The 1,153,433-nt window shown below is 36.9% G+C and overlaps 26 protein-coding genes, 3 long non-coding RNA genes and 1 pseudogene across 44 annotated transcripts; 15 read left to right on the forward strand and 15 right to left on the reverse strand.

Moving 5' to 3' along the window:
* The first annotated feature begins 41,468 nt into the window (after positions 1-41,468).
* LOC119767771 lies at positions 41,469-43,578 on the forward strand. Of its 2 annotated transcripts, none has more exons than XR_005277696.1 (4): positions 41,469-41,535; positions 41,611-41,857; positions 41,929-42,152; positions 42,224-42,350. XR_005277696.1 is itself a non-coding variant. In XM_038257228.1 (4 exons), exons 1-4 carry the CDS (start codon positions 41,509-41,511, stop codon positions 43,563-43,565), a joined length of 504 nt encoding a protein of 167 aa, XP_038113156.1. In that variant the 5' UTR covers positions 41,469-41,508; the 3' UTR covers positions 43,566-43,578. The 2 variants fall into 2 exon arrangements, 1 of the variants encoding a protein (XP_038113156.1); XM_038257228.1 differs by lacking the exon at positions 42,224-42,350 and adding an exon at positions 43,506-43,578 and having other exon boundaries at positions 41,929-42,098.
* Positions 43,579-94,466: 50,888 nt separating this feature from the next.
* Positions 94,467-139,226, reverse strand: LOC6042242 (activating transcription factor of chaperone). Of its 2 annotated transcripts, XM_038250090.1 has the most exons (4): positions 139,068-139,226; positions 134,912-135,193; positions 134,722-134,844; positions 94,467-96,445 (listed from the first exon to the last, which is right to left on the reverse strand). In XM_038250090.1, the coding sequence occupies exons 2-4, from the start codon at positions 135,030-135,032 to the stop codon at positions 95,502-95,504; spliced, it is 1,188 nt and encodes a 395-aa protein (XP_038106018.1). In that variant the 5' UTR covers positions 135,033-135,193; positions 139,068-139,226; the 3' UTR covers positions 94,467-95,501. The 2 variants fall into 2 exon arrangements, with proteins under 2 accessions (XP_038106018.1, XP_001851381.2); XM_001851329.2 differs by lacking the exons at positions 134,722-134,844; positions 134,912-135,193; positions 139,068-139,226 and adding an exon at positions 117,089-118,215.
* Positions 139,227-145,106: 5,880 nt separating this feature from the next.
* On the forward strand, positions 145,107-150,668 carry LOC6042241 (60S ribosomal protein L7). The gene is made up of 3 exons (XM_001851327.2): positions 145,107-145,213; positions 145,283-145,623; positions 150,081-150,668. The coding sequence occupies exons 2-3, from the start codon at positions 145,283-145,285 to the stop codon at positions 150,538-150,540; spliced, it is 801 nt and encodes a 266-aa protein (XP_001851379.1). The 5' UTR covers positions 145,107-145,213; the 3' UTR covers positions 150,541-150,668.
* Positions 150,669-150,747: 79 nt separating this feature from the next.
* Positions 150,748-152,767, reverse strand: LOC6042240 (SET and MYND domain-containing protein 4). Its single transcript, XM_001851326.2, has 2 exons — positions 152,295-152,767; positions 150,748-152,233 (listed from the first exon to the last, which is right to left on the reverse strand). The coding sequence occupies exons 1-2, from the start codon at positions 152,639-152,641 to the stop codon at positions 150,856-150,858; spliced, it is 1,725 nt and encodes a 574-aa protein (XP_001851378.2). The 5' UTR covers positions 152,642-152,767; the 3' UTR covers positions 150,748-150,855.
* A 3,015-nt stretch (positions 152,768-155,782) lies between these two features.
* LOC6042239 (DNA topoisomerase 2) lies at positions 155,783-164,925 on the reverse strand. Its single transcript, XM_038252127.1, has 5 exons — positions 164,553-164,925; positions 157,368-161,375; positions 157,174-157,296; positions 156,761-157,111; positions 155,783-156,686 (listed from the first exon to the last, which is right to left on the reverse strand). Exons 1-5 carry the CDS (start codon positions 164,565-164,567, stop codon positions 156,609-156,611), a joined length of 4,575 nt encoding a protein of 1,524 aa, XP_038108055.1. The 5' UTR covers positions 164,568-164,925; the 3' UTR covers positions 155,783-156,608.
* Positions 164,926-171,104: 6,179 nt separating this feature from the next.
* LOC119766316 lies at positions 171,105-171,930 on the reverse strand (annotated as a pseudogene).
* A 2,800-nt stretch (positions 171,931-174,730) lies between these two features.
* Positions 174,731-180,857, forward strand: LOC6042238 (probable serine/threonine-protein kinase DDB_G0281745). Its single transcript, XM_001851324.2, has 3 exons — positions 174,731-175,070; positions 175,279-175,510; positions 179,957-180,857. The coding sequence occupies exons 1-3, from the start codon at positions 175,054-175,056 to the stop codon at positions 180,098-180,100; spliced, it is 393 nt and encodes a 130-aa protein (XP_001851376.2). The 5' UTR covers positions 174,731-175,053; the 3' UTR covers positions 180,101-180,857.
* Positions 180,858-184,875: 4,018 nt separating this feature from the next.
* Positions 184,876-226,294, reverse strand: LOC6042236 (E3 ubiquitin-protein ligase CHIP). 4 transcript variants are annotated; one of them, XM_038252161.1, is made up of 6 exons: positions 226,182-226,292; positions 225,454-226,048; positions 192,858-193,198; positions 192,682-192,787; positions 192,568-192,624; positions 184,876-185,704 (listed from the first exon to the last, which is right to left on the reverse strand). In XM_038252161.1, the coding sequence occupies exons 2-6, from the start codon at positions 225,571-225,573 to the stop codon at positions 185,462-185,464; spliced, it is 867 nt and encodes a 288-aa protein (XP_038108089.1). In that variant the 5' UTR covers positions 225,574-226,048; positions 226,182-226,292; the 3' UTR covers positions 184,876-185,461. The 4 variants fall into 4 exon arrangements, with proteins under 4 accessions (XP_038108089.1, XP_038108090.1, XP_001851375.1 ...); XM_038252162.1 differs by having other exon boundaries at positions 225,454-225,741; positions 225,799-226,289; XM_001851323.2 differs by having other exon boundaries at positions 225,454-226,289.
* A 1,871-nt stretch (positions 226,295-228,165) lies between these two features.
* LOC6042230 lies at positions 228,166-236,680 on the forward strand. The gene is made up of 3 exons (XM_038252164.1): positions 228,166-229,535; positions 235,242-236,479; positions 236,542-236,680. The coding sequence occupies exons 1-3, from the start codon at positions 228,279-228,281 to the stop codon at positions 236,567-236,569; spliced, it is 2,523 nt and encodes an 840-aa protein (XP_038108092.1). The 5' UTR covers positions 228,166-228,278; the 3' UTR covers positions 236,570-236,680.
* Positions 236,681-242,103: 5,423 nt separating this feature from the next.
* On the reverse strand, positions 242,104-714,135 carry LOC6042229. Of its 4 annotated transcripts, none has more exons than XM_038252028.1 (10): positions 714,068-714,135; positions 700,562-701,744; positions 650,405-650,446; positions 626,520-627,597; positions 386,725-390,058; positions 250,636-250,734; positions 247,249-247,447; positions 247,000-247,178; positions 246,773-246,938; positions 242,104-246,706 (listed from the first exon to the last, which is right to left on the reverse strand). In XM_038252028.1, the coding sequence occupies exons 5-10, from the start codon at positions 387,721-387,723 to the stop codon at positions 245,787-245,789; spliced, it is 2,562 nt and encodes an 853-aa protein (XP_038107956.1). In that variant the 5' UTR covers positions 387,724-390,058; positions 626,520-627,597; positions 650,405-650,446; positions 700,562-701,744; positions 714,068-714,135; the 3' UTR covers positions 242,104-245,786. The 4 variants fall into 4 exon arrangements, with proteins under 4 accessions (XP_038107956.1, XP_038107954.1, XP_038107957.1 ...); XM_038252026.1 differs by having other exon boundaries at positions 700,562-701,747; positions 714,068-714,128; XM_038252029.1 differs by lacking the exon at positions 714,068-714,135 and adding an exon at positions 708,198-708,396.
* LOC119766702 lies at positions 312,369-322,136 on the reverse strand. Its single transcript, XR_005277070.1, has 2 exons — positions 319,120-322,136; positions 312,369-312,842 (listed from the first exon to the last, which is right to left on the reverse strand). It is a non-coding gene; the product is annotated as an uncharacterized LOC119766702 (long non-coding RNA).
* A 13,110-nt stretch (positions 714,136-727,245) lies between the features above and the next one.
* LOC119766317 (vitelline membrane protein 15a-1-like) lies at positions 727,246-727,677 on the reverse strand. The gene has a single exon (XM_038250793.1). It carries the CDS (start codon positions 727,675-727,677, stop codon positions 727,246-727,248), a length of 432 nt encoding a protein of 143 aa, XP_038106721.1.
* Positions 727,678-730,240: 2,563 nt separating this feature from the next.
* Positions 730,241-735,769, forward strand: LOC119767206 (proline-rich extensin-like protein EPR1). Its single transcript, XM_038255252.1, has 2 exons — positions 730,241-731,056; positions 734,866-735,769. The coding sequence occupies exons 1-2, from the start codon at positions 730,511-730,513 to the stop codon at positions 735,691-735,693; spliced, it is 1,374 nt and encodes a 457-aa protein (XP_038111180.1). The 5' UTR covers positions 730,241-730,510; the 3' UTR covers positions 735,694-735,769.
* A 4,955-nt stretch (positions 735,770-740,724) lies between these two features.
* On the forward strand, positions 740,725-744,403 carry LOC6031390. Its single transcript, XM_001842148.2, has 4 exons — positions 740,725-741,128; positions 743,491-743,579; positions 743,641-743,847; positions 743,909-744,403. The coding sequence occupies exons 1-4, from the start codon at positions 741,070-741,072 to the stop codon at positions 744,289-744,291; spliced, it is 738 nt and encodes a 245-aa protein (XP_001842200.2). The 5' UTR covers positions 740,725-741,069; the 3' UTR covers positions 744,292-744,403.
* On the reverse strand, positions 741,152-742,727 carry LOC6031389. Its single transcript, XM_001842147.2, has 3 exons — positions 741,764-742,727; positions 741,572-741,708; positions 741,152-741,511 (listed from the first exon to the last, which is right to left on the reverse strand). The coding sequence occupies exons 1-3, from the start codon at positions 742,512-742,514 to the stop codon at positions 741,212-741,214; spliced, it is 1,188 nt and encodes a 395-aa protein (XP_001842199.2). The 5' UTR covers positions 742,515-742,727; the 3' UTR covers positions 741,152-741,211.
* Positions 744,404-744,807: 404 nt separating the features above from the next.
* LOC6031391 lies at positions 744,808-745,323 on the forward strand. The gene is made up of 2 exons (XR_005277453.1): positions 744,808-745,044; positions 745,104-745,323. It is a non-coding gene; the product is annotated as an uncharacterized LOC6031391 (long non-coding RNA).
* Positions 745,324-757,363: 12,040 nt separating this feature from the next.
* On the reverse strand, positions 757,364-758,470 carry LOC6031392. Its single transcript, XM_038257879.1, has 2 exons — positions 758,179-758,470; positions 757,364-758,114 (listed from the first exon to the last, which is right to left on the reverse strand). Coding segments are annotated over exons 1-2 (555 nt in total). The 5' UTR covers positions 758,181-758,470; the 3' UTR covers positions 757,364-757,561.
* Positions 758,471-760,982: 2,512 nt separating this feature from the next.
* On the reverse strand, positions 760,983-761,926 carry LOC6031393. The gene is made up of 4 exons (XM_038257496.1): positions 761,659-761,926; positions 761,470-761,598; positions 761,279-761,407; positions 760,983-761,214 (listed from the first exon to the last, which is right to left on the reverse strand). Exons 1-4 carry the CDS (start codon positions 761,776-761,778, stop codon positions 761,110-761,112), a joined length of 483 nt encoding a protein of 160 aa, XP_038113424.1. The 5' UTR covers positions 761,779-761,926; the 3' UTR covers positions 760,983-761,109.
* Positions 761,927-771,158: 9,232 nt separating this feature from the next.
* On the forward strand, positions 771,159-771,656 carry LOC6031395. The gene is made up of 2 exons (XR_005277839.1): positions 771,159-771,436; positions 771,501-771,656. It is a non-coding gene; the product is annotated as an uncharacterized LOC6031395 (long non-coding RNA).
* Positions 771,657-791,572: 19,916 nt separating this feature from the next.
* LOC6031399 (septin-interacting protein 1) lies at positions 791,573-796,070 on the reverse strand. The gene is made up of 2 exons (XM_001842156.2): positions 794,838-796,070; positions 791,573-792,980 (listed from the first exon to the last, which is right to left on the reverse strand). The coding sequence occupies exons 1-2, from the start codon at positions 795,955-795,957 to the stop codon at positions 791,623-791,625; spliced, it is 2,478 nt and encodes an 825-aa protein (XP_001842208.2). The 5' UTR covers positions 795,958-796,070; the 3' UTR covers positions 791,573-791,622.
* Positions 796,071-807,999: 11,929 nt separating this feature from the next.
* Positions 808,000-883,188, forward strand: LOC6031402 (neuroguidin). The gene is made up of 4 exons (XM_038255250.1): positions 808,000-808,707; positions 870,596-870,824; positions 875,408-876,052; positions 881,814-883,188. The coding sequence occupies exons 1-4, from the start codon at positions 808,699-808,701 to the stop codon at positions 881,984-881,986; spliced, it is 1,056 nt and encodes a 351-aa protein (XP_038111178.1). The 5' UTR covers positions 808,000-808,698; the 3' UTR covers positions 881,987-883,188.
* Positions 883,189-923,298: 40,110 nt separating this feature from the next.
* LOC6031403 (odorant receptor 46a) lies at positions 923,299-924,868 on the forward strand. 2 transcript variants are annotated; one of them, XM_038256362.1, is made up of 6 exons: positions 923,299-923,619; positions 923,682-923,895; positions 923,957-924,205; positions 924,261-924,360; positions 924,425-924,523; positions 924,579-924,868. In XM_038256362.1, the coding sequence occupies exons 1-6, from the start codon at positions 923,313-923,315 to the stop codon at positions 924,783-924,785; spliced, it is 1,176 nt and encodes a 391-aa protein (XP_038112290.1). In that variant the 5' UTR covers positions 923,299-923,312; the 3' UTR covers positions 924,786-924,868. The 2 variants fall into 2 exon arrangements, with proteins under 2 accessions (XP_038112290.1, XP_001842211.2); XM_001842159.2 differs by having other exon boundaries at positions 924,425-924,520.
* Positions 924,869-930,146: 5,278 nt separating this feature from the next.
* LOC6031404 (odorant receptor 4) lies at positions 930,147-931,625 on the forward strand. Its single transcript, XM_038258456.1, has 6 exons — positions 930,147-930,453; positions 930,515-930,728; positions 930,786-931,034; positions 931,088-931,187; positions 931,243-931,341; positions 931,398-931,625. The coding sequence occupies exons 1-6, from the start codon at positions 930,147-930,149 to the stop codon at positions 931,602-931,604; spliced, it is 1,176 nt and encodes a 391-aa protein (XP_038114384.1). The 3' UTR covers positions 931,605-931,625.
* Positions 931,626-931,729: 104 nt separating this feature from the next.
* Positions 931,730-933,242, forward strand: LOC6031405. The gene is made up of 6 exons (XM_038258457.1): positions 931,730-932,055; positions 932,114-932,327; positions 932,383-932,631; positions 932,685-932,784; positions 932,843-932,941; positions 933,004-933,242. The coding sequence occupies exons 1-6, from the start codon at positions 931,752-931,754 to the stop codon at positions 933,208-933,210; spliced, it is 1,173 nt and encodes a 390-aa protein (XP_038114385.1). The 5' UTR covers positions 931,730-931,751; the 3' UTR covers positions 933,211-933,242.
* Positions 933,243-947,709: 14,467 nt separating this feature from the next.
* LOC6031406 (odorant receptor 4) lies at positions 947,710-949,235 on the reverse strand. Its single transcript, XM_001842162.2, has 6 exons — positions 948,929-949,235; positions 948,661-948,874; positions 948,349-948,597; positions 948,195-948,294; positions 948,032-948,130; positions 947,710-947,973 (listed from the first exon to the last, which is right to left on the reverse strand). Exons 1-6 carry the CDS (start codon positions 949,233-949,235, stop codon positions 947,767-947,769), a joined length of 1,176 nt encoding a protein of 391 aa, XP_001842214.2. The 3' UTR covers positions 947,710-947,766.
* Positions 949,236-950,020: 785 nt separating this feature from the next.
* Positions 950,021-951,580, forward strand: LOC6031407. The gene is made up of 5 exons (XM_001842163.2): positions 950,021-950,538; positions 950,598-950,846; positions 950,902-951,001; positions 951,060-951,158; positions 951,220-951,580. Exons 1-5 carry the CDS (start codon positions 950,021-950,023, stop codon positions 951,433-951,435), a joined length of 1,182 nt encoding a protein of 393 aa, XP_001842215.2. The 3' UTR covers positions 951,436-951,580.
* A 226-nt stretch (positions 951,581-951,806) lies between these two features.
* On the forward strand, positions 951,807-959,905 carry LOC6031408 (odorant receptor 49b). 2 transcript variants are annotated; one of them, XM_038255499.1, is made up of 6 exons: positions 951,807-952,129; positions 952,181-952,391; positions 958,879-959,130; positions 959,188-959,287; positions 959,342-959,440; positions 959,499-959,905. In XM_038255499.1, exons 1-6 carry the CDS (start codon positions 951,817-951,819, stop codon positions 959,715-959,717), a joined length of 1,194 nt encoding a protein of 397 aa, XP_038111427.1. In that variant the 5' UTR covers positions 951,807-951,816; the 3' UTR covers positions 959,718-959,905. The 2 variants fall into 2 exon arrangements, with proteins under 2 accessions (XP_038111427.1, XP_038111428.1); XM_038255500.1 differs by lacking the exons at positions 951,807-952,129; positions 952,181-952,391 and adding exons at positions 958,148-958,498; positions 958,555-958,765.
* A 13,588-nt stretch (positions 959,906-973,493) lies between these two features.
* On the reverse strand, positions 973,494-977,672 carry LOC119766318 (uncharacterized protein K02A2.6-like). The gene is given in 6 exon segments (XM_038250794.1): positions 973,494-974,013; positions 974,057-975,151; positions 975,208-975,817; positions 975,820-976,219; positions 976,264-976,764; positions 976,854-977,672. Coding segments are annotated over 6 exon segments (3,945 nt in total).
* Positions 977,673-1,007,112: 29,440 nt separating this feature from the next.
* Positions 1,007,113-1,017,230, reverse strand: LOC119768071. Of its 6 annotated transcripts, none has more exons than XM_038258427.1 (4): positions 1,016,936-1,017,230; positions 1,016,371-1,016,509; positions 1,008,167-1,008,419; positions 1,007,113-1,007,617 (listed from the first exon to the last, which is right to left on the reverse strand). In XM_038258427.1, the coding sequence occupies exons 2-3, from the start codon at positions 1,016,476-1,016,478 to the stop codon at positions 1,008,210-1,008,212; spliced, it is 318 nt and encodes a 105-aa protein (XP_038114355.1). In that variant the 5' UTR covers positions 1,016,479-1,016,509; positions 1,016,936-1,017,230; the 3' UTR covers positions 1,007,113-1,007,617; positions 1,008,167-1,008,209. The 6 variants fall into 6 exon arrangements, with proteins under 6 accessions (XP_038114355.1, XP_038114353.1, XP_038114354.1 ...); XM_038258425.1 differs by lacking the exon at positions 1,007,113-1,007,617 and adding an exon at positions 1,007,680-1,008,083 and having other exon boundaries at positions 1,008,163-1,008,419; XM_038258426.1 differs by lacking the exon at positions 1,007,113-1,007,617 and adding an exon at positions 1,007,680-1,008,083 and having other exon boundaries at positions 1,016,932-1,017,229.
* A 115,196-nt stretch (positions 1,017,231-1,132,426) lies between these two features.
* On the forward strand, positions 1,132,427-1,135,863 carry LOC6031413. The gene is made up of 5 exons (XM_038258513.1): positions 1,132,427-1,132,719; positions 1,132,777-1,134,298; positions 1,134,355-1,135,375; positions 1,135,430-1,135,562; positions 1,135,625-1,135,863. The coding sequence occupies exons 1-5, from the start codon at positions 1,132,639-1,132,641 to the stop codon at positions 1,135,790-1,135,792; spliced, it is 2,925 nt and encodes a 974-aa protein (XP_038114441.1). The 5' UTR covers positions 1,132,427-1,132,638; the 3' UTR covers positions 1,135,793-1,135,863.
* Positions 1,135,864-1,153,433: the final 17,570 nt, after the last annotated feature.

Raw genomic sequence — 1,153,433 nt, forward strand, 5'->3', positions numbered from 1 at the left:
CTAATGTGACATGTGGCAAAACATTCTATGTCTAAATTTCCTTTGGTCATTTGTCGCACTTGCAGGGTGCAAAAAGATAGCACAATCAGAATGCAACTTCTTTTCTATGTAGAGAAACAACATGGCACGGGTTTTTGCGGAATGAAATCGAATTTTGCAAAACTCGATTTGATCAAAACTGTAACTTTTGCAATCAAAAACATAATTCCAACGATTGATTGAATTATGACCTAGAGTCAGCGAGATAGACAAAGAGTCTATCCAACTTGCTCTAGAGACTGTTCAAGTTTGGTAAGAATGAGATTGGCTGCTTGTTTACAGCCAAGGTTTATCGAACATCTCAAATAAAAAGCATGTTCTGTGAGATCGACGATACAAATTAGCATCATTTTAAAAATTCCCGCATTATGAATTCTCAAGAAAAAAAAATCGATTTAAATTGTTAAAAAAAAGCATTTAAAAACATTGATTTTTTCCTCTAATTCCATGCCACCAGTTCTATCTCCGGCGCTCGCTGGTGCTTACCTTGGCAGGTCACAAATCACTCACGAGCACACACACGGCTGATGTTTTGTTACCTTCAGTGTTGCCACTCTATCCTATTTTCTTTATGTATGCATGCAAAATGTACAGCTTTCAGCTGGCAACAATAGTGCCGCTCTCTCACTCTCCAACATTCTTTTGTTTCGCGGCATCTAATTTTGGCCTGCTGCGGTTAGGTTTGAAGTGTCAAAGTCATTTTTTTAAGTTTAGATGCTGCCCTTGCTATAGAGGAAAAAATCGTGACGTCAGAAATGAACTCAAATCACTCAAAGTTCATTTTGTGAGTGACTTAAACATTTTGGCCTAGTTTGACAGCTACCTCGTTCCCAGGTTTTCTGTGGGAGAGAAAAGGAGGCGAATACTTTATGAAAATCATACCTGTCAAAATTCCTAGCCTCAAAATTTTGTCGCGAGTTGCTTTTCTCCTCTATACTGAAGCAATTGTGGAACTTTTTGCTGTAGTGAGTAGTTAACAGACACTTTAAAGAAGATTTTGCTGGAAGCTGACTTTAATTTATTGTTCAATTGAGCACAGGAGACCGAGTCAAACCTGATAAGAAAATTGACGTTTTCGTTAGTGCAACTGAGCCGCCCGGCGTGCGTCGTTAGAAATCAATCAAGGTGAACAAAAATCGTCGCGATTTTTTTTTAACTTTTTCTTATCATTGCTTTAATGTACAAGTATTCCCTCAGAAAATGCTTTAATCAGTGTGCTTACTAAAGATTTTACACTTGGTGATAAGTTTGTAGTCGGAAAAACTATATTGGAGCTGTAATCTGCCGCTCTAATCCAGTCCGTCCCATATGTATTTTTTTGTCAAAAATGAGATAAACTTAACATAAGTTTTAATTTTACCTATTGAATAAAAAAGTAGTGTTTGCTCTAAAAAATTCTAAATAAATATGACTTTCGTGCTGTCCCATATGCAAAATAAAGGCAAGTCAGTTTCTCATTTAGAAATGTCTCGCAAATCGTTTAAATGAATACGATTTTTTTTTTAAATCAACAGAATATATCTTTAAGAGTACATATAACTTGAAAATATCATTAATTGTTCATTTCAGGTGAAATATTTGAAAATTTAAAAACAACTCTCCAAACATTTAGTGACTTTTTTCTTTTGAAATGTAAAACCACGGTAAGAAAAAATAAAATACATAGCGTTATGGCTAATATCTAAACCATAAAATCAGTAATATTTCTTGAATAAATAAGCTTGATCCTGGATCCGTGAGAGACTCGTTTGTGGAGCGTAGTTTTTTTTTTAAATTAGGCAAGGGCTTAGCAGATGAGATTTCTATTTGCCTCTGTAATATATTAACAATTTTCGGTGCCGTTGCAGATAATAACTGTATAAATAATAATATAGAAATAATAAGTTTAGAATGGTAAAAATGACGAAACTTTATTTTGGGCTTCTCACAGCGTTATCTCAGCACTCACTTTTTACATATGGGACGGACTAGATTAGAGCGTCAGTAATTTAACGTCACAGTGCTGATAAGGCAACATTAGAGGCACGCTGGAATTAGATGCTGTTCCTCTATGTGTGTGTGTGTGCAACCAACCAAACGGGACCACGCGGCCACTTCTTACAAATTGAGTTGTTTCCATGTATATTTTAGATCTACATTCTATACATGCAAATAACTCGCATAGGCATTTGGAAGGTGTTAGCTCTGCCGAGCTTCGGTGACCCATTTCTACGCTGGCTAGCCGAGCGCGAGGTACTTCAGCTTTATCGACAAGCCCCGCCCTGAAGAACGTTTACACCAATCGGGTTCAAACGTTATTTAGAACTTCCGAACCCTTGTAAAAATGGACAAGGACCCAGCGCGTATATAGTTTGATAGTAACAGTATTCCTAATTCCAGTCATCGCTCACCAAGCCGTGATGGCGTAGTGGTTAGCATTTTTGCTTACCAATTCATAGGACGAGGGATCGAACCCCGAGTTTCAAGATTAATATTTCCTATACTTTCTCGTTGGAAGCAGATGGGAATCGAACCCAGAACCATTCGCTTATAAAGCGAAGACCGTAACCAGTCAGCCACGGCCGCTCCTTAATTTGATGCTGTTCCTCTATTTGTTGAAATTCTCTCGTTAAATTTAATTTTGTATTAAAAAAGATTCTTCTCCCACCGTGAGGAACGACCTTGATTTCTTAGCGCTCGAATAACATAAACTTTCACATATCACATTAGAATATTCTTACACACTTATCGGTCTATGAAAATTATATTTGGTAAACATAATATTTTTGTTTACGACAATGCACAAACCATGTGGATTTCTTTCATTCAAATCTCTATTAATGAAAATTAAAACTTGTGAAAAGATGGTGTACTTCCGCTAAGAATCGGTCGACTGTACTTGACTTGTCCGAAGCGCTGAAAACCCCACCATACACATTTCTATGCCTTTGTGCTCTCTTGTACTAAACTTGCTGATTTTCCCATCTAGTTAGCATAGGAAAGCACAGAGGCATCGACTTGTTGCTACTTCCACCAACCGGTCGTTACTTACTTACTCAGTCACACTCCAGTTCACTCAGAATGCTCACTTCTATCCCGGAAAACTTCATGTCCAAACTAATCGCAACAGGTTGTCATTCCCTGCTTCATCACACCATCCCATTCCTGCCCGTATCCAAAGGATGCCGTCTTTCGAAGGGACTGCATGCTGAAGGTTCCTGCTGATGTAACGGCTCTAATTTTAATGCCATTTTCCTGTTCTCAGCCTGTGTGATTCTGATTTTCCTTTTCCTTTTTTTTCTTGTGTAGTTTACTCATTTTATCGTTTTTGGTTCCCTTGACGTAGTGTGAGAGTGAATTAGAATCAATACTACTAAACTTTAAAAAATGTTAGTTTGTCTAATATAACAGAAATGCCTCAAGTTTTTTTGCTACTGATTTCAACAAATTCACAGTGTTGTAAAATTTTTATAAAGTTTAATGAACTTTTCAAATAGGACAAGCATGTGCTCATTTTCAAAGCTGTAAAAAAAGGCAGAAAAGACGAGTCTTTGTACGCATAAAATCTCCTACAAACGACAGTAAATATGCCAGGAACAGGATGGAAGTTGCTTTGAGTGCATCTCCAGCGCTGGGTGCAAACATCGAAGCAAAGCTAATTTGCACCCGACGTCAACCCCATCGCGGTACCTGTCGCGGTAGCAAATTTGCTCTCAGTTCTTCGGGATTTCACTTTGCTACCCGGTATTCAGTCTGTTTGCTACCGCTTCAAATGGAATTATGTACGGAAAAATCGAATCAAGCACGGAAAAAAAATAAAAAATTAAAAAAAAATCAAAAAATTTCAAAAAAATTCAAAAAATTTCAAAAAAATTTCAAAAATTTCAAAAATTTCAAAAATTTCAAAAATTTCAAAAATTTCAAAAATTTCAAAAATTTCAAAAATTTCAAAAATTTCAAAAATTTCAAAAAATTCAAAAAATTCAAAAATTTCAAAAATTTCAAAAAATTCAAAATTCAAAATTCAAAATTCAAAAATTCAAAATTCAAAATTCAAAATTCAAAATTCAAAATTCAAAATTCAAAAATTCAAAATTCAAAATTCAAAATTCAAAATTCAAAATTCAAAATTCAAAATTCAAAAATTCAAAAATTCAAAAATTCAAAATTCAAAATTCAAAATTCAAAATTCAAAATTCAAAATTCAAAATTCATTCAAATTCAAAATTTAAAAATTCAAAAATTTAAAAATTCAAAATTCAAAATTCAAAATTCAAAAATTCAAAATTCAAAATTCAGGTTTAAAATTCAAAATTCAAAATTCAAAATTCAAAATTCAAAAATTCAGAATTCAAAAATTCAAAAATTCAAGAATTCTAAAATTCTAAAATTCTAAAATTCTAAAATTCTAAAATTCTAAAATTCTAAAATTCTAAAATTCTAAAATTCTAAAATTCTAAAATTCTAAAATTCTAAAATTCTAAAATTCTAAAATTCTAAAATTCTAAAATTCTAAAATTCTAAAATTCAAAATTCAAAATTCAAAATTCAAAATTCAAAATTCAAAATTCAAAATTCAAAATTCAAAATTCAAAATTCAAAATTCAAAAATTCAAAAATTCAAAAATTTAAAAATTTAAAAATTCAAAAATTTAAAAATTCAAAAATTCAAAAATTCAAAAATTCAAAAATTCAAAAATTCAAAAATTCAGAATTTAAAAATTCAAAAATTCAAAAATTCAAAAATTCAGAATTCAAAAATTCAAAAATTCAAGAATTCTAAAATTCTAAAATTCTAAAATTCTAAAATTCTAAAATTCTAAAATTCTAAAATTCTAAAATTCTAAAATTCTAAAATTCTAAAATTCTAAAATTCTAAAATTCTAAAATTCTAAAATTCTAAAATTCTAAAATTCTAAAATTCTAAAATTCTAAAATTCTAAAATTCTAAAATTCTAAAATTCTAAAATTCTAAAATTCTAAAATTCTAAAATTCTAAAATTCAAAAATTCAAAAATTCAAAAATTCAAAAATTCAAAAATTCAAAAATTCAAAAATTCAAAAATTCAAAAATTCAAAATTCAAAATTCAAAATTCAAAATTCAAAATTCAAAATTCAAAATTCAAAATTTAAAAATTTAAAAAATTCAAAATTCAAAATTTCAAAATTTCAAAAATTCAAAATTCAAAATTCAAAAAAATTCAAATTCAAAATTCAAAATTTTGAAATTTAAAATTTTAATTTTGTTTGAATTTTTAAATTTTGAATTTTGAATTTTGAATTTTGAATTTTGAATTTTGAATTTGAATTTTGAATTTTTTTTGAATTTTGAATTTTAATTTTGAATTTTAATTTTGAATTTTAATTTTGAATTTTAATTTTTTGAATTTTAATTTTAAAATTTTGAATTTTAATTTTGAATTTTTGAATTTTGAATTTTGAATTTTGAATTTTGAATTTTGAATTTTAATTTTAATTTTAGAATAATTTAAGATTTTAGAATTTTAAATTTAAATTTTAATTTTAGAATTTTGAATTTTAATTCTGAATTTTGAATTTTGAATTTTGAATTTTAAATTTAAATTTTGAATTTTTGAATTTTGAATTTTGAATTTTAATTTTAATTTTAATTTTAATTTTTGAATTTTTTTTTGTTTGTTTTGATTTTTGATTTTTTTGAATTTTTGAATCATACATCATACATATCATAAAGAGAGCAGACATATAAAAGCATTCAAAACTTTGCCCCCGGCTTGCCGGTACTTGTCGGGTATCAGAAAATGAGTACCCGACAGGTACCGACACATATTTTCTTCTACAGATGAACTTGAGATCAAATTTGATACCTGCTTTGCTACGCGCGGTGGGAGACTCGGGGCAAACTCGAGAGCAAATTTGGTGGGAATCAAATCGGGTAGCAAATAGTTAAACTTTCGACATTTTCGAAAAATGAAATTCTTTGAAATTTTCAATAGGATTAAAAAGTTTAATAAACTTTTAGCATTTCTAGGCATGAATCAACACATAATTATTGATTTTGAAGGTAAACGAGAGCAAAAAATGATAAAAACCCATATTTGCCCCCCGCGGTGGGCTTGTTTCGGTGGCAAATTTGCTACCCTAGCGGTGGGAATGACGGAGTTTTTTCAAGGTGGCAAATTTGATCTCGGTATTCATGAGCCGGGTGCAAATTTGATTTGCACCCCAGCGCTGGAGATGCCCTGAGGGGTGACGCTTTGGGTGCATCGGTGCGTAATTCCCTCCTCAATGTTCGAATAATCGATTTTAGTCTCAACTTTAGATTCGCACCAGCGTGCACTGTGGTAGCCAGGAATGAAGGCATATTCGACGACGGGGTGTTTCACGTGCGTTTTTTTATAAAAGATTAAAAGTATTAGTTTTGCAATTGTATTGAAATATTTTTAAACACAACTTACACAGAGTTGCTAATAAGCTGTTTCTAAACTATCGCAAAAATCTCGGAGCAACACCCCGTGTTTGATGGTAGCTTGTTTTCAATTTCTTGGTCCACGGCTAAAATCCGGAAGAAAGTAAACTCCCCAAAGAGGCGTCAAGCCTGAAGATGGCGAGCGAGCCTGCCTCGGCATCAAGCCAGCAAGCTACAAGCCAGCACCACACGACCCGACCACCGGAAGGAGCGTTCTTATTCTCTTATCGAATCCCCGCTGACTTGTCCTGCTTTTTTTCGTCGTCGTCGTCGTATCAGTATCCAAATAGACCACCCCCTGACCTGCCCCCCTCCTCTTTTAGCACATGAGTTCACCCATACAGCACACACGAGTTCAGTTGTTCACCCCCCCACCCTTAGCTCCGCCAGGGAGAGAACTTCGATTAGATTTTATTACATTCTCGTGTCACATTATCATCATTATGCTTGTGGGTCTGCCTCCCCCCCTACACCCATGCTTCATCCTCCCCCTCACCCTCAGGGTGTAGTTCTTGGAGTTGTGCACTATACGGACCAGATTGCGACTTGGAAAATTCTCCTTGCTTGTCCAGCACTGAATGTGTGTGACTGGTCGTGCTCAAGCCCAAGCTCGCGAGACTCGTATCGTTTTTCTTCGTTTTCCACCAGCAAGCCACACTCTCCCTTATGCGTTCCCACGTGATGTTATGTTGTCTACATTTTGGGTTGTTATGGTGTGATTTTATGTGTTTTGTTTTTATTAGCCAAAATTTCGATTTTTTCATTCATTTTTTTGTCGTTGGTCTCAGACTCTTTGTTGAAATCGCTCACTATCCTGAAATAAATTTCATTACAAAATTAGATCATTTTGGTATATTTGGGTAATTTGTTTTGCAAAAAGTTTTACGGATCGATCTGAACATTTGTTGGATAGCCCAAATTACAAAAATAGTCAAAACATAGCCTTAGTAAAAAAAAAATCAACCAAATTTGTGCAAAATAACGGATTTTCTAACAAAATACTTGTAAATAATACGGCCTTATTGACAAAATACTTGTAAAATATATCACAGTTTATTAGACTCGTATTTTTTGTTTAACGATTAAAGTGGTAAAAAAAATTACGATTTTAGCGACTTTCGCATAAACCACATTAAAAAAATATCGTCTGCGGAACGGCTGAACCAATTTAAGCTCGCTACATTTCAAACAAAGGTGAGTAGTTTGGCTTTTGATTAAAAATACTTTTTTTACATTTTAAAAACATAGCTGAATACACATACAGATCATACGAAAAATTGTTTTGCTGATTTTACATAACGTATCCAAAATGGTATATTTTTATTAACAGGATTCTGAGATAAGATTTTCAGAAAAAAAAATTGAGTTCGGTATATCAATCGATCCCAAAGTACCATGCTTCTCCATCGAAATGAGTTTCCTGTACATATTTGGAGCACTTTTGATCTGCATCCTGCTTGTTTGACGTGGAATCGCAGTTTTTATCTATTTTAATGTTGCAACTTTTCTAGAATGCAATGGAATTGCAATAAGAATTGTGATTTTATGTAAAAGGTATGCCACTTTCATTTGAAAATTTCAAAGCTCTAGTTAAAGTCACCAGTGGTTTATCGATGCAACAGGTGACTGAATGCTCATGCAACAGTGACCCACCGTCAACCACCAGTTGAGTCAAATGAATGAATGAAATATCTCAATGACTGAATATGTTTCTAAATGATGCAGTCCTGCACAGTCATTGATGGGGGAGAGAACCTACGATGACGGTGGTGGTGCCATACATAATTTGCATTCAAATCGTCCCGAAATACCCTCTCCAACATCCAATCGGAAAGCATCCCAAAGTCATTCATGTTCGTTGCGGCAATTCCAACCCCGAAGAGAGTGTGAACGACTTCGTGTTTCTTCACAGAACCGACAACTTTTACGCTTTTGGAGGGGAAATCTGCGCTGTACTAGCATCTAATGTGCGTCCGTCATCATCTAGTACGGCAAACTTTCAACTGTTGAATGTGTAACGGCAAACTGTTGCTTTCCAATTTTTGCAATCAGCACGAACAAATGCGCGAAAAAAAAAAACTGTTTTGCTATCGTGAAAACACTTGTGGTAGCACAGGAGAGTAAAAACCAGCAAAGTTGGCACGCAAATATCGATTAAATCGTGGTACATGTGTGTTTATCTAGCGTGGCCTCGGACATGTAAAAAGGAACAACATATCAGTGACGCTGTACTAACTAATCAATCAACAGACATTAATCGTTGCAAACAACGTTTTTTTTTTCTTTTTGCTCTAACAGCACGTACGTCAAACATTTACAACCGTCCGGTAAACGAATGCAATGAAAATATAAGGAAAAAAGATGTAACTAGTTTTGAGAAATCTACCTACTGGTTAAGTTATTTGGGAATTCATAAAGGTATGTTGATCTTTTGATTGAAATTCAAAAAAACGGAGTCAAATTAATGCAACAAGATATGATGTCACGTGAAGGTAAAAATATATAAAAGTTTTATTTATCAAAAAATATGTACAATCCAGACTCGACCGTCGAATGCTCATGAGCAGTTCTCTAGGATTTCGGTTATTCGATTTTTTTTGTATTTTTTAATCCAGCTGAAACTTTTTTGGTGCCTTCGGTATGCCCAAAGAAGCCATTTTGCATCATTAGTATGTCCATATAATTTTCCATACAAATTTGGCAGCTGTCCATACAAAAATGATGTATGAAAATTCAAAAATCTGTATCCTTTGAAGGAACTTTTTGATCGATTTGGTGTCTTCGGCAAAGTTTTAGGTATGGATACGGACTACACTGGAAAAAAATGATACATGGTCAAAAAAAATGGTGATTTTTTTTTAACTTTTTATCACTAAAACTTGATTTGCAAAAAAACACTATTTTTAATTTTTTTTTATTTTTAAGATATGTTTTAGAGGACATAAAATGCCATCTTTTCAGAAATTTCCAGGTTGTGCAAACAATCATTGACCGAGTTATGATTTTTTTAATCAATACTGATTTTTTCAAAAAATCGAAATTTTGGTCGCAAAAATTTTTCAACTTTATTTTTCGATGTAAAATTGAATTTGCAATCAAAAAGTACTTTGGTGAAATTTTGGTAAAGTGCACCGTTTTCAAGTTAAATCCATATTTATGTAACTTTTTTCAAAATAGTCGCAGTTTTTCATTTTTTTAAACTAGTGTACATGTTTGCCCAATTTTTATAGGAGCGGCCGTGGCTGACTGGTTACGGTGTTCGCTTTGTAAGCGAATGGTTCTGGGTTCGATTCCCATCTGCTCCCAACGAGAAAGTTTAGAACACATAAATTTGAAATGATGAATATGAACGAAAAATCAAAGTCGCTCAAGGCGGGGTTCGATCCTCCGTCCTTTGGATTGGTAAGCAAAAATGCTAACCACTAGGCCATGACGACTTAGTTAGCATGGACTGGAATTAGGAATACTATTACAGAGAGCGAGTTCTGGCGTTATAACCACGGCAAATAGTGTCCAGGGCATTCGTGGAAATACAATGTCCCATCCCAGAGGATCCCGGAGTACCAATCCTTCTTAGCATGGTGCTCCCAACGAATACAACCAAATCTCGGAGCGTATGGTGGTGTGTCCCCACGCTTCTTCCTCCCCTGTCGATTCAGAATTGTGTTGTTGTTCGAACACTCAGTGCTCAAACTCAACCCAATTACGAGTCATCTCTGCGATACGGCTTTACGCAGTAGGCCTGGCCGCTTTAACGCTTGTGATGTTTCAATGCATTCCGATGCAATGGCGCACTACAAATGTTAATAAATGACAAGAAGAGTGCTAGGCGTAATCTAACCTAAGGCACTCTCCAGGATCCCTTCGATAGATTGGCTGCGCTAGGGTCTGATTAGATTAGATTAGATTAGATAGTGTACATGTTTGCCCAATTTTGAAAAAAATATTTTTGAAAAGCTGAGAAAATTCTCTATATTTTTCATTATTGAACATTGTTGATACGACCCTTAGTTGTTGAGATATTGCCATGCAAAGGTTAAAAAACATGAAAATTGACGTTTTCAAAGTCTCACCCAAACAACCCACCATTTTCTAATGTCGATATCTCAGCAACTAATGGTCCAATTTTCAATGTCAATACATGAAACATTTGTGAAATTTTCCGATCTTTTCAAAAACAATATTTTCCAAATTTTCAAATCAAGACTAACATTTCAGAAGGGCCAAACATTCAATATTACGCCCTTTTAAAATGTTAGTCTTGATTTGAAAATTTTGAAAATATTGTTTTCGAAAAGATCGGAAAATTTCACAAATGATTCATATTTTGACATTGTAAATCGGACGATTAGTTGCTGAGATATCGACATTGAAAAATGGTGGGCTGTTTGGGTGAGACTTAGAAAACATCAATTTTCCTGTTTTAAACCTTTGCATTGCAATATCTCAGCAACTAAAGGTCGTATCAACAAAGTCTGAAGAAGCAAAATATAGAGAATTTTCTCAGCTTTTCAAAAATATTTTTCTCAAAAGTGGGCAAACATGTGCACTAATTAAAAAAAAGAAAAACTGCGACTATTTTGGAAAAAGTTACATAAAAATGGCTATAACTTGAAAACGGTGCACTTTATCAAAATTTCACCAGAGTACTTTATGATTGCAAATTCAATTTTACATCGAAAAATAAAGTTGAAAAATTTTTGCGACCAAAATTTCGATTTTTTGAAAAAATCAGTATTGATTAAAAAATTCATAACTCGGTCAATGTTTTTTTGCACAATCTGAAAATTTCTGAAAAGTTGGCATTTTATGTCCTCTAAAACATATCAAAAAGTAAAAAAAATAAAAATAGTATTTTTTTGCAAATCAAGTTTTTGTGATAAAAAGTGAAATTAAAAATCACCAAATTTTTTTTACCGTGTATCATTTTTTTTTCCAGTGTAGTCCGTATCCATGCCTACAATTTTGCCGAAGACACCAAATCGATCAAAAAATTCCTTCAAAAGATACAGAATTTTGAATTTTCATACATCATTTTTGTATGGACAGCTGCCAAATTTGTAGGGGAGCTGGGGGTAAGACGGCCAGGCGGGGTAAGACGGCCACCCCACTGTTTTAATAATTATACTAATGAATATTCCTAAAATGTTCAGCAATACTGTTCCTCATGCTAAATAATGCATATGGAGTCACCTTTGCCAGAAATATTGTTTGAAATAGTATAAAAATAGCTCAAAATAAACAAATAATTTTTGAACTTGAAACTGGATGTAATTTGCATGAATTACAACTTAGGCATTTTTGTCAAATAACAATATGTTTTTCTGTCTTCAAATATTTTTTCATGTTAAATTGAAGTTTTCCCTAGATTATGTCCCTCGAAAAAGTTCAAAAAATGCGATGAACTGTTTACAAAAAATGTTTAAAAAAATAATTTATTTGGGGGCAAGACGGCCACTTCCTCCGGGGGTTAGACGGCCACCCGTAATTTGTAGATTTTATTTGACATAGGTTATATTTTTGACGGTTTTTGACTATTAAGACATATTTGTAGATAAAGGAAAAGCATTTTCAATAAAACTATCCATTTTTAATCAAAATGCTGTTAACTACCGTTTCGACAACACTCCTTACTGTGATATAGCAAAACTCATTGAATAGTATGAAATCCTATCAAACTTTTCATAAAAATCGCTAATTTAATATTGTTTACATAATTTTGATTTACTTATTCTAATCGAAATACACAAACTAATTTTTTTTGTATCAAATTGTGTTTGTTTTGTAGTAAAAAATCAAAGTTTTTCATAAAATGTGGTCGCAATAATATGAAATTCACTGAGCCAAAATATGAAATTTTTAAACAACATTTTTCTTCACATTTGAAACCTGATTTTTTTCAACCGAAATAGTTATGATGTTCAGAGAAGTCTGTTGAACCAACCATGTAGATGTTTGGGTGGATTTAGCAAAGTTATTGAGTTAATTTATAGCATTGGCCGTCTTACCCCGCGTAATTCATATATATACGATTTCAATTATTTTTTTAAAATTGCTGAAAAGTATTGAAAATTGGTCTTTAGACCAACTAATTTATGTCATTTCTATAATGGACTAGTAGTAGAACAATATGTACGTAATTTGAGATCAAAATAATCTGTTGTGTAAATTTTATTAGACTTTTCCCTTAGGGTGGCCGTCTTACCCCCATCTCCCCTATGGAAAATTATATGGACAAACTAATGATGCAAAATGGCTTCTTTGGGCATACCGAAGACACCAAAAAAGTTTCAGTCGGATTAAAAAATAAAAAATGAAAATTGAAGAAAAAACACCGATTTTGTAGAGAATTGCTCTCATAAAATCGTGATAGTAAAACAATAATATGTTTACGAATTATAATATAGTTCAAAAGCATAGTTTGTCTACAACTGACTTAATGGTCATTGAATTGAGTAGTGCGGTGCTTGTGGGACGCGCAGTCCTGTTTTTTCGTGTTATTTTCCATCTCTTTTGTGTCGCTATTTGTGTACATGGGGTGATTGGATTTCTTCTGATTCGTGTTGTTTTCATCTCTTTTGTGTCGCTGTTTGTGTGCATGGGGTGATTGGTCTTCTTCTTCTTCTTTTTTCTTTATTTTTAGTTCGCGCGTTCGTTGGCCAATGAGTTTTTTTGTTCTCTTTACATAGTTTTCGATAGAAACGATCCGAATTCTTTTTTTTCGAGACAAGCAAGTCGTATTGCTGGATTAAGTCCTTTCTATATCATCGATGATCGGAAGGCACGCCGACGAATATGTTTTAAGGCTTATGATATAAAATCATTTTAATGAATAAAGCCCTTCTTACATCACCGTTGATCGGAAGGCACGCCGACGAAGAATTTCTGGAGGATCGCGGTCGAATTAATACTATATTTAAAATTCTAGACAGCTATCTTTCGGATTCGATTGTGAGTAGCGGGACTTCGCGGTTACTATGCAACGTATTTTTTTGGAGTCTTTTTATATTTTAAATTTATAAGTCCTTCTTTTATCATCGTTGATAGGAAGGCACGCCACCGGTTAAGTTCGTTTAAGTTATTGTTTTAATTTCATTACAATCGGTTACGTGGTGTCCTGTTTTTTTTTCGTTTATATTCGTTGATCGTAATAATTTATTCCAACTGGCAGCTTTAGTATTAAATCATCTACTATTTTTGACATTTGCTCGCGTTATCTTAATTGTACCAACAGTAAAAATATACTGATAAGTCCAGCCCATAGCGCTACCGCTCGGTTGGCACGCGTTCGATTAAAACAAACTTTTTAAATAATCAATTACTTATCTTTCCGCAGCCGGCTGCCTAAGATTTAAAATTTCAACCGATAAACAAAATGCTCATGGTCACATCACTGCCACTCGTGAATCCTGACCTCATACCCATCTACTAACCCCTCAAAACTCATGTGATACTTTGTCGGAGAAGCAGTCGATTGGGCGGTCTCTATCACTCAAGTATCGGACTAACATTCCCATCCACTTCCCGTGACCCTACCACTGGTCGTGGCCGGCGCCGGTATTGATCAGCATGATAGGGGCCTTTGAGAAGTTGCGAAGCGAGGAAAGATAGCACCCACTTATCTTCCACGGCTCGTGGATGTAACTTCTGGAGGTCCTGGTCAATAACGGAGTAGCAACTGCGGGTGGGCACCTATGCTTATGCTTATGCTTATGCTTAACTGACTTAATGGTCATTGAATTCAAAACTTTACCAATTAACAACGCAGATTTAGCCGCGGTAACCTTCACGAGTGAGGTTCCGAACGGTTACACCCATTAAAAAACAGACCAATTCAATAACACCCAGCTGCCAAACAAGTACTGTACTACTTGGATGCACTTCAGCTTGCAGAAGCAATCAACCACCCTGATGATTACCACATGTCGTTGACTTCGTTAGAAGAATTGGAGTCTCATCTAATCTAATCTAATCTAATCTATTTAGACCCTAGCGCAGCCAATCTTACGAGGGGATCCTGGAGAGTGCCTTAGGTTAGATGACGCCTAGCACTCTTCTTGTCTTTTATTAACATTTGTAGTGCGCCATTGCATCGGAATGCATTGAAACATCACAAGCGTTAAAGCGGCCAGGCCTACTGCGTAAAGCCGTATCGCAGAGATGACTCGTAATTGGGTTGAGCTTGAGCACTGAGTGTTCGAACAACAACACAATTCTGAATCGACAGGGGAGGAAGAAGCGTGGGGACACACCACCATACGCTCCGAGATTTGGTTGTATTCGTTGGGAGCACCATGCTAAGAAGGATTGGTACTCCGGGACCCTCTGGGATGGGACATTGTATTTCCACGAATGCCCTGGACACTATTTGCCGTGGTTATAGCGCCACAACTCGCTCTCTGTAACAGTATTACTAATTCCAGTTCATGTTCACCAAGTCGTCATGGCCTAGTGGTTAGCATTTCTGCTTACCAATCCAAAGGACGGGGGATCGATCCTCGCCTCGAGCGACTTTGATTATTCGTTCATATTCATCATTTCAAATTTATGTGTTCTTAACTTTCTCGTTGGGAGCAGATAGGCATCGAACCCAGAACCATTCGCTTACAAAGCGAACACCTCAACCAGTCAGCCACGGCCGCTCCCGTTAGAAGAATGGGAGTATCATTTGCATTTAGTGTGCAGATAAAAGGCTTTTCTGTTTTGTTGGTTTATTTTCTGTGGGTGAAAAATTTGTTGTAATTTATTTTAATATTTTGAAATAATGTTCTTTGAAATTTTGTTTATATTAGATTTACTTAGTTTAATTCTTAACTTGAAATCCAATAACATGATCATCTGGTCAGAATTTCTAATTTCCAAAGTGAACTTTTGAAAATCACCCTTTCCCTAATTCAATTACCGAAAAGAGGTTTACCATCAATCCTATTTACCATACACAGCACCTTGAGCCCACTCCCTCCACTCGAAAACAACATAAGAAAACATCTGTAATCGCTACGCAAATTCTTGAAACAACCCCCAACAAGTTTTTGCCTTTTCTGTGCAACATTTTCCCTGCTCGAAAACCAAAACGAATCCACTCACTTATTTGGAAGCAAGAAAACTTTTTGGAAAATTAGATTTTCAGCTTTCCCTGCTTACCGAGTGAGTGTCCTGGCCCCCTTTCGGAAAGAAAACGAAACCCTCTGGGTATTGTTGTTGTCGCCACTGGTTCGATGAAAATCCGACTAACCAAATTCGCCGAGAGTTCGACTTTTTTTTCCCTCCGGGAGGAGTTGTGAAATCGTTTAAACTACCTTCACAGTATACCACCCACTTTGAACGCCCTGGTCAAATTTGGCCCCTCGCCACCTCGGGGAAAAGGGCCAGTTCTGGGGAGCTTGGGAAAATTGTGTTACGCCACACAGCTTCTTGGAGCCCCTTCTATCCCAGTCGTACTGACACCAGCCATGGTTAATTTTGTGTTAAGCAAATTGTGATTCTCCTCAACGGTAGACGAACATTTGCGCGCTCTAGATAATCGCAAGGTTAGTGCAGGGGAAGGTAGGAGTGGAATCCTATTATAATCAATTTAGCAAATGAAATCCGAGTCATAATTTCGTTATCGCACCTCTCTCGACCGTCCTGAACCAAACCCAAAGTGGCCACTTCGCCCCAAGTGATAATGGAACATCTTGGTGTTTTCGATGCTGGCGCCTCCCCCAGATATTGAAAATGAAATGCTTTTAGCCTTTCAGAATATCTTAGAAGGCTCAACTTGGACTACACACAGTGCCACGTAAAACCTTTATCGCCTCTTAATTGTTTACGGTGTCATTAGATCAACGCATTTATTGTTTTCCGCTCCATTCAAATTCAGTGCCACGTTTAAGCCTCAATTAAATCTACCATTCATAATTGCTTCTGTTGAGCAGTGCCCTTAACACTCAAGTGTTGTCAATTGAAAAATATGTACTCGCCATTACTTTTTAAACAATCCATTTGTTTTAACTATAATCAGAATATGGTTGCTGTCAATTTGCCAGTTTATAAACGGCGACCCTTTTGCAATGAAATGCAAAACACTATTCCTAAATGTGTCCACGTGGCAGAACCCCTGCTGAAGAGAACCACGTGTCGATGGTTCTCGTTACCGTGAGGTCATACTGTACGCAGTAGCGTGCATTAATACTAAAATATTATGAGGAACACATGCAAGAAAAATGATTCGTTTTTATTGTTATGGATTTTTAATCTATCAAATTAGAAGAACTTTGAAATCGATAATTTTAATGACTGAAAAAGAAACACAAAAGAAGAAGTATGAGAAAATATCTTCAAAATAAATCATGGAATAAATACTGCGTAATTACCTACCTTCTTGATTTGTATTTTAATCTAAAAAAAAACCCTTGCGCGAAGCCAATCTTTCGACGAGATTCAGGAGAAAGCCGATTACTCCTAGCCTTCTTCTCTTGCTTCTTCTGGTCATTTATCATCTTTTGCTTAAAATGCTTTGAAACATTACAAATGTTAAAGCGGCCAGGCCTATTGCATAAAGTATGCCGCAGTTGAATTGTGTTGAGGAGTACGGTGTGTTATAATTCGGTGAATGAATGAATGAATGAAGAATTCTAATACCCGCCGGCAGCTTGGTCCAGTTCACAGGTGATCGCTTGATCAAACATTTCGTGATCTTATGTTCAGTAATCTGTACACACACGTACATTTTTGTATGAAAAACATTTTGTTCATCAACTTTAGGCTCGAGTATTAATGCGTTAATCTTAATCAGTTTCGCTCAAAATTTACAATGATGCCTCAAATAACCCAAAAATCCGGATTTTGTTATCCGAGCATTCGTTGGTGAAGGTTGTCTGAATCAACATGACTCGTCGCGTCCCGGCGCAAAACGCCGGCAATATTGCCCTACCTGCGGCTCAAGCAGGCAAAAAAGTGGGAATTTCCAAAAGGAAGGTTGAGGCCTCAACTGATGGCCAAAAACCGGGGATTTCCAAAAGGAAGGTGCTTTTGGAAGTGACATCGAACAGCAAAAAGACGAAAAAGAGCGACGGTACTGTACCGATGGATGAGGAGGAGGAGAACTCTTCGTCGCACGAGGAGCAGCTATTGAAGAACAACAAGTTTGCTGGACTGCCTGACGAGGACCAGGTAGCGGAAGCAAAGGAGAATGAAGTGAAACAGCGAAAGGAGAAACTGCCTCCTTTTTATGTGCGGCAATCAGCAGCAACGATCGACTTTCGAGCGGGGCTGGTTGAACTCATCAAGTCTGGGAAAGTCCTAGGCAACATTCGTCTGTGTCAGGACGGATTTAAGGTGCTGGTGCAATCCAGGCAGCACTATCAACTGGTCAAGGATTACTTGACCGAAAACGAGGCGGAGTACTTTACCCATGATGTCGCCATGGATAAGCCGTACAAAATCGTCGTCAGAGGTCTGTACGACATGCCAGTGGAGGAATTAGCTGCCGAGCTAAAAGTTTTGAAACTGGATGTGTTGGCCGTGCACAAAATGAGCCGACGCAACAAAGACATCAAGTACCGTGACCAGCTCTACCTGCTGCATTTGGCTAAGGATCGACGACGCTTCCTGAGCTGAAGGCAATTCGAGCGGTTTTCAACATTATCGTGTCGTGGGAGCGATACCGACCAGTGCATCGTGACGTCACACAATGCTTCAACTGCCTGGGTTTCGGGCACGGAGGTAAGAACTGCCACCTGAAGCGTCGTTGCGCCAAATGTGGTACCGATGCGCACATCACATCCCAGTGCATCCAAGATTCGCTGGTGAAGTGCCTCAACTGCAACGGTGAGCACTCGTCAACCGACCGAAAGTGCCCCAAGAGAGCTGAGTTCGTGAAAATTCGGCAGCAAGCATCGACGAAGAATCAGCCTCAGCGTCGTAGAACTCCTCCAGCCCTGGTGGAGGAAAATTTTCCACCTCTTCAACCGCGACGCCAGGTCCCAAACTTGGCACCGTTGCCGTTGGATCCCAGGAAGAGAGCTGAGATGAATCATCCACGGCCGGGTTCCAGCCAGGAGCCGAGACCGCCACCACCGGGCTTCAGCCAGGAGCCAAGACCAACCCAAGAACCAGCAGTTGAGGAAAATGGTAATGATCTTTACACCTCAACCGAACTCCTCAATATTTTCAAACAGATGTCCGCTGCACTGCGTGGATGCAAAACCAAGACCCAGCAGATTGAAGTGCTGACCTCGTTCGTCATCCAGTATGGATCGTAGGTCCCTCAAGCTGCTGAATTGGAACGCTTGCTCCATTAGGAGGAAGAATTTAGAGCTGGTGGATTTTCTTCGCGAGAAGGAGATCGACGTAGCTGCCATCACGGAAACTCATCTGAAGCCCGGTGAAAAAGTTTATCTGCAAAACTACAAGATCGCGACGCAGCTCGATAGGACCACCTCTGGAGGAGGAGGTGTGCTTGTCGCTGTTCATCGTGATCTCAAGCCACGCCGGCTGCCACACTTTAAGCTGGACATCATCGAGGCCGTTGGGGTGGAAATTCCCACTTCGGTTGGCCCAGTACTCTTCATTGCTGCATACTGCCCACGTCAGGTGAATGCCAGAGATGGTTCAGCAGCAAAACTGAAGAGCGATATCCAGAAGCTGACACGGCGGAGCGCAAAGTACATCATCGCTGGTGACCTCAACGCGAAGCATGAAGTTTGGGGCAACAGCAGGAGGAATCGGAACGGAGTGATTCTGCACAACGATCTGCAAAACGGATACTACAACGTTGTGAGTCCGGATCGTCCAACGAGGGTGGCTCGGTCTGGGAATCACTCAATCATCGACTTCTTCATTACCAATATGGCTGAGAACGTGGCTCATCCTGAGGTGTTTGAAGAGTTGAGTTCTGATCACTATCCGGTGGTTGTGGAGGTTGGAGCTTCCGTTACTCCGCAGCGGCAACCAACCCGGAAAGATTACCACAACGTTGACTGGCAGCAGTTTCAGCAAGTGGTAGACAGCAACATCGACTATGATCAACACCCGGAAACTTCTGCTGATATTGATCGTTCGCTGGAGGTGATCCAGCAGGCTATCAACCAAGCAGAGGCTGCCAACGTTCGGGAGGTTCCTGTTAATTTTAAGGTAACTGATATTGACGTAGATACTAAACACTTGATTAGACTTAGGAATGTTTATAGGAGACAATATCAACGGACTGGGGACTATGACAAAAGATTTCAGTGAACAATTTGAACAAAATCATACAAGACCGACTTGACAATATCAGAAATCAAGAATTTTCAAAACATGTAAGCCAGCTTGGGAATTATTCAAAACCATTTTGGAAACTTTCAAAAGTTCTTAAAAACAAACCAAAGCCTATTCCTCCTCTTATTGTTGAGGATTCTCCTTTGATTACATCCGAGGAAAAGGCAAATGCACTTGGGCTTCATTTTGTTAGTTCACATAATCTTGGCGCTTCCATGACCAGCCGTAAAGAAACATCAGTTGCCAATAGTATTTCAACAATCAATGACTCTACCTTTGAATTTCCTGCAGATTCCCATGTTTCTGGTGAGGAAGTCAAAGTTGCAGTTAAACAAATGAAAAATATGAAAGCTCCAGGCTTTGATAACATTTTAATCTGGTGTTGAAAAAACAGAGTGATCAGTTCTTTCAACATCTAGCCAATATTTTCAATAAATGTTTGCAACTTGGTTACTTCCCCACCAATTGGAAGCTGGGCAAAGTCATACCAATTTTGAAGCCTCAAAAAGATCCAACATCGCCAACAAGTTATCGTCCCATTAGTCTTTTGAGTAGTCTGTCCAAACTCTTTGAGAAGGTCATCTATTCAAGGCTTTTGGATTTTACCAACGATAATAATATAATTTTGAACGAGCAGTTTGGCTTCCGAAAGGGACATAATACTGCTCATCAGCTTACGAGAGTAACTAAAATCATCAAGCAGAACAAGCTTGAGTCTAAATCAACTGCTATGGCTTTGTTGGATGTTGAGAAGGCTTTTGACAATGTTTGGCATGATGGTTTGATACATAAACTGTATTTATACGGTTTTCCAATGTATCTTATCAAAATTATCCAGCACTATCTTTCGGAGAGATCGTTCAAGGTTTTTCTGAATGGGATTGCTTCTGGATTATTCAACATTGATGCTGGGGTTCCCAAGGAAGTATTCTTGGCCCACTTCTGTACAATATTTTTACATCTGATTTGCCTACTCTTCCTGGTAATGGTGTGTTGTCACTTTTTGCTGATGACACTGCCGTTATTTATAAGGGTAAAATAACCAGATATTTAGTTGGCCGTCTTCAGAAGGGTCTTGACGTTCTTTCCGAATACTTTGGCGACTGGAAAATTCGCATAAATGCAGCCAAAACTCAAACCATCATTTTCCCACTTTCCAAATCGGCCAGATTTGTCCCAAAGGATGATGTTTTGATTAAAATGAATGATGTTTCGATACCCTGGTCAAAGGAAGTTGTCTATTTAGGTCTCATACTTGACTCGAAACTTTTGTTTCGGCAACATGTAGATAAAATATTGAACAAGTGCAGCATTCTCATCAGGTGTTTGTATCCTTTAATTAACAGAAAATCAAAGCTATCTTTGAAAAATAAGTTAGCAGTTTACAAACAAATAATTTACCCCGTTATTGAGTATGCAGTACCTGTTTGGGAGTGTTGCGCTAGAACTCATAAATTGAAGCTCCAGCGTGTCCAAAACAAGGTACTCAAAATGGTTTTGAATGTTCCTGGCTGGACAAGATCAAGTGAGGTTCATGAATTAGCAGAAGTTAAAATGTTGGATCAGAAGATTCAAGAAAAATGTTTGAAATTCAGGGAAAAATGTGCTATATCTGAATACCCCTTGATTCAAGGATTGGTTTAGTTTATGGTAAGATTAAGTTAGTTTTAGGTTAGGTTATGTTTTCTTAACATTTTTTTTTTTCCTCATTGTACCTAGTGTTACAAAAATGATAAATCATATACTTTTAAAGTTATAAAAATGAACAGTGTTTAAATCACGAAAAGCAAACTAAAGCTGAAGAGCCACAGCTGACCACTTATTATGTAAACCAAATGTAATTATTATAAGAAAGATTCAATAAAGTATATTTAAAAAAAAAAAAAAAAAAAAAAAAACCCAAAAATCCGTTTTCCGCTTGTGGAACAGGGGGTCATTTTTTCTTGGCACTCTAACGTACATTTTTTTTTTTGTACGAATTTTGTTGTTACAAAAACCAGTGCATAAAACAGTGTGTGTTTGTTTTTTTATAGTTCGGTGTGGCTATAATTCGGGCATCCAAAAGAAAACCCCAAATATTTTAAAGAGCGTTAAATTTTCCATAAGAATCATTTTTGGGTTAATGATTTTTTGGTTACATTTCTGTTCTACGAGCGAATATGTTACCATGGTGAAAAAATCTATTTTTTTTAATATTTTATTCAAAAGCCTGTGGTTTTGCTCAGCTCATCAACATGAATTAGACTTTTTCTTTATCGTACTTTTAATCTATCAAATTAGAAGAACTCCGCTATAAAATATTTAATCAAATCTTATCAAATCAAATCGAAATTATATTTTTATAAGGTCCTATATGCATAGAAAACACAGAAATCAAAACTTATCTAATCTAATCTAATCTAATCTAATCTAATCTAATCTAATCTAATCTAATTTAATCTAATCTAATCTAATCTAATCTAATCTAATCTAATCTAATCTAATCTAATCTAATCTAATCTAATCTAATCTAATCTAATCTAATCTAATCTAATCTAATCTAATCTAATCTAATCTAATCTAATCTAATCTAATCTAATCTAATCTAATCTAATCTAATCTAATCTAATCTAATCTAATCTAATCTAATCTAATCTAATCTAATCCAATCTTATCTAACTTAATCAAATCTGATCAAATCTTATCAAAACTTATCTATCGTAATCAAATCTGATCAAATCTAATCAAATCTTATATAAACCCACCGGCAGCTTGGTCCAGTTCACAGGTGATCGCTTGATCGAACATTTCGTCATTTTATGTTCAGTAATCTGAACACACACGATATATATTTTTTGTACGAATATTGTTGTTACAAATACCAGTGCTTAAATCAGTGTTATATAACTCGGTGTTGCTACAATTCGGACTTTTAAAAGAAACCCAATAATATTTTTTCCAAATTTTTGAAAGAACGTTAAATTTTCCATAAGAATCAATTTTGGGACCCGCGGTATAGGGGTAAGCGGGGTTGTCTCTCACCCAGTCGGCCTGGGTTCGATCCCAGAAGGTCCCGGTGGCAAATTTTGAGTCGGACGGGTAAGTAAATGTAGGCCCCGGTCTTACCCAGAGGTTAGGTCATTAGCTCAATCCAGGTGTAGGAGTTGTCTCCCTGGGTCCTCGACTTCGCTGGTAGGTAGTTGGACTCACAATCCAAAGGTCGTCAGTTCGAATCCCGGGGTGGATGGAGGCTAAGATGTAAAAAGAGGTTTGCAATTGCCTCAACAATCAAGCCTTCGGACACCTTGTTTCGAGTAGGAATCTCGCAATCGAGAACGGAAAAGCTGTAGAGCGAATAGCTTATATTTTTTTAGATTTTTTAGTTTCATTTCTGTTCTACGAGTGAATAAGTAGCCCTACATTACCATGGTGAAGAATTCTTTTTTTTATATATATTTTATTGCAAAGGCTGTGGTTCTGCTCAGCTAATCAACAAAATTAGACTTTTTCTTTATCGTAAAATTGACTGCTGAATAGAATGCCGCTATTGGTTTTTTAAAGCTGTTTTTTGCATCAGTTTTACTTTTCGAGACGTTACAACGCTGACTTTAAAATAGCGTAGTTTCGTCGCGTTGTAACGTCACGGAAATTTGCAATGCTATATCATTGCAAAAAAAACAAAAATGACCAATTCCGATCAAGTCAGTTGCATCCGACGGAAAGTTAATTCTATTTTAAGGATGTGATAAGTTCAGAAAAAATGGTTCCTGACCACCAGAGATATTTCGGGTTCCCAGGGGTGGTTTGCTAGTTGAGGTGCTTTAAAACACAAAAAGCTAATACTTACTCCAGTCAAAAGTTATGTTTATAAATCTTTTAAGGGTGGTAAAAGTTGGTTTTAGAAGCCTGAAACTATGTAAAATCCATTGAATTAAATTAATTTTAAAATATAGCCGAGTCGAAACAGCGTTTATGGATGAAAGGCTCGTTAATAAAGACAACTAACTAAGTTTAAAATTTTCCTACTGGTATAATAACACATTCACGTTGAAAATCCCCCTTTAACACGGCACCACTGAACCGAGTTTGCACACGCAGACACGATCTTAATCGAAGCATAAATTACCTCGAAATGAATGTGACACGGTGGCGCCTGATTTTCACACCACCCTTCTTGCAGCAACCCATCGTACATCAGGATCATCGAGCAAATGCTACAGGGCAGTAAAACAACAGAGTCCTTCATTGTTATCCGAGCATTCGTTGGTGAAGGTTGTCTGAATCAACATGACTCGTCGCGTCCCGGCGCAAAACGCCGGCAATATTGCCCTACCTGCGGCTCAAGCAGGCAAAAAAGTGGGAATTTCCAAAAGGAAGGTTGAGGCCTCAACTGATGGCCAAAAACGGGAATTTCCAAAAGGAAGGTGCTTTTGGAAGTGACATCGAACAGCAAAAAGACGAAAAAGAGCGACGGTACTGTACCGATGGATGAGGAGGAGGAGAACTCTTCGTCGCACGAGGAGCAGCTATTGAAGAACAACAAGTTTGCTGGACTGCCTGACGAGGACCAGGTAGCGGAAGCAAAGGAGAATGAAGTGAAACAGCGAAAGGAGAAACTGCCTCCTTTTTATGTGCGGCAATCAGCAGCTACGAACGACTTTCGAGCGGGGCTGGTTGAACTCATCAAGTCTGGGAAAGTCCAAGGCAACATTCGTCTGTGTCAGGACGGATTTAAGGTGCTGGTGCAATCCAGGCAGCACTATCAACAAGGATTACTTGACCGAAAACGAGGCGGAGTACTTTACCCATGATGTCGTCATGGATAAGCCGTACAAAATCGTCGTCAGAGGTCTGTACGACATGCCAGTGGAGGAATTAGCTGCCGAGCTAAAAGTTTTGAAACTGGATGTGTTGGCCGTGCACAAAATGAGCCGACGCAACAAAGACATCAAGTACCGTGACCAGCTCTACCTGCTGCATTTGGCTAAGGGATCGACGACGCTTCCTGAGCTGAAGGCGATTCGAGCGGTTTTCAACATTATCGTGTCGTGGGAGCGATACCGACCAGTGCATCGTGACGTCACACAATGCTTCAACTGCCTGGGTTTCGGGCACGGAGGTAAGAACTGCCACCTGAAGCGTCGTTGCGCCAAATGTGGTACCGATGCGCACATCACATCCCAGTGCATCCAAGATTCGCTGGTGAAGTGCCTCAACTGCAACGGTGAGCACTCGTCAACCGACCGAAAGTGCCCCAAGAGAGCTGAGTTCGTGAAAATTCGGCAGCAAGCATCGACGAAGAATCAGCCTCAGCGTCGTAGAACTCCTCCAGCCCTGGTGGAGCAAAATTTCCACCTCTTCAACCGCGACGCCAGGTCCCGAACTTGGCACCGTTGCCGTTGGATCCCAGGAAGAGAGCTGAGATGAATCATCCACGGCCGGGTTCCAGCCAGGAGCCGAGACCGCCACCACCGGGCTTCAGCCAGGAGCCAAGACCAACCCAAGAACCAGCAGTTGAGGAAAATGGTAATGATCTTTACACCTCAACCGAACTCCTCAATATTTTCAAACAGATGTCCGCTGCACTGCGTGGATGCAAAACCAAGACCCAGCAGATTGAAGTGCTGACCTCGTTCGTCATCCAGTATGGATCGTAGGTCCCTCAAGCTGCTGAATTGGAACGCTTGCTCCATTAGGAGGAAGAATTTAGAGCTGGTGGATTTTCTTCGCGAGAAGGAGATCGACGTAGCTGCCATCACGGAAACTCATCTGAAGCCCGGTGAAAAAGTTTATCTGCAAAACTACAAGATCGCGACGCAGCTCGATAGGACCACCTCTGGAGGAGGAGGTGTGCTTGTCGCTGTTCATCGTGATCTCAAGCCACGCCGGCTGCCACACTTCAAGCTGGACATCATCGAGGCCGTTGGGGTGGAAATTCCCACTTCGGTTGGCCCAGTACTCTTCATTGCTGCATACTGCCCACGTCAGGTGAATTCCAGAGATGGTTCAGCAGCAAAACTGAAGAGCGATATCCAGAAGCTGACACGGCGGAGCGCAAAGTACATCAAGTTTGGGGCAACAGCAGGAGGAATCGGAACGGAGTGATTCTGCACAACGATCTGCAAAACGGATACTACAACGTTGTGAGTCCGGATCGTCCAACGAGGGTGGCTCGGTCTGGGAATCACTCAATCATCGACTTCTTCATAACCAATATGGCTGAGAACGTGGCTCATCCTGAGGTGTTTGAAGAGTTGAGTTCTGATCACTATCCGGTGGTTGTGGAGGTTGGAGCTTCCGTTACTCCGCAGCGGCAACCAACCCGGAAAGATTACCACAACGTTGACTGGCAGCAGTTTCAGCAAGTGGTAGACAGCAACATCGACTATGATCAACACCCGGAAACTTCTGCTGATATTGATCGTTCGCTGGAGGTGATCCAGCAGGCTATCAACCAAGCAGAGGCTGCCAACGTTCGGGAGGTTCCTGTTAATTTTAAGGTAACTGATATTGACGTAGATACTAAACACTTGATTAGACTTAGGAATGTTTATAGGAGACAATATCAACGGACTGGGGACTATGACAAAAGATTTCAGTGAACAATTTGAACAAAATCATACAAGACCGACTTGACAATATCAGAAATCAAGAATTTTCAAAACATGTAAGCCAGCTTGGGAATTATTCAAAACCATTTTGGAAACTTTCAAAAGTTCTTAAAAACAAACCAAAGCCTATTCCTCCTCTTATTGTTGAGGATTCTCCTTTGATTACATCCGAGGAAAAGGCAAATGCACTTGGGCTTCATTTTGTTAGTTCACATAATCTTGGCGCTTCCATGACCAGCCGTAAAGAAACATCAGTTGCCAATAGTATTTCAACAATCAATGACTCTACCTTTGAATTTCCTGCAGATTCCCATGTTTCTGGTGAGGAAGTCAAAGTTGCAGTTAAACAAATGAAAAATATGAAAGCTCCAGGCTTTGATAACATTTTAATCTAGTGTTGAAAAAACAGAGTGATCAGTTCTTTCAACATCTAGCCAATATTTTCAATAAATGTTTGCAACTTGGTTACTTCCCCACCAATTGGAAACTGGGCAAAGTCATACCAATTTTGAAGCCTCAAAAGATCCAACATCGCCAACAAGTTATCGTCCCATTAGTCTTTTGAGTAGTCTGTCCAAACTCTTTGAGAAGGTCATCTATTCAAGGCTTTTGGATTTTACCAACGATAATAATATAATTTTGAACGAGCAGTTTGGCTTCCGAAAGGGACATAATACTGCTCATCAGCTTACGAGAGTAACTAAAATCATCAAGCAGAACAAGCTTGAGTCTAAATCAACTGCTATGGCTTTGTTGGATGTTGAGAAGGCTTTTGACAATGTTTGGCATGATGGTTTGATACATAAACTGTATTTATACGGTTTTCCAATGTATCTTATCAAAATTATCCAGCACTATCTTTCGGAGAGATCGTTCAGGGTTTTTCTGAATGGGATTGCTTCTGGATTATTCAACATTGATGCTGGGGTTCCCCAAGGAAGTATTCTTGGCCCACTTCTGTACAATATTTTTACATCTGATTTGCCTACTCTTCCTGGTAATGGTGTGTTGTCACTTTTTGCTGATGACACTGCCGTTATTTATAAGGGTAAAATAACCAGATATTTAGTTGGCCGTCTTCAGAAGGGTCTTGACGTTCTTTCCGAATACTTTGGCGACTGGAAAATTCGCATAAATGCAGCCAAAACTCAAACCATCATTTTTCCACTTTCCAAATCGGCCCGATTTGTCCCAAAGGATGATGTTTTGATTAAAATGAATGATGTTTCAATACCCTGGTCAAAGGAAGTTGTCTATTTAGGTCTCATACTTGACTCGAAACTATTGTTTCGGCAGCATGTAGATAAAATATTGAACAAGTGCAGCATTCTCATCAGGTGTTTGTATCCTTTAATTAACAGAAAATCAAAGCTATCTTTGAAAAATAAGCTAGCAGTTTACAAACAAATAATTTACCCCGTTATTGAGTATGCAGTACCTGTTTGGGAGTGTTGCGCTAGAACTCATAAATTGAAGCTCCAGCGTGTCCAAAACAAGGTACTCAAAATGGTTTTGAATGTTCCTGGCTGGACAAGATCAAGTGAGGTTCATGAATTAGCAGAAGTAAAAATGTTGGATCAGAAGATTCAAGAAAAATGTTTGAAATTCAGGGAAAAATGTGCTATATCTGAATACCCCTTGATTCAAGGATTGGTTTAGTTTATGGTAAGATTAAGTTAGTTTTAGGTTAGGTTATGTTTTCTTAAATTTTTTTCCTCATTGTACCTAGTGTTACAAAAATGATAAATCATATACTTTTAAAGTTAAGAAAATGAACAGTGTTTAAATCACGAAAAGCAAACTAAAGCTGAAGAGCCACAGCTGACCACTTATTATGTAAACCAAATGTAATTATTATAAGAAAGATTCAATAAAGTATATTTAATTCAAAAAAAAAAAAAAACAGCGTCCTTCGCTCGCAGGAGCTCATGTGTCATGCATATCGGGATCGGTTCTCCCAACCTTATCCGTTAAAATCAATTCACTATTGCACATTTGACCAAAAGTTCATCAAAACAACACAGTGAGACAGTAATCTTTTAATCATTTTATTTAAATTTACTATCGGTTAAGGAAACGTAAAAATACAAAAAGTTTCGTAACTGTCCCACTGTGCTCTCAGGATGGTCTTAGGTACATTCGAACGAGAGAGATTTATAAATAAACACACACGGCTCCGGCTCCAGCCAGTATCCCATTCCATCTTCATCTGGCGCGTGGGAGGAAGCGTGCAATTTTATTAAGCGATTTGATTTAATTCCATGAACCGAAGTCGTGTGTGTGTCTCTCACTCGAGTGATGGAAAGGATATTAGGGCAAGTGATGGCTCCGAAAAGTCCTGCGTACAGTAATTATTACCATTCAGAACGACAAGACTGGCAAACGAGGGGTTGGCCGATTTTGGCAAAAAATGGGTTTTCTCAAGTTTGAATATTTTGCCTATTTGTATCACACGATATAGAGTTGTCAGATATTCAAAGCTTTAAATTTTTTGGAAAGGTTTTTTAACTACTTATCCAACATATATTCCGTGTAAATAAGAAAGAATTGGCATTGAAAAATAAAAAAAAATACCACGTAAGTCATCATTACGTCAAACAGGATTGCCAGATCTTCAAACATTTAGATTGGACACGTCTTTCATATACGTATTCAATATGCTGTCCCAAAAAATTGAAAAGTTGTCAAACCTTTGGTGCTCACCCCTAGAATGATAGATTAGGATGTCAGGAACAATGTTTTCATACATAAAAAAAAATCCCAAAAATGGCTTACAAATGCGCGTAACAATCATACTTTAGTCATTCAAATTTGGTCGCCTTGGGCTTCAAGTTATAGTTTAATGACCCCTGAACAAATTCCTGTACAGACATAGTCCATTAAAGCTTGTGTTTGGGCATGGCAGGGCGTTTTAGGGGAAAAACATTTTTCAGCTAAAAAAATTCAAAAATCACTCCCCAAAACGAGCCAACAATTTGCAGCCAAAACTAATGCATACAGCTTATAGGAAATTTTATGGAGATGATTTAGCTTTTTTAACATTTAATTCATGTCCATGTGAGAAAACCTCATGTTTTTCATGAAATGTTATTAAAAAATATCGGTTTTGGGTGCGCAAAAAAAATATCCGAAATATATGCTTTTTTGTTTACTAAGAATTTTGAAAATTGGTTAATTTTTTTTTCACTAAAATGCAAATATCTCGGCTTTGCGTGAACGTAAATTGAATGTTAAGAAAAGCAAAATCATTTCCGTAAAATTTCCTATAAGCTGAATGCATTAGTTTTGGCTGCAAAATTTTATGGGTCTTTTTGGAGAGTGATTTTTGGACTTTTTTAGCTAGCGACCTGCCATGCCCAAATACAAGCTTTAATGGACTATGTATGTACAGGAATTTGTTCAGGGGACATTAAACTATAACTTGAATGTATAATATGGTGATATTTAAGTTGATTTCTAGACATTTATTTTGAACATATCTTTTGTTAGTTTGCAGTACATCGCAACAGCCATTAGGACCTCCGACACTTATTTGATTTTTTTTTTACAATTTAAAGTTTTTTTAAAGCAGATAATTCGTAAATTTGATGAAAAACGATCAAAAAGCTGCTTATAAAATGTAGCTTTAAACCTTTTGAAAACTGAACCGAGATTTATGCATTTATGCGAGATTATGGGGATGCAGATATGCAATTTTTGGAGAATCCTAAGCATTAAATGTTTTGAACCCCTTGGTTAACTCAAAAAACACACCAAACATCTAATAATGATTTGCATTCCTGTAACGCAACCCTTTCTCTGAATGAACAACAATGGATATCAATGGTCATAATGTATGCGACACCATGCGTCTCCATTGTTTGTATGAGTTGCTGTTAGGACTCCCAGAACTCCACAGAAACACACTGACGCAAGGATTCCAATAAATGAGCGGACAATGATGAATGAAACTGCGTGGCTGGATGCGACGGCCGAAGATATTCGTCTTAATGTGTCTGCCTGCGATATAGCGATGTTATAACAAGTTGATATAGTCAAATCACGTTCTGCGAACCGTATTGCCGCTGCATCACCACGTGAGCAAGTGTGTGTGTGTGGGTCCTTTTGTCTTCGCTGTTGTTATTGTTGACGACAGGTAATTACGAGGGTATTTGGGTTGAAGAATGCCATCATTAGTCAAAGTCACAAACGCCATTGTAATACGCGGAGTTCGCAAAGGTGTCATGAATTTGAAATGCAATAGTTTGCTTCAGGTTTTTGCAAACGAAAATATTTGTACACGCATTCAAATTTCCACTGCAGATTTATTAACACGATTGACAACTTCACCTACACTGCGCACTAAAAAGATGTAAAATTGTTTACAAAGATTTGAGTCCATCTGATGGGGAGGAAATATTCCGGTCACGTTTTATCTTTGACGTTGTTTCCCCACCGTCCTTTCAATCAGTTGCGATAAACGCGATTCCGTGCGCTCCGTGTCCTCCCCGTTCAGTAATAAGTGATGTAACAAGTGCGCTTCCCATCATGAAGTCGATGGAAAATCAAATTACAGCGCGCATCACGGCGAACGTCAAATTATGGTCTGAGGGCAGAAAATGAAAATACTTGCTGTCGATTCTCATTTTCAGCGAAGGACCAACAACTGGAAGTGGAGGTTCCATAATAATAATAATAGAGATCTTTGTTGAATGGAACTGCCCACGCTAAATCTCCAACTATTTGAACGCATTTTTTCCTGTCAATGTTGGAACAGACCTTAATTCTATTTAATTGTAGCATCTCATAGCTGATCTACTGTAAACTGTCAAAAAGAAGTGTTTTCATATATATTTTTTACATTTTTAAATATTCCACATCATATTGATTACTCTTTTTTTGATATAGTAAATAATAATATTTGCTTTACAAAAAAACAAAAGTATTTAACAGTCAAAAAAGGGGATCGATCGCCCATAATTAATAATACATTGCACCGTACAGAAACATAACCCCCAATTTAAAAAATAAAGTAAAATATCAACAATTGACTGATAATAAAACAAAAAGTTTTTAATTTTGAATTATAAATTTTAAGGCGAATGTTTTTTTTTGTCGCTTTGCTAAAGATGTTTAATCAATAAAAGAATCTTTAACCACAAAAATATCTACCTGGTTTTTAGTAACCTTGTGGTGGCTCAATATCAAGCCAAACTATTGTACAGTCTGATTTCATGTTGTAAAATGCCGGTTTATTTCTATGAAGGCTATCACCCGTAACTGAGACAAGGCATATCCGCACAATCCTAGATACAAATGATATTTTCCCATCAGTCACTCACACAGTCAACTCTCACCGTCTCTTTCATGAGCGCAGAGCTTTCTCTACGAAATCGGTCTTTTTTCTTTAATTTTAATTTTTGTATTTTTTAATACGGCTGAAACTTTTTTGGTACCTTCGGTATGCCCAAAAAAACCATTTTGCATCATTGGTTTGTCCATATAATTTTCCATACAAATTTGGCAGCTGTCCATACACAAATGACGTATGAAAATTCAAAAATCTGTAGGAATTTTTTGATCGATTTGGTGTCTTCAGCAAAGTTGTAGGTATGGATACGGACTACACTGGAAAAAACGATACACGTTAAAAAACTGGTGATTCTTTATTTAACTTTTTGTCACTAAAACATGATTTGCAAAAAACACTTTTTTTATTTATTTTTTATTTTTTGATATGTTTTAGAGGACAGGATGCCAACTTTTCAGGAATTTTCAATTTGTGCAAAAAATCTTTAAGCGAGTTATGAATATTTGAAACAATACTGATTTTTTTCAAAAAATCGAAATATTGGTAGCAAAAATTTTTCAACTTCATTTTTCGATGTAAAGTCAAATTTGCAATCAAAAAGTACTTTAGTGAAATTTTCATAAAGTGCACCGTTTTCATGTTAAATTCAGTTTTAGGTGACTTTTTTGAAAATAGTCGAAGTTTTTCATTTTAAAAAATGTATGCATATGTTTTCCCACTTTTGAAAAAAATATTTTTGAAAAGCTGAGAAAATTCTCTTTATTTTGCTTTTTTGAACTTTGTTGATATGACCCTTAGTTGCTGAGATATTGCCATGCAATGGTTTAAAAACAGGAAAATTGATGTTTTCTAAGTCTCACCTAAACAACCCACCATTTTCTAATGTCGATATCTCAGCAACTAATGGTCCGATTTCAATGTTAAAATTTGAAACATTTGTGGAATTTTCCGATCTTTCGGAAAAAAATATTTAAAAAAAATTAAATCAAGACTAACATTTCAAAAAAGCGTAAGATTGAATGTTTGTTCCTTGTGAAATGTTGATCTTGATTCAAAAAAATTGAAAACATTTTTTTCGAAAAGATCGGAAAATTTCACGAATGTTTCATATTTTAACATCTTAAGTCGAACCATTAGTTGCTGAGATATCGACATTAGAAAATGGTGGGTTGTTTGGGTGAGACTTAGAAAACATCAATTTTCCTGTTTTTAAACATTTGCATGGCAATATCTCAGCAACTAAAAATTTGTATGGAAAATTATATGGACAAACTAATGGTGCAAAATGGCTTCTTTGGGCATACCAAAGGCACCAAAAAAGTTTCAGTAGGATTAAAAAATACAAAAAAAATCGAATTACTGAAATCTGAGAGAACTGCTCCATTATAATTTTTGATTCTAACTTTCTAAATTATTATAAATAATAATCGTCACTTGAACTGGAATAGAAACCACTTTCGCGATGCTCAGTTCTTACGTACATAATTGAGATATTGAGCGAAAGAGTGGTACTGACGTTTTCGATTATTGGCAAGTTTGCTAAAAGAGTGACTGTTGCACTCTGCGTCTGCATGAAACACACAAAAAAAACCCGTAGGGTAAGCAAACAGGCAAAGACTTACGCAAAGAGTATTAATAAAATGGTACACCCAGCATGTGCCTAGAAAGAGCTGCATTGTTTGCAAATTGTTCAAGTATTTGACCTCCCTCTCATTTTTTTTTGTTTTTATCTCCAAGTTGAAGTATAATTCCCTCCATTTCCTTCCCGATCAGATCGATTGAGTTCTGTCGCATGACAAAAGGTGGGTGGCCGCGTTCCTGAGAAGACAATTATTAGTCTTGTCAACTTTTCATGAGCATCCACCCGCCCACCACCAATAAAAAAAACAAGCTGAAAACAATGTAAGCCAATGATGGGGCAAACAAAAAGAGGAACAACTCTGATTGCCTCCTCTCGATCTGCTTGTCTAATAATCGTCATTATCTGGAAAATGCCTGCACGCAGCGCCATGCGAAACGAGGAAAAACTTTTCCCATTCTTTACCAGAGTGATTCCCGCCCCATTATTACGTGGTATTATTCGCACATAATCAAAGCTCGCTCCTAGAGACCAGAAGTCCCATCATCATTAGCCCCGGTGGAGCGATGATCCTGATGGGAACAATTTATTTAAAAAAAAATGAATAATCACTTTAACATATTTATTTACGCCTTCCATCGGATGAGGAAGAAAAACGTCGATCCCGACCTTAGTTGTTGTTAGGCCGGTAAGTCATTCCAGATGTAGGAGTCGTCTCCCTGTTATAAATACAAACAACCCACCAATCCAATCCACCAATCCAACCCACTCCCATGGAGTCGCTTGTCGGCGGTTGGACTCGCAATCTAAAGGTCATCAGTTCGAATCCGGGAGTGAAAGGTTCCTTGGAGTAGAAAGAGGTTGAGATGCTCTCCTCATTCAAGCCTTTGAACTCCAAGGTTCGAGCAGAAACATGAATTAGAGACCACAAAAGAGGGTCGTTAAATTGGATGGTGGTTTGTTGTACATATTTTATACCGACTTTAACTGCATTTTCTTCTTATTTTGCATAATTTTTTCGTCCGTACAATTTTGACAGCTCTGTCCATGCAATAATTTGTATCTCGAGAAGTAAAGTTATGATCGACATGGAGCCTTCAGCAAAGTTATAGTTGGTGATTTAGAAAAAGGTTAGTTTCGAAAAAGCGTATTTTGCATTTTGTTATTTATTCTAAAGTAAACTTTCAAAACAACCTATGAGTCATGGGTTTCCTATGCAGATAGGACCTTTTGAAAATTTATTCTAGAATTGATATGTTTATGGTACAAAAAATGCAACTTATGAGTCACAGAGAAGTGTGGATTTTTTTAGTTTGTAGCACTTTGTAATAGTGGTCGTGATGTTGAAATGTGAAAATGTGTTCATTACATTGAAAAAAGACAAATCCCGAAATCGTGAATTGTGTATGAATTTCATTCACGTTTAATGTGGAAATGTACCATACTCATGAATAAGTTTTATCGTGTTTCTCAAATTCATGAATTCATTCATGAATTGTTGAAAGATGGGAAATTTTACAAGATTGCTTCAACATAAAAATAAAAAGGTACAGGTGGTTATGTCTCTACATGATCAATAAGACAAAGAACTTTGTACAAAACTCTGAAAAATTATTCTATTTTTATTTATAATTTTTTAATCCCGAATAATTAATTCTAATTTATTGTTTTCAATTATTGGCACCTCTGTAGAAATAAATTGCCAACACACGAAAATATTGCCAAAACAAGTATGGTTCGGAAAATGTGAAATTTTTTTTCTGTAGAATTGAGGTTGCTTATTATCGTAGGGGCTTTGTTTGTTTTCAAAATGTCAATGACAGATTTTTATTTTTAAGGTGTTTGCTGCGATGGAAAAAAATGCATTTTTCATTTTCATAACGCCTGAAAACAGTAAAGCTAAGAACAAGATTGTCCGTTCGACGCAGTGGTGAACGCAGAACGCTGTGCCAGTTCGATTTTTCCATCAACTGTCAGTCGAACAATCTGCAGGGGTTGCTTTGTTCAATGGTCGATGACTGGCAGGCTATGATGACAGGCGCAAAATTTTGCGTTTGCGTTCAGGCCTGACGGACAATCTTGTTCTTACCTTAACGCCTCATCGAAGGTGTTACGGTTGTTGTTCGGGCCTAAAGCTGTCAGCCCGAAGAAAATTTTACAAGTGAGCAGTGTCCAACCCCACGGCTACTGCGATCGACGACAAAGCTGGCAACCACGCGCCGTTGACGACGGTGCGTGAGCGAGAGAGAGACAACGACGAAACGACAACGATCGAAAGGAGAGATTTTGGCGCGCGAACAGCACGAACGAGAATTTTCTGCGCGTCGAGTCGAGGACCAAACAAGTCTATCGCAAGCAGCCGAAGTGATCGGACGGAAGTCGCCGCCGCGGATCGCGAGTTTTTCGGAACAAACAATTAACATTAAAATTAGCTGCTAAATAGAAGTTAAGGAGAGAAAAATGTGTTTTCTTTTGTGCTCACGATAATCCGACCCTCCCAAGTGGTTCCCCAAGTCCGCCGGAATAGTGCAAAAAATACAGTCCACAAATCGAACTTGAAATCGGACATGGTCCAAACGAGCCGGATCTGGTGAACCGAAAGCGCGGGGACAGTGCCAAGGACAAAGGCGGAGGGTCGTTTTATCGCGGCAAGTGGGCGAAAAGCGTACAAAGCGCCCAAAAAGTTGGAAAACGAGAACACGCCGCAAACAAGTGAAAAAAAAGCCGCCATCTTGGCGAAAAGTGAACGAGGACGCCATCTTTGTGAAAAAGTGCAAAGTGTGAGAAGCGATGCGTCCAGAAAGTTCTTGAGTGGAAAAGGTTCTTGAAGAGGAACAAGTGGCAGGTTCCAGAAGCGGGACCAGAAGAGAAGTGACGATTCGGATTAGAGGACACAATTTCCCCCCAAGCATCGCGATTTCGGACTTGGCCGATTTCCGTGTTTGGTTCGGGCACAAGGCTCGATTGTTGGTGTTCCTCTAATGCCGAAAAGTGCTTCAAAAGCTCCTGCAACATCCCCGGAAGCAGCGCTGAATTTGGAGATTCAGCCACAACGTCGACGCCAGTAGTGAAGAAGGAGAAGAAGAAGCGGAAGTTGCAGGACAAGATCAAGATGGAGATCGAGACGCTCGTCCACCGCCGAGGCCTGGCCAAAGGTAAGGTCACAAAATCTTGAAAACTATTCGCCCTACGGAGACTGCGGAAGTCCGCCAGCTAAGCGAGCCGCAAGTCCACGTCTACCTCAAGAAGTTGGAAACTGCTCAAAAGGAGTACATGTCCAACCACGAAAGCATCCTGGCCATGGTCGACATGGAGGGTCGTAAGCAAGCTGACAAGCACTACGAAGAATTTGACGACCTCCATGACAAAGTAGCCCTCATGCTCGAAGAGCAGTTGCTCGGGTTCAATGCCACAAGGGCAAACGGAACGCTGAACGCAACTGCACCCCGCAAGCCCTCAACCCCTGTCATTGTTCACCAGCCCTTGAGAATGCCAATCCCTCGTTCGACGGCCGCTACGAGAGTTGGCCGAAGTTCAAGGTTCTGTTCAAGGAAGTGGTCGACAAGGCGCCCGATCCGCCAGCGGTGAAGCTCTACCATCTGGAACACGCGCTGGTGGGGGGTGCAGTTGGGTCGATCGACGCGAAGACCATCAGCGAGGGCAACTACGCTCATGCCTGGGAGATTCTGGAGGAAAAGTACGGCAACAAGCGTCACACGATCGACCGGCACATCCACGGTTTGCTGAACCTGTCGAAGATGACCAACGAGGACCACGTCGAGCTGAGAGGCCTGGTGGATGAGTGCACAAGGCACGTCGAGAGTTTGAAGTTCCTGGGACAAGAGTTCACGGGAGTATCGGAGCTGATCATGGTCCATCTGCTCGGCGCAGCGCTGGACAAGGACACACGGAGACTCTGGGAGTCAGAAGTCAAGAACTGTGACCTGCCCAAGTACGACAAGATGCTGCAGTTCCTGAAGGCCCAGTGCTTCGTCTTGGAACGCTGCGAAGACCTGAACCAGAAGCAGCCAACGGTCCAGCCTAAGCCGGTCGTCAAGTCGACCCAGAAGTCGTACGCCATGTCAACGTCAGAGTTCGAGATCACATCGGAAGACAGGTGCGACATCTGTGGCAATGGCCACAAGAACCACGCTTGCCCAGTGTTCAAGGAACTTCCGATGCCGCAGAAGCTGGTCAAGGTTCGGGAGCACAACCTGTGCTTCAACTGTCTCAAGAGGGGACACCCCAGCAAGAAGTGCACTTCACCTGGAACCTGCTCGAAGTGCAAACTACGCCACCACAGTCTGCTCCACTCGGAAGGAAGTCCAAGGCCGGAACGGAAGGTAATTTCTCAAGTGCCCCCGGAACAAGCTCCGGAGGTCCAACCAGAAGAAGCAGCTCAACTGACAACCGCCAGTTGCCACAACGTGACGCCAACCCAACAAGTGCTGCTTCTCACGGCTGTGGTGGACATAATGGACAGAAACAACAAGACCCACCCCTGCAGAGTTTTATTGGACAGTGCGTCACAAGCCAACCTGATCTCGAAGTCCATGGTGGAGTCGCTGGGCTTGAAGCAGTTTCCGTCCAACGTCACCGTGGCAGGCATCGACAACACGAAAACCCACGCTTCAACTGGCAGCGTGGTCCAACTACGTTCGAGGTACTCCAGCTTCAGCGCCAACGTCAAGTGCTTGGTAACGGAGAGGGTCACGGCCGACCTTCCCACATCCGCAGTGAACGTCCGCAACTGGGAACTGCCGCCTGGAGTACAACTTGCTGACCCGTCTTTCCATCAGCCAGGAAAGGTGGATCTACTGCTGGGTAATCAGTTGTTCCTGAAGCTGCTGTTGCCCGGAGAGGTCCAGTTGTCGGAGCATCTGCCAATGCTACGCGAGACTCAGTTAGGCTGGGTCGTCGGTGGCGTGTGCGATGAAGAAGAAGAAACAGCAGCAGTGGTTCACTCGCACATGGCCATACTGGAAAACTTGAACCTGGAAGCAAGCGAAAGTGTTGTGAAGGTGTGTAACGAACAACGTGAGTGTGAGTTACATCTCGAAGAAGCAGCCAAGATCATCGAAGAGGATTTGAAAGTCGACAACGTAGTGTTCGCCTCCCACGGCATCTCGCAAACGATCAAAGAATCGCAGCTAATCCAACTGTGCAAGACAGGTGGATTCGAGTTGCACAAGTGGTCGTCGGAATGTTCGGAACTCTTGGAGACCATTCCGGAAGCCAATCGCGAGGAACTGGTCTGCGTTGAAGGAACTGGAACCAAGGAGGTAATCAAGGCTCTGGGTCTGCTGTGGAACCCCACAGCGGACGAACTACTTTTCGCGACGTTGCCACCTGTACGAAGCGGGCGTCAAACGAAATCGAAGGTGCTCTCGCTCGTCTCAAGCATCTCGGACCCGGCGAGATTGACTGCGCCGGTGTTCATCAGCGAAAGGTTGGTGAGGAAGCTTGTCTGGAAAAAGGAGATTGGATGGATTCAAGAGATACCAGAAGAGGTGGTGAAGGAAGACTTCTTGGATGCGATTCGGGACCTCGACAAGATTCGAGTGCCGCGTAGGGTGGTGACTGCGAACGCCGCTGCTGACGAGCTGCACAAGTACGCCGCCGCGTTGAAGCACACATACGGAGCGTGCAGGTACGTAAAATCAGTCATCCCAGGGAGCTCCGCAGAACTGAATTTGAAGCTGGTGCCAAAGACGGTCAACACGATTGCACGGAGTGAGCTGCTAGCCGCTCGCTTTTCACACATGCTGGTCAAGAACGTCTTGGTGTCTTCCCGAGAACTGCTGTGCATCTACGCCTCCGTCGTACGGTTCGGCCTCACCTGCAAGAAGAAAGTCAAGAAAGGGCGGGCAGAGCAACACTGGAGGCTTGCCGCCAAGGTGGCCAGCAGGAGACTTGAGATAATAACGCACACTAACCTGGATCTGGGCAACATAGTCCGAGTCGTTGACTTGCGGACACGTCGCGATGTTTTGAAGCGGCCGATCCTGTACAACGCCGCTTCCGGTGGGGAGGATGTTCGGGCCTAAAGCTGTCAGCCCGAAGAAAATTTTACAAGTGAGCAGTGTCCAACCCCACGGCTACTGCGATCGACGACAAAGCTGGCAACCACGCGCCGTTGACGACGGTGCGTGAGCGAGAGAGGAGACAACGACGAAACGACAACGATCGAAAGGAGAGATTTTGGCGCGCGAACAGCACGAACGAGAATTTTCTGCGCGTCGAGTCGAGGACCAAACAAGTCTATCGCAAGCAGCCGAAGTGATCGGACGGAAGTCGCCGCCGCGGATCGCGAGTTTTTCGGAACAAACAATTAACATTAAAATTAGCTGCTAAATAGAAGTTAAGGAGAGAAAAATGTGTTTTCTTTTGTGCTCACGATAATCCGACCCTCCCAAGTGGTTCCCCAAGTCCGCCGGAATAGTGCAAAAAATACAGTCCACAAATCGAACTTGAAATCGGACAGTTGTATCTTTGGTTGGTACCATGAATTTGATGAATATTCGCTCCAAGTCCGCGCTCTATTTTCAATACTTTTTGCTCAAATCATTCTGGTTTTCCGGTGACTGTCCTAACCAGGGATGCCACATGATTTTTTAAAATGTCTGTGAAAAGTCTGTGTATGTCTGTGCAATTGTCTTACATTCAAATATATCAATTTACAGTCATAGAAATCCATCAAAAATTGTGTTTTTAAGCATTTGAAGACTAACGAAATAAGTTTCGATTTGTATTTTTACAAAATATTAATTTAATGAAGTTTTTAAAAAGTCTGTGCACAACAAGCTCAAATGTCTGTGAAACACAGACAAATGCCGAGCTACTAACAGTTGACAAATTGTACAATGTACATATTTATACAAAATAGAACAAAATGCCTACCATGTTTCTCTTCCCGGTAAACCAGTATAAACTTCTTATAATTTATTTAAACTTTTTTATGATCTTTATTTTAACCAATTAATAATAAATTAAGTTGTCTGATTGATTAAAAAATATATTTTTTCAAAGCAATACTTCCACAAAACCCCACGTCAGTCTGTGGTAATGTCCGCTTTATATGCAGTGTCGTTTGCAGTGTGTGATATGAGCAACTTTTTAACAACTTCATTGAGGCTTTCCAAGTTCCTTCGGCGAGCACGGTGGGGCAGTGCCATCCGGAGAAGTTTAGCAAGGGATCGAACCAAATATGAAATGCATTGGTGCGCTTCATACGAGGTTTGCCGGATTTGCATGTAAGTTTGCAATCGTCGAAACTTTTCCTGTTATGAGTTAACCTCATTCGAGTGAGTTGGTTTGTTTGAAGTAATATTTAAATTTCAGGAAAAAAATAAAACAAGAACAAGTCATAAAATTGTTGAGTTTACCCAAACATTTTAATCGCTCTCTATTCAGACATCTACAAATTCTCACAAATAGCGGCTGGTAGAAACCAATAAAAAAAATATTAATGCATAAAATTATAAACTTTTTCCCGCTGCCTCAACTCCCAACAAGTTCGATGGCGTCCATCGCCACGCGAGATATAGCACGTACGTGGATGACGTTCTTTGAACTGGCCACCTTCAGATGTAGTCTGCACCACGGCGAAGGCCGTCGGAACATTTCTTGCCGTGAATCTTGCGTTTTTTGTATAAAACTGCTTCCCAATATAGCACGTGGCCCGTGCCCAAAGCCCGGTGACCGTAAAATCGATATTCTTCCGATGCAATGATTATCTTTGAAAGTTACGTTTATTAGATTCCGCTGGGCGTCAGCGAAAGTGGTCCGGAAAAGGGGGCTGGGGAAAGAGTGTTGGCATATTGATAATGTATTTGATAAGGCTTTGGCAGTGAGGGAACTTCAAAGAGGGCTGGTCGTTCTAAGCGAGTGGTGCAGTTTGTAGAATGTTTATTACATTTTTTGAGTTTTCTTCTCTTGTAAGTTTAAAATGAATCCCACACAGAAAAAAAAGTGTAAATTTACCCGACACTTAAATCATGTTTAAAATGTAAATGTGCTCAATGTAAATTTGAAATCCAATTTAAACTGTTGTATCGCATTTAAAGACCCGACATGTAAAATTAGATTCAACGTAATGAATAAATCTCATTTAAATAGACTTTATTTTTCTAAGAAAACATAAATTTGAAAAAATAAAAGCATGTAAATGTACTTTTGATGTAAAAATTGTGAATGTAAACTCAAAAAGCATATAAATTTAGTTTTGCGAATGACAGCTCAAGTGAAAAACGAAAACAAATCAGTTCAAAGTTTGGTGCGCAGAGGAATGGAAGCGGAAATGTTTTGAAGTTTGCTTTAAATGCAAACATTTGTCGAACTATGTTAAATTGTGAAATCAAAACTCAGGTAATGTAAACAAATATGAATTTGTTAGTGATACGTTCGTAAATCAGGTGGAATAAATTGTTGTTTACATTACAGCTGGACTCATCGAAATTGTCACCAAGACGTTCTGTAAGGTGGAGCTGCGAGCTCATCAGGGAGAAGGTGGAATTATCTTTGTTGTTTTGCTGGTCACCTTTTGAGCGGCTAACGACGTCTGGGTGGAAGCAGTGGTTTATGCTATCACTTACCAAATCACAATCAATTTACGCTGCAGCAAGCAGCCACTGGCGATCGATGCTGTCTATTCCGATGGTCCGATTTGCCCAGATCCCGTGGTGTTTGGGTAAGTTTGCGGTTAACAGATTTGACCGTCGTCGAAATGTTTAAGGATCTGTCCAAATTCTTATTTATCAGCTGGAGCCGGCCTTCCTCTGCATTCCATATGCGATACTTGGACTGTGTGTAGCGTTTCCGTCCATCAAGCCGAAGCGAAGCGATGCGTTTTCTCTCCGTGGTCGGCAGATGCGGATTTGTTCCGGCGGTGCAAACAAGGGAATTCTCATGCGAAGATTGAACTTGATGAGGTAACACCGGTAACACTCACCGGCTTTCGATTTCTTGCAAGTTCTCAGTAATTTGTATGTTTTTTTGTTGTTTTTTTAGGAACTTTAAAAAATTTAAATGTTTTTTTTTCCTTTGGGGGGGTTAGGCAACATTGAACTGTTTTGACAAAATACGTTTGACAGTTGGGACGTCCGAGAAAGCAGTCACCAGCTTTGAAAGGTGTCGGAGTTAACACGTTTAGTTTGGCCCACCAAGAATTTTGATTTTTTCGAACTCCGACAGAATTGTGACGATAATTTTTTTTTTTTTTTCAATTCAATTCATTTTATTTACCGAAATAACAATTTTACAATTTGTGTGAATAACTGGTTCATAGAGATTTGGTGTTCCTTGCAACTATTTCCTTTTCAATAACCGTTTGGTAACAGAAGGTTCTTCAAATGCAATTAAACAGAAACTAGGGAAAATTTGGCCAAAAAACCTAGTGAGATCGAAACTTGGGGGTGACGATAATTTTTATACAAAAGTAGGTACACTCAACCCCCGGTGGTTGGTCTTTTCTTCGTTTGACACTTTTTTAGTTTGTACCCCGTTGGTTGGTCAAAGGCAAACTAAAAAGTGACGAACTGTCACTTTTTACACGGCGCTCACGCACACTATCAAAACAAACATTTGGTAGTGTGTGTGAACTCCATGTAAAAGGGGTGTCCAACTAAAAAGTGACCCCGATCGTCTGACAACAAATGGTGTCAAACCATCGGGGTTTGAGTGTACACTAAAATTGAGCGAGAACATAGCTCGTGAGATTACAGTAAAATAAAGCATTATTAGACAAATTTTTGTAGAAAAGTGGATTTCTTCAAAATGTTTGTACATTATTATATTAAATATGTAGCTTTATTTATTTTATTTAGTATAGGGTAGAGGACCCAGTTTCCACCCTGCTCCAGTTTTGGCCATCTTATTGGATCTGATCAAGACTGTATTTTACCAACTTAAACCAATTAAAAAAAATACGTAGGGATTTAAATCAATCATTTCTTACACTATAATAAAAAATTCTAATAAATTTTTAAGCTAATAACATTTTTTGTAAAATTTATAGAAGCATTACCACCATTTTTTTTTTCAAATCCAACTGCAATGGAAAATAATGGAAATGTGGGAAAATAATACAGGATTAACAGGACCCCATGATAGATGATTTTGTTTCAGGCACGGAGTCCAGACTGTTAATCCAATATTCGATATAAACGTACCCGCAATCGTGAGGGGAGAGTGTCTTAAATAAATTTCCAGTAAAAAAAATCTCGAGCCAACATCGATGTTGGCTCAAGCTTGAGCTATGATGATTCTCACAGGATTTTGGAGGACGATTTTAGTAGCCTTTTCAAACTTTTTTTTAAATTTCTTTATCGTTGTTATAGTATTGGTTCAAGAGGCATCTCAGTACACTTTTCCCTCGTTCTTCGCTGCATTCGTTTTAAAAATGGATAAATAGAGGTGAGTACAAAATTATTGAGCATTTTCCAAAAAAATACTCCAGATTTTATCTTTGCTTTGCCATTATTAAATAGTTTCATGTTAAAATGCCATGTCGTTATATAATCATATGATAGCAGATCGTTTTTGACTATATTGTAAAATACAATATTTAACATTAACTCATGAATACCCTAAATTGGGTAAATTGAACTCCGACAAAAATCAACTTTTATTCCCGGTCTATCTACGATGCAATTTCATTGATTGCAAAACGTCAGTTTTTTTTGTTTATAAACATTTTAGCGCCTACTGCGATCGTTCCGAAGTTTCTTGTTCGTTTGGCGGTCAATTTTCGTCGCAGTTTTTCTTTGGCCCCAAGGCTCGTCTCAGCTGACAGCTGCTTGGTTTGACGGAGTTCCACGAAATAAGTTCCGATGCCCAGGAAAACCATTGTGCTGCAACTTTTGCGAGTGCTAAGTCTGGTGCAATTTTTTTGATGAGTTGTGTTTGATAGCCCAATGCAAATGTCAAAATAACGCATTTAATTCTCTCTTCCTCTCGTTGCCATCCTCTAAAACCAAGATCTTACCGCTTGAACAAGTCAAATACCGACCCAAGCAGGAGCAGCAGCAGATGCCATTTATATATCCGTTCCGGCCAACACGACGGGCAAGCCCATGAAGGAGGTGGTGGCTCTACTGGCAAAAAAAGCGAAGAAGAAAAAAAGTCGAGCCGACTCCACCCGCAGAAGCTGTGCCCGTTCTTCCATTAACACCTTTGATCGTTTCCACGATGTCAACAACAGATTGGCCTCTCTGGCGGAATGCACTTCCATTGTTCTGGCACATCCGGCGAGTCGTTGCGCCAGTGGTGGAAACGGTAGCTACTTTGGCACTGGGAACGGAGTTTTCTCCCGGGGTGCACGTGTCGTGGACGGAGCAACTTTTCAGATGATCGTTGATGACAATTTGACTGGCCAGATGATCCTTGTGCAGATTTTCGACGGGCCGGAACAGTCCAAAGCTGCAGGTTGAGGTGGCCGGCGTTAAGGATAGGAACAGCAAATGCAACTTCAACTGCAGCATTACCATATCGAGAGCGTCGACTAGTGACATCGTGTCGGCTGATGACAACGTAGTAAGTTTGGCATTTTTTACTTTAATTATAGTTTGTTAAGCCAGGTCCGGTGGTGTGGTTGGTGTGGTCGCCTCTCACCACAGTTGGTCTTTTTTTTTTTTTTTTTTTTTTCAATAAATGGTTTTTATTAACGTATTTCAAGCATTACAAGATACAGGAAAATTTCAGCTAGCAAATGTTCAAATAATTACCAAAAATCTTCTCAAACAACATTTTATAATTCCATCTTAACTGTCTAATATGTTCCTGAAATTTCGCTACTGTTCCACTCTTCAAATTGCTCAAATTAAAACGCATTGCCTCTGCCACTAACCATAAACAAGCCTTGTGTCTTTGCGATGTTACAATACTCATTTCTAAGATGTCTTCTGGATCTTCTAAATTTAACTTCAAACGTTTTGATACTACTTCTACTACCCACTTCCATACTAGCTTTGACTGATTACAATATTTAATTCTATGTTCTGTTGAATCCACAGTTTTGCAAACTTCACAAAGGTTGTCGCTTACACCTTTTATCTTCAGCCTGAACATTTTGGATCTGTTTGGGATTATGTTGTTGTACACCAAAAAAAGCGTTTCTTTGGTATGAGAACTAATAAAGTTCTTACAAATATTTTCCCAAATGTGCTCCCACAAAAGCTCCGGGTTTTCATACTCTACTTTAGGTACAATTTTCTTTTTTTGAAGCAAATATTCATAAATGATTTTGCAACTATTCAAATGGACTAAATTTAATATATCCGCCGCGAGGTTCAGCCATTCTCGTGCATTTCTTGTGAGTGTTTTACTATGAGACTGTGCTAACATAAAACGATCTGCTGTGTCCGGTTTGTTTAAATCCGCGAAAATTATATTTTTAATAAATAGCGCTTGCATTTTTGTTTCGGGATCCACAAGAGAAAGACCTCCCTTCTCAATAGGAAGATACAACTGGTCACGATTAACTTTAAAAATAGAATTCCAAATAAACCACCCACAACTTTTTTTTCAGTTCTGCTATATGCTTATTCGTTGGGGGGAAAACCTGAGCCAAATACCAAATTTTTGATAGTATAAAGGTATTAACAATTGAAACTTTTTTGAAAAATATTAAGCTTTCGTCTGGTGTGCAAAGAGAGGGTGTTTTTAACGTTTCTAATAACAAAGTCATAATTTGTATCTACTGTTTCAGAAAATTTCTGATAAAAGTTTACTCCAAGGATTCGCAAAAACCTCTTTTCCTCTAACATGTGAGGACCGGAGCGACAGGCGTTAAACCTCATATATTGAGATTTCCCGACATTTAACCTTATTTTAGAATAAATACTAAAATAGTTTATGAGCTCCAGCACAGTATCGAACTCGTGATCGTTGAGGATGAAAATATTCAGGTCGTCTGCGTAAGCGATTACTTTTACAAAAGTATTCGCTACGAAACAGCCTTGAACACTGTCATAAATCAATCTGATCAATGGTTCAACATATATTACAAAAAGTGCCATGCTAAGAGGACATCCCTGACGAACAGAATTTAGAATTCGAATGGAATCGGTAAGAAATCCATTAAATAAAACTTTTGACGATGCATTCTTATATAAATTTTTCAAACAATTAATAAACTTTACGTGAAATCCATACTTTTCCAATACCAACCATAGAAAATTATGATTGACATTATCAAATGCCTTCTCTAAATCTAAACTTAGAAGAAGTCCTTTGAAGCGTTTAGTCTGCTCTGCTCGTAAACAAATATTCCTAAGTAATTGAAGATTATACAAACACGATTTTTCAGGGTGGCAAGCGGTTTGGCCAGGTCCAATGATTTTTTGCAAGAGAGGATGTAAGCGATTGGCTAAAACTTTAGTGAACAATTTATAATCACAATTAAGCATACTTATTGGCCTTTTGTTAGATATATCTTCTTGATCGCCTTTTTTGGGAACAAGTGTAATTATACCTTCTGAAAAACTTTTGTCTGGACAAATATTATCAATTAAATAACTATTAAAAAGGATAAGTAAATCATCTGAAATTTGTTCAAAAAAGTGTTCATAAAATTCGTATGTAAAACCGTCTGGTCCAGGACTTTTCTTTTTTGCTGATTGTTTGACTACTAAACGTAGTTCTTCTTTTTCTATTGGTCTTATAAGCGCCTCTGAGTCTTCTCGACTCAACGGCGAACGGATGTTATTTAAAATTGTGATGTTTTGATTAAGATGGTCTGAGGGTTGGTTTTGGGAAAATAAAGTTGAAAAATAATCTTTAATAAATGGCTTTAAAATGAGATAATTTGATGTTATTCCTTCTGGAGTTCGAAGCTGCAATTGACTTGAAGAGTACTGTTTCGTAATACTGGATGATATTTGAAATAAGGAAATTGTTTCATCGGATGATATAGATGCTGGTGAAACTTTAAGTGAATAATTTTTTAATCGTTCATGTTCAATTTCTAGTAGTTTTGATTTTATAAGAGTCATTTGATCATAAATATTGTTACCTTTTGCTTGTTCTTGGATGATTTCTTTAAGACACGTGTAATAGAAGTTCTTTTCGCGATGGATTTGCTGATTGATGTTGAAGCTTTCATATTTGTATATTTGCTTGATTTTGGTTTTGGCTACAAGGTTCCACCACTTGTCAAAACTTTGCGAATATGCTTGACGTTTGCGTAAATCTTGGAAAATTGAAATAATTTTGCTAGTAATGCCATCATTGTTAATAAGAAGCGGATTAATTTTCCAAAACCCCCTGCCTCGAATAGCCACTGGAGTGCCAGCAGGGGCTTCATATTTGACCAGCACAGCATGGTGATCAGAAAAGGAACAGCCAGAGTTAATACTGTTTGTACCTTGTCTGAAAAATCTTTGGGAGCGTAAAATCTATCCAGACGAGATTTAGAAATTCCTCTTACGAAAGTAAAGTTCACATTATGGTTTTTTTCATTTTCAATATCGAGCAATTTAAGAGATTTAACAAGCGATTCTAATCCCTTACTAAAATTTTTAATATTACTATTCGAATCTGATTCGAGCAAAATACAGTTAAAATCACCCGCTACGATGTTGATATGATTGGTTGACAAATGAGGTACAATATCTGAAGAGAAGAGAATGTCTCTCTCCTGTTTCCGATTTGATCCCGAAGCTGCGTATACATTTATAATATTAAAATTATCAACACACACAGAGGTGATACGTCCACACGGGCTGAGCAAAACTTCACTGAACGGGATACCCCGTCTGACGAGAACGGCTGTACCAACACCATTTACATTCGAATTCACGATAGCAATGTGAGAGTACAAAAACCCGAAACTTTCGAAGGCCACTTCCTGTAGTAGTATTATGTCGACATCTGTGTTGAGTATAAAATCTTTTAAAAGAGACTTTTTGGCAGTGCAACTAATAGCGTTGATGTTGATGGAACAAATACGTCTAACAAAAACCATTTCTTCACTCAAACAACTAAACTACTCTGCTACTTCAAAACTGTCCTTACGTATCCCAACCCAACCCCAGCCCAAACCCCAGCCCGAACCCAAACCCGAACCCAAGCCCATGCCCGATCCCACGTGGTTTGAAAAAAGTAAGGTTATGTTGCTTTCACACGCTGCCCTTGGCGGTAGCGCGTGTTTCGATGGTACTCAACGGCGTCTTCTTTTTTGACTTTTTTGATCGCTTACCTTTCGGGATCACCGGCTTGAAGCCGTCTTCCCCGCCGTTCTCTTCACCATCCGTTGACGAATTTGCTGATCTCTTGACCGCTAGCTTAGGGTTGCTGGTGTCCATCGATTCCTCTGCTTCTTGGGCCATGCGTTGCAGCACAGCCATAATCTCCGCCGGAGACTTGCTTGGCCCAGCTGGCACGTCATCCTTTGCGGGGCTGGCCGGCGGAAGGGCCGTCGGAATGGCCGTTGGAGGGGCCACCGGACATCCAGGTGGAGGGGCCACCGGACTTGCCAGTGGAGGGGCCACCGGAATGGCCGCTGGAACTACCACCGGATCGGTGATCGTCGCTTCCGCTTCCACTGTTTCCTTGACGTTGTTGCTGTCTGTAGCTTGCTTCTTGTTGAGAACCTGCATCTCTGGACGAAACTCCGGAACCAGCAGAACCGGCGATGGAGCGGGAGTCCCACGGGCGGTCACGGAACTGTAGGTTCGTGAACCGCCGCTTCCCGACGAGCCTGTTGCCAGTTTGGGACAGCTCGATTTCAAGTGCCCCTCTTCCTTACAATGGAAGCACCGATTTTTCAGGCCATCGTAGTAAATACGAGCTCTGAAATGGCCGACAAAGAGGTTCGCAGGAATTTCCTTTGAGACCTCCATGTGTACGCCCCGTACACCGCTGAACACGCTGAACTTGTAATCCAGCGGGTACCTTTCCCGCACGTGTTGGCGTATTGTTCCGTATTGGCGGAGAGCGCTGGCGATCGCTTGATCTTCAATTTCCGGAGGAAGATTGAAAATCCGTACGTACCGGAAGATCCTGCTTGCTGGAACCAGTTGCACAAAAGACTCCGCACCGTCGTTGTGCCGGAAACGGTAGTGTTCGTCGAGCTCGTTGACGAATCTGGCGAAAATCACCTCGTCCATAAACTTCAGATAGAAGTTCCCGTCGTTCTCGTCCTTATACACCGAGTGCAAATCTGCTGCACTCAGCTTCAGGAGTCCACAATAAACTTCAGTACTTCCAGGTGGGCTGGGTTCCTTGTTCCGGCTTCGAAGCACAGTTTCATGGTGTTCTTTCGAACTCCGGTTTCCATTTTTACTCTACTCTGACCTTGAATAGATTCCGCGAAAACAATAGTTTGGTGGCTTTGCAGCCAAACAATAGGAAAAAAAAAACTCTCTAGCCCGGGAGCAACTGTTCGGATCGACTGCTCGCGAAGACGTCCACTCCGAGAATGGTCCAGGCTTAACTGAGAGGTTCGTCAGTTGGACTCACGAAACCAAGTTCGCCAGTTCGAATCCCGGGTCGATGGGAGCAAGCTTTCGGACATCAGATTTTCAGTACAAATCTTGCAACAGGCCATTGGCCATTGGGGCCGAGGCCATTGGGATTTCCTTTCCCTTGATTATATTGATATTCTTACGCTCTGTTGGATTTGGTTTTCGATGTTGTTTTCAACCTTTATTTTATTTTTATACTGCATTGAATGCTTTTCATTGAAATGATTTTTTGCTTATTATTTAATCGAAAAAGCATTTTATGAATTAGCATTTCAGTACAGCATAAAAAACTAAAATCATGAAAATTACATCGGATTCCAAATTCAGCGGAGCAAAAAAAAATTTCTGGCTTGGGTAAATTTACGTAGATTTCATCGGAAATTTACATGTTTTCATGACGTTTTTGTTCAGCACGATCACAGCGGAAGGCATTTAAATTTACAATGAAGTTGATGTAAATTCGCATCATTAATGACGTGCACTTTTGGTACATCATAAATGATGTAAATTTACCGGATTTTTTTTTTCTGTGCAAATCCGGGTGAATCTGGTCGCATGGATAAAAAAGGATACCGTTAAAGCTCTGAAAGGCATCATTCCCAATCGGCCTTTTGGCAACCATGTTTGTTTTAGAAAAACATTCAAATCTTGTTTCAAAATGCATCTATCTATATATATAAAAAATTTCGACGGTTTTGTTCGAACGCGAATCAATTCAACACGGAACGTCGGATCGAGGTGCTCTTTGTTGCGTTGGGTTCGTATAAGTCTAAGGAAGGTTTATACGCTAACAAATTGACACTTTGGCCACTCTGGAACCGATTCCGGAAAATCTGCAGATTGTATGGGAAAAGTTACGTAAAATAAAATTTTGATCACAGGAGGCTGAAGAAGCCAAACGCAAGAAACGTCAACAAACGAAAAAAAGGGCAGGACGAAGTTTGCCGGGTAAGGCTTGTTTTACATAAAGTGATTATTTTTTCATTTCAATTTACTATTTCTGGACCCTGAATTCAGAACCATAATTGACAGTCATTGCACCAAAAGTGATACACCGAATAATCAAGATGATAATTTTTTTAGATTCCTTTTACCGATCTTTCGTGCGCGAGAGAGGAGAGCTATGCTCCTGTGATGATTACTCCATCGCTGCAGTAGACCACACACGGACGCCAAACTAATGGGAAACAAGGCAAATGGATGCTGAAAAGTACTTTTCAGTATTGAAAATTATGCAGTTCCACGACGGTTTTTGGACGATAAAAGCAAGCTATTTCGGGCAGGATAAATGAGTTATTTCACAACGAAAGTGCAAAAAAATATCTTCAAAACCATGTTGAAAATGATTAATCAATATTTTTTTCCACAAGTCAAGAAACAAACAAAACCTCTTCAACCAAGCTCTTGATTTCAATTTCGCACCCCGGCAGAGTTGATCGAATTCATCAAACAGTTTCGATTTCGTTTTAATCTGCCAGCTCTGTATTCAATTTCATTGTAGTGCACGTATTTATGGTTTTAATTAACATCACCACCGTCAACAGGCACTTGAACTCTCACCCCTTCACCAAAAATGGTTAGGGAAGTGGCGAGCGGGATTGGAATGCCATCCAACAACCAATTAGCAGTGGTATGGTCAAATTAACCCTGTTGCATCTAATTTATTTTAAAAAAATGTGTTCAGGATTTTTTATGATCCTATTTTTTTACGGAATTTATATGGCCAATTTTAGCTTTTTCGAAACACAACATAAGGCGTAAATAAATACATTTATCAATTTAGAGGAAACGCTCGGTGTTTGTTCGTTATGGATTCACAAAAACTTGCGTTGTAGTTTTATGTGACAAATAAGAAGCGAGGAAGAAATGTTTCACTTCAAATTTTGTAATTTAGGAAATAATACTTGCGATCTAGTAATTTCGGATGAAAGTAATAATTTTGATGTCAGGTAAACAAATTTCTAATAGAAAGCTATTCTGGTTGTTGGAGGGTTAGTTGGCAACCCTTGAACAACTCAATTTATCCTGTCATGGGAATGTATTTAAGCTCCCACAGCAATCCCCACCCACCCCCATCAGATTTACGGTGGTGATGGAAAGTGAAAAGCCATTCGAATGTAATTATCAATCTCAACTCGCCGATTGTGAATCGCTACACAGAGTCTGATGTAGCAGCCAATTATCGGCTCATTAATTTTCCACTGAACAACACACTTTCTCTCTCGCGAACCAGAAGCCGCCATCTGAAGAGCCGATTGTTTGTGATACTTAACGTCGGTTGATCAGATTGCTCCAAATTAGCGAATCGCTTTCAAAACCGTCAACCCCAAAATGAGACGACTGACTCGATGGAGACTGTGCTGGAGGACATCCAAGACGCGAGAGGACTTCTTAACAACAGAGTGAAACGACCACTTCCTTTAGTAATTAAGCCCTTTATGGCTTCTTTTGTTGACGACTTGTGTCAATAACTTGTTTGTCTTCTCGAGAAACACCCCCAACCGTCGGTCGTTGGGACGGAATTCAGAGAACAGAAATTGTTATTTTAAGCGTTTTAAGTTATTGTTTGGTTCTGAAAATCGTTGCTAATTGATACACAAAACGAAAATGCTTCCACACTTTACAATGAAGGTTGCGTTAAGTTGTTGCCTAATTGGATTCATTCAAATTATAAAGCAAAGCAATCACCCATTAATTGCCCCTCAGATATTCAATTTGCTCACAAAACACCTGATACTCTTGCTACAACCCCTCATCTGAACCATCAATCAGTTGAGGGTGCATGGAAATCGTGTCAGTGGTGGTCGTTTTTTCCATCATCATCTGTTGTGTGCGATACACATTTTCCGAATGCAATTGCCAACAATCAGTGCGGTTGATGCAGTTCCCAGCTGCGCAGTGCTCGGATGCAATTTCCATCCATCCCCTGTTAACATGATCGACATGTTCTTCTGCTCTCTTGTCCTAAGTCACTTTTTGATGTTTCGAGAAAAAACGCAAGTTAATGTCTGTGAAAGATTACACTAACAAACAACATTTTTGCGCAGGCTCAACTCGAGGTCGCTACTCCTACATATTGCATGCAATTTTTGCTTGTATGCAACAGAGACAAACTGCCCTAAATCTCCATACAAATTCTGTAGAACAACCATTCGGCCCTATCTAAATATTTTTGAAACATTCAAAGTGCACGTGTTTCTAGGGTCCCTAAACTTCATGCTTCCCCTTGAGTTGAGCCTTCGCAGTATTTTTTGTATTTTTTTTTTTTGGTTAGTGTTATAAACACTTTATTATCATGAGTTAGTTGATTAGTTAGTTGTCTCCAGTTAATGTAAGGTATGCACTTCGGAAGAAACCGGTCAAAAAAATTTCAAATGGGCAGCAGCGGTAGCGAAAGCAAGCCAGAGAGGGTGAAGAAAAGCCCCAAGAAAAAAAAACGTCCCTCTCTTTTGTTTTGCCGTTCGTAAAGCTGTTTCTTGACCCCCTTTCTTTTGAAGAGCATACCGGCCCTAAATCTAAAATGTCAACAGTAGACGTGCATGCTAGGGACCTGGAACCCTGAGAGTGACATTTCGCCTCTCCATATAGGCTCTCTAGTGCATGCAGGAGTGATAAAACGGTATCTGGCTAACATAATTGTGGGAAGTTGACGATCGAAATTACATTTCATGTAAATAGTGTCAACATTGTACGGAGCTTTTTTGGGTTTTGTTGGATATCTCATCGGTGCAATTGAGTTTATGTGATCAACGAAGGTTGTACGATGAGACATTGAAAGCTGCACAAAATAGCGGCTTCTACTCAATTTGGCTCCAAATGCACATGTGAAAAGATAGCACCATAACGCAGAGATGAAAGTGATTCCCGTGTGACATCTTCTATCTGGGTGTTTCCACGGTATGTTACGTTTGGGGATTGGCATTACAAGTCTGTTTACAATGTTATATTTTTTCAGCGGTACCAATTGTAAACAACAGTATGTAACCGTAAACATGTATTAATTCAAATGAATTAGGAACAGAAAAAATCACTCATTTGATTTTTCATCAAGAGGTGTTTTTATCTTGGTTTTTATTCACTTTAAAATAACACAATTCTCTGGTTTGTTCTGATTATGTTCATAAGTTACCGTAAAAAAGAGAAAATTTAAGAACTCCAATAATCTTAATCAAGCAACATTATCCAAAAACCTCAGATTTGAGTAAGAATATGTTGAAGCTAAAAAAATCTATTAATTAAAAAAAAAAATAAAAACAGAAATGGCCGACCAAACCATGTTGCTATGTGGTGAGGAATCTGCCTATTAAGCGGTAAATCTTTCACAAATCTGTCTTACTCTGGCTAGTACACATTTTATTTATTTTATTGACTGCTCTGGTTGAGATCGAGGGAGAGGGCGAAACTAATAAAATTTCAAATTAAAAGAATTATTGTCAAAAAATCAGGCATAAAGTATCACATTATGCTTTACGTATTATTACAGTTATGCTACTGTCAAAAATTATTCATGTTGGCGCTAGAAAATTAATTATAGTAAAAATTTGGCTTTAAAAGCAAATCATCAATTTAAGATTTCATGAGCAGAAGAATTGACTATATTTAATTGAAATATCATAGAAAGTGAAAGCAGCAAATTCCGCGAGATGTTTGAAATGGATGCAACGACAAATCAGGTAGAATGAAGGAAGGACGGAAACCAGTAGAACGCAGTTGCATCAGATAAGAAAAGGTCCCACATTTAGGGTTCCTTATGCGCGGTACACGCACGCGTGGGTGCGTGGTCAGATTATATAATTGCTAGTTTAGAGAAACACTATTTGTCCCTTTCTATCTTTAAGGAAGGATAGAACTAAACAGTACAAATGTTTTGAAATGCATTAGGAACTCTTTAGGACCCACAGAAAAACTGTGTTTAGAGCTAGATCTGAGAAAACGAAAACGATGGAACCGAAAGAGTTACAGGAAGCAGGGAATTCACACCCTGACAAGGCCACATCAAATCTCATCCAAATTCAGGAGAAAAAAATCATTTACGACGGGACTAGATAGGTTAGATTTTCGGTTTAGAAATTATGTAACGCTAGGAGAACTTGTAAAATTATTTTCAATAAAGCAAGTTCGGAGGTCATCTCAAACCTGTGTATTAATCATACTCAGTATTGAACTCCTGTCTTCGATTTTTGGGAAACCTACGGTTTCGACTCATCCAACCTTGGTAGTGGCTTCATCGAGATCATCGCCTAGGACTGCAGCAGTGTTCGACGTAAGTTTCCAGTTATAAGAACGTTTCGATTTTTCGACGTTTTTACAATTCATAAAAAAAAAATCTGATCCTAGAACTTTGCAGAACTCACTTTGATCAAATCTGTAATTTCTGCGATCGAAAACATAGTTCCAACGTTTTTTTCCGAGTGTAAAAAAAATCCTCAAAAATTCCGCGGAGGTAGTTGTTTTCTAAAATTTAGAATAATGTTTTCGGTCGCAGAAATTACAGATTTGTTCAAATCAAGTTCTGTTAGGAAAATGCTAAATGTTAGGATCATCTGGACATTCTTACAAATTACTGGAAACAAGAATCGTCTCGACTGGTTGAGTTATGCCCGAGAACTAGCGAGTTGAAGTTACCGTTCCAACTTTTTTGGGAGCCTTGGGCGCCGAGTAAGTTGGACATGCGTTGGGCGTTCCAGTGTTAAATAGCATTTATTCGATTATAAAGGAAACAACTTTATACAATGTATCTGAAATAATGTACAATCAATTACAAAAAAAAACTATTTTTACTGTATTTTTTGCCCCCTGATTATTCATGGAATTTTTGAAAGGGACCATTCACAAACAACGTGGACACTTTTTTTTTGAAATCTCAACCCCTCTCGTGGACAATCGCTATACCCCCTCCCCTAAAGTGTCCACGTGGTTTATGGATGGTCCCAAAGCAGTGGAAGACAGAAACTTGAAATAAAATTTGGTTTGCCTAAAATATTGTAACCTTCCTCGAAACCTGCAATTTTAATAAAAAAAACTAACTTAATCCACCTATGTGGTTGGAGCCTTCCTCACTCATTACCAACTTTACACAAATTTTTATCAATTTTTTAGGTCAGGAATAAAAAAGTACATAAATATCACTTAAGTGGCCATATCTCGAGACAGGGTTGCCAGATTTTCAATGTGTTGGACTCGTGGGAAAGGTCTTTTGATAATCTAACCAACGATGGGTCGGATGGTTGATCCGGACTTAGTTTACATACGGCGGGGCGGGCACTTAGTTTACATACTGTAACGGCTCAGAGGTCTACCCAAGAGAATCCTCTCCAGCTCAACTCGCCGCTACGTCTGGAACATTGGACAGTTTGCTCAAATCGGACAGTCTCTTCGCGCAGGCTGCGTGATGCAGTACTCACTGCTAACCTTTTCTAATAAATAAACCTAAATTGAATTGCTAAAAGAAGCTACGTGTTTAAATTTGCCAAGGAAAGCTACCCCAAATCCCGGTTGACCGTTACAACTTGGGGGCTCAACCGGGATCCCTACATTGAGCCAATAAAACAAAGTGCTACTAAAAATATTTGGACAATAAAAACTGCAATCTTGAAAAAGTGAAAATGTTTAGTTATAGTGCTAGTTATAATTATGATTATTATCCTGCGCAATACTACATAAACGCGCACAATGAACAAATGAACAGTGCGTGCTATTGGCAGTACTCTGCACCGGTTTATGTAGAACCAGATACATCTTGGGCAGCTGAAATCAAAGCCAATTTACGCACCATGAGGTTCGATATAGCACAACTACAACAACATCACAGAGATCGGAAAGGTGTTATCTGTGGTGATTCTCTTGTCGAATCTTCTGCTGATCTACACACAGATGCTGATACTGAATCTATCGCCGCGCTAGAAGCTGTTGTGGTGGTTGAAAAGGTCACAAACTACGGTGATCAACAACAAGTACATCTCGTAGATTGGGAGCCCGAACACAATGAAGAACGGGATGAGCCATGCGGAGTCGACAACGTGCCTACGATGCGTGAAAAGGACGAGCCAAGGTTGTCCAGAGTGCGCGGGATGTGGAGTTGTTCTTTACCCTTACTACCACTCCCGACAAGTACACTGACAATCAAACAGCGGTCACCGCCGACTATTCGCATAAGTATTGGCACCACCACATTTAAGGAAGAGCAGTACCTAACACGCTGGCTTGGTTTAGGACCGCTGCGACTGTTCTACACTGTGGAGAAATTGTACTTCGTGCAATGTGGTTTGCTTTGGATTTTCGCCGTTCTTGAAAATTACGCTTCGTTCTCGAACACATTCGGTATTCTCGTCGAAGCTGCCGGGGGAGATGTAACGGCTCAGAGGTCTACCCAAGAGAATCCTCTCCAGCTCAACTCGCCGCTACGTCTGGAACATTGGACAGTTTGCTCAAATCGGACAGTCTCTTCGCGCAGGCTGCGTGATGCAGTACTCACTGCTAACCTTTTCTAATAAATAAACCTAAATTGAATTGCTAAAAGAAGCTACGTGTTTAAATTTGCCAAGGAAAGCTACCCCAAATCCCGGTTGACCGTTACAATACGAAAGGGCGGGCTTTTCATTGTTCTATCAACTTGACTTATTATTCATACCATCAGATTGGGTAGGCAGATCTTAATATTTCCGGACACTTATGTGCTTACAACTTATGATAGGGTAGGTCTTTTGATTACCTATCCAACGACAGGTCGCATGATAGATCCGGACAACGTTTGCATATTTGCAACAATTTGCATATCCTCATGTTGACGTCAGATGGCCGTCGACTTCTCCCGCGAGAACACGTCTTGTTTTATTTATGTTTGTTATTGTCAGAATAAATGTAGTTTTAATTCGTTGCGTGTTAATCCTGTGTTTTATTACCCCTCCGAAAGGGCTAATTACCGGGATCCAACAATAGGGTTGTCAGATCTTCAATGTTTTGGTCGCGTTGGAAAGGTCTTTCAAATACCTTTCTAAAAATGTTTAACATGACGGGTTTTCTTACAAAAACCACGCTTTTTACAATCTTTCAAACTTTAGTCATAATCGTTTTTTAGCATGACTTTTAAAGTACTTAACTAAACTGCATAATATTTAATAGCGACTTATGGGACCCCAAGACGGATCGAATGAGGTCAAAACGGACAAAATCGGTTCAGCCAATGTCGAGATAATCGAGTGATAATTTTTTGATCAACACACACACACAGACATTTTCTCAATTAATCGACTAGACGCTTAAAGCTGTTTCAATCTGAAGAAGTACAAATTAATAATTATTACCGTCGGGGTGTCGAGGTCGGTGGTGTAGTGGTAAGCCTGATTGCCTCTCACCCTAGTTGGGCAGGGTTCAATCTCAGTCGACTTCGTTTGAAATTTTGTCAAGGCGCGGTACAAAAGAGGCACCAGATAAACACTGCTTCGGATGATTCGATGGTCGGCGAACGATTTAATTTTTTGTATTATTACCGCCAGCTGGAGTGACATTAGGTCTGGGTGGTATTAGGTCATACATTTTTTTTGCATATTTGTATGAGTTATGACCCAATTTCAGCCACTAGAGAAATTGTCACCCCGGTATTGAAATACATTGGATTTGTTGACATCCTCAAGAACAATATTTGATAAACTCAACGAAATACTCAAAACAAATATCCTTTATTCGAAAACCAGAATGAACTCTTACCCCTTCCAAACCCAAGGTTGCAACAAGTTGATTTTTCTCCCCCGTCGGTCCGAGATCCGTACCGGAATTTTCCCGTACATAACGTTCGCTCCGTTACGCAAGATCTAAAACATCAACACCGTATTATTTTTATAGAGGGGCGAAATAGAGTGCGACCGAGCGGCCATAGTTGTTGCCGCCAGCCGAGTGCCGCTTACAAATTATAATTCAACATCATCGGAGATAATGAACCGACAGTTTGGCGCCACTCGGGTGCTCGAGGTGGTCTACAACAGCCAGCATCCGGCCCGACCATTCCACCCTTCGATGACGTCGGTCGCGGACACCCTAACGCGGAAGGATGTAGGAGGTTTTCAACACTTGCCTTTTGCTACTCTCGATTATTTTCCAAACTAGGGTGTGGCTTATGCGGGGTTAAATTTATTTGAAAACTAAATATTAAAATAAAAAATATATTTTTGAAGTGATTTTTTCTAAAAATATGTGAGATTAACAAAATTTATATTAATGTCCAATAAATCAATGCTTTGGAGTCAAAACCGGACTCAGTTTGAGGAAAACCCGGTGTTTTTGAGAGCTGAAGATGGAGTCGATGAATTTTGTTTGGATTAACGTGCCCAAATCTTCCGAACCCGAGTTGGAGTCGAACTCAGCTAATGTAAACATTTTTATTTGGCAGAATTTAAAAATAAAGCCTTCTTAGTGGAAGAATCTCCTATTATCATCACCCTAATGAACCACTTTGATCCTGTTGCTTTTCACCATGGTCTAGCACCGACGACACACTCAAACCCCCAGCACATGTTGTTCCGAACAAGAGTAAAAAGTGTGTGGCCGTTGTATGATTCTGTGAAGGAACGAGTGTAAGGTTATAAAGTGACAAAAACGACACCTCCACCTCTCCATCCTTTGGCACCCCCCGCTGCTCAAATTGTGGGAAGGTCCTGGAAAAACACAAGAGTGTGTGTGGTTTAGCTTTTACGGAGAAAAATGAGGAATTTGTTATGGTTCACGGAATATGTTGAATCAAAAATTCAAAGGAGTTTAAATTAGATATTATAGGCGTTTTTTTAATAATTGGGTGCGAATTATTTTTGTTAAAAATATGTTAATGTGAGCCAGTCATACAAATAAGAAAAACATATCTTAGCTTATGTTCAACGTATATACTTCATATGAGAATAGAATTCTGGATTTAAAAAAAGTCCAATAAACCAAATCTCGGATTAGTTTCCAAAAAGCCGTAAGAGCCATTGGTAAACAAAGTCTTATTTGCATCGTTATTCGACCTACTTACGAAAAACCAATATCAGAAATGCTCGAGATTGTTCATCTACACGTCCTTCAAGTGCCCCAAACTTAAAAAAAATAAAATGCTGTCTCATTTTTGACAAAAACTTACATTAGTGTCAGAGGTCACGGTGGCTCCTACGGCTTTTTGAAAACTAACCCGAGAAATTTCCATTTTTTGCTTTTTGGGTGTTTTTGAAACCGCCTCAAGCAGGGATATTAAAATAACACCCAAAAAGCAAACACTGAAAATTTGGTTTATTAGACCTTTTCAAAAAAAACTGTAGTTATTTTTTTAACCCGAGATAAAAAATTCCACATGAAGCTACAAAAATCTAAGTTGCACTATACCTTAAGCAAAAAAGTTCTGATCTCAGTTCTGCAAGGTCAGTTCAACTAAATCAAACAGTGATCAGATTTTGGCAAATGTTCACGTAGACACGTACCACGATGTAATCAAATGGCAGTAAACAAGGCACAGGTTGAAATTGATTCGGTGTCCATCACGAATTTTGAGTTTTTTTTTTTGTTATGTGCACGATACGATTCACATTTTTTGTTCTTCTGTGTAACAGTATAACTGATTTGTCGAATATCATTAAACAAAGACTGCATTTTCAGAAACCAATTGAAATTATTGTGATCAAACAGTTCTCCTTTAATTTTTTTCAGTTTCCAGAAAGACCTCGATTGCAACAGCGCTGTTCAGGGCAATGTGCACTTTTCATCGATCCATAATAAAGTCAGTCGTTGCACTGGGTCTCTTTTATCAGGAAATAGAAGCCAAATATTTTGTCACGTTTATCAAAGCAAATATATGTCTTTGCACCAGGGAACAGAGTCTTGGATAGAAGATAGTCGTCTTTTGTGGTTCAGACTAGAACGGAACTAATGGATCAATAAGCTGAATGTGTTGTTGAAATATTGTTTAAAGTTTAAAAACTATTTATAATGTACTAAAAGCTCTTTCCAATCTTGACTATTTTGTACTCTTTTGTACAAAGGTAAATGTTTGTTTTGACGTACAACTTTTAAAGTCTTTCCGAGGCACCAATTCTGGTCCCTTATAAATTCAATGGAAAATATAAAAACAAATCATAAATTGTGGTTATTGTTATGCAACTTGAACATATTACAATGTTCTATAGGTTAAAAATTGCATTTTCAGAAAAAAATTGTCTTCATCACGCCTGATACTAAATAAAAATTTAAAACAGAGAATCGTCACAAAATTTAATCACGATATGCATTTAAGAATTACCAGCTTCTGACTCATGGTTATAATGGAAATCGTAACCTTATTCGATGTATTTTTAAACAAATTATGCGTAGAGAAGAGTGGGGAGACTTGATCCCCTTTTTTGTATCGCACATAACTCTGTCAATTTCTCACATAAACTATGAACATTCAACTATGTTTGACTGATAATTTCATCAGATGAACTCTTCAAATCATGGCAAGTGTTTAAAAAAAATGTTTTAAACCGGCATTTTCAAAATGTTAGGGGTAACTTGATCCCCCCTTTCAACATTTTGAAGAAATCTTAAGCAAAATGTTTCAATGTGACAGCAATTTCACATAAAACCTGTACGTTTTTGTTCAAAATATGACAAGTTTAGTATGTAAAATATTTAAAAACAATAAAATATTCTTTTTTAGACCCCAATTTGATCATTAGCATTAGCATTAGCATTAGCATTTGGAGGACGCCCCACCACCGGAAGGCTCCACAACGCTTATCCCACTGTTTGGTCTGGTTGTGTTAGACCCTCATCCGGAACAATAATCCAACACGGGAGATACCATGTCTTCATCTTTTGATGAGTGTGTAATACAGCCCAGGGCATAAGGGGTCCACGCCGGGTCCAAGCTATCCTCAGGGATTGGAAGGATCGTTAGTAAACACCTATCTAAAGTGCGCAGGGACCCCTACGTCACCTTAGTGGTATAGATGTTTGTAGGGTGGTTTTGGACTCAATGTTAGTAGGAGAGGTAGAACCCTAGGATATACCCCGAAAGGTATTACGGGCGAATCAAGTTGAGTTAGTTTGTTTTTATTATTAAACATATACTTGTGACTGTATAGTGTAAAAGATGCGTGATTTATGTTTTTTATATTTAAATCCACGGCAGATACAACGCGACGAAGCCGTGCATGATTAAATTGAGTGTAGTACTACTAAACTAACCTTTCTCTCATGTAAAGGCAATGCTGATTAAACACAGTTTTAACATGTCTGCTGTTAAGCTCAAGCTACCGACTGTAAGAGTAAAGAGAAGTTTATATTTTCCTTTAAATTATTGAGTGTTGAGGTTTTAAATGATTTAACGCATAATTGGATTCTTTATTTTAAACTCTTACAGCGATGCGGAGAGAACATTAATTATTTATTTGTTATATTAAAATATAGGAGTTAGAAATTAAATTAAAACGACCGATTTGAAAAGCATAATTAGTTAATATTTCTACTTTTTTGTGTAATGGGATTAATCAGCATATTTAATATTTTCAAAAGTCAGCATATTTAATAAGTTTGGAAAGTCGTCACTAAGTTTTAAGCGTCGGCATCTGTGAGAATCGGCTAGTGTAAAATCAGGGTGGCCACCAGATTTCGATTTTCAATTTCCCGGTTTTTTCCCGGTTTTCTCCCGGGACCAGAAGGAATTTTCCGGAATGTTTTTAAACCAAATTACAATGTTTTTTAGGCTAACGTTAATATCATCATACTTTTTGAACGCATACATTTGGTTCAAAGTTTGAATTCCTCAAGAAAGCTTTCAAATCTTGAGTAAAAAGTAAGTATGTTGTAAACGAAGCCGTTTTTATCTGTTATCAATCAAACCTCTAACTTTCAAATTATTGGGTTTTTTCATCAAAAGTCGTTTTTATTTTTTTAAATAAGATAAATTATAAAAAAAAATTATGAATTTTGTAAAATAGATTTCCAAAAATACATTGCTATCAACATTGATGTAAATGCTCGTTAATTTTCTTTGAAAAAAGGTTTTGTGAATTCAAAAAGAACAATTCTTCCAAGAATTATCAATTTCTGTGATTTTTTTTTGCTAAAATTATGTGAGTACTTTCTTTTTAACCAAAAAAGTCTTTTTGCATCATTAGTCTAAACAAAAATGTAAACACTTTGGCAGCAGCGCAGGAAAAGTGCCATACAAATGTAAAAAAATCGATACTTTGAAACTTTCTTTTTAGAATAATTTTAATAAAAAAATACTTTCTAAAAAACCCAAAACACATAATGGTAAAAACAAATAAAAAAATATCTTGCTGTGATTTTTTCAACAACACATAAGGCAGGTACACATTTTATTTAAAGTTTTTGTTGCCCCGAAAAATCAGGGGACAAAAAATTATTTATTTTTTTCATAAAGCATCAAAATTTTAATGGAAATTTAAGTGCAATCAGCTGAAATCAATTTAAAATGCATTCCCTTGCGTCTAGAATCATTTTTAAGCATGTTTGGGTTGATTTAATGATCTTTTGAATTTTTGAAAATTTTCGATCTTTATTTTTTATTCGTTCTTTTTTTTTTTTTGTTTTCGTCAAATCTTACATTTTTTGAAGACTTATGATTGCAAAACAACTGAACTAGCGTAAAATGCATTTTTAACACTTTTTGCATTCAAATGTTGAGACTATGGCTTGTTCTTTGAATTTTTATATTTTTTTTTTTCAGATTTAAACATACTACACATACTTTTTTGAAGTTGTAGCTATTTTCAATTAAAAAATAATTCTATTTTATCTCTAAAAAATCAAATGGTTGAGAAAATTTTTTCAGCATTCTTTTTTGAACATTTTTGATCCATTCTTTTGTTGCTGAGATACAGGCCAAGAAAAATATTTAAAAAAAGTGTATTTAGTGTGACAATTTGAAGGAAAAATCTTGATCTTTAAATTTAGAGAGATATTTACTGTAATGTTGTTTTCGTACCATGATAACCATATCTTCCACTTACAAAAAAATCATAATTTTAATTTTATGCAAAACTAATATTTTAGCAAAGATGGGGTAAATATCCGCCATTACGGGGTTTGTCTTCCGGATCCCCTGAGACCGCTCGTGGTACCCCCAGGGGTACATGTACCCCAGGTTGAGAACCGCTGGTAGAGCAAACATTTTGCTTTATTAAAAAAAACAAATTCGTCTGGTAAAAGTATCATAGGATATAACAGAAAAAAAAATCCGTAGCCAAGAAGCATGAGTCTATCACATAAATTCAAACATAGATTTCGCGAATAGAATAACAGGAATAATATTCTTATTGAGAAAAGAACATATTGAATACATTAAAGAGGCTTTTGTCAAATTTTAACGAAACTTAAAATATTTTCCCGGTTTGTCGGTCGAATTCCCGAGTTTTCCCGGTTTTCTCCCGGTGGATAAAAATCCCGGTTTTTTCCCGGTTTTCCCGGTTTTTTCCCGAGGTGGCCACCCTGGTAAAATGTAACAGTTGGGAAAATTTCTGTTTAGGTATTAAAATATTGTTGATTGAATACAATAATAATGGAAAGTCGTCACTAAGTTTTAAGCGTCGGCATCTGTGAGAATCGGCTAGTGTAAAATGTAACAGTTGGGAAAATTTCTGTCTAGGTATTAAAATATTGTTGATTCGATACAGTCTTTGACAGCCGGCTGTGGAAAGACTGAATCACAATTGAAACTTGTGTGAAAATAATTTTGGTTGGTCTCATTTTAATTTCAAAATTCGCGTTAAGTCAGGCTAATTTCTGTCATTTGATACCAAACTAAACTAATAAAATAAATAAACAAACTACGTTACGTCAAGAATATCCAATCAACAATAAAATAACTAAAATAAACCGAAAAAGTTCATGTTTCCGTTCCTATTGTGAGCAGGAAGGTGCTGTGTCCTATCCCTAGCCTAGACCAGACCAAAATCCATGATAAAACTGACAGACCAAATCTGTCAGACCAAGACTGTCAGACCAAAGAGCAAAAAGTAAACAATCTTGGTCTTCGACTTAGGTGCAAACAAATCAAGAAAAGAAAATTTTAAAAAGAATTTTATTTTTCCAATTCAATGACTGGGTTTGGACTGCAAAGTTGAATGTACGTCAGAAAATGATTAAATAGTGCGGCGTCCTGTACACCGACAATTAAATAAGCAGTTAAAAGCCTTATTCTTCCATTTTAATTTTAGATCGCGTTTTCGGTTTACACCTGAAGAATCTTGAAATTATTTATACGGATTTGTGATTCCTCTCTTTCCATCATTCCCTTGATTGTGAGTCGAACATGCAGCATATGGAGCGTTCTTTTATTACGTAACGCAAAAAAATCGTTGTATGGAGCGTAACAAGATCTCAGACCCCCTTTCCCCTAACTGCGTTACGTAATATAAGAGCACTCCCATAATCTTCTCTCTTTCTACTGTGTGCTCAACATGGAGCGAACTCACCGCGCACTCCAACAGCAAGCTGCACCAACACACCGACAGCCTACACGCGCTGTTTGTGCTGATGATGATGATGATGACGACGAAGCACACAGCAGCATCAATAGAGTTATCTAAGCCCGAGCTCACGCACACTAGCACCCCATTTGTTTTGCTGGTGGGTACAAAATTTAACCTCAATCTTTTTCGTGTACGTACACGCAATACATGCGCACGTAGATAACTCTATGGCACCTCTCTCTCCCTCCAAACCTTCACGCGAAAACTCCGGCCGCGCGATCGCACAGGCACGCACACGTACACAGGTCATCCGCGACCAAAGCCCTGATCTGAGGGACAACACACAGAAGAGCAAAGTCGTCGCTCACTCTCTCGCTCTCCTGCCCTCCGCGCGCAGACACTCAGCCAACCGGCTTTGCTTGTGCCGACAATCATCATCCAACCGCGTTCACACACACTGAAAACTGCGGCACTTTTTCCTGCCAACACCAACACTATTGCACCAACGACGCCGATCAAATTGCACCAACGGAACCGAAAAATCCGGATTTTTACGGCGGAGGCCAATACTGAACCGATAGATCTCCCGGCTCCCCGTGAGAAACAGAACCGACAAAACTAAAGCACTTATCAAAACACCGAAAAATCCCTTCGAAATTTACAAAACAAAACGGACGCGGGGGACACCGAACCGAACGCGGCGAAAGCTCACACGCTTCCTTTTTTAGACCCCAATTTGATCATGTTACCAAAAGCTGGTAACTTTTGAAAAATTGTTAAAACTGCAGTAAGTTATGTCCAACTATTATAATGAAAACTATGTAAAAAAACCAGCCCAATTAATTAAGCTTGAGGCTGATTTCAGTGTCTGTAAAAATGCAAGGATCAAGTCTCTCTAATGGCAATGTTTTTAAACAATTGGTTGTAAAAATAGTATGACGATAAATTTTACGTCAAATGCGTAAAGATACACAATTGGTGTATAAAAAAAAATTCTTAAATTTTGAGTGCTTTCTATTCATAAAAAAAGGTTTTTTGGAGTTTTTTTGCAGCACTTTTTAGAAAAATGTGTGTAACTCAATCTAAACATTGTTTAATTTTTTCTCTGTTTTTACAATGAGTTTTAGTCAATTTCGCACATTTTTTTAGAAAAATACAACTAATTTTTCAACCCAATTGCTGACGAGATACAGTATTGGGATCAAAAGTTCCCGGGGATCAAGTGTCCCCACCTTCCTCTACAGCAATTCAATTTGAAAAGGGCACAAACCAAAGAGAAAATCTCCGATCGAGCTCAAAATTTGTGTGGGGTTCCTTGGCCAAAATAATTAGAACTGTATTTTTAGTTGGCCATTAGGGTGACCTACACCGTGCTAGGGTGGTCGCAAAAATGGCGATTTACGTCATTTTTAGCAAAAACTTTTTTTTTTCAAAAAATCATAACTCCACGCCAATTCAACCGATTTTAGTTGTCTTGGATGCAAATGAGTCGGTCGGCTTGGGTTCGATCCCAGACGGTCCCGGTGGCATTTTTCGAGACGAGATTTGTCTGACCACGCCTTCCGTCGGCGTTAGCGTCGTTAGCTCAATCCAGGTGTAGGAGTCGTCTCCCTGGGTCCTGTCTCGGTGGAGTCGCTTGTAGGCAATTGGACTAACAATCCAAACTTCGTCAGTTGAGTGTCTTGCGAACCTTCGTGGTGAACGGACACTAGAGCTGCGGTATTTTTTACTACCTAAGCTCAGAGTTATTTCAAAACAAAATTCACAGTCTTTTTAAAGACTACCTAAGTTATTTTCCAAAATTCTAAACAGTCTTTTCAAGACTAACCCCACCTGAAATTTTGTTGTATTTTACAAACGAAGCCATCTTTTTAAGAGAACTTTGCTTGCAAAATGCGTCAAAACAAAGGTAAACGCAAATCTTCTGAAGATTTGGTCGTTACGTCGGTGAAGCGTTTGAACGCTAAACCGGCTAACGGAAACAGAAAAAGAAAACAGCCTCTTCTGAGGTCTGATTCTGATTCTGAATGTGAGGTCAATCCTCCAATTCCATTGACAAACAGTTTCGGTGTTTTATCCGAAACTGATGACAAGGAACCTTCTCCTCGTACTGAGCCTTCTGCCGTCGAGAAACGAATAAAGGCTCCGCCAATTGTTGTGACTTCCGTCTCCGATTTGGCCAGCTTTCGAACGCAACTGAAGAATTGCAAGGAAACTTGCAATTTGAAGGTTTCGTTCCAGCTTGGTCGAAGAGGAGAATGTCGCTTGTTGACGGAATCTTTACAAGATCACCAAACTTTTGTTGGTTATTTGAAAAACCACAAACACAATTTCTACACGTATGAGACCAAGAATGCTCGGCCATTCAAGGCGGTCTTGAAAGGTCTCTCCAACGACTTGTCGGTGGATGAGATCAAAAACGAACTTAAGGTGTTGCTTGGCTTTGCCCCATCCCAAGTAATACCAATGAAGAAAAATCAAACGGGAATATTTCTCGCTTTGGTTTGACTTCACAATTTTATCTGATTCATTTCAACAGAAATGAAATCAACAATTTGAAACTTTTGGACAAAGTTCAGTTTTTGTTCCATGTACGGGTAAAGTGGGAGCATTTTAAGAAACATGGCGGTAATGGCCAGAATCTGACCCAGTGCCGGCGTTGCCAGGCATTCGGTCACGGTACTGATCATTGCGCCATGGTTCCAAAATGCATGGTTTGCGGGGATTCTTCTCATGACAAGGACAATTGTCCCGTGAAAGAAGTCACCCAATTTAAATGTGCAAATTGTGGTGGAAATCACAAATCAAATTTCTGGGATTGCCCCATCAGAAAAAAGGTTTTGGATTCTCGTGCTAAGCATCAGCCGAAATCCAAACCGAAATTTTCTCAAAGTCAGGTTGTACCTGCATCTTTAAGGGCGCAAGGTAGCCGAAAATGGCTCCCAAATTATTTTTTCACTAACATGCTAATTTCTCGAAAACTACAACACCTATCAATCTAATTTATAGTTTGTTCTCTTGGGGGATGTCTAACGAAGAATTTCCGCCACGATTGAGATTGATAAGTTGAATATGGTGTTCTCATATGTTACCAAAACTTAGCACTTTATAAAATTTTGTGGATTTGACGAACTTCTGGTAAAGCGTGGAGGCACAATGCCATACCGAGAGCCCAAATCAAGTACAAGCAAGCTTCGCAAGTCAATTCCCTCTGGAACGGCGTTTAGTTTCATTAGATTTGAGGCTTAGTATGGTAATTAGAAGCAATTTTCTAAATAAATATTTTCAATATTTTCAAACCATTCGACATCATGCAACACGCGTGCAACACGCGCGTGGCATACATACGTTGTACGCTACAACAACAACAAAGCAAGCACGCAGCAAGCAAGCAGCCGTGCAGACAGCAATAGGGTATTCACTGTAACCAATTTATGAATGGTAACTTTTACAAACATCTTATTCATTTTACTAAATATTTTTTTTTCGTTTTTTTAGTTTTATGAAATTTGTGTACAATCGATTACGATTTTATATTTCATTTTTCGTTGAAATCTGCTCAATTCATCATCGATTCTTTCCCAAATTTGATTAGATTTTATTGCTGTGCGTATAAAACAAAAAAGTTCAATATTGTATTTCAATAAAGCTTCAGAACTCAAATCAATATTTTGTAAAAGAAGTCATGTGTTTGAGTATTACTCTATTTCCTTTCTGCGGGGCGTCTACCACGTTTGATTTTGCTGCGCATGATAGTAGTTGTGCTGGGCCAAACGGGCATGAAGCGTGGTGGTAGTGAAGTGTGCTTGCTTGCTGTGTTGCAAACGGATGCGGGATGATGCATGCATTTCATAACTTTTAAGATTCTCAAAACATTAAATATGTTTAGAAAACCAGTTGAAGTCTTTAGTATACGGAAATGACCTTTACATAAACTATTTGCTTCTCGTACAAAAAAATATTAAGAGTTATCTTGAAAATGTTTGCAATAAGTTTTGCAATAATTTGTTTTATAGAACAATTTTTTTATATACATAAAATTTTCCAAGAAATTAGGATATATCTACAGAACAAATTGTCTGATCGATGAGTTGTCTAGGGACAAAATGAAGATGCCTAAATCAAGAAATTTTATAAAAGTGTATTAGGCTGATGTAAATATTACTTAGAAGTTTATGTCCCTCGACACAAGTAAAGATCGCAAAGGGGCCCAGTCACGAAATTCTAGCAGAGTTCTAGCATAGTTCTCACAGAGCTGGAAATTCTTACAGCATTCAAGCATAAATGTTCCACGATTCTAGCATGATTCTGGTAGAACCAGCTTTACTAAAATATTTCGTGACTGGGGAGAGGGAAGTAGAATAAAAGTAATATTTCAAGCCACGATTTTAAAATATAAAAGAAAAAAATAATAATAATTCGCTGGCCCCTAATTTTTTTAAAACATTTTTAAAGGAAAGCGTAATAAACTCTGAAAAAAATGCTTCAGACCTATTTGATTTCATATTGTTATTGGCTGGTTTGATGATAATTTCGAGCATCCCCCCCCCCCAAACATTATACCTCTGTACAAAATCGACATCCAAAATCTTTTGAGTAAAAGTTGTTTTGATGTATTTTTCAAAATAAAAAAAATAATAAAATTAAGAAAAACAGAATGTTTCAAGAAACCTACTTTCAGACAAGAAGTTGATTTATTGATTGAAAAATGATATATTTTTTAATGCATTCATAATTTTTCAGCGGGATTTTTTTACTAAATGTTGTTTCGCGCTATGGACGTTTTGATGAAGTTTATTCGATTTCATCGAATGATAAAAAATACAGAAGACTAATTGGGAAAATTGCATCATCGATTAAATTTATCAAAAATAATTTAAAAATGTATTTCTGTCAGCGTTAGAATATTTTCAAACATAAGCAGTTAAAAACAATTTGGATTTTTTTTCGCTTTTCCTTTCCATTTATTTTTAACAAAAGCAAGTCTTTATTTGTTTAAAAATTTAGTTTATGAGCGGTTCCCTACGATTTCGCAAATCGACTTTTCTTTTTTTTATTTGGATGAAACCCTATGTCAAAAGAAGCAATTTTGCTTCATTCATTTTTCATGCCAATCTCCATACAATTTTGGGGGCTGGTCACACAAAAGGGTATTTAAATGTAAGAAATTCTGTATCTTGAGAAGGGATTTTCTGATCGATTTGGTGTCTTCGGCAAAGTTGTAGGTTATGATTAGGACTTTTCAGAAAAATCGATTTTTTGTTTATTCAATTTTTTATCACGAAAAGTAAAATTCCCAAAATACGTATTTTTTTAAATATTTTTTAAAAGTTTTAGGGGACTAAAAAAAACAATTTCTAAGCCATAGTGCGTGATGGTGCAAAAATCTGGTTTTGAAGATATATTTTTTTTTAAATATCGAAAACCTGGACAAAATAATTATAAAAAAATCATTTTTAAAGCAAAATAAAATTGGCAATCCAAAAGTACTTTAGGGTAAAGTAGTCATCAATGAGACATTCATTGAGAATTGAAAAGTACTTTTCGGTTGCAAATTTGATAATTCAATAATTAATTAATTATAAATATTTTTTTCCATAACATGTTTTGCACCATCACGCACTATGGCTCAGAAGATCTCTTTTAAAGTCCCCGAAAACTTATAAAAAAAAATCGAAAATTAAAAAATACGTATTTTGGAAATTTTACTTTTAGTCATAATCATAACCTACAACTTTCCCGAAGACAACAAATCGATAAAAACTCCTTCTCAAGATATACATTTACACACCCATTTTGTATGACCAGCTCCCAAAACTGTATGGAGACTTGTATGGAAAATCAAATGATGCATGGATAAAGTTTCATCTAAATAAAAAAACTGAGGATTCGTAGAGAACTACTCTTATACATATTTTTGAGTTCATGCATTTTTGAACGGTGAGAAACTCGTGAAATATAGCAAAAGTATATCTAAAAAAATCATGTGAGTTTTTGCAAACGAGCAGCCTTCGCATAAATGTCCCCTATTCAAAAACAGCAAGCTGAGAAAAAGGCAAGGCAACTTTGTCCCACACAAAAGGCTACGTGTTAAGTTTTCGCGAAAAAACTGGTTTTCCTCCGGTTTTCTAGAACACTGCATGTTTTAGTTTCTTTTTGACGAAGAACTTCGTCTTAGGGCTCTATACAGGGTAGTAATCCAAAATTTCGCGAAGCGAAATGAAACGCTTTGGTTTCACCTTCCCCTCTCGACAAATTTCTCCTCTTCTTAGCGCACGCTGGTTGGTTGAACAAATGTTTCCCAATCAGTCAATCGAGAGACGTGAGATTGATGTATCTAAAATCACCCCCACTCTACCTCATAATTTTCGGATCGTCGACGGGGCAACAAAACTAAACCTAAACCAACAAAACTCGGCTCGGTTGATCCCGAAAATTCATTCTGTTGCTGGACGTCGACGAGTCAACATCAGGAGGAGATGGCCTGGAGGCCCGGTAGTAGACGGCTTGGAGGTCCGGGAGCAGATGGCTTGGAGACCCTAGAGCAGATGGCCTGGAGGCATGGACACGCCAAGACATGCCAGCCGGCATTAGCGGGAGTTGATTATTGGAACTGGCAACCACCTGGAGTGATACTGGACATGTAGTGGCCACCATCTGAAGTGGCCGGAGGCCCCAGGGATGTTCCGATAAGGGGACATTTGGCGGAACCATAAGAGTTGGGGCAATATGGGTATCAAACTTTAGGGATTTTGATACTGGACATGAAATTTGACATTTTGGCAGTAGTGGCCACCACCTGGAGTGGCCGGAGGCCCCGGGGATGTTCCGATAAGGGGACATTTGCGGAACCATAAGAGTTGGGGCAATATGGGTATCAAACTTTAGGGATTTTGATACTGGACATGAAATTTGACATTCTGACAGAAGTGGCCACCACTTGGAGTGGCCAGAGGCCCCAGGGATGTTCCGATAAGGGGAAATTTGCAGAACCATAAGAGTTGGGGCAATATGGGTATCAAACTTTAGGGATTTTGATACTGGACATGAAATTTGACATTTTGGCAGTAATGGCCACCACCTGAAGTGGCCGGAGGCCCCGGGGTTGTTCCGATAAGGGGACATTTGGCGGTTGGGGCAATATGGGTATATATCTCTAGGGTTTGTGTGTTGTGTCTTTAACACATGGTTCAGAATGACTCTTTGTAATAAATTTTATTGCTTGCAAAATATTTTTTGAAAATTGTTCAATGCCGAAAGTTTAACACAAAATTGATGAAATGATTTCATATAAACTGGCTCGAAAATTTTGCTATTACGATTAGCTGAAGAAGCGTTTGAAAATTTTAATTGTTATCAAACGTCAAAATACCACGAGACCATCTTTGAGCAAAAATAAATAGAACTTACGAAATAACTATTTCTTGATTGATTTTGAGGCCAAGAAACGCAAATATTATGCCTGTAGGATTACCACTGCACCTTTTTTATTTTTAAACAAGCTGCATCAATAACGCAAAATTGATGAAAATGCATATGGGACAATTATGTGTTTATCAATTTGAAAAAATCTATGAAGTTTTGCATTTTTTTCAAAAAACAGAGCAATAGTAGCTATGCAGCTACGTGTTTTAAGCTTGGGGATTAAAAAAATAAACGATTAATATTTAAAAGTTTATACAATATTACCTACTTGACCAAGATGCCTAGCTCATATTGACGTTCTTCCTCCCCATTCTTCGACAGTCTGATAGCCGTGTGGGCTAAGGCGCAGTCCTCTTTTTGTGTGCTGTGTGGTTTGAATCCTGTCGGTTGTATTTTGACTCCATTTAACTATTGTTGAGTATTTGACTATCTTCCAGACATCATTTTAAATTGAGTGATTTGGAAACCTTTCAAGTAAGACCAATTGATAACTTCTCGAGAGAAGGTATATATTTATAGTATTAAATTTGGCATGTTAAGCTCTTTTTGAGGGAAATGAGATTCAAAAAAAAAAATTGGTGAGTGTTTTACACTTTTCTGATTTTGAAGCGTATGGACAAAACAATACAAGTGTTTGATTATTTTAACTAAATGATTTTAACAGTTATTAACAATATTATTCTTTGCTGCTCACGAAACCAAGAGATTAATATATAAATATATTTATTTGCTTCAAAATTTAAAGAGCCTAAGCCAAAAATATTTGGAATATCGTTTTTTAAAGTTTTCAAGTTATTCAAATTTGATTAAAAAGAGGGAAAATGATCTGAACACCTTTTTTAAAATCCCATGTACAATTTTTTTTAAATGAAACCAACTACTTAACTAATAAATTAACTTTTCTGCTCGAAAAGAATCAATTATTGAGCAATTCTCTGAGATTACGGTCATTCGATTTTTTTTTTGTATTTTTTAATCCGGCTGAAACTTTTTTGGTGCCTTCGGATGCCCAAAAAAGCCATTTTGCATCATTAGTTTGTCCATATTATTTTCCATACAAATTTGGCAGCTGTCCATACAAAAATAATAGCTGAAAGTTCAAAAATCTGTATCTTTTGAGGGATTTTTTTGATCGATTTGGTGTCTTCGGAAAAGTTTTAGGTATGGATATGGACTATACTGAAAAAATATGATACACGGTAAACAAAATTATGGTGATTTTTAATTTCACTTTTTGTCACTAAAACTTGATTTGCAAAAAAACACTATTTTTTATTTTTTTATTTTCTAATACGTTTTAGGGGACATCAAATGCCAACTTTTCAGAAATTTCCAGGTTGTGCAAAAAATCTTTGACCGATTTATGGATTTTTGAATCAATACTGATTTAAAAAAAAATCGAAATATTGGTCGCAAAAATGTTTAACTCCCTTTTTTGATGTAAAATCAAATTTGCAATCAAAAAGTACTCCAGTGAAATTTTGATAAAGTGCACCGTTTTTAAGTTATAGTAATTTTTATGTAACTTTTTTGAAGATCTTTTTTTTTAAATTAGTGCACATGTTTGCCCACTTTTGAAAAAAAAATCGAAAAGCTGAGAAAATTCTCAATATTTTGCTTTTTTGAACTTTGTTGAAACGATCTTTAGTTGCTGAGATATTGCCATACAAAGATTTAAAAACAAGAAAATTGATGTTTTCTAAGTCTCACCCAAACAATCCACAATTTTCTAATGTCTATATCTCAGCAACTAATGCTCCAATTTTCAATGTTAAAATGTGAAACATTCGTGAAATTTTCCGATCTTTTCGAAAATATTGTTTTAATTTTTTTTTCAAATCAAGACTATTATTTTAAATGAGCCAAACATACAATATTACGCCCTTTTGAAATGTTAGTCTTGATTTGAAAAAAAAATAAAAATTTAGTTTTTGAAAAGATCGGAAAATTTCACGAATGTTTCCCATTTTAACATTGAAAATCGGAGTATTAGTTGCTGAGATGTCGACACTAGAAAATGGTGGGTCACTCAAACAGAGGGAGACTTAGAAAACATCAATTTTCCTGTTTTTAAATTTTGTATGGCAACATCTCAACAACTAAGAGTCGTATCAAAAAAGTTCAAATAATCAAAAAATTCGTAACTCGGTCTTAGATTTTTTGCCCATTCTGGAAATTTTCTGAAAAGTTGGCATTTGATGTACTCTAAAACATATCAGAAAATAAAAAAAAAATTAAAATATTGTTTTTTGCAACCCAAATTTTAGTGAAAAAAAGTGAAACTAAAAATCAGCAAAAAAAAATTACCGTGCATCATTTTTTTCAGTGTAGTCCTTATCCATACCTAAAACATTGCCGAAGACACCAAATCGATTAAAAACATTCCGTCAAAAGATACAGATTTTTGAACTTTCAGCTATCATTTTTGTATGAACAGCTGCCAAATTTGTATGGAAAATATAATGGGCAAATTAATGATGCAAAATGGCTTCTTTGGGCATACCGAACCAACCAAAAATTTTTCAGCCAACAACTGAACAATACATTTGTTATAGCTGAAATCTGTGAATATAAAAAAATAACAAAAACAAAATGGAAACAATCAAAATTCATTTTTCTGTGTTGATTTTTTGGTTTTAGCTTATTTCAACATATTTTGAATATAAGTGAAATTACAAAGTGCAAAATGCATGTTGCATGTTTCTTAGATTTTTTAAAGTAAAGTTTTAATCCCTAGATATTACAGAGTTACAGAGCATTTTACAAATCTCATTGATTTACATTTTTTTAATCGCGGCTTGAAATTCAAATTCTTATTATTATTTTGCCATCCCTAATTCGGATCTTTGCTAAACAGGAAAATATATTTTACCTCCACATGAACAAAACAATATTATTTTCTTTCAAATTTATCGAGGAGCATAAACTTTTGGTATAATAGGGGACCTCATACAACACTGTGAGCCTCAAGAAACAAGCATTTTCGATCATTACCCTCTGAACGGCGATCTTTTCACATGATTGGAAACCTAGCATAACGATTAGATGTATTAAAACAATAATATTAGTCAATGTTTTCAAATCACCCAGCATTTTGTAGCATGCGCGTATGCTCAAAGTTCGTGTTGGTTTGTGCAACAAAACACATTGTTGTGTGTGTTTTGATGCACGCAGCAGCACAAACAAACTATAGCAAGGATCCACGTCGAGAGCGATAGGGTAATGTTACTTATGTTTCTCATATAACAAACATTCATTTTCTAAGAGTTTGTTTTTCATTTAATGGGCTTTAAAATTTGCTGGAATAAACAAAAACAATTTTACATTATGCTTGATGTAAAATCATATAATACAAGATATTGAACAATATATTTCGAGATTTTTTGCTATACAAATTTTAGCCTAATATTTTACAATTACTTTCCCAACAATAACAAATATGTTGTAAATATATATCTTCTTGTTGAAATAAAATAAATAAACTCTACATAGTTCACTTATATAACAATTACCCTATGAATCTCTTTGTGGCATCAACAAGCGTGCTGTCGCTGCTGTGCTGCGCAGCGTATGATAGTATTTGTGTTGTATCAAGCGAGCATGATAGTATACCTCCGGTAGTTGGTCACTATTTTGTTTGACACTTTTTAGTTTGTACCCCGTTGGTTGGACTAAATCAAACAAAACTAAAAAGTAACGAACTGTCACTTTTTACACGGAACTCACCATTATTATCAAACCATACTTTTTTTCAGTTAAAAAGAGTGTCAAACTAAAAAGTGTCAATTTAAGTGACAAAAAATGTTGTCAAACCGTCGTAATTTGAGTGTAGTTATTTGTATTTGCTTGTTTTATTGCAACCGTTTACCGAATTGCGATCTTGCATAATAAACAACGTTAGTTTTTATTTGATTTCAAATATTTATCGATATGCGAACATTTACTACTGATCCACGGAGTAAAAAGAGTTCCCAAAATCGTGAAAAAGCGTTCATGAAATTCGAACAAAGTGTTCAAATCACATGGTACGATTTTGAAAAACGTACCGTGAAATTTGAACACTTTGTTCGTGGTTCCCATTTTCATGAACGCTTGTTCACGATTTTGGGAACTCTTTTTTCTCCGTATGGAGATTAGAAGATATCCAAGACTAGAAATTAAAAAATCAACTAAAACAGAAACTGAATTAGTTCATTAGTTTATCAGTTGATTAGGGAGCGTTCTTTTATTACGTAACGCATTTATTTTGCTTTTTTTCCCTCTTTATGTGAAACATTCTCATCACACTTATTTTCATTAGATTTTTTCCATGTTTAAATCATCAAGAAATTACTTTATCCAAAATTTCCTTATGGATAATTCTCCGCCAACTCACAAACTTTGTCCTAAGGGGTCCCTCCGCCACGAGATATCGAAAAATGTAGCTCTTATTCGTGATCAGGAACAAAAATTATCCCTTAGATCAAAGTTTCACGCAAATCGAAGAGGGGTCGATTCAACTTTTCCGATTTCGTGTGAGTTGACGAAAAATTACCCCTATACAAGTGTCTTTTCTGGCTGGCCATGATGCAGACTTCCAAAATTATTTCAAAAATATCAAATAAATAAATAAATTGTTCGCTCTACAGCATGGTCTTAGAATTCTTTTTTTGCCAGATTCCTAATTGAAACTGGGTGTCCGAAGGCTTGAATCTGTGAGTCGATCCAAACGACTTCTAAACCTGGACCCCTGGGTTATGCCGCGACCTACATTTACTCCCCATCCGACGGAAGGCGTGATCAGACAAATCTCGTCTCGAAAAATGCAACTGAGCCGACTAGGATCAAACCCAGGCTATCTGGGTGAGAAGCAACCACGCTTACCACTACACCACCGAACTCGAAATCGTTGTCAGAATTTCACTTTGCAGAATCGAATCAATTTGGTTTATCTGATTATTGGTAATCTGAAATGTTGGCCAATATGGCATTTGTAGAATATTGAGAATTTATAATTAGTTACCAATAAGCTGAACTCAAACCAAATAACCTAAATGTCGAGTAATAAAGTACGGGCTGTTTTTGAAAATGTCTGGTGAAATTATTTGAAAAAAAAAGTATTCAAATTTTGATCTCATTATCTTACTGATTGTATTGATAATTAGTAACAAATGTAATAAGCATTTTTGTATAATGAAAATTGTTTTCAATCATTGTAGGAAACAATTTTAGCTAAAAGCATGGGAAATGTGAATGTGCTGTTTATGTATTCGTAACATCATTACGTCAATCAAAATGTTGCGCAACATGTTCAAAAATGTAGCACGGAAGAAGAACAACACAACTTCCCGGCCTACCTTGGGTCCTTAAATCAAACGTTCGTGCTGTCTCACTCGAACAATTCTAGAAATACCCCTACCGTGGAAAAGTTAGGTAACAACAATGGCATTTCTTATGCTAACGTCGTTTCGGGTTCGGGTTCATCCACGAATTTTAAATCCTCTACCAATCTTTCTGAAATTGGGCAGGTACCTCAAATCTCATTTGAAAATTTTTCTGCTGGCAACGCTTTGGGATCTTCTGATCTCGGCGATGTTACGTTTGAAAAAATGACTTTTTTGCAAAACTCACTGTTTGGTTTGATCCAAACAATGAGTAATGCTACATCCATGATGGAAGCTATCCAGATTGGATTAAAATTTGCGAATGATGTTGTTCTTACCCTGAAGTTTAATCATGGATCTAAGTAATTCCATCAATATTATGAATTTTAATGCTCGCTCTTTAAAAGCGAAAGAAAATGAATTTTTCAACTTTTTACGAGTTCATAACGTGCATGTTGCTGTTATAACCGAAACATTTTTAAAAACTGGCACTTATTTGAAAAGTGATCCAGATTATAAAGTTATAACTAATAACCGAATGAATCGAAATGGTGGTGGAGTTGCAATAGTTATCCACCGTAGTATGACTTATAGCACGTTACGTGACTTTAAGTTAAAAGTTATTGAAAGTTAGGGCATTGAACTTGAAACTTCTTTTGGGAAAATTATGATTGCAGCTGCATATTTGCCTTTCCAATGCACTGGAGAAAATAAAAATTATTTCAGAGGGGATTTGAATAAACTTACTCGGCATAGATCTCGATTTTTGATCATCGGTGATTTTAATGCCAAACACCAATCTTGGAATAATTCAAAAGTAAATTCCAATGGTAAAATTCTGTTCAGAGATTGCACTTCTGGTCTTTATTCGGTTTTATACCCGAATGGGCCAACTTGCTTTTCTTCTGTTAGAAATCCATCAACAATTGATTTGGTTTTGACAAATCAAAGTCAGTATTGTGGTCCTTTAGTGACTCATGCTGATTTTGATTCTGATCACCTTCCAGTAACTTTTTCACTTTCTCATGAAGCAGTTACCAGACCCAATAGTTCTGTGTTTAATTACCACAAAGCTAATTGGGACAGGTATCAGCATCATATTGAGAATAATTTAAATCATGATTTTGTTTTAGAAACCAAAGCTGATATTGATTCAGCCTTGGAATCTTTAACTAATACAATTTTGGATGCTAGGAATATTGCTATTCCTAAAGTCCAAGTCAAATTTGATTCTCCCATTATTGATGACGATCTTCAGCTTCTGATTCGTCTGAAAAATGTTCGCCGAAGACAGTATCAACGTTCTCGTGATCCTGCATTGAAGCGAATTCAAAAAGATTTGCAAAAGGTTATTGACCACAGATTCACTCTCCTGCGAAATGAAGAGTTTGCAAGAGATGTCGAACAAATTAAACCTTATTCCAAACCTTTTTGGAAACTTTCAAAGGTTCTTAAGAAACCTCAAAAACCAATCCCTTCTTTGAAAGATGGTGATAATATTCTATTAACTAATGGGGAAAAGCTCAAAAACTTGCTCAGCAGTTTGAGAGTGCTCATAATTTCAACTTGAATGTTTTGAGTCCTATTGAAAATCAAATTTCAATAGAATTTCAGAATATTGTTGAACAAGAATTTTCATCAGATGAAGTTTTTAATACGGATCTGAATGAAATAAAATCTATTATCAAAAATTTAAAAATATGAAAGCCCCTGGTGAGGATGGCATTTTTACATTTTAATTAAAAATTACCAGAAGCAACTTTAAGTAGCTTGGTCAAAATTTTCAACAAATGTTTTGATTTGGCATATTTTCCCAGTAGTTGGAAAAATGCCAAAGTAATTCCGATTTTGAAACCGGATAAAAATCCTGCTGAAGCCTCAAGCTATCGGCCCATTAGTTTGCTATCATCTATTAGTAAATTATTCGAAAGAATAATTCTTAATAGAATGATGACACACATTAATGAAAATTCAATTTTCGCTAATGAGCAGTTTGGATTTCGCCTTGGGCATTCAACTACTCATCAGTTGTTGAGAGTTTCAAATTTAATTCGAAGCAACAAATCTGAGGGCTATTCTACTGGCGCTGCTCTTCTAGACATAGAAAAAGCATTTGACAGTGTTTGGCATAAAGGTTTGATTGCGAAATTGAAAAGGTTTAATTTTCCGATTTATATCGTGAAAATTATTCAAAATTATTTGACGGATCGTACTCTGCAGGTATGTTATCAGAATAGCAAATCTGATCAACTACCTGTACGTGCTGGCGTCCCCAAGGAAGCATTTTGGGTCCAATTTTATACAATATTTTTACTTCTGACTTGCCTGATTTGCCCCCAGGATGTCAGAAATCACTTTTGCTGATGACACAAGCATCTCCGCCAAAGGCAGAAGCCTTCGTGTCATCACAAGAAGATTACAAAAGCTTGGATATTTTCAATTCTTATTTGAAAGAATGGAAAATTACTCCAAATGCTGCAAAACTCAACTTATTATTTTCCCTCACAAACCAAGGGCTGATTTTCTTAAACCAAAAAGTCATCACATTATAAAGATGAATGAGGTAAATTTAAAGTGGGAGGATCAAGTGAAATATCTTGGACTTGCTTTTGACAAAAACCTTACTTACAAGGATCACATTGAAAGTATCCAGGTTAAATGTAACACATATATTAAATGTTTGTATCCACTTATAAACAGGAATTCTAGACTTTGTCTCAAGAATAAACTGTTAATTTATAAACAAATTTTCAGACCTGCCATGCTTTATGCTGTGCCGATCTGGACAAGCTGTTGCTTAACCAGGAAGAAAAAACTTCAGAGGATTCAGAACAAAATTCTGAAAATGATTCTGAAACTTCCTCCCTGGTTCAGCACCAGTGAACTTCATCAATTAGCCGAAGTTGACACTTTGGATGTTATGTCCAATAAGATAATTGATGCATTTCGACAAAAATCATTGCAGTCTTCAGCTGCATTGATCCGCTCTTTATATAGTTTATAAGTTAGTTTTAAGGTATCCCTTTTCCCTTTTGTACATGTAGGACTTCCTACATTTGAAATCACTGAATAGCGAAAGCTACAATATTTCATGAATAAATGAAAGTTGCTAGTATTTAAAATTGAGGTGAAAAGTCATCGTTTGTGATTGGACACTCAATAATATTTTAACTGAATGAATGTACATGGAAAAGAAATTTGAATAAATATAAATTAAAAAAAAAAAAAAAAAAAAAAAAATCGTCAGTTGGAATCCCGGGGTGGATGGAAGCCTAGGTGTAAAAAGAGGTTTGAATTTTAATAAATCTCCCAAAATTATTTGATAAATATTTTCAAACACAATTTTTGGTTTCGGATAGCAAATACTGTCCCCCCATTTGAAGATAATAGTAGATTCAGAACAAGTTGCAATAATAGTCGTACATTTATCCAACGAGGTTCACCGAGCAGATATAAGCAGTATTACTAGTATTGCTTTTCGATACAAGTGTTAACTTTTCAGAACTTGTATCAAAAAGTATTACTTTTATTACTTTGAAGCCATAGAGAAGCATGGTAAAAAATTTGGCAAAATAAAATACATTTCCGGTTTTGGTAGAGAATTTCGCAACAGAGTTACATAAAAGTCAAAACATTGCTGTATACAGACATGATAATATGTATTAATACCACTTTTAAAAATTATCTTAAAATTTAATTTTAAAACAACCTCTCACTTAACCTACACATGATTTCCATTTATATCACCATTTTGTGTTCTAATTATATCCACTGCAGTGGGCTTCCAAGCAGCTGCTCCAGTTCAGCGTTTCTGGGTATGACGAATGTGAACCGCGGCCACAATGATGACGGTTCCTGGCCCTGGTAGCTCACTTGTAGCGAATGTGCCCGATGCAAATGTGGACCCGCAGTCCCAGCCAGCCAGCCAGCCAGCATGCGGTTTCGATGTCTCCCAAATGACGTCAACGCACGAGGCGCGTAATTCGAAACAGTTTAGCCGTACTTAGTTCCAACGCTTCCCGTCTTTTTTTTGCAGATGATAGGGTATATGGCCCTATTTTGGACCTACTATGCAAAGCGTCAACATATTTAGCATAGTTCTCAGGAACGGTCTAACTAATTTGGCTCGTTTCAAGATTGTTTTGTGCCTTAATTTATGCTTAACAAAGTGTACTATTGAAAATTTAAAATAATTTAACCATTCCATTGTAATAAGCATTTCAAGTAAAACATTTTTTGGATGCTTTTTGGACTTATTGAATGTATTTTGGAGACATCGCTGAACCTATTTTGGACCCACACTCTGATTGGTTGAAAATTGGACAACTTGAATTGCGGCGTGCGGCGGCAACACGCATACTTACAAAAACTCGGTTTGATAAACCAAAGGGCCTATCCACGATTATAATTTGGAAAATATTTATTTCAGAAATTAAACAATTATGATGAAACAATGGATTTGAATTTGAAAACATGTTTTAATCATATTGAATGGAAACTCACGCATCTTTAGCAGGTCTCTGTCCTATTTACAATTTGCATATTCTTACGACCTAATTGTTCAAGCATTAGAAGATAAAAGACAACCCGTTATTACTCGCAATGAAAACACCTTATCCTAAAATTAAATGAATGACACAGATACATAACAAGTTACAATGAAAAAAGGTTCTAAATTTTACGCAGAGCTTATGTTCAAATATTTTTAAACAATCAAGAAATTTTAAAGGGAGATTATAGCTTGTAACTTGGTGTGAAACTTTCTCATCTGTCATGTTAAACTTTACAGTTGCTTGACAAAAAGTTTAACTACATGTTGCACTTTAAAAACAGTGTAATATTTGAAAAAAATCTTTGTTTGAATACCAGGGTGCCTTTGATAGTCATAGTTTGTCTTGTTAAAAGCAGATTTGTGGTTTTCAAACATTATTTTTACTTCGAACTTACCATCGCTTAGGTTGCTGATATAATTTTTAAGAAAATCATTTATGTCAATACTTAGTTTATTATGTTTATAAGCTTTTTAATATATAACAAAAATTTTAGGTAATATTGTTAAAAATACAGAACATTGCCTGAAATTCGTTGAAACTAGTTTTGTTTATTAAATTATGGATTTATATTACATGTATAACTGAATTTAAAGAATGAATTAAAAGTTTGCACATTTTATATGAAATTTGTTTTAAAGGAAATGCCTTTAAATTATGATATTTTTTTAAATAATGTTTCAAAAACAAATAATATTTAATAATATTTATATTACTTATTTTACCTTTTCCTAGTAGAAGAATGTCCGAAGAATCTGAAAATGCATTCCGTTTTACGATTCAAAATCATGTTCATTGAAAAAAACATGACACGTTGAGAAGATGAAAATAATGCTATTTATCAACATTTTCTTAGTTAAAGTTAACTAGCTTTTTAAACTTTTCAAAATTTCATGAAAAGTTCTTCATGAGGTACTTTGAGCACTTCTCTACCACGGTCAGTATGATTCCATACCATTCCGTACGTATTCAACTTTTTTTTTGAAGATTTTTATTTTTCTAGCTGGTTTAATTGTGTTTCTAACATGATTGACACGGTAAAATTTAAAAGTGTAATTTATTATAAACCAACGCTGCCAATTGTGAAAAAATGCGTTATAGCTGTATTTTTAAAAATTATATATAGATAAACATGCAAAAATCAGATAAAACTTACAAAAAATATATTTTCCATATGTATATTTCTCTGATTAGTTTGCAATAGCCATCACGATCTCCGACACATATTTGATTTTTTTTCTGAACCAAACCAAATTTTGTTTGTTTTCCAGTAAAGAGCATTTAAAAGACGTGCAGATGATAATTCAAAGCATTTTTTATTTATAATTCGTACATTGATCGAGAACTAATCGAAAAATTGATTTGTTTACAACTAGCGCTTAGGATGTTTTTAAAACTAACTCAAGATTTTTTTTTAAATTTAATTCATACGACTTTTTCAAAAACCACTCGTAAGCGATGTTGACAGCTCCTGTCACGGTGACAGCTGACAATTTAATGAACTAGACCCTTTAGGTTTTTCAATCGTTTCCCCTTCAATTCCAACAGGGTAGCCAGTTTGCATTTTTTGAAGCAAAAATTAAAAATATATGCGGCTAAGTTGGTGATAATGATGTTTAAACAAAAATAAATCAACATCAGTTTAAATTTTGAGGTACTTTGTAATCGGTCCTAACAATCATCTAAATCTCTAGCATCAATTTGCATTTTTATCGTTTAAAAAACATATTTTCATTGTTTCTGTTAATCATTTGCTTTTAAAAGCTTGGATTTCATTCAAATAATTACAGTAAAGAAATTCAATTCAAAATATAAAATTAAAAAAAATTTAATCAATTTCAATGAAATATAGAAATAAATTGATAAACAAAACTGGCAACACCTTGTTATGCATGTGTTGGTGATAGCCTTGAACCGACGGCAAAGTAGCTCCAAAAACTGATCCAACGCGGCTGATTTGAAAAAATATTTTGAAATGAGATTTTTTCGATAATAGAATAGTTATTTCAATTGTTTAGTGACGGAAAACAAGAAAGAATTAAATAAACAACAGTTACATTGCTCGGAAACCGGACGAAATTGCTTGGTGTCAGTGCAAAACAGAAAAAATCATCAAGGTGCCGCGAGCCAAATCTGATAAGCAACGAGGCCGGAATTTTTGGACCTAATCGATGTGCTAGGAAAATGAAAGGAAGTTCGAATGGCGTTGGAAAAAGTGGCTGAAAAAGCGGAAATAATCAAAAATGTTAACATTTTTGGAAGAGGTAAGATACAAAACGATCCTGCCTACACTTTCTGTTGGTTGGATTCAGTGAATTCGTACTTCAAAAGCCTGAACTACCTCGATTAATAAAAATAGGTCCAAAATAGGTACTAGGTCCAAAATAGGGTCATATACCCTATTACGAAATGGTCCGAGAGTTCGTTGTCTGCTGCCGACTGAAATTTCAATACCAGCATCGGCAATACGCGGAGGGGGCGATGATTTGTGCGAAAATAGACTGGCAACCCTGCCACTGGTCGGAGGTCGAATTTAGAACGCATTTTGAAACTATTTTAAGGATATCGGATTTTTCTGTCTTCATCGCCATAAATTCCAACACGCCTTCCGGCCAGTTATAATTTCTCTCCCTTGGAGGTCCCCGTCGTCATCATCATCCGGGAGAGTGTTAATTAATTCCCCCCGAGCCATTTCTAATAGGAACCGTTTGGAATGTCCCCCGACGGCTGGCGTGTCCAATTCTTGGAGCTTCGCGTTTCAAATTAGGACAAATTGACTGCTTGCACAGCAGGGGACGTCGAACGAGCTGTCGAATCTTCGAGGGGGCGACAACCGGGGTGGTTTTTATTGCTTCGGTGGCGGCGATGTCGGCGATGATCAATTTGGAAAGGACACGGCTTCAGAGAGTGTCGATTCAGTTGTATACTTTCTTTTGCCGGAAGCAGTTATGATTTATGACTTTTGCAATGTTGAGATATTTCATAGATATACTTTTTTTTTATTTTTAAGATAAACAATCATCAGGGGTGACATTGGGTCTGAGGGTGAAGTCATACAAATTTCAGCTTTTTTATATGACCCAATCTCACCCCCCAGACCCAATATCACCCTGATGACGGTAGTAAATAAGATGTGGATTTCTATGGACCGTCAGTGGGAGTGACAGTGAGATTGGGTCGAAGTGATTTTTTACGGATTTGACAAGTTCTAAGGTTCTTCTCAATTAAATTTAAAAAAAAAAAAGTTGTGTAGGGGACATCTCAAAATGACTCAGCTGAAAAAAATCTCGTTCATACAACAAATCCTGTCATTTTGGCAGCTGTCTAAAGTTAAGGTACGTTTTTGGCCAAAAATTTCGTTCCAAAAAATCAACTTTTTGATATTTTTGCTGGAATTGCTCGAAAAGTACAGTCATCCCTCATATTCGGAACAGTTTACAGATCGACCAATGTTCAACAAATCATAGAAAATCGATTAACCTTCATGTGAAAGCTTTTCTTGCGATCTTTCAATTGATGTATAGACCGGCTGTACATTTTTACGTTTTATATCAAGTTTTCAAAGAAAAACATTTTCCCTTAAAATCCACAAATTAAGAACACTTTTTTCTTACGATGTAAACGAAATTTTGAAAAAATGTTAGTAAACTATCTAAGAATATTTTTTTTAACAGATTGATTTTATTTAAATTGTTTATTAGGAAATTATGAGTGTTGTATCGTTTTTTGACACATAGTCACCCCCACTGACGGGATATCTTTTTTTTGTGCATTTTTAATTAATGTTGCTAAACAAAAAATAATATTTCTGGAACAAACTGGTCCCATCAACTGCGACGAATCGGACCAACAGTCTGAAAACGGACAACCGTTTTAAAGAAACTAAATGCTATAAATTTGATAATCGATACAGCAATTTAGTTATTCTGTATCTCTTCTTGACGACACCACACACAGGCTTGCCACAAATACAGATTTTTTTGGCACATACCAAACACTCAATCGAGTATAACTTTAAAGAATAATATTCTAACCAAAAACTGAACATGCCAAAAGATGCTTAAAATGTTTATCTTTTTGGCCAATTTAACAAAAACTGCTCAAATTTATTTTAACTGTAAAAAAAATTCGTTTGTGTTTCGGGCCTGTGCTGAAAAATCTGTATTTGTGGCAAGCCTGACCACACAAAAATTCCCGATTCGTCCAAATGACGGTATTACGGGTTTCTATAATTGTATTGGGTCGGTGGTGTAGTGTTAAGACTGGATGTCTATCTCCCCTGCTAGCCTGTGTCCAATCACAGTCGATCCCGGTTGCATTTCTTGAGTTTTTATCATGCTTCAAAGAGTTTTATTGCAAACTCTTTTGTCTTTTTGGCTAGAAATAAAAAAACTAAAAAAAGGTGGATCAATCTTTAAAATAATATGTTATACAATACTGGGAAACCTCTTTTTACGCGGTGGCGTTACGCTTTTTATTTCATCGAATTCTCTAGAACGACGCAACATTTTTGCAATCTTTTAAAAGCAGTTTGTAGGTTTTGTTCAGAATTACAAAACGCATTTCGAACCATACAAAAATATTGTACGGTTCAAGAGAAATCGAAGAAATTAAAAGCGTAACGCCACCGTGTAAAAAGAGGTTTCACTGTAACAGATTTTGAGACGTCGTAGAATGTTCGAATTTGGCATAAGCCCAAGTAACCGCGAAGCACTAAATAGCAGCATTAAATCAGCATAATATTGGCATTTAATACCAGCAAATAATGCTTCAAAACATTTAATCAGCACTTTTCCCTTGAGAAATATTTCAAGTGGCGCACAGTGATGCCGATTTAATGCTTCGCTGAAAGCTCGAACAAAAACAAACTGCTTTATCGACGTCAAGGCTGGGGAAAAAAAAAGAACAGCTGCGCCACTCACTCACAACACTTGGTGGTGGGCCTCCTTTGTTTTTTTTTCTCCTGTTGCGTATCATGTGTGAGTGTGACACTTTGATGTTTTTCTTACATTTTTCTCGTCAATCTCCAGGATGCGCGCCAGCCAACTGATGTATTCGGAATTGAGTGTTTGTTTTGAAAGTTTTAATCGATGTGGTTGATGCATCGAACATTAATTAAGACTTTCTTTCTGCTGTTTTGAGTTTCCGTTGTGATTTCGTTGGACGGAAATTATCGATTATCACTCAGCAAATTGCGGCCAGCCAGTCAAGTGCAGAACCATTAATTACGGGTTAAAAGGGACAAGCACTGGCTAACGGCTGACGGGAACTGCTTTTCCGAGGAGTGCTTGGTCCACACGGTTGGCAAAATTTCACAAAGTGTATAAGACTTCCGGAAAGCAGCTTTGTGCTGTGTTACCAGAGAACTTTTGATAATGTCCTGTGTGCTATGGGAATATGTTTAGAAAAATTTGACTTTATTACAGGCTGCGGTTTTGTACATAAAAAAAAACAAAAAAAACACTTCAATCAGCGGGAATTGAACCCAGTTCACGCAAAAATAAAACTGATGCACACTGGGGGAACTACGCCTTAGCCCGCACGCTTATTGGAACGGTATGACGGGAGAAGGATTAAAGTCAATAAGAGCGTGCCTGGTTGAAATGTTTCCCGTATCGATGGGTTACTTTGTTGATAAACATCAAATGCTTTGAAGCACATTTTCAAGGTCGTAAATGGTGATTTAATGCCAGTTGTAATGCTGCAAAGTTTTGGTACTTTGAAGCATTCGCAAAGCTTATTTACTACTTCAAAACATTCCAGTGCTGATATAGTACTGAATTAATACTTCAATTTAGTGCTTGTGGTTACTTGGGAGTTCATCTCATGTATAGACAAACAAACGCTGAAATCGGAGCACCTCAATACGACCTGTGTCACCCTCGTGACAAAACTCACTCTTACATAATTTTAATATAGTATACGAAACTTATTTCATAATTTTGACAAAGAGTATTTCCCTTCTCTCAGGTTTTGATATTTTCACCCCCTTAAATGTATCCATTGATGTAGGCTGTCTTTTTTAAAACATTGATTAGATTTTGAGATATTGCCACAAATATACAACATCACGTTGGCAAATCTCACCCTAATGTTCAATGTCACCTCTACCCTACTGACGGCCCCAAAAAATGTTTGCTCAAGGTTTTTTATAATGAATATAACTTGTTTAAAATGTTTAAAACTGAATTTGTTAAAACTCAAATACTTTCACCAGAAAAAAAATCAAGTTATAAGGCAAGTTGGGCTTTGCAAATAACATCTTTATTTTCATAATTTTATTACATAAAAAGAGTGGAAAGAGTAATACTATACAATTAACAAATAACAAGCTAAACAGAACTTTCAAATGATTTTCATCAAACACTATCCATGTTTAAAATAGGCAAATACTGGTAACTCAGCGCGGGATTCAATCTTCCTCTCGCATGCATGGAAGATGCCCTTGTCTTTTTCAAGCCATTGACACGCCGTTACGTCCACTGCCTTCAGTTTGATCGCCCTAGCCAGGAACGACTGCAAATTTCCAACATTTAACGAGTAGCAATAGCTCACATCGAGCTGCTCCATCCGCTGACAGTCGTTCCACCGCTCTAGAAACTCCCCGTGGAGTTCAGCGTTGCCCGGTATAGCGAGAGTATGCAACATCGACGCCTTGGCGATAAACGGTCCAAATGTTTCATCCCGCAGAGCACACCGGCCCAAGTCCAGCCCTGTCAGGTGCGACAGCAACGCGGTCAGTGCTACAAGATGTTCCTCGCGTAGCTCAACATAGTTGATTGTCAGATGTTGCAGGGTGCCACAGGTCAAGGCGACTCCATCAACTATGCCCCGTTTTAGATCTTCGTTCATGATGAAACCGCCGGAGAACTTGAACGACTCGAGATTCGATCCAACATTGGCGAAGATATCTCGCAGTCGTGACTGTCGCTGCTCTTCACTCACATCTTTGCTCGCTATCGCACGGTAGTCCAGCTCAAAGTGTCGAATCTTGCGCAGACATCTCCTGGAGAGCTGCAAGAACCGGGTGCATACTCGTGACATCAGCAGAAGCTCGTCGAAGCTAAAGTAGCCAAACACCTCCAGCAGGGAGTCTTCATCGAGTTGGTCCAGCGAAGGCTCGTCACATTCCATGAAACTACCGCAGCCATCATCGTGGGTCATAATTTAAAGGTCAAAAACACTAAAACACTGACTGAAAAACACAAAACGAAACTTAACTGCGACTAAACATCGAACGAAACTTCTTGTTTGTTTATTGGTTTATTACTATCTGATGTCATTCTGGTGTGCAGTATACCCTACTGCAAAGTACGACCTGAGAATGTGTGCTGTATAGAAAGGAGAGGCAAAGATAGATACAGAGTATCAGTCAGTCTAACAACCGGTAACTGCGAATCGGTCACCAGCTGCGCGATGTTTCAACGGAGAACGCGAGCTGTAGCACGACATTATAGTTTGAGTTTTCTAGGGGAGAGTGGATGTACTAGTATAATCATGAATATTTCACAATATTTTTAAAATAGCGGCTTGCTAGTGAATTAGAAGGTTTTTGAAAATTCATTGCTTCCATACTTATGGAGACGAAAGGTGATAATCTTTAAAAAAAGGATAAAAAAGAATTTTTAAAACCCGATTTAATCCCACCTGGGTTGAGACAGAGCCTTTATTACCTTTAAAACGCCTACTGGAATTTACTAAACTGACATTTAGGCGTTAGGCAAAATTGTGAGCTTTTAATAAGTAAGCCAAAAAATTATGTACAGTCGACTGGTTGTCAATATCCAAGGGACCGTCGAGGAAGAGAATCATCAGTTTACAGAACGATGCAAAATTAAGACTCGATTGAAAATATTTTTTTCTTGATACCCAGCTATGGGAGAGAATCGGGAGAGAATCATGGCAACGTCCATCAAACAAAAACAAACTAATGTCAAACACCCTTCAAAGTTTCGTTTCGCCAAGAAAAATGTATATGCAAGCCATGAGAAAGTGAAATTATTGACAACCGGAAGAGATTTTTAAAGCAAACAGAATCCAAGGGAACGTCGAGGAAGAGATACTTCAAGCAAGGTAAAATATCGAGGAATGAAGATAATTGAAGTATGCAGATTGAAGGGACTGAAGAATTCATCGATAGATGGAGAATTATTGATAAGATCGACAACCAGAGAGTTGTCTGTAGTATGCATTAAGGCGTTTTTGGGATTGGGAAGCATACTGCGACTGAGTACTCGGTGAGACTTCACTACGACAAACGCTGGGTTCATTGCAACAAGCCGACGCGTGTCTTGGTGCGCTGGTACGATGACCCAAATTACTAACACACAAATAGGCTCGTACCAAAGATAGAAAACCAAACCCGCGATGTGCGTTGTCACTGGAGCATGGGAAGCTTGGACGCTCACTAGAAATTCGTTCGCTCAGAGATCGATCAGAGAATGAGCAAGAAAAAAACAGAAAGGCAAAAGAATGAGCATGGGGCTTCAGAACGGATAGCTGCTTGCGACTTGTTTGCGATCACTGAAGCTTAGCATAGATAATCATGATAGGCGATGTGTGATGAACCAGCAATTGATATGACAACTTGTACAAAAATGGGGTAATCTAGTATCAAAACTCTATACGCGCCAGCATTACTCGCGTCTTCATGTGAAGCTCAACTTGACAACTTGTCGACAAGGCGACGAAAATCGATCGCCCATGTTTTTTTGTAGATTTTTCGAATGAATATTTCTCGAGAAATTATTGGATTACGAAGCTTGATTTGGAGTCGGAGCCAAAAGCAAACCTAATACCGTAATCTGGGGTGAATCGGGACTATAGTCTGAATAGGGACAGCAGTTTTTAGAGCACTTCAAAAATCAAATCAAATTATTCGCTCTACAGCATTGCCTTGGCGTTCTCGATTGCGAGATTCCTACTCGAAACTAGGTGTCCGAAGGCTTGATTGTTGAGGCAATTGCAAACCTCTTTTTACACCTTAGCTTCCATCCACCCCGGGATTCAAACTGACGACCTTTGGATTGTGAGTCCAACTGTCTACCAGCGACTCCACCGAGGTAGGACCCAGGGAGACGACTCCTACACCTGGACTGAGCTAACGACCTAACCCTATAGGTTAGACCGGGGCCAACATTTACTTCCCCATCCGACGGAAGGCGTGGTCAGACAAATCTCGTCTCGAAAAATGCCACCGGGACCGTCTGGGATCGAACCCAAGCCGACTGGGTGAGAGGCAACCACGCTTACCCCTACACCACGGTCCCGGATGTCGAGTTAAATTTGGTGCAAAAATTAAATACACCTCAAAGGTACTCCGATTTGACTCATTTTTTGCGAACGTTTTTCGACGATTTCTACAAAAACGACATTTAAAAAAAATCATATCTTCGGAAACAGCTGAACTATAACCGGCTCCGTGGCTTAACGGTTACGGCTTCTGCCTCGAAAGCAGAAGGTTCAGGGATCAAATCCTGGTCGGTTCCATTGGAATTAGGAATAGAACTTTTAATATGAACAAAAAACCTATAAGAATCAGGTGAGATTCGAACTCACACCGTTGGATTGATGGTCTGGGACGCTAACCAGTCTGCCATCATGGAATTAATGCTTTTTAGAACTGATTTTATCCCCCCCCCCTCCCCCTCCCCTCTTCTACATTGTCCACATGCTTTATGGATGGTCCTTTAACAGATAAAGAAATTATTCAACAATTTCCCACGAAAACAATACGACTCGAAAAAACAGCCCTTTCCCAAAATTGGAGTGAGGGTTCCTTGGCTTTAGATCAAACATTTTCATCAAAAACTTGGCTAAAATTTGCAGTCGGTCGATACAGCATTCTAAAGATCGCAAAAATAAGCCGAAAACAAATAAGACAGTGGTCAAACAAACAAAAGTTAATAATGATATGGATTTGGAAAAATCATTGTTTGTTTAAAAATTCACATTTGTTCAATTACATTGTATTGCTTGATACGTACAAACAGTTTAATTTATTGAGAAATTATGTTTAATTATTTTTTTTATAATCTGGAGAATTTTTTCAAAAGGTCCAATAACCCAATTTATTCAAATCTAAATAAGCGGTTTTCAAAAACACCAAAGAGCAAAATATTAAAATTTGGGTTATTGTACCTTTAAAACCCAGAAGTAAGCTAAGCCGTAGCTAAGTAAGATCAGCCGATTCCAATCACTTAACGATTTATTAAACAGAATGGTTTTTTTAATTGTAGCCAAGATGGTAGCTCATTCTGACCCGCACTCTGGAAAGGTAATCTAAAAACTGTTAAGGTACATAAAACAGTTTAATACATAATATTGAATCGAACTTACCAAAGCATAAATTTTTTGAATTGCTTTGTAATTTTTTTCTAAGGTTTTTAGGCCCTTTTGTTTAGGCGCCCATACCCCTCCCCCAGCACCTGTCTCTGCCAACCGTCCCCTAACATGAAAGTTTTAGTGAGTTGCGCATATCCACCGCCAGATGGCAAGTGGGCCTCGTTGGAGTACGCCCATCAAATACGCAACTCAAAATATGCATAGGAAACTTTTTTTCGTGACGGCTTTTGTGGCACGCTCACTTCAACAGTTCTAGACTAATATTTGAACGTGGCGTATCTCTAAACAAGTTTTTAAAGAAAATGATTCTATAATGCTTATTTTGTCGTTTTAAACCAAAACAAGGCAAAAACTATATTTAATTAAACTATTCGCCATTTTCAAAAATTTGGCTAGATAATATCGAAGGCCGCCATCTTAGGCCCACTGGGCCCACAAAACGGGGTACGCTCAGTTTGTATGGGAGCTGTCAACATGCTCCCGGGCTGGTCTCTGCTTACCTTATTTTTTATTAATATAAGGCCTATAAATTTGAAAAAAAAATTTCAACTCTGAGTGTACTGCCGTTCTACGCATAGTTGTCCCATGTTCAAAAAAGTGCAACTGAGAAAAACGCGATTGAAATTTTTCTACCGATTTCTGTGTTTCTACGCATAATTGTCCCGTGGGTTCCTATTCGCCCTATGTGTCCCTAATCGCCCCAGTTAGCAGTTTATCACCCTTAATTGTGATTCTGTAGCTATACAACAGATAAAAAAGACATAATGGTTAGTAAAACTAATGATTCCGTGAAAGAAAATACATGGTGGGACAATTATGCGTAGAAGTTTAACGATGGGACAAACAGACTTGGTGTTGTTTTCAATGAGTTTCCGAACAAAGTACCAGATTTTATGTGTTTTTCTTAAAGTACACAACAAACTAAAAATGTCATAACCAGGCTTGCCACAAATACAGATTTTTTTGGCACATACCAAACACTCAATCGAGTATAACTTTAAAGAATAATATTCTTACCAAAAACTGAACATGCCAAAAGATGCTAACAATGTTTATTTTTTGGCCAATTTAACAAAAACTGCTCAAATTTATTTTAACTGTGAAAAAAATTCGTTTGTGTTTCGGGCCTGTGCTGAAAAATCTGTATTTGTGGCAAGCCTGGTCATAACGTCAAAATCGTCCAAAACTGACATGGGACAATTATGCGTAGAACGGCAGCTGTAGGTCTTCAAAATAATTTGACCCTTTCGAATCCAATCTTTTGTTCAAAAACAACGTTAATGAAAATAAGCTATTCCAATTACTATATCAAAAAATAGTTCACTAAGTAATGTTTCCACTGTCCTGCTGCTACTTAGCAAAAAAAAATTAAAACGATTAGCGATTTTTCCAAATGAGCGCTCCGTGAGCAAAATATGAGCGCGAGCGCGAACGCTGAGCAAACGCGAGCTGAAAAAATCGGAGCAAACGTAAGCGCGGTCAAACGTGAGCTAGCTCGCGTAGCGCTCCTCCTCACTAATGAGCGAAAAATGAGCGCTTGAGGATTGCAACACTGATTTTTTCTAAGGAATCGAATCAGAAGGGTATCCCTGAGGTATTTTTTTTATTGTAACATACTGCATTACTGTAATCTGGGAAATATTTAGGCGGATACAGTTACCGGCGAAAACGTTAACGAATTTATCTTAATTTCGGATATCAAATAAGACACACGCATAAAGTCCTTCTTAACCCTTTATTAATCGTCAAAACTCATAGATATAATTGATTTAAAAAACGTTCGAATGGCGTCCCATCGCGCAAACGACAGTGATCGTTGTCCTATTTCCTGCACTATTCAAACATTTCTTCCCTTAATCCATGGTCTCGTTACACGATATAACTCTAGCAAGTTTAGTTGATCGTAACGCTGTTGATGTTCAATTTTCTTATCCAATTTAAATGTTCTTCTTCTTTACTTTGCAACCCTAGGCCCGTTCGAATCGTGTCCGATTCCCCGTGCTGTTTTAATCCATTGCGCGTCAGAGTGAAGCACCTTCGACAGAAAGTCCGATTGTGTGGAATTGTTGTTCACAAAGGCATTAAGAAGATTTTTGTGGTTTTCTAAAAAGCTGGGCGATGATTTTCCGGGTGGGAAAATCATACGCACAGTCACAAAAACGAGACGGAATCGATTTTGAAGTTTATTTTCCATTATGCATTCCACAGCACAGGTTCACCCGAGGGCCCGACCGACAGCGAACGCAACTGCAGAGCTTCGGTCACGCGGTCAGGCGAACGTCATACACAGTGGTCCAGATGTGCGGTCGATCTCTCGTGTGGCGAATCGCGGGACGCGTAGAGTTGCAGTGGCTCTTATATTTGATGTTATTATTATAAAAGAGTGCAATCATCATCATCATCTTTGTTGGAATTAATAAATGTGTGCGATTGAATCAATTCATTGTTAACTACAGTTTTCTGCAATGTTGAACGCTCCTTTCGCTAGATGTTAAGTGTTTACTGTAACATTGATGGTCTTATGTACTAGATAAAATGTGTTATTAGGGTTTTATAAACTAGTCAGATTCCTAAACACACAGCGATTGGTGTGTAGAATGAAGAATCCAAAGAGAAAATCCTTACCGACTACGGTTGTCACTTACAGATCTAGGCATTTACCATTATGTGTAACAAGTAAATAAATGTAGACATTTCAAATAAAAAAGAAGGTACTCTAAGTATCGTGACGCACTCTCTCTGAATGATGAATTAAATCAATCCTTTTGCTTTGTAAACTTCGCGCATCAGGCTCTTGAGATAACGAATTTCGCGGCCGATGTCGGCGGATTTGCTCTTTAGTTCTTCATTTATATCTCTAAGCTGGTTTTCTTCAATAAGGATCTCTTCGATCTCGGCCTTCTTCTTCTGACGGTAGCGTGTGGCAGCGTTCTTGTTCTGCTCCTTCTTGCGCGACTTTTTGTCCTCGACGCCGCGTCCGTAGGGTCGGGTACGCTTTTTGCTGACGCCACCGCTGGAAGTTTTGCTGGTCCTCCTGTTTCCGCTGCTGCTGCTGGTCGGACTCCATTCGTCATCCTGGTCGCGTGAGTACGCAGAACCACAGTACGAAGACGACGAGCTGGAATCGCTTTGCGGAGACGAGCTGTCGGCCTCGGAGTAGGAGCACGAATCGTCGTCTTCGTTGCAGTCGGGCAGATCTTTGGAACGGGACCGGACAATCTCCTCGACCAGTTCCAAGTTGCGAGCGATATTTTCCTCGTCCACCGGCTGGAATCCGAAGCTGTTGGCCAGCTGGAACTCGCCAGGAACTTGCTGCGCCTGCTGAACAATGGTCTGAATCGAGTTGACCAGCAGGCCGTTCAACGGGGCACCAAATCCGTAGTACTCATCGATGACGGTCGGAACCTGTTGCTGTTCCGGCTGGACGGCAAGAAACACCGGCGCCGACTGCTGCTGCTCGACCTGGCCACCGACGAAGCTCACCTCCTGCGGTGGAGTCTGGGGCGGGGTCAGGTGGGTCAGCTCGACGTTCTCGTACACGCAGTCAAACTCCATCAGCAGCTCCTCGGTATTCTGCACCTTGGCCGGCTGCGGCTGGAAGGGGCCAATCTCGGGAGCGATGAGAGGGACGACGGCTGACTGGACGTAGCTGCCGGCCAGCTGGGGCATCTTGAGTTTTTGTCCAAGCCATTGATCTGAAATGGGAAAGATGAAACATTTGTGTAAGAAATTGTAGGTCTGCTAACACATTTTATGTTTTATGATTTAACCCTCTACTGCCCAAATTATTTTAAAGAATATTTTTTATTTTTCCCGTGTTCAGGAGGTCATTTTGAGCAACTTTTGTTCTACGAAAAACTTTTCATCTCTTGTTTAATGTTTTTCTTGTTTTATTTTTAGTATTTTGGTTTGCATTTACCTTGTTTAGTTTATGTTTATTTTTAGTAGTATTTGGCATATTCTACCACCTAATATAATTACATTTTTGCAATTCCGTCGTGAAACTCCTCACTTTTCCTGTCATTCTTGAACAACGAAATAGCCTACTTTTCTGTACCAAAAATAACAGAATCGAATAGTAACACTTTTCAAAATAAATGCTGAAAAGTTCTACTTTTTAGTGTTGAGATAACAACCACTGCCCCCCTCTTTTTGCTGCGCTACTGCGCCAGACCTGAGTGACGTGCTCCTCTAGCTGTCACTGTCTGTTTATAATAATAAATGTCTTTTTCAACCGCTTTGACTGTACGCACGCGTTTTCGTCGTTCCTCCTGTAAGCCATCCGAAACCTCTTGAGGTTATGGGCCCAGGTCGTTTCTAGTCCGGGTATTTTTCGCAAGTTAAGTTTTCGCGATGTCGGAGGGAGCAGTTGTCCGTGAAGATCGGTACCATGTCGCATTGTTCGACGGTACAAATTACGCGTCCTGGAAGCTGAGAGTTCGGGTACTCCTGGAGGAGTATGAACTCTGGGACTGCGTGGAGCGTGACGTGGGCGAGATTCCGGAGATCGTCGTGAAGCCGGAAGATGCCCCGGCGGCCCAGACGGCGAAGCAGAATCGACGGGAGCTGGAGCTCAAGCGGCGGCGGAAGTGCAGGCGACTCCTGATCGAGCGGATCCACGACTCGCATCTGGAATATGTGCACGACAAGGTCTCGCCGAAGCAAATCTGGTGCACGCTGCAGGATGTGTTCCAGCGAAAGAGCATCGCCACTCGCATGCACCTGAAACGCCAAATTGTGGGCATGCGGTTCGAAAGTGGACGGCTGGCGGATCATTTTCTGCGTTTCGACCGGCTGGTCCGGGAGTTCCGTGGAACCGGTGCTGTGATGGAGGAGCTGGATGCAGTTTGCCATCTGCTGCTGAGCTTGGGGTCGGCGTTTCCGGCGGTTGTGACCTCCATCGAAACCATGGCGGAGGATAACCTCACAATGGAGTTCGTGAAATGCCGGCTGCTGGACGAGGAAACAAAGCAGCAAGGCATGGGTGAACGAGAGAGCGAGATGGCTGCATTTTACGGCGCGAAACAGCAAAAGAAGTTGCGCTGTTTTTCGTGCAAGAAGGAAGGTCACAAAAGTGTCGACTGCCCAGCGAAGAAGAAACAACACAGTGAGTGCGCGAATGTTGCTGGCTCGAGCGAGCGCAACAGTGTTTGTTTTGTTGGTGTGCGCGGTGCTGAGCCGCAGAAAAAGCAGCGGCAAGTGAAGTGGTTCCTGGACTCGGGAGCGTCCGATCACCTGGCGCGGGATAAACAGCTGTTTACGGACCTGCGCCGACTGTCGGAGCCGATCGAGATCGCCGTGGCCAAGAATGGCCAGTCTGTGGTTGCGGAGTACTGTGGCACAGTGAAGATGACGGCTGCTGTGAATGGCCGATCGATTGAATGCACAGTGAAGAACGTTTTGTTTACACCGCACCTGCGGCACAATTTGCTATCTGTTGTGCGGATCGAAAAGGCCGGAATGCGAGTTGTTTTTGACAGCGGAAAAGCTCAGGTTTACCGTGGAAACGAGCTGATCGTGTGTGGTGCTCGTCGGAACAGTCTGTACGAAATGGATTTTCGTACTGTCGATCGTGGAAAGTTGTTGTGCGATCGTGCACAAACAGAGCATAATTTGATTGCTCTCGCTGAATGTTACATGGTGTCAACCCCGAAGCAGATCGTTGGCAGAAAGTGCAAGAAAACGATCGTTTGCGACACGTGCGGTGCAGGTAAACAAACACCGTGTGGAACTTGGGTTGTACCCAGTCGGATAGATGTCGGGTACGAAGCCGATGAACGGGTTGAAATCGGGCTGGAAAGAAAGCAGCAGAATTTGGTGCGTCCGATTGCTGCCGATGCTGATGAACCTGGTGGTGATCCCGCTGAAGAAGAATTCGGCCGTTGGGACGAAGAACCTGAAACTGAGCCGAATGATCGAGAAGAAGAAGAATCCGGAACAGCTGGTGCGGATGCAGAACCGGGCCGTGGACGCGGATTCGCCTTGTTTGCTACGAGTTACATCGACAACATCACGCAAACGATTGCTGAGAGGACGAAACCGGACGAGGTGATTGATTCGTTGGGGTGCAATAAAAATTGTTCTTTGACGATGCTCCCCATTGGTCGCACACCGGTCACCTGCAAGTGGAATCGTTTGAAGCGAGGTGACGGAGTTGTGGCTGACAAGTACGAGGTGAACCAGAACGTTCCGGCTGGTGTTTTCGTTGGATCATCAAGAAGAAGAAGAAGAAGAACGCGCAGCCAGATGGACTTCAGCAGGGGAACGCCCCTAGGTGTTGGCTGCGTCGATTGCTGTGTGAGAGTGTAGACGGGATGCTTCGGATTGTCCGGAGAGTTGGAACTACTGTTTTGTAGTTGAGATGGTGCTGTGGTTGAGCAGGGGTGTTGAGATAACAACCACTGCCCCCCTCTTTTTGCTGCGCTACTGCGCCAGACCTGAGTGACGTGCTCATCTAGCTGTCACTGTCTGTTTATAATAATAAATGTCTTTTTCAACCGCTTTGACTGTACGCACGCGTTTTCGTCGTTCCTCCTGTAAGCCATCCGAAACCTCTTGATTTAGTACTTGTTTCGAAAAGTAACAATTTTCATTTTTTTAAGATTTAAACGATTTATTGACAAAATACATGAAAATTTTACTTAAAATTTCACTCAGTGTGTGTTTTTTGGAATTGCAAAAAATGTTGTATGGAACTCTTTGCAAAACTAGATTTTTTCAGCACTCTTCGTATTTATCCAACTCGGTGAACCTCGTTGGATAAATGTACGACTCGTGCTGAAAAAATCCTCTTTTTGCAACTTGTTGCATAAACTACTATTAGTCTATCTAATTTTTTCACGTTTTACAGCCACTTTTTAAATTTTTGCTTGTTTTTCATGTTTTTGTTTGTATTATGAGTGGAAGTCAAATCATATGTTTTGAAAATTAATGATTGCATATCAATTGTACTGGCGTATAATGCATTTTCCAATATTTTTTCATTGAAGCGTTGAAATTCTAGCTTGTAATTTCAATTAGGGGCAGGGGGCAGAACGGCCCGCCTAAGTAAAATGCGCCAAAAACCATAGAAAAACATACAAATTTATGAATTCAGTGTAGTAGGCTTATGCTTTGGGATGTTCCCTTCAATGTTGTACACTTGGTTGATGAAAACTTTTAGCTTAAATTCTTTTTTTTGAGGCACTTTAAAAAAATGTTTTTTTGGCTTCTTTACCTGGGTGCGGGGCAGAATGGGCCACTTTAGAAAACAAGATAAAACGTTGAAGGGAGATAATAAATGATTAAAGGGACCTTTCTAACACCACTTTTATGAAAATAGTCACTTACCAAAACAAACATTTTTGAAAATAGTTTTAATATGTTGAAACAAGACACTATTTTTACTAATAAGCAACAAAACAAGTAACAAATCAACTAATGTTGCATTAAACGTGATATGTGAAGCTACCAGGAGTGAAATAATCCATTTAGCTCAAATTTCGTAACTTTTGATTGTTTTTATAAGGCAGGAAAAGGGTGGTCCATCCTGCCCCCAAGTGGATTTTAATTTAACACTTGCACCACCAAGCCTCTAAATGATTTCAAGGTTCCGTTGTTGTTTGATTACCTTCGTAATAGCTCCTGGTGACATTATAAATATTGAACAAACTTTTTCAAACAATCTAACTTTCGAGAAAGCTTATTTAAGAATCTCGAAATAAACAGCATTTGCGTGGTTTGTCAACAAATTTACATTTTTGCTCATAATTCGAAAAATACAATGAATTCAGACGTCGTTTTCGGTGTGGTGATGTTATTTGACGTCATTTATAAGACCCTTGCCTTACAGTTGGTCTAAATCCATGCTAAAGCCCAAAACCAAGGGTGGCCCATTCTGCCCCGCCTGCCCCTATACACAGCTAAAAAAATAGTAATCCAGTTGCGTGTAAAATGCCTGGGTGTAAAATATTTTTTGCATTATTTTATGAAATTCTGTGTAATATTACACCCTGAAATATGTAGCCCATCAGTATGGGAAACCTACTTGACCGAAATGTCAAGCTCATATATACGTTTATCCTCTCCATTATACATCGGTCTGATGGCCGAGCGGGCTAAGGCGCCAGTCCTCACTGATGGTGCTGGGTTTGAATCCCGTCGGTTGTAATTTTTTTTTGTGTTTGCAAAAATTGTACATGCAGCGTGTAATATTAAGTGTTTATCTTGACGAAGGTGATGTGCATGCTTTTGCATGCGATTTTACCATCGGATTTTTTGCTGTGTACACTTTTTTATTTTTTTTTTTGTCACCCCTCGACCTCGGCCAGAGTCGAAGGACAATCAATTTGAAAAAAAAATTGTATCGGTCTAATTATATATATATAAACAATTTATCATTCGAATCTGTAATGTTTTTTATGTTTTGGAATGCTTAAAAGAATGTGCAATAAAATAAATAAATATAGGGTAAAGTGCAATGCGGGCTTAGATAAGAGAATTTCATTTTCAAATACTTATTTTCATCAACAGTCAAAAACGTGTTACATAAATAGGTCAACGATGCCATCGAATGTGCAAGTTACAACGCATCATCTCTTTTAAATCACCTAAACCGACGACGATGGCTCATAATTTACCATTTATCGCGTCTCGACAACATAATTACGCTCTCGACCCAACTCAGAGAGCTCCGAATGTCCAAAAATTAACAATTTACGCAACCATTGGGCTTCGTTTTACGATCACCAAACTGGATTTGATAAAGTTGACAAACACACAACTTTCACTACGATTTCCTGCCGGGACCGAGAAAAAAAACAGGCAACCTTCATAATGTATTCATATTGAAGATCTGAAGGGCAGAAGCGGACTACCTGAAACGTCACACATTTCCGCTGGTCACGTTAAGGGTCAGGCTTTTCCGCTGCTGGCGCGACTGGGCACGCGAATAGTTTCGCTTCTCCTCCTGCTGCTGACTCCTACGGCTCCTCTTGGGCAATCCACCGGTTCGTCGTATCTTCATTGACACCAATATCTTGTTTGGGGTGGGGTGGTTAGGGTTACCAGGATATGACGGATGTTTTTTTTTTTTACAAATTTCACTCGTTGCCACACCACTGTCCACTAAACTGGTCGATCGTTTCTGCATTACTAATGTTCCGAACCTGGTGCCGGCCAATGTTCTCTCTCTACGCGGACAAATCAGCGCAAAAGTCGCCACTAGCGATAAGCCATGCGCGGTCTTGAACCTTTGCGCGGTGAAACATGAAAAGTCCTTCAAGTTGGCTGAACTCGCGTTCATGTTGGCGCGTTCGTCTATCGCCTTATCAGTGCGATTCGTGGCCGCGATTGAACCGCGCAGCGCGCAAATCCCACCGTGCCTGCATCAATGATCTTTTCGCTGACCTGCCGGCCATCTGTTGGACGGCTTACCTTGGACCGGGGGATCATGTGCATCTCTCGTGCAGCCTCGGCAGCAATAGCTGCGATAATGAAGTGGGTTCAACTTGGTCCGCAAAAATAGGAAGAACCTTGGGGAGTCCAACTCGCGGGTTCTAGACTCGTTTTGAGAGAACCTTGGACTAAGCAGCGCTGCAGATTTGAGCAACTTTTTTGTTTGCAACGCGTGATGGCAGTTCAGATCGTGATTTCATCACGCTCAATTTGGTCAAGATTGATTGCAGCCTTGTTCCACTTCTTTGATAACGATCCATTTATTTTTTCTTCGCAGAAATGACTGCATTCTACTAACAACGCCAACTCTCATTCCAATCGATCACAGCAGCAGTAAATGCGTTATCAGTACGTTTCTAAAATCAAAGTGTTGTTTTTAGCGGCTCTCAAAAGTGGGTCAGCCTTGTCTCAATTGCTGAGATCGGTTCAGAATTATGTGTGCTAGACAGCGTTTAGAAGAACGTATCATGCGTTCCGAATGCCCTCGATGTCGATGGTTCTAATCAGAGCGCATCGCGCAATTGCATTGGTGCTTGGGGAAAACAAACTCATTATTATGATAATTAAATTCGTGTTTCACTAACAACAAAGTCTATTTTTTGAAATAGTTATCTAATCGTTCAATTGTAGCATAGCATTGGTGTCTACCCGTACACGGAGAAAAATGAGTTCCCAAAATCGTGAACAAGCTTTCATGAAAATGGGAAAAAAGTGTTCAAATCCCATGGAAATCGTACCATGGGATTTGAACACTTTGTTTCGTGGTTCCCATTTTCATGAACGCTAGTTCACGATTTTGATAAATCTTTTTTCTCCGTGTAGTTGCTACTCTGTTATTGACCAGACCTCCAAAAATTGCTCCGTGGACCACAGATAAAGAGTAGGAACCAATCATCACCACTTCGCAACTTTCAAATGTCCCTATCATGCTAGTCAATCACAGCGCCGGCCACGACCAGTGGTAAGACGCGGGAAAGTGGATGGGAATTTGTGTGGCCGGTCTAAGTTATTTATAGTCCTTAATTCTTCGTAAGTTCTTAGATTTATCTTGAAAGCTTTCCAATTCGGTTCACCAAACTCTTTATGGTGAATTAAGGTCGTGTTGAAAGTTTATTATTCGCCTAACGAGTATGCAACCGAGTAAGTTCTTGAATTCAACTTTGCAATCAATATTTTTTTTTATATATTCCATTGTCGTCATGTTCTTATAGCATTCTTAATCCTTCTGGTCAACTAAACCTCGATGGTCTGGTGGTTAGCATTTTTGTCTGATGACACAAAGGACGGATTCATGTGTTCAGAATTCCTTCTTTCCATAATTTCTCCATAGGAGCAGATGGGAATCGAACCCAGAACCTTTCGCTTACAAAGCGAATAGCCATTCAGCCACGCCTACTCCTTGAGGGGTTACATACATGTAAATCGGCAAACATGTCAGAGGTTGGTATGAGCACACACTTACATTTTTTTGTAAATCTGTTTTCAGGGCATTAAAATATACATTTTCAACTTTTAATAAAACAAGTTTGATGACATTTGGTTGTATCTTTGCCGAGATACAGCTATTTGAAGTAAACAGTTTCAAAAAACGGGTGCCACGATATCTCAACACTGTATTGGCCAAATCGGCTCAAAATTTTGGTGAGGACTAGTTAAACCGTTTCCGTGTGCATGACGAAGGCCGATTTTCAAAAAGTTTATTTTAAAAAAAGATAAAAATATTTTCAAGTTTTTCATATTAAAAATCGTCAGTTTTTGATTTTTGTATTTTTTAAAAAGAAAAAAATGGAAATCGGGCTTCGTCATGCACACAGAATATGTCTTGAGAGTCTGCATCCCAAATTTCAGCTAATTTGGTCCATCCCATCTCGAGATATCGTGGCACCCGTAAATCAACTCTGTGTTTATAGAAAAACGCTCACAAAGTTTGACAGTTTGCTTTGCGCATGGCAAACTTAAATCGTCTGTTACTCACTTGAATCATGAAATATCTTCATGAAACTTTCAAAAGTGATTGGAATTCATCTTTTTAGTGGAATTAACAATTTTGCCGTAATATGAAATTTTGAGATTTTCTACATGTATGTAACCCCTTATGTGAATCTGATGAAAATTACTCATCGTTCAATTGTTAAGACAAAATTCTTCTCAAAACTTTATGCTCAACGTTATATATTTCAACCCTTTGCCCCCTTGTATTGAACAATGTCACAAACAGGTGTATTAAATGTCAGAAAAACATGATTGGGAAGCCCGCGGTTTTCCCGAAACCCTCCTTCCAGCAATTCTTCCCTTCCTGGCAACTTCCATCCTGGCACCGTCTTACGTGTACCATCTCTGAAACCGAAGACGACGTCGAGACGTCACCTGCCTTAACCCTGTTTCCCCCTCGCAACGGCAAGATTTTCCCGAAAGCGCATCTGTGTCCAATCCTCCGCGGGTGGAGCAAATCACGCTTTCACGAAACGTGACGCAGTTTTGTTCTCAATTCAAAAGGTTCGTCAGAAACATCTGCAGATTGTGCGCCAGCTTCTCCCGATGTCTGGATTGAACCGGTTTTAATCATTCCCCGAGCAAATACCTTTGAGAGGTAGATAGTCTTTATCAAAATCAGCAGATCTGTTCGAGTCTTGTGATTGATTATTACGGTGGTGTGAGGCGTGAAGGCGTTACGTCAGTCACGGCACTTTACAAGGGGTGTACCCCATTTGGCATAATGGACATTTGGCATAACGGGTTTTCAAGATGGACGTTTGGCATAATGGACGTTTGGCATAATTGGTCCAAGACATCAGGGACGTTTGGCATAATGGACATTTGGCATAATGGACGTTTGGCATAATTCGTTCAAAAACCATCAAGGACGTTTGGCATAATGGACGTTTGGCATAATGGACGTTTGGCATAATGGACATGATTATTACTAGCTTGTTTTTTTTTGTTAATTATTTGTCATTTTCACGAATGAAAATGAATATTTTTTACCTTTTTTATATTACTTTAAGAGATTAACATTTTTTTCTATAAAAAATTAGGTATCTCTATATTTTTTCCCAATAGTAAATTCTTTCCATTTTGAATAATTCACAATAAATCTTTTCAATGAAATTTTAATATTTTTATTAAATAATTAACATAGGGGAACTATACCCTTTCTCAGCCTATTTCTATTATCGGCCTATCAGCACTTAGATAATGAATTACAGCTTTCATAAAGTGTTTTTGACTGTTTTAAAGTTATAAATAGCTCAAACAAAAGTGAGCAAGCAACTCTCAATTGTTGATACATCTGAAAATGTTGATTTCATAGTGGAAAAAGGCAAAAGTGATGAGAATTGGTTGAACGGCTTAGAGTGATTAAAATGGGCATATTTCCCCTATCTCTTGTAAGCTTAAGATTTTTCCCCTTTCAATATAATTAGGAGTAATTTTTTAAATGAAATTTTCCCTTCTTTTATATGAAATTCATGATGAGAAAAACCTCTTCAAATCTTCGACAATTGAGCTTTTATAATGCAATTTTCCCTTCTTTTGATCAAAATTTTACTTGAAGAAGGAAATTTCTAAATAAATTCACATTTTTCCCTTCTTTTTCGAATATAATCTAAAGAAACCCTAGAACTGGGCAGCACTCATCCGACACGAGACTAGCGGAAAGATTCACTGACACAGAGAACACAGTTCTACATGACCGAGAGAATTATGCCCTCGAGTCCATTTTCAAGAAAAAGTTCATCCTTCAAAACAAAAAGTGTTCTCTACGGGAACTGAACCAGAGACCTTTAATAGACTAACTCAATGACTAAACTGCCTTGGCCACAGCAGCTTGGTGACACAAGAGTAGTCAGATTTCGATGTATGACTCTTGTTGCAGATTTACTGTTTCAATTAATTAATTAAATTAATTGTTTTGCAGGTGTGAGTTGGTACCATTTTTCTATCGAGTTTAGCATTGAGCTCTCTATAAATTTTGATGGAATTATACTCTCGATCCTGTATTTTGGGTGAATGGATGTCGATGTTGCTTTTCTTTAAATATTTTGCAATTAAGTTTTTAATTCAATTTTCCCATCATTTTTATATTTAACTTGAAGAAGGGAAACTCTCTTATAGATGTTGTCTTTAAACATTTATATAATTTCTGCACATTTTTTCTCTGTTGGTTTAATTTTTGCAATAAAGTTGTTTATGGAATTTTCCCTTCTTTTATTTATTCAATACTAATCTTAAAGAAGGGACAACTGCCTAAAAAATGCTGATTAAATGTTATTTTTAAGAGAGGTAGGTGAAAAACATAAAAATATTGCGATAGTCAAACATTTAAAGAGTGTCAAAATGTGAATCTTTAAATTTACTTTTCCTTCCATAAGTTGAATTTTATATAAATAAATATAAATTTTATAAAAAAATTCATAATCGAAGTTTATTGTCAAATATTCGAAAAGTATTGTTTTTAGAGATTTTCCCTTCTAAAAGTTGAATTTAAAATAAAAGAAGGGAAAATTTCAAAACTCATTTGTCAAATATTCAAAGAAAGAAAACATGTACATCCCTTATTAAGGATGAATATTAAAGAAGAAAAAATTGCATAAAACAATGATTGCAAAATTTTGAAAAAAAAACAAACTGCACATATTTTGAGAGATTTTACCTTATTTGAGCTTTAAAATAAAAGAAGAGCAAATTGCTTTAAAAAATTTAAATGCATTTCGTTAAATAAGAGCAAAATGTACATACATTCTTTAGGTTGAATTTGAAAAAGGAGGGGAAAGGGTAAACAGTATAAATTTTTTATTGCTAAATTTCAAAGACTGGCAAAACTTACATCACTTTGTTAGGTTGAATTTAAAATAAAAGAAAGAATAATTGAATACAAAAAAATAGCTGCAAAATATTTCAAATGAAGACAAATCTCAATATTATATATTTATGAAAAAAAATGCATTTTATATTTATGAAAAATTGCATTTTAAAGATTTATTAAGAATCAAGAAGCGCAACCCTGCTGCATACACAGCCCCCTCTCTCTAGTGCCGTTTTTGGGCGTCTGCACCCCATGTTAGGGGCGGCCCAAACGGACTAGGTGGTCGATTCCTTCTACCCGTGAGCGGCTGTTCCCCACGTTAGGGGCGGCTCGAAAGAAGTGGCCGACATCCCCCTCCCCACCCTTCTTTGAGCGTCTGTTCCCCAGGTTAGGGGCGGCTCAAAGAAACCGGTGTCCTGCTCTATCGTCGAGGTAAGCGTCTGTTCTCCAGGTTAGGGGCGGCTTACAGCAGATAGAGTTCGACCCCCACCCCCCCCATCGAGCGTCTGTTCCCCAGGTTAGGGGCGGCTCGAAACAGCGTCTGTACCCCAGGTTAGGGGCGGCTGAGTAAAAGTCCTTGTGTCGGCGTGGGACTGTAAACAGTACCGGCACGATGGTCCTCCGGCGAGACAGGGGGTTGGTGCAGGCCACACGAACCCGCCGTAAAACACCAGTGCAGGAAGCACACGATGCGAGCCGGACCAATCGGCACGGAACTGGACATCATATGAGGTCCCACGATTGGAAGCTCGGGACGTGGAATTGCAGGTCTCTCAAATTTGACGGGAGTATCCGCATACTTTCCGACATGTTGAGGGTCCGCAAGTTCAGCATCGTAGCGCTGCAGGAGGTTGGCTGGATAGGCGCGGAAGAGGTACAAGCGTACCCAAGGATTGGCTGTACAATCTACCAGAGCCGCGGCGAAAACAAGAGGCTGGGAACAGCCTTTATAGTGCTGGGCGAAATGCGCGATCGCGTGATTGGGTGGACCCCGCTCACCGACCGAATGTGCGTGCTGAGGATTAAAGGCCGTTTCTTCAACATTAGCATCATAAACGTGCACAGCCCGCACTCAGGAAGCGAAGATGACGACAAGGACGCATTTTACGAGCAGCTGAACTGGACGTACAACAGCTGCCCAAAACATGACGTCAAAATCGTCATCGGAGATTTTAACGCTCAGGTTGGCCAGGAGGAGGAATTCAGACCGGTGATAGGAAAGTTCAGCGCCCACGTACGCACGAACGAAAACGGCCTGCGACTGATCGACTTCGCCACCTCCAAAAACATGGCCGTACGAAGTACCTGCTTCCAGCACAACCTCCGAGACAAGTACACCTGGAGATCACCGCAAGGAACGGAATCACAAATCGACCACGTCGTAATCGACGGTAGACACTTTTCCGACATCATCGACGTCAGGACCTATCGCGGCGCCAACGTCGACTCGGACCACTATCTGGTGATGGTGAAAATGCGCCAACGACTTTCCCTGGCGAAAAGCGTTCGGTACCGCCGCCCTCCGCGGTTGGATCTGGAGCGGCTTAAGTTACCGGAAGTCGCATCCCGGTACGCGCATTCGCTGGAGGCTGCGTTGCCAGGGAGGGTGAGCTGTTGGGAGCTCCCTCGAGGACTGCTGGAGGAGCGTCAAGGCAGCCATCACCAACGCAGCAGAAAGCACCATCGGATTTGTGGAACGAGGACGACGGAACGATTGGTTCGACGAGGAGTGTCGAGCGATTTTGGAGGAGAAGAATGCAGCACGGAGGGCAATGCTGCAGTACAATCTCCGTGATTACGAGGAGGCGTATGGACAGAAGCGAAGGCAGCAGCACCAGCTCTTCCGAGCAAAAGTGCGCCACCAGGAAGAGTTGGAGTTTGAGGACATGGAGCAGCTGCATCGCTCAAACGAAACGCGCAAGTTCTATAAGAAGCTCAACGGATCCCGAAACGGCTTCACGCCGCGAGTCGAAATGTGCCGGGATAAAAATGGAGCTATCTTGACGAACGAGCGTGAGGTGATTGACAGGTGGAAGCAGCACTTCGATGAACACCTGAATAGCGCAGAAGCAGAGGCAGGGGTCCAAGGCGGCAGGAGAGAGGACTTCATCGGTACAGCGGGAGAAGGAGAGGAGCCAGTTCCCACGATGAGGGAAGTTAAGGATGCCATCAAGAAGCTGAAGAACAACAAAGCAGCGGGTAAGGATGGTATCGGTGCTGAACTCATCAAGATGGGCCCGGAGAAGCTGGCGTCCTGTCTGCACCGACTGATAGTCAGGGTCTGGGAGTCAGAACAGCTACCGGAGGAGTGGAAAGAGGGAGTAATATGCCCGATCTACAAGAAGGGGGACAAGTTAGATTGTGAGAACTACCGTGCCATCACAATCCTCAACGCGGCCTACAAAGTGTTCTCCCAGATCCTCTTCAGCCGCCTATCGCCAATAGCGGAAGGTTTTGTTGGAAGTTATCAAGCCGGATTCGTCATGGGGAGATCAACAACCGACCAAATCTTCACTGTGCGACAAATCCTCCAAAAGTGTCGCGAGTACCAAGTCCCCACGCACCACCTTTCATCGACTTCAAAGCCGCGTACGACTCAGTCGATCGCGAAGAGCTATGGAAAATTATGGACGAGAACGGTTTTCCCGGGAAGCTGATCAGACTGATCAAGATGACGATGGATGGGGCTAGGTGTTGTGTGAAGATATCGGGTGCGGAATCGGACTCGTTTACTTCACTTGGGGGGCTTCGGCAAGGCGATGGGATCTCTTGTCTTTGTTTCAATGTCGTGCTAGAAGGTGTTATGAGACGAGCGGGCTTCAATATGCGGGGCACGATCTTCAGCAAGTCCAACCAGTTCATCTGCTTCGCCGACGACATGGACATTGTTGGCAGAACGTTCAAGGCGGTTGCGGAAGCGTACACCGACTTGAAGCGGGAAGCAGAGAAGGTTGGGCTAAGGGTGAATGTGGCGAAGACAAAGTACCTGCTGGCAGGAGGAACCGAGTCCCTTAGGGCTCGCATTGGACCAAGCGTTACAATCGACGGGGACGAATTCGAGGTAGTGGAGGAGTTTGTATACCTCGGATCGTTGGTAACGTCGGACAACAGCTGCAGCAGGGAAATTCGGAGGCGCATCATCGCTGGAAGTCGTGCCTATTTCGGTCTTCACAAGAGCCTAAGGTCCCGGAAATTCTCCTACATACGAAGTGTTCCATCTACAAGTCGCTGATAAGACCGGTCGTCCTCTACGGGCACGAGACGTGGACAATGCTCGAAGAGGACTTACGAGCGCTAAACGTCTTCGAACGTCGAGTGCTAAGGACCATCTTTGGCGGCGTATATGAGAACGACGGATGGCGGCGGAGAATGAACCACGAACTTGCACAACTCTACAACGAACCAAGCATCCGGAAAGTCGCGAAGGCTGGACGGTTGCAGTGGGCGGGTCATGTTGCAAGGATGCCGGAACGAGCCGACCACTTGAGCCAACGGAACCAGAAGATCAATCCTGCGAAGTTGGTGTTTGTGTCGGAGCCGGTAGGAACAAGACGTAGGGGGGTGCAACGTGCGAGGTGGGTGGACCAAGTGGAGAGCGATTTAGAAAGTGTGGGTGCGCCGCGAAATTGGAGAAATGCAGCCATGGACCGAGCTTGTTGGCGGAGAATCGTGCAGCAGGCCAAGCTAATGGTGTAGCGCCAATAAAAGTAAAGTAAAAGTAAAGTAAGTATTAAGAAAAAACAGGAAAAAAAATTACATCTATTGGGAGAAAATGACAAAGATACTAGATTTCTTGAAAACAAAAATCATTTTTAAAGTAAAGTTATCTGCTTAGAAAAAAGAAAAAAAAACCTATAAATTATTATTCTTTACAAAAAATAAATACTTATTGATCAAAAAAAAAGCTAGCAAAAATTATGCCAAACGTCCATTATGCCAAACGTCCTTGATGGGTTTTGAACGAATTATGCCAAACGTCCATTATGCCAAATGTCCATTATGCCAAACGTCCCTGATGTCTTGGACCAATTATGCCAAACGTCCATCTTGAAAACCCGTTATGCCAAATGTCCATTATGCCAAATGGGGTACACCCCTTTACAAGCGCTGCAATTATCAGACAGACTGTTTGACTCTGCAATTATAAAGCGTTGGAAATCGAAAAATCAATGTAGAAATCTAATAAGTTAACAAACTCTGATGGATTCTTCTCTCTACGACCGAGAGTGAAAAGGCCTAAAATTTATCTGAGAGGATAATGGTATTCGAAACATGATAATGCGTCACTATCTTTTTACTCTCAACCTGAGAGCTTTTTCCTCTCAAGTGGGTGCGGCGCTGCTTTGGGTGCAGACAAATCGTTCTCTTTTGTTCGCGCAAAGCTCCAACTTCTCGTCATTATCAACGACTGCAAGCTCGATTCCGGAGCGCTATAACTGCTCCGACCCTTGCGCAAAGCTGTTGCAATACCGGTACCGCCATCATTTTCATAAATCCCGGCCGTGTGAGGCACACACTGATAAGAGCTGGGCTGTATCTCCGTCCGTCCGAGTCGCTTCAGCGCCCAAATTGAGGACGGGTCAGAAGTGTTTGCACTCTGCGTTGTCAGTTTACTGATACTGCACGCCACCAGCTTCTAGGAGTTTCCCCTGGCAGACCATCGCTAAGCTTGTTCTATCAACCAGCTTTTTTTTTTTGCTTTTCTCAGCCAGATAGTCTAATTTAAATGTTTCGATCAGCTATCCAGCAAAATCCAGATTTCTCACCTGGAATGCCTTTGACGCAGTTGATTCATAAATTTACAACTCCACACCACAGACGCGAGACGTATTTATATAACCAATTTGCAAAGCAAAGCAGCAATGCGTTGGTCAAACAAATCACTCAAACTAGATCATGTTACAAAGACAAACAAACAGCCACGCTTATCCACGTGTCAGCAATTGAACCAGGCCGGGGCAGATGGTGCTGAATGCGGGGTGTGAAAATGCGCAAATTCTCCTACCAATCGGGCGAGATGAAACCGCTTAAATGTTTAGACTAATTAGGCATTTAGCACATAATAGCGCGTATATAGTTTAGTTTAGAGCAATGAATCAATCAATTAACGGCATTTGACGTTAATAGAAATGACTCAAAATGCATTGTTGTTTGCACACTAGAGATAGCCATCTTAATCGTGATTGCCTTTTAAACTGGTTAGGGAGGGACTAACACTTGCATTGGCGTAGGGTTATAGTTGAGTCAAGTCGTGTTAATAATTTATTCAAAAAATACAACCCAACTAACACAAACGCCCTGGAGTAGGTTCACTCGGACTGTCAGCGTTGTGCTAAAGTGCAAATATGTCCATATAAGTTATGTTACTTTGGAAGCAGGAATTCACAGCTGGGCTGATATACCAATGATTTACTACCAAGCATTCCTGAGGGAGATATTCCTACTATGAGCAACGAAACTCAGCTTAAACAATAATGTAATAATGAAGAATTTGAAAAGAAGATACTTTCAGCGCTCTTAAGAGTGCTCAAAGAAGGCCGTTTCGTTAAAAATCGTTTTCCACAACGGAATCAGTAAACTTTCGATACTAATCATAAAATGTCGCTTAGCGACTAATAAAACAACGAACAATTATATTCAAAAAACGTTACCGTAAACTGGGGTCAATCAGGACACATGGGGCGAATTGGGACAGCAGTTTTAACCATGTTGGAGCACAATATTTTGATTTTTCTGGTTGGTTTCGGTTCGAACAGACTCAGACCAACCGAATGTGTACATCCATTTCCAAATTTAAAAGCTTTAAGTGCTCAAAAACTGCTGTCCCGATTCACCCCAGATTACGGTACTTAATCCACCCTAAAGCAGTTGAAGCCTTCCTCACATTGATAAAGTTATATTTCTTATTTGACAGGCTTGTTAGATCTTCATCCTATTGGGCGTGTTGGAAGGGTCTTTCGATTACCTATCTAACGATGGGTCGCATGGTAGATCCGAACAACGTTTTTATCAAAATATTCGAGATCCAGCCTATAAAAAGTTTAAAAACAGCACCTAAGTGCTAATAGCTTTTGATAGGGTTGTCAGATCTTCAATGTTTAGGACTCGTTAGAAAGGTCTTTTAAATACATTTCTAAAGTCTCTTACAAAAACGATCCTTAATACCATCTTCCGGACTTTGGTTAAAATCATATTTTTAGCCTAACTTTTCAAGTACTTTACAAAACTTCATGATATTAAGTAGGGTCTTGTGGGACTCCAAGACGGATCGAATGAGACCAGAACGATCCAAATCGGTTCAACCAATCTGGAGATAATCGAGTGCATATTTTTCGGTGCACGGACTTACAGACATACACACGCACAGACATTTGCTCCGAATTTGATTCTGAGTCGGTGGGTCTAGGAGGTAATTTTTCGAGTGATTTTATAGCCTTTGCTCACTAAGGTGAGGAAGGCAAAACATTTAAAATAAATAATCCAAAAACCGTCGTTTTGAACACGATTACTACGGTTAATGAATTTTCAGGATTTTGCGGAAAGCGTGACAGCGTTTCCGTGAAATCCCGTGAAATTTACCAATTTTCTCAAATAAATTCTTTGAAAAAACAAAATTGACAAAAATAATGTCAAATATTACTTCTTTTTAAATGTCCTTTTCCTAAATTTATGTGGAACATGCAAAATTGCACATAAAATGTGGAAATTTACACATTCATTTCGTGTATTTATGTTACTTACACAGTAAAAAAATGGTGTAGATTTGGAAAGTTTAATATTAGATCTTTTAGACTGGAAAAGTGATATTACACCATAAAACTGGTAAAATTACACATTTTCAGAGGTAAAATTACAATTTTTCTGACATAAAAGATGTACTCCTTCCCAGATGTAATATTAGCATGATTTTTGTGTGTGATTAAATACACGATAGAAACATGTATGTAACTAACGTTTCATCTACAAAGTTTATTGTAGCTTCAACTCATCGTTGTCGTGCTATCTTGTCGCACGTGCATTTTAGGTAAAATTGAGTTAAGAAAGCCATATTGTGCAGCTCTCAATGCATTATTTTTTTTATACAATAAAACTCGAAAAACACTGTGCATTTTTGTCACTCTTCACATAAAAGAAGTTTCAATCTTTTCGTGGTATCTGGCAAGAATTTATCGTAAGTGCGACAATTGCCCAACGGGATTTTAGTCGGAACGCGTTTGTCACACGTACATGTCCGTCTACTGTGACAATTTTTAATTACAACCAAACTTCGTGAAAATGCACAGAATGGCCAGCTAAACAAGACTTTTTCAGTGTTTATATTTAGTGAACTTTTATAAGTTTTTAAAAAAAATCTATATAAATTATATGTGAAATTGTTAAAGAGTCAGAATTTTGCCTGAAATTCGTTTAAAACTAGTTTTGTTTATAAAATTATGGATTTATATTACATTTTAAATTGAGTTCGAAGCACGAACCAAAATTTCTCACATTTTATATGGAATTTGTTCAACTGAAAATGCCAATAAATTTGAAGAATTTTTTTAGTTATGTTTCAAAAACACATGATATTTAACTTATTTTACCTTCTCCTAGTGGAAAATTGTCCAAAGAATCCGTTTTCCGAATCAGAATCATGTTCATTGAGAAAATCATTACGCTTTAAGAAGATAAAAATAATGCTATTCATCAACATTCTCTTAATTATATTTAACTAACTGTTTAAACTTTTATGAAAAGTTCTTCTTGAGGTACTTCTCTACCACGGTCAGTATGATTCTATACCATTCCTTATGCGTTTAATTTGTACTCTTCATTTTGCGGAAAAATCTCAAACCTATCAAAGTCACCCCGTTTTACGGTGCTCAATTTCAAATTTGGCATCCACTCTGAAACACAAATCCCAAAGAAATGCTTTGGAAATAGTTTAAGTTAGGAGTAGAGCGTCCAATTTCCGGTCCCGGGATTTTTTTTTTTTTTTTTGGGAGGGTGATCCAGCCGCACATCGTTGATGTCGAAACCTCTAAACTGGGCCCTCGTCCTGTCACGTCCGTCAGTAGTCTTGTCGTACATTACAACTAGAATCAGATCTGCCAATGAATTAGTACACTTCGACCAAATAAACACTGACGCTGTATGGATCTGACTCTAGAAGTCCAAAATGTTCAATTATTCATATAAGTCCAAATATTCATTTGCGGATAACTACCTAACTTGAATTGAATACAAGATTTAAAGCAACCTATCCGAAAGCTACTCTTATCTCAAATCCCCGACATTTTAATTATTAACCAAAAAAAAACGTTTCTTTTAAAACCTGTCTGGCTTCTTTTAAAAAAACAAAAAAAAACAGTTGATATTTTACAAGTCGTGAATTGAAAAAGAGACGACCATTTGTTCGTCAGAATTCCAGTAGATCCTCGATTCGCAACAATGGTCGATACAATCATAATCCGACAACCGTTAGTTCAACAGATCAACGAATTTAGTCCGATATCATTTCACTATTGATTGATCGAGACTCTATGGAAATTTTGACAAATCAGAATGGTTTTTATGCTACTTGAATGAAAATCACCGATTCTGATAGAATTACTAAATTCACTGTTACTAATTTTGTCCCTAAATAACTAAAGGCAAAGTATAAAAAGTTGATATTTATAGTTAAAATCCTAAATTCTACAAACACTATTTTTAAACCCGCATCCTAACGTGACACCCACATTAAGATAGGGAAAAATCACATATGTAGCGGTTCATTGTACAAATGTGATATTTCCACTATCAGAGAACCTCCTTGTCTCGATGACAGCTTACCGGCCATCGATTAAGCCCTGAGACTACGCCAAAGTGGGTTCTCGCAGCATGGGTGTCCATGTGTAAAAATGGAAGTTTCAGCAATATACTGAACACTTCGATTTTAATTCCACATCGAATCAAATCATACTCTTTGCCAAACAAGCATCAAACCTATGACACTCATTATGACAAAGCCCAGGGAATTTCTGGTCCCGGGAATTTTCGGGGTTTTAAAATATTTCCCGTGTTCAGGGAAATATTGTAAATGTTTTAAATAGTTTATTAGTTACTGCATGTTTTTTTTATTATTTCTTCAATTAAAGATGACCGTCTAGAAATTGGGTTTACATTAACATCGATCATTTGAAATTTATTTAAAGCCCTTCGAATAAAATTATATTTTCAGATAATCGAGTCTGGACTGTATTTACATACTCTTGAATACCACCAATAAAAAAAATCACACCCGATAAAAAAAATTAAATTTATTAAATAATCAATATCTTACAAGATCTCTGGTAAGATCTACAAACCCAACAACTCATTTTGAATGCTGCTCAAAAAACTATCTGATCAAATGATTCTGAACAGTAAAAAAATGTGAATTTGAAATGTGTAATTATGGAAAGTTGAATATTACCACTTTTATTATGTACTTTTACCTCAATTAAGACTGACAAAGTGACATTACAAAAGAAAAATAGTAAAACTACACATTTCAGAGGCAAAATTACACTTTTTTTCTGACATGAATGATCCCTTCCCAGATGTAATATTACAATGTTTTTTTTTTACTGTGCAGGTATCGAGATAACTTTCTTGTAGGCGTTAAATTCCTTTAAGAATGGATCTCCTACAACAGTTATGAAATGTATTTGAAATTTTATTTTTGTTCAACAAACATTTTTGGAAAGACTTTCATTTTTTCCACGTTGTTTTCCGTTCTAAGCGCATATTAAGTTTGCAAAAGTGGAGTCACCATGTAAATACCTGTTAAAACTTCCGAGACAACTAATAAATATGTATCAACAAACATGCTCGTCATGCTTGAACCAAGTCGTCGTCTACAGTCCATCGCGCGTCTGTATTGGTGTACTCGTCTAGTACCTCTCTAGAACGATACATAAACTCAAGCTATCCTTGAGCAACGTTCCGTCAATGATCTGTCTGTCTGTCCGGTGGACCCTTAACCAATTGGGCTTCGGGTTTTCCCCGGACAGCCAACCCCGGACCCGCGATCTCTTATCAGAACGAAAACCCGCTGTTGCGTATGCCCCCCTCTCAATTTCTAGAAGATACTAACCGTAGTCATTCATTTTGCCTGTCCGCTGCCGACTTGCCTTTTTTTTCGCTAGTGCTGGGAGTATTTTCTGTACCTCGTTTTTTTTCTGCTGCGTAGTGGGTTTCTTCGCACACCAAGTTGTTTGTTCTGACGGCTTCTTGGCTCAGATTTTTTAATCGCTTTTGTACTGGAGTTTAGTTCTGGTTTTTGCTTTGATTCTTCTTGTCGACGGGGGTTTCTTTTTCTTCGTTAAGGTGCTTATATTAAGGACTACGACTATGGGGATTTCGCGTAAATATGGCGTGTGTAAACTTTCAGTTTACGATAAGGATAGATAGGTCTGACATTAGGCGAATGGTTACTCTCGTGTAGCGATGTAATTGTAACGGGGAAATTGTTTATAGAATTTTACTTGATACGGCGAATAGACGAATAGAGAGAGTTTGTGTTGAGGGGGGAAACATAAGTTCAAATGGCTATTTCGAGTGTGCTTGCTTCTTTTTTTTTCTTTTCTAAACGTTAATTAATTCAACTGAACAACAAATTTTCCATGGTACAATACTAAACACAGCAATTTTTAGATCACAGATATAACTTCACTTCTCGTCGTCGTTTCAGATCCCTGCCAGTGGTGCCAAAACAAAATTCGAGGTCGCTTCTCACACGCACAATCTCGCACACGTTCTTCCTCTCAATCTCTCTTTCTGCTTTCGGTTTCTGCGGTATTCGCCCTTACAGCACAATCCTTTTTCCGGCTGCGCTCCAGATATCCAGGGTATCCTGTCCGTAGGTCAGAAAATATCCCAGCACAGCACCTCAGGCGGCAAGTTTCGGCCGTCTCTTAACCAGCTTTTGGGAGTTGAAGACGATCTCGCGATTCCAGGTGTACCGATACGCAAACGCGACGACGTACATGCTCACGGGTAGCAAACGGTCCAAGTTACGTCCAAATTACATCAACGGTCCTTTTCCTCACGCGAGGAACAACACATCACACACGTTGCCGGGTGCTTCACCGAATCTTTCTTCCTTGTTCTCAGTTCGCTCCGACTAGCTTCGAATGATGAAGTACACCTCGAGGAAGTTAAGTAAAATGCGCTTAAGTCGCTCCGCGCGCGAAACGATTGCCACGACACAAAGTAACAGACTGAGCGAGCCTGCCGAGGTGAACCTCGATTTGGCGGTGAGGCTCACACCAAGACAGGCTCAACCGTACGTGTGTCCGTAACGCCTCGTAGTCCCCGTCACTAATTTATAAATTATTAATATCAGTAGCAGCGGCGACTGATCGCGTATACGCAAACCAGAACAATTAGGCGGCGGCCACGAACGTCGTCACAGCAGCGCGACCTCCTCGTCAAGTAGGGTTGTTCAAACTGTCACCCGGGCGAGGTCCGACTTAAGCAGAACCAGATGTGCAGCACGCACCTTCGAAACCGGTGTTGCAGGTTGATCGTACGATGTCGGGGCTGACCAAAACAATGATCAAGTCAAATCGGATGGCTTGTTGGGCAAGTTGGTGGGAGGGAGGGAGGTAACTACTTGTTGCAGTTTGGAGTAGAGAGCATTTTCAGGTAGATTTCGTGCTCCCGATAAAAGTGAAGGTGGTAGACCTTGCCTGGAGGTAATCAGCACGAGCGTTGGCGTATTCGATGTGAAATTGGGATGTGGTCGCGAAATTGTCTCGGGGTGGTTAATTGTTAAGCTTGTATGTAGCAGCTCCAAAAGATATTTGATCTTTTGGATTTAGCACTTGTCATTTTTAACTGTAGTAATCTGTAGGAGTCTGCACTCAACCCCCGGTGGTTGGTCACTTTTTGGTTTGACACTTTTTTAGTTTGTACCCCGTTGGTTGGTCAAAGTCAAGCTCAAAAGTGACAAACTGTCACTTTTTACACGGCGCTCACGCACACTATCAAAACAAACGTTTGGTAGTGTGTGTAACTCCGTGTAAAAGGGGTGTCAAACTAAAATGTGACCCCGTTGGTTTGGCACCAAATGTTGTCATATATACTTCAGTCAAAAGCCAATGATCCGCTGAACTCCAAAGTGTAACAACAGACGTACAGATCTTTTTTCGAATGTATCGAGAGTAATTTTCCGGCCAATTTAAGTGTAAGGAGTTCAAGTTTTTTCCACGACTTTTGATCCGAAACCCTTACTTACACAAAAATTAAACAACGTTGAACGTTCTTCAATTGTAAACAAACAAAATCATTAAATATTCGTTTTGTTTTATTGAGAGAAAATGTAAATAATTGGTAAAAACCAAAATGGCGGACAAAATTTATTTTCAATTTTATTTTTCAGTTAATTAAAAAATCAAACAATTCGCTCTACAGCATTGCGTTTTCGATTGCGAGATTCCTACTCGAAACTAGGTATCCGATAGCTTGATTGTTGAGGCAATTGTAAACCAATTCTTACACTTTAGCTTCCATCCACCCCGGAATTCGAACTGACGACCTTTGGATTGTTAGTCCAGCAACTCCACCACAGAGTGACTCTACCGTGACTGGACCCGGGGAGACGACTCCTACACCTAGAATGAGCCGTTAGGTTAGACTGGGGCCAACATATACTTCCCCGTCCGACGGAAGACGTGATCAGACAAATCTCGTCTCGAAACATGCCACCGGCCCCGTCTGAAATCGAACCCAGGCCGACTGGGTGAGAGGCAACCACGCTTGCCCCTACACCACGGGTTCGGGCTTCAACAATTTAACAATTAAACCTGTTTTTTGTGAGAATGAAACAGGGATTTGGAGCATTTCTTCAGCTGTGTGTAATCATTTTATCTCGGTGAATACAATGAAACCCAAAATATTTTTGTGCGTTTCATTTTAAAAAATTTCAAAAATAAACTAGGTGTGAGGGCGAAAGAAATATTTCTATCCTTCTTTATATTTCAAGCAGATTCCTTAACAACTATTACAAAAAAATCTTCAAAAATCCATAAGGCTGGTACAAATATTTTTAAAAGTTTTTGTCACCCCCACCCCACCCCCCCCCCCTTCAAAATTGTCCCGAAAATCAGGGAGCAAAAAAAATATTTTTACAATAAACTTCAAAATTTCAATGAACATTCAAGTGCAACCAACTGAAATCAAATTAAAATACATTCTCCTGCGTTTAAAATCATTTTTAGCATGTTTGGGTTTATTAAAAAATCTTAATATTTTTTGAAAATTTTCGATGCAAAATCTTTTTTTTCGATACAATTTTTTTTTTTGTCAGATCTTAGATTTTTTGAAACCTAATGATTGCAAAACAACTGAACTAGTGTAAAATGCATTTTAAAACACTTTTTTCATTTAAATGTGAAGACTACACAGCAAATAAAGTAGTAATCCAGCTGCGTGTAAAAGACCTGGGTGTAAAATAAATTCTGTGTAATATTACATACTGAAATATGTAGCCCATCAGTATGGGAAACCTACTTTACCGAAATGTCAAGCCTATATATGCGTTTATCCATTCCATTCTTCATCGGTCCGATGGCCAAGCGGGCTAAGGCGCCAGTACTTACTTAATCCCGTCGGTTGCAACTTTTTTTTTGTGTTTGCAAAAAATGTACATGCAGTGTGTAATATTAAGTGTTTATTTTGACGAAGGTGATGTGCATGCTTTTGCATGCGATTTTACCATCGCATTTTTTGCTGTGTATGGCTTGTTATTTAAATTTTTATATTTTTTTTATTTTTTTGCACCCCCCCCCCCCCCCTTGACCTCGGCTTTTTCTGGTCCGCGGCTTTAAATTTAAAAAAATAATCAAGCGCTCAGAACCCTAATTATATTGAAAAATGGAAAAATAAACGTTTCGAAGTATTTATTATAAATTCAAAATATTGTTTTTAACGGAGCACATCAAGATTTTTGTTGCAGACATTTTTGTATCTTCAAAACTACGGGAACTTTCCATATAACTTTTGATTCATCCCCTAAAGCATTGTCTTCAACACAATTTGCAACAAAGTTTAACTATTTTTCAATTGCGGTTTTTTTATATGCCGATGTATATTTATTGATTTTCAAAACCTGATTTATTGAGATTTTCAACAACTACGTGCAATTTTGCCACTCGTAATACTAAATGTTGTTCCGATCAGATATGCTATGTTACCACAGTCGGCGAATTGTGACAAAAGTTATACTAGTCAACTATTAAGTGCTCTACTAAATTTTTAATTCAAATTTTTCAACCAAGGGGGAGTCATTCGTCACCAACTACCTACTGTTTTACTTAGGGTGTTTTCTTATACCATTTCAAATCCAATTTGGCTCAACTCAGTAAATGGTAAGGAAATCGTTAAAAACATTGATTTACTAAAGCAATAGTGCACTAAAACGTATGTTTAGTACACCAAAGACCGACGCGGTTTGCAATCTTAAAAAGAAGACGAAGAGTGAACACAAATCCAGTGGTAATCCTTGAACTTGAACGAAGCTAGAGCAGAGTGTTACTCATTGATCAATGCTAAACAACATTGCGCAGCCTTCAAAACTATTGACATGACTTGCCAAATATTCATGGTCTATTTTGAGAAACTCTGACCACAGAGGCAGCTTTTTATACCCTTATTACTATCTTAAACATGGAACCCGTTTATATTTCTTCCAGGACTGGTTTTCAACTGTATCATTTATTTTCGCTTCATGCCGTGATCACGTGAAGCTTCGTTTAGCTTGAGAACAATCGAAGTGCTTTTTTCTGTGATTGATGACCACCGCGCGTATGGTCTCATTGCGGCAAGCAGTTTTTGATTAAACTTGAAGAAAAGTACAATATTTTTGCACGGAAACAACTTTCGCCCCGTGATTACGTGCCCGAAAGGCACAAATGTCCCACCACTTCGCCCTATCAGCAAGTTGGGGCCATATCCGTCGGTGCCTCGCAGGTATTATCTCTCGGAGCGAAATAAACCGCAACAAAAGGTGTCAGAAACTGGTAGCGTGCAAAAAAAAAGGAAACAAGAAACAGATTGAAATAGCACTGAATTTCGAATCTGGTTTGAACTGGTTATTGCGGACTGGTTGAATTAATTATCGCTCTAAAGAGTTGATTATCATTTTCGATTGGACTTTGGCAATACTCAAGGAGACATATACTTTATGTGGCAAAAAAAGAAGTTCAACGTTTTATACGGTTCGATGATTTCTCTACAAGGAAAAAACTGCAGGAAGAACATTCATATCATATTAGTTGGTGTTTTAAAATATTTCCTGTTCATGTTCTTACACTCGTCAGTTTATTGTACACAATTGCCAACTTTTGACATTTTGTTGATTTATTTCTGCAATGTTGATTTTTTTCTTCTAAAATGTGTTTTTTAATTCTGATTCCAAAACATTTAATTCTGATTCCTGTGAATAACAAAGAAATTCTGCATCATATTGATTTGTCCTTATAAATATCCATACAATTTTGCCAACTGTTCATACAAAATATGGGTAATTCTCCGTCAACTCACACAGCAGTTGCCCCGACCCTTCTTCGATTTGCGTGAAACTTTGTCCTAAGGGGTAACTTTTGTCCCTGATCACGAATCCGAGGTCCGTTTTTTGATATCTCGTCACGGAGGGGTGGTACGACCCCTTTCATTTTTGAGCATGCGAAAAAAGAGGTGTTTTTCAATAATTTGCAGCCTAAAACGGTGATGAGATATACATTTGGTGTCAAAGAGACTTTTATGTAAAATTAGACGCCCGATTTGATGGCGTACTCAGAATTCCAAAAAAACATCACGAGTTATCGCGATTTCACGAAAAAAAAGTTTTGAAAAAGTTGGTCGTCGTCGATCATGACCGTTCATGGTCACCCGCGACAGACACGGACGACGAAACAGAGAAAAACGCAAAAAGTTACTTTTTTTGCAATTCCATCGTCAAACTACTTACTTTTCCTGTCATTCTTGAACGACGAAATAGCCTACTTTTCTGTACCAAAAATAACAGAATCGAATAGCAACACTTTTCAAAATAAATTCTGAATAGTTCTACTTTTCAGCACTCAAATGGGTGCTGAAAAGTTGAATTTTTCAGCCCTTGTTTCGAAAAGTAACACTTTTCAACATTTTTTTGATTTAAACGATTTATTGACAAAATACATGAAAATTTGACATAAAATTTCACTCAGTGTGTGTTTTTTGGAATTGCAAAAAATGTTGTATGGAACTCGTTGCAAAACTTGATTTTTTCAGCACTCTTCGTATTTATCCAACTCGGTGAACCTCGTTGGATAAATCAGGGTTGCCACCAGATTTCGATTTTCAATTTCCCGGTTTTTTCCCGGTTTTCTCCCGGGACCAGAAGGAATTTTCCGGAATGTTTTTAAACCAAATTACAATGTTTTTTAGGCTAACGTTAATATCATCATACTTTTTGAACGCATACATTTGGTTCAAAGTTTGAATTCCTCAAGAAAGCTTTCAAATCTTGAGTAAAAAGTAAGTAAGTTGTAAACGAAGCCGTTTTTATCTGTTATCAATCAAACCTCTAATTTTCAAATTATTGGGTTTTTCATCAAAAGTCGTTTTTTTTAAATAAGATAAATTATAAAAGAATTTATGAATTTTGTAAAATAGATTTACAAAAATACGTTGCTATCAACATTGATGTAAATGCTCGTTAATTTTCTTTGAAAAAGGTTTTGTGAATTCAAAAGAACAATTCTTCCAAGAACTATCAATTTCTGTGAATTTTTTTGCTAAAATTATGTGAGTACTTTTTTAACCAAAAAGTCTTTTTGCATCATTAGTCTAAACAAAAATGTATACACTTTGACAGCAGCGCAGGAAAAGTGCCATACAAATGTAAAAATCGATACCTTGAAACTTTCTTTTAGAATAATTTTAATAAAAAATACTTTCTAAAAAACCCAAAACACATAATGGTAAAAACACTTAAAAAATTATCGTGCTGTGAGTTTTTCAAAAACACATAAGGCGGGTACACATTTTATTTAAAGTTTTTGTTGCCCCGAAAAATCAGGGGACAAAAAATTATTTTTTTTCATAAAGCATCAAAATGTTAATGGAAATTTAAGTGCAATCAGCTGAAATCAATTTAAAATGCATTCCGTTGCGTCTAGAATAATTTTAAGCATGTTTGGGTTGATTTAATAATCTTTTGAATTTTTGAAAATTTTCGATCTTTATTTTTTATTCGTTCTTTTTTTTGGTTTCGTCAAATCTTGCATTTTTTGAAGACTTATGATTGCAAAACAACTGAACTAGCGTAAAATGCATTTTTAACACTTTTTGCATTCAAATGTTGTGACTATGGCTTGTTTTTTGAATTTTTATATTTTTTCAGATTTAAACAAACTACACATACTTTTTTGAAGTTGTAGCTATTTTTAATTAAAAAATAATTCTATTTTATCTCTAAAAAATAAAATGATTGAGAAAATTCTTTACAGCATTCTTTTTTGAACATTTTTGATCCATTCTTTTGTTGCTGAGATACAGGCCAAGAAAAATATTTTAAAAGAGTGTATTTTGTGTGACAATTTGAAGGAAAAGTCTTGATCTTTAAATTTAGAGAGATATTTACTGTAATGTTGTTTTCGTACCATGATATCCATATTTTCCACTTACAAAAAAATCCTAATTTTAATTTTATGCAAAACTAATTTTTTAGCAAAGATGGGGTAAATATCGCCATTACAGGGTTTGTCTTCCGGACCCCCTGAGACCGCTCGTGGTATCCCCAGGGGTACATGTACCCCAGGTTGAGAACCGCTGGTAGAGCAAACATTTTGCTTTATTAAAAAAAAAACAAATTCGTCTGGTAAAATTATCATAGGATACAACAGAAAAAAAATCCATAGCCAAGAAGCATGAGTCTATCACATAAATTCAAACATAGATTTCGCGAATTCTTCATTTAGAATAACAGGAATAATATTCTTATTGAGAAAAGAACATATTGAATACATTAAAGATTCTTTTGTCAAATTTTAACGAAACTTAAAATATTTTCCCGGTTTGTCGGTCGAATTCCCGAGTTCTTCCCGGTTTTCTCCCGGTGGATAAAAATCCCCGTTTTTTTCCCGGTTTTCCCGGTTTTTTCCCGAGGTGGCCACCCTGGGATAAATGTACGACTCGTGCTGAAAAAATCCTTTTTTTGCAACTTGTTGCATAAACTACTATTTCAAAACTTTTTTTCGTAAAATCGCGATAACTCGTGATGTTTATAAGCAAACCACTTATGCCTACATATCAAAATTTTTGTGATTGTCTGCTCTACTTTGTTGAACATTGTTACACTCTAAAAAATAACCCTGCAAAGTTAGAAAAAACACGAAATTTTAAAATTAAAAATTTTTGTTCTAAATGAAAAAAATGAGTTTTATAGATTTGAAAAGTACACTAAAATTCCCTTAAAATTACATGTTCAAAAAAAAATTACAGTCGTGTAACGGAAAATGGCAGAGCTTTTTAAACTTTTTAAAGTGTTTTTCTCGATGAAAAACACTTTTTTTTCGGAATTCTGAGTACGCCATCAAATCGGGCGTCTTATTTTATATAAAAGTCTCTTTGACACCAAATTTCTATCTCATCACCGTTTCAGGCTGCAAATTATTGAAAAACACCTCTTTTTTCGCATGATAAAAAAGAAGGGGTCGTACCACCCCTCCGTCACGAGATATCAAAAAAAAACAGACCTCGGATTCGTGATCAGGGACAAAAGTTACCCCTTAGGACAAAGTTTCACGCAAATCAAAGAGGGGTCGGAGCAACTTTTCCCGATTTCGTGTGAGTTGGTAGAGAATTACCCATATGTAATTATTCGAAAATCTGAATCTCGGCAAAGAAGTTTCCCATTGATTTGGTGTTTTCGGCAAAGTTGTAAGTGTTGACTAGGAGTATTCCGATCAAATGATACTCTAGAAAATACCCATTTTACTCTAAATTCTCCTACGCAGGTGAAATGCACGCAAATTGAGTGAAAAGGAAAGGTTTGGTTTGTAATTGATTAAAATAGCTTCATCTTTCCAAAAAAAAAAAAAAAAACACTGTTAAAAATGTTTGGTTCGGTTTTCTTAATTTAAAAAATTGTAAATTATGTCTTTAAAAAATATTCTTTCAAATAAGTTTCAGGTAAGTCTTGATTTTAAAACCAATAATATTCAAAATGGTTGTAAAAAGATAGTGTCAAAGAATAAATCAGTGACAACCCTACCCAGCACGACATCAAACTATCAGGAACTGAGCGGGTTGCTCCGGATTTGCATTCTAAAATAAATCAAGCAGAACTATAAGTGTGATTTCCGCGAGACTGGGCAGTCCGGTCGCCTTTCAATCGAACCAAAACAGAGCAAAATCCCCCGATTGATAGTGGAGTGTACAGTGAATGGAAACTCCAGAAAACTGGCACAGTGAAAAAAACACATGAGCAGAATGGGAGGTAGTTTCGGCAAGATATCGTTGTTTTTTACTAAGAGTGTACCGCAACGAATTAAATCCAACCAATGTTGATTGTTGATTGATTCTTTTACACACACAAACACAAGAATCCACTATCAAATCGGTGTGTGTTTGCTGTACCCATGACCCGCCCTCGTTTCTGTAAACTGTTTTTTTTTAATAAAAAAATTAAACATGGTTGATGAACTGGACGTTAATCAGAGAGCACTCGCGATTACTCACAGCTCTCTGTACAAAAAACTAGGGGCAATGCAACTTTTAATATTTTATGTTCCGTTGAAAAATTGAAACAATTAACAAGAAGCCTAATTATACATATCAAAAAAAGACAGGTAAAAAAGGAAAGATTCTGAATATTTGACCAAAAAATGTGTAACACTAGTTTATATTCAAGTTTATTGAACTTCGTTTCAAATATAAACCATATTAATTCTAACTTTGAAACTCCCATTGATGATCGCCGTTGATTGAACCGAGTAGTTCCATCTTTTATTCTACCGCAACGCGACCACTCGACGGCGGCTTAAGTTTCCTCTCTTATGTAAACAAGTCGTTTTATATGTGTTTTTGCGTCGCTTTCAATAAATTCGCACGATATAGGCATGAACGATGGCGCTTTAGTTCGAAGGATGTTGAGTCTTAAACTGGACAATTTATTCATTTTTTCCTCAAACCACCTGCGCCTTTTTGGTAGCGAATGTTTCGTTCGTCATGGAAAGTTTAAGTTACATTTTAGGAGAGATTGGCGTGCCTGTCGATGGATTTATTGGAAGGTTATCACGCCACGCGTCCGTGCCCTAGATATAAACGCAATTGCTGGTACTTGTGGCGCTGCGCTTATCGCTGGATGTCTAATCGCGATGGTAAAAGATACCGCCTTTTAATCCAGGTCGTGGTACAGTTTTGAGTTTGCGAATGCGAACGGATATGCAAGATTATTTTTGGGTCCATTTTCGGAACACTTATCAACAATTGTCATTATTTGAACGCTTAAATATTTAGCATAGAATTATTTTTGTTAAGATTCCTAAGCAACAACTCGACAGCAGGCTTGATCAAATGGTTACGCTGTCCGCTCTGTAAGATCATGGATTCGATTCGTATCTGCTCCAACCCTTCATCGGATGAGAAAGTAAAACGTCGGTCCCGGCCATGGTTGTTGTAAGGCCGTTATGTCGTTCCAGACATGGGAGTAACGTCATGATTCGAAATCCGGACACTTAGTAGCATATCATTTTTGTTATAGCTGGCAAAAAATCATGTAATAAGTTGGACATATAGAAATATCATCAGGATGTAGTATAAACAGTCAGTTTCAAGAAAATGCATGCAAAATATGTCTATTCTAACAATTTTTCATCATAATTTTAAGATTAAAATGACTTGTTTTGCTTCGAATCCCGGACACTGATACAAGCTGATTCGAAATCCGGACACTTTTGCTTCGAATTCCGGACACTCGATTTTACTTATGAATCGCACAAATTTGGACTGAAATGTTAGTGAATGGCATTCTTTAGGTCTCAAATAAGCTGTTAACATCAAAACAATCGATAGTTTATATAAAAAATTGCTAGAATTTAAGGAAATCGAAACCATAAATTTCTGCTTTGCCTTCCCGGTGCTTCGAACGCCTATGAAATATTTCAAGTGAAATGTTTCGCATTTTTGTAAACTTATAATTTTATTGTATTTAATTGTTTTGGCATTAACTACAGCGTTCAAACAAACTTTAAATGAAAGTTGATGTAGGAATTCATCAAATAACACAGTTTTGACATTCATAATGCGAACTTATATCCAAATAATTGATGAAAAAAGATGAAGTGTCCGGGTTTCGAAGCGTCCGGGAATTCGAATCATGACGTTAGTCTCCCTGCTAAAAATACAAACAAACCAACTCTCTCATTCAAGCCTTTCCCAAGTAACATTTTTAAACCAACTAGCCACCACCAAGTTTTATTAAAGGTTTATTGTAGCATCTTGATTGCCTAATAGTTTTATTCGGGCATTCACCGCAACCAACAAGCAAGAGCTAATTAATAGGTTCTAACAGGGTTTTATGCCTCGGACATAAAACCGGGTGGAAATAAAAGCCGATTGGCTTTCAATAAGGTTTTATGAAAGTTTTAATAGAGGCTTGAAAACCAGATGGCAATGCCATGCCTAACGGTTTTATCGCATGCTTTGTTAAAACTTAGGGTGTTGTAGCTGTCAAGTGCCAGTAGGCATGTAAAAAGCTCACTTAAAACCAAAGCATTTATCGCGGCCAAATAGCAGTGCATAAATATGGCACTAAACGCGTGCTCTGATTGAATATGATTGACCGCCATCTTGATTGAAAAAATAGAAAACTGAAAAATTTGATTAAAATTTGATGGAAACACACATTTATGCTGAATTTCTGGTATGATTTATATAGCGATAGATGTTTGAAAATATTTTGAACATTTTTTTCAAAGAATTGCAATAAAATATTTTTTAACATTAAACACTGTGATTACAAAATATTGATTTTTGATGAAGCGAGTTGTATTTTTTGGCTCTATCTCCCCTACATTTATCAATAAAATTTCAACCGCAGCTGAATTTGAGCCATCAATTGTGAGAAATAAGCTTTCAAATTATTTGGATTACCTCTAATATCTATTATTTATCATCGCCATTTTTGACAACCGTCTCCATAATTTCATTTGGCAAGACGAAGACTTATTTTTGCCAAAGAAAACCTATTTGGCATAAGACGTTTGAAGACGTATGAAATGTCATTTTTCCATAACTCCTGACTAGGTTTTAACAAAGGTTTTATCAAGGCTTTGAGGATGTTGTTAGGATTCAGTTGTAAATCCTTGAACTCCTATGTAGGTTTTATAAATAGGCCGTAACAACTTTTTGCGGAGGTCCTTTTGGGTTTTAAGTGGGGTTTATCAAGGTTCTGGGGAGTTTGTTACGACTAGGGGGTTTTAATGTTGGTTTTGGCTGATAGGTTTTATAGCGGTTGTGACAGCTTTGATAAAGCCTAAAATGTTACTTGGGTTGTACTCCTAGGTTCGAGCAGAAACTTGCAATAGAAACCAAAAAAGAGTCGTTAAAGTGGATGGATTGATTTTTTGAAGTAACAACTTATCTACCCCTATTACTGAATGGGAGAACCTTGAAGAGTAACGGAGCCGGCTTAACCAATGTTAACATGTATAATGTTGAATTGTTGATGTTAGAACTAGGCTACATAGCTCGGTTATGGTTCGATTGCATAAATGAATCGAGTTGTGTTTGAATCTTGTAGAGGACCATAAACCACGTGGACCCAAAAATCTATTGATACGATCGAATAAACAGAAAATCTATGTACAGATCCGGGTTCAACACAACATGTCGCTGCACTCAGATTGATAAGTTTGCAAAACCATCACTTCGGTAGTGTCAGATAAGACGCCGTGAAAGGAGAATGTGCAAATTTGTATGGATTCTGGTCCAAGAATGTTTTCTCTAAAGATTTCGCCGAGACATGAAAAAAATCTTCTGGACAAACAGTTGAAGTTTGAGAATTTTGGGAGAAAATGTACAATTTTTTTTTGCATTTTCTAAAATCACTCATAAAATCAATATTGTATTATGGATTTCGAACATCTTGATTTCATTCAATGCGTATCAGCAAAAACTATCAGTTATGATATGTCTTATCATGATTGAAACATGACTTCATTGGTTTTAAACTGTTTGAACCGTTTATGCAAGAAGCTTACCACAGAAACAAGTCGAAACTTAAAGATTTTGAAAACGGATCCATACTGCTTCAGTGAGTATAGAAGGGTACAGTACATCATTATTACAACTTATTAAGATGTTTTGGGTCATCCACGAACTTCTTGGAGTTAAGACCGATGATTCTACACTCAAACCCCGGAGGTTGGTCACTTTTTCGTTTGACACTTTTTTAGTTAGCACCCCGTTAGTTGATCAAAGTCAAACTAAAAAGTGAAAAACTATCAAAACAAACGTTTGAAAGTGTGTGTGTACCCCGTGTAAAAGGAGTGTCAAACTAAAAAGTAACCCCGTTCGTTTGACAACAGTTGGTACCGCCGTAACAAGCATGATATCAGTGATTTTAAAAAAATGTAAAAATACGATTTTTATATATTTTCTCCCAAAAATGCTGAAACTTCAACTGTTTGTAACTTTTGAGCCCCGGAGTTTAGAGAGTTGGTCAAGAAGACTTTTTTTCATGTCTCGGCGAGATCTTTCGAAAAAAAATGGCCTCCTTCACGTTCCTTTATTTCCGAAATCACAATACTGGGAACCGCAAAGTACATGCTTTCCCTCAAATTGTGCCTGCGCAATAGGGTGACAACAACAAAATATCGACCTCAGGGATACCCCCTGATTAAAATCCTCAGGCAAAGATAAGTAACTGTGAAAATTTTAAGCGAAATCGGTTAAGGTCGCTGTAGATCAATAAAGATGGTGAAAAAATACCTTTTCAAACAAAAACGTTAATAACTCGCCAGGGTTAACTAGGATCGTTTTGCGGTCTTCGGCAAAGTTGTTTGCCATACAATTTTACTTAAGAATCTTACACTTGGCAACGACCCAATAAACTTAACGCCACCTTTTGGTAAAATTTTAAATTTGTTTGTTTTCCTCTTGCATTTTTGCATACAAATTTCAACGGTAAAAAGCGACCCGATTTAGCCCAAAATTCGAAAAGTTACTTATGTTTACCTAAAGAATTGAACCGGCTTTAAGCTTACTCTATTTGTATGGGAATTTTGCGCTCACTAATGACACGTAGTACATTTTTTTTACTTTCAAACACACTTGAGCTAGAGAGCCTGGATCTTATTAGAGAACGGTCATCTTAAATCAAAAGTACCAATCGAAGCACGAGAACTGTCAAACGGAGGTACCAATCGAGCATAAGACAAAGGATTTTGCTCGATTGGTACCTCCGTTTGACAGTTCTCGTGCTTCGATTGGTACTTTTGGTTTGAAATTACCGTTCTCTAATAAGATCCAGGCTCTCTAACTTGAGCAGTTCTCTACGGAATCGGTCTTTTTTCTTTAATTTTAATTTTTTTATTTTTTAATCCGGCTAAATCTTTTTTGGTGCCTTCGGTATGCCCAAAGAAGCCATTTTGCATCATTAGTTCGTTCATATAATTTTCCATACAAATTTGGCAGCTGTCCATTCAAAAATGATATGTGAAAATTCAAAAATCTGTATCTTTTGAATGAATTTTTTGATCGATTTGGTGTCTTCGGCAAAGTTATAGGAATGGATATGGACTACACTGAAAAAAAAATAATACACAGTAAAAAAAAATGGTGATTTTTAATTTCACTTTTTGTCACTAAAACTTGATTTGCAAAAAAACACTTTTTTTATTTTTTTTTATATATGTTTTAGAGAACTTTTCTGAAATTTTCAGAATGGGCAAAAAAACTTTGACCGAGTTATAATTTTTTGAATCAATACAGATTTTTTCAAAAAATCGAAATATTGAAAAAATTTCAACTTGAGTTTTCGATGTAAAATCGAATTTACAATCAAAAAGTTCTTAAGTTATTTTGAATAAAAAGCACCGTTTTCATGTTAAATCCATTTTAAGGTAACTTTTTTGAAAATAATCGCAGTTTTTCATTTTTAAAATTAGTGCTCATGTTTGAAAAGCTGAGAAAATTCTCTATATTTTGCTTTATTGAACTTTGTTGAACTAAGGGTCGTAGTTGCTGAGATATTGCCATGCAAAGGTTAAAAAAACAGGAAAATTGACGGGCCAAACATTCAATATTACGCCCTTTTGAAATGTTAGTCTTGATCTACATTTTTTGAAAATATTGTTTTCGAAAAGATCGGAAAATTTCACGAATGTTTCATATTTTAACATTGAAAATTGGACCATTAGTTGCTGAGATATCGACATTAGAAAATGGTGTGTTGTTTGAGTGGGACTTAGAAAACATCAATTTTCCTGTTTTTAAACCTTGGCATGGCAATATCTCAGCAATTTTAGTTCGCTTGAGGCAGTGCAAGACACCCGAGGAACAGATTGATGTGATCGCACACTTGCTGACACATGGCACGAGAAAATGATCATCTAAGACGATTTTTTTATTATTATTTTTATTATTTTTTGTGCTTTTGATCCTCGGTCCTAACCTGGTCACAGCACCTAAAAGGACCTAATAAAAATAAGCAATGAAAAAAAAATTCAGCAACTAAGGGTCGCATCAACAAAGTTCAATAAAACAAAATATAGAGAATTTTCTCAGCTTTTCAAAAATATTTTTTTCAAGGGTGGGGTGTTAAAATAAATAAAAACTGCGATTATTTTCAAAAAAAATCACCTAAAAATGGATTTAACTTGAAAACGGTGCACTTTATCAAAATTTCACTGAAGTACTTTTTGATTGCAAATTCGATTTTACATCAAAAAACGATTTGATTGTCCTCTAAAACATATCAAAAATAAAAATAGTGTTTTTTGCAAATCAATTTTCAGTGACAAAAACCACATTTTTTTACTGTGTATCATTTTTTTCAGTGTAGTCCATATCCATACCTACAACTTTGCCCAAGGCACCAAATCAATCAAAAAAATCCTTCAAAAGATACAGATTTTTTAATTTTCACATATCATTTTTGTATGGACAGCTGCCAAATTTGTATGGAAAATTATACGAACGAACTAATGATGCAAAATGGCTTCTTTGGGCATACCAAAGGCACTAAAAAAGTTTCAGCCGGATTAAAAAATACAAAAAAAAATCGAATGACCGAAATCTCAGAGAATTGGTCACTTGTGACATGTGCTTTTAAGATTGTTGTACACATTATTTAATATAGGTATCTTTCAAATGGTGTAACCAAATTTATTGAAACTTTGAGCGTTTGTTTAGTGAGGTAGCTTTTAAATGTTTGACTCCATCATTTATATCTTTAAAAATATTTACGATCAAACTTAAAAAAAATGCCTTTCTAAGTATCTACGACATTGTCATTGTCACACACAAGCGACGATTTGTAGAATGCACCTTACCCTGGTTGACGCAATGTTTATAATAAATGTCGACTGTCAGTACCTGCTGATCGCATTGTCACTTTGGCAGTATCGAATTTCAAATCAGTTACCCGAAAGTAAAAATGTGCGTAAAATGTAGAGCGATTAAAGAAAAATGTTGATGACTGGTTTAATAAATTGGGTGAAAGGGAGTTTTTGATGCTCATGAAAGAACAGACACCAGAGTTGGCTAAGACGGAAACCAACAAGCTTCTCAAATTAGAACGGGTTGCTAGCACTAAATTGAAGATTGCTAACTTCACGGTGAGTCGAAACTCAGTGCGGAATAACTGCAAGTGACATTAGTTTTGCCCCAAAGGGAACCCGTGGACATGAGAAGGATTTTGATAAAAGTTGCCGAAAAACCAAGCTTAACCGTTTGCGTGAATTTCCCGAGGAATAATTGGCGGAACAACACGGTCTAGCGATCGCTGCAAAGGTTGTGATAATAAAAACGAAATTCCCTGATTACGCTGAGTACGCAAAAAGGGAACAAGATTAATGGACCAAAACACATCAAGCTCTCAGAATGTCTTCAAAACATACCTGGTTGCAGATGCAGTGGAATGTTGCATATAATCAAGATAACCCAAATGTCGAAACTTGTTTTAGGTACTTGACATTCTCGTCTGTGTTAGGGAAGCTTAGTTCAACAATGTTTGAAAGTCAATCTGTTTCAACTTAAGTAGTTCTGGAGAACCATCCGATTTAATACACTAAATAATAACTATGTAGGGAACAAGTAATGTTAATGTAACCGTGTTCAGCACGTGTCTTGTCTATGTTTTCGAGACGGATGGATGCGTGAACGTGACTCAACCACGAGCCTAACCATTTTACTTACAAAACAAACGGCAAAACAGACAATCTGCACTTTTTGATTGACTTGAAGCTAAATTTTCAACTGCACTCATCGCTGCCAAAAAAAATGATCGCGCTCACTTGAAGAAACTCACTAGTAAGACTGATGAGAGCACAGAAAGGGCGCGAATCGAGTGATCCTGCAAGTCATGCCCACTGTGCAGTTTCCAGATTTTAGTGCAAAGTGTTAATTTGATGGTTTCTGCTGATAGTAGGCAGAGGATCGCTTCATACGACCTTCGCTGAAGTTTACGACTTTGTTCGACGCGAATCTTTAATAAACGAGTCATTTTCGACTTACCTTTTGCTACTTTCTCCAGAGGTGGTAATTCGATGAGCATGGGAGAATCTTGCATAAGTTCCGACTTGATGATCGGTTTGTCCTCGATGATGACATCGAAGAGAGCGTTATTGAATAGGTCATCTAAAATTGGTCAAACAAGGAAAATTTTAGTTATAAGTTTAAAAGCTAGATCGAACTCTATAAGTACCATTGCAGAAAGTGTAATCAAGAATGATATCCTCAGCAGCGAATGCCGAGTCCTGGGAGGACGGAGACGAAGGCTCCTGCTTGCCCTCCCAGTCGAAGTCCAGAGAGTGAAATGACTCCATCGCAATTCTTGGTCAGTTCGTCGGACTCAAGGGATGATGGTTCAAATTGTTGGGATGTTGATGATAGTTCAAATGATGGTTGTGGTAGTTGTTGTTGTTTTTGGAAACTGCTTCCTGTCGCTTGGGACGCCATTTTGCTTGTGAAAGATGCCATGACGGCTCTGGAATGAGAACAATGAAAATTTACATGAATTTTATGTTGTTTTTTTAACCTTCCAAAAGAGCAGGGCAAATTTACTGGTTTTGCCAACATTTACAATTAAAAAGAAAATATCTTGCATGGAAAATAAGCATCTAATTTGAAAATTAAATTAAATTCCAATGAATCGAAACACGCGGCTAACCAAGCCTTGCTATTTACACTATTTACTCATGGTCTGTGATTGCTTATCAGTAAATCGAATACGTTTCATGCATTTTCTACTCACAATATCAAATTGACGATTTCTGTTTACAAAACGTTGCAAATCAGCGTAAATACTTAATACCTCAACGCAAACTTAGCCCCAAATCGATCGTGGAGACATTCCCCCCATCCCCTGCATTTGTCTATACACTAGACAAAACACATATTGCAAGGCACAGTATTTTAATTCGCTATTTACAGCGAAGCCATGAATATGTGTGTGAGTTGTACAGCGAACGACAGGTGCCGTATGGGGGATCGAATAGTTGTAGAGCAACTTTCGCTCTTGCTTGAGCTTTAAAACTAGCCGTTAGGAGTAAAGCGATAATGTAGGTCAAAAAGCGTGTATAAACATAATAAAAACTGCAGATTGACTAAGTAGAAACCAGTCGATAACCTTCTTAAAGTTAAAAAAAATCATATCAACAAACAAAATTTTCTCTATTAGGTTTTACGCCGACTCGATTTGGAGGTTAGAAAGGAGTGCACTGTTTACATGTACTTAGCACAGTTCGATGCGGTCGTCGATTTTGTTCGGGGAAATTCGTCGACAATCGACGAAGATCATGTTAACAGTGCACATGAGCTGTCAAATGACGTCACGGTGTAAAATATCCAATGGTACATTCGTTTGAGGGCTAGTTCCGCACTGAGTGCCGCACTCAGAGCTGTCAAAGTGTTTGTTTGGAGAAACTCGCGCTAGTTCCGCACGAGTTTCGCCGCCATCTTCGAACTGAAACTCTAGTGCCGCACTCGATATTTTTTCAGTTTCATGCGAGTTCCATGCACACTGAAAAAGAATGTTCGTTTGAACCAAAACTGGCACCGACGAGTGTGGCACTCAGTGCCGCACTGGCTGTTCAAACGAACGTACCACAAGATATCCAAGTGTGAGAGTGTGTTAGTTTTTAACAAAATTTACACGCAGACATAGGCAAATCGAGTAGAATAGAGCTTTCTAAGCCCAATCTCACACACACTAGCACACCATTTGTTTTGCTGGCTGGTACAAAATTTAACCTCACTTTTTTCGTGTACGTACACGCAATACATGCGCACGTAGATAACTCTATGATTCGTCTGTCAAAATCAGCTGTGTCTTTTGTTATAAGGCTTTCTAGTCAGAAATTTACCAACACATTCAAAGTATATTTACATGACAGCTGGACGTTTGTTTGCATCAGGTTTCCTATCTCTTTCTAGCAAAAGTTTTTTTGTCAGGCGACTTCTAGCTAGTTTTTTTGACTGACTGCCCGATATGTCAGCCAACATACTTCACAGGGCTGTGACAGCTACAGTTCGATCATTGTTTGCATCAGGACACTGTGACGAGGAGTTCGTCATTTTTGAGTTAAATTATATTTTTTTCACTGGGCCTAGAAAGACTCATACCACGAGCACGTGGTAAACAGCTGGTTTCTACAGGCGAATTTGTCTACTCGGTTTGCCTATGTCTGCGTAAAAATAGTGTAAACAAAATCAGCTGCTTGTAATTCAGCCAATCACAATCGTTCAAAACCAAAACAATATTTCAAATACAAATAATAACACAGAATTATGGAAAGAACCGTGGAAATCTCTACTCCCTTACCAAAAATCATGATTATTTGAGTTCCAAACCCCACTTTTCATACGATTTTTTGAGTTCAGGTACTACAACCATAAAAATATATAACCATTTTTGAACTGAAAAATTCGTATGAAAAGTGGGATTTGGAACTCAAAAAATCATGATTTTTGGTAAGGGTGTATAGCATTGCCTTGACGTTCTCGATTGCGAGAATTCTATTCCAAACTCTTTTTGCACCTAAAGGCCCATCCGCCTCGGGATTCGAACTGAAGATCTTTGGATTGTAGTCCAAGCGGGTTATTTTCCCAGGGACTCTTACCACTGGACTAAGCTAGCGACCCTCTATGTAAGACCGGGCCAAAATTTACAGCCCCATCCGACGGAAGGCGGGATCAGACAAATCTCGCCTGGAAAAAGCGCTGCCGGGGCCGACTGGGACCGAACTCTGGCCAACTAGGGTGAGAGGCAAACACGCTCAGGGACCATCCATAAACCACGTGGACAGCCATTGGTCGGAGTTATGAATTTCTGAATTGATTTTTTTGGCATTTTAAAATTTCAGACTTGTAGAAGTTTTGTTTTATTTTTTGCTAAAATATTTTCCTTGTGTTCGGTGATAAGAGACTGCCCATAAACCACGTGGACACTTTTTAGAAAATCTCAACCCCCTCCCCCCCAACCCCTCCTCCCATTAAGGAAAATTACCATACAAATAAAATCTTCCTGCGCCCCTAAGGTGTCCACGTGGTTTATGGGTAGTCCCTTACCACCGAACATAAGGAAAATATGTTAGCAAAAAATTAAACAAAACTTCTACAAGTCTGAAATTTTAAAATGCCATAAAAAATCAATTCAGAAATTCATAACTCCGACCAATGGCTGCGCAGAAGGGTGACAGTGAAAAAATCGACATTCGGGATACCCCCTGATTCGATTCCGTAGACAAAAATAAGTAATTTTTACTGCAATATCCATTAAAATTTGACTGAAATGGGGTCGCCAAATTCTAATGTTGTGATAAAATTAAGAAAAAAGAGACATACAAATCATCGGATAATAGAGGCTTCGGATAATCGAGTCTGGACAGTAATTATTTATGATTTTTGATGGTCTTATTTTATGTTAGTCCTTAAAGGCCTGAATTATCAAAAATATTTCTTGTCTAATGATGGGAAAATGATTTAAGGTCCATACGAAAATTATAGGCTAGTTTTCAAAATGTTGATGTTTGGGTCATATATAACCCATCAGGTTTGAAGGGAAAAATCTTATTTTAAGCAAGATTCTAAGTTTTTTATTCATATGATTTGAAAGTACACATCCAGTTTTTTTTTTTTTAAAGGTCCTATAAACCAAATTTTCAATTTTTGCTTTTTGGGTGTTTTTAGAACCTCCTTGAGTCAGGGGTATTGAAAAACACCCAAAAAATAAAAAACTGAAAATTTGGTTTATTGGACTTTTACCAAAAAAAAAACTCCAGATACCTTTAAAAAAAACTAGAAATTTCGTTGTAAATGCGGCCTAAAACAACAGTCAGTTTTGTTTACGTCGACAACTACGTCGCATCACGCTACGACCACCGCCCCCTTTCACCCACCGAACCCCCCACAAACAAACATTTTCAGCCCACAATACAACCACGTGCAACATTTACCCTCCTCCTCAAACCATGTTTTGCTGACGTGCAACACTTTTTTGCCTTTTGTTTGTCTCTTACAACGCGGCGCGAGACAAACCGCTTGGTGAAATTACGTCATTTTTTCGGGGAATTTTTACATTCCTTTCCGCCGACAGAACCGGTGCCATCCGGTTCGCCGTGCCCTTCCGGATTTCTCCAAACTAAATATAGCGCGATACAAAGCAGATTTCGGGATGAAAAAGCCTTTTTATACATGTTCCAATTGAGGGACAAGTGCGGTGAGGGGTGAGGTGCTACGCAATGATCAGCATAAAAATACACCACGCAACATGGCGACCAGGTAAGATTTTTTTATCCAGCATAATTTCGCAGTTTTGCGTAAAAGCCTGCTACGATTTGTTGACGAAAGTGAGTACTTACATCGTATCAATCCTAATATTTGTTTGGGTGTAACTTGGGGCACCGAGGTGCGCTGCTAGCTGCGGCAACTAGTAATCCATTTTCACCTTTTTATAAGCACAAGAAAAATTTTCGACACACTTCTTTGAGGCAACATTAGGAAATGAGAGAGGCCAGTGAATCATGCGAAAGCGAAACCCCCCTTTCGACTTCATTGATGTGGTGGTGGTAGAAGTACTCGTTTTGAATGTATATGTTTTACAATATAAAATTTAAAAAAGGAAAATAGCCTACAAAAAAAGCAGAGCAAAATAACAAAATAAAGAGAAACACATTCCTGGAAAAAATAAACAGCATCAGCCATTTCCAAACGTTTGACCAGATCTAAAATCATTCGCAAACAAAAAAAATATACGTCAAGCAACGTGCGCGTGGCGGTGGGTGAATGTTTTGGTATAGAGTTATCTACGTGCGCATGTATTGCGTGTACGTACACGAAAAAAAGTGAGGTTAAATTTTGTACCGACCAGCAAATCAAATGGTGTGCTAGTGTGCGTGAGAGCGGGCTTAGATAACTCTATAGAGTTATCTAAGCCCGATCTCACGCACACTAGCTTACCATTTGTTTTTGCTGGCCGGTACAAAATTTAACCTCAATCTTTTTCGTGTACTTACACGCAACACATGCGCACGTAGATAACTCTATTGCTTTGATGGTGTGGTGGTGCATGTTTGACGTTTCACCAACCTCCCACCAGCTGAAAACTCTACACAGATTTGACAGCTGGACTCTAGGTTGAGAACTGCAATTTTGTTGCCTCATCGACCAAACTCATGTAATCTGTAACTTCCGGTTTGAAGAATTCAAATTTAGTTTTAAACTTTCGTTAAATCAAAACTTTGAAACGAAAAAAAGAGATGACCTTTATAGTTGCATGAGGCGACTTCCCCGCCATAGTGGCTCCAAACTGTTTAGGTCGGCACGGGGCACTGGATACCCATTTTTACACTTAGAATTTCGACCATCGGCCGCGGGAGAAAAACCGGCGACCTCTGGATTGTGAGTCCAGTGCATGGTCCGATTGATTCACACAGGCGGGACAAAAACATTGTAACTTATTCGTATAAAAAATAGAAAGATTCGCAAATAGAGATATCCACGCGCGAGAGTGTGTTAGTTTACACACAGACATAGGCAAATCGAGTAGATTAATTCGTCTGTCAAAATCAGCTGTGTCCTTTGTTATACCACGAGCACGTGGTAAACAGCTGGTTTTTACAGACGATTGGTCTACTCGATTTGCCTATGTCTGCGTAAAAATAGTGTAAACAAAATCAGCTGCTTGACATTCAGCCAATCACAATCGATCAAAACCAAAACAAAACTTTAAATACAAATACTAACACAGAATCGTGGTGTGCGTGAGAGAAACCGTGGAGATCTCTATTGAATCCTCGCCAATTGCTTCTTACTTACTTACTTACTTTTACTTTTATTGGCGCTACACCATTAGCTTGGCCTGCTGCACGATTCTCCGCCAACAAGCTCGGTCCATGGCTGCATTTCTCCAATTTCGCGGCGCACCCACACTTTCTAAATCGCTCTCTACTTGGTCCACCCACCTCGCACGTTGCACCCCCCTACGTCTTGTTCCTACCGGCTCCGACACAAACACCAACTTCGCAGGATTGATCTTCTGGTTCCGTTGGCTCAAGTGGTCGGCTCGTTCCGGCATCCTTGCAACATGACCCGCCCACTGCAACCGTCCAGCCTTCGCGACTTTCCGGATGCTTGGTTCGTTGTGCGTTATGCGGGGCACGATCTTCAGCAAGTCGCCAATTGCTTCAAGAATCAGAATTACAGAGAGTAGTCTGAGGTCCATATTTCGCCCTTGCAGGAGCATTCTGGCCCGAAATCATGAAATAAACTCAAGAATAAACAAACTGCATAACGGGATGTAAGCAAACAGCTTTCTCTGAGAACTTTTATACGAAAATTTGGCGTAAAATATCAAAACCTGCGCTTGACGTTTCATTATCAAAAGTTACGTAAAATGCGAACTTGGTAAGGAACTGATCAAAGAAAAATTAAACAATTACATAGCGATCAAACGTCAAAATTACACCCCACCAGGGAGCGCTAAAACTCGGGGTGATGTTTGCATTATATCCTTCAGAGAGCAATTGGGTACTAAAGCCCTATGTCAATTTTTATGTACAACGGTAAAAAACACGATTAAAAACCATTTCTGATCACTTTTTTTCATTTTAATGCAAAAAAAAAAATTGACAAGACAACATTTTTTCGATGGATCAACTATGTTCCCCTTGGAACGAGCTGTCAAGTAGGAGCTTTTCTGTCAAGAAGGACCGCGAGGTTAATTTTTCTAAATTGATTTAAAAATTCATTTAAAACTCTTTGTGGTCGTACAAAGGGTCATTGTACTCAGAAAAATAAGCTTTATCGCTGTAAACAATAATATCAGCAATCTAAGCTTCATTTTAGGACCCAATTTGGTTTGAAATTTGAAATTGGTTTATTTTATCGCATAATCCACATTTATAATAAATTTATCCATTTTCAGGTAAGAAATGAAGAGCTTAAATCAAGGGTGCCAAATTTTTCTAAAGCATTGGCGGGCCGGAACTAATATTTGATAAATGTTAAAAAAGTAAACAGATTTATTCCAATTGTATTTATGATTGATTCTTTTAAAGTAAATAAATAAAAAAAACTTGTGTTGCAAAAAAGATTCATATATCTTGATTTTAAGAATGGAAAACAAAGATAACTTTAAAAAATGTGTTTATTTGACTTATTTAACATTTTGTTTGTTTAAAATTGCATAGTTATTGTTTTTGACGATTGCAATTAAATACCTTGATATACTTTTTAACAAAAAACATTCCAATTTCAATGGTCGTTGCAATTTTTTTAACTTCAATTTTCTCAACACTACAATATAAAGAATCAATGAGACATGATAAAATTTATTCAAACGAAATTTGCATTCGAATATCCTTTACAAAAAAACTTTTTGGGTTGTTTATTGCACACTTTGCACCAAATTCTCCACCCTTGCAAATCATAACTGCACACCAAATATTTGCACACTTGAAATCCTACCCCTTCTCCCCCCCGCTCGCCTAGAGTGGTACGTGTCTCGACTGAGCTTTGTTGCTTTCGACACACTTTAGATCAGTTTCAAACTAGGGTGTGTGTCTTAGATAGTTTTTTTCTGCTGTAGTTTGAGGTGTGCACTTTGTTGCAGAGCTTTTCACAACATGCACGATAGTCTAAAAATCTCTGAAATCCGCCATACACTCAAACCCCGATGGTTTGACACCAACTGTTGTCAAACGAACGGGGTCACTTTTTAATTTGACACCCCTTTTACACGGAGTTCACAAACACTACCAAACGATTGTTTTGATAGTGTGCGTGAGCGCCGTGTAAAAAGTGACAGTTCGTCACTTTTTAGTTTGACTTTGACCAACCAACGGGGTACAAACTAAAAAAGTGTCAAACGAAAAAGTGACCAACCACCGGGGGTTGAGTGTATTTCAAAACGATTTTAAACACACACAAAATTTGAAAAGTGTAAAAAGTTTTCTAAATATTTGCAACGATCTTTTTTCAGTATGAATAATTTGCTTTTTAAAGCTTTTTATCAAAAAAAACTTTTTCACTGAAAAGTTGTTGTGGAAAAACACATAAATTTTTGCTTACTTGGAGCCTAACATTTCAAAAGGGCACATAACTTTTGTAAACAATAGTGTATCCCTTTTACTCAAATAACAGTTTACATAAGGTGTGAAGGGACACACTCTTGGTTAAAAAAGTTATGTGCCCTATTGAAATGGCAAGGACGACTTATTTATTTAAAAACAACTTCATTTTGAAGTAAATACAGTTAAAACTGAAAGAAATTTAAATTTAGTGTCTTTTTGTACATTTTAAGACAACAATCTAAGTTTTTCATAGATTTTTAAATTTTACGAAATGGAAAATTTTGTTTTCTGGCACCATTTTCATTTAGAAAATATAAGAATTAAATTCAAACATGAAGAATATTGTCATGATGTGTTAAAAATTGATCTGAAGCTAATTTTTTAATTCAGGCAATCAATTTATTTATTTAATATTTCATGAACAGCCTTACGGGCCGGTCATAGAACTATTTTGAAAAGCCGTCGCGGGCCGGATCCGGCCCGCAGGCCGGACGTTGGGCAGGCCTGGCTTAAATTATATGAACGAGCAATTTTTTTTCAATGGCCGAGTTAACTCGTTTTTTATCTCATTCAAAATTTCGTTATACCTTTCGATCAACCAAAACCTTATGAATTAAGTAAAAAGTAGATTTTTCAAGTGGACTAATGTATTTTAAACTCGCTTTGAACATTAAAGCAAAATTTGACTCGAAAATTTTAAATTGCAATAATTTTCAAAAATAGAAATCTAACCCCACTCTCGCGTTTTCAATCCGGTTCATATGAAAACTCATGAAGTGGCATACCAATCGATAAAACTTTTGATTCTTTACCTCTTAGTGACTTTCCTTTTACCGAAATTGATAAATAATCATTTTAAAATTCTAAAAATGTTTTCGCTTTCCATAGCAATCATTGTGCAAAAACGTTAACGTAACCTTCAGCCATTGTTGAATTGTTGAATTTGAATTTTGAATTTATTTACTTTTTTTAAGGCAGGAAAAACCACCAAAGTAGTGGAGCCTAAAGCAATGTAAAAACAACTAATGGTATGTTCAATTTAGAGCTAGATTTGCACTGAGCGCCACACTCAGAGCTGTCAAAGTGATTTTTTAAAATAAAGTCGTGGTACGCGACTATAGTTCCGCGGTGGACCAGCCAGAACTACATTTAAATTGAAATCAGCCGTTATATTGCTGATTGATGGAATTAAAAAGAGATTGACGTCTGTGGATAAGGTATGTGAAACCTAAAAATTCTTCAAGAATATACTGAACAGCAGCTGCGGGAGTGAATAAAAAAATTGCAATTTTGCAACAAAAATATATCAAAATATGCAAAAAGTCATTCTCAAATAAAATTTTGTGATCTTTCCGATACAAATATTTTCAGATTTTTAAAATCTGACCTTACTCAAATGTCCAAAAGTGCTTTTATAGCAGAGTGGGAGTTCAATGGGCTCTAGATGATTTTTGCGGTGCAATTAGTTATTTATACTGGAATCCTTGGAATTTTTCACATAACACGCAGAAAAATAAGGCATATTTGAATCAACAAAACGTTTTGTTGATTTGAAAATCATTATTTTTGTTGAATCAACGCTAAACGTCAAAGCAGCTTTTTCGTAACAACAAAAGATTTTTGTGGAATTGAGAAAATCGAGGTTTGTTTCAACGCAAAATCGGCGTTGATTATATTCAACAAAACTTTTGTTGATTCAAACCTCATACAGGCTGATTCTACAAAACATTTTTCTGTGTGAAGTTATGTGCATTTTGGATGACTGCATAAAGTCTCATTTCTAAATACAGGGCGATTGTCAAGAAAAATGGTTTAAAAATGGCTTATTGAGGCAAAATGGACCCTTTGCCTTTTCGTGCGGTGGATGAAACCATCACCAATCGATTCCCCAGATTATTTTACATGAGAGATACTAGTTTTCAAACTTGGGAACAAGCCGCGTTTAATTAAGTTGGATTTTCGGCGATTTTCGGTATAATTTCGCCCACTGTGGAGCGTAGTATTGAATGGAATAGTGGAATAAATCCGAATGTTGACGTTTTGATGCGGTAGCCCCTCAGAACCAGCCGCGCAAAAATGTTCATTTTCGAAAACTAATAAGGGGAATTAGAGGGAGGGGTTCCCGTGGTCAGAATGAGCTCAAATTTTAAATTTAGCCTGTTGATTGGCCAATCCTTGATTTTAGGAGGTAGCCTTGAGGAAGCCCGGATTTGGACTCTACTCGATATGTTAAACTTTAAAACATTTCTGTCCAACGGCTATTTCAAAATCCCACTGTTTTGAAATGTCTCCGCTGTGGAGACTTTCTACCGCGGTGAATGAGTTCTCAACGAGTTCCCACCGAGGGCGCGCTGTCAAAACGCATTGCTGCCAACTCATGACAACTTCCTTCTTTTTCGGTCTTTTCGACGTGAAACGTGCAGAACACCAGAGAGGTGCTTTGTTTTTCTCGACCAAAATCGCTGAATTTTGTGGCTAATTGTGTCTTAATTCCCCGCTTCCAGATGCCTGCTGCAGCAAAGACTGCTCCGGCCGCCAAGGCGCCGGCTGACAAGAAGGCCAAGGTGGCCAAAAAGGAGAAAAAACTGCCGGCGGTGCCGGAATCCAAGCTGAAGGCGACCAAGGCTAAGGTGATCGCCCGCCCGGGAAGTCTGCGAAGGCGCCGCCAGCTGCAGGCCGTCAAGCTGCTCCGCCGCAGACAGAACCTGCTGCGCGCGGCCAAGTACACCAAGAAGTACGCCCGCATGGAGCGTGAGGTGGTGGAGAAGGCGCGCGAGGCCAAGAAGGCCGGAAACATCTACATTCCGGCCGAGCCGAAGGTTGCCTTCGTCATGCGTATCCGTGGGTGAGTGTGTCCGTTCTTTGACGCTGCTTGAGCATTGGGGAAGTGAACTATGGTTTGTGGTGTGGTGAAAATGTGCCTGGAAAGTGTGCCGAAAAACAGGTTGTTTTCATGCCGGGATTTGTGGCTTGGTTAGGCGAAAACGATGTCAACAACACTGCTGCTTCGAGTACCGTTGCATGGCGGTAGAGTGGATTGTAAACTTTTTGGAGACATTTGTTTTGTGAAGAAATATTCAAGTCCTTAAGAAGTTTTCCGTTTTGAACCAACTGCTGTTTCAGTCAGTAAAAAAATGTTATTGCCTCCAGAACGTTGTGATTAATTGTTGATGTTGATATACCACCACGTTCGCGGTTTCGAATGTACCTAATGAAAAATTATTGCGTATTAATGAAGTTTATATTTCATATGATTTCATTACCTTCGCTCAGTGAGGAATGCTTATTTTACTCACTGACGTCTTTCTTTTCGCCGCCTGTTGCCTCAAACGGATGAACTGGGTGCGTTTCGGGCAGCTTCTTAGGCTTTAGAGCACCGCTTCAGAAGCTTCCTGGACTCGGGCTTGGTTGGACAATTCCTGGCTACATATCCCAGATGCAAGCAGCTCCTGAACTACTGAGTCACGGTGGATCTAAATTCCAAACGAAGTCAGCTTGTAACGTGGCGTGAACCTTAACGTTTTCTGGCATTAATTTTATAGAATAAATAATAGGATGTAACAAAATATAAGGGCATATTCCCCTCCCCTGCCCTGAGCCCGAATCCCAAATATGAGCTTGATTGATTGCGACAGGACCTGGCGCTTTGACTTTAATGTAAGGTATGCACTTCGAAGAGAGGGTGAAGAAAAGCCCCAAGAAAACGTTCCCTCTCTTTTGTTCTGCCGTTCGTAAAGCTGTTTCTTGATCCCCTTTATTTTGATTAGCATACCAGGATACCAGCCATAAAGTTTAAATGGGATTTTAACTCGTAAAATCGGTGGGTTTCCAGTTTTGAGCCAATTAATTTTTTAACACCTCACGATCTTACAGTTCATGTTCCAGGGAACAACTTTGCCGAAGAGTGCGAAAAAAATCGTCAAACATAAGAATGTTACAGAATTCATAACACCGTCGCTGAAAACTTTTTCTTCAAGCTCTTCTGGCAACCATCAGTTTGCTTGGTTGCATGAGCGTCGCGACGCCTACCCTGAATCTTTTCTGCCATAGCAGCAAGTGCTGCCAGAAGAGAGTGAAGAAAAAGTTGAAGCTTTCAGCTCGCAATATGGAATAACCCTCTAACGTGTAGCAATGTAGCAGGCCAAGGATTGATACCTAAGAGCATGCAATTGCACTGACCTTGTTGCGTGCTCTTCGGTTGACGTCCACGTAAGGAACATCCTGGAAGGAGCGTAACTAACTACATCCGTAGTTCTGTTAGATCATCCGAATTATCTTGATCAGAACAGTATAGCTCTGGTTCCTTGCGAGTGTCCTATTTTCTTACCTCCACGTTGGCTTGGTTTTCATGATGACCTTGCTGGTGGCCTGTGGAAACGGATCGTAAACCTTTGACCACCGCGGGTCAGAGTCGAGACGGCTAAAAGAAAGGGGCGCGACAATGTGGGAAAGGGAAGTAATTTGTGATTGTAGACGGTATTGTTTTGATTCGCAGTATGTTGAGTCAACTGCTGTGGATGTACCTGAAACATCGCACAACGGGGTTTCTCTTCTCTTCATTCTCAGCTACCACCTATCTCCTATTTTTATTTTGCTCTTCTGATTCCCAATTCTTCACTGATTCTTCTATTTAATATCCAACATTTGATTTTAATTTTACTAACTTTTGATTCTCTTATCTCTCAAAGCTTTTCCACTCTTTTCTATCAATTGATACTGCTGTAACAAACTTTGTTTTATTTTTTGTTTCCTTGAAAATATACTTTTCCTTAATGTACTAGTAATATCAAGTCTGTTTATCATTCGCCTAATCTTTTTTGATTTTGTTGCGAATTTATTTATTTGAAAATTTTTTTATCTGTCCTATAAATTATGATTACTATAATCTAAGCTTGTTTTGTATCTCTATTTATTAACTATTGTCTAATTTTACATCTAATACATCTAGCTTCTCATTTTTATTCTTCAAAATACGCTCATCATTCTCTTACTATTGATACTTGATTTTTATAAAACAAATTCTCTTTTACTGTCAATTGTTTTCAATCTTCACCCTTTTTCAAACAAGTGAGGTTTGAGCCCTTACTCAATTTATGGAATGGTTAAAGGATTAACACAAATAATACTATTGTATTTTGGTAAACTTTTAAAACATGCTTAGGACCAAAAATTGTAACAAAACACCGCGACAAAAGAAATAGCAACAGATAAACACGACTCAACAATAGGGAAGATTTCAGGAGAAAACAATATACAGTAAAATAACAACTAGTTTTTAAATTCAAACTAAAAATAAAACAGTTTTTGCTTTAATGAAAGTTGATAGGCCCACTATAAATGGTTAGGCGCTTATCTTTACATCAAACCCTACGTAATGTACCACCCCCGGCCGAGTTAAAATGCGTAACCGGAAAAGAAGGTGTGCATGCCTGGCACGAACACTCAAAGCGTGTTCTAGCGTGCTGCTCCTACTGACTCAGAGCAAGGGTGAGATGTAGGTGTAAGGGCAGTGCGTGTTCGTTGGGAACCTGGTGCATAAGATCGGTCAAGGCCCGTTCTAACACTGAAAATTACGAATTGTGATTGTCAGCAGGAGCATTCTCTTTCTATCACTCTTTCTTTTGCCTTCGTTTATGCACACTCGCCGAAGATTCTTTTGTTTTCTCAGATAACATGGGGAATGATCATAAAAGTGAGGATGAAAGAGTAAGAACAGGGAATGTCACACAGGATTGTGAAAGAGACCGTCAACTTTTGGAGCTGAGAATCTCGCGACGGAAAGAAGGGCAGTGAATGTTGAGAGATGGAATTTAGGGCATGATAATTGAAGTCGCTAAGAACTGAAAGTTTGATATTTTTTTAAAACCCTGCTCTAGACTGGGTTTGGCAACCGTGTGTTGTATGGTTGAAGCAAGTTTCATGAATCGATTTCAGATAATTTTTGTTCACAAACACAGGTGGCGCCACAATCCTTATGAATCTTTTTGTTAAAACCTGTATTAGAAACTCACACCGGCTACAATATTCTAACAGGATGCCATATCTCCATCTTTGGATCAGTGTGTAGGTGAAATATACCATTTCCAATCAAACACCTATCTTCGTCATATGGAGAGTTTGATGCTCGATTAAAGCTCCAAAAATACTTTTCAGGCTATAAACTTACCAGCAACAGAACCGCCTCGAGGAGAACGCAAATTTATGCCACTTACTGGCCAAAAAGATCAAATTTAATGCACTTTTGATCATAATTTCTATTTTGCGAGACCATTTTTCATCGTTTTGGTGGCACACACATCCACACGCAAGATCAGAGGTTAACTGCTTAACGAAAGTTGCCATCAATATCTTTTCACTTACGCTAACGATTTCAAAGCGCTTAAGATATAAAATTGCTTTCAACTACCTGCAACATGTTCTTTTGACTATTACTTAGTCACTCACTTGAAAAATAATCCCGAAAAATGTAAATAATTAGCAAGCACAAACAAAAAAACAAACGCGCTAAGTCTTTTGACGTTTCAATTTTGACTACCCATTCCAATCGAAGGCTGAAGAAAACCGAGCGAGGAGCAAAGGCAAATAAAGAACAAAGGGTGGCCACCAACATGCTGGAGCTAGTGCTGCCAGAAAACTTTCGCTTTAAATGCTACTTTTCGTGAGTGTTCGCTTAAAATTTCATCAAATTTGGCAGCACTAAGCAGGCCCAAAAGAGCGCTGGAAGAAAAAAAAAAGAACTAAGCTGAAAATAGGAAAATGGGCGTGGAACAATGCACTCGACTGATTAGAATGCATTTTGGAAATATTTTTTTTCAAATGCTTGCAAAAGGAATAGAACAACTTTTAGTAAAAGTGAAAATAAACAGAAATGTCCCCTAATAGTACCCTGGGCATGAGGGGGTCCTTAGGAGTAGTCGGGTCCAAGCTGAGGAGAGGAAGGATCGTTAGTAAATACCTAGCTCAAATGTGCAAATATCCATAAGACACCTTTTTAATAAAATTGTTTTAATAAGGTCCTTTTCGGTACTGGGACCTGGTTAGGACCAAGTTAGCTTTTGGGCTTTTGTAATTACAGTTTTATTAAAGCTAAGAGTACTTACAGAGAATCTTTAGTGTAAAATGTTGGTGGGAGGGGAGCCGGTTAACCACGGCTTACTCGGGGTTAGTAGGGGAAAAGAAATAATTTTAAAAGAAAAGACGTGGGTAAGAGGGGGAAATTGCGTTTGGGTTTTGGTTGACTTTGCAAAACTGCATGCAGCACTCTGACTAATTTCCCATTTTCCCCCCCTTCCTCCTTTTCAGTATCAACAAGGTCGCCCCGAAGGTCCGCAAGGTGCTGCAGCTGTTCCGTCTGCGCCAGATCAACAACGCCACCTTCGTCAAGCTGAACAAGGCCACCAAGAACATGCTGCGCATCGCCGACCCGTACATCACCTACGGCTACCCCTCGCTCAAGTCGATCCGCAGCCTGGTCTACAAGCGTGGCTTCGTCAAGCACCGACACAGCCGCATCCCGATCACCGACAACTTTGTGATCGAGCGCAAGCTGCGTGCCGCGTACAAGCTGCAGTGCGTCGAGGACCTGGTGTACCAGATCTACACGGCCGGTCCGCTGTTCCGCAAGGTCAACAACTTCCTGTGGCCGTTCAAGCTCAACACCCCGACCGGTGGCTGGCGCAAGAAGAACAACCACTACGTCGAGGGCGGAGACTTTGGTAACCGCGAGGAGAAGATCAACGAGCTGATCAAGCGTATGGTTTAAGATGTGCGATGCGATGAGAGTGTTGAATAAAACAAAACCATGAAAAAAAAACTGAATTAAGTGTAAGAAAATCCTGTATGTTTAGTACTTCACTTATGCAGCAATCGCGTGTAAGTTGAACACACACACATGACTTGTTGTTACCTTTCAAGCGTCCGAAGGTCCTTATTTGGTGGGAGAGGGAGGTTGCAAAAGTAACTTTTGAGAAGATTAAGTAACGTTTTATTCGATCAAACATTTAAATGAGAGGAATTCAATTCATGTGATCATAGGATCCAATCATAGTCAAAACTGTAAGAAAACAAACTTAAATAGTCAATCCACAACGTCGATCGCTGCACCGGCCAGACGCGCCGCAATCTTTGCTCGTCGCTGAGCCTCGTCCTCCTGTCTCAGCAACCGGAACAGCAACGTCCAGTGCAGCGACAACAGTTTCATAAACTCCTCCATTGCTTGGACAAAGCGGCCATTCCGTTCGATGTAGGTCTGAATCAAGGCCAGGTCGGCCACATCGTCCGAATCGGAACCGCACACTTGCAGACCCACAACCACGAGGTCCGCCTTGGCCGCCAGAGTCAGTTCGCGCTTGCTGGCCAGCCAGGCGATCTTTTTGCTCGGATCGCAGACGACACACTTGCACACAAACACCATCGGAAACGGTTCCTGGCACATCGGAGTGTCCCACCAGCGATGGCCGTAGGAGAAGCAGATTTGCTCGTTGGGGCGAATCGGTCGGAAAACGACCAGCTTGACATGGCCGGAGAGGATCACAATCAGCACGTTGGGATCGCAGGAATGGTTGAACAGCGACTGGATCGGGAAAAGTGGCGAGGTCAGATGCCAACGGTAGTAGCTGGCCGCCCGGGTAAAGTCCAGCACGCACTGCCGCATGAAAGCTTTCTGCTCGTCGCTGATCACGATGGTCTTGAGCAGAGGACTTTCCAGGTACATCAGGCAGCGAATCGTGGCGAAGAACCGGTAACTGGATTCGTTCGTCGGAGTCGTGGTGGCACTCAGGTTGTACAGCTCTTTAAACTCCTCCAACGGATCGTACCGCGTGTAGTCCAGGTTGAGCGGATTTCCACCGGTTTTGGTACGATTGCAGTAGCGCATCATTTCATCGAGGTCGTCATCGAACAAACTTAGGCCGTAGAGAAACAGCCTCGATCCCAGGTTGACGAACCCGTACGACAGGTGCTGAACCTTCTCAGCGATGGGGCACTCAAAGCGATGCACCAAACGAAAGTCCCGCTCCAAGCACTCCTGGCTGCAGTACATGACCGTGGCACAATTCGGACACGGAATCAAGCTGAGCCCTTCTTCGGCCGAACACAGGTTGCAGTTCTGAAATTGCAACTTCAGATCGATGCTGGCCAGAATGCTCTTCTCGTGCAGAATAACGTCTCCCGTTTTGAACCGCTTAGTCGCGATCATGCTTCGGCCAAAATCCTCCAACCTGGCCATCTTTATTCCACTTGCCAAAAATGGAATCTTCGAGTTGACCGGTACATTCAAATCGAACCGTCGCAGCGGAACCGTACCCTTAGACTTTCCTTCAGCCAGCTTCACCCGACACTGTTGTTCCCGCTCGAGAAGCTTCGGCATCAACCGTTCCGGATAGTTGTGCTCCTTGGCCAGCGCAATATTCGCCAGTGCATATTCGAACTCGTCCTGCTCGAAATAGATCGCCGACCTAAAACAAAAAAAAAACCCAATAAATCCTCGAATCTCAAACATCCCACCAAACCACTCACCTGTTAGCATACCCCATCCCCAAATGTTCCGAGCCCGTTTCCGCCAGGCAAATACTCTCGTTGTACTTCCCCAACGCCTTCTCGTACTCCTTGGCCAGGTACAGCCGGTTTGCCTCAGCGCGTACCTTGACCGCCTTCCGCGAGCACTTTCCGCCCGTTCCGGACGTCGTCGCCGGAAGTTGCTCCATCAGTCGGCACTGCTCGATGGCGCGCGTATAATTGGCCAAGCTGGCGTCCGGCGCCAGATTTGGGCACAGCCGCTGCAGCTGGCCCTTCAGCTTCATCATTGGCCGCTCGTGCATCAACTCCTGGGAGGCGGCCGTCATCGATTCCGGAGCGTTGATCATCGCGAGACCGTGGGGTTGAGCGGGTTTACGGAACGGAACACAAGAATCAAATGGCGCTAGCGAGAAAACGAATTTGAAAAAGAAAAACTTCCGCTAGATGGCGGCTTGCATCTCTGCCGTTAAATGTGGCTGTCAAACTGATCGACATTGCCACACGCTCAACTGATTTTACTCATTTTGCCTTCCTCACTCACGCAGAAAAATATTTTGTAGAATCAGCCTGTACGAGGGTTGATTCAACAAAATATTTTGTTGAATATAATCAACAAAATGTTTGCATTGAATCAACCCCCGAATTTTGTTGCTTCAAATCGGGAAAATTTGTTGTTTCAAACCGGATTTTTCGTTAAATGTACTCTCATTTTAGTTGATTAAAATTTGACAGACGCACTGATCAAATCATTTTTTTGTTGAATCAACGTGATTTTTGTTGTTGAAATAACCCGATATTTTTTTTAAATTTAAGACTAGACACTAGGGGCAGGACAACTTGGTCGATAGACTAATAATAGTTCGTTGATATATTTATATTTCGTCAATACTTTAACGCAACCTTTCCTGGTTTTGTGATTCCTTGAACTACTGCCAAATAGTAATGTCAAACCGAACATAAACACAAAACATTTTGACGGTGAGAAGGCTCATGGAAATTCCAGTGGGACATTTATAAGTGGCAGGAATTGGACATTCCTTCAGAGCGGATAGTCCGGACAATGCTCCGTCGACCAAGAATGGTCAGGTCTTGTTACTTCTCAAAACGCTTAAGAAGAAAATACAGTGGAGCGGATTCCTGATTCCGATCCGTCCCCCCACGTTGAAGGACTGTCCCGAAACGTCTGGTTCAACTAAATAAGCCTCCACCTCCTCCACCGGTGGCAAAAGTAACCAAGTTCCGGTGGCTATATCCTGTCCCGTTTCTTCCTCCAGCATTTAAGAATCAAAAATGAACCCTCGATAAAAAATAGAATACGGACAAAGTGTCTCCTTTTCTAAGGACCCTGGCTGAATTCTGGCTGAGGACGGATAACATAACCTGACACTAAAAGCGCTAAGCAAAAACTCTTTGGCACCGGTGACTTTCCGGAATAATGTGACATCCTTTAAGTGGCGGAAGTGGAACATCTTTCCCTTTAAAACCGCAGTATAGTATGTCTCATCTCCATCCTAAACCTACGTGGACCGTGGTTCATGTTTCAAATCCGATCACAAAATGTGGCCAACTGAAACCAGGCAGCGGAAAGGGAGGAAACAATCGGCAACGAGACAGGTTGCCTCCTTTTTCCACCAGGCAAGAGGAAACTATTTGGACATCATCAAGGTCATGGCTGCTAGCAGAACGGTTCGTTTATCCTGTCCATTTTTTTTTTTATTGAAGAGAAACCCGGAAAATCACAGATGATACCGTTGATATTGCCTCCTCCTCCTCGAACCAAATCTTCTGCTTTCGCCTACTTTCAGGGCACCTCCTACTGTTTGATTTCCGTCAAACCCGGTCGAAACGCCAAATGCTCCATTCCAGTGGAAGCCCTCACTTTCTGTGACCGAATTTGGCCAATCTGGGACTGAACAAGGTCTTTTTCTGTTAAAAATGCCGAACTGTATAGTTTATTTCTGTTTATTTTATTCGCCAAAATTATTTTTGTTTCCTTCTGTCAAATGTCAAACCAAGATGTACAATGTAGGTCATAACGATTTTCGTTAATCTATTGACCAGTATATCAATAACAACGTCAATATATTGACGAACGTTAATTTTTTTAACTCTGTACCCCCCCTAGACTAGACATTTCATTAAATCAACAAAACATTGAACTGAGATAATTATCATCTTTTTTTAGTTTTCAAATAAATTTTATTTTTTGAAAATTGGTTGGCAATTGGTAATTTTAATCTGCTACTCCAAGGTCACCCGCACGTCCAGTCCGTGTATAGTTCTGCTGCTCTTGGACAGCACCTGGACTTCCGATAAACTGGTGCCACCAGGATACACTGCTCTTACATCCTTCCGATGGTGGCATCAATGCAATCTGCAAAGATGGTGAAAGAGATTAGTAGTGGAGTCATTTTCAGTTGAGTTTCAATGCACTTACTAAATTTGTACCGATGGATGCCATCCTGCTGGAAAGTTGTGTGAAATTGTCAAATCCCGAATGATTTTGCGCCGCGGTGGACATTCCGGGTTGCTTCATAATGCTGACGCAAGTTACACCTTGTTGTAATTGGTTAAATTAGCAAAATATCGCGAAGAGTTTCCGAAGGGGGACGCAAAACTTTATCACAAGCCGACTGAAGAAAAATAACTTTTGACAGATGCCAGCCACGTGCCAACAACAATTTATTTTTATTTGAATCAAAAAACACTGTAACGTTGATTCAAAGTAGATTCAAGTAGAATCTACGCAGTAATTTTGTTGATTTTTTCAAAAGGTTTTGACAAATTACAGTGAGTTGATTCAACGCAAAATTTTGAGTTGCTTCAATTGGTTTTGAGGGTTCCTTCAACAAAAAATCGGTTAGTTGAAACAACAAAAACTTTTTTTGATTCAAGCCCAATCGATTTTTCTGCGTTAATGTATAGCATGATGGGTTTTCTTACAAAAACCACCCTTTTTACAATCTTCCGGACTTTATTAAAATCGTTTTTTTTAGCATAACTTTTGAAATACTTCACTAAATTTCATGATATTAACTAGGGTCTTGTGGAACCCCAAGACGGATCGAATGAGACCAAAACGGTCGAAATCGGTTCTGCCAATCCGGAGATAATCGTGTGCATATTTTTCGGTGCACGGACTCACATCCAGACACACGCTCTTCTAATTTCTCGACACACAGATATTTTATTTTGCAATTAACAAACAACGAGTCTTATTCCACACAAATTAACCACAAAACTGATTTGACAATCTTCATTCTCTCTTTCGTCGGCCGCGATGTTCGTTGTTTTCTCGCTCGTTGTACTCTCTCGCAGCTCGCTAGCGCGCTCTCGCACTCAATCCACAATCCGTCAGCAAGGCAATATTCATGAAGGTGCGCACTTTTGGTTGCGCTCTTATTACATATTCAAACCTGCAACCCATAATCCCTACAGTTTCAATAAAATTTACTGGATGTGATAAACAATTTCAGCAAAGTTTGTTGTTGTTGTTGATAATATCTACAGTTTTTATTACAAGTAATGATCCAAATACATGTTCGCAAAAAGTGAAATGTAGCCAAGGTACAATATATTAACGTACGCGCACTCACGCATCTACAGACACACATAAACACCGCGCTGAGGTGGCATCCACAAAAGGAAGATACTTTCTTTCCTTTCGTTTTTTTTCTTGTTCTTACGCGAATATCATTTTAGGAACAAACTAATTTCTTCGGCGGCAACCCGATCGATGATATTGTTTTCTTCTCTTTACTTTTTCATACAAATAACCAATCTTTGTACAGAAAAATATCCTCCTTTTTGAACACCTGATCCCTCGAAAGATACACATACACACACGCGCGCGCGCGCTGTCACTGATTACTTTCATTCGCGAGTCAAAATTGATGGGATCAAAATAAGTGTGTGCTAGTATAAATTAACCTCTTAGTACAACTACTTTATGTGTGTGTGTGTGTGCGGTTGGGTATGGTTTGGAAACGAAAACACTAAATTCTACTGGTCATTTTCACACTACACTAACTTTCTTCTAACTCTGTCTTCACAAATAAAACTGGTGCTCGCAAAACAAGAAAAAAATGAATAAATGGTTATAAAAAGTGGTTAAAAAGTAGCTTCTGTTTGATTTGTGTTTTGTTATAAACTGCGCGTGAGAGAGTGTGTCGGTACGATTAGGTTGTTGTTCTTTGCCTCAAACAAACACACATTATGTTGTCCTTAAACGCTATAATACACCGATTAGTGAGAGGGGCGGGACGAAACGAATCTTCCACAAGAAGATTCTCGCAGGGACCGACGTGGTGGCGTTTACTCAAAGTCCGAATCATCGTCGTAGTTTGGTTCGCTCTCTTCCGACTCGCTGTCGACGATCTTCTTCTTGGACTTCTGCGGATGGGAGAGATGAATGATTTAGTTTTAAAAAATCTCGGAACAATCTTGACGCTCGTGACTCAACTCACCTTCTTGGGCTTGTCGTCGTCGCTGCTGCCGGCGCTGCCCTTCTTGCGAGGACGCTTCGGAGCTGCCTTGGCGCCTGCACCATCGTCCGTCTTGGGGCCCAGTTTCCGCTTGGCGGCGGCCGGTTTCTTGGCCGGTGCCTTCACCGGGGAATCGTCGCCACTGTCGAGCGAAATGGCCTCGGCCGGAGCGCCACCCGTCTCCTCGATGTCACTGTCGTCGTCGATCAAGCCCTGCGCCACACGGCCACCCGAGCTCTGCCGACCCTCCGGGTTGTTCTCAAACAGCTCGTCGTCCGACTTGTTGAAGTTGTCGTCCTCTTCCTCCTCGTCGTTGAACGAGTAGTTGATTTTCTGGCAAAATAAAACGCTAATTGTTAAGAGATGCCCCACAAGTTATGCATTAATGCTCTCACCTTGGACGCCGCTCGCCGTCCGGACTTTTCGCGAACTGGAACGGCCACTTCTACGCCAAAGTCATCGCCGCTGGCTTCAGAGTTGAAGTTGTCCTCCTCGTCGGACGAGCCTGTCTTCTTCTTCTGTAAGTACAAAAAAAAAACGTCAAATTCAAACCTTCCCGCATCACCCCGTCGTCCCTTCTTCAACTTACCCGTCCCTTCCCGGCGGCGGCCTTGCCAAAGTTCAGCTTGGTCTGCTTGGTGCCGTCCTTTTCCTTTTTCTCCTTCTTGACCTTCGGTTCCTTTGGTTCTTTCTTCACCTTGGCGGCCGCCGGTTTCTTGCCCTCGACCAAGGCGTCAAACTCATCCGCGCCGCCCTCCGCGCCACCCTCGCCCGGTTCCTTCTTCTCCTTCTTGACCCGCGGATTGGCCGGACCGGCGGCGAGTTTCTCGTACTTTTTGAGCAGTTCCTCGGTCACCTTGAACTTGACCTCCTCACCCAGCGCGCTCGGCTTCGTTTCGTCGATGGCGTTCTTCTTGCCCAGCGTTTTGACACGGCCGGCACCGCCCTTGGCCGCAGCGCCCTTCAGCTTCTTCTCCGTGCTGATGGCATCGAGCCGTTCCTTCTCTTCGACCTCGTCCAGCTTCTTGGCCAGCGCGTCCAGATCGTCGGTCCACAGCACTTCCGACGTTTTGGCCTTGATAGCGGACAGCTCGGACAGTTTATTGTCGCGTTGCTTCAACAGCTCGTTCTTGCGTTCGTCCGTCAGCATCCACATGGACATACCGAGCAGGTAGTCGAACTTTTTGACGTCGGTCAACCGCTGGAATGCCTTCTCCGGATCGACCGGCTTCTTGGCCGCCGATTTGCCTGGCTTGGTGTCTTCCTCTTCAGCGCCTTCTTCCTCTGGCTCTTCGGCCTCCTCATCTTCCTCCAGGGCGACCTTACGCTTCCACTCCTTAACCGGATCCGGTCGGTAGCCGCGCTTGATCAGCTCGTCGATCATGACCTTGCGCTTCTTGTTCTCAACCACCAGCGTGCGGTCGCACTTCTCCATGATGAACCGAGCCTGGTCGGTCAGCCGGTCCGCTTCAGCCTGCAGCATTCCCTCCAGGTAGGCCTTACGCTTGTGGTAGAAGTCGAGACGAATCTTGTAGTACTCCTGGAAGATGTCGTTGGCATGTTCGTAACGGCGCAGGTAGTTCTTGTCGTCGAAAGCGTGCATGCACGTAGTCGAGATCGAGCTGGTCAGTTTGAACACCCGGTGGAAGCCACCATCTTCGGCGTACAGCTTGTCAAACTCACCCGGCAGGAACGACACCACAAACCGCACCGTAGTATCCGTGTTGTACTCTTTGTAGTCCGAAATGACTGCCTTCTGCTTCTCCGAACCGTGCAGCAATGGCTCGAGCGTGTTTTCCTTGTAGACCTGCGTCCAGGTCCCGATGGGCAGTTCGGAGATTTCGATCTTCTGGTTCTCCAACAGTGACAGATTACCCACAGTCAGATATTTCTGGGGGCCGACAACTTCAACCGATCCACGGAAGTTCTTGTACCACGGGTGCAACACCTTGGGCTCCTCTCCGTTCAACATCCGGCGCAGGTTGGCGATAATGTCCCGCGGGTTGTGCAGTGGTATCTTCGTACTCCAGCCCGTTCCAATACCTTCCGAGCCGTTGACCAGCACCATCGGGATGATGGGCAGATACCACAGCGGTTCAATCTTCTGGTTGTCGTCGTACTGGTATTCCAGCAGCGGATCGTCCAACGGGTGGAAAATCAACCGGGTCAGCGCGGACATCATCGTGAAAATGTAACGCGGACTAGCGCTGTCCTTACCACCGGCCAAACGCGTACCGAACTGACCACCCGGGTACAGCAGGTTGATGTTGTTGCTGCCGACAAAGTTCTGCGCCAAGTTGACGATGGTCGAGCAAAGCGACTGCTCACCGTGATGGTACGCGGACATTTCCGCAACGGACCCGGCCAGCTGTGCGACCTTTACCTCCCGCTTGTCGTTACGCTTGAAACAGGTGAACATGACCTTCCGTTGACCCGGCTTCAACCCATCCAGCACGCACGGAATCGAACGAACGTTGTCCGAGTTGGAGAACAGAACCAACTCCAGGTTGATAAACTCCTTGTAAGAGATCGCCCGGGTGGTCTTCGTGTACAGGTACCGTTCCGGCAAACCGACCAGCTTGCGGTGACGATTCTCCTCCATGTGAGCCGTCAACCATTCCTTACGCTGATCGACACACTTCTTCGCAAAGGCCATCGTAATGGCGTCGTCGTCGGTGCTGGTGTCGTACGTGAACAGGATTCGGTGACGTTCCATGTTCTGGAAGTACTCCTTCGCCTCCTTGGAGGTCGAAGTACCCAAACCCTTATAGTACTTGATGTTGTAGGTGTGCGAGTTGGCCGTTTCGGTCTTCCACTCTTCAAACTCTGGCAGCGAGAAGAACGACAGCTCTTCGCCGTTCTTCTTGGTCGCCTTCACAATCGGAGTAATGAACTCTTCCAGGAACGGCAAACGCAGCAGTTCCGGCCAGTTGGTGTGGATGAAGTTGATCAGCAGACCCTTGATGTGAGAACCGTCCTGATCCTGATCAGTCATGATCATTACCTTGCCGTAGCGAAGTGTTTTCAAATCATCGATCGTAAGATACTTCTTCTTGTACTGCAGACCAAGAATCTTGATCAGATTGTTGATTTCGGCGTTCTCCAAGATTTGTTTGTGGGTGGCTTCACGCACGTTCAACAGCTTACCACGCAGCGGGAACACGCCGTACGTGTCACGACCCACAACGCCCAAACCGGACACGGCCAACGTCTTGGCGGAGTCTCCCTCCGTCAGAATCAGCGTACAGTTGAGCGAGTTCTTCGTACCGGCATCGTTGGCATCCTCCAGCTTGGGAACGCCCTTGATCTTGGACTTTTTCGAACCGGAAGCCTTGTTCAACTCTGTTTGGGCCTTGAACTTGGCCCACTGCAGAACCGATTCGACGATGCCACTCTTGGACACGGCCGTGATGAACTTCTCCGACAGGGCGCACTTCGAGCCGAAGCTCTTGGCCTGCAGCGTCATGTTCTCCTTGGTTTGCGAATCGAACGTCGGGTTGACGATCAAACAGTTGATAAACACCCACATGTGGTTTTTGACCTGGAACGGCTTGATGTTGATGCCGCCCTTGTTCTTCTTCTTCAACACCTCGATCAGCTGCTTCACGATCATGTCCGTGACGTAGTCCACGTGGCGACCTCCCTTGGTCGTAGCGATCGAGTTGACGAACGAAACCTGCTGGAAGCCCTTCTCCGAGATGGCCACCGCAACTTCCCAGCGCTCGTTGGCGTTCTCGTAGCAGACCTTGATCGGCGCACTAACATCTTCCTGCTGCTCCTTGACGTACAGATCGATGTAGTCCTTGAAGTTCTTGATCGGCAGTTTCTTGCCGTTCAAGTACACGGCGACTCCGCGCGTCGAAGCGGCCACATCGAACGCACGACGCGACATCAGGCCCACGATATCATCGTCGAGTTTCTCCATCTTGAACTTTGTCAAGTCCGGCGAGAAGGTGATTTTGGTGTAATCTTCACCGCTGGCACCCTCCTTGATCTTCGGCTCGGACGCCTTGCTCATGTTGTCGCCCCAGGTTTGCTTGAACGCCTTCTTGTACTGCTTCGAAGCGGTCTCGACCGTAAACTTGGTACTGAAGATGTTACACAGCTTGGCACCGTACCCGTTACGGCCGCCGGTAACCTTCTGCTCCTCGTCGTTGTAGTTGGACGAGGTAAGCAAATGGCCGAAGATCATCGTCGGCACGTACATCTTCTCCTCCTTGTGCATGACCACCGGAATGCCCTGGCCGTTGTTCCAGATCGAGATCGTGTTCGTCTCCTGGTTGATGTCGATCTTGATCGCCGTCATCTTCGCGTCCCGCTGCTTGTTGTCGGCGGCGTTCACGAGGATTTCGTCGAAGATCTTGTACAGCCCGGGCACGAACGTAATCTCCTTCTGGATCATCTTGTTCGCCTCCGTGTCGTAGATCCACTGCGTCTCCTTGAGCTGCTCCACCGAACCGATGTACGTGTCCGGACGCAGCAGGATATGCTCCAGCTGGGACTTTTTCTGGTAGATCTTCTCGATCGACTTGCCGCCGACCTTGGGGCTGGCGGTCGCCCCAGCGCCACTGCCATTCTGGTTCGCAGCGAAGGCTGCCTGTGGGTGATGGAGATGGAGCGGGGGGGGAGAAGACAAAGATTAGTGATTTATCAAAAATTGAGCCACGTTTATAGCGATGCGCCGAGTGGAGTTAGTAGTTGGCTGTTGGTTTTTCATATTGATCTTTCCACTGTAACTTGGATTTGGCCCGCACTTTTGACAAGAATTTGAAATAGGGGCAAGGGGGCAGAATGGACCACCCAAGTAACAGGCACCAAAAACCACAGAAAAACAAACAAATTTATGAATTCATTGTACACTTGGTTGATGAAATTTTTTAACTTAAAACTATTTTTGATGCACTTTTAAAAAAATGTGTTTTTCGACTACTTTTCCAGGGTGCGGGGCAGAATGGGCCACCTTAGAAAATGAGCCATTTTGTGTTGAAGGGAGATAAGAAGTGACTTATGGGACCTTTCCCACATAGTTTCCATAAAGTTGGACCACTTATATCACTTAACAAAACAATCATTTTGCAAATATTGTAAATATGTTGAAATAAGACACTTTTTTACAAATAAGCATCAAAACAAGTTAAAAACCAACTAATGTTGCATTAAACGTGATATGTGAAGCTACCAGGAGTGAAAAAAATTATTTAATTCAAATTTAATAAATTTTGATTGTTTTGTAAGGCAAGAAAAGGGTGGCCCATTCTGCTCCCAAGTGTTTTTCTTAAATTTTTGTTACGTTGCATTTAAATTTCGGATTTTTAAAATTTTCAATCTGAGTCCCCTCTAAATAAGCATTTATAAACCTTGTGTCTAGGTCTAGGAGATTAAGTTACAAAATTAAGTTTTCGAGCGAGATGATAGCCTATCCTCATTGTGGTGAGTAAGGCGCATAAAGCTAGCTATTTGCTTTAGCTTACCGGAAATGACAAAAATAATGGTCAAATTTTGAAAAGTAACCGAAATTAACGTTTTTTCATGCACGCTGATGTTGATCTAATCAACTTGCAAAACATTCGCAATTCGCAATTCGCAATTCGCAATTTTCAGTGTAAGAACGGGCCTTGACCGATCTTATGCACTAGGTTCCCGACGAACACGCACTGCCCTTACACCTACATCTCACCCTTGCTCTGAGTCAGTACGAGCAGCACGCTAGAACACGCTTTGAGTGTTCATGCCAGGCATGCACACCTTCTTTTCCGGTTACGCATTTTAACTCGGCCGGGGGTGGTACATTACGTAGGGATTGATGTAAGTATAAGCGCCTAACCATCTGTAATGTGCCTATCAACTTTCATTAAAGCAAAAACTGTTTTATTTTTAGTTTGAATTCAAAAACTAGTTGTTATTTTACTGTGTATTGTTTTCTCCTGAAATCTTTTCTAGTGTTGAGTCGTGTTTATATGTTGCTATTTCTTTTGTCGCGGTGTTTTGTTACAATTTTTGGTCCTAAGCATGTTATAAAAGTTTACCAAAAATACAATAGTAATATTTGTGTTAATCCTTTAACCATTCCATAAATTGAGTAAGGACTCAAACCTCACTTGTTTGAAAAAAGGGTGTAGATTGAAAACAATTGACAGTAAGAGAGAATTTCTTTTATAAAAGTCAAGTATCAATAGTAAGAGATTTATGAGCGTATTTTGAAGAATAAAATTGAGAAGCTAGATGTATTAGATGTAAAATTAGACAATAGTTAATAAATAGAGATACAAAACAAGCTTAGATTATAGTAATGATAATTTATAGGACAGATATAGAATTATTCAAATAAATAAATTCGCAATGAAATCAAAAAAGATTAGGCGAATGATCAATAGACTTGATATTACTAGTACTTAAGGAAAAGTATATTTTAAGGGAAAAAAAAAAAAAACAAAACAAAGTTTGTTACAGCAGTATCAATTGATAGAAAAGAGTGGAAAAGCTTTGAGAGATAAGATAATCAAAAGTTAGTAAAATTAAAATCAAATGTTGGATATTAAATAGAAGAATCAGTGAAGAATTGGGAATCAGAAGAGCAAAATAAAAATAGGAGATAGATGGTAGCTGAGAAAGAGAAACCCCGTTGTGCGATGTTTCAGGTACATCCACAGCAGTTGACTCAACATACTGCGAATCAAAACAATACCGTCTACAATCACAAATGACTTCCCTTTCCCACATTGTCGCGCCCCTTTCTTTTAGCCGTCTCGACTCTGACCCGCGGTGGTCAAAGGTTTACGATCCGTTTCCACAGGCCACCAGCTAGGTCATCATGAAAACCAAGCCAACGTGGAGGTAAGAAAATAGGACACTCGCAAGGAACCAGAGCTATACTGTTCTGATCAAGATAATTCGGATGATCTAACAGAACTACGGATGTAGTTAGTTACGCTCCTTCCAGGATGTTCCTTAAGTGGACGTCAACCGAAGAGCACGCAACAAGGTCAGTGCCATTGCATGCTTTTAGGTATCAATCCTTGGCCTGCCTAATCAACTTGCAAAACATTAAAAGCAAATCCAACAGCAGAACAACGCGCTGAGTTTATTACCTGGGCAATGTTTGGCATCAAAGCAAGCTTTTGCCTTGCCAAGAGCCAACGATTCTCTCTTTGCAAATGGAACGACTGGGGACATGGATTGTTTCGATCAGCAGGTCAGGGTTTGTGCTGAACTGAGAGTGGGATGAACGGGAAGAGGGCAAGTAAAAGTGAGCAAAAAAAAAAACAGAAAAGGTGAGACGCCGCCGCGGGAACAACGACACAGCCAAGCGCACAAACACACACAGCCTGTGCTAAGCTCACAGCAGATGGGAACAACAAAAATGGCGGCATTTGAAAAATTCCGCCGCAGACGGCGGCGGCGGCTGTTTTCCGAGGAAAAATCTGATGAATCAATTTGAAATGACGCGGAAATATTAGTTTTTTACTGATGTTATTGATTGCTATCAAATTTACAACTTTAATGATATTTTCAAGCGTTTTCACGATTTCATTAATGTCGCCAACAAAATTTCCAAGGGCAAACAATAAAAAAACGGGCAAAACCGGTCTGGAAAATGGACGAGCTGCAATTTTCATCCCTTTGTTGGTGGACCTGCCGGCGTCGACCCCCTTCTCCCCTAACCACCGGCTGCCGGCTCCTTCCCCTCTCACCCAAATTAGCACCATCCCCTAAATTTTAGAACGAGCTTTTTCTTGCAAAAATCCGCAGTTTTCCACCAAAATTCTCCACTTACCCTAATGTCCGTCATTTTGGGGTCCAAGTAGGCGCTGCTGGTTGCCGAGAAATGCGCAAAAACGGTCCTTTTTTCTTCCTCAACCCACAGAAACGTCCGACGCCTTGCTTCCTCCTCTCTTCCAAAACCTCCTGCCCCGAGATCCGGATCAAACGCGCACAAACACACACAAGCCGGAACACCGGGAAATTCGCCGAGGGCACCTTTTTTCTGCAACCGGTCGCGGGGACGCCTCTTTCAGAGGGCAACGGGATGGTGGCGAAAAAAAAAAGTGTCAGAGCTTGCTATGCGGCGGCGGCGACCCAAGTGCACTTCTCTTCGGCTTCTGGCTTGACAGCGACTGTGCTGTGTGCGAAAAGAAAACGACTGTTGCTGCTGTGAAAAATTCAAAAGGCGGCTAACGGACTGACAAGTGACAGAAGTGTTGACAGTTGCGGCGGCGGCGGCTGCATTTGCGCGCGCGCGTTATTTTACAAGCCGCCGGGGCCCATGAAGCAAAAATAGGGGTTTGCAACAAAAGAGGTTTGATTTTTAGCAGCCCGCATAATCAAATACCAAAGGTGAAATTGTCGAAATCATAAGCAAATTATTTCTGGTATGGTTACCATTTGTGATATTGTTGATATAATGTAACAATCATATAACAAAATTAAAATGGTACTATTTCTCGAATAGTTACACTTATCATCATCATCAGCACCCTATTTGGTGTATTATCAAGATCATTTAGGAAAAATCATTCGACAAATGGTGACCGTATGGTTGTTGACTATGCGGGAGGATCTTTCGGCGAGAATAGTCATTATTTATTGATAATAGCATTTTTTTTTATTTTATCGGAAAGAAAACAATTCAATCTGGTCCTCCAAGTGTTGCACCTTGTTCGGTCTGAGTGCCGTTTCGCTGCTTTTGAACCTCCTGATGAACCAACAAGTTTGTTAAGTTGCCTCCCTCGTTGAATGGACCATGTTGCCATTGACGTTCCGGTGAACCGTGGTTACGTTGTTTTCCGCAGAGGTCTGCAAAAATGGAAAAGCATTAAAAAAGGTCATTCGAAGTGAAATGCTAGAGCACTAACCAAGCATGTTCCGTCGAGGGGTTGGGAAATTTCGTGCAATCCGCAAAACTTGGTTTGTTCCGCCTTTAACCCCTAGAGATGATAGGTGGTGTCCTAGCTGATGGAGGTGAAATCGGCCCAAATAGCGCACTAACTTCTCGCATTGTATCACACTTCGCTTACCGCAAGCGACGGGATCGGGATCAAATACACGAACGGAATTATCGCACGGGACGGAAACTTGTTCACTGGCCACTCTGATCAAAACCAAGAAAAACTTAACATTTTGACATATAGCCGGCACGTGTGAACAGCAATTAATTTAATTAAAATCAAAAAACATAGTTAAGTTGATTCCACGTCGATCATGGTAGAATCAACGCAATAATTTTGTTGATACTTCCAGAAAGATTTGACAAAATACACAGAGTAAAATCAACTCAAAATTCTGAGTTGTTTCAGTTGGTTTTGAGATCTGTTCACGCAAAAAATCAGACCTGTTTGAAACAAAAAACAATTTTGTTGTTTTGACTTTACGATTTTTTGTTGAAATAACTCTAAAAAACAATCTAAACAACTCAAAATTTTGCGTTGAATTGACTCGTTGTGTTTTGTCAAACCCTTGTATAAAATAACAACAAAATTATTGCGTTGATTCTACCTAAAAAACGGCATTGATTCAACTAAGCTGTGTAGATTGATTTAAATAAAAATAATTGTTGTTTACACGTGCCTGCCATCTGTCAAAATTATTATTTTTTGATAGTTTGTCAGTTTTTCTTTTAAGTTTTTAAGCCTGTTTTCGCTTTTTGTGTCCGTTCTGTTCGCGTAATGTACCTGATCCCAGACCTGTCGATCGATGGCGAAATTTATTAAAATTTAATAATTTTGGGCGTGATATTCGTAGCGATTCTGCCATAAGTGCGAACCAAATATTCCATTGATCAGAGAAGCCAAATCACTAGCAGTGAACATCTCGCTAGATCTAGCAGGCCTACCCAAAAGCGGATGCAGCAAACGCCAGAAGTTCACCGCCTGTTACTCCCGGAATGGACAACCATTCCGGTTCTGTCCCAACTCTGGACGGAACACGCTTGGTAAAAGCCATAGCATTCTATAAAGAAATCTTAAATTACCCTATTTCTAAAGCTTTTTCGTACTTTGCAGACCGCTGCTGAAAACAACCCTCAAATCCTGGCACAAGTGGCAACATGATCAATTTGACCCTCGGCTATAGCTCATCATTGATCCCCCCGGGGGCACTTACGGCAACATGTGCGGTTCAAGGGCAACGAAACTAGGTGCTTTAGCTGGAGGCGTAGATGGAAATATTTCGTTTCTTGGAATAAATAAAATAAAATGCAAAATTCCAACATAAATAAGCATTGTAATTTCAGCTCAATGTATTTTTGATACAAATAAATTTCTGACCTTAATTTGAAAAAATGTATGTGTTGTTTCAACAAAAACTAGACGTTGTCTTAACAAAAATCCGATTTGAACGCACTTTCTGTCAAATTTTAATCAGCAAAAATGAGGGTAGGACGAGGAAAAAACTGCTTTGAATCGACAAAAAAACTTGATTTGAAATAACAAAACTTGAGTGTTGATTCGACGCAAAATTTTGTTGATTATATTCAACAAAATATTTTGTTGAATCAACCCTCGTACAGGCTGATTCTACAAAACATTTTTCTGCGTGTTTCAACAAAAAATCGTCAAGTGAAAACAACAAAATATTTTGTTGATTCAAACAAGCCTGATTTTTTGCGTGGAGTGATGTAGAAATTGTTGCATTTGGCTGAAGTTGGGAATTTTTTAACTAATCTCTTGCTTAATTTCAAAATTAAACACGGAACTTCGCACGGAACCTAGTTGGAAACTAAAAATAATCAAAGTATGTACGGCGAAAACAAAAACATTTGATGTATAATCTTGATCAAAATCGCGATAAAAGCGGTTGAAAATGATTTTATAATGATATATAATAAAATTAAATAATATTTAATTTATTCTATATTACATTATTTGTTACATATTATGTACTATTTATACTTGGAGAAGTTGACTACATCATCATCCAAACTTATGTAAGGTATGCACTTCGGAAGAAACCGGTCAAGAAAAAATTCAAATGGGCAGCAGCGGTAGTCAAAGCAAGCCAGAGAGGGTGAAGAAAAGCCCCAAGAAAACGTTCCCTCTCTTTTGTCCTGCCGTTCGTAAAGCTGTTTCTTGACCCCTTTCCTTCCGATCTGCAGACTAGCCTTTACGACTGCAACAGGCAAGGACTGGAACTATTTAGTTTGACAGAAAATTCGGAGAGAAAAAGTGCGGCAAGAGTGGAAATTGCTTTGTACGATTTGGTGCCAGAGCGACAAAACGTTTCCTGAGTGACGTTTAACCACGGAAGAACGGACACGACACGGGGTTTCAAAAAGTGAAGCCGGTTTCCTTTTATTTCTTCTTGGCGCAAACCTACGAAATCATCGCGTCACGTGGTTTCAAACGTAAACAAAGCTAGCTGATGCTGCAAATTCATGGGCATATGAATTTATAATTGCAATACAATTTTTATCATTTTTTTTTTTTGGCAATTTGAGTAAAAAGGATGAATTGGGTACTAAAGTCAATTTTATGTACAACGGTAAAAAACACGATTAAAAACCATTTCTAATCACTTTTTTTATTTTAATGCAAAGAAATTGACAAGACAACATTTTTTCGCTGAAAACAATAATATCAGCAATCTAAGCTTCATTTTAGGACCTAATTACCTATACAATCATAAAGAACGGGGTCACTTTTTAGTTTGACACCCCTTTTACACGGAGTTCACACACACTATCAAACGTTTGTTTCGATAGTGTGCGTAAGCGCCGTGTAAAAAGTGACAGTTCGTCACTTTTTAGTTTGACTTTGACCAATACATATATTATTACATATGGGAATAAAGCTTTTACACAGATTCTGTGTATTCCCGGTTTTGGGCCATCTGTGTCAAATTCTACACAGATCTGTGTTATGCGGATTTTGCGTGTTCTACTTCAAGGAACTTTCCACGCAATGGTACGTAAGGGCTAGTTCCGCACTGAGTGCCGCACTCAGAGCTGTCAAAGTGTTTGTTTGAAGAAACTAGCGCGAGCAAGGGGTAGGACAGTGAGTAATTTTGAGAAATTATGAGTAGAATTGAGTAACATTGAGCCACTCAGAATTTCTGAATCTTCACAACCGACGTAACGAATTTTGACAGTGACATTTGAGAAAATGACAAATCACTCAAAACAAAAAGACAACGTTATGCAGCACTTTTGCATGAAATTAAATGATCAGCAGAGCAGGTTATATTTCATGTTTTCCGGTTCGGAATTTATTTAAAAATATTGGCCGACGTTGTCCGTCTGGCCAAGAAGCCGGCCATCATCTTCAACGAAATTGACGTCATTTCCACAAAACGTTTCTAGCAGTGCTGAAACCACCTCGTGGGAAGTGGAGAATGACCGTGTCTGTAGCGCAACAGAACCGGTGGCCTGCCGGTTGGAAGTGGTGGCGTGGGCTCAACTAGAACTCGTCCAGTTCGTCATAACCGCGGAAAGAGCTTGAAGTTTGCGAGGTCCAACGAGCTGGATCAACACCACGAACTACAAAACCAGATGGACAGATTCGATCAGACAACAGACCGCCTCCGCCTAGGGGTTGGACAGAATTAATGTTTTTATTATTCGTTAAACTATTAACGGGGGTTTTGATATTTTTATCAATAGACTGACGAATAGTTGAGCTAGCGTTCCCACCATGTATTATAAATCTCGGTTGAATTTGACAGCTGATAAACAATAACATGTACCCGCGATTTTTTTTGGTTTAGAAAAAAGGGAAAAAAGAAAGTTGAAAACGGATCTGATCCGGAATCAACGGAATCTATGTGTGCCATTTTAACCTGAGCCGTCGGAGGAAGAACTATCTTTACAAAAGACGTGGACGGGGAAATGGTGGTGGCCGCTGGAGAAGACTTTTCTACCAAGAAACGAGGACGGGGACGGTTGAAGCATCCGGAACGGTCATCAGTTATGCTGTTTGGATCGTGCAGTGCCAGAAGACGTACATTAGGGCCGGAACCAGCGGCACCTTCGTATACCACTTCTGCGTGAGCCGTCTACGGTCAAAAACATCTTTCAGATGCCTTTCTGTTGGAGCCCATCAAGCTGACCATGGAGCAAAAGGAAAACTAGTATGTTTATTTCGTTCCCCCACAATTTCCTCCCCTTTTTTCCAGCATCCCCAGCTGGACTTTTGCTGTGGCTTCTGAGGAACTGTCTTCAGAACCCCGAGCGCTCAGAACTACCCATCAACATGTGTAATCTGAAGAATACTGCCAGGAAGAACAGGCAGTCATGGGAAGTTCCCTCATCACGACTTCCGGTGTAGCTTAGGCTAAGTTGCAGTTTATCCGCTGGCCAAGAAACCATCATCGCTAGCTTTCTTGCCAAGGTGTTCAAGGCCTGTTACAGGATGCACATGGAAACATACCCCTCCTCACCCCTTTTTTTATTAGCTAATTAATAAAAAGCGGAAACATTAGTTTATTTATGAATAAAACTGATTAAATTATCCGTATCTGTGTTTTTTTTAAGTTTTCGTTTGGCTTTTTTCTTCACCTGCTATTCAGTGAACAATTTGATCACCGCGATCTCGATAGATGTTTCGTTGGAAAGTATCTCGATAACCGGTCGGTTTCAGTTCTGGTTGAAAAAGTGCAGCCTGAACGTTCCGTTGGCGTTCTGCACCATCCGCGGGTCCTCCAGCAGTCCCGCCTGCTTCGAGGCCAAACTACTCGTACTCGAGATCAACTCCGCGACCGACAAGTTCGCCACCGAGGACAGTTTGAGCTCTTCGATCATAAGACGTTTCTCCTCGTCGGTTGGCAGTTCCAGTATCGTGATGGTCATGTCGTTGATGGTTGGATTGATTGATCACCTTCTGGTTGAGCTTGAGTTACCGGATGAAGCGAACGTCTGGAACGTGGTACGCGGCGAACATTGCAGTGCAGTACTTGATCGAACTGGGGTTGTACTTGGATTTGGTCATGTTGTGGTCGCATCGGCGGCACCGGAGGGATCGCTCGATCTAGGGCAGCTTGTGCTACGGGTAGGGTTTGCTGCCGAGTCTTAATGTTCTTCAGCTGAATCGGCTTCGTTAGCAAATCCTCCAGAAGTTCATCAACGGCTTCACTCGTCCCAGATCGGTCCAACCCATCTGCCGACGGATCATCGACACCGCCAACTCGTTTTGATCCGTCAACCTCAGAAACTTGCCCGTTTTCTGCGTCTTTCGACGCCACCTGCTTCTGCTTTTCATGCAACACCACCGACTGGTACTGCAGCAGCACTCCAAACCGAGTCGCATACGCGTACTCCGGCTCCGGCCACTACCCTGTCGCCACTGGTTGCCGGCCGTAGGCTGTTCCTCCTTCCTCTCCTCACCAGCAGTAGCGGCTACTACAGCATGTCGACCATCTACAGCACCACGGTGATGGGCCAGTTTCCGCCCAGATTGCTTAGCGTGTTGAGCAGTGTCATGTACGTTTCGCCGACGGCCGGGTCGCTAATTCGCGCAAAGAACGCCATCACCGCAACAAACATAGAGTGCGATCTGATCATGGTGGTCATAGATCATGGCCGGGGTGAACCAGACGACGGCCGCGGCGAGCAGCGTTAGGGCGATTTGGTAGGGCCATTCCTGCGTCTATGTTTTGAGATTGACTTCCATGGGACTTGGGCCGGTTGTGTACTTGCTGAAGACGAGCGGGAGGATGATCTGGAGCGGATTGAAGGGAACGACGAGCAGGGCTATCAACATGGTCGTCACCAGAAACACCAATCCCCAGAACCACAGGAAACCTGGAACGTCACCAGGCCTTCATCCACCGGTTCCGGGCGAAGATAACTGTTGCAAAACTCGGCTGATTCCAGCGCCATGAACGCAACGTAGCCCAAGAAGTATCTTGCCGTTTGGCCAACGCTGTTGCAAGTGGACGCGTGACCTATATTGCATCGCTTCAGCATCGTCAGCGCCCACGGCAATGTCCTACGTGGCGGCGAGGAAGTTCAGCGCGATAAAGATCACCATCAGGATGGGAATGTTGGGCGCGACGTGGGACGCCACATTATCACCCTCGGAGTTTTCCAGCCAGCGGTTCACGCGCAACCTGAGAATCAGCATAAACAACCCGATCAGGTATTTCGTCGGGATGAGCCAGGACTTGCGCAGGTTAAAGCGCGACCAGTACAGCGAGTCGACAATCGGCGCCCACAGCAGCTTCATATTTACTGCTGAACTCGGCCTGAAATGTTTAACAATTGTTATTGCCTCCAACTCATCTAATATCAACCCCATCGAGATAAGACGCATCACCGGCCCAACCTCCAACACGGACCTGTTGTTTGTAGCTGTCGCCGCGATTCTGCAACATCATCGGATGGCCTCCGCCAGCCCGATTGGAATGCCCTGCAGCAGGTACAGAAAGAACAGGATGGCAATGTTGCAATAGTCGCTCTGCTCGTGTTTGTCCTCTTCATGGACAACGCCATCAACGGTTCCTTTGGCCACAAGCAGCTGCTCTTTCTCAACGGGCCGTTTTCAAACACCCATCGCTGGTTCTGTTTGTTGCTGGTGTTGGTCCCGTAACAATCATTGGCGGGTTTGTTATTCCCGGAATCTTCCGGCCGGCGCTGACCGTGGCTAGGTTGGGATTGTCGTCCAGGGCCCTCCAGAAGCGTCCCTGCACCACTTCTACTTCGGGAGCATCTTAGCTTACAACACCTAGCGTAACATAACCTGAAAATTTAGAAAAAATTAACTACGTCAAATAAAATTCCACCAGATCTTGAAGACGAAATTTTAGTATCAATTTAGAAGTATTGAGTAATTGCACTACTTTTTATCGCAGCATTCTGCACGAAAAAAAGTGGATTGCGGTTGGTTCTGTGACGAGAATGGCAGCCGAGATGGCAGCGGTTCGACTTGACAGCATTTTCTCCGGCTAGGCCGTTTCCGACACTTACTGTCATGAATATATTTTTTTTCCTTGCTGGCACACAAATTTACTTACCGTTTCAGGGGAATCATCAAACTCAAACTCCATATTTTAAGAAAAAAACACTAAACATTTTTACAAAACTTCCTTACTGTCCGTGCGCAACAACAACATTGAAACAAAAATGGCGTCCCACACGCATCTATTTTTTCTCACACGCTCAAAGAATTAGGGTGGGAACCAAGGTTTTTCAAAACGGTGAAAATAAAAAGGTGAGTTCGCGTCAATAAATTAACGAAATATCAATACTTTAACTATCTATTTTAATGTGTTAATGATCTATTAACCTATATGTCCACCCCCTAGGCCTCCGCTTACATCAACGCCGAGCAACTACAGGATACGATCCGGAAGAGGATGAACTGCTTGAGTCAAATTTTGCAGACCCTGCAGCCAGACATGAACCTGTTGTCCGCGGAGGGCGACGGAACCAGTCTGTATCGATCCGAATCTGGAGGAGGGACGGATGATAACCAACCGTAAGAGGAAAACGCATGTTCAATCACAACTGGCCATCAAATGAAATGTGGTTAGATTTGCTCTGCCCAAGCAACCGTCGAGCCTGAGTTTCACGATGTGCGTTCCCATTCCCTGCCGGAGTTGGCGGCCCCAAGGGAAGTTAACGTTGAGAAGTACGACGGTTCAATAAGAGCCGGAACTACACCCGAGGTGAAACCAGAACAGATTACATCAAGCCCCCAATCGAGTAATTCCTCAAGAGCAAGCAATTCCTCAACTCGTTGTAGCGCAGGGCAACGTTGCCCCTCACTGGAAGATGTCGGCCTGTGACAACAGAGTTGTGCCTAATTTCAGCAAGGTGAGCTCAGAGGACATCGGCGCCTTGTAGGAGTGTCCGCGCAAGCCGATTTTCCGGCCGACAGAACGGAACAGACCAAGAGCAGCTTTCTTTGCCCGCCTGGTTTGATCAACCGGTGCGTGGTTCCATAATTATCAATCGATTTAAAAACGACCGCGTTTTGTTTTAACAATTAAATAAGAAAAAATAAATTCAAAAAAACCTGAGCGAACATGGTATGCACTTTTAAACTGTTTAAAGCCGTGGTTTTAGATAAATAAAATTCGAGAAATTGAGACAAGTAACTGCTTCGGAGTGATGACGTGTTCCGGCAGATTGCCGATTCATTTTACGGAACCGCGCAAAGCTGTTAAGATTAGCAAATTCTAGATACTTTCAATGCAGAAACCGGCCTTGGATAATCAGTTGTCTCTCCTCCAACTGTTTCAACATTCCGGAGATGTGCAGATAAATCTCCCAGTAAAGCGGTGAAATGAGGTCAACAGCTTCAACGAGCATGAAGCCGGTACACCAAATCTAGAACCGCCACGTTGTCGTAGTGAACACGTACAATAACTGAGGTTTTCTCTCTTGCAGCACCCTCCGTAACAGAATCCGGAACAGTAGGAATGGTCTCTTCCTTTTTCTGATGGACGATGGCCAAATGTGGGAACTTTCCCAGCATCGCAGCGTGAAAAAAATTCTTATTTGTTTGTAAACACGTTCGTCTGTCAAAGCATATTCAAAAATTCGGTAACTTAGCGAGACAAGAAAATCAAGAGGAGCATTGAGTAACTTTGAGCCACATTGAGTAACTTTGAGAAATTGAGTCACTTAGTTTCTCTCTGTCCTACCCCTTGAGCGCGAGTGTCGCACGAGTTTCGCCGCCATCTTGGAACTGAAAGTGCGAGTGACGCACTCGATTTATTTCTAGTTTTGTGCGAAGTTCAAACTGGCGACCTGGATTGCGATTCCAAACGAAGCAGGATTGGTGTGGTGTGTTGTTGTTTTTTATTGGTCCTTTAAAAAACTCTTGATTTTGACCATAACTTTTTCTCACTGTGCTCTTTTAAGCCCCTGCAGTCGCTTTGACAGCTGATCCCTCCCTTGCAGCACAACAAAAACAAGACCCTCAATGTGTGTGTGTGTGCGTGTGCGGCTGTTTTGTTTCTCCCTGTCTACCTCCCGCGCGACTTGCACCCGTGCGCGCCTCACCCAGGCAGAGTGAAAGGGAACGAGCGAGTTTCAATCAGTCGTCGCAAGCCATCAAACCCAAGAGGGCCGTCGTCGTTTTTATTTTCATTTTCTGCGCTCCGTGAAAAAGTGCAAAAACACGGTTCCCTCCCGCCTGCTCGAGGACGAAGGACGACTCTCCCTGCGTATCGAAGCGCTGGCCGATTCAAGGGACTCGGAGGAAACGAGAGAGGGGGTTTATTAAGTGGCCAGATTTTCCGGAAGGAACCAGTTTCGATTTCGATATCCAGCAGGTTCCCTCGTTTGGTGCGTGGACAAACCTTTCCCCCCCACTCCCGGAAGAGAGCAGTAGAAAACAAAGATGGAGCGAAGCATTGGGTAAGTGGTTCCCCACCTGGTTGTTTTGGTTTGCGACACGAAGGAACAACCTGCCGTGGCTGAAAGGGGAGGGTAGGAGGACGATTCCAAAATGGTCCTTTGTTTTGATTGATTTGAGCGCATCCATTTTGCTGTTTTCACTACGCACCCCGATTGCTGCGATTTTGTTTATCATTTTAAGACGTTTTTTTTTTTCCTTCAAATACAGACGACAGGGACCGATGATGTCTCCGGGGATGGGCCGACGGCCGGGTGGGATGCCACCACGGGACAGCTACCAGCCACATTCGTACCATCAGCAGCAGCAGCAGTCCAGTTCACATCAGGTGAACAATATTCAGCAACAGCAGCAGCAGCAACAACAACAACAACAACCAAGTCAATTCCAGCACTCCCAGCATGACGAGCTGATACGATACATTCACGAGGCTTGGAACTCCGTAAGTAATCCGGGAAGGTCACCACCCTCTCCCTTCGGGGGGGTGGATAAGCTAGAAACAATATTGTAAAAATAGTTGGGAGGGAGGGAAGGCAACACTTTTGTGCAATCGAAAATTGCTCAACAGCTTTCACTTTTTTGCCCGTCGTCGTCGTCGCTCGATTCTCCACCGCAGCTGACGATTTAAAGCAGCAGCCATCAGAGCAGAGCTCTATTGTGGAGAGTGACGACGAGTTGGACGAACAGAGGTGTAACAAACAAAATTGCAGCGAACGGCCCAAAAGTGGGGGGAGATTCCGCGCGCGCTCGTGGTAAATTGTTCGCGGTGTTGTGGAAGGATAGATTATGTGGCACACACGTTAGTTAATGGATTGCCATTATAGACGGCGACATTCAGAAGAAGGGTGGGGATAGATTGTTTCTAGGACAGGATGAGTAGCAATGATAGATGGGTGCGCTTTTTTGGGGACATTTTAATCAGATCTGTTACTCGCGACATTTTTGGAGAATTTGGCGTAGTAAAGAGAAAGCTTGGGTCTGAGCAAAGTCCGTTGGCCGGACTCAGCATTAGCATTAGCATTAGCATTTGGAGGACGCCCCACCACCGGAAGGCTCCACAACGCTTATCCCACTGTTTGGTCTGGTTGTGTTAGACCCTCATCCGGAACAATAATCCAACACGGGAGATACCATGTCTTCATCTTTTGATGAGTGTGTAATACAGCCCAGGGCATAAGGGGGTCCACGCCGGGTCCAAGCTATCCTCGGGGAAATGAAGGAATGTTAGTAAACACCTATCTAAAGTGCGCAGGGACCCCTACGTCACCTTAGTGGTATAGATGTTTGTAGGGAGGTTTTGGACTCAATGTTAGTAGGAGAGGTAGAACCCTAGGATATACCCCGAAAGGTATTGCGGGCAAATCAAGTAGAGTTAGTTTTTATTATTAAACTTATACTTGTGATTGTATAGTGTTAAAGATGCATGATTTATATTTTTATATTTTAAACCACGGCAGAAACAACGCGACGAAGCCGTGCATGATTAAATTGACTGTCGTATTACTAAACCAACCATTTTCTCAGGTAAAAGCAATGCTGATTAATCACAGTTTTAACATGTTTGTTGTTAAACTCATTCTATCAACTGTAAGAGTAGAGAGAAGTTTAAATTGTCATTTAAATTATAGTATATTTAAGCGAAATTCGAGGTTGTAAATAATTTAACTCATAATTGATATTTTGATTTTAAACTCTTACAGCGATAAGGAGTAAACATTCATTATTTACCCATTTGTTTTATTTTGAATGTAGGATTTAGATGTTTCATTAAAACGACCGATTCAAAAAGCATACTTAGTTATCATTTATTTTTAGTGTAATGGGATTAATCAGCATATTTAAAATATTTTCTTCAAATAATTAAAATAATTAAATTATTATTAGCTGAAAAATATACAGACAAAACACAATCACTCACTCACCCACACACACATTGATGCTTCCTCGATTTGAAGATCAGCAACATTCAGTTTTTATGCTAATGCTATAACGGGTTTAAAAATTTGGGAAAAGCCTAGATAACAAAAAAAAAGCAAAAACCCCGAAACTAATTGAAATCCATACTACTTATAGAAAAGTTATTTAAAACCGTACATATAACCGTGCGTGATCAAATGTGACTAACTGCAACCTTTAGCATTCTTTAAAACACACATTTCTGTTAAATTCTAAAAAGTCTGCAGCCGGGTTGCATTTTCACCATATGGCAACACTTCTGTGGAACGTTTAGGATCCACATGATCCACAAATGTCAAACACTGCCGAAGCTTCTTCCGTTCATTCCAATCTCACTCACACAGTACCACTCACTAAACAAACAACATGAAACGAACTCACCAAGTTCAGCTTCGGTTTTATTCCGGTGAGATGCTGGCGTGGATGCTGGCCTCCTCGTTGGAATCAGCCAACAAGCAGGAAAACAAATCCAGCCCTCCGGCTTTCCAAAAAACGAAACTATTGGCACTACGCCCCCCGGGGCATGGCCTTCCTCTAACGTGGGATTTCTGCTCCAGCGCCTCTGACGAGACAGGAGACAGCGCCTCCGGCTTTCCAGTGACATCTAAATCACTTCCGCACTACTCCCAGTCCACGCATGAAAGCTCTGGCCCACGGGGCCCTACGCACACGCACACATGTCATCTTTAAGCCAAAGCTTTGAGAACAACACAGAACAACACACAGAAGCGAAAGTTGTCGTTCACATTCTTGCTCTCCCGTTTCCGATCAAAAAACAACTCAATCATAAACAATTTTTCACTAAACAACCACTGAAGCATTATTTTTTTCCTATCCTCCTTATTCTTGTTATTTATTTCCAATGCTGCTTTCTTCGCTTCTCCGTGCTCTGGTCAAAACGCCACATATCACCAACACCACTAAACAGCCCCTCGCTCACTGCTTGCCGGAGGGCGCAGCGCTAGCCGAGACGCTAAATTCCTGCCATCTTCGATGTAAACAAAAGGATATCAAATCGTGGGAATAAACATTTTTACAAGGTTTCCTTTAAAAAACCAAGGTTTTTCAATGCACTGTCCGACAGCAAATTGCTTCTGCAATCAGTTTTCATCAAAAGGGCAGAATTTCACACACAAAATTCGCGAACAAAATCGAGTCTGGAGAACGAAGCAAAATCACGTGCACTCGCGTTGAAGGCCGGGTTGCCAATCAGTCCGTTGGCCGGACTCAGCAGAGCACAAAATGCCTACCAGGCGAACACGCTCAACGTGCCAACCAGGTACTGGGAGTAGGCTTCCTATTGAACCCAAATGCACGTTCATTACATAGAAGCCAATAAACGAGCGGATAATCGTGGCGGGTCAGAAACCTGACCTTCATTCAAGTTTACGCGCCGACGGATGCTGCCCGAAGTACGCAGGGCGTCGGCGAGCTCCAACCCGAGCCTTGGAGGTTTCGGACAGCAATGTTGAAGAGGAGTGGCAGTTCATCAAGGAAGCCTTCGCTGTTACCGGCGAGAACACTCTGGGAATGCTGCGAACTCAGAGGAAGGAGTGCATTTCGGATGCCACCTGGGTTAAGATAGAGGAGAGGAAGCATGCTATGGCTGCCATTGTTAGCGCAAGGACGAGAGCGACGAAGGCACGTACCCGCCGAACGTACGCCGAACTGGAAAAGGCTGTAAAGCGCACTTGCATGCGGGACAAGAGAACCTGGACGGATTCCCTTGCCGACGAGGGAGAGAAAGCTGCTAACAATAGCGACAAGCACCTCCTCTATGACATTTCGCGACGTTTGTGTGGTGCTAGGACGAATAAACGCATTTCGGTGAACTTAAACGATGGTTCCAGCATTTCGAGCAGCTGCTACAAATCTCGCATCCACGTCCAAGCCCTCAGTACCATCCGCAAAATGTTAAGCGGATCAACCGGGTGAACTCCAGTCCACCTACGCTGAGGGAGATTTAGGAAGCCGTGAAATGTATTAGTAAGTCTGGAAAAGCGCCAGGAATAGATCGTATCTCCGCAGAAACGCTTAAATCTGACGCTCATTTGTCAGCTCGGATGCTGCATCGGCTTTCCAGCGAAATCTTTGCCTAGGACTTTCAGGGCATTTTGGTGAAGTTTCCCAAAAAGGGTGACCTCACCAACTGCGACAACTGGCGTGGCCCTGAAAGTCCTGTGCAAAGCGATCTTGTGCAGGATCAAATCGAAGATCGACGAGTCTCTTCGAGGGCAGCAAGCAGGGTTCCGCAGTGGGCGATCATGCGAGGATCACATAGTGACACTCCAACAGTTCAACGAATTCCAGGATTCTCTCGATCTGGCCGTTTGCTGTGCTGTGCATAACGAAGTCTTGTCGGACTCAATCCGGGTGGCAGCTGGGGTGAGGCAAGGATGCATTCTGTCGCCAGTTGGAGCGTTGGACCGTGTGCAAAACCGTGGGCTGCTTTGGCAGCCGATTAGGATAGAGCACCTTACCGACCTCAACTTAGCGGATGACAGTGTGATGTTCTCGCAGAGAGGAAACGACATGCAGAACAAGCTGCACGACCTAGGTGCTTGCTCCTCGGCGGCGGGTCTGAAAGTCAATGCTACTTGCGTATGCCACCGACATTGACAAAGCTGCTAGAGCTCTCTCTCGAGAGAGAAACTTTGAGACGGTGATAAAGGTTTCGTCTCCCTGGGTCCTGCATCGGTGGAGTCGCCTGTAGGCAGTTGGACTCACAATCCAAAGGTCGGCAGTTCGAATCCCGAGGTGGATGGAACCTAAGGTTTAAAAAGAGGTTTGCAATTGCCTCAACAATTCAAGCCCACCTAGTTTCGAGTAGGAATCTCGCAATCGAGAATGCCAAGGCAATGCTGTAGAGCGAATAATTTGATTTTTGAACAATAACTATTCTTACTCTCTCTCTCTCTCTCAAACTTTCCAGATTACGCAAGACAAAAGTCAAGCTCCGCCAGTATTCTACAAGAGCGTACCTGAGCCGAGGCTCGCCGGTTTTACCCCGTTCGATCTGGAAGGCTGGTGGGACCGGCGGCTTGTCCACAACATCTCAACCCACGGCCACCAGTGAGCGACTGCTGCGGCGTGCTGCGGATTGGCACTGTCGGGACAAAACAAACACAAATACACACATACACATACACTGACACAAAAACCAGGATGCATATTGAAGGAGAATCGGGGTAAAATGGGACAGGGGCATGCAAAGTTAAATTATGGCGACACAAACATTTTTACACTCTCACACAGACAAGAACAAACACCACACACACACGAAACACACACTGAGACAAACAGGACAGACAGCAGTAGATTCATTCTATTTCATTCGATTACTGATTTGGAGCAACAGCAGAAAAAAAAAGAAAAGAAATCTTTCGTCTATCGTCGGGCATTGGCTAGGCTTTATATTTTTTATTAGAGATTCTACGTAATGCAACAAATTTATTTTTAACACCTTGAAAATCAGTAATGGAGAGAAGTCTCCAACAAAACACACACAAAATTGTAACGATTATGTCAGCAAAAACATACCATGTCCTTTTACAACAAATTGATCAAAAAGTTTAAACGAGAAGTAATTGTGAATACTGCAAAAACAAAACAAAGTGAAAACAATAAAAACAGATGGTTTTTCGTTTTTTACTCGCTCTTTTTTGTTTTCTCCTTCTTTTTTCTTTGTCTCCTTCTATTTGAGGTTCATCTTTCTGTGAAGAAGAAAAAAACATAAATGAAAGTATGAAAAAGAACTACACAGCGAAAGAATTGAGCATGTAATAAATAGAATGAGCAAACATTGTTCGTTTCCTAACTATAGCATGGCACGGTTCGGTTTGGTTGTTTGAGTCTTCTTTGATGGAATTGGAAGAAAGGTTCCTTGCTAATGATTAAAATCTTCAACGCTTGCCTGGCAGCCCTGTTTATTACACTGTGAAATTATCCATGGCAAAATCAAGGTACCAATAGTTATAAAATGGCACCATCATCAATTTAATTGTAAAAAAAAAAAATCGTAGAGACATAGTCGCACCACTTAGATCTAACCCTGGCCAAGACCGATCTAATCTTATCCTGAAAAGCCTGGATTGGGGATCACCGTTAGAATTCTTTGTTTTCACTTGCTGCCTTGCACGTGCTCGTCAGGGGGGTGACATCTATATCTCACTACAGACAGCTCACCCGCAGCCAACACAAGCTGTCAACTTCGGCACTAGAACAAAAGGGAGCTGTCAATTACGGCGCCAGCACAAAAGAACAGCTGTTCGTTAGGGCATCTCCACCGCAGAGATCTAATTGCGTGGCAAACCTATCGGTTGGATCTCCATTTTTAGCTTTGCTTTGTAGTTAATACACGTTTTCGCACCGCTGGGAGCTAATTTGGCTACCGAATCAAGCCCACCGCGGGGATCTAATTTATTTATTTTCAAATTCTAGCCGTTTTGTTGATCGAAATCAATAAACTACATTCTAGCATGATAGAACATGCTTCCAATTGCATTATAGGGGAAATTCTCGTATCTTTGGCAGGTTAAGCTCTCGCTCCTAACTCCATCCAATTTGCTGATTTTCACTATTTAAACAACTAATTTTGCAAAACTTTTGGTAGAAACTTGCTTGCTCACTTCTTATTGAGCTATTTATCACTCGATTTCAGTTGAAAACGCTTTTATTTAGCTTTAATTGCATGTCAAAGTTCTGACCTGCCAACATTAGAGGCACGCTGGAATTAGATGCTGTTCCCCTATGTCCTAATTGTTTACTTACATCAATAAAATATCATTTTAAAATTTTTAAGAGAGTTCATCCGATTTGTTCTCGACATGTTTGCACCCCAACTTTCGCACCGCGGGTAGCAAAGCTAAAGCTAAATTAGCCTTCGAGTTCATTCAGCGAAGAAAAAGTTCATCGGGGATCCGTCGAGTAGCCAAGATAGGTGCTCGAGAAGTCCCCGAAATGCGAGTGACTAATTTTTTTGATTTGTATTTGTTTTGGTTGAAGACGCATTTATTTTGATTATCAAATTTGAATGAATATTATAGAAATCAGTAATTTGGTTCAAAACGACTTTATTAAATTGAAAAATTTTGTTTTTCATCATTATTAAGTATTTTTAAAATAAAAAATAATCAACCACCTTTTTTTGATATAAGCAAATAATCACAGAAAATTCAAACATTTTCGAATTATGTATTAAAATTCAAATATATATCAAGAATTTTCCTTTTTGTATGCGACTGAAACTCACAAACGTTTTAATAATATTGTATTCGATATAACAATATTGAAAAACCCCGCCGAATCTCATACAGAATTTTGAAATTAAATGGACAGATATAGTTTATTGGTCGAAATGAGTAAAAACAGAAGTTGTCTTTATGGCTGTCGGCCACTATTTCTAGTACCAACCAGCAATCTCTGGATTGTGAGCCCAGTGCGCTGTCCAAATGATCCACACGGATCGAAATGAAGTAAACCAGAGTGAAAATAAACTTGACAGTTATCATACAAATATCTATTAACTGACTGAAAAACTCAATAGTAAAAAAAATTAAATTTGGAAATTCTAAATAAAAAGTATGCAGAATTGAATATTAATTTTAACATTAAAGTATTTATTTTATTCATAAATTACATGTCGAAATTACAAATGCTTAAAAATCTGAAATTTAGAAATTCGAGAATGAAAATTTACGGAAAACCCGAAATTCTAACATTCAAAAACACTATTTTTATCAAAAATTGAATTCAAAATCAGGAATTTAAAATTTTAAGAATTTAAATTCGAATTTAAGAATCTAAGAATTTAAGAATTTAAGAATCTAACAATTTAAGAATTCAAGAATTTAAGAATTAAGAATTTAAGAATTTAAGAATTTAAGAATTTAAGAATTGAAGAATTGAAGAATTTAAGAATTTAAGAATTTAAGAATTGAAGAATTTAAGAATTTAAGAATTTAAGAATTCAAGAATTTAAGAATTTAAGAATTTAAGAATTTAAGAATTTCAGAATTTAAGAATTTCAGAATTTAAGAATTTAAAAATTTAAGAATTTAAGAATTGGGTACTAAAGCCCTATGTCATTTTTTATGTACAACGTTAAAAAACACGATTAAAAACCATTTCTGATCACTTTTTTTCATTTTAATGCAATTTTTTTTGACAAGACAACATTTTTTCGATGGAATAACTATGGTCCCCTTGTAACGAGCTGTCAAGTAGGAGCTTTTCTGTCAAGAAGGACCGCGAGGTTAATTTTTCAAAATTGATTTAAAAATCCATTTTAAACTCTTTGTGGCCGTACAAAGGGTCATTGTACTCAGAAAAATAAGCTTTATCGCTATAAACAATAATATCAGCAATCTAAGCTTCATTTTAGGACCCAATTTAAGAATTCAAGAATTTAAGAATTCAAGATTTCAAGAAATTAAGATCAGGATTGCTGGGATTGATTGTTTTCAAATCCGTATTGGCTTATTTAAAATGTTATGCTTGAATTTTGCTTTTTACTCAAAACAAATGACTTGTCTCTTGCATGTCCGGTAGTAGATCGACAATGCGTTGACCAAAATTAAACAAACACAGCCCCAATCTGACCTAAAAAACTAAACTGCATCACCCCAGATTACCAAAAGTCATTTTTCATGCGTAAACTTGCAGCACGGAAGGGAAAATATCTCCAAACTCGAATAATTGAAATCGAAAAATCAATCATCACTCCTAATGCAAACATTTACCGACGTGAGCAGGATAAACTCTATGTTTACAAACTCACATTGGCCCAATTACATTGTTTTGCTTGAAAAAACAATCCGTCAGACGATTTGCTCCCGGTAGATCCCGGAGCTAACCTGAGTTTTGTTTAGATTCGGATGAACACGGATGAACTCGAACCTAAATTAGCTCTCGCACAAGTACCGCGGTGGGCTTGACGCGGGTGCCAAATTAGCTTTGCAACGCAATTAGATCCCTGCGGTGGAGATGCCCTTACGGAACCAAAACCAAGCTACTGCGCACTGTAAAAATAAGTACAAAAACTGCAGGCAAAACATGAAAATAAAGTAATTATTTTTTTATGTAAAATTTTACCCTAATGTACGTTTAAAAGTTAGTTTATGTTTTTGAGGTGATTTTTATCAATTTATTTGCAAGATAAACTTCTAAAGTTGGGATATTAAGCACACATTGGGCCGATGTCCTCATTTAAAGTTGAACTTTTATCACATGAAACGTTTGACTTAACTACTGTGTAATTTGATTTTTACTACAGTAACTCTTATAACAAATATTGAATTATTATTAAAATAATATTTTTGTTTTCACTGTGCACAGTTTGCGCGCGTTATCAATCTCACCCTTACCAAAAATCATGACTTTTTGAGTTTCAAATCTCACTTTTCATACGATTTTTTCAGTTCAACCCATATAACCATTTTTATGGTTGTACTACCTGAACTCAAAAAATCGTATGAAAAGTGGGATTAGGAACTCAAAAAATCATGATTTTTGATAAGGGTGCTCAATCACCCAAGATGACGGCCTTTAGCATCCCCCTGGTGCTCGCGTTCAACTTTACAACAACAACAAAAATACATCACACACACTCAGGAAAGACGTCACGACAGCAGCGCCACTAGCGCCTGGTAAGCGGATGCCGAAACAAAACTGCATTTGAAAACTCCGCTTAGGAGGACGATGGTGCGGCATTTGAGTGCCACGTCTGCTTGTCTGTGGCAATTGTATAAGTCCTTTCCTTATCAGTGCAGCTTGGAAACGACTATCGCTATTATTATGGAAAACTATGAGGGAATAATGGATTTTCGGATCGCAAAATGACTCACATTGTGCTTTTTCCTAACTTATTTCGTATCCAATCGAAAAGATAATTAATTTTTTATTTTAAATCTATAATCACGCTATGCATTGTAACTGGATCATACACTTTTATTTGTTGTTGTTGCAGCTATCATTGTTGTTTTGTTTTCTTCTTACATATTTCAATAATACCACCTACCTGGACAAGAGCACACAAAAATCCGGAAGGAAACGGGGCGAAATCGGTAATGCGGTTTTGCTAAACTTTTTTCTGCTTAAAACAATCCGATACACCACATTTAGTTTTGCGTGTTTATTTTTATTTGTCGAAGATATGGTTTCTTTTGCTACATGACACAGATTATTCAATATAGGAATCATATTCTCCACGGACAAATGGTGAGCGAGTAATCAAGATGTGTGAGTTCAAACATTTTAAGAGGTAACAATTTTTTGTTTGGAATAACAAGTTTAGCCGAAAAAGGAACTTAATTTAAGGTATTGTGTTTGTATGTAAATGTGTGTTCTTTTCAAAAATGTAGTGTGTTTTCTCACCACCGAATTGAAGAGTCCTTTTGTTGGGGAATCACGCGCGTGCTTCATCACACTCTTGCTCGCCTTAATAATCTAGGGCCCACTCGTTCTCGGACAGGAAGGCATCGACGACCTCTTTCATGGAATAGTTGGAGATGAGCTGGTCCTGGGTCAGCTTGACCCGGGTCACCGGATCGAAGTGTCCGACCCGCTGCAGGTGCTCTTCGATGTCCTTGCGTTCGTACGTCATGCCGGACGGCGTAATGACCGGATCCACCAGCAGCTCGAAGCTGATCTTGCCGCACAGGTAGTCAGGTACTTCGCGTTTCTGGGAGGAATGGGAAAACAATTGAAGTATTATGATATAATTTTTTGTTAAAGTTTTAAATAAAAATCTTCGTTGTACAAATATCTCTTTGTTTGATAATTTCAAGAAATTTTTTCGTTCGGCATCATCAAAATGTTGGTCTCTGTCCTAAATTTTGACTCCAAAAATGGGTTCACAAAGATCTGATGAATATCCATCAGGTTCACATTTTTACACATTTTTTAAGTAATATTACATAAAAAAGAGGTAATATTCAACCAACCAAATTTTCAACCTTCCAAAATTCAACATTTTTTTTCTGTGGTAAATATTTGAATAACAGGCAACCAAAAGGTCAAGTTCAACTTATTTGGGTCGCTGAACTTAATTTCAATTTAAAAATAAAAAAAAGTCAGATAATTATGTCAGAATTTTTACTTTCAGCTGCCTTGGTTTGGTTTTCAAATTACAGTACTTGATCGTGCGGTAGCTAGGCTGTAGCCCAGTTAAAAGCAGACAAACGTTATCGTTTCGTTTTCGTTTTACGGAGCAAGGTGGGGGACGCGGCCTCAAGTCAGTCCAAGTCCGGTTTCTTGTGGAAAAAAGGGTAGTGGCCGAACTAGTATTGCATACAAAATGAACACCACCGGAAGATATAGGGGATCGGGAGGGGGAAGGTGAAAGAAAATTAGTGTAGGTGTGAGTAGTAAGAACTTGGATGACTTGAGCAGTTACGTTAATCTAACTTTAAAACTGAATAAAGGAAATCTGAAATTATGATTTAATCTAAAACTAATTTGAGATTTATACAAAGGGAACCTATGATGTATTTCAAATTTAAAGGAAATCAAATCAATTTACTGGAAAATTAAAGATGAAAACTAACTTGTCAAGGGCACATAAATCTTGAGGCCTTTTTCCTGGAAAACTAACTAACTTGAATCAACCTCAACTAAACTGTCTGAAAGTAACATGAATCTCAACTCCCCGAAATTTTAATTTCAAAACCAAACATTTCTTTACCTAAACTAGGTAAAGAAATAAGCCTGTCTGGCTGCTTCCAAAAACTATACACATTAATGAAACGTTCATATTTTACAAGTTGAACAGTCGTTGTTAAGACGACTATTTCGCGCCTTCTATTTCATTAGGGCACACAAGCTTTGCAAACAAGAGTGTATCCCTATCACACCTTATGTAAACTATCATTTGAGTGAAAGAGACGCAATCCTGTTCACACCTGTATGTCCTCTTGAAATGTTAGGCTCTATTTAGAGCCTAACATTTCAAAAGGGCACACAACAATAGTATATCCCTTTCACTAAAATGACAGTCCACACAAGGCGTGAAAGGGACACACTCCTGTTTAAAAAAGTTATGTGCCCCAATGAAATGGCAAGCACGATTTGATTGTCAAAACTCCAGTAGATCCTCGATTCGCAACAATGGTCGATACAACCATAATTCGAAAACCGTTAGTTCAACAGATTAACGAATTTTGTCCGATATCATTTCATTATTGATTGATCGAGACTCTATGGATTTTTTGACAATTCAGAATGGTTAGTATACCACATATCAAATGCAATCAGAGATTCTGATAGCATTCCTAAACTGGCTTACACATAACTGGACTCTGGAATAATAATTATTAGTATTAAACAATCTAGAAAAAGTTACAAAAAAACTAACTATTCCTCCCCATTATTAAACAGATTTAAACCTGTTCCTAACAGACTTTACGAACAAGAATATAAGCATAAGCATAAGCATAGGTGCCCACCCGCAGTTGCTACTCCGTTATTGACCAGGACCTCCAGAAGTTACATCCACGAGCCGTGGAAGATGAGTGGGTGCTATCTTTCCTCAGACTTTACGAACAAGAATATTGATATTGAAATAAAATAATCAATATCTTGCAATTTTACATATTATAAAAGCTGTGATTTCTATCAACACAAGTATATAAATATGTATAAAATAAATGTGTGATATATATCAACATCGGAAACCATCTTTGCAAATAGCCCTGAAACGACGGCAACGTGTGGCTCCATCTCCAGGGATCTGGTTGTGTGTAATCTAGGGGAAATCTACCCTTTCCAATCAAACACCTATCTTCGTCATATGGAGAGTTTGATGCTAGATTAAAGCTCCAAAAATACTATTTGGGCTATAAACTTACCAGCAACAGCACCGCCTCGAGTAAGCACGCAAATGTATGCCACTTACTGGCCAAAAAGATCACATTTAATGCACTTTTGATCATAATTTGTATTTTGCGAGACCACTTCTCATCATTTTGTTGGCACACACAGTGACACACACGAGAATCCCTCAAACGCTTAATGAATATCGCCAAAATTAACTTTTCACTTTCGCTTACTTTTTCACGGCGCTTAAGATGTGAAATTGCTTCCAACTACCGGCAACATGTTCTTTTGATCATTAGTAAGGCACTCACTTGAAGAATAATCCCGAAAAATGTAATAAATTAGCAAGCGCCATCAAAAAAAACAAACGCGCCAAGTCGTTTGACGTTTCAATTTTCACTTTGCATTCCACTCGAAGGCTGATGGCCTATCTACAATCACTTAGCTTAGAAAATTTCACTTAGCTTAGGAATTTGAATCAATGGAAATGAATCTGAGTTTCTACAATGGAAAAGTAATCAAATTAGAAACTGACGTTTGGTTTGGAAAATTTCAAAATCTACGGTAAGTTGACGTTTCCATATCAAAGGTAAACAAACAACTGCATAGCAACGTATATCAGCCCAGCAAGTTTTCTAAGTTGATTGTGGATGACGAACGTAAGTTGCAGACTTTCTTAAGTAACTACTTTACTTAGATGTTCTAAGCTAAGTGATTGTAGATAGGCCATGAAGAAAACCGAGCGAGAGACGAAGGCAAAAAAGAACAAAGGCTGGCCGTCAACACCACCAGCAGCACAGCCAGCGATGCCAGGAAACTTTCCCTATAAATGCCACTTTTCGTGAGTGTTCGTTTGAACTGTCAGCGCAAATGGCAACACTCGACAGAGTGTTGGAAGAAAAAAGAACTAAGCCGATATTAGAAAAATGGGCGTGGCCCAATGCATTCGCCTCGATTAGAATACCCTTGGGAATTTTTTTGTTAAATGCTTGGTAAAGAAATAGAATAACTTTTAGTGAAAGTGAAAATAAACAGAAATGTTCACAAAAACTTGCTCTACTCGTTGGTGTACTTGGTTTTAGTAAAATTCAAGGGAGACTCTAGATTATCCAGCATCATTCATACACGACCGCTTATTAGGATTAAAATGGGTAGATTTCCCCTACTTTAACATTTTAGTTTGTTATTACTATAACAGAAATTATGATTCATCAGGAAATGATGACAGATTTTGTGGCAAAAAAAAAAATGATGAATTTTCATCAGTTTTTGATGAATATCCATCAGGTTCACATTTTTACACATTTTTTAAGTAATATTACACAAAAAAGAGGTAATATTCAACAAACAAAATTTTCAACCTTCCAAAATTCAACTTTTTTTTCTGTGATAGGTATTTGAATATCAGGCAACCAAAAGGTCAAGTTCAACTTATTTGGGTCGCTGAACTAAATTTCAATTGAAAAATAAAAAAAGTCAGATAATTCTGTCAGAATTTTTACTTTCAGCTGCCTTGTTTAGTTTTATTTTTTATTTATGAATGAATAAGTTTTTATTTTAGTATAAAATATTTGATTTAAAAATATTTGCATATGTTTTTGGAAATATTTGTGTTTTAAAATTTTATTATTGATTCAGTCGCCAGCCAGCGACAAGTTAAGACGTGTTCTGCTCGTGTTGTCATCTCGCGTGCTTGGAAGTTTTTGACAGATGGAGGTGGAGGAATCCTCCGAGGAGGAAGATTTTCGTTCCGTCCGCGGGAATCGGAAGCGGAAGAAGTCCAGCGAGGTCACTGGAATCGGCATCGAAGGAGAAAAAGTTGAGAAGACTCTGCTCAACAACAACAAGTTCAGCCGCTAGCGGATAACAAAAACAACAACAATGCCAGCCCAGCAGGAGGAGGGGACGCTCCGGCGGTTCCACCACCCGGCCAGTCGGCAGGTAAACAAAAGCAACCACTTTTGGTGGTGAAGAACACCACGGATTTTTACAAGCTCGTGGCGATAGTGGAAAGTTGTAAATATGGTTTCAAACCGATTTACAAACTAACCCGATTTGGAACCAAGGTGACCTGCTTCTCTGTCAAAGATTTTGACAAGTTACAAGAGCTACTCAAGAAGAAGAAAGTGGATTTCTACACCCACGATCGATGGAGCGAACGAAATCATCGGGTGGTTCTTCGTGGTTTTCCTGATGAACTGAAACCGGACGAGGTCAAGTACCTTCTGAAGAGGGATCTCAAGCTAGACGCGCTGGAGGTGCATATCATCAAGCGGAAGGAAAAGTCCACCGTGGACGAAACTCCGTACATTGTGGTCTTCCTCGAGGGCAATGCAATGAAAGTTGTGGCAAGCACTATCATCCGGTGGGAGGCTTACCGGAACAAGCGGCCGAACGTGACCCAATGCAGGAACTGCCACCTCAAGGGGAGGTGCAACAACTGTGGGGTTCCCCACAAGACGGACGAGTGCAAAGTCCAAGAAGCCGAGCCGAAGCGGTGTGCCAACTGCTCTGGAGCCCACGAAGCCACGGACCGCAGCTGCCCTAAGCGTGCGGACTTCATTCGGAGGCGCCAGCTGGCGTCGAAACCGAAACCGCCGGCAAGGAAGGCGGAGAAGCAGAGTCCAGCAGTTCCGGCGTTCACACCGGCGGAGTTCCCTCCGTTGCCGGGTGCAGTCCCGGAACGACGAAATAGCCTACTTTTCTGTACCAAAAATAACAGAATCGAATAGCAACACTTTTCCAAATAAATGCTCCAAAAGTTCTACTTTTCAGCACTCAAATGGGTGCTGAAAAGTTGAACTTTTCAGAACTTGTTTCGAAAAGTAACACTTTTCAACATTTTTTTGATTTAAACGATTTATTGACAAAAAACATGAAAATTTGACATAAAATTTCACTCAGTGTGTGTTTTTTGGAATTGCAAAAAATGTAGTATGGATCTTTTTCTCGCACGCGCTTCTCGGAAAATACAAAGAGTGATAGAATGAGAATGCTCTTGCTGACAATCACGAAAGAAAAGAAAAAAACTCGGTGCGGAAATCATTAAACGATAGTTTTTTCTATCACACAATTACAACAATGATGAGTTTATAAACATTTGAATTTTGAAATAATGATTTGGAAATTTGGTGTCAAAGGGACTTTTATGTGAAATTGGACGCCCGGTTTTATGGCGTTTTCTAGATTCCAAAAAACCTATTTTCGTCGAAAAAAATACAAAAATAGTTTGTTTTTGTCATTTTGTAGGAAATTTAATGTACATTTCAAATCTGAAATAACCCAGAAGGTTTTTTTTTATTTAAAACATTTTTTTTCATTTTAAAATTTCGTGTTTCTTAACTTTTTTTTTTTTGCGGATCGAGGTGGGATAGCCAGGATCAAGTCAGTCCAAGTCCGGTTGTTTAAAGGAACGGTAATGGTCGTGTCAATCACATGCGGATCGCTCACACTCCATGGGAGCGGGGATTGAGGACATGATTGGGTAGGTTAAAATGAGATTGTGTTTGTGAGAGTATGTAATCGTGTAATGATGTAAATAAGCTAAATCGAAACTTCGTGCTCAATCGCCGCCCCCAATGTTCATTAAAAACCCCATTCGCACAAGCTTCCCAAAATCAGAACTGTAGGTTTTAACTGTCGAGACTGTTAAAACCTACAGAACTGACCCCAAGGAACTCGAGCGAACGGGGTACACTATCCACACACCAACGGACTTTTACTATGTGACCCTTAACTGTTCCAACAAAGGCCAAATTATTAAAATGAATTCATATGTTGAGGTTTAAACTCAATCAGCAAAGGTAATTATTTAACAAATGTAAAGAAACACACGTCGGGCAAAATTTTCCCACATAAAAAAGTCGGAACTTGTATAAAATGTTTTACAGTCCCCTGTCCTGTCACGTTCGTCAAAAGTCTTGTCAATTTTGCTGAAATTTAAAGTGGTTAGAGTTGCAGTTAATCGTATTCAACATGACCAGAAAAGGCAGGCCTGTAATACGATTATCATGCATGAGTACTTAGCTTTAAAGAGGACGACTCCGCAACCGCCGTCAGATGTCCTCGATCACCTTCGCAAGCATAAGTCGCAATTGGCCAGTAACGAGTTTGTCCTGCTTGTCCTTTGACCAGCTCCGCCGTGGGTACCATCATATCGAAATCGGAGTTCCATTACGCTACACAACCCGGCCGCTAGGTACGCTCCAGTTGCTCCGAATTTTCCGACGACAGGAAGCATTCGATCATTCGGTTCCGTCTGGATTTATTCTTCAAAACTGTGGCACTGTAAATATTCTTCAAATAACTAATAAAGAACTATTAATATTTCCAGACACCACTCGGCAAAGATCAATGTGTAACATCTTTGACTGGCGCTAGTATGGGGAACAAATGCTCCCCAGCTCTTTCCGTATTGGTAAAGTGCATTACAAGCCCTCCGACCGTCCCATGCTTTCCATGGGGGCAAGATCCCAGCCGTGCGGAGGGAAATTTCGCGTTTCTTAACTTTGCAGGGGTATGTTTTAGATTGTGCTGAGTATGGCTAAGGGAGCGTTCTTTTGTTTTTGCGTTAGGTAACAAAAGATTTTTTTTACCCCCTCTTTCCCTTAGGAATCAAATTTTCTTACAAACTTAACAAAAATTTTATGAAGCACGAATCCAATGATGAGCGGTAATTTAAATATTTTTAAATCACCGCAATTTTAAGTTTAGTACACATGTTAAACTTACCCTTCGCTTCTCATCCACCTTGGCGAATATGTTGTTCAGTTCGATGGTGTGATTTTCCTGGACGTAGAACAAACAAATTAGAACAAGATAATTCTAGAAATCAGCTTTGCTTACGCATTCGCTCTCAATTTCCTGCGACTTATCTTTGAAGGCATCCTCGTTCAGTGTGTCGTCCAGCTTGAGCTTTGCTATTCTGTTTTCCATGTCTTCGTTGATGAGTCTGAGAGAAAAAAAATAGAACGAGATTTATTTTAGTTCGAGACGAAACCTATCCGTTGAGCTCCACCAACCGGTTCAGATAGCTTTGCAGTTCGATCTCCTGGCAGATGCGCTTCTCCTCCTGGATGTTCCAGCGTTTTTTCCGCGCCAACCGCAGCTGGGACGCGATGTCGTCGCCAAAGTTGAGCTTCTGCTCCTTGGCCAGGTCGTGGGCCCGCATCAGGTGTTTGATCGCTTCGTCGAACGAATCCAGCTCCATCAGGCTGAGCCCCAGGAAGAAGTGCCCCTTGACCAGGTTCGGGTCCATGTCGAGGGCGCGCCGGCAGTCCGTGCAGGACGAGTCCCAGCGTTTCATCTTGATGTGGCACAGGGCGCGGTTTGTGAAGTATGTGGCGTTGGTGGGGTTTTTGATCTGGAAGAGAAATAGAATGGAATAACAAAAAATATATGGTTGTTATATTTATTCAAAAACATGAAAATCACTCTACTTTAATTGAGGCAACTTCAGTAGAGAAAATTCCTAGCATTTCAATCGAATTTTGTCTTGCTGAAAAAAAAAAAAAACAAATAATATTCTCACATTTCTCATCGGGCATTGATGGGCACGGATATCAACGTTCAAGTACGCGCCCACAACATTTGGTACCATAACCAGTATAGAAAAAAACCCAACACCCTTATTCTATTGCAACTGACTAATAGTATAATATACTGTAGCTGTTTGCATGACTACCATAATTATTATGGCAAACAGTAGTGGAACCACCACAATATTGACCATATGACGCGCAAAGGCCCGGTAATAATAGCATTAAAGTTTGTTTACCATTGCGTTTGCAGCTATGATTTGGTGTGAACTGGGGATAAAATACAAAGTGTTGAAGTGAAAAAGGTCGATCATGTTTAATTTTATATGTAACCCCTTAATTACATACATGTAAATCGGCAAAAATGTCTGAAGTTGATATGAGCACACACTTGAACTTTTTTTTTAAATCTGTTTTCAGGGCATTGAAATATACATGTTCATCTTTTAACAAAACAATTTTGAAAACGTTGGGTAGTATCATTGCCGAGCGATAGCTATTCGAAGTTAGCAGTTTCAAAAAACGGGTGCCACGATATCTCAAAACTGTTTTGGCCAAATCGGCTCAAAATTTTGGTGAAGACTCGTTAAACCGATCCCGTGTGCATGACGAAGGCCGATTTTCAAAGAGTTTATTTAAAAAAACTGACTTAATCCACCTATGTGGTTGGAGCCTTCCTCACTTATTACCAACAATGGCTGTACACAAAATTTCATCTATTTTTTGATCCGGAATAAAAAAGTACATAAATATCACTAAAGTGGTCATATCTCGAGACAGGGTTACCAGATCATCAATGTTTTGGACTCGTTGGAAAGGTCTTTTGATAACCTAACCAACGATGGGTCGGATGGTGGATCCGGACATAGCTTACATACATTTAAGGGAGATCCGGCTTCCAAAAAGTACATCAATATCACTTAAGTGGCCATATCTCGAGAAAGGGTTGCCAGATCATCAATGTTCTGGACTCGTTGGAAAGGTCTTTTGATAACCTAACCAATGATAGGTCGGATGGTGGATCCGGACATAGTTTGCATATATTTAAGTGAAATCCAACTTTAAAAAAGTACATCAATATCACTCAAGGGGCCATATCTCGAGACAGGGTTGCCAGATCTTCAATGTTTTGGGCTCGTTGGAAATGTCTTTTGATAACCTAACCAACAATATGTCGAATAGTGGATCCGAACATATTTTACATACATTTAAGTGAGATCCGGCTTCCAAAAAGTACATCAATATCACTTAGGTGGCCATATCTCGAGACAGGGTTGCCAGATCATCAATGTTCTGGACTCGTTGGAAAGGTCTTTTGATAACCTAACCAACGATAGGTCGAATAATGGATCCGGACATAGTTTACATACATTTAAGTGAGATCCGGCTTCCAAAAAGTACATCAATATCACTTAAGAGCAGTTCTCTAGGATTTCGGTCATTCGATTTTTTTTGTATTTTTTAATCCGACTGAAACTTTTTTGGTGCCTTCGGTATGCCCAAAGAAGCCATTTTGCATCATTAGTTTGTCCATATAATTTTCCATACAAATTTGGCAGCTGTCCATACAAAAATGATGTATGAAAATTCAAAAATCTGTATCTTTTGAAGGAATTTTTGATCGATTTGGTGTCTTCGGCAAAGTTGTAGGTATGGATACGGACTACACTAGAAAAAATAATACACGGTAAAAAAATTTGGTGATTTTTTATTTAACTTTGTCACTAAAACTTGATTTACAAAAAACACTATTTTTAATTTTTTTATTTTTGATATGTTTTAGAGGACATAAAATGCCAACTTTTCAGAAATTTCCAGGTTGTGCAAAAAATCATTGACCGAGTTATGAATTTTTTAATCAATACTGATTTTTTCAAAAAATCGAAATTTTGGTCGTAAAAATTTTTCAACTTCATTTTTCGATGTAAAATTAAATTTGCAATCAAAAAGTACTTTAGTGAAATTTTGATAAACTGCACCGTTTTCAAGTTATAGCCATATTTAAGTGACTTTTTTGAAAATAGTCGCAGTTTTTCATTTTTTAAAATTAGTGCACATGTTTGCCCAGTTTTGAAAAAAATATTTTTGAAAAGCTGAGAAAATTCTCTATATTTTGCTTATTCGGACTTTGTTGATACGACCTTTAGTTGCTGAGATATTGCAATGCAAAAGTTTAAAAACAGGAAAATTGATGATTTCTAAGTCTCACCCAAACAACCCACCATTTTCTATCGTCAATATCTTAGCAACTAATGGTCCGATTTTCAATGTTAATATATGAAACATTTGTGAAATTTTCCGATCTTTTCGAAAAAAATATTTTCAAAATTTTCAAATCAAGACTAACATTTTAAAAGGCCAAACATTCAATATTACGCCCTTTTAAAATGTTAGTCTTGATTTGAAAATTTTGAAAATATTTTTTCGAAAAGATCGGAAAATTTCACAATTGTTTCATATATTAACATTGAAAATCGGACCATTAGTTGCTGAGATATTGACGATAGAAAATGGTGGGTTGTTTGGGTGAAACTTAGAAAACATCAATTTTCCTGTTTTTAAACCTTTGCATTGCAATATCTCAGCAACTAAAGGTCGTATCAACAAAGTCCGAATAAGCAAAATATAGAGAATTTTCTCAGCTTTTCAAAAATAAAAACTGGGCAAACATGTGCACTAATTTTAAAAATAAAAACTGCGACTATTTTCAAAAAGGCACTTAAATATGGCTATAACTTGAAAACGGTGCACTTTATCAAAATTTCACTAAAGTACTTTTTGATTGCAAATTTGATTTTACATCGAAAATGAAGTTGAAAATTTTACGACCAAAATTTCGATTTTTGAAAAATCAGTATTGATTAAAAATTCATAACTCGGTCAATGATTTTTGCACAACCTGAAAAAAGTTGGCATTTTATGTCCTCTAAAACATATCAAAAATAAAAAAATTAAAAATAGTGTTTTTAAATCAAGTTTTAGTGATAAAAGTTAAATAAAAAATCACCAAATTTTACCGTGTATTATTTTTTCCAGTGTAGTCCGTATCCATACCTACAACTTTGCCGAAACACCAAATCGATCAAAAATTCCTTCAAAAGATACAGATTTTTGAATTTTCATACATCATTTTTGTATGGACAGCTGCCAAATTTGTATGGAAAATTATATGGACAAACTAATGATGCAAAATGGCTTCTTTGGGCATACCGAAGGCACCAAAAAAGTTTCAGTCGGATTAAAAAATACAAAAATTAAAATTGAAGAAAAAAGACCGATTTCGTAGAGAATTGCTCTTAAGTGGCCATATCTCGAGACAGGGTTGCCAGATCTTCAAGGTTCTGGACTCGTTGGAAAGGTCTTTTGATAACCTAACCAACGATGGGTCGGATGGTGGATCCGGACATAGCTTACATACATTTAAGTGAGATCCGGCCAGTGTTACCACATGCTCGTCTGTATCAGAGGGTCCAAAAATCTGTCTTATCTGCACCAAGCATGGCGAATATCTGTACCATTATCTGTACGGTATATTTTTTGTAAAAAACTTTTTTTTAACATGCATTTTGAACAATCTTATGACAACACTAAACGTTGATATGCAGCTTGGAAGGAACGCAAAACTCCATATAAAAAACACCCAAGAAACGGCCAAGGAAAGCCGTGTCTTCGCGTGACGTTCCTTCGCGCGATGTTTGTTTGCAAAAGTTCTAGTGAAAAAACTTAAATATTCAGAATTTGTTTATTTTATTGCAACTGAAAGTCATAAATGTATCAATAATTTTGTAATCGATATTATAAAATTGAAAATTCCGAATTGCCTCTTGATGCCGAATCTCAAAAAGCAGAATCTTGAAATTAAAAGGAAGGATTTTGTATTTTGCTTGAAAAGAAGTAAACCAAAGAGAAAATCCATAAACACACAGATTCAAAAATACAAATATTAAAACTGAAAAAATCTAAGGTTAAGAAAATAAAAAGAAATATACATACAAAACAAAATTTAAAAATAACAAATTCAAAGCTTTCAAATTCTAATAATTAAAAATTAATTAAATTAAAATAATATAATTTAATAATTCATACATTCAAAATCCTTCAAATTCAAAATTATAATCCAAAAAATTTAAAATTCTAAATAAAAATCTAGAATTTCAAATCATACCCAGATTTAAAATTTTAAAAATATCAAAGAATTCAAGAATTAAAGCATTTATGAATTTAAGAATTTAAGAGAATTTAAGAATTTAAGAATTTAAGAATTTTAGAATTTAAGAATTTAAGAATTTAAGAATTCAAGAATTTAAGAATTTAAGAATTTAAGAATTTAAGAATTTAAGAATTTAACAATTTAACAATTTAACAATTTAACAATTTAACAATTTAAGAATTTAAGAATTTAAGAATTTAAGAATTTAAGAATTTAAGAATTTAAGAATTTAAGAATTTAAGAATTTAAGAATTTAAGAATTTAAGAATTTAAGAATTTAAGAATTTAAGAATTTAAGAATTTAAGAATTTAAGAATTTAAGAATTTAAGAATTTAAGAATTTAAGAATTTAAGAATTTAAGAATTTAAGAATTTAAGAATTTAAGAATTTAAGAATTTAAGAATTTAAGAATTTAAGAATTTAAGAATTTAAGAATTTAAATTTAAGAATTTAAGAATTTAAGAATTTAAGAATTTAAGAATTTAAGAATTTAAGAATTTAAGAATTTAAGAATTTAAGAATTTAAGAATTTAAGAATTTAAGAATTTAAGAATTTAAGAATTTAAGAATTTAAGAATTTAAGATTTAAGAATTTAAGAATTTAAGAATTTAAGATTTAAGAATTTAAGAATTTAAGAATTTAAGAATTTAAGAATTTAAGAATTTAAGAATTTAAGAATTTAAGAATTTAAGATTTAAGAATTTAAGAATTTAAGAATTTAAGAATTTAAGAATTTAAGAATTTAAATTTAAGAATTTAAGAATTTAAGAATTTAAGAATTTAAGAATTTAAGAATTTAAGAATTTAAGAATTTAAGAATTTAAGAATTTAAGAATTTAAGAATTTAAGAATTTAAGAATTTAAGAATTTAAGAATTTAAGAATTTAAGAATTTAAGAATTTAAGAATTTAAGAATTTAAGAATTTAAGAATTTAAGAATTTAAGAATTTAAGAATTTAAGAATTTAAGAATTTATTAAGAAATTAAGAATTTAAGAATTTAAGAATTTAAGAATTTAAGAATTTAAGAATTTAAGAATTTAAGAATTTAAGAATTTAAGAATTTAAGAATTTAAGAATTTAAGAATTTAAGAATTTAAGAATTTAAGAATTGAAGAATTTAAGAATTTAAGAATTTAAGAATTTAAGAATTCAAGAATTTAAAAATTCAAGAATTTAAAAATTTAAAAATTTAAAAATTTAAGAATTTAAGAATTTAAGAAATTCAGAATTTCAGAATTTAAGAATTCAGGAATTTAAGAATTTAAGAATTCAGGAATTTAAGAATCAAATAATTTAAGTTAGACTGTAATCCATATTCATACGGACTGCAGTCCCGATTGATCCAGTTGACGGTACAAAACATGATTTATCGAAAACTTTCAATAAAATTTACTTTGACCATATTCCATTTATTAAATAGTTTAATGTGACATAATGGTGTTACCTTTCAAGAAACAAATAATAATGTTTTGAAAAACGAGGATTAAATTTTGTAATATTCAGGCAACTACAAGGCGGTTGTAAATATGTTTCAAATTTAGTGCATGTAAAGTATGGAATGCTAAAAAGATAATTTTTATTATCAAACTTTTTTTTTTGCAAAAAATGCTTTAAATGCAATAAGCAAGATTATGAATATGAAAAAATCATGTTGTTTTCATATAATTTAAAAATATACTCAAATTAATAAAAAAAAATACAATAAACTTTATGACACATTATTTTCTGTATGATTCAGTACAACTTTTATTAAATTTTTGAAGTATTTTAGATTTTATTTTACCTGTGTTCTCCTTCATTTCAAAATCATTTTTGAGAAGAATGGGAAATGCTGTAAATTATGTTATAACTTTATTAGAACGAAATGCTATAAATTATTTTTATTAGGTCCTTGTCGGTACTGAAACCTGGTTAGCAATGAGTCTGCTTTTGTAAATGCAGTTTTCTTAAACCTAAGAAAATCCTAAAACTACAGAGGATCTTGTGTGTAAATGTTAGTGGGAGGGAGCCAATTACCCGCGGCGTACTGGGGGTTAGTATTTTAAGAGAGACTCCTAGTTCAAAATATTCTAGCATAAATGGATCTAAGATCGTTAAAAAATATAAGCATGATCCATTTCTAAATGTTTCAAAAATTAAACTAGATTTAATCAATGAAAAGTTCTTAAATGTTGAGATAATTGCAATAACTTAACTATTCAATAATATCATTTTGAGTAAAAATCTGTTTTATCTGAAAATCTGTAAAAATCAGTACGGTGACCCAAATATCTGTCATCTGTACGTACAGATTCTGTACTCAGATCTTTGCTGAAAATCTGTACCATGACAGATAAATCTGTACATGGGGCAACGCTGGATCCGGCTTCCAAAAAGTACATCAATATCACTTAAGTGGCCATATCTCGAGAAAGGGTTGCCAGATCATCAATGTTCTGGACTCGTTGGAAAGGTCTTTTGATAACCTAACCAACGATGGGTCGGATGGTGGACCCGGACTTAGTTTACATACATTTAAGTGAGATCCGGATATATGTGAAAACACATTTTTATACATAACTTTTGAACTACTTATCGAAACTTCAATCTGTATAAAACTCGATCTATGGGACCCCAAACCAAGTCGAATGCAACAGGTTCGGGTCAAATCGGTTCAGCCAGTGTCGAGAAACATGAGCTAGTTTGTTGGTCACATACATACATACACACACACATACACACACACATACACACACACATACACACAGACATTTGTTCAGTTATCGATTCTGAGTCGATATGTATACATGAAGGTGGGTCTACGACGTTTTTATACAAAGTTCATTTTTAGAGCAGGATTATAACCTTACCTCAGTGAGGAAGGCAAAAAAATATTCATATAAAAAATCGACAGTTTTCGATTTTTGTAATTTTTTAAAAAGCTAAATTTCAAAATCGAACCTCGTCATGCACACGGAATATGTCTTGAGAGTCTTCACCACAAATTTCAGCCAATTTGGTTCAACCCATCTCGAGATAAAAGAGAAAAAGCGCTCACAAAGTTTGACAGTTCGCTTTGCGCATGGCAAAATTTTGAACTTAAATCGTCTCTTACTCAGTTAAATCATGAAATATGTTCATGAAACTTTCAGGAGTAACTGAAAATCATCTTTTTGGTGGATTAAATAAATTTTCTGTACACTCAAACCCCGATGGTTTGACACCAACTGTTGTCAAACGAACGGGGTCACTTTTTAGTTTGACACCCCTATAACACGGAGTTCACACACACTACCAAACGTTTGTTTTGATAGTGTGCGTGAGCGCCGTGTAAAAAGTGAGAGTTAATCACTTTTTAGTTTGACTTTGACCGTGGTACAAACTAAAAAAGTGTCAAACGAAAAAGTGACCAACCACCGGGGGTTGAGTGTACTATGAAATTTTGTGTTTTTCTACATGTATGTAACCCCTTAAGTTAATCTCTAAATCTTTTAGCGTTTTGCCTTCCTTACCGAGGAAAGGCTTTAAAATAAACCGAAAATATACTTTTTAATTAGACCCCCTAAATAAAAAATAGCACTTGATTTTTTTCGGATTTGGTTCAACATATATAGAGTGTTTTTTATAAAGTCTTATAAACATATGAAAGACAATAGCTTATGGGACCTGACTGACTGTTAAAAAAAACTCTAGATATTTTTTCCTGATTTGTTCCAATTTCAGTTTCGTGTCCTTTAGCTTGGTATTGAAAATAGAATAGTGCGCCGGCAGTGGGGACGCGCAGTCTTGTTTTTTCATGTTCATTTTCATTTCTTTTGTGTCGCTGTTCGTGTGCATGAGGTGAGGGCAACAATGCCGGATTATTTTATGGGAGATCTGTATTTTCCTATAAAAAAATCTGTATTTCATCTGTATCTTCATGCCTTATTCAGAGCCATACAAGAAATTTTTAAATTTTTTACAGAAGATTTATGCTGTTTAATCATGTTAAAGCATAATTCAATTACTAAGTTGTTGAAATTCAACTGTCCGGTGGAGGACAAATATGGTCCATTTTTACCGGAGATATGCATGAAATGATGCAAAACTTAAAGGAATAATCCTTACATTGGCTTTGATCGTCCAGTTTTCATAGCGGCGAGTTGGCCGTGCTGGTTGGGGCGCGGACTTAGTAAGCTAGATATAACTATTGCCGGTTTGATATTTTTTTAGGATTAGGGAGCGTTCTTTTATTACGTAACGCAGTAGGGGGGGAGGGGGGGGTTTGTTACGAGGGGGGGGAGGGGGTCTAAAAGTTCGATTTTTCGCGTTACGTAATAAAAGAACACTCCCTTACAGATATTTTTTCCTAGCGTTTTCCAGATGTAAATTTACACATTATTAGAGGTAAAATTTAAGCTTTTTTTCTGACATAAAAGATGTACCCCTTTTTAGGTGTAATTTTACCATGTTTTTTACCGTGTATATCAACTCAGAATCAAGTTCTGAGCTAATGTCTGTGTGAGTGTGTGTAGGTATGTGGACAAAAAAGTGTCCCTCGATTATTTCCGGACTGACCGAACGGATTTTGTTCGTTTTGGTCCCATTATATCCGTCTTGGGTCCTCATGAGTCTCTATTTAAAATCAGCAAGTTTAGTTAAGTACTTTAAAAGTCATGTTTAAAAACAATTTTGACTAAGTTCCGGAGGATTGTAAAAAGGGTGGCTTTTGTAGAAAAAAACTCGCCTTGTTATAAATTTTTAGAAAAGTATGGTCTTTACAACGCCTCCAAAAAATTGAAGTTCTCACCACCTTATCAAAAGTTATGGCCACTTAAGTGTTAATTTGAAGCTGGATCTCATATATTTTGATGAAAATGAAGGTTTCGATCGATGCTTCTGTGTTACCGGTCGTCAAGAAGAAGGTTTACATTCTTGATTAGGGTGACAAGAAGAAAATTATTTTTTCAGATGATCTCAAGAGATACCCCCTGGCTAGATTCTTTAGGCAACAATAAGAAGAGACCTGTGCCATATGTCGGATAAATTCTGAAACGATGTTTTTCCTCATACATTTTTGAGAAATTTTCCATACAAACTTCAACGATCAAAAATGTTACTCAATCCACCATTAGATGGTTGGTGCCTTCCTCACATTTAGAGTGTAATGCTAGGTAATATCTGAGATCCGGCCTCTTAAAAGTTCATAAAAAAACACTTAAGTGCGTATAACTTTTGATAGGGTCGTCAAATCTTCAATCTACTGAACTCGTTGGAAAGGTCTTTTGATTTTTTTCCAACGACAGATTGCAAGATAGATCCGGCCAACGTTTTCATCGAAATATATGAGATCCGGCCTCTAAAAAGTTCATAAATAACACTTAAGTGCTTATAACTTTTGATAGGGTTGTAAGATCTTCAATCTTCTGAACTCGTTGAAAAGGTCTTCTGAAAAACTTTCTAAAAATGGATATCATGACGAGGTTTCTCACAAAAACCACCCTTTTTACAATCTTCCGGACTTTTGTTAAAATCGTTTTTTAGCATAACTTTTGAAGTACTTAACTAAACTTTATCATTTTCAATAGCGACTTATGGGACTTATGGGACGGATCAAATGAGACCAAAACGGTCCAAATCGGGTCAGCCAGTGCCGAGATAATCTAGTGCAAATTTTTTTGATCAACATCCCACCACACACACAGACATTTGCTCATAATTCGATTCTGAGTCGATATGTATACATTAGGGTGGTCCAAATCCGGACTTTTTTGGGGCTACCCCCTGAAATCAAAGATTGACCCATCACTAGGCTAAATTCCAAATTTGAGCTCATTCTGACCACGGGAACCCCTCCCTCCAATCGCTTAAAGTTTGTATGGGAAAAATCATCAAAATGTATGGAGAAAAGCAACTGTTTTACTTTTTACCTGTGGAAGGCGCCATAATTATCCGATTCTTACCATTTCTCAAATGTAGAACCTTCATTAAATTTAGAACAACTTTCCCGAAGACACAATATTTTTTGGATTTTTTCCCGCGAAGTTATTAGCGCCCAAAACTGACCATTTTTGCGCGGCCAGCTGTAAGGGGCTACCTAACAACGATGTTTATTTCCAATTCGTACACGCACGTGCTCTCTCTCAGGTTCACTCTCTCACGAGCTGCTCGCCTGCCTGCCTGCCTGCCTGTTTACTTACAAGCACGCGCGCAGTTTCTCTGCTTGAACTTTTGTCGTCGTCGTCGTTTTCGTTTGCCGTCCGCTGCGCTGCGTTCCTGGCATGTTTATTATAATTTTCAACAAAAATAGTCGGTTTGTATTGAGATATAAAATCAAATGTAATATGTGAACAACAAAACGAAAAAAAACACAGCAATAGATATCATATTATAAGAGCGTGTGAGAGAGAATACAAATTTGATGAATTAGTTCATCCATGAATCGTCATCTGTTCTGATCCAAACCTAATTGCAAACGTTTTGGATTTTAATTTATCTGCTTTTGTTACAAGAAATACCATGAATTATTTTTTAGATAAAAAAGGAAGGAATTTTCTTTAGATTTTTTTAAAAACTGAATCCAAAAGAGTATCTTAAAGGAAGGCCGCAACTGCAAGATCTGAAGGTTGTTAACGATTGTGCAGAAAGAGATGTTTCCTGAAACGAAAATTTACAGGTAAACTGACAAAAATGATAAACAGTTGCAATATTTGTTGCAGGTGATCTAGGAACACAGAAAGAAATTTCCAGAAAGTATAAAAAAATAATTTTAGAGAGTATGAATGAAAATTTGCAGCAATAATTGTAAAATTGCCTTGATTTGTTCTGATTTGTAATAAAGTATATTTTTGTTAAAGCAAACTACCTAAAGGAACAACATTTGTATTACCTGAAGATTTTTTTCAAATAATTGAATCATTATCATGTTTCTTTAGCATATACGAAAAACTGCGTGTAGTGCTTGGAAAAACAAACAAACCCTGTTCTCATGACATTTGCTGTATTTTTTTAATTGAGCCTAAGCTGTCTTTTCTTTAAACTATTTTTTTCAGCGCAGTTTTTTTTATTTTTGACATAATTTAAGAAATTATATGCTAAATGTATCTTAAAACAATCCTGCTATTTTAGTTGAAAATTATAATAAAAATGCCAGAAACGCAGCGCAGCGGATAGCAAACGAAAACGACGACGACGACAAAAGTCCAAGCAGAGAAACAGCGCGCGCTTGTAGGTAAACAGGCAGGCAGGCAGGCGAGCAAGCTAGTGAGAGAGTTTGAACCTGAGAGAGAGCACGTGCGTGTAAGAATTGGAAATAAACATCGTTGTTAGGTAGCCCCTTACAGCTGGCCTCGCAAAAATGGCCAGTTTTGGGCGCTAATAACTTCGCGGGAAAAAATCCTAAAAATATTGTGTCTTCGGGAAAGTTGTTCTAAATTTAATGAAGGTTCTACATTTGAGAAATGGTAAGAATCGGATAATTATGGCGCCTTCCACAGGTAAAAAAGTAAAACAGTTGCTTTTCTCCATACATTTTGACGATTTTTCCCATACAAACTTTAAGCGATTAGAGGGAGGGGTTCCCGTGGTCAGAATGAGCTCAAATTTGGAATTTAGCCTAGTGATGGGTCAATCTTTGATTTCAGGGGGTAGCCCCAAAAAAGTCCGGATTTGGACCACCCTAGTATACATGAAGGTGGGTCTAGAAGGTCAAATTAATAATTTCGTTTTTCGAGTGATTTTATAGCCTTTCCTCAGTAATGTGAGGAAGGCAAAACGACCCTTCAACCGTAACCGAATTTGCTCAAAATTGGCACAGATACTTATTTTTGCCTTAAGAAATCGAGTCAGGGGATATTCCTAATGTCGATTTATTTTATTGTCACCCTACACCCAAAGTTAAAGAACGAAGGGATAGTCCTCACGAAAAGAAACGTGAGGAAAGTGCTATTTTGCGAGAGTATAGTCCTTTCGCGTGTTCATTCGTTCATTGGAACAGTTCATCCTATTGAGTGGCTTATATGGACAAATGACCGCCATATAGTCACCGAACCATGGTGGCTCATACGGCAAAGGCAAGGTTCAATGTGCCGATGGTTTTGGGTTCGAGTCTCGGTAACGGTACTTTTTTTTGATAGATGAACTTTTTTTGAAGATGATTTCATGAGTAAAGTACTTTCGCTAATTTCGGGATTTATTCTCTCAGTCGGCACACAGTACCATTTTACTACCGAATCGTGCTCTTTATCCTCTCGTATACCGATGTCCAGTTCTGGGTGTACTCTTGATCCGTAGTCATGAACCATGTTATTTTTACCTGCTGGCCAGAAACAAAATTATGGAAAAGTCTAATTTGCATGCTTAGCCCCAGATATCAGGTGATGACAGCCCTCGCACTGCTTCTAATTTCATTCCACCTATTTCACCCATTTTCATACAAAACCTTTTAATTTCTTATAAAGAATATATAATTTGGCAAAAAATTCGCCAGTTTTTGCACAATTCATAACGGCAAAAGACAATGAATTTCATTTCATTTATTGTGGCGCCAATCTACCCATGAACCCTTAATGCACGTCAGCTGGGACGTCGTCGTCGTCATCAGTCTAAAGACCGATAAAACCAGCCTGAACTCAATCCTGCTGATATGCAGGTAACGATTGTCTGGCTGGCTGGCTGCCTGCAACCAACGTGATTTCATTCATGCTGTTGATTTACCAACCAAAGAAAGAAGATTCAAATCGGTGCTAATTCCATTCCCACACAACCGGGTTAGCGGGCCCAGCACTTTTTTTTCCTAACGGAACCGTTAAAAAATTGAAATTAAATATGTCTTTATTGAACTTTCTTATAATAATTACATTTCATTTACATTCTAAGTGGTATGGCTACATGCTCTTCATCTTTGTTATATTTTTCGTTTTCTTATTAACTGTTCACATTCATTTATTTACTTCAAATTGTTTTACATTTTTGCATTGAATCGAATACATTTGGGTAAAAAAGAAAAAAAAATCACTTTAACAACTAATCCTAACTTAAAACTAAAAAAGTAAATTCATTGAAATATTCAAAATCACTAGAACGAGTAAACTACGAACTGTATTTTAAGATGAATGCTCCAAGAGTTCTTACTTGTTCTTGGCGAGTTTTGCAACCACGCAGTGTTGTTGTCATCTCGATGAAAATGTTTAGAAGTTCTTGTGGTGAAAACAGGTCACTACTGCCTTCATCCGTTGATGCTGGTTGGTTTTCCCTCGGTTGCTGACTGAAGCCAGGAGGTGTTGTATTCTCTGCAACTTTTTGCCGCTGATTCAACGGCAATGGCTGCAGATTTGGAACCACTCGAACAGATCCCGCTCCAGGTGACGCCAAAGCAGGGAAATCCACGTCCGTGTAAGTTGGTGGTGTTTTGCGACGATTTGGTTGGTGCCTCGTCGTCGCTTGCTGCCGAATTTTTACAAACTCAGCTCGTTTTGGGCAGCTTCGATTCTTGGTCGAATGGTCGCCGCCGCAATTGAAGCATTTCACTTCGATGTTCTCGTTGATTGTTTCGCAAGCTTGAGTTTTGTGCTCACCTCCACAGGTTGCACAACGACTCTTGATGAAACAGTTCCTTCCACCATGTCCAAACTGCAAACAGTTCGAACACTGTGTCACGTCACGGTGCACTGGACGATAACGTTCCCAAGTCACGATGATGTTGAAAATTGCCCGAACTGATTTCAGCTCAGACGGCGTTGTCGATCCTTTCTCGAGATGAACCAGGTACAGTTGATCACGATACTTGATGTCCTTGTTGTGTCTCGTCATCTTGAAGACTTCGATCACGTTCAACTTAAGAGTTTTGAGCTCTTCTTTCAGCACACTCACATCCATGTCGTACAGGCCTCGGAGGACCTGTTTCATGGGGCGTTTACCTGGATCGTCATGGCTGTAGTATTCAATCTTTGTGTTGTTCAGGAAATCCCGAACGTAGTTGTAATCCTTTCTGGTAGGTAGCAGAATTTTGAGTCCATCAGCACACAAGCGAATGGAAGCTCGTAAAGCACCAGATTTGATAAATCCGGTCAGCCACTTTCGCACCGAATCCGATGACGATGTTTTCACAAAAATGGGTGGCAACTTTTCCCGTCGTTCAAATTCTTCCTTCTCGCTCACGTCCACAGGGAGGGTAGCGAACTGGTTTCCAGACGAATTTTGAGCGTCCTTGCTCAAACTGCCTGGCTTTGCAGGTAGCGCTTCGGCATTTTTTAGCTTCTTCAAATCTGCCGATCCTGCTGGTGAGGACCGCCTCTTTTTCTTGCCGTGAGGCATTTTTGCACTTTTTAAGCACTTTTTTGGTTTGTGAGGGACGCACGTCTGACTCGCTTCTCTGCTGATCGCAGACTTACGGAACCGTTAAGGATTATCGAACCTGACCAAGGTTCTGCATGACCTACCCTAAGATAAAAGTTGTTATAACCAAAAGAAAGCTGAGATATTTTTGTTTATGTTGAAATCAGAAGGCAGATAGAGCCGTTTTGAAAAAAGTATCATAGAAATTTCCACAAACAGAAACTTTGACCTTTTCTCGTTTTAAAGCAATATCACTTGACCTTTTTTTGCGTTGCTCTGAATTAAGTGCAATCAATCTACGGTAGTGCAATCGTGCGCCACAAAGTGAATGTCGATGCGGTTGGACGTTTAAGCTTTGCCGTGACTATAATAGATATACAAGGTACACACACAGAATTTAAGCTAATTGAATTATCGATGTGTACAAAGACTGCCGACCGACGTACGATGACGACGGCCCGGCGACGGGATGGACTTCTTGATAGCGTTTCACTTCGCGGTTAGGAGCTTTACTTCCTACATTGGAACGCAATCGGCAATGGTATAAAGTGATTTTGTGTTTCTTGAGTTGTTTTGTTCATTTTCCAGCTGATTAAACAACAAAAAATATATATTTATATTCACAGCGCTCCAGAAGACGAAGATTAACACCTAAATACCAACCGCAAAAAAAAACTATTTTTTTCATAAAAATACAGAAGAAGTGAACAAGAAATATCAAATAGCAAAAATTATGTTCAGTACATTCTTGTAAAGCTGGTGCAAAATTTGGTTCCGGGGAACGATTTTTTTTGTATTTCTTGATAGAAAAGCACCCCTGAAAACAATATTTTCAAAGCTAAAAAATGAATTTTTTGTGGAATTTTCCGATCTTTTCAGTGAAAATTCTTTCAAAATTTTACAATCACAGGTAACAGGTTTACAAATAGATAATTTTCCTCATTTAATATTTTACACCAAATTTTATAATTTCTCATTCTCTACGAAATCGGTCTATTTATTAATTTAATTTTTATATTTTTTAATCCGGCTGAAACTTTATAGGTGCCTTCGGTATGTCCAAAGAAGCCATTTTGCATCATTAGTTTGTCCATATAATTTCCATACAAATTTGGCAGCTGTTCATACAAAAAAGATATATAAAAAATAAAAAAATCTGTATCTTTTGAAGGAATTTTCATCAATTCCTCACCTTACTGAGGAAAGACTATAAACACTCGAAAAATGAACTTTTTAATTTGACCTCGTAGACCCACCTTCACGTATACATATCGACTCAGAATCATGTCCTGAGCAAATGTCTGTGTGGATGTGTGTAGGTGGGTGGACAAAAAAAATGTCACTCGATTATCTCCGGCTTGGATTAAGGGATTTTGACTGTATTAGTCTCATTCGATCCGTCTTGGGGTCCCATAGGTCTCTATTTAAAATCAGCAAGTTTAGTTATGCACTTCAAAAGTTATGCTAAAAAACGATTTTGACGTATGTTCGGAAGATTGAAAAAAGGGTGGTTTTTTGTTATACATTTTCAGAAAGGTATTAAAAAGACTTTTCCAATGAGCCCAAAACATCGTAGATCTGACAACCCTATCAAAAGTTATTAACTCTTAATTGTTATCTATACACTTTTTGGAGGCTGGATCTCAGATATTTCAATGAAGATGGTGTCCGGGTCCATCACGCGACCTGTCGTTTGTTAGAAATCGAAAGACCTTTCAAATGAGCCCAGAACATCAAGGATCTGACCACCCTATCATAAGTTATCAGCACTTAAGTTTTATTTATACACTTTTTGGAGTCCGGATCTCAGAAATTTCAATGAAAATGATGTCCGAATCTCTTTTGCAACCCGTTATTAATTAGATAATTGAAATACCTTCCAAATGAGTTTAAAACATCAAAGATCTGACAACCCTATCAAAAGTTATCAGCACTTAAGTGTTATTTATACACTTTTTGGAGGCTGGATCTCAGATATTTCAATAAAAATGATTTTCGGGTCCATCATGCGACCCATCGTTAGTTAGATAATCGAAAGACCTTTCAAATGAGCCTAAAACATCGAAGATCTGACAACCAAATCAAAAGTTATTAGCACTTATGTGTTATTCATACACATTTTGGAGGCCGGATTTCAGATATTGTGATAGAAATATTGTATGAATCTTCCATGTGAACTATCGTTGAATAGTTTTTTATCAGATCTTGCCGATGAGCCAAAAATTTTGAAGGTCAGCGAACCCTATCAAAAGAAATGAGTGATAAAGTTGGTTTGTTAGACATGTTAAGAGGGAATAATGCTATTTTTACTGAATGAATTGACTTTATGAATGTGAGGAAGGCATCAACCACCTAAAGGTGGATTAAGTAACGTTTTATCACTAAAACTAGATTACTAAGTCTCACCCAAACAACACGCCATTTTCTAATGTCGATATCTCAGCAACATTAGTTGCGATAGCCCGATTTTCAATGTTAAAATATGAAACATTCGTGAAATTTTCCGATCTTTTCGAAAACAATATTTTCATATTTTTTAAAATCAAGACTAACACCGGGACTCGTGGTATAGGGATAAGCGTGGTTTTCCTCACCCAGTCGGCCTGGGTTCGATCCCAGAAGGTCCCGGTGGCATTTTGCGATACGAGATTTGTCTGATCACGCCTTCCTTCGGACGGGGAAGTAAATGTTAGGCCCCGGTCTAACCTAGAGGTTAGGTCGATAGCTCAGCCCAGGTGTAGGTATTTGGGCTCACAATCCAAAGGTCGCCAGTTCGAATACCGGGGTGGATGGAAGCTTAGGTGTAAAAAGAGGTTTGTAATTGCCTCAACAATCAAGCCTTCGGACACTTAGTTTCGAGTAGGAATCTCGCTATCGAGAACGCCAAGGCAATGCTGTAGAGCGAATAATTTGATTTTGATTAACATTTCAAAAGAGCGTAATATTTAATGTTTTACCCTTTTAAAATGTTAGTTTTGACAAAAAAGAATATATTGTTTTTGAAAAGATCGGAAAATTTAAGAAAGTTTCATATTTTAACACTGAAAATCGAACCATTATTTGCTGAGATATCGACATTAGAAAATGGCGGGTTGTTTGGGTGAGACTTAGTAGGGTAGGGTAGTCATCAATGAGACACTTTTGGTTTTTAAACTTCAAAGATTTTTGTATTTTTTTCATTTGCATATTTTAAAGAACTTTTTGTTGCATTTTATTTTTTTTAGTTTGTTCTAACATTGACCAAAATATGAGATCGATCTGACGTCTACAGTCAGAGTTATTCAACTGTCTCATTGTAGACGCACTTGGCAGGAACAATGAGACAGCTGGGGAACAATGAGACACTCTACAAAAATCAATACTTTTCTAGTAAAACATCATGCTTTTATATTGTTCCATTGCAGGTGACTTGCTTTCAATATTTTCAAGCAATTTTGTCAACATGAAACTTCAATTTACAAAAGTTATACTAAAAAGTATTTAAATTTTGTAAAATCCATATATTTTATCAAATAACTTTATATTTTTGGTTAAATGAAGTTCAAACTCAATAAATATGCCAAAAATCACTTCCAATTCATGTTTTGAAAGATTTCCACAGATTTTGAAAAGTTTAATGAAGAAAAATCAAAGTGTCTCATTGTTACCCATGGGTAGAAAAGAGTGGGGAACAATGAGACAGCCCTGGATTCTGGGTATATTCTAAATTTTGGTCAAACCCAATAAAAGGACATTGTAGCCCAACTCATGCCCTGTAAAATGACGAAAGAAATTTGGAGAAATATTAGTTTTTGTGTTAATGGCAGCCTATGAGCGAAAATGTAATTTTTAGTCATAATTTACTTTTACACCCCAGAATCAAACATGTATGAATAACTTTACAAGGGAGCATCCATAACCAAAGCCACAATTATAGCAGACATGTATCTAGTAGACACACCTTTCCCCCAAATATGAGCTTGATTGATTGAAACTACGTCTTGTGAGAGCCATTTTATCATTGTTCCCCGTGTCTCATTGATGACTACTCTACCCTAAGCTTAAATTTTCCTGTTTTAAAATCTTTGCATGGAAATTTCTCAGCAGCTAAAGGTCGTATCAACAATGTTCAAAAAAGCAAAATATAAAGAATTTTCTCAGCTTTTCAAAAAAAAAAAAATCAAAGGTGGGCAAACATAGGCATTAATTTAATAAAATGAATAAGTGCGACTATTTTCAAAAAAGTTACCTAAAAATGCCTTTAACTTGAAAACGGTTCAGTTTATCAAAATTTCACTACAGTGTTGTTTGATTGTTAATTCGATTTTACATCGAAAAATTCTTGTGACCAATATTTCGATTTTTTAAAAAATCTGTATTGATTTAAAAAAAACATAACTCGGTGAAAGATTTTTAGCCCGGAATTTTCTGAAAAGTTGGCATTTGATGTCATCTAAAACATATCAGAAAATAAAAAAAATAAAAATAGTGTTTTTTGCAAATCAAGTTTAAGTGACAAAATGTGAAATTAAAAATCACCAAACAAAATTTTACCGTGTATCATTTTTTTTCAGTGTAGTCCTTATCCATACCTACAACTTTGTCGAAGACTCGATCAAAAAATTCCTTCAAAAGATACAGATTTTTGAATTTTTATATATCATTTTTGTTTGGACAGCTGCTAAATTTGTATGGAAAATTATATGGACAAACTGATGATGCAAAATAGCTTCCTTGGGCATAAAAAATACAAAAACATCGAATGACCGAAATCTCAGAGAATTGCTCTATTGATAATAATCACAAAATTTCTCAAAAGAATATTTTTTATCATTGAAAATTGAACCAGTAGTTTTAGAGACATTTAGTTTTTGACAGTGCTTTCGACATTTAAAAAAGCCTTATTTTTTACAAAAAATAGACATATTTCCGTAACCAGATTTTGCACCATCATGTCTATTTTTGTCCCCTAACCTAAAACATAAAAAAATCGAATATTAAAAAATACCTATTTTACGAATTCAGCTTTCAGTGATAAAAAGTTAAATAAAAAAGGTGTAGGTGGTTATATTACACATGACCAATATGACCAAGAACTGTTTGCAGAGCCTCTGTCAAATTTATCAGAGATTTTCGCCGCCCTTGTTTGGGTGTACCGTCAGTGGGGGTGACATTGGGTCTGGGGGGTGAGATTGGGTCAAAGTGATTTTTTACGGATTTTACCATTTCTCAGATTCTTTTCAATGAAACTGAATTCTGTTAAAAGGGTTGTGTAGGGGACATCTTAAGATGACTTCGCTGAAAAAAAATCGTTCCTAGAACATATCCTGTTATTTTGGCAGATGTCTAAAGTTGGGGTACGTTTTTGGCCAAAAATGACCTCTCGAAAAATCATTTTTCTAATATTTTTGTTAGAATTGCTCGAAAACTACCCAAGTGTTTGAAAATCTCCACTTCAAACATTGTAGCGTGTCAATACGATACCCTCGAACAAAAAACGCTGTTGGATGACATGTTTTTACCATATCTTTGTATTTCAGCATCATTTTAGTTTCATTTGACCCAATGTCACCCCCTCTAAGGGGTGAGATTGGGTCAATTTTCAAACAATTGGCATTTAAGGTAGTGTTCATCAAAATCGACCATATTTTGGGAAAATGTTAGTAAACTATCTAAGAACAAATCTACGTTAAAAGATTTTCGATGTTATTTAAATTGTTTTTGTTATTAAGAAATTTCGAGAGGTGTTTCGTTTTTTGACCCATAGTCACCCCCACTGACGGTAGTTAAAAACAAATTTAATAACAAATCACAAATCAACGACAGAGTCGTTGCTTTCCAATGCAATGCAATAGAGTCTTCCTAATACCTTTCGCCGTCACCCACAATCGCAATTTCCCACACAACCCAAAGCCGTGGAAGCATTTCCCAGCAGTTGTGTTGTTACGTTACCGCACACCCGAGGCGACGATGGTGGGCCAAGGTGTGATTCAAGTGAACGTGAAAAACGTGACCGGTGACATTTGTGTGGCATGGAAATTTGCACCCTGGCAAAGGGACACTGACGCTATCGAATGAAGTCGGGTGCGTATTTTGCTTGTTTTTTTTTCGTTTTTCGCTTTTCTTTCGTGGGCGGTTATTTGCATTATTGTACAAGTATAGAACGACCAACAAAACGGAATTGGGTGCCTAAAAATAGCACAACAGTAAACGAATGGAGCCGCTCGTTATTTTGGCCAAACACTCACTAACGAGGGGGTGGTCTGCTGTGTTATTATCCTGCGAGATATTTATTGGAATTAACTTGTTTACACAAACGGTGCGCTGCGAAGTATTGCGAAATCAACTGTTGAATCGAGAGCCAGAAAAAAACTGATTGGGGTTAAATATGTAAAACAAATTAAACTTAATTAATATTTGATCTTCAAAAAACGTTGGAGAAAACATTTTTTTGACATGAATTGTTTTAAGTGTCTTGTCATTGTTTTGGTTCTATCCCATTCTCCAGAATGAGCAGTTTCCCATAAATGTTTATTGCTGTTGTTTTGCTTAAAAAAAGGATTTTTTACGAGAATTGTGTAATTTATAGAGATTCACCCATAATTTTTATAAGATTTGAAGATAACAAATAGAAGGATAAATCGATATATGGGTAATTCTCCGCCAACTCACACAGCAGTTGCCCCGACCCCTCTTCGATTTGCGTGAAACTTTGTCCTAAGGGGTAACTTTTGTCCCTGATCACGAATCCGAGGTCCGTTTTTTGATATCTCGTGACGGAGGGGCGGTACGACCCCTTCCATTTTTGAACATGCGAAAAAAGAGGTGTTTTTCAATAATTTGCAGCCTGAAACGGTGATGAGATAGAAATTTGGTGTCAAAGGGACTTTTATGTAAAATTAGACGCCCGATTTGATGGCGTACTCAGAATTCCGAAAAAACGTATTTTTCATCGAAAAAAACACTAAAAAAGTTTTAAAAATTCTCCCATTTTTCGTTACTCGACTGTAAAAAATTTTGGAACATATCATTTTATGGGAAATTTAATGTACTTTTCGAATCTACATTGTCCCAGAAGGGTCATTTTTTCATTTAGAACAAAATTTTTCATTTTAAAATTTCGTGTTTTTCTAACTTTGCAGGGTTATTTTTAGAGTGTAACAATGTTCTACAAAGTTGTAGAACAGACAATTACAAAAATTTTGATATATAGACATAAGGGGTTTGCTTATAAACATCACGAGTTATCGCGATTTTACGAAAAAAGTTTTGAAAAAGTTGGTCGTCATCGATCATGGCCGTTCATGGTCACCCGCGACAGACACGGACGACGAAACAAAGAGAAACGCAAAAGTAACTTTTTCAAAACTTTTTTCGTAAAATCGCGATAACTCGTGATGTTTATAAGCAAACCCCATGTCTATATATCAAAATTTTTGTAATTGTCTGCTCTACAACTTTGTAGAACATTGTTACACTCTAAAAAATAACCCTGTAAAGTTAGAAAAAACACGAAATTTTAAAATGAAAAATTTTGTTCTACATGAAAAAATGACCCTTCTGGGACAATGTAGATTCGAAAAGTACATTAAATTTCCCATAAAATGACATGTTCCAAAATTTTTACAGTCGAGTAACGAAAAATGGGAGAATTTTAAAACTTTTAGTGTTTTTCGATGAAAATACGTTTTCGGAATTCTGAGTACGCCATCAAATCGGGCGTCTAATTTTACATAAAAGTCCCTTTGACACCAAATTTCTATTTCACCGTTTCAGGCTGCAAATTATTGAAAAACACCTCTTTTCGCATGTTCAAAATGGAAGGTCGTACCGCCCTCCGTCACGAGATATCAAAAACGGACCTCGGATTCGTGATCAGGGACAAAAGTTACCCCTTAGGACAAAGTTTCACGCAAATCGAAGAGGGGTCGGGGCAACTTTTCCCGATTTCGTGTGAGTTGGTAGAGAATTACCCATATGAGTTTCATCATTGTTATACAAATGACTCTTTTCTAGTAATTCAAGAACAAAGGTTTGTACAGGGCATTGCCCAAAGAGCGCCTGTCATGATCGCCATAACAAAGCGATCGTCAGTGAACTCACACAATAGAGTTATATACGTGCGCATGTATTGCGTGTACGTACACGCAAAAAAGTGAGGTTAAATTTTGTACCGGCCAGCAAAACAAATGGTGTGCTAGTGTGTGTGAGATCGGGCTTAGATAGCTCTATGTTGCGTCGAACGAATGTCGAGCTCGACTCAGGCAGTCTCGCGACACGAAGATACACGCTTTTTCTCTTTCTTTGTTTTGCTCTCTGTGCGGTGCTGCGTGGTGACAGCAATCATTTGAATGCAGTCATAGGAAAGGTGACCGGATTTTCGTCAGAGACGTATCGAGTTCGGTGGTGTAGTTGTAAACGTGGTTGTTGGATTCATAATCTTAAGGTCATCGGTTGAAATCGTAAGGTAGAAAGAAGATTTGTGTAAGAAAGGATTGGGTTGTTTTTCCAACACAGCAAAAAAAAAATAATTTTGGAATGTTGAAAATTTGGTAGGTTGAACATTACCTCTTTTTTGAGTAATATTACCTAAAAAATGTGTAAAAATGTGAACCTGATGAACCAGAAACTGATGAAACTGTGAACATCCTAATGGTTAAAGTCGTCCCGGTTACCTTCGAAAAGCGCCGAGTTCAAGGTTACGCTGTTACATCGATGGCGTCGTGTGTGTGGCCACTATGACGACAGGCCAGTCTGCCTGGCGGTAAAGGTTTTTGTTTAGATGAAGACGAACCCCCCATTCGACCCATAAAACAAACTTGAAAGACCTTCGTAGTTGCGGGGAACGACCTACACAACACAACCTGGTATCGACAAATTGGAGCCAGAATGGGAACGGCGTTTTTGGCACAATTTTCGTGAAATTGGCACTCTCGCGGAATAAATTATGGGAGCATTCTGGCTTGGATAATGTTTGGAGCAAAACTCTAAAGAAAAAAGTGACGAGTAATAAAAGTTTAGGTGAGTAAATCCTAATAGAATTTGTGCTGGAAGTGTTACTTGCAAGAAGACTTCGGATCTTCATGTTCACGCGTTAATATATATTCAGAACAATTGTACCATTAGCTGCTCAACTCAAAAAGGCGGCCTCGCATTCCGTTTTCCTTCCATGAGTTTTACCTTTTTTCAAGTGAAATATACGAATAAAACTTCTGCTTCTTTTCCCACTTTTAGTAGAGTTGAACGCTCCTCGAAGCGCGCGCGATAGCATCTTACAAATCGATTAACTATTCATTTGGGTTTACAATGTCAACGAAAGATTCCGAAGGTTGCTGCTGGGAGGGGTTTGGTACGACGAGGTCGATAATTTTGTGTTTTACCTTATATTACACCAACCAGGAATAAGCCTTCAGGAATCTACTTAGTAGAGGGTAGATTTATTTTCTAAGACACCAAACTAACGCATCGTTATTTTTAAAAGTAAGATTTGTGTATATAATGTATAATATATATAGCCCTTAACGTGAAGACTTCCATCATTGTCGTGATTTTTCGTTCAAATACAACGTCATGATTCGAAATCCGAACACTTAGTAACATATCATTTTTGTTATAGCTGGCAAAAAATCATGTAATAAGTTGGAAATGTAGAAATATCATCAGGATGTAGTATAAACAGTCAGTTTCAAGAAAAAGCATGCAAAATGTGTCTTTTATAACATTTTTTTTATCAGAATTTTAAAATTAAAATGACTTGTTGTGCTTCGAATCCCGGACACTGATAAAAGCTGATTCGATTTCCGGACACTCGATTTTACTTATGAATCGCACAAATTTGGACTGAAATGTTAGTGAATGGCATTCTTTAGGTCTCAAATAAGCTGTTAACATCAAAACAATCGATAGTTTATATAAAAATTTGCTAGAATTTAAGGAAATCGAAACCATAAATTTCTACTTTGCCTTCCCGGTGCTTCGGACGCCTATGAAATATGTCAAGTGAAATGTTTCGCATTTTTGGTAAACTTATAATTTTATTGTATTAAATTGTTTTGGCATTAACTACAGCGTTCAAAAAAACTTTAAATGAATGTTCATGTTGGAACAGTTTTGACATTCATAATGCGAACTTATATCCTAAAAATGATAAAACAAGATGAAGTGTCCGGGTTTCGAAGCGTCCGGGAATTCGAATCATGACGTTATAAATTTTGCGTCGCTTCCAATATTTTGAAAAAATTCCTTTAACAAGTTGTTTAGAATAGTGCCCTACACATGCTGATTCCTTTTGGTAACTATTATCCTATTCCTTGTAAAGTTATGGAAATCGTCATTAATCAATTATTTCCAAATAGGACGTCAATGACTGTGCCACAAAATTATATAAATTTTGCGCACATTTGATATAGATCAAAAATTCTTTCACTGGCTTCTAGAAGGCAACAACCGGCACATGCTGATTCCTTTTGGTGCTGAAATTCATTAAATTGAATTTAATTCAGAAAATTTTATAGTGATGATCAATGTTCATCGAAAATGATCAACGGCTTCACCTTAAGCTAAGAACAAGATTGTCCGTTCGACGCAGTGGTGAACGCAGAACGCTGTGCCAGTTCGATTTTTCCATCAGCTGTCAGTCGAACAATCTGCAGGGGTTGCTTTGTTCAATGGTCGATGACTGGCAGGCTGTGATGACAGGCGCCGAATTTTGCGTTTGCGTCCAGGTCTGACGGACAATCTTGTTCACATGCTTTTTTTTTTAAATTTATATTTATTCAGATTTTCTCTTCCATGTACTTTCATTCAGTTAAAATATTATTGAGTGTCCAATCACAAACGATGACTTTTCACCTCAATTTTAAATACTAGCAACTTTCATTTATTCATGAAAAATTGTAGCTTTCGCTATTCAGTGATTTTAAATGTAGGCGGTCCTACATGTACAAAAGGAAAAAGGGATCCCTTAAAACTAACTTATAAACTATATAAAGAGCGGATCAATGCAGCTGAAGACTGCAATGATTTTTGTCGAAATGCATCAATTATCTTATTGGACATAACATCCAAAGTGTCAACTTCGGCTAATTGATGAAGTTCACTGGTGCTGAACCAGGGAGGAAGTTTCAGAATCATTTTCAGAATTTTGTTCTGAATCCTCTGAAGTTTTTCTTCCTGGTTAAGCAACAGCTTGTCCAGATCGGCACAGCATAAAGCATGGCAGGTCTGAAAATTTGTTTATAAATTAACAGTTTATTCTTGAGACAAAGTCTAGAATTCCTGTTTATAAGTGGATACAAACATTTAATATATTTGTTACATTTAACCTGGATACTTTCAATGTGATCCTTGTAAGTAGCTTACACATGCTTGTCACATGCTAGCAGTGAGTTACCTAAAAATGGCTATAACTTAAAAACGGTGCACTTTATCATCACTTTATGTTGAAAATTTAATAGGTTGAATATTACCTCTTTTTTGAGTAATATTGTGTGTGTGTGTGTGTGTGTGTGTGTGTGTGTGTGTGTGCAACCAACCAAACGGGACCACGCGGTCGCTTCTTACAAATTGAGTTGTTTCCATCTTGGGTTAGTTTTCAAAAGGTCGTAAGCGCCAGTTGTTCAAAATTTAGTTTTTAGTACGGTTGCACTCTTCTAACGCACTACTACTCGAGCAGAATTTCCAAAAAAAAAAAATAATTTGAACAAAAATATCGCCCGCATATAAAAGGTCGAATGTGCTTTTCATACGGAGAAGTCACATACGTCCTTGGTGATGCAAGATCGTAAGTACTGGTAATTTCAAAAAAGTACTTACGCTCATAGGAAAAGGACGTATGTTCCATAATAATTACTTAATTATTATAAGCACATGAGTTTTTACGAAAAAGATGAATATTAGTTATCCCGTTAAATACATTGCGCTGATTATATGACCTAAATGATGCGCGAAGAATATTTTCCAAATTGCCAGCCAGCAAAACGAAGTTTCAGTCGTTTATTCCGGCAGAGGCGGCTAGCTTCCCCCAAAATTGTGTGATGCGGAATCTGTGCAGGAACGAGCGATAATGACCGCATCCATCTTATCAGGCATAAACGCCCTCTGAAAACTCCAGGAACCCGAGTTCTCCAAGGTCCCATGGACCACTGAAGAAAAGATAAACAAATCAGTGGTAATTCGTCGTTTTGTTCGTGCTCTCAGCCGGCGTATGAACCAACGCGAGAGAGAGAGAATAAAATCTGTCAGTTCGAGCCTAACATTTCATTAGGGCACAAAACCAAAAAGTTAACATTCGGGATTATTCCACTATTCCACTCCATAGTACACTCCCTACATGCCCTCCAAGAATCAGATTGATAGCAAACAATTTCCTATTGAAAAAATCAAAAAAACAAAAGGGCACATAACAATGTTCACTCCAAACCAGAAAAAGTTCAATTGTGCCCTTTTCTTTTCGTTAGTTTTTCGTGGTTAAGGAACTTTCTATGTTATAAAGTGAACTTTTCATACATTCTTAACACTAATTCTCTTCAAAACAAAGTTTGGTTAACGTTTCACCAAGGGTTTCTGCAGAAAAAAAACTTCGTCGAAATACAATATTGAATACGGCCCGCGGCTGCTGTTCAGTACACTTTTGAAGAATTTTAATGTTTCACATACCTTATCTGCTCCATTCGATCATAAAACTTCACCAATTATCAAAATTTCCACTGAATTCCTCATTATTTCTAACTAAACAAAAGGGCCCATAAACATCATTCAAAACAACAATCCGGTGACAGCGCTTTAGTGCCCTTTTAGTTCTCTTCGAAATTGCATTTAGAAAGGGCCCATTATGAACAGCAGTTGGAAAGCTAAAAGGGCCTAATAACGAGATTTTTAAAATTATGAGTTTTATTGCGAAAATCAACATAAATTAAGAAGCAGTAAAGCAGAGTTGAGGATAATGGTGTGTTTTATCGAATCATCAGTAAAAATACCATCAGTCATGCTTATTTTTTAAATAGGAATTGAAACAAGTTGTCCATTTTTAGCAAGCGATTTTCTCGAATCGCGGTTTTTGCTTTTGTGCCCTAATGAAATGTTTGGCTCGAGTTGGACTTTTCTCCTCTGCGATGTTTTCTCCCAATCAACACAAAACATCGACTGCTCTTTTGCGGGGGATGTTGAAACGATGTTTTAAATAAGAATGTTTGATATAAATTTGTTTTAATCACAAAACAAATAAATTTTGCCAATGATCGTATTGTCATTCTTTCTCAAAAAAAGTCCCAAGTACAGGGACGTATGAAACAATTTGCTCATGTAAATGGTCGAATCAACCTGGTGTTATAAAACAAGGCTAAAACACACATAAATTCGCAATTTTCAGTGTAAGAACGGGCCTTGACCGATCTTATGCACTAGGTTCCCGACGAACACGCACTGCCCTTACACCTACATCTCACCCTTGCTCTGAGTCAGTACGAGCAGCACGCTAGAACACGCTTTGAGTGTTCGTGCCAGGCATGCACACCTTCTTTTCCGGTTACGCATTTTAACTCGGCCGGGGGTGGTACATTACGTAGGGTTTGATGTAAGTATAAGCGCCTAACCATTTATAGTGTGCCTATCAATTTTCATTAAAGCAAGTACTGTTTTATTTTTAGTTTGAATTCAAAAACTTATTGTTATTTACTGTGTATTGTTTTCTCCTGAAATCTTCCCTATTGTTGAGTCTGTTTATTTGTTGCTATTTCTTTTGTCGCGGTGTTTTGTTACAATTGTTGGTCCTAAGCATGTTATAAAAGTTTACCAAAAATACAATAGTAATACTTGTGTTAATTCTTTGATCATTCCAAAAATTGAGTAAGGGCTCAAACCTCACTTGTTTTAAAGAAAAGGGTAAGATTGAAAACAATAGACAGTGAAAGAAATATATTATTGAAGAATCAATAGCAAAAGAAAGATAGTAATTAATGAAGTAGATAAAGAAATTAACAATAGTTGATAAATAGAGGCAACAAACAAGCTTAGATTGTATAAGGGCAATTTATAGGGCAGATGAAAAATTATTCAAATAGATAAATAAAGATAAACAAAATTGACATCGCTACCAAATTAAGGGAAAACAGACAGTTTGTTACAGCAGCATCAATTAGTAAATAGAGTGGAAAAGCGTTGAGAAATAAGAGAATCAAGAAAATAAAATCGAAAACAAATGGACGATAATAAACAGAAGGCGTGTTAGAGAATCAGTGAAACAAAATAAACAGAATATAGATGGTAGATAGAGAGCCTGGAGCCTATTAGAGGACGGACACCTCAAACCAAAAGCACCAATCGAAGCACGAGAACTCTCAAACGGAGGTACCAATCGAGCAAAAGACAAAGGATTTTGCTCGATAGGCACCTCCGCTTGACAGCTTCCGCGCCTCGATTGGCATTTCAGGCCTGAGACGTTCGTTCTCTAACAAGCTCCAGGCTCTCTAATGGTAGATAAAAACGGAAAGAAGAGAAACCCCGTTGTGCGATGTTTCAGGTACATCCACAGCAGTTGACTCAACATACTGCGAATCAAAACAATACCGTCTACAATCACAAATTACTTCCCTTTCCCACATTGTCGCGCCCCTTTCTTTTAGCCGTCTCGACTCTGACCCGCGGTGGTCAAAGGTTTACGATCCGTTTCCACAGGCCACCAGCTAGGTCATCATGAAAACCAAGCCAACGTGGAGGTAAGAAAATAGGACACTCGCAAGGAACCAGAGCTATACTGTTCTGATCAAGATAATTCGGATGATCTAACAGAACTACGGATGTAGTTAGTTACGCTCCTTCCAGGATGTTCCTTACGTGGACGTCAACCGAAGAGCACGCAACAAGGTCAGTGCCATTGCATGCTCTTAGGTATCAATCCTTGGCCTGCAAGGCTAAAACACACATAAATTGCTAATTTTTTTCATTCACTTCATATGGCTACCATAGTCAAAGCAATCATTTTGACTAAAAATATGCCTTTGAAACTCTCTTACATATTAATAAGAATTAAAATAATGGTCAAAAACTTGTTCATCGTTTTCCTCCATTTGAGGGATTTGGCTCTAAGGACGTTTTGAAAACTAACCCGAGCCATGTATTTTTAGATTATACATGCATAAGGCTACCAACTGTACGGATTTTTTCGTTACCATTCGGATTTTCGAACCTCTTCGCGGATTTTTAACAGGCCGGAATTTTTGTAGGGAATTTTACGCATAATACGGATTTGTACGGAATTTTAACAACTTTTTTTATCATTGAATTGCTTTTTGATTTGGTCGATGCTTTTGTTGACTAGAAATTTTTATTTTTTAGTGAGTTTGATTTAAAAAGGAAGAGTTTTCCGGGGTTTCCTCAATTCAATCATGATTATCAATAATTCTCGAGTTTTTGAACTATTGTCTTTCATATGTTGATAGGACCTTAAAAAAACTTTAGAATTGTTCTTTTAGAAATTCCTAACTAAATATATTATTCATTTTCAAAGGCTTTCTAAAACTTGTGAAAACATGCGCCTTGAGTCAGGGGTATTTAAAACACCCAAAAAGCAAAAACTGAAAATTTTGTTTATTGGACCTTTAAAAAAAACTAAAGATTTGAACATTTGAATTAACAAATCTAGAGTTTTTTTTAAGGTCCTATAAACTGTTGTGTTTCGAGGTGGATCGAAGTAGCCATGGGCGAGTTTGGACGTAAATTTTTTTCGGTGTCGTAAATTTGACGTTTTCTCCGGTTTTTTTTTCAAGTTGTTTCTCGCATCTGTTGGCCAATTTTCAAAAAAAATCCACGACGGTTTCGGATTTGTTCTTCGGATGACTTTATTCTGCAAGAGAATCTTTATGTGGCTGAAGACAAAAGTGAAGCTCTCCGTGAACTTTTTCGTATGGCGGAACGGTGAAGATTCCCTTCCGGCAAAGCCAGAAGCTGTTTGCATCCTGCAGAGCCTTTCCCTTCACTTAAACAGCCCCTAAATGGAAGCAGATTCTAGTCGATTTGGTTCGTCGACGGAAAACTATCAAGAACCTAGAGGAGGTGACGATCGTCACGCCGTCAGGCTGTGTCCAATTCCGGTTGCAGGAAAATGAAGATTGAAGCTGCTTATTTAAAATATCCAGATTTTGGTGAGATCTTTCCATAATTTTTTGCTGATATTTTTTACATACTTACCATACCAATATAAATCAACTACTATTGAATCAATGAAATATCCTTCCTACCCCTTCTCCATGTTCCATTTTCCCAATCCCCATTTCTCCATTTCCACGAACCCCCCTTTAAATATAATTATTTGCCAAATTTACACTTACACACCCAACTACAACTGATTCGGAGCGTTTGGTACGGTATGTCCACGCAATCTTCCTTCCCTGTAGATTCTGTGAAATGTGATCCGTTCACAGAATCCTCTTTGCGGTAAACACAACGCAGTAGGGCTTGCCGCTTTAATTTTTGCAATTCATTTTCGGCTGTTCTCGGATGTACTGCAATTATTAATGATGACAAGATAAGTGCTTGGGGCGTAATCAAATCACAAGAGTCCAACATGCTTTCATCGGACTGGCTGCGTTTGTGTTAGATTAGATTAGATTAGATTTTTTGATCTGTTGGCCCAAAATTAGTCCAAAAATGCTCTAAAAATACAAAAATAAACGTTATAAAATGTGACCTGATAAACAGTGTAAACTAGCAAGTTGTCGTATCCAATAAACCAACAAATTACATTTTTTTTTAAATAGTTAAACATGAATTGAACAAGTTTTGTCAATGAAAATTTAATTTCGAGTAATATTTTTTGGAGTAATGTTTTTAAAGAAAATTTTGAAAGGGGAGGGAGGCTTCACAATTTTGATGCATTTTGCTGTGATTGGTACATAATCATATATAGCATGTTTGGGTTTGTTGAAAATTGTTTTGATTTTTAATAAAAGCCTATTTCATTCAAATGTTGAAACCATGGCTTGTAATTTTAGTGCTTTGCTTATTTTTTAAATCTTTACAAGTGAGTGCTACTCTCTACGTCACAGTGAGCTTCATATATTTTTTTAAAATTATTTTTTCTAACAAAAATGTTGGATAGTATCACTTTAAATCTGATAACTTCGAGTTAACAGTTTGGTATATTCATGTTTAACCACGGTCCAAATTATACCGGAAATGGTGAATGAGAGCAAGCAGCGGTAGGTGTAAAGTGATTTGTTTTAATTTACTGATTCACAGCGACAAAAAGTGCAATTCAACACTCTCTTAAATCGTTTGTGAGCAATCGTGAAAATCACCTCCGCCCGCATACATGGTTACGATTGGCAAAATTTAAAAGGCGTTTCCTTCGCACAAAGAAAATTAGCCTTGCCAGAGTAGAATAACAACTCTTCCTCGCTGGAACGGTTCATTGTCCGGAGGTCATAGATTTTCTCGCGATCGCATTCACTAGAAACATTTGAAGTAAAAAGGTCGAAAGAAGGTTCAGGGCGGAGGAAATAATTTTCACCTCCCACATCGTTTTGGTTTATCCCACGGGAACAAAACCTTAAAGGGATTTTAAAAGAAAAACAAAGCATTACGTTTGGACCACTTACGATTGCTTTCGTGTACAGGTTGATGGCATCCTCGTACTTCCGCGCGGAGAACATCCGATTGCCCTGGTCCTTGAGCTCGACATCGGTCAGGTTGGCCGTCGAGTACATATGCTTGCTCATGGTGCTGGTGCTGCTGGTCCCCGAAGGGGAAGAAAATCACGAATCTGGGCTAAATTTCAGAGCACTTCAATTCTGAACAACCTTGAATTTGCTTTGCGAGAGTCGCAATAGCCCAGCTCTTTTGGTTGTTCTCCTCTTCCACTTGATAAAGGGGCTCTTCTCGATAGCCTGGGAATATTTTTTTATTTATGTTATTGCTCTTATCAACGGCGCGCACAAACCCACACACTCAAAAACACTGCTTCAAAAATTGTTGCCTAATCAGCAGAGGCAGCAGCAGCTCAAAAACCAAAGTGCAAATCACAATTTCACTTTCTCGCCTCCGCGGCTGATTTTTCCTTCCTTCGATTTTTTCTCGCTACGCTTTGTGACCACTCTCGGGCGGACGGACGGAACCCTTGGCCACACAACGTACGGCAAGCGGGAGGGGCCTTTCTCTTTCGTGTGCGGGGCCTTGCGCAACGATAACAACAATCTGCAGAAAAAAATATTTCAAAATTCACTTCCCCACTCTTCACAACACAACTGTGCGCGACGACTGTCAAATCGAAACTGACTGGACCGCGACGGGCGAGGAAATTTGCACCTTGGTTTTCCCCACTTTTCACCTGTTTCACGGGAGTTTTTCCCCGAGGGAGGAGCGCGCAGCGAAAACAATAGAAAGATGAGCGCGGAAATAAAGAGCACCCAGACAGAAACAAAAACAAAAGACGGACTTGGCAAGTTTTGTGTGGCACCCTGTGTCGAAAGTGACAGTGACGACGAGGGGCTCGCTAAAGCTGCGAGGGAGGTTACAGAATTTTTACACTGAAGGAAAGGCACATAGAGATCTCCACGGCCGTGTTACGCTCCATACACTGTAACTGAAAATCGCACTTTGCTGAGTTCGTTTTCGCACTTTTTCATACGATTTTTTCAGTTCAACTGCGATTACACAAAAAAGTGTAATCGTAGTTGAACTGAAAAATCGTTTGAAAAAGTGCGAAAACGAACTCAGCAAAGTGCGATTTTCAGTTACAGTGTACAAAATTTTTAAAATTTGTATGAAATTTTTTTTACGAGCAGGAGGGGGGGGGGAGGTCTAAAAATCCGATTTTTCATTACGTAATAAAAGAACGCACCCAAAGAAAAGCCAACTAATTAGATGTTTGAAAATTTCGGTTTTGTTCGGCACCTTCCAGATTGTCCGGAAAATGGAAAGCAAAGTAAACACTTCCTCCTCCAGCAAATGTTGTCCGGTCCACCCGAAAGACCTAAACGGGTCCGCAAGATGTTCAATCCGTTGGAGGAGGAAGGATTTGATTTGCATTCGAATCTTCCGGACAATCCGAACTGTCCAAAGAAACACCTTTTTAGCTTACCTGTAATAAACTGAACTAAGCTGCAAATGATTTGAAGACTGTACGAGAAACGAAAACATCATAAAAACACAAGTTCAATTGGGTCCTAAAATGAAGCTTAGATTGCTGATATTATTGTTTACAGCTATAAACACGGCGATAAAGCTTATTTTTCTGAGTACAATGACCCTTTGTACGACCACAAAGAGTTTAAAATCGATTTTTAAAACAATTTTGAAAAATTAACCTTGCGGTCCTTCTTGACAGAAAAGCTCCTATAGTTGATCCATCGAAAAAATGTTGTCTTGTCAAACAAAATTTTTTGCATTAAAATGAAAAAAAAAACGTTGCTTAATCCACCTTTAGGTGGTTGGTGCCTTCCTCACATTCATCAAGTCAATACATTCAGTAAAAATAGCAACATTCCCCCTGAACATGTTTGACAAATCAACTTTATTACTCATTTCTTTTGATAGGGTTCGCAGACCTTCAATATTTCTGGCTCATCGGCAAGGTCTGATAAATAACCTATCCAACGGTAGTTCGCATGGAAGATTCAGACAATGTTTCTATCACAATATCTGAAATCCGGCCTCCAAAAAGTGTATAAATAACAGTTAAGTGCTAATAACTTTTGATAGGGTTGTCAGATTCTCGATGTTTTAGGATAATTTGAAAGGTCTTTCGATTATCTAACTAACGATGGGTCGTATGATGCACCCGGACATCTACGAGGTCAAATTAATAAGTTCATTTTTCGAGTGATTTTATAGCCTTTCCTCAGTAAAGGCTAGTACGCAGACCGGAAGGAAAGGGGTCAAGAAACAGCTTTACGAACGGCAGAACAAAAGAGAGGGAATGTTTTCTTGGGGCTTTTCTTCACCCTCTCTGACATGCTTTCGCTACCGCTGCTGCCCATTTGAAATTTTTCTTGACCGATTACTTCCGAAGTGCGTACCTTACATAAGGTGAGGAAGGCAAAAGTTATCAGAAATGGTTTTTAATCATGTTTTTTACCATTGTACATAAAAATTGACATAGGGCTTTAGTGCCAAATTTACTCAAACGCCATTACAGCTTTTGATCTGCCGTTTGAGTGAAAAAATCCACTCAAAATCAAATACAGTAAACCACTCATTTTCCAGTTCGAGATCCGAACTTGATTTTGAGTAACTCCAGGTGACCGTGCAGAACATCCATTTCAGTTCTCTTCCAAGGTTACAGGTTACAAGTGAAAATAAACAAACCAATTTTCCATCCCCTCGTAATTTGCGCCGCGAAACTTCAATCAATCGTGAGAAATTTTCAACGGAAATCACGGTGAAGTTTTTGATTTTTTGCCCGACTAATTGCTTGCCCGGTGCGATGGCGCCGGCAAAAAAGGCGAAGAAATCGCCGCCGGGCGTGTTCAGGAAACCCGTGGAGCCACAGATGAGTACAAAGGTGACCGCATTGCAGGAAAACATCCGGCTGATAGCGAAGGAGGTGCGTGGACCGATAAAAACAGGAAAGCCTGGGCCGAAATCGAGCAAAGTGGTTCCGCCGGCGGAGACCATCGCGGAACCGGTAAAGAAGAAGCAGAAGAAGGACCGTGCGCCGTGGGAGAATCCGTACGCGCGGGAGATTTTTTTCTGTAAGACGAATATTCGCGAGATCGCCCGCCAAGAGGTCATCGAGCAGAGGAAATACACTGACCCGGCCGCGATCGAGGCGGACGCAAAGGCTTACCGGTACAAGCTGTTCCAGGCTTACGTTGAAACGCCAGAGTTCCGCATCCGGGTACCGCTGTACAAGCTCAGGTTCGAGAGTGAGTACTACGAGTACCGGCTGCATCTGGCCCTGGCCATGAGGATGCGCAGCGACGAAGATTACCAGGATTATAAGGTGCAGCTGGATGCCGCCGGAATCAGTGAGAGCTGGGTCTGCATGCGGAAGGACAATTTGCTGTTGCAGCACGAGGATAAGGTGTTGGAGAAGGTTCGAACAGGTTTCAAACATTGGGGCTCGAAGCTGGTGAAGCTGCCGGAGTACCTGATGAACGCCCAGCGCAATTACGAATCCAAGCAAGCAGGGGCGGCAGCAGCGACACTTCCGCTGGAACCACAACCACAAATGGATCCGCTTCTGGACGCGCTGACAAACCGGTCAAACGCCCGCGAACGAATCGATGTCAAAGAGGTTTACGCTTTGCTCGCCGGCAACCCGCCCCGCTCCCTTTATCGATCGCTCCGGTGGCTCGTTTTCGAGGACGACGCGCTTAACCAACGGTTTGGCCTGCAAGCGTATGCGAGCGATGATGACGAATCTGAGAGCGAGACGATGATCGGGATTACGCCGCTGGACGTCAGCTCGGTTGCGGACGAATCGACGCACTCCGAAGGCTCGGAGTTTGCGCAGATGCGGTCAGAGATGGCCATGACGCAGCCCCATGAAATGAGACCGGTTCCGGATGTTGGGCCGTTTTATCAGAGCACGTCAGAGGTCATCACGGCGCTGGAACCGACCCAACAGGTGGAGTCGTTTGCGTTGGTGCAGGTGGAGTCGTTGGTTCCGCCGGTAGATCCGTTGGTTTCGTCGGAGGACGCTTTGGTTGCACCTGCAGATCCGCTGGTGGAAGCACGGGTGAGTGATTGATTAAAAATATAATTTCTATATTTATATTTCAAACTGAAAAATGGTGCAAGAAAACAAATTATCTATTCGTAACATTGTGAATATCATGAAAAAACTTGGATTTTTGTCAAAAAATGTACAAAATTATACTAAATTTATTTTCTTATACAGTTTTAACTATATTTACGCAGCTATTTTCTATTACTATTAAAATGTGTTTTAAAAAACTAACTTAATCCACCTATGTGGTTGATGCCTTCCTCACTTTTTACCAACAATGGGTAATATGCGTGGTTTGGACAAATATTTCAGCTATTTTTTTAGATCTAGAAAAATACTGGACTCGTTGGAAAGGACTTTCAATTACCTAGCCAACGATGGGTCGGATGTTGGATCCAGACATCGTTTACATACATTTAAGTGAGATCCGGCTTCAAAAAAGTACATAAATATCACATAAGTGGTCTTAACTCGAGACAGGGTTGCCAGATATTCAAAGTTGTGGACTCGTTTGAAAGGTCTTCTAATAACCTAATCAACGATGGGTCAGACGATGGATCCAAACATCGTTTACATACATTTAAGTGAGATCTGGTTTCAAAAAAGTACATAAATATCTCTTAAGTGGTCATAACTCAAGACAGGGTTGCCAGATCTTCAATGTTGTGGACTCGTTGGAAAGGTCTTTCAATTAACTAACCAAAGATGGGTTGGATGATGGATCCGGACATCGTTTACATACATTTAAGTGAGATCCGGCTTCAAAAAAGTACATAAATATCACTTAAGTGGTCATAACTCGAGACAGTGTTGCCAGATCTTCAATGTTGTGGACTCGTTGGAAAGGTCTTTCAATTTCCTAACCAACGATGGGTCGGATGATGGATCCGGACATCGTTTACATACATTTAAATGAGATCCGGCTTCAAAAAAGTACATAAATGTCACTTAAGTGGTCATAACTGGAGAAAGGGTTGCCAGATCTTCAATGTTGTGGACTCGTTGGAAAGGACTTTCAATTACCTAACCAACGATGGGTTGGATGTTGGATCCAGACATCGTTTACATACATTTAAGTGAGATCCGGCTTCAAAAAAGTACATAAATATCACTTAAGTGGTCATAACTCGAGACAGGGTTGCCAGATCTTCAATGTTGTGGACTCGTTGGAAAGGTCTTTCAATTACCTAACCAACGATGGGTCGGATAATGGATCCGGACATCGTTTACATGCATTAAAATGAGATCCGGATATATGTGAAAACACATTTTTATACATAACTTTTGAACTAGTTATCGAAACTTCAAACAATTCAATAGCGATGTATGGGACCCTAAACCAAGTCGATTGCAACTGGTTTGATCAAAATCGGTTCAGCCAGTGCTGAGAAAACTCAGTGAGAATTTTAGTCACATACATACATACACACACATACACACACACATACACACACACAGACATTTGTTCAGTTTTCGATTCTGAGTCGATATGTATACATGAAGGTGGGTCTTTGAGCTTTTAATAAAAAGTTCATTTTTAGAGCAGGATTATAGCCTTACCTCAGTGAGGAAGGCAAAATAATCTCAAATGGCCGCCATGAGGGATAGCATTTTCTTCAAAGGCAGTGTCTGGAAAAGTAGACGAAATTATTCTAGAAATTAGTGGAAGGCACCAGCCACCTAAAAGTGTATTAAGTAACGTTTTTCCTTCAATTCAGACCTGAAAGGGTTACAAAAATGCTTGAAGACTTTGGCAAAAAAAATAGAAAAGGTACATCAAAGCTGTTTTTTTTAGAATTATATTTCAGAGAAAATCAACAAACCTAGAACCTATTTTAGCGTACAAGCATGCATCTTCAACCTAAAGTTCCTCACAGCTCCGTTACCGGAAACCGTCCCGAGCCCTCAGTCTCTTCATCGCGTCGTTTCTCGGACTTTTTCGACGATTTCCGATGAAACACTCGTGCCACCGCTTTGGACATCCTCCTCCGCACAGCACGAAACTTTTGCCCACGTTTGGGTTTCGCTTGTCCATTGTCCAAATCAGTGATGGTTTCTTGCCGATCAACGTCGATAGCGTGTGCTTCCTTATGATCATTGGACCGGATCCTAATAGCTAGCAGTTCCTGCTGAAGAAGCGCTACTTCCTTCCGCTCGAGCTGGGATCTCAGCAGAGCCATGGCCAACGGTGAAATGCCGGTTGTGGATCGGCGGGTTGTGCGCTTGGACGAGCCTATCGAACGACGCTGGGTGGTCGTACGGCGGAGTGGTGATTGACAAGAATCCATGGTACTAGTTAAAGAAGTGGTGGAATCTACCAGTTGTGTCCGTTGAGTGATATTTAAGTGTGAGATACAATGAGCTTATATAGTAACATAACTTACCTACAATTAAAACAGGTACCAATAGTTAATTACCTGCACAAGCGTAGGTTCCAGCTCCTGCATTTGACTCTGTTTAATACCTTGTGGATAGTTATCACAAATTTTTAATACAAAAAGTGATAAAACAATCTTTTTCAAAATTTTATTTCAAGAAGTTGTTGTTTTCTTATCTATTGTTGTCTTCTTATACCAAAATTGTTGAACTTTCTGACCCAATCCTGAAATAAATTGATTATAAAAATTAGCATATTGGGTTGTAAATCCATTTGGAGATCTTAACATAGGGAAATGTATTGACAGTTCCCGCAGTTTCAAAGATACAATAGGCTCCCAAAACCAAAGCTAAAAACTCTATTCGCCACCTACATTCGAGTAGGAGAACTTTGGTGCAAGGTTACGTTTACATTTTTGCGCGATAAGTGCAAAGGGAAGTGAAAACTATTCTAAGGTTTTTTAAAAGAAAATTGATCTTTTGGAATAAAATAAAGTTAACAGGAGGTAAGAAATAAAAAGTTCTATCGACTGACTTCTTGATTTTTTAGCTAAGTTGCCTTTTTCATTGAAAATTCTGAGATCCGGATTGAAAACGCGAGAATGAGGTTAGATTGCTAATATTGAAAATCAATCCAATTATCATTTTTCAAGCCGATCTTTGCTTTTATGGTAGAAGTGACTTTAAAAAATATTTGTCCACTTGAATAATCTACATTCTAAATTGATTAGTTAGGTTTTGGTTGATTAAAACATTCCCTTATTTTGAATCAGATAATGAACAGGTTAAATCGGCCATCACAAAAATATTTTCGTTTATATCAATTAAGCTATTTATTTCTTACCTGAAAATGGTATAATTTGCTATTAATGTCGATTTTATGATGAAATAAAACAATTTCAAATTTCAAACCAATTTACTCGCTGTAGGTTATAATGAAAACATCACCACAAGTTTGAGCGCCCTCTAGTGGGGGGTAATTTTGACGTTTGATTGCCTATAGATTTGAACAAACACTATGAAAAAGATGTTTGTAGAGCGTCCAATTTTCCGGGGTTACCAATTTTCCGGGAAACGAGAAATTTTCAAACAATTTCCCGGGAATACCCGGAAAATTTAAAATTTATTGAAAATTGTTCTAATTTTGGCTCAGATTAATAATTTGCATCACAAATATAGGACATTAGAGTGGAATCGAGTTATATGAGAAAAATGAAAATGATAAAAATCCAATCAGCAACACTGGCAACACTTTTTTGGGTCTCTTTTAGGGTCCCAAACAACCTTCGAAAATTTGGGAGCGATTGGTTAAGCCCACGATTGGTGCAAAGCGAACAAAATTTGTATGGAAATTACTGTGAGAAAACTTGCATTTTCACATTTTTTAGTTTACTAAAATCATGTTTTATTATTTTATGAAACTAACACCGTAGAAGTATAGAGCAATTCCAGCCCAAAACAGGATTTTTTTAGGTACTCGACCCTCTCCGATTTCAATGAAACTTTGTAGATATGTTATTCTAGGCATATATAAGCCATTTTTGTGTATATGGAGTCAGTTACACTCGATAATGACATTTGAGAAGGGCGTAAGTGTTTTAAATATTTTTGTACTTCATAATTTAAATATTGCTGTATCTCGAAGCCGTTGCATCGTCTCAAAAAGTGGTCAAAGACAAACTTGTAGGAAATTTGACGGGCTTTCCGAAGAAAATACACTGAAAGAAAAAAACACTCCACTTTTATGAGATTTTTTGATTTTTAAGTTTAAAAGTCAAATTTGAAGGTGAGCCCACGATTTTTTTTCGTTCAAATTTTTAGTGAAAATAGCCTAAGATGTTACAAAAAGACTCACGAAAAATGCAGGATGGAGCAACTCACCTAAAAAAAAAATACAAAAATCATTTACTGAAACTGTTTTTTTGAAAAGTGCTCTAAACGTCAAAATTTTCAAAAACCGAACACGGGAATCGATTCTCCAGACAATTTTACACAAAAGTCTCCATATTGACCATTGTCCTAAGTCCAATCCTTGTGAAGTTACAGCGGTTTTAAAAAATAGAAATGTTGAAAAAATAGGTTTTTTGATGGTTTTTGGCAATTTTTATATGACCGACTTGATTTTTCAGTCTCGAAAATATTTTTACCGGAAAGCTCGTCCAATTTCCCATAAGTTTGTCTTTGACCACATTTCAATTGGATGTATGGTCTTACAGATATAAGCTAATTACATTGCTCATAACTGAAAACATAATATTTTTTCAGTGTAGTATAGTAACCTGGATAGTAAATTCGCTTATATCTGTAAGACCATACATCCAATTGAAATGTGGTCATAGACAAACTTATGGGAAATTGGACGAGACTGAAAAATCAAGTCGGTCATATAAAAATTGCCAAAAACCATCAAAAAACCTGTTTTTTCAACATTTTTATTTCAAAACCGCTGTAACTTCACATGGATATGGAGACTTTTATGTAAAATTGTCCGGAGAATCGATTCCCGTATTCGGTTTTTGAAAATTTCGAGGTTTAGAGCACTTTTGAAAAAAAAACGGTTTCAGTAAATGATTTTTGTATTTTTTTAGGTGAGTTGCTCCAAAAAAATTGAGCGAAAAAAAATCGTTGGCTCACCTTCAAATTTGACTTTTAAACTTAAAAATCGAAAATCTCATAAAAGTGGAGTGTTTTTTTCTTTCAGTGTATTTCGGAAAGCCCGTCAAATTTCCTACAAGTTTGTTTTTGATCACTTTTTCATACGATGCAACGGCTTCGAGTTACAGCAATATTTAAATTACGAAATACAACAATATTTAAACCGCTTACGCCCTTCTCAAATGTCATTAACGATTGTAACTGGCTCCAAATATACGTCACAGAGCTTTATTTAATTATTGTTTGATTTTGATTATAATTGTCAAAACCAATGTCACTTCGGTTTACGGTGAATCGAGACTGCATTCTGAAAAGGGTAGTTTTTAGAGCACTTAAAAGCTTGAAATTTCATTTTTGTGTTTGTGATTGTAGAAGGTATTGTTTTGATTCGCAGCATGTTGCGTGAAGTGTGTCGGATGCGAAAAATCGCAAAACGGGATTTCTCTTCTATGCTTTTCCAACTGTTTTTTTTGAATGTTATTTTTGCATTTTTTTCCTTTTCTGTCAAATTCGTTCTCTTTAGTACCAGTAAACTCTCTCGCCATATTTCGAACAAATCAGATGTTGAAAGGTAGTCCATATCTCAGCTCAGGTTAACATCTGCACCAATGTAATTGTTAAAGCAACCTAATAAAAATGAAATGTTTTATTTTGTTTAACTGATATTCTGATCTAATTTTTCAGGATGCTATCCAACCTGACGAACCGGTGCCACAGCAGCCGGAAGCGTCCGTCAACGCCGTCGCCGATATTCCCGAGGGTCATCAATCTGACGGTTCGGAATTATCCCTGTTGACGCCAGGACAACAGGAAGTAATTTCCATTTCCGACGACGACGACGACGATGACCAGCATCAGCAAGCACACCGCTCTCCAAAGACCGCACCGCTGAGCAAAGATGTGAAGCCGGAGGAGTGCTTCTGGGCCGATCTGGACAACGTGAGACGCTACACGAATCTGGACGAGTACATCACGAATGGCCTGAAGGAGCGTTACAAGAACGACCAGAAAAAAATCGAGCGAGTCTTGGCAGATTTGGACAAAATTGTAAGGTTTTATTTCGCGGAAAATATTGATCACTTCCGGCGAAACGAGCTTCCGGAGGGAGTGACTAAACTGACGCGGCGAGCTCGTCGGGAACGCGAAGCCCTTTCTCAACCCGCTGGACCCCAGGTGTCATTGCAAACTCCGGCTCCGCAAGCAGCACAAACGCGACCTGCTCCAGTACCTGCCACGTTGCCGACGCAGACTCCGCCGACGGTCTCCACGCTTGAACCGCTTTTCAACGGTGCTTTGGTATCGGAGACGCAATTCGAAACGCCGCGGCAACCATTGCGCACCAAACTTCGCCAGATCGCCTACGAGGAAAGTCCGCCGTTGCTGCCAGCGACGCCCGACACGATGCCGATGCCCGATTCGGAAAACTTCCAGCCGGAAGCTCACTCGACGCAGAACACGTTCGGCGGACCGATGATTGGCGCCGCCCCCGGAACGCCGCGGCCGTCACCACAGCGGCCAACCCCACCACGGCGTCCTCCCCCGCAAGTGCGGCCATCCGTTGACAGCCGATGTTCCACGCCCGGATTCGCCGACGAAAATAATGTGACCGTCCAGGATCTCTCGCCTCGGAAGCGGCCCTCTCCGCGGGTTAAAATAGAGCGGGACAATTCCGGTTACGCGGACGATGTCGAGGAAGTGCCCATGGACAACAGGCCCATCGTGCTGGAAGACACCATCGACCAAAGCCAGATCGATGGGATGGAACTCATCGATCGGGGTGAGCATGCCGCCATTCCGCTTGAAATGCGAAATCGCATGAATGGGTTGTTCCGGGAGGAGCCGCAGCCGGACGTAACGCAGCTGTCGCAAACGTCGGAAAAAAGTGGCGACGGCCAGCGGCTGTCGATGGGGTTTCGCAACAGGTAGGTGTTCATTCGTTTTATCCTCATTCTCTAAACTAAAATAACTTAACTCTTCTCTACAGTCAATCGCCCCGTGTCCGTTCAGACTAGTGGCGCCACCATTCAAACCACAACCCAGCCCGTACCACTTTCTAACCCGGCTCGAAATCGTCACCGTCCAGTTCTACCGCAATCCGGCACTGCACCAGCGCACGCACCATCTGCAGGTCACGCTGAGCCACAAACGGAACGGCCTCTCCCGGTTGGCCGTAACGGACCACGAGGTGCGCCCACTGCTGGGCCTGTCCGGTGGAGAACGCGGCTGGCGGGCACTGACCGGGGCGCTCAACCGTGCCGGCCGGTTCGAGTACGATAGCTTCAGGCCGCGGCCCGACCGCTACCAGTGGTACCGGATGAGCTTTACCGAGCGGGTGTTGTATCTGTGGTTCAGCACGGCGTCGCGGTGTTCCGCCGGGTGGATGTTTCGGGTGCGGAACGGAGCCAGTGGGGACGGGTTCGCCGAGGAGGAGGTGCAGTTGGAGGAGTTTAACTGTTATTTGCATTGCGGAGGAGGGGGAGCATCGGACTTTGGTGACCTGAGCGAAGGAGTGGATGAGATTGTGCGAGAGAGAATGAGAAAACTGAGGGAGAAGCTTGCTTGAGTTTGGATATATTTAAATTATTGGAGGAAGTATTAGAATGTTATTTTTTTTTTAATATGTGTTACTACATTGTACAAAAACCCTCAATGTTCTGATTGCTATTTATTAATCATCAGTACTTGAATTCCAGTGAGCTGTAAAAAGCTTAATAAATTACAAATTTAATTACGAAGCATATTTTTTATTTTGCCCAGAATCCGAAAATGCAATCCTCATTGACCTCACATTCGCGTGTTGCCATTCCCTGAAACTACATAATTTAAGGTATGGTAAGTAACAAAGCTTCTTATTCTGAAATAACAAGATTTATTGTATATTCGGACAACTCCACTAAGAGCATGAATAGTCGGATCAATAGCTGCAAAATTATCTTCAATAGAAAGTTTCCTTCCTACATGCAGAAAAATAAGGCATATTTGAATCAACAAAACGTTTTGTTGATTTGAAAATCAAGATTTTTGTTGAATCAACGCTAAACATCAAAGCAACTTTTTCAAAACAACAAAAGATTTTTGTGGAATTAAGAAAATCAAGGTTTGTTTCAACAAAAATTTTGTTGAATCAAACCTCGTACAGGCTGATTCTACAAAATATTTTTCTGCGTGTTACTCAAATTACCTCAACTCGGTGAACCTCGTTGGATAAATGTGCGATTCGTGCTGAAAAAATCCTCTTTTTGCAACTTGTTGCATAAACTACTATTTCAGCACTTATTTTGAAATGCCTCTTTTAAAAACTCTAGAGTATCTTTTTTCAGAAGCAAGATAGGACCATACTTTCTTCGGCAAAATTTTAGAGGACATTCAGGACTATACTTCTACGGTGTTAGTTTTTAAATTCAGTGAAAAATGAAAATGATAAAAATTAAAAAGTAAAAAGAGGGTTTTCCCATACAAATTTCTATACAAATTTGAATCGCTTTGCGGATAGCCGAGTCAAACCCAATCGCTCCCAAATTTTGGGGGGTTGTTTGGGGGCCCAAATGGGACCGGAAAATGTCTGTTCTGAAAAATCGATCATGTCGATCCACCCTAATGAACATTGTACACTATTTTAAAAAAGGTGCAGGTGGTTATGTTACACATGACCAGTATGACAAAGAACTTTGCAAGATGATTGTTGAAATTTTCGATTAGAATGTCCGGTCCAAATTCCCCCCTTATAATAACCGTCCTATCGAACTACGCTGAAAGCTGAAATAGAAATCGAAGTGAAATCAGTTTACTTTCCTTCACCACTCGAAAGTTACCAAGATGCGGGAATGTTTTTGCAAGGCTGTTGCAAGCAATCGGCGGCAGTAAAGGAAATTTGAACATTAAAAACTACCCTTTACAGGGCTCTTAATGATTACGAGATAGTTATTCTAAATTTCCAGAAACAGATTTTCACAGTGGCACAAAAAATGTGCATTGCAGTAGTCTATTTATTACTTCCTGCCTAATAAGCAATATATTTTAACTGCTTAGCATTAGCATATTTTAACTGCTTAATTTCAGATAATGGCCAAATGCAACTTTTTATGTCCAGTATCAAAAATCATTAAGTTTGATACCCATATTGCCCCAACTCTTACGGTCCGGCAAATGTCCCCTCATCGGAACATCCCCGGGGCCTCCGGCCACTTCGGATTGTGGCCACTACTGCCAAAATGTCAAATTTCATGTCCGGTATCAAAAACCATTAGGTTTGATACCCATATTGCCCCAACTCTTACGGTCCAGCAAATGTCCCCCCATCGGAACATCCGCGGGGCCTCCGGCCACTCCGGATTGTGGCCACTACTGCCGAAATGTCAAATTTCATGTCCAGTATCAAAATCCTTAAAGTTTGATATCCATATTGCCCCAACTCTTACGGTCCAGAAAATGTCCCCCCATCGGAACATCTGCCGGGCCCTCCGGACACTCCGGATTGTGGCCACTACTGCCGAAATGTCAAATTTCATGTTCAGTATCAAATACCATAAAGTTTGATACCCATATTGCCCCAACTCTTACGGTCCGGCAAATGTCCCCCCATCGGAACATCCCCGGGGCCTCCGGACACTCCAGGTGGTGGCCACTACTGCCAAAATGTCAAATTTCATGTCCAGTATCAAAATCCCTAAAGTTTGATACCCATATTGCCCCAACTCTTACGGTCCGGCAAATGTCCCCCCATCGGAACATCCCCGGGACCTCCGGACACTCCAGGTGGTGGCCACTACTGCCAAAATGTCAAATTTCATGTCCAGTATCAAAATCCCTAAAGTTTGATACCCATATTGCCCCAACTCTTATGGTTCCGCAAATGTCCCCTTATCGGAACATCCCCGGGCCTCCGGCCACTCCGGATTGTGGTCACTACTGCCGAAATGTCAAATTTCATGTCCGGTATCAAAAACCATAAAGTTTGATACCCATATTGCCCCAACTCTTACGGTCCGGCAAATTTCCCCCCATCGGAACATCCGCGGGGCCTCCGGCCACTCCGGATTGTGGCCACTACTGCCGAAATGTCAGATTTCATGTCTGGTATCAAAAACCATAAAGTTTGATACCCATATTGCCCCAACTCTTACGGTCCGGCAAATGTCCCCCCATCGGAACATCCCCGGGGCCTCCGGACACTCCAGGTGATGGCCACTACTGCCAAAATGTCAAATTTCATGTCCAGTATCAAAATCCCTAAAGTTTGATACCCATATTGCCCCAACTCTTACGGTTCGGCAAATGTCCCCCCATCGGAACATCCCCGGGGCCTCCGGACACTCCAGGTGGTGGCCACTACTGCCAAAATGTCAAATTTCATGTCCAGTATCAAAATCCCTAAAGTTTGATACCCATATTGACCCAACTCTTACGGTTCGGCAAATGCCCCCCCATCGGAACATCCCCGGGGCCTCCGGCCACTCCGGATTGTGGTCACTACTGCCGAAACATCAAATTTCATGTCCAGTATCAAAATCCCTAAAGTTTGATACCCATATTGCCCCAACTCTTATGGTTCCTCCAAATGTCCCCTTATCGGAACATCCCCGGGGCCTCCGGCCACTCCAGGTGGTGGCCACTACTGCCGAAATGTCAGATTTCATGTCTGGTATCAAAAACCATAAAGTTTGATACCCATATTGCCCCAACTCTTATGGTTCCTCCAAATGTCCCCTTATCGGAACATCCCCGGGGCCTCCGGCCACTCCAGGTGATGGCCACTACTGCCAAAATGTCAAATTTCATGTCCAGTATCAAAATCCCTAAAGTTTGATACCCATATTGCCCCAACTCTTACGGTTCGGCAAATGTCCCCCCATCGGAACATCCCCGGGGCCTCCGGACACTCCAGGTGGTGGCCACTACTGCCAAAATGTCAAATTTCATGTCCAGTATCAAAATCCCTAAAGTTTGATACCCATATTGCCCCAACTCTTACGGTCCGGCAAATGTCCCCCCATCGGAACATCCGCGGGGCCTCCGGCCACTCCGGATTGTGGCCACTACTGCCAAAATGTCAAATTTCATGTCCGGTATCAAAAACCATAAAGTTTGATACCCATATTGCCACAACTCTTACGGTCCGGAAAATGTCCCCCCATCGGAACATCCGCGGGGCCTCCGGCCACTCCAGGTGGTGGCCAGTTCCAATGATCGACTCACGCGACCGGCATGTCTTAGTTGGTCCTTGCCTCCAAGCCATCTGCTCCCGGTCCTCCAGGCCGTCTGCTACCGAGCCACCAGGCCATCTGCTTCTGATGTGTCCTCGTCGTCGTCCAGCAATAGAATGAATTTTCGGGACCGACCGAGCCGAGTTTTTTTGGCTCGTCGACGATCCGAAAATTATGAGGTGGAGTGGGGGAGATTTTAGATACATCAATCTCACGTCTCTCGATTGACTGATTGGGAAACGTTCGTTCATCCAACCAGCGTGCACCAAAAAGAGGGGAAATTTGCCGAGAGGGGAATTCGTCACGTAACGTTTTCGCTTCGCGAAAATTTTGGATTGACACCACGTATAGAAACCTTAGGACAAAGTTCTTTGTCAAAATCGAAAAGAACGGGAATTTTTCAGTAAAATAACTCAAACTAGAGTTTGAGTTAAATTAAAAATAACAAAAAATAAAAATGGTCGCAATCGTGAGATTTTGTAGAGAATTGTCCTACTTCCCAGCTCGTTCCAAGGGGACCATAGTTGATCCATCAAAAAAAAAGTTGTCTTGGCAATTTTTTTTGCATTATAAAATGAAAAAAAAAAAAAAAGTGATCAGAAATGGTTTTAGATCGTGTTTTTTACCGTTGTAGGTAAAAATTGACATAGGGCTTTAGTACCCATACAAAAAGAAATCTTTATTGTATGGAGCGTGGACAAATGCTGAACCTCCCCCTAAAGAGTCCACTTGGTTTATGGATGGCCCTTTCAAGTATTTTTGACTTTTTTTTTTAATTTTGAGTGAGTTTATCGATGAATAGTAATTATAATTTCACTAATGTGAAACTCAATTTTACTCTTTACAACCTAACCTCGCCTCTAAATATGCTTCGAGCTCAATATTCACCAAAAATACGCGAAAAAATCGACCATTTTTAATCTTTCAAAAGCAGTGAAAATAAGAACTATTGGTAAAGAAAATATTGGTAGTTTGGCTTGTTTTACCGTGACTTTGTCAATGTTCAAAAATTAAAATAAGTCAATAAGCAAAAATTAAAAAAAGTGACTGTAAAAATACATAACTAGGAGACGGTAGAATAAGTCATGTACTATTGTAATTAAAATACTAAAAATGAAACAGGAAACCCATGAAGCAAGAGAAGCAATTTTCGTAAAACAAAAGCTGCTTAAAATGAAATATAACAAAATTCGAAAAAACAAATGTTTGGATGTTATAGAGCTAATCAAAGTTCAAAAACTTTTATGTAGAGTAGCTATTTAAATATATTTATTATATAGTATTTTTTATTTACATCGGATTTACATTTTGGGAATTTCTCAATCAATTTAGCAGCCGTTTGGTTTATCAATAATTTTTACCATTTTTCGTTTATTTTCTTTTTCGTTTTGGTTTTCTCTCTGCTCTCACATGATCTTCAGTACAGTTTTTGTTGGTTTGTGTGTGTGCATTTTTGTTTTGTTTTTCTTGTATAATTTCCCACGCGTTTTTCCATTTCATCACTGGCATTCTTGTGTTGGTTTGTTGTGTGAATGTTTTCTTGATCGTATTTCTTCGTCCTCTCGTCGTCTTCGTAGTTTCCCCATATTTGTTTGGTTTGTTTTTGTTTTACACTTTGTCCATTTAACACGTTTCTTTTGCCATTTACATAAAACGGTTACGGTAAGCTACTAGTACCATCGATACATGCTTGTGGGTTTACACAGGTTTGCTGGTTTTGTTGTTTGCGCTTGATTTTAAGTTTGTTCTTTTTTGTTTGTCTCCATGATTAAACAACTTACACTCACACATGGTTTCACTTATTGTATGCTTCGTATTGTTTTGCTCTGCTGAAACATAGCTTCTTTTGTTTTTGCTGGGTTTTGTTTTGGGTTTCTCATTCGCTTTGATACATGAATAAACACACAGTTTTACAAAAAAAAGCGCTTCTGGCGTGTGTTTGTTTGTTTTGCTTTAAATATTTTCTCTCTTTCTTCCATTGGTTTCGGGTTTTTCGTTTGTTTCACTTTTGTTTTAGTAGTTGTTGATGTTGTGTATTGTTGTGTGTCTTGTGATTGATTATATTTTTTTCTGTCTTTCTCCGTACGTGTGTGTGTTTGTTAGATTGACTGCTTTCTTTTGCGATCTCTGATATATCATTTCTTTCTGTTCCTTTGTGTAACAATTGATAGAAAACAATGTAACAAATCGAACTAAATTTTACTCATAACTGCATATATATTTTTAAATAATTTATTTTGATTTCTCTGGAAGCGATGCTCTATGTACATACTTTTGTTAAAGATCTCTCGTAATACCATTGTGTTTTATCACTGAACTTGTTTGTTTTCACATATGCACGAATTTATTAAATGATATATACTTTGCATAACTTTTTTTCGTTATCTGTTTGGCCTAATAAATATATAGTGTCTATTTAATATTGCGCCTCTTATTGGACATTCTTATTATCTCGTTCCACAGTGTTTTTGCAGCGTGTATTTGTTTTGTTTATTAGTTTTTTGTTGTTGCTAGACTCCATCAAAATAGAAACAAACTTAACTAGAAAAATCGATATGATATTAAATACATTTTGCAGCATTTGGGAGGGGATTTAGGGAGAGTTTGTGCAACGATACTATTATAGATGCCTCTCACAGTGTTTTTTGTTTGTGTGTGTATTTGAGTAACATTTTGCCTTGATAACAGGTTGACGAATGCGACTTTACCATAAAATTAACATTATTTTATTTTCGTCTCACAGCAGCTTATAACTTAGGTAACAGTTTGCTAAAGTAATTTGTTGTTGCAGTTTTGGGACACTTAAAATATATATAGTTTGAACGGTTCAACTAACAAAGTTTTGCATAATTTGACTTATTCGTGTGTGACGTTTCAAGTTGATTTCTTGCGTTTTATTCTTTTTCTTCTTTTTAATTTTACTTTCATTCACATTATTTGTTGCGCTGATAAATAATTACATAATCTTTGTTGTGCCTTTTCTGATGGTATTTCCTTTTTTTGGTTAATTTTCTGTTCGACAGCACGTGTTAAGTAGACTTTTTGGAAGTTTTCGTGTTTTTTTTCTGTTTAAATTGTCTGATTCCGGTATTATCAATTGAGCTTTTTCCTGGCAGATGCATAATTAACCTAACTTTGTAACTCAAACATCCTGTGATTTTACAAACTTATGTTATTTTCTGAGTATTGAGTTTCTTATAAAGAATTGTTTGAAAAATTAGGTTGTAATTTAGTCTTGGAAATTAAAATTGCTTGAAAACATTTTTTTTTCTACATCTGCCCACGAAAGTTTGCTCGTGCGTCTCGAGAATTTTGTCAAATTTTCAATAAGTTTTAGCTAGAGTGATCGGCCTCAAATTCAGGAAATTGGTTCTTCTCCGACCTTCTCGTTTTTTTATTATTCTTTGTTCCTATTACTTTTGTATATAAATATATAATGTGCCTGTGTCTGGAGCACCTGCTGTGGGTGCCAGAAGTGTTTCATTTTCTTCACCTGCTCAATTAGAAAAGACTTGCTCTGATTTCTGAGAGGAGGTGTTCATTTCCGGCGTTACTTCAATTCGCAATGCTGAGCTGGTGTGCTGGCCTTCTGTATGTTTGAGTAAATCTTTTGTAAGGTTGGAACATTGATTTTGATATTTTTCATCCATCAGAAAGTTATTTTAAATTATTAGCTTAATTTAAGAATGCAAAAATGTAAGTGATTTTTTTTGAATTATAACTTTTTTTTATTAAAATGAAATGTTTGAAAAATAATTTATCAAAAATTTAAATAAAAACTCTGAATAAAAAACCCAAAATAAATCTATTTGTTTCCGTTGCTCATGAACAGGATATCGCCAATTTTTCAGTAAAAAACTAATAAATGTTGTAAGAGCAGCGTTAGTAAAACCAACAAATTCTGAAATTTTCCATCATTCTCAATTGATTTTTTATTTCTCCAACAACTCACGAAAGGGAGAAGAGAGATTTGCTCATTTTCGATTCTTGCTCTCGGTAGAAGATTTGTTATACACATTGTTTTTCTATACACGTTAGATTACTCTTTCAGTAGCACGAGAGGAGCGCTTCAGTTGATCACCTCTTTTCATGCGGGATCCAGAAATAGTAAATTGAACAAACAACTCAAAAAAATGTTTTGGTTGATGCATTCTGAATTAAAACTTAAATATTTTTTTAAAACAAGCATGGCCACCAAATGGCCGACTGGCAATGATACCTTTCCGAGGGTCAATTTCAATTCAATGAGCACTGATTAATTACTCTGTGCCGACCGAACCATTGAAATCTTCGACTAAGAACGGATCGTGAGTGAATGTGAGTGATCCCAACGCAGTCAGCGATTAGACTGCTCACTAAATCCGTCATGAATAAACTACTCCGCTTTTCGGCGACACTCACATAAGAGCAAAGCCACTCAAGCTATTCTCGATTTCGTTGGTAGATTTAAAAGCGTGAACTCACATGATTGATGAACTCAAATGCATGCAAAAACACACGAAGAAACACAAAAGTATTCTCGATTTCATTGGTATGTTTTCAAACGAGCACTTACAATGAACTCACTTTCATGAGCGATGAACTCCAATGCATGTAAAAAGTCACAAACAGGAATAAGGGAGCAGGAAATGGTCATTTTTCTCTCAATTCTCTCAAACAAACAATTAATGCTTTGATCGAACGATGATCATTTTGCTTCGTGCGTGTTTTAAAAGATCTCAGTGAAAAAGATAATAGTGATTGATGTTTTACGTAGCGTCTGATCTGTGCTCGCGAGTGAAGGTGAGACAATTGAATCACTGCTAATGAAATTTTGGGTATTTCGGGTAATTAAATTCCGTAAGGTTGAAATGGAAGATTTAAAATCAATGTTCCGCCATTGAGATTGGTAACAGCTCCAGCTATTCAAACACTCGCCGTTGCCCGTTTTGCCCCAGTTCCTGCTGCAATTGCCTTCCCTCTGTGTGTTGCGTCTGCATTGTTTTAGGAAAAAATCTCTCTTTCTATATATGTGTATAGTTTTTACCTACTGTCCTAGTTTCGCTGGACTTAACACTAGTTCCGGTTCGGTCTTGGTAGTGGTCACGGCTGATGATGATGATTGTAGCGATGATGAGGCCGCCGTCGTCGTGATGGCGTTGATGGCATGCGGATCTTGATGATGGTGGTGGTGGTGTTGATGGTGATGATGTGGCTGCGGCTTGGGTCCAGTCAGGACGGGACTGGTCGCGGAAGATCCGCCGCCGGACATGGGCGGTGGTGACAGGAGATAGTTGCTACTGCTACTGCTGCTGCTGGCGTGATGAATAGCCGGTGGCGACAGCGGGGAATGGTGGTGGGGGTGGGGAAGGTACGAGGTCGATGGCACCGGTGACAGGGACCCGGGCAGCAACGAGGGTGCCGTCCCGTTGTTGTGTATGCTGGGAGCAACGGATGTCGCTCCGAAGGCGGACTTGGACGACGGGGTCAGCCCGCCAGGCAGGGAACTCGTGGCCGCATTTCCCATGGGGACCGTGAGGGTACTTGATTGTTGCGGCGGTTTGGTCGGCGAGCTGACCGGCGTGGCCCCGATGATCATCAACGAAGTCTCCATCAGCAGACCCGGACTGGCTGGGCCACCGGGAGACAGCGACGACGAAGAAGAGTCCGTCGTTCCGTTCGGCTTCTGGGACTGATTCAACGAGGTCCGCTGCCGCCGCAGTTTGCTGTCCTTCCGCTGGTGGTGCGACCCCGCGGAATGTGATTGTTCGTCTTCACCTGTAAGATCTATCACCTGAGTGTCGGAATACGGCTGCGTCTGCTGCTGATGAGGACGGTGCCGGTGGCTGCGTGCGTCGTCTCCATCGTCATCATCGTCGTCCTCACCGTCGGATATACTAACGATGTCTATCACACTAAGCGTATCAGCCTTGAGGGGGTCGATCTTCTTGAGCTCTAAAGGTGGTTCTATGGAGGGAGAAACAAACAACGTTACAAAACAGTTTCAAAACCATCGCGTGATCTCCTACTCACCCTCTACTTTTTCCGGCTCCTTGATGATGGGCACGATGCGATTCGATGAAACTTTCTGCTCGTTCTGAAGAAACAGCGAAGTGGTGGCAATCTGCCGGAGTGCTTCCACGCCTTCGTACGTTTTGGTTTTCACTATCGACTTGGGGTAGATTTGCGGTTGTTTAGTCTAATAGATCAAGTAAGGCATCAGTATCTCTTTGTAACATAATTATCTAAGAACCTCTTACCGGTATGTGAGGTCCGCGTGCTATCGATACTCGTTTGCTGTCGCCGCGCAACAGGGAAGTCCGGTGATCGGCGTCTATCTTGGCGTTTTTCTTGTTCCGCGCTCTACGACTAGATGATACACAGTGTGACGGACATATACAAAACAGGATACGCAATATACAACAAAATAAGCCGAGACCTGCAAACAAAGAAAAAAAATACTTGTTCTAAGCCACGATCAGCCAGCCAGATTTGCCCCACAAACTCACCGATTAACGACGGTCCGATTAGTCTTAGTTCAACTGTTTTGAATCCTTTCTCGCCGGTACCGACGAACGCTATTACTAATCCAATTGCTATCGTACCTAAACCTACGTAAAGGAAGGCATTGGCGAATGAACTGGGGCCTCGCAGCACACCGAGTAAGTCTTCATCGTCCGAGGAGCCACCCAACGATGAGTCTTGTATCTGGGAATATGGAAAAAATGCTTTGAGTTACACTGCAGTTTCAATCAATTTGAGGTTAAATCTATGGACTTTCAACGCATTTTTTAAACAATAGGAAAAAAATATGAGTTTTTCAGGTAATATTGCAATTACAACATTTATATGATTGAAACCAGAAATTCGAAAAGAATCTTACAATCGAATGGCAATGATTCACCTTTTGGGGAGTGACCCTCACAGATCCCCAAAATTAGATTTTAATCCTGAGATATTCGATAAAAACCGGAAAAATCTTCCTTTTACTTTTCAAATGAAAGGAGTTCTTGTCGTGCTATCTTGAAACACCCTGACAATTGATGAAAGTGCGACAACTCGCCAAAGGGATTTCATATCAGAACGCGTTTGACACACGTGTATGCCCGATTACTGCAAACATTTTTAATTATAATTCGGGACTCCGGCAACCAAATTCAACCAAACTTCGGGACAATGCACAGAATGGTCAACCAAACAAAACGTGTTTGTTGTTGTTTACATTGCGTGCTGTATTTATTGTTTATTCTTAGGTCAAACATTAAAACGCGAGCTTCTAATAAAATTTTAGTGAAAAATATAACTGGAGCTTAATTCAACGATGCGCAACCGTTTGATTGTTTTTATCATTTTGTATTTTGTTATGTGTTCCCTCACGAGTCTCGACCTTGTCCTGGGCTGAAGAACAAATCTTGACTTCAGAAATGTAATGGCCTCAATGAATTAAATTAAAGAAGCCATCTATAAACCACGTGGACACCTTTTTGGAAATTACAGTCCTCCGTCCCTCTTGTGGACAATTGTCTAGACAAAAATAATTGTGGAGTGGGGAAATTTCATAAAAAATTTAATATTCATTTATTCATTTTCTATAGTGGACCCGATTTCATAATCCGATTGTGGGCCCGGGTCCACTTTAGGATAACTGTTATTTTTATATTAAATTTAAACGATAGTTAATGTTTTGATGTATGGTGTGGGTCTGATGATAGATATGAAGATTAAAAGAGGGCATTTGCTAACTTTTCATTGTAAATTTTGTTATATGGCTTAAAACTTAAACACATTTATGCCCGAAAAATATCAAAGAAAACGTGTCAAAACCCACTGTAAACATAAACATGATCAAACAAAGTAATTTTGATGCATTTTTTTCCATATTAATTACTTAAATAGCTGACCAAAACAAAACAATAGATTTGTTTTCAGTTGCTGATAAAACCGTGCATGTCTATCGAACTAAAGTGTCGAAACGAAAGTGACGAAAAATCGAAACAAAAAGTGCAAAACGAGAAGTGCGAAGAGATCCAGCTTCGAGCAAAAGTGAACCACATCGACCATTAGACTCATTTTAAATCTCTGATTGTCATTAATTTATTTTCATGAAATATCATTTCAAACTTCAATTATGATGCTTCATTTAAGTACAGTTAGCTAAAGTTTTGATTAATTATAAATAGTTTCAGCAACTTTGGTACTTTGAACATGAAAACCGGTAGGGGAGAGTGGGGAGACTTGATCCCCGAGGACACTTGATCCCAAGCCTGTATCTCGTCAGCATGTGGGTAAAACAATTAGCTTAGTTCTAGAAAGTTGTGCGAAATTGAGTCAAACTCATTGTAGAAAACGAAGAAAAAAATTAAAAAATGTTTAGATTGAGTTACACACATTTTTCTAAAAAGTGCTGCAAAAAACTTCCAAGAGATCTTTTCTCTTTGTTTTTATAAGTATAGCAAACACTTAAAAATTATTCAAAAAAATATTTTTTATACATCAATTGTTTGATAAACATATGAACTCCAAAACCCTTACGCATTTGACGTTAAATTTATCGTCATACTATTTTTACAATCAATTGTTTAAAAAAGTGCGTTTAGGGAGACTTGATCCCTGCATTTTTACAGTCACTGGAATCAGCCTCAAGATTAAATAATTGGGCTGGGTTTTCGTACATAGTTTCATTTAGTATAGTTGTACATAACTTACTGCAGTTTGAACCATTTGTAAAGTTTTGTAAACAAAAATTACCAGCTTTTGTAAACATGCCCAATTTTTGTCTAAAAAAGAAAATTTCAAGTTTTTAAATATTTTGCATGGTAATCTTGTTATATTTTGAACCCAAACGTACATCTTTAATGTGAAATTGCTGTAACTTATAGAAAATTAAACGTTTGGATGAATAAGAATCATTTTGCTTAAGATTTCTTCAAAATGTTGAAAGGGGGATCAAATTACCCCCAACATTTTGAAAATGCCGGTTTAAAATATTTTTTTAAAACGCTGGGCATGAATCGAAGAGTTTTTCTGATGAAATACCCTTATCAGCCAAACATAGTTGAATGTTTAAGCTTTCAATTCATGCAAAAAGTTCATAGTTTTGTGAGAAATTGACAGAGTTATGTGCGATACAAAAAAAAGGGGATCAAGTCTCCCCACTCTCCCCTATATTTATACTCGTGATTGAAATATATATACAATTAGTTTGATTACAAATAATTTTCCTCAAATACACAGTTTTCTTCACTTTTGTAAGTTAAATTAACAGGGGTCCACCTTTGGAAATGTTAGGATTATCGTTGTCCTTTATTGGACCCCCTTAGTTTTGCTCAAAAATGAGCAGTTCTTCGTTTTATTTAAGTAAAGTTCCCTAAACTTACATTATTTTGACTTGCTGAAGTGAAATAATCAGTCAAAAAAAGATTGAATAGTTAATTCAATAAAAAAAATGTTGTTTTGTTTTGAAAATGCCTTGGTGATTTCAGATGTCGAGCTCAAAACACTTATTTCGGCAAAAAGGACACTTCAATGTCAGCATTGTTTTAAATTCTGCTGAACTTGCCAAATGAAAGATTTATAGATAAAAACACGCTTGAAATTGTGATTTTATTGATTTTTCATTAAAAAAGGGGTCCACTAATGGATAACGTAGCCTGTATTCATTTATATTTTTAGTATTTTTGAAAAAAAATAATTTTTTCAAACATGACATTAATTCTCATTGTTCAGTCCCATTTATCTCTTAATCTCTTTAAAGAATTTTCGTATTTTTTATTGTCTTACTTTTTACAAAAAAAACAAGTTCTGGGACCTTGTTTTAGACATAAAAAAAAGATTATTTGAAGCGATTTTTTGGAGGATCTTGGATAACCGAGCCTGATAGTATTGTGCGATCTTACCCGATTTCGTTTGACCCATCGTCGATGGCAGGAGGCGGGTGTTTCTTGCACGCTGCATCGTCTACCGCGTTCCAGCCATGCGGCACGACCCTGGGCACACTGTTGGGTGGATTAGTTTTTTTTTTGTGGGAGGGGAAACAGAGTAAAAGAAAAAAAAACGAGACAAAATGGGAGAAAAGGGAAAAATACAAGAAAAAGGAGGGTAAGATTAGTATGGTTAGAGTATTCGAGCGGTTGGTGCGTTTTGACTTATGAGTCTATTGCCAATTAGGGGTACAACTGTTGCCAAGGTTCATTTAACATCGATTCACTGATAGATCACATGACACATTGATATATACTTTTGACAAATAGGATAGTGAAACTATAGAATTTTGCCTATTGTTTAGTAATGTTTTCATTCATCACACCGCTCTGACAATACATCGACTGTTACACAATTTTGGGTTTATGAAGCTGCCTTAATCCTAGTGAAAATACGTTGTTTTCGATACATAGTTTAGTCGTTTCAATTTCTTAACAGTCAAGTTAATTTTTTTTTGGAAACTTAAAAATATAACAATAGAATAGTTAAATGAAAACAAAATGCACTTCTTCTAATATAACTACTTTAAAGGGGAATATGATAAATAACGTTATAAATAGGTGGTTAGTAGAATAGTATAAGCTTACCCATAGCAGAAGAATACTGTGCAGTTGTGAGACTTGTCAAAGATTTGCGCGCATTTTTTGAGGATACTTTTAGAGATACAGGCGACAGAGTGCTTCGCAGTTTAGAGGTTAGAGAGGAGCTTAGTAAAAACCCACGGATTCCTAATGGCTATATTGAGGATAAGAGTATATGCTAGTAAAAAAAATCACTACTTGAAGCGAATACGTACGTTGTGTTTCTGACTATGGTTTTATTTGAGAGTGTATTTTTTGTAATGGTCATTTTTGTTGTGTGTTTCTTTTCAGAATATGTAAGCTATTTCACGCATATAATAGTTTGGATGAATTATTGTAAATATACATACAGTTGATTTTTAGGGATTTTTTAAAACTATTTACAAGTAAAACCACTAAATTTGTATATATCATCTGTTATACTGTTCGAGAATGATACCCAGTAGAAACGAATTAAAACGATTCAATCTTTTTTAAGAGCCAAGAAATCGCAGAATGTGATTTGAAACTCAATAGTAAATAGGTATGACAGTATGAAAGGAAAGTCGAATAAGTAAGGAAATTAAAAAGTAATGAAAGTGATGTTGTAGGTAATACAGAAAAATTTAAGGCTTATCCGTCAGTCGAATTATGAGGTTTTTGCTCCGTTATTCTTAATTTAAAGTTCCCAACTTAACTTGTTATAAAACTCAAATCTTTCTCGACTCTACACAACTCAATATCTGCTTCCGCAAAGATTATTCTAAACAAAATCCGGAACTTCCTCTCTTCTCCTCCTTAGTACAAATCTTTGCTACCTCCTCGGCACGATAAGCTTTGCTAACTGGGAAGTCACTTAGACGCACATTTAGATAGCAGCAAGGGAGGTCATAAAAGACCAACCATCGCCGTCGTCATGAACTCGAAGCAGACACCATCGAGCCAGCTATCCGGCCAACCGAGAACACGTGGAATCGGTTGTCTGAGGGCTTGTGATTACCGGCACCAGCCAGCCAGCCAGCCACCAAAATGCAAGATTTTGGATAGAATCAGTGAACGAACAAGGTGGGACTTATTATTAAATTCAAACAATTAAATCTGTTGTTTTAAGGGTTTGATAATATTTCAATTTCATGACTATCCTTTTAAATTTCCTTAAACAATTTTCAAAAGTAAAGTAAAACTAATTTTAGAAAATCTAATTTAACCACACTATGCTATGCTTTCGTTCCTCCAAGTTTCAAGTCTGAAGAACGGTAAAGGCGAAGCTTGCGCGTAATAAACTAAGCATCTTCTTCAACTTATCTTTGCTCGTACTGAGTACTAAAAATGGTGCTCAAGCATCATAAAACTCAACAGCATTCGCTTCGAAAAAAGGGGTAATGTTCTCAATTATCGCCCTGAAGTTTTATTTAGCAAAAAATGATTTAATATCAAATCACGCATAAAAGTTGTGATTTCAATAAGTTTGATACAATTGAAAAAAAGCTCAACTTTCCCTTACTTATCAAAACCACCTCAAAAGTATCGTTACACTGTTTTGCTCTCACGTCGTTACGGTTGTTTAGTCTGGCGTGGGAGCGTTTCTTTCGAGAAGGCTTCCTGGGTCTAGAACCGTGACGGCAACGGTGTTATTAAGTGTGACAACATGACATTTTACTGAAAAATCTTAATGCGGTTCGTTCGCCTTCCTCCTTTCTCGTTCGAGATCGTGATGATAATCATGTCCTCCCCGATGTTGGCACACGATGATGATGATTTTATGGCGATGGTTTTGGGGAACGCAACATTAAGGCTTTTGGGGGAAATCACTGTCAAAATATGTTACGGGTGACATCTGTGTTGAATGTGTAAGTACGTAAATGTTTAATGCTTTCGAGTGCAGTGTACTGTAACTTTAGATAGGTATTTAAAAAGAATGTTATGATCAGGGATTTGATAATAATTAATTTATGGATAAGCTCCTAAAAATGAGGGGGTAAAACAAATTTTGACTTACATTGAAATCTCAATTGAAAATAAACTTACATTTCTTTACCAACACCAGAAACAGATTTAATCTGTATTTTTTTATTTGGCTCGAACTTCGTAGAGGTCTTTTCTGTGACCAATAAAGCCAGTGTTTCTTTTGGAATATTTTTTTAATCGAAATGGTGTCACCGACAAAATTTTAGGTGTTAAGATGACAAGAGGTACACGGAATAATACTTTTCTGATTTTTTTACTTTTTTTAATCAATTTCGTAATTTTTGTATATTTTACAATTTCTTTTAGACAAAATTTCACACATTTTTGACCATATTTTATGCTGTACAATCAAATTATCAATTTAAAAGTAATTTACAGAAATTTTTATGAAGTGTGACGTTTTCAAGATAAAGCCATTTTATGGTTGATTTTTACTAACAAATATCAGTTTTTTCGATATTTTTAAAGTAGTGTCCATGTCCATGAGTGTTCATTGCCAAAAAATGTATTTCTTGATTTTTTGTTAAATTGTCTAAACATTATTGAAGGTTTGAGTTCTCGTTGTGTGAGATACAGCGGATAAATAAAAACGGAAACAGAATTTGATTTGATTTGATAACCAATCCAAATTTCAATGCTAAAAAGGAAACATTTGTGAAATTTTATGATATATTTGATAAAAAGTGTATGAAAATTTCAAAACAAGGCTAAAATTTCTAAAGGGCGTAATATTTAAGTTTGAGAGTAATTCTAGCCGAGAAAAAAACTATCAAAAGCAACAACTCCATGCAAACATTGAAGAAAAACCATTCAGACCGGTCTAAGTATTTTTGAAAATTTTAAAGTAAACGTGTTTCTGGAGACCCCAATCTTTATGTTTCCCCTCGAATAGAGCGCAGTCATTTTTGTCAATATTTGTAGGTGAGTATAATCAATCGATTTCTTCATTTTTTAAAACTTTTTTCACAACCTTCATAACCTTGCGGCTGAAAACAACAACAAAGGCTAGCAAAGGCAACAAAATTCCCTACACAATCCCCCTTCCCTTCCCACACAAGATCCTCTGTAATGGAATACCCGATTCGAGTGGTAGTTTGACAGTTCGCTCCATAAGAAATACATTGCTTACTACCAATCGCGTCGGGTACTCCATTACCAGCCGGGCCCTAAGCTGACAGTTTTCGTAAGTTGCGCGTATTCACCGACAGATGGCTAGTGGGCCTCGTCGGAGTCCGACTATTAAATACGCAACTCAAAATTAGCATGGGAAACATTTTTTTCGTGACGGCTTTCGCGGCACGCTCACTTCAACTATTCTAGACTGATATTTGAACGCGGCGTATTCATAAACAAGTTTTTGATGAAAATGATTCCAGACTGCTTATTTTGTCATTTTAAACCGGAACAAGCCAAAAACTATATTTATTTAAACTATTCGCCTTTTTCAAAAGTATGGCTAGATAATATCAAAGGCGGCCATCTTAGGCCCACTGGGCTTACAAAAAGGGGTACGCTCAGTTTGCATGGGAGCTGTCAACATGCTCCCGGGCTGGTAATTACTCATAGTCCTAAGAAAAATGTAATTACAAATGCCGACAGCACCGAAAAGGACCCAATACAAATAATATTATGAAATAAATCTTCTGTATAATCAGCCCTGAGAAGACATTTTCTGATCAATTTTGTGTTCGAGGATAAAATAATGGAACAAAATTTCCCGATCATTTTTTTTTATTTTTATTTTTTATTTTTTAAAAATAATATTCTGTTTGTTGCAACTGAAAAATTAATAATTGAAGGAAAATCACACCTGCACAGAATATTTGCACAAGCCTGAGAAAATTTCTTACATGTTTTTTACTTTATTGATCGGGCTACTTGTTGCTGACAGCTGATTGAATTTTTTACCCCAACTGCACAAAAAATAGTACAAATTCAAAATCTACTTTTTCTGATCTTTCTAAAATTAGGCAAAGCAGTTTATACTATCAAAACATGAAAGAATCCCGGCACCGTCCCAAAGTTTCGTCAATTTTTTAAAAGCCTTTGTTTTCAATTGGTCATATCGTCAGTTGTGTGCTATCTTGTGACAACAACCATTGAGTACTTTTCAAGAAAATCGATTTTTAATGTTTGTTGGTAAATAACTGGGTGCAGAATAGTTGTCCGCAAAGCGGCCTCAATTTAGAACTGTCAAAGCGGAACCAATTTACTGTTCGCAAATTAATACCAAGAAGTGGCAAGTATTGTGATCGATCATATAATTTATTTTGTCAGGAATATAAAAAGTCGATGGCGTCGAGCTATTAAGGTATTCGAAGTCAAAACATCTTAAGAAGAGGGTTGAAATCGAGATTGGCATGATTCGTTGCTAACATTTCAAAATTGCTATGTCTCACGCAAAACCTATGTTTATGACGCTTGTTGAAATGTTAGCAACGAATTATCAATAATTATGAATGGTACCTGCCTAATAATATTGGATAATCTTACTCCGATATTATCACTGCACATCAAAGATACATAATCTCGGAACTTCCATTCGGTTGCTCTTCTGATTCATGAAATTCCACCCACTTTTCACACAATTTTCCATCACGTGGAAAACAAAAAAAGGCTCTTTTGGCCGCCCATCGTTTAGAAGAAAAAAGTGGGATGCACTTATTTTTTCATCGAAAACATCAACATCAACAGATCCAAAAAGTTTCAAAAAATTCACTTCAGCAGCAAAAAATATGTCACGCTCGAGCTTGAACATAGCCTTCTACTTTGTTTATGTTTACAGCTGTAGTGCTATTGTATTAGTGGGGAGCAGTGGGGAGCTTTCGAAAATCACGTTACGCATTCTGTCTTTTCAGCACCCAGGTAAATAATTTCAAAACTATGAATGGTAGAGCCAAACTTTTTTAAGCAATCGGTTCGTATACTATCGCTTAACAAACGCTCTAAGTTTCAACTAATTTGGTTACACTAGTTAAAAGATGCAGTAATATGCACCCCCGGGGCAAAATGCACCCCTGCTTTTCTTGGTTTTTGGAAGAATTTTCCGGGGTAAAAATCAAAGAAATTGGAAGCTTAACATTGCTAAACCATGCTGGAAAAATTTGAGCATCGCAGTATCAAAACAGCTCAAGTTATTTGCAAAACTTTAAAATGTTGTGTTTTCATCTAATTTTCATTGAACTTTCATTATGATTTTTGGACAATATAAAAAGCATTTATTGATATTGTGAGTGCTGAGGTATATAGTTTTTGCCATAATCTTCCTTATTCTGTAGATAGATGAGTCCAAAAACATCAAAAAATGCATTTTTAATTTAATTTTCTGCAAAAAGCGTGGTCGGGGCAACCCAGTCACGACGTTCTAGCAGGATTCTAACAGAGTTCTTACAGAGCTGGATATTCTTACAGCATTCTAGCAGAAGTGTTCCACCGTTCTAGCAAGATTCTGACAGAACCAGCTCTGCTAGAATATTTCGTGACTGGGAAAATGCACCGCTGTGAAGCTCCTTTGTAAAAACAGCGGTGTCATCTAGTGGTGACTAGTGAAAACTGCTTTTACCCGCTGCATTTTGCCCCATGTTGCGGTGCATTTTGTCCCGTTGTTGTAGTGCATTTTACCCCAATGTTGCGGTGCATATTGCCCCGCATGGTTGTTTGAAATGAATCAAAAATGTTTTTAGAAATTTGATATTTTCGAACAATTTTGAGGTTTTTTAAGACTTTTTTCACATGGATGACGAAGAATAATAGTTGTTTTAGAACATCGAACAAAATTATTCCACAGTAATGCTGTAATGGTTGAGAAATCACAGTTTTCCCTTAGGGGGTGCATATTACCCCCTCTCCCCCTACTATGTGTCACACTGAATTCCCATACAAACTAAAATAGGCTGAAATCAATGGTTTAATCGACTTAATCAGTATATTTTTATAAACAAAAGGTTGCATTGCCTTTAGAAAGTATGTGTGTACATAAACTTGTGAAAAACAAGATAAAATTTCCACATTTTCCAACAACATGTATGACGTGGCACAAGTGTGCACAATCATTTTGATGATAAATTGGTCTATGTCACAAGTGTGTATTGCGATATCTGGGAAACGGAAGCGAGTTTCCAAAATCGGGTTAAAGCATATTGTAGTGTTTGTTAAGTATAGCAAAACGTCATCATTAACTCATTTTCGACCAAAACGGTCTATGTCACAAGATAGCACACAGCTGACGATATCTTGGAAACAACAGAAGGGAAAGAACAAAACTCGACCACTTTTTTTAAAAGCAAATTGAACGTCGTCTGATCGACGTTCTACGACTCGTGGCTGCCAAGATATCATAGCTTGAAAATCTAGGTTTTGCTCAATTGCTACGAAAAAGGGGTAAGGTTTGGCCAAAATAAAGGAAGCTCCGATTTGGATGAAAATCGGGATTTTTACTTGTTGTCAGATTAAAATGCTACACCCAAAACTGGCAGCGCTAGTCCGAGAGAATGATGGTCTCGAGTCGAGAGAATAGTGGTACCATTCACGGACGCAGAGAACACAGCTCGAGATGGGCGATAGAACTATTCTCTCGAGGTTCATTTGCAAAAAAAGTTCATCCGTCAAACAAAAAACCAAAAGTGTCGACAACGGGAATCGAACCAGAGACCTTTGACAAACCAATCCAATGAATTAGCTGCCTTGGCCACCACAGCTTGGTGACCATGGAGAAGTCAGAAGTCGATGTATGACACTTGTTGGAGATTTATTGATTCAACTAACGAATGAACTCATTTGTTATGATGGTGTGAGTTGGTACCATTATTCTATCGATTTTGGCACTTAGCCTTCAATAAATTTTGGGAGAACGATTATCTCGATTCTGAATTTTGGGTGTAGAGAGTACTGATAAGTTTGAGATGGAATGTCAGGTGATTGCTTAAATTTTATCAAAAATAATAAATACACCTAGTTGACTAACAATGAACATTACTGCCGAAATCTGAAAATCAATTTTCAGCAAAATTTAACACGAAGGATTAGAATTGTATAACAATGGAACATGAGGAACTTGTCAAAAAGCATTGAATTTTAATAGATGCTTTATTATGTAATATTGAATCCAGCCACTGGACCCATCAACATATTTCCAATTATACGGTCACAAAAGAAACAATTTCACCCGTGTAGCAATAAAAACTCCACATAATGAAGTAAACGAAAAACTTTTACCCACCAATTACTTGCCCTATCTTCTTGGGTGAGCTTTCTCTCCCACCAGCCTTTCTGGTAATCTGGTTTGTTCTCCGGGCACACAATTAGTGCCAAGTTTGGGGTGGTTGAAATTATCTATTTATTAAAAGTCTGACTTATTCAACAGGTCCATTAAAACCCCGCTCTTCGTTGGCACTGCCGGGACAAGTGCGCTCGGGGCACTAAAAAGTTCACCTATTAATAGCATCGGATGCTCCTCGGTTGTCTCTTCTTGGGGCAAAAAATAACGACCTCTGGCAACAGAACAACGCAACAAAACCGGAGTGGCATTATCCTCGGAACAATCTGGTCGGGCTCTGTGCGGTCGCCTTTTGAAAGTGGGTTTTGTTCTTTTGGTAAAGTTGATACAACTCGGATATGGTTCAAGGGGGTTCGGGCTCGGGCAAATAGCTTGAAGAGTGGCCTTTTCATCGGCACCAACAAGAATAAGCCAGTAGTCGAGCCTGGTTGCCCCTCCACAGAGCCCAACCATTTGTGCTGTGAGAATTTTTGGTGTGTTTTTAGAGAATGTAATGGGCAGTAAGACTTTCCAGAAAAAGAATAAACTTAAAGATAAATTCTTATCAAAATACTCAAAATGCGAGAAATAAAACAGATTACAAAGCAATTAATGTTTTTTTTCAGAGAACAAAACTTGCTCAAAATAGCATGCTGAACTGTAACGGGAAATTTTTAGTCAGTTCAGTCAGTCAATTTTATAGTTTTATTACGTTTGCTTATACCAGACTAAACTCTTCACAATGATCAGTTTTCAAAACGACGACGACAGTGCATTGTCTGCCGCAATCTGTGTCAAATAACTTTTAGATAATCCCTTTATAACCAAACAATGCAACTTCAAAAGGTGTTGCCTCTTCAGGAAATTGACTACCTTTGAGGTGGATCAACGCAAAGTAAGCCACTTCCGCCACGCATTAACCGCAACCCATCCCAACCGTAATCAAAAACAGCTTAATTCCCAGCCGGAGCCACCACCACACACTTTAATGAGAAACCACTTCCAAAACGCACCCCAAACCGCGCGGGGGGTTGGGCAAAATCTGCACCCAAGGTAGGGCCCCCTTCCGGTGACCGTCTATTCATTAAACTTAACTCCAACAACCCCATCGCCATCGTCGTCGTCATCATTATCATCATCAGTTTCAGTTTCTGCACCCAGGGAGGGGTTGTTTTTCAACTTCTTTAATTTAATACTTGTGATGGTGTGATGGTGTGGTGTGGGTCTCGTGGCGCAGGGGTAGCGGCTTCGGCTGCCGATCCCGATGATGCTATGAGACGCGGGTTCGATTCCCGCCTTATCCACTGAGCTTCTATCGGATGGTGAAGTAAAACGTCGGTCCCGGTTTCTCCTGTCTCGTCAGAGGCGCTGGAGCAGAAATCCCACGTTAGAGGAAGGCCATGCCCCGGGGGGCGTAGTGCCAATAGTTTCGTTTACTTGTGATGGTTGGCCCAAATGGTGGCCCGGCCTCAACATGGTTGTGAAATTTACCCCAAACGATGAATAAAGTACGCGAACAGTTTTCCTTCATTACTGAAGTATCAAGCTGCGCCGTGGCTATGAATAATAATAACTGATGGAGGACACTTGAGTACACGAGCCGCTGGGAACACTGTACGGTTGAGTTGGACCTCCCAGTCACGACGTTCTAGCAGGATTCTAGCAGAGTTCTCACAGAGCTGGATATTCTTACAGCATTCTAGCAGAAATGTTCCATCGTTCTAGCAGGATTCTGGCAGAACCAGCTCTGCTAGAATATTTCGTGACTGGGCTTGAGGTGGTTACGAGTTGGTCATGCTTGAAATATTATTTGGTTATTTTATTTGAGTGTTGACCATTGTACTGATTTTTTTTGATTAAAAAAACCCGATTTAATTCCACCTGGGGTGAGAAAGAGCCTTTCTTACTAAAGAATATAACAATGGTAGAACTTCTTTCAATTAATAACATCGACTTTGTTTATTTGAGCAATTCTCTACCAAAACTGGAAATGGATTTTATTTGTATTTTTTGATTTGACTCAAACTTTGTGGGGGCCTTCCCTATGACCAAATATGCTATTTTGTGTCATTGGTTCACCCATACAAGTCTCCATACAATTTTGGCAGCTGTCCATACAAAAATGGTATGTAAATATTCAAACAGCTGTAACTTTTGAGTGAATTTTCTGATCAATTTGGTGTCTTCGGTAAAGTTGTAGGTATTGTTGAGGACTTTTGAGAAAAAAATAGGTACATGGTACACGGAAAAAAATTGCAGATTTTTTTATCAACTTTTTTTTCACTAAAACTCAATTTCCCAAAATACATATTTTTTGATTTTCGAGATTTTTTGATATGTTTTAGGGGACAAAAATCCGCAACTTTTGAGCCATAGAGAAACATGGTCAAAAAATCTGCCGCCGAGTTATGAATTTTTGAAAAAATAGTGATTTTTGGAAAAAATCGAAGTTTCATGCAAAAACAAATTTGACATTATTTTTTAATGCAAAATTGAATTTGCAATCGAAAAGTACTTTACAGATTTTTTGATTAAGGGCTCCGTTTTCAAGATATAGCCACCGAAACATTTGAAAAGGGCCAAATATTGAATATTACGCCCATTTAAAATGCTAGTCTAGATTTAAAAATTTTCAAAATATTTTTTTCGAAAAGATCGGAAAATTTCACGAATGTTTCATGTATTAACATTGAAAATCGGACCATTAATTGCTGAGATATCGTCATTAGAAAATGGTGGGCTGTTTGGGTAAGACTTAGAAAACTTCAATTTTCGTGTTTCTTTTTCTTTAAGCCGCTGTATCTCAGCAACCAGAGGTCCAATCTTCAATGTCTCTTAGACAATTTTATAGCAAATTTTCTGAACTTTTCAAAAAAAAATATTTTTAGAAATGGTCACTCATGGTCACTATTTTTAAAAATTGAAAAACTGCAAATATTTCGCTAAAATCAAACTTTCGGTGGCTATATCTTGAAAACGGAGCCCTTAATCAAAAAATCTGTAAAGTACTTTTCGATTGCAAATTCAATTTTGCATTAAAAAATAATGTCAAATTTGTTTTGGCAAGAAACTTCGATTTTTTCCAAAAATCACTATTTTTTCAAAAATTCATAACTCGGCGGCAGATTTTTTGACCATGTTTCTCTATGGCTCAAAAGTTGCGGATTTTTGTCCCCTAAAACATATCAAAAAATCTCGAAAATCAAAAATATGTATTTTGGGAAATTGAGTTTTAGTGAAAAAAGTTGATAAAAATCTGCAAATTTTTTTCCGTGTACCTATTTTTTCTCAAAGTCCTCAACAATACCTACAACTTTGCCGAAGACACCAAATTGATCAAAAAATTCACTCAAAAGTTACAGCTGTTTGAATATTTACATACCATTTTTGTATGGACAGCTGCCAAAATTGTATGGAGACTTGTATGGATGAACCAATGACGCAAAATAGCTTATTTGGTCATAGTTCCCTATGACCAAACAAAGTTTGAGTCAAATAAAAAAATACAAAAAATAAAAATGGTCGAAATCGGCCGATTTCGTAGAGAGTTGCTCATTTATAACGTCAGCACAAAAGAAAGTCTTATGATTAAAGCAATGTATTATGATGATATTATGAGTATTATGAATGATATGATTTCCAAAAGAAATAAAAAAAACGCAATTTTCACCAAAAGAATATGTTAAATCGTACAATATGTTCGTACGTTTCTAATCAAACAAGCGTTTATGACAAACGCGATCATAGCAAGCTTCCCAACAACGCACACCGCGGTTTTGGTTTTCTAGTTTCGGTACGAGCCCTTTTGTGTGACTGTGTTGGTGTTTTGGTTCATCGTACCAGCGCACCAAGACAAGCAAAACCGAGGTACAAGTGAACCGCGTGTGCCGCACGGTGCAGGGAAGCTAGCCATTCAGCTTCTACGAGAGTGACAGAGTCAGATATAGCTATTTTTAACAACCGCACCACTACACACTCAATCGCGAGAACCTTAGGAAGAAAGCCATTGGAATTGCCAGCATTGAACACTTTGAAAACGATATAAACGATGAAAAGCTTAGAAAGCTCCTATTATCCTATCCAATGAACCCTGTTAAATAAACTTACGAAATCACGAAAAAATGAAGTCTACATTTAGGCGGTTTTAGGAGCGCACGGGAAACAAAATGATTGTAGCCGGATGAATGCCCTATGTCACAAAGGTTTTTGCATAAACATTGGACAGTTATGCAAAAACGGACAGGGCAAAAGAAACCGAAAAGCTACGATATCTTACATATTGAAGGAAACATCGATAGACAAGCTACTACAAAATGAGTATAAGTCGAGCCACAAAATATATGCGCCAGCATTCTCGCGCCAGTATTCGAAGCTCAACTTGACAACTTGGCGACGAAGCGTCAAAAATCGATTCAGTGTGATTTTTTGTCGATTTTTCCGATTAAAATTCATGCTGTATCGTCTTATTTACGAAGATGAAAATGACGTCCAGCCATAAAGTAAAACCTATACCTTTCTTTAGTAAGAAAGGCAAAAAGTAAATCGTTGTAAAAATTGATCGGGATTGCCGATCGATGTCGAATTTGTTTCAGATGCTCACTCATGGTCTGTCCTATGAATGTAGCAAGAAATTTCGAATAAAATCAGAAATGAAAAATGTTGGCGAAGGTCACCAGGTGGGCTTTTACCTTTTTCTTAGGGATTTTTTTTCTCATGGTAGGTCAATCAAACGGCTCTAACTCCAGAACCATATTATGAATCTGGATGAAAATTTGGGAGGTTGTAGGGCTCGAAAAATGCAATTTTTGAGATAAATAAAAGATATGAAAATGAAAAAATTTGACCATATTTTTATTTGAAAACTGTGTATTTCGTTGAAAAGTCTGGCCGCATCCGAAAACAGATGGATATTTCGAAATTTGCGCGGCAACTCGCCCAGGTTCAGCACACTAGCTTTCATCTGCATTTAGAAGAATCGAAATCGGATATATGGGAGCTGAGAACGGCGCGACACAAAATTTTGCAAAATTTTATTACATACGAACATCACTCGACCTCCACGGAATTTATTTTCTCAAAATTCGAGGGTTGGAGATAGACGAGCTCTGTCAATGTGAATCGATAGAGCGTCAAAAATCGATGCAGTGTGATTTTTGTCGATTTTTCCTATTAAAATTCATGCTGAATCGACATATTTACGAAGATGGAAATGACGTCCTGCCTTAAAGTAAAACCTATACCTTTCTTTAGTAAGAAAGGCAAAACTGTAACTTTCTACAAATCTATAAAGATTTGAATGCATTTAAGACTGTTTAGATATGTTTACTTAGATTGCATATTTTATATTTTTTCAAAGGTTTTCAGATGAATTTATCCAAATTCCAAGCAAATTTCCTACATGTTAAGTATTTTTCGACAGAATTGACTCAGAATCGAAAAGGGGTAATTTTCTGCCAACGAACACAGCAGTTGCCCCGACCCCTTTTCGATTTGCGTGAATCTTTGTCCCTGATCACGAATCCGAGGTTCGTTTTTTTGATATTTCGTGACGGAGCGGAATTTCGAGTACGCTATCAAATCGGGTGTCCAATTTTACATAAAAGTTGCTTTGACACCGAATTTCATGTCATCACCATTTCAGGCTGCAAATTATTGAAAACATGTATTTTATCGCATGTTCAAAAATTGAAGGCGTAGGAGCGGCTGTGGCTGAATGGTTACGGTGTTCGCTTTGTAAGCGAATGGTTCTGGGTTCGATTCCCATCTGCTCCTATCGAGAAAGTTAAGGACATAGAAAAACTTGAAAATGCTGAATATGAACGAAAATCAAAGTCGCTTGTGGCGGGGTTCGAACCCCGTCCTTTGGATTGGTAAGCAAAAATGCTAACCACTAGGCCATGGCGACTTGGTGAGCCTAAACTGGAATTAGGAATACTGTTACAACCAACCCGCAACGCCTTTCGAGGTGTATCCTAGGGTTTTACCTCTCCTACTAACATTGAGTCCAAAACCTCCCTACAAACATCTATACCACTAAGGTGACGTAGGGGTCCTTGCGCACTTTAGATAGGTGTTTACTAACGATCCTCCCTTCCCTGAGGATAGCTTGGACCCGGCCTGGACCCCCTTATGCCCTGGGCTGTATTACACACTCATCAAAAGATGAAGACATGGTATCTCCCGTGTTGGATTATTATTCCGGATGAGGGTCTAACACAACCAGACCAATCAGTGGGATAAGCGTTGTGGAGCCTTCCGGTGGTGGGGCGTCCTCCAAATGCTAATGCTAATGCTAATGCTAATGTTCAAAAATTGAAGGCGTCGTCCCGCCCCTCCGTCACGAGAAATCAAAACACGGACCTCGGATTCGTGATCAGGGACAAAAGTTGCTGTGTGAGTTGGCAGAGAATGGCCCTTATTATATTTAATTGATTATATAACAACGGGACCATCCACAAATCACGTGGACACTTTTTCGGGAATCTCAATCCCCCCCCCCTCGTGGACAATTGTCCATACAAAAAAAAAACTTTTTTGTATGGAGCGTGGACAGACGCCAACACCGCGTTTATGGATGGTCCCTTCTGTGAAATATGATCCGTTCTCGGAATCCTCTCTGCGGTAAACGCAACGCAGTTGGGCTGGCTTTTATTTTTGCAGTACTTTTTCGGGTGTTCTCGGATGCACTGCAACTATTAATACAGCAATTCCCCACGAAAACAGCATGATTCGAAAAAGAAGTTCTCCGATCGGGCTCAAAATTTTTCTGGGGGTTTCTTGGCCAAAATAATTAGACCCGTATTTTTTGTTTGGCCATTAGGGGTGACCTACGCCGTGTTAGGGTGGTCCGAAAAATGGCAACCTTCAAAGTAGCATTTTAAGATTTCATACGACCTTTTCAAATGTTAAGCTAGATTTTTGAAACTTCATACTATTTTTTTCAAATAGCCAAACTAATCACCTTTTTTTGCGTCTAAGACAGTTAAAATCGGATTAAATTGTGTGGAGATATGATTTTTTTTGAAAAAAGTGGTTTTTGCGAAAATCGACGAAAATGGCCATTTTTCGGACCACCCTAAGACGGCGTGGTCACCCTAACGGCCAAACAAAAAAATACGGGTCTAATTATTTTGGCCAAGAAACCCCTAGAAAAATTTTGAGCCCGATCGGAGAACTTCTTTTTCGAATCATGCTGTTTTCGTGGGGAATTGTTGAATAATAACAAGAAAAGTGCTTTGGGCGTAATCTTATCACAAGACTTTCCAGCATGCTTTCATTGGACTGGCTGCGTTTGTATTAGGTAGATAAGATTAGATCAAAATAGTGTCTCAGAGCACCATTGGGAACAGAAGATCAAAAATTCTCGAAAAGCTTGGTGACAAAGAGGCTTGAAATAATCAGAACTAAAAATCAAGTTGATAAAGTAGTTATAATATCATTTTCTATATATTTAAGTTATTTGCCGATGGGCCAAAAATTAGTAAGATGGTAAACATTACCCGATTGTTATTCGGAGTGAGCTTTTATGCGGGCAAAATCGATAAAATATAAGAAAAAACTCATATAAATACGATGTTGTCTGCGGGTGGTTCTATTAAAAAGCTCTCAATAGTGTGATTTCCATTGGAAAATTGTTCTTTTTCTTTTTTACAAAATTTGTAAAAGATGCTTAAATTAACTTAAACTAACTGTTTTTAAATCTAGCAAGCAAAACACGATAGGTCAATGAAACATACTCAAGGTGAATAAAATGCGGTAGGGTAGGGTAGTCATCAATGAGACACTTTTGGTTTTCAACTTTCAACGATTTTTGTATTTTTTTCATCAGCATGTTTTAATGAGCTTGTCATTGCATTTTCTTTCTTTTAATGTGTTCTAACATTGACCAAAATATGAGATCGATCTGACGTCTACAGCCAGAGTTATTCAACTGTCTCATTGTAGACGCATTTGGCAGGAACAATGAGACACTCTTCAAAAATCAATACTTTTTTAGTAAAACATCATGTTTTTATATTGTTCCATAGCAGGAGACTTGCTTTGAACATTTTCAAACAATTTTGTCAACATGAAACTTTAATTAACAAAAGTTATACTAAAAAGTATTTAAATTTTGTAAAATCCATATATTTTACGAAATAACTTTATATTTTTAGTTAAATGAAGTTCAAACTCAATAAATATGCCAAAAATCACTTCCAATTCATGTTTTGAAAGATTTCCATAGATTTTGAAAAGTTTATTGAAGGAAAATCAAAGTGTCTCATTGTTAACCATGGGCCGAAAAGAGTGGGGAACAATGAGACAGCCCTGGATTCTGGGTATATTCTAATTTTTGGTCAAACCTAATAAAAAGACATTGTAGCCCAACATGTATGAATAACTTTGCAAGGGAGCGTCCATAACCAAAGTCACTTTTAAGGCAGACGTGTATCTAGTAGACACGCCTTTCCCCCAAATATGAGCCAGATTGGTTGAAACTAAGTCTTGTGAGAGCCATTTTATCATTGTTCCCCGTGTCTCATTGATGACTACTCTACCCTACATATTTTTAAAGGCCAATCAAAAATAATTGTTTTCAAGGAATATCTTATAGATATTGACATCAAAAGACTGACTGAACTGACTGGTACAAACATAAACGTCAGGCAAAGCCGATTGTACGAGTCTGTTCCAATTACCTATTTCGTTATTCTATGCCCTGCTCCTGGCTAGTCTGTCCACAGAGACGGCAAGCAAACGCACCAATTGAAGTTGCACAATAAGTTGTCAGAACGGTTTATAGTTCAATTGATTTCAAATCAGATTAAATCAGCACACACACTCGTCTATCTCCTACAAATTCAGTCTTCTCTATCTATGTGCTCAAATGGAGATATTTTTTTCCATTGGAAAGCTCCCTCTATCGTGGTCTCTAGTGTTCTCTAATCTCAAATGAAATACATTTGAAATTATGCTCCAACTTGTACACAGCAAAACGTTCGCCCACACACACATACAATCACGAATAGGTACATGTACGTACATATTTAATTCGCATTATACAACGAGATGTTTGTGGGAGTAGTTGCATTTGCATCAAAGCGAAACAGGAAATTTCCATGCTTTCAAGGTCTTTGGGAGGAAAACTTTGGCGGAACCGGAAGAACCGGACGGCAGTGTGGGTGTGTGTGGGTGTGCGTGTGTCGGTTGAGCCAACAGTTTCTCGCATTAGCACATGGAGGGAAGAGATTTTCAAGATTATAATTTTTGCTTGGGCTGTGTACACCAGGTTGTCAGCTGGGGCTGGCTTTGTGTTTGGATGGTAAATTTAAGCAGGTGCTGTCTAAAGCTAGCAATAACGAAGACATTAACGGAAGCTGTTGCAGTTGGATTTATTTTAGTGCAGATTTTCTTAAAGTTCTTAAAGAATTTTGTAATTTAAATAAATTCAAAATGTTTCATTCAGAGCAAAAAAAAATTTTGGAGAATTTGTCATCTTTTAAATAGCTTGTAAAGAAATGAGATATGACGACAAGTTCAAATTGATATCGACAGATGATAGTTACTTTAATTGCACTTTTCAGTCTGCGTCCATGTCGTTGCAAATATCTTCAAACTTTCACCAACAGCAACCGATATCTATAACTTGTTACTTTCGGAAAGTTAGGCTCCACGATTCACTATCCGTAGACTCACAGCCTCCCCCACCCAGAAGAAATCCGTTATCGCCCGTAGAAGACTGCCAAAAGCATCGTTATCAGCAGTTCCATTACTTTATTTCCGCTTCATCAGCTTTCACGAACTTTGCACTTTTGTACCAAGGAGAGAGGTGAGGAAGGACGGTGAATCCGTGGCTGGAATGAATCTTCAGCGAAAAGCTCCCACAATTTGCGCTGCACGTAGCCTTTCCTTGTATATGGCTGAAGGGAAAAAGCCTCGATGCAAAATGCACCCATATTTTCCTGGCGGATCTCGCCGGTTCCCGGAACGAGATAGATGCTGGGGAAGGTTTTTTTTGTCCTGGTTGAATTTGTTCCAGGATAAGAGTGGGGTGGCTGGTATCGAATGGTAGAGATTTTTTGTTTTTTTCAGAGGAGTTGCTACTACATGATACCAGAAAGATTTTTTGTTCTAAAAAAAATGTGTTTCAAAAAAGGAATATTTTTAAGTTAAAAAACAAAATGGGGAAATATCACAAAAAAAAGCTTTCAATTTAGAAGGCACATGATAATCACCCGCAATTTGAAGTGACAACGCCGAGAATGATGACAACGACGTTGAGTAGAGCACAGAACGAAACTGAAAGCTTGCACAACGTTCCAAACACGAATAGTACGAACTATGGACGGGCTATCGGAGGGGAAATCGTCCATTCCGCTGAGTGCGCCGTATTTTACACTGTTGTTGGCCCGCCAAACTTAGTTACGTCCCGTTTGTAGCCGAACGGGATTTCTGGTGGTTTGTCTCAGCAATATGAAGAGTATTAGATTTTACCAATAACTGAAATATTTTTTAGTTTAAATAGTATTTATCACAATTCCTGGGAGCGGATTTGAGCCGCATCAAGGTGAAATGGGAAGGCAGCGCCATATTGAAAAAAAAAACGACTCGAGTTTTTGGAAGCACCTTTGAGGAAAACGACAAAACTTAACACTGGAACGCCCAACGCATGTGCAACTTACACGAACGCCCAAGCCTCCCAAAAAAGGTGGAACAACAACTTCAACTCGCTGGTTCTAGGGCATAACTCAACCAATCGGGACGATTCTTGTTTCCAGTGATTTGTAAGAATGTCTAGATGATCCTAAATTTTTGCAGAACTTGATTTGAACAAATATCATCGTTCCACCTTTTTTAAAACGACTGCCCCCGCGGAATTTTCGGCGAATTATTTTTTACACGCGAAAAAAAAAGTTGGAACGATGTTTTTGATCGCTAAAATTACAGGTTTGATCAAATTAAGTTCTGCAAAGTTCTTGAATCATCTAGACATCCTAACAAATCACTGGAAAAAAGAATCATCTTGATTTGTTGAGTTATGCCCGAGAACCATTGAGTTGAACTTACCGTTCCAACTTTTTTGGAGCCTTGGGCGTTGGAATGTTAAACAAGTTCTGGCTGTTGCAGACGATTGATATAAAAATAGCAAACCATCTGTTGAGTTCAGAAATTTATTTCAGAAGTTGTCTTAGAACTGGCGTCCCGATTTACCTTAACAATGCGGATTCATTTATTTTTTTCTTTTATATTTTGAGTACACTTTGAAAAGTCTCAGAGACACCGATTGTGGATTTCACTCGAAGGATTCATAATAGTCAATGTTGACTAAAATCATACCGACCAAAAAAAATTCTGCGCAGACTCAACTCGAGAGGAAGCATGGGCGTAATATTGAATGTTTGGCCCTTTTGAAATGTTAGTCTACGTTTACAAATTTTCGAAAAAAATTTTTTCGAAAGGTCGGAAAATTTCACAAATGTTTTATATTTTAACATTGAAAATAGGACCATAAGTTGCTGAGATATCGACATTAGAAAATGGTGTGTTGTTTAGGAGGGACTTAGAAAACATAAATTTTCCTGTTTTTAAACCTTTGCTTGGCAATATCTCAGCAACTAAAGGTCGTATCAACAAAGTTCAAAAGTGCAAAATATAGAGAATTGTCTCAGCTTTTCATAAATTTTTTTTTCAAAGGTGGGCAAACATGTTCACTAATTTAAAGAAATGAAAAACTGCGACTATTTTCAAAAAAAGTCACCTAAAAATGGATTTAACTTGAAAACGGTGCACTTTATCAAAATTTCACTAAAGTACTTTTAGATTGAAAATTTAACTTTACATCGAAAAATAAAGTTGAAAAATTTTTGCGACCAATTTTTCGATTTTTTGAAAAAATCAGAATGGATTCAAAAATTCATAACTCGCTCAAAGATTTTTTGCACAACCTGGAAATTTCTGAAAAGTTGGCATTTGATGTCCTCTGAAACATATAAAAAATGGTGTTTTTTTTGCAAATCAAGTTTTAGTAACAAAAAGTTAAATAAAAAATCACCATATGTAGTGTAGTCCATATCCATACCTACAACTTTGCCGAAGACATCAAATCGATCAAAAAATTCCTTCAAAAGATACAGATTTTCGATATTTCATACATCATTTTTGTATGGCCAGCTGCCAAATTTGTATGGAAAATTATATGGACAAACTTATGATGCAAAATGGCTTCTTTGGGCATACCGAAGGCACCAAAAAAGTTTCCGTCGGATTAAAATATACAAAAAAAAAAAAAACGAATGACCGAAATCTGAGAGAACTGCACGTCGAAAATTGACCTGTCACATTTTGTAGATGGGCAATGTGTGTAAACAAAGTGAAAATAATAATTTTAAGTGGTGCTGACAAGGAAATTCATAAAAAATCATGTGCAGATTGATTTTCTGAGAGAAGCGATTTTCTTTTGCGTGATTTGCCTCCTCTCTCTTTCGCGCTCAACATTTTGGTGAAGACTCATGAAACCGGTCCTGTGTGCATGACGAAGGCCGATTTTCAGAAACTTCATTTTTAAAAATTGATAAAAATATTTTTATGTTTTTCATATAAACAAATTTCAGTTTTAGATTTTTGTATTTTTTTAAAAAGCAAAATTTCAAAATCGGGCTTCGTCATGCACACGGGATATGTCTTGGGAGTCTTCACCCCAAATTTCAGCCAATTTGGTCCCTCCCATCTCGAGATATCGTGGCACCCGTAAATCAACTCCATGATTAGAGAAAAACGTTCACAAAGTTTAACTGTTCGCTTTGCGCATGACAAAATTGTGACCTTAAATCGTCTCTTACTCAGTTCATTCATGAAGTATCTTCGTGAAACTTTCAGGAGTGATTGAAAATCATCTTTTTAGTAAATTTAGTGAATTTTCAGTAATATGAGATTTTGTTATTTTCTACCTGTATGTAACCCCTTAAAAGACGCAACTTAAAATGCCATTTTAAGTTTTCGTATTTTTCAAATGTTTGGCTAGTTTTTTCGGTCTTTAAATTATGTTTACTTTAAGACCAACTAACCACCTTTAATTTTCATCTAATACAGCTGAAATCGGTTGAAATGGAGTGGAGTTATGATTTTTTTTTGCAATAAATTTTCGCACATGGGATGGTGAAGGGCCTTCTTCAATAGTGTCCCAAAATATCAAGTTTTTGGCATCTTAAGAAAAATGAAAACTTTTAGCACAAATCGCAGAAATTCTAAATATTTAACAAGCGAAATTCTGAGTTTCATAGATTTTTTTCATGAGCATAACCATAGTTTTGAAAGCAGAACTAGAAAGTTCGATTTTTGCTAGTTAAATATTCTGATATATGTAACGAGAACATAAAACAAAATTTTATCGAAAAAAATAGTAAAACACTGCAACCAAATCCCGATCCCGTCAGTTGTTGTCCTCTACTTTACGACCGCCACTCAGATATGCAGCGCCGCGCAACGATGGACTCTTCGCGAGTCCCAAAAAAAAAGGGCGGGATTCCAAGTCCATGCATAGAAAGCGTTCCATTCCACGGTCCCCTTTCAGCCCTGCCCTCAAGCCCAGATTGGGCTCTGGGTCAGCCCTGGACAGAGGCCACAACACCGACACCAGCACTCTCGAGTGAAATGTAATACAATTTAAGCTGCGACTATACGCTTTACGATTATTGCAGCCGGTTATTGTTATTATTATGGGTCTAAACGAGGGACGGATGGTGTCCAATGGTGACTGGGTTGTGGGTTTTCGAGGATTTGGCAGGGGTGCTTATGGCCATTGAATATTTTTCTAGTGAAGTGAAACTCAGTTTGACTTAACAAGAGATTGTTTAAAAATCGAATTTCAAAGCAAGTTAAGTGAGAATAAGTAACGAATAAGTAAAATATCGTCATGTGAACTATGGCTATTGCCTGAAAAAGAACAGCGGTTTTGAGAGCAGCAAAAATGTTTAAATTCGGAAATCGATGTAATTATTTTGTAGTACTGTGTCTGTTTTCAGCGAAACTAATACGAAATATCAAAATACTTTTCAAAACAGCTGGCTTAATTCGCTTTAGATGACGATGATCGTAAATGCCATCATGATGCATTTGGCAACCCTGGTTTAGATTCTACTCTGGTATCCAGTTCAGCATGAATCGCGTAGCAGTCGCATGCCCGTCCAAAATTGAAGTGCAGCGGTTTTCACGATTTTGTAAATAGATACCGTGGAAATTTTTGCTAAAATAATATTTTTTCAAATTCAATTTTTCATTTAAAGCTTACTTCGTCAACTCTTTTTTTCAAAATTATGATCCTGTTTAATTCAATTCTTTCCGTGTCCCTTTCTGGAAGGGTCAAAAAAAATCTGGAAGCTCCAACTGGTTAGCCGGCGTGAAAATGGAATATGATGATGAAGTTTTACAAGTTGTGGTGTTATTTGGGCACGTTCCTCTATCGGGAACAGGAACTGGGACATAATGACTTTCCTGCTACTGCTGATGGTGATGACCTGGTCGTTTTGCTATGAGCCAAGAGTGACGTGACCGTGTGACACTCACTTGAGTAGCCGGATTAGCCGGCCAAGGCCGGGTGAGTGGAATGGCTTGTCCGGCTCGAGTGATTAGGAAGTAATTAAAATGTGAACGAACAGTTTTTGCTTTGGTCGGTGGAATGGGTGTGAAGAGTTGTTCCAGGGAAGTCTCGGGGATTTTGTAAAGCACAACAACGGTTCCATTTGTATGGCGGGTGGTTATTTTTAGTCGAGTGATGTAATTGTTATGGATGAGAAACTTTTCAAACGGCTTATATACAATAATTTGTTTCCGTAACACGAAGTTGTGGTCAATGTAGAGTTTAAACTAGTTTCAATAAATTTTAAAAAGTGATTCGAAGAATTCAGGTAAAATCAATAACCGCCACACTTCAATCAATGAATTGGCTGGCGTAAATCCCATTATTGTATATCTTTAAAACAAACGCCACTTTATTGCTACTTGAAAAGTATCAACATCTATGCCACGAAGATAACACGCTTGTGATAGGTATAAATACAATCACAACTCATCAAATGCAATTCATTTCCAATTGAGCTTCCAAATAGTGCAAATTTGATGCATCGTTCATCTAATAAATTCAAACTAAAATGACTGCTAGAAACGTTACACTTTTTTTGCTGATCACGGTTGTGATTGCTGCTAATTTTGCAAGTGCTAAACCAGTCGATGAGGTTGGACGACCAGACTTGACCTCTTCCGAGGATGGAGTGCAGCAGGCAAGATTTTCAAAAATGTTATTAACAATAAGTTCTAATTATTTGTGACTTGCAGAGCAACATCATTGATGGGCCAGTGGTGTGCCCCGAGGGGCAAAAACCGGATCACAATGGAAAGTGCCGAGAAGTTTGGGGTAGGAAGTCTGCATGGAAGATATAGTTGAGATTACTAGACAGAAATAAATTGTTTGTGTTACTATACATTTTTATTTTGATCTACCTGATCCAATGTTTCTGTGTTTTTTTTTATTTCAATTTTTTACGTAATAGTTTTCACCTGAAGAAACGAATTTTCAAACGTTTGATACATAAATTATTAAATCGAAACGATACTATTTAATAAATATATTAAAAGGTTTATTGTAGAATCTTTAAATATTTATCATTTTAGTGATTTTATATGATTTTTGGCAGTATAGTTTTTAAGCATGTATTTTATATCGAACAACATTTCCAACATTTTCAGTATTATGCTAAAAAAGTTCTGAAAATTCCACTGATGTTTTAAAATACATCCTGTTAGTGTTTCCCGATCATTTATCTTATTTGTGAACAGATAAGTTTTATTTTCAATGCACATGTTGAATTTAACAGAAGTGCATTTAAAAGTGTTGTTATTTGCAATCAAGTGCTTATATAATTTAACAGTGTTGCCAGATTATCTGCCCCTTATTTTGTTGAATATTTTTGTTATAATTGTACAACTCGATTGGTTTTCATGCACTTATAATTTTTTGCTCTTTTCTATAGAAAAATGTTCCACCATTTCTAGGGTCCATGTTTCGTGTTTTGGGATTTTTCTACGATATGAAAAAACATATTTCAAAGGTTTTCGAATATTCCCGGAAAATCGCTTTTTATATGAAAATTCAGCAAACAAACTCTGTTCCGTACAAAATTGTTCGGTAAAATGCGTTTATTTAACAGTTCAAAACAAATGCTAAATGATATCATAGTTACCTGGATTTACACAGTAAACTTGTTTTGCCAAGATCAGACTTATCGCTGCTGGGTAATTCTCCGCCAACTCACACGAAAATGAAAAAAGTTGCCCCGACCCCTCTTTGTTTTGCGTGATACTTTGTCCTAAGGTGTAACTTTTGTTCCTGATCGCCTGATTTTTGAAAATTTCTAAAAAATACGTGTTTTTCCTATAATTTGCTGCCTAAATTAGTTTGGTGTTAAAGGGACTTTTATGTAAAATTGGACGCCAGATCTGCAAAAAACCCAGATGGGTTTTTTTTTCATTTTTTTTCCAGTTTAACGTTTCGTGTTTTTTTATTTTCAGAGTTATATTTAGAGTGTATCATTGCTGTACAAAGTTATAGAGCAGATAATGGTAGACATTTTGATATAAAAATATAAGGGGTTTGCTTGTAACCATCACGAGTTATCGCGATTTTACGAAAATAAGTTTTGAAAAAGTTTGTTGATCATGGTCGTTCAAAGGTCACCCGCGACAGAAACGAACGACGGAACAAAGAAAAAAAATGTTAAAGTGGGGGTGACATTGAGTCTGGGGGTGAGATTGGGTTAAAGTGATTTTTTACGGATTTTACAATTTCTCAGGTTCTTCTCAATGAAACTAAATTCTGTTAAAAGGTTTGTGTAGGGGACATCTTAAGATGAATTCGCTTTAAAAATCTCGTTCCTAGAACAAATCCTGATATTTTGGCAGCTGTCTAAAGTAGAGGTGCGTTATTGGCCAAAAATGACTCCTCGAAAAATCATGTTTTTAATACTTTTGTTGGATTTACTCGAAAACTACCGAAATGTTTGAAAATCTCCACTTCAAACATTGTAGCATGTCAATACGATTCCCTCGAACAAGAAACACTGTTGGATGACTTGTTTTTACCATATCGTTGTATATGAGCATCATTTTAGTTTCATTTGACCCAATGTCACCCCCTCTAAGGGGTGAGATTGGGTCAATTTTCAAACTATTGGCATTTAAGGTTCATCATATTCATCAAAATCCCCTATATTTTGGGAAAATGTTAGTAAACTATCTTAGAACAAATCTACGTTGAAAGATTTTCGATGTTATTTAAATTGTTTTTGTTATTAAGAAACTACGAGATGTGTATGGGGAACGGCCGTGGCTGACTGGTTACGGTGTTCGCTTTGTAAGTGAATGGTCCTGATTTCGATGCCCATCTGCTCCCAACGAGAAAGTTTAGAACATAAAAATTAGAAATGATGAATATGAACGAATAATCAAAGTCGCTTGAGGCCGGGTTCGAATCCCCGTCCTTTGGATTGGTAAGCAAATATGCTAACCACTAGGCCATAACGACTTGGTGAACTTGGAATGGAATTAGGAATACTGTTACAGTGTCCAGGGCATTCGTGGAAATACAATGTCCCATCCCAGAGGGTCCCGGAGTACCAAAACTTCTTAGCATGGTGCTCCCAACGAATACAACCAAATCACGGAGCGTATGGTGGTGTGTCCCCAAGCTTCTGCCTCCCCTGTCGATTCAGAATTGTGGTGTTGTTCGAACACTCTGTGCTCAAACTCAACCCAATTACGGATCATCTCTGCGATACGGCTTTACGCAGTAGGCCTGGCCGCTTTAACGCTTGTGATGTTTCAATGCATTCCGATGCAATGGCGCACTACAAATGTTAATAAATGACAAGAAGAGTGCTAGGCGTAATCTAACCTAAGGCACTCTCCAGGATCCCTTCGAAAGATTGGCTGCGCTAAGGTCTGATTAGATTAGATTAAGAAATTACGAAATGTATATCGTTTTTTACCCATAGTCACCCCCACTGACGGTAATTTAAAAAAAAATGTCGTAAAATCGTGATAACTCGTAATGGTTTGCGTGAAACAAAGTCAAGTGGGTTCAGGGCAACTTTCCCCGATTTCGTGTGAGTTGGCCGACAATAACCCAATTGTTATGGAAGAGAAACTTTTCATGAAGTGTAGCTATGACTAACTGAAATTAGTTTGTTTCCGTAGCTAGTAGTTATGGCTCATTAAAATTTGAAACAGTTTCATTTGTTTGAAATGAAATAAAAAAGGTTCATAACAAGTGATTCGATACCTCATTTCAAATCAATATCTGCCACACTTTCATCAATGAATTGGCTGGCGTAAATCATATAAATTGCATATCTTTGAATAAAACGCCACTTTATGACTGCTTGAACACGATGTAATAGGTATAAATGAGTTTCACAATTCATTGAATGACTTTCATTTCCAACCAAGCTTTCAGATAGTGCACATTAAATTCTAAAATCATAATGAGTGCTAAAAACGCTATGCTATTACTGCTGATTACGGTTGTGATTGCTGCTCATTTCGCAAGTGAGCAGTTCTCTAGGATTTCGGTCATTCGTTTTTTTTGTATTTTTTAATCCGACTGAAACTTTTTTGGTGCCTTCGGTATGCCCAAAGAAGCCATTTTGCATCATTAGTTTGTCCATATAATTTTCCATACAAATTCGGCAGCTGTCCATACAAAAATGATGTATGAAAATTCAAAATCTGTATCTTTTGAAGGAATTTTTGATCGATTTGGTGTCTTCGGCAAAGTTGTAGGTATGGATACGGACTACACTGGAAAAAATAATACACGGTAAAAAAATTTGGTGATTTTTTATTTAACTTTTATCACTAAAACTTGATTTACAAAAACACTATTTTTAATTTTTTATTTTGATATGTTTTAGAAGGCATAAAATGCCAACTTTTCAGAAATTTCAGGTTGTGCAAAAATCACTGACCGAGTTATGAATTTTTAATCAATACTGATTTTTCAAAAATCGAAATTTTGGTCGTAAAATTTTCAACTTCATTTTCGATGTAAAATCAAATTTGCAATCAAAAAGTACTTTACTGAAATTTTGATAAAGTGCACCGTTTTCAAGTTATAGCCATATTTAAGTGACTTTTTGAAAATAGTCGCAGTTTTCATTTTTAAATTAGTGCACATGTTTGCCCAGTTTTGAAAAATATTTTTGAAAAGCTGAGAAAATTCTCTATATTTTGCTTATTCGGACTATGTTGATACGACCTTTAGTTGCTGAGATATTGCAATGCAAAGGTTTAAAAACAGGAAAATTGATGTTTTCTAAGTTTCACCCAAACAACCCACCATTTTCTATCGTCAATATCTCAGCAACTAATGGTCCGATTTTCAATGTTAATATATGAAACATTTGTGAAATTTTCCGATCTCTTCGAAAAAATATTTTGGAATTTTCAAATCAAGACTAACATTTCACAAAGGCCAAACATTCAATATTACGCCCTTTTAAAATGTTTGTCTTGATTTGAAAATTCCAAAATATTTTTTCGAAAAGATCGGAAAATTTCACAATTGTTTCATATATTAACATTGAAAATCGGACCATTAGTTGCTGAGATATTGACGATAGAAAATGGTGGGTTGTTTGGGTGAAACTTAGAAAACATCAATTTTCCTGTTTTTAAACCTTTGCATTGCAATATCTCAGCAACTAAAGGTCGTATCAACATAGTCCGAATAAGCAAAATATAGAGAATTTTCTCAGCTTTTCAAAAATATTTTTTCAAAACTGGGCAAACATGTGCACTAATTTAAAAATGAAAACTGCGACTATTTTCAAAAAGTCACTTAATTATGGCTATAACTTGAAAACGGTGCACTTTATCAAAATTTTAGTAAAGTACTTTTGATTGCAAATTTGATTTTACATCGAAAAATGAAGTTGAAAAATTTTTACGACCAAAATTTCGATTTTTTGAAAAAATCAGTATTGATTAAAAAATTCATAACTCGGTCAGTGATTTTTTGCACAACCTGGAAATTTCTGAAAAGTTGGCATTTTATGTCTTCTAAAACATATCAAAAAATAAAAAAAATTAAAAATAGTGTTTTTTTGTAAATCAAGTTTTAGTGATAAAAAGTTAAATAAAAAAATCACCAAATTTTTTTTTACCGTGTATTATTTTTTCCAGTGTAGTCCGTATCCATACCTACAACTTTGCCGAAGACACCAATCGATCAAAAAATTCCTTCAAAAGATACAGATTTTTGAATTTTCATACATCATTTTTGTATGGACAGCTGCCGAATTTGTATGGAAAATTATATGGACAAACTAATGATGCAAAATGGCTTCTTTGGGCATACCGAAGGCACCAAAAAAGTTTCAGCCGGATTAAAAAATACAAAAATTAAAATTGAAGAAAAAAGACCGATTTCGTAGAGAATTGCTCAAGTGCTAAACCATTTGATGACGTTGGACAATAAATTGCAATAAAAAGTTCTAGGAAATAAATTATTTTTTACTTGCAGAGCGATATATTTGACGGGCCAGTGGTTTGTCCCCCGGGAAAGAAACCGGATCACAATCGGAAGTGCCGAGAGGTTTGGGGTAGGAAGTCATCGTGAAAGTTATAACTTATAATACATAACTAATCTCAGCAATATATTGCTGAAATTACCAAAATAAAAAAAATATGTTGCAGGGTGGTGAGAAGTTTGTCCGACCAAATTCTCAATTAACAAAGAAACAACCTGAGTTTCGTAGAAACCTTGCTCAAATTCGACATTACTGCGCAGATGACTGGAAACACTACTGTTTGACCGGCTGTTTGCTGAACCTTTCGTAATGGGTTGGGAAAAGGGGAACTCCCCCCCCCCTCCCCATCAACCCCATGACCATCAATGGCTGCTCAAATTTGCACATCGAAACGACAAATAATAATCAGCGCTGGAAAAGCAAACAAAATGAATAATTCATTTGCTTGTTTGGTCACTGCTTTCGTTCCCAGTCGCGGTGAATTAAAAAAAAATATCTGTAAAAAAATCTCGGTATCATCATCGCCCAGCAGTGTTTGGTTCTGGCCGTGGCCAAAAGCCAGAAGGCCAACGCCAACCTGGACATGGAGGGAGGAATCTTTGCCAAATGACGTTGCAAAATTCAGTGTAAACTTCGCGAACGTCACCGTCCACGGCTTCTGTTCTTTTTGGAAACTGTTTGGTTTTTTAAATTTGCTTTTCAGTTTTGCATTTTCCTTGTTGGTTGGTTCACCTACCAGAGTTCAATTCTTCCCGTTGGGAGGGTGGGTGAGAAATCGAACTTTCGTCAGTGGTTTCTCGGGGTGACTTTACAAATTTTGGCTGGAGCCAAGTTATTTTTTTCGTTGAAAAGTTGCTGCCTTGCAAACAAATGTAGTATTTCATTTTCAGTATGATGATGCTTTTTTTGTTGGTCCTTGACTGGTGTTCTGGAATATGGTTCCGCGAGAAGGAAATTAAGGCGATCAAATCTGATCATTACTTTGTTGTGTCCGTTATGATTTAGCAGTGATTTTGTTATTTGAATTTGAACATATAAATATGCTGTTTTAAAAGTCTAATTTTAATCTTGTTTAACATTTTAACCGTTAGTATAGTTTTAATAATCAAGAAATTAAAAATTTCCTGAGAATATTAAATATGTTCACTTGTTTTTTCATCACTCCACTTGGCAGTCTCAAAAGCTACCACTTAAACCTCAGTAAATCAGAGACCAAATCGCTCCTAAAGAATTTACTCCATTCGATACCCATCGTAGTCCCATATAGATAGGTCAACCTCCCCCGCTTAACCACCAGAACATTGTGTGCTGTGGTCAGCGCGGTGATATTTCCCATTTCCTCCCCTGTGGAATGGACTCCGGTCTGACATAAAATGAATACTGCCAGCGCAATTTCCAGGAACCATTTCTTGGGTCACCATTCAGTAGCGAGGGAGCGAAGAGTAAAGATATCATCCACTTCTGGGACCACCAACGCCCAGGACGGTGGACGAGAACTCGAAATCGACAAACAAACAAATCATCGCGCATATACACACATATCAGGACTAACACACATACATACTCTCAGAGTCGAGCTGATGTTCTGTGGGTTTAGCTGCTGGGTTTAGTTTTTGAAGGGTGGCGATCGCCCTTTCAGCAGTTAAAATGGGGTCTTTACATGGAAAAGCAAGTGGTTATTCGAAAAGATAAGAATTAGATTTTGTATTTTTTTATTTGAAAGAAACTTTGTCCATTAATTCTTTATTATGACAAAGGAGCCATTTTTGATCAATGCATTGATTGATTTCACTGACCATCAAAAAATGACAAAAATGACTGCGCAGGCTCAACTCAAGGGAAAGCATAAACTTGGAGGTCCTCAGAAACACGCGCACTTTGATTCTTTCAAAAATATTTAGGCAAGGCCGAATGGTTTTCTTTTTTTTTTAGTAAATGTTAGGATGTCTAGATGATCCTAGAACTTTGAAGAACTTTAGTTGATCAAATCTGTAATTATTGCGATCAAATACAGCGTACCAACTTTTTTTTAATTGGTCAAATCAAGTTCTTTAAAGTTACAAATCACTGCATAGAATCGTCCCGATTGGTTGAGATATGCTCGAGAACCAGCGAGTTGAAGTTATTGTTCTAGCTTTTTTTAGGCTTGGTCATCCATGTAAGTTGGACAAGCGTTGGGCGTTCCAGTGTTGAAAAACACGCTAAGAAAACACAAATGATTATAAAGCAGTTTTTCAAAATTTCACATTTTTTTTATGAAACATTATCCATCGATTCCTTAGGTCCAAAAAAAACATTTTTCTTAAGTTCCTTCATACAAGTCTTCCTAAAATTTGATGGCTGTCCATAGATGCAATGATATGAAAATACTCGGAAATCTGTATCTTGAGAAAAGATCTCCTGAACAATTTGGTGTCTTCGGCGTAGTTGTAGGTAAAGATTATAACTGTTTTGAAAAAAAAAAAAACATTTTTTCTTTTTTGTAAGTTTTAGTGGCCAAAAAGTGACAACTTTCGAGCTTTTAGGGTGTGAGCGTCTTTTTTGCCGGGGTACGAACTTTTGTTTATTGAAAAGTATTAAAAATTTCCCCGAATGAAATTACAATTACCATTTTTGGATGTAGAATTGAACATTGATTTAAAAAAAATATTGTGATTTTTCGATAAAATGCACAGTTTTCGATTAAAAACCATTTTAGGTTAAAATTTTCATGAAAAATGATATTTTTGAAGTATTAATTCATGTCGATCTTTGAAAAATACATTTCATCGCTGTCGTGCTAACTTGTCGTTCGTGCATTTTGGGCCAAATTGAGTTAAGAACGCCATTTAGTACAACTCACAAAGCATCAACTTTTGACCTTTACAGATCCACAAAGTGCGATTTCAATCCTGAGATATTCAATTAAAACCGAAAAAACTCCATGCTTTTTTGTCACTTTTTATATGAAAGAAGTTTCAATCTTGTCGTGCTATCCTGGGTGATGAATAAAGAGAATGCGCAACGTGATTTTCGAATGATCCCACTTTGTTTACATCTACAATGTAGGAGGATGTTCAAGCACAAGCATGACTTCTTTCTTACTGGTAAATGAGCTGTTTTATAATCAGTAGTATGTGTTTTATTTTGTCTAGTTTTTGACATTTTTTGCTGGAAAATTGTCGCGTTTCGATCGGTTAGAAGAGATTTTTCTTTTTTACGGGCGACGAAGAACTGCGGCGAGAGTGTAATTCTGCGATGTCGCAGATAAATTCCCTGGCTGATTTTGGAATCCTGCAGCTCTTCCTGATCCAGCGAAAAAACTTCGCTAATTCTAGCGAAGCTGATCCAACAAACAGAAAGGATTTTCACTAAACCAGGTTTTCAAACGTAATCTAACAGTAAAGACAGCTTCTGGATGGAGACAACCGCATCGACTCCATAAACAACTTCTATTCATAATTATAAAAAAATACGATCTCGCCTTCAACTTGCTTAAAGTTTATTGACTTCAACCCCAGGTCCTCAAAAGCCACACATTTTTCATTCTTGCAAAAAAAAATACCTATACAATTTTTAATGATCGATCACAATACTCTCTACTTTTGGCGAACAGTAAATTGGTTCCACTTTGACAGTTTAAAATTGAGGCCGTTTTGCGAACCACTATTCAGCACCCAGGTGCTATCTTGACACCGCCTGAAAATTGATGCAAGTGCGACAACTGGCCTAATCGGCAGTGCGTGGCCGAATGGTTACGCTGTCCGCTTTGTAAGCGGATGATTCTGGGTTCGATTCCCATCTGCTGCAACCTTCCATCGGATGAGGAAGTAAAATGTCGGTCCCGGCCTTGGTTGTTAGGCCGTTAAGTCATTCCAGGTGTAGGAGTCGTTTCTATGCCATAAGTACAAACAACACACCAAACCAAGCCTACTCCGGTGGAATCGCTGGCGGCGATTGGACTCGCAATCCAAAGGTCGTCAGTTCAAACACTGGGGTGGAAGGTTCCTTGGAGTAAAAGAGGTTTGGGTGCTCTCCCCATTCAAGCCTTCGGACTCCTAGGTTCGAGCAGAAACTTGAAATAGAGACCACAAAAGACCCGCGGGTCGTTAATGTGGATGGTTTGATTTTTTTTTGCGACAACTGGCCAAAGGGTTCTAATGCCAGAACGCGTTTGACGCACGTACAAGTTAGACTACCGTAAACATTTTTAATTATAACTCGGGACTCTAGCAACCAAATTCTGCCAAACTTCATGACAATGCACAGAATGATCAACCAAACAAAACGTGTTTGTTATTGTTTACAATACGTGCTTTTATTTTTCTCGGAACGTCAAAAAACGACGTGCGACAAATTAGCACTACAGCGATGAAATGTCGATTGGAAAAGCTGAGAATATTTTCTACAATTTTCGTTTTTCGACTATGTTGATCCCACCATTCGTTGCTGATATATGACTTTGCAAAGAATTAGATATTCCGAAAAATCAGTTTTTTTTCAAGTGCTCATTAGGCCCTTCCCAAGTAGCAAGAAAAACATCGCTTTTTTATATTTTTGTTGAACAATTGCTACACAAGCGTTTCTGTACGTTAATTATTGAACAAGTGTCATAAAATTTGGTCAATTGTTCTCATTTTGATCAAAAAACCATTGTTCAACATGGTTGTGTAACACAAATGTCAAATCTAGCAACGGATTACAAATAGTTCATTTTGAAGTTCATTCTGACTCAAATGGAACATGCTTGTAGAACTCGAAATGCAAAATGACATTTGCAGACATGATGTTCCATTTCAGTTTGCTAAACATGATAAAAGAGTAGAATTGACCTCTGGGATTTCACGTAAACAAGTTGTTTATGTGTAGTTCGCGTTCGTGTTTTTAAAAACCGAGTAAAAACATGATGACAAAACAAGCACAGATTTTTCTAAAAATAGAAACAGCTTATGTTCGAAAGAAGTTTTGGAAAACTGTTAGTGAACTTGTTAAAACCTAGATGACCGCAGACTTCTTATTGACGTTTAGGCCTGCTCATTCAACATAACCCCTCGTGGAAAGAAGCAGACGCGCGCCCGGACTTGACATTTGGAGTGATCTTGGGTTCGATACTTGCCCTGAGCATTCTTCATCAAAATGGAAAACTGACAATTCAGCACCGGGAACCAGCAGCAGTAGTAGAGTAGTAGTAGCAAGCGATGTTAAGTAGCACTCAAACATAATTAAAAACAAATCCCCAAAGGCATAATTAGGAAATTGAATGATTTTTTATGGTTGATATTTTTTATTATTATCCATCATTCATATCATTACCATTCTTAAATAGCGTATCCTTGTCCAAACTAATAAATTACAAAAAAACTAGTGGTTAAAATATCGTAAAGTGACATTACATACAAATAAAAGATTAAATTAAGAAAAAAAACTTTTGAGCGAACACCTTGAACGTATTTTATGAAAAGCCTGTTTAACATTTTTGTCTGCCACGATATGTTATTGAACGGTTATAAAAACGTTTGCCTATCTTAAAGGCCGAATGTTGCTAAACGGTTCTAACGACGTTATCCAATCCGGTTCAGAATCTGATAGTCAAGAGTTCTTATGACATGTTCAACAAACGTTCTCTATGCAAGTAGGACGTGCGCTGGTGAAACTTAATTAAACCACGCACATTTCTAACAGGTTAATAGATGTTCAACAACAGATAAACGTGCGCTTTTTCCAGCGTTCAAGAGTTCTCAGGGACGTTGGGAAAACATAGTAAATAAGTTCAACAACAAGTTCGGAAATCTTTTGGCGAACAAAGTGTGCTACTTGGGTTACTTTTTCAATTGAAGATTTCTTGGAAACTATTGATTCGATTTTGAATGTGGGTAATTCTCCGCCAACTCACACAGCAGTTGCCCCGACCCCTCTTCGATTTGCATGAAACTTTGTCCTAAGGGGTAACTTTTGTCCCTGATCACGAATCCGAGGTCCGTTTTTTGATATCTCGTGACGGAGGGGCGGTACGACCCTTCCATTTTAAACATGCGAAAAGAGGTGTTTTCAATAATTTGCAGCCTGAAACGGTGATGAGATAGAAATTTGGTGTCAAAGGGACTTTTATGTAAAATTAGACGCCCGATTTGATGGCGTACTCAGAATTCCGAAAACGTATTTTCATCGAAAAAACACTAAAAAGTTTTAAAATTTCCCATTTTCCGTTACTCGACTGTAAAATTTTGGAACATGTCATTTTATGGGAAATTTAATGTACTTTTCGAATCTACATTGTCCCAGAAGGGTCATTTTTCATTTAGAACAAAATTTTTCATTTTAAAATTTCGTGTTTTTTCTAACTTTGCAGGGTTATTTTTTAGAGTGTAACAATGTTCTACAAAATTGTAGAGCAGACAATTACAAAAATTTTGATATATAAACATAAGGGGTTTGCTTATAAACATCACGAGTTATCGCGATTTTACGAAAAAAAGTTTTGAAAAAGTTGGTCGTCATCGATCATGGCCGTTCATGGTCACCCGCGACAGACACGGACGACGAAACAAAGAGAAACGCAAAAGTAACTTTTTCAAAACTTTTTTCGTAAAATCGCGATAACTTGTGATGTTTATAAGCAACCCCATATGTCTATATATCAAAATTTTGTAATTGTCTGCTCTACAACTTTGTAGAACATTGTTACACTCTAAAAATAACCCTGCAAAGTTAGAAAAACACGAAATTTTAAAATGAAAAATTTTGTTCTAAATGAAAAATGACCCTTCTGGGACAATGTAGATTCGAAAAGTACATTAAATTTCCCATAAAATGACATGTTCCAAAATTTTTACAGTCGAGTAACGGAAAATGGGAGAATTTTTAAAACTTTTTAGTGTTTTTCGATGAAAATACGTTTTTCGGAATTCTGAGTACGCCATCAAATCGGGCGTCTAATTTTACATAAAAGTCCCTTTGACACCAAATTTCTATCTCATCACCGTTTCAGGCTGCAAATTATTGAAAAACACCTCTTTTTCGCATGTTCAAAATGGAAGGGGTCGTACCGCCCCTCCGTCACGAGATATCAAAAAACGGACCTCGGATTCGTGATCAGGGACAAAAGTTACCCCTTAGGACAAAGTTTCACGCAAATCGAAGAGGGGTCGGGGCAACTTTTCCCGATTTCGTGTGAGTTGGTAGAGAATTACCCATGTTAAAAATTGAAACTTGTGTAAAATTGTCTCAACCTTTTGAAAAGGATATTTTCATATTTTTGTTAATCAGAACTTACATTTCTAAAGGACATAATAAATATTTTTATCAAAAATTCATAATTTGGTGAAAAACTGAATGTCCGTCATACTCAGAAGCTTTTTTTTGTTTTTCTTTGTGGGTTTTAAGAACCATCGTTAAACCTGTAAGTTTAAAAGTATTATTAGGGTCCCAATCATAACCTACAACAACGTTGCCAAAGACACCACATCGATCAGAAAATCCCTTCTTAGAGAACTGCTCTAAAATCAATCATTATATCGTCAGCTGTGTGCTATCTTGTGACATAGACCATTTTGGTCGAAAATGAGTTAATGATGACGTTTTGCTATACTTAACAAACACTACAAGATGCTTTAACCCATTTTTAGGAACTCACTTCCGTTTCCGGAAATATCGCAATACACACTTGTGACATAGACCAAGTTATCATCAAAATGACTGTGCACACTTGTGACACGTCATACATGTTGTTGGAAAATGTGGAAAAAATTTCTTGTTTTTCACAAATTTATGTTGATACACATTTTCTGAAAGCAATGCAATCTTTTGCTTTTGAAAATATACTGATTAAGTCGGTTAAACTATTGATTTAAGCCTATTTTAGTTTGTATGGGAATTCTGTGCACACTTGTGACACGTAGTTCAATTTTACTTTCGAAACACACTTGTGACACGTGCTTTTCAGATTTTTGATTACATAATTTACTGTATCTTTTAACTGGTGTAACCAAATTAGTTGAAAATTGGAGCGTTTGTTAAGCGATAGTATACAGACCGATTGCTTCAAAAAGTTTGGCTCTACCATTCATAGTTTTGAAAATATATATCATCAAACTTTAAAAATCGATTTTCTCGAAAAGTACTAAATGGTCGTTGTCACAAGATAGCACACAGCTGACGATATAGCTCAAATCGACATGGAATCAATGCTTGAAAAGGAATCTATCACTGAATGGGACTGCTCGATATTCGATAGAACTTTCTGTCAGCGATCATTTCCCAAAGCGATATTTGATCGCTGACACACTACGCCTATCATGATTTTCGTTGATTGGCGGTCGGTGAACGTAAACACGAAAACGAAACGAATGAAAAATTTGCACCACTCAAGCAGCCGCTCGAACGAGACAACGTGCTCTTTCTCTTTCTTTCGTTTTTGTCTCTCTCTTCCTTGTGTATGTTACGTGGTGACAGAAGTCATATGATTGCTATCATTGGAGAGATGATCGGAATCTCGGTTTAATGTCAAACGACCGCTCTCTAAGTGATTTTGTGGAGGGAAGTCAATGATTGTGTGAGTGACTTTCGTAGCACTCATTCCTTTGTGTTAGGCAGCGAATGACAAACATGTTAAAGCTGCCTGAAATAAATCAACTACCACCACCATTCCTTTGTGTGTGAAACGAATGAAAGTAGAATGTAAAAGTCGAAATTTTGCAAGCACTGCATGGAATCTATATTTTTCATTTAAAAATCAATTAGTCTTGGTTTTGTTAAAATGTAATAAGGCCGTTGCAAATATTTTTTGAGGGCAAAAAATATATAAAAGTATGAAAAATTTAAATTACCAGCCATGGTTTCAAAAATTAAATGAAAAAATGCTTTAAATGCATTCTACACCTGTCCTGTTTTTTATTTTGTATTTTTGTATTTTTAATTTTAGTTTTTTTGGCGTCTGACATAAACTTTAAAAAATATTTGCAACGGCCTAATCAAAAAGTCAAAAATGTTGAAATTTGGTTTATCTTGTTAGAACCCCATTGGTGCTGTTGCAGTCAGTAGTCAGCGACTATTCTCGTTTGGAAACCGCCGCGGCTCTGGTCACATAACCTCACTTTCTGCGGTCGTGTTGTCCTGGCCCAAGGCATCAACTCACTGCTGCGGCCCGTATCGGGCTGATTCATTCGACTTTGGGAACGATCCACGATCCGCGATGGTTGGTGGTAGGAAAAGGGCTGATGGCCGTGTTTGTTGTTCGGTAGGCACCGTCGTCGTTTGATTGGGGTTGTTTTTCCAAGATTTCATTTGGAAATCAAATCGAGTGGGGAGGTTCGATTGAGCAACAAAGTAAGGACGCGGAGGTTCAAAAGAGCAATTTATTAATGGAAATTTTAAATTTTTAAAGACATTAGTGACAAATGTAGAAGAATTCGATTATCATTCGATTTCTAAAAGTTTTATTTTTCTCAACATAAATTCAGTTATTCAACTTCCGCGTCATACACACAGAGATTGCACTATAGAAAAAACCAATAAAGTTAGCATTTCTCAACAACTTGTGCTATCTTCGAAGAACATCTCCAAAGCGGCTCCAATTGAATGTCCCCAGGTAGTTGCGTCCCAAAATGGGAACCCCATATGGACACTGACCAACTCTCTTCCCTCCCAAGGTCCAATAGGGAAATTGCGTAACCGAATTGAGTACACACAGAGTTTTGTTTTCGTGTTTGTGTGGTCGAAATTACCATCGCACATTTGCTCTTGGGCAAGTTTTATGCTCCAGCTACGAGGTAAAAGGAAGGGGGCTTTTCCAGAGCTTGGGAAAACTGTTTCCCAGCACATCAAGGAGGAAAATCGATTCCTGGATGGTTGGTTGGACGAGGGGTGTTTAAAGTTTCAATAATTGATTAACTTTGTTTTGCAACATTGGTGTGTGCGGTGGGGCGTTCGATGCGGTCTACAAGCTTTGATGTATAGTAGGGGTGGTGGGTGGTAATAAAAGTGCTATTTTTGGACTTGTTGGGGAAGATTAACAGATATAAGGAATATTGCACGGCGGAGAAAGACTAGTTTTGCTCTGAATTGTTAAACAGAGGATCAATAAATTGGTTTGGAAAAGTTAGGATTGGAATTGGAAATGCAATTTTGAGTACGGCCAACTCGAACGCCGTTTCCGCAACTTAGAACTTGGATTGTATGTGAAAAAACACTACACCCAAATCAATGACTGCTGCGCGAAGCGATGTAACAAATAAAAATCTGTAATATTTATAATTTTATAAAAAATGAACCACAGAATGCTTCCACGGTCCCAAAGTTTCACTTGATTCCCTGCCTCGCGACTCTCGTTACCAGCGATGTCTTGTTTCTGGTAGTTGTCGTATTCATTTTGCATAATTACATACATTTTAACGACCATTGCGAGAGTGTTGCCAACCTGCCGGGGCAGTATCTGACAAAAAAGAGCAAACGAAAACTGTAGCAGCTCGTTATGTTTCTGTCTTGTTTTAAGGGCTGTGATTTTTTTTGCTTTGCTGGGATACCACGTCCCTTGCCCTTCATGCCACCGGCTGGCTGGCTGGCTCCAGTTATATTTGGTTAAAAGGGCTTTATCTACATACTTGGATAAGACTTTTCATGAAGCTTTAAAATTTAAGGAAATTTTTCGGTCAAATTGTTCTCAAGTTTAGCTACAAACGGATTTTTCTTCAAAAAATTGCTTAAAAATTTGATGAGAAACCTTTTTTTAAAATTTTCTGTGTGAAAGATAAACAGTAAAATTTAACCAGCAAAACCCACACGACCCCGGGCAGGGATTTAAAACGAGCAAATTCAGCGAACAAATGGCCACCGCGAGTGTCGCGTAAAAATCTGCAACGTCGCGCGCGACACCGGAATGGCAAAAGTTGTAATTATTGCAAATGTTTCCACTGGGAGTGCTGCCAGCTAGCTCTGCAAATCTGGAAACACCCCTGCACAGAGGAGGGAACAACGCCGCGGTATGTGGTCACTAATTCGACAAGTGATTTTGCATTTTTGATGCGACATTATTGTGGACCAGGTCCCGGGCCGTTTTACAGCTCGACTACGAGGTTGCTGTTTTGTATTATTCGTTTACGGTGACAATAAACATGGTGTCCAAATCTTGGTTTAGGCCTTACAAACGGTAGAGTTAAAAAAAACTAACGGTAGTGTTCGTACAAAATTTAAAGAAAAAAATGTCACATACAGCTTGTCGTGTTTTTATGAATCAATTATATTTTTAAATAAAATTTCAAGTTAAATTTTCGAAATTTTATAATAAAAAGAATGCAAAAGAAAAGGTAGCATTTTTTAATAATACTTTATGATAAATCTACAAGTGCTGAAAAGTTAAACTTTTCAGCTCTCAAATATGATCAATTTTTCAGCATTGTTGTTTCGGTGATTATAATTAGGTCATATTAGCACAATGAAATGGCAGGAAAAGTGGAATGGTATTTTTGAAAAATGGCACCGTTTCCAAATTAAAACACACTGACAATCAAAATTCGAAACGGCAACATTACTTTACCGATGCTTTCAATAAAGTAGCCACCATGTACAGTTGAGTTGTCTGAACATCCTTTCCAGGAGGATTCCCACGATAAACCTCCCAGGAGTCCACTATGTTGTTTCAGTTGCCGGTCACACGCGGGCACCGGACACAGGATTCTCCGGGCAGGCCGCAAGCTGCGAAATAATTGGATTATTTGTGGGCCATAAAGGGACACACAGCTCTATGTAGCTCGATGAATAATGAGCGACCGGGTTGGACGTTCGGCTGATGTGATTGGTGGTGGATAATTAATTTTTACCGCAATCATTTCGATGTGATCTGGCTTTGAAAGGGACTCGAATGAAATGGCAATTATTGAGTGTGGGTGGGTGGGTGATGGGAGGGTTTGGTGTGCGATGCTGTGGTTTGTTTTCACTAATTGACATAACCGGGAGCGTTTTTTTAAATAGAATATTGATGGACTTTGAATGACTGCTGCAAACAATGTTTGCTCCCCAGAGGGGGTGCCGGGTTGAAATTTGAGTTAAGCCCGGTAAATTGAATCATTTTGTCAGTGCGATGATTGAGTGTTGGAAAGTGATTTTTAAACGATTCCGTTGAATTGAAATTAAAGTAAGCGTAGATTTATTTCTTTGTATGCAATGGGATCGATTTTTTTGTTAAATAAATATAAATTAAAAGAACACTGTTTTCTCAAATTGACTAACCTTCACATAACCTTCCGAAAAATAACAGCTCATATATAACACCGGGGAAGACTCTCTGTGTAACGACCAACGCTGTCAATCTTCCAAAATCCTGGTTTGTCCTCGTGACTTCATCAATTTGGAGGCTCAAAACAACAACCACAGACTGTGACCTGAAGCCAACCCGAGAGCCACCGTAGTCAAAGTCGGGAAAACCCATTTGTCTCAGCTGTCGCACCAGTTGGTCGTCACCTGAGGTCTTGTTCAAAAGATTTTCTTTCTAGGGGACGGTGAATTGGTCTTGGGTTAAATTCTCGGATTTTCAAAAAGCCGTAAGAGCCACCGTGACCTAATATTCGCATTTCTCCAAATTTTAACAAAATTTCATTCATTTTTACTTTGGTACACTTGAAAGACGTGTACATGAACAATCTTAAGAATTTTTGAAATTGGTTTTTCGTAAGTAGTTCGAATACCGAGGAAAAAAAGGCTTCGTTTACAATTGGCTCTTAAGGCTTTTTGAAAACTAATCCGAAAATTGTAGATTGAAGTTGTGACTTTCCATAGAAAACTCTTCTTAAAAATAAAAAAATCTTAATTTAACTTTTTTTTACTTAAGGTTGGATTTCCAAAATAAAATTTTATAATTTTCCATTTTTTATATTGTTTATGGGCAGTGTTGAAAGTCCGACGACTATGATTAATTTGGCGATTAATCGCTGCCTGTTACACCTCACGAATAAGACTGCTGAGAATAATCTTTATTCTCAAATTGCCACGACTAGCTGTCATTCGTCAAGAGTGCAGACGATGATTGTAACAACCCATGACTGCTGGTGTTAAATGGGGAAAATTATTATTATTTATTATTTATTATTATAAATTATGGGACTCAAAATGACATCTATTGAGCCATAGAGTAAAGTCGGACAAAGGTACGCACCTAATGACAATAACCAATAACCATAGAATATTTAAGCGATTCTCTACGAAATCGGCCACTTTCGACCTTTTTTTTAATTTTTGTATTTTTCATATGGCTCAAAGTTTGTGGGGCCTTCCCTATGACCACAGAGGCCATTTTGTGTCATGGATTCACTTATACAATTCTCCATACAATTTTGGCAGCTGTCTGTCCAAAAGTAGTATGGAATTTTTGTAACTTTTAAAGGAATTTTCCGATCGATTTGGTTTCTTCGGTAAAGTTGTAGGTGTTGACGACTATTTAAAAAAATGGTACATGGTTTCTTTTATCGATAGTGAAATTAAATAATTTTATTCACAAAACAATATTTTCCAATAACCCACATTTTTCATATTTCAATGTAAATATTTCCATTTTTTTGGTAAGTTTTTAAGGACAATATCCGAAAATACCGAAAAAAATTTACATTTGTGAAATTTTATGATCTTTCTGAAAAAAACTTAAAATTTTGAAATCAAGGCTAATATTTCAAATAGCGTAATATTGAATGTTTGTTTTTTTGTAAATGATAGTCTTCATTCAAACAATTTTAAAAACAAAATTTCGAAGGGATCATAAAATTTCACAACTGTTTCATTTTTTAACATTGAAAATTGGACCATTAGTTACTGAGATATTGGCAATAGAAAAGTGGAAATGTTAAAAAACTTCAATTTTCTTTTTTTTCTGTATATCAGCAACCTGAGGCTCAATCTTTAAATTCTCTTAGGCAATTCTATTGGTAATTTTCTGAACTTTTCGAAAAAAAATATTTTGAAGATCGGACAATCAGAAACACTATTAAAAAAATATGAAAAACTAACTTAATCCACCTATGTGGTTGTTGCCTTCCTCACGTTTTACTAACATTTGGTGATATGATGGGTTTGGACACAAATATATATATACAATACAAAATTTCGACGGTTTTGTTGGAACGCGAATCAATTCAACACGGAACGTCCGATCGAGATGCTCTTTGTTGCGTTGGGTTCGTATGGTAAGTTCGTGAGTCCAAGGAAGGTTCTTACGCCAAAAAGTTACAACTTTGGCCACTCTGGAACCGATTCCGGAAAATTTGCCGATTGTATGGGAATGGATTAAATCAAGTTTTGATCACAGGAGGCTGAATAAGCAAAAAAGTCAAAAACGTCAACAAACGAATAAAGGCAGAACGAAGTTTGTCAGGAAAGGCTTGTTTCTCAATAAAGAAATACACAAATGTCAACGATGGGTTGGATGATGGATCCGGATATAGTTTACATACATTTAAGTGAGATCCGGCATCAAAAAAAGTACATAAATATCACTTAAATGGTCATAACTTGAGACAGGGTTGCCAGATCTTCAATGTTTTGGACTCATTGGAAAGGTCTTTCGATTACCTATCCAACGATGGGTTGGATGATGGATCCGGATATAGTTTACATACATTTAAGTGAGATCCGGCATCAAAAAAGTACATAAATATCACTTAAGTGGTCATAACTTGAGACAGGGTTGCCAGATCTTCAATGTATTGGACTCATTAGAAAGGTCTTTTGATTACCTATGCAACGATGGGTTGAATGATGAATTCGGACATAGTTTACATGCATTTATGTGAGATCCGATTCGCAACTCTGACACTTTTTTATACGTAACTTTTGAACTACTTATCGGATCTTCAAACAATTCAATAGTGCAGTATGGGGCACCAAACCGGATCGAATGCAACTAATTTGACTCAAATCGGATCAGCCAGTGCCGAGAAAACTTGGCAAGAATTTTGAGCACCAAGGAGAATACGCACACACATACACACACACACACACAGACATTTGTTCAGTTTTCGATTCTGAGTCGATAGGTATACATGAATATAGGTCTACGAGCTGTTTTTCAAAAGTTCATTTTTCGAGCAGGATTATAGCCTTACCTCAGTGAGGAAGGCAAAATGGAATTTTGTCAGTTTAAATTAAACTTTTAGAGGCTATATCTTGAAAAATCTAACAAAACATCTGTGAAGTACTTTTTGATTGTAAATTTGATTTCACATAAAAAAGTGAAGTCGAAAATGTTTTGACTAAAATTTAATTTTTTCCAACCTTTCTTTCAATGAATCATAACTCGGCGGCTAAATTTTCTGCCAAAAATGTCGGGTTTGCCCCTAAAACATTTCGAAAATAACCAAAAATATGAATTTCGGGAAATGGAATTTTTGTAAAAAAATTCAATTCTTTTCCTTCAAAAGTTACAGATTGTCGAATATTTACGTACATGTTTCAAAAATATGTTTGATAAACATGAATCGTTCGTTTCCAACGATGAGTTGCAAAGCTTTAGCCAAATCAAATAAAACTAATAAAATCAATTTTCGGTTAAGCTGGAAAACTGCTCAATTGTAGTTTATGCAACAAATCGCAAAAACAAGATTTTTTCAAAGTATCAAGTTTTGTAACGAGTTCCATAGAACATTTTTTGCAATTCCGAAAAACACCCTTTGAGTGGAATCATAAGTCAAATGTTTATTTACCTATTTTGTCAATTAACCATTTAAATCAAAATAATGTTGAAAAGTATAAGTTTTCGAAACAAGTGCTGAAAAGTTCAACTTTTCAGCATCGATTTCAGTGCTGAAAAGTAGGACTTTTCAGAATTTATTTTGAAAGTGTTTTTATTTGCTACTGTTATTTATGGTTCAGACAAGTATTCGATGATCAAGAATGACAGGAAAAGTAAGTAGTTTCACGATGGAATTACAGAAAAATATATATTTTGAAATTTTCATTATGAGACAAGACGGTAACAAATTCATGCAGCTGTGCTGATTTTCTTTTTGTAAATTGCAATTGAATAAAACTTTAAAATAAGGTCGTAAAAATGTAAAGCTGCACAAAATTACGTCTAAAACTTAATATAGCTCAAAAATTATTTGAAAAGCATATTATTGGAATGCAATATAAAATTTTTTTTCCCCAGAGGACTTTTTCAATTACACTACATACACTCTACTGAAATGGAACTGAAAGTTTACCCTAGTTAGACAATTAGACATCCATTTCGTAGCAAATCTAGATGACTTCAACTAGCGCAAATCACATCTGTAGACGACGAATAGTACATTCAGTTTCAAATTCATATGAGGCGAGGCACAAACACTCACACATCACATATACGTGTTAGTGGAGCATGAAATTGCAATTATCCTGGTGCAGCGACGGATAGTGCCACTGCTGCTCTAATCCACGTGGAAAATGGAGCATAATTTGCGCGAGCAGAATTAGTTAGAAATGTGCCAAGCTCTTTGAAGTTGATTGCACTAATTGCTTGCTTATTTTCTGAATTACTTTTAATTTACTTCGTCTGCTTTTAGCTTGTTTCTAGTCGAAAAAAACATGAAAAAACGAGCTGTAGAGTACGGTGCACTTAAATAATATTTTAACGGCTCATTTCAGAAAAGACCGTCCAACCATGAATGATCACTCCTCATAATCTGCACTCAAATCCCTCTCAAATGATCCGCATAAACACTGATAACGATCGGCGGGCCACCCTAAGGAAGCTCCAAATACCGACCGCAGTAATTTTCTATTCCGCGGTGCATACTTATCGTAATTTATACGTCCACGTGCCTCCAAATCGAGATAACCTCAAACAGTGAGGAAACAACTTGTGGGCTTTCCGTAAGAAGTTTACCCTCCCCACCACCAAACCTGAACCCCCAAAAGGTCAACAGGCAGGAGTTGGCTGACCTTCTTGGGGCCGGTTTTGAATTTCATATGCTTGAAGAAAGCAATTTTCAACCAAAAAAGAAATTCCGAAGCCGCTATTTCCGCGCACAACAACAAATTCTTTTCTCGACTCGATTAAATCAGGACGTGCCAAGTGTTTCACCATGCATTTTGACCAAGTTTTTTTTTAGGAGTTTGTTTTGTAGGGTGATCCTTTCGAGTGAATTTTAAAGTAGATCAAAATCGTAAGACAAGACAAAAAACCTTACTTACTAACATGATATTATAAATCACATAATCCTCAAAAAAGTGATCCACCCTAACACGTGCTCACGTGGAAAATAATGGGGCTCTCAAACTTTCAGAGGCATGATGACGCCCCACGGACGGACTGCGATATCGGGTCTAAATTACTGCCAGTTATGCGCGGTGCTGAACGTCCGTAGGTGGATTGCACTTTGCATATAAGTTGATTTGCATGAGGACGACGAGGACGCGGAGGAGGAGGTGAGTTCGTCATGTGAATCCGTCCTGATATGGGGGGTTAGAAAGGTCACGCTAACTACGGTGCGGCATGTTTAAGGAGTAATTTGTGACGCTGGAAAGGCTATGTGACTGTGTGAGTATCTAGCGACAAAAAAGCAATTCTAAATGACCCCAAATGTTGGTCCATGGTTACGAATCCGAGGTTCATTTTTCGATATCTCGGGCCTTTAATTTTTTAGATTTTTACTAAGACACGTTTTTCAGGGATTTGTAGCTTGAAACCTTGAAGAGATAGAAATGTTGTGTCTTCTTATCATTTATACAGTGGTTTCTTCCAATCCATATAAAAATGCAGACTTTTTGTCAAGAAAATACAACACCGTCTTTGAAGAAAATGGCAACCTTCTACACGGTCTTCTCTTGGCGATCAAACCCTGCCAGTTGAGGTTATGTTGAAAATCACCCTTTTCGTAGTCATATAATTAGTTCAACTATATGTCCAACTATAAACTTGTCATATAATATGCCAAAAATCGATTTTTTGACACTTTGCCTTTATTTGAAGGGCGGATTCGGATTCAGCGGGCAAAATTACATGGATAAACAAATAGTTGGACAATTATAGAATTTCGTTAGGGTGGTCCCATACACTTTCCCTTGAAAATTCGACATTTTCAAATGAAGATACCTTGAGTTTAAAAAAACACCCCTAGATTTTTGTCAAAAATAAAAATGTTCGTTTTTCAAAGCTCTAAAAGTGCCTCGAACATCAGTTTCCTCTAAAACTTAACCCTGAATTACTACGTTGAATAAACTGATACTTTCTCTAAATTTGGTTATAGGAGGCGAGGATTGCGAGATAAAAGTTTGCTGTCTTTGACAAAGTTGCTTGGATTTCAAGCCCAACAACATTCTAGAAGACAAAAAAAAACCCAAAAATATTCCTGAAAAGTTAGATTTTAAAAACCACCCTAATCGTGAACCACCCTAATTTTCAACCAAACTAAAAGTTGTCCCTTTCCATTTGCAACTCTTCTGAAGACACATACTTCACCAATTTTCAGAAAATCCATTTTCCAGTTAATTTTGCGATTTGGACCACTGTGAAAACTACCGAGAAAATCAAGTCGACGTCGTCGTGCTATCTTGTCGCACCCGCCATTTCGACATTCCGAGAAAAACGCGTTTTAATGTTTGACCTTGAATAAACAAAAACGAAAGCACGCAATGTAAACAATAGCAAACATGTTTTGTTTGGCTGACCATTATGTGCTTTGTCCCGAAGTTTGGTTGAAGTTTGTTGCTAGAGTCCCGAGTTATAATTACAAGTGTTTACGGTACACAGTAGAAAAAATCATGGTAATATTACATCTGAGAAGGGTTACATTTTATATGTCACAAAAATGTGTAATTTTACCTCTGAAAATCTACAATTTTTTGGATTTCGTTGAATATCTCAGGATTGAAATCGAATTTTGGGGATCTGTGAAGGTCAAAAGATGAGGCATTGTGAGCTGCACAACATGGCGTTCTTAACCCAATTTGGCTCAAAATGCACGTACGACAAGTTAGCACCACGGCGATGAAGTGCATTTTTGATGGACATTCTCACACACACATTATCACATTGCTCAGAATTTGATTTTGAACCGATAAGTAAAAATAAAGGTGGGTCTAGGAGGTCAAATTGAAATGTTAATTTTCGAGTGATTTTAAAACCTTTCCTTAGTGAGGATGGCAAAATCCCTACACAGTAAAATAAATCATGGTAATATTACATCTAGAATCTTTTATGTAAGAAAAAAATGTGTAATTTTACCTCTGAAAATGAATCATTATACCACTTTTCTGGTGTAATGTCACTTTTTCAGTTTAAATTGAGGTAAAATGTCATCATCACCTCCGTGTACGCACGAGAGCAAGAAGCAGTGAAGTGCTCAGTGCTCTATCGTTTTTTCGCATTTTTGCGCCGTAATTGATTGTGATTACCCGAGAGTTTACTTCTCCAGCATGCCAAAGGCCGGCCGTGGCCGTGGCAGTTCGAGTGCGGCCGCAAAAAACCCGCGAAGTTCGTCTACCGGCCGTGTGCAAAAAGGTAAACAAACCAACGCCGTGTCGGCCGCCATCGCGCAGGGGAGCGTGAGCGCAGACGGAATCGACAAAAAGCATCTACATCCCGGGTATGTTCCGAGATCACCAGTGCGAACCCCTTCAGGTACTTCCGGTGCCACAACCAGTGGCACATCAACATCCGCCAACATCCTGATCAAGAACGAGTTCCAGATGCTGAGCAACGACGAAGAAAACAACAACACCGACGGTAGCAGCACTACCGACGAAGACGACGACGACGATGGTCGTGCACGGAAGAAAGTGTCGACGTCAAAAAAGAACAATTCTCCAAAGGAACGTAGACCACCTCCAATTTTTGGTTTTGGACACGTTGGCGGACGATGTTGACGAGTTGCTTCAAGGCCTCGGATATTGTCTAAAAATCGGTAAGTCGTCAGTGCAAATTTACACATTTCACGAAAAGAACTTCGACCTGGTTGTGGAGAAATTGAAGCGTCAAAACTTCAAGTTTTACACATTGGATCCAGTGCAGAAGACAGCCGTTAAGGTCGTCTTGCAGGGGTACCAAGACCGCCCGATCTCCGACCTCAAGAAGGACCTCTCGGGTGCTGGAATAACGCCGCGTGACATAAAAGTCCTCTCGCGGAAGACTACAGTCACAGGTACACACACACTGTACCTTTTGTACTTCGACCGCGGCACCGTCAAAATTCAAGACCTGCGGCGAACTAAGGCGTTGGACGGGTTTTGGGTAAACTGGCGGTTCTACTCAAAGAACCCGTCCGACGCAGCACAATGCCACCGTTGCCAGAAATTCGGCCACGGCTCGCGGAACTGCAACCTCCCGCCCCGCTGTGTGAAGTGCGGTGAATTACACCTCTCTGAGGCGTGTGCACTGCCGTGCAAAGCGGACTTGGGGGACAAGGCAGAGCAAACGAAGGCATCAAGTGCGCCAACTGTGGAGGTAACCATACCAGCAACTACCGTGGATGCAGCGCACGGAAAAACTACCTCGAGGAGCAGGAAAAGAGGAAGAAGAAAGCAGCAGGGTCTCACCCTCCTCAGCGAAGTACGAGCGTAACCGTGCCGGCAGCTGGTCATCATACAGTTCCAGCGGACAATTCAGCGTTCCCTCCTGGATGGGGGCGATCGTTCGCCAGCGTGGTCGCTGCCGGCAGTGACAATACGGCCCAGCAAGAAGTTACCGGGAAGATCTTTTTACCCTGCCAGAGTTCTTTGCTCTCGTAGGGGAGATGATGACACGGTTTCGGACCTGCCGTAACAAAGCACAGCAATTCCAGGCCCTTGGGGAGCTGATGATCAAGTACATCTATAAAGGATAAAAATCTGTTATCTAGTTCTAAGCTTTCTCTTTTTCTATCCCCTTTCCCTTGTAATCTTAGTAAATTTATTTTTAATTTTTTTTACTCTTGGTGACACCCTCGGTGATACCTTTATTTACAAGCAATAACTGTTCCAAAAGAGATTATGATGTAACACACAGCTGAAAGGATCTCCAAAACTCTGTTATGTACCTCAAAAGCACTTATTGTATCTTGATTATTCACGAATAAAACCGAATCGAAAAATTGAAAAAAATAAAATCATTAAAGAGGTTTTATTCAACTTTCCATTATTACAACTTCCCAATTTACACATTTTTTTACTGTGTAGCAAATTAAAAAGGATTTATATTCTTTTGTCACAGTTTTAAGTTATTTTACTTTTCTAACAAAGCATTTAAAAATAACTACCAGAATGCTGCCTTTAATTTTTTTTCAATCGGATCAATATCATTTGATGAAATACATGACGATGTTTAAATTTCCTTATTTTTATAGTAGTAAAAAACAATTCTTCGTTGACTTTATTTCTTGAAATATAAAGGAAACGGCAATAAGTTAATTAATTTTATTTTTTCTATGATCTAAAAAATGCATGGAAAAATTCATTTTTAATTCAATTTGGTGGGTGTGTTCTATCTGACGACTTATTTTTATGTAAAGTTTTTTTTACCAAAATAAATTAAATTATTTAAATAATAGCATCGTTGAACGGATGTAAAAATATAACTAGTAGCCTCCCAACTTTTTGCGTCAATTTGGCTAAAAACATGCCCACTTTCTGAATGCTCTTTTACGAAACGCCAAGAGATTGCCCAAATTAACTATTTAAAGACATTCTATTAACTCCCGGCACTTTTTAATCCACACCCAAGCATATTCCACAAGTGATCCCTTGCCATTTGTCACTACTTCGTCTAATCTGCCACCAGTGTTCTGTCATCAGCTTCAATTAGATATAAAGCACACATCCCACACAAAGCCATCCTCCGGTGAGGAACATCACCAGCGTTAGTAGCTGCGATTTGTCACTTTTGCCTTCTAATGCTAATTCACAGCTCTGCGGTGGGAAGAGACACTCCGCTTCCTCCGTCCTCCCTAGCCAGCCCCCCCGGGGATGAATTAATCACCGTGGATAATTTAATTTGGTGTGGCTGCTTAGTTATGTTGGGTTGCTGTGTGCGCCGAGCTTTTCTGTACACCAACAAGTAATCATGGCGACATGCTGCCAAACGCCATTTGTTATCCTGAGCTGTCATGGTTTGGGGATTGAATTCGAGTGAGGGCAGGGTCCAGGGGAGGGGAGGTTATGTAATTTATGAGCATAATTGAACTTTTAATTAGATTGTTAAAAATAATTAAAGCAGTTAATGCATTGTTCGGTGGGAATTTCGGAATGCAATAGGGATGCTCACATTGTTTTTTTTGTTGTGAAAATTATATTATCGATTATATCAAAACGGGCAAAGTTCAACTTGGCTTAACCCGAATAAAAAAATCATTCAGTTCAATCAGAAGGCATCCCTACAACACGTTTGCTACCTGATCTGACAGCTTCATCGCTGACCGTTGAGGGCATAATAGTGCGTGAGTTGGCTTTTCAATGGCACACCATTACTTGCCAGTTATGTTATGTTTTCCCATATTCCTGGGAGAGGAATGGAAGCCCATTTCCGGGCAAATGGAGCGATAATTGATGTGCCACTGTTAATTAAAATCGTATTATTTTCAACGGTAAATTTCAGTGCACGCTAATATGTTTGCATTGTTGCACGTTAAATACTACCATCGAGCGCACAAATTTAAGTAAAGTGAGACCAATCGTGTGTAAATAGCTTCCGTTTGTTTTCCAGCTGCATTAATTAGTAATATGTACGTGAGTTAATTTTAATTTTAAACGCATGGAAATATGGATAATTATCAGTGCGTCCTTTCTTTGCATATAGAATCGCAATGTTTACAATATTGCCAGTGTAGTCATTGTTATTTGTTTTATAGTCAAAATTCAACGAATGTGGACAACGATTTTTTTATTTGGATGAAACTTACTTTTTCTATGACCAAAAAAGTCAATATCCATTATTAGTTCGTCCATACAACTTTTGATACAATTTCGGCAGATGTTCATACAAATAGGAAATAGTTACAGTCTAAAAAACTCCCAGTTTTGGTACTTTAGATGATTAAAAATGTCATTATTTGAGTTATAGCACAAGTTGGTCGAAATTCATTTTATAGTGTTGCCAATTTTTCAAAAAAACATGATATTTGAAAAATGTCAAAAAATTGAATATGCCCAAATCAACCCTAACATTGCAAAATGTCCAAACACGTGTATGTTCGACTGTATCAAATGTTAGGATTAATTTTAAAAACAAAATCAAATTGATTTTTATTCAATTTATCTGAAATTTTCATGATACCTAAATTTTTTGGCACGGAAAATTGGACGCATATGTGATAAGTAAGGCTGATACTCTATTTATACATTATTACAGTTATGCTTCTTTCTATAATTTGCAGAATATCAAGATTTTTTTCTTAAACTTATTCAAAATTTGACAAAAGATTAAAAACTCTTTATTTGATTACAAATACACAAATAAGCATTATGCAATGTATTCTTAATAGTGTATACTATCGATTTTTCAGTGAAAATGTCAACATTCGTCAATTATTCTTATTTGCCACCTGTTTTTGGGAAATGCCGTTCAATAACACAAACACTTGAAATAAATTTTACAATGGCTTTATCACTAGCATTATTAACACTTGAAAACATGTAAATCTGTAACTTTTGAACGAATTTTCTGATCAATTTGGTGTTTTCGGAAAAGTTGTAGGCATAGGTGATGACTATTCAGAAAAAAACGGTTCACTGATTTTTTTCGCATTTTAATTATCTTTTTTTTCAACAAAATAATTTGTCAACATCCGTTTTTTTTTTTAATTTCTAGATTTTTTGATATGTTTAAAAGGACCAAAACCCCCAAGTTTAGGAAAAAATATTGATTTGAGCATGAGCATGGTTGACTGCCAATGAGCTGCTACTCCGTTATTGACAGATCAGCTGAAGTTAAACAATGAATCAAAAATGATCAGTGGGAGCCAACCATCCGTTCACTGTTTAACCCCTGAAGACCCCGACTTTATTAGTCAATACCGGCGCCCTCCCAAGAAGCCTGCAGTTCAACAAAAGGTAGGAATGTTAGTCCGATAGTTGAAGTTGCAGACTCATCAAGCACACAGTTTTTCGCTATATACTTGTTGATACCGCTTGAGACCGTTGAATCCACAGCATCTCCTTCAAGCATCACGTGATTATTTTTTTTTTTTGGGTTAGTAGGATAAGGTATTGGCTTTTCGATGCCTCCCGAGCTACGATGCTATGGGGAGGACTTTCATAACAAACCCGTCGGCGAGCCTTCCGAGCAACGATGCTATGGGAAGGTCTTTCTAATTAGCACACCAAAACACTCGCGCACAGGTATTTAAATACTGAATAAATGTAATTTTTCATCACGATTACCCAGACGACATTGATGATAAAGGAAGGACTTTTCTACAGTCATTTACAGTAATACTTAAACTTATTTTAATGCAACAATTCACACGACGTCGTGCCTCCCGATCAACGATGATGTAGGAAGGACTTGAGCAAGCCAATCAGGATGAAACACGAAATAAAATTCTTTTCTTTTCACACACAATGCCACATAATTGACCGCGCGTCACCACCCAACTAATTGAACTCCGTTTAGGAAAAAATATTGATTTTTGGAAAAAATCGAAATTTTATACATAATTTTTTTGACCTCTTTTTTATGTAAATTAGCATTTGCAATTGAAAGGAAGGGGAACTAAACCCTTTTTCAGTCTTTTTTTACTATCGGCCTATCAGCACTTTGATCATGAATTACAGCTTTCATTAACTGTTTTTGACTGTTCCAAAGGAATAAATAGCTCAAATAAAAGTGAGCAAGCAACTCTCTATTGTTGATACATCTGAAAATGTTGATTTAATAGCGGAAAACGGCAAAAGTGATGAAAATTGTTCGAACGGCTTAGAGTGATTAAAATGGGTATATTTCCCCTACTTTAAAGATTTTTTGATAAAGTGCCTCGTTTTCAAGACATAGCCACCGAATGTTTGATTTCAGCGAAATATTAGTAGTTTTCGATGTTTTTTTTTAAATAGTGACTCCAAAATATGTTTTTTTAAGTTTTCAGATAATTTGCTAATATCGTCTAAGAGACATCGAAGATTGGAATTCTGGTTGCTGAGATACAGCGGCTAAGAGTAGTTAATGGGTTGTATTTAAACTCGTCCATCAAAAATAAAACAACGAAAATAAAATTCGTGATTCGATTATTATCTGAAGATTCGAAGTGATTTTTTTCCGAAGCCTTCGATTAATCGAGTCTGGACTGTTTTACAAATCTAGAGTTTTTTTTAAAAAAGGTCCTATCAACATATGACGTATTCAAAACAAAACTCTAGAAATAACGATTAGTTTTAATCAGTCGAATACGTTGGTAATCTTGTTTAAATGTCATCAAACGATTTTAAACTGCAAACAACAACGTTGATTCTTTAAAAATAAGTTTATTCTTAAACCTAGCTGCCACTCAAACCTTCAAATCGTCAACTTGATTTCCATTTCATTTACCACCATGACATTCAATTCAGTAACTGACACGACCGTGATTCCCTCTCGGTTGCCACACCTGACAATCACTTCGAGAGGAGTAGGTCGTCCCGAGGGTTGAACACAAAATCCACACCTTGCGGCCCTGTCCTTGAGCTTCTATTCACTTTCTCCGCACGTGACACGGAATTGACATGAATTTTCCCGCGCCAACCCTAATCATGTTTGAAATTAATTTTTTAACCACTGCTGCCGGCACCCCCTCCCTTCCCGCTGGGGGTGCGCCTAAAGATATGCAGTCACGAAACATGACCTTTCCGATGGGAAATGTTATGCGAAACCTAACCTAGAATCCTCCAAACGGAAAACAGAAAAAAAAGTTATGATGCCATGCCGGTGGGGCATAAACTTTCAACCCCCGGCAGCGGTTCCGTTTACCGTGGAGTGAAAAATTGAACTCAAATGAAGAGATAATACCGTTGGAAGGCAAGTGGCCGGATGTAGGTCAATAGACCACCACCTCCAAATAGTCTCAAGAGCACCGCCTGGTATTGTAATCGATTGGCTTCCGTAACGCCAACTTGAACCCACCGGGTCTGATTAAAATCGAAATCGCACCGGAAGTGGCAATAAACGCCATACCTGAATTGGTGGTTTCCGGAGCCAAGATAAGAGAGTCGGTGGTAGAAAAATGACACCCGCAGGCAGATAGTGCAATCCGTGAACTAATAACCGTCATTAGGAGTGACACGCCAGTAATTGCACGCCGCCGTCGTCGTCCTTCGTGATTGGATGTGACCTGCAGTGCTGCAACCACCAGTGCCACCAATTCAATATGGGAGAATCTCCACGTTTAATGACTGCACTTTGTGTGCCCTTGATGGCCCACCCTCCGGTAATGGCCAACGGTAATGGTCTTTGGAGGAGCGTAAAAAAATCACGCTGTATTTCCATCGATAACGGGCAACCTGTTTGAATCATGATGGCTGTTCCCTTGAAACATACATATTATAAAAATATACTTTGTAACCGAAGAGTGTGCGTTTTTCGAAAAAAAATAAAGTGTCTTAAAATTGAAATTGTGAGCCATGGGTTTAAAATTTTAATGAAAATAGTGTTTTAAAATGCATTACATATTTGTCTGGTACATCACTAGTTTCCAAAATATCTAAGTAAGGGAAATTCTCGTATGTTTGGCAGGTTAAACACTCGCTCCTAACTCCATCCAATTTGCTGATTTTCACTGTCTAAACAACTAATATTGAAAAACTTTAGATAGAAACTTGCTTGCTCACTTCTTATTGAACAATTTATCACTCGAGCTCAGTTGAAAACGCTTTTAATGAGCTTTAATAGTCAAAGTGCTGATATGGCAATATTTGAGGCACGCTGGAATTAGATGCTGTTCCCCTATTAACGAAAATTTTATTTTTGCGAAAAATATTTTTTTGCTGTGCTCTACATTGGAATTTAAAAAAATAAAAAAAGCAAAACATTTTCAAACAAGCCCAAACATGCTAAATATGATAATCAATGCAGAAAAATGCATTATAGATTGTTTTTGGTTGATAAGACTTCTTTTTTCATGGAAATTTTGAAGTTTTTTGGAAAAAAAATTTCTGCCCCCTGATTTTTAGACCAGTTTGAAGTTGCATGTACTTTAAAAAAATTGCAAAGGCCTTATTTAAAAAAATGTATTTAGTATTTTAAATATTGCTTTTTCTCGAAGTCGTAACATCGTATCAAAATGTCGTCAAAGACAATCTTGAAGGAAATTTGAAGGGCTTTATAAAAAAAAATAAAAAAATACACTGAAAAAAACACGCCAATTCAATGATTTTGTTCAAATACAAATTTGAAGGTGAGTCCACGATTTTTTTCACTCAAAGTTTTTGTGGAAATAGCCTAAGATGCAAGATAGAGCAAATTTCTGTTGTATATTTTTATTTTTCATGTTAGTTTTAAGATATTCAGCCTGTGCGACCAACGTTCTATTTTATTTTATCTCAACAATCATTTGAAAGCAGCCTTAACCATGACATGTTGGCAGGACGATTAAGACTTTGTGGCTTCATTTCTACATTTTCCGCTTTCAAAACCAATCCAGGTTCAGCAGACAGTTTCAAGCAGACCACAATCAACTTCATGATGCGCTCATTCCCGTAGCTTCAATCTACGTTTAAAGCATCACTAAGCTTGGCCTGACTATAGTCCCGCTGCATAAGCCATACACGCCCCCTTGGCTCTCTAATCCTTTACGACCAATTTCACCGCGAGACCAATTTCTCAAGTGCGCCTTCAACGGGCTGCAGCCGCAGCTGCAACCTCATTAATTCTGAATAATTGGATGCGCGTTGTTCACGCAAGCATCACCATCATCATTGTTGCACAAAACGTTGCAGGAGTGTGTGTGGGCGGCAAGTTCTAAGGCCACTTCCATCAGGTCATGCTCTTCAAAGCTCTTCGGAAAGGCAGAACCAGGTCAGCCACGATTAGAACGGCCGGATGGTCACGTGGTGGCGCGGTAGTCCTCGCCACTTTGCGGAATCGTCGGAGCCGATGGAAATTATCCACACGGTGGAGTTCAGCCGACTGTGCTTGGCCGTGATAGCAGCAGCCGCAGCCTTTGAAACGTCCTCGACGTGGTTAGAAAAGCAGTTGTTTGGTAGAGCTGGAGTAGATCCCAGGGAGAACCTGCCACCACCCAACCAATCCACCTACCAACCGTGGTCATCATAATTAATCATCATTACTCGTTGATAGTGGAGGCGGGTGCGTAGTATACAAAGGTTAGACTAAATCCCAAACGGGACTGTGGTTGGTGTGCGTTTAGTAATCGGCAACATTACGAGCAAATCACGTGTATCAGCCGTCGTTGGAATGAGCAGCAGGAGCTTTTCGCCGGAACAGGCAGGTTGAGCACATTAGTTTTCTCACCTCCCACACAGGAGTGCCTTACCTCGGTGGCTGGCTAGTCACGTTCTTCCCCGTTGTCGTTTATGGTGTCGTCGGCTCCCAGGAGGGAGGGTTATATGGAAACGGGAATCTGAGTTCCGATTTAATATTCACTGCACACGAAGCAAGCCAATTTATCATACCAGAGGGGCTTCTTCTTGGGAGTAGGGTAGTCTCCATAAAGACGGAGTTAATGACAAATATTAATTAGAACTAGTTGAATTCATTCATAAAATGATATTTTATTGTAATCTTGTAATACGATCACTCCAATCATGACATCAAACTTATGAAAAAATATAATTCAATGAGAAACTTTGAAATGACAAACTTTTCGTCACAGTGTCCTGATGCAAACTATGATCGAGCTCGAGCTGTCACAGTCCTGCGCAATATGTTGGCTGACATACCGGGCAATCAGTAAAAAAAAACAACTAGAAGTCGCCTGACAACAAACTTTTGCTAGAAAGAGATAGAAAATCTGATGCAAACAAACACCGCAGCTGCCATGTGAACATACTTTGAATGTGTTCGTAAATTTCTGACTAGATAGCCTGATTTCAACACCTTTGTGGGGTCCAAAACAACCTCTTGGGAGCGATTGGATTGCACATTGATTTTAACAAAGCAAATGAAATGTCAAAAAAAGGTTCTGGTTTTTGCGAAAGTCGATGAAAATTGCCATTTTTTGGACCACCCTAAACCGGCGTTAGTCACCCTAAGGACCAAACAAAAACTACAAGCGTAATTATTTCGGCCAAATTTTGAGCCCGATTGCCGGGACCCGTGGTGTAGGGGTAAGCGTGGTTGCCTCTCACCCAGTCGGCCTGGGTTCAATCCCAGAAGGTCCCGGAGGCATTTTTCGAGACGAGATTTGTCTGATCACGCCTTCCGTCGGACGGGGAAGTAAATAGGGGGATGGCGTCGCTATTTTTAGACCACGTTTTCCACTTTTTCTCATCGAAACCGACTACTTTATCGACTTCATTTTGCTGGGCGAGATAGGACGCCGTCTATTTTTAGACGATGACTCAGCACTTTTCCAAGAGGTTTCCAAAAAGGTTTCAATTGCCTCAACAATCAAGCCTTCGGACACTTAGTTTCGAGTAGGAATCTCTCAATCGAGAACGCCAAGGCAATGCTGTAGAGCAGGGGTGCTCAAAGTTTTTGGATGCCGGGCCAAATTTGAAGCTCAAATGAGCTTGCGGGCCATATGTACAAAATTTGTTTTTATATAGTAAAAAAAACGATTTATAAATATAAAAGACTAAAAAATACATTTATTCTTAAAATTTCCCTTTTTAACATTTTCGTAATTGAGAAATAATAGAAAACGGAAAATGACAGTTTTCCTTCAGTTTTGTTGATATTATTATTGTTTTCGGTATTTCAAAAAAGGTATTTAGTTGTATGTACTTCTGTATTTTGAAAATGGAAACATCAAGTTGGAACAATTTATATTAAAGCATAATTTTATCTTTAAATTGACTGTAACAAATGAAAAGTTGTTGGAACATTTAAAAAGAGATTTTGTTCCTCAAGTCTGGCCATGGTCGAGGAGAGGCAAAAAAATAAAAGAAATACATAAAATTGATTGATGCCAGGATATTCAATATTTCAATGAAAAAAATGTTGAAAAATGATAATAAAACATATTTTGATTTGCAACCATAATTTTTAAAATATGTAAGATTCGACGAAAAAAAAAACATTTTAGCGAAAAACACTTTTTGTTGTTCATTCAGAGTTCACTAAAATTCAGAGCTTTTTTCAATAAACCCTAAGCATGTCCAAAATTATTAAAAAAACGCAGAGGAATGTATTTAAAATGGAATTCAGCTGATTGCACTTAAATAACAAAAGCTTTCAACTATATTTGCAACCGCTTTATTCCTCCGATTTCAAAATTTAGTCTGTCTGAATGAGATGGTAGTCAATCAGATTCGTTATCCAACTGTCATGAGTTCGAATCCCAAGGTGGAATGTTTCTAAGTGCAAAGTGAGTTTGAGGCCCAGTTTATTGGTCATAATAACTTTTAAATTAATATGGAATACTTATATTTTTGCTTTTATTACAGTTTCATACCTTAGTCAAATTTGAAAGTTTCATAATCATTTCCAAAATGTTTGAGCATTTTGACAATATTTACTAGTTTCACTCACATTGAAACGTGTGAAAATGTTTCAATTAGAGGATTTTTGAACAACATATTTGTATCGTAAAATAAGAACAAAAAAAGAATAAATTAAAATTTTTATATTAACAAAAACAAACAATAAAGCTTAGCATTAAAAGTTTCATTAAAAAAAATAAAATCATTTTACAAATGGTCAACGGGCCATTTAACTTGATCATTCAAAATGAGTCCGCGGGCCACAAAATATCACCTCGCGGGCCACGTTTGGCCCGCGGGCCATACTTTGGTCACCCCTGCTGTAGAGCGAATAGGGGAAATCTCGTATGGCTTCATCCATAAAGTACGTCACGTTAAAATCAGCCAAAATTTACCCCTCCCCCTTTGTCACGCTTTTCCTATACTTATAACACGCAATGTCACGCTTGCTCAGACCCCTCCTCCCCCCCTGGAGCGTGACTTACTTTATGGATGACACCTAAGTTTGGCAGGTTCCTATTGAGTTATTTTACTCTCGATTTCAGTTGAAAACGCTTTTTATGAGCTGTAATTGAACGTCAAAGTGTTGATATGGCAACATGAGAGACACGATGGAATTAGATGCTTTTCCCCTAATTTGATTTTTTTGACATCTTTTTTCGAATCATGCTGTTTTCGTGGGGAAATACTGAAAAGTGTTATCGATAATTTATTTGTTTTTGAAGTTTCAGTGTTTTTCTGCAATTTGATTTTTTTTTGATAATTATCCAAACATAATAATAATCATTTTTACAGTACAACAAGGTTATGCCTCTTTGATCAATGTATCATCGCTTGTATGCTATTTTGTGACACGTCTGCTGTAAAAAAATAGGATGTGCCACAAGATAGCACACAAGCAACGGTAGTTTACCGGGGTTGCACGGATAAATCCAACTATTTAATTTTATATTATCATAATATAAAATTACCTACAAATTTTGTATGAGGAAATAGCTGTTTAAAAAAAACTTTTCACAAAATTGCAATGGAACCTGTTATTAAATTACTTTTGAAAGTGCTATTTTTCAAAACAATACTTAATGTCTTCCATGCCAGCAACACAGCAAAAAATCCGATGGTAAAATCGCATGCAAAAGCATGCACATCACCTTCGTCAAAATAGACACTTAATATTACACACTGCATGTACGATTTTTGCAAACACAAAAAAAAGTTGCAACCAACGGGATTCAAACCCAGCACCAACAGTAAGGATTGGCGCCTTAGCCCACTCGGCCATCAGACCGATGAAAAGCTTAAAGGATAAACGCATATATCGGCTTGACATTTCGGTCAAGTTGGTTTCTCATACTGATGGGCTACACATTTCGGGGTGTAAAATTACATGAAATTGTAAAAATAATGCAATATTTATTTGACACCCAGGCCTTTTACACGCAGCCGGGTTACTACTTTTTTAGCTGTGAACTTGAAAGACCGTAGCCTAAAAATTGAGATTATTTTAAAGATTTACTGGGCTCGTTTATTTCTATTAAATCATAAACACTTTTTCTACTATTTTTCGTTTGATTTGTCGTTATCTTGCTTACCACATTTTTTCATCACTTTTTAAGAACAAATAATAGAGAAATATGTGACAAATATTTATAAAATGAAATCATAATGATTAAACTGGATTTACAAATTTAAGACCACCAGCAATCTGTTTTTCGGGGAAGACTGAATTCACTATGCTGTGCTGAGCTTCATTAGTGGTGGAAAAATGAGTTGCCATAAATAAGCGACATGAGCTGTTAATTACAGAGGATGATTTTGATTTTGTTGACCATTAAGATGTTACCAGTTTAATTTGCAGCATTCCCAATAATTTCTCGGTGTGGTGGAGACGCACGATACTTCAAGTTTTTCAACGTACCATGCGTCTTCTTGAACGCACCGTCAAAATGTTCAAAATCGTAATTTACGTAAATTCATCCAAACTGTTATACTTGTGATAGTGTTGTCAGTGTTTTTGTGTGTTTTGATTGTTTTCGGATTTTGGCTGTCTCGGTGTGTGTTCGTGTAGTCATCAATTGGCACTCATATACTCACTCGTTTTTGTTTAAAATGGTAGATTTTTTTTTCGAATCTCAGGTGATTGCAGATTTTTGCAATTGTTTTGGGTCGCATTTTATCATTCATATATAATATCATAAGTAACTCGTAACTCAACAGGAAACCAACAATACTTGAAACTCGCTAACTATTTCTGCTAATCTAATGAACGTTTTGTAACTTGTTAACATAACCAACGGAATGATTCGAAAACAGAAAAACCAATTATGGATGAGTTCAACTTTGGGTAGATGCGGTGAAAATTAATTGTTTTTTTTTGGGGATTTCATGAATCGAACTCTAACTACTCGATTAATGTTATTGGTTGTACTTTTGCATGATTTCAATTTCTTTATTTATTTTTTTGGGTGGGAGATTTCGTTTCGCTACGCTTGTTCCTTCACTCAACTGTGGCCAATTAGTTTCCCGAATCGGAATGAATGCTTTCGATCGTTCGCACAAGCAACTTGTTTGTGGAACGAGATGAAATACTTAACTGGTTTGGTTTTACGTTAAATGGTGAGTATTGAAAAGGAAGAGTAAATACGAGAAGGAATTGAACAAACATCAACTACCATATTTACCCGTTTTGGTGGAACTTCGATCAATAATCCTGCTTTGAGCACTCACTTTATGCGCTTGTAAGTGGGCAATTTGGTTTAACGCATTTTAGGATACCTAGTGAAACGCTTATTTTTTATTCTTACTTCACAAATCATGACTGATTTTCATTTTTTTCATTTTATTTATTCGGCAAAAGTCTTTCGGTTTAAAAGAGGAACACGAACCTTTTGAGGTTAACTTTTCGTTTCAGTGCACTTGTTTGATATCCCTAACCTAGCATGTATTTTCTACGCTGTCGACTTTCGCTTTACTTCATTCGGCTGAGGTTTCAGGCTTTGGCAGGTTTTGATATTAATTTATTGCATTTTTTCAGTAAATAATTAAAAACACCAGAAATGCACACTTCAATTGAGTAAGATCAACAACAACGTGTCGGCGAATTCGTAGTAGTTGGTGGTGGTTGTAGTAGAGGTAGTTGGTCGTAGTAGTGTGTGAAACTTATGTGTTGATTTGACTTGACTTTATGGTTTATTTCCGTTGAACGATTTGAGAACGAGTTGAGTTGAGTTGAGAGTTATGAGGTCGATGCGATTCCACCCCGGTGACAACCGCTGTTGACGACGCGTAGGTATATTTGTGTGCTGTTGATTTTGGTTGTTGTTGTTTAGGTTGAGATAGATTGCGATAGATCACAGGAATTTGTGCCTCTTGCGTACAACAAATTCTACTTGAACTGGTCTACGGAGGAAATCAGCGATAAGGGTCCGTTTTTCCGTTGGAGATAACTTTGAAGGTTTGTTAATATTCTTAAAAATCGTTTTTTCAATTCAATTTTGAAACCTACTATTTCTGTCATTATATAGTGACTGAATGGTCTACTGATCATCACCATAAATATCAGTGTGAGAAGTTGAGCTTTTTGGCACTTCTATCGAAAAGTAGTACTTTTCGGCACTGTTTTGGTTTTTTAGGGACAGGGAAGCCAAACTGACTGAAGAAACAAACGTTTCACTGAAACTTACTAAAACTTAGTTTTGTAGGAATTGATAAAATAAGATTTGCAACTTTCAAACAGGTTTTAATAATTCGGAATCCTCGTTTATAAATACTTTAAAATGGCGACAAAAAACAATAACATAATTTCAAGGGAAAATTTCCGCTGTTTTTGGAAAAATCTACAGTGACAAGATACCGCCAAATAACTAAAATAAAAATGAAGAGTTTGCAAAACTCCTTATGAAATTACACTGTTATCACTTCATTTGCATTACTGTATCAGCTAACGGGATTATATTTTTGTTCCAATCCTTTTACATAGTTTTAGCATATAAACTGACATGTGAAATTTATGATTTTTATCATGGCGTGTTTTCTAGAACAACATTATCAAGAAAAAATAGTCATCGCTACTTTCAAATGTGTCTTATAGGAAATTTTCTCAGCTTTCCAATGCTTCTAAGAGCGAAATATTTGATCGGGAAATTTCTGAGATATCTCTATTTTATGTTTTTTGGTTTTAAATTTCTTTATTATTGTTGGAATTTTTATACTAACTGTTCAGAAAACTTATGAAATGATGTGTTTCATGTGTCATTTACTCATCAAAATGTGCAAAATAAGACAAGAAACAACTTTGTAGAAGGTTGCAAATCGCTAAACATTTTGCAAATGAAGTTTTAACCATTTTTTTTAAATATATGAAATTTATTCAGAAATTTAAATCATAAAACAATGTAAAAATATATTTTTATTAGATTATTACATATATTTTTTGCGTGCAAATATCACGAGTCTGCTCTGATTCAGCTTGTTCAACCAAAACTTTGGCAGGTTTTTGTGATTGTTAATAGTATTATTGAATTTTAATGAATAAATTTGATATTTTCTTAAGCAAACATTAACCAGGAACATAAATACAAATATGATTTAAAATCGAAATGTACTAAATATTACTGTTGGAAGCTTCAAAAGTCATTTTTTCATGAGAATAAAATAAATATAAAATTTTATAAAATTTTTACTGTTGAAAATGCACTTAAAAGTAGCAATAAAATTTGAGTCTTCCAATTCAGAATGCTGAAAACACCGTCACAAACTTTTTTTTTGTTTGAACAATATTATTTATTATTTTAACAAAAAAAAAAAAACAAAAAAAAAGTCTTTCCAAACTATTTGAACAAGAATCAAGAAATAAAACATTGTTTTATAAAAGATGAGATTAAAGATGAGAGTCTTAAAACGAAACTATTGGCACTACGCCCCCCGGGGCATGGCCTTCCTCTAACGTGGGATTTATGCTCCAGCGCCTCTGACGAGACAGGAGAAACCGGGACCGACGTTTTACTTCACCATCCGATAGAAGCTCAGTGGATAAGGCGGGAATCGAACCCGCGTCTCATAGCATCATCGGGATCGGCAGCCGAAGCCGCTACCCCTGCGCCACGAGACCCACAGAGTCTTATAAACTTCTAAAATATTGCTTTTTCCTTGATCATTTAGTACAAAAAAAAACTAAAACAATCATTTCATACTAATGGAAGGTATTTCTCCTAAAGCTTGCAACAGTAATTTGCAGTTCAATTTCGAGTATTAAACATGTTTTGTATTCATCCAACTGGTTAATGTTTGATTAAGAAAATATGTTATTTGTTTATAAAAATCTTGTATTTAATACCCTATCAATCTCAAACCTGTAAAAATTTCGGTTGTATCAGCTAATTCCAAGCTGAATCAGAGTAGACCGGTATAACACCGGTACACAACAATTATGTAATAATCTATTTATTCTTGTAAAAATAATATTTTAATGCGGTTTTATGATTTTAATTTCTGAATAAATCCCACATATTCAAAAATTCGGTTAAAACAAAATTTTCAAAATGTTTAGCGGTTTGCAACCTTCAACAAAGTTGTTTCTTGTATTATTTTGCACTTTTTGATGAGTAAATGACACATGAAACACATCATTTGACAAGTTTTCTGGACTGTTATTTAAAAGTTTCCAATAAATGATTAAGGATTTTAAAACAAAGAACTTAAAATATAGATATCTCAGAAATTTCCCGATGAAACATTTCGCTCTTAGCAGCATTGGAAAGCTGAGAAAATTTCCTATCAGATACTTTTGAAAGTAGCGATGACTATTTTTTTTCCTTAAGGTTCCCCAGAAAACACGCCGTTTTTTATTTATGAAACAGTGTGACTTAAGTGCCACTAAAAGGATATTTAGCAAAAATATACCAAATTATTGTTGGTCGATAATTCAATAAATAAATTAAAATTCAAAAGTTTCGGATCAAAAAAAAAAAACAGTTTTTGATACAGTGAAACAAATAATAAAATCGGGGTTTCATAAGAAATTTTGTTTGTTTGACAAATTTATTAGAAAGCAAAGTGGTTGTTTTTTTTTTTAAAAACCCGATGAGCTTATAGTTCTTGTTCCAGGGAATAACTTCGCCGAAGAGTGTGAAGAGATTTGTTCACTCTTAAGAAATAATTAAAGTTTTCTTCAATCATTTCAAGTAATTATCTGGAATATGAGTCATTACATTGATAAAAAAAAACAAATAAACCTTTTAAGTAACTACTTACACGACAACATTTGTTTTATGGATTATAAATTCCATTTAAGCAAGCCAATGCGTTCAATTCAGTTTATTTACTTTTGCTGATTTAGTGATTCTTTACGAGATGAATGGTTAAAATGGTCAGTTTCTAGTAAATCTAATTAAATTATTTATGAAATTTTTATATTCAACAAATTTGTCGGTATTTGGGTAATGATCTTCAATCACATTCAAAATTCAAAATTTTGTTAACGAAAATGAAAACATTGAGATAAAAGTAAGTACAGTAGTGTGGTTCACGGATATATGAAAAAGACAAAAGTGATTAAATTCGACCGTATCAACCTGAATTTTCAAGCACTATAGTTCCAGAAGCTAGCGTGGAAATTTGTGTTTATTTGGTTAATGTTTAGTTGCTCCTGTTTTGATCTTAAGTAAGAATGGAATTTCAAACAATTTATTTGATTTATTTTTAACTTTTCTTCTAGTTTATCTAGTTTCTTCGAGTTTTCCTCAACCCGATACAATTTTATCGTCTTAGAGATTTCTTACAGGACCAATTCCTAGCGCTTTGCGATGTTCTTCAAAGTTATTCCCCGGATCAAAACCTATAAGAAACTTAAGAATAAGAAAATTTGATACGGTTTTGGAAACGTTCTTTAAGAAGATGTAAACAGTAACAATTCTCCAAAGCAAATTGATTTATGTTCCATATTAATTTCAGATCAAAACCGGAGCAACTAAACCTTAACTAAATAAGCTAAAATTTTCAGGCTAGCTTCTGGGGTCATAGTACTTTGAAATTCCGGTTGTTACGTTCGAAATTAAACACTTTTGTCTTTTCCTTATATCCGTGAACCACGCTAATCAACAGCCCCATCAAATTTGAGCTTGGTCAGAAAACTTTGATTTTAATATTGAGCAATTCTCTACCAAAACCGGAAATGGATTTTATTTGTATTTTTTTATTTGGCTCAAACTTTGTGGGGGCCTTCCCTATGACCAAATAAGCTATTTTGTGTCATTGGTTCACTTATACAAGTCTCCATACAATTTTGGCAGCTGTCCATACAAAAATGGTATGTAAATATTCAAACAACTGTAACTTTTGAGTGAATTTTCTGATCAATTTGGTGTCTTCGGCAAAGTTGTGGGTATTGTTGAGAACTTTTGAGAAAAAAATAGGAACACGGAAAAAAAATTGCAGATTTTTTAACCAACTTTTTTGTCACTAAAACTCAATTTCCCAAAATACATATTTTTTGATTTTCGTGATTTTTTGATATGTTTTAGGGGATAAAAATCCTCAACTTTTGAGCTATAGAGAAACATGGGCGTAATATTCAATGTTTGGCCCTTTTAAAATGTTAGTCTTGATTTTAAAATTTTCAAAAAAATTTTTCGAAAAGATCGAAAAATTTCACGAATGTTTCATGTATTGACATTGAAAATCGAACCATTGGTTGCTGAGATATCGGCATTAGAAAATGGTGGGTTGTTTTGGTGAGACTTAGAAAACTTCAATTTTCGTGTTTCTTTTTCTTAAAGTGGCTCTATCTCAGCAACCCGAGGTCCAATCTTCAATGTCTCTTAGACAATTTTATAGTCACTATTTTTAAAAATTTAAAAACTGCAAAAAATCGCTAAAATCAAACTTTCGGTGGCTATATCTTGAAAACGTAGCCCTTTATCAAAAAATTGGTAAAGAACTTTTCGATTGCAAATTCAATTTTGCATTAAAAAATAATGTCAAACTTGTTTTTGCATGAAACTTCGATTTTTTTCCAAAAATCGCTATTTTTTTAAAGTTCATAACTCAGCGGCAGATTTTTTGACCATGTTTCTCTATAGCTCAAAAGTTGCGGATTTTTGTCCCCTAAAACATATCAAAAAATCTCGAAAATCAAAAAATACGTATTTTGGGAAATTGAGTTTTAGTTAAAAAATGTTGATTAAAAAATCTGCAATTTTTTTTCCGTGTACCTATTTGTTTCTCAAAAGTCCTCAACAATACCTACAACTTTGCCGAAGACACCAAATTGATCAGAAAATTCACTCAAAAGTTACAGCTGTTTGAATATTTACATACCATTTTTGTATGGACAGCTGCCAAAATTGTATGGAGACTTGTATGGGTGAACCAATGACACAAAATAGCTAATTTGGTCATAGGGAAGGCCCCCACAAAGTTTGAGCCAAATCAAAAAATACAAAAAAAAAAAAATGGTCGAAATCGGCCGATTTCGTAGAGAGTTGCTCTATTGCACTTTTTCCTGTACGATTGAAGTGGAATGACCCAGTAGGGTGTAATATTGCTATTTTTGTTATTGCATTAATTAAAGCTGTTTAAATGTTGTGAGCAGATCAATTTTACAATTTATTTTTCGGTCCTAAACTGCCCATGTTCGCATAAATGTCCCATATGCAAAAACAGTAAGCAGCGAAAAACGAATTTGGAGTTTGTCCCACACATAAGGCTACGTGTTAATTTTTCGTGAAAAAACAGGATTTCCTCATGATTTCTAGAAAAAAGTACTAGATGTTATAGGCTTTTCTGAAAGAGCACACGAATTTGAACCAAACTGCATCATTAACTCAAAACCGATAAAAATGCATATGGGACATTTATGCGATCATGGGCAGTAAACAATTAATATTTGAAAAATCCTTTGAAAAATCCTCCGGAAGAAAGTTTTGTGCTAAAAAAGAAACAGCTTGATCAAAACTAGTGTAAAACATGTTTTTTCCTTGAAAATCACGGTGTAGACTAGTTTTGAGGACGCTTTATCTTATTGTAGCATCTTGTAGTTAGCACCATACTCTCTTCGGAAAAGTGAAATCTGATTTTTAAAATAAAAAAAATGGGTTTTCTCATACAAAATTGAACCGCTTTACATTAATTGTTCTCAAACTTTTGGGAGTTGCTTAGGTCCCCAAAACGAAATTTTGCTGTGATGGAAAATCGATTTTGTTATTGCACCCTAATGATCCAATCACATTGAACGATCCTCAACCACCAGGCGTCTCCATGAATGCTTTTTCTTCTCATCACTTCCATGGAGACGCACGGTACTTTAGTTAGAGCATCCCACTTTTTCTGTGGCTTCAAAGCCGCAACATGTTTCAAAGCTATCCCCAACGGAACCACGGTGGGGCAGGTCAGGGTTCGCGGAAGAACCGGTTCCGAGGACATCTGGGTTCGATTTCCCAACTACCGTAGACCATCGACTGTGATCAACGCGTTTGCATTTTGTGAGTTTTGTTGTTCGGTGAGATTCGATCCGCTGATTGGAAACATCGTCAGATCAAACCATCACCCCTGTGAGTGCTTCGTGAAGGTCGCTCGTATCACCTCTCGCGCTCTCTTCCGAAGGTCATCCAAATGGGCTTCTATTGTTACGGGTTGTTGGAGTGGTGTGATGGTGGATGTTTTTTTTGGCCCGAAGATTAATGTGTTTTCTCTTCACACGCGCGCTCATTCTTGCTCGCCCTCTCTTTTTTTTTGATTTGGTTTGTTCTTGTTTCGGTACTTTTCTTTCTTGATGTTGTTCTTGATGATGGAATTAGCATATACGTAATGGACTCGCGCGACTGTATACTCTGGGAGAACTCTGAGGGGGGTTGTGATGGTGTTGGTAGGTGGTGGTGGTGTGTGTGGGTGTGTGTTGTGCTACAATTAATTAAACGACACGTTTTAGGCCACCTGGGGAGCGGGAATCCCAGCCGAAACGTTCTAGAGACGTCTAAGAGGTTATAACAAGTCAGACTGACTTGCTAATTGGGGCTTTGTTTTGTATTTAGTTGGTTTGTAGGCTGTTGTTTAGCCTTGATTTATAAATGGCTGTTGGCCTATCTGTGAACTCTAGTTGATTGTGTGAGTGTGTGTTTGGTGGATTAATTGTGAGTGTCACTCTCCAGCGGGTTGTGATCTAGTGTTTTATTTCCGAGTGAATGTATATTCTTTTGATATGTTTGTGTTTGTTCTCTACCAAAACTCTACAGAACAGTTGTACATATTTTCAGTAAAACTCGAACGACTCGATATACTTTTTATTCTATATCTAGGGCGTTATGTTGTATGTAAACTAGTTTGTAACACTAATGAAGCTTTTGTTTGGGGGAACATTTAGTTGATGTTGTATAGCAAAACCATTAATTACAGAACTGATCTATTCTACACTCTCGTCAAACTCTACCTGTCCTAGTGAACACTTTTGCAAACTGGCTTAGAACATACTTTACTTCAAGGTTGATGGTTCCGTTTGATGTAACAGACAAGCTCAATATACGAATGCGGTTTGGCAAAGTAACGAGTGGATATTTTTTTTTTATGTGTGTGTAAATGTGTTGACGTTTTACTTTTATCACTGAATGTCAGTACGGTTTTTATATTGTATGATGTAGCGTTAGTAGTAGTAGTTTGGTTGAAACAAAATCGTAAAAAAATCGTTTGAAAAAAATCGGACGTAAAAATGACAAAAAACTGCAACAATGTTGGCTAGAGTAGAGCGACATTTCTATGGGAACGATAATAGTAAAAGGAGCTTGTAGCAAGTAACAAATACAAAATGGATTTTATAGGAGGGAACTTTTAACGACTTTTTGAAATGATTTTAAAACAAGTTTAAAACGACAGGCTCGAACGCGTTCAGTTTAACTGCACAGTGGCAACCATTCCAATATGTTGGGTAATTAAAAAAGGGATTGCAAAATGAAAATGAATAAAAAAATGGCTGCATGCTTCGACTGATATTACTCTGTTTATGGTCGGCGAGGGACGCAAACAGATGATTGAAAGCAATTAAAATTTAACGATCGGAGTTAATCGGATTATTTAATATATTTGAGTATAATGGCAAAGTTATTTATCACGAAATAACTACATTCAATAATAACTCAATGAAATCAAGCGTACTTTATCAAAAGATCCTATGCACCCTGGGTGTCATATATTGATAAGATCTTATGAAAAAGCAAGCTAGAAATATGGTTTATGAAACATTCTTTTATTGATAAAAATGGTTATATATTTATTATTATGTAAAACTTTATTTTATGGATATCTAATATATGTAACAAGAACTATAATGAGAAATTTGATATTAGTAAAGGAAGCAAGAAAAGAAAGTAATAAATCGATTATTGATGCAAACAGGTTTTCGAGTGATTGTGAGGAGCTTGTGATTTCTAGGATAAATAATTTTGATAAGAATATAATTTTAAATGTTAAATACAGTGTTTTTTAGATAATGTTGTTGATTTCTTCAGGTTCATATGTTTCTGCAACTTTTATTAAAAAAATAATGATGGATTTATCTCGGAAAAATATATCACAGCCAATGAAAGTAAATAATTTTAAATTAAATTGTTAAAAACTTTATTTGACATAGTAAGTTTTTGGATATTCAGATGATAGTAGAGATTTTTATGAGCGATGCATAGCAAATATATAAATAGTTTGTTTGTTTTGACTTTTTATGTCCGCAAAAAAATGATCATTAATTTTTTTTTTAGAAGATTTCATAATTGTTTCATTTTTTTCAAAATAAAAAACCTGGAAAGATTTATTTTTTGAACATTGAACATTTCTTTTCATCCTGTTTTCTTAACACAATTCCTAGAATGTAATGATCTTCAATAAGTGCGCACTTCAACCATTCTAAAATACCATCCAGCACTCCCGAGTAAAATTTATTTCCATGGTAAATCCTCAAACGGAATCGCCGGTGTATCCCGCTTCCGGCTCGGTTGGCAGCAGTACATGTTTTCCAACCCGGGAAAATGGTACATGAAAACAATAGCATTTCCCGCAGGAAACTAACGCCGAGATCTGTTTGTTTTAATATCCACCCAGACGGCGGTTGGTCGGTGGGGAGTTGGCTGAATTTACATTTTCTTTGCATTTGAAATTAAGGCTGGGTGAAGAAAAAAACGGACGACCACACTGGAAATCTACTTGCTAAAACAAGACGAGCTTTCGGCAAAAAAGGGGAAATGGCACGAAAAAGCTGTAATTGAGCTTTGAACGTCAGGGGAGGGGAGAGAAAAGGATTAATCTGATTCAGGATTTTCCTCTAAATAGCAATAAACGTTATTTATGGACATTTGTACACTTTTGGAGCCCCAGCGGGGGGATTTTTAAGGGAGGCAGCGAGTGACTGGGGGAAATACTTGTTGGTTCACGTCGAGTTGCTGGCCGGGACAGCTAGGTTGGCCACAAGCTAGGAGGAAAATTAATTTATTACCCTCGCGTGGAGGGCTTGGAGTGCGAAGAGTGGTGCGGGAAATGAGCCTAGATTTTGACTATGGGGAATATTATTTATTTTACGGGTTTAACGTACTTAGTAGAATGAACAATGGTTGATCTTAAACGGGAGCATGAATTAAAGGCAATTGTGACATGTTATTTCATTTTTTTTCTTAAATATTATGAAAGATTCGCACAAAAAATATTTCCGAATGTTACATCATTTATGGTGTAACACTTTTGCACGTCATTAAACATTTAAATTTAAATGCAATTTGATGTAAATTTGCAACAAATTATGCGTAAAAACATCATTTTACGAGTGATTCAACCGTTTACGTCGAATCTCAAGTTTACATCAACTGAGTTTACATGTGATTCATTTTTCCGTGTCGAGTAAATTTACATATTTATTTTCTGTGTAGATTTATACTTGAATTATATTTTTTAAACTTGAACTGGTTCACGGGTCCAGAGATGCAAATGATCATTTTTAGTCATATGGGTGCCCATCTTTGTAGCGCACTCCAGTTACATGTTTAAGATTTTTTTAAATTAATTTAACTCAAAATAATTTTTTAGCATGAATCAAAAAAGGTCAATATTTAAAAAACGTGGGCTTTATAGAAAACCTAGATGTATGGGTATCAAAAGATCGGAAAAAATCTATTCTAGAGATACAAAGACCCCCAAAACGGTGTAACATCCACCCAAAATGTTTATTTTGCAAATCTATGGTAATATATTGACATTTAGTTTGCAAAATTAAATATAGATAAGTTTTATATAGAATTTCCAGAGTTATAGAGCAATTCCAGCTCAAATCAGGATTTTTTCTGGTACTTTTGTACCCGACCCTCTCCGATTTCAATGAAACTTTGTAGACATGTTATCCTAGGCCTATATAAGTCATTTTTGTGTATATGGAGCCAATAGTACTCGAGAATAACATTTGAGAAGGGCGAAAGGTATTTAAATATTTTAGTATTTTGCAATTTGAAAATTACTGTATCTCGAAGCCGTTGCATCGTATCAAAAAGTGGTCAAAGACAAACTTGTAGGAAATTGGAGGGCTTTCTGAAAAAAATACACTGAAACAAAAATACACGCCACTTTTGTGTCATTTTTCAATTTTTAAGTTTAAAAGTTAAATTTGAAGGTGACGTCACGATTTTTTTTCGCTCAAAATTTTTGAGGAAATACCCTAAGATGTTACCAAAAGACTGATGAAAAATGCAGGATGGTATGTCTCTCCTAAAAAAATACAAAAATCATTTACTAAAACTGTCTAAACGTCAAAATTTTTGAAAACCGGTAGTGGGAATCGATTCCCCAGATAATTTTACATAAAAGTCTCCATATTGACCATTGTCCTATGTCCAATCCTTGGGAAGATACAGCGGTTTTAAAAATAAAAATGTTGAAAAAACGGGATTTTTAGTGGTTTTTGGCATTTTCTATGTGACAGACTTGGTTTTTCAGTCTCGTAAATATTTTTACCGGAAAGCTCGTCCAATTTCCCATAAGTTTGCCTTTGACAGCTTTTTGATTTATATCGTTTTTATATTTACGTAATCAAATTTACTATCCTGGTTTCTACCACACTGAAAAAATATTCTATTTTCAGTTATAAGCAATGTAATTAAGCTTATATCTGTAAGCCCTTACATCCAATTGAAATGCTGTCAAAGGCAAACTTATGGGAAATTGGACGAGCTTTCCGTTAAAAATATTTACGAGACTGAAAAACCAAGTCTGTCATATAGAAATTGTCAAAAACCACCAAAAATCCCATTTTTATTTTTAAAACCGCTGTATCTTCCCAAGGATTGGACATAGGAAAATGGTCAATGCGGAGTTTTTTATGTAAAATTGTCTGGAAAATTGATTCCTACTACCGATTTTTAAAAATTTTGACGTTAAGACCACTTTTCAAAAAAACAGTTTTAGTAAATGATTTTTGTATTTTTTTAGGAGAGACATACCATCCTGCATTTTTCGTCAGTCTTTTAGTAACATTTTAGGCTATTTCCTCCAAAATTTTGAACGAAAAAAAATCGTGACATCACCTTCAAATTTAATTTTTAGACTTAAAAATCAAAAAATCTCATAGATGTGGCGTGTATTTTTGTTTCAGTGTATTTTTTCAGAAAGCCCGTCCAATTTCCTACAAGTTTGTCTTTGACCACTCTTTGATACGACGCAACGGCTTCGAGATACAGTAATTTTTAAATTACAGAATACAAAAATATTTAATGCCTTACGCCCTTCTCAAATGTTATTCTCGAGTACTATTTGCTCCATATGCACAAAAATGACTTATATAGGCCTAGGATAACATGTCTACAAAGTTTCATTGAAATCGGAGAGGGTCGGGTACAAAAGTATCAGAAAAATTCCTGATTTGAGCTGGAATTGCTCTATATAAACTTTTATACTAAGTATTTAGTAAACTTAATATTCAATCCAAATTATTTTTTTAATCAGTCGAGGATACCTATTTGGAGTTGGGAGACTGGATTTATGGTGATTTGTCAACAAATAACTTTATTTATGTTAATTTTTTTGGAAGGTGTACAAACTTTTTTTGCACCTGTTTTGATTTCTATAATAGTATTTGTTATATAACTTTTTATAGAAATCATCTTTTCATGAGCTTTTTGTAGCAAAAAGTTTGGCATGAGTTTTTAAACAAAACTTAGTACTACACAGAAAAAAATATGAGAATTTACTCGACACGGAAAAAATGAATCACATGTAAACTCAGTTGATGTAAACTTGAGATTCGACGTAAACGGTTGAATCACACGTAAAATCATGTTTTTACGTATAATTTGTTGCAAATTTACATCAAATTACATTTAAATTTAAATGTTTTTTGACGTGCAAAAGTGTTACATCATAAATGATGTAACATTCAGAAATATTTGTTTGTGTGTAGGTTTCTGTCAAACCTTACATTGTTTCATCACAAAATTTTGTGTAGCAGAATTTGAAAAATATGCAAAATTTGGGTCCAGGTTATAAAAGCGATCATTTAAATAATTGTAGTTTTTTTTTGTGTGTAAGGAAATGTATTAGAGAATCCTAATTTAAGTTGAGATATTTGTTAAATGTTAAATCATAGGTTTATAAAAAATTTCTGAATGTTCCTGCCACTAAGAAGCAATTTTTGATCTTAAGTTCTTTTGCCTAATTTTGCATGGGTTATTGGTTATTTCTGTTGAAATATAAACAGTTGCAAAAAACACCTACTTAAAGTCAATTACACATGATATAAAATTGTTTATCTGCAGAAATAATTTATGTACTTTAGGAGATATAATCAAATGAGACAATACTCGACGTTATCGTGATATCTTGCCGCACGTCACTTTTTGACGATCCGAGTAATTCGTGATTTAATGTTTGACCTTGAATATACAATCACGTTTTGTTTGGCTGATCGTTTCGAGCGCATTGTTCCGAAGTTTGGTTGAAGTTGATTGCCAGAGTCCCGAGTAATAATTAAAAATGTTTACAGTAGTCGGGCACGTACGTGTGTCACACTGCTTCTGACTAAAATCCCTTTGGCCAGCTGTTGTACTTGCAACATTTTGCAGGGTGTGTCAAGCACGAGCAGATCAAAACTTCTTTTATATGAAGAGTGACAACAATGCACGGAGTTTTTCTGGTTTTTGTTGAATATCTCAGGATTGAAATCGAATGTTGGGGATCTGTGAAGGTGAAGCATTGCGATCTGCACAAAATAACGTCCTTAACTCAATTCAGCTCAAAATCGACGTGCGACAAGATATTACAATCACGACGAAATGTAGCCTTATAAGTGAAATTATTTTAGTATCGCATAATCAACAATCATATTTTCATAGATTTTCATTTGAGTTTCTTAATTTTCCTTCCAAGCCCATTAGCTTTCGTCTCAAAATGAATTAAAGCTAGCACGTGTGCGTTAAGGGGGTCGCACAAAATAATCCAGATTTATGTTCTTTTGATACCTCCACGTGCCAGCCTCCCCCCACCCTCACGTTTCCAGAGAACCAGCCCAAGAGTAACGACCCTGTCGCTGACGTGCCCAATTCGAGCAACAAAAAATAAAGCTTCAGCCTCTGAGAGCTTACAACAGCAACAACGACAACGCCATACGAGACTCCTCTTCCGCTTAACGAATTGCCAATAAAACGGTTCGATTGGTTGTAAATTGGCAAATTGGATTTACATGCAGGGCAGAAACATGACTTTTTTTTACTTGGGGAGTCACCAATCGATGATGATATGAATATTTTACGAGGGATTTTTTTTTGTTGGTTAAATGTCCTAACGTGGTGAACATTGAGGCTTTTTGGGCTTTTCCGGAGATTGGCTATAACTTTTTTGTGAGATTTTTAAACATGATTTCCATGAAAAAATCGATACATTAATTAAATGTAAAACGAACAGGCACGACCGGGAATGTCGTGAGATTCCTGCCCGGCCGGAGAAGGTCATCATAAATTTTGATGAAAGTAAGCACAATCAAAACAGCCGGTACAACATTTGCGTGGCACACCTGGCGTTTCATGAGCGATTGCCATTAGCCCGTTGAGCGCCAATGGCGAGAGCCACGGTGAAACACCGTGAGGCGCAAAATTGTATAGATTTTATCGGGCGGGAGTCGTCACGCATCGGGTTTCCATTAGGAATCGACGACGACGGTGATGATTACACCGATCTGCAACAACACCTGAACTCGCCATTGTTGGCAAGACTTCAATGAGCTCTTTAAATTGAAGCGATTTAATCATTAGTTGGTCAAATTGTTTTCAAAATACTTGTAAATTTTACTTTACAAAACATTTTGAAATATTTTTACTACAAACAATACGAAATATTCTACCAACCAGTGTTGCCAGCCTTAACCAAAGAAGGTCACGCTAATTGCCCCGCGGCTCTTGTCACTGTCACGTGAGAGGTTGCGTTGAAATGTCACACTTGCGTGACCGTGACAGGCGGACAGGCTGGCAAAAATACGTACGTGATTAGAGCTTAGGAACTAATTATACGGGCGCGCCAAATGATGATCCAGAAGTGAATGTCGGGCATTCTCAGGGAAAATGGATCAACGGTATGATTAAGGGATTGAAACTGCTATTTATGCAGTGTACTCCAATTGTAAGATAGATTTTTTGCGGAAATTATTACTGGAAGATAGATTTAGGAAGACAATTTGTCGCACTAAATGACACGGACAAAAAAAATTATAGAGATTTAAAAGGACTCAAAGTAGAGCGTCCAATTTCCCGTCCCGGGAAAAAAATTCCCGGGAATTCCCGGGATTTCCCGGAAAAAAATATTTCCCGTTTCCCGGGAAATTTGTGAATTTCCCGGGAATTCCCGAAATACAATCAGAAGTATACATTTTTCTATCTTTTTGGAATAAATGTTTTGAAATTTTACAAAAAATAATAATTGGAGAACTTGATTTGATTTTATTTATATCAATCTACTGTTCATATTAAACTAATCAGCTTGTCTGTAAATTTCATGTCAAGGTTTAATTTAGATGATATTTATTTCTGAAGCATTCACCACTAGGAATATTGTTTGCTTATATGTTTGACAACAAAAATTACGCTGTTATGGAATGAACGTTTTTTTTTGTAATATCATTTGAAACATTTGAGTTAAATATGAAAAAAATATCATTTAATTTCATCCACTTTTAAATACTCAAACTTATTTTAATCTTGTTAATTTATTAGGCTAAATACCATATAACTAAAATCATATCATAAAACCATGAAAGACCATTAAAAAATAACTTCGTAACATAATAAATTTACCCAAAGAATGCAACTATATTTCAAAAATACGCTCCAAATATTTGAAAACTTTGGGTTGTTATTTCATGAAATAGCGTTTCATGTTAAAAAGTGCTAGAAATTAGATTTTTAAGGTTAATTCAATGATTAATTATTTATTCACAAGTTGAAAATACTTGTTCTGAGATAAGTTATTTGCCATGACAAACAAAATTTCTGCATGATTTTTTTTTCATTTTAACTTTATGGTCACTGAGAAAAATTACAAAGCAATTTTAAGCATTGATCTGAAAAAAAGACGGCATGTAAATTAGAAAGTTTATATATTTTCTCAAAGTTGCATGATTTTTCACAAGTAGTCAAGCCATTAATTGATCCTCACACTCATTTTGACCATTATAGTTGCTGTTCTATACAATTTTATTTCAAAAGATTGATCAGAAACACTATCAAAATAATTTTCGATAAATTGAAATTTTCCCGGGAATTCCCGGGATTTCCCGGGAAATTTGTTGAAAATTTCCCGTTTCCCGGGAATTTAGTAACCCCGGGAAATTGGACGCTCTAACTCAAAGAGATTCAAAAAGACTAAAATAGATTAGAGAGATTCAAAGATAAACAAGATATTCAAAGAGATTCAAAGAGATTCAAAGAGATTCAAAGAGATTCAAAGAGATTCAAAGAGATTCAAAGAGATTCAAAGAGATTCAAAGAGATTCAAAGAGATTCAAAGAGATTCAAAGAGATCCAAAGAGATTCAAAGATATTCAAAGAGATTCAAAGTGATTAAAAGAAAAAAATCAAAGAGATTTAATAAGTGACTCAAATCTAGTAAGCCTCTAATTCGCACTGCTCAACTGAGGGATATCTACAGATCAGAACACGACAAATTCATTCAAACAGCTTCCGTTTGAGCATATTGATTCTGGAACAACTTCAGCCAGCCTTCTGCTTCTGTTCAGCTAACTAACGAAGAAAAAAGCTAGTCAGAAGAACAAAGCTTCTTGGAACGATAAAAGCCCATCCTGCCGTTCCATACAGAGACTCTGCCCAAGAAGACAAAAAAATAAAGTTCAAACTTGCAACTCATTTCGTATTCAAATTGCGGTATCGCTTCTCATTCGCTCTGAATGGAGCAATCGGACCGGGTCTGCCTGTTGGAAAAACAAAGAACTTCTTCCTCCAAGTGCAGCCATTCGTTTTTTTCCTGTCCAAAACGTGGGGCGCGTATAAAAACCAAAGGATTTCGTTCGTGAGCTTTCTTTTTTCGCGCAAAAAAAATACATAAGAAAATCAGAAGAAATAGTTTTCAATTTCTCGCGTGTCTAACCGTGTCTATTTGTCACTTTGGGACAGACGGCTTGGCTGGGGTCTGGGCCTCTTCCTCCCCGTATGACCCCCGTGAGACAGCTGACGGACGAGCTTAACGAGCATCCGGAGACAAATCGAGGGAGTGGAAAACCACACGAAAAGAAAAAGTTTGGTCTCGCCATTTTTACTAGTTTTCTTTGTTAGTGCGAATCCAAACAGAAGCTTTCGTTCCGGGACTTTGTGGGAGGCTCTCTCTGTTTTATGCACAAACCGACGAAAGAGAGAAAATTTTCTTATACGATTCAAGTTCGGTTAGAGGTTCAGGGTTAGGACAAGTTGATTCCCTGAAAATGAGTTTCTTACGGTTTTTCTAGTTGGAAAAAGTTTGGATAGACTTTTCAGGAACTTCGATTGATTCAGCAGGAATTGGTAAAGAAATCGGTTCAAACACCAAAGATAAAAAAGAAGCTGTCAAATCATTTGGAAGAAATCTGGTCAAAAATTACCACGACGTATAGGGTACTACTCTTAACAACTTGTAGAAGAAATTTTGTCAAAATATTTACTTTTAAAAATATTTGTATCAGCCTAAAACATTTCGGAATGTTCCGAAAAATTAAAAAACAAATTCAAAGAAATTCAATGAAATATAAAAAAGATTCAAAAATATATTCAAGGAGATTCAAAGATATTTAAAAAAATCAAAGATATTCATACATATTCAGAGAGATTTACTGAGATTAAAATTTATTGTAGAATATAGCTATTCAATAAAAATAGTTCATATGATCAGGTTTTCAAAAATATATCATTAAACTAATGATATTTATTTAAAGATAGATTCCCAATGATTGAATTATACTAAAATAGATCTTTATGTTTTGGACAAATTATTTGTGGTGAAAATAGAATAGATTTTCATGCCTTCATTGAATTGTTGATACATGTTTTGCTCTTTAAACTTGCCTTATAACAAATGGGTCTACTCTCTAAACCCAACCAAGGCTATTCTCACGTGTTCATAAATTTTGAACCATTTTTTGTTGTTGCTACAATTGCACAACATACATCGCGCAACCCTTCTTTATCGACCTTGCTGTTCGTAACCCGCCCATGTCTACCTCCCGCGGTAGATGTCGTTCTAAAATTCAATTCAATTTCGTAATGGCACTCCGCAGTTGGCCCCGCGCCCTTGCGTCATGTGTACGTGTGTAACCCCCAGGCCACCGCCACCACACCGGAACCAGGTAAACGTATCGACAGGGATAATCAGCCAAAATGGTAGGCCACAGTTCAACCAAAACCCTGGCCCTGGTCGGAGCTAGGCCATCAGCGATTGCAGTGGTGCTCAACCGCTTGGAATATTTTGGTTAGTACCTTGATAAAAAAATCTAATAATTCGGGAATCGAACTCTCATCATCGTCGCTCCCAATCGAAAGCCAAGCTTTGACAACCACTGGCCGTTCAACTGACAACGCCGGTGCTGCAGCGAAATCTACACCGGAAGTGTAGCCGAACAAAAATAACTGCCACCCACACATCGAACCGCATAACGGCAACACTGCTGCTGCAAATATCATATTTTTGCTGCTGCACAATATATTAGGTTCCTGTTTACAGCTTTCGGTGCTAGTTTTGATACTGCTACTGCTGCTGTGGCTTCCGGTGTTGTGTGGTTGTCGTGGCATACGCAGCATCGACCCACAACAACAACACTGGCCACTGGTGGCCGCCGGAATCCCAGACCCAGCACAAATCGAATTCTGGGTGCTATTTTTGGGACGGTCGGTTTTTGAATATTTGAGTGAAAAAACATCGGGTTCCACTGTAGTGCTGGAATCTAAATGAGGTTCCGAGGCAAAGCCGAATCGAGTGCTAATTTTCGAGAACAACATCAAATTACACATTCGAGGGAGTTGGAAATGGGTGGCCTTTGCGTTCTGTAGATGGGTATCGACTGTCAGATTATTTGGTCCTGATGGGATAATTTGGAACCAGCTCATATATGGTGAGATTGAATGAGCAGAATTTTTTACCAAATCAATGTGATGTTATCCTTGATGGAATTGGCTTTTTAAATGACCTTTGCGAATATAGTACGGATGTACATCATTTTGCGAAGCACCTCTGGGTTAATAAAGTCCGCAGTTTTTATTTTGAAAAAAAAAAAATGGGTTTTGAGAGGTAGTGGAAAAAATTGAATGTGGGTTCAGTTAATCAAAAACGGATTCAAATAGACTTTACTTAACAAATAACTATAATAAAATTATTCGCTCTACAGCATTGCCTTGGCGTTCTCGATTGCGAGATTCCTACTCGAAACTAGGTGTCCGAAGGATTGATTGTTGAGTCAATTGCAAACCTCTTTTTACACCTTAGCTTCCATCCACCCCGGGATTCGAACTGACGACCTTTGGATTGTTAGTCCAACAGGCATGACCCAGAGAGACGACTCCTACACCTGGACTGAGCTAACGACCTAACCCTAACCTAACTTGGTAAGACCGGGGCCAACATTTACTTCCCCATCCGACGGAAGGCGTGGTCAGACAAATCTCGTCTCGAAAAATGCCACCGAGACCGTCTGAGATCGAACCCAAGCCGACTGGGTGAGAGGCAACCACGCTTACCCCTACACCACGGTTCCAAATAACTATAATGCCAAATTCAATTTTTAATTTCAAAGAAAGATATTAAAATTATCCTGATGGAACCTCCAACTCTGTAATTAAGGGGTTACATACATGTAGAAAATCACAAAATTTCATATTTCAGAAAATTTATTAAATAAACTTAAAAGATGATTTCAATCACTCCTGAAAGTTTCATGAAGATATTTTATGATTTGAGTAAGTTACATACGATTTAAGCTAAAAAATTTGCCATGCGCAAAGCGAACTGTCAAATTTTGAGAGCGTTTTTCTCTGAACACAGAGTTGATTTACGGGTGCCACGATATCTCGAGATGAGATGGACCAAATTGGCTGAAATTTGGGGTGAAGACTCGCAAGACATATCTCGTGTGCATGACGAAGCCCGATTTTGAAATTTTGCATTTTAAAAAAATACAAAAATCTAAAACTTTCGATTTTTTATATGGACAACATAAAATATTTTTATCTTTTTTCAAAATAAATTTTTTGAAAAACGGCCTTCGTCATTTTTGGCATTTTTATACTTTTGATAAACATTTTGAATAAGAAGTATTACATGCATGATCAATTTGATGTTTTTTTTTCATATTTGATTAAAGTCGTGACACAAACCATAAACAAAATAAGATTAAGCTGATGAATTCACGTTGAAAATCTTTCTTTCATATAAATCGTAAGAATCAGCTGTATAATGAGAGAATTTGCGTTTTGATTAATTATAATGACTATTTCACCATTCACTGATTCACAAATAGATGTAGAATGTTACCATTGTTAAAAATCATGAATGACTGCTGTTGGATTATTTTACTTTAAAATTTTTCTAAATTGTTTTACTGAATCTTGTGTTGGTGGATTGCTTGATAAATTTTAAATATTAAAAAAAAACAAAATTTCTCTGTTGACTCTCATTCTTAAATTATACAGTTTTAAAAGAAATGCCTCATGATGGTAATGATTCGACAAACTAGCCTGAATCCACGTTTTGTTTTAAAAGTTTTGCAAAAAAAAAAAATATCACGGTGCAAAAATATATCAGTTCAATGTTCTATACGTGTCATCTCCCTTAACTTCAACATGGAACGTTCCATTCGTGCGTATCTGAGCATAGATTCAAATTCAAGTAGATTTTAACAAAATAGGTAAAATAAGGGAGAGTTTAAAAACTGAAGCAAGTTTGTATGACTTTTCAATATTTTAGAATGTTTCTTTAATTACCCAATTTGGATTTATTTAAATAGAATTTATGATGTTATTTTAAATGTGTAGTTAAATTTGTTACACTCACCTATTTAAGCTTAATAGCATCTAATTTAACTTATTAGAAGCTCATTAGCCGTAATTATGTGTGCTCAGACGGATGCTTTCAAAGTACAACAATCCAAATGTATTGTATACTTACGCTGGCGAAAACTAAATGAGTTTATTTTTTTCAAACATGAGGATAGAGATAATAAACGTGAGAGAAGTGACACCTTTATGAGGGAAAACCATAAAAGAGCGAGAGGCAGAGACAGAAAGACAGTCACACAAAAGTGATGGCACGGTGAGAAAGAAGAGGGTGGGTGCTTTTGAAAACGTTTAAACGGCGTGTGCTTTTCCGGAAGTGGCAACTCAAGCTTTTTTCCTGAAGGAAAAAAAGGTCTGCTTTTATGATTTTGGTTTTGGCCGCCCGGGAGGGGTTAGTAAACGGAACGGAACTCGGAGATTTTAATGAGCTCTCCCTTTGGCGGTTTTCTCAGAGGTCTATGTACAGTCGCACTCATACTCGAGGGCACACATTCACCGATACATACAGACATTTTCACTTAGAATTGGGCGAGTGAGAGAGAGTGAGAAAAATCAGGTTTTAATTAAAGAAAATTGTTAATATATGCAAATAGTTGTACAGACAACACACTCACACACAATAGAAATCTAAAGTGATTAAGAGTTAGAAAATAGTCAGTGACGAACAGACTTAGAAAAGTGGGGATGTTGATTTGTGAAACTGTTGCAGTGTGTGTGTGCGAGAAGTGAGTGGATCTGTATAAAATAGATTGATAGCATTGGGGTTGGCCCAGATGAGTTCATACAGTCGGTTCAGAAAACGGAAGAAGCCTTTATAGACAGCGGGTCGTAGTGGATTTTCAATTGAATTTTCATTTCTAAAAGCAAATTGGGTTTCGAGTTGGCCGTCATTCTAATTTTATTTTAATGTTTCTGTTATACTAGAATACCAATTAACATGGTTTCTATTTATGATTTGATTTCATCATTTATAGTTTTGAGTCCTTTTCAAAAGTAAGACTTGGGGTCGATTGGTCAGAATATTGCTTCTCAAGATATTTTTGTTAACAATACATAACATTTTTGATGACAAACCCCCAAATTTGATGGATGAATGTAAAAAATGTGTTCTTTGGACTTACCTACCAATAATAATAATTTTTCTTTTTATTTTCACTGTGCAGTGACAATATGGGTGACTTATCATCACTAAAAACAACAGTTTTAAACATTCATTTTGGAAAGATTTTTTTGAAATTAATTTATTTCGATACAGTTTATGGATGCAAAATTTAATAATAGGGGATACAAACATTTCACTGAACAAATTCAAAAAAAAATATTATTTTGAAAAGTTTAAAAAGTTAGTTAACTATAGTTAAGAAAATGTTGATTAAAGTCATTATTTTAAACTTCTCGAAGTGTTATGATTTTCTCAATGATCATGATTTTGAATCGGGAAACGGAATTCATTTTCCACTAGGAGAAGGTTAAATAAGTTGGGTAATTCTCTACCAACTCACACGAAATCGGGAAAAGTTGCCCCGACCCCTCTTCGATTTGCGTGAAACTTTGTCCTAAAAGGTTACTTTTGTCCCTGATCACGAATCCGAGGTCCGTTTTTTGATATCTCGTGACGGAGGGGCGGTACGACCCCTTCCATTTTTGAACATGCGAAAAAAGAGGTGTTTTTCAATAATTTGCAGCCTGAAACGGCGATGAGATAGAAATTTGGTGTCAAAGGGACTTTTATGTAAAATTATACGCCCGATTGATGGCGTACTCAAAATTCTGAAAAAACTTATTTTTCATCGAAAAAAAACACTAAAAAAGTTTTAAAAATTCTCCCATTTTCCGTTACTTGACTGTAAAAAAAATTGGATCATGTCATTATATGGGAAATTTAATGTACTTTTCGAATCTACATTGACCCAGGAGGGTCATTTTTTCATTTAGAACAAATTTTTTCATTTTAAAATTTCGTGTTTTTTCTAACTTTGCAGGGTTATTTTTTAGAGTGTAACAATGTTCTACAAAGTTGTAGAACAGACAATTACAAAAATTTTGATATATAGACATAAGGGGTTTGCTTATAAACATCACGAGTTATCGCGATTTTACGAAAAAAAGTTTTGAAAAAGTTACTTTTTGCGTTTCTCTTTGTTTCGTCGTCCGTGCTGTCGCGGGTGACCATTAACGGCCATGATCGATGACGACCAACTTTTTCAAAACTTTTTTTCGTAAAATCGCGATAACTCGTGATGTTGATAAGCAAACCCCTTATGTTTATACATCAAAATTTTTGTAATTGTCTGTTCTACAACTTTGTAGAACATTGTTACACTCTAAAAAATAACCCTGCAAAGTTAGAAAAAACACGAAATTTTAAAATGAAAAATTTTGTTCTAAATGAAAAAAATGACCCTTCTGGGTCAATGTAGATTCGAAAAGTACATTAAATTTCCCATAAAATGATATGTTCCAAAAATTTTTACAGTCGAGTAACGGAAAATTGGAGAATTTTTTAATACTTTTTAAGTGTTTTTTTCGATGAAAAATACGTTTTTTCGGAATTCTGAGTACGCCATCAAATCGGGCGTATAATTTTACATAAAAGTCCCTTTAACACCAAATTTCTATCTCATCACCGTTTCAGGCGGCAAATTATTGAAAAACACCTCTTTTTTCGCATGTTCAAAAATGGAAGGGGTCGTACCGCCCCTCCGTCACGAGATATCAAAAAATTGACCTCAGATTCGTGATCAGGGACAAAAGTTACCCCTTAGGACAAAGTTTCACGCAAATCGAAGAGGGGTCGGGGCAACTGCTGTGTGAGTTGGCGGAGAATTACCCAGTTTGTAAATAATAAATAATATGTGTTTTTTGAAACACAACTAAAAAAACTCCAAATGTACAGGCAATTTCTGTTGAACGAATTTTATGTAAAATGTGAAAACTTGTGATTTGTGCTTTGAATTTAGTATGAAATGCAATATAAATCGATAATTTTATAAACAAAACTAGTTTTAACAAATTTCAAGCAAAATTCCGACTTTTGAAACAAAAATTCCTAAAATTTATATGTATTTTGTTAAAAAGCTTATAAACATTGTTAACTAAATATCTCGGGTGACTTTTCAAAAAGCCGTAAGAGCCCCCGTGATCCCGACACTAATATTCGTTTTTCTCCAAATTGTAACAAAATTTCATTTATTTTTAGTTTACGGCACTTAAAAAACGTTTAGATGGACAATCTTAAGCACTTTGAAATTGTTTTTTCGCAAGTAGGTCGAAAACCGATGCAAAAAAGGTTTTGTTTACCATTGGCTCTTACGTCTTTTTGAAAACTAATCCGAGATATAAACATTGATTTTTTTTTTAAACTAGTTCAGCTACTTTAGTGATGGCACATTTAATGTACAAATAAAGTTTGAACATATTAAATATGATTTAAACAAGAAAAACTTTGACTATCAGAGTCCCCCCGGAATGTAAACTAAGAGTTTTTAACGTAACTAATTTTCTATTAGTCATATTGAAAAAAAGCCTTTTTCCAAAAAAGGGCACTTTGACTTTGTATGGCCTACCCCAGTGCATGTTTTAAAAATAATAATCTTGAGAAAAATCTTACCTATGGGAAAATATTCTAAAAACAATTTGAAATCCTATCAAAGCCACCCCGGTTTACGGTACATTGATTAAAGCAAAAAAAAAAAACAAATTGATTATTGAGGCAATTGCAAACCTCTTTTTACACCTTAGCTTCCATCCACCCCGGGATTCGAACTGACGACCTTTGGATTGTGAGTCCAACTCACTATGGTACATTGGGTGGCCAAGTTTCAAAAAAGTGACCTTCTCCAAATATTTTTTGGTATTTTTTTCTCGAAAGTAAACATTCTAACTAAGAAAAATCCAAATTTTCAAAGCTCTAAGTTTGTTCATTACGGAGATACGCAAGCTGAAAGTCAAAAAATGGAGTAAAAAACTAACGTTTTTCGTAAAAAAGGCTGATTGTTTAATTTTAACATAACTCAGCCATTTTAAATGTTTTATTAGGACAAATATACATCGTTGGAAAGGTAATGAGATATGCTTTGAAACTATTAATAGATAAAATAATATTTCCAAACCAAAAACTGAAGTTTTCATCGAATAACTGGAGCATTTTTTGACAAATCATATTTTTTTGTGTTTGTTAATCGAGTACTTTTTTTGCTAACCGATGCTAAACATGAAACTAAGATCACTTGAAAGATTGGATTATAATCTAACATTGCTGAAATTTCCAGCCGGCGATTTTTTGCGTTTTCGGAGATATGCCATTTTGAACATTTACGTTTTATCAAAATTTGCTGCAATCTACATATGCGCCCGTTTATTTCACTTGCTTTGCTACCTACTTCGTGGGCATCGTCGCTTCAAAAATCAATACCTGGTTTCAAGAAGTTCGAAATGACTTTATTGGAATTTTCTGTTGCCTACATTTAAAATTGAGTACCTTAGTCAAAATAAGGTATTCGTACCGAAGTTTCTCAAGCGAAACTGGAGAATCTCAGTTTGATACCGAAAAAAGTGTTCATCAAAATGTTGACTTAGCATGATGAATTTCTGCGATCAATCCATGAAACTGATCCACATTTAAGTTCTATGTTGGTTAGTACAAAACATAATAAAAAGTACCTTTAACATATCCTGAAGCTGTCACAAACTCTATAATCAAATGAATTTTAAGAATATGGTTTGTATTTTATCGTTTTACTTCATAATTAATATTTTGAATAAAATTATTTTTCTGTTATTAGATTTAACAATTAAAATTTTCGCAATTTATGCCCGTAAGGGGGTCTCAAGTTATATGGCATGGACTCACAAAAGAAACACACAGCAGTAAATAATAAATATTTGACTTAAAATGATTTTATTACGCTTAACAAAATTTTGTTGGAGGGAAGGAGGAGAGGGGGGGGGGGTGAAAGAAAGAGGAGGGAGGGGTTGTGTCCTTAAAGTGGGGATGTATTAGATTATCCATAATTTAATAATATAAACTTGCAATACAATATATATGCAATTCTGTTGCACTTGCAAATGTATGAAAAGACTATTTATTATAAACAATCAACTATTGAAAAACATGAAAAGTCATAAAAATCGACGTATATCATTTCAATACCATACAATTACCCAAATTTGCATGAAAAAACATTTAAAAAGCAAAAAAATAATTTGGCCGCCTGTTTGTATGGAGATGGCCCATAGTGCAACTGCCTACAAGCGACTACACCGAGAGACGACTCCTACACCTGGACTGAGCTATCGACCTAACCCTTTAGGTTAGACTGGGGCCAACATTTGCTTCCCCATTCGACGGAAGGAGTGGTCAGACAAATCTCGTCTCGAAAAATGCCACCGGGACCGTCTGGGATCAAATCCAAGCCGACTGGGTGAGAGGAAGCCACGCTTACCCCTACACCACCACGGTTCCGGTGATTGATAGAAGCATTTGATTATATTTTGAAACATTTTGAAATAGTTTTTGATTTCAAATTAAAAAAAAAATAGCCTAGCTTTTGATGAATGGCTTATTTTGGATGTTCTTTCTTGACCAAGTATCTAAAAATTACTTAAATAGAAAAATAAATGTTTTCTAAATAAAACTGGATACAAGTTCTTCGAAAGTATCAATAAAACTATCAAAAGACTCGTAAATCAAAGAGAGTGTGTTAAAATACCAGAGAAAGTCATTATTACGCATTTTCTCTGTTATTTACGCCTACTCCGGATGGCATCTTCTGAGTCAAACTATAGAATTGCACAGAAAATGGAAAAAATAGAATAAAAAACATCTGAAAACATTAGGATTTCTTTTGTAAAATGAAATGAATATCAATTGAAAAATATGTAAATATTTTTATTCAATATATTAATTGAAAATAAATTGTTATATTATGAATAAACGAAGTCAACAGCCATTTTTTACATTTATTCACAACTAGACATCTCGATTAAATTATACATTCATAAATCTGCAGTGAAGAGCTCTAAAGCACCGGAAGTGACAGATCCTAGCAGAGTGCGAACGCTGCGGAAGTCGGGGAAAACTATGGAGGTGAAAGCACCTGAGGGATTCCCACTGCACCGTTTGAAAAAGCTTTTTTTCCGTTGGCAATGAAAAACGCTAGTTGCAATTTATGCTGCGCCATACGCACCTGTGTCTGTGCGGTGGCCTATACAGTTTGAGAGATAAATACGCGATGCTCGGCAGTAATTTGTGTCAGTGAATGACGGTACCGTGAATCCCCGGTCGTTTGAATTTGTCAAACCAAGTGTCAAACTAACGGAGTTTAATTTATTTACGTGCACTACAAACACTACTTGGTAGTGTTTGTGAGTGCAGTATTAAAAACCTTTCTGAGTGCCACCCGACTCAAAATCAGGGTTGTACTGTAGTGGGTGGGATAACAACAATGGGCCATGGGTCACAATTATATTCAGTAACGAGAAGGTGGCAGAGGAAGCTCTGGAACCGGAAGTGTGCGCATAGAAAGAGAGAAGGGCAAAGTAGGAAATTGCAGTGTCGAGATATGCCCGCGGACTGGATTGACGTTCTGCTAAATAGAGTTGGAACTTTGCTCACACGTGTGTGTCCTGATAGTAGCGGGTGGTGGGCCTGCCTCACCGGAAGCGATTGAAGAGAGAGAGAGTGGGACAGGAAGAGGTGTTTCAATCTAGCGCAAAGGGGCTCGTTTTCCCACGGTCGTCGACGGCGTCGTTGGTTGTTTGGCAGTGAAGGCGCTCGTTGTGGCGCTTTTCCAAGAGAGTTATCTACGTGCGCATGTAATGCGTGTACGTACACGATGGATTTTTAGGTTAAAATTTGTGGTCGCCAGCAAAAACAAATGGTAAGCTAGTGTGCGTGAGATCGAGCTTAGATAGCTCTAGTGGTGGATGTGTGTGTGAGTGAGTGTGTGAAACCCGACTGACATTTTTGACAGGTTGTTTCGGTTATCGCAGAAGACGTTTCGATAAAGTCGTTTCGGAATCCTAGAGGGGGTCTCGATCTTGATTGGCTGTTTGAAATGTGTTTGGAAAACATTGTTGGAACTTGATATTTCTTTTAATCTGGGGGAAAAGAATGTATCCCCCAGCCAGTAAAGCCAGATATTCAGCAAGTTGTTTTTACAGATTGTTCAACCAAGGAACTCCAAAATATGTTTCTTCAATTGTTTATAGTTTGGTATCTAGTTCCGAACGATCTGTTTTAAATATTGAAATTTTTTATTTTAGTATCTTCGATATAGGCATTGGAAAAAGAGCTTTTTAGGTAGCACTAAGAATACATAAAGTTTACGTTTTCTTTATCTTCAGTAAATGAATCTCAAGATCGAGAAGAACAATCTTCAATGTATCCTGAATGAAACTATAAGAATATATTTTAATACTGTTGGTTTTTTTTAAAGAATGGCTTCTTTTGTCGTGGTTTTTGCCACAAAAATATCAAGTTTTTAGAATCTCCTTATATCACCCGATTTCGTTGAGAAAATGTATTGTTTATTAATTTGTATCTCCATCGATTAGTTTTTTTGGTAATCAAGTTGATAATAATAAAAAAACATTTGGTTATTCAAAGACTTTTCGCGAAACGAACTAATTTTGTAAAATGGTTCTACTGTCATATTTCAAAGAGGCAGATTGTTAGAAGTTTTGCAGTTCAAGCAGTGCAGCCATTTAGAGAAATTATTTTTTTACATAGAAATAAGCACAGGAAGGGTAACAATCTACGCTAGAGGGCACTAAAAAGTGTTGCACAACTTGCATGCAAGTCTAACTACGTGTGTTTTCACTGTAATGAAGATAGAAAGTGAAAGTATTATGCGAATGAAGCGAAAGTTGATGCTAGCGTTAGGGTATAATTTGCGTTATTTTTAGGTCAGAATTATTGACGAAAACAGAAACAAGAGCATGGCGAGCATTCCAGAACGTATCATACACACATTCACGCGCAGTTTGGTGGCGACAGGCGGCGGGTAGTGAGACGCAAGAGGCGTAACATTTGGTAAGGGTTCAGGCGTCACAGTGTTGGAGTGCGAAACCTGTGACACTGAAGTCCTTACCGCATGCTGTGGTTTAGATGTGATGTGTTTTTGTGAGGTTTTTTTTTGTAGTAACACTTTTTTTCAAAAATTCTTAACATCAATACCTTGAAGAATTGCACTTTCCGGTGCCTTGAATCTAAATGTAATTCAATTTTCAGACTGAGGTATTGCAATGTTGAGAATTTTTCAGAAAACATTAACGAAATATTGAGATTATTTTTTCTAATTTGATAACAATTTTTAATTGCTTTACAAACGAAGCTCAATATTTCGCTGCTTGATTGTGATGGTAGCGTGAGCGAGAGAGCAGAACAATGGAAGAATATCGTGTGTGTGTGGGTGACGGGATTCGCACAGCACTTAATAAGCACGTGACAGAAAGAGGAGATACCGGTTAACAGGCTTGTACAGTAGCAAAACCAGAAAAAGTACAGGTTCATTGTCTATGTATAGAAAGAAGATCTATAGAAAAGGACAGTTTCGTGTTCTGCCAGAAGCTTGTTTAGCGTGGCGTAGCGCTGGTGTGATATTCGCTACACATTCACAGAGAAAGAAAGAGAAGGTGGAAAAAGTGACAGCTCGGAGGAAGATTGATGGAACAAATAAACTGTACACGGTTTTGATGAAATTTTTGACAGAACGGAAGAAAGAAACACAAAGATTGATGGAAAACAGAAGAAAACCTGAAAGGTACATGATAGTACATTTACAAGCACATTTATATACTTGTGACCACTCGTACACAGTTACAGAGATATACACACATTTACGGGTTGTTTTTGTTTCGTTCACAATATAAATAGCTTATAATACAGTTTTGATCATCTAACCTGAATTTGAAACTCGCAAACGGAAGGAAATGTCTAAGTTTTCTTGACATTTTTGCATTCTGTACAATTGCACTAACATAGGCTTGAATCCTTGTGGAGAGCGCGCGCACACACACACAACTATTGGAGCGTGACAGAGAGCTTACTATTCACAGCGCGTTTGCTTGAGAGAGATAGAAAAAAGTGTGTGTGTGTGTGAGTAAACCTGTGAGTGTGAGTTTTTTGTGAGAGTTTTTCCTTCATAGCTATTCATACTCTAACAGTATTGCGGTGCAAAGTAGCGGAAAATGGAAAGTTTTTAGTAGATTTTTAGTTTTTTTCCTTTTCTTTCATTCTGTACAAGAGTTCTCTTCTTGGAATCGGATTGTTTGTTTTTTCCTTACACGTGTGTGTCAAACAGTTTGTTTACGTTTTGTTTTGTGTCATCGCGCGCTTCAAGGGCAAGGCAGTTGAAACTCATGTTTTAAAACCTTCGTGTGTGTTAGAGTTAAAGACTAGCAAAGTTGTAGGAAGATTTTAAAATTTTTGTTTTGTTTCTAGCAAACAGGTGGTGTGTGTTTTTATTTTATGTTAAAAAGTAGTGAAGTTGTGGTAGAAGAATTACATTATCTATTATATAGTTTGGCTGTAATCGAGAGAAAAAGCACAGGAAATTAAGGGAGAAGAAAAGAAAAAAGATGGAAAAAATGACGATTAATTAAGTTAAATTTAGCCGTTTGCTAACTGTTTTGTTTTATTCTAATTCGTGGCTAGCATTTGGTTGGGGGTGAAGGGCTCTGGGAGGGAGGAGGAAAACGATAAGGGAACTGATGGAAATGAGTGTTGTTGGGTATGGTTTGGATGACGTGTTTTCTTTGTACAGGTAATGCAAAACTCAGGTTTGGTAAGAATTCCCCGTGAATACACTTAGAACAGTTGATTTGTGATTATCTGACATGTCAAAAATAGCTTAAATTGTTAGACCGCTGCAAATTTTTTTCATAGATTTTGTTTTACATCATATTTGAAGTAAGACGCAAAAATAGTTTTAAATTAGTGATATGTCATTTCTATTAAAGAATTTAAATAGCTGTGATAAGGTTCACAATCCAATATCCAACATTGTTGCACGGACTCTTTTTAAATGATCCCTACGTCAATTCACAACCTGCTTAAGTAAAGCCCAACCTATAATAAATGAGCTCTATTATTTTCTAAACGCGATCCATTGCCCATCAAGTACCTTCCTCCAAAAACAAATGCCACGTGGCAACTTCCCAGAACTATAGTGTAACCCCCCGGGCTGGTCGATGTAACATCACGAAATCATCAATGACCAGTCGACCAGACCAGTAACAGTCGTCAAACGTCACCCTCTATCGATCGGGTGGTCACGTGAACCCCCTCCTAACCCCCTTCGGAAACATTGTATTTGTGCGGGGGAGGCGGACCATGAATGAAAATGTAAGGGGGCCTTGGTCAGGAGGTGGCACTTGAAACGCCCCCAAAGTTGCCACCCACCAAAACAACCGACCATCGCGTGAGGAGCTCTCCCCCACCCGTTGGCAGCTGGGACCTTCATTATCGAGTCAATAATAAATATTAACCATTTTGGCCCACCCCCACCAAGCGGGGAAGGTTTACGAGTGAGGTAAAAGTAGGGGGACATTAGCATGAATGAAAAATGGCTTTGCTTGAAATCCGTTGACATTCGCGCGAGCGCAGGTCAAATCGTCACCTGGTAGTTGCGATCCAAAGTTGTAAGTTAGACTTTAACTCAGAACAACATTTAGACAAAGAACTAATACATTTAATTGAAAACATCAATAAACCTTCTCCAAAACATTCCTCTACATGAATTCGATTTTCTAGAATGAATTGTTCTTTTTTTTTTACTTTCGTACTTAACTTCAAATCCTAAGATTCGACTAAATTCGGAATTTCATCGCTCTTCAAACTGTTCCAATGAATTGAATGCGTCTTAATTTCCGACAAGGTGAGCCCCCACTACCTCCTGGTCAAAACAAGGATGTCGTGAGGGTGACGTTGACGGATTCCGAAAACGAAGAAAGGTGCGATAATAACCTGTTATAAAACTTTCGGTCAAAGGGCATAGGTCAATAAAACTTTGGGCAGCTTTTTGGGGTTAGTACCGTGCGATTGATGGTGGGGAAGCAATCGTTCTACCGCGTAGTGATTGCACAATACAGTCCAGACTTGATTATCCTACCCTACCGAATTGTACCTTCGGATAATCTAAACTTCGGATAATCGAGTCTGGACTGTAGTCCTATAAGATTTTTCGACTTATTTGTGTTTTTTTATTTGGATAAAACTTTGCATGTATACAGTAAAAAAAGTTGGGTTTGGGATGATTGAAAATTTGGTTAGTTGAATTATGCTTCTATTTTGACATTTGCAGCAGGTCCTGATGTAAAGTTTGACATTTTTGACACAAAATCTGTCACCATTCCCTGATGTAATATTTTCATATTTTTTTCTGTGTACAAAAAGGTAATTAAGATATTCAAATATTTGTTTCATGAGAACGTATTCTCTGATCGATTTAGTGTCTTCAGCAAAGTTGTAGGTATTGCTTAGGACTTTTTCAGAGAAAAAGTAACACTCTAAAATATTTACACATTTTTCAGTTTGACATTTCACACCAAAAAATGGATTACAAAAATGGAAAAATTGACAACACTGCCAAATTTATTTTGACTGCCAGCTGCCATAGCTCAAAGGATCTCAAAGGTTTCGTCAATTCTTAGGCTGGTACAAATTTTATTTAAAGTTTTTGTCTCCCCACCCCCCTTCAATGTTGGCCCAAAAAAGGGCAAAAAAAAAAACATTTTTTCAAAAAACTCTTCAATTTTTTTTTATTGAAATATGAATACAATCAGCTGAAATAAATTAAAAATGCGTTGAGATTCACTTTAAGCGTGTTTGAGTTGATTTGAAAATCCTTTGAATTTTATTGAAAATGTTCTACGTTTAAGATTTTTTTTCGCTAAAACTTTTGTTTTCGCAAAATTTTTCATTTTTTGAAAATTAGTGATTGTAAAGGGCAGCGAATGGCCAAGAAGGTTAAAGCTGACAGAAATTAATTGATTAACAACAAAAATGATTGCAAAACAACTGAACTAATGTAAAATGCATTTTGAAACACTGTTTCCATGCAAATGCTGAAACTATGGCTTGTTATTTCAATATTTACATTTTTCATTTATTTTTTTATTTTTTTGCCCCCAATATTTCCAATACAAGCAGGAACTTTTGATAATTCAATCTCGATTTATTTATTGATTTTTCAACATTGTACAATGGTCCAGATATGAAAAAAATTAAAAATTTCAGATGTTGCGTATGGGAAGAAGAAACTTTTTTCTCGGTTGAAAATACATATTGGTTGATCGTGATTTGGGAGGTTTAGAAAATCTAACTTTTAAAGCAATGTTTTTGAGATGTTTGTCTCTTCAATCTCTTGTAGAAAGTGGTTTGGCTTGCCAATTTAAGCATCTTTTGCGAAGACACTACACCCAGAACTGGACATCGGCATACGAGAGGATATGTACGGACTGAGAGGATAAATACCGAAATTACCGAGAGTACTTTACTCATGGGTTCATCTTCAAAAAAAGTTCATCTTTCAAAAAAAAGTACCGTTACCGAGACTCGAACCCAAGACCTTCGGCATATTGAACCGTGCCTTTGCCGCATAGGCCACCATGGTTCGGTGACTAAGTGGCGGTCCATATAAGTTACACAATAGGATGAACTGTTCCAATGAACGAATGAACACGCGAGAGGACTATACTCTCGCAAAATAGCACTTTCCTCACGTTTCTTTTCGTGAGGACTATCCCCTCGTTCTTAAACTTTGGGTGTAACATTTTATCTCGCAATTCATTCCTTCTACGGCTAATTTTGTCAAAAGCATCAGAGCAAACCCAAAAAAAAAACATTTTTTTCAATTCCGACGTGAAACTATAAATAGTTTCACGTCGGAATTGCAAAAACTGTTATTTCGTCGTTCAAGAATGACAGGAAAAGTAAATTTACTTTTCCTGTCATTCTTGAACGACGAAATAGCCTACTTTTCTGTAACAAAAATTACAGAATCGAATAACAACACTTTTCAAAATAAATGCTGAAAAGTTCTACTTTTCAGCACTCAAATGGTTGCTGAAAAGTTGAACTTTTCAGCACTTGTTTCGAAAAGTAACACTTTTCAACATTTTTTGATTTAAACGATTTATTGACAAAATACAGGAAAATTTGATATAAAATTTCACTCAGTGTGTGTTTTTTGGAATTGCAAAAAATGTTGTATGGAACTCGTTGCAAAACTTGATTTTTTCAGCAATCTTCGTATTTATCTAACTCGGTGAACCTCGTTGGATAAATGTACGACTCGTGCTGAAAAAAGTTACAGTTACAGTCATTTTAAAAGTACGTCAAGCCAAATTTATGATTTCTGAGGGTTTTCTCTGATAATGTTGATATTATTAGTCACAGAAGATGTAGATTGCGAGATAAAATTTTGGAGTATTGAACAAAGTTGCTTGAATTAGCATGCCAAAGAACTTTCTTAGATAGAAAAAAAAAATCCAAAAAGTATTCCTGGAAAGTTACATTCTTTAAAACACCCTGATCGTGTATCACCCAAATTTTTAACCAAGCCTAAACTTGAAAAATAGCTTCTTTGGACAACCCAGATGTGTATACCAAGTTTGAGGCAAAACATAAAACAATATTTTTCATTCAACGAAGTAACATCTTGATTTAATAAAACTCTTTTTATTAGACTTTCAGAAAAACCAGGTTTAATACATTGAAGAATTGATCAATTTTTGATTGAGAAGTATCTCGCATTGAAAAAATTAAGATCGTCAAAGTGACAAATACAACCGTACATATTTCGTCTACTACTTGCAGACTTCATCAGTGTTCTGGTATCGTCTAATATGTATTTATTTTTTTTGTTGGTGCCACTGAAGTATATTCATGAACATGTAAAATTAAAAAATAGATAAAATTATAATTGAAATTACTGTTACTGTTACTTACCCGCCCGTGTGGATCAATCGGACCGCGCACTGGACTCACAATCCAGAGGTCGCCGGTTCGAATCCCGCGACGGGCGCTCTAAAATTCTTTGTGTAAATATGGGTATTCGGCGCCGTCGCTCCGTGCCATACTTTCATACACTTAGGAGCCCAGGGCGGCGAAGTCCTTGTAGATAAAAGGAAGACACTAGTGGTTGGTACTAGCAATGGTGGCCGACAGCTATAAAGTCAACTTCGTTTTTTTTCGTTACTCAACAAACGGAGCAATACACAAAAATAAAAAAATCTTTTAGTTTGGAAGTCCGTTTAACAAAGAAAAATAAAGTCAATCATCATTTCAAAAACATAATTTCACGTGGTAAAATTATGTTTGAAATGTTAGGCTTGGTTTAATAGTTTTACAAGATTGTATCACGCAGAAAAATAAAGCATATTTGAATCAACAAAACATTTTGTTGATTTGAAAATCAAGATTTTTGTTGAATCAACGCTAAACGTCAAAGCAACTTTTTCAAAACAACAAAATATTTTTGTGGAATTGAGAAAATCAAGGTTTGTTTCAACGCAAAATCGGCGTTGATTATATTCAACAAAAATTTTGTTGAAACAAACCTCTTACAGGCTGATTCTACAAAACATTTTTCTGCTTGATTGTATATCAGTTTCATTTGTTCATTTTTACAATATTTGCTGCGTTATACCATTTTGTATTTGTATTTTAATATTTGTCTCATCATAAATCTTGGATAGAGACTTTGATAGAAATGTTGTGATCTTTACAAAAACATATCAAACGACAAATTTGGAAAAAAGTGGCATGTTCAGGGTGGTTAAATCTTCGCGATTTTCGCGAATTTTGCGGATTTCGCGGAAATCTAAATTGCTCTCACCGAGCAGGATTTAGATAAATTTGCGTTCTTTCTTCTGGAAATACTAGATTTAGACAAACATTTTCACTAGCCATCGAAATCTACGTTGTATTCTTGAAGATAGACCCACAGGAACATTCAACAGAAATCCGCGAAATCCGCGCCGCGAAAATCGCGAAATCCGCGAAGATTTTTAACCACCCTGCATGTTTTGATAAATTTCAAATTAATGAATCGGATATTTGAAAACTGAATTTTTAAACAATAATTTCCATAAAAAATGGCAAACAAATCTGTGAATTGAAAAATACTTCTTTGAATATGCATGTTTTTTTCTAATTCGATATGATTCTGTTTTTTACAAACCGTTCCTTTTTAAGTTACAAAATGGAATTGAATAAATTTTCTGGTATTCCCTCTATGATCAATCATCATTTTAAAATAATGAAAAAAGTTAAATTACCTTTTAAATTCAACATCAAAATCATTACCAAGTTTCATCAAATTTCCAAATTTCAGTGGCTGTTTGAAAATTTGTGTTGCTTTAATCATTTTTACAGTAAATCACAAATCAACTGTTATTTATTTGGGTAATTCTCTACCAACTCACACGAAATCGGGAAAAGTTGCCCCGACCCCTCTTCGATTTGCGTGAAACTTTGTCCTAAGGGGTAACTTTTGTCCCTGATCACGAATCCGAGGTCCGTTTTTGATATCTCGTGACGGAGGGCGGTACGACCCTTCCATTTTTGAACATGCGAAAAAGAGGTGTTTTTCAATAATTTGCAGCCTGAAACGGTGATGAGATAGAAATTTGGCATCAAAGGGACTTTTATGTAAAATTAGACGCCCGATTTGATGGCGTACTCAGAATTCGAAAAACGTATTTTCATCGAAAAAACAATAAAAAGTTTTAAAAATTCTCCCATTTTCCGTTACTTGACTGTAAAAATTTTGGAACATGTCATTTTATGGGAAATTTAATGTACTTTTCGAATCTACATTGTCCCAGAAGGGTCATTTTTCATTTAGAACAAAATTTTTCATTTTAAAATTTCGTGTTTTCTAACTTTGCAGGGTTATTTTTTAGAGTGTAACAATGTTCTACAAAGTTGTAGAGCAGACAATTACAAAAATTTTGATATATAGACATAAGGGTTTGCTTAAAAACATCACAAGTTATCGCGATTTTACGAAAAAAGTTTTGAAAAAGTTACTTTTGCGTTTCTCTTTGTTTCGTCGTCCGTGTCTGTCGCGGGTGACCATGAACGGCCATGATCGATGACGACCAACTTTTTAAAACTTTTTTCGTAAAATCGTGATAACTTGTGATGTTTATAAGCAAACCCCTATGTATATATATCAAAATTTTGTAATTGTCTGCTCTACAACTTTGTAGAACATTGTTACAAAAAATAACCCTGCAAAGTTAGAAAAACACGAAATTTTAAAATGAAAAATTTTGTTCTAAATGAAAAATGACCCTTCTGGGACAATGTAGATTCGAAAAGTACATTAAATTTCCCATAAAATGACATGTTCCAAAATTTTACAGTCGAGTAACGGAAAATGGGAGAATTTTAAAACTTTTAGTGTTTTTCGATGAAAATACGTTTTCGGAATTCTGATTACGCCATCAAATCGGGCGTCTAATTTTACATAAAAGTCCCTTTGACACCAAATTTCTATCTCATCACCGTTTCAGGCTGCAAATTATTGAAAAACACCTCTTTCGCATGTGTGGAAGGGTCGTACCGCCCCTCCGTCACGAGATATCAAAAAACGGACCTCGGATTCGTGATCAGGGACAAAGGTACCCCTTAGGACAAAGTTTCACGCAAATCGAAGAGGGGTCGGGGCAACTGCTGTGTGAGTTGGCGGAGAATTACCCATTTATTGTTTGACAATTATCACAAAAAAAAAACAACAAAAACTAACATAGGTCAGTGAAAATAAACTACCCACATGACCCCTCATTGCACCCCCTAGAAACGTACCCTACTCTACCCCCTGCATGAAAACCCTCATTTCGCGCACATTTCCTCCCCCTTCGTTGAAATGCAAATGCTTCCGTTAGGTGGAAACCAATTTTTCTAACCTTATTTTCGAGGCACATGCGGGAACTAACACACAACAACAATTTGTTTCCATTGCGGCGGTGGTTGAAAAATTTACGTTTATTTTCCACCCCAACAGGAAGATTAATCACGTGTGTGGTGAGCAAATAACAAATGAGCTTTTCGTTGCTTATTTGATTGTTGTTTTTTTTTGCGCGTGGTGCTGCAAATTGCAATTTTTCTCAGTTAGTCGGTTTTCGGAAGCGTTTGCTTTTCATCGGGGGTTGTTTTTTGTTCTAACAAGGTGGTGCACTTTTTAGGTTAGAGAGAGAATAAATCTAGGGAGAAAATCTGACAAGTGTGTGATCTAAATCAAACATGGTGTGACTGCGAGAGAGAGAGAGAGAGAGAGAAAGTGTTTTGGTTGCGTGAGGAAAGATGATAGAGAAAAGGTGAAAAGGTTAAGGTGGTAATTGTTTGACAAAAAAATAGCTAACAATTTCGCTTAATGTACAGCTTTTTTTTTTTTTGAAAGAAGGCCAATCACACTAGTTAATTGGAGAGGGGAGGGGCTAGGAAATCATAAAAGAACATAAAACCTAGAACAGGCCACTATCGGTCGTTGACACACTAGAGAGATTGAGGTAGAGTGGTAACGTGGGGCAAAACGGTGAGAGCAAAACTAATAAAAACGACAATGAAGAACTGATCGACGCAACACTAGGTTCGATTCTTGGAGAGATCACTAGGTTTTTTTTGAGGGTTGGGAATTAAGTGTTTTTTTTTATTTGAGGGGGGTCGATAGTTGTAATTGTAGTTTTTTTTCATTTGATTTGCGGATTTATATTCATTTGAGCTCTATAATATCGAGAAATAAGCGAATAAGAAATAAAATGAAACTCATACCCAAGACACTGGTGGGAATGGTGGATACGGTGGAATTTCTTTTGTGGCGACATTGCTCGGTATCTCACCCTTTCCTTTCTTCAAACGTGATACACGTGTTTTTGATCTTAGCATCAAAGCCGCCTGCATTTTGATTTTTTTTTGCTTTTCGTTTTCCTCTTTAAGAAATTATTAACGTGCGAAGGATTTCCTCTCTTCGCGCTCGCCGAATCCTCTTTTCTTCTTCGTTTTCTCTTTTTACTTGTTTTCCTCTCTTGTTTTACTTGTTTCTGGTTGTTTTGTTCAACTTTTGCTTGTTTTCCCTTTTGTCAACCTTTTTGCTCCAACCGACTTTGCTTCTTCGGTATAAAAATATAGCTCTCCATTGTTTGGTTGGGCTTTCTTTCTTCCTTTCACTATTTGGTCGACGAAAAACACTTGGTCACTCTATTTCCCGCGTGCTGTTGCTCAAATCCCCACATTTTCCGACCAGTCATGGCGTGTTTTTCTTCTTGTTTTTCCTAGGTTTTCCTCGTTTTTCCTCTGTAGATGTCGTTTGGTTGAATTTGTTACTGTTTTGCTTAGCTGTTGTTACTATTTCTTCTTCTTCGATTAGCTATTTATTTGCTAGGAGAGAGCGCGCGGGCACTACTTTCTTCTCGTGACTAAGATTAATTGGTACCAGAAGAATGTGGTCGTAAGCACTAGATATCACTTGGTGTGTAGCCTTATGCATGTATAGAAAAAAGATTGCTATCACTAGAGAAATTTTCTCTTTGTTATCGCGCACCACACTATCACACTATTTACAAAAATTTACAACTTTTTTTTTGTTGGATTTGAACCTAAGCTTAGGGGGGGATGTCTTTCGCGCACTTCACAGCACTTGCTCAGTATTCATATTTTTCCTCATTTTCTTTCGGTTTAGTTTTCGCTACCTTCTCCGGGGGTTCCCAAACCACGTCACTGCCTCGAACCGGGGTCTCTGCGGTGGCCAGGGTGGCCACAAATGTCCCCACGTGTGCATGCTTGACCTTAACTTCCTGCGCTGACCCCCGGATTGCTTCGTGGTTACCGCTTAAAACGCACAATTTCTCAAAAAATCAACTCACGTTTCTTTCCAAAAAAAAAAATCGACAAAAACACTAAAATTTACGTCAAATCAATGCAAACAAAAAGCTACAATAAAATCACACCGAAACCAACGCACTATCGATCGATCGAGTATCCTTGTACTTTTCCACCGACGCCGAGACTAGTCCTTTTTCCGCATGTTGATCGTGTTGTGGGGGAAGTCGTACAGCAGGGAGCACTTCCGGGCGTCCTTCACCGCGAGCATTGTTGCCTGCTCCGCCGGGATCCACTCTGGAAGGCAATTTCTTCAAGTGCAGCAACCTTTGCTGCCGATCCTGTCGGGGATAAAAATCATCTAAATTAAACACCTTTGAACCTCTTCGAGGTCCACAAAGTCCTCAAAAACTTTCGCACTACCACCTTTTGAAAAAGAAATACCAGGCTGAATGTGATTGTCGACGCGACGTGACCGTTTTAAGACCCCCCCGGAAAAAAAAATAAAACTGTTATACAAGTGGACGAACGCCCACGCGGAGCCAACACACGAACACGCACACACAAACGGACGCAAACACACACGCGCACAGCTGGAACCGACCAAGACGAGCCGTCGACCGACGTTGTTGTGGGTGGGCGGGCGAAAGGATTCTGCCGGCATCAACAAAAATATTGTGCTGGCTTGGCGAAGAGAGAAGAGAGAAACGAGCTTTTCGGAGCGGGATGAAAAGTGTAAAGTTGGGAAAAACTTTGAGCGAGAGAAGCGGAAAAGGACGAGAGTGGACCAAATTTGGCTGAGAAAAGCTTTCCCGGAAGCGATAGTTGTTGGTTTGAGAGTTAGAAAGGTGAGTTCGATGGATATATCAGCTGGTGGGGGATTATGGGAAAAGAAAGTTGTTTTTGTTTTGCAAAATATCTGAGTTTAACAAAATGTTTTTTTTTCTTGTATTTGGCACGATTTCTTCCCACGATCTTCCTTCACTTTTTTTTAAATCATAGCTTGTACTTTGTAGATTCCAGACTATTCCAAAAGTATTTTCAATCATGAAAAGTGGTTTGAATTTAATTCAGGTGTTTCATATCATAACACAGTTTTGATGAAACGCTATAAAAGAATTTGAAATCATAATTTGACCTATGAGAAGTTCTTTACGAAATCGGCCGATTTCATGAGTTTCTGTTTTTTTATTTGCATTATTGGTTTGTCCATACTAGTCTCCAAGTTGGACAGTTGTTCATTAGAGTGTGACAAAAATGACTTTTTGGCAGGCATTCAGGGGTTTGTTCCGGTGGGCATACTGAGCCCAAATCCGAGATATGAGCTTAATTGGACGTAACAGGAATTTGATTTTTTTTTTCAAAAATGACAATTTTTAATGCATTTTGGCCACTGAATCGTGTTGTCGCACCTCGCGACACCCGAGACGCCATTTGATTTTGCTTGGTCTGATTTTTTGAAAAAATGTCAAACTTTGAAGGTCTGTGCCGAGCTCCAGGGTGCTCCAAACTTCAATGTTATATGTACCAAAAGATGCGCAAAGATCTGACCTACACACCAGTAATTTTGGAAATAAACGCTGCAGTGGCCAAAATGCCTCAAAAATTGTCATTTTTGACAAAATCTTTTTTAACGGGTTAAATCCCATTTAAAATTGAAATGCAAAGCGCGTCCAATCAAGCTCATATTTGGGATTTGGGCTCAGTATGCCCACCGGAACAAACCCCTGAATGCCCGCCAAAAAGTCATTTTTGTTACATCCTATAGTGCATACAAAGATGGTAGTAAATACTCGAAAGTATTTATCCCGGGGAGGCCTTTTCTATTCGATTTGGTATCTCCGGTAAAATAGCAGTTTTTTAATTTAAATATCCAGATAAAAAATCACGCTTTTTAAACAATTCCAAATTTTTCGAACCGTATTCATGGATTTTCTAAGTTTGTTTAGCCAACTTTTTCAATTTGAATGAACTAAAAATATTGGAAAACCATTTGTCATGTAAAATTTTCAAACATTTTCACATTGAATAATTTTAAATATGTTTTAATTTCTTCACGTTCTTAAATCAAGAAAAACTTAATTTATCTTCGATCTTGATAATTTTTACAAACAGTTCTTGGACAACTTCTGTTCAACTTAAATTAATTTTTGAAGTCGACAGAGTGCTTGGTGTCGACCTATTTATCGTCGGCAAAATCAGAACTTCAGAAGCTCCTGTATTTTCTTTAAAATTGCGTTTATTTACTCGGATTGTGATGTGTTTGTTCTAACTTCTATTCATTTTAATTCAATTTCTGAACTAGACAGTTTGCTTGCTATCGTTATATTTATCATCTGCAATATACAACATTTGTTTAAACGTACGGTATTTCTCTTAAAACTGCGTTTAAAAATTTGAATCACGATGTGTCAATATGGCGCTATTTCCCGTTCCTTGTAAAAAAAATGATTTCCAGCTTGTAGTTTTATTTAAAATTTAGTTTTTTCTATCTGAACTTCACTTTGAAGTATATTAGAAATAGCTTTATTAAAAATTTCACTAACGACTAACTTTTTTAAAACTTTTTTTTGTTAAATCGGGATAACTCGCGATAATTATAAGCAAACCCCTTATGTTTACATATCAAATGGTTTGTAATCTTCTGCTCTACAACTTTGTAGAATATTATTACACTTTAAAAAATAATCCTGCAAAGTTAGAAAAAACACGAAATTTTAAAATGAAAAAAATTGTTTTAAATGAAAAAATGACCCTTCTGGGTTAATGTACACAGAAAAAAAAAATCATGGTAATATTACATCTTTTATGTCAGAAAAAAGGTGTAATTTTACCTCTGGAAATGTGTAATTTTACCACTTTTCTGGTGTAATGTCACTTTTTCAGTCTAAATTGAGGTAAAATTACATCTTAAAAGAGGTAATATTCAACCTTCCAAAATTGCAGCTTCCAAATTTACATTATTTTTTTCTGTGTAGATTCAAAAAGTACATTAAATTTCCCTTAAAATGACATGTTCCAAAAATTTTTACAGTCGGGTAACGGAAAATGGGAGAATTGTAAAAAACTTTTTTAATCTTTTTTTTCGATGAAAAATACGTTTTTTCGGAAATCTGAGTACGCCATCAAATCGGGCATCTAATTTTACATAAAAGTCCCTTTGACACCAAATTTCTATCTCATCACCGTTACAGGCTGCAAATCATTGAAAAACACCTCTTTTTCGCATGTTAAAAAATGAAAGGGGCCGTACCGCCCCTCCGTCAAGAGATATTAAAAAACGGACCTCGGATTCGTGATCAGGGACAAAAGTTACCCCTCAGAACAAAGTTTCACGCAAATCGAAGAGGGGTCGGGGCAACTTTTCCCGATTTCGTGTGAGTTGGTAGAGAATATTACCCTATTGTCTTTCATATGTTTATATGACCTATTAAATAAAAAAAACTCTTGATATCGCGACGCTGTCGTGCACGTATTTTGACGTTCCGAGAAAACGTTTGACCGTGAAGACACAAAAAATAGAGCACGCAATGTAAACAATAACAAACACGTTTTGTTTTTTTGAATTTGGTTGCCGGAATCACGAGTTATACAAATGTTTACGGTACTCGGTCTTGTACCTGTGTCAAACGCGTTCTGACCTGAAATACTTTTGGCCAGTTGTCTCACTTACATCAATTATCAGAGTGTGTCAAGATAACACGACAAGATTGATACTTTTTTCTAAGAAGAGCGACAACAATGCACTGAGCTTTTTTCAGTTTTAATTGAAAATCTCAAGATTGGAATCGGCTTTTGCTGATCTGTGAACTCAGAAAAAAAAATCATGGTAATATTACATCTGGGAAGGGGTACATCTTTTATGTCACAAAAAAGGTGTAATTTTACCTCTGGAAATGTGTAATTTTACCACTTTTCTGGTGTAATGTCACTTTTTCAGTCTAAACTGAGGTAAAATTACATCATAAAAGAGGTAATATTCAACCTTCCAAAATTACAGCGTCCAAATTTACATATTTTTTTCTGTGAAGATCAAAAGGTGAGGCATTGTGAGCTGCACAAAATGGTGTTCTTAACATAATTTGGCCCAAAATCGACGTGCGACAAGATAGCACGACAGTGATGATCTGTCAGTTGAACCTTTTTTTAAGGTTTTGGAGGTTTAAGGTAGGTATTAAGGAGTCACCATGGGCTGTTAAAATGGCATCTTTCTGTCAATCACTGCTCCCATTCAAATTTCTCCTTTCACTTAACGAAACATATGTTGCTTGCCGTTAAGTTGCCCTGTGTGGGTGCGGTGCAACAAAAGTGCAACCCCATGACGCTCTCACTTTTTTCTCCCTCTCGATTTCAAAGAAAGTTTTTTTGATTCGTCTCAGGAGAGCGCACCCAAAACCACCCACTCTACCACCTCTAACCAAACTACCACCCAACTAGTTTAGAGCGATGGCGACTCTCTCTCTCACGCTAACCGCGACCAAACACGGAGCTTTTGGAGCCAGCGAGACTGCGCATAAACTTTCGACTTTCGTTTTCCCGATTCGATTCTGGATTCAGCCTGAAAAAGGATTCCCACCACCCACACCCACAGCAGGATCATATCATTATGCACTTTTCTCGGCATGTTTTCCCCAACTTGAACCGGGTGGCTTTTTTGCTTCTGCTTTTTTCTTCTTCTCGTGCTGCACTTTAAGGACAAGTAGAGAAATTTGTAAGTATGCCAAACAGGACGATTCTGCTGGGAATATCGTTGGTTACACAACACCGGTTCTTCGCAGAGCTGGGAATGTCGTCGAAGGAGGGATGGATTGGTCAGGGAAGGTCGGAAAAGTGAGACGTTGCTTGAAATTCTTTTGTACTTTGGTGATGATTTTTTACTGCTTGTGCTACCTTGCCAGGTTTGGATCCATCATCTAGATCAGTGGTTCTGAACGTTTTCTTGGAAATATAAACCATAAAGTATCATCAAATATTTTGAACAAAAGCTTATACATTAAGTCTCTCAGACCCACCTTCACGTTTACACATCAAAAACAAAACCTGAGCTAATGTCTTCGTGTGCTTTTGTGAAATTGTGATATTCAGCAGTTCTTCGAATAATGAGTACAAACTGAGGAAACTCGGTCGCAAGTATATGGCAAATCTGTTCTACTCGGTTTTCTTTTTTTGTAATCCAGTATTACACTTCTTCTGAGGAGCTTTGAGCGAGTTGTGGCGCTATAACCACGGCAAATAGTGTCCAGGGCATTCGTGGAAATACAATGTCCCATCCCAGAGCTTCCCGGAGTACCAAACCTTCTAAGCATGGTGCTCCCAACGAATACAACCAAATCTCGGAGCGTATGGTGGTGTGTCCCCACGCTTCTTCCTCCCCTGTCGATTCAGAATTGTGTTGTTGTTCGAACACTCAGTGCTCAAACTCAACCCAATTACGAGTCATCTCTGCGATACGGCTTTACGCAGTAGGCCTGGCCGCTTTAACGCTTATGATGTTTCAATGCATTCCGATGCAATGGCACACTACAAATGTTAATAATTGACAAGAAGAGTGCTAGGCGTCATCTAACCTAAGGTACTAGAGTGGGGCGCTAGGGTCTGATTAGATTAGATTAGATTAATAAACCACCTTTTTCCATTTCACACTCACACTTAACGTTCCATAAGAATTTAAAGTTGTGTTCTACAAGACGATGTGAACTCAAACTAGTCAGAAAAGTTCATCGTATTGAGAGAGTCGAAACTGAGAACCGCTGTCCGTCTACTGGACCAACCTTCACGAAAGGAATAACTGGGTTAGTTCGTCCCGTTTGGCAGCAAACAGGTACTCGACTGTACACAGCTCTACCGTACTCTTGGTGATGTCCTTTGGTGGAAATGAAATTTTCCTCCGATTTTTCCACGACACGGCTTACGCTCGGTTGGTCTGTCCGGGATCCAGGATTACCGATGCTTGCCAGGTGGGGACGGAGAAATGGTGCACTTGAAACTCCTCCGGGAGCTAACTACCTGTCACTGGTTGGTTGGTGTATGTGTAGAAAGATAGTGTGCAGCAGTTTTGGGGACGACGATCTGCGCTTGAGGAGTCCATTTCCTAGAATCGTTCTTCGTCTGCGAGTCTCGGTTAGTGGCTGTTTATAAATATATAAACAGACCAATAGAGTTGATAGACGGTCGGTGTGGAGGAAAAACGTTTCTAGTGAATATCGGTAGAGAAAGGTGTGAAGATTGGCACGTGTTGCCTTTCGGTAGGTCTTTCGTGCAAATCACGGTCGGACGAAAGACTGAAGTGGTCTGATTTGGACGTGCTTGTGACAGTCGATTTGGGTGCGATTGTGGAGATGTGAGCAAACGACAGCAACTTTGTGCTAAGATCGTGGATAATAACGTGCTGCCACAGCTTTATTGGGCCAACAAACGATGATTAGAGGTGTGGGACCGAGAAATCAATTGCACCTTTCTTAGATAATTGTTTATATGCAATGATTTTTCAAGTCTGATTGAAACTGACAAGTTATCATATATGCATCATACTTCTCTACCTCTCTAAAATTTGAATGCAGACTGATGCACCTTCCTAGCAGTTTGATGTATCACCATGAGCACATCATCATTCATCCAAACACTTTCCGGGCGAATCCAGGAAATGAAAGATGAAATGTCATTAGTGAGATTGCTTTCCGGCTGCACCGGAATCAGTTGCAAAAAAAAGCTCCCCAGCGAAGCTCGCTGTCAACTTTTGAAATGCCAAAGGCTGAGTCCAGGTGTTTTTTTGTCGAAAAAAAAAACTTTAATTGGTTTCCGAGAAGAGATGAGAAGTGAAAACACTTTTGAGGATGTAAAACTTTGCGAAACAACCTGACGATTAGCTGGGATCGTTAGGGGCAAAATTGGCTCCACTGGCTATTAAGTATAATAAACTCACCCCTTGGGCAACGAGGCACCCCCTTAATAAGCTATTTCACCCTCATGAAGCAACTTTCGGGATGCTACCACACAACCTTTGACCGTGACCCCTGCGGTTAGAAGACACAACGCAAGTTTTACGATAACGTCTCATCATTTCTTTATTACCTGCCCAGTGGCAGCCGCTTTCTGGCTCATTTCATTTTCTTAGGCTTGAAACAATTTTTCGAGGAGTGCCGACCTTTTTGAAGGGATAAGAATTTGTAACGGCCCAAGGTGTTTCGTCTCAAGTCTTAATTAAATTCGGCCGGATTTTTATTACGAGAGCCGAGCTCTCGCCCCATACTAATTATCTAGAAAGTGAAATAATCGCAAATTATACGTCTCATTTATTGCACCCAGGCATTATGAGCTATCGTTGTTTTATGTTATTTGCCTCATTTGAGCCAATCCATATTTTTTAGATTTTAAATGATGGAAAATTAAAAATCGAATTGAATTCTGTGACTGAAAAGCCTCTTTAAGGGGTAACACACATGTAAATCGACAAAAAAATCAGAGGTTGTTGTGAGTACACACTTAATTTTATATAAAATCTGTTTTCAGGGCATTAAAAAATACATTTTCATCTATTACCAAAACAAATTTGAAGAAATTTGGTTGTATCATTGCCGAGATATAGCTATTTGAAGTTAAAAAAAACGGGTGCCACGATATCTCAACACTGCGTTGACCAAATCATGTAAAATTTTGACGAAGACTCGTTGAACCGGTCCCGTGTGCATGACGAAGGCCGATTTTCAAAAAGTTTATTTAAAAAAAAGATAAAAATATTTTTATGTTTTTCATATAAAAAATCGTAAGTTTTTTATTTTTGTATTTTTTCAAAAAGCAAAATTTCAAAATCGGGCTTCGTCATGCACACAAGATATGTCTTGCCAATCTTCACCTCAAATTTCAGCCAATTTGGTCCATCCCATTTCGAGATATCGTGGCACTGGTAAATCAACTCTGTGTTTAGAGAAAAACTCTCACACATTTTGACAATTCGCTTTGCGCATGGTAAAATTTTGAGCATAAATCGTCTTTTACTCAGTTTAATCATGAAATTTCTTCATGAAACTTTCATGAGTGATTGAAAATTATGTTTTAAATGAATTAAATATTTTTTTCTGTAATATGAAATTTTGCGATTTTCTACATGTATGTAACCCCTTAAATGAATTTCACTGAGCGCTCACTGAGAGAAATACAGAAAACTTACGTGATACGCATTGTAACTTCTTTCCAAAAATGCATAACACAAAAGTTCCAGAACTAATTTTTATCTGATTATGAGGGCTATGGAAACCAAGTGCACAGGAAACCCGGCGTTTGATGAGAGTTGAAGATTCGGCCCTAGAAAAAATGCCCTTTGTCGCACTTACATCAATTTTCAGGGAGTGAAATCGAATTTGGGGGATTGTAAAGGTTAAAAGGTGAAGAATTGGGTATCATTTTCGCCCAAAATGATCGGGCAATCATATTTAATTTTGGATCTGAGTAACTTTTATGATTTTTAAAATTCGCATCAAAATTCTTATCGATGTGCCTTAAAAGACAACATATTTTGGAAATATTTGAAAACCATCAAAAGTTTCCTAACCTTAATATCCCAGTTTAATTACTAAAGTAAAGTATTTTAAAGTGATGATCAATTTTCTTCGAAAATGATCAACGGCTTCACCTTAACCGAGGTGAATTTGATAGCTGGAGTGACATTGATAAGTTTAGGACTTTTTTTCTGCGGAATGAAAGTTTTGGAATTATTCTTAGCATGTTAGGGAATTGTTTAAATAACATCAAGAAGTAGTTTTCATAAAATTTAAAAAAATCTTATAGTTAGTTAACTATAATGACGGAAAAATGGTTAAATTCAATTATTTTAATAATAAAAAATATAAATCTTGAGACATGTCGAAATTTTTCTGATTAAATTTCAATTCATTTCAAAAATTGAAGACAGGAATTTTTTCAGTTTGAATCAAACTTTAAGTGGCTATATCTTGAAAATTTTGCATTTTATCAATCAATCTGTAAAGTACTATTCGATTGCAAGTTCGATTTAACGTGAGAAAATTGAAGTAAAAATTTTTATTTTTGGTTCAAAATTTCTATTCTTTCCAAAAATCACAATTTATTCGAAGAGCTTTTTTTGTTGATTTTTCCGTATGGCTTAAAAGTTATGATTTTTGTCCTCTTAAATATATAAAATATGTCAAAAAAATGTGTGCGTGCGAGCAGGTGAAGTGTCGTGCTCCGATCGGTCCGTCAAATTTTTCGCGAAAATCGTAGTACACCGGTGCATCGCGGCGTGAAATTCCGTCGAGATACTCCGGAACCTGCAGTGAATCGGTGGCCACTAAAAACCGTGCGCGACGATCGTGAGATTGGCCAAAATCGTTGCAAATTTATTGGTCGACTCGCAGATCAAATCGGGCCATAACAAAGAACCAAAAAAGTCCCCGCGTGGCAAGTACAATACCGTCGTCGTCGTCGTCTTCGTTCTTTTGCACGGCGTTTGTGTTGTGTGCGGGTATCGTCGTCGTCGTCAACGTGCTGGGTGTAGTGCTGCTTGGGAGTGTATACAGAAGAAATTCTCGATAGTGCACAGTGGGTCGGAGTGGAAGATTTAGTGCGAGGAAAAACAACAACAAAAAGTTTTTGAAAATTAAAAAGAAAAATAATTTCAAACGAGAGTGCATTCAAAAACCTAAATCGTGCGTGCGCCCCCCCCCCCACCCCTCCCTCCATCAACCGTTTTTGGGCGGCTGTACCCCAGGTTAGGGGCGGCCCAAAACAACCTGGTGTTCGATTCCTTCTACTTGTGAGCGGCTGTTCCCCACGTTAGGGGCGGCTCCAAAGAAGAGGTTGACCCCCCCCCCTCTTTGAGCGTCTGTTCTCCAGGTTAGGGGCGGCTCAAAGAAACCGGTGTCCTGCTCCATCGTCGAGGTAAGCGTCTGTTCTCCATGTTAGGGGCGGCTTACTGCAGGTAGAGTTAGGACCCCCGAGCGTCTGTTCCCCAGGTTAGGGGCGGCTCGAATCAGCGTCTGTATCCCAGGTTAGGGGCGGCTGACTAACAGTCCCAGTGCCAGGGTGGGACTCTAAACAGTCCTGGTACGACGGTCCTCCGGCGAGACAGGGGGTTGGTGATGGCTACACGCACCCGCCGTAAAACTCAAGTGCAGAGAGCTCCAGATGCGAGCCGATCCAATCGCCGACCCGATTTTCGGGGATCCAGGGATTGGAAACTCGGGACGTGGAACTGCAGGTCTCTCAACTTCGATGGGAGCGACCGCATTCTTCACAATGAATTGCGGGTCCGCGGTCTCGAAGTCGTGGCGCTGCAGGAGGTGTGCTGGACGGGGAAGGACCACCGAGAATTCGGTGGGTATACTATGTATTGGAGCGGCGGCGATACACACGAGCTGGGGACAGCTTTTATCGTGCTGGGTGAAATGGCGAAGCGCGTGATTGGGTGGTGGCCAGTCAACGACAGAATGTGCCGGTTGAGAATCAAGGGCCGATTCTTCAACCTGAGCATCATCAACGTGCACAGCCCGCACATGGGAAGCGACGCCGATGACAAGGACGCTTTCTACGAGCTTCTTGACCGCGAGTACAGGAAGTGTCCAAAACACGACGTCAAGATTGTCATCGGCGACTTGAACGCTCAAGTTGGCCAGGAGGAGGAGTTTAGACCGGTTATTGGGAGGTTCAGCGCTCACCAGCAGACGAACGAGAACGGCCTACGACTCATCGATTTCGCTACCTCCCGAAACATGGCCATACGTAGTACCTTCTTCCAGCACACCTCCTATACAAGTACACCTGGAGATCACCAAACGACACGGAGACGCAAATCGACCATGTTCTCATCGATGGTCGGCACTTCTCGGACATAATCGACGTCAGAACCTACCGTGGCGCGGACATCGACTCGGACCACTACCTGGTGGTGGCCAAGCTGCGCCAACGCCTGTCTGAGGTCAACAAGATCCGGTACCGTCGCCCGCAGCGGTATAATCTGGAGCGGCTCAAGGATCCTGAGGTCGCTACCCAGTACGCGCGGGAACTCGAAGCTGCGTTGCCTGACGAGGGTGAGCTTGCCGAAGCCCCTCTGGAGGCCTGCTGGAGCCATATGGAAGCAGCCATCAACGCAGCGGCATCGAGCGCCATCGGGTACGTGGACCGAGTTCGACGGAACGGCTGGTTTGACGAGGAATGTCAGGCGATTTGGGACGAGAAGAAAGCAGCGCGGGACAAGTGGCTGCTGCGCAACACCCGTGGGAACAAGGAGTCGTACAAACAGTTGCGAAGACAGCAAACCCATCTCTTTCGGGACAAGAAGCGCCGCCTGGAAGAGTTGGAGTTCCAGGATATGGAGCAGCTGTATCGCTCCAACGAAACGCGTAAGTTCTACAAGAAACTCAGTCAATCCCGGACTGGCTTCATGCCGTACCAGGGACTGTACCAGGGCGACGGGAGAAACGACGTCAGCGGTATGGTGGACGGCGAAGACGAGCCAGCACCCACGATGAGGGAAGTTAAGGATGCCATCAAGAAGCTGAAGAACAACAAAGCAGCGGGTAAGGATGGTATCGGTGCTGAACTCATCAAGATGGGCCCGGACAAGCTGGCGGTCTGCCTACACCGGCTGATTGTCAAGGTCTGGGACACAGAACAGCTACCGGAGGAGTGGAAAGAGGGAGTAATATGCCCGATCTACAAGAAGGGGACAAGTTGGAATGTGAGAACTATCGAGCCATCACTATTCTCAACGCGGCCTACAAAGTGCTGTCTCAGATCATCTTCTGTCGTCTGTCGGAGCGAGCAAAGGATTTCGTTGGGCCGTACCAAGCCGGTTTTGTGGAGGAAATCGACGACGGACCAAATCTTTTGCTACGCCAAATCCTCCAAAATGTCGCGAGTACCAGATCCCGACGCACCACCTGTTCATCGATTTCAAAGCCGCGTACGACTCGGTCGATCGCGAAGAGCTATGGAAGATCATGTACGAGAACGGCTTTCCCGGGAAGCTGATCAGACTGGTGAAATCAACGATGGACGGGGCACGGTGCAGCGTGAAGATTTCGGGGGCGATGTCCGACCCGATCGAATCGCGCAAGGGACTGCGACAAGGCGACGGTATCTCCGGCCATTGGGCTTGAAGGTGTAATGAGGCGGGCGGGCTTCAACATGCGGGGCACGATTATCAACCGATCCAGCCAGTTCATCTGCTATGCCGACGACATGGACATTGTCGGCAGGACGTTCGAGGAGGTGGCCAGGAGGTACACCGAATTGAAGCCGGAAACAGAGAAGGTTGGATTGAAGGTGAATGTGGCGAAGACGAAATATCTGCTGGCAGGAGGAACCGAGTCCCTTAGGGCTCGCATAGGACCGAACGTGACGATCGACGGCGACGAGTTCGAGGTCGTGGAGGAGTTTGTGTACCTCGGATCGTTGGTGACGTCGGACAACAACTGCAGCAGAGAAATTCGGAGGCGCATCATCACCGGTAGTCGTGCCTACTATGGACTCCACAAGACCCTACGGTCTGGTCATCTTTCCCGGCGTACAAAGTGCACCATGTACGAAACGCTGATAAGACCGGTCGTTCTCTACGGGCACGAGACGTGGACGATGCTCGAGGAGGACCTGCAAGCGCTTGAAGTTTTCGAACGGCGAGTGCTTAGGACGATCTTTGGCGGCGTGCGTGAGAACACGGTATGGAGGAGAAGGATGAACCACGAGCTGGCGCAACTCTACGGCAAGCCAAACATTCGGAAAGTCGCCAAAGCTGGCCGAATCAGGTGGGCCGGACACGTCGCGAGAATGCCGGACGCGCTGGATGCGCGCCAACCGAACCAGACTATCAATCCGGTGAAGTTGGTGTTTAATTCGGAGCCGTCTGGAACGCGGCGGAGGGGGGCGCAACGTGCAAGGTGGTTAGACCAAGTGGAGGAAGATCTTCGAAGTGTGGGAGTCCCGAGTCGGAATTGGAGAGTAGCAGCCCAAGACCGAGTTCAGTGGCAGCGCATCTGGAGACAGCTCATGACCCGGGGGTTGTCTGAGCAGTAAAAGTAAGTAAAGTAAGTCAAAAAAAAAGATTTTTGGTTTCATGCAATAGTTTCAAAACTATTTGCAATAATCTAAAAACATATAAATAAACATCAATTCCGGTGTTGGTGGAGATTTGCACACTTTTGAATCTTTCTACAAATTTAGAATCCACACCAAAACTTCGTTCACACGGGATCTTTATTTCCTATTATGTGTAAACATCTTCAAAAAAATTTCTTTCAAAATTGTATTAGCTTAAAACTTGTCTGAATACTCATTTTTTTGCACATTCCCAGAGCATTTTTGGCATGTATGTGAGTTCAATTATTCAAAATTAGACAACATTTTTATAATCTGAAGGTTTGATTTGTCGATTCTAAACTGTTTTTTCTTTTTAGTGAGATATTTTTGCATTCCTAAAAAATGTAGCATAACATATAATTTTAGTTTAAAAATTCATTGATTTCAATGAAAAAAGTATCCCTTCTGTAAGTATTACCCAGTGACACTGGCATTCAAACGTAAATCATACTAAATTTATGTGGATGAAGTAAAATAATCATTAAACAATACATTTTATAAATCGTACCTATTTATCACGTGGAAAGGTTACGCTTAATTCTACATTTCTTTAACAGATCAATTGGGTTAATATTGCTAATTTTGGATTCAATTCGTCTGGAAAAGAAGTTTAAAAGCAAGGCATCAAATTCAATATTGTGTTAAGGTTGTCATTTTGTTTTATGCAATGCTCATTAAATTGAATAGAAGCAAACAAAGTTAGTAGCATCACCTCTCTTTTTCTGCGAACCCTCTCAAACAAAAAAGAAAAGCACACACTCTCCCCTTAATTCCACTGTTAACCCTTCTCAAGTTTCACTTTCGTCAATTTCACAGCTCGCTTTTGTTCTCATCCCCCTCCATATAATGATATGAAACCCATAGAGTAAACCCCCTTTGCCAGTTCTGCTGTCAAAAGGTGTGTGCGGTGCCAACTTCCGCCCACTTGTCTGAAACCCCTATAAAACTCGTACAAAAATGAGCATATAATCGGCTTGACTTGGGTTGTGCTGAAAGCCTAACCTCCCTCAACCTAACTGGGGGGAAAGGAAATGGAATTTGAACCTGCTGCTGCAAAAAAGGGTCAAGTTGCAATTGCGAAGCTTTTGTGAGTGTGCGGTGTCGTCCCTGAAGGACACTTGTGGCGAGCTTTTAATGGGGTTGTGTTCTGGCAGGACAGTTGGGTTTTGCTCTTGGTTATGGAGTTGACTTGAAAGTTGGAAGGACTTTTTTGTGCTGGTGAATAATTGAATGAATGTGTGTGCACATAAAATAACACTATTCATAAATATAAAAAAAGGGGCAACATTTATTCTAAATATGGCATAAAGGTTGTCAGAATGAGTCTTGAAATTGATTTCAATGAGAATTATTCCACCAAAGAAACTAAATGTCACTCTCTCGAACAGCTGCGAATAATATTGTCTCAGAATATGGCACGAAATCTCACTTGTGTCACAAAAACACACTCTCACACATGATTTTCCCCAATTTTCCATTGTTGAAGACGAACCGCTACGGAAAGACAGAGCCAACGTGTGAACATGTGCATTCATAAAAGTCACATCAAATCGCGTTTTCCTTCGTCCAACCCCACTTTGAAGAAAAGAAGCAAAAAAAAAAAAAACGCCTCGTCATGCACTGTTTTCCTCGCGCTTTTTTTTTTGTCAGCAAGCTTTTTGTGAATGAAACCGCACATTTGCATATATGCAAAGTGTGTGGTTTTACATCCCAACAACATATTCAGCAGCACCATCATCATCATCATCGTGTCTCTCTTTGTGGTGGTGGCTGTTGGTCGTCGAGGCTGAACAAAACAGAACAGAACAGAGGCGCAAAACAATCAGTCTTCAGGATATGCAGCAGCAGCCTCATCCGAACTCGTCGTCGTCGCTGTATAAATGTATGAGGAACATCCGCGTGCTTATCCTTGCTCTATGGGTCGTGGGATGAAGGGGTGGGAAAGAGCCACCCTACCTTAACAGCTAGGTGTCCTCCTGACAGTGTCACATTGTGGGAATGGTACACCCAAAGTTAAAGAACGAGAGGATAGTCCTCACGAAAAGAAACGTGAGGAAAGTTCTATTTTGCGACAGTAAAGTCCTCTCGCGTGTTCATTCGTTCATTGGAACAGTTCATCCTATTGAGTGGCTTATATGGACACATGACCGCCACTTTGTCACCGAACCGCGGTGGCCCTTACGGCAAAGGCACGGTTCAATATGCCAAAGGTCTTGGGTTCGAGTCTCGGTACCGGTACTTTTTTTTTGATAGATGAACTTTTTTTGAAGATGAACCCATGAGTAAAGTACTCTCGGTAATTTCGGGCTTTATCCTCTCAGTCCGCACACAGTACCATTTTACTACCGAATCGTGCTCTTTATTCTCTCGTATGCCGATGCCCAGTTCTGGGTGTAGGGTGACTTGAGTGACTTAACTAAATCTAGAAACCGGAATGGTTTGATAAAACACCACAAGGCAGCTTAACAATTACGAAGTGTATCCATTATTTTCAGATGGTCAACATTTTCAAAAATCACGTCAAGGCCAGGTCAAAATTTCTGAATCTCCGAATAATACGGCATAATACAATTCATGCATACCACGAAAATGGCTCTACTACCCACAACTCCTAATCCCCCAAAAACGTTGGAACGGTAACTTCTGCTCACTGGTTTTCGGGCATAACTCAATCAATAAGGACGATTCTTTTTTAAGTGATTTGTCTAGATGATTCTAGATTTTTGCAGAAATCAATTAGATCAAATTTGTAATTTTCAAATCAAAAACATCGTTCTGACGTGCATAAAAAAGGCCCACAATTCCGTGGAGGCAATCAGGGCGGTCCCTTCAATATCAATAGGGTGTAACAAAATGGTTCAATTTTGCGGGCATTTCAGGGCATGATTCCCTAAGTATACTGAGCTTGAATCCCAAATATGAGATTGATTGCGATAAGACCTGGTGCATTGACTTTAAAGTTTAAATGGGATTTAATCCGTAAAATCGGTGCGTTTTGGTTTTTGCCAGTTTTGAGCCCCTTAGCGATTTTTGTATTGTTCAAAAACCACATGAGCTCATAGTTCGTGTTCCAATGAACAACTTTGCCGAAGAGTGCGAAAAGATTCCTCAACTATAAAGAATGTTGCAGAATTTTTAACACCGCCGCTTTACTTTAACCCTCTACAACCCAACCACGTCTTTAGATGGGCTTCAATTTAAAAAAATCGCCAAAAATCCATTTTCAGCCAATTTTTGACTTTTAAAAAGCATTGGAAAGAAGAACTCTTAAAATTTTAGAAAATTTATGGGTTGGAAGTTTTACTTGTTTTATGTGACTTTACCAATGTTTAAAAAAATGTATTTTTTAGGGGTCGACTTTGGTTGTGTTTTGCCTTCCCAAGCATGGGTAAATAACAAGGGAAATGCGTAATAATACCTTTCTCTGGTATCAGTACCAAATTTTGGTATTCCTGGACCCTTTAAAATTTGTCTTGAGGATTATGCAAGAGCAAAATGTGCTATCATACCAATTTAAGGTATTGTTTTGATATTGGGCGTCATCCATAAAGTATGTCACGCTAAAATCGGCCAAAATCAACCCCCCCCCTCCCCCCTATGTCACACTTTGTCAGCGACATTACACCAGAAAAGATGTAAAATTACACATTTTTAGAGGTAAAATTACACATTTTTTCTGACATAAAAAATGACCACTTCCCAGATGTAATATTACCATGATTTTTTTTCTGTGTATAAATAGGGTTATTGATAAATTCGGAGTTCAATCGAGAAAGTTTTTAATTTTACAGGTTGTGTTTAGATTTTTATTTTTATTTTGTTGAACGTGTAGTGATAGAAATCACCATCAACAGTTTTTTGAAAATCTAATGATTTAAGCATATTAAATCTATCATCGAAAACTCTGTTTTTTAAAGCCTTGTGTTGTGTTTAAATTATGACTAAATTTTATTTAAAAAAACTTTGTTTAGACATATTCTTTGACTGAATTTTCAGTATTCAGGAAAAAGTCTAGCGTGACGTCACGGTCTCACGGACCCCCCCTCTCCCCTTGTCACACTTTGTCACGCTTGCGACCACCCCCCCTCCCCCCCTAGAGCGTGACGTACTTTATGGATGACGCCTTGCAAAATTGCCGAATTTGTCAATGGTTGGACACCACATTTTGGTATTCTTTTGGTATTACAGTGTTTTTTTTTCAAATTCCTCTGAAACAATGGGAAAGTTTTGACCAATTTTGACAATTTAATTAATTTTGCGCTAAAATGATGTCTCAAAGCAAATGCTTTCATTGAAAAATTTCAAACTTGGTTTCAAACATTTTTGATATACCCCCTAAAGAAATGACATGAAATTGTGGAAAATTTTCAAAGTCAGGATAGCACATTTTGGTATTAATTTGGTATTAAAGTGTTTCATCAAATTCCTCTGAAACTATGGATTTTTTTTTTATGAATTTTGATGAGATAATTAATTTTGCGCTAAAATGACTTGAAACCCAAAAATGTTAAAGCTGATTTTCATTTTTTTATATATACCCACCAAGATTTTTGTTAACAAAACGTTGAAATTTCTCTAAGTTGGGTAAACCAAATACTTTGAAAAATGAGTTAATCGACAGATTATTGAATTTTGGTGAATTTCAATCCAGTTTCATTTTAATAACACTTATTTTTCAATCTTTTTATTTTTTAGAATCTTCAAGAACTTCAAACACAGGCTGTTCATCAATGACAAATGTATTCGATGTAGTTACTTGGTATTGAAATGGTTTTATTTTGTGGTATTTATTTACCCTTGGATTAACATGGTTTGGTATTGTTGTGCCCTTCGATATACAAGATTTTGGTATGATTTCATGGTATTTTACCTTCTATTACTGGGCAACCAAGAGCACATTTTGGTCCCTGTTATTTGCCCAAGTAATACCAAAATTTGGTATTCCCGTGTTATTTACCCCTGCTCGGGAAAACGCTAGGTTATCTGTTGTCAGATATTTTTAGCAGATATTGCACTGACGCAGCTGCTGGTTTAGTGAATGTTTTGGCAGATCAAACCAGGAAACTAATTCTGTTGATTCGGCGATGGATCCCCTTTCCGTGTATGAATTTTTTTAAATAATTTAAGTAAAACAAAAGTGATTTAACTTTGGTAACCCTAAACGTATCGGTCTTGCTTTGTGTTCCACTCTCAACCGAAAACTCGCAGCACCCTAGCGCAAGGACTCACGCGGGCTTACTCGCGGACGATGAAGGATGAGTTGTCAGATCGCGTTAGTGGTTCGTACACGTTTCGTTTCGTTTACCATACAATTGTATTAGCTCCTCACCCAGCCCAAGCAGATTCACTTCAGTATGGAGTTGAAGTTGGGTCAATTGTGGAAACGGTTCTTCGCCGACACCTGCCACCACGTCCGGGGGGGTTGAACACTGAAATTAATGTGGTTTTTGTGGTGAAATAATCGGTTGTCGTCGTCGGCTTGGTTTGATATTCACTTCGTGGGGTCACTTTGGGCATTCAGTGAGTGTCACAGGGTTGAGGTTTCTCCGGAAGAAGGGTCACTTGTAGGTTATCTACAGGATGTGGTACGGCTCACACGGATTCACGTGTAGAAATGGTGTAGCTCGTGTGAATCTATTACATCGAGCGGATGTTCTACATTCGGATGCAGTGTGGCAACTGGGTCATCTTTACGACCTTTTCGGTGATAACATTATTTGAGAATTGTTTGTTTGATGTTAATTGAAGTTAAATTAAATTTGAAAAATTATGTTTGAATAAATTGTTTCGACGTGAACATCATCAACAGCCTTCTCAACATTTCCTCGGAACATTCAATTGGGGAACATTATCGTTCATATACTTCCGGTGGGTGGCATGGCAATCGATCATAAGCTATGACCTCGATTTGTGCCATATGTTCACAATGTGGAGTGTAAACATGACGCATACAATGAAGGTAGGTAATCGACGTAGGTCAACGAGGCATAGTCGTTGAGCTAACGCATGGAAATTTCACATTTTCCGAAGTGAATTTCCTAATGAAATGCCAACAAAAATCTACGAAATCAAAATAAAAATATACATAAAAAGTAAAAAAAAAAAATCAATCAATGTACCTATTCAGCGAAGCAAATAAAAAAATAAAAATCTCCTGATTGCAACAACTCCCTTCTGATGGGGTCTAACAGCAGGGCAGCATCTTCAACCATTTTGGGGCTGTCAAAATGCTGGCTGCATCTCAAAACTCGAGCCCGGAGTGAATCGAGACGTACATATTTTATGGGGACGTACAAGACCAAAAAACGAGCCCAGAACATCCTTCCGTCTCTCTGCAGTTTGCTGATGATTTCCAAGCAAGGCAGCAGGCAGGTTCGATGTTCTCGTTCACCACGTCGTTCGACATCGATTCTCTTCTCTTCGGGAAAAAGCTTCGATACTTTATTACGTGCCACACATATAACGCTTCCATGCGAGCATAAATACATTCAATTACGTGCTTTCATTTCTCGACTTGTCTTATATTGGGTGCTCGAGGGGGTCTTTGGACTTCAAGTTCGATGGGCCCATCGTTGGTTCGGTTAGTACAGAAGGTTCTAAAGTGCAGACATATGCTCTTTGAGGAACTCAGCAATGGGTAGTTTTGGGGGGAAAAAGTTTCCCTCTTTTCGAAGCTAGAGATGCTCAAATTGGCAAAATTGGCCAAATTTCCAGGCACATTGTTGATATCAAGCGCCAATTTCACCTTAATTACGAAATAAATCCAATAAAACATCTCTAATTGGCGCTGTCACAAGTCGACAAAGAACAACCCCAAACAACAGGGACAGAAACTCTCCGGGCAAAAACTAAAACGTTGGCAAAAAACGGAAGGAAGCTGCTTGATTTACAGCCCGGTTATGGCTCCGAATTCGTATATCAGTATAAGAAAACCAAGAAAAAAACTCACCGAGGAAACCCGGCGGGAAAACTGAGTGAAAATGACGCTACCGATTGCGATAAAGATAGGGCTCGATCACACACTCTGGCACATACGTTTTGGGTGTTCTTAGGAGAGAAGAAGAAGATTTGTGGTATGGTAGTGTTTTTGCAAGAGGGGAGCTTTTAAAAATCTTAAATTAATGAAGTTGGATTCAACAGAGCATGACTTCATTTGAACATTGGACTGACTTAGAGTTTAGAGGCTTATCTGTTTTTTTAAATGATCAAAACTACAAAATTAAAACTACTTTCAGGTAAACTTTTGATCCTAATTAAAAAACTGCATAAAAAATTAACAAGTTTGACAATTTTCGTCTTTTTTTGGTATGTTGTTAGATTCTTTCCTCTCTGAACGTATTCGTGTGTGACTCGGGTCAACGGACGGAGTAGGCAAAGAAATTCATGAAGTATTTGTGTCGCTGGGAGAAGCGATTGAGCAAGTCGCTGGCAGCCTGAGTGTAGTGTTCACTTGCGAGCTCCAGTCGGCAAAGATTCACTCGGCGATGAGTGAGTGAATTCTGATCTTTGAACCGAAAATCAGGACCCTTGCTCATAAGTGATATTTCAGTTTGACAGATATGCAGTTACTGAATTTTCAGCAATGTTATTGTTCACTGCCGAATTTCAGCAATGGCGATGATTACTGAATCGCATTTAATTATTTATTTGACTGAAAAGGCAATCCATAATTTGCTGTGTCTAGATTTATGAAAGTGTTCCATGTCTTCAAAGGTATGCATTAATATTTAAGTAATGCTCAAGAAAAGCATCTCAATCACCTCTAAACTAATATTTCTTCTCAAAGCATTCTCGTTCTCTCTAACTACACTTGAAAGTTTTTCGTCGCATAAATACTTTCCCCTACATCATAAAGCTCATCCCTTTTCGGTCGCACCGCAACTGCAGCCGAGAATCTTCCTTTTAAATATGAATGAAATTCTGCGCCCTTTCTCGAAGCCCAACTTTGCAGGGGTGTGGTGAAACTAGACCTAGTGCCGCCATTTCAGGGGAGGGGGTCGAGGGTCCCAAATGTGCCCTAGAATAATGGCCTGCCTGCCTGTGCGAAGAGCAATAGTCGTGGTCTGAGTTTTGTTTCGAAGAAAAGTCATCAGTCATGTTTCCGTTCTGACAGCTGCTGTTGCTGCAAGCTGGTCCAGGTCAGGGGAGGTCCCAAAGCAATAAATTTTAAACACCCTCCGGGATGACGAGACTTTCGAGAGTTCTCTCCGCAAAAACAGCTGCTGTTGCGTCTTAAGAGCGACTTTGGGCGAGAATTGAACAGTTGCAAGGAAGATGCTGACCTGGTGAAATTTGGGCTTGCAAGGAAGAGTCTTGTCTAATTCAACAGAAGCTTGGTTGAGAGTAAATTTGGGGAATAAACACATAAATTAACACAAAGTATAGCTTGAAATGTTGGGTTTTAGAGTCAGGACAGATTAGCAACGGACGAAAACTTAGTGTAAACAATAACACCCTTCATTTTACAAATAAAAAAACTGTAACTGCCACGGATTGGCCAACTTCTGACTTCATATTATCTCATGTCTAGAGATCCCGTGTGTAATCCTTGGGTGTAATCACGTCTCCCAAAGTTAACTCACCACACCGTAGTAGTTGTACTGTCAACGTGCAGGAATCCCCCGGCCGTGATTATGTGAAGGTAAGCAAAAAAGCTCACATAAGCACCAAGTACACAAACACCCAACCCAGTAGAAGGTATCACTGATCCCAGAGACAACAACAACCACACGTGTCGTGAGCGTGAAAAATAAAAAAAAACGAAAAAAGGATAAAAAATCCTCATTCCTAGAACTGGACCAAAGTGATATTAAAAAAGTTTAATTAAATTCTGCAAACTGTAATCAGATTAAGAGCCACGATTAAGTGAGTTTTCTGCCGCCTTGTTGACTGTATGTGTGTGTGTGAGTGGTTTGTTGATACTCAGAGCGCGCAAAGAGCAAGGAGTTTCGTCGAAAGTAAGATGTAACAAAACACTCGGGCACATACATCGGAGCACACCCACATGGGCACGGTTGCTTTTTATGTGACTTTGGTACCATTTCTGGTGGTGTTTGTGAGCAGGAAAAGCTCTCTTGGCACGGGGGATTTTGTGTGGGTAGCTTAAGGATTACAGAAAGGTGGAGTGACTTGGGGTTATCTTTCAAATTGTGACTTTTTTTGAAAAATAGGTACACCGATTAATCAGTTTTTTTTTTTACTTTTTATCACTAAAAGTTGACTTCCCAAAATACTTGGTCACAAAAGTAAAATGGGGAAAGTCATCTTTTTGACGACCTTTTCAAAAGGTATGCATGATTTTACAATTTTATAATTACAATTTCATGAAAATTTTCACAAAACTACGTATTTTTCCTGTATTTTGACAATGCAATATTGCTCGAAAAAATAATCAAAATTATTGTTTTGCAATATGAGTATTAAATAATTGTTTTTATTTCATAAATTTCGAATGCAAAATCATTTTTTTTAAAACACTCAAAATTTTCACAAAACTACGTAATTTCGAAAAAAAAGTACCTACTCAAAATTTCAGTGTTTACAATATGGGTATCAAACGATCAGGATTTTTTCATACATTTTGAATGTAATAACAACATTTTTGAAAATTCTCAAAATTTTCACAAAGTTACGTATTTTTGAAAAAATACTCAAAATTTCAGTTTTTACAACATGGGTATTAAACGATCGGGATTTTTTCATACATTTTGAATGTAATAACAACATTTATTGAAAACTCTAAAGTTTTTCACAGAACGACGTATTTTCGAAAAAATACTCAAAATTTCAGTTTTTACAATATGGGTATCAAATGATCAGGATTTTTTCATACATTTCGAATGTCATAACAACATTTTTGAAAATACTCAAAATTTTCACAAAACAACGTATTTTCGAAAAAAAGTCTCAATCGTCAGTCGGGTTAGTTTTGAAGGTTTTGATTGCTTTTCTTGACATGAGAAATGGTTTTCTATGGGTTCTATTGGATTGACATGGAGAACTATTAAGTTTTTTTTTTTAGGTTTTCTAGATAAAAATACTTTCAAAAATAAACACTCAAAAAACAATTGATGACTTTTTATCAAAAATCGATCTGTCATAACTTGAAAATGTTGCACTTTTTGAAATATTTTAAGTGTACGATTACAAATTTGTTTTGATATGAAATAAAGTGTTTGCTTTCTGTTTTCAAAAAATCAATATTTTTCCAAAAATTCCTAACTCAGAAAAAAAAACCAAAAAGCGAAAAAATGTTCGAAAGCAATTTCGTTTGCGGTAGTTTATATTACACAAAAACGATTTCACAAAGGAATCTAAAATCTGAATCTTGGCCAAAACAAATATTTCCAAATAAGATTAGCAGAACAAGAAAATGTAATTGAAATAGTTTTTAGATGATTGGACTTCAATTTTCAACAAAATGTTTATGTTCAAAAAAAAAGTGTTTTGCTCCCTGATTTTTCGGGAAGATTTTGAAGAGAATTAGGGCGAAATAAACTTTGAGAAATGCAACGTTCTAATTTAAACAAACAGTATATTTTTAAAGAGAGTAACATTCTTTTCTGAACAGTTCTAACCAACTTTGCCGAAGACTCCGCATCGATTAGAAAATTTCTTTCTAAGTTACAGATTAACAGATCAAATATTAACATTCAATTTTTGACACGTGCCATAATTGTATGTATACTTGTATGGGCATCCCAATGATACAAAATAGCTTCTTTAGTAATAAGGAATCCTTGGGAGAAGGTGTGGCAGAAATTAAAATGCCTTGCAAGATTTACGCCGCAACATTCAATAACAAAATTCGCATTAGAAAACACGTGGATCCTTTTTTTTTTTGAATCTGTTACCCCCCTCGTGGAAAATTGGCCATACAAAAAAAAAAAATAATGAATCGTGGACAATCACCATACCCCCCCCCCCCTTAAGTATCCACGTGGTTTATGGATGGTCCCTTGAATCTAATCAGTAGGATTCATGATTCAGAAAGTGGAGAAAAAAGTTGAATTTTGGAAGGTTGATAATTTGGTTTCATGAATATTATCTAATTTTTGAGTAATTTTACTTAAATAATGTGTAAAAAATTAAAATCAACAGGTACTTATTTTTTGACACAAAACCTGTAACCATCACCAGATTAATATAACCACAACTTTTATATTGTGTTGCTTAATTCAGTTTAACTTTAGATGTCACAAGACACAAAGTGAAAAATTAAAGAAGATGGATTTCAAATACAAGCTGCAAAATTTTAGTCGAAGTTTTCAAACAGCAACATTCTAGCAGCTCAAAGTCACCTCCTGCAACGGCACTCCGGTTCTTGAAAAGAAGGAAGTTGTTTGTTGCCAAGTCGCAAGCGCAAGAAGGCACTTGCCAAACGATAACCAGCTTAGTTTCGGTCGTAGAGAGTTAGTTCGCTGCTCGTGTGCTCCTCTTTCTTCCCATGAAAAGTGCCAGATGAGTTCTAATTGCATTTAATTATTCAAGAAAATGATGGAAACTTCGAGCAATTGCATTCCCAGCAGGAGCTGCTGCTCTTGGGAGTGGAGGCGGCAGGCGCAAGGTTTAATTGCTTTCGAGGATTAGTTTGCATAGTTTGCCAAAACTAGAACGGGTAGGATGTGTTTGTTGTTTTTCGGGGAAAAGTATTTTAGATTGCGACGATGATTTCGAAAACAAACTCCGGCTCCATTTCAGCGCTGCCCGGCCTGAAACATCCAGATATCGCTATCCTGGATGTGGCACAAGCAGCGTAGAAAAAGTCACGTGAAAACCCCGTGCCAGGAGATGGAATGGCTACAAAAAAGAACTCAGTTACTATCCATCAAGGTAAAAGGAACGCCCCACCGGCGCGTTCTCGGGATTCCGTTTTTCACCGCTGCAGTTTGAAAGCGAATCGATGGCAGGTGTGGAATGAAGCAGGATTTACAGCATGCGATTTTTTTTCTTCTTTTGTCGGAAATCTGTGTAATTTTGTAACAAAAACGTAAGATGTTCTGACACAAAAGTCACAATAATTCAACAAGCAACTCAAAAATAAACCTGCAGATCCTTTTCTTCAATTACCAAGAAAAGTTACTTCCTTCTGGGTGGATTCACTAAAAAGACCAATTTTTCCACTCTCTTTCGTAGGCCCGATGTGTTTTAATTCGAGTAATGTAAACGTCTATCTGAAACACAATTACAAACCTTGCCACACTTTCCCAATCCCCCTCAGCTTTCCGGATGAATGGATCGCTGGGAAATTCCAACCGGTCGAGTTGGTTGTCTACAAAAAAAAAGAATGCATAAAAAGCTCTGAAAAACTGGGACTACCATTCAAGTGCTGATTTTTTCGTTTTTTCACCATTCATTCGAGACTGCGGCGCGTTGAGTACGGCAATAGACAGTTCTGCGGGAATCCGGAACTTTTGGGATATTCCGACCACCATTCCGCAGCAATAGTATCGCCTCGTCATCGCTTCAGGGAACCAACACTGGTAACATGACGATAAGTGTGTCAATGGCAGACGACGACGACGACGTTTTTTTTTTTTTTTTTTAAATTTATATTTATTCAAATTTCTTTTCCATGTACATTCATTCAGTTAAAATATTATTGAGTGTCCAATCACAAACGATGACTTTTCACCTCAATTTTAAATACTAGCAACTTTCATTTATTCATGAAATATTGTAGCTATCGCTATTCAGTGATTTCAAATGTAGGAGGTCCTACATGTACAAAAGGGAAAAGGGATACCTTAAAACTAACTTATAAACTATATAAAGAGCGGATCAATGCAGCTGAAGACTGCAATGATTTTTGTCGAAATGCATCAATTATCTTATTGGACATAACATCCAAAGTGTCAACTTCGGCTAATTGATGAAGTTCACTGGTGCTGAACCAGGGAGGAAGTTTCAGAATCATTTTCAGAATTTTGTTCTGAATCCTCTGAAGTTTTTCTTCCTGGTTAAGCAACAGCTTGTCCAGATCGGCACAGCATAAAGCATGGCAGGTCTGAAAATTTGTTTATAAATTAACAGTTTATTCTTGAGACAAAGTCTAGAATTCCTGTTTATAAGTGGATACAAACATTTAATATATTTGTTACATTTAACCTGGATACTTTCAATGTGATCCTTGTAAGTAAGGTTTTTGTCAAAAGCAAGTCCAAGATATTTCACTTGATCCTCCCACTTTAAATTTACCTCATTCATCTTTATAATGTGATGACTTTTTGGTTTAAGAAAATCAGCCCTTGGTTTGTGAGGGAAAATAATAAGTTGAGTTTTGCAGCATTTGGAGTAATTTTCCATTCTTTCAAATAAGAATTGAAAATATCCAAGCTTTTTGTAATCTTCTTGTGATGACACGAAGGCTTCTGCCTTTGGCGGAGATGCTTGTGTCATCAGCAAAAAGTGATTTCTGACATCCTGGGGGCAAATCAGGCAAGTCAGAAGTAAAAATATTGTATAAAATTGGACCCAAAATGCTTCCTTGAGGGACGCCAGCACGTACAGGTAGTTGATCAGATTTGCTATTCTGATAACATACCTGCAGAGTACGATCCGTCAAATAATTTTGAATAATTTTCACGATATAAATCGGAAAATTAAAACTTTTCATTTTCGCAATCAAACCTTTATGCCAAACACTGTCAAATGCTTTTTCTATGTCTAGAAGAGCAGCGCCAGTAGAATAGCCCTCAGATTTGTTGCTTCGAATTAAATTTGAAACCAGAGTTCCCAAATGAACCGGTTAGGCTAGGTTCACCTATAAACTTGGTTCGGCTTAAGCCTCCCTTTGTGGTTCAATCCTGGTTCAGTGAACCATGAACCATGGCTTAAGCCAGGCTAACCAGGCTAATAAAAACCATAGGAATAATGCACTGTGTAACAAATCTTATATTGTAGCAATGTTACAATGTAACATTTATTACACCGTAACATTCGTTACACCGCATCATTCGCTACACCGTAACATTCGTTACACCGTAACATTGTTACACCGTATTATGATTAAACCGTAACATTGTTGCACCACAAAATTCGTTACACCGTAACATTGTTACACCGTAACATTGTTACACCGTAACATTGTTACACCGTAACATTGTTACACCGTAACATTGTTACACCGTAACATTGTTACACCGTAACATTGTTACACCGTAACATTGTTACACCGTAACATTGTTACACCGTAACATTGTTACATCGTAACATTGTTACACCGTAACATTGTTACATCGTAAAATTGTTACACCGTAACATTGTTACACCGTAACATTGTTACACCGTAACATTGTTACACCGTAACATTGTTACACCGTAACATTGTTACACCGTAACATTCATTACACCGTAACATTGTCACACCGTAACATGGTTACACCACAACATTCGTTGCATCGTAGCTATCATTACACCGTGACATTCCTTACACCGTAATAATGTTACGGTGTAATACTGTTACGGTTTAACAAAGTTACGGTGTAACAATGTTACGGTGTAACAATGTTACGGTGTAACAATGTTACGGTTTAAGAATGTTACGGTTTGAGCATACTACGGTGTAACAAAGCTTGCCGTTTAGCCTAACATTCTTTGATCAGGTTCAAGCCAGGTTCAAGCCAATGGTTCATTTTGGCTAGCCTCGCCTGGTTTGAACCAAATGAACCATGGCTCATGGCACTCAGTGAGCCTGAGCCGACGATGCTTGCCGACGTGTGGTGTGAACCTGAACCAGAAAAATGAACCTAGCCTAGCCGATGGCTTAGGCTCGTGGGAACACTGTTTGAAACTCTCAACAACTGATGAGTAGTTGAATGCCCAAGGCGAAATCCAAACTGCTCATCAGCGAAAATTGAATTTTCATTAATGTGCGTCATCATTCTATTAAGAATTATTCTTTCGAATAATTTACTAATAGATGAAAGCAAACTAATGGGCCGATAGCTTGAGGCTTCAGCAGGATTTTTATCCGGTTTCAAAATCGGAATTACTTTGGCATTTTTCCAACTACTGGGAAAATATGCCAAATCAAAACATTTGTTGAAAATTTTGACCAAGCAACTTAAAGTTGCTTCTGGTAATTTTTTAATTACAATGTAAAAAATGCCATCCTCACCAGGGGCTTTCATATTTATAAATTTTTTGATAATAGATTTTATTTCATTCAGATCCGTATTAAAAACTTCATCTGATGAAAATTCTTGTTCAACAATATTCTGAAATTCTATTGAAATTTGATTTTCAATAGGACTCAAAACATTCAAGTTGAAATTATGAGCACTCTCAAACTGCTGAGCAAGTTTTGAGCTTTTTCCCCATTAGTTAATAGAATATTATCACCATCTTTTAAAGAAGGGATGGGTTTTGAGGTTTCTTAAGAACCTTTGAAAGTTTCCAAAAGGTTTGGAATAAGGTTTAATTTGTTCGACATCTCTTGCGAACTTTTCATTTCGCAGGAGAGTGAATCTGTGGTCAATAACCTTTTGCAAATCTTTTTGAATTCGCTTCAGTGCAGGATCACGAGAACGTTGATACTGTCTTCGGCGAACATTTTTCAGACGAATCAGAAGCTGAAGATCGTCATCAATAATGGGAGAATCAAATTTGACTTGGGCTTTTGGAATAGCAATATTCCTAGCATCCAAAATTGCATAAGTTAAAGATTCCAAGGCTGAATCAATATCAGCTTTGGTTTCTAAAACAAAATCATGATTTAAATTATTCTCAATATGCTGCTGATACCTGTCCCAATTAGCTTTGTGGTAATTAAACACAGAACTATTGGGTCTGGTAACTGCTTCATGAGAAAGTGAAAAAGTTACTGGAAGATGATCAGAATCAGCATGAGTCACTAAAGGACCACAATACTGACTTTGATTTGTCGACACCAAATCAATTGTTGATGGATTTCTAACAGGAGAAAAGCAAGTTGGCCCATTCGGGTATAAAACCGAATAAAGACCAGAAGTGCAATCTCTGAACAGAATTTTACCATTGGAATTTACTTTTGAATTATTCCAAGATTGGTGTTTGGCATTAAAATCACCGATGATCAAAAATCGAGATCTATGCCGAGTAAGTTTATTCAAATCCCCTTTGAAATAATTTTTATTTTCCCCAGTGCATTGGAATGGCAAATATGCAGCTGCAATCATAATTTTCCCAAAAGAAGTTTCAATTTCAATGCCCAAACTTTCAATAACTTTTAACTTAAAGTCACGTAACGTGCTATAAGTCATACTACGGTGGATAACTATTGCAACTCCACCGCCATTTCGATTCATTCGGTTATTAGTTATAACTTTATATGCTGGATCACTTTTCAAATAAGTGCCAGTTTTTAAAAATGTTTCGGTTATAACAGCAACATGCACGTTATGAACTCGTAAAAAGTTGAAAAATTCATTTTCTTTCGCTTTTAAAGAGCGAGCATTAAAATTCATAATATTGATGGAATTACTTAGGTCCATGATTAAACTTCAGGGTAAGAACAACATCATTCGCAAATTTTAATCCAATCTGGATTGCTTCCATCATGGATGTAGCATTACTCATTGTTTGAATCAAACCAAACAGTGAGTTTTGCAAAAAGTCATTTTTCAAACGTAACATCGCCGAGATCAGAAGATCCCAAAGCGTTGCCAGCAGAAAAATTTTCAAATGAGATTTGAGGTACCTGCCCAATTTCAGAAAGATTGGTAGAGGATTTAAAATTCGTGGATGAACCCGAAACGACGTTAGCATACGAAATGCCATTGTTGTTACCTAACTTTTCCACGGTAGGGGTATTTCTAGAATTGTTCGAGTGAGACAGCACGAACGTTTGATTTAAAGATGCAGGTACAACCTGACTTTGAGAAAATTTCGGTTTGGATTTCGGCTGATGCTTAGCACGAGAATCCAAAACCTTTTTCTGATGGGGCAATCCCAGAAATTTGATTTGTGATTTCCACCACAATTTGCACATTTAAATTGGGTGACTTCTTTCACGGGACAATTGTCCTTGTCGTGAGAAGAATCCCCGCAAACCATGCATTTTGGAACCATGGCGCAATGATCAGTACCGTGACCGAATGCCTGGCAACGCCGGCACTGGGTCAGATTCTGGCCATTACCGCCATGTTTCTTAAAATGCTCCCACTTTACCCGTACATGGAACAAAAACTGAACTTTGTCCAAAAGTTTCAAATTGTTGATTTCATTTCTGTTGAAATGAATCAGATAAAATTGTGAAGTCAAACCAAAGCGAGAAATATTCCCGTTTGATTTTTTCTTCATTGGTATTACTTGGGATGGGGCAAAGCCAAGCAACACCTTAAGTTCGTTTTTGATCTCATCCACCGACAAGTCGTTGGAAAGACCTTTCAAGACCGCCTTGAATGGCCGAGCATTCTTGGTCTCATACGTGTAGAAATTGTGTTTGTGGTTTTTCAAATAACCAACAAAAGTTTGGTGATCTTGTAAAGATTCCGTCAACAAGCGACATTCTCCTCTTCGACCAAGCTGGAACGAAACTTTCAAATTGCAAGTTTCCTTGCAATTCTTCAGTTGCGTTCGAAAGCTGGCCAAATCGGAGACGGAAGTCACTACAATTGGCGGAGCCTTTACTTGTTTCTCGACGGCAGAAGGCTCAGTACGAGGAGAAGGTTCCTTGTCATCAGTTTCGGATAAAACACCGAAACTGTTTGTCAATGGAATTGGAGGATTGACCTCACATTCAGAATCAGAATCAGACCTTAGAAGAGGCTGTTTTCTTTTTCTGTTTCCGTTAGCCGGTTTAGCGTTCAAACGCTTCTCCGACGTAACGACCAAATCTTCAGAAGATTTGCGTTTACCTTTGTTTTGACGCATTTTGCAAGCAAAGTTCTCTTAAAAAGATGGCTTCGTTTGTAAAATACAACAAAATTTCAGGCGGGGTTAGTCTTGAAAAGACTGTTTAGAATTTTGGAAAATAACTCAGGTAGTCTTTAAAAAGACTGTGAATTTTGTTTTGAAATAACTCTGAGCTTAGGTAGTAAAAAATACCGCAGCTCTAGTGTCCGTTCACCACGAAGGTTCGCAAGACACTGACGACGACGACGTTGGTTTCGCATTTAATCGCCCAAGAGTCGTGCAGGTGTATTCATGCAGACGGTCGTCGGCAGTCGGTCGTTTGTTTGCGGGGAAAAGTTTTCAAGGACGAGCTTGATTTGATGGATGAATGGGATGAGATCTTCTCTTGAAGGAGTCGTTACAGTTGATGAGACAATGATGAAACACTATGCGGCTCCATTAAACAGAGTTGCTTGAATTAAAGTCATGGAGAGGCCAAGAACATTAAAATTATTGTCACTATTATGTTTGCCCGGAGAAAAGTCTCAAACAGTCTTCTTTCAAAATGAATGACAAGTTTGTTCGGCAAACAACAAGACGGTGACCGTTCCTTTGAATTATTTTGTTTTAAAACAACAGGTAAAACAAGGCTTCTTGTCTCGGAGCAACACGATGCCACCACCATCTGTTTGTTTAGCTAATTTCTTTCGGATGTTTGCTTTTGTGCGCGCGGCTGAGAGTTATGAAAGTAAACAACAGGTTTGATCTGGGAAGTGGCTTTAAACCCAAGTAACATTTTTTTCCAGGAGTTTTACAAGAGCTCTTCAAGATAGCTACAGCATAGCAGATTGGACCGCGGTAGGATAAAATTCTCTTCAAAACTTCTTCAGGAGTTTGGAAGAGTACTTGAAGAGAGTTTTATCCTACCGCGGTCCAAACTGCTATGCTGTAGCTATCTTGAAGAGCTCTTGTAGAACTCCTGGAAAAAAATGTTACTTGGGAACTGTAGTGTTTAAACTTTTTTTTGATGAAGGTTGACCTAGATCAGCGTGGACCCGTGGTATAGGGGCAAGCGTGGTTTTCTCTCACCCAGTCGGCCTGGGTTCGATCCTAGATGGTCCCGGTGGCATTTTCCAAGACGAGATTTGTCTGATCACGCCTTCTGTCGGACGGGAAAGTAAATGTTGGCCCCGGTCTAATCTAAAGGTTAGGTCTTTAGCTCAGTCCAGGTGTAGGAGTCGTCTCCCTGGATGCTGTCTCGGTGGAGTCACTGGTAGGCAGATGGACTAACAATCCAAAGGTCGTCAGTTCGAATCCCGAGGTGGATGGAAGCTAAGGTGTAAAAGAGGTTTGCAATTGCCTCGACATTAAGCCTTCGGACACTTAGTTTCGAGTAGGATTTTTTTTAATCGTTATCTTGATTATTATCTTGATACGCTTGATGCTTGAACTTATTTGAATGTTAAAAAAACAGTTCAAAAATAAAAATAATTATTCATAATTTCTCTTGATTGTTTGAAATACGTCGTAGGAGCAATCCCGACCTCCGACATCTATTTGAGTTTTTTTTTAAACAATTCCATTTTTCATTGTTTTCCTGCAAAGAGTATGAATAGGACGTACAGATGAACAGTTCAAAACATTTATGAATTTGACACTTCGTTACTTGATTGCGAACTGATCGGAAAACGACTTTGTTTATATCTGGCACTTAGAACCTTTTGAAAACTAGCCCAAGATTTCGATTTTTTTTTTCATTTCACAGTGGTCCAAATCGTAAAATAAGTGGAACATTGATTTTCCGAAATATTGTGCAATCTTTAGCATTGGTTTCTCCAGGAATGTTGTTGCAAATAGGTAGGTAAAATCCTAACATCCTAACATCCTAACATCCTAGTTGTTGAGCATGTTGTTTGAATCCAAGCAATTTTGTCGAAGTCACTAAAATTTTATTTCGCAATCTACATCTTCTAACGAGTGATAAATAACTCAATAAGAAGTGAGCAAGCAAGTTTCTATGACAAGTTTTATATAGATTTTTCAGAGTTATATAAACTTTCAAACTAAGTAGTTTGTAAACTTTATATTCAATCCAAAGTATTTTTTTAATCAGTCAAGGATGCCTATTTGGAGTTGGGAGACTGGATTTATGGTGATTTGTCAACAAATAACTTTATTTATGTTAATTTTTCGAAAGGTGTACAAACTTTTTTTGCACCTTTTTTTGTTTTTGTAAAAGTATTTGTTATAGAACTTTTTATAGAAATCTTCTTTTCATGAGTACGTACAACTAGGTTTCTGCCTAACTTTAAATTGTTTACATGTTTTATCACAAAATGTGCATAGTGCCCAAAGGGTGTAAATACTTTTTTTTAGTTTAGTTTCAATTCTTTATGTTCAAAACTACAATTTTTAATTGTTTTGTTGTTACCTAACAATAGGACTGACCATAAAAGTAGCAATCAAATTTTTTCTCAGTGACCAAAATTATGCTCGTTCCTTCATTTGTGCCTGTGATGTGGATCATTTCTGGTGCTGCGGTCAGCCAAATCCTTGAGCCGTCTATCAAAACAACTCCGAGCAAACAACCGAACAAACAAAACTGGCCGCTCACTGCTGAACAGATTATGGATCATAGGCTGACGACGACTTGCCGACTTGAACTGTCATCGTCAGACAATAAAGCCTCCACTAGCGGCTGCCATCCGCTTTTCCGAGCGAATCATAAATTAAGCCGACGACCGGAAGTGGCTTTTTCCCCCACAGGGAGTTGGGCAGCACATGTTTCGGATTTGGGCGGCCACAACTTGACGAGCGACTGACTGACTGACTGACTTCATGGGAAGTGTGCCACTGTGATACGTGCGGAAAGTCAGTCAGTGCGTTTGAAGGGATGAGTAAGTGCAGCACAGCTTGGAACCTGGTGAGCCGTAATCGTTCTGACTTTGATGAACACAGAGTTTCGTGATGTGTGTGTGTCTGTGCAAATCATGTTTCAAGGTGGTTTAGTACCGCACTTAACTGTTCACCAGCATTACACACCCATCTCCACCACAACCTGCAGGTTGAGCTGTAATGAACTCAAATATTTGCAGATGTGTTCCGCAAAGTCACGCTGCTTGGATGGATGGTTGGGAGGAAATCTTTTTCAAAAAGCTAAACGTATAACCAAGCTCCCACCCATCACTGCTGTGGGTTGCAATAAGTTGCTTGACGTCGTTTGCAAAACGTCAGTCCCCGTTGGCATATATGCAGGAAGGTGTGGCACACGGGGGGAGAACCGGTGCAGAAATATGGATGAGTTGCATAATTCAACGTGGAAATGTGGTTTTAATTTTGTACTTTATGAACCAGCGCGTTAGTGGGTTTGTCAGGAGCCGTAGCACACCACAAAGCAGTTGTCGGCTTAGAGAGCGGCAGAGATTTCAGGATTATAAGGGTTTGTTCAGTGGCTGGTGAGGGGCGTACATGGTTTGATGTGCTTTGATTAAATTGGATTAAATTTGAATTATATAGCGAAGAGAGTTTGGTTAAGTTTGTGTAACCGAAAAATACCAGGCGTTTCATGGAATGTTCATGTTTCAGGAGCTGCATGGTATTTGACGATTGCCCTACACGTCTATAGCAACAACTTTATGAATGATCTATAATTGCAAAAGCACCAACTTCCCCGATTAGAGCATTTTGTCATCATAATGCTTTTCATCAACATTACCTTGATTGATGCCCGCCGACCTTACCCTGTCGACATCGCTACGCAACCTGATTACCTTACATTAGCATGATTACAGTGTCGTTTCATTTTCGGACATGCCGTTCTTCAAGGCAGCTTCATAAACCTTCATTGGATGAATTATGCGCAAGGAAACAGTGCCCAGTTACAACAGACACACACACGTGCTCAGAGTGTTACGTTACCTCGGAGTGATCACAGGTACAGACCCCCAGCTGTCGGTGCTCGGCGTCGCAGCAGTAGTACTCGGTGTCCCACTTGCACACGTACCCCTGCTGCTGCTGTCCGTCCGTTCCGTTTGGGAACCCGGGCCCAAAGTACACATCGTCCGGATGTTGGTTCTGGGCCTGGTGGTTGTTTATTGTCGTGTAGTTGGCGTAGCAGCGTTCGTCGCAGACGTCGTCCAGCTTGCGGTTCCGGTAGACGCTGCACTTGCGCTCGAGCAGTCCCGGGGACGGCGTTAGGGGTCGACCCAGGCCACCGTCAGCGTCGGCGGTCGTGTGCTGCAGCGGCAGGCTAAGCTTGCCGGGGGGTGTGGCTTGCGGGGTGGCTGGAGTGATGATGATCGGATCGTTGGGGATTTGCAGGTGCAAGGGTTGTGAGAATTGCTGCTGGGGTTGTTGTTGTTGCTGCTGCTGCAGCTGTTGGTGGTGATGGTGGTGGTGGTGATGTTCCGGGCAGAAAAAGGTAGGCGTTTGCGGCGGTGACCCATCGTGGGCATGCGAGGCCAGCGGCAGGGTAGCGGTAGCGGATCGCGTCAGCTGTTGACGCCTTACCAGTTTGTCGTACTCGCGGAAGCCGGTCGGCTTGTAGGTCGGATGTGCATTGGGAGCCTGGCCGGGGGTGTGACCCGAGATGGGATGATGCGGATGGTGGTGGTGATGGCCATGGCCGGACGACGACGACTGCTCGCTGATCGGGAGGAGCGACTTTTGGTGCTGGTCGTAGCCGGGCACGGTCGTGTAGCCGGCGCTCAGCTTCCGGTGGTGTTGGTGGGGTGCCTTCAGGTACGACGCCGGCAGCTGGTGGAACTGTTTGCTCTTGGTCGGTGTGGTGGCAGCCTTGGCCGCGAGCTTCTCCCGCAGGATCTGCTGGTTGGAGGCTTTGTTCTTGTTGTTCTGGGCCGCCTGCTTCTTGCGGGCCTGCCGGGAAGCCAGCGAGGCACCGCCGGCTGCTGCATACATCTTGGCGCTTGCGTTGGTGGTGGTGGTGGTAGATTGTGCTTGTCGCGCTTAGTCTTTTTGGTATGTGTGTGTGTGTGTGAGTTTGAGTCGATTAAGTCAGTTCGAAGAAAGAGAGAGACTGATGTTGTTGTTGTTGCTGTTGTTTCGCCAGTAGATTCCTTAGTTTAGATTAGTGCTACGTAACATCTAGTTGTTGTTGTTCGATCAAGCCACAGTTATGCGAAGGATGTACTCGTGGTTAAGAGGGGAGGGAGGGGACTCAGGGATTCATTCGTAGGCGCGCACATAAAGGTCGAACATTGTTCTTCTCCTACTAAACAGCTTGTAGACAGTTATCAAAAGGGCGCTTAGTGTACACAGTTCTTCTAGTTAGATAATAACGATAGAGTCTAGCGTTTTTTTGTTTTGGTTAGTTTCTCCTAAAAATTAAGATCTTCCGTTTTCGTGTGGGTTTGTTGCAGTACTTGATAAATGTGTTAGTATCGGTATCAACGTGTGTTTGTGTGTAAGTGTGTGTGTGATTTCTTTCCTAACAGTAGTAGTTACAGACATTTAAAGCTCCCTAGAAAAGTAACACCTTCAAGCGTGAAACGCCACTTTCGCCTAACATTCATGCAGCATTATGTTCTGCTTCTCTCTAGTGAATATAAATTTTGGTATTTCGGTAGCTGCGCCAGTGTATAAAACGTTACAAAATCGCAGAAAAATCGAATGCAATTCCAGCGTTCTCTCGTTCAATAAACTCCTAGGGACTCTCGATTCGGTATGTAAACAAATACAAAAACTACTCGTCGTTCAATAATGCTCTCTGGGTGTTTCGTGAAACGTTTCTTTGTTGCTTTTAACAAGTTCCTTTGCTGGTTGGACAGATTTAACAGCTGATCGTTGATTACCGAGCATAAACAGAGCAAAAAACTCAAAATCGTTAACTCTCGTTTCGTATCAAAACCTTAACTGAGAAAACAGGTATACAATGTGTACTTTTGCAACGGATCGATACATCTCATCAACGTAAACAAAACTGATTCAATTCCAGCTGGCCACTAGCTCATCTAGTCGAGGATTACGTGCCCCCAACTGGTTCTGGGACACTGGTGTTAAGCGCTGGAAGATAAAAATATTTCCAAAAAGTTTGCTCAAGTCTAACTTTGTATACGGCAGGATCACCAGAGAGTGCGGGGACCAACACTAAGCTAACTAATTTCTAGTCTCCCTCCAGGGAACGGGGCGGTAACCCATCAGCTCTGGCAAATCTCATTAGTTCTAGCGTTGCTGGACCGGATCTCATCAGCCTTTGTCGGAACACTCATCCTATTAGAGCCTGGGCCAAGCTTCGAGCAACGAAAAATCAATAACTCGTTAACAAGCTGGTCTCGTGCCGTCTCACTCTCGCACACACCCACACCCACACTAATACTAACAACTAGCAACTAGTTGCACTCTAACTTATTCATGAGTATTGTCTGATTACTATGGTTGTTGTTGTTGCTGTTTTGCTCATTCTCCAGCAGGGAGCCTCTTTATGAATGACAAAATGAGCCCGATGAATTTTTAAATTCAAGTCACGAACCTAACCTACACGATTCCTAACCTCTCTCTCTCTCTCACACACACACACACTCTATTGATTATCAACGTCACTTTTGTTTGAATTGTGCGGGGGGCAAAAACTGTCTGTGTGTGTGTAACTTACTTAAGACACTTATGGGATTATATTGCGCGTACGGTCAACTAACACATACAGAGAGAGATACAAATACAGAGGGATGAGACTCTAACAATAATACTTGTGTGTTTGCGTATCTCCTGCTACAATCACAACGATTAAACGGTACAAAAATATTCACTTTTGTTTCTGGACTAACCTCCTGGACGCAACGCCGCCAGGGCTCTTAAAATATCTCTCACAAATACAACCTTATATAAAATGTAACGTAATTCGTTAACCCTCCTTACAAAAATAACCGAATACCCACACTAGTTTAAGCGTATGCGTTTCCTATTGATTTCTCTCTGCGATTGTTTGTTTTGTTTGTCTGTGACTGTATGAACCTCTGGCGTGTCCCACGTGTGTGTGATCTTGGTGATAGTGGCTTACATGGTCACGTGACCCGCGTCAATCGATTTGGCGCGGTGACGCGCTCTTCCTGCGTCGATTTCCGGCGTGAGAAGAAAAATGTTCGCGGGTTGTGCGGATCATGGCGTTCTTGGTAAGGAATCTCGGGACGACTAGGAGTGTGAGGACTGGAGTGGGACGGTTGGGGAATGGGGGTTTTGCGGATGTTCCGGGGACGATGGCTGCGGCATGGTTGGTGGCTCGATGTGGCGACGAAGGCTGGAAAAAAGATGGCGGAAATTTTTGATAGAAGTTTTGTCTGATGAAATATTGATTTTTTTGTGCCGGTGCGTAGCTATATTGACTTCAAACGGAAAAGATTATTTTGAAAAACAATAATTATGATAAAACAACCCAAACCAACCTAGAAAAGGGAGCGTTCTTTTATTATGCAACGCAAAAAAAATGGTTTCAGACTCCTAGTCCTTCAGTAGTTACTCCAACCCGTTTTCGAAAGATTTAGTTAGTCCGACTTCGACTTCAGCTCTCCAAAAAACAACCGACTCCACCGACTCCTGCTCTGGTTCGAAGAACAAAAGCCCATACAAAATTATAGAAAAATTTGTCGTCTCCGACTCCGAGTTGTAAAAAGTGTCAACTTTATTGACTCTGAAGAATTGAACTTGCCTTTACATCTGTTGGTTCCCAAAACGTTTACAAAAAAAAAAACGAATTTGATTACACATTGACACTAGTGTTGCCAGTTTTTTTTTCTTTTTATCTACTTTTATCAAAGTTTCAACAGTTTTCACGTTGCCCCCAAAATAACTCATGAATCACCCCCCGGTAACCTCAATCTACGGCTTAAACGATCGAATTAGTTGTAGATCTTGATTAATAAATATCCAATTGTTATTTATGGCCTTCGATTGGTTGGCAATCGGTGGTTCAGGGGTGGAAATTGCTCCACACACCAGCCAGCCAGACGTTCTGAAGCCCCAGACGGAGGAGGTGAAGCAGGAGTACGAGTAGGATATATCGAACAGAAGTAATAAATCTGATCCGTTCTCGGGTAACGTTTGGCTTGGCGTTTCATCGGCCGTGTTGTTACCCAGATAGACCAGACACAGACAGACGGAGTTGGGACCAAAAGGGATTGTTGAGGTAGGGCCGGGGGACGTTTGGGCTGGCTTTGTCTCCGAAGGACCGGTATTTTGGTATCGGCAACCGTTCGGTTTATCTAATGGATGGTAGTTTTTCATTGTTGAATTTTATCTTTGAAATGGTTGGATGCCTTCGGAATGGAATGATGCTTTGTCGTTCTGGGGTTTAGCTCGACGATTTTTGCTTGTGCTGGGGGAAAATTGAAATGGTTCGATAAAGCTGAAGATGTGACAACGTGATAACTTTTAATTTTAAAGTTGAAATAAATGAAACAGGTCATAAACGGATTTCAACTTTGATCACATTAATAAAAAATGTTAAAGTTTACCGTGGAGCATTGGGAGTTTAAGAGGACTTAGACTGGTATACAGTCCAGACTCGATTATCCGATGCCTCGATTATCCGGAGATTTGATTATCCGAAGGTTTTTATTTTCTTACATTTCACATCAAATTCTAGTTCTGCGACCCCATATTAGTTAATCTAATCTAATCTAATCTAACACAAACGCAGCCAGTCCGATGAAAGCATGCTGGAAAGTCTTGTGATTAGATTACGCCCCAAGCACTTTTCTTGTCAATATTAATAATTGCAATACATCCGAGATCACCCAAAAATGTAATACAAAAATTAAAGCGGCCAGCCCTACTGCGTTGTGTTTACCGCAGAGAGGATTCTGTGAACGGATCACATTCCACAGAATCTACAGGAGAGAAAGGATGCGTGGACATACCGTACCAAACGCTCCGGATCAGTTAGGTGTGGTTTGTTAATGTAAATTTGGCAGATAATTATATTTTTAGGGGGAAGTGGATTTGGGCAAAATGGGATTTAGGAATGGGAAAGTGAGGAAGGGGTAGGAGGGCTATTGAGTTTATAGTATAATAATATAAGGGAAAATAATCATTTAGCAAACAATGATGGAAAGCTCTCACCAAGAATCAGCAAATCTTAAAATCTTCCCAACCTGCAGCTCCTTAGTTCTTAGGAGCCGCCAATCCAGCCGCATCAAATCAGCCTCGTCATCTGCGCGATTGAGGCTCTATCCCAGGTCAGCGACGTCTTCCCGGACATGCAGCAACGCAACGCGAATCCCGGATATCTCCACCATCTCCACCTTGTCCACTGCCACTCACAAGTTCGTCTAGAACTAGCCGATAAGAATTTGACGGAAATCCTCAGACGAAAAAAACACGGAGCGAAAAATCAAACAAACCGGACGCGACCATAGCTTACTGCGATCTCTAGTTCTGCGACCCCATTTTAGTTAAATTTAAATAGTATAAATATAACGAATTAAAATTCAAAATGCTATTTTTCAATATTTCATCACTGCCATTTTGGCAGCCATCTTGGTTTGAAAAATTCTGAATCACTTTGGAGTAGTTAGGGGTCATACTTAAGCTCAACATTCAAAAATAAGACAACAATCATCCGAAGTTTCTATTATGTGAAGTGAAATTTTGCCAAGGCCTTTGGATAATCGAATGTGGACTGTAGTTGAATCTAAGAAATGGACGAAGTTTGAATGCAAGTTGAATTCTAGAACTTATTCTCCACCAAATTACACAGCGGTTTCCCCGACCCCTCGTCGATTTCCGTGAAATTTTGCTCTTAGGAGTTATTATTGTCCCAGATCACGAATCTGAGGTCCGTTTTTTGATATCTCTTGACGGAGGGGTGGTACGACCCCTTTAATTTTTTAGAATTTTTATCAAGACACGTTTTTCAGCGATTTGTAGCTCGAAACCGTGAAGAGATATAAATTTGGTGTCAAAGGGACTTTTTTGTAATGGCGTACTCAAAATTACAAAAAAAACGTATTTTTCATCAAAAAAACTAAAAAAATAGTTTTAAAACGCTGCCATTTCCCGTTACTCAACTGTCAAAAATCGTGAGACTTGTAAGTTTATGGGAAATTTAATGTACTTTTTGAATCTGCAAACTCAGAAAGGTCATTTTTAATTTAGTACAAATAAAATAAATTGACGTTTTTTTTGTAACTTTGCAGGGTTATATTTTTGAGTATATCAATGTTCTACAAAGTTGTAGAACAGGCATTAAAAAAAGATATGATATATAAACATAAAGATTTTGCATCATTCTCCACGAGTTATGCTGCTGCAAATTTTATTTTGAGTTTTTGTCTCCCCCTCTTCAAAGTTGGCCTGAAAAATTAGGGGCCAATAAAATATTTTTTTCAAAATACTTCAAAATTTCAATGAAAATTTAAGTACAATCAGCTGAAATCAATTCAAAATCCGTTTCGATTTTCGATGTTTGATTTTTTTTGCTAAAATTTTTGTTTTCGTCAAATCATTCATTTTTTTAAACATAAGGGTAATTTTCTACCAACTCACACTAAATCGGGACAAGTTGCCTCGACCCCTCTTCAATTTGCGTGAAAATTTGTCCTAAGGGGTAACTTTTGTCCCTGATCACGAATCCGAGGTCCGTTTTTTGATATCTCGTGACGGAGGAGCAGTACGACCCATTCCATTTTTTTAACATGCGAAAAAGAGGTGTATTTCAATAATTTGCAGCCTGAAACGGTGATGAGATAGAAATTTGGTGTCAAAGGAACTTTCATGTAAAATTAGACGCCCGATTTGATGGCGTACTCAGAATTTCGAAAATACGTATTTTTCATCGAAAAAAACACTGTTTTTTTTAAATTCTCCCATAACCCTGCAAAGTTAGAAAAAAACACGAAATTTTAAAATGAAAAATTTTGTTCTAAATGAAAAAATGATCCTTCTGGGTCAATATAGATTCAAAAAGTACATTAAATTTCCCATAAAATGACATGTTCCAAAAATTTTGAACAGTCAAGTAACGAAAATGGGAGAGTTTTTAAAACTTTTTTAGTGTTTTTTTTTTTCGATGAAAAATACGTTTTTTCGGAATTCTGAGTACGCCATCAAATCGGGCGTCTAATTTTACATAAAAGTCCCTTTGACACCAAATTTCTATCTCATCACCATTTCAGGCTGCAAATTATTGAAAAACACCTCTTTTTTCGCATGTTCAAAATGGAAGGGGTCGTACCGCCCCTTCGTCACGAGATATCAAAAAACGGACCTCGGATTCGTGATCAGGGACAAAAGTTACCCCTTAGGACAAAGTTTCACGCAAATCGAAGAGGGGTCGGGGCAACTGCTGTGTGAGTTGGTGAAGAATTACCCATTAATGATTGCAAAACAACTGAACTAGTGTAAAATGCATTTTAAAACACCTTTTCCATGCAAATGCTGAAACTACACAGTAAAAAATAATGTTAATTTGGATGCAGTAATTTTGGAAGGTTGAATATTACATCTTTTATGTTGTAATTTTACCTCAATTAAGACTGAAAAAGTGACATTACACCAGAAAAGAGGTAAAATTACACCTTTTTTCTGACAGGGACACAAACTTTGAAAAATATTTGCATCGGCCTTATCAGAATTTAACGAAAATGATTTTTGAAAAAGTGAAAATTTCGACCATTTTTGATCAGTTTTTCGAAATTTTTACACCTTATACTCAATCGTGTGCTCTTGTAAATATTTTTTTTTTCGAAGGGTTCCTCACTGCCTACCGCGGGTATTTGATAGAATTGTATTAATTTTAAAAATAGATTTCAAGTGCCTCATTTTTCCAGTCAACGCTTTTCTTTTCAGTTCAAATTAGATGTAATTATAAGTTTGTTCACATAAATCACTTGATATTGGTAATTTCACGACTTAAGACCAACTCACTTTCATTCAAAAGTGATATACATCAACTTGGATCTCTCATTTCGCAACCATTATTATGATAATAATAGCACACATTAAACCCCCACATATGCTATCATTTCACCATCCTCCTCGTACAAAGAACATGACTATGTGTAGCCAGAACTAACCGTTGGTGGGGACGCAACAGTTGACTTGTCCGCAGTGGTCGTCGCTTTCCCCACCCAAAGCTCCCCTCCTGCCCAAGTTAGTCGCAGCGATGATGTCTGGAGTTGATAAATTGTCCTCGCAGTCGTCTTTTTAACTTGCGTGTGAGTATCCTGCCCGGTTGCCCTCGCCTCGATTCTCGGACCACAATGTGTGTGTGTGTTTGTTTGTGGTGAGGTCGATTTTCCCAACCCAAGCACAATAACAAAAAAAAAAAAAAATGAAGAGAAAGAGCTTTTCCAAGCTCAGCATGATACTGTGGGACCTGTTGAACTTTTAAAGTAAACATTTGGTGACATTTCAACCAACGGAGGGAGGTGCTCTCGTGTGACAACACGCAACACACCCCAAATCTGTGCCAGTTTTTGGCTCTCATGATCAGCATCGAGAAGGTTGAATTTTTATTCCACTCTCGAGTGTGTGTGTGTGGTGTGTGGTTTGGCTGTGAGTGGAATGTGAATTGCCTTTTTCCATTTTCCGACAAGCGCGAAAAGATTCGGGCAGAGCCAAACCCCGGAAAGGAAGCTATCAAAAATGATAGCAATTGGGTGTTGAGAGGGGCAGCAGTGTTGGAATGTGGCCAAAATTATACCTCTATTAAGATTTACTGGACAAGATTTAATCGAATGATGTGAGCGAGTGAGCGGAGTGGCGACGGAAAATTGAGAAAATTTTGCAGCGGAAGAAGAGCTGAGAAAACATTGGTTCGATTTTCCTTAAACGATATGGATCGGTTCGGAAATTGAAATAAAAATTTATTCGATACTTTGGTGGACATTTGTCTTGATTGCAATTTTGAAGATGAAGATCTTGAAGAGGGTAAATATTTGATGAAATCGTTAACTTCAATTGGAGTTGATCTTGACCTTACTACACACCACAGTTTTAAATTAAATTGAACTCTTCTTGTGAAAATAGTCGTAATCGCATCTCACCAGAATGCAACATCGTCAAATCCATTTATAAATATGTTTACAATTTTCGAACAACTCTTGCTAGATCCATGTACCTCCCGCGCTTTGCTCGGGGGCAAAAACTTGTTTCCACGAACTTCTCGTCACAAATTTCGCCGGCCCTTTGAATGATTTGTTTTCAACTTTGGGTCCCGGGAAGAAGTTTCATTCTGAGACTAGGACAAAACTACCTCATCCCATCAGCCTCGTACCCCATCCCCTTCAAAACCTCAAGACGGGACTGCGGATGTCACCAAAGAGCGACCCTCTGAACGAACTACCTACCTCGAATGCCGCAGAGTTTGAGGCCTACTTTTGAGCTATGTCTGTCGAGCGACGAAATAAATAAGTGTGCAGTATAGTCTATACTTTTCAACCCAAGTGGGAAAGGGAAATGCGGAAATTTTTGAGGAGGTCAGATAAGGCCAGGCAAAGAGCGGGGTGGAAGTCACTGGCAAGCAAAACAAACATCCCGAACAGCCAGTAGTGCCATCAGCCGGCTCTATGGGAAGTGAAATATTTTAATATCGATTTTCACGGAACGCTTCTGGAGGGCGAGAAAGGAAAGTGAAGTTCAGTGGGGGTGGAGAACAGGTGAACGAGAGGACCTTTCCGTACCACGACTTTATAAAATATAATTCGCTGTTGCGCGCTGTGTTGTTAGGGTAGGAGACATGTTTTGATCTTGACATAAATTCTTGTTTGGGTAAATAAAGTTGAACTTTTGAACTTGGATGGAATGAATTTCGAACTGAACTTTACTGATTTAGTGCTAAAAGTGCAAGTATTTATCAGTATTAAACAAAATTGCTGATTAGACCTGTGATGCTTAAATATTTTTTCATATGATGATTTTAGTGTTGAAAAAAAAAATGTTTTTATTTTGATGCATTAATTCACAAAAAATCCTTAATCAAGGATTAATATTTTTAAATCAAAACAATCGAGTCAATCATGTTTTTAAATTTAATTCGTGCTTTCCTCAATTAAACATGTTTGAATTTATTTAAATATTTTTCAATTATATAATACAACAACATTTCAATATACAATACCGAAAACATAAATTAAAGCCTACAATGTTTTTTTAAAGCTTAGAAAGAAACTGGACTTCTGTACCGTAAAACGGGGTGACTTTGATAGCCGGGGTGACTTAGATAGATTTGCGATTTTTCCGCAAAATGAAGAGTACAATTAAAATACGTACGGAATTGTTTAGAATCATACTGACCATGGTAGAGAAGTGTTCAAAGTACCTCAAAAAGAAGTTTTCATAAAATTTTGAAAAGTTTAAAAAGTTAGTTTACTAACTATCGTTAGGAAAATGTTGATGAAGGTCATTATTTTAAACTTCTTAAAGTGTCATGATTTTCTCAATGAAAATGAATTTGAATCAGAAAACGGAATTCATTTTCGGATTCTTTGGACAATTTTCGGCTAGGAGAAGGGTAAATAAGTTTTCAAATAATAAATAATATGTGCCTATAAATTTGGAGATTATTTTTAATTGTGTTTCAAACTTTAAACAAATCTCCAAATTTATAGCCAATTTCTTGTATTTTGCAATTTTTATGTATTTTGTTAAAAAGCTTATAAACTTAGTTAACTAAATATAAATATTGATTTTTTTCTTTAAAATTATATCAGCTACTTTAGTGATGGTACATTTAACGTACAAATAAAGTTTGTTCATCTTAAATGTGATTTCAACAAGAAAAACTATAACTATCAAAGTCATCCCGGAATTTAAACTAAGAAATTTAAACGTAACTATGTTTCTAAGCACTATTGAAAAACTTTTTTTTTTCCAAAATAGTGCATGAACTTTGAGTGGCTTACTCCAGTACATGTTTTAAAAATAATAATCTTGAGGTAAGGTTTTTACCTGTTGGAAAATATTCCAAAAACAAATTAATATCCTATCAAAATCACCCCGGTTTACGGTACGAATAATGCATTTAAAAACACATGATGAAACAATGGTTTTTAATTTTTTTATTCATCCATTCAAAAATTGATAGTAAATTTCCGAAAATCTGTATTTTGAGAAAAAAAATTCTTCAGCAAAGTTGTATATTAGAAGTTAAAATTTTTTATATTAACTTTTTATCACAAATAGTTGAATTCTCAAAAGCTATATTATTAGATCTTCGATTTTTTTTGTATTGTTTAAGGATATTGTTATCTGGGGCGAATCTAAACATATGGGACGAATTGGTGCAACTATTCTAACCTTGTTATTGCACAATGTTGGGATTTTTGTTGGTTTCGTAAATAAAATACACCGAATAGCAAAACATAGTTAATCGATTTCCCAATTTTAATCTTTTTAGTGCGCTAAAACCTACTGTCTTATTTCATACGCACAAGTGTAGACAGCGAAGTGTAGATAAACAAATTCCGTTGGGTTATACATTTTTGAAGAAATGCTGATATTTTTAAATAATCGAATTTTTCAAGCAAAAATATAGTTTAAAATATTTTTTGTTGTTGAATCGAATTTGCAATTGAAGAGTGCTACACAAAATTCCTGCACCATTTTCGAGTTGTAACTACTTTAAATTTAATTTTGAGAAAAAAAATCATCATTTTTTCAGTATAAATGGTGCCTATGATTGCTCATTTCTGCTTTTTTTTCTAAAAGCTGAGATTTTTTTTTATGAGTGAGATATTTTTTTTTATTAGTGCGATAACTCGTGATGTTTATAAGCAAACCTCTTATGATTATACATAAAAAAATTGTAATTGTCTGCTTTACAACTTGGAAGAACATTGTTACACTCTAAAAAATAACCCGGAATTCTGAGTACGCCATCAAATCGGGCGTCCATAAATGTCCCTTTGACACCAAATTTCTATCTCATCACCTTTTCAGACTGCAAATTATTGAAAAACTAACTTAATCCACCTATGTGGTTGGAGCCTTCCTCACAACAATAGCTGTACACAAGTTTCATCTATTTTTTAGATCCGGCTTCCAATAATACATCGATATCACTTAAGTAGCCATATCTCGAGACAGGGTTGCCAGATCTTCAATGTTTTGGACTCGTTGTAAAGGTCTTTTGATAACCTAACCAACAATAGGTCGGATGGTGGATCCGGACATAGTTTACATACATTTAAGTGAGATCCGACTTCAAAAAAGTACATCAATATCACTTAAGTGGCCATAACTCGAGACAGGGTTGCCAGATTTTCAATGTTTTGGACTCGTTGGAAAGGTCTTTTGATAACCTAACCAACAATATGTCGGATGATGGACCCGAACATAGTTTACATACATTTAAGTGAGATCCGGCTTCAAAAAAGTACATCAATATCACTTAAGAGGCCATATCTCGAGACAGGGTTGCCAGATCTTCAATGTTTTGGACTCGTTGGAAAGGTCTTTTGATAACCTAACCAACAATAGGTCGGATGGTGGATCCGGACATAGTTTACATACATTTAAGTGAGATCCGGCTTCAAAAAAGTACATCAATATCACTTAAAAGGCCATATCTCGAGACAGGGTTGCCAGATCTTCAATGTTTTGGACGCGTTGGAAAGGTCTTTTGATAACCTAACCAACAATGGGTCGGATGGTGGATCCGGACATAGTTTACATACTTTTAAGTGAGATCCGGCTTCAAAAAAGTACATCAATATCACTTAAGTGGCCATATCTCGAGACAGGGTTGCCAGATCTTCAATGTTTTGGACTCGTTGAAAAGGTCTTTTGATAACCTAACCAACGATGGGTCGGATGATGGACCCGAACATAGTTTACATACATTTAAGTGAGATTCGGCTTCAAAAAAGTACATCAATATCACTTAAGGGGCCATATCTCGAGACAGGGTTGCCAGATCTTCAATGTTTTGGACTCGTTGAAAAGGTCTTTTGATAACCTAACCAACGATGGGTCGGATGATGGACCCGGACATAGTTTACATACATTTAAGTGAGATCCGGCTTCAAAAAAGTACATCAATATCACTTAAAAGGCCATATCTCAAGACAGGGTTGCCAGATCTTCAATGTTTTGGACGCGTTGGAAAGGTCTTTTGATAACCTAACCAACAATGGGTCGGATGGTGGATCCGGACATAGTTTACATACTTTTAAGTGAGATCCGGCTTCCAATAATACATCGATATCACTTAAGTAGCCATATCTCGAGACAGGGTTGCCAGATCTTCAATGTTTTGGACTCGTTGTAAAGGTCTTTTGATAACCTAACCAACAATAGGTCGGATGGTGGATCCGGACATAGTTTACATACATTTAAGTGAGATCCGACTTCAAAAAAGTACATCAATATCTCTTAAGTGGCCATAACTCGAGACAGGGTTGCCAGATTTTCAATGTTTTGGACTCGTTGTAAAGGTCTTTTGATAACCTAACCAACAATAGGTCGGATGGTGGATCCGGACATAGTTTACATACATTTAAGTGAGATCCGGCTTCAAAAAAGTACATCAATATCACTTAAGAGGCCATATCTCGAGACAGGGTTGCCAGATCTTCAATGTTTTGGACTCGTTGGAAAGGTCTTTTGATAACCTAATCAACAATGGGTCGGGTGGTGGATCCGGACATAGTTTACATACATTTAAGTGAGATCCGGCTTCAAAAAAGTACATCAATATCACTTAAAAGGCCATATCTCGAGACAGGGTTGCCAGATCTTCAATGTTTTGGACTCGTTGTAAAGGTCTTTTGATAACCTAACCAACAATAGGTCGGATGGTGGATCCGGACATAGTTTACATACATTTAAGTGAGATCCGACTTCAAAAAAGTACATCAATATCACTTAAGTGGCCATAACTCGAGACAGGGTTGCCAGATCTTCAATGTTTTGGACTCGTTGAAAAGGTCTTTTGATAACCTAACCAACGATGGGTCGGATGATGGACCCGGACATAGTTTACATACATTTAAGTGAGATCCGGCTTCAAAAAAGTACATCAATATCACTTAAAAGGCCATATCTCGAGACAGGGTTGCCAGATCTTCAATGTTTTGGACTCGTTGTAAAGGTCTTTTGATAACCTAACCAACAATGGGTCGGATGGTGGATCCGGACATAGTTTACATACTTTTAAGTGAGATCCGGCTTCAAAAAAGTACATCAATATCACTTAAGTGGCCATATCTCGAGACAGGGTTGCCAGATCTTCAATGTTTTGGACTCGTTGAAAAGGTCTTTTGATAACCTAACCAACGATGGGTCGGATGATGGACCCGGACATAGTTTACATACATTTAAGTGAGATCCGGCTTCAAAAAAGTACATCAATATCACTTAAGGGGCCATATCTCGAGACAGGGTTGCCATATCTTCAATGTTTTGGACTCATTGGAAAGGTCTTTTGATAACCTAACCAACAATGGGTCGGATGGTGGATCCGGACATAGTTTACATACATTTAAGTGAGATCCGGCTTCAAAAAAGTACATCAATATCACTTAAGAGGCCATATCTCGAGACAGGGTTGCCAGATTTTCAATGTTTTGGACTCGTTGTAAAGGTCTTTTGATAACCTAACCAACAATAGGTCGGATGGTGGATCCGGACATAGTTTACATACATTTAAGTAAGATCCGGCTTCAAAAAAGTATATCAATATCACTTAAGTGGCCATATCTCGAGACAGAGTTGCCAGATCTTCAATGTTTTGGACTCGTTGGAAAGGTCTTTTGATAACCTAACCAACGATGGGTCGGATGATGGACCCGGACATAGTTTACGTACAGTTAAGTGAGATCCAAATATATGTGAAAACACATTTTTATACATAACTTTTGAAATACTTATCGAAACTTCAATGTGTATAAAACTCGATCTATGGGACCCTAAACCACGTCGAATGCAACAAGTTCGGGTCAAATCGGTTCAGCCAGTGCCGAGAAACATGAGCTAGTTTGTTGGTCACATACATACATACACACACACATACACACACACATACACACACACATACACACAGACATTTGTTCAGTTTTCGATTCTGAGTCGATATGTATACATGAAGGTGGGTCTACGACGTTTTTATACGAAGTTCATTTTTAGAGCAGGATTATAGCCTTACCTCAGTGAGGAAGGCAAAACACCTCTTTTTTCGCATGTTCAAAAATGGAAGGGGTCGTACCGCCCCTCCTTCACGAGATATCAAAAAACGGATTCGTGATCAGGGACAAAAGTTACCCCTAAGGACAAAGTTTCACGCAAATCGAAGAGGGGTCGGGGCAACTTTTCCCGATTTCGTGTGAGTTGGTAGAGAATTGCCCTATCCAGGTTTTTAAGCGAAGATGGCGTTCGATTGGTGAACGTCCGAACTGTCAAAATCACGCAGTAGCACCAACATTAGAAAAAAAATGTGGCCGTCATGCCATGGCACACTTTTTTCTCAATGTTGGTACCACTGCGTTATTTTGACATTTTGGGCGTTCACCATTCGAACGCCATTTTCGCTTAAAAATCTGGATAAAGAAATAATAAAAATACAGATTTCAAATATTCACCCAAACAGCACTCAATAGCAATTATTGCTGATATCTCAGCAAATTACGGTCGGATATCCAATGTCAACAAATGAATCTTTCATACATTTTTCTAATCCCTTCGAGCAAAATATATTTAAAATTTAAAAATTTATACTACCATTTTTAAAGGGCCTAAAGCGATCTTTTTCATGTAATGTCTTTATTTGATAAAAAAACAACATTAACTAAAAAACATTTTATTTCACTTTTCTTCTTCACTAAGTTCACTGCAATGATTTTATACCAGTTTAAAAAATATATATTAAATTCTTGACATGTTAACGCATGCCTTCAAAGTTTAGTGATTAAAATTAAGTTAGGGAAGAAAAAAATAAAAAAATAGTATTTTTCTAACAATTGTTGTGCATCGAATCCCGTACACTGATAAAAGTTGATTCGAAATCTGGACACTTTTGATTTGAATTACGGGCACTCGATTTTGTTTATGAATTGCACAAATTATTACTGAAATTTTAGTGGATGGCATTCTTTAGGCTTCAAAAAAGTTTTCAACATCAAAATCGATATTTTGTATAAAAACGTTACATAATCCACTTTAACGGAATGCCAGATTTTTCATGTGTCAGCCAGAATATAGATTCATCCTTATCAGTGTCAGGTTTTGCCAGAATTTTCGCTACATGCCGATTTTGAACAACTTTTTGATTCAAATGAACGAATTCAATTGAAAATAAAACAAAAACTAAATTAGTTTTTCTTAGAGGGAATGTTTATTAAACATTTTTGAGGTTATAAAATCAGTTAAACCATCTGAATTCTACAAATTTTATGAATAATTCATATCCTGCCTCTTCTTCATCATTGAGAATGGTTAGATTTCGTCAGCCAGATTTTCCGGATTTTGAAATTTGATCGCTCACACTTAGCGCCTATCACGATCGTCATTGCCTGGCGACGGTCGGTGAACATAAACACAAAGACGAAACGAACGAAAAATGAGCACCACTCAAGTAGCCACCCGAAGGATACCCGAACAACGTGCTCATTCTCTTTCTCTCGGTTTTCGTCTCTCTCTTCCTTATGTTTGCTACGTGGTGACTGAAGTCATTTGAATGCGATCATGGGAGAGATGATCGGAATCTCGGTAGAATGTCAAACGACCGTTCGCTGGGCGAATGTTTTACTACTGTGTAAGTGACTTTGCGTAGCACTTCGACGTCGTCGTGCTATCTTGTCGCACCCGCCATTTTGACGTTCCGTGAAAAACGCGTTTTAATGTTTGACCTTGAATATTCAAAAACGAGAGCAGCAATGTAAACAATAACAAACACGTTTTGTTTGGCTGACCATTCTGTGCATTGTCCCAAAGTTTGGTTGAAGTTGGTTGTTGGAGTCCCGAGTTATAATTACAAATATTTACGGTAGTCTAGCTTGTACGTGCGACAAACGCATCCTGACTTTCCTGGCCTGAAATCCCTTTGGCGTTTTGTCGCACTTACATCAATTTTCATGGAGTGACAAGATAGCACGACAAGATTGAAACTACTTTCATATATAAAGTGACAAAAATGCACGGAGTTTTTTCGGTTTTTGTTGAATATCTCAGGATTGAAATCGAATTTTGGGGATCTGTGAAGGTCAAAAGGTGAGGCATTGTGAGCTGCACAAAATGGCGTTCTTAACTCAATTTGGCCCAAAATGCACGTACGACAAGTTAGCACGATGGCGACGACTTGTTTGTCGCGGTGAAGATGATTGGAGTGTTCTGTCACCTGCCTCAAAAAAGTCGAATTTTTTTAAGAGTGTTTATTACAACTTGGTAAAAAGCACTCTAAATTCCAACTTCAGACGAAGGTAAGAGCAGATTTTCTCAATAGAAAAAATATTGAATTTTAGTATGATTTAATTTGTAAACAATGAATACAATAATTCCAAACAAGATCCTCCTTACCCTACTCACACAAAACAGTGTTCTGTTCTGTGCAGCGGAAAAGCGGAAACAGCTCAACCATGCTTTTACTGCACCTGCCATCACCGGGGGAGCAGGTGTGTGAGTGTGTGACTAGAGTTGCACATTTTGGCTGTGTAGTTGTAGCCGAACTAAAGTGCACATCACCAGTCGCGTGTTTTGCATATTTTTTTTTTCGTTCGTATGAGTGTGTGATCACGTATGTATGTACGAATTTCCCCCCTCACACAATGAGCCGTTGCTTTCGACGACAAGGCTTGAGACTCCATAAAAATCCGATTTACAAATTGCAGTAACGCTTTGCTGCACATTTTTCATGGGAAAAACATTCCGGTGGGAACGATTAGTTTTAGCGCTTTTTTTACGAGTCCTGGACAAGAGTGGGGCTGGCGCAGGAAAGTAAGGTGCAATATTAGCACTCACACAGCACACACATCAGCTGATTCTCAGGTGTTGGGTTTTAATGAGTTGACGACGGGGGAACAATTTGTTTTAGGAAAGGATTTATGGGTTCTTAATCATGCTATTTACTTTCTTAACATATGTTTGCGAGTTGTTTTATGCATGAGAAGTTCTTAAAAAAATGTAACTACTACAAATTAGAGCTGTGATTAATTTTGAATGGTTTTGTCTCAACCCATTTGGAAATGTCTTCAACGGAACAAGAGCGTGTTGCAAACATACGAGTTTGAAACATGCTTTATTTAGGAACAAAAATTGTCAACGAAAATGACTGATAAAATAAAAAAAAAATAGAATGAGAAAAAGTTAAACCAATCCTGGATGTCTACTGCTCATTTTGAAGTGCTTCAAAAGACCTTTCGAATGCATCTAAGAGAGTTGGAATTGATGATGTTTTAGACAAACGCGAGCAATTTTAAGATTTTTCATGTATTTTGGACCTCAAACTTCAAAGCCCGTTTTAACCCACATCCCTTTGTCGTAGAGGGCTCATATTTGGCATGAGTTCATCTCATGTATAGACAAACAAACGCTGAAAGTTTCATCCAAATCGAAGCACTTCGATACGACCTGTTACACATTGGTGAAAAACTCGCTCTTAATCTGAAATCAAAAATAAATTAGATGTGATCAAGCAAATTTACAAAATGTTTTCAAAAAAAAGTGTTTTTTTTTAGCAGAAAATTGTAGCTTTGGTAAAATAACACAACATTTTGTTTATTTGTTCTTTTTTTGAATAAAAACTTGAAAATAAGTCACTCACTTACTTACTTATTTTTTTATTTTTTTTTTTTCGAACTTTTCAATACCCATATAAATGCTATAATAAACTTTTTGCAATTCCGTCGTGAAACTACTTACTTTTCCTGTCATTCTTGAACGACGAAATAGCCTACTTTTCTGTACCAAAAATAACAGAATCGAATAGCAACACTTTTCAAAATAAATGCTGAAAAGTTCTACTTTTCAGCACTGAAATGGGTGCTGAAAAGTTGAACTTTTCAGCACTTGTTTCGAAAAGTAACACTTTTCAACATTTTTTTGATTTAAACGATTTATTGACAAATTACATGAAAATTCGACTTAAAATTTCACTCAATGGGTGTTTTTCGATATTGCAAAAAATGTTGTATGGAACTCGTTGCAAAACTTGTTTTTTTTCAGCACTCGTCGTATTTATCCAACTCGGTGAACCTCGTTGGATAAATGTACGACTCGTGCTGAAAAAATCCTCTTTTTGCAACTTGTTGCATAAACTACTATTTCAGCGTTTTAAATTGAAGTATCGGAAACCTCAACTTTTTAGCACTTATAATGAAATGAAATACAGACGTGCCTCGGTTTAGCACCGCATATGGGGGATGCAAAACCGAGGCGTGCATAACCGAGGCACAGAGCTTATGGGATTTTGGCTATATGGGAGACATTGGCTTTAATCGTACGAAAAATCATGCAAACATCAAAAATTATAGTGTTTTGGAATCGGGATGATGTCAGCTATCCATTAAAATTATTATTTCATGAAAGTTTCCACAAAAATACGTATTTTTCCTGTATTTCGAAAATGCATATTTTTTTCCTAAAGAAACCAACAATATATTGTAATTGCAATATGGGTATCAAATGATCAGGGTTTTTTCATACATTTTGGATGTAACAATAACATTTTTAGAAAATACTCAAAATTTTCACAAAACTACGTATTTTCGAAAAAAATACTCAAAATTTCAATTTTTACAATATGGGTATCAAACGATCGGAATTTTTATACATTTCGAATGTAATAACAACATTTTTAGAAAATACTGAAAATTTTCACAAAACTACGGATTTTCGAAAAATACTCAAAATTTCCATTTTTACAATATGGGTATCAAACGATCGGAATTTTTTCATACATTTCAAATGTAATAACAACATTTTTAGAAAATACTCAAAATTTTCACAAAACTACGTATTTTTAAAAAAAAAATACTCAAACTTCAATTTTTACAGTATGGGTATCAAACGATCGGGATTTTTTCATACATTTCGAATGTAATAACAACATTTTTAGAAAATACTCAAAATTTTCACAAAACTACGTATTTTCGAAAAAATACTCAAAATTTCGATGTTTGCAATAATGGGTATCAAACGATCGGGATTTTTTCATACGTTTCGAATGTAATAACAACATTTTTAGAAAATACTAAAAATTTTCACAAAACTACGAATTTTTGAAAAAAAGTACTCAAAATTTCCGGTTTTACAATGTGGGTATCAAACAATCGGGATTTTTTCATACATTTCGAATGTAATAACAACATTTTTAGAAAATACTAAAAAATTTCACAAAACTACGTATTTTCGAAAAAATACTTAAAATTTCCGTTGAAGATACAAAGAAACAATTAATGAAAAAATCTCAACCATGTTATACTCATATTGTAAAAAAACTGAAATTTGGGGTATTTTTTTTAAAAACGTAGTTTTGTGAAAATTTGGATATTTTCACAAATTTGTGTTAAAACTTTTGAAATGTATAAAAAAATCCCGAACATTTGATACCTCTTGTGAAAACCGGAAATTTTGAGTATTTTTTTCAAAAATATGTAGTTTTGTGAAAACTTTGAGTATTTTAATTTTTACTTTCGAAATGTATGAAAAATCCCGATTGTTTGATACCCATATTGCAAATATTGAAATTTCGAGTACCTTTTTTTGAAAATACGTAGTTTTGTGAAAATTTTGAGTATTTTCTAAAAATGTTGTTAATACATTCGAAATGTATGAAAAAATCCCGATCGTTTGATACCCATATTGTAAATATTGAAATTTTTAGTATTTTTTTTTGAAAATACGTAGTTTTGTGAAAATTATGAGTATTTAAAAAAATGCTGTTATTACATTCGAATTGTATGAAAAAATCAAGATCGTTTGATACCCACATTGTAAAAACGGAAATTTTGAGTACCTTTTTTCAAAAATTCGTAGTTTTGTGAAAATTTTGAGTATTTTCTAAAAATGTTGTTAATACATTCGAAATGTATGAAAAAATCCCGATCGTTTGATACCCATATTGTAAAAATTAAAATTTTGAGTATTTTTTCGAAAATACGTAGTTTTGTGATAATTTTCAGTATTTTCTAAAAATGTTGCTATTACATTCGAAATGTATGAAAAAATCTCGATCGTTTGATACCCATATTTTAAAAATTGAAATTTTGAGTATTTTTTTCGAAAATACGTAGTTTTGTGAAAGTTTTGAGTATTATTTAAAAATGTTATTGTTACATCCAAAATGTTTGAAAAAAAACCTGATCATTTGATACCCATATTGCAATATCAATATATTTTTGGTTTCTTTAGAGAAAAAATATGCATAAAATATAATACAGGAAAAATACGTATTTTTGTAAAAAATTTCATGAAATTATAATTTTAATGGATAGCTGATATCATCCCGATTCCAAAACACTATAATTTTTGATGTTTGCATGAATATTCATAGAATTATAGCCAATGTCTCCCATATAGCCAAATCCCATAAGCTCTGTGCTTCAGTTAAGCACTGGGCCGTGCTTAACCGAGGCAGCTGAACAGTGCAAAACTGGGGCAGTGCAAAACCGAGGCGTGCAAAACCGAGGCATGACTGTACTTTTTGATTTTATTTTGAAGTTTGACACTTATCATCAAAGGAAAATCACATTCAACAAACGTTTGTCTGATTTAACCCAATTCAAATTATGTTTCTGAGATTGAAAAAAATGGGTTAAACTGGTTGCTAAACTAGATTTTTTCGTCATATTTATCTACATCGGTAAACTTTTTTGGAGAAATGTACTTATTGGATGCTGCAATATGGATGAATTCTACTATTTTTTTGTAAAATTCATAAAAGGTGCTAAAACAGGGATTCCATTCCAACGGAAAACTTTCCCCCGTTATCAACGGTCGCGTTGAAGGAAAATTGAGACGGCCCATGAAAAATGACCACGGTCCAAGAAAAACTTCTTCCTCCACCAATAAAAAACCAGCTCATTCCTCGATGGACGACGAGACCTTGCCAACAGCAACAGCTCCAGCGCCGGGCCAAAGTTTTCCGAAATCGATACCCAAGGATTCGGTGCGGTGCCAAGATGTTCTCTCGTGAGTATGTATGTGTGTTTGGTGCGCGGGAGAGTCTGGACCGGTTCGTGCCAACGCAATTGCTCTGTAGGACATCTTCAACGTCGTCGGTTGGTGCCAAGTCTCCTCCGAGAAAAACCGAGACCTCCGACCTCGAACCTTCCAAAAACCGGCTCCTTCAAGACTTGCCTCTCCGCTGCTGCCACCACTGCTTTATTAGTTGAATTATTTTTCCTGTTTTTCTTCGCGCAGTTTGGAACTTTTTCTCTATTTTGTATGTATGTGTGAGTGTGTATGTGTGTGTGTGTGTGTGTGTGTGTGTGTGTGTGTGCCGGGATGCACGTGTTAGTGTGGGAGCTGCAGACCTGCTGGAGACAAAGTTTGGCCTCCCTTTATCGGGAGGGAAAAATAAAACTTCCCCACCCTAGTGCACGAACAGAACAGGAAGTTTTCCTGAGCGATTGGATTTTGTTTTGATTTTATTTTATTTTCACACACTAAATCTAGACTTTTTTTTCACATTTCCAGGAACAGACCCCACCCCTCCCCCGGAGGAGTGATTCGACAACGACCTGGCAAATCGATCTCCCGGGAGTCGCACGGAAGTCGATGAAATCTGCAGCTCTGCAGCTTGCAACGATACAACAATGTACCGCGACCCCCTCCAAAATGTGATTCGTGATAGATTCTTTGCTGTGTACCCTCGCTCGCTCTCCGTGCGCCACCATTATTGGGAACCCCGACAAGCTGACCTTCGGCCAGAATCGATATCATGATTTTCACCTCTTGGTTTTGACATTCAGGCTTTTTTTTCTGTTGGTTGATTTGTGGAACAAGAGTCCCGTGGGGGGAAGTTGATGGAGCGGGGAAGGGGTTGTGCCACCAAGTTGCGACTGCAACCTGAGCTAACGAGAGTGGGCTTGCTATGAATGAGATTTACATCAAATTTTAAGAAATTTCGAAAAAAAAACATTGATAGAATAACAAAAACAGTGCTGAAAAAATATAATAACAAAATAGTAGTTTAAGTAAGAAAAATTTGCATCGAGCTCAATATAAGTTTTTGTCAACCCCACCCCTCCTTCCAAGTCTCTTAAAAATTGTTCCTGGGATAACCATAACAAATTTCCCATATCTAATATAATCTAATCTAATCTAATCGAACACAAGCGCAGCCAGTTCGAAGAAAGCATCCTGGAAGAACTTGCGGTTAGATTACGCCCCAAGTCCTTTCTTGTCAATATTAATAATTGCAGTACATCCGAGTTACCCCCGAAAATGCATAGCAAAAATTAAAGCGGCCAGGCCTACTGCGTTGCATTAACCGCAGAGACAGATTCTGTGAACGGATCACATTTCACAGAATAATCAGGGGAGGAAGGATGCGTGGACATACCGTACCAAACGCTCCGAATCAGTTTGTTGTGGTGTGTAAGTGTAAATTGGTAAATTATTATATTTTTATGGGGGAAGCGGAAATGGGAAAATGTGGGTTGGAAAATCGGGAATGGGGAATGGAAAAGTGGGAAAGGGGAGGATGCTTTATGTAATTTATAATATTATAATATAGAGGAATATAATCAAATAATGATGGAAAGCTCTCACCAAGAAACAGCAAATCTTCAAAAACACAGCAAGGTGGTGTCTCGATAGTCTGACCCCAGAATCTAGACAGGACGCAGGCCGGTCGGATGAAGTGGAAGCGTTCCTTTAGCACCAAATATGGCAACACAACAAATATTTCTGTATGTTTCGCTGGTTCAAATTGCACATCCAGGATGATTGAATAGACTCTACCAAAGTCTCTTAAAAAAGGCATCCGCCATGTCCTCCTATTGATTTGATGGCGATCAGTTCCGCTCAGGTAACAGCCTCCTACAGCTTGGTCGCTTCCACTTGCTTTTCGTGTTCCTGATCCTTGGCAGTTCCGAACGATTTATTGAATTTTCAACGAAATTCACTTCGACAGTGACAATTAGTAACAAAATGTCATATCAGCACAAAAAATCCTTATAAAAAAATGTATACAAACGAAAAAAAAAATGGCAAAAATGACGCGGAGTGAAAAACTTTTCTAACCATAAGAAATTTCCATATGCCATAAAAATTAAGATGGCTTTAAATTATTTCTGGAATAACCATCCGTGGGATCCCAAGCAACACACTTTGTCAGATAAACGTATTTCCTAACTGGTTGTATAACCAATCCGCCTCGTTATCACAAATTGTTCTACAACCCCTGTGAACTGGAAAAAGCGCACTTTTTTTGTTGTATAACTTGCCAGAAAAAGATGGAAGTTATCAGAGTAAATTGTACAAATGTATTTGACAACACTGTGCTATCTAACAAGAGATTCAATGAAAAAAGGGGGCGTGGTTTACGGCTGTGCTGTCAAATCAAAGCGCACACTAGAAAAGAAAGTTAGATAGAAAACAGCTGTCTAACCGTTGACTAACTTACATGTAAACAAACGTTTCCTATTAGACTTTCAATCAACGATAAAGCTAATAAAAAAGAGTACGCTTGTTTTTGCAAGATTTATTTAAAATAATTCGAAATTGAATTAAAAAAAAAAGAAAAACAATCATGGCGCGCATGTGATTAGTGTGAAATTCCCTGCAAGGCGAACTTTTAGATTTTCCTTTTTTGATGAACTTCCTCTTTCCCAAGATTCGATACGACGACTTTGACGACTTGTTGTTATCTTCACGGCAGGTCCAGGCGCTCTTCCGCATTGCTCCACGGGGCTTCATAGTAAATAAGCTGACCTAATCGTCAATAAGAAGGTTGCTGTCTGTTTTGTTAGCTTATGAACGTAGGCTGTCATTGAAATTGAAGTAATATAAGTTTGTTTTAAGTCAGTTTTTATAACTCCATTATATAACTTTGTTATAACAAACCGTTTCAACTGTCATTTCGATTACCGTACCATGGAGTAATATTGAAAATCGGTTTGATTTTGATTTGTTGTTTTCTCTATCATAAACTTTATAAGCTGACAATATTTGTAGCTTTTACCAGCGACATGTTTACAAATTAATCGGTCAACAATCGAAACTATTGTAATCATCAATGAATAAACATTATTGAAACTCTAAATTCCTCATGTACAAATTTACACCACCTAACAACACGCAATGTCAATTTGAATATGTATGTTGAGCATCAGTTATGGGTAACTCTCTACCAACTCACATGAAATCGGGAAAAGTTGCACTGACCCCTCTTCGATTTGCGTGAAACTTTGTCCTAAGGGGTCCCTGATCACGAATCCGAGGCTCATTTTTTGATATCTCGTGACGGAGGGGCGGTACGACCCCTTCCATTTTTGAACATGCGAAAAAAGAGGTGTTTTTCAATAATTTGCAGCCTGAAACGGTGATGAGATAGAAATTTGGTGTCAAAGGGACTTTTATGTAAAATTAGACGCCCGATTTGATGGCGTACTCAGAATTCCGAAAAAAACATATTTTTCATCAAAAAACACTAAAATAGTTTTAAAAATTCTCCCATTTTTCGTTACTCGACTGTAAAAAATTTTGGAACATGTCATTTTATGGGAAATTTAATGTTCTTTTGGAATCTACCTACATTGACCCAGAAGGGTCATTTTTTCATTAAGAACAAAAAAAATTCATTTTAAAATTTCGTGTTTTTTCTAACTTTGCAGGGTTATTTTTTAGAGTGTAACAATGTTCTACAAAGTTGTAGAAAAATTTAATATATAGACATAAGGGGTTTGCTTATAAACATCACGAGTTATTGCGATTTTACGAAAAAAAGTTTTGAAAATGTTGTTCGTCATCGATCATGGCCGTTCATGGTTAAGGGGTTACGTACATGTAAGAAATCATAAAATTTCATAATTCAGAAAATTTATTTAATCCTCTGAAAAGATGATTTTCAATCACTAGCTATATCTCGGCAATGATACACCCAAATGTCTTCAAATTTGTTTTGATAATAGATGAAAATGTATATTTTAATGCAATGAAAACAGATTGAAAATAAAATTAAGTGTGTGCTCACACCAACCTCTGACTTTTTTGTTGATGTACATGTATTTAACCCCTTAATAATCAGCGAAAATATATATATCTCATTCATTAAGGTGAATCAAGAATCGGTGCCTTCCCGTTTCACCTTCAACATGAAACAAATGAAGTTAAAAGCTCAGAATATATCATCTCCATTTCTCGATTAAAATCTATAATAAACCTTAATTGCGTTTTGTTTTTTTTTTAATGGAGGATGATTTTGAATACCTTTATTGTCAGATTTCGAGATAATCTAATGGTAAATTGTAAAAAAAAATAATAGAATCAATTATCTGTTTTGTGCCCAAGCACTGTTTGTGCAGTGTTTTTTTTTTGTTTTGATTTTTAAGATTTAAGTTTCAAATAAAAAAAATTGTTCATAAATACAATTCAAGATCAGCGCGTGTTCAACTGTTCAAGTGTGGCCGTCTGGCCCAAACCCCGGAACAAGGACTATGAATAATGTTTCCTACCGCGCCCCTAACACCCCCACATAATCCACCCCCCCCCCCCTTCAGTGTCGTCTGTCGATAAATCGGAAAAGCGGCCCATTTTTTTCTCCTCCCTCGCTTTTTTATCCATTTTGAGCGCTATCGACGGGTGCCAATAAATTGGTTATCTTTGCTTCTATGTTGTGTGGCCTTCCGGTCGTTGGCGGACCGGGGTGGGTGTGGGTTGTTCATCGTCACCAACGCCGAGCACTTGGCCAGCTGGTTGGCAGGTGGAGCCCATTCAATTGCGAGGGGGGTGGGGTGGAAGTTTATGACACGAACGACCACCGCCACCACGTGGCGAGATCACCTTCAATTTTTCCTTGCCCACAGCAAATCCGGAGCCAACGGCCATTTCAAGTTGGTCAGTTTTGGGTTGACCTAGAGTGGACTTTTATTGAATGGCTTGAATGGTCATTCGTTCGCATTTTGTTGGAATCGTTCCAGAGAGGAAGGCCGATTGATTGGGGGCTGTTAATTTGGTTGAGAAAAGGCATCGATTCAGGTGGCTATTTACGGGAAGCTCAGTGCAAACATACCTGAAAATTGTTTATCCCGTTTGGAAACAAGGGTGTCTGTGGTCAACGACTGTCAGGCCGAAACTAGGTTCGTGACCAATTTAATCGAGCGCATTTGTCGCAATCAGTGTCGATTAACAAAGTTCTAACTCGATAACTAGAAGAAGACAAACAAACGAGCATTGAAGGTGAAGTCTTGTGAATAATGGATTTGATTCACACGAAGACACCGTCGTCGGGGTAGTCTGCTCACTTGATTTTCACTGGATAGCTGCAATCTGATTTGTTCTCCATAATCTGTTGTTCAAACTCCATTATGGTTAGTTTATGGAATACAATTATGTGATTATATGAAAAACTTTTATTTATCTGTATTTTTTCTGTTTTGTAATCAGAGTTCAGATTCAAAGTTCAGAGTAACTTCGGTAACTTTAAACTATAAGCTAAAAACGCAGACGCAAAACTTTGCGCCAGTTAGATTTTTTTAATCTGTCAGTCGAACAATCTACATAGTTGTTAGTACGATTATTTTTTTTCATAATGTCAAAAACTTTTCCAACTTGACTGTAAAAGTAAAGCGTCACTGTAGTGCTAGTGCGTCCATCCCGGGAATTCCCGGGACAAAAATCCCGGGATTCTTACAATACCGGGAATTCCCGAATCCTGGGATTTTTTTAATATTTTGTTCCGGGAATTCCCGAAATTGAAAAAAATACTATTTTTGGTCTGGAAATTCAGATTTGGTTGTGGAAATAGATCAACAGTTGAATAATTAGTAATCGATAAGACAATGTATGACTAAAAACTTGAAAAAGAGTAATAAATTAAAAAAAATATTTAAGTTTCATCAAAAACCGGTATCTGGAGTAAATCAGGGCAAAAGTGAAGTAAATTTCCTCACTTTTTGACCTTTACAGATCCCGAAAATTCGTTTTCAATCCTCAGAGATTCAATAAAACCCGCAAAATCGTGCATCTTTGTCACTTTTCATATGAAAGAAGTTTCAATCTTGTCGTGCAATGTTGACACATCCGGAAAATTTATGTTAGTGTGACAATTTGCCAAAGGGATTTCAGGTCCGAACGCGTTTGACACAAGTACGAGCTCGACTGCCGTAAACATTTGTAATTATAACTCGGAACTCCAGCGTCCAAATTCAACCAAACTTCAGGACAATGAATCCAATTAAAACGCGTTTGTTGTTGTTTGCAATGCGTTTACTCGTTTTTGTTTATTCAATACATATTGTCTCATTTATGTAACTAATTTCCAATATATTTTTAAAACATAAATTTCCGCAAAAATTGTTTACATTACAAGATATACCTTCAGTTTAAGCATTTAGCAGAGCAGCGAGTCAGACGTGTGTCCTTCAAACACCAAATAAGTGCTAAAAAGTGAAAAAATGCCTAAAGACAATCAGAAGAGGCGCAAAGCCAGTAGGATCGGTAGATTTCAAGAAGTTAAAGAATACCGATGTACGTTTGGGATTACTTGAACAAGACAGAGATGGAATACTACAGCCATGAGGATCCAGGTAAACGACCCATAAAACAGGTCCTTCGTGGCTTGTACGACATGGATGTGAGTATGATGAAAGAAGAGCTCAAAACTCTTAAGTTGAACGTAATAGAACATAATCTTCAAGATGGCGAGACATAACAAAGACATCAAGTATCGTGATCAACTGGTTCATCTCGAGAATGGATCGACATCGCCGTGACTTGGGAACGTTATCGTCCAGTGCATCGTGACGTGACGCAGTGTTCGAACTGCTTGCAGTTTGGGCATGGTGGAAGGAACTGTTTCATCAAGAGTCGTTGTGCAACCTGCGGAGGTGAGCACAAAACTCAAGCTTGCAACACAATCAACGAGAACATCGAAGCGAAATGCTTCAACTGTGGTGGTGACCATCCGACGAAGAATCGGAGCTGCCCAACACGAGCTGAGTTTGTGAAAATTCGCCAGCATGCGATGAAGAGGCATGAGGCAAACAGCGATAGATTTTAACTGTCGAGTACTTTTGCCATCTTCAGATTACATAAATTCATTCAACTCATATTTCGCCTTCTCTTCCATCCCCTTAAAAATTCCCAGCTGCTTAATCTTCAGATGTTATCCAAGTGGTAAGCTGCTTGCCCGCGTTGGCACGAACGATTCCGAAATCTCGTTTCATTTTGCAAAACGGTACAACCAAAAACTTTGCCCAAATGCTATGGGCTGCTGGAGGAACGCTCATTAAAAAGTAAAAAGTTCACCCGACCATGGATAACTGATGCCATTCTAAATTTTTCAACCATTCCAAAAAAGGAGATTTCGTCGCTCGAGTTTCTGAAATCAAAAGTTCAAGTGAGAAAAAGGCAGCAAACGGATTTTTTTTCTCCTTCCAAAGTCAGAAACTGTGTTAATTCGGAATGAGCCAGTAAAAGGATTAAATCTGGTGGACGGTGCGAGCTTTGGACACCTTTTTTTTCTTGTTTTTTTTTCTCAACTCTAACCTCGATGTTTCCATGCTAAATTTTTAATCAAGCCCGGTCAGATGCAAATTCGAAGAGGCCCTCTCCCGAAGGATTACTGAGGCTCCTGAAATGGTAATCGGTGTCTTTGCGAGAGATTGGAAAAGGTTCGATTTTCAATTTATTATTGATTCGAGCCCTCTTGGGTGCGATCCTTGTTTCCTCAGGATAGAGCACGGTTTGAACTCACCTACAAATTTCGAAAGACAACAAAATTCAACCAGATGGAACGCAAAATTTAATAACACCTTGGCCGCAGTTTTTCTTTTTCATTTTTGGGAAAATGGACGTCTATCGTGAAGAAAATAGAAACAGCAAAATAAAAATGAATAATTGCGAGAAACACCGTCGAAGAGTAGCGGAAAGCAGTAGCGAAGCAAATTACGGTAATAAAAATGAAACTTTGCTTATTTCTTATCCATGTTCCGTTGTGTAAATTTGTTGGTTGCTAACAGTTCAGTCCAGGTCAGGGATGCCAGATACACAGATTTGTCTGTGTTTCACAGACTTTTGAGCTTGTGTCAGACATTTTTTGAGGTGCACAGACTTTTAAAAAACTTCATTAAATTAATATTTTGTAATATTTTTGTCGAAACTTATTTCGTTAGACTTCAAATGCTTAAAAACACAGTTTCTGATGGATTTCAATGACCGTGAATTGATATATTTGAATTTTAGACAAATGCACAGACATACACAGACTTTTTTACAGACTGAAATGAAAAACTGAATTTTAGAAAACAATTTTATTCATCCAAAAGCTTCTTTATAATTGAAAATTTGAAACAAAAAGCACCGTGTTTTTCACCAGCAAGCATGTGATTTTTTTACTATCGCGACTTTTACCTCCCCAAAGTCGTGCCACCCCCAGCCCAGAAGTCTAATTCATAATGGCAGCTGTTCTCATTCTTTCTCCTTGCTATCTTAAGGGGTTACACAACTTCAAGCATCGAAAACTACGAAATCGGTTTCTTTCCAACATTGGCAGCTGACCCCATTGCAAACCAACAAAGGTTATGCAGAAAATTAGCAATTTTCCGACTTTTCCCCAGCAATGAAATGAAAGAAAAGAAGAAGAAGCAACTACAAAAAACACTCAACAGGAAAATCGAAATTGAAACGTGGCAGGACGACACGCCCGCCGTTACAACTTTTCGCTTTTCACACCTGCCGTCATCGTGGACGAGCGCTGCTGCCAGATCGATGGGGAAATTTTGGTTGAAGCGCGGCTTTGACGTGAGGAAATTTGCAAATTATTTCATTTCCCAGCAGCACAGAACAGCACAAATTTTATCGTTGATTGTAGCGGTGCGATTGTAATACAAGCGGGCGATAAGGGTGACGAAATCGTGATAGGGAAATCGAACCAAGGTTTTGACGATGAAATCGATTATGTTTTAGAAGAAAAACAACCGATTATTATTTTTTTCAAATTTTAAGAACCGTCACCTGGGGTGAATTGAGATTTCAGCTGAATAGAGAAAGCAGTTTTTATAGCACTTAAAAGCTTGAGATTTGGAAAACGCTACACTTTTTTATATGTTCTGTGTCTGTTTGATCCAAAATCATAAAAAAATATTCTAATATTGTGCAAAGCTAAAACAGCTGTCCCAATTCACCCCATGTGTTCAGATTACGGAATGTCTTTTGATTATCAATCTTGTCTAGATGTTATTTTGATATCCAGCATTCAAAACTACATAACTAAATTTAAAGTGACGATATCCTTGACAGGTTTGCCAGATCATTAATGTTAATAAAGGTTTTTCAAATACAGATAAGCAGTAAGGCGGTTTCAATTCAAATATTATTAAAGCTTAGTTTACACATTGCTCTTACGAGAATATGATGAATATTTGGTTATTTAACTTGTATAGCGTATTTCTAATTGATTTGTTGCCTAATTTTTTCAAGTAATTTATAAAACAAATTAGGGCTAGTGAATTTTCACGATTCCAAGGACAGCGTGAAATTCGTGATATTTTCAATTTTTTGTGAAAATCGGCAAAATATGACAATTTATAAATCCAATACATAAAAACAACAAAATTCGACAAACATTTTACCCACAAACCATTTTGCCTTCCTCACTGAGGTAAGGCTATAATCCTGCTCTAAAAATGAACTTTATATAAAAACGTCGTAGACCCACCTTCATGTATACATATCGACTCATAATCGAAAACTGAACAAATGTCTGTGTGTATGTTTGTGTGTATGTATGTGACGAACAAACTAGCACACATTTCTCGGCACTGCACAGTGGTCCAGATTGCAAAATTAAGTGGAAAATGGATTTTCCGAAAAATGGTTAAGTTTTGGAGCTTTGGTGTCTTCAGAAGAGTTGTTGCATATGGAAAGAGGCAACTTTTGGTTTGGTTGAAAATTAGGGTGGTTCACGATTAGGGTGATTTTGGAAATCTAACTTTACAGGAATATTTTTGGGAATTTTTTCGTCTTCTAAAAAGTTGACGGGCTTGCCAATCCAAGCAACTTTGTCGAAGACACCAAAATTTTATCTCGTAATCTACGCCTTCTACGACAAAATATATAGAAAGCATCTGAGCAAACCTTCAAAAATCGTTTTTTTTAACGTGGCAATTCAGGGTTAAGTTTAAGGTCATATTTTGGGTTTAAATGATAATTTTATATGGAAACCCAAAATATGACCAAAAATCGATTTTTCGACACTTTGGATCAATTCTGAGGGCAGATTCAGATTCAGCGGGCAAAATTACATGGAAAAACATATATTTGGACAATTTTCGAAATTCGTTAGGGTGTTCCCATAAGGTTTTTCCTTGAAAATTAGACTTTTTCAAATGAAGATATCTCGAGTTTTAAGGAAAACACCCCTGAGATTTTTTCAGCGTTTGTAGTGCTGGATCTTTTCTTTTAAATGCAGCCTAGTGCTTAAAATTTAGCTTGCGCCTTTTCGAGATATTTAAGTTTTAAATTTGCATCTTTTTTTATCTTACTTTTCTCTAAAACTTAACCCTGAATTGCCACGTTAAAAAAAACTGATTTTTGAAGGTTTGCTCAGATGCTTTCTATATATTTTGTCGTAGAAGGCGTTGATTAAGAGATAAAATTTTGGTGTCTTTGACAAAGTTGCTTGGATTAGCAAGCCCGTCAACTTTTTAGAAGACGAAAAAATTCCCAAAAATATTCCTGTAAAGTTAGATTTCCAAAATCACCCTAATCGTGAACCACCCTAATTTTCAACCAAACCAAAAGTTGCCCCTTTCTATATGCAACAACTCTTCTGAAGACACCAAAGCTCCAAAACTTAACAATTTTTCGGAAAATCCATTTTCCACTTTTTTTTTTTTTTTTTTTTTTTAATTTATATTTATTCAAATTACTTTTCCATGTACATTCATTCAGTTAAAATATTATTGAGTGTCCAATCATAAACGATGACTTTTCACCTCAATTTTAAATACACTCAACCCCCGGTGGTTGGTCACTTTTTCGTTTGACACTTTTTTAGTTTGTACCCCGTTGGTTGGTCAAAGTCAAACTAAAAAGTGACGAACTGTCACTTTTTACACGGCGCTCACGCACACTATCAAAACAAACGTTTGGCAGTGTATGTGAACTCCGTGTAAAAGGGGTGTCAAACTAAAACGTGACCCCGTTCGTTTGACAACAGTTGGTGTCAAACCATCGGGGTTTGAGTGTATTAGCAACATTCATTTATTCATGAAATATTGTAGCTCTCGCTATTCAGTGATTTCAAATGTAGGAGGTCCTACATGTACAAAAGGGAAAAGGGATACCTTAAAACTAACTTATAAACTATATAAAGAGCGGATCAATGCAGCAGAAGACTGCAATGATTTTTGTCGAAATGCATCAATTATCTTATTGGACATAACATCCAAAGTATCAACTTCGGCTAATTGATGAAGTTCACTGGTGCTGAACCAGGGAGGAAGTTTCAGAATCATTTTCAGAATTTTGTTCTGAATCCTCTGAAGTTTTTTCTTCCTGGTTAAGCAACAGCTTGTCCAGATCGGCACAGCATAAAGCATGGCAGGTCTAAAAATTTGTTTATAAATTAACAGTTTATTCTTGAGACAAAGTCTAGAATTCCTGTTTATAAGTGGATACAAACATTTAATATATTTGTTACATTTAACCTGAATACTTTCAATGTGATCCTTGTAAGTAAGGTTTTTGTCAAAACCAAGTCCAAGATATTTCACTTGATCCTCCCACTTTAAATTTACCTCATTCATCTTTATAATGTGATGACTTTTGGTTTAAGAAAATCAGCCCTTGGTTTGTGAGGGAAAATAATAAGTTGAGTTTTGCAGCATTTGGAGTAATTTTCCATTCTTTCAAATAAGAATTGAAAATATCCAAGCTTTTTGTAATCTTCTTGTGATGACACGAAGGCTTCTACCTTTGGCGGAGATGCTTGTGTCATCAGCAAAAAGTGATTTCTGACATCCTGGGGGCAAATCAGGCAAGTCAGAAGTAAAAATATTGTATAAAATTGGACCCAAAATGCTTCCTTGAGGGACGCCAGCACGTACAGGTAGTTGATCAGATTTGCTATTCTGATAACATACCTGCAGAGTACGATCCGTCAAATAATTTTGAATAATTTTCACGATATAAATCGGAAAATTAAACCTTTCAATTTCGCAATCAATCCTTTATGCCAAACACTGTCAAATGCTTTTTCTATATCAAGAAGAGCAGCGCCAGTAGAATAGCCCTCAGATTTGTTGCTTCGAATTAAATTTGAAACTCTCAACAACTGATGAGTAGTTGAATGCCCAAGGCGAAATCCAAACTGCTCATCAGCGAAAATTGAATTTTCATTACCATTTTCCACTTAATTTTGCAATCTGGACCACTGTGCACTGGCTGAACCGATTTGACCCGAACCTGTTGCATTCGACTTGGTTTAGGGTCCCATAGATCGAGATATGGTCACTTAAGTGACATTTATGTACTTTTTTGAAGCCGGATCTCACTTAAATGTGTGTAAACTATGTCTGGATCCACCATCCGACCCATCGTTAGTTAGGTTATCAAAAGACCTTTCCAACGAGTCCAAAACATTGATGATCTGGCAACCCTGTCGAGATATGGCCACTTATGTGATATTTATATACTTTTTTATTCCGGATCTAAAAAATAGATGAAATTTGTGTACAGCTACTTTTGGTAATGAGTGAGTTTTTATGTAAATTAAATTATACTGAAAATTCATTTGAGACATTTCCTCAAATGCTTATAAAATTTTGACTTTAAATTTGAATTGATAATATTATTTTTAATTGAATGTTAGGCCTTTATGAAATATTTCAGCATTTTCATGGTTTGTGTATTTTTCACGAAATATAATGATTTGGTGATGATCCCTGTGGATATTGGAAATTTCAGAGTTTTTACGTTTGGAAGAAATTGCTAAGATTATATTTTTGGTTCTTGATTGCTTCTTGAATCTTTTGGAGAGGGAGAAGAAAACTTAAATAATGTATTATTGGGCTTTAAAAGTCTTTCAGTTAATCGTAGAAAATTAAAGTTGAATTAATGATTTTGGGTAAACTGTGAAATGTGAATTGTAAACAATGTAAACTTGATAAATTAGAGGCGAATCAGAAAATAATTTTTAGCTTCATAAATCGAATATGCTGAAAAAAACTATTACTATCCAACAAAAAAAACAAAGAAATTAAGAAAAAAATAATCTTTTAGTTGATTGAAGAGTAGAATAGAAATAAGTATATAAAGTACTTTCTATAATTTGACATAGGACATTCATGGTAATTAAAAAATATATTTTTATTATATTTCAGGAAATTTGAGTGCAATTTGGTGCTTTGGAATTATGGAGCCCATGAAACATGATTTTTTTTTAGCAGTTTGCGATACAAGCGCTAAAAAGTTGATCATTCCAGCACCTAAATGGATGCTCAACTACTACTCTTAAGTATTTTCATTTCTGGCGATGAAAAGCTTTTTCGTCATTCGAGTAGCAATTATTTTGGTAGAAAATTCAATTTTGTTTTCAACAGGAATACATTTCGTTGGTATTTTCTTTTAATATAACTTGGTCAAAACAATTTTACGTTATTTATTTTTTTGCATTTTTTGGCGTTTTTTAGACACTAAACCGAATAAAAAAATGCATGTGAAATTTCGTGTTGTGAAAAATGTGGTTTTTGCGGAAACCGTTAAAAAAATAATCGAGCTAAAACAATTAACTTGTTAATTCAAAAGATAGAGTTACCAGATCAGGCAGCGATTCTGAACGGGGGTACCGAACCTACACAGAAAAAAAATCATGGTAATATTACATCTGGGAAGGGGTACATCTTTTATGTCAGAAAAAAGGTGTAATTTTACCTCTGGAAATGTGTAATTTTACCACTTTTCTGGTGTAATGTCACTTTTTCAGTCTAAATTGAGGTAAAATTACATCATAAAAGAGGTAATATTCAACCTTCCAAAATTAAAGCTTCCAAATTTACATTATTTTTTCTGTGTACTTGATTACATGACTGGGGGTACCAGCCTTGAAAAAGGTTGAGAAGGTATTGACTCCTTAAAAATGCCAGGTTTGGCATTTATCGGTTATGGCAAATCATCAAAAATCCTGGTCCTGATTCCAAGTACAAATTCTTTACTTGGTTCTGCTAGAAGTCAAATAAAACTCCCGCTTTCTCCACAATTGACAGCAATATTTATTCTAACGGCAAAGTTTCATTCCCCTCGGAGTCAAATTAACGACCCCTTTTCTGTCCGGTGCGGACCTACTTCAAAGTACCCCACAATGTCTCTCGCTCATAAAATGTGTCCGCGGTCAAGTGGTTGACCTTGTCGGTAATAACCTTCTCCCCTTCCTATCCTCTCTTGATTCTTATTCCGTCGGCTCGTGATAAAACCCGCCCTATTAGCTAACCCCAAACTATCATAAATCCTCGTTTAACGAGCAAAGTTGAAAACTTTTTCCCACACTTTATCTTATTTCACTCCGAATCACCATCCCTCCCCAGCCCGGCCGGATATGGTCTGCTGACGTAACACCGCAAACGTCGAGATTTAGTTGGCTGTTTCGGGGCAACACGTGTGTGAGTGTGTGTGTGTTCCGAAGATCCAGGCAGGACGTTCACCTCCTCCTTCGTAATGAATGGACCCCAACGGGATAACCGCTTTTATAACCAAAGTAGTGGGGTTTTTTTTCGGGATAGAAGGTGTTAAAGGGAGGTCGCTGGGGGAATGAGGGAAAGGGGTGTCCTGAGGGAGATAAAAAGAAAACAATGTTGTCCCGTAAAACCACCCCCACACTCAGAAGTGTGCTTTCGCTTTCGGTGATCAATAAATGATGAAGTTCAATTCATGATCCGAACCTGGGCTGGACTTGAGTGTCTCGATGGACAGTTGGGTAATTGTGCAGAATATGTGGATATAATGCTCTTTTGGCTTTAAACAGTTATGGCAAGATGTTTTATTCATGAAAACAAAGGACGTAACAATGCTTGAACAACCAGAGTTGAAGTTGTATTAAAAAGTTACCTGATTTTTTTTTATTTGTGTTAAATCTACAATTAATAGCAAGAGCAAAATAGTCTCGAATTAGATTGAGAGGATTATGATAACATCGAGAGCATTATGCTCCCAAATTTCGGTTCAGCGCTATCAAACCCATAATTTAACTTATTTTGTTTACCAATAATAAAAATACCTGTCTTGTACTCTACAAGAAAATAGTATTTATCCTCTTTGTTCGTACCCTGAACCATTTTGCTATCAGTTTGAGAGCTTTTTCCTCTCACTTGAATGCTGCGCTTCTTTAGGTATATTTTAAGCCAACTTATGTACGGTGACCCCGGTTGTTTACATTCAAAATCTTCTATCAAAGGATCAAGAAGTTGTTCGTAGATTGCCCAGATATTCCCTTTTCCATGCTCTTCAACGGTCACGATGTCCAAAAAGACTACTTTTTCAAGATGAAAAACCCCCAAAAGCACTGAACTCCCCACAGAAGAAGAAAAGAGTTCAGCTCAGTGCACACAGAGCAGTTCCATTCAATTTGGTCCGCGTTGAAGGTTAAGTTCGAAAGTCTCGTATCGCTCGAAGGCATTCTCGCTCGGGCCGTGTTTTATGAGCAGTGTATAGTGCCGGCAATTCTAATTTTTTTTTGCTTCTTGATAGTTTCTACTCTCCTTTCATGCGATGCTCTCCGATGTGCGGTTATGGCTGTCCAATCTGTTCAATGTCCCCCGGGCTTGCGGTCTGGTCTCCAGCTGTAACAAGAACCGCCTCGTCCCTTGGCATCAACCCCTGCTGGCAGCTGGAATGACAGCTGCCCACTAACACGTTGTTGGTGTTGTGCCTTTTGGACACATTTTCAGCAGAGCAATTTTCTCATAAAGGCCGTAGACCTACCTTTACGCATACATATCGATTTACTCAAAATAACTGTATAATGAAAAGGAATTGAAGGTCTCAAAAACCTGCCTACATCAGTGAGTTCTAACATTACATAGTCGGGGTCAATTACTTCTGAAGATCTGGCAAACCTTTCCTAAAGAAGTTCTAAAAAGAGAACCTGAAAATTTCACGTGTGATAAAAGAGCACAACCCCAACAATATGTCCTTCACGTCTGGCCCAACTAGCGTCTGTCATCATATCTCATCACTCGATCGGAAAGGAACCAAAACGTTGCCTGGATGAGCTTTGGACGCTGCTGGTCTCGTTTCGATTCGGAAGATCTGTTTTTCTGATGCAGTACACTGCGTGTGTGTGTGTACGAGCGACTATTTTGATGGCAGATGGCAGAATCGATTCTGGTGGTGCGGAGCTCCCGGGAACGAGACCGAAAATTGGCGACCAAATAGGCTTTAATGTCAGTCACTTTCGGACAGGCAGAGGAAAAAGCGGGGTAAACGACGTCGTCGTAGTCTGCTCACATTAACTGGGCCTTAATGAAATTGTCTGGTTTTGTGTAATTTGTGTTGTGGACAGTTTTTATCACTGGTAGCAGGGAGTTGAGTTTGTGTCTTCTGCGGACAGTTTCAGAAGAGTATTTTTGTTTCGGTTAGGCAGAGTGTTTGTGTGGTTTTGTTTAATTGAATTTTATGGAACACTAATTGGTTTACTGCTATACAGTGTCTATAAATGCATAACTGTCTCTTCAAGTAATGCAGCATATGTATACCAGTAGAAAAAAAAGATTTTAATAAATTTGAAAGACAAGATATCAATTATTTGTGTAATAATTTGAAACTAAACAATGTTTCCCCAACTTTTCCGCAGTATTTGTTGCACTTGGGACTATTTTGTGTTTATAGGCATTGTTTGCTCAAACACAATTGTGAGATTGGGCATGGGTTGTGAATCCAGAGTCCAGATAGCCATAGTATAGTTCTGGATGAATCCAATCATGGGAAATGATGGGTTAATTCCGTTTTCATTTAATTAACCCTTCTTCATTTTTTTTATTTCCAAGAATGTTGCTAGAATCATTCTCTTCGTTTTTGTAAATCAATTTTATTATATCATTTGATTGATACTTCGATCCATGCCATAGGGTAGGGTAGTCATCAATGAGACACTTTTGGTTTTCAACTTTCAACGATTTTTCTATTTTTTTTCATCAGCATGTTTTAATGAGCTTTTTGTTACATTTTCTTTCTTTTAATGTGTTCTAACATTTACCAAAATATGAGATCGATCCGACATCTACAGCCAGAGTTATTCAACTGTCTCATTGTTGACGCACTTGGCAGGAACAATGAGACAGCTGGGGAACAATGAGACACTCTACGAAAATCAATACTTTTCTAGTAAAACATCATGTTTTTGTATTGTTCCATTACAGGTGACTTGCCTTGAACATTTTAGAGCAACTTTGCCAACATGAAACTTTAATTAACAAAAGTTATACTAAAAAGTATTTAAATTTTGTAAAATCCATTTATTTATACCAAATAACTTTATATTTTTGGTTAAATGAAGTTAAAACTCTATAAATATGCCAAAAATCACTTTCAATTCATGTTTTGAAAGATTTACATGGATTTTGAAGTGTTTATTGAAGAAAAATCAAAGTGTCTCATTGTTACCCATGGGCTAAAATGAGTGGGGAACAATGAGACAGCCCTGGATTCTGAGTATATTCTAAATTTTGGTCAAACCTAATGAAAGGACATTGTAGCCCAACTCAATCCCTATGGAACGTCGAAAGAAATTTGAAGAAATATTAGTTTTGGTGTAATTGGCAGCCTACGAGCAAAAAAGTATGTTTTGTCCATAATTTACTTTTACACCCCAGAATCAGACATTTATGAATAACTTTTCAAGGGAGCGTCCATAACCAAAGCCACTATTATAGCAGACGTGTATCCAGTAGATACACCTTTCCCCCAAATATGAGCCTGATTGGTTGAAACTATGACTTGTTAGAGCCATTTTATCATTGTTCCCCGTGTCTCATTGATGACTACTGTACCCTATTTCCAAGCTTTTAAAAAAAATGGTTGCGACTTTGGTCTCTGAAGCAGAAGGTTCAGAGATCAATTCCTGGTCGGCACCCTTACAACTTGAAAATAGAATATAAACAGACAAAAACCGACTCGAACCAGGGAGAATTCGAACTCTCAGCTTATAATTGTTGGTTTGACACGCTAACCCGTTGGCCACCTGAAGTTTTACACTACAACAGTGCTGAAAATGTCAGGGGTCATGACGCGAAAATCGGCGACGCTGACACGAATTTTTCATCTCCATTCACCAAATCACAAAACCGTGACACAAACAAACCCGACTCAGTCGTGAGTGCCCTAGCTCACTGAGCTCACAATTGTTTAAAAATAGTCAAAATAGTGTTCAGAGAGAATTTTACGAGTCAGTGACACGAATTGGAGAGTGTAGCTCATTTTTTCATGTTTATCATTCTCCAGCTGCCGACTGGCACGAGTCAGGCGGCAGTGGTTGAACAAACACAGCAGGCTTACATTCACAAGCTAGCAGTGAACTGAACTACGCTGAGTTGGAAACTTTTTGCAGGCCTTCACTCCAGTAGTAAATTTATCCGTAGTGATGAACTATGTCATCTTGTCACATTGAATACGCGCGATCTTACATGACGAGATTAAAAGAATGACGTAATCCTTGGTCGGTTCCCAATCTCCCTCTCAAACTCTTTCATGCCGATTTTTTGAGAAAACAAAATTATCTTCGGCGAGTGAGCGTGAACAAGGAAACGAGAAGGAGTGATATAAAAAGAGTGCTCTTGCTGGTACACCATATTCTTAATTTAAGTCACCTTTTTTTAAGTCATGACTTAAAACTTGGCATGTTCTAGTGCATACGAAACATTCGGGAATTTTGTGCAGCAGGCTAACCTAAAAAACAAGTCGAAGCATCCAAATGTTGACAACGTATCCTACCCAGACTGCTTCAATGAGTGTGGTAGGCTACAGTGCATTGTTGTAACAACTTATTGGAATGTCCTGGGTCATCTAATGACTCTCTGGAGTTTAAATCTGAGGGTCTATCGCCGTAACAAGCAAAAGGTCGACGGGTTTTGACGCCGGGACATACCCGCATAGCTTCAGTGAGTATGGTAGACTACTTTGCTGATCTTTCAGGATGACCTGGGTCATCCAAGGACTCCCTGGATTTAAGATCTGATGTCCCAGAACATCTCAACTCATCAGCAAATCAGTCTATCATACTCACTGAAGCTATGCGGGTATGTCCCGGGGTCAAAAACCGATGACTTCTGGCTTGTTACGGAAATAGACCCTCACATCTTAACTCCAGGGAGTCCTTGGATAACCCAAGCCATCCCAACTCATCATCAAATTAGTATACCATACTCACTGAAGCTATACGGGTATATTCCGGGGTCAAAAACCGTCGACCTCTTTCTCGTTACGGCGGTAGACCCTCAGATCTTAACTCCAGGGAGTCCTTGGATGACCCAAAACAGCCCAACACATCAGCAAAGTAGTATACCATACTCACTGAAGCTATGCGGATATGTTTCGGGGCCATAATCCGTCGAACTCTGGCTTGTTACGGCGGTAGACACACAGATCTTAACTCCAAGGAGTCCTTGGATGACCCAGATCATCCCAATAAGTTGTTACGACAATGCACTGTAGCCTACTACACTCACTGAAGCAGTCTGGGTAGGATCCGATGTCAAAATTTTGAAGTTTCAACTTGTTTCTTTGGTTAGCCTGCTGCACAAAATTTCCGGAAGTTTGGGTTGGACTAGAACAGGCCTGCCCAACGTCCGACCCGCGGGCCGGATCCGGCCCGTGAAGCCATTTCATCCGGCCCACGACGACTTTTAAAAATAGTTCTATGACCAGCCCCTAAGGCTGATCATGAAATACTAAATAAAAAAATTGAGTGTCTAAATAAAAAAATAACTTGAGATCATTTTTTTGCGATAAAATGTAAGTATTATTTTGAATTGGCTTTGTAATTTTGAAATAATTTTTCTTTCGAATGCATCATGTCATTTCTTTATTGAAAGTTTCAAAATCAACCAATAAACTGTAAAATGGCGCAAGAAAACGAAATTACCCATTTCGTAAAAATGTTAAATGAAAAATAAACTTGTATCGCTGTCTAAAAATGCACAAAAGACATTTAATTTAAAATTTTACAAGTTGTACCATGTTTACTGCAAATTGAAGCTTTTCTTTTTTGAGGAACTTGATTAAATTTGATGTTTTCAATAAGTGAGTAAGCAAAACAAAGTATTTTTAGTAAAACTTTGCAGTGATAAAGTTTTGTTTGAAAAAGCTTACAGACAGCAATTTAATCATACTGAAAATAAAGATTGCTGCAAAAAATTCTAGAATTTTTGAAAAAGTCCAAAATAAGTAAAGAAATCAGCTAGCAAAAATATATTTTTTCATAAGCAATTACACAAACAATTTAAAACAAAAAAAATAACCCAAATAAACATATTTTGGAAATGTATCTTTGTTTATCTTTCTTAATTCAAGGTAATGAACTAACACTAGTTTATTTATTGATAGGACACATAAAAACATTCAAAAAAAAAAAACTCTAGACTTGAAGGAACTTAAATTTAAGAAAGTTTACATTTTCAACTTTTATCAAACTTTTGATTCGGCCCGCCACTGGTTTAGAAAAGTCAGATCTGGCCCACAGGGCAAAAAGGTTGGGCACCCCTGGACTAGAACATCCCAGGTGTTTCAAAACCATGCTGAATGTTTTAATAACATTACCAAACAAAATACAATTGATACATTTTGAATAGTCTCCAACGAATTACGCAATACCAAAGATTCTTAATTTAATTCATATTCTCAATATAAGTCATTTTTTTTCAAACGATTCTCGACTTAAACACCATAATTTCGTTGTGTAAATCAAGAATATGGTGTAATCATATTTTTGCTATGCTTCTCTTTTCTAATTTCTGGAGACGCATGGTGCTTTAGGTTTAATTTATGTACTGAATTCCGATTTTTTTTCCCAGATATCATATCTTAGAATCATTTTTGGGTCAATCAAAATCAAACCATCCACATTAACGCCCACGGGTCTTTTGTGGTCTCTATTGCAAGTTTCTGCTGGAATCTAGGAGTCCGAAGGCTTGAATGAGGAGAGCACCCAAACCTCTTTCTACTCCAAGGAATCTTCCACCCCAGTGTTTGAACTGACGACCTTTGGATTGCGAGTCCAATCGCCGCCAGCGATTCCACCGGAGTAGGCTTGGTTTGGTGTGTTGTTTGTACTTATGGCATGGAGACGACTCTTACACCTGGAATGACTTAACGGCCTAACAACCAAGGCCGGGACCGACATTTTACTTCCTCATCCGATGGAAGGTTGCAGTAGATGGGAATCGAACCCAGAATCATCCGCTTACAAAGCGGACAGCGTAACCATTCGGCCACGCACTGCCACCCTTTTTGGGTATGTTACGTTAAACATTCTGAAAAATTGTGGATTTTTCAGCTTTTAAGCTTTGGTCGCGAGACCTTCAATGCAATTTAATCAAGTTTTTTGTTTAAAAATGTGTTTTTTTGCAAATCTTGTCAACAAACAATTTTTTTGGACCACCCTATTTCCAGTAGGACCCTTATCACCAAGCAAAACAAATCGGGTCTAATCTTGGGTCTAATTATTTTGGCTAAGTAACTTCCATGCCAAATTTGAGCCAATCGGAGCAATTTTGGTTTGGAAACTACAGGTGTCGGTACAACAGTCTGAATAGGCACAGCAATTTGTAGAGCACTTTAATATTTGAATTCGGAAAACGAACTTTTCTAATTTTATCAATGTCATCAACAGTTTGGATCTCATGACAAATTGATTTCTCTATAACTTTAACCGAAGGACCGGAAGTGTTACGAATTGATCATGAAAAATAATTAGCGATGCAAACAGTTTCTTTTGTATAAAAATAATCTTTTCACCAATTTCAACATCAAGTTTTGAGTTTGTCATAGCTCACTTAAATTTGTTACAGAGTCTTGAAATATTCTTTTATTCATCTTTATTTGGATGATTTTCAGTTTTTTTGAATCTTAAATTTAGATTTCAGAACTATTATAAAATAAATATGAATAATGCATGGTATCTGCCCATCTACCAAATTATTGTTTTACGCTCTGAAAAGGTGGAAATCCAGTCCAAATCTTGTTTGTTCCCCAAAAACGACCACGAATGCATTTTCCTTTCCCAAATAGGGAAAGCCCAGATCCCATTCACCACTTCCGCCCTCGACCAAGTAACCGCAATGGAAACAGTCCAACATCGAGAGGAAGGAAAACACAAGTTGTGAAAGAAAAAGCTCTCAAAGCTGCGGTTGTGCAAACAGAACGAACAAAAAAAAGAGTCGGAAAACGAATTCATTGAAGAAAACGAAGAGGTACACAAATCTGCATAAGCTTTATTTACACTGTGTTCGTCTTATGTAAATAAGATGGGCAGACACACTCACACAGACACAGTTTCTACGCTTGTTATCTATAGTGTTTGTGGGATGCAACTTTTGAGGTTTACAGCTTTTTCTCGTTGCAATTTTTTGATGAATTTTTCGGCGGAAGGTTACCAAAACCACAAAAATGGGTCCGGGGGTGGCAAGGAACGAAATCTCAGCTGACTTTTTTCCCCCCTCCCAATGGAAAGCTCCTTCTGCTGTAAAACCAGCCACAGGAAAAGTTGTAACACATTCACGTTATGAAAATCGCTGGAAAAACCTCGTCGCCGAGAGCACACGAAACGGAAGGGTGTTAGTTTTCCAAAGTTGGTGGTCCCCGGCACGACTTTTCAACGTCGCACGTTACATAAAAGCTGTTACTTGCGAGTGAACGGGAGTGCGAGTGGGAAAAAGCACACTGGAATTGCCATCGGGAACGTCGGTCCGGGATCAAGTTTAGGGTTTTTTTGGCTTTACCAGTTTTCGGGTCAGTAGCAAAAGTTTTTGCGCATTTGAGGGTGTCGGCCACCACACTTGAGCAATCGTACGGACTTTGGGACTTTAGACACTTTAAGCTTGCAGGGAGCCGCAGTGGTCAGAGTTGATGCTGAGAAAAAGGGGTGGATTTGTTAAGCGTTTACTTGTGCACATTTGGAGAGTAACATTTCAAAGGGTCACATTAGCTTTGTAAACGTAGAGTGTATCTCATTCCACATAATGTGAGTACAATATCTGGCTTCAAAAATTCCATAAACTGTTTCACTTTGTTAGTTTAAACCTTTGAGCAGTTAATGCGAAATTTATTCAGGGATACCGTAGAGAATTTCCCTTGTCTGTTTAAAATAAAGGTCATCAACCAACCAACTCTTTTTCCAAACCCTCAAAGCGTGGTGGAAGGTCATTGTTTTAAGAACCGATTTAGGTGAAATTGATATCATTCCGAATTATAAATTTATAGCCAATTTGCATTGAAAAATCATCCCGTAAACATGGTGAAATCATGTTTGCATTTTTTTTTTCTTTCTTGAAACTAAATGACTGAGAGCACTTTTACTCATAACCTAGAAAGCCTTCCAAATTAAGTATAAAAGTATCCCTCCCGCCGCCTTGTTACAACGAGCCTTCACAAAGGAATCAGAGACCTTTGATTTGAAGGACGTGAGCAAATTAATCAATAAAATTATCTTAATGAGGGCAAATTTTCCCGCAGGCTTTTCCCACCACCACGACGGTGACTGCTAGAGGAAAAAAAAAAAAACGATGGAGAACCAGCACACAACACAATCTCAATGGGAAATAAAGCGAAAGAAGGGGCCCTCTTAGCGCGCCCAGACAGAGTTTGCGGTGAATTATTCATGTTTTTCGAATTTTTATAACTCGATTTCCTGCCCCCGCGCGCGATCTCGGACCCCAAGAAAAGCAACGCGTAATGGTTTGGTGGACGGACATAAATCAGACATGTTCGGAATTCGACACTCTCTTGGACGGAGTTCGATGTTATCACATTCAGCCTGGCGTTTTCTTGCTGGGAAAACGGGGATTGTAGGTGGTAGTACTCACTGTTTGTTCCGAACAAGGACTTTTGTGGACGATGATTTATTGGGAAGAATTTGAACTTTTGCTGCTTCCACGTGGACAGTTGTGCCAACTGCTGCCGCTGCCGGTTTCTAAATTTCATATTCCAACTCGATGACGCCGGCGAGATTATACACGAAACAGAACATGACGGAGGTATTTCCGAACGCGATGAATTTGGGAATCTTTGACTTTGGGTGGAGATGCTGGGCATGCTCTAGCGACGCGATGATGAATGGGAAAATTTGTTGTTTTCAGTTGGTGGAACTGTAGACAATCAGATGAACTGATGGAACTGATTTACGTAATGTCGAATTTTTCACACAACATGTTTTGATTTTAGTTATAAAAAAATGCTTCATCCAGATTCATTTTTTTTTTTAGATCGTGTCATTATAATAATTTATGAAATGGGGTTTATGAAAACAATCAAATTTAAAATATCAAGCAGTCTAAAAGATAATTCTTCATTTAAACTTATTCGATTTTCGATTAACTTTTATTTTAAATGTAACAAAAATCTACAAAGATTTAGAGCAGACAAACCAAAATTTTAATGGAATGAAAAACACAGTTTAAAAAATAGTTTTGGATAGTTTAAAATGTTTAGGTTAAATAATACCACTTTCTTAACAATCAATTAATCTTTGAAACTAAATTTTGCCCCAATTATAACTAGAACACGGGCATTTTTTTTAAGATCCTTCAAAATTAATATGAACACAGTTAAAATAAAAATAATTTTGAAATGTTGAAAAATGGGCTGGTTGAATATACCTCTTTTTGATTAATTTTACCTAAAATAATGTATTGCAAACGTGAAATTTTAGAAACTGCCGAAATTTCACCAGTTCTTGATGAAATACTATCCCAATGAGCAATTCTCCACCAAAACCGGAAATGGATTTTATTTGTATTTTTTTGATTTGGCTCAAACTTAGTGGGGGCCTTCCCTGTGACCAAATAAGCTATTTTGCGTCATTGGTTCACCCATACAAGTCTCCATACAATTTTGGCTGCTGTCTATACAAAAATGGTATGTAAATATTCAAACAGCTGTAACTTTTGAGTGATTTTTTTTTTATCAATTTCGTGTCTTCGGCAAAGTTGTAGGTATTGTTGAGGACTATTGATAAAAAAAATTGCAGATTTTTCAATAAAAAAACTCATTTTCCCAAAATGAGTAAAATACTTTTTTTTATTTAAATGTTAAATGTTTTAGAGGACAAAAATCCGCAACTTTTGAGCCCTAGAGACATGGTCAAAAAATCTGCCGCCGATTTATGAATTTTTGAAAAAAATAGATTTTTTGTAAAAAAAAAGAAATTTTATGCAAAAACAAATTTGACGATATTCTTCAATGCAAAATTGAATTTTCAATCGAAAACTACTTTACAGATTTTTTGATAAAGGGCTCCGTTTTCAAGATATAGCCACCGAAAGTTTGATTTTTGCGAAATATTTGCAGTTTTTCGATTTTTAAAAACAGTGACCATGTGTGACCATTTCTAAAAAAAATTTTTTTGAATAGTTCAGAAATTTGCTTTAAAATTGTCTAAGAGACATTGAAGATTGTACCTTGGGTTGCGGAGATACAGCCGCTTTAAGAAAAAGAAACACAAAATTGAAGTTTTCTAGGTCTTACGCAAACAGCCCACCATTTTCTAATGTCGTTATCTCAGCAACTAATGGTCCGATTCTCAATGTTAAAACCAGGGCTGTGGAGTCGGAGTCGGAGTCGGAGCCGGAGTCGGTGGAGTCAGGTCTTTTTGGGGACCCGGAGTCGGAGTCGGAGTCGGAGTCGTCAAAAATCGAACAGCTGGAGTTGGAGTCGGAGTCGGAGTCGGCTAAATTTTTTTGAGCTGGAGTCGGAGTCGGAGTCGGAGCCGACAATTTTAGATAACCCGGAGTCGGAGTCGAAGTCGGAGTTATCTTAAAATCAACAAAAATATTATTTTTATTATTGCTCATAATTTGTTACAATGCAGGTTAATTCATAAAACTTCTGATATTTTTAATTGTAGCATGCACTGTGTCGCCTCTTATTTTCATTTTTAAATAGATTAATGAGATGCCATTAAGTTTTTGAAGCATTTTTATTGTGATTGGAATGCTTTAATTGTTTTATTTCACTATGATATCCTTTTAGTCCTCTCTAACCCAAGTATGTAGTATCATAACTTAAAAAAATAATAGAAAATATTGGTTTTGTATTCAGAAATATTCAATTGTTTCTTGACTGCATCCTTTTGCTTATTTGCAAATTTGACCAAATTAATTCCAGTTCATTCTGAAAAAAGTACTTTACCCCGAAAGCAAATATCTTGGAGGTTTCAACTAAATATTTTTTCAGGAAAAAAGTTACGAGGTACATAATAATATTAAAAATAATAAGCACTGTTTTTGGAAATCTGAAAAAAAACTCAATAAGAGTATAACTCTTCCATCAAATAATCAACGATTTTAACAATCTGCTTCTTGGAACTCAGCATGCGTTTTTTTTATAACTAAGTAGTACTTAGTACAAAAGTACAAAAAAATCAAAGCGTCACGTTTAAAATTGTGGTTTGGTTGAGCGTATTAGCAGAATGCATTACGTATTTTTGTATTCATACGTTTAAAATATTTGAAACTTACAAAAATATAAAAAAAAGTTGCAACTAATTTTGAAATCATCATTGAATATGTTAAATATATCGATTATTTCAATGTTTACGATTTCTCTACTAAAATCTGAATGTGTCGATCCTTGGGAAAACTATTTTGATATTATTGCAAATTATCGTTGAACGAATCTCAAGATTTCAGTTCCAAAAATGTTTCATAAAAATGATAGGATTTTAATTTATTTTCCAAATATCATTCAACCAGCAAGATTTTCTTCGTTACGTTCGCGCAAATATGACCAAAATGTACCTAAAAAATCTTCTTGAAAGGTGACTTTAGGGGTCCTTTTGAAATATCTGTGACCTAGAAAATATTTTACCGGAGGCGCGCGATCATTCATAAAGCTTCGTTTTAGGTGAAGATTCAAGAAGTATCGCGCGCCTGCTTTAAAATATATCGAAAATATTAAAATTGAAATACATAAAAAATCCCTAGGTAAAATATTTTTCATGTCGCGGATTTTTGTAAAGGACCCATTAGGAAATTTTCAGGTACATTGATTTGCAATAACAATCTCCTTCAGCCATAGCGTGATGTCCTTGTACGTCTTAAATAAAAATCAATGGAGGTTAAAAGAATTGATTCGTTTAAAATTATATTTTTAAATCCAAAATGGCTTTGAGAGTCACTGCGCTTCTTATAAATATCAGCCTGAAAGTGAGCAAATTGAATTTATATGTTAATCGATCATTAAGGCTAAATAAAAATATAACAATTAAACATTTAAATTTATTCGTTTCTAATAAACTAAATGTAAATTAGAGGTTATGTTAATAAATCCTTATTTAAAAAGCTGGATTAATTTTCATTTCGGTTTTAATAACGTATAAAACTGGTAACCTAGGAACCTTTTTTTTCTGTTTTGTGATTCGAACTTTTTTTCCTAGCGCCTTGACTAGACACTTTTTAAAGTAATAGTTAACTAATTTTTGAAAAAAAAATGTGGAGTCGGAGTCGGAGTCGGAGCCAACATTTTGTTGAAAGCTGGAGTCGGAGTCGGAGTCGGAGTCGGCAAGAGTTGGCAGGCCGGAGTCGGAGTCGGAGTCGGAGTCGGTTGAAGCTGAAAGCCGGAGCCGGAGTCGGAGTCGGAGTCGGCTAAACTCAGAAAGCTGGAGTCGGAGTCGGAGTCGGAGTCGCTTCAAATATGACCCGACTCCGCAGCCCTGGTTAAAACATTAAACATTCGTGAATTTTTACCGATCTTTTCGAAAAAAATATTTAAACAAATAAATCAAGACTAGCATTTTTAATGGGCGTAATATGCAATGTTTGGCCCTTCTAAAATGTTAGTCTTGATTTATAAAATTTCACAATATTTTTTTCGAAATTCCAACCTTTTCGAAAAAAATATTGTGAAATTTTATAAATCAAGACTAACATTTTAGAAGGGCCAAAACATTTCAAAAAATTTCGAAAAAAAAAACAGTCGGATCTCTGGCTGTCGGTCTTCTCGATATCAATATTGCTCCATCTATCGATGAATTCTTCAGCCCCTTCAAACTGCATTCTTCGATTGGCTTTATTCCTCGATATTTTCTCTTGCTTGAAGGATCTCTTCCTCGACGGTCCCTTGGATTCTGTTTGCTTTAAAAATCTCTTCCGGTTGTCAATATTGTCACTATCTCATGGCTTGCATAGACATTTTTCTTTGCGAAACGAAGCTTTGAAGGGTTTTTGACATTAGTTTGTTTTTGTTTGCTGGACGTTGCCATGATTCTCTCCCATAGCTATGGGTACCAAGAAAAACATATTTTCAATCGAGTCTTCATTTTGCATCGTTCTGTAAACTGATGATTCTCTTCCTCGACGATCCCTTGGATATTGACAACCAGAGAGTCGACTGTACGTATTTTGGGAAATTGAGTTTTTGTGATTAAAAATTTATTGAAAAATCTGCAAAAAAAATTTCCGCGGACATAAAAATTTCCGCGGGCAATGATGTAGGTATTGTTGAGGACATATTTCTCACTAGTCCTCAACAATACCTACATCATTGCCGGAGATACCAAATTGATCAGAAAATTCACTCAAAAGTTACAGCTGTTTGAATATTTACATATCATTTTTGTATGGACAGCAGCCAAAATTGTATGGAGACTTGTATGGGTGAACCAATGACGCAAAATAGCTTATTTGGTCATAAGGAAGACCCCCACAAAGTTTGAGCCAAATAAAAAAATACAAAAATAAAAATGGTCGAAATCGGCCGATTTCGTAGAGAGTTGCGCCAATCCCAGATTTTATATTTTTACTGCTTTTTTAGAACAATAATTATTGTAATGTGCATTTTTTAGAATCTCTTTGGTCTGTATTTTACTGATTAAAAATACAGTGAAGGAAACATGAATAAATATGCATTTGAACAGTAAATCATAAAATAATCGAATGAGCAAATAATCCTTGTAGTTTTGATATTAGAATCCATGCTCTTTTAAATTTAAGGGGCCATTGCAAATCTTAGTGTAATTCTTAACGCACATCTGAAAAAATCTTTGTGGGTGATTGGAAATATCCCCTCTGCTAGAGCTTAGGATTTTTTTTCTAAGAAAGAATTATAATAAAAAAATATTTGTACGAAAACTTAGATATTACAGTCGACTCTCTGACTGTTGATTTTCTCGATATCAATATTGCTCCTTCTGATAATAAATGTTTCAGTCCCTTCAAGAGGCATGCTTTGGTTTTTTGTTCTATTATTTTATAACTCCCGCTCTCGATGGTCCCTTCAATATCGATAACAAGAGATTCCACTGTATATCATTTCATTTATGACATTCATTTTAGATTACAAACAATTTGTTTCAAAATTCGTCAAGTTCATTTCGATCAATAATGGAACGAGATATTATTTCATCACAACCAAGATTCCCAAATTCATCTTCCAAAAACTCCTCCCAAAACACCAACATCACGTTCGAAAACCACACACTTTTGAAGCAAAGTTCAAATCCCGTCCCGTAGGGAGTTCCCATCCAAATCTCCCGGATATCCACCTTCCAATCCCGCCGCTCGTCGTCCCGTTCGAAGATTTATTCCAGCTCATATTTCGCATCCGTCGCCAGAGCTCAGGGCTGCCAGTTTACTTCTTTTGCTGCTACTGCTGACACAAGAAAGTGCAATTTTTCCACCCATGCTGTAAGAGATGCACCGTCGTCGCTAGTTTTTTTTCCGTCACCACACAAAACTGCATGATTTATGCTGCGTTTGCTCTCGGTTCGAATCATTATTTTCCTGGTTGTCGGGGTTTTCCGTCAGGGTTTTCACGTTTTTTTTGTTGAGAAAATTGATGTTTTTATTCCACGATTTGTTCCGTCGGCAAAAACTGATTCGATTATTCTTTTGATTCGGGGAAGGTCATAAAGTGACGAACTGAATTTCCATTTTTCCACAAGATTTATCTTATTCCAAACTGGTAAAGAAGTGGCACACGTTTCAGAATCACGTTACCATAATTTGTAACTTTTCAATTCTTCAGAGCGCTTTTATGTAACGCGTTGTTCTTGCTGTCGTATTTTTTTTACTATTGATGTAACTGTTTTGTTTTTCGTAGAATAAAGATTAAAGCACTGGTTCAAAGCACTGGAAACGTTGATTTTGGATTACTTTTTTGGAAACTTTTTTAAGTAACAACCTAGGAACATCCAAATTGGTAGCAGCAAAATATTTTTTTAAACACTACAGCAAGCTTTTTAAGTTGAAATTTCTTAGAAAAAACACACTCACACAGCCAACTGTTTCACTTTTCACAATTTCGAAATAAAATCAGATGATCTTATCAAGGATACCTTCAAGGTAACCAAAATCTGGGAAAACTCATCACCAGGGGGTGACGGTGAGAGGGAGGAGGCGAAAAAACGGTGACGACGACAATGATGGATGAAAACCGAACACACAGACAGACCGCGCGCGTCTTTCATTGGTTGTGTGTGCATCGAGAAAACCACTAACTAAAACTGAAAGCCCCCCAAAAGTGCAACCGACCCCGAACCGCGATCGGGGGCTCAGTTTCGTGAGAAAAACTAAAAAAAAATGTGGGAGTAAGAGAGTGAGCGGGAGAGAACTTTCCACCCCCCACGCAAACACATGTGCGAGAAACTTTCGTCAAGTTTTTCACCCACACGGCTTGCGAGGAGGGGGCGGTTGGAAAAGTTCTCTCTTCTTAGTGGACGAGTTGCTTGCTCTCTTGCGAATTTAAACTTTTGGGAGAGCTGAACTTGACGAAAGTTGCCGTTGGGCTGTTTAAACTTTAGCCACGTGTTGGTATTCCTTTGCTCAGCAAAGCACTGTGGGATTAATCCAATCTACAGGATTTTGCATGGGTTGAAAGCTCAAACATTTTTGGCTGATAATGGTACTTTATCGAAAAAAATCTTTGAGTCAAGCCAACCGTTTGGATAAAATAATTTGTAAAATTTAAATGAAATCTTAAGCAACATTTTTCTTATTCATCCATATTTTTGTTTTCCCTCAAGTTACTGCAAATTCACATTAAACTTGTGCATTCAAAATTTTACAAGTTTTATTAAAAAATAATTCAAAGCTTACAATATTCATACTTCGACCAAAATTGAGCAGGTTTACAAAAGCTGATAATTCATGTTAACAAAAAATGGTTCAAACATTATTTTGTCATCTTCAACTATGCTATAGGAATCCCTGGACGAAAAATTAAACCAAATAGTAGAAATTATGGTTGGTTTCAGTGACTTTTTGAACTTTTTTTTTTTTTTGCATACATACAGCAATTCCATTTGAAAAGAACCTAAACCGAAAAAAAGTTCTCCGATCGGGCTCCAAAATAATAAGACTTGTATTTTTTGTTTGGCTATTAGAGTGAGTTACATCGTGCTAGGGTGGTTTAAAAAATGGCAATTTTCGTAATTTTTCACAAAAAAAACATTTGTCCACAAAATCTTATCTCTCCGATTTTAGCTGTCTTAGACGCAAAAGAAAAGTGATTAGTTTGGCTATTTGAGAAAAATAGTAAGAAGATTCAAAAATCTAGCATAACATTTGAAAAAGTCGTATGAAAACTTAAACTGGCCAAACAAAAAAATACGGGTCTAATTATTTTGGTTAAGGAACCCCCAGAAAAATTTTGAGCCCGATCGGAGAATTTTTTTTTGGGTTTAGGCTCTTTTCAAATGGAATTGCTGCATAAAAAAAATATTGTTTCGAATAAATTTTGATTGTTTTCTACTCAATCTGAACATTTTTTTAAACTTTTCGTGATCTACAGCGTGTTCAGGTGAATTCCGTACAACTTTCTAAAACATAGCATTTTTAACGAAAAACTGTACGCTGCGAGATATAAAACTCCCAAAAATGTTACCGAAACATGAATAAATTGTAATGATTCTCCCATTTTCCGTTGCTTGATAATTTTTTTTTGAAACATGTCATTACAAGGGAAATTTAATGTACTTTTCGAATCAACATTGACCCAGAAGGGTAATTTTTGCATTTCGAACATTTTTTTTTCATTTTATTCGCGTTTTTTCTAACTTTGCAGGGTTATTTTAAGAATGTAGCAATGTTCTACAAAGTTGTAACAATTACAAATTTTTTGATATATAAACATAAGAGGATTGCTTATAAATATCACGAGTTATCGCAATTTCACGAAAAAAAAGTTTGGAACGAGTTACTTTTTGTGTTTCTCTTTGTTTCGTCGTCCGTGTCTGTCACTGGTGACCTTGAACGGCCATGATCAACGAAGACCAACATTTTCAAAAAAAAAAATCGTGAAATCACGATAACTCGTAAAGTTTATAATCAAATCCCATATGTTAAGATATCAAAATTTTTGTAATTGACTGCTCTACAACTTTGTAGAACATTATTTTACTCTAAAAAAATAACCCTGCAAAGTTAGAAACGCGAATAAAATGAAAAATTTTGATCGAAATGCAAAAATGACCCTTTTGGGTCAATGTAGATTCGAAAAGTCCCTTGACACCAAATTTCTATCTCATCACCGTTTCAGGCTGCAAATTATTGAAAAACATCTCTTTTTTCGCATGTTCAAAAATGAAAGGGGTCGTACCGCCCCTCCGTCACTAGATATCTAAAAACGGACCTCGGATTTGTGACCAAGGACAAAAGTTTCCCCTTAGGACAAAGTTTCACGCAAATCGAAGAGGGGTCGGGGCAACTGCTGTGTAAGTTGGCGGAGAATTACCCATATACACAATAAGTGCTTTAAAACTTTTTCATAAAATTAAACTTTAGGAGGCTGTATCTAACTATCCAGTCAAGTCCAGAAAATTGAATGAAATTTCTTCAGCGTTTGGAAAAAAAATTGTAGGGCAGCTCTTTCACGAAATATGTTTAAGTTGAAAAGTTAAAAAATGTTTTGTCTTTTTAGAATACAAATTAGATTTTTGATCTAAAAATGATTCATGAAATTTTGCTTGACAGTTTTTGATTTTTTCCTAAAGTCACAATTTTTTTAAATTATCATATGCAGTCCAGACAGTATCAGGCAGTATCCGAAGGCTTTGGAAAAATTTCACTTCGGGTAATCGTAGCTTCGGATAATCGAATCACAGGAACTTGACAGAATCCGTTTTTTTCTTTGTCTTATTTTTGATTGTTGAGCTCTAGTATGACTCTCTAACTACTTTAAAATGATTTTTGCAATTCCGTCGTGAAACTACTTACTTTTCCTGTCATTCTTGAACGACGAAATATCCTACTTGTCTGTACCAAAAATAACAGAATCGAATAGCAACACATTTCAAAATAAATGCTGAAACCTCGTTGGATAAATGTACTACTCGTGCTGGAAAATCATCTTTTTGCAACTTGTTGCATAAACTACTATTAGAATTTTCAATCTTAGATGGCGGCCAAAATAGCGATATTGAAATATTGAAAAAATGCCTTTTTTAATTTTTCAGGCAATCAATCATTCACATTTACTAAAATGGAGTTGCAGAATTCTAATTTGATGTGAAAAGTAAGAAAATTCAAAATAGGATTTTTTTCGTGCCTGCCACTTCATTAGGGCACATAACTTTTGTAAACAAGAGTGTACCCCCCTCACACCTTATATAAACTGTCATTTGAGTGAAAGGGATACACTCTTGTTTACAAAAGTGTTGTGCCCTTTTGAAATGTTAGGCTCCATATATGATGAGATCTCTGGTACCAGATTATGCTCCAATTTAAACTTTAGCTGAAAGAAAACCTTTTCTAGTTCGCTAAAAGATATCAAACAATAATTCAGCAGAGTCTTACAAAAGAATCAGGAATACAACTTTACCGAAGACACAAAATCAATCAGAAAATCCCTTATCATTTTAACAGCATTTTAATATTTACATTTATATATTGTATGACCACACCGCAAAATTGTATGGAACCTTGCGTGGAATAAATAATTAAGCAAAATGGCTTCTTTTGAGATGAAGAATGCATGGACAAATTTTTAGCTATTCAATTTTGTCTAAAATGGGGTCACAGAGTTTAAATATAAATATAATATAAAGTAAGAAACAAAAACTTCGAACTTCGGATAATCGATAACCTTTACGCCGAAAATAAATAATAAATCGAGATTGGGATGGTAGATTTCAAATGAAATACCTAGTTGTTTTTATTGGCATATTTTGAGTTTATTTTAAAAATATTGAAATTGTATTCTTGATAATCTTTTCACATAATTATTTTTTTAAAATTTCATATTCTGTTAAAAAAATCCACTAAAATCATTCCACCGAGAAACATCAAACAAACTCACCTACAGATTCGTCCTACCGCAACAACAGCTGATTCGACACAGCCAAGTCTGCGAACGTGCCCCTCGGGCAAACACCCTTATCAAAACAGCTCGAACCGTAGATTTCACCCCGTCAGCTGATCTCCAGTGGGTGGTGAAAGCGGTGTGAGTGGGTTGCAAATCACACAACAAAACATAACCGTTTCTCTCTCTCATTTTTGCTGCGCTCTTAAAAGTTCATGGAGAGAGCTTTAAACTCTCTCATTCGGAGCTTTTGCTTTCAAGAGAACTTTGAGTGTTTAGCAAGTGCTGTAAACCTGCTGTTACTACTATTACTAAGTAATCGATACAACTAGCATCGCCCGGCAATAAATCACCCTTCGTCTCCACTTCAAAAAGTGCGAAGTGAGAGAATTAATTGTGACTATCATTCCAGGGCGACAATTTATGGCGTTACAAAGTGCCAACTAATGCCAAACAAATGACAATTTCACACTCTATTGAAGTCGATTGTCACCCACCCCGCACCAGGAATACTGACTGTGTAACAGTGTTGACCAAACTGGCGAGTCCATAAATTATTGGCGGCGGGGAAGCCAACCCCCGCCAAACTACAATTCGCAAACGACACTTCTCCGAGAGCAGGCAATTGAGGTTACAAATCATTCCAATTTAACGCTCCACTTGGCGTTACAGCAGAACTAACGCGCGGAAACTTTCACTCCTGCTGCCAAGCTCGACAGTGGGTTAGTGCTGGATGCTGAGATGTTGTTTCCAGCAGTGATTAATTGCTGCGAATTCGCAATTATTGGGCGCACGACTGTTGCTTTACTTTTGTTGGCAATTGATTTATCATCTTCATCATCGCTACAAATTAGGAATAATATCCGCCACCACCAGCACCACAACCACCAGTCATTACAACCCGGAAGGTTGGGGAATAAAAAAAGGGGGGAGGCTTCCCACTGGGCCCTGGTGATTGATAGAGATTGATGAAGAGTTTGCGTTTGAGTTCGCGATTGACAGCGGTGGCCCCTTTTCGAACATTTACATTTGAAACTTGGGTTTTAAACCCCTTACAGAAGGTGACATTGGTCAAATGAAACTAAAATGATGCTCAAATACAAAGATAGTGTCAAAACAAGTCATTCGACAGTGCTACATATTCGAGGGAATCGTATTGACATGCTACAATGGTGTAACGGTAGATTTTTGAACGTACCTCAAAGTTTAGACAGCCGCCAAAACGACAGGATATGTTCTATGTACGAGATTTTTCAGCAAAGTTGACTTAAGATATCAAAGAAAAAAAAACTTGCGAAATTGCAAAATACGTAAAAAATCATTTTGAGCCCAACTGACGAAACATCAAATTTTCACGGTTAAATTGTATGATATCACACGAATAAAAATCTATGACTGTTTTTCCATGCATGCTGCCGGCCTTTTTTGAATCCACTTAGGCTGGTACAAATATTTTTAAAAGTTTGTGTCACCCCCCCCCTCCCCCCCTTCAAAATTGGCCCGAAAAATCAGGGGGCAAACAAATATTTTTACAATAAACTTCAAAATTTCAATGAAAATTCAAGTACAACCAACTGAAATCAAATTAAAATACATTATCCTGCGATTAAAATCATTTTTAGCATGTTTGGGTTTATTAAAAAAAAATTAAGATTTTTTGAAAATTTTCGATGCAAAATCTATTTTTTCGATACAATTTTTGTTCTTGTCAGATCATAGATTTTTTTAAACTAATGATTGCAAAACAACTGAACTAGTGTAAAATGCATTTTTAAACACTTTTTTCATTTAAATGTGAAGACTATGGTTTGTTATTTAAATTTTTATATTTTTTTATTTTTTTACTGGCAACCCTGTCTCGAGATATGCCCACTTAAGTGATATTGATGTACTTTTTGGATGCCGGATCTCACTTAAATCAATGTAAACTATGTCCGGATCCACCATCCAACCCATCGTTGGTTAGGTTATCAAAAAAAACTTTCCAACGAGTCGAAAACATTGATGATCTTGCAACCTTGTCTCGAGGCCACTTAAGTGATATTCATGTTTTATTCCGGATCTAAAAAATAGATGAAATTTTTGTACAATTCCATCATATCAGCCATTGTTGGTAATTAGTGAGAAAGGTGGATAGGTGGATTAAGTTAGTTTTTTACTTTGATATCGTGTATCTCGGAAACTCCTTCAGCATAGAAATTTTGAATTTTTCTTAGTTAAAATGTTTACTCTCAACTAAAATCGATTAAAAAAATATTCAAAAATGGAATATTTTCTATTTTGATCACATGCTAGCCCATAGTGCTGCCCCTCCTTAAAAACTGAGGGAGCACAAAAATATATAGTTGACTAAAATTCAATTTTACATTGAAAAAAATGTGTTGAATCTATTTTAAACTTTTCAGAATACGTCGTACTTCTTAAAGCATTGTTAAATTTCATTGTTCTTCTTTTATGATTTTTCAATCAAATACAGACTTATCAAGCCTTTTAAAAAAATCAATTTGGGACCACAGATCTGTTGAAGACGTTTAAGCTATAAAATAAAATATTATCATACATTCATTGATATACGAAGCATTTTGTGATACTCTTTGCCTAAATTTTTAAAATCATTCGTTTTGAAATATCATTTTGATACACCTTGTCAAAATTGGTTGAAATATTCCCATATTTCTAGAGGAGTTGGGCAAAATACTGATCATCTAAATTTCATTCTTTCGCATTCGCGTTGAAATGTTATTTTGATTAAAAATTAATGACCTTGTCAAAATTGGTCAACATTTTCCCATAGTGTCAGAGGAAATTGATAACAAACTGTAATAGCACAAAAATACAGCAATTTCCGACGAAAACGGCATGATTCTAAAAAAAGTAGTCCGATCGGGCTCAAAATTGGACTAGGAGTTCGTTGGCTGAAATAATTCGACCCGTATTTTTTTGTTTGGCCCTTAGGGTGCTCTCCGCCGAGGAGGTGTGGTCCAAAAAATGATCATATTTCGACAAAACTAATCGTATTGATATCATAAAAAGGTATTACATTTAGTTTTTCTTGATCCCTGGTCAATCAGAGCCGAGAAAACATTTTAAATAAAATGTCTACCGGATAAGATTATTTTCACAATTGTTGTATGATTGAGTCCGTAAATGCATCATTTTGGAAAAATAAGACCACAACTTCCTCGGTTAATAGGTATGCAGAGAAGGTAAATTAAATTTAAATCGAACATTTTAATATACTTTCAAAACTATCTTTCACGAACATCGAAATGCTGTGTGATGTGCCGTGTTTGACATATTTACGAAACCAATGGTTCTAGATCTAAAAATTGCAACAATGTTCGATTGCGGTTTTGTAAATTGCGTGTCTGGCAATAATGGATAAACTGTCAAAATCGGCGCTGAACAATTCAAATTCCACCACCACCATCTGATGACAGCATCAACCCTTTTTTCATACCGATTCACATTTTATTCACGGTTAAATGCCGACCTTTTGGCACACTCACCGCGTTCCGACCTTCACGTGGGTTTGATTTGGCTTTATTCATGCCAATTGCCGATATTTGCATCAATGTAGAAAAAAAATTAACATACGTTCAGACTCACCCGGGACCAGTGGTGCAATGTCAACATGTGAGCGATTTGCGAACGTGACGGGAAAGTTTAGCGAGATTTTTCACTCGATTAAATGGCGATATAATTGCACTCGCTATTGACATTGGCATGGTGCTGATGGGGGTCGGGGAGGATGATGAATGATGTTTTTAGAGCAATTGAATGTGATTTTATTTCGAAAGAAAAAATAGAAAACATGCTGACTTTTAACAAAAAACTGGGATTTTCATTTTAAAAAATCAATATGATGAAATTTAATTCAGCTTCAGCATAATTGCAAGTTATCACATCCATGTAAGACCCAAAAATCCTTCTAAATTCTTTTTCTTCAACCACATTGAAGTCAACCCTTCCAGAAAAACACCTCCTTTTAATCGTCCAATAATGCACCAATTGCGTTCCCAAAACTGCCTCCAGCAAAAAGAACCCAAAAATTTCATCAAGTCGGAAAATTCCTTCCTAAAGCAGGAGCAAAGTCATCAAGTTGCCAGCAGCAGCAGCAGACGCCACAGTGTAGGTGAAAATAAACCTGATTGAAAGTGATGTTTATTGCCAACAAATCGCTTCCGTTCTCAGGTTTATCCTGCCAGGTTGGCCCGGATTGGCCAGGTCACATATTTACCGACCATTACCGGCCTTTTTGGTTAGGTTTTTAAGCACTAGGGAGAAGCAAGAAGAAAAAGACGGACTGCAGGCCAAACACACCGGAAGTGCCACTTGGGCAGCTTGGGAACACAAAAATCACGAAAAGTTGACGTCCTTTCAATAGTACAAAAATTAAAAATGTTAAAATTTAAAATTCCAACAAAAACTAACATAATAAAAACAAATATACTAAAAATCTAATTTCTCCTCTGCGCTACTTTTATCACAGATTCACCGTCCGTACACCTTCAACCTACTCAATATCACGGTTTAGCACATTTTCGGCCTATACACAAAGTGGTCCCCTTTTCCGCCCTAGATGATCCCCTCGGGGGAACGCAAACGGGGAAGAACCCGGGCGCCTGACCTGACCTCCAGAACAATTGATCCGAGCCACCCCCCGAGCTTGCATCCCTGAGGTGTTCCGGCCTAGTTTCGAAACGATGTCAGAGTCGCTTTGTTTTAAACGTGGACGTTCTTAAAATGCTCTGCCCCCCTCCTGTCCGGCTTGTTTTTTGGCACCTGCTCACCTGGTGGTGGAGGTGGTATTGATTGTTGACCGGGGACATGTTTGTTGATCGTTTGCCAAATTGTAATTCGATGATTAATCATAAATGATGATGGTTTTGGCCGGCGGTTGGCCACACTGGCAAGGATCTAGCTCAACCAACAATGTTGCCACCATATGGAACGTCAAGGTTGCATTTGAGATTCGATGGAGAAAAGAAACAAAAGTGTCACTCAAATGATTGAGTGGGTTAAAATTAGTCCGATTGAAATTTCAATCCAAAAGCTCTCTAAGGTTACCACAATGCATTTGAAGTTATAACCTTGACCATAAAAATGTTAATATTTATATGAGGAGAATCGCCAATGATGATTTATTCAATTGCTCTCAAAACATCATTCATCACCTACCCCCTCCAGCATATGCCAATGCCAATAGCGTGAGCAATTATATCGCAATTTAATCGAGTGAAAAATCTTGCTAAACTTTCCGTCACGTTCGCAAATCGCTCACATGTTGACATTGCAATACTGGTCCCGGGAAGTTTAAACGTATGTTATTTTTTTCTATTTTTTCTGCAAATATCGGCAATCAGAGTGCAATAAATTGTAGGCCAAATCAAACTTTCGTGAATAAAGTCCTCGGTGAGGATGCCAAAAGAGATGATTTCTGCCATAAATTTATGTTTTGTAAGCAGATTATAATTAGACTAGAAATAGACATATATTGCTTTGATAATCGATTTAATGTTATTGTTCAATACATGGGATGAGATGGGATGGTCCAAATTAGCTGAAATTTGGGGTGAAGACCCCCAAAGCATATCCCGTATGCATGACGAAGCCTGTTTTTGAAATTACGATTTAAAAAAAAATACAAAAATCAAAAACTGACGATTTTCTTTATGAAAAACATAATTTTTTTTTTTTAATTAAGTTTTTGAAAATCGGCCTTTGCCATGAACACAGGATCAGTTTAACGAGTCTTCACCAAAATGTTGAGCCAATTTGGTCAAATCAGTGTTGCGATATCGTGGCACCCGTTTTTTGAAACTGCTAACTTAAAATAGTTGTATCTCGGCAATGGTACATCCAAAAATCTTCACAATTATTTTGTAAATTGATGATAATGTACATTAAATGCTCTGCAAAAAGATTAAAAATAATTGTAAGTCATCCTCTGTCATTTTTGCCGATTTACATGTATGTTACCCCTTAAGAAAATGATATACATTTTTTTTATTACGATGCTCAATCATAAGGAATCATGTGGAAGAATGAGATTTTAAGCATCGAGAATCACTTCCGTTAGGTTTTTTTCCCAAAAAAGGAACACTTATTTCCGAGGCATCTTTAGTTGTGAAATAAGGGGTGAAAAAAAAAAGTAATTTAAGCAAAAAGTAGCAAAATTATCGTGAGTTGCCCGTATTCACCGACAGATGGCAAGTGGGCCTCGTCGGAGTCCGCCCATCAAATACACTACTCAAAATTTGCATAGGAAACTTTTTTTTCGTGACGGCACACTCACTTCTACTGTTCTAGACTAATATTTGAACGTGGCGTATCTCTTAACAAGTTTTTAAAGAAAATGATTCCAGAATGCTTATTTTGTCGTTTTAAACCAAAACAAGGCAAAAACTATATTTATTTAAGCTCTTCGCCATTTTCAAAAGTTTGGCTATATAATATCGAAGGCAGCCATCTTAGGCCCACTGGGCCCACAAAACGGGGTACGCTCAGTTTATATGGGAGCTGTCAACATGCTTCCGGGCTGACATACCTACACACAAAAAAATATTTCCGAATGTTACATCATTTATGATGTAACACTTTTGCACGTCATTAAACATTTAAATTTAAATGCAATTTGATGTAAATTTTCAATAAATTGTACGCAAAAACATGATTTTACGTGTGATTCAACCGTTTACGTCGAATCTCACGTTTACATCAACTGAGTTTACATGTAATTCACATATTTTTTTCTGTGTAGGGTCCTGATTGCTTCAAAAATACTTATTCACTTGCGATCACAAATCGAACGCGACGAAAAACTGCTCTGGCTGTTTCCTACCGTTTGTCACTTCCACACCAATCGCTACTGAATACTCTCTCTTTGATCTCTCTCTCACACTTCAATCGGGTAGTACAGTGAATGGCTCAGAGAGGCTGATTGCGCTATGTCACTCAAAGCTGACTCAAAATAGTCTGCGATCGGCTTTGTTTGATCATTCATTAAACTGCTTAAAGACAATGTTATCAAAGATGTTTTGCAATTTTGTTGATAACACAACATCAAAGACACATTTTTGGCAGCAATTTTCACCAGGCAAAATAGAAATTGACTGCAAACTGTGGTAGCACAGGCCAAGTTGTTAGTGTTAGATTCGCGGAGAACGGAGTAGGCAAAGAAATTCACAAAGTATTTCAAGCAAAACAATGTAAATAGGCCAAAGCCGAAGTGTAAACAAAGAGTCTGTCCTGCTCGTTCCTAATGTAAACATTCACTGACGGAAGCAGGACAGACTGTTTGTGTACACTTCGGGTTTGGCCTATTTACATTGTTTTGCTTGATTTGTTTCGCAGTGTGAATCGATTGGACAAGGCAGTGACAGCGGGTCGTGTCGCTCGCCAATTGTTGCGCGCTCCAGTCAGCAAAGATTCGTTTGGTCATTGAGCCGAAAATCAGGACCCTTGGCTACTAAAATCGAATCTTCGGCTTGTCTAATCGCGAATGTTTATCGCTGTCTTATTTTTGATTGCCGTGCTGAACACCTAAACTCCCAAGCTCGAGAAAAAGAGGGAATTTGTATGAAAACTCCCCTTTTTCTTAAGCTTGGGAGTTTAGGTGTTAAAAATGAACCCTAAACTACTCTTGAAAGATTCGAAACCCAAGATGGCGACCAAAGTGGCGCTGATGAAATATTAAGAAATGCATTTGTTAATTTAAAAGCTAATTCAATTCAATTAAGCATATGTTTGGGCTAGAGCGTTCAATTTCCCGGGTTACAGAATTTCCGGGAAACGGGAAATTTTCAATTTTAAATTTATCAGAAATTGTTCTGATCCTAATTTTGATTAATATTTTGCAACAAAATAGTATAAAATAGCAACTATAATGGTCAAAATAAGTAGGGTATAGGACCCAGAAATCGCCCACTCTATAGTGGCAATCTAGGAAATTTGATGAGAATTTGATGACAATTTATGGTTTTTGGTTCTATTTGTCGTAGAACGTTGATAAACTATTTGATTTTGAGTTTCCACAAGGTTTTTATCATTTATGTGTTCATTTTTTATAAAATTTTGCTTTTTAATAAAGTGCTCTGAAGAGCCTATTTTCGCCCCCCTAAATCCAATTTTCGCCCACCCTTGGTACCAGTTTTCGCCCACGACAAAAATCAAGAAATCAAATGAAATTATGACTCAAAACTAAGCAAATATGGTCTCTTATTGATACACAACATGTTCCCAAAGCTAAATTTCATTGATGTGCACATATTTTGTCGTACATATTATAAATTGAGGTTCAAAAAATCCTAGGAGTTTTTTTTTTCAGATATCCTGTTTATTTTGAGATTCTCTGTCTATTATAACTAAAACCAAAACATGTTCTGACTGTCTCTAAAAAAATATGTCTGAATCAAAATTTGTGATAGAACTCATGTGTCCCTGTTCTTCACCCAAGATATGGGCACACAGTTACAATTAGCTCCATGTTGTTGTTGATTTTGTTAGGGGAGCTTTAACCCTATGGGTCATTTGCTCCCGAATTGACTCAATATAAAACATCGAGTACCTCTTAATAAAAATATTAAAGCACATGTGTAACTACTTGGCAGTGCGTGGCCGAATGGTTACGCCGTCCACTTTGTAAGCGGATGATTCTGGGTTCGATTCCCATCTGCTGCAACCTTCCATCGGATGAGGAAGTAAAATGTCGGTCCCGGCCTTGGTTGTTAGGCCGTTAAGTCATTCCAGGTGTAGGAGTCGTCTCCATGCCATAAGTACAAACAACACACCAAACCAAGCCTACTCCGGTGGAATCGCTGGCGGCGGTTGGACTCGCAATCCGAAGGTCGTCAGTTCAAACACTGGGGTGGAAGGTTCCTTGGAATAGAAAGAGGTTTGGGTGCTCTCCCCATTCAAGCCTTCGAACTCCTAGGTTCGAGCAGAAACTTACAATAGAGATCACAAAAGACCCGGGGGTCGTTAATGTGGATGGTTCGATTTTTTTGTGTAACTACTTCTCCATCCTCTGCTTAATTTGTTCTCCTATGTACCAGTAAACTTTTACAACATTTGAACCAAAACCCCTTATGAATGGAAGTAATTAAAATGATTATTGAACCTTTAAAAACAATCTAGAATGTTCCAAATATATTTTCAAGCACATTTCGCTGCGATAAGATTCGTTTTTATGGTAAACGAAAACTGGTTCTAGATAAAATCTGAAAACACAGTACTAGATTTCGCCCTGGGCGAAAATTGGATCTCATGTTTTTTTATGACCCCAGAAATCGCCCACTTTATTTTATTGAAATAACCTTTGGTAAACTTTTGAAACAGGTAAATCACTAGATTTTCATGAAATTCAGACATACAGTGAACTAATGAATTATTCATTTACATTATTTTCGGACAAAATGAGTTGTTTTCCCTCATTAACATTATTACCCGCTGTAGTCTAAACTGACAAAAATATGGCGGCTGCAGTAAGGCTTTTTTTGAAAAGCTTATAAAAACTTAATAAAACAATAGAAATTCATTAAGAAAGTTTCAATTAGTACTAGAAATGAATGAATATGTAAACCTGCATAATAAATTCAACCAAAAAACGGTATGAGTTTGCTAAATACAGATTAAATCCAGTAGGTGGGCGAAAACTGGAGCAGGGCGAAAACTGGGTCCTCTACCCTATAAGGTTCTATTTTTGTTTTGGCTGCTTGTTAAAAAACATACAACTTCAAGAAAATATATAAAATTCAACTTCAAGAAAATAAAATAAAATATCAACAAAATAATGATTAGTAGTTTGTATTGATAAGAAGTAAAGTAAATCTTTCCCAGTTCCTGAGGGGAACACCCTTGAAGAGTATCGGGGCCGGCATTTACAAAGCGGATTCAGTGGCAGTTTCATTCTCAACTTAATGTTAACATGTTAAGGTTAATGTTAACATTCCATAGGTCGCCTCCCTAAGGTGTCGTGATAAGGTCCAGTTTGTTACGCTACACTACCTTCCCTTTACTAAGCAATCGATTCCAGAAGGGAAAAGATCACCAGTTGTGTTGGTCCGAGCCGGGATTTGAACCCCGATCTACCGCTTACGAGGCGGAAGCGTTACCACTGGGCTACGTGGCTCGGTCATTGATAAGAAGTAGCTAGGCATATTTTTTTTAAATCAAAGTTTTTGGAAAGCGAGTAAAATGAATCCTTAAATTGATAATTTAGATATAATGGCAAAACATTGAAATGAAAAAAAAAATATTAAGGAAAATATGTTTTTCATGGCAAATAATTTATTCAGAACAAATCTAACTGGTTTGAATAATCTGATAAATCTAACTGGCATGAATAAATCGATAATCATTGAATTTACTTTAAAAATCTGCTATACACTTGAAATACCATTTTTATACAATCACAACTCAAACTTTTCAAATGTTTGGCGAGTATTTGAAATATGTTTGCATTTTTTGGGTACTTTTTATATAATACGAAGTATTTTTTATAAAATCTTGCGCCCTTAGTAGCTCTAGTGCTCTATAAATTAACAACTTTCAACTGTAATTTCTCAAACACTTTTAAACAAATTAACCGGCAAAAATCCTCTTAGAGACATTTGGGGGAAGAGGTACCTAATTTTCAAGTGATATAACACATTTTAATTGTTTATTTTCATTTCATAATATCGCAATTTTTGTTGCCCAGCAAATAAACAAGATCTATTCCTAGTTGTGAATGCTTCAGAAATCAATATCATCTGAAATCAATCTTGACATGAAATTTTTAGACAAACTCATAAGTTCAATAAGAACAGCAAATTGAATTTGATAAAATAAAATTTAGTGCTTTCAATATGTTTTTTGAAGTTTAAAAAATGTACCAAAAAGTTAAGAAAATGTATACTTCCACATGAATTTCGGGAATTCCCGGGAAATTTGAAAATTTTCCGGGAAACGAGAAAAGTTTTTTTTTCGGGAAATCCCGGGACGGGAAATTGGACGCTCTAGTTTGGGCTGGTTAGGTATTTCATAATTATTAAAAAACAACTGGACTTATAAATAATGCGGTTTACAATAATTTTCGTTCAAATAATTAAAACTTGGCTTTGAATTTCATTTTTTTGCTTTTGATTAGTAATTTGTTCTCGGACATTACACAACCAATCGGGACCGTTCTTGTTTCCAGTGATTTGTAAGAATGTCTAGATGATCCTAAAATTTTGCAGAACTTAATTTGAACAAATCTGTACTTTGTGCGACCGAAAACATCGTTCCACCTTTTTTTAAAAAGACTGCCTCCGCGGAATTTTTGGCGAATTTTTTTACACGCGAAAAAAAAAGTTGGAACGATGTTTTTGATCGCAAAAATTACAGATTTGATCAAATTAAGTTCTGCAAAGTTCTAGAATCATCTAGACATCCTAACAAATCACTGGAAAGAAGAATCATCTTGATTGGTTGAGTTATGCCCGAGAACCAGCGAGTTGAAGTTACCGTTCCAACTTTTTTGGAGCCTTGGGCGTTGGAATGTTAAAAGAAACGCCGTATCTTAGTGGTAAGCAAACAATCTGTCTTGTTTAAAAATTGATTTAAAACGTATAGAAGTTTTTTAATGGCTGACGTCCAGATTTTGTTCTAGATTCAATTTTCATGCAATACTTTTGATTATCGAAATTTCTGATGATCGAGTCTGGACTGTATGTTTAAGCGAATTCTCCTTTTTTTCTATAAAATTGGTTTCATTTATATCAATTAGAATTAAATTGAAATCAAATTATCTGTCATTGAATTGAAGTTTTTTTGTCAATTTTATCGCTAACGTCCAAAAAAAAAATACAAACATCAATATACAAAAAATAGGTTTCCCGTAAATATTTCCTTACAAAATTGTAATGAAATGCGCATAGACTGGACGCACTTATTGGTTCCAAATTCAGAGAGTTGTTAGAGACTCCAAATAACCGATAATAGATTGTTCTTGTTTAATTTGAGCATTTAAAATAATCCATTTAAAAATGGCCCAGTCTATTGTTTATGAAAAAGTTTACCAATAAATTATAGCTGAAATGCGTTAAAATCTTTACGTATATGCAGCAATTCCCCACGATTCGAAAAAAAGTACGGAGTACGGATCGGGCTCAAAAATTTTCTGGGGGTTCTTTGGCCAAAATATTTAGACCAGTATTTTTTTGTTTGGCCATTAGGGTGACTTATGCCGTGTTAGGGTGGTCCGAAAAATGACAATTTTCGTCATTTTTCGCAAAAACCATTTTCCTAGACGCAAAAGAAAGGTGATTAGTTTGGCTATTTGCGAAAAATAGTAAGAAGATGCAAAAAACTAACCTAGCATTTGAAAAGGTCGTATGAAAACTGAAAATGCTGTTTTCAAGGTCTCTGGACCAAAGGGCGTATGACTGAAAATATTTTTATCGGATTCCTCGGAAAATTTCACATAACATATCAAAAAATGGTGAAGTTATGTTTTCATTACTCTGATATACGATTTTTTGAAAATAAAAACTAGGTTTTTTGACGCGCCACGCGCAAGAATGGGAAAATGACGAAAACGGGAAAAACGACTTTTTTCACTTAAACTGCGTTAACTTGCAAATTTCAGCGTTGACCTAAACATGTTAGGGCCCCAAAATTCTTGAAACTTCTTACTATTTTTCCCAAATAGCCAAACTAATCACCTTTCTTTTGCGTATAGGACAGCTAAAATCGGATGAAATGGCGCGGAGATATGATTTTTTGAAAAAAAAGGTTTTTGCGAAAAATGACGAAAATTTTTTCGGACCACCCTAACACTGCGTAGGTCACCCGAATGGCCAAACAAAAAATACGGGTTTAATTATTTCCCCCAGAAAAATGTTGAGCCCGATCGGAAAACTTTTTTTCGAATCATGCTGTTTTCGTGGGGAATTGCTGTATGAAAAGGTTTGGGAGTGAATAATCCATAAGTAAAATTAACAACAATGATAAGATTCAATTTTTAAAAATAGATCTTGATAACTCAAAAATTGTAAAAAATACTAACCGTTTTCGCACAAAAACCAAGTCACCCTACTCCCGAAAAGCTAGTAGTTTCCACCACTTTGCTCCGAGATAGCGCCACCGGCAAGTTGGTCGACCCACACCAAACATTCAACTTCACCGATAAACCGATTCTCAATGTGTGCGGCTCCCCTTTTAGTGGGCCCACCCAATAGTTTCACTCAGCTCGCGATAGTCGACCAAAGCCGAAAAGGATTTTCCTCCCAGACACTCACTTTTCCACGAAGCAAGCGAAAGCTCACGCTCGGAACTCACCAGACACTCCGGTGAGAACCGGAAAGCTCCCTCGCGAGAGTGGCAAAAGCTCCCCTTCGTTTTACGTCGACTTGCGTTCGTCGACTCTGGCTGTTGCACGTGTGTTTTGTTGGTGTTAAAGAGGGTTGGCAGGGAGGGGAGAAGGGTGCCTTTAGGAAAAGCAAAAACGTGGACAGAATTTTGTCGCCGTGAAGGAAAAAAAGATGGAAACAAACAAAACAGGGACGACCGTTTTATGCTCATCTTTTTACGAGCAGAATATTAAAATCAAGGAGCTTTTGGTCGAGAGCTGAAATTAAGTCAGTCAGTAGGTGTGTGTGTGTGCGCGCGCCATTCAAAAGAGTTGAGTTGTCCGACAAAGTCAGAATTAATGACACTTGTCAAAGGGGTTATTGCGGTGGGTGGAAAAAGAACACACAGTGTTTAAAAAGGGGAGGACAAAAAAACCCTGCCATAACCAAACTATGATGGTTTTAAATTTTTAATGAGTGTTCTTTCGCGCAACGATAAATTACCCGAGCGATTCATTAATGTTTCACGGTGGGTTCTTCTTTGGCTCGTTCAGGGATAGGGAGGGAGGAACGGATGGTGGGGTTGCACGTGATTTATTTATAACCGACCTATTGACAACTTGCTGCTGCTGCTGCCCGAGGCCGGATGATGGAAGGACGGTCTGTCGTGGTGCAAATATGATAACGAGCGAGCAGCTTTTTGATGTTTTATGCAGTGATTAAAAATGTTTTGCTTTTGAGTTAACCGCTGAACTTGTTTGATAGAGGGTTGGTAAAAATATTTACAGTAGTAGTATTAATTCTTTCTAAAAACAATTGATGAATCAAATTTATTTTGTGATTTTGTTTGTCTCTATATCCATTTCATTTACGTTTACCATAATATTTTCTTGTATGGAACGTATTTACCAAAGCGATATTTTCTGTTCAAAATATTATTTAATAACGATCAATTTGCTTTACTTTTTTTGAATGAAATCTTAAGCAAAGGGAGATAAGTTATGCTGATATTTTCTGAACAACTTACACCAACACCTAACACTATTTTAAAACTATTTAATCAATATTTATGTGTGTTACATGAATTGAATCTTTTACAAGATGATTTTTTGAATTCCGTTTTAAATGGAGAATAATTATTCACAAAAATTTAAAAATAAGCAAGTTATGATCAATTCAAATGAAAGAAATTTAATTGAATAATTATTTATTCCATATAAAAAATTGAAGACACTAAATTGCATACACTTTTGGAAAATTCCGAAACACCTTTTGAATGGGATTTTTAGGGGTTACATACATGTAAATCGTTAAAATTGTCAAAGGTTGGTATGCGCACACATTAAAACTTTTTTTGAATCTATTTTCAGGGCATTGAAATATACTTTTTCATTTATTACTAAAACAAATTTGAAGCCATTTGGTTGTGTCATTGCCGAGATATAGCTATTTGAAGTTGGCATTTTCAAAAAACGGGTGCCACGATATCTCAACACTGCTTTGACCAAATCGGCTCAAAATTTTGGTCTAGACCGTGTGCATGTCGAAGGCCGATTTTCAAAAAGTTTATTTTAAAAAAGATAAAAATATATTTTATGTTTTTCATATAAAAAATCGTCAGTTTTTGATTTTTTTATTTTTTTTTTAAAGCATGGTTTCAAACTCGGGCTTCGTCATGCACACGGGATATGTCTTAAGAGTCTTCACTCCGAATTTCAGCCAGTTTGGTCCATCCCATCTCGAGATACCGTGGCACCCGTAAATCAACTCGGTGTTAAGAGAAATACGTTCTCAAAGTTTGACAGTCCGCTTTGCGCATGGCAAAATTTTGAACTTAAATCGTCTCTTACTCAGTTTAGTCACGAAATATCTTTATGAAACTTTCAGCAGAGATTGAAAATCATCTTATAAGTAGATTTAATTAATTTCCTGCAATATGAAATTTTGGTATTTTTTACATGTATGTTACCCCTTAAGTGAAACGTCATGTGTTTAGTCAATCCTCTTTTAGGGTCAACAATCGAAACAAGCAGTGCTGAAAAGTATAACTTTTTAGCACTTGCGTTCAAGAGTAATACTTTTTAATTATGTTATTTTTGGTGACAAAGACAAAAAGAAAACAGTTTGTGGAGCACAAGTTTATTTTGTCAGTGCAAGTTGAGTATAAATGAAGTGAATTTTTGAAGAATAAAATTTAAAGTGTGAAAAGAAAGAGTAAAATATCACTGAATATAAGCTTCTCAAATACTTCAATAAGAATGGACGCTTCAATCAAAACACTACTTTTACACATTTTGTGTTAATTTTGTTATACATTTGGACATAAGTCCGTTTCAAACTATTTGATTGTATTTTTAAACCTTAAACTTTATTTTCTTCTTTCAACCAAAGTATCGACAAATATATTCCATCTACTAACAAACTATACACTTTATGCATAAATTATCCGCGACAAGGCAGCTGCTAAACTTTAAAGTCACATAAAGTACTCCACTCTAGGGCATGACTCACAAAAAAAAAGTTGGCCGTTTCGTAATTTGAGAATGACAGGAAAAATAGCCTGTTCAACATTGGATTTGCTATTTTTTCAAAATTTAATTTCATGCATCTAAAAAGTCAAAAAGTTGAGTTAGGCAATTAAGAACTTATTCAAATAATAAGAGTTGAATAAGAAAACTTGCATTGGAAAAAAGTTTGATCTTGTTAAATTATGGTCAATAAATGTAAGACAACTACATTCTCATTAATTGTTTTTTTTGTTTTGTTTTTTAGATATGCGACTTATAAACCCAAATTTTTTTTTTCGATAAGCTTTTTTTGTGTATTTTATTGAATTTCATATCAAAACTAGATTTTAGTCTTGTCTAGCCAATAAAAAATATTTTTGAAAGATTTGAGGGGATATCCCTTTTTAAAAAGACTAAAAAGGTAAATTGAAACAAATGGCAGAAATAATATAATCTGTAACCAAAAAATCAAGATGGAATGAAACTAAAACAAAATGCTAAGCAAATATAAAAAAAACTTTTTTGTTTTTTTTCGGAAATTATAATTTTTTATTGATTTTTACACTGAAAATTTGGAAATTCCTCGAGAACCATTAAACCAAATCATCAAATATCGTGAAATTGAACGGGATTAAGAAAAAACAACAATTAAAATGATAGTTTTATATGTATTTTTTTTTTTAATATTGCAGCGACCTCAAATTTAAATTATTAAATTTGTCCATTTTTCGAACCTCACCACAGTTCTGACCATGCGCGCTTACGCAAGCATAAATAATTTTACCCGTCGACTCGCGTTGCGCGACAAATAATTAAGCTTATGTACAGGTGTGGATCATGAGTCATCCTCACCTGAAAAGCCCTTTATTAAATTTCGCCAATTGTTAGGCAATCAAAAAAATGGTTAAGCTTTCAATTATGAATGTGCGATGTTTTTCCACAGGGGAAATTGAAGGTGTGGCTTAACCAAATTCATTGGCATGTTTGTTCAATGGAGAATTCGACCTTCTCATTATTGACTTACATTTTTGAGAATATTTGAGGAACATAATTTTGATATTCCAATAAAATAATTTAAAGTTTCACGACAATGGTTCGAACCCATGACTTCCGATTTTGAGGTGTACTCACTACACCATACGGAAAGTCATGAAGAATTGCAGAGGTCTGCACAATTTAATTCATGAGGTTCATCGATGCTTCTCATCGGAACGGACAACTTTTAGTAGAACAAAATTTAGTAGAGTTTTCGGGGACTGACTATAAAAACCCCAAAATTCTTGAGGAGGGCAATCAGTTCCAGTTAGTTCCAGGATTAGTTCCAGTCAGTTCCAGCCAGCTCAACTCCAGTCCAGTTCCAGAAGACGCCCCAGACCAGCCGGACCCGCCAGCAGCCACCAGTAGCAGAGGCCCCAGTCCAGCCGGACTTAGCGGTGGAGGCCGCGGTCCGCCGGGACTTAGCTGTTTGAGAAGTCCGCCGGGACTTAGCCGCTATGAAGAGTCCGCCGGGACTTAGCCGCTGTGAAGAGTCCACCCGGGACTTAGGAGTTCGGGTCTGGCATGGCTCGGCGTAGAGGTCTGGAGGACAAGTCTGGCTTCAACATAGAGAACTGGCTCGACGAAAATTTTAATACAAAGTGATGTGATCGTGCGCGTAGAAGTTGAAAGTGTTACCGCAAAAATGTAATCTTCAAAAGTGTAATATACAGATAAGTGATGTTTACTGATCTGTTTTGACTCTACAAGTAAATATCACAAAATCCTGAAAGCCTAAACCGCTCGGGCCGTTCAGGTGGTGACTAGCGGAAAGCAACGCTGTGTGTGTTTGGACACGCCATTATGATTGGACAAAACCGAGAGTTGAAAATGTGACTATGCGTGAAAGTTAATGAACAAAATGATTTCGCGAAGTAACAAACAGTTAAAATAGTGTAAAAAAAAAAACGTTAAATTGAAGAAAATGTTATGTGAGGAGTTCTAAGATGGAAGCAAATGTGCAGCAGTACGAGATGGAATCAAAACGGGCTCGAACAATGGCAGAAGCATCGAAAATTTCAAAACCGGCCAACGATGGACAACACTAGGGATTCAACAATGACGAGATCATCTGGACCAACTGGAGACGAAACTAGGCCGCATCGGACACCCAAGAAGACGACCATGGAATTCTGGCAGTTTAGGGTGAGTAAACAAAAGTTATACCGAAATTTGATGTAAATAGTTAAAAACACGCTTAAAAGGGTGCACAGCAACCAAGGAAGTTGTTGTCTTCTTATGCCAAAATTGACAAACTTACGGACCCAATCCTGCACAAATCTGATTGTAAAAACAGGCAAATTTTGTTGTAAATCACTTAGTAGACAGTACTTTAGTTTCGAAAATACTAAAATATCTGTAACAAAAATCTTGGTGCAAAAGCTCTTGTTGATGTGCACCGTTAAAGATGGCGAATTTGGAGATGACGGATTTAATCCAGCTTATTCCAGAATTTGATGGGTCATTAGACTCACTGGAGCAATTTGTAATATTAATAGATTATTATGCTGATCAAATTCCTGAAGGCGAAGATCAGAGTAAATTTTTAAATATTGTTTTTATGAAACTAAAATTTAAAGCAGCAGCACGTATTAACCGAATTTATGCAAGCACTTGGGAAGAAACCAAGGCAAACTTAATTAGAGAGTTTGGTATCAAAACTACTTTTGGTAGTATAATTGAACAAATTGAAACTCTGAAACAAGGACGGGATGAATCATTTAAATCATATGCAGGAAGAGTTCTTGACATAAAATACGAAATCATAAAAATTGATCAAAGTTACAACGAAAATTCATTTACAGCTTACTGCTTAAAAAGCCACTTTATAGTTGGAATTATAAATAATGAAATCAAAGCAATTGCCACTAATAACCGTCATATGAAGTTGGAAAATTTGCTAGAATTTTTAGAAAATGAACGAATTGACAGAGAGTCTTTAAGAACTCTCGAACAAAGGTTACTTGCTAGTACTGAAAATTCAAACCTTAATTTTGACAGAAAAACAGAAATTTCAGATACAATAAAAATACAAATTTTTATCAAAGAAATAATTATCAAGCTAACAAATTTTATGAATGTTATAAAACGAATACTGCAAAGAACACTTTTAAACGAACTTATACAAATAGTCGACGCAATAAAAATCAAATTCCAAATAATTTTAAAATGCAATTTAACGAATACATTCCACCACATGAAACATTAAAAATCAATTTCAATAATGATTCAATATTTTATGCAAATATTGCTACCTTGGCAAGGCCAACAAAATTTCACAAATTTATAATTGACTCCGCATCATGTAACAATTTTGTAAGATGGGATGTGGTTAGTAATATGCGTTTAACTAACATTGATTTCAACGATAGAATTTCCATTAGAGGAGTTCATGGAATAGCAGAAGATACAGTTGGATCTGTAAATATGATTTTAATTATAGGAAATTCAAAATACGAGGAAAAGTTCTACATTTTGAAGCATTTCGCTGATGATGCAATTCTTGGAGCACATTTTCTAAAGAAATACACCTTATATATTAGTCAAAGTTTCGACAACATAGTTTTACGAACGCCTGATACAAATAATATGCAATATAATAATCATGAAATGACCAATTTATTTAAAATCAATGACATTGAAAATATAAACAAAGTAAATATGGCAGGTATTGAAGCAAATAGCTATGACAATTTTAATACAAATTATGATGAAAATAATGGAAATAATAATTATGATAATGACAATGGCTGCAATGGCAGAATCCAACCGTGCATTGATGAGTATTATGACGATCAAATCGAAATTGATGATGATAACCAAGATTACCCAAAAGAGATGAATTTAGAAAACGATCGGGATTATGATGTGATTGAAAACATGAAGCATGAGAAACTTACAGGCAACGACAGAATGAGAAAAATTTATGAATTGGTTAAAACAGACCACTTGAAAGGTGATATCAATCAAGAAATTAATAATATTTTACATGATTTCAATGAAATATTTTATTTAGAGGGTGACGAGTTGACCTATACCAATTTAACCATGCACGATATAGAGACAACAACTGAAATTCCAATTAACAAAAGACAATATAGATTTCCTGAAGCTACCAAGAAACACGTAGAAGAACAAGTGGAAGAAATGCTAAAATTAGGGATAATACGCCCAAGTAAAAGTCCGTGGAATGCACCGGTATTATGCATCCCAAAGAAAGACTTAGACGCCGAAGGCAACAAACGCTACAGAATTGTAGTGGATTTTCGAGACCTAAATACAATTACTAAACCATTTGTGTATCCTATACCGCTTATTAGCGAAATTTTGGACAGTATTGGAGATGCTCGATATTTCTCAACTATTGACTTGAAATCAGGATTTTATCAAATCCCAATCAACCCAAAGGATGCTGCGAAAACCGCTTTTTCAACATTTCTAGGACATTATGAATTTTTAAGAATGCCAATGGGACTGAAAAATAGTCCATCAACATTTCAAAAATTTACATTCACACTTATTTACGAAATACAACCAGTTAATGCGTTTGTATACTTGGATGATATTATTGTATTCGGTAGAACTATCGAAGAACACAATGAAAATTTATATAAAGTTTTGAATGCATTGCATGAACATAATTTAAAAGTTGAACCATCAAAATGTAAAATTTTACGCAAAGAAGTCAGATATTTGGGTCATATTATTAATGAAGAAGGTATTCGACCAACTAGTGAAAATATAGATACAATCAAAAACATGAAAAGGCCGCAGACGATTAAAAATGTGAGATCATTTTTGGGAACTGTTAATTTTTATGGAAAATTTATTCCAAACATTGCAGATAAACGTAAGCCACTTAATGCATTATTAAAGAAAAATGTGAAATTTATTTGGACAGAAGAATGCGAAAATGCTTTTGAAGAATTAAAAAACTATTTAATTTCAGAACCAGTTTTAGTTAGACCGAACTACAATGACAAATTTGTTTTGACAACTGATGCTAGCGATTATGCTATCGGAGCAGTTCTTACTAATGAGAAGTCAAATGATCACCCCATCGCTTACGCAAGTCGTGCGCTTATCGGGGCTGAAAGAAATTATTTTACTATCGAGAAAGAACTACTAGCTATTGTTTGGGCAGTAGACCACTTCAAACATTTTATTTATAACCAAGATTTTATCGTTTACACAGATCATAGACCGTTGGTAGCTCTATGGCATTTGAAGGAAACTTCACCAACGTTGACAAAACTTCGTTTGAAAATCCAAGGCATTGGATGTGAAATTCGTTACAAGCAAGGAAAGGAAAATGTGGTTGCGGATTTTCTCTCACGTTTAAATAATGATGAAGATCATGCAGATGATAAACAAGCATCAAAATTAGTAGCAATTACAACTCGTCAACAAGCAAAACAAAATAGACAAAATATTTCAGATAATCAAAACTCAACAAATACTCCAAACAGACAGAATTCATCTAGAAACAATACTAATTGGAATAATAATATGAATGGACTTCAACAAATTGACATAAATTTAGATAATGACGATGATAGCAACGATAAAACATTTACCTACAAGGATTTCCAAGATACAGATATCGATTTTAACGTTTTAAAATTTTCTAAAAATATTATACCATTTGAACAAGCCGAAGCTACATTTATGATATTAAACAGTGTTACGATACACAAAGAATTGAGTAAATACATTGACCTTCCACATGGTATTAAGGATTACACCAAAGAAAATATATTTGTATTCCCGCAAAAGAAAATTTGGGGTTTAATTTTGAATGGAACATATCGTTCAGCAGTTAAGAATGAAGAATTTTTCGATGGTTTATTTGAAAGCTTTAAAGATTATCCTGATTTTGCTAAAGATGCATCAGTTATACAAATTATTTCTCATAGAATATTTAAAACAGAGTTGGAACTAAATTTATTACGATTTTTTGCAATGAAACTTTCAAAGTCATTTACACTATATGCAACAGAAAATGAACGAATTTATGTAAAGCCAGAAGACAGAGATCAAGTGCTTAACGATTTTCACGACGCACCGTTGGGTGGTCACGTCGGAGGTAAACGAATGATAAAAAGAATGAGTCCTCTATTTACATGGGAAAATATGCGAAGAGATGTTTTGAATTATGTAAAGCAATGTGATTCTTGTCAAAAGAATAAAATATGGCCAGCAAATAAGATGCCAATGAAAATTACGACAACATCGTATGAACCCTTTGATAAAATTTATATGGATGTGGTTATGTTACCAATTTCTAATAATGGAAACAATTGTGGACTTGTGATACAAGATGATTTAACAAGATTTTTGATTATAGCTCCCATGGAAAACCAAGAAAGTACTACAGTTGCTAGAACTTTTGTCGAAAACTTTGTTTGTAAATTTGGTGCTCCTAAAGAAGTTGTAACCGATCGAGGTACAAACTTTGTAAGCAAATTATTGCAACACACATGCAAAATATTACACATTAAAAAGATTGTTACAAGTGCATATCATCCTCAAGCTAATTTAGTAGAGAGATCAAATAGAGAGTTGAAAGTTTATTTACGAAATTTTATTGGCAAAGATCCACAATGTTGGGATGAATTAATACCATATTTTATGTTTGAATACAACACTACAGAAAATTCATCAACTGGATATTCTCCCTATGAACTTTTGTATGGAAGAAAAGCTACAATACCAAGCACAATTTATAAAATCAATGATTCAGATTTAAATTATGACGACTATATTTGTTCAATGAAAAATATATTCAAGGATGCTCATGAAACTGCTAGAAACAACTTAATATTGTCAAAAGAAAAAAGAAAGGAAATTTATGACAAAAAGACAAATGATTGGGTACCAATGTGGGGAGATAGAGTTTTGGTACAAATGGTACAAACAGGAATTGGTCAAAAGTTACAAAATAAGTGGCGAGGCCCTTACGATATCGTTAAATTTAACAGCGATCAAACGACCACTATTAAAAATGGCAACAAATTTGAAGATGTACATAATAATAGACTTAGAAAATACAATGATTAATATTAGATAAAGTTTTATGTCAAAATTTACCAGTATGATTTTTTTTAACAATATATATTGAAAATACCTTAAAATTAAATACTCCAATACAAGATAAAATATTTTAAAATGACAATTACAGTACAATTAAATGGAGTATAGATAAAAATTATGATGAATAAAAGGAATGGCATAGTACAATAAACGATTAATATCAAAAGACTACAATGAATGAAAATATGTATTTTAAAGACGGGATTATTTATGTATATTGAAAAAAAAATATATGAAAAAAATATATATATATTGAATTGATATGATTGATGAATAAGTAAAAAGAACGATGATTATCAAGAGAATTCAATGAATCAAAATATGTGTTACAGAAACCGGATTTTTTTAAAGATATATAGAAAAATAAACATGAAAAATATATGATTTATAGGTTGATGAATTAGTTGAAAAAAATAAATAAATAAAAAGATTATTATCAAAGAAATGCGCAAACAAGAATGTTATGAATTGGGGATGAAAGATAATTTTTATAAATGATTGAATTGATGGGGTTTAAACAAGAAACAGATTAAGAAAAATACCAGTACTGAGCTAATACATTTTTTTTTTAAAACTCGTGAAGCGATTATGATCAAATATAAAAATAATAACGAAGCAGTAATGAAACACGTTAAAACAATTAAGAAGCTGTTGGGTTGCAATTTTGGGAACATACTTGATTGAGCTAAAATGGGTTAACAGGGTATTAGAAAAACAATGACGCAATTTTTAACTACAAATAAAAACAAATCAAACGGACTGAACAATAACGAAATTTCAACGACAAGCAAATGAAGATGGTGTGATTATTAAATGTTTCAAAACAACATGTATGCAAGTAAGAGTGTGTGTGAGAATAATTGGACAAGGGAAGGCCACCCAGAATGAATGTTGAATGTAAACTTGTGTTTTATAATTTACTTAACAATGGATTAAGAATATATTTTCAGATTTTTATACGCTAATACGAAGGATTTACAGGAAACCATTGGAAGACGATCAAGAAGACAACAATTTCAACAAGGACGAATATGAACTACAGCTCAAGGAAAGGTAAAATTTGTGAGTATATCGTGGGAATCGGAAAGGACGGTAAAAGTTCCGATCTAGGGATACATAAACTGATAAAGCAACGCCAAAGGGATTAAAAAGTAGACAATTGTACTCTATGGGGAGAGTTTTTTTGTCGAATAAAGCTTCAAAACAGTTGTAATCCATGGGGGGATTCAATATGTTAAAAACATTTCAAAACATTTGCACTTTACGGGGATAGTCAAATGATTATTAAAGGGAATGGATAAATAATGCTTCAAGGGAAAATCAAGGGATAAATAATGCTTCAAGGGATTTTCAAGGGATAAAAAAAAATGCTTCAAGGGAAAAACACCTTTTAACTGATAAAATTCAGAGGGATAAAAAAAATCATAATGATTCAGCATTTTATTGCGAATTGCTCAAATAAACAAATTGATTGAATGGATTTGACAAATTTGAAAACACAAAGTGACAGACAAGTTTCATAAAAAGTTGATATAACAGAAAGGATATTCTAACATGCGCAGTATTGCAATGACAAGATGATAGGATGTATAGATCAATTAAAAACTTTATAGAGTAATTTTTTTATTCAAGTATAAAAATAATAGTCAATTAGAACTGATTTTTTTTAGTATTGAAAATAATAGAACTGATTTCATATAAAAATATCAACAAGATTTATAAAATTGTAAGTAAATTTTAAATTCAATTTTGCACATAAATTAAATGATATTCATGCGAAGAGAACAAGTAAGAAATTTGTGTGGGAGAAACAAAACTAAAAAACTGAAGTATGGCAGAGACACAAGGATGATCGACGCGTTCGTATGCTGAGAAGTTCTACGCGTTCGTATGCAGAAGTTTGTGATGGCAAGATGGTGAGTGGCAAAGTCATGCGGGAAGTTGAATAGGTAACGGTGTTGATGTTGTTGTAAAAGGTCATATCAATGAGGATCAAGTCGAATTAAAACGCAAGTTTAGTAACGAAACATTCACGTAAAACAAATTACTAAATCGAAATGTGGAATTAAGCGAAGTAAAGATGATTGAAATGCGAAACATCAATTATGGAACAAAAAAATGCAAGTTGAGATCATACTGCACGTCTGAAACTATTGAAAAGGAGAAGATCATGATAAACAAATGATAACATCATTCGATGTCATTAATTTACAAAAGCAAAAGTTGCAAATAACACGAAAAGACAATTTTGGACTAACAACATGTCCTAAACATTTGATAAAAGAATTACATCAACCGATGTCAATAATTTGAGATTGTCAAAGATGCAAAGCAACTGGAAAAGTCAATTTTGGACAAAAATACTGGATATACGAACAATTCTGCAATACTCGGCAAGTAAGAAGTCAATGCACCCTCAAAACTGACCATAGTCAACTCACAGCTGGGTTATGAAGCATAATTCATGATGGAAACGACAATTGCACTAATCAACGAAATTCAACACCTTAGCCTCGAAAAGGGAGCGTTCTTTTATTACGTAACGCGAAAAATCGGACTTTTAGACCCCCTCCCCCCCCCCCTCGTAACAAAATTTCCATACAAATTTTAAAAAATTTGTATGGAGCGTAACACGGCCTCCGACCCCCCCTCCCCCCCTACTGCGTTACGTAATAAAAGAACGCTCCCAAAACTGACCAATTGACTAAGTCACTGTGGAATGAATAGCCTCACGATAGAGACGATTTTTGAAGGAAGACGACAACGATAACAACCAGCCGATCAACACAGTTCTACAACAGATTTTGCTTACAGTGGGAAAAATGCAATGATTTTTTTAGGATATATAATGAAAATTAATTTCAAATGCAAGTTTATTTAAATCAGTTTCAACGAAAATATTTTTAATAGGGAAGTTCAAAACGGTAATTCAGGTAATTTAACAGGACAGAAGATCAAAATAGTAATGAAAATAATTTTACAGTAGAAAAATCAAAAAAGCAATTATAATTATAAAACAATTTACAAGAAAGCACAAGAAGAACAAATTGTAAACCGCGCGATCACTACACCCGACAATATTCTTTCCATAGATGATCATTTCTTTCAGACGATCATCTAGCTGATAAGTGTGGGGGAGATTAACCAAACCAATTTTTTTAAATCAATTTTTATAGCCATCCATTAAATATTTTTATGATTTTTGCAAAGTAATTTTCACAATTTAAATTATTAACTTTGGGAATATTCTTCCAACCTACAAATAACTTTCGATAGATGTTCTTAATGCTTTTCAAGAATACAAACATCTAGCTGGTAAGTGTGGGGGAATGCAGCGACCTCAAATTTAAATTATTAAATTTGTCCATTTTTCGAACCTCACCACAGTTCTGACCATGCGCGCTTACGCAAGCATAAATAATTTTACCCGTCGACTCGCGTTGCGCGACAAATAATTAAGCTTATGTACAGGTGTGGATCATGAGTCATCCTCACCTGAAAAGCCCTTTATTAAATTTCGCCAATTGTTAGGCAATCAAAAAATGGTTAAGCTTTCAATTATGAATGTGCGATGTTTTTCCACAGGGAAATTGAAGGTGTGGCTTAACCAAATTCATTGGCATGTTTGTTCAATGGAGAATTCGACCTTCTCATTATTGACTTACATTTTTGAGAATATTTGAGGAACATAATTTTGATATTCCAATAAAATAATTTAAAGTTTCACGACAATGGTTCGAACCCATGACTTCCGATTTTGAGGTGTACTCACTACACCATACGGAAAGTCATGAAGAATTGCAGAGGTCTGCACAATTTAATTCATGAGGTTCATCGATGCTTCTCATCGGAACGGACAACTTTTAGTAGAACAAAATTTAGTAGAGTTTTCGGGGACTGACTATAAAAACCCCAAAATTCTTGAGGAGGGCAATCAGTTCCAGTTAGTTCCAGGATTAGTTCCAGTCAGTTCCAGCCAGCTCAACTCCAGTCCAGTTCCAGAAGACGCCCCAGACCAGCCGGACCCGCCAGCAGCCACCAGTAGCAGAGGCCCCAGTCCAGCCGGACTTAGCGGTGGAGGCCGCGGTCCGCCGGGACTTAGCTGTTTGAGAAGTCCGCCGGGACTTAGCCGCTATGAAGAGTCCGCCGGGACTTAGCCGCTGTGAAGAGTCCACCCGGGACTTAGGAGTTCGGGTCTGGCATGGCTCGGCGTAGAGGTCTGGAGGACAAGTCTGGCTTCAACATAGAGAACTGGCTCGACGAAAATTTTAATACAAAGTGATGTGATCGTGCGCGTAGAAGTTGAAAGTGTTACCGCAAAAATGTAATCTTCAAAAAGTGTAATATACAGATAAGTGATGTTTACTGATCTGTTTTGACTCTACAAGTAAATATCACAAAAATCCTGAAAGCCTAAACCGCTCGGGCCGTTCAATATTTTGGTGATTTGTATTTAAAAAGTTCATAACACAATTTAAAACCAATAAAATTTAAATAAAAAGGTTTTTTTTTAAGTTTTAGCATTGATAAGACAAATAATGCAAAATTCCTCGGAATCTCACGGAATAAATCAAAATTTCACGCTGTCCGTGAAATCGTGATAATTCACTAAACCTTTGCGACACTTTTACACTTTTTGCAATTAGAAAAAATCCTTTTCTAGGTTTGTGAATTTGTTTCAAATTTCGCAGAGATGAAGATCGTGACAGTGAGCTTTTGAAATTCTCAGTAATAGGGAGTTTTATTCTTGCATTTCTCGGAAATAATCCAGGAAAAAAATGGTTGAAGGTTGAAGATTGAACGATCGAAGTGATTTAAAGTAAAAAAAATGTGACGCTCCCATGCAAGGGTGGAATATTCCCAAAAAAATCATTTTCGCTTGCGAACATTCTTCACCTGCGAAAGAGAGAGGAGTCAAATCTCGCAAAAGAAAATAACTTCCGAAATTCTCCAAGAAAATCAATCCGCTGATGATTTTTTGTGAATTTTCTTGTCATCACCACTTAAAACAATTGACTCCACTTTGTTTACACACATTGCTCATGTACAAAATGTGATAGGTCATTTTTCGACGTGTGACGTTACACTGGCAAGTGTAGTAGTGAAAAAGATGTTCCGCCGAACAATCAAGACGATGAATTTTTTGGATTCCTTTTACCAAACTTTCGTGCGCGAGAGTGAAGAGCCGATTAAATTTACCACAAAAATGCTGTAACAAATATTTTTTTGAAGCTGTACAATTTAATCCTGAAATGTTATTAGAGATTAAAAGCAGTCATTATTGCATGATATTTTTTTTTCACCAGCTTTAGAATCCGGTAATCTTAACCAAATTTCCTCAAAATTGGCACAGCTGTTTAAAATAAGACAAAAAGAAAACAGTTTATGGAGCACAAGTTTATTTTGTCAGTGCAAGTTAAGTATAAATGAAGTGTATTTTTGAAGAATAAAATTTAAAGTGTGGAAAGAAAGAGTAAAATATCACTGAATATAAGCTTCTCAAATACTTCAATAAGAATGGACGCTTTAATCAAAACACTACTTTTGCACATTTTTGTGTTAATTTTGTTTTACATTTGGACATTAGTCCGTTTCAAACTCTTTGATTGTATTTTTAAACCATAAACTTTATTTTCTTCTTTCAACCAAAGTATCAACAAATATATTCCATCTACTACAATAAAACCCCCGATTACGCTCAGGCGTTACGCTTTGTATTTCGTCGATTTCTCTAAAACGACGCAACATTTTTGCAATCTTTTAAAGCAATTTATACGTCTTGTGCAGATCTACAAATTGATTTCAAAAGATTGTAGAAACATTACACTGTTTTCGAGAAATCAACCTAACAAAAAGCGTAACGCCTGAGCGTAATCGGGGGTTTTAGTGTAACAAACTATGCACTTCATGCATAAATTATCCGCGACAAGGCAGCTGCTAAACTTTAAAGTCACATTAAGTTCTCCACTCTAGGGCATGACTCACAAAAAAAAAAAAACAAAAACAATGAACGTTTTCACTAACGTGGGCCCGTCCTCAAGCCCCGTGGCAACATTATATTATGGCTATTATTTATTCATCATCCCGCCGGAAGCGGCAAATTTTGTCATGAGTCTGTTTCCATAGTGTTGACAACGGTTGAAAATTCAATTGTTTCAATTTGGAACTTTCAATTGAATTTGATTTGTGGTTGGGAAGGGTCGATTCATGAAAGTTATATCAATTTTTATTAAACGTGCGGTATTAATTTTCACTGTGTAACCCTAGAATTTCAGGTGGCAGACAGTAAGCCTTTCCCAACAATTTTCAGCTTAAGAGCAACGCTGCTGCTGCTGAAGCATGGCTTGCATACAAAATGTTTTAAGAGAGAACTCGCCCCAGAAGAAAAGGAAGCAATCTTGTTGTCCCATGGGAGGGAGATGGGGGAGGGGGGAGTGCTTTCGCCAAATAAACTCACACAGTTGGTGCTGCGAGGCTGTTGAGTTTTGGGGTTTTTTTTGGTAGCATGGGATTGCTCTGTTTGTTTTTGGGAAAAGAAAGTTTACTGTTTGCACAACTGTAAAAATACACACTCAGTAAAGGTTCTGGAGAGATCGGTGAAGATAGGCAACTTTCATTCGTGTTAAAACATGAAAGAGTTGCTTGCATTCTTTAAAATGTTCAGTTAAGCTTTCGAAAAAAATCAAACTTTGAATTGAGTATGACTTATGCCAAACAAGAAACAAGAAACAAGAAACAAGAAACAAGAAACAAGAAACAAGAAACAAGAAACAAGAAACAAGAAACAAGAAACAAGAAACAAGAAACAAGAAACAAGAAACAAGAAACAAGAAACAAGAAACAAGAAACAAGAAACAAGAAACAAGAAACAAGAAACAAGAAACAAGAAACAAGAAACAAGAAACAAGAAACAAGAAACAAGAAACAAGAAACAAGAAACAAGAAACAAGAAACAAGAAACAAGAAACAAGAAACAAGAAACAAGAAACAAGAAACAAGAAACAAGAAACAAGAAACAAGAAACAAGAAACAAGAAACAAGAAACAAGAAACAAGAAACAAGAAACAAGAAACAAGAAACAAGAAACAAGAAACAAGAAACAAGAAACAAGAAACAAGAAACAAGAAACAAGAAACAAGAAACAAGAAACAAGAAACAAGAAACAAGAAACAAGAAACAAGAAACAAGAAACAAGAAACAAGAAACAAGAAACAAGAAACAAGAAACAAGAAACAAGAAACAAGAAACAAGAAACAAGAAACAAGAAACAAGAAACAAGAAACAAGAAACAAGAAACAAGAAACAAGAAACAAGAAACAAGAAACAAGAAACAAGAAACAAGAAACAAGAAACAAGAAACAAGAAACAAGAAACAAGAAACAAAAAACAAGAAACAAGAAACAAGAAACAAGAAACAAGAAACAAGAAACAAGAAACAAGAAACAAGAAACAAGAAACACGAAACAAGAAACAAGAAACAAGAAACAAGAAACAAGAAACAAGAAACATTAAAAAATGCACTGCAAACCGACCCGTCCGGAAAATTCGGCATAATTCGCTACAAGTGTTTGTTTATCAAGGGCAGGAAATTGCAGTTTGACCAAAACGAAGGGGAGGGGGTTGGTTAAATTCGACTAACCGGAAGCATGGCTGCAAAAACAACGCTGTGAAACTCACTGATAAGCGAGTGCAACATGCGAAATTTGGTGCACTTTTAATCCTATCCTTTCTCACAACCAGAAGGAGGGGGGGGGGGGATGTTGTATTTTGTTCCTTTCACGATTCATTTGTTTGTTCACGTGGGGTTTGGGGGAAGGGGTCGACGGCGAAAAGCTGGCCACTGGACGTTATCGACATGGTTTTAAGCTGGCAGAAAGTGTGCCAATTTATGCGTTTGCTGAGTGCATTCTAATGGAAATGATTTTGGACTGGGGAGGGGTGGAAAAGTAGGAAATCTGGTGTGGCTGAATTGTTTGGAAAGCTGTACAAACATGTATTGCATTGTTGGTGTGCTGCGGAAAACAAAGAGTGGGGATAAAGGCGAAAAAATGTGGCGTTTGATGCGAAAGAATGAATGACGCAAATATGTTGCTTGTTTTTTATATATCAAATGTTGCATTTTTTATTCTCCTTTTTTCTCTTTTTGAAATCACAATATTTGTAAGCCAAAGTGTGAAAATAACCTAAAATAATGCAAATTCATCGCACGTCTTTAACAACCACAATATCAATATCTGGAAACTCAAATCTTCTAGACTCCAAAACCGACTCATATCTCACGATGAAATCCTCATTTCGTAAACCAATTCTGCTCACTTGCATAAACATGCCCTGCTAACCACTTATCAGTCAGTGGCGGCAGATGGCACATTACTGATTTTAGAATCCCGATAGCGCTGGCTGAATGCTTTGCCTCTCCACAGAACGACCATCTACTACAGCGTCGATATTACATTCTCCACCCAAATGTATATGCTCGGCACCATTTATCACAAGTCCCCACAAGTCTCATTTTGAGGAGCCATGAATATTGAATATCATTGCCCAAAGAGTTCAAGTGTGTCTGTCTCTAGCAGAAACTGGTTGCTTCTTTTCGCCATTCCAGCTTTCGGGATTTTTTGCCTTTCTTGAAGCCATTTTTGCATGAATTTGAATATGTTCATCTATCGTCGTGACTGCGAGAAAAATTTTAAAGTGGCAGAAAGTTCTTGCTTGAAGATTCTCTTCAAGCTGTTTACTGTGCTCTGCGATATTTCGACTCTGGTAGAGTTGGGCAAAGAAAATACATCGATTCATTTAAAGAGAAACTATCGACTAACTTTACCTTCTTCATTACTAGAAACCTACCCTTCACTAAATTCCCCCTCACAAACTGCTTAGAACTGCTAATTTTCGAGGTGATTTACGCGTGCTGTATTGGCCTCCCAAAAAATGAAACAGTACGAAACACGAAATGTGGCTTCATTTTGGAGCCCAACTGTTTTTTGATGGATGTCAAACACGCAACGCTCAGCACCACAGTCTTGTTTTGCGGAAGTGCTTATACTGAATGTGGCGTCGATGGCTCAGTAACGGGGTGAATGAAAACAGTTTTGTAACGTTTTAGTTGACAACCTTGTTTTGGTTTGATTTTTTTTTCATGATGGCGTGATTGTGCTATCTTGTCGTATGACGCGTTTTGACTTTCGGGAATGTTTTGTTAATACAATTTGCTATCAAAAAGAGCACCGTTTTCGAGTCCTAGTTTCACTAGTGATTATTTATGTAAAATCATCAGGAGTGCACATCTCAAAATGTTCAGTTTTCATTTTTTCTATAAATTCGTCTAGGTGTTTCTTCATATTGGTCTATTGGTTCTTAAGATACAGCCACCTAAATAAAAAAACTCAATTTTCAAAACTCAGTATCTCAGAAACATATGGTCTAATTTTCAAGGTAAACCTTTATAACAATAATGCAATAACACTCATCTTGTTTGGTATGGTATGTCCACTAGGGTGCCCAGAATATGGGACTTTTTTCAAAACCTCACTCCACAAGCTGAATATTGTTCCTTGACCTATTTTAGGACTCTGGGCCAAACATGAGCAAAATTGGTCATCATTTACCCATTGATACTCGGAGGTGAAGTTTGCATGGGAAAAATCGAAAAAATGTATGGAAAACCCAAGTTTTTCACGGTATGGTCTGCACGGTGCGCTAATTCCATCAAAATATTCCCAAAAGTGAGATTCTTATTGAAATTTTATTGCTCTACAACTTTGTAGAACATACCAAAACTGTAAAACTCGACCCTGAAAAGTTATTAGCGATTTAAAAAAGTCATTTTTGTATGAAAAACATTTTTTTTCATCAACTTTATGCTTGGGTATCAATGGGATAATCTCATCCAATGTCGTTAAAAATTTACACAGATGCTTAAAATATCCCAAAAAAACAGTTTTCCGCTTGTGGAGCAGGTGGTCATTTTTTTCTGGGCACCCTAATGTCCACGCATCTCTTGTCCCCTGTGAATTCTGTGAAATGTGATCTGTATACAGAATCTTCTCTGCGATAAACAAAACACAGTAGCGCTGAAGTTTTTGAAATACATTTAATTTTTTTTAAGTTTCAGGGGGGAAAAAACGCAATTTTTGAGTCCTAGAAATGTATGGACACAAATTTTGCAGCTGAAATTTATTTTTTTGAATGTGTTTTTTGGAAAAAGTTTTAGTTGACAATTTCTTATAAAATTGCCTAAGAGACATTGTTGATTGGTACTCTGGTGGCTGAACTGCCGTTCTACGCATAATTGTCCCATGTCAGTTTTGGACAATTTTGACTTTATGACATTTTTAAGTTTAGTTTGATGTGTACTTTAAGAAAAATCGGTCGAAAAATTCCAATCGCGTTTTTCACAGTTGCAAGTTTTTGAACATGGGACAATTATGCGTAGAACGGCAGTAAAATACAGAGAAAAAAAACATACAGTTTAAGTCAGCAACAAAAGATAAAATTCTCAATGTTGAGAAATGAAACATTTGAGCAATTCTCCACCAAACCCGGTAATGGATGTTGCTTATATTTTTTTATTTTTCTCAAACTTTGTAGGGGCCTTTCCTATCACCGAAGAAGTAATTTGGTGTCATTGGTTCACCCATAAAAGTCTCCATACAATTTTGGCAGCTGTTCATACAACAATGGTACCGCCAACTGGGGCGAATCGGGGCTACAGTCTGAATAGGCACAGCATATTTTAGAGCACTTGAAAGCTTCAAATTTGGGAATTAATGAACACATTTTGTTGCTCTGAACCTGGTCTAACGGAAACCACTTCAAAAAATCTAAATATTAGGCTGCAACATAGCTAAATATGCTGTCCAAATTCGCCCCATGTGGCCCGATTCACCCAGATGACGGTACGTAAATATTCGGTGTCTTCGGCAAAGTTTTAGGTATTGATGAAGAATATTCAGAAAAAATAAGTACAGTCATCCCTTATATTCGGAACAGTTTACAGATCGGTCAATGTTCAAAAAATCATAGCAAATCGATAATTGAGCTTAATGATTCGCTTTTACCTTCATTAGCAAGCTTTTCTTGCGATGTTTCGAATGCTGTATCAAACATCTGCAAATTTTAACTTTTATATCAAGTTTTTGAAGAAAAACTTTGACCCTTGAAATCCACAAATTCGGAACACTTTTTCCTGGAGGGATCCAGGAGTACATATTTGTAACAAAAAAATGACTTAACACACTGAAACCATTGAAACTCAAGCTTAGTGATGTTTTATCCATGGTCTGATAACTTTTTTTTTGTGAAAATATCAGTTAAATTCAGGTGTTCCACAATTGTGGGAGGCACAATACATCCCACAATTATGGAACAGGCCATTTGGAGGCAGTGTTTTGATGCTATGGATAAAATAGTCTTGAAATTAAGTTTTTTGTTTAAAAAGTACTACTTTTACTCGAGAAATAGCAAGATAATGTCCAAATAAAGGTCCTAAAAATAGTAGGGTCAAGAGATAAGCTGCATTTGGCTTGCTATTGACAAATTATCACAAAAGTGTTCCAAATTTGTGGGTGTTCCGAATATGTGGGATGACTGTACATGGAAAAAAAATTGATTTTCAAATAACTTTTTTTAAATTAAATTTCCCAAAATCTGTATTTTTTATTTTTTATTTTGTTATATATTTTAAAGGACAAAACTCGCATCTTTAAAGCCATTCAGAAGTATAACCCAAAATGTTGTGCTGTGTTATGATTTTTTTCAATAGTTAAAAATTAAATCTTGCACTCAAATTATTTTGACCTTATTTTTTAAATGTAAAATTGAATTTTCAATTGAAAAATACTTTAAATTTTGTTTAATTATAACCATTCAAAGTTAATTTTTTTCCGATAAATTCAGTTTTTTTTCTTTTTCTTACTTTCTTTTAAATAGTGTCCATAATTGTCTATTCATGAAAACTGTTTTTTCAAAAAGTTTTGCCATTTTAATCAGATTTGCAATGTTAAAAATTGAAACTTTTTTAAATAAAATTATTTTCAGATTTTTCTGATTCACGACTTACCAGAAGGGTTTGAAAAACAGAAAACATTTTTTTCAAAGAGTTGAGAAAATTTCACACCAATTCCGAAGATTCATTGATTAAACGACTTGCAGATTTGTCCTGTTGTCGAGTACATATTTTTTTTTTTGAAAATGGTGCAAATAATTTTTTTTATGTGACACCCATGCTCGCAAAAAAGTTGGAAGTTCAACGTTAATCAGCTGTCTCCCGGCTTCCCTTAAACGGATATTCAAAATTCAAAAAGCAAAAGTTGCGGACAGATGTCTACACAAAGTTAGACTTCCGATTTTTTTTGCTTGATTGGTATTGCGCGGGATAATTTTGTTTTAAAACTCTACTAAACATGATTATGAGTTCAGAAAAAAGATGTACTGAATTTTAGAATAGATTTATTGAATAACAAGGAAAAAGATCCTCGATCTACACTAAGAATGCCAATTTCGTCAGACAAATTAGGAATCGACGAGTAGAAGTTAACATAGTTCATTACTACGGATGGATTACCAGATCCACAATTTGAATTTGCGAATTTGAATAAAATCTGATTTTAGTATTTTTTTTGTTTATGTTCTATGTTCAATTCACAATCCCAAAATTATGAAAATTTCAATGACCACATAAATTTGCACATTCAAATTGGGTGACTTCTTTCACGTAACATTTGTATCACATTCAAATAAATATTGCAAAAAGTTAATCAAATATCAACTGAATCAACATGTTTATCGAAGTCGCGTGGTTTTAAAAATTTACTGCGAATAAAGATGTGATTTAAAATAAATAACAATAATTGGCAATAAAATGTGAACAAACAAGCAAATAAAAACAGCACCTTACACTTTCGCATTTTTTTCGGTCGAATAAGTTTGCAGCGTACTTATCCGTACAAACATCGAATATTGTTCCAATTCAAGGGTAAATATTGACATCCTCCTGAGTCTTACGTGGTGTTGAAACAATCTGAGCAAAGTTTGAACAGATTGGTTGATGTTTTTCGGCAAAGCGAAATATGAAATTATTTTGAACTGAGTTTAGGTTAAACTAAGTAATTTAGGAATTATGTCTCTTTAAAACTTTCATGTTGCTTTTCCACTATTCTCAAATATATGGAAACGCAACAGATAGCGCCATTTTAGATTAAATTGAAAAATTAAAAATGCATAGCGTGCTCCGTATCACACCTAAATAACTTGAAAAACCCACCAGCACCCCCACCCAAGGGAGACCGCCACACTGTCACCTGTCAGGACAATTGATTTGTTACACATTTGTTTTCCCCCTTTTGTCACCGTCGTCGTCGTCGTCGTGGGTCCTGACGTGGGTGCCGAACGATGAGTTTCGCTCTGTCAGTTGTAATTTTGATCTGCCCGGGGCGGGCAACAACAGCAAACAAAAAATAAAACTGCAGAAAAAAATGGGAAATAGAACAGCAACAAAAGTGACGCCCGGAGGGGCACAACCGGCACACCGAGTGACACCTTTCGATAGATTTATGTGCCCACCCGACGAAACAAAGGCTTTGCCAACCCTCTTTGGAGGGAAATGGAAAATGGAATAAAAAGTGAAATTTGTTAACCGAGTCTTGAACAATAAGGGTTTTTTTAAAACGCATTTCACGTCTTCACTTTTTCGGGTTATCAAAAAAAAAAAAAATTAAATCCATTTCAAAACTACAAATTCAAATAATCGGAATGAACGACGATAGATAAAAAACTAACTTAATCCACCTATGTGGTTGATGTCTTCCTCACTTTTTACCAAAAATGGGTAGGGGAACAGCATCTAATTCCAGTGTGCCTCTAATGTTGGCAGGTCAGAACTTTGACATTCAATTAAAGCGAATTAAAAGCGTTTTCAACTGAAATCGAGTGATAAATAGCTCAATAAGAAGTGAGCAAGCAAGTTTCTATCAAAAGTTTTGCAAAATTAGTTGTTTAAATAGTGAAAATCAGCAAATTGGATGGAGATAGGAGCGAGAGCTTAACCTGCCAAACATACGAGAATTTCCCCTATATGAGTGGTTTCATCATTTTTTTTAGATCCAGAAAAAAAACACAATGTATAACTTATGTGGTCATAACTCGAGACAGGGTTGCCAGATCTTCAATGTTTTGGACTCATTGGAAAGGCCTTTCAATTACCTAACTAACGATGGGTCGGATGGTGGATCCGGACATAGTTTACATACATTTAAGTGAGATCCGGCTTCAAAAATGTACATGAATACCACTTAAGCGGTCATTACTCGAGACAGAGTTGCCAGATCTTCAATGTTTTGGACTCATTGGAAAGGCCTTTCAATTACCTAACCAACAATGGGTCGGATGAAGGATCCAGACATAGTTTACATACATTTAAGTGAGATCCGGCTTCAAAAAAGTACATAAATATCACAAAAGTGGTCATTGCTCGAGACAGAGTTGCCAGATCTTCAATGTTTTGGACTCATTAGAAAGGCCTTTCAATTACCTAACCAACGATGGGTCGGATGATGGATCCGGTCATAGTTTACATACATTTAAGTGAGATCCGGCTTCAAAAATGTACATGAATACCACTTAAGTGGTCATTACTCGAGACAGGGTTGCCAGATCTTCAATGTTTTGGACTCATTGGAAAGGTCTTTCAATTACCTAACCAACGACGGGTCGGATGATGGATCCGGACATCGTTTACATGCATATAATTGAGATCCGGGTATTTGTGAAAACACATTTTTATACATGACTTTTGAACTACTTATCGAAACTTCAAACAATTCAATAGCAATGTATGGAACCCTAAACCAAGTCGGATGCAACTGGTTCGATCAAAATCGGTTCAGCCAGTGCTGAGGAAACTCAGTGAGAATTTTGGTCACATACATACATACACACACACATACACACACACATACACACACACATACACAAACACATACACACACACAGCCATTTGTTCAGTTTTAGATTCTGAGTAGATATGTATACATGAAGGTGGGTCTAGGAGCTTTTAATAGAAAGTTCATTTTTAGAGCAGGATTATAGCCTTACCTCAGTGAGGAAGGCAAAAAGGCAAAAAACCTGAAAACGGTGCCAAAGACGACGGCAAGGCTGCCAGTCTGACAGGTTAATCAATTACGTAAAAGTTTGCTGTAACGTGCCGTGCGCTCACGTGAACTGGCATCGTTTTACAATTTATTCTTTGCCGACTTTGACTGACTGGCACAGCCGTCACTAGAATTGAATGTGTGTGGGTAGGGTTGATAAAAGGATCGAAGAATGTGCTCACGTGTATCCCAACATGTAATTTCCTTACATTTAAATTTCTTTACTGTTTTGCCTTTTTTGCAAAAGGAAGGAAAATTTAAATCAAATTTCTTCACTTAAATCTAACTCTAACTCTAACTCTAACTCTAACTCTAACTCTAACTCTAACTCTAAATTCTAACTCTAACTCTAACTGTAACTGTAACTGTTACTGTTACTGTAACTGTAACTGTAACTGTAACTGTAACTGTAACTGTAACTGTAACTGTAACTCTAACACTAACTCTAACTTTAACTTTTGCTCTAGCGCTAACTCTACCTCTAACTCTAACTCTTACTTATCATAAATTTTAACTTTACATTATTTAAAAAAATACCAATTTTTGTAGTACAGCAGAGATGTAGGGGAGAGTGGGGAGACTTGATCCCCGGGGACACTTGATCCCAAGCCTGTATCTCGTCAGCATGTGGGTAAAATAATTAGCTTTGTTCTAGAAAGTTGTGCGAAATTGACTAAAACTCATTGTAGAAAACAAAGAAAAAAATTTAAAAATGTTTGGATTGAGTTACACACATTTTACTAAGAAGTGCTACAAAAAACTTCCAAGAGATCTTTTTTCTTTGTTTTGATAAGTATAGAAAACACTCAAAAATTATTCAAAAAAATATTTTTTATACATGCATTGTTTGATAAACATATCAACTCCAAAACCCTTACGCATTTGACGTTAAATTTATCGTCATACTATTTTTACAATCAATTGTTTAAAAAAGCGCGTTAAGGGAGACTTGATCCCTGCATTTTTACAGTCACTGGAATCAGCCTCAAGATTAAATAATTTGGCTGAGTTTTCGTACATAGTTTCCTTTAGTATAGTTGTACATAACTAACTGCAGTTCGAACCATTTTTCAAAAGTTTTGTAAACAAAAATTACCAGCTTTTGTAAACATGCTTAATTTTGGTCTAAAAAAGAAAATTTTAAGTTTTTAAATATTTTACATGCTAAACTTGTTATATTTTGAACACAAACGTACAGATTTAATGTGAAATTGCTGTATCTTATAGAAAATTAAAAGTTTGGATGAATAAAAAACATTTTGCTTAAGATTTCTTCAAAATGTTTAAAGGGGGATCAAATTACCCCCAACATTTTGAAAATGCCGGTTTAAAATATTCTTTTAAAAGGCTTGGCATTATTCGAAGAGTTTATCTGATGAAATACCCTTATCAGCCACACATAGTTGAATGTTTAAGCTTTCAATTCATGCAAAAAGATCATAGTTTTGTGAGAAATTGACAGAGTTATGTGCGATACAAAAAAAGGGGATCAAGTCTCCCCACTCTCCCCTATTGTTCGTTGATATCTAGATTCTGTTGAAAGATTTGATGGAAGTTTTGATTGTGGCTCAACATGTGGGGAATTGTGCTAGACTGTGAATCAGTGCCAAAACAGTTTGGATGACTTTCTAGGAATACCAGCATGCAATGTCAATGTGCTTTTAACATGCACGTATCAATTTTTTTGATCGAGGTCAAGGGTTTTTGGGAATAAAGCTTGATTGAAACAACCTTGAGAGCGAGTCCACGAGCAAAGCATTCCCATCTCGCATCGACCTCACCAATCTGCCTGAAATTTTCAGGGGTTGTTTGTACATATAAAACTAGCATCTGGCCAAAATATGAGCACTCTAGTTCAACGGGAAGTGGGGCAAATCGGGACACAAAGTTCGAAGGTTCAAACCCGTCAAAAATCTTAAAAAGTCTAAATCTAAAGGGAGTTATTGGCATTTAAGTGAAAAAATAGCATAATTTTCAAACTCAAATAAAAAAGTGTTCCATCCAGATTTCAACTCGGTTTGACCTGCAGCTTGTAAGGGACATCTGAGACTGAGAACGCTTTGGGTCTCAGTCTCAGATGGTAGTCCCAGGCAGGGTTGCCAGGTTGCCAGTTAAATCTGGGAATGCCAGATTTTTCAAGTGTCAGCCAGGATAAAGATTTATCCTTATCAGTGCCAGATTTTGACAGATTTTACCAGATTTTGCCAGATTTTTTACTTCCTACCCATTTTGAACAACTTTTTAATTAAAATTAACTAATTTAATTGAAAATAATAAAAATTAGAATGTGTTTTTCTTAGAAGGAATGTTAATGAAACATTGTTGAGGACAATTAAACTACCCGCATTCTACAAATTTTTGAATTAATTCATATCCTCCCTCCCCTTTACCATCGAGAATGGTTAGATTTTCGTCTGCCAGATTTTTCCAGATTTTTTATCGATACTTTGCCAGATTTTTCTAGTTTTGACCTGGTAACCCTGGTCCCAGGTGTCCTCTACAAGCTGCAGGTCGAACCGAGTTGATATCTGGATGGAACACTTTTTTATTTGAGTTTGAAAATTATGCTATTTTTTCACTAAAATGCCAATGACTCCCTTTAGAATTAACCAATTGGGATGCTTCTTCCTGCATTTTGTTGCATTTTTCAAGCTCTTTCAGATGCATTTTGAATTTTGAAAATAAATTGAATTTTGCCTAAGTTATTAAGTCTTTTTAAGATTTTTGACGTTTTTGAACCTTCAAACTTTGTGTCCCGATTTGCCTCACTTCCCGTTGACCTAGAGTGCTCATATTTTGGCCAGATGCTAGTTTTATATGTACAAATAACCCCTGAAAATTTCAGGCAGATTGGTGAGGTCCAAACGACGTTCCATAAAAAGGGGTGTGCCCTGTTCGTGGACTCGCTCTTAATTTTTATTCTGATTTGAACCATTTTGGATTTTGTAAAATTCTAGGCAAATATTGTATATTTATTCCAAATTTCCGATAACGATAACTCAAAAGTCCCTCTCTATTACTGCCGATTACCAACAAAGTGTCCAACCAATCCCTCTTTTAAAATTTATTAAGCTTGTTTCGTTCGCTTCAAAAGTCCCCAAAAGCCTAATATATAAAAGTGAATTACACTGCTCACCTGTGGTGCATCTCGTTTCTGCCTCAAATCGTTTATGACTGTATCACACGTTACACATACACATACATATATACAAAGTCACATGAAATGATGATGAACATTCCTGGACACCGGGTCCGAGTTCCTGGCTTGGACACGACGGGTAATTCAATGGATTTGAGCAGCTCTTCAACGGAGCGAAGCAGTACGTGTTCAACGGTCGTTTATTCTGACTCTGGTGTTACACTCAAAGGAGGGTAGTTTCAAAAAATAGTTTCATCCGAGATTTGAACTCACAACATTAGTTGTTTGGTAGCTGGGCGTTGTTTAACTGGGCTGCTTTTTAACTGGGTGCTCGCTAACTAGGCCGTAGCCCAGTTAAAAAGCAATTAACGTCAAAAACCCAAAACAAACTGAAATGACTGCGGGGTTAATGGGTGTAAAAGTCATGTTCAATAAACAAAATAAACTTTTTTCAATCTTTTATTTAATTTCAAGTCACCATTTAAGAAACATGTAAAGTAAGCACTGTAAACAAGTTTTAGTAACTTTTATTTTTTATATTTCATCTGGAAAATATTCTGCATCGGTGGCCCCCTCGTCATTTTTTGTTCAGCCCAGTTAACCGAGTTAGTTGCAGCTGTTTTGATAACAATCTGTTCAACTAGGTATAAGAAACGTGAGCATCGTGGTCGAACCAGCTATCAATCATTGTAACTGCATCATATTCAAAGTCAGCAATCTCCCATTTGGGTGTTCCTTTTCAGAACCAGAGTACTGACCAACACATCAGTTTAGTGTGACATTGGCTTGCACATCTCCGAGTTTTAAAGTACCTTCGTGGACAACTCTTTTATGTTTCAATGTGTGTGTGTGTGGCTGTGTCTGTGTGCAGGATAAACTATTAGTCGTAAATTGTTACATGTGACCGTGCCACAGCCAGTACCTGACTCTCAGGGGTAGGGACTGTCCATTTTGTTGCTGGCTGGCACTAGATTGTTCTGGATAGGTCCAGCTGATGAGGTCTCCGGCTAAGGGCAGGGACATTAGGGTAATTTAAAGTGGTACCGTGAATCAAAACGGTTTGCTTTATTGCTGTGAATAATGGACGGCACAATTAAGTCGAAGGGACGGTTTTTTTGTGTTGTATCTATCTTTATAAGGTAAATTGTCATTTTACTTAATTTTTTTATGACTTTTCAATTACGATTTCTTAGTGATTTAAAACACTCGCCTGATTTTGCTCCTCCCGGAGTATCTGAATCCTGAGATAATACTTTCTGCTCCATTTCGTATCTTCAGCAATGTTGTAGGTATACAAAAATTCTATTCCAAAAGTCTTATGCTGTTTTTGAGAATTTCAGTGCTTTTAATTTCTTAATGCAGTGGGACAGATTACCCTTTCACTGAATCTATTTTTGCAGTCACGAAAAAAATATTTCCTCTCTCTATCAACGTCTGCCCAATTCGATAACAAGCCGATGAAAAATAGCTCCTCCGGAGTATGACCTAGAATATGCCAAAACCGATTTCTTGGCCCATTCGTCGCTGGCCCATTTCCATTTATAGTTGCTCTCCCGGAAGGGGTTCCTTCCCTTGTTTGGCCCGGGGCCAAAAGCTTTCACCGCTCACGATGACACAACACTTTAAGAGCTTGTTTTCAGCAAGAGCGGAATAGAATTTCCCCCCTCTGAAATTGTTTCAACCTTTGCGAAGCAGCTTTGTTTCACGAAATAAAGTGCCAAACAATTATTTTATTACCTCTAAACGGCACGCGCTCGTCAGGGACAAAACGAAACGATAAACTTTTTAATGGTCGCCAACATTAGAGCTTAAAATTCGGTCGCTTTGTGTTCTGCGGGGTTTCCCGAATGGAAAAATTCCAACATTCTTTTCCCACCACTTTAAAAGTGTCGCCTCAAATCCGGAGACATTGTCTGTGGTTTTGGATTTTAATGGTCTCGAAGATACCCTCAGAGACACTGTCTGGCTGCCAGTCTGAGCAGTGTTTAAAGATTAAAGGTCATAATGATAATGGTACGCTTTATTGCTTAATTTTCCACCAGACGAGAGACTTTTGAGTGCGCGCCCGAAGAAAAGATACACTCTAATGTCCTCGCCTCTTAATGGGCGCATTATGCTGCTACTGTTGGCAGTTTTCAGTGGGTGACAAAGAAAGCATGTTTTTTTTCTACTGAGATTTCAGATTAAGTTGAGAAACAATAGTTACCTAATGGGATGATGTTTATACTTGATAAAATTTTAGGCATTTTTATTCTGGCATTTTTTCACCTTTTTGCTTTTCTTGCAAAAAAAAAAGGTGCAGGTGGTTATGTTACACATGACCAGTATGACAAAGAACTTTGCAAGATGGTTGTTGAAATTTTCGATTACATTGTCTGGTCCAAATTTCCCAAGATTCACTAGATTCATAATTACCATAAAGTTTGATACCCATATTGCCCCTACTCTTATGGTTCGGCAAATGTCCCCCCATCGGAACATCCCCGGGGCCTCCGGCCACTTCGGATTGTGGCCACTGCTGTTGAAATGTCAAATTTGATATCCAGTATCAAAAATCATAAAGTTTAATACCCATATTGCCCCTACTCTTATGGTTCGGCAAATGTCCACCCATCGGAACATCCCCGGGGCCTCCGGCCACTCCGGATTGTGGCCACTACTGCCGAAATGTCAAATTTCATATCCAGTATCAAAAACCATAAAGTTTGATACCCATATTGCCCCAACTCTTACGGTCCGGCAAATGTCCCCCCATCGGAACATCCGTGGGGCCTCCGGCCACTCCGGATTGTGGCCACTACTGCCAAAATGTCAAATTTCATGTCCAGTATCAAATACCATAAAGTTTGATACCCATAAAGTTTGATACCCATATTGTATAACATATATGTATAATTGTGATACCCATAAAATGTATAACATGACGAGTTTTCTTACAAAAACCAGTCCAGACGCGCCAGCGTCTGACAAAACTCCTTCCAGCTGGTTCACATGAAGTCCTCTAATTTGGTCACTCGCAGAGTGCCAATCGAGACCACCCAATACGACAACATCAACTCCATAGTGTGAGAAGCGGGACATGAACCATAAAGGAACAAACAGTCCATTCGGAGAGATTTCCACAACACAAGAAACGGGTCACGGGTGGGGGTGGGCTGGCTGCTCAATTTCGTTTCTGCCCCAGTCAGCTGTGTGTGACCAATCATAAGAAACGACCCTGTTTATGTTGGCAAAAATGAAAGCGAAAAAAAAGGTTTTGACGAGGGAACATGCTGAACACGCGAACTGCGCGCGATGGCTGCGAAATAAATCAACCGATATTTTCCAGAGGACGTGAAGCGAATATCTATTTGTTTTCCATCAGCACGGGGAGGCTGCTTGAAATGGTCTCGTTTCGTGGGATGAAGGTCTTTTGGGGGATGTTGCGAGGGCGAACTCAATGGAGGATGAAAATTTTCGAATAAATGATGGATTTTGCCTAAATTTTGACTGATGGGTTATTTTTAACGCAGATAAATGGTAGACACGGCTGAGTACATCATTAGAATATTCAAATTTTGTTCAGGGACCTTGCATATGTAGGTTTTGATGACGAAGATGAACTGCTCGTTGAAGTTGAACATGTATTTAATCCTTGTAAAAAATCAAAATAATAATAATTTCGTTCCCTATTAATTCACAATTAAGATTATTGAGGATAACAATTTTCTGGAAAGTTTTTCAGGAGCAACAATCACATTTTTTGAACTCTTAACGAAACTTCCAATCCTTCTTCGCCGTTATAAAAATAAGCTCATCAATTTTCATAAAAAGTTTAATACCCTGAATCTATTAATTTTCGTGCATTCTTGTGTACCCTGCCTCCTCCCCCACAAATCAAACTGCCGAAAGGGATTTTCTTGCGGTTATTCATCCCTCATCAAGACAGCAGCAAATTAGGGTGACAAGAAGAAAACGAAGTTTGTTTTGGACTCGAGCTGCTCCAATGATGTTCAATTAATGGAACTGAATGTTTTTTTTTTAATGATTTAAGAATTCAGAGATGTATTTAAAAAAGCTCATTTTGAGCCACCCTATTGTTTCACCCACGTCGAGACAGCTGCTAAGGGGTTACTTCCGATATCCTCTCGACGTTCGACAAGCAGAAAGAAGTCGCTTCCTTCCGTCCTTTGTGCAGGGTTTTAGAGCCTATTGCCAGAATTTCACCAAACTTGGCTTTCGCAAGGAAAGCTCGCGCACGGAAATCCTGCCCACCTCCATAAATGTTATTTTTTTTCTGCCCCTTTTTTACCCTTTTGTTTTAGGATAGTGGAAGGGGAAACAATTTCATTTGAGCGAGTGTTTCGTCATAATGGCACTGAAAGCAACAAATCAAGTTTCCTCCCACAAATATTAAGGTATTCATCAGAGGCACAACAATTTCATCAACTACATTCTTCACAAAAAAAGAGTTATTATTGCAACTTTTTGCACCCGTGCCGACTTCCGTTGCCGCTGATGATGACACTGAAGGCGGTTTTATTAGTTTACGAGATCGTTATTAGTCTAATCAGTGTCCCTTTCCCCTACTTCCCTTCGGGTTTATCCCCTCAATATCGTGACCTTTCCTTTTTCGACATTTTCTGGAACCAGTGGGTGAATTAATGATGATCAGAAACTTCATCCCTACTCTTTGGCTGTGGGAATTGGTTTTTCTTTCCTTCTAATATCGGCTTTGCGAGATCGGAGAAGTTTTTATTTTTTTAAATTTGTTTAGTTTGCACGCTCGCCTCATAAGCGGAAGGTTCAGGGTTCATTTCCCGACCGGTCTCCTTGAAATTTTTCGACTGTAAATGAACTTTATGAACAAAAAACGCATAGAATCAGATGGGATTCGAACTCACACCTTTGGATTGGAAGTCGGATGCTCTAGCCATTCGGCCACCAAGGGATTATTAATCCTTGAATGAATTAATCCGTAGTAGTGAAATAATGTCACAAGGTCATTTACTATATAATACAACAATCCCTTCCCCAACGATTCCCCTACACACCACACACCATTATAATCTATAAATAACTCGAACCGGTTGGTACGGTATGTCCCCGGCTTCTTCTTCTTCCCCTGATGGTTCTATGAAATGTGGGATCCGTTCATAGAATCTGTTTCTTGCGGTTAATGCAACGCAATAGGCCGGGCCGCTTTAGTGAGTGTAATACACTTCGGGGATTCTCGAAAGTATTACAATCATTAATAATGACAAGAAGGAACTTGAGGCGTAATCTAACCATCAGTTCTTCCCGGATGCTTTCTTCGGACTGGCTGCGCTTGTGTTCGATTAGATTAGATTAGATTAGATAAATTTGTTTAGTTTTCACGAAAAATATAACGAAAAGAACACATTGCCGAACAGTACATGAAATTTATATTCGTATGAAAAATTATGCAAACATCAAAAAGAGAGGCAAAAGTGATTTGGATTCGGAATGTGGGAATCATTAAAATTACATTTAAATTTTCACAAAAATGCGTATTTTTCCTGTTTTTTGAACATGCCATTTTATCTCTAAAAAAATATCGCAATAATTGATATTGGAATATGGGTAACAAATGATCGGTTTTTTCATGCATTTCTAATGTAATTCCATCTTTTATTGAAAATACCCTAAATTTCCACAAAACTACACATTTTTGAAAAAAATACTCAAAATTTCAGTTTTTTCACAATATGGGTATAAAATTATCGGATTTTGACATACATTTCGATAGTTATAACACATTTTTTTTGGAAAATACTCAACATTTACACAAAACTACGTATTTTTTACATTATGGGTATCAAATGGTCGGGATTTTGTCATACATTTCGATATTTATAACACTTTTTTTTTAAACACTCAACATTTTACAGAACTACATATTTTCGAAAAAATACTCAAAATTTAAAACTTTTACGATACGGGCATCAGTTTATCGGATTTTTTTCATACACTTCGAATGTATTAACAACATTTTTTGAAGATACTCAAAAAATAACCAAAACAAATTTTCGAATAAAAACTCAAAATTTTAGTTTTTCACAATGTTGGTGTCAAATGATCGTGATTTTTTCAAACATTTCGAATGTAATAACATTACTTTTGAAATATGCTTAAAATTTTCCAAAACAACGTATTTTCGAAAAAAAAAAACTCAAAATTTATTTTTTTTACAATGTTGATATCAAGCCATAGGAATTTTTTCAAACATTTCGAATGTTATAAAAGGGTAATTCTCTACCAACTCACACGAAATCGGGAAAAGTTGCCCGACCCCTCTTCGATTTGCGTGAAACTTTGCCCTAAGGGGTAACTATTGTCCCTGATGACGAATCCGAGGTCCGTTTTTTTATATCTCGTGACGGAGGGGCGGTACGACCCCTTCCATTTTTGAACATGTGAAAAAAGAGGAGTTTTTCAATAATTTGCAGCCTGAAACGGTGATGAGATAGAAATTTGGTGTCGAAGGGACTTTTATGTAAAATTAGACGCCCGATTTGATGGCGTACTCAGAATTCCGAAAAAACGTATTTTTCATCGAAAAAAACACCAAAAAACTTTTAAAAATTCTCCCATTTTCCGTTACTCGACTGTAAAAAAATTTGGAACATGTCATTTTATGGGAAATTTAATGTACTTTTCGAATCTACATTGAGGGTTATTTTTTCATTTAGAACAAAATTTTTCATTTTAAAATTTTGTGTTTTTTCTAACTTTGCAGGGTTATTTTTTAAAGTGTAACAATGTTCTACAATGTTGTAGAGCAGACAATTACAAAAAAATTGATATATAGAAATAAGGGGTTTGATTATCAACATCACGAGTTATCGTGATTTTACGAAAAAAAGTTGTACAAACGGTTCAAACGTATAAAAACAAGAGAAATCATGTTTCAATCATGCTAAGACATATTAGAACTCATAGTTTTTGCTGATACGCGTCGAATGAAGCCAAGATGAGCAAAATCCATAATAAAATGGAGATTTTATAAATGATTTTAGAAATAGCAAAAATACGATTTTTTGTACATTTTTACTCAAAATGCTCAAACTTCAACAACTTGTAACTTTTGAACCTCGGGGTTTAGAGAGTTGGTCCGGAAGATTTTTTTCAATATCTCGGCGAGATCTTTCGAAAAAAGTTGGTCCCGTTCGTGTACATCCTTGGACCAGCTCCCATACAAATTTGCCCATTCTCCTTTGCGTAAATACGTAGTTTTGTGAAAATTTTGGATATTTTCAAAAAATGTTTTTGGGTAATTCTCCGCCAACTCATACAGCAGTTGCCCCGACCCCTCTTCGATTTGCGTGAAACTTTGTCCTAAGGGGTACTCCAGGGAGTCCTAGGATGACCAAAGACATCCCAACACATTATCAAAACAGCCTACCATACTGACTGAAGCTATGCGGGTATGTTCCGGGGTCAAAAACCGTCGACCTCTTGCTTGTTAAGGCTGTAGCTCCACAGATCATAACTCCAGGGAGTCCTTGGATGACCCAGGACATCCTAACACATTAGCAAAGTAGTCTACCACACTCACTGAAGCTATGCGGGTATGATCAGTGGTCAAAAACCGCCGACATCTTGCTTGTTACGATAGACTCACCGGTCTTAACTCCAAAGAGTTCTCGGATGACTCAGACCATCCCAATAAGTTGTTACAACATTGCACTGAAGCCTTTCATACTCACTGAAGCAGTTTGGGTCGGATCCGTTTTCAAAACTTTGAAGTTTCAACTTGTTTCTATGAGATGCCTCTTGCACACACGGTTCAAACGGATAAAAACAAGAGAAATCTTGTTTCAATCATGCTAAGACATATCAGAACTCATAGTTTTTGCTGATACGCGTCGAATGAAGTCAAGAAAATCGAAATCCATAATGAGACAGAGATTTTATAAATGATTTTAGAAATAGCAAAAATCCGATTTTTTGTATATTTTTACTCAAAATGCTCAAACTTCAACAGCATGTAACTTTTGAACCCCGGGGTTTAGAGAGTTGATCCGGAAAACTTTTTTTCATGTCTCGGCGAGATCTTTCGAAAAAAGTTGGTCCCGTTCGTGTACATCCTTGGACCAAATTCGCCCATTCTCCTTTACTTTGGGATACCGTGCAGAATTCCCCGTATCCTATTAAAAAAGTGGAGCTTCCCGTCTTCCAAATCTGATGTGTGGCGGAGATGTGAGCTGCTGGAAATGTATAGCTGTCATGGTGTTCACAATATGGTTCAGGTAGAATTGGTTCGATTAAAAAAAACGTTGATCACTTAAACCAATAAAAACTTGTTATAATTCACAGAAAAATAAAACAATCAAGACAGAACGACGGCTTCGAAATAAGACAATCAAGGCTTTTTCGTATTTCTTCAATGCCATTTAACATTCAAATGGCCTAAACGTGTGCAAATTGTGCCTGGAAATAGTTTCCATGAAATGAAAGGGGGGAAAATTGTTCATTTTCCTTTCCCCTTACACGGAATCAGCCTTGGGGCCATGATTTAGAAAGGAAAAAAAAGGTGAAGCAAATCAAGATGAAGATAACCGCCAAGTCAGCGGAAATGGCCGTGGAAGAAAACCGAAAAGAAACAGGTTTTAAAAAGAGAAGCATGACATATATTATGCGAAATAAATCCCCGAAGAGGCATTAGCCGTCGTTTTCGCCGTAAGTGGTACATAAATCCCGAGAACGATACACACATTCACGTGTGTGTGTGTGGTGTATCGCGTCTGAGTGTGGATTAGACCGGAAGATGGTACACACATGTGCACAAACACACACACACCGTAAGCCCTTTTGCATGTGGGGCGGTTCACCACATTTCGCTCACGGAGGTGAATTGGGAAAATTTCCTTGAATGAAGCTGGGAAAATATGTTGAAAAGGTCTGAAGTGAGAAAGAGGATTTGTAGCGCATTTGGCTCAACATCGCACGTTTATCGAATTTAGGTGAGGACTGTTCAGAGTTTGAGCTGAAGTTACAAAAATCTGTAAAAAATAAATAAGAATGTAATAATGAAATTACAAACAAAAATACAAATTATGGAATCTTCATCTTTATTAGACAAATAGCTGTGTAAATTTTTTTGCAAAAAGGTTACCCACACCAAGGACGGATCAGGACCCCTATTCCCCTTCCAGAGAAGACTTATTTTGTTGCCAGCCAGAAACTGACTGATAATGTAATTCACAGCTTTGCACCCCATCCTGACACACACATGCCCACATGCACACGTACAAACACGTGTACAGGATGAGCAACGCAACTCGGTTGAAAATCATCTTCTGCACACGAAAAAAAAAAGTAACGAAACCTCCGCGCCGGAAACTTTATCTCTGGTGCGAAAAAGGATGCCTCCGAGAGATCCCTTTTCCGTTGAACATCTCACACACATGTGTGCAAGTGTATGTGTGTGTTTCACCGACTCAAGACTGCACACTATCTCAAATGGCAGCAAGGAGAATAATTTATGGTGGAGCTGTACGTCTGAGTATAAGTATAAATGGAGACCCTACTGGCTTCTTCGGGGTGTTGGCCAAATTGAGTTAAGCTAGGTCCCTTATTCTTCATTTGGAGTGAGAGTGAAAATCCGATTGTTGCGTCTGACTTGGTGGCGAGTTTTGTGTGTGGAGTAAAAGGGGGAGGGGAACTTGGCTCAACACTTTTTTTTGAGAAGGTTATTGGCCGTTCTAGGTCATAGCTTGCAAGTAGAGGGTGACGAGCGGGAATTCCCGGGAAAAATTTCCCGGGAAATCGACAATTTTTGGACCTCTCGTTTCCCGGGAAATTTGGTCGAGAGTCCCGGGAAATTGTATACTTATAAATATCGAAGCAAAGTTTTATAAGGCAGGGGGCAAAAAAAATATTTTTACAATAAACTTCAAAATTTCAATGAAAATTCAAGTGCAACCAGCTGAAATCAAATTAAAATACATTCTTCTGCGTTTAAAATCATTTTTAGCATGTTTGGGTTTATTAAAAAATCTTAATTTTTTTTGAAAATTTTCGATGCAAAATCTTTGTTTTCGATACAATTTTTATTTTTGTCAGATCTTAGATTTTTTGAAAACATGAGATTGCAAAACAACTGAACTAGTGTAAAATGCATTTTAAAACACTTTTTTCATTTATATTTGAAGACTATGGCTTGTTATTTAAATTTTTATATTTTTTTTATTTTTTTGCCCCCCCCCCTTGACCTCGGCCAGGGCCGAGGGACAAAAACTTTTTTAAATATTTGCATCGGCCTAAACTAATCAGAAAAACATTCGAAAAATTCGAAATGGTTTAAAACATTGGATGTTAACTTGTCGAATGTTCAAATAACTAAAGAGAAGCCCCAAGAATTTAAACCCTCAATTTTACCTTAAAGCATACTTAGCAGTTACAGCTTTTTTATTATTATTATTTGTAATAGGAATAACCCTTTTCTAAAAGTTTAATTTCCATATCCTCTCTCGAGCATAGCAATTTCATTTTTGATGTCAATAAGTCACAAAAATCTAATAACAAGTTAATGATACAAGCTTGTACAACTTTTGAAAAATCACTCTGTGCGAATCAAGACTCGTAAACATTTTAAACTACAATTTTGAGTCCCAAAAAGCTCAAAAAACGAACTTGTATTTGCAGATTCAGAAAAAAATCTAATGGTTGAATAGTTCCTTGAAATAATGAGACTACTTAAATAAACGTTTCTTTTAATAAGTATGAATGAATTGTTACTGAATTCATTGTAAAGAAACAAATTTATGACCTTTCCCTTTTAAATCGTTAGCACTATTGGCATGCTTGAAAAAAAACTCCCGGGTCCCGGGAATTCCCGGGAAATGGCCAAATTCAACTCTCGTTTCCCGGGAAATTTAAAATCTCGAGAATCGTCACCCTCTACTTGCAAGCAAATTTTGAATCATAGATGGGTAATTCTTCACCAACTCACACGAAATCGGAAAAAGTTGCCCCGACCCCTCTTCGATTTGCGTGAAACTTTGCTTTAAGGGGTAATTTTGGTCCCTGATCACTAGGTTTACTGATTTTTCACGCTCGAAAATTGCAAATTTCACGGGAACCTCAATTTCAAAACACCAAATTTCTCGCAAATTTCGCGGAACGTGAAAAATGTTAAAATAACTCTGAAAATCTTTTGTTTAAATCACAGAAACTGCTTTTTAGGCTTCATTATATATTATTTAAATAAAATAAAACAATTGCAATAAAATTTGAACCTGCCACAAAAAAAAAATCTCCTAATTTTACAAAAAGATTCCATCTGGTTTTTAGATGGGCTCAAAATATATTTTGAAACAAAATGTTAGCATGCATATTCTCATTTATTGAACTATTTTTTTTAAATATTAACTAAAAGCTAAAAAGTTTTCGCTGATTTGCTTCATTTTATTGATTTTCATATCAAAGCAAGAATTAACAATCTTGTCCAGCCAAAATGAGTTAAATAATTTGATTTTTTTGCGACATTTAGCACATTAAATAGTAGTTTATGCAACAAGTTGCAAAAAGAGGATTTTTTCAGCACGAGTCGTACATTTATCCAACGAGGTTCACCGAGTTGGATAAATACGTCGAGTGTTGAAAAAATCAAGTTTTGCAGCGAGTTCCTTACAACATTTTTTGCAATTCCGAAAAACACCCATTGAGAGAAATTTTAAGTAAAATTTTCTTGTATTTTGCCAATAAATCGTTTAAATCAAAAAAATGTTGAAAAGTGTTACTTTTCGAAACAAGTGCTGTAAAGTTCAACTTTTCAGCTACCATTTCAGTGTTGAAAAGTAGAACTTTTCAGCATTTATTTTGAAAAGTGTTGCTTTGCTTTGCTTTTATTTTTGGTACAGAAAAGTAGGCTATTTCGTCGTTCAAGAATGACAGGAAAAGTAAGTAGTTTCACGACGGAATTGCAAAAAATAATTTTAAAGGTTTCATCTCCCTATTCAAATTTAAATTTAAAATCAATATGCAAATATAATATATTTGTAACGAAATCGACATTTTTATTCAAAATGAAATTTTTAGCAAGTTTTTTTTTCAATTTTTCTTGCTCTTGTTAGTGCTTTAGTTATAGAAATAATGGTTCCAAAATGGATTATGATGCAACACACAGCTGGAAGGAACTCCAAAACTCTGTTATGAATTGCAAAAGAACAGATTGTATCATGATTTATCACCAATAAAACCAATTAAATTGAAAAAAAAATCAAAATTAAAACATAAACAAAAAAGTAGTATTTTTTTTTTTACTTTTACGGGAATTATCCAACCAAATAATCAAAAATCGTTAAATTAACAAGACTCAGAAAAATCTGAAATGTTTTTCAAAGTTGATTTCAAAGATAAAAATACCCTTCAAAACAAAGCTTGATTCTTTTAATTACTTATGAAACTGTACCTTTCAAATAAAATAACAGTTAATTTTTATTACAGCGAATGAAAATATTACTAAACTTACCTAAAGTACCCATCACAACGTCCTTCCTTAATCTGATACAAAGTGTTATACTAACAGACTATCGTTTCCAAAAAATTACAAATTACAAAAAAAAAACGATTCTTCAAATGGTTCATATCAAGTTTTTCAATTGTAAAGTGATAAAATTAACTTAAATAGTTATATTAATAAAATATTTATTATGCTGTTTAAAAAAAAAAAATATTTCAGAAAATTGATAAATTTCACGAATTTCACGCCGTCTACGAAATCGTCTAAAATTATTAACCCTATGTAAGTAATTAAACAAGGGTATTCACTCACCTAATTCTACAGTATTCAAGAAAATTATTTTTATTCTTATTTGAGTTTGGTAAATCATTTTGAGAAAAATCGTTACAGTTTCACACAAACAAAAAATTTCACGGGATTTCGCGGAAAAAGACAATTTTCACGGATTTCACGCTGTCCGTGAAATCGTGAAATTTCACTAACCCTACTGATCACGAATCCGAGGTCCATTTTTCGATATCTCGTGACGGTGGGGCGGTACGACCCCTTTCATTTTTCTGGTTTTTTACTAAGACACGTTTTTCAGTGATTTGTAGCTCGCAACCGTAAAGAGATAGAAATTTGGTGTCAAATGGACTTTTGTGTAAAATTAGACGCCCGATTTGATGACGTACTCAAAATTCCGAAAAAACGTATTTTTTTATCAAAAAAGTTTAAAAATAGTTTTAAAAACGCTGCCATTTCCCGTAGCTCAACTGTCAAAAATCGTGAGACATGTCATTTCATGGGAAATTTAATGTACTTTTCGAATTTGAAATAACCCAGAAGGGTTGTTTTTCATTTAGAACAAAAAATTTCATTTTAAAATTACGTGTTTTTCTAACTTTGTAGGGTTACATTTTAGAGTGTAGAGGGTTACATTTTATAGTGTAACAATGTTGTACAAAGTTGTAGAGCAGACAAAAACTAAAATTTTGATACATAGACACATGGAGTTTGCATGTATTCTTAACGAGTTATCAGAATTTTACAAAAAAGTTTTTTGAAAAAGTTATGATTTTGACCATTTTTGACCAGTTTTTTAAATTCTTAACCCCTAAAACTCAATCCTGTGCTTTTGAAAGTATTTTTTTCGGAAAGTTCAGCTATTTTTTCATAAGGATGACCCCTTGGACGATTGTCACTGAAAAACGTGTCTTAGTAAAAAACCAGAAAAATGAAAGGGGTCGTACCGCCCCACCGTCACGAGATATCAAAAAATGGACCTCGGATTCGTGATCAGGAACGTTTCACGCAAATCGAAGAGGGGTCGGGGCAACTGCTGTGTGAGTTGGCGGAGAATGACCCAGCTATAAAACGGAAAACTCTAATCTAAAAAAAATGTATTTATTCTTGAAAAATGTCAAACTTCAACAATTCGAGAAAATGTTCAGCCTCATGGCAGGATAATGAGCAAAAGTGGAACTATCGTTTCTCTTTATTACTCCAATTTAGTCTACTTTCAGATGCAGATTTAAAAATATGCAACAACGAGTTTATACCAACCCATCGATTTTTGACAGATTGAATGTTTAATGTTTAATGTTTAATGTTTAATGTTTAATGTTTAATGTTTAATGTTTAATGTTTAATGTTTAATGTTTAATGTTTAATGTTTAATGTTTAATGTTTAATGTTTAATGTTTAATGTTTAATGTTTAATGTTTAATGTTTAATGTTTAATGTTTAATGTTTAATGTTTAATGTTTAATGTTTAATGTTTAATGTGTAATGTTTAATGTTTAATGTTTAATGTTTAATGTTTAATGTTTAATGTTTAATGTTTAATGTTTAATGTTTAATGTTTAATGTTTAATGTTTAATGTTTAATGTTTAATGTTTAATGTTTAATGTTTAATGTTTAATGTTTAATGTTTAATGTTTAATGTTTAATGTTTAATGTTTAATGTTTAATGTTTAATGTTTAATGTTTAATGTTTAATGTTTAATGTTTAATGTTTAATGTTTAATGTTTAATGTTTAATGTTTAATGTTTAATGTTTAATGTTTAATGTTTAATGTTTAATGTTTAATGTTTAATGTTTAATGTTTAATGTTTAATGTTTAATGTTTAATGTTTAATGTTTAATGTTTAATGTTTAATGTTTAATGTTTAATGTTTAATGTTTAATGTTTAATGTTTAATGTTTAATGTTTAATGTTTAATGTTTAATGTTTAATGTTTAATGTTTAATGTTTAATGTTTAATGTTTAATGTTTAATGTTTAATGTTTAATGTTTAATGTTTAATGTTTAATGTTTAATGTTTAATGTTTAATGTTTAATGTTTAATGTTTAATGTTTAATGTTTAATGTTTAATGTTTAATGTTTAATGTTTAATGTTTAATGTAATGAGCGTTTGGTACGGCATTCCTTCCTCCTCAGTAGATACTGTGAAATGTGACCCATTCTCAGAACCCTCTCTGTGGTAAACACAACGCAGTAGTGCTGGCCGCTTTTATTTTTGTAATACATTTCCGGGTGTGCTCGGATGTTCTGCAATTATTAAAATTGACGAGAAATGTACTTGGGGCGTAATCATACTTTTAGAATTTCCAGCATGTTTTCGTCGGACTAGCTTCATTTGTGATAGATCAGATTAGATCAGGTTGTTTTTTTAAGTATTCCTCAACATTTTTGTTAAATAGTTTCGAAATGCCTCAATTTAAAGCCATTGAAACGATTCCATTTCCATGTGGGCACTTTAAAACGATCGATCTACGTAGCACGACAAACACTTTAAAACCAATAAACCGTTCAATCCACTCAGCACCATTCGCTGATCCGCGGTCGAAAGAAAAAAAAAGTTGAAATAAAATCCAACCAACGTAAAGGACAGCAAAACAAGAATCGATGACGACAGAAAAACCGCCTCCGCCCAACTCGCCCAGTTCCAGTGGGCCGGAAATTACTTTGTCTTCCACAAGCAATTTCCCCGCCAAATCCTTTTGATCGCTTTCCGAAAAGCCCAGTGAATTGATTATGTATGAAGGTGGGTGCTGGCTTGTGGGTGGGGGGATAAAAAGCTAAAGAAAACAAGCGGGGAAAAACTCGGTCATTGTATGGGTAAGCAGGGTAAGTGTGTGTGTGAGTTCGGGTGTGGGAAACATCTTTTTCGGCCCATTTCACGAGTCTATCCCTTTTGCGTGTGATGGTGTTTGAGAAACAATGAATAAATCATTCTGGGAAAATACGGCCCGTTTGGAGCAGGGAAGAGAACGAAGTACTTCATAAGGAAAAGAAATCAAATTTCGATGGAAATTTGGATGGCTCTTTTTACCTATGAAGAGGTTAAGTTGGAGGTTTTTAGTGTTGAGGTTTTTAAAGATGTCATCAAATCACTAAAATTACTACCAATAGAGAGGTAACACAATGGTAATGATCCTGCACATATCTAAACGGTTCCAAACAATATAAATCATAGTTTATTAAAGAAAAAGCAATTGATCCCATGTAACTCTAAATGGAAAGAGATTATCGATGAACGATGATAATACTCTTCGAAATGAATCAATATTTTGAATCGAAAATAAGTTAGTATTGTGAGGATTTTCCACTAACAAATCAAAACGGTATATTTGTAATTCATCTGAATAACATCCTGTGATCCACGTGAATCAACAGACAAGCTCATTATTTGTTCCAGTATTTTTTTCTGTATCCGTTTTTTTCTTGAGATGTTAGCAAACATTCACTTCCGCTGCTAAACCCAACATTTCAAGTATAAAAACACACCCAGAAACCCACGATCTTCAGTTCAACCTGTGATTTCAAAACAGTCCCAACTACCAAGATGAAGTTCGTCCTGATTCTGGCGTGCCTGTTGGCCGTGGCCTATGCCAACGATGCTGCTCCTGCCGAGGACCAGTCCAACAAGGTCAGCGTAGAGAAGGAGCTGGAAAAAGCCCTGGTCGAGGCCGGAGTCGATCCCGAGGTTGCCCACGGTTGGCTCAAGAAGATGGCCAAGAAGGTCGGAGGATTCGTCCAGAAGGCGGTTCCGTACGTGCAAAAGGGACTGGAGATCTATGGTGCCTTGGGAGGATAAGCTGGAATTTTGAGGAATATTATGTATGGAATGATGAAATAAAATGTTATTTTTTGCATGCAAAATCTATTTGTCTTTAAGTTAGTTCACTGGAAATGTTTCTTTGCCTTGAAGCCCTTTTTAATTCACCACTGATTGGATGGCACATCGGCGGGTAAGTTGGTTAAATTTGTTGTATAGCTCGTTCTGAGGCGTCCTCAGAATTCCATCAAATCGGGTGTCCAATGATTCATAAAAGTCCCTTTGACACCAAATTTCCAAACTATCACCTTTCTGGGCTGCAAATGATTGAAAACACGTCTTTCTTCGAATGTTTTTGAACATTGTGGGACAAAAATTACCTCTTAGGACAAAGGACAAACTGCTGTGTGAGTTGGCGGAGAATTACCCCTTAATTATTTCAAATTATCTTGATACCTATAAGTTATTAAGTAAAAAGTAAATTACCGAATTACCAGCCAAAATAAGCTTATCTCAGTCCCGGATATTAGGTTGTGACAGCTCTCGCACTGCTTCCAATGGCAGAGATCCTAGCGGCCCAATTCCAAGGTCATTGGGCATTGTCTGGCCCCGCCTAAACATAGAGCTAGAACCAGACGGGTCCTCGAACTATCTTTAAACTTCCAATCCCATCAGGCAAAACAGGGATTAGCGCGTAAATAATGGTTAATAAATGGCATTTGAACAGTTCATTAAAAGAAAATTCCATCCTCCGACGAAGCTCGCACACAAACTTCAATTTTACAAGACAAACTGCATGTATCTAAAGCCCAAGTATTAGGTATTAGGTATTGAATTGAACTCCTAATATTTGGTTTATGAAGCGATCTTTATTGTAAACAGAGTGATAGACAAAAAACTATCAACTGATGATTCAAGCACCAAAATATCGGAAGTTAAAGCGACCGTCACTATAGCTTGTGAGTTTGCTTCCTTTATTTCGTGATATCAGAAAGAGCATTTTCTATCTATCACTATTTCCCTTTTGTTAGTTTACGCACACTCGCCGAAGATTCTATTGTTTTCTCAAAAAAAACGCAATAATAGATTGTGAGAGGGGGATTGGGATCCAACCACGCCTAACGTCCTGTTAAACTGCGTTGGCATATTTTGTTTGTGTCGGCTTTTGTGGCTACGGCTTCATCCATATAGTCAACTTTTGGTGATAAGAATCTCGCGATGGAAAGAAGGGCAGTAAAAGTTGCGCGATGAAATTTGGGACGTGATAATTGCAGTCGCTGAGAATTTAAAATTTATTTTTTTTAAACCGAGATTATAAAGGAAGGAATTAAAAAGATTTTTTTTCATAAATATATTTATTTGTTTTCTAATTGCATTGTGCATCACACTTCACTCGCTCTCAAACAACTTATGCAGCAGCTGAGGCTTTTGCGGCCTTTGCAGCCTTTTTGGCGGCTTTGGCGGCCTTTCGGGCAGCCTTTTTGGCGGCCTTGGCTTCTCCGGCGGCAGCAGCTCCGGCCGTGGCGGCACCTGCCGTAGCACTAGCACTGGCGGCACGTACACGACCCTGTCCAGCAGCTCCTTTACCGAGTCCTCGACCTTGTCCCTTTCCGAGTCCCTTGCCTTGGCCACCAGCAGCTGCTCCAGTCGAGTCCGGCTTGGCTGCCACGGCAACGGCCACGATCGCTGCGATCACGAGGAAGATCAGGGAGAACTTCATTTTTGGTTGGGTGAGTGTGTTGATGTGGGTTCTTCTGGGTGAGAATTGAACTGTGAAACTGGTTGGGATTTTACTTCGTATTTATAGTTGCAATTCAAGAAGAAATAAGTACAATACACCTAAAAGAACCTGATCAACACAGCAAAGAATGTAGGAGCTAGATATTGTGAACCACCTGATTAAACATCCTGTGTTAAAAGTTTGGAAAACGGATCTTGAAAAATTGGAGATCCCCTAAAAAAATCGCAGTTTGCTGAAATCGGACCATATTTGCTTTAATCTTCAAATCAAAATAAGACTTGTCATCATTATTCGATTATGACCGACCATTTGAATATGATGTCTGAGATTTCATATAAAAGAAACAACCATTTCGACACTCTTCAGTAAGAACTCGAGTTCGAAACCACTCCCAATCAAGATGAAATTTGTCCTGATCCTTGCCTGCCTGTTGGCCGTGGCCTACGCCAGTGCTGCTCCTACTGAGGAAAAACAGCCATCGCTTGATAAGGAGCTGGAGAAGGCTTTGATCGAGGCCGGAGTCGATCCCGAGGTTGCCCACGGTTGGCTCAAGAAGATGGCCAAGAAGGTTGGAGGATTCGTCCAGAAGGCGGTTCCGTACGTGCAGAAGGGACTCGACATCTACAACGCTGTCAATGGAGGATGAACAGATTTCTATCTTGTAGTTGATATGGTTAAGTAATAAAATTATGGGATTGTATGCATCGAACATCCGGTTTTATTTTATTCAGTACTCGTCATTTAATTTTATGAAATCTAAAATAGTATTTTTGAAACGTCGTAAGTTTTTGAATGTCCTGCAGATCTTAACTCCAGAAAATCTATGGATGACCTACAACATACCATCTCGTAAAAACAGAACGCTTACTTACAGCGGTAAACCAACAGGTTTTAACTGAGTTCTTGAATGACCCAAAACATCCCAAGAAGTTAATACAACCTCGATACTCAGTGAAGCAGTTTAGATTGGATCATTGTCAAAATATAGAATTCTAGACAAAAATATAGAGGTATTTAGTTAGTTTGTTTTTTTTTTTATAATACATTTTGAAAAAATTCCGTACAATTATGAAAAACTTCAGATTCTAGATTAATGGCCTATCTACAATCACTTTTCTCATGAAATTGCACTAGAGCAATTTTCCACGAAATCGGTCTTTTTTTTGGAATTTTAATTTTTGTATTTTTTAATCTGGCTGAAACATTTTTGGTGCCATCGGTATGCCCAAAAAAGCAATTTTGCATCATTAGATTCTCCATATAATTTTCCATACAAATTTGGCAGCTTTCCATACAGAAATGATTTATGAAATTTAAAAAATCTGTATCTTTTGAAGGAATTTTTTGATCGATTTGGTGTCTTCGGCAAAGTTGTAGGTATGGATATGGACTACAATTAAAAAAAAATGATACACTGTAAATTTTTTTTTGGTGATTTTTTATTTAACTTTTTGTCACTAAAACTTGATTTGCAAAAACACACTATTTTTATTTTTTTTATTTTTTGATATGTTTCAGAGGACATCAAATGCCAACTTTTCAGAAATTTCCAAGTTGTGCAAAAAATCTTTGACCGAATTATGATTTTTTTAATCAATTCTGATATTTTCAAAAAATCAAAATATTGGTCGTAAAAAAATTTCAACTATATTTTTCGATGCAAAATCAAATTTGCAATCAAAAAGTATTTTAGTAAAATTTTGATAAAGTGCACCGTTTTCAAGTTAAATTCATTATTAGGTGACTTTTTTTTGAAAATAATCGCAGTTTTTCATTTTTTAAAATTAGTGCGCATGTTTGCCAACTTTAAAAAAAATATTTTTGGAAAGCTCTATATTTTGCTTTTTTGAACTTTGTTGATACGACCCTTAGTTGCTGAGATATTGCAATGCAAGTGTTTAACCCTCTAACGCCCAGAGCTGTTTGCTTATCGTAAAAATAGTAAATGGCTTAATTTTGGTACAATAATGCAGGAAATACTTTACTTTGACCCACAAACATCGAATTGGGGCAAAAAAGTAGAATTTGAAGTGGTGCACCAGAGCACCATCAGGAAGATGAGCAACTTTTTTTAAACCACAAAATCTCGTTTTCTTCAAATCTATTGGTTCATTTGTTTGAAAACGCTACGAAATGTGTTAAAAACTACTTATTCTTTGCTGTTAGACCATATTTCTGAAGTATTAACTACAAATTCTTAAATCTCTGCATTTTCAGGTTTCTTTGATTGGCTCATTCAAAACCCACAAACAACCATTTTCATGAAAAATGAGGGAAATAATAAAATTATCGGTCTAATAACAATGTTTTGTCTTGTTTATGAATAGTCAAAACGTTTATAAACTTTTGTTTTGATAAAAATAAGCTTTTTCTGTAATTTAGAAAAAAGAGCTCCTGAATATTTAGTTGCTCATATGCCTAGGTGGTGCTCTGGTGCACCAAATGAAAAAGGTTGAAAAACACTTAAAACCGGTCCAAACTCACAATGTTATTCACAGGGTTCTTGTCCAAGGTTCAAATGATAGCAAAACATTTTTGTTTCATAAAATTTTGTGTTTGGTATTTTTTACGGGCTTTCGAAAACAGGTCTTATTTATTTCCCTAAAATTTGCCCAGTTTTGTTTACATTTCACACTGTAACTTTGCTTGTGCTTAACCAAATTTGATGAAATTTGGGGAGATGTTAGTATACATTCTACATGAACACCTGCAACTTAAAGCATCATGAAAAGTTGTGTCAGTTCCGAGATATTTGAGTTTAAAGTTTTGGTGCTCTGGAGTAACCATGGGCGTGAGAGGGTTAAAAACAGGGAAATTGATGTTTTCTAAGTCTCACCCAAACAACCCACCATTTTCTAATGTCGATATCTCAGCAACTAATAGTCCGATTTACAACGTTAAAATATGAAACAGTCGTGAAATTTTCGGATCTCTTTGAAAAAAAATTTAAATCAAGACTAACATTTTAAAAGGGCCAAAAATTAATTATTCGCCCTTTTGAAATTTTTGTCTTGGTTTAATTTTTTTTTAAATATTTTGACATTGTAAATCGGACCATTAGTTGCTGAGACATCGACATTAGAAAATAGTGGGCTGTTAGGGTGAGACTAAGAAAACATCAATTTTCCTGTTTTTAAACACTTGCATGGCAATATCTCAGCAACTAAGGGTCGTATCAACAAAGTTCAAAAAAGGAAAATATAGAGAATTTTCTCAGCTTTTCAAAAATATTTTTTCAAAAAGTGAGCAAACATGTGCACTAATTTTAAAAAATGAAAAACTGCGACTATTTTCAAAAAAGTCACCTAAAAATGGATTTAACTTGAAAACGGTGCACTTTATCAAAATTTCACTGAAGTACTTTTTGATTGCAAATTTGATTTAACATCGAAAAATGAAGTTGAAAATTTTTTACGAGAATAATTTCGATTTTTTTTAAAAATCAGTATTGATTAAAAAGTTCATAACTCGGTCAAAGATTTTTTTGCACAACCTGGAAATTTCTGAAAAGTTGGCAATTGATGTCCTCTAAAACATATAAAAAAAAAGTGTTTTTTTTTGCAAATCAAGTCTAGTGACAAAAAGTTAAATAAAAAATCACCAATTTTTTTTTACCGTGTATCATTTTTTTTTCAGTGTAGTCCATATCCATACCTACAACTTTGCCGAAGACAATAAATCGATCAAAAAATTCCATCAAAAGATACAGATTTTTGAATTTTCATAAATCATTTTAGTATGGACAGCTGCCAAATTTGTATGGAAAAATGATATAGAGAATTTAATGATGCAAAATGGCTTCGTTGGGCATACTGAAGGTACCAAAAAAGTTTCAGTCGGATTAAAAAATACAAAAAAAATGGAATGACCGAAATCTGAGAGAACTACTCACTAAGCTTAGGAATTTGAAACAAAGGAAATGAATCTGATCTTCTACAATGGACACATTTAACCACGTGGAGATTTTTTTGTATGGAGCGTGGACAATTGCAATCCCCCTCCCCTCCCCCCCCCTAAAGTGTCGATGTGATTTATGGATGGTTCCAATGGAAAACTAATCAAAAAGAAACTTTACGTATGGTTTGTAAAATTTCAAAATCTACGGTAAGTTGACGGTAACTGCATAGCAACGTATATCAGCCCAGCAAGTGTTCTATGTTGATTGTGAATGACTGCCGTAAGTTGCGCACTTATCTTTTTTACTTTACTTAATTATTCTAAGCTAAGTGATTGTAGATAGGCCATTGCTCACATGCATAACGGCTATGTTTAAGGCTACCAACTGTACGGATTTTTTCCTTACCATACGGATTTTCAACCCTCTCCGCGGATTTTTAACAGGCCGGAATTTTGTACAGAATTTTAACAACTTTAAAAAAATTAATTGCCCTTATGATTGGGCCAAAGCTTTTGCCAATTAGACGTTTTAATTCAACTGTCAGTTTGATTTTAAAAGGATAACTTGCATAGTTTCCGGGTTTTCCACGAAATAAAAAAAAATTAATGTACGATGCATATAATCAATAAATTTTATTTCTTAGCCATATCAACAAAAAGTTAGAAATCTGTTCATCCTCCATTGACAGCGTTGTAGATGTCGAGTCCCTTCTGCACGTACGGAACCGCCTTCTGGACGAATCCTCCAACCTTCTTGGCCATCTTCTTGAGCCAACCGTGGGCAACCTCGGGATCGACTCCGGCCTCGATCAAAGCCTTCTCCAGCTCCTTATCAAGCGATGGCTGTTTTTCCTCAGTAGGAGCAGCACTGGCGTAGGCCACGGCCAACAGGCAGGCAAGGATCAGGACAAATTTCATCTTGATTGGGAGTGGTTTCGAACTCGAGTTCTTACTGAAGAGTGTCGAAATGGTTGTTTCTTTTATATGAAATCTCAGACATCATATTCAAATGGTCGGTCATAATCGAATAATGATGACACGTCTTATTTTGATTTGAAGATTAAAGCAAATATGGTCCGATTTCAGCAAACTGCGAGTTTTTTAGGGGATCTCCAATTTTTCAAGATCCGTTTTCCAAACTTTTAACACAGGATGTTTAATCAGGTGGTTCACAATATCTAGCTCCTACATTCTTTACTCTGTTGATCAGGTTCTTTTAGGTGTATTGTACTTATTTCTTCTTGAACTGCAACTATAAATACGAAGTAAAATCCCAACCAGTTTCACAGTTCAATTCTCACCCAGAAGAACCCACATTAACCTACCCTTCCAGCCAAAATGAAGTTCTCCCTGATCTTCCTCGTGATCGCCGCGATCGTGGCCGTTGCCGTGGCAGCCAAGCCGGACTCGACCGGAGCAGCTGCTGGTGGCCAAGGCAAGGGACTCGGAAAGGGACAAGGTCGAGGACTCGGTAAAGGAGCTGCTGGACAGGGTCGTGTACGTGCCGCCAGTGCTGGTGCTACGGCAGGTGCCGCCACGGCCGGAGCTGCTGCCGCCGGAGAAGCCAAGGCCGCCAAAAAGGCTGCCCGAAAGGCCGCCAAAGCCGCCAAAAAGGCTGCAAAGGCCGCAAAAGCCTCAGCTGCTGCATAAGTGACTTGAAAGGGAGTGAAGCTGTTTAAAAATGAATGAAAAATATAAATGTGTCTTATCAATTTAAAAATACATTTGAATTATTTAAATCTTTTGACCGTCTGCCTCGAACCATTTCAGAATTTTACTTCTTAAATCAAAACATACCCTAGGCAGAGCTGAAAATTTCAGGGGTCTTGACGCGAAAATCGGCGACGCTTACATGATTTTTTCAGATCCATTCACTGAACTGCAATACCGTGACATAACCAAACCCGACTCAGTCGTGAATGCCCTAGCTCACTGAGCAGCTGCAATGCGAGGCAGTACACCCTTACCAAAAATCATGATTTTTTGAGTTCCAAATCCCACTTTTCATACGATTTTTTGAGTTCAGGTACTACAACCATAAAAATGGTTATATGGATTGAACTGAAAAAATCGTATGAAAAGTGGGATTTGGAACTCAAAAAATCATGATTTCTGGTAAGGGTGTAGTCGACCAACGCTCATTCGACGTTGCACGCACACACATAAAGAAACAAGTTTTTACACAAAAAGTTGGTATTTATGCGTGGAAATGTAATTTTGAATATAAGTTATGGTTGTTTTAAGTGCTTTGCACAGTCTAAAACCATTCAGTTGTTTAAAAATAGTCAAAATAGTGTTTAGAGAGGATTTTACGAGTCAGTCATACGACACGAATTGAGTGAGTGTAGCTCATTTTTTCACGTCTCTCATTCTCCAGCAGCCGACCGGCACGAGTCAGGCGGCAGTGGTTGAACGGACACAGTAGGCTTAAAGTCAGATGCTAGCAGTGAACTGACATTTTGGTTTGCTTCATGTGTACGCAGGTATGGAAACATTTTGCAGACCTGACCCTAGATACTGCTCCATGATACACATAAAACGGAGTAGTGGTTGTTGTCTTAAAAATTGTTTGTAGGTAAAATCCTTATGATTGTTAAAATAGTCATATTTGTTTTAAATATTTTTTTACAGAATTGAATCAAAAAATTATTAATGATGTATTATTAAACATAAGACTCATTTTTAAAATTTATAAATTTGTTATCATTTTTATAAAAAAAAATCATTGTGACACGTCATGTAGCCCCAAGCTCATAAAAACTATGGACGGTGAGCTTGAAAGTTGAGATGTTAAAAGATGTGTGTCAAAAAAGGATTGCTAATATAGCCACATACACGTCTATATTTTGTATGGTCGGATAATTTTTAGTTTGAAAAAACTGAAATAAATAAAAGCCCAATTGCAAAATTTCTAGAATAAACGAGTTTTGCACAAGATTTGTGCAAAACATCACAAATGTTGGAATAACTACTTTGCCTATCGTCCTTCAGTCCCGAATCGCTGCAGTTGACGATTTACTATAAATATTTTTTTTGTATGCATTTTATTTCATGACATTTATTTTGAATTTCTTTTCCAATTTGTCTTAATATATCATATATTTTTTCAAGATAGACAGACACTTATAAAATGTTATTTAATATAGCTAATCTTCAGTTGTTTCATGTTTTATTATTTATTTATTTTATACGAAGTTTTGCTGATATCTTCTTTATCTAAATTTGGCATCTTTTCATTAAAAAAAAAAATCATAGTGAATAAATGGAATATTATACGACAGTGTAACTCTTGTATGCAACAAAATCATTTTATTTCAACATTTCAAACATCACATTCCTCAAACATTCAACTTATCCTCCCAGGGCGCCGTAGATCTCCAGTCCCTTCTGCACGTACGGGACCGCTTTCTGGACGAATCCTCCGACCTTCTTGGCCATCTTCTTGAGCCAACCGTGGGCAACCTCGGGATCGACTCCGGCCTCGACCAGAGCGTTTTCGAGTTCCTTTTCTACGCTTACCTTATTGGACTGGTCCTCGGCAGGAGCAGCATCGTTGGCATAGGCCACGGCCAACAGGCACGCCAGAATCAGGACGAACTTCATCTTGTTGGGTTGGTTTGGGTTTGTTTCTGAAATGTGTTGCAATTAACGCCTTTTTATATTCAATTGAGGCGCAAATTGAATCTTGGGGTTGGATTCAATTCGTGGGTCATGATGATATGCAAAATTTCAGAATTATTCAGTTTTGGCATTCCGAGTAAATATTGTTCAATTTCTGCTGAGTGCTTGCCATTGAGGGGATTTCCAGTCTCATTGAATGATTTGGATAGAATTTGATAAACATCCTGTGAAGCATTTGAATCAATAAGACAGCTCAGCATTTGTACCTATTTTCAAAATTGTTAGCAAACATCCACTTCCGCTGCTAAACCCAACAATTTACGTATAAAACACACCCAGAAACCCACGATCTTCAGTTCAACCTGTGATTTCAATACAGCCCCAACAACCAAGATGAAGTTCGTCCTGATTCTGGCATGCCTGTTGGCCGTGGCCTATGCCAACGATGCTGCTCCTGCCGAGGACCAGTCCAATAAGGTCAGCGTAGAGAAGGAGCTGGAAAAAGCCCTGGTCGAGGCCGGGGTCGATCCCGAGGTTGCCCACGGTTGGCTCAAGAAGATGGCCAAGAAGGTCGGAGGATTCGTCCAGAAGGCGGTTCCGTACGTGCATAAAGGACTGGAGATCTACGGCGCCCTGGGAGGATAAACTGGATTGTATGTTTTTGTTTGAAAAAAAAAAAATATATAAATAAATAATCATAATAACAATTAAAGTTTGAATTTGAACAGAAGACTGGTGTATCTTTGAACCGTTATGCCTTGAAATCTCAAACATCTAGTTTAGGTAGTCGGTCATAATCAAATCAAGATGACAATTCTAAAATTGCGCTGCAAATTATAGCACGTAGGGGAAATTGAGGCAAGTGTAACATGCTAAGGAATACTCGTTAAATCCCATCCCAACCGACAATAATATTGGTGCAATTATTTTTCTGTAACATAATGTTACCAACCAGTGAGAATTTGAGCTAAACTCTCAAGTCGTTTTAGGCTTGATCAAGAATGCCTAATCTTTTGAATTTAAGCGGTAAATGATGGGTTGCAATATGATTAAAATTAATCAAGAAAAAAACAAATTGGAAGAAAAATAAAAAGTGTGCTCAGTCTTCAATGCTAGCCTACACAGAAAAAAATATGTAAATTTACACAGCACGTAGTTACCGTTTCTTATGTAAACTCACTCAATGTAATGTTGAAATATGATGTAAAGAGTAAAAAATCATGGAAATTACTCCAATGTAAATCTAAATCTAATGTAAATCATGAATCTAATGGAAACGTTGAGCATGGAAACTCAAATCTGATTAATTTCTACCCGTGTTCGGCTTCCTGTAAATTCCTATTTAATGTAAATCATATATCCAATGTTTTTCTGCCAAACGTTGACTTCAAAACTACCCGAACTAAAAATAGTAATATTTGGTTCTCTTTCTATCGCTTTCATACTTCGCTGGCCCACTGCCTGAGCCTCGCCTTGAACAAGTTGATGCTTTAGCCGCTCGTTTATAACATGCGAAGATGACTCAGTCGGCAGCAGTAACTCCGAACATTCTACCCGTCGTCCGTTCGATTCCAGTCCAGCGTTATTCCACTTGGCCGTTGACGAGAAAGCGTCCCCTACCTGTTAAACAACTTTTTAAAATCATAATTTCCTTTTGCTGCCCGTTTCACTCATTTTAAAATAGAACATAGGCCACACCCTTTTCCTACTGCAATCCAAGTCGAGCTTCTCATTCCCATTGGCCAATCAGAATTAGTTGATTTGAACTAATGTAAATTTCAAAACTAATGTAAATTCCAAAACTAATGTAAATTTTCAAAACTAATGTAAATTCCAAAACTAATGTAAATTTTCAAAACTAATGTAAATTTCCAATGAATCTAATGTAAATTTCCAATGAACCTAATGTAAATATACATCATTTATCATGATACCTTTTGGTACATGATAAATAATGTAAATTTACAGAAATATTTTTTTCTGTATTCATGTAACTTAAAATAAAATAAGTATCGATAGTGCACTTTGTCGATCTATTCCAATAAGCAAGTTTAAATGTGCTGGCTTTGAGCTTCGACTTGTCTTTGAGTGAGAACGATAAATTTGATGTTCAGTTTATGATTCTGTATAAACCAAAAATTGAATCAAAAAAAAGTGGAGTATAGCGTTTTTCCAAAAATCAAACCTTCAACCTTTCTTATATAAGAAAGGCAACATAATTGCAAAATTGTTAGAATAACGGTCGTACGGGCGAAGCTTCCTCTTATCCCATGTGGTCGTCTTGCCACACTTTCCCCTACACAGAAAAAATCTGTAAATTTACATTATTTATCATGTACCAAAAGGTATCATGATAAATGATGTATATTTCCATTAGGTCCATTGGAAATTTACATTATATTCATTGGAAATTTACATTAGTTTTGAAAATTTACATTAGTTTTGGAATTTACATTACTTTTGGAATTTACATTAGTTCAAATCAACTAATTCTGATTGGCCAATGAGAATGAGAAGCTCGACTTGGATTGCAGTAGAAAAAGGGTGTGGCCTATGTTCTATTTTAAAATGAGTGAAGCGGGCAGCAAAAGGAAATTCTGATTTTAAAAAGTTGTTTCACAGGTAGGGGATGCTTTCTCGTCGACGGTCAAGTGGAATAATGCTGGACTGGAATCGAACGGACGCCGGGTAGGATGTTCGGTGTTACTGCTGCTACCCGCTGCCGACTGAGCCATCTTCGCATTTTATAAACGAGCGGCTAAAGCATCAACTTGTTCAGGTCGAGGCACAGGCAGTGAGCCAGCGAAGTATGAGAGCGATAGAAAGAGAACCAAACATAACTATTTTTAGTTTGGGTAGTTTTGAAGTCAACGTTTGGCAGAAATACATTGGATATATGATTTACATTAAATAGGAATTTACAGGAAGCCGAACGCGGGTAGAAATTCATCAGATTTGAGTTTCCATGCTCAACGTTTCCATTAGATTCATGATTTACATTAGATTTAGATTTACATCGGAGTAATTTCCATTACTTTTGGCTCTTTACATCATATTTCAACATTACATTGAGTGAGTTTACATAAGAAACAGCAATTACGTGCTGTGTAAATCTACATATTTTTTTCTGTGTATGGTTCGATTTTGGCATGCTGGGTTTCATAGAGGGAATTTTTCCATTTTTCCAAATCCGCTTACTATTCATTAACCATAAGATGTGCAATCAGGTCACGCGTTTTAATGTCTGACCTTGAGTAAACAAAAGTAAAGCACGCAATGTAAACAATAACAATCACGTTTTGTTTGGTTGTCTGTGCATTGTTCCGAAGTTTGGTTGAATTTGGTCGAATCGGGCAGTGTGACGTGTGTCAAACACGTTCCGAAATCCCCTTGGCCAGTTGTCACACTTACATTAATTTTCAGGGTTGTTAAAGAAAGCACAACAAGATTGAAACTTCTTGCATATGAAGAGAGAAAACAATACACGTTTTTCGGTTTTATTTAATATCCGAGGATTGAAATCAAATTTCGGGAATCTTTAATGGTCAAAAGGCATTGATAGCTGCACAAATTGGCTTTCTTGCTTTGTACTGTTTTAACTAAAATAATGCTTAAGAACAAATGAAAATAAGAATAGTTTCCTAATAATTTAAAAACCTTTAAATTTTTTAAATCCTATGACCAAGCTTGTAGCCTTTGGTAACCTTAAGGTGAAATGGGACACCAGTTCTTGAACAATGTCTGTTTATTTTAAATTAATTTCTTAAATCGACATCTTGCTTGCTATTTTTATATTTATATGCTACAAAAGACAGAAAATGTTCGTAGTAACATTTCAATAGGGTGAATCTGCATTTGTAAACAAGCAATACATCCCTTTTTCTCAAGTGACAGTTCACGTCAAGTAAGAGGGGGATAGACTGCTTGTTTACAAACGCATATTCACCCTATTAAACTGTTACTACGGTTGTTTAAGTTACTGAATTTTCCAAAAAGGTGCTCACTTTCTAAAGCAAACTAATCCATGATAAATAATCAAATCGAAAATGTTGTTGCCTTTTTTGTTCAAAATGTTTTCCGATCCTGAATCAAAATTATTGTAAAGATAGACAAATTTTATAACTAAACTCTATTTGACAAACACTGATGCAATATGTTTTCAAATTACTTATCTTCATATGTTTCAAGTTTTATTTCTCCAAGACTCAGATGACTCAAATTTGGTTTGTTTGGCTCTCACAAGTCCAATTATGTTTTCAAATAAATAAAGTAATCAATCAACCAAGTTATTTTTGTATGCAACAACAGCGTTTTATTTAATTATTTTCCATTTCACATTCCTCAAATATCTCCTTATCCTTTCAGGATCTCCCTTCCACTCTGCACGATTTTCTTGGCCAAATCCTTGGCAATCTTCTTGTTCCTACTGAGCCAACCGTGGGCAACCTCGGGATCGACTCCAGCCTCGACCAGAGCCTTCTCGAGCTCTTTCTCAACGCTGGCAGCGGCCTTGTTGGACAGGTCCTCGACAGGAGCAGCATCGTTGGCATAGGCCACCGCGAGCAGACAGGCAAGGATCAGAACGAACTTCATCTTGTTGGGTTGGTGAGGGTTTGTTACTAAAGACTTTCGTAAGCCAAACGCCTTTTGCCTTCCTCACTGAGGTAAGGCTATAATCCTGCTCTAAAAATGAACTTCGTATAAAAACGTCGTAGACCCACCTTCATGTATACATATCGACTCAGAATCGAAAACTGAACAAATGTCTGTGTGTATGTGTGTGTGTATGTGTGTGTGTATGTATGTATGTGACCAACAAACTAGCTCATGTTTCTCGGCACTGGCTGAACCGATTTGACCCGAACTTGTTGCATTCGACTTGGTTTAGGGTCCCATAGATCGAGTTTTATACAGATTGAAGTTTCGATAAGTAGTTCAAAAGTTATGTATAAAAATGTGTTTTCACATATATTTGGATCTCACTTAACTGTATGTAAACTATGTCCGGGTCTATCATCCGACCCATCGTTGGTTAGGTTATCAAAAGACCTTTCCAACGAGTCCAAAACATTAAAGATCTGGCAACCCTGTCTCGAGATATGGCCACTTAAGTGATATTGATGTACTTTTTTGAAGCCGGATCTCACTTAAATGTATGTAAACTATGTCCGAGTCCATCATCCGACCTATCGTTGGTTAGATTATCAAAAGACCTTTCCAACGAGTCTAAAACATTGAAGATCTGGCAACCCTGTCTCGAGATATGGCCCCTTAAGTGATATTGATGTACTTTTTTGAAGCCGGATCTCACTTAAATGTATGTAAACTATGTCCGGATCCACCATCCGAACTATTGCTGGTTAACTTATCAAAAGAACTTTCCAATGAGTCCAAAACATTGAATATCTGGCAACCCTGTCTCGAGATATGGCCACTTAAGTGATATTGACGTACTTTTTTGAAGCCGGATCTCCCTTAAATGTATGTAAACTATGTCCGGATCCTCCATCCGACCCATTGTTGGTTAGATTATTAAAAGACCTTTCCAACGAGTCTAAAACATTGAAGATCTGGCAGCCCTGTCTCGAGATATGGCCACTTATGTGATATTGATGTACTTTTATGAAGCCGGATCTCACTTAAATGTATGTAAACTATGGCCGGCTCCACTATCCGACCAAACGTTAGTTAGGTTATCAAAATACCTTTCCAACGAGTCTAAAACATTAAAGATCTGGCAACCCTGTCTCGAGATATGGCCTCTTAAGTGATATTGATGTACTTTTTGAAGCCGGATCTCACTTAAATGTATGTAAACTATGTCCGGATCCTCTATCCGACCTATTGCTGGTTAGGTTATCAAAAGACCTTTCCAACGAGTCTAAAACATTGAAGATCTGGCAACCCTGTCTCGAGATATGGCCACTTAAGTGATATTGATGTACTTTTTTGAAGCCGGATCTCACTTAAATGTATGTAAACTATGTCCGAGTCCATCATCCGACCCATCGTTGGTTAGATTATCAAAAGACCTTTCCAACGAGTCTAAAACATTGAAGATCTGGCAACCCTGTCTCGAGATATGGCCACTTATGTGATATTGATGTATTTTTTTGAAGCCGGATCTCACTTAAATGTATGTAAACTATATCCGGCTCCACTATCCGACCCAACGTTAGTTAGGTTATCAAAATACCTTTCCAACGAGTCTAAAACATTAAAGATCTGGCAACCCTGTCTCGAGATATGACCTCTTAAGTGATATTGATGTACTTTTTTGAAGCTGGATCTCACTTAAATGTATGTAAACTTTGTCCGGATCCTCTATCCGACCTATTGCTGGTTAGGTTATCAAAAGACCTTTCCAACGAGTCTAAAACATTGAAGATCTGGCAACCCTGTCTCGAGATATGGCCCCTTAAGTGATATTGATGTACTTTTTTGAAGCCGGATCTCACTTAAATGTATGTAAACTATGTACGGATTCACTATCCGACCCATTGTTGGTTAGGTTATCAAAAGACCTTTCCAACGAGTGCAAAACATTGAAGATCTGGCAACCCTGTCTCGAGATATGGCCACTTAAGTGATATTGATGAACTTTTTTGAAGCCGGATCTCACTTAAATGTATGTAAACTATGTCCAGGTCCATCATCCGGTTAGGTTATCAAAAGACCTTTCCAACGAGTGCAAAACATCGAAGATCTGGCAACCCTGTCTCGAGATATGGCCCCTTAAGTGATATTGATGTACTTTTTTGAAGCCGGATCTCACTTAAATGTATGTAAACTATGTACGGATTCACTATCCGACCCATTGTTGGTTAGGTTATCAAAAGACCTTTCCAACGAGTGCAAAACATTGAAGATCTGGCAACCCTGTCTCGAGATATGGCCACTTAAGTGATATTGATGAACTTTTTTGAAGCCGGATCTCACTTAAATGTATGTAAACTATGTCCAGGTCCATCATCCGACCCATTGTTGGTTAGGTTAGGTTATCAAAAGACCTTTCCAACGAGTGCAAAACATCGAAGATCTGGCAACCCTGTCTCGAGATATGGCCACTTAAGTGATATCGATGTACTTTTTGGAAGCCGGATCTAAAAAATTGATGAAACTTGCCATTGTTGTGAGGAAGGCTCCAACCACATAGGTGGATTAAGTTAGTTTTTTTATTCAACTGAGGTGCGATTTGAATCTATGGGAATGATTTAGTATACATTATTGTTGAGTGCTTGACATTGTGGGGAATTTCCACTCTTATTTTCAATGTGAATGATTTGGATATAATTTGACAAACATCCTGTGAAGCATTTGAATCCAGGCCTGCAAAATGTTTCCAACCCAGTGTACACATGAAGCAAACCCAAATGTCAGTTCACTGCTAGCATGTGACTGTAAGCCTACTGTGTCCGTTCAACCACTGCCGCCTGACTCATGCCGGTCGGCTGCTGGAGAATGAGAGACGCGAAAAAATGAGCTACACTCACTCAATTCGTGTCGTATGACTGACTCGTAAAATCCTCTCTAAACACTATTTTGACTATTTTTAAACAATTGAATGGTTCTAGACTGTGCAAAACACTTAAAATAACCATAACTTATATTCAAAATTACATTTCCACGCATAAATACCAACTTTTTGTGTAAAAACTTGTTTCTTTATGTGTGTGCGTGCAACGTCGAATGAGCGTTGGTCGACTACTGCCTCGCATTGCAGCTGCTCAGTGAGCTAGGGCACTCACGACTGAGTCGGGTTTGTTTATGTCACGGTTTTGCGGTTCAGTGAATGGATCTCAAAAATTCGTGTATGCGTCGCCGATTTTCGCGTCAGGACCCCTGACATTTTCAGCTCTGTTTGAATCAATAAGTCAGCTCAGTATTTGAACCTATTTCCGAACGAAACTTTCAAAGTTGTTGGCAAACATCCACTTCCGCTGCTAAACCCAACATTTCAAGTATAAAGAACACATCCACAAAACCACGATCTTTAGTTAAACCTGTGATTTCAAAACAGTCCCAACTACCAAGATGAAGTTCGTCCTAATTCTGGCGTGCCTGTTGGCCCTGGCCTATGCCAACGATGCTAGGAGCAGCAGCCGAGGACCAGTCCAATTAGGTCAGCGTAGAAAAGGAGCTGGAAAAATCACTGGCTGGAGTCGATCCCGAGATTGCCCACGGTTGGCTCAAGAAGGTGGCCATGAAGGTCGGAGGATTCGTCCAGAAGGCGTTTCCGTACGTACAGAAGGGACAGGAGATCTACGGCGCCCTAGGAGGATAAACAGGATTTTGTGATTTTGTTTAAAAAGGTAATTAAGTTAAAATTTAAACAGAAGGTTCGTAGGTGAAAGGTGAACATTTATCTCAACAAATTCTCACGCGAAACTTTCCTGAACCCTTCCATTATGATTTGAGCCCATCAATAATCGAAACGACCTGGCAGGCAGGTTCCGACTGCTTGAGCCCTTGTAACACGAATTTTGCTCTGAAAAAAAAACTTGCTTCGAAAGGGAAAATGATGGAAAACTTGACCGAAAATGGGCCAACACAAAGTGCAGCTAGGGTTGGATCCGTGGAAAATTGCGCTGTATTTGCACCGGAAAATGTTTGTGCATGTGTTCTCGACTGAATGGGTAACGATTAGTAACTGATTGCACATATAATGGAAGTTCGTTAACTATCGTTTGTGTGCACTGGGTCGGGAAACAGTGAACAAAGTGTGATGGCTTTGTTGATGCTATTTGTGTTTGGATTGGTCATCGATATTGGTAAATGTTTTACGAGCAGTTTTAATTGAAGTAGTAACGATTAGTTTCAGTTTAAACAAATGGTTCTATTTTCAAAGCATTTTTTTTTGAATAAAAATATTCAAACGAATGTCTCAATCTAATGCAAACATTTGATAATATTTGCTTAAATGGCGATATTTGATTCACTCACAAAACTGTGGGTTTATGTACTATACCTACCGTTAAAAAATACATTTTTAATGAAAATGGTCACAAAAATTGCTCGAAAGAAAAAATTGTAAAAAAAAACTTTCAACTCGACGATCAATGAACAATTCGATGGCAACAACAATCACTTTCTAGAAGGCTGTCTATAAAGCTTCACCATCGCAACGGCAAAGCCCGCTGAACCATGAACAAAAATGACACACTCTACAGTCTAGCCTGATACAGTTTCAATCATACATGTTTTTCTGCCACTTTGTTTATACACTCCACGATGAAAGTTGGCGTGTGTGTATGCGTAAGTGTGTTTGAAAATATGTTAGTGTCACCAACGAGCAATTCCAGCTCAAATCAGGAATTTGTCTGGTACTTTTGTACCAGACCCTCTCTGATTTCAATGGCCAGTTTTGTGTATATGGAGCCAATAGTATTCGAAAATAACATTTGAGAAGGGCGTAAGGTATTTAAATATTTTTGTATTTTGTAATTTAAAAATTACTGTATCTCGAAGCCGTTGCATCGTATCAAAAAGTGGTCAAAGACAAATTTGTAGGAAATTGGACGGGCTTTCTGAAAAAATACACTGAAACAAAAATACACGCCACTTCTTTGAGATTTTTCAGTTTTTAAGTGTAAAAGTTAAATTTGATGGTGATGTCACGATTTTTTTTCGCGCAAAATTTTTGTAGAAATGGCCTAAAATGTTACAAAAAGACTCACGAAAAATGCAAGATGGCGTGACTTTCCTAAAAAATACAAAAATCATTTACTACAACTTTTTTTTTTTTTAAAAGAGGTCTAAACGTAATTTATTTTCAGAATCGATAGTGGGAATCGATTCCCCAGACAATTTTACATAAAAGTCTCCATATCGACCATTGTCCTAAGTCCAATCCTTGGGAAGATACAGCGGTTTTAAAAATAAATATGTTTTTTTGGTGATTTTTGGCAATTTCTATATGACAGACTTGGTTTTTCTGTCTTGTAAATATTTTTACCGGAAAGCTCGTCCCATTTCCCATAAGTTTGCCTTTGACAGTTATTCAATTTGACTTGTCTTATTTAGGGCAGCGAATGACCAAGAAGGTTAAAGCTGCCAGAAATAAATAAATTAACAACAACAAAAACGGCTTGTCTTATTATTTACGTAAGCTTATTTACTGTCCAGGTTTCTACCAAACTGAAAAAAATATTCTATTTACAGTTTTGCTTATATCTGTACTTATATCTGTAAGCCCATACATTTAATTGAAATGCTGTCAAAGACAAACTTATGGGAAATTGGACGAGCTTTCCGGTAAAAATGTTTACAAGAAAAACCAAGTCTGTCATAAAGAAATTGCCAAAAACCACCAAAAAACCTATTTTTTCAACATTTTTATTTTTAAAACCGCTGTATCTTCCCAAGGATTGGACTTAGGGCATTGGTCAATATGGAGAGTTTTATGTAAAATTGTCTAAGAAATCGATTCCCACTATCGATTCTGAAAAAAATGCCGTTTAGACCAATTAAAAAAAAACAGTTGTATTACATGATTTTTGTATTTTTTTAGGAGAGACATACCATCTTGCATTTTTCGTGAGTCTTTTTGTAACATCTTAGCCTATTTTTCTCAAAAATTTTCAGCGAAAACAAATCGTGACATCACCATCAAATTTAACTTTTAAACTCAAAAACTGAAAAATCTCATAGAAGTAGCGTGTATTTTTGTTTCAGTGTTTTTTTTTTCAGAAAGCCCGTCCATTTTCCTACAAGTTTGATACGATGCAACGGCTTCGAGATTCAGTTATTTTTAAATTGCAAAATACAAATATATTTAAATACCATACGCTCTTCTCAAATGTTATTATCGAGTACTATTGGCCCCATATACACAAAAATGGCTTATATAGGCCTAGGATAACAAGTGATTTGAGTTGGAATTGCTTCAATATGTTAGTGTTTTTATTAAATATCTCAAGGTAGGAATTGAATTTTGGGGATCTGTCAAGGTCAAAAGGTGGCATTGAAAGTTGTACAAAATGGTTTTATTAACTCGATTTGGCACAGACGGCACGTGCATCAAGATAGCACGAAAACGACGATTTTTAAATGTGTCGATGTAGGGGTAAATAAGTTTGGGCATTATGGAAGCAGTTCATGAATTTCGAAATCGAGCGTGACAAGCTGGACGTTTACCTTTCGGAACTATGTTATTTGGGGATATTTGAGACTTGAAAGAATTCGGTTGAAAACACATTAAATTATATTTAATCAAAAAACGTAACTTTTCAAAGTCACATTTTGCCTCTTTATATAGGCTCTCTGCAAACGTTGGTTCAAAGCGTATGATTGAAAGAGTCGCTAATGAAAAGTTTTCGTTATTTCCCATATCGGGCACCGTACGAGCGCTGTTTACTCGTGTAAAATATTCATTCGCCAAAGTTTCACTGTTTATCGAGTGGATCGAGCTTCGTCGTCTCCAAAGAATAGAGGGTGTCGTCGGTGAGCGTTGCTGGTTGCTGCGGTGATGGCTGTCACCGGCGGGGTTTCAACCGTTCGCGTTGATTGACGCTTTGAACGGCGGTGAACATGAAATGTGTGCACCACGACAAGCACATGTATACTCTTGTACATAGCAGTACTTGCATATATGCATGTATACATACGCATCCAAAAATGAGAAGCTTTTTTCACGATTTGTAGAGTTTTTCCGCGTACATAGAACATAAAAAATCTCACTCAATTTGACATCTCTTTATTTAAAACAACATCAACAGCTTATCCTCCCAGGGCACCGTAGATCTTCAGACCAGTCTGCACGTACGGGATCGCCTTCTTGACGATGCCACCGACCTTGCTGGCAAAGTTGGACAACCATCCGCTGGCCACATCGGGATCGACTCCGGCCTCAACCAGCGCCTTGTGCATCTCCTCCTCCACGCTCTGGGCGGGAATGGCGCTGGCGTAGGCCACGGCCAACACGGCGGCGAAGATCAGGACGAATTTCATCTTGAGACTGGCTGGTTGTTTGAAGCTTTCGGATCCAAACTTTCGACTGGTTTAATCATTTTAAGAAATGGGCTTTTATACTTTGGTTTTTGCGATGTTGTTTTCGAGAAGCGAATGAAGCTCATTTTCTAGAACAACAATGTCTAGACAAAACTCAAATAAAGAAGCTGTTCAGCTGAAATATCTCAAATTCTCTGATTTGGTATTAAACGATAGTTGAGCCACGTATTATTTGTCACGATTTTGTTTCATATTCCTTACATCATGGACATTGGGCATGTATTTTGTGGAAAGAATAAATCTACGTTTACACAGTTTTCAGTTAATGAAAACAACAGCAGATCAAATGTAAACAACATTTGGTTAATGTTTGCCTCCTAACATAACACAATCAAATTGAAATTGATCTGGTACAGACAATACATGAAGAGCAACTTAAATTGAACTCGTATAAAAGTCTCACCGTTTTTGGTAGATCTTCAGTAAGAACTCGAGTTCGAAGCACCTCAAATCAACAAGATGAAATTCGTCCTGATCCTTGCCTGCCTGTTGGCTGTGGCGTACGCCTCAGACGCCAGCGTTGATGAGGCGCTGCACAAGGCGCTGGTTGAGGCTGGAGTCGATCCCGATGTGGCCAGCGGATGGTTGTCCAACTTTGCCAGCAAGGTCGGAGGATTCGTCAAGAAGGCCGTGCCGTACGTGCAGAAGGGACTGGACATCTACAACGCCGTCAACGGAGGATAGAATGTTCGTGACTTAGTGATAATCAAATAAATTAACTTATAGTTTAAGGCATCTAAATCCAATAGTTTTTTGACACTGCGAAATCTGAAAGCAAATCCTTCCATCATTTTTACCCTAAATGCACCTGTTATCGATTTACGTGATACTTTCTTCTGAGTGGTAATTTTAGTCCCTGATCACGATTCCGATGTTTATTTTTCGATGCCTTGTGATTTTTGAACATTCGAAAAAAAACTTTATTGTCAACAATTTGCCACTTGAAATTCTGAAGCAACACGAGAAAAAGGGTGCGTAAGAATTTTGACAGTTTGGACAATTTTGCTTTTTTCTCAAGGTCTACAATCGCTTAACCAAGACTTGTTAATTTGTTGTGCAGAAAAAGTAGGGGAAGGTGGGGCAAGACGACCATATGGGGCAAGAGGAACAATCGCTCGTATGGCAGTAATTTTTACAACTTTGATTTTTTCCAGTATGAGGAATTATTACTAGCAATGCATTTAGCTGATTCTACTACCACATAACCGCCAAAACGACGTAAACGCCACTGGGCATAAGATTGAATGAAGTTTTTTTCATAACCTTTGCTTTCTTATAATATTTGGAAAATACAAAATAAGGCTTAGGGTTCGTTTTAAGGCTCATTTTATCAAAATGCTATTTTTCCTAGATCAGTCCCTACCAATGACTTGCACCTATTATAAAATATGATTTATCTTTTGGTTTTTTTTGTTGAGAGCTATTAAAAAATCATGTTTAGGTGGGGCAAGTGTACCATATGAATTTACTTTTCATCATCTAAGAAATATTTTTTTTCGTAGAAGCGATAAAATTTTTAGAAAAATATTTTTTTTTTAATCTAAAAATGAAAGAAACGTTTCAAATACATTCTGATCTGATGTATCTAAGTGATAACAGTCTAATTGTTAGCAAATCAACATTTTGTTTCATGTATTGTTCCTCTTGCCCCAACGGGTTGTTCGTCTTGCCCCACTAGTTGAGTCGAGAGTTGAGTAGAACGTACGGAAAATCAAAAAAAAAAAATAAAATCAATATTTTACATTAAAAACAGGATTTAAAAAAACTTGTTCTATCAAAGTCTCAGTCAAGACCTGGAATAAGATTATTATAAAAAATCCGACAGTTTTTTTGACGTTTTCAATGGGTTATAACGAGCATTTCTTTAGCTTGTTACACTTGCCCCATTTTCCCCTACATAACTTAGTGCGGTTATCTTTAACCAACTTAGAAAACTAGCCGGGCTATTATGCGTTGCTATGAAGTTGTTTGTTTACATTTGACATAGAGACGTCAACTTTACATTGTTTTGAAATATTCAAAATCTTACGTCAAGTTTGTAATTTAATAACTTTTCCATTTTAGAAGATTTAGTTTCATTCCATGAATGCAAATTTTTACGCAAATACATTTAAATAAGTGAAGGTTTGTAGATAGATCATTCTTGCTTCATTTTGAACTGTTTTTCTAATTTTCATGCTAAACTTTTTCAAAAAACTAAAGGTTTGAAACAATAGCTGGCCTCTCAGCTACTTTCCAACACTGCGGGTTTTATTAAGTAGTGACCTGTTGTCTTGGAATTTGCTAAATAGTTCCAGCTGTCATAATTCTTATGCGCTTTTTTCGAATTCTGCTCACCCAATTTAATAGCAAACTCGAAAATTCGTGAGAAAATATTACTTTTCCATCGAAAAAACATTAAAATAATTTGAAAACTTCTGGCATTTTTTGATGCAAAAACTATAAAAATTGTTGGTCATGGAATGGAAATTTAATGTGCTTATTGAATCTCCAATATCTCCATTTTAATATTTCATGTCTTTTGTAACTGTTTTTTTGGTATATTTGTGGGAATTTAGGAGACGATTGTTGGTATTTGGGAGCGGATTTCTCAGATTAAAAAACTACTGAATTAAGATGCCTTACAATTTATACTAATTTATTGGATAATTTAGTCACGAACATTCTATCCTCCGTTGACGGCGTTGTAGATGTCCAGTCCCTTCTGCACGTACGGAACGGCCTTCTTGACGAATCCTCCGACCTTGCTGGCAAAGTTGGACAACCATCCGCTGGCCACATCGGGATCGACTCCGGCCTCAACCAGTGCCTTGTGCAGCGCCTCATCAACGCTGGCGTCTGAGGCATAGGCCACGGCCAACAGGCAGGCAAGGATCAGGACGAATTTCATCTTGTTGATTTGAGGTGCTTCGAACTCGAGTTCTAACTGAAGATTTGCCGTATATTGTGTGACTTTTATACTGAATGATTTAAGATTTGTTTCGTTGTTCAAACATGTTTTGATGAAATGTACGACGAAATTTCCAGCAGAAACATCGCTTCAAAGTACACATGAGAAACAGATATGTTGACACTTGCAGGGCTTACACAACTGATGTGAACACGCTATTTGTTAAACGTATTTTGCAACCTTGGAATAATTTCTTGCCAAAATAATACCAATTGGCTGATTATGCCACGCTGGATGTTTCATCGTGAGTTTGGGGCTTTGTGATGTACTGATTCTGACGAGGTTAAATTTCAAAAACTTGCAGAATTCGTTCCATAGGTTAACCCCGGCAAAACACAACGCTTTCGAGCACCAAAAACCGCACCCAAAAGATATGTAACCTGCCGAGTTCAAGTGACAGTTTTATGCGTTACAACTTAAAACGGGCGGTTTTGTGGTGAAAGAGAGACGTTGCTGCACTGCGACATCGGAGAAGAAATTTGTGCTGAGTGCATCCTTGTTGCAAACTACATCTTCTTGTGGCTTGCTTTCACCAACCGGCGGGAAGTTGGTCGAAAGTTTTGCTGTCTCCAGAAGCTTTCCTGTTAAGTTTTAATTTATTCTGAGAGTCACTCTTTGCTCGATGTTTGTTGTGAACTTGAAATCAGTTTAATTTTGGAAAATAAGCGATTGATTTTATCGATACAATTACAGAAACGTAGAAAATTCCCTGAAACTGATTTTCAATAATCTGCTGTCTGCAATCGACTGGGTACATTTCACGACTCACCGGAGCGTGGTTCCCGATAAAGCATTTTTACATTTTGTTTTCCAATTTTCACTCTGTTGGAAGGAAAATGAATTGAAAAAGTGATTGGAAAATCCATGCCCCCAGCATGGATGTTCCCGGTAGGACTCCACCGGAGTAATTTGCGCTCGTGTGGCGATCGAGAAGTGCTCTCGGGCGTCAAAAAGAGAGATGCTTTGTGAATTGATTGAAGAGGTTGAAACGCTTGAAAATTGGTCAATTGGTGTTTGTTTTTTTTTGTCAGAAGAGCTACTTTTAGAATGAAACCTCAAAACTTACAATGTAAAAATGATGCATTGTGCAGTTCTAAACATCAATCAACTGTCTACCAACTCACACAGCAGTTGCCCCGACCCATCTTCGATTTTTGAGAATTCCATTTATCGATATTTCGTCGCACTATACTCATACTATCTCATACAGATTGACTGGCTTTGAAGAAATGCTTTCTAAAGTTCTCATTTTAGTTCAAAAAGTTAAAATCACGAAAAACTGGTCAAACAAGACGAAATTACGACTTTCTCACAAGACTTTTAGTAAAGTTATGATGAATATTCATGGATGCAAGCAAATCCTTTATGATTACACATAAAAATTTTGTTTAGTTTGTGGGAACATTTATGATAATTTTGCCGACCATTCAATCAAATCAAATAATCTAATGTTACATTTCACTAACAGTTCGAAAACATCTGCAATCCCATTTAAAATATGTGGTCCTACGTCTTTCAGTTCTGACATACCATCTCGAACTTTTTTTTACAATCAAGCTGCACACTATGATTTCTTAACCAAATTCGGTAGTTGAAAAATCGGTAAAGATTAGATCAATAAAAAATTTACCCAAAATCGGTAGTAAGATTAGGGACCCCCCCCCCCTCCTTCGTGGACAATTGTCATACTCTCCACCAGGGATGCCAGATACACAGATTTGTCTGTGTTTCACAGACATTTGAGCTCGTGTCAGACATTTTTTGAGGTGCACAGACTTTTTAAAAACTTCATTAAATTGTTATTTTGTTAAAATATCAATCGAAACTTATTTCGTTAGTCTTCAAATGCTTAAAAACACAATTTTTGATAGATTTCTATGACTGTAAATTGATTTGTTTGAATTTTAGCAAAGACACAGACATACACAGACTTTTTCACAGACATTTTAAAAAATCATGTGGCATCCCTGCTCTCCACTCCCCTAAAGTGTCCAACTAGTTTATTGATGGTCCCTAAACAAATAAAGTTTAACTACCGAATTCCGCTTGTATTGTACCAAATTCGGTACTTTTCAGTTAACCGAACTGTTCAGCAGTTGAACATCGGTAGAAAAATCTAGGTGTGTTGATATATACCATGGACATGTGAATATTCCGAAATCTGCATCTTGAGAAGGGATATTTTTATTAATTTGGTGTCTTCAGCAAAGTTTTAGATTATCTTATTAGGACTTTAAAAAAGGTACGAAAAAAACTTCACATTTTTTAAACAAATTGCACTTTCTTAGAGTTTAAGTTATTGTAAGCTATACTTTTTTTAATGTTCAGATTGTCGCATTTAAAAAAAAAATGGAGAAAGAATAGCTCTCTGAAAGCTGAGATTATTACCTAGATTTTTTTTTATGTTGTTGATCAGACTGCTGGTTGCTGAGATCAAGTCTCAAAAGTTTTTTTTTTAAATAGTTTTTCTCAGTCTCACTAGTACAGGGGTGCTCAAAGTTTTTGTAGACAGGGCCAAATTTGAAGCTCAAATGAGCTTGTGGGCCAAATTTACAAAATTAGATGTTTATAAAAATAAATTTCGTTATTTTATTTTAAAAGACTAGAAAATACTTGAAATACCTCAAGTTTTTTTGAAACTTTTATTTTTTTTTTTCATCATCTTCGGTAATGAAAATTAATATAAAACACAAAACGGCAGTTTTCTACAAGTATTGTTGATTTTATTGTTTAAGGTCTTTGGAAAATGTTTTCAGCTAAATGTACTTTTATTTTACTTTTTTTGTACTTAAAAGTTTTCAATAAAATTGTTTTTTTTTATATTTCAAAAAATGGCCGACCTGTAACCTGCATAATTTATATAACGGCGTAATTTTATCAATGAATTAAGTGTGGCTAGTAAAAAATCGTTGAGAGTCAGAATTTCAACATTTCAACAAAAAAATGTTAAAAAATGTGTTGAACCCGTAAAGTTGGATTGCAATCGTTATTTTCAAAAAACTTTAAAAAAAAAACCTTCTTGCTACAAAAAAAAATGATTCATCGAAAATTCTCTAAAATTCAAATTATTTTTGAATAAACCAGAATATGCCCAGAATGATTGTAAACTTTTTTTCTGTCTTAGCTTGAATTTCCAAAAATATTTCACATTGAAACGGTGTCCTTAAATGAAGATCAACATTTTAATAAATCATTAGTTTTCAATTTCAATTTCAACAAAAAATTTAAAGAGAAAAGCATAAAAAAGTTTAAAATAAAAATTAATTCAAAAAAAGTATAAAATCACTTTACAAGTGAACAACGGGCCATTTTACATAATTATTCAAAATGGATCCGCGGGCCATACTTTGGTCACCCCTGCACTAGTAACTTCTGGTTGATTGCATTTTAGAAAATTAAGCTTTTGTAAAATTTTCTGCTTAAAAAACATTTAAAATTTTCAAAATTATTCTTCTTAAACTGTCCAAAATTATTTTTTTGTCCAATATTTTTATTATAAATTTAATTTGTAGAAAATTTCACCTAAGTTTCTTTTTCAACATTGGAAATCTAGCCTATAGTTTACGATAAATTGCGTGTAGAATGTTGATGGGGACAATTGAAAAAAAAATCGTTATCAGCAATTTTGAGCTAGATTGTTTAAGGTTTTAGGGTTGCTACAGATCGTAAAAGTTTGTGAAAAACTAACTTAATCCACCTATGTGGTTGGAGCCTTCCTCACTTATTACCAACAATGGCTGATATGATGCAATTGTACAAAAATTTTATCTATTTTTTAGATCCGGAATAAAAAGTACATAAATGTCACTTAGCCATATCTCGAGACAGGGTTGCCAGATCTTCAATGTTTTGGATTCTTTGGAAAGGTCTTTTGATAATCTTACCAACGATGGGTTGGATGGTGGATCCGGACATAGTTTACATACATTTAAGTGAGATCCGGCATCCAAAAAGTACATCAATATCCCTTAAGTATACATATCTCGAGACAGAGTTGCCAGATCTTCAATGTTTTAGACTCGTTGGAAAGGTCTTCTAATAACCTAACCAACGATGGGTCGGATGGTGGATCCGGACATAGTTTACATACATTTAACGTGAAGACTTCCATCATTGTCACGATTTTTCGTTCAAAGATATAAATTTTGCGTCGCTTTCAATATTTTGATAAACTTCCTTCTACAAGTTGTTTAGAATAGTGCTCTATACATGCTGATTCCTTTTGGTAACGATTATCCCATTCCTTGCAAAGTTATGGAAATCGTCATTAATCAATGATTGCCAACTATTCCGTCAATGACTGTACCAAAAAATTATATAAATTTTGAAGCACAATTGATTAACATCAAAATTTCATTCAGTGGCTTCAAGAAGGCAACAACCGGCTCATGCTGATTCCTTTTGGTGCTGAAATTCGTTAAATTGAATTTAATACAGAATATTTTATAGTGATGATCAATTTTCTTCGAAAATGATCAACGGCTTCACCTTAAGTGAGATCCGGCTTCCAAAAAGTACATCAATATCACTTAAGTGGGCATATCTCAAGACAGGGTTGCCAGATGATGACCTAACCAACGATGGGTCGGATGATGGACCCGAACATAGTTTACATACATTTAAGTGAGATCCGGATATATGTGAAAACACATTTTTATACATAACTTTTGAACTACTTATCGAAACTTCAATCTGTATAAAACTCGATCTATGGGACCCTAAACCAAGTCGAATGCAACCGGTTCGGGTCAAATCGGTTCAGCCAGTGCCGAGAAACATGAGCTAGTTTGTTGGTCACATACATACATACACACACACATACACACAGACATTTGTTCAGTTTTCGATTCTGAGTCGATATGTATACATGAAGGTGGGTCTACGACGTTTTTATACAAAATTCATTTTAAGAGCAGGATTATAGCCTTACCTCAGTGAGGAAGGCAAAAAATCATTTTGCAATTCTGTCGTGAAACTATTCACTTTTCCTGTCATTCTTGAACGACGAAATAGCCTACTTTTCTGTACCAAAAATAACAGAATCGAATAGCAACACTTTTCAAAATAAATGCTGAAAAGTTCTACTTTTCAGCACTCAAATGGGTGCTGAAAAGTTGAACTTTTCAGCACTTGTTTCGAAAAGGAACACTTTTCAACATTTTTTTGATTTAAACGATTTATTGACAAAATACATGAAAATATGACTTAAAATTTCACTCAGTGTGTGTTTTTTGGAATTGCAAAAAATGTTGTATGGAACTCGTTGCAAAACTTGATTTTTTCAGCACACTTCGTATTTATCCAACTCGGTGAGCCTCGTTGGATAAATGTACGACTCGTGCTGAAAAAATCCTTTTTTTGCAACTTGTTGCATAAACTACTATTTCGGGTTGTTTTGCGGTCTTGGACAACTTTGTTTGTCATGGAATTTTACAAATGAATCTTACATTTTACATTGATCTGACACATTTAACGGCACTTTTTGGTTTGAATTTTTTTTCCTTTCCTCATATAAACGATCAATAGCGATCCTTAAACCTTAACCGATTTGGCTTAAAATGGCACTGTTATTTATTTTTACTTAATGATTTGAACCAGGAATTGTCTCTTAAGATTTTCCAAAATGTTAAATGTTTCTTGTACTCTTAAGTTTTTTATATTGAATTTAAACTTGTTATTTTTTCTACTGTAAATGTAGAAACTTACGCATATCTGGATGTTAAATCATTAGTTTCTAGATTATTTTAAGTAATGGCTGTCCTCATTCTTAACCAACCAATCTTTCCCAGCATGTCCGCGGCAAGCAATTCATTACGAGCGATTCAGCTTTTCCGCTTCCAGTGCCGGTGTGGCGTAGCAATATTATGCTGATATTTGCAAAACTATGTGCTGGTCGCGGACAATGGCCACCACCAACGTGGTGGCACCCTCCACTGACGTCGGTCCGGGGGAAGTATCATTTGCGGCCCATAAATTGTTATCAGGAAGGAATAAACCCGAAAATTTTAATGGCCCCAGGACGGCGCGGATGAATTCCAACTGGCCGTGTTCGACAGTGGCGAAAACATGGAAAGTACAAAAAAAAACTTTTGCGCTGGAATTACTTCACAATCGAGTGACGCTTATCCCGCAGGGAGAAGGTGGAGGAGGGGAAAAACGTGAAAAAATTATTCGACCGTGGAAACTTTGGAATGGCCGGCAGCGTTTAGATGAATTTTGCAATGGAAGATACTGTGAAACCGACATTTGTTGATGACTCCCACGTGGACAGTGGCAAGATAAAGTATTTAGTAATGGGAGTTGTCATTTGGTTAGTGGTATATTCAGTTAAGCTCTTGAAACGATCACCTCACTTGAATTTCATTGCCATGAACTGAACCTACTTTATCGCAAACATTTTTAAAAACTTCAAACCCAACTGACGATGAACTTTAAATGTGAAATGTGCTAAAAAAGCTCGCCGACACCATACATCGCGGTCCCCACCAGGACTGTCCAAACAACAAAAGCCGGCGAAACTTTTCCCGGAGCTGTTTTGTCGAGACTACCGAAGTGAAAAACATCCATTTTCCCATCACAAAAGTTGAGAAACTTTTCTGTTCAAAGCAGCGGCAATAACAACTGCTCTAATTTTGCAGAGTTTTGATCTGTTTTATCACTGCCAGAGTCGCGTCCGTTGTATTTTGGATTTATTTTGTCAGTTTGGGTAGACGATTTTTATTTGGGTGATTTTGTTCGTTTTCTTTTATCTGAGTACTGACTATAAACACCAGTTCAACTTGGTGCAAAGTATTCATTAAAATCTAAAGTTTGCCTTCACTGTTACTAAAAAAGGACCTTACATAAACCCAAATTACCGGCACCCTTAATCCTCTAACAAAAGCACTCTCACCAGATTATCCCATGCATGACAGCATCCATCACCCTTTTTTTCGCTCTACCTCTCTAGGTTCCCCCCTTAATGATCTTCTGGACCCAAACTAATTGGCAGCACCAGCAGAACCGCACATCAGCCATCCAGAACCATCGGAGCGGAAGATATTATCCAGTGCTTAGCCCACCCCATCCATCACGTAATCTGACTGTGCCCTGCCAGGGTGGAGATAATGAAGGAATCCTTTCCTTTCCGGGGCCATTGTCCGGCTTTCAACAATTTAGAAGTTTCATTGTTGGTGAAAATCTACCTCGCAAAAAATGGGTTCCCCGTCATTCGTTAGGCAAATATTTGTCCCCAATCTGAATCCATAATTTTGAAAGAGTTAAGTAAATTTTGAAGGATGTCAAATGAAAGCCTTGTCGATTTGATGCTCTTAAATTAGATTATTTTATTTTTCGCTCAACAATTGCCGTAATTTATCCTCCGAGGGCACCGTAGATCTTCAGACCAGTCTGCACGTACGGGATCGCCTTCTTGACGATGCCACCGACCTTGCTGGCAAAGTTGGACAACCATCCGCTGGCCACATCGGGATCGACGCCGGCCTCAACCAGCGCCTTGTGCATCTCCTCCTCCACGCTCTGGGCAGGAATGGCGCTGGCGTAGGCCACGGCCAACACGGCGGCGAAGATCAGGACGAATTTCATCTTGAGACTGGCTGGTTGTTTGAAGCTTTCGGATCCAAACTTTCGACTGGTTTAATCATTTTAAGAAATGGGCTTTTATACTTTGGTGTTTGCGATGTTGTTTTCGAGAAGCGAACGAAGCTCATTTTCTAGAACAACAATGTCTAGACAAAACTCAAATAAAGAAACTGTTCAGCTGAAATATCTCATATCCTCTGATTTGGTATTAAACGATAGTTGAGCCACGTATTATTTGTGACGATTTTGTTTCATATTCCTTACATCATGGACATTGGGCATGTATTTTGTTGAAAGAATAAATCTACGTTTACACAGTTTTCAGTTAATGAAAACAACAGCAGATCAAATGTAAACAACATTTGGTTCATGTTTGCCTCCTAACATAACACAATCAAATTGAAATTGATCTGGTACAGACAACACATGAAGAGCAACCCAAATTATACTCATATAAAAGTCTCGCCGTTTTTGGTAGATCTTCAGTAAGAACTCGAGTTCGAAGCACCTCAAATCAACAAGATGAAATTCGTCCTGATCCTTGCCTGCCTGTTGGCTGTGGCGTACGCCTCAGACGCCAGCGTTGATGAGGCGCTGCACAAGGCGCTGGTTGAGGCCGGAGTCGATCCCGATGTGGCCAGCGGATGGTTGTCCAACTTTGCCAGCAAGGTCGGAGGATTCGTCAAGAAGGCCGTGCCGTACGTGCAGAAGGGACTGGACATCTACAACGCCGTCAACGGAGGATAAATTAGGACAATTTAAATTGGAAAAATAAAATTATTTAGGTTAAAGCGCATCAAAAACTGTGTATTTATTTTTCAAGTTTGACTGTTTACAAAAGAAAATTCCCTTCACCTTCCAGCTCCAGCCGAGGTTCAATATAAAATCATGATTTTTCTAACAAATTTAAGTCTGACATTTTAAAATTCAAATCAAACTGTTTGCTCTACAGCATGCTCTTTTTTACACCTAAGCACCCATCCAACCCAGGAATGGAACTGAAGACGTTTGGATTGTGAGTCCAACTGCCACCAACCAGCGACCCTACCGAAGCAGGTTTATGCCTTTTCCAGGGAGACGATTCTTACACGGAGTTCAATTAGTTGGGTGGTGACGCGCGGTCGATTATGTGGCATTGTGTGTGAAAAGAAAAGAATTTTATTTCGTGTTTCATCCTGATTGGCTTGCCCACAAGCAGAAGAAAATCAGTTCAATTAGTTGGGTGGTGACGCGCGGTCAATTATGTGGCATTGTGTGTGAAAAGAAAAGAATTTTATTTCGTGTTTCATCCTGATTGGCTTGCCCACAAGCAGAAGAAAATCAGTTCAATTAGTTGGGTGGTGACGCGCGGTCAATTATGTGGCATTGTGTGTGAAAAGAAAAGAATTTTATTTCGTGTTTCATCCTGGTTGGCTTGCCCACAAGCAGAAGAAAATCAGTTCAATTAGTTGGGTGGTGACGCGCGGTCAATTATGTGGCATTGTGTGTGAAAAGAAAAGAATTTTATTTCGTGTTTCATCCTGATTGGCTTGCCCACAAGCAGAAGAAAATCAGTTCAATTAGTTGGGTGGTGACGCGCGGTCGATTATGTGGCATTGTGTGTGAAAAGAAAAGAATTTTATTTCGTGTTTCATCCTGATTGGCTTGCCCACAAGCAGAAGAAAATCAGTTCAATTAGTTGGGTGGTGACGCGCGGTCGATTATGTGGCATTGTGTGTGAAAAGAAAAGAATTTTATTTCGTGTTTCATCCTGATTGGCTTGCCCACAAGCAGAAGAAAATCAGTTCAATTAGTTGGGTGGTGACGCGCGGTCAATTATGTGGCATTGTGTGTGAAAAGAAAAGAATTTTATTTCGTGTTTCATCCTGATTGGCTTGCCCACAAGCAGAAGAAAATCAGTTCAATTAGTTGGGTGGTGACGCGCGGTCAATTATGTGGCATTGTGTGTGAAAAGAAAAGAATTTTATTTCGTGTTTCATCCTGGTTGGCTTGCCCACAAGCAGAAGAAAATCAGTTCAATTAGTTGGGTGGTGACGCGCGGTCAATTATGTGGCATTGTGTGTGAAAAGAAAAGAATTTTATTTCGTGTTTCATCCTGATTGGCTTGCCCACAAGCAGAAGAAAATCAGTTCAATTAGTTGGGTGGTGACGCGCGGTCGATTATGTGGCATTGTGTGTGAAAAGAAAAGAATTTTATTTCGTGTTTCATCCTGATTGGCTTGCCCACAAGCAGAAGAAAATCAGTTCAATTAGTTGGGTGGTGACGCGCGGTCAATTATGTGGCATTGTGTGTGAAAAGAAAAGAATTTTATTTCGTGTTTCATCCTGATTGGCTTGCCCACAAGCAGAAGAAAATCAGTTCAATTAGTTGGGTGGTGACGCGCGGTCAATTATGTGGCATTGTGTGTGAAAAGAAAAGAATTTTATTTCGTGTTTCATCCTGGTTGGCTTGCCCACAAGCAGAAGAAAATCAGTTCAATTAGCTGGGTGGTGACGCGCGGTCAATTATGTGGCATTGTGTGTGAAAAGAAAAGAATTTTATTTCGTGTTTCATCCTGATTGGCTTGCCCACAAGCAGAAGAAAATCAGTTCAATTAGTTGGGTGGTGACGCGCGGTCAATTATGTGGCATTGTGTGTGAAAAGAAAAGAATTTTATTTCGTGTTTCATCCTGATTGGCTTGCCCACAAGCAGAAGAAAATCAATTCAATTAGTTGGGTGGTGACGCGCGGTCGATTATGTGGCATTGTGTGTGAAAAGAAAAGAATTTTATTTCGTGTTTCATCCTGATTGGCTTGCCCACAAGCAGAAGAAAATCAGTTCAATTAGTAGGGTGGTGACGCGCGGTCAATTATGTGGCATTGTGTGTGAAAAGAAAAGAATTTTATTTCGTGTTTCATCCTGGTTGGCTTGCCCACAAGCAGAAGAAAATCAGTTCAATTAGTTGGGTGGTGACGCGCGGTCAATTATGTGGCATTGTGTGTGAAAAGAAAAGAATTTTATTTCGTGTTTCATCCTGATTGGCTTGCTCAAGTCCTTCCTACATCATCGTTGATCGGGAGGCACGACGTCGTGTGAATTGTTGCATTAAAATAAGTTTAAGTATTACTGTAAATGACTGTAGAAAAGTCCTTCCTTTATCATCAATGTCGTCTGGGTAATCGTGATGAAAAATTACATTTATTCAGTATTTAAATACCTGTGCGTGAGTGTTTTGGTGTGCTAATTAGAAAGACCTTCCCATAGCATCGTTGCTCGGAAGGCTCGCCGACGGGTTTGTTATGAAAGTCCTCCCCATAGCATCGTAGCTCGGGAGGCATCGAAAAGCCAATACCTTATCCTACTAACCCAAAAAAAAAAATAATCACGTGATGCTTGAAGGAGATGCTGTGGATTCAACGGTCTCAAGCGGTATCAACAAGTATATAGCGAAAAACTATGTGCTTGATGAGTCTGCAACTTCAACTATCGGACTAACATTCCTCCCTTTTGTTGAACTGCAGGCTTCTTGGGAGGGCGCCGGTATTGACTAATAAAGTCGGGGTCTTCAGGGGTTAAACAGTGAACGGATGGTTGGCTCCCACTGATCATTTTCGATTCATTGTTTAACTTCAGCTGATCTGTCAATAACGGAGTAGCAGCTCATTGGCAGTCAACCATGCTCATGCTCATGCTCCAGGGAGACGATTCTTACACGTGGACCATTAGGACAAATATCGTTTCGAAAAATGTCACCGACTGGAAATGAACCCAGGCCAACTGAGATGAGAGGCACGTACCGCTACACCACAGGACCCAACACATTTTCTTTTACAAAAAATATTTAATTTGTTGAAAGAAACAGTAAATTTTATGAGTATGACATTTTTGGTTCTTTTTACTGTAGAGGTTTTTTTTCGATGGCTGGTTTGATATTTTTTAGTTCAAGTTCCTTTATTAACAATTTTAAGTGGCACTTTTTACCAACTTTATTTTTTTTTTTCAATTTTCAATTTCATTTCATTTTATTTACCGAAATAACAATTTTACATCTTGTGTGATTGGCTGGTTCATAAAAGTATGGTGTTCCTTGCAACTATTTCTTTTTCATTTACTGCTTGGTAACAAAAGGTTCTTTAAACGCAAATAGTCAAAAACTTGGGAAAATTTTGCCAAAAAATCTAGTGAGATCATAACTTGGGGTTCCTTAAAACTAATATCACAGCAGAACTTTATCTTTTGTATTAATTTCCACAAAATTCCTTAAAAGTAAATCTCAAATTTTAATATATCTTGTTCTAGAACCGTTGACTTTTGCACAATGCACAGTGGTCCGAAACCGAAATCTAGCGTGACAAAATTGATAGCGGCCACACGTTAAGATTTAGAGCTTTGGTGTCTTCCGGACAAATGATCAGGGTCAATAGGGGCATCTTTTGGTATGGTGGACATTAGGGTGGTCCAAATTTTAGGGTGGTTCAGGATTTTTATTTTGGCGGGATGATGAGATAGCGCTTTGGTGTCTTTAGAAAAGTTGTAGAGAACATCATTCTGAGCAACTTTGCTGAAGAGCACAAAGCTCTATCTTCAAACGGGAAATTTCTAGAGCCATTTTTGTAGTTTAGGTTGAAGTGTTTATGAAAAAATGAGTTTTTTGAATTTATCAACTCAGGCTTGTGTCGAAGCGCGTTGGTGTCTTCTAGACATTTGTAGAGCTTATCAAAACACACATTTATCTTCCAAGAGAGCAAAAATCGGACCTTTAAAACGAAAGTTATAGCCAAATACGACGAAAAAGACGCCATTTTGAAATGTGAATAACTCGAAAGGTGGTGGAGTTTGACCTCGCTCTTAGAAGCATCTGAAAGTACACATTTTAGAGTACATTTGCTGAAAATATCTCGGAGGTCTTTTTTGTTTAACTTATTTAATCTCAATTTGAAAATGAGCATTTTTTAATCGTTTTTTGCCCATAACTTTTTATAGAATTGACCAAAATTAATTTTTCAAGAATAAAAATGTTAATTTTGACAAGCTCTACAATTGTCTAGAAGGGCTCAAAAATGTACAAAATGATCTAGTGGTTGTAAAAGAAGAAACAAGTTTTGGCTGAAATATTTCAGGAATCAACTAAATAATTAAATTTATTCCTGAAATATTTCAGCTAAAACTTGTTTCTTCTTTTACAACCACTAGATCATTTTGTACATTTTTGAGCCCTTCTAGACAATTGTAGAGCTTGTCAAAATTAACATTTTTATTCTTGAAAAATTAATTTTGGTCAATTCTATCAAAAGTTATGGTTAAAAAACGATTAAAAAATTCTCATTTTCAAATTGAAATTAAATAAGTTAAACAAAAAAGACCTCCGAGATATTTTCAGCAAATGTACTCTAAAATGTGTACTTTTAGATGCTTCTATGAGCGAGGTCAAACTCCACCACCTTTTCGAGTTATTCACATTTCAAAATGGCGTCTTTTTCGTCGTATTTTGGCTTTTTCGTTTTAAAGGTCCGATTTTTGCTCTCTTGGAAGATAAATGTGTGTTTTGATAAGCTCTACAAATGTCTAGAAGACACCAACTCGCTTCGACACAAGCCTGAGTTGATAAATTCAAAAAACTCATTTTTTTCATAAACACTTCAACCTAAACTACAAAAATGGCTCTAGAAATTTCCCGTTTGAAGATAGAGCTTTGTGCTCTTCAGCAAAGTTGCTCAGAATGATGTTCTCTACAACTTTTCTAAAGACACCAAAGCGCTATCTCATCATCCCGCCAAAATAAAAATCCTGAACCACCCTAAAATTTGGACCACCCTAATGTCCACCATACCAAAAGATGCCCCTATTGACCCTGATCATTTGTCCGGAAGACACCAAAGCTCTAAATCTTAACGTGTGGCCGCTATCAATTTTGTCACGCTAGATTTCGGTTTCGGACCACTGTGCAATGTAGAAAAACACAAATTATCGATCGATTCGAGCTATGTCAAGTTTTTTTAACAACCTTGGGTGTTCAAAAAGCTATTAGGGGAAATATACCCATTTTAATCACACTAAGCCGTTCGACCAATTCTCATCAGTTTTGCCGTTTTCCGCTATTAAATCAACATTTTCAGATGTATCAACAATGGAGAGTTGCTTGCTCACTTTTATTTGAGCTATTTATTACTTTGGAATAGTCAAAAACACTTTATGAAAGCTTTAATTCATGTTCAAAGTGCTGATAGGCCGATAATAGAAATAGGCTGAGAAAGGATATAGTTCCCCTATATGACAACATCTGAAAAAGTTCATTTTGTCACAGTAAAAGTAATCGCCTATAAGTATGCAATCAGTACTTATCACCACCCTCTCCGTTTTGCCTTTTCCGCCAATATAGCAAAGTTTAGCAGTGTTTTCTACAAGAAGCCAAATATAGCGTATTTTTCTTCATTCTCCACATTCAAAGATAAAGTCAAAATTATCTGAAACCTTGATTATGCGAAGTTTCAACTACCCGAAGTTCATTTATAAGAAAGTTTCTTAGGAATTTCGGCGAATTGAATCATGGACAAAAATTCCAAAAAATGTCATTTGCTATCGATAGATTGTTAAAAACCGTTGTGGTGTAGTGAATTACGATTTTTCTGACCAAATTTCCTTGGTGATATTTTTAATTTACGAAGATAGAAGTGATGTCCAAACCAAAATCAAATCCGATACCTTTGTTTAGTGAAAATGGCAAAATACTGCATCAAATGTTTTCCTCGGTTTTAACACACGATGTCTAGGGTTTGTTAACCATCAGTGGACACCCTGGTAGAGCCAACTAAAAAAAACGAAACTATTGGCACTACGCCCCCCGGGGCATGGCCTTCCTCTAACGTGGGATTTCTGCTCCAGCGCCTCTGACGAGACAGGAGAAACCGGGACCGACGTTTTACTTCACCATCCGATAGAAGCTCAGTGGATAAGGCGGGAATCGAACACGCGTCTCATAGCATCATCGGGATCGGCAGCGGAAGCCGCTACCCCTGCGCCACGAGACCCACAGGTAGAGCCAACTAGCATTTTTTAAATACATTACAAATATGGACTTCCTTTTCCAATAGTGGACCCGAGTCTATAATACGATAGTGGACCTGGGTCCACTATATTGCCGTTCTAGGCATAATTGTCCCATGTTCAAAAACATGCATAATTGTCCCGTGGGTTCCTATATGTCAATAATCACCCCAGGTAACATTTGATCACCCTTATTCGTAATTCTCTTGCAAGTAAACAGGTAACGTCATGATTCGAAATCCCGGACGCTTCGAAACCCGGACACCTCATCTTGCTTTATTTATTATTATTAGGATATAAGTTCGCATTATAAATGTCGAAAATGGGATATTTGATGAATTCTAACATCAACTTTTATTTAAAGTTTGTTTGAACACTGCAGTTAATGTCAAAACAATTAAATAAAATAAAATTATAAGATTACCAAAAATTGGAAACATTTCACGTGAAATATTTCATAGGCGTTCGAAGCACCGAGAAGGGAAAGCAGAAATTTATGGTTTTGATTTCCTAAAATTCAAGCAAATTTTTATATAAAAATCGATTGTTTTGATGTTAACAGCTTATTTGAGACCTAAAGAATGCCATTGACTAACATTTCAGTCCAAATTTGTGCGATTCATTAGCAAAAACGAGTGTCCAGAATTCGAAGCTAAAGTGTCCGGATTTCGAATAAGCTTTTATCAGTGTCCGGGATTCGAAGCACAACAAGTCATTTTAATTTTCAAATTCTGTTGAAAAATTGTTAGAAAAGACATATTTTGCATTCATTCTCTTAAAACTGACTGTTAATACTACATCTTGATGATGTTTCTTCATTTCCAACTTATTACATGATTTTTTGTCACCCAAAACGAAAATGATATGCTACTAAGTGTCCGGATTTCGAATCATGACGTTAAACACGATAAAATGCTTTGTTAAACTCATGATTTGGTGATTGAAAATATTTGGAAAACAGTTATGCGTAGAAGTTCAACGATGGGACAAACAGACTTGGTGTTGTTTTCAATGATTTTCTTAACTAAGTACTAGATGTTATGGGTTTTTCAGAAAGAATATGTAAAATTAAACTTAAAAATGATAAAAAGTCAGAATCGTCCAAAAATGACATAGGACAATTATGCGTAGAACGGCAGTATAGTAAAACTGATATTTAAAACACAAATTGGAACATGTCATTTTAATGGAAATTTAATGTACTTTTCGAATCTATATTGACCCAGAAGGGTATTTTTTTCATTAAATGATTAAATTCATTAAATTTTAGAACAAAATTTTTCATTCTAAAATTTCGTGTTTTTTCTAACTTTGCAGAGTTATTTTTTAGAGTGTTGTAGTTGTAGAGCAGACAATTACAAAAAGTTTGATATACAGTCGACTCTCTGGTTGTCAATATCCAAGGGACCGTCGAGGAAGAGAATCATCAGTTTATAGAACGATGCAAAATGATGACTCGATTGAAAATATTTTTTTCTTGATAACCAGCTATGGGAGAGAATCATGGCAACGTCCAGCAAACATAAACAAACTAATGTCAAACACCCTTCAAAGCATCGTTTCGCAAAGAAAAATGTCTATGCAAGCCATGAGATAGTGACAATATTGACAACCGGAAGAGATTTTTAAAGCAAACAGATTCCAAGGGACCGTCGAGGAAGAGATCCTTCAAGCAAGGGGAAATATCGAGGAATAAAGTTAATTGAAGTATGCAGATTGAAGGGACTGAAGAATTAATCGATAGATGGAGAATTATTGATATCGAGAAGATCGACAGCCAGAGAGTCGACTGTATAAATGTAAGGGGTTTGCTTAAAAACGTCACGAGTTGTCGCGATTTTGCGACAGAGTTTCTAAAACTTTTTCAGTGTTTTTTTCGGAATTCTGAGTACGCCATCGAATTGGGCGTTCAATTGGGCGTATAATTGAAAAAAATGCATTTAAGATGATCGAAACAAGCATTTTTTGCATGTTTGAGAAAATTTATTGCTCAAATACAAAATTGTCTACATTATTGTAGGTTAAATTATTAGGGGTCCACTTTTGTAAAAGTCAGGATTTTTGCTGTCCTATATTGGACCCCCTTAATTTGCTCAAAATTGAGCAAGTGTAATTTCAATTAAGTTAATTAAATTTACATTATTTCGACTTACTGACGTAAAATAATCAGTCAACAAATGTTTGAATCGTTAGGAAAAGGGTCCACTAATGAATGACGTTCCCTAGAACAAGGTCAGTCTGATCCATAATTTCCTCCAACAAATTTGCAATGCGATCAAAATAACCCCTCTACTGTTCTACTGGAATACTACTTTCACTAATAGCGCTAATATTTATTCCACTAACGAACAGGCACCTACTCCTGACTGGCTCCTTCGGCACTTGAACTCTGTGTAGTAACCATTCATCTTCATGAGTTTGACCTAGAGGGACACCACCACGAAACTGTGAGTGCCGCCTTCCATAAATAGTCAATTCTCACCTCTCCGGACGTGTATTACGGTCCCGCCGTGGTCGTCGTCGTTTTGCATGCCCTGTGGCCATTATCCGTGTAAAAAAAGAAGCAAAACCACGAGATTTGTTCACCGGTGCTCACAAACCAACGACCAGCTCATATTTCATGGACCTCCTCCGCCTCCTCCTCCTCCTCGGCCATCACAATGACTTGGGTCACTCCGATCTGGGCAACCCAGCAGAGTGACCCCCCCCCCCCCATCTGAAACTTCTGGCGAAAACTGCGTCACTTTTGGAGCGTCGTAAAACAAAATCCACCCCACATACCGTCGTATAAACGATTACCTTGCGTTCTTCTACTTTTTATTCGATTTTTTGGAGAGAGGAAGGGTGAGTCAATTGACACCCTTGCTTTCATTTTCTTACACCTGCAAACGTGTTTCAGGGGGTGTGTTTAGCACAACAAACCCCCCCAAAAAGCTGAACCGGTCAATTGGTGACCTTGTGTATGCCTTATCGATTTTACCCATTTTTATGTCCCGGATTGGATTCTTTCTGTTTAGGGGGAGAGGGGGTAATATGCACCCCCTAAGGCAAAACTGTGATTTCTCAACCGTTACAGCATTACTGTGGACGAATTTTGTTCGATGTTCTAAAACAACTATTATTCTTCGTCATCCATGTGAAAAAAGTCTTAAAAAACCTCAAAATTGTTCGAAAATATCAAATTTCTAAAAACATTTTTGATTCATTTCAAACAACCATGCGGGGCAATATGCACCGCAACATTGGGGCAAAATGCACTACAACAACGGGGCAAAATGCACGACAACATGGGGCAAAATGCACCGGGAAAAAACAAGTTTTCACTAGTCACCACTAGATGACACCGCTGTTTTTACAAAGGAGCTTCACAGCGGTGCATTTTGCCCCGACCACGCTTTTTGCAGAAAATTTAATTAAAAATGCATTTTTTGATGTTTTTGGACTCATCTATCTACAGAATAATGAAGATTATGGCAAAACTATATACCTCAACACTTACAATATCTATAAATGCTTTTATATTGTCCAAAAATCATAATGAAAGTTCAATGAAAATTAGATGAAAACACAACATTTTAAAGTTTTGCAAATAACTTAAGCTGTTTTTATAATGCGATGCTCAAATTTTTCCAGCATGGTTTAGCAATGTTAAGCTTCCTATTTCTATGATTTTTCCCCCGAAAATTCTTCCAAATACCGAGAAAAGCAGGCGGTGCATTTTGCCCCGGGGGTGCATATTACCCCCTCTCCCCCTATATTCTTCTTATTAGAAGTAGTCACCAGGAATAAAAAAAGAGTTGTACAAACCTTTTTATGCTGGTGTTGTTTATATATGACTCAACTATGTATGTGTTTGTGTACGTTTCAGTTAAAGTGTGGAAATATTGTGGTTTTTGAAATAAATCGAAATAACAGCGCGAGTGTTTTTCATCTCGCGAAACAATTTTCTGTTGTTTCTTTTCTGAGTGTACCTCAAATGTCACACGCGAAACCAAAACAAAATTTCGCCGCGGCACCAAACTGAAATGTCGCCAGTTGAGCTGCGACAAGACTCGCGCCGCGTCTTACACGGAGCATGGAATCGATCACGAAAATCTACCGGAAATCGTTCTGTGAGCGTGGATTCGATCATCCGGATGGACCATTTCATGATGTCTAGCTTGGAGAGTACAATTACGGCGCTTTTGATTTTCAAATTGGTGGCTGGGTCTTCCCATTTTGACGCTATAGAGCTTATTCAATCGACACCCGCAACACACATTGCAACTCCCGGTGAGAGGACACAACGGACCGGATTGAGGTCCCTCGACAATGAGGCCACTAATTTTTGTTTTATTCAGACGGTAATCGATCCGTAATCAGCAACTAAACCAAGACTTTTTCCCTTTTGCGTCTTTTCCTGGAGCTGGAAACTGACTGAACTTCATAAATTACCCCAAATGAAACAGTTCTAGTGGTAGTAGAACTAAAAACACACTAAAAACCAAGACTTTAAACAATAATTTAATCTAAAGCATTCCATTTCCTTGGCAGACCAGAAAAGATCAGCCACGTTTTTCTCATCATGCAAAGCCGTCAAAACAAAAAAAAAAAGCAAACACACTGATTCAAAATCACTCAAACATGCTTGATAGAAAATCGTCGCGAGAGTTAAACTTGCTCAATTCGGTTTAGTGCCGCGGCGACAATACCTAGAGGAATGAAAACTCGGGCAGCTTGAACAGTGTTGTGCAAAATTAATAAACTAACTTCAATATTTTTTTTCCTTCTCACTCAGGCTATAAAATCACTTGAAAAAATCGCTTTTACAATCTATATTTGTGAGGGAAGAATCACTCATTGAAAAGTAGGTCAAATCGGGATACAAAGTTTAAAAGTTGAAAAACCTAAAAAATCTCAGTGTTTTTCGTGTTTTGTCTTGTTCGCATACTGCATGCATGAATCTAGTGCAAGTAGCAGAGCTGGAAAGTTGTTTTTTGTGGTCTTTTGTGATCTATGTCCGATGGATCCGAACAAAGTTAACATATGTACATTCAAGTGATATCCGGCTTCAAAAAAGAACATAAATATCACTTAAGTGGTCAAAACTCGAGACAGGGTTGCTAGATCTTCGATGTTTTGATCCGGAAATAGTTAACATGAGATTCGGATATAGGGGGACAGGGGGTAGTATGCACCCCCTAAGGGAAAACTATGATTTCTCATCCATAACAGCATTTCTGTGAAAGAATTTCGTTAGATGTTCATAAATAACTATTATTTAACGTCATCCAAGTGAAAAAAGTCTTTGAAAACCTCAAAATTGTTTAAAAATAGCAGATTTCTAAAAATATTTTTGATTCATTTCAAACAACCATGCGGGGCAATATGCACCGCAACATTGGAGCAAAATGCACTAGAACAACGGGGCAATATGCACCACAACATGGGGCAAAATGCACCGGGTAAAAGCAGTTTTCACTAGTCATCACTAGATGACACCGCTGTTTTTACAAAGGAGCTTCACAACGGTGCATTTTGCCCCAACCACGCTTTTTGCAGAAAATTTTATTAAAAATGCATTTTTCGATGTTTTTGGACTCATCTATCTACAGAATAATGAAGATTATGGCATAACAAATATGCCTCAACACTTACAATAACAATAAATTCGTTTTATATCGTTTAAAAATCATAATGAATGTTCAATGAAAATTAGATGAAAACACAACAATTTAAAGTTTTGCAAATAACTTAAGCTGTTTTTAAACCACGATGCTAAATTTTTTCCAGCATGGTTTAGCAGTGTTAAGCTTACAATTTCTAAGATTTTTTCACCGGAAAATTCTTCCAAATACCGAGAAAAGCAGGGGGTGCATTTTGCCCCGGGGGTGCATATTACCCCCTCTCCCCCTACATGCAGCAAAAAAAGTTCTCCGATTGGGTTCAACATTTTTCTAGGCGTTCCTTAGCCGAAATAAAAAGACCCGCATTTATTTGTAAGGTCACGACCTACACCGTGCTATGGTAGTCCCAAAAACGGCGATTTTCGTCAATTTTAGCAAAAAACTCATTTTTCAAAAAAAATCATAACTTCGTACTGTTTCAACCGATTTCGGTTGTCTTCAAAAGGAAAAATATTTGAGTTTAAAAAAACGTTAATTTATTCACCTTAAGGTGGTTGGTGTCTTCCTCACATTCATGTTTTATTTTAAGTTGTATTACAAATTAATTTAAGAGTTTTTTCCATTTAATTTTGTTATAATTATTGTTTTTACCGGAATGGCAATTTTCAATTCTTTTTTACCAACTCTCCAAAATAAAGGAGAAAAGGGGACGCTGTAATTAAATTTAAAAGTGCTGATATGCTAACATTAGGTGCACGATGGAATTGTATGCTGTCCCCCTAGTCTTAGTGAACAATGTCTTATGAGTTGTATATTCAGTAAAAAGTTCGTGTAAATCTTTGTCGAGACAAAATGATGTATTCAGCAACACAATTAATACAGACTTTTTCCAGAAGAGACGCAGACACTGCTTAAGCAATGTGGCAACCGGGCGATACGCATGCTGCGCGACTTTCGCGCGTAAGAAAAAAAGACCCGGCCTTTGAGGTTATGCAAAAATCACCCTTTTTTATAGCTTCAAGAAAATCTTTTCATGGCATAACTTTAAACGTACTTCACTAAACAGAATAAAATTTAATAGGGTCTTGGGGGACCCCACAATGAACAGAATAAGGTGGATCCGGCCAAAATCGGTTCAGCCAGTTCTGAGATAATCGTGTGGAAAAAATCTTGTCTACACACATCCCCACAGACATTTGTTCAGAATTTGATTCTAAGTCGATAGGTATACGTGAAGGTATACCTAAGTGGTGTAGTGGTGTAAGTCGTTTTGACCGTGTCTCGTGTCAAATCATTTTTTATTGAATAAAAAGTTAAATTTAAAAAGTATTGAAAGATATATTTAGAGTGTTACTATTTTTCAATGAATAGCCCTAACAAATACTGATAACTTTGCCCAAGACACCAATTCGATCAGAAAATTGCCACAATTGTAAGGATTGCTGAGACTTGGCAAACCAATTATGCAAAATGGCTTTTTTGTCATAACAGAGGGAGGCCTCTTGAAAAGTTTGAGTTAAATAAAAAAATACGTACCATACCTGGTTTTCATGGAAAATTACTTAGAAAGCTTTGCAAAAGTTTGTAAAATTCTGAAATGTGTGAGTTTTGGAAGAAAACTCTCAGTTTTACGAAAGTTCTCTCAGAAAATTATGGAGTAATGTTATAAAAAATTCCGACAATCTTGTCTTATGTTTTGAGTGCTAATGTGATATTTGTATACCTTTGTGATGCGGGGTCTACGATGTTTTGATAAAAAATATGATCAGATTTATTTTGCGAATTACTTTTATGCAAAGTCTTTAAAAGCATTCTAAAAGATTAAAATCAATATGTTTCAAAAATTCATTACAATAAATGGAATAGTCTTTAAGCCTGAGTTGTTGGAGTACATAGGGGAACAGCATCTAATTCCAGCGTGTCTCTAATGTTGGCAGGTCAGGACTTTGACATTCAATTAAAGCTAATTAAAAGCGTTTTCAACTGAAATCAAGTGATAATTAGCTCAATAAGAAGTGAGCAAGCAAGTTTTTATCAAAAGTTTTGCAAAATTAGTTGTTTAAATAGTGAAAATCACCAAATTGGATGGAGTTAGGAGCGAGTGCTTAACCAGCCAAACATACGAGAATTTCCCCTACAATTTATTGTTCTGTACTGTCGATGTAACCAATAACACAGAATAAGAATGAAGAATTTCAAGGTTTTCTAATATTTTCGCTTATTCTAAACTCCCACTGACATTCCCATCACTGAATACCACACGACACAACAGAGCCACACAATCCTAACCGATAGTTTCCGGCGCGAGAAAATGGAGGTTACCTGCCGCATGTCCTTCGAAACGGTCCCCACAACTGCAACCCACCCAGCCACACACTCCAGCTCCACCCTCAATTTCACGGCTTAACATGTAACACAAAAATTGTCATAATTGATTAATCATTTATTCATCGCGTAATTGGATTAGCTTCCGTGCCACCGGTTCGAGCTGACCGCCAGTGGCCATTTGCGTTTGTCCGAGGCAAATAGCCACATTCAGGGGGAGCAGATCATGCACGGAATGGAAGCGGGTTCATGTCTGGGCTAGCGAGCTTGACTGTTATTACAGGAGTCGCACAAGGCACTCTTGTGCGATTGTGTGCTGGGTAAATTGCACCTAAAACATGCCAAACATAACCTAAACGAAGTGGTGTAGTTCGTGGTTTTTTCTGGGTTTAACTCCATAAGAATCTTGCTGAGAGAATTTGGATAACACCGTGACTACCAAGCTGAACCTTTTTTTGCCTTTTCTACAAACTTTAGAATTTAATCAACTTTTCTTTTTTTAATGATGGAAAAGGAATAATCCAGAAGTATAACAACTGATAGACATAAATATAGATTGCCAGAAATAACACAGTTTTATATGAGCAAAATAATATAGATTTTTCCTCAACAATTCTGTAAAGTAAGCAAATGGGTTAACCGTTTTATCTGCTAATAGTCTATATGTTAAAGAAATTTGTCCCAAGATCATGTCCTCTCGACTATTTCATAACCATCATCACTACATGATGAAATCACTTTTGTAACTGCAGAATCTCACGTTACTACTTCGCACAACAGGAATCAATATCCCGACAGAGAAGTGATCTCCTTGAACGAGAACTTCATGTCCTTGTTCGAGCACCCATCTTTCTCGTCTTTGCAAACGTGAGAACAAGCCAATTTCATCTCCAACACCCAGCAGCCATGGCACAGCTCGCCCCCGCCAGTCATCCCCAACGAGTATCCCTGGGAGATAATATTATTAAGCACTTCACCGTCATAACTAAAGCTTTCGTACGTGTCATTTCCGGGGCAAAGCTTCTTGGCGAGCGAAGAGCAGGACCTTCATCACAAGTTCATCATAAAACGAACAAGAAGGGGGGAGGGGGTAGGGGAGGTAAATTGAAGAAATTTTCTTGAACATAAGAATTCCAGTCAGAACAGCTCCCTTCCAGGTCAGGATTCGTAAAAATGGCACGAATCATAACCTTCTCATCGTAATGCAAGGGAAGTAGAGAAAGAGAAATGGCTTGCTCATTCACGAATGTTCCGGAATAGTGGACGGAATCCACCCAATTGGTTAGCTATATATTTATTTGCCAGAAATAATTAGTTATTAGAAGTTCATTTTTTGTTTAGGTAAAAGCAGCAAATATCTGTACAATTTCAATCAAACCTGGTTGATGTCTTCCTTACATCTTCTAAATATTTAGGTTATCGTAATCTTAGTACGATAATTTAATCGGCGATATGTTTTTGAACATAATTGAAGACTGGTAACGTTTTTCTCAAAATTATTTTTTTTAAACATGTAATGGGGTAGGCTAGAGAAAGTCTATGCACTATGCTTGATAAATTTTTTTTTTTCAAAAACGTTTTAAAGAATAGTTACGTTAAAAAATTAGTTTGGGTTCAAAAACGTTTAAAAGAATAGTTACGTTAAAAAAATTAGTTTGGATTCCGGGTGGCTTTTATAGTCACAAATTTTCTTGTTAAAATCAGATTTAAGGTGTTTAAACATAATTTTTACGTCAAATGTACCATCACTAAGGTTGCTGATAAGGTTTCAAGAAAAAAAAAACAATGTTTATATTTAGTGAACTAAGTTAATGCTTTTTAACAAAAAACACATTAATTTAAGGTAAATTTTTTGAAAGGTCAGAATTTTGCATGAAATTTGATAAAACTAGTTTGTTTATAAAATTATCAATTTATATTTTTAAACTGAATTCGAAATACGAATCAAAAGCAAGGGTTCTGATTTTCAGTTCAAAGATCAGAAATCACTCTCTCATCCCGATTGAATCTTTGCCGAATCGAACGCACTACCATTCGCGAGCGAACACTAGCTGCTCTCTGCCAGTGGCATGGTCAATCGCTTCACTCAGCGAAACAAATTGGGGAAATATACCCTTTCTAATCAAACACCTATCTTCGTCATATGGAGAGTTTGATGCTCGATTAAAGCTCCAAAAATACTATTTAGGCTGTAAACTTACCAGCAGCAGCACCACCTGGAGTAAGCACGCAAATTTATGCCATTTATTGGCAAAAAAGATCAAATTTAATGCACTTTTGATCATAATTTCTATTTTGCGAGACCATTTCTCATCATTTTGGTGGCATACACATCCACACGCAAGATCAGAGGTTAACTGCTTAACGAAAGTCGCCATCAATATCTTTTCACTTGCGCTAACGATTTCAAAGCGCTTAAGATATAAAATTGCTTCCAACTACCGGCTACATGTTCTTTTGACCGTTACTTAGTCACTCACTTGAAAAATAATCCCGAAACATGTAAATAATTAGCAAGCGCCATCAAAAAAACAAACGCGCTAAGTCTTTTGACGTTTCAATTTTGACCATCCATTCTAATCGAAGGCTGAAGAAACCGAGCGAGAAGCGAAGGCAAATAAAGAACAAAGGGTGGCCACCATCACCACCAGCAGCGCTTGTGGTGTTGCCAGGAAACTTTCTCTACTGCTACTTTTCGTGAGTGTTCGCTCAAAATTTCATCTATTTTGGCAGCACGAAGTAGACCCAAACGAGCGTTGGAAGTAAAAAAGGAACTAAGCTGAAAATACAAAAATGGGCGTGGCCCAATGCACACGACTGATTAGAATGCGTTTTTGAAATTTTTTTTTAAAATGCTTGTAAAAGGAATAGCATAACTTTTAATAAAAGTGAAAATAAACAGAAATGTCCACAAAAAGTTGCTCTACTCGTTGGTGTACTTGGTTTTACCGAATTTTAAGGAACACTCCAGATTATCCAGCATCATTCAAACAAGACCGCTTATTAGGCTTAAAATGGGTTTATTTCCCCTACTTCGTGAATTTATTTTTCTACTCAGTCTGTCAACCCGAGTCATACTGAGAGGAGAGAGGAGAGAACCAGAAAAATGCTAGCGCGGTGCTCATTTTGCCTGCATTAACACAGTTTGCCGTCAATTAAAATGTTGTATGGTGGAAATTACTATTAAATTTGGCTATGATATTAAGCAATTCTTAGATGATCAAAGCAAAGCCGATCGCAAACTAGTTATTCTCAGTCAGTTTTGAGCGAGCGAGAGTTCAGTAGCGGTTGGTGTGGAATTGACAAACGCTAGGAATAGGTACATCAGAGCAGTTTTTCGTTACCCTAAATTTGTGCTAGTGAGTGACTGAGTTCTTTTGGAGCAATCAGGACCCTTGCCAAAAGTTTTCAAATTTATATGCAATTTTTTCTACTGGAAATGCCTATACATTTAGAGATATTTTTTAATTATGTTCCAAAATTACATGATATTTATTATCTAAAAAAATATTTTACCTTTTCCTAGTGAAAAATTGTCCGAAGAATCCGAAAATGCATTCCGATTTTCGATTCATAATCATGTTCATTAAGAAAATCATGACACGTTGAGAAAATTACAATAATGCTATTCATCTACATTTCATTAATTATAGTTAACTTACTTTTTAAACTTTTTAAATTTTTTTGAAAAGTTCTTCTTGAGGATAAAAAAAAGATACTGAAAAAAAAAACAAATAAAACGATTTCTGATTGTGGAGCAGGGGGCCATATTTTCTGGGCACCCTAATGTCCACGCATTCTTTGTCCCTATAGATTCTGTTACATCTGATCCGTTCTCAGAATCCTCTCTGCGGCAAACACAACGCAGTGGGCTTGGCTGCTTTTATTGTTGAATTTGTATACATTTTTGATTGTTCCGGGGCCATCAATAATTCACGAAGGCATGTTTTTTAGAAATCTCAATCTCTATCTATTTTTTTACCATTTCCATACAAAAAACTTTTTTGCATGGATCATAGGCATTCGGATATTTCAAATAAAAAATAATGATTTTGATATTTTTCTCTTAAAAATTCAATGTAATTTTGCAAATACTGTTTTTAAATTCAATATTTAGCAAACACAATACCTAACATATTCCAACAAAACTACAACCCGGAAGCTGTAGTGCACCAACAGTGCTCTGAATCGACAGTCAGACAGTCAGCAGCCAGCCGTTTGATTGCAGTTTTATGAAATGATGAAAGCAGCGCACAGCCCTCCTCAAAGTGCTTCATTTTCCGGGTAGGTGGACGGGGATGGTAAGCTGGCCCCAAAATTGCTGACATTGGGAATGTTTTATTTTTCGCCCCTCTCTCTCTCCCTGTTTTTGACCAGATCTCGGTGGAAAACCATTCAACTCGTTCCATCACCATTCCATTCCAAGGGTGAAGGCCTGGCAGTTACAATTGCAATAAAACATTTTGAGGGTCCTGGGAACAAAAAAGGGTTGGAAGGTGAATTCAGGCAAATCCAACAAAAAAAGAACCGCAACCAGTTATTTTTTTTCTGTTGGAGCAGAAAGGATATCTGCGGAAATGTGAAGCATTTTTACGTTTCAATTTTTTGTTTGAAAGCTATGCCGAGTTTATAGGAGCAAAAAGCGGTTGTAGTTCTATTTCGTTGTGCATTTTGGTGGAAAAAGGAAAAGCTTACAGGAGGATGTACCAATCAAATTGTACGAGAGGATCGAAATCCCGTTTTGCTAAATAGTTTTTTCAGGGATTTGTTTTGGTCGGGAGGGGTTTTAGGGGAGCAGATTCAATTTCCATAGGATTTTTTTTTGTGAAAATGGAACTAGCCTTGAAAAAGCAGGTGCTTTTGATCAGTAAAAGATCTTTGTGGCTGATGACATTGAAGTAGAATTCAAACAACATTTATTTCTAAACTGCCTACACTGTGGCTATCACAAATATATATTCTCTATATTCTGAGAAAAATCGAAAAGCGTAAGTAAGGCAGAGAAAAATTTCAATTTCCTGCCTGCTTCCAAGCTACCCCAACCCCAAATTCGTCATGCAAATAAAGCTTCAACAACACACACACACACATAGGTTGTGTGTGCGTACGTGTGTGAAATCGTACCGAAGCCAGTTGTTGCCGTGTCTGTGCGTCGTTTCAAGCTTGTCGTCGCCATCGTGCTAACTTGTCGTACGTGCATTTTGGGCCAAATTGAGTTAAGAACGCCATTTTGTGCAGCTGACAATGCCTCACCTTTTGACCTTCACAGATCCCCAAAATTCGATTTCAATCCTGAGATATTCAACAAAAACCGAAAAAAACTCCGTGCATTTTTGTCACTTTATATATGAAAGTAGTTTCAATCTTGTCGTGCTATCTTGTCACTCCATGAAAATTGATGTAAGTGCGACAAAAGGCCAAAGGGATTTCAGGCCAGGAAAGTCAGGATGCGTTTGTCGCACGTACAAGCTAGACTACCGTAAACATTTGTAATTATAACTCGGGAGTCCAGCAACCAACTTCAACCAAACTTTGGGACAATGCACAGAATGGTGAGCCAAACAAAAGTTGTTTGTTATTGTTTACAATGCGTGCTCTCGTTTTTGAATATTCAAGGTCAAACATTAAAACGCGTTTTTCTCGGAACGTCAAAATGGCGGGTGCGACAAGATAGCACGACGACGTCGTTGTGAGAGTTTCCCGTTTCCCGAAGTGTGTTGGAAGAAGAGGATGAGCGAAAAACCTTCAAACTATACCCAAAGGCACACATTTATGGCGGGGAAATTTTTCAATATTCCATCTCTGTGAAGATTTAAGCCCAGAAGGTGGGTGCTGCCAACGTGGAGAAATAGACTCATGTGTAAATCGAGGTTCACATTATTTGCTCAAAGTTTGTCTGTTTTCCGTTCATTATTGCCTTGTTGAAAAACTATTTTTTCAGAGGAAATTTATAAAAAAAAATCAAATTAACTATGCTTTTCTGTGCAAGACTATGGCCAAAAAACATCAATAACTTATGTCACAATGCACAGTGGTCCAGATCGCAAAATTAGGTGGAAAATGGATTTTCCGTAAAAAGTTGAAGTTTTGAAGCTTTGGTGTCTTCAGAAGAGATGTTGCATATGGAAAGGGGCAACTTTTGGTTTGGTTGTAAATTACGATGGTTCACTATCAGGGTGATTTTGAAAATCGAACTTTTCAGGAATATTTTTGGGAATTTTTTTGTCGTGTAAAAAGTTGTTGGGCTTGCCAATCCAAGCAACTTTGTCGAAGACGTCAAAATTTTATCTCGTAATCTACGCCTTCTACGACCAAATTTATAGAAAGCATCTGAGCAAACCTTCAAAAATCAGTTTTTTGAACGTGGCAATCCAGGGTTAAGTTTTAGAGAAAAGTGGTATTGGGGGCACTTTTAGAGCTCAAAAAACCAAACATTTTTATTTCTTAACAAGTTAATTTGGACTAAAAGTTACAGCGATTTTAAGGAAAAAAAGATGCAAATTTAAAACTTTAATATCTCGAAAAGGCGCAAGCCAAATTTTATGCGCCAGGTTGCATTTCAAAGGGGAGATCCATCACTACAAACGCTGAAAAAATCTCAGGGGTGTTTTTCTTTAAACTCGAGATTTTCAAGGGTAAACCTTATGGGACCACCCTAGCGAATTTCGAAAATTGTCCAAATATATGTTTTTCCATGTAATTTTGGACGCTGAATCTGCATCGGTCCTCAAAATTGACCCAAATTGTCAAAAAATTGGTTTTTGGTCATATTTTGGATTTAAATGATAATTTTACATGGAAACCCAAAGTGTTGTAGATTTTGCTCGGTTTGTTCTAGAGGTCGTATCTAGGTGCTCCGATTTGGATGAAACTTTCAGTGTTTGTTTGTGTATACATTAGTACAGTGGTCACCAAACTGAGGCCCACCGAGATCTAAAATGACTATGTCATCCGGCCCAATTAGTAGTACAAATAAAATAATGAACAAGTTTTCTATATAAAACGATTGAATTACGAGAAATTAAATTAACGAAAAATAAATTTTATTTCATTTTCAAACATAGATATACATCAAGTTGGGCTCTGCGTGGATCTTCCTCGAAAAATCGAAAACAAAATCAAATACATCAAATCATGGCCAAACTTGAGCTCCATAGACCAAGGGGCAAAGTGGCAAAACGTTGCTTAATGCTCTTTATGTGGATATAACCGCATTAAAGATTTTATAATAAAATCATTTTTCTTCTTTTATCAGACAGGAGATATAAATTATATTTATGTTTAGTATAATATTAGCATCATAATTAATTTGTCTCGGAAACGGAAGAAATCAAAATTATTTTTTATTTTTTTTGACGAATTTCCATTTGAAAAATATTATTGCCACTCAGAGATGCAACTAACTGTGTTATTTCCAGTTTTTTTTGTTGAATAAATATGCTTTAAAAGCTGAAAATAATTTAAATGAATTTCATATTCATAATCCGTTTATAAACCAATTTAAAATAAGGTGTATTTTTCAATAAAATTCAACCAAAAATAGCTAAAAAAAATTCAAACAAGTAGTAAACATAAATTAAGACATGGATGATTTGGAAATTATGTATGCTCCTCTGGAGTTGTCTTTAAAATCAGATGGAAGACTTTTTCTATTATTTTCTTTAATTAACTCCTTATGAAATTTTTTCGATTTGTAAAATGACGCTTGACACAATAGTTCTAATAAACATCGATTCAACAAAAACTTAATTAAATGAATATTTCATTTCATGATAAAATGTTATTTTATTTAAATTTCATGATTGTTTTTGTAATAATTTATGAAAAAAAACTGTTCATAAAACGTAGAACTTACTGATATAAAATTCGATCAGTTATCGGTTCAAAAAACTTCTGAACACTTATCCAATTTCTCTGATTGATCAGTCAGAAGTAATAGTTTTTATCACTCACTGCTTGCTTGGTAAAATATAACTGGAATATTCGTATACTGAAATGTACTTTTTTTAGTACTTCAATAATGATTAGAAAAATCTATCAAACATTTTTAACGGAAAACCCCTCTTTAAAAAAAAAAAACAAAATATTGATTTCAAATAAGTGACAACAAAAAAGGTATCCATATGTTTTAAATTCAAGATTAAAATTTGAAAATTTTAGTTTCAAACATAATTTAAAAAGAAAACATATTAAAAAGCTGTAAAATGTTTAGAGCTATTCTAAAACTTTAATCCAAATATATTTGCACAACTTAAACAAAATATGCAAAAAAACAAAATAATGTAATTTGATATGTTTACATAATAATTATAAATTATTTTTTTGTACTGCATATTTTGTATTATGTGATTTATTTTTTTTAATGAGATAATAATTTATTTTATTTAAAAATCTAAGGAAAAGTATCCAGGCAAATTTGAACTTTCAAACTGCTCAAATTCTACAACTTAAAGGAATTTTGAATTTCTACATGCGGCCCACGAATCTGAAGCAAATTGCTAAAATGGCCCGCGAGATTGAGCTTGCTGAGGACCACTGCATTAGATGAACTTATGCCCCCTTCGACATTGGGAAGTAGGGTGAAACGGGCTTTGATGTTTAAGTTTAAAAAATATAAAAAATCTTAAAACTGCTTCGCATTTTCGTAAAACTTCATCAATTCCAACTCTATTAATTATATTCGAAAGGTCGTTTGAAGTTCTTTAAAATGTGCTATATACATCCAGGATTGTTTTGGCTTTTTCTCATAGCTTTTGCAAATTACCGTTAAAAATTGATATTTTTAAAAACTTAAAATCTTTTTGCAACAGCCTAAGTTAGGTTTTTTTTTTCACTATAAGCCTATGAAATTAACTTTTTGGAAAATTGCAGTTTTTCCCAAAATTTTGAGATTTTCCTAATCTAATCTAATCTAATCGAACACAAGCGCAGCCAGTCCGAAGAAAGCATCCGGGAAGAACTTATGGTTAGATTACGCCTTAAGTTCTTTCTTGTTATTATTAATGATTGCAGTACTTACGAGAACCCCCGAAATGTATTACACTCACTAAAGCGGCCCGGCCTACTGCGTTGCATTAACCGCAAGAGACAGATTCTATGAACGGAACCCACATTTCATGGAATCATCAGGGGAAGAAGAAGAAGTGAGGACATACCGTACCAACCACTTCGAGTTATTTATAGAATATGGTGTGTAGTGTGTGTAGGGGAATCGTTGGGGAAGGGATTGTTGTATTATATAGTAAATGACCTTGTGACATTATTTCACCACTACGGATAAATTCACTCAAGGGATGTCAACCCCTCCGTGGCCGAGTGGCTAGAGCATCTGACTACCAATCCAAAGGTGTGAGTTCGAATCCCACCTGATTCCATGCGTTTTTTGTTCATATTCAAAGTTCAATTATAGTCGAATAATTTTAAGGAGACCGGTCGGGAATCGAACCCGGAACCTTCCGCTTATGAGGCAGGAGCCGTAGCCATTAAGCCACGGGCCGGTCTCCAAAATTTTGAGATTTTCCTATGACAGATTTTTTACAACGTTAAATTTTGCCCTGTAGGCCAACAGGACGGCACTTTTTGATCTCAATTTTGACATATTCGGAATTCTCGCAAAAATTCCACGTAAGTTTGAAGTGTTGTAGTTGTGAACCTGATGGTAAAAATAAACTGCCATTCAAAATGAATTATCATATTTTCTAACAATTTGTTGAATAAGGGGTTAAACGAGCATTCGCCATTTGACGTGTTGATCAAAGGGTAAACAAGATTTAACTTATTTTTCAAAAAATATTTTATTTAGTTATTTTTTAATCAAAGTTACAACTTCAACACCTCAAACTAACCAGGAATTTCCCGAGGAAATCGAATATGTCTAAATCGAGACCAAAAAGTGCCGTCTATTTGGCCAACAGGGCAAAATTTAACGTTGTTAAAGTTTGTTATAGGAAAATTTTAAAACTATGGAGAAAATGCGATTGACCAAACAGTTCCGTAGTAACAGTTCAATAGGGCGAATCTACATTTGTAAACAAGCAGTCTTTCCCATTTGCTCAAGTGACAGTTCAAGTCAAGTAAGAGAGGGATAAACTGCTTGTTTACAAACGCAGATTTGCCCTATTGAACTGTTACTACGGAGTTAACAGTTTCGTAGGCTTATATTCCATGCAATTTTCTAGCTTTTAACTTATGGGAGTATGGGTGTTGGAGGCTGTTGCAAAAAGATATTGGGGTATTAAAAATATCAATTTTTAACAGTAATTAGCGAAATCTATGCGAAAAGTCAAACCAGTCTTAGAAGTTTATATAGCACATTTGCAAGTGCTTCAAAAGACCTTTCGAAAGCAGCGGGGATTCTGGTTGGAAATGATGACGTTTTACGGAAATGCGGCCTTCTTGGCCTTTTTGGCCTTCAAACTTTAATGCCCGTGTTACCCTCCCTTCCCTTTGTCATAGAGGGCTCATATTTGGAATTTTTGAAATTATATTTTTAAATGTTATAAAATGTGATCAAATCAACTCGTTATTGGACATATTTCGTTATTCTTTTATTTTATTTCTAGCATGTCCCAAAGCGTCTTCTTTTCAAGTATTCACCCAAGCGTGTCTTGAGGACGCCTCTTCAATTTGCAAACACTTACTGGTAGAGTGCTGAAGATGTTGCTGTCCGCAGTATCCATCGTCATCACCAAAACAGCGAGAGATAGAAAAAAAAGGATCAACCTGCTCGGCAGGACATCACCACCCAATTCATCCCAATCTTGCTCACAGTGGGTGTGGTATCGTAGAAGCAAGCATTTCCTTAAAATTTTTATAAATGTAATAAAATTGATTATTAGTTTTTTTATATGTCTTCTTAATAAGATGTTGTCTACAATTTTAATATTTTTAAAGCCCTTTTTCCCTCCGTGTTTGTTGCCGTTCCCGAAGGTGGGCATTATGATTATTTTTATTAGATCCTCTCGCGCTATTATTATGTGGACTCACGTCCACGCTGCGTGATACATTTCTTTGCAGCCAGCCTCGTCTCCTTAAGCACCGGCAGCTTGAGGCCACGTGGCGGCCCGCCTTCACCTACTAATGAGAGGGACATGCACGTAGCGCGCTTCAATTCAAGTGTTGATGTGCTGCACGTTTTTTTTTTCTTCCAAGCTTTCTCGAACGCCAAGCTTTTGGGTGGGGTGGTTCAAATTTTGTTCGTGTCGCACGTGAGGGTGGTTTCACTCCATATTTTCACCCTCGAATTCGGTACACTGCAAAGTTTCGTGTGCAGTGTGCTTTTTTTATTGTGACATTAAAATCGCATTTTATGCTTTCAAATTAACTTCTAATAAACTTTCCTTTCTCTCAAAAACCCAAACAAAATTAACATACAAATAACATAATTTTAAAAAGTGCAAACAAATAACCTTCACGTGGCTTCCCCTTTTTCAACCCACGTGGGATGGAAAAATCCCGGAAGTTTGCGTGGTGAGCGAAAGTTTTCCCATTTAATTAATGCGCCATCGACACACACGCACGGGCGTTTGGGGAAAAGTGGAAATCGTTGCAACCAATGCAATGCACCTCGGGGAGCGGGAACTCTGGTTGGAACGCGACGCAAATGCAAAAGTTTTGCGCCGATTGGAAATGGAAGGAAAGCTGCACTTGGGAAAACTTTGATCCTGTTGGGAAAGGGTTTTATTTTGCGTTGGAAAAAGGATCAACCGACTTACTGGTGGTAGTTACAGTTCGTATATCTAGGAATGGCAGCTATTCTGGCCAAAGTAAGATTTTAATTGTTACGAAAAATATCATAAAACTCCTTTTTAAAACTACTTATATGAAAGTGAATCAGGTATGAAAAATAAGTTTTTTTTTCTTTTTTTCTTAAAAATCTTATAACTTTTGGTAAAATTGACCAAATTGGATGCTTTAGGTTGCCAAAGATCAGATGAGGTACGAATATGGTCCATTTTTACCGGAGATATTCCGGATTCCGGACGAATTTGGTAAATTCTACAAAATTTAAAAGATTTTTATGAAAAAAGTAGGGGTCAAATGACTACCCGAGCGTTTGAGTGTTAAAAGCTTGATTCCTTCAAATCGGAAATTATCAGAGTAAATTATCAATGGTATAACTGCAGGCGCATTGGTTGATCTTATCTTTGATCGGGCCAAACATTCAATATTACGCCCATTTGAAATGTTAGTCTTGATTTAAATTTTTTGAAAATATTTTTTTCGAAAAGACCGAAAAATTTCACGAATGTTTCATGTTTTAACATTGTAAATCGGACCTATAGTTGCTGAGATATCGACATTAGAAAATGGTGGGTTGTTTGGGTGAGACTTAGAAAACATCTATTTTCCTGTTTTTTTAACCTTTGCATGGCGATATCTCAGCAACTAAGGGTCGTATCAACAAAGTCCGAAAAAGCAAAATATAGAGAATTTTCTCAGCTTTTCAAAAATATTTTTTTCAATGGTGGGCAAACATGGGCACTATTTTAAAAAAATGAAAAATTGCGACTATTTTCAAAAAAGTTACCTAAAAATTGTTATAACTTGGAAACGATGCACTTTATCAAAAATTTACTAAAGTACTTTTTGATTGCAAATTCGATTTTACTTCGAAAAATGAAGTTGCAAAATTTTTGCGGCCTATATATCGATTTTTTGAAAAAAATCTGTATTGATTCAATAAATCATAACTCGGTCAAAGATTTTTTGCCCATTCTGGAAATTTCTGAAAAGTTGGCATTTGATATCCTCTAAAACATATCAAAAAATAAAAAAAAATTAAAAATAGTGTTTTTTTTGCAAATCAAGTTTTAGTGACAAAAAGTTAAATTAAAAATGTAGTCCATATCCATACCTACAACTTTGCCGAAGACATCAAATCGATCAAAAAATTCCTTCAAAAGATACAGATTTTTGAATTTTCACATATCATTTTTGTATGGACAGCTGCCAAATTTGTATGGAAAATTATATGGACAAACTAATGATGCAAAATGGCTTCTTTGGGCATACCGAAGGCACCAAAAAAGTTTCAGCCGGATTAAAAAATACAAAAATTAAAATTAAAGAAAAAAGACCGATTCCGTAGAGAACTGCTCAGATACGTTTTTTGAAAATAAAATCGGGGTTTTCGACGCGCCACCCCTACAAAAATGGGAAAATTACGATAACGGGAAAAATCGACTTTTTTCACTAAAACTGTGATAACTTGAAAAATTCAGCGATGACCTATTCATGTTGGGGTACCAAAAGTTGCGTATTTCAATTACGAAAATTGGCTCGGAGATATGATTATTTGAAAAAAAGTAGTTTTAGCGAAAATAGACAAAAATTGCAATTTTTCGGACCACCCTAACACGGCATAGGTCACCCTGATGGCCGAACAAAAAAAAAAACGGGTCGAATTATTTCAAGGAACCCCCAAAAAAATTTTGAGCCCGATCGGAGAATTTTTTTTTCGAATCATGCTGTTTTCGTGGAGAATTGCTGATAATTAAGATCCAGTGTACATCGGGCAGTTTGAGCGAGTGTGGCCCAACCAATACTTTCATCGCATTTCAAATTTATTTTTTTAGAAAATCGCTTGTTCAAAATTGCATTGGCAGTTCTGCAAAAAAACATTTTTTTGCTTAGGATTATATAAAGAGAAACTTATATTATTTTCTAAAAAACGAAATCCATTTTTTCAAGCTGGTTGCTTAAGAATATTTATTTAATCAACATGTATCAATCCGTTATCCAATTTTGGGAAGTGACGGTGTCAAATGAGAATAGATTTTTCCACAGTTAGTTCCTTTGCATATCGACAAAATCCTCGAATTTTTGGGCACATCCCAAAAACCAGGTTTAGCTCCAACGATGGTCAACACCACGGTGATAATTAAAGAGAACGCCACCAGCTTCATTTTCGCAAAACACGTTGTTGCATTCGGGAACAATCAAATCAAAATTTGGGAATCGAACTCAATACGATGGGTTTTTATATCGCATGTGAAATGCTTTAATTTGGGGGAAAACAATGACTGTTTTTCAAGACGCTTATCAAACTGCAAGCTGAGTTTGTTTGTTTGAACAGATTCAATATTCAGAAATTGTTATTTTTATTTTATTTAGCTGGATGGTTTTGAGAACCTCTCCTACAATCGCTGGCAGTTTCAAGTGTATTTTGGATCACTTTGGAGAAAATAGATGATTTTTATTATTTTTCTTTTCACATTTTTTTATTTTTTTGAAATTAAATATGTCTTTATTGAACTTTCTTATAATAATTACATTTCATTTACATTCTAAGTGGTATGGCTACATGCTCTTCATCTTTGTTATATTTTTCGTTTTCTTATTAACTGTTCACATTTATTTTATTTACTTCAAATTGTTTTACATTATTGCATTCAATCAAATGCATTTGGGTAAAAAGAAAAATCACTTTAACAACTAATCCTAACTAAAACTAAAAAATAAATTCATTGAAATATTCAAAATCACTAGAACGAGTAAACTACGAACTGTATTTTAAGATGAATGCTCCAAGCGTTCTTACTTGTTCCTGGCGAGTTTTGCACCCACGCAGAGTTGTTGTCATCTCGATGAAAATGTTCAGAAGTTCTTGTGGTGAAAACAGGTCACTACTGCCTTCATCCGTTGATGCTGGTTGGTTTTCCCTCGGTTGCTGACTGAAGCCAGGAGGTGTTGTATTCATTTTTTTTATTGTTTTGCCTTCCTCACTGAGAAAAAGGCCTTATAGTATACATATGGACTCAGAATCGAAATCTGAGCAATTGTCTGTGCATGTGTAGACTTCATTAATACATTCAAGGGACCATTGAAGAAGAGAATCAGTTCATAGAACGATGCAAAATTAAGACTCAACTGAATGTATATTTTTCGTTGTACTTTGCTATGGAGGATCATCTTGGCAACGTCCAGCAAACAAAAATAAAACAAGCAACTGTCAAACATACTTTAAAGCTGAGCTTCACAAAGAAAAATGTCTAGATTATTGAATAATGTGAGATTATTGAAAATCGGAAGTGATTTTCAAGTCAAAAATAATCCAAGGAACCGTCGAGGGTGAGATCCTTCAAGCAAGAGAAAATATCGAGGAATAATGAGAATCGAATTATGCGGTTTGAAGGGACTGAAACGTTCATCGATAGATCGCACGAGTTTGAGATCGAAAAAAGCGATCAACTGTGGTGGTGGTTAAAGTTATGTTATGTGTTTTTCGTATCTGGTGACCCAAAAATTAAAATAGGCAAACAATCTTAAAAAGCTTTATTTAAATAAAAATAAAAAAGTAATAGTTAAAATAAGTAATAAATAGTAAAAATCAATTGTACCAATTTATCAACAAAAAAATAAATTTCAGCAATTTTTAGTTTAAGCATGGTTGAAATAAAAACCTCCCATTAAATTGCTCAAAAAATCACTTTTAGTCCTTCTTAAAAAAATACATTCAAAACTTTCAAAAACAAAATAACAAAAAAAAACTGCATTAAAAATTGCCTCTTAAAAATACAAATTCAACCACGTTTTACAAAATATGCTCAGTAAGAAATCTTCATAACTCACCACCAAAATGCCGTGCTAATATCTCTACTTTCACGACTGAAGTTGATTTGTTCAGTTTTTCCTCCGGACGTTCCGCCGGAATCGGTATGTTTGCCACAGTTTTCCGCCGGGGCCATTTTTCTCTCTCGCATTTCAAACCACAACAAAGCGACTCCTGGGTCGGTGGCAGCAACGAGAAAAAAAAGAAGCTCGTTTCAATTTCGCAAATTAAACTAATTTAAACAATTATTCCTTCACCCTTGCTCCAACTCCCCTGCCCGAGAAAACGCTTGGGGGGGACGGGTCTGTTCCAATCTGCTAAAGGGCTTTACGTGGTGTTACCTTCAAGCTTTTGCCGGAACCGCTCAAACAGACACACACACATACACAGTCAGACATTCCAATGAAAGCTTTACCACAGAAATACACCGGCCTAGCCCAACCAGACATCGGTCCCCTTTTTTCATAAGCTTAAAGCATTTGGTTTTGCTGGCAGTCAGTATGAAAGGGTGGTCTTTTCTAACTAAATATTTTTTTTCAAGTTTTTTTTAATAATTATTGACTTCATTATTTATAAAATAAATAACGAATTCAATAAAATTCAGAATAAAGTCAATGTTTTTATTGATATCAATTTAAAATATATTCCACCCTAACACTGTCTCTCCGTTATCGCGATGGTGGTTTCGAGTTTCGGGGAAAACCCTTCATTATGAATTCAAGTTGAAATTTTCATTCTACGGCCCCACACACACCCAACTGCCCCCACCCACACTTGTGTCTTTTCCCCCACTTTATCTAAGCGCCTCGGGGTCCTCAAAACCATCTGCTTACAACCTCGGCGTCGTCGTCGTCATCGTCCATAGAATGAGTATTGCTGGTTTGGAGGCAATTTTACACCGGTATGAGAAAGCTCCACCTCGTCCCTCCCCCATCCGGATGGCGACGAGAGGTTGTCGGAAAAGCGCGATTTTGTGTGTTGTGCCTAGCTGTAGGCTGATTTGGAGACGGGTTGACTTGACGGGTTTAGGGCAGTGGTGAAAAGTTTTTGAAGAGATTATTGTATATTTCCAGATTTATTTTGAAGTTGCAACGTAATTTTAACCAAAATTTAATACAAATATATATAGGACTATATATAACTTTCCGAAAAAAATACTTTCAAAAGCACACGATTGAGTTAAAGAGGTTAAACATTCGAAAAACTAGTCAAATATGGTCAAAATCATAACTTTTTCAAAAAACTTTTTTGAAAAATTCTGATAACTCGTGAAGAATACATGCAAACCCCTTATGTCTACAAATTTTTGTTTCTGTCTGCTCTACAATTTTGTAGAACATTGTTACACTCTAAAATGTGACCCAGCAAAGTTAGAAAAAAACACGTAATTTTAAAATGAAAATTTGTGTTCTATATGAAAAATGACTCTTCTGGGTTATTTCAGATTCGAAAAGTACATTAAATTTCCCATAAAATGACAAGTCTCGCGATTTTTGACAGTTGAGTAATGGGAAATGGCAGCGATTTTAAAACTATTTTTAAACTTTTTTTGATGAAAAAAACGTTTTTTTTTCGGAATTTTGAGTACGCCATCAAATCGGGCGTCTAATTTTACACAAAAGTCCCTTTGACACCAAATTTCTATCTCTTCACGGTTGCGAGCTACAAATCACTGAAAAACGTGTCTTAGTAATAAACCAGAAAAATGAAAGGGGTCGTACCGCCCCATCGTCACGAGATATCGAAAAATGGACCTCGGATTCGTGATCAGGAACCAAAACATCGCCTTAGAGCAAAGTTTCACGAAAATCGAAGAGGGGTCGGGGCAACTTTTTCCGATTTCGTGTGAGTTGGTGGAGAATTACTTGGTCTGCCTGTGTGGATCAATCGGACCGCGCACTGGATTCACAATCCAGAGGTCGCCGGTTCGAATCCCGAGGCGGACGCAAAAATTCTAAGTGTAAATATAGGTTTTCGGTGCCCTCTCCCCGTGCCATACCTTCACACTTAGGAGACCCGGGAGGCGGAGTCTTGTCGCAAAAAGAACGTTACACGCCTGTGGATCCGTTGACGAAACCGCAAGGTTTAAGAGGGCCACATAATAAGGTGTTACGTCGATTCCGTTTTTTTTTTTGGTGGAGAATTACCCTGGTATGAATAATGGGTCAAATCGAAAGAACACTGAAAGGTTCGCCCTTTTGTGTCTATTATAGCATTACTCATTAAATGTGAGGAAGGAGCTAATCACCGAAGGGTGGATTAAGTAATGTTTTTAAATTTGATTTCATAATGGAGCAGTTCTTTACGAAATCGATCTTTTTTTTTTTATTTTGATTTTTGTATTTTTTAATCCGGCAGAAACTAATCTGATTAATTGTATATGAGCCATAAAATAAATTTAATTGAACAAAATCATCTTCATTTATTTTTCTCTGAGCATCTAAAAAAATTGTTCCAAAAAGTATAGAAAATGTGTACTTTTGCTTATATTTCGGAAATTCCCGGGAAATGTGAGTGCATAATTGACAAAGGAAGCGCGTGGTCGTAAAAATATTCGGAGTGAAAAGTGATATTTTTTTGTGTGCCTTTTGTTTCGCATTTTCTCGTGTATTGTGTGCTGCGAGGAGAAGATTGAGTAGTGCGGTGCCTGTGGGGACGCGCAGTCCTGTTTTTTTCGTGTTATTTTCCGTCTCTTTTGTGTCAATGTTCGAGAGCATGGGGTGATTGGTTTGCTTCTTCTTCTTTTTAATTTTGTTTTGTTCGCGCGTTCGTTGGCCGTTGAGTTTTTTTTGTTCTTTTTATATAGTTTTCGATAAAAAACGATCCGATTTTTTTTGAGGCAAGCAAGTCGTATTGCTGGATTAAGTCCTTTCCATATCATCGAGGATCGGAAGGCACGCCTACAGAGAATTTCTGGAGAATCGCGGTCGAATTAATACTATATTTAAATCCCTAGAGAGGTATCTTTCCGCAGCCGGCTGCCTAAGATTTTTAAAATTTCAACCGATAAACAAATTGCTTATGGTCGCATCACCTACCACAGTGAATCCTGACCTCATACCCATCTTACTAACCCCTCAAAACTCACTTTGTAGGAGACGCAGCCGATTTAGCGGTCCCATCACTCAAGTATCGGCTAACATTCCCATCCACTTCCCCGTGTCTTACCTCTGGTCGTGGCCGGCGTCGGTATTGATCAGCATGATAGGGACCTTTTAAAATTGCGAAGGGGTGATGATTGGTTCCTATTTTTCATCTGTGGTCCACGGAGCAATGTTTGGGGGTCCTGGTCAATAACAAAGTAGCAGCTACGGGTAGACACCAATGCTATGCTATGCTATTTCGGAAATTCCCGGAAAATTTTAAAATTTTCCAGGAAACGGGAAATATATTTTTTGGGAAATCCCGGGAATTCCCGAAAAAATATGTTTCCCGTTTCCCGGGAAATTTGTAAATTTTCCCGGGAATTTCCGAAATATAAGCAAAACTACAAATTTTCTATACTTTGTGGAACCATTTTTTTGGTGCTCAGAGAAAAAGAAATGAAGATGGTTGTGTTCAATTTAATTTATTTTATAGCTCATATAAAATTTATGAGACTATCAGACACTTTGATATCAAATAAGCTGTTTCAAGAATATTTGGAGTTATTTCATAAAAAATATATTAAATTGAGATTTTTTACGTTTTTTTTACCATGATCTAATGAGTTGAAATTGGTATCTTAAATTTTGTAAACAGTTTAATGCAAGAAGAATTATTTCAATTTGTTAAATACCTGGTATACAAGTAACACAAGAAATCACAATAATCTAATCTTATCTAATCTAATCGAACACAAGCGCAGCCAGTCCGAAGAAAGCATCCTGGAAGAACTTTTGGTTAGATTACGCCCCAAGTCCTTTCTTGCCAATATTAATGATTGCATTACATCCGAGTAACCCCGAACATGTATTGCAAAAATTAAAGCGGCCAGGCCTACTGCGTTGCATTAACCGCAGAGACAGATTCTGAGAACGGATCACATTTCACAGAATCAACAGGGGAGGAAGGATGCGTGTACATACCGTACCAAACGCTCCGAATGAGTTGTAGTTGGGTGTGTAAGTGTAAATTTGGCAAGTAATTATTATTATTTATGGGGGTTGAATCTGGATAAAGGACATGGTAGATGGGGTGGGGTAGGAAGAACATTGCATTTGATAAATAGAATGTAATATGAATTATCTAGCAAAAAAACGTATGGAAAGATCTCACCAAGGGTCTCCAAAGCATTCGACAAACCGAATATACATCGAATACGATGCTGTTGCTTCACTAGAACATCATTGAATCCAGGCATCTGCAGGTTGTGAACAACTTCTGGTCTTGCCGGAACGGAGCACAAACAAATTCGAAAAAAATAATCAGAAACTTTCTTGGAATTTGACAGTGAAAAATAACTCTAAACCGAAGAAAAACGTCAAATTTTCGGCACCGAACAAATTTCACGTCCGATCTCGCGCTTGACTACTACAAGAACTTACAATATGTAGTAAAAGGAAAATGGAGCACTGGTGTAACAATGGGTGTTAGAAGGTTAAATATCAAAACATGTAAGACTGATTGTGACATGATGTTAATTCCAAATGTTTGAAAACATTGAGTTGTTTGAAGTAAAACAAACAAAAGAAGTTTGATTTTTGCTTTGCCATTTTGTCTATGAACTGAAACCATTATGACTTTTTTTAGAGAAATTATTTGTCATGGAAAACATAATTTCTGCATGTTTTTTTTTTCAACTTTTTGTATCAAACCACGCTCTCTTTTACTGGTCACAGAGGCAAGAAAATAATTTGTATGATTGTGAAGTATGGATTCAGTTTAGGGGAAATTCTCGTAGGTTTCGCAGGTTAAGCACTCGCTCCTAACACCATCCAATTTGCTATTTTTTCTATTTAAACAACTATAATTTTGCAAAACTTTTAAAAGTAACTTGCTTGCTCACTTCTTATTGAGCTATTTATCACTCTATTTCAGTTGAAATCGCCTTCAATTAGTTGTAATTGAAGTTCAAAGTGCTGACCTGCCAACATAAGAGGTACGACGGAATTAGATGCTGTTCCACTACTCACTGTCTAGTTACATTGCGAATAAAAAAATGACATTTTTTTTATTTATTGTACTATTGAAGCTTATAAAATAAGAAAAAAATTACATTTTCTTACAGTTTTATGATTTTTTACATGCAGTTAAGCTTTTAATTGATCTTCACACTTGTTTTAGCCTTTCAGTCGCTGTTCTAAACAACTTAGTTGCAGCAGAACCAAGATCAAAACAATTTTCAATGAATTTAAATTTCCCGGGAAATTGGTTGAAAATTTCGCGTTTCCCGGGAAATTTGAAACCCGGGAAATTGGACGCTCTAGTTTCAACAAGTATAATATATCAATCAATTGTTTCCAATATAAATCATCTGCTTGAATTTTTAACTGTCATTAAATTTGACACATTTTTAAATTCACATTTACACTTCTCTATGGGTCATTCCACCTGAAGTGTGCAAGAAAAAATGCAAATTTGAAAATTACCATCTCTGATTCTGCTCAAATTTGGCAGAGCTGTTGAGACTATCAAAACATGCAATAATCCCGAATTTCATCCAAATCGGACCACCCCCTCCATTTTTGTACCCTCCCAAAAAATCGACATTTTGGCGATTTTTGAGCGAAACCTCTATCTTCAAAAGACGATAACTCAGGAACCACAAATCTTAGAGGGTCGGTCTTAGACTCAATTTTGAAGGAAATTGGACGTAGAATCCATTTCCGTGATCAAAATTTAGATTCAAATATGTTTTCTACCTGTATTGCGCAATTGAAAACTTTAAATAGCCGTATCTCAAAACAGCCTTATTTATTTTTTTAAATTTGACCTCACCATCGTATTCCCCGGCCAATTTTACATAAGAATCACTTATCGACAAAAAGGAATATGTTTCGTTCCAGAGATATCGAATTTTAAAGTTTTAAGTATTTGAGATTACCTAAATTAGCTTTATTCGTCGCATCTGCTAGAAGCACTCGGGCGCGCTGATCAATAACTGCTACCTGGTTATTTATTGAAATAAGATTTCATCCCAAATAATCAATAGCAAATTAGGCAAATATTGAATGTACACCACTGTAGGAAACTGCTGTATAATCTTGAATAAAAAAAATGATTTTGTGTGCTAGCCCACGGGACAGAGCAAGAACGACACGCAATATAGGGCAGAATGGAATTCCCGCAGAGCTAGCAGCACTTAAGAAAAAGTGTACGATACATTATCGTGTTAAAAATTATGAATTAAAATGAATAAAACTCTCGTAAAGCATGATTATGATTAACACCTAAACTCCCCAGCTCGAGAAAAGGATTTTCCATATAAATTCCCCCTTTTTCTCAAGCTTGGGAGTTTAGGTGTTAAGGAGGAGGATTTCTGGAATGTATAAAAGTGAAAAATATAGGAAAATCACAAAGATTAATCTGATTTATTATCTGCTTAAGATCAAATTCAGTTGTGTTGATTTCGACACCGTCCGAACAATAATCTTTTTTTTTTGTTGGTCAATCATTTCGAAATCTTGGAAGACGATACAGCTGCTGTCCACTGTATCATAAGCATATGGTTTTGTTTTTTTAAATTAAATGTAAAAGCAAAGCAATCCACTTTTTTGTACCAGAATTGAAAAAAATCATCAATTATCCAGATGGCTCACAATATAAAAATCGGTTTAATATGATCAATATTTCAAACCGAAAGGCAGATTTTGGGGTTTTTGCTGAATGGCACTATTTCGCTACCGCACATGGCAAAAGCTCTAGAACCCATGAGAATTATTTCATCTATTACAGCCAGCTCTACATTTGTTAATAAAAGAAGAAATAATGTGATAAAGTGGGAAGAAATGAGGAATTAGGAAAAATATGAAAATTGTATTATAAAAACTCTGTAGCATTTGCAAACAAATATAAAAAGTTAAAATTTTACTTAATATGGTTCAATGACACTGAAATGAGGAAAAACAGTGCCTAGAACAGTGCATTAAAAATTACCCAATAAATATTCCTTAAACAAAAAATAGATTGTTCAAGGTATTGATTATCTCAAAATCGTATAAAATAATAAAAAAATATTCATCTTACAGAACACCAGGTAGTAATTATTGATCAGAACGACTGAGTGCTTCTAGCAGATGCGGCTAATTTAGGTAATCACAAATACTTAAAACTTTAAAATTCGATATCTCTGGAACGAAACATATTCCTTTTTGTCGATAAGTGATTCTTATGTAAAATTGGCCGGGGAATACGATGGTGAGGTCAAATTCAAAAAATAAATAGGGCTGTTTTGAGATACGGCCATTTAAAGTTTTCAATTGCGCAATACAGGTAGAAAACATATTTGAATCTAAATTTTGATCACGGAAATGGATTCTACGTCCAATTTCCTTCAAAATTGAGTCTAAGACCTACCCTCTTAGATTTCTGGTTCCTGAGTTATCGTCGTTTGAAGATAGGGGTTTCGCTCAAAAATCGCCAAAATGTCGATTTTTTGGGAGGGTACAAAAATGGAGGGGGTGGTCCGATTTGGATGAAATTCGGGATTATTGCATGTTTTGATAGTCTCAACAGCTCTGCCAAATTTGAGCAGAATCGGAGATGGTAATTTTCAAATGGTGTTCTGCTTCAGATGGAATGACCCATATTTAAAAAAAATCGTTTTTGTTTTAGTTCGTTCGAAATGATTTTTTTTATCTAACTTGAAACAATTTGCTACACACGGAAAAAGAGAGATTAACTGTTTTAAATTGGTTGATATTTGCCAAAATATCTCTGAACCGGCGAAATTTTTCGCTGAAACCAGCAGCTTCGCGATATCAATACCGGCAACTTAGTTCTTCTGGTTTTATTGTCCCAAAAACTGCCAAAATATTTGACAGCTGAAATTTAGCGAAATTTTTCACTGTTTTCAGCGTAGTTCTCTACTACTCTGCTGTAGGGGTTGCTGCAGAAATGTCAGTTATCATTTTCATCTAAAACTTGATTGACGTAACTTTTAAACGGGTTTGAAGCTAAGTAACATCAAGAAGCATTTTCCTGAAACGAATGCCGAGCTTGACACTCAAGCAGCCACGCTACGCGCAGGCGGGCACATGCTCTTTCTCTTCATTTTTTTTCTCTTTCTCGCTAGTGTGTTGTTGCGTGGTGACAGCTATCAATTGAATGCAGTCATCGAGAAGGTGATCGTTTAACTTACAATTCTGATGGGTAATTTGGAAACATTTCATAGCTCAAATTACTGGTACATCAATCATCCAATTTTGGCACAAAACTTTAAAAATTTACGGTGATATGTTGGAAAATTTTGAAAAACAGCACTGCCATTTAAAAACAATTTTTGCGTATTTTTTCGTAGAACTGACGGTTTAAAATTGAGCTTTGATTTATTGAAAATTAAGTTTATGAAAAACATTACAAAAACACGAATGAAAAGCTTATCCCACAGCTCTGCCCTTCGCGCTGCCAGCTTGCCAGCAATATGCTGATGGGGAAATCAGAGAAAGGATCTAACACTTTTCCCCATTGCTATGAACGATTTTTTCCCCTCTCCTTGCCAACTTCCGCCTCAGGACGCTGCCGTCGACGATGATGGCGAAGGTGGTTGGTTGCCAACTGACGTCGTCGTCGACGGTCTAGTTTTCCAGCGAGGGCGTCGTCCTTGGCGTCTCCTTCGAAGGGCGGTGGTGTGGTGCCCACTGAACACAATGTTGCAGTGTGGCTGAGATTGTTGGGGTGGGTTATGCTGCTGGGCTGGTCGTCGAGTGACGTTTCCGGAGTTGGGGATGGTCGGAAATGCTGCTGCTGCAGGATGGCGAGGACGTCGATGATGACGAGTTTTGAATTTGGGCCAGCTGGGTTCCCTTCATTAGCGCGACAGGTGATTGACGGCGGACCCATTGTGGGTGTCTGAGCTGAAGAGCGTCGTAATGTTTGAGATTCAAGATTTGTTGATTCACATGTTCAAAGCAAGTGTCGTTGACATCCCTACCAAATTCGCACAATACCAGCAGTTTTCCTGTTGTCGTCAAGTGTTCCCTGATTAGGCCCAAAGGGCAAAGGGGGAAGTGGCACAACTTTCGCAACAGTTCGCGCGATTTAGGATTTGTGTGCAACGAGCGGAGACTTGAAATTTTCCACCTAATTTCCGTTCTTTTCCCGTTCTGTATAGCAGCAGGAAAAACTTTCCAGTACGCCCCATTGAACTTGTGTAGCCGGCGGGGGTTGTTTCACAGTCACTACACTTTGTTTGTCTAATTAAAATTAGGATTGTGGGAAAAGGGGTTGGGGAAAAGGGGTTTGTGCTTAACAATCGATTATTTACTCGAGATAGGCCGTCTAACAAGGCCATTTTCGTTACGATAAAGAGGTTGAGGTAGGCTTCGGAAGGAAAACTCCCAAGCTCACACAATCACTCACATGTACACACTTTGCAACAACAATTACCCGGCAAAAAGCTTAGCAAACTTTTCCACCACAGGATAATAATGGTAGAGAAAATTAAAATTCGCCTCATACCATGTCGGGTGCCCCTTTTTTGTTCTGAAAAGCCTGTTCAAGCCCCACAAAGGATGTTAGTACTGGGACCCTGACGAGGTTGAAGTGTAGTGTAACTTTTAGTGCAGGCAGCTTCATCGAAAAATCGAGATTTTTTACATTGTAGGAGACTTTTCTTCCTTTCCCCTCCGTCAATGCTTGTATTTTTGGTTGGGTGTCCAGAAACGAGGCCAAAAAGAGGCCTGAAAATGTTATGACAATGGTCTGTTGAGAGCAGTTATGTTAAATAAATGACTAGGCTGACTCTCATGTCATTTTGATGGCATTGAAGAGCTTTGGATTGTTGAAAGAGTCTTTGTTTAATTTATTTTGGATTCTTAACGCAAATTCTATGAATATTTCGTAGAAAAAAAAAACAAACAAATTTTCATTTTCGCTTCAAATTTAAGCAAAAGTGTTGACTTCTGGTTTTAGGGCACATACGAGGTTTGAATAAAACGAGTGTGGAACACAATGTGAATAACAATTCAATATTTCACAAAATAAAAATAATCTCAATGCGAAAAAACCATCAATCGTTTCGACCACCAATAGCATTACTTTACCTGGCCCAGCAGCGTTTTCCATTCTGTTCGACATCCCAGCAAAAGGTACTTACAATTCCACATGAAATTATTCCTTCGTTACATCTCTTACCAAACCCACCCCAACCAACCGAACCATTTCAATCTTTCTCCATCGTACGAGATACGAATTACAGCTCGGTTACGTAACCTTTCCATATCCGGTGCAACCATCCGTCCCGAATGCTCCTCCAGCACTGACAACGCCGAAGCCAGCCAGTACCAACAACAACAAAAACATCAACAACACAGTTGAACCAACATGCGAAATGTGAAAAGTCGATCTGATAACGGTGCGGAAAAAGGAAAAACACATCTCGAGGCAAGTGACCGTCGATTGGGGAGATATTGAACGCTTTATATACAATTAAAATGAACAGAAAAATCGATTATAGCGCAAGTCATATCAATGGAACTTTCAACGATTGTTTGTCTATATATGAGGGGAACGCATGCCAAATATGAGCCTTCTACAACAAAGGGAATGGGTTTTGAAGATTGAGATCCAAAAACAGCAAACATCTTTAAATTGCTCGCATTTTTCGTTAAACTTGATCAATTCCAACTCTCTTAGTTGTATTTGAAAGGTTTTTTGAAGCACTTCAAAATGTGCCATAAACATCCGGGATTGGTTTGACTTTTTCTCATAGCTTTTGCAAAATACTGTTAAAAATTGATATTTTTCCCCGATCTACCGCTTACGAGGCGGAAGTGTTACTACTGGGCTACGTGGCTCTGGCAAAGGTGCGCACTAAAATTTCCATACATTTTTGCATGAAAAAATTTAAACGGGAGTTTGGAAGAGTACTTGAAGAGAGTTTTATCCTACCGCGGTCCAAACTGCTATGCTGTAGCTATCTTGAAGAGCTCTTGTAGAACTCCTGGAAAAAATGTTACTTGGGTAACTTTTGTTTCTGATAAACTTGAGCCAAAATCACAAAAAATAGTTTTTCTGACAAAATTGGACCAAAAAATATAACTTATGCGTAAATAGGAAGGTTTTTAATCCTAAAAATGAAATTTCAGTTATATACACTGAAAAAAAGTACTTAATACCTAAATTCTAGGAATTTTGGCTCCTTTCCTCATTAAGTAATCAAAAAAAAAAAAAAAACAATTACTAAATAAGGAAAAGAGGCAAAATTCCTAGAATAAATTAATTTGGTACTATTTTTTTATTTCAGTGTAATGTACTTAGTTTAAATTAGTAACTACACCATAAAATTACAATAAAATTATCTTAATTTGGGGTAAAAAACAACCCCCAATTGAAAACTTGATGAAAAGTTTACTTTTACATAAAAATTAACTGAAAAATCATAAAAAAGAAAAAACAAAGTAGGAAGTAGTTTGTTTTGGTTTTTCATGTATTATTTTTTTTCGAGATAGTCCTTAACATAACATACATTTGCTAAAGACACATCAGAAGATCAATAAAAAAATGGACTTTAAGGACAAGAAATCGATGTGTAAACACTTGTAGCCCCAATGGGGTCAAAAAGTTGGAAATGCATTTTCACAGGTTCATACAACCATCGGAAAAAAGTTGGAAATGCCTTTTTCATTATAACTTAAGGTAGACGCATCTGTTTTGGATCTACCTTGTTGGAGGTGATTTTTGACATTCTTCCGGATCGAATGCAATAAGAATAATCCAAATCGGTTGAGTTTTCGCCGAGATACAGCCGGATGAAGTTGCATTTCCAACTTTTTTGACCCCCTTGGTGCTTCGCGTAAGTTTTGACCCCGTTGGTGCTACAAGTGTAAATATCATCCATATCAAAATTGGGTAATTCTCTACCAACTCACACGAAATCGGGAAAAGTTGCCCCGACCCCTCTTCGATTTGCGTGAAACTTTGTCCTAAGAGGAAACTTTTGTCCCTGATCACGAAACCGAGGTCCGTTTTTTGATATCTCGTGACGGAGGGGCGGTACGACCCCTTCCATTTTTGAACATGCGAAAAAATAGGTGTTTTTCAACAATTTGCAGCCTGAAACGGAGATGAGAAAGAAATTTGGAGTCAAAGAGACTTTTATGTAAAATTAGACGCCCGATTTGATGGCGTACTCAGAATTCCGAATAAACGTATTTTTCATCGAAAAAAACACTAAAAAAGTTTTAAAAATTCTCCCATTTTCCGTTACTCGACTGTAAAAAATTTTGGAACATGTCATTTTATGGGAAATTTAATGTACTTTTCGAATCTACATTGTCCCAGAAGGGTCATTTTTTCATTTAGAACAAAATTTTTCATTTTAAAATTTCGTGTTTTTTCTAACTTTGCAGGGTTATTTTTTAGAGTGTAACAATGTTCTACAAAGTTGTAGAGCAGACAATTACAAAAATTTTGATATAGAGCAATTCTCTACGAAATCGGTCTTTTTTCTTCAATTTTAATTTTTGTATTTTTTAATCCGACTGAAACTTTTTTGGTGCCTTCGGTATGCCCAAAGAAGCCATTTTGCATCATTAGTTTGTCCATATAATTTTCCATACAAATTTGGCAGCTGTCCATACAAAAATGATGTATGAAAATTCAAAAATCTGTATCTTTTGAAGGAATTTTTGATCGATTTGGTGTCTTCGGCAAAGTTGTAGGTATGGATACGGACTACACTGGAAAAAATAATACACGGTAAAAAAATTTGGTGATTTTTTATTTAACTTTTATCACTAAAACTTGATTTACAAAAAACACTATTTTTAATTTTTTTTTTTTGATATGTTTTAGAGGACATAAAATGCCAACTTTTCAGAAATTTCAGGTTGTGCAAAAATCATTGACCGAGTTATGAATTTTTAATCAATACTGATTTTTCAAAAATCGAAATTTTGGTCGTAAAATTTTTCTTCATTTTCGATGTAAAATCAAATTTGCAATCAAAAGTACATTAGTGAAATTTTGATAAAGTGCACCGTTTTCAAGTTATAGCCATATTTAAGTGACTTTTTGAAAATAGTCGCAGTTTTTATTTTTAAAATTAGTGCACATGTTTGCCCAGTTTTGAAAAAATATTTTTGAAAAGCTGAGAAAATTCTCTATATTTTGCTTATTCGGACTTTGTTGATACGACCTTTAGTTGCTGAGATATTGCAATGCAAAGGTTTAAAAACAGGAAAATTGATGATTTCTAAGTCTCACCCAAACAACCCACCATTTTCTATCGTCAATATCTTAGCAACTAATGGTCCGATTTTCAATGTTAATATATGAAACATTTGTGAAATTTTCCGATCTTTTCGAAAAAAATATTTTCAAAATTTTCAAATCAAGACTAACATTTCAAAAAGGCCAAACATTCAATATTACGCCCTTTTAAAATGTTAGTCTTGATTTGAAAATTTTGAAAATATTTTTTTTCGAAAAGATCGGAAAATTTCACAAATGTTTCATATATTAACATTGAAAATCGGACCATTAGTTGCTAAGATATTGACGATAGAAAATGGTGGGTTGTTTGGGTGAGACTTAGAAATCATCAATTTTCCTGTTTTTAAACCTTTGCATTGCAATATCTCAGCAACTAAAGGTCGTATCAACAAAGTCCGAATAAGCAAAATATAGAGAATTTTCTCAGCTTTTCAAAAATATTTTTTCAAAACTGGGCAAACATGTGCACTAATTTAAAAATGAAAACTGCGACTATTTTCAAAAAGTCACTTAAATATGGCTATAACTTGAAAACGGTGCACTTTATCAAAATTTCACTAAAGTACTTTTGATTGCAAATTTAATTTTACATCGAAAATGAAGTTGAAAATTCTTACGACCAAAATTTCGATTTTTGAAAAATCAGTATTGATTAAAAAATTCATAACTCGGTCAATGATTTTTGCACAACCTGAAATTTCTGAAAAGTTGGCATTTTATGTCCTCTAAAACATATCAAAAATAAAAAAATTAAAAATAGTGTTTTTAAATCAAGTTTTAGTGACAAAAGTTAAATAAAAAATCACCAAATTTTTTTACCGTGTATTATTTTTTCTAGTGTAGTCCGTATCCATACCTACAACTTTGCCGAAGACACCAAATCGATCAAAAATTCCTTCAAAAGATACAGATTTTGAATTTTCATACATCATTTTTGTATGGACAGCTGCCAAATTTGTATGGAAAATTATATGGACAAACTAATGATGCAAAATGGCTTCTTTGGGCATACCGAAGGCACCAAAAAAGTTTCAGTCGGATTAAAAAATACAAAAAAAATCGAATGACCGAAATCCTAGAGAACTGCTCTATATAGACATAAGGAGTTTGCTTATAAACATCACGAGTTATCGCGATTTTACGAAAAAAAGTTTTGAAAAAGTTATTTTTTGCGTTTCTCTTTGTTTCGTCGTCCGTGTCTGTCGCGGGTGACCATGAATGGCCATGATCGATGACGACCAACTTTTTCAAAACATTTTTTCGTAAAATCGCGATAACTCGTGATGTTTATAAGCAAACTCCTTATGTATATATATCAAAATTTTTGTAATTGTCTGCTCTACAACTTTGTAGAACATTGTTACACTCTAAAAAATAATCCTGCAAAGTTAGAAAAAACACGAAATTTTAAAATGAAAAATTTTGTTCTAAATGAAAAAATGACCCTTCTGGGACAATGTAGATTCGAAAAGTATATTAAATTTCCCATAAAATGACATGTTCCAAAATTTTTTACAGTCGAGTAGCGAAAAATGGGAGAATTTTTAAAACTTTTTTAGTGTTTTTTTCGATGAAAAATACGTTTATTCGGAATTCTGAGTACGCCATCAAATCGGGCATCTAATTTTACACAAAAGTCCCTTTGACACCAAATTTCTATCTCATCACCGTTTCAGGCTGCAAATTATTGAAAACACCTCTTTTTTCACATGTTCAAAAATGGAAGGGGTCGTACCGCCCCTCCGTCACGAGATATCAAAAAACGGACCTCGGATTCGTGATCAGGGACAAAAGTTACCCCTTAGGACAAAGTTTCACGCAAATCGAAGAGGGGTCGGGGCAACTGCTGTGTGAGTTGGCGGAGAATTACCCAATTACTTTGAAATATGGATGAGAATACAGCAAAAATATTATTTTTTTTTTTTTAGTTTTCCGAAAATGTACATAACTTTTCATGATAACTTTTGAGACATGCTTAACAATTGTGTGTACTAAACTTATTTTCAAATTATGAATCGCTTAAAGGACCACCTTCGTACGGTAACTTCCGTATGTTACCGAGTGTGAGTTCTGGTAACATTCGAAAGGGGGGGAAAAGTGGGAAGAGATTTCAAATCTGGTAGCTTTCTCAAGCTTGGTTCGTTTTTCAGACTTGTAGCCTACCGGTTCACTGAATCGGAAAGCGAATCAAAAAGCTGATGGGAAGGGGGGGGGGGGCTCTTCTTATTGCTGTAGTGGCAGTCGAAAATATCCATTCAGGCGTGTATCGCTCCCATCAAACCTGATACATATATGTAGGGAAACGGAAAATGTATAGTGGGAACAACTAAATTGTTAGTGAGGAGAGCAAATTTCTTGCAAATGTAAAAAGGCCAACATAATTTATTGCTTAACATTTTCCGATACCAGGCAGGTCATTTCGAACATCGTGTCTTGACTTTCGTTGAGGAAATGACTGCAACGTAAGCAATTTTAACACGTTTGTGGCCATTTCTCAAGGAACTTTTACAGTACACTGACAACGCATGAGTTCATACGGTTGAACGTAACTTGGCACACTCCGGAAATGGCTGGCAAGCTCTGTTAGCAGCAAATCTTCCGCTTTTGCATGCAAATAATGCTGACTTCGTTCGAGACCAACCTTGGTGTCCCATCGGGGTACAAATCTGCACGGAGAGAAGGACTGCTCCGGAGTGTCTTCCCGGAAAGCAATCGGGACGAAGACAACGATGAACGTTCGGCTCGGATATGTTTGTCGATTCCTTCAACCATGGGAAAAGGGAACAAACGTCTCTGGCTGGCGATGGTGAAACTGCAAACTGCGTTTCAAATAATCCGTTCAAACGAAATTGTTATTTCTGGATCAGTGCATGAGTTACGTTCTGGGTTTAATATGTTTGTCCCAGATTTGTGGATAAAGGAAGGAGAGCTCTGCAGATTGAAACCTACCACTGAATGAGTGCTTTATGATGCGATTTGATAGGAATAGAATCAATATTTAGAGTAAGAAAGATATTCTCTCGATAATTTATTTGTTTTGTATCATGTTACACTTTAATATTTTTGCGTGACATTACATGTCAATCCACACGTGTACTCACGCACCTTAACCTAACAAAAAAAAAACTGTTGCACACGTGTCAAGCTCCCATTGTGCCGAAAGAAAACTAGCCTTGTCGATTCTAGTTATTCAGCATGTTTATCTAGCCTGCAGGCATTACACCATTCCCCCAGCCTCTCCGCTAGAGTACGCGTTGAAACAAGGATTTTCACGGTGCTCTGGATGATGGCTGACGACTTTTCGCGTGAGTAGTGCCAGTTATTTTTCCACCCCGCAACAAAAGAGCACACCACTGCACGTGAATAAAATACAGCTCACACTTTGTGTCCAACCGCGCCCGGAACACGAAATGCCCTCGGGACATTGGGCAGAGATTTGCTGGCAGACACTAACTCTGACTGTGGATGGGTACCGTGCTGCCATCTGTGGCCTACATCACGAAACGAAACGGCCACTGTACCAGCAGCAGTAGCAGAACCATTATCCACCGATACTTGGTGGGACACGTGTCATGGACGTAACACGAGAACATGGCCCCGTGGCCACACTTCGTCGCAGGCTCGCCCGACAACTTTGGGGACTCGCTCTTGTTCGGTCAGCAAAGTGGTCACGGTCTGACGATTCGCGCGGATTCCGACAGGCTACATTGTATGTGTGTCGACTCATTTTGCATGTCTTCTCGGGAAAATACCAGATAAGAGTGGTAGGGTTATGGTTTCTGCGGTATTTGGGGACAAGGCGATTAAATTAAGGATTGGACCGGTTTCAATGGATGCTGGTTAGGGTGACAAAAAAAAAATTGAAAATTTGAAAAATCTTGAGTGATACCGGTTAGGGTAGGGTAGTCATCAACGAGACACTTTTAGTTTTCAACTTTCAACGATTTTTCTATTTTTTTCATCAGCATGTTTTAATAAGCTTTTTGTTGCATTGTCTTTCTTTTAATGTGTTTTATCATTGAGCAAAATATGAGATCGATCCGACATGTACAACCAGAGTTATTCAACTGTCTCATTGTAGACGCACTTGGCAGGAACAATGAGACAGCTGGGGAACAATGAGACAGTTTACGAAAATCAATACTTTTCTAGTAAAACATCATGTTTTTGTATTGTGATTTCGTGTTTCATCCTGGTTGGCTTGCCCACAAGCAGAAGAAAATCAGTTCAATTTGTTGGGTGGTGACGCGTGGTCAATTATGTGGCATTGTGTGTGAAAAGAAAAGAATTTTATTTCGTGTTTCACCCTGATTGGCTTGCTCAAGTCCTTCCTACATCATCGTTGATCGGGAGGCACGACGTCGTGTGAATTGTTGCATTAAAATAAGTTTAAGTATTACTGTAAATGACTGTAAAAAAGTCCTTCCTATATCATCAATGTCGTCTGGGTAATCGTGATGAAAAATTACATTTATTCAGTATTTAAATACCTGTGCGCGAGTGTTTTGGTGTGCTAATTAGAAAGACCTTCCCATAGCATCGTTGCTCGGAAGGCTCGCCGACGGGTTTGTTATGAAAGTCCTCCCCATAGCATCGTAGCTCGGGAGACATCGAAAAGCCAATACCTTATCCTACTAACCCAAAAAAAAAAAAAATAATCACGTGATGCTTGAAGGAGATGCTGTGGATTCAACGGTCTCAAGCGGTATCAACAAGTATATAGCGAAAAACTATGTGCTTGATGAGTCTGCAACTTCAACTATCGGACTAACATTCCTCCCTTTTGTTGAACTGCAGGCTTCTTGGGAGGGCGCCGGTATTGACTAATAAAGTCGGGGTCTTCAGGGGTTAAACAGTTAACGGATGGTTGGCTCCCACTGATCATTTTTGATTCATTGTTTAACTTCAGCTGATCTGTCAATAACGGAGTAGCAGCTCATTGGCAGTCAACCATGCTCATGCTCAAAACATCATGTTTTTGTATTGTTCCATTGCAGGTGACTTGCCTTGAACATTTTAGAGCAATTTTGCCAACATGAAAGTTTAATTAACAAAAGTTATACTAAAAAAACCTAATGTAAGGACATTGTAGCCCAACTCAATCCCTATGGAACGTCGAAAGAAATCTAAAGAAATATTAGTTTTGGTGTAAATGGCAGCCTACGAGCAAAACAGTATTTTTGCCTTCCTCACCTCACTGAGGCAAGGCTATAAAATCACTCGAAAAATGAATTTCTTAAATACGACTCCTAGATATACCTTCACGTATACCTATCGACTCAGAATCAAATTCTGAACAAATGTCTGTGGGGATGTGTGTAGACATGATTTTTTTTCCACACGATTATCTCAAAACTGGCTGAACCGATTTTGGCCGGATCCGCCTTATTCTGTTCCTTTTGGGGTCCCCTAAGACCCTATTAAATTTTATTCTGTTTAGTAAAGTATTTAAAAAGTGATGCCAAGAAAAAGATTTTTGTAGATACAAAAAAGGGTGATTTTTGCATAACCTCAAAAGGCCGGGTCTTTTTGTTTACGTGTGAGAGTTGCGCCAGATGCGAAACGCCCCGTTGCCACATTGCTTCAAATGAGAGTCTGCATGTTTTCTGGAAAAGTCTGTATCAGGTATATATTTTTTCATAAACTTATTTTCATTATTACTTTGCAAATGTGAGGAAGGCACCACCCACCTAATGGTGGATTAAGAAACGTTTTTGTCCATAATTTACTTCTACACCCCAGAATCAAACATTTATGAATAAGTTTTCAAGGGAGCTTTCATAACCAAAGCCACTATTATGGCAGATGTGTATCTAGTAGACACACCTTTCTCCAAAATATGAGCAACTTATGTAAACAATCTGGCATATTTGGTTTATGTCATTATCTATGTTGAGACTATATTGTTAAACTTATGCGTTACAGTTCAGTTTATCTTGAAATATTTTATACTTTTCGGCAACACTGCACCATTTTCACTTATTTCACCCTGCAAAACTTCCCAAAATGTTTGGCGCTCATCAGGCAGCTTTCGGTTCACTACGCCACGGAACGCACTCCTCCAGCACGGGACATTACGCGGGCCATCCCGGGAAGACTTGTGAAGTACGCATTTCCCGGATGTAATCATCCGGCATCGACTCTGTGCGCCGCCTGAACCAAATTCCAACTAATGGGTTCGTGGCTTGGGAATAAGCTTTTTTCGCAATGAGTAGAACTCGCTTTGGTGGTGGAGACGGAGCTGACGAATCAGCGATGATGGTTCTATTGGTGCGCCGGGAGTAATCTCTTCCCTCACGGGGACGGGTTGGTTCCAACGCTGGACCGAATTGTGAAAAGTTGGGGATGCTCAGTTTTATTTGATCTTAAGTAATATTTTTTTTAAATTGCACATTTTGTAGGCTTGAAATCAAGGCAAAGATTTGATCGAAAGAATAAATCAAAGAAATCTTCGACTATGTTTTAGAAACAAGGGACCACTATCTACTAAGCCTCTGGTAGCTCCTGTTTGCAGAATGGATTGTCATCACAACTGGCAACGGTTGGCCACACGGCTGGCAGGTTATCATCATTAGCAGCACCATAAGCAGCAGAGTAGCAGGATGTTGTAGAGCAGGAGCATCCCCAAAATTTGCGCTTGAACTCAACAAGAGCGCTGATGATGCGTATAAATCCTGCAAAATTACAATGTTGGTTTTGGGACTAGCAACATTTTGGGGTATTTTAAGTGGGAGACCTGCTTTTGTTTAGCTTTTGAAATTTAAGCTTAAATTTGATGAAAATATTAAAACGTGTGCCACAGTAGTAAAACAGGTTTCTAATGCACCTACTTAGTAATTTTATTAGCGCTTGTCAATTTTTCACGAAAACAATCAAGAATCCTTTGGATCCACTCGTATTTTCTTAACCAGTAGTGGTGTGGTTCTTGAGGCCATGATGGCCCTTGGCATGTCCTTTGGCCAGGTGCTTTCCATAAGTCTTTCCGCTAGCCTGCGGGGCTTGACCAATGGCGGATCCGACCACGGCCAAGACCACGGCGATGACGGCGAAAATCAGCGTGAATTTCATTTTTTATAAAGTGTTTCGAACGGTTTTAAGCTGCAAACTGAGCTGTGATTTTGAGGGGTTAAATCTGCTGCTTTTAAAGTGAAAATTTAGGAAAAGTTGACGTCAAAAAGTTGTTGTCAACTTTTTGTTTTTCGAATATTGATTCAAACGTCTCTTGTTTGGATACTGCACACGTGCGATTTTTTTCTCTCTCTCTTTAAATTGGAACATCTGGCAAAAAGTTCGTTAAACATACATTTCACTTTCCGCCAAAAACAAGAAAGATTGTTCAGCTGTTATTTTGAGTCGAAAACAACATGTCGTCAGCTGTGTGCTATCTTGTGACATAGACCATTTTGGTCGAAAATGAGTTAATGATGACATTTTGCTATACTAAACAAACACTACAAGATGCTTTCACTCGATTTTGGAAACTCGCTTCCGTTTCCCGGATATCGCAATACACACTTGTGACATAGACCAATTTATCATCAAAATGATTGTGCACACTATGTACACACATACATTCTAAAGGTAATGAGCAATTCTCTACGAAATCGGTCTTTTTTCTTCAATTTTAATTTTTGTATTTTTTAATCCGACTGAAACTTTTTTGGTGCCTTCGGTATGCCCAAAGAAGCCATTTTGCATCATTAGTTTGTGCATATAATTTTCCATACAAATTTGGCAGCTATCCATACAAAAATGATGTATGAAAATTCAAAAATCTGTATCTTTTGAAGGAATTTTTTGATCGATTTGGTGTCTTCGGCAAAGTTGTAGGTATGGATACGGACTACACTGGAAAAAAATGATACACGGTAAAAAAATTTGGTGATTTTTTATTTAACTTTTTATCACTTAAATTTAATTTGCAAAAAAACACTATTTTTAATTTTTTTTATTTTTTGATATGTTTTAGAGGACATAAAATGCCAACTTTTCAGAAATTTCCAGGTTGTGCAAAAAATCATTAACCGAGTTATGAATTTTTTAATCAATACTGATTTTTAAAAAAAATCGAAATATTGGTCGCAAAATTTTTTTAACTTCATTTTTCGATGTAAAATCAAATTTGCAATCAAAAAGTACATTAGTAAAATTTTGATAAAGTGCACCGTTTTCAAGTTAAATCCATATTTAGGTGACTTTTTTGAAAATTGTGGCAGTTTTTCATTTTTTTAAATTAGTGCACATGTTTGCACACTTTTGGAAAAAATATTTTTGAAAAGCTGAGAAAATTCTCTCTATTTTGCTTCTTCGGACTTTGTTGATACGACCTTTAGTTGCTGAGATATTGCAATGCAAAGGTTTAAAAACAGGAAAATTGATGTTTTCTAAGTCTCACTCAAACAGCCCACCATTTTTTAATGTCGATATCTCAGCAACTAATGGTCCGATTTTCAATGTTAATGTATGAAACATTTGTGAAATGTTCCGATCTTTTCGAAAACATTATTTTCAAAATTAATAAAAAATATTGTAATATTGAATGTTTGGCCCTTTTGAAATGTTAGTCTTGATTTGAAAAAATCAGTATAAAAATTCAAAACTCGGACAATGATTTTTTGCACAACCTGGAAATTTCTGAAAAGTTGGCATTTTATGTCCTCTAAAACATATCAAAAAATAAAAAAAATAAAAATAGTGTTTTTTTGCAAATCAAATTTTAGTGATAAAAAATTAAATAAAAAAATCACCAATTTTTTTTTACCGTGTATCATTTTTTTCCAGTGTAGTCCGTATCCATACCTACAACTTTGCCAAAGACACCAAATCGATCAAAAAATTCCTTCAAAAGATACAGATTTTTGAATTTTCATACATCATTTTTGTATGGACAGCTGCCAAATTTGTATGGAAAATTATATGGACAAACTAATGATGCAAAATGGCTTCTTTGGGCATACCGAAGGCATCAAAAAAGTTTCAGTCGGATTAAAAAATACAAAAAAAATCAAATGACCTAAATCCTAGAGAACTGCTCAATGCAACCTTCTGTTTATAAAAATAAACTGATTAAGTCGATTAAACCATTGATTTGAGCTTATTTTAGTTTGTATGGGAATTCTGTGCACACTTGTGACACGTAGTACAATTTTACTTTCGAAACACACTTGTGACACGTGCTTTTCAGATTTTTGTTTACATTATTTACTGTATCTTTTAACTGGTGTAACCAAATAAGTTGAAATTTATAGCGTTTGTTGAGCGATAGTATACAAACCGATTGCTTCAAAAGGTTTGGCTCTATCATTCATAGTTTTGAAATTATTTACCAGCAAACTTTAAAAATCGATTTCCTCGAAAAGTACTAAATGGTCGTTGTCACAAGATAGCACACAACTGACGATGTGTCAAGTTAAAAACATAATCTAAACAAAAACATAAAAATGAGCGAACTGTTTAGTCCTTGGAAACTGAAAAAATACGATATTTAGCCAAACCCTATCAGGTTTGTTTTGAAGTTTTTTGTTTTGTTTTGATAAAATCTATTTAAATTTGGCATCACAACACATTTCATAACAATTCCAGAGTTTTTTTTAAAAAGGTCCTATGGTCTATTGTGTTTTATATGTTTATAGAACCATTCAAAAAAACCTTAGAATTCTCTCTTTAGCCTTCTCCCGCCCATGGTCACTCAAGAGTACCAACATTTTGAATTTAAATTTCTTGAAACTGGGACAACCTAACAACAACAAAAAAAGTTGTATTTTTGTACCCTTGTAACAAAGCTTAAATCTACCAGAAGGGACAGAAGGGTAACACAACAGTGAAAACTGTAAACAAACTACGGCCACGAAAAGAAACGGCAGGAAGAGTGTAAGAGTTGAAATTTTGTATTTTTTTTACGTAGGGGAACAGCATCTAATTCCAGCGTGCCTCTAATGTTGACAGGTCAGAACTTTGACATTCAATTAAAGCTAATTAAAAGCGTTTCAACTGAACTCGAGTGATAAATAGCTCAATAAGAAGTTAGCAAGCAAGTTTCTATCAAAAGTTTCGCAAAATTAGTTGTTTAAATAGTGAAAATCAGCAAATTGGATGGAGTTTGGAGCGAGTGCTTAACCTGCCAAACATACGAGAATTTCCCCTATTTTAATAATAAAATTAATTTTTAGTGTTCGCTGAAGATGGTCACAAGCCTGTGACAACAAATAAGCGTTTTCATTTTTTCGCCGAAAACCAATCGATCAAAAACACCAAAACTAAAAATGTGAACCGCAATTTTCAAAACTCATAACTCCGACTATTCCATCCGAATCTATCTCTCTTAAACCCAAATCAAAGTTGATTGATTGGACTTTTCGGAAAAAATAGTTTAAGGTTTCAAAAATCTAGTCTTAAATTTGAAACCAATTAATCGTCTTTGCCGGTGATAGAAGATAAAACCACAATGTTATAGAGAATTTCAAATGCCTGAATCTGTGTTTTTCAAAGGCAAGATATTTTTTTCAGAAAAAAAATCCAGGCCAATTTGAAAACTCATTGACTGACGATCAATCTAATGAACGTTCCATACGCCAGGGCGAGTACAAAAATAACAAATTCAATTAGCTCAGCTTCATTAGGCAAAAGTTCAAATTGATTCTCAAAAGTTCAACTTCATCAGCGGCCAGCACTCAAGTATTCATGCACGCTGGATCCACCTGCTGACCGGTCCGGCCACGTGGCTCACTGGCACACGTGTTCGTCGGCTCCGCCAGTGTAGAACAATATTAATTGAAAAATCGGACAAATTCATGCTCAGAAGCTCACGCGAGAAAACAGAAGAAAAAAGAATCCTACCATTTTCATCAACTGCCATTCAACACTTCAGCACAAATCAACGGCCGTGGAAACTGTTCAGGGGAGGGAGAGAGAGCAAAGAAGGACACTGCGTCCTGAATTGGCTTTTCCACGTCGTTTTACGAATGTGTGTGTGTGCGTATAATGTTAATTAAATTCTGACGTTGATTGAGAAGTTAATAAAGTTCATCCACTCGGCGGGTCGTCGAGAACCCAGGCCAGAAGGACCTGCTAGCTATCCTGGCGAGATACAGCAGCATCAGCAGAAGGAACAGCATTGTGTACAACTTTGATGTTAAAGTACTGAGAAAAAAGCTCACGAGCACACATACCCACAGCAGGAAGTTATGTTTTGGAAGGAAAGGCAATAAGTGATTAGACAGAGACAGGACAAGAGATGTAGCTTGTTGCTGATGGCACTGCGTTACAAGATTGCAAGTTTTTTTTTTTAATATGTAAAAATTATTTTCCCAGCGACCAAAATAATACTTGATGAAACACAATGAAGAAAATCTCAAACAAGCTCTCAAAAAAACTATCAATGAGTAAATGATATTTTCAGGATTCTCTTCCACATTGACGTGATACCTACACATGTGTTAGTGAGGTCACAAATTCTTCCGGTTTTTTGTACAATTCTCAAAAAATGAGTACTTAGTGGTCTTAGCATTACTTAACTTTTGACACAAAACAATATTTAAGACACAGTGTACCTCTACAACTTCTACTAGCAACTCTTGCCAACCCAGCTTAGCTCACCACCAGCACGGAGAGAAAGAAAGAAGAGAAAGGTTAATTGGAACGAACAAAGGCGGAGCAAATTGAGATAAGAGTGGTTAATTGAAATTTGGGATTGGCCTGGAAACAAATGAGTGCGATATAGGAGTTGCGAGTTGTGAGGTCGCTTTCCGGGCAGAGCGGGTAGTGTGAAACAACAATTTGTTACGGATAAGAATGACTTCTGGTTGCTTTGGAGATTTTGGACTGCGCGGGGGAATGTTGATGAAAATCAGTTTCGATAACAAGATTAGGTGACTGCTGATTTACTTGTTCTGTGTAGGAAAACAGACTGTATATTAGGGTGACAAGAAAAATTTAAAATTTTGTAAAATCTGAAGTGATACCCCTCAATCGATTCTTTAGGCAATCATATGTAACTGTGTCAATTTCGAGCCAAATCGGTTAAGGTTAAGGTTAAGGGGTTGCTTTTTATCGTTGAAGGTAATATGAGAAAAATCGCTAATATTTATGGGGAAAAAATCGCTTCAGGATTGTGGCAGCAGGTGGCGCGGGTCTCACCTGAAATTGTCCAAGTGTTAAATTCTTGTAGGAAATTTAATTTACTGCAACTTTGTCGAAGGGTGCAAGAAGATCCGAGTTGATCCTGATAAGTTATTAGCAATGCGATGAAAAGAAATTGGTTTATATACTTGAAAGTATTTAAGAGATATATAGGAAGTATATAAAAAAATTACTAAAAAAATCACAAAAAATCGGGATCAACTCGGATCATTTTGCACCCTTCGAAAAAATTGCAATGTCACCCCCACTGACGGCACTTTTTAAACCATTCCAGTTTTTGACAAAGAACTTTGTCCTAAGGGCTCTATTCTGGCGAGGTGTCAATCCAGAAAAACGAAAAATGTCGCGCGTTAAAAAAATTTTGCATGCTTGGTACTGGGGAAGGAGTCTGCAACGCAAAAAGGCACTGTTGCGTGGAATTTTCCACACAGTTGCAAAAAAAAGCGAATGATGAGGTTTGGGATAACCGACTCAAAGAGGCGGGGCATCCGTCACCATTCTAAGCCAATATAACCCCGCTCGGTCAGCCCAGGGAAATCATTCTATCGTTGGACGCCGAGGAGTAAACAACAACCTGGACCTGGAAGCAGTTGGCCGAAAAGCAGCTGACCTGGAGCTAGGAGCAGACCAACCGGAGGCAGGCCAGCCGGAATTATTGAGAGCCACCGGAATATTCTGGCCACAAGACCCGGAGTGGCCAGATCCCTCCGGAGTGTGCCCATGGAAGGTCATCAGAGACTGGACAAAAATGGGTATTAAACTTCATGGATTTTGATACTGGTGATGAAAATGGCCATTTTGACAGTATTGGCCACAACCTGAAGTGGCCGGTGCCCCCAGGGAGGTTCTCCCAGGAGAACTTTTACCGAACCAAACGGTTTTGGGCAATATTGGTACACAGAAAAAAAAGTTGAATTTTGGAATGTTGAAAATTTGGTAGGTTGAATGTTACCTCTTTATTTGTGTAATATTACATAAAAAATGTGTAAAAATGTGAATGTTAACGCCCAGTTAACCAAATTTGACGATTAGTAGAGAAACTTTCAGACAACACTGTAGATTATGTAATCCAACACACACACAATCTCAGTAGCCCTTCGTGTACCTTTATGTTCAATGTTTGTAGTCGTTTCAGAACACGAAGTGGTTTGTCTTTTGTAAAGTTTGTAGACTTCCCGGTAGCAAAGCACTTGACCAATAGGAACTAGACCAGAACTCATGCCAAGAACACTTCTGACCAGATGGTCGACCGGGACAGTCACCCCTCCTCAGGGGCAAGTTAAGTAGACACAATAAACCGTTGTTCAATCCCTGATTTTGTACCCTTTTGTGCAATAAAGTTGTCCCCAAGTAGATCGCGTTTCACTCACCGGATCACTAAGTTCTCCCCCCGACACACAGGACCACATCCACTACATTATAGGTTAGGTTTTCGGCTTTTCGGTCTTGGCGGGAAAATTCGAAACAACGCTTATTTTCTCGTATCCAACGTTTCAACCCTCTATGGGGTCTTCTTCAGGGAATTAAGAAGGATTGTTTCTCGTCCAGTGTAGTTTTAGTCAAAGTGTAAACTGTCGTTAGTGTCGTTTGTTGTTTCTGATTGGTATTCATCCGGGTAATCTGGATAAAACCAACGGTCAATTTGGACAGTGGAACCCGAGCTTGTTTACGCGGTACTTTTCGTGTTTACGAAAAGTACCGATGTGCGTTAACAGTGAACCTGATGAATATTCATCAAAAACTGATGAAAATTCATCATTTTCTGTGTTAAAATTTATCATTTATTTTGCCACAAAATCTGTCATCATTTCCTGATGAATATTACCATCATTTTTTTTTCTGTGTATCACAACTCATGGTTTTCAATACTGGCCATTTCGAAAATGGTGGCCACAATCTGGATAGGCCGCTACCTCACGATTGTTCCGATTTGAGGACAAACATCGAACCATACAGATATCATGGGTTTTGATACGGAGCATAAAGAGAAATTGAGCGAAAATATAAAACCAATAATGTTTTGATTTTACCTGACGCATAATTCAACAAAATGGCTTAATTTTAAAAGCTTTCTGATAGGTTCTTTGTCGTACTGGTCATGTGTAACATAACCACCTGCACCTTTTTTTAATGATTAGTTTTCTAAATAATGTAACGACGAAAAATTAGTGTTTTTTGTAAAAAAAACCCGATTTAATCCCACCAGGGGTGAGATAGAGCCTTTCTTACTAAAGAATATAACTTCTTTCAATTCACAACATCGACTTGTGTGTGTGTGGTCCAATCCAATACCCGCTAACCGGTAGCGAAATTATGGGAAAGTATAATTTGTATCAGACTGTGTACATGCCGAATGCTGATACAGGTTATCTCAGTCCCGGGTATTAGGTGGTGATAGCCCTCGCGCTGCTTCCAACGACCCGTTTCAGAATGACAGAGCTCCTTGCGGTCCAATTCCGAGGTCGCTGGGCATTGTTCGGCCCCGCCTGAACATAGAAGCAAGCATCTGAAGGAAACTCGATCTATATTTAGACTTCCAATCCCGTCAGGCAAATCAGGGATCAGCGCGTATTTAATAATATGAGAAGAAGAGATAACATGTTTCAACACTACGTATCAATTTACTGCTAGTATATAAACCTTCTGATGGCCGACTGCTTAGCGTCCCAGACCACCACCAATCCAAAGGCGTGAGTTCGAATCCCACCTGATTCATTTTAGTTTTTATTCATGTTCAAATTTCTGATTCCAAATTTCAAAGGTACCGACCGGGATTTGATCCATGAACCTTCTGCTTGGGAGACAGAAGCCGTAACCATTAAGCCACGGAGCCGGTTGTTTCAATTCACAACATTGACTTGATACAAAAAATCTTATGATGAAAGCAAAGTATTATTAATGATGTGTTTTCTAAAAGAAATTGAAAACGCAATTTTCACCAATAGAATATTTTTAATCGCACAAAGTCTTAATCAAACAAGCGTTTATGACAAACGCAAGCATGGCAAGCTTCCCATGCGCCAGTGACGACGCACACGGCGGTTTTGGTTTTCTATTTTTGGTACGAGCCCCAAAAACCGAACAAAGCAGGCGCAAAGCAAATCCGAGTTAACCGGACAGTGGGAAGCTTGCCATTCAGCACCTACGAAAGTGAGAGAGTCAGAGCTAGATATGTTTACAACCGCACCACTACACACTCAATCGCAATACCTTAGGTAGCCATTGGCGTCACGAGCATTGAAAACTTTGAAAACGATATAAAGCTTAGAAGCTTAGAAAGTTCCTATTGGAATCCAATGAACTCTGTTAAAACTTACGAAATCACGACAAAATGAAGCCTACTTAAAGGCGATTTAAGGAGCACACGGGAAACAAATTGTTTGTACCCGGATGAATGTCCTATGTTAAAAAAGTTTTTGCATAAACATTGGACAGTTATGCAGAAACGGACAGAACAAAAGAAACCGAAAAGCTACGATATCTTACATGTTGAAGGAAACATCGGTAGACAAGCTTATACAAACGAGTATAAGTCGAGCCAAAACATATACGCGCCAGCATTTTTGCGCCAGTATTCGAAGCTCAATATTTACGAAGATGGGATTTTTTGACGATTTTTCGGATTAAAATTCATGCTGAATCGACATATTTACGAAGATGGAAATGACGTCCAGCCTTAATGTAAAACCTATACCTTTCTTTAATAAGAAAGGCAAAAAGTAAATCGTTCTGAAACTTGATCGAGATTGCCGATAGATGTCGAATATGGTTCAGATTCTCACTCATGGTCTGTGCTATGAATGTAGTAAGAAATTTCGAATAAAATTAGAAATGAAAAATGTTGGCGAAGGTCACCAGGTGGGTTTTTACCTTTTTTAAGGTTTTTTTTTCTTATGGGTGGGTCTCGTGGCGCAGGGGTAGCGGCTTCGGCTGCCGATCCCGATGATGCTATGAGACGCGGGTTCGATTCCCGCCTTATCCACTGAGCTTCTATCGGATGGTGAAGTAAAACGTCGGTCCCGGTTTCTCCTGTCTCGTCAGAGGCGCTGGAGCAGAAATCCCACGTTAGAGGAAGGCCATGCCCCGGGGGGCGTAGTGCCAATAGTTTCGTTTTTTTTAGGTTAATCAAACGGCTCTTACTCCAGAACCATATTATGAATCTGGATGAAAATTTGGGAGGTTGTAGAGCTCGAAAAGTGCAATTTTTGAGATGAATAAAAGATATGAAAATGAAAAAAATGGACAATGTTTTCATTTGAAAACTGTGTATTTTGTTGAAAAGTCTAGCCGCATCCGAAAACAGATGGATATTTCGAAATTAGCGCGGCAACTCGCCCAAGTTCAGCACACTAGCTTTCATCTGCATTCAGAAGAATCGAAATCGGATTTATGGGAGCTGAGAACGACGCGACACAAGATTTTGCAAAATTTTACCACATACGAACATCACTCGACCTCCACGGAATTTATTTTCTCAAAATTTGAGGGTTGGAGATAGGCGAGTTCTGTCAAGATGAATCGATAGAGCGTCAAAAATCGATGCAGTGTGATTTTTTGACGATTTTTCGGATTAAAATTCATGCTGAATCGACATATTTACGAAGATGGAAATGACGTCCAGCCTTAAAGTAAAACCTATACCTTTCTTTAGTAAGAAAGGCAAAAAAATCTTTTTGCGGTAGTGTACACTAGAATTTAACTAAAATTTTCATACATTTTTATGAAGAAAATTCAATTACACTGGGATACGTGCGATGTACCACAAAGTAGCCAAAAATCAAGTGGCACAGGCGACTCTGTCTTACTCTGTGTCAATACTATCGATTCGATTTAATATCTTTGAAACATAGAACTTCTGTCAAAATCGAACAAAAAATTATAACATACGCAAAAATAGTAAGGTTACCTTGCTTAAGTACTACTTAATTGAAGGTTAGCTAGGTGAAACCTATAGGTGAAACATTAACTTTTGCACATAAAAAAATCATCGATAACATAATGATTTTCCTTAGGTGCGTACCTTTGCCCCGGTCTACTGTTATCCCACATATTCGGAACGGTTTACAGATCGGCCGATGGTCAAAAATCATAGAAAATCGATAGTTGAACATAATGATTTGGTTAAAGACCTTCTTGTGGAAGATTTTCTTGGGATCATTCGATTGATATTTTTAAGTTTCATGTCATTTTTTTAAAGAAAAACATTGACCCATGAAAACCACAAATTCGGAACGCTTTTTTCTTACGGATGTAAACATACTCCCTTCAGGAGTACATATTTTTAACAAAATAATGACTTCACACACTGAAATCAATGAATTTCAAGCTTAGTGATGTTGTAAACATGATCTGATGACTTTTTGTGAAAATTACAGTTAAATTCTGGTGTTGCACAATTGTTGGAGGCACAATAACATCCCACAATCATGGAACAGGCGATTTGAAGGCAGTGTTTTGCTGCTCAGGCTAAAAAAGTCTTGAGATGAAGTTTTTTGTCTAAAACAGTACAACTTTTACTAATGAAATAGCAAGAGAATGTCCAAATAAAGGTCCTTAAAGTAGGAGGGTCGACAAAAAAGCTGCATTGGACCTGCTATTGACAAATTATCACAAAAGTGTTCCAAATATGTAGGATGACTGTACATTACATTTCAAAAGAACTAAAAACACATATTTCTACCGTTTTAAAATGATTTGAACAGCTCCCTCCGTGTACGCACGAGAGCATGCAGCTAGTTCTCAGTGCTCCATCGTTTTTTCGAGTTTTTTCGCCGTAATTGATTGTGGTTACCCGCGAGTTTGCTTCTCCAGCATGCCAAAGGCCGGCCGTGGCCGTGGCAGTTCGAGTGCGGCCTCGAAAAACCCGCGAGGTTCGTCTACCGGCCGTGTGCAAAAAGGTAAACAAACCAACGCCGTGTCGACCGCCATCGCGCAGGGGAGCGTGAACGCAGAAGGCATCGACAAAAAGTTACTACATCCCGGATATGTCCCAAGATCACCAGTTCGAACCCGTTCCGGTACTTCCGGTGCCACGACCAGTGGCACATCAACATCCGCCAACATCTCCATCAGGAACGAGTTCCAGATGCTGAGCGACGACGAAGAAAATAACAACTCTGACGGTAGCAGCACTACCGACGACGACGACGACGACGATGATGGTCGTGCACGGAAAAAAAGTGCCGACGTCAAAAAAAGAACAACTCTCCAGCGGAACGTAGACCACCTCCAATTTTTGTTTTGGACACGTTAGCGGACGATGTTGACGAGTTGCTGGAAGGCCTCGGATATTGTCTGAAAATCGGTAAGTCGGCAGTGCAAGTGATCACACTGACCAAAAAGAATTTCGACCTGGTGTTTGAAGAATTGAAGCGTAACAACTTCAACTTCTACACATTCAACCCCGAGAAGCCCCCTGTTAAGGTCGTCTTGCAGGGTTATCAAGACCGTCCGATCTCCGACCTGAAGGGTCACCTTTCGGACGCCGGAATAAAACCGCGGGGGATTAAAGTGCTCTCGCGCAAGACAACGGTAACAGGTACACACACACTGTACCTGTTGTACTTCGACCGCGGCACCGTTAAGATCCAAGACCTGCGGCGGACTAAAACGTTGGACGGTTTTTGGGTAAACTGGCGGTTTTACACCAAGAACCCGACGCACGTAGCGCAATGCCACCGTTGCCAGAAATTCGGCCACGGCTCGCGGAACTGCAACCTCCGGCCCCGCTGCGTGAAGTGCGGTGAGTCACACCTCTCGGAGCTGGACAGCGTACGGTTCCAGCGGAAAACTCAGCGTTCCCTCCTGGGTGGGGGCGTTCGTTCGCCAGCGTGGTCGCTGCCGGTAGTGGCAGTACGGCCCAGCAAGAAGTCACCGGGGAAGATCTCTCCACCCTGTCGGAGTTCTTTGCTCTCGCGGGGGAGATGATGACGCGGTTTCGGAGCTGCCGGAACAAGGTGGAACAATTCCTGGCCCTTGGGGAACTGATGATCAAACACATCTACAAAGGATAAATTACCTGTGATCTAGATATAAGCTTTCTCTTCCTCTATCCCCTTTCCTTTGCAATTTCTGTAAGTTTTTTTTTATAGTTTTTTCTTACTCTTGCTAGTGCCTTAATTAAAGAAATAATTGTTCCTAAATGGATTACGATGCAACACACAGCTGTAAGGAACTCCAAAACTCTGTTATGCACTTCAAAATAACTCATTGTATCTTGATTATTCACCAATAAAACCGAATTGAATTGAATTGAAAATGATTTGAAGTTTTGAACATATTTTTATTTGTAAGTTTGGTGATTTATTGATTTTCGAGAAGTTTTATCATTTTTTATCAATAATGTTTACACTTTGACGTTTTGAAATCAATCTACATCCCATCAATCACACTTTGTATCCCGGAAGTCCCCTCGTGGAAACATCCGTTTTCTTTTGGCCACTCAATCGCCACATCACCACCAGAACCGGAACTGGTCAATTATTCAATCGGATGGCAATAACGTGCCCCGCTCGCCCAGCCAACGTTAATGTTGAAAAGTTTCCATCAACGCCCCCATCGGTCATTCGATGCCACGACGTTGGTTGATGGAGCCCTCGGTCAGCTCGGGGTGGATCGAGATTGAATTATTGAATGTCCCGTCGTCGTCGTCGTCGTGGAAGTGGGGGTGTGGATCCACGTGGAGTAGCAGCACCTTGCAGCGCCAGTGCAGTGGGCATGAATGGAATCGAGTGTCGATGAGACGAGTTTCTCCGGGCAGATAAATTTCAATGAACGCAGCACAACTGCCTCACTGCTGTGGGCCGGGTTGGCGTCACCTGGTGCGTATTCAAGGATAGATTACTTCTGCTGGTGCTGCTGCTGTTGACCGCCGGAGAGGAAATTGATTTCTGCCCGCCCTCCGGTACTCACGCGGTACTGGTGTGGGTGTTGGAGCTTGTGAATTGAAGCGGTTGGGATGCATGATTGGATGAACTTTGCAGGTCATTGCGTACATGAAGTGGCAATAAAAAAGGGTTGATTGAATTTCGTAGCCTTTCTCATGAGTGTAGTGTTGTTATAGATCGCTCCAGTATTATGAAAAAAGATTTCCTCAAGAATCATGGTGCAAACAATTAAATCAACAAATTTTTCAGTTTTTTAATAAATTTTACAAAATATTCCAAATATTATTTGAAATACAAATAAACAGCGAAAAAGCTGTAAAGTCAAAGACAGAAATACATTTTTCTTGAATCAAAATCATAAGATTTTTTTTTATTTTAAATTTTACAGTAGATATTTTCAAAACGGAATTGCAAAATGTGCTGCTAAACTAGATTTTTTCAGCACTCGTCGTATTTATCAAACTTGGCAAAGCATTTGCAACTTGTTTTATCAACTTCTTTGTAAGCATGTTTTGATAAACAGTTTAGACCAATAACTCAATAGCTCACCAAAAGTGATCAACCCAAAGCATCGCAAAAAAATCGCAAAAAAAAACCTCTCGCCCACGTGTCCCACGTGCCACGTATCCCACGTGCCACGTGCCAGCAGCAGAAGCCGAATGGTGCACTGTTAATTTGATTTCAGCACTAATCAACACGCAAGCCAGTGTGGTGCCAGAGGCCATGTCTTCTAGCAGCGACCGCCGCCACAGTCGTCGTCGACGTGTGCGTATTTGCCGTATTGCGTCTGTCTGCTGATTCGATCCTTTGGGGTATTTTGTGCCCTCCACCAGCCAACACCAACATCAACACAGTGGTGCCAACACTCACTAGAGAGGGGAGCCATGGCCAGAATCCAATCAATTATTAAGCTACCAACACACCCCCAGGCGCACCAGTTAGTCCGAGTCCGGAGGTCAGAGGTTTTTTCTTTGCTGAGAAGTAAACTACTTGTACTTGTGCGTCCTTATTGGTTTGAGTTTGATGAAAATTGTCCCTTACGGTTATGCAATTCCAGTATTCTGTCATGTGCTCACAGAAGAAACTCACTTTTGTGGTTGAAGCCAGCATACTTCATTGCATGTGACACACTTCACTTACAGTGCACGAGTAAGTGCATGCATATCTATGTAAATTTGAGGTTAACTTTATTTCGCAGTAACTTCCAAGTGCCTGGTAAGACTTTTCTTCCAAGGTACCGAACCAGAACCAACAACTTTGGACGGTTGACTGACAGAGAGTGCCCATGCCCATACAAAGTGTTGACCCTGATTCTGCCAGCAAAAAGTCCGGCCAAATTTGACTATCTTTCGTCCCCTGAAGACCAGAAACCAGAACAGGCAACTTTGGAGTGCATACATGCAGTTCTTTAATATGCATGAGCTGGTGTGTTCTCGGCACTTTCCACGCTGTACGGACGCCAACTCATTGGGAGAAGATTTTCCCGGACTTGGTTGTACTCTAATGGAGAAGATAGTGGAGGAAAAAACGCTGATGAATTCCGCAAAATGTATGAGTCCTTCTTCATTAAGTTTTGCCTTCCTCACTGAGGTAAGGCTATAATCCTGCTATAAAAATGAACTTTGTATAAAAACGTCGTAGACCCACCTTCATGTATACATATTGACTCAGAATCGAAAACTGAACAAATGTCTGTGTGTATGTATGTGTATGTGTGTGTGTATGTATGTATGTGACCAACAAACTAGCTCATGTTTTTCGGCACTGGCTGAACCGATTTGACTCGAACTTGTTGCATTCGACTTGGTTTAGGGTCCCATAGATCGAGTTTTATACAGATTGAAGTTTCGATAAGTAGTTCAAAACGTATGTATAAAAATGTGTTTTCACGTGTATGCGGATCTCACTTAAATGTATGTAAACTATGTCCGGGTCCATCATCCGACCCATCGTTGGTTAGGTTATCAAAATATCTTTCCAACGAGTCGAAAACATTGAAGATCTGGCAACCCTGTGTCGAGATATGGCCACTTAAGTGATATTGATGTACTTTTTGGAAGCCGGATCTCACTTAAATGTATGTAAACTATGTTCGGATCCACCATCCAACCCATCGTTGGTTAAGATATCAAAAGACCTTTCCAACGAGTCCAAATGTGTTCGTAAAAACTTTAAACACCCAAGTAACATTTTAGGCTTTATCAAAGCTGTCACAACCGCTATAAAACCTATCAGCCAAAACCAACATTAAAACCTCTTAGTCGTAACAAACTCCCCAGAACCTTGATAAACCCCACTTAAAACCCAAAAGGACCTCCGCAAAAGGTTGTTACGGCCTATTTATAAAACCTACATAGGAGTTCAAGGCTTTACAACTGAATCCTAACAACATCCTCAAAGCCTTGATAAAACCTTTGTTAAAACCTAGTCAGGAGTTATGGAAAAATGACATTTCATACGTCTTTAAACTTCTTATGCCAAATAGGTTTTATTTTGGCAAAAATAAGTCTTCGTCTTGCCAAATGAAATTATGGAGATGGTTGTCAAAAATGGCGATGATAAATAATAGATATTAGAGGTAATCCAAATAATTTGAATGCTTATTTCTCGCAATTGATGGCTCAAATTCAGCTGCGGTTGAAATTTTATTGATAAATGTAGGGGAGATAGAACCAAAAAATTCAACTCGCTTCATCAAAAATCAATATTTTGTAATCATAGTGTTTAATGTTAAAAAATATTTTATTGTAATTCTTTGAAAAAAATGTTCAAAATATTTTTAAACATCTATCGCTATATAAATCATACCAGAAATTCAGCAAAAATGTGTGTTTTCATCAAATATAAATCAAATTTTTCAGTTTTCTATTATTTTAATCAAGATGGCGGTCAATCATATTCAGTCAGAGCACGCGTTTAGCGCCATTTTTATGCACTGCTATTTGGTCGCGATAAATACTCTTTAAGGAGGTTATGGTTTTAAGTGAGCTTTTTACATGCCTATAGGCACTTGACAGCTACAACACCCTAGGTTTTAACAAAGCATGCGATAAAACCGTTTGGCATGGCATTGCCATCTGGTTTTCAAGCCTTTATTAAAACTTTCATAAAACCTTATTGAAAGCCAGTCGGCTTTTATTTCTACCCGGTTTTATGTCCGAGGCATCAAACCCTGTTAGAACCTATTAATTGCGGTGAATGCCCAAATAAAACTATAAGGCAATCAAGATGCTACAATAAACCCTTAATAAAACTTGGAGGTGGCTAGTTGGTTTAAAAATGTTACTTGGGCAATGCTTTTAATTTAAAGAATATTTGTTGCATAATAAAAATCTTATATTGTCTTATAGAGTTTATGACGACCCTCCCCAATTTTCGTAAAATAAAAAGTGACTTATCTCCAAAATTTTCAGAATTTATTTCCCATTCTAACGTTGAACACTGCCAACTGAGTTTTTATTATAATTCTAATAAAATAATTTCCATCAATTTCATTAAAATTTTATAAAAGTTTTATGTTTAAGCAAAATGTTTTAATCCTTAAAAATTCATAATAGGTAGTGTTCATTTTTGAATGAGAATTAAATCCAGGAATGAATTTTGAAGATAGTCACATTAATTTTGGAAAATTGGTTATAGCTCTTACTTATATTGAACCAAAATTTTAACTTTTTTTTATGGAAAAATGTTCAGAAAACTGTTTTTTACAATGTGATTGATTCGAAAATGTTTTAAAACGTCATGGTGTAATATGGCAGAAGATTAAAAAAATAATGTTGGGAACCTTTTGGGTAATAAAAAGCTTTTAAATGAAATACTCTACATTTAGCAATGTTTCAATCTCGAATTTGTATCCAGGCAATCGGTTGCTGTATTTTCATGACAAATTGTACAAAGAAACGATATTTATTCGGTCGTTTTGAGGTTTCCAGCTTGGATTTTGGGGTTGTTTCAAAAGAGCGAGAAATATGATAAATTTGGGTTGGAAACTTTTTTATTTGAGGTCAAAATGTGCTTTAGAGTCTCTTGAGGCACATTCATAAGAAATGTGATGGATATGAACATAAACCCTTCGGTTTCCCTCGGTTTTTCTGAAGAAAAATCGTAGGAAATCGAAAAAAAATCTTCAGAAAAAAAAGTTACTCTAGACCCCCGACGAAATATTTCGCCGGACCCCGCAAAATGTCGGAAAAGAGCCCTTTTTTCATGGTGCCAAATATCAGACCTGCCGATTTTTTTATCTTAAGTTTGTTCTAGGAAACACACCGTGAACTCATTGTTACTTGATTATTCACAAATAACACCGAACCAAATTGAACATTGAAGATGTAAAATTGAATTCAAAATCGAAAAAAGCTTCAAATATTTCCATTTAAAGTAATAGCAATTTTAAGGTTAAATTTTTAACAAAATTGTTTTTTTATTTAAAATGAAGTGCTTATTCATCTTCATCTATGAAAATAGCAGTTTATGCAACAAGTTGCAAATAGAGGATTTTTTCAGCACGAGTCGTACATTTATCCAACGAGGTTCACCGAGTTGGATAAATACGACGAGTGCTGAAAAAATCAAGTTTTGCAACGAGTTTCATACAACATTTTTTGCAATTTCGAAAAACACCCATTGAGTGAAATTTTAAGTCGAATTATCATGTATTTTGTCAATAAATCGTTTAAATCAATTTTTTTTAAGTGTTACTTTTCGAAACAAGTGCTGAAAAGTTCAACTTTTCAGCACTCATTTCAGTGCTGAAAAGTAGAACTTTTCAGCATTTATTTTAAAAAGCGTTGCTATTCGATTCTGTTATTTTTGGTACAGAAAAGTAGGCTATTTCGTCGTTCAAGAATGACAGGAAAAGTAAGTAGTTTCACGACGGAATTGCAAAAAATATATTTAAAAACGTTACTTAATCCACCTAGGTGAATGGGGGCTTCCTCTTCTCGGTTCATACACAAATAAATGTATTGAGAATGTACATGTATATATAGAGGCGATTCGTTGATTGAGTTCTAAAATTCAACTAAATTGCTAATATTATTGTTCACAATGATAAAGCTTAATTTTCTGGGTACAATGACCCTTTGTACGACCGCAAAGGATTTAAAATGGATTTTTAAAACAATTTCAAATAATAACTTTGCGATCCTTTTGACTGAAAGCAGAATACTTAGTATATAGTCTAGAGACTTACTAAATCGAATGCTATTCAATCCGAGTAGAAGTAAAATACGCCTATGTTCGTCGACGAAAATCCATGTAAGCAAAGCACGCGAGTTTTAACACCGTGACGGCATAGGGGATGGCGTCACTATTTTTAGACCACGTTTTCCACTTTTTCTTATCGAAACCGACTACTTTATCGACTTCATTTTGCTGGGTGAGATAGGACGCCGTCTATTTTTAGACGATGATTCAGCACTTTTGCACTTAAAAAAACCAGATGGCAGCACGATGTAACGCCACGTCCCTATGCAGTGCTCGAACGAGTCAAAATTTCCGTAAACTCTCTCCTTCTCTCGCCTTGCATTCCGCTCTCACCTTCTACAGCTAAAGCGAAAATTTAAGAAAGGGTAAAAAGTGTATCGCTAACGGAGTCGATCGATGGCTCATGGATAGGTATCTAAGAACACATTACATATTGTCATTTCCCGAAATGACTTGATTTGTCTTGGCTTGGCGAAGACGTTTTTGAGGCTATTCTGGTCCTAATTTAGGGACGACAGAATCTTAGCATGCTGGACGCGATTCACAAAGGGAATTTTATTTCCTAAAATGACATTCGAAGCACGATGAAAAATGCTTTCGAGTGAAGTATAATAGTTCTGGGTTTTTTAGCCAGATGGGCGAACCAGCATGTGATAATGCATTGGTATCGTCAAAAATAGCAGTTTAGTGCAGATATTAGCGACTAAGCCTAATAATTCGTCGAGATATGTATCTCATTGGATTGGGTTTTGAAAAAGCTTTACAAAAATGTGCAACATGCCGAAATTTTGGTTAATTTTGGCCACGTTTTAGTCGATTTGGAGGCGGCTGAATGCAAACAGTTTTCTTAAAGTGGCTGTAACTTTGGCAAATTTCAATGGATTTTTGTCCCGTTTCAGCCGTGGATGGAGGACATTCCAGACTACCTAGTTGTGCAAAAATGAAGCAATTTTGAAAATTTTTCATCGTTTTTTGTTTTTTGATTTTAGTTTTGCAAATCGTTTTCCGTAAATATCTTTTGACAGGAAAGGGCTACGGGGAAGATTTTCAATAGCGACTTATCGGAAGCTAAGAGGGATCGAATGCAACCGGAAGTGTCCAAATCCGTTCAGCCATTTCCGAGAAATCGCAGTGACATTTTTTGGCCAATTTTCAAGTGATTTTATAAGGCATTCCTCGGAGAGGAAGCCAAAACTCGAGTAGGAAAAGTAAGAAGACCGTTTTCCCCCAAAATAAAATAATCTACCATAACCAACGGTGACCAGTTGGTCGCGTTCTTGTTGCTCTCTTCCCAGCGAGTCGAGTCGGTGTAGTGAGCTGGGGCGCGCACCAGAGTTTTATTTTTGGCCGGTGTATGCCCGTGGGTTCGAATCTCCTTCTCTCCCGCTCTCTGAGCTGGTTTGTTTTTTTTTCGCTCTGCGCGTTGTCGAGCAATCTTCCGGCCGGAAGGTGCTCGACTTGGTTTTTCGAGCAATCTTCCGGCCGCTCGACTTTTGGGGCCATTCTGGACCTGATTTGAGGTCGGCGGAATCTTTGCATGCTGGACGCGATTCACAAAGGGAATTTTATTTCCTAAAATGACATTCGAAGCACGATGAAAAATGCTTTCGAGTGAAGTATAATAGTTCTGGGTTTTTTAGCCGGATGGGCGAACCAGCATGTGATAATGCATTGGTATCGTCAAAAATAGCAGTTTAGTGCAGATATTAGCGACTAAGCCTAATAATTCGTCGAGATATGTATCTCATTGGATTGGGTTTTGAAAAAGCTTTACAAAATGTGCAACATGCCGAAATTTTGGTTAATTTTGGCCACGTTTTAGTCGATTTGGAGGCGGCTGAATGCAAACAGTTTTCTTAAAGTGGCTGTAACTTTGGCAAATTTCAATGGATTTTTGTCCCGTTTCAGCCGTGGATGGAGGACATTCCAGACTACCTAGTTGTGCAAAAATGAAGCAATTTTGAAAATTTTTCATCGTTTTTGTTTTTTGATTTTAGTTTTGCAAATCGTTTTTCGTAAATATCTTTGACAGGAAAGGGCTACGGGGAAGATTTTCAATAGCGACTTATCGGAAGCTAAGAGGGATCGAATGCAACCGGAAGTGTCCAAATCCGTTCAGCCATTTCCGAGAAATCGCAGTGACATTTTTTGGCCAATTTTCAAGTGATTTTATAAGGCATTCCTCGGAGAGGAAGCCAAAAAATCTATGCAGTCGGCTTGTTTGAACATTGTTGATCCAACCTTTGGTTGCTGAGATATAGTTGCCTTGCAAAGAATGAAAATTAGCAAATATCAGTTTTTCCAATACATGATATCATGGGAACCATTTATCAGATTTACATTGTTAAAATACTTAATTTATAATTAATTGAAAGACGCAACTGGTTGATTTTTTGCCAATTTCGCCATTTTTCTAATTTGCGCGTGGCGCGTCGAAAAATTCAGTTTTTATTTTGAAAAACTAACTTAATCCACCTATGTGGTTGATGCCTTCCTCACTTTTTACCAGCTATGAGTGGTTTGGACACATATTTCAGCTATTTTTTTTAGATTCAGAAAAATAAGTACACAGATATAACTAAAGTGGTAATAACTCGAGACAGGGTTGCCAGATTATCAATGTTGTGGACTCGTTGGAAAGATCTCTCGATTACCTAATCAACGATGGGTCGGATGATGGATTCGGACATCGTTTGCATACATTTAATTGAGATCCGGCTTCAAAAAAGTACATCAATATCACTTAAGTGGTCATAACTCGAGACAGGGTTGCCAGATCTTCAATGTTGAGGACTTGTTGGAAAGGTCTTTCGATTACCTAATCAACGATGGGTCGGATGATGGATTCGGACATCGTTTGCATACATTTAATTGAGACCCGGCTTCAAAAAAGTACATAAATATCACTTAAGTGGTCATTACTCGAGACAGGGTTGCCAGATCTTCAATGTTGTGAGCTCGTTGGAAAAGTCTCTCTATTACCTAATCAACAATGGGTCGGATGATGGATCCGGACATCGTTTGTATACATTTAATTGAGATCCGGCTTCGAAAAAGTACATAAATATCACTTAAGTGGTCATAACTCGAGACAGGGTTGCCAGATCTTCAATGCTGTGGACTCGTTGGAAAGGTCTTTTGATTACCTAACCAACGATGGGTCGGATGATGGATCCGGACATCGATTGCATACATTTAATTGAGATCCGGCTTCGAAAAAGTACATAAATATCACTTAAGTGGTCATAACTCGAGACAGGGTTGCCAGATCTTCAATGTTGAGGACTCGTTGGAAAGTTCTCTCGATTACCTAACCAACGATGGGTCGGATGATGGATCCGGACATCGTTTGCATACATTTGATTGAGATCCGGCTTCAAAAAAGTACATAAATATCACTTAAGTGGTCATAACTCGAGACAGGGTTGCCAGATCTTCAATGTTGTGAGCTCGTTGGAAAAGTCTCTCTATTACCTAATCAACAATGGGTCGGATGATGGATCCGGACATCGTTTGTATACATTTAATTGAGATCCGGCTTCGAAAAAGTACATAAATATCACTTAAGTGGTCATAACTCGAGACAGGGTTGCCAGATCTTCAATGCTGTGGACTCGTTGGAAAGGTCTTTGATTACCTAACCAACGATGGGTCGGATGATGGATCCGGACATCGATTGCATACATTTAATTGAGATCCGGCTTCGAAAAAGTACATAAATATCACTTAAGTGGTCATAACTCGAGACAGGGTTGCCAGATCTTCAATGTTGAGGACTCGTTGGAAAGTTCTCTCGATTACCTAACCAACGATGGGTCGGATGATGGATCCGGACATCGTTTGCATACATTTGATTGAGATCCGGCTTCAAAAAAGTACATAAATATCACTTAAGTGGTCATAACTCGAGACAGGGTTGCCAGATCTTCAATGTTGTGGACTCGTTGGAAAGGTCTCTCGATTACACAACCAACGATGGGTCGGATGATGGATCCGAACATCGTTTGCATACATTTAATTGAGATCCGGCTTCAAAACAGTACATAAATATCACTTAAGTGGTCATAACTCGAGACAGGGTTGCCAGATCTTCAATGTTGAGGACTCGTTGGAAAGGTCTCTCGATTACCTAACCAACGATGGGTCGGATGATGGATCCGGACATCGATTGCATACATTTAATTGAGATCCGGCTTCGAAAAAGTACATAAATATCACTTAAGTGGTCATAACTCGAGACAGGGTTGCCAGATCTTCAATGTTGTGGACTCGTTGGAAAGGTCTCTCGATTACACAACCAACGATGGGTCGGATGATGGATCCGAACATCGTTTGCATACATTTAATTGAGATCCGGCTTCAAAACAGTACATAAATATCACTTAAGTGGTCATAACTCGAGACAGGGTTGCCAGATCTTCAATGTTGTGGACTCGTTGGAAAGGTCTCTCGATTACTTAACCAACGATGGGTCGGATGATGGATCCGGACATCGTTTACATGCATACAAAAGAGATCCGGATATATGTGAAAACACATTTTTATACATAACTTTTGAACTAGTTATCGAAACTTTAAACAATTCAATAGCGATGTATGGGACCCTATACCAAGTCGATTGCAACTGATTTGGTCAAAATCGGTTCAGCCAGTGCTGAGAAAACTCAGTGAGAATTTTGGTCACATACATACATACACACACATACACACACACATACACACACACATATACACACACATACACACACACAGACATTTGTTCAGTTTTCGATTCTGAGTCGATATGTATACATAAAGGTGGGTCTCCGAGCATTTCATAAAAAGTTCATTTTTAGAGCAGGATTATAGCCTTACCTCAGTGAGGAAGGCAAAAATCATATCTCGGAAACGTACGTGAAATTTTCCGAGGAGTCCGATAAAAATATTTTCAGACATAGGCTCTTTGGTTCAGACGCCATTTCAAGTTATCATACGACTTTTTCATATGTTAAGCTAGTTTTTTGAAACTTCGTACTTTTTTCCCCAAACAGCCAAACTCATCATCTCTTTTTGCGTCTAAGACAGCTAAAATCGGATGAAATGCGAAAAATTACGAAAATTGATATCTTAGAACCACCTTAGCACGATGTGGGTCACCCTAATGGCCAATCAAAAAATACGGGTCTAATTATTTTGGCCAAGGAACCCTCAGAGAAAATTTGAGCCCGATCGGAGAACTTTTTTTTTGGGTTTAGGCTCTTTTCAAATGGAATTGCTGTAGGGGAGAATGGAGAGACTTGATCCCCAGGGACACTTGATCTCAAGCCTGTATCTCGTCAGCATGTGGGTAAAACAATTAGCTTTGCTCTAGAAAGTTGTGCGAAATTGACTAAAACTCATTGTAGAAAACAAAGAAAAAAATTAAAAAATGTTTAGATTGAGTAACACACATTTTTCGAAGAAGTGCTGCAAAAAACTTCCAAGAGATCTTGTTTCTTTGTTTTGATAAGTATAGAAAACACTCAAAAATTATTCAAAAAAATATTTTTTATACATGAATTGTTTGATAAACATATCAACTCCAAAACCCTTACGCATTTGACGTTAAATTTATCGTCATACTATTTTTACAATCAATTGTTTAAAAAAGTGCGTTTAGGGAGACTTGATTCCTGCATTTTTACAGTCACTGGATTCAGCCTCAAGATTAAATAATTGGGCTGGGTTTTCGTACATAGTTTCCTTACGTATAGTTGTACATAGCTTACTGCAGTTTGAACCATCTTTCAAAAGTTTTGTAAATAAAAATTACCAGCTCTTGTAAACATGCCCAATTTTTGTCTAAAAAAGAAAATTTTAAGTTTTTAAATATTTTGCATGCTAAACTTGTTATATTTTGAACACAAACGTACATTTTTAATGTGAAATTGCTGTAACTTATAGAAAATTAAAAGTTTGGATGAATAAGAAACATTTTGCTAAAGATTTCTTCAAAATGTTGAAAGGGGGATTAAATTACCCCCAACATTTTGAAAATGCCGATTTGAAATATTTTTTAAAAACGCTTGGCATGATTCGAAGAGTTTATCTGATGAAATACCCTATTAGCCTAACATAGTTGAATGTTTAAGCTTTCAATTCATGCAAAAAGTTCATAGGGCGTCATCCATAAAGTATGTCACGATCTAGGGGGGAGGGGGGGGGGGGTCTGAGCATGTGTGACATTGCGTGTTATAAGTATAGGAAAAGCGTGACAAAAGGGGAGAGGGGGGTAAATTTTTGCAGATTTTAGCGTGACGTACTTTATGGATGAAGCCTAGTTTTGTGAGAAATTGACAGAATCATGTGCGATACAAAAAAAGGGGATCAAGTCTCCCCACTCTCCCCTATAGGTACTTTTATGAAAAAGGTACATATGTGCACATTATGTGGTGTCCAAGTTTGAAGCATTTTTTTTTTTTTGTTACAAAAACTGCTATCTCTATACAGACTGTAGTTCCAATTCGCCCCATTTGACGGTCCCTTTGAATTTTGATTTTTGAAAAATGTCTCAAAAGTTAGAAAAGGATTCTTTTGAAATGATGAACTTGATTAATTTGTATTTTGAGATAAAGTGTTTTTGAGAAACACTTTTTTTTGCATTATTACGGCAATTTCAGAGTCGGTCCCAATTTATTTTTTATATATTTTCGAGCTTTTTATAAATATCTAACAATGTTCTTTATCATACTAGTCACGTCTGTATCAAAACCACTCAACATTTGTTGTTGTTGTTGATTAAATTAGTTATGTAAATTCCACCTTGAAAATTATTGAATTTATTCAAAATACTCAACCCTTAAAATTTCTTCAAAATTCAAATCTTTCCTCATCGAGAAGAAAACAAAACCAGAAGCAAGAGGATGAGGTTAACCTTCGCTGCTGCCAGGCCACCTGCACCTGCCACGCGTATCGATAGCATACTTTGAGGGAGGATGGGAGATGGTGGTCCTTCCGGTTATAACACTGCCTCAGTGGTACGAAAAAGGTACATTTTCCGGGCTGAAAGCAGGGCTCCAGGGGAAGCTTTTTTTTCGTCCGGAACAAAGTTTTTCCTATGCTTTAGAGGGTTGTGGTTTTTTCCTCCTTCCTCGCAAGCCGAGGTTCTCCTTCAAGGAGGTTGGGTTTCTTCCGGGGATAGTTTTTTTTTTGTTCGTTTCTTCGCCGTTTGGTCAAGTCCATAGTTTTTCTTGCTATCGCCTAGGAAGCAGCTTGGGTGTGTCGTTCGTGTGAAAAAGAACGATTTACCATGAAGTGTGGCTAATGTTTGATTTATGTCTGTTCCATTGCTTAAAAAATAGAGAAAAATATGAAATATTTCGAAATTTAAACAGAAGCTACAAGCTATCTTCTTGTAAAAGAAATATTGTAAAATTGATAGAAAAATTACCTTCTTCAAATGGTCTCAACGCAAATATTGAAGATCTGGCAACCCTATCAAAAATGTGTTTACTTAAATCAAGTTAACATAATTTCTAAAGCTAAAAGTCATGAGTTTCGATAAAAATGGTTTCCGGAACCGACATATCCAATGAATCATAAATTATCAAATACTGGCAACAATGTCATAAGATGTAGTTCACAAAAGTTTTATGAATGTATTTAGTCAGTATTTTAGAGACAGTTTTGAACATTGATGATCTGGCAATCCTGCATAATGTTCTGCGAAAAAATGGAACTGTTTAAACCTGGATGTTGGAAAAGATCTTGCCAGCAAAATTGCAATTTTGAATGCTACCAAAATCGTCTACATAGAATAAGGAGCATGCTAAAGAGACCTTCGGAAAATTATTCATAAATTATCTACACCTAAATACAATCCAACACTATTTCCACGCTGTCAGCATTCCCATTGCGGTTTCGTTCAGGTGAAATTATTCCAGGTTGGTTTCCAACACCATTAGCAATCCAACGAAGAAGAGGACAAAATTCCCCTCGCTGGCAACACTGGCAACCGCCGACCACAGACATTCGTCTTATAGACACATCTCGTAAACTTCCCCTCCTACTCCAAGGTTCACCCAACCAAATTCTAATGCAATGATAAGTGGGTTTCCCACCAATTCTACTTCTGCTAGCTACTGCCTTCTGTCGGCACGTCCCCAAGACGATGCATCTTCTGCGGTCGTCCAATCTATTTGGACTGGTCCTCCTCTGCTTGAGCTCCTTCACTCTGCATTGAGCGGGCACCGCAACCGTTCCAGTTTCTTGGCACGAAGACGACGAGCTTCCGGTCGCGAAAGGTGAGCTGTCTGGGCTGGCCACGCCACCTCGATATAGTCTCTGACAAGGATAAATAATAAACCGAGCTCCTTCAGCAGGGTTGGCTGGCTGCAAATTCCCGAAAACAGTGTCCAATTTGGGGTTGGTCTAGTTTGGAGATGGGGGCTCTATTATGTCTCAGATGATCAGAAACAACACTTGCACTGTGCAGCTTGAAGAATAAGCTTTAAACTATTATCTATTTAATTTTTTTTTAATTTTATTTCGCCTTAAATTGTAAAATCGAAGCCACCAAAGTAGCTGTCAGTTTAGTACGAAAAGCTGCCGCTTGGCAACGCTAGCAAAGTTCTTTAATAAATCAAGTGTGCCTACTCCCCATTGTCTGTGGCTGTGAAATACAACCGCGACTGGACGCTAGTGTTGTCTCTCATCCATTAGCCGCGACGGCTGGTGGCGCCATCACCACCGTCGTCGGTATGTTTACGAACTAGGCACTACTGGACTGACGAGCTCAAGCCTTCTTTATGGCTTAATTTTATGAGCGCCTAATGGAAAACAGCCACCACCGACAGTGACGTTTCGCAGGTTGGTGCTGCTGCTGTCCTAGAAATGAAGGTCGATTTTTGATGGGAAGTTCTTCTCGTTTAATAGCGAGTTTGAAAACTGAAGGATTCATTTTAATTTGCCATAAAACTGATTAAAATTCACGATCAAGGGTAGTGAAAAATCACTCGAATGACAACATCGCAATAACACTTCAATAAGGCGTATTTTACTTGTTTTTACCTAAGGTGCCATATTGATAAATTATTATTCAATTCCAGCCCACGACAAAAAAAATTCAGATACTATTTAAATCAAACTTCTCCAATATCGAAAAAAGTTTGTTGACGAGTTATCTTAGGATTATATAAGCCATTTCTGTGTATATGGAGCCAGTTGCAATAGAAAATGACATTCGAGTAAGGTGAAACTTATTCAAATGTTGCTGAACTTCGTAATTGTATCAAAAGATACAAATACAAAACTTTAGGAAATTTCACGAGCATTTTAAAAAAATAACCTGAAAAAAATAAACGCAATTTCAATGTTAAATTTTCACAAAGTACCGTACTTTCTCGAAAATACTCAATTTTCACTTAATTCGCAATATGGGCATCAACAGATATGAAATTTTGCATGTTTTTTTTAACAGTTTGGGAGTTTTTTGAATGAAATACTAAAATTTTCACAAAATACCGTATTTTCTCGAAAATACTCATTTTTTAAATGCACAATATGGGTATCATATGATAAAATTTTTTGCATGTAATTTAACTTTTAAAGAGTTTTTGAATAAAATACTCAAAGTTTCATAAAATACCGTATTTTCTCGAAAATACTCATTTTTTTTTATAATTCGAGTTATGAGTATCAAAAGATTCGAAATTTTGCATGTTTTTAAACTGTTTAAGAGTTTTGTGAATGAAATACTCAAATTTTCACACAACACCGTATTTTCTCGAAAATACATTTTTTTAATTCGCAATATGGGTAACAAAAGATTTGAAATTTTGCATGTTTTTTTAAAGTTTAGGAGTTTTTTGATTGAAATACTACAATTTTCACAAAATACCGTACTTTCTAGAAAGAACTGAAATTTTTACAACTCGCAATATGGGTATCAAACATTTTCACTGTTTTAGAGTTATTTGAATGAAATAATAAAATCTTCACAAAATACCGTATTTTTTTGAATGTCCTCAAATTTTCATGATTTGCAATATGGGTATCAAACGATTCGAAATTTTGCATGTATTTTAACTGTTTTAGAGTTTTTAAATGAAAAAGTAGGTTAAATTTCGCTTTTTTCGCTTCAAACAAATACGGTACATTGTGAAAATTTGAGCATTTCATTAAAAAAAACTCTCATGAAATTTTGCATGCAAAATTTCGAATCATTTCAAACCTTTATTGCGAATTATAAAAAAGTTTGGTATTTTCGAGAAAGAACGGTATTTTGTGAAAAAGTTAGCATTTCATGCAAAAATTTGTCTTCGTTAAATACCCAAACTTTCAAACAAATTCAGTATTTTGTTAAAATTTGAGCATTTCATTCAAAAAACTCCAAAACATTGAAAATGCATGCAAAATTTTGAATCGTTTGATACCCATATTGCAAATACTTAAAAAAAATGAATGCTTTAAAAACGGTATTTTGTGATTTTTATTTATTTATGCATAAAAAATTACCGTATTATCAAAACAATATTTACTAAGAGGAAGTTTGAAACTTCAACATGATTTGGTTGGTTTTAGTAAATTTTAGAAATGTATTAAATATAAATTGGGTAATTCTCCGCCAACTCACACAGCAGTTGCCCCGACCCCTCTTCGATTTGCGTGAAACTTTGTTCTAAAGGGTAACTTTTGTCCCTGATCACGAATCCGTGGTCCGTTTTTTGATATCTCGTGACGGAGGGGCGGTACGACCCCTTCCATTTTTGAACATGCGAAAAAAGAGGTGTTTTTCAATAAATTGCAGCCTGAAACGGTGATGAGATAGAAATTTGGTGTCAAAGGGACTTTTATGTAAAATTAGACGCCCGATTTGATGGCGTACTCAGAATTCCGAAAAAACGTATTTTTCATCGAAAAAAAAAACTAAAAAAGTTTTAAATATTCTCCCATTTTCCGTTACTCGACTGTAAAAGATTTTGGAACGTGTCATTTAATGGGAAATTTAATGTGCTTTTCGAATCTACATTGACCCAGAAGGGTCATTTTTTCATTCAGAACAAAATTTTTCATTTTGAAATTTCACGTTTTTTCTAACTTTGCAGGATAATATTTTAGAGTGTCACAATGTTCTACAAAATTGTGAGTTTCCGTAAAATCGCGATAACTCGTGATGTTTATAAGCAAAATTTTTGTAATTGTCTGCTCTACAACTTTGTAGAACATTGTTACACTCTAAAAAATAACCCTGCAAAGTTAGAAAAAACACGAAATTTTAAAATGAAAAATTTTGTTCTAAATGAAAAAATGACCCTTCTGGGTCAATGTAGATTTGAAAAGAACATTAAATTTCCCATAAAATGACATGTTCCAAAAAAAAATTATAGTCGAGTTACGGAAAATGGGAGAATATTTAAAACTTTTTTAGTGTTGTTACCGTTGCGGGTAATCGCTCGATTTTGCCATTTAACTTCGCCCATGGCAAATAGGAGCACGTCTATTAATTTGAAGTTTTAATTTAATTTTGTAGGGAATATGGCTTTTGTTTTGTATTGTTTTCATTTATTGTATTAATGTTTAAATGTAACTGAGACAGAGCACAGTTAGGGAAATAAATAATAAACCACATTTAACGAACCGTAGGTCCAATATCTGTCCACACACTTTACCTACTAACCCAGCGGTTGTGGTGCTATAAAAACGTGACCATTGGGATCGTCACATGCAAACGAAACAGAGAACCACAAAAAGGAATAAAAGGGAATACGATCGATGGGTAAAGAGGGTTCGACTGATATGCAGAACGACGAAGAAGAGCCTTCCCACTTTAGCAGCACACGAGCAAACAACTACCAGATTCTAGTGCGAGCACGTACACCAGTACATAGTACCCGGCACAGTTACAAAGTGTAGTCCAAGTGGGAGATTGAGATCTGCCCGCTAAAGCGTCATATCAGGACCCGTAATTGCCAACTAAGATCGCTTCCGAATGATCGCCAGTCTGGTGGCCAAGATATGTCCATCCTGGAGAGGACAACCTGCCCACCGGCGCACTTCGGTGGTTTGGCACGTGGTTGGAGTCCACGAAGCCGGGTTTCTACGGCAGCAAGTTCGAGAAGCACGTGTGTCCAGGATCGCCGCACGAAGTTCGGAGGCGAATCCGAAATCGGGCACGCGCACGGGAGCCCCCCCCCCCACCAAGGAGTAGGCCGAGAACGGCCACGTATGGCCCGGTGGCCCCCTGTGCCTCACCGGCCGTCCAGCACCCCGTAGCAGCCCAAGCAGCGAGAACAACTCCTAGCAGCAGCACCAGCAGCAAGGCCGGCCCACCGCACTAACCACACACACACTCACACACCGTAAGTTTAAATACAAAAAGTTAAAAAGTAATTTCTAGGTCTTGTGTCCTTGATTCGGCTTCGAGCCGACCTTGATGAGAAGGCTCTTTGCATTAGCTAGTCCCGCCAGCGCGCAAAAGAGGCCCAGAGCCCACCCCAGTCGGCCGTGGCTCTAAGACCAACCGGCTGGGGCGTCTTAAGGCCTCCTGGCCCAGAGGGTTCGATGTCCCGACCAGTAACAGTGTTTTTTTCGATGAAAAATCCGTTTTTTTCGGAATTCTGAGTACGCCATCAAATCGGGCGTCTAATTTTACATAAAAGTCTCTTTGACACAAATTTTCTATCTCATCACCGTTTCAGGCTGCAAATTATTGAAAAACACCTCTTTTTCGCATGTTCCAAAATGGAAGGGGTTGTACCGCCCCTCCGTCACGAGATATCAAAGAATGGACCTCGGATTCGTGATCAGGGACAAAAGTTACCCCTTAGGACAAAGTTTCACGCAAATCGAAGAGGGGTCGGGGCAACTTTTCCCGATTTCGTGTGAGTTGGTAGAGAATTACCCAGTTATCGTCCGTCACCGTCGATAAAATTATCGCCGATAGAATTATTATTATTATTGATTATTTTCCATAAAATACGGAATTATGTGAAAATTTTAGTATTTCATTCAAAAAAAAAAAACTTTAAAACAAACTCGAATCGTTTGATACCCATATTGCAAATTCTAAAAAAATTGAGTGCTTAAAAAAATTGTATTTTGTGATAAAATTATCGCCGATAGAATTATCGGAATAACGATAACGATAGATTATCGATATCGTGGTTTTATGCTAGAGCGACAAATTGTCTTAATTCTCCATACAAACTTTGGATAGAAAGCATTCGGCCCTGCTTAAATTCACGTGTTTCTGGGTACCCCAAACTTCATGCTTCCCCTCGAGTTGTGCTTGCGCAGTCATTTTTGTCGTTTTTTGTAGGTCAGTGTAATCTAATATTGGAGTATGAGCTAAAGAGCCCTAGAGTTGTAATAGGGTAAAAGGCTCTAGTCTTGGACATTAAAGTAGAGGGCTCTGATGTTGGACGTTAGGTTAAAGAGCCATAGTGTTGGATGAGGGTCAATGTTTCTAGTCTTAGATATTTGTGTGCAAAGCTAAAATATTGAAAATCAGCGAGCCCTGTTTGGGACCATCCACAAACCACGTGGACTCTTTTTTTATAAATTTAAGAACACAGATGAGAAAATATCCGTCACCAAAATGAGGTTGCACGACCCCCACAGTGGTTGGTATCTCTGACAATCGGATCTATTCCCGTCCAAACCACAGTCCAGTCAAATTCCAACAACACGTGTTTTTTCCGCATCGTCTCCTCCTTTCCCTAAGTTAAAAATGCAAAATTCTTTAAAAAACAACCCCACAACGAATGCAAATTTTAATGATTTTTATTTGCCATTTTTCGCGTTGGCAATTTTCTCAGAATCTCATAAATAAGCGATGACTTTGACCAAACCCCCAAAACCCCACTTCCTGGAAAGAAAAATCCCGAAACTTTCAGCTCACTGAAGATGGCTTTTAATTCGGGCTCTGTCGCGAAGCCATAAATTTAAAGTCCTTAAGCAGATTATAAGAAGGTGGTTAGGGGGGTGAGCTCTGTTTTCACCTGACCATGCAAAACTATGCTGAAATGAGGTTTTCACGACGGGGTTTTTCGTTCTTTTCAGTTCCATTAAAATAAAAACAGTTTCTTAAGGGGAGACCACCCATGACAAAAAAAAACGGAAAACCGGAAAGGCCCAGATAAGGTTTGAAGTCAATATAGCTTAATTTTTATGGCACGCCGTATTATGATTATCGTGTGTAAACACACTCACAAAAGTGTACTTTCGGATGAATGGGATTTCTGGGGGGTAAGAGAGTGGGTTTGAGTGTTGCCAGAACGCTGTCTGTCTGTTTCTTTGTTCGTTTGTCTGTGTGCAGACAGTGCGCTCACCTGCCAACTTTATTGCTCTGGATTTTCTTCGACTGTTGATTGCCCTTGAAGCAGGGGTGTTCGAATTAGCCTGTAGGGCGATTTTGCAATTGTTGAACAATCAAGAAATTATTGTTTTTTTAAATATAAATAATTAAAAGGTGTTGCAAATTATTGGAAAACAAAAACAACGAAAGAATAAAAAACCTCCAAATTGTCCTAAACAAAACATGAATTTTCCGGAAATCACTCTCGCTTTTTCGGGGTATATAGTTCATGTTTTGGTCCTTAACAAGGCCAAGCAGAGAAGATTCACGTGCGCACACACTAACTGACAGTTTGGGGGCACTTTTGACAGACAGAAGACAGACGAGGTGGAGTGGGGTGGAAACATAAGTGGAGCACTGGGAAATTGGAAACGTTTGGAGTGATTCGGACAAGGATTTCCAGAACTTTTGTAGCGCAAGTAGGCGATGTTTGGTAACGAAAGTTTAACGGAACAGATTAGCGAGCCTAAATCAAACAAAACAATGAGAATGGGCCAGAGACAAAGTGTAAAGAATTGTCAGTGCTGCTCAGAACTTGATGTTTAAATTAGGATAGGACACATTCTGTTGTGGCGTTACAACGGTTTGACGTTTATTTTATAGTTTTTCAAAGCAGACACCTCAATATTTATACAGATTCTTAAATTACGTAAAATTTGCCATAAGAGACAACTTCTGGTTTAGGATTTGACGTATTGGTTTTTGTTCTACGAGTGGATATGTAGCGTGACGTTACAACGGAGGAGAATTGTATTTTTTGAATATTTTATTGAAAAGGCTCTAAATCTGCTCTGCAAAATAATATGAATTGAAGTTTATCATGTTTTAAACTTGACTGCTGAAACGTGAATCGTCATTGATTTTTGAAAAAGAATTAAGCTTAGCTTGGAGCTTAGAGATATTCATGTTTTTGCCTTCCTCACCTTACTGAGGAAAGGCTATAAAATCACTCGAAAAATGAACTTTTTCATTAGACCTCCTAGACCTACCGTTGTTTATACATATCGACTCAGAATCACCAGCTGAGCAAATGTCTGTCTGTATGTAGACATGTGAACCGAATCAATGTCACTGGAATAACTCGTCACTGACTGAGCCGATTTTGACCGTATTGGCCTCATTCGATTCGTTATAACAACTTGCGGTTGCTGAGCTGTGCTTCCAGTATGGGTAGAGCCAGATACCGTTGGGACTCTCCTTCAAAACCCAGGATCGGCATGACGCTCGAAGTTACGCTAGGCCAAGAAAACATTCACGATCAACTAAGGAAAAACTACCTTTATTTCACGCGGTTCGACGACAGTTTATTGGGCACTTCCTTCCTCACTCCTCACTAGAACGTCTCCCTTCCCACTTCCTTACTTCCTAGATCCTACCTCACACGATCCTTCTTCGTACTTCCTTGTGCACCGATGATCTGCTGCGGTCTCCGATCTGCACTCCGTCGTTGTTCCGTCCGGATGACCGTTGAGCTCCTCCTGCAGTACGCCAACGGGGGTGGCTTCTCGGTCGTCGGATGGACCCTCCGACTTCTGCTGCTGCTTCTCGGACCTATCGCCAGCCGTCCGTGTCCTTCCTGAGCGTGTAACGGTGCTGCAGGCTTTGACGAGGCAGCGCCTCCGTCGGGATTGTCCGGGTTTGGGACACGGAGGTTACGTGGCGGCTTGGCGACGCACCGACCAACGGATTGACGGTTGGTGGTTTCGGGGTTGGTCTGCCGGGCCGGGTATGGCAAGGCCAGGGCAGAAACCAACGGGGTTTCACTTCGGGTAAACCCGAGAGGTCCTAGGGCAGAGGGATTTGAAGATGGCGTTAGCGCGATGGCGGTCGGGATCAAGGTTCACTAAGGGGGTTGTTGTGGGGGATATCATCCTACCTGGTATGTCCAAATCTCGAGCAGCTCCTGCTCTTCGCTGTCTGCGGAACGTAGCACGGTTCCGGGCACTTCCTGACACGGTCAGGTTCCCTGCGGCCGCTGGTCCAACTCCGGGACACTGGCCTTCGGTTTCGGCTGCGATTGACGACAGCCTCCTTCGTCGTACAACACCGGACTTAATGATGGCGCAATCCTGGCCACTTCGTCCTGAACCCCCCTGATCCGAGACCCGCCAACTTTCCTCTCTTTTCGCCCTCTTTCGCCACCCCCTGCTGATCTCTCATGCGATGTTTTCCACGACGACATCTGGTGGTGGCTAGCGGCAACAACGCACTGCGTGGGACTGGTCGTTCTGGCCCTGTTTGAAAAATGTCGCACGTCGTACGAGTTGTCGCACGGTTTTGATTTTACCGTTTCGATATCGATTGGTCGAAAAGACGACAAACGTACGACAAACACTCGACAAACCCGACATTGTTTTTTCTATCGATTTTCCTTCAATTTGACGTAACGATTTTCGTCGACGCAAGCAGTTTGACAGTTCTCTTCAGTTGGACTTGTTTGAACTTGATTGCTGTTGAGCTTCGCAAGGATTTTGGCCGGTTGATAGGTGATATGTGTTATTTTTTCTGCCGGAATGATTCAGTCGGAGTGGGCGTGCGGCCAAATCATAGTGTCATGTGTTCCAGGTTTCCTGATTTCGGTCATCGTGGTGGTGGAGGCGAAGGAGGATGGGAAATAGAGATAACCCGGCGGCCATGCCGGAAGACGGGATAGGGAGGAACCGGTCTGCGGTCGAGGAAGCGGATGTTTTATTTTCCACGGGAGGTTGCGGTGCATTCCCACAGGAGAAAAAGAATTAAATACCAAGTTCCGGCCAAGGGAACATAAAGAAGGAAACGGAACTTCCAAATCCTAGGGAGTTGTTCACTGTTCTGGATGAATGAAAAGGCGGAGGAGGACGGAATAATAAACTCCTGGCGGCGTTTCTGATTCGCCAGAAGTTGTTATCAATGGTGAGTTATGTTTTTTTAAAAAATAATAAAAAAAATCAAATATATATTATATATATTTAAAAAATAAAAATAAATCAAGTTGAAGTTTTTTAAATTATTTTTTTTTAATTTCAAAAATTTACAAAATTTTTAAAAAAAATATGATTTCAAAAATCTATGATTTCAAAAAATTATAAAATACTAAAAAAAATCACATTTCTTACACGTTTTAAAATTTTATAACTTGTACTGTTTTTAAAATTTCTAATTTTTTTTCAGGATTTCTGAATTATAAAATTTCTTAATTTCTAAATAATAAAATAATAAAATTATGAAATCATAAAATTATGAAATTATAAAATTAAAAAATTATAAAATTATAAAATTATAAAATTATAAAATTATAAAATTATAAAATTATAAAATTATAAAATTATAAAATTATAAAATTATAAAATTATAAAATTATAAAATTATAAAATTATAAAATTATAAAATTATAAAATTATAAAATTATAAAATTATAAAATTATAAAATTATAAAATTATAAAATTATAAAATTATAAAATTATAAAATTATAAAATTATAAAATTATAAAATTATAAAATTATAAAATTATAAAATTATAAAATTATAAAATTATAAAATTGTAAAATTATAAAATTATAAAATTATAAAATTATAAAATTATAAAATTATAAAATTATAAAATTATAAAATTATAAAATTATAAAATTATAAAATTATAAAATTATAAAATTATAAAATTATAAAATTATAAAATTATAAAATTATAAAATTATAAAATTATAAAATTATAAAATTATAAAATTATAAAATTATAAAATTATAAAATTATAAAATTATAAAATTATAAAATTATAAAATTATAAAATTATAAAATTATAAAATTATAAAATTATAAAATTATAAAATTATAAAATTATAAAATTATAAAATTATAAAATTATAAAATTATAAAATTATAAAATTATAAAATTATAAAATTATAAAATCATAAAATTATAAAATTATAAAATTATAAAATTATAAAATTATAAAATTATAAAATTATAAAATTATAAAATTTTAAAATTAGAAAATTATAAAATTCCCTGGGCCTTGTCAAGTCAAGGGGCATGATTTGATCCTAGTGCATTAGTTAAAATTTGGGTATACATTCTTTTTTATAAGCACTATGGACACCACTTCATGCTACGAGAACTCGCTTTGCCGCAGCCCCAGGGCTTAAGCGTTGACCGATAAGCTGTCTTCGTGGACTAGGTAGTTCTCCGATAGTGAAAATATCACAATTGCACAAGACACCGCTGCTTCTGTGACTTTTTCACTATCACAATGTGGGATTTAGGTCGGGACTTCAGGATAGTACAATTGATTTGTTGCTTAGCATTAGCATTTAAAATAAATCTGTATCCTTTCCAAATCTATTTATAGTTCAAGTTAGTTGCAATTGTTAAGTTAGAGTAATACTGTCAATAAACTTTGATTGATGTAGAATACTAGGCATTCTTTTATGTCAAATTGTCCATAGAGTCTCGATCAATCAATAATGTAATGATATCGGACAAAATTCGTTGATCTGTTGAACTAACGGTTTTCGGATTATGGTTGTATCGACCATTGTTGCGAATCGAGGAACTACGGATCATTTGACGTAAATGGTCATTTCTTTTTCAAATCGCGATTCTGTCCTATTTGTATATCAGTTCATGAATTTTTATTGTTTTTGATAAAAGTAGTACAACAGTTAAAGGAATGTTTAGTTTTGAACATAAAGTTAAGAGGATTTTAGATTAAAGTTTAGATTTTCAATCCAAAGTAGTTAGCAAATGAATAGTTGGACTTAAATGAATAGTTGAATAAGTTGGACTTATGAATAACACACAACTGTGCATTTATTCTAGAGTCAGATCCATACAGCGTCAGTGTTTATTTGGTCGAAGTGTACTAATTCATTGGCAGATCTGATTCTAGTTGTAATGTACGACAAGACTACTGACGGACGTGACAGGACAAGGGCCCAGTTTAGAGGTTTCGACATCAACGATGTGCGGCTGGACCACCCTCCCAAAAAAAAAAAATAAAAAAAAAATTATTAAATTATAAAATTACAAAATTATAAAATTATAAAATTATAAAATTATAAAATTATAAAATTATAAAATCATGAAATTCCGGAAATTTAAACTAATGTTAACTATGAAATTCTTAAATTATGAAATGCTTGATTTTTCAAATAATAAAATTGTTGTGTTGTATAATAATGCAATAATAAAATTTAAAAAAAAACGAAACTATGTTAATTAATACATTTTTAAATAATTAAATTCTTGATTTGTCTAATTGTTGATTCATTGAATTGATAAATTATGAAATTGTTAAATTATAAAATCGCAGCTTTTTTTTAAATGGATGTAAAATATTTGAAATCTTCAGCATTCTAAAATTCTATGATTAATTTTTTTTTATTTCTAGAATAATCTTAAATAAAATTTGGTATTTTTTTACCTTGTAATTTTAAAATCTTGTATTTTCCTAGAAGCAAAAAACTATAAATTAAACGGAATCACCCTATCTTATTTCAGACATTCGAAAATATTCCAATCTGATCCTGCCGAAAGTCTTGCAAAGTGCGTAAACCAACGTTATCCGTTACTTCAGTGGCAATCAGTCCATCGGACATAAAACAGTGGGGCAGCACCAGGACAGTTTCCAAGTCCAACTTTGATCAGCATCTGCGGCAGCAACGAGGAGTAACAGTCCATCTTGACCAAGATGCTGGGGCGCCTGCATCGGAAGATGACTGACGAATTCCTGCCGAGAGACGAGGAGAACCAACCGGAAGACGACACCAAGATGTACGTGAAGATCCGCGACACAACAAGTATAATGAATTAATTGAATTGACTGCGAGGAAAAGTGCAAATTACATAAAAAATAAACTAAATTAAAAATAAACAACTATCTATTTTTTAACTGCAACATAACCTAAAAACCTGAAAAACAGCACACGACAAAGGCACGACAACCTAAATAACAAAATCGTGCGACGTCGGTCGAATGTCGTACGACAATGTCGAACAATTTCGATGATCGATCGCACGACAAATACGACATTTTGGTGCAAAAACGTATGACATTCGTGCGAATGTCGCACGACATTGTCGTGCGACGTCGTACGATTGCACGGACGACAAACGACGGACGTCCGACGGACTTTTCAGTCAGGGGGGAGACGTCCAGGTAGCTTTCCGTCGACAACCACGAACATCTCTTGGCACTACATTTACACAAATACGCGACGAGTCACACCGATATCGAACACTACAGACACACTGGTTACATCGTCTTGGGGTCCCATAAGGCCCTATTGAAATTTATAAGATTTCGTAAAGTACATCAAAAGTTATGCTTAAAAAACTGCTGCATATAAATTTCATAATTTGCAAAAAGGGTGGTTTTTGCATGAAAACCTGTCATATTATATATTTTTAGAAAGGTTCTGATATGACCTTTCTTGTGGATAAAGAATTTTCAAGATCTGACTTACCTATCAAAACTCACAATCAGTTTAAAAAATTGGTCTGAATTTACATAACCTCAAATGGTCGGGTCTGATCGCCACGAAAAAGCCGTGTAGAGGGATGCCATTTTCCTCAAAGGCGGTGTCTGTATAATATTGACAAACAGTCTGTAGGTAGTCTGTTTTTTTTTCTATCAAGTCATGACTCTTGCAGAAAAAATCTTCTTTTTGCATCTTGTTGCATTAACTTAGGGGGAGAGGGGGTAATATGCACCCCCTAAGGGAAAACTGTGATTTCTCAACCATTACAGCATTACTGTGGAAGAATTTTGTTCGATGTTCTTAAACAACTATTATTCTTCGTCATCCATGTGAAAAAAGTCTTAAAAAACCTCAAAATTGTTCGAAAATATCAAATTTTTAAAAACATTTCTGATTCATTTCAAACAACCATGCGGGGCAATACGCACCGCAACATTGGGGCAAAATGCACTACAACAACGGGGCAAAATGCATCACAACATGGGGCAAAATGCACCGGGTGAAAGCAGTTTTCACTAGTCACCACTAGATGACACCGCTGTTTTTACAAAGGAGCTTCACAGCGGTGCATTTTGCCCCGACCACGCTTTTTGCAGAAAATTTAATTAAAAATGCATTTTTTTGATGTTATTTGGACTCATATATCTACAGAATAGTGAAGCTTATGGCAAAAACTATACACCTCAACATTTACAATAACAATACATGTTTTTTATATTGTCCAAAAATCATAAAGAAACTTCAATGAAAATTAGATGAAAACACAACATTTTTAAGTTTTGCAAATAACTTAAGCTGTTTTTACACTACGACGCTCAAATTTTTCTAGCATAGTTTAGCAGTATTAAGCTTCCAATTTCTATGATTTTTTCCCCGGAAAATTCTTCCAAATACCGAGAAAAGCAGGGGGTGCATTTTGCCCCAGGGGTGCATATTACCCCCTCTCCCCCTACTACGTTTTTCAGCAAAAACAGGGACATGATGGCTGTCAGTAGCTTGTTATGAATGTTTCATTTTAAATCGTCAATTTTACAATCATACGTGTTTGGAACAGCAAGCCAAATAAAATTAATGTTTTTGCATTGGTATCGCTTTCTTAATTAGTAAAAATTGGTGAGCATAAAAAAAAAAGATTAAAATTAATAAGGTTGTTACATATTTTATTTCATGTCAGCCAGAAAAAGTAAAGTAAGTGAAATTCTGACTTGTTATTCAATTTTGTTTTTTTTCGGATCCCAATTCTAAATATTTCCTTGTAGGCCAATAAAATACAATAAAAGTATTTTATTATTTATTCTTCTTCAGCAATAAACACGATTTTTGTTTTTATTACATTTTTCTTCATGTTTTCGAGAGAACGATATCAACCGCAAGTGATTTGAGGTAATTATTAATGGCTTCGTACTCACAAAAACACTAACCTTTGCCTGATTTCGAGAATTATTTCATGAACAAACGTTTAAAATAAATATTTTGCTTTAAAGATTTATGTCATGAAAATAGATTTTTGTGGTATCGTTAGTCATTATTTTAACTTATACAGTCTCTACCCGAAAGTTTGTATGAAACTTCAAATAATCAAATCATTGATAAAAAAATCCTGTTTTTCATACTTTAATCATCAAATTCGAGTTCTGCGACCGCATTTTACTCAAATTTGAATAGTTGGTGGCTGAATGGTTACCCTGTTCGCTTTGTAAGCAGATGGTTCTGGGTTCGATTCCCATCTGCTCCAAACGAGAAATTATGGAAATAAGGAATTCTGAACACTTGAATATGACCGAAAAATTCATTAGCTCGTGGCGGGGTTCGATCCCACGTCCTTTGGATCAGCAGACAAAAATGCTAACCATCAGACCATCGAGGTTTTGTTGACTAGAAGGATTAAGAATGCTACAAGAATCTAAGAAAGTTGTTTGGAGTCTGTGAAACAATGTAATATTGAACGCAAAGTTGAATTCCAGAACTTACTGGTTGCATACTCGTTAGGCAAATATTGAACTTTCAACACGACCAGAATTCACCACAAAAAGCTTGGTGAATAGAATTGGAAAGCTTTCAAGATGAATTCAAGAACAAACGAAGAATTAGGGTCTATAATTAACTTCGACCGGCCACATCACTTACCACGGTGAATCTTGGCCTCACACCCATCTTACTAACCCCCTCAAATCTCACCACGGGTCGTGGCCGGCGCTGTAAATGACCAGCATGATAAGGCCATTTGAAAGTTGCGAAATGATGATGGTTGGTACCTACTCTTGATCTGTGATCCATGGAACAATTCTTGAAGGTCCTGGTTCAATAACAGTGTATCAACTACGGGTAGACACCAATATTTGATTTCCTATTATATTTCAAAATGCACCACCCCTAATTTGGCCGCCCTCTTAGCTTAAAAATTCTTTGTCACTTTAGGGTAGTTTAAGGGTCATGCTTGAGAATTCAAACTGCAATTTCCTTAACAACTTTTGAACGAATTTAACAAACTTTTCTTGCTAAATCCTTATTAGAATATTAATTTTTATTCATTCAATTTTCACCCAAATTGGTAATGATGAAAAAAGTGTAAACATCTTGATTTTTAGTTAAATATCTTGTTTGTGAATTTCCCATAAAATGACATGTCTCACAATTTTTGACAGTTGAGTAACGGGAAATGGCACGTTTTTTTTTAGAATTTCAAGTACGCCATCAAATCGGGCGTCTAATTTTACAAAAAAAAAAGTCCCTTTGACACCAAATTTCTATCTCTTCACGGTTGCGAGCTACAAATCACTGAAAAACGTGTCTTAGTAAAAAAAACAGAAAAATGAAAGGGGTCGTACCGCCCCACCGTCACGAGATATCGAAAAGTGGACCTCGGATTCGTGATCAGGGACCAACATTTACCCCTAGAGCAAAGTTTCAAAGTTCAATTCGAAGAGGGGTCGGGGCAACTTTTTCCGATTTCGAATGAGTTGGTGGAGAATTACCCATGTAGCAATATTGTATTTATTTTGTATCTTTTTTGTTTTGTTAAATTAAGCTAGAAATAAAATTTATTTTAAAATGCTTTCTTTATTGAAGCAGGTTAAAAATGCACTTCTAAAAAGAAAAACTTAATTTTGAAGCAAAACACAAAAAGATCCCCAACCATGGCGTCAATCCTGAGCATTAATTCAATTTCCGCTCGATTTCCAATGATTGCACCCTAATGGCACCGACAAAGCCCATTGATTTTGTGACTTCACTTCAATCAAAGCGATGAGCTTTGGTCGCGCGCGCACGCACACACACAATAAAAACGAACGAAATGGATTACATTTGAACGCATACATGTCACATGGGCCTCGGTCAGCGAGATTGATCCCATAAAACCTTTGAAAAGGAAACTGAACGTTTTTTTCCTGTCACATAAAAGACTCTTGAGCTTTTATGTGTCATTCAGAGAGGATTTTTCAATCGTCTTATATCTTTTTTTTGCGTTGCTCTTTGAAAAAGTAATAAAAGCAAAACATTGTCAGGTGTGTCATTCGATGATAACAAAATGAAACTTTTGATAAAATAAAATAAATAAATGTTTTAGAAAATATTTCAAAAATGAAACACGTATATTACAATATTGTTAACGAAGTAAATCCATGAGCATTAAATAATGGCCACCAAATGATACCAAGACAGATAGGCGTTCTCAACACGCCAAAACCCTCACCCAGTAGTTACGCACCGGCACATCAAGAAGAGAAATAAATGATCTCTCACCTGTTAGCTGCTTTCTTAAGTTTATTTTTTTCACAGCTTCACGATGAACTGCTCCTCCTTTCTGCTTATCTCCGGCTCAACCCCCAACAACACCAGTCAAGATGGTGTCTGCTTCTCCTCGAGCTGAATTTTCCTCGGGGGTTTTCCCCACGCAAAACGTCACTTTGTCACTCTGTGACTTTTCTCCTCTTTCACTCACTCACTCTGGTGTCCTTGTTTTCCAGGACTTGACTCGACACTCGGCTTGGACGCTTTTCTTCGCAGACCATTAATTCGATTTACTTGCGGAATTTTCCACCCTCTTCCACGCTTTGCCAAGAGTGAGAATTTTCACCGGGGTTAACTTCATTCACCGGCAGCAGTTCCACCACCACCACCTGGAGGATGAATTAATTTTGCAGCCCATTCTGTGTGCTTTCCACCGGTTATATTTTCGCCATTAACGGTGGCATAAATTTTAATTATTTTTATTCACCATCCACCCACGCACTTATTCTTCGCACAGCTGCCGCTATTAATTTCCCCACCGCGCCACGTGGTGGCTGATTCACAATCAGTACGACAACTACCCCCTCCTTCTTCCTTCTTCCTTGTCGATGATCCGGTCGCTGGCGCCGGAAAATTTATCCCCACCACCCCCGAAACACTTTAATCCAGTGGGTTGGTTGCTGCCACTGCTACTACCTACTTCGTTTCACGTTTTATGGCCCGCCGACGACCACGAGGTACACGTGTCACGCGCTGCCGTTTGGAGGTCGTGTTCACGTGGTTGACACTTTTCCGCAAACGCACTCACACACCCACACTGACGCGGTATTTTTTATTTATTTATTTATTTGTTTTAAATTTTCCACTCTTCTCTGCTTTTTTTGTTGGTTGTGACGAGTACTCTCTCTTTGTCACAAAATAACAATTACGCGCACTGATCGATGGCTTTAACAATTAATTCACTGTTGTTGTTTCACTGGTAGGTGCATTTTTTTATAATTATGTTGATTTTCAGGTTCAATTCGATGAGCCGTTGTTTTTTTACCAATCATGGAATAAATTGCCACTCGAACAGCGGGGCTGGATTTATCTGCAATCAGAGTTGAAGAGGAAATAAAAAATGGGTTGCGGTTAGTCAATGAGTATTTTGCTACGGTTTCGATTGGTGATTTGATCGTTTCAAAATGCATTGTTATACATTATTGCTGGTGAATTAAATGAATATTTTTATTAATGGTCATCACGAGCATAATCTAAAGCATAATGTCGACGTTTTAGTATTTTATTAAAGCAATTTTCCACTAGATGTTATTCCCAAGCTATTTTCGTCTGCTCGGGTAGCCTTGCCAATGTAGGCAGAGAGATAATGATGTACGTTGTTTTGTTCCAAAATACAACGGCATTCTTTGCGACCATATAAGGCATTAAGTTGCAAAAATAAGAAATGTGTGCCATTCTCTACGAAATCGGTCTTTTTGCCTTTCGTACTAAAGAAAGGTATAGGTTTTACTTTATGGCTGGACATCATTTTTTTCAGAACTCGTCTATCATCAATCCTCGAATTTTGAGAAAATAAATTCCGTGGGGTTCGAGTGATGTCCGTGTGTGATAAAATTTCGCAAAATTTTGTGTCATGAAGTCCTCGGCTCCCCTATTTTCGATTTTGATTGTTCCAAGTGCATTTGAAAGCTGATGCGCCCGGGCCATTTTGAGGTCGAATTTAGAAATATCCATCTGTTTTTGGATGTAGCAAGACTTTTCAACGAATTACACAGTTTTCAAATGAAAATATGGTCAAATATTTTCATTTTCATATCTTTTATTGCATTTTCGAGCTCTACAACCTCCCAAATTTTCATCAAGTTTCATAATTTGGTTCTGGATTTAGAGCCGGTAAAGTTTAAAAAGGTAAAAGCCCACCTGGTGACCTTCGCCAACATATTTCGTTTTATATTTTATCCAAAATTTCTTTCTACATTTATAGTTCAGACCATGAAGGAACACCTGAAACAAATTTGATATCTATCGGCAATCCCGATCAATTTTTAGAACGATTTACTTTTTGCCTATCTTACTAAAGAAAGGATTAGGTTTCACTTTATGGCTGAACATCATTTTCATCTTCGTAAATATGACGATTCAGCATAAATTTTAATCGGAAAAATCGCTAAAAAATCACAATGCATCGACTTTCATCGCTTCGTCGCCAAGTCGACAAGTTGTCATGTTGAGCTTCGAAAACTGTGTGACAAAAGACATTCATCATGCTAATATTAAATTGCTTCCCATTTGCTCCTAAAATCGCGTAAAAGTAGACTTCATTTTTCGTGATTTCGTAAGTTTATTTAACAGAGGATCTTTCTTAGCTTTTCATCGTTTATATCGTTTTCATAGTTTTCAATGCTCGCGACCCCAATGGCTATCTACCTAAGGTACTCGCGGTTGAGTGTGTAGTGATGCGGTTGTGAAAGTAGCTTTCTCTGATTCCGTCACTTTTATAGGCGCGGCACACGCGGTTCACTTGTACCTCGGTTTTGCTTTGATTTTTTTTTTTCGTGACTGACACTTTCCCATGGCATGATCCCAGTGAACTACCTTGGCTCACACGCTGGGTTCATGCCACGAGTGAGTGCCAGACGCGACACCAAACTGACGAGCCAACGTGGGCTCGTACCGAAGCTAGAAAATTAAAGCCGCGGTGTGCGTTATCACTGGCGCATGGGAAGCTTGCTATGCTCGCGTTTGTCATAAACAGGGCTAGCGAAATTTCAACTTTGTTTGTGATAGCTGACAGAACACTTCAATCGTCTTCACCACGACAACCTGATTTTTACATTCTACATTCGTTCGTTTCACACACAAAGGAATGAGTGCTACGCAAAGTCACTCGCACAATCATTGACTTCCCTCTAGGAGAAAAATCGCTTCGAGAGTGGTCGTTTAACATTCTACCGAGATTCCGATCATCTCTCCAATGATAGCTATCATATGATTTCTGTCATCACGCAGAATACACTAGGAAAAGAGAAACAAAAACGAGAGAAAGAGAAAGAGCACGTTGTCTCGTTCGGGCGGCTGCTTGAGTGGAGCTCATTTTTCGTTCGTTTCGTCTTCGTGTTTACGTTCACCGACCGTCGCCAAGCAAATACGGCGTTGTGTGTCAGCGATCAAATATCGTTTTGGGAAATGATCGCTGACAGAAAGTTATATCGAATATCGAGCAGTCCCGTTCAGTGATAGATCCCTTTTCAAGCATTGGTCATATACACTTGTTTGATTAAAAATATGTACGATTAAAAATATTTATTCGGTGAAAATTGCGTTTTTGATTTCTTTTGGTAAACATATCATTTACATTACTTTGCTTTTATCATGAGTTTTTTTTTGTATCATTTCACTTTCTTTTGTGCTGACTTTATCAATAAACATAGTCGATATTATGAATTGAAAGAAGTTCTACCATTGTTATATTCTTTTGTGAAAAAGGCTCTATCTTACCCACGGTGGGATAAAATCGGGGTTTTAATTTTATTTTTTGTATTCCGGCTGAAACTTTTTTGGTGCTTTCTGTATGCCATCATGAAGCCATTTTGCAACATTAATTTGTCAATATAATTTGCGTACAAATTTGACAGCAGTCCACACTAAAATAATGTATGAAAATTCAAAAATCTGTATCTTTTGAAGGAATTTTTTGATGGTGTATGGATAAGGACTACACGTGAAAAAAATATACACGGTAAAAAAAATTGGTGATTTTTAATTTTACTTTTTGGCACTAAAACTTGATTTGCAAAAAACACTATTTTTATTTTTATAATTTTTTGATATGATAAGAGAACATCAAATGCCAACTTTTCAGAAATTTCCAGTTTGTGCAAAAAATCTTCGACCGAGTTATGATTTTTTGAATAAATACTGATTTCAAAAAAAAAATAAATATTGATCGCAAAAATGTTTCAATTTCATTTTTAGATGGTAAATCGAATTTGCTATCAAAAAGTACGCTAGTGAAATGTTGACAAAGTGCACCGTTTTCAAGTTATAACCAAGTTTTAACCATTTTCAGATATTTTTTAGATAGTCTCAGTTATTATTTTTTTTTTTAAATTATGCCCATGTTTGACCACCTTTGAAAAAAAAAAAAATTAAAAGCTGAGAAAATTCTCTATATTTGCTTTTAAGAACTTTGTTGATAAGACCCTTACTGCCCATGTTCGCATAAATGTCCAATATGCAAAAACAGCAAGCTGAGAAAAACGCAAAACAAGTTTGTCCCACACATAAGGCTACGTGTTATGTTTTCGCGAAAAAATGGATTTCCTCCTGATTTTTAGAACAAAGTACTGGATGTTATATGCTTTTCTGAAAGAGCTCGCGATTTTGAACCAAACTGCATCAATAACTCAAAATCGATGAAAATGCATATGGGACATTTATGCGATCATGGGCAGCTTAGTTGCTGAGATATTGCCATGCAAAGGTTTAAAAAAGCAAAATATATTATCCTTGACAAGATAGGTATTTTAACATTATGCGGTTCTAGTGACGCTCTCTGGCTACTGCGTCTGGCTACTGCGCAAAGTGCGGCGGTCTGTTGGCTGCGACTATAAAGCGCACTTTGATTAGCGCAACGCATTTCACGACCACGTGTCATTTCAAGATACCAAAAACCAGCATGTCATCCCGAGCATGCTTTGCTTATTTCAGATTTTTTTTTACCACGTGACTTATTAAGGTATGAAATCAAGCATGTTGATCGGACATGGCAAAATTGAGCCTACTAAGGGACCTCTGCGATTTTCGCAACGGCGGGATACGATCGCAGCGGAATGATAATTAATCCTAATTTCCTCCTTCTTTCTAACTAACGTGAAATTGTCCGAGGATTCCGAATATGACAAAATTGAGACGAAAAAGTGCCGCTACGGGAGCCTACAGGGCAAAAACTAACGTTGTAAAATGTTTGTTATAGAAAAATAAAAAAAAACTATTAGAAAAACTGCGATTGGCCAAAAAGTTAATACCATAGGCTTATAGTCCATGAAATTATAGTCTTATTTTTTGACCTACAGGAGTATGGGTGTTTGAGGTTGTTGCAAAAAGATATTAAGGTTTTAAAAAAATAAATTTTTATCAGTAATTTGTAAATTTGAGAAAAAGTCAAACCAATTCTGGATGTCTTTGGCACATTTTGAAGTGCTTCAAAAGACCTTTTGAATGCAACTAAGAGAGTTGGAACTGATTAAGTTTTACGGAAATGCGAGTAATTTTAAGAATTTTTAGGTTTTTTGGACCTCAAACTTCGAAGCTCGTTTTACCCCACTTCCCTTTGTCGTAGAAGGCTAATATTTGGCACGAGTGCATCTCAAACAAACGCTGAAACTTTCATCCAAATCGGAGTACCTCGATACGACCTGTTACACATTGGTGAAAAACTCACTCTTAAGTCAAGTAGTAGCCCTTTTGATCTGGATTCTAGTGGTTCGACGGGAAACCACTGTATATGAAATAAAATTCTATTTTTGGTTGTCCTTTCATGTTGCTTTGTGAACATGAACGAACGAAGAACCCTTTCAAACGCATCACTAATGTCAGTTTAATCACAAAAAACTCAAAAATATTATCAGTTGAACGCAAAAAGTACCCCTGCCTTCACACAGTATGAAAAACATTAGAAACAGTCTGCCAGAATAACACCGAGAGTGTCTCTAACATGTCCGCCTATTTTTCGCCGGTCCCCTCGGGAAGAAGTCCAAAACGATTCCCAACACTCGTTTTTGCATCACACTCACTCTGCGAGGCTCGTTTCGTCTTTTCGGCCTCTCCGATGTCATCGCATGGCCTCCGGGGGCATTAGAACAACGACGGCGACGTGGGTGTGTGTGTGTGTGAGCTTTGGTGCCACTTCCTTCAACTAACATAGATTAGTCACAACGGTTTTCGCTTCTAACCCTGGGGGCTTCAGCGAAGACTGCAATTTGCGATTGTTCGTGTGTGTGAGTGTGTGCTATGTGGATGGTCAAAGCTTGTTCACTTTTTTAAGCAAAGCTTTTTTTGTGTGTGAGATTTTCACGTTTTTGACCGGAGCAGAGTTTTTTTTCTTGCTTCAGAAAAGAGCAACAAAGAAAGTTGCATCACTACAGTTAGGGCGATTTGACGGAGAGGAAGCAAAGTGTGTGATGGAGACCTTTAAATTCTTACCCCTTCCGGTGACAGAAACTGTATTTTGTGTCGTTATTTTTGATTTTAATAAGCATGTATTTTTAAAAAGTAATTTAAAATTGTTAATTTGTTTGAAACATTTGAAAATAAATCATAATTATTTTCTTTCAAATAGCAATCTCCAAAAAGTTATAAATGCATTTTCAGATGATGGATTTCCTCGCAAAAAAAACTTCTAACCCTTGGCCTGACCGTCGCCTCAACTTTTCCATATCAAGTTCCCGCCCCACCGACCAGAGGGTGTGGGTTCTGGGAGAAATACTTTCGCAAACATTTTGTTTCGGAAAATTGCTTCTCACTCTTGTGGAGGAAAAAAAGAGCTCCGAAAAAAAATAATACCATTCCATTTGCAGCACTTGGGAAACTTTAGGATTGTTCCAGAAAAGTTTTAGTTCGGGGAAAGAACGAGAGAGAGTGGTCCCAACTAGTCTTATACTATGTGTGTGTGTGTGTATTTGAGCATGAAGGGGAAAGTTTTCGAAATGTATTTGTGCTTTATGTGATTTGGTTTCCTGATAAGTGATTGGTTGCGTGGTGGAAGAAGAAAGAAGTGAAAAAATTGATTTGTTGTGTTGAATTGCACTTTTATTTGGCGACATCTGTCAAGTGAGAAGCCACTTGTTTTTCGGTGTGATGTTTTTTTCCAGTATGAAATAAATATACTGTCTTACTAATTTATCAGTAAGTCAACAACACCGCAAACGTGTCATCTTATGCAGGTTGTGACTCAATCTAGGCCTATTTTACAGCTTTGATGGCCTGTTCATTTGTGGAAAACCACCTCCTCCACTTTGTCCATTTCCCGCAAACGAAGGGCAACAGGCTTTAACCAAGGCCACAATCGTGACAATCACAAGACAGAACAGTGTAAATTTCATTTTGAACGAACTGTTTCGAATGAGAACTGACAGACTTCTACCAGGTTGAAGTCAAAGAAAGAAGATTACTTCTTTGAACAATTGACGAACATGCTACAACATTTGAATAAACATAGAAAAACAAATTACTCAATTCGAACCTTGCCATTAACGTACAACTGGGTTAGTTTGATATCCAAGTAACAAGACTAATGCTTTAGATTCTTATGTAGTTTTATATTACACCCAAAGTTAAAGAACGAGGGGATAGTCCTCACGAAAAGAAACGTGAGGAAAGTGCTATATTGCGAGAGTATAGTCCTCTCGCGTGTTCATTCGTTCATTGGAACAGTTCATCCTATGAGTGGCTTATATGGACAAACGACCGCCACTTAGTCACCGAACCATGGTGGCCCATACGGCAAAGGTACGGTTCAATATGCCGAAGGTCTTGGGTTCGAGTCTCGGTACCGGAACTTTTTTTTTGATAGATGAACTTTTTTGGAAAATGAACCATGAGTAAAGTACTCTCGGTAATTTCGGGATTTATCCTCTCCGTCCGCACACAGTACCATTTTACTACCGAATCGTGCTCTTTATCCTCTCGTATGCCGATGCCCAGTTCTGGGTGTACTTTTATCAAATGCAAAAATAAAATATTACAACAACTCAACCCAACAGATTTTATCATCAGAAAAATCTGAAAGATATTTTCAGGAATTTTTCAAGATATGATAAAGAATGATAAAGACGCAAAAAATTCTAAGTGTACACCCAAACGGCGGTCGCATGATTTTGATGCATGGCGGCATGAAAGTATATCAGAATCTGCATGAAAACTGTCCTCATGCATTTTTTGCGATATAGGGGTATGACATTTTTGCCCGTTACCGACAATTATCGAAATTACCGACGGCTTTTTGGTTGTATTTCACAAAAAAAAACCTTATCAGAACGAGGATCGAACCACCAACTTCTTGGTTATTGATCCGACACACTACCACAGCGCCATGGACGCTAGATGAAAAGTGAGTGGAAGAGCACCAACATATGCTTCTCTTTGGAGTGTTGCTCGGGGATGGGCCAGCATTATATGTGTTGGTGAGAACTGCAGAAAAATTCTTTACTCTAAAATTCTTTGTGTAAATATTAGGTTTTACAGCGTGACGTCACGAGCGCACACGAACACACATTTTAACTGAGACACACGTGCAAAAAATGTAAACAGTGCAGCCAAGCTGTCAAATTACTAACCTAAAAATCGAGTCGGCGTAAAACCTAATAGGGACGTGGCGTTACATCGTGCTGCCACCTGGTTTTTTTAAGCGCAAGGGTGTAAAAGTGCTGAGTCATCGTCTAAAAATAGACGGCGTCCTATCTCGCCCAGCAAAATGAAGTCGATAAAGTAGTCGGTTTCGATGAGAAAAAGTGGAAAACGTGGTCTAAAAATAGCGACGTCATCCCCCTATGGGTATTCGGCGCCGTCGCTCCGTGCCATACTTTCATACACTTAGGAGCCCAGGGCGGCGAAGTCCTTGTAGATAAAAGGAAGACACTAGTGGTTGGTACTAGCAATGGTGGCCGACAGCTATAAAGTCAACTTCGTTCGAGAACTGCAGATCGCTGAAATGTTCACACGCGGGCAAAAATGATCTACGGGCTTGCTGCAAAAAATGTTATAAAATGTGACATTTTCTGCAGCAAATCCACTGTTGCAGATTTTGAGATATATTTCTCCTTTGGGTGTAAATATAGGTATTCGGTGCCCTCTCCCCGTGCCCATACCTTCACACTTAGGAGATCCGGGAGGCGGAGTCTTGTCGCAAAAAGAACGATACACGCCTGTGGATCCGTTGACGAAACCGCAAGGTTTAAGAGGGCCACATTATAAGGTGTTACGTCGATTCCGTTGATAAAGAATTGTGCTTAGAAGTTTTAATTCAGTTTTCAACTTTTTCCTTTAAATACGTTTGAAGAATTTTTGGTAGAGCCTAAATTACTTAACAAAGTCTGCATTAAATCCTTTTAGTCTACAGTAAGCATTTAATCAATCTTGTTTGAATTGTTCATAGTATACCGTCACTTCGACACATTTAGTTGTCCGTGGCAAACGCCGCTGTGAAATACTTCAAAATGCGAGCTGTTTTATTAAATTCAATAACTGTTCAACAGGTTAAAATTCTAAGTTTATCATTATTTAAAAAAATGTACATAGTAATCTTGAACTCTGACCCTGAAAAGGGTTTTTTTTAGAGTAATGTGTTTTCTAAAATATTTAACCTCAAATAAATTAATAGCTTCCTACAAACCCATTCCCGCAGAGGTTGCATGATAGATCCGGATAAGGTTTTCATCAAAATATCTGAGATCCGGCCAATCGCCGGAATTATCGCCTATTATGTTTTATTTTTATTTTAAGCTAGTGTAAAACGCTTGGAATCATTGGGTTACAAACAAAACTGTAGTAACTTTTCAAAAGTGCGTAACCTTCCATGAAAATAAGCAAACTATCGCACTTGCTCTAGTTGTGCATGCTTTCAAGGTTGTGCCCTATTGCAAATTTACTTGGGAAAACCCAAAAGTTCTCAAGTTTAAATAAACCATTCTCAATTTTCCAAGTTGCCATGAGCCACTCCATTAATCATCTATCATATAGCTCTGAAAGATGTAGTAGTTTTATTCTTTAACAAAAATAAAAATGGTCATCCAAGGACTCCCCGGAGTTAAGATCTACGAGTGAACACTCGAAACATTCATATAGAAGGAATTAGGGTTGTCCATTCTGTCCCCAAGGTGCGCATTGGATCGACGTCCGGTGTCTCCAGCATCAACGATTCACCCTTCAAATGTACGCATGGTCCTTAGTATGCTATGATGGCTAGCTGAAAATTACGACGCCTCATGTCAGACGGTGAACACGTGGCATAGCATCCACTCAAGTTTTGGCTCAGAAACGTACTTTAAAGTTATAAAATTATAATTTTTGATGTTGCTGTAACCATTTGAACTATTCTAAATAACGTAACATGATGATTTTGTAATAATAATGCAATCGATGCTGCCACGTGTTCACCGTCTGACGTGGGGCATCGTAATTTTCAGCTAGCCGTCATAGCATACTAAAGACAATGCGTACATTTGAAGGGTGAATCGTTGATTCTGGAGACACCGGACGTCGATCCAATGCGCACCTTGGGGACAGAATGGACAACCCTAATTCCTTCTGGAATTTGTTCATTGGACCGTCCCCTACACACCTGTCTTTATTCCGAGTGAATCCATGTTGTCCCCAGACCTGTAGGAACGATTGAACGAAAAGCATAAAAATCCCATAGTAAATACATGTAAACTTTGCGCTGGGGCAGGCCAATTCTCAACCAAATGGGCTGATATTTGGCTGATATGTTAAAAAATTTACTAAATTCTGGTAAATCCGTACTGGCATGATACAAGTTTTGTTTTGTCGTGTAGTGTTGTTGACGCTGGTGATATCAAGTGACGTTCAATGGATTTTAGAATTAAACTATATACTGCGTTTATTTTTAATAACCTTTTATTGACTTAGATTAACAGACAACCAAACTGCTTAACCAATCAGCTGAGAAGGTTTAGCAGCCTCAACGGTCTTGACGGTCTTTCCAGCCTTGGCAGCTTTAGCTTCGGCGAGCTTGGCCTTTGCGGCAGCGCCAATGTCAGCGAGACTTTTTCCGCCGATGGTTTTACCCGCACGCAAACGTTCCAGTCCGAGTCCCTTGCCTTGGGCGACAGCGGCGGCTGCTCCGGTGGAAGCTGGCTTGGCGGCCATGGCAACGGCCACGATGGCGGCGATCACGAGGAAGATCAAGGAGAACTTCATTTTGGTTGGAGTTAGGATGTTGGCTGCTGGAGGGGTTGAAACTGAACTGAGGCTTAGAGGTTTATAGCATGATTTATTTATAGTCGATTGAGAAGGAGTGGAAAATCCCATTTTAAACAGAGACGTAAGCGTACAGATTTGGACAGGTGTTTTAAAATCTCGAGCATCTATAGTTTTCGAAGACATCGTGATAGCCTTCAAAGTATATTTCAAGTATAACTGTCGACTACGTATCGCATTGCAAGGTTCCCTTTGATATAATCTCTTCCAACAATAAATACGAAACCTATCTCAAACCAAGCCACAATTCAGTTCCTAACCCTTCAGCAACCAACAACCCAACTCCAGCCAAAATGAAGTTCTCCCTGATCTTCCTCGTGATCGCCGCCATCGTGGCCGTTGCCATGGCCGCCAAGCCAGCTTCCACCGGAGCGGCCGCCGCTGCTGCCCAAGCCAAAGGACAGGCCAAGGTTGGCAAGACCCTTCTCAGTGCTGCCGCCGCCGGGCAGGCCAAGGCCGCCAAAGCTAAGGTCAACAAGGTCGCGAAGGTAGCCAAGGCCACCAAGACCGTCGAGGCTGCCCAGCCTTCGCAGCTGATTGGTTAAGACAATTGTCGAAAAATATAAGAGAGCAATGAAAAAATATTCCAAATTCTATGTTTTATGTTTCCAAAAGCCAAACATTATAATTTAATCACTACCCATGTTCGCATAAAATTAAAATTTCCCAAAAAAACTGGATTTCCTCCAGATTTCCAGAACAAAGTACAGAGAAACCTCTTTTTACGCGGTGGCGTTATGCTCTTTGTTTCGTAGATTTCTCTAAAAACATGCAATATTTTTGCAAGCTTCAAAAAGCGTTTTGAAGATCTGAACAAAAACTACACATTGCTTTTAAAACCTTGCAAAAATATTGCGTCGCTCCAGAGAAATCGACAAATTAGAAAAACGTAACGCACCACGTAAAAATAGGTTTAACTGTACTGGATGTTGTAAGCTTTTCTGAAAGAGTAAACAATTTTGAACCAAACTGCGTCAATAACTCAAAAGTGATGAAAATGCGTATCAGACATTTATGTGATCGGGGAAGTCTATCAATCTAACTGTTTTCAAGCTAACTATTCTGTGTTACGCTCCATATTATTTTGCCTTCCTCACTGAGGTAAGGCTATAATCCTGCTCTAAAAATGAACTTTGTATACATATCGACTCAGAATCGAAAACTGAACAAATGTCTGTGTGTATGTGTGTGTGTATGTATGTATGTGACCAACAAACTAGCTCATGTTTCTCGGCACTGGCTGATCAGATTTGACCCGAACCTGTTGCATTTGACTTGGTTTAGGGTCCCATAGATCGAGTTTTATACAGATTGAAGTTTCGATGAGTAGTTCAAAAGTTATGTATAAAAATGTGTTTTCACATATATCCGGATCTCACTTAAATGTACGTAAACTATGTCCGGGTCCATCACCCGACCCATCGTTGGTTAGGTTATCAAAAGACCTTTTCAACAAGCCTAAAACATTGATGATCTGGCAAGCCTGTTTCGAAATATGCCCACTTAAGTGATATTGATGTACTTTTTGGAAGCCGGATCTCACTTAAATGTATGTAAACTAAGCCCGGATCCATCACCCGACCCATCGTTGGTTAGGTTATCAAAAGACCTTTCCAACGAGTCCAAAACATTGAAGATCTGGCAACCCTGTCTCGAGGTATGGCCACTTAAGTGATATGTATGTACTTTTTTATTCCGGATCTAAAAAATAAATGATATTTTTGCACAATTCCATCATATCAGCCATTGTTGGTAATAAGTGAGGAAGGCTCCAACCACATAGGTGGATTAAGTTATTTTTTTTTGTTAACGAGAGGAGAGCGAGTCGAAAATCCCTTTTTGATCGTTACGTAATAAAAGAACGCTCCCTTAACAGTCTTCTAAACGATCAATGTCGGGGTAATCAGTTAGAATAACGTGAGAATAGTATCCTAGATTACAGAAAATCAAAAACTGATTGAAAAACGTTACTTAATCCTTACTTATACTTACTTATAGGTGGTTGGTGCCTTCCTCGCATATTTATATCAAAATATCTGAGATCCGGCCTCAACAAAAGTTTATTAAAAAAACTTCTTTCTTCTTTTTTCTTGGGCTTGTTGGAAAGGTCTTTTATATACCTTTCTAACAATATATAGCATGACAGGTTTTCTTACAAAGACCACCCTTTTTTACAATATTTCAAACTACAGCCAAATCGTTTTGCCTTCCTCACTGAGGTAAGGCTATAATCCTGCTCGAAAAATGAACTTTTGAAATACAGCTCGTAGACCTATATTCATGTATACCTATCGACTCAGAATCGAAAACTGAACAAATGTCTGTGTGTGTGTATGTGTGTGTGTGTGTATGTATGTATGTGTTCAAAATTCTTGCCAAGTTTTCTCAGCACTGGCTGAACCGATTTTGATCAAACCGGTTGCATTCGACTTGGTTTAGGGTCCCATACATCGCTATTGAATTGTTTGAAGTTTCGATAAGTAGTTCAAAAGTTATATATAAAAATGTGTTTTCACATATATCCGGATCTCACTTATATGCATGAAAACTATGTCCGGATCCATCATCCAACCCATCGTTGGTTAGGTAATCAAAAGACCTTTCCAACGAGTCCAAAACACTGAAGATCTGGCAACCCTGTCTCGAGATATGTCCTCTTAAGTGGTATTGATGTACTTTTTTGAAGCCGGATACTACTTAAATGTATGTAAACTATGTCCGGATCCACCATCCGACCCATCGTTGGTTAGGTTATCAAAAAACCTTTCCAACGAGTCCAAAACATTGAATATCTGGCAACCCTGTCTCGAGATATGGCCACTTAAGTGATATTGATGCTCTTTTTGGAAGCCGGATCTCACTTAAATGTATGTAACCTATGTCCGGATCCACCATCCGACCCATCGTTGGTTAGGTAATCGAAAAACCTTTCCAACGAATCCAAAACACTGAAGATCTGGCAACCCTGTCTCGAGATATGGCCATATAAGTAATATTTATGTACTTTTTGGAAGCCGGATCTCACTTAAATGTATGTAAACTATGTCCGGATCCACCATCCGACCCATCGTTGGTTAGGTTATCGAAAAACCTTTCCAACGAGTCCAAAACATTGAAGATCTGGCAACCCTGTCTCGAGTTATGATTACTTATGTTATATGTGTGTACGTTTTTTCTGGATTCAAAAAAATAGCTGAAATATGTGTCCAAACCACTCATATTACCCATTGTTGGTAAAAAAGAGGAAGGCATCAACCACATAGGTGGATTATGTTAGTTTTTTGACATACTTTTAACTTCATAATATTAACTACGGTCTTGTGGGACCCCAAGACGGATCAGATGAGACCAAAACGGTCCAAATCGGTTCAGCCAATCCGGAGATAATCGTGTGCATATTTTTCGGTGCACGGACTTACAGACATACACACGCACCGACATTTGTTTAGAATTTGATTCCGAGTCGATAGGTTTACGCGAAGGTGGGCCTACGAGGTCAAATAAAGAAGTTCATTTTTCGAGTGATTTCATAGCCTTTCCTCATTGAGGCGAGGAAGGCAAAAAGTGACAATATACTGATTGAAAGTTTTAAAATGGGTTGAAAAACATTCTAAAAAAATAATAACAGAATATCAAAAACAAATAAAAAATCTTTAATTCACTGCACCTATTTAACACCTGTTTCAAGCAAAATGGCGTGATATAAAAAATGTTTCATAAATATTTGGCACATGTCTATCAGTTGGCAAACACAGCTTTGAATTGCAATCAAAGTTGTGTTCCAGTTGATTGAACAGTTGCCACAATATACTCGTGCGTAAACAACCAAAATCCACGGTGCGTTCGAAAAATAAACATAGACAGGTTGGTAACATCAAATCGTAAGCCGATTTGACCTTATTTTATCAACTTTATTTGGTTTGCTATAAACGTAAAATCGTTAACGTTGGTTGGAAACAGCAGCTTCATAATCGTAAGCAGATTTGACCATATTTTTTTTGGTTAACATTTTTTCAACGTGTCATGACTGACACAAGGGCACCAGCTTTGTGCCAACGCCATCGAACAATCTCTCTTACAGGATTGACGGCCAAGCCAGCAGAAAAAAGAAGCGAATGAATGAAAAGCAGTGAAACAATCTCCTGAATGGACACTACGAGGACAAAACGAGGCAATAATTGAAAATGGAAATTCAATCGGGGAGGATTTCCGGGCAAGCCGTTTTCAACGCGTCTCTTTTTCGTTTTTTTTTTTTTTACTTTGATTGTATAACCCTTTCGGGCCTGATGGGTCATATATGACCAAAAAATCAAAATTTCCAAAACTTGCCTTTAAATTTCGTATGGTCATAAGAATCATTTTCCCATCATTAACTTGATTAAATCATTTTTTTTCAGAATTCAGGATGGAAAGGGATAAACTGTGTAATTTCAACTTTTGATTCGATTTTATTGTTAATGTTACAGATCTTTTCATAAAAAAATAAATTAAAATTCTTGAATAAAGGCTTGAAAACATTTTGGACATATTGGAAGGTATTGCTCGATCTTTTGAGCCGATGCAAATATTTTTTGAAGTGTATGTCCTTTATTACTGACCGAAGTCAAGAGAAGAAGGAGGGCGAGAGCAAAAAAATAAAAATCAAATTATTTAACATGACTTAAACATTTTCACAAAATCAAATCAAATTTGCAACCAAATTTACAGATCTGCTGTTTCAGTGTACCGTTTTCAAGCTATTGTTGCTGAAATACAACAAATATTTGAAAAAAAAAACAAGAACATTTAATGTTTTTTAGTCTCTTCCAAACATTCTAACATTTTCTAATTCTAATATCTCAGCAATTGATGATCCAATTTTCAATGTTGAAAAATGAAACATTTGTAAAATATTATGATCCTCATGAAAAAAAAATTAGGTACAAAAGAAAAAGATTATTATTATTTTTAATTTTTTCATGCGAACACGGGCAGTTTTGCCCTTTTGAAATGATAGCCGTGCTTCCTTTATTTACAAAATATTGTTTTCGAAAAATCATAAAATTTTACAAATGTTACATTTTTCAACATTGAAATTTAAACCACAAATAATACGGATAATGGGAAATTTATATTTTTTTAGAAAAAAAATGTTGATTTTAAAATAGGCAAAAAAAACTGTATACCTATTTTTTTCTGAACAGTCTTCATTAATATCTACAACCAAGGGTCCTGATTGCTCCAAAAAGACTCAGTCACCCGCAAGCACAAATCTAGAGCGACGAAAAACTTCTCTGATGTATTTCTACCGTTTGTCACTTCCAAACCAATCGCTACCGAACACTCTCTCTTTGCTCTCCCTCTCATTCAAATCGGGTAGTACGGCGAATTGTTCGGAGAGACCGATTTCGTTAAGTCGCTCAATGCTGACTGAGAATACTTTGCGATCGGCCTAGCTTTGATCATTTAAGAAATTGCCTAAAATCAATGATATCAATAATCAATTTTGTAGTTTACACAACATCAAAGACACATTTGGCAGCATTTTTCACCAAATTCTAATTGACGGCAAACTGTGGTAGTGCAGGCCAAATGAGTATCGCGCTAGTATTTTTTTGGCTCTCTCCTCTCTGAGCTCATTCGTGTATGACTCAGGTTGACGGACGGAGTAGAAAAAGAAATTCACGAAGTATTTGTTTCGCTGAGTGAAGCGATTGACCAAGCCGCTGGCAGAGAGCGGGTAGTGTTCGCTCGCGAATGGTTGCCTGCTCCAGTCGGCAAAGATTTATTCGGTGATGAGTGAGTGATTTCTGATCTTTGAACTGAAAATCAGGACCCTTGCCTACAACATTGCCAAAGATACTAAATCGATCAGAAAATTCCTTCAAGAGTTCACGTACCATTTTTGAGTGAATGACACAAAAGACTTCTTTGGTAATAGGAATTGCCCCTACAAAGTTTGAGCCAAATAAAAAAATACAGAAAATAAGACTGGTCTGAATCGGCAGATTTTGAACGAAGTCTGAAGTGCATTTTTTATCGATAGGCAGCGTCGAAAATCGTCACCCTCAATTCAGTATCATGTAGGGGAAATCTACCCTTTTCAATCAAACACCTATCTTCGTCATATGGAGAGTTTGATGCTCGATTAAAGCTCCAAAAATACTATTAGGGCTATAAACTTACCAGCAACAGCACCGCCGCGAGTAAGCACGCAAATGTATGCCACTTACTGGCCAAAAAGATCACATTTAATGCACTTTTGATCATAATTTCTATTTTGCGAGACCATTTCTCATCATTTTGTTGGCACACACAGTGACACACGCGAGACACCCTCAAACGCTTAATGAATATCGCCAAAATTAACTTTTCACTTTCGCTTACTTTTTCACGGCGCTTAAGATATGAAATTGCTTCCAACTACCGGCAACATGTTCTTTTGATCATTAGTAAGGCACTCACTTGAAGAATAATCCTGAAAAATGTAATAAATTAGCAAGCGCCATCAAAAAAACAAACGCGCCAAGTCGTTTGACGTTTCAATTTTCACTTTGCATTCCAATCGAAGGCTGAAGAAAACCGAGCGAGAGACGAAGGCAAAAAAGAACAAAGGCTGGCCGTCAACACCACCAGCAGCACAGCCAGCGATGCCAGGAAACTTTCCCTATAAATGCCACTTTTCGTGAGTGTTCGTTTGAACTGTCAGCGCAAATGGCAACACTCGACAGAGTGTTGGAAGAAAAAGAACTAAGCCGATATTAGAAAATGGGCGTGGCCCAATGAATTCGCCTCGATTAGAATACCCTTGGGATTTTTTTGTTAAATGCTTGGTAAAGAAATAGAATAACTTTTAGTGAAAGTGAAAATAAACAGAAATGTTCACAAAAACTTGCTCTACTCGTTGGTGTACTTGGTTTTAGTAAAATTCAAGGGAGACTCTAGATTATCCAGCATCATTCAAACACGACCGCTTATTAGGATTAAAATGGGTAGATTTCCCCTAGATAGAACCGTGAAGACTCATTAAATATCTTTAACTTTTTTTAACTATAGAACTCGCTCGACCAAGTTCTGTGATGAAAATCCCTGCACCACCGCTTCTCCTTCCATCACGTGTCCTCTTGCACGTGCTCGTTAGCGCTGTACCGCGAGAGACGTTGTGCGTCCTTTTCCTAACAAAGTTTCGCTGAGAAATTTAATATTTGCGTTGTTACGCCGCTGCGTAGTTCTTCACAGTCGTTGCAACTTGATTTCCGACCTTACAACGGAGCAACGGAGAAGTTCAAAACTCGCGCGGGGTTACAAATTGCCCCCTCCACCCTTGGTGTAACGTGACACGGCCCGTGTTGGCAGAAATTGGATGAAGCTCGCATTTTTCTGCTCTCTCTCTTTGCTGCTGGTGCCCTCCTCTTAATGATGTTCCTGGGAACTGTGCGGGACCTCGAGGATCGCCGTGGCCGTGGGAAGGAGGGACATTCTTTCCAAGTGAAGAACAAAATTTAATTACGCATACTTGAGCAACTTGGGTAGAGATCCCGGAGCAGCCAACCATAAGTCTTTTCCTCGGTCGTTGGTTGCGCGCGCGCCATCTAGCCAGAACCGAAATGGCTCGCCCGAGTCGGTGTGGATTTATTTGCGGCAAGTCTTAAAGGTGATTCTAACCAATAGCGAGAGATGGCGCTGTCGAGGTGTAGTTATGTAAAGAAGATGTTTTCAGGAGGGTCCCTCCCTCTTCTAGGCCTCGAGTGGCCTCTCGGCGAGGCTGTGAAGAGGTCCACTTATGGTGCATGGATATTTTCCACTCGACAAGACGAGTGTGTACAAACATGAAACGAAATGATGAGGTATTCAGCTTGGAGTGATGATGGGGGAATGTTGAATTCTTACAAATAGTCGAGAAAAAAAACATAGAAAATTTATCTAATCCATCCTAAACTTCAACTTTTCTCTAAATTTCTTCTAACTTGTGCAATCCAAAACGTTCGAATCATGAAAAATTTGCAAATCAAATGGCGGAATATTAGTAAAGATGACAAAACATTTTTTTACTTGAATAACTCTTTTTTATATTTATTTTGTAATTAAAATAATTCCTAACCAATCAGCTGCGAAGGCTGGGCAGCCTCGACGGTCTTGGTGGCCTTGGCTACCTTCGCGACCTTGTTGACCTTAGCTTTGGCGGCCTTGGCCTGCCCGGCGGAGGCAGCACTGGGAAGGGTCTTGCCAACCTTGGCCTGTCCCTTGGCTTGGGCAGCAGCGGCAGCTGCTCCGGTGGAAGCAGGCTTGGCGGCCATGGCAACGGCCACGATGGCGGCGAACACGAGGAAGATCAGGGAGAACTTCATTTTGGCTGGAGTTGGGTTGTTGGTCGCTGAAGGGTTAGGAACTGAACTGTGATTTCCTTGGGGGATGGCTCCGTATTTATAGTTGAAAGGAGTTTTTATCTATGAGCCTTACGAAGAAACACCTAATCTACTGTTTTACTCGAAATATGCTTTGAATATTATCACGAAATCTTCGTAAACTATAAATGTTCGAAATTTGAAAACATCTGTTTAAATTTGTACGTTTTAGTCTCTCTGAAAGAGAATTTTCGGCGACTTCTCAACTATAAATTTAGTAGTTTTGAACCTCAAATTCACAGTTAAGTTTTCAACCCTACAGCAACCAACTACCCAACTCCCACCAAAATGAAGTTCTCCCTTATCTTCCTCGTGATCGCCGCCATCGTGGCCGTTGCCGTTGCTGCCAAGCCAGCCTCCTCCGGAGCAGCCGCCGCTGCTACTGCTGCTGGCAAGGGGCAAGGTCGTGGACTCGGGCTGGGACGTGCTAAAGCCAGTGCCGGAGCTACCGTTGGTGGACAAGTCAATGCCGCCAAGGTTGCGAAATCTGCTGCCAAGGTCGGAATGACCGCCAAGACCGTTGCTCAGCCTTCGCAGCTGATCGGTTAGGAAGTTTGTCAGTTTAAATAAAATGATGTAGTTATGATTTATTTGTTAATTTAAAAACGTTTTTCATTTATTAAATGAATCATCAAGGTTGAAATTCTCTGTCGATCATGTGGGGAAGACCGAGAATCGCTTTTATTTGTTCCCATATTTAAACAACTGTATTTAAGGTTGTCTCAAAATCTTATTGAGGTTAACGTTCGGAATTGGCTGGATTTAACAATTGTTTCAACAGTGTTTTTTTTATGTACCATAATTTCACGACGACATGCATACAATTGCACTATAAATACCACGTTAAACTCACTGCAAATCACACAGTTCAGTTCTTCACCAGAAGCAACCAACAACCCAACTCAACATGAAGTTCTCCCTGATCCTCCTCGTGATCGCCGCGATCGTGGCCGTCGTTGTGGCCAACAAGCCAGCCTCGGTTGGAGCTGCCCAAGGTAAGGGACTCGGCAAGGGACAGGGCCGTGGACTGGGTCGTGCCGCAGCTGCTGCCAAAGCCGCCGCTGCCGGGGTTAGCCTCCCAACTGTGGCCGGGGCGGAGCAGGCCGAAGCTGCCAAGGAGAAGGTCGTCAAAACTGTCAAGGCCAAAAAGGCTGGCAAAAAAGTTCCAGCTGCCTCGGCTCCACTGGCTTAAAAAGTGACATGAGAGTTATCGAAAGACAATTTTGAAGTGAAACACTAAGCTTTTCAATATAACGTGTTTGGTCTCGGCCAAAATTACGCACCATTGAAAATTAAAATGCCATAAAAAACTATCCGAAATATCCTTCTGATGGAAACGCAAGTCCCTCTCACGCCCATGGTTACCCCAGAGAACCACAATGTTTTGTCTTGAAAATTAAATTTCTCTGCAACCATGCATTTTTTCAACCCGGTTCAACCTATGTTAGTTTAAATAGAATGTTAACTTATCGCCATTAAAATGTCAATCAATTTGGTCCATCCAGTAACGAGTAATGAAGAAAAACGATAAAAATCTCTATTTTGCTCTAGGCGGGAAGGGATTAAAAATAAGCTCAGTAAGTTATTTTGGCCATTTATCGGTGGTTTGTGGCCATTTCTATAAGTGAGACTTGATTTTTAACGCTCGAAAATATTTTTACCAGAAAGCTTGTCCAATTTCCCATAAGTTTGCTTTTGACATCAAAATTTTGAACGAAAAAAAAATCATTGCTTCACTTCAAATTTGACTTTTAAATCTTATAGAAATGGTGTGTATCTTTCTGTAAGCGTCAAGTGTTTCGAAAAATATGAAAACAAACTTCATATTTTATGCCCAGCCCTAGTTTAATAAACATTTTTCCTTTTCTAGGACGTTATTTAAGCAATATTTTTTTTTAACGCGCAACTTTACCACACTATATTTTTGATTTTATTGTAACTTTTGTATCATATTTATATGAATTTATCTTGATGACATTTATGTTTTTCAACTTTTTACTTTTAAAAAGTGTGAGAAACCAAGCAGCATTTTATAAAATAGACTAGGCACAAAGTCTTTTTATAACATTTTAGCTAATTTTCTTTCAATTTATAACCTTTAGCTTTAAGGTTGTTAATCTTTTTTATTAAACATAGACATACATATTTTAACTGAGCATACATATTTTAACTGAACGAGTGTTTATTGAAAAGATCTTAATAGATAAATACAGTTAACCCTCCACAACCCAACCCCGCCTTTAGACGGGCTTCGATTAAAAAAATCTCCAAAAATCATTTTTTAAACCAATTTTTAATCTTTAAAATGCATTGGAAAGAAGAACTTTTAAAATTTTAGAAAGTTTTACGGTTAGAAGTTTTATTTGTTTTATGTGACTTGTTCACTTTGGCTGTGTTTTTTACTTTTAAGTAAAATGAAGAATGCAGTAATTTTTGCAGTGTCCCAGACTATGCTTCTACGCATTTTTTTTCAATTTAAATGATAATGGAGCGATAATGAGAAAAACATGCAAAATTAAAAAAGCAACTGTTAAAACATGAAAAAATAAGATAGGCAAAATGTAATGATAGGAGGTTGTAGAATATGCCTAGTACCACTAAAAACAAACATAAACTAAACAAGAAAAATGAGAATAAAAATACTAAAAATACTAAAAATAAAACAAGAAAAACATAAAACAAGAGAAGTAAAGTTTTTCGTAGAACAATATTTGCACTAAATGACCTCCCGTGTTTACACGGGAGAAATAAAATTTTTTGAAAAAAAAATTAAGTAGTAGAAAAAAAAGTTGTTCTGATCTTCTAGATATTAAGCCTGATTTGTTTGGTTCATGTAGCTATGTTATAACCATGCTAGTTCGCCATACAATCATGACTATAATGCTGCTCGTCTTTAGCCCATATTTTAAATCCGAATGGAGGTGATTTTGGGAACCTTAATTCCTTGTAGAAGCACAATCAACTATTAAGTAGACATACACAATCTCTGGTTTTAAAAGAAACAGTCGACTTTCTGGCTGTCGATCTTCTTGATATCAATATTGCTGAAGGTGTCAATAAATTTTTCAGTCCCATCAAGTAGCATGCTTTGATTTTTCGTCCTATGATTTTCGACGATTTGTTTTGCTTACTAAACTGTTTAAAAACAAAATAATATCTTTAAAGTGTTCTTTTATTAAACAAAAAATAATTTTAGGACCCAATTGAATGATGAACGTGCAAGGTTTATTTGCGATTCAGAAATTCATCGAACAACAAAGAAGACATTAGCTAATATCAAAATCAATCATCGCTAATATTTAAGATGAGAACGTGTTCTGATGAAAACCTGTGGAAAGCCGAATGATCGGCAAAAAGAGGAACGTTTCTCTGTTAAATACCTGAGCACAAAGTAAATTTGATCCACGAGAACAAAAGTTGCAGAAAGTCTTCTTTTTTTATACTTTTTTTGGCCTTTTTGCTGGGTTGCACAAACGAAACCATAAAACCATTTTTACCTAGGTTTTCAAAACTGTGGGTTTTTCAGAAAATTCAGATAAATAAATTTAGATAAATTAAAAGTTTGAAAAATTAAGTTAAGATAAGTTTTATATAGAATTCCCAAAGTAATATGAACATTCATACTAAGTAGTTAGTGAGCTTTATATTATGTCCACATTATTTTTTAATCAGTCAAGAATACCAAATTGGAGTTGTGACTCTGGATTTGGGGTGATTAGCAACAAATAACTGTATTTATGTAAATTTTTCGAAAGGTGTACAAACTTTGTTTGCACCTTTTTTGATTATTGTAACAGTATTTGTTATATAAATCACCAATCATCAATCAATCGTAACAATAATTCTAAATCAAATTTGAGTTCAATTTATTTAATCCCTTCTTGATTTAATTTAAAATGAATACCAAACGATTTTTTTATTTATTTATTCAGCCAAAAATATGAATGCTTTTTAACATGAACGCATTTCATCCCATTTGCATCATGTTCACTTGTTTTTTACGGTCTAGCAGATTTCTGACCTGGTTGTTCGAGAGTGTAAAAGCTGGATTAGCCGCAACGACAGCTAGCAGCATGGCAATGGCAAACAAGACCGAGAGCAGTTTCATTTTTGTCTCAACTGATCAAAAATTTTAGCTACACTAATCAACTAATCGCCTATTTATATCATCAGAAATTCGCTCATACTTTTTTTTTAGTTTGCTAAAAAAATGAATATATCTGTGTATTTTTTTATTTGCGGAAATTCAAAAAGATTATCAACAATCTTACAAACCAGTTTTAACAAATATTTTCAACAGCAAAAGGAAACAAACGAAACATTTGTATCAATATACTTTATACAGAGAAAAAAACATCGAAAAAAATGGTGGTTGGATGCAATCCGTCGTATTATTTTATCTCAGCAAATTATAAATACAGGAAGCAACAACATTTTATTTAAAATATTGAACTTTTAATCATTATTTAATTTTTGTTATGTTTGAGGGGACTTCAATTTGTTTTCCATACTTACATCACTTTGCTAGTCTTCGCTTTCTGGTTTATTATAAGTTATCTGAAAAGATAGAAGAGAAAAACAGTTAGCTAAATGTTTTATAAGTTTGGTTTAAATTTTATAATAAATAATTCAAGATTCTAAATCATCAATCTTCTAAAAAAATATTCAAAAACCGGCTGATATTCGCTCAGATTTTAAGCCTAGATAATATCAAATTTTGTTTGCTTAATTTGAAGTGCCGTCTGAAATAGGGAGAGCAAATTTAAGACCACCTAATGCTCGGATTTTGAAAAAAACCGTGCACTTTTTTGTTCTGTGTCTCTTATATACGAAGCCAATCAAACATATCAAAATATTGATAACAATCAACACTGGTAACAATGGCTTTTCAGGCCTGAATTTTAAATTAATTGTATTAAAACTATAGCCCAAGTTCTGATGTAAGCTGAATAAAAAACAATAAAGCGTCAACCTTTTTAGACAGAGGCTAATCAGTAAAATTGAGTTTTATCATAATTTCAAATGTTCTTTAATTTCATGCTTTTTCCACTCACTCAGTTGCACTTGGTCATTTACAGTAGTTGAGAAGATCTGCTGTGGGTGCACCATTTGGCACCAATCTACAAATAATCAGCATAGTATTCAAATTCCACTCCCTCGCGGTGCTGCATACTTGGCGGAACCGCCACCACTACAAATTTATTCACTCCACTAGGACCTCGGAGACAGGTCCAAGGCAGTACAAAGTTAGGACCTCTATGAAGGAAATGACAAAATCGAAGTAATTTAATTGAAATGTGTTAGTATAAAGTCGTGAACTTTCAATAAAAAAAAGAAATGAGTTATTTTTAGATTTTTTACAATTTGTAAAACTTCAAATCGTTCTTTAAGGATCCCAAGTCCGGCTGAATCCAAAGTGGATTTGTAATGAAGCAAAAATGGTCCCAGCTGCAGCTGCTGCAGCAGAACAGTCGCAATCAGCCAGTCGGAAAAACCTTTGCCCGGCATTTCCTAATTGGAATGAAAATCTCTTGCGCAGTTCGTCTCCATTTTTCTCAGCAATCTCCGCTGCTGCTGCTGCTGCTGCTGCTTCTGGGAAACTGGTCACGGCCAATGTGCAACATTGTGGGTCAAGGTGGGCTTGAATACTAGTTCGTTTTAAAAATAAATTTATATTTTTAAAAAGATTATGATTTTTTAGAATAAAAACTTATTTTCAACAGAAACAAAGAAAATTAAATACTAAATTTTGAAAACATTAGAAAAAATTACTTTACACACCGTCCCTCCCTTTCCCCACTAGCAATTCACGGGGGAAATTATTTTGTGCTTCGCGAATTTTCTCGCAGAAATCCAGCAAAAGAGGTGAAGCGGGGTGAATGCGGATGAAAAATTGCATAATGTAAATGACGATTTTACTTTTCCTCCCCCGCAATCACGGTGTGGACGCGCGCAGTGCAAATACTTTTACAATAGCAGTAACATTCACAACAACAACAACAACAACAGAACGACCCAACTCGGGCTGTGGCAGGCGCCTTTAATTATGCAACTCGCAATTGGTCGTCCTGCACCAAACTGCAATGCACTGCACTGTCAGCAGCACACTTTTGGCCTCGCGTATTTATTTGTAAGCGGATTAATTTTTGCCTCGCGAAGAAGGCGAAAATTAAAACGAAAAAGGGGAAATTAAAATGAGTTTAATCTGGTCTTTTCAGAGAGAGTATTGATTGCGGGCTCGGTACTGTAGAAGAGTACGATCTTGGATAGCAAAGAAGTTATGAAGGGCTGTAAACACCAAGGCTGTTGAGTTGAAGTCGTAGTCGAAATTGGTAGAGTCGGGTGTTTTTGGAGAGCTGGAGTCGGATGTATTCATATAAACTTGGGAGCTGTAAATTCAAAAGTGCTATGAAAATATTCGGAAATCCATTACTGGCTTATTTCTAATTCACTTTTTAATTTGGGCAGCTAGTTTAGCCTTCACAGTAGCCTTCAGTTTGAAAGGTGTAAAACTTTAAGGTTTAATATAACATCTTTTCTGATGGGGCATTACTACTAAAAAGTAGTAAATTTACACATTTTAGAAGAAAAATTGTATAACATTAAAAGTGTACCCATTCCTAGATATAATATTACCATGAAATTCAACATTTCTGTTAAAAATTTGTTGGAAAATGCATTATACAGTACAGTTGATTTGCAGTAAAATTGTAGTAAAATAAAAATAGCGAATTTCGAAAATTCCTTACGAAAGCTCAATTTTATCACACATCTAACTATTTCAGCTACCGTCCACCAATAGCAGTAAATTAACCGCTATAAGTACATCTAAATTCAGGATTGCGAATGAGCGAGCGAGCCAGAAGCCGTGCTCGCTCGCTCATTGAGCATGAGGACTTAACAGGTAGCTCGTGCTCGCTCATGCTCATCGCATGCGCTCGCGCTCAATGAGCGCTCATCAGCAAATCAGGTAGATTTTTAGTATTGTTGATGAATCTGGCACAGGCCAATTGGATTGCCACTTTTGAAGATAATTTCATCGCGAAAAAGGGACATGAACTCATCAAAGTTGCATTGGTAATTTAATTTTGGTTAACCACAGTAAATTCATTCGTTGGCGTCGAACTGTCAAAAATTGGTCGCGGTGGATTGCGGGGGATACTTTTCTACCACAGTTTTTTGTGTGATCAATGGTAAATGCTTTGGTGGATTTTTGTTAATTCGAAATATTTCAAGAAAATTTACTGCGGTTAACCAAAATCAAATTAACAATGAAACTTTAATGTTGTCAGCATATTTTTTTTCAGAGTTTGATAATTTTTGAAAACTAGTTTTGATCAAATTCCCGATAAATGAAAAATGGCTGACTCGCAATTAAGGTGTCTTAATTTGCTAAGAATCCCAGACACTCTTTTAAGCACTTTTAAGCTTATTTCACTTTCAAATTTAGAGTAAACTGTCAATGAACGGAATTGTTAAGCTGTAAATAGGATGGTAATCGATTTTTTTTATATAAAAACTTGTTTTTACTTGTGAGCACGCTCATTTCTCATTTATTGTTTTGGATCGACTCCAGCATATAAATAAGATAATTGATGTGAAAATTATCTAAGACACAGATTTGACATTTATTATGCAAAATTATTTACAAATAATTGACTAAACAAGATGAGGTGACCAGGAATTAAAACATGACTAAACGTTTTACCAAGAAAAAATATTTGTGTTCCTTAAAAGATACTTTTCAGCTTTATTAAATAGTTCACTTTCACGTGTCACTCTATTATCATCTTTTTTTTATTAATCGAATTATTTCTACACAGTGAAAAAAGTGTACATTTGGAAGGTGTAATTTTGTAAGGTTGAATATTACCTCTTGAATGTTATAATTTTACCTTGATTTAGACTGAAAAAGTTGCATTACATCAGAAAAGTGGTAAAATTACACATTTTCAGAAGTAGAATTACGCATTTTTCTAACATAAAAGAAGTACCCCTACCCAGATGTAATATTTCTATGGTTTTTTACTGTGTACAGATCTTTATGTAACAACTTAACTCTGATTCCAAAACAAGTTTCAAAACAAAAAATATTACAAATAACTTCATCCAATATTATTAAGATTAGCCATTTCAAGCCTCCATTTAAATAAAAAACATCCTCAAAGCTCTGCTGAAAAAAAAGTTATTATCGTTTACCCGTTACAGGTAAAAAATGCCGCTCAGTTTGCTCATTGAGCAAAAATGAGCGCGAGCGCGAGCAATGAGCGTTTTCGCTCATAAAATAAATGAGCAAACACGAGCACGAGCAAACGTGAGCTAGCTCGCGTCGCGCTCCTTCTCACGAATGAGCGAAAAATGCTCGCTCATGAGCGGATGAGCGCTCAAAATCACAACACTGATCTAAATCAACTTTATTTCAACTTCTCTGAGATTTCGGTCTTTCGTTTTTTTGTATTTTTTAATCTGTCTGATTTTTTTTGGTGCCTTTGGTATGCCCAAAGAAGTCATTTTGCATCATTCGTTCGTTCATATAATTGTCCATACAAATTTGACAGCTGTCCATACAAAAATGATATGAGAGAATTCAAAAATCCGTATCTCAAAAATCTGTATGAGGAATTTTTTGATCGATTTGGTGTCTTCGGCAAAGTTGTAGGTACGGATATGGACTACACTGAAAAAAATCATACACGGTAAAAAAATTGTAATTTTTATTTTAACTTTTTGTCACTTAAACTTGATTTGCCAAAAAAACACCATTTTTTTATGCTGATATGTTTTAGAGGACATGCCAACTTTTCATAAATTTCCAGTATTTCGAATGAATACTGATTTTTTTCAAAAATCTAAATATTGGTTACAAAAAATGTTCTTTTTCATTTTTCGATATAAAATCAAATTTGAAATCAAAAAGTACTTTAGTTAAATTTTGGTAAAGTGCACCGTTTTAAGGTAACTATTTTCAAAATAGTCGCAGTTATTATTTTTAAAACTAGTGCCCATGTTTTCCCACCTTTGAAAAAAATATTGTTGAAAAGCTGAGAAAATTCTCTATCTTTTGCTTTTTTGAGTTTTGTTGATACGACACATTATTGCTGAGATATTACCATGCAAACAACACACCATTGTCTAACGTCGTTATCTCAGAAACTAATGGTCCGATTTACAATGTTAAAACATGAAACATTCGTGAAATTTTCCGATCTTTTCGAAAACAATATTTTCAATTTTTTTAGATCAAGACTAGCATTTCAAAAGGACGTAATATTGTATGTTTGGTCAATTTCAAATGTTAGTCTTGATTTAAAATTTATGAAAATATTTTTTTCGAAAAGATCGGAATGGAATGTTCTCGAATGTTTCATGTTTCAACATTGAAAATCGAACCATTACTGGCTGAGATATCGACATTAGAAAATAGTGGATTGTTTGTTACCTTGAGATTCCAACGTTTTGAGGACATTTCACAAAAATGCATGATTTTCGACTGGTAACAATGTAATTTAATCACCGGGCTGTATTTGTTGTAAAGAATTCTAATAAATTTTATAAACTTTTATGCAAACAATTGCAATGAAAAATTAAGCAATCTTTTTAGTAAATTTACAAAAAATAAAGTTTTTGAGGGCCCGTTAACTTAAAAGATCCATTTGCTTATCATTCAAATGATAACCATATCTTTAAACATGATTGACAGCCATTTTGTTTAGTTTAGATTAAATTCCAAACAAATACAATTACATTAATCAACAGTTTGATTGAATTAATACCAATTCAAGTTGAAACGTTGCCAATTTAATTGCTGTTTTGAAAACGATTATGCTTCCAAATTAATTAAATTAAAATAGTCGTGTTGTAATTGGGCTGCCTGCCAGCACGGATCACGCTTTGAGTGACAACAATTGCACGGGAAAGGTGTTACAGTGCAAGTGTGTATTACACAAATTGATTTATCATGTAATGTTGTTAAGCTGATTTTTGGGATGTTTGAAAATTTATTATTTTATTTTTTTTTTATTTTAGTATTATAATCACAATTTACAAATTGTTCATTTGAGTTGTAATTTTCATCAATTATTTCAATGTTTTCATTTAAATTAGCATCCCCAGCTCAAGGCATCAAGCGCTGACGTCGTCACCAACCTTCGGAAAGGATTAGTGCAAATATGCATTTTGCCAATGTGTGCCAAACGATGTGCAATTTTCCCGGCAGCCCTCCCGGGAGTCTGGAATCAACAATAACGGGATATGATGGCGTCGATGGGTGGCATGACATATATGTGCAGCAACATGCAACACCAGAGTGTAAACAAGGAAAGGTCCTAAAAAATCGAGGAAAAATATTCATGGGAAACAATAACCAGCGCAAAAGCGCACACGAAACGAACGAAAATGTGAAATTCAATTTCGTGCTCTGGCGAGAGGAAAATTGGCACGCTCAATTGAACAAACCCATTTCGCTGGGGGAAAAGAAGCGGTTTTTTGTTGTTGCAGCAAATGTTGCAAATTGCAATGTAATGTTACAGTGTAGTGCCCCTAAACAACGATAACGATGCAGAGTAAGTCATGTGAAAATTCCTTTTTGGATAAATTGGATTAAAAGTGCCGTCACATGGACTAAGAGAGATTCTGTGTTTTACATTCTTGATTTTTTAGGTTCAAGATACATTTCATCAAAAACTTTCTAAATAATCAGTTACCTGCCATCGCCTTCAATCAAAATTGAAAAATCCTCCCTAAATCGTGTCTTTTTACAACAAACAAAAAGTTACTTCCTTCGTCCAGTCTTTTCATCAGGAAGAACTTTCCTACCTGAAAGCAGCATAAAATCGATCGAATAGATGGGATGCTCCAACAAATTGGGCACCCAAGTTGGCTCAAGGGGGAGTTTCCGGTGAGGCAGCATCCGAGAGTACTAAAATAAGTTTCGATATCAATTGAAACTTGTTGGAACAGACTTGGCTGATTTCCAAGAGAAGAGTATAAAAGAGTGTTGGGAAATATTCTGGGACCCCTCTTTAAAAGATTTCTTCAAAATTTACTGTAATTCATTTAACTAAGATTTCCACCACAAATTCGTTCAAATCCATGCAAATTGAATTACATGTTATCCCCGCACTTGAACCGATTTTTGTTACTGCAACTTTTGAAAGCTTCTTCCTTCTTCTGCAGTTGAACTTTACAACCGCCGTCAAGCATCCGAAAATCCTGCCCCACTTGCTGCAAGCAAAAAATACTATTTTTTCAGCTTATAAACTTTGGACGTCAGGACGAAGGATGGAGGAACTTTGGTTTCGTAATTACATTTTTTTTCTGTTGCTGCTGGTGGCTTTCCTTTTGATTTTGCTGCCGGCCTTGGATGGATTATGCAGTTTTAATGGGATTTTCCTCTGCTCTGCTCGTTTCTATGCAACGCTTGCTTTCTGATAAGAAACATAACGGGTTTTCCAATGCTAGTGAAAAATTTAGTATTTTCTGTTGTGTTTTAATTTCAATGTTCTACTTTGGAAATCTATTTACAATTATTTTGAGTTTATCATCAACGATGCTCTTTAGCATTTTTTCTGTTTTTTTCTCTCTTACTTTTTGTCCATATTGCTTTTTTCGCAGTACATTGCTCTTTTTATGATTTGTTGTTTTGATCTATTGCTTTTTTCTTTTGTTGTTTCCTTTGTTCTCTTGCTGTTTTGCTCGTCGGAATTTCAATACTGTCCACCTTTTCTATTTTGATGGCTTCTTTTCTTTTATAAGTTCCTTATTGCTCCTTTACTCTTCAGTTCTTTGTATAGCTGCATTGCTCGTTTTACCCTTCGATTTTTGTTCTCCTGCAAGAGTTCAGAGCGCAAGAGTAAAGAGATCAAGATTAAAAATTAAAGAGCTCAAGAGCAAAGAGCTGAATGGGTAAAAAGCGGAAGAGTAAAGAGCTTAAAGGATCTGCCTGTGTGGATCAATCGGACCGCGCACTGGACTCACAATCCAGAGGTCGCCGGTTCGGATCCCGACGCGGACGCAAAAAATTCTAAGTGTAAATATAGGTTTTCGGTGCCCTCTACCCGTGCCATACCTTCACACTTAGGAGACCCAGGAGGCGGAGTCATGTCGCAAAAAGAACGATACACGCCTGTGGATCCGTTGACGAAACCGCAAGGTTTAAGAGGGCCACATTATAAGGTGTTACGTCGTTCCGTTCCGCTTAAAGGGTAAAGAGCTTTAGAGTAAAGAGCTCAAGATTAAAACGCTCAAAGGCTAAAGAGCTCAACAGTAAAGATGAAAGAGCTCTTTAAGCTAAAGTAGTTCAAGATTAAAGAGCTCATGTGTATAGAGCTCATATGTATAGAGCTGCAATGCAAAGAGTTAAGAGTAAAGAGCTCAAGAGAAAAGAGCTCAAGAGAAAAGAGCCCAAGAGAAAAGAACTCAAGAGAAAAGAGCTCAATAATAAAGAGCTCATGAGTAAAGAGCTCATGAGTTAAAAGCTCAAAATTAAAATGTCAAGAGTAAAGAGCTCAAGAGTGAAGAGTTCAAGAGTAAAGAACTCAAGAATAAAGAGCTCATGGGTATAGAGCTGCAGTATAAAGAGCTCAAGAGTAAAGAGCTCAAGAGTAAAACGCTCAAAGGCTAAAGAGCTCAACAGTAAAGACGAAAGCTTAAAGAGTAAAGATCTCAAGAGTAAAGAGCTCGCAAGCAAGGAGCTCAAGAGTAAAGAGCTCATGTGTATAGAGCTCAAGATTAAAAAATTCAAGAGTAAAAAGCTCAAGAGTAAAGAGTTCAAGACAGAAGAGCTTAAGAGTAAAGAGCTCAATAGCTCAAGAGTATAGAGCTCATAAGTAAAGAGCTAAAGAATAAAGGTCTCAATAGTGAAGAGCTCAGGAGTAAAGAGCCCAAGAGTAAAGAGCACAAGAGTAAAAAGCTCAACACAGAAGAGCTTAAGAGTAAAGAGCTCAGGAGCAAAGAGCTTAAGAGTAAAGAGCTCAAAATTAAACAGCTTAAGAGTAAAGAGTTGTGGTTTTTGTTTTTCTTTTGCTCTTCTTCTTTTGATGTTAAACTCGATTTTTTTTTCTCCTAATCCTTTTCTCTGTTATTTTTTTAAACATTGTATTTTTTTGTAGATTGCTTCCATTTTTTAACTGTTCTAGTACAATTTGAACAAGTTATTTTCTGTTTCGACTGGTGGGTAATTCTCCGCCAACTCACACAGCAGTTGCCCCGACCCCTCTTCGATTTGCGTGAAACTTTGTCCTAAGGGGTAACTTTTGTCCCTGATCACGAATCCGAGGTCCGTTTTTGATATCTCGTGACGGAGGGGCGGTACGACCCTTCCATTTTTGAACATGTGAAAAAGAGGTGTTTTTCAATTTGCAGCCTGAAACGGTGATGAGATAGAAATTTGGTGTCAAAGGACTTTTATGTAAAATTAGACGCCCGATTTGATGGCGTACTCTCGAAAAACGTATTTTTCATCGAAAAAAACACTAAAAAAGTTTTAAAAATTCTCCCATTTTCCGTTACTCGACTGTAAAAAATTTTGGAACATGTCATTTTATGGGAAATTTAATGTACTTTTCGAATCTTCATTGTCCCAGAAGGGTCATTTTTTCATCTAGAACAAAATTTTTCATTTTAAAATTTCGTGTTTTTTCTAACTTTGCAGGGTTATTTTTTAGAGTGTAACAATGTTCTACAAAGTTGTAGAGCAGACAATTACAAAAATTTTGATATATAGACATAAGGGGTTTGCTAATAAACATCACGAGTTATCGTGATTCTACGAAAAAAAGTTTTGAAAAAGTTGGTCGTCATCGATCATGGCCGTTCATGGTCACCCGCGACAGACACGGACGACGAAACAAAGAGAAACGCAAAAAGTAACTTTTTCAAAACTTTTTTTCGTAAAATCGCGATAACTCGTGATGTTTATTAGCAAACCCCTTATGTCTATATATCAAAATTTTTGTAATTGTCTGCTCTACAACTTTGTAAAACATTGTTACACTCTAAAAAATAAAGTTAGAAAAACACGAAATTTTAAAATGAAAATTTTGTTCTAAATGAAAAAATGACCCTTCTGGGACAATGTAGATTCGAAAAGTACATTAAATTTCCCATAAAATGACATGTTCCAAAATTTTTTACAGTCGAGTAACGGAAAATGGGAGAATTTTTAAAACTTTTTTAGTGTTTTTTTCGATGTAAAATACGTTTTTCGGAATTCTGAGTACGCCATCAAATCGGGCGTCTAATTTTACATAAAAGTCCCTTTGACACCAAATTTCTATCTCATCACCGTTTCAGGCTGCAAATTATTGAAAAACACCTCATTTTTCGCATGTTCAAAAATGGAAGGGGTCGTACCGCCCCTCCGTCACGAGATATCAAAAAACGGACCTCGGTTTCGTGATCAGGGACAAAAGTTACCCCTTAGGACAAAGTTTCACGCAAATCGAAGAGGGGTCGGGGCAACTTTTCCCGATTTCGTGTGAGTTGGTAGAGAATTACCCTGGTGCAAGAGAATATATTTCTTCAAACAGCTGCACAAAATACCTGTAGCTGTCCTTTCCTAACGATTCAGATTTCAAAATGATCTTTTGATGGAAATTCTCGGATAAATCTTGCTAATCCGTTTTTGCCGTCCATTTAAAAGCTCATGTACACAGCCCAGGCTCAGGACAAATCCAGCAACAAAACGAGGTAAACATGAGAGCATTGGCGTGTGTGGCCCAACAAGTCTCGATTGCTTTTTCTTTATCCTGGAGGTGTCTTCTTGAAATAAAGCAATGTTCAACAAGATGTTGGATGAAACTGCTACGTTATGTTTTTTTTAAATTTCTGTTTTGAAGAAAGTGTAGAAGACAACATGTCCGATTGCTGGTCCAACTAGAAAATCAACTATGATGAATTCGCCTAACTGAATTTAGACCATATTTTCAAAAGTTTATAGGTAAATAAAATCACTTTTTTAAATGTTTATTTTTCCCAGATCACGGAAAAAAAATGTTCTGCTGTACTCTCATTTCTCAACCCCTCTCAGAGCGTCAAAACCGTTGCCAAATAGTTGTTTTTCCCATTTCCACGGGACTTCCGCCAAACACCAGAATAGCTGTCTATGTCTGTGTTCATCTGTCTATATTTGTGTGCTTCATGCGCTATTTATTTCTGTCATGGATAATGTCATCCCCCCCCTCATTCGCCATTTGTGAGCCAACTTATGGTTATTGGTGCTCGGCAAGAATCGAGATTTCAATCAGCGAAAGCGAGGATGTGTTTTGCCGCCTCGAAAGAACAGACTCGAAACTGCTGGGCACTGAAACTTCTGGTCTGAAGGTCAAAGGACATAACAGGATGGCAAAGTTCGGCTCAATTAACGGAAAAAAGTGATGAGGAAAGGGATTTTTTTTCCTGGGGTTGAGAGAAATTAGATGAACGAAATAAATTTGAGCATTTATGCAATTGGAGAAGCAGAAAGAGAGTAGCTATTATTTTGATAAGCAATATTCGGTTTCTGCATTTCTCATTTCCTAGTTTCTTAGTTTCTTAGTTTCTTAGTTTCTTAGTTTCTTAGTTTCTTAGTTTCTTAGTTTCTTAGTTTCTTAGTTTCTTAGTTTCTTAGTTTCTTAGTTTCTTAGTTTCTTAGTTTCTTAGTTTCTTAGTTTCTTAGTTTCTTAGTTTCTTAGTTTCTTAGTTTCTTAGTTTCTTAGTTTCTTAGTTTCTTAGTTTCTTAGTTTCTAGTTTCTAGTTTCTTAGTTTCTTAGTTTCTTAGTTTCTTAGTTTCTTAGTTTCTTAGTTTTTAGTTTCTTAGTTTCTTAGTTTCTTAGTTTCTTAGTTTCTTAGTTTCTTAGTTTCTTAGTTTCTTAGTTTTAGTTTCTTAGTTTTTAGTTTAGTTTCTTAGTTTCTTAGTTTCTTAGTTTCTTAGTTTCTTAGTTTCTTAGTTTCTTAGTTTCTTAGTTTCTTAGTTTCTTAGTTTCTTAGTTTCTTAGTTTCTTAGTTTCTTAGTTTCTTAGTTTCTTAGTTTCTTAGACAAAATTCAAATCAAAATAGTGTAATTCAAGCGTCTTCCAAAGACAAAATTTCAGCAGAAAAGGGGTTCAATTCGCCAATAATGCAACGTCATTTGTGAATGGCTCCACAATAAAATCGACAAGAGTTGCAAAAAAAAACTCGAAAACACTGTATCACATCTAGTCGAGATCCTTTTTGATGACATCATTTCAAACAGTGTCACTGACTACAACTTCACAGAAAAAAAAATAACAAAAAAAAAACCCTCGCAACTAAACCAAAAGTCACCAAAAGTGATTGATGCCAGAGGAAAAAGACAAACTCACACATGTATAAATTGAAAACGAACGAAGCGGCAGAAACTTACACAAGCTCAAACTAACATCCATTTCAGAAATAGAGTTGGTTGGAAATTTGTGGGGTTTTGGACCATGTGTGCAACCATCTGAGGAAGAAGAAGTGTCACTCACACTTATGGATGATGGCGTATGGTTTAGGGTAGCTGGTTCAATGTTGGTCCAATCCGATTTTTCATCCAAATAAACCTTTTTTTAGTTTCCATGATTGCCCTCAGTTTCGGAAAAGTCAAGTTACTTTATGGTCAAAACTTTTCCAGGAAAAAAACACCAATGGAGACATTTTGGCGCTCCTAGGGTTAGTTTTTCATCCATTGAAAGCAGCCAGAATTTATTTTTTCAACCAGCAAACGACCGTGTTCGATTCCGACGAGATTATACCGAGGATTTGTCGTTGGAGGATATAAAACCAACTCTGACAATTGTGTGCAATCAATTTGGTGAAACCCATGCGAGTCGAGTCGTGCTGGCCACAAAACGTCCCTCAACAGGTAACACACGATGGAGGGGCTGTCAAAGCAGAATTTTTCAACTTCTGGAAAACCTGGGGGATGCTGCTGCACGGTTTGACTGTTCCCAGCAGGAGGGGGGGTTTTCAGCAGAATTCCAACGTGCACCACAGAATTGCCAATTCCTGAGAAGATCCACGGTGGTTCTCAAAAAGGTAAACTAAGAACAAAGAAATTAAGAAAATGTTTCTTGTTTCTTGTTTCTTGTTTCTTGTTTCTTGTTTCTTGTTTCTTGTTTCTTGTTTCTTGTTTCTTGTTTCTTGTTTCTTGTTTCTTGTTTCTTGTTTCTTGTTTCTTGTTTCTTGTTTCTTGTTTCTTGTTTCTTGTTTCTTGTTTCTTGTTTCTTGTTTCTTGTTTCTTGTTTCTTGTTCTTGTTTCTTGTTTCTTGTCTTGTTTCTTGTTTCTTGTTTCTTGTTTCTTGTTTCTTGTTTCTTGTTTCTTGTTTCTGTTTCTTGTTTCTTGTTTGTTTCTTGTTTCTTGTTTTTGTTTCTTGTTTCTTGTTTCTTGTTTCTTGTTTCTTGTTTCTTGTTTCTTGTTTCTTGTTTCTTGTTTCTTGTTTCTTGTTTCTTGTTTCTTGTTTCTTGTTTCTTGTTTCTTGTTTCTTGTTTCTGTTTCTTGTTTGTTTCTTGTTTCTTGTTTCTTGTTTCTTGTTTCTTGTTTTGTTTCTTGTTTCTTTTGTTTCTTGTTTTTGTTTCTGTTTTTCTTGTTTCTTGTTTCTTGTTTCTTGTTTCTTGTTTCTTGTTTCTTGTTTCTTGTTTCTTGTTTCTTGTTTCTTGTTTCTTGTTTCTTGTTTCTTGTTTCTTGTTTCTTGTTTCTTGTTTCTTGTTTTTGTTTCTTGTTTCTTGTTTCTTGTTTCTTGTTTCTTGTTTCTTGTTTCTGTTTCTTGTTTTTGTTTCTTGTTTCTTGTTTCTTGTTTCTTGTTTCTTGTTTCTTGTTTCTTGTTTCTTGTTTCTTGTTTCTTGTTTCTTGTTTCTTGTTTCTTGTTTCTGTTTCTTGTTTCTTGTTTCTTGTTTCTGTTTTTGTTTCTTGTTTCTTGTTTCTTGTTTCTTGTTTCTTGTTTCTTGTTTCTTGTTTCTTGTTTCTTGTTTCTTGTTTCTTGTTTCTTGTTTCTTGTTTCTTGTTTCTTGTTTCTTGTTTCTTGTTTCTTGTTTCTTGTTTCTTGTTTCTTGTTTCTTGTTTCTTTACTAAAAATGTGAAGAAACTCACGTTTTAGAACCCCTGTCAACTCCCCAACCAGCTCAACAGCAGCAGCTTCGCTGTCATCTCCGCTGCGATGTGCCTGTTTACTCTCGTGTGTGTGCTTGTGTGCGCAAAAAGTTTAATTTGTTCAGTAGATTGTTGACAACTCAATAGAAAGTTACGTATGTGCGGGAAAGGTACCCGCCCATCCACCCAACTCGTTCCAACACACACACACAAGCTCATCCCATGAAATGACAGAAATTTCATTTAATTTTGGCATTTTTCCTGCACAACCTTCGCCCCCGCGGTGCTTTCTCTTTTCTTCCTCGGAAGCATGTCTTGGCATTTCCCACGCCCCATCCCTCCCCGGCCAAGAAGCAGCGATCTGTGAAATGTTGATGCTCGATGTAATCTGCTGTACTGAAGGCAGCAAAAAGAAGCAAAGTACACACAAGCACACATACACACCAGACAAGGACATTTTTCTTCGGGGACAGCTTTTTTCCACTCTCTGTACAGAATCCCGAGTTGGGCTTTGCACGGAAATGTTGTGGGTATGTTTTGAGAAGGAGGTGGAAAAGGAAATAAAATTCGAAAAAAGGAAGAGTTATGGTTGTCTGATTCTATCTGAAGATTACGCAAGAGAAGCTGTAGAAGTAAAGGACTGTACATTGCAGAAGAAAACATGCATTTGATCAAATTGAAACAGATACACTTGGTTTGCTTCACAACTTGCTATTTTTAAAATTGAAACCCTCACAGTTCATCCAAATTTGGTCCCATCTGCCTAAACACTCGAACTAATTTACTAACGGTGAAGTACTAATGACCCAAAAGGCCTAATCTGTCTTCATCATTGCTCTCAGGTGATTGATGACCCTCGCCAGGTTTTTCATTTTGAAGCCAGCCTCCGGAGCCAGTGGGGGTGAAAAATGGGCCTACCATTAGGCGTTGGAATTTTAAACAAGCGAAATTTCGGTTCTTTTGTACTGAACAGGGCTAAATGGCGATCTTAGAGCGTTACTCTTTTTATCATAAAGGTTGTGTAAATATGAATTGTGTATCACTAAGAAAAAAAAAAAAAAAACCTCATTTGAAAACAGATACAAAAACACGGAAGTCTGCTGGACCAAAACACCATCTGGATCATCATCAATCTAAAGATTTGAACAAATTTGCACGTTTTGAACAAACAAAAGATACATTTAAGTTTAATACGCCTCAGCACGGATTAGCACATTGTTTCAGTCCAATTGTATCCATAAAAAAAATTTAAGGGGTTCCTCAGCGAAAAAACAACCAGGGTAGCCATAGACAGGTTACAGATAGATCATATTTTTGAGTATTGTACTAGCTTTTTTTGTTTGCGCAGATTAAAGAGAGTATAAATAGCCGGAATCATTGCGAACAGTTTGAGTTTAGTTAAGGAAACATCAATCATTTGAGACCAAAATGAAGTTAATTCCCATCTTGCTAGCCATTGCTGTTATGCTGGTGGTCGCTACAGCCAACCCAGCAAATTCCAATGACAATGTGTGCGGTAACTGGTTTTGTCCGAATGTTCTTCAGAAGGCTATGCAAGTTGTAAGTGACCAACAAAAAGCAAAATTTATCAAAACTTCAAGCATGAAAGGATAAAAGCATGAATGAATAAACATTTTGAAGAAAATATTATGTTTCATTTTAATATCGTGAGTCGTAGTCTATAAACGTGTAAACATGTATTTAAATCAAATTGCTATGTTGAACTCATCAGCCCATTAACATTGTTTGCCCTCCATTTCAGTAGGGCTCATAACTTTAACATAAGAGTGTATCCCAGGGGTGACCAAAGTATGGCCCGCAGGTCAAACGTGTCCTGCGATGTGATTGTTTTTTGAATGATCATGTAAAATGGCCCGTTGACCACTTGTAAAATGATTCAATACTTTTTCAAAATTAAGTTTTATTTTAAACTTTTTTATGCTAATATTCTATAGTCTTTTCATTAAAAACTAATGATTTATCAATATTTTGATCCACATTTTAGAACACAAATATTTTGTTCAAAAATCATAATAATAAAAACAATTTCACACGTTTCAATGTGAGTGAAACTAAAAACATTTCTGGAAATATTTATAAAACACTCAATTTTGACATAGATCGAAATCTATAATAATATGAAAGACATAATAACCCTATTATGAACGAACCCTCAAAATTACTTTGCACTTAGAAACCTTCCCTAGAGATTCGTACTCATGACAGTTGGATAACGAATTTGACTACCAACAAAATGTTGAAATCGGAGGAAGAAGACTGGTGAAAATATGTTACAAAGCTTTTTTTGATCTCTCCTCCCCCACAATTAAAAATTAGCTAGAAAAATCAGAAACATTTTTTTTACAAAAATCAAAAAAATTTTGAAAATTTATTTATTTTCTTCGTTTAGAATCATTTGAGCATGGTTGAGTATATTCAAAGATAGTTTGAATTTTCGTGAATCTACATTTTTTGAAAATAATGATTGCAATTAACTTTTGCGAGTACTTAAATCTTTTTCTTACACTTTTTTTCATTGAAATGCTGGCTCTTAACGATTTTTCATTATTCACCTCTCAAATTAAAGATAAAATTACGTCGTTACATGCATTGTTCAGATGATTACATGTCACCATTTTCGAAATATCAAAATTGAAAACACAAGTACATTTAGCTACAAACTTTTTTTCAAATACCTTAAACAATAATATAATTAATACCGATGTTTTCTATTATTTTTGCCTTCCTCACCTCAATGAGGAAAGGCTATAAAATCACTCAAAAAACGACTTCTTTATTAGACTTCGTAGACCCACCTTCACGTATACCTATCGACTCAGAATCAAATTCTGAACAAATGTCTGTGCGTGTGTATGTCTGTAAGTCCGTGCACCGAAAAAAATGCACTCGATTATCTCCGGACTGGCTGAACCGTTTTCGACCGTTTTGGTCTCATTCGATCCGTCTTGAAGTCCCACAAGACCCTAGTTTATATTATGAAGTTTAGTAAAGTACTTCAAAAGTTATGCTAAAAAACGATTTCGAATAAAGTCTGGAAGATAGTAAAAAGGTTGGTTTTTGTAAGAAACCCCGTCATGCTATACATTTTTATAAAGGAATTCAAAAGACCTTTCCAACGAGTCCAAAACGTTGAAGATCTGAAAATCCTATCAAAAGTTATAACCACTTAAGTGTTATTTATACACTTTTTTAGGCCGGATCTCAGATATTTTGATAAAAAATAAGTCTTATTCATGCTCTTTTTTGAGGCTCTGTAGTGAATTAGAGCCTAACATTTTAAAAGGGAACATAATTTTTGTAAACAATAGTGCATCCATTTCACTAAAATGACAGTTTTCATAAGGTGTGAAAGGGACACACTCTTGGTTAAAAAAGTTATGTGCCCTAATGAAATGGCAAGCACGAATTAACTTTATGAATTTTAGGAAGGCACCACCCATCAAACCATCCACATTAACGACCCCCGGGTCTTTTGTGGTCTCTATTGCAAGTTTCTGCTCGAACCTAGGAGTCGGAAGGCTTGAATGGGGAGAGCACCCAAACCTCTTTCTACTCCAAGGAACCTTCCACCCCAGTGTTTGAACTGACGACCTTTGGATTGCGAGTCCAACCGCCGCCAGCGATTCCACCGGAGTAGGCTTGGTTTGGTGTGTTGTTTGTACTCATGGCATGGAGACTACTCCTACACCTGGAATGACTTAACGGCCTAACAGCCAAGGCCGGGACCGACATTTTACTTCCTCATCCGATGGAAGGTTGCAGCAGATGGGAATCGAACCCAGAATCATCCGCTTACAAAGCGGACAGCGTAACCATTCGGCCACGCACTGCCACCACCCACCTAAGGTGGATTAAGCAACGTTTTTTTTTTATCAATGAATATATTCAAAAAATACATAAATTAAAAACAAAATATTTTATGGTTGTATTTTTTAGTATTTTAAATTAAGATAAAGTAATTTAATTTTTATAATAATCTATTTTGTAAATATCGCTCGAAGCTTTGAGCTTCAAATTTGGCCCGGCCTCCAAAATCTTTGAGCACCCCTGGTGTATCCCTCTCACTCAAATGACAGTTTACATAAGATGTGAGAGGGTGTGCCCTTTGAAGTATTTTTTTCCATTTTGACAACTAAATTTTAGTATTTTTCGAGAAAATCTATTTTGTAAGCTTAATGGTAAATATTTTCAGAACTATGAGTTATAAAGTCATTTTTTTTACCCAATCGGTTCGTATACTTAAGCTTATCAAACTCTCCAAGCTTCAACTAATTTGGTTACAACAATTAAAAGATACAATAAATAATTTAACAAAATTCTAAAAAGCTCGTGTCACAAGTCTGTTTTGATCAGAAATCAGAATAAAATTGTATAAAATTTTGTAGGGATGTTGAACGGATTTTGACCGTTGTTGCCTCATCATGATGTTTAGTTAAGTACCGTCATCAGGGGTGACATTGGGACTAAGGGGTAAGATTGAGTCTTACAAATTTTAGCTTTTTTGTATGACCCAATCTCACCCCCAACCCAATGTCACCCCTGATGACGGTACTTCAAAAGTGATGCTAACAAAACGATTTTGGCTAAAGTTTGCATGATTGTAAAAAGGGTGGTTATATATTTTAGAAAGGTATTTGAAAGACCTTTCCAACGAGTCCAAAAAAAAGGAAGTTTTGATAACCTTATCAATAGTTATGAGCACTTAAGTGTTATTTATTCACTTTTTGAAGGCCGGATCTCAGACATTTTGATAAAAATCTTGTCCGGATCTAGCATGCAACCCATCGTTGGATGGGTAATCAAAAGAAAGGACCGCGACCGTTAAAGACCCAGGGAGACGACTCCTAGGCGTCATCCATAAAGTATGTCACGCTCTAGAGGGGGAGGGGGGGTCTGAGAAAGTGTGACATTGCGTGTTATAAGTATAGGGAAAGCGTGACAAAGGGGGGACGGGGGTATATTTTGGCTGATTTTAGCGTGACGTACTTTATGGATGAAGCCCTACTTCTGGACTGAGCTATCGACCTAACCCATTAGGTTAGACCGGGACCAACATTTACTTCCCCATCCGACGGAAGGCGTGGTCAGACAAATCATGTCTCGAAAAATGCCACCGGGACCGTCTGGGATCGAGCCCAAGCCGACTGGGTGAGAGGCAACCACGCTTACCGCTACACCACGGTCCCGATTGTGTCACGTTCCCCAGAAAACCATTCCCATTCCCCAGAAATCAATTCCCCAGAATGAACCGTTCCCCAGAAAAACATTCCCCAGAATGTACCGTTCCCCAGAAATATTTATCGTGGTGATTATAATTATTTCCAAAATTTCAAAAAAAATCCAAAATTTTCAAAATTTCTGAATGTTTTCAAAATTTTTCAAATTTCCAAAATTTCCAAAATTTCCAAAATTTTCAAAATTTCCAAAATTTCCGAAATTTCCAAAATTCACAAAATTTCTAAAATTTTTAAAATTACCTAAATTTCCAAAATTTAAAAATTTCCAAAATTTCCAAAATTTCTAAAAATTCCAAAATTTCCAAAAAAATTCCAAAATTTCCAAAAATTTGAAGTTTCTAAAATTTTCAAAAATTCAAAAAAAAATCAAAATTTCCATAATTTCAAATTATCAAAAAACTAAAAAAACTAAAATTCATAATCTTTGATTTTTTTTTAAATTTAAAAATTTCTTTTCTCTTTTATTTTGATTTTTGAATTTCAAACTTTTTGATTTTTTTTTTGAGAATTTTGAAAATGTTTTTAATTAATGCCATTTTTAAAGCATTGATTTTTTTGACTTACCATTAACAAATTATGATCGTAATATTTATATCGAAAAATCTCGATCGTGATGCGAAAAATAAAGATTGAAATATTACGCTCGAGTGCAATAATCACCACGTTAACTTGTGTCAGCAGTTATTACAAGACTAGAAAGTTTTCCCTTCTTTAAAGAAAGGAAAACTTAACTGACTGATACAAGTTGAATTTTACCTTTAAAAGGGAGGAGGAGAGTTTTCCCTTCTGTAAGGAAGGAAAAAATTTATAGCCTTGTTATTATAACAGCGACACGGGTTCAATTTTCCCTTTTTCAAGTAAGGGAAAAAATACTTGACCACTTACACAACTTTTTAAATTTGTTATCACTTGTCAAGAGAGTTTTTCCTTATGGAAACAAGCAAGAATACAAGAAAAAAAAACATTAAAGCGAAAATTCAACTTCTGTTACCAGATATCACAAGTCAAGACAGTTTTCCCTTCTTTAAAGAAGGTGAAATTCAACTTGTGTGGAAACCTTAAAAGAAGGAATAATTAATCAATTATTGTTAGTCAAGAGAGTTTTCTTCTTCCAAAAATGATAAATTAAATTTTGTCACCTTAAATCAAATTTAGAAAATTTAAATAATCATGCAAAATGAGCAATATGCCAAAGGTCCAATACGTCAAATGGAATTATACCAATGACACCCATAATCATATTTTAATTTTAACAAACACTTTTCTTCTTTGCAAAATAAAAATAGCATTCACGGAAAACAAGAAATAAAAAGAAACTGCAATTTATTCGGCATTTGTATAACAAATTTAACATGACTGAAAAAGAAGGGAAAATTTCTTAGAATAATAGAACGAGCCGAATTAACATTTTCTGTTATTTTCTCAAGAATTGTTGTCAAAAAAAGAAAAATTTCTTGGCATGGATAAAAAAACCTTGTCCAATGTTTATATTTTCTAAGAAATTTTAAACAAACTAATATTTGAAACTACTTTGATTTTTCGAGAAAGAAACTTTTCTGGGGAATGGTTTTCTGGGAAATGGTACATTCTGGGGAATAATTTTCTGGGGAACGGTTTTCTGGGGAATGGTTTTATGGGGAACGTGACACAATCCACGGTCCCGAATAAGCCAAAAGATAAAATTATTTTGAAAAAAATAGTAATTACATCAATTTTAATCTTAAACCCGAAACATAAAAAAGATCTTATACGGAAATTATTGAAAAACTTCCTGCTAAATTGTGTCTTTACCTTATCGAAAAATCCGAAATAAAATGAATGGAACAAATATGTTGCGAATTACAGAAAAAAACAGATTTCAAAACAGGATATTTTCTATTTTTTAATGGTTCAATCATCTAGGATGATGTTAAGTGTAAAAAATTCATTTCATTCTGTATTTATTGCAACTTTTTTTTCGGAGTTTATGTGTACAGGTGTTCGATTTAATTTTAAATTACATCAATAATATCTGTTCTGTTGAAAATGAATTACGTCAACTGAACCGCCACCACAACATTTTTTTTTGTTCTTTTCAATCAGCTAAATTGCTGTGTGCGTGAATTGATGGGAATACCGTAAACCGGGGTGACTTTGATAGGATTTCAATTTGTTTTAGGAATATTTTCCAACAGGTCCATGAACTATTTCGGAAAAAAAAATTTTTTCAATAGTGTTTAGAAAAATAGTTACGTTAAAAATTCTTAGTTTTAATTCCGGGGTGACTTTGATAGTCATAGATTTTTTTTTGTTAAAATCATATTTAAGATGATCAAACCTTATTTGTACATTGAATATACCATCACTGAAGTAGATGATATAGTTTTTAAGAAAAAAAATCAATGTTTATATTTAGTTAACTAAATTTATAAGCTTTTTTAACAAAATACATATAAATTTTAGGTAAAATTGTTAAAAAGTCGGAATTTTGCCTGAAATTTGTTTAACTAAATTTGTTTATAAAATTATTGATAAATAATTGCATTTTATACTGAATTCGAAGCACGAATCACAATTTTTTACATTTGACATGAAATTTGTCATTTGAAATTGCCTTTAAATTTGGAGATTTTTTAAATTGTGTTTCTAAAACACATATTATTTATTATTTACAAAATTATTTAACCTTCTCCTAGTGGAAAATTGTCCAAAGAATCCAAAAATGCATTCCGTTTTCCGATTTAAAATAATTTTCACTGAGAAAATCATGACACTTTGAGAAGATTAAAATAATGACTTTCATCAACATTTTCTTAACTATATTTAACTAACCTTTTAAACTTTGCAAAATTTTATGAAAGGTTCTTTTTGAGGTACTTTGAACACTTCTCTACCACGGTCAGTATGATTCTAAACATTTTCGTACGTATTTTAATTGTTCTCTTCATTTTACGGAAAAATCGCAAACCTATCAAAGTCACCCCGTTTTACGGTATACACTTTGTCTAGTTTTAGGTCTAGTGAAGCAATCTTTATATATATTTTTGTATTGCTGGTTTGAATAACAGTGAAAAAAGTTAAACACCCCTTAGGACAACGTTTCATCAAAGAGGTCAACTGCTGTGTGAGTTGGTCGAGAATGACCCCAATTATGTTTTTTTTTTCTCAAAAACAATTACGAAACATAGTCGTAATCCCGCACATACGAATAACATTTGAATTACTGCCATTTTATGTCTTAATCTGACCAAAAGTTGTAGAAATGTAATGAAAGAAACTTTCAGTGATTCTAATTCAAATTTTATACGACTAATTATCAAAAATCGTTTGTGAGAATGCTTTTTCAAGCGTTTAGGTTCAAAGAGTGTTTTTTTCATATATATTTTTTACTGGAAGTTTATTTGTACAAATGTTTCATTCATTTTATATTATTTAAAAAAATATCCGTTCTGTTGAAAATGTTTACAGCATTTGATTGCATCTTTAATAAATAAGTCAGCTTATTTACTATTCAACCACAACGTAATAAAGTGAAATTTATTTTCTATCGGCTTAATTGTTGTGTGCGTGATTGATGGAAATATAAAGAGCCGATACGTTGCTCACAGTTTGAGTATATTTCTTAACCAGTTACCAGTTAAGACGACAATGAAGCTGCTTTCAATATTTGGTGTTTTTGCGGTTTTACTGGCAGCAGTTACAGCCAATCCAGCAGCGTTTAAATTTCCAAGTACCGGCGGTGGAATGGCATGTGGAGGCATGGATTGTCCAGGTGTTCGTCCAAAAGCTTTGCAAGATATAATTAACAAGCAAAGAATTAATTTCTCCAAAATAGGGTAAAATACTGATCTTGCGGCTTAATAAATTGTCAACAGCATGAGGAAATCTTTTTTGTTTTTTTTTAATCTAGTGAACAATATTTGACTACCAAGTTTCAGAAAATTACACATTTAACACCGTCTTTAAAAATTTAGCAACAAGCCCTTTGCTCAAAAGCATTCTAACGATAACTTTGATGATGATGATGATGGTGATGATCACGACGCTGAAGGAAAAAGCAACAAAAAAAACCCTTACAAAAATATGCAAAAGAGTGAGAAAAGCTTTCACTCGGTACACTTCAAAAGTGCGCATAATTTTGCTATCTGTCTCGCGCAAACGAACAAGAGAGAGTGGAGGGTAATTGGATTGGTGCGGTTAAATTATTCATTTCGGAGGCTGGCAACCCTGCCTGCTGGCACTGCTGCTGAAACAAGCTTGCCTTGCCGACAAAGATCTTGCCAGTATAGTTCGGGCCGTCGTACGCAACCAAAAGATAGATAATGATTTTTATACGCCTTCATTCTTCTGCGAGGACCGGCCTGTTTTGCATTTAACTCGACTTGGCGTGTGCAACAGGCTGCAAACGATGGGTTTCGTTGGAGATTTTTTTTCTTCTTCTGATTATTGCTGAATAATGAAATAATTTAAGGAGCAACAGTCACGGAATAATTGCGAAAACTGTTTGACTGATGATCAGCCGTTATCTGAGCATCTTAATTACAAAAAAAAAACGGAAGAAGAGTGATCAAATTGATATTTTTTATACTATCGTCTTGGCAAATTTAAGTTTTTAATTTTACACAACTTTCGAAAAGTCAAACCCCGTGACAACAGTCTACGCTCGCTATTTAACACCCCCACGGTCATCGAACAAAACCGGGTCGGGCGCCGTGATTCCTGACTGTGTTCCCCCTTTTGTAACATTTGCCATTCACCCCAAACCCCCCACCCACGTGTGTCACGTCTGGCTAGAAACCTTCGCACTCCCGTCATAAACACACGTTGTGTGTGTGTGTGTTGCAGTCATTTAGCAGCTCTTCATGCATATTAGTGGGGGTCACACTGATTAGTGCGACTTGACTTTAGTTTTACGTGCCTTTTCCGGACTGTGCGATTGACCTAGATTTGACGAATCAGGCCCACTACACGTTCGATGCTTCCTTGAGGAGCTTTAACCCCGTTTGAGTTCATTTAAGTCATATTGAGTAACTTTTTAACTAGGATCAACACTATTTTTAATTCAGTACCACCTGTGAGGATGACATTGGGTCTGAAGGAGTGGGATTGGGTTTTTTCACTGTTTAGGGAACATCTTAAGATGACTTAGCTGAAAAATCTCGTTGCTAGAACCAATTTCTGTCATTTTGGCCGCTAACTAAAGTTAAGGCACGTTTTTGGCCAAAAATGATCTTTCGAAAAATCAACTTAAAAAAATGCTGAAATCTCTCGAAAAGTGCCCACCCCGAAAGTTTGAAAATCTCTACTTCATTATTAGATGTAAATCCGATGATTCCTTTGTGGACTACCAATCAGTGAGGTACTCCTCGGTATAGCTCTTGAAAAGTGCTGAAAAGTGCAAAAATGCCTCACGGCAAGAAAAAGAGGCGGTCCTCACCAGCAGGATCGGCAGATTTGAAGAAGCTAAAGAATGCCGAAGCGCTACCTGCAAAGCCAGGCAGTTTGAGCAAGGGCGCTCAAAATTCGTCTGGAAACCAGTTTGCTACCCTCCCTGTGGACGCGAGCGAGAAGGAAGAATTTGAACGACGGGAAAAAGTTGCCACCCATTTTTGTGAAAACATAGTCATCGGATTCGGTGCGAAAGTGGCTGACCGGGTTTATCAAATCTGGTGCTTTACGAGCTTCCATTCGCTTGTGTACTGATTGACTCAAAATTCTGCTACCTACCAGAAAGAATTACAACTACGTTCGGGATTTCCTGAACAACACGAAGATTGAATACTACAGCGATGACGATCCAGGTAAACGCCCCATGAAACAGGTCCTCCGTGGCCTTTATGACATTGATGTGAGTGTGCTGAAAGATGAGCTAAAATTCTTAAGTTGAACGTGATCGAAGTCTTCAAGATGACGAGACACAACAAGGACATCAAGTATCGGGATCAACTGTACCTGGTTCATCTCGAGAGAGGATCGACAACGCCGTCTGAGCTAAAGGCAGTTCGGGCAATTTTCAACATCATCGTGACTTGGGAACGTTATCGTCCAGTGCACCGTGACGTGACGCAATGTGTGAACTGCTTGCAGTTTGGGCATGGCGGAAGGAACTGTTTAACCAAGAGTCGTTGTGCAAACTGCGGAGGTGAGCACAAAACTCAAGCTTGCTACACAATCAACGAGAACATCGAAGCCAAATGCTTAAATTGCGGTGGCGACCATTCTACCAAGAGTCGGAGCTGCCCAAAACGGGCTGAGTTTGTGAAAATTCGGCAGCAAGCGACGACGAGTCACCAACCAAATCGTCGCAAAACACCACCAGCATTCACGGACGTGGATTTTCCTGTTTTGGCGTCACCAGGAGCGGGATCTGTTCGAGTGGTTCCAAATCTGCAGCCATTGCCGTTGAATCAGCGGCCAAATGTTGCAGAGAATACAACATCTCCTGGTTTCAGTCAGCAACCGAGGGAAACCCAACCAGCATCAACGGATGAAGGCAGTAGAGACTTGTTTTCACCACAAGAACTTCTGAACATTTTCATCGAGATGACAACAACACTGCGTGGTTGCAAAACAACGCTTGGAGAATTTATCTTTAAGTTCGTAGGGACCATCCATAAACCACGTGGACACTTTTTTGTGAATCTGTTACCCCCCCCCCCCTCGTGGACAATTGTCCTTACAAAAAAAACTTTTTTGTATGGATCGTGGACAATCGCCATACCCCCTAAAGTGTCCACGTGGTTTATGGATGGTCCCAGTTTACTCGTTCTAATGATTTTGAATAATTCAAAGAATTTTTATTTAAGATTTAAGTTAGGATTAGTTGTAAAAGTAATTTTTTTTTACCCAAATGTGTTCAATTCAAGGCAAAAATGTAAAACAATTTGGAGTAAATAAATGAATGTGAACAGTTAATAATAAAATGAAAAATACAACAAAGATGAAGAGCATTAAGCCATGCCACTTAGCATGTAAAAGAAATGTTATTATTATAAAAAAGTTCAATAAAGACATATTTAATAATAATATAATATACAGTATGTAAAAAAAGTATTTACACCCCTTGGGCACTATGCACATATTGTGATGAAACATCTAAACAAGTTAATGTTGACAGAAACCTAGTACTATGTCTTGCTCAGAAACTCATGCCAGCTTGTTATAAAGCTCATGAAAAGATGATTCCTATAGTAATTATATAACAAATACTATTATGAAAATTAAAAGTTGTACATTTTCGAAAATTAACACAAATCCAGTCTCCCAATAGATCCTTGACTGATTGGTGGGTTTGACTGAATATTGTCAACTACTTAGCATAAAAAGTTTATAAATTTGAAAGTATATAAAACTTATCTAAACTTACTTTGCAAACTTTTAATTCAACAAATGTCAATATATTACCATAGAACTGTTAAATAAACATTTGGAGTATAACACGCCTGGGGTAGAATAGACGCTGTTGTTGGTTAACCCGGAATTCGTCGTCGGAAAACTGCCGGCATCTGAACAGGTCCACTCACAAGTCAACCCATGTGGCACAGAAAGGGCATAATTCCGATATACCCACATCCAGGTTTTCTGAGAACCCACGTTTTCAAATACCTAGGCAAAAACGTTGTTATGGTTTCGTTTGAGCAACTGCCAAAAATGCATGGAATTTCGTAATTTTTGTTCTCGTGAATCAAACTTACTTTTTGCCCAGGTATTTAAAAACGTAGGTTTTGAAGAAAACCTAGATGTTTGGGTATCAAAAGATCGGAAATTTTATGCCCTTTCCGATTCCACATAGGTTGACTTGTGAATCGTGTACCGGTTCGGATGCCGGCGGATTTTTCTGCGACGTAATTCCGGGTTGGTACGAAATTCCAACGAAAAATCTATTCTATCGATACTAATACCCCCAAAACGGTGTTATACCCACACCAAAATGTTTATTTATCAATGCTATGGTAATATATTGACATTTAGTTGAATTAAAAGTTTGCAAAATTAAGTTTGGATAAGTTTTATATAGAATTTCCAGAGTTTTATAAACTTTTATACTAAGTAGTTAGTAAACTTTATATTCAATCCAAATTATTTTTTTATCAGTCAAGGATGCCTATTCGAAGTTGAGAGACTGGATTTATGGTGATTAACATTATTTATGTTAATTTTTCGAAAAGTGTACAAACTTTTTTTGCACCTTTTTTATTTTCGTAATAGTATTTGTTATATAACTTTTTATAGAAATCATCTTTTCATGAGCTTTTTGTAGCAAAATGTTTGACATGAGTTTCTGAACAAAACGTAGTACTAGGTTCCTGTCAAACTATAAATTTTTTACATGTTTCATCACAAAATGTGCATAGTGCCCAAGGCGTGTAAATTCTTTTTTTACATACTGTAAAATACTGCAGTTAACGTGACGATCTCGCGAGAGTAGCTAACAGATTCGCTCGCGGTGATCATTTCAATGATTTTTGTTAGGTTGGTTGACGCGACCATTTACAAATAATTGTAGTTTTACCACAAATTGTTAGTTTTAAATCTAGGGTTAGTTAACATAATAAACATTAACAATTCTTCAATCATATAAAATTTTAATTCGTTTACTCCTAAGCAGCTTCAAAAAATATAAATTTGTGAAGCGTTGAATTCTTTTTATTTTTTCAAGTATCACTAATTACCCATTAATTGAACATTAAAGGGGAGAATGCATCAAAAAAGTTTTAGAAACACTGTTCTTTTAATTAAAACTTCATTCTTTTTGGAAGGTGGTGTTAGGGACAACTCAGAAAAGTTAGCCGAAAATATGCCTCAGAAAACACAAGCTTTCGAACTATTTTAAGTGTAAGTTCTTCTTATCAATGGCGATTGTCCATGCTCTAAACATTTTTTGTAAGGATAAATGTCCCCATGAGGCAAGGGGGTGTGGATTATGGATGGGCTCTTCAAAAAGTTGCTCTTTTTCAAATTGCTCAAAGTTTAAAGTGAAAATTTGATTTAAAAAATGCATAGGAGGCCATCCGCAGACCACAAAGGCGAGGATTGATTGCGCAAAATAAACCATATTAAAAAAAAAATATTTCCAGATATGTTCCAGATAACAAATAATGTTACCAGCCCCGAGATATTCGAGCGCAATTATTTTGATCAACATTCAACCACAAACACAGACATTTGCTCAGAATTTGATTCTGAGTCGATATGTATAAGTGAAGGACGCCTAGGAGGTCTAATTAAGAAGTTAATTTTCTGAGTAATTATATAGCCTTCCCTCAGTGAGGAAGACAATAAATAAACACCATACAGCCAACTTTTTTTTCTCAATATGTGATTTGTTCTACCTGTAGAAATCAGAGTATACATTTAATGAAACAATAAATTTGATCATTTTTAGGAGAATTGCTCAACATAAAAGTAATTCATTTGTTATAAAGATTAAACGAAATCAAATTCACTATACAGCATTAACTTGGCGTTCTCTATCGAGTACCGGATTCAAGTGGTACACATGACAGTTCTCCCATAAGGAATACATTGCGGAATAGAGCAAAAACTGCTGGAATGGAAGTGCCCCATTGCGAGATTCCAACTCGAAGCTAGGTGTCCGATGGCTTGAAACGGTGAGGTAATCCAAACCTCTACCGAGACAGGACCCAGGGAGACGACTCGTATACCTTGACTGAATTATTGACCTAACCTCTAGATTAATCCTGACCGAGCCTCGTAGCCTAGTGGCAACGCTCCTGCCTCGTAAGCGGTAGATCGGGGTTCAAATCCCGGCTCGAACCAACACAACTGGTGATCTTTTCCCTTCTGGATTCGATTGCTTAGTAAAGGGAAGGTAGTGTATCGTCACAAACTGGACCTTATCAAGACACCTTAGGAAGACAACCCATGGTATGTTAACATTAACCTTAACATGTTAGCATTTAGTTGAATGATAAACTCAAGCAAAACAATGTAAAAGGGCCGAAGCCGAAGTGTAAACAAAGAGTCTATCCTACTCACGTCAGTTGATGTTTACATTCAGAACGAGCAGGATAGACTCTTTGTTTACACTTCGGCTTGGCCCTATTACAATGTTTTGCTAGAACTGTCACTGAATCTGCTTTGTAAATGAAGGCCCCGATACTCTTCACGGGTGTTCTCCTCAGGAACAGGGAAAGATTTACTTTTCTAGATTAAGCCGAACCAACAGCAAATTTTACTTTTTCTATTGATATTGATATTTATAATCACAGCATATTTTTTTTGTTTGTAATTTGGTTCTGCTATTCTTAAAAACTGAACCAACTATCGCAATAACAACAATCATGCATTTGCGTCTTCGACAGTCAATAGTGAATTACTTAACCTGCTTTTCCTGTTATGTCCGCCGACCAACAGAAAAAAATAAAAGTCGATTGACATAATTTTTCCTTCCTCATCACCCCCATCGGAGTAATCCCCAAAGAGGGATTACCATAATCGGTCCGATAATTTATTCATTTGTTTCAAATCCCCAGCCGGTGCTGCTGGTGGAAAAATATTAAATATTTTCCCACCGTCACCACCGACATCAACTTTGAGCGCGAGTACAACATGTGAAATTCCAACTTCAGGGACGCGAGGGGCGGGAACTGGAGTGAAAACATTCAGATTAGATCCGGTAACGTCCTGGCCATGTGGTAAACTTTACGGCCCCTCGGAGCGATCGCTGTCCAAACAACGAACCCAAACAAAACAACAAACCGTCCGACAATAAATCCAATTCCGGAGGCTTTGGGTCGGAAGATGAAACCAGCCCAGACCAGACGAGGTTCGCTCTTCTCAGGGGCAAGATTGGTAGACCAACAAAACCCGGCTGTCCCAAAAGCCCAATCAAGAGCAGACAGCGGGCACGACCCTCACCAATTTCACCAGCTCCGTGGCTGGAGATCCTTCCATTTCGCTGCGAAACCCCGTACCCCCGCTCTTGCACCCTACTCAACGAAATGTAAATTTTATTTCAATTCTTATTATTTTAAACGACCACCCCCTTTTGCACTCCCTTAGGTTTGTAAGGCCGGGTGGGAAAAAGGGGTGGGCAGAAGCAACGGCACCAGGCGACGACTTTCGGGGGTGGAAAAACAAAGCTCAGCATCAGCGAAAAGCTTCGGGAAACTTCAGAGCACAGAGGGCTGGTGAGGGACTGGAGAGGGGGAGGATAAGCCGCAAGCTATTTCAGCGAGATTCAAGTCGCAGCGCCAGTAGCACATGCGACTCTTGTTTTCGCTAAGTCAGTGTGGGTGTGAGTGTGGAATAGCGTGTAAATGTGGGGAAATTTAAAATGGAAATCCATTTTTTGAAAGGTTCATTTATTCGGATTTTGCCTTTAATGTGGATTCAATGCAGATTTGTACGGATTGGGGTACTGAGTCGCACACTGGAGCAAGGATGTATCCTGAACCATTGAAGTCATAAAATCATTGATACGGGTTTAATGATTTCGAAAAATATTTTATGAGGGTGCAATTTAAATTTAATTATTTATTGATGACGAGGAGCGCTCGCTTTAAGGAAATTAAGCACATTTGCCCTCTGAAAATAATGAAATAATGGTACTGTAGTTGGAGGTGACTGTGGGTCAAAAATTACAAAAATGTAAATAATAACGAAGAACTTAAATCATTGACCAACATTTTTCATGAAAATGACCATTAATATATGTGATGAAACCTACACTGAAAAAAGTCCCGGTATCCTGCATTGTTGTCCAACTTATTCCTAAGAATGGTGCATTTTCACTACACCTTTACCAAAATTCACGATTTTCTGAGTTCAATATCCAACTTTTCATACGATTTTTTGAGTTCAGGTACTACAACCATAAAAATTGTTATATGGGTTGAACTGAAAAATTCCTATGAAAAGTGGGATAATGAACTCAGAAAATCATGATTTTAGGTTAGGGTGTATAAACGTCAATACACTCCTGTGTGTGTGTGTGTGTGTGTGTGTGTGTGTGTGTGTGTGTGTGTGTGTGTGTGTGTGTGTGTGTTTTTAGATCTACACTCTATGCATGCAAATAACTCGCATAGGCATTTGGAAGGTGTTAGCTCTGCCGAGCTTCGGTTACCCATTTCTACGCTGGCTAGCCGAGCGCGAGGTACTTCAGCTTTATCGACAAGCCCCGCCCTGAAGAACGTTTGCATCAATCGGATTCAAACGTTATTTAGAACTTCCGAACCCTTGTCAAATGGACAAGACCCAGCGCGTATATAATTGATAGTAACAGTATTCCTAATTCCAGTCATAGCTCACCAAGTGGTTAGCATTTTCGGTTACCAATTCAAAGGACGGGGGATCGAACCCCACCTCGAGCGACTTTGATTTTTCGTTCTCATTCAGTATTTCAAGTATTTCTAAGTATTAAACTTTCTCGTTGGGAGCAGATGGGCATCAAACCCAGGACTATTCGCTTACAAAGCGAACATCGTAACCAGTCAGTCACGGCCGCTCCTTAGTAAGATTAGCGTAGTTGTAATTGGATTGTATGGATGTTAGAGTAGATGAAAGAGTTATTTGAACAAAATGATGGAAAGCTTTCACCAAAAACACAAAATCTTCAACAGCTTGATTCCAATCTTCTTGACACGTTCCTATTGAATCATCAGCAGGAAGAATCATCAGTAGAATTCCCGGGAGCGGACCTGGTACCGATACACGACTTTGAAGTAATCGGACGATGATCACCACCCACACCTTCTTCCTCGATGTTCCAGCAACGATTGAATTAATAACCACTTCGCGATTGTTGTTCCTGCCTTTTTTGCTTCTTCAAATTTTAACTGATTTCACAAATTTCAAAGAAAATTTTAAGACGATCAGAAAGTGAAAAATGACAGCAAAACCACGTCAATACACTCCTTAGTGGTTCTCAAATTCATGCACACAATCAATGATTTCTGGAATTGACTTTTGTAACTTGAATGTTAATTGTTAGAAATTGACTTAATGATGCTCAAAGACAGAGAATGAGTCAAAACATATCATCCACCATAAAACCTTGTTCGAGGGGATCGTATTGACATACTACAATACTGGAAGTGAAAATTTGCAAACATTTGAGTACCGTCAGTGGGGGTGACTATGGTTCAAAAAACGATACACCTCTCGTAATTTCTTAGTAACAAAAACAATTTAAATAACATCGAAAATCATTCGACGTAGACTTGCACTTAGATAGTTTAGTAACATTTTCCCAGAATATGGTGGATTTTGATGAACACTCCTTAAATGCCAACAGTTTGAAAATTGATCCAATCTCACCCCTCAGAGGGGGTGACATTGGGTCAAATGAAACTAAAATGATGCTCTAATACAACGATATGGTAAAAACAAGTCATCCAACAGTGTTTCTTGTTCGAGGGAATCGTATTGACATGTTACAATGTTTGAAGTAGATATTTTCAAACATTTCGGTAGTTTTTGATTAAATCCAACAAATGTATTAAAAACATGATTTTTCGAGAAGTCATTTTTGGCCAAAATCACACCTCTACTTTAGACAGCTGCGAAGTCACCTTAAGATGTCCCCTACCCCTTTTAACAGAATTTAGTTTCATTGAGAAGAACCTGAGAAATGGAAAAATCCGCAAAAAATCACTTTGACCCAATCTCACCCCCCAGACCCAATGTTACCCCCATTGACGGTACTTTTGGATGAATTTCAAAATAGTAGTGTATGTAGCAGTTTACAAAAAAAATATTGCAAAATTTTGCTTTTCGATACTAGTACTGAAAAGATCAACTTTTCAACACCCATTTTCGGGCTGAGTCTTTTAACTGTTGATAGAAATTACCAAAATGGACACTTTCAATTACAAACGGTCCAGTTTAGGCTATATTTTAACTGTCAGAAGATTCAGTCAGATTTACCGGAGATATTCCGGTATGTGACCACCGATTCGGGGTATTTGGTACAGCAATTATATTGAATGGCAAAATGTCTCAGAAGTTCTACAAGAGCTCATTAATAAAGCTACAGCTTTGAAACTATAATTGCAGCATATCAAAATTCTAATCAAACCTTCTTCCTGACTCGATCATTGTCCAATCCAAGGGGTTTCCAGCATCATGTCAGACTGGTCACTAATCCGGAATTACTTGGAATTTGAGCAAGTATTTTTTTGATTCCGGATTTACTGAGTAATTCCTGAGTAATCCTGGTAATTCTGAATAATCCCAGTAATCCTGGTAGTTCCACGATTCTTTTTTGTGAAGACATACTTCGGAAAATAATAAAATAATAGAAAATAACTGTTAAAAAGATAATTTCGATAAACCTTTTATGATTCTATCTAATGCCTATTAATTTTCATGTAAGAAACCATAGTTGTACACAGAAAAAATATGTAAATTTACACAGCACGTAATTACTGTTTCTTATGTAAACTCACTCAATGTAATGTTGAAATGTGACGTAAAGAGTAAAAAGTCATGGAAATTACTTCAATGTAAATCTAAATCTAATGTAAATCATGAATCTAATGGAAACGTTGAGCATGGAAACTCAAATCTGATGAATTTTTGCCCGTGTTCGGCTTCCTGTAAATTCCTATTTAATGTAAATCATATATCAAATGTATTTCTGCCAAACGTTGACTTCAAAACTACCCGAACTAAAAATAGTTATATTTGGTTCTCTTTCTATCGCTCTCATATTTTGCTGGCCCACTGCCTGAGCCTCGACTTGAGCAAGTTGATGCTTTTAGCCGCTCGTTCATAAAATGCGAAGATGGCTCAGTCGGCAGCGGGTAGCAGCAGTAACACCGAACAGCCTACCCGTCGTCCGTTCGATTCCAGTCCAGCGTTATTCCACTTGGCCGTTGACGAGAAAGCGTCCCCTACCAGTGAAGCAACTTTTTAAAATCAGAATTTTCTTTTGTTGCCCGCTTCAATCATTTTAAAATAGAACATAGGCCACACCCTTTTCCTACTGCAATCCAAGTCGAGCTTCTCATTCCTATTGGCCAATCAGAATTAGTTGATTTGAAATAATGTAAATTCCAAAACTAATGTAAATTTTCAAAACTAATGTAAATTTCCAATGAATCTAATGTAAATTTCCAATGAACCTAATGTAAATATACATCATTTATCATGATACCTTTTGGTACATGATAAATAATGTAAATTTACAGGAATATTTTTTTCTGTGCAGCTAGTACGGGATCATTCGGATTATTAGTAAGTAATTCAGTAATTCCAGAATAACTTAGCAATTCGGCAGTAATTCCTGTAATTCTGGAATTACCTAGTAATTCCGTAGTAGTTCATATAATTCCATAGTTACTCAGTAATTCGTGTAATTCCCATCAATTCAACCCGGAAAAAAAGTTGAATTTTGGAATGTTGAAATTGTGTTAGGTTGAATATTACCTCTTTTTTGAAATTTATCATTTTTTTGCAACAAAATCTGTCACCATTTCCTGATGAATATAACCATAATTTTTTTTCTGTGTACTAGTAATTCTTTAAAGGTAAATCGGCAGAATGCATTTGGCTTTTCCTTGATGCCTTTTATGGTTGTAAGAAGTACAGAGCTGATTCGGAATGTCCGCAAATTCGGATGTTCTCTAATTCAAATGTCAAAATCAGTTGTCAAACTGATGTTGATATTTACCCCATTATTCGATGATTTCCAAGTAGGGTGTCCAACTTTCCCGGGTTCTGAGTTTCCCGGAAACTATTAGCTCAATACTATTAATATCAATTTTAACAAGGATATCACTTTTAGATAGTTTTAAAGATTTTTTTGTTCTTCGTTGTGCTTTGAATTTTAAATGCACTCAAACGCCAAAATCAGTTGTCGAACTGATGTTGATGTTTACCCAATTGTTCGATGATTTCCAAGCAGTACGTTAAATTTTCACAGGTTTTGAGTATGCGGGAATACAGGACAAATATTTATATATTCCCAGGAAGTTTTTGAAAATGTCATAAAATCTATGTTTTCTTTAAATTTGCTATGTTTTTCAAGCTTTAAATTTATAGAATTAGCTCAATACTATTAATATCAATCTAAACAAGAATAGCAGTTTTTAATTAACAAAAACTAAAATGACAAAGTTTAAACTTATAAATTGTAATACTAATGTAACTTCCAGGCCAAATAAAGATTTTTGTTTGAGTCCGGAATTCCCCGTACAACATATTAAAATCCCGGGAATTTTGTGCCAAGAATTCCCGGGTTGGGCGCACTATTTCCAAGCACGTGGTTTTGTGCGTTTGACAGCAATATGCTGGAAGCTAGGCAGTAATTCCAAGTTATTTTTATAAATTTGAAAAAAAAAATCTGCGTGGTTTCTGGAATTCCCAAGTAATTCTGGAAGATCATAGTAATTCGTGACATATTGCCAGTAATCCTGGTAATTCCATTTAGACTGGTCAGTAATCCTTGATGCTGGAAACCCCTTGGTCCAATCTGCCCTCAGATAACCCAAGTGATCAAAATAATGAGTTCTATGAAACATGATTAATTTTAACATTGAAATTTTCATATTGAAATTTTGTCATTTTATAAGAAAGATAACAATAGTTTCAACATGGTTCATATGTTATCTGGTGCATTGAAATCGACACACATTTTTTTAGAAAACCTATGTTTACAAATTGCTTCTTTTTAACATCAAAGTGGCTTATTCGACCAGAGCAACCAAGTACAATTTTAAATAAAACATAATTTATTTTTAAGGGAGCATAAAGTGATCAGAACATTTCTTTAACCTTTAATAATCTTGAATTACTACGTTTTACAAAATATTTTGAATGGATGCTTGTGGTAAATTTGCTCATACACGGAAAAAAATGAATTCTTGAAATCGTGAATTGCATTTATGAATTCGAGAACCACGACAGAATATATTCACGTTTATAGTGCAAATGCACCAAACTCATGAGTAATGAATAAATTCCTACGTGGTCCTTAAATTCATGAACACAATTCACGATTACGGGAATTGTTTTTGTTTTTCAGTGTAGAAAGCGTAGACTATGAGATAAGATATATATTATAAGCATTCGCAAAGCTATTTGGATAGACATGTCCTATTATATTTCAGTCGAAAAAATACAAAAAATATTCCTGAAAACTTTACGTTTGTTGACATAACATTGTACCAACCTTACCAAGCAAATAAAATGCCCCTCTCTTCATTGGGAAAAGAAAAGTCAATCGTAAATTTATAATTTATAATTTAACTCTTTGAAAAATAATATTCTTCCAAAATTTACACATTTACTATTTTTTTAAACGGCTAAAAAAACTCTGGGTACAAGACTTTATTTAAACAGTTTGTAGAAATTGAATGAAATAATTTTAAAAAAATCGACTTCTCAGAATGCGGTACATATCTTGCGTTTTAAAAACCCTTAACTCCCAAGCTCCACAAAAATTCAAAATTTCCAACTAACTTCCTCCTTTTTCTCGAGCTTGGGAGATCAGGTGATTAATTTGTGTAATTTTTTTTTTTTTTTTACAGGCCTTACCCGACAAACTTCGTCTTGTCTTATTTTGTTTGTTGACGTCTAGCTTGTTTGCTTATTCAGCCTTCTGTGATCAAAACTTGATTTTACGCAACTTTTCCCATACAATCTGCAGACGCTCCGGAATCGGTCCCAGAGTGGCCAAAGTGGCAATTTTTCAGCATATAAACCTTCCTTAAACTATTTAAACCCAACCCAACAAAGAGCACCTCGATCCGACGCTCCGTATTGAACTGATTCGCGTTCGAACAAAACCGTCGAAATTTTTTATATTTATTTTTAATTTGTTACTGAATTTATCAAATTAGCAACATTTTGTTAAATTTGAAATTTTCATCCAATAGGTTTACGAGTAGTGGGTCAACGAACTTATTTTAAAAAGTTCCCTTTAAGAGCAGGATTATCACCCTTCCTCAGTAAACAGGCTAAATGAAGTTAGGTCTGCCTGTGCGGATCAATCGGACCGCGCACTGGACTCACAATCCAGAGGTCGTCGGTTCGAATCCCGAGGCAGACGTAAACATTCTAAGTGCTAATTTAGGTATTCGGTGCCCTCTCCCTGTTCCATACCTTCACACTTAGGAGACCCGGGAGGCGGAGTCTTGTCGCAAAAAAAAAACTATACATGCCTGTTAATCCGTTTTTTCCCTGAGTTTAGGATAACTTTTAAAACAATACTCATCGAGCTCGAGATTGAGATGGGTTAATGAGGGTTAAAGGGGGACCAGAAAATTTAGCAGAGACTCCTTTTCTTAAAAAAATGTAAGTGTTGAAGGTCTTTTGCGAGCTCCAGAAACCTCACTACTTCATTGAGTATCTTATGAAAAAAATATTAAAGATGGAGGGCCAACCCTCTGTAAAGCTGATAAAATGTTTAAAAATCAATGACAAAAATCGTGATCATAAAATTTAAAATTTCCTCACTATGCACCACATTTGCAGCTCAACGCAAACAGGATCGTAGGCTTCGAAGTGTCTGAGTGGATATATAGAATTGAAAGAAAAGCCTTCTTCCTTCCCCCTCAATTCATTCTTTTGAAATAATTTCCACTTCCTGCCCTGCCCCCCTTTCATCACCAGAACTAACACAGGAAAGAGGGTGCGAAAAAAAGGAGGCCAATGTACAGGAACAAAACGAGCGGGACATTCGCTACAACTTCCTTCGAGCTCCTTCTTTCGACGGAAATTGCGTTGAGAGTGTGCTTGTGTTGGGGTGTACGTGTGCCATGTTAAATTGAGTGAAAAATATGGGATTTAAAGCTCTATCGCTCCAGCAACTGACTCTGGCAATGATCAGTGACGTGCCGGAATGCGAGTTTGGGGTTGGCAAAAGGGGCATTTGAAGGTCAAATAAATATTCCTTCAGCCTTTTTTTTATTGCAGAGAAGAAATATAGAATATCTCCGAGTCTAATTTATAGTTATTTTAAAATGTCAAACAAATTTTGTGCATGAAAAAAAACATTCAATTAATATGGTAAAAGTTACCGAAAATGAATCACTTTACCCCACGTGTCCCACTTTGGGGAGCAGTGCGTTGGACATGTTCGACGTGCGTGATCCATTAAATGGCGCTTGGAGGTTAATCGATCCCCATTGCTTTTGTGAAGCGATGTATGAATTATGGTGCAGGATAATTTAGATTTATCGGTTTTTGGGGGGCCCGACTGGCAATTATGGTGACGGGCATTTATTATTATTTTTCGGTGTTTAGCTGGTTTGGGCATTTCATTTTCGATTGATTTTCGAGTGGTAAAAATAATAAATTTGTTATTTTCAAAAAAGTAGTAATAGTCACTTAAGCAAACATTTAGAATTTTGATATCATTTTATTTGTTTCAGATTCAGAGTTTTATAAAATTCCAACTAACAAGCTTATAACGACGTTGTCGTACTAACAACGACAACGACAAGCACGTCACTGTTTGACGTTCTGAGAAAAACGCGTTTTAATGTTTAACCTTGAATAAACAAAAACGAGAGCAAACAATCTAAACAATGAAAAACACGTATTGTTTGGTTGACCATTCGGTGCATTGTCCTGAAGTTTGGATGAATTTGGTTGTTGGGGTTCCGAGTTATAGTTTAAAATGTTTACCCGGTCGGGAATGGCGGGCTCAATTCTGGCGTTCGGCTGGGTGCTTGCGCCAGCCATCCGGCAGATTCTTCCCCAAATTTGCCCCAGCTTTCTGTCATCGTGCACGGTTCAATTGATTAAACCGGTTGATTTGTGTGCCAGACAGCTAGCAGAACATTCGCCCGATTTTCGCCAGATTTATCTGGCGTTACGCAAAACTTGTCTAGGATAAGTGTGCCAAGTGTGTCTGAACTGCACGACAAACGTCCGCCAGCGCCAGACACTTAAATTTACCAGATTATTTTCCGAGTGGGTAGTTGAGCTCGTACTTGTGTCAAACGCGTTCTGACCTGAAATCCCTCTGACCTTTGTCGATAGCACGAGATAGCACGAAATGATTGAAACTTCTTTCATATGAAATGAGACAAAAAAATCATGGCGTTTTTTTCAGTTTATATTGAATATCTCAAAATTGAAATCGACTATTGAGGATCCGTGAAGGTCAAAAGTTGGGGCATTGTGAGCTGCACAAAATGGCGTTCTTAACTCAATTTTTGCGACAAGTTAGTACGTTAGCAAAGATCACAATCCATTTTCAAACTTTATTACAAGAAAAAACATTTGACTGATTCTTTGTTTTGTAGTATAATTTTTGTAATTTTGTTTAAAAAATATTAACTTTTTTTTGTATTTTTATTGTGACGACATTGCTTATCGTCATAAAACCTCATTGCTGAAAGATTATTTGAGTGCTGAAAAGTTCAATTCGTCGTTATTACCCGACGACTCATTCTGAAAAAAATCATCATTTAGCAACTTGTTGCATAAACTACCATCAGCAATCCATTTGAAAAGAGCCTAAACAAAAAATAAGGGGTTCCTAGGCCAAAATAATAAGACCCGTATTTTTTTTTTGTTTGGTCATTAGGGTGACCGACATCGTGCTAGGGTGGTTTTTTTCATATCTCCGCTTCATTTGTGTGTGTGTGTGTGTGGTCCAATCCAATACCCGCTAACCGGTAGCGAAATTATGGGAAAGTATAGTTTGTATCAGACTTTGTATATGCCGAATGCTGATACAACATATCGCAGTCCCGGGTATTAGGTGGTGATAGCCCTCGCGCTGCTTCCAACGACCCGTTTCAGAATGACAGAGCTCCTTGCGGTCCAATTCCGAGGTCGCTGGGCATTGTTCGGCCCCGCCTAAACATAGAAGCAAGCATCTGAAGGAAACTCGATCTATATTTAGACTTCCAATCCCGTCAGGCATATCAGGGATCAGCGCGTATTTAATATGAGAAGATAACATGTTTCAACGCTACGGATCAATTCACTGCTAGAGTGTAAACCTTCTGATGGCTGACTGCTTAGCGTCCCAGACCACCAATCCAGAGGTGTGAGTTCGAATCCCACCTGATTCACTTTCGTTTTTGTTCATATTCAAAGCTCAAATTCCTGGTTCCAAATTTCAAAGGTACCGGCCGGGATTTGATCCCTGAATTTTCTGCTTGTGAGGCAGAAGCCGTAACCATTAAGCCACGGAGCCGGTACTTTTCATATCTCCGCTTCATTTCATCTGATTTTAGCTGTCTCGCAAATGAACGCAAATGAATGGTGATTAATTTGGGTATTTCAGAAAAATAGTAAGAAGTTTCAGAAATCTAGCTTAACATTTGAAAAAGTCGTATGAAAACATAAATGGCGTTTGGAACATATCTGGACCAAATAGCCTATTTCTGAAAATATTTTTAGCGGATTCCTCGGAAAATTTCACATAAATTATCAAAAATTTGGCGATGGCCGAAAATAAAAATTGATTCTTTTCAACGCGCCACGCGCAGAAAAAGTAAAATGACAAAAAACAGCATTTTTCACTAAAACTGCGATAACTTTCAAATTTCAGCGATGACCTATACATGTTTGATTCTTAAACAACCTTTCGCAATTGAAAGACGCAACGAAAAAAGTGTTTTTTTTTTGCGAAAAATGTCAAAAATTGCCATTTTTTGAACCACCCACAGCACGATGTAGGCCACCCTAATGACCAAACAACAAAATACGGCTCTAATTATTTAGGCAAAGGAGCCCCTAGACAATTGTTGAGTTCGATCAGAGGTTTAGGCTCTTTTCAAATGGAATTGCTGCAAAAACTTACTCCTATCTGTAAGCCCATACATCCAATTGAAATGTGGTAGAAGGCAAAATATGGGAAATTGGACGAGCTTTCCGGTAAAAATATTTTCGAGACCGAAAAATCAAGTCTGTCTTATAGAAATTGCGAAAAACCATCAAAAACCCTATTTTTGCAATTCCGTCGTGAAACTACTTACTTTTCCTGTCATTCTTGAACGACGAAATAGCCTACTTTTCTGTACCAAAAATAACAGAATCGAATAGCAACACTTTTCAAAATAAATGCTGAAAAGTTCTACTTTTCAGCACTCAAATGGGTGCAGAAAAGTTGAACTTTTCAGCACTTGTTTCGAAAAGTAACACTTTTCAACATTTTTTTTTATTTAAACGATTTATTGACAAAATACATGAAAATTTGACATGAAATTTCACTCAGTGTGTGTTTTTGGAATTGCAAAAAATGTTGTATGGAACTCGCTGCAAAACTTGATTTTTTCAGCACTCTTCGTATTTATCCAACTCGGTGAACCTCGTTGGATAAATGTACGACTCGTGCTGAAAAAATCCTCTTTTTGCAACTTGTTGCATAAACTACTATTTTTCAACATTTTTATTTTTAAAACCACTGTAACTTCACAAGGATTGGACTTAGGACACTGGTTAATATGAAGACTTTTATGTAAAATTGTCTGGAAAATCGACTCTCGTGTTCGGATTTTGAAAATTTTGATTTTTAGAGCACTTTTGAAAAAAAAACAGTTTCAGTAAATGATTTTTGTATTTTTTTAAGGTGCGTTGCTCCATCTTGCATTTTTCGTGAGTCTTTTTGTAACAACTTAGGCTATTTTCACAAAAATTTTGAACCAAAAAAAATCGTGGGCTCACCCTCAAATTTGACTTTTAAACTTAAAAATAAAAAAATCTCATAAAAGTGGCGTGTTTTTTCTTTCAGTGTATTTTTTTCAGAAAGCCCGTAAAATTTCCTACAAGTTTGCCTTTGACCACTTTTTGATACGATGCAACGGCTTCAAGATACAGCAATATTTAAATTCCGAAATACAAAAATATTTAAAACACTTACGACCTTCTCAAATGCTATTATCGAGTGTAACTGGCTCCATATTGACAAAAATGGATTATATAAGCGTGGGATAACATGTCTACAAAGTTTCATTGGAATCGGAGAGGGTCGGGTACAACCGATTCCCTATTTGACATGGAATTGCTCCCATATAAATTTCCATACAAATGTGGCAGCTGTCCATACAAAAATGATGTATAAAAATTCAAAAATCTGTATCTTTTGAAGGATTTTTTTGATCGATTTGGTGTCTTCAGCAAAGCTGTAGGTATGGATAAGGACTACACTGAAAAAAAAAAAAATGATGCACGGTAAAAAAAATGTGGTGATTTTTAATTTAACTTTTTGTCAGTAAAACTCGATTGCAAAAAAAAACACTATTTTGATTTTTTTTTTGTTTTTTTATATGTTTTAGAAGACATAAAATGCCAACTTTCCAGAAATTTCCAGGTTGTGCAAAAAATCTTTGAGCGAGTTATGAATTTTCGAATACTGATACTGATTTTTTCAAAAAATCGAAGTATTGGTCGCAAAAATTTTTCAACTTCATTTTTCAATATAGAATCAAATTTGCAATCAAAAAGTACTCCGATAAAATTTTGATAAAGTTCACAGTTTTCATGTTATAGCCATTTTTAGGTAAACTTTTTGAAAACAGTCGCAGTTTTCCATTTTTTAAAATTAGTGTACATGTTTGCCCACCTTTGAAAAATATATTTTTGAAAGGCTGGAAAAATTCTCTATATTTTGATTGTTTGAACTTTGTTGATAAGACCCTTAATGAAATATTGCCATGCAAAGGTTCAAAAAGCAGTAAAATTGATGTTTTTTATGTCTCACCCAAACAACCCACCATTTTCTAACGTCGATATCTCAGCAACTAATGGTCCGATTTTCAATGAAACATTCGTGAAATTTTCAGATTTTTTCGAAAAAAATATTTTTATTTTTTTTAAATCAAGACTAACATTTCAAAAAGGCGTAATATTTCATGTTTGACCCTTTTGAAATGTTAGTCTTGAGTTGAAAATTTTAAAAATATTGTTTTCGGAAAGATCGGAATATTTCACGAATGTTTCATATTTTAACATTGAAAATCGGTCCATTAGTTGCTGAGATATCGACGTTAGAAAATGGAGGGTTGTTTGGGTGAGACTTAAAAAACATCAATTTTAATAATTCTCAGCCTTTCAAAAATATTTTTCAGAAGTGGGCAAACATGTGCCCTAATTTAAAAAAAGGAAAACTGCGACTCTTTTCAAAAAGTTTACCTGAAAATGGCTATATCTTGAAAACGGTGCACTTTATGAAAATTTCACTACAGTACGTTTTGATTGCAAATTTGATTTTACATCGAAAAATGAAGTTGAAAAATTTTTGCAATCAATATTTCGATTTTTTGAAAAAATCAGTATTGATTCGAAAATTCATAACTCGGTTAAAGATTTTTTGCACAACCTGGAAATTTCTGAAAAGTTGGCATTTGATATCCTCTAAAACATATCAAAAAATTAAAAAATTAAAAATAGTGTTTTTTTGCAAATTAAGTTTTCGTGACAAAATGTTAGATTGAAAATCACCAATTTTTTTACCGTGTATCATTTTTTCCAGTGAAGTCTACAACTTTGGCCAAGACACCAAATCGATCAAAAAATTCCAGCAAGAGCAAGATGCAGATTTTTGAATTTTTATATAGAATTTTTGTATGGACAGAATGGAATGGAAATTTATATGGACATACTAATGATGCAAAATGGCTTCTTTGGGCATACCAAAGGCACCAAAAAAGTTTCAGCCTGATTAAAAAGTACAAAAATTGAAATTCAAAAAAGATCGATTTCGTAGAGAACTGCTCACCAGGCATTTCGCGGATCTTTACTCTAAAAATTTTAAAATGAATGCTTGTGAAAAATGTGAATGATTTAAAATTCTTATTGATTAAAATTCTTATCGATTACTAAATTCGTTTTTATTCAATTTCGGGAATTTCCGGGATTAAATATAAAAATTCCCAGGATCCTGAGATTCCCGGTTTTGCTAATATACCGGGAATTTTGTTCCAAAAATTCCCGGGATGGACGCTTTACTCAGTTTTATAAAATTTTAAGGTTTTCGAGTTTCTTTGTGTTTGGCAATTTAGCGTAATTGACATTATCTCAGTGTTCTACACGCTTTTATCGGCCACAAATGGCTCGGAAGTCCACTTGACAATCCCTTCGGGCATTTCCAAACCATTGTCACTAAATCGGTAATAAGCAATGAATGGAGGCGCTGCTGCTTCATCAAGAGACCCGATTGTGATCTTGCAAATTAGTCCCAGTAGCAGAGCAATAAACTATAGTTGAGTGGGTTTTCCACTGTTGGTTATGAGGCTTCTCACATTCAGAGTTAATTTGCGGTTTAGATTCATCTGAATGGAGCACCAACCCCACCACCACCATCACCGTCCACGTCCCAGACGTTTCGGATATGATATCGCAATCAAGAGTTCCGGAGGTCATCATATGGAAATCATTTGAATAAACTGCCCTCTGGGTCCATCGGGCTCCCGTCTGTGGTCAGTCGCCTTCTGTAGCTAGATAGTATTATAAGCTGGCAAAACCACAAACCGTCATCACCATCTTGTTTTCCTTTTTTTACGGCAATATGCCCAACGGTCTCGAATCGTTCATTAAGCAATAAAGATTTGAACAACGACACACCCGAGAGGACCCGGCTTTCTTAACACCATCGAGCAAAATCCATCATTTTGTCGGATTACAGAAAACGGGACAACCATCATCTACTGCTTGTGGTTTTCCACCTTCTCCGATGATAATGATACATCAATCCGGAGCGAAAGCCTGGCAACGGCTCGAGCCATGGTTTCGAGCCCATTCAATCTTTAATTAAACAACATAATTAAGCTGCTTTGGTGGCATAAAAACAAGAAGAAGATGATGATGACGACGTGGCGTTTGTTGCCATGTCGTCAAGGTAATTTAAACCTGCAGTATCCGGAAGCGTATCAGCTCCTGTCAGCAGACTGATGAACATATCGAGCGCCTTGAAGAAAGTTGGAATGTTTTTTAAAGATTTGTTAGAAAGTTTTTCAAGTATCGAAAAATCTCATAAAAGTGGCGTGTATTTTTCTTTCAGTGTATCGCCCTTCTCAAGTGTCGTTTTTGAGTGCATTTGGCTCCAAAAATGGCTTCGGATGACCCAGGATAACATATCTACAAAGTTTCATTGAAATCAAAGAGGGCCGAAATTGCTCAATTTTACGTTTTTTTTCCTCGTTTAAATATATCACAATTTTCAACTTCCTCCTCGGCGGCGTTGTCCCAACCATAATAACCCATCATCGAGCCTCGATGAGCCTGTCTACGTGGCCTGGCGTATCTTTCTCTCGGTGAGCATAATAATTACGTCGAGTTCGGTATAAATTATGTGACATACATACACAAAGGCTTTCGCGGCCGTGTTCTCCATTTCCGCTTCCGGGGTGGGGTTAGGTTGTGGAAGTCCATCTCAGATTGCCACTGGCCATGGACACCACCGAGGGGGGGGGGCTGCTGCTGCTTCTTGGTCTTGCCGGCAGAGTTACGATCGTTGGGCCCCGGCAAACCGTGACATAACTGATTGTCGTAATTATCATTCACGCTGTTGGAGAGCCCAAGACAGCAGCAGTGGTGCAATCTGTTTTCCGATTAAACTCAAGCTTGAGGAAATTTGCGACGGCAGGGTGCTTATGTAAGGCGGTTTTATTTGATACTCTGGGTGTATGTTGAAAGGATAATGTTTGCGTTACTGTTTTCCTTGAGGCATTTCAGACGATGAAAGTGTGATGTTATGCTTTGCTTCACTTATCAACATTATCTGATTATGTGACTCTCAGAAGGCAAAATTGCAATTACACTAACGGCATTAATCCGCTCGGTCAAATATAAAATAAAAACAAATTTTAGTGATTTTTTTAATAAATACTTCTTTTTGAACAAGTTCAACCATTTTACAAGAACGAAGAATAAATCAGAGATTCTTTGATTTTCATTCCAATGATTTATGACATAATTTTCCCACCCCAGCTTTCCCCCGAACTTGAACGTTTCCTCTTTGTTACTTCCGGGACCATAATCGAACATAACGAGCCCCAAGCCACAGGACTATAAAATGTATGCCAAAGGGGAAAGAACTGTTCTGCTATATTTATTTCAGTGAAAAAGTGGTGAAATTTGGGTCAGAATTTCGTATCTTGTTTTTACCTTGCTTACTAAGGAAACGCTATAAATTCACTCGAAAATTTAAGACCACATAACGCATCCAAACACTGAAAAAATGTAGTTAAAGGTGCACATCTATAAGAACCAAAGTACCTGACCAATTCTCTACCAAAATCGGAAATGGATTTTATGTGTATTTTTTTATTTGGCTCAGACTTTGTGGGGGCCTTCCCTATGACCAAATAAGCTAGTTTGTGTCATTGGTTCACCCATACAAGTCTCCATACAATTTTGGCTAAAATGGCGAAAATGGTATGTAAATATTCAAATAGCTGTAACTTTTGAGTGAATTTTCTGATCGTATTGGTGTCTTCGGCAAAGAAATAGGTATTGTTGAGGACTATTGAGAGAAAAATAAATACACGGAAAAAAATTGTAGATTTTGTAATCAACTTTTTTTCACTTAAACTGAATTTCCCAAAAAATGTATTTTTTTTTATTTTAGAGATTTTTTGATATGTTTTAGGGGACAAGAATCCGCAACTTTTGAGCCATAGAGAAACATGGTCAAAAAATCTGCCGCCATGTCATGAATTTTTGAAAAAAATGTGATTTTTGGAAAAAAAAATCGAAGTTTCATGCAAAAACAAGTTTGACATTATTTTTTAATGCAAAATTGAATTTGCAATCGAAAAATACTTTACAGATTTTTTGATAAACGGCTCCGTTTTCAAGATATAGCCACCGAAAGTTTGATTTCAGCGAAATATTTGCAGTTTTTCGATTTAAAAAAATAGTGACCATGAGTGACCACTTCTAATTTTTTTTTTAATTCGGAAAATTTGCTATAAAATTGTCTAAGAGACATTGAAGATTGGACCTCGGGTTGCTGGGATGGAACCGCTTTAAGAAAAAGAAACACAAAAATTGAAGTTATCTAAATCTCACCAAACAACTCTAATTCTAATGACGATATCTTAGCAACTAATGGTCCGATTTTCAATGTTAAAACGAACCGATCTCTTCGAAAAAAATATTTTGAATTTTTTTAAATCGAGCATTTTAAATGGGCGTAATATTCAATGTTTGGACCTTCCAAATGTAAGTCTTGATTTAAAAAATTTCAAAATATTTTTTTCGAAAAGATCGGAAATTTCAGGAATGTTTTATGTTTTAACATTGAAAATCGGACAATAAGTTGCTGAGATATCGACTTTGGAAAATGTCGGGTTGTTTGGGTGAGACTTAAAAAACATGGCAATATCTCAGCAACTAAGGGTCGTATCAACAATGTCAATAAAGAAAAATATAGAGAATTTTCTCAGCATTTCAAAAATATTTTTTCCAGGGTGGGCAAACATGGGCGCTTATTAAAAAAAAAAGCATAACTGAGACTATTTCTGGAGTTTATTTTCAAAATGTCCAACAAACCGAATTTTATTTTTTTTGCTTTTTGGGTGTTTTTTAATACCCCTGACTCAAGGCGGTTTCAAAAACACCCAAAAAGCAAACACTGGAAATTTGGTTTAGGGGATCTGTTAAAAAAATCTAAAATGGCTATAACTTGAAAACGATGCAGTTTACCAAAATTTCACTAGAGTACTTTTTTATTGCAAATTCGATTTAACATCGAAAAATGAAGTTGAAGAATTTTGCAACCAGTATTTCGATTTTTTGAAAAAAAAAACAGTATTGATTCAAAAATTAAGAACTCAGTCTAAGATTTTTTGCCCATTCTGGAAATTTGACATTTATGTCCCCTAAAACATATCAGAAAATGAAAAAAAGTGTTTTTTGCAAATCAAATTTTAGTGACAAAAAGTGAAATTAAAAATCACCAAAAAAATTTACCGTGTATCATTTTTTGCAGTGTAGTCCATATCCATACCTACAACTTTGCCGAAGACACCAAATCGATCAAAACAATCCTTCAAAAGATACAGATTTTTGAATTTTCATATATCATTTTTGTATGGCCAGCTGCCAAATTTGTATGGAAAATTATATTGACAAACTAATGATGCAAAATGACTTCTTTGGACATACCAAAGGCACCAAAAAAGTTTCAGCCGGATTAAAAAATTACAAAAAAATCGAACGACCGAATTCTCAGAGAATTTCTCAAAAGAGCACCTTATTTTTTGAAAAGTGCTCGAAACGTCAAAATTCTTAAAACCGATCACGGGAGTTGTATAGCCACTTTAAAAAACAATAAAGTCCTAATAAATATGTTTTTAAAGTTATGTCTCTCCATTATGCTTTGCAACATCTTAAGTCATTTTCACAAACAAATTGAGCGAAATCAAATCGTGGCCTACCCTTCAATTTTGACTGTTTGACTTAAAAATCAAAAATCTCATAGGGAAGGCGTGTTTTTATCTTTCAATAAACCTTTCTCGTAACAAATTTCCTAAAAATTTTTCTTTAACCACTTTTTGCTACGATGTAACGGCTTAAGATTCAGCAATATTTAAAATTAATATTATATCTTATTTTGCATAGAAAGTTCTTTAATACCGAATATTCGAGCTTAAAATTATTGAAAATTTGTCTTTTATCGAATGTCGAAAAAGAGCAGAGCAAGTAGCCGTCAATACAGTGGACTCTCTTCTCTCGAGGTTCATTTGCAACAAAAGTTCATCCGTTAAAACAAAATACCAAAAGTGTCGACTACGAGAATCGAACCAGAAACCTTTGACATACTAACCCAATGACTTAACTGCCTCGGCCACCAAACAACAGCTTGGTGAATAAGAAGTGGTCAGATGTCGACGTATGGCACTTGTTGGTGATTTATTGTTTCAATTAACGAATGAACACCTTTGTTATGGTGGTGTGAGTTGGTAGCATTATTATCTCTCGATTTTGGCGCTAAGCCTTCAGTAAATTTTGAGAGAACGATTCTTTTGACTCGGAATTTTGGGAGTAGCTGTAACCTGGTTTCACACATCTGTTCCGGATAGAGACATTTTGAGCTTTCACGTGAGACCAAGAGAATAGAATTTGGCCAAAACCTGGTTTTTTGGCAGTTTCTTAATGCGTGGAATTTAAACCCAAAATTTAGAGTCGAGAGAATCGTTCCTTCAATATTTATTGATGGCTCAGTGCCAACATCGATAGAATAATGCCACAAATTCATACCATCATAACAAATATGTTCACTCGTTAATTAAAACACTTAATCTCCTACAAGTGTCATACATCGACTTCTGACCACTCCTTGGTTACCAAGCTGTGGTGGCCGAGGCAGTTAAGTCGTTAGATCAGTTTATCGAAGGTGTTTGGTTCGATTCCCGCAGTCGACTCTTTTAGTTTTTTGTTTTGAGGGATGAACTTTTTTGGTAAATAAATCTCGATGGAATTATTCTCTCGCCTCTCTGTGACCGTGAATGGTACCACAATTCTGTCGACTCGAGGACAATATTCTCTCGGACGAGCGCTCCCCAGTTTTGGTTGTTGGACGACCCCAATACCACATGTGAAGTACGTTTTTTTTTAATAATGAGGTCAGTATCGAGATTTGACTTTTGTTTTGAATTGTGTTGTATTTTATGTGTAAATACATGTGTAAATACATGGAAATAATAATGACACTTTCTCAGCAGTAGCATCCAACTGCTTGCTTTGAGAATAAATTTTCAATCCTGTTAAAATAATAAAACTTCATTTAATCTAAACGGGAATTGGCTCAACAGCAGCATCCGATTGCTTGCCTTGAGATTAAAAATATAACAGTTAACTTCATTTATGCCAATGGTCGTATCGCTTGCTTAGGGCGAATCCCAGAACTTCACCCATCACAACTACCAACTCCACGCGACACTTACGCATCCTTGTTGTTTAAATTCGATTAAATTTGATCAAACGATCAGTTTGATCGAGTTCCACAATAAGGTTGGGAAAAAGAGCCTGCGGTTTCGCTACCTTTTTCTAAGTAAGTTCAGCATCAACACTTCCCGTGCTCCTAATCCTTATTCCTCTCCCGGTGAATGGTGGAGATGGGAGCGGCCGGCAATGGATGGCTTTCATGGTGCTACCTGTCCTGTTCTGATAGAATTGGTTTTAATTCCCTCTAATCAATTTCTAAGCAGCCGGAGCTAGACAATTATCACACATACATGACGAAATCCAGTCTGCAACCCGCTAAGATCACCATCTCCATGCGAATGCGAATTCGAATGCGAATGCGAAATGCGAATTGTGTTGTATTTTATGTGTATCCTTGCTGTGTTTTGGAATATAACACAACCTCTAATAAACAACAACTCATCTTTGCTTTTTTTCTCAAGTTTGAAATTTCTAAAATAAATACCATTCTTTTTACAAACCTTCATTGTTCGCATTATGTCAACTAGAAAGCACAAAAAACAAACTTACCCTATCAATTCACACAGCTGCTCGTTCTTCACCACACACAACCCACCGCAGCTTGGTTTTTGTTCTCTTCTTCCTTTCAAAGAACGAAATAAAAAGCTCTCCCCCTTTTTAACAACAATTGAATGCAGCTTGGTTTGGTTATTATCCTTGCACTATTCCGAGCACTTGTCTTTTTCTTCTTTTTTTACTCCACAAAACACTGTTCTTCTTATTTTTCTTCTTCTTGGTTTATACCCCCTCTCACTCTTTCCACCCCTTTTGTTGTTGTATATAATTTTTCCTTGCTCCTTCCTTCCCTTCACATTCACTTAATCCTCGTGTTTTTTTTCTACACCGCTTCCTGGCAAGCTTTTGTTGGCCGTTAGTCGTCGACGTTGTTTATCTCTTCTTGCGGAAAACTCCTCTCCTCTCGGTCTGCAATTTGTGTATCCTTTTGTTGAGTAGTGTTGTTGAAGTCGGTTGGGTTCTTCCTTCTTCCTCTTCTTCTTGTTCTTTTATGCAATTCCTAGGACACACTCGTACAGACTGTTGCAGGTTAGGTAATACTTAATCGAGCACATACAGCACTATAGATGTATAGATTGTGTGTTGTTATTACAAGCATAGACACAGTATCAGTAATTCACAGAGATTCTACTAGAAGCGCGTATCCACCTAGCAGGGGCACAATTCAGCTTGGAAAGCTCTGGAACAACAGCGATAGACACGGACGGCTTGTTCAGCTTGTTTGAGTAACAACTTGCGATATTGACGACACTATTCTTCTGCACTACTAACTTGGATCTACAGAGTGGCTTCTCTGCACAGAACACTCATCATTTCACAACATATACAGCTATTATACGGCAATAACAACAACAATTCTACTGCACACACACACGACGACGATGACGGCCAGGACGACGAACGATAACAACGGGAACCATCAAAGCTTTTTGCTTATTTCTTATTCTTCCTCGTGTTTTCCACACGAATTAACACGCACACAGACAGACTGACTTAGTCGTCAAAAGAGGAAAGAGGTCTTCTTTGTGATACTAGATTCCGGTAGGCGTCACATCACACTCGGTGTCTTCTTGCACACATCACTGTTAAGGAATACTCCACGAACGGCACTGCTCCTGCTGGAAACAGTCACCGGAAGTCTCTATTGTTCATCAACTGCCTCCTGCTGCTAGAACAACTGCTGTTGAAGAAGACCAAAAAGCGTAAAGATAATTACACCCACTATTCTCTCAGCGAAACACTCTGAATACAGCTGGTCTACGGCCGCGACCGCGAGCGTTCTCCTACGAGGACATCCGCACAAAACAGTCTGCGAGGACAACCGTTCCGTTCCGTTCCGTCCGTCTGCTTCTGGCCAAGTCGCTCTTCGTCGACTCTCGGATGGTGTGCGTTGACTAGGATTCAAAAGTCCCGCGGAACACACACTCACAGCGTGCCCGAGAGAGTGCGTTCAGATAACGTGATAAGGATTGTGCTCTACTGTTACACTTGCTGGGAGAGAGAGAGAGAGTGACTGTTGAGTTCGCTCTCTCCGATGGACGAATACACGTGTGCGAGATGAACAACAGCTTGTTGTCTTCCAGCGGCAGAGGCGTTCCTGAGGGTGACTGTGGCGGACGGATTGTAAGATTCTATTTTATGAAGCGAAACCAATTTTCGTTAGACCCAAAAGTACATCTGACATCCAATACGACTACCAAAACCAAACATTTCTTGACCGTTTAGATATTGAGATGTCTCTTTTTAGAACTCAATACGCAAAGTTCAAATATACCATATCACAGAACAACGATTTTTAAAACATCGGGAAATCGAGTCTGGACTGAATTAACAAATTATTTGACAAATCATTGCACTCTTGTTTGGTCTTTTGATAAGAGTTTTTTTTGTGGTTCGTCTAAGTATTGAACAGCCGATAGAATTTAATCGTCAGATTAACAATGTTAAAATATGAAACATTCGTGAAATTTTCCGATTTTTTGGAAAACAATGTTTTCAAAATTTTTAATTCAAGACTAACGTTTCAAAAGGGCGTCATATTGAATGTTTGGCCCTTTTGAAATGTTATTCTTGGTTTAATTTTTTGAAAATATTGTTTTCGAAAAGATCGAAAAATTTAACGAATGTTTCATATTTTACAATAGAAAATCTGACGATTCAACAGCATCTAATTCCAGCGTGCCTCTAATGTTGGCAGGTCAGAACTTTAACATTCAATTAAAGCTAATTAAAAGCGTTTTCAACTGAACTCGAGTGATAAATAGCTCAAAAAGAAGTGAGCAAGCAAGTTTCTATCCAAAGTTTTTTAAAATTAGTTGTTAAAATAGTGAAAATCAGCAAATTGGATGGAGTAAGGAGCGAGTGCTTAACCTGCCAAACATACGAGAATTTCTCCTAGTTGCTGAGATATCGACGTTAGAAAATGGTGGGTTGTTTTGGTGAGACTGAGAAAACATCAATTTTCCTGTTTTCAAACCTTTGCTTGGCAATATCTCAGCAACTAAAGGTCTTCAACAAAGGTCAAAAAAGCAAAATATAGAGAATTTTCTCTGCTTTTCAAAAATATTTTTTTCGAAGGTGGTCAAACATGGGCACTAATTTTATAAAATGAAAAACAAGGACTATTTTCAATAGAGTTACCTAAAAATGGCTATAACATGAAAACGGTGCACTTTTTCAAAATTTCACTAAAGTAGTTTTTGATTTTACATCGAAAAATGAAGTTGAAAAATTTTGCAACCGCTATTTGGATTATTTGAAAAAAATCAGTATTGATTCAAAAATTCATAACTCGGTCGATGATTTTTTACCCATTCTGGAAATTTCTGAAAAGTTGGCATTTTTTGTGCCCTAAAACATATCAGAAAATGAAAAAAAAAATAAAAATAGGGTTTTTTTGCAAATAAAGTTTAAGTGACAAAAAGTTAAATTATAAATCACCAAAAAATTTTACCGTTTATCATTTTTTTTCTGTGTAGTCCTTATCCATACCTACAACTTTGCCGAGGACACCAAATCGATAAAAAAATTTCTTCAAATGATACAGATTTTTGAATTTTCATAAATCATTTTTGTATGGACTGCTGCCAAATTTGTATGGAAAATTATATGGACAAACTAATAATGCAAAATAGCTTCTTTGGGCATACCGAAGGCACCAAAAAAGTTTCAGCCGGTTTAAAAAATACGAAAAAATCGAATGACTGAAATCTCAGAGAACTGCTCTATAGGATTCAGCAGTTATTTTTTAAAGTACAGTCAATACTCGACTGACATTTTTTTCCACATACCTACCCACATCCACACAGACATTTGCTCAGAATTTGATTCTGAGTCGATATGTATAAGTGAAGGTGAAGTCAAATTAAGAAATTAATTTTCAAGTGATTCTATAGCTTTTCCTCAGTCAGGTGAGAAAGGTAAAACAATGCGTCTCTTTCAATATATTTCAGCTTTAAAAAATACATGGAAGGGTAAAAAGTTGAGGTGGCAAAACTGCTTTTTTTAGGAGCCGCTCATTTTCGCTCGCTCATTAAAAAGAGCGGTTCTTTTGATTTTATGACATTGCATTTAATTCTGCATAAATCAAATAAATGCTGATATTTCATTTTTGCGAACTCTTTTTACATTCTGATTTAACATCGTTTATATATGTTCAATATGTCAATGTCAAATCGGGCAAGATGATTATTTTTTTTTCTAAATCCTCATCAACTCATAGATTATTTAAAGTTAAGCATTTTGAAATGCTCAATCATGCAGTCGGGTAATACTTACAAAATCATACATCTTTACTTCTGGAGAAATTACAAAGAAAACTAGCCCACTGAAAATACGCGTTTGAAAACTTTTAAGTGGTGTTCAGATATTGCAATAGATGCTATTAAAAGTATTTCAATGAATATTGATGAGAAAGTTGCAATAGAACCCCATAGAAAAATGTCGGGCAATAGCCGCTCTTCAACATGCTTTTTTTTATTTTAAGGTACTCAGAAAAGAACACCGTGGGACAAATTTTACAAATTTATAAGTAATGAATTATTTTTAAGAACATAACATATTCAACGCCGCATCTTGGAATAACTCTTTCAAAAAACCAGAGTTTCAAAAAGAAACGCGGCTCTTTTTTGTGAGTCGTGGTTCGTTTGCTCTAATTTTGCTAACCTCTAGTCCAAAATGTTTTCCCCGCAAATCAGTAAAAAAAAGAGATTTGTTTATTCAACGAAAAATGATTTTATTTAGTTTTCAGTTTTGTTAATGTAAACGATATATGCCCCTTGAACTCTAGGCATGTCTTGAGCATCCCAAGACTCCCTGTAATTACGAATAAACTATATACTATTGTAAAAAGCAAGAAGTCTTCGAATTATGACAACGTATTATAAAAAAATATTTCAAGGGATAGAATTTTCGACATATTTCTCTTTATTCATCATGTTTTTAGTGTAACGTAAACAATACTTTTGATTTTGAATGTGAAAAATTGAATATGTTTTTTAACTGTGTTTAATCGGTCTTACATTTTTTTAATTAAAACATCAAATTTCAATTGTAAAAAATTGGAACAATATTCTTGGGCAATAAAGTCACCATATCCCAGGAGCCGGAGACGGAATCAATTGATTCCAGAGCAACTCCAGCTCAAATCAGGATTTTTCTGGTACTTTTGTACCCGACCCTCTCCGATTTCAATGAAACTTTGTAGACATGTTATCCTAGGCCTATATAAGCCATTTTTGTGTATATGGAGTAGCGTGGCTCACGGATATATGAAAAAGACAAAAGTGTTCAATTTCGAACGCCTCGCCCGGAATTTTGTAGCATTATAGCCCCAGAAGCTAGCCTGAAATTTTGAGCGCATTTGGTTAATGATAAGTAGTTCCACTTTTGACCTGAAGTTATTAAGAAATTCCAATAAATTTAATTTATTTATTTTCAACTTTTAACTCTTCTTCGAGAAAGTTTTCCTATGCCCTATGATTTTTTCTCAAAATAGAGGTTTCTTATAGGTTTTGATCCGGGGAACAACTTTGTAGAACATCATAAAGCGCTAGGAATTAATCCCGGAAAGATACAGGCAAATTTTTAGAGCACGTTAAATTTGTTTTCCAAACTCCAAACAATATCCTGTATCTTTTCGGGATCAATCCCTAGCGCTTTGCGATGTTCTACAAAGTTGTTCCCCGGATCAAAACCTATAAGAAACTTGAGAATAGGAAAATTTGATTGGGTTTTGGGAAATTTTCTCTAAGATGAGGTTAAAAGTGAAAATTTCCTATAGTAATTTTTTAGAAGTTCCATACTAACTTCAGGCCAATGGTGGAAGTACTAAACCTTAACCTAATGCGCTCAAAATTTCAGGCTATGTTCTAGGGTCATATTGCTACAAAATTCCGAGCGAGGCGTTCGAAATTGAACACTTTTGTCTTTTTCATATATCCGTGAGCCACGCTAATATGGAGCCAGTTACACTCGATAATGACATTTGAGAATGGCGTAAGGTATTTAAATATTTTGTATTTTGTAATTTAAAAATTACTGTATCTGGAAGCCGTTGCGTCGTATCTCAAAGTGGTCAAAGACAAATTTGTAGGAAATTGGACGGGCTTTCTGAAAAAAATACACTGAAACAAAAATACACGCCACATCTGTGAGATTTTTTGATTTTTAAGTCTAAAACTTAAATTTAAAGGTGATGTCACGATTTTTTTTTCGTTCAAAATTTTTGAGGGAATAGCCTAAAATGTTACCAAAAGACTGACGAAAAATGCAGGATGGTATGTCTTTCCTTAAAAAAAAATACAAAAATCATTTAATAAAACAGTTTTTTTGAAAAGTGGTCTAAACGTCAAAATTTTTGAAAACTGGTAGTGGCAATCGATTCCCCAGACAATTTTACATAAAAAACTTTATATTGACCATTGTCCTATGTCTAATCCTTGGGAAGATACAGCGGGTTTGAAAATAAAAATGTTGAAAAAACGGGTTTTTTGGTGGTTTTTGGAAATTTCTATATGACAGACTTGGTTTTTCAGTCTCGTAAATATTTTTACCGGAAAGCTTGTCCGATTTCCCATATGTTTGCCTTTGACAGCTTTTTGATTTGACTCGTTTTTATATTTACGTAAGCAAATTTACTATCCAAGTTTCTACCACACTGAAAAAAATATTCTATTTTCAGTTATAAGTAATGTAGTTTAGCTTATATCTGTAAGCCTATACATCCAATTGAAATGCTGTCAAAGACAAACTTATGGGAAATTGGACGAGCTTTCCGGTAAAAATATTTACGAGACTGAAAAACCAAGTCTGTCATATAGAAATTCCCAAAAACCACCAAAACCCCGTTTTTTCAACATTTTTATTTTCAAAACCGCTGTATCTTCCCAAGGATTAGACATAGGATAGTGGTCAAAATAAAGATTTTTATGTAAAATTGTCTGAGGAATCGATTGCCACTACCGGTTTTTAAAAATTTTGACGTTTAGACCACTAATCAAAAAAACTGTTTGAGTAAATGATTTTTGTATTTTTTTAGGAGTGATATACCATCCTGCATTTTTCGTCAGTCTTTTGGTAACATTTTAGGCTCTTCCTTCAAAAATTTTGAACGAAAACAAATCGTGACATCACCTTTAAATTTAAGTTTTAGACTTAAAAATCAAAAAATCTCATAGATTTGGCGTATATTTTTGTTTCAGTGTATTTTTTCAGAAAGCCCGTCCAATTTCCTACAAGTTTGTCTTTGACCACTTTTTGATACGACGCAACGGCTTCTAGATACAGTAATTTTTAAATTACAAAATACAAAAATATTTAAATACCTTACGCCATTCTCAAATGTTGTTTTCGAGTACTATTGGCTCCATATACACAAAAATGGCTTATATAGGCCTAGGATAACATGTCTACAAAGTTTCATTGAAATCGGAGAGGGTCGGGTACAAAAGTACCAGAAAAATTCCTGATTTGAGCTGGAATTGCTCTCCATTGAAATTATAATATAATGTTGAGCCGTTTATTATTTGGCTTGAAATGAACAAAAGATTATTTCTATCGATTGGAGAGCAACAGCAAAAAAAATTCTAACAAAAAAATAGCAGTAACTGACATCGACTATCAAAGTGTTAAACTGTGTTATGCATTTAAATGATTCACATTTTTTACTATTATCAAAATCAACACAAAAATAAAATAACCTAACAGGCACGCCCCTGACCAATCACCTCCCACGTGTGCGTCTAGGTCAGAAATCTCACACCTCCGTCACTCTCTCTCACATCTCTCTGAACTCTCCGGAAAAAAAAAATCTCCCGGCATCAACGTTATCCTAGAGCAGCAGTAGATTTACTGTCCTTCCAGCAGCACCCACACACTCGCAAACAAAACACTCAACAGACTCTTCTAGGATCGCTATCTGGGAGGAAATTCGCGCCGCGACGGTGGGAACTGCTGGCCTAGGTCGGAACGCACACCATCGTGGTCACGGACCGACACACACACACAATCACTTTGCGATTCAGGGAAGGGTTCTTCAAATCCATCATCCTCGAGGCAGGCTCGCACAAGTGACACTTCTGGATCACTCCTTTGAAGCTTCCCACTGGGCAGGAAAAACGGGAAAATTCACCTCTTTTTTTTGGCGATCTCGCTCGCACAGGACGGAAAGTCTGGAAAAGTCCTTAGAATCACACACAGCGAAACACGCACTAGCTTTGGCCCGGAAAAAGGTGTGGGTGAGGGCAGAAAAAGGAAAAACGAGGAAAAACAGCTCAGTTTGATTGAATAACTGATCCAGAATTGAAGAGTCCTTGCTGCTGCTCGCTCGTTTGCCCACTACTACTGGCGCCCGTTGGAAGGTCCTGAACGCCAAAAACGGACTCTGACGACTCAAGTTGAAATAGAGAGCGAAAGTCCCACTCTCTCTCTCACACACACACTCGGAAAATCACTCTCGTTCTCTCTGGAAAGCAGACATTACTGACCAACTGAACTCTGCCAACTTGTGCCAACTGACGGATCGGAAACCACCCACGTAACCCCCCTTCTTTTACCTCCCTCCGAAGGACTTACGCAAAAAAAAAGAGAAAACGCGCTCGTGTTGTTGGTTTTTCTCTATTTTATTCCTTTGGAAAAACTCTATGAACCAACCTTAACGGTTGGATTTCTTTGGCACGAATCAATCAATGGGGGCGCGGGGTGGGCCACTGCGAACGGTGGAGAAACGGAGTCGAGCTGAATAAATTATACGGAATTGATGGCGAAAATGATCGGGTATTAGAGAAAATGTAGATCAACATAATTGCTGAGTTTGTTACGAAGGAAAAGAGGAAGTAATATCCGTGTATTTTTGGTGGGGTGACATTGGACTTGGGGTGGTTATGAGCCAATTGATTTTTTCAATGTTCGAGTGATTCTTTGCTGAGTATATTTTTTCTAAAACAAGTTTTTTTTAACACTACATTCCTGCATGCCAATCTTTGGCGAAAACAAAAACCGTCAAAGAATATTGATTACTTTGGAAACTTTTTCTAACAGAAGAACATAGTAAATAAAAATAATAGTTTGGATTTAGACAATGAGGCAAAGCAAAATCGGTCTGAAAAATCAAGGGGCAAAACACGTATTTTTCAAAAACTTCAGTTTTTTTTTGGAAATAGAAGTCTAATGAACGGAAAACAATTTAAAATGCATTTTCCTGCATGTCTGAGATCGATCAAAATATTTTATTTTCAGCGAAAATAATTTTCGTCAGTTCTTCGAAATTATGAAAACTCCAAATTTAAAAAAAAAAAATACATTCAATTACAATTATTTCGAGGAAAAAACGCACTTATTTGACGGCAAGATTTGTAAATATTTCTTATTTTATTTATGTTTTCTCGCCAACTTTCGTGTTTCGTATTTCGGAAAATCGTGTTATCTTGTCATACGAACATATTGGAATAAGTTTCTTCTTCTTTGGACTAAAATATGGGTCGAAAGTTTTTGGACACAAAATATGTCTGTCATTATTCTCATATTTTTTCAATTATATTTTTCAAGCAGTGGTTCTCAGCTAACTGAAGCTCACAAACTATTTTGGCAATTTGCGTCGGAATTAATGTAAATTGATTAAATAACATCATGATTAGAGTTCCCGGACGCTTCGAAACCCGGAAACCTAATCTTGTATTATCAATTATTTGAATATAAGTTCGCATAATAATTGTCAAAATTGTGTTATTCAATGAATTCTAACATAAAATTTAATTTCAAATTAGTTTGGGCGCTGTACTCAATGTCAAAACAATTATATAAAATAAAAATATGAGCTTACCAAAAATGTGAAACATTTCACAGAAATATTTCATAGGCGCCTGAGGCATCAGGAAGGCTAAGCTGAAATTTATGGTTTTGATTTCGTTAAATTCTAGCAATTCTTTATACAAAATATCGATTGTGTTGAAGTTAACAGCTTATTGAAGGCCATTCGCTAAAATTTAAGTCCTAATTTGTGCGATTCATAAGCAAAAACGAGAGTCTGGATTTCGAATCAGCTTTTATCTGTGTCCCGGATTCGAAACACAACAAGTCATTTTAATTTCAGAATTCTGATGAAAAATGGTTAGAATAGCCATATATTGCATCCATTTTCTTGCATCATGCTGAAATTTCTACATTTCCAATTGCTACTAAGTGTCCGGATTTCGAATTATGACGTTAGTTTGAAATATTAATTTGCTTTTTTTTTGCAGTTAATATTTGTTTTATTCTGCACACATATTCGGACTGAACTTTTCATTTAGCCTGAATCGTCTTGCTTGTATTTTATTTTTTTTTTAATAATTTTTAAACTAACATTTTGAAATTTGTTTTTGGAATAAAACATGATTAGAATTTAAAAAATATGTATATTTAAAGAATTATTTTTTTTGCAAAACAATCAAGATTAATCTTTATTTTGAAAGTTAGTGTAAGTTCAATTATTTAAGATTTCTTGTACCAAGTTTCAACATTTTAAAAATGGAAGCCAATGATTAGATTCAATAACAATAATAAAATTTTAATTGAAAAAATATAATGGAATAGAACTTTAACTTTTTTCATTACAATGAACTTAAAAAAAATTAACACAATATCCATACTTCATCTTTTCTAAACTCAATATTTCAAAAATATTAGACTTCAAGTGTCATTTAAAAAATCAAATACCGTAAACTGGAGTGACATTGATAGGATTTCAATTTATTTTTGGATTATTTACCAACTGGTTCGGTTTTTCTAAAGATTATTATTTTAAAAACATGTACTGGGGTAGGCCACACAAAATTGATGCACTTTTTTGAAGTTTTTGAAGTTTTTTCAATAGTGTTTGAAAAATTAGTTACGTTAAAAATTAGTTGAATTCCGGGGTGACTTCGAAAGTCAAAGTTTTTTAGATTTAAGGTGCTCAAACTTTATTTTTAACGTTAAATGTATCATCACTAAACTTGCTGATGTAGTTTTCAATAAAAAAAACAATGTTTATGTATAGTTAACTAAGTTTTAAAGCTTTTTAGCAAAATATATGTAAATTTTAAGAAAAATTGTTTGAAAGTTTTGTTTATAAAATTATTGATTTAAATTGCATTTTAATCTGAATTCGAAGCTCGAATAAAAAGTTTTCACATTTAAAAAATAATTTGTTCAACTGAAAATGCCTATGGAAATCGTCCAAAGAATCAGGAAATGCATTCCGTTTTCCGATTCAAAATCATGTTCGTTAAGAAAAACATGACACTTTGAGAAGATTTAAGTAATGCTTTTCAAAATTTAATTATAAGTTCTTCTTGAGGTACTTTGAACACTTCTCTACCACGGTCAGTATGATTCTATACCATCCCGTATGTTATTAATTTGTACTCTTCATTTTGCGGAAAAATCTTATACCTATCAAAATCACCACGTTTTACGGTACCAGAAAATCAAGCAAAATTTAGACCTGTATCAATTTATTTTGATTGTCTCTTGATAATTTAGTTTTTTTAAATATTGTTTTTAATTGGCATATGAACGCATCTTGATTTATCGTGTCATTATTTTTCTTTGTTATTCGATTACATTATTTTGAAATTGTTTGAAAAAAAAATGTAAAGGCTAAAATTAAAATAAAAAAAATTAAACCATCCACTTTCACGACCCCCCGGGTTTTTGTGGTCTCTATTGCAAGTTTCTGCTCGAACCTAGGAGTCCAAAGGCTTGAATGGGGAGGGCACCCAAACCTATTTTTACTCCAAGTAACCTTCCACCCCAGAGTTCGAACTGACGATCTTCCAATGGAAGTTTGGAGAAGATAGGAATCAAACCCACGATCTTCCTCTTAATAAGCGGACAGCTGCTAAGACTGATGCCAAATGTTTAAGCATTGGTATTTAAGAATGTGCAAAAAATACTTGTTTGCTGCACTTCTGACTGGCAATAATAATTTTCGATGGAAACAAAAAAAAAACAAAAGTTTTATTTCGTCCAAATTTCGTCTGATTGATTTATTTTATTTAGATTTTGATATTTAGAAAGTTTGATCGGAGATTGCTTACATAATTCAATCTGATGTTTAAGACTAATTTCTGATATTAGGCCATTGCCATTTGTATTTAAAATTGGAGACCTCCCCCTTCAAAATTTGCCTATCTAGAATACATTATTTATTTGTTTTAATTTATCACTTTCGTGTTCCCCGGACAATTTTACATAATAATCAATGTTGACCTCAAACTAAAATGAGCTATTGGCGAGATACAGCGATTTTACTGAAAAAAGTATGATTTTGTGCTGAACTCTGTCCTATGAATTCAAATCCAAAATAAGTTTCTCACATACAAAAACAGAACCATGCGGGATTCATCCCATTTTGTTAAAAAGTACACCATGTACTTCCGAGTGCTGCGTAAAATAAAGCTTTTTTATAGTAAAATCGCTGTATCTTGTCAATAGTTCATTTTAGTTTGAGGTCTACATTGATTATTTTGTAGAATTGTCCGAGGAACACGATGGTGATAGAATAAAACAAATAAAAATATAAGTAATGGGTCAAAACTGGATTTTATTATTTATAGCTTTAAAATATAATATAAGTGGGTATTTAAGGGTTAAAAATTGATTTTAATCGAATTTCTTGGACAATTTTCTAAAAATTACAACCTGTAGAAAGTCTTTTGCTCAAATAGTTGCAAAGTTATGATTGAAAGAAACAAAAGTTTTTTAGAAAATCGTCAAAAAAGAGGGCGGCACCAAAAATAGAGGGATGGTCCAATCAGCACCAAACTTGAGATTTCTGTTAACTATCGATAGATAAACGTTCCCTCCAAGTCCAAATCGGTGAAGGTCGAGTCCAAAAGTGTACTCAGTTGACCTGGAATGACCCATATAGCAGTTTGCGATACTTTTTGTTTCGAAAGTTTAAATCAGGCTTGAAATTTAAAAATTATTTTTTTCTTGACCGCGTCCAAAGCTGAGGGAAAAAACTTTTAATAAAGCATCTGATGTTTCAATTAAATTAAATTTACTATTCCAAATATAACCATATTTGGAATCTATGTTTTAGAAGAGAAGATTGAGGTTTTAATTATTTTAGATTAATTCAATTTCTATAATTTAAAGGTTGAATAACTCTAATAGAAAATGATATAACGCTTGAAATGTGAGATTGGTTTCTACAAAAACGAAAAAAAATGTAACTCAATCTAACCAATTTATCATTCTCAATTCCATTAAATGGAAATTATTTGATGGTTATTTTTCAAATCTACCAAATCACTCCTCTTCACTCTATCTTTTTAATATTTTTAACACTCTTCGATTTCGATTCTGATCAATATTGCCCTTACGAAAGATTTTTTAGAATAATATGCATCAAGGACCATCGACAAACTTCAGATCAACTCAACTCAACGATGAATCGCATCGCAACGACAATTCGTCGACTCTCTCTTTTCACGGTGTCCAACATTGTCAGCAGAATTGTCGCAACACGTAGTTCCCCGGCAACCAGAGTCGTCCTCGCACATCTCAACACTCCCAAGCAACTTTTTATCCGGGAGTCCACCCCAATTTGCCAACACACGAACTGTCGTGTCCTGTCGTGACCAGCGATTCGGGTGTTGTCCGCTGGCAATCCCAATCCGGTCGTGCAGCGGAAAGCAGCGTCGGGAAAACTTTTAAGTTAATTAACACTAAAACACAATGTACACTCTACTGTGTTCGCCGCTATCTCTGTGACTGCGGAGTTGATTCCAAGCTCCTGAAACCGGCTTTACTTTATCGAAACACCGGAATTGATTTATTGCAACTGTCACGCACGATGTCCTCGCGTGTCCGAACGACCAACGAAGTCGACTCGCAGTCCAAATTCAGGCCAACAGACGGACGGAGAACAGCTGCTTTCAGTAATGGTAGGAGTGGGTGGCGGAAAACAGCAGCGAAAGTGAGGTTAGGTCAGGTGGTGACTCAACCCCAACCCGTCGTAGACCAACACTCTACCTCCACGGAACGCCTGGCGCGCGCGAGCTTCAACCGACACGAGAACCGATCCGGAGCGACTTCAGCGGGAGACTACCGACTGGAAGCTCACACCGACCATCCGTCAAGCTCCGTCGTCGTCCTTCGGAGAGCTTCTCCGGGCTTGTTACTCCTTGATACCAACACTCGAGTAGGGGAGAGTATGCGTGATAAGGATATCCCAATGGATAGCAGACACGCGGAGACCGACAACAAGTCGAGAAGGAAGAAGAAGAAGAAGAACCTTGTAAAGCTCGCTCCGCTGTGGTTGTGGACGCGTCCCGGGGCGAGCTTGTGGTGGTGAGCTTTGGTCGGAATCCTGCTTCCTGGCGCGCTTCTAGGGTGGAAGGTGAGTGGGTGGTGGTCACAGCTAGGGAATGATAGTTACGCGAGAAGTTGCTATTGAGAGAAGTAAACAGAAGGATAACACCCACCCACCCGCGCTAGACACGCAGTGCGCGGGTGTGTGAGTGTGAAGAGTTACGCGATTTGGGTGTGTGTGTGTGTACGGTACGGTACGGTAGGTTAGGACTTGGGCTGTGAGGATTAGATTTATGTTTGGCGGATGGGGAGGGTAGAGTTGTGAGCCGATAATGATGAATTTTTATAGAACAACAACATAATACAGTCATTCCCCCATATTTCAAGCAAATCTCATTTTCTGGTGATAATTTTATCATTTTCATGTTCCTGAGACACTTAAATGTTTATTTTCATCAATTTTGACCCATGAAAAAATAAAAGTTTAAAAAATCGAATCTCATTGATTGAAAATCAAGTTAGTTTCCAAGGATACTAGATCGTCTGTTGTGTGCTATCTTGTGACAACGACCATTTAGTACTATTCGAGAAAATCGATTTTTGAAGTTTGATAATAAATATTTTCAAAACTATGAATGATGAAGTCAAACTTTTTGGAGCATTATGTTCGCATACTATCGCTGAACAAACGTTCCAAGAAACAACTAGTTTGATTACACCAGTTAAAAGATAAGTAAATTATGTAATCAAAAAATTGAAAAACACGTGTCACAAGTGTGCCTTGAAAGTAAATTTGTACTAAGTGTCACAAGTGTGCACAGAGTTCCCATACAAACTAAAATAGGCTTAAATCAATAGTTTAACCAACATAAACAGTATATTTTAAAGACCAATAGATTGCATTGCCTTTAGAAAATGTGTATCATAAATTTGTGAAAAACAAGAAAAAATCCACATTTTCCAACAACATGTATGACGTGTCACAAGTGTGCGCGATCATTTTGATGATAAATTGGTCTATGTCACAAGTGTGTATTGCAATATCCGGGAAACGGAAGTGAGTTCTCAAAATTGGGTGAAAGCAGCTTGTAGTGTTTGTTGAGTATAGCAAAACCTCATCATTAACTCATTTGCGACCAAAATGGTATATGTCACAAGATAGCACACAGCTGACAAGATGTCACCAGAAAAAGCAGCTTTTTTGCCTTCCTCACTGAGGTAAGGCTATAATCCTGCTCTAAAAATGAGCTTTGTATAAAAACGTCATAGACCCACCTTCATGTATACATATCGACTCAGAATCGAAAACTGAACAAATGTCTGTGTGTGTGTGTATGTATGTATGTGACCAACAAACTAGCTCATGTTTCTCGGCACTGGCTGAACCGATTTGACCCGAACTTGTTGCATTCGATTTGGTTTAGGGTCCCATAGATCGAGTTTTATACAGATTGAAGTTTCGATAAGTAGTTCAAAAGTTATGTATAAAAATGTGTTTTCACATATATTGGGATCTCACTTAACTGTATGTAAACTATGTCCGGGTCCACCATCCGACCCGTTGTTGGTTAGGTTATCAAAATACCTTTCCAACGAGTCCAAAACATTGAAGATCTGGCAACCCTGTCTAGAGATATGCCCACTTAAGTGATATTGATGTACTTTTTGGAAGCCGGATCTCACTTAAATGTATGTAAATTATGTCCGGATCCACCATCCAACCCATCGTTGGTTAGGTTATCAAACGACCTTTTCAACAAGTCCAAAATATTGATGATCTGGCAACCCTGTCTCGAGGTATGGCCACTTAAGTGATATTGATGTACTTTTTGGAAGCCGGATCTCACTTAAATGTATGTAAATTATGTCCGGATCCACCATCCAACCCATCGTTGGTTAGGTTATCAAACGACCTTTTCAACAAGTCCAAAATATTGATGATCTGGCAACCCTGTCTCGAGGTATGGCCACTTAAGTGATATTTATTTACTTTTTTATTCCGGATCTAAAAAATAGATGAAATGTTTGTACAATTCCATCACATCAGCCATTGTTGGAAATAAGTGAGGAAGGCTCCAACCACGTAAGTGGATTAAGTTAGTTTTTTATTTTTTTTAACTTTAATTTTTTAGGGGTCAAAATGGATAAAAATAAACATTTTAATGCATGTTTCTCAAAAAGGGCCTGATTTTTCAAAGATTAGATACTTTCTCTAAATTTGGTCGTAGAAGGCGTAGGCTGAAAGGTTTGATTTTCGAAAACACCCTTATCATGAACCATCCTGATTATCAACCAAATTTAAATTTGGCCATTTCCATTTGCAATAACTCTTCTGAAGAAACCAATGCTCCAAATCCTTTTTTTTTTATTCATTTTCCACTTAATTTTACGGTTTAATGCAAAGGGAATCCAAAAATCATCGGCCCATTAGTTTGCTTCCATCTATTAGTAAATTATTCGAAAGAATAATTCTTAAAAGAATGATGACGCACATAAATGAAAATTCAATTTTCGCTGTTGAGCAGTTTGGATTTCGCCTTGGACATTCAACTACTCATCAGTTGTTGAGAGTTTCAAATTTGATTCGAAGCAACAAATCTGAAAGCTATTCTACTGGCGCTGCTCTTCTACCCTACCTAGAAAAAAAAATTATGGTAATATTACATCTGGGAAGGGGTACATCTTTTATGTCAGAAAAAAGGTGTAATTTTACCTCTGGTAATGTGTAATTTGACCACTTTTCTGGTGTAATGCCACTTTTTCAGTCTAAATTGAGGTAAAATTACATCTTAAAAGAGGTAATATTCAACCTTCTAAAATTACAGCTTCCAAATTTACATTATTTTTTACTGTGTAGTAACATTTTTAAACTTACACGTTTTATCATGGTTCTGACAACTCCTACTCCTGGCCTAAATATGCGTGTATGGCCTACTTAAAACCTAAAATGTTGCTAGGGTAGACATAGAAAAAGCATTTGGCAGTGTTTGGCATAAAGGTTTGATGACGAAATTTAAAAGGTTTTAATTTTCCGATTGATATCGTGAAAATAATTCAAAATTATTTGACGGATCGTACTCTGCAGGTATGTTATAAGAACAGCAAATATGATCAACTACCTGTGCGTACCCGCAGGATGTCAGAAATCACTTTTTGCTGATGATACAAGCATCTTTGTCAAAGGTAAAAGCCTTAGTGTCATCACAAGAAGACTACAATAAAGCTTGGATATTTTCAATTCATATTTGAAAGAATGGAAAATTACTCAAATGCTGCAAAAACTCAACTTATCATTTTCCCTCACCAACCAAGGGCTGATTTTCTTAAACCAAAATGTCATCACATTATAAAGATGAATGAGGTAAATTTAAAGTGGGAGGATCAAGTGAAATATCTTGAACTTGCTTTTGACAAAAACCTTACTTACAAGGATCACATTGAAAGTATCTAGGTTAAATGTAACAAATATATTAAATGTTTGTATCCACTTATAAACAGGAATTCTAGACTTTGTCTCATGAATAAACTGTTAATTTATAAACAAATTTTCAGACCTGCCATGCTTTATGCTGTGCCGATCTGGACAAGCTGTTGCTTAACCAGGAAGAAAAAACTTCAGAGGATTCAGAACAAAATTCTGAAAATGATTCTGAAACTTCCTCCCTGGTTCAGCACCAGTGAACTTCATCAATTAGCCGAAGTTGACACTTTGGATGTTATGTCCAATAAGATAATTGATGCATTTCGACAAAAATCATTGCAGACTTCAGCTGCATTGATCCGATCTTTATATAGTTTATAAGTTAGTTTTAAGATATCCCTTTTCCCTTTTGTACATGTAGGACCTCCTACATTTGCGAATAGCGAAAGCTACAATCTTTCATGAATAAATGAAAATTGAAACGAAAAAAAAACGAAACTATTGGCGCCTCTGACGAGACAGGAGAAACCGGGACCGACGTTTTACTTCACCATCCGATAGAAGCTCAGTGGATAAGGCGGGAATCGAACCCGCGTCTCCTAGCATCATCGGGATCGGCAGCCGAAGCCGCTACCCCTGCGCCACGAGGATGAAAATTGCTGGTATTTAAAATTGAGATGAAAAGTCCCCGATTGTGATAGGACACTCAATATTATAAACTGAATGAATGCATTTGGAAATGAAAATCTAAATAAATATAAATTTAAAAAAATGCGTTAAATGCATGATATCTCAAGAGATATTCGATTTAACCTGATGTTTTAATTAACATAATGCAATCGTCAGCTTTTCCGCAAGTGCTCGTCCAGGAGCAAGTTAGCACCATACTTTCTTCGAGAAAATGGTAGAGCTGGGAAATAGAAGTCCTCAACAAATTTAATTGAATAAATTTCAAACAAAAAAACAATACCAAAAATTTTATTTAAAAAAAAATGTTGCTACAAAAAAAACTGATCATCTGAAAACATAAATATTTATCATACAAATGCTTAGTTATAGATCAAAATTAAACAATTTAAACCAGTCACGAATGGCCCCTAAATATACTCATTACTACATTTACCCTTCTACTACTTCTACTAGTTCATTAAAACACGTTACTACCGTCACAGCTCGACCAACCAAGGGCTACCCCTAAATGTATACAATTGATACCGCATGCACAAACGCTGCCCGTCACTAAATGCCGTGTTGCAGTCACGTCACGTGGTAGAATTCTCGGAACAACGGAATTCCCAAAACGGAGCAGCAAATTTTGAGCTGAAAACAAAATTCGAAACTCTTGGCCACTGCAGACACGACCTGCGAGTTTTCCGTGGAAAATGAAGGCGAGCTCGTAAAATAATGGCCGTCCAAGTCGAGATTACATCATGGTCGTGCAGAAAATTGTATCTTTTTCGAAAGGAGGGCCTGCCTCTTCATGAAAGCAGTTTGAAGGCCAAGAAGTCACGGAAAGCGCGCGAGAAACCGTTTTTTGAGCTCAAAAGTGATGATGTTAGACATTGAGCAGCTTGTGTTGAGTGAGAGTAAAGGCTAACGGCGGCGGCGAAGACGAGTTGCTCTGCTGTACAAGAGTAATTTTCTGCCAACAGCTTGTGTACAACACACCGGGTGCTTGCTCCATAAAAGGTGGGCTTTCATTCATGGTGATTGAGGTTAGGGATGACCAGAAATACAAAAAATACAAAAATAATTCCTAGCAATTCAATGTTTTGATAAATTAAACTTGTATGCAACTCCTTAAAACTTGCAAATTGTATAACAACTTTATTTGTTTTATATCTAGAATGAGCTTCACCGATTTTTGAACACCCCTCATCCTCCATCAAAATGCTTCAAATCAAGCACCATGGAACCATTCCATTTTAGAACAACCCACTTCTGGAGCTTTAAACAAAGCTCGCCATCGAGGCGCAAAGGAGGAAAATTGCTCGCAGTTTCCAAATGCAACAGGTGGCATGTCGCCATCACCCCACCACCCTCATTTCCCCTTTCCAGCCCAGACCGTTCGGAAGTTCATTCTAGCTTCGACTTGGCACTTGGACATTTGTGCTGAATCGGAGGTGTAGAGTGGAGGGCTTTCGTGTTTCAACCTGAAAGTGCTGATGAAATGCTATTAGCGAAGCCCTCGCGATTTTTCTTTGCTGATTTTTGCGCCTCAACCAGCATTGTTTGGTTATGTTTGGCAGCCGACAGGCGATAAATTTTTACAGTTTTTCGATCGGCCCTGCTAATGAATAATTTTCGAGCTGGGAAACGATATCGAACGACTTGTGCAATTTGGCTGAATTAGATTGGCAACGGCACGTTATGGGGATAATTTGACCTTTGATTTTGTTAGAGATTATTTCAAGCAAGCCAGGGATAGAATCTCTTCTTAAAGATTTGTTTTTATTTAAATTTGGTATTGATTTTGTGCAGATCATGGTTTTAGGAAATGGAAACCAGATTTTTGACATTACAGAATTTACGAACTAGTTTTTTATAAAGTTGGTTGCGTCGCTCAAAACCGTTCCCGCGAGAGACACGAACGTCAAAATCGTCGCTGCCGCGCTAACTTGTCGTACAGTCATCCCTCATATTCGGAACAGTTTACAAATCGGTCAATGTTCAACAAATCATGGAAAATCGATAATTGAACTTAATGATTTGCTATTACCTTCGTATGAAAGCTTTGATTGATTGTATAGACCGGTTGTATATTTTTACGTTTTATATCAAGTTTTAAAGAAAAACATTGACCCATTGAAAACAAGTTTTGAAAAAGTTACTTTTTGCGTTTCTCTTTGTTTCGTCGTCCGTGTCTGTCGCGGGTGACCATGAACGGCCATGATCGATGACGACCAACTTTTTCAAAACTTTTTTTCGTAAAATCGCGATAACTCGTGATGTTTATAAGCAAACCCCTTATGTCTATATATCAAAATTTTTGTAATTGTCTGCTCTACAACTTTGTAGAACATTGTTACACTCTAAAAAATAACCCTGCAAAGTTAGAAAAAACACGAAATTTAAAAATGGAAAATTATGTTCTAAATGAAAAAATGACCCATCTGGGTCAATGTAGATTCGAAATAGTAGTTTATGCAACAAGTTACAAAAGAGGATTTTTTCAGCACGAGTCGTACATTTATCTAACGAGGTTCACCGAGTTGGATAAATACGAAGAGTGCTGAAAAAATCAAGTTTTGCAACGAGTTCCATACAACATTTTTTGCAATTCCAAAAAACACACACTGAGTGAAATTTTATGTCAAATTTTCATGTATTTTGTCAATAAATCGTTTAAATCAATTTTTTTTGAAAAGTGTTACTTTTCGAAACAAGTGCTGAAAAGTTCAACTTTTCAGCACCCAGTTGAGTGCTGAAAAGAAGAACTTTTCAGCATTTATTTTGAAAAGTGTTGCTATTCGATTCTGTTATTTTTGGTACAGAAAAGTTGGCTATTTCGTCGTTCAAGAATGACAGGAAAAGTGAGTAGTTTCACGACGGGATTGCAAAAACTATTTTTTCGATGATTCGGGCGTCCAATTTGACATAGAAGTCCTTTTAACACCATATTAGGATGCAAATCATTGAAAAACATGTCTTTATTACATGTTTAAAACTGTTTTTAGTTTTTCGTTTTTAATTTTTAGTTTTTAGTTTTTAGTTTTTAGTTTTTAGTTTTTAGTTTTTAGTTTTTAGTTTTTAGTTTTTAGTTTTTAGTTTTTAGTTTTTAGTTTTTAGTTTTTAGTTTTTAGTTTTTAGTTTTTAGTTTTTGATAGTCACAATAAATGTGAAAGTTCTCTGAGGTTTAGCAGATGATTGGTGCTTTGAGGCACCATGTGAGAGGAGCAGCTTCCAGCAGGTCGGAGCAGTGTGGCCAATGACAAACGGATCTGTGCGGCGTTGCAGTTGTCGGGCGGTGTGGTCGGGTTGCACCCGATTTCGATGCTGCGGCGGCGGATGTAGAACGGCGAGCAGTTTCCAGTCTTCAAGACCCGGGTGAGCTCGTTCCTTGATGACATTTCAAGCGCGCGCGCCCCCTGTGTGTGTGTGTGTGTATGTGTGTGTGTGACAGACAATTATCAGGAACTATAGATACTCTACTATTGCTTGAAATTCTACACAATTTAGGGTACTTTGCTATTCTTTTTTTTATTTTTTTATTTATTTATTTATTTTTGCAGTACAGACTGTTTCCATTATATTGATGCCTTCCAAAAATAATTTTCAGTCTAATTTAAAAATCGCTACAATGTTCAGGCCTATAAATGTAAATTGGTTAATGTGTGTATGAGAGTGTGTATGAGTTTATTTGTTCTTTTTTCTTGTTCATGTCTAGTCCAATAAATTTTTTTAAACCGCGTAAAATTTACAAAATCGGTCGATAAATCCAAATCATATCTTATTGAAAATAACCGTTATAGGGTCATTATTTAATAACTTAGTATACGCGTTCTTGATCATTTTGCTATCGTTTCGTTAGTTTGTCAACTGTACTAGTAGATTGTTACAATCCGAATAATGTGTTTAATTCTCACGGTGAAAAACTCATTTCTATAGAATCGTTTACCGAAAGGCACGCTGACATTTAGGATAGACCACTAACGCGCGTTTTTGATTTTTTTTGACTCGATTGTAAGCAGCGGAACCTCGCGGTTATTCTGCAACGTGTTTTTCGGAGCCCTTTTATTTGATATTTTATTTTTCATAAGTCCTTCTTTTATCTTCGTTGATTGGAAGGCACGTCGCCGGTTTAGTTGTTCTAATTTCATTACAATCGATTACGTGGTGTCCTATTTTCTTTTTATTGATAATCGTTTATCGTAATTATTCATCCCATCTGGCAGTTTTAGTATTAACTCATAAAACTATCGATCTCATGAAAAGTAAAGCGTCTTTTATTTACTATTTTGAAATTTGCTCGCGTTATCTAAATTGTAGTAACAGTAAAAATATACTGATAAGTCCAGCCCATAGCACTTATGCTCGGTTGGCACGCGTTCGATTAAAAACTTTCTAAATCATCACTAATTTATCTTTCCGCAGTCGGCTGCCTAAGATTTAAAAATTTCAACCGATAAACAAAATGCTCATGGTCACATCACTGCCACTCGTGAATCCTGACCTCATACCCATCTACTAACCCCTCAAAACTCATGTGATACTTTGTCGGAGAAGCAGTCGATTGGGCGGTCTCTATCACTCAAGTATCGGACTAACATTCCCATCCACTTCCCCGTGACTCTACCACTGGTCGTGGCCGGCGCCGGTATTGATCAGCATGATAGGGGCCTTTGAGAAGTTGCGAAGCGAGGAAAGATAGCACCCACTCATCTTCCACGGCTCGTGGATGTAACTTCTGGAGGTCCTGGTCAATAACGGAGTAGCAACTGCGGGTGGGCACCTATGCTTATGCTTATGCTTATGCTTATGCTTTAGTTTTTAGTTTTTAGTTTTTAGTTTTTAGTTTTTAGTTTTTAGTTTTTAGTTTTTAGTTTTTAGTTTTTAGTTTTTAGTTTTTAGTTTTTAGTTTTTAGTTTTTAGTTTTTAGTTTTTAGTTTTTAGTTTTTAGTTTTTAGTTTTTAGTTTTTAGTTTTTAGTTTTTAGTTTTTAGTTTTTAGTTTTTAGTTTTTAGTTTTTAGTTTTTAGTTTTAGTTTTTAGTTTTTAGTTTTTAGTTTTTAGTTTTAGTTTTTAGTTTTAGTTTTTAGTTTTTAGTTTTTAGTTTTTAGTTTTTAGTTTTAGTTTTAGTTTTTAGTTTTTAGTTTTTAGTTTTTAGTTTTTAGTTTTTAGTTTTTAGTTTTTAGTTTTAGTTTTAGTTTTTAGTTTTTAGTTTTAGTTTTAGTTTTTAGTTTTTAGTTTTTAGTTTTTAGTTTTTAGTTTTTAGTTTTAGTTTTTAGTTTTTAGTTTTTAGTTTTTAGTTTTTAGTTTTTAGTTTTTAGTTTTAGTTTTTAGTTTTTAGTTTTTAGTTTTTAGTTTTTAGTTTTTAGTTTTTAGTTTTAGTTTTTAGTTTTTAGTTTTTAGTTTTTAGTTTTAGTTTTTAGTTTTTAGTTTTTAGTTTTAGTTTTTAGTTTTAGTTTTTAGTTTTAGTTTTAGTTTTTAGTTTTTAGTTTTTAGTTTTAGTTTTTAGTTTTAGTTTTAGTTTTTAGTTTTTAGTTTTAGTTTTTAGTTTTTAGTTTTTAGTTTTTAGTTTTTAGTTTTAGTTTTTAGTTTTTAGTTTTAGTTTTTAGTTTTTAGTTTTTAGTTTTTAGTTTTTAGTTTTAGTTTTTAGTTTTTAGTTTTTAGTTTTTAGTTTTAGTTTTTAGTTTTAGTTTTTAGTTTTAGTTTTTAGTTTTTAGTTTTTAGTTTTTAGTTTTTAGTTTTTAGTTTTTAGTTTTTAGTTTTAGTTTTTAGTTTTAGTTTTTAGTTTTTAGTTTTTAGTTTTTAGTTTTTAGTTTTTAGTTTTTAGTTTTTAGTTTTTAGTTTTTAGTTTTTAGTTTTAGTTTTTAGTTTTAGTTTTTAGTTTTAGTTTTTAGTTTTTAGTTTTTAGTTTTTAGTTTTTAGTTTTAGTTTTTAGTTTTTAGTTTTAGTTTTTAGTTTTTAGTTTTTAGTTTTTAGTTTTTAGTTTTTAGTTTTAGTTTTTAGTTTTTAGTTTTTAGTTTTTAGTTTTTAGTTTTTAGTTTTTAGTTTTTAGTTTTTAGTTTTTAGTTTTTAGTTTTTAGTTTTTAGTTTTTAGTTTTTAGTTTTTAGTTTTTAGTTTTTAGTTTTTAGTTTTTAGTTTTTAGTTTTTAGTTTTTAGTTTTTAGTTTTTAGTTTTTAGTTTTTAGTTTTAGTTTTTAGTTTCAAACCAAGCTAAGCTAACCGCTATAGTAACACTGGCTTCAGGGAATGTTTTGCCAAGTTCTTGACACTGAAACCTTTCCTAGTACGTCAATGTGAAGGTTTAATGACCTCTAACTTCTATGACTCTACAACTGCAGTGCTCGAGTTAACCTATATAATAAAAGCAGACTGGCTACGGTTCAACTCATTTCTTAAGTTAATCAAGTTACAAGTCATGAACGCTGTCGATCTTCTCGCTATGGTTGTTATCGTTCTTGGAACGACCGAATCTCACCCAGCAACAAAACGTCGTCATCTTGAGGATTTCGCCGATTTTGTTCAACCCGGTCCCACCTTGGAGTTCACCTACCCTGCATTGGCTCCGGCCAGTATTTGCGGCCACAATCTGTTGATCGATTGCCAGTACCATGATCAGGGAATTCCGTGCAAAATTCATCACCTAGCAAGTAATAAGATCTGTGGATGCTTCGACGTAGGTTCTGGACTGCAAGGGACTGCAATTGAATTTAAGGACGAAAAGGTGGCGATGAAACCTCATGATTTCAGTCATTATCCAGCGAAAAGGCATCGAGAAGCATCACAAATGAATAGTTTTTAAGTTGTAATGTAGCTGTAAATTAAAATAAATGAAACTATTCATCTTCAGTTCACATTTCCTCACTTGTGTTCTTAGCAAAAAAAGAATCGTCCTTGATTAGTATGCATTGCCTGCTGCTCAGCAGTATAGTTGAAAGCTTTTCCCAGGATGTTTGTGTTTGATGATGGTGACAGCAAGCTGGTTGATGGTGCATCCTCAGCCCTGGGGACACCTAATGAAGAGGAAAAATCTCGTCCAATTCTTTTGCGCTTCCTCCGGAAAAGCCATTTGCTAGCACCTGATGGCACTTGGTACGTGTCTTTGCATACATTTACGTGGGGTTTTTAGTGGGTAAATTTTGCCACATGCTGACTGAAAAAAAGCTTGCATTTTCGAGTGTGCTGATGATGTAATTTTTGTCATTTAAGGATTTTTTTAATGCTAATTGAAAATTGCGTTATAAGTTGTATATCAAAACCAAATTGAACCTGTCAATCTTCAGTACCACGAAAACAAGCTACAACACCTGCTGCGAGAAGTGGCAGCGACGTCCCCGATCTGGGTCATCGCTGCCACACCTGCTACAGACCGCGAGGTGTTTTGGGTAGCTCGCCGTACCGCGAAGTCTTGCAATGGTCAGCAGGAAATACTCAAGTCACCTCATGTTACCGCGGCTGTGGTGATCGTATAAAACGAATCAGTTTCCAATGACCAGCCACGGTTGAGTTTGCGACGGCGGACAGGTCCGGGTCAGTCACCCAATCTGAAAGGCAAAATGAAGACCCTTGCAATCGAGCTAGTGGCCACGTTGGCAATTGCAGCGATCGCTGAAGTCACGGCGTATTCAGTGAAATACCCAAATTATGGGGATTTGGTTCAGCCGGGTCCGGCCGTGGAGTACACGTATCCGATCAAACCTCCGGTAGGCGCCTGCCCCCAGAATCTGCTGGTAAGCTGTAACGAGCACTACGAGAGCGTCCCCTGCGAAGGAGGTCACGGTCAGGGTGCCCACCAGGAATCCTACGATGGACCCGGCTACTACCAGCCACCACCACCACCTCCGCCAGGATACGGAGTAGGTCCTCAGTACGGAGATGGCGAAGACGGAGACTACGAAGACGACGAGTACGGAGTGAACTCGGAAAAGAGTCGCGCAATGGGTGGTCGCAACAAGTGGATGAAGAAGTTCTACAAGCTGAAGAGCAAACGTGGCAAGCATCGTGGCCACCGGCGACGTGAGGGATCGGAACTGGAGGATATGTCGATGGAGGATGAGGAAATGTGATTGAATTTTATTTGAAAGTTCTTGAATTAGTTATAATATGTAATCGATGTGTTCAATATAATCTCATTCACAATTTAATTTGGCTTTCAAATAAAACAATAATATCACAAATTCCTTTCGAACTTAATGGTTTATTTTTTGCCACTTAAAATTGATCTCGAAGCCGATAATTTGTTTTCAAAACATGTGAATTTTGTTTGAAATTTATATTTGTTAGATAAGTCACACTTAAACGTCTTTACTGCATCGTATTTTTCAAAAATTAACAACAAAATATTTTATTATAAAATTAAATGTTTTTTTTTTATTTCTGTAATTTTTCAATATGAAATCATTACCTGTCCAAGCACTATCAAAAAATATTTAAACAAAAACTTTCAATTTGCAATCCTTGATGTGGTTTTCTCTGCCAACACCCACGAAATCGGACAAAGTTGCCCAATCCCTCTTCGATTTGTGTGAAACACTGTTCTAAAGGGTAGTTTTGTTCGATGATCATGAATCCGTGATCCATTATTCGATATCTCGTGAGATGGAGGCGGCACGAACCCTTTCATTTTTGATCATTCGAAAAATGCAGTCTGAAATGGTAATGATTTGGAAATTTGGTGTCAAAGGGACGCTTATGTAAAACTTTTCAACCGGTAAAATGGCGTAATCAAAAAAATATCAAAAAGTCTTGTGGTAAAACAATTTTATTTTGTACAAGAATATGTTACAATTGCATAACTATCATAGCTTTAACAACCTATTGCATCATCGCCATTGGCATCTCCTCATCCATCGCCATCTGTTCGCCCATTTCGCTGGCATCTCGGTGATGACCATAATGATGACCATGGTGACCATGGTGATGCTTGTGATGCTTCTTCTTGTGCCACTTCTTGTGTCGGTACTGATCGTCATGTCCCGACGCGGCCGGCACCTCCTGATGATATGCTCCTCCTGCTCCGTGGCCTCCTCCAGCATGACCATGACTGCAAGGAATCACCGTATGGTGCGGATTACAGCTGATCAACAGGTTGTGACCACACTTGGCCGCCGGAGGAACCGCCGGGTAGGTGTACTCCACAGCCGGTCCCGGTTGGACCACGCCGCCACCACCGTGTCCGTAAGGTTCCGGTCGGGCCATTGCCACTCCGACCGTAACGGCCAACGATACCAAGATGAAAGCTCTCATTGTTGAAGCAAACTTTGATGACCTCAAACTGATGCCTTCTTGGAACTAGGATTCCGGCTTATATACTGATGTTAAACTGTTTGAATTCAACATCAGTCCTGGATTGCACAACTCTACGTGGTTCCTGTCTGATTCATCGTGTTTAGAAGAAAAAATGAAATCATGTTGTCCAGTTGCCACCGAAAAAAAAATGTTTATTTTGCACGCACTATTGGGTTTCATAACAGTTTAGACTCAGAACGTGTCTTCAGCTAAAATGTTTAAATTTAAACACGAAAAGCTTTTGGTGACTTTTTGCTGACCTATGTGGGCCAGCTATTCGATGAATAAATATTTTGCAAACGAGTGGTGCACCCGTGCATTTTGATGCATCACATTCTTCCAAAAACTGACGAAGCTTGAAATGCACAGTATGCGTTTCCACAGCACCGCGAAATGAATATGATGTTGTTCTTTTAACACATGCATCCTTCAAAGGCAACCAATGTTTAAAAATAACTCTTCAACACTGGAAGGCCCATTTTTTAAGAATCTTTTCTCCCTGCTCAGGAAACAACTTTTGTCTTTGATTTTGACTTAATAATTTTAAACATGTAACAAAATTCACCAAATTCCATCTTCGAGACTCAGAGAACTATGTAGATTAATTTCGAATTGACCCCTGAAACATTCTTCAAAATAAATCTGTAGTATTCGACCCCTGAACCAAGACCATGAAGACCATGAACATCAAAATTGGACTGTTTCAAAAAGAATTATTTCAAAATCGAGTCCATGATGCAAACATTTTGGAAAAAGAAAGCAATAATTTCCACTATTAATGCGTACACTAAACAATAACACAAAATGATAAAAAAAAAGATTACGTCGGAGCTTTTTTTTTTCAGCAAAGGCATAATTGATGAACAGTACACACCAAAGTTTTTTTTAGCTAAAATTCAGCAATTTTCATCAACTGAAATTTTAGTAAACGATTCAGTAATTCAGATTTAGCTAAATTAGGTTTTACGCCGTGACGTCATTTGACAGCTCGTGTGCACTGTTTACATGGTCTTCGTCGATTGTCGACGAATTTTCCCGAACAAAATCGACTGTGCTAAGTCCACACAGAAAAAAAAGTTGAATTTTGGAATGTTGAAAATTTGGTAGGTTGAATATTACCTCTTTATTTGTGTAATATTACATAAAATATGTGTAAAAATGTGAACCTGAGGAATATTCATCAAAAACTGATGAAAATTCATCATTTTCTGGGGTGAAATTTATCATTTATTTTGCCACAAAATCTGTCACCATTTCCTGATGAATATTACCATCATTTTTTTTTCTGTGCATGTAAACTCCTTCTAACCTCCAAATCGAGTCGGCGTAAAACCTGTAAACTGAGATTTGACACTTTGATCATAGAATAGAGATAGATATCTCTATTCTATGCAGGTATGCAGTTACTGATTTTTCAGCAATGTTTTTGTTCATAGCCAAATTTTAGCAAAAGTGATAATTACTGAATCACATTCAGTTATTTATTTATTTATTTATTTATTGTATTGAAATGGCAATCCATAATTTGCTGTGTATGGTGACAAGCAAAATTGTTTTTTTTTGAAAATGTCAAGAGATACTTAAAAATTGCATTATCTCAATTTGGCGCTTACGTCACATAGTTATATAGCAACAGTAAAGGTGAATGTATCTTGATAATTATGAATTTTATGTAAACTTAAATGCAAAAATGAAAAACATAAAAAAACAACCTCAAGATACCTCCTGATTCGATTCTTTAAGTATAAATAAATAAACCTCAACCGATTTCACTCAAAGTACTTTTTTGCCTAAGGAATTGAATCAAGGGGTATCTTGATGTCGATTTTTTTATTGTCATCTTAATGGACAGTGTTGTGATTATTATTTTTTGTACATTCATTCTACATTCTCCAACATTCACCTTAACTGTCGCTATACGACTAAGTGATGTAAGCACCAAATTTAGATATTGACATTTTTGAGATCCACAAGTGCGTGCACTGTTTGAGAAAAATATAAAAAAATATTTTGTAAAATACGCTTCAGTCGACTAAGTTCAAGTCGTTTCAAAGCAGATTTTTCCATTAAAAACATTTTTGGGATGATGAGTTGCTTTAACAACGTCCTGTCCTGCTAAGAAATGTTCACACGAAAGTATTGAAAGAAAACTAGGTCATAAACCCATTTTCCACACAACTCTTCAAAGTGCAACAGTTATGAAATGCAAGACTAAATGCAACCAATGAGTGCAGCATTCCACGCCTTCAAAACAAAGTTGTAAGAGACCTGCTCCGAAACCAACTGTTGATATCTCACTTCCGGTCCCCCTGGCAGATTGATTCCCATGGCCCCGAAACACAACTACCGCTTCGAGTGGGGAGTTGTGTTCCCACGCAAACCAACCCACTGCCTAAAATCTTGGAACTCGATCCACGGACTCGCCAAACGGTAGCGGTATGGCAACGGTGCGGTAAAACAAAACTTGCACTATTGGCAAAATGTGTCCACCGTCCGTCGATGGGCCCTGCTGAGGAACTGGTCGAGTGGTCATTCAATCGATTCGGAGTGCCCAGTCAAGACCGGGTGTTGATGAGCGTCGCCGCGTTTTTGAACTCGATTCACGTGATCAGTTCATAATTTTTGTGTTGTGAGAACCTGGTGACCCAAATTTGTGGGAGTGGTTTTCCGGTGAAATTGTTGGACCAAGTTTTGAGAAGATTTTTGACTGTTCAAAACATTCAAAGGTGTGAGCTATGTAAATTGGTTATATAAGAAAGCACGTTTAGCAGTTTAAAGATTAGTAGTGATCATGAAGGTGATATCGGTGATTGTCAGTTTTTTGCTGATCGCGAGTGAGGCACGGATCGTCGAGTTTTGGCAACCTCGCGGGGATCGTTACAGTGAAGAATCGTTGACGGACAGTTACGGTTCGCCGTTCGTCAGTAGCCACGAGGACATTTACGAGGACAGTGATGTTACCGAAAGGAAACGAAGCCTTCGTACAAGTTACTATGAACCAAATTATGGATATTCCAAAGCTGCCAACAAGTGGAAACCGGTCGATCAAAGTGCAACGAAGCCAAAAGTGAAGTCCAAATATTCCAACAACAGAAACAGTGCAAAGTATACGGCGTACGGAAAGCCACAGCAAAAACCCTGGAAAGGATTCAGCTTTGGAAGTGGACAACAGTATCGACAGCCGAAACCGGTACCAGCTCCAGTGTACGGAAACCGCAAGAAGGATCACCGATCGGCGCAGGTGTTGTACGAAGAGGGATATCAAGGACCTCCGGCACCACCACCACCACCTTCGCAACACTACACGGCACAAGCGCCCCTTGTGCCGTTCTATCACGTGAGTTAATTTTCTAAGTTCAAGTAACATATCTCTGAAAATTTTGTGTCAAATAAAGTTTATTTTTTACTGGCAGAAATATTTGAGGTTATTTGATTATTTTGACAACATTTTTCACATTTTGAAATTTGTTTGTTGGAAATTTAACGTAAATTTCATGTGAATTTGTTTAACAAGCTACAAAACAAAATTAAATAATTATGACGATAGATGAAATCATTTAAATATAAAAAGAATGAGTCTTCTTATCTACTAATAGTTTCTGTCCAAATGACCATTTAAAATTGTATTGTTCTGGCGAACATTTTTAGTTATTTTTGTACAGAGAACTTTGTTTTGCTTGTTTTCTTGTTCTTATTTTGCTAAAATATTTAGTACTTTATAAGCATTCATCATGTTATATTTGCTTTTTTGCATTTTTGTTTAAGGACAAGGCGTTGTTCTAAACATTTTCTTTATTTTGTGTTTATCAGTGAATACCTGAAACAAACATAAACTAAACATAATAAATGTGATTTAAAATTCTTAAAATGAGAGAGACCTCATAAAAACAGAAAAATAAAAAATCCTTAAAAGATGGACATTTGAGGGCAAAGTTAAAAAAAAAAATTATACACAGAACCAAAAATATGACCAAAAGACAATTCTCAGGGAAGATTCAGATTCAGCCGGTGAATTTACACGAAAAAACATAAAATTGGTCAATTATCTAATATCCTTGGATTGGTCGCATTCATTTTACCTTGAAATGGAAACCAAATTAAAACATTCGAGTTTGAACAAAACACCCCTGAGATTTTTTTAGCGTTTGAAGTGCTAGATCTCCTTTTTTAAATGCAACCTGGTGCATAAGATTTGGCATGCACTTTTTCAAGAAATTTAAGTTAAGAAATTTACATCTATTTTATCTATAAATTGCTGTAACTTTTGAACCTCGAGTCCAAATTTACTTGTTAAAACATTTTTTATGGGGCTCTAAAAGTGCCCAAACATCACTTTTCACTTAAATTAAACCTTGAATTGCTACACCCAAAATTCCGAGTCGAGAGAATCGTTCCCTCAAAATTTATTGTGGGCTCACCGCCAAAATTGAGAGAATAATTCTACCAACTCACACCACCACAACAAATGTGTTCAATCGTTAATTGATACAATAAATCTCCAACAACTTAGACACTAAGTTGTGGTGGCCGAGGCAGTTAAGTCATTGGGTTAGTATGTCAAAGGTCTATGGTTCAATTCCCCTAGTCGCCACTTTTGTTTTTTGTTTTGACGGATGATTTTTTTTTTTGTAAATTCTCCTCGAGAGAATAATTATTTTACCCATCTCAAGCTGTGTTCTCTGTGTCCGTAAATGGTACCACTATTGTCTCGTCTCGACGCCATTATTCTCTCGGACTAGCGCTGCCCAGTTTTGGGTGTAGGTTAAAAAACTGAGATTAAAGATTTTAAAAAGATTTTTCCGATGCTTTCTATAACTTGATCGTAGAAGGCGTAGATTGTGAGATGAAATTTTAGTGTTTTTGACAAAGTTGCTTTCATAGGCAAGCTCAAGAACTTTCTAGTACACAAAAAAAAACCCAGAAATATTTCTAGGAAGTTAGATTTTCAAAATCACTCTAATTTTCAATCAAATCAAAAGTTGCTTTTCTCATTTGCAAGAACTCTTCTGGATTTTCCTCACAATTTATATAAATCATATTCAGCAACCAAACCAAGAAATTTTAATTTATTCAGGCGTCACTTCTCATTCTTTCGGAGAGTTTCTTTCTACAGATTTCGGGACACAAAATTTGAAGGTTCGAAAACGTCAAAATGTTTAAAAAGGCTAAAATTCAATTTAATTTCAAAATTCAATTTAATTTCAAAATTAAAAATGTATCTGAAAGGGCTTAAAAAATGCAACAAAATGCAGGGAGAAGCATCCCAATTGGTTAAATCTAAAGTTAGTTATTGGTTTTTTAGTGAAAAATTAGCATAATTTTCAAACTCAAATAAAAAAGTGTTCCATCCAGATATCAACTCGTTTCGACCTGCAGCTTGTAGGGGACGTCTGGGACTACCACCTGAGACTGAGAACGCTTTGGGTAAGGCAAAGGGGATGCTCGGGGGATCCCTTTGATCAAATTTTCCGGTGATGATTTCATCATATTCGTGTTTCTGAGACAATTCCACAATAGCAGAAAATAGTTTTGGTTCCGGTAGCCAAAGTTATAACCTTTTTAAAAATTTTGACGTTTTTGAACCTTCAAACTTTGTGTCCCGATTTGTCCCACTTGCCGTTGACCTAGAGTGCTTATATTTTGGTTTTATATGTACAAACAATCTCTGAAAATTTCAGGCAGATTGGTGAGGTCCAAATGACGTCCCATACAAAGAGGTATGGTTAAAATTGATGAAAATAACCATTTTTATGCTTATTTCTTTTGTGAAATTGTCACAGAAACACGAATATGATGAAATTATCACCGGAAAATCAAGGTCCTTCGAGCAAAAATCTACAAACAAAAAAATCACTAAAAGTAAAAGTGTCTTTTAAATATGTTAAACTGCCTTACCTAAAGCGTTCTCAGTCACAGGTGGTAGTCCCAGATGTCCCCTACAAGCTGCAGGGCGACGAGTTGATATCTGGATGAAACACTTTTTTATTTTTGTTTGAAAATTATGCTATTTTTTCACTAAAATTCCAATAACTCCCTTTAGATTTTACCAAGTGGGATGCTTCTCCCTGCATTTTGTTGCATTTATTAAGCCCTTTAAGATGCATTTTAAATTTTGAAATTAAATTGAATTTTGCCAAAGTTATAGCCTTTTTAAAATTTTTGACGTTGCTTTGCTCGTGGACTCGCTCTTAAATAATGATGTAAAACAATTCTTAAAAATCTTCATAGTGTATTCAAGCAAGATATGTTGAGTATATTTTTGTAAAGTTTAATGAAGCAATATATTTTGAGTATATTTATGTAAAGTGAATTATTCTACAGTTACTTGCTTGATTTTTAATGTGTACATTGGTATTTGCTACACAGAATAAAAAAACAATTCTCAAAATCGTGAATTGTGTTCATGAATTTAAGAACCACGAGGGAATTTATACACGATTTCGGGAATCGACTTTTTCCGTGTAAGCTAAACAACATTTACAATTTAAAAAAATGTCATAAAAACAATTTAGCTGCTGCAATTTTAAAGTTAAATAATTAACTACTTTTGAATTTTAACTAGAATCCCTTACTTCAAGGTTGATTTGTACCACTGTTCTTTAGAACTCAAATGAGCCCCTGAATCTGTACAAACTTAATATACAACAAGGAAACTTTGACTACATCAGTGTGTTGTTCTCCAATCAAATTTCATTAAAAGTCTGAAATAAGTTTGACTGATTTTTGGGCTAGATAGATGGTTTCTTTATCTTAATCTTTACTTGTTTTCTGAATCCACAGTAACAGTTGTTTTGTTTTTTCGATAACAGATACCTTGTAACCAATGTACTATGCACGTTAAGTTTCACTTGTCGATTTTGGTAGCATTCGCTTGGCCTAGAGAAAATCACAAGTTCAGACAAATCAACATTCATTTACCGTTACCGAGAAAATCAGCTCAAAGCATGCAAAAACATCAATCATGGGAACTGCCTTTTGATGATTGAAGCTCATTCAACGAATTATTGTTGCATGAATCTCCACACTTAAATGTATTTCTCGGAACCGTCACATGATTAATATAAATAAACCACTCGTAATAAGCACAGAACAAATACCCAGAATAATTTGTTTTCAATAGATTAATTTACTCGCTTTATCTTCCAGGAACTTCAACCCAAACCCTCCTGCGGCAACAGAATCGTAATCGGATGCACACCAAAAGTCACCCAAGTACCGTGTGGATACGGTGCACACCTTCAAACCTACCAGCAGCCTTCCTACTACCACCAGAGTGACGTCGTTGGATCTCCCGAACCAGCACCCTTCCCGGTTGAGCCTCAATATCTACCGGACCAACCCCAACCCCACGGTTACAACCCACTGGAATCACCACTACCACCTCCACCATCTCCAAACTCCGGCTTCTCCTACCAACCCACTCATGAAGTTCCTCCACCCTCGCACCAACTTCCGATCGCCCCCGCTGGATACAGCTTCAACCAACCCCCGCCCCACGAACTAATGACCAAACAGCCCTTCCAGCCCAGCAAACACGTGTCCAGCTTCTTCCAGCCGAAAACCACCGCCAAGCCGTCCTCCACGTACGCCTCACCCTACCAACCCACCTACAAAGCCCCCTCGGAACCGTCCGGCTTCCCGCTCCGATCTCCCCCCTCCTTCTCACACCCCGTCAAAGAACCGACCAACGAAACGCCCCATCCGGCGCCCCACATCTCGGCCTTCCCCTCAACGCAACCCCCCACAACGTCCTCGACCTCGTCCACCACGATGGCCCCCCGGCGATTGCCGACGGTTCCAGCCGACCGGGACCAGAACTACCGGGTTGTGATCGAAGACGACGTGGCCGCCGCAGCCGGGAACAAGGAGTCATCCGGCGATGAAGAACCGAGCTCGACCGTTCAGCCTCCGACGCCGACCACGCACGGTCACGAGGAGGGGCATGCGACGACACAGGCCCCGCCGTCGGCATGAGGGCAAAGGGTGGTGAGGCCGATGATGGAGGAGGGAAGACCAACCAACAACTACACTTTTGTTTTAATTTATTTTTTGCCGAAATGAGGAAATCAATAAAAATTGCGGCGTGTGTAAATTGAAGTGTTTTTTTCATTGCTGTTTATGTGGTTGAGTTATCTGAAATTCAATACTTTACAAACATTTAGGTTTATTAATGAGTTCAAATGCTTCACCATTGTGGGTCTCGTGGCGCAGGGGTAGCGGCTTCGGCTGCCGATTCCGATGATGCTATGAGACGCGGGTTCGATTCCCACCTTATCCACTGAGCTTCTATCGGATGGTGAAGTAAAACGTCGGTCCCGGTTTCTCCTGTCTCGTCAGAGGCGCTGGAGCAGAAATCCCACGTTAGAGGAAGGCCATGCCCCGGGGGGCGTAGTGCCAATAGTTTCGTTGCTTCACCAGCGAAAAACATTGAAGACTAGCTTCCAGCAGCTCAAATTTGGCATTTTGTTCTGTGATTGAATGAAATCAAAACCTTTTGAACGTTGTTCTGAATTGAACTAATATTCTCGCTAAGCTTTCTTTGAGCATGTTGACTTGCCAAAAAAAACATTTTAGAATGCTGCTGATTAAATATAAACACTCGTCATAAATTGCGGAATCACTATAGTAGTTTATGCAATCAAATCAAAAAGATTATTTTTCTGCACGATTCGTACAGTTACAAGGTTCATCGAGCTGTAGAACTAGTCTATCCTCATTTCAAAAAGTTATGCCACGGTTTAGTACCGAGGGGATGCAAAACCGATGCGTGGATACCTGAAGCACAGAGCTTATGGGATTTTGGTTGGTTTTGGGAGACATTGGCTAAAACCGAATGAAAAATCATACTAACATCAAAAAATTGTAGTGTTTTGGAATCGGGATGATGGCAGCAATCCATTGTGATTACGTTATACGTATTTTTCCTGGATTTTTAAAATGCAATTTTTTACTCTAAAAAAAACCTTAAAATATTTGTAATTGGAATGATCTTGTTTTTTGTCATACATTTCGAATGTCACACATATTTTTTTTGAAATACTGAATTTTTTTTACAAAACAACGTATTTTCGAAAAAAAATACTCAAAATTGACTAAGCTTTTTTCATACATTTCGCATTTTCAAAATACAGGACTAATACGCAGCAAAACCGGGGCATGACTGTACTTTTCGATTCAGCGCTTTCAATAGAAATTAAGTGATAGATAGCTCAATAGCAAAAGGATCTCAATACAAAAAAAGTTTTTTAAATAGTAAAAATCAGCAAATTAGATGTAGTTAATATAGAGCGCGTAATCTGCCAAACATACGAGAATTTCCCCTATTTTTCTTTCAAGGGTGTATCTCATCATTGATTGATTTAACTATAAATCTTTCAAAATATTTGTTCAGTAATGATGCAAAATTGCCCTTCATATTTTTTTCTGGAAAATTCAATGGAAACTGACAGTACAATACTTTTAACAATTATTTTTGATAAATTCTTCTAACCATTATTTGTGTGTACTTTTTGATATCATAACATAGATGAGCAGTTCTCTAGGATTTCGGTCATTCGTTTTTCTTTGTAATTTTTAATCCGGCTGAAACTTTTTTGGTGTCTTCGGTATGCCCAAAGAAGCCATTTTGCATCATTAGTTTCCCAAGTAACATTTTTTTTTCCAGGAGTTCTACAAGAACTCTTCAAGATAGCTACAGCATAGCAGTGGTGGATAAAACTCTCGTGGTAGGATAAAACTCTCTTCAAGTACTCTTCCAAACTCCTCAAGAAGTTTTGAAGAGAAATTTATCCTACCACGGTCCAAACTGCTATGCTGTAGCTATCTTGAAGAGCTCTTGTAGAACTCCTGGAAAAAATGTATATATTGTCCATATAATTTTCCATACAAATTTGGCAGCTGCTACAAAAATGATGTATGAAAATAAAAAAATCTGTATCTTTTGAAGGAATTTTTTGATCGATTTGGTGTCTTCGGCAAAGTTGTAGGTATGGATACGGACTACACTGGAAAAAAATGATACACAGTAAAAAAAAAATTGGTGATTTTTATTTAACTTTTTATCACCAAAACTTGATTTGCAAAAAAACGCTATTTTTTATATTTTTTATTTTTTGATATGTTTTAGAAGACATAAAATGTCAACTTTTCAGAAATTTCCAGGTTGTGCAAAAAATCATTGAGTGAGTTATGAATTTTTGAATCAATACTGATTTTTCAAAAAATCGAAATATTGAAAAAAAATTCAACTTCATTTTTCGATGTAAAATCAAATTTGCAATCAAAATAGTAGTTTATGCAACAAGTTGCAAAAAAAAGGATTTTTCAGCACGAGTCGTACATCTAACCAACGAGGTTCACCGAGTTGGATAAATACGAAGAGTGCTGAAAAAATCAAGTTTTGCAACGAGTTCCATACAACATTTTTTGCAATTCCAAAAAACACACACTGAGTGAAATTTTATGCCAAATTTTCATGTATTTTGTCAATAAATCGTTTAATTCAAAAAAATGTTGAAAAGTTCAACTTTTCGAAACAAGGGTTGAAAAGTTCAACTTTTCAGCACCCATTTGAGTGCTGAAAAGTAGAACTTTTCAGCATTTATTTTGAAAAGTGTTGCTATTCGATTCTGTTATTTTTGGTTCAGAAAAGTAGGCTATTTCGTCGTTCAAGAATGACAGAAAAAGTAAATAGTTTCACGACGGAATTGCAAAAAGTACTTTAGAGAAATTTTGATAAAGTGCACCGTTTTCAAATTAAATCCATTTTTTGGTGACTTTTTTGAAAATAGTCGCAGTTTTTCATTTTTTAAAATTAGTGCACATGTTTGCACACTTATAGAAAAAATATTTTTTTTTTAAACTGAGAAAATTCTCTATATTTTGATTCTTAGGACTTTGTTGATACGACCTTTAGTTGCTGAGATCCTGCAATGCAAAGGTTTAAAAACAGGAAAATTGATATTTTCTAAGTCTCATCCAAACAACCCACCATTTTTCAATTTCGATATCTCAGCAACTAATGGTCCGATTTTCAATGTTAAAATAAGAAACATTTGTGAAATTTTCCGATCTTTTCGAAAACAATATTTTCAAAATTTTCAAATCAAGACAAACATTTCAAAAGGGCCAAACATTCAATATCACGCCCTTTTAAAATGTTAGTCTTGATTTGAAAATTTTGAAAATATTGTTTTCGAAAAGATCGGAAAATTTCACAAATGTTTCATATTTAAACATTGAAAATCGGACCATTAGTTGCTGAGATATCGAAATTGAAAAAAGATGGGTTGTTTGGTTGAGACTTAGAAAACATCAATTTTCCTGTTTTTAAACCATTGCATTGCAATATCTCAGCAACCAAAGGTCGTATCAACGAAGTCTGAAGAAGTAAAATATAAAGAATTTTCTCAGCTTTTCAAAAATATTTTTTTTCAAAGTGTGCAAACATGTGCACTAACTTTAAAAAATGAAAAATTGTGACTTTTTTTTTAAAAAGTCACCTAAATATGGATTTAACTTGAAAACGGTGCACTTTATCAAAATTTCTTCAAAGTACTTTTTGATTGCAAATTTGTTTTTATGTACATCGAAAAATGAAGTTGAAAAATTTTTGCGACCAATATTTCGATTTTTTGAAAAAAATCAGTATTGATTCAAAAATTCATAACTCGCTCAATGATTTTTTGCACAACCTGGAAATTTCTGAAAAATTGGCATTTTATGGCCTCTAAAACATATCAAAAAATAAAAAAAATTAAAAATAGTGTTTTTTTTTTTGCAAACCAAGTTTTAGTGATAAAAAGTTAAATAGAAAATCACCAATTTTTTTTTTACTCTGTATCATTTTTTTCAGTGTAGTCCATATCCATACCTACAACTTTGCCAAAGACACCAAGTCGATCGAAAAATTCCTTCAAAAGATACAGATTTTTGAATTTCCATGCATCATTATTGTATGGACAGCTGCCAAATTTGTATGGAAAATTATATGGACAAACTAATGATGCAAAATGGCTTCTTTGGGCATACCGAAGGCACCAAAAAAGTTTCAGTCGGATTAAAAAATAGAAAAATTAAAAATTGAAGAAAAAAAAGACCGATTTCTTAGAGAATTAGTCAGATGAAACATTAAAAAAATCTTGCAATAAATCGATGCCCCTGTGCTCTCTTATTTAACTAGAAAGAAAAACCAGCATGCTCACAACCACGGACATCCAACTGTTTGTTTTTTTTACTATTTTCTTCAACTTGAGGATGACCATAACCTGCATCTTTTGGCAAATTGTATCTACTGCAAATTATTCTAAGAGTGATTTCTCAAGAAACTGTATGATTTTTTTCTTGCAATATAAGGGCAATTGCAACTGCCCTCCACCCATTTCAAAATTTTACAAAAATTATTGATTTTTTTATTGAAAACTCATGAAGAAACTACAACATATCACTTTTCTAGAGCAAGTCAAACTGGTGAGCTCGCCATGATCGCAAAAACTTTTCTCTTCGAAAAAAATTCAAAGACAGTTTTAAAAACTCTGCCATATTTCGTTACTCTACTTAAAACAATTAACATGTTATTTTAAGGTAAATTTAATGTACTTTTTGAATCTTTATTAGCCGAGAAGGGTCATTTTTTATTTAAAACTATATTTTCATTTTAAAATTTCGTGTTTCGTTTCGTTGCAGAGTTATTTTTTACAGTGTAACAATGTTCTACAAAGTTGTAGAGCAGACAATTTCACAAATTTTGATATGTTAACATAACGGATTTGCCATCACGAGTTATCACGGTATAATGAAAAAAAAAAATCTTGAGAGTCTTCATTCCAAATTTCCAAAATAAGTTTCTGTAATTTGATTTTTTTCAATTTGATTGTAACCTCATTAAAAACAATAATCGCAACATTGATGCATTTCTGAAGAAAAAAGAACCAATCTTAGTCTACAGCCTATAAAAGAGCATCGCAATCTAATCACTAGTTTTAGTCTTAATCTAGACAATCGTGATGCAATTCTCATCAGTGAAAGTTGCGCTTTTGGCTCTCGTGCTACTGCTCTTTAATCACAATACAAGTCTGGCGAGTAGTTCCTCGTTCCTTGCCAGTGGAGTCATCAAGATTTCCATTTCTCGGCCAATAACAGTTCCTCCCACCACGTGCCCTAATGGAACGCTGTTTCACAAGAAACGCTGTCGGATTGTGTTTTAGAAATGCACTAAAATTATCTTTTTTTGGAAGAATAGTTTCAAATTAAATCCAAGTAATCGTTTAACCCTGTTTAGAAAACATTTCAAAATTCGATGTTTCAAAATTTAAATATCTAGTACAGTGAAACTCCAATAAACAATGGTCAATGTCATCACGGTGGTGGCGCCAGCTGTTCCAGCGAATGAAACTCTCCGGACGCAAACAGCAAGTACACTTTCTATCACACATTTTATTTTTAATTTCGAAACACCTTAACATCTACAACTTCCCCTCGCGCTCAACCCCGCTCACGGATGCAAGCATCCGCAGGTGCACCCGCTCTTGTGGCAACACTCGGCGCACTGGCCACAGGTCCGGCACACCGGAACAGACTTTTTCTGGCAGGCGGCGCACTGCGGGAACCGTAGCTCGTTCATGTTCTGCTTCTCCCAGTTGTACGGGTTGTACACGGAGGGATTCTGGAGACCCTGCTGGTGATGATGGTGGTGGTGGTGGTGCCGGATGTGGCCATGGTCGGGGTCGTGTTGGGATGTGAGGTCACGTTTGGTCAACCGGTAGCCTTTCAGAGGTTTGCTCTGATGAGAAGACTGTTGGTCGAAGTTGTTAGGTTAGAGGAATTGGTACGCAGATGATCGTCGTTATCTTACCACTGGTCTTTTCTCATCCTTGATGTAGGGAATGATGGGAACCTTGTTCAGGATGATCGTCTCTGGAGTTCCATCGGCATGTCGCTGCTTACGCTCCAAGGTTTTGGTACCGGCATCGGACTCTGTCGGGTCAAGGTCTGCAAGAAGAGCTGTTAGATTGGTCAGAAGTACTCTGAAGATCACTTCACTTACCTTCATCTTCACTTTCTGAATCTTTAGAAATCTCAACCAAGGGTTCCTCGTCCATAATGATGTAGCTGCTTGGTTCGTACCCCATGGGAACGCTTGCTGGTTGTGCCTCAGTGGTTGAAATAACCCGAGCTTCCTTCGATCGTGTCTTGATCTCCTGCACTGGCTTAGACTCCAAGCGAGTCTCCTCAGGTTTACCCTCAGTATCAACCTCTATAATTTCGATCTCCCCAACGTCGTCTTCCACACTTTGCTCGGTCTGCTCAGTGCCAGCAGTCTCGTTTCGACTAGCATCTGTTGCATCCTCGTGACTGTCTACGGTGAACCCGTCCGTGAACAGAACTTCTTCCACAACTCCCTCCGCCAGTTCCACCAACTCCTCATCACTGTCATCGTCACGAACGATCTCCACCAGCACTGCCTGCGGAGACGCCACCTCCTTGCCACTCTTCTTGATCGCACTGATCAGTCGACCTTCCTTATCCTCCTGAACCACCTCTTCCGACACCTTTTCAACGACGCTCGCTCCAACTTCACCATCACCACCGTCAGCATCCTCAAACGATTCGACCACCTCAATCTCCACTCGTGACTCGTGCTGGCCGTGAACCGCTCCCGTTGAACTCTTCTCCTTAACCTCCTTACTACTACCAGCTCCTCTAACTGGTCTCGTGTTGGCGTTGATCAGCACGATCGACACCAGCATCACCGCTATCAGCAGAACCGTTCCGACGAGTGCACGCATGATGATCATCACTTTTGGGACATCCGGACGCGAAACTCTCACACTCTCTAGACGGACGGCTGCGGACAGACAGTTGGGCGGCACGCCCGAATCGACGGATTTTATGGCATTCTGAAGGGTCGTACGTGATGTCGGTAAGGGGATGTTTGTCAAACAGAATTCCCGCAGACAAAAACTGTGGTCGTTTGCAACGACGGCAGCGTGGTGATACGAAGTACCGAGCCAAGGGTTATGTTACCTTGACCCTGGACATGGGTGCAGCACTGTCAATGTGGTAAACAAAGCTGCGTTGTTTGGAGTAACCAGTTTACGTTCTGTGATCTCATTCTAAACAACTTGGGTGTCAAGAGGGTAACGGATATAATCAAATGTTTCAATCATTATTTTAATCGCTGAAATGTTCACTACTCACTGATCTACCAATCAATTGAAACGAATTGCATTCTTAAATTATAATCCAGGAGTTACTGTTTTGAATCCCGCGGTAAACACTTGACCAGTAAAAACCCAACATGTTTTGGATTTGAATGCTTCCGGTTTGCAAAGTGAAGAAGGTTAGATGCACCATCTAGTATAATGTGATCCATCAGCCTGACCAATCCTTCCTTTAAGGGAGGCAAAACTAGCTGTAATTTTGATCGCTGGCCACTTTTGAGTCACACAACTTCCGGTCATCCCCAAGCTGCCCCCAGTATGGCCACTCCGGATGTTTCCAGATACCGGTTCCCATGAGGCAATTTCTTAGGAATACACAAAATGGTCAAGTAACACTTCAAACTTCTTGAAATAATTAGATGTGTTGAATGACGGACGAATGAAATAAGTTGATATTTGGCGTGAGAGTCATATACCAGAACCATTCAAAATTCCATGTGAGCATGTACTGCTCTTTGAATAAAATCTTGTTTCTAGTAGTACATGGTCCAAACAGGCAAGATAGAAATTGTTGAAGGTTAATGTTAGGCCCTCTTAATCCCACTTTCAGACAATCTGTTCTTGAGACCGTCGGTCATCGGAGAGTCACTCGAAGTCAAGCAACTGCCCTCTTGCAATGTCTGGAGTACGTTACTGAAAGTAAATGAAATTATTTTTCAATTCAGTTTCAAGTCTACATGAAATTTTCCATAACTCTTAGATGTTTCCTTCTTCGGACTATTCCTGTCCACCGGCCAGATGGACCAAGTTGACCAAATCTACCGCAAAATCAAATCCGGCGACTCCGAGCTGATGGACTACCTCGTTGATACCAGCGCACCCCGAGAGTGTGCCATTGCGATGCACCGGTTCTTCCGGACGTACAAGATAACCATCCTGCCAAAGCGAGCTCTCAGTTTGTTGAGTGGTGAGTTGTATGCGGAAATCCCACCCCGTGATGACGAACGAACTCCCCCCTTATCTCACAGCCCGCAACGACGGCATCCCTCGCCGGTTGGTCGCTCTGGACGTCCTCAACCTGATACACCACGAGTCCTCGTCCGGCATGAGACTACAACTAGCGACGGCGTACCTTCGGATGATGCAGCAGCTGACCCTGCGTGGCTATCTGACGCCCAACGAAATCCGCATCGTCATCAGTCCGTACGTGGCCGCTCCGGTGCTGTTGCCCGGCCCGAACACGATGCGGGACATTGCCACCAAGTCGGCCACGCTGTTGGAGCTGTTTTTGAACGTTGACCTGCTGGATGATCCAGAGCGGCTCTCGGAAGAACTTGGCAGGGAGTCGGCCAGATTGCAGCGACGACGGCAGTGTCGACGGTGTGGAGTGGTGACTTCAGAACAGCGGTGACCTTGTAATAAATGTTTATAATGGGGGTTTGCGTGAAGTATTTAGCACGTGTTTGTTCCTGGTTGTGGAATGACGGTTTATGGTGGCCTAATTAACGCATCAAGTCAAATCAAAAGCGTCGTAAACTTCAATTTTTGAATGGTTTATTCACTACAATGTTCAACCTACCATCGCAATCTTGAAATTGTTTGAATCGTTTGCATTTTTTTCCGTACATTGTTTTTTTTTTTTCAATAGTACCCTTTATTGACGACTTCAAATTTTGGATAACAATGATATTATCATTATCGTCTAACCAGCAATCATATCGTTATCCAAAAGAAGTCAGGGACACATACTTGAAGACCAAGCGTTGTTTTACAACAGTAACAGGTCGACTCACTAAGCACAGGTAAACATCCCCACAAACGACCCAACTCAAGGTAAGCTTTCTCCGCGCAAAATGCAACGACGATTTTATTGGGCCGACAACAGTCATGAAACTGATAAGCGACGCCAATTGTCCCCCCTGAGTCACCACCCCCGACGAGTGTGTCTTGAAGAGATAGTGGGAAGGGTTAATGGTTCTTAAAAGGAAGAAAATAAAATACCTCAGCACTTGATTCATTCAATCGTTGGTATCCCGCGAGCTTAAACCATCCGAGGAATCGTTCCTAATTTTGTCGCAAAATGTTACACAAATTGTGTTGTGGAAGCAAAAGTTACAGCATGGAGTCCGGATCAGTTGGCAGGGATAGTGTCGCTCAGGAATCGGTAAACCTAGATTGCAGTGTGGTTAATCTTTCGAAATTTAACTCTTATGTGTATCGTAGAGTACCGGATCAGTATCCACCGTAACAGTTCAACCTGGATTCAAAAATATTAACACGGAAAGTGCACCAACGAGTACAGAAAATGGAAGTTAATTTGCGTAATTTTTAAGTGAAAATATAAACAATCGAATCTTTATTGCATGATTTAGTATGCTACAATGTGAAAAGTTTTATTTTTTTAATCCTGTGTAAAATAAATGTTTGGAAAAAGTGACAAGAAACCTCGTCTTGTTATACGTTTTCAGAAAGGTATTTGAAAGACCTTTCCAATTATCCAAAAAGATTGAAGTTCTTACAACCCTTTCAAATGTGAGTACACCCACAGGAATACAATATCTCAAAATCTGCCACAGTGGATTTGCCACAAAAAATGTTACCTTTTATGACAGATTTTGTAGCAAGCGGAGATAACAATTTTTCCCGTGTGTAAACATGTCAGCGATCTGCAGTCCTCACCAATACTCATATCTTCTGACCTATCTTCGAGTAATTAATCAGAAAGAAGAATATATTTGAGCGCTATTCTTCTCATTCCATCAAGTGGTCCATGGCCCGGTGATAGCGAGTCAGATCAGCAACCTAAACAGCCATCGGCAATTTAGATAACAATCGTTAACGGGAGAGGATCTCAGATATATCGATGTAAATGATATCCATCCCATCATTCAACCCGTAATTAGTTGGATAATAAAGACCTTTCAGACGAGCTTAAAACATCGAAGATCTGGTACCCCTATCAGAAGTTATTAGCACTTAACTACCCATGATCGCATAAATGTCCGATATGCGAAAACAGCAAGCTGAGAACAACGCAAGGCAAGTTTGTCCTACGCATTAGGCTACGTTGTTAGTTTTCACTAAAAATGTCCTCCTGATTTTTAGAAAAAAAAGTACTGGAAAGCACACGATTTTGAACCAAACTACTTCAATAACTCAAAAGCGATGAAAATGCATATGGAACATTTATGCGATCAGGGGCAGTTCAGTGCTTTTTTTTACACTTTTTGGAGGCCGGATGTCAGATATATCGATAAAAATTATGTGACCCGAATGTAAGTACTTCGAAGATCTGATAACCCTATCAAAAGTTATGAACACTTAAGTGATATTTTAGTACTTGTCAGAGGCCGGATCTCAGACATTTTTGCGAAAAATATGTCCGGATCAATCTTGCAATACATTGTTGGATGCGTATTTGCTGGTTGTATAACGTCAAGATTCGAATTCCCGGACGCCTCGAAACCCGGACACCTCATCTTGTTTTATCAATTATTTGGATATAAGTTCGCATTATGAATGTCAAAACTGTGTTAATTCCCACATCAACTTTCATTTAAAGTTTGTTTGAACGCTGTAGTTAATGCCTAAATAATTAAATAAAATAAAACAAAAAGTTTACAAAAACATGTGAAACATTTCACTGAAATATTTCTTTGGCGTCCTAAGCACCAAAAAGGCAAAGCAAAAATGTATGGTTTGGATTTCCTTATATTCTAGCAAATTTGTGTATAAAATATCGATTGTTTTGATATTAACAGCTTATTTGAGACCTAAAGAATGCCCTTCACTAACATTTCATATCAAACTTGTGCGATTCATACGCAAAATCGAGTGTCCGGAATTCGAAGCAAAAGTGTCCGGATTTCGTATCAGCTTATATCAGTGTCCGGGATTCGAAGCATTTTAATATTAAAATTCTGAAGAAATTTTTTTAGAAAAGACATATTTAAAACATAAATTAAAACAGATTGTTTGTACTACATCCTGATGATACTTCTACATTTCCAACTTATTACATGATTTTTTGCCAGTTATAACAAAAATGAAATGCTACTAAGTGTCCGGATTTCGAATCATTACGTAATGTTCAAACAGCCCTTGAAAATGTCAGGCAAATTGGCGAGATTGATGCGAGATGACCCAACTAAACTTACAAAGACGAAATGTAAACAAACCGTCCATTCTACAACCACCAGTTGATGTTTTCATTAGGAACGAGCATGATGCAATGTTTTATTACAGTTCATCTTTGCTCACTTATAATATGTATACCGTAAAACGGGGTGACTTTGATAGCCGGGGTGACTTTGCTAGGTTTGAGATTTTTCCGCAAAATGAAGAGTACAAATTAAATACGTACGGAATGGTTTGGAATCATTATGACCGTGATAAGGAAGTGTTTAAAAAAACTCTAATAAGAAGTTTTCATAAAATTTTGAAAAGTTTTAAAAGTGAGTTAACTATAACTAAGAAAAAGTTGATAAATGGCATTATTATAATATTCTGAAAGTGTCATGATTTTTCATGATTTCTAATCGGAAAATGGAATGCATTTACGGATTCTTTGGACATTTTTCCACAAGGAGAAGGTAAAATAAGTTTGTAAACAATTGATATTATGTGTTTTTGAACTCAGAAAAAAACTCCCAATTTATTAGCATTTTCAGTAGAACAAATGACATATAAAATGTAAAATTTTTTGATTCATGCTTCGATTTCAGTTTAAAGTGTAATATGATTCGAAAATTTTATAAACAAAACTAGTTTTAGCGAAATTTAGGCAAAATTTCGACTTTTTAACAATTTTACCAAAATTTACATGAATTTTGTCAAAAACATAATAAACTTAGTTAACTATTAATAAACATTTTTTTTCTTAAAATCTGTATCAGACAACTTAGTGATGGTGCATTTGACGTAAACATAAAATTTTAACACATTAAATCTTATTTTTACTAGAATAACTATGACTATCAAATTCAAAATAAGAATTTTCAATGCAACTATTTTTTTAAACACTATTGAAAAAATCATTTTAACAAAAATAGTGCATGCACTTTGTGTGGCCTACCCTAGTACATGTTTTGAAAATGGTAATCTTAAGACAAACGTTACCAGTTAGAAAATATTTCAAAAATTTAATTAAAATTCTATCAATGTCACCCCGGTTTACGGTACACTGTTTTGCTTGATTTTTAGATGCTCTCAAAGCTAAACTGCAAAATTGTAGAATCCAGTGCATAGTCCTCAAAATATGATCCCATTGAATTAGTCGAAAAAGATTTATCTAAATACAGCATCATCCGAGGTCGGTTGGACGTGTTAAATTTCAAAATATAACCAGTCGCAATATGGTTTTTGCATGTAAAGAATCTTTAGGAGACCATCTGGATAAATAAGAAAAAAAAAATACTTTGCAAACATTTGATATCTTCTATCAATTGTTTTTCGTCTTCTTTCATATTAGTATGCGAGCCAAAAAAAAATGTATATAAAAGCTTGCAATAACCATTTTGTTATTAAACATTCAAAGCCATCTGAATTGGAAAATAGAAACGCAAAGTGTGTAAAATGAAACTAATCTTGATTGTTATTGTCATGGTCTTGACTGTCGCAGGAGCTAATCCATCCTGGTTCGATTCGGTGAAGAACTATAAAAAAGTCCCAACTAAACCTTCATGTCAAGGGGCTTTCTGGGTTTGTAACCCAAATTTTGGGAAATAAACAAGGCAGACACATTTTAAATTTTGTTGGACAGTAAACATCCGCAAAATTATTTTGTGATTTGTATTATTCAGAACACGTGTTTTTTTTTTCTTGAAGTTCCAAACAAAAATATCACAAAGTTTTGGGTTTTGTTTTATTTCGAACGAAAAGTTTTACGATACCAGTGAAAGTCAAAAGGATTGAGAGCTGTACAAAATGGTGTTCCCAAAATGCATATGCAACAAGATAGCGCAAGCAAGAACAAGAAGATACTTAATTAAAATCAGCAAAATGAACCATGGTTTGCTGCGATTTACACTGTGGTTCATTTTGTTTATCATGAAAATATCAATCTTGATTTTTGTAGGCATATAATTTGATTATTAAACATTACTTTTTTTTACTTTAAATTCGCAATTAAAAACTTTTGATTCTGGATGCATCAGACAAAAACTCAGTTTCTACATGTTGTTTGTATCGAGATTAATTTTTCATTTCCATTTACTACTTACATTCATTTCTTCAAGAGTTCATAACATCATCTACGTCCTTAAGGTCAGCTTAAACTATCAAAAGGGAAATTCTCCGCCAACTCACACGAAGTCGCAAAAAGTTGCCCTGACCCCCTTCGATTTGCGTGAAACATAGTCCTCAGGGGTAACTTCTGATCCTGATGACAAATCCGAGCTACATGTTTGGATATCTCGTGACGGAGAAGCGGTACGATCCCCTCCATTTTTGAACATGCGAAAAAGAGGTGTTTTTCAAAAATGTTAGGATTTGCTAAAACGCGTCCATCCAAATAATTTTAACAGTTGCTGTTTTTTTTGCGAAAACAAAAAGATACCGTGTGTTTAAATAGAACAAAAACAAAATTATCTCCAAGTTGTTTGTTTCCTCATTCATTTCTTAGTAAACAAGTGACTCTTCTTTAAAGAGATATGTTTTTAGAAGTGTTTATTTATTTTTAAAAAGAACTATTAGATTTTTTGTAAATACCCGGGTCAAACAGATACAAGATATTTTTTGTCACTTGATATGATAAAGACGTTATATATCAAACAATATGATAACATTTTCATAGAAATTTCCCGCCACACTTTATTGTTACTATTTTCAATTCCTGAGAATCGCATCCAACAAAACACGTCTGCTTTGCATCGCGATAGTTAAACGAACCATAATAAACATGATTACTGCTGCTCTTTGCTCGCTCCCAACAAAAACACGCCGGACTTTTTTGCCAAAAATAGCCGACAGGTATCGAACTCACAATACAAATATTTAAACTGTGCTAAAAACGCTCCACTTTTATGGTGCGCGCAATTAGCGAAAATGCTATCAGCGGCAAATTTTTGGTGACAATTGATGTCAAGAACAACAATTAACATCGTATTTTGTTCAACGCCTTTTGGTTACGACATTATTCATGGCATTTCGAAATTGCACCAAGTTGATGTAATTTTGCGGTGTAACTTAAACGCCGCATTACCTACCTTGTCATACTAATTTATTTTTAAAACATAACTATCAAACTATCATACATTTTTAAGTCACCCTAACCACAAGTACAAATCAAGCGGAAGTTTAATATATGAAACCAACTTCGATGTGCGTGTATGACAAGAGATCAAAGCGAGATACCTCCCTGGACAGAAACGTGTGTCCACACCAGGTAGGTCATTCCAAGTCAAATCGCATATCTGTTTACTAAAAAAATTGTTCTAAGGGGTAATTTTGGGTTTTGATAACATTTATGTATATCTTTTTTTCAATTTGCTCGGATTTTTTTTTGCGATTCGAGATGGAATGTCCCAGGTACGTTCGCTATCTTATCTACCACGTTATATGCAAAAGTTGATTGTGGTGATATCGGTAATGGTGACACTGTTCGAAGTAATTGACTTCAACTCTCTTGTGTACTCTACTATTCAACCGCACTGCTTGATGGGCGTTAAACCTGAAACAGACACCAACCGCCGGCCAGTTCAGTAGCATCGGCTGGCCATCACTCGTGCGTTTATTACACATAAAAGATTACTTCATCCCACCAACAACGTAAACTTAAAAGTAAACATCGCAGTCTGGTCTGCGTGTCTATAGAATCAGTGAGAAAATCAACACAATTCAGCTAATTCGCAAGTCTGGTGCGACGATCTGATCGTAAGAGTTGCATTCTGTGAGAATCCCCCATTCAAAATGGGAAGTTTGGCATCGAAACCTGCGACTTCGAACGTTGCTGCAACGACAGTGACTCCGACCTTGGCGACACCTCCGGAAGATAAAGAGGAAGTCACGGAAGAAGTTATCTCGGCGCAATTTGTTAGTTCATCGTACACTTAAGATGATAGTGCAATCCAATAATCAATTCATCCATCCATACAGGTACCAAAAGCGTTCCAGGTGATTACAGCGCCAACGGTGTGTCCACCGGGGTACAAGCCGGATAGTAGGGGAAAGTGTCGAAAAATTGATTTTTAAAGTGTTACTTCACGAAACTGTGAAGCTCGAAAATTGTCGATTTATGTGTTGTATCTCACAGTTATAGCAATTACTGCTAAGAAAAAATGAACAATTATCAAGACTAGCATTTAGAATTTGAACTCTCTGATCTGTAAGGTAAACAGCAGTCTAAAACTTCGAACGAACAAAACTTATTTGAATTTTGCAAATAAAAGCGATGGTCATTAACAGTCTGGACCCGAAGCCTGATTTTTCTGTTACAATCTTATTGGAATTCCATATAAACTGTAACGGGGATTGCAGGCACCGGGTCCTGACTATTAACCAAACAAATAAAATCTGATTCTCTGAAAATAAAACAAATAATACAGCGATATACGGCATTGTCGAATACTCATTGCAAATTTGATATCTTATCTGAAGCAACTACAGAGGAAGTGATTCATATCCCTCAAAACGCTATGGATTAGTTAATCTGTTATGCCTTGGCATTGGAGGAACCCAGACAGCTCGGTCATCGCACGAGAATGAATGATGATGACAATTTTAAGCTATTCTCCGGATAGCGAGTTTAGTTTCCAAAAGTTGCCAAAAAGAGGTCTAATTTAATTACCGTAAACTATTGTGAATTTGATTTATTGAAAATTTGCTTGCAAAATGAAAAAAAGGCGATTTAAATGCGATTGGATTGGCATGATTTTTTGGTAGAATTATCAGTGAACTAGAATTCGCTAGATAAATGGATCATTTTCATTAAATAATTCGAAAGCATCGAGCTGTCAAATCATTAAACACATTGATCACACAAAAAACTGAGGTAAAAAGGTATCAATCTTTTCTTGGTCAATTTTTAACAGTTCGATGAAAACGATTTATTTCAAGAAAATCTGGGAAATAGAATAACGTCCCACAATCAGGAAAATGGCAATTTTGGACAGTGTTTTACTGATTTTGTATATTACTAGAGAAATAACGAGAGTCCTTCAAAGTAGGATTAAATAAAATGTTGCCTTTGATACTAAGAAATTAACACAAAACTGTTTCCAGTTTAGGGTGTTTCAAATATATGGAAGAATGACTGTATTTACCTTTAAATGATTTTTATTACATTAGAAATTTGTATGACCCAATCTAAACAAACAATATATTCTGCTCGCTTATAAGGGGCCATCCATAAACCACGTGGACACTTTTTTTCAAATTTGAAATCCCCCCCTACCACCTTGTAGACAATTTTTCAAGCAAAAAAAAAAACTTTTTTGTATGTAGCATGGACTATCTAAGAAGAAATAGAAATTTGGTGGCAAAAGAACTTTTGTGTAAAATTAGACGCCCGATTTAATGGCGTACTCAAAATTCCGAAAAAAAACGTATTTTTCATCAAAAAAAAGTTTAAAAAATGTTTTAAAATCGTTGCAATTTCCCATTACTCAACTGTCAAAAATCGTGTGACATGTCATGTTATGGCAGAGGTGCCCAACCTTTTGGCCCTGCGGGGATCTGATTTTTCTGAAGCAGTGGCGGGCCTTAACTAATATTTGATTAAAGTTGAAAAAGTAAACAAATTTATAACAATTGTATTTATGATTGGGTTCTTTTAAAGTAGATAAATAAAAGAACTTGTATTGCAAATAAGATTCATATATCTTGATTTTAAGAATAGCAAACAAAGATAACTTTTAAAAATGTGTTTATTTGACTTATTAAAATTTTTGTTTGTTTAATATTGCATAGTTATTGTTTTTTTAAGATTGCAATTAAATACCTTGATATACTTTTTAACAAAAAATATTCCAATTTCAATGGTCGTTGCAATTTTTTTAACTTCAATTTTCTCAACACTACAATATAAAAAATCAATTAGACATGATAAAATTTATTCAAACGAAATTTGCATTCGAATATCCTTTACAAAAAACGTTTTGGGTTGTTGTTGTGCACCTTTATTCAAATTCAAATATTTCAAAACGCTTTTAAACACACGCAAAATTTAAAAAGTGTAAAAAATATGTATTTAATATTTTTCAATTCGTTATTCTTAGAAATTTGAAGTTTATGAAAAAAAAAATTTTTTTGCTCCCTGATTTCATTACTCATTTTGAGACATTTTTTAAGTTTTCTAATTACTTGCAACGATCTATTTTCAGTATGAATAATTGGCTTTTTAAAGCTTTTTTTCAAAAAAAAAAACTTTTTCACTGAAAAGTTGTTGTAGAAAAAACACATAAGTTTTTGCTTACTTGGAGCCTAACATTTAAAAAGGGCACATAACTTTTATAAAAAAAATAGTGTATCCCTTTTACTCAAATGACAGTTTACATAAGGTGTGAAAGGGACACACTCTTGGTTAAAAAAGTTATGTGCTCAATTCAAATGGCAATTAAGCACGACTTATTTATTTATGAAAATAGAAAAACAACTTCCGGGATAGAAAAACTAGAAAAACTTAGACCGGGACCGTGGTGTAGGGGTAAGCATGGTTGCCTATCACCCAGTCGGCTTGGGTTCGATCCCAGACGGTCCCGGTGGCATTTTTCGAGACGAGATTTGTCTGACCACGCCTTCCGTCGGATGGGGAAGTAAATGTTGGCCCCGGTCTAACCTAGAGGTTAGCTCGATAGCTCAATTCAGGTGTAGGAGTCGTCTCCCTGGGTCCTGCCTCGGTGTAGTCGCTGGTAGGCAGTTGGTTTCACAATCCAAAGGTCATCAGTTCGAATCCCGGGGTGGATAGAAGTTAAGGTGTAAAAAAAGGTTTGCAATTGCCTCAACAATCAAGCCTTCGGACACTTAGTTTCGAGTAGGAATCTCGCAATCGAGAACGTCAAAGCAATGCTGTAGAGCGAATAACGTCATGTTTCGAATTCCCGGACGCTTCGAAACCCGGACACTTCATCTTGTTTTATCAATTATTTGGATATAAGTTCGCATTATGAATGTCAAAACTGTGTTATTTGATGAATTTTTACATCAACTTTCATTTAAAGTTTGTTTGAACGCTGTAGTTAATGTAAGATTACCAAAAATGCGAAACATTTCACGTGAAATATTTCATAGGCGCCCGAAGCATCGGGAAGGCAGAGCAGAAATTTATGGTTTTGATTTCCTTAAATTTAAGCAATTTTTTATATAAAATATCGATTGTTTTGATATTAACAGCTTATTTGAAACCTAAAGAATACCATTCACTAACATTTCAGTCCAAATTTGTTCGATTCATTAGCAAAAACGAGTGTCCGGAATTCGAAGCAAAAGTGTCCGGATTTCGAATCAGCTTTTACCAGTGTCCGGGATTCGAAGCACAACAAGTCATTTTAATTTTCAAATTCTGATGAAAATTGTTTAGAAAAGACATATGTTGCATGCATTCTCTTAAAACTGACTGTTAATACTACATCCTGATGATATTTCTTCATTTCCAACTTATTACATGATTTTTTGTCAGCTATAACAAAAATGATATGTTACTAAGTGTCCGGATTTCGAATCATTACGTTAATTTGATTTTTTTTAGAAAAACAACTTCATTTTGAAGTAAACACAGTTAAAACTGAAAGAAATTTAAATTTAGTGTCTTTTGGTACATTTTTAGACAACCTTCTATTTTTTTTCATAGATTTTACAATTTTACGAAATAGATCATTTTTTTCTGGCACCATTTTCATTTTTAAAATATCAATGTAGAAATTATAAGAATTAAATTCAAACATGAAAAATATTGTTATGATGTGTTAAAAATTGATCTCAAGCTTATTTTTTAGTTCAGACAATCAATTCATTTATTTAATATTTCATGAACAGCCTTAAGGGCCGGTCATAGAACTATATTTAAAAGCCGTCGCAGGCCGGATGAAATGGCTTCACGGGCCGGACGTTGGGCAGGCCTGTGTTATGGGAAATTTAATGTTCTTTTCAAATCTGAAATAACCCAGAAGGGCCATTTTTTCATTTAGAACATAAAAATTTCATTTTAAAATTACGTGTTTTTTAACTTTGCAGAGTTACATTTTAGAGTGTGCATGGACCGCGGATTCGTGATCAGGGACCAAAATTACCCCATTAGAGCAAAGTTTCACGAACATCGAAAAGGGGTCGGGGCAACTGCTGTGTGAGTTGGCGGAGACCCAGCACTATTTTGAGTTCTGGAAAGTTGAACATTTCAGTTTCAACTGTCTTCTGGTTCAAAACTGGTGAATGGACACCGACAGTGTAAATAATACGTTTATTTTACGGAAACATCGGAATTGCAAAAAAAAGTTGGATTATTTTGAGGATACTTTGAGTGTACTTTCTGTGTGCAAAATAAATAAATATTTTGCATCATTAGATCGCCATATAAGTTTTCATAAAATTTGGGCAGCTTTTCATACAAATGCTATTAAAAAATTGCCGATTCGAAAAGTTCATTAAATTTCTCATAGAATGACATGTCCCACATTTTTACAGTCAAATATTGAAAAATGGTTAAAAAAAATTAAAATATTTTGTATTTTTGTTTCGAAATTCTGAGTACGGCATCAAATCCAATTTTACTTTTCCCTTAGGCACAAAATTTCTAAACCATCAATACTTCAGGCTGCAAATTATTGATACACGTCTTTTTTCAAAAATGTTCAAAAATGAGAGGGTTCGTACCGCCCTCCCCGTCACGGGATATCAAAAAATGGAGCTCAGATTTGTGATCGGGACAAAAGTTACCCCTTAGGACAATGTTTCATGCAAATCAAAGAGGAATCGGGGCAACTTTTTTCCGATTTAGTGTGAGTTGGTGGAGAATTACCCACATACAAAATAAAGACAAACCCGTATTTTTCACGTTTTTTTCTGCTACAGTCCAGACTCGATTATCCGAAGTTCGAGTTTTTGAAGTGATTTTTTTCCGGGGGTTCGGATAATCGAGTCTAGACTGTATACAACGCTGATTCCCAAACTATTTTTGTTCAGGCCCCACTTCCTTACAATAATTGTGGGGCCCAAGACCATTCCGGGAACTTGTTAGACCCCACTAGAAGGGTCCAGTACCCACTTTGGGAAGCATTGGTATACAAAAACAATCATGTTTTGATATTCGCATCAAATAAGTTATTCGACCCCTGGCAATTTCACGAATCATTTTTAATGCAACTTTGGTCAATTTTTGGGTTGTTTTGATGCTTCTTTGCCAAAGGGGTTTTTTCAAAATTGTTTGTTCTGTTAAAGTACAGTCATCCCACATATTTGGAACGGTTTCCAGATCGGCCAATGTTCAAAAAATCATAGCACATCGATAATTGAACTTAATGATTCGTTTTTACCTTCATTTGAGAGCTTTTCTTGCGATCTTCCGAATGCTGTATCGAACATCTGCAAATTTCAACTTTTATATGAAGTTTTTGAAGAATTACTTTGATCCTTGAAATCCACAAATTCGGAACACTTTTTTCTTACGAATGTAAACTCGAATGTAAACAAATTTTGGATCTTTCCAGGAGTACATATTTATTACCAAATAATGACTTCACACACTGAACCCAATGAAACTCAAGCTTAGTGATGTTTTATACATGGTTTGATAACTTTTTTGTGAAAATATCAGTTAAATTCAGGTGTTCCACAATTGTGGGAGGCACAATAACATCCCACAAATATGAAACAGGCCATTTGGAGGCAATGTTTTGCTGCTCTGGACAAAATAGTCTTGGAATGAAGTTTTTTGTTCAAAAAGTACTACTTTTACTAGTAAAATAGCAAGATAATGTCCAAATGAAGGTTCTAAAAATAGTAAGGTCTACAGAAAAGCTACTTTTGGCATGCTATTGACCAATTATCATAAAAGTGTTCCAAATTTGTGGGTGTTCCGAATATGTCGGATGACTGTACTAATTTTTAAAAGTGATGAAAGTGGCACAATCCAAACCGCATATTTTAGAGAAAGTCGAAAAAACACATTTAAAAGTGCATTAAAACAATCTAAAGCAGTAAACGTCAAACATTAAACATTAAAGGGATTTTTTTTTAATTTCCAAGGCCCAACTGGTCTAGTAGTGTAGTGGTACGATTGGGTGCCTCTCGCTCCAGTTAGCCTGGGTTCGCTATCAGTCGGCCCCGATTGCATATTTCGAGGTCATGCGTCCAACGCATCTCTGTTTTTTAGGCTTCTTCAGTAGAGTTGCTGATCGGCAGTTGAACTCAATGGTCGTCAGTTTGAATCCCGGGGTGATTTGAATCGCCTCACCGTTTCAAGTCTTCGGACAACTAGTTTCGAGCAGGATACTGGCAATAGAATATGCCAAAGACATGCTGTAGAGTGAACAATGCGATAATATTGAAACAACTTTTTTGAATTAGTAAAACAAAATATATTTACAGATATCTAGACATGCGATGCACAAATTTTAAATACGCTAGGTTCTATACACAAAATCTGTAAGCATCAACAATTTCGAATTTGTTATCGGTATTAAATATAAGCTAGGATTTCATAAAAATAATAAAACACTGTCCATTCCCACTCCCAGATTCACACAATTGTCCTAACACACAGTCGTATGTTCGTTAAATTTGGTCACTTTGGCATGCCGTTCCATGACCGCACACAAATCGGCATCCTCGTCCGTGGTGTCCTCCAGGGCCGCGGCTCGTCGCTTCCGGTTCCGAGTAATTTTCTCCAACAACACCGGATGGTGCTGAAGGTGCTTCTTCAGTTGGTCATCGTCCATGTGATCCCACAGCTCCAAATCGTCCATCAGGGCCAGTGGCCTCTGCTCCATCGGGATCTGATCCAGACTACCGCCCGATTCGTCCAGCTCGGGAGTCGATGGGATCGATCGGTACGCGTCGTAGAAGAACATCCGGTGCGGATCTCGGTCCAGCTCTTCGTCCGTCCAGTCCTGTTCCGTCGGTATGGGTAGGTTTGGGTCGAGTCCCTGGAAGACTGTCCCGCCTACGGCACCTTCTACTTCATGAGTTTCTTCTTCGTGGCAGCCAGCTATCACATCCTCATTATTGTTGTTGTTGTTCTGTTCCAGACTGTCCCAGTCGTTGCCGCTGGAGATAGTCGTTGAAGTCGTACGCTGGAGGTCAGTCCTGAAAACGCATATAGAATAGTAAAGTAAAAAGTGTTGGTCTGATGTAAGTTAACCCAAATTACATTTTGCTACTTTCGATCCGTTAATTGAATGTAATTTTAGTAGCTCGGCCTTGGCATCTCTTGGTCTCGCTAGCTGCTTTGCAGTACACGGAACATGACTTGTATATTCACAAACACTTATTACACAAAGCACTTCACAATATCGTTTTTAAAATTTCAACAAATTAAAAAAAAATCCCTAAAAGATCAATACTTGTTTATACAATCTACAGTGAAAAGAGACGAGTTATGCTTTCCTAAATATAAGTGCCCCCTTAATTCACCACTCTGGTTGAAGCTGACAGCGAATGTGGATAGATGGAATGGACTGTCAGGCCAACATCAACGAGGGCGAGGAGGGTAGGTATTTGAAATTTGGAGGGTAGAGAAGCACGCAGCAGATGTGGTGAAACAGCTGTAGGTAAGCGTTTGCAGTTGGTTTGATGTGAAATGTTTCGAAGTCGGTTTGAATGTACCATTATGAGAACGGTAGAATTTATTTGAGGATTTTAAAAAATTACCTGCCTTTTATTTGTAATAACGGAGTACTATGCTGTAGAGTAACTTATGCTTTGCGCCATGGGCTAAATTGTGTTTTGCACGCGTTTTAGTACTTGAAACTCTCACTTTGATATGCCTTTTAACAGTAAAGTTTTCAAGCTTACGAAACTCAATAATTAAACTGAGATATAAAACTGAAACAATCCAGTTTTGACACAAGTCAGTTATGCATAAAATTACTGTTTTTACATTCTATGCTATTGTATAATTTAAGTTGGACTAAAAAGTCGAAAATAATTTTATTTCAATTTGAAAGGCTTGCTGCTTGAGTTGAACTTTTCGGCACTTGTTTCGAAAAGTAACATTTTTCAACATTTATTTAATTTAAACGATTTATTGACAAAATACATGAAAGTTTGACTTAAAATTTCACTCAATGGGTGTTTTTTGGAATTGCAAAAAATGTTGTATGGAACTCGTTGCAAAACTTGATTTTTTCAGCACTCTTCTTATTTATCCAACTCGGTAAACCTCGTTGAATTAATGTACGACTCGTGCTGAAAAAATCCTCTTTTTGCAAGTTGTTGCATAAACTACTCCTTTATCCCGATACGAGAATCGAACTCACGACCTTTGGATTGGAAATCCAGCACGCCGTTAGTCGAAACCCATCCCCTACCGGTCAGTATTCCCAGTGAGCAGATTTACTCTTTGAAGGGATCTGACTTTGCCTAGCCAGACAGGAATCGAACCCATCACCTTCCGCTTATAAGCCGAAACCCGTAACCTCACGGCCACGGAAGCTCAAACCCCGGTGGTTGTTCACTTTTTCGTTTGACACTTTTTTAGTTTGGTTGGTCAAAGTCAAACTAAAAAGTGACGAACTGTCACATTTTACTCGGTGCTCACGCTCGCTATCAAAACAAACGTTTGGTAGTGTGTGTGAACTTCGTGTAAAAGGGGTGTCAAACTAAAACGTGACCCCGTTCGTTTGACAACAGTTGGTGTCAAACCGTCGGGGTTTGAGTGTATTAAACCTTGAAAACATATTGTTTGTTTGTTTTTAACTGAAACTCATTATTAAGAATGTCAAGTTTAAATAGTTCTCACTGCTTTTAAGACCTTTAAAAAGTAAACGACATTTTAAAAAGTAAATGTGTATCTTTTGGCGAAACAGTCTGAAACATTGATCAATAAGTTGTTCAGATTTCAAAAGTCTGCGTGAGTAGCATTTTTTTCAATACCGGTCAAGCCAGAAAGAATAAAAATATGTTTATGTGCTCTAAAAACCAAAAAAAAAATCTTGATAAAATAGTTTTGGCAATATTGGTGCAATTTTACAGCAATTTTCCTATTTCAAAATTCTAGTGATGGCGTTCTTAACTCAGTTTGGCCCAAAATGCACGTATGACAAGTTAACATAACAGCGACGATATGGTGGTGTGTCACACGCTTCTTCTTCCCCTGTCGATTCAGAATTGTGTTGTATTCGATGGGAAATCTGTTGAATTTGTCGTCCAATACACAAATAATGCCGGGACTCTTGGTGTAGGGGTAAGCGTCATTGCCTCTCACCCAGTCGGCCTGGGTTCGATCTCAGAAGGTCCTAGTGGCATTTTTCCGTCGGACGGGGAATTAAATGTTGGCCCAGTCTAACCTAGAGGTTAGGTCGATAGCTCAGTCTCCCTGGGTCCTTCCTCAGTGGAGTCGCTGGTAGGGAAGGTGAACTCACAATCCAAAGGTCGCCATTTCGAATCCAGGGGTGGATGGAAGCTAAGGTGTGAAAAGAGGTTTGCAATTGCCTCAACAATCAATCCTTTAGACATCTAGTTTCGAGTAGGAATCTCGCAATCACGAACGCCAAGGCAATGCTGTAGAGTGAATAACTTGATTTTGATTTTTGTCACAAATAAAACTAAATTTGGGGATCATTTGTTTAATTCCGCATCATTCAATGACATAAGAACCAGATTGAGGTTTTATTCAAATTTTATTCTAAAATGATTATCTTTTTCCCACAGAAACTCCATCATCATCACCAAACATCACGACATTTTCCGTTGCGATCAGCTTTCTGCCCCTCGGGACACACAATCGGGGCCACAAAGATACTCCGCGATGGTATAACCACAAAGTTGCTTCTCGGAACCGCAGCAGGTTTAGCCACCGACCCAGCCACACTTCCCGGAACAGACTGCACGGGACCTGCCCGGCAGAATCCAACGGTCAGCACCAACACCACCGCCAACAGTACGACCTTCACCGAGAACTTCATCCTTTATGGCTGTGATATGGAAAAGATAGTTCCGGCGAGATTGCCCCCCTTAAATAGTCCGAGTCTCGTTTATTGGATTTTGATAAGAACCTGGGTCCATTGGGATTGGCACGTGAGAAAGCATTGTTTTGTCTCAAGTAGTTCAGATAAGAAGAAAGTGTGTTTCCTTTTATCTACTAATGACTAGCCGGCGCAACTTTGCTCCAAACGTCACGGCACTTCCCGTTGTGGTCCGGCTTCTGGCCCGGGGGACAAACCACCGGTCCGTCGATAATGTTGCTCTGTTTGAATCATCAGGATTACTGATTAGTATTCAGTGATTACAGTCTAGACTGGAGTACCTACTTGGTCAACGTCGGATTCTTCCTCAAACTCTTCCTGTGGTGCCCTTCTGGTCCAAACATCACGACATTTGCCCTTGTGGTCAGGTTTTTGGCCCGGGGGACAAACCACTGGTGCATCGATTATGTTTTTCTATAGTGTGGAGTACATGATCTTAGCAAGGGATCAATAGGTCAATCCTTGATTATACTTACAGGTTTAGCAACCGACTCTTCATCGAACCATTCAACCGGCATAATTTTAGCCCAAACATCACGGCACTTGCCTTTATGGTCCGGCTTTTGTCCTGGAGGACAAACCACGGGGGCATCGATTATGTTTTGCTGTGAAAAACGTCAAGTTATCACCATATACATCTTCTAACCAACCCCTCCCATACTGACCTTCTGACGATCTTCACCGACAACAACAACCGGTATCTCATCGCACTCCTCGCATACGGGTCGACCCTGCACGGTTAAGGTCAGCGCCAACGCGCCAAAAATCACCACCAAAATCTTCATGACGGTACTTGTTACTGCGATCCAAGAATTACTCCTAATACGTCCAAGCTACAATTCGCGATTGATTCGCGCTCATTCGGCTGGTTCAGCTAGTCCGCCATACAAGATATAGAAGGAAGATTCGCGATAAGACTTCCGTACAATCGGGTAGTGGACAAACCGTGGAGATAAGTATGACTGGAAGGTTTTGCATTGTCTTGGTGGACTCGAGTGCGATTAGAGTGGCTTATCTTATCATCGATTATAAAAAAAAGGTAGGGAGATGAGGGGGAGGAATTGCATAGTAGGTCGCCATCAATCTACTATTGCATCCGGTGGAACTGGACTTTTGATTCTGAAGTGGACTGCATTTGATAACATCAACAGATTTCTACTGAGGCGTATGGTATTGGCAAATAGTTTATTATTTCCCATTAGATTCTTAATAAAACAAAATTTCAATTCACAACGAAATACAAAAATGTAATTTTCAACTCAAAGTTAAGCTCCCTGTTTTACTGATTTAAAAATCTTACACGTGTTACGGAAATTGCTTTCCGCATAATTGATCGCCGCTACGAACATCGTCAGCACAGCCGACTACAGTTATCCAAACTGCGAACAAAGCTAAACTTCGTTTACTTCGCCGCCATTAAAGCAAGTAGCTCGATTAATGCTCAGTAAGCAAAACCTCAGTACCTCATATGTGAGGTTCTAGGGGACATTCACGATTACAATAAATTCAAAACGTTTTGGATATTCAAACTCAATACTTTGGCGATATTAATTTAGAGAAATCCACCCTTCAATCATTGACTTTCATAACATTCGAAAAATCAATAACATATTTTAATTTTTAAGAATTTTATGCATCCTTCAATTTTCAAAAATAATAATTACAGTGCATGAAATTCACTACATCCTGTATAACAGTGCTTGTTGCCTATAAACTGGGCGAATATATCAACCGATGAAGCACCCCAGTCAATTCAATTCGAATTCTGAAACTTAATTAGATTATTATTAGATTCTGTTTCAAACGCAACAACCGGTTCCGTGTCCAAACCGGTTGTTACGTTACACTCAAAAAACTGTTCACCACAATGTTGCATGAAAATTCCAGTCGCAGCCAATGGTTGGTTCAAAATAACGATTCACATGAGTCATGCAACTGTCACAGTGTTTTCATGTCAACCCTGCTTGATTTTCACATGGCCTGCACTCACACAACAAAATGTTGCATGAAACCCATGCTTGACACTTTGGAGGCGTGGCTTGTATGTCAGCTGTTTTTTGGTTTGCCTGAAATTCTAGTCTAATCCGCATGGAAACTGGGATGGAAAAAAATCATACACCAATTCATGCAACATTGTGGTGAAAAGTTATGAGAGTGAGCATTCGGCTTCTTGTGGTGAGAGCGGTGAGAGCTTTCGGCCTCGAGTTTATTTTGACGTGAATTTCCTGCGTGAAAAAATGGAAGAGAGTGTGGAATTCGCTGTCGGAATCGGGTCGGATTCGTCGGACGATTTTACAGGTAATTGGAACAAATCTGCTAAAAAACATGGAAATAATTGCAATTTTCTTGAAAAGATTATCAACAGACTCGGTTTATTTACGAAAAAGAAGACCAGGAAGAAAATACCGTGGACCAGTTAGGTGTGAAGTTGGAGGAAAAGTCCGGTCAGCAAGGTGACGGTTCAGATAATCTTCCGTTGGCGTTTTCCATCCAAGGACGGCTATCCACTGTAGCCAAACAGTTCCCCGTTGAAACCTTAACTTTCCTGGAGCAGGATATCGCTTCGGAACGCCCGAATCGCCACCCGCTGGCGGCGAACATCAGCGACGGCGGCCCGTCGTTTGTGAGCCGGATCCCGGCGGCGCAGAAGTCGGACGAGGGCAAAACTGCGATACAGTACCAAGGTAAACAAAAAAAGAATTTGTTTTGTTAACAAAAGTTTACAATGCTTTGTATCTCTTTTTGTAGTTTCTCAAGCTGGCCACCACGCAAAAAGCTCGAATCTCCAGGAGCAGAACATCGCTTCGGAACGCTAGAATCGCTACCCGCTGGCGGCGGACATCAGCGACGGAGACCTGTCGTTTGTGAACCGGATTACAAACCAGATCCCGGCGGCGCAGAATTCGGACGAGGGCAAAACTGCGATACAGTACCAAGGTAAACAAAAAATATTAAATTTTCTGTAGACAATCCGTTTAACAATGTTTTGTTTTCCTCCGGCTCGCCAAATCTCGGAAAACAAAATTCTCCAGAAGAACATCCTGCCCGTAGTCTCGATTCGCCATCCGCTGGCGCAGATCAACAACGGAGGACCAAAATTCATCGGAAGTCTAACCAGTTCCCGACGACGCAGACGTCGGACGAAGGCAAAACTTCCAAACGGTACCAAGGTAAACAAAACAAAAATATCTGTAAACAAAAGTTTGTAATGTTTTGTGTCCATTCTTGCAGTTGCTCCAGTTGGTGCTTCGGGAGGCTCGGATCGTCACAAGCTGGCGACGGACATCAGCGATGGAGGCCTGTCGTTTGTGAGTCGGATTACGAATCAGATCCCAGCGGCGCAGACATCGGACGAGTGCAAAACTGCGAAACAGTACCAAGGTAAACAAATAATTAAAATGTTGTGCAGACAAACCGTTTACTATGTTTTGTTTCCTTTTTTTAGTTGCTCCGGCTGGCCACACAGCGGAAAACTCGACTCTTAAGGAGCACTGCTTTTCCGAAGAGTACCGTTCGCAGGCTGGTATCACCATCGAGGAACTGCAAATCGTGACTTATCGTGAGAGAAATCAGTACGAGGTTGTGCAGTCTCCAGCTGGGGACCAAACTGTTTTTCTGATTTATAATCAGGGTAAATTATACAAAAAAAAATCAAGTGTCAACCAAACAGTAACAATGTTTCTTTACCTTCTTACAGATGCGACAGCCAGCCACGGAGACACGGAGAACTTGATCCTTCAATACCGAGACGACCTTTCCAAAGTCTCAAATAACATTCCGCTGTTGGATATCACCGCTGGAGGGTCAAACTTGGCTGGGAGTCCGCCTGCACCGATTGGATCTGCTGTTTCTTCTAGCGGTGTGAGGACGATCTTTTCTCCAAACGTACTATTAAACCTGCTAAACTCGACGATTACTGGAAGAGCAATCATTGAAAGTGCTGCCTTGGGTAAGCTGTCTGAGTCGAATCAACACGAACTGGATCTTCTGGACCTATCTTCAACATGATGGACTTTAGAAATGAGGCTAAACACAAAAGATTTAAAGTTTACAGTCACGTTATGAGTTGCAGAAGAAACATTTGTTACACACTTTGTGTTAAAGCTTATCTACAGTTCACAAACTCTTTTCTTAATCAATCGTTTTTTGTAACAGACGATATAGAAATCTTTAAACTGGTAGTAAATTTAAGATTAAGAAATTATTTTGGCATTTTAAGCCAACCGTTGATCATCGAATCGGACTTTAACGTCATGGTAGCAAACAAAATAGTTTATAAAGGGACAACTTATAAATCGAACACTTTTTTAACCGTGTTCATTGAAAGCAGATTGTTGCTTTTCGAAATTATCGACATTATTTCTTTCAACGCAAAATTTTATTTTGTAGTTCAATACTGGGAAGTTTCTTCTTATAATGAGCACTACATGGCATACGAAACGAGCGGAAGCCTTCCGATTGTCGATATAATCTCCGTTGATTTTTTTACATCGTGATATTTTGTATTAATAATAAGTTTCTATTCAGGGTTAAGAAAAGTTTTAGCTAGGCTCAACTCATATATTATTGTTTAAATAAATGTATTTGAAGTACTGTAAAAGTCGTTTAATTAAGGTAAACAATCAGAGTTGAATTGTAAAAGTCCAGTTTCCGTCATCACAAAAATCCGCTTCACAAAAAGGGCATTATTTCAGCGTTCGTGCAAATAAATGTGATTAAAAATTCTAAATTTTCTTACCTTGTGTTCCATCAAATGTGTTTTACGCATAATATTGATACTACTAGCTCAGTTTTATCAAAACGAACGTAAAACACATTATTCGAACGAACGCAAGATAAAAAAAATGAATTTATGAATAGAAATGTTTGCACAAGCGCTGTGGAGGATCGGTATCACGGTACAACCCATTACAAATCCCAAGACAATTTTAGTAGAATTCACATGAAAATCCGGCAACATCATTCTTTCTGCCCATGAATAACACATGAAAATCCAATACTAATCACAGGACAATACGGAAAGAGTCACATGAAAATCCAGCGAAGTACATCTGATGCGCATGCAAGCTTGTTTTCTATGTGTGTGTCAGCTGATTTTTGAAGTGCATGAAATTCTAGTGACATCCGCATGGAAACCGGTTTGGAAAAAAACCACATACCTTTTCATGCAACATTGTGGTGAACAATTTTTTGAGTGTAGATACGGAATCTAATTAGATTTCGTTTCAGAATTCGGATTGACTTCTTCAGATTTTTCTTCATTTCTTTTTAGTGTTAAGAGCTAAAGAAAACTAAATTTAAATTTTCAAGCATAATTTAAAAAATCTTTACACATTATTGCAGTTAGGCTACTAACAAAAACAATTCAAAATATCAAGTGATTTATGCTTTTTCCTGAATTTTACCGTCTTTAACAAAATTAATAAATTTTAAACAGATTTTAAAGACTGCATTTAATTACTTATGCAAACATAGGCTGGCTTGACGATTGTATGGAAAACCTTTAAAAATTGGCGTAATTAAGCACCAGAACAACCCCCTGGAATTTGGAAATAATCGGTGCAGGTCCGGCTTTCCGCAACGCATTTTAATTTTGTATGGGAATTTGTATGGTAAACCCAACTTTTTTGCTGTTTGATTTATGTATGTTTCGATATTTTACCAGTTGAAAATCTCATTAAACAGGTGTCTTGAGTAGTGGTGGGCAAAACCGCTCATTTCTGTGAGCCGCTCATTTTCGTTCGCTCATTTAAATGAGCGGCTCTTTTGAACGGCTCATCCGCTCATTTCGCTCAAAGTCAGAAAATAGACTGGAATGCATCTGCTCAAGGTATTTAGATTTTTTAAACGACCAATGGAGTGTCCATGATCACACTTCGTATGATTTTTGTTGATTGATAATTCAAAAATATATGTTTTCATCGCACTTATTCTGAGCAGATTGGAGATCGTACATAAAACATAGAAAATCGTCGATTTGCTTTATCCTTTTTTGGAAAGCATTTCAAATATAAACGTTTTATATGAAAAAGGAGAAAAACATTGATCTCTGAAATCCACAAATATCTAAAACTTTTTTCATAGAGAGGTAAACAAACTTTTATTTTATTCAGAAGAGAATATTTTCAACCAAATTATTGCTTTAATCGTTAAAAGTAATAAAAAGTAAGCTGAATTATCGTTTTGATAATTATCTTCCCATTATTTTGTGAAACAATAGATTTTATTTGGTGTTCAGTAACAGGCATATTTGAGGTAGCGTTTTGCTGCACTTGATAAAATAGTCTTGAAATGCAACTTTTATTCATTACAGCAAAAAAATGATCAAAACAAGCGTCAAAAAAGAAGATCTGAACAAATGCCTTATGAAAACTATTGAACAATTACCACAAAAGAGTACCAAGTTTATGTGATGTGCTGTGGTAAATTACATTTTAAATCACAAACGGTCCAATACATGGATTAAAACCGCAAACTAGCATACGAGTTATGTTCGAATGCGTGTAACAACTACATGTACATAACATTTGAGAAATCTATCGATATTAACATAATGAGATCATGCAACATCTGGCGACAGTCAGCTGATTCAAAATCACAGGCGCCCCGACACAGGCTAGCAACAAGCATTAAGTGCGCCATAATGTTGGAACAATTCTTACCGGTGAGAATCTAGTTTCCCCTCTTTTCTCAACAGCACCGTCACCACCAGCGCGTGGAAGAACGAACCGAACGAGAGCGAATGAGCGAGAGCGAAATAACGAAAGAGTGAGCGAAAACGACGCCGTTCGACGACGTCGACGACGGCGCGAGCGACGCTAATCAAGCGCTCCGTTCGTTCTTTCCGTTCATTCGCTCTCGCTCATTCGCTCTCGTTCGGTTCGTTCTTCGACTCGCTCTTTGATTTGACGGTTCTTTAAAAGAACCGGTTCACAAAATGAACCGCCGCTCATTTTTTCTGAGCGGTCGCTCATTCGTTCTTTAGCTTGAGCCGGTTCATAAGAACGGTTCGCTCAAATAAGCCCATCTCTAACGAAAACTATTTCATTACACTACTTTTCTCAAGTTAATTTTATGCAAAATCGTCCAATCTTTCGAATGAAAATGGTTCCATAACGATAAGTGGTTGCGAACACGGTCAACATTTAAAATTAAGAGTAGGTAAGTTTATCAAAAACCCTAAAAATTACCATTGAAAAAATAATTTTTGAAATGTTTATCAAAGTGCGATAGAAAGCCCTCGCGATTACCTTTCCAACGATATATAACTTTTTAATGTTTGGTAATGTATTTTGGGAGATATCATTTCTCCAAATTAGGGCATTTTTTCGAAAAAAATCCATTGTTCAAAACAAGTTTTTCTTTACAGGTGCCTAACGGCTGACATTTTCGTTGGTTCGAAGGTTGTTTTTATGGCTTTTTGGCGCGTCGAAGCCATAAAGAACGATTGCCGTAACGATTTGAGAACATGTGCATCTAGTGGGTCGGTTTCAGCGAGAATTGCTCAGATGTACTCGAGGGGCGTGACATTGGCCTTAACGTATTAATTTTCGCATTTAATATATTAAGGAATTAAATTCCTCGCGTCTTTTGATATTTGACAGCACCACACCTGCTTTGAAAACATTGATTTGCCTCGTGTCGCGTTCGCTCGCACAACTGTCAAGTGTTTGTGTTTTGATTTAGTTTTGAGAAATCAAAGTTTCGCTGAGTTTTTCGGAAAACATGCAGTTTGATTGGAGGTCGCTGCTACATTTCTTTGACTTCTACACGTGGTTGCAGCTGGATATGAGCGTGTGGATGATGCCGAGCATGCTGGAAAAGCCGGGCCGCAGAGAATAAGAGGGGTGCCAAAAAGGAGACGATTTAATTTATTTTGTGTTTGTTTTAGATGGTACGAGCTGCATATGAACAATCAGTAGGCGCAGCATTTGATGCTTCCGCCACCGGAGGTTCCCAAGCAGTTGCAGACAACTTTTCTTCACCGTTGAACATGGTTTCCCCGTTGCCGCCATTCCACCTGCTCCAATTCCAATGAATGTGCTGCCGCCGAACATCCCAGGTAGTGAGACCTACACGAATTCTTACCAGCGATTGGTTCAGGAGATTCAGCAAAAGGATCCGGTGCTGAATCAGTACCATTATCACCAACGGCAGCAGCAGGGTCAGAATCGCAATCAGCAGCAAGATCAGGAGCAGCACAAAAACCGCAAAATTGTCAACAGAACCAGCAGCAGATGCAGCACCAAGCTGAATCGCGCCGGGGAGTACGACGTAAACGCGAATCTGAGAGCGAACGGGACAAGCAGTGGATGCAGCAGCAGCACATCACACCTTACTTCAACAACGATTTTTTTTGCGAAAAAACTTCTGTTAAAATTGAAATTAGTTTTCCGAATGTGATAAATGAATACAAGTTCTGTTAGACTTTAGTTTATATTTCTAAGCAATTTTTTCACAATTTTATTATTAGCACTCCAAAATACTATCAACCTCGTCTAGCACGAGGAAGCGAATGTTGTCCAGGTTACAACCACGGTTCAACTCGCGCATCTGGTCGGAGCCAGCTCAAGTTTCAGTGGGTACTGTTTGCGACTATTGAAGGGACGATTCTAGGGCGGCGGAGTGATGCCATGATTGTATTTTTTTTATATAAAGGATCTGGACCAGGAACGCGACAGTCTTTCCAGAACTGTCCGGGGGCAGGCCATCACATCGCATTCGCTCATGACAATCAGAATGGCGTTCTTCTGGACCGGCGTAAACACGTCGTATTTTTCCAGCTTAAAATTCATCGTCAGCGAAAGTGTTTATGTGGAATGGAACGTTCTCTTCCCATCCGCTCAAAGCTGTCCAAACTCATAGCTGCGCTTCTTCCGCCGCAGGAATTCCAGCGTCCACCAATACGCATTGGCCTCTTTATTCACCGTCACCTCCACCCTCCTTGGCCACGGGCTCCTGCCAGATGTCGTTCTCCGGCTGACGGATATCCCGAAAATCTCTTGAACCGCTCGAGGGCCATTGTTCCAGATACTACCAGTAACTGGTGGTGCTGCTGCTGCGGAACATAATTAAAGTTAAAGTGATCGTCACCAAGCGCACCAGGCTCGCCGACGGGAAGGCTGCCACCACTATTCCTTGGGTGGCTATTGATCCTGGAAGGAGTAAACATCAATTTTATACACGTTTCAATTGGTTAGTCAGAAGTTAGTGACACAATCACCTACCGCAACCAAACGCTCACCTGGGAAGACAGCTCCCGCTGCAGGTGCTGCTGCCAATCCGGGTGTCCACCGCCGCCATCGCCGTCGCGATTGTTTTAGTCACCACCTCAGTTATTCTTGCGATCGATGAACCGGCCACCGCCGCCGCCTTCACGGTCAGAGTTGTGCCTCCGCCGTCGGAATGTCCACCGGAGTGATCTCTCCGTCACGATCGTAGCCACCACGCCTGGATATTGGACCACCACCGGGAGAAAGCATTCTCCCGTTAGACCGACTTTTTGGCGACAAAAAAATTACACCAAACACAACAACTACAATGTTTCGAACGTCGTCGGTCGAACTGTCAAATCAATGTGGTGTAAAAAGAGATGGCAATGTTTTGATCGTAAACAATCGTTCATTTCTCGTTAATTTGTTAATTTCGGCAGTTAATTAATTAATTTATTTAATTTTTTACTATTGTCGCGCCCCTCGGATGTACTTTTAAGTTCCCTACAATATGAGGACCCCGTGGCGCGGTGGTTTGCGGCTTCGGCTGCCGATCCCTCATGTGTGCTAAGGGGCCTGGTTAGTTATTAAATTCAGTCTGAAAATAAGGTGTGATGTCTATAATATGTAAAAAATTGAAATTTAAAAAATATGTTTTTTGGGAATTTTACTTTTCGTAAAAAAAAAATTAATAAAAAATCGAGATTTTTTTTCCATGTGTTTCCTGAAAATCCTAATCATAACTTACAACTTTGCCGAAGACACCAAATCGATCATTAAATCCCTTTTCAAGGTACAGAATTGTTAACAAGTGTTAAATAAAAGAAAGAATGAAAATAATTATCAATTTTTATTCAAAATCTTATAGAACACAGTTTTCGTGAAAGGGCTCATAATTTAGAAGAATAAAATCAAATTCTACATTAATTGCGCTAATATACTGGTATGCACCGGCATAATCAAACCCCAAATTGCACACAAACTTCAACCCAAAATCCCAGGCAATTTCATTGATAAGACCCCCTTCGCCATTATTGTCTTAACCGCGAAGCTCACCATGTCGAAACTGTTTCTTGTATTCTGCATTGTTGCAGTTTGTGCAACACCGAGTTTTCAATTCGAAGAAGAGGACACTGGTGACGAACCAGTTGTTGCAGAACCGGAAGTTCATCAAGATGACGCGGTTGAGGAGGAGGAAGCTGTCGTCGATCCAGATGCAGCTGGAATCGACGTGAGTATTTCGCGTTTTTACTGAGTTGAGTTTGTAGAAAATAATTAATTATATTTTTTCGCAGATCACCAACATTGTGATTGGACCCGTGGTATGTCCCAAGGGCCAAAGACCAGATCGCCAGGGTATCTGCCGGTCTCCTGCGGAATTTTAAGAGTTATAATAACTTATATTTGTCAATCAAATGTTAAAATAATATAAATAAAGTACCGTTCGAATACTACCTTGACTTTGCATAGCGTGATCACAAACACCGAGAAAATTGAAATTTTGAAACTGATAAGCAGTGTTCATCCTGCTTCAGAGGATCATCTTCTAGAAGTGTGTCAACCATGAAGCTGATCGCGAGTTTACTGTTTAGTTTCTGCATTTTTGCACTAGTTTTACGACCAAACTTCGCCTCCGAGGAAGAGGCGGACAACGCTGAACAAACTGTGGAACAAGAAGTTGCTGATGCTTCTAACCAAGAGGCCCCAACAGAACAAGAACAGTCTGCCTCCGATGAACTCACAGAAATAGACACTGCGGTGTTCGACATCAATGTAAGTTCTATGCTGAGGTTCTGCGTTAAATTCAAGTAACTTCCGGTTGTTTTCTTCCAGATGACCAACATTATCACGGGTCCAACCGTGTGCACCAAAGGCAAACGTCCCGACCGACGGGGTAAATGTCGCACTCCGTCCTTTTAAACCAGACCCAACCTTGCCCGTTGATTGACTTTCACGATGATTTAGTGACTCTTTGACCCTGACCGCGTCGTCTGCTGCCAAAAAAAACTTCTTCAAGTGGTCAACAATGAGGGTCGCAGTTTGGGAACACAAACCAAAACAAGTCTGAGTTGAGTTGAGAAATCACTGTATTTGCTAATAAATGAGATTACAGGCATGATGACTAAGATATTATTTGGTTTTCACTTCTTCAAAATCGCTCCTTGCACTTGCCCTTTAAATCGGCAGACTGTCCGGGGGGACACACGTAGGGCGCGTCAAAAAGTCCAAACACCTTGGGAATATCGGGAGCAGATCCGGAAGAACCGTCACCGGCAGGTTGGTCCGACTGAACATCCGGAACGGGCACCGAAGAAGGCGTAATCACAGTCACTTTCGAGTCTGGCTTAGGTGCAACAGCGCCGCTCTGGTCCCCACCGTAATAGTTGTAGTAATAGCTGATCTGGTAAACAACGGGTCGAGTGTAGTGGTGGTACTGCTGCGGAATCACCGGATGACCCCCGAAGGCACCCGGCGGTGGAATCACGAAACACTGGACACAGTACAGGAACTGAGCGCCCAACGCGAATGCAACGAGTGATTTCATAATTTGTTGGATAATTTTTGACTAATATATTAATGTATGGATAGGTCGAGTATACGATGGTAATCCTGTTCAAGTGTTGGCTAGACTGATAAACTGGGCACCGGGAAGAGTTCGTTTTATAGCGTGACCGGTTCGGTTTCGGCGACTTTGGCAAATATTTATCAAAAATACCTCTGCTAAGCATGACGCGCACATCGTTGGCCGTTTGAAGATGAGTATTACAGTGAAGGGAACGTCCACGGATTTACGTACCTTTTTCATTCATAAAATAATTTCAAGAAATTAAATGAATCCACAAACCAATTTTAAATAACAGTTCAATAAAGCTATGGTACACGTATTTTTTTATACAAAATTCAATTATAAATAATGATAATGCTCCTTATTTTCCGGGAAGAAATTTAGGAAGCGAGACATAATTTGATATAGAATTTTGCATAGTTTTTAATTTAAAAATCAATGGTGTGTATTACTTCAAATTGTTTAAACAAGTTGAAATAGCTTGTTTCGTCATTTCCGAATCGTTTCAAAATATTTTAGGATACACTCACGATTCATACAGCTATTTTTGGTCCCCAATTTGAGCAGTTTCGTCTACTGATAAGATATCAATACAGCTAACCGGTGAGCCCCCAAAACATTCGCGGTGACGTCACAATGCAACACAAAATGCGCCAAACTTTGTAACCGGTCTGCCCAAAAGTCCACTTGAGCCCTTAGTCTATACAGACAGACGGCTAAGATCAATCGCTGAACAAGTGACTCATGATTTCCTGAATGATTTGTCAAGTTTGATTGACGCCGTCGGTAATGTCGAACGACTTGGTTTCGGAATGTCGTTCAAATATTGACCAATGTGTACCGTTTTCTGACCAAACAACCCGAATTGTACGGTTTTAAGGTACGGAAATAAATCACTTGCGTGAACGTCATCATGCCGCTGATTTGGGTTTCCCAAATTACTTGGAGTGAAAATAAACAGAAACGTAGTCAATGGATTAAATCGACGTGCATTGATTTGTTTTACGTGACTGGTGTTTTATCTGCCACTATGGAATCCACGTAAATTACTTTTTTTTCAACCTATAGATTAGATTTATATCTGTTGTGGTTTATTGAAATTAAACTCATGACTATTACGCATGTCATATTGTAGGTAGAATATTGTATCAAAAAGTTCAAAACATCTTTTCCGTAGAACCAAGTGCGAGACGTCATCGCGTATCATCCGTCATGTGATCCACTCCTGGGCAATAAAGCAAAAATTGACAAATTGGGTCCTCCCCGTAGCGACAAATTGCCGAAGTGACCCCTTTGCAATGCATGCAAACCCTAAACTGGTTGGGGTCAGGCCAAACATTCAATATTACGCCCTTTTAAAATGTTTGTCTTGATTTGAAAATTCCAAAAATATTTTTTTCGAAAAGATCGGAAAATTTCACAATTGTTTCATATATTAACATTGAAAATCGGACCATTAGTTGCTGAGATATTGACGATAGAAAATGGTGGGTTGTTTGGGTGAAACTTAGAAAACATCAATTTTCCTGTTTTTAAACCTTTGCATTGCAATATCTCAGCAACTAAAGGTCGTATCAACATAGTCCGAATAAGCAAAATATAGAGAATTTTCTCAGCTTTTCAAAAATATTTTTTTCAAAACTGGGCAAACATGTGCACTAATTTAAAAAAATGAAAAACTGCGACTATTTTCAAAAAAGTCACTTAAATATGGCTATAACTTGAAAACGGTGTACTTTATCAAAATTTTAGTAAAGTACTTTTTGATTGCAAATTTGATTTTACATCGAAAAATGAAGTTGAAAAATTTTTACGACCAAAATTTCGATTTTTTGAAAAAATCAGTATTGATTAAAAAATTCATAACTCGGTCAGTGATTTTTTGCACAACCTGGAAATTTCTGAAAAGTTGGCATTTTATGTCTTCTAAAACATATCAAAAAATAAAAAAAATTAAAAATAGTGTTTTTTTGTAAATCAAGTTTTAGTGATAAAAAGTTAAATAAAAAAATCACCATTTTTTTTACCGTGTATTATTTTTTTCCAGTGTAGTCCGTATCCATACCTACAACTTTGCCGAAGACACCAAATCGATCAAAAAATTCCTTCAAAAGATACAGATTTTTGAATTTTCATACATCATTTTTGTATGGACAGCTGCCGAATTTGTATGGAAAATTATATGGACAAACTAATGATGCAAAATGGCTTCTTTGGGCATACCGAAGGCACCAAAAAAGTTTCAGCCGGATTAAAAAATACAAAAATTAAAATTGAAGAAAAAAGACCGATTTCGTAGAGAATTGCTCAGCTGTAACTTTTGAGTGAATTTTCTGATCAATTTGGTGTCTTCGGCAAAGTTGTAGGTATTGTTGAGGACTTTTGAAAAAAATAGGTACAAGGAAAATAATTTGCTGATTTTTTTAACAACTTTTTTTTACTAAAACTCAATTTCCCAAAATACGTATTTTTTGATTTTCGAAATTTTTCGATATGTTTTAGGGGACAAAAATCTGCAACTTTTGAGCCATTGAGAAACATGGTCAAAAATCTGCCGCCGAGTTATGATTTTTTGAAAAAATAGTGAAAAAAACGAAGTTTCATGCAAAAACAAGTTTGACATTATTTTTTAAATGCAAAATTGAATTTGCAATCGAAAAGTACTTTACAGATTTTTTGATAAAGGGCTCCGTTTTCAAGATATAGCCACTGAAAGTTTGATTTTAGCGAAATATTTGCAGTTTTTCAATTTTTAAAATTAGTGACCATAAGTGACCATTTCTTAAAATGAGGAGCGGCCGTGGCTGACTGGTCACGGTGTTCGCTTTGTAAGCGAATGGTCCTGGGTTCGATTCCCATCTGCTCCCAACGAGAAAGTATAAGAAATATAAATCTTGAAACTCTGAACATGAACGAAAAATCAAAGTCGCTCGAGTCGCGGTTCGATCCCCCGTTCTTTGGATTGGTAAGCAAAAATGCTAATCACTAGGCCATCGCGACTTAGGTGAGCTATGACTGGAATTAGGAATACTGTTACTACCAACTATATACGCGCTGGGTCCTTGTCCATTTGACAAGGGTTCGGAAGTTCTAAATAACGTTTGAATCCGATTGGTCCAAACGTTCTTCAGGGCGGGGCTTGTCGATAAAGCTGAAGTACCTCGCGCTCGGCTAGCCAGCGTAGAAATGGGTCACCGAAGCTCGGCAGAGCTTTTTTGAGAGTGTAGATCTAAATACATGGAAACAACTCAATTTGTAAGAAGTGGCCGCGTGGTCCCGTTTGGATGGTTGCACACACACACATAAGTGACCATTTCTTAAAATATTTTTTTTTAAGTTCAGAAAATTTGCTATAAAATTGTCTAAGAGACATTGAAGATTGGACCTCGGGTTGCTGAGATAGAGCCGCTTTAAGAAAAAGAAACACGAAAATTGAAGTTTTCTTCACCCAAACGGCGGTTGCATGATTGTGATGCATGGCGGCATGAAAGTTTATCAGAATCTGCATGAAAACTGTCCTCATGCATTTTTTGCGATATAGGGGTATGATGATGTGAGTGAAAGAGCACCAACATATTCTTCTCTTTGGAGTGTTGCTCGGAGACGGGCCAGCATTATATGTGTTGGTAAGAACTGCAGATCGCTGAAATGTTTACACGCGGGCAAAAATGATCTACGGGCTTGCTGCAAAAAATGTTATAAAATGTGACATTTTCTGCAGCAAATCCACTGTTGCAGATTTTGAGATATATTTTTCTTTAGGGTGTTGATCTCACCAAAATAACCCACCATTTTCTAATGACGAAATCTCAGCAACAAATGGTCGGATTATCAATGTTGATACATGAAACATTCGTGAAATTTTCAGATCTTTTCGAAAAAAATATATTGAAATTTTTTAAATCAAGACTAACATTTTAAAAGGGCTAAACATTGAATATTACGCCCATTTAAAATGCTAGTCTTGATTTAAAAAATTTCAAAATATTTTTTTCGAAAAGATCGGAAAATTTCACGAATTTTTCATGTATTAAAATTGAAAATCGGACCACCGTGGCAGCCGTCCATTGCCGGCCGCTTCCATCTCCACCGCACACCAGGGACAAGGATAGGGGATTTGGAAGACGGGAAATGTTGATGCTCCACTTTTTTCACAGTATTAAAGGAAAATCTCCACGGTATCCTCAAGTAAGTTTCGCTTGGAGTTGGACGGTTTATGGGAAGGTGAATGGTCTGAGGAGCCAGCATAGGCGAGTGGTAACGACTGTTTGAATTGTTGTTCGAATTCTTTGTGTGTTCTCATTTGTAATGGGAAATTTACCGATGTACATGTACAAAAATTGACAAAGGGCTTTAGAACCCTATTGCGAAATCAATTTTCATTAAATGGTTCGCTATCTTTTCCATTTTTTATTAAAGAGACATGTAAAGTTTTCTTTTTCAAACTATTTAAAAAAATACTATTTGAAATAGTTAGTCTGTACAGCAATCGAATCCACAGATGTTTGGAACTCAGAGAGAACTTTTAATCAATTAATTATAGCGAAAGGGTTTTCCCTGACCACACTCTTTAGGTTGCATGCTTTCCGATATTACCAACTTTTCATCGTGCCCGGCTTTCGTCTCCTCCGTCAGGGAAAAATACAGCACACTTTTAATTCGATAATCTCGCTCCGAGAACATCTGCGCACGCAAAACTCAAGTGGCTCAGCCAATCATCTCGTTAAGATCCCGAATCAGTGCCGCTGGAGCTGGTTTGAGTTTTGAACTATATCCGAGATGTTGGTGACCCGGTGCGGTTCAGTCAGATCTTGGAGTTGGTAGCGATTGGACATTCGTTTAGATGTGGACATTATTACAATGAAGGAAGAACGGCTTTTTTGTGCGGTGGTGATACTGGCACTGGTTATGGCCAGTTCGGTGGATTTGGTGGCCGGAAAGCGGGCTTTCGCGATTCGGATGCGTAGCAAGAGCAATGTGAATACCGGGAGTGGCGTGGTTCGGGGAAGGAAGAACTACCATCAGACTCATATGGCGGATAACGTGAGCGGTGGGATGGTCCGGAATCCGCCAGTGCCGGATCATCAGCCAGCGCGGGCTGTTGGATGGAATGGGGATGGTGCAGGAGGTCCTGTAGGTCCACCGCCGGCGTATCCGGGCTTGGGGCATCATGCAGTACCTGCTGGAGGAGCCCCGCCGGCGTACGCCAGGATTAATCCGCCGAGCTATGCCGAAGCCATGGGATATTCGAGTCATGGTCATGGATATGGAGGAGTTGGAAGCCCGGGAAGACACTACGATTACCAGACGAACCACAACAATCTGCACAGTGCGTACAGTGACAACAACATCGGAAGTTACGGCTCAAGCTACGGCTACCACCGGGGATCGAACCCGTTTAGTGTGGGTAACGTCCTAACCGGAGTGGCTCTGTGGCATCTGGGGCACGGGATGGCCCACAGTCATCATCATCACCACTACGACCCGTACCACGACAATGATCACTATCATCACGGTTCGGAGCACATGGAAGGAACGACGGGATCTCCCGTTCCGGCGGAGTTCGAGAATCCACACATCCAGGTCAACGCGGATTTTGACTTTGGACCAACGGAACCTACGTCAAGGTCGACTTCGGTGGAACCCTCCTCAACAGCGACACCCGTTGGGCCTCCGGCGTAGAAACCTCGGAACATCTCTGTGCAAAAATTCGCGTGTGTTCGTGCATGACTTCATCCTTCTGTACAAAAACCCCTCTTCGCTTTTCTATCACTCAAACATGCGCGACCTCCTGTCCAGAGACGCTCTATCAATACTCGTATTTATGCTCTAGCTTTAATCCCAGTACCAAAACAAGTCAAGTTTAATCAGACAAGTTACGCTGAACCCACAGACTGCATTAATTAACGAGTAAGAAGCGAGAAGACGAGCGCTGTCGAAGCCAGAATGAAGTTCCGGACCGCGTTCCTGCTCCTAATCCTGCTATCCACTAACCTAGTGATCGCTCAAAAGGTGGTCCTCCCGAAGCAAAGCCGACCACGTGTTATGCAGGAAGCCGACCTCGGCCGTAGACGCATCATCCTACCGGACCGACCATGTTGTCAACAAGCGCAACTGATGAGCTCCCAGCAGTTCCAGGCGTTCCAACGGGGCAATCACTTCACCATAACTCCAACCGCAAAGTCCCAGCAGCAGCAGGGAGTCCGGTGTTCCGGTTGCAGAAAGTCGTAGCTCGCGGTGAGCTGACGACGGACCTAGTTGATTAAGTAAATTATGTTTTAGTGGATAATTTGTTAGTGTGTGTATAGGCCGTATAAAAACCTCCGTTTTTTTTTGTTGTGAATAAGACCTAGCTCGTAAGGAATAATACATTTACTCTGGTGGGTGATTTGAATAAAGTTGCACTTGTGTCAATAAAGGATAAATTGGTGATTATTTCTTCCCCGTGCTTCACGTCGTCGTCGCCGCTGTTGTCAACGTTCACCCTCTAACTACTTAGGTGACCACCATAGTGTAGAAATGAATCAAGGGGCGGAGTCTTTCCAGCGATGAGTAGAGCGAGCAGCGAGTGATGTTTCAGGACTGTGTGTTTTGCGCGGTATGGTTAAAACTAAATCGCCTTAAAGTAGACTGCATGAGCATTGAAAATGCGTCAAGAAATCAAGGGTGTTTGCAAGCCAAGGAGGGCCGAATGATTTTTCTTTAATGGCTGGATGGACAATTTAGGTAGTTTTACATGAAATTAATTTCTGGAAAAATCAGGAAATCTACGAATTTTTATGCTGTGTTAGGGAATTTTTATGACCTTGAAGGTTATCATACAAAATTAAATTTCTTCTTGAAAACTCCATCCTAATGAAGTACAGTCCAGACGCGATTATCCAAAAGCCTCGGAAAAATTTCACTTCGGATAATCAAATCACGAAACAAAAATGTTTTCGTTGTCTTATTTTTGATTGTCTAGCTAACACGAAAAGAAATCCTGTAAGCAAATCCGGTAACTCTGTGATGTTGAATTCAACAGTTGTTTTCGATTTCAACAAATCAATGATTTTTTAAACATTTGCATCGAAATCGAGAAAAATGTTGACGATTTTGGGAACATTTCCATGTTGTCGAGTTCAACAACACAGAGTTACCGGATTTGCTTACAGGTAATTCTCTACCAACTCACACGATATCTGAAAAAGTTGCCCCGACCCCTCTTCGATTTGCGTAAAACTTTGTCCTAAGGAATTACTTTTGTCCCTGATCACGAATCCGAGGTCCGTTTTTCGATATCTCGTGACGGAGGGGCGGTACGACCCCTTCCATTTTTGAACATGCGAAAAATTTGGTGTTTTTTCAATAATTTGCAGCCTGAAATGGTGATGAGATTGAATTTCAATGAGGCACGGGGAACAATGATTAAATGGCTCTCACAAGTCAACCAATAGTTTCAACCAATCAGGCTCATATTTGGGGGAAAGGAGTGTCTATGGGATACACGTCTGCCATATTAGTGGCTTTGGTTATGGACGCTCCCTTAAAAAGTTATTCATAAATGTATCAAACACTGGGGTGTAAAAGTAAATTATGGACAAAAAATACTTTTTCGCTCGTAGGCTGCCATTTACACCAAAACTCATATTTCTTCAAATTTCTTTCGACGTTCCATAGAGATTGAGTTGGGCTACAATGTCCTTTCATTAGGTTTGACCAAAATTTAGAATATACCCAGAACCCAGGGCTGTCTCATTGTTTCCCACTCATTTTAGCCTATGGGTAACAATGAGACACTTTGATTTTTCTTCATTAAACATTTCAAAATCCATGTAAATCTTTCAAAACATGAAGTGAAAGCAATTTTTGGCATATTTATAGAGTTTTAACTTCATTTAATCAGACATACAAAGTTATTTGGTATAAATATATGGATTTTACAAAATTTAAATACTTTTTAGTATAACTTTTGTTAATTAAAGTTTCATGTTGGCAAAATTGCTTTAAAATGTTCAAGGCAAGTCACCTGTAATGGAACAATACAAAAACATGATGTTTTACTAGAAAAGTATTGATTTTCGTAGAGTGTCTCATTGTTCCCCAGCTGTCTCATTGTTCCTGCCAAGTGCGTCTACAATGAGACAGTTGAATAACTCTGGCTGTAGATGTCGGATCGATCTCATATTTTGGTCAATGTTTGAACACATTAAAACAAATAAAATGCAACAAAAAGCTCATTAAAACATGCTGATGAAAAAATTAGAAAAATCCTTGAAAGTTGAAAACCAAAAGGGTTTCTTTGATGACTACCCTACCCTACTCAGAATTCCGAAAAAGCGTATTTTTCACCAAAAAAACACTAAACAATTTTGAAAATAGAAGTTTATGCAACAAGTTGCAAAAAGAAGATTTTTTCAGCACGAATCATACATTTATCCAACGAGGTTCACCGAAATCAAGTTTTGCAACGAGTTCCATACAAGATTTTTTGCAAATACGAAAAACGCTCTTTGAATAGAATTGTAAGTCAAATGTCAATGCATTTAGTCAATCCACCGTTTCAATCAAAACAATGTTGAAAAGTATTACTTTTCAAAACAAGTGCAGAAAAGTTCAACTTTTCAGCATCTATTTCAGTGCATAAAAGTAGAACTTTTCAGCATTTGTTTTGAAAAGTGTTTCTATTCGATTTTATTATTTTTTGCAGAGAAAAGAAGGCTGTTTCGTCGTTCGAGAATGACAGGAAAAGTAAGTAGTTTCACGACGGAATTGCAAAAAGCTACTTTTTGCGTCCTCTGGTTTGTCGCGGGTGACCATGAACGGCCAAGATCAACGACAACGAAGCTTAGATTATCCGAAGTGAAATTTTTCCGAGGCCTTCGGATAATCGATTCTGGACTGTATTTATAGGCGAAAATTATAGCGGAAATCGTGAAAATTATGAAAAAAAATTTCAAACTTTCAAAAATCTTTTAAGTTCTGGCTTGACATTTTTTTTCTTTGTCATTTGAAAACACTGCTCATTTTCACTAGGTTATTTTAAAAACAAACTTTTTCATTAACTACATACTTTTGTTAATGTTTACACGCTTTGTCTCTGTACAAGCAAGGGGATTTCAGATTTTGACCCTGGGTTATACTCGTATAAATTCAGAGGACTCTATTTTACAGGTACAAATTGAAAAAAACATGGTTATATTACATCTCTTTTATGTCACAAAAAAAATGTGTGATGTCATGTCACTTTCTCAGTCTAAATTGATGAAAAATTACATCATGAAGGAGGTTTTATTCAACCTTCCAGGATTACACTTTTCAGATTTAAATTATTGTTTACTGTGTAGTCGCAGAATGTTTATTCCAGGCTTCCTCACATAGCAGTCAGTTTGTGTATTTTGTACTCTTCAATCGCGTGGGATTCACGTTTAGCAACTATTGACCTAATGCGGCGAAGGATCTTGATAGCTGGTAATCTCATGTGATGCAAGTGCCACACCCCTCTGCTTGAACTGGAACATTCCCTACTGCTATCAATTTTACCAACGAGCACATGCTTAACAAAGGCTATTAGGTTGATAACACAATCACAGACCTCTAACGACGTTTTACGTCATTGGTTTAACGTTATTCGAAAAATCACAGGTCAAAAAAGATTGCCTGAGATGGCAACAACATCACTTTGCTAAAAAAAACTGAACGAATAATTTATGTGCAAAAGAATCAGCGTCATTGAACAAGTAGATTTATGATGCAACTTAAAAGAAGAAAGTCTTAAGTAGGGTATCAGAGAACAAAACAATGTAACGTATTTTAAACAGAAATATAATTTATTGCAATCTTTTGTTAGATTTCGAGTTATCTTAAACTTCTAATAAATGCAGTTCTTCGCTCAGCGCGAATCATCAATACTGATCCTTCCAGTCAGGGGTATCTCCCCGTCGAGTACCCTTCGAATGCTTCACGTTTTCACAAACTTGAAGAACATCTTCTGCTTCGGTGCCGGCGTCACGGTCGTGAAGAACTTGCAGAACGTGCAGGGTCGCTTCTGGTTGACCGAAAAGGTGTTCCGTCGCTGGGCAGGTACGACCTCTTCTGCCAGCAGGGTCGCCGGAGGACTGTCACGTTTCCTCGGGACGCGATCACCACTCTGGTGGACCGTTATGACCCGAACGCCTCCTCGGGACGCGCCGACTGACGACGAAGGTTCGCTGCCTGCCTTTTTGATGATGACTGCTCCTTCCGAGAGGGCCACGATGGCGCCCAAAAGTGCCACGAAGATCGTGAATTTGTTCATTTTTGTACAGGTTTAAAAGTTGGTATGTTCTTGCTTGAAAGAATTCTTGTGAACGATTGATGTCCGAAGTGAATCCGACCGGCCGTTTTATAGTCCGCATCCCGACTCCGGGGATGACGCAAATGACGCAATTTCGTCAGAATCTTCGACCCGAGCTTTCCCCTGCTTGCATCGAACGATCGTTTGTTGTTTGGCGGCAGGAAAGCAAACAAGTTGTTTTGCAGGACATGTGGAAAAGTTGTACGGGAATATTGCGTGTTTGAAAAAACAACTCTATTTTGTTGTTATGGAAGTGTTGCGAGGAACCGATGAACTTTCACCTGCAGTAAGAAGAAAGTCCATAAAGTAATTGGGGTACTCTACTCTTAAAAAACGTATTAATCATCAACAATTCAAACATTGAGACCCATTAATCAAAAGCAGGGGTGCTCAAAACAAAGGATTGTGACTGCTCAAAATTGTCACTCGCTACACAGAAAAAAAATGGTAATATTACACCTGGTAAGGGTTTATGTCAGAAAAAATGTGTGATTTTACCTCTAAAAATGTGTAATTTTACCACTTTTCTGTTGTAATGTCGCTATTTCAGTCTAAATTGAGGTAAAATTACATCATAAAAGAAGTAATATTCAACCTTCCAAAATTACACCGTCCAAATTTACACAATTTTTTACTGTGTAGCTGACAAACCTGCTCTGATAAATTCTTAACGTTTGTCTCTACCACACAAAACAAAAACAACGGCGATGAGTGAGTGATTTCCGGTCATTGAACTACCTTTGCTCAAAACTCCGCCCGTAGGCCAAATTCACACTGAACTGCCATTCTACAAGGAAACGATACAGATACAAATACAAATTTAAATTTTAAGCCTTATTGTGGGAAACAATTAAGTATCACTTTTTTTCCAAAATATTAAAAAATGAAATATATAAATAAATCAATTTAAAACTGAAATAACTAGCCATAGTCTCAACATTCGAATGAAAAAAAAGGTTTTTAGTGCATTTTTAACAAGTTTAGTTGTTTTCAAAAAATGTAAGATTTAACGAGAACAAAAACTTTAGCAAACAAAAAAAAAATTTTTGCGATACTAAACATCGAAAATTTGGAAAAATTCTAAAGATTCTATAACTTACTCAAACATGCTTAAATATGATTCTAAACGCAAGGGAAGTCGTTTCAAATTAATTTTAGCTGATTGCACTTAAATTTCCATTGAAATTTTGAAGTTTTTTCAAAACATTTTTGTTTGTCCCCTGATTTTTAAGGGCCAACATTGGAGAGGGGGAAAAAGAAAAACACTTTAAACAAAACTTGTACCAGCCTGAATGTTTGTTTTATAGACACAAAATCTTAAACTCATCGAAAAGTCAGTATTGACAAGATGTCATTTTATTTATTTTCGCTTACTTTTTTCCAGACATTACCGAAGACATGAACAAAATATGTTCAAGCTTTTCAAATAATTCAAAATGAAAATAATCAAAATTCTTATAAATAAAGCAATATAAATATTGACATATAAGACACGGTTTGTTTCCTAAAAACTAAAAACATAAAAAATCAATTGGTTCGCAAGCCGCCCCCAATTTTGAACTGTCCAAATTGAACCAATTTACTGTTCGTCAAATGGTAGCAAGTACTGCATTGGTCTTTGAATATAAATCGAATTTTTCAATCTAGGATGAAAGATTAAAGTCAACAAATCCTTAAGGCCGGCTCTTTTTTACATAAAGGCCGTTGCAAGCTTTTGAAACTAAGTGAAACTAAAAAGCAAAATGTGTGTAGTGGAGTGGTAGAATTCAGTGAAATTGATCACTCAATTGATATTCAATGTTCACACAATGCCAGTTTATCAAATCAACAAATTAAATACGTAAATAAACAAACACTATAATGTGAAGGAGGAATTTATCTGCAAACATGGCAAAACAAACAGAGTTATGTTTTGAAAACTTTTCCAATAAACTTTCAGTAGGTAATTGAGAAATATTACTATAATTTGTAGAACTATCCAACTTTGCAAATATTTATTGTGTTTTCGTTTGTCACAGCTTCCAGTACTGTTAAATGTTTACACTACGAAATCTGCAAAAAAAATGCTAGCCCAATGCAAACAACCGCTGGATTAGCGGAGTTTTTTTTCCAAAACCAGCAGTACAATCTTCTGGTTTCTTGACACGAGTCAGAGCCGTACCTTGGGTCCACGGCGCCCTTGGCAAAGCATCAATTTTGCGCCCCTCCCAAATTTTCAAGCATTTTGATATATTGATGTTAATTTTCCATGATTGCTTCAATGAGTTTTGATTTTATTATTGCATTTGGAGACTTTATGATTAAATTCAGAAACACAGTAATTTTATGTTTTATTTTTCAAATAATATGAGATAAGGTTGAATTGAAAATTATTGTAGGAATTAAGTTGGCAGAATATTTTCTCAGATTTCATAGAATCGATTTTTATATCAGAGTTTTGTTTATTTTTAATTTATTTTTCAGATAAATGCACAGAATACACAATCATCATAAATTTTGTTATAATTTGTTAACAAGTTTGATATTTTCTAAGCCTGCTTGATTTGATCTGATCTAGTTTTAATTTATTTGTATAAACAAAGAACTTTCCCATTTCGGTATAATTAGAAAAAAGAAAAAAAATCCTTCTTCAAAATTAAAAAAATATAAGTCGATGCCCGTGTGCTTTCTTGTTCTGTCTAGATAAGAATCCCAGCAAGCTTAGTACAAAAGAGCACCCCGCCATCGAAGCATAATTTTTCAGAATGCAGCGACAGAGCCACATTTCGTCAAAATCATTTAACGTGGAGACTTCCATCATTGCCATGATTTTTCGTTCAAAGATATAAATTTTGCATCGCTATCAATATTTTGACAAAAATCCTTCTACAAGTTGTTTAGAATAGTGCCCCACACATGCTGATTCCTTTTGGTAACGATTATCCCATTCCTTGCAAAGTTATGGAAATTGTCATTAATCAATGATTTCCAACTAGGACGTCAATGTCAATTGTACCACAAAATTGTATAAATATTGAAACTCATTTGATTTAGATCAAAAAATCTTTCAGTAGCATCAAGAAGGCAACAACCGGCACATGCTGATTCGTTTTGGTACAGAAATTCGTTAAATTGAATGCAATACAGAGAATTTTCGAGTGATGATCAATTATCTTTGAAAATGACCTTACGATCATCCAAAATCCAGCGCAATTCATGATGAAACTGATTTAAAAGTTAAAAATATGAAGCTAAGAATTTTTTATTCATTTTGAGTGATTTGTCCATACGATGCTTGAGAATATTTTTCAAAAAAAAAGTTAAAAAATTAACATCACCGGTTAAGCTAAAACTAAAAAAAGTGATGTTCAGAACAGTTTGTGTGCAGAATAGTGGTTCGCAAAGCGGCCTCAATTTAGAACTGTCAAAGCGGAACCAATTTACTGTTTGCAAAGTGATACCAAGAAGTGGCAAGTATTGTGATCGATCGATTGTGTCAGGAAAAAAAAAACGATGGCGTCGAGTTTTTAAGGTATTCGAAGTCAACACATCTTAAGAAGCGGGTTGATATCGAGATTAACATAATTCGTCGTAGACATTTCAATATTTCTCACCCAAAACCTATGTTTATGACGTTTTTGAAATGTTAACAACGATAACTATGAATGACACCTGCCAAATAATGTTGAATAATCTTACTCCGATATTATCACTACGCTTAAAAGATAAATAATCATAGAACTTCCATTCGGTTCACAAAAATCCACCCACTTTTAACACAACTTTTTATCACGTGATAAATAGAAAAGGGCTCTTTTGGCCGCCCATTGTTGAGTCTACGAAGAAAAAAAAAAGCGAAGCACATAATTTTTCAGCGAAAACTTTAACAACGACACATCCAAAATGTTTTAAAACAATTCACTAAAACAGCAAAAAATAAGTCACACTTGAGCTTGAGCATAGCCTTCTACTTTGTTTATGTTTACAGCTGTATAACAGTTGTATTAGTGAGAAGCAGTAGGGATGTCTTATCAGCACCCAGATAATATTGGTCTTATTGGTGAAAATATATTTTTTTAAACTCTAGTATTTTGGAAAAGCGCATGTAAATTTTAATGCATAGGTCATTTTTTTAAAACTCGAGAAGTCCAAATTTCAAAAGAAAGGTATATGTTTTAATGTTTAAATTATTCCTATTTCAAAATTTGGTACAATCATCGATTTCGAATTTTCACTGGTTCGATCAAATTTGACTGGCTTCCAAACCAGCGAATTTCAATTCGCCAAATTCTTTGGAATCCGCTCTGTATGCACACCACGAATCCATCGATTTTCAGCGACTTTTTCTGAAGAAAAGTCCTATAAAATAAAAAGAAATCTTCAAAAAAAAGTTGCTCTAGACCCCCGAAGAAATATTTGGACGGACTCCGCAAAATGTCGGAAAGATCTCTTCTTTTATGGAGCCAAATATCAGACTTACCATTTTTTTTTCTGGAAAAAATATGCCGTTATATAAGACACTTATTTAAGATTTCTTTTATCAAACAAGTATTTTTTTTTTCAAAAACAAAATTTTTGCCAGAAAAAAGCCCAACTCTCACACGAGATGAACGCCCGTTCCGCTCCTTCCAGCTAATCGTGCTGGCGCTAAAATGTCGTAATAATCATCACTATCAGCTGTTGGAGTACCCCACATTTCACTTTCCCCTGGTAACGGACGGGATCCGTTCCAGCACAGGGCAACAAAAAGAACATCTTTTCACGCATGACTTGCGCTGACTTACTACTCTCTTGCACGCCTGAGATAGTACAATCATTGTGCAGGTTCAAAATAGCATCAAATTGTTTGAAAGAAACAAGCATAAACAAGTGATTGCCTGGACGTCACGAGATTTGTGCTTTTATTGCATGAGATCAGGCCTGACTTTTGAAAAGGGCGAATGCTTTGAATAAAATTTCTATTTTCTCTTAAATTCAGGTGAACAATTTCAAGAATGTTTTATTTTTCAACATTTGTGTGCCTGGAAAACTGTAAATGATTTTCAAATGTTATTGTTACGTTGATAATACGAACCACTCTGAGAGGGGTAATCTGCGTTATCGCCGGCGATGCCCCTACAATCAATGAAAGCAGGAGTAAACAAACATATTATCACGATTACTTTTATTGTCAAACTGTTTTGAGGTGTGTTTCCCCATCAAACACAATAATCTGAAGATAAACATCATGCGTCTCCACCAAATAGGATATTCATTAATTTAAAGATTGATATAAAGAAATATGCATTTTCTGTTAATGTAACACGATTGTTGTAAAAATCAGTAAAACCAAGAAGCTGCAAGGGCAAGTAGAAAACATGTTTTCTTTGCAAAACAAGTTGTTTTTTTTCTAACGGACGTCATTATTAATACTTTAGAAGAAAAACAGAGATGCTACACTTTGTAGGTAACTGATTCCAAGAGAATTGCATCATCTCAACTCTTTTTGCATTTACTATAAAAGGATCACAAAGTGGTCGTTTGAACATCAATCTTTTTGAAGAACTCAAAGCGTATACTTCTAAACTGATCAACATGGAGAAACTAGCCTTCGCAACCATCGTGATCTTTTGCACACTTGTGTTCTCCTCCAAAGGAGCAGTCATAATCAAAATGGCAAACAACGGAGAACCACCGTCAGCTTCCGAGGACCTCCGGACCGTAACGATCCTCCAGAGTGACGATCGAACCCCAAATAAGCGGGACAGTCCTCCGGTTCTACTATCGGAGCAGGAACCTGTCCAGCGAAGGAACACCTTTACCGTTAACGAGAAGCGACCTTGTACCCTGTGTAAGTTCTTCACGACCGAGAAGCCGACTCCGAAGCAGAGGATGTACTACAAGTTTGTGGAAGCTTGAACATTGTTGAAAGCCAATTTAGGAGACTGGAGATTTCAGTATTGTGAAAAGTGCATTTATTAGTCGTTTAAGACCTAACTAAGAATAAGTAGTATAACATATTAAAATAATTTGAAAATACGAACTTTTTGTTTTTGGATACATATAAAAAACATGGTTTTTCTGTTTCGATTCCTTCTCAGTAAGAATTCACACTCTTGCATTAACATATAAAAACTAGTTTGGTAAAACTTGTGAATTCGTTGCTGTCGTCCTAACTTGTCGTACCTGCATTTTGCATCAAATTGAGTTAAGAACGCCGTTTTGGGCAGCTCACAATGTCCCCATAATTCGATTACAATCTTGACATAGTCAATAAAACCGATAAAAATCCGTGCATTTTTATCCCTTTTCATATGAAAGATGTTTCAATCTTGTCGTGCTACCTTGACACACCCTGAAAATTGATGTAAGTGCGACACAGGGCAAAGGGATTTGAAATCAGAACGCGTTTGACACAAGTACGAGCTCGACTACGGTAAACATTTGTTATTATAAATCTGGACTCCAGCAACCAAATTCAACCAATTTTCAAGAAAATGCACAGAATGATCAACTAAACAAAACGTTTTTGTTATTGTTTACATTGCGTGCTCTCGTTTTTGTTTATTCAATGTGAAACATCAAAACGTGTTTTTCTTGGAAGTTAGCACGACAACGTCATAATACTGGAACTAGAGACCCTAAATAGGACCCTAAATGGAACTGGTTAATCTAATCGAATCTAATCTAATCTTATCAAACACAGGCGGAACCAGAAGAACTTGTGGTTAGATTCTTGTTAGATAACATCCGAATCGCCGAACATGTATCGCAACAATTAAAGCGGCCAGGCCTACTGCGTTGCATTAGCAGATCCTGAGAACGGTTCCAATTTCCCATTATCAACCGGGGGGAAAGATGCGGGGACATACTGTATAAAACGTCCCGAATCAGTTGTCGTTTGGTTTGTGGGTCTCGTGGCGCAGGGGTAGCGGCTTCGGCTGCCGATCCCGATGATGCTATGAGACGCGGGTTCGATTCCCGCCTTATCCACTGAGCTTCTATCGGATGGTGAAGTAAAACGTCGGTCCCGGTTTCTCCTGTCTCGTCAGAGGCGCTGGAGCAGAAATCCCACGTTAGAGGAAGGCCATGCCCGGGGGGCGTAGTGCCAATAGTTTCGTTTTTGGTTTGTGTAGTGTAAAGTCGGTAAATAACTTAATTATAAGGAAGATAAAGGTAGTGGAATTCGAGAAATCAAGCAAAACAATGTTAATGGGCCAAAGCCGAAGTGTACACAAAGAGTCTGTTCTGCTCGTTCCTAATGTAAACATCCACTGACGTAAGCGAACAGACTGTTTGTTTACACTTTGCTTTAGCCAATCTACATTGTTTTGCCTAAAATTGAGATTTGGGAAAGGGAAGATGGTTAGGAGGTATAAAGGAAATTTAATTTGATCAATCGAAATGGAAACAAGTCACTGCAGTCTTCTTCCGTTGAGGCTGGTTTGATTTCCCTCGGTCACTGACCTAAAGCGGTATACGCACTTCGGAAGGAACCAGTCAAGAAAAAATTCAAATGGGCAGCAGCGGCAGCGCAAGCAAGTCAGAGGGGGTGAAGAAAAGCCCCAAGAAATCGCTCCCTCTCCTTTGTTCTGCTGTTCGTAAAGCTGTTTCTTGACCCCTTTCCTTCCGATCTGCATACTAGCCTTAAGCCTGGAGGTGTTGTATTCTCTGCAACTTTGGCCGCTGATTCAACGGTAATGACTGCAGATTTGGAACCACTCGAGCAGATCCCGCGCATGGTGACGCCAAAGCTGGTGGTGTTTTGCGACTCAGCTCTTTCTGAGCAGCTCCGATTCTTGGTCGAATGGTCGCCACCGAAGTTGAAGCATTTCGTTTTGACGTTCTCGTTGATTGTGTTGCAAGCCTGAGTTTGTGCTCACCTCCGTGAGCAGTGCAACGTGGTGTGCAACGGGTCTTGATGAAGCAGTTCCTTCCACCATGCCCAAACTGCAAGCAGTTCGAACATTGCGTCACGTCACGGTGCACTGGACGATAACGTTCCCAAGTCACGGCGATATCGATCCATTCTCGATATGAACCAGGTACAGTTGATCACGATACTTGATGTCCTTGTTTTGTCTCGTCATCTTGAAGACTTCGATTACGTTCAACTTAAGAGTTTTGAGCTCTTCTTTCAGCACACTCACATCCATATCGTACAGGCCTCGGAGGACCAGTTTCATGGGTCGTTTACCTGGATCGTCATGGCTGTAGTATTCGATCTTTGTGTTGTTCAAGAAATCCCGAACGTAGTTGTAATCCTTTCTGCTAGGTAGCAGAATTTTGAGTCCAGCAGTACACAAGCGAGTGGAAGCTCGTAGAGCACCAGATTTGATAAACCTGATCAGCCACTTTCTCACCTTATCAACTTCTTCCCTTAAATTCACGTCAACAGGGAAGTTCCATTCGAATCTCCACCTGTTCGCGAACGCAAGAGATTAGGTGTCAATATTGCGGGTTCGATCGTTGTTTAAAAATGGCAAAACGGCAATGTTTTCTTTCAAAAAGATTCAAACTACACAACATTTGTCCAATACCTTTTATTTGTTCAAAATAGTCAATTCGCCATGCCACCCTACCCATTGATAGCCCGCTCAATCAGTGCCGGTAGCGACACCGGTGTCCATGTGACGCCCCCATCGAAGCTCACAATACAAACCGAACGATCGATGTAGCAGAACAGCTTCCCAACCCGGTAAACCTGCTTGCCCATCTCGCGCCGTCCCGGCATCGGTGCAAAAATGATTCCCCGCTCGGCACACTTTTGCGACACCAGCTCCTTGAACTCGAGCGACGGTGCCGTGTCCAAATCCAGCATCACCGGCTTGGAGGCGGACATGGAGGGTGGCACCGGTGGCGGTGGGATCGTGTCCATCGGTTCGGGCAACGCCGAACTACTACTGCTGGAGGAGCTTCCGGTGGTGATGCCGATCGAACGCTGCATCAGATCCAGGGCTTTGCGGAAGTTTTCCTTGATGTTTGTCTGGCGGACAATGTCGTCGGTCAGCTGGGACTTCCAGCCCTGGTACCAACGCGTGACCTGGTCAAAGTTGGGCGACTGGTTTAGCCACAGAACCAGCGTTTGTATCCACTTGGGGAAGAAGTACTTGTCCAGGATGGAGGCCATCTGGATGGTGGAGATGAGCTCGTGCCACTCCCAGACCTGGTTGAAGATTTCCAAGTCCTGCTGCAGCGGATTGATCACCAGCTCCGTCAGCCTTAGCTCCAGCTTAGGAATAATGTTCTTCGTAAGGAATACCTGCAGATCCTCCTCCGCCATTACGCCCTTCCATGGCGTAATCATAGCCCGTGCCGACCGATCCTCTGGATTCCATGCCTTCAGCGCCTTACTCAACTTCTCCCGAATCGTCGGATAAATGGTCTCCTCCATTTTCGAGCCCAAAATTCCCGCCCACGGCTGAATCCAGATATGAATCGGGATGTGATCGGTCAGCGGATCCCACTCGGTTACGGCCGCCGTCAGCTTGCTCATGATGATCTGCTCCAGGACGTTATCCAAGATCCAAGCCGGCAAGAGTGGCGCCCACGCGTCCAACAGCGCAATCATTGGCTGATGAATGCGCGGATCCCACGTGGTCGCCACAGTCCGCACACTCGGAATGACCCCGGACCAAACCAGGGCCGAGTAAGGATCAAGCAAATTACGCTTTTCCGAGTCGGACGACGAGCCCAGGATCGTGCGCCAGCGCTTAAACAACTCCAGATGGCGCGTCGGATCGACGAAGGGATTCCACTCTTTGAGCCGGGCCGCGATCATCGGGGCAACGACACCCGGGGCGAGATCGGCAAGGCCAAACTCTTTGTACTCGGCGGCGAACTCGGACTGGATGCGGACGAAGATCCGTTCGCACTCCTCCAGCGAGACGAACCCGTCCTCGGGTTCGACGAGGGCTTGGACGAGCTCGAGGGCACCTGAAAGGGAGAAGAAAAAATTGGTTTGAAAAAAGAATCATAGCGTAATAGTTCCCTTTGCTGATTTCCTCTATTTAAATAAATATTCAACTTGACATTCTTGTCGCACCAAGTACGCATGCTGTAGCAAGAAGACGCTTCCTGCTGCTACTCTCTAATTTCCCAGGTTACAGATATTTCGGATACCACCATTCACTGGATCTCCCCGCCATGCGCGCGGTTTCCCTACTCTTCTGCCTGTTCCGCCAGCCGGTTCAGCACGGCCAAATAGCAGTCCGACAGGCTGGCTCTCGTCCATTCGGGCGACATGGCCAGCCCACCTGAGCCTCCTGATCTTCACCTGGATGGCGATGGTCGGTTCGTCAAGAAACGCGTGCAGTTCGTGGTTCATGCGTTTTCGACACAAACGGAGTTACCAATCGAGCAAAAGACACTACTGCACTCCATCGTAGATCGTTCGTAGCACCTTCCGTTCGAGGGCACGTTCGCCCTCCTGCCGCATCGTCCAGGTCTCGTGGCCATAGAGGACTACCGGTCTTATAATTGTTTTGTACATCGTCAGCTTCGTGCGGCGTTGCACTCGAGTCGAAGTGAAGGTTTTCCGTTATCCGAAGTACACGATTCCCAGCAAAGATACGTGTCCGTCTCCTGGTGTATTGCCACAATTTCAATGTCATCGGCAAAAGCAAGCAACTAGTAGGACTTCGACTAATGCCCTCAACGACAGTGTTGAACAGCGCACAGGATACGCCAACACCTTGCTGCATCCCTCGGCGTGATCCAAAGGGTTCCGCTAATTCTCCCGAAACATGCACATGATCAGCCGAGTCAGTTTATCCGGAAATCCGTTCTCGTGCATGATCTGCCATAGCTGCTCGCGGTCGACTGTATCATAGGTCGCCTTGAAATCGATGAAGATGTGATGTGTAGACACGTTGTACTCACGACATTTCTCGAGGATTTGTCGGAGACGAACTATTTGGTCCGTGGTAGCACGTGCTCCAGTGAAGCTCGCTTGGTAAGCCCTCACGAACCTCCCTGCATTGGGTGACAGCTGACGGCAGAGGATCTGAGAGAGGATTTGTAGGCCGCGTTGATAAGCGTAATACCGCGGTAGTTGCCACAGACCAGCTTATCGCCCTTTTTGTAGGTGGGGCACACGACACCATCCATCCATTCCTCCGGTAGCTTCTTCTCCTTCCAGATCTTGGAGATCACGCAGTGAAGCGCCCTCACCAGTTTCTGTTCTTCATATTTGAAGAGCTCACCGGGTAACCGATCCTTGCCGACAGCTCTGTTGCTCTTTAGCTTCCCGATCTACCTCTTCACCGTCTTCAGATCAGGTGCTGGGAACTGCTCATCAGCTGCGGGCGCTCCAAAGTTGACTCCAACGCCGTCTCCATTCGCTTCATCGCCGTTGAGGTGCTCATTGAAGTACTGCTTCCAACACCTCGCTCTTTTTTACGATCAGGTTTCCCTCGTTGTCCCTGCACACGTCGGCCTTTGCGGGACCGATTCACCTTTTCGTAAAAATACCGCGTTTCGTTTGCTCGGAATAGCTGCTCCATTTCCGCGCAATCTCGGTCTTCCTGCTGGCGCGTTTTGAGCTTGAAGACCGCGACCTGCCGATTCGCCTTGTGCAGCTTTTTGTCGTAAGCTGCCTTCTTCTCGACGGAAATCCGTTGCCTGCCTATGGCTGAACGTATGCGGCTCCAACCATATTCGAGCGAGGCTGAGCCGAGTTCCAAATTTATTACTAAATTTCAAATGCCCCAATTCCCTTCCCCACATTCCGCCAATCACCGGCAGTGGAATTGTCAATTCTATAAAAGTATTAAGTAAGACAATCAAACTTACCTTCCAACGTCGCAATGTAATCCTCCTCAAGCTGCGTAATTTTGATCAAGTTCTCCTTCTCGATCTCCAGCTGCTCCTCGCGATCTTTCGCCGTCGTTTTCTGCTTGTCGATCGCAATGATGTCCTGCTCGCAATAGTCCACAATCAAGTTTAAATTGTGCATCAACTCGGGCAGTGCAAAATTGCTCGTTTCCTTCGTTGGCTTCCCATCGTACAGATCTTCGTCTGCGACCTTGGCCTGTCCCAGAGCATGATATCCGCTCAGGACACGACTCTCTGGCCCGGTCATGTCGATCACCTTAACTTGACTCATTTTGGAGTTTTTATCGAACAAGTTGTAAGATCGCTTGCCCTTCTCGATGACATCTTCGACGCTCTTGTAAAAGTACCGTCCCTTGTGCTTGTCCTTGCGCCACTGCTGGCCACTCTCAGTCAGCTCCTTAAGTTCCTCCTTCTTGCTTCCCCCCGTTTCCTTCGGCGCCTTCTGGTCCATTACCACGGTCTTCTTCTCCGGTCCGTAAGCGCCAATCGCTCCTCGTCCCTTCCTCAGATGAGCCTCAATCGGGGCCGAAATACCTTGCAGGTCCTTTCCCAACCCCTTTCCCGGCTGGTAACCCATCTGAAGCAGCAGCTTGGCGCCGATTCCCTTCGTGTGTTGCTCCCAACCGCCAACTCCCCGCCCAGACGGTCCTCCCTTCTGCTGGAATCCTCCTCCGGCCTTTCTAAACCCAGCCATCGACCGAATATCCCGAACCTCCTCCTGTTCCGACTCGGAACTGGTCCCGCTGACCTTCCTCGCCGCCGCCCCAAACCGTGGCCGCTCATCGTCCTCCTCCTCGTCCTCACTCTTCTCCTTCTTTTCCTCCTTCTTCTTCCCAGCTTGCTGAATCCCGCCGGCCACAAAGCCAATCGGCGCCGAGTAGTCCTTCGTCTTCTTACCACCGCCGCGGCCACCACCCCGCCTGGAACCTTCCTCCAGCTCATTCTCGGAATCGTCGTCCGCCCAGATGCCGTAAATTTGCTGATTCTTCGTAGGTCGCCGACTGCGCCGGTTCGGGTTGAACTCGCTCTCCAGATCGTGGTCCGTTATCTCGAATCGCTCGTACTCCTCGGCGGCCATGGTTGAAAGATGGGGTAGAGCGCGCGCGCAGGTTGAACACCGGTGAAAACTGCGGAACGATTCGCGACAGATGATGCTCGCGGAAAACGATTGAACGAATGATTTTTGTTTTTGTTTTGAGCGAGAGACAGAAGTGAACTGTCAAGCGATTCGAGCAGTTGGAAATATTTCATGAAACGTATCAGGAAAGGTGAATTCAACGTGAAATGTTTCCGGTAATGGAATATGATTTGAAAATGTCGTAAACTACAGGGTGGCCAATCATGTGGTTGGACACTTTTTCGTTTGACACTTTTTAAGTTTGTACCCCGTTGGTTGATCAAAGTCAAACTCAAAAGTGACGATCTGTCACTTTTTAAACGGCGCTCACGCACATTATCAAAACATACGTTTGGTGATGTGTGGGAATTCCGTGTAAAGGGGGTGTCAAAGTAAAAAGTGACCCCGTTCGTTTGACAACAGTTGTATCTAGAAACTTTTTTTGTTTCTGTAGAATTGGGTACTAAAGCCCTATGTCAATTATTATGTACAACGGTAAAAAACACGATAAAAACCCATTTCTGATCACTTTTTTTTCATTTTAATGCAAAAATTTTTTTTTACAAGACAACATTTTTCCGATGGATCAACTATGGTCCCCTTGGAACGAGCTGTCAGGTAGGAGCTTTTCTGTCAAGAAGGACTGCGAGGTTAATTTTTCAAAATTGATTTAAAAATCCATTTTAAACTCTTTGTGCTCGTACAAACCCAGTCACGACGTTCTAGCAGGATTCTAATAGAGTTCTTACAGAGCTGGATATTCTTACAGCATTCTAGCAGAAATGTTCCACCGTTCTAGCAGGATTCTGACAGAACCAGCTCTGCTAGAATATTTCGTGACTGGGAAGGGTCATTGTACTCAGAAAAATAAGCTTTATCGCTGTAAACAATAATATCAGCAATCTAAGCTTCATTTTAGGACCCAATTGGGTACTAAAGTCCTATGTCAATTTTTATGTACAACGGTAAAAAACACGATTAAAAACCATTTCTGATCACTTTTTTTTCATTTTAATGCAATTTTTTTTTTGACAAGACAACATTTTTTCGATGGATCAACTATGGTCCCCTTGGAACGAGCTGTCAAGTAGGAGCTTTTCTGTCAAGAAGGACCGCGAGGTTAATTTTTCAAAATTGATTTAAAAATCCATTTTAAACTCTTTGTGCTCGTACAAAGGGTCATTGTACTCAGAAAAATAAGCTTTAACGCTGTAAACAATAATATCAGTAATCTAAGCTTCATTTTAGGACCCAATTGTGCCGAAAATAGAACACCTCATCAACAAATTATGAATGTTTTTGCGATTTTGCCAAGTTCTTTTGCAAAAATGTCAGTAACATGCAATATATTTTGATATGCCATATGTTTATCCGTAGCGCATCCAAATTTACGTACATGTAAAATTTCGTCATACGTTTTATTTCAGTGTATAGCCGACGACACGACAAGACACTCGGTGGAAAATCCCAATCAAAAAGTGGTTCCTCCGTGAATTCCGTGAAATCCCCGTGATTCAGCAAAGTCACGGTAACTTTGATGGACCCCTCGGTTTTCGTCGAAATAAATGTTTCTCGCAGCACTGCTTGTTGATAAATATTTACAATCGATGGAAACAGCTGTTTTGTGTTTTGATTGTTTTTATGTTTTTCGTTTACGTTCCTGGTTTTTTTTTCCTTCGGAGAAACCGCCTGAAAAGTCCTCGGGTCAACCGGCCGAAAAGAATGAAAAAAGGCCAGCGACCGCCGCTTCTGCTTGGATAAATAGAAAGCCGCTCTGGAGAAGAGGCGTTTCCTGCGCCTAAGTTTTGCAAAATTTTGGCCTTCACTTCCTCTTCGGCGATGGTTCGGGACAGGTTATGAAAATTCTTCGATATGTTCCTACTCCTTCGGTTCGGGAGCTTCCTGCTTATTCTCTGTCTTCCTCTTTTGTTAGCTCATATTGGCCGAGTAAAATGCCCGATCAGTAGTTTAAAGAAAAGAAACCCCCGAAAGCGAGAGAAGTGCTGGTTTGCGAAAGTAATTCGCTGTCAGCTGAAGAAGGGAAGCTTAGCACTTCCAAGAAGACGGTTCCAAGAAGAGGTGTTGCCGCGGCCATCTGCTCCACAGACTTCAGAACGACGGAAAAGATGGCCGCAACGCCGGAGACACGGCGGGTTACGAGGGCGATGCGGCCCATCAAGCGTATCGGAGCAGTCACCGTTAACGAGAAGACCCGGGAGATGCTGGAGCAGCCAAAGCTGGTCAATTTCTTCAAGATGGCGAAACTATCGCCGAAGAAACGCCTCCAGCCCGGCCGGCCAAGGCAAATCGACTACCACGACCAAAGCGTCCCATCCGCTGGCTCCCATTGCTTGTCTTCAGGTCACGCTTCTTGCCCAGCGACGGCAGGTAGTAGTTCTCGTACTACCAACTCCCAACTTAATACTCTAAACAGTTTCCGTCCTTGCCCTGATAAAAAGTCTAACTAACAGGATATCGTTGCCAAATAAAATTATTATTACTATTATTATTACTATTATTACTACCACTGGCGGAACAGGGCCACATCGAACATTGCCGTCGTCCAGGCAGAGCGCACGTAACTTCCTGTTTTCACCTCGGGTTCGCACAAAGTGGACACAGCTGGCACTAATCTTGATGATGGCGGCCGGGCGTCCCAGCTGGTACTTCCTCTTCTAGCGGATGGCGGCCTTCTTGCCACCGGTTGTCCGCTACTTGTGATAGCTATCGCGGCTGATACAATCTTGGTGTGTTGAAAGTTGAAGGATTAAGTAGAGGTGTCAACAACGATCGCTTCACTGCAGGTTCTTGTTCGGAACAAGATCGCCACTGTTTCTGGATGTTGTAATCTTGTCAGAATCGAGCTTATCCTCTACTGTCGTGCCCTGGGCACGGTTTGCTGTAACACCAGCGGGTGAACTTTGACGACCAGTGAGGGATGTTTTTTTCTGCTCATCCAGTTCGTCGTACTCCGGATGGGGGATCTTCTTCTGCAGAGCCACATCCAACGGTGGATCAGCACAAATCTTCTCGCCGTCCTTCTCGATGTTCTCCGTCAAAGTGTGTGCCTAACCGGACGCTGATTCCACAAGTGGAAAAAAAATATATTAATAAAAAGTTTTACTAAATTCTATCGATTCCTCCCCGACCAGTCGATCACAAATATCACAGTTGAACTTGTGCTCACCTCGGAAATTCCCGTACTCTAGCATGGCCAACGATGGAAACCCGTCAATATCGACGTTGCTTATCCTACACTCGTTCCGCCTAGGGTCGGAAATAAATCCGCCCACTGCCCCACTACGCGGCGTCGTATCAACAGCAGCGTGTATCGTCAAGATGACCAGTGGTGGGTACACTATCGTAGGTTGGCCAACGGTACCGGACGTGGCCCTGCCACAGACGAAAAGCCGCGGGAAGTCACGCTCCTCCCAGATCAGCAACCGGTCGCCGGTGTTGTTTATTTTTCAAAAATGACATTTCTCGCCGTCACCAAGCCAGTGCAGCCAAATTCAAGATTTTTTTAAAAAATTGTTTGACGTTTCCAGTTTGTCATTTCCAGTTCCCGAGGAACTGGAGGGGTAAGCCGATTTGGTACCCACTTTTTGGAGCCGAGTCGTCGGTATAGCTCTTAGCTGTCAACGCAGCCGCGTGGTAACAACAAAGGGGAAGTCAGACGATATAATCACACACTAATCCAAGGGGCTGGAAACTCTAATATTACTTAAGAATATTGAGTATACTAACGATATTCCAGTATACTTGTTAGTATACTAACCGAAAAGAAATAATCTGTTAGTATATTAAGATACTCTCAGTATATTGGTTAGTATTTTGGCGATATGTAAAGAAAATAATAAGTATACTAACATATATTTTGATATACTGGTTAACATAATAATTATAGCTATAAGATTTTCCAACCCCTTGCACTACCCGCATAATCAAATACCAAAGGTGAAACTGTCGAAATCATAAGAAAATTATTTCTGGTATGGTTACCATTTGTGATATTGTTGATATAATGTCACGACCATATAACAAAATTAAAATGGTACTATTTCCCGAATTGTTACACTTATCTTGACATATTCGAATGGTTGATTTTTTTTCCTACAATTTAATGAACGGTATCTATTCGTCATACGATTAGGATGGTTCGAAACAGCTATTGTTAGAACATAATAGTACTGTAGCCGGTATGATAAAAGTTATGATACTCGGTATGATTTAGTCAAAGAAACCTAAGCGGAAAATTTCCTAAATTTCCTAAGTCCTAATAATTGAAACAATTGCACAACAATTAATGGTACGATATAATTATTCCTCATATGTTTGGTATTATTTCAAACAGTTTTTGTATGATTGAGCCAAACATTAATTTTAGCGAAAATTTTCTTAAGTCCCGATGATTCAAACAATTGTTCAACAATTCATGGAGAAATATAACTTTTCGCCATAAGGGTACCATAGCCGACGTAATATTTCCAACTTGAAGCTCAGCGAAAAACTCTTAAGTCCCAATAATCCAAACAATTGTACAACAATTCATGGAACGATATAACTGTTCGCCAAACGCTTAGGATTAATTGAAACAGGTATTGTATGATTGAGCCAATTGAACTACAGCAAAAAAAAAATCCTAAGTCCGAATAATTCAAAAAATACTTTAACAATTCATGGAACGATATACCTGAATTCAGCGAAAATTTTCCTAAGTCCCAACAATTCAAACCATTGTTCAACAATTCATGGAACGATATACCTGAATTCAGCGAAAATTTTCCTAAGTCCCAACAATTCAAACCATTGTTCAACAATTCATGGAACGATATACCTGAATTCAGCGAAAATTTTCCTAAGTCCCAACAATTCAAACCATTGTTCAACAATTCATGGAACGATATACCTGAATTCAGCGAAAATTTTCCTAAGTCCCAACAATTCAAACCATTGTTCAACAATTCATGGAACGATATACCTGTTTGCCATGTAGTTTGTATGTAAAGCTAATTTATTTTCGTGATAATTTTTATAAGTCCAAATAATTTAATCAATTGATTGACCATTATCAGAACGATAACTGTTCGCCATGTGATTGGTCTATAATTTATTTGTATGGTTCTACCATACATGTTACGATATATTTATGATAAATTTTGAGGCCACATTTCATAATAAAATGCATTTTAAACCGCCAAACGTAATGTAACTAAGATAGCTCAATTAGATAAGGCGGCAGCACCACGGAAGAATCAACAGGAGACATCATCATCAAGCGGTAACAAATCCCGGACATTACAAAAAAAAAAACGCTCACCATTAATAATCATATACTTACCATTCCCGTTAAATCCATAGTTCCCAGAACATTTGTAAAGTTTATTTTTTGGCTCCTCCCTATTCAAATGGTGTCGGTAAGTGTCGGTAAAGCAGTTCACCATTTAAAATCATATTTTATTAATTTGAGGTACGGTTCACATAAAATAAGAATTGAACAGTTTGGGGTAGGGTATGACTATGATCCACGAAAAAAATCCCTTGTAAAAATGTATTGTAACATTACCTAACGACCTATTTAATAAATTGTAGGATTGTTTGGGGAATGGAAAATGTACGGTTGCACCCTATTTGGTGTATTATTAAGATCATTTAGGAAAAATCATTCGACAAATGGTGACTGTATGGTTGTTGACTATGCGGGTAATCCCTCATTACTGAATTCAGGTAAATTTACTGAAATCTGCACTACTGAAATTTTCAGTAAATGAAAAATTGATGAAATTTCAACATACTTTGACAGCTCCATACAAATTTTCACTGAAGTTCAGCGAGAAGCTAACTGAAAATTTCAGCAGTGCAGTTTTCAGTAAATATAAACTGAAAACGAACATCAGAATTTGCTGTGAAAACTTACGCGAAGCACCAAGGAGGTTAAAAAAGTATGAAATGCAACTTCAACCGACTGTACTGCCGTTCTACGCATAATTGTCCCATGTTCAAAAAAGTGCAACTGAGAAAAACGCGATTGAAATTTTTTGATCGATTTCTGTGTTTCTACGCATAATTGTCCCGTGGGTTCCTATTCGCCCTATGTGTCCCTTATCGCCCTAGTTATCAGTTTATCACCCTTATTTGTGATTATCTTGCTATACAACTGGTAAACAAGACATAATGCTTAGTAAAACTGATGATTCCGTGTAAGTAAATACTTTGTGGGACAATTATGCGTGGAAGTTCAACGATGGGACAAACAGACTTGGTGTTGTTTTTAATGAATTTGCGAACAAAGTACCAGATTTTTTGTGTTTTTCTTAAAGTACACATAAAACTAAACTTAAAAATGTCATAAAGTCAAAATCGCCCAAAAATGACATGGGACAATTATGCGTAGAACGGCAGTGCATATCGGCGAAAACTCAACCGATTTGGATGATTGCTAGTTGCATTCGATCCGGAAGAATGTCAAGAATCACCTCCAACAAGGTAGGTCCAAAACCCTAAGTAACAATGAAAAAGGCATTTCCAACTTTCTTTCAAGGTTTCATAAAGCTGGTGAAGTTGAAATGCATTTTTTTTTATGTTTTGACCCTAAGATTTTTTTTTAAATTTTTTGAAGATAAGGGTTTTTTATTTTAAGAATACAATTAAGGTGAAGCCCTTGATCATTTTCGAAGAAAATTGATCATCATTATAAAATTTTCTGTATCAAATTCAATTTAACCAATTTTAGCACCAAAAGGTATCAGCGTGTGCCGGTTGTTGCTTTCTTGAAGCCACTGAAAGATTTTTTTTTATCTAAATCAATGGTGCTCCAAAATTTATATAATTTTGTGGCACAGTCTTTGACGTTCTAGTTGGCAATCATTGATTAATGACGATTTCCATAACTTAACAGTGAATGGGATAATCGTTACCAAAAGGAATCAGCATGTTTAGGGCACTATTCTAAACAACTTGTTGAAGGAATTTTGTCAAAATATTGAATGTGATGCAAAATTTATATCTTTGAACAAAAAATCATGACAATGATGGAAGTCTTCATGTTAAGTTTATGAATATTTTTTTAATTTGTAGATTCAAAATTTAAAATTTGTGAATTTCTCAATTTATTGCATATTTCCAAAGTTTTTATTCAAAATGTCCTTTAAATATATGAAACACATTACCATTTATTTCTGGCAGCTTTAACCCGTATAGGCCTGGGTGAAATTGGAATCACTAAAATGGCCATAACTCAGCGAAAACTCAACCAATTTGCATACTTCTTTATTAGTTGGACTCGTTAGAATGTCTTTTTTCCGAAAATGACCCGCAGAACCCGGAAATGTTCCGGTGGCCGGAGATATTCCGGTGGGTCACTGGGTCAAACAGGGTCAAAATGGCCATTTTTGGGTCCCGCACTATTTTGTTAATAGAAATCTTGGAAAAACACATTTTTTCATGTTACGATCTTTGTTCTACCAACAGACAATACTGACCATTGATTTTGCACCACCGGGGATGTTCCGGATTGAGCGGGCAGGTTCCCTACCCCGAGGGAACCGGTCAAGGGACAGTCAGAAATAAAACTATTTCTATCATGGCAATATGGGTGTCAAAGTTCACCATTTTCAAAATCAAGCTCATCTATGATCCTCAAAACCACTTTTGGATCGATCTGGCCACTTTGGGACCGGTTCCCGGTACTCCGGTGGAACTCGGAATATGGCAAATTACGGGATTATTTCTGAACAATTTTTGACTGGGCAATATGGATGTCAAAGTTCATCATTTTCAAAATTAAGCTCATCTATGATCCCCAAAACCACTTTTGGACCGATCTGGCCACTTTGGGACCGGTTCCCGGTACTCCGGTGGAACCCGGAATAAGGCAAATTACGGGATTATTTCTGAACAATGTTTGACTGGGCAAGATGGATGTCAAAGTTCATCATTTTCAAAATCAAGCTCATCCATGATCCCCAAAACCACTTTTGGACCGATCTGGCCACATTGGGACCGGTTCCCGGTACTCAGGTAGAAACCGGAATAAGGCAAATTACGGGATTATTTCTGAACAATTTTTGACTGGGCAATATGGATGTCAAAGTTCATCATTTTCAAAACAAAGCTCATCCATGATCCCCAGAGCCACTTTTGGATCGATCTGGCCACTTTGAGACCGGTTCCCGGTACTCCGGTGGAACTCGGAATATGGCAAATTACGGGATTATTTCTGAATAATTTTTGACAGGGCAATATGGGTGTTAAAGTTCATCATTTTCAAAATCAAGCTCATCTATGATCCCCAAAACCACTTTTGGACCGATCTGGCCACTTTGGGACCGGATCCCGGTACTCCGGTGAAACCCGGAATAAGGCAAATTACGGGATTATTTTTGAACAATTTTTGACTGGGCAATATGGATGTCAAAGTTCATCATTTACAAAATCAAGCTCATCCATGATCCCCACAACCACTTTTGGACCGATCTGGCCACTTTCTGACCGGTTCCCGGTACTCCGGTGGAACCCGAAATATGGCAAATTACGGGATTATGTCTGAATAATTTTTGGCACCCATATTTCCCTGTCAAAAATTGTTCAGAAAAAATCCGGTGATTTGCCTTATTCCGGTTCCACCAGTACCGGGAACCGGTCCCAAAGTGAGATCGGTCCAAAGGATGAGCTTGATTTTGAAAATGATGAACTTTGACATCCATATTGCCCAGTCAAATTGTTCAGAAATAATCCGTAATTTGCCTTATTCCGATTTCGGAGTTCGGGAACCGGTCCCAAAGTGGCCAGATCGGTCAAAAGTGGTTTTGAATCATAGATGAGCTTGATTTTGAAAATTATGAACTTTGACATCCATATTGCCCAGTCAAAATTGTTCAATAATCCGTAATTGCCTTATTCCGATTTCACCGGAGTACCGGGAACCGGTCCCAAAGTGGCCAGATCGGTCCAAAAGTGGTTTTGAATCATGGATGAGCTTGATTTTGAAAATGATGAACTTTGACATCCATATTGCCCAGTCAAAATTGTTCAGAAATAATCCCGTAATTTGCCTTATTCCGGATTTCACCGGAGTTCCGGGAACCGGTCCCAAAGTGGCCAGATCGGTCAAAAGTGGTTTTGGGATCATAGATGAGCTTGATTTTGAAAATTATGAACTTTGACATCCATATTGCCCAGTCAAAAATTGTTCAGAAATAATCCCGTAATTTGCCTTATTCCGGATTTCACCGGAGTACCGGGAACCGGTCCCAAAGTGGCCAGATCGGTCCAAAGGTGGTTTTGGGGATCATAGATGAGCTTGATTTTGAAAATTATGAACTTTGACATCCATATTGCCCAGTCAAAAATTGTTCAGAAATAATCCCGTAATTTGCCATATTCCGAGTTCCACCGGAGTACCGGGAACCGGTCCCAAAGTGGCCAGATCGATCCAAAAGTGGTTTTGGGGATCATAGATGAGCTTGATTTTGAAAATGATGAACTTTGACATCCATATTGCCCAGTCAAAAATTGTTCAGAAATAATCCCGTAATTTGCCTTATTCCGGATTTCACCGGAGTACCGGGAACCGGTCCCAAAGTGGCCAGATCGGTCCAAAGGTGGTTTTGGGGATCATAGATGAGCTTGATTTTGAAAGTTATGAACTTTGACATCCATATTGCCCAGTCAAAAATTGTTCAGAAATAATCCCGTAATTTGCCTTATTCCGGATTTCACCGGAGTACCGGGAACCGGTCCCAAAGTGGCCAGATCGATCCAAAAGTGGTTTTGGGGATCATAGATGAGCTTGATTTTGAAAATGATGAACTTTGACATCCATATTGCCCTGTCAAAAAATATTCAGGAATAATCCCGTAATTTGCCATATTTCGGGTTCCACCGGAGTACCAGGAACCGGTCCCGAAGTGGCCAGATCGGTCCAAAAGTGGTTTTGGGGATCATGGATGAGCTTTGTTTTGAAAATGATGATTTTTGATACCCATATTGCCTGTGAAAAATTATTCAGAAATAATCCCGTAAATTGCCATCCGGATTCCACCGGAGTACCGAGAACCGGTCCCAAAGTGGCCAGATCGATCCAAAAGTGGTTTTGGGGATCATAGATGAGCTTGATTTTGAAAATGATGAACTTTGACACCCATATTGCCCAGTCAAAAATTATTCAGAAGTAATCCCGTAATTTGCCATATTTCGGGTTCCACCGGAGTACCGGGAACCGGTCCCAGAGTGGCCAGATCGGTCCAAAAGTGGTTTTGGGGATCGTAGATGAGCTTGATTTTGAAAATGATGAACTTTGACACCCATATTGCCCAGTCAAAAATTGTTCAGAAATAATCCCGTAATTTGCCTTATTCCGGATTTCACCGGAGTACCGGGAACCGGTCCCAAAGTGGCCAGATCGATCCAAAAGTGGTTTTGGGGATCATAGATGAGCTTGATTTTGAAAATGATGAACTTTGACACCCATATTGCCCAGTCAAAAATTGTTCAGAAATAATCCCGTAATTTGCCTTATTCCGGATTTCACCGGAGTACCGGGAACCTTTCCCAAAGTGGCCAGATCGGCCCAAAAGTGGTTTTGGGGATCATAGATGAGCTTGATTTTGAAAATGGTGAACTTTGACACCCATATTGCCATGATAGAAATAGTTTTATTTCTGACCGTCCCTTGACCGGTTCCCCGGGGGGAACCTGCCCGCTCAATCCGGAACATCCCCGGTGGTGCAAAATCAATGGTCAGTATTGTCTGTTGGTAGAACAAAGATCGTAACATGAAAAAATGTGTTTTTCCAAGATTTCTATTAACAAAATAGTGCGGGACCCAAAATGGCCATTTTGACCCTGTTTGACCCAGTGACCCACCGGAATATCTCCGGCCACCGGAACATTTCCGGGTTCTGCGGGTCATTTTCGGAAAAAAGACATTCTAACGAGTCCAACTAATAAAGAAGTATGCAAATTGGTTGAGTTTTCGCTGAGTTATGGCCATTTTAGTGATTCCAATTTCACCCAGGCCTATACGGGTTAACCTTCTTGGTCATTCGCTGCCCTAATAGCACTGACGATCTGACGTGCCTCCTCATACATATTTTTCAGAAAATTCTGACCGCAAATTCTGCAGCGAACATCAACTCCATCTACCTTCAGGTTCGTTGAACTAATTTAATCTCCCACAAATGTTTTCAATATTGCGACTGTGCTTCAAATTGTAATCTGCGTCAATACAATGCATGTAAACATTGGCACAAAGCGAGAGGGAAGAGAGAAAAATCGGTTGACAGAGTGTTCGCTGGAAGCAAAAACGCCAATCAAGAAGAAGGCCACTGCGGTCAAAAGTGGTTTGCTCGGGGCACATCAATTCGTCAGTGCTAGTAGCTTATCCAGGTTTTCAAGCGAAGATGGCGTTCGAATGGTGAACGTCCGAAATGTCAAAATCGCGCAGTGGTACCAACATTAGAAAAAAAATGTGGCTGTCATGCCATGGCACACTTTTTTCGTAATGTTGGTACCACTGCGTGATTTTGACATTTCGGGCGTTCACCTTTCGAACGCCATTTTCGCTTAAAAACCTGGATATGAGTTAAAAAATGTTTGTATTTGTATTTTTTATTTTTGTTTGAAAAAAAAAATCAATTATTTTTTTTGGGTTTTCTCTGTGGAATTCTAAGCGAAAAAACAATTTCTTTATTTTCGGCATTTTTTTTTGCGATTCGAGATTTGGCCTAAAGAAGTAAATCCGAGGCGGATCTGTATTTTAATTACAAGTCTAATATTTGCTTAATAACTCGTATAGCCTTCGTCTGTGCACTCTTTTCTAACCTCCAAATCGAGTCAACGTTAAACTAATTTATATCACATTTAAATTTAATTTTGTTGTTGTTCCCCATGTTGTTAACCCATTTTCAAATCATATGCCACCTTATCTGCTCGAAACACGCGCGGCCTCGACTGTTCCCCTCATGACATTTCTCGCCGTCAAACTCTTTTCGAGCAGTTTTGTTTTTGTTTTCCTCGTGCACGCGCGCGTGGTCCTTCAGGTCGGCGATTTTCTCGCGTGGTTTTTATTCTGTCCCCTCGTTCACAGCTCGTGTCCTGTTTTCCCTGGCGCGGCCAAAAGCGGTCCTTATTTACCCCTCTTTCGCGAGTACATAACCCCGGTGCGCAAGTATTGGTTCCGTCGCGAACCCGGCAAGGATCTCCGATCAGGACTCGCGGTGGTGTGTGCGTGTCAACCCGGCGACGACGTCCGCTCTTACGCAGCACAGATTCACGGCTGCGGCAATCGTTGTCAAGTCCCACTGGAAGCCGGACGCGAAATTGTTTCTGGGAGTCGCGCGCGCTTCAAAGCAGTTGTTGGTTGCTGATTGTGAGTGTGGTGGAGTGGAGTTTTCCCGGTGGTCATCCCGGATTGGATTAGGAGGAATCACGGTGAAGGACACCGAAACGGTTCCGGACTGACTGGAAGTGACGAATGTTGGATTAAAAGTGAAATTTAAAAGTTTGAAACACTTCCTGGGACAAGTACTGTCCTCACGGGCTCCTTAGTGTTGGTGTTGTGGCCAAGTCCCTAAAGAGGACACTTTCTCAAGAAGGTGCAACCGGCGCAAGTAGAAGCATTGTAAACAAAAACGCAACAGCGAGCTGTTCGTGCAAAGATTCTTAAGAATCTCCAACCGAAGATCATCAAAATCAGCCAAAATGGTACAGGTAAGTGCCCTCGGGGATGACCACGAACAAAAGGGACCGTCATTTCCCCACCCTTCACAGTTTAATTTCGCCTTTCGGGATAAAAGTGCGTAGAGCTGCGGGTTTTTTTTTCTCCCTTTTGCGTTAATCATTACGCGTGAAGGGACCGGGACTGGGACCGGGGTTGCATTTTGGGATTCTTTTTTCGATCTAACTCTCACCCTTCAAGCCCTGTTTGTCCTGTGTGTTTGTTAATGGAAACAGGTCGGTTGGCTTGGGATGTTGTGTTCAAGCAGAGGGGAGAGATGAATTGCGTTGCGTAGTGCGTGGAGTTGCACATTGTGGCAGCAATGACGAAGAAAAAAAGAGGACTTGCAGAAGGATAATTCTACTTTTTTTTGCTGGATTTGGTTTGCTTTTGAGATGAGAAATTGCGTAAATTGTGAAGCACGTGAAACGGGGGTTGTTTTTGATGGAATCTCTGGTCTGGAGAGTAATAATTCGGGTGGAACATTATGGTTTTGCGGGGATGGGAGCAGGTTAAAATATGGGTGCACGAGATTGGCTTGTTAAATAAGCATTTTGGCGAGATTTCAGCTAGATGTATTTTTTTACGTTTCAAAATATTTGAATTTTTTTAAATAAGATTTTTTTAGTTGAAAATGCTTTAAACTGTGAGTCCCTGGGCCTTGTAAAGTCAAGGGGCATGATTTGATCCTAGTGCATTAGTTAAAATTTGGGTATACATACTTTTTTATAAGCACTATGGACACCACTTCATGCTACGAGAACTCGCTTTGCCGCAGCCCCAGGGCTTAAGCGTTGACCGATAAGCTGTCTTCGTGAACTAGGTAGTTCTCCGATAGTGAAAATATCACAATTGCACAAGACACCGCTGCTTCTGTGACTTTTTCACTATCACAATGTGGGTTTTAGGTTGGGACTTCAGGATAGTATAATTGTGTTGTTGCTTAGCATTAGCATTTAAAATAAATCTGTATCCTTTCCAAATCTATTTGATGTCAAAGTTAGTTGCAATTGTTAAGTAGGAGTAATGCTGTCAATAAACTTTGATTGATGTAGAATGCTAGGCATTCTTTTATGTCAAATTGTCCATAGAGTCTCGATCAATCAATAATGTAATGATATCGGACAAAATTCGTTGATCTGTTGAACTAACGGTTTTCGGATTATGGTTGTATCGACCATTGTTGCGAATCGAGGAACTACGGATCTTTTGACGTAAATGGTCATCTCTTTTTCAAATCGCGATTTCTATCCTATTTGTATATCAGTTCATAATTTTTTATTGTTTTTGATAGAAGTAGTACTACAACAGTTAAAGGAACGTTTACTTTTGAACATTAAGTTTAGAGGACTTTAGATTAAAGTTTATATTTTCAATCCAAAATAGTTAGCAAATGAATATTTGGACTTTAATGAATAATTGAACATTTTGGACTTATGAATAACACTCAACTGTGCATTTATTCTAGAGTCAGATCCATACAGCGTCAGTGTTTATTTGGTCGAAGTGTACTAATTCATTGGCAGATCTGATTCTAGTTGTAATGCACGACAAGACTACTGACGGACGTGACAGGACGAGGGCCCAGTTTAGAGGTTTCAACATCAACGATGTGCGGCTGGACCACCCTCCCAAAAAAAAAAAAAAAAAAAAAATGCTTTAAACTGTGAGTCGTCTTGCATTTCTCATTTTTAAATAAAAAAAACTTAAATCAACTCTTTCCTTACAAAAAAATCACTGTGATAATATAATGAAAAATCAGAATGGTTACAATAATTGAATTTTTAGGACATTTGAAAATCAGGCTTATCTTGTTTTTTTTTTTTTTTCAAATATTGTTGTTCGAAAACTAAAGGAATTGTACGCTAACTGGGCGGAACGGAAACGAAACATATTTCCATAATAAATAATTTTATAAAAGGTTGATCCCTTTTGGCTTGGTTTTGGCTTTTGACATGAATCTGCTTTTCAAGTGAGGTACAGCCCAGATATCGAGGAAACAGTAAAAAAGTAGCACCCCTTTTAGGGCTAAAAACGTCAAGTTTTCAGCACTTGTGTCGAAAAGTAATATACTTATCTTGACGGCAATTAATATCATGTGGGGAAACAAACGTTTCACAGAAATAATCAAATTTAAATGTTTTAGCTCTCGAGCTGTCTAGTGCGTCTCTCCCGGGATTTTTCGGAACAAATTTCCCGGGATTCTTAACCCTCTCACGCCCATGGTTACTCCAGAGCACCAAAACTTTGAACTCAAATATCTCGGAACTGACACAACTTTTCATGATGCTTTAAGTTGCAGGTGTTCATGTAGAATGTATACTAACATCTCCCCAAATTTCATCAAATTTGGTTAAGCACAAGCAAACAAGCAAAGTTACAGTGTGAAATGTAAACAAAAATGGGCCAATTTTAGGGAAATAAATAAGACCTGTTTTCGAAAGCCCGTAAAAAATACCAAACACAAAATTTTATGAAACAAAAAATGTTTTGCTATCATTTGAACCTTGGACAAGAACCCCTGTGAATAACATTGTGAGTTTGGACAGGTTTTAAGTGTTTTTCAACCTTTTTCATTTGGTGCACCAGAGCACCACCTAGGCATATGAGCAACTAAATATTCAGGAGCTCTTTTTTCTAAATTACAGAAAAAGCTTATTTTTATCAAAACAAAAGTTTATAAACGTTTTGACTATTCATAAACAAGACAAAACATTGTTATTAGACCGATAATTTTATTATTTTCCTCATTTTTCATGAAAATGGTTGTTTGTGGGTTTTGAATGAGCCAATCAAAGAAACCTGAAAATGCAGAGATTTAAGAATTTCTAATTAATACTTCAGAAATATGGTCTAACAGCAAAGAATAAGTAGTTTTTAACACATTTCGTAGCGTTTTCAAACAAATGAACCAATAGATTTGAAGAAAACGAGATTTTGTGGTTTAAAAAAAGTTGCTCATCTTCCTGATGGTGCTCTGGTGCACCACTTCAAATTCTACTTTTTTGCCCCAATTCGATGTTTGTGGGTCAAAGTAAAGTATTTCCTGCATTATTGTACCAAAATTAAGCCATTTACTATTTTTACGATAAGCAAACAGCTCTGGGCGTTAGAGGGTTAAGTAACTTTTTTGAAAAAAGTCGCAGTTTTTATTTTTTTTTAATTAGTGCACATGTTTGCCCAATTTTGAAACAAATATTTTTGAAAAGCTGAGAAAATTCTCTATACTTTGCTTTTTTGAACATTGCACAGTGGTCCAGATCGCAAAATTAAGTGGAAAATGGATTTTCCGAAAAATGGTTAAGTTTTGGAGCTTTGGTGTCTTCAGAAAAGTTGTTGCATATGGAAAGGGGCAACTTTTGGTTTGGTTGAAAATTAGGGTGGTTCACGATTAGGGTGATTTTGGAAATCTAACTTTACAGGAATATTTTTGGGATTTTTTTCGTCTTCTAGAAAGTTGACGGGCTTGCCAATCCAAGCAACTTTGTCCAAGACACCAAAATTTTATCTCGTAATCTACGCCTTCTACGACAAAATATATAGAAAGCATCTGAGCAAACCTTCAAAAATCAGTTTTTTTAACGTGGCAATTCAGGGTTAAGTTTTAGAGAAAAGTGGTATTCGGAGCACTTTTAGAGCTCTAAAAAACAAACATTCGATTTTGTTCGACAAAAATCGATTTTTGGTCATATTTTGGGTTTAAAAGATAATTTTACATGGAAACCCAAAATATGACCAAAAATCGATTTTTCGACACTTTGGGTCAATTCTGAGGGCAGATTCAGATTCAGCGAGCAAAATTACATGGAAAAACATATATTTGGACAATTTTCGAAATTCGTTAGGGTGGTCCCATAAGGTTTTCCCTTGAAAATTAGACTTTTTCAAATGAAGATATCTCGAGTTTAAAGAAAAACACCCCTGAGATTTTTTCAGCGTTTGTAGTGCTGGATTTCTTCTTTCAAATGCAGCCTAGTGCTTAAAATTTGGCTTGCGCCTTTTCGAGATATTTAAGTTTTAAATTTGCATCTTTTTTATCTTAAAATCGCTGTAACTTTTGACCCTTAAGTCCAAATTGACTTGTCAGATTATAAAAATGTTTGTTTTTAGAGCTCTAAAAGTACTCCGAATACCACTTTTTCTCTAAAACTTAACCCTGAATTGCCACGTTAAAAAAAACTGATTTTTGAAGGTTTGCTCAGATGCTTTCTATATATTTTGTCGTAGAAGGCGTAGATTACGAGATAAAATTTTGGTGTCTTGGGCAAAGTTGCTTGGATTGGCAAGCCCGTCAACTTTCTAGAAGACGAAAAAATTCCCAAAAATATTCCTGTAAAGTTAGATTTCCAAAATCACCCTAATCGTGCACCCTAATTTTCCACCAAACCAAAAGTTGCCCCTTTCCATATGCAACAACTCTTCTGAAGACACCAAAGCTCCAAAACTTAACCATTTTTCGGAAAATCCATTTTCCACTTAATTTTGCAATCTGGACCACTGTGCATTGTTGATACGATCCTTAGTTGCTGAAATATGTCCATGCAAAGTTTTAAAAACATAAAAAATGATGTTTTCTAAGCCTCACCCAAACAACCCACCATTTTCTAATGTCGATATCTCAGCAACTAATGGTCCGATTATCAATGTTAAAAAATAAAACATTCGTGAAATTTTCCGATCTTTTTGATTTTTTTAAAGCCAAGACTGACATTTTAAAAAGGCGTAATATTGAATGTTTTGCCCTTTTAAAATTTTAGTCTTGTTTTTTTATTTTTTTTCAAAAAGATCGGAAAATTTCACGAATTTTTCATATTTTAACATTGAAAATCGGACCATTAGCTGCTGAGATATCGACATTAGAAAATGGTGGGTTGTTTGGGTAAGACTTAGAAAACATCAATTTTTATGTTTTTAAACCTTTGCATGGAAATATTTCAGCAACTAAGGGTCGTATCAACAAAGTTTGAAAAAGCAAAATATAGAGAATTTTTTCAGCTTCTCAAAAATATTTGTTTTAGAAGTGGGCAAACATGTGCACTCATTAAAAAAATTAAAACTGCGACTATTTTCAAAAAAGTCACCTAAAAATGGATTTAACTCAGGGGTGCCCAACCTTTTGGCCCTGTGTTTATTTGACTTATTTTAATTTTTGCTTGTTTAAAATTGTAAAGATATTGTTTTTGACGATTGCAATTAAATGCCTTGATTTTTTTTATATAAAAAAAAAACATTCAAATTTCAATGATCGTTGTAATGTTGAAGTTTTTGATACATTTTGCAATATTTTAAAAATATTTCCAGCGATCTATTTTCAGTATGAAAAATTTGATTTTTATGCTTTAAAAAAAAACTTAAAGAAATAACATTTACACGGAGAAAAAAGAGTTCCCAAAATAGTGAACACCCGTTCATGAAATTGGGAACCACGAACAAAGTGTTCAAATTCCATGGTACGTTTTTGAAAATTGTACCATGGCATTTGAACACTTTGTTCGTGGTTCCCAATTTCATGAACGGGTGTTCACTATTTTGGGAACTCTTTTTTCTCCGTGTAGTCTCCTTTTGTAAATTTGAAGACAACAATCCAAGATTTTTCGATAATTTCACAATTTTACGAAATGGATTATTTTGTTTTCCTGCACAATTTTTCTGTTAAAAAATATCAATATAAAAATTATAAGAACTAAATTCAAACATAAAGAATGTTCTTATAATATGTTAAAATTTGATCTCAAGCTTATTTTTTTTATTCAGACAATAATTTTATTTATTTAATACTTCATGAACAGCCATAGAAATATTTTAAAAAGTCGTCGTGGGCCGGATGAAATGGTTTCACGGGCCGGATCCGGCCCGCGGGCTGGACGTTTGGCAGGCTTGATTTAACTTGAAAACGGTGTACTTTATCAAAATTTCACTAGAGTACTTTTTGATTGCAAATTTGATTTAATTTTGAAATTTTAGGCGACCAATATTTCGATTTTTTGAAAAAATCAGTGTTGATTCAAAAATTCATAACTTGGTCAAAGATTTTTTGCATGTTCTGGAAATTTTTGAAAAGTTGGCATGTTCCCTAAAACATATCAGAAAGTAATAAAAAATTATAGACAGTGTTTTTTCGCAAATCAAGTTTTAGTGACAAAAAGTTAAATAAAAAATCACAATTTTTTTATCGTGTATCAATTTTTTTCTAGTGTAGTCCGTATCCATACCTACAACTTTGCTGAAGACACCAAATCGATCAAAAAATTCCTTCAATAGATACAGATTTTTGAATTTTCATACATCATTTTTGTATTTGTAAGGAAAATTACATGGATAAATTAATGATGCAAAATGGCTGATTTGGGCATACCGAAGGCACCAAAAAAGTTTAAGTCGGATTAAAAAATTCAAAAAAAAAACATCCAATGACCGAAATCTGAGAGAACTGCTCACAAGAAGACATCTGGAGTTTTTTTTTAAAAGGTCCAATAAAACAAATTTCCAGTTTTTGCTTTTTGGGTGTTTTTGAAACCGCCTTGAGTCAGGGGTATTAAAAACACCCAAAAAGCAAAAACTGGATATTTGGTTTATTGGAACTTTAAAAAAAAAAAAAACTCCAGACATAAAAAAGTGTTGCTGATTTTGTTCCACCCTTTTGGTTTATTGGCATTGTTAACCCCTTCTCGCTCAGAGAAAAATCGAGATTTTTTTGTTTTTCTACATTACTCGTATCTGGATCGACCAAATTGGATGAAATTTCAGTGGCTATATAAAAAAAATTCTACATAAACTAATGTAGGTTGAACCAGTTTGAAAAAGTGCATGGTTGAAGAGAAATTTAATTTTGAAGACAAAAATTAGTGGTGCTCTAGAGTCACCATGGGCGTTAGAGGGTTTATCAAAACATGATAAAACTTAGCTTTAATAATCCATTTCAAATCATTGAAAAAAATAAAAGGAACAAGTGCTTAAATTCTTTAAAATACATATTTTTCTAAAATTTCAAACACCAACATCGTCAAATATATTCCCAACCTGCTATCAAAACTTCCTCCATCATCATCGTGATTCGATCGCTTACAAATCTCCGGCTGGCCGCCATGCCACTCCGGCCTGTACAATTCACCAAAAATTCCAGAACCCAATCAATTTTGTGCAGGTCGCTCGCGACCCCGCCATCACCCAGAGCCGTTTTCGTTTTTCCATCAATGCCCCGGCCCTCCGCGAAATCCTACCCGTTTCTTCTTCCTCAAATGGTCCAGTTCGCGACTCCGCTTCTCTAACCCCTGCCGTCCCCCTTGCAGTGAGCTACTGTCGGCTGTGGGGATGGACCCCTCCTGATAGAATTTTTATTAAAACAGCAGCAGCAGAAGCCTCCCACTCAGCTTCACGTGTACGGAAATAGATAGTTGGACGTTAATTTTTCTCATATTTTTTGATTTTTGTTTTAATCTAAAAAAAAAAAAAATGTAAAAATATTTTACTTAAAATTAGACGTATTTGACAAAATTCTTTGAACGAGTTGTTTTGGCAGATATAAGCTTCCAAAACCATCCGCTAGGTGACGCTAGTGAGTTACTCAAAACCATAAACTTAAACATCCATTTGTCTATGTCCCGGAAAGGTACCCAATTTGCATGCACCGAAGCGTGTGTGTGTGTGTTCGAGTGTTTGGTTATATTTTTTCTGGCCGCGGTGCACCCGATCAGCACCCCCCCCCCCCCCCCCCCCCCAAGTCCAAAATGGCCGAAATACGGGTCCTAGCGATGGACACGGTGCAAGAGGGTGGGTTCGCAGCGGAAAAAAAATTGGAAATCGTCAAAGCGACGGGATCCGGCCTCGTGACAAGGACAAACACACACTCACACACATAGGATGACGAGAGGACCTGCGATGATGCGATGTGGTGGGGAGGGGGACATGATGGAAGGTTGATCGAGGATGGGGGTGGGGGGAAGTGACCAGCAGTAGCGGTCATCGTGGAAGGGGTGGGGAAAGGGTTTTGGAACAAAAAAATAACACGGATTGGACCTTCGCTGCACGAATGATTCCGGTAAAAGTTTGGAGTGTGTGGGGGTGATTTTTGTAACAATCAATCACAATTATATTAGTATTCAGTCAACTTCACAATCATTCGAAATCTTGCCTAGAAATACAAAAAAAATATTGGAAAATTTATATTTCAACTGAGCAGTCTTCTCAAATTACAAATTTAAATTATTTATTTTTCGAAACGTTTTTTGATATCTCGTGACGGAGGGGTGGTACGACCCCTTTGATACGATAAAAGTCATGTTTTTCAATAATTTGCAGCCTGAAACGGTGATGAGATAGAAATTTGGTGTCAAAGGGACTTTTATGTAAAATTGTACGCCCAATTTGAAGGCGTAATAAACTTATTTTTCATCGAAAAAAATACTTAAAAAGCTTTAAAAACTCTGCCATTTTCCGTTACTTAACTGTAATTTTTTTGAACTTGTCATTTTAAGGGAAGTTTAATGTACTTTTTGAATCTACATTAACCCAGAAGGTAAATTTTTTCATTCAGAACAAAATTTTTCATTTTAAAATTTCGTGTTTTTTTCTAACTTTGCAGGGTTATTTTTAGAGTGTAACAATGTTCTACAAAGTTGTAGAGCAGACAATTTTAAAAAAAATTCGATGTGTTTACATTAGGGGCTTGCTTCTAACCATCACCAATTATCGCGATTTTACGAAAAAAGTGTTGAAAAAGTTATTTTTTGCGTTTCTCTTTGTTTCGTCGTCCGTGTCTGTCGCGGTGACCACCCAAGTAACATTTTTAAACCAACTAGCCAACACCTAGTTTTATTAAGGTTTTATGGTAGCATCTCGATTGCTTAATAGTTTCATTTTTGGCATTTGCCGCAACCATTAGCAAGAGCTAATCAATAGGTTCTAACAGGGTTTTACAATAAAGTTTTATGAAAGTTTTAAAAGAGTCTTGAAAATCCAATGGCAATGTCATGCCAAACGGTTTTGTTGCATGCTTCTTTAAAACCAAGCGTGTTTTAGCTGTCAAGTGCCATTAGGCATGCAAAAAGCTTTATTAAAACCACTAGCTCCTGAGAAAGCTTTTACCGCGGCCAATTAGCAGTGCATAAATATGGCGCTAAACGCGTGTTCTGATTGAATTTGATTGGCTGCCATCTTGGTTGAAAAAAATAGAGAACTGAGAAATTTGATTTAAATTTGACGAAAACACTCATTTATGATGAATTTCCGGTTTAGTTAATGTAGCGATACATGTTTATAAATAATATGAACTTTTTTTTTAAATGCAATAAAATATTTTTTTACATTAAAAACTATGATTACAAATAATGATTTTTTATAAAGTCGGTTGATTTTTCGGCTCTATATCCTCTACATTTATCAATAAAATTTCAACCGCAGCTGAGTTTGAGCCACCAATTGCGAAAAATTAGCTTTCAAATTATGTTGATTACCTCCAATATCTTTTATTTATCATCGCCATTTTTGCAAACCATCTACATTTAATCATTTGGCAAGACAAAGACTTATTTTTTGCCAAAATAAAACCTATTTAGCATAAGACGTTTGAAGAAGTTTGATATGTCATTTTTCCTTTACTCCTGATTAGGTTTTAACAAAGGTTTTATCAAGGCTTTGAGGATGTTGTTAGGATTCAGTTGTAAAGCCTTGAGTAGGTTTTAGAAATAGGCCGTGACAACCTTTTGCGTAAGTCCTTTTGGGTTTTAACAGAGGTTTACCGGGGTTCTGGGGAAACTGTGGTTTTAATGTTGGTTTTGGCTGATAGGTTTTATAGCGGTTGTGACAGCTTTGATGAAGCCTAAAATGTTACTTGGGCATGAACGGCCTCGACGATGACCCAGTTTTTCAAAACTTTTTTTTTCGTAAAATCGCGATAACTTGTGATGTTTATAAGCAAACTCCTAATATTTATACATCATTTTTTTAATTGTCTGCTCTTTAACTTTGTAGAACATTGTTACACTCTAAAAAATAACTCTGCAAAGTTAGAAAAAAAAAACACGAAACTTTAAAATGAAAAATTTTGTTCTGAATGAAAAAATTACCCTTCTGCCCGAGCAGACGGAAATAACTTGGGAATAACATTTTTTGATATTTGAACATACTAGGCCAATAACATATTATGTTATTTATAACAAGATTTGTTATTCATCGTTATGATTTTTTTTGTTATTGGATTGTTATTGCAATAACAGATTCATAACATTTTTAGTGATTCTACGAACAAATCTTTGTTATTATTTTTTTGTTATTTTAACAACTAATCCAATCATCCCAATAACAGTTGGAGTTATTCTTTCATAACAAAAAATGTTATTCCCTAGTTGTTTTGGCGTTCGACCAATATCAGACCAATAACTAATTTTAGTATGATAACATAAACCGTTATTAAATCCTTATACAAAAAAGGATTTTTCAAGAAAATTCCATAAAAAAACGTTTTTTTTTCGGAAATTTGAGTTTGCCATCAAAACGGGCGTACAATTTTACATAAAAGTTTCTTTGACACCAAAATTCGGGTCGTAACGCCCCTCCGTCACGAGATATAAAAAAAGGACCTCGGATTCGTGATCATGGACAAAAGTTATTCCTTAGGACAAAGTTTCACGCAAATGTGCACTTTAAAATTGCATGTTCTATACATGAGCAATGGAGCACTACCATTCGAGCAGTTTTTGCTTTTTTATACAATGTATTTCTTATGGAGCGAACTGTCAAAAACTGCTCGACTGCGGGTGCTCCATTGTTTACGAAATCGGTCTTTTTTCTTCAATTTTAATTTTTGTATTTTTTAATCCGGCTGAAACTTTTTTGGTGCCTTCGGTATGCCCAAAGAAGCCATTTTGCATCATTAGTTTGTCCATATAATTTTCCATTCAAATTTGGCTGCTGTCCATACAAAAATGATGTATGAAAATTCAAAAATCTGTATCTTTTGAAGGAATTTTTTGATCGATTTGGTGTCTTCGGCAAAGTTATAGGTATAGATACGGACTACACTGGAAAAAATAATACACTATAAAAAAAATTTGGTGATTTTTTTATTCAACTCTTTATCACTAAAACTTGATTTGCAAAAAAACACTATTTTTATTTTTTTTATATGTTTAGAGGACATCAAATGCCAACTTCTCAGAAATTTCCAGGTTGTGCAAAAGATCTTTGACCGAGTTATGTATTTTTGAATCAATACTGATTTTTTCAAAAAATCGAAATATTGGTCGCAAAAATTTTTCAACTTCATTTTTCGATGTAAAATCAAATTTGCTATCAAAAAGTACTGTAGTGAATTTTTTATAAAGTGCACCGTTTTCAAGTTTTTTTAAATTTTTTTTTTGTTTTTTTTTAATTTTTTTTTATTTTTTTAAGTTAAATCCATTTTGAGATGATTTTTTTTTAATATTCGCAGTTTTTTATTTTTTTTAATAGGTGCCCATGTTTGCCCATCTTTAAAAAAAATATTTTTGAAAAGCTGAGAGTTCTCTATTTTTTGGTTTTTTGAACATTGTTGATACGACCCTTAGTTGCTGATGTATTGCCATGCAAAGGTTAAAAAACAGGAAAATTGATGTTGTCTAAGTCTCACCCAAACAACCCACCATTTTCTAACGTCAGTTTCTCAGCAACTGATTGTCCGATTATCAATGTTAAAATATAAAACATTCGTGAAATTTTCCGATCTTTTCGAAATCATTTTTTTCAAAAATTTTAAATCAAGACTAACATTTCAAAAGGGCGTAATATTGAATGTTTGGCCCGTTTGAAATGTTAGCCTTGATTTAAATTTTTTGAAAATATTGTTGTTGAAGAAAAATAGATTCTTAAAAATTAGAAAAATGGCCGTTTATATACTTAATGCTTGAAAAAACTACGTAATTTCTTAAAAATATCCAAGTTAAAAAATTAAAAGAAACTTGAAATAAAATACTTCAACAGAAATTTCAAGATATTTGAAGATTTTTATTCAACATGTTTCGAGAGTTTTTTTGTTTGAAAAGTTAATAAGGAATTAAATTAAAATATTTTATTATTTTTAACTTTTTTCTATCCTTTTTTGTTTTCTAGAATGTAGAGTTTTTTTTAATTCCATTATGTCAAATTGTATTTTTTGCGTTTAAAGTTTTTTTAACACTCTCTTAAAACAGCCAAAAATCAAACAAAAATGGGTTGTTATACCTTTATAAAAAACCTTTTTTTTATGTTGGTAATATAATTGGTTATTATTTAATAAACCTTGAAATTTCAAGACTTGTTGTTTTCTTTCTGAAAGGAAGGTTTAAGCAGAGAGAAGATGGTTTAAGTGCATCTTTGTTTTCGGCCAAAAGTTTGATTTATATTTGGAATGTTTTGTTCAATTTGTTCGTTTTAGAATTGCGTTGATTTTTTTTACGATTTCCCATGGGTGAGGTTGAGGAACGCATATAATTGAGGTTCTGGAAATGTCCGGAAATAATCGGGAATTTGAAATGAGGCTTTAATAAACTTATTTTTTATATTTAGGCCGCTGCAATTTTTTTTTCAAATTTTTATGTTTGAACTCAACAATTTGAACCCAACAATTTGAAATTCATTTCCCTGCGTTGACAATCATATTTAGCATGTTTTGGATCGCTTTAAAATGCTTAACATTTTTGTGAAATTCCGATGTTCAGTTCCACAAAAAAAAATCGCGAAAAATTATTTTCGCCAATACTTTGATATTTTGAAAACCAATTATTTCAAAACAAGGCTCTGTTCAAATCTGGGGGCATTCCAAAATCTGTATCTCCTGAAGGGATTTTCTGATTGACTTGGTGTGCTCGGCAAAGTTGTAGGTTATTATTAGGACTATTTAAAAAAAATCACGCTATAAATATTTACCTTTTTTATAAACTTTTTATTTAAGATTTTGATTTTACTCTCTTCATTTTTTAATAGACAACAAGTGGCAACTTTTGCTGTAGGATATGACGGACGCTTGTTTTTGACCTTGTTAAGAATTTTTTGAAAAACATCTTCATTTCAATCACAGCGGTAAAATTGTAACGAATAAAACTCGTTTGCAATGATTGCATACCATTGCATAGGGGGAAACGAGGTCCCATTTTCCGCTTTCGTCCACTAGATGTCACTGTCAGAGGCGCAATCGATACACAGCGAGACAAAACTATTCGCGCGTTCCCAATTCTGGACAACGCAACGCACATTTCAAACTCAAAGTTGCGTCGGCCCTCGTTTGTATTGCGAGTATTTTCAATTTTTTTTGTTAAATCGAACTCATTTCAATACTTTTTCCCTGCACTCACACAGAGTCACACACACATACAAATGGTGGGGGGTTCGCGCTCCGCACACAATAACGAACTCGACAAAAATTGGGAGGGATCCTGCCCCCCCCCTCCCAATCGTCCCTTTCCTTTCTTTCCGTCGTCGAAGGGATCGAAAATATCACATCAAATGGAAAGGATTTATTCGTCCTCTGAACTGCTGCATCAAGGACCAGTCCCGGGCGTACACACATACACTCAGTTGTTGAAATCAATATTACAAAACAAAATTGATTCATTTTCCTATTAAATTAAATCGTAAATATTCAAAATTGGAATATCAAGCTAATTTTGAATTTTGTCTTGACATTTTTTTGCTTTTAAAATAAATTTAAAATCAGTTTTCTACGAAGGAACTGAGTGTCCAACCGTCACATCAGCCGGCCATCATCCGGCGACATTTCGTGGACCAAAAAACAACACCAAAGCGATATGTACCTCCAGCCTGAACTGAATTGAGCAAAAAAAACCTGAATCCTGCTGCTTTTGCAGATGATGAAAAGTTTTTTTTGTCTCCCCTCGATGTCCTGGTTCCCGGTCCAGGTCCCGGTGACGAGGATGCTGTTTCTGTCCGCGATTCTGCTGCTGCTGCTGTTGTTTTTGCTGCACTCTATATTGCCCAATGGAAAGTAGTTTTTCCCTGGGATTCGGTTCGTTGCAATGGCGATGCTTTTTCTTTTCTTTCTTTTTTTGTATTTGGGTGGTTGGTGGGATGATTCGAACCGGGCCCGGCCTGGTCATGGCCATCCGTACAGCAGCAGGCCCGAGTTATGTCGTCGATTGGGACACCCACGTGGCACGCGCCGAAATCGGGAAGGGGAAGCTGAGGCAGGGGGATGCGCAGGAACGGGACAGTTGTGTGCAAGCTGGTGCAACGAGGGGGCAGTGGTGCCAGATATGGGGAATTTTAAAAACAAAAATTTACAATTAAACTGTTTATTTTGTTGCTCAATAGACAAAATGATAAATAAACAAAATAAATACACTCAAAGCTCTTATCAATGGATTTGTAATATGGCAAAAGATTAATATAAAAAATTGTAATCCTTTTTGGTAAAGGTAATAAATAGATGTTTAAAGAAATATTTTTAATTTAGCATTGCTTAAAATACTCGAAATTGTGTTTGGGCAGCTTGTTGCTGTATTTAGCTGAAAAATATAACAAGAAAAAGATATTTATTCGGTCTTCTTTGTTCTATCAGCTTTGCGTTTAAGTAATTTCAAAGAAAGTAAGAAATCTGGTAAATTTGGCATTGGAAACATTTTACCTGTCTTATAACATCGAGAATAAAAATCGTAAAAAAAAGTTGCTCTTGGCCCCCGACGAAATATTTCCATTTCACCTCCAATATGTCGGAAAAGATTCCTTCTTTCAAGATTCAAAATATTGTTTTCTTTATGTTTTCATGCCAAATGTACGCATTTACCCTAGCAACCCTGGTGCTCAACTGGAGCGTTTGTGGAACTTTTTGCTGTAGTTTTTTTAATTTTCTGGTTGGATTGCTGGTTGCTAAGATACAGACCGTTAAAATTTTGTGAGAAATATTTTTTCCCAGTGACATCTAATTAGCTCTATTTTTTCAACTTGAGATTTCTCGAAAGTTATTGGTTCGATTTTCAGTGATAAAAAAAATCTTTGTGAAATTTTCTGCTAAAATTTCGACATTAAAACATTTTTACAAAATTTTAGCTTTAAGAGGCTGTATCTCAATAACCAGCTTAGCAAAAAAATTCAAATATTAAACATTTCAGGAAATTTTTCGTCGGGTTTGCTTTTTCATAGACATTTTTTTAAATTACTTAAATAAGTCATTTTCGATTGCAAGTCAAATTCTGCATCTAAAAATAAATTTTGAAATATTGTTTACACATTTCTTACTAAAATAAATTTTGTTTCAAAACTCATGTACCCCGTATCAATTTTGACACGATCCTAAACTTTACGGCAAAAGATGCCATTTTAGGCTATTAAAACAATTAAGAAATTGAAAAAAAAACCTTTTTTAAGAATATTTTTTTTAGTGATAAAAAGTCAAATAGCCAATTTTTATAATACAAATTATCAAAAAATGCTCTATAAATTATTCAAGTTATGTTAAAAAATTAATGAAAATATGTTTTCCAAATTTTTTAAGTGTTTTTAAATATACGGTTCTAGGTTGTTAATAAATGCAAAACTAAAGTGACAAAAGCTTTAAAAACTTGCATTGGACTAACCATGTTTACATTTGTTTTTTTTATATCATCTTGCTATATATGAGTTAACAAGTTTCAAAATGATGATTTTTCAACCCTTGTCGTAAAAAGACGACGAGTGCTGATAAAATTAAGTTTCGCATAAAGTTCTTGCATTTGCAATTTTTGAAGAAAAAAAAAAACACTTTTGAAAATGTTCTCACATTTTCAAAATATATGGTCGCCTTGAAAAAACAAAACAGTTTTGAAAAGTATTACTTTTCGAAACAAGTGCTAAAAAATCGAATTTTTAAATTTGGAAATGGATGGGAATTTGTGATTTATTTTTGGTAAAAATTCGAGAAAGGTCTGGAAACCCAAACATACTCATTTGAAAATTATCATCTATTTTTTAAATTATTTTGTAATATTTTGTTTATTTTTAAAGTTCCTTTTACTTTTTTGAATTTATTCGTTTTTGTTTTGTTGATTGTTGATTTAGAATCAATTGATGGGAAGGTTTTTTGAATAAAACTGTAAAAATGTGATTTTTGTTCAAAAATATTTAAAAAAAAACAATAAATTTACAATAAAATCAGCTCATAGAACGAAATAACGTCATTTTTAAATATTTTTTCTTTCACGTTTGGTTGATTGTCATTTTTCGGATAAACATGACGTTCAAATGAAATCCAAACGTTTCTAATGTTCAATGGTTTTTGAAAAAAAAGCAAAAAATATAAAATAGATTCCTTTTTTTTATTTATGCAATCAAAAATATCTTTAAATATTTTTCATTTGGAAAATTTTGCAAAAAATAAATAATCATCTAAATTTCTTATTGACATTGAAAATATCCAAACACTGACTAATCAACATGAGTATTTAGAAATAAACATCAAAATAAACAAAATCAGAAAGGAAACTTAATATTTGGGTAATTCTCCGCCAACTCACACAGCAGCTGCCCCGACCCCTCTTCAATTTGCGTGAAACTTTGTCCTAAGGTGTAACAAAAGTTAACTCGTGATGTTTATGAGCAAATCCCTTATGTCTATATATCAAAATTTTTGGAATTGTCTGTTTTACAACTTTGTAGAACATTGTTACACTCTAAAAAATAACCCTGCAAAGTTAGAAAAAACACGAAATTTTAAAATCAAAATTTTTGTTCTAAATGAAAAAAATGACCCTTCTGAGTCAATGTAGATTCGAAAAGAACATTAAATTTCCCATAAAATGACATGTTCCAAAAATTTTTACTGTCAAGTAACGGAAAATGGGAGAATTTTTAAAACTTTTTTAGTGTTTTTTTCGATGAAAAATACGTTTTTTCGGAATTCTGAGTACGCCATCAAATTGGGCGTCTAATTTTACATAAAAGTTCCTTTGACACCAAATTTCTATCTTATCACCGTTTCAGGCTGCAAATTATTGAAAAACACCTCTTTTTTCGCATGTTCAAAAATGGAAGGGGTCGTACCGCCCCTCCGTCACGAGATATCAAAAAACGGACCTTGGATTCGTGATCAGGGACAAAAGTTACAAAGGACAAAGTTTCACGCAAATCGAAGAGGGGTCGGGGCAACTTTTCCCGATTTCGTGTGAGTTGGTAGAGAATTAACCATTTTTTTTTGCTTGAACTCTTCCATACTTTATTTTTTAAAAAGATTAAGCTTTCCTCTGGCGTTTTTTGATAAATTTTTTTTTTGCGTTTTGCCATTACCTTCTCGTTTCCTATTGTTTGGTGATTTAACCCTTTCAGGCCTGATTTTTTCTGAGCTGTGTTAATCTTAAATTTTGGAATCAGTAGTTTAATTTTTACATGACTGAACAGAAAGAGGCTTAAAAAGTTATATTTCATTATTGGAAGTTCTGAGTCCTCCAAAGTGTCCTGTAATACAGATCTTGGAGTCTACCGCCGTAACATCACGATTCTTCAAAGTTTCCAATTATGGTTCATATTCAGTGATGTGACCCTTTGGCAACACTATGAGATATGTGGATCACTTTTGGGACCTCCAAAGTGTCCACAAATTACAACTTTGCTGAACAATATTATATGTTTTGAGCACTGTGTGATTTTATACAACCGAATTTCGGTATGGGTTATAAATGACCCATCAGGCCTGAAAGGGTTAAAATCAGGGTGGCCACCTCGGGAAAAAACCGGGAAAACCGGGAAAAACCCGGGAATTTATTCCACCGGGAGAAAACCGGGAAAAACTCGGGAATTCGACTGACAAACCGGGAAAATATTTTAAGCTTAGTGCAAAATTTGACAAATTCCTCTTAAATTACTTCAACGTAAACTTTTCTCTATCAGAATATTATTCTAGTTATTTCAAATTAAGAATTCGGGAAAATAATGTTTGAATTTGGTTGTTTTTTTCTGTTCAGTATTCCATGGTATATTTCTTTGGCGAGGGGGGAGAAGCAACTACGATTACTACTACACCACCGGACCCGGTTTAAAAAACAAATGTTTGATAAGTTGCAATTTTTCCGATCAAGTTCGCGATTCAATAGAAAATTTACTCAGCGCTATGAATTTTGAAGTCTTATTTCAATGAGTATTGAATTCCATAAGCACAATACACAATTGATTTATTTTGATTTTATATGTATTTCAATATCAACTTGAGAGTTCACAGCAGCCAAGGAAGTTGTTGTCTTTTTATTTCAAAATTGTCAAACTTACGGATTTAACCCTTCAACAATATGATTGTAAAAAGAGTCAAAATCTGCTTTATTTTTTTTTGTAGACAGTAACTTTTGTGAATAAATAACCGATAGTTCCCATAATTTCAAAGATACTAAAATTTGCGTACCGAAAATCGTGGTGCAAAAAGCTTAGCTTGATGTGCGCCGTTAAAAATAACAACCCGGGCAGACGGTAATAACAAAATTCATCCCATTTCAATAACAAATACTGTTAAAATAACTAAAAGCGTTATGGAATCTTCTTGAAAAATCTATTTTTGCATAAGTGTTTAAAAACAGTTTATGTTATCATAACAAAATTTGTTATTGGTCCGATATTGGTTGAAAGCCAAAACAACTTTGGAATAACATTTTTTGTTATGGAAGAATACCTCCAACTGTTATTGGGATGATCGGATTAGTTGTTAAAATAACAAAAAATAATAACAAAGATTTGTTCGAATAATAACTTTAAATGTTATTAGTCTGTTATTAGAATAACAATCCAATAACAAAAAAATCATAACGACGAATAACAAATCTTGTTATAAATAACAGAAAATGTTATTGGCTTAGTATTTTCAAATATCAAAAAATGTTATTCCCATGTTATTTCCGTCTGCTCGGGAAAACAGTTCATACTCGATTATCCGAAGGCCTCGGAAAATAATAAAAAAAAATAAAAATTGAAATAAAATGCCACCGTTTCAACATTTACGTGGAAAAAGTGTTTTAGAATGCATTTTACACTAGTTCAGTTGTTTTGCAATCATAAGTTTTCAAATAATGTAAAATTTGATGAAAACAAAAATTTTTGGCGAAAAAAAATAATAAGTATCGAAAATTTTCAAAAATTTAAATGATTTAAAAAAAAATGATTCTGAACGCAGGTGAATGGATCTAAAATTGATTTCAGTTGATTCCACTTAAATTTTCATTATAATTTTGAAGCTTTTTGAAAAAAAAATCGCCCCCTGATTTTTCGGGGGGAGACAAAAACTTTAAAAAAAATTTGTACCAGCCTAAACTATTTTAAAATTATTTAGAATTATGAAATCCAAGATGGCGGCCAAAATGGCTGAAATGAAATAATGAAAAATGCCTTTTTGAATTTAATAGGCAATCAACCACTCAACAGTGACTAAAATTAAGTCGCTGAACCCGAATTAACATCAAAGTAAGAAAATAAAAAAAATACGAATTGTTTTTTATTGTTCAAACCTTCGGATAATCGAGACGGACTGTTTACAAATTTTACTGTAAAACATTTGGTGGAATTTCAAAAATCTGTTTCCAGTAGTATTTTATAAGATGATTTTTGGCTTTCTATGTCAAACAAATTATTAAGGACAAATTGCTATGAAACTTTGTACTTGTGTTTTTAAATCAGATTTGAGAACTTTTGTATAATTTAAAAATGTCGGAAATATTTGGTATTTAAGATATTTTTATTTAGTTATTTGGAAATTTTTCAACAGTTGAATGCCTATCAAAATGTGTTCAAATTCTAAACATTTGAAAAAATATCTTTCTTTTAAAATTTATTTTAAATTGTAATTTAAATTTTTAATAAAATTTTAAGATAATTTAAAACTACAATATGTTCAGAGTTCAACTGCATAAAAGTCATTTCAATACAAACAGTCACTTTTTATTTTTATTCAAACACAAAAATTTAGTTTTTGTTGGGTTTTATTTAATTCTCATCTGAAAATTCCGTTAAAAAAAGATTAACTGAATTTTGACTGTTTCGGTTCAGAAAATCGCAGCACGGTCAATTGATTTTTTACCATTCTGTGTTACTCAAAAATTTAAAAACATCCAAACATGTTTATGTTTTCTATTTTTCAATAAATTTGGCACGGCTCATACAAAGGATGTATCGAGAATTGTGTTTATGTTTGCGCGATCTGGGAGTCTCGATGAGGGGTTGAAGTACAGGCCAACTCAGATGGGTTTTTTTGACAGTTAAATTTTTTCTAGAAATCATCTCATCAATACCTAAATCCTTGCCGAAGATACTAAATCGATCAGCAAAAATTTTTTAAGGTCCCGTTTGTTTAAATATATGGCACTTTTTCTCTGGAAGAATCGTTCTTCTTGAATTTACAAAAGCTTTTTCAAAGAAAACTGAAGAGTATTTGCATAAATGTTGTTCTTTTTGCAAATATTTTGTACCCATACTCATACCCAACATTGTAAATGCTATTTCCTGCTTTCCAGCAATAATTTATGTAATTCTTATATTTAATACAAAACTATGTTTTATTGATTTAAAGTTTAGAAAAATTGTGGAGCATGGAGATGAAAAATCACAAGCATTATGGAAATTAAGGATTTGGACTAAAAACTGTTAAAAACGGCTTCTTACTTTTTGTGCTCAATTTGAAAGCATTCTTGAGAAATAAAAATATTGTCAGTCGTCAGTCTATAAAAAAAATTGTAATTTGATTTCAAATTATATGGTTAAATTCCTTCTGGCGCCGGGAGAAAACCGGGAAAAAACCGGGAAATTGAAAATCCAAATCTGGTGGCCACCGTGGTTAAAATGAATAAAAAAATCTTATGATTTTTCTGTAGAAAATATGAGTGCTTTCTGCTTCAATTACTTTGTTTTGTATTTTTTAATGTTTTTTTGTAAAACAATCGGTTGTTTTTTTTATATTTATTTAGAAAACTATGATTAGTTGCCTTTAAAAAACAGGTTTTGCAATATTGCTTCTGACTCAATTCCTTGCACAAAAGTAAGTAACTGTGCCAATTTTGAGCAAAATCGAGTTTAGAGGTCGCTATTGATTGTTGAAGTAGGGTTTTTTTGCGAATTTTCTTATGCAAACTTCAACGACCAATAGCGACCCTTAAACTTTAATCGATTTGGCTCAAAATTAGCACATTTCAAAAATCATGTTTTGATAATGTTATTAAAAAGCAGTTGTAAAGAAAGGTCTACAAATGTATATTTTTAATAGTTTAAATCAAAGTTTTAGCCATCTTCATCATTTTTATCCTCCTGGCAACACTGCCCCTTCTGTTCTGTTCTGCACCTGCTGCAGCTTCTCCATCGGTGCAAACAAGCACCAACAACAACAACATCGCTGACAACGTCGCGCGTTGTTGTCCATTCTTGAAGTCGCGGACGATTCTACTAGTTTTCCTCTTTTACGATCTTCCCGCGGTCAGCCTAGATAGAACGTAAAATTTCCTGATGCTTGGCTGCCTGTGTGTGTAGAGCGTAGAAAGAGTAGAAAATATAGTACAACCTTCGGGTTTCTTTTTTTTTTGTTCTTGGAACGTGTAGTACTCGCGAAAACTCCCGTTTTCGACAACACGAAATTTTCATGAATGAAATGTCTTGAGGACTTTGTTTTGGTGTTTCTCAAATTGAGAAGCAATACATTTGGCAACAATGGGCAAGTCATGGGAAAGTTTCTCGCTCCAAACTGTGAGTTATTTTATGATGCAATCAATATTTATATATTTTTCCGTTCTTTCGTCACGGTTCATCGGATGAAATTCGCGCTTTTTTGTGCTTTTGTATGTGTGCCCAACTGTATGTTTTATCCGCGCATTCGGAAAATATGCATTTTTATTTCCATTTCGACATCGCGCTCTGGAACGTTGCAAGTGAGCTCACCCGTCACATGACTCTGTGAGTGTGTTTGGTATGAAAAATTGAAAAATAAAAACAAGCAAAAAAAATGTTTAAAAAAGCGCGCGCACTTTTGTCCGTCCATCATTCAATTTTAATTTATTTTTTTCTTTCCTCTGAACAAAAAAAAAACGGCAACGTCGCTCGGAAAAATGTTTGCGTAGTTCAATAATAAATTTTCATGGAATATTTTATACATTTTTTTTTGCCGGAACGCTCAGACTCGCGCGATAAAAACGGTATTTTTGCATGCAAGTCGTGTGCATCAGTTGCAGCAGCCGCGTGTTTTTCCAACGAAACATAAACGCAAATCGCGCAATCTGAAGCTGGGTGCGTGCGTGTGTGTGAGTGCATGTTTTAATTAAAAATGCCAAATTTTTGCACTGCTCCAATATGCGTGTTGACCGGTGCGAGAGCGCAATTGGATGTTTGTGAGATGAACAAAAAAAAAATCACCTGCCTTTTTTTCTCGCCGCTAGGAGTGATATGACTTTTTGTAGCAAATAAACAAATAAAAATACAAACTTATTAAAATGCGTTTCAGTGCAGATATGCAAATTGCTACAGAATGTCTATTTGTTCAGCAGAATTCAATCAGTGCAAAAATGTATTGTTTTGTTTGAATATTCCTTGCACTTTATCAAACTTAAAGCATTGCCTTGAATATGTTGAAATTCCAATTTCGACAAGTTCTTGTCAACGTGTAAACCACACTAGCTATTGAGGGCAAAGTGTGCTACATATAAAAGCTTTAACCTGGCAAAGCTTTTACCACGCCTGGTGGATAGGCAACACGTAGAGTGAGAGAGATTCTCTTCTACGCCACAATCCTCTCTGAGAGAGTGTACAACTGTTCAACGGAACGATGACGGATTCACCATGGAGAAGGCGCTACAAGACAACTATAACTTTAACAAAAACTGTTTACCGTGACAACTACTAATGTAACATGTAATACATTGTTTATAAGCTAGAATTAGATTAATATACATTGCCTAACAAGTAACATATGAGCAGTTCTCTACGGAATCGGTCTTTTTTCTTTAATTTTAATTTTTGTATTTTTTAATCCGGCTGAAACTTTTTTGGTGCCTTCGGTATGCCCAAAGAAGCCATTTTGCATCATTAGTTTGTCCATATAATTTTCCATACAAATTTGGCAGCTGTTCATACAAAAATGATTTGTGAAAATTCAAAAATCTGTATCCTTTGAAGGAATTTTTTGATCGAGTTGGTGTCTTCGGCAAAGTTGTAGGTATGGATATGGACTACACTGAAAAAAAATGCTACACGGTAAAAAAAAATTTGGTGATTTTTTATTTAACTTTTTGTCACTAAAACTTGATTTGCAAAAAAACACTATTTTTATTTATTTTTTATTTTTTGGTATGTTTTAGAGGACATAAAATGCCAACTTTTCAGAAATTTCCAGATTGGGTAAAAAATCTTTGACCTAGTTATGATTTTTTGAATCAATACTGATTTTTTCAAAAAATCGAAATATCGGTCGCAAAAATTTTTCAACTTCATTTTTCGATGTAAAATTGAATTTGCAATAAAAAAGTACTACTTAAATGGGAGTAATATTGAATGTTTGGCCCGTTTAAAATGTTAGTCTTGATTTTAAATTTTTGAAAATATTTTTTTCGAAAATATCGGAAAATTTCACGAATGTTTCATTCTCAGCTTTTCAAAAATATTTTTTTCAAAGGTGGGCAAACATGGGCACTAATTTTAAAAAATGAAAAACTGCGACTATTATCAAAAAAGTTACCTAAAAATGGCTATAACTTGAAAACGGTGCTCTTTATCAAAAAATCACTACAGTACTTTTTGATTGCAAATTCGATTTTACATCGAAAAATGAAGTTGAATAATTTTTGCGACCGATATTTCGATTTTTTGAAAAAAATCAGTACTCGGTCAAAGATTTTTTGCCCATTCTGGAAATTTCTGAAAAGTTGGCATTTTATGTCCTCTAAAACATATCAAAAAATAAAAAAAATTAAAAATAGTGTTTTTTTGCAAATCAAGTTTTAGTGACAAAAAGTTAAATAAAAAATCACCAATTTTTTTTTACCGTGTGTCATTTTTTTCAGTGTAGTCCATATCCATACCTACAACTTTGTCGAAGACACCAACTCGATCAAAAAACTCCTTCAAAAGATACAGATTTTTGAATTTTCACATATCATTTTTGTATGAACAGCTGCCAAATTTGTATGGAAAATTATATGGACAAACTAATGATGCAAAATGGCTTCTTTGGGCATACCGAAGGCACCAAAAAAGTTTCAGCCGGATTAAAAAATACAAAAAAAATCGAATGACCGAAAACTCAGAGAATTGCTCATATGCCTAAAGCTAGAGTGAGTTTTATTTCAACCGGTTATGGGCCCAGGATAACCTTAGATCATTTGATCGTTGAATTTGATCACGGAAGTGAGATTATTCTCGTCCCGAGATCTGATTAATTCATGCCCGGTGGATACACCCCGGTGAGGTAAAGAAACTTTCTTCCACTAAAAAAATATACCGCTACGCTGAAGCCCGACATCAGCCCAAGTCAGCCCGACTTCAGCCCAATCAACTACCGATTGCTGCCCTGGACAGATCAACCGCTTGTGAAGGATTTCAGCCCGACATCGCGCACGTGCAAGACAGGATATCAGCTCGATACCGACTAGAGGAGGACGTCATCAAGCCGACTACAAGTCACAAAAGGTGACTGGTTTTGAAGAAGTGTGAGAGTATTCTCTGCCTAATCAAGAGAGCTTTCTGAGAAAAAGCGCGAGAGAATTCTCAGCTTTTTCTAAGAGACATTTTTTAAATTTTTCTCTCTTGTTTTCCTCTCCTAGAAAATGAGCGACCACGTGTCCCAGCAGCAGCAGCAACGGGTGATGCTCATCCCGACTTTTAAGGGGATGGCACCGGATGCGAAGAACGAGTACACGTTCTGGAGGGCCAGGCTGCTCCATTGTCTGAAGCAAGAAGAGCTCCTTTACTGTCTGGAGCGCATTCCTCCGATGGAGGAATACGCCGACGGACAAGGAAAAGATAAGACTGAGGAACTGGCTCGACGTGAAAAATACGTGCGACGTCTAAAGGACGATAATGCTGCCCTGTCTCTAGTCATGATGACAATAGACAACAAGGCAATGAATCATATCTTGAACATACCTTATGTCAAGTTAGCTCTGGACAAGCTAGACAATGTCTACAATCGGCAAGGACAGATGGTACTGTTTGCTGAGCGTAAAAAATTATATCTACTTGGTTCAAAGTCTTTTTCCACGCTCTCCGAATTATTCTCGACTCATGAGACCCTAATTCGAAATATGGAAATTGCTGGAGAGACACTCACAGATGAAGAGAAGATGAAGACACTGCTGGCCGCTATTCCGGAGAGAAATAGTCACATTATGGACGCCTTGGCTGTACTGCGCAAAAATGATATTGGGAAAATGACTCTCAATGAAATCCAAGGACTCGTCTTGGACGCAGAGAGTAAGCAGCAGGCAACGGCCGCGGAGGAATCCGAGAACCTGGCCATGGCCGCCAAGTGCCTCAAGCGGCGCCGTCGATTGGACAAAATCGTTTGCTACCACTGCGGAGAGGCCAGACATAAGGCCAAGGACTGCTTTGCTATAAAAGATCGCAAGAACGAGGAACGCGCGCAATTCAACCGCTTTGCAGAGGCGCCAAAATCACCAGCGAGAAAATACGTGCAGAAGAGAGAGCCGTCTCCGATGCCGTCCACGAGTCGCAAGGTTCGGTTCGAAGAGCGGGAGCTAGTACCGGAGCGAGAGAAATTCTTAGCCGGGAAAGCCCGCCGTGAGAAGTTTCACCAAGAGAGGGCCAACGTGGCGTTGGACGCGAAGCCACCTGGTGAGCCTCGTACGATCCCCATGGTTGTGGATTCTGGTGCTACGCAGCACATGGTCCAGGAAGGGTACCAAGCGAAGGATCGTTGGGCGATCAACCCGATTTTGATCGCCACCGCCAAGGAAGGGCACAAAATTGTGTCGAAGTCCAAGGGCTTCTATAAACTTAAACCGAAAATTGTTTTAAAAAAATGAAATAAAGAACAATGTTGAACTGTACGAAGCGTTAATTATTCCTAAATTAGAATATAACTTACTATCCGTGTCTGCCTTAGCATCCCTTGGAAAACGTGTTACGTTTGACAGTAGAGAGGTAATTATATTCAATTATGATGGTTCAATTTTCGCTCGTGGCGATTTATAACAGTCAACGAGAACGATGGTTTGCCTTGAGACCCCTGCAACAATCATACCAGGCTTGCTAAGAGCGAATCTGAGATCCAACTATAAGCGACACATATTTGTAGATATTGTGGAGAATTTCTCATGCCCCCCTTAAAAAGGTGAAGTCATTCCCAGGGATGGAATAATCGCAAAACAATACATTTTGCTTGCGAACTTTCTTCACCCGCGCAAGAGAGAGGAGGCGAATCACGCAAATGAAAATCGCTCCCGAAATTCTTCAAGAAAATCAGTCTGCTGATGATTTTTAATGAATTTCCTTGTTAGCACCACTTAAAATCATTTATTTCACTTTGTTTACGCACATTACCCATCTACAAAATGTGACAGGTCATTTTTCGACACTTAATCGTGATGTGGACCCCATATTTGTAAGTGCCGAAACGATTAATTTAAATAATATATCAGTAATTATTAAAAACCAGCTTTTGAATTTCGAAACATCAATGGAAGCTTTTGGTTAGGAACAATATTTTACGAACTAACTGATGTTTTTGAAAAAAAATCGAACGAAAATTTCCTGAAATTTAACAATAAAATCCACAAAAAATGTCTCCAGCCCAAACATAACGAAACTTATAGATATCAGCAAGTGTCAGGTATTGACAAATTTGTAACTGAAAATGTGGCCTGTAGTATTTTACGCCCTGTTGAAATGTTAGTCTTGCTTCCAAAATTCAAATATAATTTTCGAAAAGATCATATAATTTTACAAATGTTTAATTTTTTAACATTGAAAAATATTTTCAGGTATGGACAATCATGGACGCTATTGAGCAATTCTCTACGAAATCGGTCTTTTTTAATTTTTATTTCTGTATTTTTTAATTCGACTGATACTTTTTTGGTGCCTTCGGTATGCCCAATGAAGCCATTTTGCATCATTAGTATGTCCATATAATTTTATATGTAACAAAAATGATACATGAAAATTCAAAAATCTGTTTCTTTTGAAGGAATTTTTTGATTGATTTGGTGTCTTCGGCAAAGTTGTAGGTATGGTAAAGGCAAAACTGAAAAAAAATGATACATGGTAAAAAAATTGCGATTTACAATTTAACTTGTTGTCACAAAAACTTGATTTGCAAAAAACATTATTTTTTATTTTTTGATATGTTTTAGGATAAATCAAATGCCAACTTTTCAGAAATTTCAAGGTTGTGCGAAAAATCTTAAATCGAGTTATGAGTTTTTAAAATCAATACAGATTTTTTAAAAAAATCGAAATATTGGTCACAAAAATTTTGGATAAAGTGCATTGTTTTATAGTTAAAGCCATTTTTAGGTACCTAACTTTTTTGAAAATAGTCGCAGTTTTTCATTTTTTTTTTAAATTAGTGAACATGTTTGTACACGTTTAAAAAATATTTTTGAAAAGCTGAGAAAATTCTGTACATTTTGCTTTTTTGAACTTCGTTGATGCGACCTTTAGTTGCTGAGATATTGCCATGAAAAGGTTTAACAACAGAAAAAACGATGTTTTCTAAGGTTCACCCAAACAGCCCACTATTTTCAAACGTCGATATCTCAGCAACTAATGGTCCGATTTACAATGTTAAAATATGAAACATTCGCGAAATTTTCCGATCTGTTCGAAACAATATTTTCAAAATTTTCAAATCAAAACTAATATTTCAAAAGGGTGTTATATTGAATGTTAAGCTATTTTGAAATTTCTGTACTGATTCAATTTTTTTTGTTGTTTTCGTAAAGATAGGGAAATTACACGAATGTTTCATATTTTAACATTGTAAATCGGACCATTAGTTGCTGAGATATCGACGTTAGTATATTATGGGTTGTTTGGGTAAGACTTAGGAAACAAAATTTTCCCTGTTTTTAAACCTTTGCATGGCAATATCTCTGCAACTATAGGTCGTATCAACAAAGTTCAAAAAAGCAAAATGTACAGAATTTTCCCAGCTTTTCAAAAGAAAAAAAATTCGAAAGTGGTCAGAGATGTGCACTACTTAAAAAAAATAGAAAACTGCGACTATTTTTGTAAAAGCTACCTAAAAATGGCTTGAACTTGGAAACGGTGCACTTTATCAAAATTTCACTAAAGTACTTTTGAAATTTCAAATTTGATTTTACATCGAAAAATGAAGTTAAAAAATTTTGGCGACAAATATTTCGATTTTTTGAAAAAAAAAATGTATTGATTCAAAAATTCATAACTCGTTCAAAGATTTTTTGCACAACCTGGAAATTTCTGTGAAATGGTCATTTGATGTCCCCTAAAACATATCAAAATATAAAAAATAATAAAAATAATATTTTTTTTCAAATCAATTTTAAGTGAATAAAATAAAATTAAAAATAACCATTTTTTTTAAACGTGTATAATTTTTTTCAGTGTAGTCCTTATCCATACCTACAACTAGGCCGAAGACACCAAATCGATCAGAAATTTCTACAAAAGATACAGATTATTGAATTTTCATCCATCGTTTTTGTTTGGACAGCTGCCGAATTTATATGGAAAATTATATGGACAAACTAATGATGCAAAATGGCTTCTTTGGGCATACCAAAGGCACCATAAAAGTTTCAGCCGGATTAAAAAATACAAAAATTTAAAATCAAAAAAAAGATCGATTTCGTAGAGAACTGCCCTGGACATATCAAATTCCAACTTTTGAGAAATTTCCAGAATGGGCAAAAAATCTTTGACCGAGTTATAAATTTGTGGTTCAACAACACAGATTTAAAAAAAAAATGAGTATTGGCTGATTTGCTTTTTAATTTCATTTGTCGATGTAAAATCAAAATTGCAATCAAAATTACTTTAGTGAAATTTTCATAAAATGCACCGTTTTCAAGTTACGGCCATCCTCAGGTTTTTTTTGAAAATAGTCGAAGTTATGCATTTTTTTTAAATTAGTGCCCATATGCAAACACTTTTGAAAAATAACTGTCAAAAAAACTCATAACTCGTCGGCAAAATTTTGGCCCATGCTTCTAAATGGCTTGAACGGGTCCCCTAAAACGAATAAAAAAAAATCAAAATTAAAAAGAATACTGATTTTGGGAAATTGAATTTTTGTGAAAAAAAAGTTGATTGAAAAATCTTCAATTTTTCCGTATACCTGTTTTTTCTTCAATTTTATGAACAATAAAATTTCTTTTATTTTTATTTTCTTCCACCACCTATGTGATAGTTTATATTTTTTCAAGGTAATCAAATGTTAAAAAAATTGCCGTTCACTGTTCAACTTTCCGGCTAATGTTTAGCATTCGTATGCCAGTCGACCTCATTAACCGTTTTCCTAGGAATTGCGGATCATTTCCTCTCATTTTAACTATTTTTCGTTAGAAATTTTTCAGAATAAAAAAAAACGATTTTCCCGGAAATGCACCGACTTTCGCTAAGCTGCCACATCCAGCAGCATCGGCGCGTTTGCCTCGCAATTTCCGACCGGGCAAACATTCGATGGTTTTCAACATATTAGTATACCTGAGTTGCCGTAATTGGATGAAAGCCTAAAAGCTTTTGCAGCGCAATGAAATTTCTGCAGCCTCCATCCAGCAGTCGGGTCGGTATATAACAAAGTAAAAGCTGATCGATATTGAAATACGAGTGGCTGAAAAAAAAATAGTGCATTCGAAAAAAAAATCATTGAGCTGCATTTCATCGAGCTCGCCGGATTTTTTTGGGCTCCGACTTTTTCATCGCAGGAATGATCCGTTGCCACCTTCACGGTCTCACTCCTGGTTTGCATGGCACACGTGAAGAGTTATTTGGGTTATGAACAAGCTCTCGAAATTATTTGAAATCATCGACGTACTGTATAAACTGAAGTCGTCAACAAAGATTACAGAACAAGTCAATCGTCAAAGAAAACCATTTTTTTCGATATTTTTGCAAAAGGATTATTTTTTATGTTCCTTGTATCTTGACTGGATGTCCCAATTTTTGGACTGAAATATAAAATTACGTTGAATCTGACGGGTTAGTCCCAAAATAGGAACATTGGACAAAAGTAGATTGATATTTGTTAAATATTTTATTGTATAATTTATTCATTGTTCTGTTTTTTCTTGATATTGTGAAGTTTTTGCATATTTCATTTGGCACATTTTTTTGTGTTTCAATTTCCTGTTTTTGTTGTTTATTTATTTGTAGTTTGTTCTCAAAGCAAACAACCAGCCAGCTTGTCCGAGCTTCTGCCATAGCACACACGTGCGAGGGACCATATTCTGCTGTAGTGCCCGCGAGTTCAAAGTTACCATTCGAACCATCCAATCATGTTATTGATTTAGAGCAACCTTTTTTCTGTTGCTTGTTTCGGTTCTGACCCTCTTCCCCCAACCACCTTCAATTTCCCCTTGAAGGAGGGGACGTTCACGGCACGGGTGTTACACACCAACACTAGCACACATTCGATTCGCCAAATCCGCCATCAGTCAGTCAGGTTGCGCGAGAATTTTCGCGGAGGAGAAATTCGTGGGTGGAAGGAGAGAGAGAGAGAGAAGGGTAGCAGTGTTCTCACCCCTATGCTTTTGGTCAGTTCGTGGCGCGCATTTGCTGGGTCGCGCGAATCTACCTATCCATCAGGAACGCGCGAAACGCGATATCGCGGGTCCGGTCTTCACCACGTGTGTGTGTGTGTGCGTGGTGGTTCATTTTGCACGGGACATCGCGGTGCCACTGGGTTGCAAAACATGAAAGTTGTTAAAAATAATCTGTGATAAATTATAGGAGTTTTGTCAATGTTTTTAATCAATGGGTAATTCTCCGCCAACTCACACGAAATCGGAAAAAGTTGCCCTGATCCCTTTTCGATTTTCGTGAAACTTTGTCCTAAGGGGTAACTTTTGTCCCTGATCACGCACGAGCTCAATTTATTGATATCTCGTAACGGAGGGGCTGAACGACCCCTTTAGTTTTTGAACATGCGAAAATAATCGTGTTTTTCAATCATTTGCAGCCTGAAGTGGTGATGATATGGAAATTTGGCGTCAATAAAAATTTTACGTAAAATTGGACGCCCGATTCGGTAGCGTCTCAGTCAAGTGACGGAAAATGGCAGAATTTTTGAAACTATTTTTGTATTTTTTTCAAAGAAAAATACGTTATTTTTCGGAATTCTGAATACGCTATAAAATCTGGCGTATATAAAAGTCTCTTTCCAAATTTCCATATTATCATATTTTCAGGCTACAAATTATTGAGGCATAAGTTTGCCCTTGACAGCTTTTCAATTTGACTGGTTTCTATATTTACTATCCAGGTTTCTACCAGACTGAATAAAAATCTATTTTCAGTTATGAGCAATGTAATTAAACTTAAACATCCAATTGAGCAATTCTCTACCAAAACCGGAAATGGATTTTTTTTTATTTGGCTCAAACTTTGTGGGGGCCTTTCCTATGACCAAATAAACTATTTTGTGTGATTGGTTCATCCATACAAGTCTCCATACAATTTTGGCTGCTGTCCATACAAAAATGGTATGTAAATATTCAAACAGCTGTAACTTTTGAGTGAATTTTCTGATCAATTAGGTGTCTTCGGCAAAGTTGTAGGTATTGTTGAGGACTTTTGAGAAAAAAATAGGTACACGGAAAAAAATTGCAGATTTTTTAATCAACTTTTTTTTACTAAAACTCAATTTCCCAAAATACGTATTTTTGATTTTCGAGACTTTTGATATGTTTTAGGGGATAAAAATCCGCAACTTTTGAGCCATAGAGAAACATGGTCAAAAAATCTGCCGCTGAGTTATAAACTTTATGAACTTTTGGAAAAAATCGAAGTTTCATGCAAAAACAAGTTTGACATTATTTTTTAATGCAAAATTGAATTTGCAATCGAAAAGTTCTTTGCAGATTTTTTGATAAAGGGCTCCGTTTTCAAGATATAGCCACCGAAAGTTTGATTTTAGCGAAATATTTGCAGTTTGCAATTTTTAAAAATAGTGACCATTAGTGACCATTTTTAAAAATATTTTTTTTGAGAAGTTCAGAAAATTTGTTATAAAATTGTCTAAGAGACATTGAATATTGGACCTCGGGTTGCTGAGATAGAGCCGCTTTAAGAAAAAGAAACACGAAAATTGAAGTTTTCTTAATCTCACCAAAACAACCCACCATTTTCTAATGACCATATCTCAGCAACTAATTGTCCGATTTTCAATGTTAAAGCATGAAACATTCGTGAAATTTTCCGATCTTTCCGAAAAAAATATTTTGAATTTTTTTATATCAAGACTAGCATTTTAAATGGACGTAATATTCAATGTTCGGCCCTTTTAAAATGTTGGTCTAGATTTAAATTTTTTTTAAATATTTTTTTCGAAAAGATCGGAAAATTTCACGAATGTTTCATGTTTCAGCAGCCAAAATTGTAAAGAGACTTGTATGGGTGAACCAATGACGCAAAATAGCTTTTTTGGTCATAGGGAAGGCCCCCACAAAGTTCAAGTCAAATAAAAAAATACAAAAAATAAAAATGGTTGAAATCGGCCGCTTTCGTAGAGATCTGCTCAATTGAAAAGCTGTCAAAGGCAAACTGATGGGAAATTGGACGAGCTTTTCGGTAAAAATATTTACGAGATTGAAAAATCAAGTCTCTCATATAGAAATTGCCAAAAACCACCAAAAAACCGCTGTATCCTCCCATGGATTGGACTTAGGACAGTGTTCTATATGGAGACATTTATGTAAAATTGTCTGGGGAATCGATTCCCACTATCGGTTTTGTAAAATTTTGACAAAAAAAGTTACAGTAAATGATTTTTGTATTTTTTCAAGAGAGACAACCATTTTGCATTTTTCGTCAGTTTTTTTGTAACATCTTAGACTATTTCCTCCAAAATTTTGAACGAAAACAAATCGTGACATCACCTTAAAATTTAACTTTCAAACATAAATAAAAAAAAACTCATGAGCAATTCTCTACGAAATCGGTCTTTTTTCTTCAATTTTAATTTTTGTATTTTTTAATCCGACTGAAACTTTTTTGGTGCCTTCGGTATGCCCAAAGAAACCATTTTGCATCATTAGTTTGTCCATATAATTTTCCATACAAATTTGGCAGCTGTCCATACAAAAATGATGTATGAAAATTCAAAAATCTGTATCTTTTGAAGGAATTTTGATCGATTTGGTGTCTTCGGCAAAGTTGTAGGTATGGATACGGACTACACTGGAAAAAATGATACACGGTAAAAAAATTTGGTGATTTTTTATTTAACTTTTATCACTAAAACTTGATTTACAAAAAACACTATTTTTATTTTTTTATTTTTGATATGTTTTAGGGGACATAAAATGCCAACTTTTCAGAAATTTCAGGTTGTGCAAAAATTATTGACCGAGTTATGATTTTTAATCAATACTGATTTTTCAAAAATCGAAATTTTGGTCGTAAAATTTTCAACTTCATTTTCGATGTAAAATCAAATTTGCAATAAAAAGTACTTTAGTGAAATTTTGATAAAGTGCACCGTTTTCAAGTTATAGCCATATTTAAGTGACTTTTTGAAAATAGTCGCAGTTTTCATTTTTAAATTAGTGCACATGTTTGCCCAGTTTTGAAAAATATTTTTGAAAAGCTGAGAAAATTCTCTATATTTTGCTTATTCGGACTTTGTTGATACGACCTTTAGTTGCTGAGATATTGCAATGCAAAGGTTTAAAAACAGGAAAATTGATGTTTTCTAAGTTTCACCCAAACAACCCACCATTTTCTATCTTCAATATCTTAGCAACTAATGGTCCGATTTTCAATGTTAATATATGAAACATTTGTGAAATTTTTCGATCTCTTCGAAAAAAATATTTTCAAAATTTTCAAATCAAGACTAACATTTTAAAAGGGCGTAATATTGAATGTTTGGCCTTTTTGAAATGTTAGTCTTGATTTGAAAATTCCAAAAATATTTTTTTCGAAAAGATCGGAACATTTCACAAATGTTTCATATATTAACATTGAAAATCGAACCATTAGTTGCTATGATATTGAAGATAGAAAATGGTGGGTTGTTTGGGTGAGACTTAGAAAACATAAATTTTCCTGTTTTTAAACCTTTGCATTGCAATATCTCAGCAACTAAAGGTCGTATAAACAAAGTCCGAATAAGCAAAATATAGAGAATTTTCTCAGCTTTTCAAAACTGGGCAAACATGTGCACTAATTTAAAAATGAAAACTGCGACTATTTTCAAAAAGTCACTTAAATATGGCTATAACTTGAAAACGGTGCACTTTATCAAAATTTCACTAAAGTACTTTTTTATTGCAAATTTGATTTTACATCAAAAAATGAAGTTGAAAAATTTTTGCGACCAAAATTTCGATTTTTTGAAAAAATCAGTATTGATTAAAAAATTCATAACTCGGTCAATGATTTTTTGCACAACCTGGAAATTTCTGAAAAGTTGGCATTTTATGTCCCCTAAAACATATCAAAAAATAAAAAAAATTAAAAATAGTGTTTTTTTGTAAATCAAGTTTTAGTGATAAAAAGTTAAATAAAAAAATCACCAATTTTTTTTTACCGTGTATCATTTTTTTTCAGTGTAGTCCGTATCTATACCTACAACTTTGCCGAAGACACCAAATCGATCAAAAAATTCCTTCAAAAGATACAGATTTTTGAATTTTTATACATCATTTTTGTATGGACAGCTGCCAAATTTGTATGGAAAATTATATGGACTAACTAATGATGCAAAATGGCTTCTTTGGGCATACCGAAGCCACCAAAAAAGTTTCAGTCGGATTAAAAAATACAAAAAAAATCGAATGACCGAAATCCTAGAGAACTGCTCTCATGGAAGTGGCGTGTATTTTTGTTTCAGTGTATTTTTTCACAAAGCACGTCCAATTTCCTACAAGTTTGTCTTTGACCACTTTTTGATACGATGCAACTGCTTCGAGATACAGCAATTTTTAAATTCCAAAATACAAAAATATTTAAATAATTTACGCCCTTCTCAAATGTTATTTTCGAGTACTATCGGCTTCATATACACAAACATGGCTTATATAGGCCTAGGATAACATGTCTACAAAGTTTCATTGAAATCGGAGAGGGTCGGGTACAAAAGTTCCAGAAAAAATCCTGATTTGAGCTGGAATTGCCCAAATGGAAAAAAAAAACATTGACATTTCCTCTATCTTTTTTTTCTTATATAGACTTAATTTCAAACATTTTCAATTTGTTTTATTTTTCATGTTATAGGGGGAATTCTCCTATGTTTGGCAGGTTAAGCATTCGCTCCTAACTCCATCCAATTAGGTGATTTTCACTATTAAACAACTAATTTTGCAAAACTTTTGATAGAAACTTGCTTGCTCACTTATTATTGAGCTATTTATCACTCGATTTCAGTTAACTAGCTTTAATTGAATGTCAAAGTTCTGACCTGCCAACATTAGAGGCACGCTGGAATTAGATGCTGCTCCCCTAGAAGTTGTTAAATAAATGTTTTTGCATTTAAATAGTTTGATGTTTTCATAAACCTAAATATTTTCTTGAAAAATCTCGAGATTTTCGTATATTTCTGTGAAATTTTGTTTAAATTAGGGTGATAAAATACCATCAGACGAATGAAAATTTTATTTAAAATTTCATGAAAAACGGTTCTTAATCCACCCTTTCTCACATTTAAAGGGTGCTATCCAGAATAGACACAAAAGGCAGTGTTTTTCCAGTGTTTTATCAATTTGACTCATTATTCATACCACTTTATTGGGTTATCAGATTTTCATATTGCAGGGCACTCATGTGCTTACAACTTTTGTTAGGGTAGTCAGATCTCCAATTCGTGCTCATTAAAAAGGTCTTTTAATTACCTAGCCAACGATAGGTCGCATGAGAGATCCGGACAACGTTTTCATCGAAATATCTGAGATTCGGCCTCCAAAAAGTGCATAAATATCACGTAAGTGTTTATAACTTTTGATAGGGTTGTCAGATCTTCAATGTCTTGAACGCGTTGGAAAGGTCTTTCAAATACCTATCTAAAATGTATTACAAAAACCACCCTTTTTACAATCCTCCGAACTTTAGTCATAATCAAAATAATTTTTGATTTATTCTCTAAGCTGAGCAGTTTTCCGATCTTTTCGAAACAAATACTTTCAAAAAATTTAAACCAAGACTAACATTTTAAATGGACGTAATATTGAATGTTTGGCTTTTTTGAAATGTAAGTTTTGATTTAATTTTTTTTAAATATTGTTTTCGGAAAGATCGGATTAGTGCGCTGACCACGGGGCTTGTTTTTGCATGCTCATTTTCATTTCTTTTGTGTCGATGTTTGTGTGCATGGGGTGATTGGTTATTATAATTGAATAATGACATCATAAGTGCAGTGCTTCTGGGGACGCGCAGTCCTGTTTTTTCGCGATAATTTTCGTCGTTAATGATCGTAAAAATTTACTCCAACTGGCAGTTTTAGTATTAACTCATCAAACTATCGATTTTATGAAGAGTAAAGCGTCATTTATTTACTATTTTTGAAATTTGCTCGCGTTATCTAAATTGTAAAAACAGTAAAAATATACTGATAAGTCCAGCCCATAGCACTACTGCTCGGATGGCACGCGTTCGATTTAAAAAAACTTTTTAAATAATCAATTATCTATCTTTCCGCAGCCGGCTGCTTAAGATTTAAAATTTTCAACCGATAAACAAAATGCTCATGGTCACATCACTGCCACTCGTGAATCCTGACCTCATACCCATCTACTAACCCCCTCAAAACTCATGTGATACTTTGTCGGAGATGCAGTCGATTGGGCGGTCTCTATCACTCAAGTATCGGACTAACATTCCCATCCACTTCCCCGTGACTCTACCACTGGTCGTGGCCGGCGCCGGTATTGATCAGCATGATAGGGGCCTTTGAGAAGTTGCGAAGCGAGGAAAGATAGCTCCCACTTATCTTCCACGGCTCGTGGATGTAACTTCTGGAGGTCCTGGTCAATAACGGAGTAACAACTGCGGGTGGGCACCTATGCTTATGCTTATGCTTATGCTTAATATTGTTTTCGGAAAGATCGGAAAATTTCACGAATGTTTCATGTTTTAACATTTAAAATCGGACCATTAGTTACTGAGATATCGTCATTAGAAAACGGTTGTTGTTGAAACGGGTTGTTTGGGTGAGACTTGGAAAACATCAATTTTCTTGTTTTTAATCACTTGCATGGCAATATCTCAGCAACTAAGGGTTAGATAAAAGTTAAATAAAAAATCACCAAAAAATGTTTAACCGCGTTTCATTTTTTTCAGTGTAGTCCGTATCCATACCTACAACTTTGCCAAAAACATCAAATCGATCAAAAAATTCCTTCAAAAGATACAATTTTTTGAATTTTCATGCATCATTTTTATATGGACAGCTGCCAAATTTGTATGGAAAATTATATGGACAAACTAATGATGCAAAATGGCTTCTTTGGGCATACCGAAGGCACCAAAAAAGTTTCAGTCGGATTAAAAAGTACAAAAAAAAAACGATTGACTGAATCTGAGATAACAAAAGTAGTTGCCAATTTTTAAAACCAAATTATTTCTTATATCTAAAATCTCGAAAATCTTTGGACGTAATATTTGAACAAACCCTAAGATGACTAAAATCCGGTACTTCTTGAATTCGGCAATTTTTGAGCCTTTTGATCGATTTTATATTTTTTTTTCTTAAAGCCTCACGACCTCATCGTTCGTGTTCCAGTCAACAATTTCACCGAAGGGTGCGATGTGATTAGTCCACTTTGAAAAATATTTCAGAATTTTTTTTTCAGGCTTTTCTGGTCGTTTCCGCTTTTGATTAATTTTATGTGGTGGAGTGTTGTGTTATTCAACAAATTGTAGACATGTTTAAATAGTGTTTTTAATATTTGTTTTAAACATTTTGAAAATAATATTGTTGTATGCCTTTCCAAGCCAGTGCTACCCGCGATTCCCCGACAAAAACCCTGGAGTGAGTCCCCGGCACCACCCGACAGCGTACATCAGACACTTCAGGACACATTGGCCCCCTGTCCGCTTCCTCTCACCCCCACACGTACCCCTTCTAGTTTGTGGCCCTGGAAATTAAATACCACCCGGGCGCGCTCGCGACACACGCTGATGGATTCCGCGGGTTCGACTCGCGACTGACAACGATCGAAGCCGCGAACGGGACAGGTCGCGATGTCCCGCCACTGCAGTCCGCGCGCGCGATTCTCTTTTTTCTCTGTTTGGCTGCTGCCATCCGCCGCCGTTGTTGTCGTCCTTGTTGCTGTTGATTCTTCCGGTGGACCCCCCCCCCTGCTTCCCTTTGAAAGAAAGGGGTGAGGTGGGGGCAATGTCACATGACCAACACAATTTGAACCAAAAAACCGGGGAGTTTGAGTTGGGACGGGGGGGTGGTGTTCAATCTAGTGTCCAACCCGCAAATAAAAAAAACTCCCGACATGTCCAGTGATGTCCGGGACAGGAGGTGGGTGTGAGTGTGATTGTGGGTGGGACACACAATGACAATGTTCGCGCATTTTATCGCGACGTGATAAAGTAAACATCGCCCGCGACTGGGGAGGTCTCCACCGGGAGAAAGAGGCAGGGAATATTGGCACTTCCGAATGCCAATCCCCTCTGGGCTGTTTAGTTTTTGATGGTGGAGAAAAAAGTGTACTATGTGTGCACTGCACACATTGAGTAAAGTAGTTGATTAGAGGTATTAGCCTAATGGGGATGCTACTGCTGCTGCTGCTGAGAGTACTTCAAGTAATTAGATGATGTTCTTTGTTTTGATTTGGTTGTTGGAAATATTTTGAATATCTGATATTTCGGTAGCATATTTTATTTTAGTAAGATATTTACTTAATAGAGCTGATAATTTACTATGGAAAATTCTTGAGTTCCAAAATATGAATTTTCAATTTGTCGCTGTAGTGCTAACTTGCCGTATGTCGATTTTGGGCCAGATTGAGTTAAAAACAGCCATTCTGTGCAGCTCACAATGCCTCACCTTTTGACCTTCACAGATCCCCAAAATCCGATTTCAATCCTGAGATATTCAATAAAAACCGAAAAAATCCGTGCATTTTTGTCACTTTTCATATGGAAAAAGTCTCAATCTTGTTGTGCTTTCTTGACAAAGCCTGAAAATTGTTGTAAGTGCGACAATTGGCCAAAGGAATTTCAGGTTAGAAAGCGTTTGACTACTGTAAACATTCCCGATTATAACTCGGGACTCCGGCAACCAAATACAATAAAACTTCGGGGCAATACATAGAATGGTCAACCTAACAAAACGTGTTTGTTGTTGTTTACATTGCGTGCTCTCGTTTTCGTTTATTCAAGGTCAAACATTACTACGCGTTTTTCTCGGAACGTCAAAAAGCGACGTACGACAAGTTAGCACGACGGCGTCGAATTTTTATATCGGGAAAAGTTTTTTTTTGTATTTTTTAATTTTGTGATGAAATTTTCAAATTTTGTTATTGTTTGTTTGTTTACGGGGTTGCATACATGCACCCAAAGTTCAAGAACGAGGGGATAGTCCTCACGAAAAGAAACGTGAGAAAAGGGTTATTTTCCGAGAGTATAGTCCTCTCGCGTGTTCATTCGTTCATTGGAACAGTTCATCCTATTGAGTGGCTTATGTGGACAAATGACCGCCACTTAGTCACCGAACCATGGTGGCCCATACGGCAATGCCACGGTTCAATATGCCGAAGGTCTTTGAAGATAAACCCATAAGTAAAGTACTCTCGGTAATTTCAGGATTTATCCTCTCAGTTCGCACACAGTACTATTTTACTACCGTATCGTGCTCTTTATCCTCTCGTATGCCGATGTCCAGTTCTGGGTGTATGAACTTACACTTAGATTTTCTCACTTTAAACATGAAATATCTTCATGAAACTTTCAAAAGTGATTGGAAACATGTGTTCAGTGCATTTAATAAATTTTCTGTAATATAAAATTTTGAGATTATGTACCGCTTTAATTAAATGTATTAATATTTTTGACTGAAATCATATTTTTGAATTGATTTTCGAGTTAAGAATAAAAACTATAGACATTATTATAGGTGATTTTTAATACCACTATATTTCAAAACATTCCTTAAAATTGCCAACAGAATAATTCCTATTGCATAATTTATGCATAAATTGAGATAGAGGGAGAGGGGGTAATAATGGCAAACTGTGATTTCTCAACCATAACAGCATTCCTGCGAAAGAATTTTGTTAGATGTTCTTAAACAACTATTATTCTTCGTCATTCATGTGAATTTTTTTTTAAATCCCTCAAATTTGTTTCAAAATAGCTAATTTCTAAAAAAAAATGACTCATTTCAAACAATCTTGCACTAAAACATTGGGGCAAAATGCACCGGGTAAAAGCAGTTTATACTAGTCACCACTAGATGACACCGCTGTTTTTACAAAGCAGCATCACAACGGTGCATTTTGCCCGACCACGATTTTTGCATTTCACCCCCCCCCGGAAAATTCTTCCCAATACCGAGAAAAGCAGCGGGTAGATTTGCCCCGGGGTGCAAATTACCCCCTCTCCCCCTAATAAGGATTAATTTTTTATTTTGTGTTTTTAAAGTTAATCATATCTATTTTCGAGATCTGAAACTTTCAACAATTATTTTTAGGTTATTAGCCAATTTTCATTCTCCCTGGGCTTTGTCATAATGAGTATCATAGGTTTGATGCTTATTTGGCAAGGAGTATGATTTGATCCGATGTGGAATTAAAATCGAAGTTTTTAGTATATTGCTGAAGCTTCCATTTTTACACATGGACACCACACCGAGAACCCACTTTGACGCAGTCTCAGGGCTTAATCGATGACCGGTAAGTTGTCATCGAGACAAGGAGGTTCTCCGATAGTGGAAATATCACATTTGTACAATGAACCGCTACATATGTGATTTTTCCCTATCTTAATGTGGGTGTCAGGTTAGGATACAGGTTTTTAAAAAATCAGTTTTTGTAGAATTTAGGATTTTAACTATAAATATCAACTGTTTATACTTTGCATTTAGTTATTCAGGGACAAAATAAGTAATAGTGAATTTAGTAATTCTATCAGAATCGGTGATTTTCATTCAAGTAGCATAAAAACCATTCTGATTTGTCAAAATTTCCATAGAGTCTCGATCAATCAATAGTGAAATGATATCGGACTAAATTCGTTGATCTGTTGAACTAACGACTGTCGGATTATGATTGTATCGACCATTGTTGCGAATCGAGGATCTACTGGAATTCTGACGATCAAATGGTCGTCTCTTTTTCAATTCACGACTTGAAATGTTAATCTATTTTTTAAGAAGCCAGACAGGTTTTAAAAGAAACGTTCTAGATTTTTTGGCTATTAATTTAAATGTCGGGGATTTGAGATAAGAGTAGCTTTCGGATATGTTACTTAAAATCTCAATTTTATTCAATTCAAGTTAGGTAGTTATCCGCAAATGAATATTTGGACTTATATGAATAATTGAACATTTTGGACTTATGAATAACACACAACTGTGCATTTATTCTAGAGTCAGATCCATACAGCGTCAGTGTTTATTTGGTCGAAGTGTACTAATTCATTGGCAGATCTGGTTCTAGTTGTAATGTACGACAAGACTACTGACGGACGTGACAGGACGAGGGCCCAGTTTAGAGGTTTCGACATCAACAATGTGCGGCTGGATCACCCTCCCAAAAAAAAAAAGTTATTAGCCAATTTTCATTCTATATTTTATTTTACAAATAGAAAGTGTGAAAAGGCCCAAAAAAATGATGACAGTCAAAACAGAAAGTAAAATTTGCCATAATGTTGCTGAAAATTTTATGTAATCGTTATAAAACTTTTTTTCATCAGTTGAAAATTGACTGAATCATTTTTGCGTTATTTTTTAAAGTTTTTTAAATTAAATTAAATAACTAAGAAAATAAAACTAACTGAGCGAGCTTAATAACAGAGTTAAAACATTTTTTATGTCAAAAGAAATGTGTAATTTTACCTATGAGCAGTTCTCTAAGAATTTGGTCATTCGATTTTTTTTTGTATTTTTTAATCCTGCTGAAAAATGCCCAAAGAAGCCATTTTATACCGTAAACTGGGGTGACTTTGATAGCCCGGGGTGACATTGATAGAAATTTGATTTGACCACTAATTTTGATACATCCAATGTAACACAATCACATTTTTGCATAAATGTTCGATAGTAAGCTATCCCTACTCAAAATTCTCAAAAATGTTTAGATATTAATTTGACGGGCATTTGAAAAATCTATCAAAGTCACCCCGGGCTATCAAAGACACCCCAGTTTACGGTATCATTAGTTTGTCCATATAATTTTCAATACAAATTTGGCAGCTGTCCATACAAAATGATGTATGACAATTCAAAAATCTGTATGTTTTGAAGGATTTTTTTTTCGATTGATTTGGTGTCTTCGACAAAGCTGTAGGTATGGATAAGAACTACACTGGAAAAAATGAACATGGTAAAATTTTTTGAGTGGCTTTTAATTTCACTTTTTGTCACTAAAATTTGATTTGCAAAATAAAACACTATTTTTATTTTTTATGTGTATTAGGGGACATTAAATGCTAACTTTTCAGATATTTCCAGAGTGTGCAAAAAATCTTTGATCAAGTTATGATTTTTTTTAATCAATACTGATTTTTCCAAAAATTGGAAATATTGGTCGCAAACAATATTTCGAACTTGCAATCAAAAAGTACTTTAGTGAAATTTTCATAAAGTGCACCGTTGCCAAGTCATAGCAATTTTTGAGGTAACTTTTTTGGAAATAGTCGGAGTTATTCGTTTTTTTAAATAAGTTTAAATTATAAAAAAAAAAATATTATTATATATTACTGATAATATTCTCTATATTTTGCTTTTTTGAGCTGTGTTGATTCGGCTTTAAGTTGCGGAAATATTGCCATGCAAAGATTTAAAAAAAGGAAAATTGATGTGTATCGGACCGAGTGTCCGAGCGGGATAACTGTGATATTATGCACTGGCTTAAGATAACACTTGCACTTTGATTTTAACTGCTTTTATTTATTACATTGACATGAGTACTGACTGACACAAGCACAAGCACAAACCCAAGCCCAAGACTATTGGCTGCACAACTGACAACAGAGCACAAGCATAAGGAACACTGACTAATGACTGCACAATACCAAAAGAGGCCCCGACTAACAGCCTCTTGAATGAACAACACAAGACCGCCCCGACTGAACAAGCTCAGGCCGTTAAATACTAAGATCACTGAACGGTGATCTACCAGTGCCCTAGGTCGTGGTCGAAAAAATGTTATACAAAACATCAGGTGTCAAGCGTTACCGCTACCTGAATGTTTTGTATAACACACCGCGTGTGCTAGACCATTTACCGTTGTCGTGAAATTGACATTGTTCATGACAAACAATAACTGTAGTCTATGTAGGTAAGCGACTTAGGGTCGCTACAGATGTTTTCTAAACTCATCAAAGAACCCAAAATTTTCTAATGTCGATATCTCGAAAATAAAAAAAATAAAAACAATGTTTTTTTTTGCAAATAAAGTTTTAGTTTTAATGACAAAAAGTGGATTTGAAAACCGTAAATTTATTTTTACCGTGAATTTTTTTTTTTTCAGTGTAGTCCTTATCCATACCTACAACTTTGCCGAAGACACCAAATCGATCAAAAAATTTCTTCAAAAGATTTTTGATTTTTCGTATATAATTTTTGTATGGAAGAAAATTATATGGATAAGCTAATGATGCAAATTGCTTCTTTGGGAATACCAAAGGCACCAAAAAACGTTTCAGCCTGATTTAAAATACAAATTAAAAAAAAAACGATTTCATAGAGAATTGCTCCTATTAAAATGTGTAATTTACCACTTTTACATACATCATAAAAGTGGTGATATCTCCAGAAAAAAAAATAGTTTGAAAGTTCACCAAAGCTTTTTCCAATCCGGTTCGAGACTGCCATCAAATAATCAACACTGCAGAATCATATTTCAGTCAAGTCTAGTCGAAAAGCAAAATCGACATGTCCCTCACCTTAATTAAAAGACCGACACCCGATTGACGTCTGTTTCCCCGGTCAGGCGACACATGTCACAAACAAAAAGGGACATATTATTATAAATTTAATGCAAACAGTCGCCCGTGTCACCGCGCTTTGTCTTTATCCTGTGTTGTGAAGTGATTGGAAAATCGTCATGATAAATCGTTACCGATTGCAAATTCGCCGCACATAACTTCCAACATAGTTCAGAGATATCTGATCTGGACTAGACTGCGGAATGAGATGAATATTGGAAAACTGTTGTCAATCAATCGTTTTTTTTTTGATTTTGACAAAGAATAACAATCAAATTGCCAGAAAGCCTATTAATAGGAATCATCCAATTTTCCTTTCTAACCTACTATCATAACCCATCGAAGTGTTCCTCACATGTAGCACAATCGATCCACCGTCTCCGGTTCAATCAATAACCTCCAAGTGCGTCTTTCACGTGTAACCTTAACAGTGCACTCTTTCATATCATTGCGTTTTCCCCACCGTAGAAACGCACTCAATGTGCGTACCTACGTCCGAAGCTTAGTTGGCAAGCATTTTACCGGTGCACAAAACGAAATGCAAAAGAAAAAGGAAAACCCACACGCATCGACCCATCATCATCATCCGACAATGTTCCACTTCCGGCGTCGGACGGGTAGCAGGGACTGAAGGCTAGAACTTGTTCCCAGTTTCGCTACCGCGGGACGTTCGATCTGGAGTTTTTGAAGGATGTCTCCTCTGCTGTTTAAGGAGCCTTTATCAAGGAAAACACTTTTGCATTTAGTTTAACTGTGATGATTGTTATTAAACTATTTTTTTTTTCAAATTTTAGAAGCGTTTAAAAATTCTTCATTTCGCTTCCTTCTTTTAGAGTCCCTACTGCCGTTCCGTTGCAGTAAGTTCAGTCACGATTCTCAACCACTTGGAATGCAGTGCTGGCAAAGTTTACTATTTTAAATATTTGTATTTTCACTTATTTTGTTCAACAAAACTAAATTGAAATTGATTAAAATTCTTTTTTTTTATTTCGCGAGTTTGTATACTTTGACATTTTTCCATCACTACTCCAAAATGCGTCCAGTTCAGCCTCCAGATATGATTGACTGGCAAGGATGGGGGGTTTTTGGGGAAGGTTCTGGTTCCATCGAAGCGGAAGAAGTGGGGTTTATGGAACGGTACCATACCATGCCTCCTCGTTCCTTTCCGTTGGAAACGCTTCCCATTTCATCGCTGAAACACATGCAAACTTTGCGTCATAGAGGTTGGCTGGTAGTCGCGACGACGACGACGACGAGCGCACTCGATAGATTGGTGAGTAGGTAATGTTCGCCGAAATTAGGGTGGGATTAAAACCACATTTATTTTATTCTATCCCTAATATAAAAAAAAATATAAAAAAATTGTAAATGAGTAATTCTCTGAGATTTCGGTCATTCGATTTTTTGTAGTTTTTAATCCGGCTGAAACTTTTTTGGTGCCTTCGGGATGTCCAAAGAAGTCATTTTGCATCATTAGTTTGTCCATAAAATTTTCCATACAAATTTGGCAGGTGCCCATACAAAAATGATATATGAAAATTCAAAAATTTGTATCCTTTGAGGGAATTTTTTGATCGATTTGGTGTCTTCTGCAAAATTGTAGGTATGGATAAGGAAAAAAAAATGATACACGGTAATTTTTTTGTCATTTATAATTTCACTTAATGTCACTAAAACTTGATTTGCAAAAAAAAAAAAACAGTTTTTAGGAGACATCAAATGACAATTTTTCAGAAATTTCCACAATGTGCAAAAATCTTTGACCGAGTTATGAATTTTTGAATACTGATAAAAAAATCGATATATTGGTCGCAACAATTTTTTAACTTTATTTTTCGATGTAAATTGAATTTGTAATAAAAAAGTACTTCAGTGAAATTTTGATAAAGTGCACCGTTTTCAAGTTAAAGCCGTTATTTGGTAACTTTTTTGAAAATAGTCGCATTTATTCATTTTTTTAAATTAGTGCACATGTTTGCCCACTTTTGAAAAACATATTTTTGAAAGCTAAGAAAATTTCTAAGCCTCACCAAAACAACCCACCGTTTTCTAATGTCGATATCTCAATAACTATTGGTCTGATTTTCAATGTTAAAATATGAAACATTTGTTAAATTTTCCAATCTTTTCGAGAACAATATTTTCCATTTTTTAAAATCAAGACTAACATTTCAAAATGGTCAAACATCAAATGTTACGCTTGTTTTAAATTTTTGTCTTAATTTAAAAAATATTCACGATTTTGACTTGACGGCTTTATCTTTTTTAAGTACCCTATAGCTTTTTTCCGTTCAAAATGATCTACTTAAAACCTCGAAGACGTTTGTTCTCAGGCTAAAAGGCTCCGACTCCGGAATGTCAGAAATTTTCGACTCAGACTCCGTCTCCAGCTCTTAAAATGAAGCCGACTCCAACTCCAGCTATTCGAGTTTTTACGACTCCGACTCCAAATCCAGATCCTCTAAAAGACTCCACAGCCCGGCTTAAAGGCATAGTCGAGCTTGACAATCTGTAGAAATATTTGTTTCGAAATCATCGGAAAAAATATAAATTTGCCTAAAAACTGAGATTTTTCAAACAGTGGCTTAGGTATAGGAATAGTCTAATATTCAGGTAAGAAAATAAAACATTCGCGAAATATTCAGATTATTCAGATAAAAAATAGTTTTCAGTTTGTGAAATCAAGTCTTACATTTGAAACAACTTAATTTTGTTATCAAGTTTTAAATTTCATACGACCTAATTTTTCAAAAAGTGTATTTTTTTCTTGAATTCTCATTACATATACTAACAACTTTATTTAAGACACCAAATTGATCGGAAAATTGTGTCATTATATCACGGCTGTTTTCAACACATTTTTTCAGCTCAATTTTGAAAGCAATTTTGCTCATTATTTTGAGGAAAGTAGCTCACCAGATTTTTCCAGATTTATTGGTTTTTTTTTTATTTTGGTTCAGACCTGGTTACCCTAGCTATAAATGTACAGAAGTACAGCTTTTACAGCGTTTTCTTCAAATTGAACATTTTTTTTGAGGATCTGGTATAAAATTGATATTTTAAAAAATGCTCACTTCTCAATTGCAACAGAAAAAATAAGATATTTTTCAGAATATTTTTTAGGGATGAAATCATGCGTGATTTTTTTTCAGAAATATAAGCTGGAAATAAACATTGTTGCTAATATTCCACACAAAAAAAAAAACATAAACAAAAACGTTACTTAATCCACCTTTAGGTGGTTGCCCAAGTAGCACTTATAACTTGTCGTCTGTTGAATAATAGTTAGACAGCTGTTTTTGATCAACATACGAGAAAAAATTTCAACGTTAGTTAAATAACAGTTTGTTTCACTACTTTTATAACAGACTTATGTAACTCTTGAGATTTGTGCCATACAAGTGTTAAAACACAGTCAACTTCACTCTTTTCCAACTTTAACACACAACATAGGGAATATGCACTCGCTCCTAACTCCATCGAATTTGCTAATTTTCACTATTTAAACAATTTATTTTGGAACAATTTTGATAGAAACTTGCTTGCTCACTTCCTATTGGGCTATTTATCACTTTATTTTACTTGAAAACACTTTTTATGAGCTGTAATTGAACGTCAAAGTGCTGATATGCCAAGATGCTGTTCCCTCATCTGCAAAATTTTACTCGAAAACAGTTTGTTGAATAAAAACAATATTGCACTGTTTGTTTCACTGCTTATCTAACATTGCCATGTGACGGCATCTTCCAAAAAATGGGCGTGGCCAAACATTCTATAAATAACCTTAGGTTTTCTCACTTTGTTACACAAATGTTATCGGAGAATAGATTATATAACTGATGCTCAACACACATATTCAACTTAACATTGCGTGTTGTTAGGTGGTGTAAATTTGTACATGAGGAATTCAGAGTTTCAAAAATGTTTATATATTGACAATTGCAATAGTTTTAATTGTTGACCGATTCATTAGTGAACATATCGCTGGTAAAAGCTACAAAAATTATCATCTTATAGAGTTTATGATAGAGGAAACAACAAATCAAAATCATACCGATTTTCAATATTACTCCGTGGTACGGTAATCGAAATAACAGTTGAAACGGTTTGTTATAACAAAGTTATATAGTGGAGTTATAAAAACTGATTTGAAACAAACTTATATAACTTCAATTCCAATGACAGCCTTCGTTGGAGTTAAGTTCTTTAGCTAACAAAACAGACAGCAGCCTTTTTATTGACGCTTGGGCCAGCTTGTTTACTATAAAGCCTCGTGGAGAAATGTGGAAGCGCGCCGGGACCTGCCGTGGAGATAACAACAAATCGTCGAAGTCATCGGATCGAATCTTGGGACAGAGGAAGTTCATCAAAAAAGGAAAATCTAAAAGTTCGCCATGCAGGAAATTTCACACTAATCACATGCGCGCCATGATTGTTTTTGTTTTTTTTTAATTCAATTTCGAATTATTTTAAATGAATCTTGCAGAAACAAGCGTACTTTTTTATTAGCTTCGTCGTTGATTGAAATTCTAATAAGAAACGTTTGTTTACATGTAAGTTAGTCGACGGTTAGATAGCTGTTTTCAATCTAACTTTCCTTTCCAGTGTGCGTTTTGATTTGACAGCACAGCCGTACACCACGCACCCTTTTTTTCGTTGAATCTCTTGTTAGATGGCATAGTGTTGTCAAATACATTTGTACAACTTACTCTGATAACTTGCATCTTTTTCTGCAGGGTTGTTACGGACGGCGCGGATCGCGCGGATGGCGCGTTTCGCGCGGATAGCGCGGATCTGGCGCGGATTTGCTGGCTAATTTTGCTCAGGCGCGGATTTCGCGCGGATGGCAATTTTGAAAATGTTTGTTTGAATTTTCTTAGTACGAAACGTCGAAAAATGAAGATAAAGATTATGTAGAAATAATTTTTTGTATGTTTCTTGTCATTTCTTTACATCTCCGGCTCTGGATATTTAATTTCTTTTGAGTAATTTAAAAAATCTGAAATTCAAAATACCAAAAATTTGGGTAATCGAAAATTTGAAGATTCAAAAAAAATCAAAATTAAAAAGTTTAAATTTAAAAACTTAAAAATATCAAATTCCAAATAACATGGAAAAAAATTCTGAAATCTAAAATGATTTTAGTATCCTTAAGCTTATAAATTCTTTAATTCCAAAATTCTAAAATTCTAAAATTCTAAAATTCTAAAATTCTAAAATTCTAAAATTCTAAAATTCTAAAATTCTAAAATTCTAAAATTCTAAAATTCTAAAATTCTAAAATTCTAAAATTCTAAAATTCTAAAATTCTAAAATTCTAAAATTCTAAAATTCAAAATTCTAAAATTCTTAAATTCTAAAATTAAAATTCTAAAATTCTAAAATTTAAAATTCTAAAATTCTAAAATTCTAAAATTCTAAAATTCTAAAATTCTAAAATTTAAAATTTCTAAAATTTAAAATTTAAAATTCTAAAATTCTAAAATTCTAAAATTCTAAAATTCTAAAATTCTAAAATTCTAAAATTCTAAAATTCTAAAATTCTAAAATTCTAAAATTCTAAAAGTCTAAAATTCTAAAATTCTAAAATTCTAAAATTCTAAAATTCTAAAATTCTAAAATTCTAAAATTCTAAAATTCTAAAATTCTAAAATTCTAAAATTCTAAAATTCTAAAATTCTAAAATTCCAAAATTCCAAAATTCAAAATTCTAAAATTTAAAATTTTAAATTTTAAAATTCTAAAATTCTAAAATTCTAAAATTCTAAAATTCTAAAATTCTAAAATTCTAAAATTCTAAAATTCTAAAATTCTAAAATTCTAAAATTCTAAAATTCTAAAATTCTAAAATTCTAAAATTCTAAAATTCTAAAATTCTAAAATTCTAAAATTCTAAAATTCTAAAATTCTAAAATTCTAAAATTCTAAAATTCTAAAATTCTAAAATTCTAAAATTCAAAAATTCTAAAATTCTTAAATTCTTAAATTCTTAAATTCTTAAATTCTTAAATTCTTAAATTCTTAAATTCTTAAATTCTTAAATTCTTAAATTCTTAAATTCTTAAATTCTTAAATTCTTAAATTCTTAAATTCTTAAATTCTTAAATTCTTAAATTCTTAAATTCTTAAATTCTTAAATTCTTAAATTCTTAAATTCTTAAATTCTTAAATTCTTAAATTCTTAAATTCTTAAATTCTTAAATTCTTAAATTCTAAAATTCTAAAATTCTAAAATTCTAAAATTCTAAAATTCTTAAATTCTCAAATTCTTAAATTCTAAAATTCTAAAATTCGTAAATTCTTAAATGTTTTTATTTTTAAATTCTTAATTCTTAAATTCTTGAATTCCACAATTTTTGGAGTCCTATTTTATGTAAGAGATTTTGAAATTATGAGAAGACATTATTTTCAATATCGGAAATTAAATTTCTTTCGGAGTGAAATTGGATTAGGATTTTGGATTAAAAACTGTATAAAAATTCTTAGATTTTGAATATTTAGACTTTCAAAATTTAAAATTTTATCATATTATAATTTTAGATTTTGATTTAATTTTGACGTTATATTTTTGAAGTTAAATTTTTAGGTTTTTAAATATTGTATTTTCTATTTTGAAGATTTCTTTTTCATGACCCTTGCCTTGCCCGTCTCTTGAGGATTTTTTTTAAATGGATTTATTGCTTTCATTCTTTTAGAGCCTTTAAACTTAAAACGAGTTTTTTTTAATCAAATACTTTCTGAACTAGTTTTTCTTCATTAAAATATAAAAAAAAATTGAATGTTGGTCGTGATATTTTTTTATATGGCGTGGATTTTGCGCGGTTTCGGATTTCAGGTCGGCGCGGATTTGGCGCGGATTTTTTTTCGACTCTCCCGTAACAACCCTGTTTCTGGCAAGTTATACAACAAAAAAAGTGCGCTTTTTCCAGTTCACAGGAGTTGTAGAACAAGTTGTGGTAACGAGGCGGATTGGTTATACAACCAGTTAGGAAATACGTTTATCTCACAAAGTGTGTTGCTTGGGTGGTGCCTTCCTTGCATTCATAAAGAGAATACACTACAAAGCCTCAAAAAAGTGTATGAATAACACTTATTTTTATCAAAATATCTGAGATCCGGCCTCAAAAAAGTGTATTAAAAACACTAAATTACTTATAACTTATGATAGGGTTGTCAAATCTTCAATCTTTTGGTCTCGATGAAAAAGTCTTTTGATTTCCTATCCAACGATGGGTTGCATGATAGATCCGGACAGCTTTTTCATCAAAATATTTGAGATCCGGCCTCAAAAAAATGTATAAATAAGGTCTTTCAAATATCTTTCTAACAATATATAGCAAGAAGGATTTTCTTACAAAAACCAGGATGGTTTTTTACAATTTTCCGAAGTTAAGCTAAAATCGTTTTTTAAGCATAACTTTTGAAGTAATTTTCTAAACTTCATAATATTAACTATGGTCTTGTGGGACTACAAGACGAATTGAATGAGGCCAAAACGGTCCAAATCGGTTCAGTTTGATTCTGAATTTGATTCTGAGTCGATATGTATACGTGAAGGTGGGTCTACGAGGTCGAATAAAGAAGTTCATTTTTTTTGAGTGATTTTATAGCCTGTGAGGTAGACAAAAGGACTTAGAAATCAGAGAGTAAAAATATTTGTTTTTCATGAACTTCAATATTTTATGGAAATTCTGAGAACAGTAAATTGAAAACTTTGTTGATTTTCCTTTATTCTTCATATTTTCAGTTCATTTAAAATCATTCTAATATTTTGAAAAAATATTGGAACTAGGCACAGCACCTAGCTACTATAAAAAATGTGTAAAGGTCAGAAATGTTTTTTTTTGCAATTCCATCGTGAAACTACTTACTTTTCCTGTCATTCTCATTCTTGAACAACGAAATAGCCTACTTTTCTGTACCAAAAATAACAGAATCGAATAGCAACACTTTTCAAAATAAATGCTGAAAAGTAACACTTTTCAACATTTTTTTTATTTAAACGATTTATTGACAAAATACATGAAAATTTGACTTAAAATTTCACTCAATGGGTGTTTTTCGGAATTGCAAAAAATGTTGTATAGAACTCGTTGCAATAATTGATTTTTTCAGCACTTTTTGTATTTATCCAACTCGGTGAACCTCGTTGGATAAATGTACGACTCGTGCTGAAAAAATCCTCTTTTTGCAACTTGTTGCATAAACAACTATTTTATGTTTTTGTAAAGTGAACGATTTCGTGGTATTCAAAAGCAATCGACAAAAACCAATTAAAATACTATTTTAAACAATCCAAAATTGAAATAGGGTAGAGTAGTCATCAATGAGACACGGGGAACAATGATAAAATGGCTCTCACAAGTCGTAGTTTCAACCAATCAGGCTCATATTTGGGGGAAAGGTGTGTCTACCGGATACACGTCTGCCATATTAGTGGCTTTGGTTATGGACGCTCCCTTGAAAAGTTATTCATAAGTGTTTGATTCTGGAGTGTAAAAGTAAATTATGGACAAAAAATACTTTTTCGCTCGTAGCCTGCCATTTACACCAAAACTAATATTTCTTTAAATTTCTTTCGACGTTCCATAGGGATTAAGTTGGGCTACAATGTCCTTTCATTAGATTTGGCCAAAATTTAGAATGTACCCAGAATCCAGGGCTGTCTCATTGTTCCCCACTCATTTCAGCCCATGGGTAACAATGAGACACTTTGATTTTTCTTTAATAAACTTTTCAAAATCGATGGAAATCTTTCAAAACATGAATTAAAAGTGATTTTTGGCATATTTATAGAATTTAAACTTCATTTAACCAAAAATACAAATTTATTTGGTATTAATATATGGATTTTACAAAATTTAAATACTTTTAGTGTAACTTTTTATATTAAAAGTTTAATGTTGGCAAAATTGCTCTAAAATGTTAAAGGCAAGTCACCTGCAATGGAACAATACAAAAACATGATGTTTTACTAGAAAAATTTTGATTTTCGTAGAGTGTCTCATTGTTCCCCCGCTGTCTCATTGTTCCTGCCAAGTGCGTCTACAATGAGACAGTTGAATAACTCTGGCTGTAGATGTCGGATCGATCTCATATTTTGGTCAATGATAGAGCACATTAAAAGAAAGATAATGCAACTAAAAGCTCTTTAAGACATGCTGATGAAAAAATTAGAAAAATCGTTGAAAGTTGAAAACCAAAAGTGTCTCATTGATGACTACCCTACCCTAATTCGAATAAAAATTGTTTTAAAAGTTTCCTGTACCTTTCTTTCGAAACATATGAATCATATTTGCAACACTTCTTTATTAATATGTTTTGTGTGTTTTCTAACACTTTTATCACACATAATTTTCCAGTGAAACTATTATTTGAAAATTGTGTACTCCAATTCTTATCATCACTTCAGACACATTTTGATGATTTTTTTTTTATATTTTGTCTTTTAAATAAAAAGATAATGAACAAATATCATTGTTTTTACAAAAATCGTCCTCACATAATTGAAAAAATGAGAAACTCAATTTCCAAGATTCGCTAAAAAAATAAGATAATTTAGCAACCACCCTAAATCCACTTTTTAACGAGCCCATCCTGGAGCAGTTTGTGTGGCCGAGTGGCAAACTGTTGTTCTCCTGTTCCCCTTCTCTCACTCCACTTTAACACCCCCTTCTCCCTCTCCTCCCCACCATATTCTCTTGTCACTGAACAAACACACACACACACACACACTGCACCTTCCCCAGAATAGCTGATGGGTTGGAGGTGGTGGTGGGATGCTGGCCCGTCCTTTTGTGTGTGCGTTCTCTGTGTGAGCGGGTTGCGTTTTTTTGTGTTGTTGTGTCGCCGCTCTGATCGGGAATCGAGACCAGAACCACTTGCATGCAAACGGAGAGCAGCAACAACAACAAAAATAAAAAATAAAACATTGGAAAAAATGCTAAAAATCGCCATGTGCGCGCTCGCGAGGAAATGCGAGCCTCGTCGACCGACGGATGGAAACAGATGAAAATAGGAGCAGCAACAAAAAATAAGAGAGAAATAGGAAAACATGAAATGAATGGATATAAATCAATAACACGGAGTGGGTGGGAGGGTGAGAAAAGGGGTTGGGAAGCGTAGTGAAAGGGGATGGGGAGGGGGATTTTTTTGGGAGTTCAATTTATATTTTAAAATTGGAATCGTAATATTTTTACTGACTTTTTTTCGCGGCACTCGCGCTATTCGGGAAGGATTTCGCAATTTTTTGGGGGTTTGATTTCGCGAAAAAAGGGAAGGGGTAAAATAAGAGGGAGGGCACAGGGGAGTGAGCGCCAGCTTTTGGTATTATATATTTTGCGCGCGATTTTTTTTTTGTTGTTGTCCAGTGCCGGTTGAATTTCAACTTGATCCGGTATTTTTTGGGGCCGAGGATAGGAATTGGTGCACGGTTCGGTGGTTGCGAATTCTGGACTTTCGTTGACCAGGAGTGTGAGTGAGTGAGCGCGAGCTGTTTGTGCCCAGTTGATTGGTTCGTTGATTTTTGGAATGTTGGACCGTACGGTCAAAACTAATAGGAATAGGGAGCGAAATGAGGGTTAGAGTTGGTGGGTGGTAGCAGATTTAACTCAGAGAATTTTACACTTTTTATAGAATTTTTAAAGCTTATAGCTTGAGCTTATATTTTGATATGATTTGTTTTTATTTTTTGTACAGGATAAAATTTTAAAACAAAAAATACAACCGTTGATATATACCAACATTAATTTTATAACGAGTATTTGATTTTCTTGCGATTTTTTTTTATATAAACTTGTGAACTATTTAAAATACTTCTAATAACGTTTATTTTTGCATTTTCAATCAAACAGGGTACATTTGAAGTACAGTCCAGACTCGATTATCCGAAGGTTTGTATAGGACTTCGGATACTCAAATCATGACCAAAACTTTTTTTTTAAATATTTTTTATTTTCTTATATTTAACATCAAATTTGAGATTTGCGACTCCAAAATGCATTTTTCAATGTTTCAGCATCGCCATTTTGGTCGCCATCTTGGATTTAAAAATTCTAAATCATTTTAGAGGAGGACAACGAAAAAAAAATTACGTTACCTTCGGATAATCGAGTCTAGACTGTATTTACAATTTTTGAATTTTGATTCCATAGATCGGTAAAAGACGGAAAATATATTTAAAAATCAGAGTGGCCACTCTAGACGGAAAATCGGAACATTCGAGAATAAGTCAAAATCTGCGAAAAATTGAAAAAATGTGTGAATTTGTGATATATTCTGTCAAAAATTCGGAAAAAAGTCGCAAATCCCAAGCATACTTTTAGAAAATATTTTCCAGCTTATGAAGAATAGCATCTAATTCCATCGAGAACTTTATGTTACCATATAATCCTGTTGACGTCAGGGTGGCCACTCAGGTTGAAACATCGGAAAACTCGTGAACTGTCGCCAAAATCTGCTAAAAATGAAGTCAGTGATTATTTGTTTAATTACAAATAAAAAAAAAGAAAAGTTGGAAATTTCAAGCATTCTTAAAATTTTGTCTTGTAAAATTTGGAATACAAATGCGCTCAATTCGTCTTGAGCTCCTGATATTCAAAGGTTGCTTTCACTAGTTTAATCGATAGGAGAATGAATGGACTATTTAAGTCATAAATAATCTTAAAGCCCTTAGTATTTTAGTTGGCTTTTATATAAAAATATGTAATAAAATGTGAATTAAGCTTATTTTTCATTATTCTGAAAAACAGTCAAATAAAAGCCAAAAGTTCTTTGTTTTAAATTGAAAAAATGTTTTTTTTTAATTGAAGTTATCTGAAAATATTGATATTGTTAAAATGACAAAATGACGTTTTTAGAATTGGTCTCTATTTCTTAAAAGCATAAACAGAAATAGAACAGAGATAAATTCTTAATAAACTGGAATAAACATAAAAAAGCATTAAAATATGGACTGCTCGACATCGACAACATACCTACAATTTTAAAATGAATTTTCTTAATCCACGTAATTAACAAAGAAAGTTGATGTAATTTAATAACAATTGAATTCAAAACAATTTCTAGAAAATTTTATTAAAAAAAATCAAATCATATTTCGACATATCTTGGCAAAAAGATAGAAATAACTTAAATTTCAAAACAGGTGATTTTTAACTTTTTGAACTTCCCTCTCTTTTCCTATTGAGCAGTTCTCTCAGATTTCGGTCATTCGATTTTTTTTTTGTATTTTCTAATCCGACTGAAACTTTTTTGGTGCCTTCGGTATGCCCAAAGAAGTCATTTTGCATCATTAGTTTGTCCATATAATTTTCCATACAAATTTGGCAGCTGTCCATACAAAAATGATGTATGAAAATTCAAAAATTTGTATCTTTTGAAAGAATTTTTTGAACGATTTGGTGTCTTCGGCAAAGTTGTAGGTATGGATACGGACTATACTGGAAAAAAATGTTACAAGGTAAAAAAATGCTGATATTTTATTTAAATTTTTGTCACTAAAACTTGATTTGCAAAAAACCACTATTTTTATTTATTTTTTTTTTCATTTTTTGATGTTTTAGAGGACATAAAATGTCAACTTTTCGGAAATTTTCAGGTTGTGCAAAAATTCTTTGACCGAGTTAAGAATTTTTAAATCAATACTGACTTTTTTTTTCAAAAAATCGAAATATTGGTCGCAAAATTTTTTCAACTACATTTTTCGATGTAAAATCAAATCCCTGGGCTTTGTCATAATGAGTGTCATAGGTTTGATGCTTGTTTGGCAAAGAGTATGATTTGATTCGATGTGGAATTAAAATCGAAGTGTTCAGTATATTGCTGAAGCTTCCATTTTTACACATGGACACCACTTCATGCTGCGAGAACCCACTTTGGCGTAGTCTCAGGGCTTAATCGATGGCCGGTAAGCTGTCATCGAGACAAGGAGGTTCTCTGATAGTGGAAATATCACATTTGTACAATGAACCGCTACATATGTGATTTTTCCCTATCTTAATGTGGGTGTCAGGTTAGGATGCGGGTTTAAAAAAATAGTGTTTGTAGAATTTAGGATTTTAACTATAAATATCAACTTTTTATACTTTGCTTTAGTTATTTGGGGACAAAATTAGTAACAGTGAATTTAGTAATTCTATCAGAATCGGTGATTTTCATTCAAGTAGCATAAAAACCATTCTGATTTATCAAAATTTCCATAGAGTCTCGATCAATCAATAGTGAAATGATATCGGACTAAATTCGTTGATCTGTTGAACTAACGGTTGTCGGATTATGATTGTATCGACCATTGTTGCGAATCGAGGATCTACTGGAATTCTGACGAACAAATGGTCGTCTCTTTTTCAATTCACGACTTGTAAAATATCAACTGTTATTTTTTTGTTTTTAAAAGAAGCCAGACAGGTTTTAAAAGAAACGTTTTTTTTGGTTAATAATTAAAATGTCGGGGATTTGAGATAAGAGTAGCTTTCGGATAGGTTGCTTTAAATCTTGTATTCAATTCAAGTTAGGTAGTTATCCGCAAATGAATATTTGGACTTATATGAATAATTGAACATTTTGGACTTATGAATAACACACAACTGTGCATTTATTCTAGAGTCAGATCCATACAGCGTCAGTGTTTATTTGGTCGAAGTGTACTAATTCATTGGCAGATCTGATTCTAGTTGTAATGTACGACAAGACTACTGACGGACGTGACAGGACGAGGGCCCAGTTTAGAGGTTTCGACATCAACGATGTGCGGCTGGATCACCCTCCAAAAAAAAAAAAATCAAATTTGTAATCAAAAAGTACTTTAATGAAATTTTGATAAAGGGTACCGTTTTTAAGTTAATTCCATTTTTGGGTGACTTTTTTGAAAATAGTCGCAGTTTTTTATTATTATTTTTTTAAATTAGTGCACATGTTTGCCCAATTTTGAAAGAAATATTTTTGAAACGCTGAGAAAATTCTCTATATTTTGCTTTTTTCAACTTTGTTGATACGATCTTTAGTTGCTGAGATATTGCCATGCAAGTGTTTAAAAACAGAAAAATTTATGTTTTCTAAGTCTAACCCAAACAACCCACCATTTTCTAATGTCGATATCTCAGCAACTAATGGTCCGATTTTCAATGTTAAAATATGAAACATTCGTGAAATTTTCCGATCTTTAATAGGTCATTTCCGATCTTCAATACGTCAATGAAAATATTTTTTCAAAAAACTTTCACATTTTATCGAATTTTTGAGTACAATCTGCTGAAAACATTTTAAAATGCATTCCACTATGTTTAGTAAAATTTTTAACATGTTTTAGTTTGTTTGAAAATGTTTAAATTTTTTTGAATTTGTTTTTTTCGGCGAAAAAAAAAATTTGGTGAATACTTAGATATTTTGAAAAACAATGATGGCTGAACATCAAAAATGCATTTTAAAACACTTTTTCAACTCAAATGTTAATACCATAGCTTATGATTTGAATTTTAATACTTTTTTTTTTATTTTTGCCCTCCTTCGGCATTGGTCAGAGTCTAGGGATATAAATTTCAATAAATATTTGCTACCTTTATTTTTTTTTATTATTTTATTATTTTTTATATGTTATCAAAAACTTTGAAAGGAGTTAACCAGTTTGCATTTAGGCCATTACAAATAAGATTGAAGATTTTTTGATTCATAAATTTCGCGTAAAATGAGAAGCATTTATTCCAGGGGTGACCAAAGTATAGCCCGCGGGCCAAACGTGGCCCGCGAAGTGATTTTTTGTGGCCCGCGGACCAATTTTGAATGATCATGTAAAATGGCCCGTTAATTGAAAATAAACCGTGATTGTATACTTCTCAAAATCAAGAGTTATTTTTAACTTATGTTTTTTTTTTATTTTATATTAATTTACCTTTCTAATTTAAAACAATTTCACACGTTACAATATGAATAAAATTAGTAAATATCAAAATATTCAATAAACATTTTTGGAAATGTATATGAAATGTTTAAATTTGACTGAAGTAAAAAAAAATGTAATCATGGTTAAAAAATAAGTATTACATATTAATTAAGCAGTCTTAATGACCCTTTTTATGGACTGAGCCATTAACTTATTTAGCACTAAGAAATCTTCCATCTCGGGGTTTGAACTACTGACAGTTGGATAACGAATCTGATTGGCTACCATCTCATTCAGGCAGACTAAATGTTAAAATCAGAGGAATAAGACTGTTGCAAATATTTTTCAAAGCCTTTTTCAATCCAACTCTTCCCCGGCTCGAAAAATCAGAGACAAAAATATTTTTTCAGGCAAACATACAAATTTCAATTGAAAATAATGTGCAATCAGCTGAAATCAATTTAAAATTCATACCTCTGCGTTTATTTTCAATTTGAGCATGTTTGGGTTTACTAAAAAATATCTAGAAATCTAGAGCGAAAGAAAATTCGCTTAAATTTTTATTTTCGTCCAATCTAACACTTTTTGAAAATAATACATTTTCAATTTTTTTTTTCATTGCAAAGTTGTTTAGGTATTTGAAAAATACAAAAAAAAAGCAATAAAACTGATGGAAAACTGTCTTTTATTTTTTAAATAACGAAAATCTAGAGTTTTTTATGAAAAGGTCCTATAAGCTATTGTGTTTCATATGTTTATAAGACCTAATCAAAACAAAAAGTCTGGAAATGTTCAAAAAGTAACAGCAAATTCTCAAAACTTCAATTAATAGATGTAGTTTTTTGCCTTTTAAATTAAAATGAAGTTATTTATTTTTTAAATAACTTTTTTTATACATTTGGCCCGCAAGCTCATTTGAGCTTCAAATTTGGCCCGGCATCCAACAACTTTGAGCACCCCTGATTTATTCCAATTGAAATGGACTTTTGTTGAAAAAAAAATCTCTATCTCGATAAATAAACATTGATTAAAAATATTTATCAAAATCTACAATATATAAGAGAAATCATAAAAAAAAAACATTATTTTTGAAAAGAATCTGAACTTTCTATAAAATTTGATCTTTGACTCAAAACTATTTGTGCTTCCATTTTTTGTTTTTTTTTTGTTTTGAAAATTATTGGGAGGTTTCTAATCTTACTAAGATTGTGATAAGCTTAATTTTTACTGAATTTATTGAGAAATGCTGTTCGATTGGCTATATTTAATTTTTCATATATTGTTTTTATTTACAGCTTGTTTTGGTATAGGTGCCTTTTGTAGAATAATTAAGAATTATAAAAAATGGATTAAATTGGCCACCCTGGAAAAAAATAGTATAATCCAAAAATGTCCACGTAGTTCTTGGATTGCCTCTATGGGTAATCCCATTCCCCAGAATGAATCCTTACTGTTGTTGTTTTTGAAAAAGAAATGTAGATTTTACTGACAATAATAAAATTTGGATTGTATTTTTCTTTTTTTAACGGTGTTCAGGTATGTTAACCAGAAAATGAACCTGTAATATTTTTCGATTATTTGAAAAAAAAAATAATTTTAAAATAAAACCTACATTTGCAAATGTCTGAAAACCAGGTTTAAAATCGGATGAGTTTTCAAAAAGCCGTAAGAACCACCGTGACCTCCAACACTAATATTCGTTTTTCTCCAAATTGTAACAAAATGTCTTTTTTATTTTTAGTTTGGGGCACTTGAAAGACGTGTAGATGAACAATCTTAAGCATTTTTGAAATTGGTTTTTCGTAAGTAGGATTAATACCGAGACAAAAAAGGCTTTGGTTACCATTGGCGCTTACGGCTTTTTGAAAACTAATTTGAGAAATAATGAACTAAGATCGTTTTGTTTTTAAATGCATTTTCTTATTTGAGGTAAATAATTTTGGTTAACATTTTTCAATGTTTTTATTCTACATGCATATTACCTTATTTCAAGCTCTTAAATTACACAAAATGTCTCCTAAATCCAACCTACCGCGATCACACATCCCTTTAATCCGCCCACATCACACCATCACTCTCTTTTTTCATTCGCGATATCCACGATGCATTTTATTATTTTCCCTCACAGTCCAATAGCGGTCCGTCACACATATGCACCGGTCAATCCCAGTCAGTTTCCCCAAAAAAAATATGCCTTCCTCATCCCCCACTTCCGCCCAAAACTTTTGCAAACTCCGGCACAGCGTCCGACTCCACTACAAAGGTGCCTTCAAAGAGGCCCGCGTTCCGTGGATCAGGCAAAAAAAAAGACTGTTTGATTGATATTGATATTAATATCGAAGGGGCGAACCGGGGTCTTTTTTTCGGCCACGTTTCCCGTCCAATTTTTTACTCCAGCGAGGCCGCCACTTTTGTATGGCTCGGACTATTTTGAGTTTAGCCGGGATATATTCCCGGCCATTGTTTCGGCTCCGGTCCCGGGAATGCACCGTAGCACGTCCAGCGTTCATCATTTATGAAATGCACTTTATAAATACGCTCCGGTTGATTCTACAACATCGGCTGAGTGAGTGGGAGAGCGATTCGTTTCAAAAACCTGTCAGTCGCGGTGCGGCCACGCCAATGAGATGAACGGGAAAATATGTTTTTTGTTCTCGTATGGACGTCCTTCCCTTTTCTCGAATGTTTGAATCGACTGGATTTCGATACCGGGAATAACTATAGAGGCATAGAGAAAGCAGTTTTTGTTTTGCTTGGTACTGATCCGTTTTATTTTACTTTTTCCAACCTCATAGGCCCTCGATGAGTACGATATCCAGCCGGATCTGCCCCAGGCCCTGCGACTGCTGGACGAGATGAACAGCAACTTCCAGCAGGTCTCGGACGTGGTCGGGAACATGCTGCAGCGCGTCAAAACCGGCGAGCTGTCCACCGAGTACGGGCTGAACTTCCTCGAGATCAAGTACCACATGCTGCTCAACTATCTGATCAACCTGACGTACGTGGTGCTGCGAAAGTGTTCCGGTAAGCTTGAAGAACATGGTTTTTGCTGCATGGTGTCGAATCAATTCTGTAGCTGCAGCTTCTTCGTAAAGCGCCAAAAAATTATAAAAATAGCAAAAATAGCCAAACAAAACTAAAAAAACCGAGCAAAAATAGCAACAATATTAGCAAAAGCAAAAGTAGCCAAATTAATCAAAATATCTAAAACAAGAAAAATAACAAGAATAACAAGAATAACAAAAGTTTAAAATATAGTAAAAATATAACTAATTGCAAAAAATTGTTCAGTCGTTAAATTAAAAATTAGTAAAATAAAAATAGCAAATTAAAAATAGCAAAAATAACAAACATAACAAATATAACAAAAAAAGCAAAAATAACAAAAAAAACAAACATTTGTTAAAAGCAAAAATAACAAAAAAAAAAACAAAAATAACAAAAATAACAAAAATAACAAAAATAACAAAAATAACAAAAATAACAAAAATAACAAAAATAACAAAAATAACAAAAAAAAAACAAAAATAACAAAAATAACAAAAATAACAAAAATAAGAAAAATAACAAAATAACAAAATAACAAAAATTACAAAAAAATACAAAAATTACAAAAATTACAAAAATTTTAGAAATTACAAAAATTACAAAAATTACAAAAATTACAAAAATCACAAAAATTACAAAAATTACAAAAATTACAAAAAGTACAAAAATTACAAAAATTACAAAAATTACAAAATTTTTAGAAATTACAAAAATTATAAAAATTACAAAAATTACAAAAAGTACAAAAATTACAAAAATTACAAAAATTACAAAAATTACAAAAATTACAAAAATTACAAAAATTACAAAATTACAAAAATTACAAAAATTACAAAATTACAAAATTACAAAATTACAAAAATTACAAAATTACAAAATTACAAAATTACAAAATTACAAAATTACAAAAATTACAAAAATTACAAAAATTACAAAATTACAAAAATTACAAAATTACAAAATTACAAAAATTACAAAATTACAAAATTACAAAAATTACAAAATTACAAAAATTACAAAATTACAAAAATTACAAAATTACAAAAATTACAAAATTACAAAAATACAAAATTACAAAATTACAAAAATTACAAAATTACAAAATTACAAAAATTACAAAATTACAAAATTACAAAATTACAAAAATTACAAAATTACAAAATTACAAAAATTACAAAAATTACAAAATTACAAAATTACAAAATTACAAAAATTACAAAATTACAAAAATTACAAAAATTACAAAATTACAAAATTACAAAATTACAAAATTACAAAATTACAAAATTACAAAAATTACAAAATTACAAAATTACAAAATTACAAAATTACAAAATTACAAAATTACAAAATACAAAATTACAAAATTACAAAAATTACAAAATTACAAAAATTACAAAATTACAAAATTACAAAAACTACAAAATTACAAAAATTACAAAATTACAAAATTACAAAATTACAAAATTACAAAATTACAAAATTACAAAATTACAAAAATTACAAAAATTACAAAATTACAAAATTACAAAATTACAAAAATACAAAATTACAAAAATTACAAAAATTACAAAAATTACAAAAATTACAAAATTACAAAATTACAAAAATTACAAAAATTACAAAAATTACAAAATTACAAAATTACAAAAATTACAAAATCACAAAATTACAAAAATTACAAAAATTACAAAAATTACAAAATTACAAAATTACAAAATTACAAAAATTACAAAAATTACAAAAATTACAAAATTACAAAAATTACAAAATTACAAAATTACAAAATTACAAAAATTACAAAAATTACAAAATTACAAAATTACAAAAATTACAAAATTACAAAATTACAAAAATTACAAAATTACAAAATTACAAAATTACAAAAATTACAAAAATTACAAAATTACAAAATTACAAAATTACAAAAATTACAAAATTACAAAAATTACAAAATTACAAAAATTACAAAAATTACAAAAATTACAAAATTACAAAATTACAAAATTACAAAAATTACAAAATTTACAAAAATTACAAAAATTACAAAATTACAAAATTACAAAATTACAAAAATTACAAAATTACAAAATTACAAAATTACAAAAATACAAAATTACAAAATTACAAAAATTACAAAAATTACAAAATTACAAAATTACAAAATTACAAAATTACAAAAATTACAAAAATTACAAAAATTACAAAAATTACAAAATTACAAAATTACAAAATTACAAAATTACAAAATTACAAAAATTACAAAAATTACAAAATTACAAAATTACAAAATTACAAAATTACAAAATTACAAAATTACAAAAATACAAAAATTACAAAAATTACAAAATTACAAAATTACAAAAATTACAAAATTACAAAAATTACAAAATTACAAAATTACAAAAATTACAAAAATACAAAATTACAAAATTACAAAATTACAAAATTACAAAATTACAAAATTACAAAAATTACAAAAATTACAAAATTACAAAATTACAAAATTACAAAAATTACAAAATTACAAAATTACAAAATTACAAAATTACAAAAATTACAAAAATTACAAAATTACAAAAATTACAAAAATAAAAAATTACAAAATTACAAAATACAAAAATTACAAAATTACAAAAATTACAAAAATTACAAAATTACAAAAATTACAAAAATTACAAAAATTACAAAATTACAAAATTACAAAATTACAAAAATTACAAAATTACAAAATTACAAAAATTACAAAATTACAAAATTACAAAAATTACAAAAATTACAAAATTACAAAATTACAAAAATTACAAAAATTACAAAAACAACAAAAATTACAAAAATACAAAAATTACAAAATTACAAAATTACAAAATTACAAAATTACAAAATTACAAAATTACAAAAATTACAAAAATTACAAAATTACAAAATTACAAAATTACAAAATTACAAAATTACAAAATTACAAAATTACAAAAATTACAGAAATTACAAAATTACAAAAATTACAAAAATTACAAAATTACAAAATTACAAAATTACAAAATTACAAAATTACAAAATTACAAAATTACAGAAATTACAAAAATTACAAAAATTACAAAATTACAAAATTACAAAATTACAAAATTACAAAAATACAAAAATACAAAATTACAAAAATACAAAATTACAAAATTACAAAATTACAAAAATTACAAAAATTACAAAATTACAAAATTACAAAATTACAAAAATTACAAAATCACAAAAATTACAAAAATTACAAAATTACAAAAATTACAAAATTACAAAAATTACAAAATTACAAAATTACAAAATTACAAAAATTACAAAAATTACAAAAATACAAAATTACAAAATTACAAAATTACAAAATTACAAAAATACAAAATTACAAAAATACAAAATTACAAAAATTACAAAATTACAAAATTACAAAATTACAAAATTACAAAATTACAAAATTACAAAATTACAAAATTACAAAAATTACAAAATTGCAAAATTACAAAATTACAAAAATTACAAAATTACAAAAATTACAAAATTACAAAAATTACAAAATTACAAAAATTTACAAAATTACAAAAACTACAAAAATTACAAAAATTACAAAAATTACAAAAATTACAAAAATTACAAAAATTACAAAAATTACAAAAATTACAAAAATTACAAAAATTACAAAAATTACAAAAATTACAAAAATTAAAAATTACAAAAATTACAAAAATTACAAAAATTACAAAAATATAAAAAAAAACAAAAATAACAAAAAAACTAAAATCACAAAAAAAAATAAAACAAAAATCACAAACATATAAAAAATGAAACAAAACTCACAAACATAAAAAACAGAACAAAAAAATGACTCACAAAAATAACAAAAAAGAACTAAAAATACAAAAATAACAAAATAGCAAAAATTACAAACAAAAATAACAAAAAAGAATTAAAAATACTAAAATAACAAAATAGCAAAAATTACAAACAAAAATAAAAAAATAACAAAAATAATAAAAAAATTACAAAAATAATAAAAATAACAAAAAAAAAACAAACACACACAAATCTAAAACAAAAAAAAAACAAAAATACAAAAATACAAAAATACAAAAATACAAAAATACAAAAATACAAAAATACAAAAATACAAAAATACAAAAATACAAAAATACAAAAATACAAAAATACAAAAATACAAAAATACAGAAATACAAAAATACAAAAATACAAAAATACAAAAATACAAAAATACAAAAATACAAAAATACAAAAATTCAAAAATACAAAAATACAAAAATACAAAAATACAAAAATACAAAAATACAAAAATACAAAAATACAAAAATACAAAAATACTAAAATACTAAAATACTAAAATACTAAAATACTAAAATACTAAAATACTAAAATACTAAAATACTAAAATACTAAAATACTAAAATACAAAAATACAAAAATACAAAAATATGCGAATATGCCAGAAACCTACCAATGAGTCACACCATGAACTATTATCACCCCTATTTTTGTATAATCACCCGTTTCCATTTTAGGCCACAAAATCGAAAACGACCCATCGATCGACCGACTCATCGAGATCCGCACCGTGCTCGAGAAGGTCCGCCCGATCGACTACAAACTGCGCTACCAAATCGACAAACTCGTCAAAACAGCCGTCACGGGCACCAGCACCGCTGACGATCCGACCTCCTTCAAGGCCAACCCCGCCAATCTGATGTCACAGCTGCCCGAGTCGGCCGCCAAGGATCCCAACTCCGACGACGACGAGGACGGTGCCGAGTCGGACGATTCGGCGAAAATCATGGCGAAACTGCGCAAAGCCAAGGCCGGAGGCCGGCCCGGAAAGCGCACGGAACTGACGGCGGACGAAGTGGAAGCCAGCAGTGAGCTGTACGTGCCCCCGAAGCACATGGCCGTACCGTACGAGGAGGATTCCAAGATGGAACGGGCGAGGAAGCAGGCGGAACGGGCTCGCAAGCGGGCGTTGGGGTCGTCGATGATTCAAGAGCTGAAGGAAGAGTATCTGGACACACCGCTGGAGATTTCGTCCAGCTCGCGGGCGCTGCAGAAGTTGTCGCGGAAGGAGCGCGAACGGGAAGAGTACGAGGAGAAGTACATGATGCGGCTGCCGGTGACGAAGGCGGACAAGCACCGGAGTCGGAAGCTGGAGACGTTGGGTGAGTGGATCATCTTGCATGCTTTTCGGAGTTATTTGGGATTAGTAATAACGGGAAATTTCGTTTAGGAAAACGAAACTAAACTATAAGGATCTTTAATTTTTATTTTTCAATGGCTTTATCAAAATATACATACAGTGTTGCTAGATATGTAAATTTTGTGTCTACACCCACGGAAAAATGACAGTAGCATTTGATTCTTGAGAGTTTGGAACCTAAGATTCAACTATTCTTGAGGTATCGTGGAGTGACCCAAATTACCCACAGATATCAACTCAGAATTAAAAACTGAACACAGAATATTAGTGTGTGCAATTTTCAACGATCTTTTTAAATCCTACTTATTTCAATAATAAATTCCATACATATTTGGGGTCTGTCCATATTAGAGTTTCCAGGAAATGACCCCCTGCTCCACAAGCAATAAACGTTTTTCTTTTGTGTTATTTCAAGCTTCTGTGCCAATCTTGAGTAAAATTGGTTTAAGTTATCCCATTGATACCACTAAAGTTGATGAAAAAATGTTTTTCATACAAAAATGACTTTTTTAAATCACTAATAACTTTTCAGAGTCAACTTTTACAGCTTGATTTGTTCAACAAAGTTTTAGAAGATTAAATTTCCAATTATAGAAGAAGCGCACCGTGCAGATTAAACCGTAAAAAAATGGATTTTCTACACATTTTTTCGATTTTTCCCATTTTGGGCAAATGTTGTCATATTTTGCTAATATTTAGCCTAGAGTCCTAAAATACCTCAAGGAACAACAGATTTTCCCAAAAAAGTACCAGATTATGGGCACCCTAGTCCATATATAGTGGCAATCAATGCTTGAAAAGGGATCTATCACTGAACGGGATTGCTCGATACTTGATAGAACTTTCTGTCAGCGATCATTTCCCAAAACGAAATTTGATCGCTGGCGACGGTCGGTGAACGTAAACACAAAGACGAAATTAACGAAAAATGAGCACCACTCAAGCAGCCGCCCGAACGAGTGGCAACGGGCTCTTTCTCTTTCTCTCGTTTTTCCTCTTTCTTCCTTGTTTTTTGCTGCGTAGTGACAGCAGTCATTTGAACGTGATCATGGGAGAGATGATCGGAATCTCGGTGGAATGTCAAACGACCGTTCTCTGAGCGAATGTATTTCTACAGAGAAGTCAATGACTGTGTGAGTGACTTTGCGTAGCACTCTTTCGTTTGTGTGTGAAACGAACGAAAGAAGAACGTCAAAATCAGGTTGTCATGGTGAAGACGATTGGAGTGTTCTATCACTTATCACAATCAAAGTCGAAATTTTGTAATGATCATGGGACAATTATGCGGCAGTTATAGAATTAATTAATGAAAAAATGAAAGGATATTTTTTTATAAAATGTGATTTTTTGTATGAATTGTCCAATATTCTATTTATGCGTAATTCTCCGCCAACTTACACGAAATCGGAAAAAAGTTTCCCCGATAACTATTGTCCCTGATCACGAATACGAGCTCAATTTTTCGATATCTCGTGACGGAAGTGCGGTACGACCCTTTCCATTTTTGAACATGGGTAATTGAGCAATTCTCTACGAAATCGGTCTTTTTTCTTCAATTTTAATTTTTGTATTTTTTAATCCGGCTGAAACTTTTTTGGTGCCTTCGGTATGCCCAAAGAAGCCATTTTGCATCATTAGTTTGTCCATATAATTTTCCATACAAATTCGGCAGCTGTTCATACAAAAATGATGTATGAAAATTCAAAAATCTGTATCTTTTGAAGGAATTTTTTGATCGATTTGGTGTCTTCGGCAAAGTTGTAGGTATGGATACGGACTACACTGGAAAAATAATACACGGTAAAAAAATTTGGTGATTTTTTATTTAACTTTATCACTAAAACTTGATTTACAAAAACACTATTTTTAATTTTTTTATTTTTGATATGTTTTAGAAGACATAAAATGCCAACTTTTCAGAAATTTCCAGGTTGTGCAAAAATCACTGACCGAGTTATGATTTTTTAATCAATACTGATTTTTCAAAAATCGAAATTTTGGTCGTAAAATTTTTCAACTTCATTTTTCGATGTAAAATCAAATTTGCAATCAAAAAGTACTTTACTAAAATTTTGATAAAGTGCACCGTTTTCAAGTTATAGCCATATTTAAGTGACTTTTTTGAAAATAGTCGCAGTTTTTCATGTTTTTAAATTAGTGCACATGTTTGCCCAGTTTTGAAAAAAATATTTTTGAAAAGCTGAGAAAATTCTCTATATTTTGCTTATTCGGACTATGTTGATACGACCTTTAGTTGCTGAGATATTGCAATGCAAAGGTTTAAAAACAGGAAAATTGATGTTTTCTAAGTCTCACCCAAACAACCCACCATTTTCTATCGTCAATATCTCAGCAACTAATGGTCCGATTTTCAATGTTAATATATGAAACAATTGTGAAATTTTCCGATCTTTTCGAAAAAATATTTTGGAATTTTCAAATCAAGACAAACATTTTAAAAGGGCGTAATATTGAATGTTTGGCCTTTGTGAAATGTTAGTCTTGATTTGAAAATTCCAAAAATATTTTTTTCGAAGAGATCGGAAAATTTAACAAATGTTTCATATATTAACATTGAAAATCGGACCATTAGTTGCTGAGATATTGACGATAGAAAATGGTGGGTTGTTTGGGTGAAACTTAGAAAACATCAATTTTCCTGTTTTTAAACCTTTGCATTGCAATATCTCAGCAACTAAGGGTCGTATCAACAAAGTCCAAATAAGCAAAATATAGAGAACTTTCTCAGCTTTTCAAAAATATTTTTTTCAAAACTGGGCAAACATGTGCACTAATTTAAAAAAATGAAAAACTGCGACTATTTTCAAAAAAGTCACTTAAATATGGCTATAACTTGAAAACGGTGCACTTTATCAAAATTTCAGTAAAGTACTTTTGATTGCAAATTTGATTTTACATCGAAAATGAAGTTGAAAAATTTTACGACCAAAATTTCGATTTTTGAAAAATCAGTATTGATTAAAAATTCATAACTCGGTCAGTGATTTTTGCACAACCTGAAATTTCTGAAAAGTTGGCATTTTATGCCTTCTAAAACATATCAAAAATAAAAAAATTAAAAATAGTGTTTTTTGTAAATCAAGTTTTAGTGATAAAGTTAAATAAAAAATCACCAAATTTTTTTACCGTGTATTATTTTTTCCAGTGTAGTCCGTATCCATACCTACAACTTTGCCGAAGACACCAAATCGATCAAAAAATTCCTTCAAAAGATACAGATTTTTGAATTTTCATACATCATTTTTGTATGGACAGCTGCCGAATTTGTATGGAAAATTATATGGACAAACTAATGATGCAAAATGGCTTCTTTGGGCATACCGAAGGCACCAAAAAAGTTTCAGTCGGATTAAAAAATACAAAAAAAATCGAATGACCGAAATCCTAGAGAACTGCTCAATTCTCTACCAACTGACACGAAATCGGGAAAAGTTGCCCCGACCCCTCTTCGATTTGCGTGAAACTTTGTCCTAAGGGTAACTTTTGTCCCTGATCACGAATCCGAGGTCCGTTTTTTGATATCTCGTGACGGAGGCGCGGTACGACCCCTTCCATTTTTGAACATGTGAAAAAAGGCCTGTTTTTCAATTATTTTCAGCCTGAAACTGTGATGAGATAGAAATTTGGTGTCAAAGAGACTTTTGTTTAAAATTAGACGCCCGATTTGATGGCGTACTCAGAATTCCGAAAAAACGTATTTTTCATCGAAAAAAGCACTAAAAAAGTTTTACTCTGCTATTTTCCGTTATTCGACTGTAAAAAAATTGAAACATGTCATTTTAAGGGAAATTTAATGTACTTTTCGAATCTACATTGACCCAGAAGGGCCATTTTTTCATTTAGAACAATTTTTTTTATTTTAAAATTTCGTGTTTTTTCCAAGTTTGCAGGGTTATTTTTAGAGTGTAATAATGTTCTACAAAGTTGTACATCAGACAATTACAAAAAAATTTATATATAATCATAAGGCGTTTGCTTATAAACATCACGAGTTATCGCGATTTTATAAAAAAAAAATGTTTTGAAAAAGTTGCTTTTTGCTTTTCTCTTAGTTTCGTCGTCCGTGTCTGTCGCGGGTGACGATGAACAGCCATGATCGACGACGATCAAAACTTTTCTAAACTTTTTTTTGTAAAATCGCGATAACTCGTGATGTTTATAAGCAAACCCCTTATGTTTGTATATCAAAATTTTTGTAATTGTCTGATCTACAACTTTGTAGAACATTATTACACTCTAAAAAATAACCCTGCAAAGTTAGAAAAAAACACGAAATTTTTAAATGAAAATTTTTGTTCTAAATGAAAAAATGACCCTTCTGAGTCAATGAAAATTCGAAAAGTACATTAAAATAACCTTAAAATAACATGTTCCACATTTTTTTACAGCCGAGTAACGGAAAATGGCAGAGTTTTTAAAACTTTTTTAGTGTTTTTTTTTCGATGAAAAATACGTTTTTTTGGAATTCTGAGTACTCCATCAAATCGGGCGACTAATTTTACATAAAAGTCCCTTTGACACCACATTTCTATCTCATTATCGTTTCAGGCTGCAAATGATTGAAAAACACCTCTTTTTTCACATGTTCAAAAATGGAAGGGGTCGTACCGCCCCTCCGTCACGAGATATCAAAAAACGGACCTCGGATTCGTGATCAAGGACAAAAGTTACCCCTTACGACAAAGTTTCACGCAAATCGAAGAGTGGTCAGGGCAACTGCTGTGTGAATTGGCGGAAAATTACCCACATTCGAAAAATGACGTTTTTTTCGCTTTTGATTTGGAAATTTGGTGTCAAAGGTTACTTTTATGTAAAATTGGACGACCAATTTGATGGCGTACCCAAAATTCCAGAGAAAAAATTTTTCATCGAAAAAATATAAAAAAAACCTTTCAAAAATTGTGCCATTTTTCGTTACTTGACTGTGTTTTTTTTTTCTATACGTGATTTTAGATTCTGTAGATTCAGAATTGTGTTGTTGCATGATCACTCCGTGCTCAAACTCAACCCACTTCAAAGAATCATGTCTCTGCGATACAACTTTACGCAGTAGGCCTGGCCGCTTTAACGCTTGTGATGTTACAATGCATTCCGACGCAATGGCGCACTACAAATGTAAATAAATGACAAGAAGAGTGCTTCAGGATCCCTTCGAAAGATTGGCTGCGCTAGGGTTTGATTAGATTAGATTAGACGTGTGATTTTATGAGTATTTTTTTTCGCGATTTTACAGTATTTTTTTTCGCTCAAAAAAAAAATAATTTTAAAATATCGTAACTTTTCAAAACTTTAGGTAGAGTTGGAATATGGCCAAGTTATCCCTGAATTATTTTCTATCTAGCATTTTTGGTGCCAAGTTAACCATTTTCAATATCATCACAAAATCATTCTCACGTTTATTGGTAACTAACTATCTTGCCGATTTGTTTGAACGGCATCAATATTTGAACCTGTACTGCCATGCGTCTCCATCAAATTTATCTGATGTGAACCGTAACATGGAGACGCAGGGTAGTTTGTAAAAAAGCTGCCAAATCCTTGTATTTCCGTTAAAAGTTGCATTCAACATTGAACGCTCGCATTTTCTTGCATTCAACAAAATTTTCCTCGCATGCTTGTCCTGATATCCTGAAAGCTCCCCTCAATATAATTTCCATCCTGCAACGAAACTTTCAACATTGCTTTTCGTTTATCCTCCACAGGCACTCTGGGCGACGAGCTGACGAGCTTCGGTGACATTAGCGCGCTCGACGGCGGTGACGACGACAACGACGGGCTTCCGTCGTCCGCTGGGAAAAAATCCGGCGGAGGCGGTAAAAAGCGCAAAGCTTTGGGCGGTAAAAAGCACGCGGGTAAGAAGCGACGGTTCCGTTAAGCGGATTTTTTTCCGGTATGTTTGATTTTGATTTGATTTTTTTTCCTTCACGATTGAGAAAGGGGCTTAAGTTGATTTGAATAAATGTTAGAGTGTTTGGTTTATTGGAAATTTTCCGTTTCGAATTACAGCTAAGAAGTTTATTTCAAGTTTTGATTTTTATCAAATGTTTTTCGTCCCCTGAAAACAAATGGTTATCATAAAACAAGCTAAGTTTAAGAGAAGAGAAAGTAAATAAAATCACATAGAGCGATAATGAAATTAAATCTTACAACAAGAGTTACTGTTGCTGAAATATGAAATATTAATTTTAAATAACAAGAAAAATACACTCACCAAGAGCCTTTATGATATATTTATACGAGAATATTTTCACGTTTCTTCCAAATGAAAAGAACACGCGGGAGATCTTGGGTGGGAACTTTTTCGCGATCGATCTTTTTTGAGACTGGTTCTTTCGCTTTGAAATCACTCACAAATACAAGCACTTGCAGTCACACAAATGAACGTATAGATACAGAGAGAGTACTACTGTAATAGAACTATTACAAAAAAAAACACAAACCGAAACAGTTGTTGCCTTTTTAACGATAGTGAATAATATTGGATTAGTTTTTTCTTAAATGTTGACCAGTTTTGTGTTTTTAACTATAACACGAAGAAGCATAATCAGCTGCAATTAAAACAGGACATTCTCGGCGAAAGAGACGCGACTCAAAGTTATGCGGGCGTAAAAGTTCCTCCCCCTTAAAAATGTTCTCCCAACTGGTGTTAGTTTCACAAACTAACGCATAAAACAACAAAACGGAAACACAGCATTATTTTGTACAACCAAATAAACAATAGTGCGAGGGCGCGCAGAGGCGACGGAATACAGTTTACAAACAAAAACAGAATCAAACACATTTTTTAAGAGAAGCAAATATCCTAATACAAATCCTAGCAGAGTTACTACAGTCTTACAGAAAGAATAAGAAATAATACAAAACACAAAAAAATAGAACGTCCAAAATACACGAATAAAAAGCTAAATCAGGCTGCAATCACAATAAAACTCGTGAGAAAAAGGTGGTGAAACAGTTAAAGTTCACTAACAACTAGTTGTTACTTGTTCCCCTATTGATTTACGTTTGATTTTTTTCTACTAGCATTATTTAAGTTTCTGTTTTTCAATAAATTTCTCTTTTAGTTGGTAGCCCTTTAAATTTGTGTTCTTTTATCATTTCCTATCTTAGATAATATCATTTTCCTTATTTCAAATTCTTGTCATTTCCCGATTTCTCCAATCACGCGTAATTGATACGTTCCCCGCACAATAATCCACGGTTTGACGGTATTCTCCCCCTTCACCGATATGACACATGCGACGACGACGGCTGAGCTGACAGTCAATCAGAGCTTCTTTTTGGAGTTTATTTGCTTGGTTGGCAATTTGTGGCCCACCCCTTTCCACATGGGATTCGATCTCTCCCGTTGGGATTAAAGCTAAATGAATAATTTAATATTGATTTATGGGCGCAGTGGTGGTGACGGTGGTCATTGCTAATGTTTTAATGATAATAATGGTTATCCAGAACCAGGTGTAAACGTGCTGGGGATTTGCGCAAAGTCGGCAGGTTTGTTTGCTTTAAATTAATTTGTGTGTGTGTTTACGGGACCCATGGGACTGTTTTGGGAGCTGTGGTTGTTTATCTGATTAAAACCACATGTTGACAGATAGTGGCCTTTTTTGCAATCTCAAAAGAGATGTTTAAAATATGATTTAGGTTCATGTTCAGAAGATATGTAACATAGTGGAATTTGCTGGTAAATTGCTCATTTCTTATCAATGCAATATTCATTCCATAAATCTGGATTGGAAAAAATTATCTTTAAACAAATTTAATTTTTTTTGAATTAAATATACTTTATTGAATCTTTCTTATAATAATTACATTTGGTTTACATAATAAGTGGTCAGCTGTGGCTCTTCAGCTTTAGTTTGCTTTTCGTGATTTAAACACTGTTCATTTTCATAACTTTAAAAGTATATGATTTATCATTTTTGTAACACTAGGTACAATGAGGAAAAAAATGTTAAGAACACATAACCTAACCTAAAACTAACTTGAACTTACCATAAACTAAACCAATCCTTGAATCAAGGGGTATTCAGATATAGCACATTTTTCCCTGAATTTCAAACATTTCTCTTGAATCTTCTGATCCAACATTTTAACTTCTGCTAATTCATGAACCTCACTTGATCTTGTCCAGCCAGGAACATTCAAAACCATTTTGAGTACCTTGTTTTGGACACGCTGGAGCTTCAATTCATGAGTTCTAGCGCAACACTCCCAAACAGGTACTGCATACTCAATAACGGGGTAAATTATTTGTTTGTAAACTGCTAGCTTATTTTTCAAAGATAGCTTTGATTTTCTGTTAATTAAAGCAGCGGTTCTCAACCTTTTCTTGGCTAGGTACCCCTTTTCGTTTTGCTTAAGCTGCTGGTACCCCTTAGTTTTTAAACATGAAATTTTTCGTTTATAGGAGTTTCTTTTAAATTCCAAATATCGGATTTTTTGCATAATAAAATTAAATTTTGGAGAAAAAAACTATAAATGTTCTGCAACTATAACTCGGGGAACATTGATAGAATTTAAACTAAATCTGGAATTTTTTGGACCTAATTTTCTTTTTTTTTTGCTTCCTAGGTGTTTTTGAAACCGTATTGAGTCAGGGTTTTTCAAAAACACTTAAAAAGTGAAAAAATATTTTATTGGACAATTAAAAAAACGAAAAATATTGTTAGTAAGTTGAGGCTTGTATCTAGAATTGTTTCAAAGAAAGTACTGGGTAGGCCACACAATACCCATGTACTTTTCTTCAATTATTTTTTTTCCTACTGAAATACAATGAAAATATTGTTAATTTTACTGAAAAACTTTTTGATAAAGAGAAATTTTTCGAGTTGTAACCAGGCCTGCAAAATGTTTCCAACCCAGCGTACACATGAAGCAAACCAAAATGTCAGTTCACTGCTAGCATGTGACTGTGAGCCTACTGTGTCCGTTCAACCACTGCCGCCTGACTCGTGCCGGTTGGCTGCTGGAGAATGAGAGACGTGAAAAAATAAGCTACACTCACTCAATTCGTGTCGTATGACTGACTCGTAAAATCCTCTCTAAACACTATTTTGACTATTTTTAAACAATTAAATGGTTCTAGACTGTGCTAAACACTTAAAACAACCATAACTTATATTCAAAATTACATTTCCACGCATAAATACCAACTTTTTGTGTAAAACTTGTTTCTTTATGTGTGTGCGTGCAACGTCGAATGAGCGTTGGTCGACTACTGCCTCGCATTGCAGCTGCTCAGTGAGCTAGGGCACTCACGACTGAGTCGGGTTTGTTTATGTCACGGTTTTGCAGTTCAGTGAATGGATCTGAAAAAATCGTGTATGCGTCGCCGATTTTCGCGTCAGGACCCCTGACATTTTCAGCTCTGGTTGTAACTATTTTTAATCAAAAAATAATCAAATATTTTACATTTCTTAAAAAAAAATCTTTACTGCTTTTTTGAACATTTAACATTTTAAACAACACCACGATAATATTTCGAAAGAGTGTGTTCCGGTCAACCGACCCCACTCTCCCCTTTGATGACGAACACCCCTGGGCAGTGTAAACAAGGAGTCTTTTGGAAAGACGCTACGCGATCGGACGAATAAAGAAAGGAGTTTTTAGTTTGAATCCGTCGTGTTTCATTTCCGGCCGTCCAACCGGTCCTTACTCGTACAGAGTGTTTTGTTTGATAATTTTGAAGAAAAGTCTTGATCTTGAAATAAAAATAGAAAAATTTATTTAAAAAAATCACTTCATTTTTTTTGTAGCATTGAAAATGAGATCAATTAAAAAATTAGGTACCTTATTGGGTAACATTTACAATAAAAACTTTTTTTCCTAAGTATAATTTTTGGCAACACTAAAAGACAGGTCGAAAAAATAATGATAAATAATGAAACTTTAGAATCTTTTTCCAACCTATTGAATTGTTTTAAGAGATGGTAGTTTATTTCTTTCTTTCCAGATTTGAGACAAAAATTTAAAGAAAAAAAAATGAACAAAAAACTAAATAAACGGTATACTTTATTGAAATTAATGAAATCTCTTATCGAATGCAAGCGATTTTTCTCATTTAATTTTTTTCTGAATGTTTTCTGTGTGTTTTGTCGATTCTTTAGAATCATTTAACTTAGCCAACAATTCGAAAAAAACATGTTTTTAGGAAAACCTTATCATGAACATTGCCTAAGATTTGTGATCAAAAAATGCCATCTCAATGTACAATGTATGAAAATATTCATAGCACTTATGTATGGACAGCCCCCATTTTGTATGCATCAATCAATCATGCGAAATAGCTGTTTTTCAAATTTAATGATTAGCAAACACATATTGAATTAAATAATGTTCAAAAAAATGTTGCGTTAATTTTTTGTTTCTAATTTGTTTGTTTTTTCCTCTCTCAAATATTTTGTCTGGGAAAAAAATTCAAATGTCCGCCATTACGGGGTTTGTCTTCCGGTACCCCCTGAGACCGCTCGTGGTACCCCAAGGGGTACATGTACCCCAGGTTGAGAACCGCTGAATTAAAGGATACAAACACCTGATGAGAATGCTGCACTTGTTCAATATTTTGTCTACATGCTGTCGAAACAAAAGTTTCAAGTCAAGTATGAGACCTAAATAGACAACTACCTTTGACCAGGGTATCGAAACATCATTCATTTTTATTAAAACATCATCCTTTGGGACAAATCGGGCCGATTTGGAAAGTGGAAAAATGATGGTTTGAGTTTTGGCTGCATTTATGCGAATTTTCCAGTCGCCAAAGTATTCGGAAAGAACGTCAAGACCCCTCTGAAGACGGCCAACTAAATATCTGGCTATTTTACCCTTATAAATAACGGCAGTGTCATCAGCAAAAAGTGACAACACACCATTACCAGGAAGAGTAGGCAAATCAGATGTAAAAATATTGTACAGAAGTGGGCCAAGAATACTTCCTTGGGGAACCCCAGCATCAATGTTGAATAATCCAGAAGCAATTCCATTCAGAAAAACCTGGACGATCTCTCCGAAAGATAGTGCTGGATAATTTTGATAAGATACATTGGAAAACCGTATAAATACAGTTTATGTATCAAACCATCATGCCAAACATTGTCAAAAACCTTCTCAACATCCAAAAAAGCCATAGCAGTTGATTTAGACTCAAGCTTGTTCTGCTTGATGATTTTGGTTACTCTCGTAAGCTGATGAGCAGTATTATGTCCCTTACGGAAGCCAAACTGCTCATTCAAAATTATATTATTATCGATATCGTTGGTAAAATGCAAAAGCCTTGAATAGATGACCTTCTCAAAGAGTTTGGACAGACTACTCAAAAGACTGATGGGACGATAACTTGTTGGCGATGTTGGATCTTTTTGAGGCTTCAAAATTGGTATACATTATTGTTGCAAAATATAAATCAAAAAAGGATCAGAATCACTTTCGATAAATTTGAAATTTCCCAGGATTTCCAGAGAAATTTGTTGAAAATTTCACGTTTCCCGGGAATGTTGTATTCCGGGAAATTGGGCGCTCAAATTTCTTTCAAAATGTCGTAAATTGGTACACAGAAAAAATATCGATTCAATATTTCAGGCCATGGCAAATTACGATCAATTTTGATTACAAAGGCGTCAGATTATTGACAAAATCGTATCAGAATCAGCTTTCAAAATTTACCCCAATGACGGTAAATCGATTTATCGATGAACTATCCATAGTTTAAAATTGGGTGTAAATATTCTCTTTTGTTAACAGAAAATCTACCGAACATGGTTTTTTTTCAGTATACTGATTTGCATTTGGTTGCCTCTCACCCAGTCGGCCTGAGTTCGATCCCAGAAGGTCCCGGTGGCATTTTTCGAGACGAGATTTGTCTGATCACGCCTTCCGTCAGACGTGGAAGTAAATGTTGGCCCGGTCTAACCTAGAAGTTCGTTTGAGTCGTCCAGGTGTAGGAGTCGTCTCCCTGGGTCCTATCTTGGTAGATTCGCTGGTCGGCAGTTGGACTCACAATCCAAAGGATGTCAGTTCGAATCCCGGGGTAGATGGAAGCTTAGATGTAAAAAGAGGTTTGCAATTGACTTAAATCATTCACGTCACGACGTCAATTCAAGTGAAAGACGTTTTTAGACCCGAATCGGTTCTTCCACCTGGAAAGTTTGAGGTGGAAATTTTCAAGATTTTCCGGAAAAAACCTTACAAAAACAACTTCAAATATCTTTTTCAAAGTAAGCAAGCATGTTAACAAAGATTATCCATGAAAAACATGCGTGAATTGGTGAAAAACTATTTACGTCTACAGATGAACCGGTAACATAAATTCAACGACGTGAATTCAGGAGTTATGAGAACACACCGTTACGGGTGGAATCTCATTTAAATTTAGAGGTATTTCTGGATTTTTGGAGAAAGTCCAATTTAAATTTATCACATTTGCCGTATCTCAACTTATATTGCACAGAAAGTAGTATTTGATTGACAAGACTTGTTCTATAGGCTGTATCAAACATTGCGAAGTTCTAAAGAATTAAAAAATAGTTTATCGAGGGACAAGGGTTAATTGAGAGTAACACGTTGGAATTATGTGCAATATTAGGCGCTTAAACTGGTATCGGAGTTCCATTTTCATTCCTTTTCACAGCAATTTGAAATTTTTTAGTTTAAATGAAGGCCTTTAAAGTTATTTCATCAAGGATTTTAGAGTTATCTTAAAGAAAACTAAGTAGTTTTGGTAATAAAACTATTGGTAAGTGAAGAATTTGTTCAAAGAGTTTTTCATGAGATATTTATGAAAAATAGAAAAAGTACGTACCCATCACATTGTATCTGGGGGTGAGATTTGGTCATACAAAAATGCTGAAATTTGTATAACCCAATCTCACTCTCAGACCCAATGTGACCCCTGATGACGGTATTCTTTTCAATCAGTTTTAAGTGAATTTTCATGCGAAATACCCTTGGAAAAAAAAAACAAAAAAGTACTTGATTACACAGCAAAAAAGGAGTATTCCAGCTGCTTGTAAAAGGCCTTTATGTAAAATAAATTTTGCATTACCATGGTAATTGGTAGTGGGGCAAAATATCTAAATAAATTTAAATTTACCTTTACCTTGATTGATTCTCTGCAATTTTGTATGAAAAGCAACATCATAGAAAGGAATTTTTATTGCTCAATAAGGATATGTTAAGGCAATAAAATGAAGCATTTTCGGTTTGACGAGCACTAGATATATTAAAACTAAAAATTGACATTTCATCCATCTGCGCCCATAAATGATAATTAAATTGATAAAACCACTTCCCTTTCATGAAAAAAAAAGCCCACCACTAATAAGGCATTCACCGCAGGCTCCCCAGAGGTCACACCGTAAATTGGTTCGCATTTAGCATTGTTTGCATTCCATAATGCTAATTAATGAGTTTGCGATTATTTTTTGCTGTTATGTTCTGCTGCGCTCACTTTAAAATCTCAGCGCAGTGGTTGCGAATTGTTGAATTTAAAATCCAATTAATAGATATTACCATTCATCACCGAGATTGCCGACTGCCAGGGTCGCCCATAAAAACATAATCGTTAGTGCGTTCGCGTGAAGAGTGGATTACAAATAATGCAAAAAACCGTGGATTCTGTGTCATAATTTTCAACCAGAAAAATTTAATCACAATGTTATGTATTGTTTCGTTTAATGAAGCCCAAGCCCCCGCAAATGATGACGACGACGACGCGATACGATCTGATTAACTTTAATCGCAAATCACGATCCAATTTATTTTTTCTGTTGGTTTTTTTAATTTATTATTTATCATGATGACGATGAATTTTAAAGCGATAAGTTAAGGTACAATCGAAATTACGATATTTGGCGAAACGAAAATTACAATTTTAGCGCGTAAGTTGGAACTATTTTTGACGTCTTGATTAGTGTTTAGAAACGAAAAACCAAAATTTGCCTCTACGTTTTGAGATCCAAAATTGAACATAAATTCATTCGCGACAGGTTGATTTCACAGCATTGGCAATAGTTAGTTTCCGGATGCACTTAAAATTGTGCAAACAAGGTACACGGTTAAGGAAGATTACATAATATTGAACGCAAAAAAAACACACACTCTTTTCGATTTGTTGAGAATATCTCAAACAAAATTCCTATTTTAACAAATATTTTTAATGGTTTAAGGATTAGGTCAGTGTAGTGGAATTATAAAATCAAGTTTAGTTGTGCAATTTAGTTTGGTAGAGCTTGATTAGGGAGCAACTTAAGTCTATTTACAAATCATATTCTAAGAGTAACAAATATTTGTGTCCAATGGAGCGTTGCACTGTTTTTTTTCCTGGGGTTGGAAATATCACATTAAGGTACACAAAGAGAGTGGGACACACAACGAGAAGTATAATTTGAAATGCAAATAAATTTGGTGGTTAATGTGGCCAGCCAGCGCACTGAATCGCTAATTAGACTCATCAGAACGGTCAATATTTGCGGACAGCTTTCAATTCTTTTCGCCAGTGATCCGTGAATTCAGGTGGGTTCAGGTTGAATTTCACGTTGTAATTTCGTCCGCGATGTGACGTCAGAAATCACATTCACAGAATTCTTTTCAACTTTTCATTTTTAATCAGCAGCCTTTTACGGGCGGCATAATTATCGATTGAGTTCTTCCACGTGAGGTCGTCCGCCCTGATTGACGAAATTAAGTCGCGCTCATCCATTTCCAAAAAGTGACCCCACCAGCACCAAACAATCGAGAGGTAATGAACCGAAATGAACTTCCACTGAAGGCGGAGGTGCATCATTAATATGAAAAATCGCACCATCCGGGGACCGACTCTGCATCCGGTGAGTTGTTCCGCGGAACCAGAGGTTAAAATTTCCATTGAGAAACAAAGTTAATTTAAATTTCTCTTCGATTGACGCAATAACAACTTATTTAAATTTATTATTTTTCAACAGAAAAAAAAAACTTTTTTTTCAGTGTTTCCCGAAAATTAAACTCACCCACACATGCATGCGGAGAGCATAATAAAGGGAAATATTTATTTCTGAAAGGGCACCGAAACGGAAACGAAGATATTAATATTGATTCATCGCGTCATCCGCGATATTGTTCGAACACAATCGCAATCCCGGGTTCCGTCAATCCGTGGCGATGATGAAACCGAAGGGGGTGTGAAAATGTGCGAATTTCACTTAATTTAACTGAATTCAAACGAAATTGTTAATGAAAATTACAGTATAATAATCGAACTGTGGTGTTGACGAATGATTGGGGCTACTTTGTTGTAATCAATCAAAATTCGTGATAATTTGCGGGATTGGTGCTGAAACTCTTTTCGATTATCTGTGGTTAGTGTTGATTGAAATCAAATTTAATTATGGTTGAACTAATCTGATTGGTGGTAAATTTGTTCCAATCATTTTATCATCTAATATCGGGTTATTTGAGTAACACGTGTCATTGCAGTCAAGTTAACTAAGTGTAATTGCTCTATTTAAGAGCGAGTCCACGAGCAAAGCATACCCATCTCGCATCGACCTCACCAATCTGCCTGAAATTTTCAGGGGTTGTTTGTACATATAAAACTAGCATCTGGCCAAAATATGAGCACTCTAGGTCAACGGGAAAAAATTCAATTCAATTTAAAAATTCAAAATGCATCTGAAAAAAAAAAAAAAAAAGTAGATGACACCAGAAAAAAAGCAGCATCTCAATTTTTTTTAACTTTCATTTTTCAAAGGGTTAAAATGGATGAAAATAAACATTTTTATGCATGTTTCTATTGTGAAATTGTCTCAGGAACACGAATATGATAAAATTATCATCAGAAAATGGGATCTTAGGGGTCCCCCGAGCAAAAATTTACAACCAAAAAATTCACTAAAAGTAAAAGTGTCTATTTAATATGTTAAACAACCTTACCCAAAGCGTTCTCAGTCTCAGATGGTAGTCCCAGATGTCCCGTACAAGATGCAGGTCGAACCGAGTTGATATGTGGATGGAACACTTTTTTATTTGAGTTTGAAAATTATGCTATTTTTCACTAAAATGTCATTAACTCCCTTTAGATTTAACCAATTGGGGTGCTCTATCCTGCATTTTGTTGCCTTTTTAAGCTCTTTCAGATGCATTTTTAATTTTCAAATTAAATTGAATTTTGCCCAAGTTACAGCCTTTTTACGATTTTTGACGTTTTTGAACCTTCAAACTTTGTGTCCCGATTTGCCCCACTTCCCGTTGACCTAGAGTGCTCATATTTTGGCCAGATGCTAGTTTTATATGTACAAACAACCCCTGAAAATTTCAGGCAGATTGGTGAGGTCCAAACGACGTCCCATACAAAGGGGTATGCCCTGTTCGTGGACTCGCTCTTAATATCATTCAATCATGTCAATGTCCATCGAAGTAAGCGGAATGTTTACAATGTTAACATTTGTTTAAAAATGTACTATATTTTTCATCTGAGCGAAACTTTGTTGAAACTTTTTCTTTCAAAAAATGAAGTGAATTTCTGTAGCAAGACTAATTATTTTTACAATTTGATAGATTTTTTTTACAGTTTTCGAAATGTTATGAAGACTTAGAAAAGCAGGAAAAGCTTTGAAAATAGAAAAAGTACTAAAAGTAGAACTTTAGCCAAAATATAAAAAAAACTGAAAAAATCATTTTGTAGATATTTCATATTATGCAACATAATAATTTTGCTTAACATAATATAAATATGCAAATCGACTTTTTTATTTCTTCGAGACCTTAGCACCTTACAAGATTTGCTATAAAAAAGTGCACTGAGGAAATCTTAAGAATATTATTTTTTAATTTCAGGACATAAAATAAGCCATGCAATCATTGGTTTCTCCTTGCAAGCCTCCATACGAATTTGAGTCTATTAAAGCGTCCTTTTTCCGTCTCGGGAAAAATTCCAGGGAATTCCCGGGATTACCCGTTGTTTGTAAATTTCCCGGGAATTCTCGAAATTCAAGTGGAAGTATATTTTCTTAACTATTTGGCACCAAAGTTTTGAAAACTTGCAAAAAAAAAGTCAATTAGGATCAATTAATGGCTTGAATGCTTGTAAAAAAAATCAATCAAAAAGTACTATTTTGCGAGAGTATAGACCTCTCGCGTGTTCACGCGTTCATTGAAACAGTTCATCTTATTGAGCGGCTTATATGGACAAATGACCGCCACTTACTCACTGAACCATGGTGATCCATACGGCAAAGGTACGGTACAATACGCTGAAGGTCTTGGGTTCGAATCTCGGCACCGGTACTTTTTTTGTGATAGATGAACTTTTTTGGGAAATGAACCCATGAGTAAAGTACACTTGATTATTTTCGGGATTTATCCTCTCAGTCCGCACACAGTACCATTTACTACCGAATGCCGATACACAGTTCTGGGCGTAGGTTGTCGAAAATTAAATAGGTGATATTCATTCCATAATAGCGTAATCTTTGCTGCCCAACATATAAGCAAACAATATTCCTTGTTGTGAATGCTTCAGGAATAAATATTATCTGAATTAAACCTTGACATGAAATTTACAGGCAAGCTGATTAGTTCAGTATGAACAGAAGATTGAAATGAAAAAAAAAAAAAAAAAAAAAAAAAACAAATAAGGTTCTGTAATTATTATTTTTTGTATGATTTCAATACATTGGTGCCAAAAAGGTAGGAAAATGTATACTTCCGTTTGTATTTCGGGAATTCCCGGGATTTTTTTCCCGAGACGGGAAAATGGACGCTCTAACTCTAGCCATAAATTTATCCACATACACATTTTGACCTTGAAATTTGATGCTCTATAAAATATTGTTGCAAAATATTAATCAAAACCAGCATCAGAATCATTTTCGATGAATTTGAAATTTCTCGGAAATTCCTGGAATTTCTCGGGAAATTTGTTGCTCTACGTATCCCGGAAAATTGGACGCTCTACGTATTATGCGACCATTCCAAAATGAGTAGCATTGGATGGGATTTTCTACGGCGATGTTGCAGGGTATAAAAAGCGCGGTGCTCAAAATCCCGTTATTATGAAAACAATATGCAATCCGAGTAGAGAGTCCAATTTCCCGTCCCGGGAAATCCTGGGAATTCCCGGAAAAAAATATTTCCCGTTTCCCGGGAAATTTGTAAATTTCCCGGGAATTCCCGAAATGCAAGCGGAGGTATACATTTTCCTACCTTTCTGCACCAATGTTTTGAAATTATACAAAAAAAAAATATTGAACTTGATTTATTTTATTCATTGCAATCTACTGTTCATATTGAACTAATTAGTTTGTCTGTAAATTTCATGTCAAGGTTTACTTCAGATAATATTTATTTTTGAATTGAATTTGAATTGACATTATTAAATTTTTCAAAAAGGGTTCTGCGAGACGAATTTGTTTGAAAGTATTCGTGAAATTACAGTTTGAAGTTATAAATTTATGAAGCACTTGAGCTACCAAGGGCGTAAGAGGGTTAAATATAAAAAATATCGATTAATTTCAACTTCTACACTTAACTTTATTTAACTTAACTTAACAAAAATCATACCATAAATGAAACCATGAAAAATCGTTAAAAAAACAAATTCGTATAATATGGAATCAACCTAAAGAATGCAACCATATTTTCAAAACTCGCTTCATATATTTGAAAACTTTGAGTTGTGGTTTCATGAAATAGTGTTTCAAGTTAAAAAGCGCCAGAAATTAGATTTTTTAAGGCAAATTCAATGATTATCTATTTATTCACATGTAGAAAATACTTATTCTGTTAGACACCATAAACAGTGCACGCAGGAGCATCAAGTTCACTTATGAAATGGAAGTCGAAGGAAAGTTACCTTTCTTAGACATCCTGATCCTAAGAGAACCAGGTTGCCCATCTTCGTTTTCTTTCGAGATCTACAGGAAGCCAACAAACACCAGAAGAACAATCCCAGCCACGTCAAACCATTCATTCCAACATAAGATGGCAGCATATCATTATTTTATACATAGGATGACAACTTTACCCCTCAGCGAAGCAGGAAAACAGAAAGAATTGGAGTACATATTTGAAACAGCGGAAATCAACGGTTACAGCAGAAAAACTATCCAAGCAATCATCGATAAGAAGGAAAGAAAACTGCACAGAACTTCACTCACAACCCTTACGCCATCAGCAGAGCCACTGCGAAGAGCAGCAGTAGAATTCGACTACAGGATAACACGCCCATTACGACAAAAACTGGCTAAATTTGGCATCGATTTAGTGTTCAGCAGTAGAAACAGCCAGTTGGAATCCATCTTAGGTTCAACGAAAGACCCCATACCGACATTAGGCAAACCCGGCATCTACGAGGTATCCTGCGGCCACTGTGATATGAGCTACATTGGACAAACTAAGAGATTGCTGCAAACCAGGTTGGATGAGCATATACACACATATGTCAAAATTGCCATGGAGGAAAAACGGAAAGGATTTGTCCCCATTTCAAGTCAGCAGTAACCGAACACATCATCGAGGAAAAACATAACATCACAGCTAGCGACGCGGTCATCTTAAGACACATCACTAACCCATCGAAGCTGGCTGTCGCTGAAAGTTTGGAAATATTCAAGGCAGGCAACAAACGTTTACTCAACAAGGATTCAGGTAACGGCTCAACGTGGCTGTTTAAGCTGTTACCTATACAGGCACAAAAGAAGAACGAGGAGGTAGTACCTACAGTAACTACAAATATGGATACACCAGCGATGAACCTTCAGTCGAGAACAGAACACTGATGAAGTCTGCAAGTAGTAGACGAAATACGTATCTGTCAAGATATTAAAATATATAGCGGAATTAAAAGCAACAACTCGTCTCTTTGTATTCACATTCTGTTAGAAGTTATTTGCCATGATGAATAATATTTCTGCATGATTTTTTTTCATTTCAATTTATGGTCACTGAGAAAAATTTAAAAGCAATTGTATGTTGCCATAGATTTTTACTGTTCAAACAATTTGATTTAAAAAATACTACTTCTCAACAAAAATTCTGATTTTTTTTCGATTTGGTACGATTTAAAGACAGCCTAAAAAATCATAAAATTTATATATTTTCTCAAAGCTGGATGATTTTTTTACAAGCAGTCAAGCAATTAATTTATCCTAACAATTATTTTGATCATTAAAGTTGCTGTTCTATACAAATGTGTTGCAAAATATTGATCAGAAACAGGATCAGAATGATTTTCGTTGAATTTCAAATTTCCCGAGATCTCCCGGGAAAATTGTTGAAAATTTCCCGTTTCCCGGGAATTTTGTATCCCCGGGAAATTGGACGCTCTAAATCCGATATTTTAGGGTCTATCGATTCCTTACACCATAGCGCACCTCTGTGCAAAAAATAAAAACATTCGCTGATGTAGGTTTCGAGATACAGCCCTTTTTAAGATGTTACATCAGATTTTCAATAAGAAAACTAAACAATCTATAAAATTTCAGCACTTGAAAGGATATGCAATTCGAGATAATGATGTTTTTTGCTTCCAATGACTGTCAAGTATCTCTGGGTTAAGTTTTAGAAGGTTTGCTGATGTAGTTTTCGAGATACAATCATTTTAAAATTTTATTTCCGACTTTTTCTAAGATTTTCTAATTGTTCCAAACTTTGGAATTGTTCAAAGAAACAGCAGGTTAACGTAATTATTAATGGGTAAATCTCTACCAACTCACACGAAATCGGGAAAAGTTGCCCCGACCCCTCTTCGATTTGCGTGAAACTTTGTCCTTAGGGATAACTTTTGTCCCTGATCACGAATCCGAGGTCCGTTTTTTGATATCTCGTGACGGATGGGCGGTACGACCCCTTCCATTTTTGAACATGTCGAAAAAGGCCTGTTTTTCAATAATTTGCAGCCAGAAACTGTGATGAGATAGATATTTGGTGTCAAAGGGACATATAAAATTAGACGCCCGATTTGATGGCTTACTCAGAATTCCGGAAAAAATTATTTTTTCATCGAAAAAAAAACTTTTAAAAACTTTGCCATTTTCCATTATTCTACTGTAATTTTTTTTAAACATGTCATTTTATGGGAAATTTAATGTACTTTTCGGTTTACATTGACCCATTTAGAACAGAATTTTTCATTTTAAAATTTCGTGTTTTTTCTTACTTTGCAGGGATTTTTTTAGAGTGTAGAAATGTTCTACAAAGTTGTAGAGCAGAAAATTACACAAATTTTTATTTATAAACATAAGGGGTTTGCTTATAAACATCACGAGTTATCGTGATTTTACGAAAAAAAAGTTTCTTTAAAAAATTTTTTGGAAATTTTTGATTTTAGGAAAGTATTTGGAATGTAATTAATCCCAAATACCTAATATTAATTTTTTGCAAGGTTATATCTCAGCAACCATAGGTCGGTTCAACAATGTCCAAAACAATATATATCTCGTAGAGAATTTTATCAGCTATATTATTTCAGAGATTGATGCCTTTTTTAGAAATTATTTTTTTCTGAAAACTTTGGCTTTAATACTCGAAAACGGTGTTTTCAGTTTTGGATGCTTTTTGGGTTAGTTTTTGGTGCATTCCAAAAATCACAATTTTTTTATAATAAAAATCATATCTACGGGAAACATTAAACGTCCCTTAGCTCAAAAGTTGCCACTTTTTGTCGACTACATTTTGTCAAAAAAATCTTACCTATTTTTTGAAAAGGCCTAATCATAACCTTTAACTTTGCCGAATGCGCCAAATCGATCGGAAAATCTTTTCTCGAGATATTGTATGCAAAATGGCTCGTTAGGATCAAAGAAATTGATGGACAATGTTTCGTCCAAATCAAAAAATACAAAAATTACAGTTTTTTTTACGTATTTTTAGAGAACTGCTCAAAAGTTTCGTTGAGAATTGTTTCTTAGAAAATTCATAATAATTCATGTGTAATTTGATTGAATTATGTCATATTGACAATTTTTAAGGTAACTTTATATGTTTCACTTGAAAAAAGTCGCATTTCTATGTAATTTTTCACGATAGAAATTCAATTAAATCACAACCAGCAACCCTTTACGCTGACAAATAAAATTCCAAATCCGGTCAATTAGTAATACCCCCACAACCCTCCATGAAGTCCTGCAAATTGCAAATCATCATAAATGCAATCTCTCTCTCTCGGTGTGTGTCCCACTTGTACCTCGTCGATTTTCCAACCCAAAGGGAAAATTTATTGGTCACCAAGGAGCGCTTACAAATGGGAAAATAAAGCGGAAAAAAGTGCTCCAACCTCACACAAATACACACACCCTCTGTCACTGCGATATATGTGTTGCCTGTGCAATATAAGCGCTCCATTGGGCATTTATTATTGACTTTAATTACAATTATTCCCCGGTTATGCATGTTTTATCAGTGTCATTACGGTGGCTCATGGTGCTCTTGCTCGTTCGGTGTGGAGTAATGCATTGCAAAGCCAAACAAAAAATGTATAATATAAAATCCCGGTCACCAAACACCACCACAAACTACTTTTAGTCGGACCGAGATTCGATGCATTATTTTTTTCCGTTTGTTTTGTTTTATCTCGCTATGGTTTGTTTACACTGTGCGGCAAAAGTTGGATATTTCTTGTTTTCACTTTTCCCCTTCTATACAAATAATAGTGCATTTTTACTGAAACCACAGACAAAGTCGTGCATCTCCTTGGAAAAAAAACAACGGTAAATTTGAACAATGAAATACTCACCACTGCAATTCTAAATTCACCACAGCTCTGAGCGCTAGATAGCTAGATTACGTCTTCTATCCTAAAATCGTGTAAGTTTTGAAACTTGACAGTTTGTACACATTTCACGTCATAACATCCGTTGTCAAACCAATGATCATTTGTCAATTTTGTAGGAAAATGCTAGCTTTCGCCACACGGTGTATTCCTGATTATGTATCTAATTAAAATGATAAAATATTCTATGATTTTATGCACGGGGTGCACTATATTTAACGATTAAAATTATATCAGATGATGTCGGTAAAAATTATGACGCCAATGAAAACGCGTCTGTGTGTGTGAATGACCCCAAAAACTGTGTATGAGTAAAGTGCCCGCAAACGTTCGAGTGGTGAAATTTGGACAGTCCAGCCTTCTCCCTCTCTCTCTCACTTTGGTTGATTTGTCTCGCGAGTCAACTAATTAAATTCGCGCCGAGTGTCGTTCCCCCCTGTCATCATGATTAGCCAGCTTCTCACCTCCCCCCCCCCCCTCCAAAAATTGGTGCAAATTTGAAGCCCGCGTGCTCCATTATCGTTAGTGCTGGTTGATTTGCCGCGTTTGACCGCAATGGAGAGAGTGGCTTGGTTGACCTGCCAAAAAGGTGAGTGCGATATCGAAAGTTATGGTTTTGTGTTTTTTGGGCACGGAAAGATGATTTGTTTAGTTTTTTTTTTCATTTGCCATTAGTTATATCGTCGCTAACATTTCAATAAGCGCCATGAACATAGGCTTTGCGTGAGACATAACGCTTATTGAAATGTTAGCGACGATATATTCATGTGTTAATCAATTTGTTGGCTTAACACCGAGGCTGTTGCAAATATCGGCCGATCAACACTTTGATCATGAATTTTCACGAAATCGGTCGACCATTTTTATTTGTTGTATTTTTTTATTTGGCTCAAACCAAACCAACCAAAGAACATTCAAAATAATTTTTTTCTTCGAAAAGAACATATAATTTCACAAATGTTTAATTTTATAACATTGAAAATTGGACTATAAGTTGCTGAGATATTGACACTAGAAAATGTGGGAATGTTTGAATAAGACTTTCAAAACCAAAATTTTCTTTTTTTCTTTTATTCGCAACCGGAGCAACCAGAAGTCTATTCTTCAATGCTTTTAAGCAATTTTTATTGAAAATTTGCTGAAAATTTCGAGAAAAATATATTCAAGAATGGATTTCATTTAAAAAATCGAAAAACAGAATTTTAACCATTATAATTCATATTCTACTTTCAGCGGCTTTTTCTTGAAAATGGTGCACGGCGTGTTTTCTAGAACAAACTTTTCAGAAAAAAATAGTCATCGCTACTTTCAAACGTGTCTTATAGGAAATTTTCTCTGCATTCCAATGCTTTTAAGAGCGAAATGATTCATTGAAAAATTTCTGGGATATAATTTTTTTAAGTTTTATGTTCTAAATTCCTTTATTATTCATTGGAAACTTTTAAATAACAGTTCTGAAAACTTGTCAAATTATGTGGCTTTTATGTCATTTATTTATCAAAATGTAATAAAATATGTTTTAACATGAATTTAAAGATAATTACATAATTGTTGTGTACAAGTATTACTAAAAAAAATGATACACGGTAAAAAAAAGTTTTGGTGATTTTCTATTTAACTTTTTGTCACTAAAACTTGATTTGCAAAAAAAAAACACTGTTTTTAATTTTTTTCATTTTCTGATATGTTTTAGGAGACCTCAAATGCCAGGTTGTGCAAAAAATCTTTGACCGAGTTATGAATTTTTGAATCAATAAAAATCGAAATATTGGTCGCAAAAAATTTTCAACTTCACGTAAAATCAAATTTGCAATCAAAAAGTACTTTAGTGAATTTTTGGTAAAGTGCACCGTTTTCAAGTTTAATATATTTTCAGGTGACTTTTCTGAAAATAGTCGCAGTTTTTCATTTTTTTTAAATTAGTGCACATATTTGCCCACTTTTGAAAATATTTTTGAAGAGCTGAGAAAATTCTTTATATTTTGCTTTTTTGAACTTTGTTGATAAGACTCTAAGTAGCTAAGATATTGCCATGCACAGGTTTAAAAACATGAAAATTGATGTTTTCCAAGTCTTACCCAAACAATCCACCATTTTCTAATGTCAATACCTCAGCAACTATTGATCTGATTTTCAATGTTAAAGATGAAACATACGTGATCTTTTCGAGAAAAATACTTTCAAAAATTTTAAACCGAGACTTACATATTAAAAGGGCGTAATATTGAATGTTTGGCCCTTTTGAAATGTTTGTCTTGATTTGAAAATTCGAAAAATATTTTTTTTGAAAAGATCGGAAAATTTCACGAATGTTTCATATTTTAACATTTTAAATCGAACCATTAGTTGCTGAGATATCGACGTTAGAAAATGGTTTGTTGTTTGGGTGAGACTTAGAAAATATCAATTTCATGGTTTTAAACCTTTGCTTTGCAATATCTCAGCAACTAAGGGTCGTATCAACAAAGTTCAGAAAAGAAAAATATAGAGAATTTTTTCGGCTTTTCAAAAATATTTTTTTCAAAAGTAGGCAAATATGTGCACTAATTTGAAAAAATGAAACACTACGACTAATTTCAAAAAAGTCACCTGAAAATGTATTTTGAAAATGCGAAAAAAACACTGTACTTTAGTGAAATTTTGCGAAAGTGCACCGTTTTGTAGTTATTGCCATTTTTAGAATTTTTTTTTTAAAATAGTTGCAGTTTTTATTTTTTTTATTTTGAAATTAGTGCACTTGTTTGCCTACTTTTGAAAAAATAATTTTGAATAGATGAGAAAATTCCCTTGGTAATTCTCTATCAACTCACACGAAATCGGGAAAAGTTGCCCCGACCCCTCTTTGATTTGCGTGAAACTTTGTCCTAGGGGAACTTTTTCAAAACTTTTTTTTTTCGTAATATCGCTATAGCTCGTGATGTTTGTAAACAAACCCCTTATGATTACGCGTCATTTTTTTTTGTAATTTTCTGCTCTACAACTTTGTAGAACATGGTTACACTCTAAAAAGTTAGAAAAATCACGAAATTTTAAAATGGTCTTTTTTTTCCTGAATGAAAAAATTACCCTTCTGGGTCAATGTAGATTCGAAAAGTACATTAAATTTCCCTTAAAATGGCATGTTTCAATAAATTTTACGAGTAACGGAAAATGGGAGAATTTTTAAAACTTTTTTTGTGTTTTTGCCTTTCTCACCTCAATGAGGAAAGGCTATAAAATCACTCGAAAAACGAACTTCTTAATTTGCCCTCCTAGACCCACCTTCATGTATACATATCGACTCAGAATCAAATTCTAAGCAAATGTCTGTGCGGGTTGTTGGATGTTGATCAAAATAATTGCACTTGATTATCTCGGGACTGGCTAAACCGATTTTGTCCGTTTTGGCCTCATTCGATCCGTCTTGGGTTCTCCTAAGTCACTATCTATAAATGGTGATGTTTAGTTAAGTACTTCAAAAGTTATGCTTAAAAAACGATTTTTGACTAAAGTTCGAAAGACCGTAAAAAGGGTGGTTTTTGCAAGGAAGCCCGTCATGTTATACATTTTTAGAAAGGTATTTGAAAGACCTTTCCAACGCGTCCAAAATATTGATGATCTGACCACCCTATCAAAAATTATGGTCACTTAAGTGTTTTTAATACACTTTTTTGAGGCCGGATCTCAAAAATTTTGATGAAAAAGTTGTCCGGATCTATGTTACGACCCATCGTTAGATAGGTAATCAAAAAACCTTTCCAACGAGCCCAAAAGATTGAAGATCTGACAACGCTATCAAAAGTTATGAGCAATTGTGCAAAAATATAATTTTGACGGATGCAAAAAAGGGTAAACATTGCTGAAGATCCGGCTGAGGCAGCACTAAGCTTTATGGAATCGGCCTCGTTAGCCCAAGCTTTTTATAGCAGAAACGTAAGTAACACTTTTATAGCATTTTGTTTGCATGTATTGAGGCGCATTTGAATACAAGCGTCTTCAATGGAGCACTTCCATTCGAGCAGTTTTTGCTTTTTTCTACAATGTATTTCTTATGGAGCGAACTGTCAAAAACTGCTCGACTGCGGGTGCTCCATTGATTTTAGTAGGAAGGCACCGATCACTGAGGTGGTTTAAAGTAATGTTTTTTTATGAAAAATAAGTTTTTTTTCGGAATTCTGAGTACGCTATCCAATCGGGCTTCTAATTTTACATAAAAGTCCCTTTGACACCAAATTTCTATCTCATCACCGTTTCAGGCTGCAAATTATTCAATTACCCCCTATATAATTTGCTTTTTTGAACTTTGTTGATACGAACCATAGTTGCTGAGATGTTACCATACAACGGCTTAAAAACAGGCAAATTCATGTATTTATTTTTTCAATCAAGACCAAGATTTGAAAAGGGCCAAACATTCAATATTACGTCCTTTTGAAATGCTAGTCTAATCTGATCTAATCAGACCCTAGCGCAGCCAATCTTTCGAAGGGATCCTGGAGTGTGCCTTAGGTTAGATGACGCCTAGCACTCTTCTTGTCATTTATTAACATTTGTAGTGCGCCATTGCATCGGAATGCATTGAAACATCACAAGCGTTAAAGCGGCCAGGCCTACTGCGTAAAGCCGTATCGCAGAGATGACTCGTAATTGGGTTGAGTTTGAGCACTGAGTGTTTGAACAACAACACAATTCTGAATCGACAGGGGAGGAAGAAGCGTGGGGACAAACCACCATACGCTCCGAGATTTGATTGTATTCGTTGGGAGCACCATGCTAAGAAGGTTTGGTACTCCGGGACCCTCTGGGATGGGACATTGTATTTCCACGAACACCCTGGACACTATTTGCCGTGGTTATAGCGCCACAACTCGCTCTCTGTAACAGTATTCCTAATTCCAGTCCAAGCATACCAAGTCGTCATGGCCTAGTGGTTAGCATTTTTGCTTACCAATCCAAAGGACGGAGGATCGAACCCCGCCTCGAGCGACTTTGATTTTTCGTTCATATTCATCATTTCAAATTTATGTGTTCTTAACTTTCTCGTTGGGAGCAGATGGGAATCGAAACCAGAACCATTCGCTTACAAAGCGAACACCGTATCCAGTCAGCCACGGCCGCTCCTTATCCTTTTGAAATGCTAGTCTTGATTTAAAAAAAAAAAATTGTTTTCGAAAAGATCGCGAATGTTTCATATTTTTAAAATTGAAAATTTTTATTAGGAAAGCAATAAAACATAAAATCTGTAACCTGTAATCTGTATTGACAGTGTATATTCTTCCATAAACTTTCCGTGCCCAAAAATCGTCCACTTTTAAGTGGCTTAAATCCCCTTCATTCCCAACAACAGCTCAAAGGCAATTCAATGCGGTTCTGTGACCAGGAGCCCCAATCCCGGACTATCTTCAACCCACAACTTTAGACAAATCAATACTTTCAGCCAATTAAAGCAAACTATAGACTTTGGCGGGAGGCGGCAAGCCTCGTCCCAAACCCAATCTCCTCCCTCCTCCCTCCTGAAATTTGGTCAGTGAAAAATTTAATTAAAAGATCCCGCCCGAAGGGCACACTCTAAAAATAAGAGCCCTCTCTCTCTCTTTTCCTCTCCCACATTTGGGGAGGTTATCGGAAAATGAGGTTTTTCCCTTTCCCGGCTCCACTTTTGTGGGGCGTGCGATTTTCGATAAATTTGGGGTGTGAAACTTTCGCAGAGAAAAAGAGAAGGAGTGGGAGGGGGTAAATATGATAAAAGTGTGCCCCGGCCGAAATCGTGATTAATGAAGTGTTTGGCTTTGGCGGTCCCTTCCGGTTCTGGAGAAAAAATGTGAAAATAAAGAGAGAGAGAGAGCGAGACGGAGTTATTGGAAAATGTGTCCACATTTTGACCGATTTTAATGAAAATTGGCGGTTGTTTGAGTGAATGAGCTGTGAGTGATTGCGCGGAGTTTTTGCTGGTTTTGTTTACTTTGGGAGGGGGTGTAAACAGAGACGGGATCACTTGAGGCGAGATGAATATCCTCTAATTGAACTCATTAACATTTTCGGAGAAGTGAGCGCGATTATATTGGCACTTTGAAGTTGGTGCTCGGAGAAGTCAGATTATTTTTCTAAGAAAAATAAACAGCAAGAAAAAAATCAAAAAAAAAGGATCACAGTGGTAAAAAGTTGGGAACTTTCGGTCAAAATTTGGGAACTAAATATCAAAAATGTGTTTGGCAAAAATCGATTCTGTACAAAAGCAAAAATTTCTGGCACTAGTGTTTAGATGTACTCTCAAAAACATATAAAATAATCAAAATTAAACTTAAACTGTAGTGTTTAGTGGTTTGGCGTTTTCCGTTTGGCATAAGAACTTTTTGGCTGTAGTGACGTTTGTCGAAATTCAAAATTTTATATAAAAAAAAATACAGAGAATAGCGATATACTAAGAAAACAAATGTATCAAAATTCAAAATTACTTAACAACACTACATGTTTAAGTAGTTCTGGCAAGCAAAAGTAAGGGCAAAGAGTGGATCAGCATTGCTCAACAAAAACTGATAAAATAAAAAAATAATCTTTTTTTCGATATCTCACATATTTCTAGTACATTCTACATTCAATAAAAGAGAGCTTACAGGATCGAATTACGATTTATTGAGACACTTTTGAGGTGAACTTTTTTTAGTTTGCTTTACGTTTACTCTAAAACAATTTATGTTTCTTGGATTTAGCATAAAGTTTTGATTTGTGTTCACCTCGGAATAAACGATTGAAAATATTAAAAAAAGAATAAATATAACTAAATGAAAGATGAGGATTACCTAAATATTGCCTTCAATTATACAATATTATTAAAGAAATAATTAAATTAATTATTATTGTAAACAGTAACAGAAAATACAGTCGCAAGAGAGGAAAATGCTACTAAATATACTTAAACTATTGAATTTTTATGACTCTGAATGAATATATAGTGGTATTTACCGGTCGCAACCAACAAACCAAACAACAAACAAACAATACATAAGAAAATAGAATGCAGTTGATCGTTTTCAGTTAACCGGAAGCATTGTTTAACTTTTTATACAATACAAAAGCAACAGACGCAGATATATTTTTACAGAACTATCAAAACAGATACAAAGACAGTGTTGAAGGTAAAAAACAAAGCACGCACTTGATTCCATCGAAAACAATAGACTGGCGAATTTTATTTACAAATCAACAAATAAACACAAAACCAAACAGAAAAGCAGAAAAAGAGCAACGGAGCAAGTAAATGCCAAATGAAAACAGTATTGAGAGAGGTGGAAATTGTGTATAAAAAAATTATGAAAAACTTCTTTTAAAAAAACTTCGAGCTTGCAAAAACAGAACGAGAAAAAAACGTGTAAGTTAAAGTAACAAAAATAACCAACCAGAAAATTCAAAATTGTGTAAAATCTAAATCAATTCGGCAACTTACGTAACCTAAAAGAGCAAACCCCCTTAATAAAAGTTACATTAAAAGCATCGTTTGGGCTAAGGCAAACATTTCTAAAACTAAACATAACAAAAAAAACAAATCAAACAAAAAGCGAAATCTATGTAGCATCACTAGAAAACATTACTGGCAAAACAGTTTTGGAAACCAACAAAAAGTAACCTAGCGTATAGTTATTATAGAGCTCTTGTAAAGTTATCATCATGCAAATATTTCGGTCAATTTTTCGGTAAAATTTCCAGTGTGTAAGAAAAACAAAACAAAAAAACAAGAAGGAGGCCAGATAGTGTGTTGAATCGATGGGCATCTTCTAGGGCATCCTGAAATGGAGTAAAAGTAACGAAACATAAAACAATTGGCACACGCAATCCAATTGGCGACTGATAAAACAAAAACGGTGAAATCAAAATTTTTAGACGTAATTTTTGGGGGCTCTCGAAACGAAGAAAACCTCCTTTTTGGTGCCATAGAAGATGGGTGCAAACATTCGGAAGATTATTGAAAAGTCCTAAAAAATAACGGAAAAATAAGAAAACAAAGTGTCTCGGTTCCTTTTTCAACGGTCTTTAATGTATTTTCTTTATAAGAAAAGCAGAAAGTGGAAATGGAAATTTCGAACAAAAGATAGGTAGTTTGATTTGTCATACAATATCACCATCCCACTTGAACTGGAATCAAGCCTAGAATTGTGTTGGCCATATGAGCGATTCTATACGAAAACGACCTTTGGTTAAAACCCAGGTTGCTAACGATAAAATTATCAAGGTTCGATAACGATAACGTTATCATTATCGTTATTCGGATAATTTTATCGTCGATAATGGACGATAACCTATATTTATTTTGTTTTCTAAAATTGAGCAAGCTTCCTCCTAGTTATTATTTTTTTGATAATATGGTAAGTTTCAGAGCATAAATACTGATTTTTTTTCTTTGAAAATACTAAAAAATTTATTACTTGCAATATGGGTATCAAACGATTCGAAATTTTGCATGTATTTTCACTGTTTTAGAGTTTTTTGATGAAATACTCAAAATTTCACAAATTACCGTAAATTCTCGAAAATACTCATCTTTTTATAATTCGCAATATGTTTTGTGAAAATATAAATTTTCAAAAAACTCATTTTTTTTATAATTCGCAATATGGGTATCATACGATTTGAAATTGTGCATAACCGTTTCAAAGTTCTTTGAATGAAAAAAAATAATAAATAAATAAAAAATTAATAAAAAATTCGCTTCGCTTGATTTGATATCCATATTAGGCTAGCTCGACATGATCGATTTCACAGAACAGGCATTTTCCGGTCCCATTTGGGCCCCCAAACAACCCCCCAAAATTTGGGAGCGATTGGATTTGACCCGACTTTCCGCAAAGCAATTTAAATTTGTATGGAAATTTGTATGGGAAACCCCTCTTTTTTACTGTTTAATTTTTTTTAATTTTCATTTTTCACTCAATTTAAAAACTAACACCGTAGAAGTATAGTCCTGAATGTCCTCTTAAACTTTCCCGAAGAAAGGAAAAAAATACAGAGTTTTTAAAGAGGCATTTCAAAATTAGTGCTGAAAATTATATTTCTTGCCAACACTGCTAGTACTTCGGTACATAATTCGAAATCTTATTTTTTAACGTAATAAGGAAGCAACCTAGCAAAATGGTGTCTTAGGAAAATTTGTTGTATATGAATGAGGCTTTTATTTAAAAATATTGACATGCAGGGTGACACACCTACAGGGTGTCAACCAAGCCCTAACTTCTACTGGCGACCTTTTAAAGCGTTGGTGTCTTAGGAAAAGTTGGTAAGCTACTGATTTCAAGAAATTTTGACATGCTTGGCACATCTACTGGGTTAGATTCTATTTAAGACCTTTTTGAATTCTGTAAAGTGGCCGAAAAAGAGTAAAATTCGCAAACGGAGGCTGAACAAAAATTCGTAAAAAGTCAGTTTTTCACATAAAATTTCCTGGGGAATCGATTGCACATGATTAAAAAACGGTAAAAAAGTTAAGATGCAAATTTAGCAACTTTCCGATCAGTTGTATTTTATTTATAAATTGCTCTATAAAATGAAAGGAAATTATTTGTTGATTTGGCTCAAACTTTGTGGAGGCCTTCCCTATCACCAAAGAAGCCATTTTGTGTTATTGGTTCACCCATACAAATATCCATACAATTTTGACAGCTGTTCATACAAAAATGGTACGTAAATATTTAAAAAATCTGTAACTTTTCAAGAATTACATAGGGGCAGGGGGGCAAAATGGCCCATGGGGCAGAATGGGCCACCCTTGGTTTTGGGCTTTAGAATGGATTTAGACCAACTGTAAGACAGGGGTCTTATAAAGGACGTCAAATAACATCACCACACCGAAAACGACGTTTGAATTTATTGTATTTTTCGAATTATGAGCAAAAAAGTAAATTTGTTGACAAAACCACACACATGCTGTTTATTTCGAGATTCTTAAATAAGCTTTCTCGAAAGTAAGATTGTTTGAAAAAGTTTGTTCAATGTTTATAATGTTACCAGGAGCTATTACGAAGGTAATCAAACAAAAACGGAACCTTGAAATCATTTAGAGGCTTGGTGGTGAAAGTGTTAAATTAAAATCCACTTGGGGGCAGAATGGACCACCCTTTTCCTGCCTTGTAAAAACAATCAAAAGTTTCGAAATTTGAGCTAAATGGATTATTTCACTCCTGGTAGCTTCACAAATCAGGTTTAATGCAACATTAGTTGATTTTTAGTTGTTTTGATGCTTATTTGTAAAAATAGTGTCTTATTTCAATATATTAAAACTATTTTCAAAAATGTTTGTTTTGGTAAGTGAATATTTTCATAAAAGTGGTCTTACTTCATGGAAACTATGTTAGAAAGGTCCCTTTAATCATTTATTATCTCCCCTCAACGCTTTATTAGACAAAATGGCTTGTTTTCTAAGGTGGCCCATTCTGCCCCGCAGGGTGGTCCGTTCTGCCCCGCACCCAGGGAAAGTAGTCGAAAAAAACTTTTTTTTTTAAGTGGCTCAAAAATATTTTTAAGCTAAAAATTTTCTTCAACCAAGTATACAACATTGAAGGGAACATCCCAAAGCATAAGCCTACTACACTAAATTCATAAATTTGTATGTTTTTCCATGGTTTTTTGTGCATTTTACTTAGGCGGGCCGTTCTGCCCCCCCTGTCCCTGCATTGTACCTGCAAAAATCGACACCAATTACGCTGCTTGAACTAAATGAAATTTTAGCTTACACTAAGTTACCAGTAGAAATACACAGCCAGATGCGAAACCTAAAATATTTATGCCACTGGAAAGGGACAGAGTTAGCTTCTTTTCTTAACTATGTTGGAATTGCTATTCTTAAACCGTTTCTTAGTACTGAACACTACGAACACTTTTTGAGCTTGTTTTGTGCAAACACAATATGCTCGTCAGATCACTACAAAGCATTTATTCCAGTTGCTAAAACTCTCTTTGAAAACTATGTAAATAACTACAAGAAGTTTTTTAATTGTATAACAAGTAACACTCATAACTTGGTTCACGTCGCAGAAGAAGTAGAAAGGTTTGGACCGTTACCAAAAAATCGTCTTATCCTTTTTTTAAACCATTTATACCAGTTAAAAAATATGGTACGGTCTGGTAGGCTACCCCTTAACCAGTTAATTAATAGAATTCACGAGAAAGAGTTACTTGCCCAGAAAAGTAAACCTTTAATATTTAAGTTCCCGCTAGTTGTAGTTCCATTCAAACGTGATTGTTCTAAATTTTCGTGCATTGTTATAAGGGATGGATTTACCCTTAAAGGCTAATCATTTTGCTGACAAATGGTTTCTTACTAACGATTTTAAGGTTGCATCAATCAACTTTGCTACCATCAACCATTCCGTTTATGGTTCATAATTAAAGTATACTTATAATGTTTTCGAAAAACCTTTGCCGTCAGATTATATTAACGTGTACTGCACTAAGACAATTGATAAGTTTGAACCAGAAGTGGAGTACAAATTAGAGAATATATTTTGTAAACTAGTTGCTGTAACTGTGAGATCAGAAACTACCTTTGTTCCGCTTGTTCATTCATTACCGTGAATGAATCGATTTATTGTCATGAATGAGTTAAAATAAAATGCACTGAATTGAATTGATGAATTTTATTTCCCACAAATAGAACTAATTATAGATTTAATACAACCCGTATTACTTGCAATGCAACTTGACTAGTTTGATCTTCTGCTTCGTATAATAATAAAAAACAACAACTTAAAATGAATTTCGCCTTCCTCACTGAGGTAAGGCTATAATCCTGCTCTAAAAATGAACTTCCTATAAAAACGTCGTAGACCCACCTTCATGTATACATATCGACTCAGAATCGAAAACTGAACAAATGTCTGTGTGTATGTGTGTGTGTATGTGTGTGTGTATGTGTGTGTGTGTGTGTGTATGTGTGTGTGTATGTGTGTGTATGTGTGTGTGTGTATGTGTGTGTGTATGTATGTATGTGACAAACAAACTAGCTCATGTTTCTCGGCACTGGCCGAACCGATTTGACCCGAACTTGTTGCATTCGACTTGGTTTAGGGTCCCATAGATCGAGTTTTATACAGATTGAAGTTTCGATAACTAGTTCAAAAGTTATGTATAAAAATGTGTTTTCACATATATTTGGATCTCACTTAACTTTATGTAAACTATGTCCGGGTCCATCATCCGACCCATCGTTGGTTAGGTTATCAAAATACCTTTCCAACGAGTCTAAAACATTGAAGATCTGGCAACCCTGTCTCGAGATATGGCCACTTAAGTGATATTGATGTACTTTTTTGAAGCCGGATCTCACTTAAATGTATGTAAACTATGTCCGGCTCCACCATCCGACCTATTGTTGGTTAGGTTATCAAAAGACCTTTCCAACGAGTCCAAAACATTGAAGATCTGGCAACCCTGTCTCGAGATATGGCCACTTAAGTGATATTGATGTACTTTTTTGAAGCCGGATCTCACTTAAATGTATGTAAACTTTGTCCGGATCCATCATCCGACCCATCGTTGGTTAGGTTATGAAAAAACCTTTCCAACGAGCCCAAAACATCGAAGATCTGGCAACCTTGTCTCGAGACATGGCCACTTAAGTGATATCGATGTACTTTTTGGAAGCCGGATCTGAAAAATAGATGAAACTTGTGTACAGCCACTGTTGTGAGGAAGGCTCCAACCACATAGGTGGATTAAGTTAGTTTTTATAGCTAGTTATAATAAAAGAACAACTTAATTTTTGCCGCCCTACTAAAGGATCTCAATCTTCAACGATGGTTCGTTTAAGTCTTGTTGTCCAAATACTTCTTCTTCGTCGTCCGCTTCATCGTCCACTTCGTTGTATCCTTCTTCATCAGCCATTGGCAGCACCGGTCCTTGCTCCGACGACGTTTCCAATAATCCATCCGGGAGTTTCCGCTTCCGGGACATGGGTTTTTTGCCACCCAAATTCTTAGCGCGCTGCTTTGCATTGCGCAAACATTGGTGCAGGAATCCTTTTAATTGGTCCATGGAAAATTGTGGGTCAGAATTGAGCACGACTTGTAGAAAAAGATCAATCACTTTCCCAAACACCATGAATGGAATCTTTTTCATATTTCGGCCTCCTCCAGTCTAGAGACCCTAAATAGGGAGACTGGTCTAAGCTGGCTAAATCGATCTGGCAACGTATGTTTTGAGCTTGGCAACACTGATAAGTTTTGCTGGGCGTAAAGGCAAATGCTCGTTTGGATACGTCAAACTCGTGTCTGTTTGGGTACGTCAAATTCACTTCGACCAGTCTCCCTATTAAGGATCTCTACTCCAGTCCAGGAGCAGCTGATCAAAAACACGGGATCAAAAACTCGGGATCAAAAAAGCTGTTGACGATTTGATGGCACACGTCTAAACCTTTTCCAACAAATCTATCTTTACCGTGCAAACGAGAAAAATGCCACACAGTCTCCTGCACAAACTTTGGATCCGCGCGTTTGGATTCGAGGGATTGCAATCCTTCAAGAGATTTAACCGGCGCGAATTTCGGTTCTCGATGTTCTGCTTGAGGGGTAATGTTCCGGGTCCAACGCTGCAGAAATATTGGGTCTGGGTTTTAATCAATGGTTCCAAACCTATCACAGCTGTTAGAGTTTTTGACACGATTTCAGCCAATTGTGCCACCGAAATAGGTTCGCCGGAATGGGAAACAAGATTAACCTGCTGCTCTCTAATCGTTTTAAAGAGTTCTTCCGGCGTAGGCTCCTTCTACTTGGCTGACATGATTTTTTGAAAAAATACCAATTCATTTGATAAATAGTTGAAAAAAATAAAGGATCTATTACTCACCGCCAAAGTACTAATACCTCCAGCTACTAAGTTAACCCAACCGAGCCCGGATGGATCAAATGAACGAGCGCCTAAAAGGAATGGTAAAGGACGAAGGGTCAGGACCGCAGATAGCAGAAAAAACTTCAACTTACGAAACGTGACAGCAGACAATAAACTGAGCCGCAAGAGTTTGCAGTTAGTGGGAGGGAGAAAGCTAGCTAAAAAATGCATCGGAAATGCGAAACAGATCTGAAAACAGAACTGGCAAAAGCAAGACCACTTTTTTTCGATTGTCGCCCTCTCACTCTCGCCGCGCTGATTTTGTGACGTTTGTCAAAAATTTATATTGAAATTTCTGCAGGGGTAGATCAACAACAGTAGCACGGCGTGTTTTCTGGGCAACCTTAAGGAGAAAAAATAGTCATCGCTACTTTCAAATGTGTCTTTTAGGAAATTTTCTCAGCTTTCCAATGCTTCTAAGAGCGAAATGTTTCATCGAGAAATTTCTGAGAAAGCTTTATTTTAAGTTTTTTGTTTTAAATCCTTTCATCATTTGTTGGAAACATTTTAATAACAGTTCAGGAAATTTGTCAAATGATGCGTTTTATGTGCCATTTACTCATCAAAATGTGCAAAATAAGACAAGAAACAACTACTTAAAAGGTTGAAAATCGCTAAACTTTTTAATAATTAAGTTTTAATCGAGTTTTTGAATATGCAAGATTTATTCAGAAATTGAAATCAATAAAAAAAAACCATATTAAAATATATGTTTTCGAGAACTAATAGAGAATTACATAATTTTTGTGTACAAACATCAGCCGTCTGCTCTGATTTAGCTTGGATTTAGTTGATACAACGGAAATTTTAGCAGGCTTGAACTTGTTAAGGGTAATCAAATAATTTTTTATAAATAAATTTCATATTTCCTTAACCAACATTAAACAGTTGCATGAATTGATACCAAAACATGTTATTTATTCGAAATTGATCCACAAGAGTTTCACGGTAAATACTTTTCATCAGTAAGAAATGTTTTTTTTTTTAATTTTTGTTTTAATGATCAACTAATCAGCAATGTAATAGAAGTCTTTTCTGTTTTAAAATTTATTACAAGTATTTTGATTTGTGTTAAAATAGCTTGTAATAGAGGCTTCTGTTTGAATTTTTGTTCAAATTAATATATTATTTTTGTTTCAACTGAAAAAATGTTTGTGAAGGTGTTTTCAACATTCTCAGTTGAAACTCACGAATTTTATTGCTACTTTCAAATATCATATTTATTCATAAAAATGCAATAATATTTACTCTTAACATTCTCACACCTGCAAAAATTTTGGTTGTATCAGCCAAATCATAGCAGGCACGTGATACATGTTCACAAAAATTATGTCATAATCGATTAATTCTAGTGTTTTTTTTAAATGCGGTTTCATGATTTTAATTACTGAATAAATCCCAAAAATTCAAAACTCAGTAGAAATATAATTTTCAAATTGTTTAGCGATATGCAACTTTCTACAAATTTGCTTCTTATCTTATTTTGCCCATTTTGACAAGTAAATGACACATAAAACAAATCATTTGACTAGTTTCCAGAACTGTTATTAAGAAGTTACCAATAAATGATGAAGGGATTTAAAACAAAAAACTTAAAATTAAGATATCTCAGAAATTTCTCGATGAAACATTTCACTCTTAGCAGCTTTAAAAAGCTGAGAAAATTTCTTATAAGACACATTCGAAAGTAGCGATGACTATTTTTTCCTGCTAAGGTTGTTCGAGAAAACACACCGTGTAGGGGCCCAGCACTAAATCAGAAACATAAAGTCCAAACTCAACTGAAAATCGTCTGTAAAAGCGCATTTAATGCAAGTGTGAAAACATGTTAGCTTTTTCTCGTAGCTGTAAAAGCGCTTTTCATGCTTAACAACAGCTTGTTTTAGTGCTGGATGGTTACATGGGTACTGTCTACAAAATTATTTGCAACAAAGTGTGACTATTTTAGAGATAGAGGGTGATGACAATTTATGTTCCCAAGTTATGAATTCATGAAAAAAATCTTAAATGTTTAAATCATGGCCAAAACAAAATTTTAATTCATTTCTTTAAGTTGAATCGATTGCAAAAGCTCACACATTTTGAAAATGTATAGAAGAATTTACTGAAATAAAATTTGCTTTCACTATTGAGCAATTCTCTGAGATTTCGGTCATTCCATTTTTTCTGTATTTTTGACGTAGATTTACGTCTTTGTCGAAGGTACTGGGGTGTCATTCCAAAAAACCCGGGCCGAAGGCCCTGGAATATTGCGTCATCCGTCAATCGCTTATATCTTCCTTCCCTCAAATCGAATCGGCACGATTTTGGTTCCATTCGATTCGAAAATTATTCAGCAATTTGCTATAAAGCTTTCATTGTTGGCAAAATAGTTTTACTATTGAAACAATTGAATGTTTTAAAATGTTTTCAAAAAGCAAAGATTTTGCAAGCAAAATGAGCGCTTCCCACTCACGGACGGGAATGTCAAGTACCTATTTTGAGGGGAAAATCATCCGAGCAACGCGACCGAGTGTCGGTCACGAAAAGGAGGAGAAGTAGCAGACCGGAATCATATATAAGAACGCGCGCTTAGCCCATTCTATCATTCACGTCTCAGACGTCGGACCGGCAGCAGCAGCAGGAAAGCTCAGCCCAGAGCAGCAGCAGCAGGAGAGAGACCAGAGCAGCAGCAGCAGGAGAGAGAGGACCAGAACTGCAAAAGAAGTGCGCATCGCCTTCTCGTCGTCACCGTCAGCCAGTTGCCTCTCGATGGCCGGACGTTTGGATCGTCCCACCCGGGACGAAGCAGCAACAAGATGGGGCGCGCGCTTGCTCCTTCTCGCCGAAAAGTTGCCTCTCGTGGGTCAAGCCGTGGTTGTGAAACTTTCAAATTCTAGTTGTTAAACTTTCCAACTCTTCGGAGTTCCTCACTTCCCATCCCTCGTCCCACCCGGGCGAGGCAGCGCAATGAATAATTACAGTTTAAATTTCAGGAACAAATTTTGGTTTTCGGGGGAGACAGTCTGCACAGTTTTCTGAGGCTGCTCTCGCCCCCAATTCCTAAAAACCCGGGCCGAAGGCCCTGGAATACTGCGTCATCCGTCAAACGCTTATATCTTCCTTCCCTCTAATTGAATTGACACGATTTACTTCGGGGGTGACGGATTGCACAGCTTTCTGAGGCTGCCCTCCCCTCATTCTGCTACCAAACATTCACTCGGTTCGCGAAAAAATCGTTTTTCGTTCTTCTCTTTCCTTCCTCCATTCGATGTTGTCTAGTCAAAGATTTATCAACACATTCAAAGTATGTTTACATGGTAGCTGCGGTTTTGTTCGCATTAGATTTGCCATCTCTTTCTAGTAAAAGTCAATTCGAATCGTATATAAATTCTGTTTCAACAACCGGTACGTACACGGTCCGACTGAATTTACCGATCGCATTCACGATCTTATTCTATTTCCGATCTATTTCCGTTTCAAGTGTCTAGCTAATTCATCAAAATTAAGAAATTATTCACATATCAAAACTTTACGTAGTCTACGCCATTCCGGTTATGTCTGTGACATAACTACTTTGACTTTTTAATCCGGCTGAAACATTTTTGGTGCCTTTGGTATGCCCAAAGAAGCCATTTTGCATCATTAGTTTGTCCATATAATTTTCCATACAAATTTGGCAGCTGTCCATACAAAAATGATGTGTGAAAATTCAAAAATCTGTATCTTTTGAAGGAATTTTTTGATCGATTTGGTGTCTTCGGCAAAGTTGTAGGTATGGATATAGACTACACTGAAAAAAAATGATACACGGTTAAAAAAAAATTGGTGATTTTTTATTTAACTTTTTGTCACTAAAACTTGATTTGCAAAAAAACACTATTTTTATTTTTTTTTTATTTTTTGATATGTTTTAGAGGACATCAAATGCCAACTTTTCAGAAATTTCCAAAATGGGCAAAAAATCTTTGACTGAGTTATGATTTTTTTAATCAATACAGATTTTTTCAAAAAATCCATTTTTTCCACCTTTAAAAAAAATATTTTTGAAAAGCTGAGAAAATTCTCTATATTTTGCTTTTTCGGACTTTGTTGTTACGACCCTTAGTTGCTGAGATATTGCAATACAAAGGTTTAAAAACAGGAAAATTGATGTTTTCTAAGTCTTACCCAAACAACCCACAATTTTTTAATGTCGATAACTCAGCAACTAATGGTCCGATTTTCAATGTTAAAATATGAAACATTCGTGAAATTTTCCGATCTTTTCGAAAAAAATATTTTCAGAATTTTGAAACAAAGACTAACACTTAGCCTTGATTTAAAATTTTTGAAAATATTTTTTTCGAAAAGATCGGTAAATTTCACGAATGTTTCATATTTTAACATTGTAAATCGGACCATTAGTTGCTGAGATATCGACATTAGAAACTGGTGGGTTGTTTGGGTGAGACTTAGAAAACATCAATTTTCTTGTTTTTAAACCTTTGCTTGGCAATATCTCAGCAACTAAGGGTCTTATCAACAAAGTCCGAAAAGCAAAATATAGAGAATTTTCTCAGCTCTTCAAATTTTTTTTTTCAAGATGGGCAAACATGGGAACTTATTTTAAAAAATGAAAAACTGCGAATATATTCAAAAAAGTTTCCTAAAAATGGTTATAACTTGAAAACGGTGCACTTTATCAAAAATTCACTAAAGTACTTTTTGATTGCAAATTCGATTTCACATCGAAAAATGAAGTTGAAAAATTTTTGCGACCAATATTTCGATTTTTCGATAACTCAGTCAAAGATTTTTTGTCCATTCTGGAAATTTCTGAAAAGTTGGCATTTGATATCAACATATCAAAAGATAAAAAAATAAAAATAGTGTTTTTTTGCAAATCAAGTTTTAGTGACAAAAAGTTAAACAAAAAATCACCAAATTTTTTTTACCGTGTATCATTTTTTTTCAGTGTAGTCCATATCCATACCTACAACTTTGCCGAAGACACCAACTCGATCAAAAAATTCCTTCAAAAGATACAGATTTTTGAATTTTCATGCATCATTTTTGTATGGACAGCTGCCAAATTTGTATGGAAAATTATGTGGACAAACTAATGATGCAAAATGGCTTCTTTGGGCATACCGAAGGCACCAAAAAGTTTCAGCCGGATTAAAAAATACAAAAAAATTTAAATTAAAGAAAAAATACCGATTCCGTAGAGAACTGCTCTATTGTTGCTTACATTTATTATTTATTTGTTACAGCCTTTTAATTTTCTAATATTAAATTCATAGTTTAAATACACAGTTACCACAACAAATTAACCTTGGCGTCCTTATAAAAGTAACTTTAAAGGTATTGGGGTTCTTTTCGACCCCGGCGAATATAAAAAAAGGTGCAGGTGGTTATGTTACACATGACCAGTATGACAAAGAACTTTGCAAGATGGTTGTTGAAATTTTCGATTACATTGTCTGGTTCAAATTTCCCAAGATTCACTAGATTCATAATTACCATAAAGTTTGATACCCATATTGCCCCTACTCTTATGGTTCGGCAAATGTCCCCCATCGGAACATCCCAGGGCCTCCGGCTTCGGATTGTGGCCACTGCTGTTGAAATGTCAAATTTCATATCCAGTATCAAAATCATAAAGTTTGATACCCATATTGCCCCTACTCTTATGGTTCGGCAAATGCCCCCCTCGGAACATCCCCTGGCCCCCAGCCACTCCGGTTTATGGCCACTACTGCCAAAATGTCAAATTTCACATTCAGTATTAAAAACCATAATGTTTGATACCCATATTGCCCCTACTCTTATGGTTCGGCAAATGTCCCCCCATCGGAACATCCGCGGGGCCTCCGGGCACTCCGGATTGTGGCCACTACTGCCGAAATGTCAAATTTCATGTCCAGTATCAAAAACCATAAAGTTTGATACCCATATTGCCCCTACTCTTATGGTCCGGCAAATGTCCCCCCATCGGAACATCCGCGGGGCCTCCGGCCACTCCGGATTGTGGCCACTACTGCCGAAATGTCAAATTTCATATCCAGTATCAAAAACCATAAAGTTTGATACCCATATTGCCCCTACTCTTATGGTTCGGCAAATGTCCCCCCATCGGAACATCCGCGGGGCCTCCGGCCACTCCGGATTGTGGCCACTACTGCCGAAATGTCAAAGTTCATGTCCAGTATCAAAAACCATAAAGTTTGATACCCATATTGCCCCAACTCTTATGGTTCGGCAAATGTCCTCCCATCGGAACATCCCCGGGGCCTCCGCCACTCCGATTGTGGCCACTACTGCCGAAATGTCAAATTTCATGTCCGGTATCAAAAACCATAAAGTTTGATACCCATATTGCCCCAACTCTTACGGTCCAGCAAATGTCCCCCCATCGGAACATCCGCGGGGCCTCCGGCCACTCCGGATTGTGGCCACTACTACCGAAATGTCAAATTTCATATCCAGTATCAAAAACCCTAAAGTTTGATACCCATATTGCCCCTACTCTTATGGTTCGGCAAATGTCCCCCCATCGGAACATCCGCGGGGCCTCCGGGCACTCCGGATTGTGGCCACTACTGCCGAAATGTCAAATTTCATATCCAGTATCAAAATCCCTAAAGTTTGATACCCATATTGCCCCAACTCTTATGGTTCGGCAAATGTCCCCCCATCGGAACATCCGCGGGGCCTCCGGCCACTCCGGATTGTGGCCACTACTGCCAAAATGTCAAATTTCATGTCCAGTAGCAAAAACCATAAAGTTTGATACCCATATTGCCCCAACTCTTACGGTCCGGCAAATGTCCCCCCATTGGAACATCCGCGGGGCCTCCGGCCACTCCGGATTGTGGCCACTACTGCCAAAATGTCAAATTTCATGTCCAGTATCAAAAACCATAAAGTTTGATACCCATATTGCCCCAACTCTTATGGTTCGGCAAATGTCCCCCCATCGGAACATCCGCGGCCTCCGGCCACTCCGGATTGTGGCCACTACTGCCGAAATGTCAAATTTCATATCCAGTATCAAAAACCCTAAAGTTTGATACCCATATTGCCCCTACTCTTATGGTTCGGCAAATGTCCCCCCATCGGAACATCCGCGGGGCCTCCGGCCACTCCGGATTGTGGCCACTACTGCCGAAATGTCAAATTTCATGTCCAGTAGCAAAAACCATAAAGTTTGATACCCATATTGCCCCAACTCTTACGGTCCGGCAAATGTCCCCCCATTGGAACATCCGCGGGGCCTCCGGCCACTCCGGATTGTGGCCACTACTGCCAAAATGTCAAATTTCATGTCCAGTATCAAAACCATAAAGTTTGATACCCATATTGCCCAACTCTTATGGTTCGGCAAATGTCCCCCATCGGAACATCCGCGGGGCCTCCACCTCCGGATTGTGGCCACTACTGCCGAAATGTCAAATTTCATATCCAGTATCAAAAACCTAAAGTTTGATACCCATATTGCCCCTACTCTTATGGTTCGGCAAATGTCCCCCATCGGAACATCCCCGGGGCCTCCGGCCACTCCGGATTGTGGCCACTACTGCCGAAATGTCAAATTTCATGTCCAGTAGCAAAACCATAAAGTTTGATACCCATATTGCCCCAACTCTTACGGTCCGGCAAATGTCCCCCATTGGAACATCCGCGGGGCCTCCGGCTCGGATTGTGGCCACTACTGCCAAAATGTCAAATTTCATGTCCAGTATCAAAAACCATAAAGTTTGATACCCATATTGCCCCAACTCTTATGGTTCGGCAAATGTCCCCCCATCGGAACATCCGCGGGGCCTCCGGCCACTCCGGATTGTGGCCACTACTGCCGAAATGTCAAATTTCATATCCAGTATCAAAAACCATAAAGTTTGATACCCATATTGCCCCTACTCTTATGGTTCGGCAAATGTCCCCCCATCGGAACATCCCCGGGGCCTCCGGCCACTCCGGATTGTGGCCACTACTGCCGAAATGTCAAATTTCATATCCAGTATCAAAAACCATAAAGTTTGATACCCATATTGCCCCTACTCTTACGGTCCAGCAAATGTCCCCCCATCGGAACATCCGCGGGGCCTCCGGCCACTCCGGATTGTGGCCACTACTGCCGAAATGTCAAATTTCATGTCCAGTAGCAAAAACCATAAAGTTTGATACCCATATTGCCCCAACTCTTACGGTCCGGCAAATGTCCCCCATTGGAACATCCGCGGGCCTCCGGCCACTCGGATTGTGGCCACTACTGCCGAAATGTCAAATTTCATATCCAGTATCAAAAACCCTAAAGTTTGATACCCATATTGCCCCTACTCTTATGGTTCGGCAAATGTCCCCCCATCGGAACATCCCCGGGGCCTCCGGCCACTCCGGATTGTGGCCACTACTGCCGAAATGTCAAATTTCATATTCAATATCAAAAACCATAAAGTTTGATACCCATATTGCCCCAACTCTTATGGTTCGGCAAATGTCCCCCCATCGGAACATCCCCGGAGCCTCCGGCCACTCCGGATTGTGGCCACTACTGCCAAAATGTCAAATTTCATATCCAGTATCAAAAACCATAAAGTTTGATACCCATATTGCTCCAACTCTTACGGTCCAGCAAATGTCCCCCCATCGGAACATCCGCGGGGCCTCCGGCCACTCCGGATTGTGGCCACTACTGCCAAAATGTCAAATTTCATGTCCAGTAGCAAAAACCATAAAGTTTGATACCCATATTGCCCCAACTCTTACGGTCCGGCAAATGTCCCCCCATCGGAACATCCCCGGGGCCTCCGGCCACTCCGGATTGTGGCCACTACTGCCGAAATGTCAAATTTCATATCCAGTATCAAAAACCATAAAGTTTGATACCCATATTGCCCCTACTCTTACGGTCCAGCAAATGTCCCCCCATCGGAACATCCCCGGGGCCTCCGGCCACTCCGGATTGTGGCCACTACTGCCGAAATGTCACATTTCATGTCCGGTATCAAAAACCATAAAGTTTGATACCCATATTGCCCCAACTCTTACGGTCCAGCAAATGTCCCCCCATCGGAACATCCGCGGGGCCTCCGGCCACTCCGCATTGTGGCCACTACTGCCAAAATGTCACATTTCATGTCCGGTATCAAAAACCATAAAGTTTGATACCCATATTGCCCCAACTCTTACGGTCCAGCAAATGTCCCCCCATCGGAACATCCGCGGGGCCTCCGGCCACTCCGGATTGTGGCCACTACTGCCAAAATGTCAAATTTCATGTCCGGTATCAAAAACCATAAAGTTTGATACCCATATTGCCCCAACTCTTACGGTCCGGAAAATGTCCCCCCATCGGAACATCCCTGGGGCCTCCGGCCACTCCAGTTCAGATGGTGGCCAGTTCCAATGATCGACTCCCGCGACTGCCATGTCTTAGCTGGTCCTTGCCTCCAAGCCATCTGCTCCCAGACCTCCAAGCCGTCTGCTACCGGGCCACCAGGCCATCTGCTTCTGATGTGTTCTCGTCGACGTCCAGCAATAGAATGAATTTTCGGGACCGACCGAGCCGAGTTTTGTTGGCTCGTCGACGATGCGAAAATTATGAGGTGGAGTGGGGGTGATTTTAGATACATCAATCTCACGTCTCTCGATTGACTGATTGGGAAACGTTCGTTCATCCAACCGGCGTGCACCAAAAAGAGGGGAAATTTGCCGAGAGGGGAATTCGTCACGTAACGTTTTCGCTTCGCGAAAATTTTGGATTGACACCACGTATAGAAACCTTAGGACAAAGTTCTTTGTCAAAATCGCCTAAAGGTAACTTTTTTCGAAACAATTCAAAAGTCACCATTTTCTATCCTCATAAAAAAACACAGCCGAACACGTTTTTCTGTTTACACACTCGCGTTTGACATTTTCCTTTTCTCTCTCATTCCCGCTTTCTCGAATATTCGCACCGCAACAGCGTTTGACCACAAAACCAATTTCGCCAGCGCACTTTAACGAGGCGTCATGCTCCTAATCTTCGTCTCGCGTTCTTTCATTGCAGTTTTCCCAAAGATTGAGAGACTCAGTGGTGAGAGCGAAAAGTCGGAGGAAAGGGGAGGGATGATAGAGAGAGAACGCCATCGCTGGGATCACGAGACACAAGAAGAGATCTCACAAGTTATAGTGACGCTCGCTATACTCTCTGATGTTTGTGGTGCAGATATAATCAAATGATAGCTTTTTTTATCACTTTTTGTAAACCTGATCTTTAACAACCTTGACCCTTGCATAACTAACTAACCGATTAGAAGATTTGTAGTTTGGAAAACATCAACATTTTGAAAGGGCCACCGTAAGTGGACTGCTATTTTCAAACACGTGGCATCATAAAATGACTACTGAATTTAAAAAAAAAAGATGACAATTCTGAGGTCAAAAGATGTAATGGTTGTATAACAATGTAGCAAAAACTTCGAACCTGGCTTTCGAAATAAGTTATTAGTTGGCTTGTTAGTTGGTTTAAACCTAAGGTCAACATTCACCGACAACTGAAAAATGTCTTATCATCATGACTGAACAGCACCCACAGTGCACAGCTTGTCTATAAAGCTCCGATTTCCTTGGCTCTCACAGAAGTTCTTGTTCTGCTTCAAATCCAACGATGAAATTCGCTCCGCTCCAGAACCGCATGGCAGTGATGCCATTCACGCTGCAATATCTGCGGCTGTTCGGACTTCGCGGGGACCGCCGCAATCGGGTGCACTTTGTGCTGGCCCTGCTGTACCGCGTCCTGTTGCTGAATTTCCCAAAGCTCGCGTTTGGCTTCCGGGATCGCATCGATCTGGTTATTCGAAGCATTTCGGAACTGCTGTTTCAAATCCACATCGACCTACGGGCTGTTTTGTTCGCCACAAAGTTGCGAGAGTTTGAAGAATTAGCGGGACTTTTGAGGAAGGTGTACAATAAGGGTAAGTTAGGACTTGGTTGACTGGCGAATAGATTAATTTAAATCTCTATTTCTCAACGGTAGTTAAAACTCTGGATGCCGACTCTCCGGAAAGGAAGATCATTGAAGCTTCGAACTTAGGGATTAATCGACGCTCCAAATCCTACGCACTGTACGTAGCAATTGCGGTCACGGTCTTCTTCTGGGTTCCCGTGGTCCAAACTACAGCTATTTGGCTTCTGAACCGTGGTTCGAACAGTACCGATCGTCCCGAGTTTGTAACGATGATGGAATTAGAGTGAGTTTTATCGAAGTTGGTTATTGCTCTGAACCGCATAATGACGTATTTTTCTGTCCAGATTCTACGGATTGGACATACGCGGAAACATTTGGCATTACTTAGTTTATGCCTCCCTTTCAAGTGTGGCCCATTACTATTCTGCGGTTTACTTTGCCCTCTCCGGAATGGTGATCTTCAGCTGTATCAAGTCAATCGCTGCACTGTTTGAGTTGGTATCAACCAGATTGGCAACACTGCACGAGCTTTCCGGGAAGGAACTTCGCGAGGAATTGGCAGATCTGGTTGAGCTGCACGTTAACGGATTAAGGTTCGGTTAAGTTTTTTTTCCATAGTTTATACTAAAATTACATTCAAAACTTCAGATGCATCGAACTCTTGGAAAACATCAACAATCTGGCCATGATGGTACAAATGGTCAACTGCGTATTGATTTGGATTTCAATGTTTCTCTCGATCAGCACCGTAAATATTTATGTTCCTTCACTAAAAAGTGATTTGCGGAATTCATAATCGCATTCAATTCCAGAATTTCACCCCAGAAGTGGTCAGTCTGTTGGTTCTACTAATCGTGATGACTGGCGAAACTTACGTTCTGTGTCAACTTGCTACCGAGCTGTCTCATGTGGTACCCTTCTCAGCAGTTTTGCACGAACAATCAATTGAAGTTCCTCTTTCGCCAGAACCTAACCGTTGCGGAGTCAATTCACCGTTCGGAGTGGATTCAGATGCCCGTTGACGTTCAGAAGGGGCTCGCAATGATGTTGCAGCGGGCTCAGAAAAGGGAAGGTCTCACGGCAGCCAAGTTCTTCTACATGGACGTCGAGCGGTTTGGCCGCGTGGCACAGACCTCGTACTCGATTTTTATCGTGCTGAAGGAAAGAATCTGAATTGGATGGGGAAGTTATGATTAAAAAAATGTGGTTTTTGCGAAAATCGACGAAATAAGCCATTTTTTGGACCACCCTAACGCGACCAAACTTTCAATATTACGCCCTTTTAAAATGTTAGTCTTGGTTTAAAAATTTTGAAAATATTTTTTTCGAAAAGATCGAAAAAATTTACGACTGTTTCATATTTTAACATTGAAAATCGGACCATTAATTGCTGAGATATCGACATTGGGAAATGGTGTGTTGTTTGGGTGGGACAGCTTTTCAAAAATATTTTTTTCAAGAGTGGGCAAACATGTGCACTAATTTAAAAAAATGAAAAACTGCGACTATTTTCAAAAAAATCACCTGAAAATGGATTTAACTTGAAAACGGTGCACTTTATCAAAATTTCACTAGAGTACTTTTTGATTACAAATTTGATTTTACATCGAAAAATGAAGTTGAAAAATTTTTGCGAACCAATTTTGTGATTTTTGGAAAAAATGGTATTGATTCAAAAATTTATAACTCGCTTAAAGATTTTTTGCATAACCTGGAAATTTCTGAAAAGTTGGCATTTGATGTCCTCTAAAACATATAAAAAAAATAAAATAAAATAAAAATAGTGTTTTTTTGCAAATCAAGTTTTAGTGACAAAAAGTTAAAAAAAATCACCAATTTTTTTTTACCGTGTATTATTTTTTTCAGTGAAGTCCATATCCATACCTACAACTTTGCCGAAGACAACAAATCGATCAAAAAATTCTTTCAAAAGATACAGATTTTTGAATTTTCATGCATCATTTTTGTATGGCCAGCTGCCAAATTTGTATGGATAATTATATAGACAAACTAATGATGCAAAATGGCTTCTTTGGGCATACCGAAGGCACCAAAAAAGTTTCAGTCGGATTAAAAAATACAAAAATTAAAATTTAAGAAAAAAGACCGATTTCGTAGACAATTGCTCTACTCGAAACTAGGTGTCCGAAGGCTTGATTGTTGAGGCAATCGCAAATCTCTTTTTACACCTAAACTTCCATCTACCCCGGGATTCAAACTGACTACCTTTGGATTGTGAGTCTAACTGCCTACACAGTAAATAAGCGGGCTAAGGCGCCAGTCCAAACTGTTGGTGCTGGGTTAGAGTCCCGTCGGTTGCAACTTTTTTTTGTGATTACAAAATGCAGCGTATAATATCAAGTGTCTTTTTCGACGAAGGTGATGTGCATGCTTTTGCATGCGATTTTACGAACGGATTTTTTGCTGTGTACCAGCGAATCTATCTAGGCAGGACCCAGGACCGTCTGGGCTCGGACCCAGTCAAACTGGGGTGAGAGGCAACGACGCTAACCACTACACCACCGCACAGTGGGATGTCAAGACTTTACTTAAGTAAAAAAGTCCTGGAAATCGATTGGAGGGGGTTTCATCCTGGGTGGACCATGAGGAACTGAGATATTATAGAACTTTTATTCCGACGATTTAAAAAAAATCCCTTTCGGCCAAATATCAACGGAAAATGACAAGATATGATGTATAAAGATCCTCCATGATGAGACAGTTCAGAATTGACCACAGGAACCATGTTCCGGGACCCCGGTGGAAGATTAATCAGGAAGGTCCAGTATTTTTGGCTGTTGCATTTCAAACAAACATGATTTCAACAGAGTAGCCTACTACTAGTGTCCAATTAGTAAAACAAACAATTCTGACCTACTGTGACCGGTTCCATGTGCCCCGGGAGCAGGCCTGCAAAAAGTTTCCAACCCAGCGTACACATGAAGCAAACCAAAATGTCAGTTCACTGCTAGCATGTGACTGTAAGCCTACTGTGTCTGTTCAACCACTGTCACCTGACTCGTGTCGGTCGGCTGCTGGAGAATGAGAGACGTGAAAAAATGGGCAACACTCACTCAATTCGTGTCATATGACTGACTCGTAAAATCCTCTTTAACACTCAAACGCTCGGGTAGTCATTTGACCCCTATTTTTTTTCTTAAAAATCTCATAACTTTTGGTAGAATTGACCAAATTGGATGCTTCCGGTTGCAAAAGATCCAGATTTGTCTATATTTTGAACTGTCAGATGGGGGACAAATATGTTCCACTTTTACCGGAGATATTCCAGATTCCGTTGGGGTACCTCGACCCTCTATTTGAGTTTGGTCAATAGAACAAAAACCATTGCACAAATGCCGGAAATGATGCAAAACTTCAAGGCATCATTCTAATACATCATCCTGCATAGACACATGGCATGGCCAAGACCTTCGGGCACCGAAACAGGTTCCAACCGAAAACGGTTCACTGAGCTGATGTCGATTGGTGCCCAGATGGAACCGGTTCCAGTGCCCCGTATGACTTAACCATGTCAATTATTTTGCTGGATGATGTATTAGAAGGATGCCTTGAAGTTTTGCATCATTTCCGGCATTTTCTGTGAAATGGATTTTGTTCTATTGACTAAAACCCAAATAGGAGGGCCTACCCCAACGGAATCCGAATATCTCCGGTAAAAGTGGACCATATTTGTCCCCCATCTGATAGTTCAAAATATAGACAAATCTGGATCTTTTGCAACCGGAAGCATCCAATTTGGTCAATTCTACCAAAAGTTATGAGATTTTTAAGAAAAAAAATAGGGGTCAAATGACTACCCGAGCGTTTGAGTGTTAAACACTATTTTGACTATTTTAAAACAATTGATTGGTCCTAGACTGTACAAAACACTTAACATAACCATAAGTTATATTCAAAATTACATTTCCACGCATAAATACAATCTTTTTGTGTAAAAACTTGTTTCTTTATGTGTGTGCGTGCAACGTTGAATCGACGTCGTCGTGCTATCTTGTCGCACCCGCCATTTTGACGTTCAAGAAAAACGCGTTTTAATGTTTGACCTTGAATATACAATAACAAACACGTTTTGTTTGGCTGACCATTCTGTGCATTGTCTCAAAGTTTAGTTGAAGTTGGTTGCTGGAGTCCCGAGTTATAATTACAAATGTTTACGGTAGTCTAGCTTGTACGTGCGACAAACGCATCCTGACTTTCCAGGCCTGAAATCCCTTTGGCCTTTTGTTGCACTTACATCAATTTTCATGGAGTGACAAGATAGCACGACAAGATTGAAACTACACAGAAAAAAAAACAATTCTCGAAACCGTGAAGTCAGTTCACGATTATGAGAACCACGAAGGAATATATTCACGTTTATGGTGCAAATGCACCATACTCATGAATAAATTCCTTCGTGGATCTCAAATTCGTGAACTTAATTCACGATTACGGGAATTGATTTTTTTTCTGTGTACTTTCATATGTAAAGTGACAAAAATGCACGGAGTTTTTTCGGTTTTTGTTGAATATCTCAGGATTGAAATCGAAATTTGGGGATCTGTGAAGGTCAAAAGGTGAGGCTTTGTGAGCTGCACAAAATGGCGTTCTTAACTCAATTTGGCCCAAAATGCACGCAGGACAAGTTAGCACGATGGCGACGGAATGAGCGTTGGTCGACTATTGCCTCGCATTGCAGCTGCTCAATGAGCTAGGGCACTCACGACTGCGCCGGGTTTGTTTATGTCACGGTTTTGCGGTTCAGTGAATGGATCTGAAAAATTCGTGTCAGCGACATTTTCAGCACTGCCCGGGAGAAAAATTGGCCACTTTGGTACAGTAAAAAGATCAAGATGCATGTCAAACTTCATGATTTTTCAAATTCAATGCATATGAAGCGTTTTCAAGACCACTTGGCGTCATCCATAAAGTACGTCACGCTCTAGGGGGAGGAGAGGGGGGTTTTGCAAGCGTGACAAAGTGTGACGAGGGGAGGGGGGCTGTGACGCTCACGCTAGGTTATTTTTTTAAAACTAACTTTTTTTTATTGACAAATGTTACTGATTTTGTATTTTTACTACTTCATTTGTAGAAGGTGCTCAAGAGTGCCCTTAGAAACGAGTTCCTGGACGTCCTAACGATATACTTCACAAACCAAATAGTGTTTAAATAATGAAAGTTGATCATGTACTTGTCATTCCATTGCTTTAAATGCAATCGATTTGTATTCAATGCCCTTCATTTACCCTTAGTTGATGCATTTTACACCATTTTCTACAGAGGAACATTTGTGTTGTAAGTTTTGCTGTTACATACTCCTCGTTTCCATGCTTGTTTGCCAGAAATTGTTGAATTTAAATGTTTTACTTTGACGTGATCGTGCTATTTTGTCTTGTGTCGTTTTCATTTTACCGATTCGAAAAAGCGCCTTTCAATGTTTAATGCATTGTCCAAAAAAATTGCTTCAAATTTGTTGCCATAGTTCCGAGTTTTAATTTAAAAATGTAAACACTTGATTTGCTTGCAAGAGTGACAAACTTTGAATAGTGAAGATATTGGGTATCTGGGAAGGTCCAAACGATGCTGTCGTGCGTCACTTTTTGTAAACAATAACAAGCACTTTTTTTGGTTGCCCATTCTGTGCATCGCCCCGAAGTTTGGTTGAATTTGGTTACCGGAGTCCCAAAATATAATTGAAAATGTTTTGCGGTAGTCGAGCTCGTTCCTGTGTCGAACGCGTTCAGACCTGAAATCCCTTTGGCCAATTATCGCACTAACATCAATTTTCAGGCTGTGTCAAGATAGCACGACAAGATTGAAACCCTTTCTCAGCCATTTCTATTATCGGCCTATCAGCACTTTGATCATGAATTACAGCTTAAATAGAGTGTTTTTGGCTGTTCCAAAGTAATAAATAGTTGATTTTATAGCGGAAAACGGCAAAAGTGATGAGAATTGGTCGAACGGTTTAGTGTGATTAAAATGGGTACATTTCCCCTAATTTCATATAAAAAGTGACAAAAATGCACGGATTTTTTTTTTGGTTTTTATTGAATATCTCAGGATTGAAATTGAATTTGCGGATCTTCGAAGGTCAAAAGGTGAGGCATTGTGAGCTGCACAAAAATGACTCAATTTGGCCCAAACTACACATACGACAAGTTAGCTCGACGGCGACGAAAAGGTGAGACACACTTAACTGAATTTAGCCCAAAGTCGATGTGCCTCAAGATAGCACAATTGAGACGATTTGTCTTAACATTTTTTCAACTTATGCAATGCTTGCTTTCTGTAATTTTTCGTTTTGATAATTAAAAAATCAAGTTTCATAGAAGTTTGTAAACCACCAATTATTTCGTTTCAGAACGATTCTAAGAACATAATTTTCCCAACAGACAAATGTTAGCTCAAGGTCAACTATACCACATAATTTGACAATTGTCCCATCATCATGACTGAACAACTCCTATAATTCAGAAGTCGACTATAAAAAACCCACCAAGGATTGCATCGGCCTCCACTCAAGTTGCAACGATGAGGTTCGCCCCGCTCCAGGACCGCATGGCAGTGATGCCATTCACGCTGCGCTGTCTGCGGCTGTTTGGACTTCGCGGGGATCGCCGCAATCGGGTGCACTTTGTGCTGGCCCTGCTGTACCGCGTCGTGGTGATTTACGTTCCGAAGCTGGTGTTTGGCTTTCGGGATCGGGTCGATTTGGTGATAAGGAGCATTTCGGAGCTGTTTTTTGAGTGCCACATCGACTTGAATGCCGTTTTGTTTGCGGTCAAGTTGGACGAGTTTGAAGAGTTGCTGTGTCTTTTGCGGAAGTTGTACAATAAGGGTGGGGAATGCTTTGTTTGAACATTTGAAGGGTTTTGATAGGTTAGTTTTTATTATGGCAGTTAAAACTCTGGACGCCAAATCACCGGAAAGGATGATCATCGAAGCTTCGAACCTAGCTATTGATAAACGTTCCAAGTCATACGTCGTGTACGTTGCAATCGCGTGCACAATCTTCTTCTGGGTTCCCGTGGCTCAAACGACGGGTATTTGGATCCTAACCCATGGTTCAAATAGTACTGATCGGCCGGAGTTTGTAACCATGATGGAGTTGAAGTAAGTTTGTTGATTTGTTTGTAACTAGTTTTGCATGATTACGAAGTTTTACAACAGCTTCTACGGCATGGACAATCGTAAGGATATCGTACATTACGTAATATATGCGGCCATTTCCGGCGTTGCTCATTACTACGCTGCGGTTTACTTTGCCCTGTCCGGAATAGTGATCTTCGGTTGCGTCAAGTCCATTGCTGCTCTGTTTGATATGGTGTCAGCCAGGCTGGCAGCACTGCACGAGCTTTCCGGCAGGGAACTTCGTGAGGAGTTGGTTGATCTGATTGAGCTGCACGTTGATGGATTAAGGTTCGGTTAAAATTGTTGGTCAGTCTAAGCAAAATTAACGTTCCAATCTTCAGATGCATCGAACTCTTGGAGAACATCAACAACCTTGCAATGATGGTACAAATGATCAATTGTGTACTTATTTGGATCTCGATGTTCCTCTCAATCAGCTCTGTAAATATTTCAATTACCACAATTAAAACAGCTTTAGAACCTGAATCTATTCCAGCATTTCACCCCAGAGGTAGTCAGTTTGATGGTTCTTTTACTCGTGACGACTGGCGAAACATACGTTCTGTGTCAACTAGCAACCGAGCTATCTCAAGTGGTTTGTACTTTATCATACAGTGTATGTAAAAGACTTTAAAATTACTATTTCGGCAGAGCCTCACCATAACGGACTCAATCTGGAACTCCAACTGGATCGGACTGCCCGTTGACGTGCAGAAGGGACTCGCGATGATGTTGCAGCGGGCTCAGAAAAAGGCAGGTCTTACGGCGGCCAAGTTCTGCTTCATGGACATCGAGCGCTTTGCCCGAGTGGCGCAATCCTCGTACTCGGTCTTTGTGATTTTAAAGGATAGCATTTGAACTGTTTCAATGGTAGATAGTAATTACTAATAACGATAGTTAATGGTTCCATCAAACAACAATTAGAACAGTAAACACTGCGTTCAACTACTAGCCATTACATGCCACCTAACTTCACTGTCTGCATCGAGCACCGTAGCAATCACCATGAAGCACTTTTTCAAGCTGCTCGATCCGATGGCAGTGATGCCATTCACGTTGCGCTGTTTGAGCTTCTTCGGACTTCGCGGTCGCCACCCGTGGCACTTTAGAGTAGGTATGTTCCTCGTGCTGGGGCTCATTACGGTGCCCAAGGTTGTGTTCGGGTATCGAAGCCGGATCGATCTGATCATCCGGGGTGTGTCGGAGCTGCTGTTTGACGCGTTGATTGACAGTCGGGTGATCATTTTCGCCTTTAAACGGACGGAGTTTGAGCGGTTGATTACGATACTGCGCAGGGAGTTCAATAAAGGTACTATGAGGCGTAATGTTTTCGAAGTTTGGTTGATAAAATTGAGGATTTTTCACAGTGAATACATTGAATAGCAACTCTCCACTAATAAAAATTGTGGAAATTTCCAATAGAAAGATCGACAAGTACTGCAAGAGATATGTTCTGTACGTGATGCTGGCAGTTTCGTTATTCTTTTGGCCTCCAGTGGCGCAGTCCGTTACAATCTGGTACCACCATCAGCACGACAGCAACGGCACCAACCTTGAACTGGTCACAATTATGGAACAAGAGTGAGTCATGCACAATCGCCGACAGTCCACATTTGGAATCGCTCTCACATTTTAGGTTTTATTGGTTAGATATTCGAGGCAACACGATTCACTACATAATTTACATAGTTTTTGCCCTTCCGAGCCATCACTACAGTGCTGCGTTCTTCACCCTTTCCGGGCTCATTATGTACTCCAGTATCAAAAGCATCACGACGCTATTTGAGGTGGTATCTACGAGGTTGGCAACACTGCACGAGTTGTGCAACGATGAACTTCACCAAGAGTTGGCTGAACTAGTTAAAATGCATATCGATAGTTTGAGGTAAACTATGGCTAGCTCATTACGATCACATAAAAATTTGCATTTATTTTTAGGTGTATTGAATTACTAGAAAACATTAGCCACCTCGGAATTGTGATACAAATCGTGGATTGTATAGCAATATGGATACTAATGTTTCTCTCTTTGAACGCTGTGAGTTAATACAATCGATCAACCAAATCGAAAACTATCATTATTTGTTAAATTTTAGAACTTCAACCTAAATTCAATAAGTTTGTTAGTACTACTCATCGTAATGACAGGGGAAACGTACACACTTTGCCGTCTTGGGACAGAACTTTCTTCAGCGGTAATTCACAAGTTAGCGAAAAATAGTCAAAGACCTCATGTTTTTCCTTCAAACTAATGTAGAGTCTGGCGATCGCCGATGCCATCTACAGCTGCCACTGGATCCAGATGCCGGTGGACGTTCGCCGGAAGCTGGCCTTCATGATGCGAATGGCGCAGAAGCGGAAGGGTCTTACGGCGGCCAACTTTTACTTTGTGGACGTGCAGCAGTTTGCCAACATTGCCCAACGGTCGTACTCGATCTTTATTGTGCTGAAGGATGTGATTTAGTTTGAAGAATGTATACATTACAAATCAATCATAATTTTTCAAGTCTATTTTATTTTTAATGGGATGTTCCTCTCCTTTTTACGAAACCTGCAATCTGAAATATCAAGCTCACTTATGCGTTTGTCCTTTCCACTCTTCCTCGATCTGAGGGCCGAGTGGGCTAAGGCACCAGTTCTTACTGTTGGTGCTGAGTTTGAATTCCGTCGGTTCCACATTTTTTTTGTGTTCACACAAATTGTACATTCACTGTGTCTTTTCACAAATGCACTTCATGCTTTTAAATGCGATTTTACCATCGGATTGTTTGCTGCTTACTCATACTCATTGAACTACAACTTTGCTCAAAACACTAAACTAATCAGAAAATCTGTCCCCAATGAACACATTTTTTCATACAATTTTTGTATCCGGATTCTTAAGCATGGAGGACGTTACGAATATGAGCGGCGTTACCTTGGGCGTTACACGTCAGAAATGTTGTAGAGGTCAAAAATCACAAATTTGCGTTACGTAATAAATGAACGCTCTCTCATTGTTATGGTTTCACGCCAACTCGATTTGGAGTTTAGACAGGAGTGCACTGTTTACATGGACTGTATGTATTAGGTTTTACGCCGACTCTGTTTTGAGGTTAGAAATTTGACAGCTTGGCTGCACTGTTTACATTTTTTGCACGTGTGTCTCTGTAAAAATGTGTGTGCGTGTGCGCTCGTGACGTCACGCTGTAAAACCTAATGGAGATCATGTAAACAGTGCACGCGAACTGTCAAATGACATCACGGCGTAAAACCTTATATTGAGAAGACAAAAGAGCATCCATCAACAAGGTATACACGGTTACTGAAAATCGCACTTTTGGGAGTTCAGAAATCGCACTTTTGACAGTTCGCTTAAACGAACTGAAAAAAGTGTGATTTCGCGAACTCGAAAAATGGTAAAAATCGCCAAAAAAAGAGTTCAGTTAAGCGAACTCCTAAAAGTGCGATTTTGGACTTAGCGAAATTTTTGAAATTCGTTGAAACGTTTCGTCTTGAATATTTATTGTTAGTTTGCTTTTGCGCTCCGGAGCTTCGGGATGATTTTCGGGTAAGTAAAACGGACGGATTTTCATGGCGAAAAGGACAGATTAATGGACAAGAATGTAAGAGGAATCCGTCCGCCAGTGGACGGATTGCCTTCCAATGTTTGCGAAAAGGTTCCGGCCACCGGTGAACGGATTACGGCAGAAGGTTTTGCAAGAGGAATCCGTTCGCCGGTGGACGGATTGCCTGCCAATGTTTGGCGAGAAGGTGGACGGAACACTGGACAAAGTTTTGCAAGAGAAATCCGTCCACCGGAGGACGGATTGCCTGCCAATTTTTGGCGAAAAGGTTCTGTCCTCCGATGGACGGATTACTGGAAAAAAAATGCAAGAGGAATCCATCCGCCGGGGAAGGATTGCCTGCCAAAGTTGACGAGAAGATTCGGTCCACCGGTGGACGTAATACTGGAAAGTGTTTTGCAAGAGGAATCTGTCCGCCGGTGGACGGATTGCCTGTCAATGGTTGGCGAGAAGGTGGACGGAATACTGGACAAAGTTTTGCAAGAGGAATCCGTCCGCCGGTGGACGGATTGCCTGCCAATGTTGACTGGAAAGTTTGGTCCACGGGTGGACGGAATACTTCACAAGATTTTGCAAAAGGAATCTGTCCACCGGTGGACGGATTGGCTGCCAATTTTGGCGAAAAGGTTCGGTCCACCGGTGGACAGATTACTGGACAAGGTTTTGCAAGAGGAATCCGTCCACTGGTGGACGGATTGCCTGCCAATGGTTGAGAAGGTGGACGAAACACTGGACAAAGTTTCGCAAGAGGAATCCGTCCACCGGAGAACGGATTGCCTGCCAATTTTTGGCGAAAAGGTTCTGTCCTCCGGTAGACGGATTAATGGACAAGGTTTTGCAAGAGGAATCCGTCCACCAGTGGACGGATTGCATGCCAATGTTGGTGAAAAGGTTCGGACCACCGGTGGACGGATTACTGGACAAGGTTTGCAAGAGGAATCCGTCCGCCGGAGCACAACAATGTTTTGCAAGAGTAATCTTGGTTATGTTTGCAAGAGGAACTTTTATTCTGACGGATGATTTTTTTTTCGTAATTTTTGCAGATGGAACCGGTCTACCTACACCAAAATGGACACCGCGCCACCGTCAGGTTTCCGGTCTGTAATTACCCCCTCTTGGTGAATGCCAGCCTACGCCGAGATGCTGGTATCGCTGAGTCCGCCGGTGCAAAACTACTTGCTAACCGACTACATCGCCAAACAGTCGTCCCACTGCGGCCAGCGTCCCTGCAGCTGACCCCGCCGCCGCTGCGCCGTCAACCGACGCCCTTCAATCCGTTGCAAAAATGCCCGCCTCGCCGCGGCGATAATTCCTGGTGGCGCGTCCGGAAGATCTGAGAAGGGCCTTTCAGAGATTCGCGCTTTCTTCGACAAAAACCGCGCAAGTCAAGTACGACCAGCAGGCCGCGAAACACGAGGAGTTTGCGGAACTTTATCCGGGACACTAGCGTGGCGGACCGGTTCGAGGAGTTTCCGATGCTGCGAGATAAGATCCTGCGGACAACAAGTTGATCTCCAGCAACTTTTGCGATGTTGACCACACGATGACGAGGGAACGGATGAGAAGAATCAGGACGTGACCACTTCAACTTAGAACGTGATGGACACGGACCACTAACTGATGCGTTCGTCGCTGATTCGTCGCCAGTCGTTCTTCCGGTAGTTCGACTCGAAGGTGTCAAAGGTATGTCCCAAAGGTTCGGCTAAGCATCAAACTTCATCTAACTCAACCTTTTTTTCAGATAACTCAGCTTGGCAACTAGTAACGTGCTCCAGACGTATGTAGCCCAAACGGCGGGTTCGGTCGTTGTCAGCGACACCGGCCGAAGGCGCATTTAATTGAGAACACGGTTCCGGCATCCCCGGGAAGGCCGAGACAAGCCAAAGAAATCCGTCCTCCGGAGGATCAGTTTCTCATGCCAACATGTTTGGAGATGGAATCTGGCCAAAGTTGAGAACAGTTTTGGTCGGTCTTGAGCCTGTACCCTCGTCGAACACGAAGTTGGTCGCTCTAAATCCGCTACGACCTGTTCTAGGCTGTATTAACTGATCTTTAACTTGCTTTATTCTTCTTTTAGGCGATCCACGATCTGACGGCCTTAACCCGGTACGCTCCTTGAAATCATTTGCCATCGGCGAACTCGGACTTGGTCGCCTTCAACCCGGTATGACCTATTCTGTTCTGTATGAATTAATCTAGAACTTGTTTTGTGGTTCTTCTAGGCGATCCACGATCTGCGATAGATTCCGCCAACATCCTGTGATAGTCCTCGTGCGCGATCAATCCTGACCCGGTACGTCAAATTCCATCACAATCTGCGGTAGATCTCGTGCGCAGTCGGATAAGATGATGTCCGGGGACGGCGATGTCATCAACGATGGCGCAACCATTTTGAAGCTGATAGATGTAGATCACGAGATCGGCAAGCTGATGGTGCAGCTGTCGCAGTCACAAGACAGCGAGATCGGAGACCGGGGAATTCATCCGATTCGTATTGCCGATGGGTTGAGCTGGCGGCGCAGTGCTCGATCAAACATATGGACTCGATCGCAAGTCCGTTTCCGATTTCGCTAGACAACAAAGAACCGCTGATCCATTTGGCGATGACGGCTCGTAAGATCGTGAACAAGTGCCACGATGGCGACGACGATGGCGGAGATTGCCGTGGATGCGGTGCTGACCGTGGCGGATTTGGTAAAGCGATGACCATTAGACCGGAACTCGCCTGTTGTCGTCATCGTGCTTCCGGCCTTTTTCACCGTTCCCAAAATTCTCAGCGGAGACAAGCAATCCTATCCGGAGCAGTATTGAAATTAGGCGACTTACATTAACTCCACAATCCATACCTTTTGTAATTAATTTCCGAATTTTGAGTATATTTTATCAATAAATAAGCACTGCGTTGTTCATTTCTTTTAAACATTAATTGTTATTATTTCAATCTCGAAAGAGAAACCACAAAGCGCCCAAAGATAGGCAACCTCTAAACCTGTGAAATATTTCCGCATGCTCGAACTCGGCAAATCATGAAAATCATGATTTTGCCAGTTCGACCCACTTTACCAAAAAAAGTGTTATCCGAGTTGAACTTCGAATATCATGATAATTACCATTTTTTTGGTTTTATTTGGTAAGCGTGTACAAGGATTTAGCAAAGTTGGAATTGAACACCTTCATACATTGTAGGATGGGTATTAGGGTGACAAGAAAAATTGAAAATTTTGTAAAATCGCATGAGAATAAAGTTTTTTTTTTAAATAATGTGGTATTTAGCGAAAATTTTACTATGAGCATAGCATAGCATGGACCGAGCCACATGCATAGCATAGCATTGGTGTCTACCCGTAGCTGCTACTTCGTTATTGACCAGGACCCCCAAAAATTGCTCCGTGGACCACAGATGAAAAGTATCATGCGAATCAGTACCGACGCCGGCCACGACCAGTGGAAAGACACGGGGAAGTGGATGGGAATGTTAGTCCGATACTTGAGTGATGGGACCGCTAAATCGGCTGCGTCTCCTACAAAGTATCACATGAGTTTTGAGGGGTTAGTAAGGTAAGGGGTTGCGAAATTCTACTATTCCCAAAAAAAAAAACAACAAAAATATAAAATAAATTAAAAAAGCTTACAAAATTTGCTTTGTTTGATACCCATATAGCAAATTATAAAAAAAATAATTAAAAAAAAACTTTTAATGTGAAAAAATTTCGCTTTGTTTGATCCATATATTGCAAATTATGAACATTTGAGTTTTTTTTTCAAAAAATATGATATTTTGTGAATATTTTACTTTTTAACAAAAAAAACGATTTAATCCCACGGCTCGTCAGTTCGATTCCGTGTCTGGCACTCACTCGTGGCATGATCACAGCGTATGAGCCAAGGTGGATCACTGGGCTCATGCCACGGGTAAGTGCCAGACGCGAAACAAAAAATCAAAAGCAAAACCGAGGTACAAGTGAATCGCGTGTGCCGCACGGTGCAAGGAAGTTTGCCATTCAGCTTCTATGAAAGTGACAGAGTCAGAGAAAGCAATTTTTACAACCGCACCACTACACACTCAACCGCGAATACCTTAGGTAGATAGCCGATAGGCGTCGCGAGCATTGCAAACTTTGAAAACGATATAAACGATGAAAAGCTTAGAAAACTCCTATTGGAATCCAATGTACTTTGTTAAATAAACTTACGAAATCACGAAAAATGAAGTCTACTTTTAGGCGATTTTAGGAACACACGGGAAACAAATTGGTTGTAGCCGGATAAATGTCCTATGTCACACAAGTTTTTGCATACAAATTGGACAGTTATGCAAAAACGGACAGGACAAAAGAAACCGATTCGCTACGATATCTTACATGTTGTAGGAAACATCGGTAGACAAGCCACAAAATATATGCACCAGCATTCTCGCGCAAGCATTCAAAGCTCATTGACAACTTGTCGACTTGGCGACGAAGCGATGTCGATGCAGTGTGATTTTTTAGCGTTTATCCGATTAAAATTAATGCTGAATCGTCATATTCACGAAGAAGAAAGTGATGTCCAGCCGTAAAGTAAAACCTATACCTTTCTTTAGAAAGAAAGGCAAAAAGTAAATCGTTCTAAAAATTGATTGGGATTGCCGATTGATGTCAAATTTGTTTCAGATGCTCACTCGTGGTCTGAACTAAGAATGTAGGAAGAAATTTTGGATAAAATTAGAAACGAAAAATGTTTACCTTTTTTATGGATTTTTTTTCTTATGGTAGGTTAATCAATTTTTAGAAACAAATTATGAATCTTAATGAAAATTTGGGAGGTTGTAGAGCTCGAAAAATGCAATTTTTAATATAAATAAAATATATGAAAATGAATTTTTTTTACCATAATTTCATATGAAAACTGTGTAATTTGTTGAAAAGTCTTGCCACATCCGAAAACAGATGGATATTTCGAAATTTGAGCGGCAACTCGCCCAGGTCCAGCACACTAGCTTTCAAATGCACTAGGAACAATCAAAATCGAAAACAGGTGAGCCGAGGACTTCCCGACACAAAATTTTGCGAAATTTTACCACACGTGGACATCACTCGAACTCCACGGAATTTATTTGCTCAAAACTCGAGGGTTCCAGATAGACGAGTTCTGTCAAGGTGAATCGATAGAGCGTCAAAAATCGATGCAGTGTGATTTTTAGCGGGTTTCCAATTTAAATTCATGCTGAATCGTCATATTTACGAAGATGAAAATGGTTTCCAGCCATAAAGTAAAACCTATTCCTTTCTTTAATAAGAAACGCAAAACACTAAGAATGTGAAAAAACATACCAAATTTCGCTTCGTTTGATTCCCATATTGCAAATTATGAAAATTTGAATATTTTCGAAAAAAAACGATATTTGGGAAACAATTTTGAGTACATATTTATACTTTGAAACATACTAAATATATTTTCAAAAAATATATTCTCATTGAAAGCATTGACAATTTAACATGAAATGGTTGAATTAATCGATTTTAGAAAGATTTAAAATTTGAGTAATCGTTCATTAACGGTAGGGCTAGTGATTTTTCACGGCACAAAAATCGAAATTTCGCGGCATGCTAATTACAAAACATAGGAATTTCACGGCAATTTCATGGTACTTTGAAAACAACTCAAAAAGTAATCAGAAAATGAATCACAGAAAAAAAAGTTCAATTTTGGAATGTTGAAAATTTGGTAGGTTGAATATTACCTCTTTATTTGTGTAATATTACATAAAAAAAAATGTGTAAAAATGTGAACCTGATGAATACACGGAAAAAAAAGTGTGCGAGAAATCGTGAATTTCGATTCATGACTTCGTGAATAAATTTGTGCATGATTTCGTGATACCTTTCATGATTTCATGAATTTTATTCATGAAATCGTGCATAAAAATGCACGAATTTATGAATTTTATTCATGGCTAAAATATTTTTACGAATATTCATGAATTTTCCTTCATGAAATCATGCATATCACTATTCATGATTTCATGACTGATTTACATGAAGTCATGACTAAACTTCATGAATTCATGAAAAATATTCATGATTTTACGATTATTTATGCATGCGTAAATTTTACGCCGTAAAATTTTATTCGCGAATTTATGAATCATGTTTTTCATGATTTCATGAAAGTTTACATGATTTCATGAATAAAATGCATGAATTCGTGCAGAACATTCATGGGTTTATGAATTTTTATCCATGTTTATGACGAGTGATCTTGATCAATCAAGAACAGTTTCGCTCGAACTGTCAAGTTTGTTTTTCGCTTGCCAGTTCAGCCGCGTGTTTATTAGCCACGAAGTCAATCGCGGTGTGACTTGTCGTGTCCTGTTTGTTGTGTTTGCCGGTGAAAGTGACCGTGATTTGTGGACCCGGGATTTAGAGGTGCTGTCCACCGGAACCGGGAAAAGATCTGCGGCCGTTCCGTTGGAAATGGCAACGGAGCCAAGAGCTAGCAGGAGGAGGACCAAGTTGCAGGAAGAGGACCGGGAGGCAGGAGGAGGACCGAGCGGCAGGAGGAGGACAGAACGCGGGAGGAGTACCGAGCGTCAGGAGGAGTAACAAGGTAAGAGTGAGGACAATCTGCAAAAGACAGAACAGTTCCCGGTTGGTTCGCGTGTTTGTTTTGATTGTCGAATCAAAGGGAACATGGTCCATAAGACTGTTCCCGTGTTTTATCTCCGCGTGTGACAGTTTCTTGGTCGCGGACTCGTAGGGATTTCGGTTTTCTGTCAATTGTCGGGGCATTCTACGCGTGTGACAGACTGTGAGGTTTGTTTTGGTTTTGGAAACGAAAAAATCCCGTTTTTTTATTGGTTCCCGTGGATGCGCTGAGTGACATTTCGGCGATTTGTTTTGAGCTAGAAATGGGGACAGGTAAAGTATGTTAATAATTTTAATGATTTTAATATTGTAAGCATAAGCTTTTTTTAAGCATTTCAAGCAATTATATTTTCTTAGGTACTTTAATTTTGTAATGTATAATAAGTTTTTTGAATTTCTATTATTTTGAGGTATGTTAAATATGCTAATGAATTTAGGAATTTTTATTTTTCCAGGTATGTAAATATTGTTACTTTTAAAAGTTTTTAAGTATTTCAAGTATTTTAAATATTCAAAGTGTTTAAAGTTTGTTGAGTATTTAAATAATTTTAAGCATTTTTTTTTCTAGGTATTTTAATATTGTTTAAGTTTTAAAAATATGTTAAGTATTTGAAATATTTATTTTTGAAGTATGTTTAATATGCTAATGATTTTAAGTATATTCATTTGTTAAGGTATTTTGATATTATATGTTTTTAAAGTTTTTAATCATTTCAAGTATTTGAAATTATTGAAGTGTTTAAAATTTGTTAAGTATTTAAATAATTTTAAGCATTTAATTTTTTCTAGGTATTTTAATATTTCAAGTATTTCAAATATTTTAAGTATTTGAAATATTCATTTTTTTAAGGTGTGATTTTAAGTATTTTCATTTTTTCAGGTATTTTAATATTCTATGTTTTTAAAGTTTTTAAGTATTTCAATTATTTTTCCAGGTTTTAAAATTTTTAAGTATTTCAAGTTTTTTAAGTCTTTGAAAGATGTTCTTTAAAGTATGTTAAGTATGTTAATAATTTTAATATTGTAGCTAATTACTTTTTAAAGTATTTAACATATTTAAAGTATTTGAAGTATTTTGAGTATTTTATGTATTTAAAGTATTTTAAGTATTTAAAGTATTTTAATTTATTTAAGTATTTTAAGTATTATAAGTATTTTAAGTATTTTAAGTATTTTAACTATTTTAAGTATTTTTAAGTATTTTAAGTATTTCAAGTAATTTAAGTATTTTAAGTATTTTAAGTATTTCAAGTATTTTAAGTATTTTAAGTATTTTAATTATTTAAAGTTTTTTAAGTATTTAAAGTATTTTAAGTATTTAAAGTATTTTAAGTATTTTAAGTATTTTAAGTATTTTAAGTATTTTAAGTATTTTAACTATTTTAAGTATTTTTAAGTATTTTAAGTATTTCAAGTAATTTAAGTATTTTAAGTATTTTAAGTATTTCAAGTATTTTAAGTATTTTAAGTATTTTAATTATTTAAAGTTTTTTAAGTATTTAAAGTATTGAAAGTATTTAAAGTATTTAAAGTATTTAAAGTATTTAATGTATTTAAAGTATTTAAAGTATTTAAAGTATTTAAAGTATTTTAAGTATTTTAAGTATTTAAAGTATTTTAAGTATTTAAAGTATTTGAAGTATTTAAAGTATTTAAAGTATTTAAAGTATTTTAAGTATTTTAAGTATTTTAAGTATTTTAAGTATTTTAAGTATTTTAAGTAATTTAAGTATTTTAAGTATTTTAAGTATTTTAAGTATTTTAAGTATTTTAAGTATTTAAAGTATTTAAAGTATTTAAAGTATTTTAAGTATTTTAAGTATTTTAAGTATTTTAAGTATTTTAAGTATTTTAAGTATTTTAAGTATTTTAAGTATTTTAAGTATTTTAAGTATTTTAAGTATTTTAAGTATTTTAAGTATTTTAAGTATTTTAAGTATTTTAAGTATTTTAAGTATTTTAAGTATTTTAAGTATTTTAAGTATTTTAAGTATTTTAAGTATTTAAAGTATTTAACGTATTTAAATTATTTTAAGTATTTTAAGTATTTTAAGTATTTAAAGTATTTAAAGTATTTGAAGTATTTTAAGTATTTTAAGTATTTCAGGTATTTTAAGTATTTTAAGTATTTTAAGTATTTTAAGTATTTTAGGTATTTTAAGTATTTTAAGTATTTTAAGTATTTTAAGTATTTTAAGTATTTTAAGTATTTTAAGTATTTTAAGTATTTTAAGTATTTTAAAAATTTTAAGTATTTTAAGTATTTTAAGTATTTTAAGTATTTTAAGTATTTTAAGTATTTAAAGTATTTAAAGTATTTAAAGTATTTAAAGTATTTAAAGTATTTAAAGTATTTAAAGTATTTAAAGTATTTAAAGTATTTAAAGTATTTAAAGTATTTAAAGTATTTAAAGTATTTAAAGTATTTAAAGTATTTGAAGTATTTAAAGTATTTTAAGTATTTTAAGTATTTTAAGTATTTTAAGTATTTAAAGTATTTTTAGTATTTTTAGTATTTTTAGTATTTTTAGTATTTGAAGTATTTTAAGTATTTTAAGTATTTTATGTATTTTAAGTATTTTAAGTATTTTATGTATTTTAAGTATTTTAAGTATTTTAAGTATTTTAAGTATTTTAAGTATTTTAAGTATTTCAAGTATTTTAAGTATTTTAAGTATTTTAAGTATTTTAAGTATTTTAAGTATTTTAAGTATTTTAAGTATTTTAAGTATTTTAAGTATTTTAAGTATTTTAAGTATTTTAAGTATTTTAAGTATTTTAAGTATTTTAAGTATTTTAAGTATTTTAAGTATTTTAAGTTTTTTAAGTGATTTTAGTATTTTAAGTATTTTATGTATTTTAAGTATTTTTAGAATTTTAAGTATTTTAGGTTTTTTAAGTATTTTAAGTATTTTAAGTGTTTTAAGTATTTTAAGTAATTCAAGTATTTTAAGTATTTTAAGTATTTTAAGTATTTTAAGTATTTTAAGTTTTTTAAGAATTTTAAGTATTTTAAGTATTTAAAGTATTTAAAGTATTTTAAGTATTTTAAGTATTTTAAGTATTTTAAGTATTTTAAGTATTTTAAGTATTTTAAGTATTTTAAGTATTTTAAGTATTTTAAGTATTTTAAGTATTTTAAGTATTTTAAGTATTTTTAGTATGTATTTTAAGTATTTTAAGTTCTTAAGTATTTTAAGTATTTTAAGTATTTTAAGTATTTCTAGTATTTTAAGTATTTTAAGTATTTTAAGTATTTTAAGTATTTTAAGTATTTTAAGTATTTTAAGTATTTTAAGTATTTTAAGTATTTTAATTATTTTAAGTATTTTAAGTATTTCTAGTATTTTTAGTATTTTAAGTATTTTAAAGTTTTCAAGTATTTTAATTATTTTAAGTTAAGAGTTGAACCAGTTTTCGGCTTAAAAACTCTTTAATAAAGTATACAAAAAAAGCTTTTTTTTAGTTTTTTAAGCATTTTGAGCATTTTATTTATTTTATGTATTTTGCGTATTTCAAATATTTTGAGTTTTTGAAGTATTTAATTTTTTTTGCCTATTTTGAATAGTTTGAGTTTTTGAAGTATTTTAAGATTTTAAGATTTGTTGAGTATGTTGAGTATTTTATTTTGGTGTTTTTTTTATTTTTCAAATTTTCAATTCAACTCTCTATGAATCTATTTTCGTCAAATTAAAGTGTTTGATCATCTGCATTAACAAAAAAAAATCCCATTATTGTAATTAATCACTTTATTGTAACTGGAGTTCTTAATGAGACAAAAATAATGGCTTAATTATACGAATTATCGATTATTCTATTATGCACTCAGACAATCAGACAATCGAGTCTGGACTGCACATGAAATCCCTTAGGTCTTTTTGTATTTAATTAAAGTTTTTGTTGTATTTTTGTATAGAAACGATCGGTACCCAATTAACGTTTCCGAAATGCTCATGTCAAGTTTTGAATGTTGGTTTTACTAAAGTTATGATTGTATTTTTCATTTATTTAAGGCATTTTTGAACATCACATAACTGGGACCTTTGTAAATTTAGAATTCTTCCGCAGTGACCGGTAATCAGTTCCAAGATGGCCAGATGGAGCCAGAGTACATTGGCATCACATACAATGACCACAGTTTTAAATTTCATGAATTTTGATATGTCACAAGACAGGGTTCCTTGCACATTCCAAAATGTCCCCAGTGACCACCGGTAACCGGTGACCGGTTCCAAAGTGGCCAAGTGGGGCCAGAGTACATTGGCATCACATACAATGGCCACAGTTTTGAATTTCATGAATTTTGATATGTCACAAGACAGGGTTCCTTGCACATTCCAAAATGTCCCCAGTGACCACCGGTAACCGATGACCGGTTCCAAAGTGGCCAAGTGGGTCTCGTGGCGCAGGGGTAGCGGCTTCGGCTGCCGATCCCGATGATGCTATGAGACGCGGGTTCGATTCCCGCCTTATCCACTGAGCTTCTATCGGATGGTGAAGTAAAACGTCGGTCCCGGTTTCTCCTGTCTCGTCAGAGGCGCTGGAGCAGAAATCCCACGTTAGAGGAAGGCCATGCCCCGGGGGGCGTAGTGCCAATAGTTTCGTTTCGTTTCGTTTTCGAATTTTGATATGTCACAAGACAGGGTTCCTTGCACATTCCAAAATGTCCCCAGTGACCACCGGTAACCGGTGACCGGTTCCAAAGTGGCCAAGTGGGGCCAGAGTACATTGGCATCACATACAATGGCCACAGTTTTAAATTTCATGAATTTTGATATGTCACAAGACAGGGTTCCTTGCACATTCCAAAATGTCCCCAGTGACCACCGGGAACCGGTGACCAGTTCCAAAGTGGCCAAGTGGGGCCAGAGTACATTGGCAATACATAAAATGTCCTCCGTTTTTTCACAAAACAGGGTTCCTTGTCAATTCCGATATTTGCACCCAGTGGAACAATATGGTAAATGAACAGAAAAAGTAATTCGGAAATTGTGAAAATCGTACCATGAAATCGTGAATATTATGAGTTTTACTTTACGAATTTTTGAACTATGCATATTGGGCACGAATAAACCAGTAGCCGTGAATAAATATGCATGATTAGACATGCCCGAATATACTCGTAAACGTGAATTAAATTCATGAATTCATAAAAAAAAATCACGAATTCATGAAATTTATGCATGATTTCATGAAGTTTATACATGATATCTCGAATTTTTACGCCTTCAAAATAAATCATAAAAATATTCCAGAACTCATGAATTTTGTGCACGAATTCATGCATAAAAATTCACGATTTCATGAATTTTATGCATGAAATCATGAATTTTTATTCACGATGTATATTTTTTCGACCGTAATCATGAATTTTTATTCTTAAAATCGTGAATATTTTTCACGACTGCATGCATCTATTTCATGAAATCATGAACATTATTCACGTTTACGAGTGAAATCGGCCATGGATAGTCATGCATATTTATTCACGATTCCTGGATAATTCGTGCCCAATATGCATAGTTCAAAAATTCGTAAAGCAAAAATCGCGATATTCACGATTTCATGGTACGATTTGCATGATTTCCGGAACACTTTTTTTTCCGTGTATTCATCCAAAACTGATGAAAATTCATCATTTTCTGGGGTAAAATTTATCATTTATTTTGCCACAAAATCTGTCACCATTTCCTGATGAATATTACCATCATTTTTTTTCTGTGAATTCTCTTAGCATAATTATGAACAGAAAAGTGTCTTAAAAGTTTACAGTAGTTCAAGATGCAAAGAAACCCCCTGACACCAAATTCTTATTTAAAATATAGCCTTTCCTCAGTAACGTGAGGAAGGCAAAATAGTTATATTAGATTAATTTAGGCAAATTTAAAAAAAAATCCGTCAGTGTCATTCATGTTTCAGTTATTTTAATATTATTGAGAATTTAGAAATTGGATTTGGTAGAATATCTCAAATGGAAGCACATCCTAAAAATCATGTTCATGACAAGCAGAATCCGAGGCAGAATCAGTAAAAATGGTGTAGTAACATTTTGGTTGTTTTCCTAAATTTTACCAATAAGAAAATTTGAGTATTTAAATAAAGTTTGGGCAAAACTTCATAAATATCAAGTTTTTCATTTAGTAATAATTCCACAATATAATAATACATTGCAAAATGCTTTTTAAATTTTATTTCAAAAATAAATAATTCATAATCAAAATATTGAAAAAAATATTTATTTATCATGAAATGCAATTTGTTAATCATTATTTTAATCAATTTTACAATGATATAAAAGTTCCAAAGTTTAAACTTTTCACTTTGTGTTTTATTGTAGAATGGAATAATATTCTTTAACAACCTTTTTGTAATGTTGTGGGATAAAGACATTTTGCTGAAAATGAAAAATCAGCTTTCTGCATTTCGTAGAATATTCTTATAAACAACAAATAATTCTAAATCTGCCAGGCAATATTTTGAATTGGAAACTGCCTTCAAAATGCTTGCGAAGTGTTTGAATTTAAAAATTAAAGCATAAATGCGATTTATCAATTAAATATTTCAAATTGCACGGCATTTCACGGTATTTACCAAATCTCACGGCCAGGAGCAAATTTCGCGGATTACGCGGTTTCCGCGAAATCGCGAAAAGTCACCAGCCCTAATTATCGGTGATAAAATTATCGTCGATAGAACTATCGAAATAACGATAATGATAACGATAGATTACCATTATCGTTATCGTCAGACGATAAGCTTCTAAGTGTCCGGATTTCGAATCATGACGTTATGCCAAAAATCACAGGAGTGAGGAAGGCACCAACCCCATTACAACCTCTCCTTCAGCACGACATAAATCGAGTACGACGTCTGCAGGACGCGCCCAAATCGCTCGACGTCCATGAAGAAGAACTTGGCCGCCGTAAGACCTTCCTTTTTCTGAGCCCGCTGCAACATCATCGCGAGTCCTTTCCGAACATCAACCGGTAGCTTGATCCAGTGGGAGTTCCAGATTGAATCCGTAATGGTAAGGCTCTGTTGAAAAACTTGAACTTGACATCTTTTACTTTTTACTGGTTGATGAAGTACAAACCACTTCGGACAGCTCGGTAGCCAGTTGACACAGAACATACGTTTCGCCAGTCATCACGATTAGCAGGACCAACAAGCTGGTGGTCTCCGAGGTAAAGCGCTGAAATAGATGGTACTTACGTATTCCACAAATCACTTCTCATTGTGGTAAATCAAATATTTACAGTGCTGATTGAAAGAATCATCGATATCCAAATCAGAACACAGTTGACCATTTGTGCCATCATGACCAGGCTGTGAATGTCTTCCAGCAGTTTGATGCATCTGAAATTTTCGACATCGTTTTCCATTTGAATTACCTTCAAATCTCAACCGAACCTCAATCCATCAACGTGCAGCTCAACCAGCTCGGCCAACTCCTCGCGAAGTGCCTTACCGGAAAGCTCGTGCAGTGTTGCCAGCTTCGCTGATACTAGCTCAAAGAGGGCTGCAATTGACTTGATACAGCTGAAGATCACCATTCCAGCTAGGGCAAAGTAAACCGCCGAATAATAGTGGGCAATGCTTGAAAGGGAGGCATAAACCAAGTAATGCCAAATGTTTCCGCGAGTGTCCAGCCCGTAGAATCTGCGCATTTGAAAAATAGGAAAAAAATCAATCAAACAATGTCTGGGAAGCAACCAAACTCACTCCATTTCCATCATCATCACGTATTTTGGACGGGTCGTGCTGTTGTCTCCAAGACTTCGTAACCAAATCGTTGAGGTTTGAACTACGGGGACCCAGTAAAAGATGGTAACGGCCACTGCCACGTACAGTGCGTACGATTTGGAGCGTCGATCCAGCGATCGGTTCGAGTCTTCGATGAGCTTCCGTTCCGACGAGTTCGAGTCCAGTGTTTTGACTGCCGGATATCTCCTAGTTAAAACAAACGATCAATATCACTCCAACCGCTTACCCTTGTTGTAAACCCTCCTTAAAATGCGAACCAGCTGTTCAAATTCCGACACTTTGGCTGCGAACAGGACCACCCTGATGTCGATGTGCCACTGGAACAGCAGCTCCGAAACGCTACGGATCGCAACGTCGATCTGATCGCTCAAACCGAACGCAACCTTTGGCAAGTTGATCACCACCAAGCGGTACGCCAGTGCTGCCAGAAAGTGAGCTCGATTGTGGAGACCACCGCGAAATCCGAACAGTTTCACGCACCGCAGCGTGAATGGCATCACTGCCATGCAGTTGAGGGGACTGTGGGATTTCATCGTCGGGTTAGACTGTTGTGAATGGTTGGGATGTTCGGGCGAGATTTTATACACAGTTTAGTGGTGAAATGATGCGTGTCATGACGAAATGCGTGTCATGACGGAAATGATGACCTTTGGTTTGTTTAAACCAAACATTATCTGGGATTAAAAATACTTCACCAAACCAAAAGCAGTTGTGGTTTTTCTCACGTAGGTATACTGAAAAATGGACAATTTATCACCGACCTTCAATTTCATCACTATCCCTTCAAAGAGGATTTGTTGTTCTGTCCTTGCCATCTGTATGTTCGTTTTAAATTATAGCTTTCAAAAACAGATTTTCTATCACAACATAGTAAATAATGCACTATCAAATTTACGCAGCAGTTTTGTGCAGTGACTCAGTTCGTAGCAATTTAATATTTTTGTTTGAGCATACAAGTCCTGGAGTTTTTTTACATTAAAATTTCGCTTTGTTTCAATCTTCAGTCGTTTATCTGTTGTCTGTTGTCTGTTTGTCGTCTGTTGTCTGTTGTCTGTTGTCTGTTGTCCGTTGTCCGTTGTCTGTTGTCTGTTGTCCGTTGTCCGTTGTCCGTTGTCTGTTGTCTGTTGTCTGTTGTCTTTAGTATTCAGTATTTAGTATTTAGTCGTTAGCCTTTAGTTATCTACTTTTTCACTTTTACTGATTTCATTGTTGGATGCACATTTTTTTACGCTTACCGTTAATTACAGTCTTCAACAAACGTAATCAAGGCCATGGATTTCCCTTAGTCATTCCGTCCTCCTGAAACACGCAGCACGTCATGAAATTCTACGAGCTCCGCGAACCGATGGCTGCTGTGCCGTTTATTCTGCGAGTTTTACGATTTTCAGGCCTACTTGGATGCCCTCGTGGACTGCTTCGATTTGGGCTAAGCTTTTTGGGCCCATGGCTGGTGATTGGGCTTCCGAAGCTCATCTGTGGCTTTGGCAGCGATCTTGGCCTGAACGTTCGCGGATATGCGGAGGTGTTGTTTATGTGCAACATTGACGTACGCATGTTGGTCTTTTTCTGGCACAGAAGAAAGTTGGCAGAATTTGTTGAGATTGTGCAAAAGGCGTTTGATAAAGTTAGCACTCTTAGTTCCGATTCTTCAATGTACAAAATGATTCTTAAATCGAATCAAATGATGGACAAAAGTGCCAAGAGCTACGTGCTGTATACGCTCGGTACAAGTGGAGTATTCTTGGTGCTTCCAGCACTGCAATCCTGTGGAATCTACTTCATGAATCACGGGAATGATACTGTTGTACCGAAATTCGTTACGGCAACTGCTCATGAGTATTTTTTGAAAGAAATTTTTGTCTTTTGCCTATTATCATGTATTTTTTTTTTTGCAGAGAAAGCGGTTGGGACGTCGATGAAAATATTGTTTACTATTTTATTCATGTCATGCTTATTACTCCGATGCACTTGCTGTTAGGCCTTCGATTTGCCACAATCGATACAATGATATTCTGCGGGGTTCGATCTACGATTTTGTTGTTTAGATTGGTGTCTGCAAAGTTGGAAAAACTTCACGAATTTTCTGGATCAACTTTGCGAGAACAATTTTTGGATGTTGTGAACCTTCATGTGGATGCTTTGAGGTAAAGCTGTTTTAAATTTTTGGCGTGTAATGTGTGAACATTTGTAAAGTTACAGGTGCGTCCAAATTTTGGAAGGTATTTTCAGTTTCGTTGTGATGGTTCAACTTGTCAGTACAGTGATCATATGGATTGCCATGGTGCTTTGCGTTAGCAATGTAAGTTTGATAAAATTTGATTTCGGATTTGATTTACAACTCAAAATTGTTATTGTAGAACCCCAACGCAAATGCTATTAATTTGTTCGTCCTTCTCATTCTTATAACGGCGCAATCTTATATATTGTGTCGTCTTGGAACGGAACTCACTGCTGAGGTATCAAAATTAATGTTTTTGTACTACAAATTATTTAAAAATTTCAAATCTTATTTCAAAGAGCTTCGCCGTTGCAACCTCGTCGTACGACTGTCAATGGGTCCAACTTCCGGCGGATATCCAGAGCGGAGTTGGACGGATCTTGCAAAGGGCCCAAAAGTGGGAAGGAATTACGGCGGCGCACTTCTTTCAGCTGGATGTCGAACGATTTGGGGCCATGGTGCAAACTTCATACTCGATTTTCGTTATACTGAGGGAGCGATTGATGCATTCATAAATTTAAAAGTCGATTTATTGTTTCATAAACATCACAGTTTGTTCAAAAGATGCATTGATGATTGTGAAATATTTTGATTTTAAAAATGATTATTTGTTAATGAAGGGCATAACAATTAAAATGCGCAAAGATGAATGTCATAAAAGTGCCTTTGAACGGCTTATTTGAACATGACTTGCAAAATATCACTGTCAAAACAAACTAAAAATAGCAAAAATAGTTCATTCAACAAATCGATTGCTTGCAAAATTACCGTTGTCGCAAAATGGTGTTGATGACTTAAACGGACCAATTAAAGGTCTATGAATTTTAAATTCAGCTTTGCAAGAGCCAGCCAATCCCTCCGGTACTGCCACACAGTTTATCAAATCCCAGCCAGCCATGAAGTTCTTCGAGCTGCAGGAGTCAATGGCTTGTACGCCGTTCCTGTTGCATTTTCTGCAGATCCTGGGACTGCGAAGAGGAGGAGGCCATGCCGGGTTGCTTCGATTTGTGGGTGGCTTGCTGGCCGGTTGGACTGTTCTGTGGATTCCCAAGGCCTTCTTCGGGTTCGGAGACGAACTGGATCTGAACATACGAGGATATTCGGAACTGCTGTTTATGTTCAACATCGACGCGAGGGCGATCATATTTTACCTGAACATTGCGAAATTAAATGAGTTTGTCAAGCTGGTGCAAAACGTTTTTAATCAAGGTGAATACATAAAAAACAATGTGATTTGAGATATAATTTCTCAACTTGCAGTGACAAAACTGAGCCCCGATTCTCCGTCGTACACCACGGTTCTCAAGTCGAATCAAGCGTTGGACCGGATCGCCAAAACCTACGTGATATTTGCAGCCGTTGCCGGGGTAGTCTTTGTAATTTTTCCGGCATTGCAAACTATCGTGATTTATTCCTTGAACCGACGAGATGGCGCCGAAGTTCTCAAATATGTCACATCGTCAGTGCATGAGTAAGTAGTATACTAGAAGTGTAATAGTTTTAATTTCTATGTGTGGTTTAAAAAATATATTTTTGATACAAGATTCATCAACACATCAATTGATGACTGTGATACCATAATTTTTCAAGTTTGATTTTTCCTTGATTTCTTGTCAAAAATTTCTAATTGAGTAATTTAGATCATTTAGATTTAGATTGAGTAGTCAGTCATTGTCAAGTGTTGAATTTCGTCGCAAAATTTGCCGCATCACTTAGCCACCTGTTGTTTTGAATTCTATTTAAGTGTATCAATCTATTAATGGAGGCTAAGAGGTGCAGTTAACTTTTTTTTTTCATCAATAAATTAAAGTCTGTTGACGGTAAAAATTGGATAAGCACAATTTCGTTCGAATCTCATCTGCCCCCAACGAGAAAGTTTACTTGAAATACTGAATTTGAACAATACATCAAAAGTTGCTCGAGCCGGGTTCGATCCCCCGTCCTTTGGATTGGTAAGCAAAAATGCTAACCACTAGGCCATGACGACTTGGCGAGCTTAGACTGGAATTAGGAATACTGTTACAGAGAGCGAGTTGTGGCGCTATAACCACGGCAAGTAGTGTCCAGGGCATTCGTGGAAATACAATGTCCCATCCCAGAGGGTCCTGGAGTAACAAAAACATTAGCATGGTGCTTCCAACGAATACAACCAAATCTCGGAGCGTATGGTGATGTGTCCCACCCAGGGATGATATAATCGCAAAAAAAAAAAATCAATTTCGCTTGCGAACTTTCTTCACCCGCGAAAAAGAGAGGAGGCAAATCACGCAAATGAAAATCGCTCCCGAAATTCTCCAAGAAAATCAATCTGCTGATGATTTTTTGTGAATTTCCTTGTCAGCACCACTTAATAATATTTATTTCACTTTGTTTACACACATTGCCCATCTACAAAATGTGACAGGTCATTTCTCGACGTGTGACGTTACACTTGCAAGTATAGTAGTGAAAAAAATATTCCACCGAATAATCATGATGATGATTTTTTCAGATTCTTTTTACCGATCTTTCGTGCGCGAGAGAGGAGAACCATGCTCCTTTAGGATTTTTTCTCTTGATGAACGTCCAGAGATTTTCTTTTGATGATGATTATTCCATCGCTGGTCCCCACGCTTCTTCCTTCCCTGACGATTCAGATTTGTTTTGTTGTTGGAACATTCCGTGCTTAAACTCAACCCACCACGGTGCTCAAAATACCGTTATAATGAAAAAAAATATCCACTCCAAGATTTTGGGGTCTATCGATTCCTTACACCATAGCGCATCTCTGTGCAAAAAATAAAAACATTCTCTGATGTAGTTTTCGAGATACAGCCCTTTTAAGATGTTAAATCCGATTTTTAATGAGAAAACCAAAACAATCAATACAATTTCAGCACTTTAATGAATATGCATTTCGAGATAATGATGTTTTTTGCTTCATATGACTGTCAAGTATCTCTGGGCCAAGTTTCAGAAGGTTTGCTGATGTAGTTCTCGAGATACAGCCATTTTAAAATGTCATTTCCGATTTTTTCAAAGAAAATCCATAAAATCAATACAATTTCAGTACTTTAAAGAATATGCATTTCGAGATAAAGGTGTTTTTTGCTTCATATGACTGTCAAGTATCTCTGGGCCAAGTTTCAGAAGGTTTGCTGATGTAGTTCTCGAGATACATTCATTTTAAAATGTTATTTCCGATTTTTTCAAAGAAAATCCATGAAATCAATTCAATTTCAGCATTTTAAAGAATTTGCATTTCGAGATAATGATGTTTTTTGTTTCATATGACTGTCAAGTATCTCAAGGCCAAGTTTCAGAAGGTTTGCTGATATAGTTCTCGAGATACAGCCATTTTAAAATGTTATTTCCGATTTTTTCAAAGAAAATCCATGAAATCAATTTAATTTCAGCATTTCAAAGAATATGCATTTCGAGATAATGATGTTTTTTTGCTTCATATGACTGTCAAGCATCTCTGGGCCAAGTTTCAGAAGGTTTGCTGATGTAGTTCTCGAGATACAGCCATTTTAAAATGATATTTCCGATTTTTTCAAAGAAAATCCATAAAATCAATACAATTTCAGCACTTTAAAGAATTTGCATTTCGATATAAAGGTGTTTTTGCTTCATATGACTGTCAAGCATCACTGGGCTAAGTTTCAGAAGGTTTTCTGATGTTGTTTTTGAGGAACATATGAAGCAAAAAACACCTTTATCTCGAAATGCATATTCTTTAAAGTGCTGAAATTGTATTGATTCTATGGATTTTCTTTGAAAAAATCGGAAATAACATTTAAAAATGGCTTTATCTCGAGAACTACATCAGCAAACCTTCTTAAACTTGGTCCAGAGATACTTGACAGTCATATGAAGCAAAAAACACCTTTATCTCGAAATGCATATTCTTTAAAGTGCTGAAATTGTATTGATTTTATGGATTTCCTTTGAAAAAATCGGATATAACATTTTAAAATGACTGTGTCTCGAGAACTACATCAGCGAATGTTTTTATTTTTTGCACAGAGATGCGCTATGGTGTAAGGAATCGATAGACTCCAAAATCTCGGAGTGCATATTTTTTTTCATAATAACGGTGTTTTGAGCACCGTGCCCACTTCAACTAAACATGTCTCTGCAATACGGCTTAACGTAGTAGGCCTGGCCGCTTCTAAGCTTGTGATATTACAATGCATTCCAATGCACATTACAAATGTTAATAAATGACAAGCAGAGTGCTAGGCGTAATCTAATCTAAGGCACTCTCCAGGATCTCTTCGATAGGTTGGCTGCGCTAGGGTCTGATTGGATTGGATTGGATTGGATTGGATTGGATTGGATTGGATTGGATTGGATTGGATTGGATTGGATTGGATTGGATTGGATTGGATTGGATTGGATTGGATTGGATTGGATTGGATTGGATTGGATTGGATTGGATTGGATTGGATTGGATTGATTGGATTGGATTGGATTGGATTGGATTGGATTGGATTGGATTGGATTGGATTGATTGGATTGGATTGGATTGGATTGGATTGGATTGGATTGGATTGGATTGGATTGGATTGGATTGGATTGGATTGGATTGGATTGGATTGGATTGGATTGGATTGGATTGGATTGGATTGGATTGGATTGGATTGGATTGGATTGGATTGGATTGGATTGGATTGGATTGGATTGGATTGGATTGGATTGGATTGGATTGGATTGGATTGGATTGACAAATAATTTTGAAGAGTTGCGTCAATTTCCTGAACCGAACTAATTGGATTTGCTGAAATTAGTCAAGGCAAATGCAACTCACAGTGTATGAATAATAAATATAATGAAAATTAAACATTTGAAAATTCAGGCTTGAAATAGATTTACAGTATGAAAAAAAGTATTTACACCCCTTGGGCACTACGCACATTTTGTGATGAAACATGTAAAAAATTTAAAGTTTGACAGGAACCTAGTACTACGTTTTGTTCAGAAACTCATGCCAAACATTTTGCTACAAAAAGCTCATGAAAAGATGATTTCTATAAATAGTTATATAACAAATAGGGGAAATATACCCATTTTAATCACACTAAGCCGTTCGACCAATTCTCATCACTTTTGCCGTTTCTGCTATTAAATCAACATTTTCAGATGTTTCAACAATGGAGAGTGGCTTGCTCACTTTTATTTGAGCTATTTATTACTTTGGAACAGTCAAAAACACTTTATATAAGCTGTAATTCATGATCAAAGTGCTGATAGGCCGATAATAGAAATAGGCTGAGAAAGGGTATAGTTCCCCTACTATTACGAAAATAAAAAAGGTGCAAAAAAAGTTTGTACACCTTTCGAAAAATTAACATAAATAATGTTATTTGTTGACAAATCACCATAAATCCAGTCTCCCAACTCCAAATAGGCATCCTTGACTGATTAAAAAAATAATTTGGATTGAATATAAAGTTTACTAACTACTTAGTATAAAAGTTTATATAACTCTGGAAATTCTATATAAAACTTATCTAAACTTAATTTTGCAAACTTTTAATTCAAATAAATGTCAATATATTACCATAGAATTGCTAAATAAACATTTTGGAGTGGGTATAACACCGTTTTGGGGGTATCGATAGAATAGTCGTTGGACCGGAATTACGTCGTAGGAAAATCCGCCGGCATTCGAAACGGTCCACGATTCACAAGTCAACCTATATGGAATCGGAAAGGGCATTAAATTTCCGATCTTTTGATACCCATACATCTAGGTTTTCTTTAAAACCTACGTTTTTAAATACCTAAGCAAAAACGTTGTTATGGTTTCGTTTGAGCAACCTGCCAAAAATGTATGGAATTTCGTATTTTTTGTTCTCGTGAATCAAACTTACTTTTTGCCCAGGTATTTAAAAACGTAGGTTTTAAAGAAAACCTAGATGTTTGGGTATCAAAAGATCGGAAATTTTATGCCCTTTCCGATTCCACATAGGTTGACTTGTGAATCGTGGACCGTTTCGGATGCCGGCGGATTTTCCTACGACGTAATTCCGGGTTGGTACGAAATTCCAACGAAAAATCTATTCTATCGATACAAATACCCCCAAAACGGTGTTATACCCACTCCAAAATGTTTATTTAGCAAGTCTATGGTAATATATTGACATTTGGTTGAATTAAAAGTTTGCAAAATTAAGTTTAGATAAGTTTTATATAGAATTTCCAGAGTTATATAAACTTTTATACTAAGTAGTTAGTAAACATTATATTCAATCCAAATTATTTTTTTAATCAGTCAAGGAAGCCTATTTGGAGTTGGGAGACTGTATTTATGGTGATTTGTCAACAAATAACTTTATATGTGTTAATTTTTCGAAAGGTGTACAAACTTTTTTTGCACCTTTTTTATTTTCGTAATAGTATTTGATATATAACTATTTATAGAAATCATCTTTTCATGAGCTTTTTGTAGCAAAATGTTTGGCATGAGTTTCTGAACAAAACGTAGTACTAGGTTCCTGTCAAACTTTAAATTGTTTACATGTTTCATCACAAAATGTGCCTAGTGCCCAAGGGGTGTAAATACTTTTTTTACATACTGTAAATATGTTTAATGTTTGATAAAATTATCTCATACATCACACATGCTAGAAGGCTCTACGATACCGAGGTTTTAGTGATATATTTGTGATGCTAAAATATCAGATTTTCAAATAATCAATCGATAGTGGTTTTTTTTTACACTACAACATTCAACAAAATCGATTGGAAATCTTTATAAACCATAAATCATCTAGATTTAACTCAGAATTTACAAAATAATCTTATTTGTAAATCATGCAAAAATCAAGATGATGGAAGGGGGCGCGGGGAAGGGAATTTTGGCTGATTTTTGCTTAACATATTTTATGTATGACGCCTATTCATTTTGAAGCTCTTTAAGATACCACAGAATAAGATATATTTTTAAATATATATTTTTGCTCCACCAGCGGAAAACGATTATTTGAGCAAAATTGGTTGAAACCCATCAATACCCGTGCTTGTAGTTGGTGAAAATTTACTTTTCTGAAAAAAGGTCAGAGTATGGCATATCACTAGAACTAAGGTCAAATCATCGGAAACCAAGAAGGTTATGTTTCACTCAACTTTATATAGCCCATTTTTAAATTTTACTCCGTAAAAGTGCAATAAAGAGAAACTAAAATATGGTATAGATGAGTTGAGAACCACCGAATGTTCAAATTATACCTTTTCAATCAACATGGTGCCACTTCATCGGGTGGTTACCTCAGTCAGCCATGAAGTTTTTCGAGCTACAGAAGCCAACGGCTGTGGCTCCTTTTTTGCTGGAATTTCTCACGATTCTGGGCATGCGAGGAGGAACTGGTCGCACCAGGTCGCTTCGTTTTGTGTGCCTCCTGCTGGCGGGATGGATTTTACTGGGGATTCCCAAGGCCTACTTTGGGTTCGGAGATCAGCTGGATCTGAACATTCGAGGATACTCGGAACTGCTGTTTTTGTTCAACATCGACTCGAAGGCGATCATATTTTATATGAATAGTGCAAAATTGGAGGAGCTCGTTGAGTTGGTGGAAACGATGTTTGGCAGAGGTTGATTAGTGTTAACATATTTTTGTTCCAATGTGATTTTTATTTTGCAATTTTAGTGACAAATCTTAGTTCAGATGCGTTGATGCCAAAAAATGTTCTAAATTCGAATCAAACGTTAGACAGGATAGCCAAAAATTATGCAATTTTCGCAGGGACGGCTGGTGCAGTGTTTGTAATTTTTCCAGCCTTGCATACCATTGTCATTTATTTCATGAACCAAAGAAAAGAAGTTGAAATAAGGAAGTATGTTACATCGTCAGTGCATGAGTGAGTTATGTATTTTTTTTAAATTAGATATATATTTTAATACAGTTTTTAGTTACATGTTGGAAATTTATCAACATTCTAGAAATTCCTAAATTAAATAACATTTTTTTCAGACAAAACGGCATCAACGTCGAGGAGGATATTCGTCTATATTTCATCCACGCTCTGCTAATTGCTCCCGTTCACGTGATTCTGGGGCTTAAATTGGCCGCTACCGATATTACAATTTTCTGTGGTATCAAGAGCATTGGTTCGATTTTTCGGCTGGTTTCTACAAGACTGGGCAATCTGCATGACTTTAAGAATGTCGATGAACTTCGGAAGGAGCTAAAAGAAGTGGTTGATATTCATAACGATGCTTTAAGGTTTGATTTGTTTAAAATGTTGAAAGTTTCATAAGGAATTTAAAATTAAAATTTCAGGTGTGTCAAAATTTTGGAGAGTATTTCCAGCTTAGGAGTGATGTTACAGTTGATGAACACGGTTATTGTCTGGGTTGCAATGGTCTTTTGTGTCAGTTATGTATGCAGAAAAGTCATGATAAAAATGAAATTTACTAAAAAACTTTTATTTTAGAGTCCAAATATGAACGCATTGAATCTACTTGTACTGCTTATTCTTATAACATCTCAAACCTTTTTGCTATGTCAATATGGAAACGAGCTTACTGAAGAGGTACTCTTAATTAGCTTAATTTCTAATATATTTAAAACCAATTCTCACCAATTCACAGAGTATTGCCGTCGCAACTGAGGCCTACAATGCTCAGTGGGCTAAACTGCCCGTGGATGTTCAGAAAGGTGTTGGGTTGATTCTGCAACGAGCTCAAAAATGGGAAGGCATCACGGCGGCCCGATTCTACCAAGTGAATGTCGAACGGTTCGGTGCAATGGTTCATACGTCCTACTCGATTTACGTGGTGCTGAAAGATCGACTGGCTAGCAAAACTTAGGATGATTTGATTTTTTTGTTTCAATCCGAAAGGATTATTTGACAAATGATATCCCTTGAATTTTCTTAACAAGCTTTTTGCCCAAAGTCTACCTTGGATAAAACAATAAAGATGCCTATCACCTTAAAAGTCCCATCACATCCCTTTTTACACCATAATAAACAAATATAAATCAAAACTGTAATAAGTCATAAAATTCGTTTCCTTTCCAAACCTTTCCATCTTGGTCCGATCTAACCCTTCCCCTTCCCGAGTTCCTCCTTTTTCAGCGCTTGAGATATTCTCTTGGAAAATCGCCGAAAGGAAGCGCACTCGCGTGCCTTGTTGAGTTTAATGGCCCTGGCGCACGTGAACCAAAACTGACTTGCCCCTTTTTCCGAGTTACCATCAGCCAACCCAAGCCAACCACTCTCGTCCGAGGGAATTCACTCTTTTCACGCGCGGCCCTTTATTACTTTGTTATTATGATGTTTTTATTTACTTTTATTGCCCCGACACTGATAAAAGAGCAACAATTCTTTAAAGGATTTAATATCTTTATTGTCTGAATGGCCGTTTGTGTGGTTGTTTTTTTTTTGCAGGAAAATCACAGAAAAACTTTTGACAGTTTAATTTTAAACACCAAAAATCATCCCAAATCCAATGTTGTAAACCAACAATGGTCAAACACAATCAAAACCAAAATAAGCTTCGTCAGCAGCGGCGCGAAAATAATATTTGCATTTTCCAGCCCAGGGAAAACCACTGCAAGGTGGTCACGGAAATAACCGGGAATTACACGGTGCGATTGTGTCGGTCGAGGGAAAAGTGGCACGTGTGTGGCAGCACGGAATCGATAAATTATTTATTTATCCAGTTTCAATGCACGTGATGACTACTGGTCATGGATCCGATGACGAAAGAGTTGCTATTTTGAGCACATGTTGCTTTTTGATTATTATTTTTTTCAATTTTCATAGAATAAAGACACAATTTTAATCACAAACCCAAATGTCTTCAATTAAATGCAAAAATTTAAAACAATTTGAAGTTAATAAAATGAATGTGATCAGTCAATAATAAAACGAAAAAATAAAAAAAAAGGAAAGAGCATTTTTTTTTTTTTTTTTTTTTTTTTAAAGACCGAATTACGCACATCCAACTGGAAGTTGGAACATTCACCTACTCCATTCGGAGTTAGGCTCGGTTTGTCTTATTTTTCATATTCTGATATTCTGATTATTTCTTTTTTATGGAGTAGGGCTACATGCCCTCTCATCTTTTCATCGATCTTTACATTTTTCATAAATACTGCAGCACGTGCCAGTGAGCCAGAGCTCCTTTAAGGCAGTGCTTAACTACTTAACAACTATTTAGGATTTTTTAAGATACATTTTTTTTGTTACGGGACAGCTTGGTTTGTTCAAGTTAGTGGCGTGTGATGGTGAGGGGTGGCGATGGGCGTTGGGCGGTGGGCGATGGGCGGCGACGTTGGGTGGCGGTGGGCGGCGGTGGGCGGCGGTGGGCGGCGGTGGCATGAAACGAAACGTAAACAGAGGCATAAGTGGTGTATCAAACATATTGGTGGATATTCTGCTTGATGATGATCGTCAAACGACGCTTGAAGGCAGCCAGGGTTGGTGATTGTTTGCATTCACGGGATAGAGCGTTGTACAGTTTGCCTCCAAAATAGGTAAATTTTTTCCTTCCAAACTCGCTGTATGGCCGATCCAGAACAAACTCTCCTTGTTGGCGGGTGGTCCGAGACGAGACTCTGACTTGTAGCTTGAAGTTGTGGTGCTGGGTAGCGTCCGTTGAGTATTTGCGAATTTGCACCGTCGTTTGAAGCTCGTACAGTGCTTTCAATGGCAGCACCGAATCCGTCATGTCCGAGTACAGGTCAGTGGTGGGGAATAATGCTGGTTTCCGCGAGATGATCTTCAAGCAGCGGTTTTGAAGAACTTGAAGGCCACGCAGATCGGTTTTGCATGCTGAGCCCCAGTTGGCAATCAGGTACTGGATTCGTGAGTGTACCAGGGAAAAGTACAGCATCTTCATTTGTGGGTATGGAATAAACGCAGCAATTCTCCAGAAGATTCCACAAAGTGAGCTTAGCTTGCTTTTAAGGGCAGTTATATGAGGTTTCCACCCCATGGTGCTGTCAAGAATTAGACCAAGGAACGGGTAACTGGAGACTTCTTCAATCGTTTGCCCATCAACAGTCAAAGGTGGGTGGTCAGGAATTGTTCGCCTTGGTGTGTGGAAGATCATGAACTTAGTCTTCCCTAGGTTCAGGGACAGCACATTCGACCTGAAGTACGCGTTGAGCAAAGTGATGTCTTCTGCAATCTTGTGTTGCAGTTCAGCACAGTCCTTTCCTCGGTAAAATACCGACGTGTCGTCAGCAAAGAGCCGCGTTTTCCCGTTAAGTTTCAGCTTATTAATGTCGTTTATAAACAACAAGAACAGCAGCGGGCCCAGATTGCTCCCCTGGGGAACTCCAATACTGATGGGACGTCGTTCACTGGTGTGCTCCCCAATGGAAACATACTGCAATCTTCCTCGTAAGTAGCTTTTGATTAACGCCAGCGGTGTTCCTCTAATACCATAAAACTCCAGTTTGAGTGCTAGCAGTTCATGGTCGATCGTGTCGAACGCTTTCTTGAGATCGATGAAGAGCGTCGCAGCCAACATCTTGGAGTCCAATGTGGAGTAAATTTCCTCAACAAGATCACTTGTAGCTGTCAATGTACTCGAACCTGTTCTGAAGCCATACTGGTGAGTGTAGAGGACCTTCCGACGGATCGCATATTTCATTATCCGGCAGACAATCAATTTCTCGATCAGTTTGTCCAGTACTGAGAGAGTCGAAATGGGCCGATAGTTGTTAACGTCCTTCTTGTCACCTGCTTTGTGGATAGGTACCACACGAGCAACCTTCAAACACTCAGGATACTGGCCAGTTTGAATGATTTCGTTGAAAGTGTCCACCAGTAGTCGAGCAAATAATTCGAAATGCGTTTTCACGAAAGACGCGGGAATGTTATCAGGACCTGCACACTTCTTCGCGTCTAACTGGTTGATTAGCACGACAACTTCGTTGTATGATGCGGGGGTGAGGACCATAGAGCGGGGCTGGGAGGTCAGAGTGCCAAAGCGACTGATGGCTCGATCGCTCGGAATGGCGTTTGCGAGATCATGACCAACATTGCAGAAGAATTCATTGAAGACATTGCAGACTGTATTCATATCTGTGGTAATTCCTCCTCCATTCACGTAGACAGCAGTGGGTTTATCAGACGTTCCTTTTTTCCCCAGGACATCTCCGATGACCTTCCAACTAGCCTTCTGACTGCATTTTGAGAGCATCTGGTGGTAATACTCTCTCTTGCTCTGATCCTTCTTAGTCTGGAGCATCTGCGACACGTGAGCCAACATGTCAGCTACTTCCTGATCGTGGGGTGTTTCCGTCGCCTTTTCAGAAGATTCTCCTTCCAGCGTATGATCGTCCACAGATCAAAAGTCATCCAGGGACAATGACCTTTAGTTTTAGCCTGAGCCGTTACTGTTTTTGTGCATTGCCTTACTATGGTGTTGTAGTTAGCAACAACTGCAGTTAATTTCTCCTCAGCAGACAATTCCCGCGGCAACCCTACCATAAACTCGTGAAACAGTTCATTCAGGCGCCTATGGTCGATGATGGCTTTCTGCAGCGTTATCCTCTCGGTACCGGATGCTAGGTTGAATGACGATACTACCAGACAGTGGTCGCTCAAATCATGATAGATTGTTTCGTTCATCACTTTGTCGAGAAGAGATCCCGAGCAGATAACGTGATCCAACACATTTGAACTAGCCGGCCGCGTAACAACATTGTTCGTGACTTGAGTGTTGTAAGACTGCAAGACTTGCACGTACTCCTTCACGGTGTGCACAGTCTGTTGGTTGACCGCGACATTCATATCACCCACAATTACGCAGTCATGTCCATTTTTGTTACAGGACAAAATGCGCTCGATCTCAGAAATGAATCTCGTTGCCTCAAAACTTGGTGGTCGATAGATTGCATGCAGATCAAGCGGCTTCCCTCGGCGCAGTCGAAGATGAATGTGAATGCATGCCGTCCTGAATTGAATTACAGCACTCATCAAGGTCAAGGTCATCTCGGTAGAAAACTGCAAGTCCCCCATTCGGTTCACTCCGGCAGGAAAATATGGATTTGTACCCATCAATGTTGAATAAACAGGCTCGATCATTCTGCACCCAGGTCTCGCCCAAGACCAAGACATCAACACGTTGGTCACATCTTTGAAGAATTTCTTTTAAAGAGTCGAATTTGGAAAGATTGTTCATACTACGTATATTTAGTTGCAAAATTTTAAAAGACGAAGTAAAACAGGGAGAATTTTTATTGCTCACAATCCACTCATCAATACAATCATAACTTTTATTGGTATTAAACATTAAAATCAAAAAAAAAAACAAAAGACAAATACAAAATCGACAGCTTTTCCACTACTTGCGTGGTATCTTCTGGCGTCCGGGACGCGCAATTGGTTGGCTGAGTTCCGGCGATGAATTCTCAGATGAACTGAGCGGGCGCTTGTGTGAGCTTGTGTGTTCCAGCTTATGAAGATCTGCGATTGAGCGAATCACGTGAACCGGTGAGTTCTCCGATTTTTTCACCAGCACCACACCATTACGCCCAGGCCAGATGAACTTGTAGTCAGTCAGGTACTCAGCTTCACGGGTCTCCTTCAGTAGGTTCATGCCAAAAGAAGTCATTTCATCGCGCAGTATTATTCTACTGTTGGAAGAACCGAACTTCGGGTCAACAGACGAAGGCAGTAGTTGTCCACGAGCTTTCTTGCCGGCAAAAAGTCCTTCCTTGATCCGCTCATCGGAGAATGTCACCTTGATCGGGATCGTTGCTCGAGTGTTGTTTTTATCCTTGGGGAACAGCCGCTTTGCCTCCTTAATAGCTCCCTCTGGCAGGTTATATCCCACTGAGGTGGCAACCTTGCGCACCAGATCACCCACATCCTCGTCCTTCGTAGACGGTAAGCCAAGAATAACCATGTTGTTGGTTAGTCCAGCTCTGGCGAGGCGGTCCACCTCAAGCTCGAGCTGACTAACCTTGGTGTTTACAGTTTGGTGTTTTCCATAAAGGTCGCCAACATTTTTAGTTAAATTGTTGTGATCCTTCTTCAGGACGACCATCTCCTTCATGAGCTTGTCGAATTCACCAGAAATGAATGTTTGTGATTTTTCGATTTCTGTGACAGTGTTTTTAATGCCCTTCACCTCCGACATCAGCTCATTCATACGATTCAGCAGCTCTGCATCCACAGCTGAACTGCGCGGTACACTTTCGTGTGCGGCCAAGCAGCCGTCCGAACAGAAGTACGGCTTCGAACGTAATTTTGGGATTGCCTTCTCCAAAACATTTTTGCACTTGAAGTGCTCCCACTTGTGGCAATGGCAACATCCAATTCCTTTTTTTGGGTCACAATTCTTCTTTTCGCAGCTAGCACAAATAATTTCTTCCTCGTCAGACATCGCGAACAGATCAACAACACCGCAGAGCACCAACAACAGCAAATCGGCAGAGTGACGGCACGGGTTACGATTTTTTGGTGACAGCAGGCTAGCACAACAGTAACGGCTGAATGCAGTTAAAATGCAACAGGCTATTATAGCACCAACTCGGACCAATCTTTCCTCTGGTCAGTATACAAATTTCAGATCAGATTTATTACCTGATTTTTGGTAGGGTTGCCGGGATAACATCACCACATCCAGGTTGCGTTGTCTCCTCTCCGCTGGCAGGTGATTTGGGTGTAAAGAAATCCTAGTTTCGTTGTAATTTCACAAATTCCACAGAGCTTGTAGAGGCTGTTTGTAAATCACAACACAGTGGGCTGAAGTTTTAAACCATATCACCATATCACTTAGCATGCAAAATAATTGTAATTATTATAGGAAAGTTCAATAAAGACATATTCAATTTCCAATTTCCAAAAAATATTAATCATAAACAAACAGGTTTAAAAAATAGAAAAGAAATGCGCTCTGTTTTTTAAAGGGTTTAAGAACAAATTTAAAAAAAAAATATTTGTTTTGCTACAATCTAAATTAGCGTTGAATTTTTTTTATCGCTTCAAGAACAATATTTTCAGACGCAAAATAACTGATGTTGGAAGCTAGGCAAAATAAATAACCTAATAGAAACGAAATTTTTAGGAGCTAGGAAAGAAATATACTTGCTGAAAAATGTTATATTACGCCCATTTAAAATGCTAGTCTTGATTTAAAAAAATTCAAAATATTTTTTTCGAAAAGATCGGAAAATTTCACGAATATTTCATGCATTAACATTGAAAATCGGACCATTAGTTGCTGAGATATGGTCATTAGAAAATGGTGGGTTGTTTTGATGAGACTTAGAAAACTTCAATTTTCGTGCTTCTATTTCTTAAAGCGGCTCTATCTCAGCAACCCGAGGTGAGAAGTTCTCTACGGAATCGGTCTTTTTTCTTCAATTTTAATTTTTGTATTTTTTAATCCGGCTGAAACTTTTTTGGTGCCTTCGGTATGCCCAAAGAAGCCATTTTGCATCATTAGTTTGTCCATATAATTTTCCATACAAATTTGGCAGCTGTTCATACAAAAATGATATGTGAAAATTCAAAAATCTGTATCTTTTGAAGGAATTTTTTGATCGAGTTGGTGTCTTCGACAAAGTTGTAGGTATGGATATGGACTACACTGAAAAAAATGATACACGGTAAAAAAATTTTGGTGATTTTTTATTTAACTTTTTGTCACTAAAACTTTATTTGCAAAAAACACTATTTTTTATTTTTTTATTTTTTTGATATGTTTTAGGGGACATAAAATGCAAACTTTTCAGAAATTTCCAGAATGGGCAAAAAATCTTTGACCGAGTTATGATTTTTTGAATCAATACTGATTTTTTCAAAAAATCGAAATATCGGTCGCAAAAATTTTTCAACTTCATTTTTCGATGTAAAATCAAATTTGCAATCAAAAGTACTTTGGTGAATTTTTGATAAAGTGCACCGTTTTCAAGTTTTAACCATTTTTAGGTAACTTTTTTGAAAATAGTCGCAGTTTTCATTTTTTTAAATAAGTGCCCATGTTTGCCCATCTTTGAAAAAAATATTTTTGAAAAGCTGAGAAAATTCTCTATATTTTGCTTTATTGAACTTTGTTGATGCGACCCATAGTTGCTGAGATATTGCTATGCAAAGGCTAAAAAACAGGAAAATTGATGTTTTCTAAGTCTCACCCAAACAACCCAACGTTTTCTAATGTCGATATCTCAGTAACTATAGGTCCGATTTACAATGTTAAAATATGAAACATTCGTGAAATTTTCCGATCTTTTCGAAAAAAATATTTTCAAAAATTTAAAATCAAGACTAACATTTCAAATGGGCGTAATATTGAATGTTTGGCTCGTTTAAAATGTTAGTCTTGATTTTAAATTTTTGAAAATATTTTTTTTCGAAAAGATCGGAAAATTTCACGAATGTTTTATGTTTTAACATTGTAAATCGAACCTATAGTTGCTGAGATATCGACATTAGGAAATGGTGGGTTGTTTGGGTGAGACTTAGAAAACATCAATTTTCCTGTTTTTTAGCCATTGGCTATAACTTGAAAACGGTGCACTTTATCAAAAATTCACTGAAGTACTTTTTGATTGCAAATTTGATTTTACATCGAAAAATGAAGTTGAAAAATTTTTGCGACCGATATTTTGATTTTTTGAAAAAAATAGTATTGATTCAAAAAATCATAACTCGGTCAAAGATTTTTTGCTCATTCTGGAAATTTCTGAAAAGTTGGCATTTTATGTCCTCTAAAACATATCAAAAAATAAAAAAAAATAAAAAATAGTGTTTTTTTGCAAATCAAGTTTTAGTGACATAAAGTTAAATAAAAAATCACCAAAAATTTTTTTACCCTGTATCATTTTTTTCAGTGTAGTCCATATCCATACCTACAACTTTGTCGAAGACACCAATTCGATCAAAAAATTCCTTCAAAAGATACAGATTTTTGACATTTCACATATCATTTTTGTATGGACAGCTGCCAAATTTGTATGGAAAATTATATGGACAAACTAATGATGCAAATTGGCTTCTTAGGGCATACCGAAGGCATCAAAAAAGTTTCAGCCGGATTAAAAAATACAAAAAAAAATCGAATGACCGAAAACTCAGAGAATTGCTCAGGTCTAATCTTCAATGACTCTTAGACAATTTTATAACGAATTTTCTGAACTTTAAAAAAAAATATTTTTAGAAATGGTCACTCATGGTCACTATTTTTAAAAATTGAAAAACTGCAAATATTTCGCTAAAACAAACTTTCGGTGGCTATATCTTGAAAACGGAGCCCTTTATCAATAAATCTGTAACGTACTTTTCGATTGCAAATTCAATTTTGCATTAAAAAATAATGTCAAACTTGTTTTTGCATGAAACTTTGATTTTTTCCAAAAATCACTATTTTTCCAAAAATTCATAACTCGGCTGCAGATTTTTTGACAATGTTTCTTTATGGCTCAAAAGTTGCGGATTTTTGTCCCCTAAAACATATCAAAAAATCTCGAAAATCAAAAAATATGTATTTTGGGAAATTGAGTTTTAGTGAAAAAAAAGTTGATAAAAAAATCTGCAATTTTTTTTCCATGTACCTATTTTTTTCTCAAATATCCTCAAAAATACCTACAACTTTGCCGAAGACACCAAATTGATCAGAAAATTCACTCAAAAGTTACAGCTGTTTGAATATTTACATACCATTTTTGTATGGACAGCAGCCAAAATTGTATGGAGACTTGTATGGGTGAACCAATGACACAAAATAGCTTATTTGGTCATAGGGAAGGCCCCCAAAAAGTTTGAGTCAAATAAAAAATACAAATAAAATCCATTTCCGGTTTTGGTAGAGAATTGCTTAGGTGTAAAAAGAGGTTTGTAATTGCCTCAACACCTACGGACACCTAGTTTCGAGTAGGAATCTCGCAATCGAGAACGCCAAGGCAATGCTGTAGAGCGAATAATTTGATTTGATTTTTTATTTATTTTGTTCTATGTTTTACTACTACAATTATTTTTTTAAAAATTTCTATGAAAACTGATCTTGCTCAGTTTATGCTTTTCAAAATATATTGTGTTATTATGATTATCATTTAATTACCTTTGTTTGACTGTTTTTATTATTGTTGGATTATCGAATAAGTAGAAACTGCAGTACGCAACCAACAAATTAAAAGTTTATTTTCAGAAATACAAAACGTGTGCGTCTACTTGCTAGGGTCGAACAATAATGATTTCTCCACTCGAACTTCCGGCGCGGTTGACGTCTATCGAGCTGACAGATGAGCAATTCTCTACGAAATCGGTCTTTTTTCTTCAATTTTAATTTTTGTATTTTTTAATCCGGCTGAAACTTTTTTGGTGCCTTCGGTATGCCCAAAGAAGCCATTTTGCATCATTAGTTTGTCCATATAATTTTCCATACAAATTCGGCAGCTGTCCATACAAAAATGATGTATGAAAATTCAAAAATCTGTATCTTTTGAAGGAATTTTTTGATCGATTTGGTGTCTTCGGCAAAGTTGTAGGTATGGATACGGACTACACTGGAAAAAAATAATACACGGTAAAAAAAATTTGGTGATTTTTTTATTTAACTTTTTACCACTAAAACTTGATTTACAAAAAAACACTATTTTTAATTTTTTTTATTTTTTGATATGTTTTAGAAGACATAAAATGCCAACTTTTCAGAAATTTCCAGAATGAGCAAAAAATCACTGACCGAGTTATGAATTTTTTAATCAATACTGATTTTTTCAAAAAATCGAAATTTTGGTCGTAAAAATTTTTCAACTTCATTTTTCGATGTAAAATCAAATTTGCAATCAAAAAGTACTTTACTAAAATTTTGATAAAGTGCACCGTTTTCAAGTTATAGCCATATTTAAGTGACTTTTTGAAAATAGTCGCAGTTTTTCATTTTTTTAAATTAGTGCACATGTTTGCCCAGTTTTGAAAAAAATATTTTTGAAAAGCTGAGAAAATTCTCTATATTTTGCTTATTCGGACTATGTTGATACGACCTTTAGTTGCTGAGATATTGCAATGCAAAGGTTTAAAAACAGGAAAATTGATGTTTTCTAAGTTTCACCCAAACAACCCACCATTTTCTATCGTCAATAACGTCATGATTCGAATTCCCGGACGCTTTGAAACCCGGACACTTCAACTTGTTTTATCAGTTATTTGGATATAAGTTCGCATTATGAATGTCAAAACTGTGTTATTTGATGAATTCTAACATCAACTTTCATTTAAAGTTTGTTTGAACGCTGTAGTTAATGCCAAAACAATTATTGCGCAATTCTCACTAACTTGGACTTCGCACTATATTATTGCTATCGATCGCACTATTGCGACTTGTCAAACTGGCGTGGAAAATTTTAATTTTCTCAAAAAATGATCAAAGCGAGCCGATGTTGCTCACCTGTCAATAGCAATTTTAAAGTGCGAATGTCCAGTTTGGTGGAAACTGCGACTGGAAATGTAAATAAACAACTGCTGGTTGCCTAGTTTTTAGAAATTTTGTTGTCAAAAGTGCGAGAGAAAAGTGCGGGCCAAATCCAAGTTACAGTGCAAGGATCAATAAATAAAATAAAATTATAAGTTTACCAAAAATGTGAAACATTTCAACGGAAATATTTCATAGGCGTCCGAAGCACCGGGGAAGCAAAGCAGAAATTTATGTTTTTGATTTTCTTAAATTCTAGCCATTTTGTATATAAACTATCGATTGTTTTGTTGTTAACAGCTTATTTGAGACCTAAAGAATGCCATTCACTATCATTTCAGTCTAAATTTGTGCGATTCATAAGCAAAATTGAGTGTCCGGAATTCGAAGCAAAAGTGTCCGGATTTCAAATCAGCTTTTAATAGTGTCCGGGATTCGAAGCACAACAAGTCATTTTAATTTTCAAATTCTGATGAAAAATTGTTAGAAAAGACATATTTTGCATGCATTCTCTTAAAACTGACTGTTTATACTAAATCCTTATGATATTTCTACATTTCCAACTTATTACATGATTTTTTGCTAGCTAGGGTATTTTAACCATTAGTGGACCCCCTAGTAGAGCCGAAGCACATTTTTCACAAATTTTCAATATTTTAAGCACTTTTTCATAACCCTTTGTACAAAACATTGAAATCTGAAGTCTTTTGAACAATTTTGACTATTTGTTCCATCAGTTATTTGTTTTTGAGCAGAAAAATAGCCATTTGAAAAAAAAGTTTTTTTGCCTTGTTATGGACCCCCTTTTCCTATAGTGGACCCGGGTCCATAATCCGATTGTGGACCCGGGTCCACTATAGGCAAACTGTTATTTTTATACCAAATTTAACCGATTTTTGATGTTTTGATGTATGGTGTAGGTCTAATGATAAATATAATGAATAAAAGATGGATTTTGCTCACTTTTCATTATAAACAAATATGTTTTGTTAACAAATTTGGCTTTAAACAATTAAAAACCTAACAGACATTTAAAATCATTTATTTCCGAAAAAGATCAGAGCAAACTTTTCAAAAACCACTATAAACATAAAAATAATTAAAAAAAAGTAATCTTGATGCAAATTTGTCCATATTAATTACATAAATGGTTGACCGAAACTAAATAATAGATTTGTTTACAGTTGCTGATAAAATCACGCATGGTTATTTTAAAAAAATGTGTTGTTATTGATTTATTATTATAAAATATCATTTCAAACTGCATTTATGTTGCTTCAGTTAAGTGCAATCAACTATAGTTTTGATTAATTATAAATTTTTACGGCTTCAGCATTTTTGGTACTTTTAACATGAAAACAGCTATATTTATACTCATAATTGAAAAAAATATGCGTTTAGGTTGAAAACAACAAGAATTTATTGTATGTTTTAGAGAAACTTTTGCTTGAATACACAGTTTTCTTCATTTTTGAAGGTTAAATTAACAGGGGTCCACTTTTGGAAAAGTTTGAATTTCGTTGTCCTATATTGGACCCCCCTAATTTTTGCTCGAAAATGGCAGTTCTTCGCTTTATTTTAGTAAAGATCCTTAAACTTACATTATTTCGACTTGCTGAAGTTAAATAATCACTCAAAAAATGATTGGATGGTTAATTCAATCATAAAATATAAATGCAGTTTTGTTGTGAAAATGCTAGTGGCCATGGCTGATTTCAGATGTCGAACTCAAAACACTTATTTTGGCGAAAAGGACAATTCAATGTCAGTCAACATTGTTTTAAATGATGCTGAACATGCCAAATAAAAGATTTGTAGACAACAACACGCTTGAAATTGTGATTTTATTGAATTTTTCATCAAAAACCCTTCAGAGGGTCCACTATAGGAAAGGGGTCCACTAATGGATAACGTACCCTATTACAAAAATAATATGGTACTAAGTGTCCGGATTTCGAATCATGACGTTATCTCAGCAACTAATGGTCCGATTTTCAATGTTAATATATGAAAAAATTGTGAAATTTTCCGATCTTTTCGAAAAAAATATTTTTGGAATTTTCAAATCAAGACAAACATTTTAAAAGGGCGTAATATTAAATGTTTGGCCTTTGTGAAATGTTAGTCTTGATTTGAAAATTCCAAAAATATTTTTTTCGAAGAGATCGGAAAATTTCACAAATGTTTCATATATTAACATTGAAAATCGGACCATTAGTTGCTGAGATATTGACGATAGAAAATGGTGGGTTGTTTGGGTGAAACTTAGAAAACATCAATTTTCCTGTTTTTAAACCTTTGCATTGCAATATCTCAGCAACTAAAGGTCGTATCAACAAAGTCCAAATAAGCAAAATATAGAGAATTTTCTCAGCTTTTCAAAAATATTTTTTTCAAAACTGGGCAAACATGTGCACTAATTTAAAAAAATGAAAAACTGCGACTATTTTCAAAAAAGTCACTTAAATATGGCTATAACTTGAAAACGGTGCACTTTATCAAAATTTCAGTAAAGTACTTTTGATTGCAAATTTGATTTTACATCGAAAAATGAAGTTGAAAATTTTTACGACCAAAATTTCGATTTTTGAAAAATCAGTATTGATTAAAAAATTCATAACTCGGTCAGTGATTTTTTGCACAACCTGGAAATTTCTGAAAAGTTGGCATTTTATGCCTTCTAAAACATATCAAAAAATAAAAAAAATTAAAAATAGTGTTTTTTTGTAAATCAAGTTTTAGTGATAAAAAGTTAAATAAAAAAATCACCAAATTTTTTTACCGTGTATTATTTTTTTCCAGTGTAGTCCGTATCCATACCTACAACTTTGCCGAAGACACCAAATCGATCAAAAAATTCCATCAAAAGATACAGATTTTTGAATTTTCATACATCATTTTTGTATGGACAGCTGCCGAATTTGTATGGAAAATTATATGGACAAACTAATGATGCAAAATGGCTTCTTTGGGCATACCTAAGGCACCAAAAAAGTTTCAGTCGGATTAAAAAATACAAAAAAAATCGAATGACCGAAATCCTAGAGAACTGCTCAGATGTCAGCGGATGAGTCGCCGCGTCGTAATAGGGACGTTCTCCCAACACCTCCCCCTCAATAAAGCTGGTACGGTTCATACCTCACCGGAGCTCTTCGGAATCTTGAAGAGTGACGAGTAGAAACCGGTTGTTGCTGTGGAGTAGCGTTTTCAGGGCGGCGTTTTGTGCGAGGAGGGTTCCTCGCTTGTTGTGCACCTGGTTGTGGAACCAGTGCGGGGCACCTGGTGGAAGTACCAGTGCCGGGGAGCACCTATCTCAGCGACCGGTGCGGGCGCATCAAGAGCTGCTTCAGTTGACTCCGACTGTGTTCCCAGACCCCAGGACTCGAGCAGGATGTCGAGCGGAATCTGCACCGACTGGGACGGCTTCGCCGCAGCATCGTCGTCCGACTCACACCGTTGTTTCATCTGGTTACAGTGAGATCGGATCAGGTTCTGCTTAGTCGGCAGCCAGACGTTGTAGATGACCCGTCCAACACGCTCGAGCACTTGACCAGGTTGCCAGCTCCAATCGTTGTTTTTGTACACTTTGGCCCAGACCCGGTCCTTTGGTTGGTAGTGTCGGGCCTTGGCACCGTGTTGCTGATTGAACTGTTTCTCCTGCTTGCTGTTCTCGATCTTGTGGAAAGGAGTGGGCGGCTTGAGCAGGTCGAGCGATGTCCGGATTGGTCTGCCCAAAAGTACTTCAGCCGGTGTTTTGCCTTCTGGTGCACTGCGACAGGGCGTTGAACGGTAACACAGCAGGAACGTGTCGATCGCCTGGGCTAGAGCTCCCCGCTGTGATTTTCTTCAGCGTCCTCTTGAAGGTATCCACGAAACGCTCCGCAAGCCCGTTGGACTGCGGATGGAACGGCGGTGTTTTCAAGTGGAGGATGCCGTTGCTGTCACAGTACCGCTCGAACTCCTCACTGACGAGCTGACGTCCGTTGTCACTCGTCAGCGTTTCCGGCATACCAAATCGCGCGAAAATTCCCTGGAGGATGGCCAAAGTCGCTGCAGTTGTGATGCGCTTTGTCGGGACGACCTCGGGCCATTTGCTGAAAGCGTCCACCAGGATCAGGTAAAACCAGCCATCGACTGGTCCGGCGAAATCGATATGCACTCGTTGCCAGGGTTTCTCCGGTAGCGGCAAAGACTGCAGAGTTGTCTTGTTGCTTGTTTTGGCAACCGATGCACAGTCGGTACAGGTGCGGACAAGCTGCGCGATGCTCTCGTCGATTCCAGGCCAATACGCGTAGTTTCGGGCGATCGACCTCATCCTCTCGACACCAGGGTGACCCTTGTGCAGCAGTTGGAGAACGCGTTTGTGGAACTTCGACGGGATGACCAGCCGTTCACCGTAGGTGAGACAGCCGGAAACTGCAGACAGTCCGTCTCGGCGAAGGTAGAACTGCTGGAGCTGGGAGTCCTCGAGATCCGCCTTCCTGTTTGGCCAGCCTTCCTGTACGTACCGCGTGACTTGCTTGAGAACTGGATCCGCTTCAGTGCCGGTCTTGATCACCTTGAAAGTGAGCGGTAGACCTTCCAAAGACCGTTCGACGATGTGCTGCATGGTGTTCTCGAGCTGGATAGCGGCGATCACGTACTCCTCGTCCGGCCGGATGTGCGTGTTGATTAGCCGGGACAGCACGTCGGCGTAGCCGAAGCTTTGGAGTCTGTTGGCAGTATAGACGGGTATGCCTTTTTTGGAACCGAAGATCGAGAGCAACGGCTTGGGATCCGTCTCGAGCTGGAAGTGTCTGCCAAACAACATGCGATGGAAGCGCGTGACGGCGAAAATCAGAGCGAGACCCTCCTTCTCTATTTGGCTGTAGTTTGATTCAGCCGGGGTCAAACTCCGAGATGCGTGGCTGATCGCCTTCACTGCCCCGTCTGAAACCGATGCGCGATCCTCGCACCGATGCCGACCGTTGAAGCGTCCGCTGATACCACAATTTCCAGCTTGGGGTTGTAGTGTGTGAGTACCAACGGTGATTGCAGCAGCTCCTTAAACCGGTCGAAGGATTTTTGGCATGCGTCGTTCCAGTCCCACTTTGTCCCCGCCTTCAGCAGCTGGTCCATGGGGTATCGCAGCTTCCGCATCTCCGGAACATACTTGGAGTAGTAGTTCACGGCGCCGAGATACGAGCGGAGTGAGGGAACATCGTGCGGAGCGGGCATGGAGGCAACGGCGGATGTTTTGTTTGGATCTGGCCGAATACCGTCGCCGTCCATGATTTGGCCCAGATACTTGATCTGACGCATCGAAAAGCTGCACTTCTCGATTCTCACCGTGAAACCGTACTCCTGCAGTCGGCTCAGCACTCGGTGAAGGTTGCTGTCGTGCTCTTCCTGCGTTCGGCCTGCGACCAGGATGTCATCCAGATAACCGCAAGTTGAGCTGAGTCCGCAAAGCATCGTGTCCATCAGCTGCTGGTAGGCGCCGGGAGCTGACTTGATTCCGGGCGTCAAGCGGGTATACTGGTAGAGCCCTTGTGGGTGTTGATGGTGAGAAGGTTCTGGGAATCTGGGTCCACTTCCACTTGAAGGTAGGCATCGGATAGGTCGATGTGACTAAAGACCTTGCATCCGGCCATACTTGCGAAGATGTCTTCTGGTAGTGGTAGTGGATGTTGGTTTGACTCCAGAACGCTGTTGAGCCCCGTGGAAAAGTCAGCGCAGATGCGGATGGTCCCGTTGGGCTTCCGCACAACGACGATTGGCGCGGCCCAGTCCGAAAACTCGACCGGCTTGAGGACGCCGATGTTGGTGAGACGCTGCAGTTCCTCTTCGACAGCACCTTCCATGCTGTAGGCTACGGGACGTTTCGGCCGGAACACAGGTTTCGGGTTGCCCCAAGAGAGAGCTTGACTTTGGTCTTGATGCAGAGTCCCATTCTGCTGGTGAAAACGTCGGTGTACTTAGCTTGAAGCTGACCGACATCGAGGCTGTGCTGGGGTTGAGAGCACACCTTGCTGCAGAACGAGCTGATGGGTACATCCCACAGACCGAAGTTGTCCATCCAGTCCGTGCCCAGCACGAACAAGTTGATTCCGGGAACAGCGACACGACACAGCCCTCGTTTTGAAACGCCTTGGATGGTCACGTCACACCAGAACTCCGAAGCGAGCCCCAGCGGTTCCCCCGATGCGGTGACTGCTTTACAGGACGGCGGGCCGGCTTTCGGCTTACCGATCTGCTTCCACATCTGGTCGGTGATGATTGTAATGTCCGACGCAGAATCCACTTGTAGCCGAACCGGAACGTTGTTTATCTGCACCTCCGCGTACTTCCTTCCGCGGCTGACGTTGTGCACGGCGACGACCTTGGTGGCTTTGGTCTTCTTTGCGCCGTACTTTTTCTTCCCTGCAGGCTTTCCGGAAAAACAGCTACAGTAGCCCTCTTTGTGGCCCTTCTTGCCGCAATCCCGGCAGACGTGTTCCTTAAAGTTGCAATCCGATGAATAGTGCATGCCCCGCATGACCAGCATGGGGAACGTGGCTGTCCAGCACTTTGTTTACTTCCACCCGCCGGCGCTGACTGATGCTTGGGCGGCGAGAAGGTTTTGTTGTTGTGCCTGACAGCGTGCACCGCTGACTGCTTCGGATTTTCGACCAGGACGTTGTCTCGCTTGAGGCTGACCAAGCTCCTGCAGTCCTCGACGACCTTCGTCAAGGTGATGTCCGCCGCCTCGTTCAGCCGTGTGATGAGCCTCATTCGCATGTCCGAATCGCCCGAGGACCGCAATCCACAGACGAAGATTAGGCATTTAAATTGTTCTTCGGACAGAGCGAACAGTTTGAAGTCCACACAGGCTCTGTTGACGCGGCACGAGTAGGCGAGAATGTCCTCCGAATCCTCCTTGGTCACTTGGAGACACTTGTACCTGCGATGGAACACCGACACCGGAGATCCGAAGAGGGACATCAATTGTTCGACGGTCTCCTTGAAGGAGAGCACGTTGGGCTTCTTTGGCAGGATGAAACTTGTGTAGCGTTCATGCGCTGCCGGGTTGAGTTTCCTCATCAGAAGTCGGACTTTCGCGGCGTCGTCGAGCTTTGCGGCGTCTTTGTCGAAAAGGTCCGAGTAGCGGGAGAACCACGTGTCGAACGTTGTCCCCTGCTCCGGATCGTGGTTGAACTCGACAATGTTGCTCGCAAGCGCGTCGAGTGCGATGTCGTCCCGGGACAGCTCCTTCAGGCACTTCTGGGTGGCCGCTTGCGAAGTTGTCATCTGCTGCGTCACCTGGGCCATCATCCGCTGCTGCTGTTGTAGGAGTTCAAACAGCATTTCCTCGAATGTGGGCTTTCTCCCGTGCCCAGAGTGGTTTCCGCGATTTTCAGTCGACATGCCAGCTAACCTCCAAATTGAGCGCCTTCAAGAAAATCGTCCAGGAACAGATTTTGCGCGTAACTCGACCGATTTCGCGATAAATCCAACAACTTCTTCCTCGTCGCCACAATGTTGGATTATCGAATAAGTAGAAACTGTAGTACGCAACCAACAAATTAAAAGTTTATTTTCAGAAATACAAAACGTGTGCGTCTACTTGCTAGGGTCGAACAATAATGATTTCTCCACTCGAACTTCCGGCGCGGTTGACGTCTATCGAGCTGACAGATGTCAGCGGATGAGTCGCCGCGTCGTAATAGGGACGTTCTCCCAACAATTATTATATTTTTTTCCATACAATTTTTGGACTTTTTAATTTTATCTTGATCAAGTTATATCGTTAGTTTTTAAGTTGTTACACATTCTGTAATAATTCTCCGCCGTGCTACAGCTTCCATCAAACTCTCAACTCTCATGTTTAATTTGATCAATGATCACGAATCTGAGAACCATTTGTTGATATTTCGTTACGATGACGGATTTTTACGATGACATGTTTTTCAATGATTTTTAGCTGTAACCCGTGTTAAAGAATTATTGAAATTCTGACCTGCACTTTATAAAAACTTTTGTAAAATAAATTGTTAATTACTGGATTACGTGTTTTTTTCCAATTGTTGAACTTTTAAAAGTTCACGAAATGTCTAATTTGTTTTTGCAAGTCACGATCGCTCGAGTGTTTTCACTGAAAAAATGATAATACAGATTTTTATTGACAAAATACTTTTGTAAGTTTTTGGATCTTGGTTAGAATGATTTGTTTTAAAAGGAATTTGAAAAAAAAAACAGCAATTGATAGTCAACTGATGCCAACAAGGGTATTACCCAAACTATCCTTTTAAAATCAAACAGTTTAATAAAAAAAATCTTATTTGAAATAGCTTTGGCGAAAAAAAAGCATTTACATTTAATAAAGTTGCTATTGTCATAGTATATTTCCAACAACTTTCTTTCACTGAATTTCAGTAAAAATTTACTGAAATCTGCACTACTGACTATCTGCACTACTTCAGCAAGTTTTTCAGTAAATAGTAAATTGCTGAAACTTCAGTTTCCTGAAACCAATCAGGATGACAGATGGTAAACTGGATTTTCAGTAAGTTTAAAAATGTCAAAATGACGTAAGAAAAGCTGAATTTTCAGCAGTCGAAGATCTGTCAAATAAAACTGAATTTTCAGTAATTATAAGCTGTCAAAGTGAACTGAAGTTTCAGTTAGCACGAGTTGTCAAACAGGGGTGTCTCGTGGCGCAGGGGTAGCGGCTTCGGCTGCCGATCCCGATGATGCTATGAGACGCGGGTTCGATTCCCGCCTTATACACTGAGCTTCTATCGGATGGTGAAGTAAAACGTCGGTCCCGGTTTCTCCTGTCTCGTCAGAGGCGCTGGAGCAGAAATCCCACGTTAGAGGAAGGCCATGCCCCGGGGGGCGTAGTGCCAATAGTTTCGTTTTTTTTTTCGAGTTGTCAAACCGTCGCCATCGTGCTAACTTGTCGTACGTGCATTTTGGGCCAAATTGAGTTAAGAACGCCATTTTGTGCAGCTCACAATGCCTCACCTTTTGACCTTCACAGATCCCCAAAATTCGACTTCAATCCTGAGATATTCAACAAAAACCGAAAAAACTCCGTGCATTTTTGTCACTTTACATATGAAAGTAGTTTCAATCTTGTCGTGCTATCTTGTCACTCCATGAAAATTGATGTAAGTGCGACAAAAGGCCATAGGGATTACAGGCCAGGAAAGTCAGGATGCGTTTGTCGCACGTACAAGCTAGACTACCGTAAACATTTGTAATTATAACTCGGGACTCCAGCAACCAACTTCAACCAAACTTTGGGACAATGCACAAAATGGTGAGCCTAACAAAACGTGTTTGTTATTGTTTACATTGCGTGCTCTCGTTTTTGTTTATTCAAGGTCAAACATTAAAACGCGTTTTTCTCGGAACGTCAAAATGGCCGGTGCGACAAGATAGCACGACGACGTCGAAACAATACTGAATTTTCAGTAATTCTTTACTGTCAAACTGAACTGTGTCTTCAATTAATCCGTATAGGCCTGGGTGAAACTGGAATCACTAAAATGGCCATAGCTCAGCGAAAACTCAACCAATTGGCATACTTCCTTTTTAGTTGAACTCGTTAGAATGACCTTTTTCCGAAAAAGTCCCGAATAACCCGGAAATTTTCTGGTGGCCGGAGATATTCCGGTGGGTCTCTGGGTCAAAGTGGGTCAAAAATTGCCATTTTTGAACCCACATTATTTTGTTACTGAACTCTTGGGAAAAATATAAAACGATCTTTGTTCTACCCGCAGACAGTGCTGACCGTGGATTTTGATCCAACGGGGATTTTCCGGATTGAACGGACGGGTTTCCTACACCGGGGACGCGGATAAAATCTCAACTTACAACGGCACGCTTCGAGAACAAACTAAATTGGCGACCAAATAGACTGGCAGAGCAAATGTCAGAAACATAAATAGACTGGCAGCAATGTTACTGATTTTCAGTAAATTTGATACGGTTTACTGATTTTCAGTAATTCCAAAAGACTAATGCTGAATTTCAGTAAAAATAGGATTACTAAAAATTTTCAGTAAAATTATTTACTGAAAACGAACATCAGAGTTTGGTGTGTACGTCACGTTTTGTTAGACCCAGGGTTGGCAGGTTGCCTGATCAAACTGGGATTGGCAGATTTTTCAAGTGTCAGCCAGAATAAAGATTCCTCCTTCTCTGCGCAGATATTGACAGATTTTACTAGATCTTAAACCTTATGCCCATTTTCACAGCTTTTTTTATTAAAATTTACGAATTTGATTGAAAATAAAAAAAGATAGAACATTTTTAGGCCATCCAACTATTTTACAAACATTTGAATTAATTCATATCCACTTTCCCAGATGTTTTTTTTCTTCAGATTTTTAATTGATACTTTGCCAGATTTTTCACATTTTGATCTGGTAACCCTTGGCAGGACCTCCCCCTCACATCTTGATATTTTTTGTGCAATTTTTGCATGATTAATAAATAGGGTTATTTGTGAAATTCGGAGTTTTTTTGTTGATGACTGTGGTAGAAATTACAATCAATGTTTTTTTTCTTCTTTTTAGTCTGATGATTTAAGCATATTGAATTTATATAATTCCATTTTTTTAGCGATTGTCTCCGTGGAATTTCAGGGGATTATTTTATAATAACGTATTGAGAAAAGTTGGGACGATGTTTTTGATCGCAAAAAATACAGATTTGATCAAATCGAGTTCTGCATAATTCTTCAATCACCTAGACATCTTTACATATCTCTGTAAAAAATGTCTCGATTGGATGAGTAATGACCGAGATCTAGAGAATTGAAGTTACCATTCCAGCTTTTTTGGGGGCTTCGGTGTTGGAATGTTATAAATTTTTTTCATTTATAAAAAAATCCGCACATTTAAGCGTTCAAAGGATGGTTGTTTCGCCTCAAATACTTTCGAAAGCAGATGATTTGTGTATTTGATTGATAAATAGTTTTTGTCGAATCTTTAGATCGAAGCTCGTCTTAAAAGGTTGGATTGTAGTGGATTCATTTTTCGGTACGGTCAACTGGGTAAATCGGGACTACATGGACAAATAAGCAAAGAATTTTACAAAATGATTTAACATTATAACAGTTCTTCTTCTGCTAAAAAAACGCAATACTTACAATTCTTGATTTATTTTGTTGCACATCTTTTATGATCTGTTTTCCTGAAATTTCTTTTGGAAAGTGTTCTTTATGAATTCGCTTTGTAAATACCGGCCCCGATACTTTTCAAGGGGTTTCCCCTTTGAAGCTGAGAAAGATTTACATTCTATTCTATAGTGAAAAACCTCAAGTTACTAAATAGCTTCCCATACCCCGAACCAATTGTATTCCCGTCGATGACTATTGGTTAGTTCAATGATGGAACGAATTAAAACAATAATAATCATCGTCATAATCAACGCCAGCAACGCAAGAACAATAGTAAATGTCCATTCTGCTGCTGCTGCTGGATTCGGCAATCAATGGGAAATGGAAAACGGAGCTAATTTGATGAATTTATTGCTTCGGTAATGAAACGCATTTTGACACGTGTGTGCATTACAATTAGCTGCTGCTGCTGACGATGCGAATGTGCGTGAAAAGAACAGCCTTCGGAAATCAATTAACCGCCACCATCACCACCACCACCACGTGGGTGTGTGTGCTCAACGAATAAAGCAATAAATTTAATTTTAATTGCTGCCTGGTAAGGTCCTGGGAATTTTCGTAATGAATGTGAGAAGTGTAAAAATTAAAATGTTTAATGAGACCATGAAATTCAAATAACATTGTAAAAATTTGAGTTATTCTGCATAACTCATTGATTCAAAATAAAAAAAAAGTTTGCTTGGCTTGCAATTTCACACCAAAATACTCACAAAAAATACTATAAAAAAATACAAATAACAAAATCAAACTGCTAGCTCATCACAAACATTTCAACTTTATCGCCGTCTCCACCCAATCAATCAACCGTGCCACCGAAAAAAATAAATCTTAGCATACATCTTTCGCCGATCGAAAACAAATTTATCAAATCATAAAACTGTCCACAATGGACCGTGTAGCTGTGTGTGTGTTCATATGTTTTTCCTGGCCAAGCAGCTTTCCCATGTCGTGCAGATTTTTTTTGGCTTGCTTTTTTCCTTCCCAGATAAAGAGGTATAAAAAACGCATTATTGACCAGTCATCAAAATTGATGTATGAAGCTGGACGGACTTTGGCCTGTAGTTTTTTCTTCTTCTTCTCTAGGTTCAGCTGGGGCAGGTTGCGTTCCACCCACCCAATTTTGTCATGCGACCATAAGGGTGGTAGGGTGACTGATTCTTTGAAAAATATGATTTTTAGGACATTTTTGTTGGATCATGTGCCGTATCGTGTTGACTCCAACTTCTTTTTGGACACTGCAACCCCTTGAAAAGTTATGTTCGATTAGAAATAGTTTTTAAAACAATTAATTGTACAAATAGTTGAACTATTTATTTGTCATCAAGTGCTTAGGGTTTTTAAGTTGATAAGTTTACCAAACAGATCATGTATTACACTTATGTTTAGGTTGTTTTCTACACAAATTGGAATTAAAAAAAATATATCTGAAAATAGACAAATTTTTTTCGCCGTAATTGATTGTGATGACCCGCGAGTTTGATTCTCCAGCATGCCAAAGGCCGGCCGTGGCCGTGGCAGTTCGAGTGCGGCCTCGAAAAACCCGCAAAGTTCGTCTACCGGCCATGTGCAAAAAGGTAAACAAACCAACGCCGTGTCGGCCGCCATCGCGCAGGGGAGCTGAGCGCAGATGGAATCGACAAAAACTATCTACATCCCGTATACGTGCCGAGATCACCAGTGCGAACCCGTGCCGGTACTTCCGGTGCCACGACCAGTGGCACATCAACATCCGCCAACATCCCCATCAGGAACGAGTTCCAGATGCTGAGCGACGACGAAGAAAACAACAACACCGACGGTAGCAGCACTGCCGACGACGACGACGACGACGATGATGGTCGTGCATGGAAGAAAGTGTTGACGTCAAAAAAGAACAATCCTCCAAAGGAACGTAGACCACCTCCAATTTTTGTTTTGGAAACGTTGGCGGACGATGTTGACGAGTTGCTGGAAGGCCTCGGATATTGTCTGAAAATCGGTAAGTTGTCAGTGCAAGTTTACACATTTGACGAAAAGAACTTTGACCTGGTTGTGGAGAAATTGAAGCGTCAAAACTTCAAGTTTTACACATTTGGGTGCTGGCATAACGCCGCGTGACATAAAAGTCCTCTCGCGGAAGACTACAGTCACAGGTACTCACACCCTGTACCTGTTGTACTTCGACCGCGGTACCGTCAAAATTCAAGACCTGCGGAGAACTAAGGCGTTGGACGGATTTTGGGTAAACTGGCGGTTCTACTCAAAGAACCCGTCGGACGCAGCACAATGCCACCGTTGCCAGAAATTCGGCCACGGCTCGCGGAACTGCAACCTCCCGCCCCGCTGTGTGAAGTGCGGTGAATCACACCTCTCTGAGGCGTGTGCACTGCCGTGCAAAGCGGACTTGGGGGACAAGGCAGGGCAAACCAAGGCGCGCATCAAGTGCGCCAACTGTGGAGGTAACCATACCAGCAACTACCGTGGATGCAGCGCACGGAAAAAACTACCTCGAGGGGCAGGAAAAGAGGAAGAAGAAAGCAGCAGCGTCCCACCCTCCTCAGCGAAGTACGAGCGTAACCGTGCCGGCAGCTGGCCATCGTACGGTTCCAGCGGACAGCTCAGCGTTCCCTCCTGGATGGGGGCAGTGCTGCCGGCAGTGGCAATACACGGCCCAGCAAGAAGTTACCGGGGAAGATCTCTTTACCCTGCCAGAGTTCTTTGCTCTCGCAGGGGAGATGATGAAGCGGCTTCGGACCTGCCGTAACAAGGCGGAACAATTCCTGACCCTTGAGGAGCTGATGATAAAGCACATGTATAATTATAAAAAAAAACTGTGATCTTATTTTAAGCTTTCTCTATTTCTATTTCCATTCCCTTTCAATTTTAGTAAGTTTTTTTTAATTTTTTTCTTACTCTTGGTGACACTTTTATTTACAAGCAATAACTGGTCCAACATGGGTTATGATATAACACACAACTGTAAGGAACACTAAAACTCTGTTATGTACCTCAAAAGAACTTATTGTATCTTGATTATTCACCAATAAAACCGAATTGAAATTTAATTAATGGCACCATCTACTTAACGACCCCCAGTTCTTCTGTGGTCTCTATTGCAAGTTTCTGCTCGAACCTACGAGTCCAAAGGATTGAATGGGAAGAGCACCCAAACAGTGTTGAGGAGTTTTGTTAAAATATCAAACTATCAACTCTCAGCAACTACAATTATCAAGCCTGAATACTCATGCCTCAAATATAGCGCCGATCATAGCCGAACACGTTTTTGTGTTTACACACTCGCGTTTGACATTTTCCTTTTCTCTCTTATTCCTTTAGTTTTCGGAGAGAATGAGAGCCTCAGCGGTGAGAGCGCATAGTGGAGGAAAAGGGGAGGAATCAGTGAGAGTGATAGAGTCCAGTGCTCGAGGAGGTGAATACAGGAAAAATTTAATTATAGGCTCTTTCCCAGTCTAAATTGATGTAAAATTAAATCATAAACGAGGTAATATTCAACCTTCCATAATTACGCCTTCCAAATTTACAAAAAAATACTGTGAATAAAATAGATGAAAATAAAAAAATAAATGCAAGTTTCTATTATTAAATTGACTCAAGAACACGCATATGGTAAATTTATCACCACACAGAAAAAAATAATGTAAATTTGGAAGCTTTAATTTTGGAATGTTGAATATTACCTCTTTTATGATGTAATTTTACCTCAATTTAGACTGAAAAAGTGACATTACATCAGAAAAGTGGTAAAATTACACATTTCCAGAGGTAAAATTACACCTTTTTTCTGACATAAAAGATGTAACCCTTCCCAGATGTAATATTACCATGATTTTTTTTCTGTGCAGAAAATGGGATCTAAGGGGTCTCCAGAATAAAAAAATACAACCAAAACATTCCCTAAAAGAAAAAGTATCTATTTTTTGTATCAAACTGCCTTACCCATAGTGTTATCAGCCTCAGATAGTAGTCCCAAATGTCCCCTACAAGGTCCATATCGAATCAAGTTGATATATTGATGGATCACTTTTTTATTTGTGTTTGAAAATTGTGCTATGTTTGCAATAAAACGCCAATTACCTTTTTTTACCATTTTGTTCCAATTTTCAAACTTTTTCAGAGGCATTTTGAGTTTAGAAATTAAATTGAATCTTGTCTAAGTTACAGCTTTTCTCAAGATGTTTGACGTTTTTGACCTGTAAAACTTTGTGTCTCGATTTTCCCCACTTTACGTTGACCTAGAGTGCTCATATTTTGGTCAGATGCTAGTTTTATATGTAAAAATAATCCCTGAAAATTTCAGGCAGATTGGTAAGGTCGATACGAGATGGGTATCGTGGGCTCGCTCTTAATACTTTTTGGGCGAATGGGTTTCCCTGCATGGATCTAGCTCAAATTTTGGCCAACGGCCTTTTTTTGCATGTAGAATCGACCACCTAATATTCAGAACGATTTGTGAAACTTTTTGCAAAACGGATCACCCTAATCAAGCATTAAGTATAAATCAATCTATGAATTCCTTAGTTTATCTCTGTATGTTGTCAATTCTGAAAATATCACAATATTTACTGTTTTGTTTCAAATCCACTTTTGCATATAAAAAATATACTTTAAAATTTGAAAAAATAGGATTCAAAAAAATTCAGTCACCCTACTCCACGTATCAGATTTTTTTTTAAAGGAAAACGGTTTATTTTTCAATATTCTCCTGGCGTCATCTTTTTCCACCGGCCCAGATCTCCATCAACATATGTGTAGAAACGCGTGGACCTGGAGACAGTCCCGCCAATGTCCGAGGGGCTGACGATGATTCCAGTGGGAACAAGTCGAGAGTGAAAAAAGGGACAATCCATCCATCTCCTTGCAAAGTTAGGAAGAAAGCTGGGACGGATGGGACCGGAAGGAAAACATAAAGCACACAAGTGTCAGCAGTTTCTCCGTGGCCTTTTTTTTGCTTTCCGTGAGCTCTTTTTGAACCTATTTATTTTCCCCAAAACTCAACTTTGAATCCATGTTTTTCCTTTTTCTGACGGCGTGCAGTTTCCCGGGTCAGTCTCGGACGCGGCAAATCGAAGACATTTTTCCTTTCCTTCTCGCCACATGAAAAAAAAACGTTGAGAAAGCTTCGCTACAGAAGCCATACATCATCCAGGAGCAATTTAAGTTCTTTGCGTGTATGTTTGACCAGCCAGGCCAAGCCAGCAGCGTGAGAATGTATGCTCCCTTCTTTTTTCTCTACACTTGGTTGGTGTGAGTGGAAAAGTTGTTGTTTTTCCGCTCATCAACCGTGATGCGTTTCAAATGAGCTGGTTGCGGTCAAGTTTCGGATCTCATTTATCACGCCACCCGGTGAAAGTGCTTCTTCTAGGTTGAAGGTTTGGAGTGTGAGAACGATGTGGTCAGATGAACATGGGAGATTTTATTTCAACAGTGATGTTGTGTTTACTTTATGTGTAAATTAACCTAGATAATGTCAGATACCATATAGGAAAAATGAACCTACACAGAAAAATTAGTTGAAATTTTGAACGTTGAAAATTTGGTAGGTAGAATTTTTGAGTAATATTACTCGAAAAATGTGTAAAAATGTGAACCTGATCAATATTTTTCAGAAACTGATGAAAATTCACCAATTCCTGATGTAATATTACACATTTTTTTGCCACAAAATCTGTCACCATTTCCTGATGAATATTACAATTTTTTCTGTATATAAGTGCTGACATTCATTAGAACCTCTGGGGAAATTATCCGCCAATTCAAACAGCAGTTGCCCCGACCCCCCATTGATTTTAGGCAATTTTTTTTTAAAAAGCCGTGATTAACGACGATCAACTTTTTCAAACAATTTTTTTTTCATAAAATCGCTATACAGCAATTCCTTATGAAAACATCATGATTCGAAAAAAAAAAATGTTCGACCGGGCTCAAACGTTTTCTGGGGGTTCCTTGGCCGAAATAATTAGACCCTTATTTTTGGGTTTGACCATAAGGGTGACCTACGCCGTGTTAGGGTGATCCAACAAATGGCAATTTTCGTCAATTTACGAAAAAACACATTATTATAAAATCGAAAATTCAAAAATGTAGGCGTTTCAAAAGCCCGTAAACTTGAAACACTGCACTGTTGAAGATTTCGCGATAGCTAAAATTAGTGCGTCCATCCCGGGAATTCCCGGGACAAAAATCCCGGGATGTTTCCAAAACCGGGAATTCCCGAAACCCGGGATTTTTTAAATTTTGTCCCGGGAATTCCCGAAATTAGATGAATAGTTCAATACTTAGACTCGATAAGAATTTTAAAGCATTCATATTTGTATTCGGCATGTATCAGCATTAATTTGGCTTGTTAGGGAAAATTGATGAAAATTTAGTTTACAGATCCGCCTTGCGCTTTTAATATTTTCTGTTGAATTTTATTTATTTAATGTTCTGATTGTTTTGATTGATTTTAGTTACAACAGGAATATTACAAAACAATTAGTACACCGATTTCCAAATTTATTGCTCTAAAATCTCCTGTATCTATTCAGACTGCAGTCCCGATTATCTCCAGTTGGCGGTAGTGACTTAGGGATAATTTTTAAAATACGTTTTAATATAAAACATAAAATTCTAAACTTATCTTAAGTGTTGTTGTTTTCGACAGTTTCAATGTAATTGTTTAAGCTTTTGTAGTCATGTTATATAAATAAATAAAAAAAAGAAATATATATAAAATTGCGGTTAATTCAAATTCCAAAGCACATCAAAAAGTGATTTTAATGTGTTTTAAGCTATCTTAAAAACTGCTGTCCTTGTTAAGATTGAAGTGTAAATTATCACCAATTAACAGTATTGAGTTAATTCTGTAATTTTAGGCTTGAAAAACATAACAAATATAATGAAAACATAGATTTTATTACTGCTTCAAAAATTTCCCGGGATCCCGGGAATTCCCGGGATTCCAAAAATATTTTTCCCGTTTCCCGGGAATTTCAAAACCCGGGAAAATTGGACGCCCTAGCTAAAATAGCTAAAATTCGGATAAATCATTTTCATAGTTATGATTTTCTGAAAAAAAAAAAATAAAATAAAAATAATTGGAGATCTTTCGTAACACCGTAACACAAGGTGAGTCATTGATATGGCAAAAAAAAAAAAAACGGTTCAAGGAAACTTCAGTGAAATTTCAGGATTGGGTATGGATAGTGGAATAGTATGAAATTCCATCGTGTACTTAGCAACGTTATCCTATTGGCACTTTTACGTTCATGTATAGCCCCTAAAATTCGTTTTCATCTGATAACGAGCAATACAGAGCTCAGTAGGAAGTGAGCAAGCAACTCTTCATTACAAGTTATGCATAATTAGTTGTTTAAACAATGAAAATCATCCAATTGGATGGAAAGAGGATAGGATCCTTAACCTACCAAACAAATGAGAACTTTTCCTAATATCCGAGATATTTTTGTTTGGTTTGCACCGTATTAATTTTGAATTTTTGTTCACTCAGTTGCATTCAAATTAGTTTTTCATTGTGTTATAGAATTAGAATAAAAAATAACTGATATAAAACAATTGTATTTTTTAAATGACAATTTTGACAGCAATTATCGATCTAATTGTTATTAATATTTAATTTGGGAAAATTTAAAAGAAGCTTCCGACAAACAACTATACTGAAATTATTGATGTTTGGATTTTTTTTTCGAAAACTTAAGATTAGGTGATCATTTTCAACAATTCGCAAGAGTTTTTTTTTGATTGCAAATTTGCATTCATGAAATGAAGTACTTTCGAGTGAATGAAGTAAGTTACGAACTGTCACTTTTTACACGGCGCTCACGCACACTATCAAAACAAACGTTTGGTAGTGTGTGTGAATTCCGTGTAAAAGGGGTGTCAAACTAAAAAGTGACCCCGTTCGTTTGACAACAGTCGGTGTCAAACTATCGGGGTTTTAGTGTAGTTAAAAAAATGTAGGGTTTTTTTTTCAAGTCATCTATTGTTAAATTACCAAATTGTTTTTTATTTTTGTTAGCCTTCAGGAAATATTTTCAAAAATCAAGAAAAATCAAACATGGTTAGGGTAGAGGACCCAGTTTTCGCCCTGCTCCAGTTTTCGCCCACCTACTGGATTTAATCTGTATTTAGCAAACTCATACCGTTTTTTGGTTGAATTTATTATGCAGGTTTACATATTCATTCATTTCTAGTACTAATTGAAACTTTCCTAATGAATTTCTATTGATTATTAAGTTTTTATAAGCTTTTCAAAAAAGCCTTACTGCAGCCGCCATATTTTTGTCAATTTAGACTACAGCGGGTAATAATGTTAATGAGGAAAACAACTCATTTTGTCCGAAAATGATGTAAATGAATAATTCATTAGTTCACTGTATGTCTGAATTTCATGAAAATCTAGTGATTTACCTGTTTTAAACGTTTACCAAAGGTTATTTCAATAAAATAAAGTGGGCGATTTCTGGGGTCATGAAAAAACATGCGATCCAATTTTCGACCAGGGCGAAATCTAGTATTGTGTTTTAAGATTTTAACTAGAACCAGTTTTCGTTTACCATAAAAACGAATCTAATCGCAGCGAAATGTGCTTGAAAATATATGTGGAACATTCTAGATTATTTGTAAAGGTTAAATAATCATTTTAATTACTTTCATTCATAAGGGGTTTTGGTTCAAATGTTGTAAAAGTTTACTGGTACATAGGATAACAAATTAAGCAGAGGATGGAGAAGTAGTTACACATGTACTTTAATATTTTTATTAAGAGGTACCGTAAACTGGGGTGACTTTGATAGCCCGGGTGACATTGATAGAAATTTGATTTGGCCACTAATTTTGATACATTCAATGTAACAGTCACATTTTTGCATATATGTTCAATAATAAGCTATCCCTAAATTCTCAAAAATGTTTAGATACTTATTTGACGGGCATTTGAAAAACCTACCAAAGTCACCCCGGCTATCAAAGTCACCCCAGTTTACGGTACTCGATGTTTTATGTTTTTTGAGTCAATTCGGGAGCAAATGACCCATAGGGCTAAAGCTTCCCTAACAAAATCAACAACAACATGGAGCTAATTGTAACTGTGTGCCTCTTGGGTGAACAGGGACACATGAGTTCTATCACAAATTTTGATTCAGTCATATTTTTTGAGAGAGAGTGAGAACATGTTTTGGTTTTAGTTATAATAGACAGAGAATCTCAAAATAAGCAGGATATCTGAAAAAAAAACTCCTGGGATTTTTTGAACCTCAATTTATAATATGTACGACAAAATATGTGCACATCAATGAAATTTAGCTTCGGGAACATGTTGTGTATCAATAGGAGACCATATTTGCTTAGCTTTGAGTCATAATTTCATTTGATTTCTTGATTTTTGTCGTGGGCGAAAACTGGTTCCAAGGGTGGGCGAAAATTGGATTTAGGGGGGCGAAAATAGGCTCTTCAGAGCACTTTATAAAAACGCAAAATTTTATAAAAAATGAACACGTAAATGATAAAAACCTTGTGGAAACTTAAAATCAAATAGTTTATCAACGTTCTACAACAAATAGAACCAAAAACCATAATTTGCCATCAAATTCTCATCAAATTTCCAAGATTGCCTCTATAAAGTGGGCGATTTCTGGGTCCTCTACCCTATATATTTGTGCAATAACAAAGATTTTAATATTGAGTGTGTATCTTTTTAGTTTCAGTTTTTTTTTTCTAAATAGTTTAAACTTATAACAACAACTTTGCCTAAGATACCAAGCCGTTAACAAAGTTAATCTTAAATTATCACTTTTGTTTTGAGGAAAAATGCCAACATTGATAGATGATTTGTACGGACTTTTGATGCAAATAACATGTTTGATGAAAGAAAAACGTTACTTAATCCACCTTTAGGTGGTTGGTGCCTTCCTCACATTCATTATTTCAATACCTTCAGTAAAAATAGCAACATTCCCCCTTAATATGTTTAACAAATCAACTTTATTACTCTTTTCTTTTGATAGGGTTCGCAGACCTTCAATATTTCTGGCTCATCGGCAAGGTCTAATAAAAAACCTATTCAACGATAGTTCGCATGGAAGATTCAGACAATATTTCTATCACAATATCTGAAATCCGGCCTCAAAAAAGTGTATAAATAACACTTAAGTGCTAATAACTTTTGATAGGGTTGTCAGATCTTCGATGTTTTAAACTCATTTGAAAGGTCTTTCGATTATCTAACTAGCGACAGGTCGCATGATGAACCCGGGCATCATTTTCATTGAAATATCTGAGATCCGGCCTCCAAAAAGTGTATAAATAACACTTAAGTGCTGATAACTTTTGATAGGGTTGTCAGATCTTCAATGTGTTGGGCTCATTGGAAAGGTCTTTTTAAAACCTTTTTTTTCTTAACTTATTTTTATTAGGTCCTTTTAGGTGCTGTGACCAGGTTGGGACCGAGGATCAGTAAAACAATATATAAAAAAACCAAAAAAAGAAAACCTCCTTAAATTCCATACTTGGAGATCATGTAACTGACGAGGGTTACTTGGTCCAAGCGGGTCTTGCAGGTCTTGAACCTGCCGATGCACTCGGAGAAAATCTCCCCACAGCTCAGCCGAACTGTAGAGTACCTCCCCGGCTTCCTTCTCCGTGGCTCCACCGTCCCGGGGGCCAGCTTGGCTGCTTCCTGCGGGACGAGGGCGATCCTTGGATTTTCCGTCCGGAACTGCGCCCGGCAGCGGAGGGAACTCCGCCGGCGTAAACGCCGGAACTGCTGGACTCTGCTTCTCCGCCTTCCTTGCCGGCGGTTTCAATTTCGACGCCTGCTGGCGCCTCCAGATGAAGTCCGCACGCATAGGGCAGCTGCGGTCCGTGGCTTCGTGGGCTCCAGAGCAGTTGGCACACCGCTTCGGCTCGGCTTCTTGGACTTTGCACTCGTCCGTCTTGTGGGGACCCCCACAGTTGTTGCACCTGCCTTTCAGGTGACAGTTCCTGGCTCCATGACCCAGCTGCAAGCAGTTCCTGCACTGGGTCACGTTCGGCCGCTTGTTCCGGTAGGTCTCCCACCGGATGATAGTGCTTGCCACAACTTTCATTGCAGAGAGCTTCTTCAGATTGGTGTATCCCTTGGGGAAGACCACAATGTACGGAGTTTCGTCCACGGTGGACTTTTCCTTCCGCTTGATGACATGCACCTCGAGCGCGTCTAGCTTGAGATCCCTCTTCAGAAGGTACTTGACCTCGTCCGGTTTCAGTTCATCAGGAAAACCACGAAGAACCACCCGATGATTTCGTTCGCTCCGCCGATCGTGGGTGTAGAATTCCACTTTCTTCTTCTTGAGTAGCTCTTGCAACTTGTCAAAATCTTTGACAGAGAAGCAGGTCACCATGGTTCCAAATCGGGTTAGTTTGTAAATCGGTTTGAAACCTAATTTACAACTTTCCACTATCGCCACGAGCTTGTAAAAATCCGTGGTGCTCTTCACCACCAAAGGTGGTTGCTTTTGTTTACCTGCCGACTGGCCGGGTGGTAGAACCGCCTGGGCGTCCCCTCCTCCTGCTGGGCTGGCATTGTTGTTGTTTTTGTTATCCGCTAGCGGGCTGAACTTGTTGTTGTTGAGCAGGGTCTTCTCAACTTTTTCTCCTTCGATGCCGATTCCAGTGACCTCGCTGTACTTCTTCCGCTTCCGATTCCCGCGGACGGGACGAAAATCTTCCTCCTCGGAGGATTCCTCCACCTCCATCCGTCAAAAACTTTCAAGCACGCGAGATGACAACACGAGCAAAACACGTCTTAACTTGTCGCTGGCTGGCGACTGAGTGTGGAAAGGTCTTTTTAAAACCTTTCTGAAAATATATATCATGATAGGTTCTTGCAAAAACCACCCTTTTTACAATCTTTCGGACATACGCCAAAATTGTTTTTCAGCATAACTTTTGAAGTACTTAACTAAACTTTCTGATTTTAAATAGAGATCTATGGGACTTCAAGGCGGATCTAATGAGACTAATACGGTTAAAATCCTTTAATCCAGTCCGGAGATAATCGAGTGACAATTTTTATGTCCACGCACCTACACACATCCACACAGACATTTGCTCAGAACATGATTCTGTGTCGATATGTATACGTGAAGGTGGGTCTACGAGGTCAAATTAATAAGTTCATTTTTCAAGCGATTTATAGCCTTTCCTCAGTAAGGTAATAACTCAACCAATCGGGACGATTGGTTCCAGGGATTTGTAAGAATGTCTAGATGATCCTATAATTTTGCAGAACTTGATTTGAGCAAATCTGTAATTTTTGCGACCGAAAACATCGTTCCAACTTTTTTTTAAAGACTGCCTCCGTAAAATTTTAGGCGATTTTTATTAAACGCAAAAAAAAAAAACGTTGGAACGATGTTTTTGATCGCAGAAATTACAGATTTGATCAAATTGAGTTCTGCAAAGTTCTAGGATCAACTAGACATCCTAAAAAATCCCTGAAAAAAAAGAATCGTCTTGATTGGGTGAGTTAAGCCCGAGAACCAGCGAGTTAAATTTACCGTTCCAACTTTTTTGGAGCCTTGGGCGTTGGCATGTTAAAAAGAGCTCATACTTACTACCAAGTGTTTGGTTTGATAGTAAGTGTAAATCTCGTGTAAAAAGTGTCAATTTGTCTATTTAGTTTGATTTGTCAAACAATCGGGGTACAAACTAAAAAAGTGTCAAACAAAAAAGTGACCAACGACCGGAGGCTGAGTGTATTGCTACCGAAAATGTAAAAAATTTCTTCGAATTTTTGAAAATATTATTTATTGAAAACAGTGTTGCAAAAGAGTGATAGAAAAGCTATCAATAGATTATCTCTGCACCAAAAATATCCGAGAGTATAGCGGCCGTCACTATAGCTTGTGAGATCTCTTCTTGTGTCTCGTCATTCCCAGCGATGCCATTCTCTCTCTATCACTCCTTCCCTTTTCCTCGACTATGCGCTCTCACCGCTGAGTCTCTCAATCTCTCCGAAAACTGCAATGAGAGAACGCGAGATGGCGATTAGGAGCCGACCACGCATGACGCCCCTTCAAACTGCGTTTGCAAAATTGGTTTTGTGGCGGCTTTTGTGGTTAAACGCTGTTGCGGTAGGATGTTCGTGGAAGCGAGAATGAGAGATAAAAGGAAAATGTCAATCGCGAGTGGGTAAACACGAAAACGTGTTCGGCTATGTTCGGCGCTGGGAGTTTCAATGAAGAGAGAAGAGCAGTTGTATTTGAGGCATGAATATTCAGGCGAGATAATTGTAGTTGCTGAGAGCTGATATTTTGATATTTTAACAACCCTGATTGAAAATTTAAGTTCTGTATCCGATCTGTGATCCCAAGATTCAAAAACTTGTAAAAAAATTTGCAATAGCCTTATTTAAGTTATATGACTGAAACAAAATAATAATAATAATAATAATTGGTTGGCACTTTTCAACGATAAAAGCATATTTTGCAATTTCATCTTGAAACTGAGCAATTCTCTGAGATTTCGGCCATTCGTTTTTTTTTGTATTTTTTAATCCGGCTGAAACTTTTTTGATGCCTTCGGTATGCCCAAAGAAGCCATTTTGCATCATTAGTTTGTCCATATAATTTTCCATACAAATTTTGCAGTTGTCCATACAAAAATGATATGTCAAAATTCAAAAATCTGTATCTTTTGAAGGAATTTTTTGATCGATTTGGTGTCTTCGGCAAAGTTGTAGGTATGGATATGGACTACACTGAAAAAAAATGATACACGGTCACTAAAACTTGATTTGCAAAAAAACACAATTTTTATTTTTTTTATTTTTTAATATGTTTTAGAGAACATAAAATGCCAACTTTTCAGAAATTTCCAGAATGGGCAAAAAATCTTTGACCAAGTTATGATTTTTTGAATCAATACTGATGTTTTCAAAAAATCGAAAAATTGGTCGCAAAATTTTTTTAACTTCATTTTTTGATGTAAAATCGAATTTGCAATCAAAAAGTACTTTAGTGAATTTTTGATAAACTGCACCGTTTTCAAGTTATAACCATTTTTAAGTAACTTTTTTGAAAATAGTCGCAGTTTTTCACTTTTTAAAAATAGTGCTCATGTTTGCCCACCATTGAAATTTTTTTTTTTTTGAAAAGCTGAGAAAATTCTCTATATTTTGCTTTATTGAACTTTGTTAATACGACCCATAGTTGCTGAGATATTGCCATGCGAACGTTAAAAACAGGAAAATTCATGTTTTCTAAGTCTCACCCAAACAACCCACTATTTTCTAATGTCTATATCTCAGCAACTATAAATCCGATTTGCAATGTTAAAACATGAAACATTCGTAAAATTTTTCGATCCTTTCGAAAAAAATATTTTCAAAAATTTTAAATCAAGACTAACATTTTAAATGGGCGTAATATTGAATGTTCGGCCCGTTTGAAATGTTAGTCCTGATTTAAAATTTTTGAAAATATTTTTTTCGAAAGGATCGAAAAATTTTACGAATGTTTCATGTTTTAACATTGCAAATCGGATTTATAGTTGCTGAGATATCGACATGAGAAAATGGTGGGTTGTTTGGGTGAGACTTAGAAAACATGAATTTTCCTGTTTTTTAACGTTTGCATGGCAATATCTCAGCAACTATGGGTCGCATCAACAAAGTTCAATAAAGCAAAATATAGAGAATTTTCTCAGCTTTTCAAAAAAAAAATTCAATGGTGGGCAAACATGAGCACTATTTTAAAAAAATGAAAAACTGCGACTATTTTCAAAAAAGTTACCTAAAAATGGTTATAACTTGAAAACGGTGCAGTTTATCAAAAATTCACTAAAGTACTTTTTGATTGCAAATTCGATTTTACATCGAAAAATGAAGTTGAAAAAAATTTGCGACCAATTTTTCGATTTTTTGAAAAAATCAGTATTGATTCAAAAAATCATAACTTGGTCAAAGATTTTTTGCCCATTCTGGAAATTTCTGAAAAGTTGGCATTTTATGTTCTCTAAAACATATCAAAAAATAAAAAAAAATTAAAAATTTTGTTTTTTTTGCAAACAAGTTTTAGTGGCAAAAAGTTAAATTAAAAATCACCAAATTTTTTTTACCGTGTATCATTTTTTTTCAGTGTAGTCCATATCCATCCAAATTTCATTGAAAATTCAAGTGCAACCAGCTGAAATCAAATTAAAATACATTCTTCTGTGTTTAAAATCATTTTTAGCATGTTTGGGTGTATTAAAAAATCTTAAGATTCTTTGAAAATTTTCGATGCAAAATCTTTTTTTTGATACAATTTTTGTTTTTGTCAGATCTTAGATTTTTTGAAAACTAATGATTGCAAAACAACTGAACTAGTGTAAAATGCATTTTAAAACACTTTTTTCATTTAAATGTGAAGACTATGGCTTGTTATTAAAATTTTTATATATTTTTATTTTTTTGCCCCCTTGACCTCGGCCAGGGCCGAGGGACAAAAACTTTTTTAAATATTTGCATCGGCCTTAGCAACTAGTTGCAAAACTTGTTTTTTTCCAGCACTTGTCGTATTTATCCAACTCGGTTAACCTCGTTGTATTGAAATAAAAAATCTTCTTTTTGCAACTTGTTGCATAAACTACTATTTTAACAATGTTTCAAACTCATGATGTTTTGAAATTATAGTCAAAGTAAAACACAGGAACACAGGAACAACAATCTAGGACCCAAATTTGGACAAATTTCAATTAGGGGAGTGTGGGGTAATTTGGACACCCTAAGGAAATTGCTCTGTTACGGGCTGTATGGATATTTTAAAGGAATGTGGATGGCACCAGAGGATAATAGAGACCATATTTGATAGAAAAATGTCATTCATTTCGATAAATTTTGATGAAAACCCATTTTTATCGCAAAAGTTAAAAGGTGTCCAAATTACCCCCACATTTTTGTGTGGGGGTAATATGAACACCCCTATGGGGTAATTTGGACATGCCTTGTGGGGTAATTTGGACATGCCTTGTGGGGTAATATGGACATACCTTGTGGGGTAATATGAACACCTTTTGTGGGGTAATTTGGACACATGTTGAAGAATAAGTTTAACATTTGATTTTTTGAGCATGTTTTTTATCCTTCAACCTGGTTTTGTAATTGCTTTATATTTTGAAGTGTTGCTCACAATTTTTCATCAAAGCTTTAAATAATGATTTTGTGATAGAACTATAATTCAATAGGAAGATAACAAATAGTTCAGTGTAGTATACATAATTTAAACATTAATACTGAAATGATTTAAACATTGATTCTGGATCAGGCACACTATACTTGTTTTTAGTGATTAAGGTATCGTTTATGTTTATATAAATCAATCTTTATATAGAATTCATTAGCCTGAAAATATCATATTTTTTTAAATTTTACATTCTGTAGCCCTTCAAATTTAAATATTATTGTAAACCAGCATAGAAATTAGAAATGTCAAAGAAATTAATTAAAAGCAATCAACATTAGAGTCTTGTTGAACGCCAAATGTACAGTAAACAGATTTTCATCAATTCGAATATTGGAATAAATTTATCTAAATTAAAAAAATAGGGGTTTTGTGAAAGTTCTCATTGCTCACATTCATTTTTGATTGTTTTGACATATTAAATCCCTCTAAATTTATCTAAATCCCTTTAAAAACTCATCCAAACATGAAAGTTACTTTTTTGTTGCCAGGCAGGTAGACTTTCAGGTATGTCCAAATTACCCCACAAGCCATGTCCAAATTACCCCCATAGCATATTCTATCATAAATTGCGATTTTTGATGATAAAAATGGATTAAATGCACAATTTTTATACGTACATATCTCAGGCATCGTCCAAGCAATCCCCTTAAACAAAAAATATCCACTTTTTTGCCAAATAACCTCTAAAAAACCTTATTTCCTAACCTCCAAATGTTATAATTTAAGGCAGTGCCAACCGGCCTTTGGAAACTTTTACATATTATACCAAAACTACTTAACCTATTCCAACTTTTTTGGTTTGTCCATACTCCTAGGCCATTACTAGTACTAGCCTTATCACTTAAATTGCCGTTTTCACTTTATATCCGAAGAAAACGTGATTTTTAAAGGGGTGTCCAAATTACCCCCACTGTCCATATTACCCCAAACTCCCCTAAATGTGCATAAATTTAGTGTGCGAAGCCACAGTTCAACCAAAATAAAGTTACCTTTCTTGCTATAATTTACTAAATCCTAAGTTACATTTACATGGCAACATGATTCATGTTAGGAATTCACTGATTTTTGAAGTTCTCTGTCCACCATACTTTGAAACCCAATCGATCCCATTCTTGAAGCGGCTTCAGAAGCGTCTTGAATTTATGTCGCACTAAATTAATATTTCCCTACATCAATCTCTATAAAAGTCCATCCCCGGGATGAACAATAGCCTGGCAGAGTCGTCATCGTTAAGCAATTTGTAGGCTTTTGTGTCTTCTTTCCCCCCTAAGATTATATTTATTTTCGCCCCCCGATTTACGAGCCCAAATCCGAGCGGGTCTTCCTTCTTTCCGTGTTATCAGCGAGGTGCAATCTTTTGAGCACTTTCGCCACTCCGCTCACCTACTCCGACGGCTGATAGATATATTGTACTATTCATTATTGTTTGCCAGGGAGATCCTCTTCAGTTTTATTTCCCTGCCAACAGTCGTCAGTTGGTGTTTGGGTTTTATTTTATCTCTATTCGGCCCAATGACCCCCCCTCGTTCGGGTGCCCAAACCAACCAACAACCGAAAAAAAGGGGAGATCTCTATAGAAATAAATAAACGGGTGGAAAATCGAATGCGAAAAGGCAAAAACTAAATCATGACTCTCCGGGGAGCGCTCTTTTACTTTTATTGTGCGCAATTTATTTGGCCCTGTGAGGCTTAAATCAAAATTATTGTTAATCAAACGCCTCAAACCGTTACGTACTGCTGCTGCTGCTGCACAGCGGCGGAACAGTGCCGACCAGAAAAGTGTGAAATGTTGACTGAGCGGGATTGATAATTGATTGCTATTTAAATTGCATGTGCACCCAAACGGCGGTCGCATGATTGTGATGCATGGCGGCATGAAAGTATATCAGAATCTGCATGAAAACTGTCCTCATGCATTTTTTGCGTTATAAGGGTATGACATTTTTGCCCGTTACCGACAATTATCGACATTAACGATGGCTTTTTCGTTGTATTTCACAAAAAAAACCCTTAACAGAACGAGGATTGAACCACCAACTTCTTGGTTACTGATCCGACACGCTACCACCGCGCCATGATGAAATGTAAGTGAAAGAGCACCAAAATATTCTTCTCTTTGGAGTGTTGCTCGGGGACGGGCCAGCATTTTCTGTGTTTATGAGAACTGCAGATCGCTGAAATGTTTACATGGGAGCAAAAATGATCTGGGCTTGCTGCAAAAAATGTTATAAAATGTGACATTTTCTGCAGCAAATTCCCTGTTGCCGATTTTGAGATATATTTTTCCTTTGGGTGTGTGGGTAATTCTCCGCCAACTCACACATCAGTTGCCCCGACCCCTCTTCGATTTGCGTGAAACTTTGACCTAAGGGGTAACTTTTGTCCCTGATCACGAATCCGAGGTCCTTTTCCTGATATCTCGTGACGGAGGGGCGGTACGACCCCTTCCATTTTTTAACATGTGAAAAAAGAGGTGTATTTCAATAATTTGCTGCCTGAAACGGTGATGAGATAGAAATTTGGTGTCAAAGGGACTTCAATGTAAAATTAGACGCTCGATTTGATGGCGTACCCAAAATTCCGAAAAAACGTATTTTTCATCAAAAAAAACACTAAAAAAGTTTTAAAAATTCTCCCATTTTCCGTTACTTGACTTTAAAAATTTTTGAAACATGTCATTTTATGGGAAATTTAATGTACCTTTCGAATCTACATTGACCCAGAGGGTCATTTTTTCATATGGAACAAAAATTTTCATTTTAAAATTTCATGTTTTTTTCTAACTTTGCTGGGTTATTTTTTAGAGTGTACTAATGTTCTACAAAGTTTTAGTGCAGACAATTTCAAAAAAATTGATATCTAGACATAAGGGCTGCTTATAAACATCACGAGTTATTGCGATTTTACGAAAAAAAGGTTTGAAAATGTTGGTCGTCGTTGATCATGGCCGTTCATGGTCACCCGCGACAGACACGGACGACGAAACAAAGAGAAATGCAAAAAGTTATTTTTTCAAAACATTTTTTCGTAAAATCTCGATAACTCGTGATGTTTATAAGCAGTCTGCTCTACAATTTTGTAGAACATTGTTACACTCTAAAAAATAACCCTGCAAAGTTAGAAAAAAACACGAAATTTTAAAATAAAAAAAATGATCTAAATGAAAAAATGACCCTTCTGGGTCAATGTAGATTCGAAAAGTACATTAAATTCCACATGTTCCAAAATTTTGTACAGTCGAGTAACGGAAAATTGGAGAATTTTTAAAACTTTTTTAGTGTTTTTTTCGATGAAAAATACGTTTTTTAGGAATTCTGAGTACGCCATCAAATCGGGCGTCTAGTTTTACATAAAAGTCCCTTTGACACCAAATTTCTATCTCATCACCGTTTCAGGCTGCAAATTATTGAAAATCACCTCTTTTTTGCAAGTTCAAAAATGGAAGGGGTCGTACCGCCCCTCCGTCACGAGATATCAAAAAACGGACCTCGGATTCGTGATCAGGGACAAATGTTACCCCTTAAGACAAAGTTTCAAACAAATCGAATATGGGTCGGGGCAACATTTCCCGATTTCGTGTGAGTTGGTAGAGAATTACCAATATACAAATAGGGTCATTTTTTCGAAAGTGCTTGGATCCGGCTGAAACTTGTAGATATGATATGATGAATTCGGACCAATTTTTTAAATATCATGAAATTAGCCTTAAAAGTATATAAATAACATAAGTGCTCATAACTTTTGACAGTGTACCTTTGTTTTGAGAAAAAACAAATAAATATACGATTTGCCAACCAAATTTTAACTTTGTTAGCTTAATAATGATGTTTCGGAGAGTCACTTGAGTAATTAGAAATTGTCTAGACAGCTCAAGTAACTAGAGATTCTGAAAAAAAAAACTCAAACGTAATGTAACAAGGTCATTTTGGTTCTAGAAGTTGACAGATTACATTCTTATAATGTCATTGATTTATCAAATGATTTTTATATGGTTAATATTAAAAGTCAGATTCGTCGTTGTGAGCGCATCTGGATTCAATATTAAGGAAACTCGTTGCAATCGGGTGAAATTTAATGATTTTTTCACCACCGTTGTTCCGTTTCAGTACTATCAAAAGATAGATCAGACACCATATGGAAACACCAGCGCGCGTCCTGTAGCTATGCCAATGAGATACATTTTTGTACTGTCAAAAACGTACGGATTTATTATCAGTGAAATGCAAACCTCAAGTGAATTGAACGCTATTTATACTGTTTGGAAGGACGCTAATGGTCTTCTGAGTGCCCACCTTGGATTTATACATGATGAGAAAGACTTTGTAACCCATCATACGATTGGCCTCAGTTTGGTTCCAAGCTCAACGCGTTATATTTACTACATTTGCTATCAATATGAAATTGTTGAGCAATTCAAGTTGGAGCCGATGTTGCGAAATCTTTCGTCAGTTTTCATAAACTACGTTGAGTACAATAGGTCGATGCTTCTAAATAAACTACGGCGTACAGCAGCATTGCACAAAAGTTTCGAGAAAGAGGCTTTCCATTCAAGGATGGTTCTAATTGTGTCTTGCGTTTTGCTTGTAACACTAATCGTCATGCAACAAATAATTGCTTACATTTCCGATAAACATTAAGGTCGTAGATGGTGTCATTCTTTCTTGAAGCAATGACTGTCAATGATTCTACAAACAACACGTTAAAACCAGCCGGACCCAAAGATGACAGTTTTCGTTAGTTGCGAGTATTCACCGACAGAGTTGGAGTCCGCCCATTAAATACGCAACTCGAATTTTGCATGGGAAACTTTTTTTCGTGACGGCTTTCGCGGCACGCTCACTTCAACTGTTCTAGAAAAATATTTGTACGTGGCATATCGCTAGACAAGTATTTTAAGAAAATTATTCCAGACTGCTTATTTTGTCGTTTTGAACTGAAACACGGCGAAAACTATATTTATTTATACTATTCGCCATTTTCATAAATTTGGCTAGATAATATCGAAGGCCGTTATCTTAGGCCCACTGGGTCCACAAATAGGGGTACGCTCAGTTTGTATGGGAGCTGTCAACATGCTCTGGGGTTGGTTAAAACACATTTTTTGATTGATATTGATTGAATGTATTCTCTGTTTTAAGATTGGAATATTTTCTAAAACAACGATGGCCGCCCGGGAATGATTCTGTTCAGAAACTTAACCGTTCGATGACCATATCCAGCGCCGAACCTTGGGTTTGATCGATGATTGTTGTCATGTAAGTGAAAAATTCTCAGAAAATATTTTTGAAACTTATAGAAAAAGCACTTATTTTATATCTTAAACTGCCTTACTCAACCCGTTCTAAGTCTCAGATGTCCCCTACAAGTGATTTATTTTTTAAACATGGTTGTTGTTATTTCAGCGCCCTCTTCTTACAATTTTTCTTTGAAACGACAACTTATTGCTTTTCCTTTGCGTGTAAGACAGGCAATATCGGATGAAATGGCGGGGAGTTATGATTTTTTGAAAAGGATGTTTTTGCTAAAATCGACGAAAATTGCCATTTTTCGGACCTCCCTAGCATGGCGTTGGTCACCCTGATGGACAAACAAAAAAATATATACGGGTCTAATTGTTTCGGGCAGGGGACCCCCAGAAAAACATTGTGGCTCAAGTACATTTACTTTGTTTGGTAACTTTCCAAAGTACAAATGGCTGGTGACTTTCCTTGTGCAATGGGACTTCGTCTTCTCCCGAAGGGATGATATTTTGGTAGAAATGACCAAATTGCAAAAAACACCGAAAAAAACTGTAAATTTCAACGGGGCTGTAAGGGCGTAGCCTTGGATCACAGTCTGGAACAGGGATGCCAGATACACAGATTTGTCTGTGTTTCACAGACATTTGAGCTCGTGTCAGACATTTTTTGAGGTACACAGACTTTTTAAAAACTTCATTAAATTGTTATTTTGTTAAAATATCAATCGAAACTTATTTCGTTAGTCTTCAAATGCTTAAAAACACAATTTTTGATAGATTTCTATGACTGTAAATTGATTTATTTGAATTTTAGACAAAGACACAGACATACACAGACTTTTTCACAGACATTTTAAAAAATCATGTGGCATCCCTGGTCTGGAAATTTGTGTTCTTAGATATTTTTGTTGTGTTCTCAGATAGTTTTGAAAAAGTTTCTAATTCTGTTTTATCAAAACTGGCCTCTGTTACACATAAAGTAGTAAAAAAAGAATGTAAAAATGAGATTTTTAATCACAAAAAAAACTTTTCTAAACAAGTCATACTGGTTTCAGCTATGAATAAAATAGTAATGCTTTATAGTTTTTCCTTAAAAATTTAACTTCTCGTGTTTGTTTTACTTCAAATGATTTCAAATGTTTAGAGCAAGTTTTAAAACATGTTTGCAGTTTTTGGGCAACTCTATGACCATATAAAATGGTTTTTCAATGATTTTTGTTGCCGAAGGAGTGCGGCAACGGGTGAGGGATCTCCGATTTTGTAATCACCCAAATCAAACGACGAGTAGTTGATAATTTATACATGTATTTCCATCGTAATCGGCCAAGATTACAAAATTCATGTGCCATTAAGAAATAAGAATATAAAGTAAGAAGATTCGCAAAACACTTCGATAATTAGGTAGAAACTTACGTTTACTGGCCCTTTTGGTGCCGAGTAATCTGATCAGCGTTAGTGGGAAATGTTGAGTGTCGGAGCTGTATAATTGTTTACAATTGTAGTAATACATTTCGAATGAAATTCTACTATTCACGAGAATTTGAGGTTGTTTAACAATCAATCTACACATAGCCAAAGATAAATATGTAGATTAGTACATGTTTTAACTAATATAACGTTTCCAGCATATTACCTGGATCTTAGGCTACGATTAATTTTACGATAGCCTGTTAGTATAAACTGTGCACCAGGTCAAGGATTTTAACAAATTTTAACTAAATATTTAATAATTTTCACCCAAATACAGCTGGGCTATAAACGAGATAAAATTTGCACGAGTTTTCGTATGCACTAGAACGATTGACAGCGTGAATGACGTTCGTGTGAAGTGTCTAATAATTTGACCGAGATTTGTTATCAAGGTCAGGCTGTTTTTACCCAAGAGTATAGTGGATTGAGTGCGCACTTGCTTGGGCAAGTAACCTTTTTTTATGGTTTTATTATATCACATGGTTCATAGCTAAATAATTGGCTTTGGTTGGAAGAGTTTGTTTTCATAGCACAAAAATTGATTCAAATTATACGATAAACTAATATCATTCAAGAATTCTAGCAAAACACTGTAAAAGGGCCGAAGCCGAAGTGTAAACAAAGAGTCTATCCTGCTCGTTCCTTATGTAAACATCAACTGACGTGAGCAGGATAGACTCTTTGTTTACACTTCGGCTTCGGCCCTTTTACATTGTTTTGCTTGAATTAGACTTCCATGTTTGTTATTTAACACCCATTATTACACCGGATTGAAGTAGTTCTTCTTACCTATTTGAAGTATGAAATGATACCAATTCAATTTTCATCTCATTTGATCATGGTAAAAAAAGAGAGAAAAAAAAAAACAATTTTGCTCAGGCGGGAAGAGGTTAATATAATTTTTAAAATAAACAGGCCTTACCCGACAAACTTCGTTCTGCATTTTTTCTTTTGTTGACGTTTTTTTAGTTTTTGCTTATTCAGCCTCCTGTGATCAAAATATGATTTTACGTTACTTTCTCCATACAATTTGCCGATGCTCCGGAATCGGTTCCAGAGTGGCCAAAGTGTCAATTAATTAGCGTAAGAACCTTCCTTGGGCTTAAACGAACCCAACTTAACAAAAAGCACCTCGATCCGACGCACCGTATTGAACTGATTTGCGTTCGAACAAAACCGTCGAAATTTTTTATTTGTATAGAAGATAACATCAATTATTATTTGAAAATTTTACCTTAATTGTAATGCTATATTTTCATGAGGATATTTCTAGATGCTTCAAAAATTAATATTATCATAAATATTATCATAAATAAATCTCGATATAAAATTTTCCGATCATCCAATCAATTATATTTGGACATAAAAATAATTGAATTGAAAAAAAACATGTTCATTTTTTTTTCAAAACATTTTCAAAACACGTGTGCCAAAAAGTTAAGAAAATGTATAGTATAGATTGTATACTTTCGCTTGAATTTCGGGAATTCCCGGTAAATTTGTAAAAAAAAAACGGGAAATATTTTTTCACGGGAAATCCCGGGAATTTTTTTCCTGGGACGGGAAATTGGACGCTCTCACAGCCATGATCGACGACGACCAACTTTTTCCAAATTTTTTTTTGGTAAAATCGCGATAACTCGTGATGTTTATAAGCAAATCCCTTTTTTTTTAAACTTCATCATCCCGGTACGAGAATCGAACTCACGACCTCTGGATTGGAAATCCATCCCCTACCGGTCAGTATTCCCAGTGAGCAGATTTACTCTTTGAAGGGTCTTAAATTGACGAACCATACAGGAATCGAACCCATCACCTTCCGCTTACAAGGCGAAACCCGTAACCTCACGGCCACGATTTTTTTGTAATTGTCTGCTCTACAACTTTGTGGAACATTGTAACACTCTAATAAATTATCCTGCAAAGTTAAAAAATAGAATAAAAAAATTGGTTCTAAATGAAAAATTACCCATCTGGATTAATGTAGATTTGAAAAATACACGAAATTTCCCAATGACAGGTTCCATTTTTTAGTTAAGTAACGAAAAATGACAATGTTTTAAAAAATTTTAAGTGTTTTTATCTATAAAAATACGTTTTTTTTCGAAATTTTGAGTAGGCCATCAAATCGGGCGCCCAATTTCACATATCAGTCCCTTTGACACCAAATCCATCTCATCACCTTTCCAGGCTGCACATTTTTGAAAAACATGTTTTTTCGCATTTTTAAGATGGAAGGGGGGAAACCGTTCTTAGGTCACGAGACATAAAAAATCGGATCTCGGACTCGTGATCAGTAGAGTGGTCCAAAATCCGAGCTTTCTCGGAAGCTAATAAATTTTCTTCAAAAAAAAAAAAACCTTAAAAAAATGGTGTCTTCGAGAAAGTTTTTGATAAAGATTGGACGACTATTGCGCCCTCAACAGGCAAAAAACTGAAACAGTTGGTTTTCTCCATACATTTTGACGATTTTTTCCATACAAACTTTAAACGATTAGAGGGATGGGTTCCCGTAGTCAGAACGAGCTCGAGTTTGGAATTTAGTCTAGTGATAGATCAATTTTTGATTTCAGGGTTGAACCCGAGAAAGCCCGGATTTGGATCACCCTAGAGATCAAGTCAAAAGTTACCCCTAAGGACAAAGTTTCACGCAAATCGAAAAGGGGTCGGGGCAACATTTCCCGATTTCGGGTGATTTTGTAGAAAATCACCCATATGATATTTGAGTCCACACACGTAAAAAAGATCCCAAAAACATGAGATTTAGATTTTCTCGACGCATATTATAACTTTTCCAGCCCGCACTGTTCGCGACCGACACTGTGCGTTTATTCAGTGGGAAAACATTATTTGCCCCAATTTCCGGCCAGCCCCCATTCTAAACCAGCTCCGTTTCAGTATCCCGATGTTATACGCCTGGGAAAATTTATTTTGGCACTATTTCAACCAAACCGGGGAGGTGCTTCATCACACCGAGCTGTACTTTTTATTTTCGTTTTTTTTTAAACCGAGCCCAAAGTCATCTGTCTGGTGGAGAAAGCAAAAAGAATCAATTGGGTTGGCCCATTTGTTTGGCATAAAAAGAAAAGTTGCAATCCTTTTTCACGTTCATCATTGGTGGAGCTCGATTGAATTTTTGAATTTTTTGTTTCTGTGAGGCATTTCGATCAAATCTTTTCGCAACAGCCTATAAGTTAAGGACACTTCGCGAATTTCACGCCATGAACAATAATCTCCCTTGATGCAATCTCATTCCAATCACCTTTGTCATCTACTTCCGGTCCAGGGAGTTTGTGCGAGGCAGAGAGAGAGAGAGAGAGAGACAAAACCTCATTAAACTGTCCGGCCCAAAATCACTCTACTCAATTTGGCTTTATTAGGAATTTAGGAACTTGACACAGAGAAAGACCCCAAAACAAACAAATTCAACAACAACTCCAGCAACAAGAACAAGAGCAAGCGCCCCCCTAAGGGGACAGTTCCGAGGCCTAATCCTGGCAATAAATTGACCTGGCGTGGACTCCGAAGTGGCCAGGCCTCCGTAAATAATCATCATCTGTACGGATTTGGGCGACGATTTTCGGATGACCGCGCGCGTTCTACAAAGTTCGGCAAAGCTCCTGGAGGAAGCAATCCCCGTTGGCCATCGGAAGGTAGGATTATGATCTCTGCCGCCGCAATTGTCCCCCGGAGGCACTACCGCTGGCCATTGCCGCCGACTCATTAATCACTATTATCTGTTGCGGGAGAAATCGAGACAAGCAGACAACGTTTTCACTTAATCAGAAAAGAAAACCAAAACTAGATTAGATTTACCTACCACTAAATTTGGAACTAGAATTTGCAGAGCACCACCACTGCTATCAATATGCCAGCGGGAGTCGGGGGCCGCCCGAGCCAGGATAGTCCCTCTGGTAGGTGGACCGGTACGACTCAAAGTCGATGTGCTCGTTCGGGTGGAACCGGCGGCCGTGCGCGCAAAACTGACCCCACACGTCGTCGTACATGGACTGGGTCGTCGTCTTCGGGATGAAGTGCTTGTTGCTGTAGCCGAAGGTGCGGTAGGTGGCCCTCTGGGGAGGAGAGAGGAAGGATATAGAAAGGGGGGTAATTTGGCAATTTTTTTTTTCGAAAAAATCACTAAAATTTCATTTGTTTTATTTGATAAAATTAAAAATTCGACCATTGAAAAGGTCCTTAATAAATACAAATAAAGACCTTTTTCAAACAAAAAATATTTTCAAATGGAAGCTCATGGACACTATCTAAAAAAATTGAAAACTGCTCATCTAAGATAACATAAAATAATAATTGCCTAAATTTTGAAAACGGTTCTTTTTTTAAATATTTCTGGCACATATTTATGATTGCAAATTTAATTTTACATTTAAAACGTTACTTAATCTATCGTAAGGTTGTTAATGCTTTACTCACTTTTAAAAAGTAAAAATAAAAAATTTCCAATCTTGTACTTTGTACCTTCTTTAAACATATTTTTTTATACTTACAATCGATAGGGTTGTCATACACAGAAAAAAAAACAATCCTCGTAATCGTGAATTAAATTCATGAATGTGAGAACAACGAAGGAATTTATTCATGAGTATGGTGCATTTGCACTATAAACGTGAATATATTTCTTCGTGGTTCTCGCATTCGTGAATTTTATTCACGATTTCGAGAGTTGATTTTTTCCGTGTATCTTCAATCTTTGGCACTCAATCTTATAATTTACTCAACTAAATCTACTGTTAATTTTTCATGATTTTCATATTTTGGATTCTCTTCGTATTCAAAAAACGCTTTAAAATGCTACTTAGAAATCGAAAATTGTGTAAAAAGAACCAGAGTTACGACTGACGTTGTCCCGTCACGCCAATATTTTGGTCAAGGTGCCTTGGTGAATTCAAAAAAAGGTGCTCATTTTTCGTGTCTAGAAGCAAATCGTTTAACAGGCCTGAATCCAAAATTGCCTGTTGATTTTCCTGAGTCTCAAAAGGAAGCGAGATATTCAAAATGGGGTCTAATATGGTGGCTAAATGGAAAAACCATCATAAAGGATTTTAAGTTCAATCAACTGGTCAAATTTAAGTAATTGAGAAATTCTCTAAGATTTCGGTCATTCGATTTTTTTTTTGTGTTTTTTAATCCAGCTGAAACTTTTTTTATGCCTTCGGTAAGCCATTTTGCATCATTAGTTCGTTCACATGATTTTCCATACAAATTTGGCAGGTGTCCATATAACCATGAAAATTCAAAAATCTGTATCTTTTGAAGTAATTTTTTTGATAGGCAAAGTTGTTGGTATGGATAAGGACTAAACTGAAAAAAATATACACGGTAAAAAAACTTATACAGTCAAACCTCTTTTTACGCGACCTCCTTTCGCGCGAATTTTTTTTACGCGGTTTTTTTTACGCGAAGAATTCAAAATAACGCGAACTCAATTTACGCGAAAAATTCAAAATAACGCGGTCTGATTTTGAACTGTCGGAAGTCTTAACCATTATGGTCATATATTCCTGTTCAACGGTGACCACAATCAGGGTTTTTTACCATCAGTAGGTTCGGTATACTCTCTGCGATCTGTTAGAATGTACGAGGTCATCCAGGAACTCCCGGAAGTCATGGCCTGGATATCTACCTGATCAACGGGAGTCTATATGGCTATATTAACCATCGGTATAGCTTCAGGTAGCTTCAATGAGCCACGATGGACTCTCTGCGGCATGTTGGATTGTTTTAGGTCATCCAGGAACTCTCGGAAGTCATGGCATGGATCTCTACCTGATCAACGGGGGTCTGTATACACACATACATATATGGATATATTAACCAACGGTATAGCTTTAGGTAGCTTCAGTGGACCACGATGGACACTCTGCGGCATGTTGGATTGTTTTGGGTCATCCAGGAACTCCCGGAAGTCATGGCCTTTTACTTTTTGTCACTAAAACTTGAATTGCAAAAAACACTATTTTTCTGATATGTTTTAAAGGACATCAAATGCCAACTTTTCAGAAATTTCCAGAATGGGCAGAAAATCTTTGACCGAGTTATGATTTTTTTAATTAATACAGATTTTTTTTTTCAAAAAATCGAAATATTGGTCGAAAAAATTTTCCAACTTCATTTTTCGATGAAAAATCAAATTTGCAATCAAAAAGTACTTCAGTGAAATTTTGATAAAGTGCACCGTTTGCAAGTTATAGCCATTATTAGGTAACTTTTTTCAAAAAAATGCCCATGTTTGCACAACTTTGAAAAAAAAAAAAATGTTTGAATAGCTGAGAAAATTGTCTATATTTTGCTTTTTTGAACTTTGTTGAAACGACCCTTAGTTGCTTAGATATTGCTATGCAAAGGTTAAAAAAATAGGAAAATTGATGTTTTCTAAGTCTCACACAAACAACCCACCATTTTCTTATGTCGATATCTTAGCAACTAATGGTTCGATTTTCAATGTTAAAACATCAAACATTTGAGAAATTTTTCGATCTTTTCAAGACTATTATTTCAAATGGGCCAAACCCTTTTGAAATGTTAGTCTTGATTTTAAATTTTTGAAAATATTGTTTGCAAAGGTTTAAAGCATTGCAATATCTCAGCAACTGAGGGTCGTATCAACAAAATTCAAAAAAGCAAAATATATAGAATTTTCACTGCTTTTCAAAAATATGTTTGTCAAAAGTTAGCAAACATGTGCACTAATTAAAAAAAAAAACGAAAAACTGCGAATATTTTCAAAAACGTTACCCAAAAATGGCTTTTACTTGAAAACGGTGCCCTTTATCAAAATTTCACTAAAGTACTTTTTTTTTTAAGTTTATATTTATTCAAATTTCTTTTCCATGTACATTCATTCAGTTAAAATATTATTGAGTGTCCAATCACAAACGATGACTTTTCACCTCAATTTTAAATACTAGCAACTTTCATTTATTCATGAAATATTGTAGCTTTCGCTATTCAGTGATTTCAAAATCTAGGAGGTCCTACATGTACAAAAGGGAAAAGGGATACCTTAAAACTAACTTATAAACTATATATAGAGCGGATCAATGCAGCTGAAGACTGCAATGATTTTTGTCGAAATGCATCAATTATCTTATTGGACATAATATCCAAAGTGTCAACTTCGGCTAATTGATGAAGTTCACTGGTGCTGAACCAGGGAGGAAGTTTCAGAATCATTTTCAGAATTTTGTTCTGAATCCTCTGAAGTTTTTTCTTCCTGGTTAAGCAACAGCTTGTCCAGATCGGCACAGCATAAAGCATGGCAGGTCTGAAAATTTGTTTATAAATTAACAGTTTATTCTTGAGACAAAGTCTAGAATTCCTGTTTATAAGTGGATACAAACATTTAATATATTTGTTACATTTAACCTGGATACTTTCAATGTGATCCTTGTACAGTATGTAAAAAAAGTATTTACACCCCTTGGGCACTATGTACATATTGTGATGAAACATCTAAACAATTTAATGTTGACAGAAACCTAGTACTACGTTTTGTTCAGAAACTCATGCCAGACATTTGCTACAAAAGCTCATGAAGAGATGATTTCTATAAAAGTTATATAACAAATACTATTACGAAAATAAAGGTGCAAAAAGTTTGTACACCTTTCGAAAATTTACATAAATAATGTTATTTGTTGACAAATCACCATAAATCCAGTCTCCCAACTCCAAATAGGCATCCTGACTGATTAAAAAATAATTTGGATTGAATATAAAGTTTACTAACTACTTAGTATAAAAGTTTATATAACTCTGAAATTCTATATAAAACTTATCTTAACTTAATTTTGAAATCTTCTAATTCAACTAAATGTCAATATATTACCATAGAATTGCTAAATAAACATTTTGGAGTAAGTATAACACCGTTTTGGGGTATTTGTATCGATAGAATAGATTTTCGTTGAATTTCGTACCAACCGGAATTACGTCGTCGGAAAATCCGCCGGCATCTGAACCGGTCCACAATTCACAAGTCAACCTATGTGGCATCAGAAAGGGCATAAAATTTCCGATCTTTGATACCCATACATCCAGGTTTTCTATAAAACCCACGTTTTTAAATACCTAAGCAAAAACGTTGTTATGGTTTCGTTTGAGCAACCTGTCAAAAATGTATGGAATTTCGTAATTTTTGTTCTCGTGGATCAAACTTACTTTTGCCCAGGTATTTAAAAACGTAGGTTTTAAAGAAAACCTAGATGTTTGGGTATCAAAAGATCGGAAATTTTATGCCCTTTCCGATTCCCATATTGACTTGTGAATTTCCGGGTTGTTACGCCGATCTACTAGCGAAGACCCCCAAAACGGTGTTATACCCACTCCCAAATGTTTATTTTGCAATTCTATGGTAATATATTGACATTTAGTTGAATTAGAAGATTTCAAAATTAAGTTAAGATAAGTTTTCTATAGAATTTCCAGAGTTATATAAACTTTTATACTAAGTAGTTAGTAAACTTTATATTCAATCCAAATTATTTTTTTAATCAGTCAAGGATGCCTATTTGGAGTTGGGAGACTGGATTTATGGTGATTTGTCAACAAATAACATTATTTATGTAAATTTTTCGAAAGGTGTACAAACTTTTTTTGCACCTTTTTTATTTTCGTAATAGTATTTGTTATATAACTTTTTATAGAAATCATCTTTTCATGAGCTTTTTGAAGCAAAATGTTTGGCACGAGTTTCTGAACAAAACGTAGTACTAGGTTCCTGTCAAACTTTAAATTTTTTACATGTTTCATCACAAAATGTGCATAGTGCCCAAGGGGTGTAAATACTTTTTTTACATACTGTAAGTAAGGTTTTTGTCAAAACCAAGTCCAAGATATTTCACTTGATCCTCCCACTTTAAATTTACCGCATTCATCTTTATAATGTGATGACTTTTTGGTTTAAGAAAATCAGCCCTTGGTTTGTGAGGGAAAATAATAAGTTGAGTTTTTGCAGCATTTGGAGTAATTTTCCATTCTTTCAAATAAGAATTGAAAATATTCAAGCTTTTTTGTAATCTTCTTGTGATGACACGAAGGCTTCTGCCTTTGGCGGAGATGCTTGTATCATCAGTAAAAAGTGATTTCTGACATCCTGGGGGCAAATCAGGCAAGTCAGAAGTAAAAATATTGTATAAAATTGGACCCAAAATGCTTCCTTGAGGGACGCCGGCACGTACAGGTAGTTGATCAGATTTGCTATTCTGATGACATACCTGCAGAGTACGATCCGTCAAATAATTTTGAATAATTTTCACGATATAAATCGGAAAATTAAACCTTTTCAATTTCGCAATCAAACCTTTATGCCAAACACTGTCAAATGCTTTTTCTATGTCTAGAAGAGCAGCGCCAGTAGAATAGCCCTCAGATTTGTTGCTTCGAATTAAATTTGAAACTCTCAACAACTGATGAGTAGTTGAATGCCCAAGGCGAAATCCAAACTGCTCATCAGCGAAAATTGAATTTTCATTAATGTGCGTCATCATTCTATTAAGAATTATTCTTTCGAATAATTTACTAATAGATGAAAGCAAACTAATGGGCCGATAGCTTGAGGCTTCAGCAGGATTTTTATCCGGTTTCAAAATCGGAATTACTTTGGCATTTTTCCAACTACTGGGAAAATATGCCAAATCAAAACATTTGTTGAAAATTTTGACCAAGCTACTTAAAGTTGCTTCTGGAATTTTTTTAATTAAAATGTAAAAAATGCCATCCTCACCAGGGGCTTTCATATTTTTAAATTTTTTGATAATAGATTTTATTTCATTCAGATCCGTATTAAAAACTTCATCTGATGAAAATTCTTGTTCAACAATATTCTGAAATTCTATTGAAATTTGATTTTCAATAGGACTCAAAACATTCAAGTTGAAATTATGAGCACTCTCAAACTGCTGAGCAAGTTTTTGAGCTTTTTCCCATTAGTTAATAGAATATTATCACCATCTTTTAAAGAAGGGATTGGTTTTGAGGTTTCTTAAGAACCTTTGAAAGTTTCCAAAAGGTTTGGAATAAGGTTTAATTTGTTCGACATCTCTTGCGAACTTTTCATTTCGCAGGAGAGTGAATCTGTGGTCAATAACCTTTTGCAAATCTTTTTGAATTCGCTTCAGTGCAGGATCACGAGAACGTTGATACTGTCTTCGGCGAACATTTTTTAGACGAATCAAAAGTTGAAGATCGTCATCAATAATGGGAGAATCAAATTTGACTTGGACCTTAGGAATAGCAATATTCCTAGCATCCAAAATTGCATTAGTTAAAGATTCCAAGGCTGAATCAATATCAGCTTTGGTTTCTAAAACAAAATCATGATTTAAATTATTCTCAATATGATGCTGATACCTGTCCCAATTAGCTTTGTGGTAATTAAACACAGAACTATTGGGTCTGGTAACTGCTTCATGAGAAAGTGAAAAAGTTACTGGAAGGTGATCAGAATCAAAATCAGCATGAGTCACTAAAGGACCACAATACTGACTTTGATTTGTCAAAACCAAATCAATTGTTGATGGATTTCTAACAGAAGAAAAGCAAGTTGGCCCATTCGGGTATAAAACCGAATAAAGACCAGAAGTGCAATCTCTGAACAGAATTTTACCATTGGAATTTACTTTTGAATTATTCCAAGATTGGTGTTTGGCATTAAAATCACCGATGATCAAAAATCGAGATCTATGCCGAGTAAGTTTATTCAAATCCCCTTTAAGATAATTTTTATTTTCCCCAGTGCATTGGAAAGGCAAGTAACTAAAGTACTTTTTGATTGCAAATTTGAGTTTACATCAAAAAATGAAGTCGAAAAATTGCGACCAATATTTCGATTTTTTTTTAAATCGGTATCGACTTAAAAAAATCATAACTCGGTCAATAGTAGTTTATGCAACAAGTTGCAAAAAGAGGATTTTTTCAGCACGAGTCGTACATTAATCCGACGAGGTTCACCGAGTTGGATAAATACGAAGAGTGCTGAAAAAATCAAGTTTTGCAATGAGTTCCATACAACATTTTTTGCAATTCCAAAAAAACACACTGAGTGAAATTTTAAATCAAATTTTCATGTTTTTTGTCAATAAATCGTTAAAATCAAAAAAATGTTGAAAAGTGTTACTTTTCGAAACAAGTGCTGAAAAGTTCAACTTTTCAGCACCCATTTGAGTGCTGAAAAGTAGAACTTTTCAGCATTTATTTTGAAAAGTGTTGCTATTCGATGCTTTTATTTTTGGTACAGAAAAGCAGACTATTTCGTCGTTTAAGAATGACAGGAAAAGTTAGTAGTTTCACGACGGACTTGCAAAAAGATTTTTTGCCCATTCTGGAAATTTCTGAAAAGTTGGCATATGATGTCCTTTAAAACATATCAGAAAAAAATAAAAACAGTTTTTTTTGAATATCAAATTTTAGTGACAAAAAGTGAAATTAAAAATCATTAAAGTTTTTTTACCGCGTATTATTTTTTTTCAGTGTAGTCCATATCTATACCTACAACTTTGCCGAAGACACCAAATCGATTTAAAAATTCTTTCAAAAGATACAGATTTTTGAATTTTCATGTTTGTATGGACACCTGCCAAATTTGTATGGAAAATTATATGATGCAAAATGGCTTCTTTGGGCATACCGAAAAATATCGGGCACCAAAAAAGTTCAGCCGAATTAAAAAATACAAAAATAAAAATTCAAAAAAAAGATCGATTTTGTAGAGAACTGCTTACCTGGCAAATCAACTAAATTTGACAAAATTGCATGATTATGGAAGCAAAATGTTTGTTTTTCATTTTCGAAACAACTGAAACTTTTCAAAGTTTGGGTCTGAAAAAGTGCCAGTTTGTGCAAAATAAAAAAAGTGATATTAAATCTATTACCTTAGTTCGGAGAAAATTTTAAATTTTAAAATTAAAGAAAGACAGTTTTCCCCCAGAAGAGTAGGGGGAAAATACGTTGCTATGATGGAGACGCACGGTATTTTTTTTTCCACAGATCAACCGAATAACTCACCCCAACCGAACAGCACGGACAATCCTTCGGGAACTGCTGCACGCGTTCGTCCCAGCCGCTGATCTTCACCCGAACGTCCGTGTATTTGGAAATGATTCCGTGCTCCATTGTTTGGCCGCGTGCGTGCGTGTTTTATGACCTGCCAAAAACAAAATTATCTTAATTTTCACTTCAATTCGATCACCACCCCAACACCACCCGACCCCGCCTACTTTGTTCGTTGAATTGAATCCCGGAAAAGGATCCAGTTGTAAAACGAAAGCGAAACGAAATGAAATAAAAGAAAATTAACCCAAAACGAATTGTTAATTTATGTAGTATCCATGAAATTGGTTTCGTCCGGTTTGCCCACTGTTTGGTTGGGAATTTTTTTTTACGCAATCATTATTGTTCAGACCACACATGCACGCACACGCACATTGTAACAATGGGCTACCACCGGAAGTGAGACTTTAATTTATGTCGCCGGGATCGGCTTCCGAAATCGCGACTGGACAAAAAAAAAAACACTGAACTGAAAAGTGTCACAAAATGTACCCACACACACACACAAACACACACTTGCCGTTTTACAATTCCGATGGCAAAATAATATAATATTGAATTACGACTGCAAACTGCGGCCAAATTCACACATACGCGCACAAACGCACACACGTACTCACACGGACGGACAAACGGACAAAAACGGACCGTTCGGAACGACAACCGGTTCGACAATCGCGGCAGCAGCGCAGGGAAATGATATTTACGAGAGGAAGGAAGAAGAACAAGAGGAGAAAAATCCAATATATTGATATGTCAATATGACATTTAATGCACAACATTTTCCTGCATGTGCTTCCCAAGCGACAGAAATAACAAATGTGTGCAGCATAAATTACGTCGTCGTCGTCGATTCGCGCCCGCGATGCACACACAGAAACACACCCGGCAAAGCAATCCATGCCGAACCAATCGCAGGCGCGCACACACATGGACCGACAAACACACAGGCTGGAGTAGGTCTCTGGAAAAAAAGATTAAAATTTTATTTATTTTGATTACTATGCATTTACACACAGTTTTTTGGCTATCATTTTCCGTCCAAAATGTTTGAAAAATCATAGAAAAAAAAGAGTAATTCTCTACCAACTCACACGAAATCGGGTAAAGTTGCCCCGATCCCTTTTCGATTTGCATGAAACTTTATCCTAAGGGGTAACTTTTGTTCCTGATCACAAATCCGAGGTCCGTTTTTTGATCGTGACAGAAAGGCTGTACGACCCCTTCCATTTTTGAACAAGTGAAAAAAAATGTGTTTTTCAAAAAAAAAAAAACATGCTGCCTGAAAAGGTGATGAGGTGGAAATTTGGTGCCAAAGAGGTTTTTATGTAAAATTGTCTGCCTGATTAAATGGCGTACAGTCATCCCTAATATTCGGAACAGTTTACAGATCGGCCAATGTTCAAAAAATCATAGAAAATCGATAATTGAACTTAATGATTCGCTTTTACCTTCATTTGGATGCTTTTCTTGCGATTTTTCGAATGCTGTAACGAAAAACTGAAAATTTTAACCTTTAACTCTTGAAATCCACAAATTCGGAACACTTTTTTCTTACGGACTAACAAACTTTGGTTCTCTCCATGAGTACATATTTTTTTTACAAAATAATAACTTCACGTACCGAAACAAACGAAACTCAAGCTTAGTAATGTTTTATGAATGGTTTGATAATTTTTTTTTGTAAAAATATCAGTTAAATTTAGGTGTTCCACAATTCTGGGAGGCACAATCACACCCCACAATTGTGGAACAGGCAATTTGGAGGCAGTGTTTTGCTGCTATGAATAAAATAATCTCAAAATACAGTTTTTTGTTTAAAAAAAACTACTTTTGCTAGTGAAATAGCAAGAGAATGTCCAAAAAAAGGTCTAAAAAATAGTAGGGTCGACAGAAAAGATGCATATGGAATGCTATTGTCAAGTTATCACAAAATTGTTCCGAATATGTGGGATGACTGTACTCAAATTTCTGAAAAAAAAACGTTTTTTCATCGAAAAAAAAAAACAATTTAACAATGCCTTCGGTATGCCCAAAGAAGCCATTTTGCATCATTAGTTTTTCCATATAAATTTCCATACAAATTTGGCAGCTGTCCATAAAAAATGATATATGAAAATTCAAAAATCTGTATCTTTTGAAGGAATTTTTTGATCGATTTGGTGTCTTCGGCAAATTTGTAGGTATGGATAAGGACTACACTGAAAAAATGATGTACGGTAAATAAAAATGATCTTTAGTTTAACTTTTTGTCACTAAAACTTGATTTGCAAAAAACACTATTATTAATTTTTTATTTTTTTATATGTTTTAGGAGATATAAAATGCCAACTTTTCAGGAATTTCAAGAATTGGCCAAAAATCTTTGACTGAGTTTTTAATTTTTGAATCAATACTGATTTTTTCAAAAAAATCAAAGTATTGGTCGCAACAATTTTTCAACTTCATTTTTCGAAGTAAAATCAAATTTTCAATCAAAAAGTACTCAAGAGAAATTTTCATAAAGTAAACCGTTTTCAAGTTTCAGCAGTTTTTAGGTAACTTTTTTGAACATAGTTGCAGTTTTACATTTTTTAAACAAGTGCACATGTTTGCCCACTTTTGAAAAAAAATATTTTTGAAATGCTGAGAAAATTAAGCATAGTCCACCCGCACGTGCTACTCCGTTATTGAACAGGACCAGGATTTTTGTAAAGCTGAGAAAATTGTGTATACATTCTTCAAAAGATACAGATGTTTTATACATAATTTTTGTATGGACAGCTGCCAATTTGCATGGAAATTTATATGGACAAACTAATGATGCAAAATGGCTTCTTTGGGCATACCGAAGGCACCAAAAAAGGTTTCAGCCGGATTAAAAAATACAAACATAAAATTAAAAAAAAGTTTTCGTAGAGAACTGCTCATTTAAAATCAAGTTATAAAAAGCCCATCAAATATTAAACCAGTAAAAAAATAATTTAAAGTTTTTGTCTATATAATGCAAATATAATGCATTTTCCGATGGTTTTTTTATTTGGCTAAAATTTTGTAGCGGCCTTTCTTATGAGCAAATAGCCATTTTGGGGCACCCATTAAAGTCTTCATACAATTTTGGTAGCTGTCCATACAAAAAAAGTTCGCAAATTTTAATTTTTTTTATTGTTCGTTTTGATTTTAATATTGAACCATTTTATGGACTGCCCCAAAATGAACAAAATTGGTTGATTTCTTAAAAAAATGCTCAGCTTTCCATATTAGAGAACCTCTAGCTTATTAGAGAATGGCTATCTCAAACCAAAAGCACCAATCGAAGCACGAGAACTGTCAAACGGAGGTACCAATCTTGCAAAAGACAAAGGTTTTTGCTCGATTGGTACCTCCGTTTGACAGTTCTCGTTTTTCGATTGGTTCTTTTGGTTTTAGATGGCCGTTCTCTAATAAGCTCCATTCTCTCTAGTCCATATGTTCAAAAATCTTGTATCTTGAGATCGAATTTTCTGATCGATTTGGTGTCTTCGGTGAAGTTCACTAGATTAGATAAAAGATAAGATTAGAAAAAAATACCATTTTAATCAAACCTTTGACACACAACATTGCGCAACATAACCAATTTTATTTTATTATTCAAAAAAAAAAATCCCATTTTTGGATAAGTTTTTGATGCAAAAAGGCCATCTTTCAAACTATGGCACAAGTTGGTCAAAATTCATTTGTCAAATTGATCAGGATTTGTTAAGTTTTGAAAAGGAAAAATTACTTTATTTTTAGATGTAAAATAAAATTTCAATTCGAAAAGTAGGGTAAATTCTCGTAAGTTTTGCAGGTTAAGCATTCGCTCCTAATTCCATCCAATTTGCTTATTTACACTATTTAAACAACTTATTTTAGAAAACTGTTTATAGAAATTTTCTTGCTCACTTCCTATTAAACTATTTATCACTCAATTTCAGTTAAAAACGCGTTTTATTAACTGTAATTGAACGTGCTATGGCAAAATTAAAGGCACGCTGGAATTAGATGCTGTTCCCCTAGTTTAAAGAAATTTCATACTGATTTTTTTTGTTGAATATGTGATTTGTATATGACTCAATCTCACCCCTGATGACATGGAGAAAAAATAATTCTCAAAATCGTGAACAAGCGTTCATGAAAATGGGAACCTCTAACAAAGTGTTTAAATCCCATGGTACGATTTTGAAAAACGTACCATGAAATTTGAACACTTTGTTCGTGGTTCCCATTTTCATGAACGCTTGTTCACGATTTTGGGAATGCTTTTTTCTCCGTGGACGGTACACCCAAAATTCAGAGTCGAGATAATCGTTCTCTCAAAATTTATTGAGGGCTCAGTGCCAAAATCGATAGAATAATGGTACCAACTCACACCATCATAACAAATGAGTTCATTCGTTAGTTGAATCAATAAATCTCCAACAAGTGTCATACATCGACTTCTGACTTCTCTTTGATCACCAAGCTGTGGTGGCCGAGGCAGCTAAGTCATTGGATTGGTTTATCAAAGGTCTCTGGTTCGATTCCCGTTGTCGACACTTTTGGTTTTTTGTTTGACGGATGAACTTTTTTGCAAATGAACCTCGAGAGAATAGTTCTATCGCCCTTCTCGAGCTCTGTTCTCTGCGTCCGTGAATGGTACCACTATTCTCTCGACTCGAAACAATCATTCTCTCAGACTAGCGCTACCAGTTTTGGGTGTACATATATTTATTGAACAAAGTTTAAGCAATGAATTCCCAGAGAACTGCTCGATTTCCTTTTTATATTGTGTTGAGCACCGGCGCGCCATTGGTAACCAATCATGCAGGAGTGTATCAGAAAAAAAAGATTGCGAAAAGGGGGTCGTCGGGAGCAGAGAAAAAAGGGGGGCAATTTGAAGAGGAAGGCCCAGTTCACGTGGCGGTTGATGGCGTGAAGTTTTATCGCGCCTGCTGCGATTTGCTTGGCCGATTTCGCGCGCTTGATTATTGTTTGGCTCTCTGGCTGGCGGTGGCGTCGTTATGCAGGTACTTATTGAACACTAAACAATAAGGGTGAGATGACATTTGTTGGGGTTTAGTTGCTCTTTTGTTTAGTTCATTTTCTTTTTTCTGTAAAAAAAAAAAAATCAAAAAGATCAAAAGTTCGACCCAAATGTATTTTTATCAGTAATTAAACTTGCAAAAGATAACTTACCCTACTGAAACAGAAAGTTTCGAGGGTGGAAACATGTTTGATTCATGACAGCACATGTGATGTGTTGAAGCTATTCGGAACAGCTATAACCCGATTTTTCTCCAGCACAGAAATATTTGACCTTCACAAGCATACGAGTAATGATTGATTTCAAGAGTTTTGATGAACATGGTTAAAACCACTAAGAAAGACATGCAAATGTTTTTAACTGACCTAAATTAATTCAATTGGGTAAAGTAATGAATCTCGTTGAAATCTGAACAAGAAAAAGCAAAATAAAAAAAAAATGATAACACAAAGCGACCCTCTTTCATCTTTTCATGACGCGGCGTGGAAGGCTCGTTACATTCAGGGAAATCGGTGAAAAAAAGGTAGGACGTCATATGAGTTGAACCTATTTTCTGCTCCGGCGAAACAGGACCAAATTGAATTGCGGCTGCTGCCACAGTCAGGGCTGGGTTTTACCTTTCACAACTTGTGCCAGTGCAGTGGTTTGTACGGGTTGGCTCTTACAGTGATAGGCCTTTTCATATTTTTACATATTGCACCAGTTTTGCGATTGAAAAGAATGGTGGATTTTGCAATGTTTTGCTTTTCTGTAACGAGAAAAGATTATATTGTTAAATTTTTATTTCTTTTGATTTCTGAAATTCTAAGTTTCTTAGTTTCTTAGTTTCTTAGTTTCTTAGTTTCTTAGTTTCTTAGTTTCTTAGTTTCTTAGTTTCTTAGTTTCTTAGTTTCTTAGTTTCTTAGTTTCTTAGTTTCTTAGTTTCTTAGTTTCTTAGTTTCTTAGTTTCTTAGTTTCTTAGTTTCTTAGTTTCTTAGTTTCTTAGTTTCTTAGTTTCTTAGTTTCTTAGTTTCTTAGTTTCTTAGTTTCTTAGTTTCTTAGTTTCTTAGTTTCTTAGTTTCTTAGTTTCTTAGTTTCTTAGTTTCTTAGTTTCTTAGTTTCTTAGTTTCTTAGTTTCTTAGTTTCTTAGTTTCTTAGTTTCTTAGTTTCTTAGTTTCTTAGTTTCTTAGTTTCTTAGTTTCTTAGTTTCTTAGTTTCTTAGTTTCTTAGTTTCTTAGTTTCTTAGTTTCTTAGTTTCTTAGTTTCTTAGTTTCTTAGTTTCTTAGTTTCTTAGTTTCTTAGTTTCTTAGTTTCTTAGTTTCTTAGTTTCTTAGTTTCTTAGTTTCTTAGTTTCTTAGTTTCTTAGTTTCTTAGTTTCTTAGTTTCTTAGTTTCTTAGTTTCTTAGTTTCTTAGTTTCTTAGTTTCTTAGTTTCTTAGTTTCTTAGTTTCTTAGTTTCTTAGTTTCTTAGTTTCTTGTTTCTTGTTTCTTGTTTCTTGTTTCTTGTTTCTTGTTTCTTGTTTCTTGTTTCTTGTTTCTTGTTTCTTGTTTCTTGTTTCTTGTTTCTTGTTTCTTGTTTCTTGTTTCTTGTTTCTTGTTTCTTGTTTCTTGTTTCTTGTTTCTTGTTTCTTGTTTCTTGTTTCTTGTTTCTTGTTTCTTGTTTCTTGTTTCTTGTTTCTTGTTTCTTGTTTCTTGTTTCTTGTTTCTTGTTTCTTGTTTCTTGTTTCTTGTTTCTTGTTTCTTGTTTCTTGTTTCTTGTTTCTTGTTTCTTGTTTCTTGTTTCTTGTTTCTTGTTTCTTGTTTCTTGTTTCTTGTTTCTTGTTTCTTGTTTCTTGTTTCTTGTTTCTTGTTTCTTGTTTCTTGTTTCTTGTTTCTTGTTTCTTGTTTCTTGTTTCTTGTTTCTTGTTTCTTGTTTCTTGTTTCTTGTTTCTTGTTTCTTGTTTCTTGTTTCTTGTTTCTTGTTTCTTGTTTCTTGTTTCTTGTTTCTTGTTTCTTGTTTCTTGTTTCTTGTTTCTTGTTTCTTGTTTCTTGTTTCTTGTTTCTTGTTTCTTGTTTCTTGTTTCTTGTTTCTTGTTTCTTGTTTCTTGTTTCTTGTTTCTTGTTTCTTGTTTCTTGTTTCTTGTTTCTTGTTTCTTGTTTCTTGTTTCTTGTTTCTTGTTTCTTGTTTCTTGTTTCTTGTTTCTTGTTTCTTGTTTCTTGTTTCTTGTTTCTTGTTTCTTGTTTCTTGTTTCTTGTTTCTTGTTTCTTGTTTCTTGTTTCTTGTTTCTTGTTTCTTGTTTCTTGTTTCTTGTTTCTTGTTTCTTGTTTCTTGTTTCTTGTTTCTTGTTTCTTGTTTCTTGTTTCTTGTTTCTTGTTTCTTGTTTCTTGTTTCTTGTTTCTTGTTTCTTGTTTCTTGTTTCTTGTTTCTTGTTTCTTGTTTCTTGTTTCTTGTTTCTTGTTTCTTGTTTCTTGTTTCTTGTTTCTTGTTTCTTGTTTCTTGTTTCTTGTTTCTTGTTTCTTGTTTCTTGTTTCTTGTTTCTTGTTTCTTGTTTCTTGTTTCTTGTTTCTTGTTTCTTGTTTCTTGTTTCTTGTTTCTTGTTTCTTGTTTCTTGTTTCTTGTTTCTTGTTTCTTGTTTCTTGTTTCTTGTTTCTTGTTTCTTGTTTCTTGTTTCTTGTTTCTTGTTTCTTTACTCTTTAAAATTGCAATTAAATAAACTATTTCAAACTGCTGCGAGATTTCATCATAATTTTGCACGCGAATGGTTCTGTCGGGCGGTTGAATTGGATCCACCAGTCAGCAAAAGCCAGTCAAAACCACATCAAAGGAGTTGCAAAGCATGCACACGTGTATCCTTGCCGGTGGCATTCACATTAGAATTATTCTTTGCTTTCACTTAATGGTGGAAAATCGAGATCACAGATTTTTTTTTTGCATCGTGAAAGTTTGCCCTGAAAAACACTTTTTTTACTACCTTTTTTCAACAACCTTTCGAGGCTTATGCCATTACTTGATTAACTTTTTCTTCCAGGACTTAAGTTGTAATTCAATGGATTTGAACCGGGGTTTGTTTTTCCACGCGAAAAGGCCAGCAAATTTCCAAGTGTTTCGGCTCCAGCGCAGCTAATTACTCTCACTAACTCCAAATCTGCTTAGCGTCGTCGAGTTTGCCTTCAATTTGTCACTTGTCCCCAATTAGCCACGGATCCAGAACCAACAGCACCGGCCAAATTGATTTGGGTAAACTTCCCGCCCTTTTCCGTCCACTTTTTTGTTGTGAAAAAGTTGGGAAAAATTGGCAGCGCGAGAGAAAAACTTCCACCGTCAAAAGGAATTATTATTTCGCGAGTCTGTAATCAGCGCTTGGCTAGCTGGCCAGGAAAGGTTTGTCACCCCCGGGGGGAAAACAGCTGAGAAAATATTTTTCTTGTCCTGTTTTGCTTTTCTTTTCGAGTTAAAATCAGCCTGAGTCTGGCACCAAAAATTGGTATTGGCAATTTTGTTTTTCGTAAGTTCTGTGACTTACTAATTTCTATTTTCCACAAAAAGCCAAAATTGATAAATTTAAATTTTTATCCATAATTTTACATCACTCTTGGAAAATTTTGCCCAATACTGTCATAATTGTGTTAGATGAGCGGGAAAACTTTTATTTGTCATTTCTTTAGCCCTCAATCTCCAAAGAACCCTAGTGTTGTGTTTTTTCCTTGCTGCTGATGAGGGAGGACAAAATATACAAATCCGTTTTCGGAAAAGAAGCATCATCGCCATCGTCGCAGAAAAGCATAATTCGATTTTCCATGCTGTTGCAATTAGGGAAAATTTGTGACAGAAGAAATAAAAAGAAAGATAGTGACCAGAAATGAGTTCTTAGAAGAGTACACAGTTCCCCTGCAGAGTTCGGAATGTTTTCTTTGAATAATAAATAATAAATTTCAAGCAAATTTAACATTTTCTGCTAACTAATTTTATTTATTTATTTTCAAAATCATCCTGGTTCCTAAACAAGAAAGGTAAATCATCGACGTATAAGTTTCCTGCGAGCAAGTTCTGCAAGTCCGGGCAAAGTGTGGAGTTGCAGAAAATATGCTTCCATCGACGGACTTTGGAGCGCTCATGAAAGGAAAACTTGAGCTCAAGATTAACTTTGTTCGACAAGCGATGAGTAGTGCGAGCGTTGCTTACAATTTGTTTGCCACTGTTGTGGAACTAAATTAGATTGGTTAGGAGAGGTTTCCGGTTGGGCAAAGTTGCTACTTCGTAGAGTGATGCTTTCCAATGCTGAAAAATATTATTTTGGTTTAATTTTGTGCCATATTAAAGACAACAGCAATATATATTACAATATTTATTTTATTATTACACCCAGAACTGAGCATTGGAATACGAGAGGATAAAGAGGATAAAGAGGTTCGGTAATAAAATGGTACTGTGTGCGGATGGAGAGGATAAATCCCGAATTTACCTAGAGTACTTTACTTATGGACTCATTTTCCAAAAAAGTTCATCCATAAAAAAAAACCCATCGGTACCGAAACTCGAACCCAACACCTTCAGCGTATTGAACCGTGCCTTTGCCGTATGGGCCACCATGGTACGGTGACTAAGTGGCGGCCATTTGTCCATATAAGTCACTCAATAGGATGAATTGTTTCAATGAACGAATGAAAATGCGAGGGGTCTATACTCTCGCAAAATAGTATTTTCCTCACGTTTCTTTTCGGGAGGAAAATCCCCTCGATCGGACTTTAACTTTGGGTGTAATGTAATATATTTAAATGATTTGGAAGAAAAATTTGAGAGCATGAGCATGAGAGACCTTAAATGATTTGGAAGAAAAGTTTTAAACTTTAAACTAAATTGTTAAGAGACTTTAATATTATGTTTAGAAGACTGATATACACAGAAAAAAAGGTTGAATTTTGGAATGATTAATATTGCATAAAAAATGTGTAAAAATGTGAACCTGATGAATATTCATCAAAAACTGATGAAAATTCATCATTTTCTGGGGTAAAATTAATCATTTTTTTCGACACAAAATCTGTCACCATTTCCTGATGAATATTACCATCATTATTTTTTCTGTGTATTGTCATTTATGTGGTACCTTGTGACAATGTTTTAAGTAAAATTTAGAATACATGTTTTCATTATTTTATCACTTTAATTCTTAATTAAAAGATACAAATTTGATAATTTCGGTAAACTTCGTTGGATAAATCTACGATTTTCTTCTTGCAACTTGTGGCATAAACTACTGTTATGCAACTGCAAAGTGATGATTTTCAGCACGAGTCGTACATTTTTCCAGCGAGGCTTAGTCGAGTTTTATAGATACGAAGAATGCTGAAACACCCGAGTTTTGCAACAAGCGCCACATCATTTTTTTTATGAAATTTTGCATAAACTTTTTCTATGATCAAAGAAAATATTTTGTATTTCTGATCGTCTTCCTAAGAAATAACTGGGTAATTCTCCGCCAACTCACACAGCAGTTGCCCCGACCCCTCTTCGATTTGCGTGAAACTTTGTCCTAAAGGGTAACTTTTGTCCCTGATCACGAATCCGAGGTCCGTTTTTTGATATCTCGTGACGGAGGGGCGGTACGACCCCTTCCATTTTTGAACATGCGAAAAAAGAGGTGTTTTTCAATAATTTTCAGCTTGAAACGGTGATGAGATAGAAATTTGGTGTCAAATGGACTTGTATGTAAAATTAGACGCCCGATTTGATGGCGTACTCAGAATTTCAAAAAAACGTATTTTTCATTGAAAAAAACACTAAAAAAGTTTTAAAAATTCTTCCGTTTTCCATTACTTGACTGTAAAAATTTTTGGAACCTGTCATTTTATGGGAAATTTAATGTTCTATTCGAATCTAATTGACCCAGAAGGGTCATTTTTTCATTTAGAACAAAATTTTCCATTTCGTGTTTTTTCTAACTTTGCAGGGTTATTTTTTAGAGTGTAACAAAGTTGCACAAAGTTGTAGAACAGACAATTACAAAAATGTCAATATGTAGACATAAGGGGTTTGCTCATATACATCCCGAGTTATCGCGATTTTACGAAAAAAAAAGTTTTGAAAATGTTGGTCGTCGTTGATCATGGCCGTTCATGGTCACCCGCGACAGACACGGACCTCGAAACAAAGAGAAACGCAAAAAGTAACGAAAAATGGGAAGAGAAACTTTTTTAGTGTTTTTTCGATGTAAAATACTTTTTTTCAGAATTTTAAATACGCGATCAAATCGTGCGTCTAATTTTACATAAAAGTCCCTTTGAGACCAAATTTCTATCTCATCACCGTTTTAGACTGCAAATTATTGAAAAAACCTCTTTTTTCGCATGTTCAAAAATGGAAGGGGTCGTACTGCCCCTCCGTCACGAGATATCAAAAAACGGACCTCGGATTCGTGATCAGGGACAAAAGTTACCCCTTACGAAAAAGTTTCACGCAAATCGAAGAGGGGTCGGTGCAACTTTTCCCGATTTCGTGTGAGTTGGTAGAGAATTACCCACCTACAACTTTGGGGAAGATTTGTTCACCTCGGCAAAATTGTAGGTATTTCGGCGCTTATGTGCTATCTTGTGACACGTCCTATCTTTTTATAGCAGACGTGTCACAAGATAGCACACAAGCGACGATTTTTTTCGGAAGACGATCAGAAAATCCGACTATAAAAAAATATTAATCTTAAAAAAATACTCATTTTTTTATTCGAATTGTAACATAAATAATTGCGAAAAATACCGATTTGGAAAAACCTCAATTCTGGATATGATTTGGATGACGCTGCCAATTTTTGAAAAAAAAATCGTATACTGAGGAAAATAGAAAAAAATCTTCTTTTAAAAATGTAGAATTAAATTAGCATTCGAAAAGAACAACTTTTCATAAATTTCTATATCGTGCTCTGATTTAAGGACAAAAAATTATTAATTTGTTTTTTTTACCTGTACGTCATGGCAAGCTGACCCATTCTACACGGAGAAAAAAGAGTTCCCAAAATCGTGAACAAGTGTTCATTAAAATGGGAACCTCGAAAAAAGTGTTCAAATTTCATGGTACGATTTTGAAAAACGTACCATGGAATTTGAACACTTTGTTCGAGGTTCCCATTTTCATAAACGCTTGTTCACGATTTTGGGAACTCTTTTTTCTCTGTGTAATCCTTTTTTTTCTAAGTGATCGAACAATTCTCTTCAAATTTGCATCACAGACATTGAAGATTGGACCAGTGGGTGGTGAGATACAGCCTCTAAAAGAGAAGTAAACAGATAAGTTTGGTTTCCTTAAATCACCAAATCAGCGTCGAATTTTTGATTTTTTTTACTGTGTATCTGTCCGATTTTCAATATAAAAAATTAAGAATTGCGAATCAAATACATATGACACATTCTCCGGCAATGTACACCTTAGGATGAAATTTTGAAAAGCGTGTATGAGCTATTTGGATATTTTTCCTCGATTCTAGACTACTTGAAGCTTTAAAAATCATGGTTTTTATTAATTGATCATTTGAATATCATTTTGTACAAGTTGGTTAGGTTATACATCAATTCGTGATAAAATCATCGTTTTAATCAAAATTTCTAAAAACTCCGTGTTTTCAGCGAAATAAAATCCAAAAAATATTCTTTTGATTGCATTTTGTAGGTTTTTAGTTGTACTAAACGAAAATGTCATGGGTTTGCAGTTTATCTTAAGTAAAATATTTTTTCAAACTAGTGTAAGTTTACCATTTTATTGCGTTGCAACGTCACGAAAAAGGGACATTTGTTTATGTCAACAAAAAACTAAACATTCAATCATTTTGATATTTCGGATGCTCTTTGTACTTGGAAAGAGCTTTCAAATGCAATCTAGAGCGACTTAATTGGTTGTTTAGATCCAAAGTTACAACAGGTTTAAGTTTGCGTTGCAACGTCACGAAAATCATATTGATCACATGGCAAAAAAGTTGTATGCGTAGTTGGTTGTTGAAGATAAAAGGGTACTAAATATTGTATATTTTTTATATATTGTTTCCAAGCATATTTACAGAAGAATTGTACATGGGTCATTCACAAATTCCGTCATTTAAGTTTGATGCAACTCGAAAAAAAGTATTTTATGAAACTTGTTGAACAAATCAAAATAGACCGATGTTCACAAGGGGGAAAAATTCTAAAACTTTCAAAAAAGTAATCACGTGGTTACTGGATGGCCCCTTTATGATGAACTGATTTACGTGAGGGTTCATTCTAATACAACGCAATGATTTTTTTTTATCCCACACCAGAGGCGCCGACCAGTCCAAAATGTTGGGGGGGGGGCAAGGGGTTTCCAGCATCAAGGATTACTGACCAGTCTAAATGGAATTACCAGGATTACTGGCAATATGTCATGAATTACTTTGATTTCCCAGAATTACTTGGGATTTCCAGAAATGACTTAGAATTGCTCAAATTTTAAAAAAATAACTTGGAATTACTGCCTAGCTTCCAGCATATTGAGAAAAGTCTTTGGAATTGGATTGAATGACAGTTGTCAAACGCACAAAACCACGTGCTTGGCAACAGTGCACAAAATTCCCGGTTTAAACAATTAATATGTTTAAACTTTTCTAAAATTTTACAAAAATTGAAACCATTTTATTTGTTGTCAATTTTGTTTTTTATACATCTTAAACCAATTTTTAAGCTGTTTTAGTCATGTCGTATAGAAATAATTTAAAAAATAAATATTTATAAAATACTTATTTAATTTGAATTAGAAATGTGGTGCATATAAAATTCAAAGCACAACAGAGAACAGCAAAAATGTGTTTAAGCTATCTTAAAACTGCTATCCTTGTTTAGATTGATATTAATAGTATTGAGCTAATTTTATAAATTTAAAGCTTGAAAAACATAACAAATATAAAGAAAACATAGATTTTATGACTTTTCCAAAATCTTCCCGGGAATAAATAAATATTTTTCCCGTTTTCCAGGAAACTCAAAACTTGGGAAAATTGGACGTCCTGCTTGAAAATCATCGAATAATTGGGTAAATATCAACATCTGTTTGACAACTGATTTTGACGTTTGAGTGCATTAAAAATTCAAAGCACAACAAAGAACAAAAAAAAATCTTTAAAACAATCTAAAAGTGCTATCCTATTAATAGTATTGAGCTAAAAGTATGATTTCAAAAACATAACAAATATAAAGAAAACATAGATTTTATGACGTTTTCAAAAATTTCCCGAATAAATAATATATTTTTCCGTTTTCCGGGAAACTTGGACTCCTACTTGGAAATCGTCGAATAATGGGGTAAATATCAACATCAGTTTGACAACTGATTTTGACGTTTGAGTTGTTTTTCATCCGAATACATTTGAATTAGAGAGCATCCAAATTTGCGGACATTCCGAATCCGCTCTGTACTTCTTACAACCTTAAAAGCATCAAGGAAAAGCAAAATGCATTCTGCCGATTTACTTGAATTGATGGGAAATACACGAATTACTGAGTAACTATGGAATTTCTCGAATTACTACGGAATTACTAGGTAATTCCAGAATTACAGGAATTACTGCAGAATTGCGGAGTAATTCTGGAATTACTGAATTACTTACTCAAAATCCGAATGATTCCGTACTAGCTATAACTTTGGATTCTTACATGAAAATTAATAGGCAATAAATAGAATCATAAAAGGTTTATCGAAATTATCTTTTTAACCGTTATTTTTCAATATTTTATTATTTTCTGAAGTATATTTTCACAAACAAGAATCATGGAATTACCAGGATTACTGGGATTATTAGGAATTACCAGGATTACTCTGGAATTACTCAGTAAATCCGGAATTACAGAATTACTTGCTCAAATTCCAAGTAATTCCGGATTAGTGACCAGTCTGACACGATGCTGGAAACCCCTTGGGGGGGGGGGGGCACGGTTGTTTTCCGAAATCGTTAGGTGAGAGTGGCGATTTGATGTTTAAGTTTATTGTATATCACGAATTTTACCAATTTGAATATTACGATGTGATACGAGTTTTTTTTCATCCGAAATCAATTTAAAAAAAAAACATAATTTATTAAAACGTGATTGAGAATGTTTATTGGGGGAATTTTTTATATTTTTGGAAGGCGAATTCCTTCTAATTGGCATATTCTCACTTATTTTCCAGAAGTAACAGTCAATAATAAAAATGATCAGGTATTTAAAATTTAACAACACAAATATTCTAAAAATAAAAACAAAAGTAAAAAGCAAAAACTTAGAACTTAAGAAATTAAAAAATACACATTAAAAAAAACAACATTTTTTTCAAATCTGCAATTTAGAAAAAAATAACAGATTTACCACAATAAATATTCCAAAATTTTAAAAAAAGTTTTAAAAACTCTAGGGTTAAAAAAAACTCATGGCTTAAAAATTAAAAAAAGTCAAAAGTAGAAATTCAGAAATTTAAAAAATCAGAAATTGTTTAAAAAATCGAAAATTTAACATCAATTTATTTGTTAAGAATTTAAGATTATATGAATTTAAGAATTTAAGAATTTAAGAATTTAAGAATTTAAGAATTTAAGAATTTAAGAATTTAAGAAGTTAAGAATTTACAATTCAATTCAATTCGGTTTTATTTGTGAATAATCAATTTACAATGAGTTCATTTAGGTACACAACAGAGTTTTGGTGTTCCTTTCAGCTGTGATTTACATCGTAATTCAATCGAAAAATTATTACTTATAACTATGGAATAGACAAGAGTAAGAAAAAGTTTTCAAAAAACTTACAGAAAGTGCAATGGGAAAAGGATAGATAGAGAGAAAGCTTAAAACTAGATCACAGACAAAAATAATATCAATTATAGATGTGCTTGATCATCAGCTCCCCGAGGGCCAGAAATTGCTCCGCCTTGTTACGGCAGCTCCGAAACCGCGTCATCATCTCCCGCGAGAGCAAAGAACTCCGGCAGGGTAAAGAGATCTTCCCGGTTACTCCTTGCTGTGCCGCATCGCCGCTACCGGCAGCGACCACGCTGGCAAACGAACGCCCCCATCCAGGAGGGATCGCTGGGTTGTCCGCTGGAACCGTACGCTGCCCAGCTGCAGGAACGGCTGCGCTCGTACTTCGCTGAGGAGAGTGGGACGCTGCTGCTTTCTTCTTCCTCTTTTCCTGCTCCTCGAGGTAAGCCTTGCGCGCGACGCATCCGCGGTAGTTACCGGTATGGTTGCCGTCACAGTTCGCGCACTTTACGCGCGGCTTGGTTTGGTCTGCCTTGTTCCCCAAGTCCGCCTTTCGTGGCAGTGCGCACGCCTCCGAGAGGTGTGACTCGCCGCACTTCACGCAGCGGGGCCGGAGGTTGCAGTTCCGTGAGCCGTGGCCGAATTTCTGGCAACGGTGGCATTGCGCTACGTCTGTCGGGTTCTTGGTGTAAAACCGCCAGTTTACCCAAAAACCGTCCAGTGTCTTAGTCCGCCGCAGATCTTGGATCTTGGCGGTGCCGCGGTCGAAGTACAACAGGTACAGGGTGTGTGTACCTGTGACTGTTGTCTTTCGCGAGAGCACTTTTATCTCCCGTGGCTTTATTCCGGCGTTCGAGAGGTGTCGCTTCAGGTCGGCGATCGGACGGTCTTGGTAACCCTGCAAGACGACCTTAACAGGGGCTTCTCTGGGTCGTATGTGTAGAAGTTGAAGTTGCTACGCTTCAGTTCTTCAAGCACCAGGTCGAAATCTTTTCTGTTCAGTGTGATCACTTGCACTGCCGACTTACCGATTTTCAGACAATATCCGAGGCCTTCCAGCAACTCGTCAACATCGTCCGCCAACGTGTCCAAAACAAAAATTGGAGGTGGTCTTCGTTCCGTTGGAGAATTGTTCTTTTTTGACGTCGGCACTTTTTTCCGTGCACGACCATCATCGTCGTCGTCGTCGTCGTCGGTAGTGCTGCTACCGTCGGTGTTGTTGTTTTCTTCGTCGTCGCTCAGCACTCGTTCCTGATGGGGATGTTGGCGGATGTTGATGTGCCACTGGTCGTGGCACCGGAAGTACCGGAACGGGTTCGCACTGGTGATCTCGGAACATACCCGGGATGTAGTAACTTTTTGTCGATTCCATCTGCGCTCACGCTCCCCTGCGCGATGGCGGCCCACACGGCGTTGGTTTGTTTACCTTTTTGCACACGGCCGGTAGACGAACTTCGCGGGTTTTTCGAGGCCGCACTCGAACTGCCACGGCCACGACCGGCCTTTGGCATGCTGCAGGAGCAAACTCGCGGCTAATCACGGTAAACTACGGCGAAAAAAATCGAAAAAACGATGGAGCACTGAGCACTTGACTGCTGCTTGCTCTCGTGCGTACACGGAGGTGATTTAAGAATTTAAGAATTTAAGAATTTAAGAATTTAAGAATATAAGAATTTAAGAATTTAAGAATTTAAGAATTTAAGAATTTAAGAATTTAAGAATTTAAGAATTTAAGAATTTAAGAATTTAAGAATTTAAGAATTTAAGAATTTAAGAATTTAAGAATTTAAGAATTTAAGAATTTAAGAATTTAAGAATTTAAGAATTTAAGAATTTAATTTAAGAATTTAAGAATTTAAGAATTTAAGAATTTAAGAATTTAAGAATTTGAATTAAGAATTTAAGAATTTAAGAATTTAAGAATTTAAGAATTTAAGAATTTAAGAATTTAAGAATTTAAGAATTTAAGAATTTAAGAATTTAAGAATTTAAGAATTTAAGAATTTAAGAATTTAAGAATTTAAGAATTTAAGAATTTAAGAATTTAAGAATTTAAGAATTTAAGAATTTAAGAATTTAAGAATTTAAGAATTTAAGAATTTAAGAATTTAAGAATTTAAGAATTTAAGAATTAAGAATTTAAGAATTTAAGAATTTAAGAATTTAAGAATTTAAGAATTTAAGAATTTAAGAATTTAAGAATTTAAGAATTTAAGAATTAAGAATTTAAGAATTTAAGAATTTAAGAATTTAAGAATTTAAGAATTTAAGAATTTAAGAATTAAGAATTTAAGAATTTAAGAATTTAAGAATTTAAGAATTTAAGAATTTAAGAATTTAAGAATTTAAGAATTTAAGAATTTAAGAATTTAAGAATTTAAGAATTTAAGAATTTAAGAATTTAAGAATTTAAGAATTTAAGAATTTAAGAATTTAAGAATTTAAGAATTTAAGAATTTAAGAATTTAAGAATTTAAGAATTTAAGAATTTAAGAATTTAAGAATTTAAGAATTTAAGAATTTAAGAATTTAAGAATTTAAGAATTTAAGAATTTAAGAATTTAAGAATTTAAGAATTTAAGAATTTAAGAATTTAAGAATTTAAGAATTTAAGAATTTAAGAATTTAAGAATTTAAGAATTTAAGAATTTAAGAATTTAAGAATTTAAGAATTTAAGATTTAAGAATTTAAGAATTTAAGAATTTAAGAATTTAAGAATTTAAGAATTTAAGAATTTAAGAATTTAAGAATTTAAGATTTAAGAACTTAAGAATTTAAGAATTTAAGAATTTAAGAATTTAAGAATTTAAGAATTTAAGAATTTAAGAATTTAAGAATTTAAGAACTTAAGAATTTAAGAATTTAAGAATTTAAGAATTTAAGAATTTAAGAATTTAAATTTTAGAATTTAAGAATTTAAGAATTTAAGAATTTAAGATTTAAGAATTTAAGATTTAAGAATTTAAGAATTTAAGAATTTAAGAATTTAAGAATTTAAGAATTTAAGAATTTAAGAATTTAAGAATTTAAGAATTTAAGATTTAAGAATTTAAGATTTAAGAATAAGAATTTAAGAATTTAAGAATTTAAGAATTTAAGAATTTAAGAATTTAAGAATTTAAGAATTTAAGAATTTAAGAATTTAAGAATTTAATTTAAGAATTTAAGAATTTAAGAATTTAAGAATTTAAGAATTTAAGAATTTAAGAATTTAAGAATTAAGAATTTAAGAATTTAAGAATTTAAGAATTTAAGAATTTAAGAATTTAAGAATTAAGATTTAAGAATTTAAGAATTTAAGAATTTAAGAATTTAAGAATTTAAGAATTAAGAATTTAAGAATTTAAGATTTAAGAATTTAAGAATTTAAAAATTAAGAATTTAAGAATTTAAGAATTTAAGAATTTAAGAATTTAAATTTAAGAATTTAAGAATTTAAGAATTAATTTAAGAATTTAAGAATTTAAGAATTTAAGAATTTAAGAATTTAAGAATTTAAGAATTTAAGAATTAAGAATTTAAGAATTTAAGAAATTTAAGAATTTAAGAATTTAAGAATTTAAGAATTTAAGAATTTAAGAATTTAAAGAATTAAGAATTTAAGAATTTAAGAATTTAAGAATTTAAGAATTTAAATTTAAAGAATTTAAGAATTTAAGAATTTAAGAATTTAAGAATTTAAGAATTTAAGAATTTAAGAATTTAAGAATTAAGAATTTAAGATTTAAGAATTTAAGAATTTAAGAATTTAAGAATTTAAGAATTTAAGAATTTAAGAATTAAGAATTTAAGATTTAAGAATTTAAGAATTTAAATTTAAGATTTAAGATTTAAGAATTAAGAATTTAAGAATTTAAGAATTTAAGAATTTAAGAATTAAATTTAAGAATTTAAGAATTTAAGAATTTAAATTTAAGAATTTAAGAATTTAAAATTTAAGAATTTAAGAATTTAAGAATTTAAGAATTTAAGATTTAAGAATTAAGAATTTAAGAATTTAAGATTTAAGAATTTAAGAATTTAAGAATTTAAGAATTTAAGAATTTAAGAATTTAAGAATTTAAGAATTTAAGAATTTAAGAATTTAAGAATTTAAGAATTTAAGATTTAAGAATTTAAGATTTAAGAATTTAAGAATTTAAGATTTAAGAATTTAAGAATTTAAGAATTTAAGATTTAAGATTTAAGAATTTAAGAATTTAAAGAATTTAAGAATTAAGAATTTAATTTAAGATTTAAGAATTTAAGAATTTAAGAATTTAAGAATTTAAGATTTAAGAATTTAAGAATTTAAGAATTTAAGATTTAAGAATTTAAGAATTTAAATTTAAGAATTTAAGAATTTAAGAATTTAAGAATTTAAGATTTAAGAATTTAAGAATTTAAGAATTTAAGAATTTAAGAATTTAAGAATTTAAGAATTTAAGAATTTAAGAATTTAAGAATTTAAGAATTTAAGAATTTAAGAATTTAAGAATTTAAGAATTTAAGATTTAAGAATTAAATTTAAGAATTTAAGAATTTAAGATTTAAGATTTAAGAATTTAAGAATTTAAGAATTTAAGATTTAAGAATTTAAGAATTTAAGAATTTAAGATTTAAGAATTTAAGAATTTAAGAATTTAAGAATTTAAGAATTTAAGAATTTAAATTTAAGAATTTAAGAATTTAAGATTTAAGAATTTAAGAATTTAAGAATTTAAGAATTTAAGAATTTAAGATTTAAGATTTAAGAATTTAAGAATTTAAGAATTTAAGAATTTAAGATTTAAGAATTTAAGAATTTAAGATTTAAGAATTTAAGAATTTAAGAATTTAAGAATTTAAGAATTTAAGATTTAAGAATTTAAGATTTAAGAATTTAAGATTTAAAGAATTTAAGAATTTAAGAATTTAAGAATTTAAGAATTTAAGAATTTAAGAATTTAAGAATTTAAGAATTTAAGATTTAAGAATTTAAGAATTTAAGAATTAAGAATTTAAGAATTTAAATTTAAGATTTAAGAATTAAGAATTTAAGATTTAAGATTTAAGAATTTAAGAATTTAAGATTTAAGATTTAAGAATTTAAGAATTTAAGATTTAAGAATTTAAATTTAAATTTAAGAATTTAAGAATTTAAGAATTTAAGAATTTAAGAATTTAAGATTTAAGAATTTAAGATTTAAGATTTAAGAATTTAAGAATTTAAAATTTAAGAATTTAAGAATTTAAGAATTTAAGAATTTAAGAATTTAAGAATTTAAGAATTTAAGAATTTAAGAATTTAAGAATTTAAGAATTTAAATTTAAGATTTAAGAATTTAAGAATTTAAGAATTTAAGAATTTAAGAATTTAAGATTTAAGAATTTAAGAATTTAAGATTTAAGAATTTAAGAATTTAAGAATTTAAATTTAATTTAAGAATTTAAGAATTTAAGAATTTAAGAATTTAAATTTAAGAATTTAAGATTTAAGAATTTAAGAATTTAAAATTTAAGAATTTAAATTTAAATTTAAATTTAAGAATTTAAGAATTTAAGAATTTAAGAATTTAAGAATTTAAGAATTTAAGAATTTAAGAATTTAAGAATTTAAGAATTTAATTTAAGATTTAAGAATTTAAGATTTAAGTTAAATTTAAGAATTTAAGAATTTAAATTTAAGAATTTAAGAATTAAGAATTTAAATTTAAGAATTTAAGAATTTAAAGATTTAAGAATTTAAGAATTTAAGAATTTAAGAATTTAAGAATTAAAATTTAAGAATTTAAGAATTTAAGAATTTAAGAATTTAAGAATTTAAGAATTTAAGAATTTAAGAATTAAGATTTAAGAATTAAGAATTTAAGATTTAAGAATTTAAGAATTTAAGAATTTAAGAATTTAAGAATTTAAGATTTTAAATTTAAGAATTTAAGAATTTAAGATTTAAGAATTTAAGAATTTAAGAATTTAAATTAATTTAAGAATTTAAGAATTAAGATTAAATTTAAGAATTTAGAATTTAAGATTTAAGAATTTAAGAATTAAGAATTTAAGAATTTAAGAATTTAAATTTAAGAATTTAAGAATTTAAGAATTTAAGAATTTAAGATTTAAGATTTAAGAATTTAAGAATTTAAGAATTTAAGAATTTAAGAATTTAAGAATTTAAGAATTTAAGAATTTAAGAATTTAAGAATTTAAGAATTTAAGAATTTAAGATTTAAAATTTAAGATTTAAGAATTTAAGAATTTAAGAATTTTTAAGAATTTAAAATTTAAGAATTTAAGAATTTAAGATTTAAATTTAAGAATTTAAGAATTTAAGAATTTAAATTTAAGAATTTAAGAATTTAAGATTTAAAGAATTTAAGATTTAAGAATTTAAAGATTTAAGAATTTAAGAATTTAAGAATTTAAATTTAAGAATTTAAGAATTTAAGAATTTAAGATTTAAAAAATTTCAAATTTCAGAATTTAAATTTAAGAATTTAAGAATTTAAGAATTTAAGAATTTAAGAATTTAAGAATTTAAGAATTTAAGAATTTAAGAATTTAAGAATTTAAGAATTTAAGAATTTAAGAATTTAAGAATTTAAGAATTTAAGCATTTCAGAATTTTAGAAATGAAGAATAACCCAAAAGATACACAAACGGTTTTTGATAAAATCAAAAAAAGCATTATGACGATTTGATACGACCAAAAATTTGCAATTTTTTAAAATGAAATCAAGAAAAAAATTACCTCAAATTACTCAAAAAATATCGAATTTATCAGCATTTTTTAAATGTAAGCTGTCAACAAATGACCATTTTGAAAAGTGTTTCAGTTTATTTTCGCTAAATCCTGATCTACAATGGCAAATCGCAGAATGTTGCGTCTGAAAACTTGACGATTGTTTTGGCAAGAGTTTGCGTAAGTTTGCTCTTGTATACTAAGCTTGCTGGTTTTCCTACCTAGTTAGCATAAGAGAGCGCAGTAGTATAGATGAAACGTTGTCGATTTAGAAAACAACAAATGTTTTTGAACTGTTTTACAGATTCGCTTACAAGAATTCTATCCAATTCTAATTCAGTTTTAAATATTATTTTCAATTATTTCTGTTTTTTTTTGTAATATTTAAAATAAGAATATTTTTCTTCCAAAATTTCTGGGGGGGGGGCACAATGTATGGGCTGCCCCCCCTGCCCAATTTTAAGGGGGGCAAAAAGTACCGTGCCCCCCCAGAGTCGGCGCCCCTGTCCCACACCCTTATGTAAGTCAAATTACAATGAAATTCATTAAACAATAAAAATCACGTGATTCGATTGTTTTTTTTTTCACAAACTTTTGTCACTCTGTTGTTGGACGAACCCTTACTTAAATAAGTTGTATGCAACGTTTTGTTGTTCTTAATTAAAAATGTTATGTTGCGCAGTTAAACAGTTATATTATTTCCTCAAATTTAATTTAAAAAGCACAAAAGTCAACAAAATAAGTTACGTTGTTTGCAGATCACCCCTTAGGGGCCATGAACAAACGATATGGGCACTTTATTTATAAATTCAAAATAAGCCCTCCTGAAAACTTGAAGCTCCTCACCTCCTTCTAAAACTTCCACGTGTTTTGTAAGTTGCCCAAAACCATTAAAATATTAAGGGTGCGTTCTTGCATTACGTAACAAAACATTTATATTTTTAGACCCCTTCCACCCCCTGGAAATACATTTCCGATACACTTTTTTTGTATAAATCATCGAAACCTCCTCCCTCCCCCTTGATATTACGCCGTTACGTAATGCATGGACGTCCCGTTACATGGATAGAGGACGGGAGAGAGGGGGGAGGGGGTTTGCCTTCGTGATAATGGAATAATACAAAAAAAATATTTTGAAAACCTTTTGGAAAACTTCGTAAATCGTACTGCAACTATGAAAGCAGAATAGGGGGAGGGGGGGGGGGTCTAACAAGGGCAGGCCAATCAATTCACATGTCCTTGTACTGTCTATTAATGTCTTATAATCAAATCTTAACCTACAGTTGTTCAGCCTAACAAAAACTATGATTTATTTTGAAACTATTATTTCGTGACGTTGCAACGCAACGAAAAACACTGTTTTCAAAAACAGAGCGTTGCAACGTCACGAAATGTAAGTGGTCTTTAAAAATCGAGGTTTAATTTTTTCGAAAAACTAATGATTGCATTCGATTTGTTGGCCAATTTTACACTTAAAAATGGAAGAAGAACTCCAAATTTGCCGTTTAACAGAGCAGAGTTAATGGCGAAACATGAATTGGGTCAGAATTGAGAAAAAGTCACGCGTTGCAACGTCACGCTACATATCCCCCTCTCAAAAATAAAATATTCGCTTAAAATAATGTTTCAACAATGTTTCTTATAGGAAATTTAATGTACTTTCCGAATCTGTAATAACATATGTACCTTTTCAATGTAATTTTTGAGTTACAGCCGAAATACTGAAAAAAGAAAAGTCAAAGCGTTGCAACGTCACGGCGGAATGTGTCATATGTAATAAACCTAATTAAAATTCCAAAATCCAATGCTACATTAATTTTGACATGCCTTCCCACCGAAATAACTATATCTTCAATCCCCAAAACCTAATCCTACCATTCCATCATCACCGCATGTGATTGCCATTTCTGCCCAGACTGCCACCACAAACTACAACTAGAGACGAAGTTTGTAGCGTGCTGGCAATTTCCAGATTGAATCTGCACACACTCACATATCCGCAAAAACCAATTTGCATCAATCATAACGACACGAGATGGACTCTTTCCGGGAAAATAGATGTATACGCTTGTCGTTGTGTGGAGAAGGGAAAAAGGAGAAAAAAAAAACTGCCACACACTGTCGACAAGCTTAAAGCAAATTCCGACAAATCATCTCCCGGTTTCCGGGAAAAACTCGAATGCCACAAGCACACTTACACACATTTCGACGAGACAGTCGATTTGATAAATCTTTCCAACTCGTTGCATTCGATCTTTTGGCAAACATGTTGATTTGATGGAGAATTTTGTATTTTAAGTTAGATTGTAACAAATTGGAAAATCGTCCATTTAATCATTTTAAATTTTAACTTTAATATGACCAACTCGGTTGATACCAATGATTGATCATTGTCAAAATGATGTTAAGTACTTGTTCGGACCTTACGATATGTTTTGTATCGGTGCTTAAATTATATATTGTTCATTACTTTATGTCAAAGATGTCTAGAAAGTTTTCATGACACACTGTGCAATCAGACTGGTAATGCAGCACTCTAACTAAAAAGTATCAACATTTTACTTTTAGTTTTATCTCAAAGATATATTTCAAAGCATGAAATTTCACAGCTTTCCAAAAATATTGCTGATTGTAATTGATATTGTTTTTGAAACAGGGACTGCAATTCCAAAAAAGGAAAAATTCCCGACACCAGACTGTACTCCCGTTTCATTCGAAGAGTTCTTTGAAATTTTCAAGGAAAATCAAACTTATCTATTGACAAATCGACAAGTCTTTGCAGATCCATATTCTCTAACGCTAACCATTCCGGAGCAATGGCTTGCCACGCTTCGGCTTGAAAAATACGGAATATTGCTGTTAAAAACTGATCCAGAGTTTGGCGTTTGCGGTTTGTTTACGCTATGGGAAAATTCAGAAGGACTTATGCTTGCACACAACGGGTTGATAGCGGTACCAGAGGATTTTGTTGAAAATTACGTTGTTGGGTTCAGTGTGCATCCTAACTTCTCACGAAAAATTTACTACCGCTGTAGAGAAAAATGGTATGTTGAAGCTTTCCATCTAGATTACGACAGTACGCTGGAAGAATCCGATATTTTTAATAGCAACTTTCCTGAAAAATGTAATTTAACGATGTTGAAAGAAAAACTGATGGAATTGCCTTATTTGCACAAAATGTTTTATGTGAGAAGATTTCGCGCTCTAGTAACGTTAGGGGCGTCTTGCATTGTGCTGGTGATTTTTGTATTGCTACAACAAATGATTGCGTGTTGGGTTGATTAACTTCAACACAGATAATATAAACAATTTGTTGCTGAGAAACAGAAATGTGAAATTTTGAGATTATTTTTTTTTTGGGGAAAATAAGTTGTCTTTTCGCATCTTATGATATAAATCAATTTCAGAAAATCTGTTGGAATACATTTTATTATATTCCGATACAAGTGCTAAAAAGTTGAATCTTTCGTCACTCATTAGGTTTCCCCTTTGAACTGGATTTGACAGGAAGAGTTAGTAAATTCACATAGGAATTTTGAAACGTTCATTGAATCACTCATTTTAGTGCTGAAAAGCTCAACTTTTCGTTTTTTAGTTGTCCAAACACTTGGACGCCAACCTAAAGCGGGAAAAACGTATTACTGAAAAATCATAATCATACACTCACAGTTATAGACCGAGCGGATAGTCCTCCCGAATTGAAACGAGAGGAAAGTACCATTTTGTGATATTATAAACCTCTCGTGCGCTTACAACAAAAACAAATCGTGTTCATTCGTTCATTAAAACAGTTCATCCCATTGAAAGTTTTACATGGGGGTAATTCTCCGCCAACTCACACAGCAGTTGCCCCGACCCCTCTTCGATTTGCGTGAAACTTTGTCCTAAGGGGTAACTTTTGTCCCTGATCACGAATCCGAGGTCCATTTTTTGATATCTCGTGACGGAGGGCGGTATTTTTTTGAACATGCGAAAAGAGGTGTTTTCAATAATTTGCAGCCTGAAACGGTGATGAGATAGAAATTTGGTGTCAAAGGGACTTTTATGTAAATTAGACGCCCGATTTGATGGCGTACTCAGAATTCCGAAAAACGTATTTTCATCGAAAAACACTAAAAAGTTTAAAATTCTCCCATTTTCCGTTACTCGACTGTAAAATTTTGAACATGTCATTTTATGGGAAATTTAATGTACTTTTCGAATCTACATTGTCCCAGAAGGGTCATTTTTCATTTAGAACAAAATTTTTCATTTTGTTTTTTTCTTTTTGAGTGTAACAATGTTCTAAAAGTTGTAGAGCAGACAATTACAAAAATTTTGATATATATACATAAGGGGTTGCTTATAAACATCACAAGTTATCACGATTTTACGAAAAAAAGTTTTAAAAAATTTGGTCGTCATCGATCATGGCCGTTCATGGTCACCCGCGACAGACACGGACGACGAAACAAAGAGAAACGCAAAAAGTAACTTTTTCAAAACTTTTTTTCGTAAAATCGCGATAACTTGTGATGTTTATAAGCAAACCCTTATGTCTATGTAATTGTCTGTTCTACAACTTTTAGAACATTGTTACACTCTAAAAATAACCCTGCAAAGTTAGAAAAACACGAAATTTTAAAATGAAAAATTTTGTTCTAAATGAAAAATGACCCTTCTGGGACAATGTAGATTCGAAAAGTACATTAAATTTCCCATAAAATGACATGTTCCAAAATTTTTACAGTCGAGTAACGGAAAATGGGAGAATTTTAAAACTTTTTAGTGCTTTTTCGATGAAAATACGTTTTTCGGAATTCTGAGTACGCCATCAAATCGGGCGTCTAATTTTACATAAAAGTCCCTTTGACACCAAATTTCTATCTCATCACCGTTTCAGGCTGCAAATTATTGAAAAACACCTCTTTTTCGCATGTTCAAAATGGAAGGGGTCGTACCACCCTCCGTCACGAGATATCAAAAAACGGACCTCGGATTCGTGATCAGGGACAAAGGTTACCCCTTAGGACAAAGTTTCACGCAAATCGAAGAGGGGTCGGGGCAACTTTTCCCGATTTCGTGTGAGTTGGTAGAGAATTACCCATGGACAATGGGACAAATGACCGTCACTTGGTCATCGAACCGTGGCAGGACTTGGAGAACCAGCAGTGTTCCGAGATGTGGACGTAATCACATTTTTTGCGATTTTATTCCATTGTAAAATCCCGCGTAAAAACAAGGGCAGGTTGAACTAAAATTCAGAAATGATTTGGTTGTCAATCTGGTTTGTTTTGAATAATTTCAAAAAAGTCACTAGAAAACTTAAGACAACCCTTGACAACAGAGCAACTCTCTACGAAATTGGCCGATTTCGACCATTTTTATTTTTTGTATTTTTTGATTTGGCTCAAACTTTGTGGGGGCCTTCCCTAGGACCAAATAAGCTATTTTGTGTCATTGGTTCATCCATACAAGTCTCCATACAATTATGGCAGCTGTCCATACAAAAATGGTATGTAAATATTCAAACAGCTGTAACTTTTGAGTGAATTTTCTGATCAATTTGGTGTCTTCGGTAAAGTTGTAGGTATTGTTGAGGACTTTTGAGAAAAAAATAGGAACACGGAAAAAAAATGCAGATTTTTTAATCAACTTTTTTTTCACAAAAACTCAATTTCCCAAAAAATGTATTTTTTTGAATTTTGAGATTTTTTGATATGTTTTAGGGGACAAAAATCCGCAACTTTTGAGCCCATGGTCCATGGGTCCTCTCTCGATGGAGTCGCAACTTTTGAGCTATAGAGAAACATGGTCAAAAAATCTGCCGTCGAGTTATGTATTAACATTGAAAATCGGACGATTAGTTGCTGAGATATCGTCATTAGAAAATGGTGGGTTATTTTGGTGAGACTTAGAAAACTTCAATTTTCGAGTTTCTTTTTCTTAAAGCGGCTCTATCTCAGCAACACGAGGTCCAATCTTCAATGTCTCTTTGACATTTTATAGCAAATTTTCTGAACCTTTCAAAAAAAAATATTTAGAAATGGTCACTCATGGTCACTATTTTTAAAAATTGAAAAACTGCAAAAAAATCGCTGAAATCAAAGTTTCGGTGGCTATATCTTGAAAACGGAGCCCTTTATCAAAAAATCTGTAAGGTACTTTTCGATTGCAAATTCAATTTTGAGTTAAAAAATAATGTCAAACTTGTTTTTGCATGAAACTTCGATTTTTTCCAAAAATCACTGTGTTTTTTTTTCAAAAATGCATAACTCGGCGGCAGTTTTATTGAAATTGAGTTTTAGTGAAAAAAAAGTTGATTAAAAAATCTGCAAATTTTTTTTTCCGTGTACCTATTTTTTTCTCAAAAGTCCTCAACAATACCTACAACTTTGCCGAAGACACCAAATTGATCAGAAAATTCACTCAAAAGTTACAGCTGTTTGAATATTTACATATCATTTTTGTATGGACAGCTGCGAAAATTGTATGGAGACTTGTATGGATGAACCAATGACACAAAATAGCTTATTTGGTCATAGGGAAGGCCCCCACAAAGTTTGAGCCAAATCAAAAAATACAAATAAAATGCATTTCCCAAGGCATTTCCGGTTTTGGGAGAGAATTGCTCAACAGCCAAACGTGAGATTTATAGAAAACCTACACACCATTTTTTTTCTTTGAAATTCAATAGAGTTTTACTGAATTTTTAACCTACTGAAATTTCAGTAAACGATTCAGTAATTTAGAATTCACTGAATTCTCAGTTAACTGACATTTGTCACTTTGACAGAAAGTTTACTGTAATTTCAGTTAACGGGTTGTCAAAACAACTGAAATTTCAGCAAAAGAAACGTCAAATTATTTTGCTGAAAATTCAGTAATTTTCTTGTGTCAGTTTGACAGGTATTTCAATTATCAAAATTTTATTTTGTTTGTCATTAAAAATGTTTCCAGTATTATTATTTTTATACATTTATTTCATCAATTCTCCAAACCTAAAAAATAAACGGGTGGTTAGCATTAAAGCTTTTGTTTCACATTTTTCTTAGCTTTGTTTCTAAAAATCATAAGATAAATTTTATAAACACAACTTACTTGAAAAAGTATTTTCTCTCTGCAGCTAATTTTTCAGCAATGTGTTGTTCATTGCCGAATTTCAGCAAAAGTGATGATTACTGAATCGGATTCAGTAATTCATTTACTGAAATGGCAATCCAAAATTTGCTGTGTATATGTTTGGGTATCAAAAGATCGGAAATTTTATGCCCTTTCTGATAGCATATAGGTTAACTTGTGAATCACGGACCGGTTCGGATGCCGGCGGATTTTCCGACGTCGTAATTTCGGGCTGGTTCGAAATTCTAACGAAAAATCAATTAAATCGATTCAAAGATTCCAAAATGTTTATTTAGCAACTCTTTGATAATATATTGACACTTAGATAAACAAACTTTTGCAAAATTAAGTTTAGATAAGTTTTATATAGAATTTTCAGAATTATATAAACTTTTATAATATAACTTTACATTCAATCTAAATTATTTTTTAATCGCTCAAGGATGCCTATTTTAAGTTGCGACACTGGATTTATGGTGATTTGTCAACAAATAACTGTATTTATATAAATTTGTATAAAAGGTGTAAAATTCTATTTTGCACCTTTTGCATTACTCACTTCCGCATAGGTAAGGCCTGTTCCTATCGACTCATAATCGAAAACTGAACAAATGTCTGTCTGTCTGTGTGTCTGTTTGTTACCAACATTGTCCCTCAGTTTTCTCAGCACTGTTTTGGGCCCCAAAGATCGAGTTACAGGGACCCGTGTTGTAGGGGTAAGCGTGGTTGCCTCTCACCTAGTCGGCCTGGGTTCGATCCCAGAAGGTCCCGGTGGCATTTTTCGAGACGAGATTTGTCTGATCACGAGGAAGTAAATATTGGCCCCGATCTAACCTAGAGGTTAGGTTGTTAACTCAATCTTGGTGTGGGAGTCGTCTCCCTGGGTCCTCTCTCGATGGAGTCGCTGGTAGGCAGTTGTACTCACAATCCCAATGTCGTTAGTTTTAATCCCGGGGTGGATGGAAGCTAAGGTGTAAAAAGAGGTTTGAAATTGCCTCAACAATCAAGCCTTCGGACACCTAGTTTCGAGTAGGAATCTCGCAATCGAGAACGCCAAGGCAATGCTGTAGAGCGGATAATTTGATTTTTTTTATTTGATTTTTTTTTGATAAAAAAGAGGTTCGTTAACGAAAGCTCTTCTGTCTGCTGCAACTAACTTTCCCGAACATCGATTTGCATCTCGCAACTTTTCACATTCCATCGAAATTGCCGCTGATTTAATCGTCGGCACATAAAACAGAATTCACCTCGCCGAGAAATTTTCACTCCCCCAGGACCCATAACTCAACTCGACTCTCGTGAACACAAAGTTTGAAACGAGTATCGCATTAAGGAAATTATTTCTTGCAACATTCAAAGTTAGAGGTGTGAGCATGTATGTGTGTGTGTGTGTGTGCCTGTGTACGTGTGCTCGGCACTCAAGTTTCCCAACCGCGTCTTTGAATTGTATCCCATTAAGCAGATAATATCGCTTCATTTATCAATATTATTGCTTTTGTCTCTTAATACCCAGCGCCGCCGTCGTTTGAGCCGTCTTTTGAGAGAGAGGGTTTGAGGTGGGGGAGTCACGCTTGAACCACCAAACCTCACTCGACTACAAGTGGGTGGGTTTGTGGGTTGAGGTTGAGGAACTTCTCCAAGCAATGGGAGTGTGTGTAATTATTCGCTTTTTGTGGGCGTGCTCGCGAGGATAATTGCAGAAAGGATGCGCGTCTTCTTTTGGCACATTTGGTGAATCTTGGTGAACGAAAGTTAATAAAAAATACTGTTCTATAATCTTAAAAAAAACATGTTTGATTCAATTATTCATTAAAATACATATTCAAATATTCATTAAAATACATAACAATGCAAACTTCACTACCTTTTTACGCTCACCGTGCCAAGTAACTTTCAAATTTTCATCTCCATCGAAAGAAGACCTTGGTCGCAAGGGTACAATCAGTGTGTGGGGTTTTCTGTTGAAAAGGGCGCGAAACTGCACTAACTTCTCCATTGCATTGGTGGAACCACCGCTGTTGATGTACAGCAGTGTGCAGCGAGTCTTTTAATCTAAATCTAGATCTAAATTGTTCTGCAGCTGCTGCTTAAACGCACAGTTACTGGGAATCGTGCATGCTTAAATAGTCACGTTAAATTGTTTGTTTGTTTGTTTGTCAGTTAAGAACTCTGGTGGTACCTTAAGTTCTGCAAGAGTACTTTTTCATTATTTTGCAACATTCACTTAAGTTAAATTCATACAAAATTGCAAAATTGTCTATGTTCTTCTCTTTATGACAGAACCTTCCAATTTCCGATAACGTCACTTAAGAACCAATCAACCTTAACTGCATTCTCTCTGTCTGTTGTTGAATTCTTCCCCATTTTGGTACTACAATGTACCCTTTTCCTCAACAATTTTCAATGCAAAGCACCAGCATTCGAGCAGCATCGAACTAAGCTCAAATTAAGAAACGCTCATCTCACTCATAGATCTCGTAATGGCTCGGGAGGACACATCCCTTATTCCAAGTAGAAGTTCAAGAAAAAGCTCTCGACTAGAAAGGCAAATAACTCGCACTCGAGGAATTTCCAGCAGCGCACGCGAAACGAGATAATTAAGAAAATCCGATTCTGCACACATTCTTCGAGATAAAGTCAGTGAAACGTGGAAGCGGCACCATGTTCTCAGCATGTGAATGTTTGGCTGTGTGTGGGTATTATGAAACACAGCTGCTTCTTTGTATGTGTGATGCTGTGAAAGGAAATGGAGATAATTACTTCGAGATTTGGAGCTTTTGGATGGGTTTTGTGTGCTGACCTCTCATACTTGAAAATGCTCCCAGTTTTGGCAATATTGAAAAGCAGATCTGGGCTCGATGGGTTTAGCATGGCAAAAATAAAATAAGAAACAAGAAACAAGAAACAAGAAACAAGAAACAAGAAACAAGAAACAAGAAACAAGAAACAAGAAACAAGTGTGTAAGCTTGTGTAAGCCTAGTCTCTAATATCATTGGGATTTCTTTCATTTTTATTCCTTTAGCACAGAACGACACCATTTTCACTTTAACTCCAAAATATGTATTCTTAGATTTTTCTTAATCTTATTTTAACATTTTTCACTATGCCCCGTGGCATTTTGGTTGAATCTGTGCATCGTAGCACTTACACCGAATAATCAACTCCAACTGCTAATTTCAACTCCCACTCTCAACTCTCTCCTACTTTCAACTCTTTCCTAATTTCAACTACCACTCTCAACTCTCTCCTAATTTCAACTGCCCTGATTCTAAATCTAACTTAGGCTTTTATACTCTGAAGCGTTTTTAGTCAAGACGCATGCGCAATATTCATCTCTACGGGAGTAGCTCAGCCACGTGCGTTTTGACTACACCGCGTTGATCTTGAAATCTTTCTGCTCGAAAATTCTCAGCAGGGATCCTGGCAGAGTTCATGACCCTTCTGTTTTCGCTTTGTGCTTTTTCTTCCATCCTCCTACTGTGTTTATTTATGTCTTAACCTACGTGCTCCTAGAAATATGACACTTGACTCGTGTCAACATGTGTTAATGAGTGCATCTGAAGATGTTGCACTTCGTCTGATTGTAAAGACCAATGTACTTCTGACAAATTCTTCCCTGTTGGTCGAACTAAAAATCTAAATTTATATTCTGATTAACTGAGGGTCGCTACATACCCTTACACTACCCAGCTAGATGTTTGTCTGCTAAGATAATCATCTACTGTAAGCCTAACGCTGGTTCTTGATAAGTATTGATTTTGAAAAATATGTTTTTGAATATCTGAGTACTAAATATAATTGTTGTTCACGTTTTGTTGCCTCCTCTGCGTTGATATAATTGATAAGATAGCTGGCTTGATAATTCGTCGATGTTTTTCTCCACTTGACTTTTGGTTTGAAACTTGAAAACATTCAATAAACTACATAGATTGAGACATTTGACTTTGTTGATTTGACTATAGTGGATCAATTCTGCCAAACATTATTTGATACATTTTCCTTCTTGTCCTTTCCTTGATGCTTTTTCTTATTGCATAGAGATCTGCGTCAGTCCTTCTTAGTGTTCTGCAGTCGATACAATTTTCGTGGACTTCAATCGAAACTTTACATTCCATTCCATAAGATCTGAGTGTAGTGTACAGATCATTTCGCCATACTTTTTCCTTTCCACTAGATCCAAGAATTGTATTTGGATCCCTTGCCTTAATTGTCAGTCTTTGATATAATTTTTCCGGTTGAGAAGTTTTTTCTTCTGACTGAACAAACAGAAACTATTCCATGTAATATTATTTAGCATCATAGTCATTCTTTGCCTTGTATCATATACTTCACTCCATCATTGTTATGTTCTACCATTTTTTTTTTATACAACTCATCTCCTGTCTCAATTTTTCTGCAATTTATGAATGCAATACTGTACCAAAAATTCGTTGATGCCAAATGTGTTCTCCGAAATGTTGTAGTTGATGTTGCTGCTGACGCTGTATCCGAATGTTAACGTTTAATGATATGTGTTTGTGTAGGTGAGAATTTACATATTTGTGTAGTGTCGTGTTACAAATTTGTTTGTTTTTTTTTTTTCTTTTTAATAATTTCCTAAGTGACTATCAATTTAACAATTCTTTGTTTAAAGTTGATATTAATTATTGTAACAAAGTATATAATAATTATAATTTCCTAAGCCTATCCTGCATCTACTGCTCATTGTTTTTTTTTTAAAGTTTAAAATTTAATCGGATGCTTTTTTTTCACTTTTTAATTTTAAATCTACACTGGCATTGGCTAAAAAGTTTTTCAAAATATTAGATACTTACTCCACTTACTCAATTGAAAATCTTCAACTTCATTCTTCGATAAAATTTGTCTTTTTGTAAACTTTTATTTCACATTTCCATGAATCATCTTTTTTTTCAATCGATAGGGTGCGTAGTGAATAAATTTCGTCTGCGAAATTACCTTCCCTTTCCTTTCCCAGGTAAAAATAGGTTGGTTGCCGCTGGTCCTAAAATTCTAAAAGTAGAAAACTTGACACAACTGTTAGAGAATTCCATTAAGCATTACATTTATCTCGACCCATACACATATCACACTCTCATACATTGCGGGTAATTACTCCTCATCCCATCATAAATTTTCAATATTTTGTTTTAAAGTTTAATAATTGTTTAACATTTGTATGTCGTTATCTTAAAACAAATTTCATTTTGAAAAGTTGTCGACGTCATTAAAAATTAATTTTAAATTTTGATATTTGTTTTTTTTTTTCTGTATACCGAATCTACTAAATTTACCAATTATGATGTTCCATTCTTAAAGGTATATAATTTATAGAATAATTCCTCATTCTTCTTCTTCTTATTCTCCTTCCTCTCTTAATACCTAACATTAATTCATCGTCCCTTTGTCTTGCATTATGTCTTCTACACAAATATTTAATTTGCCAACAAGCAAATATAAAAATGCAAAATGTGATACATTATGCACACAGGCTTCCCCTATCGTTGCACCATCTAAGATATTTGAAAGTGTTCCATTTAGATAATTGTCTTCTGCTTGAATGATTGGTTCAAATCTGAATCCTTGATAATTTGTGTGATAATATGGACCTTTTAAAACTTTATGTAATATTGTTGACGCTACTCTCCTATCTTCTTGTTCACTATCCATATTTCTAATTTTAGAAAAAAAAATATCCGTTCCATAAACTCCACTGTTGATTGAACTTGGTAACGATACCAGTACAATTTGTAAAAATGTTTTTACTTAATTTTTTTGTTCCGATAATATTTGATAAACATGATTTTTCAAACCTACTTCAGATTACTGACACTGCTTCGATAAAATTCGATTTTGTTCCATGAATATTTTCCCTTGTTGTAATACAGAATATTAAAACAACTTTGATCATTGAGTAAATGATTTGTTCGAGAGTTTTAAGTCTCTTAGGTAAATTTCACTAATTTTTATAAGTTTCTTTTGTAATTTTAACTAAACAATGAATAATTGTCTAGTTTGTTCTTCGTATTTTACGTCTCTAACGATTTTTCCCATCTTTTCCTTGATAATGCTTTTACGATTTGTATTTAGTTTGCTTATGCTTATTTAAAAAATCCATTTTGTTTTGTTATTTCTTCTTCAGCTCTCGAGACGTTTTTTTTTAGTGATAATTAATAATTTTCTCTGAAAGCTACAAATTGTTAATAAAGTTGCAATAATAAACACACTGTCGACTCAAATTTATTTGTTGTAAACGAAAAAATCAACAATATAAAATAACCAACTTTAAGTATGAAATTCCATAGTCATAAAAGGAATTACAGTTATAAAAACACACGAAAATTATACTTCTTTTCTCTTTTTGGTGCACTTTTTATTCATGAGCTTTCTCAGCATTTCATATAATTTGGTATATTCACCATTTCTTCGATATAGATTCCCTTTGATCGTGCTTTAAAGTGCTAGTAACTTTTTAGTTATTTTCACACCATCCCTATATTATAATTTTCATCGACAGTTCTTCACTATCAAAACTTTAAATTTCAATTGTCGTTTCAGCTCGTATTCCAAAGTGTGGAATGAAAAATTAATCATTTTTGGTTGCTAATACACATGTTTATATTAAAAGTAATAAAAACAATGCAAAAATAATATCATTTACTCATGTTGCGATTAATTATTATTTATATTGAATAGTTCATTCTCAATAATTCAAGTTTGTGAATGCTCCTCGTGGGGGTGCAAATCTTATCGATCTTTTTCTGATTTTAAATTTGTTTGATTATTTAAAGAAAAATACTGGATAAATCGAGTTGTGTCATCCAAATTTAAAAACAAAGCCTGCAACTTTGTGTACTCCTCTAACTTGAATTATTAGATTAACGATGGATTGGATTGTTAGTTCAGTTCTGGACTTCTGAATTTATTTTTCTTCATCAATGGATATCAATAAATCGTACTTAAGTTCAAAATATTAGATATTTTTTAATTACTTGTCTGACAAAAAGTCGTCAAATTTAAATAACGCTTACTGCCAGTTTCATTCTCTTACCTTGAAAATCATATTAATTTTTTTAAAGTAAATGTTATTCAGTTTTTTTTCATTTATTTTAATGTTTTTATATGGCGTGTTAGCTTTCTGGGTTCAAACAAGAATTCCTTATTATGAAATTTTCATAGCAAAATCACACCTTTTCCTCCTTTTTAACAACATTCTGCCTGGCGTTTTCATGATACATTGGCTAAATATGTCAAATATTTTCATTTTTGAATCTTTTAATAATCGCAAGATTTATTTATTTTATAAAACTAAAAATCAATGATTTTTTTAAATTGATAGTTTTGACAAAAACGCAAATAAAATCATGACGTATTTATGAAAAAATATTTAATTTTCCAAAGTTGAAATTGATGCACGACTGTTTTTATTTTTTTCAAAGTTAAAAAAAACTATTGGATTTAAGAATATGATGTCTTACATACAACTGCACTAATTCACTCAAAAGAATAAAATTTAATTGAACTTACCACAATATTTCCATGATCGTAACTGTCATGTTCTCGCATTACAATTAGTTTCCAGAACCCATTTCTCTTGGCTGGCTTTTTGGCTGGGATGTTCTCCATTGCTGTGGCTGGCGTTTCGACACATTTTTTTTCAATAATCATGGCTTTGGCCTGTTAACTTCACTCTTCACAAAATGTACCCATTTCCTTGGCTGGCGGTTCGATAATTTTTTTTTCGATGATCGTTATTTTTAAGCTTCACAAAACTTCAGTTGCTTTCCATGGTTTTGGCTGGCGGTTTGACACATTTTGAATCATCATGGCTGGCGTTTGAACTGCCATCTTCACTCGTCACTAAAAGTTTCCTTTGGCATTGGCTAGCGGTTCGACGCTGGTTTTTTCACTTGTCCGAAAATAACGTTCCTGTTTCAATTGAAACTTTTACGCTGTCACCACATGTGTAAGCTTGTGTAAGCCTAGTCTCTAATATCATTGGGATTTCTTTCATTTTTATTCCTTTAGCACAGAACGACACCATTTTCACTTTAACTCCAAAATATGTATTCTTAGATTTTTCTTAATCTTATTTTAACATTTTTCACTATGCCCCGTGGCATTTTGGTTGAATCTGTGCATCGTAGCACTTACACCGAATAATCAACTCCAACTGCTAATTTCAACTCCCACTCTCAACTCTCTCCTACTTTCAACTCTTTCCTAATTTCAACTACCACTCTCAACTCTCTCCTAATTTCAACTGCCCTGATTCTAAATCTAACTTAGGCTTTTATACTCTGAAGCGTTTTTAGTCAAGACGCATGCGCAATATTCATCTCTACGGGAGTAGCTCAGCCACGTGCGTTTTGACTACACCGCGTTGATCTTGAAATCTTTCTGCTCGAAAATTCTCAGCAGGGATCCTGGCAGAGTTCATGACCCTTCTGTTTTCGCTTTGTGCTTTTTCTTCCATCCTCCTACTGTGTTTATTTATGTCTTAACCTACGTGCTCCTAGAAATATGACACTTGACTCGTGTCAACATGTGTTAATGAGTGCATCTGAAGATGTTGCACTTCGTCTGATTGTAAAGACCAATGTACTTCTGACAAATTCTTCCCTGTTGGTCGAACTAAAAATCTAAATTTATATTCTGATTAACTGAGGGTCGCTACACAAGAAACAAGAAACAAGAAACAAGAAACAAGAAACAAGAAACAAGAAACAAGAAACAAGAAACAAGAAACAAGAAACAAGAAACAAGAAACAAGAAACAAGAAACAAGAAACAAGAAACAAGAAACAAGAAACAAGAAACAAGAAACAAGAAACAAGAAACAAGAAACAAGAAACAAGAAACAAGAAACAAGAAACAAGAAACAAGAAACAAGAAACAAGAAACAAGAAACAAGAAACAAGAAACAAGAAACAAGAAACAAGAAACAAGAAACAAGAAACAAGAAACAAGAAACAAGAAACAAGAAACAAGAAACAAGAAACAAGAAACAAGAAACAAGAAACAAGAAACAAGAAACAAGAAACAAGAAACAAGAAACAAGAAACAAGAAACAAGAAACAAGAAACAAGAAACAAGAAACAAGAAACAAGAAACAAGAAACAAGAAACAAGAAACAAGAAACAAGAAACAAGAAACAAGAAACAAGAAACAAGAAACAAGAAACAAGAAACAAGAAACAAGAAACAAGAAACAAGAAACAAGAAACAAGAAACAAGAAACAAGAAACAAGAAACAAGAAACAAGAAACAAGAAACAAGAAACTAAGAAACAAGAAACTAAGAAACTAAGAAACAAGAAACTAAGAAACTAAGAAACTAAGAAACTAAGAAACTAAGAAACTAAGAAACTAAGAAACTAAGAAACTAAGAAACTAAGAAACTAAGAAACTAAGAAACTAAGAAACTAAGAAACTAAGAAACTAAGAAACTAAGAAACTAAGAAACTAAGAAACTAAGAAACTAAGAAACTAAGAAACTAAGAAACTAAGAAACTAAGAAACTAAGAAACTAAGAAACTAAGAAACTAAGAAACTAAGAAACTAAGAAACTAAGAAACTAAGAAACTAAGAAACTAAGAAACTAAGAAACTAAGAAACTAAGAAACTAAGAAACTAAGAAACTAAGAAACTAAGAAACTAAGAAACTAAGAAACTAAGAAACTAAGAAACTAAGAAACTAAGAAACTAAGAAACTAAGAAACTAAGAAACTAAGAAACTAAGAAACTAAGAAACTAAGAAACTAAGAAACTAAGAAACTAAGAAACTAAGAAACTAAGAAACTAAGAAACTAAGAAACTAAGAAACTAAGAAACTAAGAAACTAAGAAACTAAGAAACTAAGAAACTAAGAAACTAAGAAACTAAGAAACTAAGAAACTAAGAAACTAAGAAACTAAGAAACTAAGAAACTAAGAAACTAAGAAACTAAGAAACTAAGAAACTAAGAAACTAAGAAACTAAGAAACTAAGAAACTAAGAAACTAAGAAACTAAGAAACTAAGAAATTAAGAAACTAAGAAACTAAGAAACTAAGAAACTAAGAAACTAAGAAACTAAGAAACTAAGAAACTAAGAAACTAAGAAACTAAGAAACTAAGAAACTAAGAAACTAAGAAACTAAGAAACTAAGAAACAAGAAACAAGAAACAAGAAACAAGAAACAAGAAACAAGAAACAAGAAACAAGAAACAAGAAACAAGAAACAAGAAACAAGAAACAAGAAACAAGAAACAAGAAACAAGAAACAAGAAACAAGAAACTAAGAAACAAAGAAACAAAGAAACTAAGAAACTAAGAAACTAAGAAACTAAGAAACTAAGAAACTAAGAAACTAAGAAACTAAGAAACTAAGAAACTAAGAAACTAAGAAACTAAGAAACTAAGAAACTAAGAAACTAAGAAACTAAGAAACTAAGAAACTAAGAAACTAAGAAACTAAGAAACTAAGAAACTAAGAAACTAAGAAACTAAGAAACTAAGAAACTAAGAAACTAAGAAACTAAGAAACTAAGAAACTAAGAAACTAAGAAACTAAGAAACTAAGAAATTAAGAAACTAAGAAACTAAGAAACTAAGAAACTAAGAAACTAAGAAACTAAGAAACTAAGAAACTAAGAAACAAGAAACAAGAAACAAGAAACAAGAAACTAAGAAACTAAGAAACTAAGAAACAAAGAAACTAAGAAACTAAGAAACTAAGAAACTAAGAAACAAGAAACAAGAAACAAGAAACAAGAAACAAGAAACAAGAAACAAGAAACAAGAAACAAGAAACAAGAAACAAGAAACAAGAAACAAGAAACAAGAAACAAGAAACAAGAAACAAGAAACAAGAAACAAGAAACAAGAAACAAGAAACAAGAAGAAACAAGAAACAAGAAACAAGAAACTAAGAAACTAAGAAACTAAGAAACTAAGAAACTAAGAAACTAAGAAACTAAGAAACTAAGAAACTAAGAAACTAAGAAACTAAGAAACTAAGAAACTAAGAAACTAAGAAACTAAGAAACTAAGAAACTAAGAAACTAAGAAACTAAGAAACTAAGAAACTAAGAAACTAAGAAACTAAGAAACTAAGAAACTAAGAAACTAAGAAACTAAGAAACTAAGAAACTAAGAAACTAAGAAACTAAGAAACTAAGAAACTAAGAAACTAAGAAACTAAGAAACTAAGAAACTAAGAAACAAGAAACAAGAAACAAGAAACAAGAAACAAGAAACAAGAAACAAGAAACTAAGAAACTAAGAAACTAAGAAACTAAGAAACTAAGAAACTAAGAAACTAAGAAACTAAGAAACTAAGAAACTAAGAAACTAAGAAACTAAGAAACTAAGAAACTAAGAAACTAAGAAACTAAGAAACTAAGAAACTAAGAAACTAAGAAACTAAGAAACTAAGAAACTAAGAAACTAAGAAACTAAGAAACTAAGAAACTAAGAAACTAAGAAACTAAGAAACTAAGAAACTAAGAAACTAAGAAACTAAGAAACTAAGAAACTAAGAAACTAAGAAACTAAGAAACTAAGAAACTAAGAAACTAAGAAACTAAGAAACTAAGAAACTAAGAAACTAAGAAACTAAGAAACTAAGAAACTAAGAAACTAAGAAACTAAGAAACTAAGAAACTAAGAAACTAAGAAACTAAGAAACTAAGAAACTAAGAAACTAAGAAACTAAGAAACTAAGAAACTAAGAAACTAAGAAACTAAGAAACTAAGAAACTAAGAAACTAAGAAACTAAGAAACTAAGAAACTAAGAAACTAAGAAACTAAGAAACTAAGAAACTAAGAAACTAAGAAACTAAGAAACTAAGAAACTAAGAAACTAAGAAACTAAGAAACTAAGAAACTAAGAAACTAAGAAACTAAGAAACTAAGAAACTAAGAAACTAAGAAACTAAGAAACTAAGAAACTAAAAACTAAGAAACAAGAAACAAGAAACAAGAAACAAGAAACAAGAAACAAGAAACAAGAAACAAGAAACAAGAAACAAGAAACAAGAAACAAGAAACAAGAAACAAGAAACAAGAAACAAGAAACAAGAAACAAGAAACAAGAAACAAGAAACAAGAAACAAGAAACAAGAAACAAGAAACAAGAAACAAGAAACAAGAAACAAGAAACAAGAAACAAGAAACAAGAAACTAAGAAACTAAGAAACTAAGAAACTAAGAAACTAAGAAACTAAGAAACTAAGAAACTAAGAAACTAAGAAACTAAGAAACTAAGAAACTAAGAAACTAAGAAACTAAGAAACTAAGAAACTAAGAAACTAAGAAACTAAGAAACTAAGAAACTAAGAAACTAAGAAACTAAGAAACTAAGAAACTAAGAAACTAAGAAACTAAGAAACTAAGAAACTAAGAAACTAAGAAACTAAGAAACTAAGAAACTAAGAAACTAAGAAACTAAGAAACTAAGAAACTAAGAAACTAAGAAACTAAGAAACTAAGAAACTAAGAAACTAAGAAACTAAGAAACTAAGAAACTAAGAAACTAAGAAACTAAGAAACTAAGAAACTAAGAAACTAAGAAACTAAGAAACTAAGAAACTAAGAAACTAAGAAACTAAGAAACTAAGAAACTAAGAAACTAAGAAACTAAGAAACTAAGAAACTAAGAAACTAAGAAACTAAGAAACTAAGAAACTAAGAAACTAAGAAACTAAGAAACTAAGAAACTAAGAAACTAAGAAACTAAGAAACTAAGAAACTAAGAAACTAAGAAACTAAGAAACTAAGAAACTAAAAAACTAAGAAACAAGAAACAAGAAACAAGAAACAAGAAACAAGAAACAAGAAACAAGAAACAAGAAACAAGAAACAAGAAACAAGAAACAAGAAACAAGAAACAAGAAACAAGAAACAAGAAACAAGAAACAAGAAACAAGAAACAAGAAACAAGAAACAAGAAACAAGAAACAAGAAACAAGAAACAAGAAACAAGAAACAAGAAACTAAGAAACTAAGAAACTAAGAAACTAAGAAACTAAGAAACTAAGAAACTAAGAAACTAAGAAACTAAGAAACTAAGAAACTAAGAAACTAAGAAACTAAGAAACTAAGAAACTAAGAAACTAAGAAACTAAGAAACTAAGAAACTAAGAAACTAAGAAACTAAGAAACTAAGAAACTAAGAAACTAAGAAACTAAGAAACTAAGAAACAAGAAACAAGAAACAAGAAACAAGAAACAAGAAACAAGAAACAAGAAACAAGAAACTAAGAAACTAAGAAACTAAGAAACTAAGAAACTAAGAAACTAAGAAACTAAGAAACTAAGAAACTAAGAAACTAAGAAACTAAGAAACTAAGAAACTAAGAAACTAAGAAACTAAGAAACTAAGAAACTAAGAAACTAAGAAACTAAGAAACATTAATTATTAAACATTAAACATTAATCATTAAACATTAAACATTAAACATTAAACATTAAACATTAAACATTAAACATTAAACATTAAACATTAAACATTAAACATTAAACATTAAACATTAAACATTAAACATTAAACATTAAACATTAAACATTAAACATTAAACATTAAACATTAAACATTAAACATTAAACATTAAACATTAAACATTAAACATTAAACATTAAACATTAAACATTAAACATTAAACATTAAACATTAAACATTAAACATTAAACATTAAACATTAAACATTAAACATTAAACATTAAACATTAAACATTAAACATTAAACATTAAACATTAAACATTAAACATTAAACATTAAACATTAAACATTAAACATTAAACATTAAACATTAAACATTAAACATTAAACATTAAACATTAAACATTAAACATTAAACATTAAACATTAAACATTAAACATTAAACATTAAACATTAAACATTAAACATTAAACATTAAACATTAAACATTAAACATTAAACATTAAACATTAAACATTAAACATTAAACATTAAACATTAAACATTAAACATTAAACATTAAACATTAAACATTAAACATTAAACATTAAACATTAAACATTAAACATAAAAACATTAAACATTAAACATTAATCATTAAACATTAAACATTAAACATTAAACATTAAACATTAAACATTAAACATTAAACATTAAACATTAAACATTAAACATTAAACATTAAACATTAAACATTAAACATTAAACATTAAACATTAAACATTAAACATTAAACATTAAACATTAAACATTAAACATTAAACATTAAACATTAAACATTAAACATTAAACATTAAACATTAAACATTAAACATTAAACATTAAACATTAAACATTAAACATTAAACATTAAACATTAAACATTAAACATTAAACATTAAACATTAAACATTAAACATTAAACATTAAACATTAAACATTAAACATTAAACATTAAACATTAAACATTAAACATTAAACATTAAACATTAAACATTAAACATTAAACATTAAACATTAAACATTAAACATTAAACATTAAACATTAAACATTAAACATTAAACATTAAACATTAAACATTAAACATTAAACATTAAACATTAAACATTAAACATTAAACATTAAACATTAAACATTAAACATTAAACATTAAACATTAAACATTAAACATTAAACATTAAACATTAAACATTAAACATTAAACATTAAACATTAAACATTAAACATTAAACATTAAACATTAAACATTAAACATTAAACATTAAACATTAAACATTAAACATTAAACATTAAACATTAAACATTAAACATTAAACATTAAACATTAAACATTAAACATTAAACATTAAACATTAAACATTAAACATTAAACATTAAACATTAAACATAAAAACATTAAACATTAAACATCAAACATTAAACATTAAACATTAAACATTAAACATTAAACATTAAACATTAAACATTAAACATTAAACATTAAACATTAAACATTAAACATTAAACATAAAAACATTAAACATTAAACATTAAACATTAAACATTAAACATAAAAACATTAAACATTAAACATTAAACATTAAACATTAAACATTAAACATTAAACATTAAACATAAAACATTAAACATTAAACATAAAACATTAAACATTAAACATTAAACATTACACATTAAACATTAAACATTAAACATTAAACATTAAACATTAAACATTAAACATTAAACATTAAACATTAAACATTAAACATTAAACATTAAACATTAAACATTAAACATTAAACATTAAACATTAAACATTAAACATTAAACATTAAACATTAAACATTAAACATTAAACATTAAACATTAAACATTAAACATTAAACATTAAACATTAAACATTAAACATTAAACATTAAACATTAAACATTAAACATTAAACATTAAACATTAAACATTAAACATTAAACATTAAACATTAAACATTAAACATTAAACATTAAACATTAAACATTAAACATTAAACATTAAACATTAAACATTAAACATTAAACATTAAACATTAAACATTAAACATTAAACATTAAACATTAAACATTAAACATTAAACATTAAACATTAAACATTAAACATTAAACATTAAACATTAAACATTAAACATTAAACATTAAACATTAAACATTAAACATTAAACATTAAACATTAAACATTAAACATTAAACATTAAACATTAAACATTAAACATTAAACATTAAACATTATACATTAAACATTAAACATTATGGTACACCATATTCTTGATTTACACAACGAAATGGGGGTGTTTAAATCGAGAATCGTTTAAAAAAAGAATGTCCATGACTTAAATTGAGAATATGACTTAAATTAAGAATATATGGGATTACGTAATTTTTCGGAAAATTTTCAAAATGTGACAATTGTATTTTATTGAGATATTATTGAAACATTTAATCATGGTTTTGGAACACCTGGGATGTTCTAGTCCATCCGAAACTTCCGGAAATGTTGTGCAACAGGCTTATCAAAGAAACAAGTCGAACTTCAAGATTTTGACAACGGATCCTACCCAGACTGCTTCAGTGAGTGTAGTAAGCTAAAGATCATTATTGTAACAACTTATTGGGATGATCTGGGTCATGGCGCAGGGGTAGCGGCTTCGGCTGCCGATCCCGATGATGCTATGAGACGCGGGTTCGATTCCCGCCTTATCCACTGAGCTTCTATCGGATGGTGAAGTAAAACGTCGGTCCCGGTTTCTCCTGTCTCGTCAGAGGCGCTGGAGCAGAAATCCCACGTTAGAGGAAGGCCATGCCCCGGGGGGCGTAGTGCCAATAGTTTCGGGTCATCCAAGAACTCCCTGGAGTTAAGATCTTTGGGTCTACCGCCGTAACAAGCAAGAGGTCGATGGTTTTTGACCCCGGAACATATCCGCATAGCTTCAGTGAGTATGGGGGACTACTTTGCTGGGGTGTTGGGATGTGTTTGGATGTTCTGAGTCATCCAAGGACTCCCTGGAGTTAAGATCTGTGAATCTACCGCCGTAACAAGCAAGAGGTCGACGGTTTTTGACCCCGGAACATATCCGCATAGCTTCAGTGAGTATGATGAACTACTTTGCTGATGTGTAGGGATATTCTGGGACATCCAAGGACTCCCTGGAGTTAAGATCTGTGAATCTACCGCCGTAACAAGCACGAGGTCGACGGTTTTTGACCCAGGAACATATCCGCATAGCTTCAGTGAGTATGGGGGACTACTTTGCTGGGGTGTTGGGATGTGTTTGGATGTTCTGGGTCATCCAAGGACTCCCTGGAGTTAAGATCTGTGAATCTACCGCCGTAACAAGCAAAAGGTCGACGGTTTTTGACCCCGGAACATATCCGCATAGCTTCAGTGAGTATGGTGGACTACTTTGCTGATGTGTTGAGATGTTATGGGACATCCAAGGACTACCTGAAGTTAAGATCTGTTGGTCTACCACCGTAACAAGCCCGAGGTCGACAGTTTTTGACCCCGGAACATATCCGCATAGCTTAAGTGGATACGGTAGACTACTTTGCTGATATGATGGGATGTTCTGGGACATTCAAGGACTTCCTGGAGTTAAGATCTGTGGGTTAACTGACGTAAAACGCAAGAGGTCGACGTATTTGATCTTGGGAAATATCCGCAGAGCTTCAGTGAGTATGATAGACTTCTTTGCTGTTATGTTCCGTCTCAGAAAGTCCTTGTTACAGCCGTAGCCCCTCGTGTTATAACTCAATGGAGTTCTTGGATGACCCAAGACAGTCCAATACATTAGCAAAGTAGTCAACCGTATTCACTAAAGCTATGCGGGTCTGTCCCAAGGTCAAAAACCGTTGACCTCTTACTTGTTACGGCGGTAGACTCATAGATCTTAACTTCAGGGAGTCCTTGGATGTCGCAGAACATCCCAACACATCATCATAGTAGTCTACCATACTCACTGAAGCTATGCGGGTATGTCTCGTAGTCAATAACTATTGACCACTTGCTCGTTAAAGCGGTGAACCCATGGGTCTTAACTCCAGGGAGTCCTTGGATGTCCCAGAACATCCCAACACATCAGCAAACTAGTCTACCATACTCATTGAAGCTATGCGGATATGTTCCGGGGTCAAAAACCGTCGACTTCTTGCTTGTTACGTTACGGTGGTAGATTCACAGATCTTAACTCTAAAGAGTCCTCCGTAGTCAATATCTTGAAGATTCGACTTGTTTCTTTGATAAGCCTGTTGCACAACATTTCCGGAAGTTTCGGATGGACTAGAACATCCCAGATGTTCCAAAACTATGCTTACATGTTTCAATATCATAACTAAATAACATACCATTCATACATTTTGAAAACTCTCCGAAAAATTACGAATTCTCAAAGATTCTTAATTTAAGTCATATTCTCGATTTAAGTCATGGACATTCTTCTTTTAAGTCATGACTTAAAAAAAGTTGCGTAAATCGAGAATCCTTTAAAAAAAGGTGACTTAAAAAAAGAATATGGTGTACAACAAAAAAAATTTCTTAAAAATGAGGTGTTTTTTTTACCAATTATTGATAATCATTTAAATTCAACTATACTGGATATCCTGCTCGTTACTTTATGGTTTCCTTTGAATTGATATTTTAATTTATATTTATTTATTTTTAAATTTTTGTTCCTCATCTTCCCTCGTTGTCTATTGGAGTCAAGGGACATAAACTTTAAAAAAGGCAAAACAACTGTAAAGGTGTAAAATACAATTATTATTCAAATGATGACACCATGGCTTCACTGATAGAAATCCTGTGTGCATATCCGATATCTTTATATTGGCGAATTGGTTTACTCTGAAATTTTCTCTGTATTGTAAATTTTTATTGAATTTGGCTTCATTTGTTTTCAAAATCTTCACTATGTTTAATATTCAACAACATAATATTATCGGATTTGCATACATTATCGGATTTACATACATTTCAAAAATATTTTTTGTACAATTCTGTCCAACGCCACGTGGCCACAAACGCCATGCTTTAACCTTCCGAGCCACGTTTCAAAGCACCGAACTCCTTCGCCAACGTAATGAGAGCTTAATCGCGAAACGATTCACACTGCAAAGATGCGCTCACACGTGGGTGTGGCGCTAGTATCGTTGTGTGTGTGTGGTTGGGCGCTAAAATTTTCCAAGACAGAGTCACTTAAAAGTTGGGTTACCAAACTAGATTGAGTCAGCAGACACTGCCCCTTCTCCCGGGAGTCACGTGCTGAAATGTGCCCACGTTTTTTGAAACTAAGGCGGGGTGGGAGAGGGAGATTGCTTTTATGGCCTTTTTGGGGCTGTTGAAATCGTTCAAACATACGTGGGAGGTGGGTGTGGTTGCATGTTTTCCTCGGAGGCAGTTGGGAGTTGTAATTGTTGAGATAAATCCGGCGATTTTCGGTGCTAGGAAACTTTCCAAATAAGTATTGCGATGGATGTGGAAGCGATTTGGTTAAACTCCCCGGAGATGTTCGGCTTATCTGGCACTCAGACAGCACACATTTGGCAGTTTGTTTGTTTGAATGTAAACTTTGTTTTAGCATCAGTGGAACGCAGAGGTGTGACTGCTTTTTTGGGAGTTTTATTTTTAATAAAGTTTACAAGAAGATTGATATTTTGTTATTTAAATTGAAGCAAAAAAATCAGAACCTGAACTTCTTGAAAAAAAGAGCTGATCAATGCGTAAGATAATTCAAAATGAAAACAAATTGTGAATGGTTTCCACAGAGGTCTTCTCTCATAACTCTTGAAACAATCTTTTATCGTTTGAAGCCCCGGCACTTGAAGTGTCATACTCTCCGCTTTTCAAAGACACATTTTTCCCAATGAAATATTTTTCCATTTCTATTCAGTTTTTCCAACCACTAACGATGGCTCTACACCGTAACCAGCACCACTTTCCCAGCTATCAGACTCATCCATCCAATTATGAGACTTTGAAATGTGCAACCGTATGCATCCAATCTACATTATGCTTGATGGGAACACTTGCAGCTTTCTTCGACGGAGCAAACGCGCCAGCATATGTGCCATTTTCCCAACCCAACTGCACAGGTGAACCACCCAACCGACTAATCCAAGTCTACACCTGAAGTGGCACACAAGGAAATTGGTGAGCGAGCATATCACAATTTAACTCAATGCTGATTGCCAAAGAGTGAGCATCTTGGAGCATTTTTTTCTCTTCTTTCATGCTTTCAAAACCAGATGGCAACACTGCATGCACCCACCTTGGGTTTGGCGATTCCAGGAAACATGAATGTCAGATCTTGAAGCGATGAGCAGCGGCCAGATGTGCAATTTGTACGAATGGGTGATTATTTTGAATTTTCGGGAATCGGATTATATTGCTGTGGATGCGATCATATCGTCGCCATCGTGCTAACTTGTCGTACGTGCATTTTGGGCCAAATTGAGTTAAGAACGCCATTTTGTGCAGCTCACAATGCCTCACCTTTTGACCTTCACAGATCCCCAAAATTCTATTTCAATCCTGAGATATTCAACAAAAACCGAGAAAACTCCGTGCATTTTTGTCACTTTACATATGAAAGTAGTTTCAATCTTGTCGTGCTATCTTGTCACTCCATGAAAATTGATGTAAGTGCGACAAAAGGCCAAAGGGATTTCAGGCCAGGAAAGTCAGGATGCGTTTGTCGCACGTACAAGCTAGACTACCGTAAACATTTGTTATTATAACTCGGGACTCCAGCAACCAACTTCAACCAAACTTTGGGACAATGCACAGAATGGTGCCCAAAACAAAACGTGTTTGTTATTGTTTACATTGCGTGCTCTCGTTTTTGAATATTCATGGTCAAACATTAAAACGCGTTTTTCTCGGAACGTCAAAATGGCGGGTGCGACAAGATAGCACGACGACGTCGATATGCTGAATGGTACTGGGAAGAAGTGTTCCTTGATATGACTAGTAATTGCATGAAATGCGTGAAATTAATTGATGAAAAAACGAATGATTTTCTTGTAAAAAATCAATTTTCATCGTTTTTAAATGCTGCACCGATTGGAAAAATATTTTCAAACACATGTCTTCGAACCGGTCCTGAAACAACCGGTCAGAAAGAAGAATATGGTTGTGTTTTCTTCCTCTTATTTCATCAAGCGCTCCATTTTGGACAAAAATAAATAAATAGAAATTCGTGTTTTTTTCTAATTTTGCATGGTTTTCTTTTAAGGTGTAAAAATGCTAAAAAAGTTGTAGAGCAGACAATTTCAAAAGTTTTCGCTGATACGCGTCGGATGAAGTCATGATCATCGAAATTTATAATTAAATATTAATTTTATGAGTGCTTTACTTTTTCACCCAAATGCTCAAACTTCAACAGTTTGTATAACTTTCATGCCTCGGCAAAAAAAATTGAAAAAAAGTTGGTCTTGTTCGTGTGCATCCTTGGACCAGCTCCCATTAAAATTAGCCTATTCTCCTTTCTGATCGGTTTGGTGTCTTTGGTAAAGTTGTAGGTATTGACGAGAACTACACAGAAAAAAATGATACATGTGCAATTCTCTATCAAAACCGGAAATGGATTTTATTTATGTTTTTTTTTTATTTGGCTCAAACATTGTTGGGGCTTTCCTTATGACCAAAGATGCTATTTTGTGTCATTGGTTAACCCATAACAAGTCTCCATACAATTTTGGCAGCTGTCCATACAAAAATGAAACGTAAATATTCGAAAATGTGTAACTAATGAATGAATTTTCTGATTAATTTTTTGACTTGCGCAAAGTTGTAGGTATTGTTGGGGAATATTCAGAAATCATAGGTACACGGAAAAAATGGCCGATTTTTCAATTAGCTTTATTTTTACAAAAAAATCAATTGATCAAAATCAGTATATTTTAATTTGGTTGCCGATCCCTAAGTTGCTATGGGGCGCGGGTTCGATTCCCGCCTTTTCTTCCAGGCCTTCTATCGGATGGGGAAGTAAAACGTCGGTCCATTTGCGTAAAAGAGGTTTTTGGTGACTCACCACATATAGCCTTCGGATGCCTAGAAATGAGCAGAAACTTGCAACAGAGCCCACAAAAGACCCGGGGGTCGTTAAAGTGGATTGCTTTGCTTTATATTTTAATTTTATTTTCGTAAGTTTTTTATATGTTTTATTAGTGCGTCCATCCCGGGAATTCCCCGGACAAAAATCCCTGAATTTTCCCTGAACCGGGAACTCCTCAATCCCGGGATTTTTGATATTTTGTCCAGGAAATCCCCGAAATTGAAAAAAAAATTTGGTCTGGAAACTCAGATTTGGATGTGGAAATAGATGAATGGTTGAATACTTACTAATCATTAACAATTTTGAAGCATTAGCATATTTGTATTCGGCATAATCAACATTTATTTGGCTTATGAGGGAAAATTATTAAAATTTAAGTTTACGAATCAGCAAAATGGTAGGCTTAAAATATTTTTTTTTTTTCAATATTTAAGTTTAATGATGATTTTAAACTTGAAAAAATCATATTTAATTATTTTTCATCAAACATCGGCTTCTGGAGCAAATCAGGACAATTGTAACGAATTAAGACAGCATAATGTTCTGATGTTTTTTAATTAACAGAACAATTAGTACACCAATTTTCAAATTTATTGCTCTTAAATATCTTGTACCTATTCAGACCGCAGTCCCGTTTTCCCCCAGTTGGCGGTAGTGACTCAAAGATAGTTAATAAAATATTTTTTATAAAAAACATGAAATTCTGAACTGTTCTAAAATTTTACATTCATTCATTTTATTTGTTTTCGTTTCTTATTTTTTTCAGCTTTTTTATTCATTTCATAAAAGTATATATGTATAAAAAAAGAATTTTATGATCATAAATATAAAATAAATTGAATCATATCGGAAAAAAGTTATGATTCATTAAAAATCCAAAGCATAACAAAAAACAATTGTTTTGAATATTTTTTAAACAAACTAAAACTGCTGTTCTTTTCCAGATGGGTAATTCTCTACCAACTCACACGAAATCGGGAAAAGTTGCCCCGACCCCTCTTCGATTTGCGTGAAACTTTGTCCTAAGGGGTAACTTTTGTCCCTGATCACGAATCCGAGGTCCGTTTTTTGATATCTCGTGACGGAGGGCGGTACGACCCCTTCCATTTTGAACATGCGAAAAAGAGGTGTTTTTCAATAATTTGCAGCCTGAAACGGTGATGAGATAGAAATTTGGTGTCAAAGGGACTTTTATGTAAAATTAGACGCCCGATTTGATGGCGTACTCAGAATTCCGAAAAACGTATTTTCATCGAAAAACACTAAAAGTTTTAAAAATTCTCCCATTTTCCGTTACTCGACTGTAAAAATTTTGGAACATGTCATTTTATGGGAAATTTAATGTACTTTTCGAATCTACATTGTCCCAGAAGGGTCATTTTTTCATTTAGAACAAAATTTTTCATTTTAAAATTTCGTGTTTTTCTAACTTTGCAGGGTTATTTTTAGAGTGTAACAATGTTCTACAAAGTTGTAGAGCAGACAATTACAAAAATTTTGATATATAGACATAAGGGTTTGCTTATAAACATCACGAGTTATCGCGATTTTACGAAAAAAAGTTTTGAAAAAGTTACTTTTTGCGTTTCTCTTTGTTTCGTCGTCCGTGTCTGTCGCGGGTGACCATGAACGGCCATGATCGATGACGACCAACTTTTTCAAAACTTTTTCGTAAAATCGCGATAACTCGTGATGTTTATAAGCAAACCCCTTATGTCTATATATCAAAATTTTGTAATTGTCTGTTCTACAACTTTGTAGAACATTGTTACACTCTAAAAAATAACCCTGCAAAGTTAGAAAAACACGAAATTTTAAAATGAAAAATTTTGTTCTAAATGAAAAATGACCCTTCTGGGACAATGTAGATTCGAAAAGTACATTAAATTTCCCATAAAATGACATGTTCCAAAATTTTTACAGTCGAGTAACGAAAATGGGAGAATTTTTAAAACTTTTTAGTGTTTTTCGATGAAAATACGAATTCTGAGTACGCCATCAAATCGGGCGTCTAATTTTACATAAAAGTCCCTTTAACACCAAATTTCTATCTCATCACCGTTTCAGGCTGCAAATTATTGAAAAACACCTCTTTTTTCGCATGTTCAAAAATGGAAGGGGTCGTACCGCCCCTCCGTCACGAGATATCAAAAAACGGACCTCGGATTCGTGATCAGGGACAAAAGTTACCCCTTAGGACAAAGTTTCACGCAAATCGAAGAGGGGTCGGGGCAACTGCTGTGTGAGTTGGCGGAGAATTACCCAGATTGAAGTAAAGATTATCATGAATTAACAATATTGAGCTAATTCTATGATTGTAAGCTTGGAAAACATAACAAATTTAATGGAAACATAGGTTTTATGAGTGTTTGAAAATTTCCCGAGATCCCGGAAATTCCCGGGATTTTAAAATTATTTTTCCCGTTTCCCGTTCCCCCCCCCCCCCCAATACCCGGGAAAATTGGACGCCCTATGATTTAAGGGACATAAACTCGCAGCTTCTTAGCCATGAAGAAGTGATATATTTTTTTTCAAATTGGCGTTTTTTTCTGAAACAAAAGCATATTTTTAAAAAAAAAATTATTCAAAAATGTTTTTTTGTCATTGTATTATACAGATTTTTTGATAAAGAGCTCTGTTTTCAAGATATAGCCACCGAAAGTTTGATTTCAGTGAAATATTGACATTTTTTTCTATTTTTGAAAATAGTGACCACAAATGACCTTTTCCGAAAAAAATATTTTTAAATGGTTCAGAAAATTTGCTATAAAATTATTTATGAGACGATGAAGATTGGACCTCTGGTTGCTGAGATACAGCAGCTTGAAGGAAAAAAAAATAGAAAATTTGAAGTTTTCTATGTCTTACCCAAACAACCTTTCATTTTCCAATGACGATATCTCAGCAACTAATGGTCCGACCTTTTCGAAAACATTTTTTTTATTATGGTCTAATATTTTTAAATAGCCAAACATTTAAAATGGAATGGAAAAATGGAATTTTTTTGCCAATCTTTTTAATAATTTGTTCTACATAGATTCAATTCAATATTTTTTTTCAGAAATTGTCTGATTTGTTTAAGGGGACAAAACATCTTTTGAACCATAGCAAAGTAGGACAAAAATTTTACCGCTGAGTTGTTTTATTCTTGAAAATAAAAAAAAAATGTTGTTCAAATTAACGACCGAAAATTACTTTTCAGATTGTTTTTGGATAAGGTACACCGTTTTCAAGTCATTCTTACCTAATTATCCTGAAAATATTTGTTTCGAAAAGTTGAGATTTTTTAATTAAATTACCTGAGAGACATTGGAAATTGGACCACCGGTTGAAAAAATACATCGAATAAAAAAGAAAACATGAATAATGAAGTTTTTTAAGTCTCATTCAAACAGCCAGCCGGGTCCGGAGGTGTAGTGGGTAGCGTGGTAGCCTATTACCCCAGTAGGGCCTGGATTCAATACCAGATGAACCCGGTGGCATTATTCGAGACGAGATTTGCCTGATCACACCTTCTATCGGATGGGGAAGTAAAACAGTTCACTTGCGTAAAAGAGGTTTTGAGGGATTCACCACACAAAAACTTCGTACGCTTAGAAATGAGCAGAAACTTTCAACAGTGATCGCAAAAGACCTGAAGGTTCATTAAGGTGGATTGCTTTGCTTTGCCAAACAGCCTTTTATTTCCTAGTACCGTAAAACGGGGTGACAAGAGGGTGACGAGCGGGAATTCCCGGGAAAAATTTCCCGGGAAATCGACAATTTTTGGACCTCTCGTTTCCCGGGAAATTTGGTCGAGAGTCCCGGGAAATTATATACTTATAAATATCGAAGCAAAGTTTTATAAACTAATCAGAAAAACATTCGAAAAATTCGAAATGGTTTAAAACATTGGATGTTAACTTGTCGAATGTTCAAATAACTAAAGAGAAGCCCCAAGAATTTAAACCCTCAATTTTACCTTAAAGCATACTTAGCAGTTACAGCTTTTTTTATTATTATTATTTGTAATAGGAATAACCCTTTTCTAAAAGTTCAATTTCCATATCCTCTCTCGAGCATAGCAATTTCATTTTTGATGTCAATAAGTCATGTGGTGTTTCGCATCAACCTCAATATTAGAATATATAATGTGAGAAAAATCTCTGGCAATTTGTAAAGATAATGTTTGTTAAGTTCCGCCAATTGTGAACATTCGGGGTTTCCTGATAAAGGTAAATATTTCTTCAATGAATATTTTCAGTTGACCATGAAAAAAAAAATCAATTTCAAATTGTTGTTTTGAGTTGTTATGTATAATTTTGCAAAAAATCCGATACTTGCTATTTTTTACTTCACAAAAATCTAATAACAAGTTAATGATACAAGCTTGTGCAACTTTTGAAAAATCACTCTGTGCGAATCAAGACTCGTAAACATTTTAAACTACAATTTTGAGTCCCAAAAAGCTCAAAAAACGATCTTGTATTTGCAGATTCAGAAAGAAATCTAAAGGTTGAAATAGTTCCTTGAAATAATGAGACTACTTAAATAAACGTTTCTTTTAATAAGTATGAATGAATTGTAACTGAATTCATTGTAAAGAAACAAATTTCCCTTTTAAATCGTTAGCACTATTCTGCCCATAATTGAAAATTCGGCTATTATGCCAAATCAAGTATTCCGAGAAAAACGCGTTTTAGTGTTTGACACAAAATCTCCGTCAAGGTAATTTCCCATAAGAGTGGTTTTTCGCATCGGCAGCCAAGTCTAGACACTATTTTAGTAAAATTCAAGTTCCAGAAGATGCGTTGGAACGTCCTCTACCACCTGGTGCTAATATCTCGTTTTTGCCAAAAGTGGATATTAGCCGTTTTTTCAATGGTGGGTAGTATTGGCATGCTTGAAAAAAAAAACTCCCGGGTCCCGAGAATTCCCGGGAAATGGCCAAATTCAACTCTCGTTTCCCGGGAAATTTAAAATCTCGAGAATCGTCACCCTCTAGGGGTGACTTTGATAGGTTTTTCCGAAAAATGAAGAGTACAATTAAAATACGCACGGGATGGTTTAGAACCATATTGACCGTGGTAGAGAAGTGTTCAAAGTACCTCAAAAAGAACTTTTCATAAAATTTTGAAAAGTTTAAAAAGTAAATTAACTATAGTTAAGAAAATGTTGATGAAAGTCATTATTTTAAACTTCTCAAAGTAATTTTCTCAATGAATTTGATTTTGAATCGGAAAACGGAATGCATTTTCGGATTCTTTGAACAATCTGCCACTAGGAGAAGGTTAAATAAGTTTGTAAATAATGAATAATATGTGATTTTGAAACACAATTAAAAAAAAGACTCCAAATTTTTAGGCAATTTCAGTTGAATAAATTTAATTTTTTCTTAAAACTATATCAGCTACTTTTAAATTATTTACAATTAATTACACTAAATTAGTGATGGTACATTTAACGAACAAATAAAGTTTGAACATCTTTAATATGATTTAAATAAGGAAAACTATGATTATCAAAGTCACCCCGGAATTTAAACTAAGAATTTTTGACGTAAATATTTTTTCTTAACACTATTGGAAAAACTTTTTTTCCAAAATATTGCATGGACTTGGTTAGCGTACCCCAGTACATGTTATAGAAATAATAATCTTGAGAAAAACCTTTACTGTTGGAAAATATATTTCAAAAACAAATTGAAATCCTATCAAAGTCACCCTGGTTTACGGTACCAAAATCTCAGAAACTAATGGTCCTATTTTCAATGCTTAAAAATTACACTGATTTTTTGGAAAACAATTGGACAAAATGAACTTTGTATGGAGGAGGGGAAGGAGATTAGTATTTCCAAGAAAGTGACCACGGGGTTTAGAGACGAACCAATGATGTAAAATGCATTTTTTGGATGCCCTCAAAAAATACGACCAATTAAGAGCGAGTTTTCACCAGTGTGTAACGGGTCCTATTCAAAAATAATTAAAATTATTTTTAACATTTTGTCAGATTAGGGGTAAAACAGATATTCGCCTACTTGTACAGCATTTGACGTATCGATTACAGGGTAAACCAAATCTAGCTCTACTTTAAATGATTTTTTTTTAAATTATTTTAAAAATCAAATTTACGACTCGAAAACTTCAAATTTACGTGGAATTTCTCGAGGATTCCGAATATATATTGAGCCTAAAAAGTGCCGTCTTCTTGGACTACAGGGCAAAAGTTAACGTTTTAAAAAGATTATTATAGAAAAAATCGCAAATTAATACTGTAGGCAGTCCATGAAATCACCTATCTTTTGACATATAGGAGAATGGGTGTTTAAGGCTGTTGCAAAAAAGATATTAGAGTTTTAAAAAAATCCATTTTTAACAGTAATTTGCGAAAGCTATGAGATAAAGTCAAACCAATCCTGGATGTCTATGACACATTTTGAAGTGCTTCAAAAGACCTTTTGAACACATCTTAGAGGGTTGGAATTGATCAAGTTTTACGCAAATGGGAGCAATTTTATGATTTTTTATGTTTTTGAAACTCAAACTTAAACTGATTTGACACTGTAATAAGGATTTTTTAAACAATTAAAAAGATTCAAGTAAGCAACGTTTGAAAAATAAATAACGAGGTACTAAACTTTTCAAAGTATTATCACTAAAAAAATAATCAAAATGCACCACAAACTTGGCATCCTTCACAAGTCAGCGAAATTTCGGTACCTAGTTGCTCAAAAGTTCCGACCAAGAAATCGCGCGGCCTTATTCCGTATTCAGCGCACACTGCTTGGCACTGGAAAAGCTCGCCTCACACACCCACGAGAAAGCCAGAAACATGCTCAAAGTTTACTTTCCCCCCCGCTCTCGCAAGCTTTGGCTGCCAAAAAGTTGCGCCGGACTGCGCTATTTATTGGTTCGTGCAATTTATGGGGGAGTGCAAAAATTTATTACGTGCCAAAGGTAGTGGCGGTGATTTGCTGATTCTTTCTCGCAAAAGCCACGCTAGCTCGAGGATTTGCGGGTTGTCAGCGGTTTGCATTTGAATGCGAGTTGAAATAGGAGGGCAGCTTTTGGGGCCACGCGATGAACAGAAGTAAAAAGAAAAAAACAAGCAAGAAATAGACAAGTTCCCGCGCGACTTTGGAACTTTATATGCAGAACACAAAACCCAAGAGTTATGCTGGTTCATGCAAATTTTGCATAATGCTCGGGTAGTAAGTGTTGCGCGAAAGTGTGAACGTGAAATTGCGCATTTTAAAATCACATTTGTGGCGAACCGCGTCATGAAAGATAATCAGCGGTTTGTTTGGAAGTTGGCTGAGGGCTTGTAGTCAAATAATTCTATAAAAACTCTTTTTTTCTGTCCATTCATTAAAGTCAACTTCTAAAAATAGGAACTCCGTCACACATATGTTCTCGTGCTTATCACACCTTGCAAGTTACTCTATCACGCTGACACTCCCTCACTGGCACTGATTCCGGGAATTGCTGTCAGCGACGAAGCAACGAACTTCACACATCGCGCGTGAAAGGCTCCTCCGGAGGGGGGCGTCATCGTCAGGCATCATCAATCGATAAGCCGAAATTTATTCCAATCACATGTCACACGCCTCTCCCGATTTCCCGGGAGAAGGAAAATTGTCACTTTGCCACACGCAACGTCCGCCTTTCCTATTACTTTTCGTCTGGTCTGGTCCCACAACCAGTCATCAGTTGGAAAATTATCGTTTTGTCAGCAGCAGGCAACCAGCGGTTGAGCCGCCACACCCAACTCACACGGAAAGCGTGGCGAGCCAAATGTGGCCGGAATACGCAACCTGCTTTTCTGGGAAGGGAAATGTGGGTTTGATCAGTCCTTGATATTTGTTGTCTTTTGTCTTTTGTCTTTTGTCTTTTGTCTTTTGTCTTTTGTCTTTTGTCTTTTGTCTTTTGTCTTTTGTCTTTTGTCTTTTGTCTTTTGTCTTTTGTCTTTTGTCTTTTGTCTTTTGTCTTTTGTCTTTTGTCTTTTGTCTTTGTCTTTTGTCTTTTGTCTTTTTGTCTTTTGTCTTTTGTCTTTTGTCTTTTGTCTTTGTCTTTTGTCTTTTGTCTTTTGTCTTTTGTCTTTTGTCTTTTGTCTTTTGTCTTTTGTCTTTTGTCTTTTGTCTTTTGTCTTTTGTCTTTTGTCTTTTGTCTTTTGTCTTTTGTCTTTTGTCTTTTGTCTTTTGTCTTTTGTCTTTTGTCTTTTGTCTTTTGTCTTTTGTCTTTTGTCTTTTGTGTCTTTTGTCTTTTGTCTTTTGTCTTTTGTTTTTGTCTTTGTCTTTTGTCTTTTGTCTTTTGTCTTTTTGTCTTTTTGTCTTTTGTCTTTTGTCTTTTGTTTTGTCTTTTGTCTTTTGTCTTTTGTCTTTTGTCTTTTGTCTTTTGTCTTTTGTCTTTTGTCTTTTGTCTTTTGTCTTTTGTCTTTTGTCTTTTGTCTTTTGTCTTTTGTCTTTTGTCTTTTGTCTTTTGTCTTTTGTCTTTTGTCTTTTGTCTTTTGTCTTTTGTCTTTTGTCTTTGTCTTTTGTCTTTTGTCTTTTGTCTTTTGTCTTTTGTCTTTTGTCTTTTGTCTTTTGTCTTTTGTGTCTTTTTGTCTTTTGTCTTTTGTCTTTTGTCTTTTGTCTTTTGTTTTTTTTTGTCTTTTGTCTTTTGTCTTTTGTCTTTTGTCTTTTGTCTTTTGTGTCTTTTGTCTTTTGTCTTTTGTCTTTTGTCTTTTGTCTTTTGTCTTTTGTCTTTTGTCTTTTGTCTTTTGTCTTTTGTCTTTTGTCTTTTGTCTTTTGTCTTTGTCTTTTGTCTTTTGTCTTTTGTCTTTTGTCTTTTGTCTTTGTCTTTTTGTCTTTTGTCTTTTGTCTTTTGTCTTTTGTCTTTTGTCTTTTGTCTTTTGTCTTTTTGTCTTTTGTCTTTTGTCTTTTGTCTTTTGTCTTTGTCTTTTGTCTTTTGTCTTTGTCTTTTGTCTTTTGTCTTTTGTCTTTTGTCTTTTGTCTTTTGTCTTTTGTCTTTTTGTCTTTTGTTTTTGTCTTTTGTCTTTTGTCTTTTGTCTTTTGTCTTTGTCTTTTGTCTTTTCTTTTGTCTTTTGTCTTTTGTCTTTTGTCTTTTGTCTTTTGTCTTTGTCTTTTGTTTTTGTCTTTTGTCTTTTGTCTTTTGTCTTTTGTCTTTTGTCTTTTGTCTTTTGTCTTTTGTCTTTTGTCTTTTGTCTTTTGTCTTTTGTCTTTTGTCTTTTGTCTTTTGTCTTTTGTCTTTTGTCTTTTGTCTTTTGTCTTTTGTCTTTTGTCTTTTGTCTTTTGTCTTTGTCTTTTGTCTTTTGTCTTTTGTCTTTTGTCTTTTGTCTTTTGTCTTTGTCTTTTGTCTTTTGTCTTTTGTCTTTTGTCTTTTGTCTTTTGTCTTTGTCTTTTGTCTTTTGTCTTTTGTCTTTTGTCTTTTGTCTTTTGTCTTTTGTCTTTGTCTTTTGTCTTTTGTCTTTTGTCTTTTGTCTTTTTGTCTTTTGTCTTTTGTCTTTTGTCTTTTGTTTTTGTCTTTTGTCTTTTGTCTTTTGTTTTGTCTTTTGTCTTTTGTCTTTTGTCTTTTGTCTTTTGTCTTTTGTCTTTGTCTTTTGTCTTTTGTCTTTTGTCTTTTGTCTTTTGTCTTTTGTCTTTTGTCTTTTGTCTTTTGTCTTTTGTCTTTTGTCTTTTGTCTTTTGTCTTTTGTCTTTTGTCTTTTGTCTTTTGTCTTTTGTCTTTTGTCTTTTGTCTTTTGTCTTTTGTCTTTTGTCTTTTGTCTTTTGTCTTTTGTCTTTTGACTTGAAGTAAATAAATGTTATCATAAATCAATTGATATTTTGCAAATTTCAGACAATTGCGGTATTATTATTAAAAAAAAGTATGGGTATAAATTTAGTAATTACTGAGTGGAAAAGTCTTTTTCCATAATTATAATTTTATTTCTTTTAAATATTTTTTTCGTTTGTCTAGTTAAAATTAACAAATTTCAAATTGAAACAAATTACAAATTTATAAACAAAACTAGAAAATTACAAAAAAAAATCATGCAAAAAATTCAGTATTTTTTCGATTGCTAATGCTCATTTCTAGTTAAAACCAATTAAAGTGTCGGTTAAAAATATTTTTTTAAACAGTATCCAGGTTTGTACATTTTTGAAAAAAAAATTATTCAAAGGTTTTTTTTTATAAATTTTCATCAATTTTCATTTATGGATTATAAAAAATCAGATTGCTGTTATATCCTAGCAAAAAGTTAATGATCAATTCTTGTTTTTTTTTTTGTTTAAATGGTTTTAATTTACGTATTCCAAGTAAAAACATTAAAACTACAGCTAGAAAATGTTGAGTTATTCAAGGGGTTTTTAACTGTATTTCTTCATCAATTTTTGAGATAATTTAAGCACTTCATTGTTCAGCTTTTTTGATTCATTTAACACCACATTCTTGTATACATCCAACAATCGATCGTACGTGTTCGGCCAGCCCACAGCAGTTTGTTGTTCACCAGATGTGTAGAAAAATTCACGAATTTCAACGTCTTGGCCAGACCGCTCACGATTGTTGCAACGCAGCCAAAATCAGTTGGTTTTTGACGTGCCAAGAAGTTGTTCGCCGATGAGAAAGGAAAATTCCATCTGACAGGCAACATGAATCAATTTAGCCAGTCAGCTCAAGTACTTTTTTGGGAGCGCCCATTTTTGGATTTTCCCCGTCGGCGAAGTTCGCCATTCTCCCATCGTCTTTTCCATTAAAAACTCAAACAATTTTTGAGGAAGGAAAACTGAATCCGAAGAAGAGCATTCACGCCCAAAAGCAAACAGAAGAAAAAAAGAAACCGCACAAATATAAATCTCCCGAAAATGGACGAAAGTTTTCCACAATCTTCTCCACAAAGCATAAATCCAGTGAACCGTGGCCAAGGTGGTCACAGGAACTGACTTGGTGCCCTGGCGCGCTTCGGGAATCGAAACGGAAAATATCAGTCCCACTTTTTTTTCCGGGGGAAAGAGAGTTTGGTTTAGGGCCTGGGCCAGGACAGCTCGAAAACCGCGAGAAACTATCACGAGATGAACCTAGGGGAGACTGACTGTGTGTGTATTTCCGTAAATCTATGGCTTAAAACCTAAAATAAAAAAAACTACTCTCCCCTAAATCAGGTCACACGGAATAGGACGAATCAAAATTCCAAAAAAACCCATTTATAAATGTCAAAAACACGTTAATGTTTACCGAAACCGAGCGTGAAAAAAAGTCCCGCAAACTTTATCATTTGCATTTGGCTGAACTTGGATAGAGAAAAATTGCACTTTTCCCAAAATCTGATAGCCACCGAGTCGGGGATGATGATGGGCGCAAAAAGTTGGTGGCAACATTTAGCGGCAGAAATGTGGAAAGTTTTGCTCCCTTTGCTGGCTTGGCTCGGCGTGGGGGTGTCAGAAATCATACCCGGTGAAATGTGATAGTTTCTCAGAGCAGGCAGGATTGAAATTTTCGAGCATATAGATCACTCTGGGTTGAAATTGGAGCGGGTTTGCTGCAAAGTTTGAAGAGGTTCTGCCAGTTAGGGATGAAATATGATTGCCTGGTGGCTTTTGATTGGTAAGTATGAGAAGCTTTCATAATTTTGAAACTTTGTAAATTGAGTAGCTTTCAAGGTTCCATCGTACTATATTTGTTAAACATTTTTAATTTCATTTTCTATTTAATCACAGAACTCTACAAAAAAAATCGTTTGTTTTCCATTAGTGTGCCATCTTGCCGATATTTACAACTGCTGTTGGAAATTAAATTCAAATCACCATAAATTTGCCGACAGTTTTCGGTGGAACCGGCTGCTGGCACTGCTCCCAAGATTGCTTGTTAGTTGATTGTCGCCTTGGCTTAAAAATTGCATCTTTTCTAAGTAGTTTTTTTTTTGAGGTGACAAAAAATAACAATTGCGAGCATAAATATGTAAGCAATTAGTTTTTACGTATAATTGTACTTTGGTTATTGGGAAGTATTTCAGACAATTTAAATTATTAATAATTTTGTATAGGCATAATTTTGAAAGTTTAACAAAAATACTTTAAAACAAAATATTTGTGCGTATGTGTGTACATTAGAGTGCTAGACATCCACAAGCGGAAATGGTTTTTAAGGTTATTTTTGCAATTCCGTCGTGAAACTACTTACATTTCCTGTCATTCTTGAACGACGAAATAGCCTACTTTTCTGTACCAAAAATAACAGAATCCAATAGCAACACTTTTCAAAATAAATGCTGAAAAGTTCTTCTTTTCAGCACTGAAATGGGTGCTGTAAAGTTGAACTTTTCAGCACTTGTTTTGAAAAGTAACACTTTTCAACATTTGTTTTTATTTAAACGATTTATTAACCAAATACGCAAAAAAATTACTTAAAATTTCACTCAATGGGTGTTTTTCGGAATTGCAAAAAATGTTGTATGGAGCTCGTTGCAAAACTAGATTTTTTCAGCACTCTTCGTATTTATCCAACTCGGTTAACCTCGTTGGATAAATGTACGACTCGTGCTAAAAAAATTCTCTTTTTGCAACTTGTTGCATAAACTACTATTTTAGTGTCTGTGCGAATTTGAACAAAATTGGTTTTAATTATCCCATTGATCCCATTCATCCACAAAAAAAAATTAAACCGCTAATATTTTTTCAGGATCAAGTTTTACAGCTTAAGCGTCATCCATAAAGTTTGTCAAGCTCTAGGGAGGGGAGGAATCTGAGCAAGCGTCACATTGTATGTTATAAGTAAAGGTTTTAGAGCATTAAATTTCTCATGAGAATCTCACTTTTGGGAATATTTGGATGGAAATAGCGCACCGAGCATCTTATAAAAAAATCACCTACCAGTCAAAAAAAAAAAAAAATCAAATTATTCGCTCTACAGCAGCGATTCTCAACCTTCTTTTAGGCTGGTACCCCTGCCATGTAAATCAAGTAGGCCCGGTACCCCCGTTGAGGATCGCTGCTCTACAGCTTTGCCTTGGCGTTCTCGATTACGAGATTCCTACTCGAAACTAGGTGTCCGAAGGCTTGATTGTTGAGGCAATTGCAAACCTCTTTTTACACCTTAGCTTCCACCCACCCCGGGATTCGAACTGACGACCTTTGGATTCTTAGTCCAACTGCCTACCAGCGACTCCACCAAGGCAGGACCCAGGGAGACGACTCCTACACCTGGACTGAGCTATCGACCTAACCCTTTGGGTTAGACCAGGGCCAACATTTAAATGTAATTACTTCCCCGTCCGACGGAAGGCGTCATCAGACAAATCTCGTCTCGAAAAATGCCACCGGGACCGTTTGGGATCGAACCCAAGCCGACTGGGTGAGAGGCAACCACGCTTACCCCTACACCACGGTCCCGGATCCACCTTCCAGTATCAATGGGTAAATGTTGACCGATTTTGGTCATATTTGGAACAATATCTTAAAATAGCGAAGTTCAGTCTGATATTCTGGGCACTCTAATGTAATTTTTACTCAGTTTTGTTGACATACCGACGTCGTCGTGCTATCTTGTCGCACCCGCCATTTCGACGTTCCGAGAAAAACGCGTTTTAATGTTTGACCTTGAATATACAAAAACGAGAGCACGCAATGTAAACAATAACAAACACGTTTTGTTTGGCTGACCATTCTGTGCATTGTCCCAAAGTTTGGTTGAAGTTGGTTGCTGGAGTCCCGAGTTATAATTACAAATGTTTACGGTAGTCTAGCTTGTACGTGCGACAAACGCATCCTGACTTTCCTGGCCTGAAATCTCTTTGGCCTTTTGTCGCACTTACATCAATTTTCATGGAGTGACAAGATAGCACGACAAGATTGGAACTACTTTCATATATAAAGTGACAAAAATGCACGGAGTTTTTTCGGTTTTTGTTGAATATCTCAGGATTGAAATCGAATTTTGGGGATCTGTGCCGGTCAAAAGGTGAGGCATTGTGAGCTGCACAATATGGCGTTCTTAACTCAATTTGGCCCAAAATGCACGTACGACAAGTTAGCACGGTGGCGACGATACACTGAATTAATGTAAATCAAAGGGATACTCATATACTTTTTGAAGCCAATACTTAACTTTTTAATATACAGCAATTCCATTTGAAAAAAGCCTAAACCGAAAAAAAGTTTTCCGATCGGGCTCAAAATTTTTCGTGGGTTCCTTAGCTGAAATAATAAGATCCGTATTTTTTGTTTGGCCGTTAGGGTGACCTACATCATGCTAGGGTGGTCCCAAATGAACGCAAATGAAAGGTGATTAGTTTGCCTTCCAAGGAAACAGAATTTGATAAAACAAGCCAAACATTTCAAAAAGTCGTATGAAAACTTAAAATGGCGTTTTGACCCTGTCTGGACCAAGAGCATATCGTCAGTTGTGTGCTATCTTGTGACAACGACCATTTAGTACTTTTCAAGAAAATCGATTTTTAAAGTTTGATGATAAATATTTTCAAAACTATGAATGATAGAACCAAACTTTTTGAAGCTATCGGTTCGTATTCTATCGCTTAACAAACGCTCCAAATTTCAACTAATTTGGTTACACCAGTTAAAAGATACAGTAAATAATGTAAACAAAAATCTGAAAAGCACGTGTCACAAGTGTGTTTCGAAAGTAAAATTGTACTACGTGTCACAAGTGTGCACAGAATTCCCAAACAAACTAAAATAAGCTCAAATCAATGGTTAAATCGACTTAATCAGTATATTTTTATAAACAAAAGGTTGCATTGCCTTTAGAAAGTATGTGTGTACATAAATTTGTGAAAAACAAGAAAATTTTTCCACATTTTCCAACAATATGTATGACGTGTCACAAGTGTGCACAATCATTTTGATGATAAATTGGTCTATGTCACAAGTGTGTATTGCGATATCCGGGAAACGGAAGCGAGTTTCCAAAATCGGGTTAAAGTATCTTGTAGTATTTGTTAAGTATAGCAAAACGTCATCATTAACTCATTTTCGACTAAAATGGTCTATGTCACAAGATAGCACACAGCTGACGATATGTTTGAAGATATTTTTGTTGTTTTTTTTTTTTAAATTTCTGCGACGATCTATACATGTTTGGGTACCAAAGGTTGCGTCTTTCAATTAAGAAAAAACGTTACTTAATCCACCTCTAGGTGGTTGGTGCCTTCCTTACATATTTTTATCAAAATATCTGAGATCCGGCTTCAAAATAAGTTTATTTAAAAAACTTAAGCACTTATAGTTTTTTAAAAAAATACATATAAATTTTAGGAAACAATTAATTAAAAGTCTGAATTTTGCCCAAAATTTGTTCAAATTAGTTTTGTTTATAAAATTATTGATTTGTATTGCATTTTAAACTGCATTTGAAGCATACATTATATTTGTTATTGAAAAATACATAATATTTGTTATTAACAAACTTATTTCATCTCCTCCTAGTGGAAAATTGTTCAAAGAAACCGTAAATGCATTCCGTTTCCTCAAAAATCATGTTCATTGAGAAAATCATGATACTTTGAGAAGATTAAAATAATACACCCAAAATTCAGAGTCGAGATAATCGTTCTCTCAAAATTTATTGAGGGCTCAGTGCCAAAATCGATAGAATAATGGTACCAACTCACACCATCATAACAAATGAGTTCATTCGTTAGTTGAATCAATAAATCTCCAACAAGTGTCATACATCGACTTCTGACTTCTCCTTGGTCACCAAACTGTGGTGGCCGGGGCAGCTAAGTCATTGGATTGATTTGTCAAAGGTCTCTGGTTCGATTCCCATTGTCGACACTTTTGGTTTTTTGTTTGACGGATGAACTTTTTTTGCAAATGAACCTCGAGAGAATAGTTCTATCGCCCATCTCGAGCTGTGTTCTCTGCGTCCGTGAATGGTACCACTATTCTCTCGACTCGAGACCATCATTCTCTCGGACTAGCGCTGCCAGTTTTGGGTGTACTATTCAGCCACATTTTTTTAATTCTAGTTAACTAACTTTTTGAACTTATCAAAATTTTACGAAAGGTTTTTCTTGAGGTACTTTGAACACTTCTCTACCACGGTCAGTATGAATCCTTTATATTATTTGTACTCTTTATTTTGCGAAAAAAGTCACCCCGTTTTACAATATCTACCATTTATTGTTACTCAACATATCGCTATCGATATAAGATGCTCCTTGAAGTTACCTTAAACGAATGATTTTAACCTCCAAAAATGCCGTGATCATCATACACCGTTACGAAACACTCTCGGGTGTGTCATTTTCCATATTTTCCATCGAAGCCAAAAAGCGCAAACCCCGGTATCCGGCATCTGTGAAAGATTTTCCCCAAAATTGCTCCTGTTATGTAACGCACACAAGGCCGGGAGTGTTGGTCCTGGAACGGCTGGTGTGGGAGTTGGCTCCCGGGTGGCCATAAAGTACGGATGAGCGACGGCACGTCGGAACAAAAAGTTGGCACAGGCCAGGCCAGAAGCTTCAAGACGCTGTCGCCGTGTTTTGGCGACGAACGTCGACGGTGGCAAAGTGCCGAGTGACGTCGAGCAAACAGAAGAAAAAAAAGTGAAAAGATTTCAAATGTGATTACGGAAGAAAATAGATTTATTTCAGATAAAATTTCGTTTCGGAGAATTTATGAGCGACGGTACCGTAATCTGGGGTGAATCGGGACTACAGTCTGAAAAGGGACAGCAGTTTTTAGAGCACTTAAACCTTTTAAATTTGGAATTGGATGTACACATTTTGTTGACCTGAGTCTGTTCTAGCCGAAACCAACCAGAAAATCAAAATATTGTGCTCCAACATGGTAAAAACTGCTGTCCCAATTCGCCCCATGTGTCCCGATTGACCCCAGTTTACGGTACCTATTTTTATGATCTTTTTTCACTTTTTGCTCTTTAGTTGAAGGTAAGTTTCTAGGATGGTTGAAATTGAGCAGAAATTGATGTTTGCCATTTTCTTTGGTTCGTTGAACTTATAAGGCATTTAGTGTGATTTCGAGCAGCAACAACTTTAAGCCACACCCTCACGCGTGATATTCAGCAAAACCAAAGAAGACGACTTCATCGTCCAGGAAATGGACAAAACTCCATTATGCAAACATGTCCCGTGGGCCGCATGAGCCAAAATGATATTCATGGTCCCCAGCTGGCCAAAGCAAGACACTGTCACTCGCCACTCGAGTACACAAGCAAAAGCGCATTGAAATTGTTACGAAAAGTAACTCCATAAAATCTTGTCAGTAACTGAACGCGCAACAGTGCAGATGATGATCGTAAAACTTGGACACCGATGGGCCGGGGGCTGCCCCCTAAACTCTCAGGCACGCAAATCATCCCCAAGACATAGTCCGCTCCTCCACCCATTCAAACCATAATGCCATTATTATAATGTTTGCTGCTCATCATTAGCGGTTCCCGGGATGGGAGGATGATCTTTGCGTGGGTGAAAAAAAAAACAACAAAACTACTTCTGGGGAAAAGGCGACGACCGAGCTTCATCACCATAATCATTTAATAGGGAAAAATTTCTTCTGCCAGGGAAAATACTGTACAAAACCCGCCCCCGCCAACAGTAAGGCAATCAGCATAAAGGGATTTGAGTGTTGGGGAGTGTTTGGTACTTTTGTTGTTGTTTTTTCTCTGGTTTTTATTTCTTTTGAAACGATTTGAGTGCCCGCTTATAACGGCACAAATGCAGTGCGAAGCAGCTTTCAAGCGCAAATGCAGTCCTTGCCAACGGGCAATTGCGGAACACACTGCACATGCACCCTACTTGTAAGCTGAATGGTGCTTGTTGGTTGGTTGGATTTATCAAGCTTAATGAGCAGGTCTTACGATTTTATTTGTTTCGAAAAATAATAAAATAGGAAAAAAGTAAAAAAATAAAGTTCTGACTAAAATTCCTTTGGCCTATAAGTGCAACACTTGCAACGATATTCAGGGTATGTCAAGATAACACGATCAGGTTGAAACTTCTTTCATGCAAAGAGTACCCACGTAACATTTTTAAACCAACTAGTCACCTCCTAGATATAATGAGGTTTCATGGTAGCATCTTGATTACTTTAAAGTTTTACGTTTGCAATCACAGAAACCAAGCAAGGGAAAATTTAAAGGTTCGAATAAGTTTTGCAAATGGCTTTCAATAAGGTTTTATGGAAGTTTTAAGAGAGAATCGAAAACCCGATGGCAATGTCGGGTTTATTGCATGCTTCTTTAAAACCAAGGGTGTTGTAGCTGTCAAGTGCCACAAGGCATGCAAAAAGCTCAGGGAAGGTGGGGCAAGACGACCATATGGGGCAAGAGGAACAATCGCTTGTATGGCCGTAATTTTTACAATTTTGATTATTTCCAGTATGACGAATTGTTGCCAGTAATGCAATTAGCTGATTCTACTACAACATAACCGCCAAAACAACGTAAACGCCACGGGGCATAAGAGTTAATGAAGTTTTTTTCAAAACCTATGTTTTCTTATAATAGTTGGAAAGTACAAAATAAGGCTCAGGGTTCGTTTTGGGGCTCATTTTATCAAAATGCTATTTTTCCTAGATCAGTAGTGTCCCTACCAATTACTTGTACGTATTTTAATAGTAGTTTATGCAACAAGTTGCAAAAAGAGGATTTTTTCAGCACGAGTCGTACATTTATCCAACGAGGTTCACCGAGTTGGATAAATACGTCGAGTGCTGAAAAAATCAAGTCTTGCCACGATTTTTTATGAAAACACACATTAATTAAGAATTGCTGACTTGCCGCTGTTTTACCAAAGGTTTTATTAACACTGGAACGCCCAACGTATGTCCAACTTACACGGACGCCCAAGCCTCCCAAAAAAGGTGGAACGGTAACTTCAACTCGCTGGTTCTCGGGCATTTCTCAACCAATCGGGACGATTCTTGTTTCCAGTGATTTGTAAGAATGTCTAGATGATCCTAAAAATTTTCAGAACTTGATTTGATCAAATCTGTTATTTCTGCGACCAAAAACATCGTTGAATTTTTGGCGAATTTTTTTTTACACGCGAAAAAAAAAGTTGGAAAGATGTTTTTGATAGCAAAAATTACAGATTTGATCAAATTAAGTTCTGCAAAGTTTTAGGATCATCTAGACATCCTAACAAATCACTGGAAAGAAGAATAATCTTGATTGGTTGAGTTATGCCCGAGAACCAGCGAGTTGAAGTAACCGTTCCAACTTTTTTAGAGCCTTGGGCGTTGGAATGTTAACATCTATAGATTCGCCCTATTGAAAAGGTTATACGGACTTAGTCGTAACAAGAGGGCGAATCTGCGTTTGTAAACAATCAGTCTATCCCCTATTTACTTGACATGAACTGTCACTTGATCAAAAGGGATAGACTGCTTGTTTACAAACGCAGATTCGCTCTATTGAACTGTTACTACGAAGTTTATCCCACTTGCTCTAGTGACAGTTCACGTTGAGTAAGAAAGGGATAGGCTGCTTGTTTACATCTATAGATTCTCCCTATTGAAAAGTTAATACATAAATGGAGTTTTTGAAAAATCAGAAAAAAGGGATTGCATGATCAAAGCTTCATAAAAGGCGAGGAAAAGTTTGAGATTGTAAATATATAGGGGAGAGTGAGGAGACTTGATCCCCGAGGACACTTGATCCCATGCCTGTATCTCGTCAGCATGTGGGTGAAACAATTAGCTTTGTTCCAGAAAGTTGTGCGAAATTGACTAAAACTCATTGTAGAAAACAAAGTAAAAAATTCAAAAATGTTTAGATTGAGTTACACACATTTTTCTAAAAAGTGCTGCAAAAAACTTCCAAGAGATCTTTTTTCTTTGTTTTGATAAGTATTGAAAACACTCAAACATTATTTTAAAAAATATTTTTTATACATGAATTGTTGGATAAAGATATCAACTTGACTTGATCCCTGCATTTTTACAGTCACTGGAATCAGCCTCAAGATTAATTAATTTGGCTGGGTTTTGTACATAGTTTCCTTTAGTATAGTTGTACATAACTTACTGCAGTTTGAACAATTTTTCAAAAGTTTTGTAAACAAAAATTACCAGCTTTTGTAAACATGCTCAATTTTGGTCTAAAAAAGGAAATTTTAAGTTTTTAAATATTTTGCATGCTATATTTGTTATATTTTGAACACAAACGTACGGGTATAATGTAAAATTGCTGTAACTTATAGAAAATTCAAAGTTTGGATGAATAATAAACATTAGGGCGTCCAATTTTCCCGGGTTTTGAATTTCCCGGGAAACGGGAAAAATATTTTTTGAATCCCGGGAATTCCCGGGATCCCGGGAAATGTTTGAAACAGTCATAAAATCTATGTTTTCATTATATTGATTATGTTCTCAAGCTTAAAATTATAGAATAAGCTCAATAATAATAATTGATGATAATTAACACTTCAATCGAAACAAGGACAGCAATTATTAGATAGTTTAAAAGGAATTTTAATTTTTTTTATGTACACAACATTATGGATTATAAAATAACCACAATTTTAAACACCGTCATTAGGTGTGACATTGGGTTTGGGGGGTGAGATCGGGTCATACAAACTTCAGCTATTTTGTATGACCCAATCTCACCCCTAGACCTAATGTCACCCCTGATGACGGTACATTGTGATTCAAATTGAATTTGAATTTCTTTTTGTAAATCTATTTCTTTTATTTATTTTTGTAGATATACAAAAATAAATAAAAGAAATAGATTTGTAAATAGAAAATATATGAAATGACTAGAAAAGCCAGAAAAAATTCTTTGAAAATTTAATAAAAAAAAACTAGAAGCAGAAACAAATAAAATAATACCGGTTAATGCAAATTTTAGATTAAATTTCATGTTTTATTTCAAATGTATTTAAAAAGATATCTTTGAGTTACTTCTGCCAGCAAGGGAAAATCGACACTATACTCAGAATAATTACAGGACATTTTAAAGAAATAAATTTGGAAATCGGTGTACTGATTGTTCTGTTCCTGTTTTAATGAAGTCAATCAAAACATTATGGAAAAAAATGCATCAACAGCTGCCTTAATTCGATGAAAAATATTGTTATATGTTTTTTTCAAATTCAAAATCATAAATATACGTTAAATACGTGAATAAAATAGAATTAAATAGAAAATATTCAAAATTTTAACAATTTTCCCTAATAAGCCAAATGAATGCTGATATATGCCGAGTAAAAATTTTAATGCTTTAAAATTCTTATCGATTACTAAGTAATAAACTTGTTATCTGTTTCCACAACCAAGTCTGAATTTCCAGAATAAAAAAATCATTTTTTTTCTATTGCGGGAATCCCCGGGACGAATTATTAAAAATCCCGGGATTCGGGAATTCCCGGTTTTGGAAAAATCCCGGGATTTTTGTCCCGGGAATTCCCGGGATGGACGCACTAATAAACATTTTGAAAATGCCGGTTTAAAATATTTGTTTAAAACGCTTGGCATGATTCGAAGAGTTTATCTGATGAAATACCCTTATCAGCCAAACATAGTTGAATGTTTAAGCTTTCAAGTCATGCAAAAAGTTCATAGTTTTGTGAGAAATTGACAGAATTATGCGCGATACAAAAAAAGGGGATCAAGTCTCCCCACTCTCCCCTATGTATTGTATGTGTTATTTCGGATTTTTTTTCTGAAAAAATCGCTTTTATTCTCATGTTGAATCAAAGCTTAAATCAACTGATATATTGATTTATGAGAAGAAGAATAAAAATTATCAAGTCATGATCAGTATTGCAGAAAGCAAGAAGGAAAAAAAAGCACTTCATACATCAAAAGTGCAGCCACTCTGGAGCCACCACAAATCCTTTCACCCCACTTGTCTTGTCATACGAAGGAGCAAGAAAACAAAAAAAAAAACAAGTCGAAAGTGGAAAAGCGTAAACCGGATCCAATCCGAAACCGATCCCCGTCGACTCTGACAACATTCATTGCGCCAAAAGCTTCACCAACAGACTCACAGCCACAGACAGAAGTTTTCTGTTTTTGGCCCCCGTAATGTGCTGCATCATCTCCCGCCCGCAAATCCACAAATATAAATAAAACCAAATAAAGATTGAGAAGTTGCAAACAGTCCTCGCTCTGTGTTTGTGTGCGAATTCTGCGGGGGTGTCTCCGACAGAATAAAGCGCATGAATCAAGATGAATCATAAGCGGAAGTGCTTCGACAGAAGAAAAATAAGAAGAAGAACAAAAGTGCACAACATCTCGTCTATTACTCGGCGGCAGAAGCAAAAGTTGTGCTGTAGTGGTAAATTAAACCGTAAATAATATTTTTTTGCCGCTTCTCCGCAGATTTTCGTTTTTTGTGTCGCTCTTCCGGAAAAAAACTTTTCCGTTTTCGCAAGCATGTTTGCATCGGAAGAAAACAACAGAAGCTGGCAGCAGGGCAAAAAATAGAGCCGATCGTGTCGAGAGCCGGAAATTAACCTCACCAGTTTGAACAGTTTGCGCTTTTGGGTGCAATGAGCTTTGTGGAGGGCGCTGCGATGCAAAATAAAGGTAATAGACAAAGTCATGATGACGTCCAGGGCAGCGGCGGTTAACAGAGTTCAAACTGCAGTTTTGTAATTGTGGTGTTATGTTGATTATAGCGGTTTTCTGAAAGTTTGAAACTCAAATGAAAATGAGCTGACACTGAACTGAAACTGAAATAAACGTCAATCCCATCCAAAAAAAACTGCAGTAGGGTAGAGTAGTCATCAATGAGACACGGGGAACAATGATAAAATGGCTCTCACAAGTCGTAGTTTCAACCAATCAGGCTCATATTTGGGGGAAAGGTGTGTCTACCGGATACACGTCTGCCATATTAGTGGCTTTGGTTATGGACGCTCCCTTGAAAAGTTATTCATAAGTGTTTGATTCTGGAGTGTAAAAGTAAATTATGGACAAAAAATACTTTTTCGCTCGTAGCCTGCCATTTACACCAAAACTAATATTTCTTTAAATTTCTTTCGACGTTCCATAGGGATTAAGTTGGGCTACAATGTCCTTTCATTAGATTTGGCCAAAATTTAGAATGTACCCAGAATCCAGGGCTGTCTCATTGTTCCCCACTCATTTCAGCCCATGGGTAACAATGAGACACTTTGATTTTTCTTTAATAAACTTTTCAAAATCGATGGAAATCTTTCAAAACATGAATTAAAAGTGATTTTTGGCATATTTATAGAATTTAAACTTCATTTAACCAAAAATACAAATTTATTTGGTATTAATATATGGATTTTACAAAATTTAAATACTTTTTAGTGTAACTTTTTATATTAAAAGTTTAATGTTGGCAAAATTGCTCTAAAATGTTAAAGGCAAGTCACCTGCAATGGAACAATACAAAAACATGATGTTTTACTAGAAAAATTTTGATTTTCGTAGAGTGTCTCATTGTTCCCCCGCTGTCTCATTGTTCCTGCCAAGTGCGTCTACAATGAGACAGTTGAATAACTCTGGCTGTAGATGTCGGATCGATCTCATATTTTGGTCAATGATAGAGCACATTAAAAGAAAGATAATGCAACTAAAAGCTCTTTAAGACATGCTGATGAAAAAATTAGAAAAATCGTTGAAAGTTGAAAACCAAAAGTGTCTCATTGATGACTACCCTACCCTATCTTACGCCAAACATCTTCCGTCACGTGCAATTTCACCGTTCACGTGTGTTTTTGTATTTGTTGAACTGACAGCTAAATTTATTACCCCGGACTGCCCCTGCTGCTGCCGTGACCGGAAGATGTCAAACCTCCTGTCCTCACTCTCTATTCCGGTGGGGACCAGCAGCAGCAGCAGCAGTGTGCCGCATCGTATTCATCCAATTCACCTTTAGGTCTCGACCGATAATCTTCACTTAAGGATTCCATTATCCTTTTATCGCTTCCTCCGGGTCCTGCCATTGGGATTGGGATGCACGTCCTGGGCCGGAGGGGCACGGCCCAGGTCCTAAATCATTCTCGATAGGTGCGTCTTCTTCCGGGCGAAGATGTTCTGAGGGGGGAGAGGAGGAGAGGGAGTCGGACCCCGAGGCCAATCCTTCCTCATTAGGATGCCGCAGTGTCAACCAACAATCATTCGTGACATTTATATTGCTTTCCTTCCTGGTGGAAGCTGCGAGAAGCACTGCGGTGGAAATTCTCATTTTAATGCTATTACAGTAGAAATCATCAGCTTTGCTATCATCTTTAAATGAAAAGTTATGCTTTGGAAAAAAAACCTCAAAAAGTCTTTTTGCAATTCCGTCGTGAAACTACTTACTTTTCCTGTCATTCTTGAACGACGAAATAGCCTACTTTTCTGTACCAGAAATAACAGAATCGAATAGCAACACTTTTCAAAATAAATGCTGAAAAGTTCTACTATTCAGCACTCAAATGGGTGCTGAAAAGTTGAACTTTTCAGCACTTGTTTCGAAAAGTAACACTTTTCAAAATTTTTTTGACAAAGGACTTTGTCTTAAAGCTCTATCTGCGGTGTCAATGCAAAATTTTTCGAAAATGTAGCGTTACCGTCGCAAGCCCTCGGCGTGACATTCTGTTTCTGTTGCGTAGCTGCCGTGAAAACTATTTAAGCTAAAAGTTAGCCTCTGGAGGATTTAGTGTCCATCAGACTTTCATCAAAGACGGACCTTACGTTGGGAATTTTATTGCTCACACACACACACACGAAGGTGGTGCACGAACTTGAGAGGAGGTCCAAGAAGTTATTGACGGTAGCCAGAACGGTCACCGGAATACCGAAATTATTGGGAACAATTTGGTAGGATATCGGCCACACCCGGTGTGGCCAGTGCCCTGAGGGAAGGTTCTACCGGGAGGACATTTACGGAACCATACAAATTTGGGCAATATGGGTATCAAAATTCATGGTTTTTGATACTGGTAATGAAAATGACCATTTTGGCAGGATTGGCCACACCCGGAGTGGCCATTGCCCTGAGGGAAGGTTCTACCGGGAGGACATTTACGGAACCATACAAATTTGGGCAATATGGGTATCAAAATTCATGGTTTTTGATACTGGTAATGAAAATGACCATTTTGGCAGGATTGGCCACACCCGGAGTGGCCATTGCCCTGAGGGAAGGTTCTACCGGGAGGACATTTACGGAACCATACAAATTTGGGCAATATGGGTATCAAAATTCATGGTTTTTGTTACTGGTAATGAAAATGACCATTTTGGCAGGATTGGCCACACCCGGAGTGGCCATTGCCCTGAGGGAAGGTTCTACCGGGAGGACATTTACGGAACCATACAAATTTGGGCAATATGGGTATCAAAATTCATGGTTTTTGATACTGGTAATGAAAATGGCCATTTTGGCAGGATTGGCCACACCCGGAGTGGCCATTGCCCTGAGGGAAGGTTCTACCGGGAGGACATTTACGGAACCATACAAATTTGGGCAATATGGGTATCAAAATTCATGGTTTTTGATACTGGTAATGAAAATGACCATTTTGGCAGGATTGGCCACACCCGGAGTGGCCATTGCCCTGAGGGAAGGTTCTACCGGGAGGACATTTACGGAACCATACAAATTTGGGCATTATGGGTATCAAAATTCATGGTTTTTGTTACTGGTAATGAAAATGACCATTTTGGCAGGATTGGCCACACCCGGAGTGGCCATTGCCCTGAGGGAAGGTTCTACCGGGAGGACATTTACGGAACCATACAAATTTGGGCAATATGGGTATCAAAATTCATGGTTTTTGATACTGGTAATGAAAATGACCATTTTGGCAGGATTGGCCACACCCGGAGTGGCCATTGCCCTGAGGGAAGGTTCTACCGGGAGGACATTTACGGAACCATACAAATTTGGGCAATATGGGTATCAAAATTCATGGTTTTTGTTACTGGTAATGAAAATGACCATTTTGGCAGGATTGGCCACACCCGGAGTGGCCATTGCCCTGAGGGAAGGTTCTACCGGGAGGACATTTACGGAACCATACAAATTTGGGCAATATGGGTATCAAAATTCATGGTTTTTGATACTGGTAATGAAAATGACCATTTTGGCAGGATTGGCCACACCCGGAGTGGCCATTGCCCTGAGGGAAGGTTCTACCGGGAGGACATTTACGGAACCATACAAATTTGGGCAATATGGGTATCAAAATTCATGGTTTTTGTTACTGGTAATGAAAATGACCATTTTGGCAGGATTGGCCACACCCGGAGTGGCCATTGCCCTGAGGGAAGGTTCTACCGGGAGGACATTTACGGAACCATACAAATTTTGGCAATATGGGTATCAAAATTCATGATTTTTGATACTGGTAATGAAAATGGCCATTTTGGCAGGATTGGCCACACCCAGAGTGGCCATTGCCCTGAGGGAAGGTTCTACCGGGAGGACATTTACGGAACCATACAAATTTGGGCAATATGGGTATCAAAATTCATGGTTTTTGATACTGGTAATGAAAATGACCATTTTGGCAGGATTGGCCACACCCGGAGTGGCCATTGCCCTGAGGGAAGGTTCTACCGGGAGGACATTTACGGAACCATACGACTTGGGGCAATATGCGTATCAAAATTCATGGTTTTTGATACTGGTAATGAAAATGGCCATTTTGGCAGGATTGGCCACACCCGGAGTGGCCATTGCCCTGAGGGAAGGTTCTACCGGGAGGACATTTACGGAACCATACGACTTGGGGCATTATGCGTATCAAAATTCATGGTTATTGAAACTGGTAATGAAAATGGCCATTTTGACTGGATTGGCCACACCCGGAGTGGCCAGTGCCCTCGGGAAGGTTCTACCGGGGGAACATTATTCGAACCATACGACTTGGGGCAATATGGGTATCAAAATTCATGGTTTTTTAAACTGGTAATGAAAATGGCCGTTTTGACTGGATTGGACACACCCGGAGTGGCCAGTGCCCTCGGGAAGGTTCTACCGGGGAGACATTATTCGAACCATACGACTTGGGCCAATATGGGTAACAAAATTCATGGTTTTTGAAACTGGTAATGAAAATGGGCATTTTGACTGGATTGGCCACACCCGGAGTGACCAGTGCCCTGAGGGAAGGTTCTACCGGGAGGACATTTACGGAACCATACGACTTGGGCCAATATGGGTATCAAAATTCATGGTTTTTAAAACTGGTAATGAAAATGGGCATTTTGACTGGATTGGCCACACCCGGAGTGGCCAGTGCCCTCGGGAAGGTTCTACCGGGGAGACATTATTCGAACCATACGACTTGGGCCAATATGGGTATCAAAATTCATGGTTTTTGAAACTGGTAATGAAAATGGGCATTTTGACTGGATTGGCCACACCAGGAGTGACCAGTGCCCTGAGGGAAGGTTCTACCGGGAGGACATTTACGGAACCATACGACTTGGGACAATATGCGTATCAAAATTCATGGTTTTTGATACTGGTGATAAAAATGGCCAATTTGGCAGGATTGGCCACACCCGGAATGGCCATTGCCCTGAGGGAAGGTTCTACCGGGAGGACATTTACGGAACCATACAAATTTGAGCAATATGGGTATCAAAATTCATGGTTTTTGAAACTGGAAATGAAAATGGCCATTTTGACTGGATTGGCCACACCCGGAGTGGCCAGTGCCCTCGGGAAGGTTCTACCGTGGGGACATTAATCGAACCATACGACTTAGGGCAATATGGGTATCAAAATTCATGGTTTGGCCACTACGGGTGTGGGTGAGGCTAATCCGGTCAAAATTGTCATTTTCATTACCAGTTTCAAAAACCATGAATTTTGATACCTATATTGCCCCAAGTCGTATAGTTCGATTTATGTCCCCCCGGTAGAACCTTTCCGAGGGCACTGGCCACTCCGGGTGTGGTCAATCCAGTCAAAATGGCCATTTTCATTATCAGTTTCAATAACCATGAATTTTGATACCTATATTGCCCCAAGTCGTATGGTTCGATTAATATCCCCCCGGTAGAACCTTCCCGAGGGCACTGGCCACTCCGGGTGTGGCCAATATCCTATAAATGTGGTCCCAAGCCCATTGCCCCAAATCATTCTGGTCCGGTGACCGTCCTTATAATCTTCATAAGAATAGAATTCCTCCCAATTTAGTGCACAAACTGTGTCTTTCAATGTGTGTGTGTGTGAGCAATAAAATTACCACCGTGGATCCGCTTTTGTCGAAACCTCGTAAGGCACTGAATTTTTCTGAGGCTATCTGTAAGCTTAAATAGTTCGCATGAAATGTGGCAACATGGTGCAAATTTTGCCTCCTCTCCTGTTTACGTGGAACTGTCACGCGAGAATGTTGCACCACTGTTGCCACATTTCATGCGAACTATTTAAGCTTACAGATAGCCTCAGGAAAATTCAGTGCCTTACGAGGTTTCGACAAAAGCGGATTCACGGTGGTAATTTTATTGCTCACACACACACACGCACACATTGAAAGACACAGTTTGTGCACTAAATTGGGAGGAATTCTGTTCTTATGAAGATTGTAAGGACGGTCACCGGACCAGAATGATTTGGGGCAATGGGCTTGGGACCACATTTATAGGATATTGGCCACACCCGGAGTGGCCAGTGCCCTCGGGAAGGTTCTACCGGGGGGACATTAATCGAACCATACGACTTTGGGCATTATGGGTATCAAAATTCATGGTTTTTGAAACTGGTAATGAAAATGGCCATTATGACTGGATTGGCCACACCCGGAGTGGCCAGTGCCCTCGGGAAGGTTCTACCGGGGGGACATAAATCGAACCATACGACTTAGGGCAATATGGGTATCAAAATTCATGGTTTTGCCTTTCTTACTAAAGAAAGGTATAGGTTTTACTTTAAGCCAGGACGTCATTTCCAGCTTCGTAAATATGTCGATTCAGCATGAATATTAAACCGAAAAATCGCTAAAAAATCACACTGCATCGATTTTCGACGCTCTATCGATTCACCTTGATAGAACTCGTCTATCTCGAACCCTCGAATTTTGAGAAAATAAATTCCGTGGAGGTCGAGTGATGTTCGTATGTGGTAAAATTTTGCAAAATTTTGTGTCGCGCCGTTCTCAGCTCCCATAAATCCGATTTCGATTCTCCTAAATGCAGATGAAAGCTAGTGTGCTGAACCTGGGCGAGTTGCCGCGCAAATTTCGAATTATCCATCTGTTTTCGGATGCGGCCAGACTTTTCCAGAAAATACACAGTTTCCAAATGAAAATATGGTCCAATTTTTTCATTTTCATATCTTTTATTTATCTCAAAAATTGCATTTTTCGAGCTCTACAACCTCCCAAATTTTCATCCAGATTCATAATATGGTTCTGGAGTTAGAGCCGTTTGATTGACCTACCATAAGAAACAAAATCCCCCCCTTCGCCAACATTTTTCATTTCTGATTTTATTCGAAATTTCTTGCTACATTCATAGTACAGACCATGAGTGAGCATCTGAAACAAATTTGACATCGATCGGCAATCCCGATCAATTTTTAGAACGATTTACTTTTTGCCTTTCTTACTAAAGAAAGGTATAGGTTTTACTTTAAGCCAGGACGTCATTTCCAGCTTCGTAAATATGTCGATTCAGCATGAATTTTAAACCGAAAAATCGCTAAAAATCACACTGCATCGATTTTCGACGCTCTATCGATTCACCTTGATAGAACTCGTCTATCTCGAACCCTCGAATTTTGAGAAAATAAATTCCGTGGAGGTCGAGTGATGTTCGTATGTGGTAAAATTTTGCAAAATTTTGTGTCGCGCCGTTCTCAGCTCCCATAAATCCGATTTCGATTCTCCTAAATGCAGATGAAAGCTAGTATGCTGAACCTGGGCGAGTTGCCGCGCAAATTTCGAATTATCCATCTGTTTTCGGATGCGGCCAGACTTTTCCAGAAAATACACAGTTTTCAAATGAAAATATGGTCCAATTTTTTCATTTTCATATCTTTTATTTATCTCAAAAATTGCATTTTTCGAGCTCTACAACCTCTCAAATTTTCATCCAGATTCATAATATGGTTCTGGAGTTAGAGCCGTTTGATGGACCTACCATAAGAAACAAAATCCCTAAAAAAAGGTTAAAGCCCACCTGGTGACCTTCGCCAACATTTTTCATTTCTGATTTTATTCGAAATTTCTTGCTACATTCATAGTACAGACCATGAGTGAGCATCTGAAACAAATTTGACATCGATCGGCAATCCCGATCAATTTTAGAACGATTTACTTTTGCCTTTCTTACTAAAGAAAGGTATAGGTTTTACTTTAAGCCTGGACGTCATTTCCAGCTTCGTAAATATGTCGATTCAGCATGAATTTTAAACCGAAAAATCGCTAAAAATCACACTGCATCGATTTTCGACGCTCTATCGATTCACCTTGATAGAACTCGTCTATCTCGAACCCTCGAATTTTGAGAAAATAAATTCCGTGGAGGTCGAGTGATGTTCGTATGTGGTAAAATTTTGCAAAATTTTGTGTCGCGCCGTTCTCAGCTCCCATAAATCCGATTTCGATTCTCCTAAATGCAGATGAAAGCTAGTATGCTGAACCTGGGCGAGTTGCCGCGCAAATTTCGAATTATCCATCTGTTTTCGGATGCGGCCAGACTTTTCCAGAAAATACACAGTTTTCAAATGAAAATATGGTCCAATTTTTTCATTTTCATATCTTTTATTTATCTCAAAAATTGCATTTTTCGAGCTCTACAACCTCTCAAATTTTCATCCAGATTCATAATATGGTTCTGGAGTTAGAGCCGTTTGATGGACCTACCATAAGAAACAAAATCCCTAAAAAAAGGTTAAAGCCCACCTGGTGACCTTCGCCAACATTTTTCATTTCTGATTTTATTCGAAATTTCTTGCTACATTCATAGTACAGACCATGAGTGAGCATCTGAAACAAATTTGACATCGATCGGCAATCCCGATCAATTTTTAGAACGATTTACTTTTTGCCTTTCTTACTAAAGAAAGGTATAGGTTTTACTTTAAGCCAGGACGTCATTTCCAGCTTCGTAAATATGTCGATTCAGCATGAATTTTAAACCGAAAAATCGCTAAAAAATCACACTGCATCGATTTCCGACGCTTCGTCGCCAAGCCGACAAGTTGTCATGTTGAGCTTCGAATACTGGCGCGAGAATGCTGGCGCATATGTTTCGGCTCGACTTATACTCGTTCGTAGTAGCTTGTCTACCGATGTTTCCTTCAACATGTAAGATATCGTAGCTTTTCGGTTTCTTTTGCTCTGTCCGTTTTTGCATAACTGTCCAATGTTAATGCAAAAACTTTTTTGACATAGGACATTCATCCGGGTACAATCAATTTGTTTCCCGTGTGCTCCTAAAATCGCCTTTAAGTAGGCTTCATTTGTCGTGTAGTTTTATTAAACAGAGTTCATTGGATTCCAATAGGAGCTTTCGAAGCTTCTAAGCTTTATATCGTTTTCAAAGTTTTCAATGCTCGCGACGCCAATGGCTATCTACCTAAGGTATTGCTATTGAGTGTGTAGTGGTGCGGTTGTAAAATATCTATCTCTGACTCTCTCACTTTTGTAGATGCTGAATGGCAAGCTTTCCACTGTGCGGTTAACTCGGTTTTGCTTTGCGCCTGCTTTGTTTGGTTTTTGGGCTCGTACCAAAACTAGAAAACCAAAACCGCGGTGTGTGTCGTCACTTGCGCATTGGAAGCTAAGAATTTGTACGATTAAGAATATTCGATAGGTGAAAATTGTGTTTTCAATTTCTTTTAGAAAACACATCATTAATAATACCTTGCTTTCATCATAAGATTTTTTGTATCAAGTCGATGTTGTGAATTGAGAGAAGTTATATTCTTTTGTAAGAAAGGCTCTATCTCACCCCTGGTGGGATTAAATCGGGTTTTTTAAACTGGTAATGAAAATGGCCATTTTGACCGGATTGGCCACACCCGAAGTGGCCAGTGCCCTCGGGAAGGTTCTACCGGGGGGACATTAATCGAACTATTCGACTTGGGGCAATATGGGTACCAAAATTCATGGTTTTTGATACTGGACATGAAAATTACCATTTTGATTGGACATTTTCCGAACCATACTTGTTTTGGCAATTTATTTCCACAGAGGTGCCAAAGATTGAAAACATTTTATAGGAATAAATAATTTAGGATTAAATACATAGGCAATGTTTTAAAAATATAAAATAAAATAGAATATTTTTTAGAAGTTTTGTACAAAGTTCTTTGTCATATTGGTCATGTAGAACATAACCACCTGCACCTTTTTTATTTAAACGATTTATTGACAAAATACATGAAAATTTGACATAAAATTTCACTCAATGTGTGTTTTTTGGAATTACAAAAAATGTTGTATGGAACTCGTTGCAAAACTTGATTTTTTCAGCACTCTTCGTATTTATCTAACTCCGTGAACCTCGTTGGATAAATGTACGACTCATGCTGAAAAAACCCTTTTTTTGCAACTTGTTGCATAAACTACCCAAAAAGCAAACACTGAAAATTTGGTTTATTGGACCTTTTCAAAAAAAAACTCCAGATATGATCGTCATCATTTTTAACCGCCATCTTGGATTTAACAATTCTGAAACACTTTAGCATTGTTTATGGGTACAAGGACAACGAAAATATTTTTTTTTCGTGATTCGATTATCCAAAGTGAAATTTCGTCAAGGCCTTCGGGCAATCAAGTCTCTGGATTGTAGTTTGAAAAATAAATGAATCAAAAAGTAAATAGCAAGTAGTAAAATTCATTTTTGGAATTCGGGATGAATTGCTCAAATGCAAACGAGTCGAATTGGTAAACGGACTGCATTATAAAATTCATTGGACATTTTGACTTAAGGACAGTTAAAATCAATTTCAAATTACAAGTTTAGTTATTATTTTTTCAGTTTGAAAGCATTCTTAGTTGACAGTTATGTTAGTCAATGTAAAATCTGTTTTGATTGAAGCTGTATAATTTTTCTGGATGGCAAATTTATTTTTTATTTTTTTTTTATATGGGGGGTGACATTAAGTCTGCGGAGTGAGATTGGGTCATACAATTTTTTGCATTTTTGTATGACACAAATAAAAAAGTTCAAGATGGTATGTCAGAGACATAACCGAAAGACATAGGACCAAACAATTTGAATGTGTTTTTGGATTGCTAGTGAAATCTGAAATAAGATTATTTTATTTTGTTTCATAGATTTGTCGGCAAAATTGTCATAAATGTTCTCCCAAGGTGAACCTTCTATGAGGGCACCGGCAACTCCAGGTTGTGGCCACTACGGTCGAAATGTCAATTTTCATGTTCAGTATCAAAACCATGAATTTTGATATCCATATTGCCACAACTCGTATGGTTGTGTTAAAGACCCTCCGGGCCCCGGGGAAACCTGCTTTGAGATCACCGGTCACTCAAGGTTGTGGCCACTACTGTCGGATTGCCAATTTTCATGTACAGTATCAAAAACCATGAATTTTGATACCAATATGCCTCAACTCGTATGGTTCTGTAAAAAGTCCTCCGGGCTCCGGGGGAACCTGCTTTAAGGGCACCGGCCACTCCAGGTTGTGGCCACTACTGTCGAAATGGCCATTATTATGTTCAGTATAAAAAACCATGAATTTTGATACCCATATTGCCACAACTCGTATGTTTCTGTAAATGTCCCCCCACGCCCCGAGGGAACCTTCTTTGAGGGCACCGGCCACTCCAGGTTGTGGCCACTACTGTCGAAATGGCCATTATTATGTTCAGTATCAAAAACCATGAATTTTGATACCCATATTGCCACAACTCGTATGTTTCTGTAAATGTCCCCCCACGCCCCGAGGGAACCTTCTTTGAGGGCACCGGCCACTCAAGGTTGTGGTCACTACTGTCGAAATGGCCATTATTATGTTCAGTATAAAAAACCATGAATTTTGATACCCATATTGCCACAACTCGTATGTTTCTGTAAATGTCCCCCCACGCCCCGAGGGAACCTTCTTTGAGGGCACCGGCCACTCAAGGTTGTGGTCACTACTGTCGAAATGGCCATTATTATGTTCAGTATAAAAAACCATGAATTATGATACCCATATTGCCACAACTCGTATGTTTCTGTAAATGTCCCTCCAGGCCCCGGGGGAACCTTCTTTGAGGCCACCGGCCACTCCTGGTTTTGGCCACCACTGTCGTAATGGCCATTATTATGTTCAGTATAAAAAACCATGAATTTTGATACCCATATTGCCACAACTCGTATGTTTCTGTAAATGTCCCTCCAGGCCCCGGGGGAGGCCACCGGCCACTCCTGGTTTTGGCCACCACTGTCGAATTGGCCATTTTTCATGAGAACCGCCGCATCATAGCGACTTCCACGCCGTCCGCTTCGCTCGAATTTCCTCCTTCTGCTGCCGGTGGTTCTTCCTTCTGGTTGCTGGTCCTCTTCTTCTATTGGCCGCTGCTGCTGCTGCTCCGCGCCGACCCGACGTGCACAGTTCGAGTGCTCGTTCCAAAGTGACTTGCTTTTGCGAAATTTTCTGCTTAAAAAGCGGCACACCCGGAGAACGGCACAAAAGGGGCGCGGTCTCGAATGCATACGCTCGCTCTGATTGGTTATCTGTCCGATTTGTACTGAAAAATTACTCATTTTGATTGCATGTTTTAAGTGCTTTAACTATGTTTAGTCAGACTATCTATGTAGTTAAACAATAGCTGAAGTCTTCCTCTTTCGATTGGTGGTCCAACCATATGGATTGATTCACAGGGAAAAAAGATATAAGCGTTCAAAATGTCCCCTTTTTTAACGCTTAAAAGTGACGCTTTGGATCGAATTTCTGAACTGGCCCCCCAATATAGTAAGTAAAGACATAGTCCTATGTCAAAACTGGAAATACCAGAACCGACTACAGAGGCATTACTCAGGCTTTGGTATTCAAATTTGCATCCAGAATCTGATCTGATTGCATATGGTAGTCTCCAAGAAAAAATGTCAAGTATTGCTTACGAAGTGCCATAAAACATCAATTTTGGTTTGCAAATTCATATTTCAACAATGCAATTTGACAAATTGGGATTGTGTAGTACAATGTTTATCAATATTGTATAGAACCCTTACACATTTAAGGATACAACTTTAAGAAATGTCCACCATTCAAACTCACAGTTTCCTGATATGCCCATTAAAGTACGGTAAATACTAGAACTTTCCCATAAAGATACACGTTTTCCTTAAACACACAACCAGTCTTGATCTATCACCGGCTGGTTGGTCCAGCAATGAGGGATGATGAGTGATGAAATATCGTGCAAGTAAACACAGCAAATACACCCTTCTTGCCAGGGGGAGAGCAGCAGGGCAGTAAACACGAAAGGATACCATTTAGAGCTAATTTTTCTCCGTTTCTTCCCTCCCCTTAAGACATGTCTTCATCAGATTGACCCAGTCTGTCTTCCGTGGCAGCTCAGTTATGATTCATTGAGCATTTTGGGCCCCCAAGGAAGCCGGGGATGGGAAAACGTCTGATGGGATGATGGAATAAAACGAAAACCTCAATAAATAACAATTTTCCGAGGCACAAATAGCCCATTTAGGGCTGTGTTCCGTGCTGTTGATTTTGGTGCTGGTGAGGAAATGTGCGGAAAAAAAGTGAGTTTGCGGAATTGTTTGGGGGTAGATTAACATTAATCATACGCAGCTGATGATAGTGGAAAATTAAACGGAAAATGTTCAATTCTTAACAAAATCGTTCGAATTTTGGTGAAAACACACAGTGCATCACTGAATTGCCAACTTTCCCCAAAAACTGCCATAAAAGCCACTTTTGAAACCACTATACAAAAAGCTCCAAATCTCCCAGCCCTTAAACCTAACCAGTAAACAATGCAGCTTACTAGTAGTTATTTGCACAGTTTGTTGCAAAGTTCTTTTATTCCCTCATGGGATTGTGTGCTGGTCTCCGTATGCTAGGCACGACCGCTCGAGCCCAAACTTTAACGCTCATCTTGTGCTTTGCTGCCCGGAAACTTTCCCTCGTGCGACGACGACGCCGTCGAAAGCTCTAGCCATTAAGGCCCGTTGAAGTTTCGCGCGCAACGAAAAGTTGGCCCATGTTTGCATTCGACGCAGGGGGTGGGACCAAAGGAACAGCAAGAGTTTTAGAAATAAAACTCAAATACAGTGTTTGCAATGAAACTTTTCGGGTAAAATATTGCCTCGAAGAGTTTGGAGGTTTCTGTTTGCTGGCTGATTTGGTTAAAGTAAAATGTATACAGCAGAGTTGTGTGAGATGAAAGCTTATAAGAAGAATTTCTTTAAAAAGCTACGAGAAAAATCATTCAAACGATTTAAATTATAAAACGATTTATTAACACAATTGTTACAAATTTTACAAAGCTTCATTTTAAGTTTTAATGTCGAAAGTCACTTTAAGAACACTCGGCATCAAAACATTGTCAATAACTTTTACTTATATTCAGGACATAACTCAGAAAGCATGAAGTTAGATTTCCTCCAAAAACTTGTCAAAACCAAATTATTTGCTTCGAAATGGTTTCCTAAGCCAAAATGTTCCCCCGTTCCATTTGACGATTTCTTCAATATTTTCTAGGAAAATCACACGTATCAGCTAAAAACCCAACATTACTCCACAGGTTTTAGTTTCTTAGTTTCTTAGTTTCTTAGTTTCTTAGTTTCTTAGTTTCTTAGTTTCTTAGTTTCTTAGTTTCTTAGTTTCTTAGTTTCTTAGTTTCTTAGTTTCTTAGTTTCTTAGTTTCTTAGTTTCTTAGTTTCTTAGTTTCTTAGTTTCTTAGTTTCTTAGTTTCTTAGTTTCTTAGTTTCTTAGTTTCTTAGTTTCTTAGTTTCTTAGTTTCTTAGTTTCTTAGTTTCTTAGTTTCTTAGTTTGTTGTTTGTTGTTTGTTGTTTCTTGTTTCTTGTTTCTTGTTTCTTGTTTCTTGTTTCTTGTTTCTTGTTTCTTGTTTCTTGTTTCTTGTTTCTTGTTTCTTGTTTCTTGTTTCTTGTTTCTTGTTTCTTGTTTCTTGTTTCTTGTTTCTTGTTTCTTGTTTCTTGTTTCTTGTTTCTTGTTTCTTGTTTCTTGTTTCTTGTTTCTTGTTTCTTGTTTCTTGTTTCTTGTTTCTTGTTTCTTGTTTCTTGTTTCTTGTTTCTTGTTTCTTGTTTCTTGTTTCTTGTTTCTTGTTTCTTGTTTCTTGTTTCTTGTTTCTTGTTTCTTGTTTCTTGTTTCTTGTTTCTTGTTTCTTGTTTCTTGTTTCTTGTTTCTTGTTTCTTGTTTCTTGTTTCTTGTTTCTTGTTTCTTGTTTCTTGTTTCTTGTTTCTTGTTTCTTGTTTCTTGTTTCTTGTTTCTTGTTTCTTGTTTCTTGTTTCTTGTTTCTTGTTTCTTGTTTCTTGTTTCTTGTTTCTTGTTTCTTGTTTCTTGTTTCTTGTTTCTTGTTTCTTGTTTCTTGTTTCTTGTTTCTTGTTTCTTGTTTCTTGTTTCTTGTTTCTTGTTTCTTGTTTCTTGTTTCTTGTTTCTTGTTTCTTGTTTCTTGTTTCTTGTTTCTTGTTTCTTGTTTCTTGTTTCTTGTTTCTTGTTTCTTGTTTCTTGTTTCTTGTTTCTTGTTTCTTGTTTCTTGTTTCTTGTTTCTTGTTTCTTGTTTCTTGTTTCTTGTTTCTTGTTTCTTGTTTCTTGTTTCTTGTTTCTTGTTTCTTGTTTCTTGTTTCTTGTTTCTTGTTTCTTCTCTGGAAGATATTTTGTTTTTTTTTTTCGATTTTGATCAAATTTAAATAAAATAATTTGAAGCCACATACATACATATATTAGATTCATTCAAATAAACCCTGCCTCAAATTCTACCCACCGAAGCGATAATAAGAAGAGCAACACCCTGTACGGTGTTTTACACGCTTTCCAGCCACGTGTGTCGGTATCCGAAAATTTAATTTAATTTTAAGAGTGTTTCAAGAGCGAAAGCTGCTATTACTTAATTCAGTGTCATATAGCATGATCCTCGTCATCATTATCCTTTTGTCTGACGACACTTTTCATCTGTCCTCAGTCGCCCACTTCCAAGCACAAACACACCTACACACGTGTCACATTTGGGTATGTTTGTGCACTTTGCTACAGACGACAGCAGATTCAACAGACACACACGGGAATCTGGCAGTCCTTATCCTTCATTGCTCATCACACAAAAGTGCCATCGTGCACTGCTGCTGGCAAAAGTCTCGCAAAAGGACTCGCAGGACTCTCAAAAATTCACTCACAGTCTGTCACAGCCAGTGTGTGCGTGTGTGTGTGTGTGTGTGTGTGTGTGTGTAAAAGTGATAAAACAGCACAAGAAGACAAGTGAGCAGAAATTAAACGACTCTCCTCCCGAGCAATTGTTTACCTTACCCTTCTCTCGCTTCCTTTCATCAAGCAAACAAAAATCTGGGTGATGTCCTTGGGATGTTGAACCCAACTCCCAACTCGTCTCTCTCCAACCATCAACGTAAAATCCACATAACTCGGGTTTTATTTTTCTTTTGCCCACTCAACACTCTCTTTTTTTATCTGCTGAAAATCAAATTATCCACACATCAGATGGGGCCCGGTAGAATTTTGCTCATTTTCATTGTCGTAAATGTAGGTCGTATTTCTTTTTGGGGGATGAGTGGGTTAACTTTAAAATGAGTAAATTTATCCTAAAGATTTGTCAAAAAGGAGTAGGATTTGGCAAAGTTGAACTGTGATAATGATTTTTTGTAATATCTAAAGTTTGTGATGTTTTTTTTAATGGAAAAGGCGTGCAATTCTTTAGTAGTATTTTAGGTTTTAAAGTAAGACATGAAACCTATTTTTTGTTTAATGAGGATGTCACGCCGTGCAATATATATTTTAATATACATTGTTTGAATAAGCAATGATATGAGATTGAAATGATTCGTCATGACTGAAAAGATGGTAAAATCAGCTGGCAGCAAAAGGAAACGATTTATAATTTTTGATCAATTTTACATTTATGGAACCCCTTACCAATAATTTCCTTTACAAGAACATTTTAGCTAAAAACGTTGTTTGTTTGCTTAAAATATTTGTTTTTATTAGCGTCCTTGCTCAAACTGCCTGGCTTTGCAGGTAGCGCATCGGCATTCCTTAACTTCTTCAAATCTGTCGATCCTGCTGGGGAGGACCGCCTCTTTTTCTTGCCATGAGGCATTTTTTGCACTATTTAGCATTTTTCAGGAGCTGATGTCGAGGAGAACAAAGGAATAGGTTTTTTAGGTTATTTTGTAAATTTGCATCTGTGTTAATTTTGAGAGAAATCGGTTAAGATGAGCCCATTGATACTCGAGCCTAAAGTTGATAAAAAATGTTTTTCATACAAAAATGACAATTAATAACTTTTCAGGTAGGAGTTTTACAGCTTAAGCATGTTCTACAAAGTTGTAGAACATTAAATTTTCATAAAGAATCTCAGTTTTGAGAATATTTGGATGAAAGTAGCGTGCCCTGCAGACAAAACCGTAAGAAATTTGGATTTTCATACGAGTACCAATCGGTAAATGTTGACCGATTACGCTCATATTTTACTCAGAGTCCTATAATAGGTCAATGAACAATAACTTGTGGAGCGAGGTTTTGGAAAAAGTCCCATATTCTGGGTACCCTAATGGACAACCCTAATGAAAAAAAAACTTTTGATGCAAAATGCTTCTTTGTATCGACGATTCAACCGGATTAAAAATATAAAACAAACGAATGACCGAATGAGAATTCTCCGATAATTATTGTGTAACATAAGAAAAGTTTGCTTTCTTGGCCTAAAGTATTCCCTTAAATTGAATATCATAAAATGTAGCTTACTATCATATAAAAATAAATCATTTTATCTGTTTTCCATAGTTGTTAAACAGGAACTGACAAACACAATTTTACCATTCAACATCATTCAGTGAGTCTCCTGGATTGCTGCAACAAAAATGCCTCAGGGCAAGGAGGCGGTGCAGCGGTAGATTTGAAGAAGCTGAAAATGCCGAAGCGCTACCTGCAAAGCCAGGCAGTTTGTGTCTGGAAACAACCCTCAACGAGAAGGAAGAATTTGAACACGGGAAAAGTTGACCCAGTGAAAACATCGTCAAATGGCTGACCGGGTTTAATTGGTGCGAGCTTCCATTCGCTTGTGTGCTGATGGACTCATTCTGCTACCTACCAGAATCAACTACGTTCGGGAATTCCTGCAACACAAAGATGAATACCAGCAACGAACGTGAAACTCCTCCGAGGCCTTTGTGTGAAAAGAAGAGCTCAAAACTCTTAAGTTGCATCGAAGTCTTCAAGATGACGAGACGGGCATCGTAGGATCAACCCTGGTTCATCTCGTGACCATCGTCCAATCGTCGCAAAACTGTTTGCAGTTTGGACATGGTGGAAGGAACTGTTTCACCGTTGTGCAACTTTCACGGACGTGGAAATTTTCCTGCTTTGGCGTCGCTAGGAGCGCTTTGGCGTCGCTATCTGTTCGAGTGGTTCCAAATCTGCAGCCATTGCCGTTGAATCAGCGGCAAAAAGTTGCAGAGAATACAACACCTCCTGGCTTCAGTCAGCAACCGAGGGAAAATCAACCAACATCAACGGGTGAAGGCAGTAGTGACCTGTTTTCACCACAAGAACTTCTGAACATTTTCATCGAGATGACAACAACTCTACGTGGGTGCAAAACTCGCCAGGAACAAGTAAGAACTCTTTTGGAGCATTCATCTTAAAATACAGTTCGTAGTTTACTCGTTCTAGTGATTTTGAATATTTCAATGGATTTTTTTTTTTTAGTTTTAGGTAAGGATTAGCTGTTAAAGTGATTTTTTTTTCTTTTTTACCCAAATGTATTCAATTCAATGCAATCATGTAAAACAGTTTGAAGCAAATAAATAAATGTGATCAGTTAATAATAAAACGAAAAATACAACAAAGATGAAGAGCATTAGGCCATACCACTTATCATGTAAAAGAAATGTTATTATTATAAGAATGTTCAATAAAGGCATATTTAATTTCAAAAAAAAAATTCAAACACAATTGTTAGACATTGAAAATTGAAATAAATGTCCACTTAAGAATGTCTGTAAAAACTAAATTGTAGAATAACGGTTGATTTTATGATACGTGTGTTCGGATCATCCTTGAGAGCTGTCGGTCGTCTCGAGTTGTGGCAATTGGTTTGAAAATGTAAATTTTTATGTTCGATATCGATCACTCGAGGATGTGGTCAATATCCTACCAAACTATTCTCAACCCCAAATAAGTAAAAATCGCCGTATATTAATTATATAAAAAAATATTTTAAATGACACCTAAAACGACTCCAGTTTCAGAAATTGCATAGCATATCATAGCATTGGTGTCTACCCGTAGTTGCTACTTCGTTATTGACCAGGACCCCCAAACATTGCTCCGTGGACCACAGATGAAAAGTAGGAACCAATCATCACCCCTTCGCAATTTTCAAAGGTCCCTATCGTGCTGATCAATACCGACGCCGGCCACGACCAGAGGTAAGACACGGGGAAGTGGATGGGAATGTTAGCCGATACTTGAGTGATTTTTTTTTTTTTAATTTATATTTATTCAAATTTCTTTTCCATGTACATTCATTCAGTTAAAATATTATTGAGTGTCCAATCACAAACGATGACTTTTCACCTCAATTTTAAATACTAGCAACTTTCATTTATTCATGAAATATTGTAGCTTTCGCTATTCAGTGATTTCAAATGTAGGAGGTCCTACATGTACAAAAGGGAAAAGGGATACCTTAAAACTAACTTATAAACTATATAAAGAGCGGATCAATGCAGCTGAAGACTGCAATGATTTTTGTCGAAATGCATCAATTATCTTATTGGACATAACATCCAAAGTGTCAACTTCGGCTAATTGATGAAGTTCACTGGTGCTGAACCAAAGAGGAAGTTTCAGAATCATTTTCAGAATTTTGTTCTGAATCCTCTGAAGTTTTTTCTTCCTGGTTAAGCAACAGCTTGTCCAGATCGGCACAGCATAAAGCATGGCAGGTCTGAAAATTTGTTTATAAATTAACAGTTTATTCTTGAGACAAAGTCTAGAATTCCTGTTTATAAGTGGATACAAACATTTGATATATTTGTTACATTTAACCTGGATACTTTCAATGTGATCCTTGTAAGTAAGGTTTTGTCAAAACCAAGTCCAAGATATTTCACTTGATCCTCCCACTTTAAATTTACCTCATTCATCTTTATAATGTGATGACTTTTGGTTTAAGAAAATCAGCCCTTGGTTTGTGAGGGAAAATAATAAGTTGAGTTTTCGCAGCATTTGGAGTAATTTTCCATTCTTTCAAATAAGAATTGAAAATATCCAAGCTTTTTTGTAATCTTCTTGTGATGACACGAAGGCTTCTGCCTTTGGCGGAGATGCTTGTGTCATCAGCAAAAAGTGATTTCTGACATCCTGGGGGCAAATCAGGCAAGTCAGAAGTAAAAATATTGTATAAAATTGGACCCAAAATGCTTCCTTGAAGGACGCCAGCACGTACAGGTAGTTGATCAGATTTGCTATTCTGATAACATACCTGCAGAGTACGATCCGTCAAATAATTTTGAATAATTTTCACGATATAAATCGGAAAATTAAACCTTTTCAATTTCGCAATCAAACCTTTATGCCAAACACTGTCAAATGCTTTTTCTATGTCTAGAAGAGCAGCGCCAGTAGAATAGCCCTCAGATTTGTTGCTTCGAATTAAATTTGAAACTCTCAACAACTGATGAGTAGTTGAATGCCCAAGGCGAAATCCAAACTGCTCATCAGCGAAAATTGAATTTTCATTAATGTGCGTCATCATTCTATTAAGAATTATTCTTTCGAATAATTTACTAATAGATGAAAGCAAACTAATGGGCCGATAGCTTGAGGCTTCAGCAGGATTTTTATCCGGTTTCAAAATCGGAATTACTTTGGCATTTTTCCAACTACTGGGAAAATATGCCAAATCAAAACATTTGTTGAAAATTTTGACCAAGCTACTTAAAGTTGCTTCTGGTAATTTTTTAATTAAAATGTAAAAAATGCCATCCTCACCAGGGGCTTTCATATTTTTAAATTTTTTGATAATAGATTTTATTTCATTCAGATCCGTATTAAAAACTTCATCTGATGAAAATTCTTGTTCAACAATATTCTGAAATTCTATTGAAATTTGATTTTCAATAGGACTCAAAACATTCAAGTTGAAATTATGAGCACTCTCAAACTGCTGAGCAAGTTTTTGAGCTTTTTCCCCATTAGTTAATAGAATATTATCACCATCTTTTAAAGAAGGGATGGGTTTTGAGGTTTCTTAAGAACCTTTGAAAGTTTCCAAAAGGTTTGGAATAAGGTTTAATTTGTTCGACATCTCTTGCGAACTTTTCATTTCGCAGGAGAGTGAATCTGTGGTCAATAACCTTTTGCAAATCTTTTGAATTCGCTTCAGTGCAGGATCACGAGAACGTTGATACTGTCTTCGGCGAACATTTTTCAGACGAATCAGAAGCTGAAGATCGTCATCAATAATGGGAGAATCAAATTTGACTTGGACTTTAGGAATAGCAATATTCCTAGCATCCAAAATTGCATTAGTTAAAGATTCCAAGGCTGAATCAATATCAGCTTTGGTTTCTAAAACAAAATCATGATTTAAATTATTCTCAATATGATGCTGATACCTGTCCCAATTAGCTTTGTGGTAATTAAACACAGAACTATTGGGTCTGGTAACTGCTTCATGAGAAAGTGAAAAAGTTACTGGAAGATGATCAGAATCAAAATCAGCATGAGTCACTAAAGGACCACAATACTGACTTTGATTTGTCAACACCAAATCAATTGTTGATGGATTTCTAACAGAAGAAAAGCAGGTTGGCCCATTCGGGTATAAAACCGAATAAAGACCAGAAGTGCAATCTCTGAACAGAATTTTACCATTGGAATTTACTTTTGAATTATTCCAAGATTGGTGTTTGGCATTAAAATCACCGATGATCAAAAATCGAGATCTATGCCGAGTAAGTTTATTCAAATCCCCTTTGAAATAATTTTTATTTTTTTTTCTGTGTAGGTGATGCGACCATGAGCAATTTGTTTATGGGTTGAAATTTTAAAAATCTTAGGCAGCCGGCTGCGGAAAGATACCTATCAAGGGATTTAAATATAGTATTAATTCGACCGCGATTCTCCAGAAATTCTCCGTCGGCGTGCCTTCCGATCAACGGTGATGTAGGAAGGGCTTCATTCATTAAAATTATTTTATATCATAAGCCTTAAAACATATCCGTCGACGTGCCTTCCGATCCTCGATGATATGGAAAGGACTTAATCCAGCAATACGACTTGCTTGTCTCAAAAAACAAAAATCGGATCGTTTCTATCGAAAACTATATAAAGAGAACAAAAATAAAATTCATCGGCCAACGAACGCGCGAACAAAAATAAATGAAAAAAGAAGAAGAAGAAATCCAATCGCCCCATGCACTCGAACAGCGACACAAAAGAGACGGAAAATATGCCATTATTTAATTATAATGACCACGACTCCAGTTTCAGAAATTGGTATGGAAACTGTCGAATGTGTAATATCATTTTTCATTTCATTTCATTTTATTAGGCTGCTTTAACAATTACATTGATGCAGTTGTTATCATGAGCTGAGATATGGACTACCTTTCAACAGCAGATTTGTTCGAAATGGGGAGAGAGTTTACTGGTACTAAGGAGAACGAATTGGACAGAGAAGGGGAAAAATGCAAAAATAACCTTCGAAATCCCAAGTAACATTTTTTTCTAGGAGTTCTACAAGAGCTCTTCATGATAGCTACAGCATAGCAGTTTGGACCGCGGTAGGATAAAACTCTCTTCAAGTACTCTTCCAAACTCCTGAAGAAGTTTTGAAGAGAATTTTATCCTACCGCGGTCCAAAGTGCTATGCTGTAGCTATCTTGAAGTGCTCTTGTAGAACTCTTGGAAAAAAATGTTACTTGGGAATAGCTAATACACAGTAAAAAATAATGTTAATTTGGAAGCTGTAATTTTGGAAGGTTGAATATTACCTCTTTTATGATGTAATTTTACCTCAATTTAGACTGAAAAAGTGACATTACACCAGAAAAGAGGTAATATTACACATTTCCAGAGGTAAAATAACACATTTTTTCTGACATAAAAGATGTAGGGTAGAGTAGTCATCAATGAGACACGGGGAACAGTGATAAAATGGCTCTCACAAGTCGTAGTTTCAACCAATCAGGCTCATATTTGGGGGAAAGGTATATCTACTGGATACACGTCTGCAATAATAGTGGCTTTGGTTATGGACGCTCCCTTGAAAAGTTATTCATAAATGTTTGATTGTGGGGTGTAAAAGTAAATTATGGACAAAATATACTTTTTCGCTCGTAGGCTGCCATTTACACCAAAACTAATATTTCTTCAAATTTTTTTCGACGTTCCATAGGCATTGAGTTGGGCTACAATGTCATTTCATTAGGTTTGACCAAAATTTAGAATATACCCAGAATCCAGGGCTGTCTCATTGTTCCCCACTCATTTCGGCCCATGGGTAACAATAAGACACTTCGATTTTTCTTCATTGAACTTTTCAAAATCTATGGAAATCTTCCAAAACATGAATTGAAAGTGATTTTTGGCATATTTCTAGAGTTTTAACTTCATTTAACCAAACATACAATGTTATTTGGTATAAATATATGGATTTTACAAAATTTAAATACTTTTTAGTATAAGTTTTGTTAATTAAAGTTTCATGATGGTAAAATTGCTCTAAAATGTTCAAGGCAAGTCAGCTGTAATGGAACAATACAAAAACATGATGTTTTACTAGAAAAGTATTGATTTTCGTAGAGTGTCTCATTGTTCCCCAGCTGTCTCATTGTTCCTGCCAAGTGCGTCTACAATGAGACAGTTGAATAACTCTGGCTGTAGATGTCGGATCGATCTCATATTTTGGTCAATGTTAGAACACAGTAAAAAAAGAAAATGCAACAAAAAGCTCATTAAAACATGCTGATGAAAAATTTCGAAAAATCGTTGAAAGTTGAAAACCTTACCCTACCCCTTCCCAGTTGTAATATTACCAGGATTTTTTTTCTCTGTAGATGGGAATAGTTAATGTATAATATCATGATGTTTATTTTTTTGTTTAAGAAATATAAGAAACTATTTGTTGAACTGCAACAAGTGTGATCAGTATTCCACAAGTAACAATTGTTATCATGACTGAATTAGATTGAGCTTCTTTGTGTTTTTCAATCAAGCTAATTGTTTTCTTTAGTTTTTGTTCAAGCGTCGATATGTTGATCTTGACATTGTCTAGTGAAATTTCATGTCGAACAAATGGCAATAGAGTCAACTCAAAAATCTCAAATTCATCTTGGCGTTTACATATGTAATAAAAGTTGTGCTCAGAGTCACGATGTTTGGCAAATCCAATGGTCGTTACATTCCAGAGATCATCTTCACTTTTAACAATTCCAAAATTTGCATTGAGCAAACCTTTTCTGTCCCGCCAAATGGTGTACACGCGACTTATTTTTGCCGGCGCGTTAACTTCCATGATGAAAAACGCGTAGTTGCCGGACCGTATGAAGGTACAGCTCATTGCTACCACAGCTCCAATTTGAATTGGACGGTAATGATGCTCAACTAGTTGATAGTTCTGCATCGGAGTTATGGAGTCGAAAAAATCGTCAAATTTAACACGATCACACTGCAGCTTATCCATTTCCTCTGCTGTCATTTGGTGACTGGTGGCGTTGCTAATGAAAATTGATAATATCAAAATTGTGGTTTTTTGCTTTGAAAATGACATTTTATCATATAAATTATCTCACACAATGGACCACAATGAGCTACGTGTAGTAATTTCATAGATTTTATTAAAATGTCGAGGCTATTGAAAGTAATTTACATAACGATTTCTTAATATTAATATTTTGTTTCAAACTTTCCAGACGTTATTGTGAAACTGGTGGTAAATTGTTTTTTTGGGGTAAAGTATGTCAATCGTTTGAACACGTGTGGCTTGTTTTGTTTTCCCAATTTGTGTACATCATGTTTAGTTTTTTTTTTGTTTATAGCATTGAGCTTATTTCTTTCATTATTTTTTGCCTTAATAGTTTTTTTTTATGTTTGCTAGAGAACGATACCATTATCATCTAAATAGTAGAAAAAGTCGTAGAGTCTGGGACGTTTCAAAAAATTACTGCATAAGGGAAGGTGAGGCAAGACGACCATATGGGGCAAAAGGAACAATCGCTCGTACGGCCGTAATTTTTACAATTTTGATTATTTCCAGTATGAGGAATTGTTGCTAGCAATGCAATTAGCTGATTCTACTACCACATAACCACCAAAACGACGTAAACGCCACGAGGAATAGGAATTAATGAAGTTTTTTTTTTTTATCAAAACCTTTGTTTTCTTATAATATTTGAAAAGTACAAAATAAGGCTTAGGGTTCGTTTTAAGGCTCATTTTATCAAAATGCTATTTTCCCTAGATCAGTAGTGTACCCTACCAATGACTTGCAGCTATTATAAAGTATGATTTAACTTTCGGTTATTTTTGTTGAGAGCTTTTAAAAATTCTTGTTCAGATGGGGCAAGTATACCATATGGATTATTAGTATGGAAAAAATACGAATTGCTGCAACAAGATATTTTATTGGGAAATAAATACATAAAAGTACTGAAAAACTGATAAATAATTGTTTAAAAAATGTCCGAACAAAATAGTGATATTATGAAAATTTACTATTTATCATTAACATTTTTTTCTTAAAAGCGATTTTTCAGTAAAATACATTTAATCAAAAATTTATGAAATGTTTCAAATACATTCTAATCTGTGTATCAAAGTTCAGTTCAATTGTTAGCAAATTAACATGTTATTTCATGCATTGTTCCTCTTGCCCCAACGGGTTGTTCGTCTTTCCCCTCTAGTTGAGTAGAACGTACGGAAAATCAAAAATTTTAAAATCAATTCTTGACATTAAAAAACAGGATTTTTTTAAAAGCTTGTTCTATCAAAGTCTTAGTCAAGACCTGGAATAAGATGATTATAAAAAAAATCCGACAGTTTTTTTTACGTTGTAAATGGATTATAACAAGCATCCTTAGCTTGTTACACTTGCCCCACTTTCCCCTACTTATTGTTATGAAACCTTTAGGAAATGTAAGTGAAAAACACAGCCAAAGTTGACCCTAGAAAAACTGTCATTTTTGAAACATCGGTATCACACAAAACAAGTCTAACGTTGAAACCTCAAATTTTCTTAAATTTAATCAGTTCTCCATTCCAAAGCTTTAAATTTAAAGATTCTGATTGGTTGAACAATGATTTTTTTTTGCGTTTTTTTTATCAAAACCCGCCTAGAGACGGAGATGGATTGTGGAGAGTAAACTTAGTTGATGGCCATCAAAATATTTTGCCAAATTTTTTATGTGTATACTATTTTGATTGGTTTTTTGTTCTGACTATACACAATAATACAATATAACTTAACAATTGATCCACAATTCTATATCATTGCTATGAATAACCTAACTAACAGAATGTTGCAAAATGTAACTAGTGTTAAATACATCAATAAGCAGTCACTCCAGTGACAAGCAAACAATTTGTTAGATTGAGAATTAATTATCCTTACAGGTGTCAATTCGACAAGCAATAATTTGTTGGATCAAAACCAAAATCAAAAGTATTAAGCTTGAAATGCATATAGCTGAAATCGACCATAATTCTTGCTCTAAACCGTATGAAGGTACAGCTCATTGCTACCACAGCTCCAATTTGAATTGGACGGTAATGATGCTCAACTAGTTGATAGTTCTGCATCGGAGTTATGGAGTCGAAAAAATCGTCAAATTTAACACGATCACACTGCAGCTTATCCATTTCCTCTGCTGTCATTTGGTGACTGGTGGCGTTGCTAATGAAAATTGATAATATCAAAATTGTGGTTTTTTGCTTTGAAAATGACATTTTATCATATAAATTATCTCACACAATGGACCACAATGAGCTACGTGTAGTAATTTCATAGATTTTATTAAAATGTCGAGGCTATTGAAAGTAATTTACATAACGATTTCTTAATATTAATATTTTGTTTCAAACTTTCCAGACGTTATTGTGAAACTGGTGGTAAATTGTTTTTGGGGTAAAGTATGTCAATCGTTTGAACACGTGTGGCTTGTTTTGTTTTCCCAATTTGTGTACATCATGTTTAGTTTTTTTGTTTATAGCATTGAGCTTATTTCTTTCATTATTTTTGCCTTAATAGTTTTTTTATGTTTGCTAGAGAACGATACCATTATCATCTAAATAGTAGAAAAAGTCGTAGAGTCTGGGACGTTTCAAAAAATTACTGCATAAGGGAAGGTGAGGCAAGACGACCATATGGGGCAAAAGGAACAATCGCTCGTACGGCCGTAATTTTTACAATTTTGATTATTTCCAGTATGAGGAATTGTTGCTAGCAATGCAATTAGCTGATTCTACTACCACATAACCACCAAAACGACGTAAACGCCACGAGGAATAGGAATTAATGAAGTTTTTTTATCAAAACCTTTGTTTTCTTATAATATTTGAAAAGTACAAAATAAGGCTTAGGGTTCGTTTTAAGGCTCATTTTATCAAAATGCTATTTTCCCTAGATCAGTAGTGTACCCTACCAATGACTTGCAGCTATTATAAAGTATGATTTAACTTTCGGTTATTTTTGTTGAGAGCTTTTAAAAATTCTTGTTCAGATGGGGCAAGTATACCATATGGATTATTAGTATGGAAAAAATACGAATTGCTGCAACAAGATATTTTATTGGGAAATAAATACATAAAAGTACTGAAAAACTGATAAATAATTGTTTAAAAAAATGTCCGAACAAAAATAGTGATATTATGAAAATTTACTATTTATCATCGAAGTAACATTTTTTTTTTCTTAAAAGCGATAAAATTTTCAGTAAAATACTCTTATTTAATCAAAAAATTTATGAAATGTTTCAAATACATTCTAATCTGATGTATCAAAGTGATAACAGTTCAATTGTTAGCAAATTAACATGTTATTTCATGCATTGTTCCTCTTGCCCCAACGGGTTGTTCGTCTTTCCCCTCTAGTTGAGTAGAACGTACGGAAAATCAAAAATTTTAAAATCAATTCTTGACATTAAAAAACAGGATTTTTTTAAAAGCTTGTTCTATCAAAGTCTTAGTCAAGACCTGGAATAAGATGATTATAAAAAAAATCCGACAGTTTTTTTTACGTTGTAAATGGATTATAACAAGCATCCTTAGCTTGTTACACTTGCCCCACTTTCCCCTACTTATTGTTATGAAACCTTTAGGAAATGTAAGTGAAAAACACAGCCAAAGTTGACCCTAGAAAAACTGTCATTTTTGGAAACATCGGTATCACACAAAACAAGTCTAACGTTGAAACCTCAAATTTTCTTAAATTTAATCAGTTCTCCATTCCAAAGCTTTAAATTTAAAGATTCTGATTGGTTGAACAATGATTTTTTTTTGCGTTTTTTTTATCAAAACCCGCCTAGAGACGGAGATGGATTGTGGAGAGTAAACTTAGTTGATGGCCATCAAAATATTTTGCCAAATTTTTATGTGTATACTATTTTGATTGGTTTTTGTTCTGACTATACACAATAATACAATATAACTTAACAATTGATCCACAATTCTATATCATTGCTATGAATAACCTAACTAACAGAATGTTGCAAAATGTAACTAGTGTTAAATACATCAATAAGCAGTCACTCCAGTGACAAGCAAACAATTTGTTAGATTGAGAATTAATTATCCTTACAGGTGTCAATTCGACAAGCAATAATTTGTTGGATCAAAACCAAAATCAAAAGTATTAAGCTTGAAATGCATATAGCTGAAATCGACCATAATTCTTGCTCTAAATTCCTATCCAACACTTTTTGAAGCGTTGCTAGATTACATCCTTTAGAGTTGCTGTTCATGAAAACATCAGAATTTTCCAAAAGACCTACATCCTCGAGTTGAAACACCTCAAAAGTAACACCTTCCAGACAAAAATAAAACTTTCTTCTCGATGAATTCTTCGCAATGTTGAAACCAACAATGCAGTTTTCTCTCAAATCGCTAACATCAACGACTAATCCTTGGTGAGCAAACATAACTCCGTCAATACCGCGCCAAACTGTAATTATATCGCAAAACGAGCTGTTCACGATCGAACGTAAAACCAAATAACCGTAGTTTGCCGATCTCAAGCTGGTGATTTCCAAGCTGTGCACTGGTGCTCGATCAACTTCTGAGAAGTATTGGCGATTCGCAAAGCTATATTTGTGGCTCGGTGAGAAAGACTCGAAGAAATCGTCAAACCGGACACGATTGCAGGCAGATCGTTGAAAGTTTTGTCCAGACTGTACAAAACCGCTGGTTGTGCTTACTGTTGTTGCTAGGGCCAACAAAGTTGATAGCAGTTTAATGAGTGTCATTCTAATAACTTGGACGGAATGATTCGTCGATTTGAGCTGAGAAGGCCTAATGTTATATTCAAGAGTGTGGATTGCATTCGACTATTAAGTAAAGGTTAAATGTCGTGTAGGCAGTTTTTAGCTAAACTCTTTCTTCTAACAATTCGTCGCCGTCGTGTCGCCGCCGTCACACGTCATTTTGGGCCAAATTGAGTTAAGAACGCCATTTTGTGCAACTAACAATGCATGACCTATTGACCTTCACAGATCCCCAAACTCCGATTTCAATCTTGTGATATTCAATAAAAACCGAAAAAACTCCGTGCATTTTTGTCACTTTTCATATGAAAGCAGTTTCAATCTTGTCGTGTTATCTTCTCTGCCTGAAAATTGATGTAAGTGCGATAACTGGCCAAAGGGATTTCGGGTTAGAACGTGTATAAGTTAGACTACCGTTAACATTTGTAATTATAACTCGGGACTCCAGCAACCAACTTCAACCAAACTTCGAGACAATGCACATACTGGTCAGCTAAACAAAACGTGCTTGTTATTTTTTACTATGCGTGCTTTCGTTTTAGTTTATTCAAGGTCAAACATTAAAACATGTTTTTCTCGGATTGTCAAAATGGCGGGTGCGACAAGATAGTACGTACGATAGTAATTCTTGTAAAATTTATGGTTTTTGGCAATTTCTATATGACAGTATTGATTTTTTTCATGGGCATACAGATATAAGCTAATTACATTGCTCATAACAGAAATCATATTTTTTCAGTGTAGTATAGTAACCTGGATAGTAAATTTGCTTAAAGCATAAAAAGAAAGAATTGTTTTGAAAAGTAGTCAAAGACAATTTTATGGGATATTGGACGAGCTATCCGATAAAAATATTTTCGAGACTGAAGAAATAAGTCTGTCATAATAAATAATCAAAAACCATCAAACAACCTATTTGTTCAACATTTTTATTTTTAAAACCGCTGTAACTTCACAAGGATTGGACTTAAGACAATGGTAAATACGAATTTTTATGTAAAATTGTCTGAAGAAATTTGAAGTTTAGAGCACTTTTGAAAAAAAAAAACAATTTCAGTAAATGATCTTTGCATTTTTTTAAGGTGAATTGCTCCACCCTGCATTTTCCGTTAGTGTTTTTGTAACAACTTAGACTATTTTCACAAAAAAATTAAACAAAAAAAATTGACTTTTAAACTTAAAAATCCAAAAATCTCATAAAAGTGGCGTGTTTTTTCCTTCAGTGTATTTTTTTCGGAAAGCTCGTCAAATTTCAATCTTTGACCACTTTTTGATACGAAGCAACAGCTTCGAGATACAGCAATATTTAAATTACAAAATACAAAAAATATTGAAAACATTGACGCCCTTCTTCAATGTCATTATCGAGTGAAACTGGCTCCATATACACAAAAATGGCTTATATACACATATAAACAGCAATTCCATTTCAAAAGAGCCTAAACCGAAAAAAAAGTTCTCCGATCGTGCTCAATTTTTTTCTGGGGGTTCCTTGGCCAAAATAATTAGACCCGTATTTTTTTTGGCCATTAGGGTGACCTACATCGTGCTAGGGTGGTTCGAAAAATGGCAATTTTCGTCATTTTTCGCAAAAACCTCTTTTTTCAAAAAAATCATATTTCCGTACCATTTCATCTGATTTTAGCTGTCTTAGATGCAAAAGAAAGATAATGAGTTTGGCTATTTGTAAAAAATAGTAAAAAGTTTCAAAAATTCAGCTTAACATTTAAAAAGTCGCATGAAAACTTAAAATGGCGTTTTGACCGTGTCTGGACCAAAGAGCCTATGTCTGAAAATATTTTTATCGGATTCCTCGGAAAATTGCACATAACATATAAAAAAAATGGCGATGTCGAACCGTTTCGGAAATATGTTTTTTTGAAAATAAAAACTGAGTTTTTCGACGCGCCACGCGCAAAAACGCGAGACGAAATCGGCAAAAAATCAACTTTTTCCACAAAAACTGCGATTACTTTAAAATTTCAGCGATGACCTATAGATGTTTGGATATCAAAATTTTCGTAATTGAAAGACGCAACTTTTGGTACCATAACATCTATAGGTCATCGCTGAAATTTAAAATTCGCTGAAGTTTAAAATTTAAATTAAGCGTGACATAATGGCCAAACAAAAAAATACGGGTCTAATTATTTTGGCCAAGGAACCCCCAGAAAAAAATTGAGCCCGCTCGGAGAACTTTTTTTTCGGTTTAGGCTCTTTTGAAATGGAATTGCTGTATATATATCGCCAGCTGTGTGTTATCTTGTGACAACGACCATTTAGTACTTTTTGAGAAAATCGGTTTTTAAAGTTTGATGATAAATATTTTCAAAACTATTAATGGTAGAGCCAAACTTTTTGAAGCAATCGGTTCTTATACTATCGCTTAACAAACGCTCCAAGTTTCAACTAATTTGGTTACACCAGTTAAAAGATAAATAAATTATGTAATCAAAAATCTGAAAAGCACATGTCACAAGTGTGTTTCGAAAGTAAAATTGTGCTACGTGTCACAAGTGTGCACAGAATTCCCATACAAACTAAAATAGGCTTAAATCAATAGATTAACCGACTTAATCAGTATATTTTCAAAAACAAAAGGTTGCATTGCCTTTAGAAAGTATGTGTGTACATAAATTTGTGAAAAACAAGAAAAATTTTCCACATTTACCAACAACATGTATGATGTGTCACAAGTGTGCATGATCATTTTGATGATAAATTGGTCTATGTCATAAGTGTGTATTGCGATATTCGAGAAACGGAAGCGAGTTTCCAAAATCGGGTTAAAGCATCTTGTAGTGTTTGTTTAGTGTAGAAAAACGTCATCATTAACTCATTTTCGACCAAAATGGTCTATGTCACAAGATAGAACACAGCTGACGATATGTGTAACAGATTCTCAAAAAAGTGTCCACGTGGTTTATGGATGGTCCCAATCAAAATATGTCTTAAAAATCGTTGAATAATAGAAATGATGTTTTCAATTTAAGGATTTAGGTAAATCGATGCCGGTATGCTATCTTGTTCTAAGTTTTCTGGGATTCCTATCTAGATTAGGATGTAACAAAAATGACTTTTTGGCGGGCATTCAGGGGTTTGTTCCGGTGGGCATACTGAGCCTAAATCCCAAATATGAGCTTGATTGGACGTAACAGGAGCTGGCGCTCCGCCAGCGGGATTTAACCCGTAAAAAAAGATTTTTTCAAAAATGTCACTTTTTGAGGCATTTTGGCCACCAAAGCGTTTACCAAAAACATCACTGGCGTGTAGGCCAGATCCTTGCGCATCTTTTGGTACATATAACATTGAAGTTTGGAGCAACCTGGAGCTCGGTACAGACCTTCAAAGTTTGGCATATTTTCGAAAAATCGGTCCCAGCAAAATCAAATGGCGTCTCGGGCGTCGCGAGGTGCGACGCATATCTTTTTTGCCGGGGCCGATTTTTCGAAAAAATGCCAAACTTTGAAGGTCTGTACCGAGCTCCAGGATGCTCCAAACTTCAATGTTATATATACCAAAAGATGCGCAAGGATCTGGCCTACACGCCAGTGATGTTTTTGGTAAACGCATTGGTGGCCAAAATGCCTCAAAAAGTGACATTTTTGAAAAAATCTTTTTTTACGGGTTAAATCCCATTTAAAATTGAAGGGCGGAGCGCCAGCTCCTGTTACGTCCAATCAAGCTCATATTTGGGATTTAGGCTCAGTATGCCCACCGGATCAAACCCCTGAATGCCCGCCAAAAAGTCATTTTTGTTACACTCTAATCTAGATAGAACAAGAGAGCACACTGGCATCGAATTACTGAGGAATCACTTTAAAAATGACTTTTTAATTAGACCTCCTAGACTCACCTTCTCACCCCACCGCATACATATCTACTCAGGGCCAAAATCTGAGTAAATGTCTGTGTGTTTGGTGGAATGATGATCAAAAAATTGTCATTGGCTGAACCGATTTTGTCCATTTTGGACTCTTTCGATCCGTCTTGGGGTCCCATAAGTCCCTTTCTCATGCCAAACAATTTGATTTTTTTTAAAGTTTATTTTCTTTATCATTTAAATTTTTCCATAGCTTATTTACAAAGGGTGATTATTTTTTGTTAACAAAACATTGGAAAAAAAGATTCAAACAACAGAAAATCATTTCAAGAAATCCATTCATGAAAAAGTAAAGCTATCAACAAAAATTAATACTATTTTTAGTGACTATTAAAATGCAGGGATTAAGTCTCCATAAAGGCAATTGATTGGAAAAATATTTCATTAGATATTTGAAAATGATAAAATTACCGAACAGTTTAAGCCATAAACGACATGAAAAAAATGTCTACACAAATAAAAACAACACACACGTTTCTAAAACAAATCATACTTTTATACCCACAAGCTGACCAAAACCTAGCCAATGATTAAGAATTCCTACTCTATTGAAAAGATTGTTGTTGAAACATTTTACTTTGTGTCAATTTTATACGCAATGAGCTGTTGAAGCAATAGGAAACACACAAATGTTGCTAATGAAATGCCCGTTATAAGCCACTTTCTGAATTGCCCCTTCACACTCTGCTTCGGAAGGTCTCTGAGCTTCTTCTCAACTGTTGTCATGTTGCAATCTTCTGAGTCACTGTTTGTAAAAATCGAATTCTCCAAATCTCCATGATTCTCGAGTTGAAACACGTCATAAGTGGAGCCTTCCAGGCAGAAATGAAACGTCCTTTTTGATGAGTTCTTTTCGTTGAATCCAATAATGCAATTTTCCTTCAAATCATGAGCATTTGTGAGTCCTTGGTGAGCAAGCATTTGCCCAGCTGCATTCTTCCAAACTGAATATATGCCGCAAAAAGAGCTTTTCACGGTAGATCGTAAGACTAAAATGCCAAAGTTTTGTATTTTTAATCCGGCGATGACTAAACCTGGCACGGGTCCTTTATCGGTTTCTGAGTAGTATTGGCGATTTGTTAAAACATATATTTGCTTTGGCAAAACAGACACAAAAAATGCATCAAATTGAACTTGGTTGCACGTTGGTTTTTGAAAATGTTCCGGAATTGAAATGAGTCCATTGATTCTGATTACTGGTAACGTAAGAAAAAAATGAATTAATAGGAGTTGCTTGAACTTCATCATTTGAACTGAAAAATTGTTACTGCACCAATCCAGCCGACGTTTCTTACATTAATCAGCACGAGTTTAACATCTGTTCCATTAACTTACCAGACATCACTTAGATCATTGTTTTTTGGCATTTATGTACCTTTACTATCGAATTATGAAAAAAGTTCAATTTCTTTTAACATTTTTCGTTTGCACTCTCTAAATTTGGAATTATTTAAAACAAAAAAAAACATCATTCTTTCCATTTAATGTCCACGCCAGCGATCGTCAAGTCACACAAAGAGCTTAGGAGGGTCAGGTGAGCTTGTTTGTTCATCTTTTGCATCCACGTGGGATGCAACAACTAGCTGAAGAGCATTTTCTACGTTTCCATGCTTACGACGACGACGACGACGACGACAATATTTATGCTTCCGTTGGGTTGCAGCAAATCCAGCATCAATTTACGGTTTCCGTGGAAAATGCTGTGAGAGCCTCAGCAAAGGGCCACGGATTAGGGCTGTCTAAGCTCGGAAAAAATACTTTTTTGAGTGTAACTCTTCGCTCCGGTTGTGAATTCCCTTGCTCTCTCAGAAGTGGTGCCGAGGTGCATTACTATGGATTCCGATGGATTTGACGCGATGGAGCAAAATGTTGAAGGGATTAGGACTGAAATAGCAAATTTTCCACTTTTCTGGATTATAGATGCTAACGAATGGATAGTTGCGACAGTTCTGAAGCAGGTTTGTAATTCGCTTACGAAACTTAAAATTCCTGTATATTTTATTTTACAAACACCGATTGAATGTTGAAAACATCAATAAATTGAACAAAAAGATTTAAAAAAAATTACAATAAGAATGTGTCATAAACATTTGAATTCCTTCACTAATTCAGTCATCTGGTCATCAGCACACATCCACACCGAAGCTCTCAAGCCTCTGGCCCCGGTCCCTGCGGCCACGGGAATCCGACTCCCGGAAACGGAAGGCATAATTTAAGCATCACCTCCGAGGGACCAGTCTGTAGACCGGTCTTTCTTCTTCTGCCGCAGTTGTGCGTAGGCAGAGCAAAGTGATTTCAATTCTCGCTGGCTTCTGCTCACCGGAAACGAATCTGCTCCAGCTTGCCGAGAGGCCGTTCCAGGCCAAGAGGCTTTGACGTCGTTTGTTGCAGTACATGAAAAGAAGAGTCAGTTTGGAAGAGCCTCGGAGAGCTGCTCTGTCACATAAATTACCTCCTGACAGTTCCAGGAATCACTGTAACTGCGAGAGAACTTCATCAAGCGAAATTTGTTCGATAAAATGGTCCAAACTCACCCCACCGTACGGTTCTAAACACGAGAGATGTACAATGAAGAGTTGTTGCTCTCGTCGTGCGGAGAAAAGTGAAAGATGAAAATGTGGTGGCTGCGAAGACGGAACCTAATCCCTATATTTTGCAGCCAGGTAACGACGTGTCATCTCCAAAGGTTGGAAGGAAATTAAATACCTCGAGGAGGCGTTGGAGATGGGTGACGAGGGGGAGGACGAGATCTTTACAGAGGGTGCTATAAGGTAAGAGCTCAAACGCAGTGCGACCATGTTACATGAACGTAGTTGACAGGGATCATAATTTATTACACCTTACTGATTCGCACAGTATGTGTGGAATACGAGACTTATCAGTTGGTCGTATTCTACACAATAGCATCGTTTTTCATATTTTTTTCAATTTATTGTAAAAAATACAAAAATACAAAAATACAAAAATACAAAAATACAAAAATACAAAAATACAAAAATACAAAAATACAAAAATACAAAAATACAAAAATACAAAAATACAAAAATACAAAAATACAAAAATACAAAAATACAAAAATACAAAAATACAAAAATACAAAAATACAAAAATACAAAAATACAAAAATACAAAAATACAAAAATACAAAAATACAAAATACAAAAATACAAAAATACAAAAATACAAAAATACAAAAATACAAAAATACAAAATACAAAAATACAAAAATACAAAATACAAAAATACAAAAATACAAAAATACAAAAATACAAAAATACAAAAATACAAAAATACAAAATACAAAAATACAAAAATACAAAAATACAAAAATACAAAAATACAAAAATACAAAAATACAAAAATACAAAAATACAAAAATACAAAATACAAAAATACAAAAATACAAAATACAAAAATACAAAAATACAAAATACAAAAATACAAAAATACAAAATACAAAATACAAAATACAAAAATACAAAAATACAAAAATACAAAAATACAAAAATACAAAAATACAAAAATACAAAAATACAAAAATACAAAAATACAAAAATACAAAATACAAAAATACAAAAATACAAAAATACAAAAATACAAAATACAAAAATACAAAAATACAAAAATACAAAAATACAAAAATACAAAATACAAAAATACAAAAATACAAAAATACAAAAATACAAAAATACAAAAATACAAAAATACAAAAATACAAAATACAAAAATACAAAAATACAAAAATACAAAAATACAAAATACAAAAATACAAAATACAAAATACAAAAATACAAAAATACAAAATACAAAAATACAAAAATACAAAAATACAAAATACAAAAATACAAAAATACAAAAATACAAAATACAAAAATACAAAAATACAAAAATACAAAATACAAAATACAAAAATACAAAATACAAAAATACAAAAATACAAAAATACAAAAATACAAAAATACAAAAATACAAAAATACAAAAATACAAAATACAAAAATACAAAAATACAAAAATACAAAAATACAAAAATACAAAAATACAAAAATACAAAAATACAAAAATACAAAAATACAAAAATACAAAAATACAAAAATACAAAAATACAAAAATACAAAAATACAAAAATACAAAAATACAAAAATACAAAAATACAAAAATACAAAAATACAAAAATACAAAAATACAAAATACAAAAATACAAAAATACAAAAATACAAAAATACAAAATACAAAAATACAAAATACAAAAATACAAAATACAAAAATACAAAAATACAAAAATACAAAATACAAAATACAAAAATACAAAAATACAAAATACAAAAATACAAAAATACAAAAATACAAAAATACAAAAATACAAAATACAAAAATACAAAAATACAAAATACAAAAATACAAAAATACAAAAATACAAAATACAAAAATACAAAAATACAAAAATACAAAAATACAAAAATACAAAAATACAAAAATACAAAATACAAAAATACAAAAATACAAAAATACAAAAATACAAAAATACAAAATACAAAATACAAAAATACAAAAATACAAAAATACAAAAATACAAAATACAAAAATACAAAAATACAAAAATACAAAAATACAAAAATACAAAAATACAAAATACAAAAATACAAAAATACAAAAATACAAAAATACAAAAATACAAAATACAAAATACAAAAATACAAAAATACAAAATACAAAATACAAAAATACAAAAATACAAAAATACAAAAATACAAAATACAAAATACAAAAATACAAAAATACAAAAATACAAAAATACAAAATACAAAAATACAAAAATACAAAAATACAAAAATACAAAAATACAAAAATACAAAAATACAAAAATACAAAAATACAAAAATACAAAAATACAAAAATACAAAATACAAAAATACAAAAATACAAAAATACAAAATACAAAAATACAAAAATACAAAATACAAAAATACAAAAATACAAAATACAAAAATACAAAATACAAAAATACAAAATACAAAAATACAAAAATACAAAATACAAAAATACAAAATACAAAAATACAAAAATACAAAAATACAAAAATACAAAAATACAAAATACAAAATACAAAATACAAAAATACAAAATACAAAAATACAAAAATACAAAAATACAAAAATACAAAATACAAAATACAAAAATACAAAATACAAAAATACAAAATACAAAAATACAAAAATACAAAAATACAAAATACAAAAATACAAAAATACAAAAATACAAAAATACAAAAATACAAAAATACAAAAATACAAAAATACAAAAATACAAAAATACAAAAATACAAAAATACAAAAATACAAAAATACAAAAATACAAAAATACAAAAATACAAAAATACAAAAATACAAAGATACAGAAATACAAAAGTACAAAGATACAGAAATACAAAAATACAAAAACACAAAAATAAACAAAAATCAGTCATCAATCAGTCATCAGTCAACCTCGGTTCGGTTCCAGGAGGTCCTGGTGGCATTTTTCGAGACGAGATTTGTCTGATCACGCCTTCCGTCGGACGGGAAAGCAAATGTTGGCGCCGGTCTAAGGTATAAAAAGAGGTTTACAATTGCCTCAACAATCGAGCCTTCAGACTCCTGGTTTCGAGTATGAATCTCGCAATTGAGAAGGCCAAGGCAATGCTGTTGGTCGAATAATTTGATTTGATTTGATTTTTTATGACCAAAAATAACCATTAAGAAAAAAGATAGTGACACTGTGCAAGTGAAATAACAGATAATGTTAATTATTTTTATGTTCATCAATTTCTTACTCCCGTCAAACAAGTTGCAATAATCTCGACCTGGTCATTCTGCTCTTCATAGCCTGTTCACCGTTGAACGTGATAAGCGTTAAATGAGATGCACGAGCAGCGTGTGCCGTCTACACGTGTAACTTTTTTGTTAACCCTTCTCCCCTTACCCATTGACCATCCCGTGGAAGGACCGAAGGATTAGAAGCTCACTGCTAATGGATTGTCTCCACCTCCACACATTTTCCACACCCCCACCCTCGCGTGTCTACGTGATGTCTGGAGCAAAAACTTTCCAGGAGTGTGGAGCCGCCAGGATTTCATGAACGTGGTAATAATTTAATTTCACAATTTGTTCGGCTACGACATATTCGAAAAAGTTCGGTTTGCCCTTATTGCTCCAATAAAGTGTTGAAAGTAACTGTTAAAATGGAAGAGAGTTATAAACTTTGTTTGGTGGCATACTTGAAGGCGTTGCCTTCCTCAGTTAAATAGTATCCAACCAACCAAACACTACCTATATAATAATCAAACTAATCATAATGAATGCATGTTTGGCCACCGAAAAAGCGCTTCAGAAAACGGACGTGAACTTAAGGTACACCCAACCGGCGGTCGCATGATTGTGATACATGGCGGCATGAAAGTATATCAAAATCTGCATGAAATCTGTCCTCATGCATTTTTTGCGATATAGGGGTATGACATTTTTGCCCGTTACCGACAATTATCGACATTACCGACGGCAGATTGATTGTATTGCAGAAAAAAAATCTTAACAGAACGAGGATTAAACCATCAACTTCTAGGTTGCTGATCCGACACGCTACCACCGCGCCATGGACGCTTGATGAATAGTGAGGGACAGAGCGCGAACATAATGGTCTCTCTGGAGTGTTGCTCGGGGACGCACCAGCGTTATATGTGTTTGTAAGAACTGCAGATCGCTGACGTCTTTACACGCGGGCAAAAATGATCTATGGGCTTGCTGCAAAAAATGTAATAAAATATAACATTTTCTGCAGCAAATACACTGTTGCAGATTTTGAGATATATTTTGCCTTTGGGTGTATTTATGGGCAATTTCAAGTGCTTATAATGGTAGAATGTTCGTAAAGAGCAATGTCGTACCGTTCTTGATTATGATCCGTAACACGGCCAACGGTAAGAAAAAATCGGAATGATTTTTTTTCTCTGCGGTCCAACGATTTTGTTCGTTGGTATCATTTCACATCTCAAGACTCCGGTGAAGATGACCGCCTCGTGATCTTCTGAAGCACGGAGATCCTCTTCTTCAATAGCTTTTCACGGTGTTATGTTAATTTCGCAATGAAATGGCAACATGTTTGTAATGCAATTTGCAATTTTTCGGTACTCGCTATTTAAGGAGGCGGATCATAGGGGAACTATACCCTTTCTCAGCCTATTTCTATTTTCGGCCTTTAAGCACTTTGATCATGAATTACAGCTTTCATAAAGTGTTTTTGATTGTTCCAAAGTAATAAATAGCTCAAACCAAAGTGAGCAAGCAACTCTCCATTGTTGATACATCTGAAAATGTTGATTTAATAGCGAAAAACGGCAAAAGTGATGAGAATTGATCGAACGGCTTAGAGTGATTAAAATGGGCATATTTCCCCTATATGGAATTCTTTTGCAGAGATTGCTGCAAAAACGCTCTTTAAAGCGTGATTAGCTATTGCAACGAGGTTAAGACCACGCTTTGATGTTGGTTGGCGTGGCTGCACCCTGTAATTAGCTTTCCACAGACATTTAGTGTCTGCATTGACGTAGACTCGTAACCCATTCAACTTGAACTCGCGATTTTTTTTTTAGACATTGCTGGTGTCAAACTCCGGATCAGCAAGGTTTGGTTGAATTGTTCGGGAAGAAAATCCCCGACCCCTTAACCCTGTAGTTTAGGTTTACACTTGTAGCTTATTTATTTATTTATTTATTTATTTATTTATTTATATTGTATGTAATTTTCGTTAGCTTAATAGGTTAGTTTAAGTAATTATGTAAAAGCCTTTTTGTCATTTGGACTGTAAATCTGTTGACAATAAAAAAAGAGGTTTTGTGCCTATTTGAGAAGGACCCATCGGTTGGCGATCCACTCAAACGGGCTTTTCCCTCCAAACAAAACAAAACAAAACAAAACATTACTTATTGTTTTGGTTTTGGGAATTGTTCGGGGTTACTTTTGGTTTTGGTTTTGGTTTTGGTTTTGGTTTTGGTTTTGGTTTTGGTTTTGGTTTTGGTTTTGGTTTTGGTTTTGGTTTTGGTTTTGGTTTTGGTTTTGGTTTTATTTTGGTTTTATTCTATTCATTTTATTCTATTCTATTCATTCTATTTAGGTTTTCATTCTATTTATTCTATTCTTATTCTATTCTATTTTCATTCTATTCATTCTATTCTATTCTATTTATTCATTCTATTCTATTCTTATTGGTTCATTTTGGTTCTATTTTATTCTATTCTTTTTTGGTTTTCTATTCTATTGGTCTTATTCTATCTATTTCTATTCTATTCTATTCTATTCTATTCATTCTATTCTATTCTATTCTATTCTATTCTATTCATTCTATTCTATTCTATTCTATTCTATTCATTCTATTCTCATTCTATTCTGGTCTATTCTATTCTATTCATTCTATTCTATTTTATTCTATTCTATTTCATTCTATTCTATTCATTCTATTCTTATTCTATTCTATTCTTATTCTATTCATTCTATTCTGGTCTCATTCTATTCTATTCTATTCATTCTATTCTATTCTATTCTATTCTATTCTTATTCTATTGGTATTCTATTCTATTCTTTTGGTTTTCTATTCTTATTCTATTCTATTCTATTCTATTCTATTCATTCTTGGTTCTATTCATTCATTCTATTCATTCTGGTTTCTATTCTATTCTATTCTATTCATTCTATTCTATTCTATTCTGGTTCTATGGTTTTGGTTCTTTTGGTTTTATTTTATTTTGGTTTTGGTTCTATTTTGGTTTTGGTTTTGGTTTTGGTTTTGGTTTTGGTTTTGGTTTTGGTTTTGGTTTTGGTTTTGGTTTTGGTTTTGGTTTTGGTTTTGGTTTTGGTTTTTGGTTTGGGTTGGGGGTGTGTCAAGATAGCATAAGATTGAAACTTCATTCACAGGAATAGTAACAACAATACACAGATTTTTTTTTCGGTTTTTATTTAAATCTCAGGATTGAAATCGAGTTTTGAGGACCTGTGAAGTTCAAAAGGTGAGGCACTGTGACGTGAACAAAATCCCGTTCCTTACTTAATTTGGCCCAAAATGTACGTGCGACAAGATAGTACGACTACGATGATATGAAACAAGTTTCGATCCGATCATGATATCTTGATGCACCCTGAAAACTGCTGCAAGTGCGACAAGTGCTCTATTTTTTTGTTTATCCAAGGTCAAACATAAAAACGCGTTTTTCTCGGAGCGTCAAAAAGCGGTTCGAATCCCGCGGCGGGCGCTTCTTTGTGTAAATATGGGTATTCAGCGCCGTCGCTCCGTGCCATACTTTCATACACTTAGGAGCCCAGGGCGGCGAAGTCCTTGTAGATGAAAGGAAGACACTAGTGGTTGGTACTAGCAATGGTTGCCGACAGTTATAAAGCCAACTTCGTTTCGTCAAAAAGCGATGTGAAACAAGATAGCAAGATCGCGACGATGTGAATCTATAAAATACATTAGACTTTTTCTACCACATTACAGAAAGAGCAGTCTGTTACTTAAATATAAAATAATAGGTAGAACTCGTGTTTTATTTAATGATCGGCTGCGACGTAACCCACTTCAAGCGTGTTAGATCGATACCAGACGCCACATCCGAATCTCCATGGAACCACAACCTGTTGAACACTCCACAAGGGGAGAACGCATGCCCACGCTGTGTAGTGCGACCATAGCGATAGTCACCTACTTCCGTACAGAACCCAAAGTTTGTTGGTATCAACAGTGCACAGGATTGTGGAACACACATTTCACAAGTTCCCGCCAAGATGAACGGTCACGCGGGAAAGGGTACGTCCATGCGACCCACGTCCAAGTTTACGTCTTCTAGTAGGAAGTCTGTACTGCAGGTTAGTGTTGATTCTACGATTTTATATGGAATTCGTTACAATGTTTGGCTGTTTTAGGGTACGAAGAACTTTGTCTGGGATCGGGAGGAGCTCTCGTCCAATTTACCGTATCGGGATCACAACTACGACATCCCGTTCAATCGGCCCCCGAATGAGGTCAACTTTTTGGGTGGGTTGGGCAGCAAGAAGCCCCACTTTCGCTCGAAGGTTCATCCGCAGCGGTTTTCGACAGTGCAGAAGTTGATGCGCATGCGGACCTCAAACCGGATCCTGGAGACGCTGACGGAGGACTTGCGACAGGTGAATATGTGTCGACGAGGGGGTGCGGAGAAGAGGAAAAAGGATCGAAATGTGGGGGCGTTTATCAAGAAGATGACGGACGAGCTGCAACTGGCGGGGAACGTGGAGAAGTCAACGCCGTCGGAGCAGTCCGAGGTGCAGTTCAACGCGAGCAGCAGGAAGAACTTGTCGAATGATGATTACAAAGATATGATAAAGAAGCTTGATCGGATGCTGCTTGATGATCAGTGTCCGAGTACGAGCCACGGGACGCTGTTCAGGGATTGGGCTACGAGAGAGAGGTACAACTTTAAGAACAAGAGTAACATTGCCATGATGAAGCGGGAGAAAGAGACGTTTCAGTCGGAGTTGGGGTCTTCGGTTGACACGAGATCGATGGACTACATAACACAGGAGGGGAGGAGAATTACAAAGGTCCGTAAGGCGACGAAGATCCCGCACATCGAGGGACACATGTACGGCCCTTTTACCAAGTTACCTCGGCTGGATCCACTGCTGGAGAGTGAGACCAAGTTTGGGATTCCGTTGAGTTTGTTGGTCCGATCGTACCGTGAGATGGATTCCGCAAAGGAGGGCGAACGGAACGTGATCAACAACCGGTTGGCACACATGCGGATCCCGCTCTGCCCGAAGAGCAGTGATGAATCCTCAGACGATGACGACAAGATGGAGGAGGTGAAGATTTTGTCGTTTCTGCGAACGCCATACTTTCGAATCCCGACGGTGCGAACGCAGCGGAAACGCCGCAAAGACCGGCTCCGCAGCCGTTGGTTGAAGAAGGATCGTTTGAAGCGAATCACTATGCTCTTGTACGATCGGTCCGAGGAAAACTTGAAAGTGAAGAAGCGTCAGCAAAGACTCGATTCCGGGTCAGATTCCGGTGATTCAGCCCAGCAACGAAGACGTGCCTCGTCCAGGCAGTCCAAGCTGGACGACCAACCTCAGCTGTCGGAGAAACGAAAGCGGTATTACGAGTTCATCGAAGAAAAGTCCCGCGAATATCGGCGGATGTACGATGAGTGTCTCCAGAAGCGGATGACCACGTTTCAGGACTTTAAAAGTAGCGAGGTACCGCTGGATGACAAGCTTTCTGAGACGTCACGGTCCAAGTCTAGACTACAAAAGCTAAAGACTCCGGAGGAGGTAAAACCTGCTTTGGAACTACCACAGCTGCGCTTTCCTTCAAACAGGTTCAAGAGTCTGTCCAAAACTGACGGCCTGTACGGATCGTTTTACATCGATCCGGAATTTCTGGACAAGACGAAGGATTTGAAAAAGTGTAGGTATATCCCTGTTTCGAAAACACGAATTACTTAACAAGATCTTCAATTCCAGACAAGCAACGTTCCAAGTACTACACCAGCCTGATGCGAAGCCGAACCAACCTGCGGGAACGCCTCCAAGTCAACGCGCCCAGCTTCGACGAGGAGCAACTCGGCTTCAAAACCAAGTTCTTCAACCGACTCGCGACCGAATGGGACAACTACTACGTTCACGAACTCCGCTACCGGCCAAGAGTGCGTAAGTTCTGCCCAAAAACGGACATTCTGAGTATGCGCGATCAACGGCGCAAAACCTTCCTGCAGTACTACATCGCGGAGAACCTGCTCAAGATTCGCGAAAAGCAGATGCTGGAGAAGAAATTTGCCAAGTGGATCAAGGACTTTTGTCACGAGACGAAACCGCTGTTCAAGAAGTGGAAGGACGATGCGTACGATCGGGTGCTGGCGATGGGCGAGCGCGAGAAGGAAGCCCAGCAGGAGTCCAAGCGGTTGAAGAACATGCTGCTGGATCGGCAGAACAAGATCTCCGCGATTACGGAGAAGATTCTGCTGCAGGAGGAACGCTGGACGCGGATCATGCAAATCCGCAACTACTACTTTATGCTGATGGATCCCCAGTGGAGACTGGAGCAAGATCATCTCCACCGAGCACCGGATGGGTCGTTGAGTACGGTGTCGGATAGTGTAGCAAACTGCCGAACGCTGTTCATCCGGACGGAGGGTAACAACATTGGCACAGAAATCGCGACTTTCTACCAACAGCGGATCTTTCCGGAACTGGCCAAGCAACCGGTTTGCGTGCCCCAGGTGGAGATGCTTCAACGTGGGCTTAGTCTGATAAACCATCGTACGATCGATCTGATCCACAAGTACAACAACAAGCTGATGATCTTCAGCCGGATAGATTTCCACTATCGGGGGGTGCTGGAGGACTTCCCGCGGTACTTTAGCAGCCATCACGACATGCTGGAGATGTACAGCAGCAAGGTGGCGATGATCCAGCGTAAGAATGAAGCTATGAAGCAGCAGGTCAGCGAGCTGCTGGGGGAACCGCTGAAGCAGTGTGTTAGCAAGTAAGGCGGTGTTTAATCCGTTTGAGATCGTTTTGTTGAATCTTGTCATTTCAGCAAAGCCATGCGAGTTACTGCGACTATTTTGAGTCAGCTGTACGATTTCATCCGGAAGTCGAAGAATTTGGAACCGGAAATTGTTGAAATCAGCAGCATGGAGAAGCTTTCCATTATCCATCAGCACATTGTGGTACGAAACAATATGAACAGTTGTATGCACTTAATATAAATTCTAATAACCACACTTTACAGGACTTACTGGCCGAGCTGGATAAGCTGCCGCTGGATGTGCTGAAGTCGTCTGAGCTGGAAGCTAGGAAGAATCGAAAGCAAGCTCTCAGACAGGCGAATGATGCCCTGAAAAGGAAGGAAGTGTTTGATCTGCTGAGGAAGCAGCTGCGATGGCACGTTCGGAAATAAATTTGTTTATAGGTCATTCCATTCCAATAAATCCATAATTCATACAATTGTTAAGAGCACCATTGATTTTTATCGCAACTTTGGAAGAAAAGTTTGTTCACTAATTACGAATCTTGCTTATATTTCCGATATATTCAAAGGTTGAGCTTCCAAACTTTATTTTGAATCAATCTTGCTGAGAAATTAAATATAGATATTTTCAGCTGTTAGCTCTTTAAAAATTTGATATTGACTTATGTATAAACATTGTGACGTTTTATTTCAGCATCTTTTCTCAATTTTGATTTGAGTTCGATACACAATAAATTGAATTTTCAATGCTCTTCAAAAACCATTATCTATCCTGTCTTACTTCATTGCTAAGATCTTTTTTTCGCAGCCTGAAAGTTTCCCATTTGCAAGAAAATTTGTTCAAACCCACGTTATGAAGAATCGTGTAAGGTATCTCTTCGTTGCACATTCATTTGCTTGTAGCCTTGCGCTGCAGGCTGTTTATAAACCAAATGAACTCAATAATGACGGTTAATAAAAAAAACTGAAAGGGTCGCGAGTGCTGTTTCCAAGATAAAAGCCTACCCTCTCTAATATAACGCAAATTGAATTTTGCCCCCATCACTCGCGAGGAGCTGGCCCACTTGCCAGATCCATTATGCAAACTATAAAAATCCAATATATTCAAACTGGCAACAAATCATCAATTCCTCATCTCTGAGAACATGGTAGCCCCCATCAAACCCTCATCCAAGGGAATCTTTTTGATGTTTCACCAACCGAAATTGATTCGAAATTGTAAGGTTCTGTCCGTTCGGACTTTTTTCTCTCTCTCTCAGTCATTCCGCTTCATTTCCGGTCGTCTTTCACTCAACTTGTTTGCACTGGCGCTGGCTGATGTTGTCGTAAATGTTCCTTAGGACAGTCCCCGTCCCTCTCCAATCTCCACTTCTCTAGTTTGCGACAGGAAAAAAAAGTTTCAGCTCAGCTTCGCAGACGATCAAGTTGGGCTGAAAGTCTAAATCTAAAAGTTTGAAAGACTCCCGCCCGATGCTGTTCTCTTCTCTGGGCTATCTCTGGTTGAGCTGGAAACTTGCACGGAAACAAGCTTCAACAGTCGAGGGCCATTCTCTCTTGCTCGTGGGGGAAACTTGACAGTCAGGGGGACAAGTGTTTGAACTCGGTGCAGAGGGTCTCAAAGTCTGGGTGATGTACTGCTGCTTGGCTGATGAACGGAATTTGGATGTTCTATTTTATTCTGAAAACAATTTCTTAAGCGAAACATTATCTCACCCTTTAAATGGATAATTATAATCATTGATTTTCTCCTATACTGAAATGGATTCTTTCACCACCAAAATTAAATAAAATTCTATTTGAGTGCTAAAAATTTGTACTTTTCGATACTTTTTTGGAGTTTGATCAAGAAAAGTTGTTTTATTATTCCAAATTTTTACATTCTTTGAAAACTAATGTTTACAACACAACTGAACTTATGTAAAATGCATTTCAACACACTTTTTTTATTCCAATGTTGAAACTAGGGCTTGTTATTTCAGTTTGAAGACCGCTAACTTGGTTGTGTCTTCGACAAAGTAGCACAGCACCCCTCAAGGGTTAGTAATATGGGTCAGGATTCACTATGGTAAGTGATGTGACCATGAGCAATGTGTTATCTGTTTGGGAAAATTTAAATTTTACTCGAAAAAACTTTAGGTTTTTATTTAAAATCAAAGTTTTAATCGAAAAGTACCTTACCTTGGGGTAATTCTCCGCCAACCCACACAGCAGTTGCCCCGACCCCTCTTCGATTTGCGTGAAACTTTGTCCTAAGGGGTAACTTTTGTCCCTAATCACGAATCCGAGGACCGTTTTTTGATATCTCGTGACGGAGGGGCGGTACGACCCCTTTTTCATTTTGAACATGCAAAAAAAGAGGTGTTTTTCAATAATTTGCAGCCTGAAACGGTGATGAGGCGCCCGATTTGAAGGCGTACTCAGAATTCCGAAAAAAACGTATTTTACATCGAAAAAAACACTTAAAAAGTTCTAAAAATTCTCGCATTTTCCGTTACTTGTTTTTAATTCAGAACCATTTTTTTGATTTTAAAATTTCGTGTTTTTTTTCTAACTTTGCAGGCTTTCTTTTTAGAGTAAAATAATGTTCTACAAAGTTGTAACAGACAATGACAAAAAGTTTGATATATAAACATAAGGGGTTTGCTTATAAACATAACGAGTTATCGCAATTTTACGAAAAATCGTCGTCGATTATGGCCGTTCATCGTCACCCGCGACAGACACGGGCGACGAAACAAAGAGAAACGCAAAAAGTAACTTAAAAAAAATCGTAAAAACGCGATAACTTGTGATGTTTACAAGCAAACCCTTTATGTTTATAAATCAAAATTGTTGTAATTGTCTGCTCTACAACTATGTACAACACTATTTCACTCTAAACAATAACCTTGCAAAGTTAAAAATACACGAAATTTTAAAATGATAAATTTTGTTCTAAATGAAAAAATGACCCTTCTGGGTCAATATAGATTCGAAAAGTACATAGAAATTCCCTTAAAATGACATGTTCCAGAATTTTTTACTGTCAAGTAACGGAACTACTTTTTACATAAAAGTCCCTTTGACACCAAATTTCTATCTCATCACCGTTTCAGGCTGCAAATTATTGAAAAACACCTCTTTTTCGCATGTTCAAAAATGGAAGTGGTCGTACCGCCCCTCCGTCACGACGTGAGGCATTTCCGTACGATTTGAGTGGGACAATGCACAACCCTTTTTGGGAGGGCCTCTCTCACGGATTTCTCGTTTGCGTGTATGAATATTTAATTTTTCGATAATTTTTGTCTTATATTTGTTAAATGGGATTTTAAAGATAAACTTAAAAAAATCAAATTGATTCAATAAAAGCTAGAAAAATATTATTGAAAATCAACACTTGTCTACAACTTTGTAGAAAATTATTAGTCTCTAAAAACTAACCCTGCATAGTAAAAAAAACACGAAATTTCAAAATGATTTTTTTTTGTTTTAAATGGTAGAATGTCTCTTCTGGTTTATTGCATATTTGACAAGTACAATAAATTTCCCATAAAATGACATGTCCCAAACTTTTCTGCAGTCAAGGAACAAATAGCTGCACAATTTTGAATTTTTGTTTTTTTAATGAAAAATGCGGTGTTTTTAGGAAAAAATTAAAATAACACGAATGTTCAAAAAGGAAAAGGGTCGTACCGCCCCTCCGTCACGAGATACCGAAAAACGGACCTCGGATTCGTGATCAGGGACAAAAGTTACCCGTTAGGACAAAGTTTCACTTAAATCGAAGAGGAGTGGGGGCAACAGCGTGAGTTGGTGGAGAATGGCGAAATTCAAAAATTGTCTTATTTCTTTTTTTTTTCATCAAAAAAGTTGAATAATAGTTTTAAAATCGCTGTCATTTTCCGTTTCTCACGTCATATTATTGGAAATGAATAAACCAGTAGGGGTTTGCACGCATTCTTCATTCCGAAAAAAATAGTTTCAAAAGGACGCGATTGAGTGTTCGGGTAGAAATCCACTAGAGTATTTTTCGTGAGCTATAGATTTTAAGAGTAGGGGAGAGTGGGGAGACTTGATCCCCTTTTAATTTCTCACAAAACTTTGAACTTTTTGCATGAATTGAAAGCTTAAACATTCAACTATGTTTGACTAATAAGGGTATTTCATCAGATAAACTCTTCGTAACATGCCAAGCGTTTTAAAAAAATATTTTAAAGCGGCATTTTCAAAATGTTGGGGGTAATTTGATCCCCCTTTCAACATTTTTAAGAAATCTTAAGCAAAATTTTTCTTATTCATCCAAACTGTTAATTTTCTATAAGTTACAGCAATTTCACATTAAACCTGTACGTTTGTGTAAAAAAATAACAAGTTTAGCATGCAAAATATTTAAAAACTTAAAATTTTCTTTTTAGACCAAAATTGAGCATGTTTACAAAAGCTGGTAATTTTTGTTTACAAAACTTTTGAGAAATGGTTGAACCAGTAAGTTATGCAGTAAGTTATGTACAACAATACTAAAGGAAACTATGTACGAAAACCCAGCCCAATTATTTAATCTTGAGGCTGATTCCAGTTACTGTAAAAATGCAGGGATCAAGTCTCCATAATCGCTTTTTTTTAAACAATTGATTGTAAAATTAGTATGACGATAAATTTAACGTCAAATGTGTAAGGGTTTTGGAGTTGATTTCATGTATAAAAAATATTTTTAATAATTTTTGAGTGTTTTCTATATTTATCAAAACAAAGAAAAAAGATCTCTTCGAAGTTTTTTGCAGCAATTTTTAGAAACATGTGTGTAAATCAATCTAAACATATTTTTTCTTTGTTTTCTACAATGAGTTTTAGTCAATTTCGCACAACTTTCTAGAACAAAGCTAATTGTTTTACCCACATGCTGATGAGATACAGGCTTGGGATCAAGTCTCCCTACTCTCCCCTACTTACAAGCCAATTTTGTATGGACAGCTGCTAACATTAAGGGGTTTCATTCATGTAAATCGGCAAAAATGTCTGAGGTTGGTTTGAGCACACACTTAAACTTTTTTTTTTAAATCTGTTTTTTTTGCATTCAAATATATATTTTCATCTATTTACAAAACAAATTTGAAGAAATTTGGTTGTATCATTGCTGATATAAAGCTATTTGAAGTAAGCAGTTTCAAAAAACGGGTGCCTCGATATCTCAACATTACTTCGACCAAATCTACTTAAAATTTTTGCGTAGACTCATTAAACCAGTCCCGTATGCATGACGAAAGTCGATTTTCAAAAAAAATTAAAAAAAATAAAAATATATTTTTAATTTTCATATTAAAAAATGTCAGTTTTAGATTTCTGTATTTTTTGAAAAGTCAAAATTTAAAAATCCGGCTTCGTCATGCACACGGGATATATCTTAGGAGTCTTCACCCAAAATTTGAGCCAATTTGGTCTATCCCATCTCGAGATATCGTGGCACCCGTAAATCAACTCGGTGTTAAGAGAAAAACGCTCAGAAAGTTAGACAGTTTGCTTTGCGCATGGTAAAATTCTGAGCTTAAATCGTCTATAACTCAGTTAAATCATAAAATATCTTCATGAAACTTTCAGGGGTGATTGAAATTCATCTATTAAGTGGATTTAATAAATTTTCTGTAATATGATTTTTTTGATTTTCTACATGTATGTAACCTCTTAAATCGAACGTTGAACTGTCACCAGACAGCTCATCAACTTAGCACATAAATGGTAATTTTTCCTACTTTGTAAAGAATATATAGAGCATTCTAATTCAGCGTAGGGCAACAGCATCTAATTCCAGCGTGTCTCTAATGTTGCCATATCAAAACTTTGACGAAGTTTCATGCAAAAACAAGTTTGACATTATTTTTTAATGCAAAATTGAATTTGCAATCGAAAAGAACTTTACAGATTTTTTGATAAAGGGCTCCGTTTTCAAGATATAGCCACCGAAAGTTTGATTTTAGCGAAATATTTGCAGTTTTTCAATTTTTAAAAATAGTGACCTTAAGTGATCATTTCTAAATATATTTTTTTGAGAAGTTCAAAAAATTTGCTATAAAATTGTCTAAGAGACATTGAAGATTGGACCTCGGGTTGCTTAGATAGAGCCGCTTTAAGAAAAAAAAAACACGAAAATTGAAGTTTTCTTAATCTCACCAAAATAACCCACCATTTTCTAATGACGATATCTCAGAAACCAATGGTCCGATTATCAAAAATAAAACATGAAACATTCGTAAAATTTTCCGATCTCCTCGAAAAAAATATTTTGATTTTTTTTAAATCAAGACTTTCATTTTAAAAGGGCCAAACATTGAATATTACGCCCATTTAAAATGCTAGTCTTGATTTTAAAAATTTCAAAACATTTTTTTCGAAAAGGTCGAAAAATTTCACGAATTTTTCATGTCTTAACATTGAAAATCGGACCATTATTTGCTGAGATATGGTCATTAGAATATGGTGGGTTGTTTTGGTGAGATTAAGAAAACTTCAATTTTCGTGTTTCTGGCTCTATCTCAGCAACCCGAGGTCCAATCTTCAATGTCAATGTTCAAACCCTAAGGGTGCCTACAGAGTGGACGCTACAAGCGATGCTACAAGCGACGCGACTAATTTGACAGGCGCAGCGACTACGCGCGACAACGCGCGACTAGATTTTCGTCCCAGAGTGAAAGCGACTAAAAGCGACTGAGTAAAAACAAACAAACCCGGTTCAGTTTCAATAAACTTCAGGATGGATTCTGACGAAGAGTTCTTTGCGTCGGATGCGGTGAAGAAAATGTTAATCGAGCCAGGAAAACGATTCGGGATTCACCCAATAAACAGGAACGCGAGCAGCATGGGGAATTCCACCACCTCTACCCCAGCTGCAAGCAGATCCGGCAAAATTTCGGCAGTATTTGAGAATGTCGGAAAATACTTTCAATTACATATTGGAACAAGTGGAACCGCTCCTGATGAAGGATTGGAGTAATTTTATAAAATCACCAATAACCCCCAGAGAACGCCTTTTTATAACATTACGGTAAGTACATTTTTTATATCTTATTTGTGGATCAACATTAGAAAAGGGCCCGTCAGAACTATTTTACAGTGAACTCTCTGGCTGTCGATCTTCTCGATATCAATATTGCTCCAGCTGTCAATAACTTTTTCAGTCCCTTCAAGAAGATTGCTTTTTTCGTTCTATAATTTGATAACTCCCTCTCTCGACGGTCCCTTCAATATCGACAACGAGAGAGTCCACTGTAGTAAATTCCAAGATAACAGATACCATTTAAGGGGTAACATAACTTGCAGGGTGCCCGCTCAAGTCGGGAAATCGAAAAAGTCGGGAATTCGCCAAAATCCGCAAAAAATCGGAAATTTAAATCTCAAGAATCTATTTATCAAACAAACAAACCAAATATTTTTTTCCAAAGTCCACTTTTTTTGTGAAATGGGTAAGTTTCTATATATTGAGCTAGATTTTCAGTTTTTGGAAAACTTAAATATCGAATAAAATCCAATCGCAGTTCGTTCTGAATGAAAAAATTTAAAAACTTTATTACGTGTTGTAACAGAACAGTTCTCTCGGATTTCGGTCATTCGATTTTTTGAAAAAAAAATTTAAAAAAATCATAACTCGGTCAAAGATGTTTTGCTCAACCTCGAAATTTCTGAAAAGTTGGCATTTCATGTCCTCTAAAACATATCCAAAAAAAAGTGTTGCAAATCAAGTTTTAGTGACAAAAAGTTAAATAAAAATCACCAAAATTATTTTTACCGTGTAAAATTTTGTTTCAGTGTAGTTCATATCCATACCTACAACTTTGCCGAAGACACCAAATCGATCAAAAAATTCCTTCAAAAGATACAGATTTTTGAATTTTCATACATCATTTTTGTATGGACAGCTGCCAAATTAGTATGGAAAATAATGTGGACAAACTAATGATGCAAAATGGATTATTTGGGCATACCGAAGGCACCAAAAAAGTTTCAGTTGGATTAAAAAAATACAAAAATTAAAATTCTAAAAAAAATCCGGATTCTTGAGTATTTCTGGCCAGTTCCGAGTAACCTGGAATCGGTTCCCTGGTACCCGATGAACGGCCAACTTGAGTTTTTTGGTAAAACCCATCATGTTGCACATCAAACTTCATGAAATTCAATGATATGTCAATCTACGGTCATTCCGTTGTTCGATGTCCATCTTGGCCAATCTGGAACCAGTTACCGGTGGCCTCTTGGGGACACTTCCGGGATATGAGAGAAACCCTATAATCCGACACATCAAACTTTATGAAATTAAAAGTTATGTCAATCTACAGTCATGCCGTTGTTCGCTGACCCTTCTGGTCCGTCCAGACTCCTTGAGACACGACATTCCGGACGCAGCACCTCCCAACCACCCACTGACCTCATGTCTGCTTCCGTCGTGTTCTGTTCCGGATTCCGCTAACCGGTTCCTGCACAATTCAATCACACTCATACTTTCGCGCCAAAAAGTTCATTCTCAGCTGTCCTCAGCGTAAACATAAACACGCGCCTTTTTTCATTCACTGTCAAAACCAAGTACACGCTTCAGTAAGGAATAGTCCGTTCCTGGTTATTATTACCCGGTTTATATATTTATATTGTTTACAGTATTCTGAATGGCAAAAACTCTGCAGTCCGTCAATTAAACTATTTTGGATTAAAAAGACAATAACTTCTTGGTTGCACTTCCTGTGCACCCTTAAAGTAACTATTTCGGTGACTTTCTGAAGAGATGTGTGTGTTTATTTTATTTTATTTCAGTTCAATGTTTAATTTACATTTTATTTTGCCTTATTTGATTAGATTGGCTTGTTTTTTTATGATTATTGCATTTCACTGTTACATTTAAATCTGATTCGGCTTCAATCTCGCAATCTTACATATTCACGTCATCATTATGGCCCGCAGGGTACGCATGTTCAAGCACAACATTCTGCAACTCGATTCGGCAGCGCAACTTCTGGTGGGGAGTCAGTTTCCTCAAGTGCGGGAGGAGGCTTTCGAGGAACGCTTCATCTTCGTCCCGTTCCTTGTGGGCCATTTTCTTCTCCATCAGCTGAAGCTTCTTGTTCTCGATATCTAGCAGTCGTTCAGCGTGGTTGTTTTTTGTCATTTTCTTCTTTTTCTCCAGAGGGGGCGCACATTCGTCTGCGGGTGGATGAGACACCTCAAACGTACTAACCGTACTATCATCAAGGAACTCTTCATGCGTGCTTTCCTCGCCATCGCTTGGTGTTTCCGGTTCCTGGTTAATTGGTTGAAGGTTGCCCGTCATTTTTCTTGGTCGCAATTGGTCACGTACAAACGTCATGCTGCTGAAATGTGCCCATGTTGTGTAGTTTTCCTCAGGCTCGATGGCGGCATCTCCAGATCGTGAAACCGGTATTTTCTGCAACTCTCGCCGGTAGGTGTCCCGCAAAGCCTTCCACTTTTTTCGGAGAAGTGCGACTGAAGCTTTAAAAAAGATATAAAAAAAATGTTTTTGTTAGATGCCAACAAATAAATTATATCTATATAATTAAAACTAAGTCATAATTTCGATCAGGGTTGTTACGGACGGCGCGGATCGCGCGGATGGCGCGGATTTACTGGCTAAATTTGCAAAGGCGTGGATTTCGCGGATATACAATAATTGAGAGAGATAGAATTACTTTTAAGTTATCAAGAATTATGACATATGTTTTAACTGCAAAAACTTCGATTTCTAGAAGTTGATACTGAAACAAAATTGAATTTTTCTTCCGAAAATGTTTGTTTGTAATGTCTTAATAAGAAACGTTGACATAATCTTAATGAAAAGATTATTTTTGTTAATGATTTCTTAAATTTATTCTTACATTCAACTCATTGTTAACATCTGCTACCGGCTTTGAATATTCAATTTCTTTTGAGTTTTGAGTGATGTTTTATTAACCTTATTTTTTTAAGTATTACATTTCTGAAATTTCTAAATTTAAAATTATGAAAATCGAAAATTAAAAACTCCAAAAATTCAAGAATTCAAAAATTAAAAAAAAAACAAAATTCAAGCATTGGAAAATTAAAACTTAATAAAAACAATCAATAGAACAACATTTTATCAAATCTTAAATTCTTAAATTCTTAAATTCTTAAATTCTTAAATTCTTAAATTCTTAAATTCTTAAATTCTTAAATTCTTAAATTCTTAAATTCTTAAATTCTTAAATTCTTAAATTCTTAAATTCTTAAATTCTTAAATTCTTAAATTCTTAAATTCTTAAATTCTTAAATTTAAATTCTTAAATTCTTAAATTCTTAAATTCTTAAATTCTTAAATTCTTAAATTCTTAAATTTAAATTCTTAAATTTAAATTCTTAAATTCTTAAATTCTTAAATTTTAAATTTAAATTTTAAATCTTAAATTCTTAAATTTAAATTTTAAATTCTTAAATTCTTAAATTTTAAATTCTTAAATTCTTAAATTCTTAAATTCTAAATTCTTAAATTCTTAAATTTAAATTCTTAAATTCTAAATTTTAAATTTAAATTCTTAAATTCTTAAATTCTTAAATTCTTAAATTCTTAAATTCTTAAATTCTTAAATTCTTAAATTCTTAAATTCTTAAATTCTTAAATTCTTAAATTCTTAAATTCTTAAATTCTTAAATTCTTAAATTCTTAAATTCTTAAATTCTTAAATTCTTAAATTTAAATTTAAATTCTTAAATTCTTAAATTCTTAAATTCTTAAATTCTTAAATTCTTAAATTCTTAAATTCTTAAATTCTTAAATTCTTAAATTCTAAAATTCTTAAATTCTTAAATTCTTAAATTAATTTTTTTGGAGCCTTTAAACAAAAAACGAGTTTGACTTTTTTTTTATCAAATAGGTAGGTACTTTCTGTATTAGTTTTTCTTCATTAAAAAGTAAAATTTCTTGGTAGCGATTTTTGTTTATATGGCGTGTATTTCGCGCGGATGGGGTTTTAGATCGGCGCGGTTTTTTTTTCGACTATCCTGTAACAACTCTGAATTATACAAATTAAACACTCAGGCCCTTACCAAATAAAAACATTACTTGATCCACCCTGAGATGGTTGAAGCCTTCGTCACATTGATAAGGTCTTCTTATTACCTATCTAAAGGAGCTATTACACTACGGGAAACAAACTCGTACTTTTTGACAGTTTGCGATAGTGTAATGGCTCCTAAACGATATGTCGCATGCTAGATCCGGACAACATTTTCATCTAAATATCTGGCCTAGAAAAAGTGCATAAATAGCATAAATAACTTTCAATAGGTTTGTCAGATCTTCAATAATTTGGACGCGTTGAAAAGGTCTTTTAAATACCTTTCTAAAAATGTATAACATTGTGGGTCTTACAAAAACCACAATTTGAGAGACCGAATGAGACTATTCAGCCAGTCCGAAGATAATCGAGTGGATTTTTTCAGTGCACGGACTTACAGACATACACACGCATAGACATTTGCTCAGAATTTGATTCAGAGTCGATATGTATACGTGAAGGTGGATCTAGAAGGTCAAATTAAGAAGTTCATTTTTCGTGTGGTTTTATAGCCTTTCATTTTCGTAATTGAAATACGCATCGCTGAAATTTTAGAATTATCGCAATTTTAGTGAAAAGTTGATTTTTCCCCGTTATAATTGTTCTATGATCTAGCTCAACATTTTTATGGGGGTTCCTTGCCCAAATTAATTAGACACGTTTTTTTGGTTTGGCCATTAGGGTGACCTAAACCGTGCTAAGGTGGCCCAAAAATTGCCCATTTGAAAATTTTCAACCATTACGCAGATCATAATCGTGGAAAAAACAATTTATTGTTTTTTTTAATTCATCGAAATATTATAAGAGTTTGTATCAAATGCATGGCCACTCTGTAATTAAAAAGAGCTTAACACCGAATGAACATAAATTATAATTTGTTTTTCATTATTTATACAAAACTGATAAAATATTTTAAATAAAACTAAGTTTTTTTTTTCAGATTTCTAGCAACTGGATTGTCATACAATGTAATGCACTTCACGTTCCGCATCGGTGTGTCTACAGCTGCATACATTATCAGAGAAACATGCAAAGCGTTATGGATCACACTACAACCTACCCACATGCCGCCACCATCGATGGAATCATTCCTAAATATCGCTCAAGATTACTGGCACTTATGGGATTTTCCCAATTGCATTGGAGCAATTGACGGAAAACATATCCGGATTCAATGCCCCCCCAAGTCTGGCTCCATGTACTTTAATTATAAAAAGTATTTCTCGGTGGTTCTACAAGCCGTAGCAGATGCGAACTGCAGGTTCGTCACGATTGAGGTAGGAGGGTTTGGGAAGCAGAGTGACGGCGGAACTTTCAGCTCATCGGTGTTGCATGAACTGATGAGAGCCGGAAAGCTCGGAATCCCACCGGATGCTAAACTTCCAGCGTCCAACGTGAGCGTCCCGTATGTATTTGTCGGTGATGAGGCATACCCCCTACTGCCGAATTTGTTGCGACCATTTTCTCGGCGGAATTGCGATGAACAAGGCGAATATTTTAATGAAAGACTATCCAAAGCTCGCAAGTGTGTTGAATGCGCATTCGGGGGTATTAATGCAAAATGGCGCATCTTGTGGAAGCCAATCGAAACAGATGTAGCCACAGCTGAGTGTATTACTAAAGCCATTTGTGTACTGCATAACGTAATTATAGACCTTGAAGGGACGGCTCAAATGTTAGAAGAAATCGATGATTTTGAAAGGAATATCAGGCCAAATGTTGCTAGGAGGTCAAACCGGGTGAATGTAAGCAGCGGACGAGCCGTCCGAGACAAGTTCAGCGAATTTGTATGGAACAACAAGTTGTAGGCAAATGGGACGTGCCAGATGGATTGAATTTTTATGTTTTATGCATTGGAATAAAGAACTACACAACTCATTTTTTTGTTTTTTTCCTATCCACCAATAATTTTATTCGAAACCAAATATCTTATAAGAAATCTTTAAAATATTCAATTCAATTCAATTAGTTTTTATTAGTAAATAAGCTGGAAGCTTGCGCTTTCTTTTCCTTGTCCTGCTCCTAGAGGTACTTTTTCCGCGCGGCACAGCCACGGAAATTCGCGGTGTGGTTTCCACCACAGTTCGCGCACTTGACACGCGCTTTGTGCTGCTGGGCGTTTTCCCCCAGCTGATCTTTCCGCGGAAGATTGCACTATTCGGTGAAGTGGGTCTCACCGCACTTTACGCACCGGAGTGAGAGATTGCAGTTTCTGGAACCGTGTCCGAATTTTTGACAGCGGTGACATGCGTCGGCCGGATTTTTCGTGTAGAATCGCCACGTCACGAAGAAGTCCAGGGCTTTGATCCGCCGTAAGTCCTGGATTTTGACGGATCCACGATCGAAGTACAGGAGATACAATGTGTACGTACCTGTCACCGTTGTCGATTTCGAGAGCACCTTTATCTCTCGAGGCTTGACCTTGACGCCCGTCAGGTTTAATCCAGGTCGGAGATCGGGCGGTCCGGATATCCCTGAAGGACGATCTTCACTGGGACCTTCTCTGCAGAGTCAAATGTAAAAAAAACTCGAAGTTTCGCAACTTCAACTTCTTCACCAAGTCGAAATTTAGTTTATATGTGTAACTTGCACTGACAGCTTTACGAACAGCAGAACAAAGAAGAGGGAGCGATTGCAAGATCAGTTCATCCAGTCCGGAGATAATCAAGTGGCATTTTTTTTTGTCCACCCACCTACACACATCCACACAGACATTTGCTCAGAACATGATTCTGAATCGATATGTATACGTCAAGGTGGTTCTACGAGGTCAAATTAATAAGTTCATTTTTGAGTGATTTTATAGCCTTTCCAGAGTAAGGTGAGGAAGGCAAAAATAAATTTAAAAATATAAAAATTAAAAATTTAGGAATTTAAGAATTTAAAAGAATAAAAAAAAAATAAAAAAATACCTCAGCAGACGGTCGAGGAAAGTGTAATGAAAAAAAAAATCTTTTGCAAACCGTATATCTGGTAAACAATAATTTTGACCAATATTAACAAAATAGAAAATAAAACATTTAAAAATCTGATCAAAAAAATTAACTTCCAAAATATAAGCTCAAAAATAATCCAAAATCTAAAATTTTAATATCGAAAGTCTACAAATTCAAAATATATTAACTTAAAAACAGTTTGTATTCCAAAATCCTTGCTAAAATTTCACTCCGAAAAAAAATTCTTTTCAAAAATTCTAAATCTTTAAATATGACTTCACAAATTGTGGCATTAAAACCTTTAAGAATTTAAGAATTTAAGAATTAAAGAATTTAAGAATTTCAGAATTTAATTTCAAAATTTCCTGAATTCCTAATTTCCCAACTTTATAGTTTCATAATTTCCTTATTTCCTTATTTCCAATTTTGCTGATTTACTAATTTCTTAATTTCATGATTTTTTTTAAATCACTAATTTCCTAATTTTCTAAATTCCTTATTTTATAATTTCATGGTTTCATAATTTTCTTATTTTATAATTTCCTAATTTCATAGTTTCATAATTTCCTTAATACCAAATTTCTTTATTGCCTAATTTCAAAGTTTCAAATTTCCTAGTTTCTTAATTTCCTAATTTCTTAATTTGCTAATTTCCTTTTTTGAATTCACTCATTCCCTTAATTCCTAATTTTCTAATTTCCAAATTTCCTTATTTTATAATTTCATATTTTCATAATTTTCTTATTTTATTATTTCCTAATTTCATAGTTTCATAATTTCATTATTTTCAAATTTCTTTATTGCCTAATTTCATAGTTTCATTTTTCCTTATTTCTTAATTAATTTCCTTATTTCCTTATTTCCTTATTTCCTTATTACCTTATTTCCTTATTTCCTTATTTCCTAATTTCCTGATTTCCTTATTTCCTAATTTCCTTATTTCCTTATTTCCTTATTACCTTATTTCCTTATTTCCTTATTTCCTTATTTCCTTATTTCCTTATTTCCTAATTTCCTAATTTCCTTATTTCCTAATTTCAAAGTTTCAAATTTCCTAGTTTCTTAATTTCCTAATTTCTTAATTTGCTAATTTCCTTTTTTTGAATTCACTAATTCCCTTATTTCCTAATTTTCTTATTTCCAAATTTCCTTATTTTATAATTTCATATTTTCATAATTTTCTTATTTTATTATTTCCTAATTTCATAGTTTCATAATTTCATTATTTTCAAATTTCTTTATTGCCTAATTTCATAGTTTTATTTTTCCTTATTTCTTAATTAATTTCCTTATTTCCTTATTTCCTTATTACCTTATTTCCTTATTTCCTAATTTCCTAATTTCCTTATTTCCTTATTTCATTATTTCCTTATTTTCTTATTTACTAATTTCCTTATTTTCTTATTTACTAATTTCCATATTTCCTTATTACCTTTTTTTCTTATTTCCTTATTTCCTTATTTCCTTATTTCCCTATTTCCTTATTACCTTATTACCTTATTACCTTATTTCCTTATTTCCTAATTTCCTAATTTCCTTATTTCCTTATTTCCTGATTTTCTTATTTTCTTATTTCCTTATTTCCTTATTTCCTTATTTCCTTATTTCCTTATTTCCTTATTTCCTTATTTCCTTATTTCCTTATTTCCTTATTTTCTTATTTACTAATTTCCTTATTTTCTTATTTATTAATTTCCATATTTCCTTATTACCTTATTACCTTATTTCCTTATTTCCTAATTTCCTAATTTCCTTATTTCCTTATTTCCTTATTTCCTTATTTCCTTATTTTCTTATTTCCTAATTTCCTTATTTCCTTATTTCCTTATTTGAATTTTCCATATTCCGGGTTTCACCGGAGTACCGGGAACCGGTCCCAAAGTGGCCAGATCGGTCCATAAGTGGTGTTGGGGATCATAGATGAGCTTGATTTTAAAAATGATAAACTTTGACACCCATATTGCCATGATAGAAATAGTTTTATTTCTGACCGTCTCTTCACCGGTTCCTCCGGGGTAGGGAACCTGCCCGCGGAACATCCCCGGTAGTTCAAAATCCATGGCAATTTTTGAACCAGTGACCCACCGGAATATCTCCGACCACCGGAACATTTCCGGGTTCTGCGAGGGCATTTTCGGAAAATAAACATTCAAACTAGTCCAACTAATAAAGAAGTATGCAAATTGGTTAAGTTTTCGCTGAGTTATGGCCATTCTAGTGATTCCACTTTCACCCAGACCTATGCGGGTTAATTTGCAGATTATTTCCAATCAAAACCTACAACTTAGCAAATTACAATAACTACTTGAAATTTAAAAACACACACTGCTGTCCCCATTCACCCCATAAATGTATTTGTGCTTCTGTTGATGGTACTCACTATTATCTCCCGGAAGTTGCAGCTGTACGGCCAAACTTTTCCAAGCAGTCTCGGTGGTGACACGGTTCCGGTGTGATTTGGCCGACTTATCCCACAATGCAGGACGTTCAAAAACGCCTGCAATCAACTCCTCTGTCTCAAATTCTGCCTGTGACATTTTTTTTTTTAGCTAAAACAACTTTTAAAACAAAAAAACTGGGACAAAAAAAAACAACCAACCTCGAGTAGAACGCGCGATTGACAAGCGACAAACCTCGGTTAGCACAGGTTGGTCGCGCGATCATTTTGACAGTTGCTTGTTCGTCGCTTGCAGCGTCGCTTCAGATCGCTTTCACTATGAATACGCGCGCGATTTCTGCTGGCCGCAAATGAGTCGCGCGTAGTCGCTTCGCCTGTCAAATTAGTCGCGTCGCTTGAAGCGTCGCTTGCAGCGTCCACTCTGTAAGGGCCCTTAGACAATTTTATAGCAAATTTTCTGAACTTTTCAAAAAAATATTTTTAGAAACGGTCACTCATGGTCACTATTTTAAAAAATGAAAAAACTGCAAATATTTCGCTAAAATCAAACTTTCGGTGGCTATATCTTGAAAACGGAGCCCTTTATCAAAAAATCTATAAAGTACTTTTTGATCGCAAATTTAATTTTGCATTAAAAAATAATGTCAAACTTGTTTTTGCATGAAACTTCGATTTTTTCCAAAAATCACTATTTTTTCAAAAATTCATAACTCGGCGGCAGATTTTTTGACCATGTTTCTCTATGGCTCAAAAGTTGCGGATTTTTGTCCCATAAACATATCAAAAATTCCTTAAAATCAAAAATACGTATTTTGGGAAATTGAGTTTTAGTGAAAAAAAAGTTGATTAAAAAATCTGCAATTTTTTTTTCTGTGTAACTATTTGTTTCTCAAAAGTCCTCAACAATACCTACAACTTTGCCGAAGACACCAAATTGATCAGAAAATTCACTCAAAAGTTACAGCTGTTTGAATATTTACATACCATTTTTGTATGGACAGCAGCCAAAATTGTATGGAGACTTGTATGGATGAAAAACTATCACAAAATAGTTTATTTGGTTATAGGGAAGGCCCTCACAAAGTTTTAGCCAAATAAAAAATTATAATTAAAATCCATTTCCGGTTTTGGTAGAGAATTGCTCATATAGCTTGAATCTTACTTTTTAGTTTCAAAACTTCCCCACATCTAAACACCGTTTCCTCTTTGTGCACTTTCTTTGTACACAAACACACATACATGCTTCAGAGTAAATGAACTAGAAAGGAAACTTTACAGGAAAGATAAATTTTACATTTTCTTCATGATTGTCTTTGCACTGCGCGCGCTTTCTTCGCATTTTCTTACACACACACACTCACTACCACTTTACACTGCCATCATTTGAGGAAAGTAAAGTGTATTTGCTCCAAGTGTGGGTTTATTTCTGAGGAAAAATTCTCGTAGTGTCAGAAGAAGAAAGCGTTTCGGTTTGTTTGCGTTTTTCGGAAAGAAACTCGTGCTTAAACATTTTACTGAAGGGAAGTTGCGTTGATTTGTTGAAAGTTCCTTTTCCTAATCGCTCATAAAAGAAGAGGCAAATTGTCGTTACCATAAAATCAAACACACATCCCATTTGCCTTTATGGTTTGATCCCCCAAAAAGAATCAAAGAAAAGGGGCAAAACATTGTCATGCAAAGTGACAGTGAGA

The sequence above is a fragment of the Culex quinquefasciatus genome, chromosome 2 (assembly GCF_015732765.1).
Source record: "Culex quinquefasciatus strain JHB chromosome 2, VPISU_Cqui_1.0_pri_paternal, whole genome shotgun sequence".
Classification (NCBI taxonomy): Eukaryota; Metazoa; Arthropoda; class Insecta; order Diptera; family Culicidae; genus Culex; species Culex quinquefasciatus.

What these genes read in the sequence shown, in the direction of transcription:
- LOC119767771 (XM_038257228.1), top strand. Translation starts at nt 41,509, where the DNA reads ATGTTAAATTGTGAAATCAAAACTCAG. An exon ending in ATTGTGAAATCAAAACTCAG is followed by an intron (nt 41,536 to 41,610) that starts GTAATGTAAACA and finishes TTTACATTACAG; the next exon opens with CTGGACTCATCGAAATTGTC. An exon ending in CCAGATCCCGTGGTGTTTGG is followed by an intron (nt 41,858 to 41,928) that starts GTAAGTTTGCGG and finishes CTTATTTATCAG; the next exon opens with CTGGAGCCGGCCTTCCTCTG.
- LOC6042242 (XM_038250090.1), bottom strand. Translation starts at nt 135,032, where the DNA reads ATGGAGTCATTTCACTCTCTGGACTTCGACTGGGAGGGCAAGCAGGAG. An exon ending in TGATTACACTTTCTGCAATG is followed by an intron (nt 134,845 to 134,911) that starts GTACTTATAGAG and finishes GACCAATTTTAG; the next exon opens with ATGACCTATTCAATAACGCT. An exon ending in TCTGGAGAAAGTAGCAAAAG is followed by an intron (nt 96,446 to 134,721) that starts GTAAGTCGAAAA and finishes TTCCCATTTCAG; the next exon opens with ATCAATGGCTTGGACAAAAA.
- LOC6042241 (XM_001851327.2), top strand. Translation starts at nt 145,283, where the DNA reads ATGCCTGCTGCAGCAAAGACTGCTCCGGCCGCCAAGGCGCCGGCTGAC. An exon ending in TTCGTCATGCGTATCCGTGG is followed by an intron (nt 145,624 to 150,080) that starts GTGAGTGTGTCC and finishes CCTCCTTTTCAG; the next exon opens with TATCAACAAGGTCGCCCCGA.
- LOC6042240 (XM_001851326.2), bottom strand. Translation starts at nt 152,641, where the DNA reads ATGATCAACGCTCCGGAATCGATGACGGCCGCCTCCCAGGAGTTGATG. An exon ending in GGGATGGGGTATGCTAACAG is followed by an intron (nt 152,234 to 152,294) that starts GTGAGTGGTTTG and finishes TTTTTGTTTTAG; the next exon opens with GTCGGCGATCTATTTCGAGC.
- LOC6042239 (XM_038252127.1), bottom strand. An exon ending in CCGCCGCCGGGAAGGGACGG is followed by an intron (nt 157,297 to 157,367) that starts GTAAGTTGAAGA and finishes TTGTACTTACAG; the next exon opens with AAGAAGAAGACAGGCTCGTC. An exon ending in ACGACGACAAGCCCAAGAAG is followed by an intron (nt 156,687 to 156,760) that starts GTGAGTTGAGTC and finishes TCCCATCCGCAG; the next exon opens with AAGTCCAAGAAGAAGATCGT.
- LOC6042238 (XM_001851324.2), top strand. An exon ending in TTCACGAGGCTTGGAACTCC is followed by an intron (nt 175,511 to 179,956) that starts GTAAGTAATCCG and finishes CAAACTTTCCAG; the next exon opens with ATTACGCAAGACAAAAGTCA.
- LOC6042236 (XM_038252161.1), bottom strand. Translation starts at nt 225,573, where the DNA reads ATGAGCAAGCATATGTACTCGACGGCCAACCTGACCGATGTCGAGCTC. An exon ending in CTGCAAAGCTATCTGAACCG is followed by an intron (nt 192,788 to 192,857) that starts GTTGGTGGAGCT and finishes TTTTTCTCTCAG; the next exon opens with ACTCATCAACGAAGACATGG. An exon ending in AGGTGGATGAGAAGCGAAGG is followed by an intron (nt 185,705 to 192,567) that starts GTAAGTTTAACA and finishes CATTCCTCCCAG; the next exon opens with AAACGCGAAGTACCTGACTA.
- LOC6042230 (XM_038252164.1), top strand. Translation starts at nt 228,279, where the DNA reads ATGGCGCCGGCAAAAAAGGCGAAGAAATCGCCGCCGGGCGTGTTCAGG. An exon ending in ATCCGCTGGTGGAAGCACGG is followed by an intron (nt 229,536 to 235,241) that starts GTGAGTGATTGA and finishes CTAATTTTTCAG; the next exon opens with GATGCTATCCAACCTGACGA. An exon ending in TCGATGGGGTTTCGCAACAG is followed by an intron (nt 236,480 to 236,541) that starts GTAGGTGTTCAT and finishes TCTTCTCTACAG; the next exon opens with TCAATCGCCCCGTGTCCGTT.
- LOC6042229 (XM_038252028.1), bottom strand. Translation starts at nt 387,723, where the DNA reads ATGTATGCAGCAGCCGGCGGTGCCTCGCTGGCTTCCCGGCAGGCCCGC. An exon ending in GTACCTGTGATCACTCCGAG is followed by an intron (nt 250,735 to 386,724) that starts GTAACGTAACAC and finishes TCCACCCAACAG; the next exon opens with TGTGCCCAGGGTCGTGCCGC. An exon ending in GGAGCCGGAAAAAGTAGAGG is followed by an intron (nt 246,707 to 246,772) that starts GTGAGTAGGAGA and finishes CTCCCTCCATAG; the next exon opens with AACCACCTTTAGAGCTCAAG.
- LOC119766317 (XM_038250793.1), bottom strand. Translation starts at nt 727,677, where the DNA reads ATGAGAGCTTTCATCTTGGTATCGTTGGCCGTTACGGTCGGAGTGGCA.
- LOC119767206 (XM_038255252.1), top strand. Translation starts at nt 730,511, where the DNA reads ATGAAGGTGATATCGGTGATTGTCAGTTTTTTGCTGATCGCGAGTGAG. An exon ending in CCCTTGTGCCGTTCTATCAC is followed by an intron (nt 731,057 to 734,865) that starts GTGAGTTAATTT and finishes TTTATCTTCCAG; the next exon opens with GAACTTCAACCCAAACCCTC.
- LOC6031390 (XM_001842148.2), top strand. Translation starts at nt 741,070, where the DNA reads ATGTCATCACGGTGGTGGCGCCAGCTGTTCCAGCGAATGAAACTCTCC. An exon ending in TCTGGAGTACGTTACTGAAA is followed by an intron (nt 743,580 to 743,640) that starts GTAAATGAAATT and finishes CATAACTCTTAG; the next exon opens with ATGTTTCCTTCTTCGGACTA. An exon ending in AGCTCTCAGTTTGTTGAGTG is followed by an intron (nt 743,848 to 743,908) that starts GTGAGTTGTATG and finishes CTTATCTCACAG; the next exon opens with CCCGCAACGACGGCATCCCT.
- LOC6031389 (XM_001842147.2), bottom strand. Translation starts at nt 742,514, where the DNA reads ATGATCATCATGCGTGCACTCGTCGGAACGGTTCTGCTGATAGCGGTG. An exon ending in TTCAGAAAGTGAAGATGAAG is followed by an intron (nt 741,709 to 741,763) that starts GTAAGTGAAGTG and finishes CTCTTCTTGCAG; the next exon opens with ACCTTGACCCGACAGAGTCC. An exon ending in AGGATGAGAAAAGACCAGTG is followed by an intron (nt 741,512 to 741,571) that starts GTAAGATAACGA and finishes TTCGACCAACAG; the next exon opens with TCTTCTCATCAGAGCAAACC.
- LOC6031393 (XM_038257496.1), bottom strand. Translation starts at nt 761,778, where the DNA reads ATGAAGATTTTGGTGGTGATTTTTGGCGCGTTGGCGCTGACCTTAACC. An exon ending in AAGAGTCGGTTGCTAAACCT is followed by an intron (nt 761,408 to 761,469) that starts GTAAGTATAATC and finishes TCCACACTATAG; the next exon opens with AAAAACATAATCGATGCACC. An exon ending in AAGAATCCGACGTTGACCAA is followed by an intron (nt 761,215 to 761,278) that starts GTAGGTACTCCA and finishes TGATTCAAACAG; the next exon opens with AGCAACATTATCGACGGACC.
- LOC6031399 (XM_001842156.2), bottom strand. Translation starts at nt 795,957, where the DNA reads ATGGCCGCCGAGGAGTACGAGCGATTCGAGATAACGGACCACGATCTG. An exon ending in TTACATTGCGACGTTGGAAG is followed by an intron (nt 792,981 to 794,837) that starts GTAAGTTTGATT and finishes TCTCCCTTTCAG; the next exon opens with GTGCCCTCGAGCTCGTCCAA.
- LOC6031402 (XM_038255250.1), top strand. An exon ending in GGTGCTGCGAAAGTGTTCCG is followed by an intron (nt 870,825 to 875,407) that starts GTAAGCTTGAAG and finishes TTTCCATTTTAG; the next exon opens with GCCACAAAATCGAAAACGAC. An exon ending in TCGGAAGCTGGAGACGTTGG is followed by an intron (nt 876,053 to 881,813) that starts GTGAGTGGATCA and finishes TATCCTCCACAG; the next exon opens with GCACTCTGGGCGACGAGCTG.
- LOC6031403 (XM_038256362.1), top strand. Translation starts at nt 923,313, where the DNA reads ATGAAATTCGCTCCGCTCCAGAACCGCATGGCAGTGATGCCATTCACG. An exon ending in GTAACGATGATGGAATTAGA is followed by an intron (nt 923,896 to 923,956) that starts GTGAGTTTTATC and finishes TTTTCTGTCCAG; the next exon opens with ATTCTACGGATTGGACATAC. An exon ending in CTGCACGTTAACGGATTAAG is followed by an intron (nt 924,206 to 924,260) that starts GTTCGGTTAAGT and finishes TCAAAACTTCAG; the next exon opens with ATGCATCGAACTCTTGGAAA.
- LOC6031404 (XM_038258456.1), top strand. Translation starts at nt 930,147, where the DNA reads ATGAGGTTCGCCCCGCTCCAGGACCGCATGGCAGTGATGCCATTCACG. An exon ending in GCGGAAGTTGTACAATAAGG is followed by an intron (nt 930,454 to 930,514) that starts GTGGGGAATGCT and finishes TTATTATGGCAG; the next exon opens with TTAAAACTCTGGACGCCAAA. An exon ending in CTGCACGTTGATGGATTAAG is followed by an intron (nt 931,035 to 931,087) that starts GTTCGGTTAAAA and finishes TCCAATCTTCAG; the next exon opens with ATGCATCGAACTCTTGGAGA.
- LOC6031405 (XM_038258457.1), top strand. Translation starts at nt 931,752, where the DNA reads ATGAAGCACTTTTTCAAGCTGCTCGATCCGATGGCAGTGATGCCATTC. An exon ending in GCGCAGGGAGTTCAATAAAG is followed by an intron (nt 932,056 to 932,113) that starts GTACTATGAGGC and finishes GATTTTTCACAG; the next exon opens with TGAATACATTGAATAGCAAC. An exon ending in GTCACAATTATGGAACAAGA is followed by an intron (nt 932,328 to 932,382) that starts GTGAGTCATGCA and finishes CTCACATTTTAG; the next exon opens with GTTTTATTGGTTAGATATTC.
- LOC6031406 (XM_001842162.2), bottom strand. Translation starts at nt 949,235, where the DNA reads ATGAAATCCCACAGTCCCCTCAACTGCATGGCAGTGATGCCATTCACG. An exon ending in AAGGAGGGTTTACAACAAGG is followed by an intron (nt 948,875 to 948,928) that starts GTAAGCGGTTGG and finishes GATATCCGGCAG; the next exon opens with TCAAAACACTGGACTCGAAC. An exon ending in CTGCACGTTGATGGATTGAG is followed by an intron (nt 948,295 to 948,348) that starts GTTCGGTTGAGA and finishes CGAAAATTTCAG; the next exon opens with ATGCATCAAACTGCTGGAAG.
- LOC6031407 (XM_001842163.2), top strand. Translation starts at nt 950,021, where the DNA reads ATGAAATTCTACGAGCTCCGCGAACCGATGGCTGCTGTGCCGTTTATT. An exon ending in GTTACGGCAACTGCTCATGA is followed by an intron (nt 950,539 to 950,597) that starts GTATTTTTTGAA and finishes TTTTTTTTGCAG; the next exon opens with AGAAAGCGGTTGGGACGTCG. An exon ending in CTTCATGTGGATGCTTTGAG is followed by an intron (nt 950,847 to 950,901) that starts GTAAAGCTGTTT and finishes GTAAAGTTACAG; the next exon opens with GTGCGTCCAAATTTTGGAAG.
- LOC6031408 (XM_038255499.1), top strand. Translation starts at nt 951,817, where the DNA reads ATGAAGTTCTTCGAGCTGCAGGAGTCAATGGCTTGTACGCCGTTCCTG. An exon ending in ATTCATAACGATGCTTTAAG is followed by an intron (nt 959,131 to 959,187) that starts GTTTGATTTGTT and finishes TTAAAATTTCAG; the next exon opens with GTGTGTCAAAATTTTGGAGA. An exon ending in GAAACGAGCTTACTGAAGAG is followed by an intron (nt 959,441 to 959,498) that starts GTACTCTTAATT and finishes ACCAATTCACAG; the next exon opens with AGTATTGCCGTCGCAACTGA.
- LOC119768071 (XM_038258427.1), bottom strand. Translation starts at nt 1,016,478, where the DNA reads ATGGAGCACGGAATCATTTCCAAATACACGGACGTTCGGGTGAAGATC. An exon ending in GTCCGTGCTGTTCGGTTGGG is followed by an intron (nt 1,008,420 to 1,016,370) that starts GTGAGTTATTCG and finishes TCTCCTCCCCAG; the next exon opens with AGGGCCACCTACCGCACCTT.
- LOC6031413 (XM_038258513.1), top strand. Translation starts at nt 1,132,639, where the DNA reads ATGAACGGTCACGCGGGAAAGGGTACGTCCATGCGACCCACGTCCAAG. An exon ending in GTAGGAAGTCTGTACTGCAG is followed by an intron (nt 1,132,720 to 1,132,776) that starts GTTAGTGTTGAT and finishes TGGCTGTTTTAG; the next exon opens with GGTACGAAGAACTTTGTCTG. An exon ending in GACGAAGGATTTGAAAAAGT is followed by an intron (nt 1,134,299 to 1,134,354) that starts GTAGGTATATCC and finishes CTTCAATTCCAG; the next exon opens with ACAAGCAACGTTCCAAGTAC.